At 39.4% G+C, this 892,407-nt stretch overlaps 4 protein-coding genes and 2 pseudogenes across 19 annotated transcripts; 4 read left to right on the top strand and 2 right to left on the bottom strand.

Moving 5' to 3' along the window:
- The first annotated feature begins 46,094 nt into the window (after nt 1–46,094).
- On the top strand, nt 46,095–46,848 carry LOC112858907 (large ribosomal subunit protein uL11 pseudogene; annotated as a pseudogene).
- Nucleotides 46,849–143,024: 96,176 nt separating this feature from the next.
- LOC147581630 (uncharacterized) lies at nt 143,025–147,488 on the top strand (annotated as a pseudogene). Its single transcript, XR_015250100.1, has 2 exons — nt 143,025–143,493; nt 143,852–147,488. The product of XR_015250100.1 is annotated as an uncharacterized LOC147581630 (transcript).
- An 83,403-nt stretch (nt 147,489–230,891) lies between these two features.
- On the top strand, nt 230,892–432,701 carry KIF13B (kinesin family member 13B). The gene is made up of 40 exons (XM_086703788.1): nt 230,892–231,036; nt 247,020–247,113; nt 298,896–298,908; nt 303,242–303,302; nt 304,745–304,837; nt 306,611–306,791; nt 310,267–310,354; nt 313,329–313,463; nt 315,891–316,003; nt 317,233–317,344; nt 325,476–325,688; nt 327,059–327,169; nt 330,027–330,161; nt 340,543–340,673; nt 343,818–343,904; nt 345,441–345,631; nt 346,141–346,351; nt 347,241–347,403; nt 350,478–350,624; nt 352,018–352,167; nt 352,450–352,578; nt 358,415–358,588; nt 360,488–360,645; nt 362,077–362,209; nt 367,010–367,156; nt 367,785–367,814; nt 369,352–369,451; nt 370,031–370,157; nt 370,912–370,967; nt 372,591–372,715; nt 374,286–374,462; nt 377,530–377,622; nt 381,194–381,346; nt 382,132–382,209; nt 383,515–383,568; nt 394,773–394,884; nt 401,143–401,276; nt 421,198–421,260; nt 424,818–425,820; nt 427,958–432,701. The coding sequence occupies exons 1-40, from the start codon at nt 230,982–230,984 to the stop codon at nt 428,245–428,247; spliced, it is 5,820 nt and encodes a 1,939-aa protein (XP_086559914.1). The 5' UTR covers nt 230,892–230,981; the 3' UTR covers nt 428,248–432,701.
- A 2,185-nt stretch (nt 432,702–434,886) lies between these two features.
- Nucleotides 434,887–631,460, bottom strand: HMBOX1 (homeobox containing 1). 9 transcript variants are annotated; one of them, XM_086703791.1, is made up of 11 exons: nt 631,156–631,460; nt 556,683–556,762; nt 540,611–541,087; nt 532,340–532,425; nt 499,568–499,678; nt 487,811–487,964; nt 453,892–453,974; nt 452,209–452,304; nt 450,984–451,075; nt 450,672–450,743; nt 434,887–448,988 (listed from the first exon to the last, which is right to left on the bottom strand). In XM_086703791.1, the coding sequence occupies exons 2-11, from the start codon at nt 556,703–556,705 to the stop codon at nt 448,851–448,853; spliced, it is 1,332 nt and encodes a 443-aa protein (XP_086559917.1). In that variant the 5' UTR covers nt 556,706–556,762; nt 631,156–631,460; the 3' UTR covers nt 434,887–448,850. The 9 variants fall into 9 exon arrangements, with proteins under 9 accessions (XP_086559917.1, XP_086559918.1, XP_086559916.1 ...); XM_086703792.1 differs by having other exon boundaries at nt 450,984–451,072; XM_086703790.1 differs by having other exon boundaries at nt 450,984–451,078; nt 631,156–631,459.
- A 225-nt stretch (nt 631,461–631,685) lies between these two features.
- On the top strand, nt 631,686–735,741 carry INTS9 (integrator complex subunit 9). Of its 2 annotated transcripts, XM_025921591.2 has the most exons (17): nt 631,711–631,962; nt 663,827–663,954; nt 672,907–672,967; nt 676,292–676,354; nt 680,830–680,969; nt 683,215–683,301; nt 698,526–698,646; nt 699,486–699,620; nt 710,233–710,344; nt 712,825–713,005; nt 716,914–716,974; nt 720,432–720,603; nt 723,619–723,743; nt 725,769–725,936; nt 729,803–729,901; nt 731,186–731,323; nt 735,050–735,741. In XM_025921591.2, exons 1-17 carry the CDS (start codon nt 631,954–631,956, stop codon nt 735,224–735,226), a joined length of 1,977 nt encoding a protein of 658 aa, XP_025777376.2. In that variant the 5' UTR covers nt 631,711–631,953; the 3' UTR covers nt 735,227–735,741. The 2 variants fall into 2 exon arrangements, with proteins under 2 accessions (XP_086559915.1, XP_025777376.2); XM_086703789.1 differs by lacking the exon at nt 699,486–699,620 and having other exon boundaries at nt 631,686–631,962.
- Nucleotides 735,742–752,981: 17,240 nt separating this feature from the next.
- EXTL3 (exostosin like glycosyltransferase 3) lies at nt 752,982–885,357 on the bottom strand. 6 transcript variants are annotated; one of them, XM_086703783.1, is made up of 8 exons: nt 885,233–885,357; nt 836,161–836,269; nt 792,206–792,304; nt 788,018–790,646; nt 776,004–776,131; nt 771,583–771,727; nt 763,186–763,314; nt 752,982–756,244 (listed from the first exon to the last, which is right to left on the bottom strand). In XM_086703783.1, exons 4-8 carry the CDS (start codon nt 790,163–790,165, stop codon nt 756,035–756,037), a joined length of 2,760 nt encoding a protein of 919 aa, XP_086559909.1. In that variant the 5' UTR covers nt 790,166–790,646; nt 792,206–792,304; nt 836,161–836,269; nt 885,233–885,357; the 3' UTR covers nt 752,982–756,034. The 6 variants fall into 6 exon arrangements, with proteins under 6 accessions (XP_086559909.1, XP_086559910.1, XP_086559911.1 ...); XM_086703784.1 differs by having other exon boundaries at nt 836,161–836,266; nt 885,233–885,336; XM_086703785.1 differs by lacking the exon at nt 836,161–836,269 and having other exon boundaries at nt 885,233–885,343.
- Between the last annotated feature and the right edge of the window lie 7,050 nt (nt 885,358–892,407).

Below are 892,407 nucleotides of genomic sequence, written 5' to 3'. Positions count from 1 at the left end.
GCTGCCTGCCATTAAACCAATTCATTATAGTTTAGTTGAATGTTATGGCTTCTACAGAAAAACTGCTAGAACTAATATGTTGTTAGCAACACTTCAGGATACAAGACCTATCCACAAAAATTTATTGTATTACTATATGAAGAAAAAATGGAAATGGAAATTTTAAAAACACCATTCAAAGTAGCATTCAAAAAATAGTAAGTATCTAGAGATAAACCTAACTAAAGATGCATTAGACCTTTATGCCAAAAACCGCAAAACACTGCTAAGAGAAATATTTAAAGATCTAAATGAATACAGAGATATACCATGTTCATGGATCAGAAGATTCAATATCTCAATATTGTTAAGATGCCACTTCTCCTAAAATTGATGTATAGATTCAATGAAATCCCAATGAAAATCTCAACAGATATTTTTCTAGAAATTGGCAAGCCGATTCTAAAACTCAAGTGCAAAGATAGAGGACCTATAGTAGCAAAAATTGAGGAGTCCAGCTCCAGGCCATAATCCTACATGTCATCTTTTAGGGCTAACAACAGGCAATTACAAAAGCTTTTCCTGACAGGCCTCATAAGGGAAAACTGCCGTCCTCACACCAAACTTGGTGCACAGGCAATGAATTGCAGTCTCCTGGAGGGAATTGCAGTCAAGGACTTAGGACCCACCCCACACCAGCCATGCTCATAATCATAACTGTTTTTCTAGCCCAGGCATCTTTATTTGGAAGCCTCCTTGAGAGGTTTCTCTTTCCATACCCTACCTTACCCTCCATATAAGAGACTTCTGTCCAATGCTCTTCAGCAGAGAGACAATTTCACCCACTTTTTCTGCAGTCATATGATTGATCCTTGCACCCAATGTTATTCCATGGGGGAAAAATGGAACAGAAGGAGCCAGCACTTTCCATTTGGGCCTCCTGCCTACACTATCACAGTAAGTGAATAAAGACTTGATTGTAACTTTCAGTTTTGCTTGTTTTCCTTGCTGACCACCCCAACACCTGACAATTTGACCCAAAAAAAATATGAAATAGAACAAAATTAGAAGACTTTCACTACCTGAGTTCAAGACCTATTACAGAGCTACAATAGCCAAAAAAAGTTTGATATTGGCCACAAGAAACAAACAGATTAATGGAACAAAATAGTCCCAAAAGAAACCCACACACATGTGTTCAATTAATTTTCAATCAAGGTACAAAGCCTGAGACTTCTAAAACAGTGACTTCTAAACTTATAAAAGAAAACATAGGTGAAAATCTTTGTGACCTTAGAGTAGGAATAATTTCTTAGATATAACACAAAATGCATGACCCATAAAAGAAGAAAACTGATTAATTATATTTTATTAAGAACTTCTGGTTTTTCAAAAGATACTCTTAAGGGAATAGAAAGATAGCTCCAGATGGGCAGAAAATACTTACAAATCATATTTCTGATAAAGGCCTTATCTCCAGAATATACAACCCTCAAAATTCAATAATAAGAAATCAACAGCACATTTTTCAAATGAGCAAAATGAACAAAAACAGGCACTTCACCAAGAAAAATATATGGATTTCAAACATGCACATTTATTTATTTTTGAGACCGAGAGAGACAGAGCATGAGCAGGGGAGGGACAGAGAGAGAGGGAGACACAGAATACGAAGTAGGCTCCAGGCTCTGAGCTGTCAGCACAGAACCTGACGTGGGGCTCGAACTCATGGACTGTGAGATCATGACCTGAGCTGAAGTCGGTTGCTCTACTGACTGAGCCACCCAGGCGCCCATCAAACGTGCATTTAAAAAAAAAAAAACAAACTACTCAACAACATTAGCCATTAGGGAAATGCAAATAAAAACTACTGTAAGATGCCACTACACACCCATCAGGATAGCTATAATTTAAAAGACTGACCATACCAAGTGTTGATGAGGATGTGGAGGAACTGGAACTCTTATACACTGCTGGTAATAATCCAAAATTATACAACCATTTTGGAAAACAGTTTATCAATTTCTTAAGTAGTTAAGCACTCATCATCCACATGACCCAACAATTTCATATGAAAGTATGTGTCCATATAAAGTCTTGCACTCAAATGTTCATAGCAGTCTAATTTTTTAAGTTTATTTATTTATTCATTTATTTATTTATTTATTTATTTATTTAGAGAGATGGAGAGTGGGGGAGGGGCAGAGAGCAAAGGAGAGAGAATCCTAAGCAGGCTCAGCACTGTGTGGAGCCTGACGTGGGGCTGGATCTCACAAACTGTGAGATCATGACCTGAGCCAACGTCAAGAGTCAAATGATTAATGGACTGCACCACCCACACCCCCCCTCACCAGTCTTGTTGTAATAGGCAAAAACTGGAAATAACCAAAAGACTATCAACAGGTGAAGGGGTACACAAATTGTGGTATATCCTTACAATGGAATTCATCAGTAAGGGTAAATGAACTATTGATACCCTCAATAACGCAGATGATCCATTATATTGAGTGAAAGGAACCAAAGTAAAAAAAGAGTAAGAATTGTGTGATTCCATTTATTTAAAATCCTAAAATAATACAAATTAATCTGTAGTAATAGAAAGCAGATCTGTAGTTGCCTGAGAATTTGGGTAAGGGATGGGAGGGAGGGATAAAAAGGTTTACAGGGAAACTTTTGAGAGTTATGGATATGCTCATTAGCTTGATTGTGGTGATGGTTTCCCAAGTGTATCCCTATTTAGAACACTGTTGAATTATACACACTTTTTAAAAGTGTGTTTCTATTATGTGGATGGAGTGAATACATTAATGCTTAAGCCCAGATCCACCTACATAACTGCCTCTTGTTCTTCAGAAAGCAGCCCAGAAGTCATGAGACATAGGACAGTCAAGCTTTGTTAAAGAGAGTGTTGGATGTCAGGAGTGTGAATTGCTGTTAAGAGTCCACCATGGTGGATGGGAAACCAGAGTGAGTAATATGGATTACTCTCAGGGCTCTCGAACCTTCCTCCACAACGTTACTCATTCTGTTTATACCAACTGGAATCCCTGCCTGTTTCTCTCTAGTTTTCTGGTGTTATTCTTCACCATTCAATTCAAGATTCATCTTCTCTGTGCAACCTACCCTGATTGCACAAGAAAACAATGATTGTTCATGCAGTCTGGGTTCTCCCATAAAACTCACTATTTACACCACTCAGCGCATAGCGTATACTGCCTTGTGCTAATAATTATCCGAAAAGATACACAAGTTACTGTGGAGGTTTAAAATATGTATATGAATTATTTGACACTCCCTTATAAACTGAGAGGGAGTCAAACTGTAAGAGCCTCTTAAATACAGAGAATAAACTGAAGGTTGGTGTGGTGGAGGGGAAAATGGGTGATGGGCATTGAGAAGGGCACTTGTTGGGATGAGCACTGGGTCTTGTATGTAAGTGATGAATCGTGGCAATCTACTCCCAAAGCCAAGAGCACACTGTATACTCTATGTTAGGTAACTGGACAATAAATTATATTTTTTTAAAAAAACTTCTAACAATACCCTGGTAATCCAAAAATAAAAAAATAAAATAAAGTCAATAAATAAATTAATTAAATAAGTGGGGCCTAATTCCCCTCCCCTTACATTTTAGTTTTAGTGTTTGCTTCTAATGGATAGAATAAGACAGAAGGGATGGTGTGTGGCCTCTGAGACTAAGTCATAAAAGGCAATGCAGCTTCCTTCTTCCTTGCTTTTGGATCACCCCCTGGAGGGGAAGCCAGCTGTCACATCATGAAGATCTTTAATCAGCCCTATGAAGAAGTTCACATGGGGAGGAATTGAGTTCTCCTGCCAACAACCAGGTGAGTAAGCAATCTTGGAAGCAGGTTCTTCAGCCCTAGTCAAGCTTTCAGATGACATCTTGTCTGCAACCTCATAAGAGACCCTGAGCCACAACCAGCCATCTTCCATGGTGCCTCCAAATTCCTGACGCACAGAAACCATGAGATGAAAAATATTTGTTTTTTTTTTAACTCTTTTTTAAAGACATGGTGAGATAAGGAGACAATATTCTTAAAAATCAGGCTTATCAGAGTTAACGGGTTTTTCTTAACTGACTATACATAAGAACCAAAGTATACAGAACTGACTTTAAAATAAACCCTAGACTAGAAAGGATAAAGGACATGACTTAAGAGATAAGAAAGAATATCAAACATCTTTATCTCAGTCTCCTACCCTGTGATGAACTTGGGGATGGAAGCTTCAAAACATCCTGTATGAGCTGGGGAAGAATCTGATGATTTGGAAGCTAGTGTTTCATTTCCTAGGGCGTATGCTCAGAAAGTGGCCCACTGGTGCATAAATAAATCAGTCTAATGGATTGGATCAGCATGTTTTTAAATGACTTAGAGTAGCCTAGATTAGAAGATATCAGAGTGCATCCATAAGTAGTGAGGATAAATATAATTTGGGGAAATTTATATTTCTCTGGCATATATGTGTGTGTGTGTGTGTGTGTGTGTGTGTGTGTGTGTACTATATATGCACTGTACCTAGATATAAAATATATTTCTTAGTGTAGCCTCTGATAAAAAAATTTTTTTTGGAAATCCATGGTCTGGAGAGACTATAAATCTCTCAGAAGAGTCTTGCATTTGGGAAGGCATGCAACGTGATGTGTGCACAGAGGCGAAGCAATGGCTGAGAGCAGCGGCCAAAGGTAATGGACATGAGGGCAACCTCACAGGATCCTGCACATGACTGTGGAGAAATCAGGAGAGCATTCCCAGGTCCCACAAGAGGGCTGGGGATATGGAAGGACTGAGAGAACCAATGACCCCAATAAAGTCTGGAGTTGGAGACTTTATATACAAGGAGACCCAAGTATTCAGACCTTGTGATGGGATGCAAAAACAAAGACCTCAGTCCTCAGTAGCAGGAGCCAGCATGATGCCCAAAGGATGGGAGCAAGAGCAGCTGTGTCTCAGCAGTGCAGCAGATCAGTGGCCAGGAGTCCAAACCACACCAAGGCAGATACACTAGGACAGAGGCCAAGGCCAAGAGACACCTCAATGGGAGGCGACTAGGCCAGGAGGACACATAAGCTCTCCCAGTACCCAGATGTCATCTTGAAAAGGAGAAAAGAGAGGAGAAAAGGAGACTCCTGAAGGACTGAGCAGTTGCCCAAATAGGCAATTTAAAACTAAAAACCACCAAAAAGCCACTTTTGTTTGGCAAGATCAAGTGTTTTCCTCTATCATTAGGAATAATGAGAGCAAGATGAGATCAGTTATAGCAAACAGGGCAATTAACATTTTTTCATACATCTGAGTTATGTTGTTTATATTTTGGCATTGTTACATGTGATCTATCAAAGCATACAGAAGGGGTATTTACCCCTGGCTACGAGTAAGGGATGCTCTCTACTTCCTAGAATATCTTGTAAACAAATGAAATATTGTATGGTAACAGTCTACAACAAAATGGCCAAATTAGAGGGAGAAAAGATAATGTGACAACTCTTTTCATAATGCTAAATGTATTCAATTTGAAAAGCTATCCTTTATTCTAAAATAATATACCTCTGACTTTTCTGCTGTCAAAACACCCTTCTTATATTGTGGTAGTGAGAGACAGCAGTTGTTCTCTTAAGGCCCTTTTTTGGCAAAGTCAAAAATGAGCAACCATGGGGCACCTGGGTGGCTCAGTCAGTTAAGCGTCCAACTTTAGCTCAGCTCATGATCTCTTGGTTCATGAGTTCCAGCCCCGCATGGGGCTCTGTGTTGACAGCTCAGAGCCTGGAGCCTGCTTCGGATTCTATGTCTGCCTCTCCTTCTGTCCCTCCCCCCTCACGCCTGCCTCTCTCTCTCTCTCTTTCTCAAAAATGGATAACAAAACATTAAAAAAAATTTTTTTTAATGGACAACCTATGCTGGCTTCCAAAAGGTTTGGTCCAATTTTACTGACTCTTGAAATGCAAGTGTAGCACTCACTGAAGTACTGTGTATAACAGTCCCTGGCACAGAATAGGTATTCCATTAACAAAAGTTCTCTTCCTCCCTTGTCCAGTCTTTACCATCCACTCTCCCAACTTCATCCCACTTCCTAACACGTAGCTGTTGCTCTTTTTCTCACGGGCTCCATCTCTTTCTCCCTCTCAGCTTTCCTAACCACACATTTTTCTAAGCCACCTCTCCCCAGGTGGACTAGAAAGGCTATAAAAGATAGGGCTTAAGGGATGAGAGAGAAGGCCAAGCCTCCTCCTGCCCTTGCATGAACCTGGGGATGGAATCCTAGAAAGATCCATAGGGATGGGGAAGAAGCTGAGGATTGCTAGTGCTCGGCAAAGAGGATGGCAAGAAGAGGTGCCAGCCCAGAAGCATCTATAAAATTGTGTCACTACCCAGTTTCTAAGCTCCATCATGATACTAATTGTGCACTGACAAAATGAGCCTAATTACATACTGACACCGTTCTAGAAACTTAGAAACTTCAGTGCCAAGTGATTTTGTCAATTAACTTTCTTTTATAAAACCATCTATGTGCCAGGGTTACTAAAAAAATAAGGAAGAAAAACATACTCCCTGAAAAGTCAGATAATACACGAAGACATTTTCATTTAGTAAGAATTGGGAAATCAATTGTTATGTAAGGTAGCGGAATGCCATTAACTAAATTATAGAGAACATGTCTGCTTCTCGGACAAATGTTATTATTATTTTTTTTTTGAGGTAGTGCTTTAAGAGTGTTTTTTGTATTGCTCCTACATGCAGATCCTGCTGAAACCCTCATTTGTTTAGTAAAAACTATTGAACTCATGCCATATACAAAGCACCAAGCGGATGGCACACAACATCAAAGAGTAAGGCCTTTCCAGGACTCCAAGGGTGCACAGTGTGGTGGGGAGACATCCCACGCCCAGCCAGCCACAGGACCCCACAAGGCAGACCAACGAGTGCTCCGTAGCATAGCCCTGGACAAAGAGCTGTGGGGGTTTTCGAGAGAGAAGATCAGACCCTCAACTTGTGAAGTTGCAGGTCGTGGTAGATAAGGAGGGCCATGCATCAGGACTGAAAAAAAAAGGAGCTGTCACAGGTGCAGGAAATGAAGTCAAGGACAGCTTGTGCAAAAGGCAAGTCTTTGTCCCCTCCAAGAGACAATTCAGATCTTATTTCCATGCTCTTTTAAAACCCTGAAAAACTGCGGGGATACCCTAGCATACCCAAAATGAAATCAGGCTTTTTGGATAAAAATCCACTTAACTAGGTACAGACACCTTTATAAGTGAATAAATGAAAGCTTAGTATGACACTTTACATTAGCATACTAAAAACCATGTGGCCTTATTTACAGTGTATTTGTAGAAGATACAAAGCTATCTTAAGCATTTTAACTAATTACATGGATTATTTCACTGAGTTTTAAAAGGAATATAGAAATAACAATAATAACAATACTAATTGTTGAGCACCTGTTAACCTCCAGTTACCATTTAGGAGCTTTACATATACTATTCTAACCTTCACTCTGACCTATTGTCACAGTTTTATACATGAAGAAACCCAAGCAAAGAGCTACTAAGAAGAACTTGGATTCAAACCTGAGTTTTCTTAACTCTCAAGTTCAAGGTCATTTTTTTCTTTTTGTGTGTTTGGGTATGTACCTTTAATCTTTTTAAAGTAATTTTATCTTTTATCATAATAGTTGCACTCTTTTATCCCCATCACCTATTTCATCCATCCACCCACCCACCTCCCCTCTGGTAGCTATCTTTATAGTTAAGTTATAGTTATAGATTGTTCTCTGTGGTTGAGACTCTGTTTCTTGGTTTCTCTCTCTCTCTTTCTCTCTCTCTCTCTCTCTTTCCTTTGCTCATTTGTTTTGTTTCTTAAATTCTACATATGAGTGAGAAATAAATGGTATTTGGGCTCTGACTGATTTATTTTGCTTAGCATTATACTCTCTAGTTCCATCCATGTTGTTGCAAATGTCAAGATTTCATTCTTTTATATGGCTAAATACTATTCCATTGTAGATTATACACACATATATATACGTACATGTATATGTATCACCTCTTTATCAATTCATCTCATGGTCTGCATCCGTATCTTGGCTATCGTAAATAATGCTGCAATAAACATAGGGGTGCATGTATCCTTTTGAATCAGTGTTTTCATATGTTGGAGGTAAATACCCAGTAGTGTGATTACTAGATCTTAGGGTGGTTCTAATTTTAAATTTGCTAGAAACCTCCATACTCTTTGCCACAGTGATGCACCAGTTTGCATTCCTACCAACAATGCATGAGTGTTCTTTTTTCTCCACATCCTCATCAACATTTGTTGTTTCTTGTGTGTTTGAGCTTAGCTATTCTGACAGGTATGATGTGATATCTCATTTCAGTTTTGATTTGCATTTCCCTGATGATGAGTGATGTTGGGCATCTTTAATGTGTCTGTTTTCCATCTAGATGCCTTCTTTGGACCCAAGAAATATTTGTAGGTGGTGGATATGTGTATTACCTCAGTTGTGGTAATGGTTTCATAGGTGATTGCGTATGTCCAAACTCATCAGATTTATCCATTAAATATGTGCAGCTTATCAAGTATTTCTCAGTAAAGTTATTAAAACAAACAAATATACAAAAAAAATCCACTTACATGCTTTGGGGGGGGCTCTTGTGGCATGTGTGTGTGTGTGAGTGCATGCACATGTGTGTATATGATGGGATTTAATTTATATAGTAACCAGAGAACACTTAGCTAACAAAACAAGAAGTCCTATTTGCATAGAGACCCAGCAGACACCCAGGAGAAGGGGTAAGGAAAGACTTTTACAGGGACTTATGTGGCTGGCTCAAGAGAAACTATGAGTGATTCATGAATTCCTTCAACAAATATTGGCTGGGTGTTTGTTATGTCCCTTGGCACTGGGTAAGCAGATGGGATACAATAAAAAACGAAAAATGGACACAATCCGTGCCTTCCTATAGTTACATCTAGTGGAGGAGACATATTTCAAATGATCACACAAATAAATGTATATAATAATCATGGCTAATATTTATTGAGGGCTTCCTATGTGTCAGACATAATTTCAGGCACTATTCCTGTATTAACTTATTTAATCATCACCAAGAAAAAACTGAAACAAAACCAAAAGACCTGTGAGCTCGGTGTTACTATTATTGTCCCCAGTTGTATATCTGATAAAAGCCATGAAGGAAAGGTTTATGGTGAGATGAAATCATTCTCTGAGAGAACTAACCTAGGCGGGGGGACAAGGAAGGCTGAGAAAAGACTATCGGGGCTGCCTCACCTCCCGAGGTGGGCAGGGTATCCCGCAAGCAGTAAGGGAGTGCTGGAAGCATGCTTTTTTGGGGGGTATTAGTGAATTGTTAGTAGGAGGCAAGATAGTGGGAAATGAACATCTATTTGTTACATACTTCTTCCTATATGCCGGAGTCTGTGCAGTACCGAACCTTATTCCTGAATTTATTCTCTGACCTCACTTGAAAGTTCTGATCCTGAGTTCTTTAAAGAGGGGGGTTCAGAGACAAAGTGCATCAGGCTACCCATAGGGGTATCTAATTAAAACGAGGTGACCCCTGAACCCTAAGGAGTGGCAGCAGCACGGGGTTGGCAGTGTCAGATGCTCTGATGGTGGCAGTACGAGAGTGGCATCTGTGGTGGCAGTGGGGGGACACCAGTGACAGCTGAGGCAAGCTCACAAGTCACCTGGGATGCTGCCAGGGAAAAAGCTCAGAGATATCTCTCATCAGATGCTTCTAAAGGCCAGTGTGGCTTGGGGGAAGGTTGAGTTACATGTTTGTTACACACCTAAATGTTTCCCTGCATATTCTCTTATAGCATCTTTTGATACTTTGTTTCCCAAGCATTCAGCCTGTCACTGCCTGTATTGTCTGCTGAGCACTCTTGCCACTTACAACTTTAAGAATCTCCCCTGAGGATTCTCATTTTTCATATTCAATCACTGGGCTGTTGCTTCATATGCTCTACCCTCTCTGTGGCTTCTGATCCTATTCAAGATGTGCTTGGTGTAGGAAGATGAACTACTGAAAATCAGAGCCTTATTTAATTTGATAGGAAACAAAACGTGGAATTTAAAATTTTGTTTTTGAAGTTCCAGTTGTAATTCATGAAAATGATGGATTATGACAAAGAGAAGTTTGAAATTATCTAGATTCTAGAATCCAGACTATGAGGTCCAACAGATTCTCTTAGATGCCATTGGATATACTGTATTTTCTAGCTCTTTGTGTGATTTCTGGTATGTTACAAATCTCTTCAGATTTAGCAATGATAGCTGTAGAGAAATTAATACTGATCTAGGGTTCAGTGTGTGATCTGATGTGGGTGAAAGCAGTTGGGAATATCATTAGACTCCGGGGGTACCAGAGGCATGTTTATGGAGGGTTGGGGTAGTAGGTAGTGGGAAGTATAGTACCTCCTAGTACAGTGGTTCTAGAAATGTGGTGCCTAGACCATCAGTGTCAGCGTCACCTGAGAATTTGTTAGAAATGCTAGCCTCAACACCCCCCTCAGAAAACTACTGAATCAGACACTCTCTGGTGGGGCTCACAAATTTATGTTTTAACAAGCCCTCTAAGTGATTCTGATATATGCTGAACTTCAGAACCACTAAGCTATGAAAAACCACAGTAGCTTGAATAAAATAGAAGTTCATTCCTAGACTAATGCATTAGTCTAGGAATGAATTGACAGTTCCATGAGGTTGGCGACCTAGGGTCACTCTGTTCCTTTCAATATGCAGCTCCGATCTCCTGGTCTGCAGTGGTTACTCAAGTCTGGCTCTTACACCTGAGTTTTAGCCAGTGGGAAAGGAGGGTAAAAAGAGATTATTCTTCTTCCTTCTAGGGTCATGACCTAAGAGTTGCACATATTACTTCTACTCCAATCTTGTTGACATCCACCTAGTCACATGACCATACCTGGTCATCTTTACCTTATATCTTGGGCCTAATTACAACTTTGGGTGGAGGTGGAGTTATTGACTGAAGAAGTGGGTAATGGATATTGGGAGATAACTGGTAATCTTTTAGGAAAGACCCTAAAGGAAACTTTTACCTTCTGCCCAAATCATTCCATTCTGTTTTACATTTAGATTTTTAAAAATCTCTCTAAGTAATAGATTAAGAGCAGAGGAATTTGTCTAAGTAACATCTAGCCAACTCATTTTCTGGTAAAGAAATGATATTGAGGGATTACATCAAAAAGTTTCTGCACAATGAAGGAAACAATCAACAAAACTAGAAGGCAGCGTACTGAATGGGAGAAGATATTTGCAAATGACATACTCAATAAAGGGTTAGTATCCAAAATACGTAAAGAACTGATATAACTCAATATCCAAAAGGCAAATAATCCAACTTAAAAATGGGCAGAAGACATGAACAAATATTGCTCTAAAGAAGATACCTAGATGGCAAACAGACACATTAAAGATGCCCAACATCACTCATCATCAGGGAAATGCAAATCAAAACTGAAATGAGATATCACATACCTGTCAGAATGGCTAAGCTCAAACACACAAGAAACAACAAGTGTTGACGAGGATGTGGAGAAAAAGGAACCCTCATGCATTGTTGGTAGGAATGCAAACTGATGTATCACTGTGGCAAAGAGTATGGAGGTTCCTAGCAAATTTAAAAGTAGAACTACCCTAAGTTCTACCCTAAGTTCTAAGTAGAAATACCCTGGGTATTTACCTCCAACAAATGAAAACGCTGATTCAAAAGGATACATGCATCAGGGGAGCCTGGGTGGCTCAGGTGGTTAAGCGTCCGACTTCTGCTTAGGTCATGATCTCAGTTTGTGAGTTCGAGCTCCGCATCAGACTCTGTGCTGTCAGCACAGAGCCTAAAGCCTGCTTCCGATTCTGTGTCTTCCTCTCTTTCTGACCCTCCCCTGCTCACGCTCTGTCTCTCTCTGTCTCTCAAAAATGAACAAACATTTAAAAAAAAAGATAGATGCATCCCTATGTTTATTGTAGCATATTGACAACAGCCAATCTATGGATACAGCCCATGAATGCAGCTCAAGTGTCCATTGATAGATGAATGAATAAAGAAGAGGTGATACACACACACACACACACACACACACACACACACACACACACACACACTGGAATAGTATTTAGCCATAAAAAAGAACGAAATTTTGCCATTTGCAACAACATGGATGGAGCTAATGCGAAGCAAAATAAATCAGAGAAAGAAAAATACCATATTATCTCACTCATATGTGGAATTTAAGAAACAAAACAAATTAAGAGAGAAAAAAGAGAGACACACACAAATGAAGAAACATACTCTTAGAGAACTAATGGTAACCAGAGGGGAAGTGGGTGGAGGGAAGGGTGAAATAGGGAATGGGACTTAAAAAGTACACTTATGATGAGCACTAAACAATGTATTGAATTAGAATTACTATATTGTAGGGGCACCTGGGTGGCTCAGTCAGTTAAGTGTCCGACTTCAGCTCAGGTCATGATCTCATGGGTGGTAGGTTCAAGTGCTATGTCGGGCTCTGTGCTGACAGCTTAGAGCCCCGGGCCTGTGTCAGATTCTCTCTCTCTGCCTCTACCCCACTTGCACTCTTTCTCTCTCTTTCTCAAAAATAAACGTTAATTAAAAAAAAGAATTACTATATTGTATACCTGAAACTAATATAACACTGTATGTTAAGTATACTGAAATTAAAATTAGAAAAACTTAGAGTACCTGGGTGGCTCAGTCAGTTAAGCATCCAACTCTTGGTTTCAGCTCAGGTCATGATCTCACAGTTCTTGTGATCAAGCCCCCAGTTAGACTCTGCACTGACAGCATGGAGTCTGCTTGGGATTCTCTGTCTCCTTCTCTCTCTCTGCCCCTCCCCCACTTGAGCTTGCTCTCTCTCTCTCTCTCTCAAAATAAATAAATTTTTTAATTAAAAAAAAACTTGATAAAAAGCTCAAAAAAAATCCTGTGTCCCTTTTGTTTTGTTTTTGTATGGCAAGAACACTTAACATGAAATCTACCCTCTTCATAAAATTTTAAGTGCGCAATGCAATATTGTTAACTATAGGCACTATGTTGTACAGCAGATCTCTCTAGAATTTATTCATCTTGCATAACTGAAACTTTATAACCACTGAAGCACAACTGCTCATTTTCCCCTCATCTCAGCCCCTGGCAACTACCATTCTACTGTCTGCTTCTATGGTTTAACTATTTTAGATACCCCATGTAAGTGGAATCATGCAGTATTTGTCCTTCTGTGACTTATTTCACTTGGCATAATGTCTTCCAGTTTCATCCACACTGTAGCAAATTAAAGGATTTCCCTCTTTTACAAGACTGGCTAATATCCCATTGTATGTATATGCCACATTTTCTTTTTTCTTTTTTTTCCCTTAGATTTTTTTAAGTTTATTTATTTATTTTGAGGGGAGGGAGGGGCAGAGAGAGAGAAGGAGAGAGAGAATCCCACACAGGCTCTGTCCTGTCAGCACAGAGCCCAACTAGGGGTTTGATCTCAGAAACCATGAGATCCTGACCTGAGCCAAAATCAAGAGTCAGATGCTTAACCAACTAAGCCACCCAGGCACCCCTTCTCAAGATTTTATTTAACTTCTAGTTAGTTAACATACAGTGTAATATTAGTTTCAGGTGTCATATATGGCACATTTTCTTTATCCATTCATCCATTGATGGACACTTAGATTGTTTCCATGTCCTAGCTATTGAGAATAGTGCTTCAGTGAATATGGGAGTATAGATACCTCTTTAGAATTTTTTTAAGACTTTATTTGTTAGAGCAGTTTTTAGGCTTACAACAAAATTAAGAGGGAAGTACCAAGATTTCCCATATACCCTCTGTTCCCACATATGAATAGCACCCCCCCCCCATTATCAACATCATTCTGCAGAATGCTACAGGATAAATCTACATTAATACATCATAATCACACAAAGTCCATAGTTTACCTTAGGATTCACTCTTAGTGTTGTACATTCTATGAATGTGGGCAAATGTATAATGACATGTATCTAATATTATCATACAGAGTACTTTTACTGCCCTAAAAATTAACTCCATACTCTGCCAATTCATCTCTCCCCTTGACCCCAGAATGCTTTTTGAGAATACTACAATTTGTCAACATTATGTTTTTTTTCTCTAAGTGCTTGCTAACATTATGGGACCAATAAACAAAAGAATGCTAGTGAAAATACTTCATTTTTTTTTTAATTTTTTTTTCAACGTTTATTTATTTTTGGGACAGAGAGAGACAGAGCATGAACGGGCGAGGGGCAGAGACAGAGGGAGACACAGAATCGGAAACAGGCTCCAGGCTCTGAGCCATCAGCCCAGAGCCCGACACGGGGCTCGAACTCACGGACCGCGAGATCGTGACCTGGCTAAAGTCGGACACTTAACCGACTGCGCCACCCAGGCGCCCCTGAAAATACTTCATATAGTGCCAAATGCCTAACAGCTTTAATTTTATTATTTTTTGGTTTTATGGTAAGACATGAGAAGCCTGGCCCTGGACTTCCATTGGAGAGACTTAATAAACATTTGATAATTAAATGAATAGGTGGCAAAGGGAATGAGTAAAAAAAAGAGGAGGTCTGGATTGTAGTACTAGTTTAGGATTAACTAGTTCTGGGTTAACTAGTTCTGTGACCTTTGCCTAGTATTTTAATGTATCAGTTTTTCTCATCTGTGAAGTAGAAGGGAAAGGGAGAGAAGACACAATTTCTCTAAATTCACTGACTCACAAACTTTTGAAGTTGAGGTCTTTTCCCTGCTTGGTTAAATTTATTCCTAGATATTTTACCCTTTTTGATGCAACTGTGAGATTATTTTCTTAATTTGTCTTTCTGGTAGCTCGTTATTAATGTAAAGAAACACACCAGATTTTGTATCCTGTTAGTTTACTGAATTCCTTTATTGGTTCCAACAGGCTTTTTGGTGGATTATATATATATATATATATATATATATATATATATATAGTATCAAATCATCTACAAATAGTGACAGTTTTCTTTCTTCCTTTTCAATTTAGATGCCTTTTATTTATTTTTTTTTTTTTGCTTGTCTAATTGCTCTGACTAGGACTTTCAATACTGTGTTGACTAAAAGAGGTGAGAGTGGACATCCTTGTCTTGTTCTTGATGTTAGAGGAAAAGCTTTCAACTTTTCAACAGTGGGTATGATGCTAGTTTTGGGTTTGTCATTTATGGGCTTTATTATGTTGAGGTGCTTTTTTCATACCCACTTTGTTGAGAGTTTTTACTGTAAACGGATAGTGAATTTTATCAAATCCTTTTTCAGCATCTATTACTGAGATGATTATATCATTTTCCCCCTTCATTTTTTTTCAATATATGAAATGTATCATCAAATTGATTTCCATACAACACCCAGTGCTCATCCCAAAAGGTGCTCTCCTCAATACTCATCACCCACCCTCCCCTCCCTCCCACCCCCCTTCATTTTGTTAAGGTGGTGTACCATGTTGATTGATTTGTAGATGTCAAACCATCTTTGCATCCCTGGACTAAATCCCACTTGATCATGATGTATGATCCTTTTAATGTGCTATTGAATTCAGTTTGTTAATATTTTGTTGAAGGTTTTTGCATGTGTATTTTTTTAATTCTGTCCTGTAATTATTGAATATTCTGAACATAGGGGATATAAACATGGTTAACTAACTGCCTTTACTTTCTAATTATAAAAAGAGTATAGTTTCTTAAAGAAAATTTCAAATGTAAAGGAGAAAACAAATTACTCATAAAGTACTAGGCCAAATCTCCCTTCCCAACCCTTATGGATGTCTAGAGGATTCCCCAAATTTTCTGCTCATTTCCAGTTATTAAAAATTCAGTCCAGTTCAGTCCATATTTGGAGATTTCACTCATATCTATTTTAATTCCCCTTTACTCCCTTTCCCAGTCTCAAACCTGGCTTCCATCCCAAAAGCTATAAAGAGGGAAGGGATCACTTTTGTTCTATCGTCTCCCTTTTCCTAGGATCAAGCTTTTCTTTAGGACTGGGAACTGAGAAGAAGGATGGGAAAAACGGGACACACCTTTCCTCAAGTGGACCATCAGTGTGATTCTCTGGGGGTTTCTCTACTGGCTTCTCAGGTCACACCCATTGGCATAGGAGCTCCCATGTAGCAGTGTCACTTGCAGATGCTTTGATTGGATGGCCAAGTGAGCCTCCTTGGCACCTTAGCATGGCACCTTAATATGGGGGCTCCACAGACAGGAAACACACTCTAGTTCCTGGCCTGGAGGTACACTCCATGGTGTCGGGCTCCTAGGACCTGTCTCTCCCCCCAACCCCCGCTCCCTTAGGAAACCCTCTTGGGTGTTTTAGAAGCAAGGTGAATCAGGCTAAACTGCCTTCCAAAGCTGTCCTTTTGTCCCAGAGGAGCCTATCCAAGCTCTTCTTACTGAAGAGTGGGACCACTTATCTCTCAATCCTGTCTCACCTTTTCATTCTCCTTTTCCCTACTAGCAAGAGTACAGAGTGGGTCTACAAAGATAGGGTGATAGCAGCATTTCCCCAGGGAGAAGTGCCAAGAGTCCCTTTAGCTTTGGTGGGAGGAGTGGAGGAGTCCTCTGCATGGGGCAGACCATTCTAGACTCTGATGCATCTTCCCCCACCCCACCCCCATCAGCCTTTTGCTTATAGACATTGGAGAAGTTTGACCACTTCTTAATAAACTCTGGGTGAGCAGTGAGACCCCTACTGCTTGAAGATCTTTTTCAAGATGTCTAAATGGAGTACTTGATGGAGTACTTGATGCTCTCTTTTTGAAGTTTTGGGTCCTCTTTGCCACCTCCTGGGAAACAGGTGAGATTTCCCTCAACATCCAGTTACATAAATGTCATTTCAGTTTCATAGGAAAAAGAATGAAAGGAAATAACCCAAAATGCCAATAGCCATTTTTACTCTGTAATGAAAATGTGGATAATTTTTATTTTTTTTTCCTTCACATTTTTCTATTTAAAAGTTTTCTAGAATGAACATGTAATGAGGAAGCAAGCAACTTATTTAACCAAAAAGTATCAGTGCAATGATGACTTGTAGATTGGTAAAATGAAAACGCAAGTAAATTATCATAACCAATTCAACTTTATTCTTTTAATCTCAAATACTGGGTTACCTCATTAATGTAGGCTATTTTCTCCTTTGGTTTATTCATGGCCTGAATAGAATGGAAAGATAAGATGTCTAAAGAAAATAAGCTGGTTTTTTTTTTCTGCACCTTCAGAAGAAATTAGTGCTTTAGTTAACTGTCCACTTTTAGGTCATGTTTGAAAACAGGGTATTTATTGGGTTTCTTTTATGAAATTCTCACTAGCAAATAAATATTTTTAAATAGCTAACCAACAATTACAAAATTGTTATACCCTCGGAGGTCTTTGCTGAATTCCTTTGTACCTACTTCAAACTTTGCTCAGAAGTTTAACAATGATCTGATAGTGGATACTTCTTTTTTTTTAATTTTTAAAAATATTTTATTATCCATATTTGAGAGAGAGGGAGACAGAGCATGAGCAGGGGAGGGGCAGAGAGAGACAGAGGGAGACACAGAATTTAAAGCAGGCTCTGAGCTGTTAGCACAGAGCCTGATGTAGAGCTCGAACTCACAAATCATGAGTTCATGACCTAAGCCAAAGTTGGATGCTTAACCTACTGAGCCACCCAGGTGCTCCTGATAGTGAATATTTCTGAAGGGCTTTTATTTTTCTTTTATTTAAATTATTTTTTATTTTTTAAAATTTTTTTTAATGTTTATTTATTTATTTACCCATTTATTTTATTTATTTATTAAAAAAATTTTTAATATGAAATTTATTGTCAAATTGGTTTCATACAACACCCAGTGCTCATCCCAACAGGTGCCCTCCACAATACCCATCACCCACCCCCCTCCCTCCCACCCTCCATCAACCCTCAGTTTGTTCTCAGTTTTTAAGAGTCTCTTATGGTTTGGCTCCCTCCCTCTCTAACTTTTTTTTCCCTTCCCCTCCTCCATGGTCTTCTGTTAAGTTTCTCAGGATCCACATAGGAGTGAAAACATATGGTATCTGTCTTTCTCTGTATGACTTATTTCACTTAGCATCACACTCTCCAGTTCCATCCATGTTGCTACAAAAGGCCATATTTCATTCTTTCTCATTGCCACGTAGTATTCCATTGTGTATATAAACCACAATTTCTTTATCCATTCATCAGTTGATGGACATTTAGGCTCTTTCCATACTTTGGCTATTGTTGAAAGTGCTGCTATAAACATTGGGGTACAATGCCTCTATGCATCAGCACTCCTGTATCCCTTGGGTAAATTCCTAGCAGTGCTATTGCTGGGTCATAGGGTAGATCTATTTTTAACTTTTTGAGGACCCTCCATACTGTTTTCCAGAGCAGCTGCACCAGTTTGCATTCCCACCAACCTGAGATCAAGAGTTACATGCTTCACTGACTGAGTGAGCCAGGTGCCCCATATATTTAACATATTTAAATATATATTTAATGCATATGTTAAAAACCAGACTTGAAGGTTGGCGTAATTTTTTATTTTTTTATTTTTAATGTTTATTTATTTATTTTTGAGAGAGAAAGAGAGACAGAGACAGAACATGAAGGGGGAGGGGCAGACACACACACACACACACACACACACACACACACACACACACAAAATCTGAAGAAGGTTCCAGGGGCTCAAAGTGGGACTTGAACCCACAAATCGTGGGATCATGACCTGAGCCAAAGTCAGACACTTAACTGACTGAGCCACCCAGATGCCCCTGAAAGTTGACATAATTTTTTAATTGTCTGCAAAGGTTAATGAAGCCTACTATCTGTTAGTGTAAATAGAAATTAGTATCTCTAATTCACGACTCTATCTTTGAGCTATGCTTCCTTCACGGTGCCTACCCCATAGCATATTTGTCAAATAAATGAATGGAATTATCTTTAACTAGGCTGATATTTCACTCTTTACATTTCAAAATTATAAATAAACATGTGCTCATTCCAAAACCTTCATGCAGTACAGAGCATCTGGAGGATACGGTAAAAGAGCCACTTGAACATATTCTACCAATGATGTATATCCTCCCAGATATTTTTATATATGGGTTTACTTTTAATTACCTCATTAAAATGTTTTAATCTAATCTAATTTCAACTCTGGTTTTCATATACAAATACCATATACAGTACATTTTGATTTATAAATACTATAGTCATTTAGATTTTTGCTTTGTTTTGTTTTGTCTTTTACCTCTTCTGTTTGTAGATAATATGCAAAAATTTTCCAAGTCATAATTATTTTTTCCATCAGCATTTCTCTCTGAAAACCTAACCATCACCAGTGCACTCATGAGAAAAAGATGTCTGTCTCTCCTTCTAGTCAGCCGTACATTTTTCCATGTGTAGGAAGCTATGCTCCATGTGGCATATGCTTCAATAGGCCTTTCATAAGATTTAATTGGAACTTAGGCACTCAATAAATATAGGTGGAATTGAACTGAATTTCGGTAATTATTCGGTAATTCTTAAAGCATGTGGACACTGGATGGATGATAACAGTTTAGCGTTTTTCACTGGTGAAGTTTGCAAAACCCCTACACACCCACCCCACTTCTGTATCAGGTGATACTAGTCAGTGGGTACTAGTCAGTTATTTGGGGTTCACTCTGGAGAGCCTTTTGATCTCCCTCCACTCATGCTTTTATTGGTCCCAGATTTCTAAGCTAAAACCTCGATTGGAAATAAATTCATTTCCTTAAGCCATCTGGTGGCTTTCACTTGTAACTACAACATCAGTGAAAGGCCAAACATGGAAATTATTCTGCGTTCCTCAACAAACGCCAGGACTGTCCTTTTCTTCCTGTGTGTCTTACAAGATGTGTTACGATGAAGTGCTACGTACGTGATATGAGAATATTAAAAATCCACGAGAAATCTTCATAATTCTAACCTCAGGGCCACTTTAATATCAAGAGCAACATAGTAAAGTCTATGAGTGATGAAATAAGAAAACCTATATTATTTTATTGTAATTGTATGTTAAGACAAGCTTTACTGAGCACCTACCACGTGCCAGTGTGCCTAGGTGATGAAAACCACTACGAGAGGCTAATGTTCTCAGGGAATACAGGCAAAGTGATTGATATCTGAACAAATAGAACAGTATTATAATCAGCTTGCTGAGGTGGAGATTGGAAAAACCCTGACAGGGGCTCTTTTATCCCACACTGAACATGAGGGAATGGACTCTATCCCCTCATGGAATAGGCAAAACACCAGAAAAGAAAATAAAAATTCTTTTCTGGAATCAACTGAAAATAATGATTAAGAAAATAATGGAGTTATACGTGTATTGTGTAAGTTTGTATCCTATCTTCCTCAAAAGCCAAAAATGTTCATATTTCTGCATAATGTATAACCTTAAAGCCATGTTACCCTAAATGGGATCACAGTTGCAGATCCAGGGACCCCAGGGTCAGTAGATAAGCTCCAGGTGCCCACCTAACTTAGTTAAACACCACCTCCCGACCTTCAGCTTTCGGAAGAGGTAAGACAGCAAAAAGGAGTCTGAGCCTGTGTTACAGACTGCAGGTGTGCCCCTCTAGCTCTATCTCATTACCCCTGAGCAACAAAGTGTTATTGGAGCACATTCTGCCTTGCAAGGTCAGAGAAGGTTCCTGAGAGGCTATTAAGTTTGAGCTGAATGTGGCAGAATGCATAGGAATTCACCGGACAGATACAGGGGTAAAGCCATTCCATTTAATGGAGACATGTGCAGAAATGCAAAGGATTAAAAACGCAAGGCTTATTTGGGCATCTGCAGGTAATTTGGTGGGGCCCGAAAGGCCACTGTGAACAGGGATGGTGAATGCTGCAGCTGGGGAAGTAAGCAAGTGCCCACTCCTGAGGGTGGAACATGGCATGCTCAGGAGATGGGCCTCTAGCCCCGCTGCTAATGGGGCCACCGAAGGACTTTAAATGGGGTGATAATAAAATCATTTGCATTTTAGGGAGACTGCCCTGAAAGCGTGATGGATATTAGCTTGAAAGGACACACAGCAAGGCCAGTTAGGTGGCTGCTAATATGTTCCACGCAAGACATTATGAGGGTTTCTAGATGAAGTTAGTGACCCAAAAGAGGGACAAGTGGAGATGGACTTGATAAATATTTAGAGGTTATAATGAACAGGTCTTTGTGACTTGGGTGTAAGAGATTAGATACATAGAGGAGTTTGGGACGATTGCCAGATATCTGGCTTATAAACCTATGTTCCATCAGCAGCACAAAATACAGGTCTGAAATACGATGAGATGTCAGGGCCAGAGATATAAATTTGGAACTGATCAGCATCAGTGCTATGGGAAAGAAAGAGATTATTCCAGACCACGATATTATAGTACTCACATTTGGAAGAGATGTGTTAAATAAATGTCAGATGACTAAATATGCGTCCTCACATCCACCTGAGTATTTACAGATAACCTGGCAGGCCGAATAGGAAGACACTGACCTAACATACTCTGCAAACCAGTGCCTCGAAATGAAGTTGGAGTTGAGGGGGTCGCAGACCCAGAGCCAGGTGAAGGGCTGGTTTTGTGAAGATGTTATGGATAGTTTCAAAAATAATTATTTCCACCAAGTATGTATCTCCCTGCATTAACATCCTGTACTTGAAGTCACCGTGCTGAGTCATTCTTGTCCAGGGCAAGCCATCACTCATTATCTTCAGCCTTGATTGAAGCACTGAGCCCTGGACCTGATCAGCGCTATGGATGGGAAGTGGGGAGGAATGGGAGACTCCCCCTGGCATGCAGCGCTACAAAATCCACCTCTGTCTTTTCCCCGGCTATCTCAGACTGGGTGAGAATTCCAATCAAGGTCACCCTGGGGAAATATCAGTGTTATTCATCTACTGGAATTTGAAATTAAAAAGCTACCTAATTCTTGGGGGAGGGGATTATTTCCCCTTCCATTAATAAGTCCATTTTCCCCCCTCTCATCTTCCCACTTAGCATATTTTAGAAGAAATTCATGCCAGTTAATATGAAAATGAGAAGCCAGAAGTTATAAAGGATGCTTACGGATGCAGCTCCAGCAATTCACTAAGTCTGTCTGTTAATCTAGGTATCAATAATATGCTTATTTTTCTCTCATTTAAATGCTCTCAGTATCCATCTGTTCTTGGAACCAATCAGAACATCCTAGCATTATAAGGAATGCACTAATGGAAAGCTACTGTGCCCCTTTACTAATATTAAAAGCACCATGTCACTTTCAGGCAATCAGCAGGGACCATCTTAAAGGAAAGCCTGACATCCACACAAGGATAGTATTGGAATGAATTTGATCCTTGTGGGAAAAACCCTCAGCCCAACCAGAGCAAGCTATTGTTCGGTTTTCCCTTATAGAAATGTTCAAAAGTAAAACATATAGGGGCACCTGGCTGGCTCAGTTGATAGAGCATGCAACTCTTAATCTCAAGAGTCATGAGTTCGAGCCCCACACTGGGTATAAAGATTACTTAAATAAATAAATCTTTTAAAAAAAAAAAACAACTAGGGATTAGTTGTTTGAGTTGCTTCATTTCAGCTCAGGTCATGATCCCAGGATTGTGGAATTGAGCCCTGTATCAGTCTCCCACCTGGGTGTGGAGGCTGCTTAAGATTCTCTCCTTCTCTCTCTCTCTCTTTCTCTCTCCCTCCCTCTCTCTGTCCCTCTCCCCCACACACATGTTCTCTCTTTCTCAAATGAAAAAATAACATTAAAAAAGTAAAAAATATAAACCTATTTTACCACATTTATGCTGAAATATTTACTATTGTCTTTACCAAACCCTGCATGGTCTAAACAAGAAAATAAAGATTTCTCAGTGACACCAAGCACTTTCTATAAAGTGTTTCAACATCTGGAATACCTGAGTGGCTCAGTCAGTTAAGCATCCAACTCTTGGTTTCAGCTCAAGTTATGATCTCATGGTTCATGGGAATGAGCCCCACATCGAGCTCTATGTCAGCAAGGAGCTGCTTGGGATTCTCTCTCCCTCCCTCTCTCCTCCCTCCCTCAAAATAAATAAATAAACTTTAAAAATAAAAATAAAATAAAATGCTTTGACATCTAGTGGGGTATTTCTTTGTTAATATTCTTGTTTAAAAATGTCATCATTTTACTTCCTATTCATTCTTGTTGACTGATTTTGAATAAGTTGTCAATTGCCTCCCAAATCTTTTGGGGTTTTGATTAGAATCTTTTTAATTTTTTTTAATGTTTATTTATTTTTGAGACAGAGAGAGACAGAGCATGAACGGGGGAGGGTCAGAGAGAGGGAGACACAGAATCTGAAACAGGCTGCAGGCTCTGAGCGGTCAGCACAGAGCCTGACGCGGGGCTCGAACTCATGGACCGCGAGATCACGACCTGAGCCGAAGTCGGCCGCTTAACCGACTGAGCCCCCCAGGCGCCCCATTGATTGGAATCTTTTTATACCTATGTCAAAAGGTGGAGAAAACAGACATCTTTAGTCTTTGTATCCATTAAAGTGATAGGTCTCCCCATTTCTTTTTTTAAATTTCTGCCTCAGTGAATTTTAGCATTTTCTTTACATAGGTCTACCTAATTCTTAAATGGATTCATTATTACTTTATAACAACTTGCAACAAAATGTGTCCAGAAGTGCAATCCAGAGTGTCATATTTACCAGAATGTTTGAGAAACTGAAATGCTTAGGGGTGCCTGGGTGGCTCAGTTGGGTGGCTCAGTTGGTTAAGCATCCGACTTCGGCTCAGGTCATGATCTTGCAGTTTGTGAGTTTGAGCCCCACATCCGGCTCTGTGCTGACAGCTCAGAGCCTGGATCCTGCTTCAGATCCTGTGTCTCCCTCTCTCCACCCCTCCCTTGCTCATGCTCTGTCTTTCTCTGTCTCTCAAAAATAAATAAATGTTTAAAAATTTTTTTGAAAAAGATACCAAAATGTTTCTGTTATGACATTTTAAGAAATCACAGGAAATAGAGGAAAATATCACAGTCATCTTTGGTTATGAAGAAATGGCTCATCTTACAAGTTATATTTTGGTTGCTTTAAGGAAATGCCTATAAAATCACAATGTGACTGCAGCAAATGTGGTTTTTTGAAGAGCACAACATGTCAGATGAATCTGATTTCTTCTAGAGCAGGGTAACTGACTTTTAGATAAGGGCAAAGAATTATATGTAAAGTGTCTGGATTTCAGGAAGCCTTTATTCTAACAAATATGATTCTGTCACAAAGAATGTAGTGAACTGTTTTGTGCTGGCTACGTTGTTGGAGGAGAAGTTGTACTTGAAAGGGAGCTATCTTTTTAACTCTATGTGTCTTTATTAAATTGAAAGACAACCAGCCCATGGCAAACACACATTATTCTTATAGAACAATTCAATTAGCATTTTTCAGAGTTGCTATTTGTCACAGACAAAAAAGCAGTTTAATTCTCTTGGTCTCTTTGCTTGGAAAACATTCGTATGCCTAAATTCCATAAACTGTAGATATTAGACAACATGACCGTGTCAGCTTGAGAACAAAGAGAGACCCACAGTTGTGTAACTTCATGATTCCATGAATTCTATTAGTTTCTCCACCAGTTTATTTAGCCTCTTATTAACTCATGGAAGCCAAAGTCCAAAGGAGAGATGGCAAAGGGTGGGAAGGTGGTAAAGGTGTTCATGGATAAGCATCAACATTTTCACAACATACCAATCCCTTCTCTAGTTTTAGAGATGTGAAGAGATAACTACAGTAGAAAGTAACAGAAACCAATGAAGGTATAGAACAACTGGAACTCTTGTACATTGCCGGTGGGGAAGCAAAAAATGGCACAACCGCTCAAGACACAAAGGAGAACGTCCAACCAAGCACAAGACCTTTCTAACTGCCACTACTCATGTTACACACCCATGAGTACAGCCCTGTATTCACCCAACAGAAATGAAAACACATGCCCACACGAAGATTTGTACATGAATGTGTCTATCTGCCCCCCAGACTTGAAGCAACCCAAATATCCATCAATGATACATGGCTTAAATACATTGTGATACATCCATGAAATGGACTACTACTTAGCAATTAAAAGGAACATAATACTAAGTCATACAACATGGGTGAGTCTCAAAAACTTTCCACTAAGTAAGTGAGACACGCTAAATACTGTATGATCCTAATTACATGGAATTCTAGAAATGACGAATTGTGACAGAAAGCAGATCATGGTTGCCTTAGGCCAGGCATTGGGGAACTGGCCTGACCATGAAAAGATAGGAGGAAACATTTTTGCATAACTAAAATGTTCTATATCTTGGGGAATGTTTTTGTATGTAAATTATACTTCAATGAAGCAAGGGGGAATAATAAATAGCAACAGAAAGCTGGGAGTATATATAAAGTATAAATCACATTAATCCAAAACACGTAAAAATACACATAAGTATTGGGTGCCTGGGTGGCTCAGTCAGTTAAGCATCCTACTCTTGGTTTCAGGTCATGATCTCATGGTTTGTGAGTTCAAGCCCTGAGTTGGGCTCTGTGCTGATGGTGTGGGACCTGCTTGGGATTCTCTCTCTCTCTCTCTCTCTCTCTCTCTCTCAAAATAAATAAACCTTAAAAAATACACATCAGTATTATTATAAGTATGATGGGCATTTTGGTGCAACTGGAATGATATCAACGTAAATGGCATGAGCAGGCTTGCTTTTCCAGTTAGCACATGTTTCTACTTATCATCTCCTTACTTTACTGTAACAACAGTCAGCATCAATATTGAGAACATTTTCTCACATGAGGTAAAGGATTCAGCTCCCACAAACGCAGTCTCCTGGCTGCTCAGAAAGAAGCCTCTTTCGGGGCGCCTGTGTGGCGCAGTCGGTTAAGCGTCCGACTTCAACCAGGTCATGATCTCACGGTCTGTGAGTTCGAGCCCCGCGTCGGGCTCTGGGCTGATGGCTCAGAGCCTGGAGCCTGTTTCTGATTCTGTGTCTCCCTCTCTCTCTGCCCCTCGCCCGTTCATGCTCTGTCTCTCTCTGTCCCAAAAATAAATAAACGTTGAAAAAAAAAAAAATTAAAAAAAAAAAGAAAGAAGCCTCTTTCTGCACATCCCATGGCCTCCCTCATACCTGAGATGTCGATAAGCAGCAGAGTCAGTCACTCTCTGCTTTTTGTCTGTGATGTCCTGAGTAGCAGGGGACTTGGGACAACAGAAACTTAGAATCCTGAGGCTGTGTGTGGGGCCTCCCCAGAAATCAAGAGCACCCTTCCCCAACTTCAGCGAGCACTTCCAGAAAGGCTCTGTCTGCATTCCCAGAATCAGAGTCTAGAGACAGTGAAAAAGGACATGGTCTGTCCCTAAGCTCAGACAAAAAGCAGGGACTTGGCCAGGGAGGCTTCAGAGAGAGAGGCCTGCCCAGCCATCCCAAGTGCAGCCAAGCTAGGAACCAGGTCCTGGAGCTGGAAAAATTGCTCCTCACACCTGCAGGTGTCTGAACCCCAGACCCCCAAAGGTGCAGCAAATCAGCCTCTATAAAGAGGAGAAGGGGTGGATGGAGGCCATCCCGCCCCACCCAACTCTGGCTGTCCCAGGAGGTTTCAGTAGGTTAACCTCAGGTTTCTCTGATGATCATCAGAGTGTGATTTTTTTTTTAAGGTTTATTTATTTTCGAGAGAGAGAGCACAAGTGGGAGAGGGGCAGAGACAGAGGAAGAAGAAGATCCGAAGCAGGCTCCGTGCTAACAGCAGCGAGCCTGATGTGGGGCTTGTACTCATTTATGAACTGCGAGATCACGACTTGAGCAGAAATCAGATGCCCAGCTGACTGGGCCACCCAGGCGCCCCTCAAAGTGTGATTTTAGAAATGATGGCAAATCTCCTGAATTGAAACAAAGAACGTGCCTGCCTGCTTGCAGGTGTTTTCAATTCCTTTAAGACACTGAGTCAGAAGGTTTTATTTTCAAATGTTTAGGATAGGTAATTCCTTCACCCTAAAGAGTAATTAACAGTTGATGGACAATTCTAAATTATTCTTCTTGGTTCTAACTGGAAGCGATTAGAGAAGAGGTGCCAAAAGCTGGGGGTGGGAGGGGGGGCAATAAGAGTTGGGAGACAAACCTGATAAAACATAATAACTTCTCAAAAAGTAGGCACAGTGCTCTCCACTAGACACAAAGACTATGCACTGCAATATTTCTACTGTGCGTGCTGAGGCCCAACTCGGTCATGGGAATGGAGCTCACCAAAGTTCTCAGAACGTGCTAGGAGGCAGGTGGCCCCACCATCTCATTTCACTGATGCAAGACACAGGCCCAAGAGGTAAGCAGCACAAGGGAGTGAGGCAGGATCCCAGGCTTTTCCATCTCTATATCCACCTTCCTTTTACCATACAGTATGATGGGTCCCAACAGCACAGGCTTCGGGAACTGTCCCCTGCAAAAAGACTGGAAAATCCCCAGCTCCTATATTCTCATCTCTGGCTTCTTAGAGTTGAACCAGAGACGTGCATTTAGAGAATCATTGGAAACTGTTCAGTGGCTCTTCCAAATGCTAGAGGCTGCCAGATGCCTCACAGTAGGCTGCTTCTCTTCTGAAAAGCACATAATCCCCTCCATGCTCCCTCTTCCTCCACCTTTTTAAAAATTGTTTGCCAGCCAGTTTCCTGATTCTTTCACCCAAGTATGCTCTTACCCTTCCTCCTCTAAGGTCCCCACGTACTTTGTCTGGCCTTGCTCTATTCTGCCTTGTATTACAGTAATTTGTTGTCATAGATTTGGTTCCCCAGAGGCACACCCCCTAGAGGACGACTCAGGTACAATTCATTTATTAAAGAAAGGAATGGGTGGGGTTGGGGATAGGAGAGGAAAGCATAAGAAGCCAATCAATGCGTAGCTTCAGGCAAAGACCCAGGCTCAGCCTCATCCCCAGGGACCTTTGGAGTCTAAATTATACCTAAATTTGTTCTTCTTGGGGCAAGAGGTTAAGGGCTGCTCTGAGAGATGTGAAATCCCAGGCAAGGAGCTCCGCAAATGTAGGCAGAGTACCTGTAGGCACACAGAAGCTGGAGAGGGAACAGAGACGGGAGAGCTCCGGAGAGCTCTGGAGGATTGCTGACATGGCCTCACATTGGTGCATTCACCTTATCTCCCGGGTTGAACTGTATTCCCCAAAAGGATATGCTGGGGTCAGAATCCCCAGTACTTCAGAATGTGACCTCCTTTGGAAATAGAGTATTGTAGATATAACTAATTAAGACAAGGGCATACCAGAGTAGGGTGGACTCTTGATCCAACATGACTAGTGTCCACATGGGAACATGAAGTGGAGACACAGGGGGAGAATGCCATGTGATGGTGGAGGCACACTGGAGTTATGTAGCTATAACCCAAGGAATGGGAAGGCTTGCTGGTCACCTCTAGGAGCTAAAAAGGGGCAAGAAAAATTCTACCCATCATTTCAGGTGGAGCATAGCCCTACTGACACCTTGATTTGGGACTTCTGGCCTCCAGGACTGTGAGGGAATACATTTCTGCTATTTTAAGCCATCCAGCTTGTGGTAATTTGTCATGGCGGCCCTGGGGAACTAATCTGTTCCACTAGACTATACGTTCCTGGCAATCAGGCGACACCTTGCTCACTTTCCCCCTCAATGTCTGTTTATGGAAGGTGCTGAGCCAGAGGAAGTGAAGCACTTATTCTACTCATAAGTTCCCCAAAGCTGTGCCCCAGCCCTCTGTTGACTAAGCAACTCCTTTGACATACAAGTGTTAGGTAGGAAATGGGGTTCCATTTCCCTGGGAAATTAAGAGTCTTTTGCTCCCTCTATGTCTGTGTTATATTCTCGAAGGCCACTTGGGAGCCTCGTTGGGGCTTGTATTGCTACTGATGATATCGAAATGTGTCAGTCCCAATCTTCTATAAGGGAATGAGCTGAACATGTCTCTTCTGTGCTCCCAGAGCACCCTGGGAAAACTTCATTCTTGGCTCTGCCCCGGGCTATTGAAGCAACTGGCTTGTGCTTCTCTCATCCCCCAAGACTGAGGATCCTGGTGGGGGTGGTCTTATTTCTGAACTCCTAATACCCAGTGTCTGGTAAATAATAGGATTTCTGTGCAAGTGCTGCACTAAACAAACCTGGCTATTCTATTCTGGCTACAGATTCTAGAAAATTTCTGGATAATCATAGCATTCCATTCCTTAGTCAGAGCCACCCAGGGTCTCAAAGAGGATTTTGTGTGTACGTTGTGTGTTTTATAGGCACGCTGCACTCACAGAGAGGCCAGAGAGCTGGCCCAATTCATTTCTTCACAGTTTATTATGTGGAAAAACATAAGCCTTCTGTTTTCCTGGGCTGTTAACTTGGCACTTCATTTCATGTATAAAACTTGCATTAAAAGATACTACCTCTGTGAGTTAATCAGTCATATAAAGATCAAAACTACTTTATAGTACAAAGGACTCTCAGAGCTCATATCCTATGAAGAATGACTGCAGGCCAGGTGAGAGAGATGGGTGTCTGATCATTAATCCTCAAAACAACTTAATGAAGTTAGTATAAGACTCACCTCAAAGATGGTGAAACTGAGACTCAACAAGGTTAAGTGACAAGCCCAAGGTCACATAGCTGCTAAGGGATGGACCCCAATGTCTCTGACTAAAAGCCATGGTTTTTTCTAAAAACTCCATTCAGACTCTCAAAGTGACAGAATTCTAAAGGAAATAACCAACTGGTTTTCCCAAGAAGACTTGGAATCACTTGTTCAAATGGGTGGTGTTCTTCAGAGCCATCCCTTGGAAAATTAAATAGCAGTTCTGATGATTTGTGGCTCTTCATTTCATTTGGGGAACGCTTCTTTGAAGATTCGGGGCTTCAGAACCTGAGGGACATCCTTTTAAGTATGATTTCTGGTGCCTAATCTTTAACTCTGAAGTCTTTCTGAGCAGATGATTAAACTAGTCATTAATGTCTTCAGTCAAAAATGTGGTTGGCTATAAAGATACAGGATTTCAGGCTGGATCTGGAGACAGCATGGACAAGTTTCTGCACCGGATTTGGAGCCAGGCAGAAGGAATATGATCATTATTATTATTATGGATCAAAAAAGACTTCTAGGGGCGCCTGGGTGGCTCAGTTGGTTAGACATCTGAGTTTGGCTCAGGTCGTGGTCTCACAGTTCGTGGATTTGAGCCCCACGTCGGGCTCTGGGCTGAAAGAGCCTGGAGCATGCTTCGGATTCTGTGTCTCCCTCCCTCTCTGCCCCTCCCCTGCCCTCAAAAATAAATAAACACTTTTTTAAAAAGGCTTCTAAAATTTTTTTGAGTAATAATAACACAATTGAAGATATAGACTCCAGAACATTCATCTAGGTGTTTAAGCTCTGGTACCTGTTACACGGGTCCAGGGGCAGGACAAGCAGTTCAAAGTGAATGCTTTGGTGTCTTCTGCATTCCAGTGGGTCGAATGCATTCCCACACTTTGCAGTGAGGTTGGCTCTTACAATAGTTGGAATAATAAAATAACGCCATATTCAAGTCCTGATCATTTCTTATCTGTTCATTACTGCTCTGTAGCACAACGAGTTTCTGGGGAAAAAAAAAAAAAGAATTGGGTCTCTATTACAATAAGAAAAGGGTGTCTTTACAAAGGACTGGTAAGTAACTGAGCATGGCCTCCTTCCCTGAGCAGGGCTGGCTCTGCACCTGAAGTGATTGCCTGAGTATTTATTGCAGAGTTTTATGCAGTCAACTGGCTGACCAGGATTCAGATCCTAAGAGAAGTTTTTCATAAAACATATATTTCTTTTTCATTACGCTAGAAATATATGTTCCTTGTAGAAAAACTAGAAACTGCTGACAAGCAGAAATAATGCTTAAATCATGCATAATCCTGCCACCCAGAGATAAATACTGTTAATATATTTGGTGAATGTTCATTCAAGTGTCACTGTATATTTACCTATTTTTTACACAAATGGGATCACATTACACATGCAATATTATAACATGGTTTATTAACTAAGCAGTAGCATGAACATCTATGTCAATAAATGTACTTGTACAGTGCAGTTTTCAACAAATGGTGCATAATATTCCACTTAAATAACAACCCATATTTATCCAATCCTGTACTGTTGAACTATTGAGTTGTTTCAAAATCATGGTTTTGCTATTAGAAATGATACCATAATGAGGTCACCCTGGGAAGAGTGTGTTCCATGAGAAGAGGACAAGCAGGGACAAAATGGCCCTGATGACAAGGATAGGCCCCTTGGGATGAAATGGAGCCCAAAGGACAAGAAAGAGCAGTTAGAAAACAAAGTAGAATGGTGGTTGCCAAGGGCTTGGGGGGTGTGGGGGGGGGATGGGGAACTGGTGTTCAAAGGGTATAGTGTTTCAGCCATGCAAGATAAAGTTCTAAAGATCTGATGTACGACATTGTTTTATTAAGAGCGCAGATCTCATGTTGTGTGTTTTTTAGCACAAAAAAAAAATATATATATATATATGATAAAGAAAGTAAGAAGGGAAGAAGAAGGGAAGGAAGGAAGGAAGGAACCAGAGAAGCAGAACTAAAACCAGGAGGGAAGGGTATTAACAGAAGTCAGTAGAGGTAAGAATTTCATAAAGAAGGGAGAGGTTTCTCAACATGGCAATGTTTGCCACCACACCAGTAAATGGTCATTCATGGAATCAACTGGATATTCAATATATAATCCGTAAATGCAACTTCACAAAATTGTTTCACAAAGCCCTTGAGTTTACCCCCCACAAAATGCAGCCATTACTGAACCACTTCATCATCCAATAGAGTTGGTTGACTCTACAGCCTGAAGACGCTTTCTGGAAACTCAGTTCCTGACTTCTTGGTCCATGACAGCCTATGTCAATGAACACACGTGCTGTGTCTCATAAGCAATAGCTCTCCTTTCTGGTGTTATAAATGGGTGTGGCCCCTAAATGATAGACCTCTACACTGTCCATTGCTTATTATACAACTACAGGGTCACCCATGCACAAATTGACCAAAACCTTCCCTGCTCCTATGGCTGTACCTTTACCATTGGCCTGGTTTCTTTCTTCAGGGGAGTTATCATTTCCCATTAAATATTTAACATTTTCCATTGGAAATTATTGATTGTTTCAGTCACATCATGCATACATATTAGAAGATACAAACAATAAATAAAAATCCCTCCAAAATGCATGCATGCACAAACATAGGCCTGTGAACACAGGCCTCTTAAAATTAACCAACATCTCTGGTTTAAGACTTAATGTGTTCCTATGACGTTAGATCCTGTCCTTTAAAGGCTGATGCTTTCAGGACTTCCCAGTGGGGACCCAGGGTGGTAACTGCAAATGATATTTTGCAATCCAACCCTGGATTTGCCCAGGAGTTTCATTACTTTAGCACCAAAATTCCCAAGTCCTTGAAAATTTCAGAATTGTCAGTCACCATGCATGTGGCCCCAGTTAGTTTAGCTACTAGTTCTTTGTATGGAACCCCAACTAGAGGACTTCTCCTTATTCTGGATTTCATAACCCATTGATTGTGAATGAATCACTACTCAGAAGGAATTACATGCAGTTTATTAACAGTTAATATGTATAAGAAATTGTGAAAATATATAGAACAAATTACAAAAAAATGGCACAATTCTTGGGGTTCTGGCATGAACCCCTACCGCCACTGTGGCTGACGTATCTCTCACCCAGAAGTGACTTCTCAGTCCTACCCAGGTCTTCTTATATGCCTAGGATTGGTGTCATATATGATCCTTCTTCATCCATCCATTCAGTCTGTAAATTGAGTGCTTACTATGTGTGTGGCAATGTGCTGGGAACATTTGTTACAGCAAAAAACAAAGCTGTATCCCACCTGGTGGATTTACACAACAGCACAGTAGACTGATATTAGTCAAATAATCTCACAAATGAATATACAATTATTAATTGTGAGGAGTGCAATGCAGGAGAAATCTGGAATACAAAGAGTATAGCAGGAAGCGCTGATTTAGGGTCGGAGACAGCATCTCCAAGGAAGAAACACGTAAGCTCGCCATGAAGGCTGAGTAGAAATGCGTATTAAAACTCCTACCAGGGGCACCTGGGTGGCTCAGTTGGTTAAGCGTCTGACTTCAGCTCAGGTCACGATCTCACAGTTCATGAGTTCAAGCCTCACATCGGGCTCTGTGCTGACAGCTTGGAGCCTGCTTCAGATTCTGTGTCTCCCTCTCTCTCTGCTCCTCCCCTGCTTGCACCCTGTCTCTCTCCCTCTCTCAAAAATAAACTTTAAAATTTTTTCATTAAAAAAATAAAGAAAACTCCCACCCGATTAAAAAGCTTAAAAGTCAGGGGCACCTGGGTGGCTCAGTCAAGTGTCGGACTCTTGCTTTCAGCACAAGTCATAATCTCATGGCTCATGGGTTTGAGCCCCACATGAGGTTCTGAGCTGACAGTGAGGAACCTGGTTAGGATTCTCTCTCCTTCTGTCTCTGCCCCTCCCCTGCCTCAAAAAAATAATAAAAAAGTTTTTTTAATAAAAACAATTCAGCATTACCTGATAAAACTCATGCACAAATGGGCCAGGAAATATGTATAAAATGTCCATAGCAATATACTTCTTAAGAGGAAAAAAACTAGAAACAACTCATTTGAAGGTGAGAGGTGGAAACTGAAGGGGTCAAGAATGACTTGTCCAGGTTGGGCAGGGGCAGCTGGGTGCACAGGATTGCCTAGCCACCTGCTTTCCCTGCAGGTCCCACAAGAGTCCATTTGCTTTTTGGTTTTGAAGTGCTCTTGGTTGCTGTCTGCAACTGCTCAAAAATCACTCTACCTGCTTGTGCCTCAAAAACATTAAGGGCATTTTTATTGCTCCAGTGATTTCTCTGTTGCCTTTCAAAAAAGCCAAGAAATGCCGGAAATGTTGTGGAGGTAATTCCCCTCCAATGCCAAAGGACTCCATTACTGGCCCTCACTCTGCCCAGCCTCCAAATGTCCTCAGGTGTAATGGCCTTTAATTCCAAGTGCAGCCTGAAGGACTGCCCCATCACACAGCAGCCAGTTTTTCTATGATTATGCCCTGTCTCCCACCATGAAACTTCCCTCACTCATCACCCCGCCCCCTTCCCTCACTGCAGCTAGAGTTAAAAGCAGCCACCTGCTGCCCCATGGGATTTAACTACTTTACTCTTTCATGCCTTCTTACATGTGTGGGTTACATATGCAGCTTGGTACTTAGATCTATATGCCTGTCTGCAGTATTATGAATATGAATGGATTGAATCATCTGCTATTGAATACACTGGCTTATAAGGTGTCACTTCCATAGGTCATTTTGTTTTCCATGTTGATCAAGCCTGAAGGATTAATGGGAAGGAATGCTATATTGAAATGCCTTACAAGAAACTGCTTAAGGAGATGAAACCATACACAAGACTTCAACATGACTACTTACACATCGCCTTGTATGAGGCAATCACACTGTCATTCCTAAAAAAACAGTTCCCTATTAACCTTGCTTATACTAAGCAATAGTTAGTGCTGAAAATAGTTTTAACAAAGAGGGTACAGACTATGCCATGTGCTCTGAAACAGGCTTTTACAGCCAAAGACTACATGTAAGGGTAAAACACGGTAGTCTGCTCAGCATAATCCATGATGGGGATCAACTTTTTTTTTGAGAAGTTATACCAAAATCTTGGCCAAATGTGCCCAGGTATTTTACAGTCTCACCTGAGAAGTCTTCCAAGATTATCAGAGATTTCTTGTGATAACTCAAAGTACTACTAGTCCCATCTCAAAACCTTGAGGGAAACAGTAGATCTTTTCTGGCCATGAAGAGAAGTATGAGGGGACTCTCCCAGCATTTCTATACCCAGCCCTTGTGATAACATGGAGATGGTAAAGTCTTCTGTTCATAAAAGGAGAGAAGAGCCCTGTATGCCAAGGGTCATAGTCATTTAAAATGCATGGTTTTGTTCTTTTCAGTTTCTTGATACACACATTTCTATGATGACACCTATTTTCTTAAGCTAAATCAGTCTCGAGATGATCAGTGGCCCCTCTGAGTGCACAGCCTCTTTTTCTGCTGCTGCTCTTAATGGTAGGTAAATCATTCTTGCAAATAAAATTGATATTACTAAATTTTAACACATAGAATACATTATAAATATCCTATGAGTGATGTTCTAAGAAATAACAAGTTTTGAAACCCAAATAAGTCCTTAAATTGGCAATACCAACACAGGATTCTGTGTAGTGCTATTAAACTTACTAGGATATCCAAATGTTATACTATTCAAACACTCCCCAATAATATTGACTGATGTTTTCCAACAGTTGAATATTATCTACAGACTATAGTTTTTTTCTTCTTTTTAAGTTATTTTATTTTATTTTATTTTATTTTATTTTATTTTATTTTATTTTATTTTTGAGAGAGCAAGAGTGAGAGAGGGTCAGAGAGAAAGAGAGAGAGAGGTGCAAGAAAATCCCAAGCAGCCTCAGCACTGTCAGCAAGGAGATTTGGGTCTTGATCTCACAAGAACCGTGAGATCATGACCTGAGTAGAAATCAAGAGTCCAATGCTTAATCGACACCCCCAGACTATAGTTTTTTATAAATATTTTACAAAAAAAAATGCAAAGAGAATAAGATGTGAAAATTGTCATAGAATATTTAAGTATGAAATTAGAAATTGATCTCAAATCCAAATTGGCAAAAGTAATATTGATTTCAATGGCAATACCAAAATAGGGAAAAACAAATTATTTTTAACATTAAAAAAGGAAATGAGTTTAAATGAAGCAGCACAAATCCTGATATCCAACTTGGAGATGCTTTTGGATGCACCCTTAAATATTCCTACCAATATTGATGTAAAATGAAAGAAATTTCTCTACAAATCTGAAATATTTGTCATAAAACAGAGATCAAAACTACTGGAAAGGACAATTCATGTGTAGTGTGCTTTAAAATTTTTATTTTAGGATGACAGCTTTTAAATATTAAATATTTGTAGTATCTTTCAAACTGTTAGAGGGGTTTTTTTTGGCCTTTATTTGGTGCCAATGGTCCCTTTCTACTATCAAATGTTTATATCAAAAAAACATTGTTCTGTGTGTTATTGAAATGTATAATCTGTTAATAATATATCAGTTTATATAAAACAGTCATTTATTACATGGGGTATATTTTCTGTATAGAAAACCTCTATATATATAACACCATCACAGAAATTCACTATTTATTATTATGGTTGCTTATTATTTTTAACCTTATAAATAAACTGTGAAAAAGTACAATATAAGGTTTGGCTTTGGGAATTCCTGGAAATCCCCAGGGATTCTAACTTCTCATTCTTTAATTCTAAATACTCACATCTGTCATGAATTTGGAAATTCTATTTCCTATACATTTTAAAATAGAAACTGTATATATTTAAGGTGTAAAACATGATGATTTGACCTACATCTATATGGTGAAATGATTACTACAGTCTAGCTAATGAATGTATCTCCTTTTCATAGTCTCCATGATTTTGTTTGTGGTGAAAGAATCTGAAATCTATTCTTTTAGAAAATTTGCAGTATTCAGTACAATATTATTAACTATAGTCACCGTGCTATACATTAGATCGCTAGACTTATTCTTCCTATATAACTACAACTTTATGTCCTTTAATCAAAATCTCCCCATTACCTCTCACTCTTTGACCCTAGTAGAGTGAGTAGTAATAGTAATAGTAATAGAATAGTAATCACTATTCTACTCTCTGTTTTATATTCATTTGGCTTTTTTAGATTCCACATATCGGTGAGATCACATAGTTTCTTCCTTTCTGTATCTGCCTTATTTCACTTAGCAAAACACCCTCCAGTTTCATTCATGTTGTCACAAAGGGTAAGATCTTTTTTCTTTAAGGTTGAAAAATATTCTATATACATACCACAGTTTCTTTGTCCATTCACCCATCAACATATGTTTAGGTTGTTTCCATATGTTGGCTACTGCAAATAATGCTGCAATGAACATGAGAGCACAGATACCTCTCTAAGGTGCTGATTTCAGTTCTGTTGAGTATCCAGACAGGAGATTGCTGGATTATATGGTAGTTCTATTTTTAGTTTTTGAGGAACCTCCATGCTGTTTTCCATAATACCTGTACCAATTCACATTGCCACCAACTGTGCACAAGGGTTCCCTTTTCTCCACATTCTCAACAACACTTCCCAGCTCTTCTCTTTGTGATGACAGCCATTCTAACAGGTGCAAGGTGATATCTCATTGTGGTTTTCACTTCCTTTTCCCAGATGATTAGTGATGTTGAGCGCCTTTTCATGTACTTGTTGGCCATTTGTATGCCTTCTGTGGAAAAAATATCTATTCAGTTCCTTTGCCATGTTTTAATTGGGTTGTTTGTTTTTTGATATTGAGTTGTAGGAGTCTCTTATATAGTTCAGATGTTAACCCCTTGTCAGATCTACAGTTTTTCCTGCTCATTTACTAATGCCACACAATGCATCAGAAAGTTTGCATAAGAGTCTAACCCATTTGTTCAGGTGAACTTTATTTGCATATGGGTATATAATAGGTGTATGGTCTTACTATATACTACCTATCTGAAGAATTCACTGGAATTGAAAAATTACTTTCTGAAAACTAGAATTTTCAGGAAGTTCTTTCAAGTGGCCAAATATTAGTACTACTTAGTGATTATACAAAATAATTAATAACACATTATATTTCAATGTTTGAGATTTTGAAAAAGATAAAATTTTCTGATGAGTTTTTTTAACAGTTTAAGAAACTTTATTCATGAATTCCTCCATTATGATGTCATCATCATGGATAACAACATGGATTCTGCTAGAAAGAAAAGCACATTCTTCATAGCAGATAAAGATGTGGTTTAAGAAATACTCTTGTTCAGGGGCGCCTGGGTGGCTCTGTCGGTTGAGCGTCTGACTTTGGTCCGTGGGTTCGAGCCCCGCGTCGGGCTCTGTGCTGACAGCTCAGAGCCTGGAGCCTGTTTCAGATTCTGTGTCTCCCTCTTTCTCTGACCCTCCCCTGTTCATGCTCTCTCTCTGTCTGAAAAATAAATAAATGTTAAAAATTTTTTTTTAAAAAGAAATACTCTTGTTCAAATTATAAACACATTTTCTCATAAAAACTAAAATGAAAAATTATTTAGCAAAGCAGATGAGTCCAATTGATGAATCTACATAAGGCTAGGGGTGCTACTGAGTTAATATTTGTCACTGTGCACTGTAATTTATCATAACTTTATTGTAGCCCCCTTGCTAGTAGGATCTCAAGAACAGTGACTAACTGCTCTATAATAAATATTAAATAATAATAGTCTCTATATTCAAATTTATTCCTACCCCTCCATTTAGGGTGAGATTTCTATAACATGAAAAATATTATCTTATTCCAGATTCCCTAGAAAGCAGAGCCTGAGACAAGGATTGAGTTTTAGTTCTTCATTTGATAGCTGCAGTGCCAGGGAAGTTAGAGAGAGAAAAGGGATAAGCTGTGAGGATATAAAGCTGACTACTCAGTAGATATAACCACTGGGCCAGAGTCTCTAGTCAGGCTAATACAGAGAAACTGTGGCTTGGGACCAGCCATGGGAAGCAGTAATGAGCAGTAATTCATCTACCCAGCTCCTTCCCATCTCTTATTTCCTTCTGTTAGTCAAAGTTTGCCCCAGTGGGGACTTAACCCATCTGAATTTTTCAGTTGCATCTTCTAGCCTCTTTGGCTGGTGCTCTAAAAATGAGATCCCATGCCCCACCACACAGCATCTCATCCATGATCTATAGGAGGGTGAAAAGACAAAAACTCAGGGTGGTGACTGATCAGTCTGGCTGTGCATCAGGCCCCAGTGACTGGCCACGTCCAGGTAATGGAGCCATGCAGCCCCAGAGGGGGAAGGCCAGAGCAGCAGCTGAAGCCGAACAAGCAGCTGAGGACCCGAATGTGACAGCATTGAGTCTTAGAAGGAGTATGAGATGTGCCTGATCTGAGTATTTCATATCAGTTTCAAGTATTGTCTTTGACAGAGTGTTACAGGCTAAAGTATCCCCCCACCAAAACTTGTATGTTGAAGTCCTAGCTCCCCCGAGCCCTCTCAGAATGTGACTGTATTTGGAAATAGGGTCTTTAAAGAGGTAATTAAGGTTAAATGAGGTCATTAGATGTGATCCAATATAACTAGTGTCCTAATAAGAAGAGGACATTAGGACACTGGCACACACAGAGAGAAGGCTATATGAATACAAAGGGAGAAGATGACCATATGCAAGTCAAGGAGAGAAGCCTCAGAAAAAACCAACTTGCTAGCACCTCGATTTGGTCTTCCAGCTTCCAGAACTGTGAGAAAACAAACCTCTATTGTGTAAGCCACTGTCTATTGTATTTTGTATGACAGCTCTAACAAACTAATACACACAAATCAGAAATCAGCCATATCAAATTCCACCCTGCCTTTCTTCCGAGTCTGTCACTTGTTTACATTCCCTTGAGGCCAATTCCTGGAGTAGTCAAATTATTAACTCTCTGAATCTACCAGAATGAATGGGCCATCTTATTTTTTTTAATCAAAATGGGAGCCTCCAATAAAGTACTAGATGCTTTTGCTAGTAGAATGCAACAATATATTCAAATAGGCACTGTATGTTTTAATGAATAATTTATTTATTGCACTGGTATTAGCTCTACAATTATCTTACTACCCCTTACTGGGACATAGCAATAATTATTCATGTATTAGTGTACTGATTATTGAGATTGTGGAGCAACTTCAATCAAGTCAATAAAAGAAATAAATAAAATAATATAAGTTATGATATGTTCTTAAAAAAAACAACAACTAGAATTTGTAGAATCCACAGTGAAGCCTGATACAAAAACAAACTGGAAAAGCAAAATTGGCTAAAATACCAAACATTTACATGGCTGTGATGAATGTCAACGTCATACAATTATTGGTTTATTCAGTTCAGTTGATGCTTTGGGTGGTCAAAAAAATCATGTGAATTGAACAAAATACATGTAAAATAATCAAAGATGGGCGATCAAGGGAGGTTACTGTGCAGTGAACGAAAAAACAGCAAACCAAAACACTGTTTTATTTATACATTTTAACAGATGATGTAGTAATGCCCTACAAACTCTATTTAATTAGGCTCATTTACATGATAGCAGAATAAATAAGTATTGTTTTATGCTGTTTTATGTTATATTATATCTTTTCCCCCTTTCTCTATCTTTCAGCCATTTCTTCTTTTGGAAATTCCTGCACTATTTTTCTCATGTCTCACATTGTACATCTCATAATTGCATTTTATTGCTTCTCTGCCTGGGCAAGCTATTTTGAATCGTATCAACATTCATTTGAGTGCCTTTGTAGGAGGCACTGAGTTAGTGGGAGGAGAAAAATAAACCAAGCTAGTCCCTTATCCTCCAGGTATTTACTATCTAGAATGAACAAGCACTGAGAGGTTAGAACCAAATCTGTTTAACTTGTGTACAGTTCCTGCTAATACTAGAGCAGGAATTAAAGGTAAAGTCATTTGACCCCTTTTCCAGTGCCTTCTCACCACCTCCCACCACCACATAGCTGCCCTTCAACAGTAAAATGGATACATAAACTGTGGTAGAGTCATACAATGTATGAAGCAATGCGGATGAACATCTACAACCACATCCAACAATACGGATGAATTTTGCATACACAATGTTAAAAAAAGAAGCCAGACATCAAAGGGTGCCTACTGTATAATTCATGTATATAATGCATAAAAGCAGGCAGAACTATGGTGTTAGAAGTCAAGAACGTGGTTATTCTGGGGGTGAATTGTGGGAAGCAGTGACTAGTTAGGAGCATGAGGGGGTATATGTTCTGGAATGCTGGGGATGTTCTCTCTTGGTCTGAGTACTGGTTAAACAGGTGTGGTCAGTTTGTGAAAATTCATTGAGCTGTGTACTCACTTTTCTATATGGATTATACTGCCACACAAAGTTTTAAAAAATATTATCAAATTATGCCCAGCAATACAAAGTTTTTCTAATATTGATAATAGTTTCTAGCCCTAAGTTTTCTTGATTTTCATGGCAACAGATAAGAATAATATTTCTTCATGACAAATCTTGAAGACAGAGGAATTACTTCATTCGAAAATGTGTAAGAGGGTCTTGTAGCAAAGTCCCCTCTACAGATGGGCTGAAAGAGGAATCTGTGGAACATAATTGATCAAGTTTTGTATCCTCTGCCCATTCCAATTGATAAGCTAAAAGCCACAGGAAATTAGGATAAAAAAAAAACAGTTAAGTGTATTTTGAAAGGCAGCAAAGGGCACTGTGGCAACAAGAACTCCAAGTATGATACTAGATGAACGAAGTACATGTGTTCTTAAATTATTTATATTTGATGAAGAAAAATTCTCTTTGAAAAATATTCACCTCTTCTGTGCTAGCACCCATAAAGCAAAAGAGATCTAATGGCCCCTCCACTAAGTGGGAAATGAACAACTTGTGAATATAAAAAAAAAAAAAACCAAGTACCTTGTTTAACCTAGCTACACAAAAGAAATATACATGGAGTCAATTGGGCCAAACAAGCTGTTTAAAAAAAAAAAAAGTCCCCTTAAGGAACAACACAACAAAAAGAGAAATCAATTGAATTTTACAAGCTAGAGGAGTGTGTTATACAATTTAAGAGCTATATTTAATTGGTAGGATTGAAAGTCTGCACTTTCCTTCCATATATCTATTGTATTTATTATATTAGCATATTGTATTTAAAAGCAATCCCATGGGTCCCAGTTGCAAAAACACAACAACAAGAAGAAAGAATGTCGAATTACATCAACCCAAAGTAAGCATCTTAAAGCCTGATTAGATACATACTAAATCATGACATGACAGATATAAAATGAATCCCTAGTCCATCCTTGATTTCAAACAAGGACTTATGAAAATGGTTCGGAATATAAAATTATGGAAAACATTACAGTACATCAAAGCAAAGCAAGTTTAATTAGGCTTAGTTTGATAATTGCTGAAAACAAAGAACCTGCCTCACAGCGTGGCTGGTGTAAAATCCAGCAGTAAGTCCAGTTGATCCAAATTAAAACCGCCCTATCTACCATCCCACATGAATCCTTTTATCTGAAGTCTACAGAGAACAAAGAATTACAATCCAGCTCAGAATGACAGAGGGCCCGTGGTTTTTTCATCAGGATTTGCTTTGGCTAAAACCTGACTATGTATGTTTCGCTTCTCTGTTTTAAAAATGTAACATACAAGGACTCTAAGGTAAAAGCCAAGAGACTAACCAGCACTAGCAAAAAGCTGGTAGCAAATCAGGGCATTTCTTCATCATACTTAGATCCGTAGAATCCATTTCCACCTTTCCCCACAAAGGTGTCACAGGGAAGAAAATTCATCACCTTGCAGCCAAATTCTTTTCTGAATGATTGATTCTCTAGATGGGGAATGTAGAAATGGATCTTTCAGGAGAATTATAAAACTTCCCCCAATAAGGAGATTAAAAACATCATGAAATTAATTGGGCCACACGGTTATTGCTATAGTAATTTTTCAGAGTGGAAAACTGTAACAGGAAATCTGGAAGCCTAAAAGGAAGTCAGAGGTGGAGGTGGAACGCCCTCGAATTTCCTGCCTTCCCTGCCTGGTTCAGGCCCTCATAACCTACCAGCAGGATGGTCACTGAGGTCTCCTCTCTGGTATCCCTGACATTGGGGCTCCTCTGGCCACCCATGTGCAATACCCTCCCCCAAATTCTTATTCTAATAAATAAATATACTTGTGTTGCCTGCCCACTTATAGAATTCCACTGAAATTTAAAAAATTCAATCTTCATATGAAAACTAGTCAACCTCACTCATAATAAAAATGCTAATGAAAGCAGCAATTAAATATCATTTTTAGTTATCAAATGGGCACAAATGTCAAACAAAAAATGATTAGGACTGTAAGAGAGTTACAGAAGAGGCACTTTTGTAAATACCTCTAGTGAAAGCATCAATTAGTATAGCCTTTTTGAAAATCAATCTGGCTATATAAAATCATGAGCAATAAAAGAGAAAAGAAGTCATATGCTTTGACCCTACTTCTAAGATTTTATCCTAGAAAGTAGTCAAAGTTATGAATGAAGATTTATGTAGAAAAACAGTGATGACAAGTTAAAATTTCCATCCTTAGCAGAAGCAATGTAAAACTCCAACATTAAGAAAATAGTGGCCAGGAGGCCACCTCAGGACAGACTGGACACCTGTCTCAATCCATTTAGGCAGTAGAGTGAGTGGCTTGTAAACAAAAGAAATTTGTTTCTCACAGTTCTAGAGCCTGGGAAGTCCAAGATCAAAGTGCAAGCAGATTCTGTGTCTCATGAGAACCCACTTCCTGGTTCATAGCTGACCATCTTCCCACCGTGTCTTCACATGGTAGAAGGCATAAGGGAGCTGTCTGGGGTCTCCTCTATAAGGGCATGAATCCCATTCATGAGGACTCTACCCTCTTGACCAAATCATATCTCAAAGGCCTCACTTCCCAATATCATCACTTTGGGGGTTAGGATTTCATCATGTGACTTGGGGGGGGGTAAAGGTGAGGTCACAAACATTCAATCTATAGCAACACCACAGGGCAGAACTCTGGGGAGAAGAAATTCTACATCTAGAATTAGCTGTGCATACATTGACTAGTGTCCAGAGTAAGAAAAGAAGCGAAGCTGAGTACAGGCCATGAGTACAGCCATACATGAGCAGGAGGAAGTTGCCTCAGTTTGCAATACCCTGAAAAGTTGCTAATGCAGCATTCAAAATATATATTGACTTTTTAGTAATGTATATACATAGCAAAGAATTCAAGTAACGTAGAATATGCAAATGTGAAGTTTTAGCTCAAACACCACCACATGAAATAAATCATTATTAATGTATCTTTTTAAGGTTTTATTTATATTTGAGACAGAGAGAGAGGGAGAGTGTGCAAATGGGGGAGAGACAGAGAGAGAGGCAACAGAGGATCTGAAGCAGGCTCTGCACGGATAGCAGAGAGCCCAGTGTGGGGCTTGAACTCATGAATGGTGAGATTATGACTCAGCCGAAGGTAGACGCTTAACAAACTGAGCCACCCAGGTGCCCCATAATATTAAAGTGCACATCACCTCAGCAGCTCTCCATGTGTGCATAAACTGGATAGGGGTGCCTGGGTGGCTCAGGTGGTTAAGCATCCGTCTGGCTCCTGATTTGGGCTTAGGTCATGATCTCACTGTGGGTGGGCTTGAGCCCCACATCCAACTCTGCACTGACAGCACAGAACCTGCTTGGGATTCTCTCCCTCTCTCTCTGCCTCTCTCCTTCTCACACACATGTTCTCTCCCTTTCTCTCTCAAAATAAATAGACAGTTAAAAAATTTTAAATAAACTGGATATAAGAAATACTTTTATAAAATTAGGATCAAATATAAAGAAAATAATACACTTTTTCTTGTTTAAATGCTGCTCATCATTTTTTAAAAACTTTCTCTGGTGTTTTATTTTGTTTTGACTTTTTAACGTGGTCATTCATTCCATCAGGTACTGTAGGAGTAAGAGCTTATGATCTAGTTTTACTCTATCTTCTTTACAAAGGTGTCCCATACTTCTGCTTATGAAAAATCTTGATGCTGGCTCACACATCTCTAATCCACTAAAACTGATTAGTGTTTCTAACTCAAGAAACTTCCTTTATTAGGGACAAAGACAGGCTTATATCTGTATCACATGTTGTCAGGGTTAAGACCAAAATAGAATCAGAGTTGAGAAAAGAGACCTATTCTTTTACTTAAGTCCATGTTTAACAACAACAATAACAGGGGCGCCTGGGTGGCTCAGTTGGTTGGGCGGCCGACTTCGGCTCAGGTCATGATCTTGCGGTCCGTGAGTTCTAGCCCCGTGTCGGGCTCTGTGCTGACAGCTCAGAGCCTGGAGCCTACTTCATATACTGTGTCTCCCTCTCTCTGACCCTCCCCTGTTCATGCTCTGTCTCTCCCTGTCTCAAAAATAAATAAACATTTAAAAAAAATTAAAAAAAAAAAACAACAATAACAAAGTGGCTACTAGATCTCTAAAGCAATAAATGTTGTCTGTTACTGGGGAGTCTGCCCAATCTGTTTTATAATGGCTCTTCAGGACCATTATTTAGAGTCCCCTGTTGCTCTGACCCGGCTTTAAGTGTCCCCGTATTATAAGCATCTGGAGTTACAAGATCTTGAAGTAATCATTCAATTAGTGTTTACTGAGTACCTACTACGTGCTCAATTCTGCACCTGCTGCTTTGGGAGAAAAACGAAAGTCAAGTCTCTGCCCTCACAGAACCTCCCAGTTGGGGAGATAAGGTGTGTTCCTTCAAAACAGGAACGTAACAGCTCAAAACAGGAGAGCAGTGCTCCACTCTGGCCTCCAACTGAGCCTGAGGTTTGATGAGATTGATTACATCCATGGGGAGGGCCCCAAGAGGTCATTTTGTCCAACTTCTCACACTGAAGCACTCATCATAAATGCCTGTTTGTTGAGTAGCCATTGCTGGTCGTTAACTGATACCTGCAAGTGACACTTTTAAAGTGGGAAATTATTGAGCTCTTTGTGTGTAAAAGGTTTCTGAACTACCCATTAGTCAACCAGTTCTCCCTCTGAAGCACATAAAACTGTCATTTTTGAGTCACACTGAGTAAACCACAAGCTACCTTGACTCACGGGGACAAAAATTAATTTATGTTGAACGAGAGGTTGAACCATCTCTGCTACCATTGTAGTTTTTCAAAAACTAAATGTGGACTTATCACTCGTGAGTTAAAAACCAATATTTTTTAACATAAATGTCAGCGAAGGCGGCAATCCAACCTAAAAGGAAGTGTGCAACCAATGGTGGGTTCAAAATCCACCTTTGCCATTTCCAGCTCTGTGACCTTGCACCAAAGGCTCCTCATCAGCAAAATAGGACTATGAAGACCTCCCTGTTGAGGCCATTGTGAGGATAAACATAATTGTACAGGGAAAGCACTCGTCACTACTCAGGAACTGTTGAGTGTTTTCCTTTCTTTATATGAGAGCTTCTCTCTGTTTATGGCCTTATTGGGACCCCTAAATTTTAGTGTCTAATATCTCATTCACTTGAGGCTTTTGGCTAGGAGGAGGCCTAGGTGCAACTCTCTTCGGTTATCCCAAACCCTGGTTCGTCCCACGCTAGCCGCCTCCACCACGCTGCCTAAGTTCGACCCCAAAGAGATCAAAGGCATATACCTGAGGTGCGCAGGCGGGGCAGTCCGTGCCACATCTGCCCTGGCCCCGAAGATCGGTCCCCTGGGTCTGTCTGTAAAAGAAGTTTGTAATGACATCACCAATGCAACTGGTGATGGGAAGGGTCTGAGGATGACAGTGAAAGTGACCATTCAGAATACACAGGCCCAGATTGAAGTGGTACCTTCTGGCTCTGCTCCGATGATCAAAGCCCTCAAGGAACCGCCAAGATACAGAAAGGAGCAGAAAAACATCAAGCACAGCGGAAACATCACTTCTGACAAGATTATCGACATTGCCTGACAGACGCAGCACCGATCTCTAGCCAGAGAACTCTCTGGAATCACTAGAGAGATCCTGGGGACTGCCCAATCTGTGAGCTGCCATATTGATGGCCACCACCCTCATGACATCATAGATGACATCGACAGTGGCGCAGGGGAATGCCCAGCTAGTTAAGAACTACAAAGGAAAATATTTCAATAAAGGATCATAAAGGCTTCAAAGGTAGAGAGAGTACTGAGATTAATGAGGACTTCATGACGAATATAAAAAAAGTAGAGTTGGGGGGAGCCTGGGTGGCTCAGTCTGTTGAGCGTCCAACTTTGGCTCAGGTCATGATCTCGTGGTCTGTGAGTTCGAGCCCCACTTCGGGGTCTGTGCTGACAGCTCAGAGCCTGGAGCCTGTTTCAGATTCTGTCTCCCTCTCTCTTTGCCCCTCCCCCGCTCATGCTCTGTCTCTCTCTCTCTGTCAAAAATAAATAAACATTAAAAAAGAATTAAAAAAAAAAAGTAGAGCTGAATCTTAACAAATACTTGGGCTTTGGGTAGGCTTCAAAAAGAGGCAGAAGTGGGACCTGCGTGAACAAAGCTAGGGAGGCAGGAATGAATGTAGCAACAACCAGGCTCCGGCAAGGAGGAAGGCAAACGAATAAACATTTTCAGAGAAACTCCTATATGCCAAGAACATTTGTGGGCTCATTTAGGCAAATGATTGCATTTGATTTTCCTACCAAGCCTATGCACTAGATTTATTTATTGGTTCCTCAATTATTAATTGAATAGCTACAAGTTTTTTGGAAGGAGCTAGAAGTTAAGAAACTTGTTACAGACCATGTAGTCAAAAGGCAGTAGAGCCAGGATTCACATCCAGAGCACCTGCCCCAAGCTTGTGTTTTTCCAGCTACAAGGTGCTGCCACCATAGGGGAGCAGCATATAGGTAATTAAAGTAAGGGCAGAGGTTCCTGGGTGGCTCAGCTGGTTGAGCACCTGACTCTTGATCTTGGTTTAGGTGGTAATCTCAAGCCCTGCCTTGGGCTGTGCACTGACAGTGCAGAAACTGCTTGGGATTCTCTCCCTCTCCCCGCCCCCCCCTTCCTCCCCCACTTGTGCTCTCTCTCTCTCTCTCTCTCAAAATAAATAAATAAACTTTAAAAAAAAGTGAGGGCTGATTACAGAGGACTTGAAAGCTAGGCAGATGAGTTTAAAATTGTTGCTAGGGGCTGCAGGAAGATGGCGGCGTAGGAGGACGCTGGGCCCACCGCGCGTCCTGCTGATCACTTAGATTCCACCTACACCTGCCTAAATAACCCAGAAAACCACCAGAGGATTAGCAGAACGGAGTCGCCGGAGCCAAACGCAGACGAGAGGCCCACGGAAGAGGGTAGGAAGGGCGGCGAGGCGGTGCGCGCTCCACGGACTGGCGGGAGGGAGCCGGGGCGGAGGGGCGGCTCGCCGGCCAAGCAGAGCCCCCGAGTCTGGCTTGCAAAAAGCGGAGGGGCCTGACGGACTGTGTTCCGACAGCAAGCGCGACTTAGCGTCTGGGAGGTCATAAGCTAACAGCTCTGCTTAGAAAGCGGGAAGGCTGGAGGACAAAGGGAAGGAGAGCTGCTGAGCCCCCCGGACGACAGAGCTCAGTTTGGTGGGGAACAAAGGCGCTCACCAGCGCCATCTTCCCCGCCCATCCCCCCAGCCAAAATCCCAAAGAGAACCAGTTCCTGCCAGGGAACTTGCTGGCTCCTCGTGCAAACACCCAACTCTGCGCTTCTGCGGAGCCAAACCTCCGGCAGCGGATCTGACTCCCTCCTGCTGCCACAGGGCCCCTCCTGAAGTGGATCACCTAAGGAGAAGCAAGCTAAGCCTGCCCCTCCTGCCCCTGTGCACCTTGCCTACCCACCCCAGCTAAGACGCCAGATCCCCAGCACCACAAGCCTGGCAGTGTGCAAGTAGCCCAGACAGACCACCCCACCCCACAGTGAATCCCGCCCCTAGGAGAGGGGAAGAGAAGGCACGCACCAGTCTGACTGTGGCCCCAGCGGTGGGCTGGGGGCAGACATCAGGTCTGACTGCGGCTCCGCCCACCAACTCCAGTTATACACCACAGCACAGGGGAAGTGCCCTGCAGGTCCTCACCACGCCAGGGACTATCCAAAATGACCAAGCGGAAGAATTCCCCTCAGAAGAATCTCCAGGAAATAACAACAGCTAATGAGCTGATCAAAAAGGATTTAAATAATATAACAGAAAGTGAATTTAGAATAATAGTCATAAAATTAATCGCTGGGCTTGAAAACAGTATAGCTGACAGCAGAGAATCTCTTGCTACAGAGATCAAGGGACTAAGGAACAGTCACGAGGAGCTGAAAAACGCTTTGAACGAAATGCATAACAAAATGGAAACCACCACGGCTCGGATTGAAGAGGCAGAGGAGAGAATAGGTGAACTAGAAGATAAAGTTATGGAAAAAGAGGAAGCTGAGAAAAAGAGGGATAAAAAAATCCAGGAATATGAGGGGAAAATTAGAGAACTAAGTGATACACTAAAAAGAAATAATATACGCATCATTGGTATCCCAGAGGAGGAAGAGAGAGGGAAAGGTGCTGAAGGGGTACTTGAAGAAATAATAGCTGAGAACTTCCCTGAACTGGGGAAGGAAAAAGGCATTGAAATCCAAGAGGCACAGAGAACTCCCTTCAGACGGAACTTGAATCGATCTTCTGCACGACATATCATAGTGAAACTGGCAAAATACAAGGATAAAGAGAAAATTCTGAAAGCAGCAAGGAGTAAACGTGCCCTCACATATAAAGGGAGACCTATAAGACTCGTGACTGATCTCTCTTTTGAAACTTGGCAGGCCAGAAAGAATTGGCACGAGATTTTCAGTGTGCTAGACAGAAAAAATATGCAGCCGAGAATCCTTTATCCAGCAAGTCTGTCATTTAGAATAGAAGGAGAGATAAAGGTCTTCCCAAACAAACAAAAACTGAAGGAATATGTCACCACTAAACCAGCCCTCCAAGAGATCCTAAGGGGGACCCTGTGAGACAAAGTACCAGAGACATCACTACAAGCATAAAACATACAGACATCACAATGACTCTAAACCCATATCTTTCTATAATAACACTGAATGTAAATGGATTAAATGCGCCAACCAAAAGACATAGGGTATCAGAATGGATAAAAAAACAAGACCCATCTATTTGCTGTCTACAAGAGACTCATTTTAGACCTGAGGACACCTTTAGATTGAGAGTGAGGGGATGGAGAACTATTTATCATGCTACTGGAAGCCAAAAGAGAGCTGGAGTAGCCATACTTCTATCAGACAAACTAGACTTTAAATTAAAGGCTGTAACAAGAGATGAAGAAGGACATTATATAATAGTGACAGGGTCTATCCATCAGGAAGAGCTAACAATTATAAATGTCTATGCGCCGAATACCGGAGCGCCCAAATATATAAAACAATTACTCATAAACACAAGCAACCTTATTGATAAGAATGTGGTAATTGCAGGGGACTTTAACACCCCACTTACAGAAATGGATAGATCATCTAGACACACGATCAATAAAGAAACAAGGGCCCTGAATGAGACATTGGATCAGATGGACTTGACAGATATATTTAGAACTCTGCATCCCAAAGCAACAGAATATACTTTCTTCTCGAGTGCACATGGAACATTCTCCAAGATAGATCATATACTGGGTCACAAAACAGCCCTTCATAAGTTTACAAGAATTGAAATCATACCATGCATACTTTCAGACCACAATGCTATGAAGCTTGAAATCAACCACAGAAAAAAGTCTGGAAAACCTCCAAAAGCATGGAGGTTAAAGAACACCCTACTAACGAATGAGTGGGTCAACCAGGCAATTAGAGAAGAAATTAAAAAATATATGGAAACAAACGAAAATGAAAATACAACAATCCAAACGCTTTGGGACGCAGCAAAGGCAGTCCTGAGAGGAAAATACATTGCAATCCAGGCCTATCTCAAGAAACAAGAAAAATCCCAAATACAAAATCTAACAGCACACCTAAAGGAAATAGAAGCAGAACAGCAAAGGCAGCCTAAACCCAGCAGAAGAAGAGAAATAATAAAGATCAGAGCAGAAATAAACAATATAGAATCTAAAAAAACTGTAGAGCAGATCAATGAAACCAAGAGTTGGTTTTTTGAAAAAATAAACAAAATTGACAAACCTCTAGCCAGGCTTCTCAAAAAGAAAAGGGAGATGACCCAAATAGATAAAATCATGAATGAAAATGGAATTATTACAACCAATCCCTCAGAGATACAAACAATTATCAGGGAATACTATGAAAAATTATATGCCAACAAATTGGACAACCTGGAAGAAATGGACAAATTCCTGAACACCCACACTCTTCCAAAACTCAATCAGGAGGAAATAGAAAGCTTGAACAGACCCATAACCAGCGAAGAAATTGAATCGGTTATCAAAAATCTCCCAACAAATAAGAGTCCAGGACCAGATGGCTTCCCAGGAGAGTTCTACCAGACGTTTAAAGCAGAGATAATACCTATCCTTCTCAAGCTATTCCAAGAAATAGAAAGGGAAGGAAAACTTCCAGACTCATTCTATGAAGCCAGTATTACTTTGATTCCTAAACCAGACAGAGACCCAGTAAAAAAAGAGAACTACAGGCCAATATCCCTGATGAATATGGATGCCAAAATTCTCAATAAGATACTAGCAAATCGAATTCAACGGCATATAAAAAGAATTATTCACCATGATCAAGTGGGATTCATTCCTGGGATGCAGGGCTGGTTCAACATTCGCAAATCAATCAACGTGATACATCACATTAACAAAAAAAAAGAGAAGAACCATATGATCCTGTCAATCGATGCAGAAAAGGCCTTTGACAAAATCCAGCACCCTTTCTTAATAAAAACTCTTGAGAAAGTCGGGATAGAAGGAACATACTTAAAGATCATAAAAGCCATTTATGAAAAGCCCACAGCTAACATCATCCTCAACGGGGAAAAACTGAGAGCTTTTTCCCTGCGATCAGGAACACGACAGGGATGCCCACTCTCACCGCTGTTGTTTAACATAGTGCTGGAAGTTCTAGCATCAGCAATCAGACAACAAAAGGAAATCAAAGGCGTCAAAATTGGCAAAGATGAAGTCAAGCTTTCGCTCTTTGCAGATGACATGATATTATACATGGAAAATCCGATAGACTCCACCAAAAGTCTGCTAGAACTGATACATGAATTCAGCAAAGTTGCAGGATACAAAATCAATGTACAGAAATCAGTTGCATTCTTATACACTAACAATGAAGCAACAGAAAGACAAGTAAAGAAACTGATCCCATTCACAATTGCACCAAGAAGCATAAAATACCTAGGAATAAATCTAACCAAAGATGTAAAGGATCTGTATGCTGAAAACTATAGAAAGCTTATGAAGGTAATTGAAGAAGATTTAAAGAAATGGAAAGACATTCCCTGCTCATGGATTGGAAGAATAAATATTGTCAAAATGTCAATACTACCCAAAGCTATCTACACATTCAATGCAATCCCAATCAAAATTGCACCAGCATTCTTCTCGAAACTAGAACAAGCAATCCTAAAATTCATATGGAACCACAAAAGGCCCCGAATAGCCAAAGTAATTTTGAAGAAGAAGACCAAAGCAGGAGGCATCACAATCCCAGACTTTAGCCTCTACTACAAAGCTGTCATCATCAAGACAGCATGGTATTGGCACAAAAACAGACACATAGACCAATGGAATAGAATAGAAACCCCAGAACTAGACCCACAAACGTATGGCCAACTCATCTTTGACAAAGCAGGAAAGAACATCCAATGGAAAAAAGACAGTCTCTTTAACAAATGGTGCTGGGAGAACTGGACAGCAACATGCAGAAGGTTGAAACTAGACCACTTTCTCACACCATTCACAAAAATAAACTCAAAATGGATAAAGGACCTGAATGTGAGACAGGAAACCATCAAAACCTTAGAGGAGAAAGCAGGAAAAGACCTCTCTGACCTCAGCCGTAGCAATCTCTTCCTCGACACATCCCCAAAGGCAAGGGAATTAAAAGCAAAAGTGAATTACTGGGACCTTATGAAGATAAAAAGCTTCTGCACAGCAAAGGAAACAACCAACAAAACTAAAAGGCAACCAACGGAATGGGAAAAGATATTTGCAAATGACATATCGGACAAAGGGCTAATATCCAAAATCTATAAAGAGCTCACCAAACTCCACACCCGAAAAGCAAATAACCCAGTGAAGAAATGGGCAGAAAACATGAATAGACACTTCTCTAAAGAAGACATCCGGATGGCCAACAGGCACATGAAAAGATGTTCAGCGTCGCTCCTTATCAGGGAAATACAAATCAAAACCACACTCAGATATCACCTCACGCCAGTCAGAGTGGCCAAAATGAACAAATCAGGAGACTATAGATGCTGGAGAGGATGTGGAGGAACGGGAACCCTCTTGCACTGTTGGTGGGAATGCAAATTGGTGCAGCCGCTCTGGAAAGCAGTGTGGAGGTTCCTCAGAAAATTAAAAATAGACCTACCCTATGACCCAGCAATAGCAGTGCTAGGAATTTATCCAAGGGACACAGGAGTACTGATGCATAGGGGCACTTGTACCCCAATGTTCATAGCAGCACTCTCAACAATAGCCAAATTATGGAAAGAGCCTAAATGTCCATCAACTGATGAATGGATAAAGAAATTGTGGTTTATATACACAATGGAGTACTACGTGGCAATGAGAAAAAATGAAATATGGCCTTTTGTAGCAACGTGGATGGAACTGGAGAGTGTGATGCTAAGTGAAATAAGCCATACAGAGAAAGACAGATACCATATGGTTTCACTCTTATGTGGATCCTGAGAAACTTAAGAGAAACCCATGGGGGAGGGGAAAAAAAAAAAAAAAAAAAAAAAAAAAAGAGGTTAGAGTGGGAGAGAGCCAAAACATAAGAGACTGTTGAGAACTGAGAACAAACTAAGGGTTGATGGGGGGTGGGAGGGAGGAGAGGGTGGGTGATGGGTACTGAGGAGGGCACCTTTTGGGATGAGCACTGGGTGTTGTATGGAAACCAATTTGACAATAAATTTCATATATAAATAAAAAAAAAAAAAAATAAAAAAAAAAAAAAAATAAAATAAAATTGTTGCTATGTTGATTACTCTATTGCACTGTTACTTAAATCATAAATAAATTAGCCAGCCATGTATATCATTTATCAATGATCAAATAAATGGTAATATATAATTTTTGTTAATCAGATTAAAGGAGACACGGCAACTGAATGCAGCAACCAATCCAATACTGGCAGAAAAAAAAGAAATATGCTGTAAAAAACATTATTGTGTTGATTGACAAAACTGGAATTAGGATGGGAGATTAGCTATAAAGTATTCTATCAATGTTAACTTTGCTGAGCTTGATAACTGTATTATGGTAAGATAAGAGAACATCCTATTTTTAGAAAATATACATTGAAATATTGAAGGATAAGGACTGGGATGTATGCCACTCACTCTCAAACAGTTCAGGAAAAAAATGTGTATATATATATGTATATGTATATACATACAGAGAGAGAGAAAAAGAGAATGATAGAGCCAATGAGGTAACATGTTAAGTAAAGGTAAATCCATATAAAATGTAATCAGGTCTTCTTTGTACTATTCCTATTCTTGAAACTCTTCTTCAAATTTTCAGTTATTTTCAAAAGAATTATATAGTATTTTTTCACTTTTACTTTGAAGATTTGGGATGAAGTGCCTTGATCAAATATTTAAGGTCTAAACAAAAATGACTTTTTGAAACAAAAATCTACCATTTGACACTTTTCTCTTTTTAAGAAAATCAAATTTTATTTATCCAGAATGTAGGAAAAGGGAATTTAATGAGCACCTAATGTGTTCTAGGTTCTTTACAATTTTTTCATGTAATCAATACTCATCAGAAGCCTTCAAGGTGGATTTTATCCCCATTTTCCAAATGATAAAACTGGGTTCAAAGAACTCAAAGTTCCCAAGGTAAGGTGGAAACTGGATTCAAATCCAGATCTATTTAATATCTATAGTATTGGAGTGCCTGGGTGGCTCAGTTGTTTAAGTGTCTGACTTCAGCCCAGGTCACGATCTCACGGTTCACGAGTTTGAGCCCCACGTCAGGATCTGTGCTGACAGCCTGCTTCAGATTCTGTGTCTCCCTCTCTCTCTGCCCCTCACCCGCTCACACTCTGTCTGTCTCTCTCTCTCTCTCTCAAAACTCAATAAACATTTTTAAAAAATTTAATATCTATAGTGTCAAATCAAATATTCATCAGCAAATACTTATAAGGTAAGAAAATATCACGATCATCTCATTATTTATATGTAAAATTAAAATGCACTCATATAAAACTATCATACTTGATATTAAACAAACACTGGTTAATGTCTATCCTTGACCTAGATTATCCTAAAGGCATAGTTTGGATTATTTGCATTAAGTGCCTTGTCTTACATGTCCCTTCTGAAGCTTTGATGAGTGAAGTCAATCACCAACTAAAGAAGCTGAATCATGAAGCAAAGAAAGGAGATGTTATAACAGAAACTGCTGGCCATAACCTCACCCGACCACAACTACATACCCCACTCATTAGATTCCGATTTTCCCTCTACATTCATTGTAGGCATTCACGCATATATGCACGCATACACACAGACACACACATGATTTCAGTTAGCCCCTAACTCCCTACCCACCCAAGCCTATATACTCCCAACCTTGAACTCTGTCCTTCTCTCCTTGTCCTTCTGTCCCATCAACACCTGTTATCAAAGAAGACCCACAGGTACTTAGGGCCCATGGTGAAACAGAACCACCTCATGTCCCATCTCCATGGGTTTGTATCTCCACAAATAATTTCACCCAACAATGCACTCCACTGATTCAACTTCCTTTGCCACATTCTCTATTGTGATTCCAAACAGACATAAATGATGTCAAACCAGGCTAAGAATGTGTTTGGAGATCATATAGAATGGAATTGGATGTAAGAAGAGGCGTCAATTATCATAGACTTGTTCATCTTTTTCCTGCCATGGTGGCATTTGAAGTTTTTCTGTTACTCATTTAGATTCCAATCTCTGTGCTTGCCTCTCCCTTCTTCCAGCTTCTAAGTCAAACAGATTTTTCTCAGCAAAATAACCCTTCGGTGACTACCAGGGACAGACTGGTATGTGGGCTATAACAGATGTACAAGACAAGCTCTACAGGCATGTTAAAGGGTTCAGTGTCAAGATAAAATTTATCTAATGCAGCGTTTCCTCTCAAGTGCAATTTATCATCCCTTAGATGTTGAACCCCTTATAAATATTAGATTCTCTTTTTTCACAAACACTGTTTGTTATTTTACCCTTGGTTCAGGACAGACTTTGAAATTAGATTGACTCATTTCATTTCTGCTTGCAAATTCACTTTCTTACTTCCAATTCTAATTTTTTTCCCTTTGCCTTGAAATTCAATTTATATTCTAACACTTTGAAAAACAATGTCAATTAGAATTTGGCACTTTTGTGGAAGCTGTTTGTTCCAAAATGCCTTTTAGCACATCCACATCAATGCAGTGTCTGTTGGTGGACCCACATCCTGGGAAAACTGCTGGCATCTACAAAGTTACCCGGTGTGTGCCTCCAATGTGACAATACCTCTGATGTCATGAGGCCTTTGCTGTGACTGAGCAAAGAGATCCAGTCGCTTCTAAAGCTATTAAGGCCAATGATGATAGAATGTTAGAGCTCGAAGCTGTCTGTGCCAGCTGATTTTATGGTGGTGAGATTGGGGAAAGGAGCAATGGTCACAGAGCATGATCCTAGAGAGTGATTATCAGGTCCTGACCCATAAGGATGCCAGGTCACAGAGCAGTAGCATGTCCAAAGAGATTGACAAAGCCTGGGCCTCCGAGGTAAGAACTGGAAATAACAGAGAATAACCAATAGACGTCAGAACTCAGGGGAAGACACACAAGATATGCAGGGGATCAGAAAAAGCAAACTAGGCGGTAGATAAGGCAAATTCTGGAAATGGGCTAATGTCCCCTGCTGGTTCCCTTCTTTTTATAAAGGCTTGGAAGGGGCAGAATTCAGAGACCTTCCAGCCAGACACCTGTGCTGAACAAGGCCTACAGACACGCAGCTCCATGTGAGCTGTGGCTTCCCCAGCTGAAATTAATCACTTGCTCCCAAAACTCCCACAGCACTTTGTTACCTTATTTACAACCCTCGAAATAATGGATGTGGAAGTTCTTTGTAAACTGAAAAGCACTGTACAAATGTCAGATGTTGGGGGTTTAGCAGGGGAGCAATAGATAATGCCTCTTTTCCATTCCTGAGTCAGGAACCAATTGAGAAAGAGACACAGGGAGTCAGCCAGACTGAGATCAGCTTGTCAGACTTATTACTGATAACAGCTGGTTAAGGTGCAGGGCCACAGTGAACTTCCTCATGCTTCACCCCAGAATTAAACTCACCTCTCAGTCAAGTCCAACTGCATGAAGACTGACCAAGGAGCCCAAGCTAATCAGAGATATCCTTCCTTCTTCCCTGGGGAGACATGAAGGGGATGGGGAGCAGAGCAAGGGGAGGCCGGAAATGTTGCTCTCAGTCCCTCCATACAGAAAAACAAAAAGAAACGAAGTCCATTCACCATGAAGGACTTTCTGTGCTTCATGCTTCAATCATTTATGTATACTTGGCAGGCTCTGGGCCAGATAATGAGGATATAGAGAGCAATGAGACCTCAGGGAGTTTATAATCTCACAGAAACTATTAACAATCCAACGTGGTAGTCATCCATCGGCAAAAGTGGAGTTCTTCATGCCCAGGGAAGCTGGGGAAGGTTTCAGAGAGCAGGTGATAAGTGGGTTGGCTCTTCAAGCATGAGTAGGAGTTCACTACATGGAGAAGAGAAGGAAAGGAATTATTCCCAGTAAAGGAAGCAGCAGAGGAAAAACAGGAAAGCCCAAACTCTAGAATGAAATGGAGCCCAAAATAAACGAACACAAAGGCCTTTGAGAGTACAAAGCTATATTCCCTCGTATCTCACTTTTTTATACACCAAAGTTGAAGGCAATATTTTATGAGACATGGATGGTTCACTCCTTACCAAAAGTACAGTTCAACAAACTATGAAAAACAAGAGGGAATACCATTATTTGCTCATGTCTCTTGGAACATTAAAGGGAGTTTACATAGACTACATCAACTGTTAGTAAAAATCCCCTTTCTTATACTATTTCTCTCATACTCTAAACCTGGCCAGAACCTCTCTCCTTGACAGGCCCTCCAAATAAACAAAGCCTTCTTCAGACAGAGGAAGGAAACACGCCCACATTAATCATTTATGTTCTATGTCCTAACTTCTATATTCGCAACATATGAGATATATGATATATGCAAGCTATTTAGGTGAGAATATCTATTCCCATTCACTATGTACAAAATTCATTGGTCCTTTGAGAATGAAATCTGTATCCAAACATACTTCCCATTGCTCTCCCTACATTGAAAAGCAAAACATTTTGGCTGCTTCCTCCAAGTTTAAATTTTTAGGATCCTCTTACATGCGTTTGTCATAGTTCTGTTTTTGAGCAGCTTCCTTCATCCTAGGGAATGGAGTTGCATCCATCTGTCATCTGAACTTTTTCAAATACGCTTCCCCCAAAGTCTGAGGACAGTGCTTGCCTGTAACTCTAAGTTGTCAGAGTCACACTCTCCAACTGTTCCCATCACATCCACTTCACCAGACACTCTTCCTGATTCTCAGGGAGGCCTAGGCATGTGCCTTTCACCAGCTTCTGTCTTCTCTCTGCGCCCCACAGGGCTTTGCTGATCTACTCAGGGGTTACCTGTTAAACCTGATGACTTAGCTGGGCTTCACACCATCATCCCCAAAACACAAACAGCAATCGAAACTCTTGACCAGAATATTTCTAAATGTCAGCTAGTTCCCATCCCCACATGGCTGCGCTTCTGTTCTCAGGGGCCCATTGTCTGTCATCATTATGACTAAGAGCACCAAATGGCTCAGGAGAAAAGTGTATCTGTAACAAAATAACAAGGAGTTAATATATTTAATCTAGTGAAAGACAGTACATAAAATTAAGACCTTCAATTCATAAGTGCATAAACAAAGAGTTCACCAAAATTAAACACAAGTAATTAACAAACTCAGGTGAAATTTTCACCCTCTCAAGTAATCAAAGCAATACAAATTTAAAAAATGATAAGATAAAATTTGATAACAAAGGTATTTAAAAGATGATATCCAATGCTGTCAAAGGTTGAGGAAGACAGATATTCTCACACTTCTGATAAATTGGTATAATCTTTGTTGAAAGCAATTTCAGAGTATTTGCTGCCAATTTTAACATTCTATTATAAGGATAGAATAAAAATGTATACACAAGGATATTCATCATTATTTGTATTACTCGGCATTATTTGTAATAGCCAGAAAATTAGAAATATCCTTTATGCCTATTTTAGACAAATAGTTAAATAAATTATTTATGATGCTGATAAGGATTTAATGCATAAGAAACTATTCACATATATGTATGTATAGTATAATTTTGAAAATATTGGCAGATATGCATAGGAAAAGGAATAAAAAGGAAATACACTAAAATATTAATGGCTGAGTTTAAATGATGGAACTCTGGGTGATCTTTTAATTTTCCAGTTTTTTTGAATAAGAATGTGTTGTGTCCATTAGTGATGGAAGGGGAACGTTTTAGAAAATATTTGAATTGATAATCAAGAGACCTAGTTCTAGTCCAAGTTTTGCCACTGAAAAAATTACTGAGTTTTAGCTAATTCACATCATGTCTCTGAGCCTAATTTTTCAAATCTGAAATGTGGTGGCTCAATAATGTGTCAAGTTGATGAAACTAAACCAGATCCTAAAATTCCCTTCCCTTAAATTCCCACCTAGGACAGGTCTCCAAAACTGGAAGGTCATAGTAAAGTAGTAGCCATATTGTTCTTATGCTCAGCAGGTTGGTGCAGGGGGCCAGGCAGTCATGTGCATTGTCACATGCTGGCTCCACTTGTTAGTGTGGGCAGCAGTCAGTCTGAAACTCCTCTGCCTTCCCTCAGATCTTCATTCAGCTTCTCCACATCCTGGAATAGATGTGTGTTTACCACTGTGATGAAGGGCACCAGCTTCTTCAGCAGGACAGCCACACCATCAAGGTCAAAGGCAATAAGAACAGACACAGGTTTGTTTTATTCCATCCTCATAGGCTCCAGCTCATGTTTCTGGATTCCACCTTGTTCCTACTCTCCCCTGCTTTACATTTATCTCTCTTGCCCACCCTGCAGAATTCAAATGCCAGGATCTAACACAAAGATAATGGTCATAGAGAGATTTTTCATCACCTCCCACAATGGTGTAAGGTCAAATTCCTATAAAAAATAAATGACTATCTAGTGGTCATGCTTCTCTGTTTGCACCATGACTGATAAAATAAGAGGTGGGTGGGATTTCTTTATTACAGTCCAAAGTTCCTTCCAACCCTAAACTGGAGGATTCAGAAGTAAATTCAAAGTCTCTTCACATTCATAATCAATTGAAAATCCAGAGAGTCATCCAACACAAAACATCAGCATAAAGTTGGGTGGTGCAGGGTGAGTGCCAAGCACACATGGGTATCTCAGCTCCTTCCAAGACCTCATGAAAAGGATAGTAACAACTGATGAATGGATAAAGAGGATGTGAGATATATATATATATATATATATATATATATATATATATACACATATATATACATATACATATATATATATATATATGATTAGATATATATATAATGGATTATTGTTTGGCAATCAAAAAGAATGAAATCTTGCCATTTGCATCAACATGGATGGAATTAGAGTGTATTAAGTGAAGCGAAATAAGCCAATCAGAGAAAGACAAACATATTATTTCATTCACATGTGGAATTTAAGATACAAAACAGATGAACATAAGGGAAGGGAAGCAAAAATAATATAAAAGCAGAAGGAGGAAAACCAGAAGAGAGTCTTAAATACAGAGAACAAACTGAGGGTTGCTCGTAGGGCATGGCGGTGGGGAGATGGGCTAAATGGGCAATGGGCATTAAGAAGGACACTTGCTGGGATGAGCACTGGGTGTTATATGTAAGTGATGAATCACTAAATTCTATTCCTGAAATCATTATTACACTATATGTTAACTAACTTAGATTTAAATTTTAAAAAAGATAAAGATGGTAAAATCATTTCAAAGATATTACCCCAAAAGAACCAAGAGAAGAGCCAACATAGATGAAAAGTTTGAATAAATTGCTGGAAGACATAAAGCAGATGGAAGAATGTTGACTGGTGAAAGGAAACAAAGGATGCATCAGCCTCAGATATAAATGAAAGGATCTGCAGAACCTGAAAAACTCTAGATTCTGAGATAGCAGGTGACTCGGGCACAGGTGTGAGAAGCAGAGCTGAGAACACCAAGAGCAAATGAAAGCCAGTTGTTGGATATGGGCCCCTCAACGCAGGACAGCCACAGTCAGATTTTTCTCCCTGGCCAGAAATTGAGTTATTCTTAACTTATAAAAAAAAAGTTATTCTCAACTTTAAATGCTGTCTGGGGGGAAATAAGGGCATCCACTAATCAGTATCCCCACAGAATAGAGTCCTCCATTTAATTCCATATAGAGGGCTCCCCATAACAGCCTGCTCCCCACCTGTCCTGTCCAAAAGCCTCATAGTCAACAACCCCAGTTCTATACACAGAAATCCCAATTCATTTTCTATTGCTCTGGTATTAAATGTAAACAAAAGTTTGCAATGTAAATGAAAAAATCAAGCAGGAAAAATGACACACACACACACACACACACACACACACACACCCCAATTCAGGGAACAGAAGAAAACTAAAACACAAGCAAAGCAAAGTCTGTAAAACCAAGAATTATATTCTATGAATGAGCCAAGAGAGAATAAGGAAGAGCTGTTAGAATTCAAAAATCTGGCTGTACAGTTGTTGAGATTTGAAAAGTGCCATAGTAGGATGGAAAGATAAGTTTGAGACTATTTTCCAGAGTAGAAGAAGACAAAATTTTGAGGAATATGAGAGAAATTTTAAGAGTGAGAGATCAGACAGGAGGTCAACATTCGATTAACAAGTGTTCTGGAAAGCGGTAACAAGGAAAGCAGGAGAGAAGAAATTATCAAGGAAGTAGTGTAAGAGAACATCCCAGAGCTGAAGAAAGACACAAGTCTTTAGATTAAAAGGAAAGCCTTTGAGCAAAGGCTCAAAGGATGAAAAAAGATCCCTACCTGGATGTGGCATGATGAAATTTCAGAATACCAAGGATAAAGGGATTGTAAAAGTAAGCAGAAAAAAACCAAGAAAACACATACACTAATATAAACTATAACCACAACAACAGCAATAGAAATAGGGTTTGAAGTTAGAAAAAGTTGAGGATATGATAGAAACAAGTAGTGGAGCGTAAAAAATTACCTGCTTGAACTCAACGTTAGGTACAATCTCCATCAAGTGGCAAAGTGGTGATGGTATTACACCCACAGAAAATAAACCCGGGTGTGGTACTTTGCACATCAGTGAACAATATTTACATGATCATAATAATGTAAACAATGCTTCCTGGTTTTAAGATAATAGAATCAACACATTGAGAAATCTTGGAAAAATCCACGGTAGTTATGGAATACATTGTAGTTGTTACCAACTTTGAGGTGGAAAGCAGTTGGGAGGAATGGAAGGAAGGAGGAGAGCAGATTCCTCCTCTTACAAAATAAAGAGTAAAAATACAGTGACTGGAACAAGAATGAAGAATAAATATGTTGTTGATTGCTGCTGAAGTCATCCAGGGAAGAAGAAACCAAGTATAGTGTTAGAACTCTGTTGGGCTAGACAAGGTAAGAATGACCTGATCTTTCTCTATCATGAAATGAAATTGATATTGATAAAGGAAGAAATAGTGACAGAAGCCTGATTATACTGGTAGATTATCATTTGTTTTAGAGACTATAAAAATGACTAACCAAAAGAACCCTAAATAAGGATGGCTGAAAAAGTGGGTGCCCTGGGGAGTGAGATTGGAAGTGAGCATGATATACGCTCCAAGGGACAGAGGCCACCTTGAAAGAAGGGCCTGCCTATGTGTGAAACCAACATGGAAGAGCCAGCATCAGGAGACAGAGAAAGAGAACAATCTAGATCTGATGATATTGTTAGAGTCCCTCAGTCAAGCTGAATGCAAAACTGGATTTTTTATTATGTGAGCTCTTTTGGTGTGTTCTTAGGGCTGCTACAACAAAATACCATAAATCAGGTGCCTTGTAAACAAGAGACATTTATTTCTCACAGTTCTGGAGGTTGAGAAGTCCAAGAACAAGGTGCTGGCAGATTCAGTATCCGGGAAGGAACAGCTTCCTCAGAGTCTTCTCACTGTGCCCTCACATGGTGGGAAGAGGCAAGGGATCTCTCTGGGGCCTCCTATGTAAGGACACTAATCCCATTCATGAGGACACTACCCTCATGACCTAGTCACCTCCCATAGGTCCCACCTCCTGATACCATCACTATGGGGCTAGGATTTCAACATACAAATTTTGGGAGAACACATTCATAGCATAAGCCAATAAAGTCTGCTTTTGACTTGGGTTTCTGAAACTTGCCTTTACAAATGCCCAGTATGGGGGCAACTGGGTGGCTCAGTCAGTTGAGTGTCAGACTCTTGATTTTGGCTCATGTCATAATCCCAGGGTCATAAGATTGAACCCCTCATCAGGCTCTGTGCTGAGCGTGGAACCTGCTTGGCATTCTCTCTCCCTCTGCCCCTCCCCCACTTGCACTCGCTCTCTCTCTCTCAAAAAAAAAATTAAAAATAAAAAAAAGCCTAGTATTCAACAACTGTTCCACTCCCTCTATCCCCTCCCCACTTCCAGTTGAGGTCCTTGTCTTCCTGTCTTTATAAACCTGCATTGTTTCATGCCTTCTGTTTTGTGTTTGTATAACAAGTTAGAAGTTCCTAGCTATGTGAATTAATAGTAGAATTTTTTTTGTTGTTGGCAAGTCCAAGCTTATCTAGCAATGCTGTCTTTAAAAATAAAGAGGTAGAGGGGTGCCTGCATGCCTCAGTTGGTTAAGCGTTGGACTTCAGCTCAGGTCATGATCTCTGGGCTCATGAGTTCGAGCCCTGCATTGGGCTCTGCACTTGTGGAGCCTGCTTGGGATTCTCTCTCTCTCTCTCTCTCTCTCTCTCTCTCTGCTCCTCCCACACTTGCAATCTCTCTCTCAAAATAAATAAATAAATAAACTAAAAAGGAAAAGATAAGGAAGCATTGTTTGTTGATTTGTAGACACTAGATTGGGTGCCTAAATTTCTGAGTTTGGGGGCCTCTTAAGTAGCCACAACAGTAGTATTCTTGGACTGAGACCCAAAGCTCTGCCTGATGAACAAAATGCATTACTGTCCTTTTTTATTCTTAGAATCATGGAATACCAGAAATGATCACCAAACGTCCTCATTTTTATGTGTGAGAAACTGGGACTCTGCGAAATGAACTAATTTGTTAAGAGGATGTGCTAAGCAGTAGTGGCAGAACCAGAACTAGACCTGAGTTTCTCCAGAGTCATAGTCCCTTTCTCTTTGTGTTACATCTTTGGAGTGGGGACAGGGGAGACGAGGAAGGGAGATAATAGCAAAATGATAACATCAAGTCTGCGGAATCAAATAAGGGACATAAACAGAGATCCAAAGGGGTCTTGGATGGCAATGGCTTCCCCAGAGACCTCCTTACCCAGTGCTTTCCCTGACTGAAGCCAGTTCCAGAGAGTTCTGAGGCCCTTCTGAGGCCCTTGGAGCCCACGACATCTGGGGAGAGCAAATCCTTTCTGCATCCTCTAGGTGTGGAGAGTGCATTCAAGGACACCCCTCAGGCTGCTTCACTGAGGCCAGCAGCATCATGGCACAGACCAGTGCTCTCTGGGTCGTTCTGCTGGGTTTTAAACTCTTTTCAATCAGACAAGCTTCTTTTTTAAACCTAATCAATAGTAAATTATAGTCTTGTACAAATGCGAGATGAGAGCATGAAAGGAATACCTAAAAAAGAAGAGAGAACCACCCTTAGTCTCAGAGCCTCACCCAATAACTGATTTCCTTTTTTCTTATTCTCTTCTGGCTTTTGTCCATGTGCAAACATCATTTTGCTTGGTTGTAATTAGAAGGAGCATACAATTTTGTATTAAAGCAATAAAGTTTTAATGATATATAGATATAGAAGGCAAATGGCTATAAAGCAAAATTTATGCAGGTTTGTAGGAAAAAAAATCCATTTTAAAGGGGAGAGTATAGGATAATAGCACATATTACAGCGGTACTTTGGGGATAGTGCTTGGAAAGATTTTAATAAAGTTCCTTCTCTTTCCTTTTTATATTGTTCTGTAACCAAGTCATGATGAAATAAATGTAATATATATTCAGCCTGTATTTGTACCATTGGATTTTTAAAACAATCATGGTAGTTACAGAGAAAAAAAATTACATAGATCTTAAAACAAGAGATATTACTTCCAACCCAGTGAGAGGCAAATTGTCCATAGCATTTGGAATTATGTAAGCAAGGCCCAATTTTCATATCTCTCTGCCTTGCCATGCAATCCAGCTAACCTCAAGTAATAAGTCAACAAGCATTTATCTTTTACCACAAGTTCAATGCTAGGCATTATTATGGGGTCACAAAATGGTAGACCATTTGCCCACAAGGTCCTTAAAACTTCCTGAAAAATTGAGGCAAACATACATAAACTGTCAGTGAATTGACCTGACATATTATGTATTTAATTGTCATTTTTTTCTATCCATAGTCACCTATCAGAAGGTGAGCCCCATGATGGCAAGAACATTATCTGTTTTGCTCACTGCTGCATCAACTACCCCTCTGTCTTCACAGCTTGGGCTGCTATAACAAAAATAACCATAGATAGAGTGGGTAAAACCACGAACATTTATTTCTCACACCTCTAGAAGCAGGGAAGTCCAGGATCGAGAGGCCGACAGATCTGGTGTCTGGTGATAGCCTTCTTCCTGGCTTGTAGATGGCTGCCCTCTCCTTGTGTCCTCATATGGCAGAGAGAGAAAGAGCTCTAATCTCTTCAGCTCCTTATTAGGGCATCAATCTCATTGTGGGGGCTCCACCCATGACTTCACCCAGACCAAATTACCTCCCAAAGGCTCCATCTCCAAACAGCACCACATTGGGAATTAGGGCCTCAAAATACGAATACTGAGGGGACAGTCCAGAACATCCTCCTACAGGGCCTGACCATTATGGGTCCCGGTGTGTCAGGTGACCCCCACTTTCTGTTGCATTCTTGCTAGATTTGCTGCCTAACCGCCTCCTAGCAGCTTCCCTGTTTTTTCTCCAGTTCTAGACTGCAGACTAATTGGTCTTTTTCATCTCTGTATCTCAAATAACATGTCAGGTTTTATTATTTGAGAAGATGGGCAGTCTTTATATCTTGTAACTATTTCACATGGATACCGTAATGAGAAGGCTAATCTGTTCAATGTGAACTGTGCTCCTGGCTTCCCTAAAATTGAAGCACAGATCACACTTGTCCCTGAGACAGTGGATTAGTCAGGATAAGCTGCAAAGAACACACCCCATTCTCCCTGATTTGAACAGAAAGGGATTTACAACAAGGAATCCCATGTGCGGCTCATGGTATCAGAGACAGGCAGCTTCAGAGAGCTCCACACTGACCTTCCAAAAAGCACAGTGCAGAACTGGACCATCTAGTGTCCTACCTCAATCAGGAAATTCCTGAGTGAATCAGAGAGCTACCACTACACCAATGAACCCCAGCCCCACCACGTCTGCTGCAATGCAGTTGTCTGCCCCTCTCAGCATCAACCGTGCATCTGCCGCTAGTGCAGCCGATTGACACCGTCTAAATCACATCCAGAAGTATAGCTGCAAAGGAATCTGGAGAGTGTCGTACCTGGCTTTCCAGACTCTGTAATACTACGACTCTAGAGAGAAGGAGGTTGAAATAGAGGCTTAGGGATCCCAGCCACACTATCTGCTACACCTAGAGGAAGGGAAATGCACCAAAATGGAAGGGGTGACCTTTGTATGTTGCAAAACGAACACCACTGTCTGTAGGTTTAGTTAACATCCATCACCTCACAGTTACACATTTTTTTACCTTGTGATGAAAACATTAAGATCTAGTCTCTTAACAATGTTCAAACATGTAAAACAGTATTAGGTTATTAATTATAGTCATTAACTATGTGGTTATTAACTATAGTCATAACTATATAGTTATTAACAGTAGTCATCATATTGTACATTACATCCCTGGAACATATTTATCTGTTTTAAGTTTATTTATTTTATTTTGAGAGGGGAGAGGGGCAGAGAGAGAGGAAGAGAGAATCCCAACCAGGCTCTGGGTTGAGAGTGTGGCTTGATCTCACATCAAGAGCCCTATGCTTAACCCACTGAGCCACCCGGGCACCCCTAGAACATATTTATCTTATACTAGAAGTTTGTACCTTTTGACCACCTTCACCCAATTTCTCCACTTCCACTTTTGTTAGCCACAAATCTAATTTCTATTCTGAGTTTTGTTGGTTGGGTTTTTTTTAGATTCCACATATAATTGAGATCATACAATATTTGTCTTTCTCTGTGTGACTTATTTCACTTAGCATAATGCCTTCAAGGTCCATCTACATTGTCACAAATGGTGGGATTGCCTTCCTTTCTATGTCTAACTAGTATCCAATTGTGTGTGTGCATGTGCGTGTGTATTTTCTTTGATTAGTCATATTGACTAGTCAATAAATATTTGTTGAGCCCCTACTCTGAATCAAGCACTGTGCTAGGAGCTGGGTGACTGCAACACTGGGTGCCTTAAGAAACTTATGGTCTAGTGGCAGAAACAAATCAATAAGCCAGTGATGACAACAAAGGAAGGGCTTCTCTTGCACAAAGTGCTCCTCTGAAAGAAGAAACCAGATTTCTACTGCTTCTTTTGATGGAACACCAGATTTTTTGGAAGAATTTTCTCTGACTGAGCTCTGCTGTGAGAGTCAAGGCATTCAAAATTGTAATTACTTGAAACCTGGCCATGTTTCTTCAGGTACGATGTGTTGTTGTTCTCATTGTCATTGTTGTTGTTTTGAAAAAGCACTTATCAGGGCGCCTGGGTGGCGCAGTCGGTTAAGCGTCCGACTTCAGCCAGGTCACGATCTCACGGTCCGTGAGTTCGAGCCCCGCGTCAGGCTCTGGGCTGATGGCTCGGAGCCTGGAGCCTGTTTCCGATTCTGTGTCTCCCTGTCTCTCTGCCCCTCCCCCGTTCATGCTCTGTCTCTCTCTGTCCCAAAAAAATAAATAAACGTTGAAAAAAAAATTAAAAAAAAAAAAAAGAAAGAAAAAGCACTTATCTGTCCTTCCTCAACCAAAATTCTGTTATACAAATCCTAATACAGCTTTTTTCATGTACATGTATATATTTATGTAGTTCTGCTGATATCTGTTTATATGTGTTTCCACGTAAACTGACATTTGCACACATTTATACTTATGAATGTTTGAGGAGGGATGTGTATTCGTGTAGGGCTGTCATTCCACAAATGCGTATCTGTGTGCATGGTCCTTCTACTTGTTTGTTGTTTATAAAAATGCATGAATGTAGATGAAACTTTGCTGAAGGTCAAATATAAATAAATTCAAGGAGGTATCAGGGAAGTGGGGGTATCAGGGAAGGAGTCATACGTGAATAATTCTCACACTGAATAATGAGGGTTGCCTTTAAGAGCATCTTGTTTTATTCCAGAGTTATTTTGATGTTCTTTTATTATTTCCATGTAAGGGAGTCCTCAAACCAAAGATTAATTCCCCAACAGAACCCAACTAGCTGCCCATCTCTTCCCCTCTATACCGTGTGTTCCTAGGGGACAGAAACTGATCTTTTTCATCTCTGGATCAACAGTACACAATGTCTGATACAAGAGTAATGCTCAGGAAAGAAAAAAGGAGGGAAAGAAAAAGAGAGGCAGGGGAAGAAGAAAAACACAGGAAGGAATAGAGAAGGAAAGGGAGGGAAGGAGGGAGGAGGCAATGAAAGAGAAGAGAGGGACAGAGAAAAGGAGGAAATCAGCTTTATTCATCATGAATAGACAAGTAGCATGTAGTAACATAACTGAGCTAATCAGAGCACCTGGGTGGTTCAGTCGGTTAAGTGTCCAACTTTGGCTCAGGTCATGGTTCATGGGTTTGAGCCCCGCATTGGGCTCCATACTGACAGCTGGGAACCTGGAGCCTGCTTCAGATTCTGTCTCCCTCACTCTCTGCCCTCCCCCACTCGTGCTCTATCCCTGTCTCTCAAAAATAAACATTAAAAAATTTTTTAAAAAAAAAGAACTGAGCTAATATAGCCGCAGGATAACATAGGTAAGGCCCATCACTGGAGCAAAGGGGCCACCAAGAGATGTCATGCCCCACTCTCTCTGCCCCATCCCAGTATCTTCTTGGTCCAAGCCAGCTTCTCTCCTGATCCATCCATGGGCTTTCAACCCTTGAGGATGAAGAACTGTTCTTGTTTTGACCTCCATGAAGCCCTTTTGTCTACAAAGGTGCCCAATCTGTGGTACCATGGACAGAGCTCTAGTCTGTCAGCTGTAAGACTTGTTCTCACTAAGGCTCTGCCTAACTACTCAATGACTTTGTGCAAGTCCCTGGGCCTCATTTGTAAGGTCCTTATCCATTAAATGATGCACTGTATGATCTCTATCCCTCCTGCCCCAGAATCCCATGATTCCATACCATGCCAGCTAGCTCCATCTGCCATCCCTGAGGCTCCAGGCTTTATTTGTGACTGCAACTCTTCCCCTTCCCCCAGCCTCCTCCCTGGGCTGGTCATCAGTTCACAGTGCTCACACAGGCCTCCATTTGAGGAAAACGGCAGCTGCTTCACCACGGACATACAGGACCAATAAGCAGGGTAACACTATTTATGTTAAGCTCAGGCAAGCACCGAATCCTAGGCTAGATACAGAGGTCAGCGCAGAGACTGCTTCCAGAAGGTGCTGTACAACCTGATTAAATCCAGCCAATCCCAGGCTCAGTCCCCATCAAGGATGCTTTGGACTCTGCACAGACACCAGCAGAACCCCACTGGGCTCCATCGGCTGCTCAGGAAGCCCTCACCATCCAAAGTCCTGTCCTCCACATGGCTCCTGTGTCCCTTCTCTAATTCTCCGTGAGGCTTCTCTTCAGGGAGGTAAAGAGGCCTCTTCTCTTTATCCATCATGCAGACACATTAGCTGTCAGTGATTAAAGGAAACTAGATCCAGCCCCATCTTCAACACCCAAGGGCACAGGAGAATGGAGTAAAGGTTTGCTTCTTCCTCTGAGAGCAGGGAAGGAGAGAAGTTGGATGCAGATACAGATATTTGCCCTGGGGATGGAGGAGGGCAGGAAGCCCACTAATATTAATGTTCAAAGCACTGGGGTGGTTCCAGGAAGGATCCCCAGGATAAAGCCATCACGTTTCTCTCCTAAAGGACTTTTCTATCTACCAAAGAAGACAAGTGCATAAGCTTGTAATTTGCATAAAGCATCCTGGGAAAAAGATGCCAAATAGTACACTGAGAGATTCTAAGAAAATAGTCATCGATTCTGTCTTGGGGGGACATTCAAAGGAAATGTAAAATTTAAAGACTTCTAAGATTTTTCAGTGTTTTTAACTAGTGGTGATAATGTTTTCCATCTCTGCCGTACTTTATGCTTTACAAAGTGCCCTCACAGCCTTTATTCCATTTGATGGGTCCATGCATATATTCATGTGTTTAGTGATTGAGCCTACTATGTTCAGGAAAAGCTATGGCTCTAGAGAGGAAAAAACAGTCCTAGCCCTCAAAGAGTTCACCCCTGGTAGGACAGAAAAGCAGGTAAATAATGGCAAGACAAAGCATGCATCCTAAAATGGAATGTCAGGTTATGGTGACAGCAGAGGGAGTGTGGGCTTTAACTTGGAGTAGAAGGGGAGAGAAGTTTGGGGACAGAATTGAGAATAGAATGCTTGAGGATGGCTGATATGAATAGAATGAGCTGGTGTGTGACAGAGGGCAACATGGAAAAAGAACACTCTGGAACAATACAAGCAAAGGCAGAGACTTGTAAATAGGGAGCATACAGGGAGGAAGTGAGGGCAGAAGAATCAAATACAAGCAGATGCAGGATCACCCTCAGGGCAATCCTGGGGTATGAAGTGCAGGTTGGGGGGGGGGGCATCAGGAGTATTTGAAGAGTTTCTTCAAAAATCACACATCACCATCTCCCCCATCTCCAGATACTAGTATTCCTGAGGGGGAGAATACCTTCTTCTCAGTGGCCTCAAAAATTCTTTCTGAAAATAGCCAAACAATGTGGGTACTCTTCCCCCATAGAGTTGTGATTTCTGAGCCATTTCTTAGCCTTCCTTTCCTGTCATTCATATCTTAAGTTAAAATGACCACTGAAATTAATTTCAGCATGACTCTCTTGGTCCCTAAATCAAGGGTAGGATTCTTTTCCTATCTTCTGACTTCTTCTGGTTAAGATTAGCCACAGTGAGCTCAGGACTATTCACACAGAGCCTGGAGCTCTGGGGTCTGCCCTCTCTTTTTCAAGTCCTGCTCAACATCACCATTAACTGGGCCGCTGTTGCATGACCCCCCTTCTAACTCTGCCAGATACTCTGGCCCTGATTTCTGGCCTGTGTGAACCTGTTATAACCACCTGAGCCCTATTTATGCTTCAATCACCAGTCTCTGGATCACCTGACTCAAGCCTTGGGTCAATCTATTCTGACCCCTGGTCCTGGTCAGGCCTGTGTGTCTCTACATCTGTCCCAATATGGCAGACTAATACATTTCCAGTTTCCACTACAGGATGAGTGGCAGCTTTCTGGGTAGGAAAAGGAGGGATTGAGCACTGTTTGTGGGGTCGAAAAATGATACAAGTGTATGGAAAACAGTATGGAGTTTCCTCAAAATATTAAAAATAGAATTATCATATGATCCAGCAATTCTACTTCTAGGTATATATTCAAAATATTGAAATCACGGTCTTGAAGGGATATTTACACACCCATGTTCATAGCAGCATTACTCACAATAGCCAAGAGGTGAAAGCAAAGTAATGTCCATTAACACATAAACAGATTTTAAAAAACATGGCATATGCATGCATGGAATGTTACTCAGCCTTAAAAAGGAAGGAAAGGGGCGCCTGGGTGGCGCAGTCGGTTAAGCGTCCGACTTCAGCCAGGTCATGATCTCGCGGTCCGTGAGTTCGAGCCCCGTGTCAGGCTCTGGGCTGATGGCTCAGAGCCTGGAGCCTGTTTTCGATTCTGTGTCTCCCTCTGTCTCTGCCCCTCACCCGTTCATGCTCTGTCTCTCTCTGTCCCAAAAATAAATAAATGTTGAAAAAAAAAATTAAAAAAAAAAATAAAATAAAAAGGAAGGAAATTCTATCACACGCTAACACATGGATGAATCTTGAAGGTATTACTCTAAATGAAATAATCATTTCACAAAAGACACTGTACAATCCCACTTATATGAGGTATCTAAAATAGATAAATTCATAGGAAAAGAAAGTAGAATCATGGTTACCAGTGGCTGAGGGAGGAGAATAAAGGAGCTGTAGTGTGTTCAATGGGTATAGAGTTTCAGATTTGCAGGATAAAAAAGTTCTTCTGGAAAACTATTTTGCAACGATGCGAATAGCACAACAATACCATACACTTAAAATGGTTAAGATGCTAAATTTTATGTTATGTGTTTTTTTAATACAATAAGAAAATAAATATCAAAAAAGAAGTAGAAAATACAGAGCAATAACAGACTGTAGAACTCAAGAAACTTCAAGAAACATGGGGTGGTTTCTTCAAGAAAGCATGAGGCACGTGGACAAGGGGTGTGGAAGGTGAGGTTAGGAAACTGGAACAAACTCATGAAGGGCCTTGTTTACATAAGGCTTTTGTGTGGAATATAAAACACTCCACATAGAGGCGCCTGGGTGGGTCAGTCTCTTAAGGGTCCAACTCTTGATTTTGGCTCAGGTCATGATCTCACAGTCATGAGAGGGAGCCCCGCATTGGCAGAGCCTACTGGGGATTCTCTCCCTCTCTCTCTCTCTCTCCCCCTCCTCCTGTCTCTCTCTCTCTCTCTCTCTCTCTCTCTCTCTCTCTCTCTCTGTCACTCTAAATAAACACTCCACATATTTGGTAGCTTTGGGGATCATCAGTCAGCTTTCTAATCTCAGACTTTTTGGGCTTCCATATTATTAGAAAGTTTCTCAATCATAAAAATGTTATTTCAAAAATTAAGTTGGGTCCCAATAACTAAGATAGTGACTATCTAGTGTATTATCCAGTGATAGTGTGGAGAGCAAAGGGAGACTGGATTTGAGATATATTAAGGAAGCAGAATCAGAAGGATGTAGTGAATGATTGGAAGAGAGTATATTAGCTAAGGATACTTTTGATTGCCAGAATATTCAACACAAACTGGCATAAACAATAAAGGAAACCGGTTCACCCATGTAATTGAAAGAATCCAGCTGTAGAATGGGCTCCAGACATGCCTCAGTGAGAAAGACCCTGGGCTCTGACTCTGTTTTGCCATGATTCGCTTGGCTCTGCTGTCCCAGGTGAATGGGTTGCACCCTCTCACTGGCCTTCTTCATGGGAGCAAAACGGGCTCAGCTTCTCCTGACCTCATATTTGCATATCACCCCATTTGGTGGGAAAAAAAGGTTTTTCTGCAGTCATCACACAAAGCCCCTGCATTTACTCTATTTAGACCAAACTGGACCACCCTCTGGGCCAGGGGAGGGCCATACACTAAATGGCTTGGGCCTCTGAGCCAATCTGTGTAGCAAGAGAGATGGAACCGTGTTGATTGGTGCACCACTGGGGCTAGGGGCAGGGTGAATTCTGCCCAAATCACATAACAAATATAGGATGGGGTGGGGGAGTGATTCCTCCAAAGGAAAGTGGGGTCCTGTGAACAATGGGAAAGGGAAGGAATGGATGCTGGGGAAGAAGCCAACCTGTCCATGGATGGAAGGGGAGGAACAAGGCACCAAAGACACACCAAGATTCCTGGCTCTGATAGCTGTGGACATTGACACCCTTAACAAAGACTAGAAATACCAGAGAAGAAGTAAATTTGGGAGTAGAACAGAGAGGTAAGGGAGATACATGAATTTGTCCTTGAGTTTGAAGTGACTAAAAGACATATAAATGGAGTTGTTTGATGCTTGGTGGTCAATTCTGGATCTTTCCGGAAACCCCATACAAGTAAACCACAACTAAGTGGTCCCACTATCTTCCACAACACTATGCCATGTCTCTTTAGAGTTTTGAAATCCTCCATAGTTATTGATTAGCCATTAGTAATTCCCTCTGACCCTGCCTAAGTATTTCCTCTTCCTCTTTAGTATTACAACCTACAAATCGCTGGAAATGGGGTTGAGCAGGTGCAGATCAGAGGACAAAACATTCCTCTTAATGTGAGAAATTAATTTGTGGCTCTAATTGCCTCAAACTCTAAATGAAAAAAAAAAAAATCTACATTCTCCCAGCATTCAAAATAGAACACAGGCTTTATCTGAATAAAGAAAATAATCTGTTGGCGGGGGGGGGGGGGGGGGGGGGAGGGGGGGGAAGGACTTAAGCCGCTAAAATGTCAATCTTGCCCCATTGTTAAGGAAAAGCTAGTTTAATTACATTCATTTCTACACAGAATCATTTTTGAGTGGTGTACACAGGCACCTAAATGTCTGGGGTTTCAGAATTGACGAGATACATTAAACAAAGACAATAGGAAAAGAGCAAAGCACAATGGGGGTCAGGGGGAGACATAATTTGAGAGTCAGAGGCTTTGAGTCCCAGACCCAGCTCTGCCATGAACCTACTCTGTGACCTTTGTCAAGTCATATGCTTTCTCTGGACTACAGTTCTGTCATATGTAATAGAGGATATCAAAGTGTAAATATTCTCAACTTGCCTTTCCTATCTATGAAAACACTTCAGAAAACTGAGTCTAGACTCTTTTCCCCCAAATACTTATTTTACTGTAATAGAACACAGCTTTGTTGGTTGTTCTATATGCCTGTGAAGTATACAGAAAAACGACCTAGAATTTTCCAATTCACAGATGTCAAAACAGGGCAAAGGGAAAGGTCCCATCTGAGGTGATCCAGAAAATCAATTGTGACTCAGAAACTGATGAGCGAAAATCATATTGTATCCCAGAAGCCAGCCCCCCCCCCAGTAGGAATCAACTAAAAATAAGACAGTTAACTCTAACTCAATGGAAAATGAGCCTACCCTTATCTGTTTTCCCTTTCCCCATGGGAAAAAAAAGAATTGGGGGGGGAAAGTAATTTTCAGTGTCTCCATACATGGAAGCCCGGCAGGCATGTCAGCTCGTGAGGGCAGTGAACATAGGGAACACCTTCTGGCACAGAGCAGCCCTGCAGAGGGACATGTTAGCTGAGCAAGTGCTCTGCATCCAGGTGTGTCAACAGGAGTTAGGAGGGAAGATTTAAGCAACCCCAAAGGCTAATCGCTTTAATAAGCTTTAGGGTCATACCTCAAGAGGCAGGGCTGGCCAGCAGCCACCCTCTCAGCTGCTCCCTGCCCTGTGTTCCGGCTGCTGCATTATCATTGCAAATGGCCTCTACCTGTTCCCAAGGTCAGTCTGGTGATGACTAGCCCAGCTAGCCTTTTCTTTGCTTTCTATTGAGAGTGAAGCCATTTGGGAAACTCAGTTCCTCCCCATTCATGCGTTGCATCTGCTGAGATCTTTAGCAGCATCAAGAAAGTACTGGAAAGAAGCAAAAAGGATGGTAGAACACAAAATCAATCGAGGCAGTAAATTGAAGCTAAATTTTCATTTCGTTAACAATAGCTGGGTACTGTGTAGCCCATGCAGACAGAAATACTCCAGGCTAAGGCTGTCTTCCATAAGGAAGATGCTCAGGACCAGAATTCTCCCTCCAGAAGTAAGAAGGTTCCAGCCTGTTCACAAATCAGTCTACAAGAACACCTGAAGAGGCTCTCTAACTCAAGGCATTATGAAGACAACGAAAAGGCTGGTTGGAAATCAATGAGTCTGCACGATGGAATGAGAAGTATATACGGTTTAACATTCGGTTAACTTAAACACAGTTATACAAACAACAGCAATAACAAATCTACAGCAACGTTCTGATGTTAACTTCCAATCTCCCCTCATTGGGGAACTGGTGAAAAAGCCTTTAAGTCAGGTGTGGCAGGGAATGGGTTTTGTCTGGTCTTGTGGGGATTTATTTTCTTCTCAAGTGATTTAAGGTTCTGCTGGTCCTGTGCGTCCCAAGCTGTTCTTGTTCTATGCCATTCTGTGCTGGAATGGTTACTTCCTGAGATTAGTGTCATTATTACTAATTTCAGAAAGTACCTGTCTCTTGCCCTCGATTTTTAAGAGTTAGAGAAGAATGCTTGCTTTTCTTTTAGTGCTCTCTGTTGAATGCCTGTTTGCCCGTCATTTGTCATCTCAGGGCTGGTTTTTCCTCATACGTGACTGTGGCTTTCTGTCTCTCCCTGACTACCTCTGTCTGAAATCTCCATGTTCCCTCAAAATCCTAGAGGAAGGTAGAGAACTTCTAAGCTTGCTCCTTTTGATGGGAATATTAATTTGCAAATTCAAATAGATACTGTTTCCTCTCCCTGCCTCTGTAAAAGCATTGCTGGCTGACCACTTCTGGCACTTGATCCCTGCCTGCAGCATCCCTAGATGTGATTCCTTAACCACTTCACATCCTCTGTTGTGTCAGAGCAAACTTGCCAAGTTCGCCCCTGGCCAAAGTGGGCTCTCCTTGCATTCTGACTCTGGCAACAGGGTAATTGCATCAAAAATAAAAGTAAGACCCTAAAAGTTTCAAGGATATGTGACCCTAGAAAAAGAATCACATTTTCCCGCCTTGATACACCTTTTACTTTCTAGGGATTGGTTCGGGGTAGATTACCACAGGCAGATCTAAATGTGGCATCACCAGAATATTTGGCCCCCAGCTTGGTTTAGGTCTAGATATGAGCAACCTGACTACAATCCTACAGAAAATGTTTGGACTCTGAATGTATAAAACAGCAATTTTATCAAAATATTTCCGATGGCCCCGCGAAGCAAGCTTACGACAGTTGTCTCTATGAGTCATCAGTATTTGTTCCCACATAAAACATTGCTTTAAAATTCATTTCCAGGTAAAAGCAACCCAGTGCCTGTTGGGGAACGAATGGATAAATGAAATGTGATCTATATATACAACAAATTTTATTTGGCCTCATAAAGGAACAAAATTCTGACACATGCCACACATGCCTTGGATGAACCTTGAGGACATTATGTTAAGTGAGATAACCCAGGAACAAGAGGATAAATAGTTCCACATATATGAAATACCTAGAGTAGTCAGATTCATAGAGACAAAGTAGAGTGGTAGTTGCCAGGAGCTAGGGGGAGAAATGGGAAGTTAGTGTTTAATGGGGAGAGACTTTAGGGGTGCCTGGGTGGCTCAGTTGGTTGAGCGTCTAACTTCAGCTCAGGTCATGATCTCATGGTTCATGGGTTAGAGCCCCATGCTGGGCTCTGCTGATAGCTCAGGGCCTGAGCCTGCTTCAGATTCTGTGTCTCCCTCTCTCTCTGCCCCTCCCCTGCTCGTGCTCTGTCCCTCTCTGTCTCTCAAAAATGAATAAACATTTTAAAAAATAATAAAAGCAGTTTAACTTTAAAAAAAAATAATGGGGGGGGGCGCCTAGGTGGTTCAGTCAGCTAAGTGTCTGACTTCAGCTCAGGTCATGATCTCACAGTTCATGGGTTCAAGCCCCACATCAGTCTCTGTGCAGACAGCTCAGAGCCTGGAGCCTGCTTCAGGTTCTGTGTCTCCCTCTCTCTCCGCCCTCCCCCACTCACGCTCTGTCTCTCTCTCTCTCTCAAAAATAAATATTAAAAAAATTTTTTAATAATATAAAAACAGGGAGGGGGACAAAACAGAAGAGACTCATAAATATGGAGAACAAACTGAGGGTTACTAGAGGGATTGTGGGAGGGAGGATGGGCTAAATGGGTAAGGGGCACTAAGGAATCTACTCCTGAAATCATTGTTGCACGATATGCTAACTAATTTGGATGTAAATTTTAAAAAATAAAAAATAAAATTAAAAAAAATTTAAATACTGGGACAGACTTTCGATTTGGGAAGATAAAAAGTTTCGGAGATGGATGGTGCTAATGGTTGCCCAACAATGTAAATGTATTTAATGCTACTGAACTGTACACTTAAAAATAATTAAAATGGTGGGGTTTGTGTTATGTATAACTCACCACAATTTTTTTTTTAATTTTTTAAGTTCATTTATTTATTTTGAGAGAAAGACAGAGAGACACGAGCAGGGGAGGGGGAGAGAGAAAGAGAGAGAGAGAGAGAGAGAATCCCAGGCAGGCTCCATACTGTTAGTACAGAGCCTGATGTGTGAGGCTCGAACTCATGAACCATGAGATCATAACCTGAGCCGAAACCAAGAGTCAGATGCTTAACCAACTGAACCACCCAAGTGCCCCTAATTCACCACAATTTTTAAAAATATTATATAAACATTCATTTTCAAGTGAGAATTTTTAATAATATTTCCCAAAATATCTGGCTCTGTGGTTGAAACAATTCCCAAATGAATCAATTTCCAAATGAATGAAACGATTTCCAAATTAGTTGCCTACTTGATCTCAACAATATATACAGACTATCTAGGCATCAGAAATATGGGAAAGCAGTAATATCCAACTACAAAGATTTCAAAGTTCAAAGAAATAAATCACTGATGCTTTTTCTTGGCTTTCTGGACAATCCTCCTAAGAGCCTTTCCAGTTCTTCAAAATTAAAACAGGTATGTCTTGTTGTTTTCCTCTCAAGGGGAGCAGACACAGCTAAAAAGACAAATGCGTGGCAAATAGTTCTCCACAACACATCACACAGGAATGCTTTTCTCTGGCTTGAAACCTATGCCCCCAGAAGCAGTGTTGTTTACCATTCTGCCTCTCAGACCCCGACCCTCTGGCGGCCCCTCGCCCTGTCCACTGCTCTCCGGCTGTGATTGTATTCTGGAGATGTCTTACATCAGGGGCCCATACCCCCCAAAAATAAAATATACACATAATGTACGTTTTCATTTTTAAAGAAAGACCTTTAAAGACCCCACATTACCCATCACATAACTATCAGTGATAGCAACATCAGATAAGGCATATAGCATCACCATGTGAAAGCCGAAATAAAATAAAGCCTAAATGAAATCCTAACAAAAATAAGTCATTACCCTCCTCTCCCTTTTTTTTTCTCAGTAACTTGCAGATGACTCTGCCTTTGATTTCTTCTTCCATCGCTGACTCTGGAAGGAGGGTGATGTGGGGAAAAGGACAGGGAACAGAGGGGTGGGCTTTAAAGCCAAAGAGCTGGACCCGATTCCTGGCACTGCCAAGTACCAACTATGTAGCTCTGACTCTCTACGGAACCCCAGCTGCTGATCCGCAAAATAGGGATGATAATACAGGCATCTATACTGCAAAACTGTAGCAAGAATTAGAAATTATGTATGAACAGCATTTGAGCAATGCCTGGCACAGAGTAGGTGCTCAATAAATTATAGCCACGCTCATGATGCCTACGTCCCAACACAGTGGCAGATATCACACCCCGCTGCACAGCAGCCCTGCACCTTCTCCTCCTTTCCCTGGTAACCAGCATTTGGCTCATACTCATAGGTAAACAGCACATAGCAGCCTACCCGAGTTCTTTCTCCAGACACTGTTTCCCATTTTATCAGTGTGGAAAGATGGGCAAATAACACAAATACAGTAAGAATTTCGTCACCAATAGGGGCGTCTGGGTGGTTCAGTTCGGTTGAGCATCCGACTTCGGCTCAGGTCATGATCTTGCAGTCCGTGATTTCAAGCCCCACATCAGGCGCTGTGCTGACAGCTCAGAGCCTGGAGCCTGCTTCGGATTCTGTGTCTCCCTTGCTCTCTGCCCCTCCCCCACTCACACTCTGTGTCTCTCTCAAAAATAAATAAACGTTAAAAAAAAAAATAAAAGAGAAAGAATTCCTTCACCAGTAAATGCTGCACCAGGCTTTAACCCTCAACATGTAAATAGGACATATTCTCTGTTTTGGGAAAATGACCTGCTGACTATCAAGACATAGGGCCTGGGCCAGAAGACTGCTTGATATTTTCCCTCACTGCCATGGTTCTCTTTGTCCTGCTCCATTACCACTATCCTTCTCTTTCTTTTTATGTAGCATGAACTACCTGAAATATGAACATTAAAAGATTAAGAACAGAGTTAAGTTTTCCTTTAATACAACTCATTCTTTGTTGTAGGGGAAGACCATGCACGTTAAAAGGGAAATGTAACCAATATGGTATGCCTTGTTGTCCAGATTTGACATCCATATCCCTCGGTATTGGTGCAGACACAAGGGACACTAATGCATACTTACAACCACATATCAGTCAATTCGTCTTCTTGCCTTCTCCCAATGTTCCTGCTGAGTAAGCAGTAGCAAGTGACCTATCCCCTCAACCACAGCCAGTGGACCAGGGATGACCACTTGATCCAGACTGTGCCAACCAGATTCTCTCTTCCAAGGAGCAATCATTGTTCCAGATAATCTAGTAGCCTCCTTTGAGTACTAAGTTGGAACATGGTCAAGACAAATAGACTATATTGTTCCATATGGAAGTCAAACTGAGAAATGTGGTCTGCAGAGAGAAAAAAAATAAAGTAGGTATCTGGAGAGAAGAAGGATGAGAATATGCACAGGAGAGAGGAGGAGGGAGATAGAGAAAGAGGAGCAGGGGGAGAGAGAGACTGAGAAAGCCTTCTTCCTGTGAGTTTTCCAGTTGCTGGTTCCAACCCTTTATGAGACCCAGGCGTGTACTCTGTCCTTGGGATCTTCGAGAGACGCCTCTATCCTTCTGATGACTTTCTCCTTTTGCTTAAGCCAGTTTTAGGGGATCTTATCCCCTAAAAACAAAGAGTCTCTGAGATAATCTTTCTCATCCTAGCCACTCACCCAACTGGGTGATGCCATCACCACTGCCACCAGCAGTCACAATGGAAAGCACTCCCGCTGATTGTAGGGAACCAGGACTTCGTGGATAGCAGGTCTAAATGCTTAAAGCACACCATGCTAGTGTAGCAGTGTCCATAGTCCACTGGTGTGCTGGTAAATAGCTAACAACCGGCTCTTGAGGTGGGGAGTGGGGATCCCTGATCTGAGGTATTTGCCAATTTCTGTGGTGTGAATACTCCCACCATTTTTACTTCTGATGGGATATTGTTGAGCGTGGAGTTTAAAGGAGATATTCACAACTGGCTCTTAGAAGTCAGGACAAATGGCTATCTAGCCTACATTTTCTGATTTGTAAGTACTTCCTGACTCCTTTTTATTACTTGGTTCTTGTTATCTTACTCTTGTTTTCATGGTTTAAGCTTTACTAGCTCTATGTCTTTTATTTAAGTCTTTTTTGGAGAGGGCATAGTAAAATCACTTAAAAATACAGCCACATTCCTCTTTGAGACCTGTAGTTTCATGCTGTGTCAGACACTAAGAGTAATAATAATCATCATCATAATACTTCACATTTGTATAGCAATTAGACTTTCTAAATTACCTCAATGGCATGCTAATGGCAGTAAGAACATAGGCATGGTCATCAGACTGACCTGCTTTGAATCTTGGCATAAAGGATGCATTTGATAAATATTAGATTTCCTTTCACATTCACTGACTCAGTTGTTCCAACCATCCATCCCAGCCAAGTCTCATGTACATGACAACCAGAACCTGTAAAAATTCCTGAACAAAAGTCACAGCTTTTCCAGGGCAGTGCACACCTGATCCCAGCTTTGGGAAACCTCACATGCTCCATACCAGAGACCAGAAAGAAAGTTAGAGAATAGATGCCTCATTTCTTGTGTTCTGAGAACTTTGAACCAAGCTGCCATCATCTTTGGCTTTGCTTGTAAAACACAAATGAGACAAGGACTCACTAGACATCTTCTCCCTGTCTAGACTTCCAAAGTATGTCACCTTACCAACAGCAGGAGAAGAAATAAATGCCTTTCCCTGATTTGTGGCAGTGACATCTAAGTGGTTCCCCTGTTTAATTTCAGATTTAGTTCAAGCCATTTCCTGTTTTGTCTTCTCAGGGATTAGATAAAAAGTCTTAGAGTAACTGAATCAACTCAACCAACCTTTCCTTGGACTGTCTTCACTCCCACTATCCCCCACTTGGTTTGTAAGAAACCCAAATGTCCCCATGCCCCACTAGCCCTTGGAAACCAAAGACATAAGTTGAGAAAATGATTCTCTTACCGGGAAAGCTTTCAAATCTAGACTAAGTCTCCATCTTATAGTTTCTTCAACAAAGTCTTGTGTTTTAGACCAGGATTCTCAAAAATCTTAGTTATAGATTTCTCTAAGTAAAATTTCATACAAAAGTCCCACAACAGACAAAAAGTAGAGCTGATCTTCTATGGCTTTTTAAGTCTTTCTATTTCAAATCTCAAAAGATTTTCAAATTAGAAGCACTTAAAGTGCACTGAGGACCCCCAGAGACCTCTGGAGACTGGAGCCCTGGCCTCTTACTTTACAACACTTCTGGGAAACACTAGGGCTCCTGGGGCACAGTTTGAATACCACCTCATTAGGAAATTCTCTCTGCCTGTGTGCAGGAACAAAGTAGATTGAGAGCTGGGGGCAAGAAAGCCAGTTAGGAGATTCCCACAACTGCTCAACTGAGAGATGATGAAGACCCAAACTGGCCTAGGAGACACTTCTGAAATAAAGTCACGAGGATGGGCAATTGATTAAATGTGAGAGTCAGGAGAGAGGACAAAGATACCCCTGTTTTTTTTTCAAATTTGTTTGAATGCAAAAATTAAGATTCCATTAGAAGAAACAGTCCTCAGAAAGAGAAGGAAATAATCACAATAGTTTGGGGGTATGCCATAGATTTTGTTGGAAATTGTTTAGCTTCTCTCTTTGAAGCATCTGGAGAGACCTTTCTAATCCCAGAGACAGGAAGTGATTTGTCCACAGCTTTCCATAGGAAACCAGGTGCAAGCAAAGACCCCCACTGTGCCTAAAGGGCAAACGCCCATAACACAAAGCATGAAAATATAAGCCAGTTGCAAGAGAACAGGACTCCAGGTTGTGAGGTCTTCTTACCCCCAAAGTCACAGACAAATGGTCAAGATCATCCTTCCAAATAAAAAATGTTTCCTTTCTCCAGGCTCAGCCTTTCTGAGGCCATGAGCTGGCAGCATTACCATCAGCAGAAATGCTGTCAGATCAGATAGCTGACAAATGTTTGCCGAGGGCCTACCATATTGGGGTTAGCCTAGAGAGGTGGAAATTCTGGCTCCCCTTAGGATTCAACCAGCTTAAGTGCACAGATGGGGGCCACTGAAACCACTGCTCTTTCTCCAGAGTAAGTTCACTTGTTTATCTTAGAGTGATCCACAAATAGTGGCTTCCTGCAGTTATGACCAGGGACTGTGTGCTCCATGACCCAAACTAGATGCACTTGGCTGTCACATTTAGAAAGCTGTCATAGAAAGATCTTCCAGTGCCAATCTTCTTTTTCCCTCTGTTTGCCACTGGATCACCAGAGAAGGCAGATGGTGCACTGCAAACACATCCATAAACCAGGCAAATGTGAACCATGTTGATAATAGAAATCCAACACTGGGCACACCAGCCCATAGAACTGACGCCTACCATGGGTCCATTGGGTGCAGTGGGAGGCACAACTCAGGGTCAACACAAAGAATGTCCCCAATACTTCCTAGTGTGACCCACTGAGTGAGCCTCCTCCACCACCTACCAGCAGTGAAAACTCTCTGTGCCTCAATTTTAACATCTTTAAAAGGACCTCCTAAGTTGGATATACACATAAAGATAAACCGCATAGAGATTTTAGCACAGTGACTGCCACACAGAAAACACCCAATAAATATTGACAGTTATTAAATCCCATTCCATGAAGGGTTGGGGTGCATCAGGGACAAGAGGTGCCCTATCACATGATTTTTCACCCCACATTTGAACACTTTTTGTAAATGTTTATTTATTTTGAGAGTGAGAGGGAGAGAGCAGGGGGGAGACAGAGAGAGAATCCCAAGCAGGCTGCTCTGCCTTATCAGCACAGAGCCTGATATGGGGTCCAGTCTCACTAACTATGAGATCATGACCTGAGCTAAATCAAGAGCGGGATGCTTAACCAACTGAGCCCCTTAGGTGCCCCTGAACACTTTTTGTCAGTAATATTGCAAAGGGGATTTGGCGGGGATGGGGGGGGAGTGGACTCAGTTTTGCTTACTGTAAAGCCACTTGGCTGCTGAGATTCTGAAACATGGAGTCCAGCTACATCGTTTCTTCATCGGCGTCTTCATTGCCCCTATTCACTCAGCCAACATTCACGGGACACCTGCTCTTTCCAAGGCATCATGCACCAAGCATCAGCAGTGGGGAATTTTAGCCACAATAGAGGGCAAGCTTGTTTACACCCAGCTACTGTGGCCTTGGCTCTAACAACCCCAGAAAGGGGGGACACAGAAAAGGCTATATGCACTAATCAAATGAAGACTTGTTTTCTATTTCTGTCTTTAGGATTATCTAAGGGATTGGCAGGTCTTTAAATCACTCCAAGCTGCTTGACCACGACGCCAGACCTGCTACCGAAAACACACTGCCAAGCATGATGCTGTTTATCAAAACAAGGTTAAAAAAAATCTTTTCTTTCAATTTCCACTCTATTTCCTAATTGAGAAATGCATAATCCCAGGAGAAAATCAGCTCTCATTTCTCTCTTTCTGTCTCTTTCTCTCTTCCCCTGTCTCCCTTCCTTCTTTCCTTCTTCCCCCACGCCACACCCCCCCTCCAGCTTTTATCATTTTAAGCTGTATGCATGCCATTCTTGGGGGGGGGGAATTAAAGTCAAATTTAGTCTTCTGCAATTGTTATTACCTACCCCTTGGCTTATGAGATGCATTTGCCTGCATTTGTAATGCATCAATAACTTCCACTCTCCTCCACTTGTAAACAATGCATTATATTAAATAGCCTGTGTCTAGCCTTGTATTGAAACAGACAATAAATTAGGACTTCCAGTTCTTGGTTTTTACTGATTCCTAAACCTGCCAGTTACATGCCTGTCCGCCCCAGTGAACATTCTCTCTAAAGCTGAGAATGCACAAAGCCCTGTTCATCGTTCTCCTGTCTCCATCACTGCTGCCGGCTGTCAGTTTCACACCACCAAGCAGATTGTAATTGGCAGGATGAGGTGCAGAAATAGGGAATGGTTTGAATATGTGGTTCTCACCACACAACACACACACACACACACACACACACACACACACACACACATGCACACACGTCTTTCTGGCTTACAACATTCTGCAAATTTAGGGACTTGATAATGTGAAGCTTGCAATCAGAACGTGCACGGGCTGTCCTCATTCACTAGCGTACAAGTTGGAAGCAGAGAAAGGAAACACAATGCAATCAACACCTAGTACTGTCCTAATCCAGTGCAGGGCCTGGATGGATGTGGCTTCAGGAATGTACTCTGCTGGGAGCCAGCCCTTGTGCTTCGTTGGGCAGCCTCCCTGGATCTGAGATCTGTAAGCTTCCAAAGGGTCACAATTGCCCTGCTCAGCCTTGAGTGAGGTCTTGGGACAAGGAGCAGAACCTAGCTCGCAGAGTCTTGGGTCAGTTTTGTAAACGTTTTCCTTCCTGGGGTATGAGAACTCAACATCCATCTTACCACCCAGTGTATTCCAGCATCTACCAACCTCATCCAAAATCAAACCTACCTGAAAATCACTTAGAACAAAGTTTCTTAACCATGGTACTACTAATACTTTAAACCAGATAATTCTTTGTTGGGGGTTGGGACTGTCCTGTGCATTGTAGGATGTTTAACAGCATCTCTGGCCTCTACTCGCTGGATGCCAATAGCACATTCCCTGATTGAAGACAATCACAAATGTCTCCAGACATCATCAAATGGCCTCTGTAGGACAAAATCACTGATGATTGAGAACTGCAACAACTTAGAGTTATATTTAGTCCTCATGGCTGCCCATGAGACCCAGAGAGGTAAAGTGACTGCCCCAAAGTTGCACAGCTACTTTATACCCATACCTTTCACTGCCCAAACCAAACCACCTGCCACTGAGTGACTCTCATGTACACCCCCCCTGGGTAATTTCCCCATCTCAGTCCACCTGCTCCTTGCTCAACCTCTTAATTTTTCTCCCTTACCACTTTTCTAAATTGGACTATCCTTTGTGCTTGTCTTCCTCATCCTTTACCCCATGTGAGATACTGTCCACTAATTATGCTGAGATTGAGTTTAACCATCTTTCTAACTCCCTTCCTGCTAGCAGTGGGGTGTGTGGTATTGCATATGGCATGAGTATGGGACTGGGGACGTTTGTGGGTGATCTATGTGTCTGTGTCTACAAGTGTGCATTTGCATGAACGTGGCTGTGTGCAAACCTCAGCACTTGTGTCTGTTGAAGGAGCGAGGCTGAGGTTACCACAGGGTGGCCATCCTCCTGCTCTCTCAAGCGCACACCTCTGAACACAGGATCAGTAACCTGTGACAGCCTCTGGCAGCTCGTCCTTCAGTCTGAGGGCCAGTGGAAGGCATGAATTTTGTATGGCAGATTTTGGCAGGCAGAAACTGACATGTTCCTTCTCTCAGATAGGATGACAATGAAAATTCATCTCTTGGGGGCTTTCAGAAAACACACATGTTAATCCAGGGTCAATAGATTGACGATTTTTTGACTAAAATTCAAACAGTTTTTCTGGTTTTGCCCCCATAGAATTGGTCAGTTGTTAGAATTGAAAACAGTTATTTTCACATCAGATAGAGCCTCTGACCCCTAATCTTAGGTGAACATTAATAGTTTAAAAATAAATAGTAGACTCCCTAGCTCAGAAGAAGCTCTGAACTATCATCTGATTTAAATCCTGATTTCAGTCATGTGTAGATGTCTTTGGGTTGCTGCAGGAATGTTGCATTTATGAGACAGAATGACCCTCTGCGAATTCACAGCAGAGATTGGGGAAGAACCCAGGCATTCCAACTTTGGTCGACGGTTACGTTCTGACAAAGACTCTCTCCTTGCCCAAACTTTAGCCAGGGTCCTCTGAGCCCTGCTTGACTAGGCTCCACCTTGGGCTTTCATCTCTGCTCTTCCAAATCTAGTTTTGGCAAGAATCCTGCTAAGTCAATTTGGAGTGAATGCCTGTCCTCAATAGCTGATCACCCTCAATATCTGCTCAGATTGCCTCATCTGCCACCACCTTTGGTAACATGGGATCCCCGTGGCCTGCCTTCAACACATATCATGTTGAGTCTGTTTGACAAGAATCCCCCCCCCATTCCTGTTGTGCTGTCTTAGTAATGTTCCATCCACTGATCGCTTCTCTGCTCCTCACCTACAAATCCCCCCTTCTTTCCTGTATTTGGAGTTGAGCCCAATCTCTCTCTCCTACCACACAACCTCATTGTAGTAGCTACCTTTCAACAACATCTTTCTTACCATCTCTAACAAGTGTCCTGAGTAATTTTTCTTTAACAGTTCTCAAGTCAGCCAGATTTTGTTCATCTCTAATAGTAAAACAGATTCTTCCTTGACAGATACCTGAGGTGGGAGGAAGGTCACTCCTTGAACTTGAGTTCCAGTAGCGACTGTGAAAAGCTAGGACACAGAGGCAAGATGAGGCCAATAGGCCACCCTTCCCCACCCAGGACTTGAAACTTCTGTGAGTACCTAGAAATGGAAGCATCCCATTCCAGATAAGGATGACTCAACAGAGCTGTGGGGAAAGGCTCCAGATGAAATGGGTCAAACCTGGAAACCTAAATAGTACATTGGACCATATGAAATTGCCGTTTGTGTCATCAAAAATGGTAGAGCATTAGCAAGGTCATGTGGTTCAACCTTATAACATGAATGGGTCTCTTGATCGCTGTCTTGTGAATCCCACTGTGTCCACTAGACTCAAGGTGCTACTAGAGAGACAGGAGGGAGAAGAGACAGAAGGCTTTAAGACCTCACAATCTAGAGGTGCCTGAGTGACTCAGTCAGTTAAGCATCCAACTCTTGATTTCAGCTCAGGTCATAATCTCACAGTTTGTGAGATCAAGCCCTGCATCCGGCTCTGTACTTCTGGATGTTCTGACAGTGTGGACCTGCTTGGGATTCTCTCTCTCTCTTCCCAGCTTGTGCACATACGCTCGCGCTCTCTCTCAAAATAAACAAACTTTTGCCAAAAAAAGAGCTCACAATCTAATTCGACTCAGAAAATTAGAATTTTGCTCTTTTCTTAGTCCTAAATAGAAAATTCAGAATGTAGACCCACATTTCTCTTTGTCTTTAAGATTCCTTAACACAAGAAATCATTTCTTGATAGAGAGAAAGAGAGCGAGAGAGGACAAAACAAATAAAGAAAGGAAAGGAAGGAAGGAAGGAAGGAAGGAAGGAAAAAGAACTGTGATCTCTGATAATAGCCAAGCACTTATTTTGTTTCTTTATTGTTTATAACCAAATGTGTTTGTTTATTTTATTTTTAAATGCTTTATTTATTTTTGAGAGAGAGACAGCATGAGCAGGGGAGGGGCAGAGAGAGAGAGTGTGGGACAGAGCTTCCACAGCAGGCTTTGTGCTGACAGCAATGAGCCCAATGTGAGGCTCAAACTCACAAATGGTGAGATCATGACCTGAGACGAAGTTGGATGCTCAACTGATTGAGCCACCCAGGTGCCCCTATGTTTGTTTATTTTAAAATCATTTCTATTTTGGGGCACCTGGGTGGCTCAGCTGGTTAGGTATCCAACTTCCGCTTAGGTCATGATCTCATGGTTTTTGGGTTTGAGCCCTGCATTGGGCTCTTGTGCTGCCAGCTCAGAGCCTGGATCTTGCTTTAGATTCTGTGTCTCCCTCTCTCTCTACCTCCTCCCCTCCCCCCCACTCTTTCTGTCTCTCTCTCTCTCTCAAAAATAAGTAAAAAATTTATTAAATCATTTCTATTTCTAACAGGTGAAAAGCAGTTATAAGAAACAGTTATGAGAAAAACAACATCCTGGCCACCCAACCAAAGACTGCCAAACCAAGAAACGGGCCTCATACAGAACTGGGCAAAAGCCAGTGTGTGGAAGTCTAGAGCAGGGAGACATGGAGTGTGTCTGTGAGCCAGTGACTATCCACAAGCTGTTTGCTACCAGCTCATGACAAGTAAGTGCAGAAATTGAAAGTAATTATCTAAAAACACTTATAGCAATTTAACATGGTAATTTTATTTCTGTTGACTCTAACAATAAAAAATTAGAGTTTGAATTTTGTATGTCTGTTTTGTTTATTTCATTTTTTCTACTTATTCAATGTTATTATATTTTACAAAATTATCAGTCCACAATGGATTGGAAAAAAACTTTTTTTAAATCCTCCACCACAGAGATATCTGAAAAGCACTGATCTACAGGAAGGTAGACACCAGCTTAATGTAAAGAACAATAACACTGCCATAATATTATGTATCAGGTCCTATTATAAATGCTTGCAATGTAAACTCATTTACTTCTCACAACAACCCTGTAAAGCAGGAACTGTTATCATTCCTCTGATTTCACAGATGAGGAAAACTTAGGAAAACAGAAGATAGTTTTCCCAGTATTGCATAACTGGCATGTGACAACTCAGATGAGAATCCAGGAAGTGTGGCTCTTGAGTCCACACTAGTAGACTCTGCCATGAGACTCTACAATAAAATAGGAAACACCTTGATTCATATGTAAGTGGTAACATAGAAATAAAATCAAGAAATGATGAATATCAAAACTCCAGAAGGAAGACCCCTCTGGGAGGAAGGAAAACAGAGAGGTACCTATGTCAGGCTTGAAGGGTCTGGTCATGTTTAGTGCCTAAACCTGGTGAGAGATATATACAGAGTTCATTCACTATTATTTTTCAACTCTACATGGTACATTTTATACACTCTTGTATGTGTATGATACATTCTACAATTTAAAAAAAATTTTTAAGGACTACCTGGAGCTGTCAACCAATGGCATCCAAGGTCTGTAGAGAGGGTGAGCACCCCCTAATGGAGCAGACAAGTACAGCAATTCTCCTCTATCAGACATAGGGAGCTGGGAAGTCAGACAAGGACCTCAAAGTTTCCTTCCATTGCTTAGTCTAAGAGTCTTCCTTAAGTCACATTCTAGAACTCATGGGAAGGAGGAAGCCCACATTACCTGAGAATCTGAACAAATACTGTTATAAATTGATGCAGAATTAACATTTAAGGCTGACGGAAATGCCACACTTGAGAAAACCTACAAGAGCACAATTTACAGTGATAGAGGGTATTGAGGAACTCCTTGATGAGATTCTAAGAGCTTTTACTGTATGTGATTCATACATTAATACTGATGTAGGTAATACAGGACCCACTTCAGCAAACAGGTGAAGCTACTTGCCTCATAAGAGACCAAGGTGAAATGTGTGTTTGTGCTACACAAGAACTCTTCTTGATGTGTAGAGGGCTAATGTTGCTAAGGAAAGTCTGAGCTTGGAAATTTTGAGCCATTTTTGGGTGTCCTGACAACACCCACAGGAGAGGAAGACAAAGGTGCTTATTCTCCAAGAAAGCTCAGTTGATGTGCCAGGCAATCCAACAAGCAAGTAACTGAGAGACAGCAGACCCCTGTGTCCCACATCAAACCAATTAAATCAGAATCAAGTCAATTGAATCAGAAATCTGCATTTCTACAAATTGTCTCCCCTACCCCATGATTCTGATTGAGACACTCCTAGTTCTATTTAAGATTAAGAGCAAATGTTAATCACACAAACCTAGGCTGAATCTTATTTCTGCCACTTACTGGTTATATGGCCTTGAGAAAGTTACTTTATTTCACTGACCCTCAATAATTCCATCTGTAAAACTGGTTGATAATATCACTGACCACTCAGAGTTACTGATAAGGTTTAATTAAAGGTTGTACATAAAGTACTTGGCATATAATAAGTGCTGTATATAATTTTAGCTGTATTTATTTACTATCATTTATGAATATCCATAATATGCAAAGCAATGTAAGGAAGGGGTAGAGGGAATAATACAAAAGTGAACAAAATAGCCACCTATCCACAAAGAAATTATATCTAGTGGGATTGCACTTATTTTTTTAATGTTTATTTATTTATTTATTTATTTGTTATTTATTTTTTAATTTTTTTTTCAATATATGAAATTTATTGTCAAATTGGTTTCCATACAACACCCAGTGCTCATCCCAAAAGGTGCCCTCCTCAATACCCATCACCCACCCTCCCCTCCCTCCCACCCCCCATCAACCCTCACTTTGTTCTCAGTTTTTAAGAGTCTCTTATGCTTTGGCTCTCTCCCACTCTAACCTCTTTTTTTTTTTTTTCTTCCCCTCCCCCATGGGTTTCTGTTAAGTTTCTCAGGATCCACCTAAGAGTGAAAACATATGGTATCTGTCTTTCTCTGTATGGCTTATTTCACTTAGCATCACACTCTCCAGTTCCATCCACGTTGCTACAAAGGGCGATATTTCACTCTTTCTCATTGCCACGTAGTACTCCATTGTGTATATAAACCACAATTTCTTTATCCATTCATCAGTTGATGGACATTTAGGCTCTTTCCATACTTTGGCTATTGTTGAGAGTGCTGCTATAAACATTGGGGTACAAGTGCCCCTATGCATCAGTACTCCTGTATCCCTTGGGTAAATTCCTAGCAGTGCTATTGCTGGGTCCTAGGGTAGGTCTAGTTTTAATTTTCTGAGGAACCTCCACACTGTTTTCCAGAGTGGCTGCACCAATTTGCATTCCCACCAACAGTGCAAGAGGGTTCCCATTTTTCCACATCCTCTCCAGCATCTATAGTCTCCTGATTTGTTCATTTTGGCCACTCTGACTGGCGTGAGGTGGTATCTGAGTGTGGTTTTGATTTGTATTTCCCTGATAAGGAGCGACGTTGAGCATGTTTTCATGTGCCTGTTGGCCATCCGGATGTCTTCTTTAGAGAAGTGTCTATTCATGTTTTCTGCCCATTTCTTCACTGGGTTATTTGCTTTTCGGGTGTGGAGTTTGGTGAGCTCTTTATAGATTTTGGATACTAGCCCTTTGTCCGATATGTCATTTGCAAATATCTTTTCCCATTCCATTGGTTGCCTTTTAGTTTTGTTGGTTGTTTCCTTTGCTGTGCAGAAGCTTTTTATCTTCATAAGGTCCCAGTAATTCATTTTTTCTTTTAATTCCCTTGCCTTTGGGGATGTGTCGAGTAAGAGATTGCTACGGCTGAGGTCAGAGAGGTCTTTTCCTGCTTTCTCCTCTAGGGTTTTGATGGTTTCCTGTCTCACATTCAGGTCCTTTATCCATTTTGAGTTTATTTTTGTGAACGATGAGAGAAAGTGGTCTAGTTTCAACCTTCTGCATGTTGCTGTCCAGTTCTCCCAGCACCATTTGTTAAAGACACTGTCTTTTTTCCATTGGATGTTCTTTCCTGCTTTGTCAAAGATTAGTTGGCCATACGTTTGTGGGTCTAGTTCTGGGTTTCTATTCTATTCCATTGGTCTATGTGTCTGTTTTTGTGCCAATACCATACTGTCTTGATGATTACAGCTTTGTAGTAGAGGCTAAAGTCTGGGATTGTGATGCCTCCTTCTTTGGTCTTTTTCTTCAAAATTACTTTGACTATTCGTATTTATTTATTTTTAAGGTGGGGGAGAGAAAGCATGAGCTGGGGCAGGGGCAAAGAGAGAGGGAGGGAGAGAGAATCCCAAGCAGGCTCCACACTGTCAGTTCAGAGCTTGGTGCAGAGCTTAATCTCAGGAACTGGAGGCACCCCTAGTGGGGTTGCATTTAAAAGGGTGCCTCAGTTGGTTAAGCAGCTGACTCTTGCTTTAGGCTCAGGTTGTGATCCCAGGGTCATGGGATTGAGCCCTGTGTCAGGCTCCGCTTAAGATTCTCTCGCTCTCCCTCTGCCCCCTCCACCTCTCTCTCTTTCAAATAAAATAAATAAAACAAAATAAAATAAAATAAAGCTTTCCTATAAATTTACCAGGAAAAAAAAATTCTTGACTTTTTTCTAGGATTATCAAGGCATTACCAGTCTGAGTCAAAACCACTCTAAAACCCTTGATCTTATTTAGGAGACAGCTTTATAAATTGAAGGTGGGAAATCTACTGAAACATGTATGATCCAAAAAGCTAACCTTCCTTTGAACCAGACCAGGCACTATGAATGACTTTAAACTACCACTTGTCGACAAAAAGTTTAGTAGCCTGTGCTCTGACCCTCACACTGGGCCCTTGAACCCATGTGTTTGGTGCCAGAAAGCATTATAACCTTACGAAATGTGTGATGGTGTTCTTGGCCAGTGTTTATGGGTCTCCTTCAAATCTCCCTTTATGGGATAGTGGCTCCCAGGACCCTGTTTGCCTGTATCTGCCAAGTGAGGAGAGAACACATGAGAGGCACCTTCCCAAATCAGGCCCTAAAAACCTCATTCCTTCTGAAGGGAAAGCAGGGCCCCTATGAAAAATCACCTCTGATTCTACAAGATTCCATGTTAACATTTTATAAGTTCTACTGTCAATTCTCTGTGCCAAAAAGAGAAATATCATTAACAGCTTTACTTCAAAATTATAACTAATTCAGAAATCATATCTGGGGGCTCTAAGACTACACAGTGCTATAAAGAAATTACTCCATCCAAACTGACCCAGAAAGAGCCAAAAAGTTGTACCCTTATCCTTGCCTGAACTTTTCTTCATACATATGTACGTTCTAGAGATAAGCAGTGAAAACTTCTAGGGTTGATGTAAAACAACCTGAAGCTGATTTTCCCTCTCTCTGATTCAAACCCGATTGGAGTTGATAAGCAAGGGTTTTAATTCAAAAGGCCTCTTAGTAAAATTATAGACTGCACAGAAGCATAACAGTAAATGAGAGCTACTGAATAAGTTGAAATAAGAACTTTATCATTTTTGCTAATTATGTCAAGAAGAAATTTAAATCAAGAGTTTCCAGGGAGGAACAATGGTTGGATAATCCATCATCAGATAAGTGGCAACTCTATTAGGAAAGAGATATGATTGCTAGTTATGACACTTAACTTGGTACTGTGATTTTCAGTGGTAGTTATTTAAAATATTGCTGCCAGACCCTAACCCCAGAACAATTAAACTGGAATTCCCTGGGGTTGGGACCAGGCACCAGCATTTTTTAAAAGACCCCCAAGTGGTTCTAATGGGCAGCTTGGGTTAAGACCCACTGCCTTACTTAACAGAACTTAGTTGCCTAAAGAAGTAAGTGCTGTTTTTAAAATAGTTTTTGATTTTTTCCCTTGAGCACCCAACAAATCATGTTGATTAATTAGCATTTTCCAAACAACAGCAATGAATTAACTGCTGCTAATGTTCAGGCCACGGAATTAGACATGATTTTAGGCATCAGACTCATCTCCCTGGATAGAAGGTAGAACATGAATTTCTGAGAACGAGAGCTTGGCAGACAACAATCAGAGATAGGCTGACCCCAGCTGAGAAAGTGCCATGTAGCGATCAAAAAGACAAAACTACTAGCTCGTTTCTACATTAACTCAAGTATTTATTAAGTGTACCACTCAATACCACCAGCCCCTAGCACTGGTGAGTCTGAGATTAAGAAAATATGACCAATGCCCCCACAGGAACTGACAGTCTAATAGGGAGAACAAAATATAGACAAAACTTTCCATCCATGCAATATGTAATTGAGATACATAGCAGGAACTTGGGGAGCACAAGGAGGAAGTATAGAAGCCTCATGATGACAGGTGAGGATTCCTGGAGAAGGTAACTATGAGCTGAATCTAGAAGGGTGAGTGGAACTCTGCTAGGTCAATGGGGTTCTATAATCTGTGCCAAGGTGATGAAGAACATGACAAGTTCTGGAAATGATGTAAGTGGCAGATGAAACTAGAACACAAGGAGCTGATTATAAAGGCCCCTTTATGCCATCTAATGATTTTGGATTTGGCCTTGGAAGTGATGGGGGTTATTGATGGATTTCAAGTAGGAAAATGATATGATCAGGTTCACATTTAGAATGATGACTCTAGCAGTTTATAGAGCCTTGATACTCAAAAGTGCAATCCACAGACTTGCATCATCAGCATCACATGGGAGCTTGTGAGAAATAAAAAAAAAAAAAATCCCAGCTCCTATCCCAAATGTACTAAATCAGAATCTGCATTTTAACAAACTCCTTAGATGATCCACATGCATTAAAGTTTGAGGTGCACAGTTAAAGAGGAGACATTTTCATGAAAAAGGTGGGATTTTAGGAAGACAAGTCAAAAGGCTATGGCAACAATTTGTTAAACCATCCTTTTTAAAAATTTTATTTAAATCCAATTTAATTAACATCTAGTGTAATAATGGCTTCAGGAGTAGAATTTAGTGATTCATCACTTACATATAACACCCAGTGCTCATCCCAACAAGTGCCCTCCTTAGTACCCATCACCCATTTAGCTAAACCATCCTTTTAAACAGCTTTTTAACAATGGCCTATGCATAGACCCACCTATAGGCCACTTTCCAAAATATTCAGTTGATAAGTGAAACACTGAAAAAATACTTGTAAAGATAAGCTGAGGGGCGCCTGGGTGGCGCAGTCGGTTAAGCGTCCGACTTCAGCCAGGTCACGATCTCGCGGTCCGTGAGTTCGAGCCCCGCGTCAGGCTCTGGGCTGATGGCTTGGAGCCTGGAGCCTGTTTCCGATTCTGTGTCTCCCGCTCTCTCTGCCCCTCCCCCGTTCATGCTCTGTCTCTCTCTGTCCCAAAAATAAATAAAAACGTTGAGAAAAAAAAAAAAAGATAAGCTGAACTTTCTCCTCAAGCCACTTTCATTTTCTACCAGCTTAGTCAGAATCCTATAGACACAACCATAGCATGAGAATCACAGATTATGTGCACTGAAATATGCAGTGATATCTATTGTGGAATATCAGGTACAATTTCAGCAGAAGGAAGATTTCCCTTCATCTAGTTTTAATGATGAGTACAGGCAATGAGACAGTAGTCTTTCTCTCTATTATCTCAAAGACCATGTGTGGGTTGAACACTATCTCAGTAAAGGGGACCCAGAGACCCAGAATAAAGTCAATTATGAACTTTACAATCATTGGTTAGGTGTTTTGAGAGGTAGAGAGAGAGACCAATAAAGAGACAAAGAGAGATAGGAGAGGCTATGTGTATAGGGGTGGCCTTTGGTAGAGATAATTTCTTCTCTTTGGTCATGGACAGTAGTGATGACAGGACTAAGCTGGAGCTACCTGACAGTATTCTTTTTCATGAGAAAATAGCCTTCCCAAGGAGAGAATCTTGAAGAATTTGAAAGAGGGAGTGTGATCTACTAGGTACAAAGTAGGGGGACTAAAAGGACAAACAAGCAATTAGTCTATAAATAAGCATAAGTGTACCTTATCTTTAACAATCATCATGTTATTGAACAGAGTGTACAATTGGACTGGAGTTAAATTAAACCTATTTTAAGCCCATTCTGGGAATTTGCTATTTAAAGGAATCCTTTGTAAAATGGATAATCACCCAGTAATGAAGCTTTTGTTAAATCTAGAGTTCTACAAAGATGAAGTTCCCAAACAGACTGTGATTGGAAGATCAACCCATAGATATCTGGCAGCGTACAATTTGTTTGTGTGCCAGAGAACTGAGCTCTGTAAAGAGAGTCCAGTGGTTAGGGAACCTATGCTCAAAGGAGTCCTGGGTTGGGGAAATGTGGATATGTAGATAGATAAAAGAACATGTAACTTTGTAACTAGAAGATCGGGGATCAAATGAAGCAGGTGGGAGACTGGTAAGGAGAGTAGACTGATCAGTAGACAGCTCATCAGAGGTAGACAGAAAAAAAAAGTGAATGATCACCAAAAAATAAGAAAACTGTGTTTAAATCATGATTAAATCCACCTTTACTCATCTCTGGATTTCTCGTGATCGTATCCAAAGTGTTTCAAAATACAGTCAATTCAATTACATGAGGAGCATCTGTGAGTTCTTAACTAGCTACAGAGACATTCTGGTTGGGAGCAACACAAGACACAAGTAATTTAGTGTTAATCAAGTCATCCTGCATATCTTAACTCTAAGTGCCAAAAGGATACATCCTTCCATGCTGGACTACTTGAAGCCTTCACAGAAAAAAAAAATGGAGCTTGAATGGAAAATTAAAAATGGAAAGAAAAGTAGGAAAAGATTGTCATAATTAAATCCAAAGGTATAGCTATTTAAGACTTTCTCTTTAAATTACTAAGCACAAGTCATGGACTCTGAAATAAATAAATAAATATATATATATATACATATATACATATATATATATATATATATGTATTTCCAACTATAAGCATGGAATAGACCTCCAAGAAAGAGCTCAAGGTGAAGATAAGAACCAGCATATTTCACTTCTCATTAGCCCCCTAGGATCGTCCTTGTCTTCCTGAGTACCTCGCAGTTTCCATAAAGTGGATTGCTGCCTTTCTATAGCCAAAGGCTGAATGAGAAGGAGGTTGAGAGATACAAAAGCACCAGTCCAGTGAATCAAATCAGAATTCAAGGGATGAAAAAAAAATCCAAGAGATGGGCCTGTGAAAAGGTCAGAAAGGGGTTAAATAGAGTCAAAAGAAGCTCCATTTAGATTTCAACCAAGATCAGTACCAGCTATTTCTCAAAAGCTTTTACGACTTCATGTAACTTAGCAACTGACCTATGTTTGGTTTTTGTTTTGTTTTTATCCATGTCAGTATCTCTGGAATCACTCTCAGCAAAAATGCTTAGGATTGTGCATTCACCAAGGAATGGGAGGAGAGGGGGAAAAATTATGTGCTATGCCCTCTTTGGTAAGGTTGTGACAAGACAGGACAGCAAAAAGGATGAGCAAAATGTCCAATCTTTCAGGTTCTCAAAGGAAAAATCAAACCCTAAAGGCTGTTTTTGTGATCCAGATATGTCCTCATGACAGTGTGTCCCAGAAGAAGGCTCCTGTGGGACATGTCCTTGAGATGTTTCAGGATTTTATTCCTCATCTACCTGAAAATCAGAACCAATTGCCCACGTGATTAGACTTCATAGACCCCCTTGTTGTATCCCACATTGAACCAAAGGGGCTGGGAAATAAATCAGGCTCTCATACAGTTGTCAGTGGGGCTTGCACAAGAACTCTAGCCCCCATCCCCATAAGATTCTCTTTTCTTTGCGAAGAATATTTGAAAATGCCATAGCCAGTGAGCTATCCCAGTTATGAGGAATGACTCTCACTTGAATGGTAGAAACACAGACACACACACACACACACACACACACACACACACACCTTGTCATTTCCTTGCTGCTGCCGTGCTGTGGCTGTAGTAGGGACAGCTCCTAGGATCCTCACTAGCTAGGCAGCTTATGTGCATATCAGCACCACCCTGGCGGACAGCTCATAGCAGGGCCCTCTGTGGAGATTGTCCGAGAAATGTGTTCAAAACTCAGTAATGTAAAAAAAGCAAACTTCCTAGCTGTGCATTCAGCCATCCCTTTCACTCTGCCCTGAGACAGAGCCAAGAAGTTCTATTACCCTCTCTCGGCATAAAGAGGACTCACACCTCCCCACATATGGACAATATGGATGTTCATATAGCTTTTCATTTTAGAGAGTTAATTGGAGGTAGGTGGTTATTTGTTTAGACCTCAATAATGCCACCAGGAAGTCTGGATCTTTCTATCTTCCCACTCTGCCAGGCTTAGCTTCTTGGCTTTTTGTCACTAAGTCTCAGGATAGCTGCCCCTGCTCCAAGGATCACATCTGCATTCAAGAAAGATAGAAGGGAGAAGGGATGTCATTCCTGTAAATCTGTCCATTTTATTAAGAAAACAAAGATTTTTCCTGAAGGAACCAGAGAACCCCACTTAGGCCTCATTGGCCAGTACTGGCAGATGATCACTTCTAGTGCACGGAAGGCTGGGAGAATGAGCATTTAGCTTTCCCACACTTTGTAGCCAAAGGGGGCAAGGCAGGAGGGGATTAAAAAGATCAGCTAACATGTCTGCCATAAGCAAAAAAACCTGTCCACTCTTAGGCTACATACCACTGTAAGGCTACTTCTTTGTCTATAAAGTAGAATTTCTCTAGAATCTATTTCATAGGGACTATATGAAGCTCCATGGCATGGTTCCCATAGGACACATGACACATGGGGCACTTCAGGTCCTAGCTAAAGCACTAGATATTCCTTAGTTATCACAGGAGGTATGCAAGCAAAACTCTGTGTTACAAAGCGATGTTAACGTCTAGAAAGAACTTTTTGAGGCAAGAAAGGTGCACATGAATATAAAAGTAATAGGAAGCTTGAATCTTTACAGCCTCAGAGCCCAAAACAACTTTTTCTTTAAAAAAAAAGTTTGAGGGGCGCCTGGGTGGCGCAGTCGGTTAAGCGTCCGACTTCAGCCAGGTCACGATCTCGCGGTCCGTGAGTTCGAGCCCCGCGTCGGGCTCTGGGCTGATGGCTCAGAGCCTGGAGCCTGTTTCCGATTCTGTGTCTCCCTCTCTCTCTGCCCCTCCCCCGTTCATGCTCTGTCTCTCTCTGTCCCAAAAATAAATAAACGTTGAAAAAAAAATTAAAAAAAAAAAAAGTTTGATACATTTGATTATACTAAAAATAAAATTATCCCTAATTTACAGAGGAGAGGCTGGGGCTCAGGGAGTTTAAGTAACTTGCCCAAGATTATATAATTAACAATGTTCATGACAATATTAACTACTATTTATGAAACACCTGCTATGTACATACATTATATTTAGTCCCACAACAACCCATAGGTATTATTATCCTGACTAGGCTAATATAACTGGTAGATCAGGAGAGCCAGTATGGGAAGCCAGGGCTGACTGATTACTTTACCCTAATGTACGTGCTTGGCCTTTCTGCCATCCAGAGAGGGGACCCAAGGAATGATCAAAAAGAACATTCAAGCAGGTCTGTTCTGTCACCTGTACTTTCAATAAATAAATTAAACTACTACAGATCGACTGAGAGGAAAGGGATATTCAGCATAAACTATGATGAAGCCAAACCATGACATACCCTTGTCCGGCAACCTGCTGACAAATGATCCAGGCTCTCAATTCTGGAGCTCATCCACCCACCACCAATTCCCGGCCAACTTCCCAGCCATCCCACAGGTTCTTCTCATCCCCTAAAGAGACTCCTTCTTGAGAGACACTCTGCCATCCAACCTGAGATACCACGTTAGGGTAGCCTTGAAAAGTAGCCGCATCTCTGGGAGATGTTATTCATGCTGAGCTTAAGTAACTCATTCCCTTTTCGATAGTCAACTAAGAACAAAAGGAAAAGGAACCTCACATGGGTCACACATTTGAAAGGAAGTGAGAGCTAGATTAGGTAAAATGGAAAGAGCACTGGATGGAGAGTCTAAAGCCCTGTGTTCTGATTGCAGCTGTGCTTCTTCATTGATTGGTTGACTGGATTAGTCTTTTCAACTGTATGAGCTTCAGAGTCTCTTACAGCTCAGGTCCTGGAGAGGCAGGAAATAGGTCTGAAATGGCAGCTTTCTGAGAGAGGGGTCAGAATATTGCTTAGCCACAAGGTAGTATGAGGACTAAGTGAAATTCAGGGGCAGTATTTTGCGGGCAGCCAGTTAGGGGTGGAAGGAGGTAAGTGGGGATGTAATGCAGAGAGCAGCTATCAACACTCACTGAGAAATCCAGGAAGGCGGTATTGCTTCCTGGAAGAAAAGTTGGAGGACACATTCACCCTGGATTTCCCAGTGAGGAGAAAAAAATGGCAGTCCTTATCTTTGCAGACATCCAACCCATATTACCATGCAGTGGTATGAGTGGCCATGGTTCCCCTTTCTAGGAAAACAGTTCTCTCAACTGAGAACCATTAAGGAACAGCCCGTTTGTTGGTATGTCAAATAAAATGAAGCTTCTTTATTCAGCCAGGAGACTGAATCCAGCATCAGCTTTATGCTAGGCACTGTGGCAGATACAGAGAAGACTAGAAGAAGACACACACATAGAAGAAAACTTGGGTTGAGCACCAGCTTTCAAGCCCAATGCTAGGAGCTTTGTATCCATTATCTCACTAGATTCAGAGGTCTCTCTTACAAAGTGAAAAGGAACAAACTTCTATGAGAAACTCAGATGGCAATGATGATAATAATCATCATAATCCCTAACATCTTTTGAGTATTAATTGTGTGTCAAGTGCTGTTCTAAGCATTCTGCATGTATTATCTCATTGAGACAATGTGCTATGGAGAGGTCTCTTAATTTTTCCCTTCCGTGTCTCAGTTTTCCCCTAATAATTCTGGCTTCTATTTCCTGAGCCTTCTTCCTGCCATGCAGGCCTCTGAGCCTCTTTGATCTCAGTCTGTGAAATGATTCTGGGAATGAGAATAGGTTAGTCTTGATAAGCTGAGTGTCCCCAGGGTGGCCTTGACCCGAAAGGAAGCATCCAGGGAGAAGAGCAGGAAAGAACAGCTCCCCAGAGACCAGGTGCATTAAAGGAAGGGGCATCCCTTAGGAAGTGATCCATCACTGCTGACACTTAAAATGGAGCTGGGAAGACTCAGAGGACCAGGATGACAGGAAGGAGCTCCCTGACTAACGCCCAGAAAAATGAACCTGGTTGAGCTCCTTCCAGGACTCATCTCCCTGACTCCCCAGCTTCCATCCTACAGACTCAGAGGCCCCTCCCAAGAACTGGGTGGTGAGCTCAGCCTAGCTCAACACAAGCAGTCTAAGTTTTAAGCCCAATTAAACTCTCCATTTGTTGTTTGACCCTTGATCTCTTAAGTAGTGTCTATGCAACCCCAAAACATCTTACCAGTTGAATCAGAAAATTCAGCCAGTCATTTACCAGAGATCTGGGCTCCAAATCTTTGGACCAGTTTGAAAGGTTGATTTTATTGGCCAGAGGTTCTCCCTTCATTTTGGCATGACTTCAGGTCCATATCTGGTTACAGCCCTAGAGCCTGAAGGGAGGGATGAATGAGGAGTGAATGTGCATTTTTTTAAACCCAGGGTTCTGCCTACCACACTTTGTTTGAATAAATTAGACTGAGTACCCTAGGTTTCTGTGAATCAAATCTTTGGAAAGAGTCTCCTCCCTGTTGATGACACTTCTTTGGCCACAATTATAACTCATAGGACACTTTACAATTTCCAAGGCACCTCCACATATACCATTTCATTAAGACTCAGTGCAAAGCAAGATACTATTTTTCTTATTTCACAATCAAAATTCAGTACTCCCTCAGCTATAATGATCACCCACCTCCCTCTGGTATGACCTAAATAAAATTCGGTCTTCATGTGCCTTCATCACACTCAACTCTTGGAATCTGAGATTCAGGGATCACTCACACCCAAAAGAAAGCAAATCTTGCTCCATACAGAAACTTGCAGTCAAGATGATGCAGTAAGTTCAAATTTTGGTGGACATATCTGCTCTAACACATAGCACTTACAGATAACATGTTTTTTAGAAAACATTTAAACATGGATAGCTTGACTCAAAAACCAGATAAATCTTCCCACATGTTGTAAAGGGAACAGAGAAACAGAGTAAGAGTGAGCAGGACTGAAGCCATAACCGGGCAGGCCAGGGTGCAGGGACAGACAGTGGCAGTGGTCAGCCTAAGTGTCCTTTGTGAGACTGAGGATGACATCTTGCTTTATCCTTGAAGCCACATGTAGAGTGGCTCCCCTCTACTTTCCCAACCCCCTCCACTTTTCTGTTACAAAAAGGGTTTAAAAACTGCTGAGCAATTTTTTTAGGGCTGTGCAACTACTCTGTGTGATACTAGAATGGTACATACATGTCATTATACATTTGTCCAAACCCTATAGAACATACACCAACAAGAGTGAACCCTAATGTAAACTATGCACTTTGGGTGGTTATGATGTGTTACTGTGGGTTTATCAGTTATAACAAATGTGCCACTCTGGTAGGGGAGGCCATGCATATATGGGAATAGGGGTCTATGGGAAATCTCTGTACCTTCTGCTCAGTTTTGCTGTGAACCTAAAACCATTCTAAAAAGGAGTCGATTTACAATAAAAATTAAAAAAAAAAAAAAAACTATTGCTGAGAGCCCCTGAGGTTGTGGTTATTCTAAACTGGGGGTGTGGGGACCTGCAACTGGGTTTCAGGGGGAGCCAGAGCCAGTCTCATAACAAGGTACTAACCAAGCTGGGTCAAATGTTGTTTAAGGACAAATAAGATGAGACTTCCTGACTTCCCTTCCCTTCTAGGTCTTCCCAATCACTAAATATTGGAGTGCCCAGTGATCTGTCTTCAGCCCCTTTGGGCTCTATCTACACCCACTCCCCTATAATAGTCCCATAGTTTGATGTTTTTACCAAATATATGCCCCTAGTAGCTTTGACCTCCCTCTCTGAGCTCTAGACTCTTGTAAATAACTTTCATGAAGACAGGGATTCTGTCTTAATTCATCTGTGCGTTCCTCACAGTACCTAGGGCAATACTGAGATAGCAGGTCTCAGTGGGTAGTGCTGCATGAAACTCTCTGCCTCCTAAACACAAAGGCAAGATTGGCCATGCCACCTAGAAAGTTCTGTCCTCATTTCTCAGGCCTATAGTTTCACTCTCAGGGTGATTTGTCCTCATGGCATTCCAATAGAGCCTTGTCCACCTTTGCTCCCACATAAATGCCATACTTCTCCCAGCTTTGAACAAAATACCATCACAAACACAGTTAGGAAAATTGGGATTTTCAGATCCCACACAACTGGAAACAAAAACAGCAGAATTAGTCAGCTCATTCAGAATAATCATCAGAACAAATCCAAGGGAATCTTGGGATAAGACATGAGGAGATTTGTCTAAGACTAAGCAGAGGCCGTTGGTATAAATTACACTGGAAGAGAATGCTCATTGTGGTAGGTAATCTCTAAAATATCCCCAATCATCCCCCCCTCTGGTATTTATACTTTTGCATAATCCCCTCCCCTTAAGTGCTGTCTGGATTTATCAATTCACTTCTAATGAATAGATTATGGCAGAAATGATGGTATGTCACTTCCAGGATGCAGTTATAAAAAGGCTATGGCTTCATTTGGGGGATCCCCTTTGCTCTCTGTAGAAACAGCAAGCTGCCACGTTGCAAGGCAGCCCTGTGAAGAGCCCACATGGTGAGTACCTAAGGTCTGCCATAGCCACAGGAGTGAGCATGAAAGCAGATTCTCCCCCAGTGGAACCTTGAGCTGACAACTTGACTGCAGCCTCTTGAGGGACCTTGAGCCAGAATCGCTGGCTCAGCTACTTCCAGATTCCTGACCCACTTAGAAACTGTCAGATAATAAATGTTTGCTGTTTTCAGCTGCTGTATTTTGGGGTGATTTGTAATGCAGCAATAGATAACCAATGCACCAGTTTTAACATGTACGACCCCCACAAGCTCTGCATCCCCATTTTAGCTCTTCCCCAGGTCTGTTCAGATGTTAATACACTTATTCAATTGTTGCACATATTCAGTTCAGTTGTTATGCTCATGTTGGTGTTTTATTCACATTTGAATGCTAAACACAGTACTTAAATATAAAATATTCATTTCAATGTACATGAAAACTCTCAGATGCTGCCTTACCCCAGGTTCCCAAGAAAGCAGTCTGATGCAAATCTGATGAGCCAACATATTACTAGCGATACAATCACAGGGCCACCAGGGTGAGGGGGAAAAGGGAAGTGAGGTGGGAAAGAACAGAGACAAATACCGAGCTGGCTACAGCTTCACAAAACAAAACAGCCCTTGTTTAGTCACAATGGAAGTCTCCAGAAAGACTACATGGAATTTGTGGCACCAGGAAGGAGAAAAAGGGAGTCATTTATTTGTTGGTTCCTTTCTGTCTCCTGGCTCTCTTTGGTCAAACTTCATCCAATGGGCATTAAAATTCCTGTTTCGGGGCACCTGGGTGGTTCAGTCAGTTAAGCGTCCGACTTCGGCTCAGGTCATGATCTCACGGTCCGTGGGTTCGAGCCCCGCGTCGGGCTCTGTGCTGACAGCTCAGAGCCTGGGGCCTGTTTCAGATTCTGTGTCTCCCTCTTTCTCTGACCCTCCCCCATTCATGCTCTCTCTCTGTCTCAAAAATAAATAAATGTCAAAAATATTAAAAATAAAATAAAATAAAATTCCTGTTTCTACATGTCCAGGTTGTGTCATCCACATCCTCAGGGCAGCCACTGGGGAAACCAAGCACCATGCCCATGACTTGGTGCTTCCTCTGCAACCAGACATGAGGGCACCTATGCCTCTGTGGGTGCATCAGGTCACCCCTACACACTGGAGCTGTTGTGGCTACCACCACAGCAGACGTTACAGAGGCCTTGCCAAAGTCTGGTCCTCACTCGGGGGAGGCTGAGACAGATGGCAGTGTTAGGAGATGAGGTGACAGAGGAAGCAGCTGGAGTTCTTCACTGATCAGACAGCCAAAACTAGAGGGTAGTTGAGACTGAGCAAATCAGGAAGGAGTATAAACTGGATCTGGAACAGATGTACACACCGATGGACACGGATGCCACTTTTATATTGGAATTGTGTATCTATGTACACACATTCAGGTGTTATCAGTATTCACTTGCCTTTTTTATTTGTCCCCTGAATACAGGGAGAGCCACCCCATACAGGAGGCTTGGAAGACAGGTTCTACAGCTCTGAGCAGTTTTGTTGCCTGGAGGCATCCTTACTCCTGAGGAGAATTTCACTTTCCTGGAAACTTAATATTATTTAATTCCATTGTCTGGTTTTATATCATGATGTCACCAAGAATGCAGGAAGATGGGAGCTGACCTAGGATGAGCTTGCAACTGAGACCTGAATCAACCCCACAGAAGACTCTTAAGCTAGGATGGCCCTTCAGGGTTGTCCCAGAGTGAAGCCAAGGGGTCAGCCTTTGTATTCCTATATCAGCCAGTCATCAGGCAGGATTCCTCCTGAGGGGAATATAACCTTGGAAGAGGCCGTTCTCTGTTGCCAAGGGCAAATCTGAGCAGGAGATGCAACTCTGAGCCCTTCGTAAACCAGTGCTCCCAGGGGTGGGGATGGGCATATTGGCCCCAGAAAGGGGATCTAGGAGGAATACCACAATATTCTTGGTTAAGAAAAATGTTTCTATGCCCTTTAAGGTTCTTCTGACTGGTATAAAAATCAAATTGACATGAGACAGATTAATAAGAGAAAATCAATTTTAATTTCATACATATGAGGAATGCACATACGCATGAGATTGCGAACCAGTTGGGCAACATGAGGTACATATGTCATCCTGAACTAAGGAGGAAAGGGTAGGGTTCTGGGGCTTCAAAGGGAAGAAAGGCAATTCACAAGACAAATGGAAAGAGTAAATGTTTGGTGAACAAGTGTTTTGGGGGCCATCCAGAAACAGCGAGACATAGAAAAGACTTTGATCAAACTGGCCTTGCTAGGTTCCTCCCTGTCTACCATAACTAGTTCATACTGTAATGTAGATATCTCGGGTGTTAGCTCTCTTCCTGGAGCATGTCCTCTATCTTTTAGGCAGTTAGAGGGAAAGTGAAAGTTCTTGAGTCTTTTGGGCCTTGATTGTTTTTAACTCAAAATAATCTGTGTGCCAAAGTTGACTATCTTGGGGTAACTCATTCTGAACCCCTACAATGTTCACTACAGTTGGCTATTATCTTGACTGAACTTCTCATGTTAAAAATTATGACTTAATCTAATTCTGGTTTTCCTCCAAAATTAAGCACACTGATTCACCATAGACTTTTTCCCAGAGTCAAAAAGGCTTTCAATTAGGTGTCATAAAAGATTCCCAAGAAGTGGTTAGAATGATCATCATATGATGTTTCTTTCTAGGCTCCAAAGATTCCCTGATTCACCAGAGCGACAGGGCAGGAGCCAGGCCTCAAGTAATCCCAAATTCCAGAAACCTTTTCCGTAACAAATAATCTGGAATACAAATTCAGCTCTCTTAACCACCATGCCTGGATTTCCCTTGAACCTCCTGAACCAAAGGACAAACCCAGCTATTTGCTCTAGACCAAGAGAACGCTGCCTTTTTGCCTCCATAGATCTAAAGAAACTAGTAAAATAAAATAGCCTCATTCTTAGGTCAGAAATCTCATAACCCTTGTCCTACCCCAAGTATGGCTAATTTCTTCTGATCATTCTCCCTCACCTACCCCTTATGCTTCTACTGTCCCCACTGTCCTTGAGGTTGCAGGGTCCTGTCCTTGTAGCCAAGTCCTCCAGCTCTGGGTACTTCCCATGCCCCCAGGCCCCCCAGGTCCCTAAAGCCAGTGTTTCTCCAAGTGCAGTCCGAATGCTTTGGGTTCTGACATAGTAGGGAATGGGTCCCCTATCCTGGCTTTTTTCAGAGAGGCTGTTTTGTTTTGTGTTTTGTTATTGTTGCTTTTAATCTGTTTTACACACTAGTCTTTCCGTATAGTGTTTTCTGAGGAAGGGTCAAGAAATAAATTTGCAAAGCTCTCTTCTTGTTCAACATGCAAGTGTTTAGCACCACAGACATCAAATTGACCTCCGTTCAGTAACTCCTCTTCTACTCTCTGAGCACAAGCTCACATCTCTCTAACATTTGCTAATTTCCTACTTTAACTGGGAAAATGTGGACTCAAGGCATTGCGTAACCTGTTTTCCCACTGTGCTCCCTTTGCAGTTCCCTTCTATCATGACAAGCAGTATTTGTTTACCATCTACACTTACGGCATAAATTTTTGATTTTAAATAAGTATATTTCAGATCATTAAATAAATGAATCTAAAGAAAACTATTAAGTAAATGACAGAGCAGGCTTACATAGTTATGGCAAAGAACATGAAGGTGGTACAGGGACGGATGCCATCCTCTGTGGGGCAGTTACCTCTTGCTGGGCATTCCATCTGTGCTCCATCACCACCAGCATCCAAATACAGCACAGCAAGAGTCCTCCACCTTATTGTGCATAAGAACCAGAGTCTAATTCAATATGTTGGAGGTGGCGCCCAGGAATCTGCATTCTTAACCGGCACCTCAGCTTGTTCTGATGCCTGATTATCCCCTTTTCAACATATCAATTCCCCAGGCCCACCAGACCAAGAGTTCCTTAAGGGCAAAAATCATATTTCACTCATACTTAGCTGTGCTTAGCACATGGCCAGCCCTTAAATAAATAGGGCAGAAATTACATGCAATCAGAAATGTCAAGCTGGGAAAAGCCTTCCTATTACACGAATAGATAGTGAAGCTCAGAGAGGTTGAACTCCTTGTGTATGACCTTTGGCTAATGAAAAGCAGAACCACAATTAAGGCCAAATACCTGAGTCCCAGGTCAGTGTTCTTTCCTCAGGGTCCCAGACCACCATCTCTTGAGTTGGAGGGCCTTCTGGGCAGCAAGAGTTGACAAGAGTTGACAAGAACTTAAAAAGTCACGAGCACATACTCAGTTAGTTGGGTTCACTCTGCTCCATAGCATAATCTAAGCCCTGACTTTTGCAAAGCATAACAGAGACTATGAGAGTCCAGGTAAATCTGCAAGAGTACAGGAAAAAGAATAAGCAAATCTACTCTAAGGAGTCAGCAACAACTTCTTCAAATGCAGATGCCAGACTTGAACAGGCCTTGGAACAAAATAAGGACAAATAAGGAAGCAAATAGAGACATAAGGAAGTTGTACCGTTCCCCAGTGTGGAGAAAGTGAGGTTCTGTGCAGCTGTCTTTATCCATCCTTATATGCCTACTGTAATTGCCTCAGTACAGGGCCCCATCAAACACATCTCTGGGAGATATTTTAACGCAGTGGTTAGCCTGTGGGTTCAAATTCATACTCTGTCTCTTACTATCTCTATAATCTTAACATTCTTTGTACCTTCATTCTCTCAACTGTGAAACTGTAATAATAGTGGTTTCTCCTTCATAGGACTATTCTTACGTCAAAAGTCAGAACAGTACCACCTCACATGCTTACCATGTAGTAAGCATTTGGTAAGTGGTAGCAGCTATTTTGCATTTTTCAGTAATTGCCAGTCAAGCTCCTATGTTAGGCATCATGAGAAACACAGGGATACACTAAAGGTACATTATGGACTGAATGTTCGTGTCCCCCAGATGTGATGGCATTAGGCGGCAGGGCCTTTTGAGAGGCGATTAGGTCATGAAGGTGGAGCCTCATGATTGGGATGAGTACCCTTATAAAAAAGACCCCACAGGGGTGCCTGGGTGGCTCATGTGGTTGAGTATCTGACTCTTGATTTCAGCTAAGGTCATGATCCCAGGGTCGTGGGATTGAGCCCCACATCGGGTTCTGTACTAAGCATGGAGCCTGCTTAAGATTCTTTCTCTCTCTCTCTCTCTCTCTCTCTCTCCCTCTCTCTCTCCTCCCCCCACCGCCCCTCTCCAACTATCTCCCTCTCTCCTGCTCATAAATGAGGACACATATAGTTGTCATAGTTGTCTATGAACCAGGAAGCAGGCTCTCACCAGACATCAACTCAGCTGGCACCTTGATCTTAAACTTCCCAGACTCTAAAACTATGAGGAATAAATCTTTCTTCTGTATAAGCCACCCAGTTGATGATATTCTCTGAGAGCAGCCTGAGTGGATTAAGACAAATTACATGCAATCAGAGGCGATGCAAAGTACAAAAATAACTACAATTCAAAGACAGACTGTGCAGGTCATAAGGGTTGTGTCTGTATCAGTTACCATTTAGGAAGCATCTACCCGAGGTAGATACTCCAGTTATTCCCATTTGATAAGGAACAGAACTAAGGGAGAGAGTGGTTACTTAACTTGCCCACAATCCCACAGAGAGTGGGCAGCAGAGTCAGATTTTGAAGACCAGCTTTTCTTACTGCAAATCTTGTCTTCTCAACCACAATACACAATACAGTCTGATAACATGCTACCTTGCAAGTGTGATGATGTGATAAGGTTCTAAATAAACTGCATTAACATTCCTCAGAGTTAACCTTACCAAGCCCAATAAATTCCCATTGTATGTGCTAAATAGTCTGTAAGTTAATTATTTAATTAGCTGGTGACTTACCAATACCTCAATAAGCCACTAATATCTAATCATACCTATCGACAGTAGCCTAATACTAATACCATTAGGCTGGAAATAGTCCATGGACCCAATCCATTCCCTGGTAACTAGAACAATGCTGGACACATAGTATATATTCAATAAATATTTGTTGAATAAATAAACTTACTCCTGGTTTCCATTCATTTTCATGTTCAAATATCTTGAATATTTTATGATTGTTGTTTGTGTTTTGTGTGTAACCAGGCACCTGGTCTCATAAGGTCTATGAACTCAGTAATATTAAGTGACACCTGGCCTTTCCTAACCCCTCCATCAATTGAAGAAAGCCAGGAGTCATAAGAGAAACTTTTCTGGTGTGCAAGTCTACCAGAAGCCAGAGAAAACACCTTGCCCAGACAAGGAATGACAAGGAGATCCTGGACAGGGCAGTGTGGGGAGCAAGCTGATGGACTCTGAGGAGAACAAAAATTCTATGGCAAGGTACATGCCAGCAACCTAATTAAGAAAAATGGACAGAGAATTAGACATGGAGCCATGCATCAAAAGATAAATTAAAACAGGTACCACTGACCCACTATTCCTATTCTGTGATCTTTAGTCAACATACCCATAATGCAGTTTATGTTGCTAACAACTGCTCACTGGTAGGAGAAACTGTAATAACAAGTCTTACTCCAACGTATGGCCTGGCTTCCCTTGTCTTTCAAGGAAAGATCTCACTTCTGCACAACACAAATTGGGATAGGCTGGATGCAGCTATGAGCAAGCAGAGGGAAACTGAAGTTCCCCATTGCTGTGCCTCCTTGCACAGGGCTGCGTGTGTGAGAAGCAGGCCTGAAGTGGAGGCTCCCCAAAAGTGATCAGATAAGATGGAGCAGTCAGGTGTAGGAGGCAGAAGTAGAAGAGCATCCCTGAGGCTCTAATACAATCTGTATGGAAACTCGAGGCCAGGAGATGTGGAATGGGCCAACTCTTCCAGGCGCCATGTTAGTCTACCTAGATGCAGAGAGTCACTTGCATATTAAGAGAGCCAATGCAATTTTACTTGTATTTGACTTTTTATCCATCAGAGTCTGACAGGAAATGGGTAACAATCCAAGCCAGGTAAAAGAGGAGAGATGGTAAGAAATTATTTATAAAGAAGTTGGCAGTTTAGATGAAACTAACCAGGGATGATGTCCCCGGGGCTAAAACATCAGGGACTCATTACCATTTCTGAACCCACAGGGACAAAGGTTGCCAGACCCTGGGGGAAAGTAGCTCTATAGGGAGACACTCCCTGACAGCAGCTGTGGCCTTTGGTACAGGGCACAGCCAGCCTGCAGCAATACAGCAAGGAGGGAGCCAGGGGAATTAATACCCTACCACTCTTTCTGGTGGTGCCTCCTGTTGGCCAAATCTAACCAGAAACCAAAGGGCAAGGGTGACCCTGAGAGGCAAAGTGGAGTGAAGAATGGAGAGTAGAGCAGGAGGGGGAAGGGGTGCCCAAGGCAAATGTGACAGAAGTTGATTTCATACACCTCACAAATGTATTCTTATCCTTCTCCAGCCTACTTTCTACTTGTGAGGACCCCATTGAAGGGCCACATCCCATGATCTCTGGCTTCTAGTTGGGTTTAGCCATTGACAAAGATGAGAATATGATCAAGGTGTTATTTATTATTTATTTGTTTGTTTGTTTGTTTTGTATCATCTCTACCTTAACAAAGGGAAGCTGAGAACACAAGTCTCCATTCAGGTTCCATAAGAAATGCTCATTCTACATGTCCCTTCTGACTCTCACACACTGTCTCTTATGGGCCCACACTATAGCTTCATGCCTTTGTAAAAAAATTATTTTAAAAAAAAAAGTCCCTTTTCCTTATCCCATTTTGAGTTGTTGCCTTTTTCCTCTTGGGACCCTGACTAATTCGCTTTATAAGGATTATTTTTGTAAGGTGCCATTTTTCTACAGTAATGAATATCCAATTTTCCAATGGAAATACATGAGAAATTAGAATTTATTTACCAGAAATCCATTTTTACATCTTACAAACCATTTTGGAATACATATATTCCACTACAGAAAGGCATACCTGCACAAGGGACAGTTCATTATAATTATTTTATCATACAATTGGGAAAATAAGAGATAAAGGACATTACTTTCATCCCAAGTCCCTGGGGCTCTGCCACTGGCTACTTCCAAGCTTCAGCTTAAGCAAATTTTTCCCAATGCTAACATTAAAAGCAACCTGACTATTTAGCTTAACTATTCAGCAAAATATGGATTGAGGAGATATTAATCTGAACAGACTTGAAATTCTAATTGTGTCTTTCCTGCTTAAAAAAAAAAAATTGCCATGGCTCCCCATTGTGTATAGAATAAAACAAGCCCAAACCATCAACTCCAAAGCCCTCTGAGATCCAACTCCAACCTACCTCTCTCCTCCCCTGCTCTCTGAGCTAATATCTTATATTCTGCCTACCCCAGATGGCAACAACACCAATCTTTGTTTGTGTCCTGTCTTTACTTCCCTGTGGCCATGTACTCCCTCTGTCTGAAACATGTTTGCATCTCTAGCCATCAAAATCCCACTTGACATGCAAAGACTTAAACATAAATATTCACAGCAGCTAAAATTTTAATACCCACAAACTGGAAACAATACAGATGTCCATCAACAGGTGAACAGATACACAAACAGTGGTATATCCATACAATGGACTTCTACTCAACAACAAAGAACACCCTTTTCGTACATGTAACAACATGGGCGAATCTTAAAATCACTATGCTGAGTAAAAGAAGCCAGATCAAAAAAGAATACATACTGTGTAATTCCATTTATATAACATTCTAGAAAATGTAAACTAATTTATAGTGGCAGAAAGGAGACGGAGGAGTTGCCTGTGGATGAGGGCAGAAAAAGAAGGGATTACCAAAGGCCTGAAGGACTCTTCAGAGGGTGATAAAAACGCATGTTAGTCTGATCACGATAATGGTTTCACTGATACACACGTTTCCAAATTCATAAAATTGAACACTTTATATATGCTCAGTTTACTGTACTACAACTAAACCCCAAAAAATGTGTCAAGAGTATGATAAACAAATTAAAACACAAACTGGAAAAAGTACTGACAGCAGGCCAGAAAAGGAGTATTGCTTGCAGTATATTAAGCGCCTCAGCAAATTTAAAAATACAAATAAAACAAAAAATAATACAAAACAATACAAATAGAGTGATGGAAAATGGGTACAGTGACAAACATGCTTGCACAAAAATCGTCCTGTGTGGGGCACCTGGGTGGCTCAGTTGAGCCTCCAATTCTTGATTTCAGCTCAGGTCATGATCTCACGGTTTATGGTATGGAGCCTGGCGCCTGCTTGGGATTCTCTATTCTCCCCCTCTCTCTGCTCCTCCCCTGCTTGCTCTCTCTCTCTCAAAAATAAATTTAAAAAATAAAATAAAAAGTAATTAAAATAAAATAAAATTGTTCTGCCTCCACGGAATGTAAAAATACACCCCCTTCACCACAGACTCTGAAGAACCAGAAGTGACATCAGTGAGCAGGCGGGGAGAGGGCTCCAGCAGCATCTTAACCACATCCTCAGCCCTTTTACCTTCATCCTGCTGGGCTCAGCATCCTCCCTGCTACTCGGCATGTCTGGTCACCAAACTCCTTATGGGAAATGGAAGCCCATTCCACACGGACACTTGTCCTTGAATTGCACCTCCTCAGCCCCATCATCATCGGCTCCTTACCATATTGCAATCACAGTTACATTTAGACTCCTCCTGCCCAATACAAAGAAGGGATCGTTGCTAATCCTCAGGCCAGGATAGAGCTCTGTGCCGGGCTTTGCCATAGTCTGTGAGCTGTTAAAGCCAGTGGCACACCTCTCTCTGCCCCAGAGGGAAACACAAACCCCTGCGGGCCATTGTGTGTTCATGGGGAGCCCCCTCAGGGCCCAGTACAGGGCCTCCTGCCCCGCGTCCCCGATTACATCTTGAGTTTTAGTAGGGCATGTACCAAAGCACTGTCACATACTTTTTTTTTTTATTCCACTTTCACAAGAACTCTGAGCTAGTTTGATGATTAATATTACCATTATTCTGATTCCCAATTTGAGGAAACGGGCTTGCAGTTGGGGTGCCTTTCCTCGAGGCGGCCCAGCTGCATCAGAAAGGGGACTCAAGCCTCCCCGCCCCCAACTCAGGCCTCCTCCCCGTCCTCCGTTGTCCTCAGCACCCCAATCACTTTGGGAAGGAGAACTGAGCAGAAGCGCCCCCAAGGAGCACCTGCAATGCGTTCTGATGGCCCCAGGGTTTTCCTGCCTCTCGTCTCCCTCTGCCCCGCTGTTCCACTCTGTTTGCGGGCAGCAGCGGACTGAAACTGACAGGCTGGCGGGGAGCTGAAGCAGAGCGGGGTCCGGGTTGGCGGGGGGGGGGGGGGGGGGGGGGGGGGGGGGGGGGGGGGGGGGACATGGGGGAAGGGAAGCAGGGAGGGGCGCGGCAGTGGCAACAACTGGGATGGAAAAACCCCAGGTGACGGGGAAGAAATGAGGGAAGAAACAGTAGCATCCCTAAGAAGAGGGAGACAAAGAGAAAAGTTGGACAGCCTGGGGAACACAAAGCATGCATAAACCTTTACGAAGGGGGAAAAACGAATGAACAGATGATGGCTCATTTATTAATTATTAACAAACAAGTAGCACTAATGCATAGCATCGTTAAAGGGCGTTTTGTGAATATTCATAGGTAGTTGTATTCCAAATGTTCTCCCCTCCACCAGCCAACGTCCTTCCAATCTTTGTTCGAAAGTCACTTATTCTCGTCACAACCACACCCCCGTCAAAACCACACCGTGACACCCTGCTTCTGTCTCCCATAGTCCTTATCATCAAGACACTGTAAATTAGTGTTTTCTAATTTTTACCGCCTATCTCCCTGTACTAGACCATATGCTTTACAAAGCCATGGCTTTTGTGTGCTTTGTATACTGATGTGAACAATTACCTACTATACCTTTGGTGCTCAATACATACTGAAAAGATAAAATAACAATAAACAGGAAAGGGAGAGGGGTTTCTGTCCATGCACCAGCCACCACTTCCTGCAGAATTCCTGTCTCCAATCGGCCCTTTTCTCTCACTGAGGTCTTGCAAGAGAGTTCAAGAGGACCTTCCTTCAGCAGTGAGCTGTGCCTTTCCCTCTGAGCAGGCTTTTAGCCTCAGAAGGGCTGTTGCTAAAAGCACCAACTCTGAGCTCCTGGCCGCTAACCCCTGGCAGTCTGAACCCAGGAGGGCAGCATCCTCCCACAGGCTCAACCTAATCAGAGCTCCAGACTTGAATTGTCCAACCCTCTCATTTTACAGATGTGGACTGGGACCCGGTGAGGTGGAGTGACCTTCCCAAGGGTACACAGTGAGCCCCTGAGTCCCTCTATCATCTCTACTGATTTCATGGGGACTTTGTTTGTAGGTGGCCAATGGACCAGCTCTGGGGAAATGCTGAAGGTAGAAGATGCCCTGGGGCCTTACAGCTTTGGCCTTCTGTTACCTTCCTTCCTCCTCCCTGCACAGGGTTGTCCTTTCCCAACCTCCCCAGAGCTGTGATGTACCCGGTGATTCATCCAGTGATTGCATTTGGCCCAGCAGACAAAACCCCTATTTGGATTAGTGCAGGGAAGGAGACTCTGGCAGTAGGGTTTCAGGCCTCAGGGAGCTGAGTAGAAAGGTATTTTGCAGAGGAGGGCAACCTTGTCCAAACCCTGATAATGTGTTTTTTTAAACGAGCTTGCAACCTTTTGGAACCCATGTGACAGCAGAAGTCTACAGCCAGTGAGAGGAAATGACTTGCCCAGGGTCTGTCTGTGAGTTGGGCTGTAGAAATCCAGGTTTTTCCATTCCTGGCTCTCTGCCTGCAAATTTTCTCTTCCCTCCATTATCATCACAACTTGAGCAGGAAGAGTTGCATATATAGGGAAAATTCAGGCAGGTTTTCCCCAGATTCTCCCAGATCTAAGTAAGCCTGAGATATGGGAGTTTGTTCTCACCATGCCTCTTCCAAATAGACAAACCACATCATCGGAAAGAACTTAGAGTGAGAAACCCAGTGCGTAAAATAGACCATATTTGTTCTATTTTTCATATTTGTTCTATTTGTTCAGCATCTAATATGTGCCAAGCACTTACAATCATTCAGCCTCTGTATAATCCACACAACTATCCCATGACATAGGCTCAGAGAGGTTAATCAGCCTGCCAAATGTCACACAGCTGGTAAGTATCTGAGTTGGCATTCAGACTGAGCACTGCATGTTTTGGCTCCCTGTCATGCCAAGTCCCTGAAATCCTGGCTGCAGTGGGCAACAGCCACAATGGAGTGAAGGACCAGTTTCCCATCTGCCTTCAGGAGGATGACTCTCTTGTCCCTCAGAAGCTGCCATCTCCACGAGTTCCTTTCCATCCCACATTTCTGGGTTAGGTTTTCTACAGCTCTGTTGCCATGGCACTGGGGGCTCTCGTCACTATTCCAAAACCCAGAAGAGGAAAATAAGAGGACTAGGCTCTTTGATTTGAGAGCTGACCAGTTCTTTTAAAAGATAAACTCAATCTGGTCCTTGAATCAGGATTAGAAACAGGAGACAGATAATGGCACTTGTGGACCTTGGAGTTATTTAGCTTCTTGCTCCAAGTTCAGTTCACTTTTCAGACAGGATCACATTCTTCTCCACAGGCTCTTAGCAAAAGCCCAGAGGAGGGACGGGGACAATTCTCTGTAGGCTGAGTCTAGAAGGAGGCTCATGGCCCCTGCCCATGTGTCTGAACTTGTTCCTCTTCACTCCTCTCTTGCCTGGCATGAAAGATAAAGATGTCATGCTCCTGGCACTGTTACATGTAAATGGGAATTTATGTGAGGGCCACAGTTTGCTCCATCAAGTTTAAAATATCAAGAAATAAATCGCTTCTCGGCCTTTTGGCTAAGATCAAGTGTAAAATATCAAGAAATAAATATGCTGCAAGGTCTGTAGCCTCTTAAAGATAAGAAGGATAGAGGCACCTGAGTGGCTCAGTGGGTTAAGCAGCCAACTTCAGCTCAACTCATAATCTCGTGGTCCATGAGTTCCAGCCCCGCGTCAGGCTCTGTTCTGACAGCTTGGAGCTTTTAGCCTGCTTCAGATTCTCTCTCTCTCTCTCTCTCTCTCTCTCTGCCCCTCCTCCGCTCAAACTCTGTCTCTCTCAAAAATAAATGAACATTAAAAATTAAAAAAAAAATAACAATAAAGATGAGAAGGATGTTAGTGTTTCAAACCCTATTCCCCCCACCCCGCACTCACATGGCATCTTCTAGAGGAACAAACAGAAGCCCTGAGAGAATAAGCAAATGAAAGGGAAGGAGTTTCTGCTACCCCCCTTCAAAATAACCTCGTATTGAGCCCACCTTTCCTGCTGGCAGGGAGAAGCAATTTCTACTCCCCACTAGGATGCTCAGAGTAGGTTTTGTTATCACTCACTCTCTGGGCTCATTGGTTTTTCTCCATGATTCTACTTGCTCTAGCGCATTGGTATAGTGGAAAGAATGCGCCCTTGGGAATCAGGCAGACTTGGGTTTAAAGTTCAGCTCTTCCTCAACTGTATAGCTGAGTGATTTTAGACAAGTTACTCAATATGCTCTCAATCTCAGAGCTAAAGGACAGTCTGGACAGACCCATTCACTCTCTGATTTCCTGTCCTTGTTTACTGAAAGTAAGATATCAGAAGATTCCAGGTCCTTGCTTTATGCTTCAGTATCCTAGTGCTTGTGTTTCAAATGTTTTTAACATTCAGTTTTGGATTCCACATCTCAAATTCACCAAGTTTTTATATTTAGACATTAGGGTTTAAGTCTTGCTGACTGGTTCTCAATACAGAGGGATCTTTTGGGAGTTCTATAACGGGAACACATACCAATTTCCAACTTGGCTAAACCACTCAATGATGAAAGGAGAAAAGACAGAGCTTTTGCTTCTGGAAAGCATGCTATTTAGTAACCAATTTCCCAGTTTGAAGGTGAGGCCAAGGATGTTAAACATTATTTGTTTAGTCATCTGTGAATCAGCTCTCTCTGCTCTCCACTCTCAGCCCAAATTGCAAAGGAAATTTTATTTGAAATTTGCAATAGTCCCAGCCTTGGAAAGCACATAAACAGAGAAAAGAGAAATGGCCTAAAAGTGCAATTGTAGAACTTCCTATCCCAGTCAGTACCTTTGAAAACTGAGCACAATAGACACTATGTAGTAAGAATCCATCGAGCAATTCACCCTCATATTTCAATTAAACCATTTACTTACCTGTCTTGTCAGAATCAGTCTCAAACTTAGTAGGGCTTGGAGAGCTAAGTAATATTCTAGTAACTCAGGAATTGTAATCTTTCACAAATCCTTCAGTACTCAACAGGCCTGAGTTAAAACCCTTAGAGGTCTTGGGGATTTGGGGAGAAATGGAGCTAATGGATTTAGGGTTTCTTTCCAGGGTGATGAAAATGTTTGAAAATTGATTGTGGTGATGGCTGTGTAATTGTGAAAATACCAAAAAGTATTGAATTGTACACTTAATTATTTTATTTTATTTTTTGGTGGGGGGGGGGAGAGGGACAGAAGGGGAGAAAGAGAAAGAGAGAGAATCTCAAGCAGGGCTGAATCCTATGACTCTGGGATTATGACCTGATCTGAAATCAAGAGTTGGACACTCTACCAACTGAGCCACCCAGGTGCCCCAAATTGTTGACTTTGAATGGGTGAATTTTATGCTATGTGAATTCTATATCAATAAAACTTTTTAAAAATTGTTTAATGTTTATTTTTGAGAGAGAGAGAGAGAACAGAGGAGGGGCAGAGAGAGAGGGAGACACAGAATCCAAAGCAGGCTCCAGGCTCTGAGCTGTCAGCACAGAGCCCAACGCAAGGCTTGAACTCATGAATCGTGAGATCATGACCTGAGCCGATGTCAGACGCCCAACCAACTGAGCCATCCTGGCTCCCCACAATAAAACTGTTTTTAAAAATTCCTAGCATCTAATTCTCAGTTTCATTGCTACAAAGCGGGTATAATACCTGACAATGTTGTTGTGAAGACTGAGTGGCTGTAGTAAGTGCCTAGTGTTGGCTTACAATAGATGCTCAATTAACAGAGTCTGTTCTTGTCAGAGTAACAGTGGTAATAGTAATTAGGACAGCAGAGGTAGTGAAATCATCCCCACATCTTCCATTATTTCTTAGTCCATAGTAGCTTCCATTTCCTTTCTCTTCTAGATTATTACCTGTACAGTTCATTTGAAAAATTGATGACCTATCTTTTCATTGTAGCTCTTATTGTTGTCCAGAACAATTATTCATATCTTCTATTCAGGCAGTTTTATAGTTAAAAGTAACTTTTTGCTTGTTTATATCATCTTTCAACTAGACAATGAAACCCCAATGACAGAGAAAGTCAGTGCCTCTCTCACCAAACTTACACTTGGAGGCACTCAGTATGATTTCTTGACTGGATTTGACTACCAGATCTGTGGGGGAATATGTAATTAATCTCCTCACAGCTCCTTTTGTGCCTCAGTTTCCCCATCTGTCCTTTCTTTCTAATTTCCCTCAGTAGCTTATCAACCATCTATCTATGAGTGTGAAGAATCAGTCTTTAAAAATGGCTTCCTCCACTTTCTACCACCCTTGTGAGTCAGAAGAAATTATTGTTCCCACTGACAGATCATCAGAGAGTCTTGCACAGAGGGGTTGTGACACCCTCCCAACGTGTTCCTTTACAGAACTTTAATAAATGTGGCCCCCAGAAATCTTTTATTTACAGAATCCTGGGCCCCTACATGGGCTTCCAAGGAGCAAAAGGGTCTTTCTACTTGACAAATATCTCCCTCCCTGCTTAATTCATTGTTCTATGTAGCTGAAGGAACTCTTTCTTTTACTAAAACAAAGTAATCAAGGAATTAAGTAATTAAGTTAGCAAATGAGGCTTGGCACCTGGAGGAAATAGAACCAGTGATGATCAAGAATGAATCAGAATACCCCCAACAACATAGAATCCACAAACTGGCAGAATATGTCTCCTAACTGCTGCCACCTTACATCATCTGACACATGTGGCTAAAAGTGGCAGGAGTGGGTGAAAATGCTATTGGTTTAAGAAGCTCTGTAGATTAATTTGGAGTACTGATTGTGGGGCTCAACAGTAGACTGAGCGTGCACTATATCTTCCACAAATGACCTAGACTAGCAACTCAGTGTATTAGAATGCTTTTAGCTGCAAGTGACAGAAACCCCTGCTCAATCAATAAAGAACTTGACTAGCTCACATAACAGGAAGGCCAAAGAAATGCAAGTTTCAGAATTGATTCAGTGGCCTGTCAATGTCACCAAGGAACCAGGTTCTCTCCATGTCTTTGCCCTACGGTGTGCAGTATTAGCTTTAATATTAGGCTGGTAGCAACTTGGCAACAACAATTCTCAACATCTCATCCAGACACTTCACCGTGTCTTAAGAGTAAAAAAGCCTTTTGCAGAGATTTTGCAGGACTAGCCACCGGTACAGGGAAGAGAAATACCCCCTTCCCCATTCAGACCTACTCTGGAGCTGGGAGGTAAGGTTGGCACATGGCTACATGGAGAATGGAGGACATATGAATGAACACAATTGGAGTTCTGTTGAGAAAGAAGGGGAAATGGAGGTGTGTAGACAACCAAACATTACCTAAACCATCCAAGGGCATAATGGGACCACTGGCAAGGGTTAAACACCTAAATGAGCATATAGGCAGAAATCGTATTGTCCACAGACTTAGGGATGATAGGGCTTATTCTTTCTTAGACACAATACAAAGTGATCTTTCTTAGGAACTCCAAAAGAAGGTCAAATCATCCAAAAGATATGCAGCAATGAGTGGAAGTGACATGAAGGTAGCTGGGGGATGGATGGAAACACGTGGGCAATGACTAATAAAACCCACAGGCTTCTGCAAGGGTCTGAAATGTCTAACTGCCAGTGGGAATTGAGAGTGGAGGAGGGGGTGTGTCACTAACTGTTTCCAGCAGCACTGTGACTGTCTGATAAATCAAGAGTGTCAGTGTGAGTGTCCCTGGTTTATTAAGTTAATACAAGAAAAAAAAATTTAAGATACAGAAGGGACCAAAGCCAAGTTCACAAGCAACAGCCAACTCAAAGCAGGATAACAAGTTTCTCTTTGAATTGTCCTGGCATCACTATCTTCTCATCTCTGACGGGCATGGTTTGACATTTTTATAGTCCATAATGATTATGAAACCAGTAATGCCAATATCTTCCCATCAAATTTTTTGTAGAGACTGTTATTATTAATTTTTGGGTAACACTCTGCAGTTAACAAAACAATTTCTCATAGATGATCCCATTAGTTTTTTTTTTATAAATTTTTTTTAAAGTTTATTTTTTTGAGACAGAGAGAGACAGAGCATGAACGGGGGAGGGTCAGAGAGAGAGAGGGAGACACAGAATCTGAAACAGGCTCCAGGTTCTGAGCAGTCAGCACAGAGCCCGATGCTGGGCCCGAACTCACGAACCGCGAGATCATGACCCTAGCCGAAGTCAGACGCTTAACCAACTGAGCCACCCAGGCTCCCCGATCCCATTAATTTTTATATAAGATAGGTATTTGTTATTATCACCCTTTACAGTTGAGGAAACTGAGACTCAGGGAAGTTGAGTGACCTGTTCTAATCTTGATGGTGAAAAATTAAAACTATATCCAGGGTGGTCTTTCATAGAGGCAGAATATCAATGTGCCTTTTATTGCATAATTTGTGGCATTTTGGAGTCCTTGAAGAGTCTTAGAGACTTTCTTCAATCTTGCCCTGAAGCTAAACCTGAAATTCCTACTCATGGGAACATGTCCATTGAGCTAAGACATGATGTCTTCAAAAGATCCCTGCCATAGGGTCCAAGTACTGCCTTGGAAAATGGAAAAGAAATGGGCATCCAATTCTCTGTCAATTATACTTCAGTGTGCATCCATGCTTCCCTGAAATCCAGGGCTGTTTAGCCAAATCTTACATGGAAAACAGCCTGAGATCCAAGGAATCAAAGAGTATATTTAAACCAAAAGGGTTGAGGTTAGTTGGGGGCGGCGGGGGGGGGGGGGGGGGGAGGGGGAGATGCCACAGGATTCCATCTTCTTTCTGATAGAATGGGACAGAAAGGATTAGATAAATGCCTCAAGTAGCTTGGGGGGAAAGGGGAGAGGCTTAAAGCCCAAAGAATTAACTTAAAAAGGAAGTGATTACTAGCCTAGAGTAAAACCCAAAGGAATCTGAGTTAGACTCCTGGATGCTGAGCCTTCCTTAAGACTCCAGGTTCCAATCTTTGGCACAGCTTGCCGAGGACACTGAATCAAACATGCAAATTTCCCCAGTGTAAACAGCCACAGAGCCCCAGCTCAGAGGATGGGGGGGGGGGGGGGGGGGGCCCTCGTGGCGCTGTCTTCGGTGCTGAAGTAGCACAGCCTTGTGCCTGAACATGCAGAAACAGCAAAGGGTGATTTCGGGCTGTGCCATGCTCCACTTCTGATTTCTCTTGAGTCATGCTTCCATCAACCCTGGAATTGCTTGTTTCAGAACTGAGACAAAAGTGCCTAAAATGCCCACCTTTACCTTTATTCCCACCACTCCCACAAGCTTCTTGAAGAAACAGAAAAGGGATTTTTGAAGCTCTGAGACATGTACCAAGCAAACTGGAAGGTGAGATCATTTGCCACTAATATCCTAGGAATCCATTTTTTGTGTCCCTTTTTGTCTATCTGTGGTTCCTCCTTACCCTGTCTCAAGTACATGTCTTCCACAATCTGCTTCTCCTCTTCTTGGAAGAGAGTCTGGAAGTAATCTTTTCTAAACTAGAATGAATTTAAGTCATTTGAGAACTTACATGCCATGAAATGAAAGGTTACACCACCATTTAATAAAGGTATTTGGGAGGCAATAAGGAAGGAGGAGATTCCTCCAGACTTCCAACATCACACCCATAAGCAGCCTCCTATTGTCTCTGCATATAACCAGTCCTCATTATTATTGCCATTACACAATGTGAAAAGTTTTAGTATTATAGGGAAAAAACACATTGAACTTACTATAAACCAAAAATATTTAGTGGAATTTAAGAAACAAAACATAGGGAAAGGGAAGCAAAACTAAGATAAAAACAGAGAGGGAGGCAAACCATAAGAGACTCTTAAATACAGAGAGCAAACTGAGGGTTGCTGGTGGGGTGTTGGGATGGGGGATGGACTAAATGGGCATTAAGGAAGGCACTTGTTGGGATGCATGCTGGATGTTATATGTAAGTGATTAATCACTAAATTCTATTCCTGAAATAATTCTTAGACCATATGTTAACTAACTTGGATTTAAATAAAAATAGATGATAGATAGATAGATAGATAGATAGATAGATAGATATTTGGTCATTCAGGTGAAATATAAGGATGACCAAGACACAGGCTCTATTATCAAAGCTTCCCCAACACAGTTGAGGGGATGGGTGGCATCATGCAAACTAATAATTCATACATCAAGACATAAGCCAAGTTTAATGGAGGCCTAGAGACCTGTCTAGGGGATCTAGGCAATGATCTAGAAAATAAGTTTATCAGGTTAATAAAAGGGTAAAGAAAAAAAACGTGCAGGTTTTATGGTTGGAAGATGTGGGCTCCAGTCCTAACTCTGCCAATTACAGTGTGATCTTATGAAAGTCCTTTAGCTTCTCTTTCTTCACATGCAAAGTGAGAAGAGTAATAATACTAGACTCCCTGAGTTATTTCAGAGATGAATTGACATAATATGAAAACATACTTCCTAAACTGCAAAGTACTATTAAACAAAAGGCTAACCATTTTCTGATTCTTTGAGTGACAATACCTGAGCTTGTGTGTAAGTGCCATGAAGGCAGGGCTGGGTTCTTCTCACTGGTTCCAGTGCCTAGCAAAGCATCATGTTCCCAGAGACAGTTGTCAAGAACATTCTTATTCCAAAAGAGCTCTGACTTGGAGAAAGAAAAAGGACAATGTTTGTCCTTAGTGGCCAGTTCTGCCCAAGCCATCCCTGGGGTGAAGAGCTGAGAGGTGCAATAGAAAAAAGACGGCTTTCACAGGAGGAGTTGGCCTAAAACAGTAGCTCCAGATGGAATTTCAGCTGGAAGCATACAGCAGCAGCTGAGCTCAAAGAAATGACTGAGGTTTTCTGGACCTACTCGCTGGCTGGTGGATGAGATGAATCAGAAAGGAATAGAGGACAGGTGGTGCAGGCAGAAGGGAAAGGAGATGGGATGAGGAGAAGCAAAAGAGAGGTCATGATATAGGGTTACATTCTAAATCCTTGGCTTGGGTGGAAATTTTCAACTGATATAACTGCCACTGGATATCGCTGTAGCCTCATGAAGAGATACTTTTTAGAAAGAGCATAACCACAGATTATTAAAGTTGAAAGAGACCTTTAAAATGATCTAATCTAACACCTTCATTTTACAGATAAGATTAGGGCCAAGAGAGGTGAAGTTCAAAGTCAAAACATGAGTTCCTGAGAAAACAGAACTAGGATTTGTGTCTTCTAATTCCCAGGTCAATTTGTTTCTCACTACTCAATAATTGAATTAAGGTGAAGTTTGAGGTGGTGCAACAAATAAGCCCAATACTGCAGAGACATGAAGTATAAATAAGAATTTTACCCATTCATGTAGCAGTCACAATGTGAGTGGTATATGGGGTCGGATGGCCCAGAAAATAGATTGATAAGGAGACTTGTATGCCAGAGCATTACTGGGGAGTGCTTTCTGGAACAGGAACTGGCTGAGGGGCTGTTGCAATTGCAATAGAAACTTCAGGGAATATCACAGGAAGCTCTGTAGCTGGGATTCCCTTTACAGTTGTCCAAAATTGAGGCATGGGGGCCAGGCCCTTTGACCACACATTGACCATCACCGGATGGTGGTCTTCTCCTGGAGGAGGGAATAGAACTTAAGGTGGGGCAACTCTCTTTGGCCAACAGCAACTCCTAAAAAGTCCAAATGTGCACCCTCAGCAGCCAATGTTCCCCAAATCAGGGGGAATGAGGGCTTCCAATCTGAAGGGGGAAATTTAGGCAGCTCACCACACAGTAGTTCAGCTTTTGGAATGGGGGCAGCAATCTGACTCTACATGGCCATTCAAGGATCCCATCACTGCTTAGCCATCCCTTAGAAAATTGACATCATCCACATTTCCAAAGCTGGGTCACCATATTGTCTGGGTTCATGTCATGGGAAGGAGAAAGACAGCATGGTGGAGACACACCAATATCTTAAGTAACAGACCTAGAAGTGGCTCAAATTCTGTTGCCAAAGACCCAATCACATAGCTATACCTAATAGCAAGGGAAGCTGGGAATGGTAGTCTTGCCACAAAGCATGTGCCCGGCTACTGTTCCACTTTCAAGAGACAGCTTACTAAGAGGACCCTAAAATTATCTCTTTGTGTTTTATTCCTCCCTTTGGAGCTGGATAACACATATTCATTGAGACTTTTCTACCCTATTATTCTTTCTGAAGCCAAATTTATTCCAGAGAGAATCACTCCCTCCAAGGCAGTGGTCAAGCCAAAATGCTCTCCAGATAGGGGCCATTCTCACCTGCCCTCAAAGTGACCAGAAAACTATCAAAGAGACTTTCAGGGACTATCTGTTCTAGAGAAAACCTATGTTCTAGAGTTTCTCCATGCTCAATAAAATCTGGAGGGCACAATGGCTTATTGTTTTTTCCCCTCCTTATGTATGTGATGCAAGATGAGCTACAGAGACTTTCCAGGTTGAAGTTTTAGCTATCTAATAATTTGTGAATATCCTATCTCTCCCCAGATCTGGCTGGTCATAGCAACGTCTCTTCTGGCTCAATGCCCAATATGACCTGACCTCACATATTTCATATCAGAACCTTGTAACCTAACTGCTTTTGAAGAAAGAACTGGAATTTCTTAGGATCCAGGGAAGGATAATAGTTCTGATTCTCTGAAGTCCAACAAAGCCTTCCAAAGTTGCAATGCAAAAGCATTTTTTCTTTCTTCCCATTTATAATTCTTTAGCCACACTAAACCCACAGAAATCATCCTTATAGAGCATTCTCTTAGGCCTCCAACCCAGAGAAGGAGGAGCAGAGACCTATACTCAAGGTGCTTCTAATAGTCATGCAGGGAGCATAGCTGGAGTCAGAAATGACCAGGTGTGACCACCCAACTTGCCTGGAACTCCAATCACAAAGGAGGAATGACCAGGCACCAGTGGGATTGATCCTTCTTTAAAAAATGTTCACAGGTCCATAAAGCTTTAGGTAAGTATAGCCTCTGCTCATGAACACATTCCTCTTTGAATATACTTGCTCACCATTGCTTTCTGTAGTCAGTGCTTTGCAGCTTATAAAGCACATTTACATTCATTAACTTAGGGATCTCCAAAAAAGGGTGCAAGCACATACATATGCCAGAGGATAGGCATAACCATCCATGAACTGTAGGAAAGAAAACATCTGAGCCCCTGTGTTAAATAGCCAAAATTGATTTTTATTAATATCTAATACATGGATTGACATTGATGACTTTTTGTCCCTGTGTCAGAAGTGCAAGTGTAACACACAGGATACGTGTTACCTGGGGAAAGAGTGAGAGCTCCACAACAACATGGAAGGCTTATGTGGGGTTGCAGATTATATTATCTAGTTTTAATTAAACTAACCCCCCCCACCACACACACACACACACACACACACACACACACACACACAAAGTGGATGCTTGGTTCAGAAAGAAATCCTAAATGGAGGGGCGCCTGGGTGGCTCAGTAGGTTAAGCATCAGACTTTGGCTTAGGTCATGATCTCATGGTTTGTGGGTTTGAGCCTCATATTGGGCTCTGTGCTGAGAGCTCAGAGCTCGGAGCCTTGAGCCTGCTTCAGATTCTGTGTTTCCCTCTCTCTCTCTGCCCCTCCACTGCTTGTGCTCTCTATTTCTCTCCCTCTCTCTCTCTCTCTTTCTCAGAAATAAACATTAAAGAAATTAAAAATAAATAATAAATAAATAAATAAATAAATAAATAAATAAATAGAAATCGCAAATGGAAGTGAATACTTATAACACAAGCAACAAGAATAGGCAGGGCTGACACTTCCACTCCTAGTAAGAGCTCGACCATATAATAGCCATAATACAAGATCAAGACAATTAGGACTTACTCATGTCTAGGAAGTTGGCCAAAAATTTTTGAAATTATCATAACTGTTTAAAATATCATTTGATATCCACTACCATCAATAATAAACCTTATCCTTAGTGTATATTATGACTTGAGATATTAGCTAATGGTATAAGTGATGCAATTTACAAATACATAAGCATACATATATAGGGGGTACACACACAAATACATGTTTACTGATGGAAAACATTCTCAAAAAGATTTGGAGACCATTGTCATAACTCATTTGAACAATTCCTCATGAATCACTTGTGAGTGGTATTATTTTGCAGTTAAGAAAACTGAAACTCAGAGTGGCAAAAAATGCCCAGAGACCATGAGCTATAAAATATATGGAAGTGGGTGCACCTGGGTGGCTCAGTTGGTTGAGTGTCCGACTCTTGATTTCAGCTCAGGTCATAGTCCCAGGGTCGTGGGATAGAGCCCCACATCGGGCTCCATACATGTGTGGAGCCTGCTTAAGATTCTCTCCCTCTCCCTCTGCCCCTGCCCCCTGCTTTCACTCTCTCTTGAAAATAAAATTTAAAACATTTATGTGGAAGTGAAGACTGGCCACCAATGAAACTGGCACCCCAAAAGCTGAGTGAGCAATTCAGGGAGACAGCTGTGGAAATTAACAAGCAAACTCCACCCCCATAGCTACTGAGTCCCAGGATCTGCTCTGTTCTATTCCTAACAGAGTATGCCAGGAAAGCCAGCACCACAAAGAATATCTCATTCTATCAGGCTGAATGATGTTGTCCTGAAACCAGGAAGCCTGCAGAAACATCATCTTTTACGAAAAAAGCCGGGCATTTGTCCTAGGATGCTTTAAAGACACTGTCACCATCCCCGTCAACAAACACAAATGTTGCCTTAGTGTATATGTCTGGAGTCGGAAGTGAGATCACAGTCCCAGATGATTGAATCTGACTTTACAAGGGGGGCCTGATCTTGGCAAAAGCCAAGGTTTCTCAAAGTCATCCCTTTGGGGGCTGCAATGTTTAAAACAAAATTTCCTCCCACCACTAAAACTCACTGGGTGGAAATAGCCCTTGGAAGAATGGAAACCCATTTCCCTCTGCAGCAAGCCGGTCTGCCTCCCAAAGCTCAGAAATGTGCTGTGCTCAGCATTTCTGTGCTGATGCAGCATCCATGGTCAAAAAAGGCGGGCGGCTGCAGCAGCCGCAGCAGCAGCAGTTGCTCTAGGGGGTGGAAATCAGATTGCACCATTTCTACCTCATTTGGCAGCAGAAGCACCAAGTCACAGGGAAGATGAGGTTCTAGTCCAGAAGCAGCTGGGCTATGTCACTCTAAAGGTGGTGAGTAAGATGGCTATTCACTGGGGCATTAGGTTTTTGTGCTGTTTTCCTAAGTGAAGGTTCTGGGTGTAAGAGGATGTGTGTGTGTGTGTGTGTGTTTGTGTGTGTGTGCGCGCGTATGTAATTGTACACATATATGGGCACTCATATTTTCACTGAGCAGCAATACTTGGAAAGCTATAAGTGGAATAAATAGATAGAATGTTGTGTTTTCAGGCTGCAGGGGGTCATAGAAATCATGCATTCCAAGCCCCTTATTTCACAGAAGAGGATCCTGAGGTCCAAAGAAGTGAAGACTTTTGCCTGAGACTACAGAATTAGTAAATGGCCAGGTCTAGAACCTAGTGTTCTGATCTCCAGTGCAGGATTCTTCCCATTGCTATACATGGGTATAAGATGACTGCCTCTATGCCAAGTGACCTGTATCCCTGAAACCTGTAACCACAGCATTAGTGTCACTGAGACCCTTCTGGATGTTTCCAGTAAGCATGGGAAGCCATTTCTGACTAACTGCAATCTGGGGCACAGCAGCAAAACAGCAGCACGTGTTTGCCGTAAATTGTTCCAGTCCTAATGGCAACCTCCTCCCTCGAGGTGATTTCTCCGGTCACACAGCAAACAAAGTGTATACAGCACCGGCAAATCCTCCCGGCGGGGTCAAGTGGGCTGTTGATAAGGCTGGAGAGTGTGCTTCATCAATAATATCCCCCTTTGCTTGGAACAAATATTTGCTGGGTGCCACCCATATGCCAGGCACCATCACATTCTTTACCTCAGTTCATTCTCCTCACAGCTTTGTGAAGCATTATTATCCATCTTGGACAAGTAAAACTGAGGCTGAGGGAGGTTCAAGTATGCAGGCTATTTGGGGTCTTTAAAAGTTCCTCATTCTAAGAATTGTGGTTTTAAAAATAGTTATTTTCTATGATCCTCTTTACCAGAATGACCATTGCCCCTGAAATAGAAGGAAATGTTCTCTCCTTAACGAAAAGCCATTATCTGCAACACTCTGGATCAAATGTGTAGTCAGATCAGGGAAAATGACATTGAACATTTGCAGGTTTTGACTCTAAATTAGGCATTGTATGGGCCTTTTGGGTTTTCTCAGGTTTTTCTCCTATTTTTCTGGATTCTGGTTCAAGTTAAGATTGCACAACACGCCTAAGAACCTTGGCTCTTTAAATACAGCTCTATCCCTAATTGTGTGATCTGGAATAAGTCAGTTTACTTCTCTGAATCTTCTCATTGATAAACTGACAACAAAGACTAGATGATCTCTATCCTCCCTTTGAGCATTGAAATGTTTATGTATGTGTTCATTCATTCACTTACTTAAGTGTTTCTTGAGTTCCCATGACATACCAGATGTAGTGTTGGTGGTGGAAGGAATTTCAGAGATAACCTCCTCCAGCCCCACACCTCTCAAGCCTGCAGAGTTACTCACGCAGGTGTAGTTCTAGTCAAGCTCCATCAAGACACGGTCCAGCATGCTTTCTGGGAACCAAGTATGCCCTACTCAAGTCCCCTCCCAGCTGGAAATGATTTGAATTTCCTTTCCCGTTGCTCTCTTCTATAATAACACTTATTGAGTACTTACTCAGTAAAACACAGTGCCAGGCACTGTGCTAAACAGTTTTCATGCACTACATCATTTAATCCAGACAATAATCCTATTGAGTAGATAATATGATTAGCCTCAATTCACAGATGAAGAAACTGGCAACTTGACCAAAATTGCAGTTAGAAAGTAGTGGGGACAGAGGTTCTGTTTGGGATAATGAAAAATGTTTGGAAATAGATAGTGGTAGTGGTTGTGCCACGTTATGAATGCACTTAATGTCACTGAATTGCACAATTTAAAATGGTTAAAATGGTAAGTTTTATATTATGTATATTTTACCATGATAATAAATACAGCAGCAGAGAAATTTAACCTAGGTAGAAAGACTCCAAAGTCTTCTACCTCAACCATTCCTTATTTATTCTCACCACAGACAGGACTCAGAAAGGAATGTGTTCCCTCTCTAATGGAGGGCTTAGGCATTTTTTGTTTGTTTGTTTGTTTGTTTTTGTTTCTTAAGAAGACACAAAATAATGCCCACACATTGGGAAAGTTCCTTTCTGTGTTTAAGGTCAACAGTAACCTATTTATGAACAGATTCCCAAGTCTGGAAGAGTCAGAAATCACTTCCATGTTTCTTCTCCCATTTTTCTCCCAGTCTATAAGCTAAAGCTCTATCTGCAAACAATTCAACTTCAAACACATTTAAATATCAGGTACCTTCTTTGCACAAGATCCTGGCTTACATGTTTTGGGGAGCAGAGATGAGAAAGATATCATCTCTGCCTCAAAGAGCTCGCAGTCTAGCAAAAGGGGCAAATACAGAAATACGAAGAAGCAAAGTCATTGGATAGAATTGCTGAGCACCTATGCTAGATGTGAAGGCTATAGAGATGAACAAAACAGTTTCAGTCTGCAGCAAAGATGGCACAGATTCAGTGAGAAGGGCCTTCAGAGGGGAAAGACTATACATTCTGTTGAGATGGAAAGGTATTTGCATGGGGGATTTTTCTCCTCATCCATTAAATAGTCATGAATCTATTCCAGATGTTATTAGAGGGGAAATCTCACCACCTGTCCTTCCTTTTCTTCTCCTCTCATTCTTTCTTTAGGCTTACTCTGTTTTCCTTTTTTTTAACTTTTTCTATTGGACACTTAGATTCATCTTTGGTCTTTCTTCTTTACTAATATAAGCATTTTAATACCAAGGTCTCTGTTAAGCACTTCTAATAACTGCAAGACACAAGGTCTTGATATTTTAATTAATTATTTCAAATAATTAATATTTTACAATATGATTTATTCTTGGACCAGTGAGCAGTTTAGAAATGTCTTTTGTTCCCAAACACATGGGAAGAAGCAAGTGGATTTTTTTTTTTTCTGGTAATGATATCTCACTAAATTATATTGTAGTCAAATAATACAATCAGTATGACATCATATCATAGTATTTGTTCAGTCTTCATTTGTGGGCTACTACATGATCAAGTTTTGTACATGTCCCATGTACACTCCAAAAAATTGTGCTTTTTCTAATTACTGGTAAGGGATTTCCAAGCTTGTCCATTACAGCAAGCTTGATAGTTCAAATCTTCTATATCCTTTCCAACTATTCTTATCAATTACCAAGAGAGCTACCTTAAAATCTCTTACTATCATTTCCAATTTGTCTTTTTCTTCCTAAAATTATTTTTTTTTGCCGTTGTATTTTGAAGCTATGTTTCTAGGGGCCTACAAGTTTAAAACTGTTCTTCTACTTAATTCTTCTTCTTACATTGTTTATTATGTGGAGAGCATCTTAATCACCAGTAAAGTCTTTTGTCTTCAAGTCTATTTTATCTGACATTAATGAACTACACAGTTTTCTTTTAGTTAGTATTTACCTGTTATTTCTTTTCCCATCCTTTCCTTTCAGCCCTTTTGTTAACATGTTTTTATGCATCTCTTTCAAACAGCACATAGCTAGATTTTTATTTCTGGTCCAGTTATATTTATTTCCTTTGAGCTCTGCTATGCCATTAGAAGAATATTCATATATCTTATCTGAAAATTTTAGATACGGACTTCTAGGAGGTTTTCAGGTTTCTTATTGCCAGAAATGAAGGGTCTAGGACCACATTATTTAGTAAGATTTCTAAGGGTGCTTCTCACTGTTTCTCCCTTTAGAGTGTTAAAAACTGGCCCTTTCTCTCACTCAGTCTGTGCTGTTCCATTACATCAAATTTCATCTTGTCCCTCCCAGACATCCCCAAAGAACTTCACATCTACAACTGAAGTCTTTAGTGTCTCCTCTTATTCCTGCTAACAGATTTGTACCAGAAGTGAAATGATGAAGTAGATCTTGTAGATTGGCCCTTACTTGAAAACAGACCTTAACTTTAAGGCTCAGGTCTTCAAAGGAAATAGAGTTATTTAGACCCTTGGAAAATGTGGTTACAATTGGCCTTCTTGGAAATTAATGGTATGCTATTACCATAAGGCATTGAGGAACTTACCTGGCTTCATTAATAACAAATTATACTAACAGTCTTTCTTTGCCAATAGCTACCTTTTTTTTTTTAAGTTGAAAAAGAAGGTCTTTAATATTTGTTTAGCCCTTACTATAATGGAGCACTGTGGTTGTTGTTGTTGTTGTTTTTATGCATTATGTCATTTTATCCTGACAATAACTCTCTGAAGTAGATATAACTATTATCCCTGTAAAAGAGAACCTCCAAAGTTTGAGGTTCTGTCAGAGCTGGGCTCAGGCCCAGGGAGAAAGCAAGTCAACAGACTCTACAGTTTCCCAACATAGAATTCTACTTCTTCTCATCTGTACCCAACTCTGGTTTCCTACACAGTTGTACAGCCCTTTTGTCTTTGACTTCTAGCCACTTAGTAACTGTGCAGCCTTGGGCAAGATGCTTCACTCCTCTGGGCCTCAGTTTCCTTATCTTTTAGCTCTAAGATTCTCATCTCTGACGACTTCACATACAATGGGGTCCAGACTGCCAGTGTACCAGGGGGAGGCAGAGCTGTGTTTCTGTTGGAGCTTCTGAGATCCTCAGGATTCAAAATCTTTCCCCAGAATTCAGAAGGAATTCATGGCTGTATTTCTCCCTGTTTCATAATGTGCTATTTTTACAATGCGTGTTCAGTCAGATTGTGGGTCAACTACAGGATACATCATGAAATAATCCTTCCCTAGGCTTCCCTTCTGCTCAGACTGGGGCTGACATGGGTCACACAGCATGTGACACTGCACTTCACCTGCCTGCTTCCCTGACCCCTTTCTCTGGGGTGGAGGAGACGATGAAAGGAGCCCAATCATCTCTGGGCCCATCTTCAAAGAGAAGGCAGAAAGATAGAGCAGTACAGATGTGCTCTCAGTAAACAATAGTCCTATGATGCCAGCATTATCATCATCCCTTGTATTGTATGTAAAACAGCCCAAAGTACATAGGTAGTAGAACTAGTATGTGGTCTCACATCTGTCTTGGCTCTAAAACCCACACTTGTTCTCCCATAGAATCCACACTCTCCAGTAGAAGTCAAAGACCTATGTAAATCGAGCACAATTTCAGAAGTGCCAGGAAAACATCCTCTGTCTTCCCCAAACATCCATCATTCACTGGCTTATGAGTCCCCAAAATGCTATTAATTGATGTTACCACCTTTTAAAAATTCCCCTAAGAGAAGAAACATAGTTAGGTACAGGTTACTCAACTGGGATCTTGTTCTGGAAGCATAAGGAAGGAGCCTCACGAAAGCGGAGAAGAGAACAGAACAAAGAAAGCTTGGAGCTCTGAGTGAGTGGAAAAAATCCCTTCATCCTCCATTTCCCAGTAAGACAAGAATTAGGCTCAGAAAGGAAAAATCACTTGTCTAAGGTCACTACTTGCAGCAAAGGAAGAATTAGAACTCAGGCCTCCCAGACCAGTGTCTTGCTGCATGCTGCAAGGAATTTTCTTGGTAATATTGTGGTTGTTCACATATAATGAGTAAAGAACTTGGGATGAAATGCCCTCTTTTCCTGTCCTAGGGTAGCCCATAATTTAAAAAGTGTATATTAAAGACAGAAACAATTCCCATTAAAAAAAAAGAAATTCCCGTTGTCCCTTTTATTCCCTCCTAACTTGTCTATCACTTGCTTCAGTGCACTGTTTTCCTTTGTATTGTATCAGCTCAGAGTATCTGATCGTGCACCAAAAACAGGGAACATCTCTGCCAAGAAGAGTCCTGCTTATCAGCCCTGCCTTGGGGGAGACAGGGAACCTGAGATCACCCAGAACAAAATGGAAGTATATTCACCTTGGTTTACCATCCTCCATCCCAAGAATTTCCCTTAGGGAACTCTGCCCTTAAAAGAGCCCCTAAGTCCTTCTCTATTTTCCAACTCCCCTCCCCCACCTCATCCCAGGTGATGAAACACTGTGACTGGTTAAGATGCTGTTTAAATGCAGAATGTTATTATCACCATATATCATCCAGATCAGCTTTCTAGGTCGTACTAAGATGTCAGAATGATGCAAGCCAACATTTTTATTATTTAGGATACAGTATACTAAGTTTATGTTGATTACCCTAAGTATCATCTTTGAAAGATAACTAGCATTAAAGTGTTGATAATGTTCCACTTTTGCAATCATATTTGCATAGTGTACAACAGAGTTTAGCAGGAAAAATTATCTTAAGTGGTGTTTCTCATCTGCTCTGTCAGTCTCACACTGCTTGCTTTAACTTGGTACATGAGGTAGGACAAACGCTTATGATTTTTTTTTATATCAGCTTTACATTATATAATGTTATTCTTGTTCCTTCTGGGAAGCCTGCAGCATGGAGTTGTAATGGAAAAAGCAGAATCTTTGGGGCCGGTCATAACTGAATTCCAATTCCAGCTTATGCACTTGAGAAAGTCATTTAACCGCTCGGGGAAGCAGCCACCTCTTCTGTAAAATGGAGTTAGCAAGGCTGTGAGATTGTAGATAATATATGAAAAACACCTAGACAGCACTGTGCCTGGCACGCAGCTGACTGGCATACAGCAGCCCCCTTTGTTTCACATACAGTGGTTTTAAATGCCTGTTTACCGGCAGTTTGAAATTAAAGATTGAGAGTAAGCTGACATTCCCTGCACTCTACTTCTGGCTGACGATTCTTTGGCCTTCCAGCAGAGTTATATATGCAGATAATCTGTTTGGTGCTGCTCAACACAGAAGGGACACTGATTTTATTTTATGAACAATAGTTGAATGTCTCCGGAGTGTTGGCTACTGGGAAATAAATATTGTAGATTTCATTTATTCATTCATTCATTACAAACAAGCTATCCTCCAAACGACCCCCTCATTCTTCCTTTTTCCCCTGTACTTATTTTTACACTCCCCCAGGTCCTACTACAGTCTTTTGCCCAATTGGATGCTATTTTTCATTTTCATCTTGTCACCACCTAATGTCCAAATTTATTTAAATCATCCTCAGACACAGTCCTACAAGATATGAATCACATTCGGGATTTTTTTTTCCCTCTGACTTGTCAGCTGTCTCATTTATGATTGACAAGATTTCCATTTCAGTTAATTTCTACTAATTCTGCTTCAAATCTGTATATCTAATGAACACACCAATCGGCACCTCATTATCAGTCAGGACCATTTTTTTCCAGTGTAATGCACTGACTTCATAATTTACAGTACAAGGTAGCTGCCATTAAGTGAAACTCAAAGAAAGCCTTGTCCAGTTTGCATGAAAACAGTATCTGGCATGTGAGTACAAACATCATATCCTCTCTAGGCTCTCATCCTTTATACATATGAACACTGCATGCTCCTGTCAGGCTGTTAAACCCAAACAAGGCTTTTCTCTTTGTAAAGGTATGTTGAATTGTATATCTCTGCATAAGGACGAAAAGAAAAACAGTTTGTCTGCACACACACACACACACACACACACACACACACACAAACAGTCCAAGTTCTCCAATGCAAACACAATCTGACACAGGCTAAAAATTGCCTGAAGCACTGGCGAGTTATAGATCTTCTCCCTGGGGCAGATAATTCATTAGGAAATAGCCTCATGCCCTATGTAGCAATTGAACAAAAATATTTACTTGTGGTAATATCAGATGATAAGGGTAACAGGGTTTCTTTCTGAGCAAGGGGGAGGGAGAGCCATGCAGTAAATGCCCATCATAAGCATTGCAAATGAATCATTAGTCGTCATCCTGCAATCTAGGTCAGGATGGAGCTAAAGGGAAGGGCTTTTAAATCGGCTACAGGGCTCAGGTTGGATCTGCTTATGTGAAGGCACAAGAGACAGACAGCTACATTGTGGTGAGGCATTTTAAGGGGGATAGAAAAATGCTTTCACCTGATATAGGGGCCTTTTCCTGACCCAAAGAGTAATCAAGAACAAAGAGGGTTGTACTTTCAGATGAATGACATTTACACACACACACACACACACACACACACACACACACACACAACTTCTCTCTAAGCCTTCTGTGTTCAACTTTTCAGGCCCTGAAAAGTGTCTGCCAGATAGATTTTAAAAGGGAGAGCGTATCTTTCAGACTCAGGAACATGTGGATTTTGTTTTAAACGATAGAATCCTACACTATTTGTGTTGAGAAGGGCTTTACAAGTCATGTACTCCAACCACCTCATGTTGAATGAGAGGATGTGAGACAAGGAGGAGAGTGACTTACTTGCCCAAGGCCATACAAGTCACCTTCATCATACAACTGTTTCATTTTCTTTTGTTTTCTTTTAGAGATTCACTTTTGTACAATATGAATAATTGATTAAATAATGCAGAAACAAAACAAATTGACTTGGTAACTGCCACCTGATAAACTAGATATGGGTCAGATACTCTTGCCACTTGCCTCATCCTTCCCCCAAAATGATTATGAAAGGGTGCTGTTTGCCAGACCTCTGTTTTGGGGGTTGTTCCTCAAAACCTCCGGCCCAGGCTTTAACGTAATTATTTTCTAGGCATGTTGTGGTACTTGGCCAAAGGCTCTGAAACTTTTGTGTGACTCTCGCCCTATCCCTCTGGGGCCACAAGAGGCTGGCAGTGTGTGTTTTTCTAAATATGTTCTGAAATATCATTGAAACTAGAGAAATTTAAATAGAGACTTAAATTTCAAAATTAAATCCAAGTTACTCACTGAATGTACTTGCTAGGGTCAGTTTGCTATTTCTTGTATTTACCAAAGTCGTAGGAAAACTTAAAGGTCAAATGTGATATGAGGAAAATATACAGGCAAGGAACGAAGAGAACTGGCTTTCTTTTTAACTTTATCACTGGATTTGCTACACACCATACACATGATTTCTAGAAGCAATATTTCCTTCTCTATGGGCCTTGCTTTTCTCTTGCTTTCCTCTTTTATCTAAATAAGAAGAAAACCAAAAGCTCTCCAGGGTTCCATCATTAGTTATGCTATTCAAATGATATCTCCAAAACGGATTTGTTTTTGGAAGCCACAGTAACTGCCGAACTATCTGTAGCTATTTCCAAGATGTGAACTGATACTAAAGGAAGTGTCTGCTAAATTTATGTAAAGCTTTCAAAGGAGGTAGTTTCACTATTGAAATAATTCTCCAAAACAATGGTGACTGACTTTGGACTAAGAGCTTATGAATCCAACCCTCTAACCAGTATTTTTCCCCCCCATTTCACTTTCCAGCTTGACTTGTGAGGGGTTTTTTCCCCCTCTTCCTTATTTAAAAAGGTTTGTTAAGGCCTGATGAGAACTAGGAATAGGTAGGCTAAGCACCCACAAGTAAGAACAAGCCTGGTTCTTATCTAGCCTGAACACTTCAGTAGGAACAGAGCTCTGTATTCAGTTTCTTCAGCCACCACAACTTGAAGGTTATAGAATATTCTATTTCAGGACACCTTTAGGAACGAGGAGGCCGGTTAAAAGTACTGCAGTGTTATTTTGATTTCTGCCACTGAATGAATCACTCCTCCTGAATGCAAACACCAGCAAAGAATGCGTTAGAGGATCCGCCATCATATTAAAAATTAAATCCGGCTGCATTTCATAATGGGCTTTCCTTTTTAAAGCACGGTTTCATCTTCTCACCATGGAAATTGCGTTCTGATGGCTGTTCTTTATGGTTAACACTGAGGCATCGGCTGAGGTCAGAACCCTGCTTCTCTGAACAGGGAACCACAAATGTCACAGACACATGGTACGCCTGGCAAATAGTATATTTCTTTCCAATCTCCTGTGTCTTCAGTTTGCCTAACGTCATGCTCCTGGTAAACTGAAGAGAGTTTATTTCTCCGGTCTTCTTTCCTTCCTTTGGTGGAACCAGCAGGAGGCATGCAATTTACAATGAATTCAAAAGTGCACCTCTTTTGATTTTTGTTGTTGTCTTTATTTTAACCTCCAAGAAGAGAGAGATTTAACTCAGTCTTCACCCCAGGCTAAGCTAATACTTAGGTCATGTCTGAGCTCTCTGGGGAACCCCGCTTTATACCATCCGAGGGGCAATGGTGTCTTTTCACGTGGAGCAGCACAGCTGTCCAGCCATATGGGCCCCAAACAGCCCAGTCAATCGGATTTGGGGAGGTTTTACAATGTAATTTCTTAACGTGTTAGTATTTGGGGTGAGTTTGATCAGGGGTAGAGACAGCTCTTAAGCCCAAGGGTTTAGGTTTTAAGAAGCCATCACAAATGTCCCAGCATCTGATCAGACTGGTTAAAAACAGATAAGAAATGTGTGACTGGGGGAAGGGAAAGGACTCCTGACCCCCTCGTTGGAGACAGCCCCAGGGGTATGCTGTAACTATTAATTCAGCATCAGCTGCTTTTTTTTTTTTTTCTTTTCTTTTCTTTTCTTTTCTAACCCGGGGCTCATCATTTAAGGCGTTCCCACTCAGGCCTGCAGAGCCTGTTACAAAACCATCTCTCTGCTCCCCTCCCCCCATGCCGCAAGATGAGAGAGCAAATATCCTGCATTGCAGCAACAGCGCGGGAGGACTGCATTGAAACCGTCCTCAAGCCAAACAAAACCAGGCCTTTAAGAGAAACCTAGGAAAGGGCAGCAGCCGTGTGCCCTGCCTCCTCTCAGTCAAGACAAACTGCAAGTCACAGCCCCATCCCTCCACGTAGAAGGGGTTCAGAAACTGCTTAAGGAATTCTTAGTGAATAGAAAACAAATAGTCCTGAATCTAAAACCCTTATCAAAATGGTGGAAGTCCTGAACCAAACTACCGCCAGTATAGTTTTTCCACCAGAAAAGTATTTTAGTTTGAGGGGTACGTTACCAGAATGGTTAAGTTTTCCCCCGGAAAGGTATCCCAGATGATGGCTCTTTCCAACTAACTACAGTCTTCAGAAGTAAAAAAAAATCTATTGCAGGAGTGTTTTATATTCTCTTCTCCTTTCCCTGGCTCTATTTCTCCTTGTCTGTCTCAGTCTCCCTTTTCAATTTAAACCAAAGCTTTCCTTGTCTTAGAATTTACAAAAACTGCTTATTTTTAAGCTTCTCGTGGTACACTGTTGGAGGCAAAAAGCCAGTGCTAAGAGGTTTTGAGATTGCTATTCTTTCATTGGGACAAACACCTAGTAATTGACCAGAGCCCAAATGGCCTTGAAGCTGGCAGGACAGCGCCCAGGGTCTCCATTCATTTGGACCATTCCCGCTCGGTGGGCGCCCATCTGCAGCGACCCCCGCAGGACCGCTCTCTCTGCCGCCCCGCACGGGCCATCTGATTTGAGGAGCCGCTCTTAGCTGTCAGGGGCTTGCTCTACCTATCCATCCCTCCTTGCATTGAATCCAGTGCTGCCCAAGAAACAGTTTTGGTTGTTGTTGTTGTTGCTGTTGTTATTATTGTTGTTGTTGTTGTTGTTGTTGTTGTGGATTTTTTAAAAGTCATCAAAGAAGAAAAGCCCGAACAGGAGAAGCAGATGGGCCCTGCGTGTGCGGAAATCGCCGGGATTGAGGTGGACTCCCGCGACTGCAGAACGGACTCTTCGCAAAGACCGAAGATTTCTCATTGCTGGCGCTGGGTTTTTGCGGAGGGTCTGGTCTGGGGGGTGCCTTTGGGTTTTGTTTTCATAGGCAGATTCATCCTGAGTCCTTCCTTAAGGCCAAGCTAACCCCGTGCTCCCGGAAAAACACACTACACGGCCACAACCAACACAACAAAGGCGCCTCCCGAAGTGAGTCTAAATGTACGCGGGACGGGTGGCGGCCGGACGTGGAGACGCACTTTTGTGCCTCTCTAATCTCGGGAGTCCATCTGGCCCCGGCGGGCGCGGGCGGACTGGAGGGCGCGGAGGCGGCGGCAGGGGGCGGGGGGCGGGGGGGTGGTGGCAACCGGGAGGAGGGGACCCGGGAGGGGCGCGCGCACGTACCCAGAGGCGCGGGCACGCGCTCCCGCTCTCCTTCACATTCACCTTGACTGCGGGGGGGGGGCGGGGGGCGGAGGAAGGGACTACCTTCCCCCACCACCACAACCCTTCTCCCCACGCCACCCCACCCCCGCCACTGTCCTGCCCAGACGCTGCTGGAGGCTGGCAGGGAGGGAAGGAGGGGAGGTGCAAAGACGCTCGCGGCGCTGCTGCGGCCGGACAGCCGCGTGCTCTCCGCAGTGATGTCAACCGCATCCGCCGCAGCATACCCCCCCCATCCACCCCCCACCTTGGGCCTCGCCCGCGCCGCGGTCCGCGGAAACCTCTGTCTGGCGCCTCCAGCCTGGGGACGAGAAGCTGGGGGCGTGAGGGTGCCCTGAGCCCCCCACTCCGTTTGCAAAAGCGGAAGAGACAGGGAGTGGGTGAACCCTGGTGCCGCGGCTACTGGGGCGGAGGAAGGGGAGGGGGCGGTCGACCTAAGGTATAGGTTTGACACCCAGGACTGCTGAAGGGAGTCTGCCGGGGACTGGTGCAGCCGCGATTACGTTTAGGGGGCGGAGGGCACGCTTCACTGCAGGTGCCGCGCTGCGGGCATCGCGAAAGCGCCCCCTTTGCCCAGGATAGAAACGGATAAACGGAAGCGCGTGTGAATGTGGGGGTGCGAATTGCCACCTCCAACCTTGGCTTTCCCGCTCTTCCGAGCGCTCCCACTTCTCACTTTCCCCAAATCCGCATTTTCCTTGGCACAGCTCTCCCCGAGCAAGAAGGAGAGGGAGGTACCCGGGGGCAGTGAGAATGACGTGTGCTGGTGCAGAGAGCGGGTGGGGGGCTGCGGGCCCCGCTCTGTGGACCGGCTCCTAATCCTCTTGTTTTCGGTACAGTCAGCAGATGTGGCTTCTTTTAGCTGAATAATCCGTTAAAGGAATAATAATTTTTAAAAAGGAGATCGACCTCACCCAAAGAGGATGGCGAACGAGATTAGGGCTTGGTAAGGATAAATTAAAAGGCTCCAAATTCTGTCTGTCCCTCTCTGCCTTCCTCTCTACCCGCCTCCCCCTCCCTTCACCTCCCTCCCCTCCCCCCCCTTCCTCCTCATCCCCTGCAATCCGCACTCGACGCGAGTTCACGCGGAGGGCTGGATTTTCAGGCTGAACCGCAACTTGCGCTGCGCGTTATTATTATTCATCTGAGGGTGCTGCCGCCACAACCTTTGCCTCCTGCGCTCCTCTCCTTCCCCCCGGCCGCTGCAGCCAGCAGTGCAGTCCCTCCTGCACGCATGCTCTGGTTCACCAAAGGGAGATTCTGAATTTTTTATCATGCTTATGATCATCACCATGATGCTCCTTATCATGGTTATCATTTCCTCCTGCCAGGTGGAGCGACCACCAGCGCCTTCTCGCCACCCGCCCCTTCCCCAGCGAAGGAAGCAATTGGGGCCGGGCCGGGGCGGCCGCTCCCTAGATGTGGGCTTCCTTTTGCCTGTCCGCATCCCTCCCTCATTCATCTGCATGTATATATCTTGATCCCTTTATTCCAGTAGATCTACTGCCTTTCGATAGGTTGGCTGAAACACTTCGGACTGCGACCAGTCTCTTAAAAAGAACAAAAAGAGGAAGACCTTGAGTGGACCCCAGGACAAAGCACTTTGGGCTCGGCAAGAAGGGACGCGCGGGAGCGCTGGCTGGGAACTGGAGTGATCTCCCGTGCCAAAGAGCGCCCATGAAGCGTGCGGACCTCTGAGGGTATTCGGATTGAATTTTATTTACCCTTTTGGCATGCTTGAACGATGACATTGTTGGAGAGGGGTAAGGTTTTGTTTTGTTTCGTTTTTTTCTGGGAAAGAGAACTGAATGGTGGGAGGTCAGGTAGACTTAAGTTGGCTTTCCTGCTCCCCTGCCTCCCCTCCTCGAGATCCAGGTGTTGGAGAAGAGACTAGGAAGTAGAAGGCTTAGAAAAAAAAGTAGACACCGGAGATGTTGTCCGGGGGCTAACGGGAGAGTGGAGTGAAGTGTAGGTGAGTGGGGACTGGCCAGCTGGAGGAGGGTTTTGGGGAAAAAAAGAGGTTTTTTTAAACCCCCTTCAGCTTCACAAGATGAGTTTTGCTGGGGAGGAGAATATGGGTGTCTGCCGATAGAAGCTCTGAGAAATTGATGAAAAATTGATATGTCCATGTACACACTTAAGGAGGCGTCTGGATTTGTGTGTAAACAGAGTGGAGAGGTGAAGGAGCGCATGGAGGGAGGGGGCTTAAAATAATGTCTTATTATCCCTTTGGCTTTGGGGACTCTCATCCTCTGTTCCTCCCCCCTTTTTTGACCTAGGGATCCAGCTGCATTAGACACGAGTGACCTTTTAAATCTACGCCCACCCTTTACCTGGTAAAGCCCGTTGACAGTTTGGGGTGGGGTGGGGTGGGGTGAGGAGAGTGGTAGGGGTGTTTCGAAGACATATATATTCTCTCTCTCTCCCTCTCTCTGCCCCCCTCTCCCTTTCCCTCTCCCCCTCTCTCCTCCCTCCTCCCTCCTCTCCTCTCCTCCCCTCCCCTCCGTCTCCTCCTCCCTCGCTCTCCCCCCATCACTCTTTCTCTTCCTCCCTCCCACCTCCCTCACTCCCTCCCTCCCTGCTGCATTTTGCATGAGCTATCTAGGTCATTAGCATTTTAGCGTATGCAAGACTTGACAAAGCTGATGAGGGGCCAGATGGGCCTCGCTCTTATGGGGTTTTTTTTTTTTTTTTCCCTTTTTTTCCCCCTCTTTTCCTTTTTCCCCTCCACCACTTGGGACCTGAGCAAGAGGACTGCAGCAGGCGAGTTTCGGAAGGCTGATCCCGGCCCGGAGCGCGGCAGTTCGCCCCTGCGGCACGCCCGGCCAGGCTGCGCCCGCACTCAGCCAGCGAGGTAAAGGCGGCGGCGGCGCGCCCTGCTCTGGCAGCCGCTGCCAAGCCCCCGCTGCCCTCCGCTTTCTGTGCCCTCGACTTCCTCCTCCTGGCCCCCTCAGTTTACTGGGCTAAACTGAGAGTGAGAGATGGGTGGGTAGGGTTTGCTGTGCTGGGGCGAGGTGGGGTTGGTGTTGTGTTTTGTTTTTTTTGTTTTTTTGTTTTTGTTTTTGTTTTTGTTTTTTCATTGTCTGGAGCTGCAGGGGAGGCGAGGCGTGAGAAAGGGGGTAAGGGAGTCGGGGTAATTAACACGGGGGAGGCACCCCTCCGTCTCCCACTTCCACCCACACCCCCAACCCTCCACCCCCTCCGCTTTGCAGGAAAAAGCCTGGATCCGAAAGGATGGGGGAGAACAAAGAGCCTTTGGAAGACGTCGCTGTTATCTCATTGTCTGTGTGATTGGGGGAGCTGCGGTAGGGAGGATGCTGTGGTCCTGTTCTCCCTGCCTCCCCACCCCCAACCCTCTCCCCGCTGTCAGTGCGCACGCACGCGCCCTTCTTTTTACTTATTTTTCCTTGTTTTTTTCATCCCATCTTCTCCCCACCCCCCTTCCTTTCTTCCACCTGTCCTTCCTTCCTCCTTTACTTCCTCAGGAGAAAGGCCTCTCTCTCCGTGTTCACAGCGGACCTTGATTTAAATGTCCATACAATTAAGGCACGCGGTGAATGCCAAGAATGGGGCTGGCTGAGCACCGTCGGTCCGCGAGGGCCCGCCGGGAAGGAGCCACAGAGCCGAGGCGCCCTCCGCAGAGCTCAGCGCCGCGGCTTCGGGCGGGAGGGGTCTCGGGCTCCCGCTGGCTGGGCTAACCCTGAACCGGAGCCCTTGGGGCGGGGAGGTGTGCAGCTTGTGACAGACATGGGCTTAGAGAGGCAGACAGACTCAGGGAGAGAAGCTGATTCTGTGACAGAAACAGATCTGTGCAAGCACAGATGCGATGGGGGCGGAAGGGGGGGGGTGCCTGTGAGCGCATTACGGAGTGCTTCTGTGTGCATATTTTTCTCTGGGCTCGGGGCGCATTGTATGTGGGTCGACACCTTCCGTGGCTGTGTTTTTGTTCTGGGCTTAGCTTTTGGTTCGCCCTTTAAAAAAAAATAATCTGGCATCCAGAAGACTGGCAGTCTGTGCCAGGGCTTGGACCACAGATATATTGTGTTCTCCTTGAGGCTGGGGGTGGGGGGGGGCGGAGTGGGTAGCCAGTTGGAAGGGAGGAGGGAGGTGTTTGTCATTCTTTGCTGTCGAGCTGTGGGCACCTGACAAGCTTAAGGAAGTCATTGGGATATAGAAGGAAGAAGGAACAAACTCCTGGAGGGTTCATAAGCTCAATCAGGGCTGAAAGCGTGGCCAGGGCTCTTAGGAGCATCTCACTTCCTCCTTGCGGCTGTAATTGTAGTTTCAGGCAGAGATCCAGGAGATGCAGAGGAAGGGAGAGGCGCCAGTAACCTACATGTACCAAAGGGGGGAGGGGATGAATTCCTTCTTAAATCTGAACTGAAGGAAAAACAGAATGTGCACAAGTGTTGATTCTGAGGAAAGCCTCTTTTGAAAGGGGCTGTCAGGGAATGGAAAGCGCTAACCCTCCCTCATTCTGAAGAACCTGCTTCCCAAATCAGGCCTTCCTCCCCAGCACTCGATACAGACCAGCAGCTGATCCTAGAGAGCCCCTGTAGCTGCAGTGGATGGTGGCAAGACCCAAACTCATAAATTTCCAGGTGGAGGAAATGGGAGAGGGACGGGTCCCTGCAGAGAAAGGAGGCCAAGAGCTGGATCATCCTACCAGGAAGCCAGCTGCATCCCTTTTCCCACCCTTGGCAGAGGCCTGTCTTTGCAAGACCAAGGCCATAAGGGATGCACAGGATTTTAGTCTTGATTCTTCACGCGTTAACCAAGGCCTAAAGGAGTTTCGGGGTGAAGCTTACTGAGGCATTCTTTCCTCTGCAAAGCCTCAGTCTAGCCCACTTAGCAAATTAGCATTTAAAGATACCATGGATCCCAAGCCTCATTTCCTCCCAAATATTTATTAAGTACCTATTATGTGCCAATCACCGTGTAATGATTATATCTTAGGTTCTTCCTCTGCCCTCCTAAAGGAGTATCTGGAGTCAGGAGAGGTTAAACGTGCTGTATCCCATCTAGATACTCCCAGAACCTTCTCTGCCACCACCTGCTTACCCCTTCTCTCTAGAAGGCTGCAGTTTCCATCATGCAAACTGCAGGCATGGTGCTATCCCTCAACTCCCAGAAGGCAAGTTTGGCTAAAGGACAGAAGAGAGTGCAGTTTCTCTGCCCCCTGAACCTTAGCCAGGGTTGTCCTAAGAGGCACAGGCAGCCACTACCTTCAAAACAGATCATCCTCCAAATGGTGCCTCCTTGGGGTATAAATCCCCTTGCCTCCCTCCTCCCCTAAGAAGGCTGCTTTTGTGGTTTTGGGGCACAATTTAAGCCTCCGATGACCAACCCTTTGCCCTACGGTTGCCCACAATAGTGAGATTCATCTCTGATTGTTTTCCCATAACTCCATCAGACAGGGCTGTACCCTTCACTGATGTGCCTGCCCGTCAGCACAATCTCCAGATGCCTCCCCCAAGTAATGGCCCTTTTAGGTGGAAACCTAACACGCTTCTCCCTGAGAGCTTCAACCACAGGCACCATGGACAAGGCCTGCCAGGTTCCTGCTGCTGATAAACTATGGAAGGGAGGGGCATATTTTTTATTACTTATGTAAACTCTTGTTCCAGAAAGCTTTAATGGGTGTGGGAGTGTTCTAGGTTTGCCGGGTCTGTGTGCATGGGTGTGGGGTTTTCCTGTGTTCACCAGGTCTCATTATGAAATGTATTTTTATGTGGGGCTTTAATGGCTGCAAATGGCAGAGATGAATGTACACACTGCTCCTGGTGTAATTTCAAGGCCCCCTTTGTGTTCACCAAACAGAGGTATCTGAGTGAAGGTCAGTCCTAGCTTCTTCCCTTCTGCTATATTCTGGGCCTATTTATGCCTAGTGATATTTATGTAAGAAAACTGAAGACTGATGCTCTTCCAAGGCATTTCTCAGATCCCCTCCCTGTCCATTTAAGCCCCTCTAATTATATCCTGTGACTTAAACGAAGGGAAAAATACATGATTTTTAAAACATAGGACACGTTGAGGCAGTGTGCTGACTGAATATGCTAAGAAGGCCCCCATGAGTCCACACACATCACCATCATTATGGTCCTCGTGACCATGGGAGCTCATATGTTGCCCAAGGTGACTGTATGAGATACATTAAGATGGATTTAGAAATGTATCAAAGGAAAAATTGGTAATATTCTTGTCTCCCCTGCCAGCGACGGCCCAGGCGAGATCTCTGTTTAAGCAGAAAAGAAACTGATCTTTTAACAAAAGCTAAGGTAAACTCCTCTGTCATTTCTATCACCAAAGGGGTGGGGAGCAGAGACAATTTTTGTGGCTGCATGAGGAGCCTTAGCCAGAGAAATAAATAATTCCGCTCAGAGAGCGGAAGGGTGCTCTCTGAGCAGGCATATGCCCGTGTATGTACATATATACATACATTTTCTCTCCTAACCACATCCATCGCTAACATTTATAGGAAAGCATTTAAACACACACACACACACACACACACACACACACACACACAGAAATCTATCCATCTATACTGTCTCCACAGGGAAATAATTTTCTCTTTGCCTCTACTGAACTTACATAATACCCCCACCCCCTTGTTCCAACCTTAGAATGGAGTCCTCTGGGGGCAGCTGCAAAGCACTCTCCCTAGGACAGATGGAGCCTCCCTCATCTACTCTGTGGGTGGTTTTAGAGCCCCATGAGTCAACCGGGACTGAGGGCTGTGCTGGTAGTATGTGTTTGAGGCTCGCCTGGCTGATTCACAGTGATGAGTATGTCAATAATAACAATTATGAGAATTATGATGCCTAATAAAGATTTTTTTCTTCCAAGTCCCATCTACAATTCTTTCATTGGGGTGTTTTTGCCAAGTCTTACTCAATTTGACTCCAGTTTAAAAGAAAAAAAAAAAAAAAACTAAAACATTTAATAGTTCATTGCATCTCCAATGTAGACCTAAAACAAGAGAAAGGACTTCAAAGGGGCTGAAGTCCAGTCAGTGTGTGCTGCTCTGTGCCATCTTATCCTGGATGCCTGGGGCCTGGAGAGATCTGCACCAAATTTAGATGGCCTGGAAAAAATGCAGGCCTTATTGAGAGCAAAAAATGTTCCAGGTCAGAAATGAAGTGTCAGCAGCTCTCAATAGGGCTCACCTCATTTCTTACCCTTCTCCCTTTGTCCTAAGAAGTGTTTCCCCAGAAATGAGGACCTGGGTCATTGCTGCATAAGCCCCCCAAAATAAACCTCGAGGATCACTAGGGGCTTTCTCAGAATTAAAGTGGGGGCAGGTTTATTTTAAATTAAAATCCAGTCTATTTCTTAAACATGTCCAAATATTGAGACTTAGAACCTAGGAGGCAGTACTGTCGGGGGAAGTTCAACTTGCTACTTCGCCTAGCCCATTTAAGGCCAGTCTTTGCGGAAAGCGAGCGCGAGCGCGAGTGTGCAGTCCAGCCTCCGTAGCGGGGGGATACCCGGCTAGGCCTCGCCACCCACCCGGCCTGCGGCCCCACCCCCAGGGCTTTCCAGTGACCTGCTTTCCAGCGTGCAGGAGGCTTTCACTTTTCTCTTTCTCCAATGCCCCTGAGACCTCTAAATTGAGCAAGGCGAAGAGGAGCAGGAGCTGGGCCCCAAGGCCCTGGGTCGTCCTGCATTTCCCAAAGCTTCGGACTGATCCGAGGTTCAGGGGTAGCCGCGGAACCCCCACGGTGAAGACAGCCCTGGAGGGCCCACCTCTTTCCCCCTGCCGCTCACCTCCGTTTCCCAATTTGGCTCAAGCGCCAGATGGACAGTCAACGTTAGAGACGATTACGATTACGGAGTCGGGGTGGGAATAGGGGGAGGGCCAAGGCGGGGGTACATCTTTAGCTTTGAAAAATGGGACGTGGCAAACCTAAGGCCTTGGCAGAATGGAATGTCCTCCCTTCTCGGCACCCCAGCGCTTGCCCAGCCGCAGGCTGCGGCCTAGACCCTGCGCCTTCCCGCCGTGGCCCCCGGCCTGGCCTGCGCGCGCGCGGGGAGGGCCAGGGGCCGTTCTTCTCCCCTCATCCTCCTCCAGGCCGCCTTCCTGTCCACTCTAGAAGCTGCAATCTCCACAACCTCATCCCGCACCCCGGAAAGCCTCAGAATGTGCGAGAAAGAGGGGCGGGCACAGCCCAGGGAGGAGGTTGAGACTGGGGCTCTACCGAAAGGTCACTGTTCAGCCACTCCCCCGACTCCCCCCACCAACCCGGCGGCAGGGTGAAAGCACTTTAAGGGTGGATTTTTGGAAGGGGAGGGATTTCCGTCCCAGTGCATCCTACGTGACTCCCCTTTACGGCGCCCAGCCTCCCCTATCCCCATACCCACGGTGACCTGGCCACAGGGCCGGGGCAGCGGGCACCTTTCCCCAGGACCTAGCAACACGTCCTCATCATCCCCAATACCCTCCTTCCGCACCCTCACAGCACTCTCTAGAGAAGCCAAAACAGCAACACAAAACCCTCAACCCAGAAGGAAAATACACATTTCTCCTTTAGCCTTGATGCTAGCTAGTCTTACGCCACAGGAGAGGGAGCCGAGAAATTGGTCTGAAAGAGAGAAGCAGACATGCTCTTTCTTCGTGAACCTCCGAACCCTTGCCGCTCTCCCAGGAGTCCTTCCCGTCCCCTGGGCGCGGTCTCTCTTCTAAAAAGAACTTAATTCCCTCCTTTTCCTCACCTGCTAGGCCCACCAGGGTGCAGAGTCCATGATGTGAGGCTCCTTCGAATTAACAGACCAGTGCCCTGAGATAACCTTTAGAGCCCTGGTCTCAAGGTCATGTGCCCCAGGAAAAGGAGGCCGACTGGCCTCAAGAGACCACAGGTCCGGACCAGAACGTGCCTGGCAAAGGTCATGCCACGGAAAGCTTCTGACATACAGGAAAGTGCACCTGGACTTCACAGGGGGCCTCCCTTCAGCCCCCTCTCACACTTACACAGATTGATGTGGCAATATTTATTCCCATTTAATTGAGACACTGGTTTAATTTCAGATTGCCTCGGTTTAAGGCCCAATGGGGTTTTCTGCAGCTCTTTTCCCTAGTGCCTCTACAGAAACTAATTGCTGTTAATATCCAATTTTGGCTTTATTATTCGTTAGCCAATTATGTATCCCATAGCCCAGGCCCCTTGCTGCTTACTGCCTCTGCTGGAATCAGCTAACACTATGCCTGGCTTCTGCTTTTTTCCCTTTGCCTGATTCAGACCCCTCCCCCACCCCTAGATGATTTACAGGGCACATCAGTCATTTTGTTTGTCCCAGCACTTAGCGCAGTTGGGGGGGGGGGGGTTTACTTTGAGACTTTTTTTTCTCCTTTTGAGAGAAATTTCTTCTTCGCAGGTGAAGTATACAATCGGCACTTTTTAGAAAAGAAAATTTAAGGTTTTCAACTCTCTCTTCACCACCTCTGGGCTTCCTTGTTCTGGAGCGGTTTTTGGAGTAGCCTGTTTCAGCCAGAAGCAAGGGTGCCTCATCCTTAGAGTTTCCCCTGCAGCCTGGCTCTCCTGTCACCTCCCCCAGGGGCCGCCTGCGAGCTACCTATTGCATGTATATGACACCTTGGACTCTAACAGTGCCCAGACCATGTCATTTCATATTTCAAGGAGGGAAACTTGAAAATGCGATTTGAAAAAGGAACCATTTTCAGAGATGAGGAGGCAGCTTTTGTCTCTACCACAGATACCCTGGAAACCGCTCCTGCTTTCACTCCTTAGCATGTGGAGCTGATGCAACTGGGGACAAGAGCCTTAAAAAAAAAAAAAGTAGTTTTTTGCCTCCTTTTATTTGTGTGCCCCGAGTTCACTGATACACAGAAGCAAGCACTTCCCATTACTGGTGCTCTGGAAACAGGAAAATAAAAGTAAAAATCATAACGACAGCAGGAAGATCCTTCTTCGTCTGTTTTCCCTTCTTCCAGCCCCCCTTTGAATTAATGCTTTAAATGCTCTGATGTGCTCTTACATTTATCTCTGGCAGTTCTATAGCAACCTGCATAGTGTCAGCATCGGAATCGAATGGAGAGAAAACAAAATGTCAGAGCAACTGGTTTTAGCTGAGGCCTCCCTGAGCCACCTGGAGGCCCCCTCCCCTTCTGATAAAGCCAGAGGAGGCTGAAGGCTTTCACCATGGCCTGGGAATCCCATGGTCAGGTTTTTCAGAGGAAGGAAGTGAGGGTGCATGTAGGTCTGGAACACTGTTAAGAAGGTGCCTTACACATAAGGCTCAGTAAATACCACCAAATTGGATGTAATTAAATTAGCAGCAGCTGTCCTGCTTTTCTTGCAGAAAAGCTCCAATTGTGCATTCAGGCCTTTTGGGCAGAGAATAGAGTGACCTCACAGAATGAAGGGGTCTAAAGATGTTTCTGGTTCGTCCCCTAGCCTCAGCCTTGCTTAACTCATCCAGGTGTCTGGAGTTTGATTTCCAAGTGGTCCATGCGTTGTAGAGACTGTGTACATGCCCAGTCCCAGACATAAATTCAGAGTAAAAACAAACAAACAAACAAACAAATCCTTCTATCTTCCTTGTAGAGCACTTCTTTCACTTTCTAATTACCCTTCTATGCAAATCTCTCCCTTTCACATCTCATCCAAGGTCTGCCCCATGGGGGTGTGCCCAATCACATCTCATCCAAGGTCTGCCCCATGGGGGTGTGCTGTAAGTAAACACAAAAAATACCTTCTACTGTCCTCCTCCCAGCCCGGTGAAAACATCTATATTCTCAATGGTCAACAGGTGTTAGGAGAAAATCAGTGATGCCAAGCCATCTCATACCAGTATGTGAATGGCTCAGTCTCTTAACTGTCCCAGAGATACTTCCACTTTAGAAGAGATTCTTAATGTAACAAGTGGGATTCAGTTGTTGGAGTTTCTTGTAAAGGCATTTAAAAGTGGGAAAGCAGAGAAACATCAACTTGGGAAAGTTGGGAAATACCAGCTTTCCCACTTTTTGTGTGAGGAAAGCATCGTTGCCAGACAGACCAATGCTCCAAACACATAGATATGACATAGTTCATTAAGAAACACATTCCAAGGGAGTGTCTGGGTGGCTCAGTCGGTTGAGCGTGTCCAGCTTCAGCTCAGGTCATGATCTCATGGTTCGTGAGTTCGAGCCCTGCTTTGGGCTCTGTGCTGACAGCTCAGAACCTGGTGTCTGCTTCGGATTCTGTGTCTCCCTCTCTCTCTGCCCCTCCCTGCTCATGCTCTCTTTTTCTCTCTCTCTCAAAAATAAATAACATTTAAAAATTTTTTTAAAAAATCCCACATTCTTGGGGCGCCTGGGTGGCGCAGTCGGTTAAGCGTCCGACTTCAGCCAGGTCACGATCTCGCGGTCCGTGAGTTCGAGCCCCGCGTCAGGCTCTGGGCTGATGGCTCAGAGCCTGGAGCCTGTTTCCGATTCTGTGTCTCCCTCTCTCTCTGCCCCTCCCCTGTTCATGCTCTGTCTCTCTCTGTCCCAAAAAAATAAATAAACGTTGAAAAAAAAAATTTTAAAAATCCCACATTCCAAGAACCCCAAATGAATCCTTGTTGGTTCCCACCTTAAGCTCTGACATTATACTAGTCCGTATAGAAGGCAGGGAGGAGCACCTAGAGCCTTTAAGAAAAACACCTGTGATTTTTGCATAATAAATGCCTACTGGCCCAGGCTATGGCCACCACATTTAAAACCAGCCCTTTCATGTCACTTTGTATAATTGTGAATTCTGATTTTGCTGTTCCATGAATCACAATTAATTATTCACTTAAATGCTGGCCTATATGACATGGTGATCCCACTTCACTCCAGAATCCAAAGCAGACTCAAAGGAGTTCCAGGCACAATTGGAATTGGGTAGAGCTTGATTTTGCCACAGTCCAGCATTGGTTTTGTTCACTTTCCTCTCTCTAATTGACCCTTCCCTTGTCTAGTGGAGCTCCCTCTTCCCCTTGACACCCTGACTGTGTCCTGTCCCCACAGCGCATCTATGTTTCAGACAATGGCAAAGTCAGGACCCGAAGCATGTTCTTGTAGGGCAAGAAGCAGAAAACGTTGTGACTTTTTTCCAGCACATACAGTAACTGCCTTCTCAGCTTTCCGCCAACCTCTTAGAAAACTTGGATTTGGAAAATGTCAAATGTCTCTCATCTTTCCACTCTTCCTCTTCTACCTCAGCATCTCGCCACCTTCTTGTGGACAATTAATCAATAGCAACAAGGTAGCATGAGAAGTTAGGAGCATAATCTTGCTGCCAGGCCATACTGCATCCCTGTTGCGTTAAACCTGTCTTATTCAATTCCTGAATCACTCATCATTCTATTGACTAAAACCTATCCAAGACAGCATTTGGGGCATCTAGGAACATTATTTAATGCAATACCAGAGTCTCCCAGAAGTCTGGAGGGATTTGGTTTTCTTCCATTTTTTGAGGCCTCCAGGATATTATAAAATTAAGACGTGCCGAAAGCAGGGTTACCAAACTTGTGATGTACTTTATGTGCTTATAGTTAAGAATTTGATGGGTATTGAGGAGGGCACCTGTTGGGATGAGCACTGGGTGTTGTATGGAAACCAATCTGACAATACATGTCATATTAAAAAAATAAAAAAATAATACATGAAATAAAAAGAGGAACTATCGATTTTTAAAAGAAAGAAGAATTTCAAATTACATGATTAATGTCTGCTTTCAATTCTGCTACTCAACCTGGGTGGTATGTATAGCATCTTCCAAAAATGTTACCAAAAAGTCTGCATATGAGACCCTTTGTGACTCTGGCACCCGAGCAGAAAATCCTGTATGCTCAGGCATAGCCCTTGGCCCCCAGAGAGAGCATAGCATAGGGTATATGATTGCAAGCTCTAGCATCAGACCACCTCTGTTTGATTCTTGGCTCCATCACCGGGCTATGTGACATAAGGTACGTTGCTAAACCTCTCTGAGCATATTCTGTAAGACAGTGATGATAATTATGCTACCTACTTTATAGAGTTGTTGTCAGGATTAAGTTAGACAACGCGTGTTAAAATGTTTAGCGTAGCACGGAGCAGTATTCAACAGAATTATATGCAAGCATATATGGAATTTTAAGCTCTCTGGTAGCCACATTTTAAGTAGAAAGAGGGGCGCCTGGGTGGCGCAGTCGGTTAAGCGTCCGACTTCAACCAGGTCACGATCTCGCGATCCGCGAGTTCGAGCCCCGCGTCGGGCTCTGGGCTGATGGCTCAGAGCCTGGAGCCTGTTTCCGATTCTGTGTCTCCCTCTCTCTCTGCCCCTCCCCCGTTCATGCTCTGTCTCTCTCTGTCCCAAAAATAAATAAACGTTCAAAAAAAAAAATTTAAGTAGAAAGAAACATGTGACATGAATTTTAATCATGTTTTATTTAACCCAATATATGTAACCCAAAACATTATAATTTCAACATGTAATCAATATAAAAATTGTTACTAAGATATTTAACATTCTTTTATTCATCGTTAGTCTTCAAACTTTGATGTGTATGTTATAGTTACCATTTTAGTCAATAGAATGACTCAATTCATATGTTAAATTTTCATCAGAAATACTTGCTTCATATTCCAATTTCATACAGTGTATAGTTAAAGAGGTAAATTCACATGCCCAAGTTAGTTCTAACCATTTTTAACAGTTTCTAATAACCAAACAGAGCATGTGTTTTTAACCTTAAATTAAAGATTCCATTCTTCAGTTGTAGTAGTCATATTTCAAATGCTCACTAACAACATGTAGCCAGTGGCTCCCATGCCAGACAATGCAGGTTTCAGCATAATACTTGGCACACAGTAAGTGCTCAATAAATGCTTACTGGCCATTACTCTCAGGGTCCATCCCTCCCCAGACACAGGGAATGACTCCTTCTCTTCCCTCAGATTCTAGATTGGACCAGGCCTGTCCTTTGCTCTACCCAGGGCCTGTGAGACGAGCCCTTCCTGACCTTCCCCTCTGTGATTTCATGAAGCCTTCTGCAATTGCTAGGAATATTTTGCTATGTGCATGTGTAAGGAGCAGGGAGAGCAAGGCTTTTGTGGAGGGTTATTCTTGGCAACAATAACTTGGTACATCTGTGCAACAGAAATGACAGGACTAACGTGGTCACACTAGTGACTGACATTTGTTCCTATTCACAGACCAAATTGTATGTGAGAGAAAATAGACACGAGTATGGGACATGCTCCTAAATTTAATTCTGTGCTAATTTCTCATACTGTTAATTATGGACCTTTTCTAGCTTTCTCCATATTCATTTTTCAAGCAATTTTTATTAAAATCTTGCTGTGTGTCAAACATTGGTGTCAGCTAGGAGGAACTTGTAGATACATAGGATTCACTCCCTCTCTGCCCTCAGTAATCTTACAGACCAGTAGAAAAACTAAGATAAGTGTGATGGGTGTCATATGAGAGAGACAGTCAAAATGCTAGGAGAGTTCAAACAAAAGAAAAATGCCTTTTCCAATGAGAGAGTTAGGGAAACTTCAAGAGGCAGGTGGGATATTGAGGGGAGGGGAGCATCCTAAATGGAAAGATTAGCTTGAGGACCATCCCAGGGATGTGGAGACTCTGCAAGACTAAGCCTAGGTATAATGACAACATACCAGAAAGAAAGTGTGGGGCCAGATTGCATGTGGGAATTGCTGGATCATATAATGTCTTAGTCAGCTCAGGCTGCCATAACAAAATACCACAGACTGGCTGGCTTAAACAACAGAAATTTATTTTCTCACAAGTTTGGAGGCTGGAAGTTCAAGATCAGAGTGCCAGCATGGTTGAGTTCTGGTGAGAGCTCTCTTCCCGGCTTGCAGATGGCTGTCTTCTTGCAGTGTCTTCATGTGACAAAGAGGGAGAAAGAGAGAACTCTGGTCTTTTTTTATAAGGGCAATCATGAGAGTCCCACCCTCACCCAAGCCTAATCGCCTCCCAAATACCATTTGCCAAATACTATTTGCCATCTCCAAATGCCATCACGTGGGGAGTTAAGGCTTCAACATATGAAGTTGGGGTGGGAGGGACACAATTCAGTTCATAGCGCATAGTAATCCTATTTTTTAATTTTTTGAGGGACCACCATACTGTTGTCTATAGTGGCTGCACCATTTTACATTGCCACCAACAGTGCACAAGGATTCCAGTTTCACCACAACATTGCCAACCCTTGTTATTATTCTGTTGTTGTTTTTTTCTTAATAGCAATCACCCGAGTGGATGTGAGGTGGTATCTCGTTGTGGTTTTGGTTTGCATTTTTCTCAAGACTAGTGGTGTTGGAGCATCTTTCATGTGCTTATTGGCCATTTATATATCTTCTTTGGATAAGTGTCTGTTCAAGTCCTTTGCCCATTTTTTAATTGGGTTTGGTTGCTGCTGTGACAATCATTACTCTGAGGCAGTTCTGACAAATGGAGTGGAGTCAGGAGTCCTAACCCACTGAATAAAATTTTACTGCCCTAAGTCTAATATCAGGTAGTCGCCCTGGTCACCTGCATACCCTCTGATCATCACGTGTCGCCTGGCACTTTGTGCTTAAATCCTCAAACGTTCCTCCTTGGTTGGATCTCTGAAACCCTTCTTGCTTGCCTCCAATTCCTCAGGGCAAGGCTTGACCACTGGAGGATTCCTATTCCAAATCTGATGAAGGACTTCAAACAGTAGTATGTTTACATCCATGACCCTGACCTCTGGCATATTATTCAGAACTCTGATGATTTCAAGTGACAGACACCCAATGTGAACCAGTTTCATGAAGGGGAATTTAGTGACTCATGAAACCCTGTACAAGAATCTGTTTGTAACTAAAGGACGGCTGGAAACATGCACTCTTTTAGTCTTCTGTCTCTATGCCTTTCTGCTTGTATTTAATTCTTCTCTTTCTGCAAACTGGCCTCTGCTTCCCAGGTCTTCACAGCAAGACATGTGGCCATTGGAATTTTCCTGGGTTTTACATTTTATAGCCTGCTTAGGTCAGATGCCCATCCCTGGGCCAATCAACTTGACCAAAGAGATGGAAAGCCCCAACTGGTTAAGTGTGAGTTAGGTGTAGGCATGGAGCTCCCATGTTAACTGTGGATGTAAGGGAGGGGTGTCCACCTAGAAAAAGGTACTGGCTAGTTAATACCACAATGTCCTGTGACCACCCATGTCCTGTGAATGGTGCCCTTGGACTTGTGATGGAGGTCCTGGTAGAATAGCCTATTTCTGGACTCAAAGCCACCAGGCTGGTATCTCTCTCCTATACCCTCCCTCTTCAGAAGGCCTCAGCACCAGAGCGCATTACATCCTCTGGAGTCCTGTAGTTTATTTATTTATTGATTGATTTATTTATTAAATTTTTTTAAACGTTTATTTATTTTTGTTTTAAATCTTTTTTTTTTTTTCAACGTTTATTTATTTTTGGGACAGAGAGAGACAGAGCATGAACGGGGGAGGGGCACAGAGAGAGGAAGACACAGAATCGGAGACAGGCTCCAGGCTCTGAGCCATCAGCCCAGAGCCTGACGCGGGGCTCGAACTCACGGACCGCGAGATCGTGACCTGGCTGAAGTCGGACGCTTAACCGACTGCGCCACCCAGGCGCCCCGTTTATTTATTTTTGAAACAGAGACAGACAGAGCATGAACGGGGGAGGGGCAGAGAGAGAGGGAGACACAGAACTGGAAGCAGGCTCCAGGCTCTGAGCCATCAGCCCAGAGCCCGACGCGGGGCTCGAACTCATAGACTGTGAGATCGTGACCTGAGCTGAAGTCCGACGCTTAACTGACTGAGCCACCCAGGCGCCCCTGGAGTCCTGTAGTTTAAAATGCTAATCACTTCTGACCCTGGTGCCAAGCTCCCAGCAAGCTTCAGGGTCAAGTTTAGTTTATGAGAGAAGCTGGTTGTGAAGACCACAAATTGTTACTTTTTTTTTTTAACCAACTGTATAACATTTGGTGATTTTCACAACACCACCCTGCTTCTATCTTACTGTGTTATCTCCCTCGCAAGCCACTAATACTTCTTATCTCCTCCCTAAGAAAGGAAAAGGTGGGGGGAGCACCAGAAATGCCTATGGCCTCGTCTCCCAGGGGTTCCTGGACACAGAGTAATTTGGGACCTGAAGGAAATCCCCACAGAAAGGCCCTGCCTCCAGGCCTCACTAATTCTGGATTTAATTCTCTCCTGTGAGCCAGGCATTGAATTACTGTCCCCCAACCCCCATACCTCCTGTTTTCCATTGTCTCATCTAATAAAAGTTCCAGATCTGAAAGTATCTGAGACCCTAACCCTAATCCAATTAAACCTGCAAAAGCAACTAGACTTGGGAAAGACAAAGAGGTGAAGAGGTTAATAGCAGACAGAACCTCCACTGAAGAGCTAAATTAGCCTTGCCCACCTCAGGAGAAATGTTAAAAGCAGATTACTAAGACTGCTGTTGGTGATTAACATTTGCTCAAAATTCTAAGTAGCTGATTTTTTTCCCCAAGTTAAATGTTAACCTGAGGAAAGAAGGACAGGAGCTATGGGAGAAGAATGTAAAAGAGAAAACAGAAAGAAAGGCCTGTTGTGTGGATGTCTTCCTCCCAAAGTAGTGGGGATTGAGAATGCTTAGGAACCGCTTCCCATTCCCCTTCGTTTCCTTCTCAGGTAGGAAAGATGGAGATTTTCACCACCGTCATTCAACAGAGAAGCTGTGCTCCAGGATGGGAATGGAAGCAGGGTACCAAGCCTGACCTTGACAGGGAGGTTGGGAGCTACCTGGAAGCCTTCCAGTTTTGTATCCTATCTTGGTCAGTTAGGGCTACTATAACAAATACCATAGGGCACCTGGGTGGCTCAGTAGGCAAGTGTCCAACTTCCGTTCAGGTCCCCGTATGGAGCTCTCTACTGTCAGCGTGGAGCCTGCTTCAGATCCTCTGTCTCCCTCTCTCTGCTCTTCCCGCACTTGTGCTCTTTCTCTCTCTGTCTCTCTCACATAAATATAAATAAATAAATAAATAAATAACATTAAAAAAAAAAAAACAAACAAGTACATAGCCTGGGTAGCATAAACAACAGACTCTTACTTCTTACTGTTATGGAGGCTGGGAAGCCAACTCAATTGCTGGTGAAGACTCTCTTCGTGGTTTGCAGATATCTGCCTTCTCCCTGTGTCTTTAAGGTTTGTTTATTTATTTATTTATTTATTTATTTATATTTTTTGAGAGAGAGAGAGATAGAGCATGAGTGGACGAGGGGCAAAGAGTAAAGGAGACACAGAATCTGAAGCAGGCTCCAGGCTCTGAGCTGTCAGCACAGAGCCTGACATGGGGCTCAAACTCACAAACTGCAAGATAATGACCTGAGCTGAAATTGGACGCTCAACCGACTGAGCCACCCAGGTGCCCCTATTCCTGTGTCCTTACGTGGCAGAGAGAGAGCTCTGGTCTCTCTATCCCCTTGTAAGGGCGCCAATCATCATGGGGTCTCCATCCCCATGACCTCATTCAAACAGTTACCTCCCAAAGGCTCCACCTCCAAATATCATCACACTGGGGATTAGAGTTTCAACATATAGGTTTGGGGGCAGGGGAGGATGGAAACATCCAGCCCAAAGCAATACTTGTGAATCTGTGAGGTGGGTTTGTTCTGATGCAACAAATAACTAACACTGAAAAAGCCCCATCTCTACTCAGTGTTCTGGGTCACTTTGGTGCATCAGGACCATATTCTTGGTGCAAATAAATATATTGATTTTCCTTGATATCCTGTGATAGAGGTTTCATTTGCCATGATGAAGAGTAGAAAGATTATGATGTGAGTGTGTACGTGTGACTCTTTGTGAATACCATTAGTAGGATGTCAGTGTAGATAGAAATTCAGTCCAGCAAGCAGGGAGTCACAAGAGTAATGGGCAGAACAGCACTACATTAAGGCACTAATCCAGATGTATGGGAAGAAACAAAGAAAAATTGGATATGGATCTTAACTTCTGGAAACTTACAATACAGGGAAGAGAAGACTTGTATAAAGGGCTAAAAACATAACAGAAAGTGATAATTAACATAGACTGCTGTTAAAAAAGTCATGCAGTTTCAAGAATGTAAAACGGTGCGGCCACCATGGGAAACAGTACCAGTTTCCTCCAAAAATTACAAATTGAAGGACCACATAGTCCAGCAACCCCACTTCCAGGTACAGATCCAAAAGAATTGAAAGCAAAGGCTCAAACATATATTTGCACATCCATGTTCATAGCAGCATTATTTGCAATGGCCAAAAAGGTGAAAGCAGCCCATGAGCCCATCAACAGAAGAATGGATAAACAAAATGTCATCTATCCATACAATGGAATATTACTTAGTCTTAAACAGGAGTAAAATTCTGACACACATGACAACATGGATGAACCTTGAAGACATTAGGCTAAGTGAAATAAGCCAGTCACAAAAGGACAAATCCTGGATGATTCCACATACGTGAGGTACCTAGAATGGTTAAATTCATAGAGAAAGACAGGAGAACGGTGGTGCCAGGGCCTGGGGACAGAGTTTAATGGGCACAGAGTTTCAGTTTTGCAAGATGAAGAGTTCCATGGACAGATGGTGGTGATGACTGCACAAAAATATGAATGTATTTTGCATTAGCACTGAATGGTGCACTTTAAAATGGCCAAGATGATAAGTTTTATAAATGTGTATTTTGCCACAATTTTTAAAAATATCGTGTTATTTCAGACAAGACTTCCTGGAAGAAGTAGCATGGAGCTGCGACTGAAAGGACAGGTAAATTTCAACATGTAAAGAGGAAAAAGGACACTAGAAACAGAAGGAAGAATGCAAAATGTCCAAAGGCAGACATGTTCATAAGAAGATACAGTGAGTGGTTTGTTTCCTGGAACAAGCGTTTAGGAAGGAAAATAGGCTTCAACAGCCTGGACGGGGCCTTGAAATCCAGGATTTTATTCTCTATGCCAACATAACCAGCGTTTCCATGGTGTGGTCCACAGAACACTAGTTCCATGAGATGCTGTGGGTAGAGGGGAGGAGTACTCCCTGTTCCACTGCAACAGTAATGGAGTAATACTAAGTAATAAGTAATCCCAATAGGGATTAATGGGTTTAGCTCTGCGACCACTTCTTCTACCCATCTTGGCCTGCAAAGGGAAGACACTGCGGAACTTTCTCATTCATTCCTGATGCCCTTGGTAAAATGATGTATCCTCTGGGCCTTCCCGTGGAACATAATCCTCCGGTGGATCTTCTTCTGGCCTCCTGTTATAAGTCCATTCTAGTATACCCACTTCCTCTTTCTGCCTTCCACTACCATCTTCCAGAGTAACTCAGGCATTTTCCACTTTGCTTAGTGTTGGCCATTGTCTTTTTCCGGGCTTCTAAGAGCAACCCCAGCAAGCAGCTGAGTTTTTTCCATCCTCTGGGGTCTTCAATAGAGTGTTAAATCTCATGAGGGGCCTCCAAATCAATACATTTTTTTTTAATCTTTATTTTTGAGAGATAGAGAGAGACAGAGTATGAGTGGGGGAAGGGCAGAGAGAGAGGGAGACACAGAATCTGAAGCAGGCTTCAGGCTCTGAGCTGTCAGCACAGAGCCCAACATGGGGATGAAATCCACGAACTGTGAGATCATGACCTGAGCTGAAGTCAGACACTCAACCGACTGAGCCACCCAGGTGCCCCATCAAGTCAATACATTCTTGCCTGTCCAGCATCACATCCCATGTACTTGATCAAGTACCCCTAAAATCCAATCCCAGACATGCCCCCCGGCTCCTGCCAGTATATGTCATCTAGTTTTTATAATTCTTTAGGTATAAAGTCTCTTTTCTCCTTCATCTTGCTGAGCACGTCTCCGGTCAGATTTAAATCTATGCTGAAATTTAACTAGTTATCAGCCTGGCAGCCAGGAGAGGAGATGAGGTGAACTCCTTAGGGGAAGCGCCCGATTGTAGGGGAATGATTTCTGCAGCATCTTCCAGCACAACAAAAGTTCTGGGCCTTACTAGGGAAGGATGAGCTACCTTTGCAAGCCCAGAAGGTCCTATGGTGGTTGTAGAGTTAATATCTTCAACATCCATCCAAATGCCCAGTCTCAGGCTTTAGGGTCCCAGGCTGCCATAACATAATACCACAGACTGCACAGTTTAAACAACAGAGAGTTATTTTCTCACAGTTCTGGAAGCTTGGAAATGTAAGATCGAGGTGCTGATCGATTTGGTTTTTGGTGAGAGCTCTCTTCCTGGCTTACAGATCGGCTGCCTTTCTGTGTCCTCACATGGCAGGAAGAGAGATCTCTGTTTCTCTTCTTGGAAGGCCACAGTCCTGTCAGATTAGAGTCTCACTCTTATTATCTAATTTAACTTAATTACCTTCTAAAAGTCCTGTCTCCAAATACAATCATGCTGGTGATTAAAGCTTCAACATATGAATTTGAGGGGAACACAATTCAGTTCATAGCACAGATTTTCACAGTGCCCTGTCCTTTGCATAATGCACCTGCCTTAGCTGAGCATTCAAACATATTTGGGGCTTTGTGACTCACAATGAGGTCTTCAGCCTGCTGCTCAAGTGTGTCTGCCTTTTCACTCTGGGTGGAAAAAGCCTCTTTGTGAACTACCACCAAGGCATTCTGGATCTTGCATTTAGCCATTATCTGCTTTTTAATAGCCTTCAGTCTCTCATTATCCTTTTGTAGGATACCAGTACAACTTTGCAGTAATCAGTCAGCTCCATTGTCTCTGTAGGCACTGTTTTCCCCGTTTTCTCCCCAAATTCCTGTATCATCACACCGGCCACAGAATTACCCTCCACCATGACATTTTCTCAAGTCGCCATCAGTGATAGCTTTAGCAATTGAGCCACCACATTGTGGTGACTATTCGTGACCCACCTACTAATCAAAATGGCTTCCTCTTTCTATATTGGGTGAGTGGTGGGCATACCCATCTTGCCCCTTATTTTCTCACACCACTCTCACACCACTTCACTTGTGTTAGTCCAAGTCCTCTGAGAATCAAACCCATGAAAGGAATAAGCATGCAAGGGGAAATGCCTATGGGAGAGCAAATGGGAAGAAAGCCCCAAAGGCTAGAGAGCCATGTCAGATCACTTCTCCCAGGTGAAGGAGAGAGGGAGGAAAGAAGGTTAGATGGAAACATCCTGGACTGCCATGAAGTCTAAGAAAGTTTCAGCAAGGCCACTAAGAAGTACTGGAGTCAACATCAACTATCAGTATCCTTGCACATTTAGTCACTGACTGGGAGTACCCAATGGGAAGTCCTGACTCAGCACAAATACTGCTGCAGATTTCAGAAAAAAGAGCCAGGGAAATTGGTCCCTTATGATCCCTGTAGCTAGAAGTCGGCCAAGCTCAGTCACTACTCCACAGTGCTCCAGGCCTTCTCTGACTCCAACTGGGAAGAAAGAGAAAAAAAAAAAAATGTTACATTCAACAAAAGAATAAACACATCATGTTTTTAAATCCTTGAATGTTGATCTCAATATCCACTTCTTCCAATTAATTGCAGAGGTAAACTTCTTATCACTGCATAATCTCCACCATATTGGTAGATATTTGTTATTTTCTCCTACAGGTCAAAAACAACACTGATGGCAGTCCGTGAAGGCAAGGGTGCTAAAGGCCATCTTCACATTTTGCCCCCCATAATTTTTTTGATAATTGCCTTCTGAGAAGCTCACCACTGAGAAGTGTTCACAATGATTTGCCACTGCCATGGCATCATTTTATAATGTTCACAATGTGAGGCTAATCTCTGTGCATGAAAGTTTAATGGTCCATCAAAGCATATCCCCATGCTACCTCTGAAAGGAAAGGAGTGAGCAGGTGGGATCGTGTCCCTTTACCCAGAAAGGAGAAACTCAAGTCCATGGGAGCAGAATGGCCACTGTGCAGAGTTGATCTGGTGCAGGCCTGAGTCCCTCTGGTTGACAAAGGCATTCCCCGGGTGCAATTACATGTCAGTCCTTTGTCAATGGTTTTTTATATCTCTACTCAGCTTTTTTCTTTTATTTTATATCCCGTTCCAGATCCTTCTGACACTAGTCAAAATCAATTCGCAGCCATGAAAGGCAAGTTCATAAGCTCCTCCTAGCCTAACTCATATAAAATTAGAGAAAAAGATCCTCTAGGTTGTCAGTTCAGCATTTATCGAGCTCCTGCTGCATACCAAGCACACACTGTTAAGTCCTGAAATACAGAAATAAGATGCCGGCCCTACTTTCTGAAAGCTCCCAATCAACTCTTCCACAGTCCTCATGCTCCTCACTGCATTTGGAGTGCCAGGGTCTAAATTATTCACAGAGGATAAAATGGTCTATTTTGGGGTAACTCCTATCACACTTCGTGGTGGCTGCTTCCATTTTTAAAATAGCCTCAAGTGTGACTATTAATCAGGATATCATTAAAAATAATATCTGTCAGGATGACATTCATTTCTGTTCCATAAATAATGTCACCAGCATTGAATTCCTGAATAGTGGAACATTTACAGAGTTACAGAACAGCTCTAGGTAATGAGCTTCTGGAGGACAGGGCTGTGTCATTTGCCTTTCTGACACAGAGCACCTAGGACAGTGCCTGCCACAAAATGGGAGCTCAGCAAAGGTGTTCTGAATAAATTTAAAAATTCCTACATCTCACATTGTGACCGTGTTGTGAAAGTATGTAGCTCTTCTTTGTGACATCGAGCTCCAAGATTCAAAAAGTTTCCAAAACATCTTAATGTGTCTTAGAGACCATTATTGCTTTTTAAAAGTATATTTAAATCTTTAAAAGTGTGCTTATCTCACATCTCTTAGGTGAATACATTTTGTAAGTTCATTACTCAGTGTGTGAAAGGATACATAGTCCCATTGGTTTTAAATCTACTTCTATTAAAGGTCAAGAGCTGCCCCTTTTTGAATGGGATAAAAATCAATGTCAGTGTTGCTTTGTCCACTTCTAATTTTCTCTAATGCTAATATTGTAGGCTTATTTAATTTTTTAAATTAGATTTTAGATAATTGTAGATTCACATGCAGGGGTAAGAAATACTACAAAGTGACCACATGCACCCTTCACCCAGTCTCCTACTAATGGAAGCATTTTACATAACTACAGTATAATATCACACCTGGGAAATTGGCACTGCTACAATCCACTGACCTTATTTAGACACTAGTTTTACATACACGTGTGTGCGTGTGTGTGTGTGTGTTCAGTTCTATGTGATCTTATCACAGGTGTAGATCTGTGTACTCACCACCCAATCAAGCTTTAGTACAGTTCTCTTGCCACAAAGATCTGGCATGCTACCATTCCAAAGCCACCTCCTTTCCTCCCTTCCCTCCTTAACCCCTGGCAACCACTACTTTGTTCTCTAGCTCTATTTAATAGAATGTTACATAAATGCAACCATATAGTAGTTAACCTTTTTTTTTTTTTAACGTTTATTTATTTTTGAGACAGAGAGAGACAGAGCATGAATGGGGGAGGGTCAGAGAGAGAGAGAGGGAGACACAGAATCTGAAACGGGCTCCAGGCTCTGAGCTGTCAGCACAGAGCCCGAAGCGGGGCTCGAACTCACGGACCGTGAGATCATGACCTGAGCCGAAGTCGGAGGCTTAACCGTCTGAGCCACCCAGGCGACCCAGTAGATAACCTTTCAAGATTTGAGATCCACCCAAGTAGCTGCAGGTGTCAATAGTCTATTTCTTTTTCTGACAGAATAGTATTCCATAGTATATATGGAATAGTATTCCATAGTATGTAGCACAGTTGAATAATTCACCTGCTAAAGGACACTTGGGTTGTTTCCAGTTTCAAAATCTATTTGATTTTATAAATTTTTTTTCAAAAAATTAAGTCTTTGGGGGCACCTGGTTGGCTCAGTCAGTTGAACATCTGACTTTGGCTCAGGTCATGATCTCACTGCTCATGAGTTTGAGCCCCACGTCAGGCTCTGTGCTAACAGCTCAGAGCCTGGAGCCTGCTTCAGATTCTGTCTCTGCCTCTCTGTCCCTCTCCCGCTCAGACGCACTCTCTCTCTCTCTCTCTCTCTCTCTCTCTCAAATATAAATAGAAACATTGAAAAATAAAATTAATTAATTAAATAAATAAAATATTTTAAATTAGGTCTTTAGCCATCAGTTTTATCATATTCAAAAGCCCAAATACTTTGTTTCCTCTCTTATCCCTATTGTTGCTTGTTCCTTTAACTTTTTAAAATCCTAGCATATTTTTCAGAGTCCTAGCATATTTTTCTGAGGTTTATTGACTAAAATTCCACATAGAAATCAGAATCAAGAACGCAATACTTTTAAATGATAGTACAATGATAATATTTTCTCTTATGTTTTTAATACCTTTCTTGGTTGGGCCCACACTTAGTTAACTTTTTTTGGCTACATGAAGCTGATAAACTCAGAGAACAGTCTAATATTTTCCACAAACAATTAGCCCAAAAAGCTGTAAGTATAGTTTGGATTATTATTTTTCTCAATATTCCATCTTTTATTTAGCCATGCTGAAACTCATTTGATACCTTTCTGCAGCTCAAAGAGTCTGGCAAGAGATTCTTCCATCCTATGGCCCTCAGTTTGTGTTTTTACTACCTGGTAAGTTCTGTGCAGTCTGCATACTTGGAGACTGCACCTTGCAATCCCCTACCCTCCTTTTGTGTGCAGGTCCAGGGCTTCAAGCCAGCTTTTCTCAATTTCCTGTGACTGTGTCTCTTGCTAAGGAGTATCTTATTTATGACTGCTTTCTGTTCATCAGAAGCAAGGGATTCACTTGACTTTCCAGAGCCCTGAACCAGATTTCTGAGCTCTGGTAAACCAGCCTCATTCCTGTTATAGACTGAAGAAGAAAGGTACCAATAAACTACCCCAGTGGTTCTCACATCTGTCTGCACATCATGTCCAGATATTAAATCTGGGGCAAACCCAGAGCATGAGCATTTTTTAAAAGTCCTCAAGAGTCACATAAATTATAGGGGCTCCTGGGTGTCTCAGTCAATTGAGCATCTGACTCTTGATTTGGGCTCAGGTCATGACCTCACTGTTCATGGGTTTGAGCCCAGCAGCAGGCTCTGCTCTGACAGTGCGGAGCCTGCTTGAATTTCTCTCTCTCCCTCCCTCTCTCTCTCTCTCTCTCTGCCTCTCTCTCTCAAAATAAACAAATAAACCTTAAAAAAATTTAAAGATTCACATAAATTATAGTAAATCCATATATTTTGAATACTATGCAACCATAAAAAAGAGATCTTAAGGGGGACTCTGTGAGTGAAATGTTACAAGGACCACAAAGTACCAGAGACATCACTACAAGCATGAAACCTACAGATATCACAGTGACTCTCAACCCATATCTTTCTATAATAACACTGAATGTAAATGGACTAAATGCTCCAACCAAAAGACATAGGGTATCAGAATGGATAAAAAAACAAGACTCATCTATTTGTTGTCTACAAGAGACCCATTTTAGACCTGAGTACACCTTCAGATTGAAAGTGAGGGGATATAGAACTATCTATCATGCTACTGGAAGTCAAAAAAAGTTGGAGTAGCCATACTTATATCAGACAAACTAGACTTTAAATTAAAGGCTGTAACAAGAGATGAAGAAGGGCATTATATAATAATTACAGGGTCTATCCATCAGGAAGAGCTAACAATTATAAATGTCTATGTGCCAAATACAGGAGCCCCCAAATATATAAAACAATTAATCACAAACATAAGCAACCTTATTGATAAGAATATGGTAATTGCAGGATACTTTAATACTCCGCTTACAGCAGTGGATAGAACATCTAGACAGAGAATAAAGAAAGAAACAAGGGCCCTGAATGATATATTGGATGAGATGGACTTCACAGATATATTTAGAACTCTGCATCCCAAAGCAACAAAACATACTTTCTTCTTGAGTGCACATGGAACATTCTCCAAGATAGGTCACATAGTGGGTCAGAAAACAGCCCTTAATAAGGAAAAACCTTAAGAAAATTTTAAAGAGTCACATAAATTATAATAAATTCATATATTTGGAATATTATGTAAGCATAAAAAAGATGGAGGAAGTCATTCTGTGCACTGGAACATCCTTTGAATAAGAAGGCAAATTCCCTCTTGCCCATCACCTTTCCAGTCTTCTATCCTGAAATAAGAACTTGATGTCAGGAGATTTGGCAACCATCTTCTGATAATGACAACAAAAGTAAAAGAAAGATCAGGCAGGCAGCTACAAGGTATCTAGGTCTTTGATGATCTAGAACCATGGCACCAACCCTTCAGACCAGTCTGCATGAAAAGAAACAAGAAAATAGAAAAAAAGATGCATGGAGTAAAGCAGGGATGAGGAACAGGGAAGGTCTGATGGGCTTGAGTGTCAAGTCCCAGTTCACTGCTAAACCTGGTTGCATGCTGCTCTCACACCTTGCAATGCACCTGATCTTCTCCTAAATGCTTCTTCCTTTGCTAATGTGAGCATCGCTGGATTTCTGTTACTTCAACCAAGGGTCTCACCAAAAGCAGTACTTCAGCATTGTGTTATCACTAATGTTTATAATTTTGTCTCTCATCAAGAAAAGGTTAAAATATACTTGATAATCTGGGAATGCAAGCTGGTGCAGCCACTCTGGAAAACAGTATGGAGGTTCCTGAAAAAACTAAAAATAGAACTACCCTATGACCCAGCAATTGCACTACTAGGCATTTATCCACGGGATACATGTGTGCTGTTTCGAAGGGACACACGCACCCCATGTTTATAGCAGCACTATCAACAATAGCCAAAGTATGGAAAGAGCCCAAATGTCCATCGATGGATGAATGGATAAAGAAAATGTGATATATATATATATATATATATATATATATATATATATACACATATATATATGTATATATATATATACACAATGAAGTATTACTCAGAAATCAAAAAGAATGAAATCTTGCCATTTGCAACTACATGGATGGAACTGGGGGGTATTATGCTAAGTGAAATCAGTCAGTCAGAGAAAGGCAAAAATCATATGACTTCACTCATATGAGGACTTTAAGAGACAAAACAGATGAACATAAGGGAAGGGAAACAAAAATAATGTAAAAACAGGGAGGGGGACAAAACAGAAGAGACTCATAAATATGGAGAACAAACTAAGGGTTACTGGAGGGGTGGGGGGGTGGGCTAAATGGGTAAGGAGCACTAAGGAATCTACTCCTGAGATCATCGTTTCACTATATGCTAACTAATTTGGATGCAAATTTTTAAAAATAAAAAATAAAATTAAAAAATAAATATATTCTTGATAATCTCTAATTTGTAAAAAGTAGGAGAGTTATCACAGTGTGGTAGCAATAACATTGGCTTTGGAGTTGGACAAAATTGGATTCAAATCCCCATTCTGGCCTTCACCCAACATGTGATTTTAGCCAAGTGACATAAGTTCTCTGAGTCTCCGTTTTCCTTACTGCATAGAGGGTTGCTTACTGCATACCCATCTACAGGGTTGTTAAGGGCTGAATACAATAATGTATGTACATGGCTATTATTATTATTATTCAGTAATAATAGGAATTTTTGAAAAAAGGTGAAGTATGTATTATATCTTAGAAATGTTTACCTTGAAAGTGACTTTCCTATGTAATAGGATTATCATTTTTTTAGAGAGAGGATTACCCTATTTTCCTAATGATCCAGATGGTAGACCATCAGTGCATACTGGCCCAAACTTGGAATATTGCAAATATTATTTTTGAGTGTCAATAAACCATCAGAAAAATTATATGCTAGCTAAACAATATCCTTAAAGTAAGATTTCTAAAATTTATAGTCACTGTGTAAAGAGATTGGCAGCCAAAGGCTGCTCTGAACATCACTTGCCAGAGCTCAGGGACAAATTGGGTGTCTCAGAACACCAGATGACTTTACAGACCACACGCTTCCCATATTCATCTAAGCCCCAGAGACTTTGTGCAATCTCTGCACTAGAAAACCACATCCACAGGTCTGCTCTTCATCACGAACAACCATAGCTTTAAATACAAGACAGAACTTTACAATCAAACAAATCCAGATGGACAGTTCTCTCAAAGCCAAATCTATACCCAGGACACAGATTTCTAGAATAAAATGCAGCCAAGACTGATACAAAAACAACCCAGGGAACAAAAAGTCCCAGTCACTATAAAGTCATCGATCACTCTGCTACTCAGAATTGAGCACCACGTGCACATAGGGTGGGGGAGTAGGGGAGGACCACAAAGTAGATACCAAAGCCCTGGAAATGTGCAGGGTGAGTGGAGGTCAGTAGAACACAGTGGTAACAGAGGGAGGGCATATGCTCCTCTAACAACACAGTCCACTTGATCTCCATTCCTTGTTAAAGAATTAGGGCTTGCCTTCACGCATACCCATGGCCCTGCTAAGGGCCCTTACGCTACCCATGTAAGCCACCATGGTCATATATGATGCATCAGGAAGGTGAACTGTTTAGAATACTTCGATCTTCCAGGAGACACAGAGGTTATAGCTCCTTCTCTCAGCCTTGCAGGCTAGGACTTCAACTTGATCAGTTTGCTCCAAAGTGGCCAGGCCCTGCAGGACTACCTTGTGCTGACCAATCTTGTAAGAGACTCACTGGTAAACCAGATGTCTGTTGACTGACTCTTTTATTAGGAGAATGCATATCCTGTAGGCTGTCTTCATTTGGTAATAACCTTTGCTCCCAACCTTCTTCTTTCCACCAACATATCTTTACCCTATATCCATGTCTTCAAAACCCTTCTCTTTGAGACAAACTCTTGATAAACTGTTAATGATGGTGGTGGGTGGTCAAGGATAGGCTATTTCTTTTGTAACTACAATAATAATGGTTACCATCTATTGAATAATTGTTATATGCCAGGCCTTTGGTAAGCATTTTACATACATAATCTCATGTAATTCTCAACCATATGTAATGGGCTTATTATTATTATGGTTTTTATAGATGAAGATGATTTTTATAGATGAAGAAGTGGAGGCTCCAAGTGGTCAAGTAACTGAATTGTCCCAGATTGGGCTGCCCAGGAAGCAGACCCTGGAGTTATTGTGCTGGATGTTTGTTAGGGAATGCCCTTGAGATTAGGACCTGTGGAGCAGAGGGGATGGTAATGGGAGTGGGTAGAAGGAGAAGTTGAGCTATGATGCCCATTGACAGCCTCAGTCAACCCATGGGTAGCTCTGGAGCCAGAATGGTGCTTCAGAATTGCCTCAGATTGGGCTGAGATGGCCAGGTCTTTATATTCCCTCTCAGTCATTGGACATGGATCCTTCAGAAGGGTGGATTTTAGGTAAGGTGGCTCTGCACCTGAAGTAAATCCCAAAGAGGCCAACAACTGGAAAAAGTCTGCTCATCACACTTCCGGCAGCTGGGGCAAAGAGTACTTCATTGACACAGGAAATGGGTGGCACATCACCCATTTGATGAGTCTGGAATGTTAAGAAGGTCCAAACCTAGTGAGTGGTAGAAGCAGAATTGGAACAGAAGCCTCTCTGACTCCAGACCTTTCCAATGAACCAGCTTTCTATAGCACCTCCCACAACTCTTTAAATTGACTGTTTAAGTTTCAGCTCTCAAAAGATGGTTTTCTTCTTTTATGCGCTTTGCCTGCAAATTGGTATCCTCCTCCAAAATAGTAGGGCCCTTGCGCACATTTATGACTCTTGCCTAGAGGAGAATGACTCTCCTCCCCTCTATGGAAGAATAGTGGCCTCAGCAGTGTTGACATCTTGAGCCTTTAGCCTGCAGAAAAATCAACAAATACTCATGTCCCTCTCATAACACACTCAGTGGTTATTTTAGCCTCAAGACCAGACATGCATGCTCACAGGATGAAACCAAACATTTCAGCAGCTTTACTTCATCCTACTGCTCTAGAACAATTTCCATCCATTTCCCTCTTTAAAAATTTACTTTTGAGACCTTATTTAATTTGCTTTTCTCCATCAGAGCTATTAAAGTAAACAGCAGTGCGTCAAACAACGTAAGAGTCACAGATCAATTTTGTAAAAGTGACACTTTATCTCTGTAAGAATTTCAAACCATATATTAAGTTCCTCAAAATGACATTACCCAAGGTTAACCACCGTTAACATTTTTTAGTATATACTTCCAGTATATCCTGTGCATATATTCAAATTAAAATATAGGTATTCACTTTTACATAAATGGGAATAAGCCATAAATATGATTTGGTAATCTGCCCTTTCCCTCACCAGTGGGATAGGGGCATCTTTTCATGACTACAGATTCTCACACTGGAGCATATGAGTAGCTGACAATGACCCTAGAGATACAGAGAGAGTTGCAGAGAAGGGGGTAAGTTGTGATAAAGCTTTAGGATTTTATCCTAAGAATAAGGAGAAGACATTAAAGGACTACAAAATTTAAATTATTTTTTTTAATTTTTTATTACATTTAGTTATTTTTGAGAGATAGAGAGAGGCAGAGCACAAGTGGGGAGGGACAGAGAGAGAGGGAGACACAGAATCCAAAGCAGGCTCCAGGCTCTGAGCTGTAAACACAGAGCTCAACATGGGGCTGGAACTCACGGTCGGCGAGATCATGACCTGAGCCAGAGTCGGATGCTTAACTGACTGAGCCACCCAGGCGCCCCTAATTTATTTTTTAAGTGGCTTATTCTGACCACTGGTTGCATCAAAACAAGTCACTGTTTGTTTATTGCCATTATTCAGTAAAACAAAATCTACATTGAAATGATGTTCCCATGGTGTTCAACCTTAGACATGAGAAAGGCAAATGTGAGCAACCTCTACTCAATCCACACATAAGCTTTTGGGGTTAGAATTTATTAATTATCAGAGAAAGAACCATCAAATCAAAAGGGTTTCCTCTCTCTATAAACCTTATCTGTCTGCTTCCAGAAACGATAAATGTTTGTGGTAGAAAATATAGAGAATTGAAAGAAAAAGAAAAGAAAAGTTAACTGATTTATAATTCTACCATCCAGAGATAACCACTAATCATTACCATGTTGGTATATGTTCTCCCAGTCTTTTATCTAAGAATATTTTTTTTCTTTTACAAACAAGAGCAATCATTTCACACAAACTTTTTATATTTTAATGTATTGTGAACATCCTTCTTGATCATTAAATATTTTCCCACAACTTCATTTTCAATGGTCATCTAGTATCCATTATGTGGTACCATCATTTGTTAAAATGGTCTCCAGTTGTTGGCAATTGGGTTGTTTCAAATCACTGTGATGAACAACCTTGTAAGTAAATCACACTGTGATGAACATCCTTGTAGAAAGGTATTTGCATGTATTGCCATTTTAAGATTACAGCCTATTCTTACAGCTCCGTCCCACATCATACCAAACATTATAAAATACACCTCTAGCTCACATCAAACATCACTGTTTATGCAGTAAAAATGTAAAGGATTTTTATAAGTTGCTTTTGAAATAATTTAGCTGTAAGGAGCACATTTAATTTGGCTATGACTTTTCAGCAATCATTTACCATATAGCAGAATTCTTGTAAACTGAGAAAAATCAAACCTACAGATAGCTTTTAAATATAACGAATTTTAGGGGCACCTGGGTGGATCAGTCAGCTGAGTGTCTGACTTAATTTTGCCTCAGGTCATGATCCCAGGGTTATAGGATGGAGCCCCACCTCATGCTGGGCATTGAACCCGCTTGAGATTCTCTCTCTCCCCTCTGCCCTTCTCCCCCGCTCATGCTCTCTCTCCCTCTCTCTCTAAAAAATATATGTATATATAATATGTGTAATAAATATAATGAATTTTATGAACAATAACTTTAATAATTTATTAAATTGATATAAAATTATACTTTGTGGATATTTAGTTCAACATCTGTTAATTTCTTTTTTCTTTTTTTTTTTAAATTTTGGAGCCATGCATTTTTTTTCTGTCTCATTCCATCTATTTTGTAGGCTCTTTAAAAGCTTACAAGCCTCAGTCAGTATGACTGTAGATCCTAATATAAAAAGTGACATTGCAAATTGCTAAAAGGGGCCAATAATACAGAAAGGTTTTTTTTTTTAAGTTTATTTATTTTTGAAAGAGAGAGTGTGCACAGGGGAGAGGCAGGGAGAGAAGGAGAGAGAGAGAGAATCCCAACCAGTTTCTGTGCTGTCAGCGTAGAGCCTGACAGGGAGCTGATCCCACGACCGTGAGATCATGACCTGAGCAGAAATCAAGAGTCAGACCCCCAACTGACCAAGCCACCCAGGTGCTCTAGAAAGATACTTTTAATAAAGCATGGCCACTATCACTCTTGATAAATTGTGAACTATGTCTGTGTTCCCCTCCTCTTCTTCTTCCACCCCTCTGCACATGAATCTAACATTGACCACCTGTAGGTCAATGGGTGTCCCTGGGAGAAATAAGAGAAAGAAAGGCATATGGCTTCTTAGGAGTTGATGGCCTGCTTCCCACTTTTTGGTGGAAGGATCATATGGGTCAGCCCACACATTAGCACTTGAACTTGCTGTTGCTGAATAGACATCTGCTGAGATGGACATGCTTATGTATTTGCATGGATACATATCAGCAGGGCTTGAAGACGTGGCATAGTGATGGAGGCACAGGCCACCAGTAAACAACTGGACCCCATATCCTCCACTCTACCCAGCATTGACTTTCTACACCCAAGGAAGCCGACTTCCCCTTTTGTGTTTTCATAAGGCCAAGGGGTCCTCATTCGAAAGGCATCTTTAGCACAGAACACAAGAGGAAAGAAACCCACCCCCATCCAGCCATCTGGGATTAGACAGGCTTTAACATGCAACCCCCAGTATATTGAGGCAGGATTTCTCAAACTACCTCCAAATGTCAAGTGGAGGAATGTATTACAGCTCATCAATAGATGCTTTTTTTCTTTGAAGAGACATTTTAGGCAGCAGAAAAAGTCACTGCCTCCCTACCCTTCCCTTCTCACTAATTTTTTTAGTGCCTTTATTTTTTAGAGCAGTTTTAGGTTCATGAAAAATTGAGGAGAAGGTGTAGACATTTCCCACAGACCCCTTGCCCCACTCATGTATGGTGCCTCAGGACTCTTCCCTCTTCCAGAAATGCCTCTCCTTTCATTTCACATTTTGTTCTTTGTGTTTTAGCCCCTTATCACTGGCATGGAATCTCTGAGGTTTCTTCCTTATGTCTTTACCCTAGCTAAGTTTTCTCTACCAAAAATTTCTCTCATTATTCTCTGAGTTTATTAGCCATGCATTTTCTTCTTATTGCATTTTATTTATTTTTAATTATAAGAGTAATAATATGAACCGAGCATATCTTGGTATTTAGCTATGATCAAGCCACCCACTCAACCCACCTCCACTAATTACTACCACCAATCATATATTCAACAAACATTTACCAGATTCCTATCGGTACTAGGGACCACACTAGGAATTGCATAAGACAAGAAGCAATGGATTTAAGTTGGAGCAGATACAGTTTTTATGAAATAGAATTGATGTAATAACTCTTTACAGCTTAGCCAACGTTTTCACCAGAATCACCCCCATTTACTTCTTATGACAACTCTAAGGTTGCCTCGAACCACAGAGCCAATATCTACATGTGCCAGACATCTGTTGTTGGCCCCTCCACATCCACTCTTCCCACCCTATCAGTGTCACAGAAAGTTGACTTTCATGTGACCAGCAGGGTCCTGTGCCATGTGACTTTGGTTGAGTCTGGCCAGTGAGGAGCTTGGCAAGGGATCAAAAGAAGGGAGGGAGGGGACAGAGGTCAGGATATTTATTCCCCTGGTTTCTCTCCTTAAGTTTCCTCAAAGGGGGACGCCGGGGTGGCTCAGTCAGTTAAGCGACAGACCTCAGCTCAGGTCATGACTTCTCAGTTCATGATTTCAAGCCCCACGTTGGGCTCTGTGCTGACAGCTCAAAACCTGGAGCCTGCTTTGGATTCTGTGTCTCCGCCTCTCTTTCCCCCTTCTCCACTAGTGCTCTGTCCCTCAAAAATAAACATTAAAAAAAAAAATAAAGTTTTCTCAAAGCGCTATGAATCTGGACCAAAGGTCATTGCTCTGGACCAAAGGTCAAGGCAACCTGTTCTACATAACTTTCCCTCCCAGTTCTGGGAACTTCTTCCCCTCAACCTTAAGAGTGGTAACACCTTCAGTGCTGCTAGCCCCATGTTCCTACAACATTCTTGTAGTTCCTCTTCACCTAACAACACTTTTGAAATGAGTTACTCTGTAAACAAAGCCCTCTCAAATTGTTTTAATTTGAAAGAGAGAGTGGAAGCGTATCCAAATGTGGTATATGTTAATAGGTGACGTGTTTATGAGTGTTTCTTGTAGTATTCTTCTACTTTTCTGAATTATCTTAATTTGCGTGGTATAATTTATTTATGTTGATCCCTAACTGATACAGTAGCCAAGCCAGAGTCCAAATCAAGGCTTTGTAAGCAGACATAGAGTGACCAACCATCTTGGTTTGCTGGGACTGTCCCAGTGTTATCCCTGAAAGCCCTGCATTCCTGAGGGGAAACCCCTCAGTTGCAAGCACACTTTTCTACAACCCCAAGCATTTATCCAAGAAAGAACCAAACTGGTTGTGGTATAGGAAAAGCCCAGGCAAAAAAACCCCTAACTATCTGTTTGGTTAAATAGTGAGCCTTCAGCCTAACTTCCCAGCCCGGAAATGAATATGGAGAGAATCATTATTTCTAAAATACTTAGGTTGTTTTGATTGCATATTAATGATAAAACTAACTTAACCCTGAAAAAAAAATGGGTTGAACTGTAGAGCCTTATGATTTCAAACTTAACATTTCACTTTATATACATATTTTATAGTAGCAAAGTACGATTAGACGATCAATGAAGAATCTGCCAACACACGAAAAAAGTCACATTAGGATAAAATTCTGTGCAGGAAGTATAGTAAAATTATAAGTTCCAAGGAGAAATGGAATTATGTAAAATTTCTAACTATTAAAGAAATGTTTAATTTAGTTTTTTAAGTGGGTAATTCTGGGTATCAAATCACCATAACATTTATGTTCCAAAGGATATACTAAGAGTTATATAATAGTTTGTTTAAAATTTTCAGTGTTTGCAGTATATTGGATTTCATGGCTCTTGCAAATATTTAAACTTATAATGAAACATTTTTAGTGTCAACTTTAAAATGTGTCAGAGAGAACATAGTTGTTTTTAATTGTTTAAGTTTTTTAATGTTTCTTTATTTTTGAGAAAGAAAAGGAGCAGGGAAGGGGCAGAGACAGAGGAGGACAGAGGATCCAAAGCAAGCTCTGTGCTGATAGCAGACAGCCCAATGTGGGGCTCAAACTCACAACCCATGAGATCATAACCTGAGCCAAAGTCTGCCGCTTAACCAACTGAGCCACCCAGACGCCCTGAGAACATAGTTTTAAAAAAAACAAAAAACCAAAAAAACAAAACAACAAAACAACAAAACAAAACAAAAATCCTTAAGGGCTACATAAGCACGTACATTAGCATGAATGAACATATGATCATCATAATAGTGACTTTTTGATCACCTGCTGCATTATCAGGCACATAACATTTCATTTCTCTCCCAACTTATTTGTTCAAAAAAGTGATAGACTAGCATAAGAAGCTCCACAAACCCTTCACTAGTTAATATTTGCCATTTTGCCCATTCTCTTTTCATATTGTGATATTTCTTCCCTAAATATTTCAATAATGCATTGTTTAAGAAAAGAACATCTCCTGTAGAACCACAACAGCATTATCACACTTAAAAACTTCACCATAATTTTACATTATCCAATATACAGTTAGTATTCAAATTTCTCTAGTCATCTAAGAATATTTCTGCTGGTTAGGGTATTGTTTTATTTTGATCCAAGATCTAATCAAATGTCATGCATTTGGTATAATGACTTTCTACTCTATTTTAAGTTAAAATGGTCTCATTGCCTTTTTAATATATTGTCTTATATTACTTATATTATATTATTATATTATATTATATTATATTAATTATATTATATTTATTATAGTTTTTGACAAGTCTGGGTCACTTGTCCGATTGTCTTATAGAAAGCCTCATGTTTTGGATTTGTCTTATTGCTTCCTCATAACTTAGTTTCAAGTTAGACATTTTTGGCAAGAGTACATCCTAGGTGATGTTGCACCTCTTGTCCATCACTCTACTTCAGGAGGCACAGAATGTTAGGATGTCCCATGACTAGTGATGCTAAATTTAATCTCTGAGCTCAGGTAATGGCCCACTCTAAAGGCCCATGTTGTCCTTGGTAATTAGTAAGATTCTGAGGGGGGAAACTTTGAGACCATGGGAATAAGTTATTCTTCAACAATTGTATTCATCCACTCATAATCCATACCTGAATCAACTATTACAGTAGAGATTTTAAAAAATGGCTTTTGGGGCACCTGGGTGGCTCAGTCAGTTAAGCACCCACCTCTTCTTGATTTCGGCTCAGGTCATGATCTCATGGTTTGTGGGTTCAAGGCCCACGTGGGTCTCTGTGCTGACAGTGTGGAGCCTGCTTGGGATTCTCTCTCCTCTCTCCCTCTGCCCCTCCTTGATTTTTGTACATACTTGTTCTCTCTCTCTTTGTCTCAACGTAAATAAATGAACTTTAAAAAATGGCTTTCATTTCTTCTATCATTAATTTTATTTTTATCTTTATTCTAGCTATTAGTATGGACTCATGGAAATTTTAAAAATCAATGTGTTACCTAAACATAAGACCCCAAACTATAAAACTTCTAGAAGAAACAGGGAGAAATACTTGTGATCGTAGATTTGGTAATAATTTCTTAGATATGGCAAGGACAAGCAACAAAAGCAAAGTAGACATATAGGACTATATCAAGCCTCACAGCTTTTGTGCATCAAAGGACACAGTCAACAGAGTGAGAAGGCAATCTACAGAATGGGAGAAAATATTTGCAAATCATATATCTGATAAGGGGTTAATGTCCAGAATATACAAAAAATTCCTACAACTAACAACAAAAAATTCAAATAACCAGTTAAAAATAAGAAGACTTAAAAATTTTTTATGTTTTATTTATTTTTTGAGAGCGAGAGACAGAATGTGAGTGGGGGAGAGGCAGAGAGAGAGGGGGAGACACAGAATCCAAAGCAGGCTCCAGGCTCTGAGCTGTCAGCACAGAGCCCAACATGGGGCTCGAACCCACGAACTGTGAGATCATGACCTGAGCCAAAGTCTGACGCTTAACCGACGAGCCACTCAGACAGAAGACTTTAAATAGACATTTCTCCACAGATAATTATACAAATGGCCAAAATGAAATGATGCTCAGTGTCACTAATCATCATAGAAATGTAAATCAAACTACGATGAGATACCAGCTTACACACATCGGGATAACTACTATTTAAAAAAAGAAATAGTGAGTGTTGGTAAGGATTTGGAGAAATTGGAACCCTTGTTCTCTGTTAGTAGGATTACAGAATAGTGCAACCACTATAGAAAATAGTATGGTAGTTCCTGAAAATTTGAAAATAGAATTACCATATGATCTAACAATTCCACTTCTGGTTATATATCCAAAAGAATTGAAGGCAAGATCTAAAAGATATTTGCACACCATGTTGAGAACAGCACTATCCACAATAGCCAAGAGGTGGAAGCAACAAAAATGTCTATCGACCAGTGCATGGATGAACAAAATGTAGTATATATGCATAATGGAATATTATTTAACTATAAAAGGAAACACCAATTATTTTTATTTATATGAATGGCTCGCTGTATATATCTAATTGCCGTGTAGCACAACTACAAACATACACTTCCCTCAGATGGTTGGACCACCTTTATTGTGGATTTTATTCTCAAAGCCTGCATATATGTATTTAACCTTCATAGCTCAAGTAGCTTTGCTGCCTATTCACAATTTAAAATATCCAGGAGGAGTTCTGCTGATGAGGATCTAAGTTCCTACCTCCACAATTTTTATAACATAAATAAGAATAACATATAAATATATATAAATATAACATAGTAGCAATAGGGGATAACATGTATTGAGCATAAATATGTGTCATGCATTGTGCTAAGCTCTCTATACATCTTTGATCATTTACTTGTCATAAAAAGCCTGATTCGTGGGTGTTATTACCATGCCCATTTCACAGATAAGGAAAGTAAGGTGTAGAGCAGCTGGGTCACTTGCTCAAGATCATACAGTCATTAAGTGACGAAGTCAGACAGGGTGGTTCCACACAACAATGCTCCACAATGACAGTGTTTGATGGTGCTTATTAACAAATGTTGCACAGAGACAATGAGTGGTTGTCAGTAAAAGGGCAGGTTTCAGTGAACAGAAGGATCAGTGAAACCAACAGTCAGTAGAAGCCAATGTTATTTTTCTTATCAACAAGATTGTAACCCTCTTTGGGGATAAGGACCCTACTGTACATTTCTTGCTTGCCAACACTTAGCATAGTCCGTATGCATAAAAGCTTCTGCTGCTCTGAGAATAATGCCAAATTCAGTTGATGTCTCTAACCCAATCACATGGAAATAACCCTCCCTCACCCCCTAGCCCCACCCACATCCCATGAGTTACCTAAATTGGGTCAATTCCACTACTGAAACAGTTTTCCAATCCCTCATCTCTTCTCCATCCTCACTGCTACTGCTCCAGACTGGATCCTGATCATCACTTGCCTGGCTTGGGACAACATTCTCTTCGCTGCCTGGGACACCCTCACAGATTCTGCAATATCCAGGTCTCCCTTGACTCTCTAGATAGTGTCAGTTACTCTTTCCCAGCAGGGCTTATTCCGTTATATGACAATTCCCTATAAACACTTTTGTGGTTTCCAGTTAGACTGAGTTCCTCCAGCAAAGGTGCTGTGTCTTTTCACATCTCATCTCTTCTGCCAAGGACAGAGTGTAGAACACAACAAATGTCAGGAAGTGTTTGCCGAATTAATGATGTCCCGAAGAACTTTACTAAAATATTTTAAATTAAAAATCATACTTAAAAAAGCAAAATGTAAAGTGTTCGAGCAATACAGAAATTACAAAATAAAGATAAATCTCCCTCTCCAACGCCAGTTCTCCCCAAAGATTACACACACACACACACACACACACACACACACACGTACATATATTTATAAAAAAATGGAATTACCCTGCATATATGTATATATACAGCTTGCTTTTGTTGTATGCATCTGGGAGATTTTCTATAGAATTTGTCTCACTATTTAATTTTTTTAATATTCTTTTAATGTTTATTTATTTTTGAGAGAGAGAGAGACAGAAGGTGAGTGGGGGAGGGCAGAGAAAGAGGAAGACACAGAATCTAAAGCAGGCTCCAGGCTCTGAGCTGTTAGCATAGAGCCCCATGCGTGGCTCGAACCCAAGGACTGCTAGATCATGACCTGAGCCAAAGTCGGACACCCAACTGACTGAGCCACCCAGGCGCCCCTGTCTCACTATTTTAAACTACTGCATAGTATTCTACCACATGCATATTTACTTAACCAGCTCCCTACTGGTGGATGTTGGGTAATTTTCAGTTCTTTGTTGTAATAATGTTCCAATGAAGTTGGCTTGAGGTCCCCTTTTTAAGCCTATTTTTTTAAAAAGAGTAACACGTCACATGGTTCAAAATCCAAATGTACAAGAGGGTATAGAGTAAAAAGTCTCCTCTTCTTTCCTATAATCCCCATTCCACCAACCCCCAGCCACCCAGTTGCCCCATCCATAGAGGCAATTAATGTCACTATTTTCTTACCTATGTCTACATTGCCATACAGTGAAAAGAACATCCAAGAGCTATATTCCAAGTATAGCTTGGAGTAGTGGGGTCTTTGTTGGGTCAAAGAATAGTGGTTTTGTGGGGTTGTTAGGTGATACTGCAACTTGTCCTTCAAAAAGTTTGTACTCAGTCATACAGAGAAAGACAGATACCTTATGTTTTCACTCTTATGTGGATCCTGAGAAACTTAACAGAAGACCATGGGGGAGGGGAAGGGGAAAAAAAGGTTAGAGAGGGAGGGAGGCAAACCATAAGGGACTCTTAAAAACTGAGAATAAACTGAGGGTTGATGGGGGGTGGGAGGGAGGGGAAGTGGGTGATGGGCATTGAGGAGGGTACCTGTTGGGATGGGCAATGCATGTTGTATGGAAACCAATTTGACAATAAATTTCATATAAAACTTATGATATAAATTTACTCACATAATTTGACAATAAATTTCATATAAAATGTATGATATAAAATTACTCACATAATTTGTAAATATTGAGTTATTAATAAACATCAATTCAATAATTAGTAATACTAATTAGGACTTAGTAAATACCAATTTGCACTTCTACCAGCCACAAACAATGTTTATTTCCCTACACCCTCACCAACCCCAGCTATTTTCAAACCAGTAAATATTGGCCAATCTGACAGGTGATAAGAAATAGCTCTGATATACAGTTCTTTAATTATGAGGGAAAATGAGCAGCTTTTCATATGCTTATTATTCATGTGTTTGAATTTCTTTTTCTGTGAACTGCCTACTCAGGTCCTTTGCACATTTTTCTATTGGATTGTTCTATCTTATTGCTTTGTAAATTTTTTTGGCACTCTATCTGCAAATATTTTCCCTCTTAATACATTGGTGATTAAAACCCCATAATTCAAAATTCAAAGTTTCCATTCAGGTGTCAGTTTTGTCTCCCCAGTCAGATTGAAAATTCTTTGAAACCAGGGACCAAGAATCTCATCTACTCCAAGATTATATGGCAAATTCTAGTTGATCAGCTGCAACCTTCATTCTGGGCACCTGACATGGGCTGAGATCCTCTGGGGAAGAATTGTATCTTCTGTAGTTACAGAAGAAGATGAGATTTGCCTTCCTGGGTCAGCCCCTCCATCGATCCAGTCTAGCTTTCTATCTGACAGCAGCAACAAGAAACATGTTGAAGGGAATCCAATTACCCTCTTTGACATCCACTTCAAAAGGTTAGGAATTTATCTTATGTATCACCACTTGAGATCTCTCTTCCATCAATTCATCTAAACCTCTCCTGAACCTCAGCGTATGGTCCCACTCCAGGCACTACCGACAATGAGTTCTTTTGTTTATAATGCAGTATATCAACTTCTGGGTCAGGAGGGCAGTATTATATGTAAGCACATATAATTCTCCCACTTCACTCCAAATACCTATAAATAATAAATAAAAGTGGGTTTAAAATATTAACACAGTGTTCCTTGTATTGTTTCCAAAAGTTTCTTCAAACTTTTCTTTGACCCTTTTTTATTGTGCATTATTTCATGCAGAAAAAAACCAAAAATGTATAAATATACAGCTCAATGAACCATGCTAAAGGGACAGCTATGTACTCATACCACGTCAAGAAAGAACATTGCCAGGGTCTCCAACCCCCCTGTGTGTCCCTTTCCCACAAAGGGAAGGTAAACACCATTCTGACTTCTGAGATAATCATTTTCTCGCATTTCTTTTTGTTCTACCGTCTATGGATATACTCCTAAATGCTAAACTTTAGTTTGGGCTGGTTTGGGCTTTATGTAAATGGACTGTGTATTTTTGTATTTTGATTTTTTCCCTCAACATTGGGTTTTTTAGGATTTATTCATGTTTGCTAAGAATAGGAGTTTTTAAATTTTAAATATTTTTTTATTTTATTTGTTTTGAGAGAGAGCGCACATGCACACATGTGTCTATGTGCTTGAGCAGAGGAGGGGCAGAAAGAAAGAATCCCAAGCAGGCTATATTCTCAGTGCAGAGCCTGATGCAGGGCTCGATCTAGTGACCTTGAAAGCATGACCTGAGCTGAAATCAGGAGTCTGACACTCTACTGACTGAGCCACCCGGGCGCCCCAAACAGTTTTATTTTTTAAATTTTTGTTAATTTATATTTTCTGCTGAAAACAGTTTTAGATCATTTCTTTTCTTTCTTGATAGTCTTCCATTATATGGCTATACCTTAATGATACATTCTACTGATGATGCACATTTGGGTTGTGTATTACAAGTAATGCTGCTATTCTTGTAAATGCGTCCTGGTATGTGTGTGTACAAGTTTCCTTAGGGGTACACTCAGGAGTAAAATTGCTGAATCAAGGGTATGCATATCTTTAACTACTAGATATTGCCAGACATCTCTCCAGAGAGGTTATACTAGTTTCCACCCCCAGCAACAGTGCCTAAGATTTCCCATTGCTCTATATAACCCTTAATACGTGGTATTGTCAGAGAGTTTTTTAAAACAACTTTGTTGAGATATAATTCACACACCATACAATTCACCCTTTCAAAGTGTGCAATTTGATGGGTTTTAATATAGTCACAAAGTTGTGCTTCTGTCATCACAATAAATTTTGGGGATATATATATATATATATATCAAAGCATCAAAATGTGTACTTCAAATATCTCACAATTTTCTTTGTCAATTATACCTCAATAAAGCTGAAAAAAGAAGAATTAATATCTTTAAATTCTTAGGACATTTTAATTACCACCCAAATAAAAACCCCACACTCCTTAGACATCATTGCTCAATCTTCCAATCCCAGCCCTAGGCAACCATTAATCTACTTCTGTCTCTATACATTTCCTGTTCTGATCATTTCATATAAGTGGAATCATACAATATGTGGAACTTAATGATGGCATCTTTGACTTAGCATAATTTCTCAAGGCTTATCCATGTTGTAGCACATATTAGTGTCTCATTTCTTTTCCAAATAATATCCCACTGTATGTGTATACCATATATTATTTATCCATTAATCAGTTGACGGACATTAGGGTTCTTTCTCTATGGGGCTATTGTGAACATATGCTATGAGACATTCACATACAAGATTTTGTGTGGACGTGTGTTTTCTTTTCCCTTGATTATATACCTAGGAGTGGAGATCCTGATCACATGGAGTCTATGTTTAACCGTTTGAGGAACTGTCAAATTGTTTTCCAAAGCAGCTGTGCCATTTTACATTCCCACCAACAATGCATGATGGTTCCAGTTTCTCCACATCCTCTCCAACACTTGTTATTATCTCTGGTTTTTTATAATAACCATTCTAGTGGATGTAATTTGGTATCTCTTTCTAGTTTTGATTTGCATTTCCCTAATGGCTTCTGATGTTGAGCATCTTTTCATGTGCATATTGGTCATTTGTATATCTCCTTTAGAGAAGTGATTTTTTTCTGTATCCATTGACCATTTTTTAATTGGGCTATTTGTCTTTTTATTACTAAGTTGTAAGATAGATATATCTTCCTTACTGGATACATGATTTGCAAAAATTTTCTTCCATCCTGTGGCTGTCTTTTCGCTTTCTTGTTAGTGTCCTTTGAAGCACAAGTGTTTTAAATTTAACTTCCAGTTTACCTATATTTTATTTTATTGCTTATGTTTTTGTGTTGTATTTAAGAAATTATTGTGCCTAATTCAAGACCATGCAGATTTACATCTACATTTTCTTCTAATACTTTTATAGTTTCAGCTCTTACACTTAGATTTTTTAACCTATTTTGAATCAATTTTTATATATACTGTGAGATAGGAGTCCAATTTTATTCCATGAGGATATCTATTTGCATATAGATATTCAGTTTTCCTAGTATTACTGGTTGAAATGACAATTCTTTTCTCATTAAATTGTCTTGACGCGTTTGTTAAAAATCAACTAACTGAAAATGTGAGGGCTTATTTGTAGACTACTCTCAATCTATTCCATTAATGTATGTGTCTATCCTTATACCAATATCACACTGTCTTAATTACCACAGCTTTGTGGTAAATTTTGAACTGGGAAGTATGAATCCTCCAACTTTGTCCTTTTTCAGAATTGTTTTTGGATCCCTTGCATTTTCATGTGAATTTTAGGATCAGCATGGCAATCTCTGCAAAGTCAACTAGGAGTTTGATCGTGACTGTATTGAATATGTATATCAATTTGGGGAGTATTGCCATCTTAACAATATCAATCATGATAACAAAATCAATCATGAACATAGGATATCTTCTCATCATTAAAGGCCCAAAGAATGAGCCTTTAATTCCTGTCAACCATGCTCTGTAATTTTTAGTTTCCTTGACTAATCCTCCTGGCTAGCACCTCCCATACAATGTTGAATGGAAGTGGTGAGGGCAGACATCCTTGTTTTATTCCTGATGTTAGGGGAAAAGCTTTCACATTAAGTAAGATGTTAGCTGTGGGCTTTTTATAGATGGCCTTTATCATATGAAGGAAGTTCCCTTTTGTTCCTGGTTTGTTGAGTGCTTTCATCATGATGGAATGTGCTGGATTTTGTCAAATGCTTTTTTCCACATGTTTTCAGATAATCATGTTCTTTATTCTATGGATGCTGTGTATCACACATTTTTTTTTTAAATGTTGCACTGATTTTTGAATGTTAAGCCAAACTTGCATTCCTGGGATAAATCCCACTTGGTCACAATGTAAAATCTTTGCATATATTGCTATATTCAATTTCCTAATTTTTGTTGAGGATTTTTGTGTCTACAGTTGATTCTCAAATAATGTGGGGACACTGACCTCACACACAGTCAATGTAAGCCTTACCAATAACAGGAACAGTCCATTAACATGTATTTTGTATATGTATTATATACTGTAGTCTTATAATAAAGTAAACCAATAAGACATTATTAAGAAAATCATGGGGGCGCCTGGGTGGCGCAGTCGGTTAAGCGTCCGACTTCAGCCAGGTCACGATCTCGCGGTCCGTGAGTTCGAGCCCCGCGTCCGGCTCTGGGCTGATGGCTCAGAGCCTGGAGCCCGTTTCCGATTCTGTGTCTCCCTCTCTCTCTGCCCCTCCCCCGTTCATGCTCTGTCTCTCTCTGTCCCAAAAATAAATAAACGTTGAAAAAAATTTTTTTTTTAAAAAATAAAAAAAAGGGGCACCTGGGTGGCTCAGTCGGTTAAGCGGCCGACTTCAGCTCAGGTCACGATCTCGCGGTCCGGGAGTTCGAGCCCCGCGTCGGGCTCTGGGCTGATGGCTCAGAGCCTGGAGCCTGTTTCCGATTCTGTGTCTCCGTCTCTCTCTGCCCCTCCCCCGTTCATGCTCTGTCTCTCTCTGTCTCAAAAAAAAAAAAAAAAATAAACATAAAAAAAAAAAAAAAAAAATTAAAAAATAAAAAAAAAAAAAAAAGAAAATCATGAAAAAGAGAAAATACATTTATAGGACTGTACTATAAAAAAATCTACATGTAAATGGCCCTTGTAGTTCAAATCCATGTTATTCAAACCCATATCAACTACATATTCATAAGAGATATCGGTCTGTGGTTTCCTTTTCTTCTGATGTCTTTGCCTGGTGTTGATATGAGGATAATACCAGCCTCATAAAATAAAGTGTTCCTTTCTCTACTGTTTTTTGAAAAAGTTTGTGAACAATTGGTATTAAATTTTCCTGACATGTTGGATAGTTGGCAGATTTTTTTATTTCTACCAGCTGATGAATGCATATTGGTATCTTACAGTCGTTTAAATTTGCATTTCTCTGGTTACCAAAAGTTGAATAATTTTTTATATTTTCATTGGACTTTTGAATTTTCTTCTATTCAAGTGTTCTGCTCATTTGGGGAAGGCTGTTTGTCATTTTATTATTGATTTACAGAGATTCTTTTTATGTTCTAGATCTATCTTTTGTAAATTATATGTGCTGAAACAAATATCTTCTTTTCTGTGTCTTTTTAAAAAGGCTTTTCATAGTCTTGATAAATATAAATTCTTATTTTTCTTTTTTTCTTTGACTATATTCTTTTTTAAATTTTATTTATTTTTTTAAATTTACATTCAAGCTAGGTACTATATGGTGTGATAAATGGAAATTCTTAATGCTTATGTAGTCAAATATATCGTCTTTTCCTCATCATAAGATTAGGAAATTTTGTATGTCCTACATAAAAAAAATCCTTCTCTTCTTCAAGATTATTAAAATATTCTCTTATTGTATCTCCTAATTTTTCTTCTTCTCATTTTAAAAACTTTTTTCCACCTGGGATGCTTTATTGCAAATGATGATGTTACATAAGAATCCACCTTCATTTTTTCCCCCAAATGGGTATCCACTCATCCTAACACTGTTTACTGAAAATACCATTCCTTCTGCACTACTCTGCAGAGCCAACTCTAGAATACATGTAGTATCCTTAAATGTTTCTGGATATCTCTGCAGTTCCAATGATCTATCTGCTTATTTTTATCCCAATACTACCCTTTTTAATTATTATAGCTTTAGGGGAGCTTGGGTGGCTCAGTTGGTTAAGCGTCAGACTTCAGTTCAGGTCATAATCTCACAGTTCTCAGGTTCAAATCCTGCCTTGGGCTCTGTGCTGACAGCTCAGACCCTGGAGCCTATTTCAGATTCAGTGTCTGCCTCTTTCTCTGTCCCTCCCCCACTCATGCTCTCTCTCTCTCCCTCTAAAATAAACATTATAAAAAATTTAATTATTACAATTTTACAATTATTTTCAATAACTTGTAAAATAACTGCTTCAACCATGTTTCTTTTCATGAGTGCCTTGACTCTTCTTGGCCCCTTGTACTTCTATACATGTTGTGGAATTGGCTTCATCAAGTTCCCCCCAAAATTTGTTTGGATTGCACTGAATCTACTGATAAACTTGAGTAGAAATAACATTTTATTTTATTTTATTTTATTTTATTTTATTTTATTTTATTTTATTTTATTTTGATTTTACTTACAAATTTTTTTAACATTTATTTTCGAGAGACAGAGAGAGACAGAGTGCAAGTGGGGGAGGGGCAGAGAGAGAGACACACACAGAATCCAAAGCAGGCTCCAGGCTCTGAGCTGTCAGCACAGAGCCCCACGCGGGGCTGGAACACACCAACCGTGAGATCATGACCTGAGCTGAAGTCGGACACTTAACCAACTGAGCCACCCAGGCACCCCAAGATAACATTTTATAATATTGAGTCTTCCAAACTACAAGCATGGTATATTTCTCCATTTATTTAGGTATGCTTTAATGTCTCATGCTAAAGATTTTTATTTATTTTGGTAAAAGTATTATGTACTTCATGTTTTTGATGTTATAAAATTATATTCACATTAAATATTTTTCATTTTCTGTTTGTGACTAATAGAATAGAAACATAACTGGTTTTTGTATCTAGTCAATTGGCTAAACATTCATTGATGTTAACCTTTGAACCATAAATTCTTGGGGAATTTTTATGCATACAACTAGATTACATAAAATGATGACACTTTTGTTCCTCCTTATTAGTTTTGTTTTTCTTGCATTACTGTGCTAATGAGGACTTCTATTTACTGAATACAGCAGTGATAGTGGATCCTTATTTGGTTCTCCATCTCAAACAGAAAGTGAAGTTTCGTTAAGTGTGTGGCTTGTTGAGAATTTAAAAAAAATTTTTTTTTAATGTTTATTTATTTTTGAGAAAAAGAGAGAGACAGAGCGTGAACAGGGGAGGGACAGAGAGAGAGGGAGACACAGAATGTAAAGCAGGCTCCAGGCTCCAAGCTGTCAGCACAGAGCCTGATGCGGGGCTCTAACCCACGAACCGTGAGATCATGACCTGAGCTGAATGAAGTTGGATGCTCAACCGACTGAGCCATCCAGGGGCCCTGAGGATTTATTTTTTATTTGTTTGTTTTACTCTACTGTGTTTTGTTTTGAAGACAGTTTTCATAAAGTTAAAAAAAAATCTATTCCCATTTGGCTATGAATTTTACCATGAATGGACACTAAATTTAATAAAATGCCTTTTCTCTATCTTTTAAAATGATCACAAGTGTTTTTTCTTTAATCTGTTACTGTGCTGATTTACATTAATTGTTTCTCTAATTAAACCAACCCTAGTTTCCTAGAATAAACCAACTTGGTGCTAATATATTATCCTTTTTACATTGCTAGATTCTATTTGTTATTCTATTGTTTAGAGTTTTTGTATCTGTGTGCGATTTTGTATCTGTGTGTAGAAGTTTCTTTTCACATACTATCTTTACCAGATTTTTTTTTGCAAGTGGTCCTTAAGCCCAGTGCAGAGCCTAACTGGGGGCTTGAACTTATGACCCTGAGACCAAGACCTGAGCTGAGACCAAGAGTCAGATGTTTAACCGACTGAGTCACCCAGGTGCCCCATACCCTTATCAGATTTTGATAGCAAAATTATGACAGCTTCAGAAACAAATTAGAAGTAAACTTTTTTCCTGTTTTCTGAAAATTTGTTTAAGACTGCCATCACTTGTTCCTTGAATATTGGGTTGAACTTTCCAGTGAAGCCATGTGGGCCTGGGATTTTGCTTGTAGGAAGATTTTTAATTACTAATTAAATTTTTCCAATCACTTCTACAAATTTTCAGGGTTTTTTTTTCTCTTCCAGAGTCAGTTTTCATCTTAAACATTATTGAGGGATAACTTATATAGCATCAAATTCAAGCATCTTTTTTTTTAAGTTTACTTATTTTGAGAGAGAGAGAGAGAAAGAGAGAGAGTGAACAGGGAAGAGGCAGAAAGAGGGAGAGGGAGAGAGAGAGAGAGAGAGAGAGAGAGTGAGAGAGAATCCCAAGCAGGCTCCACGCTGTCAGCACAGAGACCAACGTCGAGCTCAAACCCACGAACCATGAGATATGACTTGAGCCAAAACCAAGAGTCAGTAGCTTAACCAACTAAACCACCCAAGCACCCATCAAATTCAAGCATCTTAAGTGTATAATTGAATAATTTTTAGTACATTTGCAGAGTTGTGCACCTACAATCCTATTTTAGAATTCAGACTCAGTTTGGGCAAGTGTTTTTTTTTTCCTAAGAATTCATCCATGTCACCCAAGTGTTTTGGCATAAAGTTGTTTATAATACCTTATTATTATATTGTTAATTTTTCTAGTATCTAAGTTATCTCTCCTTTCCATTCCTGTATTTTTGTACTATTTTTCTTTATTCCTTGATCAGTCTCACCAAAGGTTTGTCAAATTTATTAATCTTTTTGGAGGAATAATTTCTGGTCGTATCAAACCTCTCTGCTGTGGATTCATTTTTCATTCCACTAATCTCTGCTAACTTTCTAAACTTTCTAAAATTTATTTTATTATTCCTTCCTAGTAGTGAAAATGGATGTTGAACTCATTTATTTTCAGTCTTTTTTTTTCTTTTAGAGTAGAATTATTCAGAGTTGTAAATGCCCCATTAAGTATTATTTTAGCTGTAAAAATGAGTTTTGAAATGTAATATTTTTATTATTGCTCAACTCAAAATATTTCAAAATTTCTGTTATTTCTTTTTGGATTCATGGTTATTTACTGGTACATTTCTTAATTTCCAAATTTATGGAGATTATTTTGTTATATTTTCATTATTGATTTCTAGCCTAATCATATTTTGTTCAAAAAATGAGCAGTGCATGATTTAATACATCAAGATTTTTTTCACTTGTGGCCCAGAAGTGGCCACTCAAAAAAGTGTATAACATGTGCACTCAAAAGAAATGTTTTTATTCTGCAGTTATTGGAAGCAGTGTTCTAAATATTTACATTAGTTCCCTTTTGTTAATCATGATGTTCTAATCTTCATTGTTAGTGATTCTTTTGCAGCTTCTTCTATAAATTAATGAGAGATCCCTGAATTATTAAATTTATATCCCTAAATTATAAATTATTGAGAGTTTTTTTAATCTTCTAGGATAATTGTAGGTTGGTTCTTTCTCCTATGATTCTGTCAAGTTCTCTTTTATTAGGTTTTGTGAATGGTTATTAGGTAAATAGAAATTTAGAAATTAATCAATATTTCTGATCATTTTCATGTGACCTTCTTTATGTCTAGAATTGCTTTTTGCCTTAAAATCCTTTTATAGTGTCTTTTTATTTTACAAATACTGAAATTCATTCTTTTTGGTACAGTTCTATGAGTTTTGACAAGTGTATGGAGTTGTGTAACCACCACCACAATCAAAATATGGAACAATTCCTTCAGCCTCCAAAATGATTTTATGCTTCTCCATTGTACACACTCCTACAACTGATCCCTGGCAATCTGATTTGTTTTCTATCACTATAGTTTTGCCTTTGCCAAAATATCACACACAGAGAACTGTGAAGTATACAGCCTTTTGAGTCTGGCTTCTTTCAAATAGCATAATGCATTCAGGATTTATCCATATTATTGTGTACATCAATAATTTGTTCTTTTTGTTGCTAAGTGGTGTTCTATATTATGATTGTACTGAAATTTACTTATCCATTCTCCAGCTGAGAAACACCTGGGTTCATTACAGGGTTTTTTTGGTGGTTAGAAATAAAGCTGCTATCAACATTCACATACAGGTTTTCATGAAAACAAACCTTTTCTTCCTCTAAGGGGTGGTATTGCTAGGTGATATGGTACATCAACATTGAACTTCATAAGAAACTGTCAAACTATTTTCCAAAGTAGCTGTACCATTTTGCATTCCCACCAGTGATGGGTGTGAGTTTGATTGCTCTGTATTGCTGTCAGCTCTCGGTATTATCAGGCTTTTGTTTGTTTTATTTTAGCCATTTTGTTAAGTATGTAGTAGTAGCTCATTGGGCTTTTAATCTGCATTTCTCTAATGATTAATGATACTGAACAATTTTACACAGGTATCCATTATATCTTTGGTGAGTGTCTGTTCAAACCTTGGCTCATTTTAAAAATTTTAGTTGGTTTTTGTTGTCAAGTTTTGAGAGTTCTGTGCACAAGTCCTTTGCCATATAAGGTTATTTGCAAATAACCTTCTTCCAGTTTGTGGCTTGTCTTTTCAGTCCTTTAACAATGTCTTTCAAAGATAAATAATTTTTTAAAATGTTTACTTATTTATTTTGAGTGAGAGAGAGAGAGAGAGAGAGAGAGGAGGGAAAGGGCAGAGAGAGAGAGGGAGAGAGAGAATCCCAAGAAGGCTCTGAACTGTTAATGTAGAGCTTGATGCAGGGCTCAATCTCACCAACCACCAGATCATGACTTGGGCCGAAATCAAGAGTCAGATGTTTAACCGACTGAATCACCCAGATGCACCACTAAATAGTTTTTAATTTTATTGAGCTCCCTTTTTTTTTCTTGTATGGATCATGCTATTGGTGCCATGTACAAAAACTTTCTCAAACTCAAGGTCAAAAGTTTTTTTCACGTGTTTTCTTTGAGAAGTTTTATAGTTTGACATCTTACACTTAAGTCTATGATATATTTTGAGTTAGTTTTTATATAGTATCTAAGGTATGGGTCAAGGGTTTTGAGGGGCTTGTTTGGGGGCAAGGGTTGCAATTGTCCAATTGTTCTGGTATTTTTTGTTGAAAAGATTATTCTTTCCTCCTTGAGTTGGGTAGTGGAAATTCTCCAACTTTTCTTCCTTTTCAAAATTGTTTTGACTATTCTATTTCCTGTGCTCTTTAAAAAAATGTTTATTTTACTTATTTTGAGAGAGAGAGAGAGAAAGCACGGCGGGGGGGGGGGGGGGCAGAGAGAGGACAGAGAGAATCCCAAGCAGTTCCTCCTTGTCAGCACAGAGCCCATCACAGGGCTCAATCTCACTACCGTGAGATCATGACATGAGCAGAAATCAAGAGCCCAAAGCTTAACCAGCTGAGCCACCCAGGTGCCCCTCCTGTGCTTTTCTATGTAAATTTTAGATTTAATTCGTCTATCTATAAAACCTCCAGCTAGGATTTTAATTGGAATTGCATTGAAGATACAAATCAAACTATGGGAAAGTCACATCTTAATGAAATTAAGTCCTCCAAGTGATGAACAGAGCATATATCTCCATTTATTTAGACTCTCTTTGATATCTTTCTTAAAGTGTATTTTGCCTGATAGAAATATAAGTACACCAGCTTTCCTTTAGGTCAATATTTGCATGGTGTATCTTTTCCTACCTGTGCCCCCTCAGAAATGTCCACATCCTAATCCCTAGAACCTGTGCATAATGATAGGTTACATGGCAAAAGGGAAGGTTGCTGATGGAATTAAGACTGATCAGGCTAATCAACTGACCTTAAAATAGAAAAATTACCCTGGATTATCCAGATGAGTCTGATGTAATCAAAAAGGTTGTTAAAAATATCAGAGAGAGGCAGAGGAGAAGAGTAGGTAAGATTGGTACAATGTAAGAAGGACTCAGCTTAATATTGCTCACTTTGACGATAGAGAAAGGGGGCCATGCACCAAGGAATGTAGGCGGCCTTTAGAAACTGGAAAAGGCAAACAAATGGATTCTCACCTACAGCCGCCAGAAGAAACACAGCTCCAACAACATCTTGATTTTAGCACAGTGAGACCTCATTTGTATTATTTAAGCCACCAAGTTCATGGTTCATGTAACTTGGTTACAGCAGAAATAGAAAAGTAATACACTATCCCTTTACTCATACTTCTTAAGTGTTATGCTTAAAAAGTCTCTTGTAGACAACATATGATTCAATTTTGCTTTTATTTTTCCTTACAGTCTGATAATCTTTGTTTTGTAACTGGAGCATAGGATCCACTTACACTTAATGCAATTGCTTATATATATTTGGGTTTAAGTCTAATACCTTATGTGATACTTTCTAATTATCCTATCTATTTTGTCTCTCCTTTTTTTTTTTTTTTGCTTATATATTTTCTTTTCTCTTTCCTTGCATCTTTTCACTTATGTTTTATGATTCTGTTTTCCTCCCTACTGATTTATATATTATAATATTATAATTCTATTATTTTAATGGATAACTAAAAATTAAAACATACATAATTAACTTACCAAAATCTAAAATTAGTCAATTGGTATTCTTTCCTTAGACAATTAAAAATCTTTAGAATGCTTTAACTCCATTTATCTCTGTCCAACATATTTCCTATTATTGTTATGTAGTTTAATTTTATTTTAAACCTTACAAGACATTATTATTGTTTTATCTAGTTTATGTTAATTTAGATTTTATCTGGATATTTGCCACTTTGTCTTTATTCATTTATTAATTTGGTATCATATGATTTCTGTTAGAAATGTATCCTTTTGGGGTGCCTGGGTGGCTCAGTCGGTTGAGCCTCCGACTTCAGCTCAGGTCATGATCTCACGGCTTGTGAGTTTGAGCCCTGCGTTGGGCTCTGTGCTGACAGCTCAGAGCCTGGAGCCTGCTTCGGATTCTGTGTCTCCCTCTGTCTCTGACCCTCCCCCATTCATGCTCTGTCTGACTCTGTCTCAAAAATAAATAAACATTAAAAAAAAATTTTTTTTTAAGTATCCTTTGGAATTTGCTTTATTGAGTTTCTGATATTATCAAACTCTCTCTCTCTTCGTGTTTCTCTGTATGAAAAAATCTCTATGTCACCCTTATTCTTGGAATCTATCTTCACTGTATAGAAAGTGACAGTTATTTTCTTTTAATGAATTGACAAATTTCATTCCATTGTCTTCTGGCTTCCATTGTTGCTATTGAGAAGTCAGCTATTAGTGTTGCTGTCAATCCTTTGAAGATCTTTTTTCTCTGGATACTTTTCAGATCAGGTCTTAGTTTTTGGTATTCTAATCTCAATATGGACTTAAAAAGAAATTGAAACACCTTGTGATTCTTAAGTTTTTACATCTCTGGGTTGGTGTCTCTTATTGTTTCTAGAAAGTTCTAGAAAATTCCTAGCCTTTCTCTCATCAAGTATTGCTGTTGCCCTTTTTTCTTCTCTCCTTATAGAAATTTGATTAAATATACGTTAGACCTTTTCATTCTTTTAACGTTTTCGTGTGTGTGTGTGTGTGTGTGTGTTTATCTTTTTGCTTCTTTGTGCTACCTGCTGGAAAAATTTTCAGACCTTTCTTCAAAATGATTTATTCTCTCATCAGCTGTGTCTAATCTAGTGGTGAACTCATCCACTGAGGTTTTAATTTCAGTTATTGAAGTTTTGCCTCTAGATATTCTATTTTGTCCTTTTTCTATTAAAATAACTTTGTTCTTGCCATTTATTTCCATTTCCCTATAAATATATTCAAGCTTATCTTTTATCTATTTAAATATAGTAAGCACAGTTGTTTAATTATGCTTGACAATTCCAATAACTTGTGTCTCTGTGAGTCTTGTCTTATTGTTTCTTCTGGTTCTCAGTCATAGTTTTGTTCTCCTTTTGCATTTATCATCTATGTGTGCTGCTAATGTACTAGAGAGAATTACTTACAAGAAGTATTTGAGGCCTCAGATGAAGTTTTTTTGCCCAGAGAGGATTTGCATTTGCTCCTCCCTGGTGTGGAGATGCTACAGGCCCCAACACTGCCCAAAGTTTCCTGAACCACTCAGATGGTATAAACCTGACAGACAAATCCCTCTGAGGGCCAGGTCATCACTACTCTAAAGATATGGCTCTCTGAGTTTCATATTATGATCTTCATTCAAAATATCCTTCACTGGGAACTTTTCTCTTAGAGTACCAGAAATTTCAGTGTTCCATGTGGAGAAATATCTAGCTTTAAACAAGGAGAAGACAATAATGTCTGGGTTCTTTCTTTTTAATAACATTCTCTATGAATTAAGAATATATTAAGAAGCTTGTCCCTTAGAGTTAAAGCAACATGTTATGTTAGTTTCCTTGGGAAATAGTTCATAAAAAAAGAGCATATAATCCAGGAGATATTTATTAAGTGTCTGCCATGAATCAGATGCAGTGGTGCTAAGAATACAACTCTGAGAAATACAGAAACCAGCCTTCTAATGATTACTTAATTTCTTTCCTGGATATAATTGTCAGCTTAAAGATTATTTTATTATTTTGATTGATAACTTTAGGGTAAAATAAATCATTGTGTTTCCATTATTTTACATTTGTTACTGTTCCTCAGAGAGCTCAAAGCCTATTTGGGGAGAAAACATGAAACAGCCTGGGTAATTCAATCTACAATTATTTATATGAGAGGTCTTCTACCAGGAATACGTAGGAACTAATGGTCATTGAGTTCTTAATTACAGGGTGCCCAGTACTCTACATCTATTTCTTACCTATGAGATAAGCATTATTATCCCCATTTTACAAGTGAAGAAACTGAGGTAGGAAGACATTCACTTTCCTGAAGTCACACTGCATGACACACAACTTTCACAATGGTTCCCAAAGATCCCTGCCTCCTGGTAACCCCACCACACTGTGTATTATCCCTCCTCCTTGAAAGTGGGTTAAAAGTAGGGGCACCTGGGTGGCTCAGTCAGTTAAGTGTCTGACTTTGGCTCAGGTTATGACCTTGCAATTCGTGGGTTCAAGCCCCATGGGTTCTGTGCTGACAGCTCAGAGCCTGGAGCCTGTTTCAGATTCTGTGTCTCCTTCTCTCTCTGCCCCTCCCCAGCTCGTGCTCTGTCTCTCTCTGTCTCAAAAATAAATAAACATTTAAAAAAATTTTTTTTAAAAAGTGAGCTAAAAGTAGTGACTCACTTTAATCAACAGCATAAAGAAAAGTGGTCGGATGTCCCTTATGAGATTACGTTATAAAAGACTAACTTTAATCTCACTGTCTGTATTTCCTTCTGGCTCTTTTCATTCCAATGAAGCAAGCGCCTATGTCATGAGCTGTCCTATGGAGAGGCCCATGTAAACAAATAGAGGCCCTCAGTGCAACAGCCCAAGAGGAACTGAGGTCTGCCAACAACCACGTACATGAACATGAGAGCAGATCCTCCCCCCAGCCATGCCTTCAGATGAGGCTGCAGCCTCGGCTATCTTCATGATTGCAGCATCTTGAGACACCCTGAGCCAGAAAGCCCAGCTAAGTGATGGCCACATTCCTGACCCATGGGAACTGTAAGATAGTAAGTGTTGTTTGGAGCCACTAAGCTTTGGAGTCATGTGTACACAGTAGAGAACACATACATACTGCTAAGATGAGGCAGTCTGATATTGGACAGGTCTATCTGAGACCACACTGTCTTCCTGAGCATGTTTATACACTAACACATAATTAAAATCATCAGAGAAAGTACCTCTGAAGAGAAATCCAGACAAAAATACAAGTAAAACTACAAAAGTGGAACTGAACTCATTCTTAAAGCTCACTGAATCCAATGCTTTCATTTTACAGTTGAGGAAACTGAGGGACTGGGACTTTCCCAGTGCCCCATGGCCATTTGGGTAGGGCTAAGGCTAGAACCTAGTTCATTTCCCCAGCCAAAAGACTTTACACTGCTTCATCCTTGTTTGCCTTGCTATTTAAGGAAGGGGAAAATGCTTTTTGGGTTTTGTTCACTAATATGTTTTGTATAAATGGCCTGTATTTGTTATGAAGTAATGGATACTTGTTGCAAGAGTAGAAGACCACCAGCAACTGGTCCTTGATGGTCACAATGAAGAGAAATTGCTCAATATCTCCTTATTCCCTTTTCTCTACCTTTTGCCCCAGCAGCAAGAAATGGACACTGAACAGAACTAGGAGAAGCCCTGGTTAATGGGTTATCTGGATGCTTTATGAATAAGAAATTGTAATCAGGCCACATGCAGGCAAGAGGAAGGGTACTAGTTATGAGAAGTAGATGATTAGGTAGCTTATTAGTCAGGGAATTATAGATATTTTGTGGCTGCTAGGATGTGGAAGATGGTTAAGAAGATAAAGAACAATTTTTCAGGGTCCCAAGGAATCCTCTTTTTTTTTTTTTCTGAGAGAGTGAGAGAGTACACACACACACACACACACACACACACACACATGAGCTGGGGAGGGGCGAAGGAGAGGGAGAATCTTAAGCAGCTTCCACAACCCACAACGGAGCCCAATATAGGGCTTGATCTCATGACCCTGGGATCATGACCTGAGGCCAAAATCAAGAGTTGGATGCTAACCTTTCTTTTTAAAAATTTTTTAATCATTTAAAAATTTTTTTTTGTTTTAATATTTACTTATTTTTGAGATACAGACAGAGTTCCAGCAGGAGAGGTGCAGAGAGAGAGAGACGGAGACACAGAATCCAAAGCAGGCTCCAGGCTCTGAGCTGTCAGCACAGAGCCCGACATGGGGCTCCAACTCATGAGCAGTGAGATCATGACCTGCATGAGCAGGGTTGAGAAGAGACAGAGAGAGAGAGAGAGAGAGAGAGAGAGAGAGAGAGAATCTCAAGTAAGCTCCACACTCAGCATGGAGCCTGATGAGGGGCTCCATCTTATGATGCTGGGATCATGACTTGAGCCAAAATCAAGTTGGACGCTGAACCAACTGAGCCACCCAGGCGTTCCCCAAAGAATCCTCAAAGAAGAAAACAGCACTCTACAGAACGCATTCTATAGCCACTTGTCCAGCAATATCTTTCCCCACACCCCCAGCCTCATTCATAGGTTGTAATGTTATGTAGTTCCACTAGAGGTCAGCACTTCTCCCTTTCTAAAGCAGAATCGCTACCTTTTTCATTTAAAGCCTAACCGCCTTGAAATATTTTGTCTGCCAAACAAACTGAGTTTATAAAGAAATAATCAACTTGGGTTTCAAAATTTTATTTATCAAAGATGCAAATAATAGCCTCCATACATTTCAGATCACTCTGAGATAAACAGTATTACAAAATTCTACCACCACCCCCCAATAGTTTTTAGTTAGCTTTCCCATGGGGGAATGTAAAACATCCAGTGGAGCTTTGAAATGCTTAAAATTAAAAAGAAAGAAAGAAGGAGAGGGAGGGGAAAGAAGAGAGGGTTGGAGAGAGGGAGAGAAGGAATCTGAGATGTATAGGGCTTCCCAATTCCCTTGGGATCCAGAGGCCCAGATGTTAGAAAACACCAGTTTTAGCTAGAGAAGTCCAACTACCTACTCAGGGTAAGATAATATATTTTCCTTTTCAATGTAGGAAGACACATGTCCTTGGATAGAGCTTCCTTGGGTTAGGGAAGAACTAAATATGTATTGAGGAAATCTTCTAGATCAAGCAAGCTCCTAATTACGTTTTTGGCTAATGACAAATGTGTTGGAATTAAGTGGTGGTATTTGGCATCAGCTGAATGTCGGTGTTTGCTCACATTTTGGTGTCATAAGCTTGCAGGAAGGAGACATCAGGCCAGTTTGAGGCAAGATGAATTTAATCACCTTGACCAGGTTGTAATCTGCTTGAAGTCAGAGATTCTATACCATATGTCATGTCTTCTCCAGTGTCACTACAGAGCTTGGCGATGGGTTGACGATATTGTATTAAAAACCAAGACTTGTTGGGGCGCCTGGGTGGCTCAGTCGGTTAAGCGGCCGACTTCGGCTCAGGTCATGATCTCGCGGTCCGTGAGTTTGAGCCCTGCGTCAGGCTCTGTGCTGACAGCTCAGAGCCTGGAGCCTGTTTCGGATTCTGTGTCTCCCTCTCTCTGACCCTCCCCCATTCATGCTCTGTCTCTCTCTGTCTCAAAAATAAACGTTAAAAAAATTTTTTTTTTAAAAACCCAAGACTTGCTAGCAAGTCTCTAATGAATAAAGTGCATCAATTCTCCAGAATCTACGATTCTCAAGATACATGTGGAAATAGGTAACATACTATATACATCTATGGTTTAGATATATAATCCATGTTCGATGCTCAAGTTAAGACTTCAACAGTTGACAAAACTCAAAGGATTTGAAAAGGCATATTGTGTATATTCTTTACATGCTTTTGAAGCCTTACTGCTGGGACACGTTGACTGCAGGAAAAATATTGGTCACAAGGTGGCGCTGTTGCCTTAGCGTCAAACTTTCCTCTGCCTCTCCTTTCAGCGGGGATGCCGGGTCTCCACCCATCAGACTAAATGATCCCCACGTTAGTTTGAATTACTAAATCTGGAAAGTGAGGAAAAATGATGGGCACAATGATGAAATCACAGTCAGTCTCTACCTTTGGGTCCATCTGAGACTCAACTTGATTTTATCAGAGCAAGAAAAGAGGGAGACAAAATTTAGAGCTCATTTCCTATTTCTGATAGGGTTACTCAGCTAAGACGTTAAGTATACTCTACTTGGGCTCAATTTTCTCTCTGTGTCTATTCTATGCGGTCATTCAGTAAGACATGGCCAAGGTCTTATTCTTTGTGGAAGAAAGAAATGAGGGTTGAATGTGTGTACACGGTGCGGGGAGGGGGGGAGGGAGGTTTCCAGAGGTGAGTTAAAAGGTCTGTGTTGGGGCGCCTGGGTGGCGCAGTCGGTTAAGCGGTTAAGCGTCCGACTTCAGCCAGGTCACAATCTCGCGGTCCGTGAGTTCGAGCCCCGCGTCAGGCTCTGGGCTGATGGCTCAGAGCCTGGAGCCTGTTTCCGATTCTGTGTCTTCCTCTCTCTCTGCCTCTCCCCCGTTCATGCTCTGTCTCTCTCTGTCCCAAAAATAAATAAACGTTGAAAAAAAAATTTTTTTTTAAAAAAAAAGGTCTGTGTTTCACCAGACCCTGACCCTGTTTTCAACAACACAAAGGAGGGAAGGTTATCAAACACTTTTGATCATGATTCAGAACGACCTAAATTGGCAGCAACAGTTAGCTAGACCCAATTAGGTGAAGTTGAATCTGCAATAAATGTAAAATCTCAAACCTGGAAGCAAATAAATGAATGACCCCAATTCAGCAGAATGCCCCCACCTCCTGTCCTCCAAACAATTCATTTGTATCTACTCTGGGCCATCCTTTATTTAATCCTCACAACAGTCCCAAGAAGAATCTATGACTAGCCCCATTTTTTAAAGTTTATTTATTTATTTTGAGACAGAGAGTGAGGGGGAAGGGGCAGAGAGAGAGAGTAAAAGAGAGAGAATCCCAAGCAGGCTTCATGCTATCGGCAGAGAGCCCAACGCAGGGCTCAAACCCGTAAACTATGAGACCATGACCTGAGACAAAACCAAGAGCTGGCCACTTAACTGACTGAGCCACCCGCATGCCCCAATTAGCCCCATTTTTATGGAGGCAAAACTGAGGCTAATGATCTTGGCTGGAGGCACACAGCTGGAGGTGGCTCTGAGATGTGAATACATCTTCCTCTCAGAGAATCCTCTTTCTGCTTTGCCTGTGCACCCTCTCCCACAAATTTTAGCAAAGGAGGTGGGGCCGGGGGGCCCTGTACTGGAAGTGGGGTTCTTTGTGAGGATCAGTGTGGGGGCTCCACAGTAATATGCTCATGGTTGGGTTTTTTTATTATTATTATTATAAGTGGTTTTAGGGTCAGCTTTGTCACTAAAACCATCTAAACTGGAGCAAGTGACTTAACCTCTCTGTGCCTCAGTTTCCTCATCTGTACATGAGGGAGAATAAGAGCACCCATCATCCAGTTGCTGTGAGAATTTAGGGAATTAAATACAGGTAAAGCACCTTACGCTCCACTCTGCACATTATGAAAACTTTATTTTTGTTCCTGTAGCCAAACCAGTGGGACTAGGCTCTGATATGGCTTTAATGAAGATTGTTCAATTCCATCAATGAGACAGTGCATACCTCGAGCGCCTACTGTGTGCTAAGCTCTCGCTAGCCGTAGGGAATTGACAGATGAAGCCACTGGCTGCTGCCATGCAGGGTCTCTCAATCCTGCAGGAGAGATAGTTACAAACAAGGAGAACAATGTGTTGCTGTGTGACGACATCACCAGATCAAGGCCCTTCAAGGGTGAAGGAAGGAGAAAGCATTTAAATCTGCCCAAAGCTGTCAGGGAAGGCTTCCCAGAGGAGGGAACATTTAGCTGAGTTCCCAAGTAAACAGGAAAGGAAAGAAAATTTATTTTTTTAATGTTTATTTGTTTTTGAGAGAGAGAGAGAGAGAGAGAGCAAGTGGGGGAGGGACAGAGAGGGAGGGGGAACAGAGGATCTGAGGCAGGCTTTGTGCTGACAGCAGTGAGCTTGACGCAGGGCCATAACTCACGAACCGAACCTGTGATCATGACCTGAGCCAAAGCCAGATGCTCAAGCAACCAAGCCACCCAGGGGCCCCAGGAAAGAAAATTTAAACCGGAGGCAACCCAAAAGCAGGTGGGCCTGCTGAACAGGGTGGGTAAGTGTGAGGAAATGGCAGACCAGATGCTGGAAGCAAGCAAACGTCCTTGGAGGGACTTCATACCCAAGATCCTGTGCAAGAAGAGCATCCTGGAAGAATGGAGCTCCTCAAACGTTAACTTGCAAACAAATCACCCGGGGATGGTGTTAAAATGCAGGGCTGAGGAGGGCCCAGCTTTTAGCATTTCAAGCTTCCCAGGCTGCTGGTCTTGAACTACAGTGTCCAAGGGGTCTCAGCTCAGACCGCATGCTGTAGTTACCAGAGGGATTTCAAAATTCCCTTACTGCCCAGAGCACACCTCGAGCCAATTAAATCTGAATCTCTGGGATGAGACTCAGACATCAGTGGCTTTTACAGTTCCCCAGTGATTCCAGCGTGCAGCTGACAATCTACACAAGAGGTGGTAGGAATGTGGGAAGGATGTACATACAAGGAACTTTAAGCGGCTCATAGCCCCGTAACACTGAATGGAGGAGAAGAAGGTAGACCGAGGAAAGAATTCACCACATCATGAATTAACCCTCTTTGGAGAAGCCTTCCCTGGCAGCCATGGGCAGAGTTAAGTGCTTTCTCACCCCCCTCCCTCAAAGGGCCTTGATCACCTGCCTGTTCCACACTAACACGCTGATCTCGTTTGTAACTTGCCTCTCTCTCTCTTGTTTTTTAAAAACTGGGGTAAGATATAATAACACAAAATTTACTCTTAACCATTTCCAAGTGTACAATTCAGTGGCATTAAGTACATTCACATGGTTGTGCAGCCATCACCAACATCCATCCATGGAAAGTGTCACCTCCCCAAATTGAAACTCTGTACTCACTAAACAACAATGCCCCATTCCCCGCTTCCCCCACCCCCGGGTCTCTGGTAACCACCATTCTACTTTCTGTCTCTCTGACTCTGACTACTGTAAGTGGAATCATTCAGTGTTTGTCCTTTGGAGACTGGCTTATTCCACTGAGCTTGATGGCTCTCAAGGTTCATCCACGTGAACGAATTTCAATCTGTGTCTGAATTTCCTTCCTTTCCAAGGCTGAATAATATTCCATGGAACGTGTACAGCATTTTGTGTATCCATTTATCTATCCATGGACACAGGTTGTTTCCTCCTTTTGGCTGTTGTGAGTAATGCCCAGCTATGTACAGCTTTCTGTTCCAGACCCTGCTTTCACTTCCTTTGGGTATATGTCCAGAAGTGGGATTGCTGGATCGTGTGGTCTTTCTGTTTCATTTTATGAGAAACCTTGCCCATCGTTCTCAAAAGACTGGGAGAGTCTGCAAGGCAGGGGCTGGCGGCTTCATCCGAGAACACCTCTACACTAGTCATTATCATGACTCTTTCTGGCCTGTTTGGGGTGTGCTGAGAATATGTAAAAAATTGAATCACAGAAAGCAGACAATTTACGGAGTCATTTCTAGCAATTTTCACTTAGTGCCACACCTGGTAGGGACAACAACAACAACAACAAACTGTAGACAATGCAGCCAAAGGGTGGGTGGCTCAGTCGGTTAAGCGTGGGACTCTTGATCTCGGCTCAGGTCATGATCTCTCGGTTCGTGGGTTCAAGCCCTGCATTGGGCTCCTGGCTGAACGTGGAAACTGCTTGGAATTCTGTCTCTCCCTCTCTCTCTCTCTGCCCCTCCCCCTCTGTGCTCCCTCTTCTCTCTCTCTCTGTCAAAATAAATAAATTAACTTAAAAAAAAAAAAAACAACAGGGGCGCTTGGGTGGCTCAGTCAGTTAAGGGTCCGACTTCAATTCAGGTCACGATCTCGTGGTCTATGAGTTCGAGCCCCGCGTCGGGCTCTGGGCTGATGGCTCAGAGCCTGGAGCCTGCTTCGGATTCTGTGTCTCCCTCTCTCTGACCCTCCCCCACTCATGCTCTGTCTCTCTCTGTCTCAAAAATAAATAAACATTTAAAAAAAAAAAAAACAGCCAAAGAGATCAGCAGGTCAAGGTGAGAGATCAACAGAGAAATACCTCTCTGCTCTGGAGGCCGCTGGTAGGACAGCAACATGTGTCAGAGAAGCCCCTGTGTGGCTTATACAAGGAGGAGATAATATGTATATGTATATGGGTGTATCTATATATATCATGTGCCCATTAGCAGACCTTCCCTGAAAAAACAAAAAACAAAAAACCCCAAAAACATCAGAGTATTTTATGGCATCAATTTCTGAGCTCTAGAATGAAGGGAAAAAATTAAAAGTGCTCTTCCCATCAATAGACACCACCGACATGGCTATAGAGGTGTAAGTAGAATCTGTGATGAAAAATGAGGGGTGACAAATGAAACACCTGCTTGAATGGTCATTGCAGTGAAAGAAACATAGTCCCACCCTGAGCACCCTGAGCACCTCCGGGCCCGATGTGTGTAGAGTCAAAGACTTTAGTGATAACTTCTGGCAAGAGGAGGAACAAATGAGAAAGAAGCAAAGGAGAGAGACCACAGCGAAGCAGTGAGCCTGCCCCAACACATGTGGTGGGAGTGAGGGGGGTGGTGTAAATTAACTTTTGAATATAGAAAAACGATTTTTTTTTAAGTTTATTTATTTATTTTGAGACAGGAGAGAGAGAGAGAGAGAGAAGGGAGAACATGCTAGAGCAGGGGAGGGGCAGGGAGAGAGGAAGAGAGAGAATCCCAAGTAGGTTTCATGCTGTCAGCTCAGAGCCCCATACAGGGCTAGAACTCACAAACTGTGAGATCATGACCTGAGTCAAAATCAAGAGTCAGATGTTTAACTGATTGAGCCACCCAGGTGCCCCAGAAAAGCATTCTAGAAGACTCACAATCCCATCACTGAAAAATATTGACCAAAAATAAAATAAAATAAAACATATACATGTAGTTAAACAATTTTTTTAACTTACAAAAAATGCATGAAATAAAAGCAAAAGTCTTTTTTTCTCTGCCAAGCTCCTGCTGGCATACCTTTCTAGAAAACAGCATTTATGCATGCCAGTTTATTTACTTGTATTATTTTTTATATTTGCAAAGAAATATTATTATATGCATTATTCTATACCATCTTAGAGAGTGTTTGTTTTTTTAACCCAAAAGAGGAAAAAAAATACCCAGCAAAGACCATAAAAAATTAAAGACAGGAAAGGGCAGAGAGGTCCATTCATACCAATGCTATTCATATGAATCCACTAAAATTTTTTTTTAATTATGTTTATTTTTGAGAGACAGAGAGAGAGACAGAGCATGAACTGGCAAGGGGCAGAGAGATTCAGGGAGACCCAGAATCCGGAGCAGGCTCCAGGCTCTGAGCTGTCAGCACAGAGCCCGACACGGGGCTCAAACTTACAGACTGTGTGATAATGACCGGAGACAAAGTCGGCCACCTAACCGACGAGTCACCCAGGCATCCCCCACTAAACATTTTTTAACCCAATTTTCCCCAAACATCCTTTGAGCAATTAAAAATGTCAGCACCTGGAGTTGGAGCTGAATATGGCAAAGATTAAGATTGCCAGTGGCTAGGGGCGCCTAGGTGGCTCAGTTGGTTAAGCATTCGACTTCACCTCAGGTCATGATCTCACAGTCCATGAGTTCGAGCCCCATGTCAGGCTCTGTGCTGATAGCTCAGAGCCTGGAGCCTGCTTCGGATTCTGTGTCTCCCTCTCTCTGACCTTCCCCCGTTCATGCTCTGTCTCTCTCTGTCCCAAAAATAAATAAACATTAAAAAAAATTTAAAAAAAAAGATTGCCAGTGGCTTCAACTTTCTCAATACATTTGACTTCATAGCAGTATCAGAAATATCACATTTCTCATTAATTACACAGGATGAGAAAAGAGAAATTGCTTGTTTCATGTGCTTAAGTGGGCCACTTGCCCTGGTTCCCACTCTCTCCTGATTATGAACGAAGGAAGAAAATATTTTGGACCATTTTAATCAAATCTGGATTGGCAATGTTTTCAGAAGAAAACCATCAGGCATGCTTTCACTCTTTTGTCCTTTGAAGCTCCCTGCAAGAAGTAGCAAATATTTCAATAAGGCCTTACATTGCCAAGCCAGATTGAGAGTAAGAGCCAGAGTTTTCCCATAGACTCTCTGCTCCCACACCAGCACAGCCTCCTCTATTATCAACATCCCTCACCAGAATGGCACACGATGAATCATGGCAGCCCATTTTTTTCACAGAGTAACTTTGCTGACATGCATGTTCTCTTGCAGTGGGAATTAAAACGCTTCTAGAAGAAAATTCTACAGAAAATTCACAGTTCAAGTTTCCAGGCATTTGTTTGAAGTGCTTCTCTGAGTCTGTATTTTGAAAGGCCCACTGCAGGTGAATGTATTAAATATACTGTACTTGTTCTTCATGATTCTCCTAACTTTGAATTTCAAAAGAAATTCTTCTTCTCTATTCTTGCTGAAAGTTCATAATTCTATTTTTATTCCTAGTTTTTAGATCCACACATTCAGGATCATCTTTGTCTACTTAATTTTTTTAACGTTTATTTATTACTGAGAGACAGACAGAGACAGAGCATGAGTATGGGAGGGACAGGGGAGGGGGAGACACAGAATCTGAAGCAGGCTCCAGGCTCCAAGCTGTCAGCACAGAGCCTGACGCCGGGCTCAAACCCACAAACCGCAAGATCATGACCTGAGTCAAAGTCGGACGCTTAACCAACCGAGCCACCCAGGCGCCCCTGTCTACTCAATTATAAAAGCTTAAAACATAGCGGATGACTACATTTCAATCATTTTATGGAGCACTATCATGTACCTGTCCTTCAGACATATAGGGATGAGATATCAGTCTCTGCCCTCGAGGGGGCGCTCACAACCAACTGAGTAGAAAGGTTAGTCCCCCATCTCAGCAAATGGTATCTCCAAGTTGCCAAGCCAGAAACCCAGGAGAGCAACAACATGGATAAACCATAAAGACATTATGCTAAGTGAAACAAGTCAGTCCCAGAAGGACCAATCCTATATGATTCCACTTACATGAAGTAGCTAGAGTAGTCAGATCATAGAGACAGAACATAGGATAAAAAATGGTTGGCAGGGATGGTGTGGGGGGTGCAGGGGGAATTGGGGAGTTGTTGTTCTTTAAAGGACACAGAGTTTCAGTTCGGGAAGATGGCAAGAGTTCTGGAGATGGATGGTGATGATGGTTGCCCAACAATGTAAATGTTCTTAATGCCACTGAACTGTGTATTAAAAATGGTCAAGAAGGTAAATTTGTGACATTTACTTTACCACAATAAAATTCTAAACAAAAACAAGAGTCACCTTTGAGGTCTGTTTCTCTTTTATCTCCATCTAATTCATCATCAAGTCACATTAGCTCTACTTTCAAAATAGATCCAGAAGGTGACTGCCTCTCACCTTGGCCCCCATCACCCTCTAAGGCCAGGCCACGCCATCTCTCACTTCGACTCCTAAATGGGCTTCCTGCTTCCTCCTGTGGCCTGTGCTGCCTCTCTTCCACATAGCAGTAATAGACACTCTTCGTTTCTGCTTTTTTTAATCCAAATCTAAGCATTGGCCAAATTCCATTCTGAATGATTTTTTTTATTATTATTTTTTTAAATGTTTATTTATTAATTTTGAGAGAGAAAGAGTGTGTGTGCACAAGAGGGGGAGGGGCAGAGGGAGAGGAAGGGAGAGAATCGCAAGCAGGCTCCACACAGGCTTTGTCAGCACAAAGCCTGATTCGGGGCTTGATCCCAAGAACCGTGACATCATGACCTGAGCCAAAAATCAAGAGTCAGACACTTAACTGACTGAGCCACCGAGGTGCCCGGGGAATGGGATATTTTAAAAATTGAAATACTCTGCATCATGTCAGTAGGGAAATGTAAATTAAAACTTTAATGAGATGCTACCACACACCTATTAGAATGGCCCAAAGGCAAACACCGACAATAACAAACGCTGAGGAAGATGTAGAACAACAGAAACTCTCATTCATCGCTGGTGGGAATGCAAAATGGTCACGTCAGTTTGCAAGACAGTTTGGCAGTTTCTTATAAAACTAAACATACCCTAAGATCCAGCAATCATATTCCTTGGTATTTATCCTAAGGAGTTAAAAACTTATGTCCATTCGGGGCACCTGGGTGGCTCAGTTGGTTAAGCATCTGACTTCAGCTTGGGTCATGATCTCACAGCTCATGAGTTCAAGCCCCGCATTGGGCTCTGTGCTGACAGCTCAGAGCCTGGAGCCTGCTTCAGATTCTGGGTCTCCCTCTCTCTCTGCCTCTCCCCAGCTCGTGCTCTGTCTCTGTCTCTCAAAAATAAATAAATGTTAAAAAAAAATAAATAAAAAACCTTATGTCCATTCAAAAACCTGCACACAGATGTTTATAGCAGCTTTGTTCATAATTGCCCAAACTTAGAAGCTACCAAGATATCCTTCAGAGATGAATAGATAAATAAACTGCAATGCATTGGAATATTATTCTGCCGTAAAAAGGAATGAGCTGTCAAGGACAAAAAGACATGGAGAAAACTTGAATGCATATTACTAAGTGCAAGAAGCTAACACAAAAGACTACGTACCGTATGATTCCAACTACATCACATTCTGGAAAAGGCAAACTATGGAGACAGTCAAGAGATCAGTGGTCACCAAGGGTTAGGGAGAGGGAAAAGTGAATCTGCAGAGTCCAGAGGATTTTGAGGGTAGTGAAAACACTCTATGATATTATAGTGATGGGTACATGTCATTCTACTGTTTGTCCAAAACCATAAAATGTCCAACACCAAGAGTGAGCCCTAAGGTAAATCATGGACTTTGTGTGATGACGATGTGTTAATGTAGGTTCATCATTAGTAGAAAATGTGCCATTCTGGTGAGGGATGTTGATAATGGAGGAGGCTGTGCATGTGTGGGGATAGAGAGTATATGGGAAATCTCTGGCCCTTACTCTCAATTTTGTGGCAAACCTAAGACTACCAAAAAAAAAAAAAAAAAAACAAAAAAAAAACAAAAAAAAAAACGAAGTCTTTAAAAAACAAACACAATGAATAAAAAATAAAATAAAAAATTACTCCATGAAAAATGTAGAAATCATCATTAGAAAAAAACAGTAAAACTGATGGTTGTTTCCGGTAGTTGCTTTCTGTTAGGTTACATATAGTTTCAAGTGATAATAATGTACGTGTTCCTGAAAGTAAAAAGACACAACTTTTTAAAGTCCATTTGGGGGCGCCTGGGTGGCGCAGTCGGTTAAGCGTCCGACTTCAGCCAGGTCACGATCTCGCGGTCGGTGAGTTCGAGCCCCGCGTCAGGCTCTGGGCTGATGGCTCAGAGCCTGGAGCCTGTTTCCGATTCTGTGTCTCCCTCTCTCTCTGCCCCTCCCCCGTTCATGCTCTGTCTCTCTCTGTCCCAAAAATAAATAAAAACGTGGAAAAAAAATTAAAAAAAAAAAATAAAGTCCATTTGGAGGGGCACCTGGGTGGCTCAGTTGGTTAAGCATCCAACTCTTGATTTCGGCTTGGGTCATGATCTCACGGTTCTTGGGATCAAGCCCCACATCAGGATTCGTGCTGACAACGTGAAGCCTGCTTGGGATTCCCTCTCTCTCCCTCTCTCTCTCTGCCCCTCCCCCCTCATTCTCTCTCTCTCTCTCTCTCTCTCTCTCTCTCTCAATAAATAAACATTTTTTATTTATTTTTTTTTTAATTTTTTTTTCAACGTTTTTTTTTATTTTTGGGACAGAGAGAGACAGAGCATGAACGGCGGAGGGGCAGAGAGAGAGGGAGACACAGAATCGGAAACAGGCTCCAGGCTCCGAGCTATCAGCCCAGAGCCTGACGCGGGGCTGGAACTCACGGACCGCGAGATCGTGACCTGGCTGAAGTCGGACGCTTAACCGACTGTGCCACCCAGGCGCCCCAATAAACATTTTTTAAATGATAATAAAAATAAAGTCCATTTGGAATAACAGCACTAACGAGTCATTCTGAGTGGTGTCTTCATGCTTTTCAAAGTGCTTTCATGTATATCACCCCACTGGATTTTAACAACAGCCACTAGGCTGGCATAGCCTAAAACAGCTGCAAAATTGCCACAGAAAGTGGATAGAAATGATGAAAGAGGAACTATTTCATAACTCAGAATTCTATTTTAGTCACAATAAGACAAAAGAAAACAGACACAGGGCATTCTTCTAAAATTCCTGCCTAGGTAAATAAAATTTTCAGAAATAAAGAGGAGACAACTTTCCAAAAGGGCATCTTGAAGAATGATTGGAAAATATCAGAATGGCTAATTTCATTAGAGGAAGGGAAATAAATGATAGGTGTGTTATAGTCCTTAAAAATCACAAGAAATAGGGGCACCTGGGTGGCTCAGGCAGTTGAGCATCTGACTTCGGCTCAGGTCATGATTTCATGGTTCATGAGTTAGAGCCTCGCATTGGGCTCACTGCTGTCAGCACAGAACCTGCTTCAGATCCTCTGTGCCCCTATATCTCTGCCCCTCCCCTGTTGTGCTCTCTCTCTCAAAAATAAATAAATAAACCTTTCACAAGAAATATAATCATTGACTAGTAATTAGGGACCAGATGAGAACTGCATAATTTAAGTGATTGCACACTTTGTGTGAGAATGGAGGCAAACCCACCAATGAATACTATAGATACAGGGGCATGATACAGACCTGACTGTTGGTCCAAGTCCTGGGTTAAGTCCTCTTCTACACTGGCCCAAGGAGGGGCTGGCTCACAGACACAGAAGCTATGATGGTGAGCTGGGGTCTTCTCACCCCCCATCTAGTCCATCAGTGTCATGGCTTGACCTTCTCCCAAATATACTTGGAGAGTGGTCACTCTCCCCTCGGCCAAATACAGAAAAGATTTAAAGAATGAAGGTCAGGTTTACCCTGGATTTCCTCGTTCTTTAGGACCTAGGTCATGAGGGTGGAACCCTTGTAAATGGGATTAGGACCCTTAGAGAGAGATCCCAGAGAGATCTCTCACCCCTTCTACCATATGAGGACACATCAAGAAGATGGCCAGCTGTGAACCAGGAAGCAGTCTCTCACCAGACACTGAATCTACCACCTTGATCTTGGACTTCCAGCCTCCAGAACTGTGAGAAACACATTTTTGTTGTTTATAAATCACCCAGTCTGTGCTATTTTTATTTTAACAGCCTGAAAGGACTAGGACACTCACCTTAGTCCCACCCTGCTGACCCTTGCTTTCCAACCCCAAAGCCACAGTCCCAGCTCCTGACCTGATTATTTTCTAATAGTTTTCTAACTAGGCCCCTGTTTCCACTCTTTCTCTTCTTTAAGATCAAAGACATGCCCACTGTTGCTTTCTTCCAGCATCATTCCCCTAGGCAGAATTAACTGTGCCTCATTTGTGTCCTCAGAACACTATTAAGGCACTTATCCCCCAGCATTGTGGTTATTTCTTGACTTGTCTGTGATCTCTGTGTTCTCGAAGAATTCATGGGCACAGTCATTCATTGAACAAGAAGCTGTGCAGCTAAGTGGTTATGAAGGGGGTTTCGGAGTCCCACTGCCTGAATTCAAATCCTGACTCTCTGCTCTTTACTCATCTGTGACTTTGGGCAAGTCACCTCACCTTTCTAATCCTTAGATTCTCCATCTACAAAACAAGGTAACCAAAGTACCCACTGCACTGGACTGTTGACAGGATTGAGTAAGACTGTCACAGGGTTTGCTTCAATAAATTCTAGCCACCAGAATTCAAACTGGTGCACCCACTCTGGAAAACAGTATGGAGGTTCCTCAAAAAATTAAAAATAGAACTACCTTATGACCCAGCGATTGCACTGCTAGGTGTTTATCCAGTGGATACAAAAAAGCTGATTCCAGTGCTATCGACAATAGCCCAAGTATGGAAAAAGCCCAAATGTCCATCGACTGACAAATGGATAGAGACAATGTGACGATGTGGTGTGAGTATACACACACACACACATACACACACACACACACACATATATAAAATGGACTGATGGTTGCTGGAGAATGTTGGGTGGGGGATGGACCAAATAGGTGATGGGCATCAAGGAGGGCACTTGTTGGGATGAGCACTGGGTGTTACATGTAAGTGATGAATCACTGGGTTCTACTCCTGAAACCATTATTACACCACTCCTGAAACATTATTACATTATTTTTTAAATAAAATTTAAAAAAAATTTTAAATGCTAGCCACTATTATTAATAAATGCTTACTGAATTGAATTTCCTCTACCCTGTACATCAGTGTTCAGTTACTCTTTCTACAATGTCACTTTTGTCATATCATCCCCCTGATCAAAATCCTCCAGGGGCCTGCTCAATTTGGATGAAGCCCCAACTCCTTAACTTCAGTAGGTATTGATTTATGGTTTAGATGTGTTTAAATAAACATGTTTATTATTGTTTAAATGTTTTTTTAAGCACCATTTTTGTAAAGCTTCTTTTGTAATTAGGAGTTGATCACAAGAAAATGAATCTGTCAGGATTAACCTTTCAGGGAAGCATTCTGAGAACCTACCTGAAACTCAGTGGTTCCCACCCCTACGTGCATATTAAAATCACCTGGGGAGCTTTTTAAAGCATACCAAAGAGTAGGCCCAACACCCAGAAATTCCAATCTAATTGGTCTGGGGGGTGTGGCTGCACGGTGGGATTTTTTTTTTTTTAAGCTCCCCGGTGAGTCTAATATGCAGCCAGGATCGAGTGGCACTCTGATCACCTCTGCTTTGTCATACCTGGTAGGAATTTCATGCCAACTTACCTGCAACCACACAGTTCTGAGGTTCTTGCTTTTTAGCTGGCTGTTCCTGTTCCCAGTTTGCCTGGTATAGGCCCCAGACACACATCCTACCCTGAAGGATTCATAAAGAAGTACCTTCGGAGGAAAACAAGCCTTGTCTTCAATCAGGCCACGAACACATCTTGACTCACCCTCATAACTTCCTGGACTCTTGATCTAGTTTACACTTTACTGATAACATCCTAGCTGGAGAACCTGTTTCTGACCTGCAGTGATCCCTTTACCCCTTGGCTGGGTCTGGAATTTCATGTTCTCTGGGCTCCTCCCTGGTCTTAGACTGGCAGGAGTTGATTATTTCTTTGACTCTTAGGACTTACTTAGCCTCCTGACTTTCACCTGGATAGCCCCTAGCCTTCTGAGCATTTACAATCTTTACCTTCCATCTTGTGGTTCTAACCCCATCCCAGGCCACCCCCCCCGGCCCCCATCCCAGCCATCGGTACACTTGGGGTGACCAGATTCTACTTACTTTTCTGATAGAGAACTGGGTGACAAGCTGAGCTTTGAACAACAAGGAAGCAAGAGGTCTGGAATAAGTTAATCCAGAGAAAAAGGGAGGGGGGCAGTTTTACATTTGCGTGTGTGTGTTAGGAACCTAAAGTAACGCATAGGGTATTCCAGTAGACTGCAAAAATCACAGTCCTTTCCATCTAAATAGCATGTTTTCCACTCCTTATTTCTTCCTTCCTCCAGCTTTGCTTTCCTCCCTTTTAGCACACAAAACACATGGAGCCCAAATAGGAAATCTGAATTTCTATTACAGTGAGGGCAAAATGAGATTTCAGAATCAAACTGAACCACTGCAGAATGGCAAAGAAAGTGACAGGTACCAGCATTCAGTATTTGTATAGGTCCTTCATGTAATGTCTGTATTGTTAATCTGGAAGGGCCCTGCTCTTTAATTAAGGCCCCTGTGGTACACTTGAGATGGTCATCTCCTCCCTCCTTGCCTTGGGTCATGCAGGTCTAAGCTGCCAGTCTCAATTTAGGAGAAGGGGTGCTGCTTCTCACATCAGCTCACTTCCGGCACCTACAGCCCTTCCACAGTTGTCAGTTGAGGGCAACCTAGCTCACAAATCCAGCTGGGATGACACCTCAAGGGGTTCTTTCACTTAAGACTTGACAGGCAACTAAAAGATTTCCTAAGAATATGGGAATCCACACTATGGAAATGACAACTGGGTACAATTTACTCTATAGTTAGCTAAAATATAATCATTTAAATTATAACTATAAATAATATGGAGTAGCGTTTTGATATTAATTCCTTTTCTACATCTTGGTGAAAACTTGGACAAATTTCTTCGCAGAGTCTCCTATTTTCTTATGATTTACTTCATCAGTAGCATCCCATATTAGCCTATAATGAAAAAAGTAATTTCCTTCCATTATGACCCTTATGACTAATTCCAGAAAACTCACATTCATGGTTGGCAATTGCTCCTTCCTCAGACAGTATTAAAACATTTGATCTAATTATGTTTTTAAGCCATCAGGCAAATCTACAAGAGAAGGTCTGAAGGATAATTACATCAATTGTCTATGAAAGAAACAATGGCTCCAAGTCTGAGAAGAGCCTGTGAATGAAGGCCAGCTTGAATTTTATGCAAAATGTAGCTGAATGAAGTGACCCTAAGGGTAGGGTCCCTTGGTGTCGCTTGCTTGGACCTTGGATGATATCTATCAAAATTCTGTTTTAACCTTTTCATCTTGACAGTGGCTAATCAAGAAATCTGGCCATACCTTAAAACTGCTCTGATTTCATTACAGTACAGAGAAGTTTACTGTCTTATTTTTATAGCACTTTTTTTGTCATTGAAATATGTAATTCAAAAATATGAAATGGTTAAATGTCACAAAAGCAAAAAAGTCAGAAAAAATTTATTGATTATAGAAAATTAGGAAAATATGGAAAGTATAATAAATCATTAAAATTAGCCATAGTCCTCCCAACTAAAATCTAACATTCTGGGGTATTTCTAGTTGTTCTTTTTCTTTTAGTGTACAGGTTTATATATGGGTATAAATGCATATCTTAGGTAAAAATGGGATCATACTGAAAACTGTTTTTAAAAATTATTGTTAGGAGGCGCCTGGGTGGCTCAGTTGGTTAGGCGTCTGACTTCGGCTCAGGTCATATCTTGTGATTTGTGAGTTTAAGCCCCATGTCGGGCTCTGTGCAGACAGCTCAGCGCCTGGAGTCTGCTTCAGATTCTGTGTCTCCCTCTCTCTCTGCCCCTCCCCCACTCACACTCTGTCTCTCTCTCTCTCTCAAAAATAAATAAACATTAAAAAATTTTTTTAAATTATTGCTAGAATGTATTTTTCCATGCCATTAAATATTTTCCAAAAACATGAATTTTCATGATTGTGTGTAATGACTGCATCCCCTTATAAAAAATACATATAACAGTTTATCTATATCCCTATTGTTGGAAATTTAAACTATTTTCAGTTTTTGAATACTATAAATAAAACCCAACTGATTATCCATAATTGTAAATGTTTATTTATGACCTCCTCTAATTACTTCTTTAGGATAAACTTCCTAGAAGTGGAATGACCAACGGGTTCACAGGTATAAACATGTTTAAGACTCTTTAATGTCTAAGTTGCTCTCTAGAAAAGTTGCACCAATATATACTTCCTACCAGAAATATCTGAAAGTGCTGTTGTCATAGGGACTGTCCCCCTGTGGCTTTAGCACTGAAAGTTCCACATTCCAGGAAACCCCTCTAGATCTCCAAGTTTTCATTCAGTATGGGTGTGGAGGCTTGGGGGAAAAGTATAAGATGCACGTGGTTGCTAAAACATGTGGGCTGAAAACAACATTGCTTTTAGCGTCAAATGGATATGGCATAGATTATCCACCCTCCATGGTCACCAACTACCCATGTTGGCTGCCATGACTTTCAGTTCCTTGTGATCATCAGCATGATTTGACTTAAGAGTGTAACTCAAAATGCCTTGTAACTGTGAGGCTTAAATGTCTTTGTCTCTGCCTATGGATTAACTGTTGTGCTTTGTACTGAGAATTTGTATTGAGTGCGAGTTTAATATTTAACATCGTGAATATTGTGATCATGTTTTCTAAGAATTCAGATTATAATACCAACTCCAGCATGACCCAGACGTCGCTGAAAACGAAGGCTAAACTGTGTCATTTTACTGGCAGATGAAAAGACACAGGGACGTGGTTGGGGAGGTAAATAACCAAAACAGGGCACACTATGCAGGTGCAGAAAAAAAATTGGAGTCAGGTATGGTGGAGAAGATATAAAATCACAGATGAAGAATGAATCTCAGAAGTCTGGGATGAGACAATCAAAAGTTTGTTTGTTTGTTTCTCCAAAGGGCACCAATGCTTTGTGGAAAAGAGTGGCCATTGAATTAGTGTGAACATACCACACTAAGGAACACACAGTTTCATATTGCTCCTTTTGATTGCTCTGTGACTGAGTGAAGTCACATTTCCTGATTCAGAGGTTAAAACTGAAGTGTCCTATGGGAGAACAGGAGAACGAAAAGAGGAAATTCTGATAACGAATGAATTGGCCTCCTGCAATGGAGAGCGATTCTGGCAGAGCTCACCAACGTTACACTTTCTACAGTGTATCAAGTGATAAGTTAAATCACAGCAACAGTGGTGTTAATAAAGGGGATCAGGATATGCCACCCCCAAATATGCCAGCTTGGCATATTCTTTTGAGCTGAAGTCACTAGAGAAACAGCGGATACAAAACATGCTCTCTGCCCTCTTCCATCTGCCTCAAAGCACTATATAAATTTTCCCTGGGGGCACCTGGGTGGCTCAGTGGATTGAGCATCTGACTTCAGCTCAGGTCATGATCTTGCGGTTTCTGAGTTGGAGCCCTGCCTCAGACTCACTGCTGTCAGCACAGAGCCTGCTTCGGATCCTCTGTCCCACCCCCCCCCCACCCCGTCTCTGCCCCTACACTCCTCACATGTGCTCTCCCTCAAAAATAAATAAAAAAAACATTAAATTTTCCCTGGAGAAAGGTGCCTCCCCACCACTCCCCCCAGCCCTGCCCCTTGCACCAGGAAGAGGAGCACTTTTATCATCAGAAATAGGGAGTTGACACTGAGATGAGTTTGCATAAACAGACCTTACTAAAATATCCATTATCTTCCATTAGTTCCCCCATATATTCCCCAATCTCTTCCCTGTGATTTATCATCTCTTGGAACCCAAACCTCCTTTCCTTTGTTCAAATGGTATATACACACCCAAGTCTAGCTGCTTCTTTGAGTTTCACTTCTTTTCTGTGAACTCCTGGGCACATAAATATTAAATAAAAATTATACCTTTCCTCCTGTTAATTGGTCTTTGTCAGTTTAATTCACAGGCTCCAGCCACTGAACTAAGAGGGCATAGGAAAACTTCTTCCTCCCTGACAGCAAAAAAAGTTCTATTTCTTGGGTACTTTGATAGGAAAAATGGAATTCCAAATCATCTTCTTGATTTCTATGAAGACTTTAGTGCAACTATAGAAAACATAAAACAAAAAGTTGTTGATATATTATCCAACTACAAGCTGGATCATGCTTATCTGCATATTTGGCAGACAGTTCAAAATGTAAATTTGGGCAAATTACATTCCGTCTATACTTTTCTCACCAAAGACTATGAAAAAAGATCTTTTCTGCTACATATTTTGCATACCTTGTACACCACCACCACATTGCTAAAAGAGGGATGTGATTTGCTCACCTATGAAATTGAGATTTTCATTACAAAAGCTTTGGTCCTTTTTCAGGCTCTTGAAAACTGCAGAATAACTTAATGAGATATTTGGCTATAAAAATGGAAGAAGATAGCCTTCTGAGACATGGGCCTGGAGAATGGCTTGCTTTGGAGTGCTCATGAATGATGAGCATTTTAGATATGAATAGTTGATAAGATGGATGTAGAGACGCAAAGACGTTATTGATAAAGACATTGATAAGCTGTTATTTGTTCCAAAACAAGCTTGTAGTTGCAAAGTGGATGAATATTTTTGGAGAGTGGGATACAAATTCTTACATGTCTAAAACCCTGCTATTACTAGTAAGTAAAATCCTAAGTATTCCATGCTGAAATGCTTTGTTGAGAGGATATTAGCTTGTTTCCATCACATTGGAATTAGTGTAATGTGGGCTTGATAGGAGCATCTCTGTAAATCAAAATGACTTTTACATTTGAGTATATTCATTCTATCACTATATAAAACAAAAGGAGGCTCTAAGTCATTATAAAAGAAAACAGAAAGGGTAAAAATATCCTATGGTATTATGGGAGAGAAAGAAACATCTTTTGTTTTTTTTTATTAAACATAGGTTAAGTTTTGTTTAATTAGTCCTATTGTATTTACACTCCCCTTTTGAAAAGTATTACATTTGTGTATCTTAAGCATACACAATAATAATACAGCCTACAAAATGTAAATATCCAATAAAGAGTTTTAAAAAGTTAAAAGTAAGTTGCTGTATCAGAGAATCGAAAGAAACATGATAAAAATATCATTTTTCAAGGCGCCTATCTGGCTCAGTTGGTGGAGTGTGCGACTCTTGATCTTGAGGTTGTGGGTTCGAGCCCCACATTGGATGTAGAGGTTACTTAAAAATTAAAAACATTAAAAAAATCATATTTTTCCTGCACATCATTTTCTAATTTGTCTTGTTACCAAATATATGTTGCCCTTGTTAACTAGTCTTATTGTGGTTTTGTTTAAATAGCATTTATGGGAGTGCCTGAGTTGCTCAGTTGGTTAAACATCTGGCTTTGCCTCAGGTCATGATCTCACAGTTCATGGATTTGAGCCCTGCATTGGGTTCTCTGCTGTAAGTGCAGAGCCGGCTTTAGATCCTCTGTCTCCCTCTCTCTTTGCCTCTCCCCCTGCTCATGCATATGTGTGTGTGTGCATGTACTCACTCTCTCAAAAATAAACATTTAATAAATAAATAGCATTTATGTAATGGATAAGTAAACAATACTAAATAACATATAGTTTTAGATTGATATCTTGTTTTCATATTTTTATCTTAAAATAACAACACATATATCTAGTTATTTATTATATATTCTATTGTTATTAATTGTTTTCTGGAATGATTGTGTCCTGGGTTGGCTCTCTAAAAAAACAGTCCCTTTACCAACTTTATGTCACCAAAAACTAGGCATTAATTTTTTGTTAGAAGTTTGCCAATTTGTTAGAAGGAAAATTGCCATGTCTTTGTCAAATGTGCATTTCTTTTTTAAATATTTTTTTATTGTTTATTTTTAAGAGAGAGACAGTGACAGAGACAGAGACAGAGTGCAAGTGGGGGAGAGGCAGAGAGAGAAGGAGACACAGTATCTGAAGCAGGCTCCAGGCTCTGAGCTGTCAGCACAGAGCCCGACGTGGTGCTCAAACTCATGAACTTCGAGATCATGACCTGAGCCAAAGCCTGACGCTTAACTGACTGAACCACCCAGGCACCCATCAAATGTGCATTTCTTTACTATGAAGCAGATTGAGCATTTTTCACACGTTCATGAACCACATATTTTTCCTTTGGAAACAGCCTGTTTCTTACTTTTATCAAAATTTCTATTGGTCTTAAAAATAAATTTAAAAACATTTCTATTGGTCTTTTTCTGTCTTTTTGATTTATAAATCTACTTTAGGACTATAAGTCTACGTCAATCAAACTTGCCACACTTCTCAATTTGTGGCTTGGTCTTTCCATTTTTTTGGTGAAGTTGTTGGGCATACTTTAGAAATCTTTGTTTTTTGAACTACCCGTTTTTGGTTTTGTTTTTTCTTAAAGAAGCAGTTTTGTACAGGGTTGAGAATAGGGTTCTGGAGTTGCCCGAACCCACGTTTGAGTCCCACTTCCACCTATACAGACCTCGAACAAGTTCTTGGTACTTGTACTATTACTGATGACTTCTTTCTTTGCTTGCAATCAGCTAAATATTCACTTTTACTTTTCTCTAGTTCAAGTTAATGCATGTAAGCCTTTGATCTGTCTGGAATCATACTGGTGAATGATGGCTACATCTTTCTATATTTCGAAGGAGGTTTTGCTTTTCCTTCCACAGATGATGTGCCAGTGAGAGAATAGTGCAGCTGTCCCCACTCCGTTCTGGGGCTTGTCCAGCTGCCTCTGAGTCATTCTGTGGCATTGGGCGGGTGTTATAGCTCCTGGCTTTCTAGTGGGTAGAATAGCTTCCAGATTGGGTCCCAACTGAATGAAGTCTCCCTTGGTGACATAGAAAAATGAACTCTATGATACTTCCTATTACAGAGGCCCCCCAGGCTACAGCTGTCTTGGGTTTCTCTTTAACCACTTCATGCCTGGTGCCTAGAAGATTAAAACTACACGTGGCATCTATCCTAGCCTAGAACATTTCCTCTCCTCTTGTCTTCCCTCCAGTATTGGGATTTGGGTGCCCCACCCTCATGCTTCCTACCTAGGTGACACCTTCTAGATCTGAATCTGTGGTGACTCAGAATGGTCCTCTCTCCCCAGCTACACTTTGGCCTCCACCCCACCCACCTGCTACTGTGATATGTGACAATCTCCCTGGGAAAACAGGATCTTAATTATCTCCCTCGTATCAAAGGTGGAATTCTGTGGATATTTCCTTCCATTGTAACAGCATACTTATCTTCAAATAAATTGTAACCTTCTGGAAATGTAGAGCTTGTCATACTCATTTTTTGCTTCCTTATCACAGGCAAGTATTTGATCACACACACATGCAATCAAATATTGGTTAGATTAGTTGCACCTGGGTGGTTCAGTCAGTTGAACGTCCGACTCTTGGTTTCAGCTCAGGTCGTGATCTCACAGTTCATGGGATAGAGTTCCGTGTCCAGCTCTGCACTGACAGTGTGGAGCCTGCTTGGAATTCTCTCCCCCCTCTAGACTCTGCCCCTCCCTGCTCATGCTGTTTCTGACTCTCTCAAAATGAATAAATAAACTTAAAAAAAAACCCATAAATATTGGTTAGATTAAATAATATTTGATTTAACAATATCAATAAGGAACAAAGGGAGGAGAGTATCTTTGATGGCAAAGATTCCTCTCAAGGTATATTCCTGAGAGATTAATTTTCTTCCAACTCTATACAATATTTCCCAGAGGAGGTTTTTGCTCCTTTTCCAGATAGCCTTCTTTGTGAAAAAGTCAGTCACTTCCCTTAGGCAAGGAGCCTGAGCCAAATAGTTTACCTCCAGCCTGCCCTAAACTTTCAAAGATTCAAAAAATCCCTTTAAATTCTAAGTCAGATTTGTTGATGAGCTGTGGAAATCTCTGAGTTTAAGGGAGTAGACCACTGCAACCACAGATCTGACTAATCTAATCCCTTAGGGGGTGCAGCGGGTCCCCCAAGCAGTCAGTGCTTTGTGCCATAGCCCATGAATATTTTATAGATGTCCTTTTGTGCTCACTTATGGGCACTGATCTGTACAATCTGGCTTGAATAATATCAAAAGAATACCTCCTCTTGACCTCTGTTCCTGAATGATTTATGGAGATGCACTAAGCCTATCAGAGATTCGTTATTGATGTCCTTAAGAGATGCTTTTCTTTTCTTTTTTTTTATTTATTTATTTTGAGAGAGACAGAGTGCACGAGCAGGGGAGGGGCAGAGAGAGAGAACCCCAAGCAGCCTCCAAACTGTCAGCACAGAGCCTGATGTGGGGTTCAAACCCACAAACTGTGAGATCATGACCTAATACGAAATTAAGTCAGATGCTTAACCGACTGAGCCACCCAGGCATCCCAAGAGTTGCTTTTCAGCAAAGGGGGAAGTAAATTTATGTTTGTACATAGAGTGAACACTTTGGGGGGGCTTAGTGTAAAATCTGTGTTTTGGAAGACCATCTTCTGGCTCTTCAGAGATTAGTAGGAATTTAAATTTCCTCAATAAAAAGGGCCAAATGGGGCGCCTGGGTGGCGCAGTCGGTTGAGCGTCCGACTTCAGCCAGGTCACGATCTCGCGGTCCGTGAGTTCCAGCCCCGCGTCAGGCTCTGGGCTGATGGCTCGGAGCCTGGAGCCTGTTTCCGATTCTGTGTCTCCCTCTCTCTCTGCCCCTCCCCCGTTCATGCTCTGTCTCTCTCTGTCCCAAAAATAAATAAAAAACGTTGAAAAAAAAATTTAAAAAAAAAGGGCCAAATGATGTTCTAAAGATCTTCTACCCCACTCCCTCTCCAGGCTTATTTATTCCTGGAATTTCTTGTTACTCTAGAATATCAGTCAAAATAATTAACTTAAATCCCTTCTCTTGTCTCCTGGCTCTTCCACCTCTGTGCCTTTTAAAAATGGAAACAATTCAGTCACCTAGTATATGCGGTGTTGGCTGTGTGCTCCTTGCTTTGAGCAATACCAAGAATGAGAAGACATCATCCCTGCTACTGAGTTCTCAGTCTAATTGGAGAAGACAAGACTTATATACATTATTGAAGTCGGCTCGTAACCCGACGCTAACATAGTACAGTACTAGAAAAGTTTCCAGAAGGGAAACAGTAATGCGTGTAGGATTAGTGAGGGATGACTTTATGGAGAAAATAGGGCTTGAATGGTTAGATTTCAACTGGCAGAGGGAGGGCATCCTAAGGACGGTAGCAGTTTTGAGTGAGAGTAATCAAAGCAAGTTTGGGGGATGATAGAGACTGTACCAACAGTCTTGGAGAGCAGTAAGTGGTAAGGGCAGATGAGGAATGCCACGCTCCATAAAAGAGTAAAACCCAGGTCTGTGAAGCCAGCATGAAGAGAGGACTCTCCTGGAGCAGAACCCAGTGATCTCAAATCTGTACTTCTGATTTGACTCTTGTGGTCTTTTCCCAATCCCCACTGCCCTTACCACATTGGCCTCAGAGATAGACTTGCTTTTTAAAGATCTGTCAAAAAGCCCCTTCCTTTGCTTCCCCTTAGCATAGGTCAAATAAACATAAGTTTAAGAAAAGTTTACTAAGCACAAAAAGAGAACAAAAAGAACATTAATACGTAAATAATTGAGTTTACAAGTTACACCTTGCTCTCTGGTCTCATAAACCATATCTCATTCCAAATGAGATCCCAGGGAAAGAGGGCCTTGTCTGGGGCCACCCTACTTAGTATATTCAGAGGACATCTTTTTTTTTTTTTTTTATTTTTATGAGAGAGAGAGAGAGAGAGAGAAGGGCAGAGGCCGAGGTAGAGAGAGAGAGAATCCTAAATAGTCTCCATGCTCATGTGGAGCCTGATATGGGGCTCAGGATCATGACCTGGGCTGAAATCAAGTTGAATGCTCAACTGACTAAGCCACCCAGGTGCCCCTCAGAGGAGATCTTTAATCTCCAACACTCAAGAACACCCTTCTAATCATCTAAACCTCTCAAAATTCAAGCTAATTCCTTCAGCCTCCTAAACCCCAAGGCTGTGGCCTTACCCTTTTAGGAGAGTGCATACTACTGTTTCTTTCCTTTGTCTTCTTCTGTGCCAACTTTCTCTACCTCTTAGCTGCCCATTCTATCTCTTGGCTCTTTCTCCCCCACCCTGGAACTGGCTGGAGTATCCTTAGCTTTGCCTTCTGTGTGATCTCTCAGGCCTGGCATACTGAGCCTGCCCCTTTTTGAGGCCATTGACTTTTTTTTTTTTTTTTTTCAACGTTTATTTATTTTTGGGACAGAGAGAGACAGAGCATGAACGGGGGAGGGGCAGAGAGAGAGGGAGACACAGAATTGGAAACAGGCTCCAGGCTCTGAGCCATCAGCCCAGAGCCTGACGCGGGGCTCGAACTCACGGACCGCGAGATCGTGACCTGGCTGAAGTCGGACGCTTAACCGACTGTGCCACCCAGGCGCCCCGAGGCCATTGTCTTTAAAGGGGACTCCTACATGGCACTGAGAAACAAGCAAAGAGGCAGCAAAAGAACTTGAAGAAGTTACTGATTTTCCAGAAATCTAAGCAAATCTTTTAGTTTTTAAGGACAGTTACCATGTCTTTCTTATCTTTGTATCCAAAGCACCTAACACAGTAGTGCCAAGCACATGATAGGGAAGTTTGTTGACTGGGGTAATAAGTTAATTAAAACAAGGAGAACAGAGTGCTGCCATAGAAATCAAGGGACAGACTCAAAAGCTTCAAGAAGAGGGATGGCTAATAATGCCAAATATCACAGAGAAATCAAGTATCAAGTAAAATGCTGAAAGATACCCTACTGGGTTTGCAATAGGAAGGCTGATTGCAATGACAGTTTTATTAGAGGGGTGAGGGTGGGTGAAAGCATGATTAAATTAATAGTTGGTTGACTAATTACAGGTGAGGAAGGAAAAACAATGAGTATGGATTATTATTTGGGGAAGGATGGCTACGAGGCAGAAAGGCTGGTAACTACAAGTGGACCAAGGGTTGACACAAAGTTGTCCTTGTTTTTTTTTTCCCTTGAGTTTTATTTTTTGTTTTGATTTTTCTGTGGGAGATACCAGCTAAAGAGAAGGGGCTAGTGGAGAAGGAAAGGTTGAATTGGTTAGACAGGGAATGACTAACAGAACAACTTTGCCATGGAGGTGGGATGAAAGATCATGGAACAGAGGTCTTAGCCTTGAGCTGAAGGTGCACACCTACCTCTGCAACTGGAGGGGAAAAGTTCGTGCTAATATAGTCATAGATAAAATTACAGGCATAGCAAATTTAGGGAATTTTCACCTGAGAGCCTTGATCTTTTACAGCAATGCAGGAGTGGCATGAATTGGGAGTGGCCATGCTGGGCTGGGTGGCCTTTTTGGGCTGGGGGCTTGAAGACAGTGATGAAGATGGTAAAAGCCTCTGGAGGAACAGGAGGGAGACCCGAGCAGGAGAACAGTTTTCAAGCTCTACTGAGGGCCACGCTGAGATCAAAGGCCACAGATTTGGTCTTTGATCAAAGACCACCACTGTGTATGGATGTGTGACTTCCTCTAGCTGGGCACACAAGGGAAATTGATTACATAAGTTTAGGGATTTCCAGGTCATGAGTGGTGTTGATGATATAGTCAAGAGTAAGGTTTAGACTAGGGTTGTAAGAAAATGAATCTCTGGGGCACTTGGATGGCTATCAGTTGAGCATCCAACTTCGGGTCAGGTCATGATCCCACAACTCGTGAATTCAAGCCTCATGTTGGGCTCTCTGCTGTCAGCACAGAGCCTGTTTCAGATCCTCTGTCCCCCTCTGTCTCTTTCCCTGAACCACTCACTATCTCTAGGAAGAAAGAAAGAAAGAACAAAAAAGAGAAAGAAAGAAAGAAAGAAAGAAAGAAAGAAAGAAAGAAAGAAAGAAAAAGAAAATAAGGTAAAAATGAACCCCTGAAGGAGTCTGAGTATGAGGGACACCTGGGTGGCTCAGTCAGTTAGGCATCCAACTCTTGGTTTCAGGTCAGGTCATGATCTCAAGGTTTGTGAGATTGAGCCCCATATCAGACTCTGAACAGACAGCATGGAACCTGCTTGGGATTCTCTCTCTCCCTCTCTCTCTGCCCCTCTCTCTCTCTCTCAAAATAAATAAACTTTTTTTTTTAAAGGAGTTTGAGTATGAGAAATGAGGTAGGTTGAGGAACTAGAGGCTTAAGAACGATGTACTTGGTCCTTGGGAGTAGGAGGGTGAGGGAGTTTGGATGAAGTTGAGGTTATGGATGAGAGTTATTGAATTTCATAGGTGGAGCAGTCTTAGGTCATGGCAAGATCCAGGTGTGGTCCTGTTAGTGGGTGGTTGATGAGGAGTGTCAGTAAACACTGAAAGACCAGCTGAGCATCAGGTACTACATGAAGAGACAGGGTGGGGTACTGGTAATGGTTTGGCAGTCTAGACAAGGGACACCCAGGATTTGCATTCAGGAACTTCTTACTCAGGCTACTGTGTGAGTTAACTTGCCTTATTAAGTCTCAGTTGTCCATCTGTCAAAGGCTATAATCATAGCACCCACTTCATGGGATAGTTGTGAAAACTAAATGAGATCATATATGGGGAGTGCTGAGCACAATGCCTGGCACAGAAGCATTGCATAAATAACAGCTATGACATGATGATTGCTATTATGGAGGCCGAGTCTCCCACCAAGGATTCACGAGGTAGAAAAGCATGAAAAATACATGAAAGGACCCATGGGGATGGCTTCTTTGTGAAAACAGCCTAGATTTCTGGAATCAGACCAATTTGTGTTTGTCCTCCAGCCCAGCCGCTTACTAACTGTGTGATCTGAGGCAAGTCATCTAATCAATCTGTCTGAGGTCAATTGTGATGCTGTGTTGCTAGTATCTTCATTCCCCTAAATGTATTAAGTGCCTGCCTACTCAGTTCCAGGCATTGTAGTGAGTGTCGGAGACAAAGAGACTTGAAAAAGACACCCTCCTTGTGCTCACAGTATAGCTGAGGAGACTGGAAGAGACAATTCTAATTGGGAAAACTAAGCTCTGGCACAGCTAAGACACACAGGTAAATCCTGATTTATGCTGGAAAGAAATGTTTTGCCTGATGGAGCCATTAGCTCATTCCTTCCTTTTTAAAGGCAAAAACAGAACTTAGTACACAGTTCCCACTTTTTTACAATAATGGAGTTTTAGAAACGATTTTTGGAAAGTAGAATGGTGAAAAATAAATCTCAGGTTCCAAGGGGCTGAGCAATCTGCATGTAGACACCTCCCATCCGGGAAGACTGTGGATGGGAGGTCTCAACAGTAGGAGCACCGCGGCTCCTTTGGTGATTTGCTCAGGTCCTTGGTTTCCCCATCTGTAATGCAGGGATAATAACAGAAAGTACTTCACAGAGTTAGTGAGTGGTAAGTGAATTAATTCGTGTAAAATGTTTATGACAGTATCTGGCACATAGTGAGCATTCAGAGTATGTTAGCTAGTATTATTCTGTAAGTGATGATCTTATAAAGAGAAGGCAAAATGTATTCCTCAGTCTACGCAGGCGTCACCAGAAACTGCTGAATGAGTGGATCAAAGTAACAAAAAGTAAACCAGAAATCAGGTTTAGAATGAGTAAATTTGCAAAATGTCAGGGCAAAAAATAAGAAACTTATCAACACAGCTCAAAATCAACCTTAAACAGACCTTGAATCTAGTAGGTACCCAATAAATATTGGTTGGCTTCTTAAATCCTTGCTTTACAAAACAAAGGTCCAAGGGAGTGCTTTATTTACCAAGTTCTTTTTTCTCCCCTCATTCCTCTGAGTAGTTAAGAGAGAGACCTGACTTTTCCTGTCTCCTGTTGGAGCCTGAGCCCACACCCCCTGCATAGTGACTAGGCAGCTTTCCAGGTTCGCCTGATGTTAAAGCCCCCAAGCTCCTGGGCTGCAGGTTGTAACCTGTATCTCAGTCCTTTCTCTCTGGTCTACCTCAGGAAGACTTTCCATGGGAAGATAAAGGCACTTCTGGTCTTGGGCTCTCTTCTCTAAGAATCCTCTCTCCTCATCTACATTGCAGAAGTTAAAAGAGAGAAGTTGGTGTGAATAGAAGTCAGAACAGAGAATGGCCCACAGGGGTTTTCTCTACAGTCCTTTGGGAAGCTACTATCATTTTCTTCCAATCAAACATTTCCCCGACAATTTAAATGATTTTGGAACTTTACAGAAAGTCCTCACCTCTTCCCTATTAATTTCTGCCCCACCCCCACTTCACCTCCTTAGGGGCTTTCTTCTGAAATTTGAGCATAAATTCAAACACAAGGTTCCCACAGAAACTGTGCAGCCTTCTCTTTTTCTGCCTGTCTGACCTCAGTTTACAATGCTAGATTCAAGCTATCATCACAACATGCCTTTAAAAAAATTTTTTTTTAACGTTTATTTATTTTTGAGACAGAGAGAGACAGAGCATGAATGGGGGGGGGGGGGGGGTCAGAGAGAGAGGGAGACACAGAATCGGAAGCAGGCTCCAGGCTCCAAGCTGTCAGCACAGAGCCCGACGCTGGGCTCGAACTCGCCAGCCACAAGATCGTGATCTGAGCCGAAGTCGGACACTTAACCGACTTAGCCACCCAGGCGCCCCAACAACATGCCTTTTAAAACCACATTATAAAAGAGATATAAAGGGAAGAATGGCTGCCCAGGAACCTTGACACATTGCAAATCCTTATTTGCAATAATCTGAATGTGGGAAGACGGTTATTAGGAAGTATGTTTAGGACCAGAGTACCCAACTCTGGTAAAGGCGACATAACAAAACCTTTTTAAAAAGTTGTGGTAGGGGCACCTGGGTGGCTCAGTCGGTTGAGCGTCCGACTTTGGCTCAGGTCATGATCTCATGGTCCGTGAGTTCAAGCCCCGCGTCACGCTCTGTGCTGACAGCTCAGAGCCTGGAGCCTGTTTCCGATTCTGTGTCTCCCTCTCTCTGACCCTCCCCTGTTCATGCTCTGTCTCTCCCTGTCTCAAAAAAAAAAAAAAAAAAAAAAAAAAAAAAAATTTAAACCACTTTTTTTTTTTTTTTACGTTTATTTATTTTTGAGACAGAGAGAGACAGAGCATGAACGGGGGAGGGGCAGAGAGAGAGGGAGACACAGAATCGGAAGCAGGCTCCAGGCTCTGAGCGGTCAGCACAGAGCCTGACGCGGGGCTCGGACTCAAGGACCGCTAGATCATGACCTGAGCCGAAGTCGGACGCTCAACGGACTGAGCCACCCAGGCGCCCCTCATTTAAACCACTTTTAAGTGTACAGTGGCATTAAGTATATCCCTATTGTTGTCAACAATCATCACTATCCTTCTCCAGAACTTTTTTCATCTTTCCAAACAGAAACTCTGTACTCTATTAAACACTAACTCACTGGGGCACTGGGTGGCTGAGTCGGTTAAGCGTCCAACTTCGGCTCAGGTCATGACCTCGCAACTCATGAGTTTGAGCCCCATGTCAGGCTCTGTGCTGACAGCTCACAGCACAGAGCCTGGAGCCTGCTTTGGATTCTGTGTCTCCCTCTCTGCCCCTCCACTGCTCGAGCTCCATTTCTCTCTCTCTCTCTCTCTCTCTCTCTCTCAAACATTAAACAAAACAAAACACACTACCATTCCTGCTTTCCTCCAGCCCCCTGCAACCACCATTCTGCTTTCTGTCCCTATGAATTTCATTTTTCTAGGTATCTCATATACATGAAACCACACAGTGTTTTTGTGTGTGGTGTCTGTCTTATTTCAATGAGCATAATGTCTTCAATGTTCATCTATATGTGGTACAAGAATTACATTCCGCTTAAAGGCGCTTTTAACCTTTTTGACAGGTCAACGATAGGATGGTTGGTAAAAGGGCAAGTCATGCTGGCTTTCTGTATTTATTCACCTGTAAAATAGTTCTGAGTGTTGTACTATCCTTAAAACATATCCAAGTAGGCATCACAAACCTCCAGGATCCAGGCACATGAGTGGTAAAGCCGAGTGGAAGTAGGCAATGGTGAAAGGGAGAAACTTGCCTCTCATAAAAGTGGCCACTGCCACCTAGTTCTAATCCATTATTCTCAGGATGTAATTGCACAGGCCCAGAATTACACAGACAAGCCTCCTAATTTTCATGACAGTACTGTTGGTCCAAATGGAACATATTTACAGGTCAGATCTGGCCAGTAGGCCACCAGTTAGTAGTCTCTGCTTGGGTTTAATAACGAGCTAATTTTAGCGCGGCTTCATGCATTCATTCATTCACTCATTCACGCAATAAATGTTTACTGGGTCTCTACTACCTGCTAAACTACACACATACGATATGGTTTAAAAAATATATGGCAGGAGAATAAATAATCGCAGCATAAGTGCTATAACAAAGCAAAGATAATAATGACTTACTTTTATTGATCACTTCTTATGTGCCAGGGAGTTTTAAAAGAACTTACTCGTATTAACTCATTTAAGCCTTGCAACAATCCTATGAAGTAGGCATTAATGTCTCCATTTTAATCATGAAAAGACAAGCGCTAAATATCAAATCACTTGTCCATGGTCACACCGCTGGAAAGTGTTGGTGCAGGATTTGAATTCGGATTGGTTCCAGAGCCCAAGGTCAAGACTGGAATAGACTGGTAGGGGCTCAGAGGGCGAGGTCGTATACGGTTAACCTGCGGATCTATGAAGACATCCTGAAGAGGTTAACTTTTGCCTTGTCTTGAAGGAAGATTTCAGCAAACAAGGCCGGGAGTGCAATCCAGGCAGAGGAAGTTGAGGCGGGGATCAAACTTTAAGGTTAGCGGGAAATAAGTCTGAAGAAATCGCTCTCAGGGTCTCCAATGTCATCTATTCAACTATTTTCAGGTGTGGTATCAGCCTACCGACGGCGTATGTTTCAGTACTAGCTGTGAGAGTAGAATGATGTAGAAACAGAGGAGCATTTACACGTTCCAGAGAGCGAAATGCGCCTAATGTCTCCTGCCCCACCCGAGCCCCTCCGCCGCTGTCCTGCCCACTGCCCACGACTGCCTTCAGGGACTACAAGTCCCGTCATGCAACGAGGGAGCGCCGAGAGCTCGGCGACCTGCCCCGCCCCGCCCCGGCTCCGCCCCCTCCCCGCCCCTCCCTCCCGCAGCCCCCTCCCGCCCGGCCAGCCCCGAAGAGTTGCCCGGTGGCCGAGGCAGACGGAAGCCGAGGGAGAGTCTCGGCAGCAGCAGGATGGGGGATTCCAAAGTGAAAGTGGCTGTGCGGATCCGGCCCATGAACCGGAGAGGTGAGAGCCGAGCCCGCCCGGGGCCGCCACGGTGGAGGCGGCAGGTGCCTGGCGCGCCCTTCCCTCACCCGCGGCCGCCGTGTGGGGTCCGACCGGCCCCGCCCCTGCAGTCCGCGACCAAGCGAGAGGGCGGCCGGCGCACCCCGAATCCTTGTCTCCCCGCGCCCGCCCGTCCTGCGCGGGGACGCCCCTCCCCTCTCCCGCACCGCGTCCGGGACGCGGCGGGCCCCACGTCCCGGTCCGCTGCCCCTTCCGCCGGCGCGCCCGCCCCGCCCCGGCGCCCTTTCGCCCTCACGCCTCTCCTGCCCTTGCGGGAGGGCGCTCTGGTCCTTGGCCCCGGGCTCGTTTCCTCCTTCCCCCGCCCCTACTCCTCGCCCGTGCACCGACGCGTCCCCTGCTTTTTCCCTGCCAGCTGTCAGAGTGGCCCCCGCCCCTCGGTCGTCACCCCTCCACCCTGGCCGGGACGGCCAGGCACCCCGAGGCCCCACGTCTCCGGCCCAGTCACCTCAACCCTGCACTTTTGTGGTCCGCGGCAGGAAAAAATGGCAGGGAATTTGGTTTACTCTTGAGAAAGCACTCAAGTGCAGAAATTCCTCGTCTTGATTTTTCATTCTATACGTTTAACTGGGCGGTCATAAAGAATTGTAAAAACTTTGAAGTGAGAAGAGATGCCCTTCCATCCCCCGCTTTTTTGACTGTTGAGATAGTTTTGTTTTTGCTTGAAGTCATATTCGTCATCTCTCAACAATAAATAGTTTAAGTGCCAAGATTCTTGTGAAATTGTATCTTTCAGACATTCTCTCAATTCTGCAGGGAGGGTAGAGAAAGCAGATAAACCGAGTACATTTTAAATCCTCTTTAGACTGTCGAATGGAGTGAAGAGTACCGCGAGGAGGTGGGCTGGGTCTTGGCTTTAATGCTTAAGCAGCAGCGTGACTGAGCAAGGAACTTTAAATGAGATAATATATTTGAAAACACTTTCTGTACAAGGCTATGTTATTGAGATCACTGTTATAATCCCAGGAGATGACTTTTCAATTGATAAGACTCTTTTTGCAGCTTCTGTGTTCATATTCAAGTGTTAAGTCTATGTAGAAATCACGAGTTTTCCAATTTTCCTTTTCTCTGCTGTCTTTTGTATATATTGAGATATACAGATCAGCCAGTTGACGGTCTGTTTTGTTGGTTTGTCCTTCTTTTCCAAGTTGGTTTATGTCTTCTCTAGGAGTCAGATCTTCCCAAAAGATCATTTCTTTTGGCGTTGCTAGGTCAGTGTAAGGCTGTCATGTGACCTAGGAGAGTTTTGTTTTTTTTTCTCCTTCCCCTAAGAACTTAAACTAGTGCACATTTTGGGTCTTCAGTCTTTCCTTTGACAAAATCAAAGGGTCTTAGATGAACTCTGAAAGTTTTCAGAAGCTTTTGTTCTTAGGTGCTCAGGCATCTTTATTCAAGTTTATTACCATTACAATGATTTTAAAAAAGTGAAAAAGCAGGCCATATAAAACACAACTTTATCTGGAACTTGATTCTGAAAGGATGATTTCAGCACATTCTTAAAATTTCCTTTTCACAAAAAACTTGGAAATGTCAGTGCTAAAAAGATGTAGCTAACCATCACAAAAGACCCATCTCAGATCATTAGAATCCTACCCTCTTCCCCTCCCCACATGAATTTCAGTTTTTAAACATTTTTTAAATGTTTTTTTAAATTTATTTTTGAGAGAGAGAGAGAGAGAGACAGAGCATGAGTGGGGGAGGGGCAGGGAACAAGAGGGAAACAGAATTTGAAGCAGCAGTTATTTTTGTTTTTTAAGTTTATTTATTTTAAGTGAGAGAGAAGGAGGGAGAGCAGGGGAGAGGCAGAGAGAGAGGAGAGAATCCCAAGCAGGCTCCACGCTGTGAGTGCAGAGCCTGACATGGGGCTTGATCTCAGAGAACTGTGAGATCATTACCTGAGCCTAAATCAAGTCAGATGCTTAACTGACTGAGCCACCCAGGCGCCCCATGAATTTCAGTTTTTGAGGGAAGGTACTATATAAATTGTCATTAATTAGATTATAGTAATTGTTGTATCAGAGTGCCAGGGACACATAGAATACTAATTTTCACTGTGGAATGGATATTAGCTGTTCCTTTGGTTGAACTCATTTTAAAATTAAGGTTTGGGGTGCCTGGGTGTCTCAGTGGGTTGAGTGTCTGATTCTTGATTTCAGCTTAGGTTATGATCTCGTGGTCATGGGATCGAGCCCCATATGGGGCTCCACGCTGGGTGTGGAGCCTGCTTGGGATTCTTTCTCACTCCCTCTACCCCTGCTTGTGCTATCTCTAAAAACAAACAAACCTGCCCCCCCCCCAAAAAATATTTAAAATTAAGGTTTATACATAGATTCTTTACTCCGTAAATAGAAGTGCATTATTTTGGTAACTGCTTCCCCCTTCATTTAGTGCCATCTCTTACCTAGCCTTGTTATTTCCTGAATGCATATGGACTTCTTTTTTCTGTAATTACCACAGATAATTAAGATTGGTTCTATTTCTGTTTTGTCATGAAGTAGTCATTTACATAAATCTAGAAGTTATGGAATTCAGTGTATTATTATTGTGAAGCCAGTGATTTTTTTTTTTTTTAACATTTCATTTTTAACTAATCCCACTCCCAGCTTGGGGCTCGAACTCACAACCCCAACATCAAGAGTTGCATGCTCCACCGACTGAGGCAGCCAGGCACCCCTAAAGCCAGTGATTTTTAAACTGCTATCTAGAATTTGTTTAAAAAGACTACAATGGAACTATATTCCTTTCCAGGAATTTTGAGAAGAATCATATTACTTTCTCTAATCATTACTTCTGTGAAAATTAGTGTATTAAGTAGTAGTATATGATTATGGCAAATAGTAAACTTTTAGTCATAACTGTTTCTCTCATAGCATATTAGTTCAGGAAGCAACCTCAGATATCACTCCTCACAAATAAGATTGAGATGAGAATGGGTTACAAGGATGTTTTACTGTGTAGTTTCTGATGTTTGGACTCATCGGCTACTTTTTGAGGAAAATTGAAATTTGCAGGAAGCTTCTAACGTACCATTAAGATCTTCATGTGGTTCAGTATCTGCTAAGGTGTTAAGGTAGTTAGTTGGCTTATTATTTAACATTTATCATGGAAGTAAGTGTTTCAGTCTTTTTTTTGCTAAATTATACGTGGGTTTGGGTATATGTAAATATACCCAATATAAAAAATTATATGTAATTTTACCTAGTTTTAACATTACAACTTCTGTTTTGCTTTTCTTCATCTGAAATATGAACTCAAACGAGCTGAAGAAAAGCTGTAAACCTGTTTTGTCATGCTATCTTGAAGTTCTATTTGCAGATACTGTTTGGTTTTTCATGTTCTTTTTCAGACGTGGACAACTCACCACGTAACTCTGGTTGTTTTCTTCCATTGTAAGGAACACCCATTCATACATTATTAACCAGTATAATTATTAAATGAACCGAAAGGTTTACAAGCATAATTGATGGCACTAGGTAGATCAGTGACACTCTCCTATTCAGGAGTTTGATGTTTTATGACTTCAGATGGTTTAAAAAATATTTAGTATTTACTGAATGCCTGCCAGATGTCTAGCTTATATTAGATAGTATGGGATCTTACTGCCTTTTTGCAAGAGGTTTCCCATATTTAAATATGTGTAAAATCAATTACCAAAATAAATAAATTTACACCAAAAGTGTTTGGAAAATACCTTTGCTATCTATCTGGTTTAAGGTAGTGAAACCAAAAATTACATTAGATGTTTAGCTAGAGAGAAGAGTAGTGAAATGGGTTATTTCAGTTGTTAGGAAACATGGATAATAAATTTATTTCAACAGGTATTTCTCAAGGGTTTACTTTGCACTTTATAGTACTTAATTCAGTGAAAGGCTCAAAGACACAAAGAAGAATGTACTGATAGAAGTCAGTGCTTAAGGAAATCATAGTCTAGTATCTCAGTGGAAAAATTGTTATGTATCTATTAAGAATTATGACAATGGACATCATTTAACAAGGAAGACTTTTCTATGTTAGCAGAAAAACCAGAATGTAAAACAGAATGTGTAACTGTAAGGTTGAATTTGCTGTTAATTTTATTACTGTATAAAAATGTAAACAGGGATGGGCAAGGGCTAGAAAGAAACATGAAAAAATGAGATTGCTTATTCTTGTTGGGAGAATCTTAACATCCTAAAAACTCTTAGTGTTGACTAGTATTGTAATATTCAGTTTTTTAAAATGTGCTTCATGGTTCACGCTCATGAGGAAATGGCCGTCCCGTGAAAAGATAAGATTAAAAGGTAAACAAGCACCTATCGCAGATTGCCAGGTGAGTGATCTGGCAATACTGGAATTCAGAGGAGTGAAAGGTCCCTGGAAGCCTGGTGATCAGGGAAGGCTTCTCTGGGGAGGGAGAACCTTGGTTAGACTTAGAGGGAGGAAGCTTATGATCGGAATGGGTGCGTGGTAGGAGGGGAGGAGAGAGCGTTGGGTCTTTGAGGAGGAAGTGTGGCCTGAGAGCAAAGGCACAGAAACAGGAATGAACCAGGCAAGTTTAGGCGGCAGAGACAGATAAGCCTGCCAGAAGGATGAGATTAGAAAGGTAGGGTGGAATTGCAGGGAGCCCTTAGTGCTGGCTCGGCCCAGAAGTCCGGGTTAGGGTGGCTGGTCCATGTGCTCTCTTTAGCTCTGTAGAACTTCGCATGGATCTCGGACACAGCATGGAGAAGGAAGACTGCCAGGTCTCAGAGCAGGATCAAAAGCCTGGGTAGATGCCTGATTCAGGGCACAGCTGGGCAACATTTAAGAGCGGGTTGTGAAAATGAAGCCATGTGAATAGGAAGAGTAAGGAGGCTGGTCAAAACTTAGGTAAGCAGTCATGACTCAGAAGACAAGGTGAAACTACAAGGTGAAACTGAGGAAGTAGGAAGCTTAGAGAACATGCTGACAGTCTGGGAAGACACACGTGATCCTTAGGAAATGAAGGGGCAGGGTAGCAAGGAGATTCTGATACAGGAAGGTGGTTTTGACCCTCAGGACATTGGTGGGCTCAGAGAGATGACTGATATTGGAGTTGAGGACGGCTGTGGATGGAAATTTCTGACATACTTTCTAAAACAGAAGATCCTTGTTTTCTAGCATCTGCTTGATATGCTAATGGAGAATGAAACACACAACTCTTACAACATTGTTTTGTTTCTGCTGTCTACTCAGTGACTGAAATTGGGATTTATACATACAGGGCCACAGGCTTTTGGAGAAGAAAGTACAAGTTTACATGATAAAATAAAATAAAAACTTGTTTGAGTTGGCATTTACTTTTACCCCCTCACCTCCATAAAACAATGACTAATGTCCAACTTTTCCAGTCCTTAAGGTCTGAAGATGGAGGATACTACTGACAAAACTATTCATTAAGCAGATGAATGGAGATGTTTATTGAGTGGAAATGGATTATTATTGATTGATCTCTTGGCTTGCTGATCAGGTTTCCCTTGTGTTCAACAGAACATATTAAAAAAAAAAAAAAAACTTGGCAAAGATGAGCAGTGTAATTTATGGGGAAGTATGTGAAACTAATTGATCTCTAGGACACAAACCCATGACTTAATTGGTACTGGGCTTGAGCTTTTGGGTGCTAGAGATACCTTTATTATTTTTTTAAATTTATTTTTGATTGAGAGCACAAGGTGGGGAGGGACAGAGGATCTGAAGCAGGTTCCATGCTGACAGTAGTGAGCCAGATGTGGGGCTTGAACTCATGAACCATGAGATCATGACCTGAGCCACAGTCAGACACTCAACTGACTGAGCCACCCAGGTACCCCTGCTGTAGATATCTTTAAAAGATGGTATTAGCCCATTCAGTATGCATTGATTGAAGAAAAGAATAATAGCTACTCCTTTTTAAGAGCTGTTTGTTAGCTACAGAGTTCAGTACTTTGTATATGTTATTCTTTAAACAAAACTTTGAAAGGTAGTTTATAGAATTACCATTTAACAAAATCTCAGACAGGGATAAGTAAATTTCCCCAGGATTACAAGACCAGTATTTTGGAGCCTGAGTTTCACCTACTTTCCCATTGAAGCCTGTGCTTTTACTGCTATATTGGATGTGATGATCTTTAAAGGGACCTTGCATTTTTGAGTTTATGTAATTTTCAAAGATGTGCAGGATATACGAGAAGCATAAGTCATGATCTTTGACCAAAGGGACTCCCTGTCTTGTTTGTAATAAGAGATGCATGCACAGGTGAGTCAATTACAAGAACATATGTACACAGTGATGCTAGTGCATTACAAATGAAAGAAATGGGGGTGGGACTTGAGAATGGTAAGGGTTGAGCTGAAGACAGTGGGCAGGGAGGCATGCATGGTAGGTGAGGTACATAACACAAGTTGTTGGAATTAATCTATGTATTTTTACTTTGCTCATAAGCTAATAAGTTAGCTAGTTACTGTTTCATGGATGCTAGGAGAAGACATAGGACTTCTGGGTCAGAAGACTTCATGGCAGAGCAGCCATTGTGAGTTGCTCCCCTCACTGGCCAATCCCACAGGGGTGATGTGGAGTGTCCAAATGGATGCTGTGCAAGCAATTGGTTTGCGCTGCATCTGAGGAACACAGGGCTTGGGGAATCCATTGTTTTAAGTGGTAAGCAAGCCTGCTCTCTGTCCCGAAGGACAAACTTGTCCCTCAAAGTTGCTGACTGCAGACCGATTCTTGACAGAGGTGCTGGGTAAAGAGCATTTATGGCTTAGCTCATACCACCAGCAGGAGCATGTCAAGATGGCATTAGAGCAACTGCAAGTTAGGAAATACAGGAAGACTGTAAAGCTTCTGGTTTAGATGATTTATATGACTAAGTGAACAAATGTTGGGGTCATTACCTGACATCAGAAGTATAGGAGAAGCCGGTTTTAGGGTGGAGGTGTAGGACATGATGAGTTCTGTTCTTGGGCATTCAACAATATTTAGTCAGTGGTGCCTACTGCACCTACGACTATGAATAAGATATTGTACATAGGTGGAAGAAACTCTTAGGTGTCTGCAGTGCAGTGGGTGGATCCAGAAGGTTATTGCATAGGAGTCTGAACCTAAGGAACTGGAGATGTGTGTAGATTTGGGGGTCATTACTGTAGGTATAAGATAGAATACCAAATTAAGGTGTGTGCAAAGGAGGAGGTCATAGAGGCCAAGAGGAGAGACATAAGTAGAAGCAGGTAAAAGTAATATGGAACCCAGAGAGAAAATGTGTCAAAGGATGAATGGTCAGTAGGAGATCACAGGAATGGCATGTATGATAATGGCATGTATGAATTGTGTTCAGTGGACTAGGCAATATGGTGGTCAGTGGTAATTTTCAGAAGAATAATTTTGACTGAATGAATAAATTAGTGTTGGTGTGTTGGTAGTGGGCTGAGATGTAAGTGGGTTGCCAATATGGTGGAAGTGAGTATACATGAATATTCTTTCAAGAAACTCCATTTATGAAATTCTTTTTTTTTTTTTTTTTTTTTTTAAGTAGGCTTCATGCCCAATGTGGGGCTTGAACTCATGGCCCTGAGATCAAGACCTGAGCTGAGATCAAGAGTCAGATGCTCAACTGACTGAACCACTCAAGCACCCCTCAAAAAACTCCATTTAGAAGGGAAGGATAGAGTGGCATCCGGAGGTGTCCTAGGAACAGACCTTTTTCCCCTTTGAGTCTGAGGGATGTTTGAGCCTTGTGGTAGACAGAAAAAGCCAAGAGAGGGAAATTTTTGAAATATGGGAAGAAGAGGATAATTATATAATGGGAAAGCCCTGGAGTCCTTAATTTTCTTGATGAGGTGGATTGTGAGGTTGTTATTTGAGAGTAAGAAGGATTGGCTTGACTGGGATCTTCAGAGCAATGTTCAGAAATTTAATTAAAGGGCCCTAACCATATTTTATATCTGTTGAGGGCAGTGGGGTCATTCTTGCTAATTTTTTTGAGATATAGTTGACGCATCAAAAGTGTACAATTCAGTGGTTCTAGTGTTTTTGCAGAGTTGTGTACCTATCACCATTATCCAATGGCAGAACATATTCATCATCCCAAAGAGACTCTGTCCCCACTAGCAGTCACTGTCCACCCTCCTGACACCCTCTGTCCTCCAGCACACACCTAACCCTCTCCCCTGTCCCGGGCATCCACTGTTCTACTTCTTGTCTCTATGGATTTGTCTATTCTGAACGTTTCATGTAAATGGAATCATGCAGTATGTGGACTTCTGTATCTGACTTTTTCACTTGGCATAATGTATTCAGGGTTTATCCATTGTTGTAGCATGAGTCAGTACTCATTCTTTTTTAAAGTAGAATAGTATTACATGATACGGATATGCTGCATGTGTTTACCTATTCATTAGTTGATAGGCATTTGGCTTGTTTCTACTTTTTTAGCTATTTTGAATACTGCTATGAACATTTATGTATATAACTTTTTGTGTGGATGTATATTTTTACTTCTTTTGGGTATGTGTGTATGTATATATATGATATATATATGTACATATATACATACATGTTTGTACATACACATACACACATATATACTACACACACGCACATAGAAGCGGAATTGCTGGGTCATATAGTAATTCTGACTTTTGAGGAACTCCTAAATTGTTTTCCAAAGTGACTGCACCATTTTACATTCCCACCAACCATGTATGAAAGTTTTTCTCCATGTCCTTCCTTGCCAATAATTGTTTTATCTTTTTGATTATTGCTATCCTAGTGTGTGTGAAGTAGTACCTCATTGTGGTTTTGATTTGCATTTCTCCAGTATCTAATGATGTTGAACATCTTTTCATGTGTTTATTGGTCATTTGTATATCTTTGGAGAGATTTCTATTCAAATCATCATTGTTTTAAAAATTGGGTTGTCTTTTTATTATTGAGCTGTTGGAGTTCTTTATATATTCTGGATACCAGTCCCTTATCAGATAAATGATTTGCAAACATTTTCTTGATTTCTGTGGGTTGCCTTTTCATTTTATTAATGGTGTCTTTTGAAGCACACATTTTTTTTCTAAGATTTTATTTTTAAGTCATCTCTACACCCAATGTGAGGCTTGAACTCACAACCCCGAGATTAAGACTTGTATGCTCCACCGAGTGAGTCAGCCATGCACCCCTGAAGCATAAAACTTTTTCATTTTGATATGGTCCAATGTATCTGTTTTTTTTTTTTCTTTAGTTGCTTGTGCTTTTCATATCATATGTAAGGAATCATTACCTTACTCAAGGTCACGTGGATTTATGTCTATATGTTTTAAGAGTTTTATAGTTTTAGACCTTGTATTTAGGTCTTTGGTCTGTTTGGAGTTAATTTTTGAATGTGACGTGAAGTAAAGGTTCCATTTTATTCTTCTGCGTATGGATATCCAGTTGTCCCAGTACCACTTATTGAAAAGACTGTTCTTTCCCCACTGGATTTTCTTGGCACCCTTGTTGAAAATCAATTGACTATTGAATTTAAGAGTAAGATACAATAAGCTCTTTAGGAATGTGACTGGTAGGTAAAGGGAAGTACATTTACACTTCTGAGTAGTATATGTGGTTTGAAAATTATTAATAATTTTCTGGAGAATTAGAGAACAGATTAATAAATGGGCAAGTCAGAATTATTTTATTCACACTGAGAATGATACATTTCCTCAGATGCAACATGAGTTATGTAAAGGGAGTATCCCAGATCCTGCCTGTCTTTCACTGTGATGTCATTGAGGAACGAGCCATAGTTGATTTATGCATTGAAGAAAGACTTGTTTCAAATGATTGTTCACTTGTACAGGGTGACTAATTTGCTGGCTGAGTAAGCTGAATTGTCAGCTGTTAATATTTTAATATTCATCTTGAGGAACTTGACCTAGAAGAGGATCCTGTTTGGGAAATACTATGGGATCTTTAATGTTAGTGGAGTAAATTTCCTTTTTTTAAGGACTCATGGATACATCAAAGCATTCATGGCTCTAAGTATGATAAAACTCAATTAGTCATGACATAAACTTATAGTATTACTTAACTTTAAGATCATTCTGGTTTTTTATTGGTTTTCAGACATAGTACTAATTAAATCCCAATTTCATTATTATAGACTTTGATAGGTATAAACTGTTGTGCATGTGTTACTTATTATAATAGTGGTGAGTATTTAGTGCCTTTTTTTTTTATTGTGGTAAGTATATATAACAAAATTTACCATCTTAAACCATTTTTAAGGGTGAAGTTTAGCGGCATTAAGTTGTTGTGCAACCATCACCACTATCCACCCCTAGAACGTTTTTATCTTGTAAAACTGAAACTCTGTATCCATGAAACTCCTCTGTTGACTCTTAAGCCCAGCCCCTGGCATCTACCATCTTACTTACTATCTCTATGAATTTGATTACTCTAGGTACCTCTTATAAGTGGAATCATATAGTATTTGACCTGTTACAACCAGTATATCTCATTTGGCATAATGTCTTCAAGGTTCATCCATGTTTTAGCAGAATTTCATTACTTTTTAAGGTTGAATAATATTACATTGAATTACACCACATTTTGTTTTTCCATTCATTCATTGAGGGACACTTAGATTGTTTCTACCTTTTGGGTATTGTGACTACTGCTGTGCACATGGTTATACTTTAATGCAGTTTTTGCAAAGGCAGCTCATAGAAGTTAGGTCCTTATCTTTAAAAAACAATTTTTTTTTTTTACATTTAATTTATTTTTGATAGAGAGAGACAGAGCACAAGTGGGGGAGGGGCAGAGAGAGAGGGAGGCACAGAATCCAGGCAGGCTCCAGGCTCCCAGCTGGAGCACAGAGACTGACGCGGGGCTCAAACTCACAAACCGTGAGATCATGACCTGAGCCAAAGTCGGACGCTTAACTGACTGAGCCACCCAGGTGCCCAGGTCCTTATCTTTTTAATCTAAGTATTGCTCCAAACTAAGAGGAAGCTGCTTATCTTTTGAATTTTTGGTAGGTGTTTTAAATTTTTTTTTTAATTTTTAAAATTCACATTAAAGTTAGGGCCTAAATTTGTTACTGTTATTTAACTACTACTTACTTTCTAAGCAGTATAGATCAGGAAGCCTTAAATGGAGAACATATCATATTTAGAATCTTGTTGCAATATAATTGAATTCAACCAACTAGTAGCATTTGATGGTACTCTAGCTATAGCATTTTATATTAAATGTTTTTCATATATCTGATCCTTAAACTGTCTTCAAATCTCACAGATTTTATTTGCTTGTGTGTGTGCCCTAGATGTTCCACCCATATTCTAAACAGTCTTGTGAAAAGCCTTGTCTTAATATCTATTCACCAATCAACAGAATTGGAGTGGGAATTTTGTTTGATTAAAAACTGAGCTAATGAGGGGTGTCTGGGTGGCTCAGTCGGTTGAGCTTCCAACTTTGGCTCAGGTCATGATCTCGTGGTTTGTGAGTTTGAGCCCCACATTGGGCTCTGTGTTGATAGCTTGGAGCCTGGCGCCTGCTTCAGATTCTGTGTCTCCCTCTCTCTGCCCTTCCCCTGTTTGCATTCTGTCTGTCTCTCTCAAAAATAAATAAACATTAAAAAAAAAAAACTGAAGTAAGGAAGTAAAGATAGTTGTGAATATTTTAAAGGCCACCTTTCATGAGTGTTCGATGTAGGGACATTTCTAAGTGTTGCAGTCTTCAGGACAGAATGAATTTAGGTTGGATATTAGTTATTAGGTGATTCTGTGTATTATATAGGATTTTCCAGGCGTTGGTTCCTTCATGATGTCATTAATGCTCCCAAATTATTAGTTGTATCTACCGAAGTCATGAAGAAGAGGCAGAGAAGGGAGGAGCTATGAAGAGAATAAGGAAAAAGTATACAAATGTTGAAGGAAAATGTTTGGATCCCTTCTCAATTCAAGATCATTTAAAATGATGGCAGAGCACTTAGTGAGAAAATATTGGATTTACAGTTTTTCAGGCATGCATTCTAATGTGTACTTTTGCATGCAGAACTATACACACAGCTCCTTTGCTCAGACCAAACACTCTTGCAAGACACTAATAACTGATTTTGTGGTGGGTGGTGAGACAGTAGATTCTGAGTCACAGCACAGTTTCCGGAGGGTTGATAATGCATTTGTGTATAATATAGATTTGACTGTGAGGGGCCAGCCAATACAATGTGGTCAGACACCATTAAGAAGTGGTGTTAACAAAGTATGATGATTATAAACTTTCTTGAGCTCTGGGCCTATAGACTTTAGTGTCAGTTGACCACAGTGGAACACTTGCTGCTTTGGGATTAGTCTTCCACACCTAACTCTGTAGTTTTCCTTTCAGTTTTCTTTGCCTAAAAAAATGTGTTGGCTAAAAGAAAGACTGCTAAATTTTTTATACTTCTAGAATACATTTTTGAGAACAAATGTAGAATAACCAATATAAGTAAAATTGTGTCAGGTACAGGGAGGGAATTTTTTGTTTTGCTTTTTTTTTTTTTAAATTTGTCTCAGTTGTGTAAGTTAAAATGTAAAAAATAAATGACCTTTCCTGGGAGTGGAAATACTTCTAAGTTATAATGAGATGACATTGACTTTTGGCCAAGGTTCTTTGGGAAATACAAAATAGCTCCAGGGCAGTGCAGCTCCTTTCCTTAGGGTTTATCTTTTGGTAATGGCAATAAGGCAAACAAATAGTTTCATACTTTGGGTCAGAAAAATATTAGAATAAAAATATGAGAACATAAACATGCCGTGGCCTATACTTACAAAAAAATAGCTTTATTGAGATATAACTCACATATCATACAATTCAACCAATTCAGTGGTTTGTATTATGTGCAGTTATCAGCATAATCAATTGTAATATATCTTCATACCCCAGAAGAAAACTATACCTATGTAACAGCATGGTTACTATAGTTAGTGATACTGTATTGCATATTTGAAAGTTGCTAAGAGAGTAGATCTTAAGAATTCTCATAATGAAAAAAGTTTTTTTGTAATTGCATATGGTGACAGATGTTAATTAGACTTATGTGGTGAGCATTTTGCAGTATACATAAATATGGAATCATTTTACATGTTTTATACCTGGAACTAATACAATGTTATATGTCAATTATACCTCAATTAAAAAAAACCCTGTCATACCCATTAGCAGTCACTCCACAGCCATAGGAATAACTAGTCTATTTTCTGTGTCTTGTTTGCCTATTCTGGACATTTCAAATGAGTAGAATCATATAACATGTGGTATTTTGTAACTGACTTTTTTCAGTTCACACAAGCTTTGTTCATGTCGTGTAGTATGTATCAGTACCTTATTCCTTTTAATTGCCAAATAATGTTCCATTTTATGGATATAATAAATTTATCCATTAGTTAATGGACATTTGGCTTATTCCTCTTTTTGGCTGTTATGAATAGCCAAATACTAGGGTTATGAACATTTATGCACAAGCTTTTGTGTGGACCTAGATTGTCATTTCTCTTGAATATATATGTAGGAGTAGAATTACTGGGTCATATACCAGCTCTCTGTTTAACCTTTTGAGGAGCTGCCAGACTTTTCCAAAGTAACTGCACCATTTTATATTCCCATCAGTGATGTATGAGGATTCCATTTTCTCCACATCCTCATTAACACTTGTTATTATCTATCTTTTTGACTATAGTTATGCTAGTGGGTGTGAAGTGGTATCTCATTGTACTTCTGATTTACATTTCCTAATGTGTAATCTGTTGAGCATTTTTTCTGCTTATTGGCCATTTTTGTATCTTTTTTTGAGAGATATCTGTTCAGATCATTGCCCATTTAAAAGTTGGATTATTTGTCTTTTTATTATTGAGTTGTAAGAGTTCTTTATATTTTCTGATGTAAGCCCCTTATTAGATATATAATTTACAAATATTTGTTCAATTCTGTGGGTTGTCTTTTTACTCTTTTGATGGCGTACATTGAAGTACAAAGGTTTTTCATATTGATGCTGTCCAGTTTATCTGTTTTCTTCTTTTGTGTTTGTGCTTTTGGTGTCTAAGAAACTATTACCTAAGCCAACATCATGTGCATTTACTCATGTTTTTTTTTTTCTTATGAGTTTTATAGTTTTAGCTCTTACATATTTATTTCTATGATCTGTTGGAATTAGTTTTTGTGTATGGTGTTCATTTTTGTGTGTGTGGATATCCAATTGTCCCACCACCATTTGCTGGAAAGACTGTAGTTTCCCCACTGGATTGTCTTGTCAAAATCAGTTGGCCATAAATATGACAAGTCTATTTCAGGACTGTCTATTCCATTAATCTACATGTCTGTCCTTCTGTCCTTATAGTAGCACTGCACTGTCTTGATTACTATAGCTTTCTAGTTAAGTTTGACATTGGTGAATGTAGTCTTTCTATTTTGTTTTTTTTCAAGAGTATTTGGCTATTCCTGGTTGTATGCATTTCTGTATAGATTTAGGATTACCTTGGTAATTTTTGTTTAAAAAAAAAATCTAACATTTTGATAGGGATTATCTTGAATTTTGTAGACCAATTTGGGATATATTGTCATCTTAATAGTATTAAGTCTCTCAGTTAATGAATGTAAAATAATTTTCTATGTATTTAAGTCTTTTTTTTTTTTTTAAATTTTTTTTTTTTCAACGTTTATTTATTTTTGGGACAGAGAGAGACAGAGCATGAACGGGGGAGGGGCAGAGAGAGAGGGAGACACAGAATCGGAAACAGGCTCCAGGCTCTGAGCCATCAGCCCAGAGCCTGACGCGGGGCTCGAACTCACGGACCGCAAGATCGTGACCTGGCTGAAGTCGGACGCTTAACCGACTGCGCCACCCAGGCGCCCCTCTATGTATTTAAGTCTTGAATTTCAACAGTGTTTTGGAATTTTCGTTGTACAAGTCTTACACTTTTTTTTTCTTTTAGAAAGAGAGAGTGCAGGTGTGGGAGAGGGGCGGAGGGAGAGAGAGAGAATCCTAAACAGGCTCCATGCTCAGCTCAGAGCCCTATGTGGGGCTCAATCCCATGTCTCTGGGATCATAACCTAAGCTGAAACCAAGAGTTGGACTCTCAACCAATTGAGCCTCCCAGGTGTCCCGGTCTTGCACTTCTTTTAAATTTATTCTTTTATATTCTATTTTATATTCTTTTAATACTTTTCAAAAGTATTTAAATCTTTTTGATGTCATTATAAATGAAATTGTTTTCTTGTTTCTGTTTTTTTTTTTTTTTTTTTAATTGCTGGTGTATAGAAACACAACTGCTTTTTGTATACGGTATTGATCTTGTATCCTACAACTTTGCAAAACTTGTTTATTCTAATAGTTTTAAAATGGGTTCCTTAGGATTTTCTTTTTTTAATTTAATTTATTTATTTAGAGAGAGAGAGAGTGTGTGTGGGAAGAGGGGGTAAAGGGAGAGAGAGAGAGGGAGGGAGAATCTTAAGCAGGCTCCATGCTCAGCAAAGAGCCCAACACAGGGCTCCATCCCATGACCCTGGGATCATGACCTGAGCCAAAATCAAGAGTCCTCTTCTCAACTGACTGAGGTACCCAGGCACCCCTGATTCCTTAAGATTTTCTGTCTATAAGACCATATCATCACAAGTAGAGATAGTTTCACTTCTTTCTTTCCAGTCTGGATCCTTTTTGTTTATCTTGCCTAACTGCCCTGACCAGAACTTCTAGAACAATGTTGAACAGAAGTTGCAGTCATAGAATATCCTTTTCTTATTCCTGATGTTAGTCTTTCACCATCAAATATGGTATTAACTGCAGGCTTTTGTAGATGTCCCTTATCAGGTTGAGAGGTTCCCTTCTATTTCTAGTTTGTTGAGTGTAAAGAGTGTTGGATTTTTGTCAAATGATTTTTTTCTGAAATAAACTACTTTAAAAATGACTATTTTCTCTGTTTTTTTTTTCTTTTTTCATCTGCAGAAATTGACTTGCATACCAAATGTGTGGTGGATGTAGATGCAAACAAGGTTATTCTTAGTCCTGTAAATACTAATCTTTCCAAAGGAGATGCCAGGTAAGTTAAGAAACAGGGTTATGTTCAATGGATTTTTATTATTTATTTATTTATTTAAAACAATTTTTTAGTGTTTATTCTTGAGAGAGAGAGAGAGACACAGAGCGTGAGTGGGGGAGGGTTAGAAAGAGAGGGAGACATAGAATTTGAAGCAATCTCCAGGCTTTGAGCCATCAGCACAGAGCCTGACGTGGGGCTTAAACCCATGAATGGTGAGATCATGACCTGAGCTGAAGTCAGACACTTAACCAACTGAACCACCCGGGTGCCCCTGTTCATGGATTTTTAAATGACTGAAAGCAACAATGGCTGCTGAGTTGAGTTCAGCTTAGCAGATAGCAAATGCCTAATGACTATGTAGAGACATGTAGCTGTCAAGTCAAAGAGGAAAGGTCTATAATATGGAATGATTACGTGTTAGAGCGAGTGTTGTAGATAGCAGTTGTACCAGAAGCTCAGAGAAGAGAACTTTAGGTAAGATGGTGGAGTAACTGAAGAAGCCTTGAAAGAGATGATATTGGCTAAAGGATTAGTACGATGTAAATGGGAAGAAGTAGAGTAGAAGAGAAGGCCTTTAGGTTGTTCTTCAGCTTGGGCTGTTTTTACTTCTGCCACTTTGAATCCTGTCTGTCAGTTAGAGCCCATTTCAAGTGTTACTTCTTCCTGAAGGCATTGCTGCATCCCTCAGTGATTCCTCCCCTCTAAATCCCTGTAAACTATAATGTGTACTACCTAACTGGATTATTATACATTGTTTTAGATTGTTACTTGTAGCTCAATGGTGGATTGTAAGGTGTTGGAGGGAAGGGACTGTCTGTCAAGGGTTGAAGATGAATCACTTCCAGATTTGGATGACAGTATTAACAAAAAAAGAGCAAGAAAGTGTTAAGAAAGCTAATTTGGGGAAGAAGCAAGAGATTTATTTGGTTTTTCTGAGCAAGTGCAGGGAAGTCAATTTAATAAAATAAGGTATGATCAGATTACAGAAGATCTTGAAAGAAGATAAGGAAATTTGACCTTTATTTTTATGGGTAAGATGTCATCTTTGACAGTTTTTAAACACTGTGGTTAAGCAGGTAGATTAGGAAAAGTTGGTAATTGGCCATATAGAGAATGGTTCCAAGTGGGGAAAGACTGGCTTTTCATAGAGATCAGCTTTAGTCAGAGTGAAGAACATAAATTAAACAGTGCCTTCCGTGGTGCTTAGCATGAAGTAGATACTTAAATTTGTAGAGAAAATGTTGTATGTGGAAATATACACAGAAGGCATTGCATAAATGTTCTTTCACACTTGATCTTAGCCAAAAGGCCGAGAAGTGATCCATAAATGTTCTTTCAGATTCTTTGAGTTGAAAGAGCACTGAACTTAGTGTCAGAAAACCTTAAATTGAATCCCTACTTAACCATGATGTTTTTAACTATTAAGTAGCTACTAAATTAGTAGCTAGTTATTTTTGATTTTTTTTTGAGCCTCATCTGTATGGCGTATGCCTTACCTATCTAATAGAAGTGTTTTCTGAAGATCAAATTAGTGATGGTTAAAGTACTTTGTAAAGTGTTCTGTAATTGTCCAGGTTTATTGTCATTGATGTAGAAAAAATTTTTTTAAGTTTATTTATTTGTTTTGAGAGGGAGAGGGAGAGAGTGCAAGCAGGGGAGGGGCAGAGAGAGAGGGAGACAGAGAATCCCAAGCAGGCTCTACACTGTCAGCGCAGAACTGGATACAGGGTTTGAACTCACAAACCGTGAGATTATAACCTGAGCTGAAATCAAGAGTGGGATGCTTAATGGACTGAGCCACCCAGGCACCCCAACATAGATTTTGTAAGCATCACTAGGATATGGGTACTATTAGATAGGATGTTATTAGGGTGTGAAGGGTATAGATGTGTCAAAAATAATGCTAGAATTTTGAGCTTGCTAACTGAATGACCTATTGTCCTAAGTATTAATTGAGGTCATTAATACTGGAGGCTGTTTATTGCTCTTAGAATTCTCAATCTGGAGATTGTTGCTTTATTTGAAAATGTGGGTACCTCGGAACAAACATGGAGGCAATATCCTATGGTAGGAAGAGTATAGGCTTTACCTATAGGCTGACATGGATTCAAATTCTGGCTTTGCCATTTGGTAGATGGTTACCCACCTGTGATCCTTATTTATAAAGTGTTTTAGTTTCTTATTGCTGCATAACCAGTTACTTTTAATAGCTTAGTGGCTTAAGAAACAATAATCATTTATTATCTTACGGTTTCCTGTAGGTCAGGAATTCAGACAGGACAAAGCAGGGAGGGCTTGTCTCTGCCCCATGCTGTCTGGGGTGTAGCTGGAAGACTTGAAAGCTGGGTATGGGAATCATCTGGAAAAGGCCCAGTCACCCAGGTCTGGTGGTTAATGCTGCCTATTGGCTTGAGTGTAGCTGGGGTGGTAGGCAGAATACCTACTCACAATCTGGTGGCAAGTGTCCTGAGAGAGTGAGAAAGCCAGGTGGAAATAGTATTGGCTTTTATGTCCTAACCTTGGGAGTCACACAGTATCTTCTGTCCCACTTATTTACTCAGGCTGATGTAAAGATCTAAACAGTTTCCAGAAGAGGAGGCATAAACTCATCTTTTTTTTTTATGTTTATTTACTTTTGAGAGAGAGAGACAGAATGCGAGTGGGGGAGGGGCAGAGAAAGAGGAAGACACAGAATCCGCAGCAGGCTCCAGGCTCTGAGCTGTCAGCACAAGGCCAATGTGAGACTCAAACTCACAGACTGCAAGGTCATAACCTGAGCTGAAGTTGGACCCTCAGCCAACTGAATCACCTAGGCGCCCTTTAAATTTTTTTTTTTTTTAGTGTTTATTTATTTTTGAGAGAGAGAGAGAGAGAACATAGACTAATCTTTTAATGGAGGAACATCAGTGTCACATGAGAAAAGCCTTTGGGTTGGCATATGTATTGTTGTGGCTGTCTTTGGAAAACACAGTCTCCCACAAGTGTGTAATAGTATCTACCTGATAAAGTTGTTGTGAGAAAAATATGACAATATAAAAGCTGAAAAATGTTTTCTTTCCTTTTGAGATCTTTAAATCTTAGGGGTTTCTGAAAGAATCAAATAGCTTTTCTTGGTTTCACAGAATATCTTGGATGGCTCTTTTTTTCCATGTGCTGAAAATACAAGTCGAATATCACTCAGTGCTATAGAACATTGTAAAAAAAGTTTTTTTTTTTTTTAAATGACAGCTGCCAGTAAGGTTGATATGTAATGGTTTTTGATGAAGGAAAGTTAAGCACAGACTTAAAAAACAGCTTTTTAAAAAAAGCTTATTTATTTAAGTAATCTCTACACCTAACGTAGGGCTTGAACCCACTACTCCAAGATCAAGCATACATGTTCTTCCTACTGAGCCAGCCAGACACCCATTAAAAAACAGCTTTTTATTGACATATGTAATATACATATAGCGAAGTATACATGGCTTCATAATTTTCATAAGTTGAATACACTCCTTTAAGTGGCACCCAGAGAAAAAAACAAGAACATTGCTGGGATGCCGGCTGGTTCAGTCTGAAGAGCATGTGACTCTTGAGCTCAGGGTTGTGAGTTCAAGCCCCATGTTGGGTGTAGAGGTAACTAAAAGAAAGTAAATAAACTTAAAGAAAAAAACAACAACCAAGAACATTGCTAGTAAAACAAAAGATTGTCTCTGGGTGCTTGGGTGAGCATTTGACTCTTGATCTTGGCTCCGGTCATGATCTCTCGGTTCACGAGATTGAGCCCTGCATCCGGCTCTGCACCAACAACGTGGGGACTGGTTGGGACTCTCCCTCTTCTTCTCTCTCTGCCCCTTCCCTGCTGTCTCTCTTTCGCTCTTTCTCAGAATAAAGAAATAAACTTAAAAAAAAAAAAAGATTGCTTCTGGAGAAATGCTTTTTCTTTTAATATAATATCAAGGTAAAAAGAGAAAATAGAAATTTTGGAATATAGCAGTCTAGTGATATGTGTTGACTTTATTAAATCTGAGGAGTAATTGGAAGGAAAGCATAAATAAAAAGCTATTTTATGTGATGTGTGGTTAATTACAGTCTAGCTTGTAGAATGGCTAATCCATAAAACAACAAGTTGTGCTAGCATATTTATAACTAGAGAGCCAGGAATTTGAAGTTAACACGTAAGTGATTTGAGTCCGTTTAAGGCTCAAGTAGTCAGTTTAGGACTTAAGTTTAGTAGTCAGAAAGACTCAAATTAATATTTTTTCCTTAAAAGCTATAAAATCCTTGCTTTTAGAATAGTATCCAATTTTATTAATGTAAAATCATGACTAATTTTATATGTATACTTAACAACTCAAGTTGGTATACTTTGAAAGTGAACATATATACATTTTAAAGTAATGATTTGTATATTTTTCTGATTAATTTTGTGTTAACTTCTGGCAGTTGTATGATTTGATGTTTGTGCTTATTAAAACTAATAGAAGCTATAGTTGAATGGGTAAACTGTTTCCAACATAACAGCTTTGTCATGGGGATTTGGGAAATATTTTTTGCTGTGCTAGATATGGAATTTCAAAACTGTTCTATAAAGTAAGATGCTTAAAATTCAGAAAATTGATAACACAAAGCTAGAGAAGAGATTAAGAATGCCAACTTTGGAGCCAGAAATAGTGGATTAAATCTCAGCCTCACAGGGGCGCCTGCGTGGCGCAGTCGGTTGGGCGTCCGACTTCAGCCAGGTCACGATCTCGCGGTCCGGGAGTTCGAGCCCCGCGTCAGGCTCTGGGCTGATGGCTCAGAGCCTGGAGCCTGTTTCCGATTCTGTGTCTCCCTCTCTCTCTGCCCCTCCCCCGTTCATGCTCTGTCTCTGTCCCAAAAATAAATAAATGTTGAAAAAAAAATTTAAAAAAATAAATAAATAAAAAAAATAAATCTCAGCCTCACCATTTACCATGTGTGTTATGGAGCAGGTTACTTAATTGTCCTCTGCCTCTGTTTATTCACCTATAAAGTAGAGATTACATCAGTACCTGCTTGTAGGTTGTTATGGCAATTTAAACAAGTTAAAATATGTAAAATGGCAGTGCCTGGTATACAATAAACCATATATAAATATTAGCTATTACTTTATTAAAGTTTTTTTAATGTTTATTTTTGAGAGAGAGACAGAGACAGAGTGCAAGTGGGGGAGGAGCAGAGAGGGAGACACTGAATCCGAAGCGGGCTCTAGGCTCTGAGCTGTCAGCACAGAGCCCTATGTGGGGCTCGAACTCACAAACAGCAAGATCATGACCTGAGCCGAAGTCAGACGCTTAACTGACTGGGCCACCCAGGCGCCCCTGTTAGCTATTAGTTTAAATATTACTGTTATATTATTATGGGCTGTATTTATGGTATATTCAGTGAGATATAATATAACTTCATAAAGGAAGTAAAAAATTTTAAAACAAAATATATTCAGTTCAATAATAGAGTATATATGCTTATCAAGAAATTACCTAGTTCTATAAAAATTTCAGCTGTGCAAGGTCAGAAACTTAATTTTATCTAGTTTGCCCAAAGTTGATGGAGCACTTAGGGACTAACATGCCATCTATTAGAAAGCTATGACCCTTCATTTTATGTTTACAGTGAATAAAATAATTAGTCCCTGCCATCAAGCTTCTCCTTAGTATCAAGTAATTTGGGAAACCAGATCAAAACATTGCTTGTGAGCATAGGGTAAGAACAAAAGGACATTTTATCAAATATGGAAAAGATTACAGACGAAGTATTTCTATTTCTACAATACTCAAAACACTAGAGACTATGGGGCGTCTGGGTGGCTTAGTCAGTTAAGCGTCTGACTTTGGCTCAGGTCATGATCTCATGGTTTGTGAGTTTGAGCCCCGTGTCAGGCTCTGTGCTGACAGCTCAGAGCCTGGAGCCTGCTTCAGATTCTGTCTCCCTCTCTCTCTGCCCCTCCCCTGCTCATGCTCTGTGTCTCTCTCTCAAAAATAAAATAAATATTAAAAAAACAAAAACAAAAAAACCCACTAGAGACTGATACATTTGCATCCACCAGACCAATCTTTTTCTTGTGTATGGAGGACTGGGTACACACTCACAGATTTGCTCTATGTATTTTCTCATGTGGTGCCACACGGCTTGGACTACTAGTACAATTAACTGTTTTTTTTGGAATTTCTTTTTTGCCCTGAATCAGTTTAGTTTTCTAGATTTGTCCTGGGGGTTTTTCAAATCTTCATAAGCACCATGTTCACAGATCATCTTTTAGAGCTAATGACCAATTCATTATCTATTTTTGGTACGTTTTTACAATTATAATTCTCAATGTTTGATTCTTAGCATTTAGGAGCACTTTAAGTTGCAAATAATACCATGGTGTAGAACAGCCTCCTTTTATGTATGTATGTATGTATTTATTTGTTTGTTTATTTACTCAACATCATACTTTTATTTTTTTTAATTTACATGCAAACTAGTTAGCATATAGTGCAACAGAGATTTTAGGAGTAGATTCCTTAATGCCCCTTACATGTTTAGCCCATCCCCCCTCCCTCACCGCCTCCAATAACCCTCTGTTTGTTCTCCATATTTGAGTCTCTTATGCTTTGTCCCCCTCCCTGTTTTTATATTATTTTTGTTTCCCTTCCCTTATGTTCATCTGTTTTGTCTCTTAAAGTCCTCATATGAGTGAAGTCATGATATTTGTCTTTCTCTGACTGACTAATTTCACTTAGCATAATACCCTCCAGTTCCATCCACGTAGTTGCAAATGGCAAGATTTCATTCTTTTTGATTGCCGAGTAATACTCCATTTTATATATATATATATATATATATATATATATATATATATATATACCACATTTTCTTTATCCATTCATCCATTGATGGACGTTTGGGCTCTTTCCATGCTTTGGCTATTGTTGATAGTGCTGCTATAAACATGGGGGTGCATGTGTCCCTTCGAAATAGCACACCTGTATCCCTCGGATAAATACCTAGTAGTGCAATTGCTGGGTTGTAGGGTAGTTCTATTTTTAATTTTTTGAGGAACCTCCATACTGTTTTCCAGAGTGGCTGCACCAGCTTGCATTCCCAAGAACAGTCTCCTTTTAGATAACTGAATAAACGTTTAAGCCTTATTTGGTCTAAATTAAAAGAAAATTTTAATTTCACCTCAGGTCACAATCTCATGGTTTTTAGGTTCGAGTTCCGCATTGGGCTCTGTGCTGACAGCACAGAGCCTGCTTGGTATTCTTTCTCTGTGTGTGTCTCTCTCTCTCAAAATAAATAAACTTAAAAAAAAAAAACCCAAAACTTAAAACTTAAACTCTTAAAACTTAGTAAAATTTTATCCTGTAATAAATGTTAATGCTAGTTAGCCTGTCACCATGATAGGGCAAAATAGTTTCTTAGGCTGAGGTTGATCTGCCTTTTGCCTTATTCCTCCCTCATCTACCCACCAAACAGGCCTTTCCTACTAACCCTGGCTAAAGTCCATTGAAATACTAATATTGTTTTAAATGGGAGTAAGGTGTGATTTACCATGGAGAGTGGCAGCATCTACTTTATGAAAGTTATGTTATAAAATTATGTATAGGTGAATTTGGAAATGGGAATGCATTTTCCCATGGGAACTGACAGTTGTTCCTCGTAAAAATGCTATTCTATTAAAAAAGTGACTAGTTTGGCCCACGATTCATGGAATCAATCACATATTTTTACATTTTGGTATGCAGCAGAAGTGCTTCATTTTGTCACACATAATTTTAAAAAGATTGTATTCAAGAGTTGAGATTGAATAAAATTAATAATTTTTCCTCCTTATTGAGGACATTCTGAAGTGAGAAAATATATATATATATATTTTGGCTCTGGGTTTGTGGCAGTGAATAATGCAAGACTATCAATAACCAGAATCCTTTAGTGTCACCATGCAGAAAGTCCCAGCAGTTAAACCCACTATTGTTTTTGAAACAATGAAAAAGGCAAATAACGGTATTATTATGAACATAGTTCTTACCTCAAGACCACTAGGAGTCCTTACACAACAATTAACATTTTTTAAAATGTTTGTTCATTTTTGAGAGAGAGAGAGAGAGAGAGAGAGAAGAGAGAGATAGGGGAGGGGCAGAGAGAGACTGGGACAGAAGATCTGAAGGTTCTGCACTGTCAGCAGAAAGCCTGATGTGGGGCTCAAACTCACAACTGAGATCATGACCTGAGTTGAAGTCGGAGGCTTAACCAACTGAGAGCCACACAGGCACCCCATTACATGACAATTTAAGAACCAAATTTAGGCATTCATTCATAGCCTGTAAGAACTGGATGGATGTCTTTGGTTATTTACTTTTAAGCTACTTTATTGAAATGTAATAAATATATCATGTAATGCACTGGAATTCATTGTTTAAACAGTTTAGTAGTTTTTATTATATTTACTGAGTTGTGCAACCAGCATCATGATCCAATTTTATGACATTTTAATCATTCTGTCACTCTACTTTCTATCTCTGTAGATTTGAGATTTGACAATTTTGGACATATAAATGAAATAATACAATACATGGTCTTCTGTGATTGGCTTCTTTTATGGAGCATAATGTGTTTGAGGTTTATCCATGTAGCATTTATCAGTACCTCATTCTTTTCATGGTGGAATAATATTTCATTGTATTCTGTTTTGTTTATCTGTTCATCAGTTGATGGATATTTGGGTTCCACTTTTTGGCTATTATGAATAATGCTACTGTGAACATTTATGTACAAGTCTTTGTGTAGACATATGTTTTCATTTCTCTTAGGTGGATATCTAGGAGTGGAATGGCTGGGTCATGTGGTAACTCCATGCTTAATACTTTGAGGAGCTGCCAGACTATCCCAAAGCAGCTGCACCATTTTACATTCTTAACCAGCATTGTATGAGGATTCTCATTTCTCAAGCTTTTAAAGAAGGCTTACTTACTGAAAGGAAAATGGTGGTGACTCTGGCTAATTGGAGAGCGCATACCCTGCCTGAAGGCATTCAAATTACAGTTAAAAAGCAAAACAAAACATTGTGCTGTCCAAACAAAACAGGTCTTGGCCAGATTCAGCCCTTGGCTGCTGATTTGGAACCCCAGGTTCCAGGATACTTTCCTACTGAGTCTGACTTCTTGACAGCTTTTTAAAAATTGAGCAAATTTTAAAAAGTAACAATGCAAAAAGGTTTAAAGAATAAAACACTTTTATGTTAATCGGTCATGTTAACAAACCATTACCAATCCAAACAATTTAAGTCTTGTGTGAACCTCCTTCCAATTTTAATCCCGTTCCTCTCTACTACGGTTAACAACTTTCCTGAAGTTTTTTTTATCTTTCCCTTGTGTTTCTTTATGTTTTTAGTTTGTGTACTTGTAAATTGCTTGCATATATTACGTGTATGCGAATGACTGTTTCTAGTAAAAGATCAGATAAATAAGTGACTCAAAGTTTGACTATTTATACGGTATAATGCCTGATTGATTGACTGATTTATAGCCTGGGGACAGGACGCGTGGGCAGGAAGAGCTGCCTAATGCCTGATTTTTAAAAGCAAAAAAAAAAAAAAAAAGTATTAATAGGAGCCAAAAGAAATATCATAAGTTTATCTTAGGAGGGAAGCTAAAAGTTGATATTTAATCACATACCATATTCCTCCTTTTTTCCTCTGAAAAAACCCAGACCTAAACCAAAGCTTTTCCCTCCTCCTCTATTGTTTGCAGTGACTTCCAGACAAGAATGGCAGTGACATTGTATTAGTGTGCCTCCAACCCTTTGAGGAGACTGTGGATCAGTGAGCTGTGCCTGTTCAGAGGTGCTGCTTGAAACACCACAGCTGAAACCTAATAAAAGAGAAGGAAATTCTCACTAAAAATTGCATTGTTCAATCCCTTGGTCCACTAGTCTACTTTCCTCTTTAGCTCTGTGTTTTCTATCGTGTGCGTGTGTGTGTGTGTGTGTGTGCGTGTGTTGTGTAACACCGTAAGAGTTAATACATTAACTTGGGAGTTTCTCTTACAATTCTTTTTCACCCTGTCCCACCAAATGTAAGCTTTGAAGGTAAGAATTTTCTGAAATAGAAAACATTCGAGAGTTAGACTTTAAGACCTTAATGAATGTGAACACTGATTTTTTCGTGGTATTTTGTGAAATGGTCTGTTCTTTAGTACATGGTCTATATTTTGTGAAATGGGCTGTTCTTTAGAAGAGTTTCTTCAACATGGATGTCATTAGCCATAAATGGCACAGATATGCAGTGTTTTTCTGTTCTGTAGTAAAACTATGGTGCTTCCTTCTTTTTTCCCATTTGGTCATGTTTAACCTAAAGACTAATTGATATGTATGAGGATAACTGCCAGTCTAGTGAGAAAAATACCTGAGATGTTGGTCTCAACCAGTACTGGTTAGTAAGGTCATTAAAAATCTTTTTATTCTTGGGGAACCTGGATGGTTCAGTAGGTTGAGTGTCCATCCAGCTCTTGATTTCGGCTCAGATCATGATCTCACTGTTGTGGGATTGAGCCTTGAGTCAGGCTCTGTGCTATGAGCCTGCTATGATTCACTGTCTCCCTCTGTCTCTGCCCCTACCCCATTTGCACTCTTTTGCTCTCTCAAAAATAAATAAATAAACTTAAAAAAATTTTTTTATTCCTTCTGATTTTATACTAGACATCAGTTTAGTCATGTCATTATTACTTAATATGAGCAAAACATACTCCGTCTTTCTTTGGAGGTTCATAGTACTCTGATCCTGGTAGAAGAATGAATATGTGCATATACATTCAAATATATACAAACTTTAGTGAGGCTGACCCATGCATATACATTTCTCTTGCAGATGGATTGAGCAATGCTGCCTAGGAGAGGGCCTAATGCCAATAATTGCTTTGAAATATCAGAAGTCATTTTCGGAGCAATTCCTTGTTAGTGGAAGGCATCATTAGGTCATATTAGATGATGACTTTTAAAATTTTCTACTGCTATATGGATACTAATTTAAGTAAAGATTTTAATTGAAGGAAGTCATGCAAAATGTAATTATGGTATGTACAATAGACCTGTTTGTTCTTTCTGCTGTGAAATGACTTGAGTGAGGCTAATAATTCTGCCCAAATAGAATTTACTCCTCTGGAGAACAGTATGTGGTATGTTTTAATTTTATAAAGACCCTCTTCCTTGGGGAGCCTGTCCACCCTGATTATGTCAGAGTAAAGTGAGGAGAGCATTGTTCAGTATACTCAGAAAGTTAAGATGATTTTTCCCTCTATTTTAAAAAAGTACTATGACCATTGAGTATAGAAGTCATGTACTACTTTTGAATATAGTTATGAAAATGAATCAGATTGTTAAAGCTGAAAAGATAATAAAATATGTATAACTGTATTCATATATTTATACAGTTAATATAGCAAATAATTAAATAGCTTTAAATATAGATTTTTTTGAAGTTTTGCCAGAAAAGGCTAGTAGGTGGCCAAAATGAAATGTGAGATAGTTTGTTAGTAAACCTGCCTGAACAAAAATTAGACTTTTATAGTAGAATTGGTGATATTTTAACATTGCCATTGGGTATATAAATACTAATTATCTCATCCTTTTATTGGTATAACAAGAAATAAATTTTTAACTTTATTTTTTAAATGTCTATTTATTTCGAGAGAGAGAGAGCATGCCTGTGTGAGCAGGAGAGGGGCAGAGAGAGGGAGAGAGAGAGAATCCCAAGTGGAGTCCATACTGTTATCACCGAGCCTGACATGGGGTTCAAACCCACAAACTGTGAGATCATAACCTGAGCTGAAATCAAGAGTTGGACACCTAACTGACTGAGCCACCCAGGTGCCCAGAAATAACCGTTTTTTAAAATACGAGAATAGAGAGTGTCTATCACTAAGTCTACTTGTTTACTAACATTTGCTATAATGAGAACTTAGCGTTATGTGTGTTAGTTACTAGGTTAAGATTAATAGGAATTAAATGTTTTGAATTTATCCAGAATTCGAGATTCGGCACAGAAAATTATCAGATAATATATATTAGATATCTAATTACAAATAAAGTTTAGGTAAAACTATCAAGTCTCACTATTGAGGTTTTTAAATTGTCTTTGTTCTTTAGCAATACATTTTTTTAAGGGTTCTTTGTCTCGGTCTCTAGTGTAGGAGTTGTTGCTAACGTAAACTAGATATTGTATAAGCATCCAGACTTTTCTTTAAAGATAGAGGTAGCACTACTCCTTGAGGAAGTGTCACATGAGAAACCACTCTAACCCAAAAAGTTGCTGTATCACAGTACCTTAGCAATCTTTATGATCCGTTCAACAGTTCAACATCAGCTCTTTGCCAAGTATCAAGCTAAGAGTTAGGATAATCTTTATTAATCCTTAGTTCCATTACATCGTGGTTAAATTATTTTTAGCTTAGAATGTCTGTAAACACTAGTAAAACAAAACACAAAGCGAAACAGAAGACTGAAGAGTTGAGAAGTTGAATTACTCTCTTGTGGACTTTGTAAGGTTAGATTTTTGCAGACTCAGATTTGAAATGATTCTGTTGTTTAATTTTGAGCATTGTGCATTTTTTTATGAGAGTGATATTTAGCTAAAATGAAAAGTGATTTATTTTGAACATTAGTAGTTTACGGTTCTGGAGCCCTGTTTACTTCTTCCTAAGTTTGTTAAAGAAGTGTCTTGTTTGATGGTGAATTTTACTTTTGCTTCATTTTCATCAAACCTCATTTATATATATTTATAATTAAATAAAAACTTGTATAAAATGGGTAATAATTAAGAGCAATACTGAGTCTTTATCTTCCTGTTTTGGCCCTTATATAAAATAAGTCGGTAATCCCTTTGTACTACTTTTAGGAAAACTGAAATGGAATTTGCATAAAGATCACTAAGTAGGTAAAAGTTGTATTTGTCACTTAATTTTTAAAAACTTTTTGTTACAGAGAATTTAAAAGATACACCAAAGTAGATAGGATAGTATAATAAACCCCCATGTGTCTGTTACTCAGCCTTCAAAATCATTAGCTCGTGGCTAATAAGGTCCTAATCAGATCTTCAATTCTTTCCTCTTTCCTATATTATCATCAAGTTTTCAGTGTTCACATGTCTAATTATCTGATAAAGTTTTTTCCCTATAGTTTGTTTTGAATAGCATATAAATATGGTCTCTACATTGTGATTGGATTATGTTTTTTGATTTATTGCTCCTTCAGTTGTTGAAGAAACTGGGTTGCTTGTTCTGTAGATAAAGAGGTGAATTTATTACAGAGGATGTGTTATCCTTAGTTAGATGTCAAATCTTCCTGATTTTTCTGGTGAGTATTTTTATCCCAAAATTCCTTTCCTCTCTCTGACATTACCCTAGTTAAGGACTGTAATTGCCTTATGTTTAGATTACAACATAGCTTTTAACTGATTTCTGAAACCCACTAATACCAGACTGATCTACCTTCAAGTCTGCCACTACTTCCTGTATTCTAGAATCTTTTGAATTTAGAGCATTTATTATTTCTAGTAACTAAGAAATGTCACTGTCTAGGTGACATCTTTTATGTTTGTCCTGTCCTATTTTCAAATGCTTATATTGTTTAGCTTTTTCTTGTGTGTTTTGAGGCCCCTCCCCTTTTAGACTGGCTACTTGAAAGCTGAGACCACTTCTATTCTTTGTGTCACTTGCAGTGCTTTCCAACGAGGTGTTCAGTGAGTGTTTCTTGATTATAGCTATTGTATTAGTGCTTGTTTTCAGAAGCTCCCTCGTTCTGGTATTACCCCCAACTAGTAATTGGAAGGGTGATTTATAAATCAGGGAGTTAGATTTTATGAAGAGTATTTTTCAAGACAGTGGTAGAGCCTGATGAGCCTTCTCCATCCACTTTACCATATGGAGGGCAGTTTTCAGTATCCTTGTCCACTAGATACAGTAGCTTGTTTACTCCCATAGCACCACAGCTTTTGTTTTATTTTTGTCGTTTGGACAACAACCTTTTGTTTCAATGCTGTTTCATTATATTTAAGTTTACCATTTCCTAGTGATCTAATATTAGGATCATACTGTAGGATAAATTTCCTTTGGGAAGAATTTCCTGAAGATTAAATAACTCTGTAATATAGAAAATACATTTTGCCAACTGGGGTGCCGCGGGGTACATTTACCCATAGGTGTGTTTTGTTTTGGTTTGCAGTTTCAGTATTTAAAAATGAGGAAGTTTCATATAAAAATTCAGATTTGTAGTTTTTCTTAAGCAGCCCCAAAATCTGGCAACACTGGGCTTATTGCCTCCTTTGACAAAGCCATGAGCTCTTCAGGTCCCCAGCTGGTGAACTCCCTTATTTATGTTGTTTACCTGGCCCCTGTGGACCTTTCCATTTATAACCTTTGGTGTAGATTCTTACTGGTTCAGTCACAAAACACATTCTTTCCTGACCTCAGCCTAGGGGTTTGGGGCTCATGTTACTCTTTGAGACCATCAGTGTTTGCACTCTAAATATGTTATCAGTTCTTCTTTATTAAGAAATGCAAATTCCATAATTGTTGACATGACTTTATTTATAAATTATTAAGTGTTCAACTTAATACATTGTATACATTTGTAAAAATATAAAACAATACTATCTTCACTAAATGTATAGTTATATTTACATATATAGTTTTCAGAACAGTGTTATTTTTCTTAAAATACTATGTTAACCTATAATCTTGCTATTTTTTAAATTAATTAATAAAATGTTTTAAAAATTTCTCAGTTTTAAATTCTCACTCAAACATGGACTGTAATTTATAAAAAAAAAAGCTCTTTATGGTCCTCAGTAATATTTAAGAGTGTAAAGGAGTCCTGATACCAAAAGGTTTAAGAATTTCTGATCCTAAAGGATAATTAAAATTGTCTGAGGCACACACCAAAATTTTAGAACATAATTATTTTTCCCCTTCTGAGCAAATCATCTCTAGGTCCCTGCAAAAGCCTACTTAGCCCATGGTATTTCTGAAGTTTATAGCACTATTTAGCTAAGACATTTTAAGCAAACAATTCTTTGATTCAGAGTTCCAGGTTAGCAAGGCCAAGAAATCTAACCCTCTCTTTTATAGTGGGGAGTCAGGGATTACCTGGTTCTAAGCCTTTCTGATTGTTCTCTTGCTCTTGATAGAGTTTGTCGGGTAAATGGTGGGAAGAGGATTTGAAGAACTGAGATGTGATTTTTTGTGATTTGGGTTTTTGGGGGGGCTCTCCTGTGAGATTCAGTTGCTAGGGGGTGAGAGAAGGAGTTGTGGAGGAGAAAACAGGTTTCTTAAAGACTTTGGGGGTTTGAAATAATCCTACCTCCTTCCCTTTGAGGAGTGGACAAATTAGGAGAGAACATGCCCTGCCAGGACTTCCTGAAGTTTCTCCTCCCTCTTCTTTCCATCTATCAGTCACCCATTACTTGTCCCCAGCAGAGGATCAAGGAGGGAATCTTTCTTCCTCTCTCCACTTTGGTGTACTTTGTTTCACCTTATATTACAGAGTCTTCACCTTATATTACTGGAGTAATAGAAGAGTTAAGTAAAGCAAGATATGGGTGGAGAAGAGGAATTCCTTTGCTTTTGCTGTGGTGAGATAGACAGGGAGATAGACAGTATGGAGAGACGTTCCCAGCAGCTGTTTGTGGATAGGGGAATTCCCAGGCCAGTTCAGTTGGGCAGCTGTCCAAGTAGAAGGATAGCACGTGTACTCCTGACACACGCTTGGTTTTTTTAAATTCTCTAGTTGCCAACACCTATCTTGTTCCTCCAACTATATTTTAGATCCCTTTGGGTTAGGGATTGAGTCTTATCCAGTTATCCTTCGTGTTCAAAGGATTAATAGGTATAGAGTATCTATGTGCTAATATCTAGCATAGGGCTGGACACGCAGATGCTCAAGCAATACTTTTAGATTGAAAAAAATCACGTATATTGTCCTGTTGCCCTAAGAGGAAAGTGGAAAGTCCTCAGCCTAATCTCATACAATTTCCTTTATGATGTGGATTGGAACAGGCTCTGCAAGTCTTACAAGAGTATATGTAGAGAAGACAAATTTAGGTGTATTTTAACTGTAGTGCTGATCATTGGAGGGACTTTGGCCTGCCATCCCTGGTCCTGAGGAGGGCTAGTTCTGATGGCTCTCTTGGTCTGTGTTGTACCTTTCAAGAAGGAGCTCCTCCAGGTGTGAGATTCCCGGGACAGGTCTGTTCTTCATAGTGAGTTATGTGAAGTTCTGTGTCTACCAGGGTATTAAAGAGGACAGAGAGGGCAAGAAATGAGTTTATATTAAAAGTGAAGTGAAGAAAGCAAGAAACCTTTGACAAATCAAAATCCTGCTTACTGTCAACAGGATGTATTTATTTGGTTGTAAATTTGTATGTTGGAAAATTTATAATAATTTAACAAAAAAATTGAAAAATATCTCTGAATAGATGGGGCGCCTGGGTGGCTCAATCAGCTGGGCACAGGTCATGATCTCATGGTCTGTGGGTTCAGGCCCTGCGTCGGGCTCTGTGCTGACAGCTCAGAGCCTGGAGCCTGCTTTGGATTCTGTGTCTCCCTCTCTCACTTCTCCTCCCCCTGTTGTGTTCTATCAAAAATAAATAAACATTAAAAAAATAATTAAAAAAAATATCCCTAAATAGAAAGATCGGTAACTAAAGATTTCAGATGTCAACGGAATGTAGGTACTGTGAGGGAGAAAAGGATGGCCAAGACTAATCTTATTTTTATTTTCAGTTGGAAATATAGTAATTTAAGTTTCAGGATATCTGTTAGTTTTTATGTAGCTGGAGCCTTACAGATTTCTGGGAAGTTGAATTTGTGATGCATAAGCATTTTTGATTAGAGCTCTTTGTTTTGCAGCCTGGGACTTTTATAGCAATTTTATGCAAGGATACATATATATCTAAATCTTTATTAAGGTAAAACCTTTTCCTTTTTATTTCTTAGATGTTATAAACTTAAAAAAATTATCAAGTGTTGTAAAAAAATAAATTTTACCCAACAAAATGAAAACCATCATAAGAACCTGAAGAGTAGCTACTGTTTTTATAGTTATACTTTATAATTTTACTTGACTTACATATCCTTCAGTGTAGAAAATTGGGTGACTTGATGTTTTGGTCATATGTAACAAATAAATTTCCTTGTTCAACTTTATTCGCAAAAAACAAAAACCCCATGTATAAGCAAAATCTTAGCCTGTTCAGTTATTACTCTCACTTAGTCTCTGGGTTAGTCATGGCTACCCTTGCAGTCTGCTATATACTCTTTGGGGGGATTGGAAACTGCAATATAATGGAAGAAAGTGGACACCATATACACATTTGGTACTATTTCACATTAGTCATTATAATTAAGTTATATAAGTTAGTATGGGAAAACCCTATTGTGTGTGAAAGTTTGATTTATTAGAATTGAACCCATATGCTGGCCTTTATCCACTTGCATCAAGAAGGATGCTTAAAAGCAGCATACTGGGACAGAGGCTGGCTCAAGATTAAGTCATACCTTGGCACTGAACTAAGGCCTTGTCATTTCTGTAAGCTTCATAGGTTTTCTGACTCTTTCACCTTCGTCTCCTGTATCACACACTTCTTATGTGTCACTTCAGATCTTCCTGGCCTTATTCTCCCTAGAGCCTTTGATCATGTTGTAGCCCTAGCTGTTGCCAACTCAAACTGGATGCTGACCAACTTCATGTGGACATAATCTGACACCTCATGGTTCCCTCCTCTTCCCCTTTTTCCCTGGGACTGTGTTCTATGATAAGCCTTAGGTTTTGCTTTCTGAGGAATCCATGCTGAGAATGGACATCCTTTTTGTATGCCCTCACTCTATATGGTAATGGGTTCCCTTGATTGTGCATTAAGCTGACTATCAGTTGATCTGATGTATTTTGGCCTAACCTGGTACTAATAATAAAGACTTGAACTTAACAGTTAGGAAGAGGATAGGCTTGTTGATCATAGAGTGAATTGATTTTTAAATTTATCAACCTTGGAAGAATTAGAAATGGTGAGGATTGAGGTGCTGCCAGTAGAGTTAACCATCATCATTGTTTATAAGGATAGGAAAAGGCAAGAAGAGCTGGTTGAAGGGCATTCAAGAAGTAGGACTCAGACTACACTTTGAATTCTGGTCTGCCATTTACCAGCTGTGTGACTTTGGAAGTTTCCTTCACCTCCCTGAGCCTCAGTTTCCTTTTCTGTAAAATGGAGGTGATAATACCATGGGCATAAATGAGTTATTTATATCAGATGCTTGGCACATGGTGGGTTAGTAGATGGTAGCTGCTGTTATTAGTCTTTGATTTATTTATCTTGATCAACTATCTAAAACTTGTATTTATTGAAATGTCATATTTTAAGTAATTTTTTTTCTTTTTAAAAGTTTTTAAAATTTTATTTTGGAGAGAGAGAGCATGAGCAGGAGAGAGGGGCAAAGGGAGAGAGAGACTTAAGCAAGCTCCATGCTCAGTGCGGAGCCTGACGCAGGGCTCAATCCCACAACCCTGGGATCATTACCTGAGCTGAAATCGAGTCAGATAGATGCCCAACTGACTGAGCCACTCAGGTGCCCCAATAATTTTTTTTTTCAAACAACACTGACATATGCTAGATACTCAGTAAATATTTATTGGCTGGGTTAGACATGTGGTAAACTATCATACCATGTTCCTAATAACAAATAATTCCCTTTTGCTTTTAATTGGCAAGAATCTGAGGTGGTTTAAGCTGTGGTTTCTAGTTTCTTAACCCTCTAGATAGCAACTGCAAGATGTTTATTTCAGGGATTGTGGGTTTCCTCTGAAGTGCATTGATTTGCGTACTGTTTCTCAGAGTTGGTTTCCTTGTTCTGGGCAAAGAACTATTATATATAGTAAAAGGAACTCAGTGGTCAAGGTTTTCGAATACTTGAAGGTATAGGAAATGCAGAGACAGCTAGTTCAGAGTTCTTAGAAATACAAGGAGTGAATAGAATTTAGTTTTTGGATCTTCTGATTGTTGATAAATAGCACTTATTTATAGGTTGTATTATTGCTTACAGTATGTTAGATCCTTTGCAAGAGTTTTTTAATCTATAGGTGTAACAAAAGTACCTACAACAAAAGATACAGGCACCATGCTTTTTCATAATTTTCTGGAGGTGAATGAGGCAGTAGGGCTTTCTGATATCACACAATTAGTAAGTGGCAGAGCTGGAATTGGAACTCAGGTTTTCCTGAGCTCATTTTCTCAAAGTCAGATGAACTCATTGTTTCTGTTTCCTTCTGAGATTTTACAGAAGAGTTTCTTCTTGATTTATAAACATTTGAAAAAATTATAATTGGTTATTTCATATTAGAGCAAATAGGCATTCAGCAGTTATCAATTGATATTTATTTATTTTATTTTTTATTTATTTTTTTTTTTAATTTTTTTTTTTTTTCAACGTTTATTTATTTTTGGGACAGAGAGAGACAGAGCATGAACGGGGGAGGGGCAGAGAGAGAGGGAGACACAGAATCGGAAACAGGCTCCAGGTTCTGAGCCATCAGCCCAGAGCCTGACGCGGGGCTTGAACTCACGGACCGCGAGATCGTGACCTGGCTGAAGTCAGACGCTTAACCGACTGCGCCACCCAGGCGCCCCTCAATTGATATTTATTATATGTAACCCTGGCAAGGTTCCTGATAAGGGAAAGATAAATACGACATGCTCTTTTATTTATTTTATTTTTTAAAGTTTATTTTTAGTAACCTCTCCATCCATGTAGACCCTGAGGTCTAGAATCACATACTCATCCCACTGAGCCACCCAGGCACTCCTGAACTGCTCTTTTAAAAATGATTTTTAAAAAAATACTTTTAATTTTGGAATAGTTTTAGACCTACAGAAAAATTGCCAAACTATTATAGAGAATTCTTCTGTTTACCCGTCACCCAGTTTCCTTTATGTTTATTTTTTATCATTAATTCAGCAAATATTTATTGAATGCCTACTATGTGCCAAGCATTGTTCTAGGTGCTAGGGATATAGTAGTGAATAAAACAAAGTACCTGGTCTTACGAAATTTACATTTTTGAGGAATGAATTCATTTGGGAACTAAGGCTGGAATAACAAGGTACAAAAGGAAGGCTTATCCAAGATATAAGTAGAACTTTTAATTTCAAAACTTAAGTAACCTGAGATTTGTTTAAAAAAATGTTTTACTCTACATCTGTCTTTAGTTTTTCCTTTTCAGACCGAAAAGGTCTTTTATTTTATTTAATTATTCCTCTGTAATTTATTTTTATTTTTTAAAATGTTTATTTTTGAGAGAGAGAGTGAGAGCATGAGCTGGGGAGGGTCAGAGGGAGAGCGGGAGACAGAATCTGAAGCAGGCTCCAGGCTCCGAGCTGTCAGCACAGAGCCTGACGTGGGGCTAGAAGTCACACACCACAAGATCATGACCTGAGCCGAAGTCGGATGTTTAACTGACTGAGCCACCCAGGTGCCACCCTATTTCTTTGGAATTTAAGCAGCACTTTTATTTTTATTTTTTCACCATTTTATTATTAGTTTTCACTGAAATATAGTTGACATACAAAGTTACATTAGTTTCAGATGTGCAACATAGTGATTCCACAACTCTATGCATTATGTTGTGCTCACCACAAGTGTACCCACCACCTGTCACCATACAACACTGTTACAATGCCATTCATTGACTGTGTTCCCAAGGCTGTACTTTTTATACCTGTGACTTATTCATTCCATAACTGGGAGCCTGTATCTCCCACTCGCCCTCATCTATTTTGCTAATCTCCCCTCCCCCTTTCCTGTGTGGCAGCTGTCAGTTTGTTCTCTGCATTTATGCGTCTGTTTCTGCTTTTTTGTTTATTTGTTTTTTAAATAACACATAGTATATGTGCTGCCGAAGCGAGCACTTTAAATAACATATATAAGCAAAATCATGTGGTATTTGTCTTTCTCTGAATGCTCTTTTTTTTTTTTTTTTAAAAGGAACTTACATCTTGGAGTTAGGGAAACCCATACACTGTTAAGTATATCACATTCATTAATTCATTCACCAACTATTTGTTGAGTGACCTCTGTGTATGTCAGGATGGTATTGACCCTAAGAAAGCAATGATGAACAGAAGAAAATTTAGGTTCCAGGCTTTATGGAGCTTTTTAGTCTAGCAGGGGTATTATGAACTGCTATCTTGGTTATTTATAATCGGATTAGATATAGATTAGATATAATCACCTAGGATTAGAGCTAGGTAGTCACTTATAGGTATTTTCACCCCCGTAACTACACTACCAGGAAATTCTGACTGAATTCTGCTACATGTTCATTAGCAGGTAAGCACAAAATTAGTCAGACAAACCCATTTGTATGAGCTCAGGGAGGTCACAGCTTTTAAATAAGAATCTTGCTAGAAAGTTTCCCTTGAGACAAATGTAGCAGAATTTGGTACCCCTTGGTTGGAATTATGTGACAGAATCTTAATTCAGGTCAAGCTGGAGCCCTAGGCCAAAAATACTGTTCTCACTGGCACAGGATGCTAGGTTTGTGAGAGTCCTGGACTTTGTTCTCCTAAGAATGGAAGTACCTATTATAATATTTCTAACCAGTCTACCTGGTTTTAACACAACACTTTTTATAAGTGAAAATTTATTTCTAACATTCCTTGTGTTGATTAACAAACCTTCCACTGTTGATCAGAAAAAAGATTAAAAAAATAAAAAGAAAAAAGATAGTGGATGGTGTATAAAACCTACTGCTAGAGCAGAAATTCATAACCCATTTTTGCCATGAACGCTTTGGCAGCCTGATAAAGTCTGTGGGCCCTCCTCAGAATAATCTTTCTTTTTTAAAAAAAAAAAAACATTTTTTTTAATGTTTATTTTTGTGTGCACGAGAGAGACAGAGTGTGAGCAGGGGAGGGGCAGAGATAAAGGACACACAGAATTGGAAGCAGGCTCCAGGCTCTGAGCTGTCAGCACAGAGCCCCATGCAGGGCTCAAACTCACGAATAGTGAGATGAGACCTGAGCCAAAGTTGGATGCTTAACCAACTGAGCCACCAGGCGCCTCTCAGAATAATCTTTTAAAAGCATAAAATACAAAGGTTTACAGGACACTGAAAATGATGAAATGTAGTTATTAGAAATATTTTATTTATGTGAGGCAGTGTAATATGTGCTTATTTATTATGGTATTAACTAACACGATCTAGTGTTGGGAACCATTGCTGCTTTAATTTCAAAATTGTGACAAATGTAAATGTAAGGTATTTGCAGCAATTGAAATGTGCTGAAAATAGGTGTGATTTTTATTGGTAACAGTGTCACTGCTAATACTGTAATGTATTACCTACATTAATAATTGAGAGTAATTGCTAAACTTCAGTTATAAGTTCATGAAAAATCAAAGTATAACTTTTTGCCTGTCTTCTCAGGCATTCATTCTTTCTATCCAGTTTAATCTTCCCTACTCTAAGTTGTGCATTTTTAAAAAATTTTTTTTAGTTTAGAGAGAGAGAGCAAGAGCGAGTTGGGGAGAGGGGCAGAGGGAGAGAGAGAGAATCTTAAGCCCAACATGGGGCTAGATTCCGTGACTCTGGGATCATGACCTGTGCCAAAATCAAGAGCTAGATGCCCAACCGAGAATCTTTCATATGCTACCTAATCAACCCTGGAGTATATATTCATGATCAGGATATCAAATGTTAACTAATTATCCCTATATGTGGATTAAAACAAACACTTGCATTTATCACTGTTTTCCTTTTGGGGGGGTATAATTTAGTAGGGATGATGGCATTGTACAAATAATGAATACAGACGGTGTGAGGAGTTCCATAGGAGAGAGCCATAAAGAGGATCTTGTCTAAAATAGAGGCTATATGATAAGAGGATCTAGGTAAACATGAATACAGTGGTGTGTGCTGTGGGTGTTGGAAAAAAGGAGAAGGAATGAAGGTTATAATTACTGTAATTCTTTCTTTGAGGTTGAAAAAGACATCAGAAAAATATATGATTAGCAGGCTTTGTTCTGTCTGGTTCAGAAATAAAGATATTTCAGATATAGAGACTAGTATGATGGTGGGGGCGGAAGCTGGAAAGGCAGGATGGAGCCACACGTGAAGGAAGGGAGGGCACAGAAGGTTCTTTCACGTGTGAGTGACCCAATTATCCAAGCACAGTTATAAGTACTTTAAACATGTTAAGTTATCTAATCCTCGCAGCAGTCTTATTATTATTTGCATTTTATGGATGAAGAAACAGGCATGGAGGGATTAAGTATCTTGCCCAGAGACAACAACTAGGCCTGTCTGGCTCCGCTGGACTGAGGACACTCAATACAAGATCACACTGATGATGGTGTGGAGGAGAGGGTAGGCAGGGCACTACTGGAGATAGGAAAATCAGGTCAGAGACTTGTTAAGGTGATACTGGTACAAGATGGTTATTGTGGCCTGAACACTGAGCAGCGAGAATAGGTGAAAAGCATTTTCCAGCTTGGAAGTCTACATGTTTGTATTTTCAAGTTAGGCAACATCTTCAAAATTGGAAATGAAAGTCCAGGGTTCTACATAGAGATTTTTACCAGCCCGTTTAAAATATGTACTTGGCTGGATCAATTCCTATAAGTATCTCTTACTGACTGTAGAATGATCATTGTGGGCAGGCTTTTGTTGTAAGCACCAGTTAATGTTTACAGTAAGCATCCACTTAGCCACTTGTCTGGATAGAAACACCAGCAGAAAGCTTCCCAAGTGTTACATGGTGACTAAGCTCACAGTTATAAGATACACATACCTAGGCCTTGTCACAGCAAAGGGAACATTCAAATTCTGGCTCACTGTTAGCAATCACTTTGAGAAAATTCCGGAGAAGTACGAGGGAAAGTTTTAGGCCAAGGGGAGACTAACAGTGCACTTCGGACCTGGAGCAGGATTGATTCATACTTGAATGTAAAATGCAGCAGACACCTCAGGGAGTCCTGATTTCCTAGGTCTAGGACAAGTTCCTGGCAGTGTAGTGAGTTCTTTGACAGATTCAAGAGGGCTCAAAAATGTGAACTTGTACTGCCTGGCAGATAAATAACCAGGGCCCATAGTTCTCCGTATTATAGATGATTGGCGCTAACCGGGAGTTCATAGAACATTCCTAATCCACATTCTGCATTTATAGGGATGAAGTAAATTCATTCCTGGTCACAAAGCTTTCTACTGGCTGTGTCCAGGTTCACCTCCAGGCCTCATAGATTGGATGGGTGTTTCTTAGGGGCCTGTGGCAGGTGGGCAGGAAGTCCTGTGATGTCCTTTCCCAGCATGCTTACCCACACAGCTCTTCCTTTGACCTCAGACTCCCTGATATCTCTGCTCAGAAGTATGGCGTGTTTTTTTTTTTTTTTTAATTTCTTTATTTTGAGAGAGAGAGAGAGAGAAAGAGAGAGTGAAAGAGGGAGAGAGAGAATCCCAAGCAGGCTTCACGCCTGGCACAGAGCCTGATGTGGACTCCATCCCATGACCATGTGATCATGACCTGAACTGAAATCAAGAGTTGGACGCTTAACCAACTGAGCCACCCAGGTGACCCTGTTTTTAATCCACCATAAAGCAATGAGGATTTTCAGGTCAGTCAAGACTAAATGTTAAAAATTTCACCCTCATAGTCCCTCAAATATGTTCTCTTCTATATTCCCATTTTTACTTCCATGTTTCTATTTTTCACTTTGATGCTGACAGACTAGCAGTCTGATTTAAACTGTGGTTTCTTGATAAATTGCCTCTGTTTAGATCTAGTTGTTAATTACAGTTACCAAAGTGTAGGTTTCCAGGCTGGAAGGTGCAAGCAATTCTTTTCTATTCTTAATATTCATCCCTGGGACAAGCTACTAATTGGAAGGCAAGGTACTTTCAGTCAAAGCAGGAAAACTGGAATTATTTCCTTAGGATGCATCAGCAAAATGTACAGGTAAAATTTTTATACCATTTGTTTCAGGTTTTCGATGTACCTTATTTAATAGGGATTCAATAAGGTAGTTAAAATGTACTTTTATTAAATCACATCATGAAGTATTTATTTCAGTTATAGTCGATCCTCATTTCAAGTGATAAAATATTTAATATTTTCTGCCACCTGTTAACAGCATTTTATGCCAACTGCTAGAGTAGTTTACAATCTTCCATTAAATATGTAGAAAAAGTCTAATTTGATGTTTAAAAAAGTTAACTGACTGGGGTGCCTGGGTGGCTCAGTCGGTTAAGTGTCTGACTCTTGGTTTTGGCTCAGGTCATGATTTCACGGTTTATGAGATTGAGCCCTGTGGGCGGCTCTGTGCTGACAGTGCAGGGCTTCCTTGGGATTCTCTCTCTCTGTTCCTCTCTGCCCCTCCCCCGCTCACGTGTGTAATATTTAATAAATAAATATTAAAAAAAAAGTTAATGGGCTTCTTTCTCATTCCTATTTAATTATTTTCAAGAACTCAGTATACTAGAGTTTGATATATGTGTTAACTGAATGAATACTATGTCTTTATCATACCCCGTGTTCTGTGAATAGCTTCTAGTTTTAGTTATACATTAAATTTTATTATTATAAATCAATTAATGAGAAACAACATACTGATATATCTTGTCTTTTATCCATTTTAAATTACTAGATTTATATAATTTAAATCCTTACCTGATTATTTTTAGTGATTTATCTTACGAAATGTATTCCATAATACAGTTCTCCTTGAAATGAATGTTAAAACTTTTATTTAAATTTTTTGGGGCGCCTGGGTGGCGCAGTCGGTTGAGCGTCCGACTTCAGCCAGGTCACGATCTCGTGGTCCGGGAGTTCGAGCCCCGCGTCAGGCTCTGGGCTGATGGCTCAGAGCCTGGAGCCTGTTTCCGATTCTGTGTCTCCCTCTCTCTGCCCCTCCCCCGTTCATGCTCTGTCTCTCTCTGTCCCAAAAATAAATAAACGTTGAAAAAAAAAAATAAATTTTAAAAAGAGGTCAGGCTATTTTGTACAGAAATCATGTTTATTTACCTGGTTAGTTTGATAATAAGATAACCAAGATTTGATAAGATATGTAAGATAAGGATTTGATACTAAAGCCACATTCCAGTCATATTATACGGAATAAACTTTCCCATAAATTGAATCAGCTAAAAAGGCTGCTTCAATCTTTTGAGGAAAATATATTTAAAGCATGTCATAAGAGGATATAATTTTGTTAAGTAGTAGTATTTTCTGAAAGGTGTAATGAGTTAAGGTTTGATTTTTTTTTTTCTTTATGAGTTTCAGAGGCTAAGCAAAGTTCCAGTAAGTAAAACTGTAGCAAGTGTGATTAATTTGTTATGATGAAGTCTTTGGCATATATCCATGAATATACTCTGTGATGTGAGTGCAACTCCTCTTACAAGTCAGGCAGTTTCCAGTTCTTTGCTTTCAGGAGCCTAATTGATTCATTAGCTTATAGATCATTAAAAATAATAGTTGATGTTAGATCACTATGTGATTTTTTTTTTTTTTTGGCATGTACCATGGCAGAAGTGCAAGGATTTGAGTGATGTTGCTATAACAAACTCCTTCCAGTCTCATACCTTATATATTTGAGCAAGGTTTTCAGTGTTTTGCTTTAGTACAAAACAGGAATAGAATTAATGCTGAATGAGCAAATAAATTGAACCAGTTATCAAAAAACTCCCAACAAACAAAAGTCCAGCGCCAGATGGCTTCACAGGTGAATTCTGCCAAACATTTTAAGGAGAGTTAATACCTCTTCTTCTCAAACTATTCCAAAAAATATAAAAGGAGAGAAACCTTCCAAACCCATTCTGTGAGGCCAGCATTACCCTGATACCAAAACCAGATAAAGACTCCATTAAAAAAGAGAACTACAGGCCAATATCCCGGTGAACATGGATGCAAAAATTCTCAATAAAATACAAGCAAGCCAATTACAACAATGCATTAAAAAAATCATTCACGACAATCAAATGGGATGTATTCCTGGGTTGCAAGTGTGTTTCAATATTTGCAAGTCAATCAACGTGATAAGCCACATTAGTAAAAGAAAGGATAAGAACCGTATGATCATTTCAATAGATTCAGAAAAAGCATTTGACAAAGCACAACATCCATTCATGATAAAAATCCTCAACAAAATAGGCTTAGAGGGAACATACCTCAACATTATAAAGGCCATATATGAAAAACCCACAATAATATCATCCTCAATGGGGAAAAACAGAACTTTTCCTCTATAGTCAGGAACAAGACAGGGATGTCCACTCTCATCACTGTTATTTAACAGGGTACAACAAATCCCAGCCATAGCAATCAGACAACAAAAAGAAATAAAGGGCATCCAACTTGGCAAGAAAGAAGTCAAACTTTTACTATTTGCAGATGACATGATACTCTATGTAGAAAACCTTAAAGACTCCACCAAAAAATTGCTAGAACTGATACATGAATTCAGTAAAGTTGCAGGATGCAAAATGTTCAGAAATCTGTCACATTTCTACACATCAGTAATAAAGCAACGGAAAGAGAAGTTAAGGAATTGATCCTAGTTTCAGGAATAAACTTAACCGAAGAGGTGAAAGGCCTATATTCTGAAAACTACAAAACACTGATGAAAAATTGAAGATGACACGAAGAAATGGAAAGATATTCCATAAATTATCATGGATTGGAAGAATAAATATTTTTAAGATGTCTATAGTACCCAAAGCCATCTACACACTTAATGCAATCCCTACCACAGTACCAACAGCATTTTTCACAGAGCTAGAACAAACTAAGAATCTGTATGGAACCACAAAAGACCCCAAATAACCAAAGGAGCCTTGAAAAAGAAAAGCAAAGCTAAAGCTGGAAGCGTCATAATTCCTGGCTTCAAGTTATGTTACAAAGCTGTAGTGGTCAAAACAGTATAGTACTGGCATAAAAACTGTCACACACGTCAGTAGAACTGAACAGAAAACCCACAAATGAACCCATAAGTATATGGTCAATCTTGGACAAAGCAGGAAAGAATATCAACAAATGGTGTTGGGGAAACTGGACAGCAACATGTAAAAGAATGAAACTGGCAAATTTTCTCGTACCAAACACATAAAAAAATTCAAAATGGATTAAAGACCTAAGTGTAAGACCTGAAACCATAAAAATCCTAGAGAACACAGGCAGTAACTTCTTTGACAACAGCTGTAGCAACTTCTTTCTAAATAGGTCTTTTGAAACAAGAGAACCAAAAGCAAAAATAAAGTTTGGGACTTCATCAAAATGAAAAGCTTCTGCACAGCGAAGGAAATAGTCAACGAAACTAAAAGGCCACCAACAGAATGGGAGAAGATACTTGCAAATGACATATCTAATAATGGGTTAGTGTCCAAAGTACATAAAGCACTTATAAAACTCAACACTGAAAAAGTGAATAATCCTAAAAAATGAGCAGAAAATATGAACAGACATTTCACCGAAGGAGATATCCAGATGGCCAACAGACACATGAAAAGATGCTTGACATCACTCATAATTAGGGAAATACAGATCAAAACTACATTGAGATATCACCTCATACCTTTTAGAATGGCTCAGATCAACAACACAAGAAATAACAGGTGTTGGCAAGGATGTGGAGAAAGGGGAACCCTCTTACAGTGTTGATGGGAATGCAAATTGGTGCAGCCACTGTGGAAAACAGTATGGAGGTTCCTCAAAAAGTTAAAAATAGAGCTACCCTATGATCCAACAATTGCACTACTGGGTATTTACCCAAAGAATACAAAAATACTAATTCAAAGGGATACATGCACCCTGGTGTTTATAGCAGCATTATCTACAATAGCCACATTATGGAAACAGCCCAACTTTCCATTGACTGACAAATGGATGAAGAGGTGGTGTGTATGTATATGTATATGTGTATGTGTATGTGTATGTGTATATGTGTATGTATATACACACATACAATGGAATATTAGCCATAAAACAGAATGAAGTCTTGCCATTTGCAACGACATGGATAGAGTTAGAGTATTATGTTAAGTGAGGTAAGTCAGACAAAGGCAAATACCATATGATTTCACTCGTGGAATTTAAAAAACAAAACAAATGAGCAAAGGGAACAAAGTAGACTCTTAACTATAGAGAACAAACTGGTAGTTACCAGTTGGGGGGATGGGTTAAATAGGTGATGGGTTAAAGGCACTTGTGATGAGCACCTGTGATGAGCACCAGGTGTTGTTTAACTGACTGAGCCACCCAGGCGCCCCAAGCACCAGGTGTTGTATGGACATTTTGAATCACTCTATTACACACTTGAAGCTAATATTACACTGTATGTTAACTGAAATTTAGGTAAAAACTTAAAAAAAAGAATTAATGTTTGGTGACGTCTCATTTTAGTAGTAAGCTATAGTCAATCCATGGATTCATTTCATTAAAAGATGTTTTTCCAGGGGTGCCTGGGTGGCTCTGTTGGTTAAGCATCTGACTCCTAATTTTGGCTCAGGTCATAATCTCGGATCTCATGGTTTGTGGGATCACACCCTGCATTGGGCTCTGTGCTGACAGTTCAGAGCTTGCTTGGGATTCTCCCTCCCTCTGTCTCTACCCCTTCTCCACTAGTGCTCGCTCTTGCTCTCTCTCTCTCACAAAATAAACTTTAACCTCCCCCCCCAAAACAAAACAAAGCAACAACAAAAGAGATACTTTTCCAGTACAGTTTTACTTTTTATGTCTATCACAATTTGTAATATGTTTTATTCAATCATGTACTACTACTAATTGTATTGACAGCCCAGGTTAGAAGAAACGTAGAGAAATTAAAAATTTTAATTTACATAGATTTTTTGCTGAAAAGAATGGTAGAGTGGTTAACAAAAGATTTTATATTAGGATAAGATACTTTGTGGAAAGTGGAATGGAATGGAAACATGAGTTCATGGGGAAAAAAGTAAAGGTATAAAATTACTATTAAAGAAGAGTTTTTTATTAAAAAATAGTTGATAATATCAATAATAAAAATCATAAAATACCCAAATTTGCAAAAATGTATGGTACTTGGTTTCTGAAGGATGTAATTAAGGGAATTTTATTAAAAAAATTTTTTTTACATTTATGTATTTTTGAGAGACAGAGTGAGACAGAGCGTGAGCAGGGGAGGGGCAGAGAGAGAAGGAGACACAGAATCTGAATCAGGCCCCAGGCTCTGAGTGAGTATTCAGCACAGAGCCTGACGTGGGGCTTGAACCCACAAACCGTGAGATCATGACCTGAGTCGAAGTTGGATGCTCAACCGACTGAGCCACCCAGGCGCCCCGAGGGAATTTTATTTTAAAATACGGTATTTCAGAAATTTTATCTTTTGTAACTATTTAAATTCAATTTTGAAAAATTTTATATGTCAACTTAAAAATATATTAGAAGTTATAAGATAATTTGGGGGTCCATGAGTGAAAAAGCTTGAGGATTATTGTAAGTAATGGGCATGTACTTTGATTTATTAATCTTAGACATATATTCAATGATTCACTGAAGATTTACTTATATAAAGTATATAGTATAAGGTTTATACCTCTTTTCCCACTGTTTGATTTTTATATTATTTTTATTTCTTCTGTTGGTCATTTCTGTGATGTTTTTACATAACATATTGAAACTTGTATTTCTTATTAAATTAACCTTAAATATTATCTCTTCACTATTTCTTTAACAAGCTAAGGACCCTGTCCTCCTCCTGTCTAACTCATTTCATAATCTACTTGCTTTATTTTTAAGTTGACATTATTTTATATGATATATGTATGTATCCATCTATCTATCTACCCACCTGCCATCTTGCCTGTCTGTCTGTCCATCCATCCATCTACGCATTCACCCATCCATTTGTCTATCTATCTCTCAATGCTAGACCAAATAGTGTGTTGGGATTGCTGGTCTTTCTCTGGGTTCAGTATCACAACCCACAGGCTGTTTGATGGAGATTGTTCTAGCATAAAGTGCAAATAAATTCTCTTTTCTTAAATTCCGTCACTTGTATTAGATTTTACTGCATTTTTGTTTGCGTTGTATTTGGACTATGGCTTACTGAATAGCTTTTTATTTTTCCTGCAGTTTTAAAAAATATTTGTCTTTCTCATATTCTTAAAATTTTTCCTTCCAAATTCTTAGCTATACCATTCTACTAAATTCTTCCAGAGATCTCTACCTCAGAGCCTTCTGTCTTGTGGTTGCTCTTTCAGCCTGCTCCTGTGTAATTCCTTATCTGGAATTCAGTGAAGAATAATTAACATTTTCAGTTTCTTTTTAATTTTTAGATCAATTCTTAAGGAAATTAGTACTTTGGAGTCTAGTGTGTAACAATTGAGGAAGGACAAGATGTTGACAAAGAATATACATAGGAAAAGTGGCTACTGGAGATTTGAGGAGAGGCTTATAAGGAAAGATTTTTTTTAGACAGGGCGTAGTCGTGGTTAACCTAACTCTTAGTCTCTCATTTCAATAAACAGTCATTGATGCCTACAATTTGGCAGGGACTGAGCTATATTTAGAGGCTGAGATATCAAGATGAAGGAGCTGGTGTGGAAGCAGCAGGCTGCAGAAGCACCTGTAGGCAGTTGATATAATGTAAAACATGTTATAAGAAAACATATTTAAGGAATTCTGGAAACTTTATAGTATTTTAATCCTTCACTACTGTGATTCTTTTATCTTATCCAGGAAGCATGATGTAACTATGTTTATAATGTCCTAAGACACAACGGGTGTTTCAGATAAGAAACAAGTCTAAAGAGGTTCAAGGGGGAATCAATTGATACCCATAAAAGAAAGGAAAGGGGAGGGGAGGTGGTATTAGGAAAGGCCGCCTTACTTTAGCATATATTATTAGTGAGTGATCCGATTAATACAGCAAAGTATAAAGAACCATCTTGAGGGGTGTGCCCTGACAGCCCTTGGGCCTGGAAAAAACTTATTTTTGCAAATGAGTTTCCACTTGGTAGAATATGACTGGGGAAATTTTGAACTAAGCACTTGAGTTCCTTGTCTCCTCTGGACTAGCTCTTATTCTGGTGTTTCCTCCAAACTAGTTTACCAGAGAGTAAAATAAGACATTTGCATCATCTTGTCATTGTAGCCAAAAGGCATTCATCCCCACTTTTGAAAGAGATTCTTTTTCTCTGTTGGGATGTTTGTCCACCCCAACTGTGAACTGAGGTAGTCATGTGGGTTAGTAAGATAGAGGAAATATACATACCAAAAATAAAAACACTACACGTGGTGTATAATATGCTCCAGGCACTGTTCTAATCTTCATAGCAATCCTGTGAAATAGGTTCTCTTATCATCTATAGGTAAGGGAAACCAGAGCATGGAAAGTTTAGGTTAGTTGTCCAATGTAACATAGTAAGTGGTAGAGCCGGGATTCAAAATCAGGCAATTTGATTCCAGAGCCTGATCTCTTTACCACTATTTTTATGCATCTCATTTCACCTCAGTTACTGATAGAACAGATGGAGAAAATGGCTTTAGGACTGAAACAAGTGGGTTTCCCGATTCCTCACCCCTGAATTACAGACTTTCCCAGGCACAGGCAAACTGGACAACTGTATGCCTCCTTTGTGGTTGTGGAGGAACAGATCCCGTGTACTACCCTGCCCCTTCTCTTGAACATCACTGACTGGATAATTCACCCTTCCTTTCCTCAGGAGGATGGAGTGAAGGGACTTAGAGACATCAGGAGTGTTACTTCGAATTTTTCCACATGGAAACACAAGGAATGAGGAATTAAATATCTTCACCTTAGCACTTCTGATTCACTAAAGGCCGAGTCTTTTGGATACTTAGCATAGGTATGCAGGAGCTTAGAGAAAGGGCAGCCTTTCCCCAACAGGCAAGATTTAAACTAAGCACCTGAAGCTTACATAACTTCAGTTTTCTGCCACTGTATATACTTATCCATATAGCTTTCTGCAGTTTATAGCTCACTTTGTTATGCCATCCGTTTCATTTGAAGGCAAACAACAAAAAACTATAAAACTTCAAATTAGGCCATTTTAAACAAACATCCTTCCTCAAGTTTCCTGAAACCAGCAAAGTTGTTTTTTGCTTGTTCCCCCACGTCATTTGCCCTAAAAAGAGAGAGGCAAAATCCTAAAGTAGAAAGAGCATAGTTTTTAGAACAAGAAACTTAGGTTTGAATACCAATTTTGCCACTGAATAAATCATTTAATCTCTCTGTGCTATTCTTTCCTTATTAATCTATAAAATAGAGAGTGTAAGACCTACGATGTAGGGTCGGTGTGAGGATTAGAGATAAAGTATGCCAGGTATTTGACATTAACAAAAAGTAGCTTCTAATGTTAATAAAGATATGAAAAATACAGACTTAAGCTTGTTGAATGCTTAAAAAATAATTTCAGCTTAAAAAATAATTTTATATGAACAGGTTTTTTAGGCAAGTCTCCTTTCAACACTGCTGGGAAACAGGAATACTGATGAATATTTGGGTATTTTGTCTGGTTATCTGTAGGCACACTCATGTATGAAGGTGAGTGCACAAAACTAATTTGCAACTAAGCCTCCAATATGTGGTACTGGTTATCTATATGTTGTATGCAAATCAGGTTTTAAATTTAAGAATTCATATCCTCATCTTTTTTTTTCCCTTTTATTTCTGAGAGTCGAAATTTGCATTCAAAAGCTTCCAGTGCTTTTTTTCTTTGTCCTTCAAGCTAATGCATTCAAAGATTGCTGCTGCTTTCTGTAAAACATTTTAGCTTAGTTGAAGAATATCATAAATTCTGATGGCATAACTGTTTCTTTAAGAGTTTGTTGGTTATATCTTGGGATATTAAATAAACAAAGGATGTAGGTGCTTTTTTTCTTTTCTAGCACATTTCCCTTGTTGTCCCTCTCATCTTTACCCCCCAACCCCTAGCTCCCACTGCTGTGTTGCACAAAAATTAATGTTTTTGTTTGTTAGGTAGGTTTGATAAATCTTTTGTACCTGTAACCCCCCTTCCCTGTTCCCTACACACCACTTACTCTACTTGGGGACTGGAACACATTTCCTCAGGTCTGTTTTCCTATTCAGGAAAGGAGGGAGGGAAGGAGGACCAAAACAAAACCATGAAAGACTAAGTCACAGAAGGAAGAGCCACCACACAATTTGCTTTAGCAACTTGGTCCTGAAAAGAAAATTCAGTGTTGATGATCTCACAAGAACTGTATGGTTTCGATTTTGTCCCTCCAGCTGAGTATTGCTTCTGTCTTCGTTTGAATCCCCGTCTAACATGTAATTGTTGACTTTGAGCAAGTTATTTAATCTTTCTGAGCCTTGGTTCCCTCACTTATAAAATGAGGATAATAATAGGATCTATCCTTTAAGGTTGTAGTGAGGATTAAAGAAAATGATACACGGGATGCACTTAAAATAATGCTTGGACTCAGGAAGATCACAAACCTTTATTGGATCCAGATTGAAACCCAAGTTGGCTTACTTCCACCATACACATGACATTGTACATTAGTGTTAAGTAGGTTATGTATGTAGTAGTAGCCCCACCAGATTACTGAAGTAGCAGAGAGGTTTGATGAGGTTAACTGACCATTAGGATCATAAGGTAGTGAAAGGCAGAACCTAACTAAACGAAGGTTTCTCTTTAACTGCTGGTGTAGATGCCTTTTGCTCTACCAGCATGTCATGAAGGCAGTGTCTTTGATATCTAATGATGTGTTGTTTTATCCACTGTATTGCAAGGTTCTTGAGGACTTCAGCTAAGTGCATGGTACCATCTGATTATAGATGCTTACATAGTTAGAAACTGGAGACAAAGCAATAAAGACTACTTTAGCATAATGATTCAGGTGTATTTGTTGAGTCATCCAGTGTGGACATGAGTAATTAAATACAATTTACTGTAATTAATTTACACATGTTGAGCTTGGTCCAAAAAAGATTGGTCTAAATTTCAATAGGCAGTTTTGCACATATGGACCATTAAAAAGTATTAAATGTGAAGTTAAATGTATGCTGAACATATGACCTGGCAGTTTTACTCTTAGCTATTCAAGGGAAATAAACATGAATGTCTACACAAAGATGGTGAAGTAGCTCGGAACTGGTTAAAGAGGTAGAAAAAGTGGACGAAATAATAGAAATGGCACAGGGAAATGAGTATGAATGAGAATAAAGAAAAAGTGTGGATTTGACCAGGAGTTTGCCAATCCTTATAGTAGTCTAAAAGTAAGGATATGGGAATTTTCCTGTTCTCTACAGTGAAACATAAACACTTCTTAAAAAACTCAACCACTTTGGTCCTTATGGAAATGTAAATTAGCATCTCAGTGAGATGCCACTCCATACCCACTTGAATGGCTGTAATATGAGACAGGTGGTACTAAGTGATGGTACAGATATGGAGCGGTTGTAACTCTCACCTGTTGCTTGTGGCAATATAAAGCAGTACATATACTTCAGAAAACAGTTTGTCTCCTGAAAAGGTAGATATACACTATGTGACCCAACATTCCTTCTCTTGGGCATCTCTTCAAGAGAAATAAAAAGAATCGTCTGCACAAAGACTTGTTCTTGAATGGTCACAGCCACACTATTCATAAGATCCCCAAACCAGAAACAATCCAAATGCCTATCAACTGATGAACGGAGAAACAAAAATGCTATTCAGCAGCAATAAAAAGGAACCGAGAACCGATAACATGCTACAACGTGGATAAACTTCAAAAACATGCTAAGTGAAAGACACCAGATGCAAAAGACCACATGTTGTATGATTCCATTTATATGAAATGTCCAGAAAATAAGGAGGAAAGAAAACAGATAAGTAGTTGCCTGGGGCTGGGAGTAGGTCCTGGGATTGACTGCAGTCAGGCACGAGGGAACTTTTTGGAGCAATGACGGAAATGGTCTCAAAACAGATTGTCATTGAACTGTTCACTTAGAATGGGTGATTTTATGGCGTATAAATTATATCTCAATAAGTCTGTTAAGGAACTATGTACACACATATTTAGAATTTGTTAGGTTTTTTTATATCTTTGAAACTTGCATTTTTTTTTTAAGATGCCAGAATTGGCAACTCTTAAGGAAATGCCAAAGATTTACCTGAGCTTTCACTCCTCTGTGACTTAATATTTCACACTTCTTCCTGATCTTCTTTTAGCAGCTGATATTGGCTAATTCACACAAAATGTGAAGGAACATGGGGTGACTGTGCAGATGCATGTAGTCTTTTGGGTTTTGTTTTGTTTTGTAAGTAGGCTTCACACCCAGTGCAGATCCCAAAGTGGGGCTTGAACTCGCGGCCCTGAGATCAAGACTTGAGCTGAGATCAAGAGTTGGACTCTTAACTGACTGAGCCACCTGAGCACCCCAGATGCATATAGTTTAAATAATCCATTTGGTCTAAAGAAGGAGTTCTTCCGGTTGGCATTCATTTTGGCTCTTGCTGGTCCAGGCATTTTTGGTTCCTCAAAATAACTATCGCCATAGCTTTGTTCCTACATTGTAAAATGTTGCCATTTTTTGCTAGTGGCCTCAATTTAATCCTTAATCCTTTTTCTTCTTTCTATAGCTTGACTCTTTTCTCATTCCACAAATGACCAAGGCTTTTATTGATTTATTTTGCTTTCTCTGTTATTTCTTTGCTTATTAAAATCAATATTTACAGAGATGAAATTAATGGAAGCAGGGTGTTTTTGGATGATGTAAAACTTATTTCCTTTGGGAAATGTTATAAGGTGAATGAACACAATTCCTGCTTACAAAAAGGAAAAAAAAGACTGTTGTAGCTATACAATGAGAAATAGGTGTCTTTTTTCCTTCACATTTCAGGCCTTTACTAAAACAATGGTAGAATATTTTGCTCTGTGATATGTAGCAGAGATTCTAGCAGATAAATCCAAGTTAGTTTTTGGCAGAAGAAATTAATATCAATAGTATAATTAAAATTGATTAAAAATACAAATGCAATTTTGATTTGGAGGTTTTTTGTGAAAATATTCTGTTTACCTTGTCACATTTATCTTTGTAAAGCTAAGTAATTTCCAAATATTGTATTCCTACTTTGTTCTCTGGCACATTTTAACATTATTTTTTAATGTTTTATGATTTTGCTTTTAGCACATTCCCTCCAATAGTATCTCAGATTATGAAATTTCTTTTAATGAAGAACAAGAGTGTCATGATTCATTAGTGACCTTCACCATGAGCTTGAAATGGGGAAATGGCTGACTGCCTTGTATTTGTTCCATTTTTGTAGCACCCAGCCTTTTATTTATTTATTTTTGAGACAGGGAGAGACAGAGCATGAACAGGGGAGGGTCAGAGAGAGGGAGACACAGAATCTGAAACAGGCTCCAGGCTCTGAGCTGTCAGCACAGAGCCCGACGCGGGGCTCGAACTCACGGACCGCGAGATTGTGACCTGAGCCGAAGTTGGCCGCTTAACCGACTGAGCCACCCAGGCGCCCCGCACCCAGCCTTTTAAACGTAGGCTTTGGATCAGGCAGATGCCAGTTTGAATCTTAATTCACCTCCACTAGCTATATTAATTTCTGAGTACTAATTGACTCAGGTGTAAAATGAGGATACTATCTCATAGGGTTTACCATGTTAGATATGATGATTGTGAAGTACTTAATATAGTGCTTGGTGCTTGGTTACCATTCCATAAAATCAGTTCTGTGTTAAGCCTGTATCTACAGGATTCCAAGTTAGAAGAGTCCAGATTGAGTGAGTTGTTGCTCCATCCTTTGTTGGTGTGAGTGAGACACTGGAAAGTCCTCATGGGTAATTTACTTATGGATCAGCTGGATCTTGGCCTGTTTATAAGCTTTGTTAGGTTAGGGCCAGAGGAGCCTTTATTCTAGGGCAAGTTTAGCTGTACACCTAAATTGAGGCCTTTTGGGGCTCATCCAGTAGCTGCTCTTCGTGTCCAAGGAGATCTGTCCACTGTGGCTGCTTGTAACTCCTGTCTCTGAACCCTGTGTGAGCTCTGCAAAGTACACCTACTTCTCCAGCAGTAGTCTTTCCCAGATAGTTTTTATGGCCGGTAGGCATCTCACCTTCTGCATGTGCAATTTAGTATTCAGTTGGAGACAGTGGGGGCCCCATGCACATTCCTGGAGTTTTTCTTCTGGACAGTTTACGTCTCTGGCCAACAAATTCCAGCTGCATCAGATCTCAGATGTCCAATCTTACCATCTCAGCCCAGGCCAACCTGTTCTGGCTTGGTTCCCTCTTCCTGTACAGAGTGTCTCTAGGTAGAAAGCTCGGGCAGTTGTAGGGCCCATCTTACTTGTTTGCCTTCTCCCCAAGATCATAATCCCGCACTGCCATTTTATGAAAACATTTGCTTCATATCTTTTGGGCAGTGTTCTTGTTTATGGTAGGAGAGCTAGAATCAGTTATTCTGTCTTGGCTAGAGTTGGAGACTTATCTTAACTTCCTTGTTGAATACTAAGGAGAAACATCTCCTGCAGCTCTGAGGGCAAACAGCTACTGTGAGTCTGAGTACTCTACAGGGCTTTTGTAGCAAATGGTGCTTTTGTGCAAATAAAGAAAAGGTGGCCCCTCTAGCCAGACCAGTTAGAAATAGGCATTCCTTCTGAGCTGTCCCAGTCTTGTGAAAAGCAAATGGTGCCTTTGTATTTGAGCCCCTTCCTTTGCCATGGCCCATTTAGTGCTTGGTCATTGTAGTAGGGGCTGTGTTTTAGCTCGCACTGCACCTCTGGCCAGGTGTTCCTTTGTGCAGTACACTGACATGCAACTGTGTGTCATGGCCGGTGGTCTGGCTTAACGTGGTACAGCTCTTCTTCCAGCCCCACATAGTATGTCAATTGCTGGAGCAAATGAAAATTAATACTGTTATTCTGGAACATTTGTACTCCAATTGTACCTCTTATGTTGAGGAAAACTTGCTGAAAATTTCTTTTTCTACATTCTCCATTCAAAAGAGGGGTCAAATAAATTTGGCAAGAAGTTAAAGGCTAAGGACAGGGAAAAAGGTCCTTGACATTATTTTGAATTACATAGTAGGAAAATGTGTCAGGAACTCATTTTAGTAGATATCTGAAGACCAAATTTTTCCTTTGGGTTCTCATTAGTTCGCTTGAAACAAGTGTTATCTGCCCCACACATTTTGTTTTTGTCAAACTAATCAAAATGGAGTCCTATAAATTTGGGGGGGAACATGGTATTTTCTCGGGGCATTATTTTGGGGAGTGAGGCTGGAAATGGTATTGGTTTTGTGGGTGTGACTTCGCCTGGAAGGGATCAGAAAAAAAGTCCTGTGCTGGTGTTCCCTGCAAGAAACATTTAACCACACAGCCCTCTGTGTGGGGGATGGCTCTATAAGACTGGCTTTGTGCTCTGGAAAGAAACCTGGAATTCAAGTGTTTTTTTTTTTTTTTTTTTAATTTATTTTTTTGCAATCAAAAGTATAATGAATAATAATTCTGTGAACTTTTATTTAAAAAAAATTTTTAATGTTTATTTTTGAGAGGGAGAGAGAGACAGAGTGTGAGTGGTGGAGGGGCAGAGAGCCATGAATACACAGAATTTGAAGCAGGCCCCAGGCTCTGAGCTGTCAGCACAGGGCCTGATGCAGGTCTCAAACTCACAAACCACGAGATCATAACCTGAGCCGAAGTCAAACACTCAACCAACTGAATCACTCAGGCGCCCCTGTGAACTTTAATTGTAAATGTTTTATTTATTTATTTTTTTTGAGAGAGAGAGACAGAGAGAGAGAGGCAAAACACAAGCAGGAGAAAGGTAGAGAGAGAGGGAGACAGACAACCTGAAGCAGGCTCCAAGCTCAGGCTGCCAGCACAGAGCCCAACTCGGGGCCCAAACCCATGAACTGCAAGATCATGACCTGAGCCAAAGTCAGACACCCAACTGACTGAGGCACCCAGGCGCCCCATGAACTTTAATTTTAGATACCATCTCCTTGAGCCTATTACTGTCTTTTTTTTTTTTTTTTTGAGATATAACTGACATCTAAAATTTTTTTATGTGTACATTATTTCACCACCAAAAGTCCCCACCAAAATTAGGAGGTAGACCAAATGGAGCCTTCTACCCTCCTTAATTTGCTTGCTCTCTCAATAGTGTTTGATACTGGTTATGCTTCTTCCTTCTTGAAATTCTCTTTTTCCCTGCGATGCCACTCTTACCTGGTTTTCCTCCTTTGGTCATTCCCTTTCAGTTTCTTTTGAAAGTACCTTATTATCGAAATAAAAATTTGCAAGGTAGTGTTATTTTCTTATTCTGCCGATGCCTTTCATTTATATTTGGTCCTCAGTGTCTTTCTTATTTCTTATCCAAAATGTTAGCTAATCAATCTGTGGAAATTAAACTAAGATGGGAACAAATAGAGGCTATTTGTTCAGTGTTTACTATAGCAAGGGAGTCTGCCACAGTCACTTGTGTTTGTCAGAGACTCAAAGGCAGGCAGAGGAGCACAAAAGCTTTATAGTAAAAAAAAAAAAAAATGAAAAGAAAAAAAGAGCACTTCAGGTGTGCTTCTGATGGAGGTTGTTGGCATGAGGAAGCTGGAGGCTGGTTAACTAGAAGCATGTGTCATTTGTGGTTGGTTTGGGAGCATATTTGGCTTTTTCTGGTTGGTTCTGAGTTGTAAACAGGGGCAGAAAATAGGGAAGTCACTGACCAATTCCTGACTGTTCTGGGTCAATTGCTGCAGAAGTTGTGGGTTCTAGTTGTCATATATGGTCTGGACATTGCCCATTTGTATATTCAGTCTTTTTTTTTTTTTTTTTTTTTAATTTGCATGTATTTCTACATGTGAGAGTAATCTTTGAAATTTGACCAGGCTCATCTTACAACTGGTTGAACCCATCTTAAAAATCTGACCAGGGCTGCTTTAGACCAAGACATTGAGTGATGAGCTCTGTGGGCTTTTGGTTACATCATGGGTTTGCTCTGGCCCCCGAATCAGCAGAATCAGGCCCCTCACTTGTGAGGACAAAGCCACAGCTGACTTTTCCCCTTGCAGGCCAGCCCAAGGGACTTCCAGAAGCCTGGCCTCAAGGGGCTGTGTATATTCAGTCTTTTAAGCCAAACGTGGATTAGGACATGAAACTCCATTGCTCTTTGGAAATGTCTCTGCAGCACTCTTTCTTAACCTTTTTTGGGTTATAGACTCTATTTAGAGAATCTGAAAACTATAGCTCTTCTACCCAGAAAAAAAAAATCAGGAATTTACTGACCCACTGAGGCCCATCCATGGACCAAAGATCTCACCTATTTTCATGCATATTTACTCATTTTGTTACTATGATACGATATTTTGTTTGTATGAAGTTTTGACTAGTCTTCCCTATACCTTAGGAGTCATTGTGAACAAGTATATGTACAAATGTGTTTAAACAGCACAATTTTCATGCAGTATCATGGGAGGTGACATGCTAGATGAATCAACATTCCTGGATACTGAGAAATAAGCTCATTCAGCCACAAAAAAGATTGAACTTTTTATCATTTCAATAGTTTTTTTATATAAAGCTTTCTAAAATACATCTTATTTCCCTGACAGGGAAAAAAATCGATGGAAGATAATGGCTTAGAATCTTTTTCATGAGGAACATGAAGAGCTCCTTGAGGGCAAGGAGTGGTTCCTTATTTATTCTGCAATCTGTCAGTAAATTTTAAAACGAGTACTTGCTCAGGGTTTGTACAGCAAATCGGCCCTAGGATATTGTGCTTTTCTTGTTGACATTTCTTTTCATCCCTTCGAGCAACAACTGATGGCTTCTAGTAAGATGTCACCTCAGATTCTCCTTAAACTGTCAAGATCGTTAGAGGGAAACAGACGAGCCGAACTCCTCTGCTCTACAGCTTTACATTACAGTTATGATATTAAGTCTTTAGGTCCTGGTCTGTTCTGTAGAGAAAAGCATGGTGTCTGGCTTTTTTTGTTTGTTTGTTTGTTTCTGGAAGCATTGTTTGCTTTTGATTTAAACATATTCTGAATAGTTGGTAAATGATATTCTAATCTCTGGTTAAAAAGGTATCTTATTGTATGTACCTAACAGCAAATGTTTTTTGGATGAACATTAGGACACTCAAAGAATTATAGAGACCCTGGGGATATTGTAAATCAGGAGTCCATTTAAGAACTGAACAGTTTGGACAAGCTCATCATCTGGTAATTCCAATAAGCATTGTTGTGCGCCTGCCATATGTCAGGCACTGGGAAAACGAAGAAGAATGAAACATGCCCTGTGTTCTCAAGGAACTCATTATCAAGGAGGAGGAAATACAGCCACAACACTTTCTTAGGAAAGAAGACCCAGGGACCTAAAAGTTCCTAAAAACAGATAGAGAAGGTACCTTTTTGTAGTTTTGGACAAGAAGGTCATTACTAGGCTGAAAAGTGGGAGAAGTATGCAGGTCGCCGAAAGTACAAAAGTAACCAAGCCTGAAGGACACGACACATCCAAACGTGTGTAAAGCACAAGGCATTAGCAGGGAGGAGCAGTAGGAGACTGAGACTGGAGAGGTGGGAAGAGGTTCAACCCCAAGTTACCACTGTATCAGGACTCAAATCACGATAATGATGATATCTAACATTTATGGAGCGTGCAGGAATTTATATGCATCAGAGCCTGTCCTGCTCAAAGAGTGGATTTTACCTTCTAGGGGATAGGGAGCCAGTGAAGGGTTGTAGGGCAGAATTATGACCTGCTGAGACATGTGGCTTAAATACATAGTGGATGAGAGAGGAATTGTAGAGAACAGATAGGAGGCACGTGAGCACAGTTAGGAAGCTACATGGTGGGTAAATCTAGAGGGAGATGAAGTAGGGCATTGCTGCCAATGCATATGCCTTCTTACTTCCCATAGGCCTCCATGCAAATGCCATTCCACGAAGCTTCTAACCACCCTGTTTAAAATGTCAACCCCAGCTTCACTTCGTACTCCCCTTCCCTGCCTTATTTTTTTCCCATAGCACTTACTGTATTACATATTCATTCATTCATTCACTCAACTGTAATAGGATTTAAGCTCTAACCGGGCTAGGATTTTTGTCTGATTTATTCAGTGCAATTTTGCCAGTACTGAGATTAGCACCTGGCTTTTCCTAGATACTCAGTAAAGACTGCTGAGGGAAAGGGTGAATGTGAGAAGGGACGAGGGGATGGGTTTGAGAGACGTGTCAAAGATGAAAATCATGTCTCAGGAGAAGGATAAACACAGCAATCTTTAGTAAGTTAACTAAGCAGTTCTTATCCTTCTAAGTAGTGAAGTATGTAGTTGGGGAATTCTTGGACATTGAATTTCCACTTAAGGAAGCTAAGGAAATCTTTGCTAAGTAATGGATTTGGAGAGTAATTATAGTAATGAACTAGAAATTACAGTTTTTCTCAACCTGCTAACTGACTTAACCCCCAAGTTAACGTTGTTTCATGAATCAAAATTGAACGTGCATGAATGTATGTGCACCGGGCATGATATATATGCTCTTTTTTTCCTTGAAGCCCTCAGCCTTTCCACTTTTAGTCTGAATTCTAGGCCTGTTACTGCTTATAGTGAAGATAAGGGCTTTAGCTCTCATTCTGTTTCCTGGCTACTGATTCTAATGTCATTACTACTGCATGTGACATTTGAGTTTGGGACTCCTTATTTAGGATTTGACAGCCAGGATTATGTGTGGAGATATTAAAGAGGATTGTATTATTTAATTGGGTGGGCAGAATCTGTAGTATAGTCCTGATAGGATTATGATGGCACTCTACTTTGGGTTCTTGAGATTGGGTATGGAAACCTTCTTATGTTTGTGAATTTGTAAGCCTCCATTTTCTTTGAGTATGAATAAAATCCAGTTCTACTTTTCTTTCTTAATAGGAATTTAAAACTCAGCTGCCACCTGGCAGATCCATGTGGAAGACAGCAGTAGTTCAGATGTAGCCAATGTTGATGTGTGGGAATTTAGGCCTCGTGTTTCCAGATCCTCTGAATTTTTAAGAGAATTCTGATGAGGAATCTTCCAATTTTCGACTTTTGTTCTATACTGTGAGGACTAAACAAAAGACAGCTATGAGCTATATTGGGCCTGTGGACCTTGAGTATGTGACTTCTGGTTTGGAGACTGAAGTCTGGATCTAGCTAAAAAGAGTAAGGGAACAGGAGAGTTAATTTCATACTCAGTAAAAACTTTTTCCTGCTAAATCCAGTCCAATCAAAGAGAAGTCTAATCACAATAAAACTGGAGAAATATGGGTTCATAAAATTAGAAACCCAAGGATAACTACAAACACTGAGAGAAGTAATTATAAGAGCTGCTTTGCTTGGAGCCTAAGAGTCTTTCGGTAATCTATACTAATCTCTTGTATACCTGGAAGTTACTTTAACGTATGATTACTAAAATGAATATGTATGATTCTGTTAACATAGATGTGAAATATATTTCACAACCCCCCCCCCCCCCGCCTCCACTCACAAAAGTGCACCAATATTGTTGTAATTCTCTGGCCAGATTTAAACTTTCGAGCTCAGGTAGACAATAGATTAAAATTTACTGTGCTCGTGTCTCAGGAGAAAGATAAACACAGAGGGGAAGAAGCAGGTGATTTTCAAGTGACTGAGTTAATAGTGAATGTATTCTTTGAATTGCACTATCCCAATATTGATCATTGAAATTGTATGAATTTATAAATAAGGGTTTTCATATTTCTAAAGTTTTGTGACTGTGAAATATGCCAGTTGTGGTTCACCAGCCATATTTTTTGGATGTTCCCCTGTTCTCAACCAGTTGTAGTTTGTGTGGGTGGAAGATTCTAATAGAAGAGGATTGTTTCTCCAAGGACTGTCAGAGGTAGTGACCCAAATGTTCTTCCATTTCTGAAGACCCCTCCCTGCCTCATTTTTTGGGATATTCAGCATTGCCCATTTCTGATCTTTTCTGGCAGTCCATGGATGCATTTTCTCTCTTCATGTAATGTGTGTCATTTATAATTATCTCCTAGTTTCTCATTGAAGACAGAATTTGTATTTGTTCTTTGTTTGCTTTATTGTTTGGGGGATGATGTTAGCAGAAATGCTGGTGGAAATGTCTTTATTCTATCCGGGGTAAATGCGACTGGGAATAACATAAGTGACCATTGGATGTTTAAGAAAGATAAATATAGAGAAATAATTAAGCTGAGAAATGATGTATGGATAGGAATTAGCCTCAAGATTTCAGAACAGAAAGAAAGTCACAAATGAAAGCCCTGAGGCTAGAAAACTGGGCACCCCTGGCCAATTAGAGATGGCCAGCGTGGGCCAAAGGCAGACGGTGCCGGATTGTGTGCCGGATTGTGATGCTGGATTGCAGGTGAGACAGAGGCAGGTGCCAGGCCACCTAGAGAGCTTAAAACAGTGTTTGCTGAATAACAAAGAGCCTTGTGTTGGATACTGATAAATTCAGAGAGATATACTCTGTCCTGTAGAAGCCTATGGTCTAGCTGAAGAGATTACCCAGGTATTAAAAAGTTTATATCCTGCAGCCAATGATAGGTAATATGACCAAATGATAGGTAGTAAGTAAACGTAGAGATAGTTTTGACTTGTAGGAATTATGGGAGGAAAACTCACTTTTGGGGTTCTTGTGGAAGGATTCTTTTTTTTTTTTAAGTTTATTTATTTATTTTGAGAGAGAACAAGAGCAGGGGAGGGACAGAGAGAGACGGAGAGAGAGAATCCAAAGCAGCCTCTGCATTGTCAGCATGGAGACCAATGCAGTGCTCAATGCAGTGCTCAAACTCATGAAACATGAGATCCTGACCTCTGAGCCCAAATCAAGAGTTGGACGCTTAACTGACTGAGCCACCCAGGCGCCCCTATGGAAGGATTCTTAAGGGAGCTAGAGTTTGAGCTTTACTCACGGGGTAGGGCTTGAATAAACATAGTTGTTAGAGGGAGTGGCATTGTCTGAGTGTAGGTATGTGGAATACAGGAAGTATGCTAGCTTGCTGGAGAGGAGGAATCTTATAGGGCTGTGATGTGGGAGATGATGCTCGACTAGTAACTTGGGTTGCCTCTACATACCAGGCATCTGCAAATATCAGTGCTAGAAGTAACCAGAAATAGAACTTGTTGAATGCTTGATGTTCATGTTCTTATTGTAAGTAAAAAGAGCTATACAAGTGATCTGGTTTATAACTTCTCATTTCTTCTGCAACATCGTTACCAGCTGCTTCTCTCCTCTCTCTCTTTTCTCGTTAGATAGTTCCATTAATGGGGAACTGGCTCTTTAACACAGTGCTAATTATCCTTCTTTCTTTTCTTTTTTCTTTTCTCTTCTCTCCTCGCCTGTTCTTTCCTTTCCTTTCCTTTCCTTTCCTTTCCTTTTCTTTTTCTTTCTTTGAGAGAGAGAGCATGAGCAGGGAAGAGGGGCAGAGGGAGAGAGAGAATCTTAAGCAGACTCTATGCCTAGCACAGAGCCCAGCGTGGGGCTCAACATGGGACTCAGCACAGGGCTCGATCTCATGACTGTAAGATCATGACCTGAGCTGAAATCAAGATGTTGGATGCTTAACTGACTGAGTCACCCAGGACCTCCCCTACTCCTGCCTTTTTAAAGTAGACTTCATGCCCAGTGCAAAGCCCAGCATGGGGTTCGAACTCATGACCCTGAGATCAAGACCTGAGTTGAGATCAAGAGTTGGATGCTTTACTGACTGAGCCACCCAGGTGCCCCAACACAGTGCTTATTATTCTTGTATTAGAGAGAGATCCCTCTTCTTTTTGCTTTCTCCAGTGGATCACCAAATTCAGCCTCTAAACTGACCTAGAACAAGTCTGTTTCTCCTCTTGGGGACAAGTATGTGAACCCTCTCAAATCAGAAGGTGGTGTCATGTCTTCCTTTAATCTTCCCTGCCCTGTGCCAGGCTACATATTTCCAGTCCTTTGATATATTCTTTCAGTGGTAGCATTTTCAAACCCTTCTACATCCTAAGTGCTGTTCTCCAAAATATTCTAGTTTATCAATGATGCTTTTAAAATTTTTCTTCAAAAGTGGAGTATTCCAAATGTCAATAAAACAATAAATAGGGCTTTTAGTGATGTTTATACTTATTAAAGTTGGCTAGAGAAGCAAAGATTGACTCATGAGTCTGGTCAGTGTCAAGATTTTTAGTCAGATCAGCTTTATTCCTTAAGTGGAAAGCACATTGGGGGAAGGGTGACCAAGAAAAAATAGTGATCACCACACAGATTGTTATTTGGTTGCTGGTACTGCCAGCTAAGTCCAGAAAAGCAACAATATCATTACGTAGCATGGCTGTGTTAGAATAAGCTCTTTGTGATGTATACATCCGTTATGGAGTAAGTTGGAGAGAGATCCTGTTAAAATTGAGATTTCAAATATTTCTAATTGTGAAGGTTTCAGAAACAAATCTTTAAAAGAGGTGTTGATATTTGGATATAATGTTTAATTTTGGTAGGTGGACAGCATTAATTGATTTGTAACTTGTCATTTTTTAAAAAATAAAGTCTTCTAATGTTTATTTTTGAGAGACAGAGAGTGCAAGCAGGGGAGGGGCAGATAACAGAATCTGAAGCAGGCTCCAGGTTCTGAGCTGTCAGCACAGATCCCAACGTGGGGCTCGAACTCACAACCCACGAGATCATGACCTGAGCTGAAATCAGACGCTTAGCCAACTGAGCCACCCAGGCGCCCCTGTAACTTGTAATTCTACTGATATTGCTTTGTATTTTACACATAGAGGGTACTATGTGGGTTATTTTAGTCCCAAATTGATTTTTTTTTGTTATGGTAAAAATATCAATAAAAATTTCCAAAGATCACTAACATATAAAATCGTCATTAAATTTCTTCTTCATATTGTGGCATTCTAAAAATTAGGAGTGTAATTAGACATAATTTTATGGTATGGATTTATTATTTAAATGAGACATAAGCTGCACCCCTAAACCAGGTCAGTAAAAAGAAGGAGATGAGTAGCTTATCCACAGATAACTGTTCTGTCCAAACTATGCAACTAAATCATTTGTTTCCCAAGTTGACTTCTTCCTGAAAAGCACATCCATCCATGTTCATCCACCTGAGCTGTTAACATCTCCAGTAACTAGACAGTCACCATTTGGGAAACAGTAATTGTTGCAGGCAAGATTCATCAATGGATCCTCAAATTCATGGGTGAAAGTATGATGAGAAATGGTATTTACATAGTCTCAAAGTCTCCCCTTAAAAGAAAAATGTTCAAAGGGAAAACTAGTAACATTACTAGTAATGTTAGTGGAGAAACCTAGTAGATACAACCATAAGCAAGTGATCACAGAGTTACTGTCATCAGTTATGAGATGTGGATGGACATCATCATGTGCCTTCTGGTATGAGGCACTGAGAAGGGCACAAGATTTTTTTGTGTGTTGTGCTTGCCAAAATGCTTAACCTGAATTTAGTTCTGAGGAAGCATTAGAGAAACCCAGATTGAAGGACGTTCTACAAAATAACTGGCTGGTCCTCTTCAAGTGTCAAGGTCATGAGAGACAGACTCTCCCAGATGGGAGGAGACAGACAATTGCATCTCAGGTGTGATCCTGGGCCAGAGAAAGGACATCAGTGGGACACAATTGGCAAAATGTTTATATAAGGTTGGCTGTAGACTACTTAATATGTTTTGTGTTGATGGTTAATTTCCTGGTTTGATCATTATGACTGTGGTTATGTAAGATGTCAACATTTGGGGAAGTTGGGTGAAGCATACACAGGAATTCTTTGTGCTATTTTTGGAATGTTTTGTGATTCTGAAGGTATTTAAAGTGAAGTTAAGCAATAACAACAAAGTAATTCAACTCAGCTGAGAGAACTAAGACTTTCAGGTTTTTATTTTGTGACATCTCTCTTGATTGGTCAGGGACTGATTTTCTTTGCTTCCTAAATGCCCACTGTGAGCTGGACACTGGACACTATGAGGTTTCTAAATGAGGGATTTGGGGAGAAGTTAACCATTACTATATTGGATTGCAACTACACTTTTTGTAAGGTTTTGTTTAATTCATTAATTTACTTATTTATCTTTGTACAGAGCTGTAATTACATCTTTGGGTTTCCAATGGCTCTGTAGGTTATTTGAGCTTTGCTGCTGTAGTCACCAGAATCCCTAGTTGGAAACTTAGCTCTGTAATTAATTTGCTGGTTTGTTTCTGTTTTTATTATTAGGTTCTGAATTCAGGTTAGTCTCATGGATTCTTAGGTGATGGGTCATATATTACTGAATTTTATATTTGTCGATTGTCTCTTAGGAAGAGCTGAGTTTTGTATAAAATATTTAAACTTGAAATATCATGCTAAATATCATATTTTTACCTCAGAAAAGACTGGAGTTTTATAAATATAATGAATAAGTAAACTGACACTGGCATAAGCACCAGGTGGTAATCTTTTATTGGGTAATAATTAGAATGAAGGAAATTAATACATTGGGAAATGTTTCTGTTAGCAAGAACAGTTGTTAATGTATGACTCATAGATTTTTAAGTCTAGAAGAAACTTGATGAGGCTGTTTTGATCAGTGTGGAAGAGGGGAAGAGCCTGGACTGGGGAGTCAGAAGACCTAGTTTTACATCCCAGACCCATCACTGCTCTTTATTGTCTAAGTCAGGTCATTTTACTTTTCTGAGCCTTGAGTTTCTCATCTGTAAAACTGGAAAAATTATAGTATCTTGCAAAATTATTGTGAGAATTACATGAAGTAGCATGCAATGTCCCTGGCCTGATGTGGGCGTTTCATATATGCCGGCTCTGTTCTTACCTCCAGCTAGGTTTATAACTAAGCCATCTGCAATGGATGAGAATCTGCTTTGCTTTTAAAGACCTATGCAAAGATGCATATATGCAATGGAACATTACATAGTCATAAAAAAGGATGAGATCGTGCCATTTTTGACCACATGGATGGACCTAGATAAGTCAGACTGAAAAAGACAAAATACCATATGATTTCACTCATGTGGAATCTAAAAAAATAAATTAATAAACAAACAAAAAGAATCAGAGCTGTAAATATAGAGAACAAAGTGATGGTTGCCAGAGGGCATGCAGTGGATGGATGGACAAAATGGGTGAAGGGGAGTAAGAGGTACAGGCTTCTTGCTACGGAATGAATAGGTCATGGGGATGAAAGGTACAGCATAGGGAGTATAATCAATGGTATTGTAATAAGGTTGTATAGTGACAGATGGTGGCCCTGCTTGGGGTGAGTACAGCATAATGTATAAACTTGTGGAATCATTATGTTGTATGCCTGAAACTAATATAACATTGTTTGTCAACTATACTAAAAAACAACAATAACAAAACCCCGAAAAACAGTAAAACCACAAAGATGACAGCATGTGTCAGTGATCTCTACCAGTATTTCATAGGGTCTTTTTGTTGGGAAGTTTTTCCATATCTCTTATTCCAGAGAAATTACTTTCTTTTGTATGTCAGCCATAATTGGCTGTCACCCCAGGATCCATTAGACAAGTGTCACTCTTTGGTAGACTTTCCTTGGTATTTTCTTTCTTTTTTTTTTTAATTATTTTAATGTTTTTATTTATTTTTGAGACAGAGAGAGACAGAGCAGAGCAGGGGAGGGGCAGAGAGAGAGGGAGACATAGAATGTGAAGCAGGCTCCAGGCTCTGAGCTGTCAGCACAGAGCCCGACGCGGGGCTCGAACTCACAGACTGTGAGATCATGACCCGAGCTGAAGTCGGACACCCAACCGACTGAGCCACCCAGGCGCCCCTTTCCTTGGTATTTTCATGTTCTTATCTGAAATCATTTGATGTAAGTAAGTATTAAAATTTAAACCTTTTTTCCTTAGCCAGAACAGAATTCAGGTTTTTTAAAAAAATTTTTTAATGTTTATTTTTGAGAGGGAGAGAGAGAGACAGAACAAGAGCAGGGGAGGGGCAGAGAGAGAGGGAGACACAGAATCCAAAGCAGGTTCTAGGCTCCGAACCATCAGCACAGAGCCCAACGCAGGGCTCAAACTTACGAACCATGAGATCGTGACCTAGGCCAAAGTCAGATGCTTAACTGACTGAGCCACCCAGGCGCCCCAGAATTCAGTTTTTTTAATAGAAGGACCTATATAAAGAGTGAGCTACTGCTGTATCAAAGCAGAGAAAACTACTTGGGAGTGAAATCAGATGGTAAAAAGTAATGAAGGTTTAAATTATATTTTTTACAAGACCCATACAAGGATAAGCAGAATGGATAAAGCAGAAATATTAGGACTTTAAAAACTATCCAGTGCTCAGATGATGCTTCTTCTTCCTGAGAGATACAAATTAGTTTTCTATAAATAAGGACTCTTAGGGGTGCCTGGGTGGCTCAGCTGGTTGAGTGTCCAACTTCTGCTCAGGTCATGGTCTTGCAGTTAGTGGGTTTGAGCCCTGCATCAGGCTTGCTGGTGTCAGTGGGGAGCCCTCTTGGGGTCTCTGTCTCCCTCTCTCTCTGCCCTTCCCCTGCTTGTGCTCTCTCTCAAAAATAAATAAACATTAAAAAAAATTAAGGACTCTACCCTACTAGTTAATAGATACTAATTTAGCCTTTATTTTAAATTGCTATTTGATTTCAAAGTTAATATTTAGTAGTAGTAATAAAAATTTACATGATATTTATTATCATTTTACCCTTCAAAAATTGTCTTCTAACCAAGAAAAAAAAATTTTTTTAACTTTCTTTCTCTTCTTTCATGTCCACAATGACGTCCCTTTTGGAAACTCAGAAGCCAGCCAAAGGTAAGATACTTGATTTATTATAAATGCTTGTGAAGATCTTATGTGTGTATTTATAAGTACTGGTAATTTTCTTCTCAAAAATTTTTTCTGTCACTTTTGTAAAAGTAATGCAAGCTGTCAGCCTGTTCATAAATCCAAAATCATTTATTGGCATAGGAGGAACTGGAGGTTTATGGAAAAGCTGTATTTGTACTTTGACCAATTCTGGCCAGTTTCCTGGCAGCTATAACACAGATTCCTTTTGTGCTCTACTGTTCACCATGGATTGGCTCGAAACTGGTCGTTCCAGACTGTGGTCAGAACCGTGCTAGGCAGACTCATCCATGTTACTCCTGAGACAACTGGGGACACATTCCCAGGCCAACAGAAAGCAGTCCTGGCCCACAGGTTTGTCAGGCAAATGTGCTTTCATCTTAGATTTGAGCCCAGATTCTAAAGAAACTTCTGTGGAGCGCATCAGTATCTCCTAAGGAATTCATAGGTGTGCCAAAGTGGGCACAAGGACTGTATTTTTGAATTGACCATACTCTGCCATTACTTGGAACTTGTCAGGAAATTCAGATTTTTATCTAAGTTCTTAGAATTTTGTTTTTGTTTTAAGAGTCTGTGGTTGAATTGTAATTCCAATCTCTATTATTGTTGCTAAAATATGTATAGGAATGGCTCTTTGGGACTGAATAATTTTTTAATAGTATAATGTGGCACTGGATTTCTTTATATTTGTAAAATTCACTTTACTAGTTTGATCTCTTCTGTGTACAGGTATTGGATTATTTTTTGTTTTCTTATTTTTTTTGATGGAGCCAGAGACTGGAGATTGCAATAAAGATGTGAGGAAGCATTACATGACCATTTAAAAACTATTCATGTTTTATTTAATTCAGTTGTCTTCATGTTTAGAGACAACATTTTGTGGACATAAAAAGTATAGAAGGACCAACATCACATTACTAACATAGTGGTTACTTCTAGGGAGAGGTATGCTTGGTGAATGGGAGACCTTTTATTTTTACTTTATGTTTCTGTGTTATTTGACTTTGTGTTGTGAATGTGTGCTTCTTTACTGTTATTTGAAAAAAAAGTTTTATTTTAAGGGAACAATATTTAGAAAGAAAAGGGCTTGTCCTTTAGGACATCCTTGGCTGAAGATTCTTATAATAATTGGAAGATTCCTATATAACAAAATTGCTTAAACTTAGAGACCATTCAGCATTGTGAGTAAATAAGAACTAAGTGTTCATTAGTTCCCAACTTTGTACCAGGCTGTGGCACTTTCACATAATTTGAGGAATACAGCTAATCCAACCTAATGATGGAGAGCCTAGTGATAAGCAGACCCCAGCTGAAAGGCTGGTTTCCAATCCCAGCTCCCTCACCTGCCAGCTACCAGATTCTTAATTTCTTTATACCTCAGTGTCCTGTGAACAGGGCCTAGCACCTGTATTGACTAGTGGTTTCTGTAATGGTAGCATCTCTACTGCAATTGAGAATTAGAAATGCAATTGTTAAAGAAATCCCTAAATTAAAAAAAGAAAGAGAAGGAAAAAAAACAAACAAACCCGTAATGACTGAGAGAGGAGTGCCATTCTGAGCCTGCTCTCTGGTAAGTGCACGCATATGGGGATGGCACCTTTGAAGTGAGAGCTAAGCTTACAGAACAAGAAGCAGGATAGTTTCTACTTATCCTGATTAAGAACAGAATTAAATAAAATAAGAGATGAGAGTTGAAAGCTAGAACAGAAGAAACCTAATTTGAATTTCACATTTTATTCATTCTCACCATGCTGTAATGATTGTCACTATGGCTGACAAATGCAGTTTGAAAAGGACCCAAAATGCAGTTTGCCCCAACCCAAGTCCTTTGGGACCACCTTCCATATTCCTTTTTCTTTTCCTCCTCTCCTGTTGGAGTATTGCTAACACAGCGAGCCACCACTCTTGACAGATACAGGTCTAGCTTTGGAAAAATGTTGAGGGTCAGTAATGTACAACATAGTGCTTCAGCCGGTGGATGGCTTCTGGGCTCCAGGGCTCCTACCTCTTCCTGGGTCTTGCCAGTCATTGGGCTTCTCCTTGCCTTCTTGGCCTAGCATTCCCATCACTGCCCCCTCCCAGGGAACAAACACCTCCCTGTCTGCTGTTTTGCAGAAAGATAGGGGTGTTCTGATCATTCTCTGCTTTAAAGGTCTTTTTAACCAGTCATCCTAGCGGCTGCCCCCAGGGTGCTCTCATGCCCATTTACTTGTTCTCTTGGTGCTCTCCCAGAACTGCTCTTACCTTTGCAACCATCTTCTTCTGCAGTGTTTTGGCCCCATTCTGCCCTACCCTGTCCCCCATCAGTCTCATTATAGCTATTTTTCAGAGAGTCTCCATTTCTATCCAGATAGAAGCAAGCAGTCTAGCTTTCAAAAACTTGCTCTCCTTTCCCCTCTTCTTTCCCCTTTTGGCCCTTTCCCTTCTTTCGCTCCATCATTTTGAGTTAATTTCAAGTGGGAGGGGGATATAGGCATGCCTACTTAATTTACCATTTTAATCTAATTTCCTTTCTTTAAAAAATTTTTTTTTAACTTTTGGAACTTCGATCCAGGTAGTCTTGTGAGTTTACACAGATGCACTCTCCTGGAGGGACAGATGAAATATTTTAAAATACTGAAATCATGTCATCATACTCAAAAACAACATAATGTGGGGCGCCTGGGTGGCTCAGTTGGTTTGACATCTGACTCTTCATTTCAGCTCAGGTTATGATCCCAGGGTCGTGGGACTGAGCCCCTCATTGGGCTCTGCACTGATCTTGGAGACTGCTTAAGAGTCTCTCTCTCTCTCTCTCTCTCTCTCTCTCTCTCTCTCTCTCTCCCCCCCCCGCATCCCTCTCTCCCTCTCCCTCCCTCCCTTTCCCCTCTCCCCTTCCCCGTCCCCCCTTCTGCTCTCTCTCAAAAAAAAAAAAATTGCTTCAAAAACAACATAATGTAACTTTAGGGACTAGCAGCAAGCTGGGGCTAACGCAGTGTTTACTGGACCTTGGGATCAGACACAGGTTCTCAGAAGTGATTAGAGGTTCACCTCTTATTAGATTAGATTAGAGGGGGCTCTGATGTATGGGTGGATGAGGACTGGAGAACTCATCATATGAACACTGATTTGAGTGAGGCTCCAACATGAATGAAGTCTTAAGAAAAAGATTTTGGCCACCAACATTGAGCTGTCTGTGGAAATTAGAGGGCGTGGAGACATTGGACTTTGGAAAGACCAAAATCTGGGCTTCAGTATCTGGGAGTGGCTGTGTGAGTAGTCATGTAAAGGTGGCCAGAGGGAGAGGAAAAAAACAAGCAACCACGTAAACCATAAAACACAAACTCCCTATTCAGATGCACTTGCAAACTGACATATAAAGGCCCAAGAGGAAAACTGTTATCAGGAAGTGAGGCAGCCGACTCCCAAAATTGGAGAGTTTGAACTACAGGCTGAAATGATTTTAAAAACAATTACACTTAAAATCCTTAGAGACTTAATTATAAAACATGAAATAAAAAAAAAAAGAAAAACCAATGAAAAAAAGTTAAAGATTGCTAAATAAATAAATAAATAAATAAGCAATCAAGCAAGCATATTTTGGAAAGTAGTAAATGTAAAAGATCCAAACAGAGCTGGTCTGTGATATCTCACCAGGTGGCATTAACCACTAACCATTTTCCAGTGTGTATTCTTACTAAGCTTTTCATCTGTATAGATTTTGGAACAAACATGGGACTGTGGTCCAGACTTTATAACTTTTACATTAATACATGAACATTTTCTTATCAGTGTTCTGCTGATAAAAGCTATGCAGTATTGTACATGGGTGTGTTATAATTTTTCGATTCTGCTGTCTTGTAACATTTTCAACATGCTGTAGTAATCATCTTTACATCTTAATTCTTTTAAAATACCTGTATTTTCTCTGAGAAAACTAAAACTGTAGAGAATGTATAAAAGCATAAAGAAGACAGAGATCACTAATCTTATGCAGAAATAAATTTTATATGTGTAACTAGGTGTGTGTACATGTATATGTGTATATAATAACCACCATAAATATTGTTTTGTAACCTCCCCCTTTTCACTTAACATTGTGAAGGGTTTTCCAGTGAAATAAAGGTCTATATCATTTATAGAGTATTTGTTGTAAAACTGTACCATAAATAATTTAACTAACCTCCATTGTGAAGACGGTAAGTTATTTTTATTTCACTACTGTGAACAATGTTATCAATGTTACAACATTGTTATAACATTATAAGTATATTAAGGGTTTATTCTTAGTACATACTATACTGTTTTTATTTTTCAACAGGTGTTTGCATATGATCATTGTTTCTGGTCCATGGATGAATCAGTCAGAGAAAAATATGCAGGTAAGTACAGCATCCTATTAACTACTTACAATATAGAAAAGGTGTTTTTATGTTTTTTCCATAAAGTATGACAGCATTATTTTTTGTATAACTTTAAAAACTATATAGAGAACTTCCTCCCGTCTTTGCTGTTTTTATATTAATCAGGAAATAGATTAACAAGGTGCTGTTCTTGGTATAAGACAATGAAGGTAGATTAATAGGGTACATGGTTGAAGTTATCACACGCATTCCCAGGCCTTACATGGGACCTGGAGTACACTAACCATTTAGATTCTCTTCGATGTCCGTGATGAGTCTAGCAAGGCAGCTTGATATAAGGAAAGATGAGCCAAGGAGAAAAGGAAACCCTTAGTTTAGACCAGGCTCTGCTCCTACCTGCCTCTGTGACTAGTAAGTCACTTATGTTTCATTGTTTCATTCTCTCTTTAATGGATTCTCTAAATTTGCTTGGAATTCTGTTATTTTCTTACTCTACTCCACGATGACTGTCTTAAGTTTAGAACTTGTCTACAAGTTTAGGACTACAGCGACAGCCTTCTAATTTCTTTTATTCCCAACTGCTTTTATGACACCTGTTTCTAAGCAGTATCTTTTAAATATTGTCATATTGTATTGGCTTTTGTCATGAGACAGAGTAGTATTACAGCTGGTTCAAAAGCTTAAGGTTAGTTTAGTATAGCTGGCCTGACAGATTACTTACAGATTGCTTCTGTATTGGAAATAAGAGGATGATATGCTAATCTGGGAAATTAACTAGGAAGTGGGGCATATTGGAATGCTATTTTTAGCGCTCTAACAAACATACTTTCTATGTAAGTATATATATAAGTATATAACAAACTGGATACATAACAGCATCCAGGTCTTTCATATTTCATATTATATTCAAGACTCAAAGAGAGGCTGAATGATTTTGTTTGATTATTGACATACTTAATTTAGCCTGTGGAAGAGAATTTGAACCTATTATTTTTGTCCATGATTGAAAGCTAGAAGAAATTTTCAAGATCTTCTCTCTTCTAGCTGGTATGTATTGTAGGCCCTATAATTAAAAATTATCATTGAAGAAAAGGAGAGGAGATTGATATATATAATTGTTTAATTCAGGTTTACTGAGGTTCCAAATATAAACTTTGGATATTTTTAATCATCATTTACAAAATTAGCAGTTCATTAGCTTTTTGCATTGCAGAGGATTTTTGGCCAGTGTTTATTAATTCAAGTTCATATTATCCAGGAACTTTTTACTCATTTCCTATCCTGGGCTAACTAGAAATACTTGAAAGACATAAGCCTTTGGACACCTTCATCAAGTCCTAAAATCTTGTTTGGAGATCTACAACTTGAAAAGTACATTTTTGAGGGGGTTGTTTTTAGTTTTTAAAAAGTTGTTCATATGTAGTTAAAATATCCTTTCTTATTCTTTTTCTCTCTTTCAGGTCAAGATGATGTTTTCAAGTGCCTTGGGGAGAATATCCTTCAGAATGCATTTGATGGTTACAATGCATGTATCTTTGCCTATGGACAGACTGGTAATGTTAAATAATATATACTTTTTTAAGCTTTAAAGACCGTAACAGAGAAAGTAACAAAGAGAATACATATTGTTAGCATCTTATCAGTTACAATTGATAAGGAACATTTTGAATTCTGTACTTCTGTGGTTAACAGGAAAGAAAATCTATATAAAGTGAAGGAGTCACTCTTATAAGGGTATGTTGCATAGGTTGTCCAATTGAAAACTAGTTTTTGTGGAAGAATGGTTCTGGGAGCGCCTGAGTGGCTCAGTCATTTGAGCGCCCGACTCTTGATTTTGGCTCAGGTCATGATCTTATGTGAGATCAAGCTCCATGTTGGGCTCTGCACTAACAGCATGGAACTGGCTTGGGATTCTTTCTCTCCCTCTCTCTCTGCCCCTCCCCCACTTTCTCTCTCTCTCAAAATAAATAAATAAACATTAAAAAAATTAGAATGGTTGTGATATTTTTAAGAGCCAGTATATGATGTGGTTAAAAGAGCACAGATGCTGAGCCAGGGTAGCCCAGCTCCAGCCCAGCTCCTATGAAACTTACACCTCAGTTTTCTTAGCTGTAAAATGTTGGTAAGTGTAAGCCTTCCTTATAGGGTTGTCACAATTAGTTAACATCAAAAACTTACAGAAAAAGCCTGGTACTTAAGAAGTGGTGTATTGGTTTGAGATATTATGACAATGATAAATGTCAAGTGATAAAGGCAGCAATTTGTAGAATTAAAAATATGTTTATAAAAGCATTGCTACTAAAGAAGGAATAAGAGTTATACTTAAGTTAGGACTATGCATGATTTAATGTTTTCCTTTCTATTTTCCTGTGTTTTCTAAATTTTCTTTAATGAATATGTATTTTTGGTAACATGGAGAAAATAATTTTATAGTAGAGAAAGAAGATTACTCTGGTTTTTACACTGTTGCCAAAGGGTAGTAAGTTAATTTGCTCTGGGGCCTATAGGGATAATGTGTATTTTTTGTGCTATGATTAGTGGTTGGGAACAGTCACAGTAGTATTCATCATATGGATCTTCCCAGTTAATTTTAGAAAACTAGTTAGTTTTTCAGTTGTTTTAGGTAATTTTTTTTAAAGTATGAAGATGTTTAAATTATGTTTTTATTTTCTTCCTAAAAGGTGCTTATTTTATTTATTTTGAAAGAGAGAAAGCGTGCGTGTGCAGGGCAGTGGGGGCAGAGAGAGAGAGGGAGAGAGAGAATCCTAAGCAGGCTCCATGCTGTCAGCTTGAAGCCTGAGGCAGGGCTCAGTCCCACGAGCTGTGAGATCACTACCTGAACCAAAATCAAAAGTTGGATGCTCAACCAGCTGAGCCACCCAGGCTCCCCAAAAGTGTTTACTTTATTTTAAAAAAAAATTTTTTTTTTAACATTTTATTTATTTTTGGGACAGAGAGAGACAGAGCATGAACGGGGGAGGGGCAGAAAGAGAGGGAGACACAGAATCGGAAACAGGCTCCAGGCTCTGAGCCATCAGCCCAGAGCCTGACGCGGAGCTCGAACTCACGGACCGCGAGATCGTGACCTGGCTGAAGTCGGACGCTTAACCGACTGCGCCACCCAGGCGCCCCAAGTGTTTACTTTAGATTTTACATGTGTAATAGGAAAGCTTCCATATTTGGTTAGTCTTATCATTATACTTGGTATATTTCTTATTTTATTTTGGGCATTTTACTAAGTGCTATAATTTATTATGAGCAATGGAATGGGAGTTATGTATTTAAACTTCTCAGAGACAGTAATAACTATGATTTCCACTTTATAGGATCTGGAAAATCTTATACCATGATGGGCACAGCCGACCAACCTGGATTAATTCCAAGACTTTGCAGTGGACTCTTTGAACGAACTCAGAAAGAGGAAAATGAAGAGCAGAGTTTTAAAGTAGAAGTGTCCTATATGGAAATTTATAATGAAAAAGTTAGAGACCTTCTTGATCCCAAAGGGTAAAGGACTTTGAAACTTTAATGTTATAGCATTAAGGACTAAAACAGACTTCTAAATTGACTTAAGTGAATTTTTTTATATTGAACTCTGGTAGAGTTCTTTGTGCTTTTATCTGTTTATCTAGTTATTGTCCTTGTGACTGTGTTTTCAGTCACATTGAGCAGCTTCCTGCAGTCAATTCTGGCTTTTGAGTTTAGGGCTGAGTTGGGGAGGGAAGTATTGTTGAGCCACATGTATTTGCCTCATACTGCCTTTTTTCACATACATCCAAAGCCACAAACAAAAAATACGCAATGAAAATTAAGTTGCTTAGTATCATGAGGGACTGGTATCTTTAATCAAGTGGAGTTTCTTTCTTTCTTTTCTTTCTTTTATAAAAGGCCAAGAAATTTCAGGTCATTAGCCATTTTTTCTTTGCTTGCTGAGAAGGGCATAATCAGAGATTTGAAACCTGGACTTTAGGATAGTTAATTTTAAAGATCCCCAGAGAAAAAGAATGTCCCATTTTATGGCATAGACTTTGAAAGAGAAGTGGTTTGAAAGTATTAGAAAGCCTTAGAAAATGCTGTTCTCACTCTGCAGTCATAACTGAACCTAATGAGGAAGATAAGTATCTGAGGAAATCTGTCCATTGCACAGTTTTCTGAGTCAGATTTTAAGGAAGTGCAACAATGGTGAAAAAGAAACAGATAATAACCACAGCATGTGGTTTATAGATGTGAGAACAGTGTTTATAAGGTCAAAGAGCCACATGAACTGAGGCTTAGAATGTGGAGTTACAAGGGGATGCATAATTATGCTTGGATGAAGAAGATGATCAAAAAAAGGTGGTCTTAGAAGCAGTGAATCATAGTGATGCTCAATCGTAAGAAAACGTGTCAATCCCTCACTGGTATCTGCTTTCTTTGTCAAAGGTAATGATCTTCAGTCCTTTCACAATGACATTCAATTGGCACTTAGTGTTTCTCTGTAAAACTTAACATTTAGGGGCGCCTGAGTGGCTCAGTTGGTTAAGTGTGTGACATCGGCTCAGGTCGTGATCTCACAGTTCATGAGTTCGAGCCCCGTGTCGGGCTCTGTGCTGACAGCTCAGAGCCTAGAGCCTGCTTTGGATTCTGTGTCTCCCTCTTTCTCTGCCCCTCCCCCAGTCATTCTCTCTCTCTCTCTCTCTCAAAAATAAATAAACATTAAAAAAAAAAAAAAACCTTAACATTTATTGAATGATCATTATTACATGCCGAGCACTAGGCAAGTTGTAAAGGAAGATCTCACAGTGTGGACAGAATGAGAGTTTTGGAAACAAGTAATTATAATACAGTGCAGTGATGCTTTTAAATTATGAAGGAGGCTTATATAAAATAGGTATGGGGAAAGAGGGAATGAGGAGAAGGGAAGAGTCCATGAAGAGTATTGGATGATTTTTGTGCTGAGTAGCAGTTTGTCCACTGAGAAGTTAGGTGAGAACCATTCAGGCATAGGGGACAGCCTATGCTAAAAGGATGGAGGTATAAGACATCACTTGCTTGGAGAGTGACCCCACTGTCCAGGGTGGCTGGAGGACCCTGAGCATGGCTGGAGGGCACTGAGCATGAAAATCTAAACAGGGAACCAAAGGAGGCCAGAGGTAGGAAGGTTCTAGCTTAAGTACCCACATCTTGCTGAATACTGTGTCCTTGTACTTTTTCTGCATCTTCACCTCAGTGAAGAGCATCACTTTCTTTGAGATCCCAAAGTTCTTCTTGCCAGGAATTCTTAGCTGACTTTGTATTCCACATTGCTTGTGTGCAATAGTTCCAACTTTTATCCACAGTTTGCCTGGAGTCTTTAATAATTTCTTATGTTTGTCTTGTATATAGTTAGTATTTAACAGCATGGGCTTGGGGTTCACATAGCTCTGCATCTGGGTCCCTCTAATTGTTACCTATTAAGCAAATTTCATATGCTGTCTAGGCCTCATTTGTACAGAGGGGATGATAATATTACATAATATTGCAGAGGGCTGTTGTGAAGATTGGCTGGGATGATACGCCTGAGGTCTTAGAACAGTTACATAGTGCTCAGTTAGCTGCTGTTGTCTCCTCCATGAAAGTTTCTTGAGGATTTTTGTAATGTTTCTGAAGAGTTGAAGTGAATAGAATTAAAATCTCTAAAGGTGATCCCTTTTCAGTGAAAGACTGTCTGAGAGAACTTAGTTTTTTAAATCAAGTACTGATTTTATGAATTCAGTATCTACTGTGTGTAATGATGTAATTATGTTGTTTTATACTCAGGAGGTAATACAGTACACATTATCTTTAAAAGAAAAGAAAAATTAAAGGAAAAAGTTATAGTATATCTTGAGATCAGAATTAAGTCAAATATTTGTTCTATATTTACTTCATGTACAGTTCTATAGTGGTAAGTGAAATTTTTGGTGGTTGATCCTAGGGTGCTAGAGGATTCCAAATCATTAGAAAATCAGTACATAAAATAAGAATCATTTGTAATCTCACCAGCAACAAATATTCTTTTTTTCATTGTAATGTTTATATTTAAAAAATTTTTTAATGTTTATTTTTGAGAGGTGGGGGAGGGGCAGAGGGGGGTGGGGACACAGAATTCGAAGCAGGCTCCAGGCTGTGTGCTGTGAGCACAGAGCCTGATGAAGAGCTGGAACCCATGAACTGTGAGATCATGACCTGAGCCAAAGTCAGATGCTTAACCTACTGAGCCACTCAGGTGCCCCATTGTATTGTTTATATTTTTTAAGGAGCTTTTTTGAGAGAGAATTCATGTACTATACAATCATCAACAAATATTCTTAATGTTTTTTGGTTGATGTATTAAGTATGCTGTATGTTCTAGGTTTTGGCAGATTCCCCTTATGGGGTTTATTAGTTCTTTGTTTTAAGTGGTATTTATTTATTTTTTAATCATGAATAAGTATTTAATTATACTGAATCCTTTTCACTACATTTATTGAAATGATTGTGTTTTGTTCCCCATTTAGTCTATCAGTCTAGTGTGATAATGGGCATGAATCAGTGTTAAAACAACCTAGCAGCCCTGGGATCAGCCTAATGTTACATTTTTAAATCATGATTAAATTCAGTGTATTGGCTTGTTTGTTTTTATTCATGACTGAGATTGGTCTGAGCTTTCTTGCACAGTTAACATTTATTGAGTTCTGTTCTTTGTACCACTTTCTGTGAAATGACAAGTAGATTGTTTGTATTTATTTGACTCTGCATTCTTTGTGGTAGGAAATAGACATCCCACAGTGTACCCTTTTGAGTGATGTGATATTTTACCACATTATGAAGTTTTTCTTACCAGTCAAGATTTTAAATTTTGGTTTAGATTCTTCTTGAATCAAGTTAGTTGGTTCTTTTTACTTGGGATCTTTATTGAATTCAGTGTATATTTTTATGGAGGACAATTGAGTCCTTTTAAAAACACGTTATTGTTTTAAAATTCTTTCTTTTTAATGAGCAGAAGTCGTCAAACGTTAAAAGTCAGAGAGCACAGTGTGTTGGGACCCTATGTCGATGGACTTTCTAAACTGGCTGTCACAAGCTACAAGGTAATAACATCCTTTATGTAAACTGCTTACAGTCACTGTAGCAAATTACTTCTTGTTTAAATTGTGATGATGATTTTTCTTGAAATTAAAAAAAATTACAGTAGTATTACTTAAAAGCTACTTTTTACAAAAATCTGTCTTGAAAAGCTATGTATGGCTATTAGGACAGTTTAATTTTGAGAGAAGGTTATACACATTTGCCAAGCATACCTGGTCATCTGTTGTGAGATACATATTTTTTCATATTTTATGAACTCTAAAATTGTGATATTCCTTATGGTTACATCTTAAAATTATAAATGGCAGCATTTTTCTTCCCTAGCAGTACATAAAATAATGAAGTTGCTTATGATTTCATTGATTTAATGAAATAAAATATATGAATTGGGTAGTTGGAATTCAAAGTCTGTTTCTAATTTGAGAGGATCACGCATTGGTCTTTTATTCTCTTCATTTTCCAACTTCACACTTCTGCTTTGTGTGGATCCATCAGGCTTTGCGTGTTGGGGAAATGGGGGTGGAGTGAGATGCTGTGATGTCATGTACCTCGGATTAAGAGTCACAATATTGATCTGGTGATACTTAATCCTATTGTGTGACTCTTGTATGACTTTGGATTCATCTACCTCACTAAAAGCCTCTTTGTCCCAAGTTATAAAACGGAAATTAGTTGTATTGTCTTGAGTATATTATGTGGTAGGCCCATTTGGTTTTTTTTGTTCTTTAATCAGTTCTGTCATTTGGTCAATGATACTTCATTTAGTAGGTGTTAGTTACTTCATTTGGTTAACATCTGTTGAACATCTATCATGTGCCAGACATTGTACTAGGTGCTGAGGATATAAAAAATGAATGAGATGTTCCATCCCCTCAAGATACTTGTAGATGTTATTATAAAGGTATTCTGAAAGAAAATGACTAAGAGCAATGAGAAATTCTTGTCTAGGATTAGTAGTTTGGAGGAGGGGGATACCTAACTTAAATGAATATGTAGGTGTTTGGGGAGGGTGGAGTCTAGGAAGACTTCCTGGAGGAGATCAAATGAGATAATGCATGTGAAAAGTCTTTGAGAAACCTAGGGTATTAATGTTAGTAAGTATTGTTATTTTAATAATGATTATTTGAGGACTTATTTATACAACACTGGAGAGAGATCAAGATGTTTTTGAATGCTCAGAGGAGATTGGAAAGTGACAAGAGACATTTTGCTTGTTTAAAAAATTGAAAGGCTCAGGGCACCTGGGTGGCTCAGTCAGTTGAACTTCTGACTTTGGCTCAGGTCATGATCTCATGGTTCATGAGTTTGAGCCTCACATCAGGCTCGCTACTATCAGCCTGTTAGTGGAGAGCCCACTTAAGATCCTCTGTCCCCTTCTCTTTCTGGCCTTCCCCCGCTTGTGTGCACGTGCTCTCTCTCTGTAGAAAAAAAAAGGACTCAATACAGAGTTTATGCATGAGACAACAAATTAGAGGCCAATGAATAAGTGTAGGTTAAATAGGGTGAAGCTTTTACATTCAGTCTCAGGATGGTCAGATTTAATAGATCTAAAAAATTTTGAATTTTTCTTTTTGTGTTGAATTTTCCATTTTGGTGCTTACTTAAACTTCTCTTTATAGTTAATGTTTCTACTTTGAGGCTTTTTATTTGTCATATAGAATTTTTCCTTAAACATTATTCTTTTTCATCGCTATGGCAAAATAGAAAATTATGATTTTCAAAGTTTTTTATATATATGTGTCAGTTAGGATTGTGTTGGCTGCAAGTAACAGGAAAATATAATAGGATTTAAGTTCTTTAGAATGTGAATTGTTATCTATTTTGTTCATTATTTTCAGTATTCAAAATGCACTAGCATCTAATAGGTGACTTCAATATATATTTAAATGAATAAATGAAAGAATGAATGGTGAGAGGGCTGATATAGTGGCTCCAAGATGCTGTTAGGGACCTAGATTCCTTCCAGCTTTCCACATAGAGCCAGCTCTGTAGTAATACCCTTATTCTCATAGTTCAAAATCTTAGCTCTTAGAACCAAGATGTGACAGCATGCCTACTCCCTTTAAGGAGAATTCCCAGATGACTTTACATCTTATTCACTAAAACTTAGTCCTATGGCCAGACTGAGCTGCAAGGGCATCTGGGAAATATAGACTCTTAGTTCCACGGCAAGGTGCTTAGCTAAAATTTGGGTTCCTTTACTAGAAAGAAAAGGAGATGGGGTAAGAGGAGACAACTAGTCAACTCTTTCATACATACCATCTTTCTTGTTCCTCATTAAAATTCTTGTAAGGTAGATAATATTATAGCTCTGTACTGTTATTTATGAAACTAGAATTCAGTTTGGTTAAGTAACTATTTTTAGAGCTTGTAACATTTAAAAAAATGAAGATCCCATCCCATGATCTTTCAAGTGCATCTTGCTGTCTCCTTTTAGCAGTAATGGCAACGAAGTAGTAAATCTGTGCAGACATTCATTTCTTGATGTCTCAGTTTTCAGAAACAGGTCTGGTATAATACACACTAACATGGGTGACGCAGCACTGCTATGCCTGTGTGAAGGGTTTAGAATCATTTTGTTTGTTGCTTATTCATATGATCTAATTTAACAGTTGTCTTCTGTTGCTTCTGTCATTAAAGAAACTAAATGTTTTGAAATTTCTAGATTAGATGAGGGGTGGCATCGTATGTTTGTCCATCTTGTGGGTCTCCACCGTGGCTTCTAAACTTTCCTAATTCTCAAAGCTGCTACTTTATTTGGCATCTACAGAAAATAAATGTGGTTTTTTTTTTTTAGTTTTCAGAGACAGCATTGGCTATTTTACTCTGTTGGGCTTAATGTTCACTGAAAAACGAAGTGTAGATGTGTAAACTCCAAATGTGGTTGTCTGAGTAGTGATACTTGTAATGCATTTCATAGGATAACAGAGTTTTATGTGACAATGCAATGTGTATCTATGACTTGTTTCCACTTAGGATATTGAGTCTTTGATGTCTGAGGGTAACAAGTCTCGTACAGTTGCTGCCACGAACATGAATGAGGAGAGCAGTCGATCCCATGCTGTCTTCAAAATCACCCTTACCCATACTTTATATGATGTGAAGTCTGGGGTAGGTATTCAGATGCCTGACCTTTTTGTTTGTTTGTTTGTTTGTTTAATATTTTATTTTTTTTTTTTTATTTTTATTTTTTTTTTTTTAAAATTTTTTTTTTAACGTTTATTTATTTTTGAGACAGAGAGAGACAGAGCATGAACGGGGGAGGGTCAGAGAGAGGGAGACACAGAATCTGAAACGGGCTCCAGGCTCTGAGCTGTCAGCACAGAGCCCGACGCGGGGCTCAAACTCACGGACCGCGAGATCATGACCTGAGCCGAAGTCGGACGCTCAACCGACTGAGCCACCCAGGCACCCCTGTTTGTTTAATATTTTAAAAGTGGATCACGATTTATCTTACTCTATTCCTTCAAGTGTCATATAACTTAGAATCCTAGCTAGACATGGGTATGAATTAGGAGTCAGCAAGAAACAGAAGCCACTGTAGATTAACAGAAAGGGATTTAACAGAGGGAATTGGGTGATTACAGCATTGTTAGAACACCTGAGGGGGAGTGGGCTCTAGAGTAAATCTCTAGGAATAATCACACAGATCTCACCCATCAAGGATGAGACTACCTCTGAGGCTACCACCAGGGCTGTGAGATCCAGGCATGCTCAGTAGCTGTGATCTAGGCCATAGGAGTTAATGAAGCTGCCTCTTAGTGACCTGGAAGCTGGAGAATGTAAGCTGAGACACTTGTAGAAACCCTCATATTTCCGTGATCCTGCTTGCCAGCAGAAAACAGCCAAAACAGTCCGGGGGATGACCTCTACTTTACTTCTCCTTTCCAAATCTGAAGCACATGTATCTGCTTGACAGAACCTAAGTCACATCATGAACCCTGGCTGTAAGGGAATCTGAAAAATGTAGTTTTTAGCCCCATCCTGTCCAACTAAAGGAACGTGGAACAGAAGTTAAACATGCTGATGGTTCTGTGTCTCTGCCACAGAATTTTTTGAGCTTTAAACTTTGATGGCTGACTGCAGAAGCTAATGTTAACTCTAGCTAATTTAGTAGAGATTCTTTTGAAATGTTCTCTTCTGCTAAACAGCTAAGTATTAGAAGGAATAAACTATACTGGGAAAATTGTACTATAAAAGTATCCGATTTGTAATGTTTTGAATACTTGGTTTTGAAGCTTATGAAGAGTAAACAGAGCCAGAGATGTATATGCTTCCACCATACTGAAACCTTTCTTGGTTTACTACTTACTTTTTATGTGAATATTTGCATATTTTATTATGATGCCTTACCCCCCACCCCAGCAAATCAGTTTCAAATGCCAGAAGCTAAAATAATCATGCTGGCAAAATGCTAGATTTTGGTAAGATTTTCATTTGCTGAAAGCATATTTTTCTTTTTTTTGCCATAACAGCAAGATTAGTGTAACAACAAAGAGTTCTTTGTTTTCTGTTTCCTTTTCAGCATAAAACAAAAAACATACTGATGACTTTTTTTTTAAACCAAAAGTACTTTTGATTTGGGAAGCCGAATATCCTTTTGTTAGCAACATAGTTTATTTATGGAAATAAATATAAATGTGTATATTAAAGAAAAGTTTTAAAAAATAATTCAGTCTGGGGGGTGCCTGGGTGGCTCAGTCAGTTAAGCATCTGACTTCGGCTCAGGTCATGATCTCACGGTTTGTGAGTTTGAGCCCCACATCAGGCTCTGTGCTGACAGCTCAGAGCCTGGAGCCTGCTTCCAATTCTGTGTCTCCCTCTCTCTCTGCCCTTCTCTTGCTCTGACTCTCTCCCTCTCAAAAATAAATAAACATTAAAAAAAAAAAAAGATCCAGTCTGTAGATTTGGGCATTGCTTTCCCACATTTCTTGTATTTCTGCTGAAGTATAAAATATGTGTTATGTGTGTGATTACATTACAGAACAATATATGTGTATGTATATAATAACTAGAAAAATATGTAAGTTTATACTTGAAACTATGAAGTAAGGGAATTATTATATATAAATAATATGAAAAACTTAAGCAAGTGTTGGGTTTTTGAGAGACCCCATTATATAAAATTTTAATTTTTTTTTTTTTACATCGGTAAGAATTGCAAATATTTTCCTTCAGGGTTATTGGTAAATATTTGTGAAATTTTAAACAACTTTATATCATTAAAATTTATATTTTACAAGTGCCATTATATGAAAATTTTATTGGGCTCCCTTCAAATATCCCATTTTGGGGGCACTGTTTTTCTGAGGCAGCTTTCACTCTTGTCTGAATTAGTAAAGCCGTGAATATTTTGTGTGTATCTATCTACTACTAGACTGGACAGTTCTCTTACACTGTTTTATGTGAGCACAAGATAATTTTGAAATAACAGTAAATGTTTTAATAAAGGATTTAGATAATAAAATCATTCGGTAGAGATGTAGCATTTTCTGTATTCTTTAACTGTTTATAAGTGTTTGTTGATTTACTTTGTAGACATCTGGAGAGAAAGTGGGCAAACTGAGCTTGGTTGACTTAGCTGGCAGCGAGCGGGCAACGAAAACTGGAGCCGCAGGGGACAGGTTGAAGGAGGGGAGCAACATCAACAAGTAAGTTTTCCAGAAGCTTACTTTTATTACTTTACTGACTTAAGAGCCAAATGGGGAACTTCTGTGGTTATTAAAAGAATAAGGTTCTGGAATTATTGAGGCTATATTGAATAAATAATTGAGAATTTTTTCATATATATATATATATACTTTTTTCAAATATATATCTATATTTATGTAGACATAGATATTTATGGGCCCAAGCATATTTTATGTTTTGTTGAGATGTCTAATGGGGCTGAAGAGCACAGTCAAGTCAGAGGTTTCTCAAGAGCAGCCCTACTGAGATTTGGGGTGATTCTTTGTCCCAGGGACTGTTCTTTTGTGTTGTAGGATGTTTAGCAGCATCCCTGGCCTTACTCACTAGATGGCAGTAGTACCTGCCACCTCTCTTCTCCCACCCCCAGTTGTAACAACCCAAACATATCTGTGGACATTGCCAGCTGCTCCCTGTTTGGGGCACAGTAGCCCTCCACGGGAGAACCACTGGTCTAAGCTATGGAAAAGCTGTTGAGACATCTCAGCCTGGGTGTCACGGTCTGAGCAAACATCAACCTGTGTACTAGCCACGTTGAGCTTTTCCTTTTATGACTGTTGTGGTGCTTATTTATACCAAGAAGCCGGGGTTTTATAAAGTAATATTTTGTGTACCAATTCCTTTAAATGGTTATATTTTCTACCTCAAGCTAAATTATTAGCTCCTGTGGGCAGGAATCCAGAAGGAAACACAGTGAGAGTCACTAACTGGAGATCATAAAAGACCATCATCCAGATGCTATTTTGTTATTGTATTATTGAATGGTGATATATATGAATGATATTGTGTGTGATATATTTATAGATATATATGACATAGATAGATACACTGACACACATATATAAATGTTTTTGCCTTATACTAAGTTTTAATTAATTGTATTGTGTTTGTGGCTTCCTTTCTTAAAGATATGTGGTGTTTGTATCTTATCTTAACCCAAAGGTTTACAGCTCATGTTGCTATTTACAAAAATGAAAAAAAATAATAGAGCTAAGCAATTTAATTGCTTGCAGTAGTATTAGAAGGATATTAGCTTTTAGAGTTCATGGGTTTTTAAACTGAGCAACAAAATGCTGATGGCAGTGCTGTTCTAATGCAGGTACAAGGCATCTTGATGTTCAGTTTTGTGCTAAAATATGATACTTAATATACTCAGTTTTTTATGGTTATTCCGGTTTGTTGCACCATGCAGGTCCCTCACGACCCTCGGTCTCGTTATCTCAGCCCTAGCAGATCAGAGTGCTGGCAAAAACAAGAATAAATTTGTTCCATATCGTGACTCAGTTCTCACTTGGCTGCTCAAAGTAAGCTCCCCACTCCCCCACCCCCATCCTTTCTGGCGTACTCTTAGTGGTTGGTAGAAAGGAAGAGAAGAGTAGATTGTTAATTCCTCCCAATTACCATTTCTTCTAATAATGTTCAAGTTTAAAATCTTACATGATAATCATAGTTTCAGTAGATTAAGCACCTGATTCATCAGAATCTGGAAGCAATGGGATTTAGGGCACACTGAATCACACAGTTGCCTCTGAGATTTTGGGGTGTAGCAGAAGGACCTCCTGCTAATCTGATAGCCTAGTGAGTCATAGGAAAGGATTTCCACTGTCTTATGGACTCAGCTGGACTACTCTGTCTTTCTCACAGACTCCTTTTGTTTGACTGACATTTTGGACCTTGTTTTTCTGTTTAACATCAAGGCTACTCATGATCATTTTAATTTACTTTCAGCTTAGGTGTTGTTTAAGGATACAGAGTAGAGCACACAGTCATTAATTTGTTAATTGACTTAGTATATGTAAGATAGATGGAAATGAGAAAGAAAAAAGACTATGGAGTGCTATGAGGAGAATGCAAAGAAATGTAAGACCCTCCTCCCTCTGTAATAGCTCAGGATCTAGTAAGGGAGATAAGATGTGTACACAAAATATTATAAAAGAGTCAGTGATTCCATAAGAGAGATAGTAAGGACATGTAATAGGTGTTTGGTGAAGAGAGAGGCTATTTCCAGGTCTCTTCTCGTCTTCAAGTTTCCCTGTAGTCTCTTTTTTTTTTTTTTTAAGTTTATTTATTTTGAGAGAGAGAGAGAGAATAAGCAGGGGAGGGGCACATAGAGATGGAGAGAGAGAATCCCAAGTAGGCTTTATGCTGCCAGTGCAGAGCCCGACACGGAGCTCAATCTCAGGAACCATGAGATCATGATTTGAGCCAAAATCAAGAGTGAGACGCTTAACCGACTGAGCCACCTAGGCAGGCGCCCCTCCCTGTAGTCCTCTTGGAGGTGTCGTGGTGAATTGGCTATGGGACTGGGAGCTAGAGGATTGAAAATCCAGTGACAGTTTAACTCTGTATAGAGTTACCAATCTAGAACAAAATATTTTACCTAATACTTTTTCTATTTTTTTAAAATAAAGAAATAATTTTATGAGCTCTGTTTAGTTTTGTGATAGGTTATTCTGTCACTGATCAAGACTTTATTGAACACCTGTTGCTCACTGTGCTAGGGGTTGAGAATATAACACTTAGTATAGGACACAACTCCTTTTTTTGGCTGTTTTAAAATTTTATTTTATTTTTTATTTTAATTCCAGTGTAGTTAACATACAATGTTACATTAGTTTCAGGTGTACAATATAGTGATTCAACAATTCCATACATCACCCAGTGCTCTTCACGACAAGTGCACCTCCTAATCCCCATACCATAGTTCACCTCCCCACCCCTGTAACCATCAGTTTGTTCTTTATAGTTATGAGTCAGCTTCTTGGTTTGTCTCCCTCTCTCTTTTGTTGTTCCCTTTGCTTGTTTGTTTTGTTTCTTAAATTCCACATATGAGTGATATCATGCAGTATTTGTCTTTCCCTGACTGACTTATTTTTGCTTAGTATTATTCTCTGTAGCTCTATCCATGTCATTGCAAATGGCAAGATTTCATTCCTTTTCATGGCTGAATAATATTCCATTGTGTGTATATACCACTTCTTTATCGATTCATCAGTTGATGGACACTTGGGCTGCTTTTGTAATTTGGCTATTGTAAAAAGTACTGCTATAAACACTGGGGTGCATGTATCCTTTTACATTAGTGTTTTTGTATTGTTTGGGTACATACCCAACAGTGGGATTACTAGATTTTAGGGTACTTCTATTTTTAACTTTTTGAGGAACCTCCATACTTTTTCCAGAGTTTCTGCACCATTTTACATTCCACGAACAGTGCAGGAGGGTTCCTTTTTTTCCACATCCTCTCCAGCACTTATTATTTTTTTGTGTTTTTTATTTTAGCCATTCTGAGAGGTATGAAGTAATTTTAATTTGCATTTCCCTAATGATGAGTGATGTTGAGCACTTTTCATGTGCCTGTTGGCCATCTGGATGTCTTCTTTGGAGAAATGTCTGTTCATGTCTTCTGCCCATTTTCTAATTGGATTGTTCATTATTTATTTTTTTGGTGTTGATTTGCGTAAATTCTTTGTATATTTTGGATACTAACTCTTTATCACATAAGTCATTTGCAAATAATCTTCTTTCATTCAGTAGGTTGCCTTTCAGTTTCATTTACTGTTTCCTTCACTGTGCAGAAGCTTTTTATTTTGAAGTAGTCCTAATAGTTTATTTTTGCTTTTATTTCCCTTGCCTCCAGAGATATATCTAGACAGATGTTGCTATAGCCAATGTCACAGACATTTCTGTGCTCTCTTCTAGGATTTTGTTTTAAATTTTTTTAACGTTTATTTATTTTTGAGAGAGAGAGAGCGGGGGAGGGGCAGAGAGACAGAGGGATACATAGAATCTGAAGCAGGCTCCAGGCTCCAAGCTGTCAGCACAGAGCCCAATTTGGGGCTCAACCCACAAACCATGATATCATGACCTGAGCTGAAGTCAGACGCTTAACCGACTGAGCCACCCAGGTGCCCCTCTTCTAGGATTTTTTATGGTTTCACCTCAATTAAAGGTGTTTTTAATCTATTTTGAATTTATTTTTGTGGGTGGTGTAAGATAAGTGGTCCAGTTTCATTCTGGACCACTCAGTTACATTCATTCAAATGTAGCTGATGCCATTTGTTGAAGAGACTTTCTTTTTCCCATTGGATATTCTTTCCTGCTTTGTCGAAGATAAATTGACCATGTAATTGTGGGTTTATTTTTGGGTTTTCTGTTCCGCCTCATTGATCTATATGTCTGTTTTTGTGCCAGTACCATTACATTTTGATTTCTCCAGCCTTGTAATATAATTTGAAATTTGGAATTGTTTTCCAAAATTGCTGTGACTATTCAGAGTCTTTTGTGGTTCCATACAAATTTTAGGATTTTTTGTTATAGTTCTGTGAAAAACGCTATTAGTATTTTGATAGGGACTGCATTAAATGTGTAGACTGCTTTGGGTAGTATGGACATTTTAACAATATTTGTTATTCCAAGGTGACACAACTTTTGACTTAGTCTATAACATGTTTATAAAGGAAGCTGGGTTTTCTTCTATTTTCTACTCTCTCAAAAGGTTAGTGGTATTCATCTTTACTTTCTAGAACTCTGCACACCATTTGAGCATGCTTCATTAAGTGAAACTGGCCACAGTGTAAAAAATCAGGTAGATTACTTCCATTGGCCAAAATGCAAAAAAAAAAAAAAAAAAAAAAAAAAAAAAAATAGAAATTTAAAACAAAATAATAAACAAACAAAATTTGATAATTAAAAAACACTTGTAGATAGGTCTTGAATTTAAGGGGTATTACAAAACATTAATCATGCTGGTCATCAGTAATTAACCTTGAAATCTCATGTGTTTAATTTCCAGGAGACATTTTGATAAGATACTCATTTATTCCTCAGACTTTCCCACAGAAACGTTTCCTGATCATTCATGATTATTCCCTGGATGTGCCTGATTTAAAAGACATAATATTCATTGTCCTGTTTCAGTGTTACTACCTCAGTCCATTTAAACAAACACTAGGAAATATCTTTTATTAAATTAATTCACAGAATTAAAATAGCCAGTGTAATTATTGAGTATCCATTCCATAGGTTGGAGGCCAGAAGAATCAATTACTTTGCAAAGTGCTTCATACACATGATCTCATTTACTTCTCTGAAAGCAAATGGTAATGTTCCCATGTTACAGTGGGACAGTGGTCGCAGAAATAAGATTAGGGCTGACTTCGCTGCCCATCTTCTCTTGCCTAGGCTATGTAGTGTACATCCTGTCAAAGGTTACTTTTCGTTAGAAGGAGAAACACTTTACTTTTACCACATGTTGATAGAAACTCATGAAAATACTTGAAGAGCAAAACTAAATATTTTCGAAAACTCACTTTATCTTCTGTTCAATAAAATTAGGTTGTAATTATAACATCCATGTGTCAGTTCTTAGGCTAAAAAAATGAAGTTTTCTTGTCATGTTTTTTACTTGAAAACTATGTGACCTTCTTTGTCATGTGTAACTTTTGCAGCAAGATCACAAGTGGGGCATTTTTGCAAAACTTATTCCGATATTTAAACAGTTTTCCCAAAGGCCTCTCAGAATCCATTGATACATAAATCAGTCTCCTTTGAAGTAGCTTTTATGCCCTTTTTGCTCTGTCCTTCTTTAATTCTAAATTAGTCTAACTCTCCCTGATCCTTGTTCGACTTCGTATGATTCTAGTATTCTCCAACATAGCTATCATTGAACTCATAAAATTGCTCAGCCTTTATCAGATTTGCAGTTTCTTTTAAAAGTGTTTTTGCATTGTATTTGCATTATAATTGTGTTATGCTCTTGATATTTACCACATCTGAGAGTCAGAGAAAATGAGTACCCTAGGTGATTTGGTGGGGCATACATATGAGTGCTCTTCTGTCACTCTTCTCTCCGGGTGGGTTGAGTGGTTACTCATTTGGTAAGTGGTCAGTGGAGAACCATTTCTTATCAAGAGATTTTTTTGCTTCTCTGTGTAACCTTCTAAATGTGAGCCTCTTAACATCAAATAATTTCTGGTAATAAACACTCAAATAATACGTATCTTTTGACTTCATCCACCTTCTTCGTTCTTACTGCCACTTACCTAATGAAGGCAACTTTCATCCCTTGCCTGGATGATTGAAACATCTCCCTTGAGTTTTTTTATTAATCCATTCCTTCTTTATAGTAAGGTTGTACTGTCTTAAAATTAATACTCTTCTTAAACTTCAGTCTCTTCAATAATTCTGTTAGAGGCCCTTATGATAAAGTCCAAATTCTTTAATGACTTGTGACTTTCTAGGCCTTCAGTAATCTGACCCTTCACTACCTCTTACTGTTCTTCTTGCTCTTAATATGATCAGTCCTAGCTAAGTGTTGAGTCCTCTTACTTCTAGGACATTATTCTTACCGTGTTTGGAACATTCTTCCTCCTCTCTACAATCTCCCCTCCCACTGCCCTCCCCATAAATCTTTATCTGGACAATGCTTATTCATCTTAGGTCTCAAATGTCACTTTCTCTGAAAGTCTTCCCTACCGTTTCAAGACTGGGCTTTCTGCTCATTCTCTGTTTTCTGTGACCATGTTGTGTTTATCCCTACTCTAGTTCTTACCGTGTTGTATGTAGAGCACCACCCTCTAGATGTAAACGCCGTAAAGAGCTGAGTGAATGAGTACCTTCAGCTCTGCTCTGAACCAGCATTATGACCTTTGGTAAGTCTGTCAATCTTCCTGGGTCTCAATTTCTCATCTGTAAAATGAAGTAATTTCATTAGATGACTTCAAAGAGTTCTTTCAGCTTCAAAAAATCCTGCCTTCCAAAATTCAATTTCTTTCCTATGTCCATTTAATTTGCAATTGCCACATTTGAAACAAAGCTTGCCTGATTTCCCTAATTAAACAATTAAAGAGTAACAAGAAGCTTTATACTTTCTCCTTGAATGAGTGCCAGTTCTTTTGTTGCTGTTTCCTTTTTGCTAATGGCATGAGGCCATTTTTGAATATAAGCATATTGTTACTCATGCACAAGGGCTTTTAAAATATCAAGTATTTGTCATTTGCCAGGTTTCCTTTTCTCAGCACAAATTAAAGCACAATATGCATGCTTTTTCCCTTTGGTAGTTATTGTTACAAATCCCCTTTTACCCAATAGCATTTGCTGTTCATGTGGGCTAACAGAATGCCGTAGTTCTTGAAGGGCAACACTCCACCATGGTGCTGTTGGTGAACTGAATTATAATCTGACATGTAATTCATGTGATCTTTATATATAACATTGGAATTTCAATAATGTGCATCTTGGTATTCTTCTGGACGTTGCCAAAGCTGGGCACCAACAGTGTGATATCAGTGTCTAGAAGTGAAGAGGAAAGCAAGTGATCACACAGACTTGGCGGAAGTTGCTTCTGCTTTCTAGAGTCCAGAAACATAAGTTTCCTTCCTTTTCATGTGCTGGAGTGTATTTCCTTCAAAGACCTCATTAGGCTTTGTTTTCTGTGGAAAACCTAGTTTTCAGTAGTGGATGAATAAACAGATACATAGTCTGTGATTGTATTGAACTGTTAGCAGTACCTAGGGAATTATTTTGACTCTGGCACTAAGACAAAATAACTTGGAAAGCTATCCAGTCACCTTACTTGCTCCTCAGATCTGAGCTCTCGCTCTGTTGCCAAGTGGCACTTTGTTGCTATATTATTGTGGGTGACTGTGGGGGAGTGAAATCATATTGGACTTGAAGGCAGAATACAACTGGATTAGAATATTGTTCAGTTTACTAGTTCTGGATCTTTAGGCAGAGTATTTGACCTGCTTTGTCAGAACAAACCTCTGGTTTTTCTTTTGTTTTTTATCTGTAAAATAATTCACAAAAGGCTGAGGACTAAGTAAAATTTGTACAAGGATGGTATAAATCACAGATTGCACAAACAAATTTTAGATATATTGATATTGGAAAAACCTTTTATCTTCAAAGATAAAAAGTTGACTTTTTTATGATCTTTGATTCCCCATATTGGCCTGCTTGAGAATCCATAATTCAGTGATATCCTATTGCTGAAGAGGGTATCAGATCTCTTTTTTTGGGTTGTTCTTTTCATCTTGGGATAGTATATTAGGGTATTATTAGATGTCTATTGCTATGTAACAGATTACCCCTAAAACTTAATAGCTAAAAACAACAACCATTTATTATCTGATAGTTTCTGTGGGTCAGGATTCTGGGTGTGGCCTAACCAAGTGGTTCTGGCTGGGGTCTCCCATGTGGCTGCAATCAAAGTGTCATCTGGGGCCGTCATTGCAAGGTTTGACCTGGGGTTGGATCTGCTCACCTCAGTGGTTGTTGGCAGGCTCCAGAAGATCTCTTTCCATATTCACTTTTGAGGTCTCTTCATAGGGCCACTTCACTTCATGACAGTGGTTTCCCAAGAGTGAGAGAAAATACCCACAACAGAAGCCATAGTCTTTTTATAATCTAACCTCAAAAGTGACATGCCATCACTTCTGCTGTATTCTGTTCCTTAGAAGTAAATCAGAAGTCCTTCCCACACTCAAGAGAGGGGGATGGTACTGAGGTATGAATACCTGGAGATGAGGATCCTGGGGGGCTGTCTTAGAGGCCGCCTGCCACAGGAGGGTGACATACAGCATTTGGATGGTGAAGCAGAGTCCGGGTGGACTTGATTTCTAGTTTTGTAATTCTGAGTTATATGTAGTTGTTTTTTAGTGTTGTCAAGTGAAAGTTTTTTGAATTTGTTGGAGCCTGTTCTAAAGCCCATTTCACCATACTGATCAGTTTTAGTATAATGAAGAGAGTATCTTTTCTTCAGCACCCTTGTCTGAACTGTAGAAGTGGTCGTGTAGAAAGTAAAGCCTGTTTGAATAGTTTTTGAAGTGCTGTCAGAGGGAATAAAATCAGGTGCCTCCAACATATCTTTTGTTTTAAAGACTATAATTCTACCTAGAATTCTTGAAAAATTCTTGAAAAAAATTACAAGATGACTGATAGTCTGTAACAGCAACACTTTCTGAGCCATTATTTAGGCTTCACATAGATTCCAAGTACATGGCATCATGCGCTAGATTGTAGGTAATCACTCTTTGATCAAATAACAAATAACATTATGATTGTTCAGTTTCTCTAAGGAAGATTTTTAGTCATTTAAGAAATCATTGTTTTTTGTTTTGAGTAGTGTGCTGACTTACGACATCATATTGCCTGTTAGAAGAGGACAAATTAACTTAGAACCAATTGTTATTAAACTGAAATAAATGGAGCCTTTTTTGTATTTCCCCATCCTTTCTTAATAACCAGATCTCCCTTCTGCAGAAACGTAGCTTGGCAGAGAAGAAAGAGCATGGGACTGGGGTTCAGCATATCGGTATTTCAGTTCTAGTTTTGTCCTTAAATATGTGTTCTCTCACCCTTTCTGACTTCATCTTTCTCACATGATGTTTTCTTCCAACTTAAAAATCCTACTCAATTTCATTCTTCATCTAGGACAGTCTTGGGGGTAACAGCAAGACAGCCATGGTGGCCACTGTTAGTCCAGCCGCTGATAACTATGATGAAACCCTTTCAACTCTGCGGTATGCAGACCGCGCCAAGCACATCGTGAACCATGCTGTGGTGAATGAGGATCCTAATGCACGAATTATCCGGGATCTCCGGGAAGAAGTAGAAAAGCTCCGAGAACAGCTAACTAAAGCAGAGGTATAAGGCACAGCCAAGCCACACTTTATGGGTCTAGGAAAAGCTAGAACTTGAATTTTCTTCCCCTTAGCTGTAAGTGCTAAGTACTCCACTTAAAATTTTTGAGTTTCCTATAGTAAGAGAAATTTGAGATGAATAATAAATAAAGGCAGATAGATTTTCATAGTTGAAATTTAGAGAGTTTTTTTTTTTTTTTTACAGGTGTAAAAGGATTGAACAGAAAGAGAGAATATAGGGAATTGAGAAAATGTTCCTTTCCACAGTATAGGCAGCAGACAAGAAAGAAGAGGTATAATTGAATAAGGGAGAGAGGGAGAGAGACGCTTGAAACAAAATGTATATAATTTTAGCGCAGAAAATGGTGAAGAGTGGGCATAGACTAACTGGAAGAGAACTCAAGCAGATATTTGCTGTATCATTTGTTCACTGGCTGAAGTCAGAATGAAAATCTTAAGGACATCTTCCACTTCTTGATAACCTAGTTTTTTCATGTGGCTTAATTATGTTTATAGAAAAAGTATTTTATAGCAGAAATACCCACCTATTTAGAGGTACTCTATTTCTACTACCCTATGTACATTCTATAACGTATGGTATTTATGTTCCATTACTGAATTTGAAACCTACACAATTCTAACCTGCAACCAAATGTTTTTCTTTTGAAAAGTGAAATAAAATACCAGATTCAGGATCTCTACTTTATTAGCATTTCTGTTCCCACAATTTCCCAGGACTATGGGACTCTTTCCTGGTGTTGGGACATTAGCCCTTTCTTTTCTTATAACCTGTTTTCTGGTAGTAGATTGGTAAAATACATGGTCAAAACGTCATTTTGGTTATATTTTTGCCTGTTGAAACTTATCCTGTTTTTATAAGAATAATTTTATGGTTTATTAAGATTCTTTGAAATTTTGTTTCTGTCTTCCTGGTATTAATAACACCATTCAGTTTGTAACATGTACGTCTGTATATACTTGAATCAATACCTGAAGTCATCAGTAGAGACTAGAATGAATCCTGTGTATAAGTCTAGATATATGACCTATTGGGATTTAAAAATAAGCCCTTGAGAACTTGAACTTTCTGCGAAGCTACATCTTCACAGTGACAATTGGTTGGAGGAAAAGGAAGCAGTTAGGTCTTCCTTTCAAGCCCACCTTGGATGACTGAATGAGCTTGTGGGGTGCATACAGTCTGGATGCTGTGTGTCAGTGGCATTCATTGTTATGTCTTAAGTAGATCAGAGACCTTGGTGACTTGTAGAGCTGAGAGGAGGCAGGCAGACTGTTATTTTTATCCTTCTGGATTTAGTTAATGCTTTCTTCAGAGCATGGTACAGACATTTCATGAAATAAACATTTTGCTTATAGGCAATGAAATCTCCAGAGCTAAAAGACCGGCTAGAAGAATCAGAGAAGCTAATCCAGGAAATGACTGTGACCTGGGAGGAGAAATTAAGGAAAACCGAGGAGATTGCACAGGTTTGTGCTTTCTGATTAAAGACACAGAAACCTCTTGGCAGTTTGTGCAATGCAACTCAGATGTCATTTTGGGTTCCTATTTTGATTTTTTAGCTTTGAAGATGGCAAATCTAGCACCACTAATAAGAACCTAGATTCAAGAGTCTCTGCCTTACAAAGATAAAGAAGACAAATTACAATTAATTGTTCATTGTGTAAGAAATATTTGTTTAGGGTCATAGAAGTTTTTTAAATGAAATAACTACTTTGTAGTCTCTGACTCTGAATACCTAGTTGAGTAAGACCTAAGGAACTTACCCAAACTATAAAATGCTTAGTGGTAGATATATTAGGCTGTAAGCCTCTGGTTTCATTATGACAACTCAGTAAAAGTAATATGAAATACCTAAATCTGAGGTGACTGTCTCTCACACTTAATACAGGTAGAGTTGTGAAATTTTAAGGTAGGAACATTAGCGTTTGGAAAGAATCTTAAATGTCTAGTTGTTTACTTAATAAAAGACTTGCTCCATGGCTTTCCTGTTAGATGGATGTTCAGCCTCTGCTCTTAAAAATAGAATGTGGAGTTCAGTACCCCATTGAGCAGTCTTTTCATGGTAAGGTAACCTCTGCCTGTTCCCCTCCTTTTCTAAAGTTAAAAATCTCTAGTGTTTTCAACGGTTTCTTGTTTAGTAAATATATATAACTTGGTATTTCTTTTGTCACCCAGCAGGTTCCATCTTTAAATGTGCTGCCCAGAATCAATCTATACATCAGATGTTGTAGGATGGTACTACTGTTATGTAGCATAAAGTGGATGTTATATTTATATTAGTGCAGACAGACTTTAAATATTTTTTATTATAGTCATTTTCAAAATAGATGAAAACAAGAGAAGAGTATGATGAATCTACATGTACCATCACCCAGTTTCATTAAAGATCACCATGTAATCCATCTTGTTTTAACTGTATCCCTATCCTGGGTTATTTTAATACATATCCTTCAAATTACAGAGAAGAGAATATTCCAGTGTATGAACTCCATTTCTTGTTACATATTTCACTTGTTTTTCATAAATTATAAGTCATTCTAATAATTATCCAGTTTAGAACTAATTTGTGTGAGCCTTTTTGAGCTACTCCAAAAGTAAACATTGACCCTGAAGTGCTGCTGTATTTGAGTTGCTTTGCTGCTACAAGACAGGGTCGGTCTTAAGTAAAATTGCAGTGCGAATACTGGTGAATACTGGTGAATCTTATCGTTAGCATCTTTTCCTTACCTAACTGTTCTCTGCCTCTTTCACACGTCCCTTTTGAGAACCCTGCCTGATTTTATCTCACACCTCATTTAGCACCTTATCTTTGCAAGCCCCCAGGCTTCAGTGCTGCTGAGCTTGCTAACTCCTCTTTCATGGGAAAAGACCTGGTCTGTTAGTCATTGACCTTTTTCCAAAAGAGACGAGCATATCCCAAATTGTATTTCTGGCAGTATAGCCACAAATTGTTAATAAGTCTTCTGGGAAGAAAAATGGTCCATGGTCAAATCACTTTGGGATGGTATCCCTAAAAATAGCAAATTCTTCAGGCTGTAATTTAATTGTGCTGCAAACTTACTGTGTGGCCCTAATTAAATGACTTAGTCTGTCTTGTCTTTCCTCAGAATCAAAGGCTTTTGGTGGCTGTGACTCATTACTATTTGTTATTTATATATAGTCAAAGACACCCTACTTTGCCCCAATTCATATACTTTATCGTAGAGCATTGGTTGCAGGAGTCATGCGTATCCCCCTATATGCAGACATTCATATATTGTGTGGTCTCAGAGACAGTCATAAAAAAGAAAGGTTCATACTCTTATTCTGAAAGTAGTACTTGATGCATATGCAAGTTTTATTCATTTATTTATTTAGCACATGCTCAAGCAGAGGAGGGGCGGCAGGGAGATAGAGAGAAAGAGAGAGAGAGAGAGAATGAGAATAAGAATGAATATGAATTGCAAGCAGGCTCCACGCCCAGTGCAGAGCCCAACGTGCAGCAGGGTCGATCTTAACATTGTGAGATCATGACCCGAGCCAAAAATCACAAGTCAAATGCTTAACTGACTGAGCCACCCAGGTGCCCCTACAAGTTTTATTTTGGTAAATTTACAAACCTGATGTTTTGAGTGCTCACTGGTTATGCACTGTTCTTGCTAGGTGCCAGGAATTCACAGTGGATAGATAGGATCCATGCCCTCATAGAGAAATGGTCAAGTAAACAAGTCTGAGTTACCAAGTATGAGAACAAGTATACTTCAGATAGAAGAAACAGGTGTAAAATCTCTTAAGAGAGCATTCTTGACACTTTGAGGGACCTGGAAGAGTTCCATTTAACTATAGCACAGGCTTTGAGAGTAGGAATGATAAGACATGAAGGTGGAGAGGAAACGGGCTAGATTGAAGGGCCTTGTGGACTTTGTTGAGGGAGTTTGGCCCTTATCTTGCTGGGGAATCACTGAGGGTATCAAGCAAGGGAGTGTATTGAAAATTTGGCCTTTTAGAAAGATCACAGTTGGTAAAACACCTTTGCTCATATGTATAGAACTAAGTGAGAAACACAAATTCAAGATGTTAGATATTTTTAAGAAGGAACATTGAGAATTCAATAGTATACTTGGTTGCTATTGGTAATGGCTTATTTTTCAAAACAAAGTTTTAATTAACAAAATGAAAAACATTATATAGTTTGGAAAGAAAAAATGCAATAATCTATAATACCATGTCCTAAGATAACATAATTAAATTATAAAATTATTTAATGATTATTCCAACGTGAGACCTTTTATATCTTGCTGTGTCAATAGCTATGGAATTAATCCTTCTCTAATACGTTTATAGGAGCGACAGAAGCAACTTGAGAGTCTTGGAATATCTCTTCAATCTTCTGGGATTAAAGTTGGGGATGATAAATGCTTCCTTGTTAATCTGAATGCTGATCCTGCTCTGAATGAACTTCTGGTTTACTATTTAAAGGTGAAGTAACAGGCTTTGCTGCTATTTCCAGCCATGATATAGAACAGTATTTCATAGTATTTTTTTTAACTTGAAGAAACATGCTTATTCAAAAATAATGAATAATGAATTAACACAATTGTTTCTATTCGAATAAACTAGAAGGTAGAAAAATACTGAGTTTCTGAGATTAGTTACCCTTTTTAGTCTTCAAGTGATGTAATTCAACCTAGTAATATAAAAACTAATATTCTGATGTTATTTTCAAGACATTAAGTATCTTAGCTACTATGATTGACTGTGATTTATGCCAGGGAGCTAAGTAGATAACTTTAAAGCTTAAAGAATGACTTTTCGAACTAAACAATTTATTAGCAGACTAAAGTTTTTGTCATTTATATGAAGCACACCCTTTTCTGAGTGGTTATCAGATTACAAGAGGAAATGTTTAAAGAAAGTTATGGTGTAGGACCACTTACTATGAAATTTGTTTCCAGTAATTTAGGAAAATTCAAAAATTTGGATTATTGACTTATAAAAAAAGAATAGATGACTTAGAGAGTGAGAGGGTCAGAAACCCAAATAGCGATGTATGTTGAAATCTGTAAATTGTGGCACTTATCAGGAAGACAAGAGACAACTTTAGAATAAGCAGGAATCCTGAGACACTACATAAATTACGAGGAGGAGCTCACCAAAATCCCCTTGTCCCAGGGCGTAAGTGAATTAGGTAATGGACTATATGATTTTGACTTGTGGTTAATATATACTGGGAGGAAATCTTTTCCACCCTTACAATATGGATACTATATATGTAGGTTTAACTGAAGGGACTAAGAAATTAAAGATAATGAGCTGGTAAAGTTGGAAACTGCTTTAAAATTAGAAAATTGTTTGGTTTCATTTCTAAAGAGACTAAAGAATTCACGATGCATTGGCTAGTTTCCCAGGTTTTATTAAAGATATCCTGGGGTAATTGGTTTGTGTTATTTTGATAAATAAAGCCCCTTTATTAATGAGTATCTGATACCATGTTGTAGTATGCTGTGAATTAAATTGTGTTTTTGATACATATAGTATATGTGCACTCTCAGCTGTTGTGTTCAAGTGGGAGCAACATGGGAGTGGCAGGGAGATGACCCACGTTTTTAGTTTGGTATGCTGCTGAACGGATGTGTGATCTCAAGTCCTTTGCCTCCTCCAGTCTACAGATCCATCCTCTATAGAAGGGTGCTTTCCCTGTCTGACTCCCTCACAGGAGCCCTATGAGGATTAAATAAGACTTGATATTTACAAAGTACTTTGTAAACAGAAGCACTGTAAAATATAAAATATTCCACATACCATCTTCTTACTTGATACTCAGCGTGGTACCTTATGTATATTACCCTTGTCTATTGCAAAAAAAAAATGATGTGATCGTATCACTTACTATGTTTCTTAATGATGTGGGCAGCATTTTCTGTTAGGGTTTCAGCTATAGGTATTCATATGCTTTAGGAGAGGTACAAGACAGAATAAGACACAAATATTCTGCCCTTTTTATTTCTCAGAACTATGAATTCTTTTTCTTTCTGATGTGATGAAGTTCAAATTGGAACACACACATACGCCAACAAGAAAAAAAACCTGATTCTATCTGTTCCTTAACTAAAAAATTAAACAAAGAAACTATTTAAAGACTTTTGGAGAGTAGTCAAAATATTTCTGGTCATCTTGTGTGGAGGTGTTGGGATTCTGTTTCAGACTGTGTGGTCAAGCCTGTTTTGGCAGAGTCTAAGGCAGTGTTGATTTCTTCACTGCCCAGGCTAACCTCGTGACAAAAGTATATTCATGACCAAGCACATTCAAAAGGATGATCTCAATCCAAGAACAGTTTTTGCTTCAGTAAAGTGATACCATGCTGTGGGTTGGAAGAATCTGGAGGCTGAGCATTTTTTATTTCTTGCCTTCAAATTCTGAAATCAATTTAGATGCTGGACAGATGACTTCATATCTCTGGGTGATTTTCAGCACCCCATCTATAAAAGAGGACCCTGGATTAAATGATCTCTAACGTTCTTTTTAGTTCCAAGTGGTATGATTCTCTTCCAGAACAGAATCCTCCATATATTTGTTTTGTCTGGAACTGGTAGAGGCAAGGTATGGTGGCCAAACCATAGGTGGAACATAACTCACAAGATAATTTTGCATCTAATTTGCATGTGTGGGCAGTCCTTACATGTCATGGTTCCAACATACACAAATTCCAGTTACCACGATCTAGTAGATGATGCTGACGCCACTGCCGTTTGTGAGATTCTACACATGCAGCCAGGGAAATGTTGTGAAGATGAACTTACAGACGTAAATAATGAAAGTGTGATGAGAAGGATGAAGATGGCTCAAAGGGACACTGGAGAACACTTCACACTAAAGGAGCTCTTGGAGATATTTCACAGCATCTAGAGCACAGAGGTTAAAACGGTAGAAGCTTAGAAAGGAGTATCACAGTTTGCCAAGGCACAGGAAATATGCTCCCTCCATATTGTAAGTTACGTATTGAGAAGAAGGCAGGTACTGTTTATACTACTCCTGATAAGCTTTTAACAAAAATAAGATACTTTTTGTTTTTAAATAGGCTGCATGCCCAGCATGGAGCCCAAAGTGGGGCTTGAACTCACGACCCTGAGATCAAGACCTGAGCTGAGATGGGGCACTTGGATGACTCAGTCGTTTAAGCATCTGACCCTTGATTTTGGCTTGGGTCATGATCTCACGGTTGTAAGATTGGAGCCCTGCGTCGGACTTTGCGATGACAACACAGAGTCTTCCTGGGATTCACTGTCTCTTTATCTCTCTCTCTCTACCTCTCCCCTGCTCATGCTCCCTTTCTCTCTCTCTCAAAATAAATAATCTTAAAAAAAAAAAAAAAAAAAAAGACCTGAGCTGCGATCAAGAGTCCAATGCTTAGGCAACTGAGCCACCCAGGCACCCCAGAAATAAAATGCTTTAAATTTCAGTGTTTCTTTTTAAAAAAAAAAAATTTTTTTAACGTTTATTTATTTTTGAGACAGAGAGAGACAAAGCATGAATGGGGGAGGGTCAGAGAGAGGGAGACACAGAATCTGAAACAGTCTCCAGGCTCTGAGCTGTCAGCACCCAGCCCGATGCGGGGCTCGAGCTCACTGACGGCAAGATCATGACCTGAGCCGAAGTCGGCTGCTTAACTGACTGAGCCACCCAGGCGCCCCTCAGTGTTTCTAATAGTCTAAATTACAGTATACTAAATAAATATCGGTTTTACTATTTTTTCATTATCCTGTATGTTGTAACAGTAAGAAAAATCTTAATGGTTTTACATACATTTTAAAAAGTCACAGAATAATTGCAGTTTCCCCATTGATTATTAAGATCTCCTTGCAATGTTATTTTTACAATCCTTTGCTCTCATGCAAATCAAGGACTGCCTGTGATTCTAAGACAGTCTTGGACATTTATACCAGTGCCAGCCAAGCTTCTAGAGGGAAGAGCTGCTTCCCCCACCTTAAAAACATGCTAGTAATACACTTTGTTTTCTGAAGAGTTTTATAAACACATACTAGAAAAAGAGGGGGGATTTGTGCCCAAATTCCAACATGCAGAGATGACCACAGTTAACATTTAATAGTTTTATCTGTATCTGCTGGGTCTATTCCTGTATGTATGTCTATAGGCTTATACTGATACATATTTTTAAATTACAGAAATGGGATCACAGTATAATTGATTCTCATCATGCCTTTCAGTTATCCTCCAGATCTCTCAGAAGGGCTATTTTGCTTATGCGGTTCTGGATCTGCTCTTTGCACAAGTCAGCTATTAATGGCCCTGGAAACAAGGCTGATTCTGAAGGATTTGGAGCAAATTATACATGTACACACTTGATAAGGATTCAGCAACAACTTTAAATGTTTTTATTTATTTTTGAGACAGGGAGAGAGCACGCACTAGCAGGGTAGGGAGTAGGGGCCAAGAGAAGGGGAGACGGAGGATCTAAAGTGGGCTTTGTGGCCCAAGTGTCCATCGATGGATGAATGGATAAAGAAGATGTGGTACATATATACAATGGAGTATTAATCGGCAATCGGAAAGAATGAAATCTTGCCATTTGCAACTATGTGGATGGAATTAGAGGGTATTATGCTAAGTAAAATTAGTCAGAGAAAGACAAAAATCATATGACTTCACTCATATGAGGACTTTAAGAGACAGAACAGATGAATGTAAGGGAAGCAAAAATGATATAAAAACAGGGAGGGAGACAAAACATAAGAGACTCTTAAATATGGAGAACAAACAGAGGGTTACTGGAGGGGTTGTGGGGGGGGGGGAATGGGCTAAATGGGTAGGGGGCATTAGGGAATCTACTCCTGAAATCATTGTTGCACTATATGCTAACTAATTTGTATGTAAATTAAAAAAATAAAATTAAAAAAATAATAAAGTGGGCTCTGTGCTGACAGCAGAGAGTGGGACGTGGGGCTTAAACTCACGAACCATGAAATCATGACTGAACTGAAGCCGGTCGCTTAACCAACTGAGTCACCCAGATACCCCAGGCAGCAGTTTTATTTATTTATTAAAAAAATTTTTTTTTTAATGTTTTTTGGTTTTTTTTTGAGAGAGAGAGAGAGAGACAGAGTGTGAGCGGGGGAGGGGCAGAGAGAGAGGGAGACACAGAACCTGAAGCAGGCTCCAGGCTCTGAGCTTCCAGCACAGAGCCTGATGTGGGGCTTGAACTCATAAACTGCGAGATCATGATCTGAGCCGAAGTCGTATGCTTAACCGACTGAGCCACCCAGGTGCCCCTTTAAAACTTTTTTTTAATGTTTGTTTATTTTTGAGAGAGACAGAGACAGAATGTGAGTGGGTTGCGGCAGAGAGAGAGGGAGACACAGAATCGTAAGCAGGCTCCAGGCTCTGAAGTGTCAGCACACAGCCCGACACGGGCTGTGAGATCATGACACCCAACTGACTGAGCAATCCAGGCACCCCTCGGCACCAGTTTTAAAACACATGTCTTTTATAGTATAGCTCCCATTGAAAGTAAACTGCCTGTTGTCCTCTTTGCCAGTATTCACAGTCACCGACTGAAGTGATGAGAATGGCAGAGGCATCAGCCATTCAGTGTTTGTGGAGCTGTGGGTTGGGCCCCAAGGACCCCAAGATGAAGAAGACACAGTCATGGCACAGTAGGAGTTCTTGGGTTGGCAGCGGTTTGGTCTGTGTGGTGTAGTGTTTGAATTTGTAAAAGATGGGAAGATAGCATTCCTGCCCTTTTCACCTCCATTCCAGAAAAGCTGTCTTCAGAGTCTAGGTTCTGTTAAGCTAGCATGACTTCTTTATTAAAGAATTTTGATTACTTAGATATGTGAAGAGTAACAGGTACTTTTCTGCTTAGTGCCCTTGGTACTTACTTACCTTTTCCTTCAGAAATTATCTGGGAATGCTGGTAAGACTGAGGGACCTCATGGGCTTTATCCATATGCTACTTTTTCTTCTTGCACGCTGGGAAAAGCTACCCTGTGAAATATGTCACTAGTGGACAAGTCCTGTCTCTCTTCATCTTCCTTTTTCCCCCTCCCTCTTTTCCCCTCTGTCTCTATCTTGCTCTTTCTTTTAGGACTTAGCTGGTCAAAGGGAGATTCTCAAAAGAGCCACATAAATAGTTGATTTATAAAGGAAGCAAGGTACAGTAAATTCATAGAATAGTTAACTAATCTTCTCCAGTGAAATTAAACTTAAACGGATGAAAAAAGGTTAAAAACCATTTCTAGCCTCTGATTATTTCTGAGATTTTTACATATGGTATTTTATATTTGCTAAAGTTTTCCCTAAAACCAGTCTACTTTATTTTTTTAAATTTGTTTTTAATGTTTATTTATTTTTGAAAGAGAGAGAGAGAGACACAGAGCACAAGCAAGGGAAGGGCAGACAGAGAGGGAGACACAGAATCCAGGCAGGTTCCAGGCTCTGAGCTGTCAGCACAGAGGCTGATGTGGGGCTCGAACTTACGAACTGCGAGATCATGACCTGAGCTGAAGTTGGGCGCTTAACCAACTGAACCACCCAGGCGCCTCAAAAGTAGTCTGGTTTAAGAATCATTGTATCCACATATCACAAAGAGACTGAAAAGCCACCCCTGATTAATTTATCTTGTTTTGATTACCTTGTACTTTCATAGCACTTAGATACTCATTAGATAAACTGTGCCAACCTATGTTAAGTTTATTTTTTTTTCCTTGTCAGTGTTTTTATTGCAGTGCTTAGAGCACAATAGGAAGAACTTACCAAAAAGCTTATTGTTTAAGTTGCCTAAACATCAAACAGTAAGGCTTTGGCAGATTGAGCTGTTAGAGTGCAGTGTTTGAGATTACAATGAATCATCATCCAAATCAGAATAGATTATAACCTCAACTGAGAGATTTAAGTTGCCACTGACATTGTAAGCACCGTAATTGGGACTTTGTCTCTTGTGACTCCGTGCCCAACTCATCATAGGTACTTAGTATACATTTGTGAAAAAAATGAAGTTTTCCTTCCAGAATTTGGATTAGACCTTTGCATGTTTGTGTTAATATCTTATCTCCAATAATTTTTAATTCAGTCTATCAATAGATACTTAGCATACACCATGTGTCATGTACTGTGCTTATTGTTGTAGAAGATGCAGGAGTTCTGTGAAGACTGCTGTCTAAATAAAGGAAAAAAGCAACATTTGTGCAATTAATAGTGAAATATGGTATCCCCTCTAAGGGGATTCAGAGAAGGGAGAAGTCAGTGTTGCCTACCGGTGAAACTTTCTCAAGTAGAAGATGACCCTCAATTAGAAGACCCCTGTATTTAGATGAAGGGAAGAGGGAGCCTTTCAAGCAAAGAGAACAAGAGCAAAGGCACAGACGTGGACCTGAATCTGTGTGCAGTCAGACTATGGTAGTGGGAGTTGGTTCTAGACTCAAACCCCAACCTGGGTTATATAGTTCAAGGCAAGTGCTTTGACAATTTTTCCTTCTTTTTTAGGTGGTCTTGGGCCCTTTTTCTCTTTAGACTCTTTTCTCCCCCCTTTTGGAACTTCACTTCACTGTGGGGTTGGTGTTGTATGGTGGGGGGGAGGGGGGGTGGGGGGAGCCAAAGTGGGGAATGCAGATAGGCATGGAATAGATTCTTTAGGCCTGCTACTGAGCATCACAAAGCATTACTTGTAGTTTCATGGAGTCAAACCCTGTTCTCCAGATTAGGAAAGTATAGGATTGGCCAGGAAGCCTCAGCTAATAGTGAAGAGTAAAGCTTTATGTGGAATGTCCTCTGTATTTTATATACTCCTTGGGGACCGAATAGGATACCATGGGGCAGCTCTGGATCCCAGCTCTTTGTTTCCTTAGAATCACCACTGCACTACAGCTGAGAGAAGAAACCCCCAGGAAAGGTGAAATGAATATACTAGTGGGGAAGGGCCCTTTTTATGAGATTGAGGTCCCAGAAGAGATGGGAATCACTGGGACCCACAACATAATTAGAAGGGTTACCAGCAAAGAGGAGGAGAGAATCATCTTCCTTTGAGTCTGAAGACAAATGATCATTTATTTTTCCTTTATATTTTTTTAATGACTAATTGTGCCAGGCATGTGTTAAGTGCTTGGATTACAGTGGGCAGCAGGTCAGGCTGTTCTCTGCTCTTGTGGTGTTTCCATGTTAGCTGTGGAGACATATAGTAAACCAACCCATAGTCAGTGCTAGGTAAGGAATTGAAATAGGAGAGTGGTGGGGTGGTTATATCTGATTGTCAGTTCCGAGTACACCTCCCTGAGAATGTTCCCTTAAAAGGTGAGATAGAAATGATAAGAAACTACCAATATCAAGGTTAGAGGAGGAACCAGCCAGTGTGCTCAAGGAGCGGATAAAAGGCCAGTATGGCCTTATCGTGTTCCAGGAGAAGGGGGAGTAGTAGGAGCTAGGATAGGAGAGGCAGGCAGGGCCACATCACTGAGTGTTTTTTGTAAGCCTGAGTAAGAATTTGGACTTCATTAGAAGTTCAAAGGGAAGCCACTTGAGGGTTTTAAATAGGGGGGGCTGCATGATCAGCTGTTGTGCTGGGAGTGGATGGGGGTGAGGGATTAGGAGTGGAGAGATAGTAGAAGGCACCTGTATTCACCCGAGCAATAGAGTGTAAAGCGTGATAGTAGAGGTGGAGGGAAAATGAGTCAATTCTTGATATGCTTTGGAGGGACAGTCTGTAGGGATGTTCTGATCAACATGGATCCAGGAGTAGGCTGGTAAGGGGAAGATAGGGCTCAGTAGCACCTAACCTTTTTAGTTGACTACCTGGGTGGTGGCAGTACCACTATTAATGGAGAAGAGGATAGACTCATTGGGTGGAGGTTGGGGGAGCAAAAGTTCTGCTTTGGCCCTTTCACTTTGAAATGTCTTTAGATACTCAAATGTCATTAAGAATGACATTTAGAGGGTGGGTCAGTTGGTTAAGCCTCCGACTTGGGCTCAAGTCATGATCTTGTGGTTTGTGGGTTTGAGCCCTGTGTCGGGCTCTGTGCTGAAAGCTCAGAGCCTGGAGCCTGCTTGGGATTCTGTGTCTCCCTCTATCTCTGCCCCTCCCCTGCTTGCATTCTGTCTTTTTCTCTCATAAATAAATGAACATTAAAGACATTTAGACACCTTGAAATGTCTTTAGACATCCAAGTAGGCAATAAATAATGGTTATTGAGACTAGAATAGTGGTAGTAGAGGCAGCAAAGTAATGAACTAAAGCTTATGGTTCCTGGTTAGTGATTTAATTTATATAGAAACAGTGTCGCAGGCAGGCGAGGTCTGAGGGCCCAGGTGGGGTTCTCCAGAACCAGCCAAGAAGGTCCTTGACTTCATTCAGGATGGAAACCAAATGTAAGCCAAGAGGAAATGAGAGCAGTTTATTGAAGATACGTAGAGAAAGCAGATACAGAGAGAGCAACTGGGAGACTCTGAAAGGAAAGTAAGTCTCATCTTTGTTTGAAGCCTGGGGTTTTTATTGAGGGTTGTGTCTTCTCAGGCATCCAGGAACATAGACAAGTGTTTAGGTGTCCTCCATAAGCCACTTGTGCCCTAGGGCCACAGTTCTTGGTGGATCAGTGGTCTTGGTCACTCCTTAGATGGTGTCTATTGTGCTGGAAGACTCCAAAGAAATCATTAACTCCTTGGCCTTTACCGGGAGGACACATTATCTGTTCTATAAGATGTGTATGTGTAGGGGGATGTGGGTCCTAGCAAGAACAGAAGCAGGAAAAGGAGCAAAACAAGCAGTTTTTCATAGGGTCCCTTTAGTTTTCCTGTCTCAACAGCATTTAAAACCCATGGGGCTGGATGAAGTCATTGTGATCAAGGGTCAGCAACTGTTTCCACTGGCCAAATCTAGCTCCCTGCCTGCTTCTATACGGCCTGGGAGCTAAGAATGGTTTTTACATTGTTTAAATAGTTGGAAAAAAAATAGAAAAGCTATAATATTTCAGACATGTGAAAATTATATGAAGTCCAAATTTCAGTGTTCATAAATAAAGTTTTGTTGGAAAGTAGCCACACTTGTTCATATGTGTGTTATCTGACTGCTTTCACACTATGAGGCAGAGTGGTTTTATAAAACTTGCAAAGCCTTACATATTTTGTATCTGACCCCTGGTCCAGGTGTATGCAAGGAGGAGGTGGCTTAGGGACACATCCAGGTCTTATCAGCATTTAATTATGTATGGGCAGTCAGATGTTGAAGTGCAGAAGAGGGAACTTAACTTTTACATCCACTTTCTCAGTTGCCAGCCAGAAAGCAAGGCTGGTGATTGGGGCTTCAAGAATTGCATAATTGCGACTCTATAGTAAGAAGAACACATCCATCATATCTTCTGTGAGGATTAGAGAGACCATGGGATTCATAAAATAATTGTAATCTTTTCAAAATGCTTAGATTTGAATAGGTTTTTATCTTTGTGGTTGACTCATCTTGATTGAGACCAGATAAATGATGTGCAGCTTAAGTAACTGTGGTCTTCAGACCAATATTTTTGGTATATCATTGACATATGGCTCATGCTCTGAGAGTAGTATAAAGTATTTGGAATCAAGATTGCGATGGAAAATAATAAATATAGTATAGACATTAATATAAAACTATAGCTTTAGGTTTAAAAGGTATAACTCAACTCTGCATTATTCCTTATAAGGAAATACAATTTATAGAATGTATTTCAGAGAAAGCCAGAAATTCCCCCTACCCCATTCCATTTGCTTAAGAAAATCTTTTAGCTAAGGTAATGGATCAATATAAGAGGGCTCAGGGGAGATGATTTCAGTTTCTATACATGTAAGAATACAATGTTAATCAGTGAATTTGGTTCTTTTGTAGGAACATACATTGATAGGGTCAGCAAATTCCCAAGATATCCAGCTATGTGGAATGGGAATTCTTCCTGAACATTGTATTATAGACATCACATCAGAAGGCCAGGTTATGCTGACTCCTCAGAAGAACACCAGGTAATGTACTTTAATTAGTGTTAATGTCACAATCTTTAAGAGGAAGAAAGGACACTACTTGTGGATGCTTGGCCTTTGCTTTTTAAGTTCACTTAATGAAGATATTCACTTCGTTACCAAGGCCTTTACATTTAACTTTTTAGTAGTTCTTAAGCCATGTTCCCTCTCTATACTCACCCTCGTGGCCTTATTTAAATAAGGCCCTCATCATAAAAAAAATAAAAATAAAAAAATAAAGCCCTCATCATATCTTGATTGGAACCTTTTCTCCTGAGTCACTCACCAGATAGCCGAATGGCTTTCTACTATTTTTGATACAAAATCTCTTACATCCCTCCTGTCTGTCTCCTATTCCTCTATGTCTGCCATTCCTTTGGGCAGCTAATTCCTGTTTGACATTCAAGGTTAAGCTCTGTCATTATCTACTTTGGGGGAATTTCCTGTTTGGTCTAAGTGAAGGGCCCCTAGTACATATTCCCATACACCTTATGCTTCCTGTCAACACTTTGTATTTTTGTGGTCTCTTAGCCTTTATTACCCCAATGGACTATGAACTCATTGAGGACAAGGGCCCTTCTATTTTTGGTTCTCTGTCCTTAGTATGTAATAGAAGACTAGTATATAAGTGCTCAGTAAGTAATGGATGAATGAAGAGGTGTACCATTATATAAATTAAATGTTTGTCAGTTTGTTTCCTTGGGCTGTGTGTTATATAATGATCCATAACTGTTAACTGATTTATATTGAATTTTCAAATGTTGGACCATTTCATCCTGTGATACTGAATAATCATTAATATCATTACTGATTTTATCCACAAAGTCTTTAAATATTGGTAAGCAATCAAGCTCATGGTGAAGGATGCAAATAAGAAAGGGGAAAAAAAGAGAAGACACTGGGCCTGGCACTCCCAGTTAGGGCATGCCATTCTCCTATTAAAAAATCAACCTCAGGCAATGTTACTCTGAGGCTGTGATAAATAAGACAAAGCAGGCCACATCATCATTTTGTTTCAGCACAGACAAAAATCAAGGTCACTCTGCCACACATCAAATACCAAACACCTTCTCTTGGTTGAGGTGAGCGATTATTTCTTCACTTGTCACATCTTCATCGGAGTCTCCCCTCCATAGATAAGATTTTTTGAAATGCCTGATCATACAGCATCCAGCACATACAGCACCCCATGCTGTCAGAGCCCTTCCCAAGTCATCCAGCTAAAGCCCAGATCCTGCTACAGTCCTTCCCAGCACAGTCTCACTGAGATACCCTGTGCTTCCTGGGGCTGTGTCTTCTCCCTGTGCATGTTCACCACAGGAGTGCTCCTCATGGTCTTTGGGTGGAGGACACAGACACAAGTCTTCCAAACTCCAGTTCTCACTTGAAGTTTACAGTTGGCAACAAATACTGCCATTCGTTTCCTCGCTTTGTTTATTTGCAAGAAAATGCCCAAAATAACACTGTGTGTATGTCTTTTGCTCATGACACCCTTCATTCTTTGGTATGAACGGACACAGTGCTTTTTATGTACTTCCCATTTTGTCACCTGAAATGTTTAAAAAGTTGGGTACTCAGAGTCAAGAGTAAAAAAAAAAAAAAAAATAGTAATTTTTACTGCATCATCAAAGACATTCTCAAAGGAAACATTTTTTAAAAATTGTGAGTGCATGGCAGTGAGTAGTCCAGTGACTACTAGAAATGTTTGGTGCCACTGCCTTGGTTTGTGCTAAAACACCAGCAGTTTTACTCATTTGCTGGTATAAATGACACAGTGAAAAAGGGCAGGTTAGCATTATTATAAAAATAGCTTTGATCTTGGGAACCCCCCAGAGACCACACTTTGGAAACTGTTATTGTGTTCATGCTTTTATTTACTAATTATAGCTTAACTGCTGTAGCTTTTAAAAATAAGCCTCTATATAAGTTTGCCTTTAATTAAACTCCTCATTGTATTTAAGGAATTTGTGTCATAAAAGCTAAAATCTGCTAATTTTAGTAGGTTCCCTCTTGTTATATTTTTTGAGCCTCGAGATTTACATAATCAGACTATAGGAGGACCAATTACTTCTAGTGTTTAAAAACCCACATGGCAAGTGAAATCTAGATACAGAGAGTAAGATTTTGTGTGTATGCATATACATGAAAAGTAATTAGCAATATAAAGCCAGGTAGTGCTTAGGATGGCAAAGAAACTAAGATACTATAGGCTGGGGTGATGAGCAGACTTTATAGAGGAAGCCGAAACCAGCTGGGCTGTGAGAGCTGAGGACTTGGGGGGAATGGAGAGGGACAGGAACTCTGTTCTAGTTTGCAGGACTGGCTGGTATAAGCCTGGCTTTGAAAGAAGAGTAAGTCAGCCATGTTCAGTGGACAGAACATAAACCTTTTGTTTTTTTTGCCTGGAGTTGAGAATTCACTGGAAAGGGGAAAGGAGATAAAGAAGGCTTCCTTTTATGGGGCCTTGAGTATCAAGTTAAAGAACTTGACCTTTATCCTGTATCTAAGCAAATGAGTCCTTCAGCAGGAAGGAGGCTTGATGAAACTGGTATTCCAGGAATATCAGTCTTATAGTGGTATGCATAATTTTTCTGTTTATTTCCTGCCTCTGCAAATTCTTCCCTTCATATCCTTCTGTTCATCCATCTGTTGAACTCCATTGTCAAGATAAGCAGTCAAGTGGACCTGACAAGTCTTTTATATATTGATAGGATATGAATGTTTTTTCTGTGCTCTAGGAAGTTACAGAAGATTTTAGCATAGGTCTCATTTATTATTACTGATATCTGTAGATATTTCTAGATTCTAGTTGGTTGATTGGCTCTTATCCATGTAGATTGGACATATTCAATTTGAGTTGTAATGTATATGCTACCAGCTTTTTATTATTGGCTATAATAGTTCCATACTCCCTAATATACTATATAACAAATTTGAAACTTTGAAAAGTAGAGGATAATATTATACTTAGTACCATAAGCTTTTTAGGTAAATCAGCAAAGAAGTAAATACAAATAATGAAATTTACTGGGAATCAATTTGGGGAATTGATTATTTTATTTTTCCTGGTAACTACATCTCTATGGTATAGTAAAGGAGAAAACGTTGATAATCATTGTTTGCATGTTTGACCTCTTCTCCCCACAGAACATTTGTAAATGGCTCTTCTGTATCTAGTCCTATACAGCTACACCATGGGGACAGGATATTATGGGGAAACAACCACTTCTTCAGGTATGACATTATTCATGGCTCTTAGAGATTGTTGAAGATTGTACTCTGAAATAGAAGAATATATATTAGGTAAACTTAGCTCCATAAAAATTAGACATTATTTTGTGTACATATATATTTATTGACTATATACGGTTTGTTCACTATATGGTTTGAGCCTAGAGGCATATGAACCCTATACTCAAGGACAATAAGGAGTTTACTTATTTTTCCCTTTTCATTTCCCAGTGGAAGATGATTGTTTTGCCATCTGGTATAAGAATTCATTAATTTTTTTTCTGACATGCTTATTTTTTTATCTGTTTATTTTTTATTGGAAGAGTAGTACTTTTAGTTTCCTTCTTCATGAAATAAAATTTGTATTTCATTTAGGAATGTTTTCTGCTGCAAGTAATAGCAAACTGAACTATTAAAATGACTTAAACAGTTTGTTCACTGACAGAATAAGAAATCCAAAGGTGGATGGTTGGTAGCATTGGCTAAGCCTTTCAAAACTGTCATGGTAGAAGTCTTGTCACTGTTTCACTGTCTTGGCATTTCCCTGTGGTCTGTGGTCTAAAGATGGCTACACCACTCCAGGCATCAAAGCAGCACCTGGGCACATATGAAGAAACTGAGAGAGATGGGTGGTGATACTAGCCCTGTCTTCTTGATCAGAAAAAGCAGAAATCTTCCAGAGTCCCCAGCAACCTTCTACTTTTGTCTCATTTGCTAGAATTTGCCTGTCACCTGTAAGAGAGGCTGAGAAAGTGTGTGTCCCGGGACTGCACACATTATTTCCCATAGAAAACTGGTGTTGTATTGCTAAGGAAGGGCGGACTAGAGATTGTACAGAATTAGAATCCTGCTGTGTTCCTCTTCCTGTCACTGGTCACCCTGCTTGGGATATCAGCTGACTTTTCTTATCGCTAATGGAGATCCTTTGCTTGTAGGCCAGTCGATATTTTGATTACTGAGGAAAGGGTAGAGGGGTACAAAGTATGTGGAAAATATTTTTCATTTTTTTCCTTCTCAAACTAAATCAAGTGGAAATTGCTTGGCTTGGTTTTCAAAACCTTCATAGTTTGGGATAAATTGATCTTTCCAGCATTATCTCCCACAATTCCTGCTATCGACATTTTGTGTGCCCCTGTGTTGTTTTATTCATAATTTCTCCAGACTATGAGAGTTTTCATTTCTACACCTCTTCTTATGCTGTTCCCACTGCCCTAATGCCCTGCTTTCTCCTTATTGTTTAAGGCTTGCCTCAGATGACTTCCTACTCTGTCATCCTTTCTGTTGTTATCACGGTGTTCCTCAGCTTTTCTTCAGCACCTCGCTTGTTACAGTCATGTGGCCAAGTCATGCTGTCTGTTGTAACTATTCACACGTATGTGTATGTATTTCTACTAGTAGAGGATAAACTTCCTGGGTATAGTAATTGCCTTACACTTACATGGTGCCCCCTTGGCATCTAACAAATACCAGTATTTAATGAATGGAATGATTACGTGCCTATCTTTATTTTAAAAATAATACTCTTTTTTTTCTCCCAAGACTGAATTTGCCTAAAAAGAAGAAGAAAGCAGATAGAGAGGATGAGGAACAAGACAGCTCCATGAAGAATGATACCAGTTCTGAGCAACTGGATGTAGACGGAGACTCCTCCAGTGAGGTGTCCAGTGAAATCAACTTCAATTATGAGTATGCACAGATGGAGGTTACCATGAAGGCTCTGGGTAATAATGGTGAGCAGATCTGTTGTGCATTTTAGAATCTTTTAAAGTTGGTGGAGAGTTAAACATGTTTGTGACTGAGACCTTTTAAATGTTAACCAAAAAAGGAAATCTTATGTTATTCCCTGCACTCTATTCTTTTGTGTCTTTGGTTTTAATTTATTATGTAAACTTTTCATTCTTTCAGCCTTGATTACAAATCACTGCCAACTTTATTCTTAGTGGTAGAATTTCTCAGATTTGACACTTGACTGCCACTCTTAGGTTATGTGTAGAACACACAATAAGACCTGCTTTTTCTGGATGGAAAACAGTTCGGCATATATCTAACAAGAATAGATGATATGATGAGTAATTGTGAGTAAGGAAAACTGAGTTTATTCCAAACTGTCTTCAAGAGTCTTCTTTTACTAATTAGGGTGACAAACAGCATAGCAATATATAGAACAGCATTTGAAATATATAGTGTTGTACAGTCACCTTTCGTTCATTATTTACCTTTTTAAAAAACCCTTGTTTAGATCCAATGCAGTCCATATTGAACAGCCTAGAACAGCAGCATGAAGAAGAGAAACGATCTGCATTAGAGCGCCAGAGGCTTATGTATGAACATGAATTGGAGCAGCTACGAAGAAGGCTGTCTCCTGAGAAGCAAAACTGCCGTAGCGGGGACAGGTTTTCTTTCCACTCACCCAGTGCTCAACAGCGACTGAGACAGTGGGCTGAAGAGAGGTAGGTGCATAGGGCCTTTATTACACATGCACAGCCAGTGCTTGTTACTGTAACCTGCCCAGGTCAGATGCAGGGTGAAGAGATCTAGAAATTACTTGAAAAAAAGTTAGATTAAAAAGAGAGTGTTACAGCTTAAGAATCATTTGGCATTATCTTATTTTTTTCATTTTTGAAAAAAACAGGAATTACCAATTTATATTGATTTCTTTAAAGTTGCCCTTGTTAGGTACTGCCACATTTTAGTTTGTATGGCTTTTGGATTGAATAAACAAATATTTGTACTTAGAAGTTATACTTTATCGTTGTATTATACTTTAGGTTCTGAAGCTTGGGTAGATGCTTTTTAAAAAAATAAGAAAAAAAAAGAAAGGTGGTTATCTGGACTGATTAGTTCAGGTAGGTAAAGCATGGTGCTAATGAGATGCAGATTGCAAGTTTGATCTCTATATGGGCTAATTAGCGTTGCACTAAAATGTCTCATCCACGGTTACAGATTGTACTTAACTAACCTCTTGCCATTCCAAGTTTGGTCTGCAGACAGGCAGCATCTCTCTCAGGTGGTGATTGATAGAAGTGTAGCATATCAGGTCCCACCCCAGCACTCATGAGTCAAAATCTTCAGTTTATCAAGACCCCCAGGTGACTTGTATACACAGTCAAGTGAGCACTGTCCTAATCAACGGCCAGCTTGTTACACGAGCGTGTGCCTGTACATATAACGTAGCCCGGATACAAGCGCATGCATGGGTCGGTGTCAGTAATGTATTCCCTGTGTGCAAAAGGCAGTTGTAAAGCTTGGTTCGCAGATTGGCATTTGTGTATTATGTAGTACATAATATTCTGATGTGCTGCTTGACGGTTATCCCCCCCCCCCCTTTTTTTTTTAAAGAGAAGCAACACTGAATAACAGCCTGATGAGGCTGAGGGAACAAATTGTTAAAGCCAATCTGTTGGTGAGAGAAGCTAGTTACATTGCAGAGGAACTGGATAAAAGAACAGAGTATAAAGTAACCCTGCAGATTCCAGCCTCCAGCCTGGATGCCAACAGGAAGGTGAGGTTGCCATTCATGGAAGAGGCAAAGATGTCATTGGGGACATTGTCTATTTCACCAGTGTTATTAAACACCAGTGGATTTGCCTTCTCCCCACCTGTACTTTCTGCAGTCTGTATCCTTTTGTACTTGCTCTCCGCTCTCCAGTAGAGTTTATTTGCTTTTAATTCTCTGCCTCTGTGCATATATGTCCTTTGTCCACAAGAATATCCTCTCCACCTCCACCCACCACACTCTACCAATTTATTTCCCTCAACTCCCTTTCTTCCAGTTTGTTTAAATGATTTCTGAAAAGTCTTTCCTGATGAATCTTCTGAAAGTGGTGTTTCCCTTCATTTTGTTACCACTGTACAACCCTCTTCCCTTAACGTACCTGTTTATTTTACATAAACCATGTTATTTCCACTTGCTAACAGATTGCTCTGCAAAACTCTTTATTAGTTGTCTCATGTGTGTATTCATGGTCACAAATTTTTGTGGTATAATGTAATAAGCTTAATAAAATATAGAGGGAAGTTCCCATCAGAGTTTTCTATCCTTGCCATTCAGGTGTTTTCTTTGTTATTTAGGTTCTTTTCTAGCTCTCAATCATGTTCATATGTAATTTTTATGATAGAATGTTATATTCAGAAAAATATTTTGAGGGTCTGTGTGCTTTGTTTTCCCTACAGTATTTGACACAGCAGAGGTTTAATGAACCCTTCTTGGGTGTTCTAATTTGATAGCAAGGACCACATCTATCTTTTTCTTGTGGCATCACAACATCAAGGTCAATGATTCCACAGAATAGATATTTGGCAAATGTGATACTTAATGTTTTTAGTAATATAGGTATTGTGGATGTGATACATTCATTGCTTTATGGAGACTTGCATTTTTTAAAAAAATTTATTTATTTGAGAGAGAGCATGCACACGCACATACAAGGGAGGGGCAGAGAGAGAGAGAGGGAGAGAGAATCCCAAACAGGCTGCATGCGGTCAGCACAGAGCCCGACATGGGGCTCTAACTCACAAACCGTGAGATCATGACCTGAGCTGAAATCAAGAGTTGGACACTTAACCGACTGAGCCACCCAGGTGCCCTGAGACTTGTCTTTTGGTATATATTCTGTGAACTTAGAACTTTATTTTGCTTGTTGGCATCTGTAGGGCAAACCATGGGTGCAGTGGGACTCAGACAAAAAGCAGTAGAGCTAATCTTGGGCAGAAGGTATAGGGCTTATATTCTTCTAGAAGACTGAGCAGAGCAAGGTCTTTTTCCATTCTGTAGTGTTTGAGTTGGAAAAACAGAAACAGAAACATTTTTCCCCCATTAAGCATGACTCTCTGTAGCTTTTTCTGTGTATCCTGGCTCGGACCTTGTTGGAAAGATCAACCCTGTCTCCAGGCAGCCAGGTCAACACCTAGAAGTGATGCAGGTCATTTTGGGCATCCCTCTCTCCCAGACACCTGGGAGTATGTTCATGGGGTATGTGATGGCCGGTAGAGATGATGCACATTGCTGGTGTTGAAGCAGCCATCGTTAACAGACGGCTACTAATGTACACTGCTATCATAGATTTACTAGATTAGTATTTTCAGATTTCACCTGGAGAGATGAGCTTGACAAGAAAGTATTTCTTAAGTAGAGAGTCTCCTTAACTCAGGCTGGGCCTTAACTCTTTTATCCAACAAAATCTTTTGGTTTTGGTACTTGAAAACTCTTCATTTCACTTAATGTCGTGTCCATGCTGTGCACACCGTTATTTGTTCTGCTCTTACTCCTGACCTTGTACTCGCTTCTTTCTGGTGATTTTGGTGAGAGGCAGAAATTTCTTTTTTTTTTTTTCTTTTTTCCAATGCTTATTGTAATTGCAGGAGGGCCAAGTCTTGATGCTTCAGCATATTGCTGGTTGCCATTTCCTCCTGGTTCTAGCATTCTCTGCCTGTAGTACCACTCTCTGCAGATCACTGATGAGCTTTTTGTATTGATTCCCTGGTTGGCTGAGTATTAGGTAGGGGAGTCTTTATAATATGAGAGAATGGTAATTTTTGAGCTTCAGAATTCTAAAATCTTTGTTTCATCATGTAAATTCTGTTTCTTTGAAAATGATTATACGTGGGATGTTAAAGGAATGTGGGTGTATTCACAGTCCCCTAAAGTTCCGAGTAGACATATCCAAACAGTTGGTAAATTATCTGGTGACTCTAAATTGATGAGTAACTGATAGATACGTCTCTCTGGGGGAGATTCACAGGGGTATTTTTATTTTCTACTTTGTGGTTTTAAAAACTTTTTCTATATTAAAAACACATTGCTTTTTTAAGCTGGAAAAACTTCATTAAATTCTAGGTTTTTTTCTGGTGAGATTCATATAACATAAAATTAACCATTTTAAAGCAAACAGTTCAGTGGCCTCTAGTGCATTCACTGTGTTGTGTGACCAGCATCTCTATCTAGTTCTATACTGTTCTTTTAAATTCTAAATTTTAAATTCAAGCTATGTGTATTTTTACGTTGGTGTCATTTGTTGCCTCCAAATGGGTAAATGGGATTCTTTTCATTGTTTGCTCTTTTAAACATTTTGTGTTTTGTACCACATTAACATACTACCCATTCAAAAAGATATTTAAATTCAAACTTGAAAGTAAAAGATCATTTCTTGGCTCTCCATCCCAGCAAACTTTCCCTTCACATTCAATGCTTATGACTCTTTTTCTACCCACTGGGACTCTGATCATATGATGGTCTGAATAAAACATTTTTAATATCCAATTAAACATGATTTAGTCTGTTAGGTTTTAGATTTAAATTTATATCCCATTTACTATATGAATAATATACTATGTAAATTTACTTTGTAAATTACATCTAATTTATATACTTAAATTTAAATTTTGATCGCCATTGAATATAATGGCATCATATTAAGCTTGTAAGGTTTCTGGGAAGTTTTGCAGTGAACTGAATAGAGGATGATAGCAGCTTTAGTTTGGGTTGATGACATTTGACTGGTGGGTAGAGAATGGTCAGGGTTGACTTCCGTGATGGATATCTTTGTGTTTCACATGGTCACTCTTACTGTTTTACAGCGAGGCTCTCTTCTTAGTGAGCCTGCAATCCAGGTAAGAAGAAAAGGAAAAGGAAAACAGATTTGGTCTTTAGAAAAACTGGACAACAGATTGCTGGATATGAGAGACCTTTATCAGGAGTGGAAGGAGTGTGAAGAAGATACTCCAGTAAGTTATCTGAGAAAAAGGAGTTAACCAGTAGTCATAGAAAGAATCACGCAGGAAGGAGCCTAACCATTTTAGGGAAGAATTGTTCATTTTTCTAAAATAGTAATCCTGTTTCTAGAATAATACTTATTTTAACCTTCTAAATTGTTTTGCTAATCAAGAATCTTCTTTCCTCTCCTCATTGTATGTTCTCTGGATTACTTGTAGAATCTTCTACATTCCATTCTGACATCTGTAGTTGTCATGTGTGTCTGGTCCTGTGCAGGACTGTGAATTTACTTAGGACAGAGACCAGGCCTTATTATCTCTCTTCCCACTTCTCCACACATTTAACCTTGCAAATAGTATCCTGTAGTATCACTTTTTTGAGTACAACATCAGTGGTACCTTAATATTTATACCATTAAGAGCAGATTTTGAAGGTGTTTTGATCCTAAAGTGGGTGATGTAGAGCTGTACTCTGGAACTTTCTCCTCAAGTTGCAGGTTTTCCCATTTAGGTCGGCCATGTACTTGTGCATATTTAAAACAGAAATACATGTTATGCATATTTATACAACTTTCAACACTGTTGGTCTTGTTTCCTCAGAGTTGTTTACTTCCTTAGCATCTTGTTTTTAAAAATAAATGTTTATTTTTCCAGATTGTCATAAAAAATGACTTTATAGTTAGATGACATTTTTTCTTAAATTTTTTTTCTTTTCTTCTGTATTTCTCTTGTATGTCAGCCTAGAAATAAAACAACATTAACAAATTACAAAAAAGCAAACCACTCTTGCATATGGGGTCAGCTCTCGTTAAGCAGCACCATTATCTTATGGTTTGGCAGGAACAAGTGGAATAGATATGAATGACAACTGAAGAGCACTTTTGTACACTCGACTTCTTTTTCTAGCCAATATGTGTTCTCTATTTTCATGGCAAGATTTCCACATAAAGGAGAAGAAATAAAGTAATGATATACTGAGATGGCTCTGTCATGGGTGAAGGATGCTGATCCCCATTCTGATGGGGATGAGGAAGAGGGAGTGGGTGTGACCCAGTGTTGTACGTAAGCTGAGTTTGATCACTTTCTTACTGGCCATGAAAAGGTGGTAGTAGGTTGAATTAATTTGTTTTAAATTTTTTTTGAATGTTTGTTTAGTTTTGAGAGAGAGAGAGAGAGAGAGAGCATGAGCGGAGGAGGAACAGAGAGAGAGGGAGGCACAGAATCCGAAGCAGGCTCCAGGCTCCAAACTGTCAGCACAGAGCCCGACGCAGGGCTCGAACTCACGAGCTATGAGATCATGACCTGAGCCAAAGTCGGACGCTCAACTGACTGAGCCACCCAGCCTCCCTGAATTAATTTGTTTTAAGTGATTTCTGAAGTTGCGATGTTCCAAATCTCTTTAAAGGTCATACGGTCCTACTTCAAGCGTGCTGATCCATTCTATGACGAACAGGAAAATCACAGTCTCATTGGGGTGGCGAATGTCTTCCTCGAGTCCCTCTTCTATGATGTGAAGTTACAGTATGCTGTTCCAATTGTCAACCAGAAAGGAGAGGTTAGTTTTCTCTTTTTACCTTATACCCTGCAGAGAAAAGTTTAGGAAACATTACAGTGGTGGTAGTACATTGTTGTGACTCTTTTTCATCAATAATAAGTGTTATTTATGTGTATTATTATTACCTGTGTTTCCATCTGCTTAGTGGTGATTATTCCAAGTACTTTGAGGAAAAGTAACTGTTAGAACCTACACTTCTAAATTCTCATTTACCATTAACCCAACCACCTGACTCTAAAATGGGAGAAATAACAAAATCCCATTTTTCTTCTCTTGTTATAGGTGGCAGGTCGGCTGCATGTAGAGGTGATGCGAATCAGTGGTGACATTGGGGAAAGGATTGCTGGAGGTGATGACACCACAGATCTCTCCTGTGATAAGGAAACCCAGGAGAATAGACTTGTGTGCATGGTAGGTCCCCGTTTCATTTAGAAGTAATGGAAGTGTGGTGGATTTTGAGGATTGTGGGTAGTTAGACAATAAATACTGTGTTCTCTTTTGAATTTTGAAATACCTGTCTCTAAAGAAATCTTTAGTATTGGTATTCTGGAGACCATATTTCATCATATATACTGATTTACCAGTTAGGTACTTCTACTACCTTCCTCTTTGAAGTTTCAGATAAGTCACCTCTTTTTCCGGGACATTCTGCTCCAAAGTTATATGGATTTATGTTTATGTGAACTTCTCTGTAGAGAAACAAGGTTTTTTTTCACATGAATTTCTTCCTCCTATTGGACCTCTTGACTTCTGCTGATGCTAGAGATTTACTCCAGTCTTGGTTCTGCTCCTAAGCTTCTATTATATAGAAGTCACTCTTCACGTGTTTTTCCATGTGTTTTTTGTTCCCCTTACCCATGTGCCTTTGTGTATGCTATTCCAGCATGTGCTCATCCCAAACTCTTCTCTTTCTGGTCTTTCCATGCATACAATTCAAGAGTATTTTTGAGTGATATCTATTAGACATTGTGCTGAGAACATAAAGATGAATAAGACAGGATTTCTGCTGTCAAGGAGCAACCTGTGTAGTTTCTGTTTATGTGGAGGGGGACACACAAGAATCCAATATCGTGTGACCCAAGTGCTCTGAGAGAGGTTGAAAGAGTTGCTCTGGGACATAGAGGAGAGGTAATTAATTCAGAGAGTAAAGTCTGAGGAAACTTTCTGGAAGTGAGACTCAGAGTGAACTTGAAGTGGGGGGGGGGGGGGGGGCGGGAAGCACGTGATATAAACCTCTTTCTCCATAGGGTACTGTCGTATTTTCATGGGTAATAGCTAGGTAGATCTTAAGTAGGTCATTACATTCCTGAACTCCTACCCAATTGGTGTAGTTAGTGCCACCTCTGTCACTCATTAGGACAATGAAAAAACTCTTACACATTTCCAAACAGTGTGTTGATCCAGTGTGCCATTGGTTGAGAATCTCTGTAGGACCCAGTTAAAAGGGTTTTTGAGGAAGAGAAATCCACGAGGATCATAGGACCAGTGTATGAGTGAGAAGAAGGCCATTAAAAGGTGAAATGAAGGAAGCCTAAACTTAACATGTATTTCATAATCCATCCTTAGTCCAGTTCCGTGTCTCAGTAAATATTGGAGTTAATACTGAAATACTAAATTGGAATACTAAACACTGAAATACTAAATACTAAAATTGGAGTTAATACTGAAAAGAGTAAGTGAGGCATTTGCTGCAAGCTATGGGGAAGCTACTACAGCTGTTAAAGATGTGCTCCTTTCTATGGGTCTTTGTATGTATTAAGAAGGCCTCGGATGTTTAAGTCAGGTGCTTCAGAATGTAGGGGAAAATTCTTAATTCACTAAAAGGTTAATCCTTACTGTATTATTCTTGATTCTAAAACATTTTCTCTGAGGTTGTATGATTATCAAAGGTGGAGACATAGACTTGATGACTCCATAATGGCTCCTTTTAAAAGTGATGGACTAGTAAATGCAACTATGTAAAAGTTTACCATTAGTAAGGTACCATACACAGATACAGTTTCATTTGAGAAAGTCAGAACTGAAAAAAAAGTAGTATATAGTGGGTAACATAAGCTTTAAAAAAAAAAAGAATTTAAAATATTTTCAGATTTTTTTTAATGGAAGATATCAAACATATAAAAAAGTAGTGAGAAAAATGTTATTGATCCCTATTTACCCTCCCTCCACATTATCAACTCATGGTCAATCATGTCTGACTCATACACCCAAGCTGCTCTGTGCTGTTTCCCCTGGATTATTTTGAAGCTATTCCAGACATCGTATTTCATCTGTAATAGTTTAGTATATATCTCCAAAAGAAGAGTACTTAAAAAAATAACTATTATACCATAATCTAAAATTAATACTTTCTTAATATCATGATTTACCCAGTTTCCTTGATTGGCTTGTGTGATGTGTCACTTAAATCTTAATCTTTAGATTTAGATCTGAATCTAAAGTGTCACTGGCCTTGTGCTGGCTTGCTTCCTCTCTTGTTATCTCTCTCTCTCTCTTACCCCATAGTTTCTTTATTGTAGAAACTGACTTACTGGTCTTGTATTATCTCATAATCTAGATTTTGCTGATTGGTATTATTGAATGTGTTAAACTGGTAGTTAGATATGAAGGTGATAATATGGGGAAGGGGAGTAGCAAGGGCATTTTATAGGTGTTGGTGTGTTCTTCCATCCGCAGTCATATTATGTCTGGTTTTCTTCTGGAGATGTTAGCAATTACTGATGATTATTACCTAGATATTTCATTAGGAGTTAGAAAAGAATGATACTATAATTCTATCACCATTTGTTAGCTAGAATTCTTCTCTAGATTCTTGGGAGGGAAGCAGACCATAAGAGATGCTTAAATACAGGGAACAAACTGAGGGTTGATGGGGGCATTGGGGGAGAGGGGAAAATGTGTGATGGGCATAGAGGAGAGCACTTGATGAGATGAGCACTGGGTGTTGTATATAAGTGAAGACGGGAATCTACCCCCAAAACCAAGAGCACACTGTGCACACTGTATGTTAGCTAATTTGACAATAAATTATATTAAAAAAATAGAACTCTTCTCTAGATTCTAGAGAGAATCTTCCTATTATATCAGCTATTTTGTTCTTCAGGGATACAATTTGTATAGGAAAGGCAGGGTAAATGTTGCATTCTTTTCTCCTTTTTTTAAAAAACTAATTTTCAGGGCGCCTGGGTGGCTCATTCGGTTGAGCGACCTTCTTTGGCACAGGTCCTGATCTCACGGTTTGTGAGTTCAAGCCCCGTGTCGGGCTCTGTGCTGACGGCTCAGAGCCTGGAGCCTGCTTCCGATTCTGTGTCTCCCTCTCTCTCTCTGCCCCTCCCCCACTCATGCTCTGTAGAGACAGAGCTCTGTCTCAGAAATAAATAAACATTGAAAAAAAAAATTTAAACTAATTTTCAAAATAATTAATTGGTTTTCCTACAAACTTACAAAAGTGGCCAGTGAGGTGTTTGTTGTTTTTTTTTGGTTTTTTTTTTTTTTGGCCAAATGTCATTGTGAACTCTTTGATTTAAAAATATTTGATGTGTTTTGATCCATTGTATTTATTACCTATATTGAAGCTCAAATTATCCCATCTTTGGCCTGTGGGCTCCTCTTCAGTTGTCTCTTGAGTCCTTTTGACACAAACGTAACCCTCATAGACTGTGCTACAAGCTTTCTTGCTTCCTGGTATGATGAATATTCTAGTTTCATTCTGGACATTTCCTCTCCCAGAACTAGAATCAGCTATGTCTCCAAGGAACCTAGTTCCTTTCAGTGGAAAGTGTTTTTTAGAGACCATATTCTAAGCATATAATAGTCTTTTGTGTAAAATGAGGAAGACAGACTATATGACAATAAAATATTGGTGGGAAAAACAAATCATTCTGGGACACTTAACAATAATAGGTATCGCCAGCTTATAACAGCAGTCTAGATTTATTTTTCTATGATGAAAGATAAGTGTGCACATATTCACATATTGATGTTTTCAATTACATTAAATTAAATTAGTGTATTTTAAAACCCCAAACAACATGTCTTCTGACATTCCTGGGCTTTATAATGAACAGTGGCAAGTCGAAATCTGTGGTATTCTGACACCTTGTGGTGATTTTGATTTCTGTATGTAGAAACTTAAAAAGCAAAAAGACCCAAAAACTATGTTCTGGATGCAGGATATTCCTCATTCCTGGTATTCTTCGTTCCTGGCAGTCTTATTCCTGATAAGTTGCCTGTAGGATATAGTTCAGCATATGAAATCTTTTTAATTTATTTCAACCTTAAAATTGAGATTGATTTCTAAGGGAAAAAAATTGGCTTTCCGATGGAATTTAATCACAAAGAATAGTATCAAACATCTGTCCACTCAATGCTTTGATGTGTTTTCATTTCATTCCGTTAATATGGTCAGTACTCAGGCCAGTATCATTAGGTAGCTGTCCTGTTTCACATAGGAGAAGTCTCAGCCTGAGAAAACCAAGAATTTAATCTGTTCAAAAGCAGAAGCTAACATGTGACAGAGATTTTTATTTAGATTTATGTTCTACAGAAATCTTGTAATCTTCTCAAACACCATATTGTCTCACCTTAAAGAATATAATAAAAAAATTTTAAACACTTAGTGAAAAAGCGATGGTTTTTTAAATTTAACAAAAAATTAATTGCCAAACACTGATTGCTCTATTGGGTTTAGACGAATAAAATGCATTAGTCAATCTGTCTTTTTTGTAGCCTATCGGGGAATTGCTATCTGAATGTCTCAAAATCTTGTTGCCATTGTAGGGAATAATGAATAATAATGGAGTTCTCCACCATTGCTTACCCCTTATGTACCTGGTATAGGAGAAAATAGTCCTCTACTTTGCATGATATTCTGTCTTATTATTGCTTCCTGAAATGTTACGATGATTACATTTGTGGTTGCTGAACTATACCAACTTCAGCCACATATTCAAGTTTATTTTTATTAAATTTATTTACTGGGGACACAGTACATCATACAACATGCAGGAAGTGACTAAGTGAAAAACATAATAAATAATCAATGCTCAGTCATGAAAGTCAGCCCCTAATCAGTTATAAAATCAGAATTTAGTTTTGCTCAATTAATTTTAGAATTGAATTTCTGTCATAGCTGGAGGAGTTTTAGAATGTCACAACTTATCACAAAAATTCCAACTTAAAAATCAACTTGACACTGCCTGCCAAAAGAAATATTTAGAATATTTGACTGTTTTAAAATCCATTATGGGCATTTATTCTTGGCACATTTGGGTTTAATTAGACATACATTTCTTTCTTTTCTTTTCTTTTTTCTTTTCTCTTTTTTCTTCTCTTCTCTTTTCTTTCTTTTATAGTAGGCTTCATACACAGTGCAGAGCCCAACACAGGGATTGAACTCATGACCCTGAGACCAAGACCTGAGCTGAGATCAAGAGTTGGACATTTAACTGGCCAAGCCACTCAGGCACCCCTGATTAGACATATATTTCTAATTGCATGTTGTTATCACAAAGCCCTGCACTCCTACAGTCCAGGGTGCATTTCCTTTGATTCATCTCTTCCCTGAATCTGTGTGGAGGAGGCATTCAGTAAGAGTTGGTACAGAGATGGTCAGCATTCACCATCTTTAATCTCCATTTATCCCTTCAGATCTTCAAAGTATACATTCCCAAGGCGTTTTAAATTTTCCAGAAAATCCTCTAGTAGCATATAATATTCTACTCAAGAACCTTATTCTTTCTTATTCTTTAAAATATCAAATAAATGTTTTTCGCCCTTTACTGAATATTCCTTATTGTCATGGATGCTGATTTCTTTCTTCATAAATCATTCTTAACACTCTTATGTTCTTATGACACATCCATAGTTAGCCAAATTCATATCATTGAATGGTGTTGATGTTGAGAACCTTCTTTTTCTCAGTTAATTATAATTAATAATAATATGATGATGATGATGATGAGATTGATGGTGATGATGATGTAGTTATAAGAAGCTAGAATTGCTCTGTAGATACTTGAAAACATCCAAGTCAAGGTCGTGTTACTCTCTTGCCAACCTCTCACTAAATATAATAGTTGTCGTCACCTTTTCACAGATGCAGAAATACAGTCCCCAAGTGAATGGGATTTGGTCAACAAAAACCAATAGTTGGTGACAGAGTCAAGACTGGGGTCCATCTCTAACTTAGAGTACTTGTTGCACCTTTTCTGAGTTAAAAACAAATAGAGCCTTCCTTTTCCTTCAGGTTAAAATACTTCAAGCCACTGGCTTGCCACAGCATCTGTCCCACTTTGTGTTCTGCAAATACAACTTCTGGGACCAACAGGAGCCAGTAATTGTTGCACCTGAAGTTGATACCTCCTCCTCCTCTCCTGTCAGCAAGGAGCCTCAATGCATGGTTGTCTTTGATCACTGCAATGTAAGTTTGTTTTCCAGACTCCGTCAGCATTTAAATACTTAGGTAAAAACAAAACTGTAAAGTGAGCAATATTCTGTTGAATAATTTGGTATCAATATATATCTTTTTAAAAAAATTTTTTTATATTTTGAGAGAGAGAGCACTTGCAAGCAGGGAAAGGGCAGAGGGAGAGGGAGAGAGTCCTAAGCAGGCTCCATACTCAGCAGGGAGCCCTACTCAAGGCTTAATCTCACGACCATGAGATCATGTCCTGAGCTGAAATCAAAAGTCAGATGCTTAACTGACTGAGCCACCCAGGTGCTTCTTCCTTACAGTTTTCTTAATAACATTTCTTTTCCATAGCTTACTTTATTGTAAGAATACAGTATAGGATATACATAACATACAAAATCTGTGTTTATCAACTGTTTAGGGGTGCCTGGGTGTCTCATTCAGTTAAGTGTCCAACTTTGGCTCAGGTCATGATCTCATGGCTCGTGAGTTCAAGCCCCGCGTTGGGCTCTGTGCTGACACCTGAGAGGCTAGAGCCTGCTTCAGATTCTGTGTCTCTCTCTGTCTCTGCCCCTCTCCTGCTTGCACTCTGTCTCTCTCTCAAAAATAAATAAAAATTAAAAAATTTTTAAAAACCTTTATGTTAGTGGTAAGGCTTTCTGGTCAATGGCAGGTTATTAGTAGTTCAGTTTGCGGGGGGGGGAGTCCAAAGTTCTGTGTGGAGTTTTGACTGCACGGGGTTTTGGTAACCCTTGCGTTGTTCACGGGTCGGCCATATATACTCTTCTCGATGGAATCCATGTGTTGAGTTAGAGTACTGGAGAGATTGTCATCTAAAAATTGTAAGAAACTAGTGTTTTTGAGAAAATGAAGATAGAAAAGAGACAATGATGAACTTCATTGAATACCTGATGCCCTGCTAAGCAGTTTATATTATTCTTCATCTGATCTTTACCACTGTTGTATTTGGTGATAGTGCTTTTATTGTTTTAGCAGCAGCAGTCAGTTCAGAGAAGTCAGTTTACCTGTGGCGAGTGATTAGAAGAGCCAGGATGGTCAGACTGTTGATTCTGTTTTTCTAGTGAACCACAGTTGATCCATCTCATTTCTTTCAAGAGAGAGGTCTCTTTTTCATCTATTTTAAACATAGAAATACCTTTGTGTGTTAAAGACCAAGAGAGAGAGTGTGGATTTTATGACTTTTTAAAATAAACTATTTTGGAACTTAATAATTATTGCAAAATGCTGTCATATATATCTTATAAAGATGGATAGGTTGGGAGAATTTTTAAAAATTGGGTGATTTTTTTTTTGCACTGATAATCATTATTTATTCCTGCTCTCCTGTTATTGGAGATAATTGTGTCCTAAAGCTAGAAAAATTGTTATTCTAACACTGTTACCTTATTGCATGTAATAACTTTTATATGAAGACATTGTAGATCATTGTTGGAAATCATTTTTTTTTTTTTAAGTAGGGTCCATGCCCAGTGTGGGGTTTGAACTCACAACCCTAAGATCAAGAGTTACATACTCTACCAGCTGAGCCAGCCATGCACCTCTCATTTTTGGAATTCTTAATATAACTATACTTTTAAAATATTCTTTAAATATACTTTTAAAATACTTCCCAAATATTGCTAACAAAATAGAATACAGTGCTGGTCTTTCACAACAGATTTTCAAGGCGAAAAGTTTTTTTTTTAAATCAGAGTTACAATTATATTTAAAGTCAAGAACCTTAGACCTTCTGAGCACTCATCATGCATGTTCAAAGATTCTGTTTTAGAACTAAAACATTTTTTTTCCATTTCTCTTCTCCATAATGGAGTAGATATGTGATGGTGGGTATGAATAATCATAAGGTTATCAGAAGGTATTTCCTCTTTTGTCATTATTTTCTTTTAGGAGTTTTCTGTTAACATTACTGAAGACTTCATTGAGCATCTTTCAGAAGGGGCATTGGCAATTGAAGTATATGGCCATAAGATGAATGATCCTCGGAAAAACCCAGCCCTGTGGGATTTAGGGATTATCCAAGCAAAAACACGTAGTCTTCGGGACAGGTGAATTTTAGATACCATCTGATTCCATTTATAATTTTAAAGAGTTGCTAGAGATTAATACTGCTATTTATAAAGGTAACCCTTTCCTGAACATTACTAGTGTTCCAGGGATAGATGGTATTATTTCCAGGGTATTTAAAGCACAGTTAAACTTCCTTGGAGGAGTGAACTTGAAAGAGTGAAGGAAGAGAAGTTAAATGTATAGATAGTTAAGAATAAAGGATGAATGAATTTTTAGAGAATAGTTGCTTAGCATTACTTTTTTTTTTTTAAGTTTATTTTGAGAGAGACAGAGACAGTGCAAGCAGGGGAGGGGCAGAGAGAGAGGTGGGGAGAAAGAGAGAATCCCAAGCAAGCTCCATGCTGCCAGTGCAGAGTCCAATGCAGGACTTGAACCCATCAAACTGTTGAGATCGTGACCTGAGCTGAAACCAAGAGTCAGATGCTTAACAGACTGAGCTACCCAGGCACCCCATTCTGAATTACTTCTAGTTAATCAACTAGAGGGAGAATGGATCATGATATACCTGAGAATTCAGGTTTTACTTATTTTGTCTTTAGCTCAAAGTTCTTTTGAAATTCTATCAGTCATCGCTTCTCAGCATTTTGGCTAAGATCAAGTGTGAAATGCCATCAGTCATGGAAGGAAGCAGGTTTATTTGTTGACCAGAATTTTAAAAAGAAAAGTTGAAGGGGAATGACTGAAAGAGCATATATTTGTGCTTTTCATTTTATTATAGAAGAGAACCAGATTTTCTTTTCTTGCATGTAGAAAGTTTTAGCAACTCCTAAACTTAGACATTGAGACTTTTTTCTTGATTCTTTTACTAACCTGAGCAAAGATACTTGTCAAGTTACCAAAGCATATATAGCACTACCTTTATCTATGAAAAGATAATCACTGTACTTGCTTCTGTGCATCTGATTACCATGTTTGGATTTTTGAATAACCACTTTGGAATATATAATCATCATATCTTTTTTTTTTTTTTTAATGTTTTTTTATTTTTGAGAGAGAGAGTGTAAGCGGGGGCGGGACAGAGAGAGAGGGAGACACAGAACCCGAAGCAGGCTCCAGGCTCTGAGCTGTCAGCACAGAGCCCGATGCAGGGCTTGAACTCACGAACCATGAGATCATGACCTGAGCTGAAGTCGGAGGCTTAACTGACTGAGCCACCCAGGCACCCCATTATCATACCTTTTAGAATGAATTAAAAGAACTATCTCTAGTTCTGATGTTAAATTTGTTTAATTTTGCTTTTAATTATATGTGCTAGTATGTATTTGTGTATTACTCACTGAATCAGATCATTCTACTGAATTAGTTTGTTTGGAGGTCATTATCATTGCTAGTTGTCATGTGAAGGATCCTAAGCTGTCTGTGCTGAAATAGAAATGTATGAATTTCCAAGAACTTCACGTATTTCCTAGATGGAGTGAAGTCACCAGAAAAGTGGAATTCTGGGTCCAAATCTTGGAACAGAATGAGAATGGTGAATACTGCCCTGTAGAAGTAATTTCTGCAAAGGATGTGCCAACAGGAGGAATCTTTCAACTCCGGCAGGTAACAAAATTGTGAATGTTATCATTCTGAATGTTAACATTAAATTCTTTGGCACCATAAAGCTTAATATTGGATTCCTATTAGCGGAAATGTCATTGATAATGAAATCTAGACTGGCCAAGTCCATTTTTTGTATTAAAATTGTCTCCTACTTCATGTCTATTTTCTTTCATTTAAAAAAATATTGCTGTGTGGGACACCTGGGTGGCTCAGTCAGTTAAGTGTCTGACTTTGGCTGAAGTCATGATCTCACAGTTCGTGGGTTCGAGCCCTGCATCGGATTCTGTGCTGACCACTCAGAGTGTGGAGCCTGCTCTGGATTCTGTGTCTCTGCCCCTCCCCCACTCACACTCTGTCTCTCTCTCAAAAATAAATAAATGTTAAGAAAAAAAATATTGCTATTTATAATACTTTAAAATCAGCACCCGATAGGTTTAGTAAGAAAAAAGATAAGCTTAAAGAACAACTTAGAATTGAATTATGGGCAATAATAGAAACATTAAGCAGCATTAGAATATTTATAAGGACAAGGAGAAGCATTGTGATGTGGCAGAAAGAACAGGCACTTCACAGTCTAACATGCCAGGGTTCAGTTCTGGTCTCCCACTGCCTAGCTGTAAACCTGTGAGCAAGTTCAGTCACTTCTCAGAACCTTTCCTTAGGTATACAGTGGAAAGTGTGATGATAACACCAACTTTGTAGGACAGGTGTGAGGTATAGAGATACTGTGTATGAAGCCCAGTGCTTGGTACTTGGGAAATGAAAGGGTTTTTTTTCCGTCTAGACCCAATTCTCTGATTATCTGTAGATACCAACTGGGTGTCCTACAGTTCAGTTCGGTTTGAATTGAAACCTCAGTTCACTCATAGTTAGTGTCAGACTGCACAGGTTTAAGGGCTTAGACTCAGCACAAGATTGTCCTCATTTCAGATGCCAGTTGCAAGTATCTGGTCCTCAATTCTGTCTAGCTTGGCTACAAAATCGGAGGTTCACCTAACTCTCTTCCCCTTTACTTACTATTTGTAGTTTCCATAATAAAGGATACAGCTCAGGAATAGCCAGAAGGAAGAGATGATGGGACAAAGTATGGGAGGAGGGATAAGGAGCTTCGGCATCCTCCCTTTGTATGCCGCCCTCCCACCACCTTGTTTTGTTCACCAACCTGGAGGCTCACTGAACCTCATTGTTTGTAGGTTTTTATAGATCATCATTATGTAGGCATAACTGATGGGTGATTAACTCAGTCTCCATCCTTTCTCTGCTCTCTCCTGAGGTTTTGGGGTGGACCTGACAGTTCCAGACTTCTGATCAAGGCTTGTTTTTTTTGGACTATTGGCCCCTCTCCTGAAGCTATCTAGGGGCTTGCCGAGGATTGTAAGGTTTAAAGTTGCATCATTAAGGGGCGCCTGGGTGGCAGGGGCGGTTGAGCAACTGACTTCGGCTCAGGTCATGATCTCATGATTTGTGAGTTCAAGCCCTGCATTGGGCCCTGTGCTGGCAGCTCAGAGTCTGGAGCCTGCTTTAGATCTGTGTCTCCCTCTCTCTGCCCCTCTCCTGCTCACGCTCTCTCTCTGCCTCTCAAAAATAAATAAACATTAAAAAAATTTTTTTTAAGTTGCATCATGAAAAGATGCACCTATAATCATTATCACTCAGGAAGTTCTGTGAATTTTAGGAGCTCTCTGCCAGGATCTGAGGACAAAGACAAAGTATCTTTGTATGATACTATAGGAGATGTTACATAAATGCAGCTGAGTTGCATGAATATTTGCTAGAAATCAATACAGCAGAGAAATATGTGGGAAATTTCACTTAACTGCAGGCAGATTGTAACCTATAAAGTGTCTACACTGCCATAGGAGAGAATATCTTAATAGAATTTACATAAAAGATTTGGAAATATCTTTTTTTTTTTGCTATACTTTACATTAATTCAGTATTTAGTAGAATATTGTATCCTATGATAGTTTGCATACTTTATTTATTTGAGAGAGAGAGAGAGAGAGAGAGAGCGAGCGAATGAGCGAGCATGCACCTGTGGGAGGGGCAGAGAGAGAATCCCAAGCAGGATCCCAACCTGGGGCTTGATCTCATGAACTGTGAGAGCATGACCTAAGTCGAAATCCAGAGTCAGATGCTTAACTGGCTGACCCATGCAGGTGCCCTGATAGTTTCCAGACTTTAGAACAATAGTAAAATATTAGAATAGCTTTTGAAAAATGAATATCAAAATCATTCAAAGCAAAACATGAGAAATGGTTAAAGGAAAAAGAAAGTTTGCTTAAATATTTAAGTTTCTGAATGTTTTAGAAGGAGGAAGGTGGTAAGTACTTGTTCTCTGACCCTAGCAAACGAATTTTAGCAAATTCATTCATATATGGGCAAAGATCTAAAAGCGAAAGGAAATTAGTTTAAATTATAACATCAGATATATATATAAAATAGGATTCTCATGGGTGTGAAGAACATCTTTTTCTGAACATCTGTTAAAGAAAAGATGTGTGTGTGTGTGTGTGTGTGTGTGTGTGTGTGTGTATGTGTGTGTGTGTGTGTGTGTGTATATAAAATCTTCTTTGGATGCTTAGAAATTCATCGCCTGGAAGGCAAGACCAGATAATTTTCTGTTAGTATAAATAGAATATATAAGTATTTGTCATATATCTGACAACATTTACTAAAAGTATTCAATGAGTTGAGTTAATCAAGGAAGGCTTTTTCTTAAAATTTTTTTTTTTTACATTTATTAATTTTTTGAGAGACATAGACAGAGCACAAGTTGGGGAGGGGCAGAGAAAGAAGGAGACACAGAATACGAAGCAGGTTCCAGACTCTGAGCTGTCAGCACAGAGCCCGACGCGGGGCTCAAACTCACAAACCGTGAGATCATGACCTGAGCCAAAGTTGGGATGCTTAACCGACTGAGCCACCCAGACACCCCAGGAAAGGCTTTTTCTGAAGGGTGTGGGTCTTGATGTGGATGCCAAAACAATCGTGCAAAGGCTGGAAACATTTTTCATACCTAAACAGCAAGAATAAAGATACAGTAGTTGGAATTAGGTAAGTTTGGGTAGAAAGTAATATGTAGGAAGATCTGGAAAGCAGCAACAGAGGAGGTTATAGAAACATGTGGCAGCTAGTTCATAGAGGGCCTTGGATAGTCGTCTCATTTGAATTTAATATATTTGAAAACCAGAACGTACTGTTCTCGAACAGGAAAGCGGCAGAGGAGAACTGATTAGGTTCGCCATAAAAAATTTCCAGTTTTGTAGTTAAAAAATGCTCAAATATCAGCAGTTACACGAAGTTCAATCTATTAGTTTAGGTATACTGTTCAAAGCTTTTCTGTGGAACAGTAAGCAGTTTCAGAGCTTCTGTGTCCTTTTCTTCCTTCTGCCTACCTTGAACGCTCCCCCGAAACAGTGCCTGTACTTCACCTTTTGCATGTGGGCACCCATGGAAAGTGGGTTACTTTCTGTCTTAGGGGAAGTAAACAAATAAAACGTAGCTAGTTGAAATGAGTAAACTATTTTAGACAATCAAAATGTTTTCTGGGGGTACTCTTTCCACAAAATAAGTGATGCATAGTTATTGGAAAATATTAAATCAAAAGACATCTGTAACTCATCTCTTCAAATCTGGCCTTCAGATTAATCATTTGCCTAAATTGATTTCCCTGATAATGCAAAGCTCTTGGGAATTAAAAATCTGATGGAAGGGGGGAGGAGATTTGAAATTGTATATTCAAATTTCATTGTTCAGATTCTGTTTTCCATCCCTAAAATTTATAAGTCAATTCTGAAGTCAGTAATTTGGGAATATTGGGAATTTTAAAATACTGTTTCATTGTAAACATACAGGATCACATAGTATTTATTATGAAAATATGCTTAAGAAGGAACAGCTTTCTGTTCAGTTCTTCATTTTGCAACATGGTTTTAAATTATTTGGGATTAGAGCAGTGATTCCAGGATAGTGGTCACCATTCTTATTTCTTACTCTGCTGATTTTTAAAAGTAGATCCTACTATATCTATTGGGCTTGGTAATCCCTCTTTTTTTTTTTCTAAGTCTGGTTAACATTGTTTATCATACTTTTTAGCTTAATATATTATGTATGTTTTTCTACAACAATGTTTTAATGACTGTATATTTTATATTTATATACTGTAGCTTAAGCAGTTGTCAATATTATGCATTTATTTATATCTAGTTTCTTGTTATTCTTAACATTGTTTTAAGATCTTTATACACATATATGATTATTTACTGAGAACAGCTTCCTAGAAAGTTGAATTGCTGAGCCAGGGGATACTTAAATTTTTAAGGCAAATTGCCTTGCAGAATGCTGTACCAATTTATATTCCCACTAACAATGTATGTAATTGCCTGATTCATAACCTTTGGGCAATATTGAAAATTGCCTTTTTAAAAGGTAATTGCTAGTTTAGTAAGTGAAAATAAGTGTTTTGTGCTTATTTTAATCTGCATTTATTTGATGGTGAGTTGAACAGTTTTGCTTGTCCCTTCCTTTTTGCATTTCCTTTGTTAGAATTTTTTCTGGTAATGTTTCTTTTTATTGAAAAAAATATGCAGTCCATATATTCCATGTCTTTCTACTTGCTGAAAAGGTAAATTATTATTCCTGATTAGTTTTTCAGTTTGTAGTTTACTACTTAAAGATGTGGTGAGATAGGTCTCCAAAGTTAAATGCTTTCTCAACATCAGCCTGTAGGGGTCTCTCTAAACCAAATATTTGGAAATTAAACTGATTTTAATAAATTTAAATTTGTCTCTGATACAGGGACAGTCTCGGCGAGTTCAAGTGGAAGTGAAGTCTGTGCAGGAATCTGGGACTTTACCACTGATGGAAGAATGTATATTGTCTGTTGGCATTGGATGTGTAAAAGTTAGAACACTCAGATCCCCCAAGACTCTTGAGACCTTTCATGTAAGTTTCTGTCTCTGTGCCAGTTATATTCTTGGTGAAAGACCCAATGAGATAAGAGAGTGTTTTGGAACTTGCCAGAAAACTGCCTTCCATGAACACTTCTTTCAGTTTTTAATTTGATGTCTTTTTTTGTTTGTTTGTTACTGTATTACTTTTGCATGAAATCAGTGCACCTGAACCAGACTGTGGTTTTGCCCTGGTACATGGCAAACTGAGGGTTAAGACATCTCAGCCTCCAGAAATTCCTCAGTTGCCTACTAGTGATTAACTTCCTCCATCACCCACCCTTCTATAGAAACCCCCTACTGGCTTGTAAAGACTTTTTGCCAGCAGGTGTTTGATTTCTCCTGGGGAGTGGGACTATAAACCCAGCAGGGAGAGTATTGTACTGGTTCCTGAAAAGGTCAAATGAGCATTCTTCACTTTCCTATGAGAAGCTTAAGGTTTTACTCCCAACTTCCTGAAAACTATAAAGCAAAGAGTGAGGGTGAACATAGGTGGGAGATGAAACAGTATTTTCATTAAATTAGAAAATATAAAGTCTGGCAAAAGATTCTGGCTGTTGAGCATAGCCTGATTCTTGAAAAAATAATTGTTTTAGTTATGTGTAATGTATTTTTTCTTTTAGGAGGAAGAGGAGGACATGGACAGCTACCAGGTAAGGGAGCACCTGTTAGCTTCATCAAATGAGCTTGATTAAAGTACTGAAGTACACATTCCTGAGTCTTGCTATACTGTTATTTAATAATTACACAATTAATTTTGATTCAAATATTGCTTTTCTCAAATTAAAACAGAGTTTTGTAGTCTTATATTATAAGAAATCATTTGTGACTTTCATCATTTTCCAAACTTAGAGCTCCCCATCCAAGTTTCCTACAGATCCATTTCTCCAGATCCTTTTCCTTGCACTCCCTCTCTCCTTGAGTGGAGTCACCCCTCCTCTTCCCTGTAAGAGCTATCTCATACTGAGCTTCAGTCAAGCCACACTGCTTAGGTATTTTCCATCTTTTAAACCAGGTCTGCCTTCCCCACTTACAAGAGTCACACAGGTTTGGTTTTGCCCCCTCCATCCTTCCTAATCTCCTGCAAGATTTTGTTTATGTCTGTCCAGTTCTATCATGTTAGTCTTGCTAGTCATTGTTTAGGACTGTCAGAGCTCTTTGGATCCTGATTATGTCATCCAGTGTAGTCACTCTCCTGGTTTTGTATCATTCTAATTTGATAAAAATGTCTGCCTTCCTATAAGTGACTGATAAAAATATTGTATCAGATAGGGTTAAATACAGAGTCCTATGGCACAACAATAGAGACTTCTTTTAAGCTGACATTATTCCATTAATCACTGTTCTTTGGATGTGATATTTCAGTCATTTATGATTTCATTCAAGTAGATTCATTGCACATTTCTCCATCTTGTCCACAAGAATGTCATGAGCTATTTGGTTAAGTGCCTTAGTGAAATCCAGATACACACTGTATCTTCAGCATTCCACTGATCTACCCAGTCTTGTTAACTTTATTACAAAAGGAAATGAGGCAAGATTGGTATACAGTCAGGTGTTGAATGGTAGAGTTCTTAGTCTGTTGATAACGCCCTCTCCCCCTCCAAATTGCCCCTACACACAAGAAACAAGGGAGAGAAACATTACATGTTGTTTGTAGAGACTAGTGAAACAAGTTGAAGGCTGAAACAAGTTAAGAGATTTGAGGAATTCTTATGATGGTTCCCAGGGATATAAATTTTAAGATTGTTGAGTAATATTTGTGATGTTTTTTTAATTTACTTATTTTTTTTAGTAGGATCTATATTCAGTTTGGGGCTTGAACTTACAGCCCCGAGATCAAGAGTCACATGAGCCAGCCAGGCGCCCCAGTATTTGTGATTTTTATCCAGCAAAGGGACATTGTAGATCTTAGTTGTAAGGCTTGCCCCTTGAACCAATAGAAATAAAACTGGTTCTAGGTATCAGAGAATGTCTTTTCAGAAGCTGTCTTGTTCTAGAACAACAATTCTTTGATTTCTGGAACTTTCTGTTCCAAATAATGATTAGTGTCAACTAGTAGTGGGGACAAAGATATTGATGTGTGATACTTTACAGTTTTGAAGACTTAGAGTAAGGTAGATGGAGCATTGGTTTCAAGTATTTTGTCTTGCCGTTGTATTTGCCATAATTTCCCTCGTTTTCTTCCAGGATCGGGATTTAGAGAGACTGCGTAGAAAATGGCTAAATGCATTAACAAAACGTCAGGAGTACTTAGATCAACAACTGCAAAAGCTTGTCAGTAAACATGGTAGGAAAAGCAAATTGAATATTTACCCCCCCAGTCTGTGCATAATTAATCTCTATTTGCAGCCACATAAATTAGAAGTAGATGAACACATCAATAATGGGGATGGCAAGAGCATAGGAATGTTTCTTATTTATGTCCTGTCCTTTCAGAATAACATTTATTTAACTGTAATAATATCTTTCTATAGGTTTCCCCTTACCCGCAACAAAGAGAGACAATATAGTATGTAAACATTGTCCTTCAAAAATAAATTAAGGAGGGTGCTAACATTTTTGATTTCTTATCCAAAAGTACTTGAATCCTTCAACTCTGGAAGAAATTATTCATGTGCTGGTGGTCCATGTTGGCTTTCCAAAGATGGCCTTTCTGTAAGAGTACAGCCATGCTCTTACAGTTCACTTTTTATCATGATTGTTTTTTTAATTACTAATTAGGGAAGTAATAAGTTTTTGGTGAACCCTCATCAACCAGTGACTGAAATGCAGGCAAATCCTGTGGATACGCTGGACAGAAGTGTAAATATCAAGTAAGAAATCTGTGTGAGAAATCTGTATTTCATCCTTATTCCTGATGTTCTAGATAAAACAGAGGATGATGCTGACCGTGAAGCTCAACTTCTAGAGATGAGACTGACCTTGACCGAGGAGCGGAATGCGGTAATGGTCCCCTCTGCCGGCAGTGGCATTCCAGGGGCCCCAGCAGAATGGTATGAATGCCGTCACATGTGTTCTGATGTTCCAGGTGTTCCCTGAGCTGCCTGCTTTCTGTATGAATTTTGCCTGTGTTTCAATTAATGGAAGACTCATCCTAGCACAGGGGAAAAGAATTAGAGGAAGTGTTAAATTATTTTCATGAATTGGAATAACTATGGCCTAAAACCGTGTTTTATTAAATAATATTGTTATTGGCCCAAGTAATTAAGATTTCTGAGAATCTAAATCAATATTTAATACCAGTGCACTTAGCATTAAAAAAAAGTTAATATGTTAATTACTTGGGTCATTCCCTTAAAAGACCATTCGGTCATAATAAAATTGCATCTCCAGGAGTTTTGGGTTTTGGGGCTGGCTTAAACTGTACTGTCAGCAAATGTTCTGTGCCACTTTATCGAAATTAAAAATAGTAAATTAAGCCATATGAGGCCCTTCGGTATGTAATTTTATAAAAAAGTAACTTTAAACAAGTGAGCTGTATTATAAACAGGTAGAGGTATCTTAGAAGACTGAATTCTAGTATCAGAGTATATGATAATTATACATGAGAGCACCAGTGAAAAGCAACAGCAGTTATAGGTCAGTTTAGGGGCATCTCTGATGTGAAATTATAAAAAAACACAATACCCACAGTTATTATTGACTTCATCTGTACTATTCTCAGTGTGGATTAATGCTGAGACTCAAGGTACATGCTGCTCAGAAAGTCTGCTTTATTTGAGATGCTCTTTGTTCATTATGTTTTAGGACCCCAGTTCCTGGGATGGAAACACACATTCCTGTTATATTCCTTGACTTAAATGGTAAGTTAGGAGGTGCTTTCTGAAGGCTTACCTCTGACAAATTAGTGTCCAAGTAACACCTGGATTCTAACGAAGTTTGCAGTTAGGCAGTTCTTTGAGCCTAAGGTTAGGGTCTATATTATGTATGCTGAGGGACACTGATACTTGACAAAGAATGACTTTTCTGTAAGAATAATATTTTTTGTAGCAGTGATAGGTATGTTTCATCATGGTGCGTTCTCACATTTCAATCTATAATCTATACAGTTGTGCATATGCTTTGTTCTCATCATCAGGTTAGGGTGTAGTGGTAGTATTTTCTTGCACTTAAAATAATTTTTTCTTTAATTCCTAGGAAAAGACTTCTGTCTGGAAAGAGATCCTTATGTAGCATGCTTCTTTTATCTGGTGTTTTCTTAGAACTATCTAATAAATTTCTTACTTTTTCTGTGAGTTCTTATGCCCTTCATTCCTGCATTGCTTAGTTATGAGAACCTGTCAATTTTTCCTTTCTTTTTTTCTCCTTCATGTAAAATGTTTTGGATGTGGCTACATTTTACCTATACTCTGCCCAGGGAAGGAAAATAAAAATGAAAAGGTAGATTAAAGAGCTAAAAATAAGTTAAAAGTCAGCAGTTACATTCCTAAATATCTGCAGGAAAACCATGTGTTAAAATTAACTATCCTAAATAGACAAGCTTAGATGTCCTCAGTGTGTTTCTTCCACCTAGCTGAAAGTGAGTTATAATATCTGAGGTATTTAGCATTTTGTACTACTTAACTTATTTAGATATATGGAAAATTATTATATGCACACAGAGTTAAATAAATAATATTTAGCCATTTCTACTGTCTGTCTACCTGATGGGGTTTCAATGTTTTGCCACAGCACTCTATCCTGTCTTGTTCTCTTGAGCCTTGCATGCTGAGGGTTACTCCAGCCTATTTTTATGTTAGGTTCCTAGATAGGTGAGGTGCTCTTGTGTGTGCTTGTGTGTGCATGTGGAGGAGGGTAAGAGTGGAAAAGAATAAGCTTATAGAAGACCTGTTTGTATGGATATTCCAAGACATGGTCAAGAGCTTGTTCAGCCTTTTGCCCATTCTTGATCCACACAAGCCCACATACTAGAAAAGATACTTTTGGTGCCTGCTCACAAGCTTAAAATGGATAGGGTGTTGGAAGGTCCAGGCTTAGAACTAAATAACTAAAGGGTCAGGGGGCAACCCTCCAAGTTTCCGGCTCATGTAGCCAATTGATTCTTTTGTTGAACTCAACTGTCAGATAATTGGAATCACTCTCGCTTCTCATTTTTCAGTGCACTAAAAAATAGGGAATTTCGGTTATAATCCTATCATTAACATTTATGGGCTGACCTTGAATAACCTCTTGGGTATCTTGGCTTCATTTTCCTTCCATGTAAAATAAAGCATAAAGGTAAGAGATTGGATAAGATAATTTCTTGAGAGTCTATCCATCTCTAAGAACTGTTTAATGGTCCTCTTCCATGTCATGTAAGATTTTAGAGCCAAAAGCAAATGAAATTTGAGGCAGTAGAATTTTAATACCAAGCACATTGAAATTTAGCTGGTAAGGGTTATCCCTTAAAATGATCTCTGTATTTAATGGAACTTCTTTGCTTTTAGCTGATGATTTCAGCTCCCAGGATAATCTTGATGACCCAGAAGCTGGTGGATGGGATGCTACCCTCACTGGAGAAGAAGAGGATGAGTTCTTTGAACTGCAGATTGTAAAACAGCATGATGGAGAGGTAAACAAAGCATAACTAGGGAAAATCAGATGAAAAGTAGTTTCTTTAACCTTTCCTTGAGTCTTTTTAAACAATCAGCAATGTAATCACTTTAATGCTTACATTTGTCAAGATGCATAAATGAAAACCTTTCATTACGACTTCCAGAAAGATTGGAACTGCTTCCAGAAGGAGTAGATGGTCAAATTACATCCATTTGCCATTTATTTCCCCTCCTGGTAAAGGATCTCTCTCTGTTAGTATTCATAGTTCAGGTCAGCTTTGGTCCATCATAAACCGACATGATGTTTGGGATTTGCTTTGAAATTCTTTACTAAAGACTTTTTTTTTTAAAGTTTATTTATTTTGAGAGAGAGAGAGAGAGAGAAAGCATGAAAAGGGAGGGGCAGAGAGAGAGAGAGAGAGACAATCTCAAGCTCTGTGCTGTCAGTGCAGAGCCTGATGCAGGGCTCGAACCCACCAACTGTGAGATCATAACCTCACCAATTGTGAGATCATAACCTGAGCCAAGATCAAGAGTCAGTCGCTTAACCGACTGAGCCACCCAGGTGGCCCTGTGGTAAAGGCTTTTTAAAGAGGAGAAAAAAGATGAAGTCAGTGTGGCAAAATCTAGATAATGTTTGAATCCGGGTGATGGGTATATAGTGGGAGCTTATTTTCTAATTTTGAGTATATCGGAAAAACAATAAAATAGTTTAAACAAGGAAAGCTGATGTGATGCTTAGGGCACATTATCACTTAGTGGTATTCCTAAGATGCAAAACTTTAATAGCAGGGAAAAAGACAACAAACCCAACTGTGATACATTCTGTACAATTCTGTACATTCTGTACATTCTTTAATAAGTCAGTGTCATGAGCAACAAAGAAAGGGTGGGGAACCATTCCAGATTGACATGGACTAAAGGGACATGACCTCTAAATGCAGTTAGTGATCCTGGATTGGAACAGCTGAAAGATTTGAATGTAGACTATGTATTATATAATAGTATTTTATTGATGTTAAATTTCCTGAATATAATTATCCTATGGTTAAGTCAGAGGATGTACCTGCTGTTAGAAGATACTTGTTAATGTATGTAGGCATGTAGAGTTACAAGTCTGTAACTTCCTCTAAAGTAGTGCAGCAAAAAAATAATACTGTGTGTATATGTGTTGCGAGAAAGAGAAAGGAAAAGTGGCAAAATATTAACAGCTGATGATTGTAGATGGAAGATACACAGTTCATTGTCCTGAGCAGCTGACGATTCTAGATGGAAGATATACAGGAGTTCATTGTCCTGAATTTGCACTTTATGTTTGAGCATTTTTCAAAATAAAAACATTTTAAAAGCCAGCCAGCCAGGAACATCATTCTCTGTTCTTCCCAGACTAGGGTGATGGAGACCATATCTTCCTATCCCATAGCTTTTCAGGGAGGTTCTAGTACATCTGCACTCACGACCAGCCTGTAGGACTGTAGCCAAGTCAAGATGTTTCCTCGTGAGGTTGTTTTTTTTGTTGTTGTTTGTTTTGTTTTGTTTTGTTTTTCCAGGAGGAGAGGGAAAAGTATGTCCTTTCTGTCTCTGCAGGTGAGAGCAGAAGCCTCTTGGGACTCTGCAGTGCACAGCTGTCCTCAGCTCAGTAAAGGCACCCCTGCGGATGAGCGAGTGTATCTGATTGTGCGGGTGACAGTCCAGCTCAGCCATCCAGCTGACATGCAGTTAGTGTTACGGAAACGAATTTGTGTCAATGTTCATGGCCGGCAGGTGAGTCATTAATCCTCGTTGAAGAAATGACTTTAATCACAGGTCTGACGTTGAGGGCAGGGCCAGGGAATGATTGTTCTGGCCTCTCATCTAAGCAGACTCTATGAAGCATTTTCTCTTCAGCGTGCCTGTTACTGTCTTGTAACTGTGCCTGCTTCGTTCTGGCACATTCCATCCCGACTTCTCCAAGACAACATTAAGTTGTTACAATCAGTCTTTCTTATTACATAGTCACAAATTAATGCCATTCTTTTCGCTGCCACAGAGCCCAGTCAAAGTGAAGTTCACTGTTTTGTTTTTTGACTTTTCGTTTGGGTCACCCAAGATGTGAAGGTTCTCTGTAGGTTTGCTGTTGTTTGGACATCTTACCCTCCGCTTTGCATCTCTTTCTTCCCTTTCAGTCATCTGCTAATTCACTGATTCACATATTTAGAGAGTGTACTCTGTCAAGCTTTGGGTAACAGGATAAGTTAGAAGTAGTCTGCATCTTGAAATAGCTAGTGTCCGTTGGTATATGTAGACATATATGAACAGGTGATCTGTCTCTGTTGGGTTAGTGCTATAATGCCGGTGCTCCCTGAGTGCTGGAAGGCTGCAGGCCAAGGGATGGAGAATTCACACCAAGGGAGTCAGAGCAGGTGTCAGAGAGGGGGGTAGCATGTGAGCCACTCCTTTACAGACAGGGGAGTTTGGCAGGCAGAGGAGGAATTGACTCTTCTGTGGAGAGGAGATAACACATGTGCAGGGGTAGTGAGGAGGGACAGGGCATGGAGGGCTCAGACCATGAGAAGCAGAGTGTTGACAGGTGTGCTGGGGGGGGGGGGGTGGCCAGGTCCGTGGCCGGCCACGCAGTTGCAGCTGGATCAGGAAGGACCTTGTTCCATGTGACTGGGGTTAGTAGAAAACTTCTAGGTAAGGGTATAAACTGTTTGTTTCATTGGCTTTGCAAATATAGGACTTGGGAGGCTCATTCTGGAGATTCTTTTAACTGTCTGTGCTCATTTTTCTTTTTTTTTTGAGGCCTTCTCAGTACACTGACTAAAACCAGGACATATGAAAAGAAATCTTTTCATTTAAAAGAGCACAGTCATGGTTGACAGAGTCCTAGATGTAATCTCCACCCCTAAAAATTAATCTTTAGTTCTAAATGTCACACTGATATCAATCTTTGAAATGAAGACTGGCGGTAATGCTGTTAAAATTGCAGCTCTTTAGCTTGGCAATCCAGCATCAATAAAATCCAGGTCATCGGGTTAGCTAGACGTATATGGTGTGGCTCCCATTCACTCTTCTCCATCTCTCTTTTCTCGGAAGTCTTTAAGGGATTGAAAAAGACGTGTTGCTCTTGAGCGTTTTGAAGAGCGATTTGCCATGCCTGAGCTAGAGATTCTGGTTGCCAGGCACTGAGACTGCCCTGGGACAACCACCAGCCCCACAGAATCCTTAACAGAAAGGGTGCATCATGGCATCACTCAACTCCTTCTGGGGTGTGTGTGTGTGTGTGTGTGTGTGTGTGTGTGTGTGTGTTTCTCTAGTTTGTTTTTATTTTTTATTTTTTATTATAGCGACAAGAAGTTGCCACATTTTTTTCCCTGGTTGAAATGACTTGACATTATCAAATTGATGCTGAATGATGTAATAGTGTTTTAGGGCATGCCAGTTTCCCTCCTGGTTTCAGATACTTCATTCCCAAAATTTGCTTCTTTATACAAGAGCAGGGACTTCCTTATGACGCTAATGTGTGCAAATCAGCTTCAGTAGTTCCATACAGAAGGAAAGCAAAAAGTAGGTAACAACAGCACCCACACCTTCCGTCCCCACCCATTAAAAAGAAAACAAACCTACAGCTGAGCTCTGACCAGTGTAATTGGCAGTAGCTCAGCATTGCAAGGCTGAAGTGGGTAGAATGAAGGGCTGAAATCAGTGGTCTGTTTGCATTCTAAAACTACAGTTTTTATTTTATTTTTTAATTTTTATTTTTTAATTTTTATTCTTATTTTTTTCTTCATGCTTATTTATTTATTTTGTGAGAGACAGAGAGAGAGAGCAAACAGGGGAGAGGCAGAGAGAGAGAGAGAGAGGGAGAGAGAGAATCCGAAGCAGGCTCCATGGTGTCAGCACAGAGCCTGCTTTAGGGATCGAACCCACAGACTGGGAGATCATGACCTGAGCCGAAATCAAGAGAGGCTTAACTGAGCTACCCAGGTGCCCCATAAAAGTTACAGTCTTTTAAAAAGTTAACTATAGATCACTGAAGAGGAGAGAAATTATTATTAAGGAGGTTTGTGAAAATATGTACTTCTAGGACCAAACAGCTGGATTTTTCTATTTTTTTTTCAGAGGTTCTCACATATTTCCTGCTTCCCTTTTGAATGAGGGAAAAAGTTGGGCATCAGTTTAATATTCTCTCTTCTTCTTATCTTGATTCACCAATTGTATTCTGCCCTCATCCCTGCTCTCTTCAACCTCTACAGGATGTTCAGTCTTAGCAGCATCTTCAAATGAGTCATCTATGCATTAATTCAACAGTTCAATTCTTAACTGTGCAAAGAGCACAGTCAGCATAAACAATGACCATGCACTCTTAAATCATTCTTCATAACGATCCTGCTTTGGTCAAGAATTTAATGCCTGAACTTGTCAATATTCATGCTGCAAGATGTCCATTGTACTGGGAAAAAAAAAAAAAAAAAAAGTATAAGAGTACCAGTCCTTGCTTACATCTCAGAAGGTCACTTTATTGTGTTGAAGTCAACAGTCTTTTTTTTCTGTACCCTTTAAGCAGAGCTGAACCAGATGCCCAGTGTCTGTTTCCAGAGTTTTGGGTTTATACTCTTCATATAATGGGTCTAGCACCTGTCACGCGGCAAGAATCTAATAAATTGGTTTTGTGCACTAAAATGAAGTTGAGGAGTCTCTATTTAGTGATTTGGATTTCAGCTTGCTTATGTTGGAAATATACTCTGTTTCTTTTTGTTAGAATGAATGCAGTGTCCCTTATGCTTTGTTAATGAACACTCAGTTTTTGAGGTAGGAAACCATATCTTTCTGTTTTGTTTTTCTCTAGGGTTTTGCTCAGAGTCTCCTAAAAAAGATGTCACATCGAAGTTCTATTCCTGGCTGTGGAGTGACTTTTGAGATTGTCTCCAATATTCCAGAGGTGAAGGATTGTACAAAATTTGAGTTTACTAAAAATAAACATGTAAAAAGAGCTATGTCCCTGAAAAGTCACCTACCCAAGAAATACATAGTCCATGAAAATGTGTGTTTAGGCAAATGCTGTAGGTTTGTAGAGGAATTTTCTAATCTTAATGTGATTCATAGTAAAATGTACTTGTGGCTTCAAAGGTTCTGGTTTTAGTATTTTGTTGAAGAAGAACTTTCTTTTGAAAAGCAAATCAATACTCCTAGAAGACAGCACTCCTTTTCATTTCTAGTAGACATAAGGTAACAATATTATAACCCTCAAAGGGAAGCAACATAGCTCAAAATAGAGATTCAAGCTTTGGAGATTCATTTTGGAATCACACAGAAATCTTACTTTCATCACCTCTCAGTGAGGTGCACTTAGTGAGTTACTTTGAGCCTCAATTTTTTCATTTATCAAATTGGGTTAGTGATACCTCTGTACAGGGTTGTTTTTTAAGGATGTTGTACACACACACACAGCAGTAAATTGTAATTGCCATTATTATAGATCCTATTATTATTTTCCTCTCCTTATTTCCCTTTCTGAACTGAGAGAGCCATAGGAATCAAACAAATGGGGTTTCAAATACCCCCGGACAGAAGCTTGCCGGACGATGTAGTTTTCATTTGCTTCCTAATATTTAATCCCATATTTATTCACCTGGTCTTCGACACAGCTGGCAATGGAGGCCTTCCTTACAGGGGTAGGAAGACATGAGGGTTCTTAGAAAAGGACTCTGCAAAAGGGAAATCAGAGCGGTCCTGTCTGTCACGCTCACCATCCAGAATCGAGGAGTGAGGAGGTGCAGATTATACTTTCCTAGGGAGTGAAGAATGGGAGAGTGCGCTGGGAGTGGACACTCCCTACTAACCACACGGTCCACATCAGCACCCTACGCTTCATTTTTGAGTGCTGGAAGTTGTTGATTCTGTTGAGTGAACAATAGGTGGACAAAATGTATTCTAAGCAGTGAGTTTTTGGAAGGGTGAAAAGATTATATAGTGCTTAGGCTCTGCTTTAGATTTCTTATACCGCAGGAAGTCTTGTACTGGATCTCCAAAGTGTTAGACTTACATAGTAAGTATTAGCTGTTTAACTGTTTAATTTGGAGCCTGCTGCACATTTTAAAAATAAGTCTGTTTTCAGAGTTAGACTAGCTGCAAAATCTTGGGTCTGTAGTCGATTACTCTTTGTATACTTATATGCTCAGCAAGAGATGCAGTGTTTATTCTCTGTGTCTGAATGTTTTATGTCTTTCTGGTTGTTTCATACTTTAACTCTATACATGGTTTGAATGCAGTTGAGAAACAATGACTGCTGTAGTGAACTCTCTTCCATTTTTCCATTTCTCTCATTTTCCTTCCCCTCCTGTCTCATCCCCTCCCAACTGTAGGTTCCTTATCCTCTTTAAAGGTGCTTTTATTCCCTGAGTGATACAGTTTTCAAAGGGAGGAAATGCAGGGGGATCCATTGAGAGAGAAGCATATGACCTCATGTGGTTGGGCTGCTTGTTAATAATTATCTAAACATCTAAGTTGGCAAGTGTTATTTTCACATTATCAAATCCTGATGATAAAGAAAAAGGAACAGCGAGACTTAAAACTTAAAACTTAACAGGAAAAGGACTACACTTAGTTTATTTTTTATTTAGAAACAAAAAGATTCCTCAAGGAGCTAGGTTTCATCATGAAAAATCCTTGAAAAGTTCTCTGTGTTCCCTGTTATAGCAGCTATGAGAGCTTGGTGGCAAAAGAACTGATGGTAGGCCAGAGAATAGGAAATGGTTTCAACTGTCTACCCCAGGACCCAGTAATTCCACCTCTAGGTGCTTACTCAAGAGAAGTGACCATGTGTGTCATAGAGATGTGTATAGGAATGCTCATAGCAGCTGAATCCAGAGGAACCCAAAACTGGAAACAATCCAAACATCCATTAGTGGATGAATGGGTAAGCAAATTGTGGTATATCCATAGTGTGGACTATCACTTAGCTACACAAAGAAATGAACTTCTTCAATGAATCCAGAATCATTATGCTGAATGTAAGAAGCCAGACACAAGAAAGGATGATTCCATTTATGTGAAATTCTAAAACCGGTGAAACTAATCTGTGGTGAAAGAAATTACCTTGCCTTGGGGGGAAGGGTAGGCCGTAAGTGAACTTTCTGAAGTAATGGAAATGTTTTGTATCTTGATAGGGACATGGGTAACATGAGTGTATCTGTTTCTATAAAACTCAAGTTTCCCTTTTCTTATAAAATCAGGATAATGCCTGTTCCCTTCAGACACCAAAAAGTATTGTGTGTTGAGAGGTAAAAGGACTACTTTGTCAGGAGTATCAGGGGACCTAAGTTCTAATCTTGACTGTCTTGCCAATTACGTGGCCTTCATCTTTCCTCACCCATGAAATGAGGATGATTGCTTCTTTTCAGAGTTATTAAAAGGCTCAAATGAATCCTATAGTGGTAGGAGACAGAAGTTTTGTGAAGTTAAGCCACCTTCCAGATTCTTCCACATTTTATCTGTTCTTAAAGCTTATTTAAATTTTAAAAAATATTTTTGACTTTAGAATGTGTTTAATAATTGATATCTTAAAATTAATTGGCAGAATTTTTTCTTTTCTCCTTAGTGGTATATAAAATAATGTTTTTCTTTTCCTTAAAGTTGATGGCATCTAAAGATGCAGCGGCATATGGATATATATTTTGTGGGTTTTGACATTATTCTGACAAATTCGCAAGTAAATAAAGTATCAGATTTTCTCTGAATAGAGTAATTTGTTAGGAGCCAAGCTTGCTTGACATGATTAAATACATTAACAACGTCCCTCCCTGACTTGTGAACATCTTGTTTATCTGCACGGGCCGCCCATGTCAGAGGAGCAGGGATGGGCTCTTGGCAAGAGCACAGCAAGTGAGAATTTCCCAGGATACTTTTCTTCTTGGTGGGTGCAATGCTGCCTTTGGCCTGTCTCACTCCAGAGTTGCGGACTGAGACCAGTTTTAAAAGCTGCTACTTCTTGGACGTGTAGTCCGTGGTCTGCTGCTTAGGGAACTGGTGGAAAGCCAACCTTCCTTTGCATTCTTCTTCTCCATACCTGTGTCTGCCTCCTACTGGAGTTATTTGGATCTGACCCCTGTCCTGCTGTCACCCCAGCTTCTTGTTCCTCTCTCTTGCCCCTCATGATGTATTTCTGAAGTATTGTGGTGGTGGTATATTTCCAGCTATTTCCACCAAATCCTTTGTAACCAGTAACATTTCTGTTTGCAACAGAAACATAGCAGAGGACAATTTTATTGAGAATGTGCTGTGTTTCAGTGGCACTGTGTTAACCTTTCAAGTTAACCTAACCATCAATTCATACCGTAATTTCTGTGGGGAAATGCATTTTGAGTTCTGAAAGCTGGCAGTAAAGTGGAGTTTTGGAATATGTCCCATTTAGTTCAGTACTCTGTGTGTGTGTGTACTTGTATAGATGAAGGAGCTTTTATGTTTTCTTCTACCAAGTACTTAATTTTAATACACAACTTTCTGTTCTCCAGGATGCCCAGGGAGTAGAGGAACGAGAAACATTAGCAAGAATGGCAGCTAATGTTGAAAACACCGCTTCTGCTGACTCAGAGGCTTATATTGAAAAATACCTCAGAAGTGTGCTGGCTGTGGAGAACCTTCTCACTTTGGATCGTCTTCGCCAGGTTAGCCAACAGAGCTGGTAGCAGTGGTGCTGACCCAGCCTGATTCTCTTTGCCTCTCTACAATTCACAGGATTGTTACATCCAAACCTTTGAAGCATCTGTTTAAGTGGGGCATATTAATTTAGATTCAACTTATCAGTTAAGTCTTGGAACATACAAAAGCTATACTGGGAAGTTACTTTTCCCAGTACACTAAATGATGTCTAGTTGCCTTGAGTTAATGGGAGAAAATATTTAACTCTCTCCGGCTGAAGAATTATTTTAAAAACTCTTTGGTAATGGACAAGAATGTTGTGGAAGAAATACGTAGGTATGAGGCAGAATGGACCCTTCTTTGCTTAGCTGGATATGCCAGCCACAGCCTTAGAGTGGTTCTCTAGAAGGGATAATAGAGATGCCAGCAGTAAACCTAATCCTTAGTGGAACCTTAAACCTCATTTTACATAGCAATATCGAGACTTTTATTATTTCTAACCAAAGATCCTAATGAAAAATAAAAGTGAATGATCTAATTTTCATGATCTTTCTCCTGGAACTAACTTCTGGCCAGCTTCAAGGGGGCCATCAAGAGATAAAAGAGTGATCTAAGTAACCAACAGCTATATAATTAACTTTGAATATTCCACAGTGATTGGAATTGGGTCATTCCATCATGTGAAGTAACAGCCATTATTTAAAGAACGAGGAACGTGGTGTAGAGATAGTAGCTCAAAGACTGCTTTACATGCCATTGCTTTGGAGGTCTGTCTCAGATACATGTTTTTCCTGTGTACATTTTCTGACAGGAAGTTACAGTGAAGGAACAGTTGACAGGAAAGGGGAAACTGAGTAGGAGGAGTATTAGCTCTCCAAATGTGAACAGAGTGAGTACATGGACTCCCCATTTGGTGCTCTGCCTGGGCTCTCCTTCCCTTTTCTTCTTTGCTTGGATAACTCTTCTCCATCCTTGTAACTCTCATCTCGGGTATCATTTCCTTCTCTGAACTGATGTAGCGACTGTGCTACTGTGCTAGCCAGTGTGGTAAGGAAAGTATCCATTAAAGTATGTTTCTAATGTCTCTCCTTTATTTTTGTATGAGCAGTGCCTAGCACAGTGACTGGGTGTTCAGTGAGTGTGTGTTGAACTAAAGCAAAACTAGCCAAGTGCCTTGCGTAAGTCATTTGAATTTTCTGGGCCTAACTTCATTACTTTTAAATTGAGGAGAAGTCTGGACTCGGTTTACAAACTCAGTTGCTGAAAGGCCATCCAGGGTAGCATAAATGAGTAAAATAAGTTAGGTTTGTTTCATAACAGTGTCTTAAGTTTATTGTTGTTTTTTGAAGCATAGATATAATTTATGTGCATATTAAGCATACAAATAATTCTTCACAAAGAAATATGATTGTGGTCCTGTGATTTATCTTTCCTTTCCTTACTTCTGACAAAGATGTGGGTATGAAAAATACTACCTTTGTCTGAATTTTGCACTAAGGAAAACCACAGTACAAACATTGTAAAGAGTAGCTGACCCTTAACCTTAGTGTTTGAGAGACCATAGTGACAGGTAGGGAGAGTACCAGATGGGAGGGCACATGGGGCCTCCGAGTGACCGAATGACATCACTAATGATCTCAGACTGAAAGATTGGGAACATTCTCAGACAGTAAGAAATATCATTTTATTTCAACTTAAAATCTTCTCATTTCTTTAGAAAATGACACATCAAAATGCAGAGATACTTGCAGAGGTTTGGCATTTAGAATCCTATGGTTTAAAATTAAATAGCTTGTGTCTATACATCTGCTACGAATACCCAGAGAAGGAAGTCATAAGATCAGGACATGGTAAGATAACCAGTAACCTGGTATCCTTTCAATAGAAGGGGAAACACAGATTAAGTACCCTTACTCAGGCCCAGCCAGTTGTTGCCTCAGTGTAAATGGGGTATCTGATCTTACACAAGCCTTCTGCCTTAAAGTTCCATTCAGTTAAAAAGAAAAAAAAAATTGTGCCTAATAACATCCCAAAGTTTACGCTAGCCTGGTTTACAGCTTTGGTCTCCACAACGTCTCTGCTATCAGACTTTAATGTCCTGTTGATTTGGTTTTCAAATTCTTGTATTTCCAGGACTGTAGATTTATATACTTTCTCACATAAAGGACTAACACCCTCTGTATTTCTTCTTTAGTTGTCTGGCAGCCGACAAGACCTTATTCCATTCTACAGTCTAGGCAGCAACAAGGTAAGTGTTTATAACTTGTTTTCTGTCAGTCTTAGAACAGTTAGTTGCCCATTCAGCTTCCCCTGCTCAAATACCACACGCTAGTTTTGCGTGTCAGAATTTCTCCTTCTCTTCTATACTGTGTGAAATTTATTTGAAAGTGTTTAGAGTTCATTTCTTTTTATTTGCCAGTTAAATTAAGGTTTACTATGCCTTATTACTCTACTCTTTAAGGGTTAAACCCCAATATTATTACTTAGGTTCATGTTTCTACTTAAAATAATCTTCCTGTTTGTATCAATAAAAGAACTTCGAATCAGATTTTTAATAGTAAAATGTCGATGGAATGATTACACATCTGTGAAGAATAAGAAGATTTTATCTGAGAGTTAATTTGCTAGAAGAAAGAAAAATAAGGGAATAGAACTTTTGTTAGCTGGAATTTATTCATTATTAATGTAGTATTCCCCAATTTAAGAGACTTTTAAGCATAGATAATTCTTTATCATTTACTTAAAGGGATCACACTTGAAATTGTTATAACTGGATGTCCTATATCACAGTATTTTTTGTGTCTGATGTTTTTTGAGGGACCTGGTTAGATATTGTGACATTCAACCAACTGTGGGCAACAAGCCCTGTATTGGTATCTTAACCCTTGAGGAGGTTAAAAGTGACTTATAAAAAGTGTCTTATAAAATAGCCTGATGCCAGGCATTTGTTTGAAAATAATCTGAGGGAGAGGACAGGGGTATAGGTTAAAAAAAGATGGACTATTTACTGATAATTGTTATAGCTGCATGGGATTCATTATACTATCCTTTCTACTTTTGTTATTCTACACTCTGTTTTTGTGCATTTGAAATTTTCCTCATGAAAACTTAAGAAAAAGAACAATTAACTTGATGAATAATTAGACTCGTTCTTAAGATCTAGGTTACTAGGAGTTTACCTGAAATAATACATAAAAATGTGTGTGTATATACATATACATTATACATATATGTATATGTATATACACACACACTATTATTTCAGGCAAACTTCTAGTAACCCAGATCTGAAAAATGAGCTATATATGTTTATAGACTTATAAGTTTCTCTCTAGCTTATTAATTTACTAATCACCTACCATGTATCTCAAAGTGTACTAAGTACTACTCCTTTACACTGATCCAGTGATGGGTTTGATTAGTTCTTTTTTTTTTTTTTTTTTTTTTTAACATTTATCTGTTTTTGAGAGAGAGAGAGAGAGACAGAGCATGAGTCAGGGAGAGGCAGAGAGAGGGAGACACAGAATCAAAAGCAGCCTCCAGGCTCTGAGCTGTCAACGCAAATGTGAGATCATGACCTGAGCCGAAGGCAGACACCCCGTAATCAATTGAGCTTAATCAGTTGAGCCACCCAGGCACCCCTGATTTGTTCTTGATAAACACAGCATAAGTTGTGATTACCAGAACAAAGCTGAGATTTTGGGAAATTGATTATGTCATTATTTTTTAATGTAAATAAATTAAATACTTTAAGGAAAATATAAAGAAAAAAAACATGACTTTTGCATTTTTTACATTACTTCTAACCCAAATTCTCAATTATATTATAAATTCCTTGAAAGAAATGGCCAAAATTTTCTATCTACCCCGATTTCCTTATGTTTAAATAATATCATCACTCGAAAGAAAATTATTGTGCTTCATCTAAATCACAAATAAATGGAGTAAGGGAACATGGATGCTATACTAGAAGTATGATAGAGTAGGAGACCAAAGGAGGGAGTGGACACTTTTATAGGCAGTATTCACAGATCAGGAGAGGCTGCAGAGAGGTGATAATCCCTGTAAGCTGAAGAATAATGAAGTCCACCCAAGGCAGGGAAGGAGTCAAAGCAGCAGTGTGAACAAAAACATGGAGGGATGAAAAAGCTTGCTAAGTTCATGACAGTGCATGCATTGTGACTGAAAGAAGGCGGGGGGTGGGGTACTGGGGGGTAGAACCCAGAGGAAAGGGGCCTGATTATAGAAGTTCTAACATTTTGTGCCGAGGAGTAATGGGGAGGCAGGTAGCTGCTGAAGGAGTAATGGCAGTAACATGGTTAAAGTTGAAGTGGAAAGTATTTTTTAACAGTCCACCTAAACCCCACTTGGGTTCCTGGCTGTGGCCTATAAAATTCCATTAGAATAATGGATGTAGTACAAATACATACAGTTATCAATGTAAAAGTGTGAAAAAAATTTAATTGGAGGATGGAGGAGATCAGGGGAGTAGATTCAGCAGTGGGAGGGAGAGGGAGAGCGGTTCAGGTATATTAGAGAATGTCTAGAACTCTGAGGACCTGAAGAATGAGGTTGGGCAAGGGAGGAGACAAAGGTGACAGAATGGAGAGATGAACTGTAGGAGGGACAAGTTTGGGGCAGAAAATGATTTAGTTCAATTTTTGACATAAGGTGTCTGTGCCAGTTGAAGGGTCTGGAAGCCTGGGCAGAAGACAGATTAGGGAGCTGAGGGGCATAGCTGAACAACTGAGTGAGGACTTAGATCTAAATAAAGGCTGAGCTCAAGGGCTTGATAATACTCACGAGCATGTGCCCGAGGAGAAGCTGGCCTGGCTGATGGAGAAGGAGTCCCCAAAGAGGAAAGAAGACCCCACAGAGAGTGGCTTGGAAACTGGGCAGAAAGGACTTTTTAAGTTTGAAGAAGGACTCCTTCCAGTTTCCTCAGGGACCGCAAGATGAGGACTGAAAAGACTGTTTCAGATGTGACAGTGAAGAGATTTTTGGAGCCTTTCCCATGGCAATTTCTGTGGAGGGTTGGGGAGAAGTTAGCAGGACCTATCATATTAAGTGAATAACTGTAACATTACACATTTTTGTTACTCTACTGAGGACCTTCCTTTTTTAATCATCTTGACCTCTTGGGGTCCCTGAGTAACTTAGTGAAAATGAGGAAAGTCTGATTTTCACCCTCTCAGGTTTTACTGGTGTCATGGTGCCATCACAGCAACAAGGATTTGGATCCCTCCACTCTATTTCAGTGTACATTAGTAGTTGTCATACACTTCAAACAAGTTAAATGCCTCTTTTTTCCCATGGCAGCAGTTGGCAGTCTTCCTCAAAATTTGGCTTCAGTTGCTTCTCCCCAACCATAGCATTCCCCACCCTCTGGAAGTATTGTCAGGGAAAACGGAAGGTGCCAGCTTGCCATTACTAACTTTGCTCCCAGTTCAGCTGTGAAGCTATTATTTTACCTCTTTTTGGACTCTTGGCATCCCTGGGCCCTGAGGTTAGTAGGTGTAGCTGGGCTTTAGTCACCATCTCATTGCTGTGGGCATCCTGGGACTTCTCGCTAGGTTGAATGAAATGTCCATACATCATAATTAGAGACCTTTTGCTTTTCACTAGGAGAAAGGGAGGAGAAAACTGTTTCTAAGACTGATTTTTATGGGATGGACCTGTTGAATGGGTAAGGATATTCAGCTGATAGAGGCTTATATCCGTGATGCTAGAAAACTAAGTGAAAAGAATATAAAGCAAAGAGGATTTGATTCTAGGCTCACTTCAGAAGGGAGTACAGAGTAGCTGCCGCATTTTCAGAGGAGGGGTTCCTTAGTAGTTGTATCATCTAAAGCAGAGCTTCTTAAAAGATTTTTAGGAAAAATAAATATTCTTAAAGTTATATTTTCTTGCTAGCGAGAAAACGAAAACAAAAACAAAACCCTTTCCCTGCTAATAGCAGCAAGGAACAGAGGCTCTCCCTCTGGCCTTTAAAGGAAACAATGGAAAACATTTTCAAATGCAGCCTTGGCCTTGTATTCAAAACCTGTTTTTAACACTACCCATAATAGAATTCCTCAAGATCAGATGGTGCTTTAACTAATTGACATACAAAATACCAGAATCCCTTTACACAGTAGCAGTGCTTACCTACATGTGAAGTGAGATATGGACAAGAGTGTCCACGAAACTTTGTTTATAATGGCAGCAGATTGGATGCAAATGTCCATTGGTTTGGTCTGGTTAAATACACTTTATCTGGGCACATGCTGCACGTGTGCATGTGCGTGCGAAACACACACACACACACACACATAAATAAATGGGATACTATGCAGCTGCAAGAATGATTAGGAGCCCTTCCAGGTACTAATATAGAAAAATAACCAGGATATACCTAATGATTAAAAATGAAGTGCAGACTGCTGGTGGGAATGCAAACTGGTGCAGCCACTCTGGGGAACAGTATGGAGGTTCCTCAAAAAACTAAAAAGAAAGCTACCTTATGATCCAGCAATTGCACTATTAGGTATTTACCCAAAGGATACAAAAATACGGATTTGAGAGGGTACATGCACTCCAGGTTTAATAGCAGCATTATCAACAGTAGCCAACTGAGAGGGACCTGGGGGACTCAGTCAGTTAAACATCTGACTCTTGACTTCAGCTCAGGTCATGATCTCATGGTTTGTGAATTGCAGAGCTTGCTTGGGATTCTCTCTCTCTCCCTCTCTTACTGACCCTCCCCGACTCTCTCGCACTCACACGTGTACATATTTTATCTCTCAAAATAAATAAAAGAAAAAACTTAAAAAAAACCCACACACAATAGCCAGACCACGGAGAGAGCCCTAATGTCCATCAACTGATGAATGGATAAAGAAGATGTGGTGTATATACAATGGAATATTACTCAGCCATCAAAAAGGATGAAATCTTGCCATTTACAATAATGTGTATGGAGCTAGAGTGTATTATGCTGAGTGAAATAAGTCAGAGAAAGACAAATGCAATATGATTTCACTCATGTGGAATTTAAGAAACAAAACATATAAACATATGGGAAGGGAGGGAAGAGAGAAGGAAACAAACCATAAGAGGCGCACAATGATAGAAAATAAACAGAGCGGATAGAGGGAGGTGGGTGAGAGATGTCTAGATGGGTGATGGATATTAAGGAGGGCACTTGTGATGAACACTGGGTGTTGTATGTAAGTGATGAATCACTGAATTCTCCTCCTGAAACCAATATTACACTGTATGTTCACGAAAATTAAAAAATTAAAAAATTAAGTGCAGAATAGTTTGCTGCCATTTGTATTACAAAAGGGACAGGAGAGAAGCGTGTGTGACTGTGTATAGATTTGCTTGCATATGCCTACGAAGCCCTACAAGGATATATAAGAAGCTAATACCATTATTTACCTGCCTGGAGAGAGGGTGGAAGTATCTGGGGAAGAGCAGGTAGGGGTAAAGGTAGGAGGTTTGTCATGATGCCTTTTTCTATTGTTTGATTTTTGGATCATGTGAACATATTAGCTATTTAAAAAATAAACTAGAATTAAAAAGCATATATAACATATATAAAACATGTATGTATGAAAATCTCAATAGGAGCAGAGAAAAACGTTTGTCAAAATTCAACACCCTTTAAAAAACAGAAGTGAAGAATTTTACTTCCTACTCTTTTAAGTAGGAAGAGTTCTCTTGTGTATAGTGTTTGAGGAGGTCTCCAATTGCTTTATTTATAACAATTTATACACAAAATCCTAGAAGAAACTGTTTTGAAAAATCTCAGACTCATTTTTTTTTTTTTTCTTTTCTTTTCTTTGGGGAACTTCCTGCATTCTTCAGTTTTCAGAGATCCAGGGAGAGGTAATTAATTCATTAGGTTTTCCTAATGAGTGGGATATAAATACTATCCTACTACCTAAAACTTGTATCATGCTTGTTTTTACCTTGAGAATAAGAATGAATTTTTAGGGGTACCTGGGTGGCTCTGTCAGTTAGGCATCCGACTTTGGCTCAAGTCATGATCTCACAGTTCCTGAGTTTGAACCCCACGTCGGGCTCTTTGCTGACAACACGGAGCCGGCTTCAGATTCTGTGTCTCCTTCTCTGTGCCCTTCCCTGCTCATGCTCGCCCATTCTCAAAAATAAATAAACATTTTTAAAAATTATAAAAAATGAATTTTTAAATGTAGCTTTTATAAGATGACTAAATTTGACACCGTAATCATTTTTTTGGCTCTTTATTGTAAAAATAACTTTGGTAGTCAGTATGTAGGATTCCTTTCAAATGTTTCTTACTCTAAGACTGTGAAAGTATCTGTGAAAAGAGCCCAGGAATTAAGACATCTTACTGAATTTAGAAGGCTCTGGAATGTGAGAAGTTGGAATAATTCATATTAAGCAAATAATATAAATAAATATTTGAGAACTTGTAAGATGTCCTTTTCTCGAGCATGGGACAGGGAAAGAGGAGTAAAAAAAAAATGGCAGAAGTGCTTGGGGCATTTCTTTGACACCACAGAACTTTCCTTAGCAGGACCATCTTGGTTTCTTTGCAATGAAAGTATTTAATGCACAACAGAGTTGAGTCAGAAACATAATTTTAATCTGAAGTTGATGATGCTTGCTTAAGATGCTAGAAAATGAGTTTTGAAATACTTGAATATTAGTTACATTTACCTTGAAAACTTGTGTGGGCCTATTTCTGGGTTCTGTGTCCCATTCATTTCTGTGTCTAGCCCTCTGATCTTGATTATGAAATCAGAATTATAGACCACAGACTTTGATGTGCTGTCTTCCCCTGTGTAATATGGGAGCATTCAGGTTAGATGAAATGATGTTCAGAAGCGGGGAGAGGCCACAGAAGAGGTTCACATCTCCCTTTTCCTCCTAATTTTCAGTTGATATGGCAAAGATTAGTCATTTCAGACAAAGTGACACTAAACAGTGTGGGAGGGAGGCAAGGGCAGAGAGTTCGTAGGATTAGGGCTCTTGGGGAGGTGAGAGGAGATGGTGAGCTACTTTTAAAACAGTCTCTGGTTTGGCCTATGATACTTGCAATTCGCCATATTTTACATGCCCTTATTATTGTTGCTCACTCCATGTTAGAATTGGAATTGCTGTACTGAGCTCCACCAAGATTGAATTGATGGACTAATTAATCTTAAAAAGATAAATGGAATTTGATGACCCACTCCCAACTTTTAAGTTCACCTTAGGGCCTAAAAGCAATCATTCATTTTTTTTTTCTCAAGTTTTTATTTAAATTCCAGTTAGTTAACATACAGTGTAATACTAATTTCAGGTGTAGAATTTAGTAATTCATCACTTAAATAAAACACCCAGTGCTCATCAGAAGTGTCCTGTTTAATACCCATCACCCATTCAGCCCATCTCCCACCCATCTCCCCTCCAGTAAACGAACAATAACAAAAAAAAAGACCCTTAAAAACCAGACCCTTAAATACAGAGAACAAACTGGCTGTTGCCAGAAGGAAGGTGGGTGTGAGGATGGGTAAAATAGATAAAGGGGATTAAGAGTACACTTATCTTGGCGCCTGGGTGGCGCAGTCGGTTAAGCGTCCGACTTCAGCCAGGTCACGATCTCGCGGTCCGTGAGTTCGAGCCCCGCGTCGGGCTCTGGGCTGATGGCTCGGAGCCTGGAGCCTGTTTCCGATTCTGTGTCTCCCTCTCTCTCTGCCCCTCCCCCGTTCATGCTCTGTCTCTCTCTGTCCCAAAAATAAATAAACGTTGAAAAAAAAAAATTAAAAAAAAAAAAAAAAAAGAGTACACTTATCTTGATGAGCACTGAGAAATAGAAAAAATCTATCTATCTATCTATCTATCTATAGATATAAAATTGCAGTGATGTTGCTATTTACTGTTACTGTCATTATTGTAAGCCAGTTTTTTAATAGACATAATGAAAACTTAGCAAGCTTTATATGACCAGTCTACCAAGATGGACTTCGCTTGCAGAATTAATTTCAGCAGATTGTTTGTTTTTCCATCTAAAATTGGCTGTGCACTGAGACCTTTTGTGATGCAAGGAACACTGTCAACTTAAAAATATTGATATTTCTAAAGCCATTTTAGATGGAATTATACTTTTTATAATTTTTATATTTTTTAAGTTAGTAAGATATTGTGTTTATTGTCCTCCGTTGGAGTTTTCGATGCAGTAGCCAAATGCCTAAATGAATATTCAGTTAACAAAACTGATTTTTGTGTGTTTTGGCTGCCTCACCTTCCTGAAAACTGCAGTGATTTAGTGTGGCACAGGTAATGGCTGATGCCAAATATGAGTCATTTCTTCTTTGGTTGCATTGGAAGCCACCTTTGGACCTGTAATGTCACTGGCACTTCTCATTCTTTACCTCTTTATCTCTTTCCTGATTAAAAACAGACCTCTTTCTGAAAAACCTAAAGAATTTGTGTCTGGAAAGAGCAGTAACGGAAATTTTAGGTGCACCAGGAGGACCTAAGCATGTTCTCAAATCAGCTGAGAGCCTCTGTGTTTTCCCTGTTTGATTTTGTCTTTAAGCATGATGGTAGCCAACATAACTGCCGTCTCAAATAGGGTTTTATTTCTTTGAATTCAGCCTGTTAGCACAAATAATCCCTAATAAGTATGAAGCTAGTTTAAAGATCTTAAACAAAGCTGGAGTTTTCTCCCTTGTATATCCTCATCTTGGCTGATTTCTGAAGTTTGATAGACATGTAGAATGTTAGAAACAAATCACAGATTTATCTTTTTTTTTTTTTTTTAATTTTAACGTTTATTTATTTTTGAGACAGAGAGAGAGCATGAACAGGGGAGGGGCAGAGAGAGAGGGAGACACAGAATCTGAAACAGGCTCCAGGCTCTGAGTGGTCAGCACAGAGCCTGACGCGGGGCTCGAACTCACGGACCGTGAGATCATGACCTGAGCCTAAGTCGGATGCTTAACCGACCGAGCCACCCAGGCACCCCAGATTTATCTTTTTAGATTCCAGGTATGTATGTATATATATGTATACATACATACATACATACATACTTTCTTCATTTTGAGAGCTGAGCTCCTAAGAGGTCAGAATGATCTAGTGTTTGGCCAAGTCCTATTTATTCACTGTCCTGAGTTCATCTCCCTCTGAAGTATCTGTAACTGGGATGCTACCTCCCCCCCTCCCCCAACATTTTAGTAAAGGGAGAATAACTGGAACAGCCAGGGATGTAAAATTTATTGGAAAGACAGTAATTGCCTTGTCCCTGGGGGGCAGTGTGTGTAGTTACACACTGAACCACAGGTTTCATTTCTGGCAAGAGAATGGACATGCATTATAGGAGGAAAAGAATAAGTGAATGATTTCAGTAGAATGTTTCCCCAGAGATCTGTGGGTGTCAGAAAGAGGAGGAAGGAGTGTTGTACCCAGTTTATCATCCAAATTTGTTGTTCCCTCTAAAGCAGCGTCTGTTCTACCCCAGATCTCTGTGTCCCTGCCTTTGATTGGTGAGACCTGGGAATAGTTAGCATGTGGAATTCCTCAAGGTTAAGGTAGATGGATGAAGCGAAATGTATTTCCATTTTTCATTATCCGACAGGGCTAGTGGTATGGCTAAGGCAGTATGTATATACTGTGTGCGTCCTTTCAAATGTTCTCACTTGAGATATTTGAATATATGATGTAGTAAAAGTTATTGCTTCCATTCCGATTTGTTAGTAACATTATGTGTGGGGGTGCCAGCTGGGAAATATTACCCGGGAAGCTAGCGGAGCGCCGAGTGTGCCTTGGGGGAAGAGAGGACACCAACATTATTTGTCATTGGACCATTATACACCAAATGGCTGAGGTGCTGACTCCAAATCAGCTACTTAGTTTTCCTAAGGGACAGAGTGCCACTATGTCAGCTGCCAAACAAGAAAGAGAAATCTGAAACACAAAAATACATTTATTCTCAAATTAAGTAAGTTGTCTTCAAAACAACCTTGCATGAGCTTAACACTGTAAACAAAGAATGAGGCTTTTCTTCCTCTGAGAAGCTCCAAAGAATATTGACCTTAGTGTTCAGCTACCTGATTGTGATGTCCCAGAATACACAAAGCTGCAGCTTCCCAGACAGACAATTAAATTTAAATGCAAAAGACATTAACGAAACATTAAAGTATGTAAATGAGTGTGTGATTCATAGTAACACAAATGCTCCTACAGTGAAGTATTTCAGAGTTCATGGTTTCCCTAATCATCTTTTCATGTCTGTTTTGTTTCCTGGCTTCCTAATGCTAAAACATCATACCATTTTTTTAAAACTATCAAGGGCTGAGAGAGTTCCTAGGGAAAAGTGGCATTCTCAGAGGTAAACAGGATCCAGATCACTTAGGGCTTATTGATTTTATGATCAGTACTTAGGTTGCTGCTAAAAGTGGATAGGTTTCCAATACGTATCTGAAACCTTAGAGGTCTTTCCACCTCCATCCATCTTTGGGAGCAGTGAAGAACTCACTCTGCAGGCGATTACTAAGGAGAACTCAAAAGTCGTTAGCATCACTCATCTGTGGGATACCAGCTTAAACTAATGTAAAATACTCTTATTTAACTTGGATACAAAAGAAGTCAGAGTGATTATCAAAGGATCAAAAGGGAACTTAAAGCTTTTATAAGATTTGCATCTCATCCCCATTACTGGGTGTTGTACTTCTAGCATTTGGTTGGGGTTTATTTCTTTACGAGATGGGACTGAAGTTAAAAGTGCTTTGATGATATCACCATTAATCCATCACCCAGCTGGTGGTGTTCTTGTATTATGCAATGAAATCTTTTTAATGGGGATTTACAAAATAAGTTAGGGTACAATAAAATTTGTTAATCCAGAGACTTCCATTATTGGGAACTGGTGATTACTTGATTTGTGCTCAACTGGAACTTTAATGCGTGTTGAAAATAAGAGCCTTGGTAATATACTGTTCTAGAATTTTTACTTTCATGAACGGTGTGTGAATGGATGGGAAGATACCCCCTGGAGAAGGGAGAAGACACAGCCTACACCATTAGAGTTTTTCCTCAGTCTCAGCTGAGAATCTGAAGTGAAAGGATCTTGAGGCAGATGAGCAGAAAGAAACAGCCTGTCTGAGGCAGAACGTAAGGGAGGTTTTCAAAGGAATGTCTTCTTGTATCTGTATTTCCTGGGAAGCAGCATGATTTACAGACAGAAGGTTAGGACAGAGCTGAGGAGACTGAATTGTGAACTGGAGAGGAGATCCAAATTTGAGGTATTGTTAGTATTTGGGAAATTTGCACTATAAAGATGAAAGTACAAGAGGAAAGGTACATAAACAATCAAATCGGTCATGTCTTTAAAGGGAATAAAGCTTTAGAAATGATAACAGGTTTTTCTTAAATATCTTCAGGTTTTTCTGTCAACTATTTGATTTGAATAAAAATTGCTGTTTTTGTTTTCAACAGGGCCGGTGGGAAAGTCAACAGGATGTATCCCAAACTGCAGTTTCCAGAGGGATAGCTCCTGTTGCCCCATCTCTCCCAGACCGTCCCCATAATAACCATTCTCCCGACCCAGGTAGGTTACATTTTCATTTGTCAACCACTGTCATGGAATTTGAGCATCTTTCAGAAGTAGTTTAAAACAGGATTTCCTGGGGCACCTGGGTGGCTCAGTTGGTTAAGCGTCCAACTCTTGGTTTTGGTTCAGGTCATGATCTCACAGTACGTGAGATCCAGCCCTGCATCAGGCTCTGTGCTGACAGCATGGAACCTGCTTGGGATTCTCTCTCACCTTCTCTCTCTCTGCCCCTCCTCTGCTCCCATTCTCTGTCTCTCTCAAAATACATACATACATACAACATACATGAGCAAACAGACAAATTTTAAAACAGAATTTCCTACCCTGTAACTACTATCCTACTAGTGAATGCTCATCTGATTTTTTCCCTTTTTTGGTTTATAACATGTTGTTACATTGATTTTTGAATGTTGAATTTATCCTGCATTACTGTGGTAAATACCACTTGATGTGTTATCATTTATATCTTCTTTATTCTACTTGCTAACTTTCTGTAAAGGATTTTTGTGTTTATGTTCTATGATGAATACTTCTCTTTTCTCATAATAATGCCTTAGTTAGGTTTTGATATGAATATGTTGGCCTCATAAAATGACTTGGGAAATATTTCCTTACCATCTTTTTTTCTTAAAGATTTTATATAAGCTTGGTATTACTTCTTCCTTAAATGTTTGACAGGATTCACCAGTGACACTATCTGGGCCTGGAATTTTCTCTTTGGGAAACTTTTAAATTATGACTTCATTTTCTTTAATAAAGTGCTATTTAACTTTTTGTATTTCTTTGTGAGCCAATTTTCATAAGTTATGTTTTTCAGGTAATTTTCTGTTTCATCTAAATTATTACTCTTATTTCAGTAAATGTTATGGTGTTCCTTTATTGCCCTTTTAATGTTTATAGGATCTATTGTGATATTCCTTCTTTTTATTTATTTATTTAAATTTTTTTTTTAATGTTTATTTATTTATTTTGAGAGAGAGAGAGAGTGAGAGAATCCCAGGCAGGTTCCACGTTGTCAGCACAGAGCAGGATGTGGGGCTCAATCTCACAAGCTGTGAGATCATGACCTGAGCTGAAATCAAGAGTCAGATGTTTAACCAACTGAGCCATCTAGGCACCCCTCCTTTTTATTTTTGATAATTTTTGTTTTCTTTCTGTTTTTCTTGAGTACATTTGAGGCATGTCTTATTTTTCTCAGTCTTCTCTCAGAACGAAAGTTGGTCTTACTTTGTTCATTGTTTACTTTGTTTCATTGATTTTGTTTTTATTTTTGATTGTTTCATGGATTTCTATTTCTTTCTGCATTTCACGAATTTTGGAATATGGTGCTTTCATTTTCATTCTATTCAAAATATTTTCTAATTTCCCTCTGATTTATTCTTTGACTCGTAAGTTATTGGGTAGCATGTTAATTCATTTTCATATGTCTGGTGAGAATCTTTTTATTAATGGATTGCTTATTTGATTTCCTTATGATCAGAGAGACTCTTTAATATTTCAGTCTTTTGGAATGTTTTTGAGACTATGTTCTACCTTGGTAAACATTCCATGTATGCTTGGAAAGAAGGTCTGTTCTGTTTGGGAGCATAGCATTCTGTATATATCAGGTCAGTGTGGTTGATAAGCTTATTCAGTCAGATCGGTTCTTCAAATAGTCTGTCCTTCTACTAATTTTTTTTCTATTTGTCCTATCCATCACTGAGAGAGGGCATTAAATCTCCAAATATGATTATGAAAAATTACCTACTTTTTCATTTATTTTATCTGTTTTTACATCATTCTTGTAGGAACTTTGTTGTTAGGTATATACATTATTTTTTCCCAATGAAGTGATATTTCTATCATTATTAAATGTCCCTTTATATCTTTGGAATTCTCTTACTTTGAAATCTCACTTGATATTAACGTAGCCTCATCAACTTTCTTTTGCTTATTGTTTGAATGGTGTCTCCTTTTCTCAGTCTTTAAAATTTTAGCTATATTCGCTCTTTAAATGAACAAATATTTGCTATCTTGTCAGCATATAGTTAGCTCTAACTTATTTTCTAATCTAGCTTGACAAGTTTTGCCTTTTTCTTGGCATATTTAATTCTTCTACATCTAATATTATTATTATTATGTCTGCTACATTGCTGTTGGTTTCTCTTTGGCCTTTTGTATTTTATTTTATTTTTCCGCTGTAACTTCTTTTCTGCCTTCTTTTGGGATAATTGGAAAAATATTTTTTAGTATTTAATTTTATTTCCATTTCTGGCTGTTTGGTATTTCTGTATTTATTTATTAAAGTCTTTGCTCAAGGATTCTAGTATAGATTCTTAACTTATCATAGTCTACTTAGAATTAATAATACATCACTTCCCACTGCAGAAATATAAGAACCTTGTAAGTGTATAATTCCATTTGCCTGTTCCTGGACCCCTCTTATTTTGTATTATTGTTGTTATATCTTTTATAGACATTGTGAACCCATTTTACGATGTTACTCTTTCTGCTTTTAAACAGCCAGATTAAGACTATAGAAAATCTTTTATATTTTTCTTCATATTTATTATTTCTGGCACTATCCTTCGTGAAGTCTTATATTTATCCAATATCATTTCTCTATAGTCCAAAGAATATCCTATAGTATTTCTTATTGTGAAGTTCTCTTGGAGAGAAAAGAATGCTTCTCCCCTTTTTGAGATTATCTTCACTTCACTTTATTTGAAGAATTTTTTCACTAGCTAGAGAATTCTGGGTAGATAGCTTCTTTCAACACTTCAAACATCTTACAATGTCTTTTAGATTCCTTTTCTGCTGAGAATCAGCCATCATTTCTGTCTCTTTTTCCTACATGTAATATGTCTGTGTTTACTCTCTTGTTTGCTTTCATAGTTCTCTCAATTTTTGTTTTCAGCACTTGGACTAAGGTATACTTAGGTATGGTTTCTTAGTACTTATCTTACTTGTGTTTCATTGATATTCTTGGATCTGTAAGTTGTGGTTTTCAACAAATTTGGTAAATGTTCAGCTATTATTACATTTTACCCCCAACAATTTTTCTCTACTCTTTCTGAGATTCAAATTACACGTATTAGATTGTTTGATATTACCCTACAGGTCACAGGAGCTCAATTTTTTTTAATTTTTATTTTTCATCCTTTTGTCTTATTCTTATATCTTCTGGTTGCATAATTTCTCCTTCCATTTCCAACCTTCTGTTAAGTACATCCAGAGAATATTTTATTTCAGTTATTATTCTTTTCAGTTCTAGAATTTCACTTGTTTCTTTATTTAAAGTTTTAATTTCTCTGTGGATATTTTATACCTATACATTTGTTAAGATCAGATTCTTCTTTACTTCCTTGGGCCTGTGTCTAAAACTACTTCAACATACTTATCTGCTAAATCCAGCATCTGGGCCATCTCATGGTCTTATTTACATTGACTGCTTTTTTCTTGACTATGGGTTATATTTAATGAGTTTTGACAAATGCATTTACCTGTGTAACCTACCCACCAGTCAAGTTTACAAGATGTACAGGACTCCAGCTACTTTCCACAATCAGCCAGTGTTCTGATTTCTATTCCTTCAGATTAGTTTTGCCTGTTCTACAATTTCATACAAATGGAATCATGCAGTATATGCTCTTTTTGTGTTATGCTTCTTTTATTCAACATTTCTGTTCATGTTATCCACACGGTTGCATCCTTCAGTAATTTATTTTTTGTTGTTGAGAAACATTCACTATCACAGTTGAATTTGTCACAATTTTTAATTAGTTCTTCTATTTATGGACATGTGGCTTATTTCCAGTTTTTGGTTACTGTGAATAAAGTTTGTTCTTGTATAAGTGTTTTTGTGAACACTTCTGTTGAGTTAATACCTAGGAGTGAAATACCTTGTTTTAAAGTTCTGTAAATTTGTTGTTGTTGTTTTAAAGATTGTAATCCATGCTTACTTGATTTACATTATTCTCCGCTTTGCTTTGGTCATCATTGCTTCTTGCATCCCACTCTGTCTTTCTGAGTTTAGTTTCTTTTTTGTGAATTACATCTATCATCAGTGCATTTAGCAGTCATCAGTTAGTGACAAACCCTTTAGAAATTTTTATTTTGGGGCTCCTGGGTGGCTCCGTCGGTTAAGCGTCCGACTTCAGCACAGGTCATGATCTCACAGCTTGTGGTTTCGAGCCCCGCGTTGGACTCCGTGCTGACAGCTCAGATCCTGGAGCCTGCTTCGGATTCTGTGTCTTCCTCTCACTCTGCTCCTCCCCTGCTCATGCTCTGTCTCTCTCTCTCAAAAATAAATAAACATTAAAAAAATTTTTTTAAGTTTTTATTTTGTCTTCACTTTGAAGAATCCTTTTACTATGGAAAATATCAAACATACAAGAGTAGAAAGAATAACACCATATGCTCTCAGGTAGCCCTCCCAACTTCAGAATGATCAGTTCATCACTAGTCTGATGTACCCCTACTCCTGCTACATCTCCCAGCCCTCTCCTGGGTAATTTGAAGCAAATCCCAGATATCATTTGATCTGTGAATATCTGTACATGTGTCTCTAAGAGCAGTAACGTTTCTCTAGAGCTGATAACATTTCTCTCCTAAGAAAAATTAAAAATAAGTCCTTGATATCATCAAATATCTAGTCAGTATTTAGATTTCTCCAATTGGCTCAAAAATACCTTTTAGTTATTTTGAATGAAAATCTAAGTAAGGTTCATTTATTGTGATGAGTTGATATGTGTCTTGAGTTAAAGTTTAATCTATATGTTCTTTGTCTTTTTCCCCCATCCATTGTATTTGCTGAAGAGACCACGTCTTTTGCACAGTAGACTATGTTACCATCCCCCTGAGGTTGTTTAAACAGGGTTCTCTATCAACCGTATTTCCTGTGAATTGGTAGTTAGCTCTACAGGCTTGAACAGATTTTCAGGCCATTTTGAGGGAGGGGTGGAAGGTAGGATAAATGGAAGGGTAGTTTTGTGTACTTACCTCAAGAGACACCTTGTGTCTGATTGTCTCACTTTGTGATATATGCAGCCTTTGAAAGATTTTTGGCCAGATCTTCATTTAATTAAGGGTCTTCCTCAGTGTAGAATGTTAATTTAACTGTAGGGAGAAGTCTAGATTGTCCCTGTTGTTTGGCCTCAGCATTTAGATGATTATGTCCTTCTGGCTCTTTATTCATCTCAAACTTATTTTCTATTTGTTTCCTTTGTTTTGTTCTACTCTTTCCTAATTTTGCCTTCTTGTAAATTATTTGATTTTTTTGAAATCCGCTTTAACACATCTCTTGGAATTTATAGCTATCTCTTTGCTTTATTGTTTTAGTGATTGCTCTCATGATTATAAAATATCCTTACCTTTCACAGTCTACTTAGAGTTATTATACTACTGTATGTAAAATTTACAAACCTTGGAACTGTATGGGTCCATGTCGCAACTGTATTGCCAATGAACTTAAAGTCATTTCAGGGGCCAGTGTAGAGTAGAAGTATGCTGGTGGCTGTGTGCTTCCATTGGGGCAGCATCACACACAGTTCCTCAGGTTGACTTGCTTGTTGTTTTTAAAGTATTATGTGGATACAGTGTTTTACAGTTTGTGACTTAGGTTACATTTTCCTAAAACTTCAGTTTTATTCACTAAGGGGAGAGACATCTTTTTATATCATAGATATTGTCTGCATGTCTGATCCCAGCCTTTGGTAATTTAGAGCAAGTAAGAACGTGGTTGGTCAGGGCATTGATCCCTCTCCTGTAAAAACAACTCAAACACCACCTTCTTCCTAAAAGCTCCATTTCATCATCTTCATTCAGTAAGTAGGTATGAAAAGCTAAAGCTGGAGAAGACATAGTCAGTCCCTGACTTCAAAGAGTTTAAAGTCTAGATAGAGAGCGATACATGTGTGTCACCAGCTGTGTGATGTAAAAATGAAAACCCCCATCTTATTCTAGGGCAGAAGGTAGTACTTGAACCAATTTGTGACAGGACTGGGGTTGGATTACCCTTCGGATACTAACAGGAACACTGAATATTAGAACATTTTTGGACTACCCTAATTGCTGTTATTTAATTGGAAAAGGAAATAACATTTTGTTTGAGGAGAGCCATAATAATACTGTGTTTTTCTAATATTTTTAAAGGATACTTTTGAATAATTTATATTGTTATATTTGCTACAAATGAAATTTGGCAAACTTGCAAGAAAGAAAACGTCTATGTAGTTGTTTACATTTTATCTCTTTTCGTTTCAATACTGTTGACAGGATTTAGTAGCCTAGCAGCCTCCTACTTGAATCCAGTAAAATCCTTTGTGCCGCAGATGCCAAAGCTCTTGAAGTCGCTCTTCCCTGTCCGTGATGAGAAAAGGGGCAAGCAGCCGTCTCCCCTTGTACATCAGGTAAAAGCATCAGGAAAAGCAATGGTGAACATTTCCTAATTCCTGGTGGAATGATGCTCTGTGTCGTCGCATTGATGCTGAAGGGGAGGGATAACAGTGGTGGTGGGGCCTTAGAACCAGCCTTTTTAGGCCTAGTAAAAGCTTGTGATAATTTCTCCTTCACTCTTTTCAGAGGTAACAGAGCTGTTGAAACTTACTGACAGTCTCAATCCTTTCTGCTTTTAAAAAGTGCCGAGTACACTGCTAATGTGATTTATGGTAATATTACTTAGAGCAACAATAGTAAAATTTATGAAGTGCACTTAGTGTTGTTTGTGTATTGCCAAATAGAAAATGTAATTCTATTTTTAATTCTTGATTTCATTTCTTATTTCAAACAATTTTATGTCATCACTGTCCTTCCCTCTCCACCTCTTTTTCCTCTGCTGTGTTCTATCTGTTCCTTCATTTAAAATGTTACAAGTGATCACTTGTCTTATTTCCCCTTTTTCTTAAAACTCTCCACCCAGCCTTCAAATAAGTTTTAAAGAAAATCTTAGAGGGTTTTCAACATAATCAGGAGTCTGCTCTTATGCGATGGTGAATGGGAAGCCTGTTGGAAATGTAATTTCCAGCCTTATGTAGGTGTGAATTCAGCAGAAAATGATAAATGAGGATTTATTTATACTCCTTCAAAAACACATACAGTGCAAGTTCAGTTGTTGAAATAGGTCTTTTGACATCAGCTTATCCACATTCACTTAAAACGTTCAAGTTGCAGAAATGCAGGTGAGTCCTTGTTTGAGACCTTTAACTATTTAAAAGAATTTTCTGAGTTTATGAATGCATATTCAAGGGGGGTGGTATTAGTTTTGTAAGGCTGCAATATAGACATAATTTTTTCAACTTAGCATTATATAAACATTACTTAAGCAGACATTTACACATATTGGATGGAAAAAAAATCATGATTTTGGATGCTTAAACTAAATTTAAGCACATAAGAAGGAGTGCTTGACAGTTATTGAAGGAATCTATGACCATGAGAGCTAAAAGAAATAGCAAGTCTAATCCTTGGTTGGGGTTTAGGCAAAAATGATTTTTCCAAGGATTTGTATATATTATTCTGTTACTACATCATTGGTTTGTAATGTATGATGCATGGACTCTCTGTGTCAGAATTTCCATGGTAGATTTTTAAGAATGTAACTTTAAAAAAAGCAATAACAGCCTGACCTCATAATCCATACCCCATCTGGGAGTGCCTTTATAATCTGTATTTATAAGCACCCAGGTGATTTTATCAAAATATAAAGTTTGATAACCACCATTTTCCAATTGCTATTTGGTGAAGACAGTTATAGAAGTTAAAGGAAATTGACACGGCATTAGAAGTTATTGAATCATACTCTGTAGTTATAGTTAGTTTTTCAGTGCTACTTTGAGTTTTTGATGTTGCAAGTCAAATCACCTGCTACAATAAATTATTTTTACTGTTTTGCCAGTAAATGATTGATTCTTCTGGATATGAGAGGAACAATAATGTGTTAGAAAGAAATGTAGTGATTGGCAAATAACTGCATTTTGTAATGTCCAGTTTAAGAAGGTAATCTTGAGATATTTCAAAGATATCTTACGCAGTATTTGTCCATTTGGTTTACTTTTTTTGAGCATATATGAGCAATGGCATTGGAGAGAGTAGCCCAGATATTTCACATTTCATAAATAAATGATAATATAAATACAAAACTTGCCTGAATGAAGATGCCTAGTGGTGGAGTTAAACAGTCCAGTTGGGGTTCGGTTTGTGAAAGCTCGACCCCACTGCAGGACCTTTCCTGAAGGTCACCAGGGAGCTGCATCTTGCCTGCACCATTCCAGTCCTCATCTGACTTGACATCATACCTGAAACACTTGCATCTCTAGGCTTCAGTGCTGTGACATTTCCTGGCATCCCTTCCTCTGACTGCTCAGTCTTTCTCAGTTGACTTTTCTGGGACCATCTGTTCCATCAAGCTGCAAATATTCAGGTGCCCCAGAGCTCCATTCTGGGCCTTCTTTCCATGGGTCACCCTATTTACTTCCATGGCTCTGTTTATGCATTTTCAACGCTCAAATTTCTATCACCAGCCCAAACTTTGCCCCTCATCTTGGGCTTCATGGAGCCAACTACCCATTAAACTTTTTCACTCATAAATCAATTAGGCATTCACATTTTATAAGTCCAAAACATTACCGTTGGTTTCAGCTCACAAGTCTATTTACTGCCAACACACAAACTACTTAAAACTACAAATCCATCTCAGTATGTAGCACAAATGTCCACCTAGTTGCTCATATCTCAGAGTGCATCAGTAAAATTTTATAGGTACTGCTTCCAATCCAGTGACTTCTGACCATCTCCATCTTCATCAGTCATTCATGCCACCATCATCTCTTGCCTAGATTATTCCAGCAGCCTACATATAGGTCTGTCTGACACTTTTTGCCTCATAAAGTCTATTATTCATGAAGTAGCCAAAGTGACCTTCCAAAATCTTACTTAAATTCATGGCTTGAAGTCTTCCATTGCTTCTCACTAAAACTGAATAAAATCTAAATTCCTTACTGTGCCTTACAACATCCTATATGATCTGTTCCCCTGACTTCTAATCTTTATGCCCTTTATTTCTTCTTTGTTCACCATACTAAGTCATGTTGGCCTTTTCCCCTTCTTCCTTCCTTCCTAACTTCCTTCCTTCCTTCCTCCCTCCCTCCCTCCCTCCCTCCCTCCCTCCCTCCTACCTTCCCTCCCTCCCTTGCTTCCTAATCTCATGAACACATGAAGTTCATTTTGGTCTCAAGAATTTTTTGCATTTGCCTTTCCTTATACTTGGAATACTTTTTCCCAAAGTTTTTGCATGGCTACTAGGTCTCTAATAGAGTGGTCTACTATTTAGAGTGGTCAAGATAGGCCAGTCTAAGGAAGTACACTTGCATTTAGAGAGGCCTTGACCAGCTAAACTAAAACAATAGCTTCCACCACATTAGTATACTATTACCATATTTAATCTTCATTGGATGTTATTGTTATGTTTATATGTTTATTAGCTCTTCTCTAGAATTGGTTGACCATTGACATATGCAGATTATTATATTAGATAGTTTGTATGTGTCAAGTGTCATCCAGTGGTATAAAGTACTATGTTTGCAGTTTAGAGCTGAGGGAATCACATCTGAGTGGGGATTTGCAATATCAAGACATAATTATGAACTTTCTTGCCTAGATTGATACAAGTTCCACTGAAGAACTATTCCTAAAGGAGGGGAAAACTTAAGCGTATCATCAGGACTTAGTTGATCAAAGATGCTTGTGCTCACATCATTTTTATTGACTGTCTGGGATAAAGCTCTCAGAGAAGTAAAGCATAATTTTAAATGACATTGCCAATATGGAGTTTTCTTTTGTTTAAATATGTTTTAAATTGTTGCCACCTGAATGGCGGTTCATCCTTGGAAATGGAGCACTGTAATGCAAATGGAATTTCAAAGTAACAGCAGTAAGAAGAATGCTGTATTGGTTAGACTTCTTTAGTGCTCCTCAATTTTTTTTAAATAGTAGTCTTTACTATAATGGCATCCCATTCACTTGGAAATGAGCTTTGATACCTAAAGTTGAGGGTCTTACTGTTGTTGATGATCTGTCCTGCCTCTCCTCGTGGGAACTCTTAGTCCTCCAGGAAAAAAAATCCGCTTCCTTCCAACCAGTTTTTGCCTCAGAGTTTCATCTGGTGTTACCTAGGAGTTAAAGGGAGGGGAGGAGAAGGTTCTCTCTAGACTTAATTAATAGCTATAGGTTAGTCCACTATATCTCATAATAAATGCTCCATCATTCTTTGGTTGCCTTGTCAGAGTCTTTCTTCAAGTGGGGAGCCTGGAAGTGTTTTCAAGCCCACACTTGAAAATAGTGGAATCATCATCTTCCTCTTCTAAATAATGTACTTCTACCAAAGCAACATATGACTGTACTTTTTTTTTTTTTTTTTTTTTAAAGTCAGTATTAGCTTGTTGTGCCTCTGGTCAGTTAACATTCCCTTTTTTGTTTGTTTGTTTACACTCTTGTCAGTGCAGTTCTTTTTTATTACTGTGTTGTCTAGCTGATGTATAAAAATACTTAAGGAACTTTAGATTCGTTTCTAAAATTTTTCATCTTAGTTTTGTTTTAATGCTCCTAGAATATCAAGGTACTTTTTTTTTTTTTTTTTAATTTTTTAATGTTTATTTTTGAGAGAGAGAGAGAGAGCGTGAATGGGGGTAAGGGGCAGAGAGAGGAGACACAGAATCCGAAGCAGGCTCTAGGCTCTGAGCTGTCAGCACAGAGCCGGACATGGGGCTCGAACTCACGAACTGCAAGATCATGACCTGGGCCGAAGTTGGACGCTCAACCCACTGAGCCACCCAGGTACCAATCAAGGTATTTCTTAAGTAATTATTTAGAAAATACATTTGATCCAGCTATGCAAACTTTTTAAGGGCATAGTCTGTCTTCATTTGAGTCATGAGTAAAATAATTGAACGTTAGAGGGCCTAAGAGAGAGCCCTGTCATAGGCAACTAAAGATCACTCCTCAAGTCACAGGGTGACAGTTCAGCATATTTCAGCTTTACATGTTCAGCAACTACCATCTCCAGTCCACATTTCTTCCTCTCTCTACCAAAGAGATCATGGGAGACTTTGTTAGATACATTATGGAAATAAAGGGACACCATGTCCGTGGTCTTTCTCTGTATCACCAGTCTTGTAACAGGCCTAAAACACATTCATGCTGGCAAACATTCCTCAACTACTCTGTTCACTGCCTGGCTTTGCCATAGCTCTGTGTGAATTATCTAGTGGTATCATTTACCAGTAGTGCAAAGAAATACACAAATGCCATGAACCTTGCTCTCCTTTTGATTCTGTGTTTTATTTGCTGCTAGTGCTTTGTTAGTACACTCATTTCAGTAGCCTGTATAAATAGTCATTAAATAATCAATACCTAAGACTAAAAAACTTAGTGTGTTATAGAATAACATCAAAGATAGAACCCAGAAAAATAGAAATCAGTGCATATCCTAAAAGGAATCTGGATCAATTCTACAGTATGGGAAAGGATAAATTATTAATACTGCATAAGATATAGAGATAATAGATAGTAACCTTGCTGAAGCTATATAATGTGCAACAGCACAAAAAACCCCCAAAACCCCAATGGTTTGAGTATCAACAATATGTGGTAACCAAATAGACCACATATGATAGGATATTATTTTATTTCTATTCCCCCCAACTTTCTCTTTTTATCATTTTTAAAGCTGTTTCCCACTGAACTATGATGAAAGATACTAAAACTTCTTCCTTTTTTATATTTCTGTCCCAGTTTAGTTTGAAGACTTAAAGTTCTTCTCTGAAATAGTCACAATAATGAAGAAACTCACATGGACTCACCTGAACACCACCCTTGGCATTATTAGACCACGCTTAGATTACTGCAGTTGGTCCTGGATGTGTCACTATGGGAAATCCATTGACCAATTGGAATTATTTCAGGGGATAACGTCAGAAATGATTTATGAGAAAGGATTAAAGGAGTTATTTATAGCTTGACCAAACAATGACTAAGAGAGCTGACTGTATAAGCAGTCAAGGGACGGCAGCACCGAGGCGGTGAGAGCTGTGTAGGATGGCTCTGCTACAGCAGGGGGTGGAAGGCGCAGAATGACAGAGGTGAAATTAACAGAGAGACTGGTAACAGCTGTGAATAAGTAGAATGATTTAGAGATAGCAGGGTGCTCTCTTCAAAAAAGCACCATGGAATTGCTGTCACTTCTGTTTTTTTAAAAAATAAGATTTTGAAAATATAAAAATAGTCCAGGTAATAACTGAGGAATGGGATAGGTCTTGTTTCTACCAGTCATTCCTATAATCTCACTGTTAGGTGGAAGAGAGACAGAAGTTGTGTAATGAAGGCAGGATTATTCTCAGAAAAGTACTTTTAATCAGAGTGTCCTTGACATTTTCAAACAAGAGTGTTCAGTACTCTCCCTCATGGAAAGATACAAACATACAACTATGGTGAAACTAATGAAAAGATTAATGTTTATTAACTTGTTCTTTGGAGTCAGCAGGTTTTCACATCAAGATGCTATTATTTTTTGGCATTATATTTCAGTATTTGAAAAGATTCATGGATCTTTTCTTGTACGGTAGAAGTTAATAGTTTACTCTGAAGATTTAAAAACAAAGATTCTTACATTGTACAAAATGTTTTGGTTTGAATATGTTCATAAAGACTTATGTTTCTCATTTTTATGGAGATTTGTTTTTGTTTGTAATCAATTTCTGAGTTCCAGAAATGCAAAGATATTGCACTGAAAGAGGTGGCAGCTGACAAAATTGCTGTCTTTGACCTTCTGATGCAAGTTTAGTAACTAATCTGGAAAATAATGAACTGCAATTAATGAAATCTGTACTCATATTCAAGTGTGTGTCTCAGACAGCACATAAAATAATTGAAAGAACTTCCTGCTCTCTAATTAGTTAGATTGAATTAATTTGGCATAATAGCTTTTTTCATGTATCAAGAAGTTTGTGTTCAGATGAAGCTATTTATGTGCTTCAAACTTTGGGACTCTAAATGATGCCTCTGGTTCATCTGGAGAATTAAAGAGTTAATATTCAGGTTTAATTTCCACCATCAAAAGCACAGTCCCATTTTCAGCCTATCTATGTTTTACAGTCTGTCCCTTTTCTGTGTCCTGCACTTTGCTTGGGGCTATCTTGTCAACCACAGGGATATTTTTCTCTCTTTCAACACTGTTTCCAGCATGGAGGATGGACAAAGCCTTGAGGTGAGAGAGCAGCACTGCACATCTCCAGTACTAATTGAAAAGATGCTTGTGTAGTTAGTTATTCCATCCTTTGTGTCAGCAATCCTTCTGCACGTAAAATGGGGGGGGAAAGGGGCACCTGGGTGGTGCAGTCAGTTAAGTGTCTGACTCTTGATCTCGGCTCAGGTCAGGTTTGTGAGTTTGAGCTCCCAGTTGGGCTCTGTGCTGACAGTGCGGAGCCTGCTTGGTATTCTCTCTCTTCTCTCCGCCCCTCCCCGGCTTGTGCTCTTTCTCTTTCTCTCAAAATAAATAAGCAAAGCTGAAAAGATAAATAAAATGGGAAAAAACAAACCAACTACTAGTTCTTCCCTTGTGCACACAGATGCTGTTTTTAGGGTTACTCATACATGGACTCCTTGATGAAACAAACCTTATCAATGCTGCCCCATGTGTCATCACCATAACTAACTAAAATAAGAAAAAGGCTTTATATCTTGTTTTCCAGCCTTCAGTGTTCGTTAATTGTTCAGATTCTTTAAAAAATAACGTAGGGGTGCCTGGGTGGTTCAGTAGGTTAAGCATCTGACTCTTGATTTTGGCTCAGGTCATGATCTCGTGGTTCATGAGATCATGCCCAGAGCCCAGCTCTGCATGGAGCCTGTTTGGGATTCTCTGTCTTTCCCTTTCTTTCTGCTACTTCCCTGTTTGCATGCATGCTCTCTTTCTCTTTCAAAATAAATAAATAAACTTAAAAAAAAATGTATATTTGCATTTCCCGCCTGTAATTTAGTAAGTGCCGCATGTAATAAATATATTTGAATATGTTATCGTGCATTCAGTTGTTCTTGAGTTCATAAAGGCAAGTTTGCCTTTGAAGTACAGACTTTTTTTTTTTAAGTTTATTTATTTTGAGACAGAGTACGAGTTGGGGAGGGGCATAGAGAGAGAGGGAGAGAGAATCCCAAGCAGGCTCCACGTTGACAGTGCGGAGTCTGATGTGGGGTTTGAACTCATGAACTGTGAGATCATGACCTGAGCTGAAGTTGGGTGCTTAACTGACTGAGCCACCCAGCGCCCTCCCCACTTTTTTTTTTTTTAATTTAAGGCAAATGATTTCCATTCAGTTGCTTTAAGGATGAATTCTTGTCACTTTTAGTACTGTCAGTTTTCCAAAATTTTCATAATGTTTTGCTGCCTATCTTTGCCCCAGAAATGTATGGACACTGTATTGAAAGATACTGAGTTGACAGTGTTGTCTTCACAGTCAGGTATAATAGCTGATTTGAAAAATAGCGAAAATATGAGTTTCTGAGTCATTACTGAAGTTGATTGAAGAGACCTCAGTCTGCCAGTCATTTTTCAGAAATTGTCATTGTATACTTTTGTATGATTCTCTAGATCAGGGATTGGGAAACTTTTTTTAAGGGCCAGAAAGTATTTTAGGTTTTGTAGGCCTGTCAAAACTAGCCATAGATAATACTTCTAATAAATGAGTCTGGATGTGTTCTGAGAAAATTTTATTTATAACCCCCAAATTTGAATTTCATATAATTTTTTCATGTTACAAAGTATTCTTTTATTTCAATAATTTGAAAGTGTAAAAATCATTCTTAGTTTACAGGTTATACCAAACAGGTGATAGTCTAGATGTAGACCCAGTTTTTAAAATTTTAAGATTAACAAATATTCTCTTTTAAGTCAACACCTTTTGTCCTTCATAGACTCTTGAAAAACCAACAACCGTTTAAAAAAAATGTAAGTTTTTTTTTAAAAAAAATGTAAGTTTTTTTCACATGAATATTTAAGTAAGCATTAATAGCTATCATGTGGAAGTTTAAAAAGTAAAAATAAGAAACTATCTTTTATCACAACTCCAGAAATACTAGCATTTAAAATTTCCTATACATAGTACCTCAAATAAGCTGAACTAACACATATATAAATAATATAGTAAAATAAAAAGTCTGTTTTGATGGTATCACTCACTTTTACCCTCTGATAAAATAGTTTACTTGTTGATGGAAGAAATGGGCCTTTTAGTTGTTTTATATAATTAAAGTTAAATGGGAGTATAAGTTAGTCCCCGAGTGCTTGTTTCTGAGGAGCAAGGGACTCTGTGTGTGGTTTTGCTCCCCCTATATCCCCAGCTTCTGGCACAGTCATTGGAATATAGCAGACACCTGACATGTGTTTGTGAATGAGTAAATTGATGATATCTAAGGTTCTTTATTTGAAAGAAAATGGAATTAAAGTCCATGGGGGAGGGGAAGAAGAAAAAAAAAAAAGTTAGGGAGGGAGAGAGCCAAAGCATAAGAGACTCTTAAAAACTGAGAACAAACTGAGGGTTGATGGGGGGTGGGAGGGAGGGGAGGGTGGGTGATGGGTATTGAGGAGGGCACCTTTTGGGATGAGCACTGGGTGTTGTCTGGAAACCAGTTTGACAATAAATTTCGTGTTAAAAAAAATATTGTATCCTGAATGGCTTTGGGACTGATAACCGAAGTAGAATCTTTGGATTTATATTTTACATCAGATATAATTGTTGATTATTTAAAACTGGGCTTGTAGCAACCTAAACTAGAAGTATCTTTTAAGACACCACAAAATTCCAGTGATTAGGAAAACCGTGGTATTTCCCAAATGTGCTGAGTATTTACTGCGTGCCAGAGATTTTATATGCATTAGCTCAATAGCAGTGCTAAGTTATATCAGCGCTGTCCAATAGAAGAATGTGAGCCCCACGTGACATTTTAAATTTCCTGGCAGGCACATTTAAAAAAGTAAAAAGAAACAGGTCAAATTAATTCTAGTAATATAATTTACTTAACCTAGTATAGTCATAATACTGTCACTTTAACCTGTAATCAGTATAAAAAATTTACTGAGATATTTCCTTCTTTTTTTCTGTAAAGTTCTTGAAATCAAGTGTGTATTTTACATTTCTAGCACATCTCAATGTGGATACTAAATTTTTGTCGGAAATACTTGATCTGCATTTAGAGTTCATGAAGTAGACAAAATAGATCCCCGTGCCCAATCTGTTCTAAACGTACTCAAAGGCACTTTAATTTTTAAATTTTTAAGTAAAATTAAAAATTCACTTCCTCAGTCACATTAGCTTCATTTCAAGTGCTCAGTAGCTACATGGGCTGGTGGCCACCATGTTGGAGAGCACAGGGTTAGAGGGTGATATTAGATACTGAGATATTGAGGAAAATGAGACTTTGGTAGGTTAAACACCTCATCTAAGGTTACAGAGCCTAGTGAGTGGTATACTGAGATTTATATTCAAGGAACAAAATTGCATGCACAATTGTGACCTTAAGAGATTTCACTGGATCTGACTAAAATATTACAAGCGATTATATTTATAGAATGAATGAATCTAAAGTATTTGAAGGAGTGGGGAGCACCTGGGTGACTCAGTCGGTTAAGCGTCCGACTTCAGCTCAGGTTATGATCTCATGGCTCACGAGTTTGAGCCCTGCATTGGGCTTTGTGCTGACAGTTCAGAGCCTGGAGCCTGCTTCAGATTCTGTGTCACCATCTCTCAGCCCCTGCCGTGGACATGCTCTGTCTGTTTCTCTCTCTCTCTCTCAAAACTAAGCATTAAAAAAGCAAAATAAGTAAAATATTTGAATTAGGGACTGGTCAAACCATGGAAATACACTGAGTAGCACCTATTTGTATTTTCTTGCCCATTCCTTTCTAAAAAACTTATCTGTGGGCAGTGGAGAATCATTAACTGCTTTCTGGCAGGAGAGTGACATGGTCAAATTTGTATTTCAGAAAGTTCTTCTGACTGCAATTTGGAGGGTAGATTAGAAGAGGATAAAACTGAAAGAATCTATTTGAGTGTATCTAAAAACCTCATGAGGCATTGTAATTTTGGGCAGAAAAATGAAGTCACCTTCCCATGCCTGCCACATTGATATTTGATGTCACTGATTGAAAGGGGCATGAGGCAGGTGGAATAAAAGTGTGTCTGGCAGGGGACCAGCTGGTGGCCACCTGTCTTCCACTCTGTGTGGCATTGCTCAGAGAATGCATGTGGACTGGATTACCACCTTCTGGATGTGCAACACCAGAGATGATCAGGCTTACACACAAACAAATGACTGATGGGTCAGGTAGAATGCTGAGTCACTCATTTAAAATAAGAAATCTAATTGCCAGATGGACAAAAGTGCTGGAGTCATCATAGCTAACACACTCTTACCCTGATCACCCTGGAGAGGCAGCGTGTAAATCATGAGCCAGCTCTGTGAGTGGGGAGCTGGCTATGTGAACCAGTTCCTGCAGGCAGCTGAAGTGTCAGTCTCTGGACTAGTGCAGGGTGCTTCCTACCAGCCTTCCTCCTGTGACTTTCCAGTTCCCCTTCTTCCACCCTAACCACTCTGCCTCTGATTAACATAACCTTTAAAAAGTATGTTTATATTGATTAGGTTATTTATTGCTGAGTCTTGATCTTTAGGTAATTGTACATGACTGTTTTTATCCATTGTTTATTACGCTTATCAGAACACATTCAAAGATTAGGAAATATTTTATTTATATGCACTCGCCCTGCTTGGTTGGTCTCGTTTATTATATTTTTCTCACTTTAGAAGCATGAAAATCAAAGGTTGTCTATTGATTATTTGTAGCAAAGGTAAATCCTACATCTCTTGTTATGTATTCTTATGCTTGGATTTAAATGATTGGTTAGAGTTTTAAAAAGGAGCGGGGCGGGGGGGGGGGGGGGGGGGGAGGGGGCGCTCCTGGCTGGCTCAGTCACCAGAGCATGTGACTCTTGATCTTGGGGTTGTGAGTGTGAGCCACATGGTGGGTGTAGAGATTACTTTAAGAAGTAAAATCTTGAGGCACCTGGGTGACTCAGTCGGTTAAGCATCCAAATCTTGATTTCAGCTCAGGCCGTGACCTCATGGTTCATGAGATAAATCCTCATGCTGGGTGAGGACCTGCTTGAGATTCTCTCTCTGTCCCTCTCCTCTTCTCAAAACAATAAATAAAAATAAAATCTTAAAAGACATGGAAGATCATATTTGCATAGGATCCATTGGAAAATGACATTTAAGAATTTATCGACTTCAGGGTGAAGGGGTGATTATTAGGAAAGGTTCATTTTCAAACAAGAAAAAAAATGCATCAGAAAATTCAGTGTTTTGGAACAAATTGTGTATTTTTTGCTTTAAAATATTTCTTCTGGGGCACCTGGGTGGCTCAGTTGGTTAAGCATCTGATTTCAGCTTAGGTCATGATCTCACAATTTGTGAGTTTGAGCCCTGCATTGGGCTCTGTGCTAACAGCTCAGAGCCTGGAGCCTGCTTCGGATTCTGTGTCTCCCTCTCTCTCTGCCCCTCTCCACTCATGCTCTCTCTCTCTCTCAAAAATAAACAAACATTAAAAAAATTTTTTTAAATATTTTTTCTCCCCTCTACCTACCCTTGTGCCCAAATTTCAGCATGTCTAATCTTTTCCAGATTGTCTGTAACTGTACAGTTTGGCCTTCTTCATGTCACTTAGGTAATTTGTTCATTTATGTATGTATTCATTCAACAAACATGGAGTTATTCTCCTCTGTATGGGAATACAGAGATGATTGAGCCATAATCCCTACCCTTCAGAAAGCCAAATAGGATGATGTTGTAGATGCTGTAGTCTGTGTATGTCTGAGGCTGGCTGACATGGTGAAGGTGTGCTCTAGCTGAGACAAACGTGACTGGCTGCACACCAGGAAGAAAATCTTTGCCTAGGGAGAAAGAGGAGTGCAGGGAAGGCTCTGACAGAGCAGTGTAGTCAGTGCAGAGTGGAGTTAGCCTAACAAGTGAGGAGAGGGTGCAGCCTCACGGAGAGGTGAGGGTCTGTACGTGTTGCCAAGATGTTAAACCTTTATATTCTTTTAGGCAAGGGGGTCTCCCAGTAAGTCTTATGCCTAGTTGAAATTGAGTTGATCTTCCCTATTTTCTTCATTCACGTGGCATGTGAAAACCAGAGTTAAAAAATGATGGGCTATGATACGGCAAGTGACCCTCATCTTTTCCGTGAAATACTTCTAAGCGGTTCTCTTGCTTGTAACCTACTCATCTGTTAAGTTTCAGTGATGCTCAGCAGACAGCACAATTGCAGGTTCAGCTGGTACTTGAGAAGTCAGTCCTTTTCCATCTCTGTCACTGACTCATGGGGTACCCTGGATGCATTTAACCATTAGGTGAATGTCTCTGAGCCTTGGTTTCTGTAGTGTGAGATGTAGATAATTACACTTCTATTCACTTGCCTCATGGGACTTCTCCTTAATATTTATAGCTGCAAAATACTTTGCAGTCATTTTTATTAATAGTTGCCAGATGTGTCGTAAGGATTAATGAACTTATGATCTGAAATGTTTTGAGCTCCTGAAATAGGAGGCAACTGCCTGCACAAGGGATATGTAAAAGAGCATTAAAATGCAAACAATACACATTTGGAAATTTGAGCTCTTATGTGTGAAGGACAAATGGCACACTTAAGATTTCAGTACACTTTGTAGGTATTTTTGGTATCCTTAATGAAGTTCTTGTATTCATCACAGGCCCTCACCAAATACAGAAAGCTGGGTGCCCCCTGCCCCCCACACATAGGCACATGCACAGGTGTGTACACACGTACACAAACAGACACCGATTCTGCTAATACCACTGTTTACCCTCCTCCCTGTTATCCATCCTTTCTGGGCATCATCCTTTGACTCTGTTTCCCCAGCCTCCACCGATGGTTGTTTCCAAGTGTTCAGTAGTCTCCCTCATATCTCCAAATTTCCATTTCCTTTTTCTCTTACCATCCAAGTTATTGACTTATTGACTCTCCACCAAACCACTGAAGCAACTTCTTGATTGATCTCTTCAAGCTTCGTATCTCCCCTGGTTCAGGATTAATCTTGTCTACGTGTAGCTCTTATCACTGCTCATTCAGTACCTTTAATAGCTCATTCCTGTGGGTGAAAATCAACCGTGAGCTCACAAGGCCTCCTGAACACCACCCTAACCTGCTTCCCTCTGCCCGATGTGGGTCACTCTAGATCATTCTCTCTTCCCCAAGACCTCCTGGAAGATTGAGTAGCTTTTCTTGGGGCAGAGGTGGCAGTAGAGGGAACAGATCAGACTCAGAGAGCAGCTCCTTTGCCATGTCATTCTTCATGTTGAAAGTGTCCTCCTGCCCCAGGAAAGCCACTCAGTCTTCAAGGCCTGTCTCAAAGTAAAATCGCCCTCATGAGGGTATTCTAGACCTGTTTCATTTATCATTCCTTCTACTCTGAATTTTCTCTGCGTTTGAAACTTTGATTCTAATATCTATCATTTTCCTTGATGTTTCAGTTATTTGCATACATGTCCTTGCCAGTCTGTTGAGAGCAAAGCCTGTGACTTTGTGACCTTTGTGTTCCTCACAGCACTTGTTGCAGCAACCTGCACACCCAGACCTGAGTGTTTGTTGAACTGAATTTGGACATTGAATCAGAGTCCCAGTTATCTCCTTCATGTAGGACAGCTTTATGGAAACATTTGAAATACATAAAAGTAGAGAGGATACTACAGTGAGTCCCTGTGTGCTCGTCACCTTGTCTCAGTAACAATTACGGGTGCCTGGGTGGCTCAGTCGGTTAAGTGTCTGACTCTTGGTTTCGGCTCAGGTCATGATCTCACGATTTATGGATTTGAGCCCCACATCAGGTTTCACTCTGACAGTGTGGAGCCTCCTTGGGATTCTCTCTCTCTCTCTCTCTCTCTCTCTCTGCCCCTCCTTCCTCCCTCCCTCCCTCCCTTCTGTCTCTGCCCCTCCCCCACTCTCAAATAAACTTTTTTTATGCAAGCCACTTAATTTCTTATTTTTTTTTAATTTTTTTAAATGTTTATTTATTTTTGAGACAGAGAGAGACAGAGCATGAATGGGGGAGGGTCAGAGAGAGAGAGGGAGACTCAGAATCGGAAGCAGGCTCCAGGCTCTGAGCTGTCAGCACAGAGCCCGACATGGGGCTCGAACTCACGGACCGTGAGATCATGACCTGAGCCGAAGTCAGATGCTTAACCAACTGAGCCACCCAGGCACCCCTTAATTTCTTATTTTTACCCTCAAGCTAATTAAAAATAATAGAGGGGCACCTGGGTGGCTCAGTTGGTTAAGCAACCGACTCTTGATCTCAGCTCAGGTCTTTTTTTTTTTTTTTTTTTGATATAATTTATTGTCAAATTGGTTTCCATACAACACCCAGTGCTCATCCCAACAGGTGCCCTCCTCAGTGCCCATCACCCACATTCCCTTCTCCCCTACCCCCCATCAACCCTCAGTTTGTTCTCTGTATTTAAGAGTCTCTTATGGTTTGCCTCCCTCCCTCTCTGTAACTTCTTTTTCCCCTTCTCCTCCCCCATGGTCTTAAGTTTCTCAAGATCCACATATGAGTGAAAACATAGGGTATCTTTCTTTGACTGACTTATTTCACTTAGCATAATACCCTCCAGTTCTATCCATGTTACTGCAAATGGCCAGATTTCATTCTTTCTCATTGCCAAGTAGTATTCCATTGTATATATAAACCACATCTTCTTTATCCATTCGTCAGTTGATGGACATTTAGGCTCTTTCCATCATTTGGCTATTGTTGAAAGTGCTGCTGTAAACATTGGGGTACAAGTGCCCCTATGCATCAGCACTCCTGTAGCCCTTGGGTAAATCCCTAGCAGTGCCATTGCTGGGTCATAGGGTAGGTCTATTTTTAATTTTTTGAGGAACCCCTACACTGTTTTCCAGAGCAGCTGCACCAGTTTGCATTCCCACCAACAGTGCAAGAGAGTTCCTGTTTCTCCACATCCTCTCCAGCATCTATAGTTTCCTGATTTGTTCATTTTAGCCACTCTGACCGGTGTGAGGTGGTATCTCAGTATGGTTTTGATTTGTATTTCCCTGATGAGGAGGGACATTGAGCAAACTTTTCACGTGTCTGTTGACCATCTGGATGTCTTCTTTGGAAAAGTGTCTATTCATGTCGTCTGCCCATTTCTTCACTGGATTATTTGTTTTTTGGGTGTGGAGTTTGGTGAGTTCTTTATAGATTTTGGATACTAGCGCTTTATCCGGTATGTCATTTGCAAATCTTTTTTCCCATTCTGTCGATTGCCTTTTAGTTTTGTTGGTTGTTTCCTTTGCACTGCAGAAGCTTTTTATCTTGATGAGGTCCCAATAGTTCATTTTTTGCTTTTAATTCCCTTGCCTTTGGAGATGTGTTGAGTAAGAAATTGCTGTGGCTGAGGTCAAAGAGGTTTTTTCCTGCTTTCTCCTCTAGGGTTTTGATGGTTTCCTGTCTCACATTCAGGTCCTTCATCCATTTTGAGTTTATTTTTGTGTATGGTGTAAGAAAGTGGTCTAGTTTCATTCTTCTGCATGTCGCTGTCCAGTTCTCCCAGTACCATTTGTTAAAGAGACTGTTTTCCATTGGATACTCTTTTCTGCTTTGTCAAAGATTAGTTGGCCATACATTTGTGGGTCCCATTCTGGGTTCTCTGTTCTATTCCATTGGTCTATGTGTCTGTTTTTGTGCCAATACCTGAGTGTTTTTTGAACTGAATTTGGACATTGAATCAGAGTCCCAGTTATCTCCTTCATGTAGGACAGCTTTATGGAAACATTTGAAATACCTAAAAGTAGAGAGGATACCACAGTGAACCCCTGTGTGCTCATCATCTAGTTTTAGTAACAGTTATGGGTGCCTCAGTCAGTTAAGTGTCTGACTCTTGGTTTTGGCTCAGGTCATGATATCACGGTTCATGGGTTTGTGCCCCACATTGGGATTCACTCTGACAGTGTGGAGCCTGCTTGGGATTCTCTCTCTCTCTCTCTCTCTCTCTCTCTCTCTGTCTCTGTCTCTCTCTGCCGCTCCTCCCACCCTCTCCCCTCTTCTGTTTCTGCCCCTCCCCTACTCTCTCTCTCTCAAAATAAATAAACTTGAAAACAAAAAGAAAAAAAAATATCAAAAAATGAATACATGGCCAAGCTTGTATGCCCATACCCCACCGTCATTTGCACACACCTCTCAGAGTCCTCTGGTGGAGAAATATCTACCTGACGCTTACTTGGCCAGAGTCGGTTTTCTGGCAGCCACCACTGCCTGGCTTCCCACGGAGCGGGCATCATGAGCGGGTAGCATGTGAACCAGAGAAGTAGGTGTGTGCAAAGTACTTGACATTACACTCAGGACCCCGCTCAGACCTGATCCCATCTTATTTTTGACACTATTTTTTGTGTGTCCAATGTCCTGCTCCGCACCCCTGTCATCTGACTGGTGGAGTTGGGGTGGGCCTGTTTATGAAGCAGATGTGTTTCTTGATGAAATGGCCAATGGGGGTGACTGACTATGACAGGAAGCTTGTGAGAGGAAGATGTGAGGTCTCAGCTTAGTGGCCTATAGCCATGACATTGGGCCCTGGGTACCAGGGGTAACTTCAGATACTATGGGAGGAAGTAAATATAAAAATAAAGACAGTAGCCCCTGTATTCGAAGACTGTAAAGCAGGGTGGAGGATACTTGCTTGGAAATAACTCGAGTATCACTGTCTACTGAGTTGACAGCAGAGTGGAGAAATGGAGATTCCTGTGAGAGAGAACTGGCTAGGTGCTGTGAGGGATGGGGGAGTGATGTGTTGTGCGAGTTGAGGGGAGAGGCTTTCCTGGTCCAGGAATCCAAGGAAAGGCTGGAAGGTCTTGTGGTTGAGACCCTCATCACGTGCAGCTGCCTTTCCCCCACCAGGATATTCTTCTTCATTCTCTTCCACTCACATTGTCTGTCTGTCTGTCTGTCTGTCTGTCTGTCTTTCTTTCTTTCTTTCTTTCTTTCTTTCTTTCTTTCTTTCTTTCTAAGTTTATTTATTTTGAGAGAGAGAGAGAACATGAGTGGAGAAGGGGCATAAAGAGAGGGAGAGAGAGAGTCCCAAGCAGGCTTCATGCTGTCAGCACAGACCCCAACGCAGGGCTTGATCCCATGAACCAGGAAATCATGACCTTAGCCAAAATCAAGAGTTGGACATTGGATGCTCAACTGACTGAGCCACTGAGGTGCCCCTCACATTGTCTTAAACATACCTCTGATGCTAGCTCTCCCTGGTCATTAGCCCCTGGTGGCTCCCCAGTGTTGCAGGGTAAAGTATACTTTCCTTTAGTTTATCCCTAGGTTCTTCCATGTGTTTAGACTTACCTCCCACCGTTTCTTAAGTGCCTGTGGTCTCTGCCTTTTCTGAGATCCCACCACCATCCCCCTTACCTTCAGCAGAATTAATCCCTTCTGGCTCTTTTCTCCCAAAGGCAGTCGCAAAGCATGGTTACAGCAGTACCCTTTGCTAAACGTGGTACTCTTTGCTAAAATGCTGTTATTTGATGCTGTGAACTCAGGTTTACCTCCTAAGTGAGCCATCTTGTTCCAAGTGGGCCCCTCTCCCTTCAGGTAAGAGTTTGGGCTGCTTAGTAGGAAGCAGGACTTTGGCCATCCAGTCTTAGTGCCTGTACACTGTCCAGAGCATCTTTAAAAAAATTTTTTTTTTAACATTTATTTATTTTTGAGAGAGAAGAAGTGGGAGAGGAGCAGAGAGAGAGGGAGACACAGAATCCAAAGCAGGCTCCAGGCTCTGAGCTGTCAGCACAGAGGCCAACGTGGGGCTTGAACCCACAAACCATGAGATCGTGACCTGAGCCGAAGTCAGACACTTAATCGATGAGCACCCAGCACCCCTGTCCAGAGAGCATCTTTATGGCAGAGAAGCCTCAGGCACCCAGATACATCTTGGGAACTGGGAGGACCTGGGGTCCGAAGGGGGTCAGAAGGAAATTGGGGAGATATGAAGCTTACATGTCTAGGCAGTTTAGGTCAGGTAGTAGATCCGTGGTTTGCTGCTTCTCCTTTTGGATCCAAGAAGAGAAAGGGCACTCATACTGTACGGAAACAAACTGTGACACCCAATTTTGGCTCCTCCTGGGGGCTTGTTTGTGGTGCCAGGATGGAGCCCTCTTGGGGCTGAGCATTCTGAGGCAAGGTCCAGACTCTTGCATTGGAACAGGGAGACCTGGGAAGGGGCCAGAGGTTGATTGTTAGAATAAAGGCAGAAGTGGTAGATTCTTGGTTTCTTTGAGAGAATCACGTCTGTAAACCCAGCAGCTACTAAAGGAATATCTGATTTCTTCCCCTTTGCAGTTACCAGCTCCTTCTTTTGACATACGTTTTCCTTATCCTGGTGCTAATTATTTTTTCACTGTTTTGGTTTTTTTTTAATATCCCTTGAACCACATGTCCATAAGTAAGGAGTCCTTCCTTGTGCTGTTGCTGACACCCATTAATTCAGGCTCTTACCCCTCATATCTGCTCTGTTGCTGGAGTCTCATCGTAATTTATCTCCCTTAGCCTTTAAATATTTCTCCAATCAGTTTGCCTTCTACCACCAGATCCATCTCCTCAAGCTTCTGCTTTCTCCACTCAGGCAACTGTAGTGGTTTTCGTCATTACCTGATGAGGGTAGTTGCAGACACCAAAGCCTCTATCCATATGTCTGTCCTGCTCTGTTTTATGCCCCAGACTTGTGTGCTAGCCAGACCAGCTTCCTTACTCTTCACTTCCTGTGACGATGCTTGGGCACCACTTCTCCCTGGCCATCAAGGCTTGCTTTGTGTCCCACCTCCTGCCTGAAGCCTTTCCTGTCCCAACCATTTCTCTCTAGAGTCCTGCAACACTAGTATGTGCAGAATAGCCCTTGACAAACAGGCTCCATATGTGAGTGGAGAGGGAGCCTGTGAGTGTGTAGGTGTGCCATCTATGGTGTGGTTTTTAGCATGTGTCCTGTATTGCCAACTGGGGTATATGTGCTCGCTGTGCTCCGTATTTCCTACACTTCCCTGTGGAGTGTGGCGCCACTAGCCTTGGCATGCCTAACTGGCAGGGACTTGTTAGAATTCCTGAAGGTGTAAAAGTTCACGTTGAGTGCGTCCTCCTGATGGGCTGTCCCGTCTCTTCAATTAAAACCTTCTGTGGTGATCTCTCTGCTTCTCTTGGTCCCTTACGCCTGCCTGTTCACTTGTTTTCTCAGCCCGTGCCCCGAATCATGGTGCAGTCTGCCTTCCCGGACGTGGGGACGCCCAGAATGGTGGAGGTGAGTTAGTCGGGTGGAGGTGGCGCCTTTGCTGGTGGCTGCCCCACATGTGGTGGGTGGCCCCAAGGCTCTAATTTTTGAGTCCACACCCATGGGTTTTTCATTTTAGTGTTCCCGTTTTGATAATTAGCTATAATATAGGTCACTGTCTTCTCCCTCTATATTTTCCTTGTTCTACTTTTCTATTTTCAACTTGTTAATCATATGATTGCTAAACTTTTAGGTGCTTGACTGCTAATGTAGTCTGCTGCTTTAATAGCCCACTGCTAGGCAAAGGCGATTTCTATAAACAGAACAATCTCCTTATCCTGAGTGTTTGCTTAATTCTCAGTTTTACATTTCATTCTGATTCATGATATCAGCGTGAAAAGACTAATGCTAAACTGGGGAGAAAATAGTCTCTTATGATCTCCCACAGATGAACAGCACTTCTCATCTTATGAATAGCAAATCTATTTTCTCCCACTGTGCGTTCATTCTCTTAGGAAGGGCTGTATCTTTATCGGAAAATTTTATTTATTAAAACAACGGCCAAAAAGGGCAAATGATTTGAAAGAGAACTCAGACCTCCACAGATTCACTCCTTTCTAAAAAGGCCCTTTTCAATCCAGAACATATTTGATGTTCATGTGCACCACCCCCCTCAACCCCGTCCCCTGTGAGTTGTGTTTGTTATTTTGCTGAGGCAGGATTGGGATCTCAAGGCCAGTGGGACAGAGGGAGACCACGTCTTTCATGGGTGAGGGCACCAGACCTGTGACAGCCTCTGTGGCTCAGGGCAGCTCTGGAAGTGTCAGCGGTAAGGGAATAACCCACAAATGGGGGGAGACGGTTTCCACTCACATATCAACTCCAGTCAAGTGGGAGCGGCTTCCTGCAGTGCTGTAACGGAAGGAATCTGAGGCTGTGCTCAGGCTCAGCAGGAAAGAACCGAGCAATCAGCGCTTGCCTTCTGCCACCTTTGGTCCCTTTTGTCACTGTGGATCTGACCTCTGATCCCTGTCACTTACTGGAGACTTTAGATAAATCCTTTAACCTCTCTGGGCCATGTTGTAAAATGCATATGGTAGTACTTGCCGGCCTACATCGAAGGATTCATGTGGAGGCAAATGGGATAATGACCAGGAAAATCCAAGCCACTGTCACTGGACTGTCACCTCCTCAGGACAGGACTGAGTTGGCCATTTGCAGATAGCTGTCCGTGTGGCAATGATGCAGTGTTACCATCGGAGAATAGGGAACATGTACTATTTCAGAACCACAGTTCCTGTTCAGATTCTAGACTCTGGTAGTTTTGTTTGTATATTCTTCCCTGCCTGGTCAGTGATATTAAAAATAAAATAGAAAAGGATAAATAAAACATGTACAAGTTGCAAAAGAAAAATGATTGAAGGATTGCCTAATCTTTTAGAGTATTTATGTTGGTGACAGTTATTGATCTATTGGATTTAGTAAATTTTGCAGCCTGGAGATCCATCACAAAAATGGGCTGTTAATCTCAAGAGGTGCCGTTAATTTCGTACCCTGAAAGTGTGCCTTGTGGGGAAAGGAGGGCCTCTGGAGACAGGAATATAAATGACAATTCACGTGAAAATGCATGATTTATCAGACTGCTGAGTTAAGCCAAGTAACTGTAAGAGACTTATAGATCTCAGCTGTTTCCCAGTTCAAATAAATCCTGTATTTCAAATGGAAAATGGCCATTCCTGTAATATAAATAATCTTTCCGTAAATATTGGAAAACATATTTCTTTTTCTGAACAGCATCCTTCTCCAGAGCACCAACCCCATTCCCTGTTCCTGCCTTCTCTCTTACCCCTGTCATTGTGAATCAGGAATAGAGAGATAATCTGCTAACTTCTTCAAATGGCTTCAGTTATCACCGAAAGAGCACCCTAGGAGCACCTCAGAACCAGTAGAATGTGGACAAGCAGTGGCTGTCGTCATTCCCCAGGGGATGGGGCTTTGTGTGTCTCTGTCAGAGTGAGGCAGACAAGTCATACGAGATGGGGAAGCCAGCCTCTGCGGCTCCTTCCACTCTCAGCCCCCCTTCACTGCAGGGGAGGTTACTGCCTGGCCTGCATCTCCCTGGACCAGAGGGCCCCCGAACCATGACATGGGACCAGCCTGCAGGCAGCCTGTCTCCTCTTCTTCCACCTGACTCCCGGCCAGGAGCCACAAGCTAGCCACCAGGCCCGAGGGTCATTCCTGGCAGCACTGGCAAAGCTGTGTTGAGGCACATCCACACCCTTCACTGAGATCCTCATTTCAACTTTGCAGGAGAAAGTATTCTTCTGGCTTCTAGTGATTCTCTCAGTCCCTCGTGAAGTTGGTGGTGGGCAGGAGGATCTGTTTCCATCAGAGCAGGGTGCTTAGCCTGAGTGCCAGGAGACTGGGGATGCTGGTGGGTAGGGAGGGAATCGAGATTTAATGTGCACCTATTGTGTGCTGCACCCTGTGGTAAGGACCTTGCCATGCCTCACTGACCCTACTACATGGCCGTCGAGTAGTCTTCTTTCCCACCACCAAGCCCTTGTCCCACAGCAGCTGAGTGTTCAACTTAATTCTGACACCGTCTTCCCTGGAGATGGCATCAAAGCCCATGGGTTAAGGGCTCAGGCCCACAAGAATGTCCCTGCTTTGAGTATCAGTCCCAAGTCCAGGTGGTCGGTCACCTGTGCTTCTGATCAACCAGCTGTAGATAAGGGGTTCCAATGAACCTCCACTTGGGTTTGATTAATTTGTCAGAATGGTTCGCACAACTCAAGAGAAACATTTTACTTACTAGATCACCAGTTTATTACAAGGGATACCACTGGGGAACAGCCACGTGGAAGAGGTGCATAGGGCCAGGTGTGGGGAGAAGGCGTGGACTTTTAACGCCCTCCCTGTGTGCAACACTCTCCCCATACCTCCATGTGTTCACCAAACCAGCAGCTCCCAGGAGCCTGTCCCTTTCGGTTTTTGTGGAGGCTTTATTACATAGGCATGATTGATTAAATCATTGGCAATTAGTGATTAGCTCACCTTTAGCCCCTCTTCCCTCCTTGGAGTTGGCTGTGGGGCTGAAGCTCAAATCACAAGGTGGGTTGCCCTGGCAACCAGCCCCCATCCTTAGGTGCAGGCCCAGAGTCAGCTCATTAACATGAACTCAGATGTTGTTGGAAGGGGCTGGTTAGGAATATCAAAACGCCTTTATCACTCTTACCACTTAGGAAACTCCAAGGGTTCCAGAGCTCTGTGGCAGAAACAGGATGAAGGCCAAATATGTATTTCTTATTATAAGTCACTCTATCTCAGGCAGCGAGCAGGTGGGTGACTGTTTGCTTGGTGCTCAGCAGAGTGCGGGCTGCTCAGTGCTGTGGAAAAAACTGGGGTCACCCGGACGGAAGTGGTGGAACAGAACTGGCACCCGGTCTGCCCAGGTGCACGGCAGCGCTCTTTTCACTGTCAAAGCTGTAATGTTTCAACTGACCACAAGATCTGTCTGAATTCTTTTGGAAATGAGCAGCTGACTTTGAATTTTAACCTTTATTCTTGGCCCTTCCCTGCTTCAGGCTTACCGAGAGAGCGTGGGGATTAGTGCGGCTCCTGATGTGACTGTGCAGATGGCCCCCATGAAGATGTGTGACAGACCTACAAAAGCACCTCCCCAGCAGTCCGTCACTGCCAACACCCAGGCCCCCGAAGTTCAGGAAGGGCCGCCCAGCCCCCTGAGTGAGGCCTCCAGTGGGTACTTTTCCCACAGCGTCTCCACCGCGACACTGTCCGATGCATTGGTCCCTAGCCTTGATGCCGCGGCTGCAGTGGGGGGCCAGACACCTGGCTCGCCCCCTCCTGCCCTCTGCCCGGCCACCCCGGACACGGAGCTCCCATTTCCATCTGCTGCTCCCACTGCAGACAGTGATCTTCCTGCCCGGTTGGAGGGTCAGCGCAGCCTTCTGTCCCTGCCACTCCCGGCAACGCAAAATGCTTGGGGCAACAGCAATGGTGCGTCCGAGGCCAGGGGAGCAGTTTCCTCGGAGAAGCAGAATGAAGAAGCAAGAGCTTCACTGACTCATCTCCCCACACCTGCCCCCCAGAAGGAATCACCCAGCCAGCAAAGCGGCGGCCAAATTTCCTCGGCCACCAAGCAGCTCGGAAGAGCCACGGACCATGTGAAGCCTGCCGCCAGCTTAGAGCTGGATGTCTCCAAACCACAGCCTCCAGACCTCCTGTCTCAATCACCTGCTCTGGCGTCTCCATTCAGAATCCAGAAGGTGCGAACCTCCGAGCTGAAGTCGTTCTCGCGCATGCTGGGCGGGGACTCCAGCTGCCCCTCTGGTGCTGAGGAGGACCTGCCGGCCTCCGGGGGGCCGAGTGACAGCAGTGCTGGGACACAGGCCCTGGGAAAGCTGGAGGTTTCCTCAGATTCTGAAGAAGCCAGCGAAATCCCAGAGTGGCTCAAAGAGGGAGAATGTGTCACCGTGGGCACCAACAAGATAGGCATTGTGAGGTACATCGGGCCAACTGACTTTCAAGAGGGGACGTGGATCGGAGTAGAGTTACACTCACCTTCAGGTGAGTGCTGCTTGTTTGGGACGGTTTCCGGGGCTCCTAAGGGGATTTCGCCAACTGTGGTCTTGGGGGGAGAGTACTGGCCCTGTCCCAGCACTGCGGGGAACTTGCTATGTGCCCTTGGGCACATCATTTGACCTCTCTGAGCCTCCAGGTCACTTTTCAAAATCAGGAATGAAAGTTACCTAAGTGTTCTCTTTGTTAAACCTCCAGACATTTTTCAGAAACCTAAGACATTGATTGAAAGCTACTATCAATTTGGTAATGAATTTAAATGCCTTTTTTTTTTTTTTTTTTTTTAAGTCACAGAGGCATCTGCTTTTGAACTGTAACAGTGTAACAGTAGCTGTGTCTGCTGTTTCTGCTCAGGTTGCAAACACTGATGCCTGTGTGCAGGCTGGATGCCTTGGCTTGAGAACAGAAGAGGTGATCTCTTATGTCTCATTACAGAATGGCACACCTTAAAAGCAAATAGATCACCATTTTCTGAAAAACCAGGGCCACTACTTAAGGAAATACTTTGTCCTTTAGATATTTCTTTTTATTAAAACAGCTTTACTCTGATACCAATTCACATATTGTAAAGTCTACCTGTTAAAAGTGTACAATTAATTTAATGGTTCTGAGTAGATTTACAGAGTTGTGCAATCCCTACCATAGTCTAATCTTAGAACAGGTTCATCAACCTAAAAAGAAGCCACATGTCTGTTTTGAAGGCCCTCTCCCTCCCTAAGTCCTAGCTAACCAACCAATAATCAGTTTTTCATCTCTCTAAATTTATATGCAATGTCCTAATCTGGACTTTCACATAAAGGGGATCCTACAATATGCTGGGCTTTTGTGACTGGCTTCTTTCATTCTGCATAATTTTCCAAGGTTTATCTGGTTACAACTTGTGTCAGCACTTCATCCATCCCTTTTTCTGGCCAAATAATATTCCAGCCTGTAGAAGTTCCACCTTTTGTTCATCCATTCATCAGTTGGTTTCCACTTTTTGGCTGCTGTGAAAAATGCTGTAAGTTGGAAGTGGTTCTAGAAGAGTAATGCAGCACAGGCCAGACATTTTTTAAAGAAGTGTCTGCTATTATGTGCAGGGAAATTGGGAGAGAAGTTTATATCTGCAGTTAGACTCAAGAATTAAAGTGGAATTAGCAAATAGATGAATTTATTCAACAATTATGCACCCACCATGTGGCAATCACTGTCTTGGTTTCCAAGGATACCTTGGGGAGCAAAACAAAGTCCCTGGTCTCACTGGACTTTCATTTTGGGAGGGAGAAAATAACCAAGTAAACAAACGAAGAAATAATTAACACTTGATAGTAGTAAGTGCTGTGAAGAAAACGAAATGGGGTGAGTGGGCAGAGGACAGTGGGGAGACTGGAAGTGGGGAGCTGGTGGGCAGGGGTGGGGGGTGTGCCCCGGGAGCTGAGGGATTAGCGGTGGCCACGCAGTGAGGGACATGGTCTGTTAGATGCGCTGAGAGGTGCTACTGAGGGGTCCTTGCTGACAGAGAGGAGGTGGTGAGGGTGGGCCTGTTTGGAGTCGGGGGAAGAGAGAAGGGTGGGTTAGGATGTGCAGTGAGTGAAGACAATTCATGATTGTTTTTGCTTCAAAGATCATGTTCCCCACCAACCTGTCACCATGAGATACTGACATTTAGGGGTCAGGGTGGTCCCTTTGCTCAGGTATCCTCTCTCTCTACCCACTTGAGCACTGGGTTCTCATTCTTCACCTTAATGCATTTTCTATCTGTTTTTACAAAGGAAACTTCTTTCCTCCATTTTGACACATTAAGCATGACATCTGACTAGCTACAATTTGGTAATTTGCCAGTTTCCATCTAATGGATTCAGGAAGAATAATCATTCCACCAACCACCTCCATCCAGGTTGAAAATGGTCTCTTCCCTGGAGGAGGGTGGGGTCGGTGCCACTTCTGCTTTGCTGACTTGCCTGCACCTGGCCATGGGAAATGGCAGGACGGGCGCATCGACCTCATACCTGGGCTGCCTGGGGGTGCCTGTCACCGGTGGCCAGCACATGCTGCCTGGGAGCCTGTGCCCTCGGCCTCATCTGTTTGACAGGGAGCGAGGGGCCCTGGGAAGCCACCTCTGTGTCTTCTTCTCTTTTCCCCTCAGGTAAGAATGACGGCTCCATCGGAGGGAAGCAGTACTTCAAGTGCAACCCCGGCCACGGGCTGCTGGTGAGGCCGAGCCGGGTGCGCAGAGCAACGGGCGCAGGGCAGCGGCGCAGCGCGGGGCCCAGGCTGCAGGGCGCCCCTGAGCCCCGAAGGAGCAGCACCCTCTCCGGCTCTGCCACCAACCTGGCCTCCCTGACAGCGGCTCTGGCCAAGGCAGAGGGCGCCACAGCGCTGAGGGCCGACAGGAGCCATAAGAACCCGGAGAACCGAAAGTCCTGGGCCAGCTAAGCTGGCGCCCCGGCCCTCCTCCCTCACGGTCCTCCTGGGCTGCTGGCCTGCTTCCCTGGCCAGTGCTGCCGGAGGGCGTGGCTCCCGAGCCTTGCCGGTGACGGCCCTGGGGTGGGCAGTGACACCTCAGACCCCCTTCCCTGGGGAGCAGGGCAGTGAACTCTTTTTGCACAACACAGGGCTCGTGACCTTTCCCTGCTCCTCCCGGGACTCTGGAAGCTTCATTTCTTCCTCTGCTCAGAGAAGAGGCATCTCCACAAGGCAGAGGGGTTGAAGGTTCTAGGAGCCTGGAGCAGTCCTGGATGGTGGGAGCCAGGCCCCTGCCTGGAGATTTCCCCACCTGGGGCTGTTGTTCCTCTTTTCTGTTCTGACGACCCCACTAACCTCGTAACCAACCTCGTAACCAGTGCCTTTCTTTCCCAGAGGCAGGGCATCCTCCCTCTGCCTCCAGGGCCAGCGCCCCAGCCGACCCGCCGTGGTTCTGGCTTGCTCCCCAGGCTCACTGCATCCTCTGGCCCCCCAGAGACCCAACACCAAGTAACAGACTCCCACAAGTGCCTCTGGTGGGACTTTTGGCACAAGGTCCTGGGCGCCACAGCAACGGGCACTGGGCCTGACCCTCCCACCTTTCCCTCCTCCTTTCCGCAGGGTTTCGTAGCGGTTTCTTTGTGGGCATGTTAGTGTCATTATACCTGGAAAGCGTTTTCTTTTGCCATTTGTTCCCTTAACAGAGTGCTTGGAATATATTTATTTATATTTATTTTTTCAAAATCCGAAATCTTTTCGCGAGCCACAATCATCTGCGCAGGCATGAGTGCCCCGGGCCTGCCTTGCACATCACCAGCCTCTGAGGCTGCTCAGCAGCTGCCAGCCTCCTGCCTCTGGCAGGGGTTCCCAGGGGGACAGAGGGTGATGCCCCTCCTTACGTTATCATTGACACAGACGCACAAGTGGCCTTACTCCAAGAGAGCAAAAACTTGGAGGATTATGTTATGGTGCATCTGTAATGGCAAAGTCAGCAGAGGTGTCACGACCCTATTTGGTGCAATTTTGGTTTCTTGGAAGGGCCTGAGACCAGTTTAACTTCTTGGCAGTTCTATACCCTGATGACTCCCTAAGGCTGGGGGGCTGTGGCCTAGCAGGTGGGCCTGTGCAAGGAGAGCTCCCCACTGTCCCTACCAGTCCAGACCTGGACAGCAGGAGACCCTCCACGAGCATTGCCCAGCTCTCGCAGGACACTTCCTGGAACCCTTCCCCGCCAGGCTGGTTGGGAGTTGGAACAGAGTCTGCAGAAGTGAGAAGAGGGCTGGTGCCTCTGGGACCAGGGGGTGGCGTGTGGCTCCGGTGGGGAGTGCCAGGTGGGATGGAACCTCCATGGGAGAGCTAGTGCTTCTGGAACTTTCCATGGGAGTAGCCCAGGGACCTAGTGCCCAGCATTCAGCTACCTGCCATGTATGTCCTCACAAGGGAGCAGGAGCCTAGGGGACACCCTGGCAGCCTGGGGACAAACCCCGGGTCAGGATTTGTGCACGGCACTGGGAGGCCTGTTTTTAGTTCTCACATTTAGACTCTTAGAAACGATGCCCAGGAAGACCTTTTTGAAAAATCTCTGTTCCGTAGGGATTTGAAGCCCCTACGGAGAAGTCATGTCAGGTTCCCTGCCCCAGAGTGGGGCTGTGTGGGGCCCACGGGTACCTGAGGGTTTGCAGCTGCCGCAGGCCCGAATCCCCGTTGGGGAGGAGCCCGGGATTAATTAGCTTCCATTAATTACACGTGGCGCCGCCCGCCTGCCCACTGCTTTGGGGCCCAGCTTCCTAACAGCCAGCTGTGTGCCAGGTGAGAGCTGCCGCTCCCGCCCACCCCGTGTGCCTCAGTCCTCACTCCTCACTGGGCTGGGCCCCCGTGACTCGAGCTGCCACAGGAGGACGGGCCCGGAGCTGAAGGGCACACCCCTCGTGTAGCTTTATCTCAGCAAATGTTCAGTTTCTGCCTAACCTCCTTCCCAGCGCAGAAGTCCTCCACAAATCTGTGTTCAGGTAGGACTTTTCTCTGCGGACACCAGCGTCAGTGTGGTCCATTGATGAACGAACTGGCACCACCCCTTCCTCTGAGGGGAGCAGCGATGCTCGCACAGCCTCCGACGACCTGCCTGTGGGCAGACGTCGCACGCCCGGCTCACTGGGGAAAACAAATGGAAGGTCATTTGGCCGTTTATGATCCTTATTTACCTGGCAGAGTACTTGCCGGAGCCCAGCCCTGCGCGTGCCTTCAGCAGCCTTCCGCAGAACTGTGTCGGGAAGGCCAGTCGGGAGATGGGTATCATGCTCTGTCTCTGTCACTTGGTTTGGTTGACATGGAGTGGACTGCAGTGGAATTATGGACCTGAGCGGGGTCATATCAGCTGGAGCTTGCAGGAGCCGTGGAAGAGACCAGCCTGGGGTGTAAGGAGGTTTCGGGACCACCTTCTCTTTCTCCCAAGGTCCCCTCTGCAGCCAGCATGGCCTCCCTCCGTCCCCTGGGCCTGCTTTTCCAACATTCCCAGTTTCCTCTGCCTGAGATTCCCCACCACCCATCCCCGTTCCTTGCAGGTCTGCCTCCCAGGGGAGCAGCGTTGCCCCAGCCGTGGCTTCCCCTGGGTCTTGTGCGGAAGCAGCTGACAGTGTGAGCAGCTGAGCAGAGGACCTGCCGGGACAGCCTGGCTGCCAACGGGGTGGGAGGGCCGTCGCTGGTCTCGGGAGGAAGGCATTACTGTGGCTGCTGTCTGGTATGCAGCTCTCGCCTGCTTTGGAGCACGTTTTGGGCCCCGCCCTGCAGGGTGTGAGAGAGGAGACGTCTGTCCCACTGGTGTCGTTGGCAAGCTGCCACTGTAGCTGGAGAGTCAACAGTGGGCCTGCTCCGGGACCGGGAGAGGCTGGTCTGGCTGTCCTGACTCAGCTCTGGCCCCACAGACACCTTGAGAGCCACGAGGCCTGTGTGGCTCATCATAGGGACAGGGTTTGCAGTCCCAACCCTCCCTATCTTCTTGCTTCACAACCGGCACGTCCCTTCAAGGTCCGGGTGTCGCTGGGTTAAGCAGGGTGCAGGCGTCACTCCGTTGCAGTCTGCTGTCTTCCTGGGCAGCTCGGGGCAGCCCTCCTCCTCCAGGGGATAAGCAGTGCGAGTCTGAGGGAGGCCTCCCTGCTCTGGTCTGCGGCCTTCACTCTCGCTCCTCGGTGCAAACTCATGTTAACCTGTTACTAGAAAAGCAGTGGTGTGCGGAAGACGTGCTCACTAAAGCCATAGCCCAGGCAGTCCCTATGGCCCAGCATTTATTGGGCCAAAGGTGTGGTCTTGCCGGGGGCATGGCCGTGGGAGGTGGAGGGAGGGGCTCCATCGCACCCACCTTCTGTTCTCACCTTACTAATAGGCCTGGTTTTAAATGAAGTGTCAGCACTAAGATTTGAGATGTGGTTCCAGCAGGTCCCAGGCTCTGGGATTGGGTGTGACAGCAGGAGGGGATGGGCCACCTGGATGCTGGGGCCACCCCCAACGGCCCCAGGCAGCACCAGGATGTGTCAGAGGCCAGGCGGGGGATCCTCCAGGGCTTCTGCCTCCCTTTCTGCACATATACAATCTCCACTGGCCGTCACCCCCAGGGCACTGCAGTGGCGGTGGGGCAGAGGCGGGGGGGGGGGGGGGGGGGGGGGGGGGTTGGCCATAGGGGGCAGCTGTCCAAAATCCCAGCCTGGCCAGAGGGCACAGGAGAGTGAGAGAGCACGGCCAGTGCATGTGGCTGGGGTCAGCCACGAAGGGCCTTGTGCATTTAGTGAGAGATTTGAGCTTCCATTGAGCTGTGAATGGGACCCTTGAAGAGTTTGAAAGGCTTAAACGGTGTTTAAATCCCTCATTACTTCCTTATGTTTTCTCATCTTGGCTTAACGTTCCCTGTATGTGAAACCCACAAGAAGTTCAAGGGTAGTTATTTTCCTGGCTGAGATTAGCTCCACTTGCTTGAGGTTGGCCTTGTAGGCCTGCGTCTGGGACAGGGAGTGCCTGAGAAGGCACCCACCTGTCTGTCGTGCCTTTTTACCCTGGGGATGGTGGGTGCAGCCTGTCTTGCAGCCTAAAACACTGGCTCAACCGTCCCCACACGTCTTTCTCTCAGAGAAGTCCATTGTGCCTTCAGCCAGGCTGCTGACACTAATTTTGTGGGGGGTCTTGGAGGGTCTTCTCCACGTGTGGAGTTCTGTAAATACGACAGGTTCACGTATAAAGAAATGATTTTGATTGGGCGACTATATTGATTTGCTGCACATGAAGTGGGAGTTTAAAAAATCCAAAGACTCTGTAATGAATTGTAAAGACTTAATGATTTGTATTATATAATGAACTAAAGGTCTGTACTTTTGTACCATATATGCCTTTCCGTCGTATGACCAGCAGCCTCTAAATAAAACCAGATGATTTCATGCCTACGTCCGAGGCTGGTCTCGTTGCTTTCCCCTCCCCCCACCCCCGAGGCAGGGGTGTTTGAGCTCATTCCAGGCTGTCCCATGGGGCAAGGGGTGGCCTGGGTCCAAGACTCTTCAAGACTGAGACTAGGACGGGGAGTTTCAGGGAAGCCGCAGGTCCCTGAGTGCACGTCTCCAGAACCCTGCACCCCTTGTGGTTTGGACTAAAGAACCGGGCAGGCCCCACGGGTTCCGTGGCCAAGTCTTACTCCCCTTGGTCGAGACCCTCTTACAGGAGCCAAGAGCCAATAGAAACTTTCTGATGGCCTTAGAACTAGGGTAACTGGAGCTTCTGGGCTAACTGGGAGACAGCTGGTCTGGAGGAGGTTGGTGGTGGGGCGGGGGGGGGGGGGACAGTCCTCTTCTCTGGAGCAGGATGTCCCAGTTCTCAGGCAACGGCTCCACTGTCCGCCTTGATCTACATGATCGGCCCCACACCTGCGAGCTGAGGACTTCCTTGCGCTGCTGCACAAGCAGCTTGACCCTTGAAGTTTCTGCAACAGGCATTTGGGGGAGGAGATGATGCTTGTGGACACTGGCAGGGCTGGGTCACACCCTGCAGGCTTGGAACCCAGTGTTATTTGTTGGTTCCTGCTCGTACCCATGAGGCCAGCATCCTCAGGACGTCGCTCCCGGCCGGGGCCCAGCACGGTTCGCAAGGGCACTAGGAGTGCTGGGCCCAGCCCCTCTTCCCTGGGGAGGTGACCAGGTCTCCTGAGATTGCCTGCAGGGAGCCCAGCACCAGGCAGGGGCAAGGCTGCTGGGTGTGCTGTTTTCATGGGCAAATGGGCTCCCCGGCGGCCCTGTGTCAGTAAATCACTTGGCTCTCCTCTGATGGATCATGTCCTTGCAGGTGGAAGGCCGACTGGAGGTGGCCACCAACCAGTCAGGGCACATCTTTGCAGGGCTGGTTTATATTCCTAAGTTCTCTGGGTTGTTCTCTGAGATAAGTACTGCCAAATTATGACAGAAATTTGGCAGCCAGGAGCTGCCCTGTTCTGAGGCAAGTCTGAATGTAGAATTGATCTAGCTCCTAGGATGAATCTCAATTTTCCAAGCTGCTACTTTCCTGCAGCTCATGAGAACTCCCACAGCATGAGGCTATGGGGTTGTTACGGTCGCTCAGACCCCAAAACGAGCTCTAGTGGTTGTGTCACGTTTAGTCCTCTCGCTGAGTCACTCGGTGAACATTTGTGTGCTTCTTCCGCACCAGGCCTTGTGTAGCAAACAGCGCGGATGGGCATTCCCGACCAGTCCCCACGCGTCGGAGCGCACGGTGCTCGCGGGAGGGGCCCTGGAGGATTTTAGCGGTTGAGGACGTTCCTTCTAGGCTGGTGCGTTTGCAGGACTCCTTTGCAGGCTTTGGCCCAGAGGAGGAGCGTGAGGAGACAATGTCCTCAGCATCCCCTCCCCCATCCCCTGCTCACCTCCACTTGGGGACTTAGGGTTTGGGGCAACTTAAAATTTTGCCTAGCCCTTCCTAAGTCTGTAAGAGGAAACCATTTATTTCTTAGGTTTTCTCTGAGGAGGGGTAAAACAAGTCAATCCTAGGCTGTGGGATGAGTGGGGGGACAGGGGGGCTTGGGCACTCTGTCCTTGAGTCCTGGGTAAGAAATCTGCCCCCAACCATAGGTGTCTTTAAGGAAAAACAATGAAGCTTCAGCTTTGCTTTTCATTTTTCACTGCAAACGGAAAGACGGCTCTTTGAGAAAATCAGGTGCTTGGGACGTGGCCTGGAGCCCGAGAGGGAAAGTGTGTGGAGCTTGTCAGCGTGGACAAGCTGCTAGGACCCCAGGGGCGCTGAGATGTGGGAAGACAGAGGGAAGGGAGGGAGGGGGCTGGGGTCGATGTGAGGGTGCTCCCCCAGCCAGGGCAAGGGAGCAAGGGGAAGGTGTGGCCTCTCCTGGGGTAGGAGAGCCCCATGGAGGAGGTGGGCGGGTTCAGGGGCTTTCCAGAGCAGAAGGCATTCCTGCCCCACCGCGTAGTGTCTGTCACCTCAACCCTTTCCAGGTGTCCTCGGCCTCTGGGCGTGCCAACTGCTTTTTAAAGCACAAAGGGACTGATGTCCAAAATGGAAAGCTGCCACCCGTTAGTGTTGGGGAGCTTCCCAAATGATCGTTCTTCCCCCCCAAAGAAATCCCGGCCAGGCTTTGTTCAGTTATACATTTTATTCTCTAATAGGTACAATACTAAAATAAACACAAATTAAAAAAAAGTTTTATTAAAACAAAACTGTACAAAAAAGCAGTATACTACATTTTAATTACAGAACAGTCTACTGTCCAAAAGGCACTAATCCAGAATAGGAGATACAATGATACAGGACTCATTTGAACTATTTTAATCAATACAATAGAGCACTTGTTTCTTTGACCATTTACATCTAGAAACAAGGGCTTTTTGCTACAGTCATTACACATTGTTATAAATATGAGTCCCACAGGTGAAGGTGCAGTATCGCTCTCCCTAGAGAAGGTTCAGGCCACGAGGGACTGCGTGGGGCTGAGAGGTGGGTGGGGGGCGGGGCCCGGGCCCAGGGCTGCCGGAAGCCTTCCCAGTGGATGGGCCGACTGCCCTGGGTGCGCGGAGCTTGTCTTCCAGCCTGGCCTCCCAGATAGTTGGTTTCTGGCCATTACTGGCAGCCACTTTACCCCCCTCTTGTGTGTTAGCACCGGGAAAGTGGGTTCTGAGATGCTCCAGGGAACTGGGGCTGGAGGTCTGGGTGATGAAGCGCCAGCAGCTCAGCAGAGGGGAGGCATTTTGGTAACCTGATCTGAGAAAAGGCAGCGACTACTCAGAAGAGGGACACAGAGCCCAGGGACGGCTAGTGAGCTGGGCACTACAGCCAGGCAGAGCCCCCTGCTACCTTCTGGGCAAACTTCTGGCCCAGAAATAAGAGGTCCCGTTCCTCCATTCAGAGAGGCCCTGCATCCATCCCCTCCTGATGGGCCCGGTGGAGAGTCTTCTGTTGAGAGAGACCTGTTACAATCTTGTGTTTTGGAACTTGCCTTCTAGAAGTGGGATGCTGCTTCCCAGAGGCTGTGCCCTGCCTCGCTGCTGCCTCAGAACCACGAACAGCTCCTGGGCAGTAGACGGCCAAGCTGTGTCTCTGCTTGTCCGTGTTTGGTGACCTGGACAACTCTCTAAACCCCAGATTTCATTCTCTAATGGACTCTGGACCTAAGGAAGAGAGATACTGCAGCTTTCCAAACAGTGTCATACACAGAGAAGACAAAGACAGGCATCTGATGTTAACAAAAATAAGTAACAAAGAAATAGGATTAAACCAAATCTCTTCTCACAGCATCCTATACTACATCCTCCTTCTGCTTAGCAGAAAATTGTACGTACACAAAAATACAAATACACAATTTTGTAGAACAGTCTGATTTTAATATATTTATATATATTTATATTTATACGAGTGGCAGGTTAGTTCATTATATAGAGCTTTTTGCACTTTTGGCTCATATGCAACAAGGCTTATAAATTCAGCTTTAGCTTTCATTCAGGTTTTATAGCTTTTGAACAATTGTTTTCACATTTAAAGCAGCATCCAATTTGCACTAGGAGTTTGTGGTGATTATAGGAAAGATGGGGTCAGGAGGTTACTGACAGGGAAGGCAGGGCCAGGGCCAGGGGCAGATATACATTCCAGTGTGTGTGGCGATGTCAGAAGGATTGCTATGGGACAGAGTTGACCATGATGACCCCTTGAGGTAGACTGAACACCTTACAGCAGACTCAGACACAGGTGCGACTCCCCTCAGGGACACATGGTGCACAGGATGGGGGACAGAGACCAGGAGACGCCAAAGGGAAACACAAAGACTAAGACACACGACGGCCAAGGCAGGGAAGGGCACTCTGCCCCAAAGCCATCTGGCAGGGACCCCACACAGCCCGTCGCAGATACTCGAGTATTTGGTGGACGCTAAAGACTTTCAGGCAGTCCCAAGGCATCTGGTCCATGGTATCTGATCGGATTATGACTGTCAACCTCACTTTCCACTTTCCAACCTGTGCCAGCTAGTTCCCACCCCCACAGCGAACAGGGAGACACAGCTGCACACGGTTCCGCAACAGAAAACAGTCCCCCCGCACTCTGTGCGCCGGGGTGTTCGGGTCCAGGTAACTGAGAAGAAAGGGGGGCTGTGGTGCCGCTCGCTGCACTGCTGTCCCCTGCTCTGCAGTGCTCCCGCGCACGCTCAGTGGGACAACGGACAAGCACTCGTAGAACCCGTAAACACGAGCAACTGGAGAACAGAGCAACAGCGCACTGCCTGGATCCAGGTTGGGGTGACGCGCTCCAGAGAAGCCTCCCTTCCATTACCACCACGGATTCAATATTCTCCCGTCTGACCACTTTCATCAACCCGCCTCCCTTCTCTCTCCCAATCCAAAGAATTCCTCTGGCAAATTTGCCCATACCTGTTAAATGTGAATGCCCACCATTTGGGTTATGACATTGTCTGAACAAAAACGCTGGATTATTAATGAAAATAAAGTGCCTGGTATGGATTTGTCCGTTTTGCAAAACGTTCTAATGCACCAACAAATCATCTGAGCGCTGCTTAGTGCCGTGATGTGAACAGAGTGCAGTCACAAAATAATCCGTCGTACACCCACCACATAATAAAGGCCCCAAATTTAGGTCAGACTTAAATTACTTTAAAAAAGAAGCAAACAGATAATCTCACACTCATTTTCAAAGACACACTTGTGATCTTGCTTCACCCCCAGCGACGATGGCCTTTCTGAGCCCTTGTGAGCAGACACCCTGATCCCTCAAATCTAGGGAGAGGACAAGAAGAGGCAGCCAGGGTTCCAGTGATTAATGATGGCAAATGAATCATTGTGTTTTAAACCATGATTATCTGACTCTTTGCCCTCTTGGGTCTGGATGCACTTTCCAGCTGCGGACAAAGACAGACCGAATTCTGCACTGAGGCGGTCTTGCTCTCCCCGATCTCCCCACTCGACAGCTGTAGATTTTGCTAAGCAGGCTCCTTAACATTCTCTACGAACCGAGACCGTAACCCCATTGACAGAGACACCCTTAAAAAGCAGCGCAGGACAGAGTGACGGAGCCAGCCTGACGGGGCAGTGCCAATGCCGCCCTGCCCACGAGCTTGCCCTTGTAGTTGTTCTGCCAGCAGAATGCTGGGGGCCCTGCAGAGGGGCAGCTATCTGCACCTGCCCCTGAGGGCTAAGTGTAGGGAGGGGAAGAGGAGGGGGCAGGGCACAGGCCGACTCTCCGGCAGGTTCCAGAGGTCTGTAACTTGCTTAGGCACTTAAAAAACAGAACTAGAAATGTATCCTTGGAAGGTACTGCATACCTACTGGTGACTATGGCCGTGGAAGGGAGGGAGGGGAGCCCATGGGGAATCAGAGAAGGCTGTGGGCTCTTCCAGGGGAGGCAACTATGATGTTCTTGGTCTCATCTGGCAGGGGCAATGTCCCACCTTGCAGCCTGGGTGAAGATGAAAACACCGGGGCTGGGCCCAGTAGCAGCTCTGCTCTTCCCTGTTTCTGCAGACCAGAGCAAACGGATCGGGGCAGAGCGGGTGTGTAGACGGTCTGCTCCAGACTCAGGGCTACAGGACTGCACAGGCTTGCTTGCTATTTCCCGTGTGAGAAAAACTACTAGAAGAGGCCCTTTCGAGAGAAGTGTTCCGGCGAAACCGTGAGCAATGAAGAAAAGCCTTGCCAGAGATGCCGACGCTTGAAGGGAGAACTCCCCCTGCCCCCAAAGAACTTTGGTTTTGTGGTGCCCATTTTCAGAGATGCAGGATTAAGGGGCTCACTGACTTTAACATATTGAAATGTGGTTTTCAAGGCAAATCACTAACAATAATGCTCTTGAAAGGAGCCCACAGCTGAGCCCCCACCTCTGTTCCATCCACTCTACTAATGTATGCGCTGCCTGCCCCCGCCCATGAATCTGGCATAAAAACAAAAGAGTTCAATGTAATATCACTAGAGTGGCTGCTGTTTACATTAATATAGCACTAATGTCGTTTTGTTTCCAGTTTAATAGCTTCAGTGAATGATGAAGTGGAAAAATGACCCTCATAAGTTTACGCTGGGCTCTTAGTTCCAGTAAAGCAACAAAAGGGGAGCGGTTTCTGGGCTTAAAGGAAGCCAGAAAACAAGACGGAGACTTCAACTTGACCTGGAAGTGATGGGAAGCTGGAAAAGTTATAAAGGCAACACAAATCTTGTGACTCATCTCTGCCACCCATACTGGTTGGTAAGAGTCACGTGCTCTTTCCAAGCTTGGAGTTAATGTCTCCATTCCAAAATTTCAGTGGCACCCAACTGCCACCAGAGATGCCAAATCTGGACCAACAGCTAAACAGAAGGCACACATACCTTGTTCCCTTCACATTAGGGTGGGGTTTTTTTTTGGTGTGGGGCGGGGGGGGATTAATGAAAAATCCCATTAGCCAGCTAATGAAACAAGGTACCTATTACAGAGCCACCAAACTCAAATAGTCAACCTGGTAGATCTGCTCACAGGGCCACTCCAACTGGGGCCTTCCTCCTGGGGTGGTTTCCACTCTCTTGGGCTCCAAGGATGCCTAGGACGTGATGGAGTGGATGAGAAGAGAGTGACAGCCCCTGGGAACAACTTACTTTCAAGAGGAAAAGAGCTGGAGAAGCGAGGGGGAGAGAAACATGGAATTTTAGTTCAGTCCTCCGGTCAGCTTGGAGCCCGGGCCCCTGACAATGGTCACTGAGCTGCCACCTGAATCCCTAGGCAGCTGGCCCCTTTGCTGGACTGTGGTTCATTAGACAGTTCTATGCCGATCCCAAATCTGGACCTGTCTCCATGTGGGGCAGACACTAATACCAGAATCCCCGAATCTCCAAAAGTACTGGCTCAGCCCCACTGTCTCTCATGTCTATGATGGGACAGAACGAGCTGGAACGGCTTAGCTAAACACTTCTGTGCAGAAGCAGGATGCCTAACAGTAACAGGCACTAAGAAAATGCTCGAAGAGCTAAACAGAGGGAAAACGGGAAGTGCACTCTCTGCCTCAACTAACTGCAACCACACCCAAGGAGTGCTAGTAAATTCTACTTCTCCTCAAAACGCAGATGATGAGACAGCCATTCTGTTTCTCCTCCCGCCCCCAAAAGGCAGGACCTCACATTTGCCTTCTAGAGACAGGATGTTTGAAACAGGTTTCACATCACTGTTGCTGAGCCTCACTCAGTTCACTGCGTTTCTGTCACTATCACTAACCACGGAGAAAGGCCAAGGGGAAGGGATGCTCTAATGTCTAGATCATCAAAGTAACACTAGTTCAGTGTCAGGGGGAATGAACTGCACAGACAGAGGATAGCAATGTGACAGTGTGCTAGTGGGGATTATCCAGCATTGTCTTGTGAGAGAACAAAATAGGTTAAGTGCATTGATTTCACTCAGAGCAATGCCAGGCAGACCCTGCGACCTGTTCTCCAAATAACATCTACTAACGTGAAAGAAGCAACTGGAGATTTTCCTCGACTCCATTAAGGTGATGCTGCTCAGTGTAAGGTCTGCGAATCTTCAAGAATAAACAAGACAGTAAGAACACTCAGCACAGTGCCTGGCGCATAGTACATGCTCAATAAATGTCAGCTGCTATTATCATGAGCTCTGAATGCTCAGGAGGTCTGAATGTTTGTCTCTTGTTGCATTATGATTTAGAATGACATCTTTCTTTACTCTGGTCTCTTGTAAGAGTAACTTCTGGTGTTTTCTTCCAAAAAAAAAAAAATACTATTTCGTGGGCAAGTACTACCCATGCTTTCAGGGATTTGGGTGAGTTGGCTTTCTTTTTTGCTTTTTTCTTTTTAGTGGGGGCTGCTGGTGGTAATGGCATTATAAGGTGTAGGGTTTTTGGAATCACCAAAATGGCCTGTGGAAACAACTGGGGAGGGAAATGTCTTGCTAACTCCAGTTCTTTTTTAGTAGCACCATTCCTTAAGCGGCACATCTAATACTTTGATCCCTAAAATAGCAGATTGTGTTAGGTTTTAACTGCAGTGATAATTCTATTTTGTTTGAATATAAGCAGATAATCAGAACGTTGTGCTGGCTGTTTGAATGCCTGTCTCAGCAATCGGTATCATACTCCAGTGAGTTCTCAGAATTTCTAATCTTAAAACAGCTTCTCAACTGTAATGGAGACGGTGATCTTTCAGCAGCTGGGAAAATAAGGGATGGGGTACTCTGCTCTTTGGGGCCATAAATCCACAATCATTCCAACTGTCAGAAGACTGATAGGACCCCACAGGGAAGTCTCCACACTAGCACATGTATCTTGAAAGTAGGCGCGTGGGGGTGGGGCTGAAAGTCACTTTTAGATCCTATAGGAAGAGAAGCACCGTGTAAGAACTTTTAATGGCATTTTTCCTGATCTGGCCCAATGACTACACATTTTGGAGGTATTTTTGAGAACAAGAATAAAAGACCTCAAGGCAGAACCTTTTCCCAAATTCTGTTTGTGGACGGGGAGAGAACAGTTATAGAGAAGCAGCCTGCCTCAGCATTTTCATCAAAATGAAGTGTAACTAGCACTTGGTTAGGATCCCTTCTGATATGTGGAGACGGGGGAAAAGGTTTGTATGAGGGTAAGCAGCAAAATATGAACAAAAGCAAGAGTGGCATTTTCTCAGTGGTTACTAAGCAATCCCGGAGTGTCCAGGCTTGAAGGAAGAAGGCGCTCGTGGCCCAGGCTCACGGGCACAGCTAGGAGCCCCACAGAAACGAAGCAGCTTGTGAGAAGCTGCTTGGCACTATGCTGGGTGCTGGTATTTGTGCGGAGGCTCACTTGATCATAGAACTGAATGAAGACTTCTGCAAGTGATGGAAAAAACCAAAGCATATTTTAGAGAAAAGCTAGCTGGTGACACAGCAGCTCCCCTCCAGTGGGAGGCCTCGGCGGGAGAACAGCAGACATCCTGGGCAGGCGGTGTAAGGTGTCAAGACCACACGATGCTCAGGGGGACAAGGTGATGAAGAGAAAGCAAGCAAAGTGAAAGGGAGAGAAAACATGCACCTGGGTGGGCTGGGGAGACAATCCCACTGACTCAGCAGAGCAATGGGGAAAACTCAGGATAACAAAAGGCTGCTGACATAAGGAACCTGGTTTTGCCCTGTAGGAGCGATGTGGGGAAATCTGGGTGACACTCATGCATATACATTAACTTCAGGACACTGTGAGTATCAGGACTCCATTTATGCCACATAGTTGTTAAAAGCTCACATGTTTACATCTGTTTGTATCATGTCTGTCAAAGATCCTATGATTCAGTGAGGAAAACGCTATTTAACTCACGTGTACATTCCCATTTGATACTTTCTAATGGTGACAATGGAAGTATCAAGTAACCAAGGAGAAAATCAAAATCCCAGGAAGTTTGTCTGACAGTAAATGTCCTCAAGTGAGGCCACACGATGTGCTTAGCTAGCCAGCAAGTGGGGCAGTCATGAAGGGCTTGTCAGGGACTGACTCAGTTTGGGGTTCTGACTAAAGTTTCTGCCAAAGGTGGAGCTAGTCAAAACTGGATGTGAGACAGAGGTTTAAATGATATAGAAGTCAAGTGGGGAGCAACAGCGAAGGCTTCCATTTTGAAGTTGAAATAACTCCAAATCCTTCTCTTTCACTAAAGGGAGAAGACACGAGCACCATGTCATTATTTTAGTTTACTGAGCTGCTGTTCCAAATGTTCTTGGGAGCATCAGTGCTAAAAGGGAACAGGGAATGGGAGATCTGCCATTTCCAATCACATAAAGGACAGAAATCCTTTTAATTATGACCATGCCAATCTACATCTTGCTAAAACAGCTAATTACATGTCAGGAGGACACTCAGTCATTCAGAACAATTGTCGTTATATTTTTATATATTCATTCTGTGCCACCCCCCTCAATTACCATGGTTACAATTTGAAAGGATTCAGGCAAACCTTCATTTGATCACAGCACACCAATGTGAATTTGAGAGTTAATTATGGCTGTATAGAGCCACTTTTATTAAAAGAGAAAATGAAAATGGAGTTAAGGGAGCGGCATCCCAAGATGTCTGAGCCGGGCACACACGCCCTGCTCAGGTCAGCGTGTGGCAGTCATAGTGACAGGGCACACTCGACAGCTGCCCCACACCACTGCACTTTGGGGCTCAGACACCCATGGAAGGCACAGTCATGCCATCCAGATGGGCAAATCAATTCCCAAACTTGTCAAGCAAAAAAGGTGTCAGGACTGAAAGGCAGAGCCGCCTGCAGATGCATCCCTGTTTGCTGTCAGGGCGCTGCGCGGGCTAACAAGATAACGGGCGTGAAACGTGGGTGGCTGACGGCCAGAAGTTAGACTTGACTTGAATCAGTTAGATTTAGTTCTGCGCAATGCTTGGCCCCAAGCGTCCTATGAAGCGTGATAAAACAGAAGTCCAGGGTTCTGCACACTGGTTACCCACAGCATCTACTACACCCTCAAGGTCCCTGGGTGACGATAAGCACGGGGTGCAGGATCTTTTGGTGCAAGCAGATTTCCCCTCCCTTCTCCACCCTACGTACTCCCCTTTTAATTACAAAAGAAAACTAATGTTATAGGAAACTGGATTTCTCACATCGTTAGCTTTCTCTTTGCTGCTACTTTTCATCTCCACCAAGACTTCCAGCTTTCGAATGTCCATAGATAGGAACAGAGTTGCACTTCAGAGATAGGTGAGTCAACCGTTGGTCCTTTAAGATGACAAAAGCAGTCGCTTATCACTTTTAGCTTATAAGTAAAGAGACTGAAGAACAGCCTTTCTGAACATAACCTGTTTATAAGAGGAGTTTCTGTGACTGGAAAAGGAACTTGTGGGGTCGATGTATTTAAAAAGTCTTTCCCACCATCTCAGTATGGTAGTTCTCCTTAGAGGGGTAAAGAAAGCTTTCCTCTTAGGTGATAGTCATCTTTTGAAGAGAAGAGCATGTGATGAAGGAGAGCGCGGTACTGAAAAAGAAAGGGCCTCTACTGTGACAATACGCTACCACTAGGGAAATCCTTACAAGATAACGTGGACATTCATAGTTGCCTCCCTGGGAAAATCTTGTGTTCTCATTATGGTACAATACCTTCAAACTGGAAAACTTAGGTATTACTGAAGTAATGTAAATTAGTCTGGAAATTAAGAAACAGGAAGAAGGTTTTTGGGCAGGCAGCTCAGTTAGCCAAATTCAACATGGCCGACAACTGATACCCGAATCCTGAGTAAACATCCTTGCTATTTAGAGAGCACAGAAAAAGGAATGTTTTAAATGTGTAATTCCCACCCCTTCCCCAGTGCATCCCCCACCCCATCCCTATGCTCCAGAAAGACGCTGTCAGCCAGCAGCTGGTCAGTGCGCCCAACTTTCACTTGGGAAATCTTGACAAACAAAACCGGCTCAGTAAAGCTATAAATGGATTTGGCTGGTCTCAATGCAGCCCCAGTGAATACAGTAGTAAAACATTACTAATAATCACAACAACAAAATGACAAAATCTATCACCACTCTGACCTAAGATTTAAATCACGGACAGAGATTAACACAGAAAACCAACGCACAACGTGAAGGGTCAGGACTATTCAGTGTAGAGTGCTACTGAGCACAAGATCATCAATAACAAGAAAAATTATTGCCTAAGAATCTGTTGAGACTTATTGGGGAAAAATACTCCGGTTGTTCTCTGAACAAAAAAAGACAAAAAGCAATTTTAAAAGGCAGAGCTACAAGTTACATGGGAAGACTGCTTCTACCCAAACCCTTCTTAGGACCAAGAGAGTAAGGACTTGAAGTTCACATTTTTAGGATGGGTAGGACTGTGTGTGAAAAAGGGATTATTTCCACTGTTATGGGCAGAGATAATGTAGCTGGTCAGTGGAATATGTAGCTGGTCACAAAGATGGCCTGCAAGACAGAAAGGAGTGTTTGTGTGAAGAGATGGACCACACCCACATGCTCTGCCTTCTGTGGAAGATAAAAATCCCAGCAAAGATGTCTGCTCAAGATGAGGCCCTTAGTATTGGAGCCCAGAGGCAAATGGAAGGGGAGCTGTTCACAGAGGGAGAGAATGTGACTGGAGATTCCTGATGAAGTAAGTCTATTTACACTTGGTGCTTGATGGCTAGAGTCCAGGAGGGAAGTTTGTAAAGAACTGAAATGAGTGTATGAGCGAGCTCTTCATGAGTTGTCCCCTTTGAGGTAAAAATATATGTGGATATCTGGCCCCAACAGCGGTACTGTCGGTTACTGGACTGCGTGCCATCGAAAATCTACCAGGAACCACAGTACTGGATTTGCATACTTCACTGTTGATGAGCAGCTGCTTCCTCACCCGTATCTTTTTAGGTGGTCACCTCTACTGAGCTTCAGTGAAAGGTACCTTAAAGGGGTCTTCCTGTTCCAGGAACTTTCTTCCTGTGAAGGAACAGGAGAATGTGGGGGGAGGGGCCGCCCACCCAAAGACAGTGTGTGGGAACTGTACAGATCCCATAGGTAGGTGGAAGGTAACCGCACTTTTCAACCACTTAAAGGACTGAGACTGTGAAGAAATGCCCTAAGGGGTACTCAACAATTACAAGCTTTGCTGAAATAAACCAAAGTGTCTATTTGGTACTGACTGACACCAGAAGGTCTCAGCTAAGAGTGTTACTGTATTGCCCTCCCTGGCCTTCACCCCACATTAGGGTTATCAACAGCAAATCAGAAATCTCATTCAGATGGTCCATCTTTAAAAGGTCCCTTTGTAAGGCTGTGTTGTAAGAAGAGTAGGAAGTTTACCCATGTGACTATAGTAATTCAATGAAAGTGTCTTTCAAAAAATAACAGACAAGTTCCTATAAGAACTGCTGACAAGGTTTCCACCCCACCCTTTTATTTAGTCTTCTTCACTAGGGAAGAGCAGTCCTGAAACAGTCCTCTGGGGCCTGAGGGATGTACAGGATGGAGTAAAAAAAGAGGGGTAGATCAACCCAAAAGTACATAATGGGATTTTTTTTTTCTTTTTTTCTTTTTTTTTTTTTTTTGAGTCTGGCTCTTTTCCCTTCAGTAAGACAGGAATTTAGGGTTTTTTAAGAAAAAAATTCACCATCCAAAGATACTACAAATTAAGACAGTGACAACTCTGTGTGCCACAGAACTAAGGTAGACTGGACAAGACAGCAGAATTGAACCCAGGGACAAAAACAAAACAAAAACAAAAACAAAAAAACAATGGCAGATTTAAATCTAGGCCCCAAAGAACTGTATTTTTGCTCTCGGTGAAAAAGCAAAAGTTATATGTAAGGCAGCGGGTCTTAAGAGCAGGCCAGCAGTCTTCTTCAATTAAAAGAAGAATTCTGGATGAAAGATTCCTTCTTCCTGAACCCAATATGAGGCTATCCTGCTTTGTGCTCTTACTTTTTCCAGGTTGCCAGATAGGGCCCGCTACTGCTTTCATGGATACTGACTCCCTTTTTTCTCTGAAGCTTTTCTCCTTCCTTAAGGCCTTAAAACAATGAAACCTTTTAGCTCTTCTCTGGCAATCACGTATTTCTTTAGAAACTGCAGCTGTCTTAACAGTTTGAGTCTGTTTCTTTAAAAAGACCAGCAAGAACAAATGATACTAGCAATCCCATCATAAAGAAGCTATCAATTATAATAATCTCCTTACAATAAATCATGGATGTGGCTTGTCAGACAGTATATTTTCCTCTCTTTTCTTTCTGATTCAACTGAGAATAAGCAGACAAAATTTCACCGGAATGGGAAGATACAATATGTTACATTTTTTTTTCTAAGTAATATAAAAGGAAAGAAAGATAACATAATCTCCTAATTGAAATAAAAACTCAAACACACCAAGAAAGAAAATGAGCAGGGGGATCATTCCTGAGAATAACAAATGCTACTCTTGAATCTGTTGGTTCAAGTAATACAGTCAAACAGAAAAGACTACCCCATTTTACTCCAATTCTTGGAAGCTGGAAGAAGTATATACATTTTCTGCCTGAAATCCACAGACAAGAGCAGGCCCAGTCTCTGCCCTTAGCTCTTTAAAGTCACAGACCCATATAAGGTGGCATTTTCATGCCCTCTAAAGGCTTCCGCACACTGGCGTAGGCAGGATGAACAGACAGGGAGAAGACCTTGTCAGCATATGCCTTAAATGGAGTCAGACCAGCTAAAAACTGGTGGGTATTTAATATCTACTAATGAGAAAGGGAAAAACAAAGAAGGTCAGTCTCACTCTCTTCTCAATGGTTTTAGGTTGAATACATCTGGTGGGGGCATGGAGGTGAAGAGGTAAGGAAATGGCGCCTTCCTTCCATCTTAGAAATTGTTCTTAGATAATGGACGAAAAGACAGTTAACAGCCAGCCCCAAATCCCCCTTTATACAAGGCTCCACTGTGCGTAGAAAGGAGATGGAACGAGGCAGAAAATACACAGCAGTCATGCCTCCCTCAGACGCACCCTACGCCGCTACATTGAAGGCTGTTTCCTCTTCCCCACAGTGACAGTGTGTCATTTAATCGGGATGCCAAGAGATCATTTTCATACAAGGCCAGCAGATGTAATTTTCTTTGATGCATGAATAGTTCATCATTTTGCTACTAGATGACAAGGTGATCACAGGGTGACTTTATAACGCAAGTTCACTGTTTGGTATTTTGAGTTCTCAAAATGAAAAAAAGATTTATCAAATATAAATATCTTTAAAAAGTAACAAAAGTGCTACATATGTGATCAAGGAAAAAAATTCCATTAGTTACTGCCGCTTAAAGTAGATTAAACTTTACAAATATTACCACATCCATTATCAATATGGCTTCCAATTATTAAATAAATTGCCTGTAGCAATATAGCTTTTCACACCTCTACAAGGACAGAGTAAAGAGAACACCAAAGCAGTCACATCACGTTGTATCTTGAAGACACACCACGCAAGTGGCAATTGTCCCCTGCTTTTTTCTGCTCCTTTTTAGGAAAGTATTTGCAATTGTGATAGTCAGTCAGCATAATCCCACCATAAAGTCCTCTATCAACCTCTCATATTGAGGGGGCTCCAGTTAATGGATACAAAGACTGGAAGTTCATTCACTCATTTGTGACCTTAGCTCCATCCTTGAAAGACTTTTTTTTGGTAGCAGGGAAAGGGGACACAAACAGGAGGCAAAGCAGCGTCCATGATGACCTCCAGCACTTTTGCAGGCAGGCACATACCTGTGCCGCGTAACGTACAGTGGTTCTGAGAACTGGACTTAACATCCATTAGACATTCAGCTCATGTTTTTTGTTTTGTTTTGTTTTGTTTTCCAATGCTCTCAAGCTGGGTTTGTTTTGTTTTGTTTTTTTAAATGACTTTTGTTTTTTTGTGTGTTTGAATCATGGTCCCAAAGGCAGAAGGCAGTATTTTATCTACTAAGTCACACAGCTTGTGAGAGGAAAGGATGTCTGTGTCAGGCATGTTAACATCAACCAAAATCTGAGATCAAGTTTTTCCATGGACATTCCACATTTTTCCACAGCACCCAAAGAAGTATAATCTAGCCACAGTGTGACTATTATGAGGCACGGCTTATTGCAGCTGGAAATCAATTATTCCCAAGCTAAGTGGGAATTCTAGTGTTCCTTTTACTCTGCAGATACTCCCCGAATGGTGTCTGTCAATCCTGGGCCACACTACCTCAGCTTGCATCCTATCAGTCTTGGGGAAGGAAAAGGGTACAGACTAGTGTTACAGGAATCTAAAGGTACCCAAGGTTTTACACGTAGCCTATTATTTGAGAACTGAGGGCTATCTAAATACCTGGAAGCACTTTCTTGGAATGCTAAGACAGAGCAGCAAGATTTTCTAGCCTCGGGGGCTGGGAGAGGGAAGTTTGGTTGGTTGGTTGGTTGGTTATTATTTACTGGGAATTAATACTGAGAGAGTATATGCAAAGGCTGAGGGCACCATGCCATCTTCACAGAACAAGACCCTAAGGGCTAACTGACATACAAGAAACTGCAAGTTATACTGTAAGAACACATGTTAAGGACCGAGGAAAGTCTGCTAAGGTGCTACGTCTAAACTAAGTTAACTTCTCATGTTCAACCCTCCCTGATCAGTCGTCATCCAGGGCCTCTGTCTTGATTTCGTTGGCTCCTTGTCGGGCCAAGGCCAAGATAGTGTGGTTGACTGCTGCCATTTCCACAGCTAATGAGATGGGGTCTTGGTGATCACTATGGCTAGTGCTGTCATCCTAGACATGCAGAAATAAGAAACAAATGTTATTAGTGGATTGGTAAAATTCTCCAACTCACAGAAAGGCATGCTGAGGGCAAGGGGAGGCAGAACATTCGTGGGAGGACACAGTGGGTGAGGGGCTCGTGACAGAGTAGAGGTGAAATGTATTTAAGTAGACACTGAATGGAAATAGGTCCAGACTTCCAGTTGACATTTCCATGATTCAACAAATAAAAAGCACCAAAATGTTTTTTTCTTGCTAAGAATTTTTTCCTTCTATCAGAAAGATTGCTGGTGATGATAATCAAACCTGATCATTCTAGGTTTGCAACAAACATAGCACTAGTCACTGAAGGCCATACTAGTGAGCTATTGAATTCTGGACTAGTACTCGTACAGATTATCAGAGCTCATGGTATCTTTCTACTGAGCTGAGAAAACTAGACTAAACTACAGACACCAACATCTTATGGATAAAAATGCATTTTCACAAAAGAACAAAAGACCCAAAAAACTCTCGATTACAACAGGACAAAAGTATAACTGCCAGCAATGGCTATGGGTGAAAATGTGTGGTGCTCTCCTGCAGGAAGACACCAGGGAAGCGGCAGGTGTCATATTTAGGGGGAGTGGGAAGCTCTCCCTCTGTGCACAGCACAACAAAGCTGTGAAGGAAACTGGCACCGCAGGATGTTTGTCAGGCACCAGAAGATGGTGTTACAAATAAGGGATAAGTTTCTCACCTGTCATGCCTTCAGGGGAACTCTCGCATCAAAAAGCTTGGGAAAGGGTAAGATCCTGGTGGATTGGGGGGGTGGGGTGGGGAGGGAGGGAATCATGGGATGTGCTGCCCTTAGGGCATCTGGAAAAAAAAAAACGGGGAGTGATCCATCTACATTAGTAGACTGAAAAGTAACAGGAATGTTTCTGATTAGAAAGACAGATATTTTCTTCAGTAAAATGTGGAGCTATGATTTGGGAGTGTAAAAAGAAAAAAGGTAACCGCTGGGAATTATGGGCCTCACTGTTTCATTCTCATTTCCACAAAGTGGTCTGTAGAGTTTAAAAGGGGCTCGTGTAAAGTTCGTGCATTCCTGCCGTGTCTGCGCTCAAGCTGGTAAACAGAGGCTACAAAATGGATGGCAGAAGGAAGAACGTAAGTGGGCTATTATTTCAGAACTGACTGAGGGGCGAGGAAGAGATATATATATACACTACAGGAAACAGCAAACGTTCTCCTGCTGTGGTCCAGAAGACATCATACATTTTTTTCATATTCCAAACAGAAACAAATTTTAAATCCTATGAAAATTTTAATGAAATCTGTCAACAGATATGTGGGGGGAAAATTCCCACATTCTTAGTTACTGAATTATTCCATCCAGTGGCTACAATTAAATATATATTTTTCCCCCAAGCAATGAAAACTAAGTCAGGGTGAGGTGAGAAGACATGCATTTATGAGAGGATGTGTGTGTCAATGTGCCAGAGACTCTGAAAGAACCACTCATCCGGGCATGAGGGTTCTCACTGCAATGGGGCCGTGGTGGGCGGGACCTTCCACTGTGTGCTGCATTGGTACAGGTTTAGGCATGGAGTATAGCTACCCAGTAGCCCTTAGTATTCTCAAACATTGAGTGTGTGTGTGGTGGATGGTGTAACTTGCTTGTTTGGATCAGATCCTCCTCTCTTCTTCTACCTTCTCTGCTTCTCTGCCTCCCTCTGAACTTCTTCCCTCCTCCTCCTCCCCATTGCGTACTTGCCAAGTATCCTGTTGTATGACAATAAATCCATGTGGGTGAATAACAGTTTCTTACAAATTTTACAGGACAACTGAATCTTATACCACATTCCTTTCAAATTACATGAAAATCTAACTACACACATGAGCAGAGTGGAGGGACATTAGATTGTCTCCTCTCTCCCACCCCGTACAAAACACACCCACAGAATTGAGTTGTCATACTATCCCACCCACTCTGTAACCAAGAACCTCTGCTCAGCTGCTCACCTGCTCTGAGTAGTCATTTCCGTCAACATCATCACTGTTGGAATGGCCTCCTGGACTCTGTACATCTATCCCATGACTCTCCAGGATTGCTGCTTCTTCGAAAAAAGCAAATAGATCCCTAAATTATCTGTTACATTATTGTAATAACCAAAACACTGAATTAATCTTTGTGCTGAGGAAATCAGAATGTAATTAAACAAGAACCTAGATTCCTCTACGTTTTGGTTCTTTTAAATTGCAGACAGGTAGAATTCAGCTGCACATAGGCCAGGAGAGGAACACAGTGGTCATTCTGGAGCCCCTGCTGCTTCACATGCCACATCTGAGTGGTTGACTGTTAGGTGCTTCATAAATACTTACCAACTAATTAAACAGCCCTCCTGTCTTGGGGTTCTGTAAAGTGTTTGAGAATTGTATTGATGGGGAGTAAGTTTAGAATTGAAACACAATTTTAAAAGCTCAAAACCAACCCCCCACCCCAATCTCATTAATTCATGTTTCTGAAATGCTCTTCTTAAAAATCTGTGTTTTGCTTAACAGAAACCCATGGGGGAGGGGAAGGAAAAAAAAAAAAAAAGAGGTTAGAGTGGGAGAGAGCCAAAGCATAAGAGACTCTTAAAAACTGAGAACAAGCTGAGGGTTGATGGGGGGTGGGAGGGAGGGGAGGGTGGGTGATGGGTATTAAGGAGGGCACCTTTTGGGATGAGCACTGGGTGTTGTATGGAAACCAATTTGACAATAAATTTCATATATTGAAAATAAATAAGTAAATAAATAAATAAAATAAAATAAAAAAATCTGTGTTTTGCTATGTTCCCTATTAAGACTCTTTCATTCCAGTTCTATTAATCATATGTTTCTTAATACCTAAGTCACAGCCCAGTAACAACAAAGAAGCTCAGGGTCTCACTCCTTCTCTCAAGACCTTAACAAGCATCTTTACTATGAGGCACAGGAGTAATTGGTCAGGGGCCATGTCTAATTCTAGATTCTAAAACATTAAGAACAATGCCATTATTAGTATAATACAAATACTGCAAGAAATTCTAATTCTTAAAAACACAAAGAAAAACATAAGGACAATTCTTGTTAGGCTTAAAAGTAAGGATTGTTAAGACCTGCAGTTCTAAACTGAAGGTACTTTCAAAAAAAACCAAAAACCAAAAACCAAAAACTGATGTCTAGGACTGCTTCAAAAAAGAAAGCAGCCTCTCTGATACATTACCAATATTGGCTCTCCTCTTGATCTCCTTCCGTCTGTTAGCAAACCAATTATATACTTTCAGGGAGGTAACTCGTTCCAGATCTGACAGTTTTTTGCCTGTGAATGCATGCAATAAAATTCAGATAGTCTGTATCTGAGACTAGTTTTAAGGAATAATACTTTTCTTTTTGAAAAGTTCTTTTGATTGCATTTATTGCCAGAACAACAGATACGGGGGATTGTTTTTTTTAGTAGTATGTATGCACTTAAATTATTACTGAATGAATAAACACTAAATACAGAAATAGCAACTAATAACAAAATATTTCAGAAAACCACACAATACTAAAGAAATTTCAATACTAAATACAAAATTAATAAATTCCACAAATTCAACTCTAGGGTTCAAAGGTCAGATGATAGTACATGGAGGCTTCATTCAATTAGCATCTTTCTAGATGAGTGTGTTACTCTTCATCAAGTTTCCAGGTAGTTGAAGTTTACTTAAATCTCTAAAGCCTTACATAAACTAGTTTCCTGCTGTCTTAGGACAGAAGAATAATTATTGTCAATAATGTTTTCTTGACTCTGACCATCCATTATTATAACTATACTAGAACACATAGCACAATTCAGGTTGCATTTTAAATTTATTACCTTCTTTGCTGTCAAATGTGAATTCTTACAGATTAACACCATGCCTGCAAACAAGGGTCCACCTGTACCTTTTCCTCCTCCCCTGTCCTTTTCTGTCTACTAAGCTTTTAATCCACAGTGGGTGGAGAAGCCAGAAAAAAGGTTAAGGTGTTGATGACACAGGGTGAAGTGTTTTCCAGGAAGGCTCTGAGTTCCTGCACAGCTTCTGGGGTGGGACTGTGGCTGGTGTGAGGTTAGGGTATAGGTGTCACTGGAGATGTGTCTGTAGGGTCTAGATTGCTAGAAGTCAGGCTTCCGGGTAAGGGAGAATAAATTACAGTTTAATTATGATAAAATATTGACACTTTTGTATCTATAGCCTTTAGGCCATTCAAATTAACTGGCCAAATGAAGATCAATTGATCATCTTAACTGAGAACAGTTTCTGGTAACAAAAACCGTAAAATGTGGAATAACATTTTAACACATGGAAAAAAAGTCTTGTATCTTTAAGTGTCTCCGTTGACTTGCACGGGAACAACAGGACTTTAGAATGGAACTACCCTAAGTTTTTCCTAACAATGCAGAACTCATCCCAATGCGGGAAAGATTAACAAGCCAATTTTAATAAGAATTCATTCTTCAAACAGGAATACAGAATTATATAACACTTGCAAAATACATACATACATACATACATACATACATACATCTTTTCATTTATTTACAAGACTTGGTTAAATATTCCAAACTTTAAAATTATTTTGGAATTGATATAGTTATGCTCTATTTTTAAAGACATCTATATAATCTTTATCATTTCCAGGCCTCCTATCTTAAGCAGGGATACTCTCTTGCAACCTTCCATATGAACACCTGATCTGGACCACCATAACTACATCCCCGAGAAGTACCACCCGAACAGGACAGGGCAGTGACTGCACAGGAGGGTGGTGGGAATGGAACCTAGGGCACTCAGTTGCAATGAGTAAAAGAAGATTCTTGTCCCAGATGATGACGTGAGGCCGAGAGCTCCACCGCTGAGTTAAGTGGCAGCTGCCGCCTTACCTGGCTTCTGTATAACTGCATTGCAAGCATTTGCAATTTCTTCTCTCTTGGCTTCATCTGGGTATTGATTCTCATTGAAGTAACTGCAGGGGCAACCAATTAAGACACAAAGTTTGTACTTTAAGAAACGTGCTCTCATTAAAATGCTAACCCACTGAAAAATCACGTTCTTCTTTATGATGTGGCATTACAGCGTCTAGTCCAGGCTGTCCAATGGAGCTTTCTGTGAGGATGGAAATGGTCTGTTCTTTACTATCCAATAGGGTAGCCACTACTCACATGTGGCCGCTGAGCAGCTGAAAGGAGGCTGATGTGACTGAGGAAGAGAATTTTTAATTTGATTTAATTTTAGCAAATTTAAATTTAAATTGCTAAATGTGACTAGTGGCTACTATATTAGTGCAGGCCTAGCTACTGCTTTGCCTCATTGAAAGATGTCCTTGATATAAAAGTTGCCTGTATACATACAGTTGGCTGAAATCATAGAGTTGTGTTACGGAGGTGCTGGTAACAGTAGGACCTTTTTGTGTGTGTCATATTGGTTGTAGTAGCAAAAATTTTAAATTACCAAATTGTGCAGAACAAATTACGGGACATCTATATTTATACACAGCTATTTAAAAATGACTAGGAAAAAATAAGAGCTCTATCCACTGACCTGGAGGGATGTTTACAACATTCCTAAGTGAGAAAAACAATCTGCAGAATAGTATGCATGGAAAATGCCATTATGGAATTTGAAAAAATCCTGTCTATGTGTATATAAATTTGCATGGATAAATGCTTAGAAGAGTATACATCAAGCTGTAAAAATCAATTACTTCATTGTGGGGGAAGGGGACTGGTGGAGAAGATTTAAATATTTTTGTCTTTTTTTCATATGTTACAAAAGCACATATTACTTCTGTACGATAGTACTTAAAAGAAATTAGGTTTACTGAACTTCTCTTTAGCATTATCAGACCTGTGAGACTCTATGTGGGAAGAGAATGCTTACTAAATGCTACTTCTGTTGTCATCTATGATTTTAAGAAAGAAGATCTTCATACTTTGAATCCATCAACTTATGATCAGGAAATAATCCCTTGTCAAGGTGCTAAACCTCCCCTCTCTTCAGGGGCCTCCCTTCTCTTACAATGCAGCTTTTCCATTCCGTCCCCCTCTGGTAGATGTGCCATTCACCAGGAATAAACACGGGAGGCCGCAGACCCTTCTTGTGAGCCCCCAAACCCGACTTCTGACCCCACCTCCCATCCCCGCCGTCTCCATGGAGTGCATCCTTTGCTGTGGTCCTGACACAGTTGCCAGGACTGGAAAGCCTTTCCTTTTTGAAAACAGGAAGTCCTAGAACTAGATCATACCAGTCCTGTCAACCATCTTCCACAGCGGTCTGCTTGATTCTGTGATTTAAGCATCTCATCCTACATGATTTTCTAGTGCTCATACCAAGTGACTGTCACCGTAACTGCCCCACTCCCACACTCTCACTGGACCTTTACCTTTACTCCACTTGTGCGAAAACACTCTGAATTAGTTTCAGGAGCCGGCAGCACCGGCATCAACTGGGAGCTTGTTAGAAAGGTAGAATCCCAGACCCCACCTCAGACTGAATCAGAATCTGAATTTTAACAAGATCTCCAGGTGATTCGAATGCACATTAGTGTTTGAGAAGCACTGGATTAGCTTCTTCATTTAAAATTCAACGAAGACAACAAAAGCAGTTATTAAGTACCTAACAGTGTATGTTTGCACTGTGGGTAAAGAGAATTAGATAGTTTATGACTTCAAGGAGTTTACAATCTACTGGAGGAAGACATGGAAATCAATATACTTGTGGCCAAATTCCATAGGCTGTCTGAAGGGAGTACTCCTGGTGCACAGATGAAAGTGTGCTCAGTGTGGTGTGCGGGCACCCAGAAGGATGTGGCAGAGGAAGTGTGGTCTTGAGTTAGGTCTTGAAGATGGGCAGGAGTTTGCAAGGCAAAGAAGAGGAGGAAGGGTATTTAATGCAAGGGGAACAGCATGTGTACAAGCAAAAGGTAGATAAAAGCGTTGAGGATTGTGACCACAGAGAATTCAGAGTGGTTGGACTATGGGGTTCACAGGAAGAAATGAGGAGATATTAGCCTGGAAAAGTAGGATGGGGTCAGCTTGTGATGAGCCTTATTTGTTCTTGTCAGTAGTACAGACATCATCTTGAAATACAGGTTTCCAAGTCACATAGAGACATACTCCGATCTGTGTTTTAGAAAGATTACACATCTTCCAGATTCAATCTTCTGAATTCAACCTCCATCATCTTAATTCTGAAATTCTCCAATCAACTTTCTACTTACCTACTCCTCCTCTTCAAAATAATTTTTTCACCTTCTTAATAATCTCAAATCCTTTTTTTTTTTTCAACGTTTTTATTTTTTTTGGGACAGAGAGAGACAGAGCATGAATGGGGGAGGGTCAGAGAGAGAGGGAGACACAGAATTGGAAACAGGCTCCAGGCTCCGAGCCATCAGCCCAGAGCCTGACGCGGGGCTCGAACTCACGGACTGCGAGATCGTGACCTGGCTGAAGTCGGACACTTAACCGACTGCGCCACCCAGGCGCCCCTCAAATCCTTTTTAAAAAATGTTTATTTTGTTTTTGAGAGAGAGAGAGACAGAGTATGAGCAGGAGAGGGGCAGAGAGAGAGGGAGACACAGGATCTGAAGCAGGCTCCAGGCTCTGAACTGTAAGCACAGACCCGACACAGGGCTCGAACTCACAGACTGTGAGATCATGACCAGAGCTAAAGTCAGATGCTTAACCAACTGAGCCACCCAGGCGTCCCTCAAATCCTTTTTTTAATAAAGTTTTTATCTATTTATTTTGAGAGAGAGAGAGAATTGGAGAGATGCTCCATGCCCATCGAGGAGCCTGATACAGGGGTGTGGGTGGAGTGATGTTACAAACTGTGAGAGTCGGACAAACCAAGAGTTGGATGTTCAACTGACTGAGCCACCCAGGTATCCCTTGAATCCCTTTAAAAATGCTCCCCCCACCCAACTTAAAAAAATCTGTTTATTCTTTTTCTGGCCTCACCTTTCATTTCTTAGCCTGAACTTCATGGTGAGCCAAATCAATAATATCCCTTGGGAGAAACTTAGATTATTTAGCTTTTCTGTCCTTCCACCATACCTGTCCAGCCAATCTCCTACCCTGCAGAAAGCACCTTCCACAAGTTTTCGTCCATCCTTCTCTCACGGTACCAAGTGTTCCTGGACAAAGTCATAAAATAGGGCCAGTTGGTTTCTTTATAAATCTGTGCTTTTCAACCTTAACTGGGCCCCTCATTTCTGATGGGAACTCATTCAGTCTTTGCTGTTTTTAATATTCCATCTTTCAGGCCCCACTTACCTGAAACCTTTTCACTCTTAAGTCCCAAGCCCTCAAACCCACCACTGTCATTCTTTTTACAGATGACCTTGCCTCTCTTTTACCAAGATAGAGGTTATTTAATGAAGTTTGCTTAATGTTTTTAGCTTTTCAACTTCTAAACTTCTTGGAGTACTGCTCATTCATTTCTTTATCTCATGGTAAAGGAAGATGTGTTCTCTTCTTCAAGGTCTCCTTTTCCACTTGTATCTTTGATCTCTTCCTCCTTTCTTTCATTTGCTCAGCTCTCTCCAGTCTTTTAATTTTTTTTTTTTTTAGCGTTTATTTATTTTTGAGACAGAGAGAGACAGAGCATGAACAGGGGAGGGTCAGAGAGAGGGAGACACAGAATCCGAAGCAGGCTCCAGGCCCCGAGCTGTCAGCACAGAGCCCGACGTGGGGCTCGAACTCACGGACCGTGAGATCATGACCTGAGCCGAAGTCGGACGCTTAACCGACTGAGCCACCCAGGCACCCCTCTCTCCTGTCTTTCTTGCGTGCCCAACCTTTTTCCCTATATATATGCAATTACTCTATTTTGCTGATTTTATGATGTATGTTTATTATCATAATCTCTAAAATCAGGTTATATCTTATAATTAGTGGTGTCTAAAAATAACTGGCAGTGTTTTTTTTGTCTCCCCTCACTGTACACAAAATAAAGGTGTGTCTTACAATCAACGCCTTCTCAGATTTGATGGAATATGGTTCAGACCTACAGGTTCTATTTCAGTAGCAGCTCTAGGGCCACTATACCTCATTATGGCAACTCTTCTTCTAAATTACTGCAAAGCCAGTGATTGACTCTATACCCCTATAATGTCTACTTAAGATTCCTAGTGCACATCTCTAGTCATGGCACTATTCTGTTAAAACTTTTTAAAGATTTATTATAGAGGTGTTCAGAGCTCTCCCCCAAACTACCTTAGCTTCTTTATCTGCTGCTACTACTATATATGCACGCTACAGTCTAGGAAAATGGAATAACCTTGTAAACTCCTAGTATCTCTGTGCCCTTCTCCTGCCAGTGTATTTGCTTTTTGCCTCCCCCCAGCCCAAATCTTGTCTTTCAGGATATAGGTCAGGTATTAGCTCTTGGCCAGTCAAAGGTAAATATCACTCCATGAATCCCACAGCACTCCATCTGTCCCTCTCTTACATTTTTTCATCTCGTATTATAGTTATCACTGTATACATCTCTCCCCGACTACGTTGAAAGCCACTTGAGGTACAAGTCTGATTCATCCTTATATGCCCTCCTCACTGATGACAGCAGTGACAAGTCAATAATGATGAACAAAGTAAAGTCACCCTCAACCCAGTGTAGGAGTTTCCAAAAGAAATAAATACCACTGTAAGTGAACTGGTGAAAATCAAGAGTTATAGAAGTATTGTAAGAGGGTCTCAAAGATACATATTAAAGAGATGATTATCTCTTAAGAGCAAGAATACTGGGATGAATGGAAGACAGGGAAATACTAGTGGTAATTAAGATTGGTTTTCACATTGTTTTATATACTTCTCAGCTGAATTTCTGAAATGAACATATGCTATTTTTATAAATTTTTAATAAAAGAACTTTGGGAAAACACTGAACAATGAAACACTAGTTTAATGATTAATACTCCATAAACAATTTATGTTTGGAAAGTGTATTTAGATCAGCCAGGAAATATTAGGATTGTGACTACTATTCTAATGATTAGTAGAACAAAGCCACAGTATGTTTGGAAGCTAAGTTAGAATTTGCAGTTATTCATGGCATATGTGATTTAATGAGTTAAAAAGTCTTAAAAATCATTTTTACTGTGTATTTTTAGGATCTAATTATATAAAAGTAAGATGATCAGAGTAAAAATAAGTCAGTAACTTCTTCCAAATCAAAGAATGTAAGAACTCACTATAGTTTTAAATCTTTAAGCCTGACAATTAGTCATTTCTTCTCTGTTAAGGTCCTATTATTTTTATAATTAGAAATGTAGGACTACTGAAAATATAAATTTTCAGTAAAATGTACTACTACAGCTGGAAGTGTGTATGCCAGACTATGGAATACCACTTTCATCTTTTGCCTTTCTATAGTATTTCAATGTTTAAAAAATATGAATTCAAGACAGTATAATCTAAACTGATAAAATATAGTTTAAGATACCCCATCGTAATTATACAAGTTTAAGATGTACTAATTAAAAATACTCATTGCAAAGCTCTTAAAATTTTTTTTTTGCAGTGGGAACAGATACACAATACCAACATAAAGTGGAAGTGGTTTTAGGAAAGACAAAGGTAGGCCAGGAAATAAAATATCCAACAAAAATGTATTACATGACTGTGAGTAAGGCCCTGTACTTGAGGAGTGAACGTAAGTTCAAATATAAGCCCTCATCTTTAGAACATGTGGTTCAGCTGAGGAGGAATATATAAAAAAAAGTTAAATAGTAGAAGGAGTCAAAACAACAGTCAAAACAGTAACAGACAAACCAGAATACACCTAGCCCCTAAGAATATAAATGATGTGCTAAATAAATTCAGAATATGCCCCTCGCCCGTTCATGCTCTGTCTCTCTCTGTCCCAAAAATAAATAAACGTTGAAAAAAAAATTTTTTAAAAAAATAAAATAAAATAAAAAAGGGGCGCCTGGGTGGCGCAGTCGGTTAAGCGTCCGACTTCAGCCAGGTCACGATCTCGCGGTCCGTGAGTTCGAGCCCCGCGTCGGGCTCTGGGCTGATGGCTCAGAGCCTGGAGCCTGTTTCCGATTCTGTGCCTCCCTCTCTCTCTGCCCCTCGCCCGTTCATGCTCTGTCTCTCTCTGTCCCAAAAATAAATAAACGTTGAAAAAAAAATTAAAAAAAAATAAAAAATAAAAAATAAATTCAGAATAGATTTCCCAACCCTGATCTGGGAAAGCTCACTGAATTGGGCAAGTTTTGACGAAGGCACAAACTCCAGGTGTTGGTGAGGAAAGGTCAAAGTTAACAGTACAGACAAAGATATAAAGGCATAAAACCCTGAAATGTGCTTGGAAAACAAGACAACTGGTAATGCAATCTGACTAGACTATAGGGGTTATTTACAGGGAGATCTTGGTTTGCCTGAGATAGGTCTGTTACCTTGAATGATTAACAAACTCACTTGCCCAAAGTATCCCACTTTAGACAATACGTGGTCACTCTGCAACCACATCACATTATTGACTTATCTGAATTTAGTGTCAAAATGCCCTAATATTTCATATGTGCTCTCTGAAAGAGGGCATGTTAATTGCTCAGAAAAAAAGGAAGCATCAAAGAAGATGGTTAACTATAGTTTCTATCCAGTTACTCAAAAGAGGAGCTATCTAAGCCCAAAGAATCTGCATGGCACATAACAGAAATTCAGTAAGCAACTGTTTGATTAATAGATGGTTGAATAAATAAATACATGAGGGAATAAATGAATGAAAGAAAGAACAAAGATAAAAACAGAGAATAGTGGTTTCAGTTAAGGCTTTTTTTTTTTTTTCAGTTTTTTTAAGTTTATTTATTTTGAAAGAGAGTATGTGAGTGCTCAGAGAAGGGGCAGAAAGAGAGGGAGAGAGAGAATCCCATCAGGCTCCGTACAGTCAGTGGGAAGCCCGACAGAGGCCTCAAACTCATAAATCGTGAGATCACAACCTGAGCAGAAACCTAGAGTCCAATGCTTAACCCAGGCGCCCCTTCAGTTAAGGCTTTTAATGAAACTAAGAATATCTTTCAGGAGAAAGCCAACTGAGATCTCACCATATTATATATTTAGACTAAGATACAGTTGAATAAAGTTATATTAGTATAATGTTTATTTCTGACATATATATAACGAATAGATTATCAGCGAGGTTGGGAAATAGGCCTAATGACTTTAATTTTGGAAATAATCATTTAGGCACCACCCCCCCCCAAATGTTAAGTCCTCGTTTACCCCAGGCAATTGGCTAAATGGTGGCAAAGATAATCAGACCAGGGATGTGTGTATGTAATAAAACATATAAAATATTATAGAATGGACTACACTGGGGTGCCTGGGTGGCTCTTTATTTCGGCTTAGGTCATGATCTCACATTTCATAAGTTTGAGCCCTGCATTGGGCTCCATGCTAACACGTGGAAACTGCTTGGGATTCTCTTTTTCCCTCTCTAGCTTATACACGGTCTCTTTCAAAATAAATAAGTAAACTTAAGAAAAAAAAAAAAAAGAATGTACTATATTGGTGGTATAAATATAGTATATAGGAACAAAGAGGAACAAGCATTTGTGCAGGGTCTTAAAAAAAGAGCAGGGAGGGTGGGTAAAGTGAATTTATACAAGGCAGAGGTAACAACATATACAAAGAAAGGGAGTTATGAAAGAGCTTAGAATGTTCTGAGAATGTGGAGGAATGTGGCTGGAATATATTGTACCTAAGGTGGGGTAGTTGGGGATCAAACTGAAAAAAAACACTGGGTCCAGATTTTAATATGACAGAGTTTGCAGTAAACTTTTTAGGCAACTGGGAATGAAGGTTTTTACAGGAGTATTATATGGTCAGATTTATTTTTGTAGGGCAGTATCTCTGGTTATACTCGACACAGAAGCCAGTTAGCGTGGCAATAGCTGAGGAGAGGGTCTGCAGTAGGCTCAGGCATGGAAAGAGAGAAGAAAGGTGAGATTCAAGAGACATTTCAACATGGGAATAACTCAAGACCTCCTGCATTTAGGAACCTCTATCCCCATACACAAAAAAGATAGCCTTAGGAATAGTCCACGCTATTTATCATTTACCTTCAAGCATTTTAACCTTTAGATTATGTCAAAGAAATAGATATTTCTACTGTTACCGAGTGGACAAATTATAGGAGAATTTGTCATATTAAAGTCTCTAAGACTCTGAAAGAGATCTGTTTCTACACTGGAACTCTGGAGTTCAAAACATACTTCTGTCCCAAGTAAGAATATTTTATAGTCCTAGACATTTTCCAAGACAAAAAAGGGAAAGAAATGTAAACAGAAATCTACAGGTAGTAATAAAAAAGTAATAAAATAAATCCTAAGGCACTACACTTTTATAGACAAAGGACATCGTCAGCTGAGTAATCAGTGAATATCTTCACAGAGAGAAATCAAATGATCATTTTCCCAGACAATGACAGCAAGGAATTAAAATGAAAAGTGGCAAAATAATTTACATGAAATGAGAAACCATAAGCTAGTAACAAATGGAAATGTCCTTGAAGCACTTTCATTTCAATAACACTGAAGTCTATAAAAATTGCAGCCAGAAAATTCCTTTTGTGTCTTGGTGAACATATAGAAAAGATGGGGAAGGACTCTTTAAGGGATAATGGCATGTAAATAAACTCCTCCCCTCCCCCCCCCCCCCCCCCCCCCCGTGCCTTTATGTGAACTATGTCTCCTGGAGAGATATTGAAACCTCACTATTTTAGTAATTCAAAATAAGGTTTCAGGACCTTCAAACACTGCCCACTATCTATAACCCGGTGTGCATTTCTTCACCACTAAGTAAAATTACTGAGCAGTAGACAGGAAAGAGAATAACATGAAACTAAAGCACTTTGGAACCCAACTGTCCCATCTCCTACTTGAATCATCTATGTGTTACATGATCTTTGGCAACAAAAAAATTCTACATTTTATTTTCGTTTGTTTTTAAACAACAGACTGAAGACCGAGATGAAATGGGAAAACCTCCAAGCGTAGCAGCTATCTTTTGTTGATCCATAAAGGCCTAAGGAACCCCCTTAGTTCACATTCACATACAAACCAGGATAGTGATATTCTATATTTTATCCAAAGATGTCAAAGTCCCTCTGATACTAATCAGACCTTAAAGTACCCCTGAGAAACAATCAGGGACCAGAGAAACACAAGAGTAGAGCTAGAAATTAGCTATGCATATGATTCTTCACTAGTTAATATAGACTTCAGGACAATTAGGGACCTTGAAAGATTATGCACTGATCAACATACTCATTTGAGAAATGGAGACAATGACAAGCTTATAGATGACAAGCTCTCCCAAAATTATAGAACTGGCAAGTTTCAGAGCCAAGCTTTTGTTCTCCTGAGCTCATGTTCTTTCTACTACTGCTTGCTAAGAACACTGCTGGGTGTAGTGAGCTGAATAGTGTCACCTAAAAATTCATGTTGGCCTAGAACCTAAGAAAGTGATCTTATTTGTTAATAGGGTCTTTGCAGATGTAATTGTAGTAAGGCTCGAGATGAGCTCACACTAGGCCCTAAAACCACCAAGAGTGTCCTTGGGAGAGAATGAGAACACAGACACAGGGAAGACTAGTGTGGAAATGGGAAGCAGACACTGGGAGGATGCATGTGCAAGTCAAGGACTGTGGGCAACTGCTAAGAGGTAGAGACAAGTGTGGAAGTGCTTCCCCCTCAGAGCCTCCAGGAGAAACCAACTCTGCTGGCACCTTGAGTTCAGATTCTGGCCTCTAGAACTGTGCGAGAGTACACATCTGTTGTTTTAAGCCATCCAGTTTACAGAAATTTGTTAGGTCTGCCTGGGAGACTAATACATCAGGAAAATAGAGTCAGTATAAGAATGGCCTTAAAGGCTAATGTGATTCAACTATCACAGTTTGATGGACTTTAGTTCACTGTAGACTAGAATAAGCAGCTGTTTTTGTAAGTAAGTAGTCTATCAGCTAAACAAAAGCTTTCTCTTCTCTAGAAAGTTTGGTCAAATACTGAAACATTCAAGCTTCAATTCTGTTTCTTTCTGTAATCCAAGTTAGACTACAACCCTTCTTCTGATGCTTAACACTGTCCTTCAATGGAACAGTTTTCATAAGCTCCCATTTCAAAGCTTTATTAAAAGTTTTTAGATTGGCTACTTCTTGATAAATAGGGCTACGAGACTGCCATATTCACTTTTATCTGCAACAATTAGTGCAGTGCTGATTTTGAAAAATCTTGGGACACGAAGTACTGATAACTACTTCTGTAATACAACCAAGATTGCTGATAATTAAAAAATCTGCTAAGAGATACGTAATAAAACAAGTATATGAAATGTACCTTTTCAACTCTGCCGTATGTTTAAAATTTTTCATAATAAAATATTAGGAAAACATTAATAATAAAATGATAAAATGCTAGCAGCATCCCTACTAAATCAGAAACAATGTAAGAGAGCCCAATTTTTTCTCTGGCTACAATTTAATGTTTTTCTGAAAGTCCTAGTTTGTAGAATAAGACATGAAACAAAATTAAGAAACAAATTGGGAAGAAGGGCCACAAAATTATCATTGGCATATTATACTATACCAAGAAAGCCAAGGGATAAATTAAAAATGCCTCAGAAATAATTAGATGGTTGGGCACTAAATAGACAAAAATATCAAAACTTCCCAATGTATCAGTAATAATCAGTTTGATACAATCTAACAGAAGAAAGCATCTATTTAAGAGACCAAGAGAAATGAGAAACATAAAAATAGCTGACGAGAAAAATATAGAAACCACATAAAAAACTAAAAATATTTTACTCATTTTGTTGAGGTATAAAAAAGATAATAAGAAACGAAGAGGCATATAACACATTGATAGATAAGAATGAATAATATGAGGGGTGCCTGGGTGGCTCAGTCGGTTGGGCGACCGACTTCAGCTTAGGTCATGATCTCATGGTCTGTGGGTTTGAGCCCCATGTTGGGCTCTGTGCTGACAGCTCAGAGCCTGGAGCGTCCTTCAGATTTTGTGTCTCTTCTCTCTCTTCTCCTTCCCCCAATTGTGTTCTATTAAAAATAAATAAACATTAAAAAAAAAAGAATGAATAATATGGCAATGTCATTTCTTCCAAAATGAATTAAAAGTTTAATGCATTTTAATCAAATTAAAACACACATTGTTTTCTTCTCTCCTTTTGCTCGGTGGGAGTGGTAGGAGTCAACAATATGATTTCAATGTCCACCTGGAAAAACAGACGTAAATGGCTAAGAATGTTTTGAAAATAAATAATAATGAATGGGCCCTATCTTGTCAAATACTGTGAAATTACAAAGTTATAATAATCAAAACTGTGATTCAAGGATTACCGAGATCAACAGAACCAACAAATATAATAACTTTATATGCAAGAAAGGATCTTTTTTTTTTTTTTAAGTTCATTTATTTATTTTGAAAGAGACAGAGAGAGCACAAATAGTGGAGGGCAGAGAGACAGGGAGAATCCCAAGCAGACTCAGCACTGTCAGCACAGAGACCGATGTAGGGCTTGAACTCAGGAAACTGAGATCATGACCTGAGCCAAAATCAAGAGTCGAACGCTTAACTGACAGAATCACCCAAGTCGTCCCAAGAAAGAAAGAAAGAATCTTAAATTGAAGAAGAAAGAGAAAATCAGCTATCTAGAAAATAAGGCCAAACTAGATCCTCAATTTACAGACCCAATAATATTAGGGTTAAATATAAAAGTGAAATCATTTAAAAAATAAAATAAAATAAAATAAAATAAAATAAAATAAAATAAAATAAAATAAAATAAACAAAATAAAATACATACATACATACATACTAGAAGAAAGCATCTGAACAAGGAAACAAATGATGGAGGCAGCTGCACAAGAATAGAGCAACAGATTTACCTATATGTGAATGAAAAATAAATTACAAACAAGTGCAAATATATAGCAGAAAGGGTTAATGATCTCATTCTAAAAAGAGTTAATATACAAGTAATACACAACAGAAAAATGGCTAAAGGAAAAAATAAACACCAAACATGAATAATAAACATGTACAATGTTTAGCTTCACTAGCAATCAGAGAAGTTTAGTAGACAAAAATAAAACCCTGCTTTCACACCTACTGAACAGGCAAAACAAGGCTGATTTTTCCCTCCACAAAAAGATGATTACAGTGTGCATGGAAGGCAGGCTCTGGTGACAGGGGCAGTATATGCTCAAGGCCGCTGTTAGTGATGTGGATCAATTCAGCTTTCTGGAGGGAAGTGGTGGTAATATGGCCAAACATATCATTATTCTTTTTTTTTTTTTTTTTTTTTTTTTTTAACATTTATTTTTGAAGGAGAGAGAGACAGAGTGTGAGCGGGGAGGGCAGAGAGAGAGGGAGACACAGAATCCGAAGCAGGCTCCAGGCTCTGAGCCATCAGCACAGAGCCCAATGTGGGGCTTGAATCCATGAACTAACTGTGAGATCATGATCTGGGCCAAAGTCGGATGCTTAACCGACGGAGCCACCCAGGTGCCCCCAAACGTATCATTATTCTTAAGACAAAAAGCAAGTACAAACATGGTCATTGTTGGTACTATTTAGGAGGGCAAAATTGGGAAGATTTAAATGTTTAATAAAGTAATAATAGTTAAATAAATTATCTGAAGAAGAAAGCCATTAAAAAAAAAATCACATTTTCAAAGAGTTCTTAATGACATGAAAAAACGTTGGAAAAAAAGCAGGTTACAAAATCATGTATGTGTTATTCTAATTATGTTAAAAATTATATATAGATACATAGATAGAAACACTAAATGTACCCAAATATTTTCAGTGTTATTTATGAATGGAAATATTTTATTTTTTACACCTTATGTTTTCTAAAGTTTACAATGTGTAACTATCAACTTTCTAATAAAATGTTACCCAAAACAGAGTTATGTAATATTACAAAAAAAAAATACTTCTGATTAATTTTAAAACTGCTTTTCAAGGGGCGCCTGGGTGGCGCAGTCGGTTAAGCGTCCGACTTCAGCCAGGTCACGATCTCGCGATCCGTGAGTTCGAGCCCCGCGTCGGGCTCTGGGCTGATGGCTCAGAGCCTGGAGCCTGTTTCCGATTCTGTGTCTCCCTCTCTCTCTGCTCCTCCCCCGTTCATGCTCTGTCTCTCTCTGTCCCAAAAATAAATAAAAACGTTGAAAGCTGCTTATAAAAAAAAAAAAAAAAAAAAGAAATAAAACTGCTTTTCAAAATGCCATTCTCTTCTTTCACCATTCCTGTATCTGTCTACAAACTGGCAATCTAGCCAGTTATGAAGTCAGGACCCAAACTAGATACAGTTGCCAACCTAAATGTCCACCTACGAGGGACTGGGTAATAAATTATATATATTCTTAAAATGGATTTAGTCATTAAAAATCATGTTTTCAAAGAGCATATGAATGATCCTAAATCTAAAACTATGTATCTGGTATAAGCTTCTTTGAAAAGCCATATACATAACACAAAAATGACTGAAAAATTCATCAACAAAATATTTATGATGATCTCTAAATAATGGTGTTAAAGGGTATTTTAGTTTTCTTCTTTATATTTCCTTACATTTCTCTTTATTTTATATAATATGCATGTGCTAATTTTGTAATTTTAAAAAGCATTATCTGAAAATAAAGTTTGCAGTCTCAAAGCATGAGCAAAATAACATTGCATAAATTATTTTTAAATGATTTTCTTGCTTTTTCTTAATGCCTTTCAGCAACAAATTTACACTTTTAATGTTTGTTTTGCAAACTCACTATAATACAACAAACAAAAGATTTCTATACTAATGTATTTTTTATAAATAAGAGTTCATTTTGAATTCTACAGATTTATATTGGCTTTCTCCAAATCAGCCTTCTGGAAGGTTCACATGATTATAAAGAAAAGCTAAAATATAAATGAGTTCTATTACAGAAGAAGCTGTAAGTTTTCATGGCTTTGCAGCTTGTTAAAGTTTCAGAATAGAAAAGCCTGTAAAGTGGAAAAATCAGTATTACCCTATGAACAAATTAAAGAATTCAGATATGAGAAGTTGAATTTTGGAATCCTAATTCATAAATGCAATGGAATGCCATAAACATAACTCATTACACATGGATTTAGATATATCACAGAGTAGATCCTGACAAAGAATCAAAGTACTTTAAGCTGGAAGTATTACCAAGTCCCTCTTTATTTTGCAGATGAGGACATGAACTTTATACAGATGAGACTTGACTTGTTCAAGGTCACATGACCTAGATCTCAGGTTTCCTGACTCAGTTCATTGGCTCGAAGGCCTCACAGGAATGGTCATTATTCCGTTAAGACTTGGTATTGTTTCAGACTTCCTTTAAGATGCAAATTTCTGTAGCAATGAATCATCTAAACCAAACTCTTGTAAATTTCACAAGCGCTCCTGGAAGCAAAGATGTGACAGCATCAGTAAGAAACCCAGGACAGCCCCAGGACCACAGCTATATCTTCACCTAAAGGCTCTTAGCAATTAGGAAATCTAAAACTGCTTTAGAGACAACCACAACACTGACCTACTTATTTTCCCCCTAAGCAGTGGAGAACTAAATAAACTGTGGGACTTGTTCCTTAAAACATAGTAATAATACACATTTAAATTCTATGTATATAGAGTAGTTAACCTAACAGAAGAGTTAGCAGTACCTCTTCAGACACTAGTGTGCGCGCGCGCGCACACACACACACACACACACACACACACACGCTTTCCAAGTCCATATCAAGATGGTAAGATGCTTTTCTTCACTTGCTTAAAAAAGAAAAATCCATATATGAGAGAATTATGGATACCATGTATGAAATGTGCCCAAACATAAAATTTTCATCTACCATACCGGTGGGAACTGTGGTACCTTGGAGAGTGACCTGTTTCTACCAGAGGGCATACTCAGAGGCACTGAAGGCTTGGAAGTCGAGGCATTGAAGCTGGTGTGCCCCTGGCTCTATTTGCTTCACTCCTGGCTGGGTTGCAGCTATATCTTCCTTTCCCTGTTTTGTCAGCCTTTGCTGATAGGAAGTAAGTTTACAAAAGAGACTTGTAAGGTGATGTGATTAAGTATCTTACACCTGGTGTACAAGATATCCCAAGGCAGGGAGCCTATTTTTAAATATAAAGCACTGAGTATAAACTGGTCACTTACCAACCTGACACTACCAACCAAAAACTCACTATAAAGTGAAGACCAACAGAAGAGGATTGATCAAATCAATCCATTGTCTCCTGCATGGTTTTTCTTACAATCAATACTATTCTACAAAGTAACTACTTCCTGCTAAAAGGAACAGTCTGTATCTAAAATGAGAACTTGTTCTCCCAGGGAGAGGTCTCAACAAATAGTAAACCAACCACAGACAACAGCACAGATTCTTTATAGAGAATCAGAGTACACTAGTTGGGGATTATCCTCATACCTCCCTGAAGAGGGAGAAACACACTACTTTGTACTTAGGGGTACTTACTACTTCCTCTAAAACTTAACCTTTTACTTCCTGTGTCATAGGTTCACTGCTGTTTTTATTGGGAGTCAATCAAACCACCCAGGATAAATGACTCTAATTGCCTTTTAAAAAGATTAATTCTGATAACACTTGACAAAAAACATACTACTTACATCAATACTGTCAGAGCTGCAAGGTTATCATACCAACTGTATACAAGTTAAATTCCTTCAAGTAATACTACCAAGCAAATCTGGGGTATAGTTATGTTCCAAGGAAGATGTTTTGGTAACAAAGTATAGTTTCTATTCCTTAGAAAGATGATAATTATAGGATAGTCTCAAAATGGTTAGAACCTTTTAGTGAATGACATTTCAAAGGAGGAACCAATGAGACAGAATGATGAGGCACTATTATGATTGGGATTTCTAGGATATGCAGGTTTTCAAAGTATAAAGACCATATTCAGATACTACTTCCTATTGCTGAAATTACATAGTCCATTTAGACTTCCTCAACCAAAAGGCAACTAAAACAGAAATAGAATATTTACCCACCAAGTCCATATTCTACTATCCCAAGATCTTCAAACATAAAACACATAAGCAAACCTTGGTACAGGCTGTGAATGTTTAGTCTACCAATAATGACTTCCTAATGCACTATTACAATGAGTGGGTACTAAGTAGAAGTTCAATAAATATTTGTTGAGTTTAAAAAAGAAAATGCTCATTCATTTTCTGTGAAGATTTTTCAGTTAGTCTATAAACTGGTCTCTGTCTGTATTAATGTTTATAATATGCTTATAATTCTGCTTCTGGGATGAATCATATCTTCATTGGTGACTCATCACCTACAACACCAATATTTCCCAAACTATATATACTTTATTTCTTTGTAAACTGTGTCCAAAGAACAGTATGAGGAACATGGGGTCTTTGTCGTGTTTAATTGGTCAAGGGACTAGAGAAATGAGGGGTCTTTTTTTTTTTTTTTTTACAAAATGAAACTGCTGGCAAATCTATACGAGGATAGTGAGAATTTTTAATCTGCCTCAAAAACACTGTGATAATTTCTTTTGGCTATTTCTGTTTGACCAAAAAGGAACCAGGAAGTGTAATTTGCCAATTTTAAAATGCATTTAAGGACAGTTCATCTTCTTACTGGCTATGAGAAATGGATTGGGATAACTTTACCTGTCAATAAGTGGGAAAGTTTTGTTGTTTTTTTCCTCAAATAGTCTAATGGATTGAAATGAGGTCATGTCCAGGCTCCTGCTGTCTTATATAAATGTTAAGAACTTCCTTCTATTTGCAGAGATACAGGAGGTGTAGTTCATTATGTTCTACCCGAGTCATTCCATAAGAAGTATGAAAGAGGTTGAACTCTTTTTAAAATTCAACTTCCAGCATCCATTAATTCCAAAATTTATAGGAAATTCTTGCAGCATTTTCCATCTTAGAACAGCAATGACATCAGAAGTGAGGGAAAGGAAAACCAGCTTGCCAGGGGTTGCAGTGATGGCAAGACAACCTAAGGGAGGGCAGAGTACATATATTTTAGGTTCTCATTCATTTTAGACCAGAACAAACATTTGATTTTACAGGACTCAACTCTATTCCCACAGAGTGGTTTGTGTGTGGGGGGAAATGGTGGCATGATGGTCGGGCCAAGAAAAAATGACATCAAGGCACTTGAAAGTCATTTTTCTGTTGTTTTTGAATCATTTTGATTGGGTCATTTTAAATCATCAAATTATTATTCATCATAGAATTGAACTGCATTGAAGGACTTACAACTTTAACAAAAAAAAATCCCCTATTCTGAGCCTAATATGTCTCATAGGGGATACATAGGGATAACATTTTCTAATTGAAGTTGTAGAGCCTTCCTAAATATTCAATTCGATTAAGTTTCAAGCAACACTTACTGATGTCAGATTTCATGCACAGCACTGTGCTAGCCTAGGAGCCAGCTAAACATAACCACACCCTAGCCTGTGGGAGCATATAAACCTCACCACTGAAGTGCCAGGTAAAATTTACTTCATGGATAGTGAAATAACTCATTCTGGTAAAGATATGGTTCAAATTTTCTTCTATAACAGAAGTCAGTAGAAGAGTTGGATTTTATTTTATGATAATCCACTTCTGTAATGCAAGTGAGCAGGGGAAAAAATGGGTCAAAAGATTTCTTTAAAAAATGGAAACAGTTGGAATTTTAACATATTTCCTTGAACACATAGAAAAAGGAATATGATTTAGGCTCTTGTCTTTAAAAAAGGAAGGCTGAAAAGATATTTCAAAATAGTTTCAATTTTTTAATTCACAGGATGTTTCGCAAATATTAGAACAAAATCTGCCACTATCCTCAAAATAATTTGACTCCCTGTCAGAAAAGAGTTCCTACTGATGCTTTATATGTGGGAGGAAAATGGCAGGAACAACCTAGAAAATGGATTAAGAGATTTTTTTTTTCTTCCAATCAGGAGAACAACCATACTTGGGCATGGATGCAAATACACCTCCTTTGAGAAAGACAAATGTTACACTTGTGGCGCTACAAGGGTTTTCCACAATCTGGATGCAACTTACTTCCAGCCCCATTTCCTGCCTGACTGACCAGACACTCCAGTTACCTAATTTTTCATGCCTCTGCCTTTGCCAAGAATGCTTTTCTTCCTCTTCCCAATGCATCAAAACCACAATGCTTTATAGGACCCTGCTTGAATGTTGCCTCAGTATTGCCTTTCCTCATACTACTCTCCTCGGTCCCACTGCACTTGGTATCTATCTCTTCTATGAGCTTTTTTCAGCCTGGCTCCCCCAAAAAGACTGAGGCCTACTGGGGTAATGCCCTATCTTTCAATATGTTTACATATGTCTCAGCACTCACTTGTTACAGTGCTGGGCACAAAGGTGATAAATGACTTTCTTTTGAGTAGAGAAATGCTAAATAGACTTCTATTGGCTGAAACTTAGGAATACAAAAAAATAACTTCAGAAAATTCCATTTTGAAGACACCTAAAATTCTTTTTGAAAGTTCTTACTTGTTTAATATTTCTGCACTGAGTATTTAGGAGTAGGAGGCATATATTTATTAAACTCTTACATGTGTGTCCTGTACCACACTTTGTACTTTACATGCACTGTCGTTTAGCATTAAATCACAGCACTCCTGTAAGATAGGTATGATTATTATAGTCATTTTATAGCAAGGAATTGACTGAGGATGTATAGCTAGTAACTAAGACAGTCGGGACTAGAACCCCAGTCTAACTCAAATACCTGTGTCCTTAACCACTATATTTTCAGAAACAAAAAGACAAAAGTATCATAAAAATGTACAAACTATTCAACATTTAGGGGAAATCATTTATTGAGAAATTTTATTACCTCTCCCAATCTTTTATTTTTGTATGTTTTGTTGTATGTTGAATGTATCTTTATATCTTTTTTACATTATTTTAATAATGTAAGTTTTCTTTTATTGCTTAACATTATTTCATTCACATTTTTGTTCAGATTTACATGGTCACATCTGTCATTCTATCATGACATTCCATTCAATAGACTGATCATCACTGACTCAGGCACTTCCTAAAAAGCTATCATGGTTACATGTAAAGAAGTTGAAAGAAAAAAAGTCTCTGAATTTCCTATCCAAACAAAATTACTATCTTAGTCAGATACATGACCTCTTTGGTCCTAGATGTGAAGAAGTTATTCTCTTCAGTTAGTCCACTCAATTTAGCAGCAACATAACACAGAAGAAAATGAGATGTAAGTTTCTTTGCAATTGTAAAGTAATGAAGGAAGTTTTACTCTTAAGAATTAAAATGAAAAATAGGAGTAAGCAAATTTCTTCTAATGAGTGAAGATATTTTTTTGTTTTCTCATAAGAAAGAAGGAAGTAATCCTTACTACCTAAGCTCATAAAATGTAGGTGAACAATGATTTCTATGCATTTTCAGGTTGTAATACCCTTAAGGTATTTCATTACTATAATATATGAACACAGAAATTGAGAGATCAGAACACAAGCTGACTGACAAAGTGCTGAGACAGATTATGTGAATATACATAAATACAGTCCTAGATAACTAGTCTTCTGATAGAACTTAGTTATCATGGAGGTGATTCTGTTCTTTGAAGTTATTAGTCTATTCATGTTGTTATGCTAAGCACCAATTATTTTCTAAAGATTTAATTCTAGGACTGGAAGTGTTTTCCTATCAAAAGCCATGGAGTCTAAGAACAAAGGGTCCACAAGAAACAAATTATTTAGAATCATAGAGCAATACAATTTGAAAACTTGAAAGATCTTCGGGAATTATTTACTAATTCTTTGAAAGATATAATGGCCAATTTGTTTTTAAATGATAAAGGATCATAATACTTTATTCAATAAGTATAGGAAATACTAAAGTATACATTGCAGTTCACATTATGATCAACTAAGAACAGAGGTGTGATGGTAGAAGGTGTACTTAAAGGAAAAAAATGTGAGGGAGGGAAAAGGGAAGACTCAGAGGGCATGAGAGAAGTAAGAGATGAATAAAGAAGCACAGACAAGAAGAAATTCAGTGAAATGTGGTAAGTGGACTTTTGTCTTACTCATCTTTGCATCCCAATTCTTGGCATGCAGGTTAGCACACAGTAGACACTACACAAATGTTTATCACATAAAAATTAAAGAGGATAGAAAGAAAGGGCTGAGGGATACCTGGCTGGCTCAGTCAGAAGAGCATGCAGCTCTTGATCTCAGGTTCTTGAGTCTGAGCCCCACGTTGGGTGTAGAGATTACTTAATTAAGTAAATAAATAAACTTTTAAAAAAAGGGCTGAGAAGTTCAGCGAATATGTTTTAAAAATCATATCCTATGGTTCATATGGGAATGGATTCAGAATAAGCAACTTAATCTCATTTCTTCTGTGAGTTTAGCCAAGTTGATTAACCTATTAACTATAGGTTCTTGGTTAAAAAAATAAACTATTTGAACTGTATGATCTTTAGGGTCTCTTCCTTATTCTCTGCAGAAATAGTGACCAAATATAGGTAGATAAAAATCAAAGGAATGTTCTTAGCTCAAATGAGGCTAAACTAAATCAGTGGTGAGAAGATGCAATTTATATATTTTTGTACAATGGACACCAATTAGTCCCTTTTGTTGTTCATATGACACAAGTTGTCATTCAAAGAAACATCTGGATAGGTCCCAAGCTCTAAAAAGAGCAACATTAGGAAAACATTTTTTGTTTCTGGCTAGGTATATCTTACTGAAATGAGCAGGGTCTCTTACTCCTTGGATTCCTATTTGGTATGAATACCATCAAATAATATTGGGACACTACAAAATAATACAGAAGGATACTGGGTGGTTATTTTTTCATTTTACAAAGTAACAGGATTCTGTCCAAGAGATAGAGTGCTTTTTAAAAAAAAAAAAGGCGGGGAGGGATGTTACTAGGAGAACAAGCAGTTATTTCTCCATTTTTTTATGGTAAATAAAGTCTCAAACTATACTACACTAATAACTGTCCTATATAATGCAAAACATGAGGAAAACAAAATTAAAAGAAAATATGGCTTCATGAAATGGGAGCTGAAGTGGAGAAGACGTCCTGTGTAAAAATTTTTTAAATCACACAGTGGTAATTAAAAGTAATAAAAGAATGATGGGAAGCAGCACGATGAAAACAGAGTGGGTTAATATCACTGGGAGATTACTATAAAAGATCACAGAAGAAAAAAACATCTTCCAGGGCCACTTAAGTTTGAACCTATGCGACTCTTTGGTCTTTATTTTATGTATATACATACAACGTGTGTACTATATATCATCATATCATCATAATTCAGCATATTTCAAAGTCAGAAGACTAGGAAAAGGAATGTTCTCTGTAGGTCAGGGTTTTGATGACTGGCAAAACACGAGCAAGCTTGCACTGCAGTTGTCTGAGCCACACCCAGTCTGCAGTTAAATATAGAATTTAGTTTCTGGAACTATTGGTCTTCTTAACCTTCACAGTCCAAGTATTCACTGAAAAAATTAAAAGTAAAAAGGAGAAAGGAAAGAGACTGAAACCAAAATCCAAGTACTAATAAACTGTCCTGGGAAGAATTCCAAGATGCAGTAAATACAAGAGAATTAAATTACAGAAGCCTCAAGCAACATTCTAGAAACACACTTTACAAACTTATTTGTCTCTTCTATGCAGATTCTACCAGGATGTAGAACACACTTATACAAAATGTATTTGTGTAGTTAGACCCATGTCTCTAATTCAGATTATATATTCAGACTGTATAACATGTCAGTTTAACAGCAGTGACACCAAATTTAGAGCTATGATTTAATTTTGGTTTGTTATAGTATTGTGGTTGTGACGCTATTTTTGCTCATGAAGAGGCACTTTTATCCTAAGAAGCTATTTTTAGATGCTTAAATTGGGGGAGCAGGGAGGAGAGACACTCTCAAGCTAAAATTTTTAATACTGATTCTTTGCCGTTGGGAAGAATATTTTGGGTTTATTTTTAAAAGTTGTTTTGGAGACTGACAAAAGTTAAACAGCAACAAAAAATGTTTTCTTTATAATTTCAGAGGGTTCTGGGCTTTAGTAATGATTTTGTTTTATATTGCTCACTGAAGATGAACATGGAAAGAGAAGGAACAAAAAAAAAATAGTATACAGGTATACTGGCTCCATAAAAAAAATAAAAACATGCAATAAATAGTTTTAATTACAAATACACGAAGAATTACAAAATATTCATTTTGCCTCCGTTTTCCTGGACACAGATACAGACTGATCATTCAGCTACTGTGATGAAAATTAACAGCAAGAAGTACCCTATGTACACAAATCTGGCTCCAAAGCTAGTACTCTTAACCACTATGTGCTATTTCTTCTACCTGTCACAGCCAGGTACTCTTACATTTATTCCTGTATCTAGTTAAAGTCCTCTACAAGTGGTTGCTTCTCTTTCTATCTCGCTTAATTGGGCTGAAAACCCTACATACGGAGATTTGAAGTGTTCTTTTCTCTTTCTCCCTTAAGGCCAGAACAGGTGCACAGCCAGGTTTCATTCTTTTGTGTCCCAGTCATATCCTAACACTCCAGAGCCACACCTGTTTCCACATACCCTGCCCAAATTGCTGAAAGGGGAAAAGAAAGGAACAAAGGAAGGAGTACATTAGACACCTTGTTCCTGGGCCATAAAGCCTCCAACACTTCTGACCATAAACTCTAAAGACTCAAGCCAACTAGGTTCATCATCCCTCTACTCCTTTCACCTAGAAGGTATGCATCCCTAGCACCTTGCCTCATACCTAGTAAGTCCTTTGTTGAATTAGCAAAAGGATGGTTAGGTTTGCTGAAGAAAAACCACATTTGAGTCTGACATTACATTATTTGCACAAGCAGCTATTTCTGACTTATGATATATATGATATTTTCTCCTCTTGTGAGTATGCAAACTACTGGAGGTAAGCTTACCTCAGTGCTAGCACATAGCAGATGCTATAAAAATAAATGAATAAGTATTAGTCAATTATCTATTCTATTTTATCCATTCAAATCTAGCCAGGTCCTCTTTAAATTTGTAACAATAATCTTTTTTTTAATTATGGAAATTTTCAAATCTATACATGTTTGTGTTTCTGAGTGTTTCACTCGCCTCATTTAAACAGGAAGCATGTCACCATGAGGAGAACGCGAGTTGGCAGAGAGAGCAAAGTGTGAAATAATTGTTTAGGATACTGGGAAAGACTGAACCAGGTGGGTATAGAAGAATGTCTGGCAGAATTACAGGCCCACTTGAGGTTCATGATCATGAATTTAAAATGAGATCAGTCTGCAGAGTTTAAAGTTTTCTCTAGCCATATTTAGCTACAAAAATGCAGAAACAGTATAAGCAAAATGCAAGACGTGGATTTGACCAGGGTTCACTGATACACTGTGGCTTTACCTGTACCTGATATAATGATGCCTCCTAAATCTCCTTTTCTAGAGACACTGAGATCTCTTAACATCTTGACATGAGTTCGCAAAGTTCTAAGTGGAAAGAACTTAAATGGAAAAAGAACACTGGCTCAACACCTGTTATGAGGAAGGCATTCTACTGTGTGCATTACATACATGATCTCATGCAACTCTTCTCATAACAGCATCTCCCATTTTATAGAAAACTGAAATTCTGAAGGATTAACATAAAATGAAGCTGGGACTAAACCGTAAATCTGTATGACTCTGAAGCCCATCCGCTTTTTACTGTATCGTAATACTTAACTCTTCTTTTTCTAAATATTTCAAATATTAAGAGATGTTGAATGATTTGCCCAAAATCAAACTATTTTCTAAAGGTACAGATTCTGTTTCCCAGAATCTGTTAAGTTCTCTTTTACACCTCCTGCTTTGTCATTTCTATGTTCAGTCTGTAACTAGGTTAGGTTGTTCTTTTCTTCCACATTTTTTTCTTATACCTATTACCTTCTATTCATTTTGTTTGCTTTGATATTATCCTTTGGGCCCTCGTCACTCATGCATAGACTACTCTAACAGCTTCCTAGCTGGCCTTCATTTTTCCCACTTCCAATCCATTTACATGTAGGCTAGTCATACTTCCTTTCTCTAATGCTCTTACATAAAATCTGTAAATAATAAAATATATACAGTACAAAATTTTGAAGATTAAATAAGGTCAACTGTCATACAGAATTATCAGTAAGATCAATAATTGTATACAAACTGTATATACTTATTCAAATATAAGATGCCTTAAGATATATGCGGGCAGGTACTACAACTTAACATTTATTTAAATTTTATTTACCCTTGGCTCTAGGCATCTGGTATGTGTTCAAATACATACTTGATTGGCTGATTTCTTGCCTATCTTCCATACTCTTACTAATATTATCTAACAGACGATTCTAATCAGGTACAATCTCCTTTCTGAAAAAGCCTGAACACCAAGCTGTGGTAATAAATTAAGCATGGGACTTATTTAATTATAGCATGCACAGTATGACTAAGTCCTGTATAATCAAGGTAGATATGCTCCTAACGAAAAACTCCACGTTCTGCCACAAAGAACTTAGTGATAATCTAATATTATAATTCTCTTTTTCTCCTTCTCTAATTGGTGAACTAGAATCTGTCATCCATCAAAATGCAACCAAAATGTCATCATTTTGTTAAAGTCTCTTTCCTCTGATTGTCTGCATCTTATGGTCCCATAAACTCAAGTACCCATCTTCATAATAGCATTTATTCCTCAGTTCTGTAATTGCTTATACTATAATGCTCCGCTATATGCTTACTATAATGTAAAGGAATATATTTCAGGGTAACTAAAGAGTTGATGAGGGAAAGTTCTTCTTTATAGAAGAATTAGCTGACTAATGCAGAAGAAATGAAAAAACTGGAAGATAACCATTTAAAAATTTTTTAATGTTTATTTATTTTTGAGAGAAAGAGAAAGAGTGCACGAGCAGGGAAGTGACAGAGAGAGGGAGACACAGAATCTGAAGCAGGCTCCAAGCTGTCAGCACACAGCCCGACGCACAGCTTGAACCCATGGACTGTGAGATCACGACCTGAGCCAAAGTTGGATGCTTAACCAACTGAACCACTCAGGCACCCTAGGAATATAACTATTTTGTAACCCCTTATTAAAAAAGTGACTAGGAAAAAGTCATTAGTGGATGACACAACAGTGATTCTCAATCCTAGCTGTACTTTAAAATCACTTGGGAACTTTTCAAATATACCTCTGCCTATGTCCCTGTGGTCAGGGGTAGTGTCTCACTGATATTTTTAAAACCTCCCACGTGCTCCTAATATGCAGTCAAAATTAGGAATCACTGCCCCAAAACTATTCACTAGATGGGGAACTTACTAATAAGTGGATCAAGATGACAGAACTGAATCCCATGGTTAATCCTATAGTTACTAAAAATGGGACAACCAGACATAATGTGCCTCCTTATATGATGTACTAGTAAGGACAAAGTAGCCAAAAGAGCTAAACCAAAATCGAATGAGGACTCTAGATCTAACTACCACTCTACAGAAAATATGAGGTGATGTTAACAGACACATAAGAGGATGTAATTGACCAAACCTAAAATGTGGGAAATTCAATACAACAAATGCCTTAGTATCTTCAACAAATGAACAACATGAACAAAGTGTGTGTGTATGTGTGCATGTGTGTGTGCATGTGTGCGTGCGTGTGTGTGTGCATGCACACGTGTAAGGAACTGTTACAAATTAAAAGACTCAAGAGACACATCTATCAAATGCAGCATGTATAAATACTTTTGATAAACAAGTGAATGAATGAATGCAAATTGAAAGACTCAAGAGACATATCTACCAAATGTAGCATATATAAATACTTTTGATAAACAGGCGAATGAATGAATGCATGCATGCATGCATACTAAAGGAGAAAAAGACCAATCATTATAAATAATAAATTCTTAAATCTTATACTCTGAAAAACAGGGCTGGGTGTGGAAAGCAGGGTTAGATGTGGATACAGAAGCAAAATAATTTTGATATGGGAATGAGTAAAATCTGTTTCTGTCACTGTCATATAGAAAATCTTCTAAAATATTTCAGTAGACTTAATGTTTGCTTTTTAATTTGTATTTGCCTTATGATTTTGAGTAAAAAGAAAAACAAAAACAAATTATTATGGGGCAAATATACCCATTATTTTCTTTATTGGGGATGAGTTACAGTTGTTCTGTATCACAGCCATCTAATAAAATTTTCTGCAGCGATACAAATATTCCATATAAAATTTTCTGTGATAGAAATACTGTCTAAAACTACAGTCAGTAGCCATACACAACTAGTAGGTACTTAAATTGTGGCTAGTGTGACTGAAGAATTGAATTTTAAATTTTATTTCATCTTAAGTAATTTAAATTTAAATAGTCACATGTCACCACCGTATCAGACAGTGCAGTTCTAGATGACTACAGCTCTCCTCTCCACCTGCAATGTTTGCCCTTTTCCTTTTACTTCATTAACTCCTACCACATCCTCTATTATAATATCTCACAGCACCATGAACCTTTCCTTTCATACATGTATTACCATTGCAATTTTACCTCGATTTGTCTAATTATCTGTTTAATGTCTGTCTCTCCAAGCTGATTGTAAACTCCAAGACTGAAGGAACTATTTATGCTCACACCATGGCATTGTATAGTGACATTTGTTTATTTGTTAAGTAAATGTTATTAGATAACATTGTGTAGTTGAGGTTTTTGGTAATGAAGACATTCATTTCTCATAATTCTACATGATTTGATCCAAAATTTAGATCTTTAACACACATACAATATATGTACAAAAGTAGAGAAAACTGTACTATGAACCCCCAAGTAAGTACTACAGAAGCTATAGAAACCATCAACTTACAAATACTACTCTTGTTTGACCCACACCCTTGCCTCTGCCTTTCCACTTTGTGTTATTTTGAAGTAAATCCCAGATATCATATCATTTCATCATATTCTATATTTTAGTACATATTTCTAAAAGACAAAAACTCTTTTATAAATGTAGCACCACTTACATACAAGCTACCATTATCATAACTGAAATTAGAATCATCATTTATCCAGTGTATCAAATTTCTTTAATTGGCTAGTACATTTTTAAAAAAACACTTGAAATAACTGAGTTATTATATTCTTAGTATCTCTCACATCATGGATTTTGTTGACCTGAATTCCTCATAGTATTGTTTGACAGAACTTTGTTTAATATTTCCTACCAACCTAGAGCTAGACCTACACGCTTGATTTGATTCAGGTTCACTTTTGTTAGAATACTCTATGTGGGTGGTGGTGTTTACATCCTCCAAGAGGTATATAATGCCTGATTGTCTGTCTTTTTGTTAGCACCTATTCATGATCATTGTCAGATCTATTATTTCATTAGGAGTTTACACAATGAAGATATTTTAATTATATTATTCCTTTTTCATTTATTAGTTGAGATCCTTCATTAAAGAAAGCCTTTTGGTTAATCAGGGATAAAGTTCATATGTGAAAGACAAGTTAAATAGTTCTTTCCTTTTACCACTTTTAAATATTTAGTTGGTTCTCTAACATTCTCTTGGTGTGACCAATAATTTTTTTAGTAACATTATTATATATGGATTTTTAATAAGTTTGTTGTGCTTCAATCTATTATCAATGGTAATAATAATAATGGTAATATAATTCAATGTTCAAATTACCCCCATCTTTGGGAGCCTCTTCAAGTTAGCTCCCGAGTCCCTTTGGTATTACTCACTTATCTGTAATGGCCTTCTTGCTTTAACAGGATCTCTAGTCTTATCATGTATATTTCCTGTGCCAAGTCTAGAATCAGACATTTCTCCAAGGAGTGCTAATGGCACTTATGACCACACTCTGTGCCCTAGGACTGCTAATGTCTACTAAGTTGATCACTGTTCATGGGTTGTTTGAGTTAAGCAGAGATGGAAAGTACACCCCCTCCTTTTTTCCAAGAGAAACTATAACAAATTCACATTCTTATTTATAATTCATATTCAAGATTTTGGGATTTCCCGCCAAAGTATAGCTGGCTTCTTAGCAGATATTGGCAAGCTGATCCTAAAATTCATGTGGAAATACAAGGAATCCAGAATAGCTGAAACAATCTTAAAAAAGAAGGAAGTGGAAAATTTGTATTTCCAGATTTCAAAATTTACTACAATAAAACAGTAATCATGACAGGGTGATATACAGATCAGTGGAACAGAATAGAAAAGAAGAGATCCTTCACATTTTTAGTCAACTGATTTTTGACAAGGGTACCAAGACTAGTCAGTGGGAAAAGAAATGTTCTTTCAACAGTGTTGGGACAACTGGATATCGCATGCAAAAGAATGATGTTCAGTCCCTAACCTCACTCACATCAGATGTAAAAATTAACTCTAATGGATCAAAGACCTAAATTTAAGAGTTAAAAGTACAAAACGCTTAGAAGAAACATAGAAATAAATCTTGTGACTTTGATGTAGGCACAGCTTTCTTAGACAAGCCAATAAAGGTGCAAACAACAGACGAGAAAATAAACTGGACTTTATGAAAGTCAAAAACTTGTGTACTCCAAGATCATCATCAAGAATGTGAAAAGACTACCCACAGAATGGGAGAAAATATTTGGAAACCATGTATAAGTGACTTGTATGTAGAATACATAAAGAAAACTTACAATTCAATATACAAAGACAAATAACCCAATTTAAAAAATTGACAAAGGATCTGGATAGACATTTCTCTAAAGATGAAATACAAATAGCCAATGAAAAGATGCCCAACATTATTGGCCAGGGAAATGCAAATCAAAACCACAGTGAGAATCTACTTTGCACACACTAGGAGGGTAGTAACAGTAAGACAGATAATAAGTATTGGTGAGAAACTGGAACCATCATACAGTGCTGGGTGGAATGTAAAATGGTACATCTGCTTTGGAAAACAGTCTGGCAGTTTTTCAAAAGGCTGAACACAATTACTATATGACCCAGTAATTCCACTAGTACACAAATTTTGTTGACGGCAGCATTAGCAATGATAGCTGGAAAAGGGAAACAACTCCAAATGTCTATCAACAGATGAATGAATAAATAAACTATGGCATATCTATACAATGGAATATTATTTGGCAACAAAAAGGAATGCAGTATGTCAAACCTACAACATGGATGGACCTTGAAGATATGCTAAGTGAAAGAAGTGAGTCACACATAGCCACATTTGTATTATTCCATTCATATGAAATGTCCAGAATAGGCAAAATCTACATTCAGAGAACGCAGATTAATGGTTATGTAGGGTTGGGGGAGAATGAGTGGAAAAGGAGTGACTGTTACTGGATACAAGGGCTTTTTAGGGGGTGAAGCGAATATTGTAAAACTGATTATGGTGATGGTTGCATGACTGTAAATACACTAAAAAGCACTGAATGGTATACTTTACTTAGGTGAACTGTATCTCAATAAGACTTGTTAAAAGAATAAATTCGAGATAAATTTCTCTATGCACACACGTACACATTATAGTGTTTTACTTAATTATTTTGATTTTATGTTTATATCTGTTTTACACCAAAAACTTTGATTCCTAGGAACATTAATTATGATTGTCTTATTTATATCTGTATCTATACAAATAAAAATAGCAACTGGGTAACAATATTAATATTATCAAATTAGTAAAAACAAGGTAAGATTTTTTTGTAGTTCTTCTTATCCTAAGCTGTATCCCACCAAGAAGCATAGTCAAAATACTGTGTTATAAAGTTATTTGATATAGGTTATGAATGTTTAAGTCAGTGAGGTTTGTTTCATTATATTTTAGGGGTCACCTTCCCCCCCATTTCAACTTAATTTTGTTTTATAAATACATAAAATATTTACATGGTTACAATGTCAAAACAGGGTATATTTAGAGAAGTTGAGCTTCTATTCTTGTTCCTTCTGTTTTTTCTTTCTCTTCTTCTATTGGTAGCCGTTTTATTTTATGGTGTATTCCTTCATTTTAAAACAAATTATAAGCAAATATATAAATACATAAATGATAGCCAACTATATACAACAGACAAAAAAATGTTTTTTTTAAACATTATATTCTGGAGATCACTGTATATAGAAAAGTATTTATTCCAGTAGTTACAAAAATGTAAAAAAGCCTTACGAAATATTTAATAGTGATAGTACAGAAGGACACAGTATGATTTTCATTCTCTAGGAAGGAAAATTCATTCCTTTTGTTGTGGCATAGCACTCTATTATTTGAGCCTGCACATCCAATGTGTGGGTGCACTATCATTTAATTACCCAAGTCCACCACCCATAGACACACCGGTTGTATTCAATATTTTGACATTATTGCAAACAGGGATGCTGTATTTATATTTTTGTCAGTTTACCTCTGGGATAATTTTCTAGAAATGGGAATGCTGAGTCAAAGGGCAAATCTGTGAATAACTGTCCCTAATAATGTCAAATTCCTGTCCACAGAAGTTGTTCCATTTTGCATTCCCCACAGGCAGTATGTGAGAGTGCCCATTTCCCTACAGCTCAATCAATATGAAAATGTTATGGAACTTTTGGATTTTTGCCAGTGTGATAGGATAAGAATAGTATCTCAGTGTAATTTTAATATGAATTTCTCTTAGTATGAGTTAAATTGAACATCTTTTTATATGTTCAAGAGCCATTTGCATTTGCTTTTCTGCTTATATCTTTAGTTTTCTACAGAGCTGTTGGTCTCTCTCTTATAAAAGCTGTTTATACATCAGGGATAATAATATGTGGCCAATATTTTTTCCAATTTTTCTTTTGTTTTTATTTTTTCTCCCCAAAGTTTTTTTCTTTTTCAAAAAAGTTTACTTATTTATTTTGAGAGAGAGAGATAGCAGAAGTTGGGGAGGGGCAGAGAGAGAGGGGGAGAAAGAATCCCAAGCAGGCTCGCCACTGCTAGTGCAGAGCCTGATGCAGAGCTTGAGCCCATGAAACCATGAGATTGTGACCTGGGCTGAAACCAAGAGTTGGACACTTAATCGGCTGAGCCACCTGGGAGCCCCCTCAAAGTTTATCTTTTACTTTATGTAATCAAATTTATCAATCCTTTCTCATATTTTGGATTTTGAGTCCTAGTTAGGAAAAACTTCACCATTTCCAGGATACCCATACTTTCTTCCATTATTTATATGGACTACCTTTTTTGATTCATCTGAAATTTGTCTTGTGTACGGTATGAAGAATGGAGTGACTTTCACTTCTAATATATTTGAGTAACCCTAGTACTTTGCTGGATTTACAGTCTGTGCATAAATATTTATCCACCTATTCAGTGTAGGAAAAAACATCACACATTGCTCTGAGGCTAGGGAATTTTATATTCCATGTTAGAAAATAAAAAGTTCCACTTTCACAAAATGAAATCATTCCATGATCTTCTGTACTAATGCTATTAAATACTTTGAAAGGCTTTTTGCGTTTCTACAACTACTGGAATAAACCACATACTTTCTTACTGGTTGTGCCAAGTAAGATAAAATTAAACCTAAGATAACCAATTCCTGGATACACTTATTAAAATTAAGGTTAAAAATGAAAATTAAGGGGCGCCTGGGTGGCGCAGTCGGTTAAGCGTCCGACTTCAGCCAGGTCACGATCTCGCGGTCTGGGAGTTTGAGCCCCGCGTCGGGCTCTGGGCTGATGGCTCAGAGCCTGGAGCCTGTTTCCGATTCTGTGTCTCCCTCTCTCTCTGCCCCTCCCCTGTTCATGCTGTGTCTCTCTCTGTCCCAAAAATAAATAAACGTTGAAAAAAAAAAAAAATGAAAATTAAGATTAAATGGGAGTCTTACATGGGGTAAATGCTCAATGTCTTTTTAACTGAAATTTAATTAGTGTGATTCCATGGGTAGATTTTGTTGCTTTGGGAAAAAATAAAAAGAATCGCAAAGCTTATGAGGTTCAATTCTGAAAATGCATTAGGAATATCGCCTATCATTATTAATATTATCAATTTTATTATTTTTCCCATCCCTAATATTATCAATTTTAAAATTAATCTCTCCTCATACAAACATTATGTGATAAATGTATATTGGTATCTTTATGAGTAAATTAAATGGCTGAATCAGTAGCAAAATTAGAACTTACACCAACTAGAAACTAATACCAAAGCCTACTTTGTTACCGAGAGGAAAAGGTATAGTACCACAAATAATTTTTAAGTTTGGTATTATTTAAATTTATGTGTGTTATGTGTAAGTTCTGAGGAAATTTTTTAATAGAATAAAAATTTTTAGATGAAAAAAATAAAGCAGATTATAAACGTCAGGTCTCTGGGATGAAAATGTCTCACTCTTCTATTTTAACTGCTCAAGCATATAAGGATTTGTTATTCAATGAATGGCCTCTACGCTAATCTACAATAGACAGAGTGAGAAAAGTTATAGATGATAACATCAATGAATAATCTATAGTCTCATTTTGGCTACTGGATCCAACATCCTCATTAAGCAAATCTTTTAATTTCAACCTAATCACAAGAACAAAAAACATGGCCTCAACTTCGGCATTTTAAATCTCCTTCTACTTCAGGTAGTGATGTCTAATGAGCTGGGAGATAATCAGGAAATAGGCAGGAAGAGAGATGACAGAAGTCCAGGTGATATATTAAAAACCTTCATTTTATAGATAAAAGTTACTGCTTAGAGTTTGTGAGCTGCACAAAGTTGCACAGTTAGTTAATGGCAAAGCCAAATCCGGGTTTCAGGTCTTTGACTCTCAGTCAAATGCTCTTTCCAGTTTGCTGTTTGACTGATCAGATTAGACAATTGGGGAAAAAAGGTGAAGCTGGCTCAATGTCAATATGTATTCTATGTCAACATTGTATTCTATGTAAACATATTCTATGTTTAACTTAGAAGTTAAACCCAGTTTTAAACGTTCAATTCCATTCTTTTCCATTATTGAAATTATTGAGAAATCTCAATATGAAAATTCAATTGTTTTTACCTTTGCCTAATATATTCTTTTTTCTATATATGTATTCTTGGGAACTAAATAGTTTTTAAGTGGAAATTATTACCTTATTGAATATAAAACTCTCCATCAAAACAGAATTCCATAAACATTACTTTTAGGTAGGAAACTAAAAGGGCAATTCTACTACAGGATCTACCCTAAATATACTGAACATTTAATAATCATATTTAATTAATCTATACCATTTTGGATAGAAAAACAGAAGCTAAGATCAAATTCCAATCTAAAACATACTGAGTATACTGACTATGGATAAGGTACTGGTGCTAGAGTCAGAAGATAAAGTAACAAATCAAAGTAAAAAACAGTATTTTTAACTTTTAGGACTGAGCTCATTTAGGCCATACTGCTGATTGAAGGAAGTAAAATCTCAGTGGCCTTCTATATAATTATTCAATATTTCTGATGAAAATAAGACTTCAAAGAGCATTTCCAAAATAAAATATAAAGATCTAAACTCAGAAAAAGTCTTCTAAAGTTTCTTAAGTTACTGAGAACACTATTTAGTTATATTCATACATGTTAACTCCAGTTTTATGAATTATAAAGATCTTATTTCAATAATATAATGTTTATAACACCCCAAAATATATTTTGAGATAGAACCTACATCCCAAATTACTCGTCTGAAATGGAAACTGTCCAAATCTATCTGAAGTTTCTCTCTTTCCTAAGTTTGGGACATTGATCACGGGAAAGGAGACACATACCTTTCCATGACAGCGAGGCACTCCTTTCTCCAGGTAAATCGACTCCCTCGTCGTAGTCGGAAGGTGCCAGATGTGGCAGAGACTGGGGGAGGTGTTTGTCTCCATTCTGGGTCCTCTATTGGAATGGGGGCTGGTCTCATACTTAGTGTAGCCCCTGAAACAAACAAGAGTTTTTAGCAAAATACCTTGCAATTTATTAAAACCAATGACAAATATAATCATGAAATCAACAATAAATTTTTGTCCTTCTATTGAAACTTGTGAGCCAAATACATTTGCTATTTACATTAAAAAAAAAAAAATCCCCAGGGTCTCTCACAGTGCCCCATGCCAGTGCAAACTGTTGCCTTGAAACATTGCCTGGCTTCTGTGCCACAGGCTACCGGCACTGAAGCATGGAGAAATAAAAATTTTGCCCAAACAAAAATCCAAAGGGGGAAAAAACTCTCCTTAAAAAATTCATCATTAATTATTTTAAAATGTCAAATTTTTTTGGTCGCTTGTCATTCATGTCATTTTTTGAAACAAAGCCCAAAATCTCTCTCTTTAGGGGAATAGGGAAGTGTTGGTCTTTGAACTAGTGAGAACTTAATTTTCCTTAAAACAAATGTTTATTTATTTAAAGTTTATTTATTTATTTTGAGAGAAAGACTGTGAGTGTGAGTTGGGGAGGGGCAGAGAGAGAGGGAGAGAGAAGATAATCACAAGCAGGCTCTACACTAACAGTGCAGAGCCCAACGTGGGGCTCAAACCCACGAACCTAGAGATCATTACCTGAGCTGGTATCAAGAGTTGGACGCTCAACCAACTGAGCCACCCAGGCACCCGTTTTAATCTTTTTGAACAATATACATTTCAAAACTTTTCATTACCACTCAAAGGACTTTTGTTATTGAGAAAATGGAGCCCTTAAAGAATGTATGCAGGTAGAAGATGAATTTAAAATAATCCTAATTACTGTAAACTCTTAAAGAAAAAAAGTTAAATATAGCACAAAGGCAGTAAGGTAGTTTTTGACATGATGTTAGTCTATTAGGTAACTAAATTAGATCTCCAAAGGTCTACCACCTCTTAAAGCTATACTATTTTCTGTTACCTCTTGAATGTAATAAAACCAATGGGGAAAAATGTAACTGGGATATTTTATTAATTTAGACTAGCCTTTTCTCAAATAATGAACTTCTGATAATGCGTGTATTCACCATTCGCCAACCCCCCCGCCTTCTTTTGGCTTGCTATAGACTTAGCTTGCTATAGAAGCTATGAATAAAACAAAACAAAACAAAAGAGCAATACTGTCTCTGAACTCTGTAGACTTATTTCAAAGAATTTAAATATAACTTGGTATGCATTCACAGAGCTCAGTCCCTGGATCTCCCATTGTTCCTTCATTCTTTATACTGTTAAATTCATCTTCCCAAAGCATAATTATGATCACAGCACTCCAGTGACCAAAAGCCTTCAAAAAGTTCCCTCTGCCTATGGAATAAAATACAAACTCTTAATCTAGCCCTAGAAAGGTTATAAATTATTAGAATTATGTGGAATAATGTACATATTAATAAATATATATTTATTTCTTCATAAAAAGAATACTTTATTTTTATTTTATTTATTTACTTATTTTTTTTTGAGAGAGAGAGAAAGAGACACCATGCATGTGCACATACGCTGGGGAGGGGCAGAGGGAGAGAGGGAGAGAGGGAGAGAGGGAGAGAGGGAGAGAGGGAGAGAGGGAGAGAGGGAGAGAGGGAGAGGGAGAGGGAGAGGGAGAGGGAGAGGGAGAGGGAGAGGGAGAGGGAGAGAGGGAGAGGGAGAGGGAGAGAGGGAGAGGGAGAGGGAGAGGGAGAGGGAGAGGGAGAGGGAGAGGGAGAGAGAGGGAGAGGGAGAGGGAGAGAGAGAGAGAATATCTTAAGCAGGCTCCATGTTCAGCACTGAGCCGGATGCAGGGATTGATCCCATAACCTGACCTGAGCTGAAATCAAGAGTTGGACGCACAACTAAGTCACCCAGGTGCACCCATACTTTGTATATTGTACCTTGTAATTAATACCTTGGGAAGTGTTTCTACTTCACTACATATAGATCTCTATGTAGATTCACCTTAATAGCTATATATTTATATGCATTCTCTTATACAGAGGCTCAATATTTTAACCAATCTTGATTTTCCTCTCCAAACCTGCTGTCTTACAGTCCTTCCCATCTGAGTAAATAGCATCCCTATTCTTCAAATTACTCAGTGCAAAATTCTCAGATTCATCTTTGACTTCTCTATTTCTCTGACATACCACATATCCAGCCCATAGCAAACCCTGTCAATTTTATCTTCAAAGTATATCCAGGCTCAGATCAATTTGTATTACCTCCACTAGCTTTAGAACAAGCCAGCATCATCTCTCCAAAGCCTAACTTCCTGGAATAGTTCCAAAGATGGCCTTTCACAGTAAGTCACACCTCTTGGTAATCATGCTCTTGAATGTAAGTTTGTCCTGTGACATGTTTTGACAACAGAAAACAGAAACAGTTCAAGGCTAGGTAATAAGAAGCCTTGCGGCTTCTTACTAGATCTCCCGCAATGCTGGTTCTGGGAAAAGCCAGTTGCCATATAAGAAGTATGACTAACCTGACCCTATGATACTGTAAGGAAGCCCAAGTTAGCTACATGGAGTGAAAGATGCCTGGTCAGGGGTGCTTGGGTGGCTCATTTGGTTAAGTGTCCGACTTCAGCTCAGGTCGTTATCCTCACGGCCCATGAGTTCTAGCCCCACATTGGGCTCTGTGCTGACAGCTCAGAGCCTGGAGCCTGCTTCCGATTCTTTGTCTCCCTGTCTCTCTGCCCACCCCCCACCAAAACTGGCTCTCTCTCAAGAATACAAATGAGAAAAAAAAAAAAAATAAAACAAACAAAAAAGATGCCTGGCCAGCTCCCAGGTGCCACAATTGAGGAAAAAAAGCCATTCTGGACATTCTAGCTACATCAGATACCATGTAGAGAACAGTATAACCCAGCAGACAGAGAGGAATAAAACCTTAGGCATATAGTACCAATATAGCCATGTGGCAGTCAGCCTCCAAGATGGTTCCAAAGGATCCCTGCCTCCTGGTATTCACCCTGTTGTGTAGTTCCTTCTCATATTATACCAGGATTAGTCTGTGTGACCAATAACATGTGGTAGAAGTGATGATACATCGCTTCTGATATCAGGTTATAGAATATATATACCATGGTGTCTGTCTTAGGTGCTCTACCTCTTAGATGAATGACTTTCCTGGGGGGAAAAATAGTTGCCAGGTTGTAAGGACACTTGGGGAGCCAGAGGCGATGCCCCATGTGGCGAGGACTTGGAAATCCCTGGGCAATAAGGAGGAAGGAACTGGGGCCTGCCAACCCTCACAAGAGTGGCCTTAGAAGTAGACTGTCCAGTCAGTTGACGGCTCAACTACAACCTCATGAGAACTCTGAGCAGAACCACCTTAGCTAAGCCACTCCTGGATTTCTGACCCAGAGAAATTGTGAGATAATAAATGTTTGCTGTTTTTGGCTGCTAAGTTGTAGGGTAATATGTTGCACAATAATACAAAATAAATGTAAGACATTGCAACCATCTCCAGTTGTTTATTTCCCCACATTCCCCAAAGTACTCAGGATTAGGAGTATTACTAACTATTCACATTTACAAATTTGGCAGGCAAAAAAAATTTCCTTTAATACTGAGATTTTACTATTAATGAGTATATTTTCTTGTTTACCAAAATTCACATAACTTTTCTTGTGAATTTATGTCTTTTGCCTTTTCTTTTGAGTTATTCACCTTACTGGTGTGTTAAAACAACACCAATTGCTAGTTACACAGATTGCAACTTTTTTTCCAGTTTGTTATTCACTGTTTATCTTTATTTATGGTGTGCTTTCTGATCTTAAATTTAATGAAGTCAAATTTGTTAACCTCTTCTTTTATGGCCAATATGTTTTGTTATTATTCAGAATATTTTTACAGACCTATTGTCTGAACCCTCAATAGATATGATTTCCTATTGTGTGTGAAGTAAATATTTACCTTCTTCCTCAAATGGACAAATGTATCATCACACAATGCTTTAGAGATTCATGGCTTAAATGTAGGCAGACTATGGCTTGCTGCCATAGTTTAAATAAAGTTTTACTGGAACACAGCCATACTCATTCATTTACATGTTAAATTTACATTAAAGTTTTACATTTACATTACATTTGCATCAAAGTTAACAAAGTTTAGGCAAAGGAAAAAATATGGGGTTGGAGTGTTTCAAAGTCTTTGCATTTTCTAAATGCAAGCAGGGATTACAGAATAACAAGGGCTCTAGAATCTACCTAAGTTACATTATATAAATTTTGTTCAACAGCCATGATAGAAGGTTCAAAACAGAGCCAAGCAGCTATCAAGGCTGATCAAGATGAGGTAAAAACAGACTGGCTAAGGCAGTAGTAGGTCCTTTCATCCAAAGCCTGGCTTCTGGTAAAGGATAAAGTTTCAGGGCTTCAGTGGATGAAGGATGAGGAATAGGTCAATAAATTATAATTAGCAGTCCACATTAAAACTATAGCATGCTTTCTTAGTTGAGTGATAAATGGGTATAAATAAAACAAAGAATACAAAGATGAGGTTGAAGAAAAGAAACTAACTGATAATAATGGCTCTTTCTTGGTATTGGGGTTTATTGGTCATGTAACTATGCTTCTTTATAATATTCTGTATTGTCCAATTTTTCTATAAAAAGGAAACTTAAGTGAAATAAAATTGGTCACAAAGGAAAAAGAAAGGGAGAGAGAATGAAGGAGGGAAAAAAAGAAGAGATGAAATTAAGTAGTGACCTGGTTACTTTAAAATAAATCAAGGCAATTTATAATTTATGCACAAGGTGGAAACTCTGGAAACTCTGTAATTTCAAACTTGTAAATATACTGAATTTGAAACATTACTTTTGATGTTTTTTTTCTTGTTCCTTTTTCTTTTTCAATATAGCAGTATTTAAAAATAGCACAAGCAGCATTCTGGAAATACTCCAATAAACACAGATTTATTCTAGAAACCTTAGTTAATCTTGCTTTAGTCAACATGGATGGAGAGCAATGAATAATCCAAGAATGGGTTCAAAATTCTGGACTCTGACAGAAAAATACAAAGATACTAAGAATGCAGGAACAATGTATGTAAGACTCTAAACCCCTCTGAATATAGGAGTTCTAGATTAGCTAAAGAACCCACTTTTTTTCCCTATGGGAAATGTGTACCTATTTTCTTTATAGAAACATTTTTTTCTATCTTGTATCTGGGCTCTCATTAAGAACAAAATTTTGCACATTTATCTAGCAAATCTAAACCCAAGAGGAAAAGGAAAAAAACCTTTTCCTAATTTGCTAAGATCATTAGATTTTGATAAATGTTTTCTTTGTATATATGATAATTTTCTTGCTTATCAGGTTTACTTTTGGGTGAGCTTTTGCCAATCAACTAACAAAAGTATGACTACAACATACTATCCCATTCAGAGAAACTAGCTTCTTCAAAAGCAATTTCTCATTGTCCCCTATGTCACACACGTGATTTCCCCGACGCTCTTGACACTGCAGTAGTGAAGAGAGAAGGCATTATTTCTGCTCTCCAAATTTATTTTACTTCATGTGCTCCCTGCATGAGCCTCCTGGCAAATTTTATTTGTTTAATTTAGAAATAGGCAGAGCAGTACCACGAGCCAAGAGGAACTCAGTAAACCCTGTCTGCTATAGCAATGTTTAAATTAGACAAGGGAAAAGACTGCTGAGCTTAATTTGATTAAATAAAGGGGGGTTTGATGTCAACCACGGTGAATTTAGTACACACTTCTTTAAAAAAATAGGTATTTTCTTGTAAATGTTTTCATAAGAAACAAGATAAAATGTATTTGATCAGTTTCCATCAGTCCATTTTATTCATACTCCTTGGCAGGCTTTGGGATATGCTGGGAAATTCTAATGATGCGTCTGTTATCAGAGAACTACACTGTATCTATATCAACTGGATTATCAGTAAAAACAACCTAAATATCTACTCTATTCTTTTTCTTGCTGAGTCTACTTAAAAAGAGACTAAAAAACGAACAAACAAACAAAATCTTGTATCCAAATGGATCCAGAATGAAAAGGTTGAAAAAAAAAAAGAACTTCAGTCAAGGTAATATAGAGAGAAATGATCTGAGCCCAAGAATAGAGGGACAGAATGTACAAACATTTTTAAAATTTATTTTCTAAATACTTATATTTAGAAAAAAAGCACTTTTCATCTTAATGATTTTTCTTAATTTTGCATTTCCCCCCCAGAATATATGCAATGGGATGGTACCATTTCCATTTATTCTGATGAGCAAGTAAAAAATTATGATATAAAAGAACTTATCAATAAACAGGTCTGGACTATGTGAACCTAGGTTCTGTAGTTTTTATATCTTGAAAGCTGTTAACAAGGCAGGTTAATTTCTTTTTTTTGCCTCTCTCTCTCCTTCCCTCCCTTCCTTCTTTCCCTTTCTTCCTCCTTCTCTCTTTTCCATGAAACTTTGTATGTACTTTTTGAATATATAGTACAAGTACAAAATTGATAAAGATACAAAAGGTTATACAGTTAATAGTATTCCTGCTACCTTGTACTCCCAGTCTCTCTGAGCCTCCACAGAACTTTTCTTAGGTCCGAATACAGCCTGCTAGAGATGTTCTATGTTTACATAAGCATATACATGTGTGTATGTATTCCCTCTATATAAATGGCAGTATACTCTAATGTTTTCACCTTACTTTATTCACTTAAGAATTTGATATTTCTACATATAAGTTTAACTCATACAAAGCCCTCTTTAAAAATTAGCTATTTAGTCTCCATACTATTCCATTTTATAGATATACTATAATTCATTTAACTGGTTCTTGATTGAGAGGCATTTAGGTAGATTCCAATCACCCCTGCAATGACCTGCAAAGAAAACTCTCATGTACTACAAGCAACTAATGACTGGACAGTGCATAAGCTATTTTTAGGTGTTAACATAATTTTAGTTCATCTTATCTAAACAGAATAGTAGTTTCAAAGGTCCATGAAGAAAAAACAATACTAATTCTTCAGCTACAATCAAAGGTTATTTTAAAGTCAACAAAGATGCATTTATACCTAGAAAGAATTCTATACCATATTAGCTCTTATATTAAAGGTGAAAATGCAATGAAAAACTTCTAAAAATTAACTTTCAATCACTAACATCCAATTACTGTTAATGCTATGAAAACTACCAGTTGACAATTATAAACTTATCCTCCTCTCTTCAGCTAACTTTAAATTTTGTCCTACAGAAAACCAGACTAGAAAGAACTTGGAACCTATATGGATTTGGTTTTCAAATAAAAATAGGAAGTCCTTTAAAAAGGGGACAATCAGAGGGGTGCCTGGGTGGCGCAGTCGGTTAAGCGTCCGACTTCAGCCAGGTCACGATCTCGCGGTCCGTGAGTTCTAGCCCCGCGTCAGGCTCTGGGCGGATGGCTCAGAGCCTGGAGCCTGTTTCCGATTCTGTGTCTCCCTCTCTCTCTGCCCCTCCCCCATTCATGCTCTGTCTCTCTCTGTCCCAAAAATAAATAAAAAAACGTTGAAAAAAAAAATTAAAAAAAAAAAGGGGACAATCAGCAATACAACTTCATTGAAAACCAAATGTACATAATTAGAGGAATTTAGTTTTTTATTATTTACTTTTAAGTAAACTGTACATCCAACATGGGGCTCAAACTTACAACCCCAAGATCAAGAGTCACATGCTCTACCAAATGAGTCAGCCAGGTGCCCCTAGGGGAACTTATTTTTAAAAGGAGGTACTAGCTCCTTAAAGAAACCAATTCCTTATCAACAGCTGGATGAATGCTATTAGTGTTTTCCCATTTTCCTGTTTTAGTGCCCTAGTTCCACCTTCCTCCAATTTCCTGATAATGGTTTAGTGGAACTCTGATCCCAAGACAAACTGAAATAAAAAATAAGATAAAAAACAAAACATTTTTTTTTTTTGTTTTTAGTGATTATTTATTTTTGAGAGAGAGAGAGAGAGAGAGAGAGAGAGAGACAGAGAGAGAGAAACAAAGCATGAGCAAGGGAGGGGTAGAGACAGAGAGGGAGCCACAGAATCCAAAGCAGGCTCCAGGCTCTGAGCTGTCAGTACAGAGCCCAACGTGGGGCTTGAACCCATGACCTGAGCTGAAGTCAGATGCTTAAATGACTGAGCCACCAAGGTGTCCCTCTTTTTTTTTAAGTTAAAAAAATTTACTTTTACAAACCCTTGTGTAGAGGGCTTTCAATAGAACACAGCTAGGGAGCTGCTTTGCTATGTAGGAAACCTGGACCCAGAAGCAGGTCACCTACGAATGGTTTAGCACCAGGTTCCCCACCAAAGTGCACTGCGTGAGGGGTGAGGGGTGGTCCCCTCTCCAGCCGACCCGTTTCCTGACCTAGGGGCTCTCTGTACCCCACCGGTCCTGACCCCAGGCTGTATTGCTCCATCTGGGCGGGATTCTGACATAGACACATTTAATCATAATCCCACAGATGGCAGCTTTGTCCCATTGGCTCCTCAGCCAAACACTCAACAATTTTTAATAAAACAGCTTCAGAAGAACACTATATCACCCCAGTGCTAAAAACTTGACTCCAATAGTAGTATTCCACAGTCAGCAGTGCTATCAGATCAGCTACAACAACAAGGCTGCAGTGGCCTGAGAGCTGTACCTTAGTCCCCTTCCTCTTTCTGGTGAATTTATTTTCCTGGCATCCTAGTCTCCTCCTGGAATTAGAGCTCAGCCTTGAAATCCCAGTGTGAGATGGGAATGTAGCCTCACCAACTGTGATGATATGTCAAGGCACTGTTCTAAGTGCCAATGCAAGAGACAAAAATCCCTTTTCTTATAGAGGATGAATGCCTGACACAGTTGACTGGTATTTGTCCTTCAAATTCTTCACTATTCTGCCCTATACATTTTGGAATATCTTGACAATCTCTCTGGTGTTCCCTCCTGGCAGACAATTGCTGAGATGTGCCAGGTTTATGAACCCCCTAGGTATAGCTCCTTATTTACCTACCTGAACCTTTGTTATCAGCCTAAACTGCTCTATTAAGCAGACCAAGTGCCAAGTTTTTGTCATTCACCATCTGATTTGCTTTGTTGTATGTGAGTCATGGATGAAGTGATGTCTTTGGGAAGACTGCTTAGAGTTGAGTTTTAAGTGTTGCTTCAAGTATGATTTTATCTTAAGACTGTCTAATAGGGTAGCCACTAGCCACATGTGGCTATTGAACACCTAAAAGTGGCTGGTTGAAAATGGTGTGTGCTTCAAGTGTAAAATACACTTGAATTTCAAAGAATCAGTATAAAGAGAAAGAAAAAGAGAAAGAAGTCTCAATAATTTTGAAAAGTATCGAATTAAACTTGAAGTGTCAATATATCTTTGCTAAATAAAATAGATTATTAAAATTAATTTTAGCTATTTCTTACTTTTTAAAATGTGGCTACTAGATAATTTTAAATTACATGTCATTTGCATTGTATTTCTATTGAATTGTGCCCCTTTAGAACATTTAGCTAATGGCAGCAACAATAGAGTCATTAGTTTGAGAGATCTGCTTGCCTATCTACCTATCATAAGAATACCTAAAAATGAAAGTTCTTTGCAGAAAAACTGCCAGCTAATAAATGTTGAAGGAATACTAAATAAATAAGATCAACACCATTTTGCAATCCCCAACAGAATAACTCATTAAGTAAGCATCATCAATGGATGCTAAAACCATTAACAAAAGTTTGCTGTTCATCCAGTGACAAAATGACACCCTACAGATTATTTACAAATTGCAAAGACAAGATCCAGTGGTTCTTACTTTAACAAATGATCAAACTTAGCATATGAACAGTGCTACAACCTGACATTACATAAACCTTGATACATGAGGTAAACGTTACTCACAAAGCATTTTGCCCCAATGTTTGTGAACATTTTCAAACATACAGAAACAAAGAAGAAATTTTATGATGAAAATCTATACTCATATCATATAACATTGTACTCATTTACTTTATCACATTATCTACCTCCTTATCTATTTTGATGCATTTCAAAGTATATTGTAGACATTACTACATGCCCTCTCTAAATAATCTATGAAGTATTCTTGCCAAAAATGTTTAATTTGAATCTAATCAAGCCTCTAATCCTAACTTGTAGTTTACAGGAAATACAGGCACTAGAGAGGAATAATTTAATTGACCCTAAGAGGAAAGAGAAAAATGCAGAATATGGGACATTCTGTAAGGTTAGAGAGTTTAAAAAGTTTATGTTATGAAAAAAAAAAAAAAAGTTTGAGTGACCAGACTTAAGAGTCTAAAGAGATATGACAAATTCCAATTTGTCAACCTAAATCAGATACTATTTGATTAAAAAAAAAAAGACATTCTTGCAACTAGAGAAATAGGAATATAAACTAGATGTTTGTATCTATTATATAACCATAGGGGCTGTGGTTATTCAGGCGATTATTCTTTTATTCAGGAGAGGAATGCTGAAGAGAAAGACAGGTGTATACATGCATATACATAAATAGATTTTTAAATTTATTCATTTATTTTACAGGGATAAAGCAAATACAGCAAAATGTTAACAATTATTGTATTTAAAAAGAGGGTAAACAGGTGTTCACTGTGTTGGTCTTTCAACTTTTCTGTACATCTGAAACATTTCAAAATAGAAACTGGGGGAGGGTAGATAAAAAAAAAAAATCCATTGCAGAGATGTTGATATGGTCTGTCTATTTTATCCTGCCTGGGCCTTTCAGATCAGGAATGTGATCTTTAAAAAAACAAAAACAAAAAACTTACCACTCAAATACACATAAATATGTTTTGCAACAGTATTTCTACCTCAGAGTCAATACTATTATTAGCTAAGTCTTTAATATGCAATATTCCAACTGATGATTTAACCTATAATAAGCAATGGCTTTAATGCTGTGCTATTACAGAATACAGCTCAATCACAAGGCTAACCTTGAGATCAGGCTCGCTGCCACCAGTCTGTGTAGTGTGTAGATTGATACAGGCTGTCATACAACATCAGACTCTATATACCATTTGTCAAGGGTACCCTACAACAGATCTTGCCTACTCCTGGCAATTTCAGACATAAAGGTTCTCGCGATCTTTTTTCCTTCAGATTTCATTCTACTTTCCAACCTATTACTGCTGCCAAAGTCATCAGGGCAGTTTCAATCTAAAGTCCAAAGACATGCTCATCATCCAGGTAATTAGAAATAGAAGATCATTAGCAGAGATCACTGGATACAGTATAGAATAAACTAAATAAAAGTATGAAATTAACATTATTAACTAAAGTAACATTTAGAAAAAAAATAGATATGGAATCTTATGTGTGAACCTATAGTTGAAAAAAGAAATCAGCCACTGCTGCTTTCAAACTATGGTTAGAAAAAGCATATAACCTGGAAACAAAGAGGTGCCTTGGAGGAAGGAGTGAAAAGGACTAGTATTAGACACTAAACTAAAAACTGATATAATCAGGGCTTAGGTTTTACAGTTTAGAAGGAAAAAGGAACAACAGGAAAGTATGAAACTACCTTAGTGAAGACAAGTCAGCATACAAATTTAAAAAAGTAATTAATTATAGTCTTGTTTCAGATGCAATAAAATAAGGAAATGATATTTACCAGGGTTTGTCTTCTCAAGTTGATACCATCTGTAAAATGCTCTTTTCTTCTGTTCGCTCAGGTCTGATCCCTGCTGCAACAGCCAATGAGAGATCCGGCTCTGACTGATCCCTGTGTAGAAAGAGAAACAGCTGTTGCGGGTACTGAAATTACAGGGAAGCTGAGGGCTATGTCGGTCCTAGGTTAGTGGGTGCTTTATTCTCTGTGTTACTCTATAAGGAAGCAACTCGAGCAAACTCTCTCCTGATAAGACTTCTTTGTAAAGGCTGACTGCCCGCCCTGGCTAGAATATACTCAGCAATGATCTACTAGAGGTGAAAGCATTTTATTAACTGAGACTTGAAAGTGGTCTCTAAAATTAATCTATAAGCTAGGTTCATGTGAGATAAATGAAGAGATTCCTAATTAATAGTTCTATGTCAGAGGTCTATTAGATTTGTGCTCCTTCTATCACCACCTATACCCCAATCCTGGTTGAGAATATTAGAACTTTTACCTGATACTGAGAAGAAAAACAAAAAATGAAGCCAGCAAGTTTTGCTATTCATTATAAATACTGATGAAAAAGATTTAGGGACTGAGAAAGGAGAGGTCATGAAAACCTTTTCAATAAGGTTTCTGGCTTATTTGTTAATTTACGTAGGTGTTTTCAGACGTGTTACTATTAGTACAGGTAATGAAGAATTGAAAGAATTTTAGAATTAAGCTGCAGGATGACCTCTTAAGAAATCTCAAGAGGTAAAGACATTCTTCTAAGACACAGACTTATAACAGTAAAAAAAGTGAATAGAATATAAAGCAGTAGTTTTCAACTACCTCCAAAAAGTTCCTGACAGCAATTAATTAGAAATGTGAAAAACGTCCACATCTGAAAGTAAAAACACATGTCTAAAACTTACTAGTATGAGAATCATGCTTCTTCTGGTCATTGTAGCTATTCCAAAATGAATAATTCAATATACAACTGGCAAAAGCAAAGAATAATAGGAAAGATAAAACTCTCTTATACACTCATAAGGCATCTTCCAGAAGACCCTTCAGTTCTCACAAAGGGTTAACAGTATCTAAATTCTCCCAAGGAATTACTTATGGTAACTGGATAGTACCGAATGCCACCTGTGCCAACACCTGTTTAAAACCATAAGGTACAATAGGAAGGGTGCTATCATGGAAGTAATCACACCTCCTAACATGAGAAGAAGCTGGAGGTCTGGTGATCACATTTAACTCATTAAAAGCAAGCCCCTGGAGTTTCATACTTTAAAAACCAATGTTAATAGAATATTTCAGGAAACCAGGGAAAGGAGATTTGTTAAAAGAAAGGTTGGGGTTCGAAGAAAATTTCTCTGATTGGAAATACCCTTCACTTTCAAGGGTGAAAGTCAAATAGGTTCTAAAACCTAAGTGATTACATTATCAAGTAATTCACAGTAGTTTTCCAGTGGACTGAAGATGTATGTGATGCAGGTGTTGGCAGCTAGTACTGTATGCTTGTTCTAAGAGAATGCAAATTATTCTGGATAATTAAATTGGCTGTGTTTAGCAATGCTTTCACCAAAAGTCTAGTTTCAGATATTATACTACCTTTTACACTACTTTTAAACAAGATGAAAAAAACAACCATTTTCCACTATGAAATCAAAATTGGTTTTCAGGTCATAAAACGAAAATATTTAATATGGATTCTTCATATTGGCACCATACTACTCGAAACCAGAGGTAATTTGAGAAAAATCTGTTGAGAAAATAAAAAAAAGAATATACAGAGATTCTGAAACTTTCAGTATTAAATCTGCACACAGATCACAGAGCCAGTAGATATTGGAACTGTCCAGGTTCTGGTGGTGCTGTAGTGGAGGAAGAGGGAAAAAGCCCATCAAAGGAGATTAAATTATGATCTAGTCACATAATAAAATATTGGGCAGACTTTTTTTTTAATGTTTATTTATTTTTGAGAGAGAAAAAAAGAGAGAGACAGAGCATGAGTCAGGAAGGGGCAGAGAGAGCCAGAGACACAGAATCCAAGGCAGTCTCCAGGCTTGGAGCTGTGAGCACAGAGCCCGCCATGGGGCTCAAACTCACGAACTGCAAGATCATGACCTGAGCTGAAGTTGGTGCTCAACTGACTGAGTCACCCAGGTGCCCCTGGGCAGACTTTTAAAAATATTCAAAAACAGCCATCAAAAACAAATAATAACAAACCAAACAAACAAAAAGGCATCAATACCAAATGGCTGGCAACAACATACAATATATGGAACTCTCATACTGCTGATGGAAGGGTAAGAAGTCAGGGCCACTTTGGAAAACAACTGGGCAGTATCTACTAAAGGTGAATAAATGCATACCGCATGACCTAGTAATTTCTTTCCTTGATATACAGCAATTTGTACATACTCAATAGAAGTATGTGCAAAAGGCATGTACATCTTGTACATGTACAGACCCACAGGAGCATTTATTCATAATGATCCCCAATCTGAAACAACTCAAATGCCTATCAACAGGAGAATACATAAAAATAATGATTTATACATTCAACTAGAGACTACCATACCAAATAGCAAAAGGATAAACAAACCACTGCTATATGCAACCATATGAATAAATCTCACAAAAATAATATAGGCCAAAAAAAGTTAGATGCACATAAAAAAGTCACACACAACTATATGACTCAATGCATATACAGCTAAAAAACAGACACAATTTATCTATATGGGTGGCAATCAGAATAGTGGTTACCTACAGTTAGGAGGGGCAGTATAAAGGGTTATGTAGTGATTGGCATCATTACTGATCTTGATCTGGGTGACAGTTATATGTGTATATTCACTTTATAGAAATCATTAAGCTGGACACTTTTTACTGAATATTTCAATTAAAAAAAAGTTTGCCCCAAACATTTTCAAAATTGTAGGCAATGTTTAAAAGAATACATTGATATGTATCGATACAGAAAGATGCCCATGAATAAATGAAAAAGTACATAGTTTTATGAATATGTTTTTACATAATCTACATTGTTTTGTGAAGTAACAAAACCTTATATATAGAAAGATACACAATAGGAATTCAGAGTGGCATATTTTTCATACATTGTATACCTCTACATTATTTTCTTAATCTTTCTACAAATATGTATTAGTTTATTTTATATTTAGCCTTTCCTTATAAACACTACATACTTTGTTGGTTGCTTTAAAAACACTGTAATGATGCTAAACAACAGAGAAGTGCAAAAAGAAGTTAATTTCAGCCTTCCCTCACCAATTCCACTGAGGTAAGTAATGTTAACTGTTAATTTATGTTGTTCCACAATTTTCTCCATATGTAATTATTAATTTATAAAACAAAAGAAGATAATAAAGAATATCCTCCTGTCTAGTCTTTTATGTGTGCAGATAATAAACAAAGAACTTCTTCCCTGTAAATTTAATTCGTTTTCATATACTAAATACAGAAAACAAAGTAATAAAGCAAGTAGTTTTTTCCAGAAGAGGTACTACAAAAGCTGAGTATGTACAATAACACATTTCACAGTCATTTTTCTTGGTTAGCAGCTTGCTGATAGGTGAGGTTCCTGTAACATGCATCCTTCTGTGGCTGGTCCATGCCTTTGGTCCATGGTTCAGTTGAGTTGGTCCATGCTTCAACTGAGGTAGGTGTCAGAAAGCCCTGCTGCTTTTGTCTGCTTTGGTACTCCTTCTTGGGAGAAAAACTCCCTAACTCCCCTCCCACTGCTGAAAAAAATAAAAAGTCATTCTCCACATGTTTTAGCTCCTCATAACCCCTTCTCCACCTTTCACAGGGCAGAAGAAAGGAAAAATTTACATATAACTTTCATACACTCAGAGACTACAACTAACCCCCATTAATTTCTTTCCAATAAGAAAGTGATGGATCACAAAGGACAAAAAAATGCCAGTCTCATGCACATTCTTTTCTGAGCTTCAGCTTTGTCATGCTCCTTCCAGTTCCTCAAATGCCACGCTCCCTTCCACTAGAGGGCTCTCTACCACAACCCAATCTGGTCAAAATCCCTAATGCTACAATTTAAATGTTCTCTCTTCCTTCCGCTTCCTGTGGAAAGCCACAACTACTGACCACTCCCATCATCTTCATCTTTGAAATGCCAGATACAACTGCCCAGTGCGAGTTTTCAGTCAGCTTCAGGGACTGCTTTGCTAGCTCCTTAAATGCTAGTGTCCCAAGGGTTCCATCTCTAAGAATATTCTCTTACTCTACACAGTCTTCCTTTGGTCATCTCAACTGTCAATAATTGTGACGTTAAAATTCTAAGTGTCGATGACTTCCAGAGCACCAGACTGTTATTTCAACCATCTGCTAGATAGTTTCATGAAATTTTGCCACAGGTATTCAATATCATTAATTTAATTCATTATCCTCCTCCTTTAAATCTGCTCTTCTTCTGTGTCCCCCCCATCTCAATTTTACCTACCATTCTATTCTTTCCTCCAAATCTCACATGCTTACTATATCCAATCACTTCTTAAAATTCTCTTTATGTTCTCTCTAATTCTCATGTCTGCAGTTTGGAATCTCACCCCCTTTTGCCTGGAGAATTGAAACAACTTTGATACAAGAACAAGCCATCTAAGATCCACAAAGTACAAAATCCTCATGATCAGATCTTTTTTATTACAAGATCATTGCCAGTTGAAAAAGTAAAATGTGATTCTTCAAGTCATCTCTATAATTTACCTTCCACAGTGTAACCAGAGTTGTATCTCAAAAGTTTTAAGTTAAAGCACATTCTCCATAGGGGCGCCTGGGTGGCTGAGTCAGTTAAGCATCCGTCTTCAGCTCAGGTCATGATCTCACAGTTTGTGAGTTCGAGCCCCACGTCGGGCTCTGTGCTGACAGCTCAGAGCCTGGAACCTGCTTCAGATTCTGTGTCGCCCCTTCTCTCTGCCCCTTCCCTGCTCATGCTCTGTGTCTCTCTGTCTCTCAATAGTAAATAAATGTTAACAAAAATAAAATAAAAAACGCATTCTCCATAAAAATAATTCACTAACATGCAGAAAAAAGTCCATCCTCCATCTCAACTTATCTCTTATTCCCTATCCTAGAAATATCCTTGTTTATTTGGCATGAAACCTTCCAGACTCTTTCCTATGCACTTATGTCTTTTAAGACATAAACATGTATCTGTATACATATATAGTTTTAAAAAAAAAAAAACACACATTTGTAGTTATTCTATACGTAATATGTTTCGCACATAATGCCTTGGAATTTTCTCATGTAGTACATAATGAATTTTCATCATTCTAATGGCTATGTAATATTCTACACCACAATCCACCTACATATCTGTTATTGAACATTTCAGTTGTTGCTAATGGTTTAATTATACATGATATATACATACATGATATATATATACACGCACACACACATATACACACACACGATACAGGATAATTATGGTTTAATTACACATGATGATGAAATAAGCACTCTATGCATATCTCTGTGCATATGAATGGATATTTTAGAAGAGAGTCACAAGAATGGAATTTTTGATTCATAGTATATGAGCATTTAAGTTTGTGACAATACTGAAGAGGATTGTACCACATTTTATACTCTAACCAAGTAATGAGAATGTCTCCTTACATTCTCACGATTATTGAATACTATAAAACTTATTTTTGAAAGTCTTTCATTTTGAAATACATGCTCATTATAAAAAAAAAATTATAAGCAATTCAAAAGGAAAAAAATAAGAGGAAAACTAATTAACAAAACAAAACAAAACACAGGAGCACCTGGGTGGCTCAGTCAGTTAAGTGTCCAACTTGTCCAACTCTTGATTTTGGCTCAGGTAATAATCTCATGGTTCGTGAGATCAAGCCCCATGTTGGGCTCTGTGCAGACAGTGCAGAGCCTATTTGGGATTCTTTCTTTCCCTCTCTCTCTCTCTGCCCCTCCCCTGCTCATGCAGTGCACTCTCTCTCTCAAAATAAATAAATAAATAAATAATAAAAAACATACACATCTAAAACAAAACCAGGGGCGCCTGGGTGGCGCAGTCGGTTAGGCGTCCGACTTCAGCCGGGTCACGATCTCGCGGTCCGTGAGTTCGAGCCCCGCGTCGGGCTCTGGGCTGATGGCTCAGAGCCTGGAGCCTGTTTCCAATTCTGTGTCTCCCTCTCTCTGCCCCTCCCCCGTTCATGCTCTGTCTCTCTCTCTGTCCCAAAAATAAATAAACGTTGAAAAAAAAAAAATTTAAAAAATAAAAAAAATAAATAAATAAAACAAAACCAAAAACCCCCAACACCCCCTACCCCCACACGCATCCAAATTCTCACCACTAAAATATAACTATACTCATAACAAGATCATCCCAAGCATATGTAGACATAGGATAGGCAGAATTACTAAAATGACATACTACAGACAAAATTTTAAAAAATAAAAACATAAAATTCAGTCTGATTTAGATGTAAGAAAAAAATTTTTAATAAACTAGAGTGTAAATAAAGATCAATTCAACTTTAGTAAATGCTTCTGTGAATTTAGCAAATTCAAATAAGATACCTAAAAAAATGCATTAAAACAAGAAAAAGGATTATACAAAAGCACTGGGAGGCTGGAAGCATTACTTTCTGACTTCTGGCCAGAATGTAATGGCTCCTGGCTAAAAAGCTGAGGAATTAGCAGGCTGTGGTGGCCAGGCTCTAAGATGACCCCTAATAATCCTCTTTGTCTTCCTCCTTTTGTGTAATCCCCTCCAACACTGCTTGAGGGTTGGTTTATGCAACTAACAGACTATGGCAGAAATGACAGTCTGCGACTTCTGTGCTAGGTCACAAATGACATTACAGTTTCTGCCTTGCTCTGAAAGTTGGTTCTGAGGGAAGCTAGTTGCCATGCTGTGAGACCACTCAACCAGACCTATGGATACACTTATATGGCAAAAAACGGAGTCATTCTATTAACAGCTATGCAAGTGAATCACCCTGGAAGGGAGTCCTCTGGTCTTAGTTAAGACTCCCAATGACTGCTACCTCCTGAGAACACCCTGAACCAGAAAGATCTAAGCTGCTCTTGGACTCTTGACCCAGAGAAACTGAGACAATAAATATTTAGGTTTCAAGTTGTTAAGATCTGATATTCTTTTTTTTTTTAATGTTTATTTATTTTAAGAGAAAGAGTGTGAGCAGGGGAGGGGCAGAGAGAGAGAGGAAGAGAGAGAGAATCCCAAGCAGGCCCTGCACTGTCTGCACAGAGCCCAGTGCGGGGCTCAGTCTCCTGAACCATGAGATCATGACCTCAAGCCTAAATCAAGAGTCGGATGCTTAACCAACTGAGCCACCCAGGCACCCCTAGATCTTATGTTATTTCTTATGCAGCAATAGATAACTCATATGCATACATATACTATACTTTCCCCATCTCTCTCCCTGGCCTTTATACCCCACTCCTGATATTTGGAATATATTTTTGCATAGTTAACATTTGTAATCTATTCTGGATTCATAATTCCCATAGTTGTTTACTCAAAGTTCTAAATTTGAATGGATTCAAGATTTACCATACAGTTCCCCAGGTTTTCCACTCTATACATTTTTTGTTTTTAATTGAAACATATTTTACCTAAAGTACACTACTCTTAAATATATATTTCAATGACTTTTGACTGTGTATACACACATATGACCATTGCTCAAATTAGTATAATAGATTATTTTCATGCTCCTTAAAAGACCCTTCTTGTGCCTTTCCAGTTAATCCCAAATTCTACATTTTCAATTTAATTTTTGGCAATATTTCTTCATCAAGAAGTTTTTATTACTGCAGGTTTATCGATGCTATTCTTCCCAGTCCTTGTATGCTTATGTTTGTCTTCCATGTTTATTTTTTGAGGACAACACTACAAGGGAAATAATATTGGGGGGATTAGGGTTTCCTTCGAAATCTGTTTGGCTGGAGTGATGTCAATGGGAATGGCAGAGTAAGGGCCTCTGAAAAGCCAGTCCTTCATAAATGCAACAAGAGCAAAAGCAGCTCTACCATAAAAATACTGGCAAAAATTATTAGAATCAATGTTTTCAGAACTCTGGAAATTAACAAAAGGCTTGCAACAATCCAAGGAGTACTTATTCAAGAAAAAATGCTAAATTTTAATAAGAGATGTTAGACATTTTAACCAGACCTACACCCATTCCCATCATCCCAGCAGCACAGTAGACTTGAAAACCAATATTCCTGCAATCACAGTGGAAACCAGGTGTAGCCTAGTAGCCACTGGAGGGGGTAAAACAGGTTTGGAGTTCTCTAAAACACCATTCAAAGAGAACTGTCATTATTTGACCTGTCAATTCTCTGCCAACTCCCATGTGCAAGTCTTGTCCTTATTGATTCAGACCTCATTCAGGGTGAATAGCCTTTTCCCTGGGAGGGGAGAAGAAGGGTGGTGGTTTGTTGAAAACAATCAGAGGCAGTCATTTAACAACACCATTAATATTAACTGAGGTAATGACAACAGTTGGGGCAAACAAGCAGTTAATCAAAATATTTAAAAAGCTGAGGAATGAGATGTCTATGAGTATCTCTGAAAAGCTTTGACAGGGGCACTTGTAAAGCATGCAACTCTTGATCTCAGGGTTATGACTTTGAGCCCCATACTGGGCATGGGCCTACTTAAAAAAAAAAAATGCTTTGACATATTTTTGGCCTTTTAGGCCAGGTGCATGTGTAGGGCTGTGTATATGCCTAGGTCCATGTGCAAGATCAGAGTAACGTACATGTGAAACTCCTAAGCTCTCACTTCTGGCTGACCTTGAGGCATGGTGTAAAGAGAAAGTGAAGGCAAAGGCAGAATTATGAAATGCCTATCTGAGCATTAAAAGCATACCACAATACACATTCAGAGCCCCTCTACAAAGCTGGGAAACTTATTGTTCCAGACATTTAAGGAAATCTCTGTCCAATAATTAGCTGACAACTAAGCTAACAAGAAACTTCAGTAGCCACACACTGTATATAGGATTAGTTCAAGGAAGTCACTAAACAAAGAAAGACCAACAATATCAAACACTAATAACAACAAATCCAAGGGTAAGGAGGAATCTGATTTCCAGATTTCTACATTATTTAAGAAGTGCCCAATTTGAAAAATAAAATTTATAAACCATGCAAAGAAATAAGAAGTATGACATATGCATAGTAAAAAAAAGCCATCAATAAATGTCTTTGAAGAAATTTGTGGACTTACCAGACACAAATTTAAAATAGCTATTTTAAAGATATTCAAAGAAGCAGACAAAACATGTCTAAAGAACTAAAGGAAAGACTGAGAAAAATGCCTTATCAAACAAAACATCAATAAAGAGAAGGAATTATAAGAAAAAATCAAATAGAAATTTTGGAGTTGAAAAGTACAAAAAGTGAGAGGAAGAATTTACTAAAGAGGCTCAACATCAGAACTGGCAGGAGAAAACTAAAGACAGGTCAATTGAGATGATCTATTATGAGAAACAGAAAAGTGAAGAAAGAATATTTGAAAAAATAATGGTGAGTTTCCAAATTTTATAAGAAAACATTAATCTACACATCCAAGAAGCTCAGAGGTCTTTATGTAATGTAAATTTTGAGAGATCCACACGTAGACCATAAACTGTTGAAAATCAAAGACTAAGAAAATTTGAAAGCAGCAAGAGAAAAAAGTGACTCATTATGTACAAGGAATACTCAGTAAGATTAATAGCTGATTTCTCATTAGAAACAGTCAGTAGAGGCAGTAAGATGATATATTCAAAGTGCTGGGGAGAAAAAAAGAATGTCAATCAAAAACTCTATATCCAGCAAAACTTTCCTGCCAAAATGAAAGAGACATTAAGACACTATCAAACTCTGGGGTGCCTGGGTGGCTCACTCAGTTAAGCATCTGACTTCAGCTCAGGTCATGATCTCACAGTTTGTGGGTTCAAGCCCCATGCTGGGGGCTGACAGCTCTCTGGTGACAGCTTGGAGCCTGAAGCCTGCTTCTGATTCTATCTCCCTCTCTCTCTGCTCCTCCCCCACTTGTGCTCTGTTTCTCTCTCTCAAAAATAAATAAACATTAAAAAAATTAAAAAAAAAAGAATGACATTGTCAAACTGGACAGAATCTGCTGTCAGCTGACCTGACCTACAAGAAAAGCTAAGAGAATTATTTTAGATGAAATGAAAGGACACAAAATAGTAATACAAATACACAAAAGGAAATAAAGAGTGCCAGTAACTGCAATGATGAAGTAATGACAAAACACAGTATAAAAGTATTTTTTTGTTTGGAACTACTTTTATCCCTATTTGATTTCAAATTAGATAATGCAATAATTATAAATCAAAGTTGATAGGCACACAATGTGTAGCGTTTAATTTGTGTGACAATAATAGCACAAAGGAGAAGGAATGAAGCTATAAGGGAGTCAGGTTTTTCTCTATTATTGAAATTAAGTGGCTATTAATCTGTACTAAGCTATTATAAATTAAATAATTATAATTACATAATTATAAGTTAATGGTAATCCTCAGGGCAACCACTAAGACAATAACTGAAAAAAAACATAGTAAAAGAAATGACAAGAGATTTAAACTGATATACTAGAAAATATCTATTTAACACAAAAGAAGGAAGTAACCAAGCAATAAGGGGAACAAAATAGACACAAGTCATGACAAACAAATAACAAAATGGCAGATGTAAATCCTACCTCATTATAATTATATTAAATTTAAATGGATTAAGCACCCCAATAAAAAAAGCAGAGACTGGCAGAATGGATGAAATAAAAACATGATCCAACTGTATACTGTCTATAAGAAATACATTTTAGATTCAAAGACATGAAGAGGTTGAAAGTAAAAGAATGGTAAAAGATATACTATGTAAGCATAGGCAAATGAAAACCTGAGTGGCAATACTAATATCAGACAAAATAGACTTAAACAAAATTTGTAAGGAGGGACAAAAAAAGGACATTTTACAATGACAAAAGGGATAACACATGAGGAAAAAAAAAAAAAAAAAAACCACATACACACCAAACAACAGAATGCCAAAATACATGACACAAAAACTGACAGAATTGAAAGGAGAAATAGACAATTCAACAGTTATAGCTGGAGACTTCAATACTCACTTTTAACAGTAGATAAAACAACCAGACAGAAGACTAATAAGAAAAAAGACATCAACATCATAAACCAACTAAACCTAATAAACGGCTTAAGAATGTTCCACTCAACAACAGTAGAACACGCATTCTTTTCAAGTGTATGTGGAACATTTTCTGGGACAGACATATGTTAGGACACAAAACAAGTCTCAATAATTTTTAAATCATACAAAGTAGGCTCTCCAAACACAGCAGAATGAATTAGAAATCAATAACAGAAAATACTGGAAAATTCACAAACATATGGAAATTAAGAGTCCTAACCAATGAGTCAGAGAAGAAATGACGGATATTAGAAAATACCTTGAGATGATTAAAACACATACAGACACTCACAGACACACACACACAAACACACAAAACATACCAAACATATGAGATGAAGATAAAGAAGTGCTCAGAGCGCTCAGAGAGAAATTTATTGCTGTGTCTCTACTGAAAAAAGAAAAAAAAAAAAAAAGACGAATCAATACTCTAGCCTTGTACCTTAAAAACTCTAGAAAAAGAGCAAACTTACTCCAAGGCAGGCAGAAGAAAGAAAATGAAATAATATAGAGGAGAAATAAATGAAGCACAAAATAGAAACATAATAGAGAAAACCAAAAAATAATACATTTGTTCTTTGAAACAGGCAAATAGGATTGAGAAACTTTTAGGTAGACTGACAAGCAAAATGAGGGAAGACTCAAAACTAAAATCAGGAATGAAAGAGAGGGCATTACTACTGACCTAACAGAAATAAAAAGGGAACAACAATATGCCAACAAATTATAAAACCTACATGAAATGACAAATTCCTAGAACAACCTACCAAATCTGATTCAAGAAGAAACAGAAAATCTGAACAGGTCTATAGCAAGTAAAGGTACTGAATTAGTAGTCAAAATCTTCCCACAAAGTCAGATGACTGCACTGGTAAATTCTACCAAGTGTTTCAAAACTAATTAACACACACATACACACACTCTAATCCTTCACAAACTCAATTAGAAAAAGAAGGAAACACTTCCCAATTCATTCTGTAAGGCCAAAACCAGACAAAGACACTGCAAGAAAACTACAGATCAACATCCCTTATGAGTATAGATGTAAATATCCTCAACAAAATACTAGCAAACTGATTTCAACAACATATAAAAAGGATTTTATCCCATGACCAAGTGGGATTTATCTCAGGAAAGCTAGGTTCACTGAATATGTGAAAATCAATGTAATATACTGTAGTAGTAAATGACAAAATCCATGGGATTACTTTAATAGACAGGAAAAAGAATTTGACAAAACCCAACACACTTTTGTGATACAGAACACTGAATAAACCAAGAACAGAAGCAAACTTTCTTACCTTGAAAGAGAACATCTATGAAAAATCCACAGCTGACATCATACTTAGTAGTTAAAGACTGAGAGCTTTGCCACTAAGATCAGCAACAACACAAGAAAGTTTGCTCTGGTTCCAGCCAGGACAACCATAAAACAAGTTAAAGAAATAAAAGGCATTCAGACTGGGAAGGAAAAAGGAAAATAACCTGTTTGCAGATGACAGGATGTTGAGTACTGAAGAATCTGAACGAATCCACATGAGCACATGCACACGCACAAAACTATTAGAATTGTGTTCACCAAGGTTGCAGAACACAAAAATCAACATACAGAATTAAATTTTATTTCCATCCGCTAGCAATGACGCAAAAAAAAAAAAAAAAAAAAAAAAAAAAAATTCAAAAACTAATTCTGCGTACAATAGCATCAAAATGAATAAAATATTTAGGAATAAATCTAACAAAAATAATGCAAAACCTGTACAACAAAAACTACAAAATACTGTTGAAAAAAATTTAAGAACACCTAAGTAAATGGAAAGACATCTCATATTCATGGATTGGAGGATTTAATATCATTAAAATGACAACACTCAACAAATTGATCTACAGATTCAAAGTAATTCTTATTAAAATTCCAGCTGCCTTTTTTTTTTTTTTTTTTGCAGAAGTTAATAAAGTGATCCTCAAATTCCTATAGAAATGTAAGGGACCCAGAACAGACAAAACAATCTTTAAAAAAAAAAAAGAAGAACAAAGTTGGAGGATTCACACTTCCCAATTTCAAAATTTACTGTCAAATTGTATCAAGATTATGTGGTACTGGCATTTAGATAGACATATAGATCAATGGAATAGAACCAAGAGTCAGGATAAAAAAAAAAAAGAAGAACAACAACAAAGTTGGAGGATTCACACTTCCCAATTTCAAAATTTACTGTCAAATTGTATCAAGATTATGTGGTACTGGCATTTAGATAGACATATAGATCAATGGAATAGAACCAAGAGTCAAGAAATAAGTCCAGTCATTCATTTATGGTCAACTGATTTTTGAGAAAGTTGACAAGAAAATTCAATAAGCAAAGAATAGTCTTTTCAGCAAACGGTGCTGGAACTAGATATCCACCTGCAAAAAAAATGATATTGGACTCCTATCTTATATCATATACAAAAATTACCTCAAAATGGATCAGGGACCTAAATGTAAGAGCTGAAATTATGAAACTCTCAGAAGAAAAGAGATATAAATCTGTGTGACTTTGAATTGGACAATGGTTTCTTAGCTATGACACCAAAAGCAACAACAAAAAAAATGATGTCATCAAATTTAAAATACTGTGTGCTTCAAAGGTTACCACCAAGAATGTGAAAATATATGGAAACTCTATATCTGACAAGGCACTTTTATCTAGAATACATAAAGAACTCTTACAATTCAATACTAAAAAATAAAACTCATTTTAAAAAATAGATGAACAATTTCACTAGACATCCCTCCAAAAATACATACAAATGGTCAAAAAGCACATGAAAATATGGTCAACATCATTGGTCATTAAGGAGATATGAATCAAAACTATGAGATACCACTTTACAACCACTAGGATGGTTATAGTTAAACAGATGAATAATAACAAGCGTTGGTGATAATGTGAAGCAATTGGATCCCTCATACATTTGTGGGTTTGCAAAATGCAAAACAGTTTGACAGTTCTTCAAAATGTTAAACACAGAATTATCATATAACCCACAATTCCAGTCCTAGGTATATTCCAAGAGATTCTGTCTACACAAAAACTTCACAGTTCAAAGCACTGTGCACAATAGCCCCAAAGTGGAAACAATCCAAATGTCCATCAACCAATGAGTAAATAAAGTGTAGTATATGTATGCAGTGGAAAATCATTTATCTATTAAAAGAAGTACTGATACATGCCACAACACAGGTAAACCTTGAAAACATTATGCTAAGTAAAGGGAAGGTAGACATGAAAATTCACAGAGTAAATGAGCCTATTTTATGAAACAGCCAGAAATTTGTCTTTAGAGGTAAATCTATAGACAGAAAATAAGTTAGCGATTGCCAGGAATGAAGAACTGAGGGAATGAAGAACTGGGGAATGAATGCTTATAGGTATGGAGTTTCTATGTTGAACTTTATCTATAAAGGAATATTTCCATTATTCTTGTTGCAACATCCCTCTGGAACTGTTATTCTTAAACCAAAAATAATGGATCAATCATTCATAACTAAGATACCTTCAGGCAAACTTATTTCCTTCTCCAGGATAGAGGCATGTCAGTTCCCATCATTTTCTCTTGTTTGATTCAGAATTTTTATTTGATTCAGTCTGTGTTTTAAAGTCCATCGAAGACAGAATTTTTCTTTTTGTTTATTTTTATTGTTTCTGCTTGGTTATGATAACCAGAAGTGAAGAAAAAATTTATTCCTTTTTTTTTTTTTTTTTTTCGAGAGAGAGAGAGAGAGAGAGAGAGAGGGCGAGCATGTGCTTGTGCGTGCAAGGAGAGGAGGGGCAGAGGAAGAAGGAGAGAGAGACTCTCAAGCAGGCTGCACACCCAGTGTGGAGCTAGATCTTACAACCATGAGATCATGACCTAAGCTGAATTCAGACATTTAACTGAATGAGCCACCCAGGTGCACCTTATACTGCTATTTTAAACCAGCACTTTCCCTTAATCTTCTAATGTTTGCTGGTCTAAAGAGGGGGGGTGGGGGAGACAAAAAAAAAAACTCTGTTAACTTGCAGTTGATTGTTCTTATTTAATTTTCAAAGAGGCTGCAAATCTTTTTTATCTTTACTGGCCATTTATATTAAATCTTTTGTAAATTACATACTGATAGCCTTTGTAAATTTTTATATTGAATTATTTATTGCTTTCATAACCTTAATTGTTCTTTTGATATATCATTGATATAAATCCTTTGCTCTCTATATTGCAAATATCTTTCAGTGTGAATCTTGTTACAGTGTCTTTTATTGGACATATCTTAAAATTTTTACATAGTTAAATCCACCTAACTTTCTTTTGGATTTTATTTATTATGTAGGAAAAGCTTTCTCACCTTAAAATTAAAAAAATATTCAATATTTTCTTCTAATAGTAATATAACAGTAACTTTCATCCAGTATTAAAAAGTATATATATCTAGCTCTCTATTCCATATGGAAACTGGTGTTTGTTTCTGGTGTGATGTCAGCACCTATTTTGATTTTTTTCACTTTCAAAAAAACAACCAATGGAAAAACACCATTTCCTTACAGATTTGAAATACTTCTTTTAAGCTCAATTTCCTCATATACAAGATCTATTAATGAATTCTGTTCTGTACCATCTGACAATATGATCTTATTTATTTACTCTAACCATACAGTATACTTTAATATCTAATAGGGCAAATTTGTTCAAACTCTCCTCTGTTTTTCTTAAAGAATGTTTTAGCTATGCTTATGCATTTTTTCTTTAGTGTTGAATTTTAGAATTATATCAAAAACAAAATTCTGTTGATACTCTGATTGGTATCAAAAAGCACATAGAACAAGCTGGTAATACCTGAGGTGAATCTAGCCAGTGCACATTATTATTGAGCCTGTAACATGGTATATGTTTTAAAAATTGATGCTTAACAATAAAATCAGTCACCTCCCTCCCACACCTTACAACACATTCCCTTCCTCATCCTACTGTAGACATATAGTGCTGCCTTATTCTTTTATAAACAAACAGTGCTCCATATTATGATACACCATAACTTGCCTAACTAGTCTCCTAGTTAGTCTCCTGGACACTTAGATAATGTTATTTGCAACCTTTTGCTAAAATATAATATGCCGCAATAAATATTCCTGAATATTCATCATTCTAGACATATGCAACTATTTCTATTGGATAAATTGCTAGAAGATAAATTACATGGTCAAAGGGAGTGTACATAAATATTAAACAAAAAAAGTTACACATACAAAAGAATATGTGTAGTTAAAAAATTTTTTAATGTTTGTTTATTTTGAAACAGAGAGAGAGAAAACAGGGGAGGGGCAGAGAGGGAGGGAAAGAGAGAATCCCAAGCAGACTCCAGCTGCCAGCACTGAGCCTGACACAGGGTTCAATCCCACAAATTGCGACATCATGACTTGAGCCAATATCAACAGTCCAATGCTCAAATGACTGAGCCACCCAAGCACCCCAAAGAATATGTGTATTTAAAAGATGATCATTATCATCAAGATTAACCTTATTTAAATATGTATCTAAATTTTATTTATTTATTAAACAAGTATTCAGTTAGTATCTGCATGTGGGATAAATGCAAAAAAGTAGTTTAAGCAGCTACTAAATTGCTAAATGTTAACAGTTGACTGAAAATTGCAGTAGTTACAAGATGGGATACTATGCATTTTTTCAACAGTGATATACCAAAAATCACATTTTACATCTTAAATATATATAATTTTATTTGTAAAAAAAATTTTAAACTAAAACAAAACAAAACAGAAAAAGACAACCCTATAAAAACTGGTGACGGATTTAAACAGTCAATTCATAGAGAGTGTAAATGGTCAATACATATGAAGTGATGCTTTATCTAAATATTAATCAGGAAAATCATTTAAAACTGCAGTACTGAAATCTGCTAAGAGAGTAAATCTTAAAAGTCCTCATCACAAGACAAAAAACAAATTTTGTAACTATGTATGGTGATGGATGTTAATAGACTTATTGTGATTATTTCACAATGTATATAAATTTTGAATCATTATATTGCACACATAAGACTAATACGTTATTTGTCAATTATACCTTAAAAAATAAAAAGATAAAACTGCAGTGAAATACCATTTCACACTTATCGTGTTAGCAAAACAACGTACAAACTGTTGGCAAAAATGGACAGCAAAGGTTAAAGTATAGATAGTTACAACTGATTTGGAGGTCAAGCCAAGCAGGATGTTCATCAATATTTTACCACATTTCATCAAATCTATGACAACACCAATTATAAGATGATCATTATTGTATATACTAATAAAAGAACAAAACTGCCAAAACAAAAACAAAAACAAAACAACCAAACCCAGTGATAATACTCTTTATGTATTGATACAGGATAATTTCCAAGTTAGAAAAGTTCAGTGCAGAATAGTGTAAATAGCACATTACCTGTCTGGCAAAAAACGAGAAAGGACTATAGACATACTATTTGTTTTTAAATGCATAAAGTATCCCTCCAGAAACTGGTAATGTCCGTATATCCTCTGGGAAGGGGATTAAGGCTGAGAGACAGAGATAGAAGACAGATTTAGCACCCTTATGTAATCTGAAGTTTGAACCACATGAATATATTTTTTAATACAAAAAGTAAATTTATATTTTATAATTTAATTATTTTATTTTTAGTTTATTAGGCTTTTATTCAGTAATAAGAATACATACAAAATTTTAAAATTCTACTTTGGGGAACTCTTTTCAAAGGATATTTTTGAAGTTTTTTATTTTCCCTTCTATCTTTTAAAACTGACTTATTACAATATAATTCACATACCATACAATTCACCCATTTAAAGTGTACAATTCAATGGTTTTTAGTACAGAGCTGTGCAACCATCACCACAATTGATTTTCCCTCCTTTTGAATAATAAAATGAGATATTAGACAGAATCCTGGCAACGTCTGCAAGTAGAAAAATTATGGAGCAGAGAAAAGGAAGATCTCACTACAAAGGGAGCTGAATATTTTCCTTCCCACCTAACATTTTTTTTTTTTTAATTTTTTTTTTTCAACGTTTATTTATTTTTGGGACAGAGAGACAGAACATGAACGGGGGAGGGGCAGAGAGAGAGGGAGACACAGAATCGGAAACGGGCTCCAGGCTCCGAGCCATCAGCCCAGAGCCTGACGCGGGGCTCGAACTCACGGACCGCGAGATCGTGACCTGGCTGAAGTCAGACGCTTAACCGACTGCGCCACCCAGGCGCCCCCCCACCTAACATTTTTAAGGGAATTTTGTGTAATTTTGTGTAAGACTAGTAAGGGTGAAGAAAGTTTCCCATGCTAATATCAAAATGAAATTTACACAGTATTTTTTTAGATGGAAAAGGAAAGAGTATTTTAATACCTTTTTGCAATGACTGTTGGTATTTTCTGATATTACACTAAAACTTAACAAGTGATATATTTTTAAAGGTTAGCTGCGATGTTGAATCTGAAATCACTAAGCTTTTTCACACTTTAAAAAAACATTTTTTTAATGTTTATTTCTGAGACAGAGAGAGACAGAGCATGAGTGGGGGGAGGGGGGGAGAGAGAGAGAGAGAGAGGGAGACACAGTATCCGAAGCAGGCTCCAGGCTCTGAGCTGTCAGCACTGAGCCCAATGTGGGGCTCGAACTCACGGACCGCGAGATCATGACCTGAGCTGAAGTCGGTCGCTCAACCGACTGAGCCACCCAGGCGCCCCTTTCACACTCTTACATTGAAATCCACCAAACTATCATGAACTTTTTAAAATTTTGTTAGTTTTAGGTGTACAATATAATGATATATTTATTATGAAATGATTACCACAGTAAGTTTAGTTAAAATCCATCACAATACATAGTTAAAATTCTTCTGTGTGTATAAGAACTTTTAAGAGTTACTCTCAATATCTTTCAAATGTGTAATGAAGCATTGTTAACTATAGTTAACTATAGTGTCCAATAAAGCATTGTTAACTATTGTGCCCATTATATCCCTAGAACTTATTTATCTTATAAGTGGGAAGTTTGTACCTTTTGACCACCTTCACCCATTTTGTCCAGCCCCCTACTCATCACCTCTAGCAAACACCAATCTGTTCTCTGTATCTATGACTTTGTTTTTTTTTTTAAGATTCTACATATAAATGATATCATACAATATCTTTCTCTGTCTTATTTAACATAACATCCTCAATGTCTATCCATATTGTTGCAAATGGCAGGATCTCCTTTCTTTTTTATGGGTAAATAATATTCCCCTGGGTAGGTTATTTTCATGTCTTGGCTTATAAATATGCTGCAATGAACAGGGGGGTGCTATATATTTTTAAAAATTCATTATTAAGTGGTCAGAAGTTAGAAACATTATGGTTAACATATTTAGTCTTAGGAAGCTTAGTTTCAGAAAAGTCAATTTGTAGAGGGATGAAGGGAATGGTTAATAATTATAATAATAAAAAAACACTTCTGTGGCATCACTGTGTGCCAGAAACTTTATATAAACCAATTCATTTAATTTCAAAAACGTTGTTAGGTGGGTATTATATTATTCTCATTTTCCAAAAGAGGAAACTGAAGATTAAGATGTTCAGTAACCTGCCCAAAGTTATATAACTAGTGAGTGACAGAAGTCATATTTTGAACCTTCAAAGTCATGCTGTAGACCACTGCACTATACTGCATCTATATACTGAAATGCTATGTCATGAACACTGGCTTTGCAGCAAGACAAACAGTAATTAGCTGTGTGACTATAAGCAAATGATGGACTCCCCTTTATGCTCAGTTCTCTCATCTGTAACTGAAGAAGTTAACACTTGCCTCTCAAATACATAAAACAGTTAGCACAGCATCTAGCACCTTGGTAAGTGTTAAAATAAATTACAGCTAAAAATAAAAACCCTCCAAAAAGAGAGGTTTAGCTAACCAGGTGCACAGAAGTAAAATGCAGAGCCAAGGGTCATCTACAAACCACTCAAGGGGGCTATATGCTCTCCTGGTAGGTTACTTAGCACAATGATAAAGCTGAGTTAAAGACAAAAAAAGCATGGGCAATAATGGTTTAAGAGATACTGTTTCTTACTACATACTATTATATGTGATAATTATTTTAACACTTAGCACTCAAACATTTCAAAGACATTCTTTATGTCCTAGAAAAATCAAGACAAACTGATAATATGTCTTCCAAAAAATATTTAGCAATGAAAGGGCCTGTGTGCAATGCTCCATCTTTTTAACAAAGGAAAAAAAATGCACTTAAAAAATTTTTTTTTAATGTTTACTTATTTTTGAGAGAGAGACAGAGAACAAGTGGGGGGAGGGGCAGAGACAGAAAGGGAGACACAGAATCTGAAGTAGGCTCCAGGTGAGCTGTCAGCACAGAGCCCGATGAGGGGCTCGAACTCAGAAACAGTGAGATCATGACCTGAGCCAAAGTCGAACGCTTAACCGACTGAGCCACTCAGGCGCCCCAAAAAATGTACTTTTATGAAAACAGCATATTCTAGGTCTTAAATAAACATCATATTAAGAATGTTTCTAAAAACTCTTTCCTATGTTACTCATCAAGAACAATGACAATAAGCCTGGGGCAATGTATATTGGATTCATACGTTAAATCAATGTGTTCAAAACCAAGAAGTTGTCCACAGATCTGCTTGAGAAGAGATTTAGAGATAAGTCACTTAGTATTTTTAAAACTACTACAGGAAGCAAAATCTCATAGCTTAAGTGAGTGAAAACTATGTTCTATACTCAGGCATAGGAGGGCACAGGGTTATGGCTCTATCTAAAGCAAATTCCATTTGGTTTGTGGTTTGTAACCTGGCAATTTTAGGCAACTGGCAAGAGAAAAGTATTTCTGCCAAGGACAGAATCATGTAGAAGAGTGCTGGCAACCTTTGAGGTATTAAGGACCTAATAATCTCCACTATTTCTATATTCTATCTGCTGCCTTCAGTACAGGGCACAAGCCCTTAACTAAGGTCCTTTAGTTAAATAATAGCCAAGTGTAAGACAATCATCATCATCATCATCATCATCATCATCAAGGACAGTATTTAAGGAGGAAATACTACCAATTCTATACCAATTCTTCTAGAAACACAAGGGACTGAAACACTTTCCAAAATGTCTTATGAGGCCACATTCCTTAACAAAACTAGACAAGGACATTACATGGAACAAGCAAAACAAACCCTGAATAATATTCCTAATGAACACAGATACTACAATTTTACAATACTAGAGCATCAGCAAATTGAACTAAACCATACACAAAAGATAATACATCATGATTCAATGGAATTTTTCCCAGAGTGCAAGGCTGGTCTAACATCTGAAAATCAACCAGTGTAATTCACCATATTAACAAGACTAAAATAAGAAAAATCATATGGTAATCTCAACAGATGCAGAAAAGCATTTGATAAAGTACAAACATCCATTCATGATAAAAATTCTCAGAAACCAGAAATAGAAGGAAACTTCCCTTGAAGGGCATCTTGATAAAGGACATCTATGAAAAACTTAGAGCTAAGATCACATTTAATGGTGAAAAAGTGAATGCCTGCTCCCTAAGTTTGGAGAAAACGCAAAGATGTCTGCTCTCATTACCATGTTCAACATTTAACTGGTGGTCCTAGTCAGTGGATTAAGGTAAGAAAAGGAAATAAAAGGCATACACATTGAAAAGGAAGAAGTAGAATTATCCTTATTCACAAATAATATGATTGTCCATGTAGAAAATCCCAAGAAATTTTTTAAAAGTTACTAGAATAAACGAATTTAGCCAAGTTACAAAATAGAAGATCAATATAACCAAATCAATTATTCTATGACATAAGAAATAAACAACTGGAAATCGACATTAAGGATAATATCAATAGTATCAAAAATGTAAAATATTTAGAGGTGAATTCAAGAAAAAAATGTTCTGGACCTATACACTGAAAACTAACATTGTTGAGAGAAAATAAAGAAGACCTAAACAAATCGAGATATACCATGTTCATGGACAAAAACACTCAGTATCGTTAAGATGTCAATTCCAAATGCTAGACTGACCTATACATTTAACACAATCCCAATCCCAATCTCACTACAAATATTTTTTTTGTCAAAATTAACAAGTTGATTGGGGCACCTGGATAGCTTGGTTGAGTTTCTGACTTTGGCTCAGGTCATGATCTCATGGTTCATGAGTTTGAGCCCCGCATCAGGCTCTATGCTGACAGCTCAGAGCCTGGAGTCTGCTCTGGATTCTGTGTCTCCCTCTCTCTCTCTGCCCCTCCCCCACTCGTATTCTGTCTCTCTCTCTTTCAAAATTAAACATTAAAAAAAATAAAAGAAATTAACAAGTTGATTTTAAAACATACATGGAAATTCAAAAGATCTAGAATAACAACAGTGATCTTGAAAAAGAAAAACAAAGTTGGGAGGAATTATGCTTTCTGACTTTAAGACTACTACAATAATTTACAATTTTGTATTGGTATAAGAATAAACATAAAGACCAATGGGACACAACAGACAGCACAAAAATAGACCAACACACACATATTCAATTGATTTTTAACAAAGGTGCCAATGTAACTGAATTAGAGAAAGACTAGTCTCGTGACCACTGCTGACCATTTTCAACAAATGGTGCTCCAACAATTGGACATCCATAGGGAAAAAAAATAGGTCTTAACCCTTACTTTACACATACACAAAAAATTAACTTGAAATGTTCAGACCTAAATGTACAAGCTGAAACTATCAAACTTTCAGAAGAAAACATAAGAAAATCTTTGAGACTTAATTTAGGCATATTTTCTTAGGACACAAAAAATATGAACCATAAAGGAAAAAAAAAAAAAAACACAACTTCAGCAAAATTAAAAACATTTCATCTTTGTTTTTTTTTTTAAACATTTCATCTTTGAAAGAGAACATTAAGAAAATGAAAATACAAGCCTCAGACTAGGATATCTGTGTATCCACATATTCAAGGACTTTAACCCAGAATATACATAGAACTCTTCTAATCAATAATAAGTGAAACAACCTGATTAAAAAACAATGAGTGAAAGATGTGACAGACATTTCACCTAAGATGATACATGAATAGCAAATGAGCATCTGAAAAGATGCTCAACATAATTAGTCATTAGAAAAATGCAAAATAAAACTAGAGTGAGATGCTATTACATAGGCACTAGAATGGCTAAACTTAAAGAGAAACACAAATACCAAATACCAAGAGCTGAAGAGAATGCAAAGCAACTGGAAGTCTCATATGCTGCTAGTAGGAGTGCAAAATGGTCTAGTAATTTTGGAAAACAGTTTGACAGTTTCTTAAAAAGTTAAACATATACTTACCACTAATCCCACAATCCCACTCCTAGGTATGAGAAAGCATATGTCCATGTAAAACCTTGCAAACGAATGTTCACAGCAGCTTAATTCATAATAGTCCAAACCTAAACAATAGCTCAAATGCCCGTCAATTAATCTGGATAAGTGAATTTTGTTATATCCATTCAACTGACTAGTATTCATCATGTAAAACTTACAAACTACGGATACATGTAACAACTTTAATGAATCTCAAAAGTATCATGCTAAGTGAAAGAAGTCACAAAAAGAAAGAAGTCAGACATTAAAAAAAGGTATATATTGTAAGATTCTAGTCACATGATATCCTAGAAAATACAAAACTATCCTGACAGAACACAGATCTGTGACTGGCAGGGACTTGCAGTGGGGTGAGGTATGTGACTGCAGAGGCAAGAGAACTTAATGAAATACTGACAATGTTTTATCTCTTGCTTTTAGTTATACCACTGTATAAATCTGGTACAATTCAGAGAACTCTACTCTTACACAAATTTTATCTGACTATAAAGTGATTAAAAATAAAGAAAAAACCCACATTTCCCCTGCATACCTAAAGTTTATTTTGTGAGGATCACATGACATAGTTAAATTTAGCTGAAGTTGACCCATGTTGATATTAAAGGCTTTCTTAAAGGCCAAAAGAATTTGACCTCACAGATGTCTCAGCTGTCACTGCCCCCAAACTGGTTAGTTTGGTTAGTTCAAGCTTCAGTTCCTTACCTAAATAAAGTTAGTAACTACACACTACTAAATCTAGTATATCTTTCTAACAACAAATTATTTGTAGCAATTGATGTCAAATCCTTTAAGATCTATCGCTAAGTAAACTTCAAGAGTTAACAGGATAATTCCTTAATGCACAAAAGACCATATCTATGTTTACAAAAAATGTTATTTATCCCTCAGAGCTTTCTCCTGCAGGAAGTTATTTATAATATTGCCTGATGAGTCACATGGACTTCAGCTGAACTTTAGACTTTGTTACTTCATCAGACACTTTCTTACTAGGGTATTCTTCTGACTTTCTTACTAAGGTTTTCTTGTCATTTATCCCTGTCACTTTTTTTTTTTTTTTTTAATACAAGGAAAATTAACTTGGGCTAAGTAAGAAATAATTTATAAAACTGCCTAAGTAATATTTATACCTCAAGTACACACTTTCCTCCACAATCTTAGGAAACAAGAATTAGGGAGAAACAAAAATGAAAATTACTGATTGGGGGGAAAAGCCATTTGTGTCTAACCTTTTAGTCACTTTTGTCAAAGCTTATGGTAGAATAAAAAATTTTTAAATATAATTTCCACTTTAAATACAGGTGGAAGAAAAATCTTCTTACTTGCAAACCAACCTTCATAACTTTGACACTAAAAATGTACAGTCCTATATCCTGCATTTGAGATGATGAAAGCCCTGGTAGGACAACAAATTTCAAGAACTGTAAAAAACTGATGTTCGAACAACAAAAGTATCCTCTGAAATTATTTCATCCCAACTTTTCATTTAGCCATCACCAAAGTGGGAAAATGTGAGTATTCAGATATAGAAGCTGGATTTTTTTTTTCATGGAAAAAAATGTGTTGTGTTTGTAATAAAATAGCCAACAAATTGCAGAAGATAGAAGAAAATGAGATAAAAACTTAAGAATTTTTTGAACCACAGGACAACATCTGTTCTTATTCTCTAGAGTCTTCAAAACCAGAGAAAATTTTAAATTCACTCTACAAAAATATTTATATTGTTGGTAACTGAAATCCATTCAAAGATCTGAAAATACGTTTTTCTCCTAATAAACAAAACCTCTAATCTTCTTCAATTTGGAGACAGAAGTTACATCTCAAATACAGAAATCTGCCCTTTTTGTAGACAGATAATTGCCTTCAAATTGGAGATCTACCTAAAACTAGTGAAACTCATTAGATAGGAATTGATAAAATCTTGTTAAATAAGCCAGACAATTAATTATATTCGGTTATATGACAAGAGGACAATTCTTTAGTCTGTGATAAATGCCCTATCAACAATGCTTTTCTAATGTAGACATAAATTCTACTTGTTTATAGTAACTTTACTCATAACTGCCAGAACTTGGGAGGCAACCAAGATGTCCTTCAGTAGGTGAATGGAAAAATAAACTGTTATTTTGAGACAATGGGATATCATTTAGCACCAGAAAGAAATGAGCTAGTAAGCCATGAAAAGACCTTAAGTAATCTTAAAAGCATATTGCTAAGAGGAAGATAACAATGTGAAAAGGCTACAAACTATATGGTAACATTCTGGAAAAAGCAAAACCATGGAGAAGTCAGTGGTTGCCAAGGGTCAGTGAGGAAGAAGGAAGGGATGAATAGGCGGAACACAGGATTTTTAGGCAGTGAAATCGTATTATCATATTATGATACAACAACCGTGGATACTTGTCATGACACATTTGTCAAAACCCCACAGAATGTACAAAACCATTTATATGTAATGTGAAGTATGGACTTTGACAATGATGATGTCGATGTAGGTTCATACATTATAACACATGTAGCACTTCAGTGCCAGATGCTGAGGAGGTGCCAGATGTACGGAGGCTGTGCATGTGTAGGGGGCGTGGAGCAAAAGGAAATTTTACTTTCTACTCATTTTTGCAGTGAACCTAAAACTGCTCTAAAAAATGAAGTCTATTTTTTAAAAAGGTGTATGTACACTTTAGTTGGTTTTTAGTAGCTGGTATGAAGTTCTCTGATTAGGGAGAGGATCAATATATACCCACTTTGTAAAGGAACTATTATATAAATTGAATATGCAATGTTCTCATACTTCATTTTAAAGATACATTTGAAAAAGAGAAATGATCTCAGTACAGTTGGAACATTTCTAAAACCAGTTCAGAGATTCTCTTTACACAAATTCTTACATGTTGGGAATCAGAGTCACTAATATATGAGTAAGATCCACACTTGTTAAATGTACTTAGTTTAAAAACAGCCTAGAATTAGCTAACTAGAAAACATACTTGGAAATATTGGGTCAAAGCCCCTCATCTTAAAATAAGTAAAACAGAGGCTCAGAGAAGCTATATGATTCTCCCCAGGACTATTTAAGATAGAAGGACTAGAACTTTGGTATTCTAAAGTTTCAAGTTTGTCTTTTCATTATACTACTACCATTAAAGAAAACAAAATTATGATTTCTTAAAAGACACAGATGTAACTTTTTTTTCTTCTTCCACTTTAAGAGGATAAGAATCCAATTAGTGTACTTCTTTGGCTGATAAGCACTCACTCGAGCTCTGCCCACTTACTCATTTATTCTGCCTGCTTGATTTTTCCCAGAGGTCATATAAAAAGAAAATCATGTTTTAAGAATGCTAAAAGCCAAAGACAATGTTTCACCACGAAAGTGAATATAAAACCCACGTGTGGGTTATTATTCAAGCAAGGGCTACGCTCCCAATCCCACCACTGATAGTCAGAATTTAGAATCTTGCTCGACCTCTTACAGAGGTAAAAATCCACCCTTAGTGGGAGCAGCTGTGACTCTGTGAAAGAAGCTACAAATAACATGCTGGGAAATTCAGCAGGCACTGTTATTATATCCTGTTTATACTGTCATTTTTCCTATCAGTAGGATATTATTTATACAGACCCCACCCATGAACTTCTTGTTTATCTTATTATAGAAATCCTCCAAATCTATAAAAAGAAGCCTCTGTATTAGTTTCTGGAACAAGCACATGTGTTATAATTTTGCACCTCACTACACTTTTTTTATTTAGCAATCTTTTGTTAGGCCCTACTCATTCTCATTTTTATCTCAAGGTTGATTTATTTCATTATTTCACATATTAGAGTTGAACTTAACTTTTTAAAGGCTCCATAACAGGACATAGATTCTGGGGCTCCACACCTTAAACTTTATTTTAGGAAGATTTCATCAGGTAGAGATATTCTTGTAAGATACACTTCACTAATTTGTTTAAAGACAAAAAGTGGCTATATGCTGAGATCAGGTACCCCTAGTGAGTGAGTCCTAGATGTCTAGAAGCTTATGTAGGCTTCTCTATGCCAGGTATGCCAATTATGATGGACAAGCTTTCTTTTTTTTTTTCTAAGAAATTTTATTTTATTTTTTTTAATATATGAAATTTATTGTCAAATTGGTTTCCATACAACACCCAGTGCTCATCCCAAAACGTGCCCTCCTCAGTACCCATCACCCACCCTCTCCTCCCTCCCACCCCCCTTCAACCCTTAGTTTGTTCTCAGTTCTCAACAGTCTCTTATGCTTTGGCTCTCTCCCACTCTAACCTCTTTTTTTTTTTTTTTTCCTTCCCCTCCCCCATGGGTTTCTGTTAAGTTTCTCAGGATCCACATAAGAGTGAAACCATATGGTATCTGTCTTTCTCTGTATGGCTTATTTCACTTAGCATCACACTCTCCAGTTCCATCCACGTTGCTACAAAAGGCCATATTTCATTTTTTCTCATTGCCACGTAGTATTCCATTGTGTATATAAACCACAATTTCTTTATCCATTCATCAGTTGATGGACATTTAGGCTCTCTCTATACTTTGGCTATTGTTGAGAGTGCTGCTATAAACATTGGGGTACAAGTGCCCCTATGCATCAGTACTCCTGTGTCCCTTGGATAAATTCCTAGCAGTGCTATTGCTGGGTCATAGGGTAGGTCTATTTTTAATTTTCTGAGGAACCTCCACACTGCTTTCCAGAGCGGCTGCACCAATTTGCATTCCCACCAACAGTGCAAGAGGGTTCCCATTTCTCCACATCCTCTCCAGCATCTATAGTCTCCTGATTTGTTCATTTTGGCCACTCTGACTGGCGTGAGGTGATATCTGAGTGTGGTTTTGATTTGTATTTCCCTGATAAGGAGCGACGTTGAACATCTTTTCATGTGCCTATTGGCCATCCGGATGTCTTCTTTAGAGAAGTGTCTATTCATGTTTTCTGCCCATTTCTTCACTGGGTTATTTGTTTTTCGGGTGTGGAGTTTGGTGAGCTCTTTATAGATTTTGGATCCTAGCCCTTTGTCCGATATGTCATTTGCAAATATCTTTTCCCATTCCGTTGGTTGCCTTTTAGTTTTGTTGGTTGTTTCCTTTGCTGTGCAGAAGCTTTTTATCTTCATAAGGTCCCAGTAATTCACTTTTGCTTTTAATTCCCTTGCCTTTGGGGATGTGTCAAGTAAGAGATTGCTACGGCTGAGGTCAGAGAGGTCTTTTCCTGCCTTCTCCTCTAAGGTTTTGATGGTTTCCTGTCTCACATTCAGGTCCTTTATATGATGGACAAGCTTTCTATGGATTCTCACTGACTCACTATTTTCTAGTTGGATCTCTTTTCTAGAATGAAAAGCCCTGCCCCTGAGGCTAGTTTGATGGGCCAAGTGAAAATGCAACACAGTAATAAATGAGAAATACATGAATTCACTAAGTTGACCAATGGGACAATGAAACAATCTTGTTATAAATTACCCTCACTCCCCTGCCTTATGTAAATAACTGAATTAAAGCAGATAGAAGAAAGATGCAAATTCCTTAAGGGCAGAAATTCACGCAGCATTTGGTGAACAAATAATTATTTTTGGAGAGGGAACGTCACTGGACAAAGTTAATATTGGATAAGCTTTCATATGTTCAGCTTGTGTCAGCTTCACTAAAACTCCTTTTACCCTACAAGACAGCACTACAAGGCAGCTAGGTAAACATGAAATCTTCAGAAAGTATGTATAATGCTAGACTCTCTGGGAATGTGCAAGAAAGATCACTGCTTTTTGTTTTTTTGCTTTTTTAAAAAAAATGTTTATTTATTTTTGGCAAATAGGGAGCAAGCATGAGCAGGAGAGGGGCAGAGAGAAAGGGAGACAGAGGATCCGAAGCAGACTCTGCACTGACAGCAGCAAGCCCCATGCAGAGCTTGAACTCATGAACCATGAGATCATGACCTAAGCCGGTCAGATGTTCAACTGACTGAGCCACCCAGGTGCCCTGAAAGATCACTGCTTTTAAAGAACTTTACTCTAAAATGCATAACTGAAATGAGGCATAGTACCTAAGAGTGGTGAACTTAGTGTAACTGATTTCATAAAAAGAGAATTCTAGGAGCACCTGGGTGGCTCAGTTGATTGAGCATCTGACTCTTGATTTCAACTCAGGTCATGATCTCAGTTCATTGGATTAAGCCCCACATAAGGCTCTGAGCTGAGAGTGAGGAGCCTGCTTAGGATTCTTTTCCTTTGCCCCACCCCCACCTCAAAATAAGTAAACATTTAAAAAAAAAAAAAAAAGAGAGAGATCTACGTGTGCTAAAGTGATCAAAGAAGCCAGAATGAGGATAATAATTGAGGTAAAAAAAAATTTTTTTAATTTTATTTATTTTGAGAGAGAGAGAGAGAGAGAGAGAGAGAGAGAGAGAACAGAGCGAGAGGGAGAAAGAGAGAATCCCAAGCAGGCTCTGCACCATCAGCACAGAACCTGATGTGGAGCTTGAACTCACCAACTGTGAGTTGAAATCAACTTGAGCTGAAATCAAGAGCCAGATGCTTAACCAACTGAGCCACCCAGGCACCTCAAGGTAATCTTGATAAACAGAACATTATAAGGCTGAAGTGTGAAGGGGAAAAGCATACTAGGCACAAACAATGATTTGTAAGCATCGAAGTGAGAATTCTGAAAATGGTGAGTACCTAAATTTAGTTAGGGAGAATACTGAACAGAAGATGGCAATAAAAAGAAGGCTGGAGTCAGACTATAAGGAGTTTCATTTTTCAGACAATGGAGAACCATTAAAGATATGTGATCAAGGGAAAATGTGCCCAAGCTTTTGGAATAGGAATGAAGAGGAGGAAGAATAAGTTGGATTGAGGTTGAAATGGGGGAAGAAGTTTTTAACAGTACCAAATCCTATGATTATAGAAGAAAAATAAAGGTCATGTGATATAACAAATAATAAATGTGTAAAAATATTTTCAGAACCACAAGATGGCATTATGAGGACTCTTACTGAGTGGCACAATGTTAAAAATATGCCAGTCCACTGAAATTTAATGTCAGAAAAGCTTACCAATCTCCTAGAATTGTACTTCTCAAACCCAAATTATCTGGGGATCTGGTTAAAATGAAAATTCTGATTCAGCAGGTTTAGGGTGGTACTCTGTATCTTTACATTTCTAACAAGCTCCAAATAATGCTGTTCCACGGACTACACTTTGAGTAGCAAGACGCTAAAACATCTTTCAGCTTCCCTTTCCAAAAAGGCAATACTACTGTGTTTAATCCACTATGCTATAACTATTCCCTTTAGATACTCCTAAGAAATTCCTTTTAAAGGTATTTTCTTATAATGTGAATCAATGTCAGATGGGTTTCAAAAGCTACTATTTTATTTACTTTCATTTTTTTAAGTTTCTTTATTTTCAGAAAGAGAGAGCATAAGTAGGGGAGTGGCAGAGAGAGAGAATCCTAAGCAGGCTCTGCATTGTAAGCATAGAGCCAGATGTGGGTATTGAACTCACAAACTGTTGAAATCATGACCTGAGCCAAAGTTGGACAGTTTACTGACTGAGCCACCCAGGCACCCCAAAAGCTACTGTTTTAAAAGTCTAAGATGACTCAAGATTCGGGGGATTCAAGATCCTCAAAAACACTTCCACCTGGAAAAATAATCAACTCTATAATACCGTTCTATAACACTACAGTTTTATTCTTTTTTGTAGCTGACAAACTAGAAGATACTATTGTTTCTAATCTTAGAGATAAAGTAAAAGCCCTGAAAAGACAATACTCTGTCTTTTCACAGTGCACATCAGTGGGTTTTACCAAAACTTGCCCTTACAATGCCCTTAGCATATTCCTTAATCCTTGAAGATAAAGGTAAAAATGTATTTTAAATATTCTATTGAAAGGTATAAAAATTAAATGTGTACACATCCTTCTATTAAGAAAGATTTCTACATGGAAGGATATGCCTTTAATTAGAATCTTTTACCATGAATATAGGCATCATTTGTAAAAGTATATTACTAGTGTTATATATCACACACACATATATATTAGAATTGGTTGACTCTTGGGATGAAATTTAAGACTTCTGAAATCTCAAGTTTCATTTTTTACCATACTGATGGTCAATAACAACTTTTTTACATAAATTAGCTTCAATAAATTCCGATGTCTAGAGAACAGAAATGATATCTTAAAATTGGAAGGTACTATGTGATTAGATCCAACTATTTCATCATATAGGTAAGAATCTGAGATGCAGAGGCTAAAAAGCCCAAAGTCACGTAGGTGCTAACGGCATGTCAAACAAGGAGGGGAGGAGGAAAAAACTAATTTTTAAATTCATTAATGTACCACATACAACAACGTACCAAATACAAAATGTAGTTAAAAGAGTTTCCAGTTCTTCTAACGACTAAGATATAGTTGAGTTTATATTAGGTCTATAAATAAATCACTGATATCCGAGAAAGAAAGAATACATACCAACAAACACGACATGCTACCCCCATATTTAAGAACTCCATAAAAAACGCAATCTGAATAGAGAATGACACATATACACCACATACTTGAGATGGGGCTGCGGTGGGGTGGGTAATGGGATGGTATATAAAGAACAAAGAGAAGACAATGATAACTCTTATCTTCTCAGTAACGGTTTGAAGAGAGCTTCACATACGAAAAGGGCTTAAAAAAAAAAACTTCCTTTACTCTCATGGATAATTTTTTAATTGGTAAAATCGAGAATCAGGAGGACTGCAGCTTTTAAAAACATGAAATGTAGATAGCAGTTGGATGTGCATGTGTCATAAGCTCTGTCAGTTACAAGAAAACCAGAGACCCTTTTTTAGTCATAAAATGGGGAATTTTGTGGTTATCACAAATGCTATAAAATTTACTAGCACCAGTTTAAAAAAAAAAATCACTGGAGAAGTTTCATGATATCAGAGACAATGGGTTTTAAATCATAGGCATACATTATTATGCCTAAGTTGACAGGTCTGTGCTGCAATGCAGAAATGCAAGCAATATTCCAACATCTGCACCAGAAGGCAGAGACTAGACATGATTCCAGAATAAAGGGCTCTTTAGCTCTTACCTGTTACCTGTGCAACAACTGCTTGGGAAATCCTCCGATTGGCAAGAAAGGCTTTGATTTCCTCTTTTATCACACTGCTGTCCCTCCTAACAAAAACAGAAGACAAGACCAACAATGTATGTTGAAGGTAGAAATCCTCATCTTTGCTAAGAAAGGTGAAGCAGAGAGGTGGGGAGCACATAGAAAGAAAGAACACAAAAATAAAGGTAAACAGACCAAGCTTGTGTGAAAATATGAAATTAAAACAAACCAAGAAACACCAAATATTCAAGTCCTAAAACATCACACCATCAGACAGACGCTTTAGTGAATGCCACAGTAGATATAAGTCTCATACCAGACGATGGTTAATCGCATGCTGTGTGTAATTCACATTAGGAACAAGGCTGCCATATGGTATATACTAAGTTTCATTACTGAGGAATGAATATACCTTACACAGACAGAAATCCTAGAAAAATAAAAAGCAATAACAACAACAAAAATCAGTTGTGAGTAGACTGTGGGCTCGCATGTTAACTATGAAACTGCATAAATAATGTTCATTTTAAAACCTTTGTTAAAGGAACAGAAATCATCATCATTCTTACAACTGCTAAAAACATTAGCCATTTGAAAATTTTAATTTGCCGTCTTTTTCCTGTATAAACCCCCCCCCAAAAAATTAAGTGGGATGAAATGAATACAGAATTTTAATATAAAAAGGCAACATTAATTTCCTATTATATGTAATATAGAGTACTTAAAACTATATTGTGTCCTTGAGATTACATACATATTATAGATCTAATTTTTCCTCCACTAAGACAACAACAAATTCTCACAAGACGAGACATTTACTAGAACAACAATGAAAGGCAAGACTTCTATTTCTCCACCACAACAAATACACTTTAAGTAAAACTTATACCCTTAAAACCAACCAATTTCTCTTTGAATACTTTATGTTCAAAAGGATTACATAAATAAAGTATTGATTTTTGATCAAGCTCAAAAAAACCACAGAATAGTGGTAATTTATAATCTCATATAGGGTCAGCAAACTATGGCTAAATCTGGCCTCCCAACTGTTTTTATACAACCTGTAAGAGCTAAGTAAGAATGTTTTTCACACTTGCAGTCATTATGTGATGACAGAGAACACTAACTCTGAAAATGAATTAAGCAAAGTATTATCTCCTCACCAAAAATTCCATCCTTCTATTGGTAGGCCTATGTTTTAAAAACTATATTCAATATTGTATTTTGTCAATAAAAATCTGTGCCTTTTTTTTTCCCTCTTAGATGTTAAGTATTAAGTATGTGTATTATATCCTCTATTTTGCCTCTTGGCCACAAAGTGTAAGATGTTTACCATCTACTCTTTCCGACCCCTGATCTGAGAAAAAAGGATCATGAAATCTTTACAAATCATTTTGTAAATGAACCACAAACTTCCAAACTACTTATAGGAGCCCAAGTCTTTCTAAAGATTATTTGGAGTAACAAAAGAAAAGATCCTACCCAAAAATAATCAGTTGTGATTTAACTTAGAGCAGGTATGTTAGCCCTTTCGTGAGGAGGGGCTATACATTGTGTGAATGGATACCAATGTTCCCTTTCAGGAATTCTGGAAAAGAGCAGAGAAGTAATAGTAGTGACAAGCTTTCAATCTGAAGCTCTTCTGTATATTCCTGACCTACTGGTTAGAAATGCTAGTCAAAAAGATTCCTAAAGAAAGAAAACAACTGCCTAATCCAATACTTAAAATTTCTCATACTCCTCTAGATTCTGATCTAGATACTGGCTAGATTCCCTCCAAAATGCTTGTTCATATTGGAAGTTATTTCTTTGAAAAACATGCACTCTCATTTGATTTAAAACTGTGTATCTGAAATAAAAAGGCACATTTAAATACATTTTAAAGTCAAATAAAATAAACTGCTCTGTATAATACAGGTAGTATAGACCAAATGGCTCTCAAAATCCACCAATAAATACCTGCGCAAGGGATAATTTCAGCAGTATGAATTTGCCTTACGTAAATAAAACAACCAAATCATTTGGTCTCTGATACAGCTTCAAAATTAATCTGAAAAAATTTAAATAAAGCACTGCATTGCAATGTATAGACTATCCTTCTAGGAAAATGAAAAGTGAGTTTAACAGAATATTTATTAAGGTTAAATAAAAAACGTGCTTTCTGGGAAAAATGATTAAATGGTATTTTCTTGACTACGGATTTAAATTGGAATTTAAATCAATTTATTTTAAATCAAATTCACCTAGAGTAGACACTAAATCATAAAGAGGAGATAACATTCAATTATTCCAATAGGAAATATCCAATTTGTGAATTATTCACAGCCTTGCAGTATGACATTATCAAGGGCTGCAGAAAGACAAAAAGAACTTCAAAAAGTCTGCAAAACAGCAGCAATTCATTTACCCTCCCATAGACTATATTTTTAGATACTTGGCAAGTTCCTAAGTACCAAGTTAAAATAAGTTAAAAAAATAATAGTAACAAAACCTCTTTAGTCAACTGCTTTACCAGAGAGAAGCTTTTTCAAACTGAAGAAAAACTTAAGACTTAAAAGATAAGGATATGCTTGGGCAAGTCATTTAATAAAGCTGGACCCTGGTTTCATCATCTGGTAAAATGAGAACATTAATACCACCATCACAAGGCTTTTAAAATTTTTCTCCAAGCATGGAAATTAAATTTAAATAAAATTTAGTGTTAAATGTATGTATATGTGTGTATATGTGCATAATATAAAAAATAAAAAATTCTTCAATGAAAAATTTTTTGAAGCTGTAAAACCATTAAACAATGACTATTATTTTATAAAACTCCAGAAAGAATCCCAGAAGAAGAAACAAAGGATCTGCTATAATTACCTACATCTGAAGTAAACATCTATATCAGGTGCTTTAAGGCACCATGGAAAGATTTAGACACAAGTAATGATGTGTTTAGTTGGTTTCATCAGGTATAGGTATCCCCTGCTTTCCGAAGGTTCGCAGTATGCCACTCTGCTTTTATAAAAGAGCTACATTAGTATGGTAATAGCATTTTTTGGTAAAAGCCAAAATCTCCTTCGGATTTCGGTTAGTGAAAACAGGTACGAATGTAGGTCTTTCCTAAAAGTGAAGTGGTATAACTCAAGCTTTCAGATGGTGGGCGGGGGGTGAGGGCAGACCTGTATTTCAAAATAGTAATAGCATTCAAATTTCACTGTGTCCAGTTCTCTTGTGTATTTCAAAGACCTCCATTCTACAGGGTTAACTATGTTCTTTAAACTTTCACATATTCCCCCTCATTCAGTCTTCTTTAACAACAAGGCTCTCCTACTGTCCACATCAAAACTCTGAAATCACCAATTTCCTGATGTGAAAACTCTTTTGGTTACTCCAAATCTAATTTCCTTATATTCTCCTACTGCTTACTTTCTGTCTTCATTTGAAATTTTTCATCCTCTTTAAAAAGAATGGATCCCTTTTTCTTCACTTCTTTTTTTTTTAGGAAAACCAATTTTTTCAAGTTTTTATTTTAATCACCAAGTGCTTATCGTGATTCACTTCTCTTATAAAATCTCACATTCCTCATGATTTGTACTCCTCAAGTCTTATAGTGAAACACAAGTTGATCTTCTTTGATTCCATGGCTTACTTTCAAGATAATCTACCACTCTATTTGCATCGAACCACTTAAAATCGATGTCCTCTCCTCCTACTACCTTTTCCAAATCACAGCCATGCTGAATTCATCTATCTGGATGATTTCCACATGGGGATAAAATTCTTCCTTTCCACCCTCCATTGTCATTATTTTTATAACTTGCTAAACTTTCCATTGTTACCCACAGACCTTTCTTAACATCCAAATGAATTAATCAGGAATGCCTCTTTGTAGAATCACCCTTTCTTTAAGACACAATTTAACAGTCATCTATTCAGAGACGTTCTCCCTGATACAGCTAAGAAAGATCTTTTCTTACAACAACTAACTTTATCATTTCAATTATACTACTCACATGCTAACCTATTACATGGTATTCTGTATTATAGCAGTTCCCCAGACCTGGTCTTATCGCTCCTACTAGCCTGTGAAGTCTTTTGGCACAAAGATTGCGTCTTATTCATCATGGGGTTTGCATATAATAGAGCTTAATTTGTTCAGTGAATGAACAAATTTGTAGTTGAAGATAAAAGGTTGTAGTATGGCAAACCTGATCTAGATAATTTATAAAACAGCTCTAAATTCTTAATCTCAGATATGTTTAAGCTTCCTAAATCAGAATGGAAAAAGAGTTATTTATGCTAGTTCAAAATGGCAATCCTTCCATTTCCAGAATGAAGGCTATTAAAGACTACGTGTTTAAAAGTTGTATGCTTTAAGATCTTCTGTATTTTCTCAGTTGATATACACTACACATTCTTTAGGACCCCTTAAAGGTAGCCATCTATCTCAAAGACTTCCAGAGATGGACCAGTCCCTACAAAGACTATTTCACAGGTGAGAAAATATAATTACATATAAATTCTTTAGCTTTTAAATAAAAACTTGCTCCTCTAATTTCTACTCATGGAGATAAAGCATAATTTAAAAATTTTAAAGATAATTTTAAAAGAAAAGCTACTCTATATGTATAAACAACATGATAACTGAATTTAGAAAATAAATATCCTAAATCACCTATTGTTAGGCATATAGACAACCACTCAGAATAAAGTCTTAGATCTTGTATAAAATACTAACACAGTTTGTATAAAATACTAACATTTAAGTACATGGGTAGTTAAGCATAACACCTATAATATATGGCATTGTTTATGACTTCTTCATAAGCCTCATTTTACTTGTTATTTTATAATACATACGTGAAAGAGCAGGCACTTTAATAGATGTACACTGTAATATAAACGGATGTATATATACAACAGTATATAAATATGTGTGTTAATAGATGCATTTAAAAAATATTAATATGTGAAATGGGTGTTCATTCTAGCTCTTGGTTTTAAAGTTCTTCCTAAAATGTTATATATTCAATAATGTGTTGAGAGCTTACATTCTAGTTTCTTTCTTGTTTCACCATGATCAATTAAAAATGAGAAAAGTTACTTTCTTTCTGATTCTTTCCTAACAGTTGATCAAATATGATCCTATATGTTGATCAAATATACAATTATAACCTAATTTCTATAAAAAATTTCCTTGTGTGCCCTGAAATTATTAGGTATTAAGTCTGAACTCAACGGCTTATGTAATTTGAAAAATATTTATCTTATGGTTGAGTGCTGTAGACGCAGGGAAATGTGAGCATGCAAGATGTGAATTACATGTATCTAGAAAAGGAGACAGGAAGGCATTCAGGTACTCATTCTCCCTACTTACAGCCCACCTAATTCACTATAATGTCACCATAGTGTTGAGTGATTAGTAAGGGCAGGATAGCCCTATGTAGGCACAGGATACTGAAAGATCCACCACTCAAAAATTTCTCTAACACTACCAAATAAAAATTCATCTGGTTAGTAAATGATCTGAAGTGGCAAATGCACGTGGGGGGTGAGGGAGGGAGGAACAGCCCATTAAGGCATTCACAAGTTTGTCTTGTGTTGTATCTACCACTGTTCTTAAAATCTTACTGAAATCTGCAGATGTGAAAAATTTATTTACAGAGGCAACAGATACCAGAGACATGGTAATAAAGACGTGGGTCAGAATTCAGGCTCTGCCACTTAATATTTAGGTTTTCTTGGGCTAGTTATTTAAATTTTGTGAATCTCAATTTTTCTGCTCCACCTCACACACAGCACTGTTATGATGATTAAAAGGTTGAGAATAGTCATGCAATAAACTTCTCCCTCTGATCTAAGGTTACTATGTGCAAACTTGAGAAAAATTAGAAGTGGGTACAAAAGGAAGTGCCAGTGTGGGTGAGAACACAATGGCAGAGGACCACAGAGAGCCAGAAAGTTCAGTGAGACCCCCTAGATGATTAGAGAACCAAAGTAGAAGTTCAAAGAAGCAGAGAATAGGACAAAGTATCCTAACTATACAACAAGTGGCAGTTTGTAAATTAAATGCTGGTAACAGTGCATAAACATGTATACATTTAATGATGAAACGTGAATGTGCATTTATTTAATTTATTAAATTAAATAAATAAATGGTGGGATTTAATTACAAATCCTATTCATTGCTAAATAGGTTTTCTGTTTATTTTGAAAACATAGTTGCATTACAACAATATGCCAATGTAAGAGTTAATAGTTAAGTTTTTAGACCATTATAGTCAAGCTTTAGATCTTGGTCAATCTCCCAGAGCCCTTTGTTAACATGAAAGTTTCCCTAAATTTCATGGCAGTCTAATACACATTTGGGAATTAACTATTATATGTTAAAAGCTTATTAAAACTGATTAATGACAGCAACAAAAAACAAGTAGCATATAAATTTTATTAGTGATACCCTCTCTACTCAGAATAATTAAAAGCTAACCTTGTTATATTTCAGGGACTTAAGTAACTTCTATTTGCCCAAATGGTTTTCTCGCTCAATCATGACAATGATATACATATTAAAATCAAAAGAACACCTAAACTGTGGCTAGCTGCTTTAATAAATGACAATGAATTCAAAGCCAAATTGATCGCTTATATTTTTAAGTTTTAAACATTTAAATAACAGGGTCCAATGGCTGCTCTATGAACCTATTCATCACAGGAATTACATTGGCATCTAGATGCAATAGCCCTTCAACTCATGATTCCATATAAGGCAGTGTAACCCTAAAAACAAATTTGGGACTGTTTGTTTAAAAGGTATTTTACCACGGCAGCACTATAGAATAGATCTCCCATACGGCAATATTAAGTCACCATTATACTATCTTCAAGTCTTAAAATCTTTAGGAAGAACTATAACTCATAGGTTTTAATTTTATTTCTGACAAAATTCGTACTGTAAATTCTTTCATTATCTATTGTAACTACCTGCAGGCTATCCTCCCTACTACAGTAGTGGTAATCTATTGAAAACAATGCTTTTATCATGTCTATTCCCACAGACCTGTAAAAAAGCCTTAATTCCAGTCAAATTAAACATAAACTACTTGCGTGGAACTCAAATCTTCCAAAACCTGTACTGAGTCGTAATATTCTTATTACCATAGTCTAGCCCATACAATCTTTAGAAGCCTAAACATGTCTTGCCTTTTCTACCTATTATTTACTATTCCCTTAACTTTAAATAAAATTCCTATATTTCAAAACAAAGGCTATTCTTTCAGATTTAGCTCAAATTCATCCATTCACATAACATATTAAACCGTTACTCTGTGTCAAGGACAATTCTAGATTCTGGAAACACAACATTTGAAAACACATGGTTCTGTCCTCAAAGTGTTCCAGGTCCAGTGTGAAGTCTTTCCTAATCACCTCTGTTGAAAGTGGACTTCTGTCTTTTTCAGTGTTTAAAACAACAAAGGCTTATACTTCCCTTGTAACGGATAACAAAAAATATATAAATATATGCATCTCTTAAATTAGAACTTTAGCTTCTTAGGGGTAGAAACCATGTCTATTCTTCTTCGTAAGAACACTTTTTTTTTAAATTTTTTTTTTTCAACATTTATTTATTTTTTGGGACAGAGAGAGACAGAGCATGAACAGGGGAGGGGCAGAGAGAGAGGGAGACACAGAATCGGAAACAGGCTCCAGGCTCTGAGCCATCAGCCCAGAGCCCGACGCGGGGCTCGAACTCACGGAGCGCGAGATCGTGACCTGGCTGAAGTCGGACGCTTAACCGACTGCGCCACCCAGGCGCCCCAAGAACACTTTTTAAATAACAGGTCCTCAAAATTCTTTTGTTGTGGTATGTTAGAGTGAAAAATTAAGAGTGTATACATTTTGTATCATAAAATCATCTCTCTCAAAAATTCTAAGGATCAAAAAAAAATTCTAAGGATCAGAATGTGTCTGTTAAAAATCCAGAAAATACAGATGTTAGCAATTAGAACTACAAAGAGAAGGCTAACTTCTGCTTTGGTAAACAGAATGTAAAAGGTTTATCAAGCAGCAAAGAGAAAGGGCTAAGGTAGAGAAGACAAAATCTGAATTATAATCATAAAATTAGAATTTTTTTTTCTTTCATCTCCAAGAGGAGAAGGGGGAAATCACAGTTCTTAACAGGTAAGTAGCTGAAATACAGTATATTACTCAAAACCAGTCTAAGAACACAGACATTCTGGGGACTCTTGAGTAAGCAGAATAACTAACCTCATTAACTCCTCCACTTTATCATCTACATCTAGGTCCTCTTCTGAGGCTTCAAAACTGTATGACCTCTGACCCATGCTGTTTGCATGGTAGCGAGTGGGTGACATCTTTCCATTGGATGTAGATAATCGCTCGTTATTCTCTCTCCCATTTTGATTGGTAGTGCAAGGCTGTGGGGAGGTATCATAACTGTTGCTGGGTGATGGGGACATTCCAGAATGCTGGGTCTGTGTGGAAGCTGTAGCTGTAGAGGAAGATGCTGGAACATTGTTGGTACTATTCCCATAAGAACTTCCTCCATAGCTGGACCTTCTTCCAAACTTGTCACTATGCTCTTGATCAAGACGGTCCAACGTTTCCAAGGCATGGAGAATTTCATGTTTAGTCATTCCAGTACGCCGAAGGCGCTGAAGCAGATCTATCTGCTCTATGGTAAATCTGGGTTCATCTGTATAGTGAGACATGGTTTCCAGCAAACTAAAAAAAAAAAAAAGTTTATTTACAATACTACCAAAAAACGTATCATTATAGAGAATGCTCAGAAGATGCAAAATATTTCTACACCTTAATGAAAGTGATTAAGACATTACTATTATAAAAAATTACATTATATATTATAATAATCTCTCCATGCCAAAACATTATTGTCATGGCAAATGGAGTGGTATAGTTACGGAGTTTATTAGCAGATGGACATTAGATATAACGTAAAACCCAATTTGGCATACAATTTACATTTTCTGCAATTTGGTAAATATTTGAAGCATAATTTCAGATATGGCATTAATACCAAAATAACAGATTAGATATATATACTTTTAATCCTAGCTTATCTGATTACTTGCAGGTATTTTTACCATCTCAAATTCAGTACTCTACATTAGAGTACTATTAATGAAAAGTTATTGAGAAAATAGTTTGTATTGTCTCGATTAACTAAGTATCAGCAAAACTGACCTAGGAACTCTATTATCTTCATTTAGTGTAAACAAATGATTTGGTAAGGTAAGCCTAGGCAAATACTAGTAACTAGCAAAAATATTTAAATGGAAAAGAGAAGTACATTAAAAATCTCATTAAGCATTTCACCCACCACTTAGCAATTTCGTTTAGTATCTCATCTCCGTAATGCATTCTCTCTTAACAGTTATCCCAAGAAATTGATCTTTCATGGTTGTAGCCAAACTATTCATTTTTCTTGGAAAATTGCTTCCACATGGTTCCTTTAACTAACACAAGAAACTGTAGCACACCACAAAATGCCAGAGTCATAACAATATTAAGTTTAAGGAAATTATCAAATTTAAATACTCTCACTACTTGAATTTTTTTCTTATAAAACCTGACTATCCTAATTTAAGATTTTTTTTAAGTGGTAATTTCTTCTATTTTTACTATTATAGTTCTAGTGCCAAATAGGATTCATGGCATACAGTAGGCTCTAGATAAGTGTTTGCTAATGGAAATAAACGTCAAGGAATTTTCTCAACCTTTACAGGTAAATATCTGTTCTGGGCCAGTTCTCCATAGCTGTTCAAAGTCTGTTTCTTCATCCCTCTCTACTGCAAATTTATTGAACGTTCACTTCTCGGCAGGAATTGGGCAACAGTTTCATATAATGAAATTTCATCTAATCTTCAAAACAACCCTCTGTGGCAGAATTTTAAGATTTTATATTGACTGATTATTGGGGAAACTAAGGCTCAGATTGGTTCTGTACCTTGCAAAAAGTCTGATTAAGAGCAGAAAAAAGATTTAAACCTAGATCTTACTGACTCCAAAAGCATGTATGATTCCGTTTTCCAGTATATTGCAGAACTTACTGGAATCCTATGATCTGGGATATAGGCTATACTCTTTTAAGTCTCCAGTTAAAACCACTCAGATAAAATCACTCTACTGATGGACTAGGGGTTCTAGGAATAGTTTTTTTTTTTTTTAATCTTTGCTCCATCTGGAATTTATATTTACTTAGTAAGTGTGAAAGGATTTCAGCTTTATTTTTTCCCAAATGCTTCACTGAGTAATATGTTTCTTTTCCTCTAACCTGAAATACCACCTTTCTCATATGCAAAATATCCATACAAATCTGTATCTATCTTTGGATTCTCTATTCTATTCCATTGATTGTTTTGTCTTTCAAATCCTAAAAATAAGCAGACAGAAATCTAGACCTTTTATGTGAAATCACTCTAGTTTTAGAGACAGGCTAATTAAAAATAAAAACAAACATTTTGTGAACCAAAAATAACATGTTGCAAGCCATTTGTGGTCACAGGCTACAATGTCTTACACCTAAACATTATCTTCTGTTTTCTTCCAATACTCACTGTGACAAGCTATCCATGATAAAAGTCCTATTTTTATGATTACTGTATTGCCTAAGTTTCTTCCTCCAACATTTTATAATGAAAAATAATAAACATACAGAAAAATTAAAATAAAATTACAGTGAACACCCACATACTAACCATCTGAATTTTCCCATTAGCATTTTACTTACTTTATAACTATCCATTATATCCATTAACTATCCATTCCCTATGCATTCATACCTACATTCATACCTACATTCATCTTCTTTTTTTATGCATTTCAAATTCAGTTACAGACATCTGTACACTTCCTCCTAGACACTTCCACATGCATTTCATTAACTTGAGTTCAGTTATTTGTTCACGTTTTTCTTTTGAGGTAAAATTTACATAAAAGAAAATGCATAAGTCTTATGTTTACCATTCTAAGAGTTTTGAGAAGTACATACTGTAAAAATGAAATACATAAAAAATAAAATAAAAATAATTTAAAAAGGGACACTTGGGTGGCTCAGTCAGTTAAGCATCTGACTCTTAGTTTTGGCTCAGATCATAATCTCACAGTTATGAGATCGAGCCCTGCATCAGGCTCCACACTGGGAATGAAACCTACTTGGAATTCTCTCTCCTCCTCTCCCTCTGCCCCTCCCTGACTTGTGAAAACATCTGCGTGCTCTCTCCTTCTCTCTCTCTCTCACGCACACACACACACACACAAAATCTGTGAAAATGTGTATGAAGATAAAGAATTTTACTACCACTCCAAGAAGTGCCCATTTCCAGTTAATCCTTGGCCCCTTCCCAGTTAATCCGGGACTGCTTCTCTCATAGGGAACCACTGCTCAAATTTTTCCCACCCCAGATTAGTTTTCCCTGTTCTAGAACTTGATATAAATGGAAGTTCTATGTACTCTTTTGTGTAATTTCTATGTACTTTTTTCACTCAGCATAAAGTTTTTGAGGTTGATCTACAACCTTGTATCAGTAGTTTGTTCCTTTTTATTGTTGAGTAGTACTTCATTATGGGAATATACTACATGTTTATCCATTCTATTTTAGACACATGGACTGTTCCCAATCGTTAGCTACCTAAATACTGTGGCTATTACAATTGTACTTTACTACTTGTTAGCTTAATAAATGCCCCCCTGCCACATATATCATAAGCTGGTTGACAGAGAAGAGAAAATTTCACAATCAGAGTAACTCATTTACTTTTTTTCCTGACCAATTTCAAAAGAACAATACACCCTGCTTAAAATAAATGATATATTATTAAAATGCTATGCAGTGTTGCTAATGTTCTATGCTCTATGCTAGTTAACATTACACTGTTATATTCACTGTGAATATCCATCAAGTTGTGACTATTGATAGGTGTATTTTTCAGTAGGTATATTATGCTTAAATAAAGTTTGTTGAATATCTATGTGAACATTTTCTGAGTGGCTTATAAGTACACTTAACACTCCACTTTCTGTTATAACCCTTAACCTTTTGTCTGCTCCATCCAGTGCTTAGTAATATATTAACCCCTAATCCTAGGAACTTCTCTTTAAAATTAGCTGCAAACGACATAAACAAATGGAAAGATATTCCATGCTCATCAATTATAAAAGCCAATATTGTTAAAATGTCCACACTATGCAAAGCAATCTACAGATTTAATGCAACCCCTATCAAATTACCAATAGCATTTTTCACAGAACTAGAGTAAATCATCATAAAATTTGTATGCAACCACAAAAGACCCAAATAGCCAAAACAATCTTAAAAAAGAACAAAACTGGAGGTATCACAATCCCAGATTTCAAGATATACTACAAAGTACCTTGCTACAAGATTTCAAGATATACTACAAAGTACCATTACTACAAAGCAGTAGTAATCAAAACAGTATGGTACTGGCACAAAAACAGACACGTAGATCAACAGAACAGAATGGAGAGCCCCGAAATAAACTCACGATTATATGGTCAACTAATCTTTGGCAAAATACCAAGAATAAGCAATGGGGAAAAAACATTCTTTTTAACAAATGGTGTTGGGAAAACTGGACAGCTACATGCAAAAGAATAAAATTAGACCACTTTCTTATACCATACACAAAAATAAACTCAAGATGAATTAAGGACCTAACTGTGAGACCTGAAACCATAAAAGACCTAGACAGAACAGAGCACAGGCAATAATTTCTCTGACAACATCTTTCTAGATAGACCCCTGGGACAAGGGAAACAAAAACAAAAACAAAAACTATTGAGACTACATCAAAATAAAAGGCTTCTTTCTGCACAGCAAAGGAAACAGCACAACTAAAAGACAACCTAATAAATGGCAGAAGATACTTACAAATGACATATCTGATAAAGGGTTAGTATCCAAAATACATAAAGAATTGACCCATCTATTTGCTGTCTACAAGAGACCCATTTTCAACCTGAAGACACCTTCTAATTGAAAGTGAGGGGATGGAGAACCATCTATCATGCTACTGGTAGTCAAAAGGAAGCTGGATTAGCCATACTTATATCAGACAAACTAGATTTTAAACTAAAGGCTGTATAAAAGGTGAAGAAGGGCATTATATCATAATTATGGGGTCTCTCCATCAAGAAGAGCTAACAATTATAAATGTTTATGCATCCAATTCGGGAGTACCCAAATATATAAAACAATTAATCACAAACATAAGAAATCTTATTGGTAAGAATGTGGTAATTGCAGGAGACTTTAATACTCCACTTACAATGATGGACAGATCATCTAACAGAAAATCAAAAAAGAAACCATGGCTCTGAATGATATACTGGACCAGATGGACTTCACAGATATATTCAGAACTTTTCATCCTAAAGCAGCAGAACACACATTCTTCTTGAGTGCACATGGAACATTCTCCAAGATAGATCACATGCTGGGTCACAAAAGAGCACTCAATAAATATTGAAGAATTCAGATCATACTACGCACATTTTCAGATCACAATGCTATGAAACTTGAAATCAACTACAGGAAAAAGTCTGGGAAAACCTCCAAATGCATGGAGGTTAAAGAACACCTTACTAAAGAATGAATGGGTCAACCAGGCACTTAGAGAAGAAATTTAAAAATATATGGAAACAAATGAAAATGAAAACACAACAGTCCAAACCTTTTGGGATGCAGCAAAGCAAAGGCAGTCATAAGAGGAAAATACATTGCAATCCAGGCCTATCTCAAGAAACAAGAAAAATCCCAAATACAAAATCTAACAGAAAACCTAGAGGAACTCAAAGCAGAACAACAAAGAAACTCCAAGGCCAGCAGCCAAGCAGAAATAAACAATATAGAATCCAAGAAAAACAGATCAATGTAACTAAGAGCTGGCTTTTTGAAAAAATAAACAAAATTGATAAACTGCTAGCCAGACTTCTCAGAAAAAGAGGGAGGATCCAAATACATAAAATCATGAATGAAAATGGATTTATCAAAACCAATCCCTCAGAAATACAGTTATCAGAGAACACTATGAAAAATTATATGCCAACAAACTGGACAACCTGGAAGAAATGGACAAATTCCTAGACACCCACACACTACCAAAACTCAAATGGGAAGAATAGAAAATTTGAACAGACCCATAACTAGTGAAGAAATTGAATCAGTTATCAAAAACCTCCCAACAAATAAGAGTTCTGGGCCAGATGGCTTCCCGGGGCGGGGGGGTTCTACTAGATATTTAAAGCAGAGTTAATACCTATCCATCTCAAGCTGTTCCAAAAAATAGAAACGAAGGAAAACTTCTGGACTCATTCTATGAAGCCAGCATTACCTTGATACCCAAACCAGACAGAGACTCACCAAAAAGGAGACTTACAGGCCAATATTCCTGATGAACATGGATGTAAAAATTCTCAAAAAGATACTAGCAAAATGAATTCAACAGCATATAAAAAGAATTATTCACCATGATCAAGTGGGATTCATTCCTGGGCTGCAGGGCTGGTCCAATATTCACAAATCAATGTGATATATCACATTAATAAAAGAGAGGATAAGAACCATATGATCCTGCCAATAGATGCAGAAAAAGCATCTGACAAAATACAGCATCCTTTCTTAATAAACACCCACAATAAAGTTGGGATAGAAGGAACATACCTAAACATCATAAAAGCCATATATGAAAAGCCCACAGCTAATATCATCCTCAATGGGGAAAAATTGAGAACTCTCCCTGAGGTCAAGAACATGACAGGGATGTCCACTCTCATCGCTATTGTTTAACATAGTGCTGGAAGTCCTAGTATCAGCAATCAGACAACAAAATGAAATAAGAGGCATCAAAATTGGCAAAGAAGAAGTCGAACTTTTACTTTTCACAGACAACATGATACTCTACCTGGAAAACCTGAATGACTCCACCAAAAAGCTGTTAGGACTGATACGTGAATTCAGCAAAGTTGCAGGTACAAAATCAATGTACAGAAATTGATCGCATTTCTTTACACCAATAATGAAGCAACAGAAAGAGAAATCAAGAAACTGATCCCATTTACAACTACACCAAGAACCATAAAATACCTACGAATAAACCGAACCGAAGATGTAAAAGATCTGTTTGCTGAAAACTACAGAAAGCTTATGAAAGAAACTGAAGAAGACACAAAGAAATAGAAAAACATTCCCTGCTCATGAATTAGAAGAATAAATATCGTCACAATGTCTATAGTACCCAAAGTAGTCTACACATTCAATGCAATCCCAGCCAAAATTGCACCGGCATTCTCCTCAAAGCTAGAAAAAACAATCCTAAAATTTATATGGAACCAGAAAAGACCCTGAATAGCCAAAGTAATATTGAAAAAGAAAACCAAAGTGGGAGGCATCACAATCCCAGACTTCAGCCTCTACTACAAAGTTGTAATCATCAAGACAGTATGGTATTGGCACAAAAACAGACACTCAGATCAGTGGAATAGAATAGAGAACCCAGAATCGGACCCACAAATGTATGGCCAACTAATCTTTGACAAAGCAGGAAAGAATATCCAATGGAATAAAGACAGTCTCTTCAGCAAATGGTGCTGGGAAAACTGGATAGCAACATGCAGTAAAATGAACCTGGACCACTTTCTTACACCATACACAAAAATAAACTCAAAATGGAGGAAAGACCTACATGTGAGACAGGAAACCATCAAAACCCTAGGGGAGAAAGCAGGCAACAACCTCTTTGACCTCAGCCACAGCAATTTCTTGCTCGACACATCTCCAAAGACAAGGCAATTAAAAGCAAAAATGATCTATTGGGCTCTCATCAAGATAAAAAGCTTCTGCACAGCAAAGGAAACAATCAGCAAAACTAAAAGGGAACCAATGGAATGGAAGAAGATATTTGCAAATGACATATCAGATAAAGCGTTAGTATCCAAAACCTATAAAGAACTTACCAAACTCCACACCCAAAAAACAAATAATCCACTTAAGACATGAGAAGAAATGAACAGACACTTGCCAAAGACGACATCCAGATGGGCAACAGACACATGAAAAGATGTTCAACATCACTCATCATCAGGGAAATACAAATCAAAACCACACTGAGATACCACCTCACGCCAGTCAGAATGGCTAAAACGAACAACTCAGGAAACAACAGTGCTGGTGAGGATGTGGAGAAACGGGAACCCTCTTGCACTGTTGATGGGAATGCAAACTGGTGCAGCTGCTCTGGAAAACAGTATGGAGGTTCCTCAAAAAATTAAAAATAGAGCTACCGTTACAACCAGCAATAGCACTACTAGGAATTTACCCACAGGATACAGCAGTGCTGATTCATAGGGGCACGTGTACCCCAATGTTTATAGCAGCACTTTCAACAATAGTCAAATTATGGAGAGAGCCTAATTGTCCGTCAACTGATGAACGGATAAAGAAGATATGGTTTATATATACAATGGAATACTACTAGCAATAAGAAAGAATGAAATGATGCCATTTGCAGCAACACAGATAGAACTGGAAGGTATTATGGTGAATGAAATAAGTCAGTCAGAGAAGGACAGATATTATATGTTTTCACTCATATGTGGACCTTGAGAAACTTAACAGAAGACCATGGGAGAAGGGAAAGGGAAAAAAATATAATTACAAACAGAGAGGGAAGGAGACAAGCCGTAAGAAACTCTTAAATACAGAGAACAAACTGAGGGTTGATGGAGGGGTGGGAGAAAGGGGAAAATGGGTGATGGGCCTGGAGGAGGGTACTTGTTGGGATGAGCACTGGGTGGGTGTTGTATGCAAACGATTAACCACGGGAATCTACCCCAAAAACCAAGAGCACGCTTTACACACTGTATGTTAGCCAATTTGACAATAAATTATATTAACTATATATATATATAAAGAATTTATACAACACCAAAAAAACAAATAATACAATTAACAAATGAGAAGACAAGAACATTTTTCTTTTTTTTTTACATTATGTAAAAGATTTATTATATGTCATAAAGGTAATATGTGTTATTTTATATATATTAACATTCAACTGTTTTTAACTATCATTTTTTCTCTGTTGTATTTTCTATAACAGTGACTTTGTTTTTATATTTTTAAATTTATTTTTTTAATTTACATCCAAGTTAGCTAGCATATAGTGCAACAATGATTTCAGGAATAGATTCCTTAGTGCCCCTTACCCATTTGGATCATCCCCATCCCACAACCCCTCCAGCAACCCTCTGTTTGTTCTCTATAGTTAAGAGTCTCCTATGTTTTGTCCCCCACCCTGTTTTTATATTATTTTTGCTTCCCTTCCCTTATGTTCATCTGTTCTGTATCTTAAAGTCCTCACATGAGGAAGTCCTATGATTATCTGACTAGTTTTGCTTAGCATAATACCCTCTAGCTCCATTCACATAGTTGCAAATGGCAAGATTTCATTCTTTTTGATTCCCGAGTAATACTCTATTGTATGTATGTATGTATGTATGCATGTATGTGTGTGTATATACATATGTATGTATGTACGCATGGTATGTGTGTGTATATACATATACATACCACATCTTCTTTATCCATTCATCCATCGATGGACATTTGGGCTCTTTCTATACTTTGGCTATTGTTGATAGTGCTGCTATAAACACTGGGGTGCACATGTGCCCCTTTGAAACAGCATACCTGTATCTCTTGGATAAATACCTAGTAGTGCAATTGCTGAGTCATGGGGTAGTTCTATTTTTAGTTTTTTGAGGAACCTCCACACTGTTTTCCAGAGTGACTGCACCAGTTTGCATTCCCACCAGCAGTGAAAAAGAGATCCTCTTTCTCTGCATCCTCACCAACATCTGTTGTTGCCTGAGTTGTTAATGTTAGCCATTCTGACAGGTGTGTGAGGTGATATCTCATTGTGGTTTTGATTTGTATTTCCCTGATGATGAGTGATGTTGAGCATTTTTTCATGTGTCGGTTGGCCATCTGGATGTCTTCTTTGGAAAAGTGTCTATTTGTGTCTTTTGCCCATTTTTTCACTGGATTGTTTGTTTTTTGGATGTTGAGTTTGATAAGTTCTTCATAGATTTTGGATACTAACCCTTTATCTGATATGTTGTTTGCAAATACCGTCTCCCATTACATCGGTTGCCTTTTAGTTTTGCTGATTGTTTCCTTTGCTGTGCAGAAGCTTTTTATCTTGATGAGGTCCTGATAGTTCATTTTTGCTTTTGTTTCCCTTGCCTCCGGAGGTGGAGACTTTTTGAGTAAGAAGTTGTTGTAGCCAAGGTCGAAGAGGTTTTTGCCTGCTTTCTCCTCTAGGGTTTTGATGGCTTTCTGTCTTACAGTTAGGTCTTTCATCCGTTTTGAGTTTATTTTTATGTATGGTGTAAGAAAGTGGTCCAGGTTCATTTTTCTGCATGTTGCTGTCTGGTTTTCCCAGCACCACTTACTGAAAAGACTGTCTTTTTTACATTGGATATTCTTTCCTGCTTTGTCAAAGATTAGCTGGCCAAACGTTTGTGGGTCCATTTCTGGGTTCTCTATTCTGTTCCATATCTGAGTGTCTGTTTTTGTGCCAGTACCATACTTTCTTGATGATTACAGCTTTGTAATACAGCTTAAAGTCTGGGATGGTGATGCCTCCTGCTTTGGTTTTCTTTTTCAAGATTGCTTTGGCTATTCAGGGTCTTTTCTGGTTCCATACAAATTTTAGGATTGTTTGTTCTGGTTCTGTGAAGAATGCTGGTGTTATTTTGATAGGTATTGGATTGAATATGTAGATTGCTTTGGGTAGTATTAACATGTTAACAATATTTGTTCTAACTATCTAGGAGCATGGAATATTTTTCCATTTTTTTTTTCGAACAGACATTTTTCCAAAGACATACTTGGGGCGCCTGGGTGGCTCAGTCGGTTAAGCGGCCGACTTCGGCTCAGGTCATGATCTTGCGGTCCATGAGTTCGAGCCCCGCGTCAGGCTCTGTGCTGACGGCTCAGAGCCTGGAGCCTGTTTCGGATTCTGTGTCTCCCTCTCTCTGACCCTCCCCCATTCATGCTCTGTCTCTGTCTCAAAAATAAACGTTAAAAAAAAAAAAAAGACATACAGATGGTCAACAGACACACGAAAAGATGGTCAACATCACTATCAGGGAAATGCCAATCAAAACTACAAGATCCCTAGGGGCACCTGTCAGTCAGTTAAGCGTCTGTGTTAGGCTCAGGTCATGATCTCACGCTTCATGTGTTCGAGCCCCGCGTTGGGCTCTGTGCTGACAGCTTGGAGCCTGGAGCCTGCTTCAGATTCTGTGTCTCTCTGTCCCTCCTCCCCCCCCTCCCCCGCCCCCCGCCGACGCTCTGTCTCTCAAAAAACTTAAAAACAAAAAAACAAAAAAAAACAACTACAAGATCTCACCTCACACCTGTCAAAATGACTAAAATCAAAACCACAAGAAACAAGAAGTGTTGGTGAGGATGTGGAGAAAAAGGAACCCTTGTGCACTACTGGTGGGAATGCAAACTGGCGCAGCCACTGTGGAAAACAGTATGGAGGTTCCTCAAAAATTTAAAAATAGAACTACCCTATGATGCAGTAATTTTACTACTGGGTATTTACCCAAAGAAAACAAAAAACTATTTCAAAAAGATAGATGAGCTCCTATGTTTACTGCAGCATTATTTACAATAGTCAACTTACGGAAGCGGCCCAAGTATCCACTGACAGATGAATGGATAAAAAAGATGTGGTATAGATATACAATGGAGTATTATTCAGTCATAAAAATAATGAAATCTTGCCATTTGCAACAATATGGATAGAACTAGAAAGTACAATGCTAAGTGAAATAAGTCAGTCAGAGAAAGACAAATACATATGATTTCACTCATATGTGGAATTTAAGGAAGAAAACAAGTGAGCAGAGAAAAAAGGGACAAAGCAAAAAACAAACTCTTAACTATAGAGAACAAACTGATGGTTACCAAGGGGAAGGCTGGTGAGGGATGGGTGAAATAGGCGAAGAGGATTAAGAGTAATCCTGTCATCAATTATCATGATGAGCACTGAGTATATAATTGTATCACTATATTGTACATCTGCAACTAATATAACATTGCATGTTAACTATACTGGAAATAAAATTAAAAATTAAATTAAAAAATAAAAGATTGACTGCCCAATCCCTTTAGTAATCCAAAAAACTGACCCCTTAATTTACTGATTTGATAGGCTGAGGTTTCCATACACCATTCTTTTCTCTTGTAAATAAAGTAGGCCTGTCCTTTGCTAACATCAGTCTTAATGCTTTCAAAATACTTCATAAACTGACCTTACTTAAAATTTTTATAATGTTTTATTTATCTTTCAGAGAGAGAGAGAGAGACATTATGAGTGAGGGAGGGGCAGAGAGAGAGAGGGAGACACAGAATCCGAAGAAGGCTCTAGGCTCTGAGCTGTCAGCACAGAGCCTGACAGGGCACAAACTCGTGAACTGCGAGATCATGACCTGAGCCGAAGTTGGACACTTAACTGACTGAACCACCCAGGCACCCCAAAACTGACCTTAATTTAAATTTTTTTTATTTTTTAATTCAGAGACAGAGACAGAGACAGAGACAGAGTGCAAGCAGGGGAAGGGCAGAGAGAGAGGAGACACCCAATCCGAAGCAGGTTCCAGGCTCCAAGCTGTCAGCATGGAGCCTGAGGTGGGACTCAAACTCACAAACTGTGAGATCATGACCTGAGCCGAAGTCAGACACCCAACCAACTAAGCCACCCAGGTGCCCCCAAAACTGACCTTACTTAAATGAGACTTCAAGAACTGTTTTATTATATGGACCAAAAAAAAAAAAAAAAAAAAATATCAATCAATACAATAGTATCTGTATATAATTCTTCAAACCTTTCTCTGTATGGAGCAGCAGTCTGTATGTTAGCATAAAGCTAAAATAAATTTTATGTGAATTTAACCAATTACTGAAAAGAATCCATCCTAAAGCTTGTATTGGAAATATCAAAACAATTCACACAGAATCTAAAACAATTTAGTATTTTAGGTAATTTCAGATTAACTAACTATGGGAAACACTTTTATCCCAAAAGCTATAAAAGGAGATGACAGCCAGAAAAGGAGATAATGTGTATTATTTTGTCTGCCTAGAAAGCCTCACTGTTTCCAATCACAGGGGTAGGTACACAAGGAAGTCAAGTCTTGCTTTCATCAAAATATTTAGGTTAGACCAGCAGTAAGATGGACAGTCACTCTAACTGTGCTCAGTTGCAGGAAGACATTAGTTCGGTACATTCTTCAACTTGTGGAAGAAGCCACTTTGTAGCAGAATAAAGCAGACATAGCAGGAAATGCAGAGCAAAAGGGAAAGCTCTGCAGTGTTCATATTCTTTGTTCTAGCAATTCCTGAGACCCTGCTATATCTCTGCTCTTACTGTATGTGATGTAAGAGCTTAAATTTCCTCCCAAAGTTTGTTTAAATTAGATGTTTGTGCCTTGCACCAAGAGAGGTCCCTAGTACAAAGATATACCTAACGTAAAAAGATCTACAATTGCTAGAATGGAAGGTATGATCACTATAGAGTAGAATAACAATGGCATGATGAGCAGGATCAAATCCTACACATAACACTGAAGGTACTATGTTTCACTGAGAAAATGCCAAGATTAGAAGTTTTCTTAGATATCAAGAATAGTATTTCAATGTGCATTAACATTAACAAAGGTACATTCTGTCATTTCTACACTTTGTTTCTTATAATTTACCTAAAGCACGTAATCCTGAAATTATGGCAGTAAATGACCTACAAAGTTCATCTATGTCCACAATACCAGCAATTCTTTTATAAGCAGAAAAAAAGATAATGTGTAAAAACTGAATTAATTTTCTTCTGTAGCACAAATACTATTCACAGGATAAGGAGTATCTTTCACTTTAAATTACTAATCTGAATGCAGACTCAGGCCAACAATAATTGAAAATGATGTGAGAAGAATTTTGACACTGCAGTAACACAATGTTTAAAGCAGAAAAGAACAATTAAATTCAGGAATTATGACTCAGTTCATAAACGGATACTCTAAAAGACGATACTGTATCAGACCATAATAGTAAACCTATTTTATAATAAATTTTATCCCTACTTGGATATGCACCTAAACCCTTCTTAGATAACCATGAGGTCCAGAACACTTTCTTAAACTAAATTCTACAGGGGCGCCTGAGTGGCTCAGTCGGTTAAGCGTCCGACTTCAGCCAGGTCGCGATCTCGCGGTCCGTGGGTTCGAGCCCCGCGTCAGGCTCTGTGCTGACAGCTCAGAGCCTGGAGCCTGTTTCGGATTCTGTGTCTCCCTCTCTTTCTGACCCTCCCCCGTTCATGCTCTGTCTCTCTCTGTCTCAAAAATAAATAAACGTTAAGAAAAAATATTTTTAAAAAAACCCTAAATTCTACAAACATATAAAGCAAAGAAGGTTAAACCATCCACAAATGATTAATCTTGAAATCACCTGTGCAAAAATGACATTACTACCTTGCTTGTAAAGCATTAACAGTTAATAAGATTTTATTAAATAACAGCATTTTCTTCAGTTTGATTCTGCTATCTTTTCATCTAGAATGAGTAAGCAAAATATGATCTAGTCATAAGTTACTTTTGTTTTGCATACATGGTATTTACCACATGATGATCTAACACATTCTAATCATAATATTCAACTAAAGATGTACTCAGGCCCTTCTTAGTATTTATGGCACATTAACCTCTTTCATAATTATTATTGCCATCAAAGGAGTGGAAGTCTTAAAGTTTAAAAATGACAGGAAGTGAGAATAAGTGAGAAATGAAGATTTACTGGGGATTGAGTATGTTAAGATGATTCTATAATTCAAACCAATAGGAGAACTGACTAAAGCAAAACAATAAAAAAAGTATAAAAAAGCAGTATAAAAAAGACAGCAGTATAAAAAAGTTCTTTCATATATAAAAAGACTTTGAGAGAAACAAAATTATATTTCACTATGCCAATCACACTTTACAATAATTACCTTTATATTATCATTAAGATGACATTTTTTATTGTAGCCACCTCATACATGTTTGGGGAAAAAAATTCAAGTAAAAACATGCAAGTTTATAGAAGGAAATATAAATTAGGTATGGAATCAGAGATCTGGACACCATTTAGAGAAAAATCATTCATTCAACTAACATTTACTGAATATGCCCTATGTGTCAGACCTTATACAAGGAAGAAAGGATGCAACAAGGAACTAATCAAGCAAAAACTCCTCACCTCATCATGCTTACATTCTAATGGCTATTAAAAATAGCTATCAGCAATTATATCATTAAAAAAAAAGGAAATTAAGTCCCAAAGCAATGCAGTGCCTTGCCATTTCCCAAAGATAGCTATTTACCAAAAATTCAGGCTACAGTTTACATTACTTGGGCCTATTCCAGAGACTTTTCGATATGTGATAGAGTCAATGAGACAGGAAAAAACTTTAATGAAAAACCTAAATAATAAAGAAAATCTATGTTAATGTCTATTTACTGGATTAGAGAACTGTCAAACAAAACGGAAGGAATTTAATCGAAACATAGACTACACCAAATTTTAGAAAATACTTATGCTAAAGCCACTCTGCATTAGACCTCAAAGATGCACTTAATGAGCTAATAGATACTTTATCTTTTCTAATATCTGAAATTCCCGGAAAACTTTTATTCAGAGGCCTATTTAATATGAACTAGTGGTTACAGTTCATATCCTAGCACAAAAAAAAAAAACAAAACTCTCAACATAATACAACCATCTCAATTTGTATTTTTTGCCTGACTCCAAAGAAAGGCTACCAATGACATTAGCTAATAGACTTAACTACATTATCTCCAGTAGGTAAAGGAAAATGGCTAAGGTGCTTAGGAGCCTGCATACAAAGGCAGTGTTAAAGTAACATGCTTCCAATATTCTGCTTGTCACAAGGAATCGAATAGTAGCTAGCCATCTATTTTGGAAGTTTCTAGGCTATTAAACAGTTTGAAATAATTAGTAGAGTAGTTTCAAGTTGAAAATTAATGTCAGACTTCAAAGTTGAAAACAGAAGAGAAAGGTAATTTGAAAATTCATTCCTTTCCACATAATTATGAAAAAATTCTTTCAACTCTACAAATGACTGCTGTCATTTCTGGATCATAATCATAATGATTTCTTCACTTTATTAAAACAATTAGGAGATAAAATTAAGAAAAGGACTAGATACTTACACCACTGGAAAGGAACTGAGCATACTTTACATGAGGTGAATCAATATCCTTTCTAGAGATGATCAATGTTATTTATCATTCTGTAGAATAAAGACAGAAAATTCAGAAATACTTGGTAATCAAATGTTGAATAAAAATTTTAAATTCATATTGTAAAGATATTAACAGTCAACATCAAGTAGCCACGTTTTAAAAATTATTTTGTAATTTTAAATGAAACCTTGGTTTGAAGCAAAATTTTAAAAATAAAAAAATATTGATAGCTTTCAAAATTATTACCTTGGAAAAAGTAATGAAAATCATACCCCTGAAATTTAATCTGTTATCAGACATCACTCAGGGAAACATTTAAACTTGTGACGGAACATATATATTATTGTGACATTCAAGCCTTTAAAAAAAAAATGTTTATTTTTGAGAGAGAGAGAGTGTGTGCACAGCAGGGAGGGGCAGATAGAGAGACACAGAATTTGAAGCAGGCTCCAGGCTCTGAGCTGTCAGTGAAGAGTCTGACGTGGGGCTCGAACCCACGAACCCTGACATAATGACCTGAGCTGAAGTTGGATGCTTAACTGACTAAGCCACCAGGCACCCCTCAAGACAACTTTTTGATAACAGTATCAGTGCATTTATGTAGAATCCTCCAAAGCAAAAAAACCATGATTGCAGCTAAAGGTTTTAACTGTGGAATAAATTCTGGGGTCTACTTCCATGTATTTTAGTACTTATTTAACTACTAGCCAAATCTTGAGTGACTTAATTTCTCTAAGTCTCAATGTCTGCATCTATAAAACAGGGATGATTGATAACTACCTTGAAGAGCTATAGAAGTTAACACATTTTTTTAAATGGTGGTCATGAAGCACTTCACAAACTCTCAAGTCGCAGGGGCTGTTATTACCAATTTAAAAAGGAGACTAATACGCATGTTGCTTTAGATTACTGAACACAATGTAAATTAATAGAGTGAGTCTAGTACTTCTATCTTCTGATTAGCATTCTACTGCTTTTATTCACCATTCAGACCCTTCGACCCCTTTCAATTTAGACATAGATTTTAACAAAAAATGAAATCTACTATTCATGGTTTAGAAGCTAAAGATCATGTATTACTGACTGGACTTATTAGCAGTTTCAAACCACAATCTAAAGAGGCAACAATTTCCATTAACTCAAAGTTAAGATTATAAATTACACGAAAGTTAAAAATGTTGATGTCAAAACTCTCACACTAAAATACACACTCAGCACTGAATTATATTAAGCAAGACCAAAGTGTCTAACAGTGACTAATGATATATGCGAAATGTAGAGGGTAAAGTTAGAAACCTTTCATATTTGCATATCCTGAATTGTAGCTTTAATGAAGTTCCTGTTGTGGTTAATTTTCTTGCTGAGTTAAAAAATACCTGTCCTAAAAAAAAAAACAGAAGTACAAAGAAAACCTACTGAAAATGCTGCTGATTGTAAAAATATCAAAACTAAGCCACAAAACTGATTAATGGTCAATATACACTTTTCATTCTTGCTCAAATCCAGTTAAAATATGTTAAATTCTGAGGCCCCTGCATTACTCAGTCAGTCAAGTGTCTGACTTCGGCTCAGGTCATGATCTCACGGTTTCTGAGTTCAAGCCCCACGTCGGGCTCTGTGCTGACAGCTCAGAGCCTGGGGCCTGCTTCAGATTCTGTGTCTCCCTCTCTCTCTGCCCCTCCCCTGCTCGTTCTCTCTCTCTCTCAAATAAATAGACATTAAAAAAATTCACTAAATACCTACTTGCCCTGAGATAGGCATAAAATCATAACAGTAAGATAAGACCCCAGTAATGCAGGAGCATATTAAACTATAGGAGAAGGTCAAATAAAAATTATACACACACACACACCCCTACCTCTATAATAACATGCATAATGTGATAAGACTAAAAATACAAGGTTTCTGAGAGTAACAATTTAGAGATTATTTTAGGCTACAGAGAACTGGGAAGACTTCTTAGAGTGAGATCTCAGCTGTTAGCTGAAGATTAGAATAAGACTTCCACCAAACCAAAGTGTGAAGAGAAGTGTGAGAATCCGTGGAGGAAAGATTTTGGGGAGAAGGAACAGTTAAAGGAGACTATGAGGTACGCTTAGGGATTAAACAGACCTTTATTGACAGCCTTTTACATGTATACGTGAGGAATATATAGACTAGAAAGGGAATCCTTCCACAATCTTCAGAGGGCTGGTAAATGCCTCACAACAATCCTGACTGACCTTTATTATGCAAGTATGAGGACCACGGTACAACTGAATCAGACAATCTCAGAAGTAAATCACCAAAGATTGTCATTTCACAAGTGAGGAAACTGATATAAAGTTACTGATACAGACTTGTGTAACTGCAAATCACTGCGTTTATGTCATTCATATTATAGATATAAATGGGCTTAAAATATTCAGTAGAACTAAAATATTCTAGGGGCACCTGGGTGGCTCAGTCGGTTTAGCATCTCTCAGGTCATGATTTCACAGTTCATGAGTTCAAGCCCTGCATCAGGCTCCACACCGACAGTACAGAGCCTGCTTGGAATTCTCTCTCTCTCACCCTTTCTCTCTGCCCCTCCTCTGCTTGTGTGTTCTCTAAGTTAAAAAGAAAAAAACATAAATAAATAAAATAAAATAAAATAAAATAAAATAAAATAAAATAGAACTAAAACATTCTAAAAAAGCAAGCAAGTACGGTGTTATGAGTTCTCTACTTTCAGGCTCATTGTCACAAAGCCCCCTCTACATAGAAAACAGATTTTTTTATACCTTGTTTTAAAAATGAGTTTAATAATTAAATAAAGATGTATATTAAGATCACAGCCATTAGAAAGGCCATTATCAAAAAAAAAAACAAAAAACAGAAAATAACAAGTACTGACAAAGATGTGGAGAAAATGAAACCTTCTTACGTTGCTGGTGAGAATGTAAAAATCGTGCAGCCACTATGGAAAACAGCACGGAGGTTTCTTAAAAAACTAAAAATAGAAATACCTTATGATTTAGTACTTCCACTACTGAGTATTTGCCCAAATAAAATAAAAAACAATATATCAAAAATATATATGCACCCCTATGTTTATTACAGCATCATTTAGAATAGACAAAATATGGAAGCAACTAAGTGTCCACTGATAAATGAATGGATAAAGAAAATGTGGCATATACATACAATGCAATATTACTCAGCCATAAAAAAGAATGGAATCTTGCCATCTGAGAAAACATGGATTGACCCAGAGAGTCAGATATGAGTCAGATTGAAAAAGACACATGCCATATGATTTCACTCACGTATGGAATCTAAAAAATAAGTGAACAAAGAAAAATCAGAATCAGACCTATAAATAACAGAAAACAAACTGATGGTTGCCAGAGGGAAGGGAGGTGAAGGGATAAATAAGCAAAATGGGAGGAAAGTGGGATACAAGCTTCCTATTCTGTGATGAGTAAGTCATGGGAATAAAAGGTACAGCATATGGATTATAGTTAATGATATTGCAAAAGCACTGTTTGGTGACAGGTGGTAGCTACACTTGTGGTGAGCATAGCATAACATTAAGAGATGCTGAATCACTATGTTGTATACCTGAAATTAATGTAACATTGTGTATCAACTATACTCAAAAAACTTAAAGCATAAGAAATCTGAGCTTCAGAAGGTTTTAAGGATAAAAGTTCATGGATACTGGATCACATTCAGCTCTAAAAAGCAAGTAACCTAGGGGGCCACTGGGTGGCTCAGTCAGTTGAGCACACAGCTGGTGATTTTGGCTCAGGTCATGATCCCAGGGTGGTGGGATTGAGCCCCACGTCAGGTTGAGCATGGAACCTGCTTAAGATTCTCTTTTTTCCCCTGTCCCTGTCTCCTGTGTATGCTCTGTCTCTTTCTAAAAAAATAAAAATAAAATTAAAAGTAACTTATAAAAGTTAAAGAATCAGCTCCTCATTGGACTCTTCATCTTTTGTACTTTAAAAAGAGAGAAAGAGAGACAGAGTGTGTGTTGAAGAACATTCTCAGATGACAAAGATAAAATAATTCTGTACCAACAAAGCTTGCATTTTGGTATGAGAAAAAAATTTGTAAATATGTAAAAATTCAGAGAATGTATTTTTTCAGGCATCCCAACTAAGAAAAATAATTAAGAAAAGGTTCTAACTAAGAAAAAACAAACCAGAATAAAAGATGTGGTAATAGGGAAGATGAAGAGAAAGGATAATACTGTAAGCAATGAAACTTCCAGTTTCTATTATATAATACACATTTAAATAATAACCAAATGTCTAGGAATGTATAACTTGTATGATAAAGACTCCTGAAACAAAGGCTATATCATAAAAGAAATTTTAATAAATTTCTAAACTATACAAAGTAAAAGAGTTGTAGACAGGTGAAATGAAGGTAAGCAGAAGTAAAAATACTTCCAAGATCTCACAAGGAAGAGGCTCAAGGGAAAAAAAGAAGAGGGGCAGAAAATAAAAATACCCTTAAAAGTCTCATCTCTTCAAGGTCAAGGAGCCGGCAAGGAAAGCAATGAGCATCTTTTGGGGGAAAAGAGTATTTTGTTTTCAGGTAACTGCAGAGAAACATGTATCAGTCAAGGTATAATTTTAATGTCAAAAGTACTTATCAGTATAAAGAGAAAGATTATATAATTATAAAATATACAGTTTATGATTAAAATATAAGAGTTACAAACTTGTATACACAAAATAACATAGCAGGTAAGAAAGCAAAATTTGCTAGAACTTTAATAAATTTATTTTAAAAAATAGAAATATACAGTAATTTCAGTATACTTTTTAGAATAGACAAATACAGTTGGAAAGAATATAAATTTAATTATAGTATCAATTAACATGATTTTTAAAAGCTACCTTGTAACCCTCTAACCAAAAACAGATTTTCCTATGTTCACTACCATGACTTATCATAAACATGGTCATAATGAAAGTTTTAATTAACTTCAGAGATATATACCTTAAAATTTTCAAAAAAAAAATTACAATATCTTTCCTTAAAACCTATGACACTAGATAATCTTTGGATCAATTAGGAAATCAAAAGGGAAATTATGCTCTATGTGGTAAGCTATGACAATATATAAATAAAATCATAATTAAAACCCATGTGATCCAGTAAAATTTATATGCCGAAGTAAATTTATGGCCTTAAAGAATTTTAATATTTTTAAAAGGCAAGAGAGAAAAACACTTAAAAAAGAAATGAGAAAAGAAACAAAATTTATCAAAATAAATTAGGAAGAAGAAACTAAGAGATATTACTAAGAGATAAGAAGTAAAGACTTTATAGAGAACATAAATAAATCGAAAAGGTAGCTCTTTGAAAGATGATTAAATAATCAGAGTCTAATGAGTGGGTGGAAAAAAAAGGGAACAAGAGGAGTGAAAACTCACACGATTCAGAATGAAAGAGAAATACAACCACAAGTATAGGAGATAATTAAGAAAACAAGACAAATTTTAAAAAGACAAATGCAATTTCATGGCAATTCATTTCAAAACCTGAAAGAGAAGATAATTTCCCAGTAAAAGAGAAAATATCAAAATTGACCCAAGAGAAATGAATTGAGGAGAACAAAACACCATAAATTAAAGGTAATTAAAAATCTACTATAGAAAAACATCAACACTGGCTGGGTTCTCAGTAGATTCTTAATCTTTAAAAAAAAAACATAATTCTAATAAAAGTAAACCACAGAAAAATACAAAAAATGTTCCAAGTCATTTTATCAAGTAAAAATAACTCAATGCAAAAATCTAATAAAGGTACTAGTACATAAAATATACCCATAAACTGATTTCACTTTAAAGTTAAATATGATTCTAGGGGCACCGGGGAGACTCAGTCCGTTAAGCATCCCACTCTTGATTTCAGCTCAGGTCACGATCTCCCAGGGTTCATGAAATCAAGTCCCACGTTGAGCTCTGTGCTGACAGTGCAGTCTACTTGTGTCTGCACACATGTGTTCTCTCTCTCAAAAATAAATAAACATTAAAAAAAAATTAAATGTAATTATAAATTTAAAAAAATAAAATTAGACAATAGAGTCCAGGCACATGTCAAAAATAATATACTACTATAATTTATTGCAGAAATACAAGTGGTTCTTTTTTAATCAACATAATCTAATACATCAACAAATTAAGGAGAAAAAAATCGTATCATCCTATCATTAGATGCTGAAAAGCATTTGATACAATTCAGCAACCATTTTTTAAATGTTTATTTATTTATTTTGAGAGAGAGAAAGAGTACTGGCAGGGGAGAGGGGCAGAGAGAGAGGAGAGAGAATCCCAAGTAGCTCCATGCTCAGCACAGAGCCCAATGTGAGGCTTGATCCCACGACTGTGAGATCATAACCTGAACAGAAACCAAGAGGATACTTAACTGACTGAGCAACCCAGGCGCCCCTCAGCTTTTTAATAAAGCTCTATGGAAAAAAATAAAACAAAAAAATTAAGCATTTCTGAAAAAAAGAACAGTAGTATCATATATAGCAAAACACGATAACCATTTCAAATAAAATTAAGGTTATATGAACATACAATAAATTTGTACATACATTGTACAGAGGTATGTGTGTTTATGTATAGATCAAGAACTTGCTTCTATATGGAAATCTGATGATCTGTGGAAGAGATCCAGTGACAGTGGTTACTTTGAGTACAGGGTGGGAAATGAAACGATTAGGGAAAAGATGGGAAGGAGACTATTCACAGTTAATTTTTATTATTTTAATCATATGAATCATTGAATCATTACTCATTCAATCAATCAATCAATAAAATTAATTAAATTAGGGATTAGAACAGGAAGCCCACTAACCCCTTTAAAATTCAACAATGACTTATGGGGCGCCTGGGTGGCTCAGTCGGTTAAGCGGCTGACCTCGGCTCGGGTCATGATCTCGCGGTCCGTGAGTTCGAGCCCCGCGTCGGGCTCTGTGCTGACCGCTCAGAGCCTGGAGCCTGTTTCAGATTCTGTTCTCCCTCTCTCTCTGACCCTCCCCCGTTCATGCTCTGTCTCTCTCTGTCTCAAAAATAAATAAACGTTAAAAAATTTAAAAAAAAAAAAAATAAAAAAAAATAAAATTCAACAATGACTTAAAGACTATAGGGACTAATTAAGACACGAAAATGAATTAACTGGCATAATATCAGAATGAAAGAGAAAATACCTTTTTGTTAATGACCTGATGGAATACTTAGAAAATGCAAGCAATTATAGTAAAAGAAAATTGAAATAAAAATAAATTATCAATAAGAGGTATGATACAATACAGTTAAAATTTTAAAAAGTTTTCAAAAATAAAAAATAAAAAAATAAAAAAAAATTCTCTAGTTTAGAAACTAACACATACAAAAATAATGGGAAAAATATTTCATTCACAGTACTTTTTCCCAATATTTATACATGACCGTATTGAGAAATAACGCCAAAAGATTTGTTTTTTTTTTTTAATTTAAAAATAGGAACTTAAAGTTATAAAGCAAAAAGTCCAAGAATCACCAAAAAACCTGAGCAAAAGGAGAAAACTAAAAATAGACTTCATTGACATATATCAGAATACATTCAAAAGACAATAATCAAATCAATATGGCACTGGTTTAAGAATAGACACACAGATGAGTGGAACAGAATAAAAGCCTTAAATATAGATTCCAGCACATATGAAAAAATGTACAAGTCAGAAGTTAAATTCTACTTCTGCAGTAAAGGATAAACTATTTTTTCAAATGATCATCACAAAACTGATTATCAAGCAAAAAAAAATAGATCTTTATCTTACATTATTAAAAAAAAAAAAAAAAAAGAGCTCCAGGTGGGATAAAGAAGAACAAGTGAAAAAAATAAATCACAGCAACACATTCTACAGTAAAATTTATAAGATGATATGTCTTTTAAACAATCTTAACAAAGAGCAAAAACTTGAAGAGACAGGCAGACATAAAAGTTCAAAATTTCCTAGACATAAAAAGTGAAAAAAGTATCAACAAACTAAGCAATTAAACTGGAAAAAATATTTGACATGTAGAGACAGAGCAGATTCAAATTATCAAGTTTATAAAAAATACTCAAACTTACTAAAAGTGAAATAACAATTAAGTGGTTCTAATGAGACAGCACTTTAGCAAAAATTTAGAAGACTGATAATATCTCAAGAAAGTACTGTCATATTTTATCATCTAAATGAATTATGACATCCTTTTGTGTATTTTTTTAAAGTTTATTTATTTTGAGAGCAAGAGCACACAGGGGAGGGGCAAAGAGACAGGGAGAGAGAATCCTAAGCAGGCTCCGCAGCTCAGTGCAAGGCCTGATGAGGCAGGGCTCAATCCCACGACAGTTAGATCATGACCTAAGCAGAAATCAAGAGTCAGACACTTAACTGACTGAGCCACCCAGGTGCCCCATTTTTGGAAAGAAATCTGGTATCATGTATAAAATGTAAAGTACTTCCTTCTACCTGTAACCTACCAGTCCAATTTCTGGGAATCTATCTTACAGAAATAAAAGTAATCATATGTAATATATACAAAGATGTTTACTGTCACTTATTTTCCAATTTCTTGTCTGTATAAACAGTATTGTTTGTTTATCTCTTTCTTTCTTTCCCTCTCTCTTTCTTTCTTTCTTTCTTTCTTTCTTTCTTTCTTTCTTTCTTTCTTTCTTTCTTTCTTTTTCAAGGTAGGCTCTATGACCAATGTGGGGCTTGAACTCACAATTCTGAGATCAAGAGTCACATGCTCTACTGACTAAGTCAGTCAGGCACCCTAAGCAGAGTTGTTTCAATCAATACAGGAATGGCTGAATAAATTACAATATACTCTGATCAATTAACACAATGCAATCATTAAAAAGAATAAATCAGTTTTACTAAGTGACTTGGTGGGGATCTGCACAATGCAGTTGTTGACTGAAAAAAAAAGCAACATGCAATCAAATGAGTATAATATGATCAGGCTTAAAGAAAAAGAAACTACAGAGGCACCTGGGTGGCTCAGTCAGTTAAGCGACTGACTTCAACTCAGAGCATGATCTCACGGTTTGTGAGATGGAGCCCCACATCAGGCTCTGTGCTGACAGCTCGGAGCCTGGAGCCTGTTTCAGATTCTATGTCTCCCTCTCTCTCTGTCCCTCCCCCACTCATTTTCTCTCTCTCTCTCTCTCTCTCTCTCTCTCTCTGAAAAATAAACATTAAAAAATTAAAAAAAAAAAACTACAATCAAAAAATCACTTTGTATGTCATGTCTTATGTCAGTGTGTATACCTATATACATACATAGACACATACCTAAGTACCTGAACATAGAAAAACAGGTAGTCAACAGATAATGGAGTTGGGATTAAGAACGGGTATGTGTATTTGGAATATGATCAGGAAGGATAAATGCATCTATGCAATAGATACACATACACCCACATTTATGTAATAAAATTATAAAAATTCCTAATATCAGAAATGGACTCAATTATCAAATGATTAATTTAGGGTTATCAAAATACTACACAAAGTCAAGTTGAGCAATGAAGAAGCCTACTATCAGCATTGTTGACCCTTGAAGAAAAATAAAATCCAGAAAATCCATTAGGAATAAGAACCTGTAGATGCTGTGTAATCCACAGGTGGTAAAAGGTTTTTTTGTTTTTTTTTACCCTACATTTTCTCTTTAACATAAAAAGTAGTAACTGTAGAAGGTAAAGGAAAAGGTGAATTTCAGAAGACCTATACTATAAACGGTAAGTCTGCCTCTTACTCCAAACTCCTTTTTCTCTTTCACTCAGACACCATTCAGTTTCTTCATACATCTTAGTACAAGAGTGACTATCACTTTATGATAATTTCCCAGCAGAAAAATTGTTATAACAAAGAATATGTACATTTTAAGTGATGCTAGGTTTGTCAAATTACCTCCCAAAAAGGCAACAATTTATACTCCCCACCTTCAGGTAATGCTTAATTGTGAATCCAGTACATCCAGTGGCAATTTACAATCGAATTTATACTTTGCGGTTCAGCTTGTATGTTCCACTCAATAATAGTAAACACAGAAAGGACAGAATATTTAAATCAAGGAAGAAAGAAAGAAACAAGGAGTGTAAGGCTTTAGGAAGAAAGCAAAGCATAAGAAAGAGTGAAGAGTTAGCTTAGCTGTACCAGAGGCAGTAAGCAAGCCATCAAGAGGCGAGATGACAGGGAACATTGCAAACATCAATTAGTGACCCTTTAAGCCCAGATTTGGATACCAAAAAAGAATTCTCAAAAGTTTAAAACAGCCATTACAGAGCTCTTTTTACTGCTCTTTCAGCATCTCACACAGAACCCAGTGCTACCATTTAAACTATTTAAAATAAAGCAAAAAAATATGTTAAAATACAGAGGTACACAAGTCTCATGTTTCTGCAAGTTAGATGCTGTTAGTATTTTCAATTTACAGATTGTTAATTCAAAGAATCTACTAAAGTGAACCTCCTTCCTGACTAGATATACAGTAACACACACACACACACACACACACACACACACACACACACACACACACGAAGCTAAAAAAGGTCTTAAACTCTTCTAAAGTGAACATCCCTTTCTCTTAGCTCTCAGTCCTTCTGTCCAAAGATAAATACTGTTAAGTTTCCTGTGAATCCTTATAAAGATAAAAATTAAGAAATAAATATACTTAGACCTGCATATAGCTACCATACAATTCCTTTTTTAATGGTGGTTTTAAAATACTTTTATTATGACAATTTGCAAACATGTACAAGGGCAGTTAGAACAGAGTAATAAATGCTCAAGTGCCCATCACCCAGCTTGAATAATTAAGAAGGGAGGGGAGTTGTTAATTATTTTCAAGTGAATTCCAGACATCTTAATCATTTTAACATACAATTCTTAGCAAGCCTGAATATCTGGTTTCCAAATCCAGAACAGATTAGACACAGAAAATTAGAAAGTGGTTGGGAGTGTTTAAAAAGGCTTTACCACAGAAAAAAAAATGACAGCTGCCTGAGAAGAACAAAATAAAATAAATGAAAACAACTATTTAATTATAGATACATATAACACTAACTCATCAAAAAATTAAAGTCATGTTTAGGGTCTTTGTTTTAAAAAGGCAGGAAAGTATGTGATACACTTGTTTCAAAAGTTAAAAATGGTTAAAAGTTTACATTTTAGGAAGTTAATCAGAAGGTGTTTCACTTATGCTAAACAATTTCCCCCTGAACAATGTTGGGTAAATGAGGATTTACTACATTTAGCTGTGATTTGAAAGGCAACTTGCAGAGTTCTGCAGTGAAGAATGCTTGGTGACTAGAGGAAAACAGAACCACAGATACTGCAAATTAACTCATCTAGATTAGAATACTAACCTCTCAAATAATGCCTCTAGGTAGTTTAAAACTGTAAATAACAACCACTACCACTATTTAATGTTTACTTCCCTGGGCCAACTACTTACTGGTTAAGTATTTTACAAATACAAACTCATTTAATCTCACAATTCCCTGAGGTAGGGAATTAAGACAAGACACTACTTGCCCAACGTCAATAAACTAATGGGACTTCCCTTTTCTTATTAGAACTGTACTATAAGTACTTGTGTTGGGCTTCATCTTTCTGCAAGTATAAGTTTAGGGATACAATTTTTTATCATTTTTCTGGGGCAATGTTTCATTGTGATAGGTACCATGCAAAAAGTTCAACAACAGACACACTACTAAAAAAAATCTAGTATTTACATCAAGTTTTACTCATTATGATTCAGGATTAAAGGATATTGTATACCATGGACATTTTTATTCCAAAATAACTATTACATACGCTATTTGTCAAATTTTTAAAGACCTATATATACTCTTGTGGCTTTTCTTACATTTCCAGTGACAGGGAAGTTTAATGGAGAGTTTTGCTGATAAAGATCTTCCTTTTATAAAATTCTAAACTGTTTCTTAGAACTTCAATCCACTCATCTGGCTGGATCAATACAGACTAAATTTTACCTTTTCTCTCCCACAAGGCAGACTTTTAAATTATCTGCAGAATCTTGCAAAGAGTCTCCATGCTAAGTATTCCCAGTCCTGATTCCAGTTTGACATGGTTTCCTCATTTGTCATTATCCTGTCTTCTCTTAAAAAGTGGCTCCCCAAATTTGACACAACACTTCTGCAAAGAGCCTAATCAGAGCAGGATACAGGTTTTCTGGTACTAGACCTAAAACAATATTACTGTTTTCCATTACCAAGTCAATTTTGTGTGTACTAAATTTGCAGAAAAAAGTTTCCACACATTCATTCATGAAGCAGTGATTAAATATCTATGATGTTAACTGAATAAGGCTATTTTTTTATGCCAAACTTCCCTTTCCTAAACTCAGGTTTTTTTTTAACAAAAAAGCAAAATAGTTTCACTTTTGCTTCTTCTTCTAAGAAAATATTAATCTTTAATATATATGATTAATATATATGACTAATACTAATCAGCATGTTATATATTTATTGTATGTGTCTATTACCTGTGTCACGATTGCCAATTATCTGTACCAGCTCCTAAAGCAGTATCTGGAACACAACAGGCACTACAGTTATTTGTTGAACTAACTCATGAATAGACAGAAGAGGGTAGAACATTCATATTTTTTATAGCTTCTTGGAAGGAGTCTCTAGGCTACTATACTTCACTGTTAGATGTTGAAGCATTATCAATAAACACAATTAATCAGAAAAGCCACATGACTGCCACATGCCCTCTAGAATTTACTATGGTCGTCTAATATAGGAGTTAAAGGTTTTGATTACTTTAAGATATATGGTGGTTTTTGATGTTACCTTCAAAATATTACTTGCATTTCTCCATTCTAAAATAATTATATAACCTGAAAATAAAAATATACATTGTTAATAGAAGGTCACTAGTAAACTCTATTTAACTATGCTGTGAAATGTTAGGATATGCTTAAGTCAGAGGCTGAGCCAACCTCTCTGCCTTTATATGTGGCCTCAAATGTATTGGACTCCAACCAGAAGCACCTTTATGTTACAGTCGGTTTAGAAAACACTTTCTTGTGGATTTATATCTGAAAGAGTTGTAGTTCCAGATTTTATTTATTTGAGTTCAAAACACATGAAGCTGTTTTCATTTATTATCATACTGTTTATATTATACTATTTTGCATTCCTTACTATGAAAGTCTCAGCGTGTTTGAATCTCATGGGGTTGTCAATGTTAAGTTACACATGATCCTACTCCATTCTTACTGAATTGCAGTACAAATATATTGTACTACATCAGTTTAGGACAGGTGTTCCCAAACTGTGCCATGCATCAGAATTAAAAGCACAGAATCCCTAGCCAAATCTGTACCTACTGATCCCAAATAATTGAGGGTAGGGGTCCAAGAATACTTTTTTTTTTTTTTAATTTTTTTTTAACGTTTATTTATTTTTGAGACAGAGAGAGACAGAGCATGAACGGGGGAGGGTCAGAGAGAGAGGGAGACACAGAATCTGAAACAGGCTCCAGGCTCTGAGCGGTCAGCACAGAGCCCGACGCGGGGCTCGAACTCACGGACCGCGAGATCGTGACCTGAGCCGAAGTCGGCCGCTTACCGACTGAGCCACCCAGGCGCCCCCCAAGAATACTTTTAAACAGCTCCTGGAGGTAATGCTGCTTGGAAACTACTAGTTTAGAGAACAAGCAAGAACTCTAATACCACAGTGCCAGAGAACAAGAAAGAATTAATATGGCAATGTCATACCTGGTGTATAAAATATAACATCTAGGCATAAAGACAATTTTGACAATAATGTCATCCAAAATATTTCCTATTATTTCCCATACCAATCAATACTGAGTACTTAATCTTATTCATAATTGAAAGTAAATTTGGTAGAATTCTACTTCACTACAACAGGAAGACTTATTTTGAAGGCAAAGTCTATCATCATTATATATATATTTTTAAGTAGGCTCCATATCCAGTGTGGAACCAAACACGGGGCTTGAATTCACGACCCTGAGACCAAGACCTGAGCTGAGATCAAGAGTTGGAGGCTTAACCAACTGAGCCACGCAGGTGCCCTCATTATAAATAATTTTTAAAGTTTGTGTACTATCATTCAAAAATGGAACTACCCCCTGGACTAAAACAAATACATAAAAAAATCCCTATTGACACACATCCAGAGTACTTTGATATTAAAATATAACGATTTACTCACAGAACCAATTCACATGCCTTGATCCACGGCTCAAACATTCATATGGCTTTGAAGCCTCTATTTTCTTTTGCAGGCAAAGGATATAACATACTGATAAACAACCTCCAGAGCAAACCCTTGTGGTTCTGCATTTCTGAAAGATTCAATATTTTCTTCCCATTTTTGCATTTCCCCTATCCCAGCAGTTTTCCAAAGTTTAATAAATAATTATAAAATTGGCATAAAGGATTTCATTAAGCTACACTGAAGTAAATCATAAAATTTTAGATTAAGCTAGAACAGATGTTAGTGTTTTCCAATCACCTCTATTTACAGATGAAAACAAAAATCAGATAATAGGAGCCAGAAACCCTGACTCCCAAGTTAGTGCAAAAAATCCAACATAGTGCTCTAGAAACTTAGGGTCTATATAAATGCGTGTCATTTAAAGGTTTTGTTGAGTTCAGATTTGTTATAAACATGCCAACAGAAGCTGTCCATAGTTGGTCCTGGGCAAGTATTTCTTGGAAAGGGATGAATAAAATTCATCATATTTTGCGAAACAACATAAGAAAAACTACACAACAAGATAATTGTTTGGTATTCACTTTCCCTATAGGCACTTCTTTTTATGCTCAATCCTGCAGTACCTTGTATTCATTTATACTTTCAACAAATATTTACTGAGCATCTACTACATGTGAGAAATTACACTGGGAAATACAGCAATGAACAAAATCCCTATTCACATAAAGCTTACATTCTTGTGGTGAAAGGCAGGCAAATTAAAACAAAAGTCAAACATACAGTATTTAAATCATGGTAGGTACAACAGAGAAAAATAAAGCTGGGAAAGCATTTAGGGATTGTGGGTGGTGGGGTTACAATTTTAAATAGGGTGCTCAGAGAAAGCCTCAGTGAGAAAGTTAAATCAGAGTAAAGACCTGAATGAAGTTAGGAAGCAAGCCATGTAGATAAAGGGGAGAAAGCATTTAAAATCAAGACCCTGAGGCAGAAACTGTCTATCATGTTCAAAGAACAGCACCGAAGACAGCGTGGCTAGAGTTGCATGAACAACAGAACACGAAATCAGAGAAGTGGGAGCTACCAGGAGGCCCAGATCAAAGAGGAACCTGTAGTTGAAAATTTCTATTAAAAATACTAAATATTATCTTGGCTAGATAGAAATTAAATCAGTAGCTTCACTAGGGATGATTCAATTTAATAGGAAACTTAGCATGAATCAGTAATGGTAGAAATTTCTGATAATATCAACAACAGGTTAATAGAAATGTTATTTTGGGGCATTCCCAGCATCCATTAAATTGACTTTAGAGAGCATCATCAACTACTCTTATGACTAGCTTTGAAGCATCCTCTTGTCAATTTATTAGGAGGTGAGTGCTAAAAGGAGGATATAAAGGCAGAGGATGAGGGAATTCATATGCTCTTCATTGCAAGAGAAGTGGAGAAGTGTTTTTACCTTCCACATCTCAGGAGGATATGCTAATATATAATTCAAAATAAGGAGGTAGCCAATCAGGTTATGTTTTACAACTGAACTTGAAGTCAAATTCCAGGGAGCCAAGTTATGTTTCATCCCAAGACTTACAACACTAAAGGACAGCTGCAGTTTCTTTTACTTCCTGCATTCCCAGTCTATAGTTATTTCAGAGCCTCGCATTTTGTGTTGCCTGACTGAACAGATCTGAACAGCACCTCAAGTCATTAGAAAAGGCTCTCCACCTGAGTTAGGGAGCATAGAGCTTTCTCATGCTCATCTTTAAAAACCTGGGGGGTGCAGATACCATCTCATTTTCCCTATTTCTTTTGCTCTTTTATGTTCCCCATGACCAGGCCATTCCCAACAAGATCATGTACTCTACTCCAGAATCATAATGGATTATCTAAATTTTATTTGCTATAATCTCTTTATATTTCAGATCTGTTATTCTGAATTATTTTCCTCAGATATCTACTGACAAACTCATGAGTTCTCAAACCTCAGTAACAAAGTATAATGCACAATACAAATATACAGTATTAATATTTTAAATTATTTATTATATGCTACCAAATACAACTAGCTCTCAAAAAGCACTCTCTGTACAATGGATTCATATCTAATTATAAGTGGCAAAACTTGTTCAATCTTTGGAATAATTTCCAGATTCAAATGAGTTTTACATTCTTTTATATTATGTCTAACCAGCATAAAAAAATGTGCTAAATCCTGTGCTCTTTACTACTTCTTTTATATGAATTAATATACAAATAAAAGTAGAGATTTAAAAATACCTATCAAGCACATTCATATTAAAGAAAATCTCTACAAAGGACAGAGAATGATTCAGTCTTAAGATTCTGATTTATACTTTATGCCATATCCCCAAATACTAAGTGTTAATAGCTTCAACATATAATTGATAGGTTGTCATTTTAAACTGGAATTTATAGCTTGAAAAATCCACTCTTTATATAGTAAACTAAAAGAACACACAAGTATGTGCTAAACCAACGTTTCAATTACTCTCTTACCAGGTTCTTTTATCTGTGACCTTCTCTTTCGTACTTGAAACCTTTTTTCTGCTGCATTAATACCATGGTTTCTAACTGTCCTATCTCCATTCTTGTGATACATAGTTAACAAAACAATCTTTCTAAAATTCAAAACTGGGAATAAAATGGAATAATACAAAGAATAAGAGACTTGGAGCAAGATGGTTATGTGTTTGAAAGCTCAGGTTCTACAACTTGGTAACAGTTTGGTCTTGTACAAATGTCTTAACCTTGCTAACCCCTGGTTTCCTCCTCCGCGAACTGTAAACAGTGATATCTGCCTCAAGGGGTCACTATGAGGACTAAAATAAAATACAGAAAAAACCTCCTAAAGTAGGCACTTGGAAAGGTTAGCTCCCTTGCTCCTTTGTCAGTATGAACTATCAATCTTTCAAAAAGGTTAGTGTAACCTAAGAGAAAACTAATTTAAGGAGACTATCAGAAAGACAATGTAATGGCTGGTATTGAGAACACTTGCTTTCTAGTAGGGGAGTTTATTTGGAAAACTATACCATGAGAAAGTAGTTTTGTGAGCATGCAGAAATGGAGAGCTAGACAGACAGCTCTCAGCCAAGAACTGCTTGGACAACGCTTGCTTCTCCCCAGTAACTGTCAGGACTCAGTGTCCCAAGAGTTTTCCTCCCAAATCTAGTTTTTTTTTTATAGTGCCTCCAAATAACCTTTTAATTACTCTAAGTATGAATAAGTGACTTAAACTATTTGAGAAAAAACATCAAGGGTAGTAGTTTCTAACCATCTGACTGGGATGGGGGCAATGGAAGTCTATGACAAGAGGGAGGGAAGAGGTAATATTAACAATTGTATAACACTCTCTAGTAGGAAATTCTGAAACATGGAATACAAAAATATGAACTACGTAGGTAACAGTTTTTGATCCAATGGGAATCATCAGTGTCTGGGGACTTTGGCTCAAGGTATTAATTCCTCTTCCAATACCTCACTGAACAAAACACATTCAAAATGCTGCCATGAATGACTACAGCCTGGCTAAGTTTTATTTGAATACTTATTAACATCTATGATCATATCCTCCCAGTCCCTTCAAATAATGACCAAAATCTAGAAAGAATTCTGGCAGAGATCATGGAAAGAACAATGAATATCAGTGTTTTCTGATCCTGCCTGCTAAAGTTTTACACCTCTAAAATAGAAAATGTTTGCTGGAGTCATGGGATATGGCAACTAAATGAATAGAAATGAGATATTAAATCTCATGATTCTGTATGTTGTCCTCAAGGGTGAAGGAAGTTTCAAATAAAGATTTAAGAAAATAGAAAACGATGATATCCAGAACTGAATATTTAAGAATCAATAGAACACCCAGAGGCAGTATCTAGTTGATAGCAGATGATGAAGAACCAGAAAATGTGGGAGTCAGAGCTGGAGAAATAGACCAAATAAGCTACCTCTGTATGTGCAACAGTGGAGGGCATAAACTGGAGGCTTAGCAAGTTGGATCAATCCCATGGATTTTGTTTGGTCTACATGGAATTTTGACGTTAGGAGACAGAATATAAATATGAAGCCTTCTGAATTAAAGAAAAAAACTGCAGCATCTGTCACCACTGAGTCACCACTAAGTTTGTAATACCTAGTGTGCCAACAATTGGCTGGAGTTGAATTGCACTGCCCCCCTTCATATAAGGCATGCACCCTCCAGTTCAGCACAGTCCCTACTATTTCTAGACACTAAATATCAGCTGCCATTCATCACCAAGCTTATACTAAGGTTTGTTCCAGGATAGAGAAATAATTCTTTGTACTTTTATCTCTATGAAAAGTATGAAAACAAAAACAATCTATTTTGTCTCCTTACCTGGTCCACTTCTTTATGATTCCTGGGTACTACCTGAGCAATCACCAAATAAAATGAGGTAGTGACACAGCTCATTAAAGGAGGAGTCTAGAATATAAGCTAGAAATCAAAAACAAACTCCTAAGAATTTAGTAACTGAAAATGCAGCAGGTTCTAAATTACATAACCTTTAACCTAGCAATTCCAGTTCTGGGGATTTACCCCCCACAGATATAGATGGGTAAAATAACTTATGTTAAATGTTATTCTCTGCAGCATTACTTGTAATAGAGAAAGATTAGAAGCAACCTAAATATCCAACATTAGGGGACAAGATAAATAAGTTATTATATAACCATGCAATGCAGCCATTAAAAAATAAGCAAAGTCTTGATTGCTAATGCAAAACAGTCTTCTAGTGAATAGAACAAGGACAAGCAGAGCAAACGTCATTTGTGAAGGAGAAGGGGGAGAGTGGGGAAGAATATATACATTAACTATACCGATTTATTTATACACACATAAAGAATTTCTAGAAGGAAACAGAAGAAACTGGTAATACTGATTCCCCCAGGGTGGGGAACTTGACACCTGTGGGATGAAAGTACTAAGAGACTTTTCACTGGACATATTTTTGTATCTTTTGAATTTTGTAGCAAGTGAAACCAGTTTTTAAAGAAGTAACAGGTTGACTGAGCTGATTCCAAGTACGATTAAGAATTCAGCAACTATCATGGATGATGCAAATTTCAGCAGGAATTTAGAGGAGGGCGAGAGGGTGAGCAAAGGAGAGTGAGATGAAATAAAGGCCAATGGGAGAAATGGCATGATATCTTTTTCCATCTGGCTCTCTGAACTGGTTTTGAGCCCAGAAATAAAAGGATAGATGGAAAAGATAAGAAATCTTTTCAAGAGAGACTGAAACTCTGAGCACAAACTCTGCTGCTTTGGGATTTGGGAACAAAGCGTACAGAGATGGGAAGTAGGGAGAACTCTCTAATTCAGCCATGCCCTCCCGGGTACTCTGAAGGCTGGCAGCTCTGAAAGCACCAAAGACAGAATCTAGCTACTACCCCTCACAGAAGACCCAGCAGCAGTGGCAGTGAAAAGGTACCACATTGGGGTGGCTTGAGGGGGATGGACTTCCCAAGTAAGCTGTAAGAAAAGAATATTCACTTCATGTTCCTGAACACAGTTACATTCCACTCAGACTCCCCAAAATACCTAAGGGAACTCTGAAACGGGCTGGGGGGCTTGTGTGAGCAGGAGAGAACTAACAATTATATTCTATGTCTATACAGGTGATGAAGCCTAGAAACATTATGCTACAAAAATATACAAGTATTATGCAGAAGAGTGAAAGAACAGAAAACAATACCCTGGCAACAGAGCCAGAAGTAAAGTCTTACTGGCCTTTTTTTTTTTTTTTTTTTAAACCTAGGCTATTGCTCACTGAACAGGAAGTAGAAGAGAAAAAACATGAGGATGGCTGGAAAGAGGTTACTCAAGGCTCTGCTGGGAACCAACACACTTAGTTATGCAGTACCTACTTTCCAAAGTGAAATCTTTCAACTGCTTTAAAATGTTTCTTTTCTAAGCCATTGAAAGCAATGAGATCATGTTCTTGATTAAGTGCCAGGTTTTTTCCCCTGCAACCCAAATTGTTGAAGTTAAAAAGAGGAAAAATTAGAGGAATGAAAAAGGATGAAGGTAGACAGAACTGGGAACATAAAACACAGAGGGGGGGGCAACATAAATATATTTTAATAGATTAGTGGAAGAAAATTATGGAATGACCACATATAGAGTCTGTTTTAAAAGTCGAGGGTATCTTGCCCTGTTCCAAAAATATACCAAAGTATCCACATTCAATCTGTTTAACTGATGTTTTCCTATTCCATTTTACCCAGTTAACATATACAATCCCTTTATGCCTAACAGCACATAGTATTAAGTAATTACAAATACATAGATAAGCCATTTGTGAAAGATGAGGTACATATTAATACCACAGGGCTTGCTGAACCATAAAAAGAAATCTGAAGGCTAGTCTTGGGCAATTTTGGTTCATATGTTTTTCACAAGTAGAAATAAATGATATTCACTACCATAAAGAATGGATAGTGAGAGCTATAATTTGTGAAATAAACAAGAAGTCAAACGTACAAGAAGCAGAGATTAAATTCCACCTTGAAATGCAATTCCTATGGCTTAAACAATAAATAACAATAACATGGCTCATGTATTACACTCTGTATCCACGAGTGTCTTCCACTCATATCACTATTTAATGTAACTTTATATTTAAATAGCACTTTAGACTTTTCAAAGTGCCTGCACATTTCTCACTTAATGTCCTCGATAATGTCCTCAATACCCCGTGAACATCTGCCCTGTAGGTAGGACAGGTTTCACTCAGTTTTAGATCCCCAAACAGAAAGGTTAAGAGAGAACTTACAAGTCAGTTGTAAGCCAGGGATAGAATGTAAGGGTCCAGAACTTCTGGTCCAATACTTGTCTAAATGATGTCTGTGGACTATTACTCATCTATGCACACTATTTACTAAGCTAAGACAGTGTTCCAGGAACTATAGACAATAGGCATATATGCAGGCAATAGCAATATAACACAGAACAAGAACATATATAATTTCCACCCTCATGAGCTTCCAGTTTAGTGAAAGTCATTATTCAAATAATTTTACAAATACATGGCAAAGCTTCACTTGTGATGGAATACTCAGTGCTCTGAGAATATATAATGTGGGGGAGTTGACCTAGTTAAGGATTTACTAGGAATCAGTTAGTAAGCTAGGAAAAGATTCCCTTAGGAATTAATGATAAACCTCAGATCTTATGGATAGGTACCACACAAACAAAGAGAGAAAGGAAACACTGATTCTAGACTAAGGCAATATCATGTGCAAAAGACCTGCTGGAGAATCATGTAAAACAAGCACAGTGTGTCGGAAGCAGAAGGCCTGACTCCCAACTTGTAACTCCCAACTTCTAAGGGGAGAGATCAAAATTCCCCATGTGATCTTAGACACATTTAAGGTTTGAGTGACTACTGCCCTACTCCAATTTATTTTATAATATTTAGATGTTTCACTCAAGAGTAATGGGTGGATTGAAAAGACTGAAAATAAAAGGCAACTGCTGTGTCCATTAAAGGTTTTATCTGAATTCTAAGGGGTGATATTACTGAATCTGAATTATCTGAATTCTAAGGGGTGATATTACTTTTAATTCAGGGCATAAAGAGATAAATTATGAAGGTGGTGACATTTGCCCTAGGCTTTTAGAGGTGGACTGAATTTCCATCAAGGATTGAGAGGCTACTACAGAAAAAGAAATGAAGAGACTGAAAAGATACCCCTGGCTGCTTCATAGAAGTGTGAATGTTTTATTTTAATGTAGCCTTTTCTAAGTGGTACTTTAGAAATATTATCCCTATAATATCTTAGAATTGCAGAGGTTTTGTGCAGCTTACAAGGCTTTGTTTAATTTTAAACCCACAACAGATTCTATTAGGTTCAAGGACAAATATTAACTCTCTCAAATTTGCAGATAAAGAAAGCCAGCTAAATGAGGCTGACTTGTGCAAGGTCACATTTCAACACTGCTCTTTCCTTTTAACGTTATAGATTCCTGATCATCAGGATGTGGAACAGATATCAAAGTTTGTTATCTGAAATATGGAGAACTGACCAGGCCTGGGATTCTAAGATACTTAAGAGCTCTACTATAGTAATTTAAGGCAACAGCCAGTTATTTGTTTTTAATTAAATGAAAGTAATAATAGGTATGTGGTCTTCTTAGACAGTGAGAAACAGGAAATAACAGAAAGACAGAGATTCAAATGAGGCACCCTTATAAGCCCTAATAACTGAAGTATAAAAAAAAGCAATTGTGGGTAAAGGGCTAAGGAGGTAGGGCAAAACAAAGTAGCATAATATACTGAAGGGCAAAAGTGAACAGGTAAGGGGAAACACAAACAGCACTTGGTAATGTTTTGAAGTGATTTTTCAGTTTTCTCCCAGAAGTTGCCTTCAAGAAATCTCTTGATGATCACACTTTGAAATTCGATGCTATTCTTAGCCATCAAACATACTTATTGCTCTTTACCTTTTCTAACACATGAGGATTCTAAATGATGCAAATAACAATCTTACTTTTAGTAATAAATATTAAGTCTCTACTTTGCATAAAATATTATGGGAGATACAAAAACAAAGTCACCAGTCTCAAAGGTTTATTTATTTTGGCAACATCAGCAGGTCCAATCACTATTCTGTATTCAACAAAATCTGTTGCACTTTATTCCCACAAACAGAAAGGACATTTTTTTTTTTCTATAGAAAAACAAATTTTAAAAGCCATGAATAAGAAGATCCAAATCACATAGAGACTGATCCAAGGAACTAGGTGCCTCTGGCTTATGAATCTGGCCTATAACAAGTACTCCATAAAGTGATTATGTTGTACATATAAGAATACTTTTCTTTAGTAAAAAGGTAGCATAAAGTTGGAAAGAACAGAGGTGGAATAACAGTTCACTGCTAGTAAGAAACTTAGAGAACTTCAATGAGTATGAGTAACAAACAGTAATAACTTATTACCACAATCCAAAGAATTTTGGGTCTCTGTATGGAAATACTAATACCCACTTTAAATCCTCCAGAACCAATTTATAAATCTCTTTGTCTACCTCAGCTATACCATCCTCACTACCAATCCTGTATCATTCCTCTTGTCCATCTTTCTCATCCTGTCCCAATGAACTGGGTGACTAAACAGGTAGTGAACAACTGAAAAAAGGAAGACACAAGGAAGATAGTGGTTTTTTTCTTTCAATTTTTTCCAATTCTACTGTCTCATATCCTATCTACCTTAATATAAAATGAAGAATAATACTGTACTTTACAAGTACAGTGATGATAATGTTTTCTAATTTTCTTGCTCCCAAATACCTTAATTTGGTTTTCTTGAAAGTGACCTTGGTTGCCATTCTTTTTTGTTCAGTGGTCCTTGATAAACAAAAGGTTCTTAACTCTTGTAATATAGAAAGTTTAAATGTATAATGGATGAGTCATGGGTGAGTCTCTATAATCTAACTTTCAGACATTAAAAAACCCATCTTCCCTGTGCCAAAGACAAGTAGATTTGTGAAGCAACAGAGTTTATCTCATTTGACATGAAATCATTCTCTTTTTAGCTCAATGTACCTAATATGTTCTTTGTTCTATGTAATATGTACATATGTACATGTACTTTACAAGTACAATGACGATAATGTTTTCTAATTTTCTTGCTCCCAAATCCCTTAATTTGGTTTTCTTGAAAGTGACCTTGGTTGCCATTCTTTTTTGTTCAGTTGTCGTTGATAAACAAAAGGTTCTTAACCTTTGTAATATAGAAAGTTTAAACGTATAATGGATGAGTCATGGGTGAGTCTCTGTAATCAAACTTTCAGATATTAAAAAACTCAATTTCCCTGTGCCAAAGACAAGTAGATTTGTGAAGCAATACAGTTTATCTCATTTGACACGAAATCATTCTTTTTTTAACTCAAAGTACCTAATATGTTCTTTGTAACCACTTAACTATCTTTCATTCCTTACAGTAGACCATTACATGTTTTAGAGCACAGCTGAATTTCACTACACTAAAAAAGTAAACTAATGACCAATCCTAGTTATTATAGTTTAAATATATAACACATAGTATATATTTATTTATAGGAAAATGACACAATTATTACTTATTATCTCTACCTCTCCAGAGAATGTTTCTTCAATAGCTCATAAAAGTACTGCTGTTAAAAAGAACTGGCTTGGTATAAAACTATAGAGCACACACAAAAGTAGTGTGAGCAGACTGTCCCTTAAGAGAAAAAAAAAAAAAAAAAAAGACTACATCCACTTTTGATTTCCATGGTCAACAAGGATCAGAAGGATAAACTGGAGTTTATGGATGTTCATACAGCTAGTAAAATATTTTAAAAATTTTTCAGGGAATGCTGCCTGGCTCAGTCAGTGCCAGTTCATGGAACATGCGACTCTTGATATGAGGGTTGTGGGTTCAAGCCCCACATTGGGTGTAGAGATTAAAAATTTTTTAATTAAAAAAAATTTAAAAACTTTACACTCTCCTTAGATATAATTATAGTTAGGGGCACCTGGATGGCTCAGCTGGTTGAGCGTCAGACTTAGGCTCAGGCCATGATCTTGTGGTCCGTGAGTTCGAGCCCCACGTCAGGCTCTGTGCTGACAGCTCAGAGCCAGGAGCCTGCTTCAGATTCTGTGTCTCCCTCTCTCTCTGACCCTCCCCCAATTGTGCTCGTGTGTGCTCTCTCTCTCTCAAAAATAAACACTAAAAAAAATTTAAAAAGACATAATTATAGTTGGTTATGTGAAAAGGAGAGGTCTTTTCATACTAACCATTATTTAAGGGGAGTAACTAAGGACCAAGTATGTATGATAACAATAATGATGACAATGATACATTAAGAATAGTAATAGCATTTCTATGGAGTGCCTGGGTGGCTCAGTTGGTTAAGCGTCTGACTTCAACTCTGGTCATGACCTCACGGTTTGTGAGTTCAAGCCTCGCATCAGGCTCTGTGCTGACAGCTCAGAGCCAGGAGCCTGCTTCAGATTCTGTGTCTCCCTCTCTCTCTGCCCCCTCTTCGACTCATGCTCTGTCTCTCTCTCTCTCTCAAGAATAAAAAAATATTAAAAAAAATTAATAAAAAAATAGCAATAGCATTCTAATATTTTTATACCTATTTTGTTTGAACATCATTACAAGCCTATTAGATAGGTATGAATATTACAATTTCACAAAAAAGAATGAACCAAGGCTCAGAGAATGTGGAAAAACACTAAATTTCATAAACTGGACCTTTGACAAGTACTAAAGTTAGGATTATGTATGAGAAGTTTCTGAGTCTAAACCCCAGCACTTTTTCTACTACACTATACTGGAGTAATGGATTGCATAATAAGGCTACATACAAATTACACTCATCTCAGGATACTTTTTTTTTGTAATGTCGCCCTGTTGCTTGCTCTTTAATCATGTCTCTCAAAGGAAGTAAGTCTTTAATTTTCAAGAAGTGAAATTTATCAATATTCATTCTCATATCATTCATGCTTTTTGGGTTTTCTCTAAGAAACATTGCCTTAGCAAAGTCACATTCTCTTCTATAAGTTTTATAATAAGTTTCAGCTCTTAGGTTTACAACTATAATTCATTCAAGTTAATTTCTGGATACAGTATGACATAAGGGTCACAGCACATACCGTAAACCTGAAGGATATACCATTCCTCCAGCACCATATGCTCAATTGCCTTGGCACCTTTGTCAAAAATCAATTGACCATAAATGTGTACATCTTTCTAGACTCTGCTCTGTTCAACTGATCTGTCCTTATGCTAACAACACAACTGTCCTGAATACTACAACTTTATCATGGCAAATCTTAAAATCAAATAGTGTTAATTCCTCAAATTTTGTTCTATTAAAAAAAATGTGTTATTTTAGATCTTCTGAATTTCCATATAAATTATAGACCCAGCTTATCAAGTCCTCCTAAAAAGCCTCCTAGGGTTTTGATTGAGATTCTGTTGAATCTATAGATCAATTTTGAGAGAACTGAAATTTTAAAATTTTTGAGTCTTCTGATCCATGAAAATAGTATACATCTCCATTTACTTAGGTCTTCTTTATATCACAGTATTTTGTGGTCTTGTACACATTTATTATTTATTTTTAAGTATTTCATTTTTTATGTTATTATAAATGGTACTGTTAGTGAACTTCCACTTTCCAATTGTTCACTGCTATTATCTGATAAGTGTATACAAAACTAAAAATGGTGTCTGTATACTGATTATATATACTGTGATTTCACTAGGCTGATTTAATAGTTCTAAGGGCTTCTTAAAAAATCCTTAGGACTTTCTAGAAACACAAGCAGGTTGTCTATGAATAAAGACAGTTTTTTTTTTTTTTCTAGTCTATGTGTCTTTTATTTATTTTCTTAGCTTACTGCACTGGCTAGGAATTTCAGTACACTGTTGAATAGAAATGGTAAGGTGAGAAATTCTTGTATTCCCAATCATAAAAAAAAAAGCATGCAGTCTTTCACCATTAAATATGACATTAGTTTTAGGTTTTTAGTAGATATCTTTTATCAGTTTAAGGAAGTTCTTTTTTATTCCTAATTTGCCTAGTTTTAGTTTTTTGTTTTTAAATCACAAGTGGCATTTTTCTGCATCTTCTGTACAGCTTTCCTGCAATTCCTGCATCTTCTGCAATGAAATTACAATAGTTTTTCCACTAAAGTCTATTAATATGATGAATCACACGGATTTCAGAATGTTAAACTAACCAACCTTATTTTGACATTACATTAGTCATGAGGTATTAACTTTTTACAATTTGTTATTTTGTTTATCCTTTCCTAATATTTCAATAAGAATTTCTGCATATGTTCCTGAGAATATTGGTTTACAGATTTCTTTCTCTGTCATGTCTTTGTCTTGGTATCAGAGTAATAATACAGCCATCCTAAAACAAGTTGAGAAGTGTTCCTTTTCTCTTTTCTTTTCTGAGTTTATGTGGAATTGGCATTATTTCTTCTTTAAATGTTTGGGAGAATTCGCTATAAAGCCCTGGAGTTTCTTTGTGGGAAAATTTTTAACTACAAATCTAATCTAAGTAATAGACATAGGGATGTTCAGGTTGATCTATTTCTTCTTGAGTGGGCTTTCACAGTTTGTATCCAAGAAGGAATTTGATCATAAGTTGTTTTTTTTTTATCTAAGTTTTAATGTTTCAGGATCTATAGTGATATCCTTTTTTGTTGTTGTTGTTGTTCCAGATATTTGTTGTGTCTTCTCTTTTTTTCTTGATCTCTTGACAGGTCTGTCAATTTTATGGATCTTTTCAAAGAACCAGCTAGCTATTGGTTTCACTGATTTTCATGCTTATTTTCTATTTCATTGATTATCATTCTTGATTATTTCTTTCCCTTGACTTATTCTGGGAAAGATATTTGCTCATCTTTACCTAGTTTTTTGAGCTAGAAACTTAGTTAACTTATTTGGTATTCTATTTAGTTTACAAGAGTCCAAATCAAAAGAGTTCCTGCACCAAAGGAACTGAACTTAAGGAGCCTATTCACATCTGAACCTGATGCAGATCAAGAGATCTTGGACTTGGAGAGCATGACTATAATCAGATAAGACTTTGTGGAATTTGGGAAGAGAATAAGTATATTTTCCATGTGGGAGAAATATAAAACGTAGTGGCCTGAGAGTGGACTGTGGTAATTATTTTCATAGATGGTTGTAATAATTTCTCCTTTGGTGTGTGACTTTGCTCCTCTTCCATTGAGAGAGAGAACTGGAATCTGAGATTATACAACTTCCCAAACCAAACCTTGAGCCTCTGGTAAATTCTGCTTTTCACTTTTTTGGAGAGCTGCCCTGAGATTACCTTGTAAAGAAGATGGCCTACTTTACTGCCCTGAGATTACCTTGTAAAGAAGATGGCCACACAGAAGAGAACCAAGGCATGCCAGCAGACAGACATGTAGGTAATGCTGTCTTGGACTTTCAGCCTAGCCAAACCTCCACCTAAATGGAGCCCCATGAGTAAGCCCAGGCTAAGCCAACAGAGGAGCAGCCCAATCAGTTCTCAAAACTATGACAAATAATAAATCTTTGTTGTTCACTCCTAAGTTTGAAAGTGGCTGGTTAATCTGTAGTTAACTGAAACTACTGAGTACTGATAGAAAATAGGTAAAAGATTTTTCTCTTTAGGGAGTTGTTAAGGGAAAAACATAAAGATAAGATTTAAATCAACTGAGATATTGCTAAACATACTCATTAAAAGCCACAAAAGTAAAAAAGAAAAAAAGATAAAAGACGGAGTATGAAGTAGAAAAACTTAAATAAGGGCTTCCCATAATTTATATATTTGCTTTACACTATCAATGCCTGCTAATCTCTGCTCTCTTTGGTAAACAGAGTCTACCACCCATTCTCAATGGTAGCCAGAGTGATCTTTAAAGCTGTAATTCAAATCATGTCATGTCCCTACTTAAAACCCTACAGTGCCTCCCCAGTGCACAGAGAATAAAACTTAAAATCTTCTATCATGATCTACACTGTCTTACAAGATATGGCCTCTGCCCTTCATTCCCCCAGTCTAGGCACAAGTTGCCTTACTTTTCATCCTTGAATACCCCATGCTCACTCCTATTTTAGATTCTTCAACTGCACTCTACCTAAAATATTCTTTTCACAGCTGGTTTCTTATTCTGATGTTAATTCAAATGTTACCTCAGAGAGACCTTTCTTGACCACCCAATTAAAATACTACCAACTATCATAACTTTGACTTACATTCTTCTAGTACTTACTAAAATTATTTACTTATTTATTTGTGTATCTGTCCTCCCAGCTCTATCAAAGTAAAAATTGTTGGGGTGCCTGGGTGGTTCAGTTGGTTAAGTATCTGACTTCGGCTCAGGTCATGGTCTCACACAGTTCGTGAGCTCCAGGCCCACTTTGGGATTCTCTCTCTCCCTGCCCCTGGCTCATTCGTGCTCTTTCTCTCTCAGAAAAAAAAAAAAAAAAAAAAAAAAAAAAAGGTAAAATTGTTTCAAGCTAGTTCACCATTGTGACCCTGCTTAGAATAATAAACTATATTCCCAAGACCATAGTGTCTGGCACACAGGAAGTGCTTAAATACTTGTTTTCTTAATAAATTATGTAAAGATAAGGTATTAGTTTGGGACTCTCACCCCACTCCCATGAGGGAAAAGTTGAGAATGATCAAGCTCCCTATTAATATAGAACTAAGTATTTTGAAAGGCATAAGAAAAGCATTCAATTATTTAATAAGCTGTCACCCTTAACTAAAAAGGGTCTGTGCTAGCACAACTCCCACACTTTATGCTACAAACCAGGGTTCTGTGTGAGCACATGACACTAGTGCTTTCTAATTAGCTCCTATTGACAGAATTTTGACTGTAACTTTCTTCACAGGAGAACTCAAAACACAATTCAAGCCCCAAAGCCAAGCTTCAAGCCTGCTGGAGAAAATGAGGTAAGATACCCTCAGAAACCCCTAAGAGTCCTAAACAACACTTTAGGACTGAGATAACACTTTTGTTAAAAACAGATAGTCTGATAGGGCAACTCTCCCTTCTTTGGTAGAAGGCATGAGAAACTTATGTATGTCCATAAGTCTGATGAATCCTGGAACATGTCTCATCTTTGCTTATGTGATTTCTCCCACCAGAAATGTTTATATGCAGGATTTTTCATCTCTACAAAACCGATTCCATCTCTCAAAGTTTAACCGTATGCTTTCTGGAGCAAGTAATAAATAGCACCATTCAAAATGGCTTAAACTTACAAGAGTGTTTACTATTTCATATAATAAGAAGTCAGGAAGATAAGGCAGCTTCAGAATAAGTTAACTGAGAAAACCAAAGATCTTTATCAAAGAACCTTTTCCCTTTTACCTGCTCAGCCATCCCAAATGAGAAAAAAAGAGCTTAAGAGATTTAAGCTATAGATAGGGCCATGTATAGGTACACCAACCTACACAATAACAATCAGAGCTCTACAAGGAGGGGAAAAAGAGAGATGCACTGACTAGGCAACCAAAAGTACAAAAAGGTCCAATCACAAATACTGATATTTCAATAAGTCTTTCTTGAGCACTCAAGCCTTCTGTGACATTACATGTATGACTTATATAATTATCTGGCATTTTAAATTATTCTTCTGATAGATTATAACTTTTTATGGATATCTATAGTGAAGGAAATACCAAAGCAGGTTTACTTAATATGTGTGAAGACACAAGTAGATTAAATATTAAAATAAGACTATACAAATAAGAGAACTTCAAATTTGGTATATATCTACATCTACATAGATGTGTACAAATACTAAGCTGCAAGGATACTCAGAATAATGAAATATTGGAAACTCACATGTCCAACAATAGATGACTGTTACATATAACAACATGGTTACAGAATTCATTAATATATATTCTTAAAGAAAAATTTTGGATATCAATACCTAATGACACAGAAAATACTCACGATTTAATTTTAAATGAAAAGGGGCTTACACAAACTGTACATAGCACATTTCATCCTAGACCATTTGAACTAAGCAACAGAATATGCCACATCAAGTAAAAGAGTCTCAAACATTTCAGTATTTTAAAGTACTAACTTGTCTTGACATAGAAGAGGCATCTGCAGATCAAGGTCAGATGAAGAACACACTGTCACTGTTTGTCAATTAATAAACATCAGGATACAGAAGAGTCAGAGGGCTATTGTGACTTTTTGGTTTGGTTCTAGACTGATAGTTCCTATATTTCAGGGCTGTCTTTCAACTCTGATCGGCACTATGAATCCCAAGTGCTTTGAGATTATTGAACAATAAAAAGTTCTTCTAGGTACTAAATTTTCAAAGTAAAAAAGTTAATTTTGTTACATTTATAAACTGCTGCTATGATGTTGCATGACTTCTAGAAAAGTACACATTGTTCTTAAACTAATCTGTGCCACGGACATACATTGTGTAATTTTGAAAAGTCTGTAAAAATATGTAAACTCGTTTCACATGAAAATGACACTGCTAAGTTTATTTTAAAAAATCATTAGGGGCACCTGGGTGGCTCCATCAGTTAAGCAACCAACTTTTCGTTTCGGCTCAGGTCATAATCTCACATTTCGTAGGATAAAGCCCTGCGACAGCCTCTGCACCAACAGCGTGGACAGCCTGCTTGGGATTCTCTCTCACCCTGTCTCTCTCCCCCTCCCCTACTCACACTCTCTCTCTCAAAATAAACATTTTGAAAAAATAAAAAATTAAAAAATCATTAAATTCTGAAAGTCTGTTTCAATACACCTAGTTTTTGTCTTTTTCTTTTTTCATTTATTAAATTCCACATATAAGTGAAATCAATGATACTAGTCTTAGACTGACTTATTTTACTTAGTATTATACCTCCTAGGTCCAACCATGTTGTTGCAAATGGCAAGATTGCACTCTTTTTTTTACATATTTATTTTTGACATAGAGACACAGCACGAGCTGGGGAGGGGCAGAGAGAGAGGGAGACACAGAATCCCAAGCAGGCTCCAGGCTCTGAGCTGTTAAGCCCAGAGCCCGACACAGGGCTCAAACCCACAAACCACAAGATCATGACCTGATCCAAAGTCAGACACTTAACCGACTGAGCCACCCAGGCACCCTGAGATTTCATTCTTTTTTATGGCTGAATAATAATACATATATACCACTCCTTTACCCATTCATCTATTGATGGACACTTGCTTGGGTTGCTTCCACATCTTGGCTACTGTAAATAATGCTGCAATGAACACAGGAGTGTTCGGATCTTTTTGAATTACTGTTTTTATTTATTTTTGTAATGTTTATTGATTGCGAGCGAGCATGCAAGTGGGGGAGGGGCAAAGAGAGGGGGACAGAGGATTTGAAGCGGGCTCTGTGCTGACAGCGGCGAGCCTGATGTGAGGCTCAAACTCACGAACTGTGAGATCATGACCTGAGTTGAAGTTGGATGCTCAACCAACTGAGCCACCCAGATGTCTATTTTCATTTTCTTTGGGTAAATAACCAGTAGTGGAATTACTAGATCATATGGTAATTCTATTTTTTTTTTTTTTTTTTTTTTGAGGAACCTTCATACTGTCTTCCACAGCAGCTGCACCAGTTTGCGTTCCCACCAACAGTGCACTAGGGTTCTTTCTTCTCCACATTTTCACTAACACTTGTTTCATTTGGTTTTTTTTAGTCATTCTGATATATGTAAAATGATATCTCTTGGTTTTAATTTGCATCTCCCTGATGATTAGTGATGTTGAGCAGCTTTTCATGTGTCTGTTGGCTATCATTGTATCTTGTTTAGAAAAATGTCTATTCAGGTCCTCTGACCATTTTTTAATTGAATTGTTTCTTGTTTTGTTTTGTTTGTGTTTTTTTGGAGTTGTTTAAATTCTTCATATATTTTGGGTATTAACTCCTTATTGGATATTTTATTTGCATATATTTAAAGACAGATAGTGGGTGTGTCTAAACTACCAGTCACTGGGTCTCAAAACCAAAGCAACCATTTCAAATTTTTAAGGTTATCTTAGAAGAAAGCTCCTAGGAATAGATCAAATCACAGGTCTCCAGGAAATTCATGTGATTAAATTTATTTATTAAGAAGTAAATGGCATAATCAAAAGGCACTTTCTCCTAGGAAAGATAGCATCAGGAATTAGGATTAATTCTGTGGGAGCTCTCCAATACTACTGGGAAAGAAGAGAATCCACTTCATTTCCTAGGTTAGGGAGCTTAGGTGATTTGTTAACTCCAAAAGTATTTTCACCTGTGCCCACAGAAAACACCATGAAAAACTTTGACTGTATTTTAGAAAGAGAGGCAGAAGGACTCTGTAATGAGAGATGTTCCATCCTCATAAGGATATACTGAGTGTGACAACAATGTAGAGAGGCAGAAATTGAACAACTCTGGTATTAAAAATTTGGAAACTTTTACTGAGTAGCTTTTATAACACTATGTACTGTATATGAAGAAATTTCCAGGTGTGGGGAATTTCATGCAGTAACTTCAAGTAATTTTTGAGACTATTTGAGGGTTGTCTAGAATGTGACAACCTGGACTTATGAGCTCTATGCTCTATCCTCTAAGTCACAGGCAGCATAGCAGCTGTATTTCTTTTCTTTATCTTTTATAGTACTAATCACATAGTGAAATTGAATATTACTTAATGGCCAAATAAATGTATACATACAACTTCACATAATTACATAGCTTTTGGTAGCTGGATGCAGAAAGAAATCCAGGTTCACAGGCATTCAACAAATGAAATTTACTACTCTGGACACAAAAATGGGATAATCACTTATATGCAAATATATAAAATTACTGAAGTGAAAAAAGTAAAAAGAGAGACTATGAATAGCTATGCCAAGCACAATGACACAGAATTCCACTCTCAGTAAAACTCAATTTAAAATCATCATTTCAAGCCTTTCCTGAGATCTCATCTACAATTATTTACAATAACTTACATTTAACTGAAATGATCAGGAATGAGTCCTTTCTACATACTCTGGTTATGTGAGAATTCATTTTAAAGCAACAATATTCCCTAGTAGTTGATTACTGAGAATCCCTCTAAAGTATATTGATACACAGTAGACCCTTGAACAATGCAGAGTTGGAGGCACCCTGCCATGCAGCTGAAAATCTGCATATAACTTCTGACTCCCCCAAAACTTATTAATAGTCTATTGTTGGTTCTTCCAGTAATATAAACAGTACATTAGCACATATTTTGTGTGTTATATGCATTATATGCTATATTCTTATAAAGCTAGAGAAAAGAAAACGTTAAGAAAATCATAAAATATATTTACAGTGTATAAGTGAACCCATGTTGTCTTTCAAGAGTCCACTGTACTGTTTAATTTAGTAAGAATACAGGCATACCCTGGAGATATTGCAGGTTTGGGGCCAGACTATCATAATAAAGCAAATATCGCAATAAAGCAAGTCAAATGAATTTCCTGGTTTCCCAGTGCATATAATAGTTATGTTAAACTATCTACTAAGTGTGCAATAGCATATCTGAAAAATCAGCATATATACCTTAATTAAAAAATACTCTACGGCTAAAAAATGCTAATCTGAGCTTTCAGCAAATCATAATCCTTTTGCTAGTGCAGGGTCTTGCCTCAAAGTTGATGGCTGCTGATGGATAGGGGTGGTAGCTGCTGAAGAATGGGATGGTTGTGGCAATTTCTTAAAATAAGAGCAATAAAATCTGCCATATCAATTTATTCTTCCTTTCACAATTTCTCTGTCACATACGACGCTGTTTGATAGCATTTTACCCACAGTAGAACTTCTTTCAAAATTGGAATCAATCCTCTCAAACCCTGCCACTGCTTTATTATATAAGTTTCTGTAATATTCTAACCCCTTTGTTGTCATTTCTACAATGTTCACAGAATCTTCAGCAGGAACAGTTCCTATCTCAAGAAACTACTTTCTTTGCTCATCAGTAAGAAGCAATTCTTCATCCATTGAAGGTTTATCACAAGATTACAGCAGTTCAGTCCCATTTTCAGGCTCTACTTCTAGTTTTCTTCCTACTTCCACCACATCTGCGGTCACTTTCTCCAAACAAGTCTCAAACCTCTCAAAGCTATCCATGAGGGCTGGAATCCACTTCTTCCAAAGTCCTGTTAATGTTGATATTTTGACCTCTTCCCATGAATCACAAATATTGTTAATGGCATCTAGAATGGTGAAAACTTTCCAAAAGGTTTACAATTTACTTTACCTAGATCCATCAGAAGAATCCCTAACTATGACAGCTATAACCTTAGGAAATGTAGTTCTTAAATAATAACACTTGGATATTGAAATAACCCCTTGATCTATGAGCTGAAGAATGGATGTTGGCTTAGCAGCATGAAAACAACAGTCATCTCAGAACTCTTGGGTGACCAGGCACATTGTCAGTGAGCGGTAATATTTTGAAAGGAATGTTTTCTTCTGAGCAGTTATCAACAGTGGACTTAGAATATCTGTAAACAGATGTGCCGCCATCCAGGCTTTGTTGTTCTATTTTTAGAACACAGGCAGAGTAGAGTTAGCATAATTCTTAAGGGCCCTAGGATTTTCGTAATAGTAAATAAGCATTGGCTTTAACTTAAAATTGCATTAGCTCCTAATGAGAGCCTGTTCTTTGAAGTTCTGAAGCCAGGCACTGACTTCTCCTCTCTAGCTATGAAAGTCCTAAATTGCATTTTTTTCAAACAGAAGACAGTTTCATCTACACTGAAAATCTATTGCTTAGCATAGTTACCTTCACTAATTATCTTAGCTAGATCTTCTATTTTTTTTTTTTTTTAATTTTTTTTCAATGTTTATTTATTTTTGGGACAGAGAGAGACAGAGCATGAACGGGGGAGGGGCAGAGAGAGAGGGAGACACAGAATCGGAAACAGGCTCCAGGCTCCGAGCCATCGGCCCAGAGCCTGACGCGGGGCTCGAACTCACGGACCATGAGATCGTGACCTGGCTGAAGTCGGACGCTCAACCGACTGCGCCACCCAGGCGCCCCTAGATCTTCTATTTTTAAAGCAGCACTTGCTGCTATACCTTTCACTTTGATGTTATGTAGATGCCTTCCTTCTTTAAACCTCATGAACCACTGTTAGCTTCAAACTTTTCTTCTGCAACTTCCTCACCTCTCCCAGGCTACACAGAACTGAAGAGAGTTAGGACCTTGCTATGGAGTAGGGTTTGGCTTAAGGGAATGTTGTGGTTGGTTTGATCCATGCAGACCACTCAAACTTTCTCCATATCAGCAAAAAAGCTACTTGACTTTCTTATCATTTGTATGTCCACTGAAGTAATACTATTAATTCCCTTCCAGAACTTTTCCTCTGCATTCACAACTTGGCTATTTATTTAGCACATGAGGCCCAGCTTTCAGCCTATCTCAGCTTTCCACGTGCCTTCCTTTCTAAGTTTAATCATTTCTAACTTCTGATCCAAAGTGCAAGATATATGACTCTTCCTTTCACTTGAATACTGACAGGCTATTGTGGGATTATTAATTGGACGAATTTGTGTTGTTGTTGTTTCAGGGAATACGGAGGCCCAAGAATAGGGAGAGACAGGGAAATGGCAGGCTGGTGAAGCAGTCAGAAAACACACATTTGATCAAATTCACCATCTGAGATGGGCGCTCTTCTCAGTGTTCCAAAAGAATTACAATAGTAACACCAAGGATCACTGACAAATCATCATAATATACTAATAATGAAAAGTTTGATGGGGCGCCTGGGTGACTCAGTCGGTTGAGCATCTGACTTCAGCTCAGGTCGTGACCTCGAGGTTCATGAGTTCGAGCCCCGCGTCAGGCTCTGTGCTGACAGCTCAGAGCCTGGAGCCTGCTTGGATCCTGTGTATCCCTCTCTTTCTGCCCCTCCCCCACTCACGCTTTGTCTCTCTCCCTCAAAAATATAAACATAAAAAAGAATAAAAAATAAAAGTTTGAAATAGTGCAAGAATTACCAAAATGTGACATGAATGCACAAAGTGAGCAAATGCTGTCGGAAAAATGGTACTGATATTCTTGCTCCCCGTAGGATTACCACAAACCCTCAATTAAAAAAAAAAAATGCAGTTATCTGCAAAGTGCAATGAAACGAGGTATGTGTATTATAATCTAGATGTTTTGAATGTTTAGGTACTTGCTGTTGTTATTTTCTGAAATAGGCAACATATGTACAACTTCTGAATATTCTTTGAAAATCTTTGTCTCCGTTTTCTTTCACTTTCCCAACAATTTCTGGTTTATCTGAATTTTCCTCTCAGTTTGCTGCTTTATGCTCACCCAACAATATTTCTTTTTGTCACCTCAGCACTTACGATTTTAATTCTCCCTCTCTGTTGCATCCTTCCTTCCTTTTCTGCGACTGATTTTCCTCTTTTCTGCATTTTGCAAGAACTTGGTTTGTACACCAATAACAGAAAACCACTTTAAGTTCTCTATCATCTCAGTTGGAGTGCCTAACATACAACTAAAAACTTCTGCTCTTCTCCATGTCTTGTCTACTATAACCCTACCATTCAAAACAATACTGTTTATTGGGAACTTTTTTTTAAATGTAATTTATTATCAAATTGGTTTACATACATTATTGGGAGCTTTTAATTAACTTGGGACCCAGGTGGTAATTAGCTATACTTTTTGCATTAGTTTCTTACAACTGAACTCAAAACAATTTCCTGATGCAATTCATGAAATACACTGCAATTAATATGATCAATAAACCTTGTATGTTACTTTTCACTAGGGAAAAAAAGAAATTCATATTTTATTTTTTATTTCTCTATTTTGAGAGACAGAGAGAGAGAGAGAATGAGAATGAATGAACAGGGGAGAGTCAGAGAAAATCTCAAGCAGGCTCCATGCTGTCAGCGTAGAACCTGACGTGGGGCTCATTCCCATGACCTGGGCCAAAATCAAGAGTTAGATGCTTGATTGACTGAGCGACCCAGGTGCCCTGAGAAACTGGTATTTTAGACACATGTCAGAGCAAAGATTTTCAATTCTAAAATGTTATTGTAACTCCTAAGAATAAACAATTCAACAGTATTTGGCAAGCACTCAACACATGATTTTTCTTGAATTTCACTTAAATTTGCTATGTCAAGTGAATAAAAAACACAAATTTGATGGTCATTGTTTTTCTTCCTCTCTTGGTATCACCTGGGTTATGACTCTTGTAAGTAATTAAAAGCACAATTTTATAGGAATGTGGTGCTAACCTTCATTCTAGCCAAATCTTAATGAAATGAGCAATATGGAGCTACTTAATACATCCACCCAATGGTGGTATTTAATACATCCACCCAATGCAATACTTTGCAAATGTAAGAGAGAATGAGGAAGTTCTCTATGCATCGATACAAAAAAAACCTGCCATTATACAACTGTCATATAAGATGAAAAACATAAAAATATGCTACCTTAGTTGAAAAAGGAAGTGAAAATAAGAGTATGTTATTTGCATAAAGAAATACTTGAAGAGCATACAATCTAAAAACAGAGTTACATGGGCGCGGGGCGGGGGGGGGGGGGGGCTCAGTCAGTTAGGCATCTGACTTCAGCTCAGGTCATGATCTCGTGGTCCATGGGTTGGAGCCCCACATCAGGCTCTGACAGCTCAGAGCCTAGAGCCTGGAGCCTGTCTTGGATTCTGTGTCTCCCTCTCTCTCTGTCCCTCCCTGACTCACGCTCTGTCTCTCAAGTCTCTCTCTGTCTCTCAAAAATGAATAAATGTTGAGGCGCCTGGGTGGCTCAGTCAGTTGAGCCTCCAACACGGCTCCGGTCACGATCTCATGGTTTGTGGGTCCGAGCCCTACATCGAGGGCTGATAGCTCAGAGCCTGGAGCCTGCTTTGTATTCTGTGTCTCCCTCTCTCTCTCTCCGCTCCTCTCCTCTCTCTCTCTCTCTCTCTCTCAAAAATAAACATTAAAAAAATGAATAAATGTTTAAAAGTATTTTTAAAAATAAAATAAAAACAGTATTACATAAGAAAGAATGCAGGCAGGAACTTGGTGGGTAAGTAACAAATACAGTCTTTCCAATTGTCAATATATAACTTCCTACATTTGTTAATTTTTAATCATTTGAAATATATTAGGTATTGAAAACTAATCTAACTAGTTTTAAATCTCCTCTCTTGAGATTATAAATAAATCTCAAGTTCAATGGAAAACAATCACTTTTAGTTAAAATATACTGAAAATTAATGTGCTAATAAAAAGCAAAAAAAGGTTCCTAAAAGAATTCCTGGTCACTCTCTCAATACCATAGTATATCATAATCATAAATCATTTGCCTATAATTTTATTCAGAATACCCAGCTAGGCAATGAGTGACATTTTCCCTACCTCATAACTTTTACAACCTATTGTCAAGATAATTAAAATATAGTTACAAACAAACAACAATTTAAGGCAGAAAGGCCTAACACTAAACAAGTGATACAAACAATATATGTTCCAACTGATTCAAACGAATGATCACAAAATGCAAATAAATTAAGATTTCATGTAAGATGTGGGAATTAGATAAGTAGAAAGAAAAGAAGACTAGTCCAGGAAAGTGAATTGCTGTAACAAAGATGCCAACAGAGGAAAAAAAAAAAAAAAACAACACTAAGTATGCTTAAGGATACTGACTACACTAGTTTGACTGAAACAAGAGACTGGTAAAGGTAACAGTGAGAGAAAAAGAAGTCTAATAACTAAAGTAATACTTGATATTTGTATAATATCTCACTTATATTACCTCATTTGATCACCAAAACAACCATATGAGAAAGGGTGGATGGCAGAGTGCCCTGAATATCAGGTATTAAATATCTAGCAGCAGCATCTAAGAGGGACTACTCCATCCATTAGAGGATAAAGAAGAAACTGGAGGCAAGAAGACTGGTTATGAAAGATGCAGTCTAAAGTTAATAAGGATGCAGGTTAAAGTGATAACAGTGAAAACAGAAAGGACGAAATTTATCAGAGTATGATGATAACTGGGGGGGAAGGTAAAAAGTCTGCCAGGGCTTAGACTCAGTTACAAGAGTATGATATGAAGTCCAGATAGAGAGGAGCTGTAAGAGTCTGATTTCAGAAATAGGTTTGAAGCAATAATGGCACATCCAGTTTCTAGAGCATCTATCTAATGAGTGATTCTATATACACCATCAAGTAGCCAAGTGAGACGTGTTTCTCTGCCATTAAGCTCAGGGCCTAACATCCTTAAAATGATAGCTGATATGGGAGGAAGGAATAGAAAGTGACTGCTTAATGGGTATGAGGTCTCTTTTGAAGATGCTTTGGAACTAGATAGGGGTGACGGCTGTACAACACTATAAATGCACATTAAAGCCATTGAACTGTACACTTTAAGATGGTTAATTTAGGGGTTCCTGGGTGGTTCAGTTGGTTGAGCATCTATCTGACTCTTGATTTCAGCTCAGGTCATGATCCCAGGGTTGTGAGATGCAGCCCCACATCAGGCTCCACAATTGAGTGTGGAGTCTACTTAAGATTCTCTTTCTCTCTCCTTCTGTCCTTCTCCCCCATTCACACTCTCTCTAAAGATGATAATAATAATAATAATGTACATTATGTGAATTTCATTTCAATTGAAAAAAAAAAAGGCAGTTGAAATAAGACCATAATACCTTTCATTCATCATATTGCTAAAAGTCTATGCCCAGAACACCCTGTGCTTTCCTGCCAATTCACTCTACCTATGCTTCTCTACCTTCTAAACCGATCCAGTGTGCCTCTGGCATTTTCTTTAGCAAAAACCCAGACATTTTATCTTCAAACTTTTTTCTGATTATATCTCCTTACTTTAAAATAAAGCTGGCTCTCCTCTAAATATAATACTAACTTGCAGCCCATCCAGTGGTGTGTGTGTGTGTGTGTATTTTATTTTTTTCCCTTCACATGGTAGTCACCTCAGGGCTTGGAGGAAAAAAGGGGTTTCCCTGGTCCTACCCTAACCTCCAAAAATTACTCTTCTATCATCACATTAAAAAACAAACAAAACAACTTATTTCTTTGATGTTCAGGCCCTCTCAACTATATTACCATCTCTCTCCTCCTCACTGCTATCATTTTTTAACTTTCCAGGCATCCTCTGCCTGGATACAGGCAGTATTAGGCAGTATTAGACGTACACATTTGTGTACGTCTTTGGCATCCAGCTTACAGCCTCCTTCCTCTAAGCCCTGTCATCATTTCAGATCCAAAAGAAATACTTTCCCAACAGTACGCTTTCAGGTTATGTCCAGTAATACTCTCCTTCACGCCATCATAACCATCCATTGCCAAGGTAAAATTTTGGACCCTGATCATCACTCAAAATGCTCTTTCACCAACATTAATAACTTAGATATCCTATTATTATCCATTTTCTCCATGCATGATTGCACCTGAGCAGTCAAGCAATTACTAGGGAGAGTTCTCCAAAGGACAAGTTGGTTCCATTAACTCATCATTACTGATCTCAAAGGAGACCTCCATGCAAGGGAACAATCCTACATTTCTTTGGTTAATGCATTCTTCCACATGCCCCCACGGCTACTGCAAATCTTCTCCAACTTTTTTGATCCTCTGACTGACACTTCTCTCTCTTGTTATGAAAGATGACCTTTCCTCCAACTTTAGAGAAACTAACCACTAGGCAAGAACCCCAACATCTTACGAATATGAAATGCAAAAAACATACCTACAACTGCATTCTATTCTCTCTTCCTAAACTCTTAACAGTGAAATATTCCTTTTTTATCTCAAGCTAACCTTATACTCTCTATCTCATTCCCTTCATTCATTCTTTCAACATCCAATAAATATTTACTGAAGGCCTACTAAATGCCAGGCACTGATCTCCAGGTGGGAGACACAGTGAAGACAAAATTTCATGTCCTCCTGGACCTTACCTTTTGGGACTTCAGGGAGGGTATGAATGATATACCATAAACATAAGCAATATGTGACATATGTTTGTATCATATGACATGACAAATGATATAGGATGTTAGAAAATAAGTGCTCTGGGGGAGAGAAAACCACAGAAGAACCAAGGGTGTGTGGAGCAGAAGACAGCAGTGTTTCACTGTAAAAAGGGTAGTCAGAGGGGACCTCACAAATTTATTTCTCCATCTCAGATCTCTCTTCTGAGCTCCAGACATAAATATCCAACTCATGAAACTCAAACAGGTCCAAAGGGAATGCATGAATGTTTCCCACTCTCCAATCTCTATATCCTAAACAGATAACCCAATAAAAACCACTGTCTTATTTCAGTAAATGATAATACCTTCCATGAAGTCTGTAAAAGCCAGACCTTGGAGTTATCCTTGATGTTCTACTCTCTTTCACTTGCCCAAAGTCTGTCAGTTTAATCTACCAAATATTTCTAGAATCTGTCACTTACCTCCCTCAACTGCTGTCATCATCACCACCACTACAATCCAAGTACAAGCTACCATCACCTCTTCTTGATTAGTCCATATTCATCTTGCTTCCTTACTTCCCTTCCCATAATCATTCTTTACAGAGCAACCAAAGTAACATTTTTCAAAACATTAAAACACTTACTCTTAAGATAAAGACTAATTTCCTTAAGACATGTTATAAAAGGCCATGGGTAATCTGACCCCATCCTATTCTCCTTGCCTTATTGTATCACACCTGTCAGATCTTTCATCTCTAATCATACCGGCTGATCCTTATTTTTGTCAAACTCCACATTACCACAGGGTTTCTGCTTCAAATCATTTTTTCTCCTTCCAGATTGGTTAACTTCTACTCATCCCTCAGATTGCAGCTGAAGAAAAGTCTTTACTGACTTCCTAAACTAGGTCCAACTGGCAGGCATAGCACCATGCAACTATAGTAGTCGTTTATAGTAGTATATAGTATATATATATAGTATAGTATACAGTATACAGTATATAGTATAGTATATATAGTATATAGTATAGTATACAGTATATAGTATATATATAGTATATAGTATGTAGTAGTTGGTTATAGTAGTCGTTTCAGTGTCAATTTCCTATTTTTTGTATGGAAGATCTGATTAAAGACTGTCTGCCTTGTAAAAATTGTTATTGAAAAAATTAAAACAAATTGCTGAATTCATAGTAATAAAGCCTTATCTTAGAATGTTCTATTCTAGTAAATTAAGAATTAAATTGAATGCCTCTTAAACTAGATCTGGTATAAGTCATGAGGTTGCTAGAAGCACTGTAATTTTATGAGAGAAGTATTTTCTCAAAATCAAAGGTAAAAATTCAAACATTAGAAATTTAATATATTTAATACATCAATCTTCTAAATGAATGTGTACATATGTAGGGATGTGTATGTGTGTATAATCATCAATAAAGTCACAAAATTCTTTCATATTTAAATAGAAATTATTTAAGTATTTTACCAAATTTTGTAGAAGGCCAGCAACAAATTCAGATTTATTTTTAATAACCAAATAAATCAATATCAAAAAACTAAAGCTTATGAAATGTTTGTGCTTCACTGGAGTAAATAAACATCATTTTTGCCATTTGCACACTAGACTTTAGCTGCGTCCAACCTTTCACCTATCACAAATATTTAAAAGTAGATTCAAGGTCACCAAAGACAACAGCTGAGATAACAGCTGTAAGTCACATGTAGTTTATTTTTAGAATCATATGTTTTAAAAATATAGACAAATTGACTTCATAAGGATTAAATAAAAACATTTTTTTGAAATAAAAGATGCCTCTAGTAAAAAGACCAAAAAAAAAAAAAAAAAGAAAGAAAAGAAAAGAAAAAAAGAAAGAAACAACATGAGAAAGAGCGTCGATGGATGCCTATAAAATAATGAGATATTTTCACAAATGATTTTCAGGGTTATAGGTGCTTTGAGTTAAACCCTCAAGACTAAGTCAATATTTCTGACTGGGTCAAAATACTTTACCTGCAATGTTTTACTTAGAAACACATTTTATTTTCACTTATAGAACTCAACATGCTTTCAAAACATTTTTCCCATCATCACTAAGTAGCTGAAAGGAAGCAATAAGAAATATACTGTTAGCCAATAAAGAAACAAAAGAAAAGATTAAACAGTAACTATATGGCTCTAGTTTAAAAAGAACAAAACTAGGATTAAGAAGAACACCCTGGGGAAATAAGTTTCTGCAAACCAGTTTGACCAGACGTAAATCTTGGCTCAGTCTCTCTTAAGGTATTCCTCAGGGGCTCAGCTCCTAATCATTGATGAAAAACACCTGATATACTCTACAGCCACCACAAACAAGTGTGGCTGTGTTCCACTGAAACTATATTGTGGACAATTTATACTTTTGTTACAAAATATTATTTTGTTGATTTTTTTTCAAATATTAAAAATTTTAAATTTAAAAATTAAAAATTTTAAATCATTCTTTGCTCATGGGTTGTACAAAAACAGGTGATGAACCAGAATGGACTCTGGTAGTTTATCAACCCATGGTCTAGAAGAAAAATCACTAATATGCCAGATGATGTGTTCTGGCTCTTATGTATATGTGATCCATGATTTCAGTAAACTTCACTTTCTTCAACAATAAAAAATATATATACATACAAAAATTACCTCAAAATGGATCAAATACCCAAACGTAAAAGTGCTAAAACTATAATACTCTTAGAGGAAACCATAGGGGAAATATTTTTATAATATTGGATTTGGCAAGGGATTTCTTGGCTATGACACTAAAAGCATGAGCAACAAAATTAAAGAACAGGTAAACTGAACTTCATCAAAATAAAAAAGCTTTTGTGATCAAGGGACACTAACACAAGAATGGAAAAACAAGCCAGAGAATTGGAAAATATTTTTGCAAATCAATACTCAAAATATACAAAGAAGTCCTAAACTCAATGACAAAAAAAAAAAAAAATTGAATACAAAAATGGGCAAAAGACTTGAGTAGACATTGCTCCAAAGAAGATATACAAATGACCAACAAGCACATGAAAGGATGCGCAACATTAGTCATCACGGAAATGCAAATCAAAATTACAAGATACCACTTTATAACAGTGGCTAGAATTTTTTTAAATGTTAAACAGCAAATGTGAATGAAGATGAGGACAAACTGGAACCCTTGTACATTGCTGTTGGGAATGTAAAACGGCATAGTCACTGTGGTAACAGTTTGGTAGTTCGTCAAGAAATTAAACATAGAATTACCATATGATAATTCCAGTAATTCCCCTTCTTAGATATAAACCCAAAAGAACTGAAAACAAGTGTTCAAACAAAAATTTGCAAATTTCCATAGCAGCATTATTGATAATAGACAAAAGTAGAAACAATCCAAATGTCCATCAACTGATGAATGGATAAACAAAACGTGGCATACCCATATAACAGATTATTAAGCTATAAAAAGGAATGAAGTACTGATTCATGTTATAACATGGATGAACCCTAAAAACATCTTGAGTAAAATAAGCCAGACACAAAGGCTATATACAGTGTATAATTCTATTTATAGGAAATGTCCAGAATAGGCAAATCCATAGAGACTGAAAGTATGTAAGCCCTTCCTTGCCTGGGGATAGGGGGAGGGAGAATTGGCAGTCACTGCTTCATATAGGGCTTCCTTCTGTAGTGATAAAAAGTTCTGGAATTAAATAGGGGTGATGACTGCACAACACTGTGAATGTATTTCATGTCACTGAATTGCATGCATTAAAATGGTTAAAATTTTGTGTTATGTGCATTTACCACAGTAAAAAAAAATCTTATAAGGAAAAGAACAAGAAGGGGAAAATGCTTGCCTATCTACATGTGTAAAAATAAAACTGGGTACATAGCATCACTTTATAAACTATTATTATTCCAGAAAAGTATGATTGCTACCAAAACACACTCTGTATAAATGAGAATTCACAGAATATGGAATATATTTTATAGTATATAGTAGTATATATTCAAGTAGCTAATAGAATGAATATATTAGAAGTTATACATTGTCACTCCTCTTCAAACACAACTTTATGGGTTCAAAGTCTCCATTATAGAATAAGAACAACTTAAGAAAACAACTATAAAATTAATGCTTAATGAGTTCTTTTTTTTTTTTTTAAGTTTATTTGAGAGAGAGAAAGAGAACACACTGCACACACCAGCGAGCAGGGGAGGGGCAAGGGAGAGGGAGGGAGGGGAAGAGAGAAAGAGGTGGGGAGGGAGGGAGAGGGAGAGAGGGAAAGAGAGAGGTAGGGAGAGAGAGAGAGAGAGAGAGAGAGAGAGAGAGAGAGAGAGAGAATGAATGAATCCCAAGCAGATTCTTAGCTGACAGCGCAGAGCCTGATGCAGTGCTCAAACTCACAAACCATGAGATCATGACCTGAGACAAAATCAAGAGTCAGACACTTAGCCAGCTAAGCCAGCAGGTGCCCCTATGTTTGGTGAGTTCTTAACCAGAAGTCTGAGAACTGCTTGAAATTATATGAAATTCTGTGTATGTGTGTGTATGTGTGCATGCGTGTCTGTATGTCTATCACTATTGAGTACACAATTTATGATTTTTAGATTTCAATGGTACCCAGGTTGACAACTACTGATACGCCACAAAGATTCCATTAAACAAAAGAACGATTTGTTTGATTTCTCAAAGAAAAGATTTGTCTTGCAAAGATAAAGTGCTTAAAAAAAGTAGAACTCAGAAATAAAAGCCTAACAAAGTAATGCTTTATTATTTCAAAGTTAAGCTTAGGTCCAGCCTCTTCCCTGAAGCTTTTCCTGAAGAGTTAGTTCATAATTATTTATTATTACTTATTATTTTTCTTTTTTCCTCTTCTAAGTATTACCTTTGTGAATTACTTTTATATGCTCCACATGTCTTTTAAAATTAGTTATAAGCATGTTTTATTTATTAAGATTCATATTCTATATTTCAAATGACATATATATTTTGGGATAATTTTGCAGTTTTAACAATAAAATGAAACACATTCAGTTATCAAAGTCATCATTAAAGTCACTCCTAACCATGTTGTCTCATTTGGCCAACCACATATGCCAATGCTTCACTGCACTATTAGTATTGTCCATAAATGCTTATTTTATCTACAGGGAGAGAAATAAAATCTTTCCAGAACCTTTACAGACTTCCTTTATACCACACTACTCACTGCGTGGCAAACTAAGAATGTAAGGTCATTAGCCATCATTTTGACATCAAATGATGACAAAGGAACTATTAAAATATGTTTGGCCTAAATGTGATCTAAATGTTTATAAAATGTTCGTTTTAAAAGGGTTTTTTTGCGGGGGGTGGTCATCACAATGTTAGAGGTATTCATAAATTACACTAGAATCCATAAAGAGTTTTCTTCTATGGTTAGTCTAGTTTACCTAAGTCATTCCTTAACTCAAAATAGGAAATAAAGGGGTGCCTGGGTGGCTCGGTCAGTTGAGCATCCAACTTCGGCTCACGTCATGATCTCACAGTCCGTGAGTTCGAGCCCTGCGTCGGGCTCTGTGCTGACAGCTCAGAGCCTGAAGCCTGCTTCAGATTCTGTGTCTCCCTCTCTCTCTGACCCTCCTCCATTCATGCTCTGTCTCTCTCTGTCTCAAAAATAAATAAACATTAAAAAAATTTTTTCAAATAGGAAATAAATCTCCACTTAAGTTAGCAATTTCATTTATCCTAGGTTCTCCACTATTATTATTATTGCATCCCTCATTATTTTATAGAACTTCTATTCTCTTGAAAGATAGATGAAGCCCTTTCTGAGACTCACCTCTCAAAAACCAAACCATAATTAAGCACTTTCCTTCTCTTTCCTTCTAAACCATCTTGGGCATATTCCCACTACGGCAATAATCACACTACTCACTTCATTTATATTCTTATCTCCTTCATCATACAGTAAACCTTATAAGGTTAGGGTACTGTGTTTCATTCATATTATTTTTTTCTAAAACCTAAGCATAGTCTCTGATATACTACGTGCTCAATAAATGTTTGTTCATTAACTTCTCTGAGGAAGTATTTGGGTATGAGGGATACATGCTTATACAGAATCATTAAATAAGATAAAGCTCCTAATATAATCCAACCACACAATATCCTAACAGCTCTGTCTTTTCTATTATGTTAGCACAAAATAGTCATGGGATAAATTTCAAGCAGTGACAGAATAACTTAGCCCTTTACACATATTTCAAGTACAAAGAATAGGATGTACTTAAACTATCCTCCCTCTCCATAAAAGAGAGCCTAAGTTAAAATTTCACTGGAGTCAAGATCACCTAATATCTAGAACCAAGTAGCTATCAATCTTTATTTATAACATCACTGTATCATTTAAAGAGTACATAGATGGTGTATGGCACACATTACATTTATAAAAATATTAAATTTATTTCCAACACTTTATTTTTTAAAGTTTATTTATTTATTTTTATTTTGAGAGACAGAGAGCGAGAGCGAGAGCGAACGAATGAACATGGGCAGGGTAGGGTAGGGGCAGAGAAAGAGAATCCCAAGCAGGCTCCAGGCTGTCAGCACGGAGCAATACATGGGGCTCAATTCCACAAACCGAACCGTGAGATCATGCTCTGAGCCAAAATCAAGAGTTGGACGCTTAACCGACTGAGCCACCCAGGTGTCCCCAACACTTCTATTTTGTATCAGTCTTTTATTGTTTTGCTTAGAAAGGAAATTCCTGATATGAGCTACAAAAACAAGAGAAAGAAAAATTATTCTACAGAATATAATTATGGCAGGCATTGCTAACTGCTTGTTAAAACTCTCTTTTTATTCCTTACTAACAAAATTCTGATTTTGTTTGTAGTGGCAATGGGAGTCACCAGACACTTTTGAGAGTAGAGATGTCCATATAATATAGTTCTGGTCTATGAGATTAAAGTAGAAAGAGTCAGCTAAGTCGAAATTGGAGAAAAATCTCCAAATATAACCGGGGCAGTTAACAAAAGAAAAAGCTCATTTGCAGCTAACAGAGACTTCACAGGCTTTATTCTAATTTTTGCAAATTAATAAAATCACTTATTTTCTGGCAAAACACAGGTATTAGTTGACATAGTAATTGATAACATTAAACAGAGCCCTAACTATATACCAGGCAACTCATTAAATCCAATCCTGAGACAGGTGATAGTATTACCTTAAGATCACACAGCTTGCAAACAGCATATCTAGAATTCAAATTCAGGTAATGTAACTTCAGAGTCTATGCTGTCAACCACTATGCTCTAATTATGTTCCAAACATGCCAATACATGTATGTAGTATATATGTACGGGTATGCATAAATATGAGTAGAAATAAACACGTAAGGATATCACAAGTTAATGTTGAATTTGAACTTAACACATAAAATTCTCATAATAACATAACTGAAAATATATTCATGCTTTAAACAAATATTGTCTAGGGTTTTATTTACAAACATAGTAAATAAAGAGTTTATTGGTCTGGTGTAACCAAGTCTGTCTTATTCACAACTGTATTCTAGCCTTACTCCAGTGCCTTGTCCATAGTAGGAACTTAATAAAAATTTGGTAAACTGAATAAATAATATATATAAAAGGTTAACACACAGATTTGAAGTTCGAGCTGTTATCAAGTTTACCTGGCTAATATTAAATCCTAGAAGAAATATTTTTAAAGTGCTATATTTGTCACAATAAACATAACTGTTTATTCATAAGCCAATTTTGTATGTAATACATCTCTGAGACTAGCTTTAAAAATTTCTGCTTGTTCTTCATAATATTTAACATCTGAAAGATCTTTTTGACTAAGGCTTTCATTTTTAAATTAAGATAATGTTAACTCACCTAAAGAAAATCCATATATACAGATACCTATGAACTTTAAAAAGGATAAACAAAGACTAAATTTTTCTAACAAAGATCTATGAGTACTGATTTTCCAAAAAAATTTTAAACAGTAATTTTTTTTTAGCTTTATCTGTTCTGCCTTATGGCATTTACAACAAAATTTGGTATATGACAATTCAAATTATTTACTACCTCTCAAGGATATTTTTTGCTGAAAGAAAGTTAAATAGGTTTATTACTTTCACATCCAGAATCAAGTTGTGAATATCCTACATCTTTGTTTCTTTCTTTTTTTAATTTTTAGAGAGAGAGTGTGAGTGTGGGGAGGAGCAGAGAGAGAGAGAGAAATTCCAAGTAGGTTCCACTCTGTCAGCACAGAGTCTGAAGTGTGGCTTGAACCCATGAACCGTGAGATCATGTCCTAAGCTGAAATCAAGAGTCAGATGCTCGACTGACTGAGCCACCCAGGAGCCCCTCTGTATCTTTCTTTTGCACATATCTGCTAAGAGTGTTAATCCTTCACTATAAAAGGAAAGTTGGCTATGACAGGAACACTGAGAAACCAATATTCTATTCTGTCTGTCACTCTCCTCTTGATACTTTGGCCAGGAAAAAACTTCCATGTTTTTTAATTCCCAAATTTTTCAATTTAGAATTGACAGTATAAAAAATGCTGTAAAAATGACTACAATGTTTGGATAACGTCTTCAGAAGAGGCTCTGGGTATTTAAAACTGGATTATGACTTTAGTGGTCCTCACTAAATTCACGTGCTTAAAATACTTTGATAACATATCATAAACACCATCAGCAGCCCTTTTTAAATTATTTGTTCACTCATGTCCCAGAAAATGACTATATTTGTTCTTTTTTAAAGTTTTTATTCAAATTGCAATTAGTCAACATACAGTGTAATATTAGTTTCAGGTATATAATATAGTGATTCAACACTTCCATACAACATCCAGTGCTAATCACAAGTATACTTCTTAATTTCCATCACCTATTTCACCCATCCCCCCACCCACCTGCCATCAGTTTGTTCTCTATAGTTAAGGGAAAAGGACTGTGTATTTGAATGACCTCAATTCTACCACTTTTAGACACTTAGGCTAAGTGAAAGTTTGAAAGCATTCAAGTTTGGTACATTGGTCGTAAAATTATGTTTATACACTCAAATGAAGTTCAAACATTTAATCAGTTACAGTTTTTTGATAATGAAAGAGAGGACATCACTAGAGACCCTACAGAAATTAAAACAATAAAATAAAAACAAGTATGTGTCCATAAACTGAACAACTAAGATAAAATAGACCAACTCCTTGAAATACACACATTACCAAAAGAAAAATCTAAATAGTCCAACAGCTATAAAAGAAGTTGAAATCATAGTTTTAAAACCCCCCCAACAGAACCCTCTAGGCCTGGATGGTTTCACTGACTGCAGATGGCCAACTTGAGGAAATGGGGAGAAGGAGCATTCAGAAAAAGCAGAAACTTTAAAATTGTTTGTCTACTAAAGTAGCCACTAGTCATATGTGGTTACTGAGCCCTTGAAATGTGGCTAGTCCCAACTGGGATGTGTTAGAAGTGTAGAATACATCATGATTTTGAAGACAAAGCATGAAAAATAAAGAATGTAAAACATCTCAATAATTTTTATGCTGATTACATGCTGAATATTTTGGTGTTCTGTAGAAATTTTTTTTGTAATTCTTTCATTCCATTTATATATGTTTATTATGTTACATTAATGTTACATTAAATGTCGCATTCCATTTATATGTTATCATTTTTTAATAAAGCACTTTCATAAAGTACTTCATTTCCATTCTAGATATTAGAAGTTAACACTGTTTTCAAATAAAGTGGAATAAATTCTAAGCAAATAAGTAGGTTCTCAATGAAATAATAGAAAAAATTCTCACTGAAATGAAAACTGCATATTCATTTATGAATTCAAACATTATTGAGCCCCTACTTAGGCTAGGGATATCAAATATCATTGTCACATCATCTGTCATGGCTGTTTCTAGTCTAGTGCTATGGTTCAAAGGATGCTAGGCTGAATTTGATACAGATATTTATCAGAATAAAGGAGAAGAATGAAGGCATATTTCAGATATTTGCCTCTTCTGCAAAACAATGACTTAAAAGTTAAAAAGATCATTTTGATGGGAGTTAAATTTTATAAACTTTTCATTAACAAGTTAAATTTCCCACTGACCATCTTTGATAGGTTATATATTTGATGGGAGTTAAATTTTGTAAACTTTTAATTAAGAAGTTAAATTTCCCACTGACCATTCTATAGATAGGTTTATGTATTTGATCTCAGAATTACAATTTCATTCTTAAGTTCCTAAACACAGATTTTTTTTTTTTTTTTTTTTTTATTTTTGGGACAGAGAGAGACAGAGCATGAATGGGGGAGGGGCAGAGAGAGAGGGAGACACAGAATCGGAAACAGGCTCCAGGCTCTGAGCCATCAGCCCAGAGCCCGACGCGGGGCTCGAACTCACGGACCGCGAGATCGTGACCTGGCTGAAGTCGGACGCTTAACCGACTGCGCCACCCAGGCGCCCCAACACAGATTTTATGACATAAGTTCCAATCATTTCCTAATATCCACTTTGACAACTTAGTTTTATAATTTAGGCAGAGTAGAAGTAGGAGGAAAAAGTGTCCTACTTAAATAGCAGGTGAGATAACAGAGGCAGGAAGAAGACTGCCCAACTGAGAAAGTGAAAGAAATTCAGTATAGCTAGAATAGCAAGTACAAGAAAAGCAAAAATAAAGAATTCTACAGATAAGTGGGTACAAGTATCCTAGAGAGCCTTAACAGGCACATTAAATAGTTTGGACTCTCTAAGGGCAAGGGATTACCATTAAAAGATTTAAGGAGTTATATCCATCTGGCTAGCCTATGGGAAAGAGGACAAGACCAGCACCAGGGAGTGAGTGTTATTAGAAGGTTCTACAGTAACCATTCTAGGCCATCATTGACTGTGGCTTGGACCAGAGTAACTGCAGGAGGAAAGGAAAGAATTGGTAAACTGGCAGTTATTTAGTAAATGTAATTCTAGAAGACGTGGTGTGAAGGAGACAGAAAAATCAGGGACAATCTCCAGGTTTCTAGCTTAAACAGATGTTGATTGGTGGTGTCACTTCAAGCAGTAACAATACTAGAAGAAGGGAAAACCTGAGTGTGGTTTCTAAAAATAGTAATTTGGAGATGGCTTTGAGACAGAAGAAGAAATGGCTAGTTGGATATAAAGTTCTTTTTGAAATTCAACAGACAAATCTGGACAAGTGGTAACAGGTTATGGGAATAAATGAGCTTGCCTGTGCAATACGTAATGATAACAGGGCCCGGAGCAGACCCTTGAGGAATATGAAGAATTTGGAGGACAAGAAGAAGCCTCTGAGAGACTAAGAAGAAAAGCCAAAAGATGGAGGTATCAAAGAAGTAAGGAAGTGTTTCAGAAAAGAGGCATAATCATTGACAAAAACTGTTGAGATATCAAACTAGAAGACTGAAATTTGTCCATGGATTTTAGCTATACTGTAGAAAACAGTTTTGGAGACTAGTGAGAATAGTGAATTGAGGAGTCTATGAAAGGTCAGGAAATGGAGGTGAGGGTAGTCAATATCATCTGTAGAGGAGAGAAGAGATATATGGCAGAATCCGCATGGGAAAATGAGGTTGAGAGAGCTTTTGTTTTGTCTCCTTAAGTTGGAAAATACTTAAACATTTTTTAAAATGTTTATTTTTGAGAGAAAGACCAACCATGAGGAGCAGGGGAGGGGCAGAGAGCAAGGGAGACATAGAATCCAAAGCAGGCTCCAGGCTCTGAGCTGTCAGCATAGAGCTGGACACGGGGCTCAAACTCACACACAGCAAGGTCATGACCTGAGCCAAAGTCAGACACTTAACCCCAATACTGGAGCATTTTTAAACAAGAGGTAGGATTTGTCTCTCACTAACAAGTTTGAAAATGCCAAATACTCATTTCCCAATTTCCTTTAGAAACAGCGCATAAGCAGATGTACCTTAGACTTTGAATGGGGAATTTTTGTCACAAACAACCAGAAAGAACCTCCTTAAATAAAAAGGTCCATTGCAGCAAGATTAAGTTTCAGGGGAGCAACAAAAGTCAAGTGCCAACTGGTCCTGGCTGTGGTTCCTGCCAGGGGACAGCTCCCAACAGTTCTTCCCATTGTACAAGCCTGGTTCTCTGGTCTTCCTAGAAATGCTGAGAGCTTCCTAACATCCACTTAACAAATTTACTTTTAGCTTAGTCATAGTCAGTTTTTGTAGCTCCAACTAAGAAACCTGACTGCTTGGGGCGCCTGGGTGGCTCAGTCGGTTAAGCGTCCCACTTTGGCTCAGGTCACGATCTCACTGTCTGTGAGTGCGAGCCCCGCGTCGGGCTCTGTGCTGACAGCTCAGAGCCTGGAGCCTGTTTCAGATTCTGTGCCTCCCTCTCTCTCTGACCCTACCCCGTTCATGCTCCGTCTCTCCCTGTCTCAAGAATAAATAAAACGTTAAAAAAAAAAAAAAAAAAAAGAAACCTGACTGCTTGAGGAATTACAACAAAAGCTGATCTTTATGTCAATGATACTGTGGGAAAACAGCTCCCCCAACATACATACCAGGATGTCTGGTTTCAAATACTGACTCAGTTATTAAGCATCAGTCAGCAAACAAACTCTAGGATCATGTAAATCCTTTCTGAAATAGGGCTGAAAACAGAAAACTGGTCTTTCATTAGTTCCTGTGGTTCTTTAAAATAAGGAACCATTTGGAAAATTATCACTTCAAAACACATCAGTAAAAGAAAGAAGAGCAAAAAACCAAACAGTAGTTAAAAACATCAGGAAAGCAAATATCTGAGAAGATAAAGAATTCTTACAACTTAGTAAGACAATCAACCCAATTATAAGATGGGCAAAATACCTGAATGAATATTTCACCAAAGAAGATATATGAATGACCAATAAACACATGAAAAGACAATGTCATTAGTGAAATGCAAATTAGTACCACTAAAAAGTAATGAAATATTAACTTTACTTCCACAAGAATGACTATAATCAAAAGGAAAAAAACAAGTGTCAACAAGGATATGAATAAACTTCAACCCTAATACATTGCTGGTGGGAATGTAAAACAATTTTGCAGTTTCTTAAAAAACTAAATATAAGTTTACCATCCAAGCCAACAATACCACCCCTTATCTATCCAAGAGACATGAAAACGTGTTCACACAAAAGTTGCATGCAAATGTTCACATAACATTATTCATAATATCCTCAAACTTGGAAACAATCCAAATATTCATTAGCTGGTGAATGAACAAAATGTATTATTTCCATACAATGGAATATTATTCAGCAATAAAAAAGAATGAAATACCAATATATGCCACAACATGGATAAGATTCAAAAATATTACACTAAGCAAAGAAGACCAGACACAAAAGACCATATACTGTATGATCTCATTTACATAAAATGTCCAGAAAAGGCAAATCTATTGTCACAAAAAGTAGATTTGGGCTTACCTGAGGCTGGGGATAGGAATAGGAATTAAGTATAGAAGAGCATCAAAGATATTACCAAGGTGATGAAAATGTTCTATATTTTTATTCATCCATTCAACTGATATACATTCGAGTTGTTTCTACTTTTGTCTATTATGAATAATAATGCTGTCATGAACATTAATGTATAAATTTTTGTTTGAATACCTCATTTCAGTTATTTTGGGTTTATACCTCAGGTGATATTTTGCAAAAAGTCAGCAAATTTACTAAAACATTGAACTGTACACTTAATACAATTGAATTTTATGTTATCTAAATTACATCTCAATAAAATTGTGTTTTTTCCTTTTTCTATGTTCCCAAGTCTCACTTTTTGGTCACAGAGGCAAATTTAGCACTTCAGTAGGTCAAGCACCTGCACATTACTTGTAGGTAGTATTTGCTGTAAAAAGAGAGCTTTGTAGCCTAGTTATTTGTAACATTTGTGTGTTCTAGAACAGTGCTCCTCAAAGTGTAGTCTGCAGACCAATGCCTATCTATGTGCACTGTTATTGTATGAAATTGGTCCATGACTAGGTAATTACAGAAGTTGAGAATACATGTTTAGAAATTTTAATAACAATGTGGGGTGTCCGGGTGGCTCAACGGGTTAAACATCCAACTATTGATTTCAGTTCAGGTCATGATCTCAGGGTCGTGAGACTGAGCCCCACATAGGGCTCCTTGCTGAGTATGGAGCCTGCTTAAGATTCTCTCTCCCACTGGAGCGCCTGGGTGGCTCAATTGCTTAAGCATCCAACTTCAGCTCAGGTCATGATTTCACAGTTTTTGAGTTCAAGCCCCACATCAGGCTCTGCACACTGAGAGGGCGGAGCCTGCTTGGGATTCTTTCTCTCCCTCTCTCTGCCCTTCCTCAGTTCGTGTTTTCTCTCTCAAAATAAATAAATAAACAAGCAAACAAACATTAAAAAAAAAGATTCTCCCTCTCTCTGCCCCTTGCTCCCCTCACTATACACATGCACTCTCTCTAAAAACAAAAAATAAAAAAATAAATTTTAATAACAATTTGACAAAGTAGTATTACTGTATCTGTTGAATCTGATAAAATATTTGGACTTGTATCTTATATTTCTTTGGCTATTTTTTTCCATTTCATTTTTCTAGTCATTCATTTTTATTATATTTTACAGAAGAATCGGTCAGTCAGTGATTGGAAAATTAAAAAACAATGTGTTGCAGGCCCTTGGAAGGCGCAGTTGTTAAGCATCTGACTTCAGCTCAGGTCATGATCTCACAGTTTGTGAGTTTGAGCCCCATTATTTGGACTCTCCGCTATAAGCACAGAACCGCTTGGGATCCTCTGTCCCCCTCTCTCTCTGCCTCTCTTAGAGGCATTAAAAAACATAAGTTTTCAAATGCTCCAACTACTCTGGTAGTATTATCTATCAATGCCAAATTTTAGGGCCTTCTGCATAATCCAGATTTTAATAAATGTTCATCTATTTTTGCTTTTATAAATATATTTTCAAGTTTATAATTAAAAGATAAAAATTCAAACAATATATAATTAATGTCAATTTTCTTCCCTTTCCCTCAATAAAAAAGTAGGTCTGAATTTGAAGGAAAAATTTAGTCTTTAAAATCAGATAAATTATTGTCCTTAGAAAGATCCTATAAATGAAAACAAGGCAAGCTGATTATATTTTCATTTTAAAATAAAAGTACAAACCAAACCAAACAACATGTTCCTATATTCATTTGGAAATTAATGCAAAAAATTATATTTCAACCAGCATAAACTATTAACTAGACATTATACACATGATGTTCCAAACTGTATCAATAAATTAAATCAGGTAATACAAAGACCAAGCATACATACGTTACTTAGGAGATCTCTAGGAGAGGGGTATAATGTGAAGGTCAACAAATGGTTAGACAACTCAAAACAAAAGCAGAAGAGAAGCTAAGATCCCTCAAAGATGCTGAGTAGCCTATAGCCCTCCTACGACATACAGTCAGGTGCACAGGCATATAAGAAATCACTAACTGTATAAATCATTTTTATACTACTTGTATAGGATTGTTTAGATGATGTTTACTATATAATAAATAATGTAAACAAAAGAGACATAAACTGAATGAATCACTGTTAAAAATCTATAAAAAGGAAGTTATTCAAATTCCCTAAATGTCCATCACAAATTTACAGAATTTGAGGGGCGCCTGGGTGGCGCAGTTGGTTAAGTGTCCGACTTCAGCCAGGTCACGATCTCGCGGTCCGTGAGTTCGAGCCCCGCGTCGGGCTCTGGGCTGATGGCTCAGAGCCTGGAGCCTGTTTCCGATTCTGTGTCTCCCTCTCTCTCTGCCCCTCCCCTGTTCATGCTCTGTCTCTCTCTGTCCCAAAAATAAATAAACGTTGAAAAAAAAAAAAAACAAATTTACAAATTTACAGAATTTGAGCACAATGAATTAGAAAGTTTCAGTTGCCTTTTCTAACATGTAGTACAATAGAGAGAATGTAAAATGAGAAGATAGGTGAGCTGGGTTCTACCCTGGCAATAAGACTTAAGACAAGAACATTTTTCTCCCTTCATTTCCTTATTGGACACAACTGATAAACCAGATTATTTTTGGTCCTTTCCTTTCAAGGATTCTGCATTAAAGCTTGTTGATAGAAGTATCAACAATGGAAAAAGCATCATGACACATATTCAATAAACTGCCTTAAAATATTTACTGTGCCTCTTCTAAACTGAATCCTGCATATATGGTTCATTTGGAAAATAATCTTTCATTTAAAAGAAATTAGTTTTTCTGTCTCAAAATTCCCATTTAATTATTTTCCACATAATTGTGATAACATTTAAAATATGTTTGACTTAAAATTTATTATCTTGATACATCAGGAATTATTAGTTTGATAATCTGTTCAAAACATCCTTTTCAAAAAGTTTTTCCTAAGAATCTCTACTTATACTATTAGGCTTGAAAAGGCAGAGGGGTACGCCTGGGTGGCTCAGTCAGTTAAGCGACCAACTCTTGATCTCAGCTTGGGTCATGATCTCACGGTTTCATGGGTTTGAGCCCCACATCAGGCTCTGCACGCTGACCATGCATGGAGCCTGCTTGAGATTCTCTCTCTCCCTCTCTTCTCTCTGCCCCTCTCCCACTCACACTCTGTCTCTCTCAAAATAAATAAATAAACTTTTAAAAAAACAAAAGGGGAGTGGAAATGGAAATACAAAGTAAAAAAAATGTTCACATGAGTATTTCATAAATGTAATATATTTTATAAATGTCATGTAAGACAACTACATAAATACACAAATAAAATAGTTTTCTATGCAATAAATTTTGTTTTCATAAAAGTGTAAAAGAAATGATTATTTTTAAAAATCTCATTAAGAGTTAACCCAGCCATGATGCTCTAAGTAATCTCTTATCCTTCTCTTACTGTTTCTTTAGATTAAAAAAAAAAAAAAAACAAAAACAAAACAAACAAAAAACACCATTAAGAGAAAGTGCAGGGAAAAAGAGGTAATATTTTCCCACAATAACTACACAAATAGTAATTAACAACTTTAACAATTCTATTCTAATTGAGCTTAATCTTCTAGCTCTGAAAGGAGCAACCATTTAATTCAGGTTCTATTTCCCACTGGATACTAGTTATTAGATAATTCACTGGGTATCTAAAATGCCAGTTTCCGGATTTCTCTGATTAATCTCTGATGAAATTCTAAGTAACACCACTTTATTAGGCAATAAATCAGCTTGCACAAGTTCACGTAGCCAAAATTATGCATATATTATGAAAATTCATATAATCAAAACTAAAAAATGTGCTAGTAATACAACGATTGAAAATGTGTTAGAACCAATTATTTAGTGAAAATTGAGATTCTGACTTTAAGTATTTTAAAGAAGTATAAAAAATGTTTTGGTAAAAAGCAGGAAACTGGCTGATGGGGTTTATTATGCAAAGGTCCAGATAAAGGTAATCCAGAAGTACAAGACAATCATGGAAGTTAACCCGCTTAAAACAGAGTTGGTAAATAGGATATAGCCAGCTGATAATAGTCTTTGAAGCACACACAAAAATATGCTTCATGAAAGGGATTGGAACCCAGCAAACAATTTATTAATTTTTAGATAGAAATGGGTTCCTGATAATCACAAATACCTAAAATTGCTAAATTCCAAAGCACGTACATCAAGAGTGATCATTATTCTCTTTTGAAGGCCACCACTGGTATTGCCTCTGTCCTTTATCCTCCATGATATCCTCACAAATTCTACCAGTTTGGAGTAAGACAAAACTCAACTGTAATATAACACTGTCTTATGCTTGTACTTTTTTTGTTTGTCTGTGTTTGCTTTCCATGTGTGTATGGTTTGTTTTGGACTTGTTCATTTATTTAAGAAATGGTTTTCAATGAACTTACTTTGAGAACAATTCTTTTTAACAACAAAAATTTCTCAGTTCCTTACTGTTCATGTAGAAGCTCTTAGCCAACCAACCTCCACCTAACCAACCATCACAACCAATCAATGCCATCCAAATTCCCCTTTTAAACCAGATATGGGATGCTAATGGCACCTACCTCATACACTCTTCTTTGTGCCAACCAAGAGTAGGTTGGTTTGTATCCCTCACAGGAATACATCAAGTATTCTTGCAATTGTGGGATTTAATTATCTATCATCTAAAACCAACAAAATAGGAGCATGAAGAATTGTTTCTATGAAAACTAAGTAGAAAAAAATAGATGCAATATTTTGGTATAATAGATGATTTACTTTAAAAAAGAAAACACTGGGGCACCTGGGTGGCTCAGTCAGTTAGGGGTCCAATTTCAGCTCAGGTCATGATCTCACAGTTCATGAGTTTGAGCCCCACACCAGGCTCTGTGCTGACAGCTTAGAGCCTGGAGCCTGCTTCAGATTCTGTGTCTCCCTCTGTGTCTCCCTCTCCGTCTCTGCCCCTCCCCCGCTTGCACACACAATCTCTCTCTCTCAAAAATAAATAAAACAAACATTAAAAAAAAAATCTAAAAAAGAAAATGCTATTGAGTTGGGTGTGGGTGAGACTACCATAAAAAACTTGGGGAAAATAATAAAATATTAAGATTTGATTCACAGATTATAAAGTAAGTGTCTTCAAGGTCTCTCTCCATTTTAAAGAAATCAAAACTTGAAATTGTAAATAATACATTTGGGTATAGTATATGCATGAAAATCTAATGCAGAGTGTCAATCTGTGAATTCATATACCAAGAAAAGAAAGCCCTTAACCTTAGATCAAGGTTTCTTGATCCTGGCACTATGGACATTTTGGACTGGAAAATTCTTTGGAGATTGTGGTACAATACTGCCCTCTGAATTCAAAGATGTTTGGCAGCATATCCCTAGCCTCTTTACTACCCACAACGGCAACAGCACCCTCACCCAGCTATGACAATCAAAAATGTCTCCAAACATTGCCAAATATCTCTAGGGGGTAAAATTATCCCAACTGAGAACTACTGCCCTGTATCAAACAATTGATGAATACATGTATATGTATATATTTTCATTAAAGTAATTAGTTTTTAATGATTTTTACTATAACCAACTTTTTTGAATAAATGATCAAGTACTAATTCAAAGTAAGTCATATAAGATGGCTTTTCTATACATAACAGGAAGAAAAAAAAAACTACCCTTAACTTCACAACGTGGATAAGATAGTAAGTGAATAAGATAGCTTTAATTTATATATGATGATATTCCCATTTCTAGCACAACCTTTCTGAGATCAAAACAGAAGCACAGAATTACTGAATAGGTCAGGGCAGGAAAAGATGGCAGAAGCAGCAAAAGAAACACAAGAAATTTAAAAAACAACTTCCAGATGGTTGGAAGAGCAGCATAAGGAGAAAGCTTATTATCTTTGACTACACGGTTCTATTCACTGCAACATTTACTGCAGGACCATCCAACACCAGTCAAGAGAGGTTCCTTATGCATAAATTTCAGAAAGCTTAAATGTCTACCATTGTAATAGCAAATTATGTATGATTCACTCATTTTGATGTACAAAAATTTAAGGTGAGTCTTTATGTACTGACACCATCACATATTGTTAAAGAGATGTAAGTTGGATATGATACAATTATTTAAGTTGGTATTTGGAAATACGATTTGTACATGCAAAGAAAAAGATCTGACAGTAAACCAAATTACTAATAGCATTTATCCCATGCAATCCCTCTTGCATTTTCCATAACTGGCATAACAATATTTCCTTCATACATGCTCTTCTAGAACCTTGCCACTCTTCCTATCAAGATTCTGTGTTCCCTGCTCTTGAACCCAGGCAGGCCAGCAGGACTGCCTCAATAAACAGAATACAGAGGAAGTAACATTGTGTGGTTTCCAAGGCTAAGTCATAAAAAGTGATATGCCTAGCTTTCTTTCTCTCTGCGACACTTGAGTTTGGAGCCCTGAGGTACCATGTAGGAAGTTCCAACTATCCTGAAGCCACCATACTGGAGAACCACCAGCCTTCAGTTGTTTTGAGTTCTCCCAACCTGGGCATCAGACACATGAGTGAGCTAGTTCAGATGACTCCAGTAAGAAATCCCAAGTAAGAATCACTTAACTAAACCCCCAGAACCCTGTAAGAGAATAATAAAATCATTTTGTTGTTTTAAGCTACTGTTTTGAAGAGGTTTGTTATGAGTAATAGAACACTGGGGTAGAATATGTTAGGAAGAGGAGAGGGTAGCTACACTTATTATTTTACAAATACTTCTTCATTGTTTGGATTCTTTTCTATGTAATAACATTATAATTGCAATTCTAAGTCTGTATATCTCCTGCTGTTCCAGCAAAAAGAGGGGAAAACTGAGCTTATCCTCAGGAAAGAGGGAACTTAAAACTCTTACGTATCATCTACACTGACCATTCTTAATCACTATCATTGGTACCAGCATTCTACAGCCAGAAGTATTTGTCAGGAAGCTAAACTTGGCAATCTACCTGGTGTTAATCACTATATTTGAGGGTAGATCAGAGAAATTACTGAACCAAGAGTAACTCAGGTGCAGTATTGAAATCTGTACCTCTGGGTTCAGTCTTCTTTCTGATCTTATCAAATCCAAACTGTGAGCTTCCTAGAGTTTAGGCCTATGTCTTATATATCATATGTAATCAATATTAGATGAATAAGAATAAATGGACTTTGAAAATTAAAGGGGAAGGAAAAAGAATGCAGAGAGGGATAAGTCAATAAGAGACTAAAGGAACTTACACTTCAGCTAGAATCTAATTCATACACAAAATGAAAACTAGAATATTTAAAATGTGATACACATTGTAAGTAAATTCAAATTATATACACTATTAGCTGAGTGCACATGTACAGCTTATATATGGAGTAAATGACTGGGCCAAGTGTGACAGAATTCATCGGAAAGTACCTCCTCAGAGAGAAAAGGCTTTAAGTGGGCTTTATTAAGAAGGTTTTGGGGCGCCTGGGTGGCGCAGTCGGTTAAGCGTCCGACTTCAGCCAGGTCACGATCTCGCGGTCCGGGAGTTCGAGCCCCGCGTCAGGCTCTGGGCTGATGGCTCAGAGCCTGAAGCCTGTTTCCGATTCTGTGTCTCCCTCTCTCTCTGCCCCTCCCCCGTTCATGCTCTGTCTCTCTCTGTCCCAAAAATAAAATAAACATTAAAAAAAAAAAAATTTAAAAAAAAGAAGGTTTTAACTGGCAAGATAAGGATATACAAGATATTAAGTGGGAGAAAGTAGAAAATACCAAGAAATGAAGGCTGAAAACATATAGCAGGAAGAAAGGTAATTTACTTGAACGTAATTGAGAAAAAATCTTTAGGAATAAGAAAACACAATATCAGTAAGGGAGGAAAGAAAATGTTAAAGAACCTTAAAAAAAAAGCATGGGGATTAAAATTGGAATATAACACAATTCAAACTAAGGTACAGCAACTTCTTGAATGACTTGATGAAAAGTGTTTGATGAAAATTATTCTAACAGTACTGTGCACCATGGAATAAAGTAGGGAAGAGGCAGAGAGGCCAGTTTTACTGTTGTAATCATCTCAGCAAGAAGTGATGAGGATGGCAACTATAGATGTAAAAAGATCGAAGAGATGTGATGGTGAAAGAATCAGTGGAACATTGCTGATGAATTAGATGGGGGAGGAGGGAGAGAAGCATGAAAAGGAAAGTACTAAAGGGGTGTTTTAAAGGTTTTAAGTCCAGGAACTCCAAGACCAGAGATAAATTTTAAAAAGAAAGTAAAAGGATGATGGAAGAGAGAAGATCTGGATAGAAAGAATTTTAACTAAAAGGAAATAGGCATTTGCATCAAATGCAATTAAAGCCTACAAAAGGTTAACTGAGAAGAAAAACAAATCAACGAACAAAAATAGCTAGAAAAACATTACTTGCAACATATGAGAATTCTAATGATTCAGGGGAGTAAATACCTTAGAAGCAGAAGCAGAGGCCAACTAATAGTAAAATGATAAGGTGTGCCTTCATCTGTGGAACCAGTCTCCTAAGCACTTTACAAATATTGCCTCATATGCCCACAACAATCCTGTGATATGGGTACAATTATTTATCTCCAATTTATAGAAAGAAAAATGGATACATACAGCAAGGTTCATGCAAAGTTACACAGTAAGTTGTGTGGAAGTCAGATTTACACCTAGGTAGTCTCAAATCCATGTTCTCAATCAGCTCAATATTCTAGGATTAATTAAAAGACTCTGAGAAGAATGATGACATTAAAAAAAAAAAAAAAAGAAAAAAAGGCGAGAAATTACTTTGTGAGGGTAAAGGTTCATGAGATGGTTGATATATCAAAGCAGATATATTGAAAAAAAAACCTTGCTTAATAGATTTAGAAAACAAGGGAGAACTTATCGACCAAAGGGGGGTGGGAGTAGGGACCAGGGGAAGGATTGCCTTAAGAGTTGGTATATAAAAATATAAAAGTTTAAGGGGCGCCTGGGTGGCTCAGTCAGTTGAGCATCCGACTTCAGCTCAGGTCATGTGGGTTTGAGCCCCACGTCAGGCTCTGTGCTGACAGCTCAGAGCCTGGAGCCTGCTTCAGATTCTGGGTCTCTGTCTCTCTCTCTGCCCTTTACCCACTCACACCGTCTCTCTGTCTCTCTCTCAAAGGTAGACATTAAAAAAAATTTTTTTTAAATATATAAAAGTTAAAGAAAATGAATGGATGATATACCATAAAAGACTAGATGATTTGGGGTCTAATACTAACCATTAAGTATAACATCTAGAAAAACAGCCACGATTAACCAAAACACACCCCATGGCACAATTTAGTGGCATAAGCAGTTATAGAGGATGGATATGGATATTTAAAATAAGGCAGGCACATATCAGGGAGGAAACATTTCAAGTTGCATAGACATTTAACATTACTAAGTATTCTACCATAAAACCAAGCACATAGTAAGTTCTCAGTAGGTTTTATGTTATGTCTGTGCATTTTCCAAAAGTTCCAAAGGCCATCTTATTAGAATTACCTGGCATTTACAAAGGACACATTCCTGGGCCCAACTAAAATTTTTTAAATCTGGGGGTGGAGCTCAGAAAACAAAAATCTTAATATATTTTCCAGGCAATTATTTTTCAAAAAGTTGAGATGTACTGTCTTCCTGTGTTGTCTAAGTATTAGAACTCTAGGACTCGCCAACTGTTTATCTTCGATGGCTTATATAATCTGACACAGATCTTCTAAATTCTTTCATTGCCTATGCTTGACTTATTCTAAAATCCCAGTCTTGGTTTGGTTAACACAATCAAGACTTTAGCTTTGGAGTTTTTAGCTCTTAAATCCATACCAACTCCAATACTGACACAGGGAGAAGAAAGCTCTAGTTCCTTTGCCTGACATCATGGATCCTCTGTTAAATATAACATATGTTGTTGACTAGACACTGGATTGACCCAGTATGTCAATTCTTACGTTGTCAGATCTGTAGTGAAGAAAATAAAATGCTCACTACTACAGACTCACCATATGAATGCCTATTTATTGCCTTTAGAGTAAGGGGACCCAAATGTTCCATCTTTGTTACTAACTTTTGCTAGAAAGTTTAATGGGTATTAATTTAGCACAAAAGCTTGTCAGGAATGAAAGACGTTTTCATCTTTCATGAAATGAAAATGGTTGTCACCATATAGACCATATCTACAGCAGTGTTCCTGTTTCTGAAAAAGTGAGTTCTTTTAAGATGTCTCTTGACCTCAATGATGGGGCAAATGACAGCCAACAGGCTGTTTACTTGATAAGAGGCAGAACTGAAAAAAGAGCCTCTTTAGTCAACAGGGGACCCACCTTGACAGCAGCAACTAGGATCCTGAAAGAATAGCTTCACGTACTTTCAAACTTTAGCAGATCTGTGATTCAAACTGTTAAGATGGAACAGCCATGTCTAGTGTTACCTCTGGTTCTGTCCTTAATCCTGTCTAGTTCCATAGTTCTACTTTGTCATCTTTCTGGTTTGCCTGAGGTGAAGAATATAAAAAGCTAACACTAAATTACACTGAGACTTTTGCCATTTCCTGCAAATTATTTGATCTTTGAAGAAAAGGATTAAATCCAACTAATCTTTATATCCCACAGAGTACCTAAACATGCGCTGCTATACTTGACATGTTTAACTGAGTGCCCTGTTCAACCTCTACAAGAGAATCCTCCTCATGCAGAGCACCAAAAGCATTAGCCTTGTATAAAAAGGTGACTTCCCCTTGTGTCCTATCCCCAAGGTCATGAAATACAAATTGACATCTAACTCATGGTCATGCAATACATTCAGATTTCTCTCTAGCCACTTGAACTAAATAAAAGAAGCACAGTCACCACTAAGAAGTAAGCTTTAGTCAAAAGAAAAGAACAGTTCAAGTCAGCACCACTGGCAAACCAAATCCACCTGTAAGTCAAAGTCATGGAGAAACAAACTGTGGAAAAAATACAGCAAGGCAAACAGAAGTGGAAAGGAGAAGTAACAAAAGGTTGATGAAGCAGACATAAAGACAAGAAAGCATACATCCACAGAATGAGAGGCAGATAGACTAGCTTCTCAGATTCCTGACAGATTTCCCTTTTGCATAACCCCAAACAGCTGGATCCCTATAACAACCTCCCTCTAAAGCCAAAAGAATCCCTGATTAAAATACTATTTTTTTTTAGATTATACACCGAGATAAATAAAAAGCTGGCAACAGATAAATCCAAAGAGGAAAAAAAAAATTGCACCAGGAAGTGAAATTTCAGGTTAGCCAAAAAGTTTTCTAAATACGAACCTGACTTATGAGAAAGTACCACCAATACTTGCCATGTTCTTGTCAATGAAACAAATTAGAATTTAATTGATGTTTTCAAAGGAAATTATCATTGTGCACAAAAAACTGTCTCAAACTCAGAGGAGAAAAAGCCCACAATGATATATCTTTTTTGGTAACATGTTTGAAAATCTTTTGTTAGCCTGTTTAAAGCAGATCTTTGTTATCTGATGTCTATGATAATTAGTAGTATATTAAATTAATAGCCTCATCTTTAAAGACAGGTTTCTTAATTTACACAACTGATAAAGAGAAGGCAAAGGTCAGTCCTGTAACCAGCCTTTAACTTGATAGTCCTTTCTTGTACCTAGACTAACAATAGTATCTGGAACCCTTTTTTTCCTCTACCGATCCTTTCTCTGGAAATAATCTTTGAACTGACTTTCTCTGAAGAGCGTTCCCTTAGAACAAATCCAAAATAAAACTACCACATGAGCTCACAATCAATTAATCTGGCAAGTTTGTTTTAACACTGTTAAAGACCAAACTAACATCAGAATAATTATAATTTGGTTATCTTATACAGATTCTAGCATACTTCCAGTCTGGCAAGAAATATATCACTTAAGCCTTGAATTCATTTAAAACTTGCACTTTACCAAAAATGTCAAGGTTACTAACTTTTACTAACAAGTTTAATGGGTATTAATATTATAAATCCTCAAGTAAAGCTTGCCAATTTTTAAATTCTCACAAGAAAGTCTCATTGGAATTTTCCATAAGAAATTTCAAGATGTGCCTAAAGAATTTCTCAACTACTACAAAAGGCAAGAGTGAAATTACTGATTCAATAATTGGTTAATTGGTGTCCTTCTCCTTAGTTATATTTGACAAAACAAAATTTATGACTAAGAGGGGACTTACTCAATCTTTATAACAACAGAATAGTTCTTGAATAGTATCTGATTGTGGTGGTGGTTATAGAATCCACACATAATAAAATGGCATAGAACTATAAACATACACTGTACCAATATCAATTTCCCAATTTTAATACTGCACTAAAGTTACATAAGATGTAACCATTAGGGGAAACTGGGTGAAAGGTATAGGGCCCTTTCTACTATTTTTGCAAGTCCTGTGAATCTACAATTATTTCAAAATGAATAATAATTCAAAATAAATGAATAAGCAAACAACGTATTACTTTAATTAGTAACAAAAATACCATATATATATTTTTTAATTAACCTAAATAGCCTATTTAGCTGACCAGAAAGTAGAGACCTAATCTTTTATACATACAAACTTACATTGTCAATAACATAGTGAACTCACTTAATTGACATGCTGTCAATTAAGACATTCTATTTCAGAAAATGGAACTTAAAATGGGAAGTAACCAATAACTTGTACTCTTGTAAATAATTCCTTGTTTTAGGGAAGACAAGGTTGGATGATGGCTGTGTTGCATTGAAATAAAAGTAATAGATTTATTTTTAAATTATTATACTTTACTAAAAGAAAAATACTTTTTTGAAGGCAAAAAACTAAAAAATATTTTTATTTAACCTTTAGACCTACCACCTTTGGAGGAAAATGAAAGTTTATTGGAAAAGAGGATACAGAATTTCAAATAAATAACATCATGCCATCTTTTCAGAGAGGTCTTCCTCAGACAACAGAGTGTACAGCAAATATTCTTGTCCTGAATGGTTCTAAACAGCTACTATGTAAAACTAAACATAGGCTATCTTTGACTCCAGAAAATGGATTTTCAACCAAATAAAGATAATATTCAGAACAGCTACTTTCAAGTTCTCCACGATGAACAATTATGTTCCATGAATGTATATGCCCAGCTAAATGACTGCAAACTACAGTCATAATTTAGCCTCCTACAAAAATTACATTTTATCTGGACTGGTACCTTAGCTATCATCTTGCTGCCTCTATACCATAGTTTTGGGTAACATTTATCCTTGTCTCAATTTGGTAAAAACAGAACATTCTTTCTCCTCGAGAGGAATGAGACACAAATATAAATTGCCATATGTGTATCATCTACCACTTTGGAAAATCAACTGAAGCAGTAGAAATAAACTAGCCACCCAACCTCAAGTATAAATATTAGTACGTAAATAAAACATGTTTGTCAAAGAAGCTTCCAAATCCCATAATGCAACTACTCAATTGTCTCTACAGTCATGTTAAAAAAAAAAAAAAACTGAAATAGAGTAAGAATTTGGATGTGTGGGGAAAAAAGTGAAAGAAACTATACAGATTTAAAGGGCTTTCATGAAGTTAGGTAAGAAGATGAATAGGTTGGATTAGCAAGGGGGAAACTATGTTAGAAACATAAAAATGTATTAAGGCAAAAAAAATAAACTTTGAATTGTCTGAATTAGGCAATAATCTAATACTGCCTTTTATTTAGAGAGGAAAAAACAGAAGCCAAAGCAACAGAATATACTATCATTCTTTATACAGCAATAGGTTTTAAAGTTCACAATTAATTCCTTACTTTTGAAGACATTACTAACAATTGCAACTCTCACAGACTAATAATGTACCCCACCCTCCTTATCTATGCTAAAGAGTGCCTGTTTGGCCTACCAGTAGTTTGGCATGGCAAAGGCATAGGGTCTGGAGTTGATAATGATAAAATACAAGGCAGGAACCAGAACACAAAATACATGGAATAACATGATAATAATAGTTAACATTTATGATATGCCTGAAGTATTCTAGGGACTTAACAGCATTCTAAGGGCTCATGATAATCCTATAAAGTGCGAACTGTTTATCCCCATTCTACAGATGAGGAAAATGAGGAACAGACAGATTAAATGACTTACCCAAAGTCACATAGCCAGTAATTAGCAAAGCCAGGACTGGGACACAGGTGGAATGACAGTTTAGATTTATTTGAAAGGCTGGGGAGCCACTGAAGGATTACAGGCAAAGTTACGGCTAACAATCAAATTCACATTTTGTTTTAGCAAGATCACTCAGTAGGAGTGAAAAATGACTAAGAAAAAATAGTGAAAGTAGTAAGATTAGTTAAGAGACTGATGTGGCAAGACAGAAATGATAAAGGCCTGAATTGAGGGAATAGCATATAATGAAAAGTGAACTGATAGATACAAAGGATATAAAATCAACTTGATTCTATGATTGGATGTGGAGAATCAGAATAACTCAAGTCTTGACTGACTAGGCCCCACCCTACAGCTTCACATTTTAATCACACCACTACTTTATCAAAATCTTAAAGCAGATAAATTTAGTCTCAGGTCATCTTCATTTCAGCAATAGCCACAGCATTTGACTTTCCCCTTTCTGAAAACTGTAACTATATACATTAAAATGACTGCCCCTTGGCAACACCACACTAATTGTTTAATGTGTATGCAGTAAAGAGAGCTATTAAATGTTTTTGATAAACCACACACAGACTATCACTGAACATAAAATACAGAGAAGCTACTGAGAATATGTGCAATTTAGTAAACATTCTTATCTAACTGGCATTCTAAGTTGTAAAAAAAACCTAAATGCCCTCTGAATAAATTAGATTCATCTGATCATTTATAAGGAAGGGTCTATAGACACCTATTGTAAGATTCAAGAAAAGTAAAATAACTCATAACTTCGAAGCTAAATATAGTTTTTTCTCCTTTGAAAAATGAAAAAGCAAAAATAAAAACTGCTATCCTTACTTATATCCCAAGTCAAGGATCTGTAAAGTACTGCATCAGAATTATAATAACTACTGGAAAAACTTACTGTAAGTTCAACCTTATTACCATTCTAAGGGTAAAACTATGCTAGAGCCAAAGACTTCCAGTAACTAAATGCTCTTGGAAAGTGTCCAAGACATGTTATAGTAAATTTCCAACTTGTTTCATCTAAGATCAAGAAAAGCAAGTTATCTAAAGCACTGGATTAAGTTTAAACAGTCTCTAACTAGAAGTTATACCTCAAATAATCAGAAAAATCTTTAGTTATGTTGGGCCCTAAGACCTGTAAGAGTCAGGTGGGGAGACAGCTGCACGTAGGAATCTAAGTCACCTAGTAATTAATACTATTTTGAGAAAAATTTCAATACTAATAGCTTCCATTTTGAGAGAAACAGATTTTGGCAGAATCTGTTAAAATAATGCTTTATAATGATGGTGAAAATCTCCATAGTTCCTATCATGTGGACAGCATATGGTGGTAGTTACTCCGGTTTCTAGTTTGAGCCACTGTTTAGCCTCCTGTTATCTATGGTTCAGATTCCTTTTTTACAGGCTGTATGTCTCACAAATATACACCAATTTCATATATAAACAAACATAATGGTGCTTTATGTGAGTGCATATGTAAATATAGCTATATGACACTCTAGACAAGCTGTGATTTCCACTCATAACAATTTTTTTTTATAAATTAAAGTTCTACTAAATTGAGAAGCAAAACCCAGCAGTTAAAGAGAAAAATCCAGCCAAAAAGCAAAGGGAGCTACAAAATTAACTCTGGAAGCCAAAAAAACTAAATAAAGCAGGTTCTCAAAACAAACAAATTCAACACATTTTCACTCAGCACTTTCTAGTTTACCTATAAATGTTCACATTTTTAAAAGGCTGAGTGGTACACCAACTTTCATTTATGAAAAATGACACCCTAGGGTAAATTTCTAATTTCCAAGAGAAATACTTCAAGTTTAAAGATCTGCAGACAAAAATAATAGATGCAAGAGCTGCAAAGAAATGAACCAAAAAAGCAAACATGGTTTTACAAGAAACACGGAAGCTGTCTGCAACATTTAAAAGTGGATGGACTGAAAATAACATACAAAAGACCCCAAATGAACAAACTTAGTATAAGTATCCCCAATGTGTTCAACATCTACTGAAACAAGCAATGCCATTTCAACACGTTCCACAAAAACAGCCATAAACTGGTTACCTCTATTTTTTAAAAATGATTAACTTATGAGATTTGTTGCAATATATTTTATAATTTACCAATACTATTAGTGATGCTTCAACTATGGATTTGTGCTAAGAAGAGTGAAATCTGTTCATACACCAGTGAAAACGAAGCCTCACCAAAGACATTCAACATAAAGCTGACCCCTAAAGGCTCCCTGATGCACATTTGCAACCACAGTATTCATGATATGCAATACACTAAACTAGCAACAGATTGGTTAAAAACAGTTTGGATTCTCAACTTCCCATAATACAGGCAACATTTTTAGAAGCAATCATATTCAAATAAATGTGTCTTTCACAGTTACGGGATGAAATTTTAAGCTGGACAGGCACCAATGCCCTGATTTTCTACTTTTTTCATAAACCATATGACTTCCACACGCTGACAGTGTTTTATGTTTTAACCTGCAGTAAAGGCTTTACATCATTTTAATGCTCAGTGCTTAAAATGCAACAGAATCACCTCCACTAAATGCAAGGAATAGGTTTGGTTTACCTTTAGTGATTTCAACCAGACTACTAGTCAGAAAAAGTTTAATGAAAGCTTTTCCAGTAAGTAACTTTGCATTTCCACGGAAGAAAACAAAAAGAAAATCTGAGGTAGGGAAGGTGGAAGATAATATTTTACCAACTCTTAAACATTTGAGTTTTTTATTTCTAAAATAAGTACTGAACATCTAAAAACTACATCTAAAAGGATATCTTTCAGCAAATGTATACTCTATTATATAATTATACAGGATTTTCCTCCAGTTTTGGCAAAGTAATATTTCAGGTTAAGATAGAAGATTAAAACAAAAAATTGTGGAAATCCTAGTCTGTAACAAATCAAAGGTTCAGCCTTGTATCAACATAGCCTAAATTTGAGATTTAAAAAACACAAGTTTTTTTTCTATTCAGGTCAATCTAAATCTACATACTACCTCATATTTATAGTCAGCTTATCTGTGTGAATGATCAACTGCAGAAATTTCAAATCTAAGGTTGTAAGACATACCATAAAACCACATATTATATCTATGTGACTTTTCAGTTTTTATGGAATCTGAGGTCCTTTACTCTTAGGTTCAAGAATTGATCAATTTGGAGCCAAATATGTAAATGCTTTGAAGTCTCAACAGTTAAAAGAGCAATTATGCCAATTCCTTTAGTCATGTAAAGGTCCATTACACACACACACAACTGTCACAGAAGGGTTAGTGAAAATTTTCAATTTTGGACTGAAAAAACTACAAAATATACGGTCTTAAATTCTCCTGGTGTAATGTTATTAAATATTAAAGACTGTGAGAAAAAAAGATGTTGCAATCCTCTTGCCTTTATAACTCTACTTTAAACTTGAGACAAAAAATCAGAATTCAAATATTCCAATTCACCTAGCTCTAACAACTTAGTTGTGCAATTTTAAAATCAGTTTAATGCAAAGCACTTCAATCCTGATGTGACAATTACCTGTGGCATAAATGCAAAATAAAAACAAATGCAAGTCCTCTTCATCTAATGATGCATTTTATAGCAAAACCACAAAAAGCACAATCATATTAGCACAAACTAAATAAACAGGCACAAGAGGCATCATGTCCATCCAGGAAAAGAAATGTAGCATGCCAAGAAAGAAAGAAAGAAAGAAAGGACTGAAACAACGAAGAAGGGAAGGAAGAAGGGAAGGGAAGACAGAGGTTTCTATACCTGAAGGATCCGAGAGAAATGAACTAGTCACATCATTCTATCCTATTAGATACATAAGGGTTTCTTAAAGCTTAAGGGTAAAAAGCAGCAATCACTTTACACCATTCAACTTTACACAGTATAGTATCTTTCATGTCAACTGCCTTCCATCCTTCACTCACCCAATGCTTCCTCACTCTTCCATACGAGCTTTCAGACAAATCCGAAACAGAACAGGGTGGGGTAGAAGAAAAATACAAGCAGCGCTTTTCTGCTACTCCCCCCGCCCCCAAATAATTTCCAACAGTTTTCCTACTACGAAAATAAGTCTCCCTATCTTAAGATACACAACAGTCATTCTATGTCCTTAGTAGACACACAGAGACGCATACACATGTCAGCACTCCAGACCCCCACAGAACGCCCCCGAACCTTAAGTAATGTTTATTTCATTTAACGTGAAGACGACAAGATACATCTACCTACTGTTTCGGGGTGAGGGTGGGTGGAGGACTCCTTTCAAAGTAGCCCCAATAGTGTAACCAAAACACGGTTCCGGAATAAAATATTAAGAACACTTTTCCTTTCCCACCTATCTATGGACTTAAGGATGCAAAAATCCATCTCCAAACCACCTCATTTCTAAAATTCTTCAGCCCGGAGTTTGGGGTGGAGATTTGTCCAGGGGAGGGGGCGGAGGCGGGGAGAAGTGTGAGCCGGCAATGGGACACAAACGAGTTGCTAACCCCAGCTACCCCGCACCACGTCGCCAGCCCAGAGGTCCAGGACTCGGGACCTCACGCACGCTTCTCTGCCCAGGCCCAGTTAAAAGCTATGACTCCAGCTATCTAACTTCGTATCTACAGACATTTGTTCGTTACTAACACATCACACAAGTACACGTCACACAGTTTAAAACACACTTATAAACCCCAAACAAATCCACACACCTCAAATTCACCTCGCAGTTTCCCAAACTCCGAACAGGAGACCCCACCTCCAGGATTCAAACCTTCCGCCCACAGTGGAGGAAACCAGGAGAAAAGAGTTGGGGAGCAGCCGACGCCTTTCAATTATCGCCCCCCACAAATTGCCCCACCCCACACCCTGCGTTCGGGTTACCCACTCGGAAGCCCCGTTTCCTCCCTCTTCTCAATCGGGCCGCTTAAGAGACCCATCCCCAGCCCATTCACTTTCTCCCCAAAACCCCTCAAAAAAACAAAAAAAGTGAAGAGAAAGAAGTGAGGAAAGAGACTTGAGGTAGTCCGGCTTCAAAACCTCTCGACTCACCTCAGAATCCTTGCTGAGTTCTCTCCGCCCGGCACAGCCCCCTCCCCAACGTCCCAGTACGAAAGGCTGAGGCAGGGAGGAGGGGAAAGCGGGAGGGGGAGGGGTGTCTTCCGCGTGGGGCGCCAGTCGGGAGGGGACTGGGGAGGGGTTGAGGCCGGCACAGGAAGAGGAGAAGGGGGAGGGGAGGCCCCTATCTCCCAGTCTCCCCCTGAAAACCTCCCTTGTCTCAATCACATCAGACTGACTGTCTTTGTCTGGCTGACAACCGCCATATTGATATCAACAGCCCCGCTCCCACCTGCTGCAGCCAGGCGGCCCTGGGAGTTGTAGTTCCTGCCTCCCTTGAGTAAAAGCTCGGAACTTGGCATCCAGAGGCCCCAGGGAACTACAGATCCCGGCAAGTCCCGCGCCCATCTGCCTTCCCACAGGGAGGAGGGGAAAGGGGCGGCCAGAGCCATGGGGACTACACATCCCAGAATACCATGGGTCCCAGGCCGGGCTAGGGGGCATGATATCATGCTGGGGTGCAGAGGGAGGATGAATTGGCGGCGGGGATGAATTTGAGCTGACCGAGGGAGGTGTTGGAGAGGAATGGGACGAAAAAGAAAGATGACCACAGTTCCCATGATGCACGGAGAGAGGACTACACTTCCCATCATGCCCCGGGAAGGGGGCGTAGAGAAAAAGGACTGCATGTCCCGCGATGCTCTCGGCGGGCTAGTGGCAGAGATTGAACCGGAAGACGCTTTCTGCGTTTGAGAAGTGGAGTGTCTGGTACTGAGCAACCAAAAGTCCAATATGAAACTGGTGAGTCTCCGCTCCTAGGTCATAGGGCAAAGGTGATGCCATATCCTTTTGGACTTCGTCGTTTCCACTTTGGGAAGGGAAGTAGACAGTGGGGTGGACCAAGGAAAACTGCTGTGTTGAGGAGGTTTGAATCTTATTCCCCCCACTCTTCACCCCCAGCTACCCGGAGATCTTATCCATCCATTGGCGGGTCCCTTTGGTTAAAGACGTTCACTCTGTCGCATTTCTTCTACAAACTAAAGTTGGGCTTTACGAGCCAGGGTGGTTTTGTTTCTCAGCTGCCACGTGAGTGTTGTAATAGGTTAACTTCTTTCATGCTGCTTACACTTGATTAGCGTTTTTCCCACCGTTCACGTGGCTTTGGTTAGATATGAGTAGAGTAGAAAATACTGAGCAGAGGGTAATCACTTATTAAATTTTGTGTTATAGACTTTTAACTGCCCTAGGAATTCAGAGAGGGACAAAGTCAGGGTGTGATCTTGGAAGATTTGAGTCTTCAATCCTGTAACAGTGGACTGAGAGGAAGTATTAAGGCGTTCCAACCTAGGGACTGCATGAGCCAAGGTTAGAGGGAACATGCCGGTATATCTGGAGAAGTCTTTGTATCACAAAACCCAAATACTTGGCATACAGAAAAGCTTCCAAGACCTTTATTTTGGGCCATTTTACTCGTATTGTGTAATCTACCTAGTTTATTCTACCTGTATGGAATTAATAGCATAATTCGGTGTGAGATACTGTTTCTCAACCTTTTAAAATTCCTGTTCCTGCAGCCAAGTATTGTCAAGCTTTACTTTCTGTGATTTTTATACAAAAACAAAAGGTTTGTTTTCCTATTTAAACATACTTTCCAAAGCATGTGTGCCCGTATGCGCGCACCCACGCACACATACTATAGACATATACTCTGTGAAGTGTCAGTTGTTTTCTGAAAAGAAGTCACAGAAAGTATTAAAGTAGATTTAACTTCAAAACTGCTTCCGTTTCAAGCTGTTTATGTAGGGAGAAGGGTACAGATCAGTAAATCTTGACTGTTAATTTGTTCCTGGGTCAGCGTGTAAAACATGTAAGAATGCAGAATTGAAGGTCACTGCCTTGCCCTAAAGAAGTATGTAATTTAATGAAGAAGACAGAAAAGAGGCAAAATTATAATGCATTATGATCATGGTAAAAGAAGAGCGTGTTCAGGGTTTGGGGAATTGAAAGGATAATGGGGTGGGAGAGAGGAGGGAGATAGACAAGACTCAAACTGATAGGAAAAATGAGTAGGCCTTCCATGAAGAGGGCTCTGGTTACAGGTGCAAAGAAATTGCACTTAAGTGGTTGGAACACAGACCATGTGTCCTCAATAAAGGATAAATCACATTTGGTGTGCTTACTGAGAAGGCATGCAAATGTGAAACAATTTTTTCCATAAAAACTCATTTGAGTATCGGAGAGCCAAGTTTACATAAACTTTGGTTTGCTCATAATATCCTCCTGCTTAATTTATTTACAAATGTGAAAACATGGGAAAAAAGTAACTTATTTTTTCAGAGCCGGACTCGGGGCTCTAACTCGCGAACCGCTAGATCATGACCCGAACCGAAGTCAGATGCCCAACCCACTAAGCCACCCAGGAGCCCCTAAAAAAATTTTTTTTGTTAAGAACCAAAATGTGCCTCAAAGGAAGAGAAAGTGTTCTATCTATAGTCCCTCCCGCTTTACTTTCAATCCATGTGTTACATATTAAAACTCATTTGGTGGTTAGATGATCTTTAATGTGGAATTACTGTCAACATAGCAAAGTGGTTTCAAAACCAGTGACACTCACTAAGACTTCTTTTGTGGGTCATGCCTCCCATAAAGTTGAAATAAATCATCTGATGGCCTAAAATTTTTAACTTTGTGCACTGCTTCAGGAATAATGTGGTAATAAGTCATGTTTTACATTTATATCATGAAACACAGAAATATATTTTATTGAGCACATTCATGTTTTTGAGATTATGACTTACAAAATACCCTCCCCATGCACAATCTGACCATATCTTGTTGATTCTCCATCTGTTCTTGAACAAGTCTGTTTCTCTCCGGTCCCACTAATACTGCTTTTGTACTGGCTCTTTTCACTTGACACTTGGAATTCAACAATACCTTCTAACTGATCTCCCTGCATTCAATCTTTATTTTTCTTTTATCTTCTTCAAATGTTTATTTTTGAGAGAGAGAGACAGAGAGACCGAGAATCCCAAGCAGGCTCCACACTGTCAGCGCAGTGGCTGACACTCGAACCCACAAACTCTGAGATCATGACCTGAGCTGAAATCAAGAGTTGGACGCTTAACCAATTGAGCCACCCACGTGCCCAGTCCCTGCATTCAATCTTAACTCCATCCAGTCTGTTCTTTACTCTGCATCCCAGAAGTTATTTTAAATTGCAGAGTTCCATGGGGCGCCTGGGTGGCTCAGTCAGTTGGGTGTCCGACTTCAGCTCAGGTCACGATCTCGCGGTTCATGAGTTCAAGCCCCGCGTCGGGCTCTGGGCTGATGGCTCAGAGCCTGGAGCCTGCTTCCGTTTCTGTGTCTCCCTCTCTCTCTGCCCCTCCCCCGTTCATGCTCTGTGTCTCTCTGTCTCAAAAATAAATAAACGTGAAAAAAAAATTTTTTTTTTTTAAATTGCAGAGTTCCATAAAACCCCTCAGTAGCTTCCTTTGCCCTTAGGATAAGGTCTTATAATTCTTAATTTGGCTTACTTGGTCCTGCAAAATATGACCCTGCCTACCTTTTCAGGCTTCTGTCTAGTCCTCATCTCCCTTGCTGTCCGGTTTCAATTGTATTGCACATCTTCCAGGTCCTTCAGCTCACCATTGTCTCTGGGACTTTAAATGTGTTGCATCACCTACAACACTTTTTTGCTTGCCCACTTTCTTCATATAGGTCAGGTCTTGGTTGAGCACTTCTTCAAGGATTCCTTGAATTGGGCACCCCTGTTATATCCTTCCATGGCACATGTTCTTTTTGTGGCAGTTGTTGGTTTTACGTCTGTCCTCCCTCATATATTCCCATGGCCTGACACATAGTATGATGCCACTGAATAGTAGTTGAATAATTTCTGAAAGATTGTCAAGATCTGTGACTGTTTAAGAAAAGATTAAGGAGTGTTTAAGCAGCAATTTGCTATGTGCTGGGCACTTGCTATTTGGTGTCCCACTTACTCCTTTGATCTAGGTGATAGTATTCCCATTTTACAGATAAAAAGTCTGAGCCTCAGGGAAGTGAAGTGGCTCAAAGTTACACAGATGAAAAAGTGGTAGAACCAAGATTTCTTCCTCAAGAGTCTGTTGTCTAATGAAAGCAGGGATTCCAGCACCTTTCACAATGCGTGGCGTATGTTAGGTGATCTCTTGATAAAAGGAAGCCAGAGTGCGTTTTAAGCTTATTTATTTTGAGAGAGCACGCGAGCAAGTGATAGGAAGAGAGAATCCCTGCACTAACAGCACAGAGCCTGACTTGGGGCTCGATCTTAACAGCTGTGAGATCATGACCTGAGCCAAAATCAAGAGTCTGATGCTTAACGTACTGAGCCACCCAGGTGCCCCTGAAGGCTGTTTTTAAAATTAGCTTTAAGTGTGATTAAGTTAAGATCTTTGAAAAAGATTACGGGTAAAGAAATCAAAGTTGGGAAACTTCCTTGATAATATAAAGGGCTCCATATCAGATCATACCAATGAGGTTGCATGCTCAGGTTAGTTTTTATACTGCTCAGTTTAGCCTCTGTAATACCATTTATAGTTCTCTTAACTTTACACATCACTCTCGGTGGCTTTTCACACACCTGAGGGAAGACCATGGATATCATTATAAAGTAATCCTTGGCTATCTCCTCCCTAGAGAGATACTAACCCAAAAGGATCTTAATGATTGTCTACAATATCATGCAGTATTCAGGTGGCTTTATTTAACTGAAAAAATTTTATTGGCACCTTCAGTTAACCAGAATCATTTTTAAAGAACTGGAAAATTGGAAGTGTATCCTCTAAATCAGGATATTTTACAGCATGTTCTGTTATTAGTATTAACAGCATAATTAGCTATGCCCCGATGGCCAATTCAGCAAAGGATAGAAACTGGAATTCATCACGGTTCTTAACAAGAACCTTGTGGAACAAAAAAATACTGAATACGTTGACAAATTGAGTTTGGAACATCATATCCAGGAATTTAGTCATTCAAATAGATGAAGATTAAAGTGAATGAATAAAAGAAGCAGTGCGCAAGAATGCAGCATGTGTCATACTTTTTTTTTTTTTTTTGACGTTTATTTATTTTGGAGACAGAGAGAGACAGAGCATGAACGGGGGAGGGTCAGAAAGAGGGAGATACAGAATCTGAAACAGGCTCCAGGCTCTGAGCTGTCAGCACAGAGCCCGATGCAGGGCTCGAACTCACAGACTGTGAGATCATGACCCGAGCCGAAGTCGGCCGCTTAACCGACTGAGCCACCCAGGCGCCCCTGTCATACTTTCTATAGATAGTTCCAGACATGGAGAGAATCTTCTACTTTATTAAGCCAACAAAGATTTATTATGGAACCACAGTATACTGGCGTTCAAAGTTTTAATACTTTCCATTTTAATTTTTACGTGTGACCCCAAAGTGATGACAGGGAATTATTGGGATTTTGCTGAGGCACAAATTTGAATGTGACTTTAAGATTAGTGATAATCCTTAGTGAATGAATGAGCCTGATTACCTCAGAGTCCGTGGCTTTCTGTAGTTATTGTTGCTGTCTTGTTAAAGTTCTGAAAGGAAGGTTACTTATTTTTTTAAATTTTTTAATGTTTATTTTTGAGACAGAGACAGAGCATGAACGGGGGAGGGTCAGAGAGAGAGGGAGACACAGAATCTGAAGTAGGCTTCAGGCTCTGAGCTAGCAGCACAGAGCCCGACGCGGGGCTCGAACTCACAGACCGTGAGATCATGACCTGAGCCGAAGTCAGAAGCTCAACCAACTGAGCCACCCAGGCGCCCCTGAAAGGAAGGTTACTTAAATGCTTGTTATGCTATACTTTTTTAATTTGATGGAGGAAATTGTATGCTATAGTTGTATTTACAAATTAAAAAATTCAAGAAGGCCAGGAGATGTTCTTCAGTGATCTATTCTCCTTTATACAAAGTACTATTTCATTTGGGGGAAGGCTCAAACTTTTCACTCACCATTTCTCCCAGGAAAACAGATGGAGCAGAGAAATGGATTCATGGACTGTTCCCTGTGGAGGACAGATAAAATACCAACTGGAATTGTAGATGATCTACAAGATCTTTACTTGAAAGGGGCAAATTCTACCACAAAGTCAATGTAACAAATTATTAGGATGGGTGTGGTTAATCCTTATTTGGATCTGAGAGTGATATTTTATTTCTCCAGTTTACAGAATTGCAGAATCCTTTAGGCTTCTTAGAACTTGGGTGAAGAATAGAAAATCTCTTGCTATAAATTACCAACATTCACAACTTTACCAGTGTTTATTAATTCACCTATTTCAGACTGATTGTTAAAATGTCAACCTGATTTCACTCTTTTCTGTTTCTTTTTGCTGGTTGATTAGAGTGCCCTCGTGTGTCTTTTTGATGTAATATCATTTTGAGCTTCAGAAAGGTCATGTTTTATCACCACCTTGGTATTTGGTATGATAGGTGTTTTTCCTTTCTTTCCTCAAACTGAAAAGCAATGCGTAATATAAGGCCAAGTCACATACTTTGTTCAGCAGTGCTGTGAGATAAAAACATATTTTACTTCGGGACATTTCAAAGTCATAATTATTACTGTGAATAAATCTTTTATACTTAATGCGAAAAAAAAAGTGTACCAATCATAGATTTTTTTCAGCAATGATAGTTGAAAATAATGGTTGAATTGAAATAGTTATATTGGCTCTCAATGTAAGCATGACATCATTAGTGTTGCATATAACTGCAGTCGTACATCTGTTTTGTGACTGGTTTGCTTTGAGCACTCAAATCCTGCTACCATTGTCTCTGATGATCAGTAGAGTGTACTTGGCAGACAAAGGCCAGGAGTGTAGCATGGCCTGAAAATCAGTAAAATACAGTATTCCAAATGGAAAATTTGCTCCTGGCGTGCTAAATACCAACTGAGGTCCAGGCACAAACTACCCCTCAGATCTCCATTATGATTCATTTATTCATTCAACAAATATTCCTGAACACCTTCCTCCTCTGTGCTAGGCATTGCTCAAGGTACTGGGTATATTGCAGTGAACAAAACAGATTTACTCCCTGCCTTTATGAAAAGTAATGTCTAGTGGGCTTACTGGTGCAATTCAAACAATATTACGGTGAACTTCCTGATGTGGAGATGTCATTGGGCACTGGCTCAAGCATTTTTTTAATGTAATGGCCAAACAATGCATTTAATTGTACCCAAGAACATTCCTTCTTAAAATTTTAACAATTATGGCCAACTTGCCTGCTAGTTTACCATTGTACCAGTAGCGTATGAGAATGCATTTCCTCCCCCTTGCCAACAATGCCATCTGTTTCTTTACTCTTACTATGTGTCTTCCTAATGCAACTTCCTTTCATCAATCCACACACCCTCTTATCTCTTAGACTTCAGCCATATTTAGTAAAACGTCCTTACAGGAGTGATGTATGGATGTGGGAAAATGTACCGGAAAGGGGAACACGTTTCTTCAGATAAAAGGTGTCATAAGAGTCTTTAAAAGGAAATTTTTAAAGAATTTTTGGTGTTGCTTTGAAAATGCTGATGTGCATGGGTGTAGTAATTAAGATGGCAGTATTTTGGGATCAAATGGGCTGGAAAGGCAACCAGACCAGGTGTGTGTAAATGACAGATGAGATCCCCCATCATCCCCAGAAAAGGAATAACCTGTGAGATGAAGCTAGAACTTGATGTATCAGGAAGGGCTAAGAAAAAGGGCCAGAATTTTCAGAGATTAAGAAAAAAGGCAACGCTGCAAACCAAAAGGATGAAGGGGAATAAGAAACACTGTAAGAAGAAAAGAGTCAGTTTGAAAACCCCAAGACACTCAGTGATCAAGTCTAAGAACTATGTGGTGGGAACTTTACTGTGAGAAAAACAGGAAGTTTCAATTGTCCCTGATTGACCATATATCTGAAGGAAATGCCTGTAAGGTCTAAAACATTTAAATTTATTGAATGCACAACTGAATGAACTTTAGCTCTCTCAAGGATATATAATCAGATAGATGATATTCAAGAAAGTGTTTTTTTTAATAGAAGTTGCAAAACGAACACCCTTTTTGCCCTTAAGGTACAGTTTATTTTTCATCATTCATGTTTATGAAAGAGTGGGAGGAGGTGAATAATAAAAGGTCTTGCATAATCCATTCCTCAGATTTATGGCCCAAGCAGAGATTCTCTTTTCCGAAATACAATATTTTTGCATTTTTTTAAATTTCAGTGAAATAGAGGAAGGCATAATTAGATGTTCTAATTTAATAAGTCTTCCTTCCCATATGTTTTTCCAGCATGTGGAAATAGGAGTAAACAAGCAGTAGTGTTAATAATGTAGAGGAGGGGCACCTGGGTGGCTCAGTCAGTTAAGCAGCTGACTTCAGCTCTGGTCATGATCTCTCACTTTGTGGGTTTGAGCCCCGCATCAGGCTCTGTGCTGACAGCTCAGAGCCTGGAGCCTGCTTCAGATTCTGTGTCTCCCTCCTTCTCTGCCACTCCCCCACTTGCGCTCTGTCTCTCTTTCTCTCAAAAAATAAATAAACATTTACAAATTTTTTTAGTAATGTAGATATTATAACCCCCACCTTTTTTTTTTTACATTTTTAAAGCAACTTTATTGAGGTATAATTTACATACCACAGAATTCATGCATTTAAAGGGTACTATGTAGTAACTTTTAGTAAATTTACAGAAATATGCAATAATCGCCACAATCCACTTTTAGAATATTTCTGTCACTCCAAAAAGATCCCTTGTGCCCATTAGCAGTCAATCCCCATTACTATCTCCAGGCTCAGACAATCACTTATCTACTTTCTGTCTTGTAGATTTGCCCTTTCTTGTCATTTCATATAAATTGACTCCTACAGTATGCAGTCTTTTGTGTCTGACTTCTTTCACTTAGCATAATGTTTTTGAGGTTCACCCATGTTGTAGCATATGTTGCTAAATAATATTCCACTATATGAGTATGCCACATTTTGTTTATCCATGAACCATTTTTTTTTTTTTTAAATTTTTTTTTTTTTTCAACGTTTATTTATTTTTGGGACAGAGAGAGACAGAGCATGAACGGGGGAGGGGCAGAGAGAGAGGGAGACACAGAATGTGAAACAGGCTCCAGGCTCTGAGCCATCAGCCCAGAGCCTGATGCGGGGCTCGAACTCACGGACCGCGAGATCGTGACCTGGCTGAAGTCGGACGCTTAACCGACTGCGCCACCCAGGCGCCCCTATCCATGAACCATTTGATAGACATTTGGATTGTTTTCACTTTGGGGCTATTATGTGTGGAGAGTTTTCATTTCTAATATCTCCATATTTTCATTTCTTTTTCTTGCATGATTGCACTGGCTAGAACCTCCAGTAAATATTGAATAGAAGCAGTGTGAGCAGACACCCCTGCCAATCTTTTCCCAGTTCCCCGTCTGAAGGGGAAGGGATTTAGTCTTTACTGGATTAGATATGAGCTTTGGTTTTTTTGTAGATCAGGTTGAGGGTGTTCCCTTCTATCCTTAGTTTGTGGAGCATTTTTATCATGAATGGGTCTTGGATTTTACCAAATGCTTTTTCTTTACATGTCAAGAGGATTGTATGGTTTTTGTCCTTTATTATTATGGTGTGTTACCTTGATTGAATGTTGAATATTAAGTCAGTCTTTCATTCTAGGTATAATTCCCATTTGGTCGTGATGTATAATCCTTTAAACATATTAATGGAATTGGTTTGCTAGTATTTTCTTGAGGATTTTTGCATGTATATTCACAAAAGATATTGTTCTGTAGTTTTCTTTCTTTTCTTTTCTTTTCTTTTCTTTTCTTTTCTTTTCTTTTGTTTTCTTTTCTTTTCTTTTTTGCTTTTAATAAATGTTTATTTTTGAGAGAGTGAGCAGGGAAGGGACAGAGGATCCAAAGCGGGCTCTGTGCTGACAGCAGTGAGCCCAGTGTGGGACTCAAACTCACAGTGAGATCATGACCTGAGCTGAAGTTAGGTGCTCAACTGACTGAGCCACCCAGGTGCCCCTGTTCGGTAGTTTTCTTATGAGATCTTTGGTTTTGGTATTAGAGTAATGTTGTTCTCATAGAGTGAGTTAGGAAATGTTGCCTTCTCTGTATTCTAGAAGAATGCTCAAAGAATTGATACCATTTATTTATTTATTTATTTATTTTTTCAACGTTTATTTTATTTTTGGGACAGAGAGAGACAGAGCATGAACGGGGGAGGGGCAGAGAGAGAGGGAGACACAGAATCGGAAACAGGCTCCATGCTCTGAACCATCAGCCCAGAGCCTGACGCGGGGCTCGAACTCACGGACCGTGAGATCGTGACCTGGCTGAAGTCGGACGCTTAACCGACTGCGCCACCCAGGCGCCCCGATACCATTTATTTAAATGTTTTATAGAATTCATCAATGAAGTCATTTGGGCTTTTCTTTATGGACAGATTTTTAATTGACTGATTCACTTTCTTTACTTGCTATATAGGTCTCCAGATTTTCTCTTTGTGTGTTACGGTTTTTAGAAATTGTCAAATATACACAACATAAGATTAACTGTTTTAACCATTTTTAAGCGTACAGTTCAGCTGCATTAAGTACATTCACATTGCTGTGTGGCCATCACCGTTGATCTCCAGACATCACTTAGCATAATATCTTCAAGGTTTGTCCATGTTGTGGCATGTGTCAGAATTTTCTTCCTTTTCAAGGCTGAATAATACTCCATCAACCGTGTATAACACATTTTGTTTATCCATTTATCTGTGTACGCTTAGGTCATTTGTACCTTTTGGCTATTGCAAATAAAACTGTTTTGAACATGGATGTACAAATACCTCTTCAGATCTCTGTTTGAATTCTTTGGGATATATTCCCAGAAATAAAATTGCTAGATCACACGGTAATTCTCAGTTTAACTTTTTGAGGAATGAACACACTTGTTTTTCACAGCATATGCACCTGCACCATTTTACATTCTGAGCAGCAAGACACAGGTGTTCTAATTTCTCCACATCTTCACCACTTGCCAACACTTGTCATTTTCAGTTGTTTTGATAATACCCATCCTATTGGGTGTGAACTAGTTTCTCGCTGTGACTTTGATTTACATTTCCGTAATGTTTGGTGATGTTGAGCATCTTTTTGTATTTTTTTAGATAGGTAATACATGTACATTGGTTAACTTAAAAAGGGTAAACTGTACAACAAGTTTAAGGGACAAAAAAAAATGAAGAGATCTCCTATCTGTGTCTTCCTCCCCATGAGCAGTCTCAGTGATCAGTTTCTTGTGTACCCTTCAGAGATATTCTGTGGACTTACATATATAAAATTTCCATCCTTTTTAAAAATTTTTTTTACATACACGGTGAGATCCCACCCACACTGGTTTTGTGAATTCCTTTTTCTTTTTTAAGTTAGAAATGCATCTTACCTATCATTTCATATCAATATCTACCACGGCTTCATTTTATAAAACACTATATAATCATACCTAATGAGTCAGAGTCTGCATTCGATAAGATCTTGGGTCATCTGTTTTCACAATACTTTCATGCTAGGCAATAAAATATTTTCAGTGCTCCTTTCAGATACTTTAAAAACATTTCTAACAGACATTTTGTATTTTCATTGTCTAAAGGCTGAGTTTAGAATTATGGATGTTGGGCTGGAAGATACAGTTCTACTCCCTGCACCTACATCCCTCACAATGATTTTGAAATCATTCATTGTTTAGGGCATGGTTTTGTTGCTAATATAAGACATAACATGAGGGGCGCCTGGGTGGCGCAGTTGGTTAAGCGTCCGACTTCAGCCAGGTCACGATCTCGCGGTCCGTGAGTTCGAGCCCCGCGTCAGGCTCTGTGCTGATGGCTCAGAGCCTGGAACCTGTTTCCGATTCTGTGTCTCCCTCTCTCTCTGCCCCTCCCCCGTTCATGCTCTGTCTCTCTCTGTCCCCCAAAAAATAAATAAACGTTGAAAAAAAAAATTAAAAAAAAAAAAGACATAACATGAAATTAGTGTCAACATATCTCAAAAATGTATCATACTATTGCTAGAAAAAAAATCAGTTGGTAGTCTTTTATTGTTTAGATATACCATAATTTATCTGGCCAAACCTTCAGTGATGAGCATTTCATTGTTTCCAATCTTTTGCAATTAGAAACCATGTTGCAGGATGATCTCCTTTGTGAGCATCTCTAGATGTATGTAGGATACATTTCCGGGTGAAATGGGTGTTTCAAAGGGTATGTGCATTTTTTATTTCATTTTATTGCCAAAATGCCCCCATAGAGACCTATCAGATTACACTCTCCAGCAGCATAGCCCGGTGTACCACTGCAATGTAACCATCACACTGTCTTATATTTTTCTCACTGAAAAGTGAAAAAATAGTGTGTCATTAGACTTTAAAAAATTTTTTCCTCCTAGGTGTAAGATGTAGAACATACTTCTATGTGTTTACAAAAGCATCTATGTTTCTATTTCCTTCTCAACTCTTTTATCCCACTTGATCTATTAATTTTACAGTACTTAAATTATTTCATCTTTTGTAGTTTTAGAGTGTATTTTAATATCTTATAGTACTTGTTCCCACTCATTGCTCTTCACTTTAGAATTTTCCAGACTGCTGTCAAACATTTATTTTTTGTATAAAATTTAGAATTTTAGATGTCATATAAAATTTAAAATTATTAGTTCCCACTAAAATATTTCTATTTTTATTGGAATCGGGTTAAATTTATAAAATGTAAGGAGAGAAGTGACTTATTTCTTTCAACATATAATTGAGTCTAAGAACAAATGTGCTTTCCTTTAAATCTTAAACATCTTTTTTTGTTGTTACTGTAATTGGAATCTTTTCCTACATAGTTTACATATAAGATGGGTATTTCTTTCTTGTATTCTCTCTACAGCCCCTTGTTGAATTGTTTTAATTTTTAGCAGTTTTTCCAACTAATTCTTATGGGTCTTCCAGGTGTATAACTTTGCAGAGAATCTTTTTTTTTTTTTTAATGTTTATTTATTTTTGAGACAGAGACAGAGCATGAATGGGGAGGGTCAGAGAGAGAGGGAGACACAGAATCCAAAGCAGGCTCCAGGCTCTGAGCTGTCAGCACAGAGCCCGACACTGGACTCGTGAAATCATGACCTGAGCCGAAGTCGGATGCTTAACCGACTGAGCTGCCCAGGCGCCCCATAGCAGAGAATCTTTTTAAACTCATTGTTTTCCTGTGGTGTAATGACATTGGCTTATACTTGCAGGATAGTTTGGAACAGGAGTGGTAGTGGTAGGCCTCTCTGTTCTATTTCTGACACGAATGGATATGCTGCTTTAATTCGACATGTCACTATTAGATCAACTTTTGGCTTGAAATTTTTGTATATTTTAATTTACATGCTGTAACTAGCTACTTTCTTGCTCTAGAATTTTCTAGTCACTAAGAAAGTGAGATTCTTTCACATAGACCAACAATAAGTTATTTTTTAAGGGGAAGATCTATTTGTGTTGTAGGGTATTGTTTGTTCTAGTCAGCTAATTATATCTTGCAAGCCATTTCCAGACTTTTGAGAAAACAATGGTTTTTAGAACTTAAAGTCTTGGGTGGTGTATAGCAGATTCACAGAAGTAAAAGACTTCTGTGACCTTAAGAGAAAATTGCAGGGTTTCCTTAGAAAACAGAACAGCCAGAAATAGTTTTTCTCTCTGTACTTAAGAGACAGGCCTGATAAAGGCAAGAAATGTAAACAAATCGGTCTGTTAAAATAAACATAATTACCCCACCAACAACAGCAAAAAAAAAAAATCTCTGTAGAAACAAAAGGGTTCAGAGCCCTAGGCAGGGGCTTATTTATTTTAAGCTGTGTTTGATTCAAGCTCTGTAGATCCAGTAGGAAGAAACTGTTGATGAATGGCTATGTGATAGTTAAAATTAACAGAAAAGAGAAGAAGTAACAAAAATCCTTTGTTTGGCTGTACAATCCAACAAATGCTACTAAATGCCTATCACATACAAAACCTCCTTGATATCATGGGACATACTAAAGATGAGTAAGAGATAGATCCTACTATCAATAACTCTTTAACAAACCATGGATACAGTATATTATGTATATGTATACTGTGTACGTATGTGAGAGTGTATGTAGTTTTAGTAACAGACTTTGATAAAAGGCAGTAGTAGGGTTTGTAAGTTTAGGATTATGAAGGATGTATTGCAACCAGAAAATCAAAGTTGTCTAGAAGAGTAAAATCTGAGTTGGCCTTGGAAGGTATGCTGGCTGGCAAATATGTCAGAAGAGTTTTGTGTCACTGCCATTGGAGTCAGGGGTGAACTTTCTGAGAAACAAAAGTTAGAAAGGTAGATTGAAGCCACAGTGGTGGCTTTGAATACGAGACTTAGTGGTTTGAAATATATATATATATTTCAATGAAGTTTTGGAGCTTTAAAGTAAGAATGTTTAAACACCTAGAGTTTTTAATTTATCCCTTTGGAAATCTAGGTCAAAGGAATTGGAAGAACTATATTTTACACACTTAAGAAAAACTTCGGAATGTGAAATCAGAAAAGTATGGTTCATTGCAGTTACAGAAAATATTTTGAAAAGTGAAATATAATCAAGAAGCATTAGGAAAGATAGCAAATGCATCAAAGTAAGCACAAAGTCAGAATTACCCTACTTAGGACAAGATTTTTCTAAGTACTTTACGAGGACCTCATAAGCAATAACAGAATTCATAAATACATCAGAAGGTGAAAGGGATTTGGAGAATCAGTGGGACAAATTGATGGGCACCATAGAAGAACAATACCCAGATAGGAAAAAAAGGAGAGAACAGAAACAGTGAATTCCTTGACATTCACCTCTATTGAGAAAAAGCTGGGCAAGGGTCCCATTCCTACAGAATTGATAAGTGCATAGAATATTCTTGGTTACATCGACAGCTTGAATATAGATAAATCACTAGAAAGTGTGATGCTGTCCTTGGATTTTTTTAAATATAATTTTCGTACATTTAAACTAGCATAAATTTCAAGTGTGCTTATAGTTTGATGAATTTTTATCTAGTTATGCATTCATGTGTGTTCTCATTTATGTCTGGCTTCTTTAACTCAACACATTGTTGACCTGAAAGTTTTGGAGGATGAAATTGTTGACTTGTTGGCTAACCTATGCCCTCCCCCCCCCCCCCCCATGATAAAGAGCAGTTTGTAGAGGACTGGCAAGCTGCCTGTGAGATTACCATCTCTTTGTAGGGTTCTTGAAGGAACCCTGAGAAATTCAGCCTGGTAAAACCTATTTCTGGGCTTGGCAAGCCACTGCAATTCAGTGGGAGACTGTCGGGCAAACACAACATGGTTTCTTTTAAAAAGAAATCAATCTGAATTTGATCAGAGTTCTGCAGAGGGACTAAATAAAACTTGGTTTTTAATTCACTCGAATTTTTAGAATGCTTTTCTGAAAATAAAAATAACTATTGTAGAATCAATACATAATTTTTTTTTTCATAATATGATTGAAAGATATAAAGGAGGAAACAAAAATCACCTGTAATCTCACTGCTTAGAGTAATCACCGTTTAACATTTTGCCAGGTAATCTGTGGTGGATGTGTGCACTGATATCCTATATCAGTAACTCTAAAGTTATAAATCTCTTAGGATTAGATTCCACTCTGAATGATAGGAAGCCTGAAATAATCATGGCTTAAATAGGGTTGATGTTTGTTTCTCTCTTACATAATGAAGTCTGAGGGTAAATAGTCCAGAGCTGATATAACAGGTCCATCATCCTTAGACACCTTATTGCCACCATCTTCAATATGTGGCTTACTCTTTGTGATCCAGTGTGACTTTTTCATCTAAGGCCATCAAGTCCTTATTTCGAGGAAGGAGGAAGAGGCAAAGAAAGACAGGCGCCTTCCCTTTATTAGTTTCTCAGAGTTGCATATACCACTTTGATCTATCTTTTTGACCAGAATTTACATTGCTAATCTAATTGCAAGAGAGACTAGCTAGGAAATAGCCTTTATTCCAGGTGGCCATAATTCTAGCTGAGATTTGGGTTTCTCTTTTAAAAGGACAGAAGGAGATACAGATAATGGGACAATAGTGTCACAAGCATTTCCATTTTAAATATGTATATCACTCATTTGGAGCATTTTATAGTATTGCATTATGTGGATTTATTCTGCTGTTGAATATTTTGGTTTCCATCCCCTATTATCCTGCACAATGCTGAAGAGAACATATTTTTATTTACCTTTTTTTTTTTTTTGCACCCACCTGGTTTTTGTCTTACTGTAAGTAAATTCATTAAGTAAAATTGCAAGGTCAAGGACTACACATGCACATTTTAAATGTTGATTCAATTCTGCTTTTCAGAAGTCCTTTCATTTTCACCTACCAGGAATAATTGAGTTTCCATTTCCCCACGTCCTCATGATTAGTTTCTTTATGTGAGTGTTTGGACAAACCATTTCCTCTCTGTAGTTTTAATCTACACTTCATTACTTGTAGGTTGATCAGCTTTGCATTTGTTTTTGGTGTTTTGTGATTTCAGTATTTTGTTGGCCTTCGTTTGCAAATTGCCTGTTTCTGATTTTGGCTCATTTTTCTCTTGGAATCTTTGTCTTTTTCTCAGTTATTAGAGTTCTTTATATATTAAGGATGTCAATTCCTGGTTTTATAGTTTTTGCCAGTATATCTTTTTTTTTTTTTTTTTGCCTTGTTTTGTTTCTCACATAAATAAACACATCTATTGTTATTTTCTTCAGGATCATGGCTTTAGGATGACACTTAAAAGTCCTTTTCCACCCCAAGATTATATCAAATATTTCCCTAAAGTTTTAGAATTTCTCTCCAGTATTCCATACAAAGATTTTTAAAGAAATACTTTATCAACTACAACAAACTGAAAATCAAAATCAAACTGCTTTCCCCAGTAAGTGTGGGTCTCTCTGTTGCCATTTTTGCAGGCTCAGTATTAATTAGTAAAAGAAGCTGCCTCTTCTGTTCTCTCCCAAGGACCCAGATGGTACAGGCAAATGAAAACTTTTTTTTTAATGTTTATTTCTTTTGAGAGAGAGAGAGAAGGAGCAGGGGAGGGGCAGAGAGAGGGGGAGACAGAGAATCTCAAGCAGGCTCTGCACTGCCAGCACGGAGCCTGACACAGGGCTCAAAATCATGAACTAGGAGACCAGGACCTAAGCCGAAATCAAAAGTCAGAGGCTTAACTGACTGAGCTACCCAGGTGTCCCAAAAACCCTTTCCTTTACTCTGATCCCTAACATGTTAACTGGTGTGATTAGTAGGAAATTTTTTGGTTGAAAAGCCTTTTCTAGACCCCAAAACATTGCTGATTGCCTGATTTTTGTCCAGACATAAATGCATGTGAGGGACCCAGCATAAAGTGTTCAATAAATGGTAGCTGTTTTTATAAACTTCTTCACTTAATCAAAAGCAGTTTTTAAATCCATTTCTTTGAAAATCTAAAGGACTAAAAGGGGCTTGTCCCCTAATTATATCTGACACCTTCCCACTAAACAGCACAGTTTTGTCAGCATTGAAAGTCTGTTCAGTTAGGTAACACCTCTTGCCAGTTACCTACCCACGTGCCACAGGGAACTCCCTAGTGACCATGGTATCTGTGCCCTCTCCTTCACAGTTGACTTTGATGTCCACATTTGTCTGGACACTGAAGTTTGAACCAATGCATTATCTGTGGTTTGGGTTGGGGGGAGTGCACAACGTTTTTATTTTTATTTTTTTTTAATGTAATTTATTTTTTTCAACGTTTATTTATTTTTGGGACAGAGAGAGACAGAGCATGAACGGGCGAGGGGCAGAGAGAGAGGGAGACACAGAATCGGAAACAGGCTCCAGGCTCTGAGCCATCAGCCCAGAGCCCGACGCGGGGCTCGAACTCACAGACCCCGAGATCGTGACCTGGCTGAAGTCGGACGCTCAACCGACTGCGCCACCCAGGCGCCCCTAATGTAATTTATTGTCAAATTGGCTAACATACAGTGTATACAGTGTGCTTTTGGTTTTGGGATAGATTCCCATGGTTCATCGCTTACATACAACACTCAGTTCTCATCCCAACATAACATGACTAGAATAAACTAGCTTACTCTTGAATTAATGTTAAACGAATAATGATTCTCCTTGTTGATGCTGATCTTCTTAGCCACTTACTGGTGTACCATTTTATTAACCTTTTTCCTTTTTTCTCACCCATTGTCATTGCTGTGGATTTTCAGCAACTCGTATAAATTCTATTGTCCTTAACTTGCCTCTGCTTCTAAATTATTCATCCCATAAATAATACTTGTAGTTTCCATATCTCTCTCTCCCTTTTTAATGGTATCTTTACTTTTATCCATCATATTCATATGTTGCTTTTTACTAGCACTTTTATCACCCTTGCTACTTTTGTTCTTATAGGACATACTGGGTTAATAATGTTCATTAAACACCTGAGAACCAATCTCAAATAAAACAAACATTATGGAACAGAAGCATCATGTAGGCCTGTCGAGTATGATCTTTAATGCAGTTTCTTTTTGGTGGTGGTGGACCACAGCTTTTGCTTTGAAGTGTAGATATATCCATAGTGTGAAAGATTAGGTTAGAGTAGTACTTATTTTTTTAATTTATTATCATTAACTATTTCTAACTTATCTTTATATCCCATATTCCTTATTTCCTTTCCTCTAAATGCTGTTACCTGTTTGCTGTCAACCTTTTAAAATGTTGTCTCTAATAGAAACTTCTGTGGTAATTGCTCTGTATTCCCAAAGAGAAAAAAAAAATGTCTTGGTTCTTCCCCCTATCCCCCCAAAAATCTGGTTGAAATCTGGTTTTAAAAAGAATTCAAGGGGCACCTGGGTGGCCAACTTCGGCTCTGGTCATGATGTCACAGTTTATGGGTTTGAGCCCTGTGTCAGGCTCTGCTGACAGCTCAGAGCCTGGAGCCTGTCTCCGGTTCTGTGTCTCCCTCTCTCTCTGCCCCTCCCCCTCCCCCGCTCGCTCTCTCTCTCGCTCTCGCTCTCAAAAATAAACACCAAAAATAAAAATTTAAAAAGAACTCAAGAGTGTACAAGAAGCAGCTAAAGTAGAAAGTGAAAGTTGCAGTATTGTCAACCACCCTCTCCCCTGCAGTAACCACTTTTACCAGTTTGGTATATGCGCTCTGTCTTTTTTAATTACATCTATATATTTACATAAATGAGGTCATGTGCCTAGCTCTGTGAATTTCTTTACCATCAACTCTAATTACTTTGTAACATTTTAAAGTTCTGGTACCAGACAGCCAATGATGTTTGTTCCCAAGCCAACTCCTGCCTATTTTCCCTCTCTCTTTAATATTGACTGCCGGGGCGCCTGGGTGGCGCAGTCAGTTAAGCGTCCGACTTCAGCCAGGTCACGATCTCGCGGTCCGTGGGTTCGAGCCCCGCGTCGGGCTCTGGGCTGATGGCTCGGAGCCTGGAGCCTGCTTCCGATTCTGTGTCTCCCTCTCTCTCTGCCCCTCCCCTGTTCATGCTCTGTCTCTCTCTGTCCCAAAAATAAATAAACGTTGAAAAAAAATATTGACTGCCAACATTCCCACCCTTCCTGAACTTAAGTTGGGCTGTTTTCTTTCTGTGACCACTCTCCGCTGCTTTATGCATTTACTGAAGAGTCAAGTCAGAGAAGAGGATAAGCATGAAGGAGCAGCCATAAGTGTCAATTCCCCAGCTGTGTGTGTTATCTAGCCACTCTCCAACCAGAAAGTGGCTTCACTGTGTTCACCATGCATGCTGCAGATTCTCTGCTCAAATGGAAAATTATCCCTCTATCCAGCTGTGTAGTCAGCTTGACAGTGAGTATGATTGGCACATTTAACAGCTCTCCTGCAAGATAGAATCAAGATGGAAAGCGAAAGAAAGTGCAACATTACCAAATAAAATTGAGATGTATTTATAGAAATCTCTGAGTGTTGGAGAGCCTTGCCGAAAATTCTTAGCAGGGGTAATAGTTCCAAATTAGGCAAATTTGGCTCAGCGGTAACCATTTTTAACTCAAGATGGTGTGGTACAAGGTGGAGATTCTCAATAGAGTGTGCTCTCTTTCCCTGCGGCACTAAGAATCTTATACATCTCTATTGGGGCACAGAGTATCTCCTAGTGAGCTGTAACTATCCATGGCAACAAGTGTATGTACACTCAGGGGTGTTGGTTCAAAGAAAGTTCACGAGCCCTGTTAAGAGCTAGGTTCCTCATTTTTCAAAGAGGTATTTGGACTAGATGATCTTATAAATTGTGTATTATGTTTTCAGAAAGTCAATTGTAAACAACACAGTGTTATAAACACATCTTGATGACAGGTTATATAAAAGAGTGAGGGTTTGGTCCACCCAGGGAAATGATGGAATGATGAAAAGGAACATTTTTGTGTTAAGAGAGAGGTTAGAAATAATCTCATTAAGTCTCATTCATCAGGTAAAGAAATTTGAGGCCCAGAGAATTTAGGGATTTGGACTAATAACAAATTAGAGGCAAAGTTAAAAACTAATACTTTATGCCTAGAACTAATCACAGCCCAGCAATAAAATCTGACTGATTTTTTTTTTTAAGCTAAAAATAAATTTCTACTTTGGAAAACAGTTTGGTAGTTTCTTATAAAGTTAAACATTTAACCCAGAAATGTCACTATTAAGTATTTACCCAAGAGAAATGAAATTATATGCCCCTACAAAAACCTATAATGTAAATGTCTTATAACTGCTTTATTAATACTTGGCAAAAACTGGAACAGCAACCCAAATGTCCATCAGCTTGTGAATGCATAAGCCAATTCTGGTACATCCATACATTGGAATACTTTTTAGCAATAAAAGGGAATGACCTGCTGAGAGCAACAAGAAGGATGAATCTCAAAAACATTATGCTTGTAGCATATGAAATTTCGAGTTGCTCAGCCTCCTTGCCAGCTCTGGTCAGTCTTTCACTTTGACCCTTGTAGTAAAAGTGTAGTGGTATCCTATTGTGGTTTTAATTTGTATTTCTCTAAGGACTAATATTGAGCATCTTTTCATTTGAAAAGATTTGAAGTTGTAAGGATTTTATTTTATTTTATTTATTTTATTTTATTTTATTTTATTTTCTGCTTTCAAGTTCTTTATGTGAGATACGTGTTTTGCAAGTATATTCTCCCAGTCTGAGTTATCTTACATTTTCTGAAGAGTGTCTTTTGAAGAACTAAAGTTTCAAGTTTCAATTAAGTTCAATTTATAGATTTTCTGTTATGGTTCTTGTTCTGTGTCTAATCTAAAATTTTTGGCTAACCTAAAGCACAAAGATTTTCCTCTGTTTTACTAGAGTCGCCCTGTCCAGTAGAGTATCCACCAGCGGTATATGGCTATTAAACACAAAGTTGTTATTATGACTAAGGAACTGAAATTTAAAATGTATTTTAATTAAACTTTAAAGGCTGATACTCGGGGCACATAGGTAGCTTAGTCAGTTGAGCTTCGGCTCAGTCGGATGACTTCGGCTCAGGTCACAATATCCCGGTTCGTGGGTTCAATCCCCGCATCAGGCTCTGTGCTGACAGCTCAGAGCCTGGAGCCTGCTTCAGATTCTGTGTCTCCCTCTCTCTCTACCCCTCCCCTGCACACACTCTGTCTGTGTCTCTCTCTCTCTCAAAAACGAATAAATGTTAAAAAAAAATTTTAATAAAAGCTGCTAATTCAATTATTGAGAAAATTTTAAGTATGTTTGGAAGAACTTGAGTATGTGGATCTACTTTTTCAACTAAGTTTTATGAAGTCTCAGTACATACTAAGTATTTCAGATGAAAATTTATCATCTGAATTGAAATATGCTGCAAGTATAATGTTAACACTAGATTTTGGAGACTTGCTACCATAAAGTAATGTAAAAATGTCTCATTAATATTTTATATCAATTCTATGTTGAAAATTTAGAATATTGGGTTAAATGAAATATAGTACTAAAATTAATTTCACCTGTTCCTTTTACTTTCTTAATTTACCTACTAGAAAATTAAAAATTATGTATGTAGTGTGTATTGTATTTATATTGCATGTATTTCCCAGAAGTTTTTATTGTTTTATCTCTTACATTTAGTTCTATGATCCATTCCAAGTTTAAAGGCCTCTTTAACCTCAATATTTTATGATTTTTATGGAAGCTAAGAGTCCAATGAACATAAGCAAGGCTGGGAAAAAGAATTAAATTTTTTTTTTTAATCTGTAGATTTTATCATTAGGAAATATATTTTTTAATGTTAAAATGCACTCGGGTACAACTTCTCAGGGATATAGAAATGACAGTGTCAGTAGTCTTAATTAGTAGTCAGTAAGTCAGTAGTCTTAATCCCAAGCTGTCTGCCTTAGAAGTAAGCTAGCAGGGGTTAGTGGTACAACAGGAAATCAATATTGAGGGAAAAGATGACTAGAACAAATTATAGTACTTTTGTTTCTAAGATTCTTAAGTTTTTTTCCTATCCATATTAAATATGTTGCTCTTAATATAGTACACTATCATAGGTTTCCTACTAGTATATTAGTGGAAAGATTTAAAAAAGCAGTTAGAACTTGTGCTGGTTTGAGTGCACATTCAGTCTGTTATTAATTGTGTGATCTTGGGCCTTGACAGTCAAGTTAGTATCAATAACATTTATTCAGTTGTTGGGAAAGGACTAATTAAATACTGGATAGAAAATATTTGTCAGTAATTCTTATTGTTTGTGAAGGTAATTCATACAATGAAGTTTCCAGTTGCTACTCCTTTCTGAGCTGTGGTCTAATTTTATTTTTAGAATTCCTTTTCAAGTGTCAGCATTACTGTGTATTTTTATGAATATGTATATCTTATAAATATAGCCATCATATTAATATAACATTTCTGGTAATTAAATAACGCTCAACATCACTTGAAAAACTTCTTGTAAAATTATAAAGCCTTGCCAAATCTTGTTAGGGAAGTGTTTTACTAAACTTCATAAGACTAGGAAGCATCAAGGAGTTCACTGAAGGTACTAACATAATCTCAAAATTTTAGGCTAAAAATCTGGGAGTTATCTTTATTTCTTTCCTTTCCCCCTGCCCAAGGCCATATCTTGTACCATGAGACTTTTGTCATAAGGAAAACAGCACTACAGATTTTGACAATGGTAGGAAAGGTATAATTAAATAATTCTGATGTCTGCGGAAGTTTCTGGTAACAATACAGAAAAGACACCTTAGCACTTGTTACTAATATTAAATAGTTGTAAATAGTTTGCCTTTTTTAAAAAACCGGATCTCCTTGCTCCCCTTAACCCCTTTTTAAAGACATAGTTATATCTAAGGTTAAAATCACCAACCTTTGCTTTTCCTCCCTTACTACTTTCCTCAAGTTGATGTGCATCATACCTATACATGCCTTTATTAGCTTAGTATATTTAAAGTATGTGTTCAATATTATTAGTATTGCCAAATTCTTGAGAGGTACACCAATTTATACTCCATTTTTACTATATTCTCTTCAGTACTTAGCATCATTAGTCCATTTGCTCATTATCATCTTATTTTGCATTTCCCTGATTCTAGTGATTTTGAGCTTTTTATATTTACATTTATTGCCCACTCTTGTTTCCTCATTTCTGTTGGGTTTTTAAATCTTTTTTTGTTGATTTATATGAATTTTTTATACTGAATAGGTTACAAATAAAAAGCACTAGTGAAGTTATTAGCAATAACTTATTAGTTATTAGTTACTAATAACTTTATTAGTGCTTTTTTATTAACACGTGTGGGAAATATCCTCTCCCAATCTCAGGCTTGTGTTTTCACTCTGTTAATGGTGTCTTTTGAAGATTTTCATTTTACTTTATTAATTTTTTAATGTCTATTTTTGAGAGAGAAAGAGAGCAAGCGAGAGCGGGGGAGGGGCAGAGAGCGATGGAGACAGAATCTGAAGCAGGCTCCAGGCTCTGGGCTGTCAGCACAGATTCTGACGCAGGACTCAAACTCACAGACCACGAGATCATGACCTGAGCCAAAGTTGGACACTTAACCTGCTGAGCCACCCAGGCGCCCTGAAGATTTTCATTTTAAAGTACTGTAGTCAGGTTTCTTAATCTTTGTCTTATTTGTACTTTTTTGTCTCTGAAGAAAGTCTCCACTACCCTAGGGTAGTAAAGAACTTACCCTCTTTTTATTTTTCACTAAAAGTTTTAAATTTTTTGCCTTTGTACCTTAAGTATTTAAGTCATCTGGAATTAATTTTTGTGTATGGTATGAAGTAAATTTTTTCAGATGGGTTGCAAACTTCCCCAGCATTATATATTAGAAATGCCACATTTATCATATGGCAAGCCCCTGGATATGTGTGTCTGTTTGCTGGACTGTTTATTTCTATTTCATTTGTCCATTAACTATCACAGTTCAACATCCTACTGTTAATGACATTATAGTTAAGTTGTAATATCAGAAAATTTAAGTCTTCTTGACTAATCATTGGTCTTTAGTTTTTTCCTAGGTAATCTTAGCCCTTGACTCTTTGATATGATTCTTAAACTCTATAAAAAAGTAGTGAGAATTGCTATTTTTGCAAAAGTTTATTTTCCTTTCCAATTAATATTATCTCTGACAAGAGTTTTATAAAATTTTTTGGTAAAGATTTTACTTTTTTACTTTTATGGTACATTTAAATTTTTGCCATATAAATGGTATTCTAATTTTTAACTCTTATTACTTTTTTTTTTTTTTAAATTTTTTTTTTTTTTTTCCAACGTTTATTTATTTTTGGGACAGAGAGAGACAGAGCATGAACGGGCGAGGGGCAGAGAGAGAGGGAGACACAGAATCGGAAACAGGCTCCAGGCTCTGAGCCATCAGCCCAGAGCCCAACGCGGGGCTCGAACTCACGGAGCGCGAGATCGTGACCTGGCTGAAGTCGGACGCTTAACCGACTGCGCCACCCAGGCGCCCCTAACTCTTATTACTTTTTACTAATTGTTTATTGCTGGCATGTAATAGCTTAATTAAGGGGCGCCTGGGTGGCTCAGTTGGTTGGGTGTCTGACATCAGCTCAGGTCATGATCTCATGGTTTGTGAATTCGAGCCCCATGTTGGGCTCTGTGCTGACAGCTCAGAGCCTGGAGCCTGCTTCAGATTCTGTGTGTCTCTGTGTCTGCCTCTGCCCTGCTCCACCTCCTGTCTGTCTCAAAAATAAATAAACATTAAAAAAAATTTTTTAAATAAAAAATAAATAAAATAACTCAATTAATTTTGGTACTTTTTTATATCCAGCAACCTTGATGAACTCTCTTATTAGCTGTAATAGTTTGTTTTCAGAGTGTCTTTTAATCATATCAACTGGGAACAATGACTTTTTGTTTCTCCATTTCTAATCATCTTTTTTAGTTTTCTTGTCTTATTGCATTATATAGCATTTCCAGGTATAGTGTTGAATTTAAGCAGTCATAGTGAGTATCCTTGTTTTGTTCTTGACTATAAGTTTTGTGTACTTCATCATTATGATAAAGGATTTGGTTATGAACCTTTTATCAAATTAAAGAAATACCCTTCCATTTATAGTTTGCTAGGAGTTTCTGTCTAGAATCAATGTTGTGGTTTTCAAATATATTTTCTGAATCTATTGAGATTTGTTTTTTCCTATACTCGTTTATATCTGAATTATATTAATAGGTTTTCTAATGTTGTACCAGGAAGCAAAACCATTACACAAAAATTAATTGGCTAAAGGTATTTTTTTTAATATTGTATTTGAATCAGAAGCAACCAAAGTCACTTCTTTATTTCACTGCCAGGGAGAAAAGCAAACTAAACCTGTTTTCTCTTTGCTCATAGAGCTCCATAATGAATATATGACTTAGTTAAATAGACAAAGGAGAAAAAGGAAATAAATGGTGATATCATTTATAACTTATTTCATTAACACAATTGCCTATAAAAAGCAGTTCATTTATAGTGCTGTGCAATTGTCCCAAACAATATTAAAGAGCTTTTGGCATTAACTCAACCTAAAGTTATAGTTTACATTAAAGATAATGAAAAGTAATTTCAGAGCAAAACTACTTTACAGTGAAAGAATCCTAATACTTTTTTTTTTTTAACAGAAGAGAACACCCAACAAAAGAAAATTTCTGTTATAATGGATTATAGACTAATTTAATATTGTGATTTACTTGGGATCTTTGTTTTATCTTACATTAGCCAGCTAACTAATTTTCTTTGTTCTCAACTAGATTATAAATTCAGTCTATGTTCTTATCAATTCACATTGTGTCCTTTTAGAGCACATTATCTCTGCCAAAAAAAAAAAAAAAAAAACTTGTTTTTTTAAATCTCTGATGATTCTTTTTTCTCTGTGTTACATGAAATGCCATGGTGGTTAAGTGTACTCTTTCTGGATCTCACTGTCCTGCATTCGAGTCCTGATACAGCTTTTACAACTTTGGGAACATGTGCAAATTTCATAATCTCTGTGTCTCATTTTCTTCATTTGTAAGATAGGAATACACTTCCTACCTCATAACTTTCTTGAGAGGATTAAAGAAGTTAAATATAAAGTTTTTACAGAGTGCCTTACACTGCAAAAAACACCATATCAAAATAACTGTGTATATTGTTATTTTAAACAACACTAGGAAGTAGAAGAACATATCTGATATTTTGGTCAATGATTCTTTCTGCAGAAGACAGCCAATTCTCTAAAATTCATTTTGCTATGACCAAATTGCCAAGTGTACCAAATGCACTAATTTGTTAAATTTTCTGGTTTTGTTTTATGAAGTTTACAGTAATTCATACTGCTTTTGAAGATTTCTGTGAGGTTAATTTGGCCAGTTGTCATTTTGCCTTCATAGCAGCTTTTGAAAGTATTAGAACTGCTGAAACCTGAGGTCGTGATGTGAGTCTTGTTAGTAATAGATGTAATATTCAGAAACACGTATTTCAAACACGTATTTCACGGTCAGTAATCTGAAACCTCCAAAGGGCTATGTGCCTAAGTGAAAGAACTAGAAAAGTATCATTCACTTGCTCAAGAAGTCAATAAGGAAGATGGTCTCTGCAAGGAGCTTGAGCCAATTGCTTTGAGAGTGTTGGAAGTCTGATTTATATAATGTTAACCACTTAATGGACTGAGCCACATAGGCGCCCTTGCCTGAGTGCATATTGTAATCAGCTGTACATTTAACAGCAGAAATTTCTAAAATGTAACAGAACAATAAAACTGAGAACATAAGTACAAATTGAAAAGCAGGGGAGCCTGGGTGGCTCAGTCAATTGATCATCCGACTTTGGCTCAAGTCATGATCTCATGGTTTCGTAGGTTTGAGCCCTGTGTCGGGCTCTGTGCTGACAGCTTGGAGCCTGGAGCCTGCTTCAGATTCTGTGTTTCTGTGTTTCCCTCTCTCTCTGTCCCTCCCCCGCTCATGCTCTCTCTCTGTCTCTCAAAAATAAATAATTTTTTAAAAAGTTAAAAAAAATTGAAAAGCAAAATATACTTAACATTATTGATAATTGAATAGTTGCTTATGTACTAAAGAAAAATATTAAAAAAAAATTTTTTTTTACATTTATTTATTTTTGAGAGACAGAGCACAAGTGGGGGAGGGGCAGAGGGAGAATGAAACATAGAATCCGAAGCAGGCTCCAGGCTCTGAGCTGTCAGCACAGAGCCCAACCCGGGGCTCAAACTCAAAACCATGAGATCATGACCTGAGCTGAAGTCGGAGGCCTAACCGACTAAGCCACCCAGGCGCCCCTAAGGGAAAATATTTTAAATTGTAAAGGAAGAAAAAATAAAATTAATAGAAGAAAAAAACACTGCATTGCTCCTGGCTTGAGAAATGTTATTGTATAATAAAAATGGCAGCATTCTGTAAATTCACATATAGATTGAATGAAGTAGCCTCCATTAACATCTTTGGGGAACATGAGTCTTTAGAAGTCTAGTCATTCTAATTTACTTGAAAATATTACAAAATATAAATGTTATAGCATTGGTATTAAAAATGAAAAACAAGACCAGGGAATAGAACAGAGGCTTCAAAAATATAACATATTACAGGGGCGCCTGGGTGGCTCAGTTGGTTAAGCGGTCGACTTTGGCTCAGGTCATGATCTCGCAGTCCGTGAGTTTGAGCCCCGCATTGGGCTCTGTGCTGACAGCTCAGAGCCTGGAGCCTGTTTCAGATTCTGTGTCTCCCTCTCTGTGACCCTCCCCTGTTCATGCTCTGTCTCTCCCTGTCTCAAAAATAAATAAAACATTTTAAAAAATTTTTAAAAATATATATATATATAACATATTACAGAACTTGGAGGTGTAACTTACAAACCAAGAATAACTTAAAGGTGAAAGGAATCACCTTTAATGAATTTTGCTAGGACCCTGAGGAAAATGGACTTAGGTTTTTGTCCCTGTTGTGGATAAGAGATCAATTTAGGACTATTTACAAAAATCTATTTTCAGAGATGAGTTAGGTTTGTCACCATAATAGCTATTCTTCTGAAATGTGTCAATATCAGAAGGAAAGCAGCAAAGGCAGAATAAGGATAGTTGTTAAACATATCCAAGTTGAGTAATAGGAGTTTATTATACTAGTTTTGCTTACTTGTATATTTGGGATTTTCCATAATAATTTTTTTAATGAAAGTAAAAAAAAATGGGAAAGATATATAGTGTGTATAACTGATAAAATTTTTATCCAAAAATATAAACAACGTTTATATATGTTAAACATATATGTTCTATAACCACATTCTATTTATTCAGTGGAAAAAAGGGATCAACAGGCAGACAATGAAGTATTGATAATAAATCATTACACAGAAAAACCTGCAGCTTTGGTATTAGTTAGAAATAAAATTAACATGAAAGCATTGGTGTGTGTTTATTAAGGTAGAAAAAAAATTGTGAAACCTTATGTTGGCTAGAATATTCACTTATGTACTTGGTAGTGACTGTATCTAACTAGAGGGAAAACTAGCAATAGACGGTATTTATAAAATTGTTCACTCACTGTACCTACTCTTCTGGGATAACAAGTACCTAAGACATTAGTGAATGCTACTATAGAATAGAATTTCTTCTCTAAAACGCTGTCGATTTAGGTGGCCCCCCAAATTAAGTGGCCTTTTCAGTCCCTTAATGGTTCTATAACTAGCAGTAAACACACTCTGTGGGTCAGGCACTGTTTCCATTCATTTAGACCTCACAACTTGAGGGTAGTGTCTATCTGCATCTTACAGATGGATTCAGTCTTTGCAAAATGAAGTGATTTTCCGCAAATCACGTGTTAATAATGAGCTCAACCAGGATCTGAGCCCAAGCAGTCTTATTTCAGACCCCCTGCTTTAAATCATTTCTCCAAACTCCCTCTCAGAATTAAAACCTTGTATCAAGTAGTTGACTTTCCTTTTGAGGGCCATGTAATTGCTTTAAGATGGCTACTATTAACATTCAGCTTCATTTTAGTATAGCTTCTAGATGGTTTTGACCATAATGCTGATGGGAATAAGCAGTGAAACAGATCTTCTGATATATAACTGATGTCATTGTAAATAGGTACGGCCTTTTTTGGAAAGCATTTTGGCAGCATATTTCAAGAGCCATAAAATGTTCACATTTTTTGACCTAGTTAATGCCATTTCTGGGAATCCTCTAAAGAAATAGTCTAATATGGAAAAAGCCATAAGCACTACAGTGATCACCACAGCCATGTTTGTAATAGAGCAACTGGAAGCAACCCTGAATGTTCATCAGTAGAGGAATGATTAAACACACCATGGTATATTTACTTAGGCAGCCAATAAAAATGAAGTGTGATGCAGCACAAAGAAAACAGGCATCTTGAGTTGTCAAAGTAGCACACAGCAGTATGTTTACAAAAATTACATTCTTTACAAATATGAAGAAAAGATGGAATAGAAAACTGTGTGTAATATTTTTTCTTTCTGCTGTTTTTCAAGCTTTTTGTAATATAAATTTATTCCTAACCTTAAGATTTAAATCACATGATTACCTAGTGTTTTTGTGTATTCGTCTCCTAACCCTCACTAGATTATAACAACTGCTTGATTATAAGCTGTGTGGTTGCAGGCTGCGTGTTAAAAAACATGCAGAGAGCATCACTGGACACAGGCAGACTTCAAGAACCTTGCAGGTGCTTCATTTACTGGTTGCATGAACCTCGGCCAGTCACTCTGTCTCAGCTGACTCATTTGACCCATGAAGTGAGCAGTGCAGTTTGCAAAGCATGACTAGAGTCTTTGGAGTCAGGGGACCTTACTGTGTGTGTCTTTGGCTCTTAGACAAGTAGCTCAAACTTTGTAAAGCTCAATTTCCTCATCCATAAAAATGGAGCTAGTGAGATCAAGGTCTGGCACTCCTTTAGTAGATGCTCTGAAAATGTTCCTTCCATTCAATTATAGCCCTTATAAAGTGTTCCTCACCTTTCTCTTTGCATGACAAGAGCAAATATAAAGTCTTTCAGCTAACTTCTTTTGTCTGAAATCTTTTGAGCAGCAGCTTTTACACGTCAGTCTTCTAGAGTAACTTGTTATCTGTAATTTAGAGTTAAGGATGAAGGAAGAAAAGATTTTGTCATTCAGTATGGCCAGCAAACTTTTCAGTTTTGTTGTAATCCTTTTCTTATCTGATTATAAAAAAAAGTAAGTGGCCATTGTTGAACATGTGAAAAACGTGGAATCCTGGAAGAAGAAAGCTATGCGATAATCTTCCCACCAAGAAATAACCATTATACATTTCATTTTATTTCTTCTTAATTTTTTCTAAATATGACTTTTTTTTTTTTTTTAAGTAGAACTATAGGAAAGCTCTCATTGGATCGTTTGTATGTTTGGGGCAAGTTTATTATGACGTTTTCTCTTTGCTTTGAGGTAGTGTACCTTTTTGTATTTTAATATTCATTTTTGAGAGGGAGACAGCACGAGTAGGGGAGGGGCAGAGAGAGAAGGAGACACAGAATCTGAAGCAGGCTCCATGGTCTGAGCTGTCAGCACAGAGCCCAATGCAGGGCGTGAACCCACAAACGACAAGATCATGACCTGAGCCGAAGTCAGACACTTAACTGACTGAGCCACTCAAGCACCCCAAGATAGTTTACCTTTAACAAGTAATTCTTATACAGAGATAAAGACCAAACTAGCAATAGGGAACCAGATGGAGGATGGGGTAAGGATAGCTCTGTCTTAATTAGTAGGACAATTTTTTCTGTAATTCTGATACCTGTCAAAGAATGTACTTATGTAAAGTATAATTACCCGAATCATACTTCCTGGACTTTTTTAGGACAATTACAATTTTAAATAACTTGTGATATTTTCATTGCAGGTTATCTTGTACCATTTCAGACCATGAGTTGTGAAGTTTGGTCTGGAAAATATAATCACCAGACATAAACTTGGAATAAAAAAAAAAAAAAAAGCTTGCAGAATAACCACAATTTCTTGGCTCTTGTCCTTATCATTTTTAGAACATGCAGTTTTAAAAAATCGTCAGTCCCTGTAACATCCTCTGGAGAAAAGGGGGAAATTTATCCAGTGACAGAACCAACAGAGCAGCAAATACCTAGAAAGGCAGCCTGACCTACTGTGTCTGTGCAGGGCCAGGCATTGATGCCACATTACCCTGACTTGTGTTGAGCTTATACTGAAATCAGAAAGAGAGAATGTTACTTGTTGAGGGATTAAGAACGTTGATCCTTCCATTTCTGGGCTTTGCTGTTCAAGGCAGGCTTCTCCGGAATGACTTTAAAGGTGGGGGGAAAGGTGTTTTCCTTCTTCCATTTCTTTTCTTCACAGCAGTAGTAGAATTATGAAAGGTGACAGGGTACATCCTATATAAATAATTTTCATTGTGGCATATCTGTCATCCCCATTACATCGAGGAAGACATGAGAAATGTTTGAGGTCAGTGTATTGTCTTGCCTCATCACTCTCCTTGGAATATGCCACTGTGGCTTGTGCCCTTTTCACTTTTGAGGTCTGCTTCCACAGGCAAGAGACTGTTGATTGGTTGGGAGTAGGTGCCCCTCACTCCTGCTTTAGAATCTGCACATCAGGACAGTCACTTGTCCTTTTGAGTCTTGTCTTCTGACAAGGAAGGGCCATAACTCCTTACTGATACTTGCTTGTTAACCCTTCCCAGTCATTTCCTCTTTGAGGAAAATCACTTATTTATGGGAGAAAACCTAACCTATAGTACAGTTTGAGAATCCAGATTAGAATTTAATGGACCTCCACAGCGTTAGGCAGTAGTTAGGTGCAGTGGGATAGTAGAGATTTGGAAGTGTCGTGTGGGAGTGGGACAGATAACTATAGCCTGTAAACCTTCTACTTGGAATAACTTTGGTCTCTTCAAAACTGTGTTTGCCTGAGATGGAACTTGGTACTCTGTGAAAAATGATGACCTGAGATTTTTGAGCTTCTGAGGGAAGTGGTACCCAGAGCTGTAAAAGGGAGGAAGCTGCATAGAAAGTTAGCTGAATCTACATGCTATTCTTATGAGAGAAAATGATCAGTTCTACTTAATTCACTATATCACTTCTTAGATTTTTTCTATAACTGATTATTGATAAAAGTGATTTTATTTCTTTCAGTATTGCCTGTCAGGGCACCCAACCTTACCGTGCAATGTGCTCAAATTCAAATCAACTACTATTATGTTGGACTGTGGACTGGACATGACTTCCACTCTCAATTTCCTTCCTTTGCCACTTGTTCAAAGGTATGTGCTGCTGCATCTGAGACAAAATGAGATTTTGTTTTTCGAAAAATGGTACCGATTAGCATAAAGATTACTAGTACCTTGTGTGTTGTCCTTAGTTTACTTTGTTCCCTAAAAATGTTCTTTATCAGAATCATTTCCTTTGGCTGGGATGATGGAAAGTGTTGTATTGATTTATTGATTGACTTCTTTATTATAACTTCTGAGCTTCTGTAAAATGTTCCTGCAACTGCTCTATGCAAGTGAGGTCATGTATATTTCATCTTTCTTGCTAATTCATATAAGAGCTGATAAATGGTCAGCTGATGAGCCCAAGAATTGAATTTTAGAACCATTTAACTGCCTTTGCAGCGACTTGACATCATAGAGCCTGACATTTCTTTTTGATAGGTATCTATGGATTATATTCATAATTGTCAGCTGTAGATATCATAGAATCATATATGAAGCCACAGTCCTTGTCTTAAAGCAGATATCTCAAGACTATAGTCACCACTGTTTACTCTTACTAATACTTTGTCATGGAAATCGGCTTCCCAGTCTGCTGTTATTTGGAAGCAGCAATTTATAAGAGAAGTGGGTAACTTATATAAGCAAATATACTCCCAGTAATAAAAAGTGGTATCACATAGGAGAGACAGAAAAGCTATCTAAAACAGATTTAAGAGCTTAAAAGCATAGCAGCCTAGGTAAACCATCTAATATACCTCATTCCTGAAAATATCACCGTATGCAGTGATTATTCATAATGATAATCTCCTGAACCATCTAGAAAAAGTATAATTAAAAATCCATCTTGGGTTTTGTTTTTGTTTTTTTGTTTTTTTGAGACAAGGAATACCAATAAGGTAAAGGGGACAGAGATAATTCCAGATTACATTTTGTGTAAAGCTGATAAAATTCAGTTATAATCACACCTAAAACTTAGAAATACATTTATTATCCACAGATACTATCTATCTATCTATCTATCTATCTATATATATATATATATTTACAACTGTTTCAGAAATTGTAGGTATCACGTATATTTCTGTACAAAAGTGACTGACAAGTTATTTCATACTAAAATAGCCTGATATTATTGTCTGTTTATCCCCCAAACATTACAGTGTCCATTTGTTTGTTGTTTATTAAGAATCTGCACTGGACTGGAGCAGGTGATACAGATCTAAACAAGACCACTTTCTTTTTCTCGTGGAGCTTACATTGTGTTGGAGAGAAAGTATTCCACAGTTGAAAATTTCATTATACTTGTGTTAAGAGAACAACTATACACTTGTGATAATTACTAAAAAAACAAAATATAAGTACTATGAGAGTTTCCAAGAGGCGGCCTCTATGCACTGCGAAGTCATGAATTATCTAGGTGCTCCAGTCCTGAATTGGGCAATTTTAGCTACATATTTTCCCTTTCGTGTTCACTTTTGTCTTTACCTAATTCTGTGTTCTCATAGCCCTGGCTCAGCATTGGAATCCACTTCTATTCTCTCTTCCCCTTTGTCATTGTTCTTCTCTCAGAGGGAAGTTATACTAGAGGGATGATTGGCAACCCATACGTAGTTCCTTAAAAAAAAAAAAAGTGTTTTCTGTTGCTCAGGCCAGAAACCTTAGAGATACAGTTGGCCAAAATAGTATCCCCAGTCCCTCCCTAGCCCTTCGTCCTGCTTTATTTTTCTTCATAGCACTTGTCCTTACATTATATATACATATTTAGTTTATATGTTGTCTGTCTTCTCCACTAAAAGTTTTGTAAGGGCTGGGATCTTTTTGTTCACCACTGAATCCCCCTTGCCTAAAATACTTCTTGGCACGTAGTAGCTACTCAGTATAAGATTTGTCCTATGAGTGAATCTTCTCTGGATTCCTGCCCTCTTGAAGTGTGATTTCATTATTCATTATAATCTTTTCTTTATCTTGAACCTTCCCATCTTGATTCAGTTCTTCCCATTTAATTATGCTCAATTACTTCTAACTTAATATTTAAAAAAACCTTTTTTAACCTACTCTCGACTCCACTTTCCGTTTCAGCATTACTAACTCCTCTCTAGTCTATGTGCCCACACCACCTACCAGAACACCTCTCACTAGAATCACAAATGACAGTTCTCATCCCCACTTGGCCATTCAGCATTGTTCTCCTCCATCATAATGCATTCCTGGTTCTCCTCTTCTCTAACTCTTCCTCTTCTATCTACCTTGGAGATTCATCTTTTTTTGACTGACAATCATATATCAGAATTCTTCAATATCCAGTACTTAGCCATCAGAGTATCCACCAAGGAAATTTCCTAAATGCTCAGGGCTTTGATTACCATCTAAACAATAACCTACAAATGTGTATCTTTAGTTAGTAATCCTCTTCTGAGTTCCAGATTCATAAACCCAAAATGCCTACTGAGTTTCTCTCCTTGGATGTGGCTTTGGAGGTACTTCAAAACTCAGCATGCCCCAAGCTCAGCTCATGAATTGATGGTTCAGAAGAGAAGACCCTCCCAGACCTGGTTATCCCCCACAGTACCCTATCTTAATGACTGGCATGCTGTTCTGAAAGCCAGAAAACTGGGAGTTAACTTAGATATGCCACTATTTCTCATTCCCCGTATCCAGTCTTTCATGAAGCCTTGTTAGTTTTACCTTCTCAAACAGTTTTTTTGAATCCAGTTACTTCTCTTTAAGTTCTGCTGCAGGTGTTATCGTATTTTACAGGCATTACTGCCAAGGCCTCCTCATCAGTGTCTTCAGTTCTGATCTTGCCCTTTTCTGAATCCAGAGCCATTTTTGTGTAACTTTTTCATTTTGAAATCACTTCAGATTTACAGAAAAGTTGCAAGAATAGTACAAACATCTCCCAGTTACTCTTGTTAACATTTTATCATATGTACTTTTATAATTTTCTGATTATACATATGCATACAACTTTTTCTGACCCATTTGAAAGATACAGACAGGATGCTCCTTTACCACCTAAATACTTGAGGCCTATTTTCTAGGAAAAAGGAAATTATTTTACATAACCACAATACAATAATCAAAATCAGGAAACTCACACTGGCACTATGCTAGTATCTAAGCTGTCTACCTTCTTCGTATTTCCCAAGTTACACCAATTCATATTTCAGTGTAATGCCTTTTATAGCAAAAAAGAAGAATAACAGTAGTGTTCCAGGATCCAGTGCAGATCACACATTTCATTTAGTTGTTTTGTCTTCAGTCTCCATTAATCTGGAAGAGTTTTGCAGTCTATCTTTATGACCTTGCCATTTTTAGGAGTACGGGCTAATTATTTTATGTAATGTCTTTCAGTTTGGATTTGTCTAATACCTCTGCATGATTAGGTTAGGATTATTTTGATAGAAATACCACACAAATGGTGGTATATGTTATCAGAATGCACATAATATCAATTTTCTTCAACATTGTCTTGTAGAAATATACATCTAGTCTTGTCTCTCACCTGTTTAAAACGTTTCACTGGTTTTCATCGCTCTTAGGATAAATACCAAGTTCATCTTGGTATATTACAGTTTATGCCTACCCCTCTAGTATCTTACTTTTTATTTCCTTTTAGTTTCAAAGAAATCATATTTCTTGCCTGGGAGCAGTCACACTCATTTTTTCCGTCAGTCGTAAAGGCTCTTCTCCCCCAGCCCCATCCTGCTTTCCCTGAGCTACTTCACAGAAGCTCGTGTTTCAGGTCATTTATGACTTCAGTTTCTATATAAGAAGGACATAAAGATGGTATTCCGGTCAGGTGAAGGGGACAGAGTGTGTGGGCCTCTTCTTGAAGTTTCATTTGAATAACCTTCTATGTAAGATGTCCATGCCAAAGGCTGGTGAGAATTACTGGAGGAAAATATGGGTCTTGTCTTTCTCTGTTCCCTCCAACCCTGTCCTTTGGCCCAGTTTCCCCTTGAATCTAGGACTGTCCAGATCTCAGCTCAGTCATCAGACCCAGAGAAGTCTTTTGATGCTGCCTAGACCAGTCTCTCTTTAGGGAATTTTGTACCATCCTGCATCATCATTTTTAGTATCTTCTTCTCTATTTGTGTGATTACTTGTAATGTCTGTCTTCCCTGCTAACTTGGGGACAGGTATGTTTTGTTCACCGTCATATCACCAGCATGCCTGACACATAAATATTCATTAATGAATGAGTGAAGATGAACAATACTCCTACAGTACTACACCAAATATTGAAGTTCTTCCCTCCATGTTCCCTTTTTTATGGAAACACTTCCTCCACCCTCACCTCCTAACTCCTATTCCCAGCTCTTCCACAACACCACATGCTGTCAAAGGTGCCCTTCCTATGTGAACCTGTAACACTTCTGCTTACCCCATCATGCTTTTATTTTATTCTGTTTAATTACTGTTTACCATCTCGCTTTACTAAAGTGCAAACTCCTAAAACTCAAGGTTTATTTTGAACTGTCATTACATTACAGTACATTGTTATGTGCACTTTGTATACTTGGCTCAGAGTAAGCTTTTATTAAATATTATTTGAATGAATGAATGTAGTCATGCCTCTTAGATTATTTTCTGACTATAAAAGTAATACATTTCAAAATAGGCATTTGGAAAAATGAAAAGTATAAGGGGAAAATGAATTGCATACCATGTTCATTCTAACTTTTGCTGTTTTGTTAGGTAACAGGTTACTTTTAAAATTTTTTTTTTTTTCAACGTTTATTTATTTATGGGACAGACAGAGACAGAGCATGAACGGGGGAGGGGCAGAGAGAGAGGGAGACACAGAATCGGAAACAGGCTCCAGGCTCCGAGCCATCAGCCCAGAGCCCGACGCGGGGCTCGAACTCACAGACCATGAGATCGTGACCTGGCTGAAGTCGGACGCTTAACCGACTGCGCCACCCAGGCGCCCCGGTAACAGGTTACTTTTAAATGCCTTGGGTTATTTATTTACTTATGGGAATATTTTACCTAATTTTTATACTTAAAAAAATATTTATTTTGAGAGAGAGAATGAGCGGGAGAGGGTAGAGAGAGAAGGAGAATCCCAAGCAGGCTCTGTGCTGCCAGCACAGGGCCCAACATGAGACCCAATCCCACGATCATGACATGAGCCAAAATCAAGAGTCAGACACTTAACCGACTGAGCCACCCAGACACCCTGATAATATTTTACTTATTTAAAAAAAAATTAAATAAACAGGGGAAGGGGATTAAGAGGCATAGACTTCCAGTTATTAAGTAAATAAGTCACAGAGACGAAAAGGACAGTCATTAATATTGTAATGTATGGTAATCTGGTGACCACAGTTCTCATGGTGAGCATTTAGTAATATGTAGAATTGTCAGATTAATATATTGTACACCTAAATCTAATTTAATGCTGTCATGGGGCGCCTGGGTGGCGCAGTCGGTTAAGCGTCCGACTTCAGCCAGGTCACGATCTCACGGTCCGTGAGTTCGAGCCCCGCGTCGGGCTCTGGGCTGATGGCTCAGAGCCTGGAGCCTGTTTCCGATTCTGTGTCTCCCTCTCTCTCTGCCCCTCGCCTGTTCATGCTCTGTCTCTCTCTGTCCCAAAAAAATAAATAAACGTTGAAAAAAAAAAAATTTTAATTTAATGCTGTCAGTCAGTAATATAAAATACTGAAAAAGATCTTGTATACATGTTTTTTCTCGACTATAATATTTTTAATGGCATTCTTTTCTAAGAAATTATTAAATAGGGGATGCAAAGATGTGTTAATCTATAATCATAATTTATCTAATATCTTCACCTCTCATATTTTATTAAGGTATATTTCTATGGAGACACTTCTTTTTCCTTGCTTTAAAAAACTCAGGGGGTGCCTGGGTGGCTCAGTCGGTTGAGCGTCCGACTTCGGCTCAGGTCATGATCTCACAGTTTGTGGGTTCGAGCCCCACATCAGGCTCTGTGCTGACTGCTTGCTTAGAGCCTGGAGCCTGCTTCAGTTTCTGTGTCTCCTTCTCTCTCTGCCCCTCCCCCGCTCACGCTTTGTCTCACTCTGTTTCTCAAAAATAAATAAATGTAAAAAAAAATTTTTTTTTTAAAACTTAGGGGCCCCTGGGTGGCTCAGTCAGCTGAATGTCCAGCTCTCAATTTCAGCTTAGGTCGTGATCCCAGGGTGGTGGGATGGAGCCCTGTGTCAGGCTCCCCGCTGTGTGTGAAGCCTGCTTAAGATTTTTTCTCTCCCTCTCCACTAGTCCCTCCCCCACTTGTGCACATAACTAACTAACTGATACAAATTCTGTAATCATTAAGAGCAAAGTGCTAAGTCCCTTCCCTTTTGGTAGCTTAAAGTGTACTGACTCTTTATGATTTAGTCATTAACTGAGTGGAACTCAGTAAGTAAATATTTTCATCTCTGTAGTCAGCATCCCTTTGCCGTTTGGTGACACGTCTGTGGCCCTCATTTTTGGCACTATTGTTATAACATGGCCATGCTCTTTGAGCAGTCATTCCCATTTACTGGCAATTTCTCAAATCCAGAATAACCACAGGTGTTTTATAGAAGGCTTTGATGTGTAAAAAAAGTATTTAGCAAGAGTTAAAACTATAGGATCTTAGGAGCACCTGGCTGGCTCAGTTGGTAGAGTATGTGACTCTTGATCTTGGGGCTGGCTGTAAGTTCAAGTCCCACATTGGTAGAGATTACTTAAAAATAAAATCTTAAAAAAAAAAAAAAAAGGTTGGGGGGGGTACCTGGGTGGCTCAGTCAGTTATGGGTCTGACTCTTGATTTCAGCTCAGGTCATGATCTGACTGTTCATGAGATCACACCCCATGTCAAACTCTGCGCTGACAACATGGAGCCTGCTTGGTATTCCCTCTCTCCTCTCGCTGTATCTCTCCCCGACTTGTGTTTTTTCTCTCTTGCTCCCTCTCAAAATAATAAACATTAAAAAAAAAAAAAGTACAGTATCTGAAAATTTTACTTTTTAAAAAAGTTATTTTTGGGCTCCTGGGTGGCTCAGTTGGTTGAGTGTCTAGTTCTTGATTTCAGCTCAGGTCATGATCCCAGGTTCATGGGATTGAGCCTTGTGTCAGGCTCCATTGTAAGTGTGGAGCCTGCTTAAGGTTCTCTCTGTCTCTGTCTCTCTGTCTCACTCTCTCACTCCCCCTCCCCCTCCCCCTCCCTTCCTCCCTCCACCCCTTTCTGGCTTTTGTACTCTCTTGCTTGCTCTCTTGCTCCCTCTCTCGCTCTCTAAATAAGCAAACAAACAAATTTCTCTGATAAGCAGTGTACCATTCTGATCATTTGTTGAAGACAACTAACTGAATCAGTTATCTGTAATTTGAAGGCTGATTGCTGTGTGTCTGATGGGAAACAGAATGCATGTCCTATGATTCAGTTCACTTTTAAAGGGAAGTGAATATTTACAACCTTCCTTTAGAGAGCTAGCATGCACAGAATGAGAACAGTATTCACACTATTTTGTCATTACATTTTTATCTGAATGCTTGGTTTTTTTAATCTGACCTGGCAGTCAATGTATTTTTCAAGAAATAAGTCTATAAGTGAAGACACACGTGACTTTGAAACGAGATGGGAATTAAAGAGCTAATGATAGAATATTTTTCTGTGAGGTTAGTGCAGAAAACTCCCAGAGTTTAAAAAACAAGTTTATCAGGTATAACTTATATGACCCAAACTTACTCTGCTAGTAGTAATTTTCATTCCCAAGTATGAAATCAAAATTCTCACTTTTTGGTAAATCAAAGCAAAATGTAAACAGAATGTAGTCAAAACGTATGTGGGACTTCCTAGTCTTTACATTCTCACACCTTCTCTGTAAGTTTTGAATTACTTCAAAATTAATATTTATCCCCCAAATTCCTATTGTTTTCTAAAATTAGATGCATGTGTATTTTTATTCAGGCTTTTAGCCTTTCCTAGAAGATTGGAAAATATTCACAATATTTATGTTTCTTATTTTCATTCTCTTTCACCTAATTACAAAGTCAGAATTTGATAAACCTATTTGGCAAGAGGCAAGGGACTGTATATTAATTTGGTTTCTGATTATAGTCTTTTAGTCCCACACTGTTACCTTGCCCTTAATTTTTACTTTACAGACTAATTTTGTGAGGAGGCGCTAAAATCCTGTTGCCACCCAACTTGTACTCCCAACGTGCTTTTCTTCACCTAACACCTTGATCATTAAGTTCTTCTTTTAACCAGCATATTTCTCCCTAAGGTATTTGCATTTTCAGCCTTCAGCATAATTCTGCTAGTCAACTGATAGCACACAGTTAAATCCTGAGATTGCCAGAAGTGCATGATTTCTGAATCTAGACTTTCTTAGTGTATCCTACACGTGAAACGAGCCTCACCTCCTAGAAATTATTCACCTATGCTGTCATTTTGTAACACTCAGGAAAACTAGGTTCGTTTTCCAGATTTGGAAACCCAAGCCACAGGTGCAAAGTGACTAATCCACTTATAAGCAGTGAATGTGGAATGTGGACTTGACCAGAATTCAGGTACTGTATTTTTATTTGCAGTGAATTCAGACTGATAGGCAGCTAAGTGTTCTTGTCAGAGCACCTGACCCCTCTGAGTCTGTTTTCTCATCCACAGTATGATGATCCTGTTTAGCCTTCCCCGCAGGCTTGTTGTCAGGCACAATCAGGGTGAAGTCAGGGGCAGTAATTGGAAAACTGTAAAATGCTCTAGTGTCTCATCTTTCTTTTTTCTCTTTATTATTTTGCATAGGATTCTTTTAATTTTCCCAGTTGAGTGCTAAACTCTTTGGCTTGTTAACGTTCCATCGCCACATAATTCTTAAGCTTGCTACAGTGTGGTTATTTTTCTTTCATCTTTTTGATTAGTATTTTGGGTGGACATTGTTGCCAGTAATTTCAAACTGTTTTTAACTTTATGGAGATGATAACAGTCACCATGAAATCACTGAGGACTGTAATCGATTTAGGATAATTTAATCTTTTGTTTTGCAGTCCCAGGCTGTCTAATCTTCCTGGCTGGTCCCTAAAGGATGGAAATGCTTTCTTGGACAAGGTAATGATAACTGAAGCATATCTATACCCAGTGGAAAGCCATCTTGTCACACCAGAGCCACCGTATAGTACTGTGACTGATGGGTTCATTTTTTTCTCAATATATTCTCTCAGAAAAACCCCAAGATCCATGTAGGGTCTTCAGTACTTGGTGATTATTGTCTCTAAGAGCCTTTTAGGGAATCTCAGTGTTCAAATTCAGGTCCAATTTGCTCGTATGTAAAAATCTAAAAACTTCTGCTGCAAATACATTTTATCACCACAGAAAGAAAACTATTATTTTTAGAATTGCGATGAGAGTTTCAAAGGTAATACTGATAGAGAGTTCCATCCAATTCATTCTATTTTCAGGCTAGACTGACACCATGACTGGAAAGAGTAAAACTTTAAAAAAAAAAAAAAAAAGACTTTAAAATCCTCAAGTATGTGAGTTTTAAACTGCTTCTATCCATGCTTAGGGAAGGTGGGGCTTTGAAAAAAGTTTGGTTCTTACTCTTTGGGTGAGGAGAGGCCATGGAAGATTGCAGGAGGGCAGTGTCATCATCTGATCAGATCTCTTGCTGCCTTGTGGGGAACAGACTATGAAGCCAGTGTTTAACTTCCCAGGCAATGTTCTTGGGGGAGTGGGAGAGTAACATGATCTTGGGTGAATTCAAATTGAGGGCCTTCCAAACTATGAACTAGGATCTCACTCCAGCCTTTCCTGGTAGCCTGGAATGGATAACCTTATAGGTATGAAAAGAGAGCACACAACTAGGAATCTAGGATTTGGGGCCCTACTCTGACTTTAATCATGGACTAGCCCTACAGTAAATGACTTAAATAACTTTTTTCTTCAAGGCTATTAAATTTTTGACATTGGATTATCATCACAATAATTCCTTCCTCCGACCAGTTTTTAGGCAGTTAATTTATAAATGAGAGACCAAAGGTACAAAAAATGTTAAAACTATAATCTAGTCACCTTTTCTCCTAAAAAAAAAATCACAGGCAAAGGAAGGTCAAAAACTGTGAAGCTCATCCATGCCGTTCTCAGTCCTCTAAATCATTCTTCCTCTCCCAAGTTTCACAATTGAAAGACTAAAGAAATTTAAAGATCCTCAAAATGACTCATCCGCATAAGGCATTTCCTTCTTGTAATAGGTACTGTTAAATAAAGAGGGGATCTTTTTACAGAATTAATTTCTGTAACTGCACCCCAACCTCCAGTGCAAGGCAAATGCATAATTTGAAACCAGGTTTCCCTCATAGCCAACTATAAAATTATGTGACATTCAGAAATCTGTGCACCTGATTTCAGCCTAACTCTCCTGCTGGCTGTAAATCATTATTCCCTGAGAAAGGCTCAGAAGCATCCCATTACCAGTGCATTGTGAGCGAAAATGACTTGCATGTGTATGTGGGAGCGTTTCATTAGAAGGGAGTGGTGAATAAAATACAGGGGCACTGTAAGTGCGTGGAATGCAAATATGCTTCTCCAGGCCAGAAAGCGTCAGAAGAGGCTCTGTCATGTGAGCTAGACATGCCCTGATGTGTAGCATTATGGAGAAGAAGAATACATAGCCAGTTTAAGAGCAGTCAGGGCTTTGACATTTCCCATGATTTGTCTCTAATCATATTTAACCTCATCCTAAGGGAGTTGGGAGTCTTCTCCCATTAAACATAATTGTTCATTTGTTTTTAGCTAGCAGGTACATTGTAATTAAGAACTATTTTCAGTCTGTTTTTGGCTTAGTGTTTCACTGTTTAAAAGGTAGTCATATAAAGAGAGGAACCGGAACCAGAGTTTACTGTGGAAGGTAAGGGGAGGAAACCTTCTGTCAAGGTTCTGATATAAGACCTGTAAAATTCAAAAGGAGAATTGCATAGTTAATACCCTAATTTCGGATAAAGATTGAGAATAAAACCATTCAAGCTCCCATGTGTAAAGACACTTGTATATGAATATATAGAAATACATGTTCAATGACTAATGAAAACATGATGGAACAAAATTCTAACAGTATTTTTCTTTTTCTGGAAAGAGCAAACTGTCGAGCAAATTCTCACTTTTACTGGTTTCCTTATAAAGTCACAGAAGACTTTGACCTTGATGAAGCAAAAAATCCTCCACAGATTTCAGTTTCAAGTATAATGTGGGAAGATAGCCACTCGAGTGGCTTTCTGGAGGCATTTGTAGCAGACCCCATAGGTGGCCCCCTCGTGCCTCTTCAGTGTGCTGCTCTGTCATAATTTCAGCTGCCCATACCTGGATGAGTCTGCCGGAGAGTTTTCCCCTGAAGCTGCACAAATGCAGGAGTTACCATGTAAATAAATATCCTAGATCCGTTGCCTCTGAGGAGGGTAACTCCGAGGTGTGTGTTTCACACCATTTCTCAGAGTTCCCCATGGGAAGAAGTCCCAGCTGCCCACAGTGGGGTACAGCTTAGTAACATACCCATGATCAGCCCCCTTCCTTTCCCGATCGCCCATCAGGGCGCCCGTCCTCCTGCCCTTTTTTCAGCACTTCCGTGTTAGCTTGCACTCACCATTTTCTCAAGGTCTGTTTATGAGGGAATTCAAACTAAGACATATTAAATATGGTAGGGCACAAGCAGAGTAGGGAATTGTACTATATTCTCTTTCTATATAAGTGTACTTTTTTCTTTTGAATAAATACATGTGGTTTATAATCCCAAATGAATTGTGTGCTCCGTGAGGACAAAGGTTACGTTCACAGAGGTGATAGTAGTGGTGGTGGTTTAATCCCTACCCTCTGCGCTTCATCTCCCTCCTTGCTTGCCCCTTGTCCCTCACCCTTCGATCCTTGGTAGGAGGAGAAAAAGCCTCTAAGTCGTTTGTCCTTGGCCAGGACTCCTAACCTGATTGCATAACAAAATCATTAGAGGTGCTTATTATAAATATAGGTTTCAAGGCCTCATATCCAGATTTCTAATCCCTTGATGGAGCCTAGGAATCTTTACTTCCATCAGCGTTCCCAGATGATTCTGATATTGCTGGTATAGGCTATGTAACTATTACTTGGGAAGCACTGCATTGTGATTTAGAAAGCAGCGTATATCCACACATGCTTGAAGAGACATCGAGAAATGCGCATTCAAGCCCCAAGTCAGCCACCAACCAGCGTTTTTTATCCTGCATAAGACACTTAACCTCCCTGAGCCTAAACACGAAAGCAGTTGGCCTGAATAACCTTCCGACTTCCCTCCAACTCTCTAGCAGTCTGTGATTCTTCATGGAAAGTTTGGTTTGGGGATGAAGTTTCTTTGGTGCTATATCTGTTAGATATCTCTTCCTAGAATTTTTTCCTTTTGGTTTCTTTTAGGAATTAAAAGAGTGCTCAGGTCATGTATTTGTGGATTCTGTGCCTGAATTCTGCTTGCCAGAGGTAAGATGAAAGTGATTCTTATTGTAGAAACAAAGCATATCTTGTCATCTCTCAAAATGGAAGTCAAGAAATAATCTTAAGGGGCTTAGCTTTCTGTTTTCAAAATGAAATGAATCTATTATTCCAGGCACATTATCATGCAACTAAAATATAATCATTTAGGAGCCTTTTATATTATCTGTAAGAAATTTAACTCTCCTTTTTGTATTCCTAGCTCTTTCTATAATCCCCACTGACACTTGTACCAGGGCATAGTTCTGAGCATGATACAGAAATAACTCAAGCCTTTCAGTTTTGTAATTATATCCCTGTGTCTTAGATTAGCCATACTGTTTGTAGTCTTGCTTACAGTGGGTAATTGGGAATTGCTGTTATTCAACCAATACAGTAAACTGTAATATCAAATATTGCTTGAAATTCACAGATTCTGAATTGAGCCACGGATACCTATTCACTTACATATTATTATCACAGTGACACTTGTTTTAAGAGTTTGGGGTCAGTTTTATCATTTTAAAGAAAACAAAGGTCAGTTTCCATTCATTTTAATTTTTTGTTTCCTTGTTTTTATTTATTTTTGAGAGAGAGACAGAGAGGCGAGCGGCAGAGGGTTAGAGAGAGAGGGACAGAGAACCCGAAGGAGGCTCCAGGCTCCAAGCTGTCAGCACAGAGCCCAACACGTGACTCAAACTCAGGAACCATGAGATCATGACCTGAGCCGAAGTCGGACACTTAACCAACTGAGCCACCCAGGCGTGCCCCTGCCCCATTCACTTTAAATGCAGCTAAGTGATCTCAGTTGACAGAGTCCTGATCTCTAGAGCGGTCTAGATGGCATTCTCAACAGACAAAGTATAGGGAGGCCAGTAGCTAGTCCCAGGTTCCTAAGGAAATCAGTGAGAAGCTACCATCCTGTTCTTTCCATGTACCCAGTGGATTATGGTGCCTCTAGAAAATACTGTCACAATTCAGTGCCAGAAGAAAATTTGAAGTACTATTTCCCTTATTTTTGTACTCTTTCTCCGTCTCTTTCCATTTTAACACCTTCTTTGATATTCTGTAGATAAACTTGTTTTCTCTCGTTGAAGTATGTGTATGTGCCCTTTTGGAGTTGTGGAACAAGATTGGTAACTGAAGGTGGCAGACAAGGGAACAAGTTTGAGATAAAGTAGTAAGAGAAACAGTGAAGGTAAAGAGTTGCCAAGAATCCTGAGCTCTTCCTAACTGCTATTCAAATCTTTTGTCACCTTCATTTGTCATTTAGGAATTGGTGGGGCAGGTCCCCATCTGTTCAGAGATTCCTAATCCCAGGTGCTGCATTTATTTTCAGCTTGCTACATATGGCACTGACTGCAGCAACCTTCAGTTTATGGACCACAGTGTAGAATTTATGAATTGGTGTTCTGATGACTTTCGGACCTGCTCCATGGAGTACTAATCAATTAGAAATTGGAATTAAACAATTCGTATTTTGGGCACCTGGTTGGCTCAGTCAGTTAAGTGTCCGACTTCGGCTCAAGTCATGATCTCACGGTCCATGAGTTTGAGCCCTGTGTCAGGCTCTGTGCTGATAGCTCAGAGGCTGGACCCGCTTTGGATTCTGTGTCTCCCTCTCTCTCTGCCCCTCCCCTGCTCATGCTCTGTCTCTCTCATTTAAATGTTTTAAATAAACATTTTTAAAAAATTACTATTTCACAGTTCACCTTTTGCTTGGCTAAAGGATTATTGATATATTTAGGCTTCTAGAGCTATGTAAGTTTTTTCAGCTTGTATTGTCTTGTAGTTTGTGTCAAGTTAGTAATAGTCACTATTTTAAGGTAGAGGCAGGGCATTGTATGATTGGGAGAAAATAGGAGAGTCACAGAATCAGGACAGATATACTTATTCCAGTGCAGTCTTCAGAAACTTATAGGTGAGCTAATCCCAGTCTTCCTGGAATTTAAAATCTAGTGCAACTACCTTAAATATTTTTGTATCTGCCTAAGTCCACACTGTAGACGGAGTATAAAGTCTAGGGCAATATAGTAAGAAACCAATAAATTATGAGTGTTTGACCCAATTCATGGTCTATAGAACCCAAATGTCTATATACAACAAGTTTAAAATTAAAATAATCTTTATTGGATTTTGAGTGAAAGAATGTAAACAAAAACATAAATGCGAGTATATAAACATGGTTTGGATGTTAAATTTATTTCTCAGGAAAAATGCTTATGTAGGCACCCTTGATATATATACAGACAGAATATATATGTATACATATATTTTTTTCTTCTAGCTGTCCTTACCAAATTTCTAATCATTCTAGACTCTGTGGGCTGACTCTTACATATTAAAGAGAAATTTCAAACTCACCCAGTTTCTCTGTGCAAGAGGGAAAGGAGATGCTTTTGAGCTTTCTTGTTGTTTCAACCGTTGTTTTCTTGTTTTCTAAAGTTTTTTTTTTTAAGTTTATTTATTTATTTGGGGCGGGGGTGCTGGGGAAGGGCAGAGAGAAAGGGAGAGAAAGAATCCCAAGCAGGCTCCACAGTGCCAGCACAGAGCCTGACACAGGGCTCAATCCCACAAACTGTGAGATCATGACCTGAACCGAAATCAAGAGTCAGGCACTTAACTGATTGAGCCACCCAGGCATTCCCTTGTTTTTTTCTGGATCTGTCACTCTGCGATTATGTCTTAATTTTCTTATTTGTTTAAGAATGGTTCTAGAGAGGTAGTAGGGAATAGAACTATTGGAATGTTACATGACCCTTCCTTATGAGGATATTGTCCTGGAAGTGCAATGCACACATGGAGTTAAGGGTGGTGTAAATTAGCTGTTACTGTCATTAGGCATTTTATTCACACAGATTGCCATTGCCCTAGCAGTGAGTAACTTCTGACCTCTAATCTACATGCTGTCCTCAGGAGCTGATTATCTCTTGGCAGCTTTATTAAATTAACTTACTTTGTATGTAAAGCCATTCAACCAGAAAATACCCACAGCCAAAATGGCAAACTGTCTCTATTATTTGTAAGATGGCACAGAGCTCTTTGTTCTTACTTCTTCTCTGTGGGAGACATAATAGCTCAACAACCCATTCTCCCAACTAAAACACTTCCTTGACTTACCCTATGCTGTCGTTAGTACACCATACAATTTCTCAGAGGTAACTTTAGTGATTGAGACAATGTCTCTGAATAATCGCGATTCACTTTTCCCATAGAAAGTGCCAGTTCTAATGATGCATTCCTCCAATAGCAGTGCACCTAGGCCTGTTTTGCACTTGGCTACCACAACTGGGAGGGGACAGAGATGAGTCACACAGGATTCTTACCCTCAGAGGCATTTAATATTGGAGGGACAAAGTGGTGCTTTGAGGAGCTGTTTTACAGAATGGCAACAGTCATAAGAGGGGCATCTACATAGAGACACCTGGATGGCTCAGTTGGTTGAGCATCCAGCTTTGGCTCAGGTCATCATCTCACAGTTTGTGAGTTCAAGCCCCACATCAGGGGGATAGTGCAGAACCTTCTTGGGATTCTCTCCCTCTGTCTCTCTGCCCTCCCAAACTCACTCACTCACTTTCACTCACTCACTCTCTCTCTCTCCCCCCCCCATAATAAATAAACTTAAAAAAAAAAAAAAAAAAAAGAGGGCTTCCAGAAAATGCCTTGGTAATTCTGAGAAAGAATTGTGTTTTTTTCATCTGGGCAAATCAGGAAGGTTTAACAGAGGAAGTGAATTAAGCTTTAAAGGACAAGTAGGACTTAAATATATGGGGAAACATTCCTTTCTGCTGAAAGAGTTTTCATAAAGTTTACTAAACACGAGTGGCATTTTCCCTCACCTGCCAACCTGTCTTTCCCTTTTCATGTGACCTTAATAGTGGAGTAAAAGGTAAATTTAAGGTTAAGGCTAGGGCAGAATATGACAGTATAATTTCCTTTTGTGATTCTGACGCTAGATTTGTTTTGGATCTGTATCCAGCACTAGTGGTCAAAATTTCCCTCTAGAAGAAAAAGAAGTTTCCTCCTGCATTTGCCTTGTGAAGGGCTAGTTTGTGCCTAAGCTGCTCCCTCTGTCACCAGTAATCCATGGCAGTGGTGCATTAGATTCGCATTCCCCTCACGGCTTCTGTCGTGCTCTTTCTGCTTCACGGTACCTGGTTGCACGTGCTAGGCAGCAGCTGCTGAGACGTCCTGTTGTCATTTCCCCTCATCTGCCTAACTCAGAACTCTATTTCGGTAAAATCTGAGCGCTGCTGGTGCACTGACTGGCTGCATTCTCGCTGTTAGCCATCCTGTCCTGCTACTTAATGCCAACATTAGGAAACATCCTAAAATGAGGGAATAGAAGCGTTGCGTGAAAGGCATCATTATTCTGTAGTACAAGAACAACTCCTCTGCATTCTGACAGCATCATTTTTCAGTCACATCATGTTGATCTATGTGCCCTGAACAGATATGTATCATTCCCTCCCCTTTCTTTTCAGACTGAGCTAATAGATCTGTCTACGGTAGATGTGATCCTCATCTCTAACTACCACTGCATGATGGCACTGCCCTACATCACTGAGCACACTGGTTTCACAGGCACAGTGTATGCCACAGAGCCCACCGTCCAGATTGGCAGGTGAGAGTATTTATTCTCCCAGCAGAAAGTGGCTGAAGAACTCCTTCCTTCCTTGGTGACCATTTAACAGAATGTTGTGCCAAGAGTGATTGGTGTTTCCTTCTGAGCAGCTAACCCAGAAGTAGAATTGGTGTGAGTAGACTACTCTCCACAAATAAAACAAGCATTCATTGGAATTGCCTCAAGATTAATGCAGCAAGTAGTCTCAGTCTTTTGTTTGGTTTTTTGAAACAAAGAGTGGAAGAAGGTGTTCGCAGAGACAGGTCCTCTGTGCAGATGACCCTAATTAGGGGAGGTAACGTTGAGTAAGATGTCACAAAGATGTAATGCAAAGAGCTTCAGGAGAAAGGAGCATAGCCCATTGAAGAAAAGAAGAGATCGTATTACTTTGCTTTCAGAATTTCCTCCCTGTATGATTTAGCACAGACTGTAAATGGAGACAGCTTGTAGAAAACAGGATAAGTAATTAGATGGTTAAGTTGACTGTACTTGTGACAGGGTGAAACTCAGAGCTCTAAGGAGTAAAAGGAGCCTGCCTTTGTCTCTGAGAATGCTCTGCTGTCTCTTCCTCTGCCCCTCCCAAGCCTTCATGATGCAAGTGGTTGCTGCCAGTACCTATAGCATCATTTAGTGAGAGAAAAATCACGTGAAGAAAATTACCTACCCCAGAAAAAAGAATTATGTTGAAGCAGACTAACAAGTATGGTATAAAGTGAAACTAGCAAGACTCAAAATACAGGATCGAGGTGTTGATACAGACTCTTAGCTTCGGGTTCCAGTGTCTTGCAAAAGTACAAGATGGAATTACCAGAAAGAAACCAAATGTGTCCTTGTTTTTTGTGTCCGCTCACGTTAAAGAACATTTCATGTGTACAGGAGAAGCCTGGAGATCTGAGGAAGGGACATTATAGGAAAGGCAAACACATGGTGGTGGATCACTGATAATGAGAGGATAAGCTGAAAACATCAGACTCTACTCTGAAAAGGTTAAAGCATGAGGAAGGACACGCCAGACTGTTCTCCAGGAACTCCAGCCAGAACGATAATGTGCCTGGGTCCCAGATCTTTGAATGTGCTAGAACTAGTGCTGCTCCTTGAAGATGAAAGGAGATGGGATGGGGAATAAATAAATCGATGGAAATGAAATGAAGTTGTTCAACGTTCAAGTGCTAGTAAAACTATAGCCTACCGTATCTCTATGTTGATTGGGAGAGGATTTGAGTCAATATGGGTCCTCTCTACTGCGTTCTGAAAGGGGAGTCAAGATGTTGAAAATCTTTTTCTCGCATTTTGGTCATCCTCTAGTCATCCAGGATTCTCACAGGTCTCTGCCATGTACTTCTCAGAGCACATTGCATCATCGATCCACTCGAGTAAAGCATTTCTTAGGTTCCCCTCTGTTGTGATTTTGTGGTAATCTATCTCATGATCTGCACACAGAACCTGTCCTTTTGCAAGTCTTGAGTTAGGCTTTTAGGATTAATTCTTAAGAGTATTCTTCCATGTGGAATTTTGTACATTCCCAAAACGCATGTCAAGAAAACGTGCTTTTCCAGTGTAAAATTTCCACTTAATATTGTCGTTAAAAAAACAATCCTACCCGGGGCGCCTGGGTGGCGCAGTCGGTTAAGCGTCCGACTTCAACCAGGTCACGATCTCGCGGTCTGTGAGTTCGAGCCCCACGTCGGGCTCTGGGCTGATGGCTCGGAGCCTGGAGCCTGTTTCCGATTCTGTGTCTCCCTCTCTCTCTGCCCCTCCCCCGTTCATGCTCTGTCTCTCTCTGTCCCAAAAATAAATAAACGATGAAAAAAAAAAATTTAAAAAAAAAAAAAAAAAAAAAAAAAAAACAATCCTACCCTACCCCTGCTGCCACCAAAATCAGGTACTTCACAGTCATTTGGCTTTTCCTCCTTTCATATTTTTAGTTCCATTAAGGCAGAGATCTTAAGAATGAGAGCTAAACCATGGGCTTGTATATTTCAGTGTCCAAAGATAAGATACATGCCAGGCTTGTTTTAAAGGTGAATTAAATCATTTATGTTCGAAATGTCTAACATGGAAATTCAACGAGATGGTTGGGTTTCTGTTCAGGTTTATGTGAATGGGTGTCCAAATTTATATGCAACAGAAAAATGATTAGGGAGGGGAAAGGCAGACAAGCCCACTCGTCTTGGCTACCATGTTACGAATGTGGTGTTTTTCTCATTTTTCTATGAGTGCTCATCACTTTTTTCTTTAAACTCAGGCTTCTCATGGAAGAGCTGGTGAATTTCATTGAAAGAGTGCCCAAGGCTCAGTCTGCCTCCTTGTGGAAGAACAAGGATATTCAGCGGTGAGCAGTAGACCTGTCTGTTCCCCTTGACAGTAGACCCACAGGTTTTGTGAAACAGTACCATTTGTTCCTTGTGTTATGCTTTACACTTTTACTGTTAGAACTCCCTATCTTATGGAAGGGCTATGTTTGATACAACCAATATATTGTAAGAGACCATGTCCAAGGTACTGTACAGGGTCCAAAAGGTTTTTAAAATTAGTAAAACAATTGGCGCTGTCTTTGAGGTGCTCAGGGGTTGATGGGAAGTCAGACCATTGACAGATAAATTACAGCTTTGGATGGCATGTATTGTAAGAGGTGCTCGTCACAGTGCTATAGGCACTCAGAGAATGAAGAACTCTTTGTGTAGGGAAGCTGATGAGGACATCCTTAGGAGGTGGCAGTTAAGGTGGGTCTTGAAGGAAGAAAAGGACTTTCCTGATAGAAAAAGTCGGGAAGTGCGTCCCAGCACAGCATGACAGGATATAGTATATTCGGGGAACAGTGAGAAGTACAGGGTGGATGAGAGTGGGAAAGCAGAGAGGTGAGAAATGAAACTATAGAGGTACATTGGAGCAAGATAATGAAGAATCTGATGTGTGAAGTTTGAGTTTTGTATTATGGAGAGTGGGAAGTCCCTCTGTGGAGGTTTGTAAGGAGGAGAATGTTGTGATCACACATTTGGGGGAAAGTGACTCTAGAAGCAGCACGAAAGATGGGTTGGGTGCAGAGATGGAGGCAAAAGACCAGGTGTAGGACTCTTTCAGAAACCCAGGGGAGAGAACAAAAGCCTGAACGGAGGCAGTAGCAGGGAGCATGAAGAAATTTCTAAGACAGAATGGAGAAGAATTGATATGAATTGTGAAAGAGGCTGTGAAGTCATCCTTAGGAAGATCAGAGGAGAGCTGAGCGGCAGCCCAGGGTAAAAGGGAATTTCCCCACACCTGGCCTTGTCATTTGGTATCAGATGCTGCAGAAATATCATCATGTAAGATGGAGGTAAGACCCTTGGTTAATGGAAGTCCCAGGGAGGTTAGTTTCACTAGAGTGCTAGGATCAAAAACCAGATCGTAAGAGGTGACATAGTAGAAATATAATAGTAGAGGCAAGGAGGCAGCTTGATTCTACTTCCATGCTCATGTTTCAGTAGTAGCGGAGGACCCTAGCCAGTCTGAGCATACTGCGGTTTCTGTGAGCCTACCCTCCATCACGGTGGTCCCAGCCTTCCAGGCCTAGCATCCAGAGTCTGGAGTAAAAACTTGTCATTGGCTTTTTAAGTAGTGGGTGTCCCATGTGTGCCTGCCCAAGTCCACTCTTTTCCAGCCACCTTGCCACTGAGTTCTCTTTCCCTCTAGGTCAGTGATTTGTGAGCTCTCTAGTTATCTAAGCTTTAGAATGCCTTAGTTTTTGTGACTGTTCCTTCCACAAAAATATGTATGTGTAGCTAAGAGAATATGCTTTGTTTTTATACTGTAACTCTTTCAGAGTTTGAGCATATGAGTTTCCTCTGTGTATGTGTTGTTTTATTTAACTTACACTGTGTGCCAGACACTTGTTTTTCTTAATTCACTTAAAGTCTCAGCATTTTACTTAATTTATTTAGTTCTATAACATCATTTTGCAGAAGAGAAAACAGGCACAGATAGGTTAAGTAACTTGCTCAAGGTCAGCCAACTAGTGAGTGGTAGGATTTCATTTAGAACCCAGGCAGTAGGGCTAGCCTGGTTCCAGAGTTTGTGCTTTTAACCATTATGCCGGGCTGCCTTGAGGGCACATGTCACTTTTTGAGTGCATGTGAGCCCCCTCAGGTGAGGAGAGGAGGAAGTATGTGTAACTGTGCTCATTTTTCTCCTCTGTTTTATGGATATTGTTTGGGTCTCGATTTCTGTGATTTAGGGATATGGTGTCTGTATGGCTTCATGGTAGGAAAGACTCACACGTGTGTCTGACTCTTCTGTGTGTACACCCACCTGCCTAAGACCAGATCCCTTTCCCTTCTCATTTTGCATTCTTGTTCTCAGCTTCCTCTCCTCCTGCCCATTCCTATCCCTCCTTCCCCTTTTCTTTCTCTCTCCTGTGTGCCCACTGGAGCACATCAGACCTAGCTGTGTGCATTTCCCGCCTTAGAAATTTTAGGACTTTGTTCTCTTTCCCCATGGAACATGTACACATTGGCCCTTATTTCCTCCTTTTAAATTTATACCCCTTACAGTATTCTTCCACAAATAATTTTGGCACACCAGAAGTGATGTTCAAAGGTCACTGTTTCCTGGCTCCCAAACCCTGGGCCAAGTCTTAGGAAGTCCCATGTCCTTATTTTGCCTTTTCTTCTGTGACCTTGGGCAGAGTCCTTGGCAATTTTCCTTTGCCTCCCATTCTTTGTAAAATACAACGAGATAACTGATTTACAAAAGAAGTGCCATCGTTTATGAGGGAGAAGGGTGAAATGACCTTGAAGGAGCAGAGGATGGGGAGGGCAAGGTTGCAGGGGTAGACTGAAAGTTATTTCCTAAGATGCTTAGGAAATCTCCCTTTTAAAGAAGGGTGCTCCTTGAATTAAAACCTTGAATTCGCTATCTCGCCACCTAGTGGGCAAAAATCTGAAACTGTTGAAAGCTAACTTGGTAAAGGAGCAAGCCGAATAACTTGGACTAGTGGAGAAGACCTCATTTCATTATTTCATATATTGAAACCATATTTCTGATCCTGATCAAGTATTGTGTTTTGGCATCTGAGCACAAGATATTGATAGAGAAAGAGAAGACTCTTATCGGAAAGAATATGCTGAGTGTTAGAGAAACAAACCTAGCAAGCCATGTCCTCTTTTTCTCCTGGATAAACTCCGCATAAATATTACAAGCGGTAGAGGAATTTGAAGAGCTGTTTTGTAATTGACATCAGACAAAAGAGTTCTTGTGAAATACTCACCTAGAATTTAACCTTGGGCCAGAATACTAAAAGTGCTTCATTTGAATAACATTTATGCTGAAGGCTTTTACATCACTTTAAAATTTCTGTCACGAGCCAGTTCATATCTAGTGTCCCAAAGTACTGTGGCACACTAAATTGAGTGAGAAACACTGTTTTTTGCTGTCTGTTACATTGACATTTTTCCCAAGTGATATGAGCTGTGTCTTCTATTTTTTCATTCCCCCCTTTTCTTCCCCCTTTAATTCCTGTACTCACCTTGTTGAGAGGGGTCTTAAGTAGGGCTCACAAACTCAGATGACTTCAGGGATGGGAAAGGTCAATACAGGAGAAAGGTGGGCCACCTGTAACTGTGGACTAGGGATCACATCCCTCTAAAGGGGCACAACTTCAGCAGATTATGGCCATATGGAAACGTGAGTCTATTGCTGCCAAATCTTCCTTTTCTTTTTCTTTTTTCTTTTTTTAAGAGAAGCCCAAACTCTGGATGTTTTAAATGTGATTTTTTTTTCATCTTTTTAAAATGTTGGCTCACACATGAAGATAAAATCCTGTATGATCCAAGTAAAACACCTCTGAGTTGGATTTGAGACTCAGGCCCCAGTTTTTGACTTAAACTTCACACAGGCGGTCTCTTGGTTAAGTGCCTAGAATTGATGCATTTTGGTAGCTTAAGTTACTTAATAAGACCATGAACTAAAAAAATAAATAAATTAAAACCTTTCAGACTCATTGGTCAAAGGAATCTGACAAATTCTCTTAAATCATTTGAAGTTAGTTTGAGTTAGCGTTTGATTTAGTATTAGGATGTATAGCAAAAGAAGCTATTACTCTTGCTTTTTGGCAGCTGTCTGACTCTCCTGCCTCAGTTGACACCGCTCCTTGAGATTTATTTAGAAGTTAGACATCTTTCTTCCTCATTTTGATGGCCGCAGTTTACTCTTCTTGAAAAAGAGATTTTGAAGGGTAGGAAAAGGAGACTCCCTCTGCAAGATAATTTTTGAGTCTCTGACTTTCCCATACCCACTTCAAGGTTTAGGGTTTTTAACAGGAAAATTTAGAACAGAATATTCCACTTAAGAAACTAAACCAGCAGGTAGGATTTTCCTGTATTAGCCTAGAAGTCTACGGTTATAATTAAGGATAAATCATTACAGGATATTGTCATAACCTTCTTGCAAGCATTAAGGAATTATGCACCGATATATTCCTGGCAGAAATGTTGTGGCAGTTTTCAGTAGTCAGAGCTCAAATATGTGGGTTCATCCCTTATAAAAAACATAAAAGAAGACATGGTTGAAGTTCCTCAGCTCTGATGCTCCAGGGCTAACTATATGGTCGGGAAAAAATTAAAGCTATGGGCTTGGAGATCAAATAGACAGGTGTTTAAATTTCATATCTGCTTCCCAGTAGCTGTAGCAATTTATTTCTTCTAGGCTCTGTTTCTTCATTTATAAAACAAGAATAACATTAGCAGCCTTGCAGTGTTGTGTTGAGGACTAAATAAGTAGCATGAGAGTCCTTCAAACAGTGCAAAGCACATAGTAGGTGCTCTGTAAACACCAGCATCCTTTTCCCCTTTAATGATACCCTTGGCTCACATAACCTCTTTTCCATAATCAGCACACATGTGCCTTCCACAACCTAATTTATCTTTAGATGCTACCTTTCCTGATGAAAGTAAGGTAGTATAAAAGAGGGAAAACCATTTTTCTGATTCCACAGTTGTCTCCTGTTAGTTAACACTGTCATCCAGACGCTGGCACTCAGTCTCCTATTCTGTAAAACAAGAGAATTGAATTAAATTATCTCTAAGTTCACTTAGGTTACAGCTTTTAAAGATGTCCAAGAGAGAGGCTCCTTAAGCCAGTGTTCATGGAGTGGCAGTACTTTGATGAAGTCATCACTGCTTGTCCTTGAGCTTTGCAGTTCCAGAAACTTAATCATTTCATTTCACTCAGAGTTGATTAGCCTCTGAGGGACTGATTCCGGCTAACTAAACTCCCAGGATATTGACTGACAAACAAAAATCCCATTTAATTACTTTGTACTGAGACATCTGCCTGGCTCCCGAACTAAAATGGTTCATCTATCTAGGACACTCCCGTCTGGTCAGCAAGTCCACTTAAGAGATCAAGTTATAGATAAGAGGTTTTTTTGATGAGAATCGAATCAAAGCAAAGGTAGTTTAGGTACTCTGGAGAATTGTTTTTATTATGCTTTAGTAGCCTAAGCAATTGCCTTTGTCCTTTTTAGAGATAAATGGGTCTAAAACAAAAATTAGAGATTATAGTTTTAGGTTAATATTAACTGCCCAGGGCGCCTGGGTAGCTCAGTTGGTTAAGTGTCAGACTCTTCTTGATCTTGGCTCAGGTCATGGTCTCACCATTCAGGAGTTCAAGCCCCACCTCGGGCTCTGCACTGACAGTGCAGGACTACTTGGATTGTCCGTCTCCCTCTTCTCTGTCTCACTCCTTCGCCCCCACCCCCTCCGCTGCTCACGTGCTTTTTCTCTCTCATATAAACTTAAAAAGAAATATTGAGAAATGCTTGATTATCAAGCTCCACTTTAGTAAACTCCACATAGATCATCACTCTGCTAAAACATCTCCACCCCACCCCATTCACATGTATATTAAGCACACTTTCCTGTAATGAGAGGGAAAAGACGTTGCTGTTGCTTATATTCTTTGTATTCTGCTCTTACATTCATTTTGCAGATTCCTTCATTCATCACACACTCAGAAAAAACCCAACCAGTGTTTTATCTCTAAGCTTTTAAGTGGTCCCTATGGACTTAAAAGTCTTACTCTTTAACACAAACACATGGTCTTTGCTGCTTGTTGGATGCTGGTAGGATGGAAGAAGAGACAGCAGAGCTCTGGCATGATGTCAGAACGCTGGGGGAAAGTTTCTTAAGTACTCAAGTGTGATAAGAAAAAACAAAGCAATGAAATCTTTTAGAAAGTACTTATTAAACATTTAGACTCTGAGAACTTGACTTTGATAAATTAGAAAGCCAGAAAAAATAGAACTAGTTCCCACTGGGTTTCTTTATCCAACTTTTCCTGAATCAGCCAATCATCTTAATAGTTTCGACAGGCTCTATAAATCCCTCTCTATAATTACAGCCTCAGGTAAGCACAAGCAGAATTTTAGGGAAAGTTAGGTTAGATGTTAGGAAATATAAGGAAGTAGTGACCAAGTGACTAAATATCGCAAAGGAGTAAGAAAAGGGTGTCAATAAAAGGAATTTGTGAATATAAATATGGAATTCAGACGACTTACTGACTAACTGCCAAGTGCCTGGCATCATGATAAGTTTGCAGGAAAATGCCCCCAAAAGTTTAAGACATAATCCCTGTACCCAAGGAGCTTGTCAAGCAAAGATTATATACTAAGTGGCCAGACTTACACTGGACTTGGCAGATTTAAGTAGAGTTTCAAAGAGGGAAGAGGCAATTCTAAGATAAAGGAAGGGTAGAGGCAAAAACAGGGCAACACGGCATGATTGAGAAGTGACTGGGTTGGTTCAAACCAGCCAGTGCATACCAGGAAAGAGAGAAAAGAATTGGAAATTAACATTGTAGAAAAGATTATTGAAACTTTGGTCATTTGAAAAAGCCACCAGTGTATTTGACTAATTCCTAGTTTAAATCTCTTCTGCAGCTGATAGGAAATTCACCAAAATGTGGAAATTTTGTCACCAAACCTGTATGAAAAAGGAAACCTCTGGATATTTCCCAATAGAAAAATGACAAATAATTAGTTTTAAATCTGAAAAATAGTGTACTCAATAAAAGGTACCAGAATAAGATACCCCAAGAATTTAAGTATAAGGGGGGAGCTAAAGTGATTGAATTTCATTAAAAAGCTAAATTTCATAAAGCACTGATTATCCTATATATGATGATAATACATATATATATAACACATTTGCTATAGTCCTCACAACAATCTTTGAAGGAAGTATTTTACCCTCAGTTTAGAAATATGGTGGAAAGAAAAGGTTAAGTAAATCGCTCAATGTTGCAACCAAAATAAGCAAAAATTGAAGTTAAATTGGATATGAAGAATACCCTTCTACAGAAGTTCTGTATAATTAGTGCTTGTAAAAATGTCATTGAGGAGACCTCAGGAAAGCCCAGACTTAGTTAAGGTATTTAAACATGGGTTCTGTGCTAACATGTGATCCAGAAAACTATAATTTATGAATAACACTGGGTTGTCTGTTCTGAGTCGCCTACAAGAGCTTCACCTCTCTCTGGCTCCACTGGGAAGGAATCACTCACATGGGTGATGGCACAGTTCTGTTCTTCACAGGTGATGGACTGAAGCCTCCTTCAGGCCCTTGTGTGTGGACCTCTCCACAGAGCGTCTCATGGCGGTTTCATCATAGTGAGCAAGAGGACAAAAGAGAGAATATGGGCAAGATGGAAGTCACAGTCATTAGTAAACTAATCTTAGAAGAAGTGACATCCCTTCAGTTTTGTCATATTCTCTTCACTTGAAGCAAACCACTAGGTCCAGCCCACCCTCTGGGGAGGGGAACCACACAAGGGAGTGAATACAGAAGGCCAGGGATCCTTACGACCATGTTAGAAGCTGCCTGCCATAAAACCCTACACTGAGCAGGTCAGACTCGAGACCAGAGTCCTTGGGACCTGCTTAGCCTTCCTCTTCTGGCTCACTGGTTGGTTCTTCCCTGAAGTTCTCACCTCCTCACACACTGTCATAGGGCTCTCTAGCCATACTTATTGGTGCACTTTGGACAGAACTTGTCAATAATTGACTCACTGGTTCCTACCTTTCCTGGGGCAACAAGTGAACAGACATTTTTATTTTGTGAGTGTCTTTTGTGTTGGGCACTGCTCAGTCAGGATACAAAAATGCAAAAAGATACTATGGTGTGAGTAATACGATATAATGGAATAAAAACATATTGTTTTTATTGTTGTATTTAACAAGGCTATTATCTCCTTCCCAACAGTGCTCTCCTAAACTAGTTATTAAAAAATCATCATGAATGTTTCTTTATAAACAGATGCTTTCCTCAGTTTCTCTGGAACATAAATTTATTATTTCTATGCCATTTGCCCTAACAGGAAGATGAGAGAAGATCCAAGTTGAAATATACCTGAATTTTTCACAAGTCTTTTGTTTTGCTTAAGGAAATTGTTATTCTCTACACTCTAGTAATTTCTTCAGAAGTAGGTTCTGGACTGTTGAAGACAAAAGTAATAGATATTTCACATCTTTGGTCTTCCCTTTTTCCCTTATCAAGGGCTCAGCATTTGCTGGCTTATTCTAGAGGTTGAATATATGATTGTTTAATCTCCAACAGAGAGTGAAGGAAACATTAGCCAAATGCCTCGTCTTGAGAAAGACTGTTTCATATTTTAATCTGCTTAATTTGTAGAGGACATTGTCCCAGATGGCAAGGGGAGAGTATGCTGGGAAGGGTCCTCAAGGGAAGAAAGTAAAGCCCAGAAAGTTGTTTCGGGTAATGGCCGTACTGGTTGTCAAGGGATGGGAAGAAGGTTCACTGTAAGGAAGGCGGGTTGAATCTAGCCTTGAGTGTGACTTTTTGCTCCACCTCTAACAGAGATGACTCTGTTGCAGCACCTTGGCAAAGCTGAGGGCAGTGTAAGACAAATTCACCTAAGTTGAAAGATGTGATTGGGCTGCAAGTGTTATTTTTCATCCTCCCCACCCTCTCAAGCCACTCCCATAATAGCCTTCCAGCTCTGGCTTAAAGCTTAGAAACAAACCCTTCTTCTCCTACCCAGCCCAAAGTAAGAAGTCTTTATTTTTATGAAGGTCAGCACTAGGGTGCCCAAACCATGAAGCTCCCTGATCCTGAGGAATTTAAAGAAGAAGCTAAAGCAGGGGAGTAGCTTGGGTTCTTTCTTGAGACCCTATAGAGCAGTGCGTGGGCCACTCAAGTTCAGAGTCATTGCTGCTCATTGAAGTAAATCACCCTGGGCTGAAGTTTACTCTGATACTGTTGGAAAATGCATATGTTCCTGGAGCTGTGTTGGCTGTGTTTTGGGAGGGGAGGAGTTGGGGGAGGGAGTGGTTAGAGACCATCTTTATTCAGCATCTGTTCTCTGCCAGACATTCATGTACCTTATACTATTTACCCCTCACAGAACAACTCTAAATTCTTCTAGAGGTGCTGCTCTCCCAGTTTCACAAATAAGGAAACTGAGGCTCAGAGGTGAAGAAGTAATGCTGGGATTTATATCCAGACAAGACTGTAAATCCTGTTTCTTCCATCAGGTGCCTCTGAGAGAAACCTCTCCTTCCTCCAAATAGTTGGCAGAGAGTCAACAGGGGTGTGAAAGGAAAAGGGAAGCAGTAGCAGCAGCCCCTACCAGTAGCTGCATCCAAAGGGCTCTCCTGTACCACTTCCCTGTCTCTGATACACAGGCCATTCTCCCAAAGAGAACATAGGATGTGTACCTGGCCTTGACCACTGTCACAAGACCTGAGAAAAAGAAGCTGTCTAGATTTTAAAGGAGTAAGTGTTGTCCACACAAAATATGAAGAGGAGACAACATGATAGGTTACAGGCTGGGGGAAGCCTGGCACCAAGAGAGCTGTTTATAGCTCAGTATACAGAACAAAGGCTGAGGCAGGACCCAGATAAAGAAGGGCCTTATAAAGTCATGCTAAGAGCCTTGGATTTTATTCTGAATGTAATGGGAAGCATTAAAGTGAAAAAGGGGAGGGAGGGTGGGTGGGTGGGTGGGCGTGTGTGTGTGTGTGTGTGTGTGTGGATTTGCATTTTCAATATATCTTTTAGACCCTTCAGTGAGAGAAGGCAAGTCTGCAGGCAGGGATGACTCATGGCTTTTGACATCTTTTTATTGCCTTGTACTGTTGTAAAAATGTTTTAGACTTAAACTCCTTATGAGCAGAAGCCTTTATGTTGTGCCTGTTCTAGCCCTTATAGGACTTCAGTGCTATGGCCATAGTCAGGGCTAAATATTTATTGAATAAATATTGTAAAACCTAAAGCAATCCAGTGTATGTAGGACAGATAAGTGAAATAAAATCTTCATGAGTGTGTTTATGCAGAAGGTAAAAAGAAGGATTATTAATATTTTGTTGCTGGAGAAACAAAGGTAAGGAGAATTGGGACAGCGTGATCCATGTGCTAGGTTAGCTAAACCTCTATTCAGTGTTTACATGATTCTGACTGTATAAATGCAACTCCCTGGCCTTATAACATTGTTAGGATTACTTTTCTTTCTTGTACAACTTTTTGTTTTCCCTTGAGTTAGTAATGATCTTGTCTGCTTAGTTTCCTATACACTTCTTACTAATTTAGCTCCAACCTGTCTCTTTGTACAAGTCTCTCCTCAGTATGTTCAAACTCAGTGTGTTGTAACAGTTTTATCTTCTTGGAAATTCTCTCCCAGAACCTTCTCTTTCCCCCATCTGATCTCAGCTGCTCTTGGGCCTGCAGCATGGCTCTCCATGTAGGATTTTCTTCACCATTATCCTGAAGAGATCCTCACCTCTTTCTTCTGTTGCAACCTCTGTTTTCTGGGTCTTTTTCTTGTTCATGCCTTCATTTTGCCAGGCACATTCCCTACTAACTTCCTGAGGAAGAGTGCATGGGAGGCAAACTTTCTGAGACACTGCACATCTAAAATGCCTTTGTTGTGCCCTCACCCTCCAATGGATAGAAATCCGGCTTTGATATAATTTTCTCTAGCTTCCAGAAGTGCTGTTGAAAAGTCCAGTACTATTCTGAGTCTAAATCTGTGGTATGTATCCCTCTTACTCCTCTGTGAAAACTTAGAATATCCTTTTTGTTCCTTAAACTCACGATGCTATTTAAAAAGAAAGAAAGAAAGAAAGAAAATCATGATGATGTGGTTTTACTAAGGGACAGTTTTCATTCATGGGCTGAGTACTTAGTGGGTCCTTATCTAGAGCAGAGGTTGCAACTGTGGCCAAGCCCCTGTTTTGTGGGCCAAATGTGTCCTGCCAGTTTTTATAAGTAAAGTTCTGTTGGCATACAGCCACATTCATGCATTTACGTATTTTCTGTGGCATTGCATAGCTAGGTTGAATGATGCGACAGAATGTGGTCTACAGAGCTTAAAATATTGTTTTGTTTTTTTATTTTTTATTTATTTATTTTTTTTAATTTTTTTTTTCAACGTTTATTTATTTTTGGGACAGAGAGAGACAGAGCATGAACGGGGGAGGGGCAGAGAGAGAGGGAGACACAGAATCGGAAACAGGCTCCAGGCTCTGAGCCATCAGCCCAGAGCCTGACGCGGGGCTCGAACTCACAGACCGCGAGATCGTGACCTGGCTGAAGTCGGACGCTTAACCGACTGCGCCACCCAGGCGCCCCTGTTTTGTTTTTTTAGAAAGCATGTTTGCTTTATAAAAACTTTAAGTCTGAAAAGTTAAGAACTTCAATTTTGCCAAAAAAATTTTTTTGTTTTTAAAATGTTCTCCCTTGTGTTTTCTGTTCTTTCTTTCTGGAATTCTTAACACTTAGATGTTGAACCTCTTGGACAGGAACTCAGGTTTTTTTTCTGTCTTCTTTTTCCATCCCTTTGTTTTTGTTTGCTCTTTCGTCTGAGAAATTCTCTTTACCTCCCAACCTATCCATGAGTTTTTCATTTCTGCTATTATAATTTCTTATTTGGGCATAGTTTTTTCTATTTTTTAAATGAACTGCTACTGTAATATACAAATAAAAAACAGATAATATATAGTTAATAAATTACTATAAAGCAACCATCCTTATAACTGCTACTCAGGCCTAAAATAGAAGATTTCCAGTAACTCAGAAACCCCTCTCCGTGCCCCAATCTAATTATAATCCACTCTGACACATATGTCATGGATTTTGACCCATTCCAATATTGTCTTTTTGCAGCTCAGATTTTCCCATCTTTGGACAGTGAGCCTTTTCATGCTGTCCACTGTGTCCTTTTATTGTGACCTTTGTATGTACCCTTTGTTTCCTTGCTAATCTAGTTTAACACTCCTCTTGTTTATTCCCTGTCCTAAATCTGGAAGCCCCCATTTCTCTAAAAAACTCTGTATTCTTTTAGTTGGAAATGGAATTTTAAGCTCCTGTTCTGGTTGCTAACAATACTCCTTACTTCTGATTGGTGGTTGTTTCTAGGTTGTCATTCAAAGGAAGGAGCATATGTATTTTTCCTTCCCTTTTTTTCATGATTTTATTATATTTATATTATCAGAACATACAGCCCTCACACTCTATCCTCTCTCCCTCTGAACCTTCATTTGGCCTTACTTCTGGAAAACTGCACATAAACGCTCAGCTGATACATTGATGTTTCTGTAGTCAATTTGGTTATCGGAAACTCATTCTTCAGAAGCTGTCTCAGGATGGGATCATGAGAACAATATTCCCTGAGTTCTCGCAGGTTAATAATTGTTTATCTGTGCTCAGTGACCTTGAAAGTCAGTTTTGCTAGTTGTATAATCTTTGGCTTGCATTTTCTTGCTTTGATGTCTTAAATATTTCACTCTGTTTTCTTTGAGTAAAACAGCATTGCTGTTGAAACTCTGGTATCATATTTTTCTCCTTTGTAAGTCACTTGCTCTTTTTGCCTAGTTGCCCCCAAAGTTTGTTTTATTTATAGTGTAAATATTTTCCCAGAATGTATCTTGTGTTCTTCTGGGTCAGTATTTCAGGTATGTGTTCAGTTCTTTCAGTGTGTAGTTTCAAGCCTCTTTTTATTTTAGCAATTAGAGTTTTTAGTATTTGGCTTGGATTTCTGTTAGGGACTCCTGTGCTCTGAATGTTGCATCTTCCTTGCCTGATTTTTGTTTTATGTGGTTCTTTTGTGTCTTGTATAATTTTTTTTATGTTTTTAACTTATTTTGAAATTTTGATATGTTGGCATGATTTCATTGTCTCTCTGCTGTTATATTTTTATGTCTAAGCTTTTTCTCATTACCCCTCTTTTTTAAAAAGTCTCTTCTCTTTTCTTAGATATACTATCTTGTTTATCTAAGGATCATAATGATAGTATTTTTTTAAGTTTTATTCTACCAGCCTAATTTATTTCCTGTCCTCCTCCCTTCATTTGTTTTGGCCTTTATCGTTTTAGAGACCTTCCTCACATGTATGGTAATCCTTGGTTCTTGGCTCATGTTGCAGAGTTGGACAGTAAAACAAAGATTTTTTTAAAAAGAGTTGGACAGTAAAAAAACTAATTAGAAAATCTGTGTACCATGAGTTAAGTCTTGCTGAATTATAGACTTCACCATACTGTAATCTGGTTGGGCCTTTTTATCATGAAACCCCCAGTGGCGGTATCTTTTAGTTGATTGTTTTCTTTGGTACTGATCAAATTTTTCAGAGAAGTTTCTTCTGGTCTCCTACCCCCCCTGGAGGATATAAGCCTGACTGATAGTGTTCTGGGAGCCATATGAGGAGAAGAAAATTGTTACTCTTGGTATATAAACTTTGCTTAATAAAGCTTCTTCTAGGGGCACCTGAGTGGCTCAGTTGGTTGAGCATCTGACTTCGGCTCAGGTCATGATCTCATGGTTCATGAGTTCGAGCCCTACATTGGCCTCTGTGCTGACAGCTTGGAGCCTGCTTCGGATTGTGTGTGTGTGTGTGTGTGTGTGTGTGCGCGCGCGTGCGCGTGTGTGCTGCGCCCCTTCCCTGCTTGCACTCTCTCTCTCTCTCTCAAAAATAAACATTAAAAAAAATTTAAAAGAAACAAAAATAACAGAGCTGCTTCCAGTTGCTGGTTTCCCCTAGTCCAGACCCTCATTTTTATTCTCTCCAGAGAATAACCTCTAGCAACATGCCTGGGAGGAGAAGAGGCAGTGCTGAGCTATATGGAATAGAGGAGGAGAATTGGAAGGTTCCATTTCTCATCAGTTTTTTTCAACAAATCCCCTTGTTTTTAGACTCACCTTCAGTCTCACTTCCAGATATAACTATTGTTTCAGATTGCTGAGCTTTTTATGGGTTCTGCAGTATAAATTGCTTGAATTAAACTTTCCTGTGTCTGCTAAGTCAGTTTTTTGTCTTCCTACTTTCCACTTTCTAAAATGCTGTTGCCATGTCTCTTCTCTCATTCTCTTTGTCTTAAAGAGGTGTGTGTGTGTGTGTGTGTGTGTGTGTGTGTGGCCCTTTACTATATTCAGTGGTATTTAAGGAGAGAGAACAGAACTAATGCACACTTTCAGTTCACCAGAAAATCCTTGACCTATTTGTACAGAGAATCTCAGGGAAGTCCCTCTCTCAGTTCTGTTCCTGAGTCTGTTACAGCAAACAATACAGTGTTTTTCTAATGACAAATTTTTGTTTGCTTGTTTTAAGAGATACTCCTGATGCTAATCTGAAAGGTCACAAATTGTGTTTTATTTTCCTCCCTTATGCCAAGCTTCACCTGTGTTTAACTCAGTCCCTTTCTATAGCTTTGCAGACCTATGAGTAAAGTGTATTTCATATATCACTCATGAACAGGGAGGAGCAGTTGAAATGTCGTATTGAAATGCTCTTTGTTAAGATCTATATGATAAGCCCTAGAACGATCACTAAGGAAAAAAAATACAGTGAAACATTGTGAAGGAAATTAAAAGGCTGCATCAGTAGTAAAGTAGTAAAGGAGGAACAGAGGGGAAAAAAAAGACCTGAGGCACACAGAAAACAAAAGTTAAATTGGGAAACATAATCCAACTATATCAATAATAAATGTGAATGTATTAAGCAGTCCAAATGGCAAAGATGGTCAGACTAAATTAAAAAAAACATATCCAGCTTTGTGCTCGATAAACAGAATGGAGAATAGAAAAATAGAGAAAAGTTAGGGTTTTTTAAAAAAGGATCAACAAAACTGAAAAACTTTTAGCTAGACCAAGAAAAAAGAGAGAGGACTCAGAAGTGAAAGGGGGGCAGTACTACCACCCTTACAGAAATAAAAATGATTATAAAAGAATCCTGTCAGGGTGCCTGAGTGGCTCAGTTGGTTAAGCCTCCGACTCTTGGTTTCAGCTCAGGTCATGATCTCACAGTTCTTTAGTTCAAGCCCCACATCAGGCTCCATGCTGATGGTGCAGAGCCTGCTTGGGATTCTCTCTCTCCCTCTCTATCAGCATCTCCCCCAACTCGCTCTCTGTGTCTCTCTCTCAAAAAAATGAATAAACTTTAAAAAATTAAAATAAAAATAAAAAAGAATCCTGGAGGCAGTTATATGCCAGTAAGTTGTAATAACTCAGATAAAGTGGACAAATTACTTGAAAGGATTTCGCGATAACATAGCGTTGGCATTGTGATGCATTTACAGGCTGCTGCCTTCTCCACTCAAGGACGCAGTCGAAGTATCAACCTGGAGAAGATGTTATACAATGCAAGAGGTGAACTCTGCCCTTAGCAAAATCCAGCTGGTGGGATATTCTCAGAAAATTGTGAGTGTTAATATGGTTTTAAGTGATGCATGAATGCTTTTGATTCATCCTGTTACCCTTTGGGAGGATCTTCTCGTTCCCTTTCTTCGGCCATTCAGTTACTGAGAATCTTGTACAAGGTGAAAAAACAGAGCAGTTGTCATTATCCTCTGTCTTCCACCCTCCAGGCTGATAGTTGTGTTCTTTCCTAACCCTTACATTCCCCATCATTAGCCAGCATTCTACTGACCAGCATGTAATGAGTCATGAGAAAGACATCTCATCCTATTCACTTGAGAACAGTGAGTGCAGCTTTATAGATTTTGGACAAGTGAAATAATACAAGAGCATAAAACAGATCAAGAAGCGATTTGTTGGCAGGTATAACTTTTGAGCTCTGACCTGATAGTAAGTGTCCCCATTTTTGTTAACTTAGGCCCAGAGCCACTCAGTATAGAACAACCAGGCAATTAATGCCTAACCTAAAAAAAGAAAAAGAAAACACAAGTATTTGTCTCTTTGGTGTTGCTGGTAATCTATTGCCTCTTTATTTAAAAAAATAAAAAAATCTATTGCCTCAGTCTTTTCATGAGTGAGGCCTGAGTGCCTGGTAAATGTAGATATTCTGAAACTCAGGGGGTAAGGATTGCTTTCTGGGTCTACCATCTGGTCTCCATTGATTTTTTTTTTTTTTGCTTTATACTTTCTGTTTTACTTTAAAATTTCTATATCTAAGTAGAGAAGGATATTTCTGGGTTTTTTGATTTGTTTCTTTTTTCTTTTTTCCTGCAAAGACTTATCTGGTATGACTGTACTGCTGAAAGCTCATCACACATTCTCTTACTGTGGTTCTTTTCTAGGAGCTTTTTGGTGCAGTTCAGGTGACTCCACTAAGCTCAGGCTATGCCCTTGGAAGCTCCAACTGGATTATCCAGTCCCATTATGAGAAAGTATCCTATGTCTCCGGATCCTCCTTACTTACCACACATCCCCAGGTAGTTCTGATTCTCTTTTAACAGTTCAGTGTTTTGGTTACTGAACCCAAATTGATAATGTATCCAGAACATCATCAGTTGTTTTTAAATCTTCCTAATTTTGGTTTCTACATGTATCCTATTTAAAAAAAAAAAAAATTTTATTGTTATTTTGGTAAGAATGCTTAACATGAAATCTACCGTTTTAATAATTTTTATACTATACATTATTGTTGACTACAGTACAGTGTTGTATAGCAGATCTCTAGAGCTTATCTTGCTTAACTGAAACCTTATGTTAAGACACTCTTCCTGAAAGGTAGATTTCCCATGTCCCAGTGTTTAGGATTGCAAGGTCCTCTGTAAGATCCTGCTGCCTTTGGGTCCATCTCTAGGATTTTGAGATTTCCCACCACTTTCAATAACCATAGCCTGATATACAACAGAAATGGTCACGCATTTACTCAGCAGATGTTAATTATTTCTTTACTAAGGGTCTACTATGTATGTGTCAAGCATTCATTAGGTATTAGAGTGTCCATGGTGACCCACAGGCAAAGTCCTAGCTCATGAATCTATGTTCAGAAGAGCAAGGAGGGGCCGTTGTGATTGCAGCATGCTGTCAGCAGGGGTGTCCATGAAATGAGCACAGCCAGGTGAGGTGGAACTTTGTTGACCATGATGAGAAATTTGGATTTTATTTTAATGTATTTTATTTATTTTTCAATGTTTATTTGAGAGAGAGGGAGAGGGAGAGAGGGAAGCAGCAGAGAGAGAGGAAGACAGAATCTGAAGCAGGCTCCAGGCTCTGAGCTGTCAGCACAGAGCCCTATGCGGGGCTTGAACTGACAAATCATGAGATCATGACCTGAGTCGAAGTTGGACACTTAACGACTGAGCCACCCAGGCGCTCCTTAATGTATTTTATTTAAACGTGTAGAGGGAAGCTATTAGAAGATTTTAGCTTGGTCATTTGTTAAGTCATATTTGGCAAGAAGCTAAGTACATACGTACCCATTGTTACAAATGTATTGTTTGTTCCTTTTTAGGTATTTGTAATGAATTTATTGTCCATTTCATAAATCCTGATTCTTTCCGTGTTTGTAAAGGAGGGGCAGAAATCAGATAGTTAGCTGATGGATGGATATGTAGATAGATAACTTGGGGAAGCCCATATCTTATTTTAATACGAAGAGGAAAAATGCCTGCTGTAGGTCTAGAACAATAGGATGCTTATGATCTGTCACCATGTATTGGTTTTTTTCATACCTTCTTTTATAATCAAATTTCATCTCCAGGTCTAGAGGAGGGGACAAGTTGCTTTTTTTTTTCCTATAGCTAGCAGAATTCTGGGCCTTTCCCGCTTATTGAAATCAAAAGCCCATCAATGTCATCTTAATCTGCTTCATTGAATCAAAATACTTTATTGGCAGCTTCTATCATTCTTGATATATTCTTCCATAAAAGACAGAAAAATTATTTGGCTGCCAACTCTTCCGATTTGTCCTGCTTAGATCAAAGGCTTTACAGTACTACTGATGTAATTTCCAGTAAATTATTCTTCCAAGGTTCGTAAATTTAAAGGGAAAATAAGGTCTTGAAAGTAATGAGCAACATACCTAAGTAATTAATTTTAATTTCAAGCTGGCAACCAGTGTTGTATATAAAAAAGATAATGAATTCGATTTCCTTTCACCCAGATAATCGGATTCTTTTTTTTTTTTTTTTTTTTTGAGAGAGAGAGAGAGCATAAGCAGAGAACAGGGGCAGAGAGAGAGAATCCTAAGCAGGGGCTCGCTCCCACGACCCTGGGATCATGACCTGAGCCAAAACCAAGAGTTGGATACTCAACCGACTGAGCCACCTGGGCGCTGCAATGATAATTGGCTTCTGCATTGAATTAGCAAGGATAAGAAAAGTTTAGGTTTGAAAAACTTAACAGTCAGCTTCTGAGGTCAGCAAGCTATTGTCCATGGACCAAATTTGGCTTGCTACCTGTTTTTATAAATGATGTCTTCTTGCAGTACAGCCACATCCATTTGGTTATGGATGGTTTATGGCTACTTGCACACTGTACCAGCAAAGTTCTGCTTTAGACTTTACAGAAAAGGCCAACCACTGGTCTACTTGAGTGGAACTTCCCTAGGTAGAAAAAATAGGCTGCTTTAGTGATCTAATAAGCATAGCAGAGTGAGGCTTTGCATTAAGCCTGAAGTGGTAAGAATGGAATGACAAAGAAAACATTGGCAGGTCTTTATTTCAACAAATACTTATTGAATGCTTGCTGTCTCCAGGGTAGGAAAAATACAGGCCAGAGATTTCATGCCAAGATGATATTGAGAATGGTAATGATGACACTTACCCACCTGACAAGAAGGAGTTGACAAAGGGGGTTCTGGTTTTAGAAGGGAGTAGTGAGTATGATGCATAGCAATTTGAGTGAACACCGGGGACAGATGAAAATCTAGAACTGGAACTTGGATGCGACAGCAAGCCTGAGACAAATTAGAGCATCAGATTTTTTAAAGTATGTAAAGAGCCTAAGGGGAAAGACTGATGAGCTGTGAGGGACATTTACCAATAGAAGGTAGAAGGAAGAAAAATAATCTTGAATAAGAATGGAGAGTTAGAGGAGAACTGAGGCCCACAAAAGTACAGCATCCCATCCCAAAGGGCAGAAGAGAACTAGCTTTTACTGACTGGAAAGCCTCAGTACTAATTTTCCTATTGATCTGGTGTTCAACAACATACTGAATTCTTATATTCTAGTATTTATCTACTAATGATAATATTATCTGCAAAGAAGTAACAATTTTGTCACTTTTCTTTCAATCTTTTTATCTTTTATTTCGTTTTCCTTACAATCACATATTCTAGTCCCATGTAAACAGAAGTGATGACAGTGGCAGCCTTTTCTTATATCAGATTTTAAAGGGAATGCTTTTGTAGCTTCTTCATTAAATAGGATGGCTTCCTACTGGTTTTTGTCTATCAGGTTAGGGAGTTTCTCCTCTGTTCCTAATTTTCTTATTTTTAAAAGTCAGATGTAGACATTATACCTTATCAAGTGCTTCTTCCAGTCTGTGAGATGATCATGTGATTTATTTCCTTTAAACCAGTAATGTAATGAATTGTAGTATTAGCTTTTCTCACATTTTTTTTTAAGTTATTTTGAGAGAGAGAGCATGAGTGGGGCAGAGAGAGCACGTGCGCGCGCGCGCGTGAGAGAGAGAGAGAGAGAGAGAGAGAGAGAGAGAAAGAGTATCCCAAGCAGGCTCTGCACTGTCAGCACAGAGCCCAAAGTGGGGCTCAAACCCATGAACCATGAGATCACGACCAGAGCCAAAATCAAGAGTCAGACACTTAACTGAGCCGCCCAGACCCCCAGCTTTTCTCACATTTAACCATCCTTTACTCTTGTGATAAATCTTATTTGATCAGTTTTTTTCTTTTTAAAATATACTCCTGGAATATAAGTTGGTCAGTATTTTTTTGAAATTTATACAGGTATATCTCATTTCATTGTGCTTTGCTTTATTGCGTTTCTTACATACTGCCTTATTTACAGATTGAAGGCTTGTGGCAACCTTGCATTGAGCAAGGCCATCAGCACTTTTTTCCAACAGCATTTGGTCACTTTGTGTCTCTGGGTCACATTTTGGTAATTCCCACAACATTTCAAATTTTTTCATTGTTATCACATTTGTTATGGTGACCTGTGATCAGTGATTTTAACTTGCTAAAAGCTCAGATGATGGTTAGCATTTTTTAGCAATCAGATATTTTTTTAATTAAAATATGTAGGGTTTTTTTTTTTTTTTTTTAATTTTTAAAAAAATTTTTTTTTTCAACGTTTATTTATTTTTGGGACAGAGAGAGACAGAGCATGAACGGGGGAGGGGAAGAGAGAGAGGGAGACACAGAATCGGAAACAGGCTCCAGGCTCTGAGCCATCAGCCCAGAGCCTGACGTGGGGCTCGAACTCACGGACCGCGAGATCGTGACCTGGCTGAAGTCGGACGCTTAACCGACTGTGCCACCCAGGCGCCCCGGGTTTTTTTTTTTTAAAGACATAATGCTATTGCATACTTAACAGAATAGTATGTATAAATGTAACTTTTATATGCGCTGGGAAACCAGAAATTCGTTTGACTCTCTTTATTGCCATATTCAGTTTATTGGTCTGGGCCTCAACCTGTGATATCTCCAAGTTATGCCTATAATCTGTATTCATAAGTGAAAAATAGACCCATACCTTATTTTCTCATTCTGTCTTCATTTGTTTGGCATCAGGATACATTTAGTCTCATGAGATGATTTGAGCACCTTCCACTCTTTTTCTTTTTTTTTTTTCTTTTTTTTTTAAATTTTTTAATGCTTATTTGTGAGAGAGAGAGAGAGACAGAGCACAAGATGGGAGGGGCAGAGAGAGAGGGAGACACAGACTGAAGCAGGCTACAGGCTCTGAGCTGTCAGCACAGAGCCCGACACAGGGCTGGAACTCACAAACTAAGAGATCATGACCTGAACTGAAGTCAGGTGCTCAACCAACTGAGCCACCCAGGAGCCCCATTTTCACTCTATAGCTATACACAAGATAGCTGTTCTCTTTTTTTGAAAGTCAGTTCCCCATAAAATTATCCAGGCCTGAGATTATCATTTTAACTTTCTCATGACTATTGAACTATATTCTCTGGGTCAGAGCTGTGCGAATATAGCAGAGATTTGTCCATTTTACCTAGGTTTCCAAAATCATATCCATGGAAGTTGTTTATTACCCTTTTTATTTGCTTAAACTTTTTTGTGTAATTCTATTTTCATTCTACATTTTAACACCTCTTTTTTTCTTGATCAGATTTGCCAGAGGTTTATCTGCATTACTGATTTTCTTTAAAGAATAAGTTTTTCAGATGAACGTAAGGGAAGGGAAACAAAAATAATATAAAAACAAGGAGGGGGACAAAACAGAACAGACTTATAAATATGGAAAACAAACTGAGGGTTGCTGGAGGGGTTGTGGGAGGGAGGATGGGCTAAATGGGTAAGGGGCATTAAGGAACCTACTCCTGAAATCATTGTTTCACTATATGCTAACTAATTTGGATGTAAATTTTTAAAAATAAAAAATTAGGGGCGCCTGGGTGGCACAGTCGGTTAAGCGTCCGACTTCAGCCAGGTCACGATCTCGCGGTCCGTGAGTTCAAGCCCCGCGTCGGGCTCTGGGCTGATGGCTCAGAGCCTGGAGCCTGTTTCCGATTCTGTGTCTCCCTCTCTCTCTGCCCCTCCCCCGTTCATGCTCTGTCTCTCTCTGTCCCAAAAATAAATAAAAACGTTGAAAAAAAAATTTTTTTTTAAAAATAAAAAAAAAAATTAAAAACAAAAATAAGTTTTTGTCTTTAATTGTTTTTGTTGTATTTTCATTTTCTATTCTGCCCTTTATTATTTCCTTCCTTTCATCTTTGGGTTTTCTCTGTTGCTTTTCCTTTAATACTTTACCTCATTCATTTCCATCCTTTTGTGCTTTCCAATAAGTGTACTTAAAGCTATGTTTCTCTCTTAGTATCATTTAACTCTGTTAAATTGTTAATATGTAGGGGTCTGTCATTCATCTCTCAGTATATCATAATTTCCTTCATAATGTTCATAATTTAAGTAGCCAAAGGTTGTTTTATAGTGCTTGTGTTTGTTTCTGGTCCATCCAATATGATTAGACTTAGGGTTAGACAAGAGACTTTTTCCAATCATGCTTAAATGTTTCTGGATTTTTCTTTTTTTTTTTTAATTGGCATTATGATAAGAATATACTCCTTCACTGAAGTGTTGCTTTGAAACACAGTCCATTTTTGTAAATGTTTTGTGTATGTTGTAAAAGACTGTGTTTACCGTTGAATGAAAACTTTTCTAATTATTGTGTTAATTCTGTTCTATCATATCTTTGCTTAGTTCCCAGTTTCTGGAAAGAAAGTTATTTGTTGATTTATCTACTTCTGCCTATACTTTCACCAGTTATTGCTTTTTATAGTTTTAAGCAATGTAATCGGATGTATATGTGATCATTATGTTTTATTGAACAATTACTCCTTTTATCAGGATGCTGATTTTTTTCTGTATCAAACCTGCATTAAAAGCCAAGAGACATTTTCCCCCTCCATATTTGCCTCATACTATTTTCCATCTGCTTCTTTTCATTCCTTCTGTATCCTTTTCTAGTGAGTCCCTTGTAGACATAGTAAGGGTTTTTTTCTTTTTTAGTCAAGAGTCTCTGGAATGGTGAAACTATTTATATTTACTGTAATTACTATTGTACTGAGGGTTTATTTTTGTAATTTTATTTCCTGTTTTTTTTAGTTCATTCTTTTCCCCATCCTTTCTTCCCTTCTTTTAGATGACATAATTTCTTTCTGTAAGTTTGAACACACATTTTATTTTTATTCTTCTGAGTTGTTGCTTCATTTATTTTTCCTTTGAGTGTCCTAAGTTTATCAATATCTTTGTCTTTCCCTCCAGAGCCACACCTTCCTCTTGTCTTTCCTGTCTTTCTCCTCTTCCTTCTCCCCTGACCCACCATGTTCATACTGTCTGGAATTTTAGTTCTGGGTTATCTAGGCTATACATCAAGTGTTGAATATATCACTTATTTAGACAGTGAGCTTTACTGAGTTGTTTTGGGGGTTTTTTTTCCAACCTACCTTCCCATATATCTCATAATCCTCTAGATTGACTTTCCTTCTTCCAGGAGTGCTTGAGGAACGTTCACCAAGAGCGTCTTAAAATGGTAAACCTTATGAGGCTTTGAAGTACTAAGAATAGTTTTAATTTTTTCTCACATTTAAATGATAGCTTGGATAGATATAAAATTCAAGGAAAAGAACTTGGAAACTATAAAGCTTTGAAAATCTTTATTCATTTTCCATTTGTACCCTTGTACTTAAGAACTGCAGAACTCTTTAGATTTGTGTTCCTTTATGGGATTTGCTTTTAGAATTTTCACTTTATCTTAAATATTCTTAAGTTTTACTGTGACATATCTTAACTGTGTATTTTTTCTGTCAGTATAATACTTTGAGAAATCTTCCAACTTTAACACAAAAAGATTCTTAATTGTTTTTAAGATTATTCCTTCTGGTTGATTTTTTATTTCTCTTTATGGAATTTCTCATACACTGATATTGACACTTCTATGTTTTGTATATCTCTTTCTTCCTTTTTTTTTTACCCCCTTCTCCTGCTTGATGCCTCCTGAAAAAAAACTCCTCAACTTGATCTTCCAGCTCAAGAATTCATTCTTTAGCTCTATCCATACTGCCCTTCAGCCTTTGTGTTGGATTCTTTATTTCAGTCACTGTATTTTTATATGCAATATTTTGAAATGTTTCTCTTTATACTTGTTTTTCTTTTACTTATTTTGTGTGTGGACTTTTTTAATGCATATTCTGCTGTTCCATTTGGTTTATTAATTCTCCACGTGGCGTAGGTTTTTAGCTTATTGTATTTAGTAGATGTTGTTTTCCTCAGTGGTCTTGTTTTATTTCCCTGTGAGCTCTTACTACTTGGCTTTCAGGGACATCCTCTTGTACCTCTGCTCTAGACACTGCTTTTTTCCCAGGATTTGTCTTCCTGATATGTTACCACTTAGCCTGGTAGTGTGAGGAAACAAGGAACGGCTGATAGGTCTGCCTGTACCTTTTATGAACATTCATCCCACTATTCTGGTATGTTCTGCTTCACAGTATGGTGGAGCAGGCCATAGGCAGTATGGAAGAGAGAGAAAAGGCCAAGGAGTTCCTTGCCACCCTCTATTCTTCCTGCAGTGCAAGCCCTCTTTGGCCCTTGCTTGCCATCTTGTCCCTATTCCAACACCCATGGTTTCCCAGGAATTCATCATGGTTGTTTAGTTTCTCAAAACTGTCAGGTGCCCTTATTTCTATGCTTTCTCTCAGCTTAGATTCTAGAAGGGAGCCAGCGGCCTGTGTTCATTCTCTATCTTGTTGGGAATCTCATAGTGGAATTTTTGTTTTCTTTTAAAATATTTTTATTTCCTTATATTTCTGATTAGAACACTAATTTGTATTTATTGTAGTCATTTTGGAACATACAAAGTGTGTGTTTGAATAAAATGTTCCCACTTGAAGCACTCAGTGAGTTGCCATAGACACCTGTAATATATACATTTGCTCTTTGGTGATGAAATGGAGATGTTGGCAATGTCAGCTTGGTTCAGAGGGTGTCACTACAAGGTGTTAAGGGCTAACTCTTTACAGTAACCCTAGTAATCTACAAGAAATGTCTCCCAAGTATGTCTCCTAAAATCACAAACATCTTGTCTGATCTGATCATGAAGTATCTCATAACTTCCAACATGGTGGTATTTGTATTACAGTACTGCCTTTGTTTTGTTTTGTTGTGTTTTTTTTTTTTTGTGGACATTTAATTTTCAAAGGACGGCAGCATCGATGACTGAGGTACAGAGATAATGTTTTCAGGGCCACAGTTTGATCTCCATTAGATGCTTTCATTCAGATTGGTAGTTCTTAACCTTTTGGGGGTTATGGCCCCATATGACAGCCCAGTCACCTCTGGGAAAATGTACATAGGCGCGCACACAGAATTATGTATGCTATTTTGAGGGTTCCTAGACCATCTGAATTCCCCCATCAGCCCTGTGAATCATTATTGGTTTGTTCTAATAAGGTTCTTATAAAATTGTCATTTTAAGCTAAATATGCTGTCTAACAAAGTTTGATCCCTTTTGTCCCCATTCCGGGTCCTTCTGTTTGATGCATGCACACAGGGAACATTTCTAGGCTCATTGCACATCTGCTACTATAAACCACTGTATTTCTTCTTCTCTGGAAACAATGCATATGTATTTTATTAGAGAAGTGCAAATAGGAATCAGAATCTATTCGATATTGCTGTCACGACTATACTTATCTGTGTTAAAGAAATGTTTCTTGGGTTAGAAAGCAGCTTGTATAACTGCAGTCATGTTATTTAAAAAAAATAATGAAGCCCTTATATCCATGTTTATATAAAATGCTAAAGGAATATACATCAAAAGGCACATGTACTCAGAGATAACATTGCAGGTGGTAGGTCTTTGCTGTGCTACTGTTTGGAATTTTCTTTGTTGGAAAATATGGGTTGAACAGAGAAAAGAGGGATGAAGCTTCTTACTAAACTGGGTTTCTGACCTTTATCTTCGTGTGTTCCATTGAGTATGTGGAACAACACTAAGGAAAAGACATGCTACGAAATGAGACCTAGCATCTCAATCCCTGGGCCCTCATTTTTGTTTTCAGTTTGAATCCCGGTTTCTTTGGAAAAGGCAGTTACTTACTTAACTAACTAACTAACTTACTTACTTACTTATTTAGATGCTCTGAAAACCATCAAAATTAAATTCAGACTGTGCAAGGTAAAATAAAAATTCAACATCCTGAGGATCACATAATAGTGCACTGTGGAGACTTCATAGTTTACAAGAAGATCATGTATATTAGCTCATAAGACTCTCAGAAATCAGTGAAGGCTTATGGGTCACAAATATGCCCATGTTATGAGAAACCCAGCTCAGAGCCTTACCTGAGGTCCGTGACCTAGGTAAGAGAATGGGAAGGAAGCTCGTTGTTTCTGGATCCTAATTCAGTATTCTTCCTGGCTTCTCTGCCACTGAGACTTAGGGAAGATTGCCTTGACTGGTTGAGTCCCAGGTTGCATGTTTTCATAATATAAACTTACTTCATGTATTTATTTCAAGTCTTTACACTTGTTTTCATTTTGCAGAGCTGTCTTGAGAATCAGATTATATAGCACAATGGTTCTCAAGGCGTGACCCAGACCGGCACCAGGAGCATCTCTTGGTAGCTCATTAGAAATGCAAATTGTTAGGCCCACCTCAGACCTGAATCAGAAACTCTGGGTTCAGTGCCCAGCAATCCACAGTTAAGTAAACCGTCTAGGTGATTCTAATACACATTCATGTTGGAAACCCACCAGCGACATGTGTGACATGACATTTTCAAAAGAGCAAAGCGCTCTACAAATTTGAGATCATAAGCTCTTTTTTTTTCATTGAGGTACAATTTTATGTATAGTGAAACCCAGAGATCTTAAGCATACAGCTCTATGAATTTTCACATCACGTGATTACCACACCAGCCGAGGCATAGAACTCCTTTTTTTTTTTTTTTTAATTTTTTAAAATATTTCTTTATTCTTGGGAGACAGAGTGCAAGCAAGAGAGAGAGAGAGAGAGAGAGATACAGAATTTGAAGCAGGCTCCAGGCTCAGAGCTCTCAGCACAGAGCCCGATGTGGGGCTCGAACCCACGAAGCATGAGATCATGACCTGGGCTGAAGTCGGACTCTTAACTGACTGAACCAGCCAGGTGCCCCGGCATAGAACTCTTTTATCATGGCTGTAAAGTTCCCTCATGCCTCCTCTCATCTGTCCCTATCCCCAGTGGGCAGCTACTTAACTGTTCACTGACAGACTTCATTAGAGGAAGTAAGGGAACAGGACAATGATGAGCCAAACACAGAAAGAGCAATAACTATTCTCTTTTTCCTTCACTACTTGCACTTACCATTTCCTTTTGAAGTACTGAGCATAGTTCTCTCTGGTTTTTCAGCCCATGGACCAAGCTTCTCTCAAAAACAGCGACGTTCTCGTTCTGACAGGCCTCACCCAGATCCCCACCGCCAACCCGGACGGCATGGTGGGAGAGTTCTGCAGCAACCTGGGTATGTGTCCAGCTCAGGCCATGAACGGGATGAAATGTGCTAAATTTACTTTTCAGTTCTTGCTCCTGTAGCATTTTGTGTTCCTTCTCTTCATGTTCACCCCCTCTGGTACCCCGGTTCAAGGCTTCCCCTGCCCCGCCTACTCTACCCTTCCTGCCCATCCTTCAAAGCTTGCTGTTGTCAGCAAAAGCAATTCTTAAGCAACATAAATCTGAAGAATGTAAGAATGGTTGTAAGGGTAAATTCAAATGTTTAGCACGTTTATGCAACAGATACTCAACATTCTCCCACTTGATTTATGTTGAAAATTCTTATTTGTTTGCTCTGTGGTGGGATTTGGGGGCAAGACGGGGGTGCATACAGGATAGCAGTTGTCAAAAAAGGGAAGAATCACATCTTTGCTTGTAAGTAATAGCACAGAAAAGACTTAATACTTTGCATTCACAATAGCAATATACTGAGCAGATACATTTTTCCACCAATATTTGGTCAGTGTTGTTTTTTTTTTTTGAGAGAAGACTAAATTTGGAGAAGAGACTTGCTACCCGGAAGAAACGTATGTTTCTTTGGATATAATTGTCAGTAAAATCTAGAAATCCTGCCTTTCTTTTAGAAAAGTATAGGTTGCTTACTGTCTTAACTTGGGCTGCTGTAACAAAATGCCAGACTGGGTGGCTTAAAGAACAAACATTTCTCACAGTTCTGGAGGCAGGGAAGTCTGACATCAGATTGTCAGTGTGGTCAGGGTCTGACCAGTGGAAGAGGGCTCTCTTCCTGGCTCGCAGACACCCACAAGTGTGTCCTCCCTTGGCCGAAAGAAGCAGCTCTCGTGTCGTCGTCGTCTTATGAGGGCAAAAATCCCATCATGGAGGCTGTACCCTCATGGCCTCATCTGAACCCAGTTACCTCCCAAAGCACCCCTGACCCAGTACCATCACATTGGGAGTTAGGGCTTCAATATATGAACTTTAGGGGGATACAGATGTTCAGTCCATAACAGTTGCCAAAGAGGAGTTAATGAGCTCAGACCTTTCACCCCTTTCACACAGTTTATTCTTCCTTGAAAAAAATTATTGGACTAGTCTCAAATAGCACCTCTGATTTGTATGTTTTGTTTGCTTATTGTCTAGAATCACAGACTCAAAACACTTTAGATCTGAAAGGAACCTTGCATCTAATCTGTTTCTTAAGTCCACTAACCACTTGCCTCATGATCAGTGAGGCCACTTCTTAAAGATGCAAATTTGAGGGCCCATCCACAGACCTAGTAAGTCAGATTCTCTGGGGACAGGAGAGACCCAGCAGCAAAGTTGCATTTTCAACATTTCCCTGGCAATTTTCACACTTACGAAAGCTTGAGGGGCGCCTGGGTGGCGCCGTCGGTTAAGCGTCCGACTTCAGCCAGGTCATGATCTCGCGGTCCGTGAGTTCAAGCCCCGCGTCGGGCTCTGGGCTGATGGCTCAGAGCCTGGAGCCTGTTTCTGATTCTGTGTCTCCCTCTCTCTCTGCCCCTCCCCCGTTCATGCTCTGTCTATTTCTGTCCCAAAAATAAATAAACGTTGAAAAAAAAAAAAAAAGAAAGCTTGAAGACCACTAATCTAGTCCACTCCTCTCATAACCAATCAGGAAACAGGCCCAGCCAGGTTTCAGTGGCTTACATGGGGTCCTATAGCATGTGATGAATGCAGGAGTAGATCCAGGCCTCTTGAGCCCTGACCACTGTCTCTTCCCTCGGTACCATACTCTAGTAATAGCAAGTCAACCAGTACTCCAAGTACAGCGCCTGGGAGAACCCATATGTCAGGGTTGGGAACAGAGGAGGATACAAGACACCAGAGGCTTCAAGATCTACACCCGAAAGCTCTGCGTTTCAGTTTGTTTTGGAAACTAAACAAAAGAGAAACTTAAGAGGGCTTTGATATTTTTTTTCTTTTGTAGCCAGTTATAACTTCTAATGTAATTATACCCATTAAGGTGCAAGTCCTCGTTTGATAACTTGTTTTTAAGTATTTAAAGTGTAGAGGATTTTCTTACAAATAACACATTAATGAAAGAAAATGCCACTAAAATGAGTCAAATGGAAAAACTTGGCCTATTTCCTTATAGGTCATACAGCAGTGGTCAGAGACTGAACAGAGACAAATCCAGCAAAGTTTTGAGCAGGAGCTAAAAAGAGAAGGAGCTTGGAGGGTCTGTCCTGAAGCTCGGCTGCCATTGGTAACCTTTAAAGCCCAAACCCTTAACTGCACACCTTGTTCCCAGGGACTGAGACGTCCATTAAAAACCCAACTGATTGTTAGCCTCTGGATTCTCCCACTCTTGTGCTATTCTTCAAAAGAAGCAGATCATTGTACCTGAGAAATGTATGAACAGAAGCAGGAAATGAAAGAAATCCAAATATTATTTTTAAAGTTTCTTTCTACCTTTATAAAACTGTTCTTCTGACACCACTGTTTGCTCTCTGACTTCAACTTTTCTAGCACTGACAGTCCGGAATGGAGGAAACGTGTTGGTGCCCTGTTACCCTTCTGGAGTGATCTATGACCTCCTGGAATGCCTGTATCAGTACATTGACTCCGCCGGCCTCTCCAACATCCCTTTCTACTTCATCTCCCCCGTGGCCAACAGTTCACTTGAGTTTTCCCAAATTTTTGCTGAGTGGTATGTCTGCATTCTTCTCCATGATTCAGTACATTCAAGCAGTAAGAATAAAATGGAAAAAGTTTTTTTAATGAAAAAAGTATAGGGGCGGCTGGGTGGCTCAGTTGGTTAAGTGTCCAGCTCTTGATTTCGGCTCAGGTCGTGATCTCACGGTTGAGCCCCGCATTGGCTCTGCGCTTAAGACTGTCTGTCTGTCTGTCTGTCTCTCTCTCTCTCTCTCTCTCTCTCTCTCTCTCTCTCTCTCTCTCCCTCCCTCCCTCCCTCTCTCCACCCTGCCCCACACCCTGCTCACTCACGTGCATGTCCACGCACTCTCATTCCACATATACGCACGCTCTCTCTCTCTGTCAAAAATAAAAATATAAAGGTTTTTTTTTTTTTCTCACATTACTATGAGACTTTGATTTTGTTGTCTTTCCATGTCTGTGATGTGAAACTTGTATTAATAAAAACCAAATCTGTTACATTGCTAGAGTATGGAGGAATAGTTGTCAAGGAAGGGAGGATGAAAGGCAAAGGGTTAACTTAGCACTTTCAAATTTAGTGACAAAATATTATACATTTATCTTCTCCCATGCTACCCTCTGCCTGTTACAAAGTGAAGTGACATTCTAGAGGCTCAAAAAAAGCCCAAGTTCATGTTGTGTGGAATTTCTAATACCAAATCTGATGATAAGAAAAGCTAGGTTCTTTTTCATTTCAATAGCATGATATTTGATAAAACTAAGTTTTATTACAGTAGGAAATTGTTTGATCCAGTCCTGAGGTGGGTAAATTATTGAACAGTATGAAGTTAGTGAACCTTTTTAGGATTATTTAGATGCATGTTTGAATCTAACTCATCTGGCCCAAAAAAGGGAGGGATGAGGGAAATACAGAACTTTTACAGTCGACCTTCAAGTGCCTTAGGGTGGTGTTTTTAGACGGGGACATGACACTTGCATAGGGTGTGTAATCCATTTTGATTGTATGGTAGTGTAATGGACACAGTGTTCTACCAAGTTTCTAATTAAGAAGGGATTTGTATATCATTCTGTCCTAACATATTCTATATGCTGTCTCCCCACTCCACCTTCTTAAAGGCACTTTTTCCTCCCCTTTTAAAAGTTGTGGTCAAGGACTTTTTTTCTCTATCTCCATTCAGACAAACTTCTCCATCCTGTGTGCATGTTAGTCATGTTTGTCCGTAGGGCCGTCACTTTATTGGTACCTGTTGAATTTTATCCTTTGCATTGGGTCATTTCTCCCCCAGCATAGGAAGTTAATCTTGAATAATTAGTAGTCCAGCCTAAGGATCACTTGCACAATTAGCATATTCTGAATTTCTTCATCCAGATCCTTAATAAAAAACTCCAGCCAGCCCTGTGAGGCCTGGGGGATGGTGTGCTTCTCAAAGCCACTCCGTCCCCACTGTGTGCTGTTCTTTCAAAATAATATCTTACAGGCTAGAAGTCAGGACCACTCTAATTAGAGTAGGTTGTTTTTGTTTCTGGGTTTTTATATTTGTTCGTTTCTAATATATGTGTAATACGCACTTACTATAGAAAACAATACAAGTTACAGAAAACAGGAAAAACTGAACCTGTAAACCCACTATCCAGAAGTAATATCACTGTTGGCATTTGGATGGATTTCTTCTTTCTATATGGGGATCATACCAATTATTTAATTTTGGATCCTGCTTTTAAATATTTTAATTTTTTTTTAATGTTTATTTTTGAAAGAGAGACAGAGTGCAAGTGGGGGAGGGGCAGAGAGAGAGGGAGACCCAGAATCTGAAGCAGGCTCCAGGCTCTGAGCTGTCAGCACAGAGCCCGATGCGCGGCTCGAACTCACGGACCGCGCGAGATCATGACCTGAGCTGAAGTCAGACACCCAACCAACTGAGCCACTCAGGTGCCCCCTGCTAATCTCACATTTTTAATGTGAGATTAGAGGATTAAAATAAAACTTTGAGGACATAGTTTTTACATGAATACATTATTACATCATTTGTATACTATATTATTTATTTAACTGTTGTCTTACTGTTGGACGAACAGGCTTTGCCCAGTTTTTTTCCTTTTAGTAATAAATCTTCAATTAATATTGTTGTGTGTATATAGGACTGCATCTTTTGCTTTAGGTAAATTACTAACAGTGGAATTACAGGAACAAAGAGTATAAATATGTTTTAATGTTGATTATACAAATCTCAGTTGCTTTCCAGAAAGATTTTTGTCTTCTGTAAATTGTTCCTCTTGCCCATTGTCTCCTGTAAATTGTCCCTTTTTTACTGATTAGAGATGTTATACTTTTCTTACCAATTTATTTGAACTCTACTCTTTGTTATACATCTGCAGATATTTTTTCCCCCGTCTTGGCACTTTGGATTTTAACTTTGATTTGTTTTTTAAATAATAAAGTCGTTACTTTGGAATAATTTTGAATTTACAGAAAAGTTGTAGAGGTAGTACAGAAAGAACTATATACCTTCTACTTAGTTTTCCCTAATGGCCACATCTTACATGGCCATACACATGTATCAAAACCAAGAAATGAACATTAGCACACATTATTAGCTGAACTACAGTCTTTTTCAGATTGTACCAGTTTTCCCACTAATGTCGCTTTTCTATTCCAGGATCCAGTCAAGGATACCACAGTGCATTTAGGTTATTGTTTTGTTTTGTTTTGTCTTGGGTTTTTTTTTTGTCAGAAATACTTTAGTTTTATATATTGATACTAACTAATGCAACATAGTATCCTTTGCAACAATCTAAGAAACCTTAAATGAAGATCTTCTATTTGTCTCTCTTCCTGACTTTAAAAAGTTTTGTCTTCCTGATTAGATATTATATATAATTCTATGTATATAAGTATATGTAATTTAGATATTATAAGGTAACCCTCCAGAAGTATCTTCCTTCCCTATTTACATCTTCCTCCAAAAAGGATATAAAGTAATGTTTTTTAAATCAAGATTAAAGAAAATTTTAAGTGTCGGGAAAATTAATAAGTTGTATTCATGAAGTTCATATAAAACCCAAACCCTGGAGTCCTGAACTACTCCCCAAAAAATAGTATCTGGTAGAACTGTTGAAATACTTTAATACTGTTTTAGTAGAATTCTTACAAGTAGTCGTGAACAAACATACATTATTACTACATAACGCCAAACCTACAGAACACCTGTCTTTTGAGTTATCAGTTGTTAACTTTGGCCACAATTGCTTTATTCAGACATCTCCATTTTTAAATGTCCGCTCTGTCTAGGAAAGAAATATAGACTACCTAAAGCATTTATAGAGTCTCCCAGTTGAGATACCACGTTACTCTCCAGTTTCAGTGACCAGTGTTGCTTAGTGCATGTGCAAAATACAAAGTTGGGTCTCTGAAGAAAGCCTATCACTTTCTCCTCAAAAGTGATCACTACTAATGCAATATGATATTTCAAATTGGATCCTGGAGCAAAAAAAAAAAAAAAAAAAAAAAAGACATTAGTGGAAAAACTGGTGAAATCCAAACAAAGTCTGGAATTTAGTTAGTTGTAATGCACTAATGTTAATTTCACAGTTCAACAACTGTATCATGGTTATGTAAGATGTTAACATTAAGGGGGCCCTGGGTAAAGGGCCCAAGGGAAGTCAGTACTGTCTCTGCAACTTTTCTATAAATCTAAAATTATTCCAAAATAACAAGCTTATTTTTCAAGGAAAAAATGTACTCAGGAATTTTAATGGTTAAAAAATGCTCACAGGGACTTGTTCTGAATATTCCGTAGATCCTGGCTTTCAATCACAGTGAGATTAGTTAACAGGAAAATTTTGAATACACTTTACTAGTGTTTTTGCTGCTACCACTAGGTGGCAACAAATGATCCTGTATGCCCTACCCTAACAGGCTCATCCGTTTTTCCTCTTTAAAAGGCTTTGTCACAACAAACAGACTAAGGTGTATCTCCCAGAACCACCTTTTCCTCATGCAGAGGTAAGAAATGGCATTATTGGGTCAAAGCAAGAAAAAACTGTAGATAAATGGATGATAACATGTCACTAGATTATAGAAATCCTTAGGTAAACTCATATAGTCCCTTGTTTCCCATGTGAGATGACCGCGAAGTACTCTAACTCAAGATATGTTACTTTCTCTTCTCATTAACACATTCTATTGCCAGTACGTGTTCAGTTCATAACCTACCTCTGTTCTGTTCACTGAGTGTTATCTGACCTCTACTACTAATTTCTTTGCATAACAACAGATTCGTTTATAGTCAAAGTCTTCTTTCCAGTTAGTCATGTTGATCATAGATGTGAAGTTTTAATGATGAAAATAATAACATTTAAGTTTTTAAAAAATAGAGGGTCAAAGGTACAAACTTCTTCTAAAATAAATAATTCATGGGATGTAAGTACATCATAGTGACTGTAGTTAACCATACTGTATTGCATGTTTAAAAGTTGCTAAGAGAGCAGATATTAAGAGTTCTCAAAAAAAAATCTTTTGTAACTATCTATGATGATGGATGGTAACTAGGCTTACTGTGGTGATTTTTTTTCCACAATATATATATTATTGGACACTTGAAACAAATACAATATATATAACGTAACAACATAACATAGACAGTTTTGTTTTCATTACATTTTTCACCAGTGTATCATGGATATTTTTCTGTGTGCCTCCTATTATTATTATTGCTACCTAGTATTCCATAGCATATCATATGAACATATTATAATGTACTTAACCATTCTCTTACTATCCAACAAAAGAGTTACTCCCAATTTTTTGTTACATTTTTAAAAAGGATGTTTAAATTGGTATAAGCCACTTTAGGAAACTGGCAATATCTGCTAAAGCTGAAATATAACATACTCCCTACTTCAGCAATTTTGTTCCTGAATTATATACCAAACAGAAATACATGGGTATGTCACCAAAAGACACAGACAAAAATCTTCAGAGCATTCTTGGTAATAGTGCTGAAATATACCTAAATGTTGTTAATAGTCAAGCGGATTTTGTGGTATATTCTGTGCAATGGAATACCTCACTTACATCAGTGAGAATGAATGAATTCCAATTATACGAAGTTATGTAAACAAATCTCACAAACATCATGCGAGTGAAATAAGTGAGACATAAGTAGACAGTGTGATTTTCTTTATATGAAAGTTCAAGAACACACAAAACAATTCTGTGGTATCAGAAGCCAGGATTGCAGTTATCCTGGAGGTGGGGTTGGAGGCAGTAGTAAGTGGAAAAGGACAAAGGGGAACCTCTAAGAAGCTGGTCACACTGCTCCTTAGTGTGCAGTTGGGAACATGGACTTTTCAGTTTGTACAGACTTCATCCATCCAAAGATGTCTGTGTGGATGTGCTTGTATACGATTTAGTTGGTGTATTTGTTTTACAGTTAACTATTTGATTCAGTGTAAATAGCAACAAATGTCCCACTAACTATTTTAAATTTGACAACTCCTGCCACCCCTGCTTATTGCTACTCCAAAGGACCTTTATGAGCCAGAATTTCATGCGGAAGGTTCTGACAAAGTCATTTTTCAGTCCACACATTCCGTTACAGCAGCCAAGGTTTTTCCAAGCTCTGTCATTACCACAGTGAACTTCAGGCTAGAAATGCAGTGATGTCTGAAAATTAAGCATGGCAAAGCATACTTTATGGTGGACTTTACCACTGAAGGCTGGTTTTTCTCCCCCCAACAAAAATTAGCCTTTTTTGTTTTCTAAGAGTGTTACTCTACGTTTTTACCCACATATTGTCACAGATTACCTTTGTCCCATTTAGTTAGGAATATGAAAAGACCATAGTTGCATGAGCAGGGTTCCTGAAACGCACTTGCCTACTTTAGGACATGATGGAGTTGACTCAGTATTGTGACCAGTGCCAAAGAGAAAATATTCTAGCCTTAGTACTGATAATTAAAAAAAAAAAATTTTTTTTTTACAGAATTCCTACCCTACAGCTTCATTGCCTATACAGTTGGACCTTAAATAAGTACAGAGGTAATGAATGGTCAAATGTAGTAAGTCAGCTAGAAAGGTAGCTCCAGTTGGCAAAAGAAAAGAGATGAATTTATCTTAGTTGCTATGCATTGATCAGTAGAACTTCAGGAACTGTAGGTAATGCCTAAAGAGTGATTTAAGTTGTGTGCAAAGACCCACTGCTATTCTTAGAATCCCATTCGTCTCCTTGACGGCAATGGATACAGTAGGCTTAGTCTTTTAGACAGCGCTCACCCATTTCAATGGGACAAGTAATGATTTGGGGGCAGATCAGTTATAAAAAGAATGTCCCTTTTGTTTGTATATAACTTGGAAGGGAGGTGGGAATTCAGCATTTGTCCCGTCTTTACTACAACATATCCCATCCAAGCCAGGGATGCCTGGCTAAGATCTCTAGAGTAGTGTTGCAGTGTTACCAGTAAAAGCAATCTCTCTGAATTAAAAATTAAATCTTTATAGTGAAGAGAGTTTAGCTTCCATTTGGGGGTTGTCCCATTCCGGCCACACTTCACTATTTGGGTGACTTCAGTTGGACTTGGGCTCCCCTCTTATGCATAATTGGTTGGTTCAGGATTAACTTATGTCACAGACTATTTCTTCATCTATTAGACGATATCTCAGGGGAGTATTCCCTTTGATATAGCTGGCATTTAAGGTCTCTGAAGTCTGGGTGTTTGTCATCTTACCTTTTGGTGCTAGAGTAGGGAGGTGGAGGCAGGGCCAGGGCAGCAGGAAGAGCTGCTGAGCCATGTCACAAGATGCCATCTGTGGCTGTAACTATATGGTGTTGTCTTGGGTCAGTTATGACGTTGGGAGAGAATTGCCAGGTATTGCTCTGGAAGGGAGATCATTTGATTCAAAACGTACACTTTTGAGACGAGTCTGAGGCTGTACATGGCCCACTTCTTACTACAGCTCTCTGCGTAGGACATCTCTGGGAGGACATCACACTCCCAAATTTCTGAAAGCCAATTTGGCCTTTGTCTTTGGTAAGTTGCCTCAGTAACTTACATCTCAAGAGGTGGTCCTGTGCAGGTGAACAGTTTTTCTTGTGTTGTTTATTGTTGACAGAATTTGGTGAGTCACATGTTTGGGGAAAATTACTTGTACTTCAAATAATAACTGATCCTGGGAACTTCTAGGGCCGGGACTCCCAAGTGTCAGGAAGCTCTAAAGGAAGGGTTAGACTGCATCAGGCCTTTAACAGCCTGAATAATATGTTAATACGTACCAAAAGGTTGCATCTGTTCAGAAAGTCACATTATACATAACAAAAAAAAAAAAAAAAAATTCAATCTTCCACAAATTGTAATCAGATTCATTTGTATTCTTCCTTCTGCTCATGCTCCCATGCTGTGCAGTCCTTCCCTCCACCTGGACAGGCTAACATCTCTTTGTGTGCTTCCCTGTACATATGTAGCTCATTCAGACCAACAAGCTGAAGCACTACCCGAGCCTCCACGGAGACTTCAGCAGTGATTTCCGGCAACCATGTGTGGTGTTCACCGGGCACCCCTCCCTCCGATTTGGGGACGTGGTCCATTTCATGGAGCTCTGGGGGAAATCTAGTCTCAACACCGTCATATTCACAGGTAAGTAAACAAACAAATAAAACCCTGCCCTTCCCACTGGGACTTTCACCCAGTGCACCAACCAGGACGAAATTTACAGTAAGGCATAAATATGAACACTCATCCGACATAAACCACAAGGGAAAGAGTAAAGCAAGATGGACTGTTAGGAAACTGTACTGGACAAAGCTTTCATATCCATTTTTCAGAGATTTTTCCCTGAGGCAGATTTCTACTGAACTGCTTTTGATAGGATTTTGTAAGCTGTTTCAAGAACGGCAGTAATCCTAGTAACCACTCTTGTGTTACCCTTTAGGAATTATTTCTTGAGTTGGGTTTTTCTCCTTTGGTTATAGTTTGCTCTGGCTTACACTGTTTTTTCTGGAGACAAACCCCTCAGAGTAAAACAAATCCTTTAATGAAGCCAAGCAGGGGTTTTACTTCATCACTATATTATTTTAGCAACTTTAGGTCTTCAGACAGCCTTGGGATTTGGAAATCTTATGGGCAATTGAGTGAAAAACCTTGATCTGAATCTGGTCCAGTGTACTATAATCTAAGCCAAGTTACCTCACCTCCCTGAACCTCACTTTCTTCATTGTAAAATGGGATTGTTGATGGCTCCTTCCTTGGGCAACTCTGTGTGTTTACTGAAATGTTATCAGAAGGCACTTCATGCAGTGCCTGGCACATAAAAGTTGTTGAGAAAGTTATCAGTTGATTTCTTTCTCATTGCTTTTAAGACTTGAATGATGGAATAGAGTCTAACTGTGCCCAAATCTTCAAGATCAGGGACACTGGGGCCCTTTCCTGTGCTCAGCCTGTTTGTGAGGAGTGCCAGAGGCCTCTATCACACCACCAGTCAAACAAAGTTGGCTTTATTGATTCACTGCAGCTGAGAAGAACACATGGGGAAGTGGGAGGCATCTCAGAACATGTTGGAAAGAACTTATGGATTTGGACTTGTGTTGGGTGATTTTGAGGTAGGTTCACAGATGTGGGACATTGCTCTGGATTGGCCGCTGTTAGGAAGCAGGAGTGGTTAAATGATTGAGTATCTTAACAGTTCTTATCTAGAAGGCAAGAAGAATGGAGCCAGGATAGGGTAATGTTTGCTCCTTTTGTGGTTCGAACAGTGTTGTGGTTGTGTGTTCAGGCATGATTATGGAGGGGTTCTTGTTTTTGTCTTGATCCATTGTGGTCACCAAATGGCCATGTCTGGTGTTAGGGTTCTGTGAAATTGTTGATGTCCAACAGGAGAACAACATGGCCTGGCCATGACTGACAGGCCGGCTCCGACTATAACTCCAAGACCCGGTAGAAAGTGCCAGGAGAGCTCAGAAAAGCAGCTTCAGGGGCTTCTTCTCTTTCCTAAGCCCCCTTTTGGCCAAAGGCAGAGAAAGTCAGGTCACAAGACATTGACCCACAATACCCAGAACCTCACCATGGCCAACTTTTGCTAAGCAAGAGGTATTCTGGAGAACATTGTAGTAGGACTAAAGGTGGTCTTTCATTCTTTATGAGGGGTTACTGACTCTGATATGACAGTGGGTACAGTATTTTTATAGGCGCAGTAAGAAATGTCTGCTGTAGTATAATTTTTCCTTTAGCCAGCTAAGAAGAAATCAAGGGTTGTTTGATTGTCCATAACAACCCTGGTAATGAATTTAAATCTAAACCCATTTTGAGGGACTTTCAGAGAAGCTATGTCATGTATGATGTCTGGTCACGTCAGAGATGAATTTTGGACCACTTTTTTGGATTGTATTACAGCTGTGGGAAAGTTGTAGCTCACATAGTACACGTAAAAAGGGAGTCAGTTTTCTCCTAGGTAGCTGTCCTTGCCTCATATTTGGGGGGTTCTTCTTAGAGAAACAGGAGCCACCAAGGGGAAGTAATTGAAAAATCGGGAAGTTCCAGGGTGCCTGGGTGGTTCATTCGGTTAAGCGTCTGACTTCTGCTCAGTTCATGATCTTGCAGTTCGTGAGTTTAAGCCCCACATCAGGCTCTGTGCTAACAGCTCAGAGCCTGGAGCCTGCTTCCCCCCCCCCCCCCACTCTCTGCTCCTCCCCTGCTCATACTCGCTCGCTTTCTCAAATAAACATTAAAAAAAAAAAATTTTTTTTTTTAATAAATAAAAATCTGGAAGTTCCATCAGTCATCCTTAATGCACTGGGAGAGTTAATGGGATGGGTAAATGTAAGCTAGAGGGCTGTAAGAAGTGATGTCCTCATGGGGGCACAGGCTGTTGGGAGTCTAAGTATTATATTTCACACCAGAAATGTAATCTCTGCCACACAGGCCACAGTGAGTAGTTCTGGGTTTAACAAATGGGCCGTCATGGCAAGCGTGGTTCCCAGTCACCGCGCACGCCAGGCTTTGCCGAGAGGAGCATGACAGTCCCAGCAAAAGCATCTGTTGACATGAGGCCAGGGTCCTTTTCTCATGTCTGCCCTGTCAAGTCAGTGGTATGTCATTTGCCTCATACCTGCTTGTTAACTTCGAGCACTTGATTCGAGAGGCCTATGCCAGGTTTCCCCACTGTGAAGTCAGCTTTTACATTTAATCAGTATCTTGGGTGGGGGGACACTTTGAGACTATGTATCCTTGTCTTCCTCAAATTTTTATCTAATTTTTTTTGCATCTATTGATGATCCTGGTACGAAGAAATTATTCCTGTGATGGTTGCGAAATGATAAATTTTTTTTTACTTTCATTGTTTACATTTATTTGGCATTCTGTTGCAACAAAGAGTTTTCCCTTCTCCCCCATTTACTTATGTAACCCCTCATTTATCTCCTCCGTCTCTCTGTGTTGAAAATCTTGAGCCCACACCCACCCTGCCCTGTTCATTCTGGCCTCTCCCCGTCCTTACCTGTGAGTAAGTGACCCTCTGCAGTGATCAGGAATCCAGCTCCCGCCAGCCTCTGCACTTCGGTACGGATTCCTCCTGGCCTTGACCACACCAGCCGCCTCCTCACTTGGTAGCAACTCTGTTGCTTGCATTTTAAATTTTCCTTTTTGTGCTCCCATTAGAACCTGATTTCTCCTACCTGGAAGCACTGGCTCCCTACCAGCCCTTGGCCATGAAATGCATTTACTGCCCCATCGATACGCGACTGAACTTCATTCAAGTGTCAAAGCTGCTCAAAGAAGTACAGGTAAGGAAGGGAAGTGCTGGTGTCTCCCCACGGCCCCGATACAGCCGGGAGTTTGCGGCAGGGCGGGCCGTCTGGCTGCGCTTCTTCCCTTCCTCGTGTCCCCGGAGTCTGGAGTCCGCGGCATGCTGGCACCTGTGCCGGTCACTGCCCCGCCCCGCCCCAGGTAGGGGGCTTTAAGACCTGGAAGCAGTTTCTGTTCTAAAGAAATCAAAGGTGGAAGGGAAGGAAAGCATTAGCCTGTTATTTTTGATGAGGACCTTCTGTGTCCAGTCAAAAGCAAATCGCCCCCTCCCCCCACCAAAATAGCCCTAGAAACAGACTCCTCAAGCCGAAAGACAGTTTCACTGAAACCTGTACTGGTTCCTCGTTGCAGATGTGGGTTAGTACCACGAACACTGTTATTTTGCTTTTTGTTAGGGGTTTGTTTTGGTTTATTTTTTGTGGCTTCTGTTTGTTTTTTCCTTTTGCATCTTCTGCCGTAGGGCAAGGGAAGAAGTAGTTGGGTAAAGCAGTGGGTTAAGGAAGACCATCTATACAGGAGAATGTGGGGGGGGGGGGGGGCGGGGAGTAAAAATCACTGCACCGGGTCAGCAACCTCTTGGCACAAGTTTGATAGTAGGGTTGGGGGAGGCTGCTTGCAGTTGGCGAGGGAGAGGCAAGAGGAAAACTTCTCATTCCCCATTGCCTCAGGAGCTTAAAGGAATACCAGGGCGCCCTGGCATGTCTTCTGTCGCTTCACCTAGTAATTTAGCAAGGTACGATTAGCTCCCTTCATTTTTCTTGGCCTAGGTCAGAAGTTTGCTTTCCTCCTCACAGAACCTATGACCTCAGGATGGGAGGCACTTACCCAGAGCTCTAAGGAAGGGTAACAAGAAATGGAAAGCTGAAGAACCTCAGGAATGCAGAAATAATGGATTATGGCCATCACTAGCTTGCTGGCCCTACAAGGAAAGAATATGGGCTTTCTCTAGACATGATTGAGAGTAGTGGATAAGTTTGGGCTGATTTGGCAATTCGATACCCACCGTGTACTCATCAGCACACTGGCAGAAGCAGTTAAGAGCCTGTTGTTTTCATGACTAAGTTCCCCCTGTGGTCCACACGGCAGCGGTGTGCTCATGGAGCCCCTGGCGGTATATGACTGTGGGAGCCAGAGGCTACCTGGTCCCCACTGTAGGAGAGGGAAGCGGGGACGGGTCCTCAGGCTGCGACTGTGCACTCGGATGGCTTTGAGAAGAGTTAGGAGATCCTAACCTAACCTTCCATCAGGAGGAAGAAAAGGATCAGCCCAACGGAACAAGTGCTGTTTTTAGTGCATCCGGTCGGCTGTTCCAGTGCTTCCTGTTGGAAGGCCTTCCAGGAGCTGGAGGTGAGCTCCAGGCTCTTAAGTAAAAGCAGTGTCAGTACAACTCAGTGGGCTACCTGGATCCATTTTCACTTGGGTGGTATTTGTCCCAAGTAAATGTTGGTTTACTATTTTTGTCTCTCAGAATAACAAAGAGATATTTTGCAAAAAAGATCTGATTCAGTGTGTCCCACACAGTGGAGTATGTGAGCTGTGCACTGCCCACTGTCTAACACCAGTGCACTTGCAGATACCAGAGAAGCCCCCACCCCAAAACACCAGACTAGCCCCAAAGTCAGCAGTTCTTGCCAATCGGCCAACAGCTATACCGGTCAGTGATGGTAGGTGTGACAAGAAGACTGCCCTCAAGGGGCTTGGGCACCAGTTGGGCACCAGTTGGGCACAGACCTATGGAAGTTACCATCAAAATGACTTAAAAACAGTGAAAACATAAAAACAAATGCAAACGGAGGCAGTGGATCCCCCACTAGTCCACGTGACTGGCAGTTGAGGGCTTTGCTCTGAAATGTTTATTCTTTCCCCGCACTGCACTCCCCTCTCCTGCTGCCCAGTGTTTGGGTTTGGGGGGGTGGGGTCAGGAGGTGGTGAGGCAGAGCAGGAGTGCGGGCACACGGAGGTGGGCCTCCTCCCTTACTTGCCCCTGTCCTGTTGGTTCTCAGCCGCTGCACGTGGTCTGCCCCGAGCAGTACACGCAGCCACCCCCAGCGCAGTCCCACCGCATGGACCTGATGATCGACTGCCAGCCGCCTGCAATGTCCTATCGGCGGGCCGAGGTCCTCGCCTTGCCTTTCAAGCGTCGGTACGAGAAGATCGAAATCATGCCAGAGGTGAGCTGTTCTCTTTCTCATGGTCACACCCAGGTTTTCCACTTGAGTATCTGAAAAAAGATGATCTCAGAGGTGGCTTTCTTGGCGTTGTGTCAAATGCGGATGAACCAAAGAACACAGCCCCTTAAGGAACTGGGAAGAGAGGCGGGATCTTCAGAACCGCCTTATTTTTCGGGCAATGAAGTAACAGCTGTTAACATCAGGACCGCTGCTTGTGTTCACATTTAACGTGTTTAAGCCAGGAAGCCAGGGCCTCTCAGAACAGAGGCACTGATGTCAGCTCCGTCCCTGACCACGGTGGATTTTTCTCATCCTTTCTGGACCTCATTTGAGTGTGAGTCAAGTTTCATCAAATTCAGAGCTAGATGGAGGGAAATAAGAGTAATCAACATATAAGGATTATAAATGTGATTATTTGTGTGCATATTGTACATGTGAGACAGTTGAGGTATACTGTGCATGAGCGACCAACTGAGGGCAAGGCAGCCCGAGTCACATGGCCTAGCTCCTGCAATGTCAGTGTGGAAGGCTCTGTGGGAAGCTACTTTTGGCTTTCTTTTGCCTCTTGAGATAGCTTGAACATGTCCTCAAAATTCCTGGTCTCAAAACTTCTTAAAAATTAGAACCCAAGGGGCGCCTAGGTGGCTCAGTCAGTTAAGCATCTGACTCTTAATCTCAGCTCAGGTCGTGATCTCATGCCCAGCATGGAGCCTACTTAAAAAAATTAGAACCTCAAAGAGCTTTTGTTTATGTGGGTTACATCTATTGATATTTGCTATATTAGATGTTAAAACGAAGACATTTTAAAAATATTTATTCATTTTATTTTTTTTTTTTTAATTTTTTTTTTTCAACGTTTATTTATTTTTGGGACAGAGAGAGACAGAGCATGAACGGGGGAGGGGCAGAGAGAGAGGGAGACACAGAATCGGAAACAGGCTCCAGGCTCTGAGCCATCAGCCCAGAGCCCGACGCGGGGCTCGAACTCACGGACCGCGAGATCGTGACCTGGCTGAAGTCGGACGCTTAACCGACTGCGCCACCCAGGCGCCCCTGAATATTTATTCATTTTAAAAATAATGATTTAGGGGGTGCCTGGGTGGCTCAGTTGGTTGAGCATCCAACTCTTGATTTTGGCTCAGGTCATGATCTCACAGTCTTGAGATTGAGCCCCACGTCGGGATCTATGCTGAGCGTGGAGCCTGCTTAAGATTCTCCTTTTTCCTCTGCCCCTCTCCCTCTTGTGATCTTGTTCTTTCTAAAATAAAATTTTTAAAAAGCTATAAAAATAATGACATAAACCCATTAGATGCTAACACAACTAAAATACCTTTATGAGAAAATGTTTCTAAAAAAAGGCAATGAGAACAGGGCACTATTTTCCATTTGCAGATCTCTTTAATGTCTGCTTGTGGACTGTCCTATCTCCTTTTGCTTTCGCTTTGTTGTGGATAGTATATGTCATGTAACCTTGAGAAAATCCCAGTGAACACTCGTGATAGCAAGAGTGAAAAGGCTAAAACTCACATTATTAGGACAGTCACATTGACCACAATGCCCCTGAAAGAGGCTCAGGTCCCACACTTTCCTGAGAGCAGTGCTCTGTACAGCCATCTTTTTAAGGCCCTTCTGCCTTCTCTTGCTGTTTTATTAGGATTCTGTTACTATTAGAGTTACTTTCCAATAAAAGTATGCATACTCTTTCTGGAAAATTCGGAAAATAGAATAAAAAAAAGGATAAAGACAAAATAATCAGTCGTGGTCCCCGTGCCAGAGATAACTACTGCTCAGAATTTTGTGTATTTGCCTTGTCTGTTCTCTGTGTGTGTGTGTTGTGTGTAGTTGAATCCTACCCAGCATGCTGCCTTGGTCATGGAACAGTAGTAGGTCGCGACAAGTAAACATCTTAGTGGGGGTGTAATGGTCTATCATAAGTTTATCATAACTATTCCTTCATTGGTGAGCTTTATTATTTCTGCTTTTTCTATATTATAAGTAATGCTTTCAGAAACATTCTTTTACATAAATTTTTGTCCGTGGACGTAATGTAGAGTTTTGCCTGGGAGACGCATGTGCGAGATGAGGAGGTTAAAATCTGGCGCTGCTCTTTAGGTTTTGCTGCTACTAAAGGATGCTTATTCCTCCCCCAAATGAGAGTGTGCAGCTTCCCATAAATCCTCCCCCTTTGTCCCTCTGAGTGCAAGACGGGAGATCGGATGCGACAACCCTCATGGACGGGTTCTCGGAAGACTGTCTATTCGAGGGCGGCGAGGGGTGCTCCCTCCCTCACGGAGGTATCAGAGTGGAGACCTCCCTCAAGCCTAGATGAGTCTTAGATCTCCCTCACAGGGCTGCCCAGGGAGAGTATCTCACCTGCTGGGTTCCCACAGTGCCGTCCCCAAACCTCCCAGGCCAGTTCTTTGGCTTTAAAGTTCTGCTAGGCAGGTTTCCCTGGGATGGGTGTAACTGCAGTGTAGGAAGGAAAAGGATGCTCACGGACAGGTGTTGTCGGGAGACTGGAGCAGACATGTCTCCCCGGTGGGGAACGTTTCACACTTGTGCCACATATGTTTTCTTATTTCGTGAAACAATTTTCACATTCCGTTTTCCAGTTCTTCTAAATACCCTGAGCTGCTTCCTCTGCCCATGTGATATAGATCTTCATATTTACCTAAGTGGCATCTTGCATATTTGTTTACTTTTGTTCTTAAATCTAGGAGACTGGGACAGACCGGGGTCTACGTGTATTCTGTTTTCCAAATTTTCCAGAAAGAGTATGCATACTGTTGTTGGAAAGTAACTCTTATAGTCACAGAATCCTAATAAAACAGCAAGAACAATAGCCAACTAAAGCTGAGCGCTACGGCCTCTTAGAAGATCACACATCACTGCCAGTGGCGGGGTCAGGGAGCTCTAAAGCTGGCGAGGAGATGGGGTACACCTCAGATTCAGGTGGTAGGGAAAGAGATGGCCCCCCAGGTAAAGGTTGGATGTTCCGCCTTTGGGAGAAGTCACGTTTCCAGGAATTAGCTCACTTAGTCCAAATGCTACTGCCCTGTCCTTCCTGCCTGACACTAGTCACCTAGTGGTCATGAGGACAGAGGTGGAGGCTAGCATGAAAAGTCAGCACTCAGTAGGTATTTCTGCATGAAGAGAAGCCCTCTGAGGTTTTGGAGAATACTGTGAAAGTGTTCGGAGCCGCCTGGAAGCCACCTGAAAGCCACCTGAAAGATGGATGTGAGGTTGTGGCAGTATAGGTGATGGGCCCTTAGCACAGTGTGGGCATCTCATCATTTGGGGTGGGGGTGGAGCTAACAAAAGGGAGATGCAGAAGGGTCAGCATGCTGGGGTCCCAGCACACAGTGGCACAGGCTTGCAAGTGGGTGACGGCTGGTGAGTATTGGGCTGTCGCTGGGAAGGGCACCCAGAACACTGTCTAAGGAGTTGCGGTCGGACGAGTTCTCTAAGTCTTCACAGCCCAGTTTACCCACCACCACTATCCCCTTTGCCTCTCCGGCTTCTCTTACTTCCTTTCTTTATTACAACCGAGGTGTACATTTCTGTGTGCGATACATTTTTGATTCATGTTATTTTAAAAATGTTTTTACCTTCTTTCTTCCTTAAAATTATGTGGCCATGTTAGACTGCAGTGATGTAGACAGAAGTTCAAAAGAAAAGGAAATGAATAAAGGTGATCATGAAAGGCTCAGCGCTATGGCGTTTGATGCCGTGTCTTTCCCACCAGGCTGGCGGGGGCACTTGAGTCCCAGCCCGGTGTGGCCTCCAGCTCCTGCCTGGACAGCACAGCTGCTGCACCTCGTCCCCAAATTTAGGCGAGCCCGACTGAAACCCCTGTGTGCTTCCAGCTCGCAGATTCACTGGTGCCCATGGAGATTAAGCCTGGCATTTCCTTGGCAACGGTCTCGGCAGTGCTGCACACGAAAGATAACAAGCACGTCCTTCAGGTATGGGGGAGGGTGGGCTGCGCCTGAGTCCACGAGGAAGCGCCCACGATCGTGGTCCCAGTGTCCCACTGCGGAAGTTAGCACACTACATAATGGATTCGATCTGAAACAAAGAGGGCCCTGCATATAGATTCTTCACTACTTACTTCTCTGGCCACACGCCTCAGAGAGATAAAAGGGAAGAGCAGCTATTACTCATAGAGTGGAGGCCACACATCAGCCTGAGTGCCCTTCCCGGCTCCCAAAGTGCCGGCCCCACTCAGCTCCCGCGGGCGCATTTGTTAGGCAGCGGGCAGTGCGGAGAGCTGGGTTGGCGCCAGCCCCACACCTGCAGAAGTGGGTGGGGCCTGGGAGCACCCCCACCCACGGTTGTCCCCTCTGCGCCCCCCTCCCCCCCCCCCCCGTGCCCTATGTTCACGCGTGTTCACTGCCTCGCAGTGCAGCTCTTCAGGCACTCGTCCTCCCTCATCCCCCTTAGAAAAACTCCTTCCGGACTTGGCTGTGCTGCTCTGACACCCTGAATGATCTGCACGGAGCTGCCACTTCAAATACATGAGGCGCATGCTGTGCCCTCACCTGCTGTATTTCCCACTTCGCCTTTACTTCACCCTCCCGAAGCTCCGCCATCACTGCTTTTTAGACAATTTCTCTGACCTTCATGTCAGCGCATGAGTCTGACCCCACCGCTAGTGGCTGCGACCAACCTGCTGTTGCTACACCTGCAGTGGCCAGCACAGGTTATTATTAAGAATTTACTCAGAAGGGACACCTGGGTGGCAGTTGAGCATCCGACTCTTGATTTCAGCTCAGGTCATGATCTCAGGGTTCAATGAGAGGGAGCCCCATGTTGGACTCTGTGGTGGCAACTTGGAGCCTCCTTGGGATTCTCTCTTTCTCCCCCTCCCTGCCCCTCTCCCCCACTCGCACTCTCTCTCTAAATAAATAAACTTTAAAAAAATAAAATCTTAAAAATTTTATTCAGAAGATACTGAATTGAATCAGTTAGAGACGAGTCTTGATAAAAGGGAGATCTCTTTGCCAAAAAAGATATTGATGCTGTGTGGATGCTTTGGCATTAGCTTATGTTATGAAGAACTCCAGATGGAGCCCCCAGCTAACAGTGACTCTGAACTCAAGAGCTGGCTGACCTCACACAGGGTGACGCCGGGCCGGGCGCCAGGGCCTCCACCAGGAAAAAGGTTGTGTTGGTAGGATGGACAGACAGGTTCTGGCTGTGGCCTGCACTGACCTCATGCTGAGATGGTGTTTTTTTCCCCTCTCTAGCCCCCACCCAGGCCCACCCAGCCCACAGGCGGTAAGAAGAGAAAGCGGGCGAGCGATGACATTCCAGACTGCAAAGTGCTGAAGCCACTGCTGAGTGGCTCCATCCCGGTAGAACAGTTCGTGCAGGCCCTGGAGAAGGTGAGCGCATTCGGTTTGCACCTGCAAAAGCTGCGCGGGAGCCTCCCTTCCTGCTGTTCACCTGCTTCGAGGAATGTGTGCTGCTGCCTTTCTCATAGTCTCCACGGTCTGGGCTCCTGTCTCTGAAGCATCTGCTTGATCCAGGGCCGTGGCAGGAAACAGAACCAGGGGAGGGTCACAGAGTTGAGAGAAGACCATGCCCTCCTTCACTGTAGGTCCCCCACTTGCTTCTCTGCCAGCCTCTTCCTCCCCATCAGGCACCAGGCCGCTAGAAGACTGCCTCATGACATCTATGTCTTGTGGGAACTAAACCAAGGAAGTCCCTTCCTCAAAAACCTAGATGCGATGGATAGGCAAGGTGGGAGCAGCCAGGAAGTCCGCCCCTTAGAGCCTCACTTCTCAAGCAGACCCCTTGCTGCCAGAGCACCAACGTGGCTTGTCACAAGAGAAGAGAGGCTTGGGCCTGGGGGCAGTGAGGGCAGAGGCGCCAGTGTTGCTGGATCCCTGGATCCCTGGGAATTCTAGAAGCAGGGCCAGCAATCCCCAGACGGGGTGGGAGGAGAGGGAAGAAATCAGCAGTCACCTGGAAGACACTGGTCCTTTCCCAAATCGGCAGCCATCCATTAGAATTTTAATTTTCCCTGAAGAGACTGCAGCCACATTGTGCAGCCCTCCTAGCCCCTGAGAGTAGGATCACTAGTAATTAACATGGGAGTGTCCCCTGTGATGCAGGTGAACATGTCAATCACTGCTTCCTTGTGACCTTGCAGTGCTCCAGCCCCTGTTGGTAGGACAAGAGCTTGACTTGTTTTTTATAAACTTGGAACAACTTGCTCTCCCAGAAAGACCTTCACTTAGTTCGCCTGGCTCATCAAGGAATTGACCCTTAGGATCTGACCTGGACTCTTCCTTTTCACCATTTCTGCCTCCTCTCCTGCAAGAGGAATATCAGTACCTGCCCTAACCTATACAAGCTTTCTAGAACTAAGGGTAGAGACTTTCCCTAGACCATTTTCTTTGCCTATCCTGTGTCCCTTTCAGGCATATCAGCCTTATTTCTACTATTTTTCTGCTTTCTCAACTTTATGTGTGATGTGAAAGAAAATTCTATAACTCACATTAAGGTAGCTAAAGAAGTATTTCTTGTGCTGCCTTGTGTCCTTCCTTGAAAGGGATTCGCCAAATCACAAGGTCACTGGTGTCTTGCTTTGAGGAATGCATTTTCCTAAGATAGGATGGAGCTTTTTTTATCAGAGACCATTGGCATATGGAGGCTGGTGATGGACAGCCCAGTGTCCTGGACTCCTGAACCCAAGCTTAGATGTGTTCCCCAGATAACTTACAAAAGTTTAAGCAGGTTATAGAAATTTTGTTGTGGTTTGTATAATCTTGCATGTTTGGAGGCTTCTTTTAAAGTAGATGAAGCTATGTTTGAATTCTATTGCTATAGAAGGTCATGTGACAGTGTGAAGAATTGTGTGGAGGAGCATCAAAAATGGCAGTTTCTAGAATGTTCAGTTTAGCCAAGTCTAGGAAGTGTCATTTCTTTTTTTTAATAATTATTTTTTTTAATTTAAATCCAAGTTAGTTAGCATATAATACAATAATGATTTCAGGAGTAGATTCCTTAATACCCCTTACCCATTTAGCCCATTCCCCCTCCCATTACCCCTCCAGCAACTCTCTGTTTGTTCTCTATAGTTAAGAGTCTCTTCTGTTTTGTCCCCCTCCCTGTTTTTATATTATTTTCGTTTCCCTTCCCTTATGTTCATCTGTTTTGTCTCTTAAAGTCCTCATATGAGGGAAGTCATATGATATTTGTCTTTCTCTAATTTCGCTTACTACCGTCTAGTTCCAGCCACATAGTTGCAAATGGCAATATTTCATTCTTTTTGATTGCCGAGTAATACTCCAGTGTGTGTGTGTGTGTGCGCACACACACATATACACACCACATCTTCTTTATCCACTCATTCATCAATGGACATTTGGGCTCTTTCCATACTTTGGCTATTATAGTGCTTCTGTAAACATTGGGGTGCATGTGCCCCTTGGAAAGAGCATACCTGTATCCCTTGGATAAGTACCTAGTAGTGCAGTTGCTGGGTTGTAGGGTAGTTCTGTTTTTAATTTTTTGAGGAACCTCCATACTGTTTTCCAGAGTGGCCGCACCAGTTTGCATTCCTACCAGCAATGCAAAAGAGATCCTCTTTCTCCGCATCCTCGCCAACATCTGTTGTTGCCCGAGTTGTTCATGTTAGCCATTCTGACAGGTGTGAGGTGGTATCTCATTGTGGTTTTGATTTGTACTTCCCTGATGATGAGTGATGTTGAGCATTTTTTTCATATGTCTGCTGACCATCTGGATGTCGTCTTTGGAGAAGTGTCTATTCATGTCTTTTGCCCATATTCCTTCACTGGACTATTTGTTTTTTGGGTGTTGAGTTTGATAAGTTCTTTATAGATTTTGGATACTAACCCTTTATCTGATACATCGTTTGCAAATATCTTCTCCCATTCCATCAGTTGCCTTTTAGTTTTGCTGATTGTTTCCTTCACTGTGCAGAAGCTTTATTTTGATGAGGTCCCAATAGTTCATTTTTGCTTTTGTTTCCCTTGCCTCCAGAGACGTGTTGAGTAAGAAGTTGCTGCAGACAAGATCAAAGAGGTTTTTGCCTGCTTTCTCCTCAAGGATTTTGATGGCTTCCTGTGTTACATTGAGGTCTTTCATCCACTATGAGTTTATTTTTGTGTATGGTGTAAGAAAGTGGTCCAGGTTCATTCTTCTGCATGTCGCTGTCCAGTTTCCCAGCACCATTTGCTAAAGAGATTGTCTTTATTCCATTGGATATTCTTTCCTGCTTTGTCAAAGATGAGTTGGCCATACGTTTGTGAGTCCGTTTCTGGGTTCTGTATTCTCTTCCACTGATCTGAGTGTCTGTTTTTGTGCCAGTACCATATTGTCTTGATGATTACAGCTTTGTAATACTGCTTGAAGCCCGGGATTGTGATGCCTCCAGCTTTGGTTTTCTTTTTCAAGATTGCTTTGTCTATGCAGGGTCTTTTCTGGTTCCATATAAGTTTTAGGATTATTCTAGCTCTGTGAAGAATGCTGGTGTTATTTTGATAGGTATTGCATTGAACATGTAGATTGCTTTGGGTAGTATCGACATTTTAACAATATTTGTTCTTCCTATCCGGGAGCATGGAATCTTTCTCCATTTTCTTGTGTCTTCTTCAGTTTCTTTCATAAGCTTTCTATAGTTTTCAGTGTATAGATTTTTCACCTCTGTGGTTGATTTATTCCTAGGTATCTTATGGTTTTTGGTGCAACTGTAAATGGAACCGATTCCTTGAGTTCTCTTTCTGTTGCTTCATTGTTGGTACATAGGAATGCAGCTGATTTCCGTGCATTGATTTTATATCCTGTGACTTTGCTGAATTCATGGATCAGTTCTAGCAGTTTTTTTGGTGGAATCTTTTGGGTTTTCCATATAGAGTATCACATCATCTGCGAAGAGTGAGAGTTTGAGCTCTCCCTGGCTGATTTGGATGCCTTTTATTTGTGATACTGTGTTGAATAACGTGGTGAAAGGGGACATCCTTGTCTTGTCCCGTAGGGAGTGTCATTTCTTGGAACTGTCAGTTGCAATATCCTCCAGCCTTTCAGGCAGCCCCTTGCTTTCAGAGTATCCATCATCTTCCTCTCTCTTTTCTTTGGAACAGCATGGCTTCAGCGACATTAAGGTAGAAGACACAGCAAAGGGCCATATTGTCCTGCTCCAGGAAGCTGAGACACTCATCCAGATTGAGGAAGATTCGACCCATATCATTTGTGACAATGATGAGATGCTCAGGGTACGACTGCGGGACCTCGTTCTCAAATTCCTACAGAAGTTCTAAATGGAACATCTAAACCATTTGTATTTCACTGAAACCCTCCAGTTCTTCACTGTGGCTGCCCAGCACAAACCAAGAAAGGGCACAGTTGGCCATGTCTTTGTGGTCAGTGGCTTAAGGAATAAGTGACCCTTGAGGGACGTGATTATCGGGAGTTATGGCCAGAATCTCCTGGAGAACTTTTGCTTTAAACTTACATTCATTTTCTTCCCAATTCTGGGTAGCCGGGATCGGTAAGGCAGCGAGCTGAGGAGTAGCATAAAAGTAACAGAAGCAGCTTCCCAAGAGGTTAATGGTGGAAGGGGTAGGTAAAAAGATGACTGACTTAAGTGGTCCGTGTTTATTTTGCATGGTTTCACAGGCCTTGGGCAGGAAAACTAGTCTTCGATTGTGTTTTATTTACTTGTCTACAGTGCCACGCCCGATAAGAAAGATGATCCCCCAAATTGGTAAAATGAACCATCTTTATTTTATATTGTGAGCCCATTTTGTTAATAAAACTTATTTTTATAGAAGTATCTGTGCCCTGTTTAACCTAGAATTTATATATTTATTTAGTGTCTGAAAACCTATGAAAATATACAGAATGGCATAAACTTAGAAAACCATGGCAAATTTTAATTTGATGTGTGCATTCATATATTTTTCTTAAACTGTATGAAAAGGTGCTTAACTTTATCTGAGCTGTATCTGTATAAAAAACACTGACACAGGGGTGCCTGTGGCTTATTCAGTTAAGCGTCTGACTCTTCATGTCAGCTCAGGTCATGATTTCATAGATCATGAGTTCAAGCCCTGCATCTGGCTCTGTGCTGACAACACGGAGCCTGCTTGGGATTCTCTCACTGCCCGTCTCTCTGCCCCTTCCCCTGCTCGCTCTCAAATAAACTAAAAAAAAAAAAAAAAAAAAAAACCCACCAACACAGATTGGTATCAGCAGCCTAACCTTCTGGAGGAAGGTCCAGAACAAACAGTTCAGGCTCTGCTAGTTAATCCCTGCCCATCACTGCCTTCCTTGCAGATTGTCAGGATTGTCTGCATTGAGCAGAGCATTAAACTCCACTGCCCATAGATCCTCATAATAGTAAGCTACTGCATTGGAAATAATGTTTAATTGTTCAAAACAGATATGTACCAGATGACATCTATCTAAGCATCAGTTGTCACACACACACACACACGCCAGTTATGCAAGTACTGGGGAGGCTGGGGGGTAAGAGTACAAGTCTTGGAATTGGTCAGCTAGGGAAGTAGGCCCAGGTCAGCCTGTCCCTACAATCTTTGCAGACTGGTTGAAATTCAGTCAGTAGTCCCCATCCTCCAACTTAGCTACCAGCTAAGCGTCACAAAGGGATTTACTGAGTCAAGAATGAATGATGTAAAATCCTATAGAACTACTTACTCAGGCTTTATGGAGACTGGATTGTCCATTCTCTGGAATGGCCCTACCAATGGGAAGGAATTCTTCATTAGAGGACGATGCCTTCTCTGACTTGGCCAGACTCGGACACAGGAGTGCTCAGCTTCAGCAGGCCTCTCTTTTCCAGGGTACAGGTCATCACCCCAATCAGGGGGCCTAGGATGTGTCTACAGAATGACCTGGGGGTTGGGGGAGTGGGGGGGGCGGGGCTACAGCCATGGGAGGGGATTGACATTACAAGAGATTGACAAGCCATCACCGTGAAAGTTTACTTTTTATTTTAGGAGGAGATGATAAATATGCATCACATGTAGGAATACTTTCTACGAAAACTTTTGAGAGAAATCAAGTTAAATTTCAAGCATCTTTAAAAATACAAAAGTAGTATAAAATAGAGCTCAAGAAAATCAAAATGGTTACTTTACTTGGATTTGTCCAAGTTTGATTTTTGTTAAAGGGCTTGCTCAGAGAGCCCCAGGCACTGATCCTTTGAGAGGTGATTACTCAAGAAACCGTATATAAATGCAAATTAGTACACTGTCAGGCAAGGAATGCACATGATCTTAGCCAAAAGGCTGAGAAGCAATGACAGGCAAGAAATAATTGAGAAATTATAAAGGCTGTAATCAAGTCACCATCACCTACTTAGTGGCAGAAGCCAGAGAGGCAGGAAGAAACAAAGAGTCATTTGTTAGAGCAGAGAGAAAATCTAGAACTGGCCTTTGCAAGTATTAGGAGAGAGCAGTTATGAATAACTACCTGGAGTTCAGGTATTTGGATAGCAAACTAGGTTGGTTGGTAGAAGACCCAGAAGAAATGGCAGGACCTGCCTTCCCATGCTACAGTTATACCACTGATGGTGTGTCAGTGGTATAGACATGCAGCCCACTGATGCTGACCTGGTGAAGGGTATGACATTTAGACCAGTGTCTACTCAAGCCCAACAAAATCCTAATAATTAGTAACTGAAAAACCATTAATAGTGAAGGAGAACCTGGTTTTGTTACTGCTTTTCATCTAAGAAGCGGTATTCTATTGTGCAACAAATTACTCCCAAAACTCGGTGGCTTAAAGCAACATTATCTCATTTCTGTGGGTCAGGAATCTGACCTGCCTTGGCTGGGTGCTCCTGCCTCAGGGTGGTCTTCCCATGGGACTTCAATTAAGATTTTAGATGAGGAAACTGAGGTACAAAGTTTAAGTAACTTTTCCCAAAACATACAGTCAGTACATGGTATCTGCCTTCCCATAATGTCCTATGTGAGTATCAGGGATTGGGAGCGAGCTGGGGAAGGGAACATACCTGTTCGTCCACTGCTTTTCAAGAAGGGCAACAGCTATGCCTCTCCTTGATCCCTTGGGAGCTTGAAGCTTTTTGGACTTTACAGTTGTCCTAGAGAGGCAGGAGTTGGCTTTTCCAGACCATAGTGAAATACCAGCAGAAATAAGAATGAAGACATCTCCTAAGCTGTATGATGATACTTTCATAAGAGCCAAGCAAACTGGTGGATAGGAAAGGGAGATACTGTTTTTCTCTGGCCCTGAGTCGTCTTTCCTACAGCCATAAAGGAAGTTGAATGTTGGCTCAGTGTTTTATTGCTACACTGTGGGTAAGGTAGGAAACATCTGATGTTCTCAAAACCACCATAGTGGAACTAGGGGTAAATAATGTTACTCTCTGAACCCAGAATGAGGTTAGAAATAACCAGCTACAATTCTAAAGGAAGTTGCAAAACCTTGAGACAGGCAGTGTAGAACAACAGCCAAAGATGTCTAATCTTGCCAGAGGATAAAGCCAACATCAATCATGAGTTTGTTTACTAAAGACTAAACACCACAGTCTCTACTGCTTTTTAGTAGCCTATTAATAGGTTTTAGTCATATCACAAAAACATTTTACCATCCATAGATTCAATACAATACTTAGCAAATTTCCAATGACATTTGCACAGAAATAGAAAAAACAACCCTAAAATTTGTGTGGAACCACAAAAGACCCTGAATAGCCAAAGTAATCGAGAAAGAACAAAGCTGGAGGCATCACAATTCCTGATGCAAGCTTTACTACAAAGCTATAGTAATCAAGACAGTATAGTGCTGGCATAAAAATAGACACATAAGCCAATGGTACAGACTCAAGAGCCCGGAAACAAACCCACACTTAAACAGTCAACTAACGGGGGGGGGGGGGGGGGCCAAGAATACTCAATGGGAAGAGGATAGTCTTTTCAGTAAATGGGAACTGTATAACCACATGCAGAATAATGTAATTAGATTGCTATCCAACGTGGATGGAACTGGAGGGTATAATGCTAAGTGAAATCAGTCAGAGAAAGATACCATATGTTTTCACTCATGTAGATCCTGAGAAACTTAACAGAAGACCAAGGGGGAGGAAAGGGCGGGGGGAAAGTTACAGAGAGGGAGGGAGGCAAACCATAAGAGACTCTTGGATACTGAGAAAAAACTGAGGGTTGATGGGGGGTAGGGGAGAGGGGAAAGTGGGTGATGGGCATTGAGGGCACTTGGGATGAGCACTGGGTGTTGTATGGAAACCAATTGGGTTTGGGTGTTGTATGGAAACACTGGCCTTGGCAATATTTTGGATAGGACGCCAAGCGCAAGCAGCAAAAGTGAAACTCAACAAGTAGAAGTACGTCAAACTAAAGAGTTCTGCACAGCAAAGGAAACTATCAGAATAAAAGGAAGCCTACCAAATGGGAGAAAATACTTGCAAACCATCTATCTGACAAGGAGTTAATATACAAAATATATAAAGAACTCTTACAACTCAACAGAAAAAAAAAAACTTTTTAAAATGGGCAAAGGATTTGAATAGACATTTTTCCAGAGAAGACCTACAAGTGACCAACAGGTACATGGAAAGGTGCTCAACATCACTATCAGGAAAATGTAAATATTGATATCACATCACACCTGTTAGAAAAGCTATTATCAAAGAGATAAGAAATAAGTGTTGGCAAGGATGTGGAGAAAAGGGAACCTTGTGTACTATTGGTGGGAATGCAAATTGGTGCAGTCACTGTGAAAAACAGCATGACCTACTTCAAAAAATTGAAACTACAACTACCATGTGATACAGTATTCCACTTCTAGGCATATATTCCAAGGAAATAAAATCATTATCTCAGAGGTATCTGCAGCCCCTGTGTTCACTACAGCAGTATTCAAAACACCCAAAACATGGAAGCAGCCTGAGTGTCCATAAATGGATGAATGGATAAGGAAAATGTGGGATATACGCACGTGCACGTGCACACACACAGTGGGAGATTATTCAGCCATAAAAAAAGTAAATTCTACCTTTTACAGCCACACAGCTAGCCCTTACAGGCATTATGCTATGTGAAATAAGTCAGAGGAAGACAAATACTGTGCAGGCTTTTTATTGTGATTTGCAGATACTGCATTTTTTACATGTTGAAGTTTCAGGACTTCAGTGGAGGAAGTAACCGCAGATGTGTAAATAGCGAGGGAAATAGAAGTGGAGCCTGGAGATGGGACTGACTTGCTACAATCTTGTGATAACATTTTTTTTTTACATTATCTAATATAACTTTTTAATCTAGTAACTAGTTACAATGTTCAGAGTATTTTGAAAATAGTGAACTTTGATGTTATAAAGTCTTTTCCAGTCATATAGGCCCTTCCAGTCATCAATGAGCATTTATTAGGCACCTATTATATAATCTATGCATTGTGCTCTTTTGACTTTAGTTCACAAGAATAACAGATAAAAATTAAGTTTCTCCTACGGGAACCCTCTTGCACTGTTGGTGGGAATGCAAACTGGTGCAGCCACTCTGGAAATAGCACTACTAGGAATTTACCCAAGGGATACAGGAGTACTGATGCATAGGGGCACTTGTACCCCAATGTTTATAGCAGCACTCTCAACAATAGCCAAATTGTGGAAAGAGCCTAAATGTCCATCAACTGATGAATGGATAAAGAAATTGTGGTTTATATACACAATGGAGTACTATGTGGCAATGAGAAAGAATGAAATACGGCTCTTTGTAGCAATGTGGTTGGAACTGGAGAGTGTTATGCTAAGTGAAATAAGCCATACAGCGAAAGACAGATACCATATGTTTTCACTCTTATGTGGATCCTGAGAAACTTAACAGAAACCCATGGGGGAGGGGAAGAAAAAAAAAAAAAAAGAGAGAGGTTAGAGTGGGAGAGAGCCAAAGCATAAGAGACTCTCAAAAACTGAGAACTGAGGGTTGATGGGGGGTGGGAGGGAGGGGAGGGTGGGTGATGGGTATTGAGGAGGGCACCTTTTGGGATGAGCACTGGGTGTTGTATGGAAACCAATTTGACAATAAATTTCATATATTGAAAAAAAATAATAAAATCTTATTTTTTTACCCTCAAAAAAAAAAATTAAGTTTCTCCTAAATTTCTCCTAAGTACAGAAGAACAAATTTCCAAGACCACGTGTGTGTGTGCGCAAAATGACATATTATCCAACCATAAAAAGAAAGGAAATTCTGACACATGCTACATGATGAACTTTGAAAACATGCTAAGTAAATTAAATCAGACACATAAAACTCCATATTATGTGATTCCGTTTATATGAATGTCCAGAATAGACAGATTCATAGCGACAAAACAGAGGTTCTCAGGGACTGAAAGGAGTGAGGAATAGACTTTTTCTGTTGGGAAGACGAGAAAGCTCCAGAAATTGCTAGTGGTAGTGGTTACACATTGTGAGTGTACTTCATGACACTGAATTGTCCATTTAAAAACAGACTGAAAGGTCATTTGTACGTTATGTAAATTTTACCAGAATAAAAATAATTTAATTTTAGGTTTTTAAAAGAAATTGACAAATTAACCCTAAAATTTAGAGAACTACAAAGTAACCACCATAGTACCCGAAGCGATCTTGAGAACAGTGACCACGTTGGAGGACATCTACTTCCTGGAAGACTACCTTGTGAGCTCCAGTAACCCAGCCAGGACAGTGCTAGCAACCAGCACTGACAAATCAGCTCGGACAATAGAGAGAGATGGGAAATACCCCACCTACACGGTCACTACATTTTCAACAAAGGCCCCAAAGCAACTCAATTAAAGTCTTTAACAAATGGTGCTAGAATGATTGGACATTCAGGGGCACCTGGGTGGCTCAGTCGGTTGAGCGGTTGAGCGTGCAACTTTGGTTTAGGTCATGATCTCATGGTTTGTGAGTTCAAGCCCCGCGTCAGGCTCTGTGCTGACGGTTCAGAGCCTGGAGCCTGTTTCAGATTCTGTGTCTCCTTCTCTCTCTGCCCCTCCCCAACTTGTGCTCTCTGTATGTCTCTCAAAAAATAAATGTAAAAAAAAAAAAAATTTTTTTTTAAAGAATTATCAGACATTCATAATAGAAAATAAGAATTAGAACCTTGACTACTATACTCCATGCCCCCAAATTAATTTGAGATAGATCCTAGACCTAAGTGTAAATGCTAACACCATAAAGCTTTCAATGGAAAACATAAGAGAATGTCTTTAGAACTCATGGCATGGGTTTCTTGAGTCACAGAAAGCAATAACAAAGAGAAAATGTTATAAATTGGACCTCATTAAAATTAAAAGCTTCTGGTGGGAGGGAAGATGGCGGCGTAGGAGGACGCTGGGCTCACCGCGCGTCCTGCTGATCACTTAGATTCCACCTACACCTGCCTAAATAACCCAGAAAACCACCAGAGGATTAGCAGAACAGAGTCGCCGGAGCCAAGCGCAGACGAGAGGCCCACGGAAGAGGGTAGGAAGGGCGGCGAGGCGGTGCGCGCTCCACGGACTGGCGGGAGGGAGCCGGGGCGGAGGGGCGGCTCGCCGGCCAAGCAGAGCCCCCGAGTCTGGCTTGCAAAAAGCGGAGGGGCCTGACGGACTGTGTTCCGACAGCAAGCGCGACTTAGCGTCTGGGAGGTCGTAAGTTAACAGCTCTGCTCAGAAAGCGGGAAGGCTGGAGGACAAAGGGAAGGAGAGCTGCTGAGCTCCAGGACGACAGAGCTCAGTTTGGTGGGGAACAAAGGCGCTCGCCAGCGCCATCTCCCCCGCCCATCCCCCAGCCAAAATCCCAAAGAGAACCAGTTCCTGCCAGGGAACTTGCTCGCTCTGCGCGCAAACACCCAACTCTGCGCTTCTGCGGAGCCAAACCTCCGGCAGCGGATCTGACTCCCTCATGCTGCCACAGGGCCCCTCCTGAAGAGGATCACCTAAGGAGAAGCAAGCTAAGCCTGCCCCTCCTGCCCCTGTGCACCTTGCCTACCCACCCCAGCTAAGACGCCAGATCCCCAGCATCACAAGCCTGGCAGTCTGCAAGTAGCCCAGACAGGCCACCCCACCCCACAGTGAATCCCGCCCATAGGAGAGGGGAAGAGAAGGCACGCACCAGTCTGACTGTGGACACAGCGGTGGGCTGGAGGCAGACATCAGGTCTGACTGCGGCTCCGCCCACCAACTCCAGTTATACACCACAGCACAGGGGAAGTGCCCTGCAGGTCCTCACCACGCCAGGGACTATCCAAAATGACCAAGCGGAAGAATTCCCCTCAGAAGAATCTCCAGGAAATAACAACAGCTAATGAGCTGATCAAAAAGGATTTAAATAATACAACAGAAAGTGAATTTAGAATAATAGTCATAAAAATCGCTGGGCTTGAAAACAGTATAGCGGACAGCAGAGAATCTCTTGCTACAGAGATCAAGGGACTAAGGAACAGTCACGAGGAGCTGAAAAACGCTGTAAACGAAATGCATAACAAAATGGAAACCACCACAGCTCGGATTGAAGAGGCAGAGGAGAGAATAGGTGAACTAGAAGATAAAGTTATGGAAAAAGAGGAAGCTGAGAAAAAGAGAGATAAAAAAATCCAGGAGTACGAGGGGAAAATTAGAGAACTAAGTGATACACTAAAAAGAAATAATATACGCATTATTGGTATCCCAGAGGAGGAAGAGAGAGGGAAAGGTGCTGAAGGGGTACTTGAAGAAATAATAGCTGAGAACTTCCCTGAACTGGGGAAGGAAAAAGGCATTGAAATCCAAGAGGCACAGAGAACTCCCTTCAGACGTAACTTGAATCGATCTTCTGCACGACATATCATAGTGAAACTGGCAAAATACAAGGATAAAGAGAAAATTCTGAAAGCAGCAAGGGGTAAACGTGCCCTCACATATAAAGGGAGACCTATAAGACTCGTGACTGATCTCTCTTTTGAAACTTGGCAGGCCAGAAAGAATTGGCACGAGATTTTCAGTGTGCTAGACAGAAAAAATATGCAGCCGAGAATCCTTTATCCAGCAAGTCTGTCATTTAGAATCGAAGGAGAGATAAAGGTCTTCCCAAACAAACAAAAACTGAAGGAATTTGTCACCACTAAACCAGCCCTACAAGAGATCCTAAGGGGGACCCTGTGAGACAAAGTACCAGAGACATCACTACAAGCATAAAACATACAGACATCACAATGACTCTAAACCCATACCTTTCTATAATAACACTGAATGTAAATGGATTAAATGCGCCAACCAAAAGACTTAGGGTATCAGAATGGATAAAAAAACAAGACCCATCTATTTGCTGTCTACAAGAGACTCATTTTAGACCTGAGGACACCTTTAGATTGAGAGTGAGGGGATGGAGATCTATTTATCATGCTACTGGAAGCCAAAAGAAAGCTGGAGTAGCCATCCTTATATCAGACAAACTAGACTTTAAATTAAAGGCTGTAACAAGAGATGAAGAAGGACATTATATAATAGTGACAGGGTCTATCCATCAGGAAGAGCTAACAATTATAAATGTCTATGCACCGAATACCGGAGCGCCCAAATATATAAAACAATTACTCATAAACATAAGCAACCTTATTGATAAGAATGTGGTAATTGCAGGGGACTTTAACACCCCACTTACAGAAATGGATAGATCAACTAGACACACGGTCAATAAAGAAACAAGGGCCCTGAATGAGACATTGGATCAGATGGACTTGACAGATATATTTAGAACTCTGCATCCCAAAGCAACAGAATATACTTTCTTCTCGAGTGCACATGGAACATTCTCCAAGATAGATCATATACTGGGTCACAAAACAGCCCTTCATAAGTTTACAAGAATTGAAATCATACCATGCATACTTTCAGACCACAATGCTATGAAGCTTGAAATCAACCACAGAAAAAAGTCTGGAAAACCTCCAAAAGCATGGAGGTTAAAGAACACCCTACTAACGAATGAGTGGGTCAACCAGGCAATTAGAGAAGAAATTAAAAAATATATGGAAACAAACGAAAATGAAAATACAACAATCCAAACGCTTTGGGATGCAGCGAAGGCAGTCCTGAGAGGAAAATACATTGCAATCCAGGCCTATCTCAAGAAACAAGAAAAATCCCAAATACAAAAGCTAACAGCACACCTAAAGGAACTAGAAGCAGAACAGCAAAGGCAGCCTAAACCCAGCAGAAGAAGAGAAATAATAAAGATCAGAGCAGAAATAAACAATATAGAATCTAAAAAAACTGTAGAGCAGATCAACGAAACCAAGAGTTGGTTTTTTGAAAAAATAAACAAAATTGACAAACCTCTAGCCAGGCTTCTCAAAAAGAAAAGGGAGATGACCCAAATAAATAAAATCATGAATGAAAATGGAATTATTACAACCAATCCCTCAGAGATACAAACAATTATCAGGGAATACTATGAAAAATTATATGCCAACAAATTGGACAACCTGGAAGAAATGGACAAATTCCTGAACACCCACACTCTTCCAAAACTCAATCAGGAGGAAATAGAAAGCTTGAACAGACCCATCACCAGCGAAGAAATTGAATCGGTTATCAAAAATCTCCCAACAAATAAGAGTCCAGGACCAGATGGCTTCCCAGGGGAGTTCTACCAGACGTTTAAAGCAGAGATAATACCTATCCTTCTCAAGCTATTCCAAGAAATAGAAAGGGAAGGAAAACTTCCAGACTCATTCTATGAAGCCAGTATTACTTTGATTCCTAAACCAGACAGAGACCCAGTAAAAAAAGAGAACTACAGGCCAATATCCCTGATGAATATGGATGCAAAAATTCTCAATAAGATACTAGCAAATCGAATTCAACAGCATATAAAAAGAATTATTCACCATGATCAAGTGGGATTCATTCCTGGGATGCAGGGCTGGTTCAACATTCGCAAATCAATCAACGTGATACATCACATTAACAAAAAAAAGGAGAAAAACCATATGATCCTGTCAATCGATGCAGAAAAGGCCTCCGACAAAATCCAGCACCCTTTCTTAATAAAAACTCTTGAGAAAGTCAGGATAGAAGGAACATACTTAAAGATCATAAAAGCCATTTATGAAAAGCCCACAGCTAACATCATCCTCAACGGGGAAAAACTGAGAGCCTTTTCCCTGAGATCAGGAACACGACAGGGATGCCCACTCTCACCGCTGTTGTTTAACATAGTGCTGGAAGTTCTAGCAACAGCAATCAGACAACAAAAGGAAATCAAAGGCGTCAAAATTGGCAAAGATGAAGTCAAGCTTTCGCTCTTTGCAGATGACATGATATTATACATGGAAAATCCGATAGACTCCAAAAAAGTCTGCTAGAACTGATACATGAATTCAGCAAAGTTGCAGGATACAAAATCAATGTACAGAAATCAGTTGCATTCTTATACACTAACAATGAAGCAACAGAAAGACAAATAAAGAAACTGATCCCATTCACAATTGCACCAAGAAGCATAAAATACCTAGGAATAAATCTAACCAAAGATGTAAAGGATCTGTACGCTGAAAACTATAGAAAGCTTATGAAGGTAATTGAAGAAGATTTAAAGAAATGGAAAGACATTCCCTGCTCATGGATTGGAAGAATAAATATTATCAAAATGTCAATACTACCCAAAGCTATCTACACATTCAATGCAATCCCAATCAAAATTGCACCAGCATTCTTCTCGAAACTAGAACAAGCAATCCTAAAATTCATATGGAACCACAAAAGGCCCCGAATAGCCAAAGTAATTTTGAAGAAGAAGACCAAAGCAGGAGGCATCACAATCCCAGACTTTAGCCTCTACTACAAAGCTGTCATCATCAAGACAGCATGGTATTGGCAGAAAAACAGACACATAGACCAATGGAATAGAATAGAAACCCCAGAACTAGACCCACAAACGTATGGCCAACTCATCTTTGACAAAGCAGGAAAGAACATCCAATGGAAAAAAGACAGTCTCTTTAACAAATGGTGCTGGGAGAACTGGACAGCAACATGCAGAAGGTTGAAACTAGACCACTTTCTCACACCATTCACAAAAATAAACTCAAAATGGATAAAGGACCTGAATGTGAGACAGGAAACCATCAAAACCTTAGAGGAGAAAGCAGGAAAAGACCTCTCTGACCTCAGCCGTAGCAATCTCTTCCTCGACACATCCCCAAAGGCAAGGGAATTAAAAGCAAAAGTGAATTGCTGGGACCTTATGAAGATAAAAAGCTTCTGCACAGCAAAGGAAACAACCAACAAAACTAAAAGGCAACCAACGGAATGGGAAAAGATATTTGCAAATGACATATCGGACAAAGGGCTAGTATCCAAAATCTATAAAGAGCTCACCAAACTCCACACCCGAAAAGCAAATAACCCAGTGAAGAAATGGGCAGAAAACATGAATAGACACTTCTCTAAAGAAGACATCCGGATGGCCAACAGGCACATGAAAAGATGTTCAGCGTCGCTCCTTATCAGGGAAATACAAATCAAAACCACACTCAGATATCACCTCACGCCAGTCAGAGTGGCCAAAATGAACAAATCAGGAGACTATAGATGCTAGAGAGGATGTGGAGAAACGGGAACCCTCTTGCACTGTTGGTGGGAATGCAAATTGGTGCAGCCGCTCTGGAAAGCAGTGTGGAGGTTCCTCAGAAAATTAAAAATAGACCTACCCTATGACCCAGCAATAGCACTGCTAGGAATTTATCCAAGGGACACAGGAGTACTGATGCATAGGGGCACTTGTACCCCAATGTTCATAGCAGCACTCTCAACAATAGCCAAATTATGGAAAGAGCCTAAATGTCCATCAACTGATGAATGGATAAAGAAATTGTGGTTTATATACACAATGGAGTACTACGTGGCAATGAGAAAAAATGAAATATGGCCTTTTGTAGCAACGTGGATGGAACTGGAGAGTGTGATGCTAAGTGAAATAAGCCATACAGAGAAAGACAGATACCATATGGTTTCACTCTTATGTGGATCCTGAGAAACTTAAGAGAAACCCATGGGGGAGGGGAACAAAAAAAAAAAAAAAGAGGTTAGAGTGGGAGAGAGCCAAAGCATAAGAGACTGTTGAGAACTGAGAACAAACTAAGGGTTGATGGGGGGTGGGAGGGAGGAGAGGGTGGGTGATGGGTACTGAGGAGGGCACCTTTTGGGATGAGCACTGGGTGTTGTATGGAAACCAATTTGACAATAAATTTCATATATATATAAAAAAAAATAAAATAAAAGCAGTTTGTCAGTACATCATAAAAAAAAATAAAATAAAAATAAAAAATAAAATTAAAAGCTTCTGCTGATCAGAAGATATAAAGAAAAAGGATAGGCAAGCCACAAGTTGGGGGAAATATGTATAAAACAGATGTCTGACAGTGGACCAGTATCAACAATAAAAAGACATTACAATGGAATATTATCCAGCAATAAAAAGAAATGGGCTATCAAACCACAAAAACAATGAAGAACCTGACATTCATATTGCTAAGTGGAAGAAGCCATTCTGTGAAGCCTGCATTTATACAATTCCAACTATGTAACATTCTGGAAAAGGCAAAATGAAAGAGACAGTTAAAGGATCAATGGCTGCCAGGAGTTAGAGACAAGGAGCCACCAAATAGTGGGAGCAGAAAGAATTTGGAGGACAGTGAAACTTCCATGGAAAACTGTCATAGTGGGGGCAGGTCACTGTACTTTTGTCAAAGTCACAGAATATAATTCACAAAGAATGAACCCGGATGTAAGCTGGGACTTGAGTTAATATGTCAATACTGGCTTATCAGTTGTAACAAATTTACCACACTAATGCAAGATGATAAGGGTGAGAAAGGAGGAGCTCTCCTTTTCCACTCAAGTTTTCTGTGAACCTAAAACTGCTCAAAAAAAATCAAATCTGTTAAAAATGTTTTTTTAGGGGCGCCTGGGTGGCGCAGTCGGTTAAGCGTCCGACTTCAGCCAGGTCACGATCTCGCGGTCCGTGAGTTCGAGCCCCGCGTCGGGCTCTGGGCTGATGGCTCAGAGCCTGGAGCCTGTTTCCGATTCTGTGTCTCCCTCTCTCTCTGCCCCTCCCCCGTTCATGCTCTGTCTCTCTCTGTCCCAAAAATAAATAAATGTTGAAAAAAAAATGTTTTTTTAAACAATACAAAAAAAAAAAAAGACAAATCCCATGTGGGCAAAAAGATTTGTCCAGATACTTCACAAAGGGAATATATATATAAATGGCGTAAGCATGTAAAAAACATGCTTAATGTCATTAGTCTTCAGGGAAATGCACACTGAAACTACGAGATACCATTACCCACCAGCATGGCTAAAAAGACTAACAACCGCATAGACTGATGAGGATGTGAGTAATTGGAACCCTCAGCATTATTGGTGGGGGTATGAAATGGGTACAATCACCTTGGGAAAAGGTCCAGCATTTTTTTTTTATAAAACTAAATATATATATATACACCTACCTTATCACACAATTCCACTCCTAGGTATTTATCTGGGAGAAAACCATAAATCCACAAAAAGACTTGCACATGAACTTACTAGACACATCTCCAGAGGCAAGGGAAACAAAAGCAAAAATGAACTATTGGGACCTCATCAAGATAAAAAGCTTCTGCACAGCAAAGGAAATAATCAACAAAACTAAAAAGCAACCTTCAAAATGGGAGACGATATTTGCAAATGACATATTAAAAGGTTAGTATCCAAAATCTATAAAGAACTTATCAAACTCAACAACCAAAAAATGATCCAGTTAAAAAATGGGCAGAAGACATAAACATTTTCCCAAAGAAGACATCCAGATGGCTAACAAAACACATGAAAAGATGCTTAGTATCACTCATCATCAGAGAAATGCAAATCAAAACTACAATGAGAGGGATGCCTGGGTGGCTCAGTTGGTTGAGCGTCCCACTCTTAATTTCAGCTCAGGGCATGACCCCAGTGTTGTGGGATTGAGCCCCATGTCAGGCACCGATCCGCACTAAGCATGGAACCTGCTTAAGATTTTCTCCCTACCTCTTCCCTTCTCCCCCACTCATGCTCTAAAAAAACAAAACAAACAAAAAAACTACAATAAGACACCACCTCACACCTGTCAGAATAGCCATAATTAACACAGGAAACAACAGATGTTGGCAAGGATGCGGAAGGAGAATGGGGAACCCTCTTACACTGTTTGTGGGAATGCAAACTGGAGCAGCCACTATGGAAAACAGTATAGATATTCCTCAAAAAGTTAAAAATAAAACCCTACAATCCAGCAATTGCACTACTAGGTATTTATCCAAAGGATACAAAAATAATGATTCAGAAGGACACATGTACCCCAATGTTTATAGCAGTTCTATCAACAATAGCCAAATTACGGAAAGAGCCCAAATGTCCGCTCGTCCCAACTGATGAATGGATAAAGACACACACACACACACACACACACAATGGAATATTTATTAGCCATAAAAAAGAATGAAATCTTAATTTGCAACGATATGGATGGACCTAGACAGTATAATGTTAAGCGAAATAGTGAAATAAGTCAGAGAAAGACAAGTACCATATGATTTCACTCATATATGGAATTTAAGAAATGAAACAGGTGAACATACGCGTAAAGAATAAAAAGAGGGAAGTGAACCATAAAAGAGAGTCTTAACTACAGAGAACAAACTGAGGGTTGCTGGAGGGGAGGTGGGTGGGGGATGAGCTAGATGGGTGACGGGTTTTAAGGAAGGCACTTGTTGGGATGAGCACTGGGTGTTACATGTAAATGATAATCACTAAATTCTACTCCTGAAACTAATATTACACTACATGTTAACTAACTAGAAATAAAAATTTGAAACATTTTTAAAAAGGCAAAAAAAAACTTGCACATGAATATTCATGGCAATTTTATTCCTGATAGCTAAAAACCATAAACAGCCCAATTCCCATCAATAGAATGGACAAATGTTGCCATACAAGTATATTCTACTTAGCAATAAAAGGAACCAATTAATAAATGCAGCATGGGGTGAATCTCAACAATATTATGCAGAGTTTCTAGAAGACTTCCACAAAGAAGTAAAATTATATGACACCATTATATGAAATTCTAGAACAGGGAAAACTAATCCAATGTGAAAAAAACAAAATCAAAATCATTGGTTTTCTTGGGGGGTGGGGGGAGGGTGGAAGCAGAGATTGACAAGGAAGAAACATAAGGGAACTTTCTGGGCTTGACAGTAATGTTCTGTATCTTGATTGGGGGGTAGGGTTACACAGGTGGATGCATTTGTCAAAACTCAAGAGAATGTACACTAAGATCTGAGTGCTTCAGTGTGTAAATTTAATATTTAAATTTTACATGGAACACACAGAAACTAACACTGACCTCCAGTTAATGACATGTGTGCTTATATATTTGGAAGGAAGTGTACTAATGTAATTCACTTAGAAATGTACCAGAAATAGGATGAATAAAAAGATGAATAGGGGCACCTGGGTGGCTCAGTTGGTTGAGTGTCCAGCTTCAGCTCCAGGTCATGATCTCACCGTTCATGGGTTTGAGCCCCACGTCAGGCTCTGTGCTGATAGCTAAGAGCCTGGAACCTGCTTCAAATTCTGTGTCTCTCCCTCTCTCTGCCCCTCCCTTGCTCATACTCTATCTCTCTCAAAAATGAATAAACATCAAAATAATAGAAATAAAGGATGAATAGAGGGACAAATAGCTGGATGGAGCAATAAATAGATAGCTATAAAGCAAGTATAGTAAAATAATTGTTAGGTATACAAGTTTATACCATAAAAATTATAGTTAATTTTTCATAATGAAATATTGAGACCAATAGTTTAAATAAATCCTAACAGGACAACCCTGCAATATGAGGATTGTAATTTCACAAAATATGAAGACAAATTGAGAAAGAGAAAACAACTGGCTGAATTAAGAGTTAACTAACTGTAATTTAAATAAAAACTTGAAAAACTTGAAAACAAGCATACATACATACATATGTCAGTCAGTCAGTGAAGAAACAGGTGAAATTAAGTAACAAACCAGGCTTGCCCACCTTACTTTAATGGTCTCTTCTGGAACCCATTCTGTGTCTTTTAACTCTTCTTGGCATGCTCTCTCGTCTTCCTTTGTCAATGAAGATTTAAAGAATAAAAACTTGTCAGCCTTTACGGGCCAGGCTTCCTTTCACTATCTGATAATACCACATTAGCTCTAGTCCAAAAACACTAGGATACTGGTTACTATTCAGCTTGTTGCCAGCTAGGATTCCTAGGTGACCCTCTTTGGATTTGTCAAATCATTATTATCAAAAAGCTATTCAGCACTCAGGATGTGCTCAGTTCTCAAGAGACTTCCAATGTGGCATGGGTTGCAGAGCTGGAAGCCATCAGGTGTGCGGTGCAGTGACGGGCAGGTCAAGCTGCCGGAAACAGGAGATGGGGCAGGGGCAAGCAGTGGTGTCGAGGATGGGAAGACTTCCTGAAGCCAGTGCTTCAACTGCCTTGAACAATGAGTTGGCATTAAGACAAATGGAATGCAGAAAGAGCTGCTGAGAAATTCTCAGCGCGTTACCCCAGTAATCATTCATCTGTACTGCATGCCAAACAGCAGACTCCTTGCATTTATTAACTCTCAGCAGATCTTTGAGATTTAAACGCACTAGCCCCCCAGCATCACAACACATTGAATTACCATGAAAAAAGGAAGGAGGTAGAATGTGGCAAATGCCATCCTCTATCCCAGTCAATTCAGTTAAAGGACACCCAAATTCCTTTCAATGTAATCAAATGGCTAATCCCAGAAATGGACCCAGGCGAGGCTGCCCACATCCATGTGTGTTTACAGCATCATCCAGGTTCAAGTGCAAAGGCTGCACCAAGACCAAACCACACAGCCCATGGCCTTCTGCTGGCAGGGGCCCCAGCTGTGGCTCCCTGGAATCAGGTAGGCACCTTCTCTTGGGTCACTCTTCCGTTCCTGCAGAGGAAAATCACAAAGGACCTCCAGGCTGCTTGAGTTAAAGTCTCCATTTATTTTTTTTTCTTTTTTTTACAAAAATCCAACATAAGACCATTGTGCTCATGACTGGAAAAAGGGTGGGGCGGATGGACACGGCATGGACATCAAAGAGCTTCCCCCTTCAACATATCATCATTTCAAAGCGGGAGCTCCCTGAGCACACACACAGGCAGCTCCTGCACAGACCACTCCACCTGCCAACACAGGACTCCGGTGACCACGAGCCGGCCCGGCCTGAGGAGCAGTCCGCACCAGACAACCACTGCCAGGAGTGCAAAGGCTCAGGACGGCCTGATGAGCACCTTGGGGAGGCTCTCACTTAGGTGAATGTCCCTCATGGTGAAAAGCGAACTGGCTACCTGGGGACAAGGATGTCCTGGGCCCTGGGTGCAAAGACTAGGCAACAAGGTGTTACCTACAGACAGCTGGGAAAACCCATGTGAGCGGTTTTCGTCTTCCAAACGAGTCACAGTTACATGGTAGAGATGACATCTGTGTTTCCCAAGTGACCGATCAGCATCAAAGGCATTTGAAGCATGGAGCTGGGCCTCCCCCTAACCCACCTTACAAAAAGCAGCAGCCACTCACTCTCCAGTAGCACCTAACCAAGCAACATAAAAGGTCTGACTGCCCCACCTCTTGCTACTGAGGAGTGTCCCTTAAGAACATGGCCAGTGTCCACCGGGGCCTGCTGTTCGGAGTCCTTCAGGTTAGTGTTCCATTCAAGTCAAAATAGTGCTCGCCTTGTCAGGGGCTCTGACATCCTAGCCCTTCTGCAGTATGCTTTGATGTCATCCATAATCTCAGACCACTCAGCTACTCCTGGATCCACCAAGAGCATTCAGGGACCAAAAAACCTGGCTCCAATATATGGGGGTCCTAACACAGACTGCTCTTTTCTCACCAGGTCCCACTAAAAGTCAGTTTATGAGTTCCTCACATTAAAATAAACAAGATAAAAATAGCAGCCACATATATAGCTCAAAACACCACACTCTTTGGCTCCCCGGAGGGAAGAAGGCTACCGCTAAAAAGGATAAAGTCAGGAGTCAAGAAAAGGGTAGTCAGAAAGCTAGGATGCAGGGAGTCTGGACCCCTTTGCTGGGTTGCTGAGAAGCTGAATTGAATTTCCTGGGTAGCTGCCTCTGTGGAAGAGCCAGTGGGATGCCAGTGGGAACCTCTGGACGACACAAGTCCCAGGTGCAGCCCTGGTCTTGCCTGCCAAGAAGGAGAGGTCCCTTAGGTCCAGCTAGCCCTCCAGCTGGATGGGATCTATACGGGACAGAGTCTGGCTTCGAAATGATATTTGAAGAGACCCACTGATACAGACATGTCAGAGGAGAACGTGCCCCCAAGAAATAGAAGCACAGGATGTCAAGGTCTGGGGAAGACGGAACTGGCTTAAGGCATGTGCATGACCAGGACAGACCTGAGCTTTTGTCCAGCTGTGGGAAACCACCTATATTCAACTTCACTGAAAGAAAGTGGGGTCCAGAAAAATGGTACAAGCCATGGGCTAAATCCCTGCCAAATGCCTCTAATACCCTCTTCCATTCCCCTACTGCCACTACCACCCAAAAAAAAAAAAAAAAAAAAAAAAATAGCTTATTTCCATTTCAGCCCAAGGAATAGAAATGTAAACCTGGAGTGAAAGTGGTAATATGGGTACAAATGCCTGTGAAATCTCAGGCTGGACTGGAGCCTAACTTAACAAATTAGATCTTCCTATCGTTCTGGCACATACCAAACCTCAAGGGGTCCTGGAACCAACCTGGCATTGGGGATCTAAAAACTACAGGTAACATAGGGTACAGGTCCAGACAAAGGCGGAGGGGAAGGTGAATTTCACCAAGGTATTTATCCCAAGGCAGGCGCCTTGCTGTAAGACTTCCCGGCCAGCCGGGTGGGGATCCGCAAAGGATGCTCACTCATTCTATGCCAGAGAGAGGAGGCCAACCCGCAAACCACTGCAGATCACACCTGGAAGTGCCTGCCAGTTCTCTGTTCTCTTACACAAGAGATAACTTTCAGGAAAGCCTGAAGCCAAAGCACAACATGTGTTTTAAAAGGAGGGCTGAACAAAAAGAGCCATCTGGGAGAGCTGTCTTCAGGTCTCACTCCTTCCTCATTCTTCTTTCCAACAGGGGAGAGAATGGGGGTGCAGGGACAAGTTCTGGGACAGCACGGCCTAATGATGAATCCTTGAAACCATTGAATCCAGCACAGGGAAGCTCCGCTGTTCCCAGAGGTGCAGGTCCTCCCCACGGACTCAAGCGACAGGAAGATGCGAGTTCCAGATCGCCGGGTGGCAACAGATGGGGGAAGGAACAAACCAACACGGCTTATCTCGTCCAGGCCCCACAGGAGGGCCAAGCCTGGCCTTTTTGTTTCTGCACAATGATGCCCTGGGGAATGTGGAGATGATCCTTAAGGATGAGCTAGATACCATGAGGCCAGGATCCGTCTCCACCAACATACAGAACATCAGAAGACCTGATGGGTCCCTCACTTTGTGAAACAGGCAGAAATTTCAAACTACCCCCCCAAATATATATATATATATATATATGTATATGTATATGTATATGTACGTGAGAGTGTGTGTGTGCATCTATATACATATATACACACATATATATGTATATATACACACACATATATATAAATAAGCCTTGAATGGCAAATCTGAAACTTTTTCCTTTTAAATAATAATAATAGCTGTTACTGAATTTAAAAATCACAAACCAGCTTCCTGGGCTTATGAACTGCGTGAGTGACTCTCCGGAGTCCCCATGGTCCTCAGTGTAAGCTATCAGTCAGTGCCCTGTATAGGGAACCCCGGTGTCCTTGGACCAGGGTTCCAGGCCCAGTGTGGCCGACTTTAAGAGAAAGAAGGCTATTTCCTTTCCATTCTTCCTGCCACCTCTCCCAGCAGAGGGCATGGGCCACCCACCCAGCGGATGTCCCTGAGGTCCTTCAATGTCTAGGAACCTTAGGAGCCATCTCCCCCTCTCTGCTCATCCTCTCCCTAAAACTTGCAATGCCCCTAGATGAACTTGAAGCACTTGGTCTTGTCGTGGGGCAGGCGGGTTTTGAAGAGCACAGAGTCCACCCTGAATTGAGTGTACAGCAGGGGCATATAGCCATACACCTTGACAAAAAAGTTGATACATTTGTGCCGCTCATGAAAGTGGGAATCATCGTGTGACAGGGCCTGCGGGCATCCTGGGCATCGGAAAGTCCACCGAGAGGTTACCTGGGAATAGGGAAGAAAGAGCAAACAGAGTGAGAATCGCAGGTGCTAGTACAACAGAAATCCTGCAGCTTAACCAATCCGATGCTTCCAATTTCCCAGGGAAGACAGTGACCCTGGGTGGCCACATTCACCCACAGAGCATGTCAGGAGCCACAGCCCAGGCTCTCTTTCTGTCACATATGTATCTATATCATTGAAAAGGGTGCTCTTTCCAAATAACCTAAACTGTAGATACCAAAAGCCTTATAATGTTTAGTATTACTTGTCTCAGTAACTCCACCTCTAGTATTTATCTTGGTTGCACAGCAAGACGTAGGTATGAGATGGTTCATTTCATCAATGTTTTGCAATAGCAAGATAATAGAAAAGTACCCATCAAAAGGGGACTATTCAAATAATTATAAAATACTACACATCCATTAAAAAGAGGCTTAGGGGGACACCTGGGTGGCTCAGTCAGTTAAGTCAGACTTCAGCTCAGGTCACGCTCTCCCAGCACACATGAGTTCGAGCCCGGCAACAGGCTCTGTGCTGACAGCTCAGAGCCTGGAGTCTGCTTCAGATTCTGTGTCTCCCTCTCTCTCTGCCCCTCACCCGCTCCCACTTTATCTCTCTCTCTCAAAAATAAACATTAAAAAAAATGTTTACAAAAAAAGAGGTTTAGGAAAATTATAAAGGCATGGAAAAGTGGTTATACAGCAGTAGTTACGATGATGCCCATGAAATTTCAAGAAATTAGAAAAGCATAATAAATAATTTAACAGCTTCAAGATCAGCAATGTGGCAGACCAAATGACATAAGAACACCCTCAGCACAGAGTACCTGAAAATTCAGTATGGACTATATACACCATCTCTTTAAATGTATGGCCAAGCTCATAATGAAAGAAAGGAGATGAAATGTCAGGAAAGAAGTGAAATCCTCAGAGGCCAAAATAATGAAAAAGTCTGAATCCAATGAGATAGCCAGGAGCTTTGGATTTTAATGGGCTGGGGAGGCAAGAGCTACAAAACCTTACTGGAGACTTTTTTACACACCAGGACCCAATGGAAGGCTGCATGGGTTGGAGGCAGCTCCACAGAAAGCTGTTTTCTTCCCAGTCTTAGCTCTAAGTGGAAGAGGAAACATCACCTGTGAGAATGTATAACCAACCACACGCTAGCCCTCACACACCTGAGTTATGTTACCTGTGTGTCCTGAAAAGCCCCAAGATGCTAATTTAGCTTCAACAGGTCTCAAGGTATTGACCCCAGGTGCATGGAAGAAGCAAATCCTCTCTGGCATAAATGCAGGTCTCCTTCCTACAAATGCCATAAGTAAAATCCCAAAGAATATGATTTCACAATCAAAAGTCACACACAAGAAAAGGGAATGAGCCACATGAGGGAAAATCTGCAGAAACAAACAACAGAATTAGACTCCAAAACCCTGTAAAATCACAAAACCCAAAACCCTGCAAAAATGTAGGATTATCAGATGGTTACTAGGACAATAAATGTTTATACGTGCAAGGAAATTTTGCAAGATTACTTAAGGTTTGATAAAGAAAAAAGGGATTATCAAAACAGTCCTAGAGACTATGAAAAAGAACCAAATAGAATAGGAATGAAAAACATACTGAATTCAATCAATGGATGGGTGTGAAGAGAAGGTCAGTGATGAAAAGTATAATAAAATTATTATAAATAGAAAATATCAACTAAAAGCTTTAAAAAATACGAAAGCAAGACTGTGAGACATGGAGAGGAGATATTGTATGACTCCATTTATATAAAGTTCAAAAAAGGCAAAGCTGATCCTGCAACAGAAAAAAAAGACCCTGACTCACTACCATTCCCTGGCTGAACTCTCAGGCCTGCTGGGAGCTGCTCCCGCCCACCCCTGCCTGTGGGAGCCCGGCCTCTCTTCGCCCTGCCCTCCCTCCAGGGCGGGTGGTATGGAAGAATGACTAAGGAACAAGGAGAAAGATGCTCAACCTCTCTAATAATCAGGCAAGTGTAAATTAAGACAATGGGATACAGTTTATACCTATCAAGTAGGCAAAAATGAAAATTTAATAGTACCAAATGTTAATAAAGATGTGTAGGAACTGCAACTATTATACAGTGTGGTTGAGAATATCCATTGGTACATCTGTTTTGAAGATAGTTTGGCATAATCAAGTATAACCGAAGGTACATGTAGCCATGACCCAGCAGAAGAGGAATGAACAGGGTGATACACGAATCTACTCCATTTGTTTCTTTTTTAAAAAAGGAAGAAAAATATATAATCTGAAACAAATAGGGCAAAATGTCAATATTTGGCAAAACTGCTGGGTACGCATGTTTGTTATATTCTTCCCTTTTTAAAAACATTTCATTCACATATTGTCAACCAGTAGTAAATAGCAAGCGTTCCATATGTGTGTGTGTGTGTGTGTGTGTGTGTGTGTATGTGTGTGTGTGTGTGTGTGTGTGGGTGTGTGTGGGTGTGTATAATAAGCACTTTATTCATATATGTACAAATGTATCTGATTCTCTGCCTTTGACAGGCCCAACAGTTCTTCACTCCTTTTCACGTGAGTGATAAAACACAAGCCTCTGGAAGGATGAAATTAACAGCATCCCAGCCAAGGGAGCTCCAGTGACACCTTACATGCTTGCCACTCTCATTTTTAGTTCCCCCTTCCTGTCTTATAATAAGCCCAACTATACAGTGAAAGAAAAGTCTGTTACATAAACACTAAAAACATGTTATTTTTAGGTTACCTAGTCCACAATACTGCCAGAACCAGAAAATTTACTGTGAACTTTTTAAAAAGCAGACTACAAAAAAGTACATATTTAAAAAAAAATAAAAATAAAAAGGCTACCACCACAGAGAACCAAAAAAAAATATGCCAAAAGGCTTGAGTAATTTTTATTTATGAACAGATATTTTAACAAATAATTTAAAAATTATTATTACTAATATAAATTGAGGGAAGAAATTAAGCTTAAATGACTCATCCCATAATTTTTAGCTAACAAGTAAACATCACATATAGCCAATCATAGCTGTCAGCGCACAAGTCTCCAGAGTTGAACCGGGTGAGCAGTGGTCAGTGCTCCGAGGTGCTGCTCACCACACAGCCAAAAGTCTGAGGGGGTCAGGACTTCTACAGAGGTGGTCCCTGTGAAGGAGCCCACCAGGCCCCCCCACTTCCCAGTTCTCACAGGATCCTTGTGTACAGGAAGTAGTGAGTTACCACTTTTTCCACCACCCTCACTGAAACAGGAGATGGGTGTCAAGAATTCATCAAAAGGGGCGCCTGGGTTGTTTAAGTGTCTGACTTCAGTTCAGGTCATGATCTCGTGGTTCATGAGTTCAAGCCCCGTGTTAGCCTCTGTGCTGGTATCTCAGAGCCTGGAGCCTGCTTCGGATTCTGTCTCCCTCTCTCTCTGCCCCTCCCCCACTCATTCTCCCTCCCTCCCTCCCTCTCTCTCTCTGTCTCTCAAAAATAAACATTAAAAAAAAAAAAAAAGGATTCGTCAAGAGAAGGATATTATCAAACAGCATCTATGTCCAGTATTCTACTCTGTTCTCCCTATACCTGAAAATCTTCCTCCTCATCCCAGACACCATCTAACCACAGAGAAGTCCCTAACCCTGCAAATGATCCCATTTGACACAAAAAGATATTTTATGCTGTTCTCACTAAAGCAGTGGTTTCTAATTATGTGCCCCAGCAGTAAAAATAAATTTGAGACAGCAACCCCAGTGCATTTATAAAATACCTTTCTATACATTTTGGGATATGTATTTATATATTATAAAACACTGTATTATGTAACAAAACAAAGGAATTTAGAAACATGAAGCAACAGCTGTACTATAAAATGAAGTTTGAACTTTTAACACTTAACCAATACTATAGATTATATTTTATGTGGGAACATTCAGTCTAAGAGAAGTATTAGTGTCAGGCATAGTAACAGAAAGGAAAGCCCTTCAACAGATGGTGAGACTCTCTTATTACCAGAGAATTAAGATAAGTACTTATGCTTTCTACCTCTACTTCCTTATCACTCTCTACTTCCTTTTTAATTCCTGCTGGGCTTTTAAATCCTTTATTATTTTTTTTAATGTTTATTTATTTATTTTTGAGAGAGACAGAGAGAGAGAGAGAGAGAGAGAGAGAGAGAGAGTGTGTGTGTGTGTGTGTGTGTGTGTGTGTGTGTGAAGTGGAGCAGAGAGAGAGGAAGACAGAGAGTCCCAAGTAGGTTCCTGCTGTCAGTGCAGAGACCCACATGGGGCTTGAACTCATGAACTGTGAGATCGTGACCTGAGCTGAAGTCAGATGCTTAACCAACTGAACCACCCAGGTGCCCCTTAAGCCCTTTATTCTGAATGAAGCTTATTTACACTCTAGATCTTCTCCTCCTTGAATGAAAACAGTACATTTTTCAAAGCAATAATATGAAACGAATTCCTTGTTCTTTATTTAGTCAATATTGTTAAAATATTAACATTTTATTATTATTTATTATACTTTTTGTGGGGGTGGGGGAGAGAGCACAAGCAGGGAAGAGGGGGAGAGAGGGAGAGGGGGAGAGAGGGAGAGAGGGAGAGGGGGAGAGAGGGAGAGGGGGAGAGAGGGAGAGGGGGAGAGAGAGAGAGAATGAGAATCTCAAGCAGGCGTCACAGCACAGAGCCTAATGAGAAGCTGGATCCCACGACCCTGAGTTCATGACCTGAGTCAAAATCAAGAGTCGGATGCTCAAATGACTGAGCCACCCAGGAGCACCTACAATATTAACATTTTTCAAAGAACACTGCTAATCGTATAAAACAGTCATACCTGCTTAATCATACAAGGGAGAGAATATAGTTTGATAGTGAAAATTTGAAGTAGTTAAAGGGAAAAAAAGAATTACTATTTTAGAACATAAAATAGCACATATACCTAATACTATTAAAATTAGGTAAATTAATTGAAATATTTAGCTCAAACTGGTTCTATACTATTAAGTAAATCACTGGACTCAGAATTTGAAGGAATTAACTTAAGAATTTGAAGACATTCTTAATTTATTGACTTTTGACTTAAGAAAGTCATCCTAATCTTGAACTCTTCTTATATTCTCACAGAACTGAGAAAATTCACAGAGAATACTTATTTTTCAAGTTTTTACTTGGTAAGGATCACGTATACCAAGTGCAAATTATTTGTGTCTAACTCTCTACACTGAAGAGATGGTTTGGCTCATGAAACACTGGCCTAATATGGTAGACAAACACGCTTTAATAAGGATGAAAAATTCATCATGTCTGTGAGTGCTTCAGGTGACTGATGATATTATTAGGTACCTAATCACTCAGATACTTTAAATTTTCATGGATAATGTCTTCTGATCTACTAGGGAAGTATAAATAGAAGCATACATCTTGGATGAAGTTTAGTCCCTGGTCACATAAGAAAGGATGAAGAAAGAAAAGAAAATTGCACCAATCATTAATTTCTGAGAACCCTGTCTCTTTAGCTTAACATTTATAAGGAAGTGTGCTTTTTATCTGTTTAACATCACATAAAATGAAAACAAAGATTTTCATTTAATATTTAATTAGTTTAGTATCTATCACTGCACCTGGGAAACATACTATACTTTTATATAAGTAATTGTAATGACTATTATTCACAGTTTAAAAAAAATTTTTGGTGCATTGTTTTGCTAATTATTTTTCTCTTGTGAGGCTTTAGCAGAAGGCCCAGGAATAGAAAAAAAACTATGGAGTAATCCGGAGTTAAGTTATAATGCTGAGCCATACTTGGGAAAAGGTTTGATTAGGCATAAATGGATGCATAAGGCCTCCGATTGCTTTTCTTTCTTTCCTTTTATGCTTTGTTGCATGGACCCAAGGTCCTCTGTTTACCACTCTGCTACCACTACAGATATGACAGGAGTATCATTAGCATATGCTGGTGGTTACTTCGTCTATAATTTACCTTCAAAATATAAGAGGAATGAAATATCCGCCCAATTATTATTAATTAATATGTGAAGGTAAACTTATTATTTTATAAAATTAAATAATATGCCTTTTAAACAATAAAGACAACAGGATCTTAATCAGCTTTTTAATTTTTAACCTCAAGGACAGCAGGTGTGAATCCATAACATAAATACTGACAGAACAGTTATAAATACTATTAGTTTGAAATGACAAACAGATCCTCAAATATTAACTGCTGCAAGGTCCTTACCAGGCCGACCCTCATCCCTACCAGAAGAGCTTTCACTTGTCTGAACCTGCGATGATGACATAAAAGGTTATGTAACCAGTCTCTCTGTGCACAGAGTATGAAGTTATTATATTCTGGTCAAATCTATTCACTAACTCAAAGACAAAAACAGAATTCAAATTTCTAGAATCCAGAAGGTACTGATGATTTGTTTTTGAGTAAATGCCTTTCATAGCACTACTTATGTGCCAGGCACTATTCTTAGAGCTTTACGTATGTTAACACAGAAACCTTACATTTTTTATGCCATGGATCTATGGAAAAGTTAGTAACTACCATAATTTCAAAGCAATGGTGAACATAAATAATACTTCAAGATGCAGCAACAAATGTAATGTGATATGAAAATATCTGTCAGCTCTATTGGTGACAAATCAGTTACTGTAAATACTCTTAGGAACTGTAGCATGTTTGATAACTGATGGAAATGCTAACTCCAGTTAGAGATTAGTGAAAATTAAAGATGTAACATTTTCCCCATCCAAGTTCCAAACCCTCCGGGTTCTGTCCATTTACGCCTTAGCAGCAGAGAGCCCCTGTATGAACAACTCACTTAACTCTGCAACAACTGCAGATGAGGACTCTGAGGTACGGTTCATTACCTATTGCACTACCACAAAATAAGTGACTGAAGTACACATGCATCCCCAGTTCCAGAAGTACTGGCACCCTCACCTTGATGGGGGGTTTCCGAGTGATGTGGGAGACAAGGAAGTTCATGGCAATGTCCTCACAGTTGATATATTCATCCACCATATCTCGGATGGCCTGGGGCATCACGTAAGAATACAGGTAGGCATAATACTGTCAGGGGTAGAAAAAGAATCACATACTCTGTTAGAGGCCACAGTTCTTTGGCTTTCAGCAAAAACATACATGGATCTAGGAGCTGTTAGGAAGTGTAGTGGGGGTGGGAGGGCTGGGCGTGACAATCATTAGTGGAATCACTACTGGCATTTATTTAGGGGGTTGCGGCCAAGGATGCTAAACATCCTACAAGGCAGATCTTCTGCAATAATAAATAATTTTCCCGTCCAAATCGCCATTATCACCCCCCTTTGAGGATCAAAAGTTCATTTTACAACAATATAAAGATTTTTTCAAATTAGGTCAGACAGTGGTTCAATTGAACATTCTGTGACAACGACAATAAGGGATAAGTGAGGGGGAAAGCCTGGTTATTGAGCCATAAAACATCCAATCCCTCAGTTCCTCTACATATGCATTCTAGAATCTGATTATTTCTCAACCATTGCCATAGGCTACTCCCTGCTCCAAGCCACCATCATCTCTTGCCTGGATTATTCATACTATCCCCTAAACAGTTTCCCTGCTGTCATATTTTCTTCCCTACACTCCGTTCTATGCACAGCAGGGTGATCATGTTCAAACACAAGTCCAAACATGCCAGTCCAAAACCCTTCAACAGCTTTTCATTTCACTCAGAGTAAAAGCCTACTTTCTTTCTTTTTTTTTTTTTAATGTTTTATTTTATTTTTGAGAGAGAGAGTGACAGAGTGAGAGCAGGGGAAGGGCAGAGAGAGAGGGAGACACAGAATCTGAAGCAGGCTCCAGGCTCCGAGCTGTCAGCACAGAGCCTGACATGGGGCTCAAACCCAAGAACCACAAGATCATGACCTGAGCTGAAGTCAGATGCTTAACCGAATGAACTACCCAGGCGCCCCAAAGTCTACATTCTGAAAATTGTCCTGAAAGGCCCAGAAAATGGTGTGCGAAAGCTGGCTCACACCTGCTAATGAATATCAATTGCTAACCAAGAATTTTGTGAGACTGTTTAGGAATTCTGTGAGCGTGTTATGAAAAATAGCCATTATTAAAAATATAATCACATAAACTTAAAATTAAGTAAGTTATATTAAAACCAATAAATACCTAAAGCACATCACTTAATTAGCTTACTATTATTTATTACATTTTACTGTTATCTTGAGGTTGTTTATATCTACCATATCTGGATGGTGAAAATACTATATAATGGTGCAGAACTGCCCATCCCTTCCTAACTTCAAGTTCAGTGACTCATGTCCATAGCTTGAAATCAGTCGCAGTAAGAATACTTATACCACAGAAAAGGACAAATGCTATAAAACAAGGCAATTATTAATTATGATGTGTTGCAATGTGCTAATGATGAATGAATAGGTAAGGTGCCCAGTAAAACGGATTTATATATTTTATTACCTTAAATAGTTAGAATCTATGTAGTGAAATAATGATAATAAAATTTTTGTACCACATAGTGGTTTGCTGGTTACCTTACGGCAAAGTACTTAAGTGAACTTAAAAGATGAATTATACATTTTTCTCTTTCTATATCATCTTTCTATAAGAAAGACAGATGATTAAAATTTGTTGACTATTTTTTTTAAGTGTTATTTTGAGAGAGAGAGAGAAAGAGAGAGCAAGTGAGGTGCACAGTGACAGGGAGACAGAGAATCCCAAGCAGGCTCTTTGATGTTAATGCCGAGCCCGAAGTAGGGCTTGATCTCACAAAATAAAAGATCCTGATCTGAGCCAAAATCAAGAGTGGGATGCTTAACTGACTGAGCCACCCAAGTGCCTGTCGACCCTTTAAATGGACAGTGGCTGCCATTAGTGTGCAAATGAGAACATAGGTAGAGAACATAATCCATATCCTCAACAAGGGAAGGTGACATGAAAACAAGAAGAAAGAACTGCCTTCTTTTAAAAATATGGAGAAGATGATGGCTCAGAGCCTGGAGCCTGTTTCCGATTCTGTGTCTCCCTCTCTCTCTGCCCCTCCCCCGTTCATGCTCTCTCTCTGTCCCACAAATAAATAAAAACGTTGAAAAAAAAAAATAAAAAAAAAAAAAAAGAAAGAAAAAGGGGCGCCTGGGTGGCGCAGTCGGTTAAGCGTCCGACTTCATCCAGGTCACGATCTCGCGGTCCGTGGGTTCGAGCCCCGCGTCAGGCTCTGGGCTGATGGCTCAGAGCCTGGAGCCTGTTTCCGATTCTGTGTCTCCCTCTCTCTCTGCCCCTCCCCCGTTCATGCTCTGTCTCTCTCTGTCCCAAAAATAAATAAAAACGTTGAAAAAAAAAATTTTAAAAATATGGAGAAGAGAATAGCCAAAGTAATTTTGAAGAAGACCAAAGCAGGAGGCATCACAATCCCAGACTTTAGCCTCTACTATGAAGCTGTAATCATCAAGACAGCATGGTATTGGCACAAAAACAGACACATAGACCAATGGAATAGAATAGAAACCCCAGAACTAGACCCACAAAGGTATGGCCAACTAATCTTTGACAAAGCAGGAAAGAATATCCAATGGAAAAAAGACAGTCTCTTTAACAAATGGTGCTGGGAGAACTGGATAGCAACATGCAGAAGATTGAAACTAGACCACTTTCTCACACCATTCACAAAAATAAACTCAAAATGGATAAAGGACCCGAATGCGAGACAGGAAACCATCAAAACCCTAGAGGAGAAAGCAGGAAAAGACCTCTCTGACCTCAGCCGTAGCAATCTCTTACTTGATACATCCCCAAAGGCAAGGGAATTAAAAGCAAAAATGAACTACTAGACCTTATGAAGATAAAAAGCTTCTGCACAGCAAAGGAAACAACCAACAAAACTAAAAGGCAACCAACGGAATGGGAAAAAATATTTGCAAATGACATATCGGACAAAGGGGTAGGAACCAAAATCTATAAAGAGCTCACCAAACTCCACACGCAAAAAACAAATAACCCAGTGAAGAAATGGGCAGAAAACATGAATAGACACTTCTCTAAAGAAGACATCCAGATGGCCAACAGGCACGTGAAAAGATGCTCAACGTCACTCCTCATCAGGGAAATACAAATCAAAACCACACTCAGGTATCACCTCACGCCAGTCAGAGTGGCCAAAATGAACAAATCAGGAGACTATAGATGCTGGAGAGGATGTGGAGAAACGGGAACCCTCTTGCACTGTTGGTGGGAATGCAAACTGGTGCAGCCACTATGGAAAACAGTGTGAAAGTTCCTCAAAAAATTAAAAATAGACCTACCCTATGACCCAGCAATAGCACTGCTAGGAATTTACCCAAGGGATACAGGAGTACTGATGCATAGGGGCACTTGTACCCCAATGTTTATAGCAGCACTCTCAACAGTAGTCAAATTATAGAAAGAGCCTAAATGTCCATCAACTGATGAATGGATAAAAAAAATTGTGGTTTATATACACAATGGAGTACTACGTGGCAATGAGAAAGAATGAAATATGGCCCTTTGTAGCAACATGGATGGAACTGGAGAGTGTGATGCTAAGTGAAATAAGCCATACAGAGAAAGACAGATACCATATGGTTTCACTCTTATGTGGATCCTGAGAAACTTAACAAAAACCCATGGGGGAGGGGAAGAAAAAAAAAAAAAAAAGAGGTTAGAGTGGAAGAGAGCCAAAGCATAAGAGACTCTTAAGAACTGAGAACAAACTGAGGGTTGATGGGGGCTGGGAGATGGGTATTGAGGAGGGCACCTTTTGGGATGAGCACTGGGTGTTGTATGGAAACCAATTTGACAATAAACTTCATCTATTGAAAAAATAAAAAAATAAAAAAATAAAAATATGGAGAAGACATTATGAACACAAATGTTTATTTATTTTTTTTTAATTTTTTTTTTTTTCTTCAACGTTTTTATTTATTTTTGGGACAGAGAGAGACAGAGCATGAACAGGGGAGGGGCAGAGAGAGAGGGAGACACAGAATCGGAAACAGGCTCCAGGCTCTGAGCCATCAGCCCAGAGCCCGACGCGGGGCTCGAACTCACGGACCGCGAGATCGTGACCTGGCTGAAGTCGGACGCTTAACCGACTGCGCCACCCAGGCGCCCCTGAACACAAATGTTTAGAAGTATTTCCACCATTATGTGATTATGATTGATGCCATAAATAAACGCTTTCATGTTGTACGTTTAAAAAAAATAAAAACTTTGTAGCCTGTTTAAAAATATTTTAAATGAAAAGTTTCAATGGATTTAGAACCTACTCTAAGAAAAACTAACACTTTCTCATTAGTTTCCTTAAAAAAAACAAAAGGCATTTCAGAAGATGAAAATTCTAAGCGGATTTTAACAAAATGCTACCAAATTAGTGGATGAATATCATGACTTAATAAGCCCAGCAATGTGGCATTTCTTACATGGACAGTGACTAAAACCAAGTATCAAAAATATGCTTACTTTAGAAATAGATCTGAGTACCCAAGTGGCTCAGTTGGTTAAGCAGCCAACTTCAGCTCAGGTCATGATCTCACAGATCGTGGGTTCAAGCCCCGCATCAGGCTCTGTGCTGACAGCTCAGAGCCTGGAGCCTGCTTCCAGTTCTGTGTGTGTGTGTCTGTCTGTCTGTCTCTCTGCCCCTCTCCAGCTCATGCTCAGTATCTCTCCCTCAAAAATAAACATTAAAAAAAAAAAAAGAAATAGATCTCTGACTTGCCATAAGACAGTGTCAAATTAAGGTTTTAAAAGATAATACACCTGAAACTAATATAACACTGTATGTTAACTAACTGGAATTAAAACAAAAAAAGGAAAGAAGGAAGGAAGGAGGGAAGGAAGGAGGAAGAAGAATATTCAATCATTTGCTTTCACTAAAATATAAAAATTCAGTAAGAATATCATTTTGAAACTTTATTTCATCTTTATCTCAACATTATAAAAATTTCTGTAAATACAGTAGTGCATATAAATAAATACACACATATATGAGGTACAGGTTTAAAATTTTTTGATTGGTACTTATAAACAGAAAACTTGATTTCTCAAATCAGGGATGACCAACTTCATTGCTTTCAAGGACCAAACAAGTAAGGTAAATAAATAAGTGACACTTTAAAAAAACTGGTGTAAGAAAAATAAAGAGACGTGGGGCAAATAAGTGCATACAAGCCCATCAGCAGGGGACAGTGACTACACAGCTTCAGGCAATTGGTGCCAGGCAGGCAGAACACCCACATATGACCTGATCTTCATGTTCACCGAAGTCCAGATGTTTGTGTAAACTTCTCTGGTGTTTAAAACCTGGCAGTGCATGGGAAGGCATTAGGGGACTAAATAAACATTTCTGTTAGCCACAGAAGGCTTGAGGGCTGCTACTCTATAACCTTTGCTCTAGATTTTCAAATAGAAAAAAAAAAAAAAAACCCTAAGGTTTATTAAGTAAATTATTTATTACTTAAAAGTGAAGGGATATGGCTATTGTAACTTTTAAAGAGCAATCAGAATTTGAGAACAGGCAGACTTTTCAGAAGGCAAGTAAATTCTTAAGGTATGAGTAGCAATGCTAAAATTGGTGGCTCTTTCTCAGATGACCAGTAGGAAAATAAATGACTCCAGTTAAGTATGGTTTCTCAGCCGATAGTTTCTAATCCTACTTGCAACTCCTATCCAACCAAAGCCCACCCATGTTTGGAAAATAAGCACAAGGGTGAGATTCAAGATGGAACAAGCAGATCAGCTTCACACATTAAGTTTTAAAAAGAAAAAAAAATCTGAAAGTTTAATGATTTCTTAGTCTAGTTCAAAATGTCCCTAGTAAGATGGCTTTCAAGGTTGTTTGAGGTGGGTCACAAGATGCCACCACAGGTAATATGAAATACATGAGGGACAAAAGATTGAAGAAACTTGGGATGTCAGTTTGAAGTTTGAAGAGGGACATATAGGGGATGTCCTGAAAACATCACTAGGTATAGGAGTACAGAATTCAGGCAACAGCCAAGGCTGGAATATAGACACAGAAATCACCAGCCTGTAGATGTTAATCCACAAGACCTTGAGATATGAGAGAATGTCTAGGGAAAACACAAAGTGAGAAGAGCACTAGATATAGAAGCCAGAACTCTAAGACACTTCAACATTTATGGGGAAAAGAGTGTGCAAGTTGCCCAGGATGAGAGGGCATGGAGTGGAGATCAGGATGAAGGGCCACGTGCCAATGTCTTTGATGACCAGGAAGAAATAACTAGGAGGTTCCTAGATGGAAGCAACAAGACAGATGCTCAAATGAGACTCAAATGAGATTTTATATGAGAGCTGAGAATTGTCTGGAAGTGTCATTGGTAAGCAATAAAAATGATTCTCTGTACCTTCCCTGCTCCAAAGTACGTATCTGGGGAAATGAGCAGACTAAATCACTGTCCCAGGAAGAAATATAGGAACAGGGTAAAGGGGAAGCACTGTCCTCAGAGAAAAGTCAGGTATTAATCAGGTCAAGGAGACAGAAGAGGTATTCTGTGAAGTGAGGGGTGCAGGGAATTGGCTATCTAAGAAAAGGGATTCTTCAGAGCCCAGAGGAAGTACTTGGAAGGAAAGGTATAGAGCACACTATCTAAGATATATTATGTGAGTCACATCTCTAGTAGCCACATTTTTAAAAAGTAAAAGAAACAGTATGGGAATGCAAGCTGGTACTGCCACTCTGGAAAACAGTATGGAGGTTTCTTCAAAAACTAAAAATAGAACTACCCTACAAACCAGCAACTGCACTACTAGATATTTATCCAAGGGATACAGGTGTGCTGTTTCGAAGGGACACATGCACCCCAATGTTTATAGCAGCACTATCGACAATAGCCAAAGTATGGAAAGAGACCAAAGGTCCATCCATGGATGAATGGATAAAGAAAATGTAGTATATATATACAATGGAGTATTACTCAGCCATCAAAAAGAATGAAATCTTGCCATTGGCAACTACATGGATGGAACTAGAGGGTATTATGCTAAGTGAAATTAGTCAGAGAAAGACAAAAATCATATGACTTCACTCATAAGAGGACTTTAAGAGACAAAACAGATGAACATAAGGGAAGGGAAACAAAAATAACACAATAACAGGGAGGGGGACAAAACATAAGAGACTCATAAATATGGAGAACAAACAGAGGGTTACTGGAGTAGGTGTGGGAGGGGGGATGGGCTAAATGGGTAAGGGTAACTTAGGAATCTACTCCTGAAATCGTTGTTGCACTATATGCTAACTAACTTGGATGTAAATTAAAAAAAAATTAAATTAAAAAAAGAAACAGTAAAATTAATTAGAACATATTTTATTTAACCCAGTGTATCCAAAATAATTGCATTTTAACATACAATCAATATAAAAATTATTAATGAGATAGTTTACATTCTTTCTTTCATGCCAAATTTTCAAAATCTGGTGTGCACTTTATACTTACAGCTCATCTCAATAATGACCAGTCACATTTCAAGTACTCAATAGCCACGTGTGGCCAGTGGCTACTTCATAGTATAGACAAGATACAGATGAAAGATGAGTCAGGAGCAAAAACATTTAGCAATAACAATACAGGAGAAAAGTAATGACTGCAGGGGTATGCATTTTGGATATTCATTAAAAACTGGGATGCATGCCATGGTGAAAGCTCTAAGGAATAAACAAAACTTGCACAACCACTACAGAGGCTCATAGTGGGGTTTGATAGTGTGGGTTAGCCTGAATCAGAAGAGAATCAGCCAGGCCATGTCTAGGATGGCAATGGTAAAACAACAGTATTTAGCCCAAAGCTCCCAGTTTTAAGGATGAGAGCCAATGCCCAGAAAGGTAAACTAATTTCCCTAACGGCCTACATGCAATCGTGCAGGCAGCCTTACTACCTTGACTTTTTATTCCAGAGTTGCTTTGAGCATCTTGAAAACAATCTTTAAAAATAGAAATAACTTACTTCTAGCATAAAAGGAACATATAAGAGGGGCACCTGGGTGGCTCAATCAGTTAAGTGTTGGTCTTCGGCTCAGGTCATGATCTCACACTTTGTGGGTTCGAGCCCCACATCGGATTCTGTGCTGACAGCTCAGAGCCTGGAGCTTGCTTTGCATTCTGTCTCCCTCTCTCTCTGCCCCTCCCCCACTCATACTCTGTCCCTCAAAAATGAATAAACATTTTAAAAAATTAAAAGAAAAAAAATGAACATATAAGAAACATTAGGATGGCTAACTTTAGGGCAGCATTTCACTATCACCCAAAGGCTCAACTCTTAACCAAGTTCATGCCAATCTTATCAAGCTTTTTCTTACCTTGTGAAAGAAGGCAGCACCTGTCAGCACCATGGACAGCTCACAGGAGTAGTTGGAGTTGTAGAGCCAGGACTGATGAGGGATGTCCCACGCATGGTAACGGCCAGGGAAACCCACAATGCGGTCCCGTGCTTCTCTCCACACCCTTGAAAAACACAAGTATATGCACACACCTGAGTATGAAGCTCTAAGATAACCAGAAAGTTTAAAATTACCGTCTCTATCTTGCAGGCTCTGGTCCTTGGGCTGTTACTTCTTTTTTCCTTTAAAAGGTTTTTCTTTAAATAACAAGATCAATCAATCACAGGCCAAACAAGATAAAAACAAGCAAAGAGTGCCACATGTAGTTTCCTTAATAAGCACTTGCTTACTGCTCTTCTAACTTCTGGCAGCCAGCACCTCTCTAAGCCTTTACAGAAAGAACAAGCTGGAATAACATGGAAAGGAGTTAACTAGAAGTCAAGAGTCTCCAAAATGGGGTATGAACAGCAATCTGCTAATGAGTAGGAAGAAATATCAATTTCTACTTCTATTTATTTTTAATCTTAATTTCCAAAAAAAGTTGTTATATTTTTATGTGCTATTTTCTATTTTTTTCTGTTCTATTTTCTATTTTTTATTTTTATTTTTTCTCAAAAGTTTTGTTTTACATGAGCATAATATGTTAGTACAGTAGGACTTATATATAATTTACGTATATTGCATACATAACTGTTCTTTTACTGAGGGGGTACACCATTAAAAAAAAACTTGGAGCCCACTGGTTTAACCACAGGAGACTATTGCTTGGAGTAGGTGCAACAGTCTTAATTCCTGAATTGAGCACAGCTGAGGCCGAAACCTGTGCCATCAAAAGAAGTGGTCTATAGGACTATACAAATGAAAGATTCATAAATGCATGAAATAATAAATTCAGAATTCAGTATGTTTCCAGGCTAAACTTTTATATAATCCCTAAATTTATAGATAAGGTAGGACAATAAAATTGGTTCCCCAATTTCATAGGCTAAAATCATAGAGCTGAAAGTACTTATCGTCTACAGAACCCTACAAGCCATAGAAGTGCTTTTGGTTTCATAAGCAATGAACCACCATATCCCCACTCCATCTCACCCCCAAACAGAGATTTAAACTGCCTGAAAAACTCTCTCATCACTTACATGGAGTTTCAATTCCTAAAACACAAAAAAGATTTCATTCCAAAAGACTTCCTCTCCTATTAAGTTTGAAAGCAATTAATCTAGTCCAATACACCAGAAACCACAACTTCTATCACAATATAACAGCCTCCTAGGTGGCCTTCTGCCATCTCCTAGCCAAGTCTTACCTCTGTCCTAATTTATCTCCTAAGAAGGACTCCAAATTACTAGCCCAAAAAGCTACAAGAAGTTTTTATTATATACTTTGACATTTACAGAATGTAAGAATACTAACAAATACCACCAGGATATCCAAATGTTCTACCAATACTCCTAAAAATATTGATCTCTTCAAATGCCTATTACTTCTACTAGTCCTGAAATAGCAGCAGAAAGAATAAGAAACTGAATTTTTTTTAAATTTTTTTTTAACATTTATTCATTTTCTGAGAGACAGAGAGAGACAGCATGAGCGGGAAAGGGGCAGAGAAACGGATACACAGAATCCGAAGAAGGCTCCAGGCTCTGAGCTGTCAGCACAGAGCCCGACGCAGGGCTCGAACTCACGAACTGCGAGATCATGACCTGAGCCGAAGTCGGACGCTCAACTGACTGAGCCACCCAGGTGCCCCAGAAACTGAATATTTTAATCATCTGATTTGGCTAATTTAAGTCAATATAATGCAATTAGTCCTTAATAAGACAGAATCTCATTTGCTACATACATGATATCAAAAGGTACCATATCTAATTTGTTTTAAGGGCTGCCAACCATGATATGGTCAATTATATATTAAATAATAATAAATAAGGCTAATTATATACCATAAAAATATGGTTAATTAGCTATTAAATAATAAGGGGAAAAATCAATACGGAAGCACTGGTATGAGATAAATTCAGATAAAGGCTTAAATAAATTCTTGGGGCAATGCATCAGTAGTTTTAGACGGTATGGTCTCAGCGAATATTTGAAAGTTAGGCATTTTAAAATATTGACTATAAATAATGCTACTGATTTACATATAAAAACAAAGGACATAATCAGTTCCTTAACCTTATACTCAACCTGCGCTGCACTAAATATGTTTAACTCATGTGCCATATTATAATAGGTCATGCTTTGGTATGCCTTACCCTTAATGAATTATTCTTTAAATGTGCTAATGTTCTAATTACCAACACAATACAATCGGTTATTAGGCACATAAAAAGATACTCAACATCATTAGTCATTAGGGAAATGCAAATCAAAACTATACTGAAATACCACGCATCACACACAATAGAATGGCTATAAATAAAAAATGAAAAACAACAAGTATTATCAAAGACATGGAGAAATTAGAACACTTATATACTGCTGGCGGCAATATAAAATGGTGCACCCTCTGTGGAAAAAAATATAGCAGTTCCTCAAAATGTTGGAGTTACCACATGATTTAGCTGTTCCACTCCAATGTGTATATCTAAGAGAAAGGAAATGTTCATAGAAACACTTGTACATAAATTTTCACAGGAAAAAAAAATAAAAAATAAAATAAAATAAAATAAATTTTCACAAGAGCATTATTCACAATAACCGAGAAGCAGAAATGACCCAAATGTCCATCAACAGAGAAATGGACCAACCAAATGCATATATACAAAAGGAAATACACTCACATGCTCAGATGGGTGAACCTTTTTTTTTTTTTAATGTTTATTTATTTTTGAGAGAGAGACACACAGACAGAACATAACTGGGGGAGGGACAGAGAGAGAGGGACACAAAATCTGAAGCAGGCTCCAGGCTGTCAGCACAAAGCCCGATACGGGGCTCAAACCCACGAACCACGAGATCATGACCTGAGCTGAAATCGGATGCTTAACCAGTCGACTGAGCCACCCAGGCGCCCCCAGATGGGTGAACCTTTTAAAATCTATTAAGTGAAAGAAGCCAGTTACAAAATGGCACATGTTATATGGAACCATTTATTTTCGATATCCACAATAAGCAAATTTATAGAGGCACAGATAGATTAATAATTGCCTAGGGCTTAGAGAAGGTGGAGGAAAATGGGAAGTGATCGCTAATGGGTACAGGGTTTCTTTCAGTGGTAATAAAAGATTTCTAAAAAGATCACAGTGATGGTTCCATAACTCTGTAAATATACTAAAAACTGTTGAATGATTACACTTAAATGAGTGAATTGTATGACTTATGAGTTGTATTCAATAAACATTACCCAAAAATGAATTGCGAGAAAATGATCACAAGCTTGGATGTCACAATAAATGTCAAATCGCTTTAAAGTTGCTAAGGCCTACCCTCAATTTTTGTACTTACTTCACTGTGGACACATAATAAACTGTCCATGGGCCTGCATACTAGTCCATGACACACTTTGAATAACCCTGGATGTACTCCATTCTCTTATCTGTAATGATCCTTCAACTGGGATATATAAACCCCGGTAAGAACTACTAAGATTCAAGAAAACTATATAGTTTAGTGATTGACTGGAAATTCTGGAGTCAGACAAACCTGCATTTGAATTCCAGTTCTGCCATTTACTTTCTAACATCATGGTTTTGCTCTCCTTGATCTCAGTTTACTCCTATGTAATATGGAGAGGAGTACAACTTACATCGTCAAGTTTTAGAGCAGTATTAATGAGATAAAATCACACAAAATGCTCAGCTAGTCTCTGGAACACAGTATGGATTCAAAAATGTCACGCATTTTGATCATAAGAACCACCTCCTCCTCCCTCTCTTTTTCCTCTTGGATCTTTGCTCCTAACCCCATCTTTCCCCAAATCTTTCAAGCCCCAGGATTCTGGCACCATTCCATTACCCTAACACATAGCAACATGTTGCTTCTGCCTGACTGGGAGCTATTCCTGCAAACACAAAAACCTCACATTTCCATTAGGGAACTATCTCTTGCCTCCACTCAGTCCATGTTTGTGGCTGGAGGATGATATAGTTTCAGCTCCAGGGCCAGGCAGATAACCCTGATCTAGCCAATCACAGAATCCATCTCCCTGCCCTCCCTCAAAGGGAGAGCCTATGGGAGATCACAGGCAACAAAGAGGAAAGCAAAACCTAGAGATGAAGAGAAATGGAGTTCTCCAACATCACCTAAGACCCAAAATCCAGCTATGTCCTGTCAGCCCTTACTACCTCTGAGTACTTATTATCAGCCAAGAAATTCATCCTGCTGCCTAATCCACCTTTGAGTTGGTTTTCTGTCACTTGCAAACAAAAGTGTTTCTTGATTAAAAAGTAGCTGCTCACCGAAACCCAAACATGATTTCATCATGGCGGAGGTGAGCATCATCATCAATAGACAGGATAGCCTCTGTCTCAATTTCATTCCAGGGCAAGAATCGGTTGTTCAAACTGTTCTTCTCAGTCCGGACCACCTGTAAGGAGGAAGGAAAAACACTAATGATCAATGCTGCATTATAGAATGCAAAACCAAAACTGCCTCTGGTCAAAGGAGACTGTGGCTAAATTTACTAAATAATCTTGCCAGGTTGCCTACCACTCATAAAACCCAGTACATGTCTTTCAGGAACAGAAACTGATCTTATAATTCAGCAAATGTATAAGGATTTCACATTTTAAGCTTTATTCATTTGCTAACTAATTTTCTTGTGAAACAAGTTAAAGCTGAGGATTATTTTACATAAACGATAAACAGTCTACAGAAATTAAAAATAACTCTCCCAAGAGAACACAAGGTGGCAGAGTAGAACTGAGATTATAATTCCCAGCTCTGAAATCCCCAGGCTTACTCATAAATTTTAAAGCCCAACTCAGAAATCCCTTGAGTTTGTGTCATTTCTGATGCCTAAAAAAGGAGAGCCCATCCAGTTGAGGTTAATTACCTCATCTTTGCAATTCCCACTGACTACACATACAGATGCTTTTTCTTTCAAGGGGTACCTAACTCAGCAAAATTAACAGCTGTGTTAATTTACAGCAAATCCCAATTCAAAGATTCTCTATCCAAAGTGACCCATATATGCAAAGCAGTATTTTCTTCATAAAACAAAGATTAGTGCCCAAACAGAATTACATTACAAAGAAAATGTTTTACTTAGACATCTTAGATAAGCACAGTTTACTAACAATGTAGGTGGTAGCTTTGTTATTCACCTTGCCCAATATGAAGATGACCATACTCAGTACTTTAATAGCTCATTTTATTTTTATTGTACCTATATCTAATTAATCCACCTAATGGGGAACTATCAATTTATTCTCAAAAACCAGAAACAAAGGGAACTTCCTGAGGAATCATCTTTTTAGAAAGACAGAGAGGGTCATCTTACTTTCAAGAGAAATTTTACTTGTACTGAGAATAAGCTCTACCTAGCTTGATGAATGGAATTATATCCATGGTCTAAAACTTTATGAATGCTTTCAAAGGTACTCCTGTGATCTCACAAATACTGTCTCCATAGCTTAAAATACTCTTTCTCCTCTTCTTCTACCAAAATCATTCTCTCCCTGGGGACCCAGCTCACATGCCTCCTGTCACTTACACCCTTGTCAAAATTAACCACTTCTATGTTCTTAGAGCAGAGTCCTCATACTTCAACTAATGCATTCTAACATACTTAGAATCCAATTAGTTCAGAGATCAAAAGGCCTTACAGATCATACGGCCAACTCTCACCTTGTACATGGACAAATGGCAAGTGGCAGAGCTAGACACTAATTGGTGCCTTCTAACTCCAAATCAGTCTTTTTCTGCTAAACTTACATTAAATTTATAAATCTCATCAAACCAAACATCACTTAGAATGTTTACTTTACTAAAGAGCTTTAAAAAGTCTTAAAAGACTTTGCCTCAGCCCCAGAGGACTTCCTCCCAAGTCAAGACAAGAAAGGATCAATAATCTATAATCAGATTTGCTACTACAGAAAACAGATGTCAGAGCCAAGCAATAGACACAGAAATCCCCCTTGCCCTGCAGCACATTTGGCCATATAAAAAGTCCCTGGAAGCAAGCCCAGGTCTCCCAAGCTCAGATTCAGCAGTTGCAGAACAAAGCACTGAGGTCTGGGTTGCAGTAAAGATGAGCAGGGAAGGGGAGATGACCAACTACTCACCATAGTAGCTGCTGGGCTCCATCCCCAGGGAGCAGGGAAATGGTCAGAAGTAGCAGGAGCCAAATGCCAACCTCAGCAAACACAAAATGCCATCTATCTTAAGACACACCCAATTTCAGAGATGTTAAAATATAAAATAACGTCCACCTTAGAATCAATGCACTATGGCAGCTGTTTGCTCAACCACCCCCAACAACCCACTCTTGGTCATTCATTTTACTTTCCTAACACACCTAGCATCCACTTAATACAGAACTGCAATTCTGGCAGCTCAGGTGGACAAAGCTCCCCCTCAATTCTAGCAGCAAATACACACAGCTTAAAATGAAGAAAAAATACTCAATTCTTGAATATTCAACTGTAGATTATCAGTTTTACAGGTTAGACACTAGGAAGATTATCTACAGCAAAATTAGCAATCCAGGAACACAGCACAGAACTTTAGTAGTTAAAGTGTAAGCCAAACACCACCAACACAGGCCTCCCCTAGGGCTCTCTTGAAACACAGGCCTACCCCAGGCCTACCAAGTCAGAAAACCTGCAAAATCCCCAGGTGATTCCTATGCACATTAAATTTTGAGAGGGTTGGTAGAGGAAAAGCATGGTTTTGGAGTCCATCAAAAAAGCCTGGGGGCGCCTAGATGGCTCATTTGGTTGAGTGTCCGACTCTCAGTTATGACCCTAGAGTCATGGGATCAAGGCCTGTATCAGGCTCCAGACCAAGATTCGCTCTCTCTCTCTCCCCCTCTGACCCTCTCATCAGCTCACACGCTCTTTTTCTAAAAAGGGGGAGGGGGGGAGAGAAAGAAAAGAAAATAGAGACAATTTTTTTTTTAAAAAGAAAAGCCTGAGTTCACATTCCCACTCCACCACTTACTTGTGCAAAGGTAAGTGAGGAACCTCTCTCCTAAATACAGCCCCATACTGTGTGCAAAAATGGAACTTATTCATCAGCCAAACGTGACCATCTTATAAACAACCTCATTCACTCTAAAAACAACACAAACTAAAACAGTCATGATTTGATACCTAGACCACATCCAAAATTTTTGCCCAATTTACAAAATAAACCAAATCAAGAGGACCTGCTTGTCTTTTGGAAGACTTAGAACTGAAGATCTAATACCAAATGTGTCTTAGCCTAGATTTCACATCTGTATTTTTTAGCAAGTTTATTAAAGTCCAGTAAGAGGCAAGTCCATTACAAACAACTACTGTGGATTCCAGATATATAGTATACATACTACCTTTGCTCATCCTGGCACAACCCCTCTGGGCTGGATGGCAGCAAGATTTTCAGGATTAGGGAACTGACGCAATAGCCATCAGAATGAAAGGAAAGATTTAAGGATTCACAGAAACACAGCATCATGAACTGCAGCAGCTTATTTCTGGTTGGCTCACAAACAATTGTGGTCAAAAAGTCTGCTTTAAGAATTTACAGCAGTGATTCTTAACTATGAGCGATTCTGCCCAAGAAACATATAAAACAATGACACTGGACAGTCTTGGTTGTCATAACTGGTAGTGGAACGGGGTGAGCTACTCATATCTAGTCAGCAGAGGCCAGGGATGCTGCTAAATACTACAAAGCACAGGACAACCACCCAGAGCAAAGAATTATCCAGCTCTACATGTCATTAGTGCCACTGAGGAGATACTCTGATTTAGAGTCAACATTCAGAAGACAGTACAGCACATACAGTTCATTATTTAAGAACAATTTACCTTTCCCTTACAACCAAAAGGAGATTTCTGCACTTACAGACATTGCAAATATAAACTAAAATTAACTAGGAGGAAAGAGTAAAAGGTTTCTTCTAACAGTTTTGCTTCAAAGCTATACTGCTTAATAGCTAGACAAAATTTTGCTCAGCAAACCTACTGTTATCAATTCTGGCACCAAAAACATAAGGACTAAAAAACTTAAATATCTGTAATGCAGACATCCATCAGATTAGCATTGGCATCTAAGATTTTTGAGAAACGGCAGATCGAAAAGGAAAGAAATGAGTCAACCAGAGTAGTAAGTCATGTTGCTCATTTTTGTTGACATCGTTTTGTTTTGTTTTTAAAAAACAGCTCCTGCTTCTTCAACACTGGCTATTTTCTCATGCCTAATGATTTTACCTTGGTAACTCGTGGACATGAAAACTGACCCTCAAGTTACTAAGTCAATTACTGGTTATGACACTGACCAGAATGTACCGAGCAATGTGCCTGGCATACAGTAGGTGTTCAACACATTTTATAAATGAGCAAATAACCAAACGACTAGGAAATAAACCCTAATTTAGCCCTGTCCATTCTATTTTCAGAATATGGAATAAAGACTTGATAACTTTATGTATCAAAACTATAACATTCTACATACTAAAACCTCCTAGCATTTAATCTAGTATTCCAGAGCAAAACAATCCATCAACCTATAACTGCCAAGTCAGGAGCCATGCACGCCAACATTCATTTTTTGTTTGTTTCATGAACAATGCTTCCTGGGGAAGCTACATGAGTTCTCCTGCTGACTAGTTCTACCATCATTCATAAAAGCCTAGACTTCTGCTCACTGCACGTTTCTTCCCATCACAATGGAACAATACAGCAGTCATGGCCTGGAGTCCTACTGTATGCAAATGTATGCAAGTACATGCATGATCAAAAAATAATTAGTAACCTCACATAACATTTAAGTTGGTTCTTGAGGAATTCTGGAATTTATGAATGATAAAGAGCTACTACTCTACCAAGATCCTTTCTCCTAGTATGCTAATAAGGTATTTGGCTTCTAAATCCTGGCAGAAATCAGCAAATTCACATTAATTAGGAAAGTATCAATTTACATCATAAATATTTAATTAGCTATCATAAGTTAGATCCCCAATTAATAGATAGCCAATATCTCTTAATATGTAAGAGATGGAAATGTAAGTAGTTATTGCTATTAACAAGCAACAATCGAACATTTCTACAATCTGGTAAGTGACAGTTGCTGAAGTGCAGCAGAGGAATTTGGATTCAAATGGAAGAACTACCTAAATATGGAATCTTTTATAAAAGCAGCTCACAACTAGCCATAGGCAGGTCTTTGAAGTTGGGAAGCAAGAAAAATAGGGCATGAAGAAACTAAGTGTATGAACCCAAGTCATAAAGTAGACCAAGAACAGGGAACACAAAAAGGTAAAACATACTTGACAAGTAATAAAATTAGAAAATATATGTGGAAAATATAAAGCACCATACAAACACATAATGCCACCTATTAAATTCAGCAATTTAAATACACTTAAAATGTTCTCCTTTCTCTCCTTAAGATAAAATTTTGCCTAGCCAAAGTCAACAGTCTCCAGTCTCAAACAACACATACACATGTGTGATATACTTCTGTAATGAATCCATTTCTGAAAATGAGCCTTATGTCAAGTCACCATACAGGCAATAAGGTAAACAGCAATTAGCTTTTGTCCTCCATCCTCCCCTTTCCTCTAACTTAAAAAAGTAACCCAGGACGCCTGGGGGGGCTCAGTCAGTTGAGTTTCTGACTTCAGCTCAGGTCATGATCTCACACTTCACGGGTTCAAGCCCCGTGCCGGGCTCTGTGCTGACGGCTCAGAGCCCAGAGCCTGCTTCAGATTCTGTGTCTCCCTCTCTCTCTGCCCCGACCCCGCTCATGCTCTCTCTCTCTCTCAAAAATAGACATTAAAAAATATATTTAAAAAATTTAAAAAGTTTTAAAAAGAAGTAACCCATCACAGAGCTCAGGAATTAAGAAAATGAGGTACAAAAGGAAGCTCATAGTCCTGTATACCTGCTTTTGAGACAAGGACCCATGTGAAACCCCTTGAGGTGACTAGGGTGGAGAGGTAATCAATAGAGAGAGACCAAGGAGCATTAAAATATCTTGATTTTTCAAGGGACTCATTCATTCAATAAACATTTAGTAGGGAAAGTTAGGTAATGAAAAGAAAGGGAAAGGAATAAGAAGGTGAACACAGTGAACTACTTTTCTATTTATAACTTACTTTAAATTTGGGTCTGATGCAGTATTAAAAAACAATTTAGGTTTTGATTTTAGGTTATATTTTAGGTTATGAGATAAGTCTGTTTTAACTCATAAAAGAAGTTGTACATGATCCCTATAAAACTGTAGGTCAAATAGCATAGGTTAGAGGTTCACCATCAAATGAGAGAATGCAGGGGTGTCTGGGTGGCTCAGTCGGCTAAGCGTCCAACTCTTGATTTCGGCTCAGGTCGTAATTTCACGGGTTCTTGGTATGGAGCCCTGAGTCGGGCTCCACGCTGACAGTGCAAAGCCTGCTTGCAATTCTCTCTCTCCCTGGCTCTCTGCCCCTCCACCGCTCATGTGCCCACGCTCTCTTGCTTTCTCTCAAAATATATAAATAGTTTGTAAACAAGAGAATGCACATCAAGAGGACAACACAGTGCTGACCGAGCACATAGAAAATGCTCAAAACTTGTTAGCAATTATTATCACATAAGATTAATACAATCTCCTTCTATTTTACTTTGTAAACATTTTATTTATGCATGTAAGCTGTGCCTTTTGAAGAAATTTAGATTTGGTAAAAAAGAAAAACATGCACTGACCATGGTCAGAAGTCCTAAGACCTAAGTTCTAATTTGGTATTAATTGGTTGAGTGACCCAAAACAATAAAATTCTCTCAGTCTCAGATTCCTTACTTTGAATTAGTAAAGAGTACAAATAGACTAAGAGGAGGAGACATTCCCTAAAGAATTGATTTGTAGCAATTAGGAAATCATTTATGCAACATGACTTTTCAGCAATTCCTTTATATTACACATTTATAATTTTTGCTATAATTTCTGATTTCTGGTAGCTCTGTTTTATAGAATTCTCCTTCACAGCCACGTAGCCTCTTCTCAAACAGAAAAAAGAGAGCCATAGCTATAATCACCAAGTTATTAAATAATGTCAAAGAAAAAAACCAGAGATGCTAAACCTAGTGAAGTCTACCAGACTTTGTACAATCTTAGACCTAGAAAAACTGGACAAGATTTTTCCTGTTAGTTTTGCTTAGAAATCACAATTTTAGGAAAATATCATCTGATCTATTCATGTAACATAAATATTACTTGCAGAGCCCAACTCAGGGCTTGACCTTACAACCCTAAAATCAAGACCTGAGCTAAAATCAACCAACTGAGCCACTGAGGCACCCCTCAAGTAATATTTTTTAAAGGAGAGTGGACACAGATAAAAAACAATGTGTATCAACTTTATAAGGAATAGCCTTTATTATTATCTCTACTGTTGCCTGAGGTCTAGCCAGAAGTAAAGCCTTTAACAGCCTGACTGGCAGAGGTCCAAGCCTGATTATTAATGACACTGAGTTCTCTTCCAGTCTTCCTTCTTGTTCCCTTAGTTGACCATGATGACTGACATGACAATAACTACTCTGGCATGACATTAGGTTTCCAAAATGGGGTTCTCCTTTTACAGTTTTACTATTAAGGGCTAGGAGGGAGGGAAAATGGCAGTGAAAAACAATCTCGTATCTCTCTATATAGTTTTCATTTGGAAAAATGGGCACATTCTGGTCTTAACACTTCCACAGAGACCTTGGATTCTAGTAGGGAGATGTGATATGCTTAGCTGACCCTCTCTACCACTGCTGCTCTGGTCCAAGTTTCCAACACCCCTCACCTAGGCTCCTGCAATAATAGCCTCTGAACTGTTTCTTCTGCTCTTTTCCCCAGAGTCCAACACATATTACCCTTTGCTCAAAGCCCTCCAATGGCATCCTAACATACTTCTAATAAAATCTAGAATCCTTACCATGGACAAGCATGCATGCATGCTTGGTACTATCTGTAAGCAGACTAATAAAAGATAAAAAGATTGAACTAACATTTGAGTTGCCACTCACTCAAGAGACGGAACTTGCCATTTGAGTCCAACCAAATAAACTGCCTGTGAAAACTAAAGTATCAATACTTCACAGAGAAATAAAACAAAATCCAGTCTTCACAATGTAATATTCACAATGTACAGAGTTTAATACAAAACTGTGCGATGTACCAAGAACCAGAAAAACATGACCTTCAAGAAAAAAAGAAAAATCAATGAAAGCAAAACCCCAAATGTTGGAATCAGCAAAGGTGTTAAAGTAGCTATTATAACTATGCTCAATAAAATGTACTCAGAATGGAAAAAAAAAAAAGGGAGGAAATCTCATCAGGGAAATGGAAACTATTACTTTAAAAACATGCATATTCTGGAACTGGAAAATATAATACTTGCAATTTAAAATTGACTGGATGACCTTAAGTGTAGAGATGACACAAAAGTTTGTGAACATGATGATAAATCAAGAGAAATTATCAAAATTGCAAACAGAAAAAAAGATTAAAAAAATGAATAGAGACACTAAGAACTGTGGGATGGAATCAAAATGTCTAATATTCACAGGGCATCTGGGTGGCTCAGTCGATTGAACATCTGACTCTTGATTTCAGTTCAGGTTATCATCTCATAATTCATGAGATCAAGCCCCACATCGGACTCTGCACCAACAGTGCAAAGCCTGCTTGGGATTCATTCATTCTCTCTCTCTCTCAATCTCTCTCTCTCTCTCTCCCTCCCTCCCTCCCTCTCTCTGCCTCTCCCCAGCATGCGTATGCATGCTCTCACTCTCTCAAAATAAATAAATATTTTTAAATGTCTAATATACATATAATGAAGCCCCCAAAGGAGAGGAGGAAAAGAATGGGGCAGAAAAATATACCTGAATAGATAATGACATAAAAATTTTCCAATATATGAAGAAAAAATAAATTGACAGATTTAAGAAGCTTAGTGAACCCCAGTCAGAACACAAATAGAAGAAAACCATGCCAAGGCATATCATACTCAAAGCACTGAAAACTAAATATAAAGTCTTGAAGGCAGTCAGAGGAAAAGAACATGCTCCATATAGGAAAACAAAAATTTGAAGACCACTGACATACCATCAGAAACAAGGGAGACCTGAAAACAGTGGAACATCTTTAAGACGCATGGTTGGCGCATTGGTCCCCAACCCAGTAGGGAGTTTTTCTCAAAGGACTAGCTTTCAAATCCTTTGACATAATACTTATTCCCCACACAGGGCACCTGGATGGCTGGGTCCATTGAGTGTCAGACTTGATTTTGGCTCAGGTCATGTTCTCACAGTTCCTGAGACTGAGCCCTACATCGGGCTCTGCACTCAGTGTGGAGCCTGCTTGAGATTCTCTCTCTCTCCCTCTGCCATTCTCTTCCACTTGCACTCCCTCTCTCTCTCTAAAATTAAAAAAAAAAAATTAATACTACTCTCCACTTCCATTAGACATTCTTAGTTATTAAGCTTCCAGAGCTAATGAACCTGATTCAACTGTTTACAAAACAGGCAAGAGACAGAGCAGTCACCCACCACCACCACCTCTGTTCAGCAGCCCCGCCCCATTCTGACAAGTCAGCTACTTCAACTAGTGGCACTTGCCCCATCTCTCTGGGTGGAGTCTAGTCACCTTGCCCAGGCCCTTTCCCATTTGAACTGAAGAGAATTAAATCTTTTGGGGCGAGAGTGTCAAAGGATGGTGGTAAAGATCACATTTGCTTTAAGCCGGATCCAATGTAGTTTCCCCTTTGTCATCTAAATAATAGACAAGTATGAGGAATTTGACAAATCCCAGAAGGCACCCCTAAGACAATCCCTCTCTACTCAAAAACCTAGTGCTCAATACATTTCATAGCCCACAAATATTTACCATTTATGCCTAATGCTTAGGTGAGAACTTGAGCACAAGGGAAGCACAAATTGCCCCTCAATTTCTGAAATGATACGTGTGGGTTCCTAGATTAATTCAAATATGCTGATTTGAAATCATTTTCCCTTAAGGATTGGAAGCTGACAGATTGCCTGGGAACCACCCTACTGCTAATTTTATAAAGACCCGTTAATTATAACATAATGAATTGGGTACATCTGCATCCTGGGTAGGAAAACTACTCTGCAACGTCTCATAACGGTGCCATTTCTCCACAGGGGAGAGAGAGAGCTGCCAGTCCCTCCTAGTCTTGATACCTGGTAGTGTTGGCTCTGTGCCCAAGAGGTCAGCAATTCAACCACTGCCCCCCAGAAAACCTGCGTCTCTTAAACAGAAAGAACAGGCAAAACATTTAGAGAATACAGTGAATTCTCCAGCTTAAAAATGTTTCCTCTTTTTCAGAAGAACTAGGAAAAAAACTGGTATCATGAGTATGGGCAAGCTATTCAGAATGGCCCCCCATTTGGAAAGTTTCTGGCACTTTCCAACTAGGTATTGTATTATTGCAATGAGCTGCCCAGTAATCAAAGAGGAGTACTTATTTCCCACCAGAGCTAAAAGAGAGGATTAGTTCTGTTAAGTTCTCTAACTAATTTCAGTCATTGTTAACAGGGTGGCATCAGCTTCTCTACAACCCTATCAAATTCAAAGAAAACTCAGGAAAAAAGGAAAACAAAGGCTGCTTTATTTATTCTATTTGAGCAGCATCCACCTTTCACAGAACAAATGCTTTTTTTCTTTTTAATTTCAATGACATTTAAGAAGCTGTAACTGAGAAAGAAAAAAGTGAAATTTATTTGGAAAGAAATCTTATAAAGAAATCTCCCTATTTATAACACTTATCTTAATATACAAGATAAATTCTGGGATCAAAAGTTTTTAGAACACTACACAGTCTTTGAAGAGCCTCAGAGTATAAATTAACTAAATAAAAGAAAAGAAAAAAGATGAGCAGTGGCGGTAAGCACATAGCAGCAGTAATAAGAAAGACAATTTTAAAGATTTGTACAGGAGAAAGCAAGTAGTAAGAGCTGTTATGCAGAGGATACAAGAAGCCTTTATCAGTGAAGTGAGTTAACCCGTCCACAACATAGACAGATATCCATACTGCCTCCCATCTTCTTGGACATGAAAGGGTAAGTAGGAATCAAAAAATTATTAGGCACCTTTCTAGATTCCTTACTTGTATTATATTATTTTTCTGTTTAATCCATAAGTCAAAGAAGTTAATTAACTCATCAAAGATCCAAAAGGACTACTTAATCCCAGGTCTATATTAATCCAAAACTCATACTATCCTAACATTATACCATGCTGCTGCTTAGAAAATACTTCACATGAATTAGTTTCTTGATATAAATTTTCAAAACACTGGTCTAGTCCAAACATTCCCCTTCAGACAAGTTCTTCCTAAAAACTACACTAATTTTCTTAAGCAAGCTTTTGGCAATGGATGGCCCACCAGCACTTTTGCCTATCTTTGCTACCTTTTCTGGAAACAAAGTAGTTGGAACTTTGTTTGCTTATGACTTGCTCTAAGGCCTCACATTTAAGATAAATGGGTAATCTGCTAAGGTCAAATTTATGTCAGAAGGTGGATAAACAAAGTACTCAGAACTAAAGCCCTATTCTACATAACAGATTATTATTTTTCCTGTAAAATACAGCATCCAAGTCACAACAGATAAAGTAAAGAATCTGAGAAAGAACCTGTAAGAGACCATAGAAAAGGTGCAGGATCTCCAACTCCCAAATATTTCAAACCCCCAACTCTAATCCTTCCAAAGACTTCTATAATATCCTGATAAAGAAATGGGTCTTCCTGCTAAAACGGGAAGGTGATTAAAAATGCAGCTTCTGGAATCAGACACTAAAGCTCAGCTTGTCCTTTATTAATCATGACCTTGGGCAGAACAGTTAATCTCTCGAAGCCTTAGTTTCCATAAAGTGAAGAGACCATAATAATGTAATGTAAGTTCTATAAATCCTAAATTCTATAAACCCTGAAATCACAGGTGCTTACTAATAGCTCTGTCATCATCGTTCTCATCAACATGTTTGTTATGACACAGAAAACATCAATGGGGTAACTGAAGGGCTTTTGTAAACCTTCATGAGGCCAGTATGGATTTCAGTTTTGGAGAGTCTTAGGAGATTTAGAGGAAGTGAGTAGCAGAAATGGAACTGGCAAGGCCTGAAAGGACTGAAAAAGAAGCAAGCAGAAATTCCATGGGGAAAGGAAATCTGTATGGGGGGGAAAAAGTATATCTATAAAGATACACTTTACATATATTTGGAAAAAGGATTAAGGAGTAAAATGCTATCTCATGCAGTAAAACAAACTGCTTTTTTCTATTACCATAATGGGGACGCCAATGTCGGGCCACAGAAGGTCCTCTGACGGTAGCTTGGGAGAATTCCATACCACCACGACCTTGTTCAGGTAAGGGAGGCCATTCAGTCTCTCTAAAGAGTTCATAAGCACTTCCTCCCTCTCATAAGTCAACATCACCACCGTGAACTGCTCTCGTGGAACGTTGCCTCCAAGTGCCGCCTGAAACTCCTTGCCAGAACCCCCAGCTCCACCACCAATAGGCCGAAATCCAGTCCCTGAGCCCAAGAATTTGGCCTCTGAGGGCAACACAGGGTCAAAGGGTGTGTGGGGGAACAGATGGAAAGGCCCTGGAGCAGAGTTCCAGCTGCGGTAAAAATCAGTGACAGTCAAAGTAAAGTTGCGGAGGTATTTGGGTGAGGCATAAGGCGGCTCTGTTTCCACTGGCCCCAGGTCCAGATCCCCATTGTCGGCCATATTAGGGTCCGTTCCAGCCGCCTTGCCTGAACGATGGGGGATCTCAGCTGCCGCCTCTTCCCGGATGGGAGCAGCTGGGATCTGTATGCGAGTCCTAATCATAGCCAGCACGGTATTAAAAATACTGTCAGCGGTTGAGAAGTACGTCTCCCAGAGAAAGCGGCCTTGCCGCCTCATAGCCAGCAGATCACTATCTGAGAGGCTTCGTAACAGAAAATGAACCTCGGTAACACGTGGCTTGGGCACCACCAGGGCTGCCTCATTCCACTGCAGCATGTCCTGGTAGGGAAGCTGGACTTGCTCCCCCAGCACAACTGGGACAGCACCAACTTCCAGGGCTTCAAAGAGCCGTGTTGCACACCCAGATGAAATAACCAAGTGAGGGTCCCCAGGAGTGATAATGAGGGCAAAGGTGGAAAGCTTCAGTAATTCTAAGCGGTCCTCACGCTCCCCACACAGTGCCCACTCAGTAGGCAGACTGGGTTTAGGCTGGTTTTTGCAGGTAAATTCTACCAGGACCTGATCTAGCTTGCTGTCCTGTACAGCCTTTAAGGTGGCAATGATACGATCATCATAGTCGGCTGGAGGGTCACCCTCCATTTCTTCTTCAAAGGAGCGGGCCTCCTGAAGGCTGGATCTCAGTGATTCAATCTTCTCACCCTGGAAGGTGAAAAGATATTTCCGCTTAACTGGCACCTGTGGTGGGATTTCCATGAAGTTGGGCTCTGACATGGCATGGACTAGTGGTGACACTACCAAGTCAAATCCAGGTCTGTACTGGGCAGCATAGAAAGTAGACTGGGCCACCATGGCCCGGCCTGTACTGACATTATATAGTAAATTCTGTGTATCTGACTTCCGCGACAGATTGATGATGACATGGTTGTGTCCATCTGTCCGCCAATGTGGTAGAGAATAGAGCTGCTTCTCAAGTTCAGCAGGCCGAAGCACTACTGGCTCCTGTATTTCTCCCACTAATATCACATAAAGGCAGGCAATGTCTGCATTTTCTGTAACATAAACGCTGGCTCGTGCTGTAGCCTGAAAAGCCTGCTTGACCAAAGGATCCAGGTAGCTGCCAAAGGCAAACTGGTCACTGTCATATACATAGACTGGAAAACCAGAGGTGAGAGGACAGCGAGAATAATCGAAACAATTGTGCAGCCGGCATCCCCGTATGACCTTTGGGGGAGGAAGACCAGCATCGTCCTTCTCTGGAAGCAATCGGATAGGCAAAGAAAGTTTGGGCTGATTTTGAGCCATCAGCTCTTTGTAAGAATGCTCAGTCTGGCTAATGACATTCTTGAGCTGAAGCAAGTCCTGCTTGGCATTCTCAATGCTCTTCTTACAGGCTTCAATCTTCAGATTCAGCTTGGCAATTTCACTGTTCAGCTCTTGCCGCTTGGCTTCCAGCTGCAAGAGCTCTTCGCTTACAGACTCACGAATCCGGCAAAGATCCAGCACATGCTTTACCTCGCATAGTTCATTACCAGCCCTTGGGCCAAAAATCCGCTTGCCTGCCTCATCAGCCTCATCCAGAGTGGTGAGATAATAGTGAGCAATAAGGGGGAAGAAAACCAGAATGATGAAGAGCGTGAAACTGAGCCACGTGAGTCGGATCCGGTTGGACCACCGTAACATACAAGTTTGACCTCCATTCCCCACTCCCCCATTCCGCAACATGGTATAGCCCGTCATGAGTTCCTGTGTGGCTCTTGCCCCCTCTAATCACGTTGGGTCACTCGCCATAACCATGAGTTTCTATTAGACGAACTCAATCTCTTTTCACTCAGACCTTTCTGTTAAGAGTTAGTGTGTTCCCTGTACAAGGCACCAAATAAAATGGAAATTTCATTTTCCTCAGCTGTAATTGAAATGGTCTCTGACCTTATTCCAGCAGATTTTAAGTTCTGGTTGCTGACCAAAGAACATGTCCTTAATCTTTACTGAATGGTAAAAGGTACCACATTGTTGATGAGATGAAAAGGAGAAGGTCCCTGATGATGAAACCCAGGAAAAATACCCTGGAATCAGACAGACTTTTTCAACTGCCATAGCTCTTGTTCCTTGGTTTTGCTGAGCAACAAATATGCATAGTTACTATTCACAGTTATAAAGTAGCTGGTTAGAACAGAAATGAATGTCAGCCTCTTATCGATGTCCTTGCCAACAATGAGGCCTGCAAAAAAAAGAGAACCATGTAAGTCTTGAAAAGATTATGTGCGACAACCCCACCCTTCCCCAGTGTCTAGAAAATGCTTAAATCTGAAAAGGTAAAATAATAGTTGGAACACTGATGTGTGTCTCACAGAACATTTTAAGTTCAGTTCAGGTTGTCTTAGTATGGATATTTTACAGTATGGCTAATAAGAAATGGGTAAGCGTCCAAAAACAACTTCAGTTTTTATATACACATAGACACACCCCGTCCTCCAATTTAACAAGATACAGGGCAGAATTAGAGCTCTATAAAATGGATATCAACAACATTTAACAGAGGGCAAAGATGTATGTGACAATTTGTTATTCTAAATGGAAAGAAACACCATCCTGTCCAGCCTTGATAGTCATGTTCATTCCTAACATGAGCCTCCTTTTGAACCACTTAAAAAAAAAAAAAGACTCTAAAAAGCTCAAGGCTTTACAGTCAGAGCTGAAATTAATGGAAGAGAACTCTTTTGATCTTTACCCAGTAGTAGGTGCATTAATCCAGAGACAAAATGTATTTCCTAGTTTGCTTCTCATTTATCTTATGCTAGCAGACATCAAGTGTTCCTCTTTAAAATATAAATAGTAACTTGGTCTTTCAGAAAGACTACTATACTTAGAAATGAGGGGCATTATTTCTTCTCCTTTGGAGACAGATTTGCTTTCAAACCTTATACCTCAGTTTCCTAATCTCCCCAAATGGAGATAAGTGTACTGAGACAGAAACAATATATTGTGTTGCTATGACAAGAAAGGACAGAGAATATGAGAGTACTTTCAGCTAATAAATCCTGAAACAACATTCTCACTCCTGTTCATTTACCAACTTTACTATCGCAGGCTACAAAAGCTCTTCACTTGCTTTCATCTTGAACTCAACATATCTAGAACTGAATTCATAATATTCTGCGCCAAAGAATATTCCCAATTCCTTTCATTTATTTCCTCCAGAAAGTATTTACCATACTCTTAACATGTCTAAAACATGTTCAGTATAACTACAGGAGAAGCGAGAATGCAAAATAATCTTCAACCTTGTGGAACCTCCTTTAACCTAAGACATAAAATAAACAAACAGCAAGGACACTACTACAGGGTAGTATAAGTAGCATATCACAGGTGCTCAATCTTCTCTCTAGCTTCTACGCTTGTTAGAGGTGTAAAATTATTAAAGTTGGGATAGAATCACCTCTCCTTTAAATAAAAAAAAGTTGCCAATGTTAATAAAAGGCTTGAGTAAGCAGAATAAGAGAATAATGACAACAAAAAACAAAAACTATTGATCACAAAAAAGCTTAAACTTGGAGGATCAAAAGTTGGATAATTAACAGCTAACCAAATATCCCAGAAAATGTAAGTCAATATTTCTAAAGCATTATCCTTTTAAATCAAATGTTAAAAATTTCTCTTCCTGTTTTCAAAAGAATATTCTCTACACCTTACAAATAAATTATAACAAAGAAAGAATTAAGTGGAAGAAAAAAAGGAATGCATAATCAAGGAAATTCAGTTGATTCATTCCCTCCTTACCATATGTTTCTGGATCCTTCCTTTCTCTAACTCATGCAGCATTTTACTTCAGTATATAATTTCTTAAAATAGTGAGCTCCGGGTCCAGGGCTTGCTCTCCTGATAGAAAATAGAAAAGTGACATGCTATTAGAAAAATACTCAATACTAAAGGCATTATTAAAGAATGTATTTACTGAAGGGGAAGATGCTGGGGGAGTACGAGGACCCCAGGCTCGCCTCATCCCATGAACACAACTAGATAACCACCAAATCGTCCTCAATACCCCAGAAATAAACCTAAAGGCTGGAAGAACAAACTCTACAACTAAAGGTAGAGAAGGCAGGAAGGGTGGACACATGGTTTGTGAGAGAAATGGATCCTGGCCACTGTGGTGGGTGGGGAGCCACAGAAGGGCAAGAGAGACCAGGACACAGGGAACACAAATTCCCATAGCAATTGGCTCGGAAAGCGAGAGGGGCCGAATGTCATGAATTCTTGCAATTGGTGGGGCTTAAAGCCTGGAGTTTTAACAGTGGGGGGGGGGGGGGGCTGGGGGGGGAGGGTACAGACTAAGGGAGAGGCCAAAGGGCATTGGGACTATTCCTAGAGAGAGGGCAGGGCACAGTCAGTGGACTTTCAGTAGAAACATCAATCTGAAGAGCACCTGGAGCACACAGTGGGGAGGTTACCTGCTCATCCTAGAGCCTGGGTAGTATTTGCAGAGAGACCTCTCTGGGAACAATGGAACTGACCTGCACCACTTCTCTCCCCTGCACCTCAGCATAAGCACAGAGTCACCTGCAGGAACCGGCACACCGCTGACACTCCCTACCTAACTTGCTTACACCAAGCCCCCAACCCCTCAAGCTCAGGTGGAACTGCCCTCAATCCCAGCTCAGCAGGACCCCTACCCCAGGAGACTGGCATAACCCCCTGCCCACACCACATCTTCCAACCTGGGAGTTTTGCAGGGCCTTGGTTCAGGCAATAGTGGTAACAGGTCTCATTTCATAAGCAGACCAGAGCACATCTAGTTAGAACTCACCACATTCAGGCCAGGGATGAAACACTGCTCACAACAGACAAAGAAAGCCTCTGCAGACAACTGGCCTGAAGGATAAAGTGACCAGAACACAATAGCAGAGCACATGCAGCACACATTGAAGACACTCTCTGAAGTGCTAGGCCCTGGGGAACACGGGACACTACACTGCAGGGCACTACTAGATCTCTTCTTCATAAGGCCATTACCCTCAAGAACAGGAGACATACCTGACTTTCCTAACATAGAGAAACAGGACCAGAGAATTAGAATAAATAAGAAGACAGAGGTATCTGTCCCAAATGAAAGAAGAGGAGAAAGCCACAGCCAGAGATATAAGTGAAACAGATATAAGTAACATGCCTGACAGAGAATCTAAAGTAATGATCCTAAAGATACTAGCTGGACTTGAGAAAAGAGTGGAAAGCATCACTGAGACCATTAACACAGAGATAAGGAATAACATAGCAGAGATAAAGGGCTCAATAAATGAAATTAAAAACACACTTGATGGAATGAACAGCAGGTTGGAAGAACCAGAGGAACAAATTAATGACATAGAAGACAGAGTAATAGAAAGTAATCAAGATGAACAAAAGAGAGAAAAGAAAACTACACAAAACAAGAACAGACTTAAGGAATTCAGTGACTCCATCAAACATAATACCATTAGTATTACAGTAGTCCCAAAAGAAGAAGAGAGAGAAAGGGGGCAAAAAATTTATTTGAAGAAATCACAGCTTAAAACTTCCCTAATATGGGGAAGGAAACAGATATCCAGATCCAATAAGTACAGAGAACCCCCAACAAAATCAACAGAAGGCAATCCACACCAAGAGATATTGTAATTAGAATAGCAAAAGGTAGTGATAAAGAAAACACGTTTAAAGAAACAAAAGAAGGCAGTTACATACAAAGGAAACCACATAAGCCTATCAGTGGATTTTCAGCAGAAACTCTGAAAGCCAAAAGGGAGTGGCATGATATATTCAGAGTGCCAAATGGGAGAAATCTACAGACAAGAATACGCTATCCAGCAAAGCTATCATTCAAAATAGAGGAAAGATAAAGTTTCCCAGACAAACAAAAAAATAAAGGAGTCTGTGACCATTAAACCAGCCCTGCAAGAAATATTAAAGAGGACTCCAAGTAGAAAGAAAATATCAAAAGTGATAGTATGAAAGTAGGAAACAAGAGAAAAAAAAATGAATATTTCTGTAAAAAAACAGTTAAGGAACTCACAAAGTAAAAGGATATATAACACCATATACCTAAAATGTATGGAGGAGAAGTAAAGAATGAGTTCAAACTTAAACAACCATCAACTTAATATACACTGTTATATGCAGATGTTATACATAAATCTAATGGTAACCACAACTAAAAACTACTAATAGATATGCAAATAATAAAGAAAAAGGAATCCAAATATATCACTAAAGAAAACTTGTAAACCATGAGGGAAAGAGAAGAACAAATCAGAGAAAAACTTCAAAAATAACTGCAGAACAAGGAATAAAATGGCAATAAATACCTATCTATCAATAATTACCTTGAATGTAAATGGACTAAATGTTCCAGTCACAAGACATAGGTGACAGAATGAATTAAAAAACAAGACCCACCTATATGCTGCTTACATGAGATGCATTTTAGACCTAGACACGTGCAGACTGAAAGTGAAGGAATGGAAAAATATTTATCATGCAAATGGATGTCAAAAGAAAGCCATAGTATTCATATCAGACAAAACAGATTTTAAAACAAAGACTGTTAACAAGAGACAAAGAAGGTCACTACATAATAATAAAGAAGACAATCCAACAGAATGATATAACATTATAAATATTTATGCACCCAACATGAAAGCACCCAAATACATAAAACATTTTATAATAAACATGAAGGAACTAGTCAATAGTAATACAATAATAGTAGGGGACTTTACTTATTTATCTATCTAGTTATCTTTTTTTTATTTTATTTTTTTTAACATTTATTCATTTTTTGAGAGAGAGACAGAACGTGAGTAGGGGAGGGGCAGAGAGAGAGGGAGACACAGAATCTTAAGCAGACTCCAGGTTCTGAGCCATCAGCACAAAGCCCAACACAGGGCTTGAACTCATGAACCATGAGATCATGACTTGGGCGATGTTGGACACTTAACCAGCTGAGCCACCCAGGTGCCCCTCTATTTATTTATTTTTAAAGCAAGCTCTGTGCCCAATGTGGGGCTTGAACTCACAACCCTGAGACCAAGGGTCACATGCTTTACCAACTGAGACAGCCAGGTGCCCCAATAATAATAGGGGACTTAACCTGACACTTATATCAGTTGACAGATCATCCAATCAGAAAATCAACAAGGAAAAATGGCTTTGAATGACACATTGGATCAGGTGGATTTAATAGCTATATTAGAACATTCCACCCTAAAACAGTAGAATACATATTCTTTCAAAGTGCACATGGAACATTCTCCAAAACAGACCACATATTAGGCCACAAAACAGATCTCAACAAATTCGAAAAGATCGAAGTCATACCATGCATCTTTTCTGACCACAACAGTATGAAACTAGAAATCAAACACACACACATTAAAAAAAAAAAAAAAATCTGGAAAGAACACAAATACATGGAGGGTAAATAACATGCTACTATGCAATGAATGGGTCAACCAAGAGTGCAAAGAAGAAATCAAGAAGTACATGGAAACAAATGAAAATGAAAACACAAGGGTCCCAAACCTTTGGGATGCAGCAAAAGCAGTTCTGAGAGAGAAGTTTACAGCAATACAGGTAACAACCTAACCTTAGATCTAAAGGAGCTAGAAAAAGAACAAACAAAACCCCCAAACAACAGGAGACAATAAAGATTAGAGCAGAAATAAATGATAGAGAAACAAAAAAACAGTAGAAGAGATAAATAAACCAGCAGCTGGTTCTTTGAAAAGATCAACAAAATTCATAAACCTCTAGCCAGACTCATCAAAAAACAGAGAGGACTCAAATAAAATTATAAATGGAAAGAGGAGAAATAACAACCAACACCACAGAAATACAAATAATTTCAAGAGAATATTATGAAAACCTAATGCCAACAAATTAGACAACCTAGAAGAAAGGGATAAAATCCTAGAAACAAATAACCTACCAAAACTGAGATAGGAATAGAAAATTTGAATAGACCTATTAGCAGCAAGGAGACTGAATCAGTGATCTAAAAAAAAAAAAAAAAACCTCAAAGAATGAAAAGTCCAGGACCAGACAGCTTCATAGGCAAATTCTACCAAACACTTAAAGAAGAGTTAATACCCTTTATTCTCAAACTATTCCAAAAAGTAGAAGAGGAAGGAAAACTTCCAAATTAATTGTGTGAGGCCAGCATTACACTGATACCAAAACCAGATAAAGACACCACAAAAAAAAGAGAACTACAGGCCAATATCTTTGATGAATATTGATGCAAAAATCTGCAATAAAATACTAGTAAATAGAATCCAACAATACATTAAAAAAATCATTCACCATGATCAAGTGGGATTTATTCCAGTATACAAGGGTGGCTTAGTCTCTGCAAATCAATGTTATACATCACATAAATAAGAAAAAAGATAAAAACCGTATGATCATCCCAATAGACACAGAAAAAATATTTGACAAAGTACAATATCTATTAATGATAAAACTTCAACAAAGTAGGTTTAGAGGGAACATACCTCACCATAATAAAGGCCATATATGAAAAAACTACAGTGAATATCATATTCAATGGGGAAAAACTGAGAGCTTTTCCCCTAAGGTCAAGAACAACACAAGGATGTGCACTCTCACCATTTTTATTCAACAGAGTACTGGAAATCCTAGCCAGAGCAATCAGACAACATAAAAAAATAAAAGACATCCAAATTGGTAAGGAAGAAGTAAAACTCACTATTTTCAGATGACACGATACAGAAAACCCTAAAAATTCTACAAGAACCAATAAATGAATTCAGTAAAGTCACAAGATACAAAATCAAGGTACAGAAACCTGTTGCATTTCTATACACCAATAATAAAGCAACAGAAAGAGAAATTAAGAAAACAATCTCATTTCCAACTGCACCAAAATTAGTAAAATACCTAGGAATAAACCTAACCAAAGAAGTGAAAGACTTGTACTCTGAAAACTATAAAACACTGATGAAAGAAACTGAAAATGACATAAGAAATGGAAAGATATTCCCTGCTCATAGAGAAGAATATTATTAAAATGTCTATACTACCCAAAGCAATCCACACATTTAATGTAATTTCTATCAAAATACCAATACCATTTTTCACAAAGCTAGAACAAACAATCCTAAAATTTATATGGAAACACAAAAGACCCAGAATCGCCAAAGCAACTTTGAAAAAGAAAAACAAAGCTGGAGGTATCACAATTCCAGACTTCAAGTTACATTACAAAGCTGTAGTAATCAAAACAGTATGGTACTCCCACAAAAACAGACACCTAGATCAATGGAACAGAATAGAAAACCCAGAAATGAACCCACAACTACACGGTCAACTAATCTTCAAGAAAGCAGGAAAGAATATCTAATGGGAAAAAGTCTCTTCAACAAATGGTGTTGGGAAAACTGGATAGCAATATGCAAAATATAAAACTGGAGGGGTGTCTGTGTGGCTCAGTCAGTTAAGCATCTGACTTTGGCTCAGGTCATGATCTCATGGTTCATGAGTTTAAGTCCCGCATCAGTCTCTGTGCTGACACCTCAGAACCTGGAGCCTGCTTCAGATTCTGTGTCTCCTTCCCTGCCAATTCAGACTCTGTCTCTCTCTCAAAAATAAAGTTTTTTTTTTTGTTTTTTTTTTTGTTTTTTTTTTGTTTTTTTTTTTTTAAATTTTTTTTTTCAACGTTTTTTTTTTTATTTATTTTTGGGACAGAGAGAGACAGAGCATGAACGGGGGAGGGTCAGAGAGAGAGGGAGACACAGAATCGGAAACAGGCTCCAGGCTCCGAGCCATCAGCCCAGAGCCTGACGCGGGGCTCGAACTCACGGACCGCGAGATCGTGACCTGGCTGAAGTCGGACGCTTAACCGACTGCGCCACCCAGGCGCCCCTCAAAAATAAAGTTTAAAAAAAATTTTTTTTAAATGGAACTGGATCACTTTCTTAATTTTTTTTTTCAACGTTTATTTATTTTTGGGACAGAGAGAGACAGAGCATGAACGGGGGAGGGGCAGAGAGAGAGGGAGACACAGAATCGGAAACAGGCTCCAGGCTCTGAGCCATCAGCCCAGAGCCTGACGCGGGGCTCGAACTCCCGGACCGCGAGATCGTGACCTGGCTGAAGTCGGACGCTTAACCGACTGCGCCACCCAGGCGCCCCTGAAACTGGATCACTTTCTTATACCAAACACAAAAATAAACTCAAAATGGATTAATGAATGACCTAAATGTGAGACCTGAAACAATAAAAATCCTAGAAGAGAGTACAGGCAATAAGGTCTCTGTCATTGGCTGTTGCAACATTTTTCTAGATACGTCTCTGGAAGCAAGGGAAATAAAAGCAAAAATAAACTATTGGGACTACATCAAAATAAAAATCTTCTGCATAGTAAATGAAGCAATCAACAAAACTAAAAGGTAACAGACAATCCAATTTAAAAATGAGAATAAATGAACAGTTTTCCAAAGAAGACATACAGACGGCCAACAGACACATGAAAAGATAGATGCTCAATATCAATCACCATAGAATTTAACATTCAAACAGAGACACCCTTTTAAGTGAAAAGGGATGCTATCAATAATTACACTGGAACAAGAGGCATAAATTAACACTCTTGAAGACAAATCATCCAGATATATAGTTACCTATTTGTGTGCTCTAAGAAGAGGGAATAAACCAAAACAATGAAATGTTAAAAAAAAAAAAAAAAAAAGTTCCTACCTTTTAGAAGTATATACTGAGATTTTTACAGAGAAAACAATTTATCTGGAATTCACTTAAAAGTAAACAGGATGAATGAGGGTGGTGAAGAGTGTTTAGAAGTATAGATGAAACAAGATTAGCCATGAGCTAACTGCTGTTGACACTGAATGATGGGGATACAAGGGGATTTATTATACTATAGTTTGCATTTACATGTTTGTAATTTTTTACATTTAGAACTCTCAAATATATTACACAGAGTCTAAACAAAATGTTTTTTTAAATGTCATCTGGAGACTGGCTACACTTAATCTAATACTGCTAGTGCTACCAACTTATATGAACACAGGTAGGAAAAAAAACAAAAGTTCTAATGGGAACCAATAATTCAATAATGATTCAAAAGAATTTCTTCCAATTAAGTTCCATCTCTTTTATTGGAATAAAGCAAAACTGTCATCAATGTCCAGGAGCATAAACGTTCTTTCCTAAACAGCTAATTAAATTATTGCAAGCACAAAAGAAAAAGAAAACCCCCAGTCTCCTCTGTCATTCTCTGGAAAATGGCAATGAAGTTATTAGGATCTAGAAATAAATGTCAATGAAACACTGATAAGAAGCAATCTCCAGAGTTGTTTTTTTTTTTTTAATCCAACTACAATATAACCTGCCTTATTCTTTACCATCTGCCCCAGCAGTGAATGCCTAACTTGTCAGCCTGCTTTAAAATTTTCTTAAATCTTTTTTTTTTTTTTTTGAGAGAGAGAGAGAGAGAGAGAGCGAGAGAGAGAGAAAGCATAAGTGGGAGAGGAACAGAGAGAGGGAGAGAGAGGGAGACACAGAATCCGAAGCAGGCTCCAGAGTCTGAGCTGTCAGCAGAGCCTGACACAGGGCTTGAACTCACCAACCGTGAGATCATGATCTGAGCAGAAGTTGGACACTTAACCAACTGAGCCACACAGGCACCCCTTAGCCTGCTTTTACAATGCATTCTACACACAGCAACCAGAATCATCATTTTAAAAACATGAATTAGAATTTTTGTTAATGTTCATTTATTTTTGAGAGAGAGACAGAGCGCAAGCAGGGAAGGGGCAGAGAAAGAGGAAGACACAGAATCCAAAGCAGGCTCCACCTAGGCTCCAAGCTGTCAGCACAGAGCCCGATGTGGGGCTTGAACCCATGAACTGTGAGATCATGACCTGAAGTGAAGTTGGACGTTTAACTGACTGAACCAGCCAGGTACTCCAAAACATGAATTAGAATATTGGTGGTTCAAGAGGGCAGTGTAGGAAGACCATGAATTCACCTCCTACCAAGGACACACTGAATCTATTCCTACATATAAAGCAATTCCTCCTGAAGAAGAATCAAGGGCTGACTGAACAACAACAACAAACACTTCTACACAACAAACAATGGAGGGAACACACAGAAAGGGGTAGGAAACAGAGACACTGTAATGACAGGAACCCCACCCACAAAATATCAAGCTGCAGTAGGGAGGAATGTTACTGAGGGGCCTGTGCACTGACTCATGTACCCCAGGTCACAGTGAGAAAACAGTGATTTAAAGGGCAACTACACAACAAGTGAGGGAAATTCATTTATTAACTCCTGAGCATACACTATACAGGAGGGAAACTGCTCGAGCTCTGTGGAGTCAGAGGCACCAGTGAGCCCTTCCACCTTGATAGTTTGAACAAGAGCAAGGTCCAGGTGCTCTAGGTCCTGCTAGGGCCTCCCCAGCACATCCCAGACTCCCAACCCACACTAGCTCCAGCCGTTCCACCAAGGCAGCTCCTGTGTAACACGCTGCATGCATCCTTTGGCCCATGCTCACTCCAACTGGCCTTATAAGAAATGTTAAGGAGTCTTTAAGTGGAAAAGAAAAGGCCATTACTAGAAATAGGAAAATCAATCATAACTACAATAAATAGTAAGGGATACAAAAAAAAATGGATGTAAAACATGAAGTCAAAAACATAAAATGGTGGGGGTGGGAGAGTACAAATGTAGTGCTTTTAGAATGCATTTGAACTTAAGTGACTAACAACTATGTATATAGGTCAATACATATGAACTTCACGGTAACCACAAACCAAAACCTACAAAAGATACACAAAAAATAAAGACAAAGGAACCCAAACATAACATTAAAGAAAACCATCAAACCACAAGAAAAGACACTAAGAAAAGAAGAAAGGAACAGAAAAGGGCTACAAAAACAACCATAAAAAAATTAACAAAATGGCAATAAGTACATATGTATCAATAATTACTTTAAATGTAAAGAGACTTAACGCTCCAATCAAAAGATAAAGTGTGAAAGGAAAAAAAAAAGGCCCAATATGCTGCCTGTAAGAGACTCACTTCAGATCTAAAGACACACAAAAGCTCAGAGTAAAAAGATAGAAAAAGGCATTCCATGCCATGCAAACGAAATGAAAAGAAAGCTGGAGTAGCAATATTTGTATCAGACAAAACAGATTTTAAAACAAACACTGTAAAAAAACACAAAGAAGGACACTACATAATGATAAAAGGGTCAATACAAAATGAGGACATAACATGCATAAGTATTTATACATCTAACACAGGGGCACCTAAATATTAAAAACAAGTATTGGGGCGCCTTGGTGGCGCAGTCGGTTAAGCGTCCGACTTCGGCCAGGTCACGATCTCGCGGTCCGTGAGTTCGAGCCCCGCGTCGGGCTCTGGGCTGATGGCTCGGAGCCTGGAACCTGTTTCCGATTCTGTGTCTCCCTCTGTCTCTGCCCCTCCCCCGTTCATGCTCTGTCTCTCTCTGTCCCAAAAATAAATAAACGTTGAAAAAAAAATTTTTTTTAATATTAAAAACAAGTATTAATGGACATAAAGGGAGAAACTGAAAATAATACAATAATAATAGGGAACATCAAACTCCCAATTACATTAATGCATAGATCCCCTAGACAGAAAATCAACAAGTAAACAAACATTGGCCTTAAACAACACATTGTACAGAAAGACTCAATAGATATATATACAAAACATTTTATCACAAACTGCAGGATACACTTTTTTTTCAGGTACACATGGAACATTCTCCCCGATAGATCACGTTAGGCCACAAAACGAGTCTCAATAAATTCAAGAAGACTGAAATCGTATCAAGCATTTTTTCCAACTACTAACAGTATGAAACTAGAATTTAGTTACAATAAAACGAGAAATTCCAAAACACAAACATGTGGACACTAAATAATATGCTACTAAAAAATAAAACCAATGGATCTATGAAGAAATCAAAGAGAACATTTTAAAAATACCTTAACACAAATTAAAATAGAAACCCAACTTTCCAAAATCTATGGGACAAGCAAAATCAGTTCTAAAAGGAAGTTCACAGCAATGCAAGCCTCTCTCAAAACACAAACAGACAAAATCCCAAATTATAAATAATCTAAAAGAATTAAAAAAAGAAAAACAATGCCCAAAGTCAGTAAAAAGTAAAGAAATAATAAAGATCAGAGCAGAAATAAATGAAACAAAGATAAAGAACAGAAAAGACCAATAAAAAAAAGATCAATTAAAAGCTGGTTCTTTGAAAAGATAAACAAAATCAATAAACCTCTAGCCAGATTCAAGAAAAAAAGCACCCAAATAAATAAAATCAGAAATGAAAGAGAAGTTACAACTCACACCACAGAAATACAAAAGGATCATAAAAGACTTACAATTATACACCAACAAATTGGAAAGTATAGAAAAATAAATCAATTCCTAGAAACATAACCTTCCAACACTGAATAACAAAGAAACAAAATCTGAATAGACCAATTATAAGTAATGAAATCGGGTCAGTAATTTTAAAACTCCCCCAAAAACAAAAGTCCAGAACTGGATGGCTTTACACATGAATTCTACCACATAATAAATATCTAGTACTGATCCTTCTCAAATTATTCCAAAAAACTTAAAGAAGTAAGGAATGCTTCCAAACTCATTTTATGATGCCAGCATTACCCTGATACCAAAACCCAGAAAAAGACACCACAAAAAGGAAGTAAATAACAGGATGATATCCTTGATAAATCCAGATGCACAAACTTTCAACAAAATATTAGCAAACTGAATTCAACAACACGTTAAAAAGGTTCACATACCATAATCACATGGGGTTTATTCCAGGAATGCAAAGATGGTTCAACATTCACAAATCAATCAACACAATACACCACATTAAATAAGCAAAGGATAAAATGCACATGGTCATTTCAATAGATGCAGAAAAAGCATTTGACAAATGCTACATCCATTTATGATAAAAAAAAAAAAAAACTCTCAACAAAATGGGCATAGAAGGAATGTACCTCAATGTAATAAAGGCCACATTTAACAAACCCATAGCTAGCATCACACTCAGTGGTGAAAAGCTGAGAGTTTTTTCTCTAAGATCAATAATAAGACAAGGATGCCCATTCTTGCCACACATTCAACATAGCATTGGAAGTCCTAGCCACAGCAATTAGGCAAGGAAAAGAAATAGAAGGCATTCAAATGGAAAAAGAAGTAAAACACTATTTGCATATAAGATACCATATATACACACACACACACACACACACATAACCCTAAAGGCTCAACCAGCAAACCACTAAATGAATTCAGTTAAGCAGCAGGATACAAAATTAGCATACAAAAATCAGCATTTCTATACACTAATAACAAGCGATTGTAAAGAGACATTAAGAAAATAATCCCATTTACAATTGCATAAGAAAACATAAAATGCCATTTTTAAATTTTTTTTTTCAACATTTATTTATTTTTGGGACAGAGAGAGACAGAGCATGAACGGGGGAGGGGCAGAGAGAGAGGGAGACACAGAATCGGAAACAGGCTCCAGGCTCTGAGCCATCAGCCCAGAGCCTGACGCGGGGCTCGAACTCACGGACCGCGAGATCGTGACCTGGCCGAAGTCGGACGCTTAACCGACTGCGCCACCCAGGCGCCCCTAAAATGCCATTTTTAATCTTGCCTCTGCTCTCTGCTGATGTGCTGCACTGGGGGTTCTGGAATGGTAAGTAGTTCAGGATACACAGCCTCTTGGGCAACTAGGCCAGGGGTGAGTCTGAGGGTCCCATGACCTGAATGTGTGGAGGGCAGCAGCCTGGCCCAGACCACATTGTCCAGGAGACCTCAAGAAGTCCCCAAGAGGCTCCCAGTCTGTGTTCCCATGCCAGGATATGGGGAGGTTGGTTTGAGTACATTTTAGTTTACTTGTCATCAGCTGTATGCCAGGCAGAGATTTCTCTCATGCAAAAGAGAGAGACCTCACTGTATAACTGTCATGTATGCCTGCCCTATCACAGTGTGAAATCACATCACCAATTAAGGTGCCATTTAAGGTTTAGATCTTGATAACTGTTTCAAGTTGTAAAACTCTGCAAAAATCAAATGAATATCATTAACTTTGCAGGTGAAAGATGGATGCTTGAAACAGACTGCTGCTAACTGAATCTTTTCTAGGAGCGCAAAGGTGACCTAAGGATGTCCTCAGTAAAAAAAAAAAAAAAAAAAAAAAAAAAAGAAAGAAAAAAAGAAAACTTGACCTTCACAAAAGTTTCTTGGATCATTTAACATTTCCAGGAGTCTGAGGGGTACTGAAACTATTGCTTCTGGACAGTCCATAAATATACATTTAAAACAGTGGGACTACGAATAAATATTTCAATAAGCTTCTTGGAAAAAAAGAAGGAATAAAATATATAGGAATAAATTTCACCAAGGAGGTAAAAGACCTGTACTCTGAAAACTATAGGACATTGATACAAGAAACTAAAGGCAACATAAATAGATATTCTGTGCTCATGAATTGGAAGAATTAATACTGTTAATGTTAATTTTTGAGAGAGAGAGAGACAGAGACAGAGACAGAGAGACAGAATGCAAGCAGGGGTTGGGGCAAAGACAAAAGGAGACACAGAATTGGAAGCATGCTCCAGGCTCTGAGCTGTCAGCACAGAGCCCAACAACACGTGGCTCAAACCCACGAACTGCAAGATCATGAACAGAGCTGAAGTCGGACGCTTAACTGACCGAACCACTCAGGTGCCCTGGAAGAATTAATACTGTTAAAATGTCCATACTACTCAAAGCAATCCATAGATTTGATGCAATCCCCATCAAAATACCAGTGGCATTCTTCACAGTAATAGAACAAACAATCCTAAAATTTGTAAAAAACCACAAAAGACCTCAAATAGCTAAAGCAATATTGAGAAAGAACAAAGCTGGAGGTATTATGTTTCCTGATTTCAAACTATACCACAAAGATATGATGATACTGGCATAAAAACACACACATAGATCAATGCAATAGAAAGCCCAGAAAGAAACCCACACATATGTGGTCAATTTACACAAGAAGCGCCAAGAATATACAATGGGGAAAGGATACTATTTTCAATAAATGGTGTTGGAAAAACTGGACAGCTATGTACAAAAGAATGAAACTGGACTTTTATCTTACACAAAAATATCATACACAAAAATAAATTCAAAATGGATGAGACTTGAATGTAAGATCTAAAATAACTCCTAGAAGGAAATATAGGCAGTAATTTATTTGACATCAGTCTTAGCAATATTTTTTGGATCAGTCTCCTCAGACAAGGACAACAAAAACTAAAACAATTGAGATTATATCCAACCAAAAAGCTTTTGCAGAGCAATTCAGGAAACCATCAACAAAATGAAAAGGCAACTACAGAATGGGAGAAGATATCTGCAAATCATACATCTGATAAGAGATTAATACCAAATTATATAAAGAACTTACACAATTTAATATCAAAAAACCAAACTGATTAAAAACTGGGCAAAGGATTTGAATAAACATTTTTCCAAAGAAGATACACACACACCCAAAAAGCACATGAAAAGATGCTCAACATCATTAATCATCAGGGAAATGGAAATCAAAACCACAATGAGATATCACCTCACACCTATTAAACTGGTATTATCAAAAAAGACGAAAAATTACAAGTGTTGGTGAGGATGTAGAGAAAAGAAAATGTGGTGAGAATGTAAACTGGTGCAGTCAAAATGGACAACAGTACGGAAGTTCCTCAAAAAAATTCAAAAACAGAACTACGAGACCATCCAAATTGCACTTCTGTGTATTTATCCAAAGAAAATAAAAACACAAAAATGAACTGCTGGGACCTAATCAAGATAAAAAGCTTCTGCACAGCAAAGGAAACAATCAGCAAAATTAAAAGGCAACCAACAGAATGAGAGAAGATATTTGCAAATGACACACCAGATAAAGGGTCAGTATCCAAAAATCTATAAAGAACTTATCAAACTCAACACCCAAAAACAAATAATCCAGTGAAGAAATGGGAAAAAGACATGAATAGACACTTCTCCAAATAAGACAAACAGATGGCTAACAGACACATGAAAAAATGCTCAACATCCCTCATCATCAGGGAAATACAAATCAAAACCACACCAAGATACCACCTCACACCTGTCAGAAGGGCTAAAATTAACAACTTAGGCAACAACAGATGTTGGTGAGGATGCGGAGAAAGAGGATCTCTTTTGCACTGCTGGTGGGAATGCAAACTGCTGCAGCCACTCTGGAAAACAGTATGGAGGTTCCTCAAAAAGTTAAAAATAGAATTACCCTATGACCCACGAATTGCACTACTAGGCATTTATCCAAAGGATACAGATATCCTCTTTCCAAGGGGCACATGTACCCCAATGTTTATAGCAGCACTATCAACAATAGCCAAAGTATGGAAAGAGCCCAAATGTCCATCGACAGATGAATGGATAAAGAAGATGTGGTATATATATGCAATGAAGTATTACTCAGCAATCAAAAAGAATGAAATCTTGCCATTTGCAACTATGTAGATGGAACTAGAGGGTATTATGCTAAGCGAAATAAGTCAGAGAAAGACAAATATCATATGATTTCACTCATATGAGGACTCTAAGATACAAAACAGATGAACATAAGGGAAAGGAAGTAAAAATAATATAAAAACAAAGAGGGGGACAAAATATAAGAGACTCTTAAATACAGAGAACAAACTGAGGGTTGCTGGAGGGGTTGTGGGAGGGGGGATGGGCTAAATGGGTAAGGTGCATTAAGGAAGACACTTGTTGGGATGAGCACTAGGTGTTATACATAGGGGATGAATCACTGGAATCTACTCCTGAAATCATTATTGCACTATATGCTAACTAACTGGGATGTAACTTAAAAAATAAATTAATTAATTGAAATTAAAAAACAAAAACAAAAACAGCAATTTGAAGAGATATATGCACCCCCACATTCACTGTAGCATTTTCACAATAGCCAAGATTACGAAAGCAACCTAAGTGTCCATCAATAGATGAATGGATAAAGATGTGGTGTGTATACACACGCACACACACACACACACAGAATATCACTTAACCATAAAGAATGAAATGTTGCCATCAAAGACAACATGTATGGACGTAGAGGGTATAATGCTAAGTGAAATAAGGCACACACAGAAAGACAAATACTGTATGATTTCACATATATCTAAAAAACAAAACAATCAAAACAAAAGAGAAACAGACTCATAGATACAGGACACAAACTGTTAATTACCAGAGGGGGACTGAATGGGTGTTGAGGGTGGGCAAAATAGGTGAAGGGGATTAAGAGGTACAAATTTCTAGTTATAAAATAAGTAAGTCATGGGGATATAATGTACAGCATAAGGAATATAATCAATAATATTGTAGTAACTTTGTATGGTGACAGACAGTAACCAGACTTACCATGGGGATAAAATATCAAGTCACTATGATGTACCCCTAAAACTAACAGAATATTTTATGTCTACTACATATTAGTTAAAAAAACAAACAGGAATCAAACCATGTCTTTCCCGTCCTTAAAAATTTTCAGTGGCTTCCCACTCTACTGCCAGGCCCTTTGTAACTGCATCCTGACCACCTATCTAATTAATCTCATTTGCCATCATTGTTCCACTCCCTCAACTTTAGCTAAACTCGCCTCCTTTCAATTCCTTAACTACACCAAGCTCTTTACTGCCTCAGAACTCTTATATCTGCCATCTGTTTAGTCTCAAATGCTCTTCCCCAGGGTTTCTCTGGCTGACTCTCATCCTTCAGTTCTTAACTTCCTTGCTGTTCCCATTGAAGGTAGTCATTCTTACCTCCTGACACTTTACGGCACTGATCTATTTATTTCCTTCATATCTTTTCATTTATTTACTTATTATTTATCTTCCCCACCAAGACCTTGAGGACAGGAATCTCATTTGCTTGGATCACTGCTATATCACCAGTACCCAGCACAGTGTATTTATAAGTCCTCTATAAACATCAGTTAAATAAATGAATTATATCACTGATCACTTTCTCATTCTACATTCTACTTAATTTCTCATGAAACCATACTTCCTGGTGTTCTACCGAATTCCCCAATTTACTCACCCTTTTTGCTTTGTTGGCAAAACAAACCAGTATTCTACCTATTTCATATGGAAAATGCTGCCCGCCATGGTTTTCAACTTAACCTAGTAATGAATCCAGCCACTTAAATGGCTTCAACCCCCAGAGCTAATACTCCAACCTTAGCCTTTCTGCTTTGCACTACTTGACCAATATTTCCAACTCCCTGAAGGATACCTCTCCTAGGATATATATCACCATCATGATTCCAAATACCTCATCTTTCCAATAACTTTCAGTGCTGCCCATGATACTACATTCTTCCAGTCTTTCCAACTAAAAACAATGTGATATACAGGAAAGCGAACAGACTTCAGGGCTCGCAAGACTGGGATCAAATCCCAGCTTTACAAGCTATTAGATGGTCACTTAACCATTCTGAGGCACAGTTTTTTAATCAGCAAAAAGATAACAGTCATGCTTAGGACTGTTATGAGAATTAGAAATAGCAAATAAAAAAACCTTGCATGATATCTAGCATATTGTAGTCTTTGAGTTAATTCCTCCAACAATGTCCACATCTGACCTCCTGCCAAACTATACTCATTTTTTCTTATAATAATCACAGTAATAATATTTATAACAGCAATAATAATAATTTACAATAATGTTTGTATTTATCCCTTTTATTCTGCCTTCACTCTAGTACTGGACCATAACAAACCATAATGCCTAATCTCACATTCTCCATCAATTTATCCTGTTTTACTCTAAGTCAGTATTTATTTCATCTAATAGTGCTTCAGTTTGAATAATTTCAATTGACTTGTCTTTGAGTTCACCAAACCATATCTAGTCTATCATTAATTTCATCCAATAAATTCTTAATTTTAGGTATTATATTTTTCAGTTCTAGAATGTCCATTAGGCCCTTTTTCCTCTACTGTGTGGTAAAAAAGTATAAAAGACATAAAATGTGCCATCTCAATCACTTTTAAGTGTACCACTCAGCAGTAATAATTACATTCACAATGTTGTGCAACCATCATCACTATGTATCTCCAAAACTTTTTCATGACCCCAAACAGAAATTCTTGTAACCATTAAGCAGTAACTCTGCTTCTCCTCTAAGCCACTAGTAACCTCTAATTAACTTTGTCTCTATTAGTTTGTCTATTCTAGATATTCATATAATCACACAATGTTTGTCCTTATGTGCCTGGCTTATTTCACTTAGCATAATTATGTTTCAAGGTTTGTCTATGTTGTAGCATGTCTCAGAACTTCATTCCTTTTTATGGCTGAACAATATTCCATTGTATGCGTATACCACCATTTTGTTTATCCATTCATCTGTTGATGGTCACTTAGGCTGTGTCCACCTTTCCAGAAACTGAGGTCTTAGTTAATATTTGCTTAGCTGAACTTTCTCCATTCTTCTTCTAGCAAACTTTCCATATTCGTGTGTTTCAGGTACCTCTTACAAACATTTGAGAACAAGACTTCATTTTTTAAATAAAACTCCAATATAATAATCTTTGTCTTTAAACTAGTGTTTGATCCACTTACACTGTGATACATTAAGATTTACTTATAACACTCTTAATCTGTGTTATGTTTTTCTATGCTCCTCACCCCTTTCTTATCTTCTGTTATCAAGGTTTTTGTTCTTTTTTAACCCCTCTACCAGTCTATAAGTTAATACTCAACTTATCTTTAAGAGGTTAACTCTTAAAATGTAACATACATTCTTTTTTCTTAAGATTTTATTATTTTGTAAGTTATCTCTGCACCCAATGTGGGGCTCAAACTTACAACCCTGAGATCAAGAGTCACATATTCTACTGACTTAGCTAGCCAGACTCCCCATATCATGCATTCCTAAGTCAAAAGTTTAACAGTATCTCTAATATTTCCTCCCTCTTCTCAATTAACAAAAGATCTTTGGGGCTCCTGGGTGGCTCAGTCGGTTAAGCATCCAACTTTGGCTCGGGTCATGATCTCACAGTTGATGAGTTTGAGCCCCACGTCAGGCTCTGTGCTGACATCTCAGAACCTAGAGCCTGTTTTCTCTCTCTGCCCCTGCCTCACTCATTTTCTCTCTCTCTCTCTCTCTCTCTCTCTCTCAAAAATTAAACATTAAAGAATTTAAAAAATAAATAAAAGATCTTCACCTATACTGACCTACCTCTTGACTTTCATGTCATTATTGACTGATATTTTAGCTCCACCTTGTTTTTATGCTGAATATTAGCCCTTATCATTACTAATAGGATTCATGCTTGTTTCGATTCACCCACATAGTTACCAATTTCCTTACTCAGAATTCCATTCCTTTTTGCATTTCATTCCCACCCTATGGTTTTCATTTTCCTTAAGTAGTTCCCTCAGTGAGAGACTACTGGTGATAAACTATTTTTATGTGGAAATACTTTATTTTACCCTAAATCAAAATGATGATCTAGCTAGATAGACAATTCTAGGTTCACAATTCTTTTCCACCAAGAGTGAAGAATCCTCTGGATTCCATCACTGCTGCTGCTGAGAAGTGAAACGTCAGTCTAACGGTTGTACTTTATGGATAATCAGACTTTTCATCCTGGTCATTAAGATCTTTTCAGCAGTGCCTGGGTAGCTCAGTCGGTTAAGCATCTGACTTCAGCTCAGGTAATGATCTCATGGTTCACGAGTTCAACCCCCACGTTGGGCTCTGTGCTGACAGCTCACAGCCTGGAGCCTACTTGGGATTCTGTGTCTCCCTCTCTTTCTGCCCTTCTCCTACTGACACTCTGTCTCTTTCTCTCTCAAAAATAAACATTAAAAAAAATTTGTAATAAAATATCTTTTCACTTGTGGGGTTCTGCAGGTGTCTACATGTACAATTGGGGTAGTGGGGGAAGGGGCACTCAGCATTCATTAAACATTGATTCTTAAGATTCATGTCTTTCATTAATCTAAAAAATTCTTAGCCATCATCTCTTTGAATATTGCCTATCCCTCATTCTCTCCTTCTTGAACTCCTATTAGATGACTAGATACATGTCAGAATTTCTCATTCCATTCTCCATGTCTTTAAACCTCTCTTTTATATTTTCTTTGTCCTTTGTGCTACCTTCTGGAAATTTCCTCAGATCTATCCAGTTTAGGGACAGGAAATTTTTTCAGTAAAGAGCCAGAAAGTAAATATATTAGGGTTTGGGAGCCACATACAGTCTACATAAATAGAATGTTTTCTTTAGTCTTTTTTTTTTTTTTTAACAATCCTTTAAAAGCATAAAAACTACTCTTACCAGGGCACCTGCGTAGCTCAGTCAGTTAAGCATTTGACCAGCTCAGGTCATGATCTCATAGTTTGTGGGTTCAAGCCTCACATTGGGCTCTGAGCTCAGAGCCTGGAGCCTGCTCCGGATTGTTTGTTTGCGTGCGTGCGTGTGTGTGTGTGTGTGTGTGTGTGTGTGTGTGTGAGACAGACAGTGTCTCTGGCCCTCCCCTGTTTGTGTTCACTCTTCTCTCTCTCAAAAATAAATAAATATTAAAAAAAAAATTCTTGCCATGCAGGCTATACAAAAACAAGCCACAACTCAGATTCACCCAATAAGCTATGGTTTGCCAAATTCTGATCTAGCTCATTAATTCTCTCTTCTGTTTCTAAGCTGCTGTTTATCCTACCCACTGGGTTTAAATTTTACATTTTCAGAAATTCTACTAGTTTCTTTTTCAAGTGGCCTCATGTTTATGATAGCACCTATTCTTTATATTTTCTATTCCTTCCCTACATGTGTTTAATTTGTTCTATCTGCTAATTCTTGCTTTTAGAGGAATAATGGACTGTTTCTTCACGTGCTTTATAATTCTATATTAAGTTCATTTTTGGTAGTGTTTTATTTCTGGGAATTACATGTGTTCTGGGTTGAGGATATGCCCCTCTAGAACAGTTTCTGTTTTCCAAATACCTCTGTCATATCATCAGCCTTAAACCATTTTTTTTAATGTCAATTCTCAATCTGGAGATTCTCCCAGACCCCACATGTACTGTAAATTCAAACATAATACCGACATGAAGGGGAAAGTCATGGTCTTGAGTTCTCAGCACTCCCCTCCCCAACAAATCCAGGATCCAGACTAACAGAGACATCTGTGTATGCTCACAGGCACATTTTTTCTAGTCTATCTACTCCTTAAGTGAATGTTCAGCCCTTTGAATATACTCTTATCTACTGTCTCAATTCTAACACGCACAGGCCTAAGGGTTTTTCTCTGGTCTCTATGGAAACTAAAATGCAAGTTACTAAGACTAGCAAACACTCTAAGGGAATATAACATCAAATTGCACACCACATGCTTTTTCAATCCCCATCCTTGCCTGCTCCTACCACACTTTTTTATTTTAATGAGGATTGTTACCTTTTTTTCTGGAGAGTACAATACGCATTTTGTGGCAGCAGGCGCGTTACATTTATCTGGTCTGCTATTTTGTCAAAACCAGAGACCTCTTCCAGTCTTTTCTCTATGCATGAATAAATATGCATACAAAAACATATTAAACATGTATATTCCTTTTGTAATTTGATTTTTTTCCCTGACATCAAGAACAGTCTAATGTCCCACATCATTAGACATTTTACTACATGATCATTAATAGCGGAAACCTCTATAACAAGGTTTGCTCTACCTATCCACCTTATTTAAACTATTCCACATACATTCAAATCATGACTCTTTTGAGCGCTCCTGTAATGTAAAGAATGAGTCAGCTCAAGTTGTGGCTCTTTCTCCAATCTTCTCCATCTCTCCTCCCCAACAGACACACTAACAGACACTTGGATTGGCATTCTTTCTCTTTTCCACTTACCCATTTATTCTTTGGGGACATTTTTTTTAATGTTTATTTATTTTGAGAGAAAGTGAGAAAAAGCCAGTGGGAGAGGGGTAGAGGACAGAGAGAAAGAGTGAGCAAGTGAGAGAGTGAGAGAGAACTCGTAGCAGGCTCCACATTATCAGCACAGAGTGGGGCCATTTTAAAGACTGACTTCTTTCATAAATCTTTCTCCAACTACACTTGATTTCTCAAGTCTCTAAACACCCACTTTCAGAGGATTCAGAACTTAATCAACTGTTCATTAGATTTATTTATTTCTTGCCAGCTAGATTAAAACTCCTTCTACAAAGAAACTACTTTTCTCACCACTTTTGAAATCCCCCCACAGAACACTACAAAGTTCTGGGTATCTAATCATTGCTCAATGAATAATGATACCAGTTGAAAGTCTTAATTTACATTTTCATTCTACATCAAGTTTAAGATTTAGAGACTAGGTAGTCTTGATTCAAGGAAAATAAAATATTGTAAAATAAAAAGAGAACTTCACAGCTAGGAGGAAGCTTGAAGGCCACCTGGACTTGCAGCCATACCATCTGTCTCAGGACTCCACAAAGCTTTGATAATTTAGGAATGTTATATAATTTCCTCCTTAAAGTGATGTTGAAAATCCCCAGGGCGCCTGGGTGACTTAGTCAGTTAAGCATCTGACTTTGGCTTAGGTCATGATCACATGATTCATGAGTTCGAGCTCCATGTCAAGCTCTGTGCTGACAGCTCAGAGCCTGGAGCCTGCTTCAGATTCTGTGTCTCCCTCTCTCTCTGCCCCTCCCATGCTCGTGCTCTGTCTCTCTCTCTCTCTCTCTCTCTCAAAAATAAACATTAAAAAAAGAAAGAAAGAAAATCCCTACCTACTTCCAGGGTTCAATAACATATTATACACAAAAAATATTCATGGGGCTCAGCTAAAGCAGTGCTCAAAAGAAAATGTATTCATGGAGTGCCCACATTAGAAAAGAGGTAAAGTCTTACACATTTCAGAAAAGAGGTAAAGCCTTAAGTCAATAACCTAGGCTCCTACTTCAAAAACCTAGAAAAATTGGGGCGCCTGGGTGGCGCAGTCGGTTGAGTGTCCGATTTCAGCCAGGTCACGATCTCGCGGTTCGTGAGTTCGAGCCCCGCGTCAGGCTCTGGGCTGATGGCTCAGAGCCTGGAGCCTGTTTCCGATTCTGTGTCTCCCTCTCTCTCTGCCCCTCCCCTGTTCATGCTCTGTCTCTCTCTGTCGCAAAAATAAATAAAAACGTGGAAAAAAAAATTTTTTTTTAAAAATAAAAAAAAAAACCTAGAAAAATGGGCTCCTGGGTGTCTCAGTCAGGTAAAGCATCTAACTCTTGGTTTCAGCCCAGGTCATGATCTCACAGTTTCTTGAGTTCGAGCCCCACATCGGGCTCCATGCTGACAGTGCAGAGCCTGCTTGGGGTTCTCTCTCCCTCTGTCTGCCCCTTGCCGACTTGTGCTGTCTCTCTCTCAAAATAAATAAATAAACAGGGAAAAAAAAGAACCTAGAAAAAGAACAAAATAAACACAAAGTAAACAGGAAGGAAAGAGCAGACCAATAAAAAAAACAGAAAAACAAAAACAAAGTATCAATTTAAAAACGAAGTTTGTCAAGAGTTTTGAAAAACCTGCAAGACTGACAAAAAAAGAAAAGTTGCAAATTCCAACGTCAAGAATGAAACAGGATCACTACAGTCCCTGCAGGCATCAAAAAGATAGTAAGGAAGACTGAAATAACGTATTATACACAAAAAATATTTGTGGGACTCAGCTAACGCAGTGCATCTACACATGTAAATTTGACAGCTTAGATGAAATGAAATAACATTTGAAATAATTAATTCTATAAATAAGTCAACTTTGTAATTTTAACCCCTCCCCACAGAGAAATCTCCAGCCCATGATATAATCTCTACCACAGGGAATACTTCTCAGTTTATTTCATAAAGGTAGCATTACCCTGATACCAAAACCAGACAAAAACCACCAAAAAAGAAAGCTACAAATATCTCTCATGAATACAGGGATGAAAAAACTTAACATTAGTGAACAGAATTCAGTAATATATACAAAAGAATTATGTTGCATTTAAGTATGGAAGTATTATTTTCATATAATCTTATCCAGAAGCATGAAAATCCATCCATTTATTCACATCTTCTTTTATTTCTTCCATCAAAATGTTTTGTCATTTTTCTCACACACACCTCTTATCTCATACTAAGTTAATTTGTATTTTATACTTTTTTAGTCATCTGCTCTCTTGGTTCTCCATGCCAACAGCTCTTTCTCTGACTCCTTTCACCACTTTTAAAGACAATGGTTCTTCACCAGTTCATCCTTTGTCCGAGAGCTCACCAATTAGCTTCAATTAGCCCCCTCAACCAGATGACTCTAAATTTACCTAACCTTGACCTCCTCCTGATATCTCCCTTTCCATGGTCAGCAACACAGACATCCACACCTTAATGTTCCAATGGTAATAAGAGTACATCTATGATTATAAGGAAGTTACAGTAGTTAAGTTTCTTCTTGTAGCAAAGAGAAAGAAAAAATTCTAAATACTTGTACACGGTGATTTACCATTCAGATCATGGCTGGCTGATGCCCTAACTTTCTAATCTTCCTCTAATCAAAACATTTTGCTGATTAAAATACAAAGTAGAATTCTTCATCCACTATCCACTTGCTTGAGGGCTTGAAACAAGTTCCATTCCTGTTAAGTAGAAATATGAAAAACTCAATTCAAAAGTCCAAGAGGTTTACAGTTCCAATTCAGAATTTTGCATGCACTTGTATTCCCCCCTCATCTTCCTCATATCAATGCTCTCTGTTATCACCTTTTCTTTGCAGCAGTCTTCTCTTGTAACATTCCTTTTCACAACTGGCAAACTCTTATTATCAGCAGGAATGTTACCTGTGATCAGGAGTTGGCTTTCAAGGGTCTGATGATACAACAACCATCCTACTGAATGGACTTTTCTTCTTTTAAAACTAAAATACTCTGGGGGCTCCTGAGTGGCTTGGTCAGTTAAGCATCCAACTCTTGATTTAGGCTCAGGTCATGATCTCACGGTTTGTGGATTTGAGCCCCTCATCAGGCTCTGCACTGACAGGGCAGGGCCTGCTTGGAATTTCTCTCTTTCTTTCTCCTTCTCTCTCCAACCCTCCCCAGCTCGTGCGCTCTCTCTCTCTCAAAATAAATAAAAATTTTTAAAAAATAAAATATTTGGGGGTTGCCTGGATGGCTAAGTCGTTTAAACACCCAACTCTTGGGTTTCCACTCAGGTCATGGTCTCACAGTTGGGAGATCAAGCCCTGTAACAGGCTCCGTGCTGACCATGGAGCCTGCTTAAGAGTCCCTCTCCCTCTTCCCCTCCTCCACTTGTGTTCACATGCCCTCTCTCAAAAAAAATTTTTTTAGGGGCGCCTGGGTGGCGCAGTTGGTTAAGCGTCCGACTTCAGCCAGGTCACGATCTCGCGGTCCGGGAGTTCGAGCCCCGCGTCAGGCTCTGGGCTGATGGCTCAGAGCCTGGAGCCTGTTTCCGATTCTGTGTCTCCCTCTCTCTCTGCCCCTCCCCCATTCATGCTCTGTCTCTCTCTGTCCCAAAAATAAATAAACGTTGAAAAAAAAATTTAAAAAAAAAATTTTTTTTAAAAACCACTAAAATACTTTGATATTTAAACTCTTTATCATGGATGTGGGATGTCTGTTTATTCAGGTCTTCTCTTATGCCTTTTAATAAACTTATATAATTTTCTTCATATCAAAAACAAAAATAACCTATACTAAAGTAAAACACACAGGGGAAGAGAAAAAAATTAGAAGGGAGGAAAGAAGGGAATGGCTGGTTCCATTTGGGCTGCCATCATGTATCACATCTGAAAGGTATGAAGAGTGAATGGGGCAAGAACAGGAAGAAGCTCAACACTATAAGACATTCCCAAATGAAACTTTCAACTGACTTTAATATTGTCAGTAATTATAATAGCTAACAGTTATTGAAAGTTTACTGTTCCTGGTTAAACTGATTATACTTCTAAACATACTTAGTTAATCTACACAACAATCCTATGAAACAGGTACTACTCTAATTCTCACATGAGGAAACCAAAGAACAGAGGTTAGGTAATTTGCCTAAGACCATCCATACTAAATAAAGCTTAGCTTCAAATCAAACTCTTAGAGTTGCTTTGATTTGAGGGTTCATTTTAGAGTTGCTCACACTATTAATCCCTTAACCATTAATGGTGAATTGCCTGTGACATTAACTCAAGGAACATAGTGCACATGCATACCATGCATAAATTATTTTAAAATTATCCATATTACTATTGCTCCACTGTAACCATGGATAATAATTATAATTAAAACACAGTAATACTACTTCAGAACCAAAAGCTAACACTCTATTCATATTTGAAGTATTTATCTGCTAAACAAAGACAATAATATGCTCAGCAAAATACCTTTGCTGGTGTAACCTATGACTTACCTGTGTATCTGTGGATGCAGTGCTACCTTTTTTTTTTTTTTAAGTCAAAATTGGCCCATCAAGGAGGCAGCATCTCATTTCAACCCAGGTGCAGGTTCTACAGAACTGTTTGTACATTGCTGCTGTTATTGCCACTAGGCCTTCAAATTAGGTAAACACAGTTCTGTACAGGAAATCATTTCAGTAAGGTTGTTGAAAGCAATATTTCAGAGGTTTTGTTTTGTTTTTAAATACCAACAACCCAAAAGAACATCATTTCCTGATTTCCTACTAAACACAGGCATGACTAACAGCCTGTTATGGCAAGGTAGTGCCTCGTTCAAAAATCAGGAAGTATTTTAAAAAGCACTAAAACAATTCCCCGATACTAGTACTACTGTTAAGATTCTGACTACTCTTGTCTGTTGTTCAAAACAACATAAGGCACTTTCCAGAGAAGCTAACTGTAAATAAAGCATAATTGGTAAGAACTGCACATAGGCACTTCACAAGATAAAGGAGATAGAGGCCATGGGTATTTTTTTCCCCACTATGATTTTTTTTAAGCTTTTATTTAAATTCCAGTTAGTTAACATTCAGTGTAATACTAGTTTCAGATGTACAACATACTGATTCAACACTTCCATGCAACACCCAGCACCCATCACAGGTGCCCTCTTTAATCCCCATCACCTATTTAACCCCTCCCCCCACCCACGTCCCTTCTGGTAAACATCAGTTTGTTCTCTACAGTTAAGAGTCTGTTTCTCAGTGTGCCTTTTTTTCGCCTTTGCTTGTTTGCTTTCTTAAATTCCAATATGAGTGAAATCGTATGCAAAGTATTTGTCTTTCTCTGACTTATTTCACTTAACATAATACTCTCTAGCTCCATCCATGTTGCTGCAAATGGCAAGGTTTCGTTCTTTTGATGGCTGAGTAATATTCCACTGTATACGTATATATCACCTCTTCTTTATCCATTAATCAGTCGATAGACACTTGGGCTATTTCTATAATTTGGCTATTGTAGACAATGCTATTTATAAAACACTGGGGAGCATGCAGCCTTTTGAATTGTATTTTCGTATTCTTTGGATAAATACTTAGTGCAACTACTAAATTATAGGGTGATTCTATTTTTCTGAGGAACCTCCACACTGTTTTCCTCAGGGGCTGCACCAGTTTGCATTCCCACCAACAGTGCACGTGGGTTCCCCTTTCTCCTCACCAACATCAGCTGTTTCCTGTATTAATTTTAGCCATTCTGACAGGTGTGAGATGATATCTCGTAGTTTTGATCTGCTTTTCCTGATGATGAGTGATGTTGAGTATCTTTTCATGTGTTAGCTATCTGTATGTCTTCTTTGGAAAAAATGTCTATTCATGTCTTCTGCCCATTTCTTAACTGGATTGTTTTTTGAGTGTTGAGTTTGATAAGTTCTTTATAGATTTTGGATACCAACCTTTTATCGGATGTCATTTGCAAATATCTTCTTCATTCTGAAGGTTGCCTTTAATTTTATTGCTGTGGTTTCTTTTGCTGTGCAGAAGCTTTTTATTTGGATGTAGTCCCAATAGTTCATTTTTGCTTTTATTTCCCTTGCCTCAGGAGACATATCTAGGAAAATGCCGCTATAGCCAACAAAGGCTGCTGCCTGTGTTCTTCTCTAGGATTTTTACTGTTTCAGATCTCACATTTAAGTCATTAACCCATTTTGAATTTGTTTTTGTGTTTGGTATAAGGAAGTGGTCCAGTTTCACTTTTTGCATGTAGCTAACCAAACGTGTTTGGTGTTTTCCCAACACCATTTGTTGAAGAGACTGTCTTTTTCCCACAGATATTCTTTCCTGCTTTGTCGATTAGTTGACCATATAGTTGTGGGTTCATTTCTGGGTTTTCTATTCTGTTTCACTGATCTGTGTCTATTTTTGTGCCAATGCCATACTGTTCTGATCACTACAGATTTGTAATATAACTTGAGGTCTGGAACTGTGATGTCTCCAGCTTTGCTCTTTCAAAGTTACTTTGGCTATGTGGTGTCTTTTCTGGTTCCATACAAATTTTAGGTTTGTTCTAGCTGTGAAAAATGCTGTTGGTATTCTCATAGGGATTGCATTAAATGTGTAGATTGCTTTGGGTAGTATGCACATTTTAACATTTGTTCTTCCAATCCACGAGCATGGAATGTCTTTCCATTTCTTTGTGTCATCTTGAATTTCTTTCATCAGGGTTCTATAGTTTTTCAGAGTACAGGTCTTTTACCTCTTTGGTTAGGTTTATTCCTAGGTATCTTATTGTTTTTGGTGCAACTGTTTTGTTTTCTTAGTTTCTCTTTCTGCTGCTTCGTTATTGGTATATAGAAATGCAACAGATTTCTGTACATTGATTTTGTAGCCTGCAACTTTACTGAATTCATGTATCAGTTCTAGCAGTTTTTTGAGCCATGTGTTTTTCACAATACAACAACCACAGTAGCTTATTTATTGGATAAACTCAACCTGGGTATAAAACAATGAAAATAGAAAGTTGTCACCAATTAAAAGCCAAAGTAAGAAAAATTAACATACTGAGTTGGGACTCAAGATTACAATATAATCACAAACTTAACCACAGTGAAGCCACCTTTATTATAGGGCTGTTAGAGAACAACAAGTATTCTTTGGGCTCAAGAGCAGATTTCTAAGGCCAAAGATGTTCCACAAATATCACTCGCAAACAAATCAAGGTATTAACAAGTAAACAAAAATTATTGATTAACCCAGGTCACCTGTTTAGTCAGCAATAAACCTGAAACCAGAACTCTCAACTCCTAACATAAGTCTTCAATTTGAAAATTATGCCATTTCCTATATGTTTCCCTTCCCACCAGTTTCATAACGTCCCACTAACCAAAAGCATATTGCCTCACCAGTCAGTTTTTAACTAAGGTTACAAATCAGATTCACAACTCACTCAAGAATTTTTTCAAATGATAAACTGCGGCCCTGCCTACATTAACTGAATCAGAACTCCAAAGTGTGGGCCAAGGATCCTGTGGTTTGACAAAACTCCCAGGTGATTTTAACACAGGACACACAACTCTAACTCAAAACCACTGGACTAACAAAGAATTAATGACAACTCCCATTCAGATTGATGACATCTGAATCAATGTAATTAGACACAACTAAGGAAGGCCAACAGCAATACACCTTATTCAAGTAAGAATTCTACAGACTACACCTTTGGAAGACATGGAAGGTAGAGGAGGCTTTTCACTTGTTGTAACTATATTTATTTATATTTACAATGTACTCCAGATAACACACTTTACACATATTATCTCATTCCATCCTCATGTCCACCATCTGTGGGTATTATTTCTTCTTTACTGATAAAGGAGTATGAATCACTGATGTTAGGTAGCTTGTTCAAGGCCATACAGCAAATAAGTGGAAGAGCCCAGATACAAATCCAGGTCGATCTGTTCTATACCATGCTACTCACATGTCTACTATTTGCTTACTTAACACTCATTTTTGTCATCATTCATTTTTACAAAAAGCATGTATTAGTTTTATAAAGAAAAATATTACCTTACTGCCATCACTTTAAAGTACACCATGCTAGATTTTTCAAAAAATAATGTGACAATTCACTTTTCTGGAAAAAATAAATTCAAATTCCTGTATGACAAACCAAATCTAAAAATAAGTCCCAGATGGATTCAAGAGGTAATTGTAATAAATGAAACCATAAAAAGAACAAAAGGAATACACGTAATATCATCTCAAGGTGAGTACAGCCACTACTACAGGAATTCAAAGAAGAACATTATCTGTAAAAGTTCAACAGATTTGACTACATAAGTCTCAAAAGATTCTATATATTTACTTTTTTAAAAGTTGAGATTCAATGAAAAGACTGGGGAAAATATTTGCAATATGACATTAATAGAAGTAAAGGCAATACAACTTGAGTGGTCAAGGGAAATAAACAGGAAATTACATGCATACCTCATTTTATTTTGCTTCATTTAATTGCACTTCACAATACTGTGTTCTTTATAAGTTCAAAGCCTGTGGCAACCTGAGTCAAGCAAGTTTATCTTCCATTTTTCCAACAGTTGCTTACTTCGTGTCTCTATGTCATATTTTGGTAATTCTCACAATATTTCAATCTTTTTCATCATTATTTTATTTGTTAGGGTGATCTGTAATCAGTGATCTTTGATGTTACTATTGTAATTACTTCGGGGCCCCACCAACCGTGCCCATCTAAGATAGCAAACTTAATAGATAACTGTTGTGTGTGTGTGTTCTGACTGCTTCACCGATGCTATTCCCCTGTATCTCTCCCTCTCCTCAGGTGTCCCTATTCCCTGACACACAACAATATGGAAATGAGGCCAGTTAGTAACCAGACAATGGCCTGTAAGTGTTCAAGTTATAGGAAGAGTCACATGTCTCTCACTTTAAATCAAAAGCTGGGAATGATTAAGCTTAGTAAGGAAGGCATGTTGAAAGCCACAAGGCCAAAACCTAGGGCTCTCATGCCAAACAGCCAAGTTGTGAATGCAAAGGAAAAATTCTTGAAGGAAATTAAAAATGTTCACACAAATGGTAAGAAAGCAAAATAGCCTTGTTGCTAATATGAAGCAAGTGGTGTGGACAAAAGATCAAACCAGCATAACATTCTGTTAAACCAAAGCCTAATCCAGGGCAAGGCCCTAAAGGTTTTCAATTCTGTGAAGGCTGAGAGATAAGGAAGCTGCAGAAGAAAAGCCTGAAACTAGCAGAGGTTGGTTCAAGAGGTTTGAGGAAATAAGCCATCTCTGTAACATCAAAGTGCAAGGTAAAGCAGCAAGTGCTGCTGTAGAAGCTGCAGCAAGTTATCCAGATGATCTAAGATAATTAATGAAGGTGGCTAAGCTAACCTAATTTTTAATATAGATGAAACAGCTTTCTATCGAAAGAAGATGCCATCAAGGACTACCATAGCTAGAGAGGAGAAGACAATGCCTGGCTTCAAAGCTTTTTAAAGGATAGACTCTGCTGTTAGGGGCTAATGCAGCTAAGTTGAAGCCAATGCTCATTTATCACTGTGAAAATTCTAGGGTCCTTAATTATGATAAATTTACTCTGCCCGTGCTCTATAAATGGAACAAACCCTGGATGACAGCACATCTGTTTACAACACGGTTTACTGAATATTCTAAGCCCGTGTTGAGACCTACTGCTCAGAAAAAAAAGATTTCTTTCAAAATATTACTGCTCACTTACAGTGCACCTGGTCACTCATGACCAACAGTTTGATAGAGATGAACAATAAGATTTATGTTGTTTTCATGCCTGCTAACACAACATCCATTCAGTAGCTCATAGATCAAGGAAGCACTTCAACTTCCAAGTCATATTATTTAAAAAATACATGTTGTGGGGCACCTGTGACAGTTAAGTGTCTGACTCTTGATCTCAGCTCAGGTCATGATCTCACGGTTTGTGGGTTCGAGCCTCGAATCAGGCTATGCACTGATGGCACAGAGCCTGCTTGGGATTCTGTCTCCCCTTCTCTCTGCCTTTCCCCCACTTGTGTGTGCTAAGAAAGAAAACTAAAAAAAATAAAAGAAAAAAGAAATATATGTTGTAAGCCTTACAGCTCCCACAGACAGGGATTCTTCTGATGGATCTAGGCAAAGTAAATTAAAAACCTTCTGAAAAGGAATCACCATTCCAGATACCATTAAGAATATTTGTGATTCATGGGAAGAGGTCAAAATATCAACATAAACAGAATTTTGGAGAAATCTGATTGTAACTTTCATGGATGACTTTGAGGGGTTCAGGACTTCAGCAGAGGAAGTAACTGCACATGTGGTGGAAACAGCAAGAGAACAAGAACAAGGAGTGGAACCTGAAAGAGGCTGGGCTCTGGCCCCACGATTCAGGTTCACAGGGTCTGGCATAAGCCCTGGAATCTACAGATTTAAAAGGTGATTCTTGGGGCTCCTGAGTGGCTCAGTCAGTTGAGCATCTGACTCTTGATTTCGGCTCAGGTCATGATCCCAGGGTCTGTGGGATCGAGTCCCATGTCAGGCTCTGTGCCAGGTGTGGAGCCGGCTTGAGATTCTCTATCCCTCCCTCTCTGTCTCTCAAAAAAAAAAAAAAAAAGAAGTGGAGCCTAACAACTGAAGTTACGACTGACTTGCTGCAATCTCGTGATAATGAACAGATGAGCAATTGCTTCTTACAGATGAGCAAAGAAAGTGGTTTCTTGAGATGGAATCTACTCCCAGTGAAGATGCTGGGAAAGCTGTAGAAATGACAACAAAGGGGTTAGAACAACAACGCAGTGGCAGGGTTTGAGGGAACTGACTCCAGTTTCGAAAGAAGTTCTACTGTGTATAAAATGCTATCAAACAGCTTCATATGCTACAGAGAAATTGTTCGTGAGTCAATTGATGGGGCAGACTTCACTGTTGTCTTCTTCGAAGAAACAGCCACAGCCACCCCAACCTCCAACACCACCACCCAGATCGATCAGCAGCCATTAGCATTGAGGCAACACCCTCCACCAGAAGAAAGATCATGACTTGCCAAAAGCTCAGATGATAGCATATTTTGGCAATATTTTTTAATTAAGGTATGTACATTTTTTAGACATAATGTTACTGTGCACTTAATAGACTACACTGCAGCATAAACATAACTTTTATATGCACAGAGGAAAAAAAAATCATTTGGCATGCTTTATTGTGTTACTTTACTGCAGTGGTCTGCCATGTGTCTGAGGTATGCCAGTATATAAGAAGGGCCCAAATGATAAACAGTTTTAGATGACTGATTACCCTGACAATCATAGAAATTGACATATAATCAAGATACAGGGACATTTTCCACATGTGTATCAGCAAAGAATTGTAAAATTTTAACATACGGTGCTAGCCTGGATTAAGGGTAACATCCCCACACTCTGCCGCTGGAAGTGAAAATTGGCACACCTCTGGAGCACAATTCAGCAGTAAGTAATAAGAGCCCTGAAACTGTGCCTACACTCTGACCCTACAATTCCACTTCCAGAAATTATTATTAGGTAAGATTCAGGGATGAGAAAAAAGATTTAACCTCAAGAATGTTCACACTAAAACACTACAAAGTATACCACTAATAAGGTACTGTGCGGCTCTGCACCACATGGGCAGCTACGTCGTGTGGCAGGTACTCTTGCTTGAGTTAGTAGGAAGGTTAATGGAAAAGTAATTTGCCATTTGTAACAAAAGTCTTTAAAATGTCCAGCAATTTCACTTTCTAGGAATGTATTCCATGTGAACGAAGATTTGTTTTATAAGGATGTAATAACCACAGCATTCTTTTTAATAGCAAAAATAAAAATAAAAATTTTAATTAAATTTCCAAAATTAGAAGCATGGTTAAGTATAAAGTATGATAAAATCCATGTCACTAAAATGACTATCAAGCTGTCAATAATCTTTTCAATCATTTTAAATAAAATTGGAAAATATTCAGTGGAAAAATAGAGATTCCACTATACAGGAGGGAGGAAGGTGGAAAAACACATTTTTAAAAATAAGGTCTTCAGATGGATTTTGCTAAAGTATCTTCCTGGAACAGTCAACTTGATGTACAAGTACCTAGAGTGCAAACTAATTTCTCTAAGGTTTCCGTGACTCAGGAAAACATGATTTTTATTTTACGCTATGAATGGCACAGAAAACTGAAGTAAAAGTGTACTAAGTCACACATAAATCAGCTTTATGACTCAGGCATCTGACTGCAACCTTCATGGGTGAATTCAACCTGAGACTCCAGTTTTAACGTCCCTCTCTCATTACCATCTGATTCATCAGGTCCTCTAACTTCACAATTTCTTGTCCTTCTGGACTCATATGCTCCTTATCCTTTTTAAACTCCTAAATTAAAGGACTGAAGTAGATGACCTCAAAGATCCTTTTAGATTCTTGGATCCCCACTGACTTACAACCACCTTGCACACTGAAAGCACATACATATATATTTTATTGTGGGGGTAGAATAGTACCAACACGTCAACTTAGGACAGCTAGGCTCTTCCCAAGACCTTTTGTTTCACCTCCAAGATTTTCAACACAATGCTTTCTTTGAGGCCCCCCTTAATTTTCCATTTGTAACAGGGTCCTCATCAACTATTTCCTAAGCCACAGTGCTTTTATATTTTACAGCTCTACTTCAACAATAAACAAGTCATGCTGGGAAGAGTAAGTCAAGGTTGGAAAAAAATTCAGGATACAAAAAGATTTTATCAATCTGGACTATCAAAGCAGATAAAATTTAATAGAGATAAAGGGAAGTTCAGCACTTAGATGCCAAAACTACATGGAAATGATCTGATTTAACTGCAGCATGCACACTCACATACACACACAAAAAACCCTTAGGGCAAAAAAACCCTTAAACTTTGTTTTTCTGCTGTTCTCTTTCTTTTTTTTTTTTTAACCTAGTGTTGAAATAGGAAGGAGTAAAGGTTACTCTCCACCCTGTAAGGCGACAGTGAATGTTGAATACCATAAGCTGTGCTGAGTACACTTTAAGAGGGACAGTAAGAAAGTAAATGAAAGGCAGAGGACTAAGAAGCTGATGAGGAGATATGAAACTGTCAAATAAGAAACATTTGAAGGAAATGGGAATATTTATTTAGACTGTGGAATAGAAAACCTTAAGAAAAGGACAGCAATCTCAAGGACTACAAAAGCCCTCAAAGTGAAGTAAACTAGTGAAGCCAGCAGGTAGACACTTTAGCAAAATGGAGAGTATATTTAGCATCTAAGGGAGATTACTATCATCAGAAATTGTGAGCTCTGTATCACTGAATCCTCTAAGTTTTTTTCTCAAGAAATGCCAGATAGAAATTTTTATGTGAAATATCCCCATTTCTAAAAGTCAGCTCCCAATTTTAAGTTTTTGCATAAACTGGGCAGCCAAATGATATGTGTGCAGGCCTTATTTGACTCCTGCACACCAGTTTGCAACTCGTGTCCTGGGGAAACATGATGACTACCTTCCAACATCTGAAGAACTGTCACAGAGAAGAGGCATAGATTTGTTTCATACTGCCCTGAAAGGTGACAATTACAGAGGCCAACCGCAGCTCAATTAGGAAAAAGAAAACTCATCTACAAATTCTGCCCAGGGAGGTTCATGTCATTGTAAATATTCAAATGGAAACAGCTCTGTAAGTATTACTGGCCAGTTCAAGAATTCTGTACTTACTACCACTAAACTTGGTCAAATAACTAAACCTCCCCACATCTCACTTTTCTTTCTGACCTTCCTTCCCCCTCAAAAGAAGGAATATTGTTAACATTTAGTCTCCTATCTCTCAGTTACTGTAAAGATCAAAACCCATGTGACAAAAAAAAAAAAAGTACTATATGATGCCAAAGAACTACAGTCATTTAAGACATTATTACAACCTACCATCATAAGGTATTTATGTATTTCTTTTATTATACAAGCTAGGCGTATATTCCCAACCTAATTCATTTTTTATTCCTCCCACAGATCAAACATTTGCTGCAAAAAATGTTTCAAAGGAAGGTGGAAAACAAGGTTAAACTGACAACAATATAAGAAGATAGGATAACAGAGTAAACCGTCACCAAAGCAAACATCCAGGATGTTAATCATTAATATCACCGACCAGTCTAAAAGGTATTGTGCACAAGCAGAGGAATATACAAAAGGTAATGACATGTGTGTGAGGGGCTGATCCACTAAGGCAGACACTGGTAAACTACAGCCAGCTGCCTGTTCTGTAAATAAAGTTACAGTGGAACACAGCCTTGCTCATTCAATTATGGATCGTATGTATATACTACTGTATTTATTTATATTGTAATATGTATTACGTATATGCTGCTTTCACCGTACAGCAGCATAGTTGAAATGCTGCAAAACCTAAAATAGTTATTATTTGGCCCTTTACAGAAAAAGTTTACCTACTTTTCTGTAAAGGTACTCTCAGGTTACAAACCACACAGGTGGCTGAATACTGAGACATAGTTCATCTTCCTATGGTTCCATCCCTGGAATGTTACTAGGTCATTCTGGTGCAAAATCCTACACTAAACATTATGGCCTAGGTGTAGGGGAGGCAAATATGCTGCTAAATGGAGACTCCATATTCCTCTTACATACTCAAGATGACAAAATTTTTAATCCTGCCTCTCTTCCACCTAGTAACATCAGCAAAGAGAGGTGAAAAATTCCCAGTGTACAGGAGGTGGGACTGGTTCAGGCAGGAAAAAATGGTGCTTCTAGGTGAATCTACCTCTGTCCCTCTTAAGTTCTCAGACTCCCATGTGTCTGAGCCCCACTATTTTCATGTAACATACAAATACATGAAAAATCTTTTCTTTCCTCTTATCCTATCATACGTCTTCAAAAGAGTTACCAAAAACTATGAGGGAATAAAAATAAAATGGAAATAAATATGCTAAAATAAGTTTTCTGATATAAACTTAATATCCAGCAGAAATAAGTGCACAGTGTTAGGACTTTATGAAAGATTCATATTCCTTGCCTCACTCTTAAGTTACTACATGCAAAGACACTCAAATCTCTACCAACAGTAGATCTAGAGGGATCTTCATTTTTCTAATACCTGACTCTATTTCTACTTCAGCAATATTTCCAATCCTCCTCCCGGGACTACTTACCAATCTCACCTCAGGTAGGGACCACACACACACCCACCCCTGCCACCACCTCACTCCACACCACCCGTCAATGACTTTCCACACAACAGCGAGCCTAGTGTCGTGAGGGAAAGGGCACGTCCTTATCTCACCACCACATTCTTCTGATAGCATTCAACCATCCTTTGAACCTTCCACAGTGTCATACAAATCCACTTCTCAGGCCCAACCCCTGACCCATTTCTAACTTGTCTTTTTACTCATAGGTTACAACTCTGAGGCCTCATCATTAAGAGATTCCAACTACCCACCGAACATTTAATGCCAGTTTTTTCCCTAGAAAATGGAGAGAAATATGAAGAAATGAAGGCACATTTTCAATATTTGGTTAGTAGCTACGCCCACTCAGAGCAATGACCATTCTCTTCGGGTACTGAATAAAAATTTCGAGTATTCCGAAGATTCACAATTCTAATTCTCTTCTAGAAAGTATTTAAGCTAGCATCCCACATACTTATGAGTACTTAGGACTCCTCAGGCTCCCCCAGAAGATCAGGAAATTCCCACAGGATAAGGTATTTTTAACTCACCAAATAAGAGTTAAGAAGACAAATAAGAAGACAGCCTTTCTTTCATCAGGAAATATTGAAAAGCCTCCTTGCTACATAAGTTGTGGAGAATGCTTAGATTCACTCAAGACTATCAAGACCCCACAGGTTACTATCCCAGGCACTCTGGATATATCGTATAATAACTGGACAGAGTGCAAGACTAACCACTAAGCAAAACAGGGAAAAATTCAGATAGTCTCCGTGACCACAACACACAAAGATCTTTTTAAAACAAAAGAAAATATGGAAAGCCCAGCCTTAAAAAGTGAAGCTACCTAAATTAGAGGAAAAATTGGACAAAGTGAGGGGAAGAACTGCCAGAGACACCTCTTAAGTAAATCACATATGGGGCGGGGGGAGGACATACGTTGTTCTGCAATGCCTCCTCCTCCATGGGAGTTGAACCAAGAGGATTTGATGAAGCCCTTGGAATTTTTTAAAAGGAAAGAAAAGAAGTTCACATCTACCAAATTCAAGTCTTTTGAGAACTACAGATACCTAAAAAGGAACTGAACCACTGGCTCAATGTGGAGAAGAGATAAACATTCTATCTGGCAGCCCTGCCTGATCTTCAAAAGGTTCGCGATTCGTACTGTCCCCTGCAGCGCACGGGTCGGGTCACTGGGCTAAGATTTCAGTAGTGCAGACAGGCACCCTGCAGCCCTTTTGCCCAAGCAGCGCTAGGCCCATCGCTACACAGCTGGGCCTGGGCACAAGAGCCCCAAATGCAGAGAACAGCGGCACCTGAACCCTCGGATAGGAAGTGGCTATTCTGACTGAGGGCTTATGATCAAAGGAGGTGAACCCCGTGAAAAGAGCCAAAGGAGAAACAGCTGCGGGCGACTGTGTCTGAACGCACCCAAAGCAGATGTGGGAGTGTGTGCACCGGGAACATGGGAGGGAGGCAGACATGGGCTGCCCCTTCGTCGACAGAAGATGCTCTTACACAAGCAGCTGGACAAACACAGGGGGCAGGAGGATGGAGGGCTTAGGGAACAGAAGACGCTGCACAGCTGAAACCGAGCTTCCAGAAGAAGGGGTGGAGGTGGGAGCGCAGCCCCAAACTGAGGCTACAAGGGGCGCCGGGGAGAGGGAGGGGCGTGTTTAGAACCCCCGGAACCCGGCTAACCCCTCCTTGCTGGTGGCTAAGGCCCTGGAGGTCCTCTCCCCAGTTCCTCGAGACGTCTGGGAAGGCCTACTCCGAAGCTACACGCCCCCGCCGCTCAGGGCAGCAGTCTCCCCAGGGCTCCCGCGGCCCCAGCACTGCCAGACCCGGTCCCTCCCGCCTGCCCGGTGCCCAGCGCTCAGGGCCAGCCCCAGGATCCCTACCACGAGCCGCTTCCTGGTCGCCGCTTCCCTGCTCGGGGCCCCAGCCGCCGCCGTCGCCAGGAGTCCGACCGGCTTCCAGCTCAGGGACGAGCCTCCGCCGCCTGTGCGAAACTCGGGTGCCCAAGAGCCGCTCTCGCCGCCTGCCGCCCGCCTTCCAGGCCGCGCCGGATCCTCCGCTCCCCCTGCCGGTGGGCAGCCATTTCCGACAAGCGTCTGCGGAACTTGCCGAAGTGCGCCGGGCCGGAAATGGCCGAACCCGGGCTCTCAAGAGCCGAGGGGCGGGGGGCGGGGGCGACTTTCCGGGCAGCGCCCGAAGGGCCGCCGAGGCCTCGGGCTCAGCCGCCGGGTTCGCCAGGGTCCAGGAACTGTGGCGGCGGCGACAGAGCGGGGGATTGTGGGAAAGCTAGTGCGAGGGCGGCCAGCCGGGCGAGCGGGAAGAAAAGACGCGGCAGGTCCCCTGAGCCCTCAAACCAGCGCCCTACAAATGCTCCTCGTCCTTTAGAAAAACCTACCTATGGAGTGCGGAGAGAATGCCCCCGACAGTTCTGGAACAGGTTGCGGCTACGACAGCCTCAGCTGCTTCGAGCGGGCCCAGTGAAATTCAATCCAAAAATAAACCCAGACCCGTAGAAAAGGCCTTCCTAAATGAGCTGACCGGCTCCAACAATGGACTGGAGTTTTGAAACACTTTTAATATTCAACAGCAAAGAAAAGGCCAGGCGGCATGGATGCTTCGGGGGGGGGGGGGGGGGGGGGGGACAAAAAGCCCGGGGCTTTGCAAAAACAATAGCTTAATCCAGTCGTGTGGCAAGATCAACCAAAACTAGGAGGGAAAAGAAATACCGTTTGAAACACTTAAGAGCCAATCCCTGTGAATCTGAAAATGCACATATTCTACAATCCTAAGAGACACTCCAACACCTGCAAAGTCAGGACAAGACTTTTAGGGTAACTGGAACAATGCGGGTGGGCGAAGGAACTCTACCAATCTTAAAAGACACACCTGATCATTATTGTTAACTCAAGAATGAGTTTAAAGCATCTAAAATCTATAAATGCAGTAAAATCTGAGATTAAATTTGCTTCAACATTTTTTTTTAAGCATGTTTTTAATCCCCAAAAGGCAGGGCTTCTCTTCCAGGGTTTCCTAAGCAGGAAACCAAAAACACACCAGAACCTGGAGAAGCTGAGGAGGGCCAGGGGCCGGCTCCCATCCCTGTGTGTGGGTGGTCTGGTAGTTCAGAGGAACTGCACCCCCTGAGACAGGTCCACAGCTGCCATATAACCCATCCAAACACCGTTTCTGCTGGAGCCCAGGCCCACGCTCTAGCTAGGAGGCTGAGAAACCACTGAAGATTGATTAGTTTCCCACAGGGGACAGTTTGAGCTCAGGATTCCATCTGCAAAACAAAACTTTAAAAAAAACCTAGCAAACTGTTTTCCAGAACGTACTCTTCATCTCTCCACACCCATCAGCCCCTCCTCTTTCTGATCCTCCTTTTTCTTCCTTCTTGACACCTCCTTACTCACCCCTATTTCCCTTTCTTCTCATACCTCACTGTTTTCCTTACCTTTATTACTTTATTGTAATAATTTCACTATGAACAAATATCCAGAGCCTCACCACCATTACGTATGTACAAAAAAAACTTTCTTTTACCAATGTGTTCAGGAAAGTCATAGAGGGGGAATCGAATTTTTAAAAATGAGAAGCATTCCAGGAAGTGAAAATGAGGAAAACTGTTGCCCAAATATCCTGAAAAATCTGAAGTTGGCTTTTTTCTTTTCTCTTTCTTTTTTATTTTTTTTCAACGTTTATTTATTTTTGGGACAGAGAGTCTCTTTCTCTTTTTTTAAACAGTTCATCTTCCTGGCTCTCCTCCAGAGGTGTGTGGCAGCAGGCAGAAGTCTGGCAGTGTGGGAGGAGACACACACAGGCCCAGAAGCTATGGCCCAGAAGCTACGGTAAGAATTACCAGGTATTGGTTCATCTCCACGCTGACAAGAGAGGACCTGCAAATAGCTGCTACCTGAGGACTCAGCCTAAATAATTTCTTACACTTTTGAGTGAATTAACACATTGTTTCACCACCTGGTCGATCTATTTGATTCTTAGGATAGGCAGGCTTTAAGACGAAAAAGGGATACCCAACCAAAATATGATGTATCCTTGACTTTACTGGAGCCCCGAATGCTGACCATCCTCTTCCTTTGGCTCTTTTGAGCCTGTCCTCTCTCGTATCTCCTTCTCTCAAACAGTTCTAGCTCAGTCTCTTCCTCTGGTTCCTGTTCCTTCTCCTGACTCCTAAGAGGTGTTCCCTGAAAAGCTATGACGGGCTACTTTCTTCTTCCTCTCCACACTCTGTTGCCAATTTCAGTCAGCTCCCTTGCATCATCTGCACCTCTAAGCAGATCCCTCCCTACAGCGCTCCAGTCTCTGTCTTCCAGCTGCACTCCAGACACCATCACATCATCGTCATCCTCTTAATACATGTTTTATAAATACTTAATTGCCAAGCAATAAGCTAAACCCTTTATAGGCATTGTCTCATTTTAATCCTTACAGGGAGATATCAGTGTATAGATGGAGAACTGAGACATTAAGAGGCTAAATAAAGTGCCCAAGATCACAGAGTGAGGTGTGAAGTACAAATGGAACTCCAAGTCCTCTGAACTCCAGCCAGTATTCTTTACCAGAACAATCAGATTGTCTCATCAGGACTTTATTATTTTTTTAATGTCTATTTATTTATTTATTTATTTATTTATTTATTTATTTATTTATTTTGAGAGAGAGAGAGAGAGAGTGCGCATGAGCGAGCGGGGGGGGGGGGGCGGCAGAGAGAGAATCCCAAGTAGGATTTTATTTATTGTGTGTGTGTGTGTGTGTGTGTGTGTGTGTGTGTGTGTGTGAGAGAGAGAGAGAGAGAGAGAGAGAGTGAGAGAAAGAGAGAGAGAGAGAGAGAGAGAGAGAGAGAATCCCAAGTAGGCTCCATGCTGTCACAAACTGTGAGATCATGAATCAATTCTAGAGCCAGAATGAAGAATCAGACACTTAACTGATTGAGCCACCCAGTCACACCTCACCAGGACTTTAAACTTAGTATATCCCACACTGAACTCATCTTTACTGCTACCCCCTTTGCTCTCCTCAAATGTCCTTTTGATAATATTGATAATGGTGTTACCATTATCTTTCCTAACTCAGAAACTCAAAACCTGGCACTATCTTGACTTCTCTCTTTACCCTCACACTAAATCAATTTCTAAGACTCAAAGCCTTCACCTACATTTATTGTCTCTACTTTGTATTTTGGAACTTAATCAAAATAGTTTTGCATTGTTCTTTAACAATCATATATGCAGATCTTTATCTGCTTCAGGAGCCTATGGGTCTTCTCTCTAGAGCACAGTCATAGGGACTCTGCAGTACCCAGTCTCTCTCTTTCTGTTCCAAATTTTAAATTTCCAGAAAAGAGACATGATTGTCCTGGCTTGTCTCCTGTGTCAACCCCTCGATAAATCAGCTTTGGCTAAGCAGCAGGTCGGCCTTGTCTAAATACAGCAATTAGAGCCTCTCATATAAATAGGGCTTGTTCCCAGAAAAGGAAACAGCATACACCATTGTTCATTTGTTCATTCATTCCATCAACAAACACTTGAGCACCCTCTCAAAATATATTCCGGGTTTTTTCATATATTCACAATGTTTACAACCTAACCCTACCCTCATACCATGAAATACACAACATAAAAAGATAAGAAATCACCAGATAAAATGCATAACAATATTCACCCATAAGAGACTACCAATTCAATTGCGTGTGATGGAAAAGAATTCAGCACACCCTGTATGAGCCTGTGGTGGTGAAAGTACTCAGCAGTGGGGCACCCGGGTGGCTCAGTTGGTTGAGCATCCGACTTTGACTCAGGTCACAATCTCATGGTTTACGAGTTCAAGCCCCGCGTCGGGCTCTGTGCTGACAGCTCAGAGCCTGGAGCCTGCTTCGGATTCTGTGTCTCCCTCTCTCTCTACCCCTCCCCCGCTCATGCGCGCGTGTGCGTGCTCTCTCTCTCTCTCAAAAATAAACAAACATTGGGGCGCCTGCCTGGGTGGCTCAGTCGGTTGAGCGTCCGACTTCGGCTCAGATCTCGCGGTCTGTGAGTTTGAGCCCCGCGTCGGGCTCTCTGCTGACAGCTCGGAGCCTGGAGCCTGTTTCGGATTCTGTGTCTCCCTCTCTCTCTGCCCCTCCCCCGTTCATGCTGTGTCTCTCTCCGTCTCAAAAATAAATAAACGTTTAAAAAAAATAAATAAACATTAAAAAAAAGTAATCAGTACTAATGTGTGCATATTCTACCAAACAAGCTCACAACAGCACCGTGAATTATAGACAGAAACAGAAAACTACCTAAAGTCCATCAGTGATAGACTAGATAAACAAAGTATAGTGTATTCACCCAAATGACTACTTTACAGCAATGAGAATGCTCTACAAATACATACAACAATACTGATGAATCTCACAAACAATGCTAAGCAAAAGAAGCCAGACACAAAAAGGTACATAGGATATGATTCCATTTATAAAAAGTATAAAACCAGGCAAAACTAATATACCTGTCAAGAGCAATGACAAGAGCAGGAGTGCCTGGGTGGCTCAGTCAATTAAGTGTCAGACGACTCTCAATTTCGGCTCAAGTCATGATCTCACAGTTCATGAGATCGAGCTCTGTGTTGGGCTCTGTACTGACAGCACAGAGCCTACTTGGGATTCTCTCTTTCCCTCTCTCTCTCAAAATAAATACATAAACTTTAAAAAAAAAAAAAAGTAGCAGTGACCAGAGGAGAACAAAAGGAGCTACATGGGTACTGGTCATGTGCGATTTTGTGAGCTGCATGCTGCTTACATCAGTTTGTGAAAATTCATCAAGTTGTACACTTATGTTAGTATGCTTCGCTATATGTGTATTATCCCTTAATAAAAAGATTTTTCAAATAAGTAATTCATGGGGGCACCTGGGTGGCTCAGTTGGTTAAGCATCTGACTCTTAATTTCAGCTCAGGTCATGATCTCACAGTTGTGAGTTTAAACCTCATGTCGGGCTCTGCGCTGACAGCATGGAGTTTGCTTGGGATTCTCTCTCTCCTCTCTCTCTGCCCTCCCCCACCTCAAAATAAATGAATAAACTTGAAAAAAGTAATTCATGGGCAAAACGAGCCTTTAAGCACCCTTGAACATTGTCACTATAAATATCCTAGAGTTGCCAATTACTGCCATACCTGCACCATTACACCACCTTCTTAGAGACCGTAAGCCACTATCAGCCTTTGCATATCGCCACCATTCTTATCACATGGCCTCATCCCCTTCAGCCCCAGCTGACTGGACTTCCTTCTCATCTGGAAACTTGGGAGCAGGACACGTGAAGCTGAGTCAGGTGATAAGAGTGCTTCAGCTAATAAACTGTATGGAACTGGGAAAAAAATAATTCCTGGACATACACACAGCAATAAGCCAAGAACGCTGGTCTGCAGAAAACAGAGCCAACACACAGAAGGAAGCAAACAAACCTGTGAGAAATGGAGGGGAAAGCCTCAGAGGCTGCTCACTCTCCAGCTCAAGTCGCATATATCCCAGCTGTCACTGGGTATCCATGAGATTGCTCATGTCGCCTTACTACTGAAAAAAAGAAAGAAAAGAAGACCTTACTTATTTAAGCTAGGGTGAATATGTTTCTGTGTGTGGAATGTATAGTCTCATTTAGTCCTTTTAACAACCCTACATGGTTCAGTTCCATTATGAGTCCCACTTCACAGTTGAGAAAACTGAAGCCCAGGGAGGTTATATGTAACTTGTGTAAATCACACACCTGGTAAGTGGTGGTGCCAGGATTTGGACCCAAGGAGTCTGACTCCAGAGCCTGAAATCTGAAAACTATCCTATACTGCAGTGCAACAGAAATGCAGAAAACGGCAATGTGATTTCTATGTTGCATTAATGGATTTAACTAAGGCATCTGATTCCGTTAAATGAGTTCAAATGTAGAAATGGTACAAAAGATTAAAAGACTGGCTGCCTAAGAAGTTGGTAAGCATTTATTTCTTTCACAAGGGAATTATACTTTGAGTTGTAGATGTTAGAGAAATATAAAACGCATGCAGTGTGACAGATTATACTAATGAGACTGTGTTATTATGCCAGGAAATTTATCTTATAGATTTCAGCAAAATGCTCTCTTAGAAGATCCCTGCTGGTTACCTGTTTCTCCCAAAATGTTAGTATCCAGGAGAAGGGGGGTTTAGTCTCACGGAAGGAGAAATTGATAAAAGTTAACTTCAAGTCTTAAGGAGAGAGGCACTGGTGGTCACTTTCCATGAAGGTAGCTGCCAGACCCACAATCCACTCAGCAAGGCTGCTAGATCAATCACAGGCAAGCCACCGGTGACCCCCAGCAACCTTCAAAAGGTATGATTCAGGAATTATCAGTGAGTTTAAGTCAGGTAAGAACTTGTTCTATCAGTAATGCTTTGATTTTAAAGGAAAGTGCTGACAACCACTATTCAAGATCTTTTCTATATATAAATGATTGAGCAATTTTTGTGGCTTATAATTAGAACAATGCATGACAATTTCCAGATTGGAGTTCCAAGGTTACTCTTTCCCTTTGGTCCATCAGTGCCAAAAAGACAAAAGGTCATCTTCTGAGGCTCCATGGATAGCACTCACTAGCCTGCTAAGTGGCTCACTCTGAAAGTCCTGGCTTTGATGTTATCTTTTAAAAGTGGCTGGTTTTTATCTGGCAAAAGGTGCAACAGTTCGGATGTTTTGTAAAATACTTTGTAGTAAGAACACTGAGTTAATATCAGGCCCAAAACAAAACACACATTATTGTCAGAAGACGGTTTGTTAACTCCTTGCCTCATGTCATAGTACTCACTATCTTGCATGTGGCTGTGAAAAATAAATTTTGTACTAGTTTCACATTCATTAGGAAGCTTAGCATGGCTCAAACCTGTCACTTACATAAGACTTATAATCTGTAATGACCAATTAACATTCTAAAAATTAGCTGTCGTCCCTAAAATATAACCTATCTGTCTCTCTAGTCCCTTCTTCCTTCAAGCACTGTTTCCCCTGTGAGTTTTTATTCCTTCCCCACCATGTCGGCACAGCTTGCAGAGGCAGTCAGGTTTGACCATCGGTAGATATCAAATGCCATCAAAAGCTTGCTCCTGGAAGTTCCAAGTAATGATACAAATGTCCCCCCAAGGCAAAAATACAGGCACCTAACATTTACCCTAAATTATGCCAGTGAGGAGTAAAACTGTGCTCAGTTTTACAACAACATGCCACAACATGGCATGTCTGAATGTTTGCGGAATTTAGCATAATGAGAGTTGTAACCAGGAAGAAGAAGAAGAAGGAGAAGGAGAAGAAGAAAAATCAGGCAGAGCATTGATAAAGTTCCAATGTCACACTGTATGCAGCTCTATCACTTCAGGATTGTCCTTACACCAAAAAAGCTACCCATACATTCAAAAAACCAACTACTCACTACTTAAAAATGCCTCACATAAACAAGGCACTCCATTTGAAAATGGGTAGAATGTCATAGAAGTACTTACAGAACATCAATTAACTTCTTAGTTAACCCATTTAGCTATAAAATCAAAATTGAAAGCAAAATTTCTGAAAATAATAATACTAAAAACTTTTTAAAACTTTAAAAATATATGTAAGTTGGTAATAACATGGAGTTCATGTATATTTAAAAAACAAACAAACAGTAGTTTCTACCAACCATTATCAAGAGAAAAATGTGTAGGTTTTAAACCAACTCATGAATGTTTACAGTAAGATTTTATTGAAGAGAAGGTTTTTCACTATTTTCCTAAATATTGCTTGAGATTAATTCTCAATCTAAATGATAAGAGCATGAATCTAGTGGGACCCAGTCAATGCCAGAACAAACTAATCACTGATCCCTTCCTCAATCCATGCCTTCAGCCTTGCAAATACTATGCCACAGGTCAAAAATGAAACCAAATGAAAATGTGACATTTCTCCAAATCCATCAATTCAGTGGGCTAACATTAACAACCCAAAGCTCACTCCTAATGGACAGTTTCAGATATTTCATCTTCTTCACTTTTTTAAAAAAGATTTTATTATTAAGTAATCTCTACACCCAACAAGGAGCTTGAACTCACAACCCTGAGATCAAGAGTCGCATGCTCCACTGACTGAGCCAGCCAGGCACTCCAGATGTTTCATCTTCTGTAAAAAGGGACACACATGATAACATTGTGTGGGTTATAAGGAAATGCATATCTCTAAAATGAAGAAGGGATTATTGAAGTTTATTTATTTATTTTGAGAGAGACAGAGAGAGTGTGAGCAGGGAGAATCTCAAGCAGGCTCTGCATTGTCAGCACAGAACCAGACACGGGGCTCAAACTCATAAAACTGTGAGATCATGACCTGACCCAGAATCAAGAGTTAGGCCCTCAACCAGCTGAGCCACCCAGGTGCCCAAAGAGGTGATTGTTTAGAAAAAAGATGATTGAAATAAATGAAGCAAATAATCCAAAAATATATTAACTATATATTAACTAAATATGAAAATACTTTAAAAGTTCAAATACCACCACGCATTTGTATTACTTTTATGTACATTTAACTATGCTGCAATGATGTTCAATTTTTTTTTAATTTTTTAACATTTATTCATTTCTGAGAGACAGAGAGACAGAACATGAGTAGGGGAGGGGCAGACAGAGAGGGAGACACAGAATCCAAAGCAGGCTCCAGGCTCTGAGCTGTCAGCACAGAGCCCGACGCAGGGCTCGAACCCACGAACTGTGAGATCATGACCTGAGCCAAAGTTGGAAGCTTAACCGACTGGGCCAGCCAGGCACCCCTGTTCAATTTTTTTTTTAAGTTTTATTTATTTTTTGAGAGACAGCGTGTACAAGTAGGGGAGGGGCAGAGAGAGAAGGGTACAGAGGATCCAGAGCGGGCTCTGTGCTGACAGGCTGACAGCAGCAAGCCTGATGTGGGGCTCAAACTCAGGAACCATGAGATCATGACCTGAGCCGAAGTCAGACCATCAATTGAGCCACCCAGGCACCCCAATGTTCAATTTTTTGTATTTCATCTTTAATTAGCTTAAATAATAAACACTTAAATATTCGTAGGAACACAAATAATAAAAAACACATAAACTGATAAATATTTGCCAGCTCTGTGGCTTCCTTTGAGCTCACAAGCATAATTTTATAAAATTGCTATCTTTATGTATCAACCATTTCAATTTCTTCCTTTCTCACTTACTTTGAATGGATTATTATGTGTTTCTACATCATTCTCATAGTCATCTTTACAGGTACTAGAACATTCCATATCTGTTCTCAGTAGTTCCTGAATGATAGTTTGTAGACCAATATAGGATGAAATTTTTGTCAGTCCACAGTTAAATGAGAAAAGCAAAGGCAAGTTTTTGAGGTTTCAATTTTATTCAATTTAAAGATTGTCCTTTATTTAGAGATTATGTCCTTTCCCCTTTCTTGTGTTAAAATTTGTTTTTATGAAATGATAGTGATGGCAGCTTTTTAAAAATCTTCCTTACATGACAGAATATTGAGACATACTTAGTTTGGTTCCCTGCTCCCACCCCACCCCCGGACCACCAATTACTTGTTATTTTACCAGTCCATTAAATCCAGAAGTCAGCTAACTATCTAACTACACCCCTTCATTTTAAAATATGAGCCCACACAGACACACAAACACCCAAAATGTTTTTGTAAAGACTTCTATGGTAACCAGCCTCCAAAATGTCCCTAATGATCTCTGTCCCTAGTATTTCCACCCTCATATAGTCCCCTTCCACACTGTACCACAGATGATCTATGTGACCAACAGAACGCTGCAGAAGTGATGATGTGTCACTCCTGAGATTAATTTATAGAAGGCATTTCAGCTTTCACTGTGGTTGTTCTTTTTTTTTTTTGATCACTCACTCTGAAAGGAGCTAGATGCCATGTCATGAGAAACAGGTGTAGAGAGGCCTCTGTGGTGAGGAACTGAGGCTTCCTGCCAACAGCCATGTGAGTGGGATTGGGGAGCAGATCCTCCAGCCCCAGTCTAGCCTTCAGATTATGCTGCTGCCTCTGAAAGACCCCAAGCCAGAACCAACCAGCTAAGTGCCCCTGAATTCCTGACATATAGAAAGTAAGAAATAATAAGTAGTTGTGTTTTAAATTATTACATTTGAGATAATTTGTTATGGAACAACAAATAACTAACGCGACTCCTGTCTCCCTTTTCAGCTACAAGATGAATATGCCAAAACTGCTGAGCATGTTTGTGTTCATGCCTGTGTGGGGGGGAGAAAGGATTAGCAAGGACTGTGATCTCAATTATCCTGACTTTAGTTTACATACACTGACTCTTCCCTTCTCCATTGCTTTTTCTACTTTTCTCATATTGACCAGAGCACTTGGTAAACTGAATAATCCATCTCTAGCAAAGGAATCAATTCTATAAGTTTTTATAGGCTTAGTTAAAGGAATCATTCTATGTAAATGTGGTATTTTATCATAGTTTAGAAACCTGGTAAATTTCTATTGACAGAATCCCTCACCTTAGCTGTCAAATCTTTCCTAGATCCATAGCCCTACCTCAACAGAAGATCTCTCATGTGCACTGAGAAAATAGAAGCAATCCCTTTCAATTCTGTCCTCCCACATTTACACCATCTTTAAACTCTGAGGTGAAAAAAAAAATTATTTTAGCAGCTGATGCCAGAGCTCCTCTTAGGAATAGAAAATACCTTATTGAGGAAACTATCTTGATATGACACCTGGAGTATGGAAGAAGAAAGCTTGGCTTGTAACAAAACTGTAAAACAGAGATAGCTAAACAGATCTGGATAAAAAAGAAGAAGAAGATGAAGGAGGAGGAGGAGGACGAGGAGGAAGAGAAAAAGAAGAAAATGAAGACTGGAACAGGGCAAAGAGGACAGGAAATGGGAGGAGAGTAAGAAGAGAAGAGGCTTAAATAATGGTGTGGGAGGCTGAAGGTTGGGGAGTGAGTTCCAGTGATGGGGGAGCTGAAAGCATGTTTAAAATAGAAATATCTATTATTGGACTTCACATTGTTTGTGTTGCTAAGGATATAAAATCCCTGAAGTCTTCAGTAATATCTGACATATGCACAAGTGCCTTATGTGAGTGATTTGGGGGGAGATCAAGGGAAAAAGATGTAGAGGGGACTGGTCTGAGTTCTGCAGCCGGGTCAGATGGAAATAAGGAATAAGAACATGGGAACTGAATTACAAGTGAGAAGAATTTAATAGAAGCAAAACTCAAAAGCTAAAGAAACTATTAGATGAGCTCCCAGGAATTAACAGAAATCTTGGAATAGGCATTGAACTTCCACATGAAATCCCAATGTGGAATGGGAACTTAAGTCAATTTTACTTAAATCTCAAAAAAAAAAAAACTATCTTAACTGACATCTGGGTCCATATTCATGGATTATTCTCTCATCTGTTCTGGCCTTTGACAAAGGGATGTCCAAGACTAGCACTCTCTTTTTTTTAAAAAAAATTTTTTTTTAACATTTATTTATTTTTGAGACAGAGAGAGACAGAGCATGAACGGGGGAGGGTCAGAGAGAGGGAGACACAGAATCTGAAACAGGCTCCAGGCTCTGAGCTGTCAGCACAGAGCCCGACGCGGGGCTCGAACTCACGGACTGCGAGATCATGACCTGAGCCGAAGTCGGCCGCTTAACCGACTGAGCCACCCAGGCGCCCCTAGCACTCTCTTTTTTAATGTGATCTGATATCCTTCCTTCCTCTGACCTTGCTCTGTCAATTATTCTCTCTGTATATAGTCAATATTCTCCTCATTACAGAGGAAATCTCACTGCTTATACCCCCACTGCTTATACACAGGCTCAGGCCCAGGCCCAAACTACCACCATCTTACAACACCAGATTTGAATTCCCAAAGATTTAGATTTTGAAACCTTGATTTATTATTAGTCAGGTAACCGTGGGCATATTACTTTACCTCTATACGCTCTCCTCACTATAATTTCCTCATCAGAAAATGGGGATAATAATAGTACACACCTCACAGGAATACAGTAAGGATTAACCTAGATAATGAGTATAAATTGTCAGTCCAGTGCCTGGCAAATAGCCCTCTTACTTAACTGCTATCATCATCATCATTCACCAGAATTCTCAAAAGAGTAATCTCTACTCTATGTCCACTTCTCTACCACCATTCACTCTTTTATATCCAGAAAGCTGGCTCCTGTCAAACTACTGAAATTGCTCTCATTATGGTAACCAGAGACTTCTTCATTCAGTAATGCCAGTGAAACTTCTCAGGCCTCCCTTTGGAATTCTTCTTAATCCTCTACACTTAGCTTCTTGAAATGGTTCAATCCTGGCTTCTCAACACATCGCTCTCTCATTACCCTCTCTCTTTTCTCTCACTGAATCTTCTTTCCCCACCACCCTTTAAATGTTGGTGTGCCATCATCTTCCGTTCTCATTGAGCATGTATTCATGACTTTAGCAGCCAGATCACTACCCTGAACCGAGACCTTTCTTCTGAGCTCCTGAGCCAAACTGCCCACTAGGTATCTTGCCCTAGGTGTTTCACAAACCCAGCCAGTCACCCAAACCATGTTTATAGGTACTGTTAACACAATCATCATTCTGACTTCCCCAATTCTTTCCCTCCCCTCGTAGTCATTTTCCTGATTAACACCAGCTGTGATTCTTCCTGTTTCCATCCTTCATGACCTCACTGGTGTTCCAAGTGGGCTTTAGAGTCACATGGGCCTGGGTCCAAATACTAACTATGATGGTTCTCGGCCAAATTACTTAACCTCTCTGACCTCAGGTTTTTGTGATGATGAAATGAGATATCACATGCAAAATGGCCAGCACACAGTAGGACTTCAGCAAACACTCCCCTACACCTCTTCCTTCGGGTCTTCTTCACCACCTGCTGAAATACAGTATCTACCTATTTGGTCTCCCTTGCCCTTTTCTCCTCCAAATTGCCCTAGTCTTTCTTATAAATAAATAAATAAATAAATAAATAAATAAATAAATAAATAAATAAATAAACAAACAAACAAACAAACAAACGTGATACTATTATCTCTTTGCTTACAAATCTTCAACATTTTCTTTTTTCCTATGGAGCAAAGTCCAAATTCCTTAACATGGTAAGTTCCAACTGGCTTTCTGGTTCCTTCTCTCCCAGACCAGTTACTCTAAAATACTGGCTGCTCACCAGCTATTTCTGTACATACTAGCTTACATCTCTGCACATGTGGATCCCTCTGGCTATAATTCCCTTCCTGTGCCCAAGTTCTTTTGTCCAACTGGCAAGTTTATTCATCCCCCTTAAGACTTACCTCAAAAGCTGTCACTTATATGGCAACAAAAGCTCAGCCACCAAAAAGTAAACAAGTTTAAAAGCTTCTGCACAGCAAGAAGACAATAAAATGAAAAGGTAAACTACAGATTAGAAGAAAACATTTGCAAACCATATATCTGATAAGAGTTAATATCCAAAATATAGAAAGAACTCCTACAATTCGGTGGCAAAAAAAAATTTTTTTTTAAATGGTAAAAGTCCTGAATAGACAGTTTTCCAAAGATAACCATACAAATGGTTAACAAGTACAAAAAAGGTGCTCAGCATCACTAATCATCAGGGGAATGCATATCATATACATCATATTGTATGCTTTAAATATATAAATTTTTTATTTAAAATTTTAAAAAGTTTAAGGGGCGCCTGGGTGGTTCAGTCGCTTAAGCGTCCAACTTCGGCTCGGGTCATGATCTCGCAGTTCGTGAGTTCGAGCCCTGCATTGGGCTCTGCTCTGACAGCTTGGAGCCTGGAGTCTGCTTCAGATTCGGTGTCTCCCTCTCTCTCTGCCCCTCCCTGGCTATTGCTCTCTCAAAAATGAATAAATGTTAAAAATATTTTTTCAAAAAAAAAATAAAATATAATAATAAAATAAAATTTTAAAAAGTGTAAGCTGTCATTAAAAGGGTGACAGCTATTCTTTACTGGTTCAGAATTTAAAAAAGAAACTAGTCTAGGGGCACCTGTCTGGCTCATTCTTGGGGTCATGAGTTTAAGCCCTACTTTGGGCATAGAGCTTACTTTAAAAAAAAAAAAAAACTATTCTATACACACACAGCGCGCACACACACACACACACACACACACACACACACACACACCAAACATAAAAGGAGAAGGAGAGGAAGAAAGAATGGTAAATGTGGATATGGCACAATGTTAAAAATTGGTGAATCTGGGTAAGAATCATTTGGAACTTATAAAAAAGTTGCAAAACTCCATATAATTCTGGCTTTTATGTAAGTTTGAAACTGTTTCAAAGGAAAAAAAGAAGAAAGCATGGGGCAATCGAACCATGCAGTAACAATCAAACAAACCCAAGTTGAGGAACATTTCACCAAATAACTGGCCTAGATTCTTAAAATGTCAATGTCATGAAAAAAAGAGAGGAAGTTCAGAGGGAAGGAGGGAGGTAGGCGGTAGGCTGAGGAAATGTTCAAGATCAAAGGAGACTAAAGAAACATGACAACTAAATGCAATGTGTATTCCTGGGTTGGATGTTAGTTTGGAAAAAAAAATGCTATAAAATACGTTATAGAAACAAGTAGGTAAATTTGAAAATGGACTCTCTATTATATAATAGCATTACAGTAATATTAAATTTCCTGAATTTAAAAATTGCCCTGTAGTTATGGAAGAGAATGTCCTTGTTCTTAAGAGATACATCCTGAGGTATTTAGGATGCTGGTATTAGGATGATGGTAATGTCTACAACTAAAATATGTTTCAGCAAAATTCAAAATAACAGTTAAAACGTGTCTGTGTGTATCTAGAGAAAGGATAGAGCAAAATGTTAACAACTGGTGAATCTGAGTTAATGATTACCATTCTTGCACCTTTTCTATAAGTTTGATATTTTTTCAAAATAACGTTTTTTTTTTTAAAGCTATAACTCAAGTAAAGTATTTTCCCACTCTCCCAGTTAGAATTAATGCTGCCTCCTCTAAGCTATGGGTTTTTTTTAAGTTTATTTATTTATTTTGAGAGACAAAGAAAGAGTTCAAGCAGGGGAGGGGCAGAGAGAGGAAGAGAGAGAATCCCAAGCAGTCTCTACACCAACAGCACTGAGCCCAGTGAGGAGCTCAAACCCATGAACCATGAGATCATGACCTGAGCCAAAACCAAAAGTCAGATGCTTAAACAACTGAGCCACCCCTGTGCCCCTAAATGTTTTGACTTTTACTCTAAAATGCTCAGATTGGGTTGTAATTATTTATTTAAGCATTTGTCTTATTCTGCTAGATTGAGAGCCTCTTGGGGCAGGAACTTAAGTTGCCTTTGGAATTTAATAATGGGAGAAGTATTCTCCTTCAGGATAACTTTATGCTGCTGGCATTGTATTACTACCAGAGTACAATGATGCTACAATTTGGGCTCATTGCAAAACATGGCTGGACATTGCTGAGATGAGAACTAGAATGGAAAACAAAACTTAGTTTGTAGCATAGGAAAGTACTGGAGTTGATTTACAATGTACCGTTCTGTCTTTTATGGAGACTTCTGCCGGCAAAGCTGGAAAGCCCTCTGGTCCCATGCAGATACACAAGGGTGCTATATGTATGAGGGAGAGGGCCCCTGAAGGTAGAGATGAATTACAACCCCAGATGTATCTGTCTTATCACTTCCAACACATGTGTAACAGGAGGGCAGTCCCATCCTCAGTTGGCCAGAGGGCTAATTATAAAACCCTTGGGTTAAGGGTGCCTGGGTGGCTCAGTTGGTTAAGTGTCTGACTCTTAATTTTGGCTCAGGTCATGATCTCACGGTTTGTGAGTTTGACCCCCACATTGGGCTCTGTGCTGACAGTGTGGAGTCTACGTGGTATTTCTCTCTCTCTCTCTCTCAAAATGAATAAACAAACACAAAAAAAATGTTTTTAATAAAACAAAAATAAATAAATAAAACTCATGGGTTAGAAGATCAGACCATGGGAGAGTGTAGGTAAAACCATGCTCCTCCCATCTCTCCATGCTTGCTTTGATCAAGAGTATAGGAAATAGTCTTTTCCATAGTACTGAGAAGATAGCTTCTATCCTTCTCTTCCCACTTCCTTTATATACTCCTCAAGGAGAAACACATCACTTAGATTATTGATAAGCCCACCTACAGGGTCATTACACACTCACTACCCAAGCTCCTTGCAAGTTTGTCTTTCAGAGATGTCTGCCCCACGGGCCATATGTGTTCCTCTCTCCTCATGCAGTGGCAGGTTAAGCAGTTTCCAGCCACCCTGCCTATGTCCAGGGAGAAAGTTCAGTTCCCGGAGGAAGAAATGAGAAGCCAGTTTTGGGCTTGGGTCTAAGCAACATTCTCCAGACCAGCTTTAGCAGCAAGAAAGATGATATTTCAATCCCAGTCTGTTTCCTCTATGTCATTCTGGTTCAGGACTTGGAAAAGAAAGGGGCATGAAAGGCCCCCTCAGAATCCCAACATTATTTTACTAACCTTTGGATCTCGGTGGTGGCTTGTTCTATGACAAGCCCTCAGTAAACTTTTGTTGTCTTGAACTCAGACAATGTGATGCATACACAGGCATGTGATTGCTCACAGCTATCCTTGTGGTGGTGGTTGTATTTTTTAATCATACAAAGTGATTTTTGAAGCTTTTCTAGTTTGTCCGAGGGCTCTGGGGCTACAAGGAAGCAGGCTTTCATTAGTAAGAGAGAGAGAGCTGTGTCTTTGTGCTTCACTGTGATGGCAATACCAGGGAGCGATATCCCAGGGGATCTGCCAAGCAGCTTGACAGCAATTCTAGCAAGAAGGTGGTAGAAACACAATTTTAGCAATAATGATCAAACCTTTTTTGAAATGTTCCTTTATCCTTGTGTTGCTGAAAGCCTATTCATTACTGATCATTCATCTGTAGCAAGTCGTGTCTTTATGTGTCTGTACCCAGAAGTGACCACACTGGGAGGGTTTTCACAGAGAGACAAAGGCTCTTAGGCACAGTGAGAGAGCCAGAGAGGTAAAAGTGAACAGCAGCCCGAGGAGGCAGGAGATAAAAACACAAAACAGAGGAAGGAGAAGCTATAAGAAAGTCATCTTACTTAAAGGGGCTTTAGTATTTAAAGTGGACGTCACAGCCCTCTGATATTTTTACTGGGACCATATCTGGAACCTCCATCTTCTTTTGGGATCATTCTTCTGATCTCATCTATGAATCACTGCCTTCCTCTCCAGGATGTCCAACTTCTCCCTGTCTCCTTCACGTCAACCTGTAAACATGCGCAAGGTTCTTACATCCCCTGGAGCCTCGAACTACCCTCCAACGACCACTCTCTTGCCTCCTTGTTGAGTATTCCAGTGCCTCCCAAAGTGTGGCTTGTGGCCAGCAGGATCAACAGCACGTGAAGTGCATCTGAAATGCAATCCTCAGGCCCACCCCAGAGCCATGGAATTAGGATTTCCGTGGGTGGGAGTCCAAGATCTTCCATTTTAATATGCTCTCCAAGTGATTCTGAGGCAACCTGAGTTTGAGAAGCACTGCCTCCACTCCATGTTTCTGCTTCCTCGCCATTTTGGAATGCCTTCCTATGTCCCTTTAATGTTGGACTCCCCAAGGCTCTGTCCTGGCCTCTTCTTTTCCTGAGCTATCTCCTTTCTCTAAGTGATCTTAGCCACCCAAACACTGATTTAGTTGTTTGTTTGAACACAGGTATGCATCAATTTAAGAATCACTCCTTCCCTGGCCTCGTCTCCGAGGCTTGAGAACGGCCAGTTGCTTTGTGGACCTTTCTGCCAAAATGTTGCACAATTTTCTAAACTCAGTAGATCTCAAACAAACCCAGTATCTCCTCCTATACCCACTCCACATCTCTTTTAACTGGGCTGCAGGGTAGCACTACCACCCACATAGTCACCTCGAACTCCTCAGCATCCTGCTTCCTCTCACCCATTCCGAGCCAGTCTCCAAGCGCAAACAGTTCCACATCCACCACTTCCCCAGTGTGCACCCTGTCAATGCTCCTCTTCCCTAATCAGTCCTCCTTCATGCTGCCACCCCATCACCTCCCTGCTTAAGGCCCTTTAATGAATCCCCATTGTTTACATAACTCCTAAGCCCCTTAACCTGGGCTCCAATGTATTTCCCATCCATCCTCCCCTCCATAAACAAATATTTCAGTAGTATCAAATTACCTCCCATTCTGGGAATGGCCCATGCCACTTTGCAACTTTGTGTCTTGGCACCTACTCGTGCCTGATTCTGATATGTCCTTCCTTCTGTATGCCTTCCTACCTCAGCTGGTGGTCCTGGCAAACTTCTATTCATCCTCTAAAACCTCACTCAGATGATGTCAAATCCTCTGGGAAGTCTTCCTTACACTATAGAGTACTTACCAATGTTTCTCTCTGCAATAAGGCTAGATCACCTTCATGCTGGAAGCCTGCCTTATTTGCCTTTGTATAGCCAGCACCAAGCACAGGCCCTGACACTGAGGACGTTTAGAAAAAATTTTTTTCCTTATGTTAATTGGTGCACCCAACAAAAATTTACTGAACATATATCATGCAAGGAGCATTGTGGATACAATGAGCAAGACAAAAACTCTCTGCCCTCTAAGCTAACAAGTAGGCCAATAATTTTAACAGTATACTCAATTTGGCATGAGGGATAAGCTTAGGGAGGTACATGGAGTGACACCTAAATCAGTGTGGGGGTAATCTTACTGTGTCTTTGGGAATATATTGTCTTTGGATCTGCAAGGAAAAATGACCATTTGTATTTTTAAAGGCTATCACAATGTCTAATCATTGATATTATTGCCAATAACAGGCAATACTTGTCCTTGGGCAAATGTCTTTCCCTCTACTTAATTCTGAGGAGGAAAAACATGAAAATAACTCTCCACATGATTTTCTTCATGGCAGCTGCCATGCAGGTAAACAGGAGCCCCTCAACAGATTTTCTTTCAAATAGGGCTGAGAAAACAGTAAGGCCTTGGGTTGCTGATGGTCATAATCTGTGTGCTCCATTCCATGAGCTTCTTTAACCTAATCTTCAGAAGTTCTGTCAGCTGATAGAGAAAGCCAATGCTAAAAGGGCACAATCACGATGGCAAGTTCACCTGCATACATCTCTTCTCCCTCATCCGTTTCACACCATTTGGGCCACAAGATGTATCACCTTTGTGTCATTATTTCTTGTAATTTTTTAATGTTTATTTAATTTTTGAGAGAGAAAGAGACAGAGCACAAATGGGGGAGGGCCAGAGAGAGAGGGAGACACAGAATCTGAAGCAGGCTCCAGGCTCTGAGCTGTCAGCACAGAGCCCAACGCAGGGCCCAAACCCATGAACCGTGAGATCATGACCTGAGCTGAAGTCAAGACGCTTAACCGACTGAGCCACCCAGGCGCCCCTAACTTGTGTGTCATTACTAAAGGACATCAAGGTATGACAAATTCCATTTGTGGGTGATCCCCCCTTCAAATTGATGATCAATCAAAACATATAAAAGGACACATAACTAAATCAAGCAAGGCTTATATTCACCACACAGTAATGAAAATATCTGCTCTGAGGAAGAATGTTTTCTGTAGTTTTGGAGTTCTTTAGAATTATGGTTTACATACCCTGCTAATGGCTATGGTTCCTCAACTTCAAGATATGTGTATCACCCCCAAGCATTAATTGCAAATATACCAGATTAGCAATTCTCAAATTTGAGCAAGCATCAGAATTATCCGGAAGGCTTGATGTCATGTGAACTTCTGAGTCTCAACCCTAGAGTTTCTGATTCAGTAGGTTGAGGTGGGACCAAAGATTTCCTAGTTCTAAAAAATTCCCAGGTGATACTGATATTGCTGATATTGCTGCTTTGAGAAGCAGCAAAGTCAAGGGTAGAATTCCTATACCTGCCAATCTTTACCACCAAGAGAGACTAACCCTGCGTGCCTCAAGAAAACCATATCATAAGAAAAGCAAATAATCATTACAATTATACATTTTAACAGCCTCTGCCTATTCCATGCTACTTATGAGAGGAAAACGTCAGCTGTTATATAAAAGCTAAGTTTTGGGAAAGCAAGAGGAACATGGGTTCCAAACGCTTGCAGTGCTCTTCTCCTGTGAAAAACAACTGCAGCAAAGGCAGAAAATACCTACAATAAAGAAATCATTCCCATGATTTCCCATTCTCCTGAGGTTTCCTTCTCCTCACAGAGTGGTGCCAGTGGAAAGAAGAATTTTAGTAACTACTATTTATCCTGGCTTAGTGACTGATGTGTTAACATCAGGTGAGTTTAAGAGTCCAATTAACATTTCAAGCAGGCACCCTGATGCTCTCAGGAAAAGAATTAAGGATTTGCTGTCACACCGTTCTGTCCTTCTTTATGTTTCCCAAAGTTGAAGGGATTATCCTCTATATTATTATCAAAATAATATAGACGGGGAGGCACTTGTGATGGTTAATTTTATGTGTCAACTTGACTGGGCCAGGAGGGGATGGGGCCCAGAAGTTTGAACAGGATTCTGGGCATGTCTGTGAGGGTCTTTTTTAGATGAAGTTAATGTTTGAATCAGTAGACTAAGTAAAACAGACTGCCCTCACCTATGTGGGTGAGCCTCAGCTGAAGGCCTGAACAGAACAAAAAGGCTGAGTAAGAGGGAATTCTTCCTTCCTGACTACCTTGAGCTGGGATGTGGATCTTTCTTCCGCCTTCAGACTCGAACTGAAATGTTGGCTCTTTTGGGGTCTCGAGCCTGAAGGCTTTTGGACCAGAACTTACACCATTAGCTCTCCTGGGTCTCTGGCTTGCTGCCTGAAGATCTTGAGACTTCTCGCCTCCATAACTGCACGAGCCAATGCCCTATAATAAATCTCTTTATCTATATAAAAAGAGATTACACACACATACATGGACTCACATCCCATTGATACTGTTTCTCTGAAGAATCCTAATACAGCACTGGACACAAATTTCTTTCTAAATCACCTGTTTTCTGCTTTAATTTCTACTTAATTAAAAATCAGCACCATTCCTAGCAACCTCTACCAAAGTCCCTTTAAAGGATGTCTGTAACTAGACATTTCAGTAGAGGTGATTCTGATTCAGTGACTCACTGGTGATTTCAGCCCTGTTGTGCTCTCAGCCCTGGTGAAGTAAAGTCCAGGTTGAAACCTGCTGAAAGGGGAACATGTGCTCATTTAAGATAGCCATTGTTATAACCTAGGCAGTGTTGATTTTTCTTTATTATTATCTGAGAGTAGAGAAGTTAGAAATGATATCAAAAGCAGAAACAATGTTTGTGGTCTCCATAATTTGCAAGGATCCTGCTCCATTTCACTCACACACACACACACACACACACACACACACACACACACACACTCCTTGTCAAATTTCTGAAAACTTTTAGCTGTACTTTTTGAAAGTAAAAAAGCCATAGAGGACTTATCAATTAATTAAAAAGAGTAACAGCATTTTGCAGGAAATAGTAACTTAAAGAGAAGCATCTGATTGGCATGAGAGAGCAGATAAGCTGTATAACATTAACACTCCACTCTAAGTACTAATATAGGTAACCACTTTAGTAATTATGCCATAAAAAAAGAATGTTCCAATGGTTTTGATGTGCCTATTGGAATAAAGTTAGGACATTTTCCTTATAGGTAGCACAGTGTAAGATGAAGGAACCCGAGAATACTATTCAGAGTAAGAAAGCTACCATTGAGGGCCTCAGTGATTCTGCTTCTACCAGAGCAAACGGGGCTACTCTATAGGTTACTGGTATCTGGTAGATATTCACCAGTCTGCCAGGTTCAGGGAAATTTGTGTATTACTCCTGGTATAGGGAATACTGTTGAGGTTAGCTTCAGGAGATCCAGATAATGTGAGTCTGGGTCAAAAATAATATTAATATCAATGGTAGCTTCCATTTAATTAGCAGTGATAATTACATTAATAGCTAACTCTTAGAAGAAGGTATTTTTAAGTGACCTGCCTGAAGCCATACAGCTAATAAGTAGCAAAGATCTGACCCCAAGTGCTTCCCATTCCAAAGCATGTTCTCTGAACTGCAATTCATTTCTGCTTTCTAAAGTGCTAGAAATAACTAATCTTTAAGGAAATATCATGAATCACATATAAATAAATAAACAAAAAAACAAACAAATAAATAAGAATGAGATATCACATTAAGTCTAGACTATTATTTCAATTAGGATGATAGCCACTTGGTCAGGAGGCCAAGAATCCCAGTACTGAACGGAAATATTCACATGTACATAGAATGAGGAAGGGGCTGAGAAGGATCCCTTTTTTGACCAAACTTTGGTCCAGCTCTTCTGAGCTCTCTTCTTGACTAGACTGTGTCCTAAAGCTACCACCCTCAGCCTGCTTAAGGCCAGTTCAGCACAATCCTGCCAAACCAGTTTAGCAAGGATCCCCCAACCCTGGGTATCTAACCAAGTTCCTCTTAGTAATTTCCCATCCACTGATGCCTTTCATCCTGCCTGTTGGCTGCAACACCCCAGCTACTTCTGTTGTATCCAGAGTTGAGTTCCATCTCTCACCCCTACTGCAACAGTCTTGACCCCTAATGCATTAGTCTTGAATAAAGTCTTCCTCACCTATTTAATTAGTCTGATACAACTTTTCTTTGACAGGGCATAGGGAAACACTGGAAGAGCTGTTAGTATGGTTGTATTCTCTCACCCCTGCAGTCACAGAGTAACTTGGTGATGACTCAACAAACCTACCATTACAAGGAGCTCCCAAATCCAGCCTACCTAGAGAGTTTTCCAGAATGCTTGGTTGTGGGAACCTTCCTGCAAACTAAAAAGATAAGCCAAAGAGTGTGTGTGAGGGAAGGGAGGGGGGTGGAGGAGAGGAGAAGACCAGGCTACAATTTTAAGGAAGAAAGCCTTCCAGTTTAAACTGGTGGGCATAAGACCTTTCTCCTCTTCCATCCAAAAGCCCACGGAAATGCTACAAAGATATTTCGAGAAAGAATGAAGTCATAACAGCAGTACAAAAATAAGAAAAGGTGGCCATCATAGGCCCAGAAATCTTGAGAACTCTTAGAAGGCAGAGAGCATTAGAATGCGGTTAACAAAGAACAAGCTAAGGACACCACAATTTAAACACCTCAGGGGAACAGAGGTCTTGAAAAGAAGTTCCATGGAAGCTTCGAAGTGAGTGGCAACAGATAGAAAGTACAAAAGTGCCCCACAGACAACTATTAGGGTAATTTGTTAACAAGCATTCTAGGCTGCTGGCAAAGTTGGGACCTCCAGTGTTCTCCGCCTAAACAAATTTAGCTTTTGCCCTCCAGCTAAACATGGAAAACTGGTCTAAAAAAGAACAAAAAAAGAGCAATTGGTAATGAAACTATACTTATTGGGGGTGGGGAGGAAATCCAATAGAAGAACTGAATTTATTAGAACATACACAGGCAAAGTCTCTGTTTTTTTCTCTCTCTCTTTTTTAGTTAGCATATAGTGCAATAATGATTTCAGGAGTAGAATCTAGTGATTCACCCCCTACATATAACACTCAATGCTCATCCCAACAAGTGTCCTCCCTAATGCCCCTTGCCCATTTAGCCCATCCCCCCTCCACCCCAAACCCCTCCAGCAACCCTCAGTTTGTTCCCTGTATTTAAGAGCCTCTTGGGGTGCCTGAGTGGCTCAGTCAGTTAAGTATCTAACTTCGGCTCAAGTCATGATCTCATGGTTTGTCAGTTCGAGCCCCGTGTCGGGCTCTGTGCTGACAGCTTGGAGCCTGGAGGCTGCTTCAGATTCTGTGTCTCCCTCTCTCTTTGCCCCTCCCCTGTGCTCGCTCACTCTCTCTCTCTCTGTCAAAAATAAACATTAAAAAAAATTTAATTAAAAAGAGTCTCTTATGTTTTGTCCTGTTTTATATATTATTTTTGCTTCCCTTCCCTTATGTTAATCTGTTTTGTATCTTAAATTCCACATATGAGTGAAGTCATATGATATCTGTCTTTCTCTAATTTCTCTTAGCATAGTACACTCTAGTTCCATCCATGTTGTTGCAAATGGCAAGGTTTCATTCTTTTTGATAGGCAAAGACTCAATTTGAAATATGGACATAAAGGAGAACTTTCAGAATAAAGAGCAAATAGACAAAAATAAGGAAATAAGAGAGAAAAGATAAGGCTTGTGGATGTTAGAGCCAGGTAGCCTAATATTCCTTCAATAGGAATTCCAGATGGAGCAAAAGAAATAAGAAAGGGAAGGAAATCATAAAAGATATTGAAGAAAATGTCTCTGAGCTGAAAATGAACCAAAGTCTTCAGATTAAAAGGGCCCACTGAGTGCTGTGCAGAGCAAACGAACAAACACCCAACTTAGTCACCTTCTTGGGAAAGTTAAAACTTCAAGAAATTTTGAATGTTTCCAACAAGAGGGAAAGATGTTTATGAAGAGGAAAGAGAATTAAACGAACATCAAACTTCATCAACAATACTGGTTGCTAGAAGACCATAGAGAAATGTCTTCAAACTCCTGAGAGAAAGAATATTTGGAGCTCTGAATTCTGTGGTTAAACGATCATTCAAAATATAACATTCAGATTATGAATAAACTGTTTTTTATTTCATAAAAAACGCAAGACAGTCTACAACACTCATCCTATATGAAAAAAATTACTTCAGGTGTTCGCTCACACAAAATGAAAAAAATCCAAGAGAGGGAGTGATCTGGGTCTCATGAAATCATGGCAGGCGATTTTATGAATGAGATGCTCTGTACTCTTCTGTGGGTCATTTGCCCTTTCCTTCCACCCTCGTGCTCGCTGAGAGATGAGTCACCGAACTCAAACTCGGACATTGGCCTTATTCCTTTCTTTAATCGCTCCAACCCTACACAGATGTCCCCCCACCACCACCATCTGACTTTTTGTCATACTTTTGGTACTGGTGTACTATAAAATCCCAATTATCAGAGGGCTCTCTGGAATATTGAGCTTTTCTCGCTAATGCCTTAAAATTTCTGGCTCTCTTTCAGTGTTTGTAATTTTTAAAATAGTTTTGAATGTATTTGTCTTATCTTTTGCCAAAGTAAACATGCAGTGAACAAAATGCAACTTGTTCCTCAATTCAGGATCTTGTATTACCACAGAAGGGCGCACCATTCCCCACAATCAAAATGTTTGCCTTAACACCCAGAAAATCAATAAAGTGACGTGCCTAAGATCACAGCCACTTAGTGGCACAGTCTGGGTTAAAACCCTCATATTCTGAGGTGCCTGGGTGGCTCAGTCAGTTGAGCATCTGACTATTGATTTCAGCTCAGGTCATGATCCCAGGGTCTTGGGATTGAGTCCTGCATCAGGCTCTGTGCTAAGCATGGAGGTGAAGCAGGTGGCTGGCTGCAAACCAGGAGGAAAACTCTTACTAGAACCAAACTGTGCTAGCATCCTGATCTTAGACTTGCAGCCTCCAGAATTGTAAGAAAATAAATTTCTGTTGTTTAAGCCACCTAAGCAGACTGCTATGGACCAAATGTTTTCTTTCCCCCAAATTTATTTGTTGAAACCTCATCCCCAGAAGGTTGGTATTAGGAGGAGGGACCTTTGACAGGGTGGAGCCTCAGGAATGAGATTAGTGCCCTTATGAAAAGATTCTACAAAGATTCCTGACCCCTTCTGCTGTGAGGTTACAGCATCAATGAGGAAGCAGACTTCACCAGACAGTGAATCTGCCATTGCCTTGATCTTGGATTTTCCAGTCTCCAGAACTGTGAGAAATAAATGTTGTTCACAAGCCACCCTGTCTGTGGTATTCTCTTATATAAGCTCGAACGCACTAAGACAACTCAGCCAAATTCCATTTCACTTCTCTCTGCTCATTCTCTCATCAATTGTTTGTCAAGTGCATTTTTATCAAATGGTCACTCTGTCACAGATAAAGAAGATGTTGAATACCTGAAAATCTGTATAGCTCCTTCTATAAAGGATTCCCCTGTGTTTCTACTGAGAAACACAATTGATAGTGAACACTGGCCTACTCTAGCAGTGAATAATAATCAAACCCAGATACATATACTCACTGTGGTAAAAAGCCCATCTCTCTCCTTAGAGGATATATTTCCACCAAAATGTAACTTTATATTTAGTAATTATTTACTAATTTGGATATATTATTGTTTTGACCAAGTATCCTGCTAATAATTGTAATGATAACTCCATCAGAAGAGATTATTCATGAGCACCTGGGTGGCTCAGTCAGTTAAGCATCTTCCTCTTGATTTCGGCTCAGGTCATGATCACATGGTTCATGGGTTGCAGCCCCACATCGCGCTCTGTGCTGACAGTGTGGACCCTGCTTGGGATTCTCTCTCCCTCTCTCTCTGCCCTCCCCCCACCACAAAAAAATAAATAAATAAACTTAAAAAATATATATTAAAAAAAAAAGAAGAGATTATTCAATGATCATAGGACTTATGGTCACAGGAAATAAAAATATTAATTTCAATTTATACATGTATATAGTTATATTGTTGCAGTACAATAGGGTGACCACTGAAAGATTTTCAAGCATAAAAATATATATGGAAAAAGTCCATATGGGAAGTGGAATGGAAATTCAAATTCAGGGGGAAAAAAGGAATGATATAAAATTTCTGATGTTTAAAGGAGAGCTTGTTCCTGTATTCTTTTAATGGATGATGGTGGGTATCAGACACTATTAGATTCCTCTGTAGACATTTAAAAGAATAAAGTTACAGTTTTCTGGGTGTGTCACATACATACATATATAGGGACATCTGAATGGAGATATATATATATATATATATATATATATATATATATATATATATATAAAATGGTATATATAAATATATCTGTGTTAATGCTCTGTAGTTTAGAATCTATGGTTTATATGAATATATTTAGATTTTATTTATAAATTATATAAAATATAAATATATTCTTATATAATATACAGCTTCAGTAGGGATATATATGTGTGTGTGTGTGTGTGTGTGTGTGTATATATATATATATATACATTCCTATATATGTGCTATATCATATAAACTAAATATATATGTGTGTTTACATATGCCTAATAAATATATAGATAGATCTGTATATATTCATGTTAAGACTTTATATTTTGGTGTGTATATTTTAATAAATGCACATAGGGGCGCCTGGGTGGCGCAGTCGGTTAAGCGTCCGACTTCAGCCAGGTCACGATCTCGCGGTCCGTGAGTTCGAGCCCCGCGTCGGGCTCTGGGCTGATGGCTCAGGGCCTGGAGCCTGTTTCCGATTCTGTGTCTCCCTCTCTCTCTGCCCCTCCCCCGTTCATGCTCTGTCTCTCTCTGTCCCAAAAATAAATAAACGTTGAAAAAAAAATTAAAAAAAAAAAAATAAAGCACATACACATATACATGCACACATACATATTTGCACATTTATATTTGTGCTAAGGCTTTACACTGTATATAAGTGCATACATGTATTATACATATACACACACATGCCTCAACATGAATATACTTGTGAAATTATGTAATTATATACAATTACCAAAATTCTTCAAATTATACACTTAAAATTGACATTTTATTGTATGTAAATAAAATAAAGAGAGGAAAATTCTCCCCATTAAGATAGGAATAGGAAAAAAAGGAAAAAAGTAGAAACAGAGGGATATTTCCCTGATATGATTGATAAATATCTGTGTATGTGTATAATGGCTTAACACACACACATACACACACATATATATACATACATATGTAAGTGCATGTATATTCAATTTTTTTTAATGTTTATTTATTTATTTTGAGAAAGGTGCAAGTAAGTGAGGGGCAGAGAGAGAGGAGGAGAGAGTATACTAAGCAGGCTCCATGCTCGGCCCTGAGCCCAGTGCAGGGCTCAAACTCATGAACAGTGAGATCATGACCTGAGCTGGAATCGAGAGTCTGACACTTAACCAATTGAGCCACCCAGGCACCCTTCAGCAATTATTTTTTAAAGTCAATATTGACAATGAACTCTAAAATATATCCTTCACAACTAATTAAACAAAATAAAATTTTAGATAGAGACTGTAAATGGGTGAAGGGGGCATGTAATTTTACAAAATCCTCTGGAGGATGTGCAAGCCAAAAAGTTTGAAAATCCCTGGATGCTGATACAGGATAATATATATGAGTGAAGCCAACATAGCAGAAACAGAGAACAAAGAAACCATCAGTACATTTTTGCTACGAAGATATAGGAAAGCTAGATTACAATGACATAATGTTTACATTTGCAGTAGACATAAAAAGTTTAAAAGCAGCTCTTTGTTCTCCTGCTTACTGTGGGGCAGGCACTGGCACATGTGAAGGAAAAGAGATGACAGCACAGGCACGCGGTTTGACCTGCTTATGCCAAGGCGTCACCAGATCGAATCTGGGAAAATGACCCTGGGTTCCGGGACAGAAGCCCACACACATGCCCTTCCACTGCAAGCCCACGTCTCAACACCTCATGTCAGGACTCATTCCATGACTACCTGAAACAAGGCCTCATAATTACTTTACTTTGGAGGGGAGAAGTCAGTTCACTTGAACCCTTACCAAGTACAGAAATCTTTGATCAGTAAGGTTTAACTGGCTTCTTTTCCCAAATGACACTGCAAACAAATTTATTGTGCTCCTAGGGTACCATATGACATCATTTTATAAATGCAGATGATTCAAAAGCAGTAAATGCTTCGTCTTTGCTCTCAATAAACCTGCCACCTAATCAGGAGGACAGCCTCCAAGTTAAGACAACTGAAGAACAATTCAAAGCAACGTGAAAGAAGCATGTAATAATCCCCCAAGAGAAACAACAATTCTCATACTTTCCCAGTGGATGTATGGTACAATCCCTGTGGAAGAAATTTGTGGACAGAGATCCCACAGAACTCCTGTGGACAAAGATAAAAATTACAACCAAGTATCTCCTTTGACCTAGTAATTTAATGCCTGGGAATTTGTGTTTCCGGCCATACTTAAGAAATAACATATATACAAAGTTACTCATTGCAGCATGACTCAAAATAACAAAAGATTGGAAAGGACTCAAATACCCTTGAATAGGGAACTGGTTAAATAAATTACACTATGTATATACAACAGAATATTTGAAGGTATAAAAATGCACGAGGAAGCTTTCAGTGCACAGGTATTTTTAAAAGTCTCCAAGATCTACTAAGAGGTGTGGAGGGTGGCGGGGAGGAACCCCAGCAGGTTGCAGAAAATGTATGTACAATGCATCCTTTTGTTTACAAGGAGGGAAAAACAAGAATGTAGAATATATTTGTATTTGCTTTGATATTCATAAGTAAACTCTAGATGAATACACACAAAAAACTAAAAGCTGAGACCAGCAGTGAGTTGGAGGGGGAAAAGAGAGTGTCGTGGAAGGGAGGAGGGAGACTTTTGCTGTATAAAACACACTGATCTATTTTGAACCATGTGAATGTCCTCCCATTCAAGACAATTAAGAAGACAGTGATGTAAAAACACCCCCCAACGGGGCGCCTGGGTGGCGCAGTCGGTTAAGCGTCCGACTTCAGCCAGGTCACGATCTCACGGTCTGTGAGTTCGAGCCCCGCGTCAGGCTCTGGGCTGATGGCTCAGAGCCTGGAGCCTGTTTCCGATTCTGTGTCTCCCTCTCTCTCTGCCCCTCCCCCGTTCATGCTCTGTCTCTCTCTGTCCCAAAAATAAATAAACGTTGAAAAAAAAAATTAAAAAAAAAAACAAAAAAAACACCCCCCAAGGAGGCCCAGCATAATGAGGATGAAACTGGTTTCCATGGGACCCCTCCTTGCCCTATGTCAGGCATGGACCTATGCTTCGGCCAGCTCTGTGAACAGTAGGGAAAATGAAAGGGAGCGAGAACACATAGTTTCTGCACTGCAGCACTGAAGGCTTCTGAGCCACTGCCCAGCTGAAATGCTTCCCTGCCCAGTACCTCTCGTTCATGAGAGCCAGATTCCATTCCTGCCTCCCCTGTTGCCAGGATGTTCATGCCCAGCCATCCTCACCAGTTACCAGAATCCTCAAGCAGCTGGCTTTAATTTTTACTATGGCAGGGTGGGGTGGGGGTGGAGGTAGAAGGGGGAGGCAGGGTTGATTAAGTAAATTTCTATTAAGGGAAGGGTAACGCGCAGGAGGTCAAAGAGTCTGCGACAGATGCCTGGCTGCCTGCCAAATCAAGCTTAGCAAATACTCCCCAAAGATACCAGAGAAATCTGCCCAAATGTGAATGCTGATGGCTTCAAATTGTGTAATCATGGGTGATTTTTTTCCCCCTGGTCTTTATGCTTTGATGTGCTTTCCAATTTTGTTTTTAAATCAGTATAGATTACTCTTAGAAAACAATATTGCAAAAAAAAAAAAAAAAAGAAAGAAAAAGAAAACAATATTGCATACAATGTGAAAGATGTATATATATATATTAAAAACCAAACCATGATTCTTACATAGCCCAGAAACTTTGAATGATAAAGAAAGGCAGCTCAAATGGGCAGCATAAGAATTTCACAGGCATAGGGGCACCTGGCTGGTTCAGCTGATAGAGCATGTGATTCTTGATCCTGGGGTCATGAGTTCAAGCCCCATGTTGGCTTAAAAAATAATAATGATAACAAAATACAATTTCAAAAAAATTTTACAGCTGTAAACAATAAAAATAAGAATACTGTAATTTTTCTTTTAATTTTCCTATAATGCTGAAGATGTCACCTAACTGTATGTCAGTGTGACCTGCCTCGTCAGGCTAGGCAGAGTGGAACTGTCCATGGTTCCAGGGCAGGAAAGGGCAGACATTTAAGAGATGCCTGTATTAGTCCTAGCTTTCCAGGTCACAGCCAGGGCCTGCCCAATCTTTCTTTCATTGGGTTTGAAACTCTGTATCCAGCACTTCAAACCCAAATGGTGGGGCGCTCAGGTGGCTCAGTTGGTTGGGCATCTGACTCTTGATTTCAGCTCAGGTCATGATCTCATGGTTCGTGAATTCAAGTCCCAGGTTGGACTCCATGCTGACAGTGCGGGGCCTGCTTGGGATTCTCACTCTCTCTCTGCCCCTCTCCTGCTTGTGCTCTCTCTCTCTCTCTCTCTCTCTTTCTCTCTCTCAAAATAAATAAATAAACTTTATCATTATTTTATCTTTTTTTTTTTCTTAAAATTTAAATCCAAGTTAGTTAACAAATCGTGTAATAATGATTTCAGGAGCAGAATTTAGTAGAATATCCATCACTTACACATAACACCCAGTGTTCATCCCAACAAGTGCCTTCCTCAATGCCCATCATTCATTTAGCCCATCCCCCCACCCAACACCCCTCCAGCAACCCTGTTTGTTCTCTTTATTTAGGAGTCTCTTATGGTTTGCCTCACTCTCTGTTCTTATCTTATTTTTGCTTCCCTTCCCCTATGTCCATCTGTTTTGTTTCTTAAATTCCACATATGAGTGAAATCATATTATATTTGTCTTTGTCTAATTTCGCTTAGCATAATACATTCTAGTTCCATCCACGTAGTTGCAAATGGCAAGATTTCATTCTTTTTGATTGCTGAGTAATATTCCATTGTATGTATATATTTACCACATCTTCTTTATCCATTGGTCAGTTGATGGGCATTTAAGGTCTTTCCATAATTTGGCTATTGTTGATAGTGCTGCTATAAACGTTGGGTGCATATGCCCCTTTGAATCAGCATTTTTGTATCCTTTGGATAAATACCTAGTAATGTAATTGCTGGGTCATAGGGTAGTTCTATTTCTGATTTTTTCAGAAACCTCCATATTGTTTTCCAGAGTGGCTGCACCAGTTTGCATTCCCACCAGCAGTGCAAAAGTGTTCCCCTTTCTCTACATCTTCGCCAACATCTGTTGTTGCCTGAGTTGTTAATGTTAGCCATTCTGACAGACGTGAGGTGGTATCTCATTGTGGTTTTGATTTGTATTTCCCTGATGATGAGTGATGTTGAGCATCTTTTCATGTGTCTGCTAGCCATCTGGATGTCTTCTTTGGAAAAATGTCTATTCATGGCTTTTGCCCATTTCTTCACTGGATTGTTTTTTGGGTATTGACTTTCATAAGTTCTTTGTCGATTTTGGATACTAAACCTTTATCTGATATGTGATTTGCAAATATCTTCTCCCATTCCATCAGTTGCCTTTTAGTTTTGCTGATTGTTTCCTTTGCTGTGCAGAAGATTTTTATCTTGATGAGGTCCCAGTAGTTCACTTTTGCTTTTGTTTCCCTTGCCTCTGGAGACATGTCGAGTAAGAAGTTGCTGCAGCCGAGGTCAGAGAGGTTGCTGTCTGTTTTCTCCTCTAGGATTTTGATAGCTTCCTGTCTTACATTTAGGTTTTTCATCCATTTTGAGTTTACATTTGTGTATGGTGTAAGAAAGTGGTCTAAGTTCATTCCTCTGCATGTTGCTTTCCAGTTTTTCCAACACCATTTGCTGAAGAGACTGTCATTTTTCCATTGGATATTCTTTCCTGCTTTCTCAAAGATTAGTTGTCCATACGTTTGCGGGTCCATTTCTGGGTTCTCTATTCTGTTCAACTGATCTTAAATAATTTTTAAAAAACTCAAATGATGATGATAGTCCTATTCATCTCAGAACCATAACAAATACTTTTTGAAAGTTGGCCAGTTTTTCCTTTCAGCTCCTTAGTAATTGTGGGAAAAGTAAGTTAATATTCAAATTACTGGATTAGGTTTGGACATAGTTGAGGCTAACAAGGTTTCTCACCATTTAAAAAACAGTTTTACCTAAAGAAAAGTCAGTAGAGTTAGATGCAAAATCGAGCCCTTCAGTGCTTGAAAAAATATAGAGTTGGGGCACCTGGGTGGCTCAGTTAAGCATCTGACTTCAGCTCAGGACATGATCTCATGGCTTGTGGGTTCAAGCCCCACATCAGGCTCTGTGGTGACAGCTCAGAGCCTGGAGCCTGCTTTAGATTTTGGGTCTCCCTCTCTCCCTGCCCCTCCCCCTGCTCGCACTCCCTCTCTCTCTCTCTCTCTCTCTCTCTCAAAATAAATAAACTTAATAAAAAAATTTTTTAAAGAAAAAATATAGAGTGGCCCTTGATGTTTGCAATGGATCCATCCTAAAACCCTCCTGAATCCCAAATGTGACAACAGCATTATCACATAAAACTTTCCCCTTTATTAGTCTTTTGATTGTAAATGATAGGCACTCGAATGACAAAAAAAAGTAGTATATCACATGACAGAATTCAAGGAATGGCTGAACAACCAAATCTAAGAAAAGATAGGGGTGCAGTAGGCTACCAAAAAAAATAGGACCCAGGGACACATACACTGTCCAGACTCTGTCCATCTCTTGTTTATGCTTCTCCAGGCAAGCCATTTTCATTTCCTACTCCACATGATAGGAAACGTGGCCATTGAGAGGTCCATCTAGTATCACCATTGGCAAGGAGTTGCTCAAATTTTTTCTGGTCTTAAGTTCAAATATCCTGAGAAGAGTCTTTAATTGGTCAGCAAAGGTCAGGTATCCACCCTGGACCAATGAGCTCTAAGAACATGGCAGTTCCTTCTAGAATCACGTGGTTGAAGTAAAGGAAAAGCTGATCTCAGTATACAGAAGGTGCCAGACAGACCCAAATAAATAAACAAAAAGACAGAGGGCTACTACACTCCAGTATAAAAGAATATTGTAAAACTGAAAAATGTAAGTGACATTTCAACTTTTATGGGAGTCCTTTTTTATTTTTTATGCAGCAAAGCTACAGCGAGATAAAGAGACTGGGCCTTTGCCTAGGTGCTCTCAGAAGCAAGGAGCTTCCCTCCCACACACCAGCCTCACAGCACACACAATTCAAGATTATTCCACCTTAGCTCAATCCAAACTGTTATGTCATGGATTCCGATTGCTCACAGATGGTAAATTATAAATAACAAGGGTCTATAATGCCTCAGAGAAAAGCATTTTTAATGGAAGGTGCTTCTCTAAAATGAATAGATTATATAAAAAGGCAGAATGATTCTCAATGAGCCTACATCCTGACTCATCTTGACACCACCTGCTCCTTACCACCCACTCAGTTACCAACTAAATCCTATTATTTCTATGTCAATAGCAACCCTCCATCTAGTCCCCTCCCCTTGATGTACCACCATCCTGGTTCAGGACATTATAACCAGGCTGAATCATTCTATAAATACTAGAAAGAGAAATAGGATGCCTAGGCTCTTATTTGCCAAATACCTATTGAGAAATAAATGATTTTTAGTCCCAAAGTTTAAGATTAATGAAGCCAAGCCTAGGAAATGACAAGAGCATGGATGTTGAAACCAGATAGCTCTGGTTTGAACACACCCCTGTTACTTACTCTCTCTGTGACCATTGCAAGTTATTAGATTTCTGAGGCTGATTTTCTTATAAAACTGGCATAATAATATTTGTCTTGAAGACCTTCTGTAAAAACAGGTGACAGAATTTAAAATGCCCAGAATATTAAGGAAATATCTAATATTTGCTTCTGATATTAGAGGACTTATGCTAACCTTACGAAGGTCAATAAGCAAATGCAAGCTTGGTAAATGTATAAGCCAGTAGACTAAATCTGCTCCCTTCCTCCCATCCTGCTTTGGCTCACAAAGAGCCACCATTTTCTCCTCCTAAGCCTGGAAGGTCTGCCTAAATAGTAGACCTTAGTTTCTTTGTTAAGCACTGCTTTGATGCAGAACAGTTATCTGTAAGAAAAAGGCTTGGAGTCTTTCTTGGGACTGTATTTAAGGAGACAGAAAAGTTTGAGAATGCTAATTCCCTGAATGCTTTAGTAAAATTTGAGTAACTTAAGTAATTTTCACACCATACTGCTGAACTGTTAATGATGGGGTTAGGAGGAGTGTGTAGCATGTGCCAGTAAATTTAAATGTTTGAAGAATTATGACTAATTTGGGGTAGGAGAAAGAATACAGGGCTTTGGATCAAACACCTGGAGTATTCTGTCCTATATTATTATATGATATAGATTGTAATGGAATATAATGATAGAAGATGTAATTAGAGAAGATTTTGCAATATTGAAGATGGATTCAATAAGAAGATCTTCTGGGGCACCTACGTGGCTCAGTTGGTCAAGCATCCAACTCTTGACTTCAGCTCAGGTCGTGATCTCACAGTTCATGAGATCAAGCCCCATGTCTGGCTCTACACTGACAGTGCAGAGCCTGCCTGCTTGGGATTCTCTCTCTCTCCCTCTCTCTCTGCCCCTCCCAGCTTGTTCTCTCTCTCTTTCTTTCTCTCTCTTTCTTTCTCTCTCTCTTTATAACTCTCAAAATAAGTAAATAAACATTAAAAAAAACTTCCTGAAAAATTTTTTTAGTCAAATTCAACATAAACTAATCTCTTGTGACCTTCTGAGGACAATGAGGTCAACAAAATGTCCTAAGAATCTTTAAGCCAGAGAAGTTTCTATCTCTTTTTCCTTATTAAACAATCCTACAAGATTATGACTAGGGAAACCAATTCTGGTACTAAAAGTAAATACTATGTTGCTTTCTCCCATTTAGGTAACATTTATAGGACTTTACATCTCAGGGAAAATCTCTTACGTTGTATTATAGAGAGTGCTACTATCTTCCCAGCAAGTATCAGCAAACAAACAACATATGCCATCAGTGAAAAAAATGTAAAACACTGCTGAAAGAAAGTAAAGATCTAAATAAATAGGAAGACATCCCATGTTCATGGATTAGAAGATTTAATATTCTTGAGATGATAATACTACCCAAAGCAACACATAGATTCAATGTGGTCTCTATCAAAATCTCAAAGGTCTTTTTTTTTGAAATGAAAAAACCCAACCTAAAAATTTGCACAGAATTTCAAGGGACCCAGAATAGCCAAAATAACCTTGAAAAGGAAGAACAAAGTTGGAAGATTCACACCACTTGATTTTAAAACTTATTACAAAACTATATAGTAGTCAAAACTGTGTTGCTGGCATACAAACAGACATATAGACTAATGGAATAAAATTTAGAACTTAGCAATAAACCAAATCTATGGCCAACTGATATCAACAAGGGTGCCAAAAGCTCTCAAAGGAGAAAGAACAATCTCTTCAAAACTGATGCCGGGAAAACCAGATGTCCACATGAAAAAGAATGAAGTTGAGCCTTACTTTATACCATGTACAAAAATTAAGTCAAAATGAATCAAAGACCTAAATTTAAGAGCTAATACTATAAACTTAGAGAAAACATAGGGGAAATTTTGGATTGACCTTGCATGACCTTGGATTTGGCAATGGTTTCTTAAATATGATACCAAAAGCATAGACAACACAAGAAAAAATAGATAAACTGGACTTCATGAAAATTGAAAACTTCTGTGTATCAAAAGACACTATAAAGAGAATGAAAAGACAACCCACAAAATGGGAGAAAATATTTGCAACTCATATATCTAATACAAGTTTAATATCCAGAATACATAAATAACTCCTAACACTCAACAATACAAACAACCCAGTTTCAAAATGGGCAAAGGGAGTGGTAGAAGGGAGAGACAGATAAACAGGTGAGACACAGAGGATTTCAGGGCAGCGAAATTATTCTGTCTGCTACTATAATGGTGAATATATGTCATTATATATTTTTAAAACTCATGACCCCCAATGTAAACTATAAACCTTGGGTGATAATGATGGGGTGCCTGGGTGGTACAGTCAGTTAAGCAGCTGACTTCTTGATTTCGGTTCAGATCATGATCTCAAGGTTCGTGGGATCAAGCCCCATGTCGGGCTCTGTGCTGACAGCATGGAGCCTGCTTGGGATTCTCTCTCTCCCTCTCTCTGCCTCTGCTCCACTCACACACACATTCTCTCTCAAGATAAATAAATAAACTTAAAAAAAGATAATGAGGCATCAATATAGGTTCACTGATTGTACCTCTCTGGTACTAGATAAGCTGATCCCAAAATCCAATGGAAGAATAAAGAACTAGGAATAACAGAAAACAATTTTGAAAAAAATAAAAACAAGGTAGACCTCCTGTCCGCATGAGGTACGAAGATGTATAAAAAGTTATAGTATTTAGATAGTGTTATATTAGCCCAGGAATAGATAACTAGATCAATCAACCAAAGAAGTCCCCAAAACAAACCCAACTGTATGGAAACTTGGTTTCAGACAGACATAACAGATCAGTGGAGAAAGAAACTGATTTATTTATACAATAAACGTGCTGGACTCATTGATTATCTGTATGAAAGATAAGAGAAATGGATACCAATCACAGAATAAATTCTAGATGTGTTACATGATTAATGTGAATATCAAACCTGAAAAAACATTTAGAAAGAAAATATGCATATGCTTTTGGAGTGGGAGAAAAAAAAATTTAATAAGACCTGAAGGAGCACCTGGGTGGCTCAGTCAGTTAAGCGTCCAACTCTTGATTTTGGCTCAAGTTGAGATCTCACAGTTCGTGGGGTTGAGCCCTACATCTGGCTCTGTGCTGACAGTTTGGAGCATGCTTAGAATTCTCCCTCTCCTCTCTCTCTCTGCCCCTCCTCTCACTTGTGCTCTCTCTCTTAAAATAAATAAATATTTAAAAACAAATAAGACTTGAAAACACAAATAATAAAGATTGTGAGGTCACTAAGTTTAAAATTAAATTTGTCTGTATATTGAAATACCCCATAAACAAAGCAAAAGACAAGCAAGAGACTTGGAGATCCCTGCACAGTGTATGACTAGTAAAGGGTAAGTAACCAGAACATACAATGAACTACTTCAACCCATAAGAAAAAGAACAACACAGGAGACAAAAAAGCAAAGAATATGAACAAATAATTCAACAAAGAGGAGACTCAAATGGCCAATAACCACATGAAAAAATGTTCAACCTCATTAGTAATCAGGAAAATACAAACCATTATGAGAAACCCTTTCACATGGATCAGATTGGCAAAAAATTGTAAAAGTCAGACAACAGTAGGCATGACTATTATAAGTAAGGCAGTGCAGAAGCAGAAGCTGTCACACAAACCATCAACTGGTACAACCACTGTGGAGAGAAATTTGGCGATATCAGGGTACATTCGCTATGACTCAACAATTGCAGCTGTAGACAAACACCCTAGAGAAACTCCCACCCAAGTGTACAAGGATCCGGCTACAAGAATGTGCCTCAGAGCATCATGCGTTAAGTGTGTTTATCCACATATGTATATGTAGCAAGTGACAGAATGAAATCATGCCCTGTAACAATAATTCAGAACAGTCGTGGCCTCTGGAAGGGAGGGAGGGAGGAGAGTGAAATTGGGGGGAGGGTTTCACCGAGGATTCAGCTACATGCATATATTTTCTTAAAAAAAAAAAAAAGGAACTGGAACAAAAAGGCAAAATGTTAAGATTTGACAAAACTAAGTTGTGAGTACATGATGTTCTTCACACTTTTCTAGACCCTTGAAATATTTCATAAGAGTAATTTTTGAAATTCTAGCAGTAGTTAGCCAGCATGGCTTTGAGGACATGAACATTCCAGACAGTTGGGCAACTACAGAAGACGAGAGACATTTAGAGCTGGAGAAGCTGCATCTTTCTTTCCTAAAGACTCCAAGCCAGGAAACATAAATGATGCAACACCATCAGATACAAACCGGAGGCATCAACTTCTTTGTTTCCTTCCTGGTAGGATGATCAGCATCAAGGGAACTCCCCTGGGAGTCTCCCCCCAGACCCCATCTACGTGCCGCTCTCAAGACTGCATCGTGACTTCTCCCTCTAATGGTGACCCCTTTTCTACACATAGAGGAGAGTCATTTATTCCCTCTCTGAGCATTTCCTGCAAAGATAATTAAGTATTTTAATACGAAATAAGGAACACTCAAGTTTCATTCCCTTGAAGCTCCCACTGCAAAGCAAAAAGCGTTGGCAAGAAAGTGAAGAAAATAACAATCACCAATGACTTACCAAGTGTAGGCGGCAAGGTGTGGTGGTGAAGTGGCTTTGAATATTAACTCCTCCACTTATCTGCTAACTTAATGTACATTACCTCTCTGATGCTCAGTTTCCACAACATCAAGTAACAACAATAATCCCTACCTCACAAGGTTAATGAGAAACTAAGATTATATACGAAAATCACTCACACAGTGCCTGGCACATAACATATTCATAGTAATAACAGAAATTTGTATTATCAGTAACCATGGGTTGGACTACATTGTATTTAATCTTTGCATTTGCTAGAATGTAAACTCCATGATAACAGGAAAGTCTGTTTTGTCTTTTTTGTTCACTGGTAAAACCCAAGTACCTAGAACTCTGGCCCACACTAAACAATGAATGTTTGCTGAATGAATGAGTGTGAATCTCAGTATTTGGCACATATTAGGTACTTAATAGTTGCTATTTACTGAGAGCTTACTATGTGCTAGGCATTATACATTTTGTATCTCATTTAATCCTTACAACAACAATGTATTATACTATTCATTTTATACATGAGGAAACCAAGGCCCCGAGAAATTAACTTACTTCTCCAAGCTCACAGAGTTAAAGGGAAGAGCCAGGATTTGATTCCAGGTTGTCAATTTTCAGATATTTGTTGAATTAATAGCTCAGAATTATTTTGACAATTTAGTAAATGTTCACAGTAGTTTGGGTAAGAGTGATGAGTTACCCTAGGTGGCCAGGTGAATTATTATGAATTTTATAGTAAATTGATTCCCCTTAATTTAGTATTTATTATGTGTACCTATGGCTTCTTGGCAAAGATTGGCCATGTTCTAGTCCAGGAGTAGAGCCCACTATCCAGTGTCTCTGCTGGGATAGTAATGAGGAAGTTCTCCACATTTCACAGAGAGTTACTGGACAAAAAGCTAAAAATTAAATGTCCTAAGTTCTTTTATTTTTTAAATTTTTTTAATGTTTTTATTTATTTTTGAGACAGAGAGAGACAGAGCATGAGCAGGGGAGGAGCAGAGAGAGAGGGAGACACAGAATCTGAAGCAGGCTCCAGGCTCCGAGCAGTCAGCACAGAGCCCGATGCGGGGCTCGAACTCACAGACTGTGAGATCCTGACCTGAACTGAAGTCAGACACTCAACCGACTGAACCATCCAGGCACCACTAAACATCCCAAGTTCTAAAGAGAATTGAAGTAAACTAGTGTGCTTTCTTCTCACAACACTCCAACTAACATAGCTATTGATTTGGAATCCACTGCATCTAGAAAAAAATAGTATGAAGGCAAGAAAGTAAAAGAAACACTTTCCTTTTCATAAGACCTCAAATATCTCCACATTTATTTATAATCAATTACTTCTCAAGAAAAAGATCATAGAAAATAATGACATTAATGAAAACTGTTTTGTTTGGAGCAGTTTCTAACTTAAATATAACCTTATAGAAATTTATTGTATAAAAGTTTTAAAAATTACAGATTAAAAAATTGATTTCATTACCACCATATAATCTTTGTATCTCCTCCTAGTCATTTCTGCCTATTTTTCTTCTACAAAAGTGGGGTGAAACTGCACACTTTATTTATTTATATATAAATACATATATTGAGAGAGAGAGCATGCATGCCCACGGGAGAGAGGCAGAGGGGGAGAGACACTTAAGCAGGCCCATGCCCAGCACCAGCCCCATGCAGGGCTGAATCCCACAACCCTGGGATCATGACCTGAGCCGAAATCAAGAGGCGGATGTTCAACCAACTGGGCCACCCAAGTGCCCTGAATCTGTATACACTTTATAACTTACGTTTTCCAATTAATAAAGGTAACTATCTTTATATGTCCATAAGTGCATCTTTTTTAACTGAGGAATTCCATTGTATTTATATGTTAAGTCCCAGTGGCTAAAAATTCAAGTTGTTTCTGATTCTTCCCCATTATAAACAAGGCTGAGATGAACATGGTACAGATAAATCTTTTTGCATGTGTTTAATTATTTCCATAGGATTGATTTCGAGAAGTAGGCTTGCTGGGTCAAAGGGTTACATTTGGAATTTTTTAAGTTAAGCACAGACATCTGTTTTAAATATACTTTAACTTGTCTTTCACTTCATTTTTAGTTTCCTTTTTAGTATCAAGAACTACGACAAATAACATGCCAAGCTTCCAACAGAGACTGGTTGATTGAGCATCTCCTTATATATTCTATTTCTCTCTCTCCTTTTTGGAAGAAATAGTATCTGCAAGTTAAAAAGAAGGGGGTAAGGATGAAACAAAACAATGTTGACCCAGAGTGAGAAAGACTAGTTGGTAATACTGTGGTTTCTCAAATAGGGATAATAAAAGTGCATGGCTCATCAAAATAAAACAAAAAACAAAGGAAGAATAGCTAGCCCCCAAAATAGGTTGGGAAACAAAATTCCATCATCAAAGGCATATGCACCACATTGCATTAGGCACCCTAGGAAGATTTAGAAGAAAGGAAATATGTAGGGCTAGTCCGAGCCCTTGAAAAGCAGGGCATCATGATGAAAAAATATATTGAACATTATATTTTAAATTAATGCGTGAAGAACATTTATTTATACACAATCTCTGAATGAACCGCCAAGGCATTTTCTTTTGGAATAGGTCCATTAACTGGAGTTTCATAATGCTTTGGTTAAGTGGTTCCATTTTTGGTTTCCTTACAATTTTTTTTTTAATTTTTAACAAATTAAGTGGCCTTGAGGATAACTTGCACTGGTCTACCTTCTGCTTCCCTGGAAAGGATGAATTTACATCATTTGACAAGCCTATTTCAGGTTTTTTTGTTGTTACTGTTTGTTTGCTTGTTTTTGTTTTCACAGCCTAAAATTAAAATGTCATATAATTTGAGTTCTCACAAAAATAAAGTAAAATAAAAATTTTACTAAATTAAAATTTTAAATTAAAAAAATTTTTAATTAACTAAAAACTTTCCCTAATATTTGTTTCCTCACCCATACCCAATTCTTTTTTTTTTAATGTTTATTTATTTTTGAGAGAGCGTGAGCAGGGGAGGGGCAGAGAGAGAGAGAGGGGGGAGACACAGAATCTGAAGCAGGCTCCAAGCTCTGAGCTGTCAGCACAGAGCCCGACACGGGGCTCGAACTCATGAACTGTGAGCTCAATGACCTGCGCTGAAGTCTGATGCCTAAAGGACTGAGCCACCCAGGCGCCCTCACCCATACTCAATTCTATTATAATTATCCTTAGTAAGTTACTCTCACCCAGTCTTTTCCACATCTCGACTTGGCTTTTATAAAAGCAATTCTCATCGCTTCTTGGCCTTTTGGCTAAAATCAAGTGTAGAAGCAATTCTCTTATCAAGCTCCTGTTTCATATTGGACATCAGAGAGGCAATGGAGAACAGAAGTTCACATGAGTTAAACAGAAGTGTGTTGCTTCCTTTACACAACATGAGTGTTCCTCAGATCAAATCCAGATGGCATCTACTCAGTAATTACCCTTCTGAGGCAAAACAGTGAAGCAATGAATCCAACGCGTAACTTCTAGTTCTTTGTTAGAGAGCCAAGGGCATCCACCATCAACCCTACCTGGGAGGAGAGAACTCCAGATGACACTTGGGTATCCACAGACCAAAGAGTGGTTTTCATCCTGAGAAATTGTTGGAATCTATTGAGATGTACAGGATCATGAAGTATATTTTAAAAAGTAAAACATGTGAGGTTAGAGGCAATAAGATTCCTTTGAATTAATAGAATAATCATACTACACTAGTCTGTTAGAAGTGCTGATATCATGATATCATAGAAGAAGAAGCCATTCTGCAAGTCATGAGCTCTGAGTTCTAGTCCAATTAGCTCTGTGGCTTGTACATGTTACAGTCCCTCTGGGCTGTCTTTCTCATCGGCCAAATGAAGGGAGATAGTGCTAGATGAGTGCTAGGATCCTCTTCGGTTCTAAAACTCTACTATTCTTGGGTGCCTGGGTGGCTCGGTTGATAAGCATCTGACTTCAGCTCAGATCATGATCACACGGTTTGAGCCCTACTTCAGGTGAGCATGAGCCTTGCTTTGGGTGAAAAAACACAAGCCCCGGGTGAGTCCCACTTCTCTCTCTCTCTCTCTCTCCCTCCCCCTATCTCTCTCACTCTCTCTGTTCCCCCACACACACTTGTGCCCGAAAGAAAGAAAGAAAGAAAGAAAGAAAACTACTATTCTTTAAGGAGGACCAATAAGCACAGTTTCAAAAAGGCAGTAGACATTGTATTCTAGATATTCCAGTAGCCTATTGAAACAACCTAGATTCTAAAATCTAGAAGAAAACTGGAAAATCCCTTAGGACAATAATGTCTCATTTTATGTCACAATTGCAATAAATATTTATTGAGTGTCTTACTCTGATGCTGAGGATATTTCACAAAACATGGGAAATGTCTGCTTTCGCAGACTATATGGTCTGCTGCGGGGTATCGATGATTTAACAATTACAACAGAGTGTGATAATTGCTAAGATGGGAAAAGTAGAACGCTCTTACAGGAAAAAATGTGTGCACAATGCAATATGGAAGGCTTTTCTCAATACAGTTGTATCTAATGTGGGAACTGAAAAGAGAAGTAGAGGTTCATGAGGAAAGGGGCTCAAGAGGGAAATGGTCCAGGTGCAGGGAGCACTACGTGAAAAGGTGCACAGCCGGGAGACAGGCAGCTAATCTGGCATCTATGGCTGAACTGCCTAGAACAAGAGATGAAGTCAAAAGTGAAACAAGCAGGAGCTGAATCACACGAGTGTTTACAGAACTTAACTTGCCTTTAGCTTCCCACCAATGTGGGGTCATCAAAGGCTTGTGATAGGATCAGATGAACATTTTCAAAAGATGACCCTGGTTGGAATGTGAAGAAAAAATTGAGAAAACACTGGGAGGCTGTTGCAGGAATATAGACAAAGAGTGGTGACCTGAACTAAAATACTGGCAGCAGAGAGGGGATAGATATTTAGAAGCTGGGATGGGACTTAGTGATTAAGCAGTGGGGGAAGAGGACTCAAAAAATGATTCCTAGAACTCCAGATTGAGAAATTGGGTAGAAATTTTTCCATTGTTTGTTAAGAGGATTGGATATAAGCCTAGAGTTGCTGGCAGGCATTTTGCCATCATTTGGAAAGAGGCTGCCTGAGAATGGAGTCAACACAGGAAGAACAAAGCTAAGAGATAGAAAGAGTGAGGCTGTTTGTGACGTCCTTATTTTATGTCTCTGGACCGGCTATCCCAGCAGGCACACAAATCAATGCATTTCCTTTGCTGTGGTTTTTGGTGGTGGTGATGGTGGTAGTGGTGGTTTGGTTGGTAGGTCGTTCAGTTCAATTTGAATTGGGGTCCTATTACTTGGAACCAAAAGAACGCTGGGAAGAGTGGGGGCAGAACCCAGGGTAGAACTACCACTGAAGAGGTGACACAGAAAGTGAGCCCAAGAAGAAAGCAAGAGGAAAAAGGAACCCAGGAAAGTATAGTGCCAAAAGAAGAGAACTCTTCAAAGAGAAGCATGTAGTCAGTAAAGTCAAATGCTGTTGAGAGATAAGACAAATGCACTGGGGTCAACAACACGGCAGTAGTCGGTGGCCTTTGTAAGGACAATTTCAGTGGAGTGATAAGAGTACAAGCCAGAGTAAAGAAAGCTGAAGAGTTGAGATGAAGAAGTAGAATAGAAACAATTCTAAATCAAGAAGCTGAGTTGTGGAAGCACCTGGGTGGCTCAGTTGGTTAAGTGTCTGACTTCAGCTCAGGTCATGATCTCATGGTTTGTGAGTTCAAGCCCCACATCAGGCTCTCTGCTTTCAGTGCAGAGCCCACTTCAGATCCTCTGTCTCCCTGTGTCTCTGACCCTCCCCTATTCATTCTCTCTCTCTCTCTCAAATAAATGAACATTTAAAAAAATTTTTTTAAATAAGTCATGTCGTGAAGAGAAGGGCTGCCCGAGGGAGTGGTTTTCAGATGGGTGAGATGGAGGCATGTATAAAGGCTAGTGCCAAGGACTCAGCAATCATTGGGAGGGGTCCCTGAGAAGGAGAGTGGAGAAGGTCCAGAGCACAGACCAAGGCACAGATTTAAAGGCAGGTCCTAACTCAAGGGAAGGATACCTCTTGAGTTGGGACTGTACAGAAAGAGCAGAGGATACATGCAAAATTAACCAGACATTTTCACATGGCAGTAGGAACTCAAGGCATTACTGTTTGATCGCCTCTATCTTCCCCGTAAAGTAGTGGGCATGGTCCTTTGTGGAGAGCAAGGAGAACCTGGGTGTTGGGAGGTTTAAGGAGAAGAGAGGCTGTTTGAAAACTTGCTCTGGGGAACAGGAGAGAGGCTAGGAAAATAAAAAAGAATTGACTAGAAACTCTGAGGGCCCACTTTATGACAGTAACCATTCCCTGGTTTTACCCAAATCTGGTAAGTTGAAGAAAGAATGAAACCTGAAAGTAAATTTCTAATGATAATGAGACAACTGATTTACAAACGAGACCATTATAAGAGAGTCTCTTTTATAAATAAAAGAAAATGTTAGTACTGGAATATTCGTCATTACTAATCTAAAGGAGGAACTGTTAAGTATGCTTCTATGACATTCAGCTTTTCTGCACAGTGAACGGCCAACTTGATGGAGATAAACCACAGGAAGATCTCACAAAATGGCGTGACCAAGCCCAAAGTGGCTGATAAGATGCAGCAGGCTAGGAGATGATAAGGAGTCTGGGTTTTCAAAGCAAATCAAAATTCAAACCATGCTGGTAAACTAAAGGTTTTGAGATCTTAGTGACAGCCCAATGAAGAGATCGAAGTTATGGGCAACAGCTCTCTGCTCTCTGTAAGAGCAGATACAACCCCTTGGGCTGACAGAATATCAAATATCAAGAGGCTACTAGATAAGGTCCCTTTGCAGTGTCAAGACTCTGAAGTTTCAGACGAGAGTGACAAGAACTCATGTGAGGCATCTGCATGAAGAGATGGCCTTCCTCCGTCCAGTTAGCTATCTATGTGTTCAAGTTTATCCATATACCCTGTTCCATTACCATCACGTGGTTTGGGGACCATATTAGCTCAGCCCTTCCTGAAACATCTTCTCTAAATTACAATGGAGTCTTGTGATGTCTATCTTCAGGAAGCTATGATGCCAATACTCTGAAGAGTGTTTTTTGTCTTTTAGGGTTGAGGGTACTCCTAAATGGAATTACTCAATGTTCTTCAGAAAACAAAAACAAAAACAAAAACCCAGCCAGGAACTTTGCTATCCTGGGTCCTCCTTGCCTGGATTTTCGTTTATCTGCCCCATTTCTTACCTATCTTTCCAGGTTCTTGAGCTGGAGAGTTCATTCCTCCTTTAGAATACTGTGATTCTCCTTCTCAGCCTTCACACATGGAGGTTACCACGTCCCAGAAGTAAGCGATTAGGACATCTTCCCTAACTTTGAAGGATTCATAGACTAAGTAAATATAAAGGGACAGGTGCTGTGATAGGAGGTAGATGGGCAAAAAGGTGGGAGTGATCATCTCTTCCAGCATGGGCAGAATTTTACATCATTTTCATTTGTCATGAAATAGTATTCTTCTGACTTTTTTCAACCATGTAAATATGTAAAAAACACTCTTACCTCACTGTCTATACCAAAACAGATATGAGCTTGATTGCCTGTGGATGAAAGTTTGCTGACCCCTATTCCAGGCACTAATTCCCAGGGCAAAGATGGCCTCCTTCATTTTTATCTACTCAGTTTATTATTATAACTGATACCAATAATACTAATACACACCAACTGTTGAGAACCTATGTGCCAGGTAGTATGTACCACAGAGAACTGCTTTGAAGAATAAACAAAATAATGCATGTAAAGCACTTCACATAATGCTTCATCCAAAGTAAGCATCAATAATTGTTAGCTACCATTACTATTTTTGTTTATACATCTTATTATCCCTGATCAGTAAAATGACTCATAAAAGGAAGATATTACCATCCTATGGAGGATGAGAAAAATGAAGTAATTTGTGAAATCACATAGCTAATAAGTAGCAGAGCTAGGAATTGAACCTGATTTATCTGACTTCAAAGCCTGTGGCGTTTCCATTACCTCACAACCTCCTGTTTAGTTAACATGAGGTAAATTCACTGCCTGCTTGTTACTTGCTGGTCGACCCATGAGCAGCAGGTACTATTGTTCCTGGAGCCCGCCATCTTGTGTCAAGAGTAGCACAGGGCTTATTCTATTCTTGCTTCAAAGCTTAAATGCCTGTTGGGCCACTCAGTTCTTGTTTCCTGCCAAGGGATACTCTTCTTTATGACAGTAAAGATGACTAAACTCAATGAACAGTTAAGCCTTTTCCTGCTCAGGTGTCCAATTCTGTCCGCTTCCCCACGTTCTTCTGATGACTCATCCTTAGGTAACTTCCTGAAAATGACTCCCCTGGGATCCTACCACAACAGCATTCTAACAGAAAAGTACTTTACACTTCCAGTGATAACTCCAGATAGTTTCCACCAAAGCTAAGAGTGTTAGTTGCATAAAAACCATTCCTATCTGCATGATGTTTTCAGAGTGGATTATAAAATAGTATTGAAGATATTGTCCACAGCTTCAAAATTATATTCAAGGGAGCCTATGTGATAAATCCTTCTTTGAATTTAGTTCCAGGGGAAAAAAAAGGTCTTCTCTATAGTTGAATCTGTATATTTTATCTTGCCAGAATAAGAATATGATGTAACCCAACCTGTTTCCTTTTATATTGTGGCTTCCAAGAAACATAAAGCCAAATTCCATGCCAAAGCGTCTCATCCCAGGTGCCTAGTAGAATCTACTTCTGCTTCACTGCTATGACCACTTTTACATGTTACAATTTTAAATCTAGCTTGAATACACTGTGTGTCTCCTCTACACCAGGCACTGTGACTTTCTCATGTGCCCATCCTTCTTAAGTGGTTTCAAATCTGGTGCTTCTTTTACTGAACTACCCTAGTGCCTTATTTTTTAAGTTCTGTTTTACCTTATGTCCTATACCTAAGATCTCCTGAAAGCAGGTAAGTCCATACACTAGAAAGAAAAAAAGGCTCCGTTCACCTTTATGCACATAGTTGTGAAGGGCCAACCTGGCTTTATCCTTACAGGCCTCACGATAGGGGTGTCATTCCATGAATATCAGGGCTTTTCCAGATTGCCCTGTCTTCCACATCTCTCTCTTTCTACCTCTGCTTGTCTCTTGTGTATCACTCTTTTTGTTTATCTTTTGGGGTTCCCACTGTGGGTATCACTGACCCTCCATGCAGGCATTAAGAACTTCAGGCAGGGGCGCCTGGGTGGCGCAGTCGGTTAAGCGTCCGACTTCAGCCAGGTCACGATCTCGCGGTCCGTGAGTTCGAGCCCCGTGTCAGGCTCTGGGCTGATGGCTCGGAGCCTGGAGCCTGTTTCCGATTCTGTGTCTCCCTCTCTCTCTGCCCCTCCCCTGTTCATGCTCTGTCTCTCTCTATCCCAAAAATAAATAAAAAACGTTGAAAAAAAAATGAAAAAAAAAAAAAAAAGAACTTCAGGCAATCCCCACACTTGTCCACACTTGTCTGTGCTGGGGAGAGATACATGAGTAGGACTCCCATCCTGATGGGTCTGCAGCCACTAGACACACGTCCTAATGAGAATCCTTTAGCTCCATGTGGCTTCCTCTCGGGAAGCACAACTCTCTTTGGTATCTGTCACCCTCACGTCACTTCCCCTCCAATTGTATCTGTTCCCCTCTTGACCTTTCTGTAAGTCAGGAAGGTTAATGCAACTTAGAGTTTATGTCCAAGGGTGATTGGCAGAGCAGCATCTAGAATAAAGCTGGCAGACAGCTGTTACTTGATGGAAAAATTGGAAACTGGAAAGGATATGTGGCACAACAGAGGCCCTCAAATATTTGATAATGAATGAATGAATGAATGAATGAATAAATGAACAAACTCTAACTTCTCCCCACTTTCCCACCTTGATACCTAGACAAAGCCAGCAACCAAACACCAGTGCCAAGCACGCAAATTTCTGCAGTAATTGTAATCCTCTGCATTGACTGCAGCAAGGCTAATAAAGATGGAAATCCTGGTTTCTTTCTCCTTAGAAAGAAAGCCAAAGCACACCTCTGTCAGCTCAAAGAGGTGCCTTGCCAGTACCAGGCACAACTGTCTGGCAGAGGCCAGGTTTTTGCTTTAAATTCTCCCTTTGCCTGAACTTGCTCAGTGACCCTGGGCAAGTCACTTGACGACTCTGGATCTCACTGTGCTCATCTGTAAAAGGTGGAGGTTGAACTAAACGGTACCTCTGGGACCTTCCAACTTTACACTTCTGTAATCTGTCCTCCGGGAATCCAGCCAGCATTCTTTGCTTGGGCTGGGCCTTTCGAGATGTCTGCTTTAATTTTTGACTTACATTGCCTAGTCTTCTTATCACAAATTTATTTAAAGTTTCTGGACTTTGGTCATCTGACCAAAGTGCTCAATAGGCTCAATAGGCTTTTTTTTTTTTTTTTTTTTTTTTGTGGTGGCGGTGGTGGTAAAATAAAATTGATCACTTTAGCCATTTTTAAGTGTACCATTCAGTCATTAAGCACGCTCACACTGTTGTGCCACCGTCACTTCTGCTAATCCACAGAACTCTTTTCATCTCATCTAAACTGAAACTCTACCCATTAAACAGCAGTTTCCCACTCTCCTCTTCCCCTGTGCCTGGCAACCACCAGCCTACTTTCCATCTCTACCATATGTAAAATCCTACACTATTTGTTCTCTTGTGACTGGCTCTCTACTTAGCATGATGTCCTCAAGGTTCATCTGTCTTGAAGCACATGTCAGAATGTCCTTCCTTTTTAAGGCTGAGTAAATAATACTTCATTGTATGGATAGACTACGTTTTGTTTATCCATTTGTCCACTGATGGACACTTGAGTTGATCCCCCTTTTGACTCCTGTGAATAATGCTGCTATAAACACAGGCATACAAACATCTGTTTGAGGCCTTGCTTTCACTTTTTTGGGTAATACACCGAGAACTGGAATTGCTGGATCACATGGTAATTCTATGTTTACTATTTTGAGGAACTGTCACACTGTTTTGTTCAATGGGACGTTTAAATGCAAAGACAGAACTACTTAAGAAGCTAGGGTTGCAGGGGTGCCTGGGTGGCTCAGTTGGTTAAGCATCAGACTCTTGGTTTCAGCTCAGGTCATGATCTCATGGTTTTGTGGGTTTGAGCCCCACATTGGGCTCTGCACTGGCAGCACAGAGCCTGCTTGAGATTCTCTGTCTCCTTCCTCTCTGCCCCTCCCCCACTCATGGTGCCTCTGTCTCTCAAGATAAATAAAATTAAAAAAACTGGTATTGCAGTCTTTTTGCCAGGCTGACTCCTGAGAGGTGTTTCCAGGGTATAGATTTGCCTAGAAGGGTTGTCTTGCCTCATTCTCAAGAGGGGCAGGGGCCACTTGCTGTTCAGAATGAATCCTGCACTAGACACTGGATCTGGAGCCACTTCTGACCCTGCCTCAGTATCAACATCTGTAGAGTAACCTAATAATACTTAATTTGCAGAGTTATTATGAGGGTCGAGGATGATGCACACAAAGCACTCAGGTAAGCACTTAGAAAATGAAGACATGAATCTTACCCTACCCTGATTGCAAAGGGTGGTTCTAAAAACCAAATGAAAATATGAGAAAGCCAGAAATAGTAATGCATTCTACAAATGCTAAGCCCTCATCATTGCTTTTCTAATCACTGCTATCGCCACCTACTTCCTGGCCTCCCAGGTCTAGCCTTCACTCAGGCTTGAGAGTAACTGTCTAAAGCACATACGATCCTGTTGTTCTCCCGCTGAAGATTTCAGTGGCTCCCCTCCCCCTTGCCCAGGCCTTTTCTGCGCTGACCCCTACCTCTCTCTTCAGTCTTATTTCTAATCTTTGTAGGCCTCCTATATTGCCACTTCACCCCCATGATTTTGTTAATACCTGTCCCCTCTACCTGGAGAACTCTTCCTCCCCTTTCCTGGCTAAAAGTCATTCTTTCATATGAATTTCAGGCACTGCCTTTTCCAGAAGGCCTTTCCGAACTCCACCAAACCATAATAGGAGCCCATAGCACCATGAGCAGACATCATCACACCAAGCACACACTTTCTTGGAATTATCTGTAGGTTGATTTCCCCAACTAAATCAGCTTCTTAAAGTCAGGGGTTAGATTATTTGCATTTCCAGTGTTAGCACAGTGTTAGGATGTTTATTGAATAAATATATGAATATGAACAACTAGGGTGGTTTTATTGTAAAGTTGGGATAGTTCACATATGATTAACTCTTGAGTTAATGCTTCTATAATCTCATATTACATGACTCCATCATTAGAATAATTTTAGTATCACTATATAATGATTTTTTTGTTAATTTGGTGTCTTTTTGTTGTTGTTGTTGTTGTTAATTGGCACCATAAGGGATAGAAGCCAAAGGGGAAATATTTAAAGGTATTTTCTCTATCCCCTTCTCCTTCCAAAATAATTGGTGTGTCTTTAAATTGAGGTCCTCTGGTCTTCATGGTGCTTCTTCTTTAAAAAAAAAAAAAAAGTATTTATTTTGAGACAGAGAGAGCGCGTGTGCGCATGCGTTCAAGCAAGGAGGCGCAGAGAGGAAGAGAGAGAATCCTAAGCAGGCTCCATGCTGTCAGGGTGAGGCCTAACCTCACCAACCACGAGATCATGGTCTGAGCCAGAAGAGTCTTGATGCTTAACCAACTGAGCCACCCAGGTGCCCCTTCACGGTTCTTTTGAAAGATGCTTTTGCTTCCTTAGCAGGCAAGAACTATCTAGGCCCCTAATTGTATGGTCCTGATGACACGGCCCCCAATAAGAGATCTTCCCTACAGCTATTTTTCACAAGGAATAGACTAAAGCAGTGAGTCCACTCTTACACTTAGTAGGTGCCTGATAAAGATCTGCTCAAGAAAGGAGTAAATTATGAGTTGCTTGTTTGTGCTAACTCCTGTAAACCAGCTTGTGGCTAGAGGTCAGTTTTTAAGTTGATCTCCTTCAGAAGCAAGAACTGTGCAAGCTGTGCCATTTTTGAATAAGGGCATTGGAAGACTGTAAAAGCAATGGGTTGTTTAAGCTAACCTAAAATGCATATATTTACAGCTGATATAGGAAACATTTGATCTGCTTATTTTTTGTGATCCCACGAATTTGTATTTAAGTTTCCTTATGTGGGTGTCGGTGTCTTTCCATATGACTCTCTTGAGGCTATGGGCTCACTGATGCTTACAATGTACTATGCAAAGTTATCTCTAACATGTTCTTAAACTGCTCCTTTTAAGCTTCAAAGAGTCCCTTCTCGTTCTTATGGGTGTTGGTGACTATTAACGACATACTGGATTTTGGTTTTATCTTTTGGGTTTATTGCCAATAACTGAAGACCTCATGATGGGAACCACTGATGTATACCAACACAATTTTTTTCTTGTATTTAGTTTTTTAAAGGTTTGTATCTTTTTACTCATAAATACATAATGCTATAAAAATAATAGTAATGTTAAATGTGGAGAATACAAATCTTTTCCAAATAGAAAATATTTTACATAACGAGTAATTCATAATTTCACATTTTGATAGAGAACTGACGTTTCTGGAGCAAAGTACCCAGAGACAGCATTAAGGACCATTAAGAATCCCTGCTTAACAAAAATTTAGAATCCTAACAATTTCTAGACCTACCCTCTTTCCTTGGGCATAGGTAAGGTGGTTACAGTTTGAAAGAATTTTCTTATTTTTTATTGGTATCTCCAATCAAGAGCTGTGTCTAGCAAAAAAAGAATCTGTGTTGATTCATGGCATTTTATATTTGAAAGGAACAATAAAGAAAATTTAATCATCCAACAGTTCTTTTCTTGGAGGCAAAAATGTTTTATTTTATTTTTTTGAGAGAAAGAGAAACAAAGCACAAGTTGGGAAGGGGCAGAGAAGGAGGGAGACACAGAATCTGAAGCAGGCTCCAGGCTCTGAGCTGTCAAAACAGAGCCAGAAGCGGGGCTCAAACTCACCAACCATGAGATCATGACCTGAGCCAAAGTCAGACGCTCAGCTGACTGAGCCACCCAGGCACCTCTAGGCAGAAATGTTTTAGAATCAAGCTTGTCTGATTTCCCATCTTCTGCCTTTTATGATGAGCTAGTTTGCTAATTAGGATCACGTTCAACTGAAGAATATATCTTTTAGCTTTCCTAGTTATAATCTTTATTATTAAACAATAAATGAAACTGCATGTATATCATAAGTAAAATCAATCAATTGATAATGATTAGAATGGATATAATATAGGGTAAGGGTTTTTAAAATCTATATACCTTTAAAAATATAATTTATTTGGGGCGCCTGGGTGGCGCAGTCGGTTAAGCGTCCGACTTCAGCCAGGTCACGATCTCGCGGTCCGTGAGTTCGAGCCCCGCGTCAGGCTCTGGGCTGATGGCTCAGAGCCTGGAGCCTGTTTCCGATTCTGTGTCTCCCTCTCTCTCTGCCCCTCCCCCGTTCATGCTCTGTCTCTCTCTATCCCAAAAATAAATAAACGTTGAAAAAAAGAAAAAAAATATAATTTATTTTACGCTGGGGATAGGGATCAGAGGACTAATGGGCTTTTCTGAACCTTTAGAAGTGGGCAAAAGGGACATCATTTTAGAACCGAAGCCTGGAGTTTTCAGGATGGGATTATTTTGGGTTGGCATTATTACCAGGAAGGGAGACTGAATGAATGGAGCCATGCAGTGTGACCCAGAAACAGGCTGAGGAGGACAGACGCCAACAAGCTTAAGCTATCGCAGGTGCCCACTCCCCCATTCAGTGCATTCAATTTGGCAAACTTTATTTTTTGGAAAGCTCAAACTGTGCGATCTCCAAACTAGGCTCAGCTGTGCTGTTAAGGGGGCTCTGGCTGTGGCAGCAGGGACTGCCGGGAAGCAGGTCCTGGGAAGTAGTCCTGGGGTGCGGTGTGTTTGGGTCTATTATAACTTGAGGACACCCACGGGCTTTCGATCAGAGGATAGCCACCTCCGGATAGGGTGTCGCAAGAGGCGCACGCGACAGACGCCACTCACTACCTGAAACAGCAGGGGCTCAGGATCCCCACGCACACTGTGAAACAGACCCCGACCGACATCTAAATTTTCCTGAGTTCTCACACATGCACACATCCGAAGAAACCCAGCCCACACCCACACAAGTTCTCACACATTCTAACCCCACCCCGAAGTCTGCACACACAAGGCAGAACGGATGAACCAAGAGCTTGAAATTACCCAGGCACAAACTCCCCAAATCAGGCTTCCCAAAGCCCAACAGAGTCTAGAGGGAGCCGAGAAGGGGTCGCAGACAAAAGAGTTTTAAAACAGATCCCTTGAAGCCAACCGGGTTGTTCCATGTCTAAATTTTGGCAGCTTAAGTCTTCTCCAGTTTGAACAAGAAAAGACTCCACACACACCCCGCCACAGGGACGGTCCTGAGAAGCCCCCCTACCTTACTACAGCGCCAGGTGGACAGCTCTCGGAGGCTGGGAAGGGTGCGACGTAAATCCCGGCGGCCGCCCGCAGGAGCCGCACAGCTGTGGGCCACAGCGGCTGCGGCGCCTGGCCCCGCCCCCGCCTCAGCCCCGCCCCCCTGACGCCCCGCCCCCCGGACGCCTGGCCCGCGCGCCCCAAACCCTCCGGGCTCCGCCGCCGCCGCCGCTTGGTCCCCTCCCGGCTCGCGGACTAGAGGGCCCGGTGCATTGTGGGAAGCCAGAGCCCAAAGCTAGGCGGACGCTGACCCCTGGTGGGTGCAGTTCCAAAGGGAGACGGGGGCTCACGGTGGGGGCACTCGCAGGAGCGGCGGGAGCTGCAAGCTAAGAGAGAGGGAAGGCCGACCGCCCAAGGCCACCCCAGCGAACCAGTGTCTATTGCACATCGCTCCTATGTCAGTAAAATAGCACTATAAACCCAGATGCTTTCAAAGTGCCTGGGGCCCCCTGCCTAGTAGTGATATAAGTAAAAACTAAGGAAACTAAGGAAAGCTTTTTTTTTAAACATTTATTTATTTTTGAGACAGAAACAGAGCATGAACGAGGGAGGGTCAGAAAGAGAGGGAGACACAGAATCCGAAACAGGCTCCAGGCTCTGAGCAGTCAGCACAGAGCCCGACGCGGGGCTCGAAGCCACGGACAGTGAGATCGTGACCTGAGCCGAACTGAGCCACCCAGTTCGCCTTAACCGACTGAGCCACCCAGGCGCCCCAGGAAAGCTTTTTAAAATAGGGAAATTCATTTTTTTAAATTGTAAGACTAAATGACGTCAACGTTATGGAAAAATCTGCACTTAATTTTTATTTCTGGTAAAACCACAGATGGGCTCAACCTGTCTAGAGAATATGGGGAAAAAATGTAACAGGAACTAGGAAACTGGAATCCAGGACTTTCTCTTCTGGGCATGTGTACCTCAAGGAAATAGTTCAAAAGAAGTATATTTTTAAAAAGTAAATTATATAAAAATATTCATAGTGAAAAATTAGAAAATAACAAATGACCGATAATACATGAAAGGCACAAAAATAATACGAACCTATTTAAATAAGAATATGAAGAGTATCACCCTGTAGAATGATTTCTATCAAATAATGTTAAATGAAGAACACAGAACACAAGAAAGCACAAAGCCAATGATTCCAACCATGTGAAAATGTATGTGTTCACAAATATAAAAAGAAACTTTGGAGAATGTGAATACAGTTTAATGTGTCTTAAGATTCTTTTATTTTTATTAAATAATTTTTTAAACATTCTAAATTGTTGGGGCTAGTTCTAATTTTGGATAGTATATGCAAGATTTCAGTTTCCCCTGGCTGTAAGCAATAAACAAAGTTATCTAAAAAGAAAAAATTCTGAGGCTGTAGTGAACTATGATAATTTTACTTGTCTACAAATGCTGGTGGGACACAAAAGGAAATAAATTTATTGGGAGTGGGGTGGGGAGGTGTATTAATCTGCTAGGACCGCCTAAGGAAGTACCACAGACTGGGGGGCTTAAACAGATATGTATTGTCTCACAGTTCTGGAAGCCGGAAGTCTGAGATCAAGGTTCTCTCTGAGGGCTGTGAGGGAAAAAAAAATCTGTCTGGGCTACTCTGTTGGTTTGTAGACGGCCATCTTCACATTCACATGGTGTTCTCCCTACATCCATGCCGGTGTCCAAATTTTCCCCTTTCATAAGGACACCAGTCATATTGGATTAAGGGCCCACTTTAGTATGACTTCCTTTTTTCTAACTACATCCACAACCGTATTTCCAAATAGGTTCATGATCTGAGGTACTAATGATTAGGACTTTAGTAATTGGAGGGTGAGGGAGAGGGGTGGAAAGAGGACACAATTCAACCCATCACAGGATTCCAAGTGTAATCTTACGAAAATTGTACCTGGCGAATGACAAAAATAATAGTATAACGTATGCAATCTCAAAACATATCAAAACCCTAACAACTTAAACACAGTAAAACCAAGTTGATTACAACTTTCTTCTTTCTGTCTTTTAACACCATCCAGGCCTTTTTAGTTGAAACTGGGGATGTTAATGAGCTAACAAAGCCTAGAGGCTTTAAAGATAATATATCTGATGTGTCCAGTCTCCTGCAGCAAGGCCTTGAAGATGTGTCCAAATGCCTGGGAGGAGGGTGGCTTCTCTTGCATTTGAACCTCAGGAACATGGGCAGACAGAACATGGGTTGAGAATTACAGGAAGCAGGATCCCCATCACTGGAGGGCGCCCACAAATACCCTCCTGCTGAAGAATTTATCTTTAGTGCAAGAGGCTGATGAGAGCCCTTGCAGCCTGGGGGAGGATGCCCTACTGGGGAGGAATCTGGTCTCCCCAAACAGAGCCAGCCTCTCCCAATTAACCTTACCACGTGGGTGGGAAGAGAAGCTCTAAATCTTCACTGAGCCCTGCCTCCTACCTTCTGAGGTGATGAGGACTCAGAAGATCTCTGAGAGAAATGAAGTCCTTAAGATTTCTGAATCAGTTTGCTTGTTTGTTCATTTGTTTAAAGAACCAGAAGCCCAGTCAGTGGTATACTGATAAAAAGGACAACTGGCTCTCCAGAAAGAAAAGCTCTCATTTGTGGGGTTTACAGATTTCTGTGGTGTAAACACTCCCACCATGGCTGATTTCAAGCTGCCAACATGAGCTCACTGAACACAGAGTTGAAGCTCCAGCACACCGCCAAGCCCCCATAACTGGCTTAACAGAGTCTCAAAGCTGGGGAGCAGGGAGCCATATCTGGAGCACCCCAGTGAGAGGTGGAGAGAACGGGCACCCCTTGTGGGTTAGGAGAAGAGCCCCCGGCTGGCAGCCGTACTAGTGGGGAGCCATGGGCAGTGGGATGACTCAGTGAGAAGCAGGGTCCACACATAGCCTCCAGGGCAGTGAGGATGGCCGATGGGCAGGAAGGTCAAACAGAGCAGGCAAAAAGGAGGAAGTGCATTCTTTCAGAGCTGAGAGAGGCTCACCCAGTCTGGTAGGAGAATTAGGACAGGTAGCTTTAGGGCAGGAGAGGCGATCAGAATTTTCTCAGACTGGAGAGAAACACCCCTCTTTTATTTCCTTTATGAGGGCATTTTCCCGGGATGACCTTACCAGGAAGTGACACATTTAGGTTAGAGCTTCCAGGGCTCACACAGATGATCCTTGTCAACTGAGCTAAATCCCACATGGACTTCCTCCCAGTGTAGAGATTTGGTGTCAGGCTGAGCCCAGCAAAGGACACATGTGGGCTCCTCTTTCAACAGGGTAAAGCTTGTGTGAAGGCAGGTAAGAAAACCAAGACAACTTGGTGGGTCTCCTGTCACTGACACTGTATCTCAGGGGTGTCGTATATATGGTGGAGATTAGTGGTGAGCCTGGGCCACAGCTTAATAACTCTTGCCTAGCCACACCTGGCAGTGTTCGTACTCAGCACTGCTTTCAATACTGTTCTTGTACAACACATCCCCCATACCTGCCAGAGCGATCTGTCTCACAGGCAAACCTGATCATATATATGTTCCTCCTACTTAAGAACCCTTTCCTGGGGCCTGTTCACTGTCATTCGGCACACAGGCTTTTCCCGATCTGATGTCTATTCATCCCTCTAGCTTTATCTGCTGCTCTGCTCCTGGTAACTTCACTCTTTTAGGTTGCCATTCCCAAACAAGCTCTGTTTTCTTGATTCTAGGCCTTCTTCTTGTGTTTCCTCTAAGTTTTTACTCTTTTCCTAGCTCTATGAGTCTATTCCCATGCCAGGATCTTGAGTCACATCTATAGTTTTATTATTAAATTCCTGTTTTTTTAAATCTTACTATCTTTTTATTGTGGGAAAATATATAGGACATAAAACTTACTGCTTTTCATCAAAAAATTTAGTGGCATTAATTACATTCACAATATTGTGCAACCATCACCACTATTTCCATAATTTCTCATCACCCTAAACAGGAACTCTGTACCTATTGAACAATAAGAACCCACACCCCACTCATCCAACCTCTGCTGACATCAAATCTACTTTCTGTCTCTATGAATTTGCCTATTCTAGATATTTAATATAAATGCAATCATACAATAGTCCTTTTGTGTCTGGCTTCTTCCATTTATCATAATATTCTCAAGGTTCATTCATGTTGTAGCATGTGTCAGAACTTCTTTCCTTTTCCATGGCTGGATAATATTCCATTGTATAGACATACTACATTTTGTTTACACATTCATCTGCTGATAGACACTTGGATTGTTTCCACCTCTGGGCTATTGTGAAAAATGCTGCTCTTGAACATTGGCATATACTTCACACATTTTTCCCTCCTCATGATAAGATCTTATTTCTCTTGTAGACCTGGTGAACTCCTATTTATGGTACAGAATCCTTTAGATGTAGAAAATGGAGCCCGAACCCAAACCTCCTGACTATGACCAAAGATGTTTCCACTTTGCCCCACTAGGGTGGGCTATCAAAATGCAAGGGTGGGCCAAGAGTGGCGAAAGTGGGTCTGCATCTGATACTCATAAATGTCCCCAGGCAGCCATTTTCATAAAGTAACAATATGTGTAGGTCACTGTAGGGTGTGCATGTATGAATAAGTTAACAGGAGAAGAGTAGAAAAGAATGGGAGGCAGATGAGAAAGAGAGAGATGAGAATAAATGGTCGTGTGAATACTTAATAGAACTTTAGTCAAGCTACTAAATCATACTATAACAACAAATATGTCCCAACAAGGACCAAGTAGGTGGTGGGATGCCAGCATGCAGCTTCATTTCGTCTGTTTTTACATGGAGATAAGTAATAGAGCATACTGAAGACAAACAAGGATATTTAATTGACCATATATTAAGTGGCATGATCTAGACTGAATTGGTCAAACCCAACTCATTGCTATTTATCTGCCCCCTAAGAAATAGTCACTGAGAGCCTCTTGCTCTCCCCTGCCCCAAGGCCTTGAGACCTTGTATTGAATATTGTCAGCACTTGCTGCAAAGTTGTAAGACATTCCAAATTGTACACTCAGAAGTCCTTTTATTTTTTTAAGTTTATTTTATTTTGAGAGAAAGGGAGAGAGAGAGAGAGAGAGAGAGACAGAATCCCATCAGGCTCTGCACTGTCAGCACAGAGCCTAATGCGAGGCACGAACCCACGAACTGTAAGGTCATGACCTGAGCCAAAACCAAGAGTCAGACGCTCAACCAAATGAGCCACCCAGGTGCCCCCGAAATCCTTTTTGTAACCCTAGTCATGGGCCATCATGAAGCAAAATAGGAAATAAACAGCCAGTATCTTCTTTCTGTGTCTTTTCCTTCCAGGCACCAGCTGTTAACAGGTATGAATCATTAAGGGTGGAATTTTAGGCATGAGTGGAAAATAAAATTTTTTGGATGTAGCAACCTTTCTGGCACTCCTTAAATCACACCATCAAGACACACCACATATTCAGCTTGGCTGAAAGGCCAGTCCTGCCTGGACAGATCCTCTCAAGCCTGAGACACTCTGACAGGAAGCAGGCTTTGAAAGAATGTCCTGCTTCTTAGGGTTGAGCATAACCAGACATACTGGTGCCATCTTGATGCAGTCTGAGTAAAAAGTGTTTAAGGTGATACAAGAGGATGTGGCTAAAAGAAGGAAGCAAAAAGGAACCTTGGGGAATAAGCCTGGGAATCAATTTTGCCTTTCCCTCAATTTCCTAAGCCTAGTGAGAGAAACCACAGAAAGTTCTAAGACCTACAGGGAGCCACTAGGTATTGTGTCACTGGGCCACTCCTTAGAGCCCTTGTGTATTCGTAGCTCCCTCTCCATATCCAAGTCTACCCTCAGTGCACAACTGCTAATGGGCTCACTTAGAAAGGAAAGCTCTAAAGCATTCAGGCAACGTCAGCCTTGTGCATAAATCTCAAAGAACACAAGATTTTCCTTTTACATCTGTCTCTCTCCTTTCTTTCTGTGGAGCTTGAATCTTCCAGTCTCAGTTACAGACTCTTAATCCCTTACCACTTCCCCATTTCTTTCCACAAAAAATTATCTTTACCATTAACAGGATCGTCTATATTAATTCATACTAAAGTATACTCTGGTCTCTCTTCAGATCACATAAACCTTTTGCCCCTTTAATTCATACTAAAGTATGAATGACTGAAAATAGCTTACACACTGTCTTTTGCAAGAGTAGTTACATTTTCCAAAGTAATACTTTCATCAGTGATAGATTTCATGTAGTATTTTTTAAAAATTCAAGAGATAGGGGCGCCTGGGTGGCTCAGTCGGTTAGGCGTCCAGCTTCGGCTCAGGTCATGATCTCACGGTCCGTGAGTTCAAGCCCCACGTCGGGCTCTGGGCAGATGGCTCAGAACCTGGAGCCTGCTTCCAATTCTGTGTCTCCCTCTCTCTCTGCCCCTCTCCCGTTCATGCTCTCTCTCTGTCTCAAAAACAAATAAACGTTAAAAAAATTTTTTTAAATAAAAAAAAAATTGAAGAGATGGAAAAAGATACACCATGATAACACTAACCAAAGGAATGCTAGAATAGCTACTAATTATATTACTTTCACATAAAGCAGACTTCAGAGCAAGGAAAATTATCAGGGATAAAGAGGGGCATTACATAATGATAAAAGAGTCAATTCTTCAAGAAGACACAATAATCCTTATTGTATATGTGCCTAACAACATTGTTAAAATATGTGAGGCAAAAATGGATAGAACTACAAGGAGAAATAGATGAATCCACGATTATAGTTGGACACTTCAACGGCCCTCTGCCAGAAATGGATAGGTCCAGCAGGCAGAAAATCAGTAAGGACAGGGGTGCCTGTGTGGCTCACAGGGGTGTCCGACTTTGGCTCAGGACATGATACCACAGTTCGTGAATTTGAGTGCCACATCGGGCTCTCTGCTGCCAGCATGGAGCCCGCTTCAGATCCTCTGTCCTCCCCCCCACCTCTGCCCTCCCTCACTCATTCTCTCTCTCTCTCTCTCTCTCTCTCTCTCTCTCTCTCAAAAATAAATAAATAAAGTTAAAAAAATCAGTAAGGACATAGTTGAACTCAACTTCACCAATCAACTGGACATAATTGGCATCTACCAATTACTTCCCTGAACAACAACAGAAAACACATTTCTCTCAAGGTCACATGGAATAGTCA

This window comes from Puma concolor, chromosome B1, assembly GCF_028749965.1.
Source record: "Puma concolor isolate L17-30 chromosome B1, mPumCon1.1.hap2, whole genome shotgun sequence".
Taxonomy (NCBI): domain Eukaryota; kingdom Metazoa; phylum Chordata; class Mammalia; order Carnivora; family Felidae; genus Puma; species Puma concolor.
Note: the sequence above shows the minus strand (reverse complement) of the source record. Positions and strands in the feature narration are given on the sequence as shown.

Coding starts and splice junctions, on each gene's coding strand:
- KIF13B (XM_086703788.1), top strand. CDS start 230,982: ATGGGGGATTCCAAAGTGAAAGTGGCTGTGCGGATCCGGCCCATGAAC. Junction 306,792..310,266: donor GACCTTCTTGATCCCAAAGG/GTAAAGGACTTT, acceptor TTTAATGAGCAG/AAGTCGTCAAACGTTAAAAG. Junction 347,404..350,477: donor GCCTGGATGCCAACAGGAAG/GTGAGGTTGCCA, acceptor ACTGTTTTACAG/CGAGGCTCTCTTCTTAGTGA.
- HMBOX1 (XM_086703790.1), bottom strand. CDS start 556,705: ATGCTCAGTTCCTTTCCAGTGGT. Junction 499,679..532,339: donor AGTTGTTGCACAGGTAACAG/GTAAGAGCTAAA, acceptor CTTTCTACACAG/GGATCAGTCAGAGCCGGATC. Junction 448,989..450,671: donor GAGGCAGAGAAGCAGAGAAG/GTAGAAGAAGAG, acceptor CTGCATGTCTAG/GATGACAGCACTAGCCATAG.
- INTS9 (XM_025921591.2), top strand. Junction 672,968..676,291: donor GAAATGCTTTCTTGGACAAG/GTAATGATAACT, acceptor GGTTTCTTTTAG/GAATTAAAAGAGTGCTCAGG. Junction 710,345..712,824: donor AGAGTTCTGCAGCAACCTGG/GTATGTGTCCAG, acceptor CAACTTTTCTAG/CACTGACAGTCCGGAATGGA.
- EXTL3 (XM_086703783.1), bottom strand. CDS start 790,165: ATGACGGGCTATACCATGTTGCGGAATGGGGGAGTGGGGAATGGAGGT. Junction 763,315..771,582: donor GTGCTGCCTTCTTTCACAAG/GTAAGAAAAAGC, acceptor TACCCCTGACAG/TATTATGCCTACCTGTATTC. Junction 756,245..763,185: donor CTCGGAAACCCCCCATCAAG/GTGAGGGTGCCA, acceptor CCCTATTCCCAG/GTAACCTCTCGGTGGACTTT.